A 1153433-nucleotide genomic window follows, 5' to 3' on the forward strand; every position below is an offset into this window, starting at 1 on the left:
AAATATTTTTAATTAATACTTAATTGGTAATTAATTAATATTAATTAGTTAATTAATTAATATAATTTTGTACATATTTTTAATTAATAATTAATTGGTAATTAATTAATATTAATTAGTTAATTACAATAATTAGAGTAATTTTTTTTATATATATAATTTTTTGTTATTGTTAATTAATTAATTGGGACACAATAATATTAATTAGTAAATTAAATTATTTACAGCTAATGTGCTAATATATTTACTTTATTGTTATTGTTAATTAATAATTAATTGATAATTAAATAATATTAATTATGTAATTAAATTATTTAGAGTTAATGTGCTAATATATTTAATGTGTTGTTATTGTTAATTAATAATTAATTGTAATTAAATAATATTAATTATGTAATTACATTATTTAGAGTTAATGTGCTAATATATATATTTTTTTGTTATTGTTAAATAATAATTAATTGGTAATTAATAATTATTAAGTGAATAAATATGATTTATTTCTGTGTAGTGGGTTGTGTGTTTATAGGGGGATAGGGTGTGATATAATTAAATGTAATTAATTAAAGAGATTGTAATTTTCTTTGGTATTTATTGTTAATTAGTAATTAATATGTGTTATTTAGTTCATTTATAATTACATCAATTACATCAATTTAGTAATATTAATTGTTATTAATTGATTAATTGAAATTTATATTAATTGTCTTTTTTATATGTGTAGTGTGTTGTGTGTTAAAGTGGGAGTAGTGTGGGAATTAATTTTTACCCCCATGCTATCCAACGCTTTCCCTACTGTTGCACCCTCTGGAGTGTGAATAGTAATTTTTACCCCTACGCTATCCACCGGGGAAACAACCTTTACAACGCAACTTTTACAACGCACTGCCATTACAACGAAATTTTTACTACGCAAAAACCATTACAACGCATGTGTTTACAACGCATGTTTTTACTACGCAGGTACCTTTACAACGCATACCATTACAACGTAAGTATAGGTAAGTATATAATATTATTTTAAATTTTATATGTTTTAGTTTTTTTAAGGGGTATTTTTAGGGTTCAGGGTCAGTTTTCAGTTTTTGGGTAAAAGGGTATTTTTAGTGTTCAGGGTCAGTTTTCAGTTTTTGGGTAAAGGGGTATTTTTAGGGTTCAGGGTCAGTTTTCAGTTTTTGGGTAAAGGAGTATTTTTAGGGTTCAGGGTCAGTTTTCAGTTCTTGGGTAAAGGGGTATTTTTTGGGTTCAGGGTCAGTTTTCAGTTTTTGGGTAAAGGGGTATTTTTAGGGTTCAGGGTCAGTTTTCAGGTTTTGGGTAAAGGGGTATTTTTTGGGTCAGGGTCAGTTTTCAGTTTTTGGGTAAAGGGGTATTTTTAGGGTTCAGGGTCAGTTTTCACTTTTTGGGTAAAGGGGTATTTTTAGAGTTCAGGGTCAGTTTTCAGTTTTTGGGTAAAGGGGTATTTTTTAGGTCAGGGTCAGTTTTCAGTTTTTGGGTAAAGGGGTATTTTTAGGGTTCAGGGTCAGTTTTCAGTTTTTGGGTAAAGGGGTATCCTTAGTCGCTACCAGGCTGGATTTAGGAAGGGAGTATCAACGGTGGACCAGGTCTTCAGACTGAACATTATTTACTGGAGGACAGTGGTTTACGATGGTGGCACCTTATACACAATATTTGTGGATTTAAGAGCCGCCTTTGATCTGGTGCCCAGAGGCAAACTCTGGAGTGTCCTGTCCGAGATGGGCGTACCTGCAGACATTTTAATAATCTTACAGAGGTTGCACCATAACAACTATGCCCGGGTCCGATGTGGAATGTCGGGGGAGCTGACGGACAGATTCCCCGTTGACAGGGGGGTTAGGCAGGGCTGTGTGCTTGCACCGACCCTGTTCTGCCTCTTTGTCAACGGGGTAATCGCCCACTTGAACGGCATTGAACACACTGACGCTCCTAAATTGAACGGCAACAGGGTGCCTGCAATCATGTTTGCAGATGACACCCTGCTGCTGTCCAAAACCCCGATGGGGATCCAGCGGATCCTTGATTCTTTTGTGGCTTTTTGTATGGATAGGGGCCTAGAAATTAATGTTGGAAAAACAAAATTCATGGTCCTGAATCCAAGTAAGAAATTGCGCCCGAATCCACTTCTGGGAGAGGCACGGTTGGAGAGAGTCGTGGGGGGCACACCGGACTAAGGCCAACCTTAAGCTAGTACAGACTACGGGCGGCATCGCGCGGATGCTGAAAAATTCGACTCATCGGCCCTTGGGTCCGCTCATCCAGATCTACAAGGCGCAGGCCAGGGGCGCTACAATGTACGGGGCGGAATTGTGGGGACACACACCAACCCGCAGTCTGTCGGTAACTGAGAATAATTTTATCAGACAGATAACTGCACTCCCGCCAAGCACCCCGCTCCTTCCACTAAGGTTAGATCTGGGATTGAGACCAATAGCCGATGAAATAGGACTTAGACCCATAGTCTTCTGGCGAAGGTTGTGGAGCAGTGAAGCACTCTCTGCCTACAGGGCTGAACTAAGGGAGCTGGTATCTCACCCGAAAGCGTTACGCATCCCCTGGTTAAACCATATTCAGAATCTATGTATGGCACTGGGGTTTCCTGACCTTTGGTCCGATCCTGCCGAGGCCTCACTAAATATCTCACGCAGAAATTTGGCTGACGCCTATTACGCTCATAAACTATCCTCGGTTATGGAAAATCAGCGAGAGGGATCACTGACTTCTGTGTTTATGTTGGGCAAAGATATATACAGGATGGAAAGGGTGTTGGACGCTATGTCCCCCGTGCTGGCTAGGAAGCTGTTTCTGCAATGGAGATACGGCATCCTGCCCCTGCGGGCCTTTACCAGCTCTTGGACAAACCCGCCCTCTTCCAAGCAGTGTCCAACATGCTCTTATGCTGAGGAAAGTGATCTGCATGTAGCTCTGTTTTGCCCCACGTACTCGAAAGCAAGGAAATACTGGCTTCTCCCACTTATTAGAAATCTTGGTGGTAGAGAGTATTTCCCAATGTATAGAATTTTAAAAACTGATCTTTCGAGTCCAACTGTGTTTGCACTGGCTAAATTTCTCACCAATGTCTGGCATATTCGTGCTAGTTTGCTGAAGTCACGGTCCTTGAGTTAGCTCCAAGTCTTTTTAAATTTAACCCTGATAGTTTTAACTGACATATATGAACGGTTTTACAATGTATAATTATGTATTATTGTTATTGATGATGTTTTATGGTGTATATGTTTTATGCTGTTGTATATCTTTGATGGCCGTATGGCCGAAATAAAGATTAAGAAAGAAAGTAAAGGGGTATTTTTAGGGTTCAGGGTCAGTTTTCAGTTTTTGGGTAAAGGGGTATTTTTAGGGTTCAGGGTCAGTTTTCAGTTTTTGGGTAAAGGGGTATTTTTAGGGTTCAGGGTCAGTTTTCAGTTTTTGGGTAAAGGGGTATTTTTAGGGTTCAGGGTCAGTTTTTAGTTCTTGGGTAAAGGGGTATTTTTTGGGTTCAGGGTCAGTTTTCAGTTTTTGGGTAAAGGGGTATTTTTAGGGTTCAGGGTCAGTTTTGGGTTTTTGGGTAAAGGGGTATTTTTAGGGTTCAGGGTCAGTTTTGGGTTTTTGGGTAAAAGGGTATTTTTTAGGGTTCAGGGTCAGTTTTGGGTTTTTGGGTAAAGGGGTATTTTTAGGGTTCAGGGTCAGTTTTGGGTTTTTGGGGTACAGGCGTACAGGGTAAAAATAAAATACATTTATATTTAAATTAAATCAATTAAATGAAAAAAAAATTACATTAAATTATTACGTTTTTAATTTATTTTAAATGTATATGTATTAGTTTTAAATTTTAATTATGTTTTAATGTTTTTATTTAATATTTGTAAAATTATATGTATTTTAAAATTATTTTTACATTATTATTTATACATTTAAAAAAACGATATTTTTAATTTCGATATTTTTGTACTACGATATTATTTTTTCGATATTTTTGTACTTACCTTTATGAAGATATGACTCCGATATTTTTGATTTCGATATTTTTGTGTCGATATTTTTGTATGTAGATATTCTGTCTGTCGATATTATGTCAGACATTCACAAATTCTATACCGCGCACCAGTCATAATTTTCCTGCACGAGCAAATCTTCGGGTAAGATACGCGCAGTTTAAAAAATATAACTGTGTCCCTTTTTTTTTTTTTTAAATAAACGAGCAAATCCACATACAGTAATAAATAATCTACCTCCTACTGGCCTATTCTAACCTTTTCAACTACTTTCCCCATAGCATAAAACGCTACCTTTCTCAACAATCATAAAAAAAAATGCTATTAAACATGTTACAAGCATACATATTTCACACACCCATATATTGAGTTATCTCTGTCAAACCTCATAAAAGCAATCAATTCAACAATCAATTATCATTTATACATTAAACATATCTAATAAATTTCATATTCTTATCTGCCCAGAAGCAGCACACAAAATAGGGGGAAAAAGAGGCTGGTGTATTTTATGGGACTGAACATTCTATTCGTTATTGAGATGTTATTTTTGGTTCTATTAGCTTTAAAATGGTTGCTGCTCAGAAGAGAGACAAATAAAAGTTATTATGCATAACGCTAAACTCCTGTCTTGATTTAAAATTCACCTACTATCAATTCTGACTCACTAGAAAAGTGGGCTGATGTATCAAGGGTTTTTACCCATTCTCTGTGGGTAAATGTGATAGTACATATTGGGAAAGAATCTTATGAAACCTTCTTTTTTCCTATCAGTGAAAGACTCAAACATAGTCAAAAAATCAAATATGATTTTGATATTTCCTGATTCTCTACAGTTTACACAATAAATAAACAACACCTAAAACATGCTTCTAACCCCTGTAGCTTTAGACCAAAGTCCACGAAACTGAAAAAAGGAAGAAGAAACAATATTTTAGTGACATCCCTAAACAACAAAACTCAATTGGAATAGTTATCCCAGTCTTTCTGCTACATTATATAACAAAGTTACATTGTATTGGTCCCTTCAGCAAGAAATAAAAAAGACTCTTTCACTCTCCTTTTTCTTTCTTTGAATGGCATTTAGTTTGTGTAGGTTTTTTTCAGTGTTTATATGTTTACACTGGTGAGGGCTATTTCCCTTCCAGTGGGGTTTTATCAGTTATTATAGGTTTAAACCTATAACTAGACAGCCTAAATATAATTCTACTTATTAACCCTGAACAAAATGTTTCTTGTCATCAAGCAATACACATGTAAATTCCTGCCATCAAACAAAATTATCATCCAAGTATGCAGAACTCCTCACATCCTTACTAGACTTCCTCGTAGGACTGAGTTTTGTGTCAGTCACCCTGTCACCACCTTTCTTGCCAGTTTCATCACACTTACATTTTTTATGCTTCCCACTCTGAGAGTAACTCTCAGCACACTCCACGTTTTTCACTTTAGAAACCACAACTCCATTAAGATTCAACTTTCTGTGATTCAAAATCGATGCTAGTGTTTATAATGATACACTAACACATAAGTATGAAATTGCATCACTGCCATCAAATTTGCTCGTCAAGAACGCTCTATCATCTCGCTTCAGAAAATATGTGGTCAGGCAGGCTCTGTGACCTAGGCCTGAGATGAGTGATTGACAGGTCACAGGTGAGGTGGCACATAGCTGGCAGACAAACGGGCAACTTGGGTCATTCTCCCAGGCAAGCACAGGGACACCACAATGGTCCAAGGAGATTGGCTCCAATAAAGCACACATGGCCAGAGAGTTTGCGCATTCCCAAAACACCATAAAGTCAGATACCATATGAAGTTAGGAACACACAGCCAATCAGCACATAGCACACACAGTACAAGCTGTGGTCATGGGCCCCTCATGCCGGACACCTGGACACATTACCCTCTGGCGCCCATTGTGTGAACGCATGGTTGAGGCCCACCTACATTTGTTATCAGGGGTCTTATTTATGACTCCACAGCAAGTCCTGCCTTCTTTTACCAAAAAGGAAACAACTGAAGTACTTTATGATACCCAAAGAAATGTATTAAACCCTGTTCAGATTGATTGTACTTTGAGACAGTCCTCCGACCCACTTCTGTAAGTGTGCTCCCAGTCGAAGTATTTATTTCAACCAACTTTTTGCCAAATGCCTCTCGTCTTTTGTTTTTTCAAGGTAAATTCATATTTGAGCAACAGCATTGGTTAACACTTTTATAACCTTCATAGGCTCTGACAACTTCCTATCAACATCCCTCCACCCGGCCTCTTTATCATGACTCAATCACCAAGAGCATCTGCTGTCTGATTGACTGAGTGCCTCTTATCAAAACAAGTTTTACTGTCTCTTATCTTCTTATCCTCTTTCACCTTCCACCCTTCAGACACAGAACTCTTCCTCCCATGACTTTCAAACTTGTCTACCCAAGACGGTTCTAACACAGTATCAGGGTGACGCACACTAAATAAAACAGACGGTCAAACATCTGTGGTAGTGTGAGAAGTGAATCGGTATATTCCAACCCTCTTGGATACTTCATCTTTCCAGTTCCGTTGATTGTTCTTTGCCAAAGAGATGGCTTCTTTTAACACTCGATTAAACATCTCTACCAACCCACTGGACTCAGGATCATAGAGGGAATATTTGTGTCTGATTCCACAACCTTGAAGAAAACTCTCCCTCTCTTTTGACACCAACTGCACCCTATTGTCTGTCAGCAACGTTTCAAAAGACCCTCTCTCACTATAAGGTGCTTAAGAAATTTAATGACATTTCTAGTTTTAATGCCACAAGAAAAACATACCTCTCGCCTTCTGGAAAATAATTTAATTATAACCATGACATAACACGCATGATCTTCCCCATGAATGGGCACTAATATAGCCAGGGCAATATCTTTCCACTGACCCCCAGTGCAATTCCTGATCACCATGGGTTGTACCCTGGGCTTCATAGACTTCTCGCTCATAGCACACTGCATGCATTCTCTCACTAAACGTTCAACTTGAAGATTCATTCCAGGCCACCAGTATGATGAGGGCAACCTTGCCTTAATCTTGGAGATACCTAAATGACAATGATATGCCTGATTCAACAATTCTTCTCTTAACTTGACTGGAGGAACTAATCTGGTTGCCCTACACAACAGACCATTGTTAGAGGTCAATTGGTCCTTCAGCACCAGTGTGCTTTATAATCCATCCAATCTCACCGCCTCATGCTATTTTTCTTTTGAAATTATCTCATACTCGACCTCACAGACAAATTCAGCTGGATCACCAGTACCTGATACATTTTCATGGTCAATGGTTACTTCAGGTACTAACCTGGAAAAAGTATCCGCCATCACATTTTCTGCCCCAGGTATACATCAAAGTTGTACTCTTGCAAACTCACCACATAGTTTATAGAGTCAATTCCTTTTGATTTGAAGACTTCACATAAGGGCTTATGATCAGTTCTTACAACAAATGCACTAACCCACAACATTTTTTTAATTGCCCAAAGCACCCCGAGAGGTTTTCCCTCTATTACAGAGCATCTAGTCTCTGCTCCATTCAGGATTCTTGAATTAAACATGATGCTGTTCTATGCTCCAAACCCACCATGTTCCAAAACTGCCCGAATAATGCACTTGGTAGATAAGTCCTATTCCTTCAAAAGCGCATTGCTGACTGATTCGGAGGAAACCCCACCTTATCTTTAGAAAAAGGGGCATACCGGTTCCAAACAGTCCATAAAGAAAAATTAATTATCGATGTCAATGTAAAGCAACACCTCCTCGTCTCAATGGGTTTCCCTGGAACCAGTCAACTATGCACTGAAGGAGTAGGATTTACCAACTAAGGGGCCCATTATGATGTCGGGCGGATTGCCCCCGCTAGGCTGGAGGTAGCCACCGCCAGCCTAGCGGGGGCAATCCACCCGACACCCGCATATGTTTCCCCCCCCCGCCATATTAATATGGCGGGGGGGACCTTGGCGGACGGGAAGATCGTCCGCCGCTTTTCCGCCCCGGTTGCCTTGCGGCCGGGGCGGAAAAGGAATAATATGGTGGCGGTGTCTATCAGACACCGCCAGCCATATTATGATGGGCAATTGTGGATGCCTTTCCGTGGTGGCAGGCATGCGGAGAATCCCTGCAGGGGCCCGTTGCGGGCCCCCAGGGACTCTGGTGGGATGGGGGTGCAAATGCGGGGTACCTTTGGTACCCACCAGCAGTTCCATGCACAGCATGGCAGGCAGCGCGCGGTGCATGGAAGTGCACAGCATGCTTTCCTGCCATTGTGGCGGGCGGTGCTAAGTGCACCGCCCGCCACAATGGTAGTGCGGGATGCGCCCACCACTGTGGCGGGCGCATCCTAATGCTGCCGACGGGACCCCCCCTATGGCGGGTGGTCCCTACTACCGCAAGGATGGCAGGCGGGCAAAGTCCGCCCGCCATCCTAATGAGGCCCTTAGTGAATGTACCCAATTCCCAGGTGGCTCCTTGTCACCTTTTATAACGTAACCCCTTCTGGGCTGCATACTTTTCCTTGAGCATTCATTGCCAAAGTTGATGCAGGCCCATAGCCAGGTGCCTCCATCACCCTACTACTCTAGTACTGATGAAAACCGCATTTGAGGTATACAGTGGCTCGTGCCATTGTGTCGGGTCGAGATGTCAATTGCGCTTTAACCATGCCTAAACAAAGGTTTTAGAATCCACATTTGGACAATTGCTATTTAAGAGCTGTGCCCACGATAGGATGGAGCCAATGTCATATATCTAGATGTTTGACAGGCATAGGTGACTAAATAATCTGACAAAAAACACGAAATTTACAAAGGGGTCCCAGGGGAAAAAAGTTTAAAGACCAACAGGCACCCTATCCCCTAATCTGACTAATGAAACAACACACAGGGGGTACTAGTGGTCTGAGGGGGTTATAAGAAAGAGTAGTGTGCGTGTGCACGGACTCCTAGGTGAAGAAAACCCATCAGCCCACCCATTGGCGGAGCTTCATCATTTGGGATTTTATGTAAAGACTGGTATCCACCAGGTGCCTTGCTTCCAAAGATTGCAAGGAATTTACTGGTCGCGGATTACCAGTGAAGAGCAGCCAAAGAATGGTGGTAGAGGCCTGTGGGGAAGAAGAAAAGAGGTGTTGCAGTGTACAGAAAAAAGAAGTGTGTGGTGATAATGTGATAGTTAAGATTGACTATCAAGGTGCCAAATAAGAAACTTTATTAGAAGGGCCACCAAAATGTCAAGATTAAAAGCAGAATGTGGACAGCATTATAAACAAATATTACTGTCTGATGGTCAGTATATTGACCAATACACTGACCATCAGCCAGTAATATTTGTTTATAATGCTCAATATAATGGTCAATATACTGACCATCAGACAGTAATATTTGTTTATAATGCTGTCCACATTCTGCTTTTAATCTTGACATTTTGGTGGCCCTTCTAATAAAGTTTCTTATTTGGCACCTTGATAGTCAATCTTAACTATCACATTATCACCACACACTTCTTTTTTCTGTACACTGCAACACCTATTTTCTTCTTCCCCACAGGCCTCTACCACCATTCTTTGGCTGCTCTTCACTGGTAATCCGCGACCAGTAAATTCCTTGCAATCTTTGGAAGCAAGGCACCTGGTGGATATCAGACTTTACATAAAATCCCAAATGATGAAGCTCCGCCAATGGGTGGGCTGATGGGTTTTCTTCACCTAGGAGTCCGTACACACGCACACTACTCTTTCTTATAACCCCCTCAGACCACTAGTACCCCCTGTGTGTTGTTTCATTCGACTAAATAATCTGACCAGAATAATTCCTTTCTATCCTCCTTATCCACTCACGAGCACCTTCTTTGAGCATTTTTTCCGCATCTTTGAATTTGAAGGTAGCTGGTACACTTTATTGCTACTTTTAAGTATTTATGCAAGATATTCATGAATTACTATTTTCATCACCAATTTCAACTGAGATTTAAAGAAAATGTTAAAGTGATTGTATGTTGTTGTGTCTCGTTATTTACTTTTGAAGCATTTCTTGCAATTAAGCAATGCTCCCCTCATCTGTGCTCATTTATGTTTCTCATACACTGTGTAAAAAAGTGATTGAATCAGCATGTGTTGTGGTTGTGTTTGCCTTCCCGATTGAACCACTGCTTTTCTACAACGAGACTATACCAAAAGGTAGCCTGGCATACCTAAACTTCCCAAAAGTCGCTGTAAATGCAGTGAGATCCTTAGAAGATTTGTCTAATTGTATCTGATGATAGGCCAGGGTCAGGTCTATGGTGCTAAAAACCTGTGCTCCTCCTATCATCAACAACAACTCAGAAATATTGGGGAGGGGATATTCGTCAACTAGCACACATTTGTTTAACTGCTTAAGATCTACGCCTAGCCTTAGACACCCACTAGGTTTCCTGGCTATGACTACTAATTCCAGTCATGAAGTCTCTTCCATCTCTTCATTTATCCATTGAGCTTTTAGTTTCTCTAACTCGGTATGCATCTCTTCTCCTATGGTATTCAGAACATCACAAACTTTACTGCAGCTAGGCAGTGACCCAGGAATCAGTCAAATTCTGTGGCAATAACCCTTCATACAGCCTAACCCTTCTCAGAATACCTGAGGAAATTCTTTCTCCAAAACACTCTGAAAACTTATGCCAGTGAGCTTCTGATCAAAAACCTCATTCACAACACGATTCTTCTTAAGGGTAATAGGAGGAATGGTATTGGGATCCAGCATCACACCCAACTCATTTTGATGTATCCAACTTATTATGCTATCTCCTTTCTTTGAGACATACATTTTGCCCGACGTATAGTGGGGTTGATACTCAAATAACCCTACAAAGTATCCATGTAATTCAATAGGGTCCCTCCCATAAGCACAAGGTCAAACAAAGCTCTCTCTTGTTCTATTTCCTTCAACCTCAATATAGTCCAAAGAAACATTATCAATTTTGCCTCCAACCTGCAAAACTATCTGTCCACATTCAAAGTCAGAATTTTCTCTGTCATTCCTGTCACTCGCATCCACTTAATTTACCTTCTACTTAAATCTTTTCATCTTACAGACTGAAGCAAAATGCCCCTTTTTCTTGTAATATAGAAAGACTGCCTTGAGAGCAGGACATGCCTTGTCATTTGCAAAATGACCTGCTCTATCACACCTGAAGCATCTTTGCTACAAATTAGACTGTTTATTTGTTCCTCAAGTATGGGGAAAGGATGTGGTCCGTCGGCTGTATTGCCGACTTTGGTGCTGGAAGCCAGGGTTCGAGCCTTGGGGTCGCATCCACATTCTGTGATTCTGGACAAATCACGTAATATCCCTGTGCCTGAATGTGTAAAGTAACTGGAGCTCACGTAAACCGCTACAAAACCTTCGGGTCGAGTATGCGCAATATAAATCTGCATTAAAAAAATTAAATAAATGTTACCAAAGGATGCTAAGCGCCTGCGTTCAGTTACGTAATTTTCTATTGACCCCCCTCTCCAGTTGCACCCTTTTTTCAAAATAGTTGCGTTAAAGAATAGTGCTTACTTTCGCCAGGTAATTTAGGTCTATTTTAAGTATGCAAGTCTCATACTCATTAAGATCTGCAGCTGGACCTGGATCTGGGTCACCAGTCATTGACCTTGCCTTAGGCGCTAACAGGGATACGCAGAAGATCAATATCATCATCGCTTAGCTTAAGATAGGAATGGCTACGTATTAGAAGCAAGTTAGGGTTAGCCAATTGACATCTTGTACCTATCAATGTATTGGACTTTCTGCGTATTGTGTGCATAGTATAAATAATATTTAATTTTAATGTTTGATTATTTTATGTAATAAAATACGCAGGGGTTTACGACCCCTAATCCAAACAGTGATGGTGTTTGAATTTTGTGATTGTTTCCCTTGGGGGGAAGGAGGGTGGCGAGCCCCATGGGAGCCGGGAGGGTCCACACCCCAAGGGTTTTGTTTAATCAGAGGAGGGGGATTTCGGCAGCACCAGACCATAGTGCAGTTCTCCTCTCTGTGCTCAGGGAAGTGCCACAAACCCTAGCATAATGTTCACAAACATTTTTCCACTTAACCCATTTGATGGGTGGATTTCCAGGACTTGACAAGAAAAATGAAGATGCAGTGATGTTCTACATAATAGCTGAAGAACTAATCAAACAGAGAAATATTCTCTTAAATGCCAAAATAACAGTACAATAAACAGTTTTTAGAACAGTTATTATGTAGCAAGTAGGCCTGCAAACTGCTCAACTCTTGTATCCAGAAGATGTTATGTTATATTACATAAAATGTGTGCATATCTTAGAAGCTTTGTAGGTCTGAAACATGCTTTGTAGGTCTGTAATGCGCAAATTGTGAGCGTGTCCCAATAATAGAAACAGCTTGTCAGAAGGTGGGCCTGTCACCGGGAAAACGGGCAAATAGAAAATGTTACCTGCAGCTCCCTTGGAACCACGTGTGTTTCACTGATGGGTATTCGCTGGTGAGTCATGCCTGTTGCTGAGAGTTCAGCAAAACAGGCAAATTAATGAAGGCATGCCTGTCACCAGGGAAATCCCATTAAATTCCGGTCCTCTGTCAATAACCCAAGCACTAACGACAGTCGCTGCATCACAACTTTATTTGAGCTACCTCAGAGCGCCTGTATCTTAGGCTGTGCGTACTCCTTTAAAAAGCAGCAACATTCCAATGTAAGCAGCATGCGCTCCTCTGTCCAATAGCATCATCACAGAGCATGGAGGGCGTCACTATTCACCTCCTGACAACATTTTAAGAGGAGAGTCTCAACTTGTTACCTGGTAACACGTCACGTGGTCAGAAAAGTTACGCATACAGGAGTTCACCACAGGACGGCATGCATGCTCCAAACAACTCTAGTCTCGTGGCCTACTGAAGTGCCTTCACGACGCGTGCAGATTCTTGTGCGGCTAACAGTTTCATGTGCTACAGTTAAACTGTCAGCCAAGATCTCACAGCAAAACAAGTAAGCACAATGGGAGTACACGTTCACTTACATAAATGTCACTAGTGGAAGAGGTGTGGCGCAGCGGCCAGGGCGACGCTGGACGCTGGAGATCACGGTTCAATCCCCGGCTCCGGTGGCAGGAGTCTACCTAGCACCATGTTACTCTGGGCAATAGCTCGCTTAATCTTCCCGACTGACCCCAGCGCCTTGACACCTTCGGGTAATTGTTTGCGCTTTACAAATACTGGACATTTACATTTAGTCCGGAGACAAGGTGCCAGCAATCTGAAAATTTGTTGATGTTCAGATGTCCCCTCCTTATCTTCTCTTCCCTTAAACCCATCGCCAGTGTTAAAGTGGATACTCTGTCACATAATCAATGCAGTAGGACCCGAAGTGAGACGCAGTTGGTATATTAGGATATGCAGTAGAGGATGTTGTAGTTCTATCTAGGACCCTAAATTCGATAGCCCTGATTTATGCCCTTATGTGGTTATAATGAATAATATCCTTATAAAGGCATAAGAATCATATCCATATTTAGTCATAGCCCATGCGGTCCAAATTAAGCAAGGCTACTTTCCCAGGCTCCTAGCAAGTACAACGAGTTCTGTAAACAAACCAAACCTCCAGCAACCTGGGAATTCCCCATTGCTTTTGTTTTGATTTCGTCCTAGAACTCCTGTGAGCACTCTAAGAATGGCCAGTTCTTAGTGACATCTTCATTGACGTCTTATGTCCAACCTTACGTCAAAACCCGGCACCTTTCAGGTATAAATATACCAACGTTGCCTTAAGCAAACACACGGTGGTGGTTTTGGAGCAGAGCGGCTATCTACTTGCCGGAGAGCCCAGCTGATGCGAGAGCCCACGGACGCCGCCCCTCCTCTTTGACGCACTGAGAGAGACGCTGTCTTTTCTCCTGCCGAGAAATTCAGCTCCGGTGTTTCCAGATACCCTCGCGGGTTACTGGGATATCGAGTCCTGAGAGAGAGATACCAGACCTCCTTCTTTCTAATACCCAGGTACGGAGCTGACTAAACCCTTTAAGAGAATTCTTGATTCAGATTCCTTGGCAAAACCAACTTAACTTAAACTGCTACTTACTTACTCCTTCCCACGTATTAGGCTTAGGTCAGGTACACCGGGGTAGGCGTATTTAGAAGCACCAGTTAAGTACGTTAGTCAATGTATATTTGTATGTATATATTTTATCTATTTTAAAGTATCTTATGGCTAAGAAACCATATCAATGCTTTTACAGTATTATTTCATAATACTCTTTTTACTGTACGCACTTTACTTTACTCTAAGTATTGCAATTGTGGCAATTCATTTCTCTTGTATGAGAAAGAAGACTGCTCAATAAATAACACCTTTTTATTGAAAACGCCCATCTCTCTTTTCTCTGCACTCTGGTGAAACTAAGTATGCACACTTGACTGAGTGAAATAGCTGTCTATTGTTTTCACACGACTCTGGAGATACACTCTTATTCTGAGGGAGCAAAGTTGTCATGTTTTATGGTTGTCAGAAGCTAATCCCTTCTTGTCTATCCAGGGAGGCTAAACTCCTCCTCGTTTATTCGAGAAAGTTTCTAGTGACCTCTGAGCTAGCTGGCAAACCTTAAGTCTAATATAGTCAGTAGAGACCTAGTCGACCTCAGTCCTACGTCTACACTGCTGAATATATTATTCCAATGCGCAGAGCCTATTGGGAATATAGGAACTACACTACAAGGAGAGCCATCTAAGCCATCTTGGTAAGTCCGGCCTCTGGTTCATCTGTTCAAATACCAACATACTTCTGGAACCAACCACATGAAGATTCCATTGAATAACATGTTCATATTCCATATGAGCTAATATCTAACACTAGTTACCACAAATTAATGGACAGCATTGCCCTGCAAAACTCACTCTGGAGACCAGCAACCAGGGGGATGTGGAAGTCACTCGACATGTATCTAAACTCCTACGAACCCCTGTGAGGCCACTCTGACTCCCTCGCCCCTCTCCCCCATAGTAGGGTGTTGGCTTTGACACAGGGCTACAAACACAAACTAGGCTCACCGCTAAGACTTTCTTGTATCCTCTCTCCACCCTTTCTTTCCTATTCTCTCTCTTTCTATCATCCTTTGCCTAATTTCCCATCAAGTCAATGTGGAGGAGAATAGCCAAACATGTATACCAAAGTACCTGTAACTACTGTAACACAAGCCATATTTGGATAGAACCTAGTTACAGAAATGCTAATGTACTGGTTTATAAAAAAATAAAAACATTCTTTGAAATAAAAAAGAAAAGATTTCAATTCTGAAATTGGGAGACTGTGAATAAAAAATTACTAAGGCCTGTTGAAGAGGTAGTGGTCTTCAGAGTGTCTCAATCACTCTACTTAGGTTCACTCTTCTTCTTTCTCATCCATCTACAGATCTTAAAAGTCATCTCTTTCCTCTTCAGCACCCTCTTTCCACTCCCTCCTGAATGCATATCTCCTCATCTCCTTTACCTCACTACTTCTCAAACCAACAACACATCCACTCACTTGTAAGCACTGCATTTATTTTTCTTTACTTTCACCCTGTCAGTATTTAACCCGTTCGGCGCTTGCGTCGGCCAATGGCCGACGCAAGCACTACCTCCCTGGTGCTGCGCACATCTGTTGGCCGTCGCAGCCCCGCCCACTGTTTAACACGTCATGCAGTTTGGCAAGTCACCTTGCTTCGCTTCGTGAGAGGGAAAGGGCAGAAATGTGCTGTATGTAACAAATTATAGTGCATTCCTGTCTTTTCTCAGCGCTGGCACACAACGTGCTGCCTAGCACCAACGCAGGCCCCATTGCACAAGAGTGCAAGGGGGCCTGCGTTGTAAGCAAGATTGTTTTTGTGCAGGAAGGGACACCTGCTTAACTGCTAGCACATGCATGCCCGCAATCCCATTGGTTCCTAGCCACAATTCTGAATCAATTACTTCTTGATGGTGCACCTTTTTGACCATCTGGCAGAGACTTTAAGAAACTTGCACTGTTTTCAGCCTCTACTCCCGAGCACTCAATCATAGCCCATTATAACCCCCCCAGAGGTGACTCAATTCAAATTATGCAATATCCAAAGGTAATGTACACACCCTGACATTTGACCTGTGTCTTTGAACGCACAGCAAATGTGACATGATAAAAACTAGAATTAAAGGCATCTTTACTACTCATTCATCTTTGGAATTCCAACACGGTTATTTTGGGGATGCTGCAAGCACCGGCGCACCCCTATTTCCAGTGCCTATGCGTGTAGTATTCTTGAATTCAAGACGTAAGCCAGGGGTACTACAAACAAGCAACTCAATTGCAATTCACTATAGTTACAGCCACATCCTCTCTAGGTATAGTAATAGTAAGTAAACTGAAATCCACTCCAGCCAAGGCCTGGAGTAAGTCACACACAGTACATGGCCACTCACAGGCAGTACAATGGAATTGCATACAAATCAGTGGATAATGTAGCTTCACACAGCACAGCATATTATGTCTTAATGTGCAGTGAAATGACACAGCATAGACTAACACACAATGAAGTAGAGTGCAGGCGCTTGCAATGCAGAGGCATACCTCCATATCAAATGGTAAACATATTCCATCTAATGCTGGCTGCTTGGTTCTGGAACTATCTCCATGGGTTTGTGAAAGACTCAAACAACTCCTTGACTTTTAGCAAAAACCCAAGGTTTGAGCCTGCTGAGCCATCCTGCTGGGCAATGATGGTGGAGATTACATGGTTAGTCATTACCACCATGATCGCCTGGCAGCAGGGCTTTAACTGGGCCAAGTCCTCTACAAAGCAGACGGGTCCCTAACGAGCTCTCCATTTTTTGCCCTCACCCTTAGAGTGAAAGAAACTCTGCAGCAGTACTACTGCTCAAAGCCTTTGATTTAACTTCAAAGAGACTTGTTATAGTTATTTCACAGTCTCACAATTTCAGAATTGAAGCATCTTCAATATTATACAAAACCAAGTCATTGTTGTTACTTATTTATCTTAGACGACTAATAACTATTGACAAAGGTGTAATGTCAGTTGTCGTATTGTATCTGGATGCAATAACAGAAAGAGGCAAAAAATACCAGTCGGGTAGCACACTATGCTAGGGATAGACCTCACCTGTCTAAGGCACGCCCTTAATTACAGAGGCCACGGCCCCTAGAGATACCCCCCTAAGTTTTTCATCCTACTTAAAGCTCTGCCTGGCTGCATGGCTCAGCGAGCTGGGCGATTACCACTGAAACATGCAGCAATCTACCGGTCACCAGTCTGAAAACCGGTAGGGCAGATTTATCATTACATCCTTCCAAGTTTTGTAAATTAAGGGCCATTATGCTAGGCCACATTAAAACTTACGTTTTACAGTGCTTAGAACCGGCATGAGTGTATGAAGCACTGTATAAAACAACCTAATAATTGTTATTATCATCATAAAAATACAGCGCCCTTACTGCGACTGTAGGAAACAAAAATCCCAGGAGTTAGTTACAGGTGAGGGACCGTCATGAGACCGGTGTGCTATGAATGAAACAGACATTGCTACCTCTCAACATACAGCCATTCCTTCCAATGAAAACCAGCCAGACAAATTTACTTGCGTTCGAGAAATGTCAGCATTCTCTGGCCGTATTTATTATACATCATAAACACGACGTTAAACAGAAATTCAACAGTTGTCTTGGTATTGCATAACATTTCGATATACATATACAGCAAAAGGGAATACAATATTCTCACACTCCATTATGAGTCATGCTTGACCATCTCACGGCTCCTTGGGGCATCGTCTACAAGGCACACTTCCACCCAGCCAAGGTGAGAGAGTCAGTGTCAACTCCACATCTGACCTCTAAAACAACCACCCATGCCAGAGCAACCCAATGAAGGGACACCCCCTGCACCCAAACGGGGGGATGAGGCTGGGCAACCGGCCATACCTTGGTCCCATGGTGCAGCCATCATCCCCCCCCACTCCCAAGGGGTGTATCACGAGGTACCCTCCAGGGCCAGGGACAATTGCTGTAGCAGATGCCTCCCGCTCTTCAACAAGGACCGTGTCACCCCTGCCTCGGGTAATTCAAAATCAGCCATATCTTGAATCTGCCTGCGCTCAGATTTGTGATGCCCCATGTTGACAACCCGTTTTGTGGTCAAACATGACTCCTTAACCGCCACAGGAGTAGTTAGTTTCCCGACCAACTATGACTCTCCCATTAGGCCACAGCACCCAAACTGGTCCATACCGGCCCGCACCTGTCTTCGGAGCCTGCAGGGGGGTGGATGTGGTCCCTCGTCCAATGTACCAATGTGGAAGAGAGTTGTGAGAGCAGAAATCTCTACTATTAGGGTGATCAAATTTTGAGAATAAAAAACTGGGAGAGGCAAGACATAAAAGTAGGACTAGCACCCTTCAACACTGCTTCTATATCTGGCTTGTCCCCCCCCCCATAAATGTTTAAACCACACGCACGCGTGTGGTACATTCACATAACATTAGCTATGAAAGACTTCTAGCCAGGGCTTTAAGTGGGATGAAAAAACGGGGAGGTCTCTCAACGTGGCGTGGCCAATGTAATTAAGAACGAGGTTTAAAAACACGTAAGCTAAAAATTTGTGCTTGGCATAGTGTGCCACCCAACTTATATTTTGCTGTTTCTGTCATTGCATCCAGTTATATGATACAATAAGTAACATCATACTTGTCAAGACTATTGGCTTTGTCAATGGTTGTTAGTTGCATAAGATAAATAAGCAGCAACTATGGCTTGTATATATAATTGAAAAAGCTTCCACTAAAGCCCTGGTGACACCACGACAACGTTGCTGCTCATGAGTTTCAAAAAGAGAAGGGAAATTGAGAAACAAAATGACTCTCTTTAAAGGATTTCCCTCCCCTACAACGCTTACCTGGTATGTCATCAAGCCGTAACTTCTCCAGTAGTAAGAAGTGAGCAGTGTGAGCAGGCGCACTTCGATGTGTATGCCGTCACTGCAGCCCAGAAAAAAAAACACGGACTGCCTGTGCCAGGGCACAAAACAGAGCCCGATGGAGACCCGTTTCGAGCCCTCCTTCTAAAAACTGCCGGTGCTCAGCACCGGTGAGACCCGGCCCACTTAAAGCCAAGCTTCTAGCCTCTACCCTGACCACCCCTACCCTCCTCTCCTCTCTGTCTCTCGTCTGCTGCAGCATGAATGCAGCCGAGGTCAACCTGCTGCTGCCTGAAACAAATACATTATTTAACGAAAGCATACCTTTTAATTCTCCTTTACAGGCGGACTATATCTTGGTCCCAAAAACCGGGACATGTTATCCAAATATATTAATTATAGCGTCGGGACACCGGGACAGTCCGGGGAAATCCGGTATGTCTCATCACTCTATCTACTGGTGTTAAACGCGGTTGCTGGGATGTAGTATCTCTGTGTGAAACTAGTTAGGCCAAAGGGCACTGGACAGCGACGCAACAAGCTGGAGAGTCGCTTGTCGCCCGTGGGAAGCCCTAGAACACCCTTGTGGCTCTGAAGAGGTTATTGCCCCCATGATTGTCCAACCAGCTGGTGCTAATTGCAGGTAATCCCTCCTCGCGCAGCATTCCTGTGGCAGCTCCAGGCTCCCAGGCTGTCAGCCTATGACGACGCGCGCTCACTTCCATCACCTTCCCGGCCCCTCCCACCCCAATGTCGTCATTGCTCGCACTCACTCTCTCAAGAAAGACCGCTTACATGTACATCTAAAGGCTGAAGTGCACATGGTGAAACTAGAAAACCTGGGATCAATCCATCGTTCCCACTTGACCAAATTGTGTGATCCCAGCCAAATGTTTTATTCCACTTTGCTTCCCTTTTCTTCATTATCACACATAAGAGGATCCAGAAATACAAGACTAGAAGATGCGCACTGTACAAAATATTCTCCTGTGTTTTATGTAATAAACTATAATGCTGTCATGTATAATAACGACCCAGCCACTCAGAGGGTGCACACAACAACTGACTTGCCACTTAGTTCACTATTTGCATTGTTGCCAGGGTGGGGAAAATAATGAATGTTTCTAGATTCATGTTTGCAAACAATCACTTAAAAAATATTTCTCAATGCACTGATATAATCTGACACGAAAGTAAAAAGCTTCTGCATGTTAATCAAATACAATTTTTGGATTTTGAAGAGATTTGATCATTTTACACATTTGTTGCAAGATGGTTTTAAAAAAATTAAAGTGTTCCTTACGTTGGCTAGCTCCTCCGTTCAGTGTCCTGACCTAGGCACTTTGATTCCTACCTCGTACTTTATTTCTTCTACCCCCGTCCCCTGACTCCTGGCCCTATGCCTGAACTCCCTCCCAAGGACCAGGGCCTAACTGTGAATGACATTCTGGTTTTTCTTCTTACTGTTGTCTCCAGTACACACAGCTGTTGCACATGCGCAGAGGGGGCTTCTAAGTCTCCCCTCTGTTGGATATCGCCACAGTAGGCAGTCCTAGTTCGGCTTGTCAAAGACCCCTGAGGCCCCCTCTGTTTGCTTTTCTTTTCAGTCTCACCTTCTCCTACTCTCTTCAGGCTGAATAGCCACTTTCCCAGTGGTCACTTCACATGCCTGATGGCTTGCAAGCTAGTATCCACTTGGTGACTTTGGCGTTACCACTCATGCTGATGGCTTACTCGCTAACGCCAACGTCTCCAACGATAGAAAGCGGTAACGTCTAGATTGCTGCATCATTCACCCATCCTCCTGCTCCTAAAGCAGTAGGCGTAACTGTTAGCACAAGCATGCCCGTCATTGGTTCCTAGCCACAATTGTGAATCAGTTACTTCTTGATGGCGCGCCTGCCTATTGGTTCATACCAGGCTCACCCTCATCGCCACACTCTTCATGCCCCCCCTCTCTCTTATCACAATCACACCATACAACAAGCCACAACTCTAGTTTAGGGGTTGGGTCGACCAGCCCACATATATAAGGCTATCTTGATGCTATAGCTCAGACTATATCTTCACATTTGACACACTTGAACTATAAAAGCTATGGTGTGAGGTGCTCCTAGCCCCATGTGATGGTGATGGTGATGTGCTCTGCAGGACGCATTTGCACTTTTTATGTACTCTGACTGCAAAACATGTTTATGTTCTCTATGCATATCTCATTTGTCAACAAACTTGCTCAGAGCTCTGACATACAGAGGGGTTTGGGCGTGGTATATGAAATAAATACATCCCAGGTCTCTAATTTCTCAATCTAAGAATGGGCTTCTAAGTGCTTCCGTCCTAAGTGTTAGCTGGAAACAGAAGGCTGGCCATGGGTACCTGACATAACAAAGGACTTTTGGTAACAATGTGATATCCCTTTAAAAACACAAAGAGAGAGAGAGTTTTTTTTTACTTCAGTGGTTTGCATTGTTTGCCAAATAGAAAACGTACCAATGATATATCCTTTGTTGACTCCCTCGGCAATGCCAGTAATAGAATCTGGATTCTTTCACAACCCTTAGACACCGCACACACCCTGCAGGGAAGCTCTACATTTCACCCTGGGCTCTAAGCTGCTCTGCACATGCTATGACAAACGAGGACAACTGAAATACAGAACCAACAGAGGCATGTTTTTACAACCAACCCCAATTCCGACTTCAAAGAAGGGTCATGGAAACACCCACTGAATGTTTTCTTTACGACAAACCCCCAGGGTGCAGGTGCAATGTAATGGGGGAATCATGGCATATGTGGCAATGGCATGACCAGAGAGAAAATTGCGTTCCTTGAATGTCAAACCTAAAGAGTGACTTAAAGGAACATGAACCTTAGATTCTTTCATACAAAAATGTCTGTTGTAGGAATGTGTTATAGAAAAATGGATAGAGGCATTGCGTAACACTGCCAACACTTCCTCATAGCAAAGTAAATGGGAAAGTATGTGATTAGGCGTGGCATTACCAGCCAGCACTTGTTACCTACCGGTTATGCATTTTTCATATTACCTGTCTAGTTTTAATCCATTAACCCGAACAGATTTTTTACTCAAGCAGGAAGCTGTTCACTGAGGTCATCAATCAGTGCCGGCACTATCTGATTGTCTGTAGTCTGTACCGAAAAGAACAGAAATACAGGTGTATTTATGTTAGCAAGAAGGTGTGACCTTAGAGAAGGCACTTTTGCTGTTTTAAAAAGCGCATTTGTCTGCAGAAGTAAAGGGTTTATAGATGCTCTTTGCATTGCTCAGCTAATAATGGAAAGCTGATTGCTGATGCAATCTTCAGGTTGTGGGCTCCTTTCATGGGTAGTAGGCTCCCCATAAAAGTAACAAGCATTAGAAATGCAATAGGTCTCGCAGCATTAGAGTTAGTGCTTTTAGAATTGTTAATGGGTTTAGCGTGAGGGTGAGTGAGGGTGAGGGTGAGTGAGTGTGAGTGTGGGTGAGTGGGGGTGAGTGTGAGTGGGGGTGAGTGTGGGTGAGTGTGGGTGAGGGTGAGGGATTGAGGGTGAGGGGTTGAGGGTGAGTGAGGGTGAGGGGTTGAGGGTGAGTGAGGGTGAGGGGTTGAGGGTGAATGAGGGTGAGGGAGGGTGAGGGGTTGAGGGGTTGAGGGTGAGTGGGGGTGAGTGAGGGTGAGGGGTTGAAGGTGAGTGAGGGTGAAGGTGAGTGAGGGTGAGTGTGGGTGAGTGTGGGTGAGTGTGGGTGAGTGTGGGTGAGTGTGGGTGAGGGATTGAGGGTGAGGGGTTGAGGGTGAGGGGTTGAGGGTGGGTGAGGGGTTGAGGGTGAGTGAGGGTGAGGGTGAGTGAGGGTGAGGGGTTGAGGGTGAGGGGTTGAGGGTGAGTGGGGGTGAGTGAGGGTGAGGGGTTGAGGGTGAGTGAGGGTGAGGGGTTGAGGGTGAGTGAGGGTGAAGGTGAGTGTGGGTGAGTGTGGGTGAGTGTGGGTGAGTGTGGGTGAGTGTGGGTGAGGGATTGAGGGTGAGGGGTTGAGGGTGAGGGGTTGAGGGTGGGTGAGGGGTTGAGGGTGAGTGAGGGTGAGGGTGAGTGAGGGTGAGGGGTTGAGGGTGAGGGGTTGAGGGTGAGTGGGGGTGAGTGAGGGTGAGGGGTTGAGGGTGAGTGAGGGTGAGGGGTTGAGGGTGAGTGAGGATGAGGGGTTGAGGGTGGGTGAGGGTGAGTGTGAGTGAGGGTGAGTGAGGGTGAGTGAAGGTGAGTGAAGGTGGGTGAGGGTGAGGGGTTGAGGGTCTTGAATATTAATATAGATATACCTGTTTGTGTGTATATTTTGCACTACTGCTGTACTTGAAATCAATCGTTTTATGTATTGATCAATTGACAAATGTATTACAAAATCTGCAGAATGTAAGGGGTTGAGGCAACACACTGGGTTATAAGGGGTGACTATTATTTACACTTCGCTGTGTTGAAAGTATATAAATAAGATACTAGGACAAACATTTTATTTTTATGTGTTTATATTTGGTATAATTCAGATTTTTTAAATTCATTCTGGGTAAACTCGAGGCATATTCGAGTATTTGCGTGTTATAAACTTGGATATATTACTTTACTTAGAGCACTGCCATGATGAGTGAGTTTAGAGGTATTCGCGGCGCTAGTCCTTTTTTAGTTTCCGCTCTAAAGTTGGGATTGTGTGCCCCGGTTTAAGTCTAGTTGGTCCGCCCTCTATTTCTAAGCCCTGATATGGCGCGAGAGACAAACGCCTAAACGCAAACTTTTACTCTGGATTGTTGACGGGAGGGAATCCTCTTACCGTGTGATCCTTCCCCGTTGGATTTAATCTTCTACCCAGCAGTGACTTGAGTTGCGCTGACTGTGTAGAGCCCATTGAAAAAATGTGATCGACTCGGGACGCTTTAAATCAGACGGTCCCATTATTCGGTAAGGATTGGTAATATACGAATGACACGCTGTGTGTTATTCTTACGGGTTAATTTAGCTTTGATAGACGTGTAAGTTCCTTGTTTGGTTTAATGAGTATACTTCAATTATTCTTTACAGAAGATCGAGGAGGCGGAGAGTTGAGGCAGGCAGGCAGGCATGGGAGGAGAGGAGGAGGGGGGAGGAGAGTAGGGGAGGCACGGCCTAGCGGCCGTGCAATCAAGTAGTGAGGGGGCGGAGTTGTGGGAAGGCTGAGAGAGAGAGTAGGCGGCTGGGGGCATGTGCACGCGCATTTAAGCTCAATGCGCATGCGCATTGAGCTTAAATTTATCGTGCACTGCAAGGAATCGCCACGATTCCTTGCAGTGTGGATAAAGAGTAGATGAGCCCCTATAGTCTCGCTTGCTCGATGCGCATGCGCATCGACAGGCGAGACCTAAAAATGATTACGTAAGCTACTAATACGCGAGGTTTTCCTTATTAAAAGCACTGTCATGCTTCAAACCTAATTAGTTGTTTCAAAGAAACTTAGATTGAGGGAAACATTTGTATGACCCAGTTGTATGAAATTCATAGAAATTATTTAATTACAATGAAAATAATTTTTGTGTATGACAAAGTTCCCATGAAATATGAGAGTTTGTGCAAGAATAATACTCAAACATGTAATACATGCTAATAGTAGCCAATACGTTAAGCTTAAACACCTCTCCAAATTGGAATCTAGCCCCTTCGGAGTTCCTCACAGCTTTCCACTCGTTCATGCTCTCTTCAATTCTCATTCCAGACCGAATTTACAGATCAGGACAGTAATCACTACTCTGACACAGACAGCTCTGAAATGTTTGGAAGGAACTCTAACCACTAATACTATCACTAATTACCCTGCTCAAATCAATGTGAAACCAGCATGGTCTACAATTATTAAAACTAAATAATTTTAAACAGGAGGTAATGGCTGTCAGATTTAAAGGCCCCCCCACATAGTGCAATCCTTACATCCTGCAACTAATATACGTTACCAACGTTCGCTGACTCCCGCGAGAAGAAACGTAGACTGAGCTCATATGAAAATTTCATCCCAGAGAAGCATATTTGCAATCTAGTGAAGATAATAAATTTAATTTAAGTCAACAAAAAGTTCTCTCCTGCACCTTAGACCCAAAGAAATTAGTGCGGTAAATATCATAAAGTGTATACTTGTTTCTTGTTATTTTTTTAACCGTCAACACTGATTCCTCCAAAAACCATACTCCACCTCTAGAGAGCTAAACGTTGCTTCAGATTAGACTGATATGTAAACAATCTTGGGATCCCCAGTTGTCTGCATTGGTTCCCTGGCAAGGGAATGGATCAATGTCACAGATGACTGCTGCCATGAGACTAGAGTCCTCCCTTTGCCCAATGGGACAGGATCACGTCTTACGGCCCATCAAAGACTCTACGTTCCACGTGACAATCACCCTACATGCCTGTCTCTTTTCCACTCCTGTGCCCGCATTGTAGGGAAATGTATTTGAGTGTGTTTACAGTGTATGAATTCCATTGGGATGGTTCATAAATACCTACAAAAGTAAAACTTTCTAGAGGTTCACTAACATACCAGTAGCCACACCCTTCTCCTCTCAGTGGGAACACATGGTGCCGCCCTCCAAACACAGTACTGAAGAAATGCGCCATAGGGGTGGGCTTTCCAGTTGATTAAATTCCACCTTAAGGCATCGGTGCAGATGCAGATTGTGTGAATGAGGAATTCAGAACGTGTACTCACTGATTACATTTACTTTTAGATCTGCACCCACAATCTAACTACAAGCAACACAATACAGAGGAGATGTGACAAAGTATGTACAGAAACAACCCATTAATCACTACAGAAGGCATTTTTTGGATGTTTCTGTCTTAACTCAAGTAAAGTTCGAGCCTAACATTGCTTCCTATTTGCTTTTTATCACATCAAAGGCCATCCTAGGATTAGCACATCATCATGCGATAAACAAAGTCATTAAGAAATGTGTGTATATGATTTACACATGTTAATTTGTAGGCGCGTGACCTTAACCAACAATACTGCAACCACCGTATCACATTGATACCTATAATACCACACCAATACCTTCAATACCACACCACCACATGACTAATACTACAAACACCAATAGGCCCATTAATGCTACTATCACCACCCCAATTCCACCTCTACCACCAATACCGCCAACAATACAAGTACCATCACCAATGACAACCAACCCCTATTACCACACACTACCATTACCAGCAAAATCAATACCACCAACATTATCACCACAATATCAAACTACCAATATTGTAACTACCATTAAAATCACCAATATCACACCACCAGTTCTACCACCAAAATCCCCAGCACTACCACCACCTCCAGTACCATATACCACTAGTACCACCACCAATGCCACCTAAACCAATACTAATACCACCAATTTCACTACCACCAGTACCCTCAACAATGACAGTATCAATACAATCATGACAAATAGCACCACCAATACTTGTTTTTGTATTTCACTTTTCTATATTAGGATTTTAACTAATAAACTGCAATTAACAAAAGGATCTCTCTGACAAAAGCAGTAACCCACTAAACTAGCAACATTATATGCACTTCTGCGATCTGCATGGTACAGTTCTTTGCAGCAGGCATATTAACCCACTGCACTCCTTTAGGATGAGTCAAAACTGCCACTAGACAAAACTATCTCTCACCAGCAGGTCCATTAATCACCAGAGTTATCTTGTCATTTTTATTGCTCCCATAAATTTGCTGGAGGCAAGGAATGCTGCAACAGGTGCTTTAAACTCCATAATATATTTGAAACATGCATTTGCAATGAAATGGGTCTCCCATTTATGAGACTTTGAGCTATTGGCAATGTAAATGTCAATAGCTTAAATTCTCGCAAATGCAAGACCTATTGAATTGCAAATATTGTTGGTTTCCAAGCGCCCCATGCCACGCTTTTACTTAATAGAGGACACGCCCATTTCTTTAGACGATCCGTGTCTAAAGAAAGGGGCGGGCCTCTATTAAGTGCAAGCGCGGCATGGGGCGCTTGGAAACAACCCCCAAAAAATATTTGTAAAGCAATAGGTTTCACATTTGCAAGAGTTTAAGCTATAGTCATTTACAATGCCAATAGCTCAAACTCTCCTAAATGTGAGACTTCTGGCATTGCAAAGAAGTGACCGCCATTGTCCCGGCTGCTTGGAAAGTGAAAACGCGCATGGTGCGCTGAATGTAATGAAAGCACGTCGTGCTAGAAGGAAAACAAAACTCACTAAAGAAAATAGTGCTTACAGACTAAATAACAGACGGTGTAACAACAGGAGTAAAAGGGCCAAGCCAAATTTTGCCCCAGCTTACCCGGTTCAGACGAGTAGGCTCTGTCCAGGGGACGCTGTAAGCACCACTCGGAACTGTCGCTCATTTCCGCCGCCATCTTGGGAGGGAATCGGAGCGGGCAGCGGGCTAGCTCTGCTCTTTTGCGCCTTATTTCTGCCCATTTTCCCTTTCTCTCCCTCTGCTCCTTCACTCGTTTTCACTCGTTTTTTTACCCTTTCTATCTTTCACCTGCTCTTTTGTGCCTTATTTGTGCCCGTTTTCCCTTTCTCTCCCTCTGCTCCTTCACTCGTTTTCACTCGTTTTTTTACCCTTTCTATCTTTCACCTTTCTGCTCTTTTCTGCATCTCTGCTCTTTTGTGCCTTATTTCTGCTTATTTTCCCTCTTTTCTTTATCCCTTCTTTCCTCCCTTTACCTTTCCCCGCCGCTGCTGCCCCCGCGGCCCCTCCCCCCCAGCACGACCGGCCCAATCCAGCTCCCCTCCCCGCTCCCGCCTCCCAGCTGTCCAGTCCTCCCCGACCCCTACTTAATGGCGGCCACTGCGGGGACAGGCGAGCAAGACCACTGACTCATTGTCAGTGAAATTGCTCTCCCACCCTCGCAGCTCCACCATTAAGTGAGGTGCCCCTGCCCCTGCACTCTTGAGTGTTGGTGATCGAGGCCCTCCTCCAACCGCAGGTTTCCCTGCGCCTCATCCCTGGTGGTCCAGTGGACCTCTGTCTCCTTTCTTTCTTTCTGCTCCTTCACTCGTTTTTCTCCCCTTTCTATCTTTCACCTTTCTGCACCTCTGCTCTTTTGCGCCTTATTTCTGCCCATTTTCCCTTTCTCTCCCTCTGCTCCTTCACTCGTTTTCACTCGTTTTTTTACCCTTTCTATCTTTCACCTTTCTGCACCTCTGCTCTTTTGTGCCTTATTTCTGCCCGTTTTCCCTTTCTCTCCCTCTGCTCCTTCACTCGTTTTCACTCGTTTTTTTACCCTTTCTATCTTTCACCTTTCTGCTCTTTTCTGCATCTCTGCTCTTTTGTGCCTTATTTCTGCTTATTTTCCCTCTTTTCTTTATCCCTTCTTTCCTCCCTTTACCTTTCCCCGCCGCTGCTGCCCCCGCGGCCCCTCCCCCCAGCACGACCGGCCCAATCCAGCTCCCCTCCCCGCTCCCGCCTCCCAGCTGTCCAGCCCTCCCCGACCCCTACTTAATGGCAGCCACTGCGGGGACAGGCGAGCAAGACCACTGACTCATTGTCAGTGAAATTGCTCTCCCACCCTCGCAGCTCCACCATTAAGTGAGGTGCCCCTGCCCCTGCACTCTTGAGTGTTGGTGATCGAGGCCCTCCTCCACCCGCAGGTTTCCCTGCGCCTCATCCCTGGTGGTCCAGTGGACCTCTGTCTCCTTTCTTTCTTTCTGCTCCTTCACTCGTTTTTCTCCCCTTTCTATCTTTCACCTTTCTGCACCTCTGCTCTTTTGCGCCTTATTTCTGCCCATTTTCCCTTTCTCTCCCTCTGCTCCTTCACTCGTTTTCACTCGTTTTTTTACCCTTTCTATCTTTCACCTTTCTGCACCTCTGCTCTTTTGTGCCTTATTTCTGCCTGTTTTCCCTTTCTCTCCCTCTGCTCCTTCACTCGATTTCACTAGTTTTTTTACCCTTTCTATCTTTCACCTTTCTGCTCTTTTCTGCATCTCTGCTCTTTTGTGCCTTATTTCTGCTTATTTTCCCTCTTTTCTTTATCCCTTCTTTCCTCCCTTTACCTTTCCCCGCCGCTGCTGCCCCCGCGGCCCCTCCCCCCCAGCACGACCGGCCCAATCCAGCTCCCCTCCCCGCTCCCGCCTCCCAGCTGTCCAGCCCTCCCCGGACCCTACTTAATGGCGGCCACTGCGCGGCCGCGCAGTGGCTGCGGGCGCGCCGCTGGTGCACCGAAGGCGCGTCAAAGGCAAGCACGTCTGCGCCCGTCTGCGACCCGTCCGCGACCAGCACCAGGAACCCTGGACCTGCGTCCCGCCAACGCTACGACCCAGCAGCACTCGACGCACTCAACCCAGGCTGCAACAACAACTGCAAGCTAGCATCACCAGCCGACACCCATGGACCCTTCAGCTGTCACCGCTGCCGGCACACCTGCAGCACCGCCAAGAACACAGATCCAGCACAACCCGCCCACAAGAACACAACCGAACCGAAGACCCTGCAATGCATCCTCCTCAACGTCAGATCCCTCCACAAACACGCCACAGAAATCTGGGACCTCCTCGACAGCACAACCCCAGACGTAGCATTCTTCACCGAAACCTGGACCAACACCACCTCGGGACCGGACATCGCCATCGCCATGCCCCAAGGATACAAGATCTCCAGGAAGGACCGCCCCATCCACCCAGGAGGAGGAATCGCCATCGTCCACAAATCCAGCCTCCGCCTGAGCACACTCCCGGACGAGTCCACAGAACTGATGGAACACCTTCACTTCAAGATACTGGCCAGCCCCACCGCCGCCCTCCGAGGAACCCTCATCTACCGACCCCCTGGACCCCGCGGACCCTTCGCCAACTCCATCACGGACATTATCTCCCCGCAGGCCATCGCATCCACCAACTACACCCTGCTGGGAGACCTCAACTTCCACCTCGACAATCAACTGGACCCCAACACCACATCCCTCCTGGACAACCTCCACACCATTGGACTCCGCCAGATCGTGACCGAGCCCACGCACTCAGCAGGACACACCCTCGACCCCCTCTTCACTACAGGAAACTCCATCACCTTCAGCCACACCACCGAACTCCCATGGACCGACCATCGTTGCGTCCACTTCACCTTCAGAACACCCACCATCCACAGACACCAGCACCTGCTTCCACAAAGAAACTGGACCAAAATCACCGATGACCAGCTCACCTCCTCACTCAACAACTCCACCCCAACCATCGCGGAAAACGACGACCCCAACACCGCAGCCCGAACCCTGCATAGATGGATCTCGGACAGCACCAACACCATAGCCCCCCTCAAGAAAAACAACAATACCCGTGCCAAGAAAGCCAGATGGTTTACCACCAAACTTCGAGAGTCCAGGCGCACATGCCGCCGCCTCGAAAAGGCCTGGAGAAACACCAAATCCACAGAAGCCCACAACAACTTCAGAGCCGCCACCAACGCCCACCATCAACTCATCAGAGAAACGAGGAAAAAAGCGATTGAAGACAGAATCTCCACCCACGCACACAACAGCAAGGAACTCTTCAGCATCATCAAGGAGTTCGCCCAACCCACCAGCGAGTCTACCGACATCCCTCCCTCACAAGACCTGTGCGACAAACTCAGCATCTTTTTCCACCACAAAATCAAGAGCATCTACGACAACTTCGACGAAGACAACCAACACACTGAACCCTCACCAACCACCCTCGACACCCGGAAACCAGCGATTGATGACTGGACAGCCCTCACCACCGAAGACACACTGAAGACAATGAAGTCAATCCACTCAGGGGCCCCCATGGACCCCTGCCCCCACCACATCTTCAACAGAGCCGCCAACACCATCGCACCCATGCTCCGCCAAACCATCAACCGCTCCCTGGCGACCGCCTCGTTCCCCGACGACTGGAAACACGCCGAGGTCAACCCCCTCCTAAAGAAACCCTCAGCGGACCCCACCGACCTCAAAAACTACAGACCCATCTCCCTGCTCCCGTTCCCAGCGAAAGTCATAGAGAAAGCCATCAACAGCCAACTCGCCACATTCATTGAAGAACACAACATCCTCGACTCCTCCCAATCCGGCTTCAGAAAAAACCACAGTACGGAAACCGCCCTCCTCGCCGCAACAGACGACATTCGCACCTTACTGGACAAAGGAGAAACAGTAGCCCTCATCCTCCTCGACCTATCAGCGGCGTTCGACACAGTCTCCCACCGCACCCTAATACGCAGACTCTATGATGCAGGAATCCAGGACAAGGCCCTCGACTGGATCTGCTCCTTCCTCTCCGGCAGGACGCAGCGGGTCAGACTCCCCCCTTTCCTCTCGGACCCCACACCTATCACCTGCGGAGTCCCCCAGGGCTCCTCCCTCAGCCCGACGCTCTTCAACGTCTACATGGCTCCACTTGCCCCCATCGTCAGAACCTACGGACTCAACATCGTGTCATATGCAGACGACACCCAGCTCATCCTCTCCCTATCCAACGAGCCCAACACCGCCAGACACAACTTTCGAGAAGGCATGGAAGCCGTCGCCAAATGGATGAAAAACAGCTGCCTACAACTAAACACCAACAAAACAGAAGTACTCATCATGGGCCCAAACCCCGATGCCTGGAGCGACACCTGGTGGCCCACCGCCCTCGGAAGCCCGCCAACCCCCACAGACCACGCACGCAACCTGGGAATCATCCTGGACTCCGAGCTCAAAATGGACCGCCAGATCAACTCTGTCTCATCTTCCTGCTTCCACACCCTCCGCCTCCTTCGTAAGACCTTCAAATGGATCCCCCTCAAACACCGAAAGACAGTCACTCACGCCCTGGTCACCAGCAGACTCGACTACGGCAACGCACTCTACGCCGGAATAAACAAAAACCTCATCCGCAAGCTACAGAACATCCAGAACGCCGCCGCAAGACTGGTCCTCAACCTGCCAAAACACTGCCACATCTCCCAGCACCTGCGCACACTCCACTGGCTCCCCGTCGAGGCGAGAATCACCTTTAAGATGCTCACCCACGCACACAAGGCCCTCCACGGCACCGGACCAGCATACCTGAACAGCCGACTCAAATTCCACGCACCCCAAAGGACTCTACGATCAGCCCAGCTTTCCTACGCCGTGGTCCCCCGCACCAGAAAGACCAGATCGGGAGGCCACTCCTTCTCCTTCCTCGCGGCCAAAGCATGGAACGCCCTTCCGCTCCACCTCAGACAGACAACATCGCTCCCCATCTTCGCAAGAAACCTCAAAACCTGGCTCTTCGACAGACCCCCTCCTTGATGGAATGGAACCTCCCCCCCCCCCCCCCCACCCCTAGCGCCTTGAGACCCTTACGGGTGAGTAGTCGCGCTTTAACAAACTCCTGATTGATTGATGGTTGTTGTGGCACTGCAGACATAAAAGATGCCCTGCGCTAGCACCTAATTCCCTAGCTGTCATCCAGAAGAAGCAACTCCTGAGGCGGAAAGCCGGGAGCTTTTAAGTTTGTTTTTAGCACTGTTTAGTCACCTATTGATTTCTCCTTTGTACCTGATTGAATTTCAAGCTGAAAACGCGCTTGCATAGGATCGAATTTTTAAACTAAACTTGCCAAGTTTAACTAAACCAGATAGCACTGTTTTTGCCCCAGCTTGCCCGGTTCAGACGAGTAGGCTCTGTCCAGGGGACGCTGTAAGCACCACCGGGAACTGCCGCCCATTTCCGCCGCCATCTTGAGAGGGAATCGGAGCGGGCAGCGGGCTACTTGTTGTGGCACTGCAGACATAAAAGACGCCCAGCGCTAGCACCTAATTCCCTAGCTGTCATCCAGAAGAAGCAACTCCTGAGGCGGAAAGCCGGGAGCTTTTAAGTTTGTTTTTAGCACTGTTTAGTGACCTATTGATTTCTCCTTTGTACCTGATTGAATTTCAAGCTGAAAACGCGCTTGCACAGGATCGAATTTTTAAACTAAACTTGCCAAGTTTAACTAAACCAGATAGCACTGTTTTTTCCCCAGATTACCCGGTTCAGACGAGTAGGATCTGTCCAGGGGACGCTGTAAGCACCACCGGGAACTGCCGCCCATTTCCGCCGGCATCTTGGGAAGGAATCGGAGCGGGCAGCGGGCTAGTTGTTGTGGCACTGCAGACATAAAATGGACACCTCAGAGCATGCGCGCAGCGGGCGCGCCGGCGGCGTGCCAAAGGCGCGCCAAAGGCAAGCCCGTCTGCGCCCGTCCGCGACTCGCACAGGCCCAGGGCCAGGACCCCTTCTAAAAATCTAGCGAAGTTACCATCTACTCTACTTCTGCCAAAACAGCTAAAAAAGATAGGGACTTATATTTATGATGCGAAGTCTCTAAAAGCCATCCGAAAACCTATTATGTCCACTTGTGCCAAAGCCCATAACATCTTAGATCCTTTTCTCTGTAATTCCTGCGGTTTCTCTTTAAATTCAAAGGAAACGGAGAATACATTATATAGGAATAAAGGCAGTAAACCCACAACATATAAAATGATAAGTATAAACTGCCGCTCACTCCCCAAACATAAAACCAATATGTTTGACCTCCTTTTTAACGATCAACCGGATGCAGTCTTCCTTACAGAAACCTGGCTCCAAGAAAGCTCGGGACCTGATATAGCAGCAGCCCTACCCTCTGATTATGCCATAGTAAGAGTTGATAGAACCAAAAAGATAGGGGGGGGGATTGCGATAATTTTTTAAAAGATCTATAATTGCACCCTTGATCAATTTCCTATTACATCATGTGAAGCGGCCCTTTTCAAACTCACCCTCTCTTCCAATTTTACTTTCTCTGGGGTACTCATGTACAGACCCCCAGATCAGAGGGTAAATTGGATTCCGGTACTAACGGAGGAAATCTCTTTCCAGATAACAAATAAAGCCACATTTTCTGTTTTAGGAGATCTAAATCTCCACTTGATGCCACCTGCAAAAATAGCATCAGACTTATTTCGGATATGGCCTCCCAAAATCTTAAGCTGGTTAATGCAGGGCCAACTCATAGAGCTGGTCATTTCTTAGATCCCATCTTTACAAATCTAGATACAATTACCTGCTCACTAGCCCTACCAACAATCTGGTCCGATCACCACCAGATAAATTTCTCCCTGACGTCACCTTACAACAGAAACACACTAAACATAATAAATAGCACGGAGAATCTACATAGAAACTGGAAGAGTACACATACATCTGACACAATATGTCAATACTCACCTACTATTTCACCAGTCACAGTCTGGTTTCAGGGCAGGTTTCTCAACAGAAACCACACTCTAAGGTGTGACAGAGACAATCCGCCAGAAATTAGATCAAGAGGAAACAGTAGCGCTCATCCTTTTGGATCTGAGCGCTGCTTTTGATACTATCTCACATAAAGTGCTCTTAAACACACTGAGCAACATAGGAATTGGCGGAGATGCTCTCGAGTGGATTCAGGACTTTCTTTCCAATAGAACATTCCAAGTTTTCTCCCAAAACGCCTGCTCTGAAACACACTCATTTAGCCATGGCGTACCGCAGGGATCCATCTTGAGTCCGCTTCTCTTCAACCTTTATGTAAAGCCTTTGGCGGAGGTGGCTGAGGAGTCGGGACTCACAATCTATTCCTATGCAGATGATTCTCAAGTTATTTTCTCACTTGCGACTCAAAATGCAAATGACATCTCGATGCTTAAAATAGGACTAAATAACATCGCAACTTGGATGAAGACAAATTTCCTAAAACTCAACGGAGAAAAAACAGAGGTAGTAATTTTAGGGAAACAGAAGCACCTATGGAGCCGACAACACTGGCCAGAAAAAATGTGCAATCTCCCGATCCCAGTATCACAAGTACGTAATCTTGGTATACTCCTTGATGATACTTTGAGCATGCATGCACAATCAGTTAAAGTTGCAGCCACCTGCTTTTCCATCATTCGGTGGCTGAGAAAAATCTGCTGGATGCTCCCAGAGTCAACTAAAAAAACGGTAGTCAATGCCTTGATCACGTCCTGTTTAGACTACGGTAATGTTCTTTATCTAGGATCAAATAAAACTATCCTCCACCGTTTAGAGATGGCCCAAAATGTGGCAGTTAGATTATTATGCAAAGTACCAAAAAGGGAATCAGTTTCTGCATTCCGACGCAAGCTACATTGGCTAAATGTAGAAAACCGAGTGAAATTTAAAGCACTCATCTATATGTACAAAATTAAAGCCAACACAGCCCCTAAGTACCTCTGCGCACTGGCAAAAACATATATCCCGTCCAGGAACCTCAGATCGGCCACTCGGGCCGTTTTATGATCCCTAAATTCAAGCGCGCACGCATTGGAGGCAAATCCTTTGCCTACCTGGGCCCGTTTCATTGGAATTCTCTCCCCATTGCACTGAGAAACGAGCCAAACTACTCCAGTTTTCGCAAGTTGCTAAAAACCTTTTTGTTTGATATATAAGATACTTTATCCATACAGAAGCGGCTGAGATGCGCCGGGAAACCCTCTTTGGGTAGCCGTTGCGCACTACAAGTACAAAAAATAAAATAATAAAATAATAAATAAAATCCTCATGGGAGGTTACAAATGAAGACAGTACTAAGGAGGGACTAACAAGCCGATTTCTGAATCAGAAGCCAGCATTTACAAGGACAAATACACAAGCCAATGAAAAATATGGGCGCAGAGCGCGCAGAGCTTCAAGTGCATATCCTAATACAGTATGCCTCGCAGAGCAGCGCATGAGCTGCCCAGGCTAGACCTAAAAAACAGCAACACCGCCCCCCCCCCCACCCCCCACCCCCCCTGAAATCAGCGCCCCTTGCGGTGGCACTGGTTGCACCGCCCTAGAGCCGGCCCAGATTCTATCCCGGGTACAAACCTGCTATTAGATACAGCTGTTTGGTGAGAAAAGTGTTATGGCCAAGGAAAAATGTGATATGTTCTACAGACAATGACAGATTGCATGACCAACCACACACATGCCAATTACCACACTTTCAGGGGAAAAACGTGAAACCAAACATTTTCTGAATCCCTCTTCTAGACATGGAGGTTCTCGATTCCATCGAGTTTGCAGAGCTGTGCTCTATACATCTTTAATTCATCCACTCATTCGTGCATTAACTAAATAAATCCCGAGGACACACACGTGGACCAATAGATTCCGTGCCTGGGGTAACCACGGGTGGAGAACCCTGGACTAGCCACCAGAGCAGGAGCATTGCGGCGAGTCTTTCCTTTTCATAAAAATAAAAAAAACTCTCAGTAGTGGCAGAGACGCTTCAACACCGGTTTAAATGCCCGGATGATGGATTACTTGACACGGATTACAAATAGAGAGAAGTCTGTGGCGGTCACGGCCTGCAGACACTGACGACGCTCTTAAATAGGCAGGTCACTGTGATACAGCCAGTTCCGAGGAATGGAAACCATTTGCATGTCTAATTTGCCAGCATGTTTACCGCTTTACCTGAGGGCTCTTATTAAACAAGGCTTTCGCTGCGCTGCACAAAATGATACCCTGTGCTGTGTGTTCCTTCAGACAGCTTAAACCAGCAAAAGCGCTGGTTATGCAAAGCCATTCATTTCACGGAAGGCTCCCACCAGCGTTCAAAGGGACCCTCAGAGCCCCGTTTGCAGATATTTACGTCTTTCTTTCCTTTTTAACCCCCAGCTTGTTTAGATTTTCTAGCCAGGGGGATTCTTCTAAGAAATACCACCAAATAGCAGTGGAACATGTTTTCATCTGAATGCGGATTTTTGTAAGCCTGGTGGAGTAATTATAAGGATAAAGACGAAAAGCGCCTCATTTTCGACTGTCTGGCTTGTTTACTGGAATTCTCCAAATGATAACATTAGCAGCAACTTGTGTCTAACAAAGTCAGCAGCTCCCCCTCCTAAATCCTGGGTGCTCCCTTGTCGACCCCCACAAATACAAAAGTACAATTGCATAAACAAGCATTGGAAGAACAAATAGGTCGGCCCTTAGCAAGCCTGCAATTTATATTTCTTCTTTGAAAACACTTGCGATAGCACTTAAAATTGTAAATAGCATTAAAAAGTAGAAACATTGAAATATCTAAAGGTGGCATTCATAGGCTTGCAAAAAAATAAATACAAAATGACCCATTGGAATGATAAATTAAAAAAGCGAATTGAAAGCAGAGATTGGCTCACCAGCCCTAAGACTGAAGTGGACCACTTTCTAGGTGGATATGCACATGTGCAAAATCAAAATGCAATCACTTACAGTGAAGAGAGCCTATGGTTGAAGTAGGATGACGTATTAAAAATATAATTTTGTACCCACTGAACAAGCTATTTGCATACCTAAGTATACCTGGGTGCACAAAAGTCTCCGTTCGTGGGGCTCCTGTTCTTGTGACTGGTAATTAATAATCCATGGCACTTTTTAATGGAGGGCAAAGGTACAGGATCTCTAATGTGGACTCTACCATTCCCATCAGCATACCGGCCATGAGCATACTGATGGTACCTTCCACTTCGTCCCTCAACGAAAGTAGGATAAATGCTATTGGCTGAAATTACTTAGAGCAATGAGGTAAAAGAATGGATTGTCTGTACCATAAAATACAGACCCTTCGCGGGGCACAGTTAATCATCAGCCCAGACCCATGGGCATCTGTTTTCTTGCCTCTTTGTGTTATGATTGCACCCAGTTATCAGCAGAGATTTGTAAGGGGGTGCCTTTGGCCTCCAGTTAATGTGTAATTGCATAGCCACATATGATGTCTGTGTAATGTCATATTATATGTGTTCGGTTGCGTCAAGCACACCTTTCTGAAGTGCATACCCTACACTTAAGACTTCCATTTAACCAGATGCAAGCAAGCAAAGAATACCTTAGCAAAAACAAAGGACAACAAAAAGAGTTGAAATAAGGTTCAGAAATTCAACTTTCTAAAACCAGTAAGATCAGAGCTGTCCGGAGTTCTAGTGGTAAAGAGTTCCAAACACTTAGAATGTGACAAGAGGAAACAATTATTTGTGCTCGCTTTAAATAAAACAGATGCTGCTGGGTCCAATTTATGGTGTTTGATGGTAAGTATAACCTAACTGTAGCTGATGTGTGCTGTAAAATTAGTAGATCTTACTCCAAGCATACCCGTCATTTTCTGGGCTTGTGGGGTAGACCTATAAGCACGCAACAGGAAGAATCCCAAAAGAGGACTTTACTACAGATAGATGCGTGCATTTGATGGTGATAACTCAATGTTCAACCATGAAATGGTGCCAATGGAGGATAAATTGGACCTCACCCGCCGGTATACAGTTTTGCATATAGAAAAACTATGGGCAGGAAGCTTGTGTCCTCCCATTGGCCACAAAACCATGTCTGTGTACACGAAGACCCGGTGGTGGAGGGCAGGAGTGACACATACACTTCCTCTTTTATTTATTTTCTAAACATTCATTCGATGGTCCGCATTCCTGCCAGGTCGCAGAACAATGTCAAAAGTACAAATGCAAACATAATATAACAGTTCCTGGGTAACATAAGGCACCAAGGTTACAGTGATCAAATCAGCACTACAAGGAGGCTACAGTGTGGCTGCTACTGGGAGACATGGTCTTAACATATTAACATACATTATTGGGGGTAGGGAAAGCGCCGGATACCTAAAGGTAGTTTAAAAACAAGACCAACTTTGAAGCTGGCACTAAAGTCACCCAAGCTTACAAGGAGTCCTTGTATTGATAATTGGACACGTTCTTTATATTTACTTATTTTAGCAGTTTCATCCAGCGCAAACATTGCCTATGGGTGTATTGTGTTTTAAAATAGGAACAATGCAAAAATCAAGGTAGGGCAGAATATAAATATAAATAAGCATAACATGGTGACACTGCAAAGGTAACTGATCCAATACACTTGGGTGAGTCAAAGCCTAGACAAGAAAGAAATCCGTAAAGTACTCACTGAAGAAGGAGGGATTGGGCACAACTGAGTCGTGTATCAATAGGTTTTATGGACAATCGGTACAAGATGGTAAAAGAGGGAAGTTGAGTAAACAGAGGGTCACAGTGTACTTGAGAGTAGGGGAGTAAAGAAAAAGAGGGTCCAGGAAGTGGAAGGGAGGGGCATGGGATTATGAGTTAATGATCCAGGCATCAAGACACACGGCACAAGACCTTGCAAATTGAGCACCATCTTACAGGTGTCTTATCAACAGAACAGATTTCAGTTATTTTTAAAACTCAGCCACAAAATAGGAGGTGGAGCTGGATGAAAGGAGTCCCAGAGTTACCAGAGAAATATTGAGACATCATTTGCTCTTTCTTGAAGGAGAAGGCCACCAGAAAGTTGCAACTTTTCAGCCAAAAAGAGGGCAGTGTCTGTAGGCAAAGCTTTGTGGGTAATACAGGCTGCCTTGAGCTTTGTGGGTAATACAGGCTGCCTTGACCTGAGCTCCAGCTATATTAGAAAGCCAGTGGCATGTTATATAGTGATTTATTTTTGCATTCATATACGAATCAGCTCTTAGAGGGGTGAGATGAATTCTAGGCAGTCCTGTGAGGAGTAAGTTACAACGGATGAGAATGGAAGAGCGCGTACTATAAGACAGAGCACCATTAGGACACAGGCCCCCGAGATCCCGGCCACGCCCTCGTGGCTCCTGGCTGAGGGATTGGTGAGAAGTACTTCTGGGGTGACACTGACGTCCCTTCCTGCCAGGGTGGGTAACGGGGGAGGGGGGAAGAGGACAGGGGGCCTATTTAGGGCACATTGCCCTGGCCCTCGTCCTTGTCGTCTCTTCTTTACAGCACCAGCCCCGTGTGCTGTGGACTCTGTGAATCACCCAAAAACCCACCCATCGCTAGAGATAGAGCTTGGGAAGGTGTTGGAAGTTGAAGGATGAGTGGCGGTAATGAGGCCACATAAATTGCCTTACATTGTTAAGGGGAGTCCTCCTGCGTACTCCCAAGGCCAGCACTGAGTGTGGAGGTACCGTAAGCTCACCCCAGAGAGAATGGAGACACCGGTTGGGGGCAAGGGAGCCAGTTTACAATCTAGGGCATGGGCAGACTGGTGGTGGAGGGGTGGCGGACAAGGACCAGATGGCAGGGGCTCACCTCTCAAGGGCGCAGGTGGGTTGCACCTTGCGTGGTTTCAGTTGGGGGCGGAGCCAGAAGGCCCCTTAGTGCTGGAGCGATAGAGAATTTTCTTTGTGAAGTTATGATCAACATGAATGAAAATATCGGTCAGTGATCAAAGTTGATAAAATCTATGTTGTATGAAATTTGAATCTTATTGAAGATATATTTATATGTGATGGTTTATAATAAACATGGCCTCTTTTACCCACAGCTCTGGTCGTCCTGTCTTGATTTGTGGTTTCTGATTGGGGTGGGACCGGGAACAACCTGGGGGGTCCGGGTCCTATAGAGAGAATGACGGATTGACTTTGGCACTTTACATCCTTCTCAGCTCCACACTGACTGATGCCCCAAGTTAGTGTGAGCGCTAATCATTTATAAGCTGGTCCTATGTGCACAACCTTAATCATCAAGTGAGGCTGCAACCACAGAGGTGGGGGGGTAGTGGAGTCCAACATACGACGGACAGGAGTAAGGTAAGTAATTAAATAAATAAAACAATTTGCCTTGCGCACGCTGCATCACCGAGTTTGCGATGAAGCCGGAGCAAGGTACATTGTTTTATTTATTTAACGACTTACCTTACTCCTGTCCATCGTATGTCGGGCTACATTACCCCACCCCCTCTCCCCTCCTCCAACTCACAGCACTCCCTCGGCGAGCCACTACTGGTCTTGGCAATACAGTGCTTGGTATTCCATTGCATTGTTTTATTCTATACGTCTGGTGCTTTGAGTCTAGGATCATTTCCTGGGCACATGATCTAGAAGTGATGCAAAGGATTAGGCTTTAAAAGTACTCAGTGCAGGCCTCTTCTTTGCTTACGCCCTCGTCAATTGTTCTTTTTACCCCTCCTGCTTCTCTTCCATATGTAGAGTAGATATGTTTTTATCTGATGTAATTGTTAAGGTGATTTTTTCAATTCCATTGCATTGTTGTTATGGAGCTGTTGGTGTTGTTGTTTAACTGAGTCATCAGAAGTGAAATCAGGGATGTGCAAAAAATGATATATACATTTTCCCTGAGGTTGCGATTACCTCATGGTCTGCAGGGACAGTGGAGCCAGAGAGTGGATCTGGGAAAGAGCAACATTTTCTGTTTATCCAGGGCAGTGTCCTGCAATGGCTGTGGAGTTTGTTCAGCCCTCATACAAGTGTTTTTTGTGTACCCAGTATGTATATTTCTTAGGTTTGACTTTAGTTTACCTAAACCATACAAACAATTAAATACAGACTTAAAATTCCACAACGAATATACTAAAAGGCATGAAATGCTAATTCATTTCAAGAAAACCCTTTCAGTATATACAAATATCATAAAATGCCAATTCAATATGGTTAGAACTGTCAACCTCAGGGTGGTCTTTCCCCAGACTTTTCCTCTCTTACCGCCTGTTTGGCTAATTCTCTTTTTGTTAGCCTCATGACTCTGAGGACTTTACCACTGCTAACCAGTGCTTAAGTGCATATACTTCTTTCATGAGCATGTTTATTATTTGTGTATACCTTACACCTGATTGGTATATTTAATGTACTTGTAAGTCCCTTGTAAAGTGGTACCCCCATGTACACAGAGCTTGTAAGTTAAATGCTAGTAGTAGGCTGCAGTGCTGATTGTGCACCCACAGAAGCAGCCTGTCAAACCTGTCTCAGGCCTGCTACTGCAGTGCCTGTGTGTGCTGTTTACTGCCACTTTGAAGTAAAAGGTAGGACATGTACTTTTATACTTCACATGTCCTGGTAGTGATTAACACCCTATTTAGTTTTTCACTACTGTGAGGCCTACTCCTCTCATAGGTTAGCATTGGGAATTCCCTTATACCTTATTAAGAGGCAATTCCTGAGCAGAGAGGAGTGGCTTTGTCATGTTTCATATGTTTTGAATGGTACTGATAAATCTTACTTACTGTTATGGTTGGATTTACCTTTACTATTTTAGAAATGCTACTTTTAAAAAGTGGACATTTCCCTGCACTTGCTGCTCTGTGTGCCTGACAGCCTGTCACCAATACACGTCTGGGTTGGGCTGGGTGACAGCTACATTTGTGCATTCCCTCTAGACAACCACAAATCAGGACACTCAACTGCATATGCCTGGCAGACAGGACTGGGTTGAAAGGGATCCTTGTGCACTTCAGACCAAGTCCAAGACCTTGGTCCCTGGACATCACTCTCCCCGGCAGCTCCGTGGTGCTCAGCTTCGTCTTAAAGCCAGCCAGCACCTCCACGCAGGGTTCGAGGCCGCCCTCGATCCTGTTCTGGTAGTAGTGTTTTCTGCCGTTTTTCCCGCGTTTCTGCCCTGATTTTCTCTTTTTGCTTTGCCCACTGTGCATTCTTGTATACTGTATTTTTAACAGCTCTTGCCCCATTTCTGCTCCACTGTACCACAGCCTGTTTTTCCCGTCGTTGCCCCGACAATTACCCTCCCCTTCCGCCCCTCTCCCGCCTCCCAGCTGCTCCTTCCTCCCCCCTCCCCTACATATGCAGATAGCTGTGCGGTCGCGCCGCTGGCGTGCCGAAGGTGTGCCTAAGGCAAGCCCGTCTGCGCCCATCCACGCCTGGACCGCGCCCAGCGTCAGACCCCCAGACCCCCGCGAGCTTCACAGTTCCTGACACCACTACGACGCTAACACTCTCCAGGCACTCAACGACGGCTGAAACCCCACCTGCTTCCAGGCCTCCCCAAAGAGCACCCATGGACCCTTCATCTGCCGTTGTTGCAGCTTCTCCAGCCAGCACACACTGCCCATCCCAACACTGCAGGCCAGAACCATCCCCGCTGCATACTGCTCAACATCCGCTCAGTCCACAAGTACGCCGTCAAACTCTGGGACCTGCTCAACACATCCTCCATGGAAATTCACCTTCCTGACAGACCTGGATGAACGACTCCCCGGCACCCGACATCGCCGTAGCCATCCTGGACGGCTACAAGATCACCCGCAGAGACCGCACCAATGGAGTAGAAGGTGGAATCGCCATCATCCACAAGTCCACCCTCAAGGTCCCGACCAACTCCGACGACACCCTCAGCACTGGCGAACACCTGCACTTCCAGATCCACACTGATCCCAACACCACCTGATCTACAGACCCCCCGGGTCCCGGCCTCAGTTCAGAGACTCCATCGTCGACTTCACCAGCATGCATGCCCTCGCCTCCACGGACTACATCCTCCTCAGAGACCTGAACTTCCACCACGATAACAACGACATCAACTTCACTACTCTGATCGACAACCTCGGACTCAGACAGCTCATCACAACGCCCACCCACTCTGCCGGTCACATGCTCGACCCAATCTTCTCCTGAAGCTCCCACGTCTCCTTCAGCCACACCACTGAACTCCACTGAACCGACCCTCGCTGCATCCACTTCACCTTCTGGAAACCCACCATGCACCAACGCGCCCAACAGATCCCCCAACGCAGCTGGGGCAAAATCACCGAAGACCAGCAAAAACTGCCTTCGCCCGAAGGCCACCCGCCGACCTCACCGACCTCGACACCGCCACCCATTCCGATCAAGAAATCCTCCAACAGACGCTCCAACAAGAATGCCAGCTTGTTCTCCACGGGCCTCCAGACAAACCTGCCGAAAACTAGAAAAGAAATGGCACCGCGAACTGACACCAGAGAACTAAGCAGCTCACAAGAACGCCATGCGCCAACACCACCACCTCATCAGATCCGCCAAAAGGACCTCCTTCAAGGACCGCCTTGACTACAACGCACACAACAGCAAAGAGCTCTTCAACATCGTGAAGGAACTCCCGAACTCCAGCTCCAACACCGACATCCCACCATCGCAAAACCTGTGCAACTCCCTGGCCACCTTCTTCCATCGCAAGATGGCAGACATCCACGACAGCTTCGACAACCAGACCACCACGACAGCCAACGAAACCTCAGACCTCATGTCCACCACCCACATCGACCCCCTGCTCACCTGGACCAACATCAACGATGACAACACCATCAAAATCATGAACACCATCCACTCCGGCTCCCCGTCAGACCCATGCCCACACCACATCCTCAACAAAGTCAGAGGCACCATCGCACCCCATCTCCGCAAGGCCATCAACATCTCCTTCGAGACCGCAACCTTTCCAGAGAGCTGGAAGCACGCCGAGATCAACGCCTTTCTCAAGAAACCCAAGGCAGATCCGGGGGACCTCAAGAACTTCCGGCATATCTCCCTGCACCCGTTCCCGGCGAAGGTCATCGAGAAAACCGTCAACAAACAGCTGACCCGCTACCTCGAGGAGAACAACATCCTGGACCCGTCCCAGTCCATGTTCTGCAGCAACCACAGCACCGAAACTGCCCTCATCGCCGCCACCAATGACATCGTGGCCCTGCTAGACAACAGGAAAACCGCGGCCCTCATCCTCCTGGACCTATCAGCCGCCTTCGACACGGTCTGCCACCGCACCCTAAGCACACGCCTCCACAACGCAGGGATCAGAGACAAGGCTCTGGAATGGACCACCTCCTTCCTCTCCGGCAGAACCCAGAGCATCCGCCTCCCCCCGTTCCGTTCCGAAGCCTCCGAGATCATCTGCGGCGTACCCAAAGGATCATCCCTCAGCCTGACATTGTTAAACATCTACATGGCCCGCTCACCCACGTAGCCAGACTGCACGACCTCAACATCATCTCCTACGCCGACGACACACAGCTGATCCTCTCCCTCACCAAGGACCCCCTCACCACCAAAACCAACATCCACAATGGAATGAAAGCCGTCGCCGAATGAATGACGAACAGCCGCCTGAAGCATAACTCGGACAAGACGGAGAGCCTCCTCCTCGGCTCCACCCCCTCAGCTTGGGAAGAATCCTGGTGGCCGACCACCCTGGGAGCAGCAATGACACCCACTGACCACGCACGCAACCTAGGGTTCATACCCGACTCAACGCACTCCATGACCAAACAAGTCAACATCTTCTCATCCTCTTGCTTCAACACCCTCTGCATGCTCAGCAAGATCTACAAGTAGATCCCCACTGACACAAGAAGAACGGTCACCCAGGCCCTCGTCAGCAGCAGGCTGGACTACGCAAACGCCCTCTACGCAGGAGCCCCGGCCAAACTACTGAAACGACTGCAACGCATACAGAATGCCTCTGACCGCATGATCCTCAACATCCCTCGACACAGCCACATCACACCCCACCTGAGAGACCTGCACTGGCTGCCCGTCACCAAGAGGATCACCTTCAAGCTCCTCACCCACGCACACAAAGCACTCCACAACACAGGACCAGCATACCTCAACAGACGGTTCACCTTCTACACCCCGAACCGCCAGCTCCGCTCCGCCGACCGGGCCCTCACTACCGTCCCCCGCATCCGAAGAGCGACCTCCGGCGGCAGATCGTTTTCCTACCTCGCAGCTAAGACCTGGAACACCCTCCCCATCCTCCGACAGCAGACCAAATACCTACTAACCTTCAGGAGACTACTCAAGACCTGGCTAATCGAGCAGTAGCAGCACCCACCCTAGCGCCTCGAGACCCTCACGGGTGAGTAGTGCACTCTACAAATTTCCTGATTGATTGATTGACTTCAGAGAACTCCTTAGAAATCACCCCCTACATCAAAGGCAGTTTTCAGTAGAAGTACTGGGGCTCTAGCTCCACTAAATCAGACACTTTAGGACCTCTAACCACACATTGTTGGTTTTACATCTGCATATTGCTAGATGGACTGGTGTGCTGACAGGAGGAATTGCCACTTTGCTAACTGCTCTGCCGTGTTGACCTGCTGCTTGTTGAGCTGCAGAAGCAACTGCCACTTTGCTAACTGCCTTGCTGTGCTAGCCTGCTGGCCCTTACCTCTGTCTGCATTTGTGACTAACTGTGTTCTCCAAGAGCTTGCTGGCTTTGCCACCTGTTCCAAGTATCAGGGCCATCAAAGACTTCACCTGCTAGCCCCTGCTGTGGGACATCGCAATCTGTCAATCGAGCAGTGCTCTCTTGACAACAACCCGATAGAACGCTTTGTGTTTCCCCACTCGAGGTCTACATCCAGCAAGTGCTGCATTCGGCCACCGATCATAAAGAGATCGAGCGCTTCGTGTTTTTCCCTTTCCTTTTAGAAAACCTACTCCTGCCATGTGAGGTCCTGCTTGCATCGGGAACTCCGAACCAGTTCTACAGACTGTGCCTGCCTAAGCGCTCCGCTCCGACAACAGATACCGCAGCACTCTAAGTGGATGCTCCAGCGCACCTCACATACCATGTTGCCCTGACAACTTCAGAACGCACATGCTTCCTGGTCCGAGTATGCCTGGGTATGTCGTGTCCTGCCTCCAGCCATGAAGGGAGCCACAGCGTGACTCGCATGCCCACTTTTCTTGACGACAAAGATACTGTGGTCCCCCGAGACCTGTGAGGTCTTTCCAGCGGGTGTACCCAACATCACGGGTGGCTGAGGGTGAATTATCCTCAATCCTGTCTCGAGAGACCATGTAAAGGCTTTCTCTATGAGAACTGACAAGGAGTATGACACCGGTATATTTTGAATGCATATATCTTGAAAAGTATTGCTCGCATTTAGAAAGTTTTGCTCTTGTTTTCTTGACAATACAAAGAACTATTTTCACAAACCTGTGTGGAGTCTTTTTATGGAGTATTCATTGTGTTAGTGTGTGTGTGTGTGTTTTGCACTAATACTTTACACATTGCCTCTGTTGATAAGCCTGCCAAGCTACCAAAGAGTGAGCACAGGTTATCTTCGTTGTGTATCTAGCTTACCCTGACTAGAGTGGTGGGTTCTGCCTGGCTTGGTTGTACACCTTAGCCAACCAGAAAGCCTATTTCAAACAAATATGTGCTAAAAATCAGAACACCAACCTACCTATTACAAGGTGCCTGTGTAGATGCTTTCAATTGCCTTCAGTGTTCACTAAAACACGAGTACATTTAGTGCATTGTAAATGATTAAAATACGCATGCTATAATTTTCTTTTTGTATATTATTATGAATATTAAGATCGACCATGTTTAATGATATAATACATATGAGGTCATGTTGTTACTAACCTCACAGATTGCTTGTTTTTAGGTCTCGGCCTAGCGTTACACTGCGCAGCAGTGTTCGCACAGCCGAGATTTAATGTTACAGTATTGGGGGCTTAAACCCGCCCCTCTTCTCCATTGGCTGGCCTCGTAAATGCTGGCCAGCCATTAGAGGAGAAGGGCGTCATTCCGTTTAAGCCTCGTCTTTTTGGGATTCGGGGTGTGTTTTTTTACTTTCTTTCTCTCCTCTTCCCATTGGCTGGAATTTTACCTTCCAGCCAATGGGAAGAGGAGAGAAAGAAAAACACGCCCCCGAATCCCAAAATGAGGCTCCGTTTCTCCGAGGCATTTTTGCCTCGCCTCGGAGAAACATGGTGGTGTCCTGGGGCCCCCAGCTGGTCTCCGCTGTGGTTTTTTTTGAGTCACCGGGGCGTGATTGCTATCCCTCCTCCGTGGTGTCTCTCTACCTCCCTTTTCGCACTGTTGCACCTGGTGCTGGCCCCGAATTCACTCCCACTGCAAAAAATCCAGGCGCGGCCTAGCGTCTAGGAAAGAAACCCAGAAGGCGTGGGCGCACACAGCAACATCCAAGCAGGCGCGCGCCCCTCGCTCCGCGTGCAGTAACGTGGCGGAAGAGCCTGGCTTCACGCACAGAAAGAACATGGAGGGGGCGGAGCTCGTAGTTGTGTCGTTCCTGCTCGGACTCTTGGTGCTAGGGGCGCTGCTGGCGTTGGTGACCGCTGGCGGGAGAAAGACGCGGGGAGCTGAGGAGGTGACCGGCGCGGGCGGCACAGAGAGTAAGCATCATTCCTAGGGCAAAGGGGAAGCAGGCGACAGCGGCGCGCTGCACTTTGCGTGCAAATCTATGGTACTAGCCAAGCAACACTCTACATATTGTTAGCTGATGTCAAATTAACTGTGGAGCGAGACCACAGTGCCACCAGGCACGTGTCGACGGTACCGCAGGGATTTCCAAAGTCTGCAACATGTGCTATTGAAAATGGATTTTGAACGTTGTTCTTTTCCATCAGCACGCAGATCAAAGGGCATTGTAGGCTTACACTGAGTACCTTAAGGGATACTTGGTTAACCATAGCCTTTATATATGGCTAGCTGGCGCTGCCCGTTACAAAGCGGAAGTAATGTAAAACATTTAGTTTGCCTGGCACGCGCAACCTCAAGTGCATACAATGGACATTGCCTATATAGCCTGACACTATGTGTGTGAGGGAGTGGGGGTGTTATTAACTTCATAGGTCACCTGTGTATTATATTCTGCGTGTCCCGATATTACGCGAGTTACATATTTTTCTTCTTGAAAAGTATATTTAATGTGACACGAGGAAGGGCTTCAGAAGCTTGTAAACAGCACCCTCTTAATAAATAGTTCTTGGTTACCTTATTAAAATAAATCAAAAACTGCAGTTAATACACAGTAGAGTATTTGCCATTGTGGAGCAAGAGTAGTGCCATTTATTTTGAGTCCTAGCCTTCATGTCTTTGTCACTCTGTGCCTCTGTTCCCTGCTTCAATTCACTCCCCTCCGTAGACACACCTATGCCCGTTTTCTGTGCCTCTGTTCCCTCCTGCTTGTGATCCGGTTTTTCTGTGCCTCTGTTCCCTGCTTCAATTCACTCCCCTCCGTAGACGCACCTATGCCCGTTTTCTGTGCCTCTGTTCCATCCTGCTTGGGATCCGTTTTTTCTGTGCCTCTGTTCCCTACTGCTTGTGATCCGTTTTTTCTGTGCCTTTGTTCCCTCCTGCTTGTGATACGGTTTTTCTTTGCCTCTGTTCCCTGCTTTAATTCACTCCCCTCCGTAGACGCACCTATGCCCGTTTTCTGTGCCTCTGATCCCTCCTGCTTGTGATCTGGTTTTTCTGTGCCTCTGTTCCCTGCTTCAATTCACTCCCCTCCATAGGCGCACCAATGGGATCCGGTTTTTCTGTGCCTCTGTTCCCTCCTGCTTGTGATCTGGTTTTTCCGTGCCTCTGTTACCAGCTCTGTTACCTGCTTCAATTCACTTCTCTCCGTAGACGCACCTATGCCCGTTTTCTGTGCCTCTGTTCCCTCCTGCTTGTGATCCAGTTTTTCTGTGCCTCTGTTCCCTCCTGCTTGTGATCTGGTTTTTCTGTGCCTCTGTTCCCTCCTGCTTGTGATCTGGTTTTTCTGTGCCTCTGTTCCCTAGCACCTATGCCTGTTTTCTGTGGCTCTGTTCCCTCCTGCTTGTGATCCAGTTTTTCTGTGCCTCTGTTCCCTCCTGCTTGTGATCTGGCTTTTCTGTGCCTCTGTTCCCTCCTGCTTGTGATCCGGTTTTTCTGTGCCTCTGTTCCCTGCTTCAATTTACTCCCCTCCGTAGACGCACCTATGCCCGTTTTCTGTGCCTCTGTTCCATCCTGTTTGGGATCCGGTTTTTCTGTGCCTCTGTTCCCTCCTGCTTGTGATCCGGTTTTTCTGTGCCTCTGTTCCCTCCTGCTTGTGATCCGTTTTTTCTGTGCCTCTGTTCCCTCCTGCTTGTGATCCAGTTTTTCTGTGCCTCTGTTCCCTCCTGCTTGTGATCCGGTTTTTCTGTGGCTCTGTTCCCTCCTGCTTGTGATCCAGTTTTTCTGTGCCTCTGTTCCCTCCTGCTTGTGATCTGGCTTTTCTGTGCCTCTGTTCCCTCCTGCTTGTGATCCGGTTTTTCTGTGCCTCTGTTCCCTGCTTCAATTCACTCCCCTCCATAGGCGCACCAATGGGATCCGGTTTTTCTGTGCCTCTGTTCCCTCCTGCTTGTGATCTGGTTTTTCCGTGCCTCTGTTACCAGCTCTGTTACCTGCTTCAATTCACTTCTCTCCGTAGACGCACCTATGCCCGTTTTCTGTGCCTCTGTTCCCTCCTGCTTGTGATCCAGTTTTTCTGTGCCTCTGTTCCCTCCTGCTTGTGATCTGGTTTTTCTGTGCCTCTGTTCCCTCCTGCTTGTGATCTGGTTTTTCTGTGCCTCTGTTCCCTAGCACCTATGCCTGTTTTCTGTGGCTCTGTTCCCTCCTGCTTGTGATCCAGTTTTTCTGTGCCTCTGTTCCCTCCTGCTTGTGATCTGGCTTTTCTGTGCCTCTGTTCCCTCCTGCTTGTGATCCGGTTTTTCTGTGCCTCTGTTACTTGCTTCAATTCACTCCCCTCCGTAGACACACCTATGCCCGTTTTCTGTGCCTCTGTTCCCTCCTGCTTGTGATCTGGTTTTTCTGTGCCTCTGTTCCCTCCTGCTTGTGATCTGGTTTTTCTGTGCGTCTGTTCCCTCGCACCTATGCCCGTTTTCTGTGCCTCTGTTCCCTCCTGCTTGTGATCTGGTTTTTCTGTGCCTCTGTTCCCTCCTGCTTGTGATCTGGTTTTTCTGTGCCTCTGTTCCCTCCTGCTTGTGATCTGGTTTTTCTGTGCCTCTGTTCCCTTGCACCTATGCCCGTTTTCTGTGCCTCTGTTCCCTCCTGCTTGTGATCTGGTTTTTCTGTGCCTCTGTTCCCTCCTGCTTGTGATCTGGTTTTTCTGTGCCTCTGTTCCCTCCTGCTTGTGATCCGGTTTTTCTGTGCCTCTGTTCCCTGCTTCAATTCACTCCCCTCCGTAGACGCCCCTATGCCCGTTTTCTGTGCCTCTGTTCCATCCTGCTTGGGATCCAGTTTTTCTGTGCCTCTGTTCCCTCCTGCTTGTGATCCGGTTTTTCTGTGCCTCTGTTCCCTCCTGCTTGTGATCCGGTTTTTCTGTGCCTCTGTTCCCTGCTTCAATTCACTCCCCTCCGTAGACGCACCTATGCCAGTTTTCTGTGCCTCTGTTCCCTCCTGCTTGTGATTTCGTGCCTCTGTTCCCTCCTGCTTGTGTGTGTGTGGCTCTGTGTGTGTGTGTGTGGCTGTCTGTGTGTGTGTGTGTGTGTGTGTGGCTGTCTGTATGTGTGTGTGTGTGGCTCTGTCTGTGTGGCTCTGTCTGTCTGTGTGTGTGGCTCTGTGTGTCTGTGTGGCTCTGTGTGTCTGTGTGGCTCTGTCTGTGTGTGGCTCTGTGTGTGTCTGTGTTTGTGAGGCTCTGTGTGTGTCTGTGTGTGTGGCTCTGTCTGTGTGTGTGTGTAGCTCTGTCTGTGTGTGTGGCTCTTTGTGTGTGTAAATGCAATAGGTCCGGCATTTGCGAGTGATTAAGCTATTGGCATTGTAAATGACAATGCCATTTATTTATGTTTTAAAAACCAAAACATAAATAAAAATAATGTCATGAGCAATGCCAATAGCTCTAACTTTAACAATGCCGAGACCATTGCATTGTAAATGCTTGTTTCAGCGTGTGGGGGGTGAACACTAATCAGTGTATTCCCTGTAATTAATATTCTGACAGTACATTTACAGTATAATTTGAACTGCTTACAATTACAATTATTCTGGTGGGTCAGCAAGGTAGCAGGTTAAAACTGCTTTTGAGGAAAACTTATCAAGAATAAACTTCAGCCCACAAAGGAAAGTTATAAGAACATAGGTGGGCAATGCTCTATTGAAAAGGTTGAAAGTTGGTTTAAATAGCATTTTTTTTAAAGTATCTCTAATGAAACGGCATATGAAACCCCAGTCAGGTGCTTGTTGACTATTGCTTTTAATCTGCTAACCAAGAGGTCTGAGCTAAACTCTAACAATTTGTCCCCATCCAATTTCTAGACCTAAAACAAAATCTTAGGTATGCCTGTAAATTAATAATCAGAACTTATTGGTCTTCCGTCAGTATCAAGGAGGACATACGTGTGGAATACCTGGCACTTGGTGAGCTAAAAGGGGTTTTGTTGAAAACCCATACAGCGGTAAGAATGCATAGTGAGATATGGGTTTTGAAGGTTCCATAGAGGGAGAAAGTTAAAAAGCCCTTGGCCCTCCTCTCAGCTACCACAACGCATGCACACATAACCTCAATGACTCCTAGGCCCTGTGATATAAAATAAGTTGCGCACCTTCAGATATTTGGCCCGAGTTTTGTACCCAGGGCTACCTCGACATCAGTTTGAAGAAACGCAGTATGGTGTGTGCTCTGAGAATGGCCAATACAATGCCTACTCAAACCTGCTGTTAAATTGTTAAACATTATTAGTGTTTTGCTCATCTCCACACATATGGGTTTGGATTCAAGAAGAGTTAGTTAAATTCCATTCTTGGCAGCAGGCAGGCACACTAAATGGCAGAGGCTCGCCCACTTGGGGGAGCCGTACATATGGTGGGGGGAGCCAAGACCCAAACCGGGGAAGTGGCGTGGGTCGCCGCAACCTCTGGGCTAGGTCGGGCGGGATTGGTTGATTATGGTGCAGCACTCGGAAGCACTAGAGTGTTTCTGGGGTTGTTCCAGTGACATGGTCGGCAAGTCAGATTGTTATGTTGTATTTATGTAGGTTGGCGGATGAGGTCATGATTGGCGGACAGTTCGGGTCCATGTAAGGCATACTTGTAGACCAAAAGAACAGCAAAACATTGGCACTTGTGCAGTGGCCACAAGCTAGCACAGGCCCTTGGGGAGAGGAGAATGGGTTTAAGGGGAGCCTGAGTTAGGTATCCTAGCATGCAGATGGGCTCCCTGCACAGGCACTCCTTGTATTAGGGGGCGGGATCCTCACAAAAGGAGAGACTAAGCCCATGACCATATTGGATTGGGCAGGGGGTTTTAAGCGGAAGGAGCCTGGAACCAGCCATGATCTCACTTGGGAAATAGGTTTTTGTGACGGATGCAGAGGACCAATCTTAGTTATGGTTAGGCAACCCCCATGTATTAGTGATTCTGTTAAGGCTAGGACTTAACTGTGTTAGCAAAATGTAAAGTAATTGGTGCATTACTGTGCATAAAAATGACAAAATATTTGTTCCTGTTTATATGTATTAATAAATACGGCTGGGGGTCTCGCGACCCCTAACCCAAAGAATTTGCCGTTGTGTTCATGGTCAATACCCTGGGTATGGAGGCGGTGGTGCTGTTGGAGGGGGTTCCACGAGGGACATCGACTACTCCTTGACCATATGCCCATGAGCACACTTCCATACCCTATTCTCCCGAAAGAACATGCATTGGGCATGCTTCAAATAATCGCCTTGAAGCATTTCCTTATGCAGGCCTTGCTATCTTCTTTGAAAGTCATAGTCTTTAGGGTGCAGAAGGTTAAGTGAAAGAGGCACAATGTTCAGAGAGAGGTAGTGTTAGCTTCTTCCACTGCGGAGAAGCACATTAGCGACATTTGTATAAGGCACTAGCCTGGTACTGCCGTTAGCCAACCAGATGATCTTTCCACACGTTTCCTGGATTCCATTGCCGACTGGAGTCTGAGGCAGATGCTCAGGTATCTTGGTCTGCTCAGCTGGGCAAAACATAACATTCTTGACAGCCGTAGGGTGGTGGCGATTTCAGTGAACTGTGGTGGTTGATTTTAGTGTTGGAGTAGTGTGGTCGGAGGGCTTTACTGGTTGCTTAAGCATATGATATCTTAGCTTGGCAGCAGGTGCAGATGTTTGAAAATGAAACTGGACGTTGCTGGCTCTGTGGCCTTCTTAAACTAGATTTTAACCCAAAAATAATTCTGGCTCAAACCGATCAAAAGTTACTAAAAATGCAGTGACACGTGTCACACTGGGAGGCCCTTTGCATCGGTTGACTGGTCACATTTCTATTTCTTATTCCAATCAATATTCAGCTAGCACTAATGAGGGGAAACCTATGCCCCAACAGTGTTACCAACTGTAAAAATGACAAAATAATGAAGCATTACAATCACAAAAGTGCTGCATTATGCCGCATAATTCAGCCAACCCTGCCACATAATTTGGTCCTCCCTGCCACATAATTCCAGTGGCCCTGTTTTTATTATATAAAGCTGCGGTGTTGCAGACACAACTCGTATACCAGCTAAGACGAACTGCTTTGTGCTCAACATATAAACACATCTGCCATTTGCTGGTTCGTCGCTTTTCTTGCTATTTACGACAGGCCACCATGCTCCCCTGCCACTCACAGGCCCTCGTGAAGCTTGTTTCTCCTTTTGTAGCAGTGCTCCTCTCAGATCCGCACTGAAGTGCCAACAACAACGGTAAATCAGTTTGACAACACTTTAATCCAAAGCGCCTCTCCTGCTCGTTTTGTTTTCAGAAAGCCTTGCCCTGCGGGAACAGGTTCTAATTTTATCCAACTCTGAAGGAAGAAAGGCTGAGTCAGAATTTGCCAGGTCTGAAACCTGTCACGGGCAGATCTTCGGTTTGTGCAGCTGCCACAATGGATCCTCCGACCAGCTGAATCATGTCAGCGTCCTTCCGGGGATGCCTTCTCGCCCCCTTTTAGGAGCGGGCCTCAACGCCTTTTATGTCACACTCAAATGTAGTTAAAAGGAGCTGAGCGCCAAATGGTTAAGAGCTTCGGTGAGAAGCAAGTCATCCCTGACGTAGCACTTAACGTCAACGATTAACCAATGGTTATCCAGAATCGAGCAACACGTCACTCGCTCCCACACTCATCCAGACATCAGTTGCTAAACAGGACCATAAGCATCCACATTTTTGCCAACAGCAGTGTGGCTCACCATGAAATCAAATTCTTGGTGGACATTCAAGTCGACAAGTGAAAAATGGCCTATTACTGGCCCTAAAATGCAGGGAGTTACCTTAAGTTATCCATATTTGTATCCTAAGACATCCCAAAAGTTATCCACATTTGTACAGCACTAACTACCGCCGTTATGGCATTAAAGGGCTACTGCTAATTACCTCCAACATATTTTGCTTATCTTATCATTTTCAAAAGAACTTTTTTCCAGAGCATGATTTTTTGGGGAGTAATTTATAAAACGTATTGTATCTTTTGCATGGTGAACGGCTCTTTTTTTAATCAATGTATAGCACACAAATGCAGTTTAAAACTAGTTTTGTTTTCAAGTGTTAATTAGTAGACAGTCACTTCAGTATACATTTTGATTTATTACAACTTATTTAAGACTTTTTTTTAGCTTATGCACTGAAAAAGTCATAGTTTGTGTCTTTCAGTTCGTAAAATAGTTACACAGGGCAAAGTTGTGATGTGTCTGGTTATGGAACATTTCCTGTTTATGGCCCTTCTCTAGGCATCTGAGGGGTGCTCCTTGAGCATTCAGGAAGTCTAAACAACTTGCGCTTTGCGCCTCTGTAGCCCACAGAGGACTCAGTTCAAAAAGCAGGACTCAGAAAGCTAGACCCTCCCCCCCTCCCCCAACTCCCTTAACTTCACCAGTTGGAGCGCAATTGTGGGGATTTGAAACCAATCCCATAAGTATTCTTGGAAATATGCCACAGTAGAGTAGACCTCTCGTGTAAAACATGAAATGCTTTGATTACTTTCTGGTAATCCCATTACACCCATTCTATTTCTTCACACCAGTCCTTACATCATGAGGTGTGTCCACACCCAGGAGGCAGGCACCACACTATCTAAAAACCAAAGTAAACTCATCCCCTGCTGGGTGTGCCTATAAAGAATCGCCTCTCCTCAGAAACCTCCGGTGTCACTACCCTAGTTCCCGAGCTGACTATGAAGCCATATTCGAACAAGCATTTACAATGCAATGGTTTTGCCTTTGTTAAAGTTAGAGCTATTGGCATTGCTCTTGACATTATTTTTATTTAGGTTTTTTTTAACAAATAAATGGCATTGTCATTTACAATAGCAGGGCAGGGCACAGGGAAGGGGGGGCGAGGAGAGACGAAGGAGAGCTGCGGGCTCAGGGAAGGGGGGGCGAGGAGAGACGAAGGAGAGCTGCGGGCTCAGGGAAGGGGGGGCGAGGAGAGATGAAGGAGAGCTGCGGGCTCAGGGAAGGGGGGCGAGGAGAGACGAAGGAGAGCTGCGGGCTCTTGTTGTAATGCTTGCATGGATGAGTTGGTGGATGCATGGATGAGTGCATGCATGGATGGGTGTATGGATAGATGCATGGATGGGTGGATGGATAGATGCATATATACAGCCAATCCCTCAATTTATGCAATCCACCAACCCATCCAACCAACAACCCATCCATGCATCCACCCATACATCCATGCATCCACCCATACATCCATGCATCATGCAGCCATCCACCCACTGCGTCCCACTCCGACCCCTCTAAATATAACTAATTTTTTCTGTATATAGAGATGACTGTATTCACTAGTATATGCAGTAGACCTTTCTACTCTAACATTCCTATGTGACTCTTGCAGTACATCTATTCATATCCCTTCAATATGTATATTGAAATATAACGAGAATCAACAGTCTCTTCTTTGTGTGACTACATCTAGTACATTTCAATTGTTTTCCTGTTTGTATCTTTTACTTAACGCATGTAAATCAAAGTCCTTAGGTTTGGCAACTGGTTCTTATGTAAAGCGCTCTGACACCTTCGGGTAAAGTTCGCGCTACATAAAATCACATTAAATAAAACTTTACCCCACAAATCCAACCATCCATTTGTGCCTAGGCTTACATTTTACTGCCTCGAAGCACACAGAGAAGGGACAGTTTACTAAGTCGAGGCTTTGTAGGGTGCATGGCAGGGGACAGTTTTAGGCGCCACGGGAGGGTAGGGAGCAGAGTCAGAGTACTTCACGGAGGTAGGGGGCAGTTTTTTATGGTTCAGGGCAGGGGGCTGCGGTACTTTTTGGAGCATGGCCTTATTTTAAAGGGCTCAGTTCAGGTGGAGGAACGGCACAAAACATCAGGCAGACAGAGGGCAGAAGGACACAAAAACGAGGGGAAACAATTATAACTGAGGGCAGATTGGCACAAAAAAACAGGCAGACAGAGGGAAGAAGGACACAAAAACGAGGGGGGGGTGATTCTAACGGAGGGCAGAACGGCACAAATCACGAGGCAGACAGAGGGAAGAAGGACACAAAAACGAGGGGGGGATGATTGTAACAGAGGGCAGAACGCCACAAAACACCAGGCAGACAGAGGGAAGAAGGACACAAAAACGAGGGGGGGGATGATTCTAACGGAGGGCAGAACGGCACAAATCAAGAGGCAGACAGAGGGCAGAAGGACACAGAAACGAGGGGGGGATGATTCTAAGGGTGGGCAGAACGGCACTAGGCAGACAGAGGGCAGAAGGACACAAAAACGAGGGGGGGGATGATTGTAACGGAGGGCAGATTGGCAGAAAACACGAGGCAGGCAGAGGGCAGAAGGACACAAAAACGAGGGGGGGGGGGTGATTGTAACGGAGGGAAACACTGCTAAATATCTACAGAGCAGATGTTCAAATCAGATGACCTGCTTATAGGATCTTGACAGACTCAAAAACAATGTGTACGTTTTCAGCTGACAGGAACATGTCTGCTGCTGCCGCAATAGCTCACCAGGTTGCTTGCTAACCAGAAGATCAAAAACAAGCATTGAAAATGCAATAGGTCTCGCAATAGAAGAGTTTGACATTTTTCGTTTTGCAAATGGATGAGTGACACCTATAGCATTTGGAATGCAACATGTTTTGTATTTACGTGACTTATATGGCAGCTCTGGTCGTTATGCTACATCTCTAGATAGTTTTATCTTTCGCAAATGTGACACCTATTGTAACACAATATGTGTTGTGAGGGTGAGTGGGGGGTGAGGGGTTGAGGGTGAGTGAGGGTGAGGGTGAGTGAGGGTGAGGGTGAGTGAGGGTGAGTGAGGGTGAGGGTGAGTGAGGGTGAGGGTGAGTGAGGGTGAGTGAGGGTGAGGGTGAGTGAGGGTGAGGGGTTGAGGGTGAGGTGTTGAGGGTGAGGTGTTGAGGGTGAGGTGTTGAGGGTGAGGTGTTGAGGGTGAGGTGTTGAGGGTGAGGTGTTGAGGGTGAGGTGTTGAGGGTGAGGTGTTGAGGGTGAGGTGTTGAGGGTGAGTGAGGGTGAGGTGTTGAGGGTGAGTGAGGGTGAGGGGTTGAGGGTGAGTGAGGGTGAGGGGTTGAGGGTGAGTGAGGGTGAGTGAGGGTGAGGGGTTGAGGGTGAGTGAGGGTGAGGGTGAGTGAGTGTGAGGGGTTGAGGGTGAGTGAGGGTGAGGGTGAGTGAGGGTGAGGGGTTGAGGGTGAGTGAGGGTGAGGGTGAGGGTGAGGCTGAGGGGTTGAGGGTGAGTGAGGGTGAGTGAGGGTGAGTGAGAGTGAGGGTGAGTGAGGGGTTGAGGGTGAAGGGTTGAGGGGTGGGTGAGGGTGAGGGGTTGAGGGTGAGTGAGGGTGAGTGAGAGTGAGGGTGAGTGAGGGGTTGAGGGTGAAGGGTTGAGGGTGGGTGAGGGTGAGGGGTTGAGGGTGAGTGAGGGTGAGGGGTTGAGGGTGAGTGAGGGTGAGGGGTTGAGGGTGAGTGTGGGTGAGTGAGGGTGAGGTGTTGAGGGTGAGTGAGGGTGAGGGGTTGAGGGTGAGTGAGGGTGAGTGAGTGTGAGGGGTTGAGGGTGAGTGAGGGTGGGTGAGGGTGAGTGAGGGTGAGGGTGAGTGAGGGTGAGGGTGAGGGTGAGTGAGGGTGAGGGGTTGAGGGTGAGTGAGGGTGAGGTGAGGCTGAGGGGTTGAGGGTGAGTGAGAGTGAGGGTGAGTGAGGGGTTGAGGGTGAGTGAGGGGTTGAGGGTGAAGGGTTGAGGGTGGGTGAGGGGTTGAGGGTGAGTGAGGGTGAGGGTGAGTGTGGGTGAGTGAGGGTGAGGGTGAGTGAGGGTGAGGGTGAGTGAGGGTGAGGGTGAGTGAGGGTGAGGGTGAGTGAGGGTGAGTGAGGGTGAGGGTGAGTGAGGGTGAGTGAGGGTGGAGGGGTGAGGGTGAGTGAGGGTGAGGGGTTGAGGGTGAGGTGAGGGTGAGGGTGAGTGAGGGTGAGTGAGGGTGAGGGGTTGAGGGTGAGTGAGGGTGAGGGGTTGAGGGTGAGTGAGGGTGGGTGAGGGGTTGAGGGTGAGTGAGGGTGAGGGGTTGAGGGTGAGTGAGGGTGAGGGGTTGAGGGTGAGTGAGGGTGAGGCGTTGAGGGTGATTGAGGGTGAGGGTGAGTGTGGGTGAGTGAGGGTGAGGGTGAGTGAGGGTGAGTGAGGGTGAGTGAGGGTGAGGGTGAGTGAGGGTGAGTGAGGGTGAGTGAGGGTGAGTGAGGGTGAGTGAGGGTGAGTGAGGGTGAGTGAGGGTGAGTGAGGGTGAGTGAGGGTGAGTGAGGGTGAGTGAGGGTGAGTGAGGGTGGAGTGAGGGTGAGGGGTTGAGGGTGAGGGGTTGAGGGTGAGGGGTTGAGGGTGAGGGGTTGAGGGTGAGTGAGGGTGAGTGAGTGTGAGGGGTTGAGGGTGAGTGAGGGTGAGTGAGGGTGAGGGGTTGAGGGTGAGTGAGGGTGAGGCTGAGGGGGTGAGGGTGAGGCTGAGGGGTTGAGGGTGAGTGAGGGTGAGTGTGAGTGAGGGTGAGTGAGAGTGAGGGTGAGTGAGGGTGAGGGTGAAGGGTTGAGGGTGGGTGAGGGTGAGGGGTTGAGGGTGGGTGAGGGGTTGAGGGGTTGAGGGTGAGTGAGGGTGAGGCGTTGAGGGTGAGTGTGGGTGAGGGTGAGTGAGGGTGAGGGTGAGTGAGGGTGAGTGAGGGTGAGTGAGGGTGAGGGTGAGTGAGGGTGAGTGAGGGTGAGTGAGGGTGAGTGAGGGTGAGGGTGAGTGAGGGTGAGTGAGGGTGAGTGAGGGTGAGGGGTTGAGGGTGGGTGAGGGTGAGGGGTTGAGGGTGGGTGAGGGTGAGGGTGAGGGGTTGAGGGTGAGTGAGGGTGAGGGTGAGGCTGAGGGGTTGAGGGTGAGTGAGGGTGAGTGAGAGTGAGGGTGAGTGAGGGGTTGAGGGTGAAGGGTTGAGGGTGGGTGAGGGTGAGGGGTTGAGGGTGAGTGAGGGTGAGGGGTTGAGGGGTTGAGGGTGAGTGAGGGTGAGGCGTTGAGGGTGAGTGAGGGTGAGGGTGGGTGAGTGAGGGTGAGGGTGAGTGAGGGTGAGTGAGGGTGAGTGAGGGTGAGTGAGGGTGAGTGAGGGTGAGTGAGGGTGAGTGAGTGAGGGTGAGTGAGGGTGAGTGAGGGTGAGTGAGGGTGAGTGAGGGTGAGTGAGAGTGAGGGTGAGTGAGAGTGAGGGTGAGTGAGGGTGAGTGAGGGGTTGAGGGTGAAGGGTTGAGGGTGGGTGAGGGTGAGGGGTTGAGGGTGAGTGAGGGTGAGGGGTTGTGGGGTTGAGGGTGAGTGAGGGTGAGGCGTTGAGGGTGAGTGAGGGTGAGGGTGAGTGTGGGTGAGGGTGGGTGAGTGAGGGTGAGTGAGGGTGAGTGAGGGTGAGTGAGGGTGAGGGGTTGAGGGTGAGTGAGGGTGAGTGAGGGTGAGTGAGGGTGAGGGGTTGAGGGTGAGTGAGGGTGAGGGGTTGAGGGTGAGTGAGGGTGAGGGTGAGGGGTTGAGGGTGAGTGAGGGTGAGGCTGAGGGGTTGAGGGTGAGTGAGGGTGAGTGAGGGTGAGGGTGAGTGAGGGGTTGAGGGTGAAGGGTTGAGGGTGGGTGAGGGTGAGGGGTTGAGGGTGAGTGAGGGTGAGGGGTTGAGGGTGAGTGAGGGTGAGGGGTTGAGGGTGAGTGTGGGTGAGGGTGAGTGAGGGTGAGGTGTTGAGGGTGAGTGAGGGTGAGGGGTTGAGGGTGAGTGAGGGTGAGTGAGTGTGAGGGGTTGAGGGTGAGTGAGGGTGAGGGTGAGTGAGGGTGAGGGGTTGAGGGTGAGTGAGGGTGAGGGTGAGGGTTAGGCTGAGGGGTTGAGGGTGAGTGAGGGTGAGTGAGAGTGAGGGTGAGTGAGGGGTTGAGGGTGAAGGGTTGAGGGTGGGTGAGGGTGAGGGGTTGAGGGTGAGTGAGGGTGAGGGGTTGAGGGGTTGAGGGTGAGTGAGGGTGAGGCGTTAAGGGTGAGTGAGGGTGAGGGTGAGTGTGGGTGAGGGTGAGTGAGGGTGAGTGAGGGTGAGTGAGGGTGAGGGTGAGTGAGGGTGAGTGAGGGTGAGGGAGGGTGAGTGAGGGTGAGTGAGGGTGAGGGGTGAGGGTGAGTGAGGGTGAGTGAGGGTGAGGGGTTGAGGGTGAGTGAGGGTGAGGGGTTGAGGGTGAGTGAGGGTGAGTGAGTGTGAGGGGTTGAGGGTGAGTGAGGGTGAGGGTGAGTGAGGGTGAGGGGTTGAGGGTTGAGGGTGAGTGAGGGTGAGGCTGAGGGGTGGGTGAGGGTGAGGTGAGGGTTGAGGGTGAAGGGTTGAGGGTGGGTGAGGGTTGAGGGGGTGAGGGTGAGGGGTTGAGGGTGAGGGTGAGGGTGAGGGTGAGGGGTTGGTGAGGGTGAGGCTGAGGGGTTGAGGGTGAGTGAGGGTGAGTGAGAGTGAGGGTGAGTGAGGGGTTGAGGGTGAAGGGTTGAGGGGTGGGTGAGGGTGAGGGGTTGAGGGTGAGTGAGGGTGAGGGGTTGAGGGGTGAGGTGAGTGAGGGTGAGGCGTTGAGGGTGAGTGAGGGTGAGGGTGAGTGTGGGTGAGGGTGAGTGTGGGTGAGGGTGAGTGTGGGTGAGGTGAGTGAGGGTGAGGGTGAGTGAGGGTGAGTGAGGGTGAGTGAGGGTGAGTGAGGGTGAGTGAGGGTGAGTGAGGGTGAGGGGTTGAGGGTGAGTGAGGGTGAGTGAGGGTGAGTGAGGGTGAGTGAGGGTGAGTGAGGGTGAGTGAGGGTGAGTGAGGGTGAGTGAGAGTGAGGGTGAGTGAGGGTGAGTGAGGGGTTGAGGGTGAAGGGTTGAGGGTGGGTGAGGGTGAGGGGTTGAGGGTGAGTGAGGGTGAGGGTTGTGGGGTTGAGGGTGAGTGAGGGTGAGGCGTTGAGGGTGAGTGAGGGTGAGGGTGAGTGTGGGGAGGGTGGGTGAGGGTGAGTGAGGGTGAGTGAGGGTGAGTGAGGGTGAGGGGTTGAGGGTGAGTGAGGGTGAGTGAGGGTGAGGGGTTGAGGGTGAGTGAGGGTGAGGGGTTGAGGGTGAGTGAGGGTGAGGGGTTGAGGGTGAGTGAGGGTGAGGCTGAGGGGTTGAGGGTGAGTGAGGGTGAGTGAGAGTGAGGGTGAGTGAGGGGTTGAGGGTGAAGAGTTGGAGGTGGGTGAGGGTGAGGGGTTGAGGGTGAGTGAGGGTGAGGGGTTGAGGGTGAGTGAGGGTGAGGGGTTGAGGGTGAGTGTGGGTGAGGGTGAGTGAGGGTGAGGTGTTGAGGGTGAGTGAGGGTGAGGGGTTGAGGGTGAGTGAGGGTGAGTGAGTGTGAGGGGTTGAGGGTGAGTGAGGGTGAGGGTGAGTGAGGGTGAGGGTGAGGGGTTGAGGGTGAGTGAGGGTGAGGGTGAGGGGTTGAGGGTGAGTGAGGGAGAGGGTGAGGGTTAGGCTGAGGGTGAGTGAGGGTGAGTGAGAGTGAGGGTGAGTGAGGGGTTGAGGGTGAAGGGTTGGAGGGTGGGTGGGGTGAGGGGTTGAGGGTGAGTGAGGGTGAGGGTTGAGGGTTGAGGGTGAGTGAGGGTGAGGCGATAAGGGTGAGGGTGAGTGTGGGTGAGGGTGAGTGAGGGTGAGGGTGAGTGAGGGTGAGGGTGAGTGAGGGTGAGGGTGAGTGAGGGTGAGGGTGAGGGGTTGAGGGTGAGTGAGGGTGAGGGTGAGGGGTTGAGGGTGAGTGAGGGTGAGGGTGAGGTTAGGCTGAGGGGTTGAGGGTGAGTGAGGGTGAGTGAGAGTGAGGGTGAGTGAGGGGTGAGGGTGAAGGGTTGAGGGTGGGTGAGGGTGAGGGGTTGAGGGTGAGTGAGGGTGAGGGGTTGAGGGGTTGAGGGTGAGTGAGGGTGAGGCGTTAAGGGTGAGGGTGAGTGTGGGTGAGGGTGAGTGAGGGTGAGGGTGAGTGAGGGTGAGTGGAGGGTGAGGGTGAGTGAGGGTGAGTGAGGGTGAGTGAGGGTGAGTGAGGGTGAGGGGTTGAGGGTGAGTGAGGGTGAGTGAGTGAGTGTGAGGGGTTGAGGGTGAGTGAGGGTGAGGGTGAGGTGAGGGTGATGGGTTGAGGGTGAGTGAGGGTGAGGGTGAGGCTGAGGGGTTGAGGGTGAGTGAGGGTGAGTGAGGGTGAGTGAGGGGTTGAGGGTGAAGGGTTGAGGGTGGGTGAGGGTGAGGGGTTGAGGGTGAGTGAGGGTGAGGGGTTGAGGGTGAGTGAGGGTGAGGTGTTGAGGGGTGAGTGAGGAGTGAGTGTGGGTGAGGGTGGGTGAGGGTGAGTGAGGGTGAGTGAGGGTGAGGGGTTGAGGGTGAGTGAGGGTGAGTGAGGGTGAGTGAGGGTGAGGGGTTGAGGGTGAGGGTGAGGGGTTGAGGGTGAGTGAGGGTGAGGGTGGGTGGGGGTGGGTGAGGGTGGGTGGGTGAGGGTGGGTGAGGGGTAGAGGGTGAGTGAGGGTGAGGGTGAGGGGTTGAGGGTGAGTGAGGGTGGGTGGGGGTGAGTGAGGGCGGGTGAGGGTGAGGGGTTGAGGGTGAGTGAGGGTGAGGGTGGGTGAGGGTGAGTGAGGGGTTGAGGGTGAGGGGTTGAGGGTGAGTGAGGGTGAGGTGTTGAGGGTGAGTGAGGGTGACAGCGTTTCTTTTCAAAGGCAACCGAAGTGCAAACACAAGTGGATCCCTGCCCCTCACACGATGGTTTTTAGGGTACAAATGTACAACGGCCGCCTGTGGGTCCTCGCCGGGCTTCCGAGAGGCAGGAAATACCGTTTGCATTCTTAAATTGCGAAGTTGTAGTGGGGGAGGGGGGGCGGTAAGAAAAAGGCGACCTCGAACTCCAGGTCCCAACAATCCAACACACACTCTCCGTTTAATGCAATATAATGGTGCCGAGAGACCTGGAAGGCGCGGGCCCTGCTGGCAGAGGTTGCACTGCGGCTGCGCAGCTTCAACACCTCCAAAGCACCGAAAATGACTGCTTCAATTCTACTGTGATGACTTACATGTGGTTTGGTGGCGCAGAGATTAAGCTGTAATTGATTTAAAAGCCGTACTGATTAACGAAAAGAAAGTGATTTTTTTAGGGGCAGAAGATAGTCATGGAAAACTGACATTAGGAGAGACTGTGGTTAGGGGTGTGTTATGGTAAGTGGGGAACACCGTAAACAGTTTCAGAATCCCACCCACTGTATTCAGAGAGAACCACGGGGCCGGGAGGGGTGGGGGAGTCGAGCTTACTATCACACACCCGGAGCATGCACAGAGCAAGAAGTGGGCAGGCGTCCCATTAGCTGACCTCCGTGTGACCTTCACCACATGCTGTCTATTACTACAAACGTAAGGGAGGGAGGGGGTGCCCTGTCATACAGACTGAAGACAAGCCAGTTTGCCTTAATCATATAGGCCTTTAAACACAACACTGCAGGCCCCCCAAAGGAAAAAGACTGAAAAGCTGGTAATGCAAAAAAAAAAAAAAACAAGACGGAGGGCATTGCTGTGGGGAGGGGGTGGAGGAGAAATGCACACGGCGGGCAGGGGAGGGGGCGGAGCGGGGAGAGCGGCATGTGGGTGTGAAGAAGCCGGGGCCTTTGAAGTGAAGCTAAGCTTCACTTCAAAAGGTGTCGGAGGAATGCGGCTGAGGGAACAGACGGCGATTGCGGCTGAGGGAACTGATGTGCACGCGCTTTTAAGCTCAATGCACATGCGCATTGAGCTTAAAAGTCACGGGCACTGCAAGGAATCGCCACGATTCCTTGCTTGTTAGTTAAAGAGTGGTTAAGCCGCAATAGTCTCGCAAGCTCGATGCGCATGCGCATCGACAGGCGAGACCTAATCATCGATTTCATGGTGATGCCTGCTTGGGATACGAGGCTATTTTAAAATGCCCATTATTTACAAAATGACCAAAAAGAGGATCATTATATTCAAGAAGGCTTTTGTTATATTTTAAGGTGTTTAACTGATTTGCTACAATACTATATCTTATTTTAGGCAGGAGACCGGGAAATAATTTTTCCAGGTGCATACCAACATTTTTGCCGCATTCTACATCTGCAGTCCCAGAATGCTCTAGCAAAATAATCCTCATCATAGCAACGGGAGGGGGGTTTTGAAGAAGGGCGGGGGAATTAAACCGTTCCTTGAGCAAAACTGCATCCATTTTGGGCTAAAACAATGGTGTCCACAATACTGAGCTAGAATTGGAAAATCGTGCTTCTAAAATGTAGAGTGATGAATTAGTTGTTTAAAAAGGACCTGCAAGAAGAGTAAATCAAGCCAGCTGACAGGTTTGAACCCTCAGGCTCATGCGTATCCCCATGAGAACCCGAGACCAAGTGAAAAAAATGCATTAGCCACGCGCTTAAATGCAATACATGCACGGTGCACATTGTGTGAAACTCTAGGACCGAGACCAAGTGAAAAAAATGCATTAGCCACGCGCTTAAATGCAATACATGCACGGTGCACATTTTGTGAAACTCTAGGACAATGGGCCCGGACAAAGCATTCACACCAGCTAATCTCCCTGATCCTGTTGTTCAGGTCTTAACAGGTACTTGTAGGTCTTAAAAAAGGCAAGGTTTCGTTCCATTGTGCAGTTCTCTGGTCTTGGTGCGCTTCGCAGCGCTCTCGTACGTCCCGTACGGCTTCAACGGAGGTGCCCTACTAAAGCTCACGCTTCTCGCGTGAGCCGGCGTACGACGCGAACACTGTGGAAGGCAGGTGTGCGGCGTACCAGCAACCGTATCAGAAGCGCACTGCTCTCAGCGCGTGGTTGCAGCGTATGCCTCTTACTGGCGGGTAAGGTGCGCACAGTCTCGCTGGCCAGAGCAAAGGGGGCGAGGCGTACCTGGTGACGCGTCCGGCTGGCTTTAGATGCAGGAGGGGTGTGGCTGTGTCCCAGGCGCTCGGATGCAGAATACGAAGCACCCAGTTCTCCTCATCCCAACGTACAGTTCTTAGTGCACTCGCTTCAGCTTCTTACCAATAAGGACTACGATGCGCACAGTGTCCAACACACTAGGAGTCGTACTAGCCTCAGGGACACAGCAAAACGTTGCGCACCCGTTCAAAGCGCGGCCCGAGCAGGAAGGCGGGTGCCTTCAATGCCGGACCAGATTCGGGGGCGTTCCCGGCTTTTGGCTGACGTAGCGTGACGTAGCCAAAGCCAAAAATTCTCGGGAACGCCCCCGAATCTGGTCCGGCATTGACGGACAGGCCCGTCTTCCAATGGCTAGCCTCCATTTATGGAGCTAGCCATTGGAAGACGGGGGCCGTTCCTGTCTCCCCTACTATACTCATTAGGTTTTCGCCTGCACGAAAAAGCTGCGCAGAGCGCAGCTTTCGCCAGGCAAAACCTAACAAGCATTTACAATGCAATGGTTTTGCCTTTGTTAAAGTTAGAGCTATTGGCATTGCTCGACATTATTTTTATTTGGTTTTTTTCTAACATAAATAAATGGCATTGTCATTTACAATGCCACTAGCTTTATCTCTCGCAAATGACACACACAAACACACACAGAGCCCCCCCACACACACCCACACAGAGCCCCCCACACACACAGCCACACAGAGCCCCCCACACACACAGCCACACAAAGCCCCCCACACACACAGCCACACAAAGCTCCCCACACACACAGCCACACAGAGCCCTCCACACACCCACACAGAGCCTTCCACACACACCCACACAGCACAAGCAGGCAACAGGGGCACACGGAGGCACAAGCAGGCAACAGGGGCACACGGAGGCACAAGCAGGCAACAGGGGCACGAAAACGGAGGCACAAGCAGGCAACAGGGGCAAACGGAGGCACAAGCAGGCAACAGGGGCACACGGAGGCACAAGCAGGCAACAGGGGCACACGGAGGTACAAGCAGGCAACAGGGGCACACAGAGGTACAAGCAGGCAACAGGGGCACCCGGAGGCACAAGCAGGCAACAGGGGCACCCGGAGGCACAAGCAGGCAACAGGGGCACACGGAGGCACAAGCAGGCAACAGGGGCACTCGGAGGCACAAGCAGGCAACAGGGGCACGAAAACTGAGGCACAAGCAGGCAACAGGGGCACACGGAGGCACAAGCAGGCAACAGGGGCACACGGAGGCACAAGCAGGCAACATGGGCACACGGACGCACAAGCAGGCAACAGGGGCACACGGAGGCACAAGCAGGCAACAGGGGCACGAAAACTGAGGCACAAGCAGGCAACAGGGGCACGAAAACTGAGGCACAAGCAGGCAACAGGGGCACGAAAACTGAGGCACAAGCAGGCGACAGGGGCACGAAAACTGAGGCACAAGCAGGCAACAGGGGCACACGGAGGCACAAGCAGGCAACAGGGGCACACGGAGGCACAAGCAGGCAACAGGGTCAGGAAAACAAGCACAAGCAGGCAAAAGGGTCACAAGCAGGAATTGTAATTTAGACGGGGCTGAAGTGGAGAACGGTCAGTAGGGAAGTAGTGCGGCTGGTGCAGTGGTACCAGGCCGAAAGGTGAGAGGGGCTGTCTGCACCCCAGTTTGGACAGTTTCCACTACCTAACAGGGATTGGTGGGAGGGGGGCGTACTTCTTGCTTGCTTTAGGGCTGTTACTTCGGGGACGCAGTGCACGCTCTTGCCTGCTGCCACCGGGACACGACAACAGGCAGGGAAAGGACAGGCTGGGAGAGGGCAGGGAGGGGACAGGCTGGGAGATGGCAGGCTGGGAGAGGGCAGGGAGGGGACAGGCTGGGAGAGGGCAGGTTGGGAGAGGGCAGGCTGGAAGTGGACAAGCTGGGAGAGGACAGGCTGGGGAAGGTCATGGAGGGGACAGGCTGGGAGAGGGCAGGCTGGAAGTGGACAGGCTGGGAAAGGGCAGGGAGGGGACAGGCTGGGAGAGGGCAGGCTGGGAGTGGGCAGGCCGGGAGTGGGCAGGCCGGGAGTGGGCAGGCCGGGAGTGGGCAGGCCGGGAGAGGGCAGGCCGGGAGTGGGCAGGCCGGGAGTGGGCAGGCCGGGAGTGGGCAGGCCGGGAGTGGGCAGGCTGCGAGAGGACAGGCTGCGAGAGGACAGGCTGCGAGAGGACAGGCTGCGAGAGGGCAGGCTGGGAGTGGGCAGGCTGGGAGTGGGCAGGCTGGGAGTGGGCAGGCTGCAAGAGGGCAGGCTGGGAGTGGGCAGGCTGGGAGTGGGCAGGCTGGGAGTGGGCAGGCTGGGAGTGGGCAGGCTGGGAGTGGGCAGGCTGCGAGAGGACAGGCTGCGAGAGGACAGGCTGCGAGAGGACAGGCTGCGAGAGGACAGGCTGCGAGAGGACAGGCTGCGAGAGGGCAGGCTGGGAGAGGGCAGGCTGGGAGAGGGCAGGCTGGGAGAGGGCAGGCTGGGTGACGACAGGCTGGGAGAGGACAGGCTGGGAAGCAGAGAGGGTCTTACCTGAGAAGTCTGCCAGTGCGGAGCTCTCCGGGGCGCAGAGCAGCAGCAGGGCCCAGCAGAGCAGGGCGGGGGGCGGCAGGGGCCTGCAGAGGTGTCTCCTGGGGCAGCCGCCCAGGTCCACCATGGTGCGGCTCCGAGCCCCAAGCAGAGCAGCAGCAGGGCCCAGCAGAGCAGGGCGGGGGGCGGCAGGGGCTCGCAGAGGTGTCTCCTGGGGCAGCCACCCAGGTCCACCATGGTGCGGCTCCGAGCCCCAAGCCTCTGGTGGTGGTGCTGCTGCGCTCGGTAGCCCATTTAACTTACCGGGCACTCTGGCGGGGGCTCCTTGCGATGGCGGCAATCTCTTGGGCACTTCTCCGGTCTCCCTCTTCGGCATGGGAGACCGGCAACGTCCTCCACTTCTCCCGGGGCTCCCTCCAGGCCACTGGAGCCCCGCGTGGGCCGCCATACTTCTTCTCCTGGGCCGCCGTCCTGGCGGGGGCTCCTTGCGACGGCGGCAATCTCTTGGGCACTTCTCCGGTCTCCCTCTTCAGCATGGGAGACCGGCAACGTCCTCCGCTTCTCCCGGGGCTCCCTCCAGGCCACGGGAGCCCCGCGTGGGCCGCCATACTTCTTCTCCTGGGCAGCCGTCTTCCTTCTTCCCCCGGGCTGCGGGGGGGCGGGCACTTCCGGCCGCGCTAGGATTGGCCGGCCGGCTAGCCACTTCCGGGTCACCGCGGGCAGCGCGGCGGCCCGCCTCAGCTACTGCAGGCGGGGAGTGAATTCACCGAGGGGTGGGCTCCCTCGAGGTGAAAGAAACAATAGCGGCAAGGTCCCTGGGCGCCTGCCAGGGGACAATTAAATAACAAATAAGCGAGGTGGGCACTCGCTAGGGCAGAAAAGCGCTATGAAGCGCTCGCGGGAGAAATATAAGCGCGTCCAGCGCTATGCAGGCACAAATAAAGCGCAATGGGGTTCGGGGTCGTTCCCGAGAATTGGCTTTCGGCTGCCGTAGCGTGACGTAGCCAAAAGCCAAAAATTCTCGGGAACGCCCCCGAATCTGGTCCGGCATTGACGGACAGGCCCGTCTTCCAATGGCTAGCCTCCATTTATGGAGCTAGCCAATGAAAGACGGGGGCCGTTCCTGTCTCCCCTACTATACTCATTAGGTTTTCGACCTGCGCGAAAAAGCTGTGCAGAGCGCAGCTTTCGCCAGGCAAAACCTAAAAACTGGGGGCAAGCCAGCAACCCAGGGACTTGGGAAGTATAATGATAAAGGAAAACAATGTTTCCTGAAGGACTGGAATGTGGAAGTAAGCATCCTGCAAGTCCAGCACTCCCATCCAGTCTTGTGGATCGAGAGCAGACAAGACCTGAGTCAAAGTGAGCATCTTGAACTTCTCTTTGAGGAGGAAGCGATTGACGTTCTGGAGATCTAAGATAGGACACAGGCCTTTGTCCTTCTTTGGCACCAGAAAGTAGTGAGAATAGCAACCACGACCTACTTCTGGAGTCGGATCGCGCTCAATGATCCCCTTGGCCAAGAGGGCCACAACTTCCTGCTGAAGAAGCACCAAGTGATCCCCCAACATGCGGTGGTATTGAGGTGGCATGGTTGAAGGTGTAGTCTTGAAGGGGAGGGAGTAGACCCTTCAGACTATTTCTAAGACCCACCTGTCCGATGTGATGGTATGCCAGTGGGGGAGGTGATGGCGAAGCTTGCCGCCCACTGGCGTTAGATAGGCCTGAAAGCTTGGACTAGGAAGGCTTGGAGGCAGTGGTGGCCAGGGTGGAGGTGGACTGACCTGCCCGCTGTCCCTTGGTCCGCCACAGTGGAACCCGCGTCCGCGGCGGGATGGTTGCTGCGCAGGCTTGTGGCTCTGTTGCGAACAATGCAGGCGCCCCTTCCGGTGCCACGAAAGCAGCGAATAGCAGCAGGAATAGGAGGGCGGACTGCGGAGAGTCCCAAGGACTTGGCCGTAGCCTGTGAGTCCTTAAACCGCTCCAACGCGTTGTCTGCTTTGTCGCTGACGAGGCGACGGCCATCAAAGGGCATTTCCATAAGTGTGTTTTGGACATCCCCCGAGAATCCAGTTGTCCTCAACCAGGCTTGGCGTTGAACAGCCACCGTCGTTGCAATTGATCTGCCCAGTGAATCAGCGGTGTCTAGGTCACAATGAATCATGAAATTAGATTGGATTAGATTAGATGCGTCTCTCCCCTCTGCAACAGCCTGGGAGAGAGCTGTCCGGGCCTCCTCCAGACACTGAGGATTCCCTTTTTTGATCTATATCACTCATAAGTGGGAGTATATATATTTGTGAGAAAGGTTTTTTTGCCTTTCTTAGGGTACGCTGTTCTTTGTATATTGTATATGTTGTATATAAATGTTGTATATATGTATAATTTGTTATGTGTTTTCCCTTAGATTCATTTTTTGTGCCACTTTTTCTTGTGATACGCTTGTATGTCCATATCAAATTTTGTATAATTATATGTGTTTACATTAAGTTGTAAAGAACAAGATAATTTAATTTTTCTTGGTTCCAAATATTAAATGTGAAATGTATCCCTTTATACCGTTTTTTCTACTTTCCTCATCTTTTTGATGACCCCTGCTCCGGTATGGGAGGGTGATGTGGGCAGAACCCCTTTAATATTTTCCAGTCCTCCAGACACTGAGGCAGCACTTGTGCCACCGTATCCTACAAAGAGTGGGAATAACGGCCCAAGAGGCATGCAGTGTTCACGGACCTATCCGGTGGTGCGGAAAGGAAGGCAGTCGGGGGAACAGAGGCTTGGACAACCAAGCTCTCAGGGGTAGGGAGTTGGGAGAGGAAAATGGGGTCACCCGGAGCCGGGCGATGGTGTCGGGCCACGTTCCTCTCCACAGGAGCTCCTGTGGTGGGCCTGGACCAAGTGCACAAAAGAACACCAGAAAGTGCTTAGTTGAAGGGAAGCAGCGGCTCCGCAGAAGTAGCTACTGGCTGAAGCACTTACGTCAGGAGGTTAGTTGTGACGGCCACAGTAGGGAGCACAAGGTGTAGGACCCCGACCGCCCTACGCAACAACACGACATAACTAGAGCCCACCTCCGTAGCTACAGTAGGAGACAACATGCCAAGGTCTGGGGAGGTATCCAGACCGTTGACGTCCCCCAACTCCTCTGCCCAGTCCTGGTCTGACTCGCAAGCAGCTGCAAGAGGGTCCTCAGACCCCTCCCAGTCCTCCCCTTCCTCCTCAGGCTGGTGTACAGGCCGAAAATAGGGAGTAGGGACATGGGGATAGAAATCCCAGAGCGGCGTAGAAAATGGCATAGAGAGACGCTGGGCCAATGCCGCGTCCACTTCGGGGCAGAAACCGGGTCGACGTCATCCCGAGGAGGGGCGACGTCGGAAGTGGTGCAAGCGGGGTCGACGTGGGAGTAGGTGTTATAAGGGCAACCGGCGTCGATCGGGATCCAGGCCAGGACTTAGAGGTAAGCTCCTGAGGCGGAAAGCCGGGAGCGAGGCAGTTTCTTTTAAAGTTACTTACACAGATTACTTGTGCTTTTAAAAACTTTGTTGTGTCACGAATGTATTGTATTTTTAGATAACAGACTGCTTGTTGATCTAAAATCTTTCGTATACTCCCCCTCGCGTCCTCCCGCCACGAGCGGAGGCCACGCCCCTTTTAGGCCACGCCCCCAGCCTCTATTGAATATAGCTGACGCTGTGAGGACACTTAGCAAAACTTAGAGGTTAGAGGTAAGCTCCTGAGGCGGAAAGCCGGGAGCGAGGCAGTTTCTTTTAAAGTTACTTACACAGATTACTTGTGCTTTTAAAAACTTTGTTGTGTCACAAATTTATTGTATTTTTAGATAACAGACTGCTTGTTGATCTAAAATCTTTCGTATACTCCCCCTCCCGCCACGAGCGGAGGCCACGCCCCTTTTAGGCCACGCCCCCGCAATCCTCTTCCCGGAGCAACAAATTATGTGCATTTACCGATCGCGCAGCGGGCGCGTCGGTTGCGCGCCGAAGGCGCGCCTAAGGCAAACCCGTCTGCGCCCGTCCGCGGCCGGGCGCGGTCCAGGGCCATAACCCCTGCTCTTTTACCTACTGACTTGATAATCTATAATAGACAGGCCCTATGGGACCTATGCCCGCCAATAAATGAGTGTTGCAGGCATAAAATGGAGGTTTTATCCTCTACCAAATGCCGACATTGCCCATTCAAAACCTGTAAACAGATAGGCAACAAAGAACGGACAAGGAGCCTCAGAGGAGGCCTGTTAAATTTTCAATCCCTCCCGAGACACGCCTTGCAAATTTGGGACATGCTCCTAGAAGAGGGCCTCGATATACTCTTTCTGACTGAGACATGGCTGGGGGTAGATTCCGACCCCGAGATTATCGAATCCCTTCCACCCGACTATAGCATAACCAGGGTGGATCGACCGTCAGGTCGTGGAGGTGGGATTGCAGTTATTAGTAAGGCCCCCCTGGTATGCTCCCTCGAACCTCGTGGAATAGAGAACTGCGAAGCCGGCAAATTCGCACTGAAACTTGGCCCTCAGGACCACATCTCGGGTGTCCTCCTTTACAGACCTCCTGGGACCCTGGGAAAGTTTAGGCCGAGTTTGCAAGAACACCTTGCTCACCTAGCGCTTAGACATAGGAAGGTCCTCCTTCTGGGTGATCTAAATATTCATTTTGATGATAGCCAACTAAAAGAAGCCACCGAGATGAGGCAGGAATTACAAAACACTAATTTGGTACTAATAAATCAAACACCCACACACACTCATGGCCATTTATTGGACCCGGTATCCTAACCCACTTCCTTGGACAGATCATTTTCTAGTCCCATTGGAAATTTGCACTCTAAGTAAGCCGGCCCCCCAGTTGAGTGGCAATAATGGCTACCCTTACCGCAAATGGAAAAAAAATTCTCAACCCATCTTTAACGAGATGCTAAGCCTAGGTGGGATGCCGGGAGGCACAGATAGTGAAAGTGCTAATCAAAACCTTGAAACCCGGATCCTTGATGCCTTGAACAAGGTAGCCCCTCTATCCACGGCCAAACAAGGGAACAGAGCTAGAAAATCGGCCCCATGGTATAATATAGAATTGCAGTCGATCAGATCAGAATGTAAAAAGCTAGAAAGACTGTGGCGCAAAAATCAGAAAGAATGCACTAAACTCCTATACAGAACAGCCCAGAGAAGATATCATAAGCAGGTCAGAGCTGCAAAAGCCACCTTTTATGGAAACAGAATTAGTGAGGCGGACTGCTCATCTAGAGAGCTCTTCAAAATCTACAAAGAAATCTCAGTCGTTTCCCTCTCCAATGTTCCGGAAACTGATTCCGTCATGGAATGTAATAAGGTGGCAGAATATTTTGCCAATAAGGTTAAAAAAATATACAGCTCTTTCTCCAGATGTCCTGCGGATGGAGAAACCTTCATAGAATTGAAGGAAGTGGAGCTGCTGAATTCAAAGCCGAGGTTAGAGCACTTCACCGTACCACCCAGCAAAGAACTTGAAACCATCTGTACCAGCATAAAATCGGGCTCACCTCGAGATCCAGCTCCTCCGAGGGACCTGGGTGCTAGCATAGTGGCGTTGGAACCTTACATCCGCCATGTCCTTGTAACATCTTTTGACTCCCAGACCCTTCCGACAAACTGGAAGAAGGCAATTGTGTTACCTATTAGAAAAAAACCTAACGTAAGCTATGATGTCCTGGAGAACTTACGACCTCTCTCTGCTACCTTATACTGCGAAAATTGCAGAGAAAATTGCTAATTTACAACTGAAGGAATTTACAGAGAAGAACAATCTCCTACACCCCTCCCAATCGGGGTTCCGAAGAGGCTTCTCAACTGAGACTGCCTTATTACGAGCCACCGAAACTCTACGGCAAGGAGCTGACGCAGGCCTAACCATGGCATTGGTCATGCTAGACCTTAGTGCAGCGTTCGACACTGTAGCACATATCACCTTGCTACAGTGTCTGAACAAAGGAGGTGTGACAGACAGCACTCGGTTGGCTTAAGTCGTTTCTGACGGGCAGAAGCTTTCAGGTTCAACGGGGCTTGTTTCAGTCTGAGGAGGTGGTATTGGAACAGGGGGTGCCACAGGGCTCTGCTTTAAGTCCTACCCTTTTTAACCTATATATGGCCCCCCTGGCTGAGTTAGTTCAATCGTTCGGCGTAGAGATTGTCTCCTACGCCGACGATACACAGCTCTTACTTACCCTCACCCAAACTCCGGCTGCAGGAGCCAATAACTTCCGAGCCTGTATGCAAGCATTGGCCACCTGGATGGATAATCACTGCCTAAAATTGAATGGCTCTAAGACAGAAGTCCTGGTGGTTGGTGGCGATCAACGGTTCTGGACATGTGACTGGTGGTCAAGCTGTTTAGGCGCTATGCCCACACCATGTCCTGAAGCTAAGAACCTAGGGATATGGATGGATCCCACACTCTCTTATGAGGCACATATCAATCGTTTAGTAGGCAAGTGCTTTGGAGTCCTAAGGACTCTTAATAAGACCCTGGACCTCCTCCCTCTGGAGGCTCGGCGCACTATGACCCAGGCACTGATTACCTCACGCCTCGACTATGGGAATGTCCTCTTCCTGGGAGCTTCGAGTAAAAGCATAGGACGACTCCAGATACTACAAAATGCAGCAGCCCGCCTAGTGCTTAGACTCCCAAGAAGAGCCAACTCTAGAACCGCCCTGGAGGCCCTCCACTGGCTTCCAGTGGAAAAAAGAATAATGTATAAAGCCCTTCTAATATGTCATCGGATCCTTTGGCATAAAGCTCCCGGTTATCTGACAGATCTAGTTACTTGGTATCAACCACGCAGATCGCTTAGATCAGGCGGCATGGGCACGCTTGTGACCCACCGCTATAGGAGAGAAAAAATGGGAGGTCGGTCCTTTAGAGTGGCGGTTGCCATAGGATGGAACAAACTTCCCATCAGTCTCCGCCTGGAGCCTTCGGAAATTATTTTCCGACGCCAACTTAAAACTCATCTGTTCTCTTCATAGTTTCACTTTAATGTTCTCTGCCTCGTACTGTCCTCTCCCCTGGCGAGCTCCTTTCCTCTATCTTTTAGCGCGGGGACACGCAGTGATGGCGTATCATGCGCTCTATAAATGTCTATAAAAAAAAAAAAGGATCCAGGGGGGTCCGGCGGCGCCGGGGCCGGAACGAATGGCGGTGAAAGGAAAGGACCCCCACTCGGGACCACGGGGCCCGAAGGCGCACCGGCAGTACCCGATGGCCCAAAGAGGCGAGCCATAGCCGACAGGAATTCCTGTTTCTGGGCCGGAGTCGCCGACGAACCCGGAAAAGGTGGGTAGGCCAGCGGCGACTGCATAGGTTCAGCCGGAGCCGTGGGGGAGGCACCACCCGCACCCTCCGCCGCGTCGCGCAACTGGCGGGGGGAAGTTGGGGAACGATGTTGTTTCTTCAACTTCTTGTGCTTCGCCTTACCTGACCCTGACTGCGAAGACTTTGATCCCGAAGACCCATGGTGATGACTCCGCGCACGGTCCCTCGACCTCCCACGGGACCTGGACCTCGAACGGCGCTGAGCTGACTGCCGGGTTTCCAGCAACTTTCGGGACCGCTCCCACAAAGTTTTCGGCCCCATGGCCCGGCAGCAAGGGCACGACTTGGGGTCGTGGTCGCGCCCCAGGCAGAAAAGACACACTCGGTGTGGGTCCGTCACCAACATCAAACGGTGACAGTTCTCGCAGGACTTAAAACCGGGCATCCTAACTGCACCTTAGGAGTCAAAGACTCGATGAAAAATTGGAGACAAAAAGCGTCGAAAAGTCAATCAAAAATTGACTAGGGGTTCCTGCTCTTCCCAGATCTGCGCTTGCTGGTGCGGCATCTAAGTAGCGCCTGTGACGTCATCTCGGCGACCACGACGCCAACGACGGACGCGGAGCCACACAACGCCACCTACCGACGGGCAGGGGTACTGCCGATGAAAACTTTCCGGATCCAGTCCGGCGCCTGGGGGTAATTCTAATGGAAGGAATCTATCACTATGTGTTTCTTTCAGATTTACGTATACACAGTACACCATTATAGTTTTGACCATACCTACATCATGTTGAAATGTGCATTTGAACAGGTAACTTTTTTTGTATCTACACACTGAAAAAAAAATTCGAAGCTGAGGAACCCCTCCTCCTGTTCGAATATGTCTGTGTTCTTTTTCATTCCATGGAAAGGCACCTAGTATTTCCATTAACAATTCGTTTAGTATGTTCTTCTAGGGCAGAAGACTACCAGCAAAATGCTTATGAACACCCACAAACAGATGGGGCTTTAGGAATCACTTGACCTAAGCAGAGCAGTGACCCTCTGTCCCCATAACTCGAAGTTTACACTGGTTAGAAAACCTGCCCTTCTCCTGGATTTCCCACTGTTGTAACTGCAATATACTATTGTGACTCAAGGCTAAAATCTCAAAACAGCACCATCACCAGCAGAGCCCCAGCCTAACTCATACTTTTATAACACGTCATGATTCATTCAGACATGCTTTGTGCACTGCCTTTATGTTTTGGACTTAATTGTCAATTAAGGGACAGCTTCTGCAGTTTATACAATAATTCTTAGAATAAAGACTCCAAATGCCAGCGTCAATGCATGATGGTTCATCATTTTATTGGTTTTGAGATAGTAGAAATCAAGAAGAATTATTTTCCTGTTGGGGTGTGACCACCGGACAGGCTTTTCTGCATTTGCATTATGACTTAGGGTCCTGTCTAGTTATACGTGAAACCCCCACAGCTGCACAGCCTTACTTACTAGTAGATGATTAGACTTATCATGCATGCGAAGTCAGCATACATGTTTTACTCCTGACACAAGGATGCTTAGCTTTCCACAGATTTTCCCACAAATAGAGACCTCTCTGGACTTCATGGAAAAATCCATAGTGTATGGGACCCTAAAAAAGCTTTGCAAGCTGCATATTTACACAGCACGCGGTCTGATAAAAGGCACAAGATCTCTGCCTTCCCCTGGAGGCACGGGGCTGTGATCAACAGAATGCCTCTGTGTGTGGGGGAGGAGCCCTGTCTCCCGGGGGCACTCTGTTCAAGAGGGCAAGCTATCGAGGAGTGTCATCAGGCTTCTCCAACGAGTAGCTCGTAAGCTACTGGTAGCTCTCCAGCTACCTTGAAATGACTCTCCTGTATCCATTCAAGCCTACTAAATTAGATGCTTTTTCTTGATTGAATTAATCTAAGTATACCAAAATTGATGTGTGTATTCAAGATAATAATGTGTATTTTTAGAACTGATAAACTAATGTTTGATTTCCAAAACATATTTAAAGCTGATATTTGAATGATGCATCATGTGGCGTTAGAGAGGTTCATTTATTTATTTATGCAAATATTACCATGGTGGGAGTGACATTTATGCTATGGATGTTATGTAATAACCCATGTGAGGGCATTCTAAATTGACAGAGCCTTTTAATGCATTGCTGTTGGTAATTCTGCCTGAAGCACTGAGCTGATCACTGCAGGGAATTGTACATGGGGTGGCCACTAATGTAATCTAGCCTGATGTGGCCATTATTACAACACTAATGATATGAGTTGCTCGGGATCCTCTTTAATGATCGTAAGTAGCTCTTATAACAGAAAGGTTGGAGACCCCTTCCCGACCCATCTTACCCACCCATTCTTTCGGCCTCATTCACTGCATCATATGTAAATTTAGAGTTCATATCATTTTTGCAAACACAGAACAGCAATTAGGGCTCTTTGTTTTCCAGCTTTGTGTGCAGCCTCGTGCATTTAATTGCAAATTATGAGTCAGGGGTTGATCATGAGTTGCATTGCTGTACTGTCAAGGTGGTAAATCCAAGCACGAAAATAATGGTACTGTATGGTAACATCCCGCCAGTACCAATGCAATTTAGAGTTAAACCCTACAGAAGTGGAATCAATTTGTGGTACTGGATTTAAAGACCATAAACTCACACTGAATTTGGTTTAAATAATTTAACACATGGTTTGGTGGTAAAGGTATGCTGGGTGGGGTGAGTGGGAAGTGGTGAGTAGGGGAGGGAAGCAGAGGGTAAGGTCTGACAGGTGGGGCATTGTCAATCAATCAATCAAACAGGATTTATAAAGCACAGCTGATCACCGGCGAGGATATCCAAGTGCTGATGGATCTCAAATGGCTCAGGTGGAATCAGTTGAATAACAGGTCTTGAGCTCCCTTCTGAATTCCTGATGGAGGTTGTTTGAGGTAGGAGAAGGAGCATCCTCCACTGCTGCTTCGGTCACTGTTGCTTCAGAGGATGCGGGTGGGGGTGTGAGCGAGGAAGAGAGAGGGGGACTGCAGGAGTCTGGAGGGTTGGTGGAAGCTCGGGTGGTGTATGGTGTATGCTGGTCCTTGGTTGTGCAGGGCTTTGTAGGTGTGGGTTTTAATCTTGAATTCACATCTCTTGTAGATGGAGAGCCAGTGAAGTTTCTTCTGATGAGGGGTGATGTGGGTCCATCTGGGGAAGTCGGGGATGAGTCTGGCCGCTGAGTACTGAATAGTCTGCAATCTCACCAGGAAGTGTGCGGCAATTCGTGCATAGAGTGGTTTGGCGTAGTCCAAACGGCTGGTGAGGAGGGCTTGCAGGACGGTGCATCTGGGAGAGATTGGGAGCCATTTGAAGTTCTCACGGAGCATGCGCAGAGTGAGGATGCACGTGGAAGAGACTGTCTTGATCTGGCTCTTCATGGTAGGTTTGCTGCCAGGATGATGTTGAAGTTCCGGATGGGGTCCATTAGGGGTGGAGGGGGTGTGGGTACGGGGGGACAGGAGTTGTTCTGCAGGTAGGTGTTGTTCAAAAAGAGCTTGAGGCAGTTTTGCATCGAGTCGGCGACGCTGGTCATGCCCAGGTGGAATTTAGCCCTCGTGGTGGATGGGTCTTTGGATAAAGAGAGGATGAGCTGGGTGTCGTCTGCTTAGGAGATATTGTTCAGTCCCTGGTTTCTGATGATGTTGGCCAGGGGGGCCATGTAGGTTCGAACAGAGTAATGCTGAGGGATGAATCTTAAGGAACGCTGAAGATGATGTTCTTTGGCTCCAAGGTGAATGGAGGAGGGCAGATTCTCTGCGTGCTTCTGGTGAGGAGGGATGCAATCCATTTGAGGGAGTCCGCTTGTATTCTCATCTGAAGCAGCCTCTTCATCAGTGTGTGGTGGAACATAGTATCGAAGGCAGCTGAAAGGTCGAAAAGGATCAGGACAGCTTCTTCTCCCCAGTCTAGGAGGGTTCGGATGTCATAAGTAACGTCAATCAGGGCGGTTTGGGTACTGTGGTTCATACACAATCCAGATTGGGATGCATACAGAAGATCGTTGTTCTCAAGGTATTCTGTGAGTTGATGGTTAGTGGCCTTTGAGTACTTTGACAGGAAATCGAAGCAGTAAGATGTGCCTGTAGTTCTTTGGCTCGTTAAGGTCGGCGGACTGTTTCATGAGGAGGGGTTTGACTTCAGGATGTTTCCATTCGCCTGGGAAGGTAGCTGAGGTGATAGATGTGTTGAAGATGAGATGACTGAGCTTGTTGCTGATTTTCCTCTTGCCGAGGCTGAAAATGTGGCGGGGACAGGAGTCCATGGGTGTTCCGAGTGGACAGAGTGCATGATGTCAGTGGTGCTCTGCACGGTGAGCTGGTACCAAGCTGGGATCCAGTGGTCGGATATTGTGACTGTGGGAGCGAGGAGGCTGAGGATGTCATCGTCGGCAGGTTGGGGTTCAAAGTTTTTGTAGATGGTATAGATCTTGTCCTGGAAGAAGCCCGCCAGAGTGGCGCAGAGGTCTTGGGTCGGGTGATGATGTTTTCAGTCGCTATGGGGTTGGAGAACTCCTTGAGGATGCAGAAGAGTTCTTTGCTGTGGTTGCAGCTGTCTTTGATGCAGTCAGCTAGGGCGTTTCTTCTCGTCGCTTTCAGGAGTAGATAGTACTGGTCGAGCAATGTTTTGAAGGGGGTCCGGCCATTAGGCTCCTTGCTGGTGCGCCATTTCCTTTTTAAGATGCTTGCAGTTGTTTTTCGTGGTTCTCAGTTCTGGGGTGTACCAACTGGTATGTTTGGGAGATCTTTTGAGTTTGATGAGGGCAACTCTGTCGGCGCAGATCCATATGATGGAGATTTTGGCAGCCTGCTATAGGTTGGCAGTGGTTTTGGGGTGGAAGGTATTGAGGGCATCGGTCCATTGGCTTTCGGATACTTTGCTCCAGCTGTGGTGTGAGGTGCTGGGTGCTATGTGGGTGGCTCTGGGGCTTGCGGTGAAGGTGAAGTGGATGATTGAGTAGTCCATCCAGGTGAGCTCGGTGACATGGATGTAATGGACTCTGTTGCTGGCTGTGAAGATAGGGTCCAGCGTGTGCCCTGCAATGTGTGCGGGGTCAGTGACTAGCTGGATGAGGCCGATGTTGTTCATGCTTTCGAGATGATTGGCTGTCTCGGCGTCGTTGATGTGAAAGTTAAGTCTCCGAAGAAGATTTAGTGTTCGGTGTCGATGGCTTGAGGAGCGATGAATTCGGGGGTGGTGTCGCAGAAGCCAGGGCGTGGTCCTGGAGATCTGTAGGTGAGGGTGCCTCTGATGGTGGTTTTGCAGTCTATTCTGAGTTGGGAGTTGAGGTACTCCATGATAGGGCTGGTATTGTCCGTGGCGGTGGGGCAGTAGATGGATTATTTGTCGATGATGGCGATCCCACCTTCGTGTTTGTTGATGCGGTCCTGGTGTGCTATCTTGTGGCATGGAAATGTCAGGTATGAGGCAGGTGATGGTGTTCCAGATCTCGGTAGCATGTTTTCAGAGAGTTTTGGCGTTGAGCAGGAGGCAGTGGAGTTGTCTAAGCGTAGTTGTGGATATCATGGTAGCAGCGGTTGCATGTGTGGGTACTCTGGTGTTGCAGGAGAGGAGGTAGTGGCAGCATGCAAAAGGTCCCACTGTTGAGAGGTGAGAGGTGCAGCAGCATTTTGTGGGCTCTGGAGTCTGAGGCAATGAACTTGGCGTCGTTGTAGCTGCGGGTGACGAGCGATCAGCACCGTGCCCGCTTCATGCCGCTACACTGCGGCCTCCATTAAGTATTAAGTATATCCTGGGAGGGGCCCTGGGGGGGCAGAAACGGTGGAATAGCGAGTGGCACAGAGAGCCGGCTTGCAGAGGAGAGTAAGCACAAAAGGCACAGAACAGCACAAAAAGACAAAATACCTGGCACAATATCAATTTAACAGTGAGAAAAGTATCAGCACAAGTGACAAACTACAAGGCACAGGATTATTAATCAAGCACAGATCACCGAATGTTGGGGGGGAGAAAGCACAAAAGGCACAGAACCAGATGCAAGGTGACAGAATAACAGGCACAAAACAGGCGCATGTAACAATAATAAAGGGCAGAGGCAAAACGACTGACTCAGAGTAATGAGCAGCGAGGGGAGCTGGCACAGGGACCTGTATGCTCCTTCCTGCAAGAAACAAAATGGAAAAGGAGACTTGGTTGCAGCTGGAGCCAAACCCTCATGTGATTTTTCTAAGTGGAATTACTGACCACTAAAATTAGGTCTGTTTTACCAACATAAAGGAAACCTGGGTGCAGGAACATTGGCTCACCAGGAATTAGTGAAGTGAATTCCACTTGATAATTCTGCTCTGCCAAACTCATAATCATGGCCGTACTGTATGCAATGTAGACAGTGCCATTTCAGGAAAAAATAATGCATGCACCATGTCTGTATCTGCACAGCACTCAGAAGGGGGTCTTGATGCGGCCCCAAGTTAAAACAACATTTTTGAACTCTGTTTTCCACCTAGTGCCTATAATTAAGGGAGTCATGAATGTACAATGTTAACACAATGGTTTATATTACAGAGAATCAGTTCTGCGCTACAAAGTGACATTCTTAAAAAAAAAAAAAACAAAAAAAAAAAAAAACGTTTCTTCAACTGTCTTATAAAGGGGAATGTCAGCCTGGCACAAAGTTCACAAAGTAAACAATTTGAAAACAAAATCACTTACACCAGGGAACAATTAAAAAAACTCATGCCCTATCTTTGTTTCTTTTACTTTGCAAAAGTTATATTCAACAACTGCCTGAAATTGTGCATCTTATCTTGACACCAGAGATAGCATCTCACACTTGCTCTGGTATCTGCCACTCTGCGGAATAGACGGAAGCAGAAAAAAATGGCACCAAATTTCATTCAAGTTAAATCTTTCAAAGATGTTTGGCTGGTTACATTGCACTTCAAGTCAGTGCCCTGTCCATACAGCTAATTGTCTCTGTATAACTGCAGCTATACTGCTTCCTTCCCCTAACACATGATTACCATCTTAGCTCATTCACAACTACACTATTTTCAGTCCCCTTAAGAATTGGGTGGAAGGCGGAGTTTGTTACAATCAAGGATGCAGTCTTCTAGGTTACACAAGAATTAGGTTTAGATTAGGTTATAGGTAAATCATTTAAAGCCCCACCAAGAGCAGCAACCTGCTGCTCGGCCCTTCTCAATCAAACTGCCCACTCATCCAATCACAAACACTCCCAACATTCCAACCATCCAATGACCTCACTCACTGGCTCAGCAGCAGGGACTTGGAACGCTGGGGAGGATGCACTGAGTTTATGCCCGAATAATGAGACATCGTTTTGGGTTAACTACAGCACTTGTGGATTTCCCCTGTATAGTATGCACAAGAGAAATAAATATATGAAGGCAATAGCTGGAAAGATTCTAAGATTTGAACATCGTAAAGGAAGGAAGTGAGCACTATTATTACCACATTTTGAGGTGCAGAACTCAGACTGATGCTATAATAAAGAACTCAGTAAAATCTGCTCTCTCCAGTATTGGTCATTCTGAGGGCAGTACTACCCAGAGCTTTCAGTGGGGTGCAAAGAGAGGGTGGGCGAGGGGCATGATCTATATTGGGTGAGTGATATGTAATTCAGGGCGTAGCTTAAACATGTAGACTAAATGTATGTGATTCCCATAGTCCGCCACCCAGCCAGTATTTTGCTTACTCTCTGAGCTTTTGTTATTGTATATAGAATACAACTGACATAAAACTAAAACTAGTCATGACGTTTGGCTTTATCAGTGGTTCTTCGTTCTTTAAAATAAGAGTAGCAACAATAATTTTGTTCATAATTAAAATTTAAAAAAATTCAATTCTGAAATTGTGAGACTGTGAATTAAACACTATTGAGGCCGGTGGAAGGGGTCTTCTGAGTGTCTCAAACACTCCCATTATGTTCAACTCTATGTTGGACATGTACTGCCCTCTTGTCTACACATCTCATCTATTTGCATATCTTAAACCTCATCGCTTTCCTTTTCAGCACCCTCTTCAATCCACCTTGAATGCACTTCCTCGCATCTCCTTCACCCCACTACCCCCAAACACCCACACTCGTATGTAAGCACTGCATTTCTTTTATTTTTGCCTTGTCAATACTTGGACAGTAGTGTGCATCGTTCACATACATTTGCACAGTATCTCAACTGTAATGCGCGACCACTTCTCTGTGCGCTCTGCAGAAAGGCCAAGAATTGGATGATTATATATCCTGAACACCTTTTTGACCCACTGATAGGCACTGTCAGAACTCATACTGTCTTCAGCCTCAACTCTCAAGCGTGGCCCACTATAAGCCCCCGGAAGTGACTCCAGGGCCGGACTGGCCATAGCGGGCACCCGGCAATCCCCGGTGGGCCGCATGGGTGGGGGCCGCTTTTGGGCCCCTGGGGGCCGTTTTTGTTACCGGGCAGCTTTTTGCAGCTTAACTGCAAAATCAGCCCTGTACCAAAATCGGCTGAAAACCGGCACCTGCAAAGAGCTCGGCGGCACCTCCAACCACCCCGAGAGGGGAGGGGGGGCGGCCGAGCACTTTGCCAGGGCCGGTTGTTGTTCCCAGTCCGGCCCTGGGTGACTCGGTTGTCTCCAGGCAACTGGATGCTTCCACCTCTGGAATCTAGATTGTGGGTTCCTGGAAGATTAAGCAAGCAGTTGTTGAGGAGCAACGACATGCCAGGGGTCATGCATGGAGCTAAATAAACCTCTTAATTTATACAAGCGGTGTCCTGTCATCTCAAAAATATACTACACGTAAAAACAAAATACAGAAACACAACATCTTGGAAATAGCCAACACTCATAGGTAATGCAAGATTCAGTAAAACATATGAAATGCAAACAGGAACTAAACAGCTGACATGGATTACCCTAATGTTTTTTGCATTCATTCTTCAGAAATCGATCAGTGTTTTTGCCAGAAACATTGAGGATTTGAATATAGCGCTTGACAGGGACCCGTTTCAATGTTCATATTTATTTACCACTGGGGCTGAGATCCAGAGGGACCCACTTCACTTAAAAGTACTGATACTACTGCAACAAGGTGCTCTGGGTCTGAAAATCAAGGCCTGAATCTACTGCTGGAACACGTGGCACACTTAAGCCTTGCTGTTGCTGCAAGCAATGGCCACAAATGTGCATAACCTCTGTATGCAGTACTTTAAATGGGAATACCGAAGTGATGGTACTCTCTATTCTTAGTTCCTATTTGCTACTGAGAAGCGCCAGTACACTCCTATTAAACGTATTGCAGCAGAGCTGAAAAGCGCCAGTACTCTCCCTAGCATATTCAAAAAGTGCAGGTACTCGGTACCGGACAGCAGTGGGCGCCAGGACAGCTGTTGAACCTCTCTGACTTGCAGCTTGTAAGGCCCACTGTCACATTTTAATTTCTTCAAGCCACTTTGCTATTTGCAGGCCCCCTCTCGTCACACTTCAACTTCCTTCCACTACTATTTCTGGTTTCCTGAGGAAAGATAAACCGGTGTCGGGGCCCTTGATGTTTCTCAGCGTGTGTGTGTTGAATACGTATATGGGATTGTGGGTTAAGCTGCAATTCTAAGAATTTCGCTGCTCACATATGTTTAAAATATACATCACAGGGAAGTAACACATCTTGCTCTCACATTGCTAAAACCGTGTGCTGGGCTGACGTTTAAAGGCATCTATAATTTAAAGCAATTATTTAAAATATATGTATGTAGTCCTTGGATGTATTACATTGTTGGATATTTGCCATTGACCGCCTCCAGGTTCTGCATGGTACTTATGAACTCTTTGTGCTTCTTTCTGTTTTCTGCCTCACTTATCTAGGACTTCAACTACAACGTTTATCAGCACAAAAACAGGATGCACTGAATAGAACACAAAGAAATGACAATTTATCAGACGTTTGTTTAATTCACATATTTTTCTTTATTTATACTTTCCTGAGGGCGGTTATTGCCCAACTGGTCCTTCATTTCATTGACATCAACATATTTTATGGTTTACCATTTAATGAGAGCTTGTGATTTCAAAGAAGTGGTGGTGGTAGTCTTATATGCGTTACTCAAGATATCACATATGACCTTTGACGGTACAGTCATTAAACGCTGTAAGTCGAGTATTAAAGGCAAGGTTCAGGGTGGACAGTAACAGGACATCTGCCAAAAAAAACAGGACCTCTGCAAATAATGGTGATGGACGAGCCTCCCAATCTTAGGAGTTGGAGCCTCCATGATAAACCACCATGTAAACCTTAACTATCTTTCATAAAACAGCACAACATTTAGGAACACTTGAAATTTACCCCCACTTTGAGAGTACATTTTGCGTATTGTGGGTACATTTTGAGGATCACACTATCGGGAAGGCTTGGTGAAATTGCTTTGATTGACATTTTTCCCTAGGCTGGTACCTGCTAGGCTGTTGAAACCTGCCTCAGTGGATGTCACTCTGCACATCATTCGTAGACATTTTTAAATGCAGCTCACCGTCTTCTCTTAGTTGGTTTCTCCAGGACATCAGTGGATGGACGGCCCACCAAACAAATGTATGTGTACTGGAGTTTTCGATGGTCAGACATTTCTTGCTCTTTTTCTAATAGACTGTTACTAGTTTTCACATAGGACAGAACTACAAAGGAACCACATGAGCTATCCTTAGAGCAGAACAGCTATCCTTACACAAACTGTAGAAGTAGATCTACCTCATTTAAGACTCAAGCATCGGCAACATCACCGACTGACAGCCAGCAAACAAAGGAAAAGTAGATTCCCCGACAATGAAAAGAGGTGTCAGTTGCTAGTAAGCACCATGCACTGAGCTCAGTCTCATATGATAGCCCCCAAGAAAACATTTTGTCAGAAGGTCAGGAGGAGGTGGTTAAGGAGCTTTTAGATTCAGGCACTTCAGGGAAATATACTGATAATAAATTAGGGCATTTATTGCAAATCCTTGTAATTAAGAAAATGATTCCCGAGGAGGTCAAGGCAATGAATGGCTCTGTTCTGTCCTCCGGTCTAGTATGGTTTCATACACACAAGATTTCTTTTGAAGTCTGTTTTAGAAACACTCATGACAAAATTGCTTTGCTGTGAACGATGCTCTTCATTTCAAAATAGTCTTGGGGATGCCTTGAATGACGTTATATAACCCTTGTAAAGATTGAGCTGCAAACAAATGACAATTTCTATTATGGACAGGTTAGTTGCTTGGCTAAATGTTAATCTGGAGAGTGAGTAATCCTTCTAAAGTGCTTGTAGAAAATGATACATCACCAGGTATTGGCTGTGCTCTTTCCCTGTCTTCTTGTAATGAAGAATTTAGTTATCTATTCAATAAGAAAAAAGCTAATTTGTTACCCCCACATTTATGTGAGCACTCCAAGTTTGATTCAGAACCATACAGTTAGGGACACTTATATAGTACACCTGAAAGCAAAGACAGATTAACGACGATGACCAACCGTCATTAAGGTGTAGGCAGATTCTAATATTCTTCTTTAGGGGGGGGGGGGGGGGGCTACTGGTGGTGCCGTCGGTCGAGAGTTGGGGACAGGGGGAGATGACTGGGGGCTTTCTCTGGGAAATGCTGGGAACTATGGGTGGGTGACAGGTAGGGCTTTAGCAGAGAATCCAATGAATGGGAGCCTGCCATGGCTTCGGACGCAGGTCAATTCACTCTGCAGTCCCAGGGAGTACAAAAGTGAGGTCCTTAAGTAAAAGGTTACATGATTGTTTAAGTTCCTCTTCCTCTATCCCCCCTCAAATGGCAGCAGTCTCTGCAGAGCTAACCCTATGCTTTATACAGTAGTTTGCTCTGATCTCTCATACAAAGCCTTGCAAGCACAATATGTTGGACACGACTGTGCATGATGAAATAATGATACTTTGCTACTTGAGCATGTGCATATTGATGGATATGGAATTGAGAAAACCTTATAAAGAGATATTTTTAAAAATGATCTCTAATTTAATTATTTGCTTGTGTGGATTGGACTCCATTGATGCGCCCTCAATGAGCCAGCTCTTCTCCTCCTCTCAGCCTCAACTTAACCTAGGTTGGTTGCACTGTCTAGGAACAATGAGGGGCAGTATAAATCTCAGGGGTGTAGCTGGGGAGGTGGGGTCCACCCCAGGCGGCCCTATTTTGGTGGCGCTGTGGCGACCCTGGTGGCACATGGCGGGCACGTTTATGATTTAATTGGGGACATTGATACCTCCCCACACATGCGGCTGTGCTGAGGTCGGAGCACTGTCTGCACACGAGAAGTGCAGTTAGGTTAGTGAAAGCGCAGCCACCGGCTGCAGTGCACGCACGCACCGCGTAGCAAGTGGTGGTGGTGCGTTGCGCAGCGTACCGCCTATGTGGTTCCCAGGGCCGTCAATCTTGTAGCACGGGAAAGCGCTACGAATGACGGCCCTGGGCATCGTTTTTATCCAGTCCCTGCGTAGTGGTGCTGAAATGCAGCAGTGACGCGCGCCACCACCACGCGCACTTTTACCACGTGGAGTCTCGGCAGGGGACTGCTGGGCAATTTGAACCCTCAAGACTTCTTATTCTTTACTCTCTCCCAGCTAATTCCCCCTCACTCTGTTCACCCCCTCATCTGTATTGGTTCTCTTGGATCTTGTATGATGTCTTGGCAAAAATGGTGAGTGCATCCCTTCCTTTTGTATAAGTGACAGAATGTTTTTTTAACCATTGTAACTACAAGTTGTGAGGCATGACTTTGACTATTGAAATGCCTAGGTCTTTGCTCGTTAGGACCTCAGAGCTCTCTGTGCATCAGAAACGTGCAAGGAATGTTCAGCTAGAGTTGGCTCAGTGGTGGGGAAACAGAGAAAATAAGCTGGAAATGGGAGACCAGTGTATAACAAATGTAAACTTGCAATATATTGGATGATGAACTTGTCTAGTAGTCCCCGATTTCAGTCGTGGGCTTTATTAAATGAATTCACTGCATTTGTTTTCACCACTTTTGATTTAAAGATGTTCCTTGTAATCTTTACGTTTTGTGTGTAAAATACATGTTGTAATGTTACTCCTCCACCTGAAAGCCTAGGACTTAGTGTCTTCAGAATTGCTTGACTTGTTATGTACATTTATTTCTCTTTGGTCAATAGATCGGGTGACATCCTTTCTTTAGTCTTTCCTCCATGAGGGTGTTTTTAGTAAGAGCATTCTGCAGTAGTCATGCGGTTTGTCTGGTGTAGACTCCTAATGTTATGTTATGTTATGTTAATAACTTTTATTGGGCGCACAGCTGCCCCAGCGAAGGGGCGTCCTGGCGCCTGATCAAGTACCACAACACAACAAATCGATGCTGAAAAGAAAGAGAATCAGTCAGCGGAGGCAAACAGGTGGGTTTTTATAGCGCGTCTAAAGAGAGTCAGGCTATTTAGGGCACGAATATGGACAGGGAGGGAGTTCCATAGTCCAGCTGCCAGAACACAAAAGGAGCGACCTCCCATCCTGCTCAGTCTGAACCTAGGTTTAATTGCCAGAAAAAGAGATTCCGACCTGAGAGACCGCGTGGGGACATAGAAAGAGACAAGGCCCACAAGGGCAGGAGGCGAATAGAGTTTCAGGATCTTAAATGTCAGACAGAGAGCCTTAAATTTGATTCTCTGGCTGACTGGTAGCCCGTGAAGGGATGTCAGGACTGCAGAGACAGAACAACGTTTCGGGAGGCCAACAATGGCCCGCGCAGCAGCATTTTGCACCCTCTGTAGCCTAGTAGCCTCAGCCTGATTTACTCCAAGCAGCAGAGCACTCCCGTAGTCCAGCCGAGAGAGGATGGAGGCCTGGACCACCAGTTGCCGAGTAGGAGGGTCGAAGAATTTGAGGACTGGTCGCAGTCCTCGCAGAATACCATAACAGGTGGCTGCGATCTTCTTTGTATGGCTGGTAAAAGAAAGGTTAGGATCCAGCCAGACCCCCAAGTTCTTAACTTCGGCCGCTGGGACGGGGGACACCCCCAGCTCTGGAGGCCACCACTGATCTCCCCAAAGTTCCGCGTGCTTCCCTAGGATCAGGACCTCGGTTTTCTTGGCATTTAGCTGTAGGCAATTACTACGCATCCAGTTTGCCACAGCTATTAGTCCTGCACGGAATCTGGGCGACGGAAAATGACGCAGCAAATTGGTGTCTTCATTTTGCCTCGACCCAAAACCCCTACAGTTGAGAACTACTGGGTGCAGGAAAATTTGCTGCCATGATTCTTGCCATTTTGTTCTCGCTTCTGCCCCACTGTGAAGCATCAGCCTCTGTTACTAGGAAGTACACCAAGTCTGGAAGAGGTCTTTAAACGCACTTGAGTTGCTGGTGTTATTTTATCTGTCTTCGCTCTCTTCCTGATGTACATCCTAGTCTGTGCCTGCAATGCCTTTTATCTTTTGTTGTTTGTTGTAGTTTTATATACCGCAAACTATCCGTATCAGAGCACTTTACATGAGCACGAGTTGCCTTACAGACTGATTTATCTTAACATTTACTGGAAACATGGGTATTTTTGCATTTTACTTGTTACCAAACTGGGATCATAGCAATTATTATGATGGCTGGCGTTTTGCCTATGGTACTTTAGAATACTGGAGAAGTGGAGTTGAACCGGAAGTGAACAGATTCATCAACAGTGAAGCGACTTTAGTTCTTTAAATAATATAGAGCAAGAGTGAGAAACTGCGTTTGGCATTTGAGACGTGAAATAAGTGAATAGCTGGGATCTACACCCAAGGAGGTATATGTTTAAGGTGTAATAACATCTATTCAGACCAAAACATTGCCACCGTATATAGGACTCTGGTCATATTTTTGGTTAAATATGCTAGGGGTTGCGAACAAGTCAAACTTGATATCTCTGTACTTCTATATTAATATTGCAAAAAGAACAACTGATGGACAGAATACAGGACAATGTCATACATGCACCCCAGTACAGAGATCTGGGCCTAAATCCTTCGTTTTTCTGCTCCCTATGCCATTCCAGTTTGAGCTCAGCCATATGCAAATCAGTCTTTATTTGCATATGACCAAGTCTAAACTGGGGTGGCATGGTGAGCAAAAGAATGATGGATTTAACCCAGATCCATGGACTGGGGGTGAATGTTTTGATTTGTTCTGCATTCCGTCGATCAATTGTATGTCTTTGTACTGCCGGTGTATTCAACTGTGTAGCTTTGGCCCTTGTCATGTATGTGCATGTAACTTGCATGATCGAGGTAACTATTAGCGGTTATACCACGTGTCTCTTGGACCTCTTAACTGCTTGCCGTTCTTTTTACCCAGCACCCCCTCCACCTGCCATGGGCGGCAATCTGAGGGATAGCCCCGGGATCCAGAAGCTCAAGCTACGCCACTGATAAATCTTGGCGTGAACAACCTTGGTGTTTTAAAGCTCCATGTAATCGCATAAATGATGAGCCGCCGTACAAGTGGTCCCTCACTGCCGGCCCGTGCGATCCATTGACGCCGGTCCTTCAAACCAGACAGCTGGTCAACTGTGGCCGAGGGACTAACGAATCCAAAAACGACCCACACAAGCGCTACTCATCAAACCTTGATCAGGAAGGAACGTACAGTCCTCCAGTGACCGTTTGTATCATTACAATACCACAGGGACCACCTTGGCCCGCATGAAGATACACGGATATGTGACCAAGCCACATTTTCGATACCCAGGCTCCCCTTCCGTCCCGAAGAAGACCCGCAGGCCGAGGTCTTCAATCACCCTTGCGCCCCGATAGGGTCGAAACGTCAACGCCCATTTTTATTCTGCGCCTGGACCACCCCCGATAGACAGTATTCTCCCAAGCAATGAATTTATTTCTACTGTAGATCAATGATGTTGAATTGATATTACAAAAGCTCGGTGGCCAGGTGCCTCATGACTGGGAGTGTATGACCAGTTTTTACAAAAATCATTGTAAATATTTCTCCTTATGTCACCTGTTTGATGCTTTTCACATCACCTCTTCTTATCACTTAAGCACCCTTTTTGCACATTCCTGGACACACTATGCTCATTTTGTACCGATAATTGAAAATATTTAAAAAGTCATGAACAACAAATTATTGATGCCATAGGAGGGAGTGATTCAATAAACTCCATCTTTGCAAAATTCTCCTTTGTCAGTTGTTGCATATTTCTACAATAAAGTACCATGAGTCTTACTATATGAACTGACTGTTTAGCGGTTTAAAAAAATGTAAATATTGATTGTAAGTGTGAATTCGTTTTATATATGATCATTAGTCTTGGACCATTGTTTTTGATACCATACAAGCGGCTAGCTCTGTTCATTCCAGGGGCTACCATTTTAATAGCATATTTGTTGGTTGAAAGACAAGGACTTCCCAACAGTATAATAACAAAATACCAGTACTACAACTTGTAGAGTGGAATTATACGCTTTCCATGTTCATGCTGTATGTTTTGAGCAGCAAGAGTTAACAAATATCACGACCTTTGTTATCTTGGGTGATAAAATCTGAACAATTTTCATGGCCCAATAGTCAATGCAGGAAAGGCGCATTAGAGCCCCATCTTGTAGATGAGCAGGACTGTGTCATCAGTATAGTAAAAAACGGAGATGCAATCCTGGCATATTTAAGGCAAGAATAAATAGATTGTTTTGAAATGTTATGCAAATTAGATATATAGATGTAAACTAAAACAGGTGCGAGAAGAAATTTCAGTTTGACCCTGGAAGGACATGCATGTTTTCCGTGAAGATGTCAGTTCTGTCTGCATGTCCATGTCCGCTTAGATGTGTTCAAAAGCTGTATCAACCATAGTCGTTCTGTAGTGAAAACCAGTTTGTCCAACTTTGTTCTAGTGACTTCGTCATAGGGAGATTCCGGGTCGATCACAGCACAATATCAACTACGGCTGTTTTTGGGAAGAAATATTTTTGCGATACATTGGAGTTCCAGTATATTATGTGAGGATGATATCTCTTCCAAAACCAATGAGGGTGCTGGGTCCATGTCTCGGCATGTAGCAAGAATAGTTTAGTTTATTTGTTTGTTTGTTTGTTTGTTTTCTTCTTCTCATCTCCACACCTTTACCAAAGTCACTGTTTATTTAAGATACAAATAGAAGGAAGTATCCATTAGGTGTGCCCCACGAGAAAGGGACTCCATGAAGACACAAAGACATGGCAAATGTGCCTCAAGAATCAAACAGACATTCGTAGTTGGTTAAAGTATTGAGGCAGAACCATTTGCCTCATTGTGTGACATGCACCTCATGCGGGGCTGCACCATCATAGTCCTCAGCTGCTCCTCCATGACGTTCATTATTGTCCGCATCCATGTTCTGGTAGTCAGTTTCCAAGGGTGATGAAGCTGCAAGAGATGAAACAAAAGATGTGACAAAGAAGCATGAGCACATCCAGTCACCATCCGACAAGCTTTTTCACAAGGACAGGAAAACTCTTTGCAAACATCTACTCTCTGTCCTAAAAATTTTACACATTCTCCTCAATACTGAAAAATTGGTTATTCAACACAGCCTCTGGCTCTCCCTCTACCACTCTACTGTTAAGTTTACTCTGTCAGTGCCATGGCTTTTGAACTCAGATAATGTTTATATGAAGGGCCTGATTTAGAGCTGGCTCGAAATGTAAAATTCTCATTTGTGTGGGAAGTGGTGAACCCTTCTTTGGAAGATTCTCCACTGCTGGAAGATCTACTGGTGGAACTGCCTGATGCTGGAGATAATTCCATAAGAGGATTGTCGATTGGCCGACAATCCTCCCACAAAGAATTTACCCCTTCTTTCAAAAATTGGAGGCTCTCTCGTTCCTACCCAGCCAGTTCTAAGTTGGACACCAGGTTTGGAATTAAGATATCAATTGAATATAATAATTTTAGAAACAGGCACAAAACCCGACAATTCATAAATGCTTGAGGAAGGAGAACAAGAAAGGGAATGTTCCCTTTTAGGAGTTCAGACTAAAATCCCAGTCATGATGGAAGAGGATGTCTTACAAGTTGTTGCTACTACTAATCAATTGTACAGTGAGGGCAGGATTTAAACATACAAACTATCTACTGATAGACCCTTTTCCTGGAGTCCCTGTGAAGTCAGAGATTGACGGGCTTCAACAGTGATAATTAGATGTGTTTACCACTGGCATCTTGGGATCTTCTACACTAAAAAGAACAACGGTCTTGGAGCATGCAAGAAAGAAAATGGAATATGCAGGCTACCACGATGAAATAGACCCTGGCCATCCTTGCACAATGCAAGTCACCTTTTTAAGGCACTTAAACACAGACTTCACACTCAACGACAGGCATACACAGATTTGAACATAAGCCCTACATACACGCCCATAAAGGTAAAGGTGCCCACGTCAGGGAGACTTAGTGGACGTTTCTGCCGGTTAGGCCATTAGTCAACTCCCTCAGAAGGATTCAGGAAAAATGGCCCATGCCCACATTCTAATTATGGTGCCACCAACATCAGTCTCTTTTAGCCTGGGTAGAGAGGGCAAAATACACTCTCTTAAAGAGGAGTGTACTCTGAAGCTTCCTTGACCTTAAATCCTAACTCTTGGATCTCAGTCTAGTAAACAGGAGCACCATCAGTGGGCTCACATGATTGTTGAGCTTACTGCAGAGAAAAACAGGATCAACAGAAACAAGAAAAGTGAGGAGGTATTGTCTTTATTATTTGGGGACAGACATATTGGCTTTCTTGATGCTTGCTGGAGTGTTTTGTCAAAAGCTTTTGAAGATGGCCGTAAATGCGTGTCTATGCATAGGCAGCCATTTTCGAATGCACAAGTGGCCGTTTTCTATTACTTCCTGGTAAAGTGTAACAAAAAATACTCCCAAGAATGCGACGTTGCTTCATTGATCATGTACATACATGCACAGGCAGCCACTTTTCAATGAGGTATTCACAGTTTGGCAAAAACCATTCGAAGATGGCCACTGAGCACGAGGACAAGTGTATGCACACACTAGCAGCCAATCAATCATAAGCAAGCGGCTGATGTAGAGCCCATTCTATCGATTGCAAACTAGACAAAGGGTCTTTAGCAAGTGAGCGATATGCTGTTTGTGGGCAAGACTTAAAAAGGACAAGGGTAAAGGAGTATAGCTCGTATGATCCGTACATAAGACTGTCCATCCCAAAAACCATGAAGCCAATGATAAGTGTGTTGGGATTGTTTTACGTTAGAAACACCTTAAAATCAACACCAAACAGTGCGTTTAATACAAGAGTATTCAGTAGATCTGTGTTATATTAGTAACACACAGTAAGCAGAACCTGTGTAGTCTGAGCAGCAGAATAAAGATCTAGTGCTAGTGCTCCTAAGTTAGGTAACAAACAACTACTTGATGTGAATTGGCTTGATTTTAGCAATGTTGGCGTTTCCCTCTGGAAGCAGGGGCATGCCCGACTGGAGAAGGTACTACAGGTTCCACCCACATAAAATATTAGGCTTGATCCTCCAAAAGGAGTCATGCAGTTGAGGTAAAGGCTCTACGAAGTCCACAAAGAGCAGTAGAGCAGTGACCCAAAGGAATGTACTTGTTATAACCAGCCATCTTAAGCGATCACTAGATTCCGTTCAGCAGTGGCAGGGGACTAACCCACAGGCATGGACCCACATGAATGCTCGGATTACAGGAAGCCATGGTAGATGCTCTGTAGAGGCCATTCAAGAATGGCAGTGGGACAACTCACTGGAGTGCACACGCTACAGACAGCCATGGTCTTGAGGTCATGGAAACGCGTGCAAGCCACTGCTAAATGAAAACCTGCAGAATCTGCAAAGGAAAGAGTAACTAATGTGGAAAATAACACATGTAGGAGGTTTAGGCAAATATCATCACATACAGACCAACGACATTTAACCGTGCAAGTGAGATTTGAGTATTTGGTCACTAGGGGAAAATGTCCTACATGATTAAAACAGAAGTGACAGATGAGTGACCCTCAGACATAGACTGGACACAGATCGACAGGCTAAAATCGTATACGGAGTGTAAAAGGAGCAATTAAAAGCAACGCACTGGCTTTAACTAGCCACAGAATAAGCTCCGTAGAGTCCACAAAGGAACAACCGAGGAGTAATCCACAAACATCAACTGGATACAGCTCCTTTGCATGTATTCATTGTGAAATATGTGTATTACATGAACTTGTTTTAACATTCAAAGCTTAGTCTTATAAGGAAGTTTACTTTAATGAAGACTGGATGGAGACCTTGCCACTGCTATGTGCCACTCTGCTGTGCAAGCCATGTGTCTGCCACTGCTGCCCCTCTCATGAATGAGCCTCTCAGAGGAGCAAATCTCTGGTGCGCCTCTGCTGCTCCCTTCTTCAGTCTAGAGCAGGGCTGCCATATTTCAAACAGAGCCTCCCTGCCCACATCTGTCCACCACCATCAGTGTATCAATCCTTCTAAGTGACAAAGGCTTTTTCCTAACCTGTTCTAGCACTAACCTTAAGGACAGTGTCTGCTCCGGCCAAACAAAATACATTGGTGGGCCGTACGTTGGACAAGCTCGCTCCATAGAGTCGATATAGTTATAATAGGTCACTTAACATGCAGGTCATTACCCTGCATCCATTACAACACGCCCTACTGGACGCAGCGTCGCCTGTGCTAGGTTGATGTTGGTATTCCTTCAACCGTGCTGAGATTTCCAATCAACTGTGCAGTGGGTCAGTTGGATTATTTCCAAATGTTCATGTATAAAGCTAGGTTAGGTGTCAGCATTTTGATCAAGATCATTTACTAAATGCTGCTGTCCTGAAGAGACCTGTGGGTTGGTGGTTTTAAGGGTCGAAATGTCATCATCAGCATCGGGTTTCCTTATGGATATCGGCTTTTACATGGATTTAACAGGCCTCAACTGTCGACACGTAAGTGAGAGTGGTAGCTACCACGCATCTAATGGATACAGACAGACACAAAATTTGCTCAATGGAGTCAGCAAGCGACCTGGTAGCAGCAACTTCGCATGCCCTCCCAGGGGAGTTTGCATCAGGACACCGCTATAGAAAGGTTTGTGCAAGAATCACTTGAGCCAACCTCTTGGGCAGTCTTTCCTCATTGTGTACTGTCACTAAGCGCAACGTTGCTATTCTTATTGGGTAAAATCATGTATTCCTATGCAGGGCCAGCTTTAGGGCGTTGTGACCTGTGCAGCCTCACAGCGGGCGCTGTGTTTAGTAATAACTTACAATTTAAAAGCACCTGCTGCAGAGTTCCTTGTGTGCCCAGCTTTCAGGGAGCAATGAAAATGTCAAGATAACTCTTGTGATTGATGTTCCGGCTAGAGAGAGAGATCAGAGTTTTGTCTAGTGGCTTGATATGATTGAGGGTTGATATGCCTGCTGCAAAGAACAGATCTGTGTATTGTATGTGGATAGCTGAGTGGATTAGTAAAGCCAGCTTTAACCAGTGCATTAAAACAAATGTAATATATGTGACAAAGGGTCTATGGAGAGATGGGGGGCACTTTTGCCAGGTAGTAGTGAGGGATTCGGAGAAGCAGGTCATGGAGGGTGCCGAAAAAGATTATCGCACCAGGCGCCACCAGTGCTAAAGCCGGCCCTGATCCTACGCACTGCGATGCCCATTAAGAAAGGAATTTCATCAGCCATGTATGTGTCAAGCACTTTCTAGAAAGTAAATGCAAGGAGGGCCGGCTTTAGGGCAGGGCGACTAGTGCGGCCGCACTGGGCGCTGACCTGTGGACGGGCACTGTGACTTCAGGGGGCGCTGTGTTTAGCAATATCTTATGATAGGAGAGATATGGGGCACTTTTGCAGGTGGTAGTGAGAGAATCCAAGGAAGCGTTCATGGGACGTGGGGGTGCCAAAAGTGATTGTCAAACTGGGCGCCACCAACGCTAAAGTCGTCCCTGGGGGAACCCATAGGTCTGTGAGGCACTGGAGGGGGTCAGGAGGCTCGCGCTTGCACAGTTTCCACTCGCATCATAGATCAGTTTCCCATGGGGCGAGTACAACAGGACAGCGCTTGAAGGTGCAAGAAAGATGTATGCAGTCTGCAAGAAATGTGCCCATCTATTAATTTGGCATTTGAAAAGCCCAGCCTGTACGCTCTGGGTGGCCTCACAGCGGTTTGCAGGAAAGGGTAAGGTGGTGATCTGGCGGGCTGTTAAAAATGTCTTGAGTAGTTGCCATTTCTTCCAGGGTTCTGGCCTTGTTGTTGGGGGCTCTACTGCTGCAGGCAATCGTCTTTTCACAGGTGCAAGTATGGGTCGCAATACCCTCGGATATCTTAAGAGTTTAGAGGAAGATATCCTCATCACGGAGAAATACGAGCTTGAAATAAAAAGGGTTTGAGTGACATGACACAGGTGGGGTTTATGAAAGGTAGTGGCGGGCTCTCTGCAGAGACGTTGGGAACAACAGGGCGATTCTAATGGAATAAGTGCTAAACTGCAACTATAGTAGCTGAAAGAAAACCTAACTGCCATGCCTGGTGCTGGCACCAAAAGGAGACTTTTGAAGCGCATTTATCAATTTGGAACTGGCTTGGTGACTCAGTAAAGGGTGCTCATAGAAGTGAACCATGCCCTATTGGATATGTTCTGGAACGGGAAACATCATTTACAACGAAGTCTTTTCCACGCATGACGTTATCAACGATCCACTTACCCCGCAAACGTCTCTTCAACGCGGGTGCCTTCCACGACCGTCTTTACCACGCAAGTGGTATTCCTTTTGGTCGTCCTGCTTGTAAGTTCTGCGTGGCCTTGGGGGGTTGGGGGGGTCACCCCCCATAAAAAAATAAAAAATAAAACGAGCAGGCTACATACAATAAAAAAACGCACTACAGTGTCATTTAAAAGTAAAAGAAAAGAGCCGCACCAAAGACGTGGCGTGTACGTCATAATTGTAGTCCTTTTTTAGTTTTGGTAGACGTGTTTTGACGCATATTTCCATGGTGGATGCAAGTAAGAGCTGCTGAACGTAACGTTTTTTAAATGCGATGTTAGAACTTGCGTTCTAAAAAGCTGCGTGGTAAAGCCACTTGCGAAGTAAAATTCGCGTGGTAATGCCATGCGGAGTATTTGTATTCGTGGTAAAGTCATATATTCTTCTGGAACTGACCTCTAACGCGGAAGAACTATTTCCCGGAAGTGATACCTTTGACATTGAAGTAGTTCAGTAAAGTTTTAATGCATGGATGGGCATAGGAATGCAAGCACTGATTATTTAACAAATAGGATATGTCACTTTATTTTTAATGTTTCCTAAATCTATGGCCTTGATATTGTCGGACAATTATTGGTGTGTGGCTTCTTTGAAGCAGGAGTTTTATCAAGTCTCAAGGCTACATGTTTATGCCTCAAACTTACTGGCTTATAGTACCCATGTGAAAAAAATACACAGACACAGCATCTAGAATCCTCATATGTATTGGCCTCTAGCTGGCTTCACTACTTTCCAGGAGTGGGTATATATTTGCCTAAAGTACCTCTTTGGCACAGTAACTTTGCTCAAACAGCTAGCCACTGGATTTGCGTGTTTGTATTCCTCAAGGGACAATCCTGCCATCGTCTTGGTCCCTTCTGTGGACGGAAAACCAGAGACGCTAGCATACAGGAGAATGTACCTACCTTAACCATCAGACACAAAGAATGCATCACACAGCTGGGTGAAATACAGCAAGTACTGTGCATTGTGGCAGAATGGGTAGTTATAGGTAGGAGGGCGGCACAGCAAAACTCTGGGCCAGATTCACCATATGTTTCCTGTGAGAGAGTGCCACTTCCTCTTGACTTATTCCTGGATGTACAGATGCAAGTAAACTACTTATGAAAGAAAGATATGTGGCTTTGGTCCACTGAGGCCTGTGCACAATCTTTACTCAACTATATGGCTATTGCTTATATCACAGGTAAAGGTCCGTAAATAAAGTTTGTCGGAATCCTCCAAATGCCATTCACTAGTTCCTTTCATCTTTGTGGTGTAACTGAAAATTACCCCTGAAACTCTACTTCCTCCCCCGCCAGCACTTTCATTAAGAGCACATTGTTCAATTCTTGCCCACACCAATTGGCATAACAGATGCATTAGCATTCACAGGGAATACCAATGCATTGCTTCATCTTCTCTTCTCACATCATGCTGCCAAATTATGAAGAGAATGGCACCTCCACCCTGGCACAGTCTGCCCATTTCCAGAGAGGGTCCTCATAGGCAGAGACAGCATTAAAATCTTAAAACTAAATAATGTAGACAATAATAATTTTTTTTAACAAAAATATATCAACATTTCTATTTTATAAAAAGGGATGTGTGTCTAAGAGGGTCGATGTTTTTATTATGCAAGAACATTGGTTTCAAAACTCATACTTCTCAGGACTCAATGTTATTCAACAGGCTACATAATTCTTGCGAAATACATGATTTCATACAATGGGAAGTTTAGTCTCAGTCTGATTTCCTTCCCAAGCTAATTAATTTCGAAGCGTGAGTGCATTTAGAAGCGTGCAGCCCAAAACTACTCTAAACAACTTCGCCATTGCCCTTCATTAGGTATCAGCCACAGACAGTGTTAGCTGAATGTAGGCAGAGCTTTTGTTGCCTATAGTGTGCTTTGGGGCAGCCCTTTCCTCATTATTGGATGGCTTTGTTGCCAATCTCAGTTATGTGCACCTGTTTGGAGGGCTTTCCTCACCAATCTTGTGTTTATCCCACTCAGCAGCATTTCGGCCCCTTAGGGTTCTGATTGGATGAGTTGTATCCTTCCAGTGCTTACTTGAGGGGACTCTTTTTTGTTTTACTTTCAGCACTCCATCAGAATGCACGTTTCTTTGCTCTCTCCTCAGTTCTGTCCTCTCAGTTTCTCTCTCAAGTGTGCTCTTCATTCCCGCCTTCCCCACTTGACAAGACCGAGGCCAATTAACTTTGACTAATGCTTGTTTAATTAGCACCCTCTTCACATGCTGCTTTCAGTGGACTGTTCCTTATTGGCAAAACACATTTTTATTCATACCTGTACCAAAATACACATCCAATATAAAAAAAAAAACATAACAGGAAACTTGTAGTTGGTCCTAGATTGGCCTTTCGTGGTTCAGGTGACAATTATAAATCCCTCAATGGCAATATAGCACTATTCTACAAATGTACACACTTTGTTTTTATTTATCGATTTATTTATGCTATGTTCTTACTTAAAAACACAGTTTCACACATTTCTTACAACTGGGCAAACGCCAACTTCCACGGTATTAACACAATACAGCCTAACAGATTTAAGAAAACACTGCTTAGTGGCTCAAATTACATTGAAGAATTACTTTATAGAAGAAAACAATCAGGGCCATATTCCCAAGGCCTCGTTCATATGATTATACCTCACTGCAAAAATGGAACCCAATTTAACCCATTATATACTGTTTATCCTAATACTTTAATTTAGACTGACAATAACAGGCCATAAACCATACATGCATCTTAATATTTATTACCATCGTTGAGGGATGAGCAGGCATAAATAACTACTCGAGGCTTCATCTCTCGTGAATCAAGCCCCTTTCACACATTGATAATTAACATATTACACACCTCCACGTATATACTGCATATAAATATGTACCCCCCTCCAACATAACACACATACATCAATCCTATGATAACTTACAGACATGGTAAGTTTCACTCTCGGGCTTTGGGTGACATTTAGGCCGCAAATCCCACCAATAATTCCACTTGACCAGGAGAATCCGTCCCTCCTCAGGGATACTGGTACCTCCAATATCAGTAATTCCATGTGGGATGAGGTGTGGACTTAGCAGCGCCATATTGGAAGATTTGTTTGCTTCACCTGAGAGCAGATAATGGCATGGAATTCACAAGGTAGAATCACCATATCTGAGCTTCCCTGTTGTTCTCCTCATGCTACTCCACAGTGGGACATGCATGCTCCACGTGTGACCAAGAGGGTGATTGCTGCCTACCACATGTTTGTAAGACAGATAAGAGATAGACTTCTAATGAGTAGTACTATGGGTAAACAACACAATTGTCTGTCTGGCAAATGTGTAGGGGCAACCACCATCAAATGAACCAGGTACGATAGACATCGATATCTGGAGACCGTGTAAAAGGGACACCACCTCAGAGTACTGCTAGGCTCTTGGGATTACTGTCCCTGACAAAGCATGTAAGACCCTCACTTTTACGTTGTGATACCACGGGGTTATGGTATGTAGTAGTGATCGCTCTAGATGTGAAATGTGGGCATTGAATGTGGGTGTCCAGCCTGATTAGATATATGAATTGAGAATGCACATTTTATGTGGAGATATGAATTGAGAATGTGCATATTGTGTGGAAGTTCGCACAGACCTCTAGATAGGTCACTCCACACTACCCACAGACCCCTCATCACCACATCCAAAACTGCCTTCTACTAGTTTTTCATCAACAGAAGTAAAACACTCGTCTAAGCTGTCAAGCACTGCATAAATCATCTCCCTAAACCTCCAATGCCATAATCTGTCGACAAATGTTAAACCATCAAACGCATCTTTAACAAAAAGATGACATTAGATCCCATCATAGAACAGGCATCCACTTTATTGCTGACCACCCACCACTACACCCACAAGTGGATAGTTTCAGCCCCCTCTGGCTTGTCAGACTCAAGCTTCACTATATGAACCCCAAGCTGACACTGAAAAAGAACTTGGATACAGCCTCAACAAGGATCTCACATTATGTTTTGTTAAGTTATGTGTATCTGTTAGGCGCACAACTTACCCGGAGGGTGTCCCGACGCTTAAGCAGGAGTTGTATGAGCTTAGAAAGGGTTGAGGCTAGGTGAACGGACGGGTCTTCAGTTTCATGCAAAATTCAAGAACTAAAGAGGATGTTCTGATGTGCGGGGGGCAGGTCTTTCCAGGCTTTAGGAGCGAGGTAGGAAAGGCAGGACCACCGGTTCTGGTTCTGCATTTGCATGGGGTATGTGGAGGTGTCTGGTAGGTTTATGGTAGTTTATGATGCTGTAGAGGAACATGGGGCCAATGTTGTGTAAGGCTTTGTGTGAGGAATTTGAAGAGTGTTCATTTGTGCATTGGGAGATAGTGGAGCTTTTTGAGATGTGTGGTGATGTGAGGGTGGGTTGAAAGGTTGAGGGTGAACATGGTGGCAGAGTTTTGCATGGTCTAGAAAGTCTTCTGGTCAGTTGAGGGTTAATTCCTGTATAGAGTGTGCTGCCATGTTCCAGTTTGCTGGTAATCAGGCCTTGGGTGACGGTTCTGTGAGTGATGGGTGGGAGCCATTTCAAGACCTTCTTGAGTATCCCGAGTGTGTGGAGGCAGGAGACACAGACTGCATTCACTTGGCTAGTTATGCTGAAGATTGCTGCTTCCGACTTTTCAGTGTTGAGTTTCAGGCAGCCAGTGTTCATCCATCTGACGACTTCGTCATGCAGGTGGGGTAATTAGTTCCGGTGATTGGCATCTTGTCAGAGAGGGAGAGTCTGAGTTCGGTGTCGTAAGCATAGGATATGATATGAATTCCATTGGCGTAGATGATGCCGGCGAGTGGAGTTATTAATGGAACACCTCACTAGATCTCCTCCTGATCAATTTATATATTTTTCTCCCAGAAGACGAGTCTATAACAACTGTTCAAGCCCTGGCCCGTTCTCACTTGATTAGTGGCAACACTCTGCTCCACAGTCTCCCAGACTCATCTTTGACATCACCACAAGCAGGGGCGGATTGGCAAGGCGGGCATTCGGGCATGGGCCGAAGGGCCGGTGCCTCAGTGGGCCGTTTTTTCCTCCCCTGTCCCAGTCCACAGAGAGTGGACTAGGAAAGGGGAGAAAAAAAAAACGGCCCACAGAGGGCACGGAGACAGACAGAGAAAATGAAAGCAGCCTCGCTGTGCGGCAGCGATTGTCAGCTGTGGCCTCTCCTTCACCCCTGCCCTGCCAAGCAATCAAGCTGAGGCTGGGCTGGGGAGGGGTGATTGTTTGCAAGAATCGGCCTCCCTGGGGGCCAGGTGTTTCTCAGGCCTTTGAGCCATTTTCACCTCTGCCCCCCCTGGGGCCCATGCAGCCCAGAAACGGTGTTAGTCTTAACACCTCGCCCACAGCCCTTCACATTCAGGGCATAGTGGGCGAGGAAGAATGGGTCTTGCTGTGGGGGCCAGGTGATGTTTGGAATTTTTTTATTTTATTTATGCGATTTTATATAGCGCGGACTTTACCCGAAGGTGTCAGAGCGCTTCACACTAGGAACAGCAATAATACATGAGTAGAAAAATTACAAGTGGACAAATTACAAAAGCAAACGTTAAGTTACATGAATCAAAAGTGACAATAGTGAGCAACCAAAATACATGAGGTAGCAATCGGTACATTACAGGAGGAAAAAGTGATATGTGTGCAGGTTACAAAAGCGTACAAAGTACAAGTAAAGGTATAATACTGCAATAAATGGCAGACACTCCAGCACAAGAACAAACATTACGTAGGCAATGGTGGCACTTGTGCAAGTATCTAAAGCAAACAAAAGTGAGAGGTAGCATACAGTGTGATACCAGAGAAAAGTGACGTGTGCAAGTTACAAAAGGGTACCATACACAGGTACAAAGGTAATACTACAGTAAATGGTAAACACTCAAACTGCCAGAACACACTGGGAAGGCACTTCCCATGCACCAGCTTCACCTCAGCCTCCCCCCTGGCTACCTGGCTACCTTGGATGACCCAGAAAGCTGTGTTTTGTGCTCCCCTGCCAGGACATTTTCCCGAGGCCTGGAGGGCTGATTAATTTACTAATTGCAGGGGCCTTACCTCTGTTGATGTGCTCCTGAGCTGAAGGTCTGGGGAGGGCTAAGTAGGTTAGTAATAGCAGGGGCTTTGCTGCTTTTCAGGTGCTCCTGTGCTGGAGGGCTGGAATAATTTTGGGACAGAAAGGGGCCTTGCTATTTTTTTTAGTTGCTCAGCATGTAGGCCATTGTCACCTTGGCCCTGTGTCCTGTGCAATAACAGTATCCTCCCACTTTCATTCCTTGTCTGTGCATATGGTGTTTCATGAAAGGGCACGCCCCTTGAATGTGGGCCACGCCCCTTAAATATGGGCCACGCCTCTTGAATGTGGGCCACTTTTTTCGTCAGTGCCCGGGCCGAATTGTAATCCCAATCCGACCCTGACCACAAGGCATCCTAAGAGCTTGAGCACTTGTCATCAAAGGCACACTAACCACATCATCCACATGCTGAAAGAATTTCAATTGCGTCCCCTCCAAAAAGGAATTCTCTTCCAGACTAGCTCCATCATCTACAAAGTTATCAGAAATAATATACCAACATACCTGGCCAAGAAACAAACCACTCGAGACAGACAGTACGAGAAGCCACAACATTGCCATGCTGATAAAAAGATGCAAGAAGGAAAGGATCTTAAGGAAGGTCTTCACTATCTTCGCACCCTGGATTGGAACAATATCACCCCTGACATCTTAACTGCTATATTCCTTTTGTAATGTATAAAGAAACTATAGAGACTTGGTTTTCAAGAAGCATCACTGCCACTGTGTACCGTTCACCTGCCACTCGCAGGAGATCGGACGCAGTGTGGAGCATCAAGCACAGAGTCAAGAGGCATGGACTAGGAGCGAGCCGTGCAGCCGGGACAAGGAGGTGCTCCAGCTCTCTGAAGGATCTTTTGGAAGTTCAAAAAGTTGGGAACCTGCAGCCCCAGGCAATCTCACTTGAACCCAAAAGGAGCTGGGAGGAACCAGTGTCGCAACACAGGAGGCCTTGCAGTAGTAAGGCCGCATGGCAGAGGCCTAGCTGACTTGTAGAGCCTGGCCCTGCCAAGCCAATGGAAGAAGTCCGGGTGCACGTCCCGTGTCCTGCGCGGTGATCTCGCCTCCTTCTCCTGACACAGCTGTGGGTGCAGCTCTATACTGTGCTCGAGCCACTTAAAAGTTCGCTGGTGACACCCTCCTCCCATTGTGTAGGCAATGTGAGTTGAAGGGGTGTTCTTGCAGTGGGAGGGGGCGACAGGGGTGGGCATTACACCGGTGTGGGAGGGGGTCAGGGGCTCGGACTTGTCATGGCTGGTTGCTGGTGGCCTGGGTGCAGCTAGTGGGCAGGGATTCAGCCTTTATGAGGGTGTGATTTCGGTCACATAGTCATCCAGAGGCGACGAAGGGAGCGCATAGGAACCTAGGAGAGCTGGCCACTATGGAGCCTTGGGATTCATAAGCCGGGTAAGTGTCTGGAACACCTTTAGAGGGAACCACTATACCAGCCAATTTGGGGTTTATGGTGGAACATGCCTTCCCAATATCAGGCTTCCTCTATCGGTTAGGTGTTTTGGTTTCCAGGTTTTCCGACTTGAGGAACAGTAGGCTCTTGATTTCCCTGAGTGGCTCACGTCCACGGCTCCATGTCGACTACTATCGGCAGCCCATACATCGGGAAAGGAGGACGGCCAAAAAAACTGAGGTCAGGTCGTACATTAGCCACCAGACAGTGTACCAAGCCAATCTGTGGAGGAATAGAGCTCTCAATCTAGCCATAATTAATAGGGGTGGCACAATACCTGCTTTCTTTCAGAAACTACCTGATGAAAACCCCTCCATTATAAATGCTGCACAGTCAATACCTCTGGAGAAGGAAAAGGAAGAGGTCAGCCCCCAATCCACAGGTGGTAGTGCAGCTGGCTGCTCCCATTTCACCACGCTTTTAATTACTAGCGCCACCTATGGTCAGGTCAGTTTGTCGTTCCCTATGTGAGCGGCCTCCTTTAAGCTTAGTGTCAGGGGGCGTGGATATTGAAGTTTCACCTGTCCTCTAGGCATCTTGCCCTCATTCAGTTTGAATTATCCTCTCCCTGAGATCTCACTATTTAAACTGGTGTCGCCGACCTTAGATGGGAGGGGGGAAGCACCGCCTGAAACGTCAAAGCAGCAGAAACAATTTATGGCCCTGTTCTTGAGTACACCCAGCCTTATAACATCGGATCAAGCTAATCTTTCTGCTTCACCCAATTTATTGCTGAATCCTCTAGTGAATACCTCAGCAGATTATGTATGGTTCTCCACATCCCTGCAGAGTATCGAATGTATTTTGCCATCCATTCTGTCCTTACTGGGAAAGAACAATGACAGTTCGGATCACATATTAGATATTTTATCAGTGATATAGAAGAAGTTACCTGTAAATTTAAACAGGGAAGAGCATAAGCCCAATGCAAAGAGAGCTTCGTAACTTGTACAGCGGACATGAGTACCCTGGTGGGGATCCTAGGATCTTTCTGTACAGACGGGAAACAATATGTGATCAATTTCTTGTCCTAAGTCATATTGAAGCCGTCTTCATGGAGGAAGAGCCACCAGCCAAAGAAGGTACAAATAACAGACTAGTTGGTTGCCCAGGCCTTAGGGGAACCAAGTGAAATCTTACTGATCTTTACCTGAGTCACCAGGATAAAGCCGAAGTCACCACAAGAGCTATGTCCTCAGCCAGGAAGGGGAATAATACACAATAGACAAATAAACACCAAACACAGGGCAAAAAGGAATGTGAGAAGAATAACCAAGAGAAAAGCAAGAAAGATTTAATTTTAAGAGGCCCCAAAACATCTGAGAAATCTATGGTGCTGCATGCTAATTCTACGAAACCAGCTTCTGTTTCTCTGGGTCTGGCACCTCTTGATATAGCTGCAATTTCATTCGAGCCCATAGGGTTGGACACAAGGGTGGTTTTCAGACCCAACCAGGTTGATCATGTTGATTCCTTGGCCACTCAGGAAGAGGGGGTTCCCCTTGTGAGAGCCGGAGTGGGGAAAGTTAGATTGGAGGATGTCACTTGGTGGGGGCTAAAACCCACCTCTAGTCCCCACGATGTCGCCGTTTGTGTTCTCCAATTTGTGGATAGTTTTGCAGACCCAGAGGGAGAAGGGATACTTCACAGATCCTGTATTTTATCTCGTCTTCACTGGCTTGCAAACATTTCCTCTAATGATATCTTTCTGATCGTCCAGCCTCTACCCAGTAACTCATCTGCTACATGGCCAAATGTATGGGTTCACTTTTACTTCAGGGTGGTGGCTGATGAAGTTCTGAAATCATTGGACAAGCATAGGCAGTCAGACTTCGAAGTTTATGCTATATATATTCGGCAGTAGGCTTTCCCATTATCTCAGCCAAGGGCTATTAGGAGTCATGGGGAGAGGTCAGGGTCTTGTCCCCCTTTTCTCAGTCAAGGTCCCCCACCTCCGGCCGATGGAGTTGGGAGTAGGCTGGGGAAAGATCATTGTAATGAAGACAGATAAAGGCAGGCAAATCTTTACTAACGGGCTGGAGACGACTCCAGATAAGTGTGGATCTGCATGGATAATGAAGACAATTAATTCAAAGAGGGAGTTCTCAATCCCCCTTTTTTTATAGATCCTGGTGCCACTGGTGTCAATTTCCTGTCCTGGAATATAGCTGGGCTGAAAAAGAACATGGAGTCGCTCCTGTGGGTCATTGAGGACAACAAAGTAGTGATTGCCGCCATTCAGGAAACCTGGGAAACAGAGGAATGGGTGTTGCCTATCTTATGTGTAGTCTAAAAGCAGCTACGGGGCAATTTGGGCAACCCACGGGGGTTCCATCCTTCTTGGTATCTGTTGAACATGATGTTGTAGCGTCTGTCCTTCCTAAAGATTCTACACATTTTCTAGTATTAGCTGTACCCGGGCTTCCCTCTGCCATGGCATGTAGGGGAGATCAAGTGGGATGCCATGATTTAGTTCTTATTAATACATACTTTTCTGCTAAACTTGGCAAAATATTCTATTCAAGGAATTGGCACTCCTGTTGAATCAGACTCAATTGTTATGTGCCTATTCTCTTGATGGGTGACCTAAATATAAAAATTCCTTCTATGCAGCCAAGGGATGCTATCCAAAGGGACAAAGAAATCACATTGAATATTTCCGGCCATGTCTTGGGGAGTCGGAGAGGTACTGTCTGCATCTCGAGATACTTCTTAATAGTCTTAACATGACTATAATAAATGGTAGATGCCCAGGAGATTAGTCGGCTCAATCACTTTAAATTGGGAGGGTACCGTCTCTGATCGATTATGCAATTATATCTTCAGTGCATTATGGAATGGAGAAGGATATTTTTGTAGGTGATCTTGGTGGTCGCGACCACAAGCCTCTTATTTTTTTTTCCTAGCCAGGGTGGCTAAGCCAAGAGATATGTGGTCCAACAGACTGTCCCTGTAGTGTAAAAATGAGCTTAGAATTGTGTGGTCTGCCAAATTAAAATTCCATATCATGCAAGGCATGATGGGGTTGCTAAGTGCACAAATCTACTCACCCTCACACCACACAGTTAAGTCTTTTAAAAAATGTATTTGTTCTATAAGGGATATGGCAGCCATAGGGCTGGAAAGGAGGAGGATTAGAAAGGAGTTCAGAAAAGTCACAGGCTAAAGAAGCGCTTAATAAAAATATAAGGGAGGCGTTCAGAATAGGTGGGGAACATAGGGAGAGTCTGAAAACACAACATAGGAAAGTCTTTAGGAAAGAATTGCGGCAAATCAGGTGGAAGGGAGAAGAGAGCCTATGGACAAAGCAATCTTTTCCCTGTGCACTGGTAACCAAAAGGGCTTTTGGCACATTTCTAACAGAATACTACACATTACAGCAGTTCCAATCCCTGAAGAAACTTGGGTTATTTACATTGTGGACCTGTATAAACTCAAAGTTGATGCTGCAGGTGTCTCAAGTATGTCACAGGCGAGTTTGCATGTCAAGGCTTGAAAAGCTCAAGGGTGCAAGGCCCAGATGGCATGTCTTTCAACATTATTAAACGTATTCCCCGCCTCTGGGCACAGACCGTAGCACCGCTACCTAGAGGAATAATTTGAGGGGGAGGAGGGGGAATTAGAGGGGGCAAAACTTGCCAGAAACCTGTAAAGGGAGCATTAGGATTTCTTTATTTAAAAAGTGTGATAGCTAAACTGTATGTCGTATCTGTCGTTTCGATACAGGTAGTGTCATATTTTTCATCTATTGTTTATCTAATATAGGCCGGATTATTTGGGCAAATCCATGAGATTGAATTGACTTTTTCAATACGGTCGCCATTATATTTAACTTCAGGAGTATAAATAGGGGGATTTTCGCTTAGATCGTGTGGGTCCTCATTTTAATAATCCAATTTGATTTTTCTTTTAGATACATTATCTGGTTAACAGCCAAACATATCGGAATGTAGGTATTTGAACTGCATCATGGTCTATGATTAATTGTAGTCATAAATTAGGCCAGTTTCTAAAATTAGAGTGCCATCAATAAGATATATATATATGCAAATATAGACATCTGAGCGGTGGCCCTAACTTTTATGTTAACTTCAGCGACTATACAAAACGTAACCCATTCGCCTACTTTATTTGCTAACAGAAAAATAAAAAGGACGACCTACAGCGAGTTGGACGCCTGTAATACAAATCCCTGGGTCTGAGGTGTTATGACAAAATATACACTCTCTAATGGAGGCTTACTGTTTAAAGTATATATTAAAACATTACTTAGAACCATGAACTGGCATAATATAATAAACATTAATATAGGTCATGCCTTCCTATCTCAACAGTTTATCTACGTTCTTGGTCAGGTGCAGTGAAAGCTCTACAGCTTGCAGCAGCTACAGATAATATTTGATTATCCTTTTCAGAGGGATAAGGTTAAGTTTTAGAAACCCTCTCACAAATTTATATATTTTAAGGTGGATCACTGAGTTAAATTGTGCGACTAAAATCACAACCTATGTGGAGGTTACTTGCTTTCTTTTCTCCCCCTTTTATTTCACCTATTGGGATATTCTATTCTTTATCCATTTTCCGATCTGCTTAACTGTGTCATCCTTAAATTAATTGTCACACTGATTCAATCTACTGCCTTAAAATTCTAATTAAATGCAAACAATTAGTATTGGACACGCTTCTGGTGGCATAGAATGTATTATTGAGTGAGAACCACATATCTTATATATATATTTCTTTCACAGAAATCGGCTCTGATCCATTGTGGCCCCTTTTCCTGACAAAGGCACTGCCTTGTGCCGAAACGCGTGTAGAATACAACAGTCTGTTATTATCGTGCCACATTGTTTCTCCATGGTTATGAAAATCTGGCACTAATTGTAATCACTGTCTCTGTGAACTATATTATACAAAATCTGTGATTTTTATTGGGTGGTGTTTATATATTGTGTGAATGAAGATATGAATGAATTAGTATAAATGGGGTGTTTTAGAATGAAATGGTTTTTCTGTATCTAATTAAATATCAATACATTTTTTTAACGTCATATAGACAAACATATATTGTTGGTTCTCCTTTGGTTTTACACATATTTTGTTTAGTTTACTGTTGAAATTATGTAACGTTGATATTGTTGCCTTAGGTCCTTACACTTGAAACGTGGGTTATTTACATTATGGACCTGTATCAACTCAAAGTTGATGCTGCAGGTGTCTCAAATATGTCACAGGCGAATTTGCATGTCAAGGAGGAGGAAGGCAGCATCCTGCTCCCCTTAGTTAGTAGTATTGAAGCAGTGATTAAAGGCTTGAAAAGCTCAAGGGTGCAAGGCCCAGATTGCATGTCTTTCAACATTATTAAACGTATCCCCCATGTCTGGGCACAGACCCTAGCACCACTACCTAGAGAAATATTTGAGGGGAGGGGAGGGCGCATGTAAAACTTGCCAGAAACCTGGAAGGGGAGCATTAGGGGTCCTTTATTTAAAAAGTGTGATAGGGCATTGCCATTCAATTACCGTGAGATTACCATTTTGGACATTCTGAGTAAAATCTATGTGAGGCATTTGTTGGGTCTATTAGAAGACTGGGTGAGTGCTGCTGGAATTCTACTTCTGACCCAAACAGACTTTCGGAAAGGGTCTTTAACTATGGATGGCTGAGTGATATTAAAACTGTTGGTGGAGGATTATGCCCTCAAACAGAACCAACCCTTTTGGCACCGTAAATAGATATCTTTTATGGAGAAAGAGGGCCAGATGGAACTGCCCAATGGGGCTTTTGAAGCGGATAGCCCAATTCCATGAGGGCTCATGGACCAGAGTGGAACTTGGGGGTGATGGGCCTTGTCCAAAAAGGTCAGCACCCCAAATAGTTCAGACAAGAGTTTATTTTGGCTGTGCTCTTGTTTTCAATTTACATAGCGGATGCCCTGATAGGCCTAAGTCAGGACCTTTCCTCCTAAGATGGGGACGGAATCTATGTCCACATTGTTCTATGCGGATGACACAGTGTTATTAGATCTTATGCCGGTTGTGCCGCAGCAGAAACTTTAAGCTTTCTCACATTATTGCAATGGAAATGATCTAAAGATAAATACGGTCAAAACTAAGTTCAAGGTTTTTTCAAAAGGTATGGGGCGACCCCTGAGTTTTAGGTGGTGGCTCAATGGTGCTGAAGTGGAGGCGGTTAAACAAAAATCATTTTTATTAATTTTCCAAGCCATATTTCAATAAAGTCATACTAGATTTTTCTCAATGCACATTAAGGATACATCCAAAGATACCGGAGTGACCCGTCCAGGTAAGAACGGTGGGTGGGGTGGGAGAGGGACTCGATAGACGATGAGGGAAAATCAAATAAAAAATTAAGTTTCGCACGTTGTCCTCTGTCGAGTCCCACCCACCCAGCTCCACCACTCTTACGTGCAACTCCTGCAAACATAGACATGAATGCAGGCTTCTAAGTCGGATGGAATTTAAGCTGGGATTTTCAGTTGGTGGAGGCTTTCTTAACGCACAACGGAGTGAATGATATGGGCTACTCTTGAGCATTTAGTAGTATTAACCCACAATTAAATGGTATATCGTGCCATACATTCTACATCAGTTCTTAAAAGTATGAAAAAGTATTACACCTGAATTAGTAGAATTGACACACAACCGAATGCTATGTCGTTCTATTTATTCTCAATTAGTTTTCGAAGGCGTAGCTAGTTATAACACATTGGTTACTAGTTTTAACACAGACCTAACGTTGTGTTATGCCATATATTCTCTATTAGTTCTCAAAGGCGTGATTAGCTACAGTGCATGAAGTAGTAGTATGGAAAGACAATCATTTCTCTCTCAGATTATCGGTTCTACTGTTTACTCCAAGATCTGAAGTATTTGCCTTGTTAAGTGTTGATAAAAACCAGATATGAAATACATGCTAACCAAGCTGAAAGGGTTACACAACTGTTTCTGGTTAGCAGGGTATGCATGCCAGTGATGTATGTTACACTGATGAGTGAATGATATGTGCTACTCTTATGCAGAACAGGATGTTCTATTGCGAACACGACTATGAAGATCAGTAAGTCTCGATAGATAAGGGTGGACTAGTGGGCTCAGGTGCCTTACCGTCACAAAACTGAGAGGATCATACCATAACTGCCCTACACATCTCTCGCTACTTTACATTTTCAGTCTCAATATTAATTCCCTACCTTCCTGATCTGTCCTTCTCCTATTCCTCCTTTACACTCTCCCTACCTGTTCTCGCAGACACAATTTATGTATTAGACATCTGAACACACCTACCACCAGCAGCACTCATTTGGTCAACCACAAGGCTGGCCTGCAGGTGAGTCGAAGAGGCTGAGAGAGAGCCATAGGACTTCACCACCAGCCCTCTTCCTATTTCACCTCAGCCCGGGTGTCGAAGCAAAGGGCGGACAGGAGAAGGATGTCTTTCCTGTTTGGGCCTGTTAAGCCCTAGGCCCCGAAATGTTGCCTGTTTCTGTAACTATATAAATTAAGCAGGAGACATCTACAACTAACATTTACACAGTCTCTTAAAAACACTCACCTAAGACTCCCTGCAAATAAGGTCACTCAACCAATGCTCACTCAACAACCGCTATCCCTCTCTACGGACCACTTCTACATACCCTTCTACACCTACATCCACACAAGGGTCTTCCTCGCTTCTACACCTATCCCCACTAAGCCACTAACCCAACACTATTTATATCCAGATGCCCCTCAATCTCATACACCCTCTCCCTTCGCTACACGTTGCCAACCCCACATATTGTTGGTGCATTAGTCTGAACCCTAGTACACATATTAGACTTAAGTTTCTGTTTTGTTGTAGCAATATGAACGCTATAGACATTTCTTTCTCTTTCTAAGACTGGAATATGGTCTTTCCGAGTGTATACAAATTGTTTCTTTGAAAGAAACAATTTGTATACACTAGGAAAGACCATATTCCAGTCTTTCTTTGCTATGAAGGGCTCCACCATCCCATCATGGGCCTGCCTCTCGGTAGACTAAAAACTGCTAAATAACTTTAAAATATCCCTTTCATAACAGTACCCGTTTATTTAGGGAGATGTGTATTTGGGAGAATGCCACCATAGCTTAAAAGGAATGGAGCCCTCAGTTCGAAAAGACACTTACGGGATTTGGAGGAATCTGCAAAAGGTTTGATGCATTTTATTTTCAAGAAATTGTGGGTACAGGGATTAGAGGTTTGTAGGATGAGTGTATCTGGCTTCATTTCGCCCACTCAGTCTTCAAATTTGGGCATGTCTCGAGGACCACTAGTAACTTTCTTCACGTTTTATTTTTTTAACAACAAACCCAGAAGAGTGTCTGAGAAAGAGTGCAAAACCAGAAGATATGTTTTATCAGTTGTGGGAGAAAGAGATGTTTGTGTCCCTTAAGGACTTACTGTCTCTAGTGCTCTCCGTGCGAATAAATCTTTAGGATTGCTGTTTTGATTGCATCCTCTGTTGCAAGAGCTAAATAGGTGCGACTAATTATGATCATGAATTTACAAGTTGGCAAAGTTATCACCAAACCTGCCTGGGCAAACACTGCTGGAAACCGGTTTGGTTGTTCTGTGAAAAGAAAGAACAATATTTTTCTTGACTCTACCAGCTGAGATGAATTGAATGTGCACAGAACGAGGTATAGAAAGGCCAGAAAAATGTTGTTGCTGCTGGTGTGAGATTAAAGACAAAATATGTAAAGTCATTTACAGGGCATGACCTTACCCCATTTCCTTGGCCCTGCTCCATGTGTTGACATTACGAGCACCCAGTGGTTGCATGATACTATATCGAGGTAGGTAATAATACCCAGTGCTTAATTTGAGGTGGTGGTTTCCAATGCTCAGCACCAGCACTTAATCACCAACACCAGCGTTTTTCATGAGCACGAGTTAAGGACAAATTAATTTATGAGGCGACTAAGTAATTTGCCCAGAATCACAGGGTGTTGAACTGATGCAGAGACTTAAACCTGGTTTCTCAGCTCCGAAGCCAGATGCTGTGGCCATTACGCTACATTCTCTTCCCACTTCGGGGTTAGTAGTTGGTTCTATTTTAGGCAGCGCTAACAGGCGAATTGGGCTGGTGTAAGCGGTCTCCCGACGAGAGCCCCAGCACTTATTTTCTTTACAAATTAAGTACTGGTAATACTGACTTGCTCAAATGTAACATCCACTATACCCCTACATATACTTTGCCATGGAAAGTATGCACTTACTATTTGTAATTTCACATCAACTTACTCAGACATATCATTGAATGTATGACATTCGTCAATGTTTGGAACACAATATTTGTGTCATGCATACAACGCAACACATGCAATATAGTGTGGGTATACCCACGGAGTGATCACGGTGAGGAAATCTTACTATGTGATGCTTGGAAGATAACTCTGTGCAAGTTTCCCTCATGCTTCTGCACTACAGGCTCCCCTCCTGCAGAGTTTCTTGCCCATTGGCTCATTGCTTCCACACTCCAAGTCCTTTAGTTCCACAAGGGAAGTGACAATTATTGCCTTCGATTTACCAACAAATTCATGGCGCTATTGTGTGCCTAAATTTACTTTGGCCACATATAGAAATGTGTGTGCCAGGTTAAAATCCCTTTGCTGATTTTCAGAATGAAGACTGGGAGAATTTTTGCAGGTAAAGAAATTCTTCCAGTTTGGTGACATGCCTGCAATGGCAACTTGAGGATTATGGGTGGGTTTGTAGGTGCCCACATTAATACCTATGAGTTTCTGGATAGGCGCATACAACTTGAAGGACAAGGCTCACCCTTGAATGATGCTGTCAAGGGCAGGAAAAGTGTATCTCCAGAATTGGCATTGGTTGGTAACACACCTGCGTTTAAGGGACAGGTACGGGGATTATTTTCTAAGTAATGAAACAATTGCAAGGAAATAAATGCACGTATTCTGTCTAATTGATTACTTCCTGAAACATACAATTCTCAGTTTATTCTCATTGCATTTCTGTGTATGTCTGGAATTATTTTAAAATTTCAAAAAGTCAGGAAATCCTTTCAAAATTAGGAATATTTTTCCAGGAGTAAAGCGATTGTTTTCTTCAGCAATTCTTCCTTCCCTTGTTTTCTTGTTATTTCGACCACATTCATGATGATTTCTTTGAGCCATCATCATCAGCATCCCCGACATCAGGGTCACCAATATGATTAACTGCACCTTTCAAGTAAATACAGTTTTTTTTCTGGTTGCGACAATAGGTTTTATTGGTACCAAAGTCAATATCTGGCACTACACAGCATATAAATAAGTTAGCACAGGGAATCACATATCAGTTTACTTCTCTTCTTCAAATCTAGAAAAGGCAATCTTATCACATACATTCTGAACTTGTGTAACCTTGGACCTCAACACTACCAACACACCTGCACTCTTTTCTGACTCGCCTCTGCCCTGCTTGGTATGCTGCATGGTGTCAGAATTGATGCAGGTCTGAAGCCTATTACTCATGCCTTGAAGGCATCTACTAGCATGAGAGTAAATAAATAGGTTAATCTGATGCAGTGATATGAAGAAAGGGAATTCAATCCTCGAAAGGTTTGCACTTTCAGTGACATGTCCACTGATCTACCAAAATTGGAGAAATTTCTTAAATACGATCTAAGCCACACATTTAGCCATCAGCTGGTTAGCCAAAACAATAACCTCAGTCTTGCCATGGTGTAATTTCAGCCGCATATGCTCATTCATGATTCACTTTATGTGCTACAAAAACCCAATTCATATAAAACTATACAATGTAAAAGAAGTATATCTGATTTTATTAGAAAACTACCTTGTGAACTACCAATTCGGAGAACCAATTTCACCGTAACTACCTAATCAAAACTTTCGAAATAAATGGCCTTTACCATTTGGTGGAGACCAACTATAGAATTATTTGTATGATGTTTTTTTTCTGAAAGGTATCCTTAGATACCCTTTTACATTCACCCCCTACCTTTCCACATTTTGTCACTATGTACCGTTTCATTTAATTTTTAATGGTATTGTGGAGGTTCACATCAAACCTCCTTTCGAGCTTATTGCTGTGCATTGCCCTCCCTGAACCTTCTCTCACCCTCTTCTTTCTTCCCTTTACTCATTTTAAAAATAAGCCCCCCCCAAAAAAAAACTGGGCCCATGCTCCTCCTTTTTAAAATAATTTACATGGCGGCCACTTTGCATACACTAATTTCTCTCTTAAACCCTTTCCTACCATGCCTCCATCTACATTGTTGCCTTCACTCTTTTGTTTTTTGCTTTAATATTACAACTAGGCCCCTAGCAGGGATTCATCAGGACATCCACAGTGTTTTATCTGTTGGAAATACGTTTTTAATCGTTTGGGTTCTTAGAAATCGTTTTTCATTATTTTCTTTTCTATGTTTTTACATGTTACGGACTGTGTTTCATCAGCATAATGGTGTAAACCGCACTCCAAGTCAATAGGTGAGATCACCCATATGCCCTATTTATATCCTGAGCAGCAGTGCTGTCAGCTTGCAGTCCTGAAGGTCCCAATGGAGACGCGATCCAGTGGAATCCAGAAGAAACCCCATGGCCACCACCTCAGGTGGTCTTCAGCTTTTAAGAGCAGAACCTCGTCTCCAACAATATTCCATCAGAACCGCATTTACAACTGGACTGCCTTAGGTTTAATGATGGTATTATTCTAGGGCACAGGAAGGACCCCTTATATTAAGTTATTCGGGCCTCAATTTAGTGCTTCATGCATACATTTCACTACTTTTGTGCTCCCAAGTAGTCACTATTACAGACATCAAAATAAAAATTCAAAGACGATTATGCATCACTGCCACCACAAACATGTGCAGAGGACCTTTGCAGTTACAGTGCATTACTACCATTATTATCTTAGTCATCAAAAGGACCTCATGAAATTAGCTGTCTGTACATCAGTACAGAACCACACAATGTTAAAAAAACTTTTACAATGAGGTTTGACTGTTTTACTACCATGGCTGGCGCTTCCATTGGGTAAGGTAACGAAGCCCCCTTAAAACATAGTAGTTGTGAAAAATTACTTCAGAAGAATATCTGGGGAGCGCAGAAGCAGAGAAACCGTTATTTTACCTGGAGTTTTGAAAATCCGTGCACCATTATAAGACTGCTACTCCTTACCATGGCTAAGAATGCATGCTCTTGATTCGTGAGTTGGGTTATTGATCATGGGCTTGGTTACTGCGTAAATAAACATGGGCACAGAATGGTTTCACAATATTAGGCTATTATGAAGCACATAATGTTGCATTTTTGCTTAAAATCTGGGAAGATATCCATTAAAAGGACTAAGAGAAGCTTGCAATGGATTCTTATTTCATGCATTTTCTCTTGCTGGTAAATGTAAATGTAAATGTACATGTATTTAGTGATTAGACCGTGCAGACGTGGCCACAGCAGGATCACACACTTCATTTAACCGCATGCGCGCTAGCGGGTTTTCCCGCTGCGCGCTGCGATTTTGAAAATCGCGCGTTACGTGACAAAGTCAGCTTGTCATGCGCGTAGCGCAGGTAAGACCCATGACGAGCTGGCTTTGTCATGCGCGTCGAAGGGGTTAAAATTGGAATATACACAACCTGTGTGCATGGTTACCGCACTCAAGAGAATTTTATCTAGCTCGTGAGAAACAGCTAAAAAAATGACTCAATACATTTTGGGAAGAGTAACGGAAGGGTTCAGTTACAGGTTAGCCGGAGTGTAGGGTTCATCAGGGCAATGGAGAGGTTACTCAATCGGTAACTCTCTCATGTTCAATACGGGTTTCCTCAAAAGCCTGAAGAATTGAAATATATAGATTCAGACTGCCCCAGATGGGTTGGAGGAACTGTAGCCGATTACAACTCTATTCTAATGTAATCATATAGGCCCATGTTATACATTAAAGTAAACTCTGCCCAGATAGCAGGGTCCATTTATTGCATTTATTTTGTGTACAAGGCTTTCTTAAGCGCCAAGCAGGCCTATAGGATTCAACCCGCTGCTTAACAAGAGATTTACAATACATATACAATACGCACATGTCCATATAGCAATGTAAGGCAAATAAAATACCGTTTTGAAAACCTTTCAAAAGTTAATTAGGTACTGCTCACTACAGCAGGCAACCAACCAGTGCCAAACTTCAGGGGCCAAACCAGTGAACGACAGTTCTGAATTTGATCTTAATGCTAATGTAGAAAAGGGGTGTAACGCTGCTTTACGTGAAATATTTAAACCACATAGGGTAAAACATGGGCCGGATGAGGAGGTACTGTCGAATTTACATAGCGGAGGCCCAGTGGAGCACCGCCATGTCCACGCCGCTGTGCACGCTCCGCGCCCTGGATTATCCCCTTTACACACAGGCTCCAGCACCTCAGCACTTTCCATTCATCCCTAATCCACTTGCAGATATTTCTACGTGCAGGACGGGACAACTGGAGCATGAGGAGGACAGCTGACCTCTGGAGGCCTAGGGCTTAGCCAGGGGGCTCACAGGCACCAGGAAGCTGCAATGCAAGAGGGAACAAAGCACCATGTGCCCTGTGTTGAAAGGAAACGATTACAGAGAAGGAAAGCACTTCTTGGCCAGAACTAACAGCATGTTTTTCTTCGAGCAGAAACAGACACAAAGAAAAACTACGCACCCCGCCTTCTTCCTGAGGGGCAAGGTGCAGCGTGCTAGAAAGCATCAGCTAGAACAGTGCTGACTACAGGGCCATTAATTCCATTCCATTACTGACTTGCACAAACATTCCAGCTGACTGGGAAGTTAAAATAAGAACACAGAAATACAAGTGTAGGCAGATTCTCGCCCTACTTCACCTTTACAATAGGTTTGCATTTTAGAAGTGTTTTATCAATAGGCAAGCAGTGCCTTTCTCCTCCCTATTTCCAGTTCTTCCTTCTGTATTTAAATGTTCGTTATTGTTCGGAGGCACATCACATTAGTATATGCCATTATTCAATGTTAGCACGGCCTTCTTCAGGGCAAAATAAATAAACCCCAAAACAACTGGGGCGCCGTCACAAAAGAAAGTGTGTACCAGTGTCAATAATATAGTATTATGTCTACAATTAGGCTAGACTCCTTTGAGGAAAAGAATAGGATCAAGGACAGGGCGAAGACAGAGTTTGTATTCAGCCAGGGCCGGAGCGGAAACTATATTGAGTCCAGGGAATTTTTTTTTAAATCAGCCCAGCACTGCAGAACTGTGAGATTAGAATGGCGCAATGGAGATCATGGTAGCCTGTCCCCTAGTCTCCAGCCCCTCTGTCAACTGACCCAAGTAGGGGCATCCATAGGAGGCTAAACTGAGCAATAATCTGATTCTACCTTCAATTTATATCCATTATTTTGCATACTGGGTTGCTCTTGATGTGAATCCGTGTTGTGACCGCTAACTGCTATAGTATTTGCCAAGGGTGGGTAAGAGCGGACACCAATGAAAGGCCTATGCTAAAACAGGGCAAACAGTTACCTCGTGGCGTACAGACCTACAAGGTGGCAGCCCCAACAACAGTTTTCATGAAGATGTGCACCTTACTAAAGTACTACCCTTTAAACCCTCACCCACTCGAGCATACCAGCCAACAAGAATAAACTTTATTTAAAACATCAATACCATCCTTCAGAGTTATCAGGATCTTGACCACAGCAACTGGACAGTTTTTTAACCCACACACCATTCACCTTCACTGCACACTCACGGCACAATACCTACTCCACTGTAATCAGGTGTTGAAGCACACCCAAGGTACACTCGGTGCTGTGGTTGGGACCCGATGATGAGGCATGCCACCAACCAGGTTGGTGGGTGAGGGCTTTATAAAAGACAACTGTTTGGTCATCTGCAAACATACACAAGGAGCTTCTACCCTGTAGCTAGTTCGCATTGATTCTAACATATTACAAGGGGAAGTGAACTAGCACTAGCTTTTCCTCTCTCTCCCGCTTGATATTCATCATAACTGAAAAATTAATTCACATGGTCACTGGAATTTTTTTACTCGGCTGCCACAGTGTTTTCCGCATAGTTATTGATTTGGTGCATTTGCCACATAATCCATTATCTACCACATAATCTGCTGATTTGAACATAAATTTTTTTTGTTTCTAGCTCAAACCGATCAAACGTTATGAAAAAGGTATCAACACGTTCCTGTGCAGTGGAAAGCTGTTCACAAAGGTTGACTAGTCTTCTTTCAATTGCTTATTGCCATATTTGATTGTCAAACTGGTCACTAATAAGGTAAACGCTTCGTCCAGGGAGTGCTAGCATTTAAAAAAAGACAAAATAATGAAGTAATACAAGCAAACCAATGTGCTGCATTACGTTGCATAATTAGCTTTTTGTTGCCGAATAATGTTGTCAAACCCGTTGCATAATTAGCTCTCCCTGTGCTGCATAATTTCCGTGGCCCTAATAATAAATAATGCACGAACCATACAAGAGTATAAAGAACAGCAAAACTTACAGGAAGGAAACGCCGTATTGTCTGTCTAACAAGTTTATAGACAACAGTGGTAAAAGGCAAAATAGATCCCCTTATCATTAGCTTCAGTGTACACTATTAAAATAGTGAATATGAACAATAGTTACTTACCTGTAATCTGTGGTTCTCCAGTATTGGTGTCTTTCATAGATTCACATGCCTGAATCATTCCCCGTCGTCGGAGTAGGAGTCCCGCGGTATATAAAAAAGCAGTAATATGCCATTTGTACATAGCAAATAACAGTTATAATAAACCAGGAAGTAAAGTAGCCTCAGCTACCAATGAAAAACTTCCACATTAGTGACCATCCAAGTCATTATGTTAGACCAAACTGCAGCCAATCAGGCCACAGCTCCCACCAAGGTATTCTCCCCAGAGACCCAGGCTGTCAGATTTTTGTAGCACTGGAGTGTACCAGAGTATATATACATATATCTTAACAGTCTGGGTGAGACTCTGAGGGGAGGTGGGTGGGTGCATGTGAATCTATGAAAGACACCAATACTGGAGAACCACAGATTACAGGTAAGTAACTATTGTTCTTCTCCAGTATTAGGGGTGTCTTTCATAGATTCACATGCCTGAATCCGAGTAGTTAGCAGTAATACAATATGTCGCTCTTAGACGCCAAAAGAACAGTTTTCATGCATGAAAAGAAAGCAATGCAACAACATATGAAAGCGTCAAAAGAGCAAAAGGAGGTGGGAGAGATCACCAGAGGCTCACCTTATTGAAAAAGATTACGCAGGACTGCTCTCCCCACCGAGGCATCGGTATCGCTTGAAGAATCCAGACAGTAGTGCCTCGTGATTGTGTGTCTGCTGGACCATGTTGCGGCTCTGCAAATGTGCAGGAGAGGCACACCAGCAAACAAAGCAGTTGAAGAGGAGACTGCTCTCGTAGAATGCGCTCTAGGTAAGGTCTGTAAGGGTTTACCTGCTTGTTGATGGCAGAGCCCTATCGTGGATGAGACCCACCTGGCGATAGTCTGTTTTGTCACAGCACAGCCTTGTCTTGGTCTGCCATGCGCTACAAATAGCTGATCCGTCTTTCTGATGGCAGCTGTTCTTGAAAGATAAAATTTAAGGCATCTCTTAATGTCTAATGTGTGTAAAGTCCGCTCAGCTGGTGACTGCGGATTGGGAAAAAATGTCTTAAGTATCACTGGCTCATTTAGATGAAAATCCGATGGTACCTTGGGCATGTACTTCGGGTTGGTGCGTAGTATCACAGAGTCATGTGTGAATTGCAAGAATGGTGGCTTAGAGGTGAACGCTTGCATGTCACTCACCCGTCTGGCTGATGTTAATGCCAGCAGTAATGCAACCTTCCAAGTGATGAACTTGAGATCGACCTTATGGATAGGCTCAAAGGGATGGCGCATAAGCTGAGCCAGTACTATATTCAAATGCCATGATGGAGGTGGTCGACGTATTGGTGGAAACATACGAAATAAACCTTTAAAGAATTGTTGGATTATTCTTGAGGAGTATAGAGAATTCTTACCATCCTGACGGTATCGTGATATGGCCGCTAAAAACACTTTAAGTGTTGAGTGCGCCAAACCTGATTTAGCCAACTGCAAAAAGAAAGGTAAGATCTTTTCCGGTTCCGCATTCATGGGATGTAAATTCATAGTTTGGCACCAAACACAAAAACGCTTCCACTTGAGTTTGTAAGTTTTGTTTGTTGAAGGCGCTCTAGCATTGGCCAGGACTTCTTGACAGTCTTGTGGAATGTTCAAGTGTGCAAATTCATGGTGTTGAGGAGCCAAGCCGATAATTTCAGAGAATGAGGGTCCGGATGATACACCCTGCCTTCTTGAATTGTCAGAAGATTTGGAATTTGAGGCAGTTGGACTGGCTCGCGCTCTGACAGAAGGAGAAGCTGTGTGAACCAATACTGTCGTGGCCACCGTGGAGCAATCAGAATTATTCGACACGGTTGTCTCCTCATTTTCTTGATGACTTTGGGAATTAACGGAATTGGCGGGAAGGCGTAGGCAAATATCCGTTCCCAATTCATTGACAGAGCATCCCCGCAAGATTCTCTGTGGGGAATCCAGCTCGCAAAGTGAGTACATTTCTTGTTCTGATAGGTTGCAAAAAGATCCAGTTCGGGGAAACCCCATCTCTGGAAGATCCGATCCAGCGCTGGCTGATGCAGTTCCCATTCGTGAGTGCTGTTCTTGGATCTGCTCAGTGAATCTGCCAGCACATTGGCTACTCCTGGAACATGCACCGCTGACAAGTTGATGTCGTGATCCAGAGCCCAATTCCAGATCTCTTGAGCCTGTTGAGACAATCGGGCAGATCTTGTGCCCCCCTGCTTGTTCAGGTAATGCATGCTCGTTGTGTTGTCTGTTCGAATTAACACTGCCGAGCCTTCTAGAACTGCCTGAAAGGATTTTAAGGCGAGGAAAATGGCCCTTAATTCCAACAGATTGATGTGCCATTTCTTTTGTTGAGTGTCCCATTTGCCACTGATCGTCATCCCTTGAAGGTGAGCGCCCCAACCTTCTAGCGGGGCATCCGTGGTCACTATGAATCTGGGGACTTCTGCGAGGAAAGCACAGCCCACTTGCAGGTGGTGTGTCTGACTCCACCATAGGATTGTATTCTTCATTCGAGGTGTTAAGGTGATGATATCCTCGAAGGAACCCGATATCTGCACCCATTGGTGACTGAGTTCCTCCTGTAAGGGTCTCATCCTCAGACGACAGTTTGGAGTGAGAGGGATGCATGATGAGATCATCCCTAGGAAAGATTTGAATCTCCGAACAGAAACGCACTCTTTTCTGAGGAGTGTGGTTGCCATTGTTCGGATCTTCTCCTGTCTTTCGTTTGACATGAAGACCTGAGCGAGCTTGGAATCCAGCGTTGCTCCTAGGAAAGACTTCCTTTGTGATGGTATCAGATCCGATTTCTCGAAGTTCACTGAAAACCCCAGGCTTTGAAACAGGCAAAGGCATTTCTGGACATGTTCGTTTGCTGTGTCGTAGGAATTGGCCTTGATAAGGCAATCGTCCAGATAAGGGTATATCTGAATACCCTGCAATCGTAAGTGGGCCGCTACAGGTGCTAACATTTTTGTGAATACCCTCGGGGCTGAACGTAGTCCAAAGGGAAGCACCTTGAATTGGAAATCCCTGCCAGTCACTCTGAACCTTAGGAACTTCCTGTGTCTGGGGAAAATAGGTACGTGGAAGTAGGCATCCTGAAGGCCGAGTGTTGCCAAGTGGTCCCCTTCTGCCAAAAACTGGAGGATCTCTTGGAGAGTTAACATTCTGAACGTTAATTTTTTGATGTATTTGTTGAGGGCACGCAAATCGAGGATTGGGCGCCATTCCCCTGATTTTTTGCGTATCAAGAAAAAACGAGAGTAAAAGCCTGTTCCTCTCTGGTGATGAGGTACTCTCTCGATTGCCCCCTTTCGAATCATTGTATTGATTTGGATGAATAGCTCCTTGAGATGTGCTGGGGGCGGCCCCTTTGGTGGTGAATTTGGAGGGGTTTTTACAAATTCTAATATGTGGCCCTTGGACACCACATCCAGCACCCATTTGTCTGTAGTAATCTTTGACCATTTTGAGCAATGTAGGGATATTCTTCCTCCAATTCGTTTTTGGCTGGGACACTTTGGCGGCAGGAAGTGATTCTCACTTCTTGTTGGTGTTGTCTCTCCCCCGATATGTGGCTTTTCCTCGGGGCTGTGAATAAGTATTTCTTCTTTGGCCATAAGGTTGTTTTTTATATGGCTGGTACCTCTGGGTGTTTTGGGTGTTTGTATAGGAGCGTTGTTGGTAATATCCTCCTCCATTTGAGAAGCTTCCTCTTCCTCTCGCGCCACGAAAGGAAGATTTGCGATACTGCAGAGTACCCAAAGATCGTGCAGTTTCAGTATCCTTTTTTATGGCCTGCAAAGCCTCATCCACATGCGAGCCGAATAGGTACTCGCCATCATAAGCCATGTTTAACACCTTGGCCTGTACCTCCTGCCTAAAGGATGTAGATTTCAACCATCCCTCTCGCCGAAGGACTGCGGCTCCTGCCAACTGTCTGAATCCTGTAGCTGCTACATCCACTGCAGCATCAATGATCTCTGACGATGCACACTCCCCTTCTTGCAGAATTTTAATAGCCGCAGACCGGTCCGGTTCAGGCAGTTTCTTAATGTAAGGCGATATGTCAGACCACATTTGCCTATCATACCTGCAAAGAATTGCCATAGAATTAGCAACCCTCACTGTGGTCGCTGCAATCGTTGATACCTTTTTTCCAATGGTATCGAGTCGTCTCCCGTCTCTGTCCGTTGGAGTGGAGATTTGAGATGACGGGTTCTTTGCTCTTTTTTGAGCTGCCTGCGCAATGACTGACTCCGTCTTGGCCTGGCCAATCAGGCAAGCAGGTGAAGAAGCTGGTGCTCTGTATTTTTTATCCACCCGAGGTAAAACTGCAGGTAAAGAATTTGGTGTGGCCATGATCTTTTTACCTTCTTTCCAAATAAAGTCTATAATCGGAATAGACCAACTTTGCCTCCGAGACAAATTCTTAAAGTCGTACAGGAAACATTCGTCCTGTTTAGTCTCCATGGTAATGAGGAATCTCTTGGTGGCACTGTCCTTAATCCTATGGAAATTCGCAATATCCACCGGTGGCGATTCAGACTTTGGCTGTTCATCTGGAGAAGGTGAGTCCGCCTGATAATCTTCATACTCCGACGAATCTGATTCATATAATTCACCTTCTTCCTGAGCCTCCTCCTCAGTAATTTCATCCTCCGTTTGGTTATAGGGCACCGATATGCGAGGGTTATGCCCCGTTTCTTCAGGTATAGTAGGCATGGAATCTGGGGCCACTCTGGGCTGTGGGGACGAGATATGTGAGTCGCCAGACTCCGAGGGCGGAAAACGGCGATAGTAATCGTCCAACATGGACATTAAATTTCTGAAAAGCTCCATAGGCATTTGTGTCCCTGGTGGTGGTGCAGTATCCAACCTGGGCGAATGTGTCACTTGTTCCTCTTCTTCCTGATCCTTTACCAGTATAAGTAATTCAGAAGGACTTTTGGCTGCTGGCAATAAATCATCACCAGAGTCCTCTACCTCAGAGTCCAAGAGCCTGTCTGGCATTGTTAGTGGCGACATACATGCAGACTGGGATGGGCGCTTCTGTAGTAGTGCCGCAGTGGTGGCTGGAGATGGCAGCGATATAACGTTACTTTTTGCTGACCAGACTTGGATATCTGTGCAAGATGACAGCTTTGGGGTTATTGGATGCTCTTGAGCCACTGGGATGTCTTGTGGCGTAGATTTTGTTGTGAGCAATGCAGTCGCCGTCGTTGAACACCAAGTTGGGAAGGGATGTAGCAGTCTAGTGTTTCGCGGGTCTCGGCTGAGACTCGGAAACACCTTCACACATTGTATCATCTTCTGGCCAGGCGTGGCCAGAAGACTATAAATAAATGAACCGAGGTCGCTTGTGGCTTCCGGTTCGACACAGTGACCAAGGTGTGTGTGTGTCCATCATTGAGTATAAGGTTGGTCTTACCAGGTGGCCCCCAGTGTATATTCCTGCTCCCCTACAAAGTGCAGCACAGACACATTTTACCAGATCTGCACAAACAAAATACTGCACCGAAAGAGCACATCGTCGATAATAGCAGTAAAGCAAGCATGTAATAAACCGACAAAGGATTCTCCTACCTACCATGACATCACAGCATTACCAAAACTCCATGACATTAGTCATACAATAATTACGAAAACATAAAAGCCATTTGCACACTAATTACAAAGCACACACACACACATCCCAAATCTAATTCGACACGTGCTAACATGGGTGAAAAAAACATCAACGTTTCAGTCAGGATTCAAAACATTATCACACACCATTTAAATAAGAAACACCCAACAACTCTGACACTCATATGAAATGGCCAGATATACTGATTGTGGGAAGGATGGGCGGGAAAAGAAGTGAGAGGGCTGAATATGTTTGTTGATCTTGGCATGGCTTTATTGGGTACAGGTAGCGATTGTTAACGAGAACAGAGGTCTTCTTCCGTGTGTGTTTAATTCTTCCCTTCCTCTAGGTCGTCGTCTTTTTCGTTCAGGATGGTGTTACCCCAGAGGCTCGGGAAAAGAAGAAAGTGGTGGTAGGTATGAGTGTTTGTTAGGGTTATTCTTAGGAACAAATCCTTCTCTGCACCCCAATGTGATTGAGAAGCCTCGGCTTAATGCGGGTGACTCAGGGGTAAGATATCCTAACAGGTCTGTCTTTGTGGATCTGGTACCTTTGCTTTTGATTCTCCAAACATAAGAAGAAGTGCGAGAAAAAGGGAAAAAATAGGATTCAAAACTACACACAAAAAGATTCTGGTAAATATTACTCTCTCTGGGCTTAAACCAAACAGAATTAGTTCGATTATAATAACCAAGCTTTTATTCCAGGCTTAATAAGGACGTAACTCACACTGGTGATCTTATGCACTGTCCGACTGGTTTACATTCACCAGTCAGGACTAGTTTTAACTACCCCTGGCCCCCCCACCCCAGGTTTGATATGCCGAGGAGTTATCAGGAAAATAATATAGCACCCAGAAACGTGAAGTAAACCTCTTCGGTATGACTGCAGAGTTCTTTATACGTTCCTCTTTTGCCCATACCATTTAACAAGACCCGCATACAACCCAACCCTCCCTTTACATTGCTTCCCCGTTTTGAGCACGTACCACGAATGCTGCAACTCTCCTGAGTTGCAGTGGAGTGTAAGCGCCCCCAGTGGGCGTCCACCACTTCTCGCTCCAGTCCTCCGGGGCCTCGTCTTCGTTCTCCACGCCTCTCTGGCAGGCTTCTTCAGTCTGCTCCTCTTCGGCGTCCAACCTCGGTTCTCCCGACTCATCACTCTTGGCGCCTTCTAGGATTCCTGACTCTGCCTTCAGGGACTGTTGCATTTGATAAAATTGTTCCACCCAGTGGAAATGCTTTTTGAATGGTCTCACTACTGAGTTTGATTGCTTTGTTCCCCGTGATAGCAGCTACTTAACTCAGTTATACAATATGGATGTTAAAGGATATACAAGTAGCTGCTATGTTTGTGATTAAAGACTGGTGACATAATATTTGTATAATTTGTTGTTTTGTATCACTTGTTCATGTATTATTTTTTTTACATCACACTACTTAACCACAAAGTTTGTATGTTTTTGTTTGTTCTGGGGCATAAACAAGTGTAATTTGTTCTAGACTGAAACGTATCTAACTTCCCTGACCCATGATTCAAATGTGGAGTAAAATACATAGAAATGAGCAGCAAATAAATGCCTCAAGCCAATATCAATTGAATTGTTGGTTCATAGTCTGTTAAATTAATGTAGCAGCATTTGAAAGGTGACGGCTAGGACACTTCTTGCTCTTAGCTTTCATGGAAGCAGCATCGTGATTGGTCTGAGCTGGCTTGTTTAACGCTCGCTCAGGTCCTAGGAGCCTGTGCCTCTACCCCACCTGGCTGTACAACACAGCTTGGGTGGAAATAGATCAAAGTGCGCATGGCCGTTTGGACTGCCTTAGACAGCCAGCCACACCGTCATGCGCATTACAGTGTCCACTACTCCTCTCCCTGCTCTAATCCTGGCCCTGCCCACACTTGGCTGCCTTCAGCAGAAAGAAAAATTAAATGATAATTTTTTTTATTATCATTCTATTTTTCCTGTTTCAATCAGCTGCCTGGCACTCAGCTTCAAGGTGGGGCATGGGGGCGACACTCCTCTGCCATAGTGGAGTAGTAAATTCCAGGGTGGATAGTAATCTAGTGTATTTTCCAAGGCCTTCCTCACCCCAGGTATTTAGCAGAATCATTTTATCTGAGATCTCGGACATGGGGCCAGCTTCCTCCCGAAGGCCCCTGCGGACTCCCTCATAGAAGCCCTCCAGCTTTGGGCAAACCCAGAGTGTGTGTAGGAATCCCCTCTGCATGCCACAGCCCCTAGCGCACTCAACCATACTCGTCCTACCCATCCTGTGTAGTAGTTGTGTGTAGTAGGCTCTGAGCCATATCGGTCGTTGAATCAGTCTGAATTGAGCACTAACCACCATTTCCCTAGCTGAGGGGAGTGCCTCTTTCAATGTCTCCTCATCTATCTCACCAATTTCTGCTTCCCAGGTTTCCTTAAGCCTCAGTAAGGGGCCAGGTGCAATATGCAGTTGTTTACTGTTGGTTAGGGAGACCGCCTTAGAAAGGAGTAGTTCATTCGGGAATCAATCCTCCAAGGGGGTTCATTCTTCAAGCGGCTGCCCTTTCGTCACATATGTCTGCAATGCGTCTCAGCCAGTGGCATCTAAAGACTTCACCAGGGCTCTCTCATATTCTGCCTGCAACACCTCCCAGGTGATCAGGTCCTCCCCTCTCCATACGTCCCAAGTGACGAAGTGCCAGACCGTAAATCCTCTGTGGGAACCAATGCCAGTCACTATGTCACTGTCACATAGAGGGTCATCTAGATGAAGTGGCCCTGCCATCCCAGGAATCCAGTAGCGCCCCATCACGACAAGGCCATTACCCTTGCAAGAGGTGGGGGAGACACGTATGCCCGCTTGGAGTAGAGAGCCCTTGGATAACCCCTATGGCAAAGGGCCCAACGGTCTGCCCTGATCAACCCATATCAGTTGTGATGCCCAGTAATACTCCAATCCGACACTCCCAGATATTTTTCAAGACCTGAGGCAAAGTTTTTGCATTTCATACTAATTATTCAGAAATATTTGATGCCCATCAACGCCAAACTCGGTCTGTCATTCGACACCTCACTTCGTAGAAAACATTTTCAGGTACCTCAAGATTCCCAGCAATGCTCGAGGTTTCCACTTATGATGTATGTGTACATTTATATGTAGGCGTTGTGCAGAAATAAATTCCTGTCAGCAAGTCCGGTAAATCTGCTGTTTGATGTGTATGAGCGTGGGCACTTAGTGTTGCTAATGTGTTGCAATATAAATAAATAATAACAATCATAATTGCTCTTGCGCAACCCACCAAACTTAAAGGAGTTATACAACTCTCCAGTTGTAAACAGAGAGAATGCTGAACTGAAGGGTGAGCAGTGCGGAGACGGCAGTTAGCTGCTTGCCAGGCTCTGCAGGTGGAGGATTTTCAGGTCTGGCGTGCAGTTGCATCTCATTGGCCTGTAGGAGGGTCTGTCACTTTAAAGGAAAGACTCTTAAAGGGACCGTACCTCCTAACTACAGAGCAGAATGATGATAACTAATGACAAATGGTCAAGTGGGGTGGGTCCTGACAGTGTGCAGCCCTGGAAGTAATAAAACAATAAAAAAGATACTGGATCAGGAGTCCTTCATTCTTCCCTAACTTCTACAAGTATCAAGTGATGCACAGGAATTTAGTGGCTTGTGCAAAATCACTTTTGTAAAAGGAGGCTGGGTCCCAGCATAATACTTTAATGAATTTCACAGGACAGACGAAATTAGACCACTGGGTAACAAACATGTACTTTCTGGTACACAACACCTTCAAGAGACACAGACTAAAACTACCCCTCCAAGCAATTGCACCAGCTCTTCCAATTTGCTTCCATACCTAACTTCTTGACAGTGCTTCTGTACTTTTTAGACAGGTACACGTTTTATAAGCGTGCATATATACATATGTACAATGAGGTCAAAACCTGAATAAAGTTGGAAGATTTTACTAAGGTCCATGTGGAATCACGACTCATACTATTAATTGCCTCCTTTTACCAGGGAAACAATCATGTGTAATGATAATAGCTTGTATTTTATATAGCTCTTGATAGTGCAATTTGTCAGACCTAAGCACTATAAGTAACAAGTGGCGTTATTACTCAGTTTATTGACCATGGGAAAATGTAAAGGTGGGCCAGGGTTGCATGGCTGAATCCTGTGGAAAGTAAATTAAACTTTGGCAACCGTGCCCCTTTAAATCCTGACACTCCTTAATCTTCGAAAGTATTTGGAAAATAAACCACGCCATTTATAAAGACTGAAAACATTTCTGAGTTTTGAGATACATTAAGTCAGATATTTGTTCTTCTTTTCATTCAGTATTTTAAAAGTCTTTTGTGCTTTTTTTTTTTTTTTTTAAACCAATATCTTACAGACAAACTTTGGGAAAGCCAAAATCTTCACATTCATATAATAAAGATGAGCTGATTGTATTTTCCAACGCTTGTTTTCTTTCGGTTTCCACTCTCCCTGGGAGAAATACAATAAAAATATGATATAAGGGGTCACAATAGAGTTATCCTGGTGGCCCCCTGCCCTGGGCACCACCCCCAAGCCAACGGACCACGCACGAAACCTGGGCTTCATCCTGGACTCCTCCCTCATGATGACCAGACAAGTCAACGCCGTGTCGTCATCGTGCTTCAACACCCTGCGCATGCTCTGTAAGATCTTCCGATGGATCCCCACCGAAACCAGGAAGACAGTCACCCAGGCACTCGTCACCAGCCGACTGGACTACGGGAACACCCTCTACGCGGGAACCACTGTCAAACTACAGAAAAGACTCCAGTGCATACAGAACGCCTCCGCACGACTCATTCTGGACATCCCTCGCCACAGCCACAACTCGACCCACCTAAGAGACCTGCACTGGCTCCCCGTCAACAAGAGGATCACGTTCAGACTCCTCACCCAAGCACACAAAGCTATCCACGACATGGGCCAGAAATACCTCAACAGCCGCCTCACTTTCTACAAACCCACCCGCCAGCTACGATCGGCCAGCCTCGCCCTCGCCACCGTACCACGCATCCGCAGAGCCACCGCGGGAGGAAGATCCTTCTCCTACCTGGCGGCCAAGACATGGAACTCCCTCCCCATCCACCTACGGCTGACCCAGGACCACCTCTCCTTCAGGAAACAACTCAAGACCTGGCTTTTCGAGCAGTAACGGACCCCCCAGCGCCTTGAGACCCACTGGGCGAGTAGCGCGCTACACAAAATGTTGATTGATTGATCCTGACCCCATGGGACTGAGATCGGTGTGTATAGGATCCCTCATGAGGAAGAAACTGGAAAATCCGGTTTTTTTTTTGCACAAATGAGTCTCCGCAGATCCACAGCGCCAAACAGCACGGCCCGTGTGAATCTGTGATGGATCTGTGGATTCAGAAGCCAATTAAAAAAAAGACACCCAATCACACACACACTTACACTCCCACTCAGAGACCCAAAGAACCACTCACACACCCACTACTCACAGACCCACACAGGCACTCACACACATCTGTACAGCTACACACCCACTCACAGACCCACAAAACCACTCAGAGACCCACAGAGCTATTCACATACACTCATACAGCCGCTCACACACCTATACAGCCACTCACACAGCCACTCAGACCCAGAAAACCACTCACACACCCACTTATACTCATACAGCCGCTTACACCCCTCACTCAGAGACCCAGAGAACCACTATCACAGCCACTCAGAGGCACTCGTACACACCCATACAGCCACTTACACTGCCACTCACAGACCCACACAGACAGTCACATACGCACTGACACACCCACCACACTCACACCCAGGTTACAGGAATGTTCTAGTTAGGAAATAGCATTTAAAAAATGTAGGAATTCACTGAAAAAACAAATGTTACAGGGATTATATAGTTAGGATATAGAATTAAAAAGACCGTAGAAATTCACAAAAAAAACAAAGGATACAGGGACATTCTAGTTAGATTCAGGCTTTACACACAAGAAAATATAGAAAGTCAGCAGTTATAATTATCTCCAGTAACTACAACTCACGCTCTCGCCATGTACTGCTAATTACCCCACATATTACATCACTCAGGACATCTTCTATGACATCATCGATAATATCACTGCAACATTTGCAGTGATAATATTGATGAGAAAGCTCTGCATGATGGGATGCGAGTTAAAGCTACCTTGGGGCATGAGATGTAGTTACTTCAGATAATTAGAACTGATGAATTTCTATGGATTAGAGGTGGGTAAGGATGATTCACTGATAGAATATCGATGACAAAAACATCGGTTTAAAATATCAGAAAAAATATATAGAATACAAAAATATTGACTCCCATGCCCTACACAGGTAAGTACAAAAATATTTAATCAAAAATACAGATTTAAAAAACAGATGTAAAAAATAGATTTAAATATATATTTTAAATAATATACATTAAATATTAATATTAATTGTAACAAAATTAATTACATTGAATATACATTTTTTGGAAATATTACAAATAAACTTAATTTAAAAAAATAAGCACACAAATAATTTATATCTATATATTTACTTTAAAGGAATTACTAAACTATTATCTTTAATTTATTTTAAAAGTTCAAAATTATATAAAAATAAAAAGTATATAATTTAAAATATAAAAAAGAAAACTGTCTAGAATAAATTAAAACATTAAACTATGAAAAAATATTTAAACTTAAATTGCCCAAAACAATCAGTGCAACAGCAGGAAAAGTGTTGGATAGCAAAATAATTACATTTACTCCAATGAGTACAACAGTAGGGAAAGTGTTCGATAGCGGAAGGGTAAAAATTACTATTCCCACTCCAAACAGTGCAACAGTAGGGAAAGTGTTGGATAGCGGAGGGGTAAATATTACTATTCCCACTTCAGTGAGAGCAACCGTAGGAAAAGTGTTGGATAGCGGAGGGGAAAAAATTACTATTCCCACTCCAGTGAGTGCAACAGTAGGGAAAGTGTTGGATAGCAAGATAATTAAATTTACTATTCCAACTCCAGTGAGTGCAACAGTAGGGCAGGTACTGGATAGCTGAGGGGTAAAAATTACTATTCCCACTCCAGAGAGTGCAACAGTAGGGAAAGTGTTGGATAACAGAGAGGTAAACATTACTATTCCAACTCCAGTGAGTTGGAACAGAAGGGAAAGTGCAGGAAGCGGAGAGATAAAAATTACTTTTCCAACTACGATGAGTGCAACAGTAGTGAAAGTGCTGGATAGCGCAGGGGTAAAAATTACTAGTCCAACTCCAGTGAGTGCAACAGTAGGAAAAGTGCTGGATAACGGAGAAAAAAATACTATTCACACCCAAAAAAGAAAACAAAAAAGAATAAACAATATTTAAAATATAAAAATACATAATATTAAACATATAAAAAGTACACGTATTTTATTATTAATTACATATAACAAAAACCTTCAAATATTATATAAAATATAATAATAAATACATTTACAATAAAATTCTTTCAAACTAGAAAATATTTACAAACAAAAAGATTAAAACAAATGTATTTATTTTATTTTCTACACCAAACTAATTACAAAACACTTCAACATGTTTAAATGTATTTACATAATTAACAATTATTATTCAATTAAAAATATTAATAACTAAATAATAATCATTAACACTAGCACACGTAGACACTATAATATCCACAACACACACCTACATTAAACTATAAAATAATAAAACAATTAAAACTTATTTCAAAATGAAAAACTATTACTATTAACTAATAATTAAATAATGTAAATGTATTTAATTCCCACCCTTTACCCCTTTAAAAGTGAAAACACACACAAAAATAAATTACCCGAAATAAATATCAAATAATTAACATGAATTAACTATATATTAAACACAAATTACTTCCCACCTTTTGACGTCTATAAACACAACACACACCTAAAAGTAATTACACAATTACCATAACTAATTACCAAATAATGAATTAAAATTAACATCCAATTATTAATTACACAATTACAAATAAATTACTTCCCACCCTTCACACCTATAAAAACCACAACACACCTAAAATTAATTACACAATTACCAAAATTAATTACAAATTAATTAATTAGATTTAATTAAACAATTACTATTTCTTAAATTAAAAATACATTACTTCCCACCCGTTACACCTATAAACACCAGAACACACACCTAAAATAAATTACACAATTACCACAATTGATTACAAAATTAATTCAATTGCATTAACCAAATATTTCAGAATTTAAATATAAATTACTTCCCATCCTTTACACCTATAAACACTACAACACACACCTAAAATTAATTACAAAATTAATAACCAATTAATTTATTAAAATTAACGAATTAATTCATAAATGAAAAATAAATTACTACCCGCCCTTTACACCTATAAACACCATAACACACCTAAAATGAATTACACAATTACCATAATTAATTACCAGTTAATTTGTTAAAATTAATTAACAACCAATTAATAAAAAAATACTTTACACATTCAACACTATAACATCTAAATTAAACAAAGTAATAAATACAAATTAATCAATACATTAATAAAATTAAATTACTTCCCACCCTATTCCCCAATAAACCCACAACTCGCTACAGAGCGAAAAACGCAAAATTCAAATTGAGAGAAATTAATAAATTTCATATACTTATATTACTTTCCACCCTATTAAACCCACAGCCCGCTACGGAACTAAAAGCGCAAAATTCCAATCATTTTTTTATAACTACCAAAAATGTAACACATATTAAAAATACAAACAATTCTTATGCAAAAAAAAATACATTGCATACATATAAATTATATACTAAAATAGATGGGGTGGGTATGGAAATTGGGTGGTATAATGTGTTTAGGGGTGGATATGAGAATTGGGTGGTAAGAGTAATTTGTTTTAGGATTAAAGGGTGGGTAAGGGCATAGGGTGATATGGTTACAAAAAAGTAGGGTTTGGGGGATTTTCCCCTCAAAAATAAAATATGTAATATGTTTAGAAATACATATATATCGGATTTCACAAGTGGGACCTAATAGGTATCTCTGTAGTAAAAGATCTGGTTAAAAGGGGAGGATGTACTTTCATTTGAGGAACTCCAGAAACAATACCAACTAGCTCCAGGAGAAACGTAAAGATATCTGCAAATTCGCCATGCCCTTAAGGCGGCCTTCCCGTCCCTTACGGGCATACTGGAATCTTCCCCGCTCCAAGACAGGTTGCTGGACGGGCCGTTGAACTCAAAAGCCATTTCTCTCACATATAGGGAAATATGCAATAATCTGCCAGATGCTTTCCCAAAGCTTAGAGAGAGTTGGCAGGATGATTTAGGAATGCTTAGCGATGAGTGGCAGGAGGCTCTGCTGTCCCCTCGGGAGGCTGCCATCACGCAAAAATTTAGATTGATCCAACTTCGGATACTGCACCGCTCCTATATGACGAGCCAGATTGTGGTGAAAATGGGTTCCAGATCGGATGATCTTTGTCGGAGGAGATGTGGCCAACAGGCTACCTTTTATCACACTCTGTGGAGCTGCCCGGGTTTACGTGTCCTGTGGGAGGGGGCTTCGGAACACATGCATAGGGCCTTACATAAAGAAATTGTCCTGACACCACGACTGGGTTTGTTGAATACATGGGAGGCAACTGACTTGACGGAGGTGGAACAACAGTTTACAACGCTCTGCTGTACGCTGGTTAAACGGGAAATAGCGAAGGGATGGGGTGGAGCAAATATACCAAGTGCTCATATGTGGGCGAAGGGGCTGGACAGATGCATGCTGGCAGAAACTGAGGTCTACGTAGCAAGGGGGTGCCCCAAGAAATGGGACCGGAAATGGTCAAACTGGAATAAATATTGGGGAGATATTGTGGTGTCCCCGACGGTGGAATTAGAAATGCGCAGAAATACAGAAAGTGTTGAAACTATGTAATATATGAATGCTATGTGATACTGTCCAGAGCTGAACTATGTATATGCTGTAAAGTGTTGGCCTCTTCTGCACTTGATTTGATGTTCCTAATAAACAGATTTAAACAAAAAAAGAAATACAAATATATATAGATATACATACAAATATATATTTATATATATATTTGTGTATATATATGTATATATTAATATATAGTCACTGAAAAAAACAGATTAAAGTAACGTAATAGGTGGGATAAAAGATCTGTTTAAAAAACACAACTTAGAAATTCACTGAAAAAAACAACGTTGCCACAAGGCCTGACCTGGTTCTAGGCCCAGCGGCCAACCCCCCACATGCAGCCAACCCCACGCTGCAGCCTTTGGCTATGCGTGGTTGGCCACAAGGCCTGGTCAGCAGTTGCACTTAGAACATTCCACCAAACAAGGACAGAATATTCTGACACAAATGTTATCGTGGGGAGCCCCAGTGCATAAGACTCCCATGCAGCAAATGTCCTTCGGTGCCTGGTGACAGTTTGTAACGGACTCACGTTTACAGCGAGCTGGCAAACTGACACCTAGCAAGATGCCACTGTTTAAGCATTCACCAACAAACACCCAGTAATAGAGGAAAAGACAAGGCAACCTCCCAGGCGACTGTATGTAAATGATTGTCCCTAGTGCTTGAAGTGGAAAAATAGAAGTACAGGTACCCTGTACCAGAGTAACTGCTTGTTTCTGAGAAGTGCCTGTACTCTCCAATTAAATGTATTACGTCTCTCTAAAGTGCAGGTATTCTCCGTCTTAAGATAAAAAAGTACTGGTACTCGGTACCGGCCCAATTAAAGCATTGATTGTCCCTTAGAACAGGGCCAAGCGATTCAAGCCTAGCATGGTAGCCTAGCTGTATAGGAATGGACGAGACACAAAGCTCGAGCCAGATGCCTGGCTGTGGCTCAGCTCGAGGTCATCTTGGACCCTCAAGCTCAAATCGAGCCGAGCTTTCAGGTTGTCGGCCACCCACGCTCTAATATCAAGGCCAAGAATGAAAGAAAGTTAGTACTCTTTGATATAAAGTGGCTGAAATCAGTAGTCCAAGTGGATGGGATCGGAGGGGCACAGAGTGCCCACACTTTTTTAATTTAAGTAAAACAGTTCCCCTTACTATCTGTGAAAAGATAACGGCCATGGGGTGATTAATTCCGAGATACCGAAGGCGGGCAGACAGCTAACCAAGCATTCTTGGCAGGGTGCCCGCTGCCTAAAAGAAATGTAAATGTGCACAACTGGTTAATCTGCAAATGTAAAGGGAGCTCGGAAGACAGTATTGGCTTTAATAAATGGAACCACTTGACACTTCCTCATGACACAGATTTTTTTTTATATAGGAAAGGAGTTACCAACTGAGCTGTGAAGTATGTGCTTTTTGAAGGAGCCCCGCCCCTGCACTTACTTGACCCGCCCCATGGTGCAGAGCATCAGTTACCGTACTTTTTTTTAATGCACTTCGACGGCTGGCTGAAATACACAATGTGAAACTAGAACTAGATCGGTTCCGGCTTGTGTGTGTGATCTTAGGCGACTTTTTATCACTTACGAGAGCGCCTTCACATATGTGAGTTTAGTAGGTTCCTTGTGGAAAAACCTTTCTGTTTCAATTAATAGACTATAATAACGCTTCTTCTATAAAGAAACATTTCATTTCAGTAATTGCGTTGTATCTAAAGAAAGGGCGGGCATGAATGTTTCTGAGTTCACCTTTTGAAATGTATCCATGCCTCTAAATGCAGTCACAATCTGATGTACTAAGGTGAAATGGTTCTGCATGGAAGTCTTTTTTTTGAGTTTTGAAGAGACAGCCTTTATCGTAGTTTTAAATTATAATTGTTGCACTATACATATACATGGCCAATTTTAGGTGCTCGGCTTATGCACAGGCTCTCAGAGCCAAGCCCGACCCTTGTCTCGGCTCTCGCTGTTAATTTCTTGGCTTGCCCAACTCCAGTACCCATGATGCCGAGGGCAAGAAGACAGTCAAAGGCCTAGCTGGGCATAATAAGCAGTGAAAACCCATTAACATTTGAACTGCTGGTCTGCAAATCACTACTCAAATGAGTAACACCAATCGAGGCTATGTGGAAGAAAGTCCAATCTAATGATCTTGCATAAGACTAAAATGCAAAACGAGAACATTTAATATAAATATATATATATTTTATTATTTAAAGAAAATGCAGACAAGCGACGCCTCTTGTTAAACTAAGAAGACACAAATAGATTCGTCGAATGCATTACCTCAGCTCTTGAGCCTTGGTACAAATGGACAGTTAAAAATCTCCTATTCAATTTCCTTGGCTGCTTGAAATCCTCCGGCTTGAAAATGACCATAGGCTTTGTCTGGAGTTGCTGAAAGATCCGAGTTGTACCTTCACACCTTTCAAACCGAAAACACAATGTCCTTTTTTTAATGAAAAAAAGCAAATTGCTGTTTGTCCTCCACTGCGGGCACTTGACACATCTGGACTCTGTCACATAAAGCAGCGCAGATGATTCCACTAGCCTCTACCCAAGCCGAGATGAAAACTTGTAAAACTGCCACTGCCATCTGTATGAATTTACAAGACTAAGATCAATCCTCTCAGAAGGGACATGTAGGAAAACAATCAGCAGCCATCTTTAACAAATGTGCTTGCGCAGCCATGCTGGTGACAGCGCCTTTACTCTCCTAGAATAAAAACTCACTCTAAATGGCTCAGAAACCAAGTGCATTTTGGGAACATTCAAATGGGCTGTGCCTGCACCATGATCAAGGTAAGTAGCTCTAAAGACACTACAGGCCAAGGGTATCCAGGTGATGGTCGCCCCCACCACAAGCACAGGATGACCATAAGGGCCTGATTTGAACTGATTAACAACCACCAACCAACATTCAGTAAATAATTTACTACTTGACATATAGGCAAGACAAGAGGAGAGTGGGGAAAAGTAGTCCCGCACTTGTAACCTTTAGGGTCTGCTAAGGAAAAACATTTCTCATATCCCTTATGTATTTCGGGATGGGACCTTGTGAACAACGTTGGAGCAGACTGGGGCATTTAAATGTAACCCAGTCTTCCTACAGGAGCCAGCCTACTTCAGTCCTGGCCACTGAACATAGCCCTGGCTCTTGACACATTTTCATCCAACTTCCCACTGTAATCCAGCATTTTAGGTTTCAGATGTGTTTCTTGAAGTGTACTGTTACATCCCACAAAAATAAAATTAGCATAATCCAGCCTTGAGGAGACCAGTCCACCCACCACTACTAGTGTGCGTGATGTTGGGAGGATGAGGAGAATAATCTTCCTGAATGACGACACACAAGAAAAAATGCTGCACATTCCATGTTATTTATCATTTTATGTAATCATCACGTAAGACCCCAAGAGTTTGCCCTTTATCAAAGATGCAGTTGTCCTAGGACAGGAGGCATATTTAGACATGAGAATCAGAGAGGAAAATAAGGGGCCCGTTACGATGGCGGACGGACCGTATCTGGAAACGGGACCGCCCGTCATTGTCGCGGCAGTCCCGCAAATGGCATTAGGATGCCCCCGCCAGACTGGCGGGCACATCCTACATTTTAAACATTGCGGTGGGCAGTGCTGCAAGCAGCACCCGCCGTAATGTGTAAAATGCATGCTGTGCATTTGAATGCACAACATGACAGGCACCGCGCGGTGCCTGCCACCTTGTGCATGCAAATGCCAACGGCACCCCCCACAAACGCCTTGGGGGCCCGCAATGGACCCCCAAAGACAAAACCGCATGCCTTTCCATGGCAGAGTCTCCGCCCTGGAAAGGCATTTCACCGCCATGATGATAATATGGAGGCACCACCACCATATTCCTGGCCTTTTCCGCTCGGTAGGCAATCGGACGGATTGCCTACCAGCGGTCCCCCCCCCGCCATTGTAATGTGGCAGGGGGAAAAGGTATGCGGGCGGTAGATTTGGGTGGGCGGATTGCCACCGCCATACGGGTGGTGGCGATCCACCCGCTATCATAATGACCCCCTAAGTATGGGTCTGGGCTTAGCAAGATTGCTATCTGACACCTCAAGTTTCTAAAAGTAAGCAGAAGCCCACAAAGTATGGAAGGTTGTGTTGCCTCATCTATAAGCTTGGTGGTCAATTGGTGAAGCCATGTCTGAAGCACACTGGCCATAAAGTCGTATAAATCTGGTAGGAGTTGATTCAAATCTCTTTTCTAACAGCTATCCTACAAATACTGTTAAGCACATCGGCTTGGGCGTGTGTATATTTTTAAAATTCATTTGTTTATTTATTTCTACAATTAGAATAACATTCCAAACAACAACCCCGCAACAATGCATTGCATCATATTTAGTGTTATCATACAGACAAAGGCCCGATCCGTTACTGCATACATAAAAAACATTGGATATTTCAGCATGATCACACATAGAGTTCATATATAACTTTAAGCGACATTAGCCTAACATCTGAGTACCCCTATTCATGTAGCTCGCCTACACCCATTGGTAATGGGATTATATGCACTGGTGATGTAGGCTTCCATCCGCCCCTCCAATTCTGGCTATATGTAATGTGTTTGTGCTTGATATTGTCCCCTGTTTCGTATAGGCCCCTCCAGCCTGGCGAGCAGGCTATGGCATGTCATGTGTTAGTAGGTGAGAGCGCAGCGAGTGCCATAAGTCCCTGGGTCTGCTAGTTGGCGGGATCATGAGCAATATCTAATTGCTCATTACAATATGATAAGCCGCGAGCCAGGTACAGGCGACCCGTCTCTTAGCTAGAAGCAGCGCAAGGGATGTAAACCTATGCACCTCGCATGGTATGGTTATTGTGCATCCCATTAGGGCCAGCAGAGGGGATAGCACCACTGATAGGCCAATCAGGAGAAGAGTTGGAATATCCTGGACCAATAGCTAGCTATGTGTAGGCACAGCCATGCCATGTGTTTAAAGCCCACATCGGGTGCACAGAAGCATGTACATCTAGATTTCTCTCTAAACTTCCAACCACAGAGTACAAAAGGGGTGCGGTATATGCGGAGCGAGAACTTACAATGTATAAGGCGAAGACGGACATTTGGAGTAAGGGCTCAAATCTGAGTACAACAACAGGTCCATTCCTTGGCTGTCACCACCTCTCCTGCATCCACCTCCCGAGTCTATCTGGCAATTGGTGTTATTATCGGGACCTCTGACTGCATCTCGGTCTATAGCCTGAAGACCAGTTGTTTGCCAGAGTGTGCTGTGAGGAGGGTTGGCAATGTTCTACGCATAAGCGGTTCCTGCGTTGGGTGCTTACTTTTGAGGCACATAATGCAACTACTGTCTCGAGATAGCAGATGAGGACTACACACTATCTGTAAAACTTGAGATAGGCATTAGCGGAGAACTTAAACTTCAGTGCTATGGTAACTCATCACTACACATCCTCTTGTAGGCCCCAGGATACTTGGGAGGCGCATACCCAGGAAAATATATCGTCCAACACAACACAAGGATCATTAAGGTAGGACAGTGCGAGGAGTAATGCAGAGGGCCAGCCTACAGGACTGGGCAAGAACACCCGAAATGGGTTTTGTTACAGTGGCACATGTGGGCATATAGTTCTTGGAAGCAGCCACAGCCCGTGCAGGTAAGAGCGGTGAGGCCGGGTGGGGGCAATTTGACAGACGCCAACGAGGGAAAATGTAATATTTATTTAATTTTCCCTGGTGGTCGTCTGTCGAATCCCCCAACCCAGTCCCATCGCCCCACGCTCTTACCTGCACAGGCCGCGGCTGCTTGGGAGAAAGAGAATTAACTCTCATTACTGACCACACCTGAGAAAAGTAACAGAGTAACTAATGGGACACTCACTTCCCTCTTGCTAGAAGACCTCCTGTGAATGCCCTACATACCGTGTTAGACTGAACTGTTCAATTAAGACTATTACAATCACATACACATGTATATTCGCACATGTCAAAGCTAACAATGTTATTTCCTAAAGTAAAGCAAAAGTAGTATCGAAGAATTGAATGAGAAAAGTGACATAAGTGCACCAAATGCACGAAAATTCGGTTGTGAAAGCAAAAGGCCGGTATGTTAAATAATCATCTAACGTCACAGGTTCTAGCATCAGTGATTTCAGAAACCAGCTATACAGCACACTCATCTATTAGAAACTATTTTCATATTAATTCTAGGTGGTTTTAGTTGTGTACAATATTCTTCACAAATTTTATTTAGAGGAGATGTACATCTTATATGTATAATAAATGTATTCTTAAATGCTATAAAGAACCGTTTATCTGCAATTCACCACTAGATATTGCTGCCTCTACACAAAGATGACCCCTGGGCCACTTTGGTTTTGTTGAAGCAGTGCTCAGCTACAAATTCACCCAAAGGACCGACTCATCCTAGTTTGTGTCATTAATTGCTCCTGGCTCATATTACCACAGTAAAAACTAGAAAGTCTTGGTAACCAATTTAAATTCAATGAACTCCTGTTCTACTTGTTCCTTAGTTGGCAGGAATTTACTCTGTCTACATACTTTGCAGCTCTTTCTTTGCTTTTTAGAGAGTGCAAACCTGGCACATAACGACTGATCACTGTGCGATTAGAGTGGGAGGCATGGCAGCAGGGGAGAACCGGGAGGGGGGATGAGGTAGCAGGCAGCATGAGGCGGGGTTGGCAGGTTCCACAAATTCTTTTAGTGATTCAGCAACACCACTCCCAGATAGATCCATGAAATCACCAAACTTTCAGTGAATCTGTTACCTGGAGACTTTCAGAGAAGGAAAGCTTCAGCTCCCAATCTGGACTCACTTATCTGCGGAATCTCATTGGGTCCTTAACTTTATTATTATCTTGGAAGGATTCATTGTCTCTATCAGATCTTCTCTCTATGCTGTCTTCACTCATAAATGTCCTTGCATCTCTCACTTTCAGGTGCAGACACTGAATGATGTAAATTGCCCTCACTCAGATTGCATCTGGACAATTTGAACCAGATGCACTACCCTATTTCTCATCCTGTGCCTCTATCAATATATTTAATCTAAATATACTTACTTCCTTTATGTATCTATATACTTTCAATGTACTTATGGATCTATATATTGATCACTTTCTTCTAATTTAGCATTTCCAATGCACTAGCCTATTTCTCGGCCTATACTGTGCTCAATATATCTTCTAGCCCAACCTTCTGACTCATCTCAAACTTCTTTCTACTACTCCTTCCAATGCACTACCCTATCTCTCATCCTAATCATCTATCAATATATCCTCTACATCCACTCTCTCATTTATCCCAAACCCCATACCACTACTATGATCGCCAAAATAACCCTTTCTAGACTCTCTTCTGCTCTACCCCTCCTTGCATCATCTGACACCTCTTTTTACTACACCGATCCCCTAAAACAAACCTTTCTAAACTCTCCCCTCTGACTCCACCCCTCCAAAACTCCTGTTTACTCATCCAAGAGCCTCCTCCTACTGCTAAGACCTAAAAAAAATTTCTTTCATTCTTTTATCCCTCCACTATCCTTTTCAATCACAATTAACAGACTAACATGTTCACTTCTCAAATTCCATTTTCAACTATACCAATATACTGCCCAAATAACTGAATAACATATCTACTACTCAAATTACTTCATATTTATACTATACTAATTTTCAACACTAGTACTTTATGGGTTCCGGAGTGGTGTGCTACTTGCCAGAAGAGGGCTTCAACACCCATCAGTGGTAACAAGTGCAATATGAATGCTAATCTTTCTTCCCCTTTTATCCCTCCACTATCCTTCTCACTCCAAGTAACAGACTAATATCCACCACCGAAATGAGCTCATATCAATTCACCACTAAATCCTTTATAGGCTTCCTGAATAGCGCGCGTCAACAAGCGATAAATAAATACAAACATTTTTCCTCCTCTATCCTTCTGCTATCATTCCATATCCAAATAACGGACTAACCTATCCACCACTTAAAATGTACTTGCATGTTTCACTATACTAACTCAACACTAATCCTCTATGGGTCCCGGAATAGCGTGCTACCCGCTGAAAAAGCGGTTCGACACCTCGTCAGGGGTAGTAACGCTATATAAATACAATTACAATACAATACAATATTCTGCACCCAAATATTCCCTTGGTTATCTGTCCAAACCTGAAGCTCCACTGTAACGCCCTTCCTAGTGACACCATCTTCGTGCATTGCATCCCGGGGTTTCTCCAGCCAAAATTCATGATTTTACTCTTGCTTGCATTAAATGCATGATCACATCTCAGACCTAGGTGTGGGTTTTCACAAATCAGCTATCATATTTTCCGCTCCCTCTGGAATATCAGTTTTGTTCCAAATGTTGTTGCACCCCCAAAAAAGGAATGCCTTCTCAAACAACAACGCTGAAACAAAGGTGTGTGTTGGTCTGAGCACACATGCTTGCAGTGGCGGCTTCACCGCTAAGGCGAAGAAGCAACGCCCAACTGCTTTTAAGCAGTGTAACAAAGGAAAAAACAAAGATAATAACTGAATGTTATTATTATTTTATTTGCACTTGTGGCTGGGGCGGGCAGGGCTGTTCCGATGAAAGAGCAGGGCAGAGGAGTAGCGGTTTGCCCACTACTAAGTGCACATGACTGTTTGACCAGCCCTCTTGGCCCAGCCAAACAGTCATGCGCACTTTTTCCTGTTCTCCACACAAGCTGCATTGCAGACTGCGTGGAGAACACGTCCATGCTCCCTGTTTCTGGCTAAACGTCGAACCACGACGCTCAGACCAATCACAACGCAGCGTTGTGATTGGTCAGGGGAGCCTGGGTGTTTCCTGGTTTCCGAGTCCTGACGGAGGAGAGACGCGGCAGTGATAAGGTAAGACTTTTTTTGATCCGCCTCACCACCCCCGATCCATGCCGGCCGCCACTGCATGCTTGTCTGCGTGTGTGTATGTTGCGTTTGTGTGTGACGGTGAGTGTGCCATATGATATTCAGGCTGTGTATGGTGTATCAGTGCACCAGGTTGCTAATACATGTGATATGATACATTCCGAGTAGGGACTGTCAAATTCCACCCGGAAACACTTCATAGAATGTCGTGAGGCACACAGTGACAGTTCAGATTACAATCCTCGAGTCATTTGCCATAGGGAAGGTGGCTGATATAGGTTTGATGTGGTGTGTAATTCAGGGCAGTAACTATTAGTTTAGCCCATCCTACTCCTGTAGTACTACCTTTAAAACAATTTGCCACATTTAATGGAGGAACACTGATGTTGAACTAAGGCCACAGTAACACTTACCTTCGTTTGTACTAATTACTTCGTGCATCTAGTAATGTATGAAGACTTTCATCTTGCTTCCTGAGAAGCACCACTGAATGTCTATTATTTGTACTGAATGTCTATCATTTGTAAAACTCATTTTAATATTTCCTTCTTAAGAATTCGAAAATAAAAGACCAATCTGATGATATACATTTTATATACAGATGTTGTCTTTTTATTTCCATCTTGCTCTGCACTAGAAATTCTGCCAGGACGAATAATAATAAACATAATTATAATAATAAAAATACTAATACATTTAAAATATTTCAAGTAGGCACATTCATGGAAAATAATTTATATTTGTTTTCTATCAAAAAACTGACCCTGGAACTTTTTAAAATTACGTATCACTTTTGAACTACTCACGTTCTGGCGGACTCACTAATCCAGGGATAAAGAACATTAACTTACGTAACCTCGTATGTAATGTTGCCATTTTTATCAAAAGCATTGCTCTGCACCTGGTGTAAGAGTTGTGAAATTGACACTGCACTTAAAACAGTCTGTGAGGGAACTGTAACAAGGACAATGGTGGGGTTATACTAAAATGCACACCCAACAATGGGCTGATTTTCAGTGTTATGGCAGACCTTTTATCAAGTATTATAATTGTGCGTACAGATATAAGTTGGAAAATGTTAATCTGATTGGTCTCTTACATGATCTCTACAACAAGTACAACAACAATTGTGTTCCAAGTACAATTTCATGGGGTGTCTGGATATGGGAATGGACTCTACATGAAACCACGCTGGAGTGCACTATTTGGCTCTCTTAGAAAACGTTTGGGCGAAACTGTAAGCCATGTATGGAGTGCACCTATTGTGTAGCGTAATTTGGTGAGATGTAACATGTTGTGGCATGGACTCTTTGACTTGCTTATTTCAGTGTGTACTGTACTTTTAAAACTTGATATACACCATTATCAATAAGAACGGCAATGAATTGTATGGAGAATATGTTGGTACTGCAGCTGATTCACTGTTTCGACTACTTAATTGGTTGTGGGAAGAATATGTGATTGATTCATATTTTGTTTTACTGATTTTTTATTTAATGCTAAAATATTTTAATGTTTAGATGGTTTTTGACAATCATGATTAAACAACAAAAAAAAATCAATACATTCCCTTAAAGATTAGATAAATCTCTTGCTATATGGCGCACACATACCTCAGGTGGCAGGGCCATGGTTTCCCATTTCACGGATGAGTACTGTCACTCCATATGTTTCCAGTGTTCAATGTTTATCCTGACCTACAATAAAGGTGAATGGCACAAAATGCGTCAATGACTTTCATAGATTTCTTTGAGCAATTATTGTGGCATTTAACTGAAAAATGATGTTACAACAATTATATATATATATTCACTGAAAGAAACAAAGGTTAAAGTAAAGTTATGGTTAGGTGTGATAAAAGTATGTTTTTGTTTAAAAAGAAAAACCTTAGAAATTAAATGAAAAAAACGAGGGCTGAAGTAACATTATAGCTAGGTGGATGTCAATGAAAACACTAACGTTTTAAACAAAAAATAAACACAGAAACTCATCAATTATAGTTAGCAGAAGTAACTATAACTTGTGCCCCCACCATGCAACGCTTATGACCCAATACATTACATCACTCATGGCATGTTCTATGACATCATTTATGACATCACTGATGACATCTCAAATGACATCATTGATATCATCACCCATGGCAGTTTTATTTTTAAGTTTACACAGTCGAAATGACTACCATATTACTTTTGTACCTAATTTTGTACAGCTTATGTCCATCTAATGGGTGTAAGTGTTTACAAAAAGCATGTGCTCCTAATGCGTCTTAGGTGTGTACAGCTGCGGTCCGTGCAGGTAACAGCGGTGGGGCCGTGTTGGGGGGTGGGGTGGAGGGGGGGGATTTCAAAGGACGATGCAGAGAGAAAATTAATTCTATATTTAATATGCCCTCTGCGTCATCCTTGGAAATCGACCCCCCCCCCCACACACACACCCAGCCACACCGCTGTTAGCTGCACAGACCGCGGCTGGGTGTGTAGAGGTATTGAACACATTTGAAACCTATGTACTGGAGACTAACTCTGTGTGCAGTTAACAGTTGATGAGTTGTGTTCAGCATATTCAACACAAGTTTTTTAGCTCTGCAGACAAAGTTTCCAACAGGACAAAGAATGTACGTAAAACATTAAGTATTGTAAGCAGCCTTGAGTTATTAAACAGATTTGTCCCAGTATAACAATTTCTACATCACATAGAAGACTGTGTGCAGCAGGTACTAACCTATGTACATGTGCTTGTTTTGCTTCAGAAGACGGGTTATCTGTAAAGATTTTGCCAAGGTATAAAGGCTGCAGGTAGTATGATTTTTAGCACGTTCAGACCTTGGTTATTTTAAGTGAATAATCACTCTTTGGACAGGTTTTACATAGAGTGCATACTGTTCTTAGTGGATACTTTTTCATACTCTTGGGTGTATTTTGTAGAAAGCTGCCTCTGTATATACTATACCAAAATGAGGTATAGTGTGCACAGAGTCCAGTGGATCCCCAGAGGCTTTACAATGGCTCAAGTAGATAACACTAATGCTCTCATTTATGGTAGAGTGGGCGTGCAGTTCGGCTTATCAGAGGGCAGTGCTAAGCATTTGTTGTACACACAGCGGCAATAAACGAAACACACACACTCAATGACTAAATCCGAGACCAATGGTTTGTAAAAATAATAGTTTTAGTATATTTATTTTTATAGTACTAAAGATATTTTGTTGCATGTCAATACGTTTTTCAGTATCAATGCTTTTCAATGTAAAAAGTGGATACCTAGTGCATTTTTCAACAATACCATATTAACCTATGGGAGGAAACACAATCAGCAATATGCAGGTAAGTAAACAAATTACGATATTGACTTTCTGGACACACAGGAGCGACCGCTGCAGAGTGCCAACAGCATCGGGTGCCCAATGCAAACCAATGGGGAATCTCAAAGTCCGAAAAAGGTAGCAGGCTCAGGCCAGGAGGCCAATCAAAAGAAACCTACAGTGGAACAGGTAAGCTAGGATATGCTGGAGCATTGGTACACCATCAGTTGATCTCCCCAAGTCCCAGGGGCTTTGGGTGCAGGGGTGTCCCTTGGCGTCTGAAAACAGTTTACCGGTGCAGGCTGCGGTTCATTGTGCAGAGGCTGCAGGTGTCAACGTGGAGTCTGGCAGTGGTCAGCCCACAGTAGACTCTTGCTCTGAATCACTAGGGAACTTTTGCTGGACCGGTGGACCACTTCGACTTGCCCCATTAGTATCTGGCGCTGAGGTGGTCAGTTTCATGGTTCCGCAGGCAGAGATTTGGTCTTTGAAAGTGGTTTTTCTTTTGTACAGATCCGTTGTCAATGTGAGATGAGGAGACTTTATGGAAGGTAGGCAGTACTCCTGGGGTTTTGGAGTTCGCTGGTCTGTGGGACCAGTCATGGAAGTATGCAAAGTTCGAAGTTCTCAGACAAGCTGGCAGGGCTGGGATCAAAGCAATACAAAAGGGGATGATGGACGGAGCGTTTGAGCAAATCAAACACTCACCCCCAGTCAACTGATCTGGGTTTAATCCATCACCATTCTTTAGCCCACTCAGCCACCCCATTTCAGACATGGCTATATGCAAATCAGTCTGACCCTGTGCCTCATGGGAACATTCCAGCCCGAACTGCCAAGCCATGTCTTCCATGGACCGGAAACAAGCATCCTGGGACCGGTTTCGGATTCATAATCCTCATCAGCCAGGCTATCTTGAATCCAGTGGCCAAGTGAGCAAGGGACTCACGTCTGAGCATACCCTGCCACACTTAGGGTGAACAAAGCGATACAAAAGGGGATGATGGACGGAGCGTTTGAGCAAATCAAACACTTGTTAAAATCTGGATTGTGGCGTAAACATTATCGGCGCCATCTTGTCCTTTTTCAGATCCATACGTGCGCGTAAGCAGCAACCATTTTGATTGCCATGGCCTCTCTGCCCACTCCCGATAGCCAGCGTCTCTCTCTCTCCCTCACTCCCCAGCCTCGCAAGCATCCCCGACAGCCCCCGGTCTCTCCTGCTTGGGTCATAAACGCACCTCCAGCGCGACCCCGTCTCCGAGCCACATCCCGTGCTGAACCCCCCTCACTCTTTCATCTCATTCATAGAACAGGCCCTTTTGATAACCTCTTCCTCCCTGCCCGATTGTCCGGCCTGACCCCAGGCCATCAACTAGCGCAACAGATGCAGTTTATTGCCCCCTACAGTAGGACCTCGCCCCACATCAAAGGAGCGGGAATTAATCAATGCCTTCACACCCCTAGATCCGACAGATCGCCCACATTCCTGTTCCCAGCGGAATGTCCAGCTGCGCGATAGCCATCATGCTGAGATTTGGGTGGGGACCTCTACTGTAGATATGTGTGAGAACGGGCCTGAACCAGGGATTCCAAAGATGCCTTTTTTAACTTCAAAGCAATACCACGGATGTCATAAATGTTATAAAGCCATAAACCTGTGTATAAGAGGCCATGCCTCAGAGATGCGGTTAGAGCACCTCGAGAAGATACCCTGTTGTCTGATTTGACGTGTTCTGCTCCGTCGGAATAAAACTTCTGTTTCCTGCCTTCCAGTCTCCAGCGCCTGCCTCTTTATTTGGTAACCGTGAGTTGGGTGAGAGGCGGCTAACGCCGGGCAAACCTTGAAAAGGGGTAATCGATCTGATCTGCCTGACCCTTTTTCCTCAATTGGCGTCCCAAACGTGGGGCCCATCAGCGACACGTGGATCCAGTGGGAGAGGTCCTGACGACGGAGTGAACGACTGCAACGATCGGGAAGTGCACCTGCCCGATAGACCCTCGTCTGGCAGCCGATCATCCGAACTTCACTAGTTCCGAGCAGACCTCTCTCGAGTGATCAACGGTCCTGACTGGGAACCATCAGGAGTGCCACGACAGAAGATAGAGGACGATCGGGCGCTGGAATCGGAAGACAGGAAACTGTCCATGCGGTCCGGGTAAGGTCGTGTAACACGACAAACTGTGAAATATTTGATTGATTGATTGGAAAATACTAGTATTACTCTCCGAATTGTTGGTTCTCTTGGAGATTCTCTGTCTGCAAACGGAGAGGAATAGAAAGTATTCTCTCTTCCTTTGCAGGTAGTGAAGGGTAGGTAACGCAGGCTTTTGCCCCCGTTGTAATCCGTCGTGCCTATCTTTCTCCCCCACTGATTGATTGTTTGCCCGAACATTGTTTGTTCGAGGATTGTTTTCTCGAGAATTCTCTGTCTACAAACGGGGAAGGATAAAAGTATTCTGTCCTCCTTTGCAGATAGTGAAGAATAGGTAACGCAGGCCTTTGCCCCCGTTGTAACCCGTCGTGCCTATTTCTTTCTCACCACTGATTGTTTGATTGAACGGACATTAATTGTTCGATATCGGCTCTTTGGAGGTATTCTCTGCTAACAAATAACGTGGAATAGAGATATTCCGGCTAGTCTTTGTAAGCAGTGAAAGGATAGGTAGTGCAGACTTTTGTCCCCATTGTAACCCGTCATGCCTATCTTCTCCCCATTGTCCAGTAGTTGGTTCAGCCCGGACCGCTTATTAAAGGTGGATCATCCGGCTCCTCTGGAGGGCACCGCTAATAAGGATATGTTTTTAAAGTATGGACTAGTCGCCGTAGCTTATAGTAAGTTATGGCATAAATATACTAAAAAGGATCAGGAAAGTCAGTGGCCACTGATAGGATCCTTCGATGACGCAAAAATAAGCGTGCTGGAAACAGCCCTTTGTAACAATAAAACAACGCCCACTATGCTTGATAGTTTCGGCATGTGGCGCAAGGAGACGGAACAACGAAAGAAAAGAAACGAAGTCAGACTAGAAAAAGAATTGCGAAAGGCAGCTCATTTAGCCGCGAGCAAGTTGAAAGAAGAGATAAAGGAAAGAGAGGGAGCTAGACTGAAGCAAGAAACCGAGACATCGAGCCAATGTCCCGTTAGAACACCCTCTACGCTTTACCCTGAGCTACCTTCGAAGCAGCGAACAAACGATGATCTACTGCTAGGTCCCCCGATCATCTACATGCCCCCTCCATACGCCCCTTCCCAACCTCTAGTGCAACGCACGCAACCCCCTAGCACAGATGAGAGCAGTGCCAGAGCCTCGGTCCTCACGGCCTCCGCGCCGGCCGAGCCCCTTGTACTCAGCGCAAGCAGCAACATTAGATGAGCCCGAAACTAAGAAGAAAGACTCTGCTAGGCTCCATCGATTGAGTAAGGATGAGCGAGCAGGGATTGATAAGATCGCAAAGACGCTAGTAGAACGGAAAGAAAACGAAGATTACGTGACAGATATATGCAATACATATGCTGATAACCACAAACGACACTTTGTTGCACGTTTCTGTTACCACACCCTATACGCCTATGAAGACCGGTATCGTAACAAAGGTCCTGAAAGCCTAACGACCCTGTATAGAAAAGTCGACATTGGAGAGCAGGGCGAGGGTGAGGTGACGGACCTCTTCTCGCGCACGCTTGAAGTCTTCCGCCACCTCACTGAACAGAGATTAGAGGCCGACACCACGACCCCTGTAGCGACTGAACCTCAACCCGAGATAACTGACGCCATGATGCCAATAAGAGAAGCGGCACCTTATTGGGTCCCCTCACGAGGACAGGGAACACACGATGATATTAACCACCAAGATGCGAAAGGGAGGGTAGTGTACAACTGGGTCTACCAACCCTGGGATCGGCAAGACATCCTGACTTTCCGAAAGTCCTTGCCCGATCTATGAAAGAACCCCACTGCCTTCTACACAGAATTAGGTACCGCCTTGGATTCGACGATTATGACCCTAGCGGACATCGACTTGTTTTTCGGGCTATGTCTGCCAGCTGATGTGTGGAAGCAAATCCGGAAAGTCGACCACCTTGAGCTGTTCGGACTTACCTGGTCACAACTCGATGGCATAGACAAACAGCGAGAGCCCGGACAGAAACCCTTGAAATCGATTCTAGACCTGCCAGACAAAATAGTACTAAAACTGAAAACCATAGTACCAGAAAAGAAGGTGGACTGGTCGGTAGTAACGGCCTGCTGCCAGAAACCACAGGAAGACGCCTCAGAATATTTCTCCCGGTTCGAAACGGTGTTCTCCGATTACAGTGGCCAGGACATGACCTCTGCGACCGGACATCACTTGTTCTTCCAGAACTTTGTAAAAGGCCTGACACCAGAAGTCTCGCAAAAACTGCAGACTAGTGAAAGTAGTTGGGCTGCCTCCAAACCCGCGGCTATCCTTCAGATGGCTCAATACTACGAACGGCAAAAGAACGAGAACGATAGGGCGACTGAGAAAAAGAAAAAGGACTTGAAAGAACGAGTGATGATTGCTCAATTGCAAGGAGTGACGACAGGAAGAGAACAGTATAGAGGAAACTACCAGTCGAATGCTCATAGAAATCCACCCCCTAGAGGCCGCACACCCGCACCCGGCGCTCCACGAACAGACCTCGATGAGAACCAGTGTGCGTTTTGCAAAGGATATGGGCATTGGAAGTCCCAGTGCCCGTTCCTGCTAGAAATGTACAAAAATAGGGACGCAAAAGACGTAGCGGGTGGGCCGAAAAATAGAGGACAGGGACGAGGGCACACAAACGACGCCAGAAATGACAGATCAGGCAGACCGAACACTTTTGACCACCCCCGACAGAACCAATGCCAGCAGGCTGACTGTGACGATGCCCGCGACTTTGCATAGGACTGCCTAGGACAAGGGAGGGATCCAGTCGAGCTCTATGTTGACCAGCAAGGTCCTTATGTCACCGCTAAGGTCCTAGGTACGAAGTCTCCATTTCTGGTAGACACTGGCGCGACACGTAGTGCGTTATCTAAACGACTGATTCCAAGGGCACCCTTGTCTGGCTCACGCATAACATCAATAGGCTTTGATGGAACGCCCTCCACTAACCCCTTATCCGCACCGGTTTCCTTCGACTTGGACAGTAACCCCACTGACACGACGTTTCTGCTTTCCTCCAACACCCCCGATGCCATTATGGGACTTGACTTACTGAAGCATTTCCGAGCTACTATCAGGTGTTCACAGGACGGAGTTCGAGTCATTCTGTACGATAACCCGACTTTGCTCAGACCTCATCCCGCACGACACATGTTCTCCATCTCTGACGCTGACGCATCCTTACTTGACTCTCTACCTCTGTATCTGTGGGCAAAAACTGACGCTGACGTAGGACGAATGATGATCGACCCCGTGCACATAACTGTTCGCCAAGATTCGATACTCCCAAAACTCCCACAGTATCGGATATCGCCCGAAGGTGAGAAGGCATTGGTAATGATAATCCAGTCCCTGGTAGAGGCAGGAGTGGTAGAGGAAGTAGTCAGCAATATTTGCAACAGCCCTATCCTACCCATTGTGAAGAAGCAGGGCGAGGGAGATGAGAAAGCGTACCGCTTCATCATCGACCTTCGAGAGGTCAACAAGGTAGTTGTACCTCAGTACCCCGTAGTCTCAGATATCGCCACCATTCTGACCCTGATTCCTTCCACAGCCACCACCTTCACTGTAATAGACCTCAAGAACGCTTTCTTCTCCATCCCCATCCACCCAGACAGCCGCTACCTTTTCGGCTTCACGTTAAAATCCCGCTCATATAGATTTTGTAGAGCTCCCCAAGGTTACTCAGAAAGTCCCAGCATCTATAGCCAGGCCCTCAAGAGACAGCTGGACGCCGTTCAGCTACCGGAGGGAGTGGTGTTGATACAGTACGTCGATGACATCCTTTTGGCGGCCGACACCACTCCACTTGCAGTCACAGCCACCATCCAACTCTTGCACTTCCTTGCGGAAAATGGCCACAAGGTCTCCAAGAAGAAGTTGCAATTCTGCCAACCCCAGGTCACCTACCTAGGCCACCTCTTGTCCAAAGACGGGAGAAAGCTTACACCCGATCGAATTCAGGCCATTCTAGAAACCCCTGTCCCAAAGACCCAGAAACAAGTCCGCTCCCTGGTAGGCCTCACCTCCTTCTGCTGGCAGTGGTTGCCAAATTTCAGCCTCATTGTAAAGCCACTACTTTCCCTACTAGCCAAAGATGTCCCCTTCCCACTCCCTTGGACCCCCGAATGCCAATCTTCCTTCAAAGAACTTCGAGACGCACTTTGTTCTGCACCAGTCCTAGGAACCCCCGATTACACCAAGCCCTTCCCTCTCTACACTCACGAAAGGGAGGGATGCGCTTTGTCTGTCCTGACTCAAACTATTGGCCCCAAGCGACGACCGTGTTTCTATTTCTCTGCCACCCTTGACCCCGTAGCGAGAGCCTTGCCTGCCTGCCTTCGAGCCGTAGCTGCCGCTGCTGTCTCTATCCGACAAAGTGAGGGGATCGTACTATCGAATTCCCTCACGGTATTAGTGCCCCATGCTGTTGACACCCTCCTGAACCAGACTAAGACGCAACACCTGACTAGCGCCCGACTGACTGGATACGAGCTGACTCTGCTTGCACCCCACATCACTCTGAAAAGATGCACCACACTGAACCCAGCCACCTTGTTGCCTCTGCCCGAAAACGACCCAAATGTCCCCCCTATACATGACTGTGTGACCCTCACAGACGAACAGACTAGGAGTAGAGTTGACCTCCGAGACACCGCCTTCACAGACCCTGACGGAGAGCTATGGGTAGACGGCTCTTGCATCAAACTCCCCGACTGCACCACCTCAGCTGCCTATGCAGTAACGACAGCCCGAACAGTAATTGAGACAGCCCGCATCACACAACGATCCGCACAGGCGGCAGAACTGATTGCCCTCACACGAGCATGTATTATAGCGACAGGGACCACGGCAAACATTTACATGGACAGCCAGTACGCCTTCGGAGTGGTTCACCATTTTGGACTCTTGTGGAGAGAAAGGGGATTCCTGACGTCCCACGGCACGCCCATCCTCCACGGAGATCTAGTCTCCGCCCTGATTGAAGCAGTTCTCCTCCCCAAACGATTGGCCATAATCAAATGCCATTTCAGCACAAAAATAAAATATAGACAGAGTCAATCTATATTTTTAGAAAGGCATGTCCAGCCGGACAGTGGTCTTTCAGAGATTTTACTCAGAATTCATGTATTCAAATCACATAGAAATACCTTCCAACAATCAACCAGTGTGGCCCACAAGCCTGTGTCCAGTACTAACAGAGCAGGTACAAAGGGTTGATATAGACAGCAAAGAAGGGCTTTGTAAGGCGAAAACAAGTTACTCTATCAACAATACAATTGTACAGAGTATTACAACCGTGCACTTGACATCCAATAGTAATCACAATTCGGTTTCAGTGCATTTAAAGTCGACGGCGTTTCGGACCCCTAGTAAATCTCAGGGTCCATCATCAGGACAGATACAATGAAAAGCCTTAAAGTAATTAAGCCTCTAAATGCCCCAATCGGGTGGCGGGAGCCGCGGAATTAAGTGGAGTCCGTCGGCCAGGAAGTGAAACTCTCGACCGACTAACCCGGTATCCTGGCAGCCGACGGACTCCACTTAATTCCGCGGCTCCCGCCACCCGATTTCTCAATGTTGGGGACCAATGTTGTTTGATAAAAAATATGCTCCCCGAGGTCCCTGCTGACTAATTTTGGGGTCCCTTGTTGTTGTTGAAATAATCAAATGCCAGGCACATAGGAAGGTGACAGACTTAGTCGGACAGGGAAACGCACTGGCCGACATCACTGCCCGAACCACAGCTGAGAATAGGACGACGACACGCATGTATGTGACCAGGTCACAAGCAGAAAAATGGACTGACGCTAGGGAAACGATTAAGGACATCCAGATGGCCAGCTCACCACAAGAATTGACTGAATGGGCACGGGTGGGATTGAAAGACGAAGGTTGCTGGCGGACAAAAGACACAAACAAATGGTTGCTGCCTGACTCATATCTGATCCCCATACTGACTATGGCTCACTCCCCTGCGCACATAGGATCTGCCCCCATGATCGAACTCATCTCCAAGGTCTGGCACAACGACAAAATCCCCGACTCAGCCAGACGCCTGGTCCAGCAATGCCTTATCTGCCTGCAGCACAACCCTGGGAAAGGAACTGTGGTACCCCGGGGAGGGTTTGGGGTCCCCGACCATCCCTTTGAGGTCCTCCAGATGGACTACATCCAACTAGAAAGATGCCAAAGCCTGAAGTATGTATTAGTCATTGTGTGTGCCTTCAGCAAATGGGTAGAAGCCTATCCAACCCGTGATAACACTGCCATGACCACTGCCAAGGTACTACTGAAAGAGTTTTTCCCTCGCTACGGTCTTTGTCGAATTCTATGGAGCGACAACGGCCCCCACTTCATAGCTGAAGTTATCCAACTAATCTTGAAAGGGTTGGGTGTAAAACAGAGGTTTCATGCAGTTTTTCACCCCCAATCTGCTGGCTTAGTTGAGCGACACAACGCCACACTGAAACTAAAACTGTCGAAGATAGTGGCCACCACAGGACTTAAATGGCCAGATGCCCTCCCACTGGCATTGCTATCGATGCGCTCCACTCCCACTAAGCACCATTTGACCCCCTACGAGGTTGTATTTGGGCGACCGATGAACCTCTGGACTGCCCCTAAACCGACCTCCATTCACGACGTCCCGGATGTCCTACTGTCTGATTACTTGTGCAAATTGACTAAAACGATGTCTGTCATTCATCAGCAGGTGCAGCAGGCCATCCCCGATGCTTCCAGGGGTCGGGTCACGATATCCAACCGGGGGATTATGTGCTGATCCGAAATTTCCAACGGGCAAAGAGTCTGGAACCCCGGTGGACGGGCCCCTGGCAAGTACTGATCACCACCCGGACGGCTCTTCGAGTGGAGGGGAAACGACACTGGCTGCACGCACACCACTGTAAGAAGGTCTCCTCGACCCTGGCCACGACAGAAAACGTCAGCACCCAAGAAGAGCTCCTGAACAAAGACCGGCCATCACTGAACTGTTATCCTGATACCGAGGCACTCGAACTTGCAAAATTCTCTGATCCCACTGTGCCATCCAGGGAAGGGTATTTCCTGCGTCGAAAGGAGGGAGCTTCGGCTAAGTAGACCACAGACTAAGTTGAATCTCTGAACGGTAGCCTAAACACAACCAAGGGTTACCCGGAGAGAAGCTAAACGAAGTCTGCGGTTCTGCCCACTACCGAGCACCTCGAAGATGATGGAAGCGCCAGATAAGAAGATGATGGAAGCGCCAGATAAGAAAATGATGGGAGCAACCGGAAATACCCACTATAGGAACCCAAAGACTGACAGTATGCACAAATCAAAGACAATTGCCCTTTTCATTGTCCTCCTCTTTTGCCTCCTCCTCATGACTTCCTTCTGGATCGTGGAAGAGAGCGCACCCGCTCATCAGATATTGCTGACCACTGCACAGCCAACCACTATGAAAGAGCATCACCTGATCTCCCTTTCGCCTCAGCTCCGAGAAAGGCGTAAGGAGTTCTGGAACAATTCCTTCGTGCAACTGTTGCACCAACACAACCTTGCCGCCAACGCCACAAACTGCTGGATCTGCGGGTTGCTCCCGCATGCCACCGGACACTCAATCCCTTTCATCCCTTCCCCTTTCTCAGTTCATGGCTCCTGCCTTGCCTGGTTGATCCTCTTGCAAGAGAGCTACAAGGACAACGCCACTTCTGGTCAAACAGTGTCACACTTCTACCATGGGTTCTGGCTGAACAAAACCGGGAGGACATCTGCTCCCTTTTGTCCTTTGACCTCTGGTTCCTCCTTCCATATGGACATCCCTGCCAAGGAACGAGTTGAAATGCAGGTGTTCCATAATCCAGCCAGACCCACCTTCTCCTACCTACGGAAACGAACTGCTGCCACTCTGACTGTGGCTCTGTCTATTATCAATGTCACGGGCCTCGTGTGCCTCGAAGGCCTGGGAACACAGCTGGTGGGTCGCAGTTCCTGCCACATCTCCAGAACATTGGACTCAATTGATCCCCCCTCCTTTGTTGCTTCTCCGAATATGTACTTTGTTTGTGGCACCAAAGCTTACACTTGGCTTCCAAAAAGTTGGGGGGGTATTTGCTACATCGCCTTCGTTCTCCCTCCACCGGCAGAAGCGCGCTAGAGACATTGAACAAGCCGACTCCACCGGAGCACCGTTCCTGGATGCAGTAAAGGGACTTGTTCCTCTGCGGGGCCCAATGGCAAACAGCCGCGCCATCCGACACCTGACCCAGGCAGTAGAAACGACCCTGAACATCACGGCTGGCATCCTCACTAACAATACGGCCGAGCTTCAGGCAGTCCGCTTGGTGGCTCTTCAGAACCGCCTTGTTCTAGATGTTGTTCTAGCTGACCGTGGAGGAGCATGCCGCATCATCGGATCCAGCTGTTGCACCTACGTGCCAGATAACTCGCCCTCAGTCTACAAAGCAATCGAGCACCTCCACAGAATTTCCTCAGAGGTTCACCAGGAGCAAGAAGGATGGTCGCTTGGGAGCTGGTTTTGGGGTACTTTGAAGGACTGGGGATGGAGGTTGTTTACATTTATATTGATACCGGTCGTGGTACTGTGTGGGTGTTGCCTAGGCATTCAATGCTTGCCACCTTTGTGTTCACTCATTGCTAGCTGCATGTGTCCTAAGACTCAGAATTTCGAAGCTGAACGTATGAAAGCTTTGTATGATATCGAAATACGTAATATAATGGGGATAGACATAAATTGACAAGCTGGCTAGATATGTTGAAAAGGGAGGACTGTTAAAATCTGGATTGTGGCGTAAACATTATCGGCGCCATCTTGTCCTTTTTCAGATCCATACGTGCGCGTAAGCAGCAACCATTTTGATTGCCATGGCCTCTCTGCCCACTCCCGATAGCCAGCGTCTCTCTCTCTCCCTCACTCCCCAGCCTCGCAAGCATCCCCGACAGCCCCCGGTCTCTCCTGCTTGGGTCATAAACGCACCTCCAGCGTGACCCTGTCTCCAAGCCACATCCCGTGCTGAACCCCCCTCACTCTTTCATCTCATTCATAGAACAGGCCCTTTTGATAACCTCTTCCTCCCTGCCCGATTGTCCGGCCTGACCCCAGGCCATCAACTAGCGCAACAGATGCAGTTTATTGCCCCCTACAGTAGGACCTCGCCCCACATCAAAGGAGCGGGAATTAATCAATGCCTTCACACCCCTAGATCCGACCGATCGCCCACATTTCTGTTCCCAGCGGAATGTCCAGCTGCGCGATAGCCATCATGCTGAGATTTGGGTGGGGACCTCTACTGTAGATATGTGTGAGAACGGGCCTGAACCGGGGATTCCAAAGATGCCTTTTTTAACTTCAAAGCAATACCACGGATGTCATAAATGTAATAAAGCCATAAACCTGTGTATAAGAGGCCAGGCCTCAGAGATGCAGTTAGAGCACCTCGAGAAGATACCCTGTTGTCTGATTTGACGTGTTCTGCTCCGTCGGAATAAAACTTCTGTTTCCTGCCTTCCAGTCTCCAGCGCCTGCCTCTTTATTTGGTAACCGTGAGTTGGGTGAGAGGCGGCTAACGCTGGGAAAACCTTGAAAAGGGGTAGTCGATCTGATCTGCCTGACCCTTTTTCCTCACACTCACCCCCAGTCAACTGATCTGGGTTTAATCCATCACCGAAACCGGTCCCAGGATGCTTGTTTCCGGTCCATGGAAGACATGGCTTGGCAGTTCGGGCTGGACTGTTCCCATGAGGCACAGGGTCAGACTGATTTGCATATAGCCATGTCTGAAATGGGGTGGCTGAGTGGGCTAAAGAATGCTGATGGATTAAACCCAGATCAGTTGACTGGGGGTGAGTGTTTGATTTGCTCAAACGCTCCGTCCATCATCCCCTTTTGTATCGCTTTGTTCGCCCTAAGTGTGGCAGGGTATGCTCAGACGTGAGTCCCTTGCTCACTTGGCCACTGGATTCAAGATAGCCTGGCTGATGAGGATTATGAATCCGAAACCGGTCCCAGGATGCTTGTTTCCGGTCCATGGAAGACATAGCTTGGCGGTTCGGGCTGGACTGTTCCCATGAGGCACAGGGTCAGACTGATTTGCATATAGCCATGTCTGAAATGGGGTGGCTGAGTGGGCTAAAGAATGCTGATGGATTAAACCCAGATCAGTTGACTGGGGGTGAGTGTTTGATTTGCTCAAACGCTCCGTCCATCATCCCCTTTTGTAGGGCTGGGATCAAGTCAGTGGCTGGAGCTTCTTGTCATGCAGGGTTCGGTTCTTCTTTGTCCTCTTCTTCATTGATTGGCGGTAATCTGAGGAGTAAGGCTCAGGAGTGCCCCTAAATTCTAACTTTAGTAGCATTACAGGGGACAGAAGGTAGTAGCCAATGGGTAACTACACCCTTTGTATGTCCACACCCTCTGGGGAGAGGGCATATCCGTAACCCTATTGGCTAGAGTCCTCTAAAGCAATATTGAGTATTCTGAAAGGAGGGGTCAGTTAGGGGTGACCTTGGCTGAGAGGGGACACACCTCCCTTGCTTACTAATTTTACTGCCAAATTTGCTGCCAAAAATGGGGCTTGGTCATGGGGACGGGCATCTCTACTAGCCCTAGTCAGCATAACAAATGACGGGAAGCCTTTGAGGCTAACCAGCTTTCTATGCTGTTCCTGCATGGGGGAAGGTGTGAAGCACTGCCACCCAGAGCTGGCTTTTTTTCTGACTCACAAGAGCAAAAGGCTCCCACCTCAGGGAGTCAGAAACATGTCTAGAGTTAGCAGGCTGGTGGGGACCAGTCAGGCACAGACTAGCAAACTGGTAGGAATTCAGGGAGTACCTCTGAGGTGCCCTCTGGATGCATTTCTTAATAAATCCAATACTGACATCAGTGTGGTTTTATTAAGCTGATATGTACGGTACCAAACATCTTGGAATTCAGTAAAGCCATCAAGGAGCTGTGGAACTCGTAGAGACAGGCTCCCAGCACATGTACACGGTATGGCTTCACTGGGCACTTATAAAGTCTAAGAATGGATTTAGACACTTTAGGGGCTTATCTGAACATGCAGTTATGCCCTCACATGAGGTACAGTGCACCCTGCCGTAGCGCTGTACAGCCTGCTGTAGGGGTGACTCGCCTATGAGTCTTGCAATGCTGGTAGGCATGACACACAGGGATGTGTACCACGTAGACTCTTCACTTTTATCTGCACCAAAACACGCAGACTGCTGTGGCAGCATGCCTGTATTTGATGAAGGGTCTCTTTGGGTGGCATAATACATGCTGCAGCCCTTAGAGATCTTCTATGGTTGCAAGGCCCTTAGTACCACTGGTACCTTTTACAAGGTACGTATACGTGAGCCAGAGGTGTGCCAATTGTGGAAACAAAATTATGCAAAAATGCCACCATACTTTTGAACTCTTACTGATAAGCAACACATAAATCTTAGTTAGACATGTGCGGTATATTTATTTACCTCTTTTTTAAATGTTTTTGGAAGACAATCTTTAGTCATATGTCAGAGTAAAAAACACAACATATATAATATATATACACGACGATTCGACAATTAAACAAAAGAAAAAATCACTAGTACATAAACAGTGCAAATTACTATATGCAATCACTATACACAACAACACATATAATTCTGTTACCACTCGTTCAAAAAGGCAAGTGACAATCCATTGCCTAAATAGCCATAAATGAATAGAATTAAATGGAACAATAGTGGAAAAACACAGTTAGAAGGAGATATGGCCGCAACCTTCGCTCGTCAGTCTGTCTAGTGTCTCTAGTAGCAGTTCTGTCCCCGCTCGTGGTCCTAATCTCGCGCTCTGACTCCGGGCGCCTGTTTGGCAGCAACCTCCGCTCGTCAGTCCTCCCGTAACTGTGGAGCTCCACAGGCGCCCGGAGTCAGAGCGCGAGATTAGGACCACGAGCGGGGACAGAACTGCTACTAGAGACACTAGACAGACTGACGAGCGAAGGTTGCGGCCAAAGAGGCACCTGGAATCAGAGCGCGTGATTAAGACCACGAGCGAGGGGGGCAGAATTACTTTCGGAGTCACCACACAGACTTAAGTGCGTTGAACGCACGGTGACAGACATCTCCAGCGAGGCGGAGATTGAAACCGTCCCCGAAGCAAGCGGGGTGCGCCTTAAGGTCTAAACAACCCCGCACCATAGGGAGACGTCCGGGTCCGGACCCCTAAACGATATTGAAGATTGCAGCGCGCAAAACTAAACCCCAGAGATAGGAACATCCAAACTGGCTACAGTGAAGATAGAAGTGACAAGGCCCTGATGAGAACCCATAACAGCTGTATGGAGTTCGAAACGCGTCGGCAGAGAAGGAGTCTAAAAATCCTTTACTAATAATTAGTGAATCCCAGAAATAATAAGGCTTGATATCTCCTTCTAACTGTGTTTTTCCACTATTGTTCCATTTAATTCTATTCATTTATGGCTATTTAGGCAATGGATTGTCACTTGCCTTTTTGAACGAGTGGTAACAGAATTATATGTGTTGTTGTGTATAGTGATTGCATATAGTAATTTGCACTGTTTATGTACTAGTGATTTTTTCTTTTGTTTAATTGTCGAATCGTCGTGTATATATATTATATATGTTGTGTTTTTTACTCTGACATATGACTAAAGATTGTCTTCCAAAAACATTTAAAAAAGAGGTAAATAAATATACCGCACATGTCTAACTAAGATTTATGTGTTGCTTATCAGTAAGAGTTCAAAAGTAAGGTGGGGTGGCATTTTTGCATAATATAGAATATATGGTCCAGCCAGCCCCACAGTTTTATGGGCCTAACTCCTTTACATTCAAAAATTGTGGAAACAAAGGCACAGTTTTGAGAAAGAACATAAGCACTGGGAACCTGGTTAGCAGGAACCCAGTACACACTCAAAAATGCATGTAAAAAAGGGTACTTTCCTACATATTTCTCATGAGAGTTCCACTGTCTGCAAACAATGTGGTACAGAGTAAAATCTTTCGATAGAGTAAACCGTGTTAACAGTACCCACTTTTCTACTCATATCCACTTCATTTCTCAATGTAGTCCAAAGAGCACTTGATGGCAGTGGTATACTACAGTCAGCACATCTATGGTAGTTTGGCCCCAAAGTTAAAGAAATAGGATGGATATGCTCCAGTGTGCTATATGTCAAACACTGAGCCAGCAAAAGTGTTATTATATATAAAGGATACCCTTATACAAACACAATATACAAATTTGGTTGACAGAGCACAACCCTATAAAGTCAGAGTTATTAACTCTAGTGAGTTAAAGAAAAATATAAACAATATTGAAGCAGAACAAGTTGTGTACAAAAACAGCTCACTGAAAAGTTTGTTCGTGCAGGGTACTGATTAAGGAGCGTTTCTGTGCATCAGACGGGTTTGCCTGACTCTGGAACCGTTTTGGAAATTCTGCAGTATCAAGTGTGGTTTCCGTCTTTAACAATAATGGAATAGTATATTGATGCTGGCTGACCTATACACATTTAGAAACTATTTTTTACGATGGTGCATTACTGAGAACTACATAACTCCGAGCCAGATTTACGAAATGTTCCTCGCGTGGGGTCCTTGTTATACCTAATTTTTAGCTTTCTGAATGTCACATCAGGACAGGTTCTTTTTGCGTCGGATGTGATAAACTTTACTTGTATTGGACCTTGGGACTCTTTACCATATTTAGTTCCTGGGCCTTTTTCGCAATCTATGTTTTTGATCACGAACACCCGCTACAGACTAAGTCGTCAAAAGACGAAACACGTGTCGGCTGTCTTTGTTCTTGTTCTCCGTGTCAACATTGAAGAACATAAGAAAATAAAAGAATCACTGTTTTTGTACACAACTTGTTCTGCTTCAATATTGTTTATATTTCTTCACGTGCGCCGCAATGGGTTGGCTGCAGGGCCTGGTGTCCCCAAAGAGGTTTACACACTACCACAGTACCATGGGGTGAAACCTGAGCAGTGGCTCATGCGGGAATACCTACTTCACTGGGTCTTCCAGAGAACCATAATACCAGCTGCACAATTTTTTTCAATCTGGGGCCCACCCATCCATCAAAAACACACGAGGGTCCCTGAAATTAGATACTAGGGGGAGGAGGCAGGGAAAAAGACTGTAATCACAAACAAGGAAAACCCCCCCTAAGCCTAAATCTATATTGGAGGCACAAGCTCTAATCCATATAAAATGTCATAGTCCCACACAGAGAGTATTTATTTGAAAAACATCTATTTATTATTATTTTTTAAAGTTTTTCATTTATAAATTCAACAATCATAAAGACATAAATGTATCTACAAAATCTATTTACATATCAAAATATATGCGGCACATACCCTCTCATACCTTCAGAGCAACCACCAATCACACCCATCCAAACCATCGTCAGTCATACAAATCCACAATATATACAGACAATTTATAAAACAAATATATATACACCATTGAATACAAATAACACAAATAGAACAGAAACAAAACAAAACAAAGGCACCGACGCGCGTTTCGGAACAGGACCGATATTCACCAATCCTTCGTCAGGGCGCAAACAGTTACAAACAGTCTCTTCTGTAACTAATCAGAACATAATAATCAATACAATGAATGTAGAAGGCCAGATTCAGGGCTGCCGCTTCACATCATAGTATTCAGTCTGTAGACAGTATCCCTATCAACAGACAAGGCAGAGCGTGGATGAAAAGCTCAGGGGCAGGGTGTTACCACTAGGACTGGAAGAGACTTGAAGTAAAGATAAAAATGAAATTGGACGAGGCGTAGGTCAAGGATAGAGATATCGCCTTACAGTAGTTCGTGTCCACATATAAGCTCTTCCAAGCAATCACAGATAGAAATACCTCCCTGTCGTGCGGGGTACGAACCCCGAGCGGGCTCCTTGGCACCAATGCACGCGTTTTTTAATGTAAAGGTAGGGATTTGAAAGCGTAGAAATATTCAAAACTGGGCGGCTGAAATTAACGCGTCCCTCGTACGTCGAGTCGTCAGCATCCAACAGAAGGGCCAGATCATGCCATCAGATCAGGGTGTCCCTACCCTGTCACCTTATATGCTATTTTTATAACTTTTTCAAGACACAGTGACCGAATCCCAAGTCCTGTAATGGTGGCTGAAACATTTTCTTCTCATTTGAAGCCATCAAATCAGTCCAATTGGTAATGCTGGAGAAAAAGCTTCTTTGGCCATTCAGAAGCAGATCTGGACAAACTTTTAGACCAGTGTAATACATGCTACACAAAATTCCCGAAATTCTGACATTATGCCACTTCACATAATGATGTGCAATTGGCTCTAAAAATGTACAGCAAAGCGTTCTATTCACGGTGAAGTCACACCGAAAACAGATTGCCACTTGCCATACACATTGTTGTTATTAACAATATCACTTCAGATGTCATCACCAATGTTATCAATGATATCATAGAAAATGCCAAGAATGTTATAAGTGAGGTCATAAGCAGAGCATGGCAAGTGTGCATGTTATAGCTACTTGACTTAACTATAACTGTCAAATTTCAGCAACAAAAATTCCAGTGATTTCAAAAATAAATTCCCTAATGTAAAGTAAGATATTATTTATTTATTTATTTATGATATTTATAGAGCGCATACAATGGCCCAAGGGCGTCTCGGCGCTAAGTGTCTGAGTGTTTACCCTGGAAAATGAATGATTTATTGACTAAAGAGCCAGGTCTTAAGTTGTTTCCGAAAGGACCATAGAGATGAACTGGCTTTAATCGTTGGTGGCAGAGTGTTCCATAACTTAGGGGCTGAAACCAGGAATCTTCTATCGCCCCATGAGACCGTTTTTGTCCGGGGTATAACAAGATCTCCTGAACAAGATGACCGTAATGTTCTGAGCGGGCGATAAGGGGTCAGATTACGGACAAGATGTGCTGGTCCTTGGTTGTGCAACGCCTTATACACAATACACAGGGTCTTGAACTTTATCCTGTTTCTGATGGATAACCAATGCAGCTCTTTGATGGTCTTAGAGGCAGAGTGATGTTTAGGGATATTTCCCAAAAGCCTCGCTGCAGAGTTTTGTATGGATTGTAATTTATTCAAGACTCCTTCCTGTGCACTGAGAAACAGAGCGTTGCAGTAGTCCAGGGTGGACAGCACAAGAGATGTGACAAGAGTTTTTCCGGCTTTATCAGGGAGAAAAGGGATGATTTTTTTAATTAGCTTCAGCTTATAAAAAGCTGAGGAGGTAATCTGGTTGGCATGTGGATGGAACGTGAGTCGGTCATCAAAGATGACTCCCAGATTCCTTACTTTGCTAACAGGCTCAGGGGGGGGGCCTAAAGAGGAAGGCCACCAATTAGATGACCACTCTGGTGTTAACTGTCCAAAGATAACTACCTCTGTTTTTTCTGAGTTTAACTTTAAACAATTGGAGGCCATCCAATTTCCTATTGCCGTCATACCAGCCCTAAGGTCACCTGCCACTTTATGGCCATTGTTCTTAATGGCTAGAACCAGCTGGGTATCGTCAGCATAGGACGTGAGGCTCATCCCATAAGCCCGAATGACATTGGCTAAGCCCGACACATAGATGTTAAAAAGTGTCGGGCTTAGGGATGAGCCTTGGGGTACTCCACATGGTAGTGACATAGTGGACGATTGAAATGGTCCCGTTGTGACCACCTGAGTTCTGTCAGCTAGAAAGGAGGCCAGAAGTTTACTTGCCATCCCTTGTACACCCAGGCCCTCGACACGGTCAATCAGGGTGGTATGATCGACCGTGTCGAAGGCTGCTGACAGATCAAGTAATATCAGAACCGCTGTACCCCCAGTGTCACGGATGAGTCTGATGTCATCAGCTGCTTTAATTAGAGCTGTCTCAGTCCCATGACATTGGCGGAACCCAAACTGAGTTTCGTCAAGTAGCTGGTGTTGTTCTAGAAACGCAGATAGTTGTTTATTCATAGCTTTTTCAGCTATTTTGGCCAGGACCGGTAGGTTGGCTATAGGTCGGTAGCTTTTGGGTTCAGCCTTGTCCAGGTATGATTTCTTTAGCAGAGGTTTTATGATGGTTCTTTTTAGACTTTTAGGGTAGATACCTGTTTTAAACATGGCGTTGCATATAGAGGTTATGGCCGGAGTGATTTCCTCTAAGACTGGCATTAGAACTTTAACAGGACAGGGATCAAGTACTGAACCTGATCTGATTGTAATAATTATGTCCCTTGCCTGAACTTCTGAAATTTCAACGAATTGAGTAAGCATAGGACCAGCCTGTGTTTTAAGAGTGCTTTCAGAAGAGTTTTTGGTTTTGGTGGCAAATGCAACATATATGTCATTAACTTTACTAAAGAAAAACTTGGCCAATGTGTCACAAAGGAGTTGCAATGGAGGTGGAGTCAAGTTAGGAGATTGACCGGCTAGTTGTTTTGCAGTCTCATACAGGATTTTGTGTGAGTTTTTTGCGGTTTCAATTTTATGACTGAAAAAAGATTTCTTGGCTTCGTCAATCATTTGTTTGTATTTGGCCACCGTTATCTTATATTTGATTTTGGCATCTTCGGCATAATCTTTCCGCCAAAGCCTTTCATTTTGTCTACATCTTTGTTTCTGCTGTCTTAAGGCAGCTGAGTACCAGGGAGCTGAGGGAGTGGATCTGTTCCGGGATATTTGCTTAGTGGGAACCAGCGAGGATGCAGCTGTATCAACCCACTCATAAAATTGAGAGGTAGCTGTATTTGGGTCCTGTGACAGGGAAGGCATGGAGGCTACCAAAGAGGTTTTAAAATTATGGCTATCTATATCATTCCATGCCTTAAAAGTTTGATCAGTATTGATGAGTTTCACGGGGACAGCTGATTGATACGGGTTGAGTGATGCCATGATGACATAATGGTCTGACCAAGTGACCGGAAAGATTTGGGTTATAGAGAGGTCATTGGAATTGGAAAAAATGCCATCCAAAGTATGGCCCCTTTCATGCGTAGGAGATTTGACCATAAGGGATAGACCAAACATAGTCATATCCCCAAGGAACATGGCAGTATCCTTATCATCTAGGTTTTCAAAATGAAAATTAAAATCTCCAAGGACAGTAAAGGAGCTGTCAAGACACAGCTATAACGTCATATTAACCTTTGTTGTTTTCAATGAATTTCTGGATTTTTATACAGAGATTAAATTATATATATATATAAAATAAGGTGAAAATGTCAGTTAAAATATATCATTTTAAATTAACAAACCCACAGAAATGTACTGGTTAAAGTTATCTCAAGTAACAATTTGAGCCCTGAAGTAACTATAACCCACACCCCTGCTAAGCACAGTTTTGTTCTAAATAGTAATAGTTCAGACGTCGTTAGGGATGTTATCAATGCAGGCGCTGAATATTTCATGAGTGATGTAAAATGTGGTAGAAGCAGTGCATGGCCAGGGCGCGAGTTATAGTTGCTCTAGAGCACACAATAGTTACTAGAAATAATTATAACTTGTTGAATTTCAGTTGTTTTATTAATTTAAAACCGTGTTTCTCCTGACATTTTCACCTAACTATATAATGTCCCTTTAACCTCTGTTTTTTTTCAGTGAATTTCTAAGGTTTTTCTATAACATCACTAACTTTAATTTTTTGAGCGAAAAAAATAATAATATATATATATATATATATATATATAAAATAAATAATAAAAATATATCTACACTAATATATATATATATATATATATTCTGCCACATCATGTTCAATTTTACTCAAATCCATAAAGACTCGTCGTTCTTCACACTAAAAAGAGATATGTTTTTCAAAAAGTGTTTGATTTGCTACACAGGTGAGAAAGTTGATAAGTTGGGAAGTTATAGATTCCAACATCAAAGCAGAACGGATTTTATGCCCATAGTTGTATTTCTTGTTTAAGGTTCATCTGATCCTAGTACAAAGGGAGGTCTGGAAACCCGAATCACGAAATGATGGCGTAAAGTGGAATTAAAAGGAGGTAAGATTACTCAGAAAAGGTCCAATAAAAGACATGTATGACGATGCTCCATTTAACATGGACGTTTTTAGGGGGTTTCTTTTTGTCCCAAAAATCTGGGGCTTTCAAAGACTGTAATCCAACCTGGCAAATCGTTTGATCCGAGTGGGCATAATGGGCTGTTAAATGTTTATGCTGTTTCAGTTGAGTTGATTTGTTCTTGTAGCTGATGATGGTGGATGTGCTGCAGTACGTATTGAAAGGACAGGTTTACAAAACACACAACCATGAATCATATCCCTCTCTTTTCTCTCCTTCAACCCTCTCCCCAGGCCGGATTCTCTAAAGGCCAGGGACAGGAGAAAAATCAAGAGCAGGTTAGCCTACGTATTGCAGATTTATTTCTTTAAGAACATGTCAACATTCCAAGTTAATTTGTTTCTTTTGTGGAATATATAAAGATTTCCAGGATTCTTGTGAATCTCCAACAGTCACAGATTATCTTGTATATGGAACTGATCACAGCTGTACTTTAAAGAAGTGAAAAGGGATGCAAACCGGCATTTGAACTGAGCCTATTTTTTGCAGGGGCGAAAATACCCCCCTTCCAGGAAAATATCAAGCCCTTCACCCCCTCATTCCCAACCCTAGTACTCATTACTTTGACTCTTGAGAGAAAGAAATACAACTGTGAATGCGTTTGTGGTGAGAAACTACCTCTAGAAAGTTGGTGGACACAAACAAACTGGCACATTTAGTATTCAACAATTTTTTTAGGTGGATCTACCCTGGAACATCAAAAACCTGTGCTTCAGAACAGAAATCCGGCCATCCGGGCGGTTCCTGTGTGAGCAAATTACATTTGCAAAAGCGCAATCCCACAATCTACGGGTCATCAGAAACCGGATTTTGCCCTTGCAATGGCCACTATTTTCACATCTACTCTTTTCTTAAGTGCACAAACACCTTTGAGAATAGAGCCAGATGTGACTACTGCTACACATGCACAAGAAAAGAGGATGGCAAACTGTGTTCATTAAGCATAAATACAGTACAAATTGGAGTATAAAGGGATGCTTGAAATACTACTTCCTCTCCTACCATCAATCTCAATATGCCTCCTAGCGAACATTAGTTGGGCGTCAAAAACAGCTGAGTTAGTAAAAGATCATTTAGCAACTAACTGCTATCAAACAATGTCATAGACGACACTCTACCTCTGAGGCTACCCATCGAAACTACCGATGGGATTCTTTAGAAAATTGGAAACGGGTCACCACCATCTAACCCAGATATCCACCTGCCAAAATGAACCCAGCACTCTCAACCTCTCAACAATATGCTCCGAGGCTGCAGCCAATTGCATATGGTGGGTTACAAAGCCTGGTTACTGAGAAATAAGTATTCATCCACTTCAACATTTCTACACATACAAAATGAAAGGACCTGATTGGAAAAAAAAATTATGAATCGAAATTAATACTTCAGGAAACCATACAAAATATGACAGGCAGGCTTCCGCGAGTCCTGCAGGAGTTTGCACTCTGACTGGCTGACTGAAACAAGAAGAGAAAGGTTTTGGTCACCATTTCAGGATCCTCAGTCCTGAAAATGTTTTTTTTAAAACGGTATAAGGGGGCAGGGTAGGGGTCCAACCCTCGGTCCGAATGTATTTTTTGGTCTCGACCTACAGCATTGCTTTAGCAATGCTTGTTTGTGTCGAGATTTTAGTGAGACTTTCAAAAGTCTACCCAAACTGCTGCGGATTGGGTACAGTTCATGTGAGCCAGGCGTGTGCACAGAACACCACAAGCCTCGGCCTCAGACTTTAAAGGGATCCGCTCCCCCCCCCCATCAGACTGTCAAGGAATGCCCCTGCCACAGCAATGCCGAGAGCTTCATCACACTCTTCTAACGAGTCTTCCTTCTCCCGCATGTGACCCTACTTGCACCCTCTCGGATCCATCTTCATTCTTTTCTGCTTTTCCCTGTTTCCGCCACACACTCCACTCCTTTGTATGTCCTTTTTGGCCTCTTTCCTACTTAACTTTTCATCCTTTCGCCTTTAATCCCATTTCCACCTTCTCACAACCCCTGTGAGCACTGTTATCTTAACATTTGTGTTTCTCTCTGTCTTATAATGTCTGCACTGCCACCATTTACTTCGGACCCTCACACACCCTCAGACCTCCTCACTCTCACTCACCCTCTCACCCTCACACACCCTCACAACCTCACCCACACACTCTCAACCTCACTCACCCTCACTCACACCCCCTCACCCTCACACCCCCTCACATCCCTTCACCCTGACATCCCTTCACCCTCACCCCCTCCCTCACACACCCGCACTCATCCTCACCCTCACACCACCTCACCCTCACACACCACCACCCTCCCTCACACTCTCACCCTTACACTCACCCTCACCCTCACCCCCCCTCACACCCCCCTCACCCTCACCCCCTCACCCTCACACACCCTCACCCCCTCTCACCCTCACTCCCCCTCACACCCCCACCCTCACACACCCACCCTCAAACCCCCTCACCCTCACACCCCCTCTCACCCTCACACACACACACCCTCACACCCCCACACACCCCTCACCCCCCCTCTCACCCTCACACCCCCTCTCACCCTCACACCCCCTCTCACCCTCACACCCCCTCTCACCCTCACACCCCCTCTCACCCTCACACCCCCTCTCACCCTCACACCCCCTCTCACCCTCACACTCACCCTCTCACACCCTCACCCTCTCACCCCTCACACACCCCCTCTCACCCTCACACCCCCTCTCACCTCACACCCCCTCACACTCACACACCCTCTCACCCTCACCTTACACCCCTTCACACCCTCACACACCCCCTCACCCACCCCCTCACACACCCTCTCACCCTCACACATCCTCACCCTCCCTCACCCTCACACCCCGTCACCCTCACACCCCGTCACCCTCACACCCCGTCACCCTCACCCTCACCCTCACCCTCACAGCCCCACACCCTCACACACACCCTCACATACACCCTCTCACCCTCACACCCTCTCACCCTCACACCCCGTCACCCCCACCCTCACACCCCCTCACACACCCCCTCATCCCCCATACCCTCACACACCCTCACCCTCACACCCCCTCACCCCCTCACCCTCTCACACACATACCCTGACCCTCACACACCCTCACTCCCCCTCACCCCCTCACCACCCTACCACCCTTTCACCTTTTCACCCCCTCACCCTTACCAGCATAGCATAACAAAACATGGAATAGCACAACATAACATTATAAAACACAACAAAACATAGCATAGCAAAACATAGCATAATAAAACACAACAAAACATAGCATATCATAGCATAACATAGCATAACAAAGCATAACATAGCAAAGCATAGCATAACAAAGCATAGCATAGCAAAACATAGCATAGCTTAACAAAACATAGCATAACAAAACACAGCATAGCATAGCTTAACAAATCAAAACATAGGATAGCATAACAAAACAAAATATAGGATAGCAAAATAAAACATAGCATAGCATACAGCATCACTCAGGGGCACTACAACATCACTATGCGCTACCACAGCATCACTGAACGCCACAACATCACTCGTTCGCCATCACAACATCACTCAGCGCCACCACAGCATCAATCTGTGCAACCATTCAACAACAACTGGTTCAAATATGTTCTCTCAATGTTTCAAGCTTTATTACAAATGTAACAAAAAGATGTTAATATTTCACTTCTGTTCTTGGATTTTCGTCACAATAAAATACACTGAACATTATCTTCACAAAAGTTATTTACAAAGGTTTAAGCTATTGCCATTATAAATTACAATAACTTATTTAAGTACTAATTATTTAAACAAATTAAAAGCCATTGTTCTTTGTAATATCAATACATGTAAGTCATGTAAATACAACACATATTGCATTACAAATGCTATAGGTGTCACATTTGCGAAAGTTATAACTATTGGCATTGTAAATGACAAAGCGAATAATTTTGCTATTTTCAAAAACAAAACATAAATACAAATTTTGTCATTTACAATACCAATAGCTCAAACGTTCCTAATGCGAGACCTATTGCATTGCAAATGGTTGTTTTTTTGGTGTTGCTGCACGCCAGCAGGACTCTTGCATAAGTTAGCAGAACTCCCTTTCTCTTGCGTGATCAGATTACCATTTAAAACAAAACAAAAGGAGTGAGTGTGAGTGTCTGTGATAGGTTGGCTGGGTATCAGCTGCCAACACCACGCCACACATGTACTTCGGGGTAGGGGGTTAGGCAGCCAGCGGGTTGCATAGTTACATAAGGTAATATAGTATTACTTTAAGTTAAAATTACCCTAGAATTTCACTAAATAAACAAAGTTTAAACTGATGCTAGTTAGGTATGGTAATATCTTACCTTGCATAAAAAAACTCAGACATTCACTGATACAACCAAAGGTTAAAGTGATGTTATAGTTAGGTAAAAATATCAGTTTAAACATCACATTTAAAAAAAAAATTCTAAACAATTCAAATTCACCAGTTATGACTAGAAGTAACTATAACTCACACCCTCGACATGCACTGCTTAAGACTTCACATATTACATCACTCATGACATGTTCTATGACATCATTGATAACATCACCGATGACTTCTGAAATTACATAATTGATGACAACACTGTGCATGGCAGGGGTGCGAGTTTTAGGTACTTGAAATAACTCAAGCTAGTGAATTTCAGACTTTGTTTTAGTTTAAAAATGTTACGTTTAAACTGACATTTTCACCTATGAAATCACTTTACCCTTTGCTTTTTCAGTGATTTTTTTAAATACAAAGTAATATATTATTACGAAACCTAACTATAAGGTCACTTTAAATGTAGTTTTTTTTCACTTATAGCTAGCATTGATTGATAAATCTAAAACAATAAAATAAACGTGGATTAAATGTAGGATGCCCATTTTTGTGCAGATCCATCCAGGGGATTAAATGTAAAAGGAAGGGACAAATAAAATAGCCTTTTCAATTTTACCTCCCATGGGATACTGCACACAGACACAACAAAAACCGAAGAATGGAATTACACCAATCTTGACATGAAAGCAGAACTTCACTATGAGGAACCCTTTTGCTTCTTTGAGTGTAAATCCATTCAGTAGCTTCCAACATATTTCGTTTTTTTTAGTGTTGTTTTGAATTATTGTCTCTCTTTTGAAGAGGCTTTAAAGGTGCCTTTTTTTTTTGCTGGGACGTGGTGCTGAGAGTTCTGAAAACTGGTGTGTGCAAAGCAAAAGTCAGCAAAGAGGCATGTGATCTTAAAGCAAGTTCTTCCAATTTAATCTCGGACATCCTTTCATACTGTGTAATGCGTTAATTGAAAATAATGATCTGCTTCTGTCTTGCGTGCCCTTTTTTGGATGCCTGAATGCCTTGGGACATACGTAGACACACATAGTAAGTCAAACTAGTATTGCACAGGATCAGGTAAGTGATCAATCCTCATGTACTGTAGACATTCCAAGAACTGGCAAATGTTTGTAGACTGCAATACCCTTTTTTTGTAAAGCCACGCCCAAAATGGCCGTCAAACCATGTGACTAAGGGAAATCGCCCAAGATCCGAGAGATTCCCGTAATCACTAACCCAGCCTCAGCCTCCTCCAGACCTTCTAAGTGGTTGGGAGAGAAGTCACAGTTATGGGTGTAAGCCTAGATCAGGGGTCTCCAAAGTAGGGACCTGGAGCGCCGTATCCATGCGAGATTTTTAAGATAAATATATTTATCTAAATGGGGATATGCTAAAAATCTGGCATGGATTCGGCCCTCCAGGACTGACTTTGGAGAACCCTGGCCTATATTCCTCTCTCTGTGTTTTAGTTAGTCTTTTCCGTTGTTCTTACACTTCCTTGTTTCTCGCTGCCTTTAGCTACATTGCAGGCAAGGGCGTTCCCTGGGAAACACTTCCCATCCTGCTACTGAGAAATGATAATTAGTTTGAACTTGTTGCCAGTGCTTATGTTACAGTATTCATTATAAATCAGGTCTGTGGGTGTAGCTATTGTAGTTGTTTTAGGAGTCTCTCTCTGTTTTGCCTTTGCATTCCATTGCTGTTCAGCTCTAGTTCCGTGGTATCTTATAACAGAAGGTGTATTTGTAAAAAACACAAATTCACTTGTAGGGGCAATGACGTTTAATAACAGATTTGTATGCCTACTCAACTGAATGGTGTTCACTTAATTGAACTTGCTAGCATCTGAACATGTGTGGCCATGGGGTCAAATTGAGATTTCTACAGTGGACTCCACTGAGCCACCAGACCCAGTAGCAGTATAGGTCCATCTTCAACTATGGGCACATTGTTGGCTATTATTCATGTTGTACTGTACTTTTACATACTGGCCACGAGTGCTATATGGACACTCATGTTCATAGAATTGTGTTTGCCGACCACTGCAAGACATCTTGGATGAATGCAGAATTTAATTTTATTTATTTATTGTTCAGTTAATTAAAACCATAACAATATTACAAATACTATTTAAAAAAGAGCATATTGCGCAAAAGTTACATTTTTCTAAAACATCTTAAAATTGATGTAATTATAAAAATATACTTCTTGTTTTCTACAAACATATTAAACCGTTCTAAATTAAGGCCTGACTGATGTACAGCCGAACCCAATTAGAGAATTTATTAAGTAAAAAAAACCTGAATACTAGTGATTGACGCAACATATGCGACTAGACAACTGAGCCACAAACGCTAGGTTCAGTAAAATATTCCACGACTTAAAAGAAGTGTGGTTTAAATGACAATTTCATTCCTCGGTCTGAATAAACTGCCTAGATAAAGTCTGCCTGCATTGCCCCAGATGCCTGTCACACTCTAGTAAAGACCCCAGTCAATGACAAAAAACACACTCTATACCTGCGTCCAATAATAATACTTTGACTGACAAAAGTCAAAAAGTAGCCATACATATCATATAGTTGGCTTACAAAAAGAATATATTCTAAAATTAATATCATGTGAATAGCCTTTAAAGAAGTAAGACTGTTAAGATGCCACACCACCTCCTCCCTCTTGGTGACAAGCCAAACAATTAAAAGGGTATTCAGAGCCAGAGCTGAGCCAAGTCCTCAAAATATTTGGCATGTAAATAATGCAACAAATATTATGTAAAGGTATAAAGCCACAGAGGAGTTCCATGACCATAGAGAGGAATGAGGCCGAAGGCACAGTTATATTATAAGATTATGGAACTCTGAGGTAACTTGCAATTTCTTTATCATGTACAGCAGGGGGTACTTAGTCCTTATAATGCATACAATCCTTATAATACCATCACTTTTTCCACAAATCACTGAAATCCTTTGTGTGCAGCTCTTTCATTTTTCATTTGAAAAAGAGTCCTTGTTTGCAAACACGAAGAATAAAAAAACGAATTTCTAGTGCAAAATTAAACACACCAAAAACAAGCATTTACAATGCAACGGTCTCGCCTTTGCAAAAGTTAGAGCTATTGGCATTGTAAATGTCAAAATTTGTATTTGTGTGTTGGTTTTGAAAACAGATAAATAAATTGCATTGTCTTTACAATGCCAATAGCTTAATCTCTTGCAAATGCGAGACCTATTGCATTTGCACCCACACACACACACACACACAGAGAGCCACACACACACACAGAGCCACACACACACAGAGAGAACCACACACACACACAGCCACACAAGCACACACACACACACAGAGCCACACACACAGAGCCACACACAGAGCCACACACACACACACAGAGCCACACACACAGAGCCACACACACACAGAGCCACACACACACACAGAGCCACACACACACACAGAGCCACACACACACACACACACAGAGCCACACACACACACAGAGAGCCACACACACACAGAGAGCCACACACACACAGAGAGCCACACACACACACACACAGAGCCACACACAGAGCCACACACACAGAGCCACACACACAGACGGAGTAGTCAATACCTTTTCACAGATACATACTGTGGTACTGTAAACCGGGAGCAAAAGGGTTTATGCTTCAGGGAAATGGAGGTCTAATTGTCCAGTGAACAAAAAACATCAGAAGGTGCTGTCCTTGACCCCAAACAGTACATCGTAGATACCAGATGGTAAGAATTCCATACCTCTAACATCCATGTTCACCTTGACCACAGGTGTCCAGCATTATTCCAATCTATGCCATATTTTCAGGATAAGCGCAATGAAAATGAACTCTATTATAATTAAATGTTGATAAATTCATCCTAAGGATATCCTGAAATTCTTGCACGAACAGTACACTTTTACGCCTACTTTAGACATTCCTTGCTCAGGCTATGCCCATGGGACGTAATGTGGCTTTCCTCCTCTGAACTTGAACCCTTTCTACCTCAACATATTACAACTCTGCACCATAGGGGGGGTTATGTGCAGAGGGCCACTCCCCTTCACTTATAACAAATTCCCCTTCTGAACCTCACCTTTCCTCTGTCTATAACTTGTTCTCTCATTATGAATGTCTCTTCAGTTCCACCCAGAAAGCAGAACGAACAGGGACCTTATATAGTTAAGCCTAGGATGCCCATCAGACATTCAGACATCTACAGTGGAGTCATAGCTGCTTGACAATTAATGTATAGTTTTGCTCAGTGTGAACCTGAACAATCGGGATAGTAGAGCTTTTTGTTAGGCATTTAATGCATATACAAATAGAGAGATCGATAATAGAGTTCATAACAGAATAGTGTATAATTCATATAAACATCAAAGCTTTACAATAGCCAAAGAACATGCCTGGAGCAAGATTTCGTGAGGAGAGGTATAATAGGGGCCAAATGGTAAGTCAACTTTCACATGCACAATGTCATATTAGAATGGAATATCAAAGGCTTTTCAGCATTCACTGATTGGTTGAACACACATTCTGTGACAAAGCAAATCATTGCACATACATACAGACACCTCTACAGTTATAATTGCAAAAAAAACAATTGATGGACAGAATGCTGAACACGGTCAAACATTCAACCAGAGATCTGGGTCTATATCCGTCGTTTATTTGCTCCTCATGCCATTAATGTTTAAACCTAGCCATATGCAAATCAGTCTTGACCCCGCTCCCCGTGGGAATAGTCCATTCAAAATTGTCATCACTCAGCATTCTACGAGCATAACACAGGTTAACAGCATCCTACAGCAATACCCAGGAAGACCATTAGATACACAGACTTCAATAGTCAGTCCCAGGCAACTCTACAGACAATCATTGGTTCTATAGTGAAACCCAAGCTGCCCATCAGACAGTGTCCTCTGTAACATCAAAACCAGGCTGTGAGACAGTCAGCACTCTCCAGCAAAGCACTCTCCGTGTATTAAACAGCACAATGTTTTATCCACAGCGAAGCACCGCAGCACAGGCATCTACAGCAAAACAAAGGCTGCCTTCGCAACGTTCAGGCGTTACACAAGCAACTTCAACTAAGCAAGGCTGTCGGTCACAGGCTCAGTGCTCCACACAGTAAACAGAGGCTCGAGCATGTTTATAAAAACACAGACTGGTTATCGCTCTTCCACCTACAACGCAGGACTGGCGGGCACTGAGCTAGACTACAATAAACTGTGCACTGCAAAGGATGAAAGGAGAGATACATTGTACATTCACGAAAAGAGACAACGTGTGATGTTAAGTGTAGCACTGGAGATGCTGGTGTTAGCAGCAGGCTTGGTGCAGAGAGGCCTGCTTCCACCCGGCTCACTGGTTTTGACAGCAGAGGGAGGCACCGGCTCTTCCGGGTACAGGAGCCGGGCCTCACAGCCGGGGGCAGAGACAGGGCTGGGCCTGGATGGGCACGACTGGTCTTGTTTTTAGGAGTGCCCGCAGTGCAGGGGGCAGCCTCGGGGGTTGGGCGAAAGTGACAGCCTATAAAGGCCCTGCGGAACACCCGGCCCTTGCCAGCACTGGGCGGCGCTGCGCTCTCACCAGGGAGGAGTGGGGTTGCTGTTGCTGTGTGTCTCTGCTTCCTTGGCGGTGTCTGGGCTACCGATGTTGTCGCCCCATGTGTCCCTGCCGCTCCGCAACTGTGCTATCAGGTCTACCCTCAGATTCCTGTCTCGGTTCCTCCGCGTCCTCTCTCCTTTCCAAGATGGCGGTGCTTCCCCCTGCACAGAGTTTCCTGTCACGCTCCCTGTGGCCGCGCACTGGCTGTCGGGGGCTGGCGCGCGCATGCACGGCACTCCTTGACAGGGTAGTGGTTGGCTGCAAGCCGTCGCTGGCCCTGTGGTTCAGTAGCTCCCGGCGTCCCCAGACGTCTCGAGACGCGCCGACCGTTTAGTGATCACGCGCCTGTTTCTCCGCCCTTTGGTATCACGCAAGGAGGGCTAAACAGGAAAGAGTGATTGAAACCGGGACGTTGGGTGTTTTAATAGCCTTGCACACCTTAAAGGCTGTCACAACAAGCGCTCACGATGTCTGTAAGCCCCGTCCTTTTCAGACTGGGGGGGGGGGGCGTGTTTTTCTTTCTCTCCTCTTCTCCATTGGCTGGAATGTAAACAACGGGCGTGTTTTTGACTGTTGTTGTTTACATTCCAGCCAATGGAAAAGAGGATAGAAAGAAACTAAAAAACACGCCCGAATCCGAAAAGGACGGGGCTTAGATCGTGAGAATGTCGTCACTGAGACCTCTTCTCCAAAGGCTGGCCACCGTTTAGGAGGCCAGCCAATGGAGAAGAGGGGCGGGGCTTAACCTCGCTACTCAGAGACATTAAATCTCGCCAGCGAGACTGCGCACGTGCACAGCCTACGCTAGCCGATACCTAACAAGGAAACAGTTGAATACAATCATTGTTTTTAAAACAAGGGTAGGAACTTGGAATGTGTAAAAATGTGCAGAAAGATTCCAACTCTTCTATAATACCCTATGGAATGCAAAAAAATAAACATGCTGCCATAAATATCTCCTTTCTTCTTGTCAATACGCAGCTAGAAAAATAGAGTAAAGAAAACAACATTCCCTTTTTTGATCTTTAAACTGCTGCTTTAATTATGCTGGTTGACCTGACCTGCCTTTCCTTTTCCCCTCAGTGCTTGCTCTGGTAGCAGACATTGTGACCTCAGAGCGTAACTGTAATAAGTCATTACAGTTGAGTTCTGATGTCATTTCTTTAAAATCAGCGAGTGGGTGTGTCACAAGTCACCTATTATAAAGAAATTAACAATGAGGTTTTTATACAGGGTTTGCAGAATCTCATATATTATAATCAACTGAATTAAACACAATTAGTTGTTATCCAGCGCACAAATCCTAAATTGACGTTTTATATTAGCGATGGCGAAAAAAAGGAAAAATAAAATATTTGTCAAGGGTCACACAATTTGGCTTCTTTCAATGGGCTCACCCTCAACACCCGCGCGATCTCACCCTCTTTGAGTCTCAAAAAGTGGAGAAAAATCAACAGATAACATTTAGTAGGTGTGTGCCTTCACTGAGTAGAGAAGGGGCCTGTCTACAGCACACATATATCACCCTCCAAAAGTTGCATGCTGGTGTGACTTTATAAAAAACACGAAAGGGCATGCGCATGAAGCCTTTCTCGTAGCAATGCTGGCTGTTGCACAACTAGCGCCAAGTCTCTTATGTAACTTTGCATGAGGGGAGTTACGCAAGAGTGACAGCCCTTTGCTATACACAGCCAGTGGCCTATAAACACCAGCCTGCCACAGAGCAGTGTAAACAGTGTTGTATAACTGCATCGCCTATGATGGCCGTGCGCCTTCATGTAACCGAGCTGCTCCCTTTCCTAGGAGTCATTTTTGGCAAGTGAACCTTTGCCTTCCGGTCACGGACCGACGCCAGCAGCCAAAGAGTTAAATTATAAAAAAAAAAAAAAAAAAAAAAAAAAAAAAAAAAAGGAGCGCTGTAAAATCGATCGCCAGAGCCAAAATGAGAGGGGTTTAAATGATGCAGCAGCTTCGTGGCGGGAAAAGCACTAGAAAGCTGGCACGGGCTCGGGTGACGGCATTTTTACTGTAAGTGTTTAGTAACCGGAGACGCGGCGCAGCCCTGCAGCCCCGCCGGGAGCCTGACACAGAATGTGCAACCCTACAAAACCCTTCATGCCGAGGGGACAGCTCATCGCGCATTCCTGCAATCTCACCCCAAGCCCGGCGCCCGATCGGCTCAGTCACGCGTTCCGCCGCCAGGACACCTCGGGCCACTTACAGCCCTAATTTGTAAAGAAATAATTGAGAGCCCTCCAGGGCTGGGCGTCTGCTGGATGCCCCGGGACACCTGCCAGCCTCCCCGGGCGGATGGAGAGATAAAAGGTGCGGGGACTGACGGACATAATGGGTGAATCACCGAGCACAGGTCACGGTGATAAAGTATCCGGAAGCAAAACACGGCATGGTCTCTGTCACTGTGCCAAAGTATGAAATCACTGCTACGGCTGAGGCATGACGCAGCAGCATTACTTGTTTACTGGTCACTGCTTTTCTTGGCAGCCATACGTCATTTTTATAGTTCCAATCACAGCATTCAGAGGTTTCTGGTGTTAACTTCGCCGGGAAGAAAAATATTACAACTGAGAAACAGTAATGGCAAACGGAAACAGATGAGAAGCGGAGGGGCGAGGGGAGCAAGAAAGAAAAAGTCGAAAGGAAAGGATGAGGGACAGAATGGGACAGTAACGAGAATGAAAGTGAAGTGAAAGCACGAAAGAAACCGGAAAGCAAAGGGAGGGAATAAAAATATAGAGATAAATAAGAGGTGGGAACAAGGATGGGTGTACGAATGGAAGACAGAGATGAAGGCAGAGAGGGCTAGATTGGGAGGAAAGAAGGACAACATGAAAGACCCAATGTAGCAGAAAGAACAGGCTAGAGAGAGGAGCGAGTGAGGGGAGCAAATAAAATAAGAAAAGATGAAAAGGAAGGGAGGATAAAATAGAAGAAAATGAAATAAAGTGAAGCATTTGGAGAAGAAAGGGAGAGTGAAAAGGGAAAGAGGAAACCAAGAGAGGGGGAGTAGAGGAAGGAAAGAAAGAATAGAGTATGGAAACAGAATCTAGGAATGAAAGGCTAAACGAAGGGGTGGTAATCAGTGAGGACGGACGGAAAGGGAGAGGGATTGAGGGAAGGACAAATGGCAGGGAGAAACAAAGGAAGGTAGGCAAAAAGGAAGATTATGGCAGGAGGAAATGAAAACCGAAGGTAGGGCGAAAGCTGAACAATGAATGCAATTAAAAATACAGGGAAGAAAAATGATGGAAGGAAAGATATTGAAAGAAAAGTAAAGACAAAACTAGAGCTGGGGAGAAGAAAGACATTAGAGAGGAGTAACAGACAAGAAAAATGATAGAAAAGAAAAAGAATCAAAGCAAGGAGAGGACGTTGCAAATGAAAAGTCATGGAAGAAAGGATATGGATAAAATCAATAGAGAAAGCAAGAAGCAAGCAGAAAGATAGGAATGTTACTCAGACTGAATAAAATGACTACAGGAATATATGGGGGGTTCAGATTCAATAGGAGCCCCCAGTAATGTTCTGGTCTGCCAATCCTAGGCACTCTTTTATGCTGTAACAATGTTGTTATTTAGAATTTAGCTTGTAAATTATTTGGCCTCTTCATGATCCTGCAATTCTGACTGCACGCATGGTGGGTTTTCATGAAGGCAAAAACCTGGACTATTCCCTGACGTGATTAATAGCAGGTGACATGGTTGGATGGAGAGGGTGGACCCTACTGCAATGCTCCACTGGAGAGGTTGGAACTTAATTGACCCAACTCCGGTCAGAAGTCTGTGGGGTGGGGCGGTGATATTCCTAGATATCTGTAGCAGTGACTGATTGAGTTCCTTCCCAATGGTTGTCGGAATAGTCACTGAGGGGTGTGTAGGTTATTCCATTACTTTTTGAATGGAGCTTCATTTCTCAGCTAGGGTTGGATTAGTGGACTCAGGACGAGCTGGTATTTCCAGGAGAGATGGGCTGAGCTGTCCACTTCTAGTCAAACGCCGATTGGCTTTAATCTATAATTCTTTAATGATTTATTTGAAACGTGGCTTGCTGGCATTCTGAAGATGGCTCTCCCTTCCTATACCACAGTTTCCAGTTTTCCAGACCCGGTGTTTACCAGTGTTCCCAGACTCCAGAGTCTTGCTTGCTCGGATCCTAGGCACTTGGAATCAGTGAGATCCAGCATCCTAATCTAGCTCCATTGCTAATGGAGAATCATTTGTTAAGCACTAAAAACCAAGTAGTATCAAAGGGCTACGCAGCTTCGGCAATAGAGTGACACCTTTGGAAACAAGCGAGTTTTTAACCACCGATGGCTTTTCAATTTCTTAAACTGGGTATGTGTTGCAACTCGGTCACTTGCGTGGGCACTGGATTGTCCCAGAAACTCTAAAATATTGTCTATACTCTGATCCGGTCTAGGATTATCCAGCTACTGGCTACGAGCAATATCCTCCTGCATCCACATGGCAATTGCAGTCACCTGCTCAAAGCATTTTCCGACTGAATTCTAGTGGGGTATGAAATGCACTCATCTTAAAATTGAATATTCCGGGTATGGATAGAATGTGGGTCAAAGCGAGCAATACAATAGCAGATCAATAGTAAGCCAGCTTACAAAGTTATGTTTACTTTTGAAGTGAAAACAGGGCATTGGCAAGTTGCTGGTAATCAGCATGCAAGGTCGAATTCACTCCAAAACCTCGTTCTTGTTATAAAGTAACCGCACTTATATGTAGCTATGTTCCTGCTGAATGTAGACAAGATTTGTTGTAGGTGCAGTAAAAAAAAGGTCTGCCAGAACAAAATATGATGTCGGGTGGAATGAAGAGCAAAGGACACCAAGCAGGGATGACATACAAGGGGTGAACATGGAGAGTGCAGTAGGAAGAGGATGCATAAAAAAGGAAAGGCGGCAGCTGTGAGTAGTAAGGAAGAGAAAGGGAAGACGCCTACAGGGAAATTTGTGGCTTAATGGTGTGCAGTGATGTGTTTTAGTGGTGGTATCTTGATGCAATGGTGTGATAAGATGTGGGGTTTTGTGTAGATGTGTGCAGTTGCATGAAGTAAGGCAGCAGTTTCTCAGTGTGGGCCCAAAAGGGGTAGTGGGTGGTGCACAGCAGTTTGGTGTCAACTAGGGAGGAGGTGGCAGAGATGTGGCATATGTCAGGAGATGTGTTGTGGTGGTATTTTACTACAGTGATTTTGTCAGATGGATGTGGGTTATATTACATGTGTCAGGAGAGTGTAGACTGTGATGTTGTGCTAAGGAGCAGTAGTATGTTTGCTACGGTGATTAATGCTGTGCTTAAATGTCTTGAGTAGCATTCACCTGGATATGTGGGTACAACATTCTTGCAAGGCTAGAATAAAATGTATATCTGGAGTATATGCATTGTATAGACACTATGGGGGTTAGGTAGCTAGGAAGTGAATACAATCAGATGTACTGGAGTCAGAATTAGGCATCTGGGATGTTGATTTCATTCAATATAAATATATTCCACTGCCTTTCCTTTGATTATCTGCCTGTGTCCACAAAACCCAACTTGTACAGAGGAACCAGAACCTTGCATGACACTGTGGGGTGTACAGAATGTCAGTGTCGGTTTCTCCAACATAATTTGGCACTTGCATCCTGCAGCACATGGCTGTTTCGGGCGGAACATGTTTGCTGCGACCACCAAGGTGCCTTGCACCAATAAGTTAGGGTAGTTTCAAACATTCTTAAGGTTCTAGTGCTTATCTTAAAAAGAGCTTTCATCCTTTCTCAGACAGAGAAGGCACAAAGAGAATTGTGCTGCAGACCCGCGCTCAGTCATAGCATTAGATACAGCCACGCCTTGTTGAGTGTTGAGACTGTGGTCGAGTATTTGGGAGCTCATCAACTCAAATGTGTGATGTGGAAGATCATGAAGATCAGGGTGGGTGTGTTGACCCTTTCAAGACTGCATTACTCGATGAGGGCCACTGAAGTGAAGAGCACATTTTTGGGTTTCGCCTGCCGAAGGCTGCGCTCTGCGCAGCTTTTCGGCGCAGGCGAAATCCATTGATTACAATAAGGACTTCAGGAACGTCCCCCGGCTCCCATTGGCTAGCTCCATAAATGGAGGCTAGCCATTGGGTGCCGGATCTGTCCGTCAAGGCCGGACCAGATTCGGGGGCATTCCCGCGATTTTTTCACTCTCCACCCACTTCGGATCGTCATCGCGGCGGTGGGTGTGTTTTTTTTTTTTTTTTTTAGTCGGCCTGTTTTCGTCTTTTTACAAGTGTTTGTTGTTGGAGTTGGCTGCAAGATTCGAGTTCCCACAAGGCAATCAGGTAAGGAGCATTTTGTTTATAAATGTGTTTCCACTTTGTTTGTTTTTATCCCGTTCCTGCCCCCCCCCCCGTCTCTCTTGGTGTCTCCTCCAAATCTTGCACTCACTCCCTTACTCAGAGTAAGCCACACGCTTAACCACTCACTAATTCTCACAATGACTCACATATTTGCTTGCTGAATCCGCCCCCTCCTTAAGTCGGCGCCGGCTTTGATGTGAGCACTGGAGGGCCGTGTGGGCCTGCCGCAGGAGGAGACTTGAGCTGAGAGCTGGGCAGAGCCGGAGCCTCCAGAGAGCTCCAGCAGCGGAAGCAGCAGCAAGCACTGAACGGAGCTCTCTCACTCACAGGACAGCACGGGCACCCCGCACCCCCTCTCAAGAGCAGGCACCGCGCGCCGGGGGAGACATTGAACATCAGCTGCTGTGCTGCGAGGTGGAAACCCCATGCTGAAGGCGGAGGAGAACTGCCCGCCGTCCGCTTCCTACTTTAAGTGCGTGCAGCGTGAAGTGCAACCCTACATGCGGAAGATCGTGGCCACCTGGATGCTGGAGGTTTGTGGAGCAAGGAGTGCACGTGCCACATGACTGCCACCCAGGTCGAATCACCCCTGCCCCCACAACCCAGCAGAGTAACATTATAAACACACACTTACGCTAGGGGCGCACCGAACGTGCATACATGTGGGGCAACCCCTATCCGCCGCTCTGTAGAGCCTGGTCCCCTTTATGAAGAGTGCCGGTCAAACCTGCTTTGGAAGCCGGGACTACACCCAGTGCCCCGCAGTCTCACCCCCCAGTAACCGGGTCTGGAAATACTATGAATGTAGTTTTTAATGTAATACCATGTACACGTATGCAGCGCTCCCGCCCGCCGTCCGCTTCCTACTTTAAGTGCGTGCAGCGTGAAGTGCAACCCTACATGCGGAAGATCGTGGCCACCTGGATGCTGGAGGTTTGTGGAGCAAGGAGTGCACGTGCCACATGACTGCCACCCAGGTCGAATCACCCCTGCCCCCCACAACCCAGCAGAGTAACATTATAAACACAACTTATGTTAGGGGCGCACCGAACTTGCATACATGTGGGGCAACCCCTATCCGCCGCTCTGTAGAGCCTGGCCCCCTTTATGAAGAGTGCCGGTCAAACCTGCTTTGGAAGCCGGGACTACACCCAGTGCCCCGCAGTCTCACCCCCCAGTAACCGGGTCTGGAAATACTATGAATGTAGTTTTTAATGTAATACCATGTACACGTATGCAGCGCTCCCCGTGCCAGTATTACACGCCATCTTTGATGACTTCTTGTTTCCAAGCAAAAGTTTGCTCCCAATTCTGTAAAAGTGGATAAATGTGGTTTTTTTTGGGGGGGGTTGCATTGGGGTGTGAGGGTCCTCCCTATGTGGCCCTAGGTTAGAACAACCTGTGCCCCACTTCAAGGGGACTTTCCCTTGTTGAAGGCTGTGTTCTCAGTCCTTACAAGCAGAACATGCTTGTTTGGACTAAACTTGCAAGGTCGCAAGTCCAAAGAAGTTCCAAATGAGGAGCTCTTTTGAGGATCCGAATCTTGTACCCGGCTCAGTTTGAGCTCCACACTCAGGGGTACATTTTGATGGGTCGGATGTGACTATTTCTGACTTCTAAATATTTTTTATTAATTTTTGAAACTTCGGCGAGCTCCTTCCTTGCAAATGTCGCATGCTTTCGGCAGGGACCTGGGGGGCACCCAAGGGCCTTTCAGATCGGGGGGACCCCTTGCTCTGACCCCTTCTTAAACAGCACAGCTCGGTAGAGCATCGCCAGTAGTACATTTTCATGTGATTTTGGGGTTCTGACATATTTTCTTTACATTTTTAAATATTTTTTGAAAAGATGACGTTGGAAAATGTGACTTGAGTAGAGCAGGATTAGACGCCACCTTTGTATAGAGTGCAGCGCACACTGCACCCAAACTGCATTGGAAGAAATAACCTTTAATAGTAGGGAGTGCATAGGGAGTGGAGAGTGCATGGGGAGTAGGGAGTGCATAGGGAGTGGAGAGTGCATAGGGAGTGGAGAGTGCATGGGGAGTGGAGAGTGCATGGGGAGTGGAGAGTGCATGGGGAGTGGAGAGTGCATGGGGAGTGGAGAGTGCATGGGGAGTGGAGTGTGCATGGGGAGTGGAGTGTGCATGGGGAGTGGAGTGTGCATGGGGAGTGGAGAGTGCATGGGGAGTGGAGAGTGCATGGGGAGTGGAGAGTGCATGGGGAGTGGAGAGTGGAGAGTGCATGGGGAGTGGAGAGTGGAGAGTGCATGGGGAGTGGAGAGTGCATGGGGAGTGGAGAGTGCATGTGGAGTGGAGAGTGCATGGGGAGTGGAGAGTGCATGGGGAGTGGAGCGTGGAGAGTGCATGGGGAGTGGAGCGTGGAGAGTGCATGGGGAGTGGAGAGTGCATGGGGAGTGGAGAGTGCATGGGGAGTGGAGCGTGGAGAGTGCATGGGGAGTGGAGGGTGCATGGGGAGTGGAGAGTGCATGGGGAGTGGAGAGTGCATGGGGAGTGGAGAGTGCATGGGGAGTGGAGAGTGCATGGGGAGTGGGGAGTGGAGAGTGCATGGGGAGTGGAGAGTGCATGGGGAGTGGAGAGTGGAGAGTGCATGGGGAGTGGAGAGTGCATGGGGAGTGCAGAGTGGAGAGTGCATGGGGAGTGGAGAGTGGAGAGTGCATGGGGAGTGGAGAGTGGAGAGTGCATGGGGAGTGGAGAGTGCATGGGGAGTGGAGAGTGCATGGGGAGTGGAGAGTGCATGGGGGGTGGAGAGTGCATGGGGAGTGGAGAGTGCATGGGGAGTGGAGAGTGCATGGGGAGTGGAGAGTGCATGGGGAGTGGAGAGTGCATGGGGAGTGGAGAGTGCATAGGGAGTGCATAGGGAATGCAGAGTGCAGAGTGAGTAGGGAGTGCTAGAGAGTGCAGAGTGAGTAGGGAGTGCTAGAGAGTGCAGAGTGAGTAGGGAATGCTAGGGAGTGCTAGGGAGTGCTAGAGAGTGCAGATTGAGTAGGGAGTGCTAGGGAGCGCTAGAGAGTGCAGAGTGAGTAGGGAGTGCTAGGGAGTGCAGAGTGAGTAGGGAGTGCTAGAGAGTGCAGAGTGACAGCAGAGATTAAGCTAATGGCAATGTAAATGACAATGCCATGTATTTATCTGTTTTCAAAACCAACACATAAATAAAAATTTTGTCATTTACAATGCCAATAACTCTAACTTTTCCAAAGGCGAAACCATTGCATTGTAAATGCTTGTTCTAGGATCCGTCCGTAAAGATCTCTCCAAGAATGAGTATGAGGGCTTTGGCACATAGCACGTGTCGTCTTAAAGTTTTACATGTCCAATGGTGTCAAAGGCAGATACAGCAGAATATCAGGATCACCTACAACTCGGTTGGGGAGCCCATAGACCAGATATATAACCCAGTGCAGCTCCAATCCCATAAAGATACATCTAGTACTGGAGTCTCAGCAGACTGATTCAACACCTTTCTGACCCCTGTCTACCAGGAAACTGGATTTTATGTGCAAAGACGGAACAGACTGTTGGAATACTCGGTTAGGAGGGGATAAATCAGGGTTTATGTACTGCACCTTAATATGACATTTTGATAGATATGGACACAGGCAAGCGTTGATGAACTTCATTACTGCATTGATTCTGTAGAAACCAGAGGCAGCACTGAGCTCTTTCAGGGAAACAAACCTCAGGTGAGAAATTCTCTAGAGCATATTTTATGTTTCACTCAATTTTGTAAAAAAAATGCAACAGCAAATTCCATGTCCTGCTTTACAGATTCGAGGTGGTGGAATTTTACTCACGTAAATTGCTTTTATAAAACAGAAAATCTTCCAGTAGATTGGAATTTTCAGATTCCGAAATCGAGGGGCGGGAGTATAGATATTCCAGGGAGACGAGAGGATAAATGTGCAAAATGCAGAGAACCCCACATAATCATAGGTTTGTTATTATGTTATTATTTGCAGGTAGTTTTCTAACCCTGTAAACACACACAAATCTAAAAAAAAAAAAAACTGAACAGGCTCTTCCTCTGGAGCTGCGTAACATTCAGGACACCATGCTATTTAAGAAACAGTTGAAGACCTTCCTTTTTAACCAACTCATCTAATTTCGCTGCTCTGCTGTTATGGTTCACCAACCGCGCCGGGACACTCTTGAGTATCTGTGCGCGATATAAATGTTTAATAACATAACAACATAAATAGGAAAGGGAGGAAAAATAAACGAAATGGCCCCATGCTGCAGGGGAGCGGTAACGAAAGAGGGTACTCTACAGGGTAAATTACTGCATGCATAAACCCTAGACTTTCAGGGTGCATAGACCCTGGTTTCATGTGCACAGTACTCTGTCTGTCTCTGGTTTATCAAAGGAAAAATAGCAATACATCATAATGTGCTACGGCAGCACAAGGCAACCTGCTTATGTAATTTAAATAGGTATAAATGAAGATGGTTATGATGAAGTAAATTGGTATCATAGAAACTGGACCAGAGTGCTCATTGGGTATAATAGGAACTGGTCCCGGGGAGCCAGATGTTCTCAAAAGCCACTCATTTAGATGTGGTAACTGTGTGTAATGCAAAACGGCCCAAATGCGCTGCGGAAACTGCCAATTATAGACTGCAGTGGAAATATGTGCTTGTGGGCATACTAGAACTTAGTTAGATGCATAACTGCGAATAATATCGACTGCCCCTGATGTGGTAACTGGGTATTACTGCACGCGACTGCTATGTGCTGAGTAACATACACATAGGCCTTGATCAACCAACTGCTGTATTTTGTAGGCATAAAGGAAATTGGTTCTGATCTGCTTACTGTATATACTGCAAACTGGTCTTTACAGATTACATGAGCATGATGGGCCTCTCAAGGTCAATGGGCGAGATGTGCTGGCCTGCATATTAGGTATAATGGAAACTGACTGTGATATGCAAAGTAGGTATAGTGACAGCCGACTAAAAATATTAAAAAAGGGTCATGGTGGGATAACTCTTCATTGTGGTGCTTTTCAGAGCACAATGGGAATTTAATATGATGTGTTTGTTACCTGGGCATTGTGGAAATTACCTATCTTGGGCAAAGTGGACATAGTTGAAACTGGCCTTTATATAAAAATTGAGCTTAACGTAAATTGGCAGTGATGTGCTATGTAGCCAAAATGGAATCCAACCTAGACCCATAGCACACCTGTCTTGCATACCTACAGTAAATCCTAGAGGCTATATGAAAACCTTTGAAACAATGTGCCTAGCTAGCTGAGCAATTCAAGAAACAGGACCACTCTTTCTGTAACACAGACTCCACATATGTATTCAAACAAGACCTCTGCACTCAAGGGTTGCCCAATTATTCCGCATAAGTGCCTTAAAAAAGATATGCACTAGTGGACACTTGTGTGTCTAGTTAAACAAAGTTTGTAACTTAATGTCTGCTCAAAGAAGACGACTTGACTATCACCCCACATTACAGAAAGCATTAAAACCATGGCGCCTCCCAGTGGCCTATGTAATCCTTAGTACCCCCTCCATCCTGCAAGGGATGGTGAGGGGGGCCCCTTTCAGTACCCAAATCCTCGAGCTGACAAGCTGAGGGGTCCCTCCTTTATGTGTAGAAGACTTGGGACACTCCTTTATGTGTAGAAGACTGGGTGCCCCCACACCGCAGAGTCTGAAGGGGTGCCCGCTATGCCCCTAGCGAGTCCCTTAATTACGAATACATCTGGTAAGTAGGTATGCATGGCTGCGTGTATTCTCACACTTTGCAACACTACATGCTTTACGCTATTATTCATGCTTCTCTAGGTTTGGACCATGTTTAGAAACTAGGAGTGTCCCACTGCTCTCAGAGCAGAAGAAAAAGGAAAAATAAAATGATAACATCATCATTTTATTTTTTGTTGCTGCGGGGCTAGGTTAGGGTTGGGCTGATGGCACAGGAAGGAGGAGTGGTTCCTGCACTGCATGAATATTTAGCCGGCCATCTTGGGCCGGCCAAAAAGTCATGCGCACTTTGCATGTTCTCCACCGGGCTGTAATACCAGCTTGGGTGGATTACATGTACAGGCTCCCGGTCTCCGCCTGACCGCCGAACCACAGCGCTCAGACCCATCACAAAACTGCATTGCAGTGGTGTGATTGCCTTAAGGGAGCCTGCGTGATGTTTGCTTCTTCCGAACTCCGAGTCAGGAAGAGGAGCGGAGAGACAACAAAGAGAGATGGCAGAGGAGGTAAGTGTTTTAAAAAAAATACTTTTCAATCCCTGGCCCGCTACCCCCTTTCCCTACCAGTCGCCACTGTTGGGAACCTCTTTTAGATGGAGCTTAAGCAATAAGTTCCATATAAGACATCCAACCATGCGCTCCGAAAGGTGTCAAGGAACCAATTGAAATCTGAGTGTTTTGCTGCCTTGTAAGTGGTCTGAAGTGCTATACAAATATTAGAGTACATTATAATAATATGCAACCAAAGCTAAATGCAAGAGAAAGGATGGCTCCATGACTAGGGATCTCCACTTATCAAAAATCCCACCAACCTGGAAGCTTCTTCTCAGCACAGACATGAACACTTTGGAATTTACTCCGCTAACGAACAACCATCCAGAATTCAGGGATGGGAAATAAAGACTTTGCTGTTGTCTGATACAGGACAGAACTGAAATTCAGGCCACACTAGAAGTGCATCAGGGATTCGGCAATGGTGAGGAAAGTGCTTCAGAAATGCAACAACACAATACAAACGCAAAAATACAATATTGGTCAATGGCCATAATGTACAACAACCTCTACTTGGTCATAATGAAAACTAGATACAATGGGCGTGCTGGATATAATGACATGGCATGATCTGCTACATAGGCCTACTGAATATTGGCAATGATTTGCTAACTGAGCATGATGATCACTTATCATGATGTACTTAATAATAGTAAAGTAAAAGTAAAGTCCACATTTGTAAAGCGCACAATCACCCGTAAGGGTCTCTAGGCGCTGGGGGGCCGTCGGGAAGATTAAGCGAGCTATTGCCCAGAGTCACATGGTGCTGGGCTGACCTGCCGCCGTAGCCGGGGATCGAACCGTGGTCCCCAGATTCCAGCGTCAGTCGCCCTGGCCGCGGCGCCACACCTCTTCCACATGACACGCTAACAGTATTACGGAAAGTGGCAGCAATGTGTTTACTGGGCACAGAGGAACCTGGGCGTGGTGTATTAACTAAACCTCATAAAAACGGCTATTATATGTTACAGGAGCATAGTGGAAAGTGACAGTGATTTACTCTCTAGGCGAAATTCAACACACCATGGTGTGCTAGCTAGGAATATTGACGTCTGTTTATTTGTACTAAACGAGCAGAATGGAAACTGGCCATAATGTGTTGACAAACATTTAACCAAATGTAAAACAGGTTGTGTAAATACATAAATAGATAAGTATTACCAATGTGGTATTGCAGTACAAAGGTACCGTGCATATACACTGAATACAAAAAAAAAGTTGGAATTAAATGTTTTCTAAGAAAAGTACATGAAAAACAAGAACCCACAAAATGTATTAATGTTTTATGGTTTTGTGTGTTATAGTGACACAGTCACTTTAAAATGTAATGGTTAGTTAGACGTTGCTTTTTAAGTACACATCATTCCAGTATTTCTTTCCTCAAACACACATTGAATCTCCAAGCCACTGCCTACATTCAAACTACTCTGGATACACACCAACAGTTTACCCTCTCACATCATTTGCAATCTGCTTTACTTCATGTGCACCTCTACACTGATCCCACGGCTCTCTTCCTAGCCTCCATCATTCCCTTCACAATCGCTCCATCTGCCCATCACAATCCTGCCATCAAAGTTGCTCACTACCTACCACATCTCCAAAAGGATGTGTTCCCTTGAACATTTTCCATCCTCATTCATTTCACTCTTCAGTGTATATCACCTCCTCACTCTGATTAGTAAGAAGTTGGATGCAGCATTCTGCACACAGCACAATGCATTTTTGTATACCTCTGCAAATTCTCCCCATCAGCCCAATAACACACAGTTGTCATCACACAACCTCTGCCATCCATTAGTTTAGAATTCGAAGACAAAACTGCCCTCGACCATGAGTCTAAATTCCTCATCACATAATACAACTAAATCTCCTCCATTCACACTGTTCTTGATCTCTCAGACTCATTCACCACAGTTAACCACAAAATATTATTGAATACGCTGTCTCACCTTGGCTGCAATGGCACCTTCTAACTCTTATGAGTAAATGGTCACGGTAATCTTAATCCATATTGCTAATACTTCCACATTTCAAATGTATGGATGTTTGGCAAATGTGCTGCTACTATTGGCATGTCTTCTTTGTGTGGCGCGTAAGTTATTTACCTATTACTCCTTGCATTATACTTGTGACAGTCCCACGTCCAAAGCATCTCTTACATGACTGCGTTTAAAGCGCAGAAAGTGTTAACAAAAGGCAAAGCGTAACGTTGCAAGTGATCAATTACCTTGGAAAGCGTATAAAACGCTATGTCCCATGTGGCTATCCCCAGTATGCTTCATCAACTCAGAAGGAGTATAAAACAATATGTACCACATGGCTACCCACCAGTGTGCTTCATCACCTCGGAAGGGGTATGAAACACCATGTGTCATGTGGCTATCCACCAGTGTGCTTCATCAATGCGGAAGGGGTATGAAACGATATGTACCATGTGGCTATCCACCAGTGTGCTGCATCACCTCGGAAGGGTATGAAACACCATGTGTCATGTGGCTATCCACCAGTGTGCTTCATCAACGCGGAAGGGGTATGAAACGATATGTACCATGTGGCTATCCACCAGTGTGCTGCATCACCTCGGAAGGAGTATGAAACGATACGTACCATGTGACTATCCACCAGTGTGCTTCATCACCTCGGAAGGGGTATGAAACGATATGTACCATGTGGCTATCCACCAGTGTGCTGCATCACCTCGGAAGGAGTATGAAACGATACGTACCATGTGACTATCCACCAGTGTGCTTCATCACCTCGGAAGGGGTGTGAAACAATATGTACCACGTAAATGTAAATGTAAATGTATTGCGACTTATATAGCGCACGTATCACCCGAAGGCATCAAGGCGCTTGCTTAGGGAACCCGTCCTGGTATTCCCCTGTGAGATACCCCGGCAGGGTATCCACAAGGTGAAAGCCAGGCATCCCGCCACGAGGGGCCGTAGTGGAGATTAAGCAAGCTATTGCCCAGAGTCGCAGAGTGTGACCCCGTGAGTCGAGTAGGCACCGGAGCGAGAATTGTCGAGTCCGTGGAATTTTTGAGCCCGAGACCCGCCGAGGCGGGGAATCGAACCCTGGTCCACGGCCGATCTCAGCTTCTGGGTCTGCCGCCTCTAACCACTGAGCCACGCTTCTCCACTCGTGGCTATCCACCAGTGTGCTTCATCACCTCGGAAGGGGTATGAAATGATATGTACCACGTGGCTATCCACCAGTGTGCTTCATCACCTCGGAAGGGGTATGAAACGATACGTATCATGTGGCTATCCACCAGTGTGCTTCATCACCTCGGAAGGGGTGTGAAACTATATGTACCACGTGGCTATCCACCAGTGTGCTTCATCACCTCGGAAGGAGTATGAAACGATATGTACCACGTGGCTATCCACCAGTGTGCTGCATCACGTCGGAAGGAGTATGAAATGATATGTACCACATGGTTATCCACCAGTGTGCTTCATCACCTCGGAAGGGGTATAAAACACTATGTACCATGTGACTATACACCAGTGTGCTTCATCACCTTGGAAGGAGTATGAAACGATATGTACCACATGGCTATCCACCAGTGTGCTGCATCACCTCGGAAGGAGTATAAAACACTATGTACCATGTGACTATACACGAGTGTGCTTCATCACCTCGGAAGGGGTATGAAACACTATGTAAATGCAACTACAAATACAGTGCCAATCAATTAATGCACATCAATGATAGCATTTAATTCCATTCCACACGTTTACTTTTTCTATTTTAACCAGTAATGAGTTTTCCAACAGGGTTGCCTCAGCAAACGTTTGCATGCTATCCTGGATACTTCATTATATTCGTTCTATTTTGCATTTAAAGTGTGCGTTTTCACCGATATAGATTAGCAATAATTACCAGGAGAACTCCAGTCGTCCTCTTCTGAAGATCATATACATCAGCAGTGAAGTCACACAAGAGATCAGGCACGTTCTGCTTAAAGTGCTTCAGACCAGCAGGTTTTTATCTTCCTTGCCTAGCTTCCTACCCGGTTAGATCCCTAAATTAAATATGACCCAAGGGAATGTCCCCTCTTTCAGCATATCTAAGCTGTGCGAGTGCCGTCTGCTAGGCACATGCAGGAGAGCAAGAAGGAATTCTAGAAAGCAGACGCATTGCCCCAGACAGCTCTTAAAGTCAGGGCTTTCTTTCCCCTGACTCCTGGCCAGCCATCCTAATGAGTTTTACAGTATGACCTTTGCAGCAAAATACTCACCGCGCCAGCGATGCTTCCTTTTCTCTACACACTGTACGGATTAAAAGGATAACCCCTGCCATCAGATAGAAAAGAAATATTGCCCTCCTATTTAAGGGTCCTTTAGGAATTTTGCTTTAAGTAGCAGAGGAGCAGGAAACTAATGGACTGGTCTGCTTTCCATTTACCAGGGAAGAATTGGTTTACAGCAGGAGCGAGGCAAAATGCACATTGTTTTTTCAAAGTCGTTTCCAGGGATGCCCAAACAAAGCAAGGCTCTTCGTATAGTTGGCTTTTCTCTGAATTTGAGTGCAGTATCGAGGAGAAATGGCACTCAAGGGTAATCTGTGAGAAATACAGACATCAACAGCACCTGCAGCTTTCCTGCTGGACCGTACCCTTTAGCAATGTTGCCCTTCAAACCTGAATGGTCAGGAAGAGAAAACTTTGCATCAAGCAGGCATTGTGAGGGCAGCGTAATGTATTAGCGGGACAAGGTGGCTTATAACATGGGAGAATAAATATTCAGCTACAACAATCAAGGCAATCTTTTAGATGATACTTTTTTAGACATACGTATACACAGTATTTTCATAATGATACCGTTTACTACCATCAGATTCTCCATTCTGAAATATTTTGACTTATATATATATTTCGCTGTAGTGTAAACCTTTCAACATTGAAAACATCTGAAGCACTACCAATCACCTATTATACAAGTGAGATTTGGGATAATATTACTGTCAATACCAACAATTTATAAAGAAGCACATAAAAAAAGATTTGGCCTGAGTCACTTCTGTCAAGAGCAACAGGTGGTTTTCCTTTAAAAAACATAAAAAGCAACATTTTACCAGCCAATCACTCCACCTTTGAGTCCCAAAGTTGAACTGAAGTGGGCGGGAGTGAGAGTTTCCTGGACGAAGGAATACTTTGTGACTTGCTCGGTTTCATTGATCTGTGTTCCAATGACTGGTTAATTATTCAAAGTCATTGGCCAAAATAGAAGAAACTAGTACCTGTTTCAATGTTGTGCTACGTAGTGGCCTTCATCAGGAAAACCACTGACCATTTGCTGAATGTTGTACAATAATTACTATTCAGATTGGATTAGCTTGCCACTATTGCTTTGCGTAATCTAGTGAGAATATTTGATTGAAATAGTTCGAGTCTTATTCTCCATCACAGCTCTGGGTACTTTGTCCCGCCTGGATATAAATTATTGGCAGTACTTCCACGAACTGGAACATTTACTTTTTAGAAATGTTTTGCGAGTTCCATAGGCGACCAGGTGCTTCTTTTATCTGTGAATAGGATAAAAGCACCAGTAGCAGTATTGGATTCCAAGCTACATGGTTCTCCTCTGCTCGACTAGTTCTTCAATATATTTACATACCAGTGGCATGCAAATCCTGGGGCCTGTGCTCAACCCCAATTTTTGAACGGGGCCTCTTAACTTGTTCTCCAAAAAATTCACATCTCCCTTACATCTAAAAGCAAGGACTCTGGACACCATTAATGCCTGAAAATTCAGATTACCACTATTGTTTTATAGGATTTCATCTTAGCTATAGAAGATTTGCTTTTCAAATCGGCAAAGCGTGTGTGTGGGGGGGGAGGGGATCAATGGTTACCCCACTTTTGGAGCCACAGCTATTACATTAAAAGCTAAATATATAGTGCTGGCTTGTCTACATGTAGGTGCCTTTTCTAAATTTACTTTGGCTCCATATTAACAGTTGCTTTGGGTTTTCAATAGTGAGCTACAGAAATGTAGCAATATAATAATAATAATAATTATAATAATAATACTAAAAATAGGTCATATGGTGGCCAAAAGCCTCACTGATAAGCACTGCCGTTCCCCCTAGGTTGGAAGAATGGCTACGAGGCATGGACTGCTGTTCACTGGCCGCGGAATCAAAATCCAAAGCACGAGAATGTCTGGGAAAATACAAGATAATATGGGGCAAATGACTGGAAACATTTAGGAATTCGCTATCAACTATTATGTGACTGCTGATGGTCGAGTTATGAACTAAATGGACAAGTCATTTACATCCTATTTTTGTTGTACTGCTGTATTTTTCTGTTTAGATGCAATGTTTTTATTATAATTGCTGACAGACACTGCCTGTTCTTTTTAAATAATAAAATGAAGTTTAAGGGCCTAATTTAAATCTTGGAGAAGGGGATTACACTGCCAAAACGTGACGGAGATCGCGTCCACCGTATTGTGATCTGATTATATCCTATGGTGATCGTAATACGGTGCATGGGATATCCGTCAGTCACGTTTGTGATGTAGTATTCCATCTGCCGAGATCTAAATAAGGGCCAAAACAATAATGTAATGATAACAATGATAGTAACAATAACAAAATATAATAATGATAATAATAACAATATTAATAACAATATTAATTGTTATTATTCAAATTTGGTATTTGGATGGTACTTTTATGAAATTGATTTCTTGGAACATTTGTAATTAATTGGTACTCATTTTATTGACATCGGAAGGATGAATGGCTGAGTAGACACTGCCGGAATTTTAACCAGACACCTGTAGTGATGTATCTCAACAGCGATCAATCACATCAGGTATAAACAGAAAAAAGTAAATGGTTAATCCTGGTTAAATGCATTAGGATTATTAATCACAATATGTGATCATTATCCACTCTGATCTAAATGTTGCAATTCATGGCCAGACTTTAGGTACGTATCTGCCCAATCAAAAATGTTCATAGATGCCCTAGGCAAGGTTTTCATCTCAAATCATCGTCATCCATGCAATAATCAGAAACGATATCTGATTAACACAGCGCTATATGCTTATATTGATATTCGCCTCAAACCAGCACCTCCATGCAAGAAATAATGAGAAAGAAAACAGACTAACAGACCACGGAATGCTACTAATGATATGTACATTAAGAATGGAATCAATGCCGTAGGTTTTACATAAAACAGAATGCGTGGATGGTACATACGCTCTCAAGAACTGCAGACCTTTCCCTTCAACTAACATGCAGAAACAGCTGTAGAAGTAATAAAGGAGGCAATTTAGGGAAGCTCTTTTTTTTCCAAACAATGAGGTGGAGAAGCAGAAGAATGAAGCCTTACATTTCAGCCAAAGGAACTGAGGACACACTAAATGCAGCATTCAATTATCTCCAGAGAGGATCTCTTGTCTGAAAACAAAAAATCCTCCTAGACAGGAGACACAAATTAAGGGCATCCTGCGCTGTTTTTGCATTCACAGATTGACCATAACTGAATGTGTCTCTATAACAAAAGTCAGGAGTCACTGCATTGCAGTAGTTGTGTAAGTGCAGTGCTCTAGGTAGGCCAGGACCTGCCAAGGCTGACAGTGACAAAGAAAAAAGACATTGAAACATGACCATCGGTCAATCTTTAATTTTGTCCATTACTGGCTACAGAAACAAAACTGTGCCTGCTTACCTGCCTAATACGTTGATCTCTCATTGCAATTTCACTTGAAATTTCCTTTGTGATGGGGGGGCGCAGCGACAGTATGATGGCCCTTATTTGGACTTTTGGCTTTTCCATTCTACTGGAGCATATGTATTGCTAGGAATGTTGTTGTCTGCCCACCACAATCAATTACCCACCTTGGGGATCTAATCAAGTTTTTAGAGGACTTTGACCCTCACTACGAGGGGACACAAACATTGGGAGGCTTTTCCTCATCCTTTGAGTTGCCAGGGTTACAGTAGCTGCAAAGTTGGGAAAATGCAGCCCTTTATTATTTGAACCTTGAGAGTCCACTAAGAAATGAGAAACTGGAGAGAGAATCTGTAATTCCAGGTTTGTTCCCTTGTGATTCCTCTTTTTTTTTTTGAGCTTTCAGAGAAAGATTTCAGCAGCCGAAATCTTGCTGTTAAAGTGGTAACTGCTCTTACTGGCCTCCTCTGAATTCCCAATGAGGGCCTCAGCTCCTTCAGTGCACCTGTTTCTAAGTGCTCCCAATGTTTTCAGGAATGGGCGTAGAGACAGAAATAGATTGTCAGCCCTTTCTCTCTGGCTCCTGCGAGTCTATCCATACTGGATACAGCTGTTTAACACTAATATCCCAGTGCCTAAAATACCATGTAATAAGCAAGTTATACTTTAGAGTCTCAAGGGTGACAATAGCCAGCAGTCAGCACGCCCTTATATTTATTATGCTTAACCCCTTTTGGAGCCCACTCGTCTTTTCCATCCCACTTGAGTAATTGTTCAGACTATTCCATCAGCTCATGCTTGGCATTGGAGAAATCCAACCTAGTATAAATGATGGCATTGAACTTCTTTTGCAATTTTTTGTTTTTATTTGGAGTCTAAATCATAAGAGTGGGCACATAAAGTTTTCATCTGGCGAAGCTGCATACCAACACTTTATTAAGGGGGTGGCTATAGAAAACGCAAACTATTTAATTCTCCTATTCAACCATATCAGCTCCCCCACACACACAAAAACCTACCTTATTTTCTTCCCAATATTTAATATGAAGGGCCACATTCCCAGGCTGAGGTATGGAGAGAGAGACATGAAGCCCCAAGAATATACTTAATTTAAGAAAAATAAGCATGAAAACCACTTGACACATTTTCTGCAATATGGTCTACTGTTTATACGTAGGTTTCGATCATGCTTTCCCACTCAAGCTTAACCAGCGGGCGACGATGTACAGCGATCTGATACCCTGCCGAGTCATGTTCACGCTTTATAAAACTTTTCAAATTAATGAGTAATACTTCTTTTCCAGACGAACGTCGCATCGAGAGATCTAAACTCTGAATGTGTCTTCATTGTTTATGAAATAAACATGTCCACCGTTGGCCCAGTGCAGGTGCCTGGGCCCCTATCTCAAATTGAGTCTTTTCACACTGGCTGCATGTCTCCCTCGCCATACCTTGAGTAGCTTTCCTTATATTACTTAACAAAACAAAACACAACGCTTGTGTCACATGCAACAAAAATGGTTAGCAAAAAATGTCTCTCCCGAAACTTCCCAAAGCCCACCTTTTCTCGAATTGTGTTATGGGTGCATATGAGGAAGGGAGATAATAAAACAATTAGATATTTGCATCAGATCAGCTCATTAACTGTAATGAGCTGGATTTTGAACAGACTACTCTACTGCATATGGTAAGTTATGAAGTGGTGTGAACGTGAAGTTAAAGTGCTAGATGGGCCCCTTGTGGTTGATGCTGAAGTGTCTCTTGGTGAAAAGGAAAGTATTTAGAAATACCCAAGTGCAGTCTATCCCTTTGCTTGTGTCACACAAGCAGGGAAGGAGACAGTGGCAGCCGCAGCTTTCTAAATAAGGATTCAATGGTTAGTGCATAATACGAATTCTGGCTTTAGTTTTGTATGAAATAAGTGCTCAGTTGCTGGATGGTCCGGAGTATTGAGACCGCACTTAGACATATAGAGAAGATTAAGAAAGAAACTGCCGACCTACAAAATAAGTTTCTTGAAGATCAAACTGTTACTAATCCCAAGGAGGTGTTAAAGAACCTAAAGGTCACCATATCACAATTTCAAAAGACTAATATCTTGAGGGAAACTGATAAAACGACAAAATGATATCAGGTAATACAATAAGGAGCATACTTTCCTTACTTGAGAAAGGACTTTTACCAGCGAAGCCCTACGAATACGGGAGGGTTCCAAAAAAGAATAATTACTTTCTTATACTTCATCTGACTCCGATAGTGATAACATTACTCAAGGGGTGACCAATATGGGCTTTTGATTGGGGGCCATCAACCTCCAGTCAGTCTTTTTTACCACGAGGCCAGACGTCCCAAGGGGACGTGCGAGGAATTCCAGAATATATGGTTCAGAAACCAATACACACCAAGTTTTCGTCAGCCCAGAAACCAATATTAACAGTGGTAGATACTTAGAATACCAATCAAAATTTGAAAGTTGTTCCTATTTTCAATTTGTCATCACAGGAGTTAAGCTCTATGGAATTGGAAGTATTAAGTGAAGGCCTGTCATTCATACCTATTAGTAGGTATGATCCACTTTTGACACCAATTGAGATCTTTAAAAAAAATTATAACTTCGAGATTTAAATATTTCCTCTGTTACACCTGAAATTTGTATTTGCAATGCAACAGGTTTGCACTGTCCGTCCACTTTCTTCCCACCTACTAATGTCATGCCCAGAGAGACTAACATTTAAAAATGTGGTCTTGACAGAAGAGTTGTTACTCAAGTAGCGAAAGTATGTGAAATACAATTTTTCTAAATCACAAAAAAAGCCCAGACCACATTATTGTAGGAATATTGTAATAAAAACTGTGGATAAGGGTGGAGGCATAATAGTGCAGGACAAATTAGATTATGACAATTAGGTGTTGAGGCAGTTACAGAATCCTTTGCACTACAAACAAACTTCCAATAGATCCAACCCCTACCATTAAAAAAACATTTAGACATTAATTTTGACAGGTTTGAGTGGTATGTGGCTTAGTAAAAAAGAATTTGACTACCTGACTGAAGAAGATTACAACATACCAGAGTGTACACGCTACCAAAAATTAACAAAGATGATAAAAGATCGCCTGGGAGACTGATTGTTTGCAGGAAGCTAATCGATCCTGCAACCATCAGCTGAATATGTGGATTTCTTTATAAAACCTTATATGCCTTTGACAAGGTCTTACACCAGAGAGAGCCTCTCAGTAATTACACAGATGTAAGGTGTACTGTTTGATGCAGATTGTGATATTCTTGTTACAATGGGCATTGAGAGTCTCTACACAAACATCCCACAATCTGAAGCATTAGAAGTTATGAAAACGATTCTTGACTCCAGACCCTGGCCTCACAATGGCAGTTTCATTAAAGATTGTACCAAGATAACTTTGGAAAGGAACTGCTTTATCTTTGATGGGGATTTCTCTGCAAAGGAGTTGCGATGGGGACAATTTTTGCCCCAGATATAGCTAATCTGTATGTTGGTGCATTTGAAGACAAAATCATCTATAACAGTACTTTAATTTTCTTGATCTGAAAATCGCCAATGACAATGGTTTCCTAGACATAGATCTTCATACAAAACCTACTGCAAGAAATACTTTGCTCAAATACAAGAGCCATCATCCCAGAAATCTGCGGGACAGTCTTCCGCTTGGGCAGTTTTTAGGAACTACACCAAAAAGGAGGATTGCTTTGCAGAGGTAAAAGTCTTGATTCCAAGTTATTTATCTGTTATTTCAGCCCCAGTAATAGCATATGGCATTTATATATGTTTGCACGGCTTGCTGCACTCGGACTGTACTCTTTCTGAGATCTTTTGTCATGGGATGAGTAAGGGGGTTGTGGTTGGATAATCTAGCTATCTGTTCATATCTTTAGACATTATAAGATGTCACCCGTAGTTTTAGTAGGTCCCATGATGCATGCAGGGAATGTCCTATGCCTTCCTAAAAACGTGTTTGAGCATCTCTTGGAGTAGGTGCACCGATTTTGAAGCATTCATAGTGGTTTTGTTATTTTTTTTTAGTAATTTTAACAGATCTGTATACTTGAGTTACTGCAGATATTATCCATTACAAGATGGCCCCAGGAGTTCGTAGTGGATCACGTGATCCTTGTGGGGTGGGTCTCCTGCAGTACTCAACGCGCTTTTCAGTGTCCTCTGGAGCAGCTAAGGCGAAAGGGAGTTGGCCAACGCGGTAAAATATTTGTGGAGAAGTAAGTGCTAGGACGACGGTAGAGGGAGGGGTGGAAGAACATGCCTTATGGTACAAAATATTTAGATTAAGAGGCTGTGCTTTGCAGATTAATTTAACTGATTTAAATCATTATCTTGGCTAAGATATCGGTCCTTTGTTGTACATGTGTATGGATGTAAGTGGGTATATCTACGCTGTTACTAATACTTTTCTTTTACTCTGTAGTGATTGAGCACTATGTGCATAACTTTCCAAAGGCAGACTGACAAGGTAATGGGTTTCCTGTTTCTTGCATTTGTGGCCACTGGAGGAGTTAGAGATAAAATGAGGTATCTCTCGGTTTTGACATGTTTATGTTTGTAACGTAACCGTGGAAGAGTTACCCTATTATTCATTGTGCAACACTTCAGGTACTCTTTGGGTGTCGTTTTAGCATGCTGATTGGTCTGCCACTCAATGTGGTGTTACACTGTGGGTAAGTGGTACACACAATGTTCTTTGGCATGTTGCCATATAAATTCATTAGTGTTTTGTTTTGTTAGTACATTAAGGTTATGTTGTAAATTGGGCATTTACAACACTGGGTCCTGATGATGGTCTTGCGTACTGTGTGGCCATAAGAGACTGAAACGTCGACAGTTCCTCCTCTTTAACTTAAATTTGGATACCATACTGCTCATAAGTCCATATCATTGTTGGAACCAAGAAAATACTATATGGGACTAAGGATTCGTAAACCTATATGATTAAGAGCATTTCACGCTTCCCAGTGATCACTGGACAGGATTTATTCAATTATTGTTGATGTAATCATGTGGGTGGCGTCGGTGTTGCTATGTTGATTTTTTCTGTGTTTTTCTTGCTTTTTGAATATGATGCATTTCATTCTGAATATCTTAAATACAAAAAGAAACTTGTGAAAACAGTATGCCTTTAGCTTAGTGCTTGATTTTCATAGTTGGTTCTTGTGACCATCAAACTGAGTAATAGAGTATAAATAATCCCTCCAGGAACATATTTTCTTTGTACGTCAATACGAATACAGAGAATGGTCAGTGCACATGTTTAGAACTGTTCTGAAGTATAAGCTTGTGGCTGATTATCCCAAGCACATCTTACATCCACCCCTTATTAGCACTACTCACATCCGAGCAACACAACACTTACCCTTGCCCTCGTCTTACGGAATTAATTCAATTTACCAGACACCAGCTCCTCTGAGAGAACAGGAGTTTTAAATTCCATATTCTTCTCTTTATCTCCTATTCCTGTCACTTATTTCAAAGCTACAATATAAAAAGCATCATATTGTTCTTCTTTTGTCAAAAACGGTTAAATATTTCTCGAATAGGATTTGATTCCTTATTATTAATCAGTCCTTACAAAACCTGATCTCCGTCACTGGTCTCCAGACCTTCAGGTGACTTACCTTGCTCTTAGTAGAAGTGCACAGTGTGCAGGACCTGGGAAGACAATTTCAGTTTTTGCCTTTACAGATGGACCAAAACTTGCAGGACCTGGAAGGACGAGGTTTCATTATGGGACCTGCCCAGGTAAAGCATTGGGAGTCTCCTCTAAATTTTGAGACGATTACCTTATGTAGGTAGACTCGTTAGTGGCTCATGAATGCCGACAGTGCATGGTGCTGCAATGACGTTTGGAAAGGTGCAAGCAATTTCTGCCGGTGCGTGTGATGTCTGGATGCAAGGAAACAGTGCAAGCACTGCAGGAGCGCTTGGCACTCATGACACTAGGTTCCTGCATCAGCTCAGATATGAACATGCAATTTACATTTACACACAGAAGTTGCAGTAAGCAATTTTCAGACTATGGTAAGGAAAATATGGATTTAGATTGGGACATAGTGGCTCATTGGGCTATCCTGCAACATACGCTTAAAACCTATCTACAAGAAGAACCTGAGATCAGATGCGACTTTTGAAAACATCAGTCCAACGTACAGAATCACTAGCAATAGCTTGCCAATACTCGAAAAGAAGAAAATCAATCTACACTAGTAGGAGTGGAGAAGTGTGGCTCAATGGTTAGAGCAGGCAGACCTTGATGCAGAGCTCTGGCCAGGAACCAGGGTTCGATTCCCTCCTCGGCGGGTCTCGGGCTCATTAATTCCCCTGACCGGATATTCTCGCCTCAGTGCCTGTTCTGATCATGGGTCCCACGCTGCAACTCTGGGCAATAGCTTGCTTAGTCTCCACAACGCGAGGGATGCCTGGTCTGCACCATGGGGGTGCCCAGGAGTGGGCACTTCACAGGGAAAGCCAGGAAGGGTTCCCTTGCGGTATTCGTACAAGCGCCGGGAAACCCACTGCGGGTAGCTGTGCGTTATACAAGTACAAAAACATTTACATTTACATTTAGGTTAGCCTATATCTAGGTTACAGAGGTTAATTTGAGTCTGTAGTCCCGGTGTTCAACGCTCATTTTTGAGGACTGGTACATGGTTTTCATCTTTACACTTTGACCCAGACCAATCGAGAAAGGAAGAAAATAGAGAAAGAAGGAGGTAGACAATGTTAAGAAAACACTGAAAAATGGAAAAATAAAGGATGAAAAATAACCTGCAAGAGTGAGGTAAAGGCAGGGAAGAAAGGACTCTGCCGAATGCCAAGGCTTGACCTCACCACATGTTTCATAAAGTGTATGTGGCAGGTAAGAGCTGTTTTGGGCAACTAAGCTGAAATATACTTAATTACAACTCGATCTAGGATGAAATTATTTGCAACAGGTGTGGTGTGATACTGGACTTGTTAGGTCAGTAGTCAAAAATGTAATAATGAAGCACACCTTTCATTTCTTCTTCCAGGCCTATTTCCCCTTGTATGTAGTTCTCTTATGCAGAATGTCACCTTGATCTCTTTCTGAACTCCAGTTCCTTCATCCCAAGTGTTGGTGGTTGCGCCACTGTGGTTCTAAATTCTATCAATTCTCCATTAGATCCACATATGAGAAGAGCACATAGTAAAGACCTTTGTTTCCTCCAACAATTTGAAAAATACTCAAAAGAAACTGAATAGATTGCAAAGATGAGAGGAGTTGTAAAGTAAAACATATTTTCTTCAGAGCAACACAACCCACCCAGAAACAGCAGGAGAACCAACTGCATGGCTACATGTTACATCAAGCTCGACTAACTTTCTAGAACCGCCCATCCTAAAAGACCACTCCAATCATCACAAGTCCCAGAAAAACCCAAGTGAACATATATTCACATACGTACAATTCTCATATCTGACAATAAAACCTTGACACTGATGTAGCATTGGTGCAGGGCTTACTTCCCTTAGTTGGTAGTCAAAGTGGAAAGAAATCAAAGAGGCCAATGCTTTTGAGAACCCCTAAATGTCACTGCTATTAAAAAAAAATATGTTCATTCTTGAATACCATAACCTTACTATGAAAACAGTGGCGGCATTTTGTAATGCTGCCCTGCCTTGAAGTTAAAGTGCTTTGGGGACCTGGAGCCCCATGCCCTCTCTCTGAGGGTGGGGGTGGGTGGCCAGTTTGTTCTGGATCTTAAACTCAGAAGGGCCATTAGACGTAGAAACATGCTCCTTTCTGGCATTTGATAATGCTATGGCTAGGTATCCCAAAAGCTGGAAGTGGTCCAGACCTCTAAAGACCTCAGGTCTGCTTTGGTGAAGGAAAGCATATCTTGATGCTAGTGGGGACGTGGCCAAGATGGTGCAGAGTCTGGGCGTGCTGTGCTAAAGCTCTGACGAGGCCTACCAGGCCCCATTAACTTATCTTGAGCTCGGAGGAGCATAAGTCTACCCGCCGGGGGCACAACACATAGAGACGACAGTGGAGGAGGCAAAAGACTGCAAGATTGCCAACTTCTGATCCACAGTGGAATCAACAAGTGCAAGACTGCTGCAGCAGAGGAGGAGACCGGGCGGTGCTGGGTGAGAGTAGAGTCCATGGCAGCTCCAGGGCCCTTTGAGTGGAGGCTGCTCCCGCTGAACCACAGGGTTGAGCCACCTGGGCCTCTCACTGTCCCCAAGACATACAAGTGGCCGCGAAGAGAACGTGTGTGCCTGAGACAGGGTGCAGCTGCTGGGGTGCTGTGCAGTGGCTCACCAAGCGGGTCTAGCTCGACGGTGGAGTCCGGCAGGGGCGATTACCGAATTTAAGTCTCTGGCTCCTTGGGGCCTGGATAGGACTGCTCTTCTCCATGCCTGTTGCCGTCCGCATTAGGTGGAGCAATGGATGAGTGAGGTCTCTGTGAGGTATTTAATAGGGAGAGTGTTGTGTCATACGCCAGGTAGAAGGCGCTGGCCCCAACAAGTTCTAAAGGAGGGGATATGGGGGGGGGGGGGGGGTCACCGGGTGGAGCAGGGTGCCCTGGGGTCTTGCACATCTTCACTTCTTCACATCCTGTGCCAAGGTTGAACCTTTTGGTTGTTGGAGCTGGTAGAGATGAGTGGTGGACCACACCACCCCCCGGATTTACTGTGGTTACAATGGGCAAAAATAGACTGATTAAGCCTCACACTGCCCCCTGCCTGTGGCCGAAAGGCTGTTGGCTCCATTGGCCACGTGTAGGCCAATTTAGTCTTGCATACCTCCAAATGTGACGCTATCCTGCATGCCATTCAGGATGCCAAGGCGAGTATCTTTAAATTGGGAGGTGTCCCGGGGGGCCAGCGTGACAGAGGGCACTGTTGTAATAATAACGGGATCTGCATATGCTGGCAGGATTGTACCGGGCACAAGTGGTACGGGTTTTCTTTACTGTTCTTATTGGCAATGTGGAAGCCTGTGTTTTGTTCAGAAGGCGCAAGGTATTGAAGGAAATGCATAATTGAATAACCCACCACTCCATGGGGATACAACACATACCATTCTGTATGAGGGGCAAAGAGTTTGCGGTATTTATTACCCTACTGTCAGTAAATTACAACGCAATCGCATTGAACGACTGCATGGATTGCATTTCTGTACAGTTAATATAAAAGTCAATAAAGAACAATATGAAAAACAAAAAGTATATCTTGATGCTAATAGGAATTAAAAAGGGTTGCCCACAGGCGGACTCACTGTGCCAGCGCAGGGACAAAGTAACTGAATCTCTCCATAGCTAGAGCTGGGTACAACAGAGGAAGCTCTAAAAACAGACACCATTCACGGACATCTGCATTTAAAGTTTACCCAATGATTCCAAGTCCCAGGGACACCTTGAATGCAGTCTTGGGCTTTCATTTAACACCTAACTACACCCTGGGACTTGTAATCTTGGGTTGGCTGAATTGCACCAGTTGGAGCACTGCACTTGAAAGCAAGGAAAACAAAGAAATGCAAACCTATCTCGACGGGGCCCTTTCTGTTTCCTACTGTGCATTTTGGAGGGATTACAGTTATGAAACTTATTAACATAAAAGACTCCATAGCCACATGGCCGAAGATTCACGTTTTCCATTGAAAACAATACGCGTCGTTCAACAAAAAAACAACTCCAAGGGTACCAGGTCCATTTTAGGGAAATAAGAAAAGGGAAGTTTGAGGGCAAAATAGAACACTTCCCAGATAGTTTTCCAAAGGAAATGAGTAACGACTTGTTATTAAGTGATAAATCACAAGGCTCAGGAAGTCAATTTTTGAGCATTGTCTGGAGTCTATTTTTACCCGGCAAACGCTGGTGTGGCTGGCACCAGCTCTCCACGGTGACTCCAAGCACTGACAGGCTAATTATACCAGCCCTACCACGTATGACTTATTACACTGTCACTCCGATCACATTCCCCCGTTCAGCTCCCTGCAATGTGCCCTGCAAAGCGAGAAAGCCTGTGTGATGCTCCCCTTGCGGCCTTGAAACGGGTCCAACTAAACAACAACCAAGCACAGCGATGCAACAAAGGCATCGACCCACTGCTCTTCTGACCTACCAACCGCATGCCACCCTTCTGATCAGTCTGAAGAACAGAAAATGACAGGGTTCAGAAGGGGTGAATAGTTTGTGTGTGGAATTAATGGGTGCCAAGAGAGGCAGGGCACGGTGTGAGCTCGCAAGAAGGGAAAGAAAGGATAATAAGTGAGAACGATAAAAAAGGAATCTAGGGTGAAATGTCAATAAAAGAAGTTAAGCAAAGTATGATGCCAGGAAAAAGGACATAGATAACAGAGCAGACAAAATAGGAAGGGAGAGAGGCAGAAGCCGGGAAAAAGGAGAAGAGAGAAATAAAGGAACGTTTGCAGTGCAAAAGACAAAACAAAAAAGGAAAGTAACAGAAGTAGGAAGGGTAGAAAAAGGAAGGAAGGGTAGAAAAAGGAAGGAAGGAGGTAAAAGCATAAGGGAAAAAGTGAACAGGGTGGAAGGAAAGAATGAAGGAACAAATAAATAAACTGAACAAAGAAGGAACCGAGCAAGTAAGGAAGCAAGCAATAAAAGAAACAAGCATTGGCATAGCCAATAGGTCTCGCAGTTGTTAGAGTTTGAGCCATTGGCATTGTAAATGGCACTGCCTTTTATTTGTGTTGGTTTTTAAAACGTAAATAAAAGGCATTGTCAATTACAATACCAATAGGTTTAACTCTCGCAAATGCAAGACCTATTGCATTAGTAAGTTGTTGGATGCAAAGTTACCAGACAGAAACCGCCACAACATTTCCAACAAATAATGCACTGCTAACCATGCCTCAGAAACAATCCTGCAAACCTACATTCAGAACATGCGCCGTTGTATGCATAATAACGTAAGAAGGAAAAGTGGCCGGTGGATATTGGGAGTGCATTCTCTGCTTTGGGGGTAGTTGGGTTTGGCGTCTGCATGCGGTCAGGTCGGGGTGTGCTCATGCTCGAGGGATGCCTTCCAGTGGTGCGCATTGAAATGCAGTGCGTGCATCTGCCATCGACCGGGTGGCCCTGGGAATGAAGTCATCGCTGAGTGCAATGGGTGCACGCCCCGGGATTATTAATGGCCTCCACTCACACTGCAGGCAGGCGAGCTGGGTGCATCCGTGCAGTCCGTGCATGCCACCGAGTGGGGAGAAACATGCAGGCTCCCAACAAAGAACACTTGGGACACAGGGGTGCCACCCTAGCCCCCCCAGCACTGATAGGGGAAACATACCATGTTGTAAACATGAGGAGAGGAGAAAAGAAATGCGACACGGCGGGCAGGGGAGGGGGCTGGAGGGGGAGGTGTGCTGGGAGAGAGAGTGGGGAGGGGGCGGGTACAGGGGGCGGAGCAGGGAGAGCGGCAAAGAGGAGAAAAGAAATGCGACACGGCGGGCAGGGGAGGGGGCTTGAGGGGGGGGTGTGCTGGGAGAGAGAGTGGGGAGGGGGCAGCAAGCTGAGATGCGGAAAGACGTGAAAAAAAAAACAAGAGAAAAGCAAACTTGATTTGAGGCACTTCATCGGCAATTACTGTTCAAAACAAATTGCGACGAGAGGAAGGCAAACACTGAAGTCGTGCAAATGTTTAAAATAAACAAGACGGAGGTAAGGAAGAGAAGGGGAGGGGGGAGGAGAAATGCGACACGACGGGCAGAGGAGGGGGCCGAGTTAGAGAGGCCTGAGGCAGAGCGCACCATATGGAGAGGGAGGGGGGTGGCAGTGGGATGGTGATTGATGGGTGGGGCAGTGCTGGGGAAGCCTTTGATGTGGCCTGGCGGCCGTGGAGAAAGTGCCCTGAAGAAATGCGACACGGCAGACAGGGGAGGGGGCGGAGGGGGGTGTGGGAGGAGTGCGGCTGAGGGAAAAGACATCCAGGCGGCTGGGGGCATGTGCACGCGCTTTTAAGCTCAATGCACATGCGCATTGAGCTTAAAAGTCACGGGCACTGCAAGGAATCGCCACGATTCCTTGCTTCTTAGTTAAAGCTTGTTTAAGCCGCAATAGGCTCGCAAGCTCGATGCGCATGCGCATCGACAGGCGAGACCTAAAAAGGAAAGACTAGAGAGAGGAACTAGGAAGGAAAGAAGCTAAGTAGAAAGTGAGAAAGCAAGGAAGGTAAATAATAAGGCTATAACACAGGAAGTAAAGAAGGAGAATGGAGGGAAGAAAGAGAAAGGATGAAAAGTAAAAATAGAAAGGAAGGAATCGATGAGAAAGGAAGAAACAGGAAGGAATGAAGGAAAGAAGTGAAGAGAGATCAGATTAGTAAAGAAAGGAAACATGAAAAATATAAAAAAATATGAAACTAACCTGGTTTGAAACAAAAGACATCAGAAAAGGAGATGAGAGAAGTTCAGAAACCGTAACTGACAGAAGCATACATGAAACAAGCATTTGCAACGCCTCGTCTATGCTTTGCCAATGTCTTTTAGCCATGTTGTATAGCAGCTTGGCTGCTGTGCATCATGACTAAATGTTAGAAAATAAGTGCTGGACACATCATAACGCTGTTTGGTTCCTTAGAAAGGGTGATGGGTGCAAAACAGACTTCAAGAGAGAAGATGGGATGGAAAGGGAACATGGACAACAGGATAATGAGTAGCGGCTTAGGATAAAAGTGATTTGATGCATTCAGCACTGGCCATTTCAGAATACTTTTTTATTATGGGAGGTGGGAATCAACACAGCAATTATAGCGGGTGGTAGACAGAGGCGCAACTAGAGCCAAATTTCGGGGGGGAAGGGGGGGCTAAAAAAAAAATTTCGGGGGGGGGGGCTGAACCTTTAATCAGTAGGCAGAGTGGAGCTACAGGGCCTCCAACAAGGGGTGAAACAACAGCAAGGCCTAATTAACATTCAAATGGTCTTTTAAAGACCTGTGAAACGTTCAGGTGCGGCTGTGTCTGTGCCCGGGATCTGTCTCATCCCGGGCTGCTACACACGACGGGGGGGGGTGGAGGGGGGCGGGGGGTAAGCCCGGTGAGTTCAATGGGTGTTGCGCGCCTGGTGGTAGACAACAGGAGAGTGGAGTGTGGGAGAGAATAAGCAACACAGGCAACAGGAGGGTGGCGGTTGGGACCCAAGAAGCTACCTGGACAATGGAAATGTGCGGGGTGGGAGTGAAGAAGCAACACGGATAACAGGGGTGGGTGGGAGAGAAGAAGCAGCAGGGCAGTAAAAGGAAAACAAAAGTACGTCAATCACAGAGTCAACAGCAAAATGGCCCTAAACAAGATGAAGCAACCAGCACTTGGTCAATGCACCACACAAGAATAGAAAGTGAAGCCAGCACGCGCTGACCAACTGCGATGGAGCAAATAGGAGTTACAATGAAGTAAAAAATAAATAAAATGGTAAGCTGTTGGCGTGTTCCCAGCCTCTTGTAAAAAACAATATCTCTCACAAGCAGGAGTGCATGTGCTGTCAGAGCGGAGCCCTAAGAAAAGAAGTCTGAGAGTAGTGGACTAGAGGCACCAAACAGCAGGACACAGAATAAAAACTAGGATGTAAAGTCCACGCCTCACTGTGCTGAATGACTGCAAATGTTTTCCCCCAATTTAATTATTAATTTAATCGATTGTTGAAATCGCTAAGAGATGACTGACTGCTCCTCGATCATGCTGTGGTACTGGGGGTTAGGATACAGAGGACAGTTGCTGAACACTGTGAACATTGACCATGCCCCCCGTATGTGGTAATAAGGTGTTCTGTTACAAGATGCCTAGGAGCAAGGTGATCGTGTAAACTCTTTTTTTTGCATCCACCTACAGGTACACAGCCAGTCTCCTCAGCCAATATCCAATTGACTCAGTGGCTGCCTAGGACACCCACAAGGTTCTGTATGATGCCCTTAAGGCTCTATGCATTAAATCAGCATTAAAGGCCAAGTTACAACATATCTTCCCCTCTCCTCACAAACAACAACTAAATTAACAAAGCTGAAAAGGAAAAAATATGGTTAAGCGGGAGAATGGAACAATACTACTTACATCACTAAGGTAAAGGTGGGGATGGAAACATGGTTAGAAAAACAAAGGTAAAGGAACCTGGAAAGGTATTACACAGTGACATGTTAACTCAAATCACCGGGATACTCCCAAGGTTGTACATACACCTAGAATAATACAAATTAAAAAATGAGCATGGATGATGAGAGCAAGTGACCCTCTAGGTAGAAGTGTACCCTAGAAGATAATCCTTGAGATACGCTAGTGGCTTCCTGAGTCTAGGGACATAACAAGTAACTCGAACCACCAGCATCATCGCCCGGAAAAAGTCCGGTCAACTCATCCATTGGTGCACTACTTCTCCTCATATTGGTCATGTCAGGGTTGCGATTACATTTAGATGATCTGGACATTCTCCACACCTATCCTTACTCCACTCAGCACCCCAGCATTCCTCTTGATATCAATTATTTGCTTTGGACCAAGAGACTTAGTTTTCCCCTTCTGGCCCACACAGAGGTCTTAACATAAACCATCTCCCCAATATTTCATGTGTTCAGGCTCACCCCCATGATTCACATCGAACCGCCTCTTGTATTTCTCCTGATATTCTTTGATCTTGTGTGAGGATGAAGACCCTTTGTTCCTGTTATTACTTAACCACGTCAGGTTGAATTTAGATCCAGCAACTCTTCCTTCAAACCTCTCAAAAGGCAAAACCCCAGTGACACTATTAGGAGTGTTGCGATGGGTCCAGAATTTCTCTTGCAAAAGTCCATTTAGTGGCTTTTTGCTTTCCACTGCCACCTGCACACATGCCTAACTAAGCAATTCATACTTTAAAATAGGCCATTGGACTGTGGCGCATGCAGAGTAGTGCGAAGATGCATAATAGACAGATCCTCTAGAAACACTTCATCTCCTGTGAAGTACATTGTAACCCATTGTCTGTCACAATGGTTTTGGGAATGCCCTTACACGCAAAAACTTCTCTCAGAAATTCCAAAACACTCTTCGTTACAATGGAATTGACACAACATGCCAAGACTCACTTGGAGGTGTAATCTACCAACACCAGTACACATCTATCACCAGGAGATAGTACTTCAAAAGGACCTACAATGTCTAGGGCTAGTTTGAACCAAGGTTCATCTGGAATCTCCACAGGAGACAAAGGAGCCATCCTGACAGACCTAGATTTGTCATTGCTGGCACACAGTATGCCATCCCTGACCACTATTGCTACTTGTTTTTCTACTCCTGGCCACTCTCTCACTATGGCTGTGGTTAAATTACAGCCCTGATGACACTCATGGGCTAAGTTAATGTTTTTCCTCCGCAAATCTATTGGAGGAACCAAACTCTCACCCCTGTACAGTTCTTTAGTAGCTATGCTGAGCTCTTCACAAACATTTCAGAAACCTTTCACACTCTCAGGTACCTTGCTAATGATGGCCACCCTCGCACCACCAATTTCAATACCTGCCTATGTCTTTCATCTTTGGAGACTCCAGCCTCACATTCCGGCTTCTTGAGAGCCGGTTCTTTAACCCATGATATGGGCTCCTCAGCCTCCGAAACCTTTGCTATGTCTAAAGGCATTCTAGACAAAATCTGCCAATACGTTTCTTCTTTCCGGTAAGTACTCTACTTTGAAATTGTAGTCCCAAAGTCCCTCAACCCACATTTTTATCCTAGGGGTAGTGTTTTTTGCATGCCTGCAAGCAAACATCTGAACCAGAGGCCTGAGGTCCGTTTTCACTGTGAATGGTAAACCTCACAAAAAAAAAACTGAAGTGATAGATGGCCCACTTGCAAGCTAATGCCTCACACTATCAGAGAATAATGTTCCTCAGCCCCTTTGAGTGAGCGTAAGGCAAAGGCTATGACTTTCTTTGCCATCAACCACTTGAGAAAGTACTGCGCCCAACCCCTTCATACTGGCGTCAGGATTGTCCTTTTCGTAACATCAAACTGCCCTAAGGTTGGCATGCAAGCTATTTCACCTTTCACCTTGATAACCACCTCTACACCGTCCGATGATCCTTAAAATTCCACACCCTTCCTGCAAATTATCATACCACATTCAACAAAGAGATAAAGAATGACCTGTCAAATTTGCAGCGTGACAGTACTCTGTTGCAATATGTCGATGACATATGGATCTGTAGTCCCACATAGCAACAGATGTAGAAGAGACACTATGGCCCGTATTACACATGGCTGCGCCGGCGCTAGTTGTAGCAGTGCGTCAGAGTGCGCTTGTTTGCATTATGGAGGATCGTTTTGTAATGCGCCGTGATGCTGGCGCAAACTTTGCGCTCTGTGTTTATGTGCGTGTGCGACTGTGCGCATATTGTATTTTCTCCGGTGCAAATAAATTTTTGGCTGCACCATTCAAATACGTGTGGGAGCAGAAACGGTTTCATATTATAGCTAGTTTTTGCTCCAATGTGAACACGGGCAGTGTGTCACATTGCTTGCGTATGTGGTGCATATTTTGCTTAACATGTGCTCTTGTTTTTTTTTAACGAGTACTTCAGTAAATGGTCTCAAAGCAGAAACAGAAAGATAAAAGCTGTAACTAGAGATACAGGGACAGTGCAGACAGAGTTGAATGGACAGTGTGAGATGGGACATAGAACGTGTGGATATGGGCGCTTTAGAAATGTATCGAATATATCTTTGTAAGTACCCAACTGTGTGTTTTTTTAATTGTACCGGTCTTCTGTTTTTTACTGTCCCTCTATGATATGGCTCGGTTTTTTATTAATTCATTATTGTTTAGGACTAATTACACCTGCATCATTTAGTTGGATTTAGATTCCTTACAGGTGGTGTTTGTGCACTTTAAATAGACACATGGTTCCTTGTACTTACGTTAGGATGCTGCTTTATGCGTTAATTTGCTTTTTTGCTACAGTTTTACTGATTGTGCTTGTTATTCTGTGTCTGTCACCGTGCCTGTCTTTTCTTCAATTCTGTCAAAAATGTGCAATTGTCAAAAGAACAGGCCACTGAAGTCATCTGCGGCGTCCCGCAAGGATCTTCACTCAGCCCCACCCTCTTCAACATCTACATGAAACCTCTCGCAGCCATCGCACGCCAGCACAACCTCAACATCATCTCTTACGCCGACGATACCCAGCTGATCCTCTCCCTCACCAGAGACCCCGACACCGCCAGAACCTGCCTACACGAAGGGATGAAAGACGTCGCCGAGTGGATGAAGGACAGCCGCCTGAAACTGAACTCGGACAAGACGGAAGTCCTCATCCTGGGATCTTCGCCCTCCGCCTGGGACGACTCCTGGTGGCCCCCAGCCCTGGGCACCGCACCCAAGCCAACCGACCACGCACGCAACCTGGGCTTCATCCTGGACCCCTCCCTCTCGATGACCAGACAAGTCAACGCCGTCTCCTCATTGTGCTTCAACACCCTGCGTATGCTTCGCAAGATCTTCCGCTGGATCCCGACCGAGACCAGGAAGACTGTCACCCAGGCACTCGTCACCAGCCGACTGGACTACGGAAACGCCCTCTACGCCGGAACCACAGCCAAGCTACAGAAAAGACTCCAGCGCATCCAGAACGCCTCCGCCCGACTCATCCTGGATGTCCCCCGACGCAGCCACATCTCCAGCCACCTGAGGAACCTGCACTGGCTCCCCGTCGACAAGAGGATCACGTTCCGGCTCCTCACCCACGCACACAAGTCTCTCCACGACATGGGCCCCAAGTAGCTCAACGACCGCCTGACCTTCTACACGCCCACCCGCCAGCTACGGTCCACCAGCCTCGCCCTCGCAGCCGTACCACGCATCCGAAGAGCCACCGCCGGAGGAAGATCCTTCTCTTACCTGGCTGCCAAGACTTGGAACTCCCTCCCCATCCACCTTCGGCTGACCCAGGACCATCTCGCCTTCAGGAAACAACTCAAGACCTGGCTGTTCGAGCAGTAGCATACTCCTCCCCCCAAGCGCCTTGAGACCCTCCCGGGTGAGTAGTGCGCTATACAAATGGCATGATTGATTGATTGATTGATGCATTAGTCCACTAAGCCACCAAACCCGGGAAGTAATTAGCTGTAAAAGATACGGTTTTCCCAACAAACAACAGACAGTGCATAGCATCTGTGCAGCACAACACTACTTGGACTGGGTGCACCAGGCACATACCAGTAGAGTGTGCCCTTTAACGGCACTGTTCCAGCACAGGTGCACAGTCACACGGAGCAGCGGGCCACGGTAGATATGACTATATAGGTGTATTGCTCTGATCTGTACCACAGTGCAGCTTTAACTGGGTGCACAGCGTGCCCACACGGGACAGTGTCCCCCGGCATAATAAACGCGGTGCTGTGCCTCTTCTCAGGTCAGTACATTAATGAAAGACAAACCAGCTGATTGTAGTAGACTATATGCCTTTCACAATGCAGGTGACTACTAGAACTAATATAAATATGGCCTTCATGTACTGTTTTAGCATTCTAAACTGATAGTCCGCAATGCAGAAAAGCAGACACACTATTGTATAAAAAGGTATAATTATATTTTCATAGCGCATAGCACATATAACAGTTAAAGCACCAACAAAGCAATTGTTTGCCAGGCACGCACCCCATCTGAGCACACAAAAATGCAATCCACACACACTCGCATCAACAAAGTAAATTTTACAAATTAAGAAATACATTGCATGCTCAGCAGTTTTAAAAAAGCAATTAAAATGACCATGTAATTTATAAAGCAGGCTAACTATCTCCAAAAGGAAATATCAAAGACTGCTTCATTTATCATGCAACCACTTACATTTTTTTTTTAAATGATCGCCGGCAAAGCACACTAAGTTCCAAAACAAAGGCGGTGCACTAACTCTGTGTCTGGGTTTTGCACGGGAGCAACATAATACAGCGCAAAAACATACATTCAAAGGGGTGTAGCGCCGATGACACAGCGCACATTTGAAAGTGCCGGGCAAAACACATTCCATAACACGCCCCTATATCTCGACTAACCACTCTTGCCCAGAGAGGATACAAAGTAGAGGGAAACAAGCATTGGCATTGCCAATAGGTCTCGCTTGTGGGACCTTATAAGTATTTAGTTTTGCAGCACAATATGATGAGTGGCGTTGCGTGGGTGAGTGGCGGTGCGTGGGTGAGTGGCGTTGCGTGGGTGAGTGGCGGTGCGTGGGTGAGTGGCGGTGAGTGGCGGTGCGTGGGTGAGTGGCGGTGCGTGGCGGTGCGTGGGTGAGTGGCGGTGCGTGGGTGAGTGGCGGTGCGTGGGTGAGTGGCGGTGCGTGGGTGAGTGGCGTTGCGTGGGTGAGTGGCGTTGCGTGGGTGAGTGGCGTTGCGTGGGTGAGTGGCGTTGCGTGGGTGAGTGGCGTTGCGTGGGTGAGTGGCGTTGCGTGGGTGAGTGGCGTTGCGTGTGTGAGTGGCGTTGCGTGTGTGAGTGGCGTTGCGTGTGTGAGTGGCGTTGCGTGTGTGAGTGGCGTTGCGTGTGTGAGTGGCGTTGCGTGTGTGAGTGGCGTTGCGTGTGTGAGTGGCGTTGCGTGTGTGAGTGGCGTTGCGTGTGTGAGTGGCGTTGCGTGTGTGAGTGGCGTTGCGTGTGTGAGTGGCGTTGCGTCGATGAGTGGGGTTGCGTCGATGAGTGGGGTTGCGTGGATGAGTTGCGTTGCGTGGATGAGTGGCGTTGCTGTGTGTGAATTGCTGGTTGGGGGAGTGGGGGGGGTGGGCGGGGGAGCAGCAGGCAGATGCGAGTGGAGCGCGCGCTGGAGAGGGAGGGGGTGGGAGGACTAGGCAGCGGGAGAGAGGGAGAAAGGAGCGCGAGGGAGGCGTTTTTAGATACATGAAGCCAAAATTACAAGTGAGCATGTTACAAAAGCAAACGTTACGTTACATGAGACAATAGTGACAGTTGTGCAAGTATCAAGAGCAACAAAATACAAGAGGTAGCAAACGATATGCAATAGCATATCTGAGGGAACACGGCCTGGGGGAAGCTGGCTGGGGAGGGGGAGGAGAAATGAAAGGAAGGCTGTGTTTGCGGGGAGAGAGAGGGGAGGTGCTGGTGTGGGAGGAGTGCTGCTACGGCAAGGCTGTGTTTGCGGGGAGAGAGAGGGGAGGTGCTGGTGTGGGAGGGGGGAGTTGCTGGTGTGGGAGGTGTGCTGCTAGGGGAGGAGAAGCCCTGGCCGTGAATGCTCGTGCATGTTCACGTGAACTGCAAGAAAACGCCGGGCTGAAACCCCTTAGTTTGAAGAGGATTTTGCCGACATGAATTCGATCCTATCCATTCCTGCGGAATGGGACAGGCTCGACCTAAAAATTCAGTACTGCCAGGAACAAGTCCAATACTTAGGACAATTGTTGTCAGCGTCTGGTTGACATCTAACATCTGAAAAGGGCAGCCTCCATCCGCCAAATGACAGAATGCATAGGTTTCTGGGTCTCTGTAATTATGTGAGACAAGGGTTTTTTTGACTGTAGCACGTTAATAGCACCCTTTTTAGCTGCTAGCAAACAGGCAAGAGATATAGAGGACAGGATAACATGGACACCAGAGATGAAGGAGAGTTTTCAGAAGCTGAAAATTGAAATAACAAATGCTCTAGTCTTGGGAACTCCTAATTTAATTACACCAAGTAGTTTTACTTATTCTGCCTTTGCAATGGTCAGGTGATGACAGCTGTCCTCACACATAAGTATCCTCTCGGGCACAAACCCATTGCATACTTCAGTGGGCTCCTGGATTCAGTTATGAAAGGACACTATCCCTGTAAGCAAGCCCTGGCCACTGCAGCCTTTGCAGTGCAGAAGAACACCCACATAGTTATGGGGGTGCCTTTTACGCTCTACACATTACATACAATATTTGCCATTACTCAGAAGGCGAAGACCACCCTGACCACCCATCGTTGAAAGTTGTGAAGCATCAAAAGGAGGCAATCTATCGACAGGACATATTGTTTGGGGTCAAGGGCAACAAGTTTTAATATGCATTTTGTCCTTTGGACAAGTAGGCCCAACCCCCCTGCAGCACAAACCCTTTGGCTGCCAGTTTACAGTAACACATTGTGGATTAGGGAAGGGCATTCTCTACAATTAAGGTAAAGTGTGTGTTATATGTAATATATGTGTTAATGCTGTTCAAACTTGTATATATGGTTCATCAACACAAAGCCTTTATTATTAGGGTGAGCACTAAAAGTAAATGTTTCAAGCTCAGCCTGCACTACTGACAGTGGTTCCAGTATAAAAGTGTACACACATTTTCAATTTTTAGTAATATGAGGCTCTGTATAATGCACCCAGAACGCTCTCTGATTATATGCAAATATTTGCAGAAGCTTGAAAGCAAGAGTGATGATTCTTTGCTTTAAAAAAAAAAAAAGGTTCACAAAAAAATGCATGTAAGAAATGAAAACATTTAGCTAAACTACTGTAAAATTTTAGGTACCGTATCTTTGCAGCATCGTTTAGTAACATGTTGATGTATGTTAGTATTTCCCAAAAATATTCAGAATGGAATACCAGTGTAACCAGTTTAAATACGAATATGGAAAACAAAAATAAACAAGCATTGGCAAAGCTAGTGGATCTGAAATTGGTGGTCAGCCTTTTGGTTTTGTCAAGGCGTGACTTGTTTAGGCATGGTTTTGTAAAACCGTAATTGTGTGGGAGCTGCTGGGTCCTCACCATTCTAACAAGCATTGGCAAAAGCAAAACATTGCCACAGCGGTTCTGGGCACTGAACAAAACTACATTGTGTGCCAATATGCTCCTTCTAAAAGAGCAAAATACTGTCACTTACAGGGACACCAGCTAATCAACAGACGGAGAGAGACAGAATAAAAAACAAAACAAAAAGGTCATGGTTAGCGCCAGGCCTAATTAGAGACCCAATTAAAGAAAGTCTCAAAAGTGCATCCGTGGTATATATCCTTGCATTAAGTACATATGTACAGTTTCCATCAATTCACAAGAATTTTCAGAAGTAGGCCAAGAAATAGTACTCCCAGAAAATATTTGTGATCTGCATTTTAGCATTTCAGTTAGGACACCAACAAAAGTAGTAGAATCCCAAGGTAACTTGTGCCGCACAGTGCCAAGTATAGACCGAGATCTAAATGAAGTAGTTGAAATATCAACGAGAGGGGGGAATGTTGTAGGAACTATAAAAGATGAACATGCAGCAGAAAATATAAAACACAAGAATATAGCTCAACAACCAGCCCAAGAGGAAACCACACCGCTGTTAGTGGTTAAAAAGCAGTTTAGACCCAAATCCTGAACTGACACATGGCAGATAAATATCTCCTGGTATCAAACTTCAGGGGTGTGGAATTTAATAAAATATCTACTTGTCCACTGGGCAGATTGCTTCATAAATCTACTTGTCCTGTAACAAAATCCACTTGTCCTTTGGTGCCATGTAGTGCGGGAACATACCATAGTAGTGTTTGAATACTTGCAATCCCCTTATGCCACGTTTCCGCAGATCTACATACTGGTGGTGAAGTTAGTGGTAAGCAACAGTTCCAGGGTTAGAATGCCCTTTTGAGTCTTTGCAAACCTACTAATTTGCATGTTTTAAGGGTTTTCAACAACTCTTCTCTAATCTTTTCCCATACTGAGAAATGTTGGAAATTTACTCCCAACAATGGCAGACATAAGCCTTCTTCCAGAGTTGGGAAAAAAGTGGTTGGAGGGAAAGTGAACCTGCAAACACTCAGATTTTTTCATGAGCAAATCTACACATGCACATTTGCTCATGCTAAAATGCAGTTCACATATATTTTCTAAGAGTACTATTTCTTGTCCTTTCTCCTGTAAATTCTTGGAAATTCATGAAAGCCGTATAGCTGCACTTAATGCAAGGTCATATTCCATTTTTGAACGTTTTGAGACTTTCTTTAAAAATTGGGCCCCTCATTTGCCCTAGCATGGACCATGACCTTTTACATTTATTAGAATTATGTCTCACTCGCTCTCTCTCTCTCTGTATCGGCTAGCTTCACTGTGAGTGACAGCATTCTTCTCTTTCACAAGGAGCATATTGACACACAAAGTAGTTTTGTTCAGTGCCAGTAACTACTGTGACAGTGTGTGCTTTTTGAGACCCACAATTTTCTTTTTGCTTTTGCCAATGTTTGTTATAATGGTGAGGGCCCGGCAGCTCCCACACCAATAAGGTTTTACAAAAACCATGCCAAAACAATTCACACATTGACAAAACTAAAAAGCTGACCACCAATTTCAGACCTACTGGCTTTGCCAATGCTTGTTTATGTTTGCGTCCCATAATCTTATTGAAACTGGTTACACTGATTTTCCATTATGAATATTTTTGGGAAATACTAGCATGCATCAACACATGTTACTTAATGATGCTGCAAAGAAATGGTACCTGAAACTTTACAGTAGTTAAGCGAAATTTATTTTTTTCTGCCTTCATTTTTTTATGAATGATTTATTTTGAAAGGCAAAGAATCATCAATCTTGCTTTCAAGCGTCTGCATATATTTGCATCAAATCAGAGTGCATTCTGGGAGCATTATACATAGGCTCATATTGCTAAACTTTGAAAATGTGAATACACATTTTTATACTGGAGCCACTGTCAGTGGTGCAGTTAGAGCTTACAACATTTACTTAGAGCGCTCACCCTAATAATAAAGGCTTTCAATTAATGAACCTTAAATACAAGTTTGAACAGCATTAACATATGGACAAACATATTACCTTAACTGCAAACAGTGCCCTTCCCTGAGACATAATGTGGTACTGCAAACTGGCACCCAAAGGGTTTGTGCTGCAGGGGGTTGGGCCTACTTGTCCCAAGGACAAAAAACACTTCAAAACCTGTTGCACTTGACCACAAACAATATGTCCTGGGTTTCGGGCTATAGAAATTCCACATCCCTGTATCATTAAGAATGCAGTCAATTTTGGAAATTGCTCCAGCAAATAAGAAACCAAATCAACACGACTTGAAAAGCAAGCTTACCTCAAAAGGTTACGAGAAAAGTTTGAAAACAGGGATACATTTATCGCATGTACAGTTCTTTAGACAGCCACAGTATGGGAGCTGAAGATTATTGTGTTTCTGCTGTCGAGCTCGCTGCCAGACCAAGGAAACCGTGGACATTTTATAAGTGGACTGCTCCAGAATAGCTGCAACAAGTGAATGGGGCTGGTGAAGTGGAATGCCTCAGAGTCTTGCAATGTGGTCTATACTGAAAGAGGTTTACGGATGGGCTAGAGAATACATATACAGTTTTGGGGACTATTGCCATGTTGGTTGGCTCATTAATATGCGTAAACACACAGAAAACACATGGGTATTCCTTACTACACAACATCACAAATCAATGGAGCGTGATGAGGGAGACTTAAGCTCGATACAAATGCCTTCTAGAGTCACCAAGAGCTTGTAGAGTGCATTGGTATGTCTATTTTGCCCTTTGTGGCACTCCTTCACACCTCCAGGGACCCCAACTCTACTACACTGCATGACAGGACAACCTCACCGCTGTGGTCATCATGCAGGAAATGAAAACACTTCTCGCACTGGATCAAAAGAAAGAAAACACTTCCAACCATACACCCTACATGGTGTAGTGTGCTACCCATGTAGGCAAGTACATCAGTGCTTCACATATAGGTAGTAAGCACTATATAAATGTTGCAATATAATGCAATACAGTGATGCCAGACACAACTCCTAACAAAGCAAGAAGAGCCTGCATGTCAGTAGACCTGGCAGCATGTCAACAGAACACTGGTTAGTCTGAACCAGAGATACTGGGCAATATGGTTGTGGCCAGCTATGACCAGCTGTTACACTTTATGGGGGCAGCATCTGTACAAGTTCTCGCCAGACTTACTGAAAGCCCAACAAGAACACAATCAATGCTGCACCAAGTGACAATGGGGTATGTAGGAAAAGATGGATTAACATAAAGGCGATTGTGACAGGGCTTTGTTGCAAGATCTATCTTGGACCCTCTGTCCACAGATGGATGACCTGCTCCTGTACCATCACTCCTCCCTTGGGAGGAGATGGTCCCGACCGTGCTGTACTTTACCTCTGTAGTCAACATAAAGGGTATTGAAAATTGAGTAGAAAACCCTGGGGACCATGGAAAGCATGTTATCCAATCACAGCTTCACAAATGTGTATCTTTATAGAAACCAACATTGGAATATACAATGCTCATAACGGACATTTCTGAACCGCAGATCTTTACAGACAGCACACCTGGAGAGGAGTGAGATGAACACCACCATGACACTTTCTTAAATAAGGGACTTCTAACTGCAGTCACTGCGCATGCTCATCAACCATCACAAGGGAAATCACAATCACATCTAGCAGGCCATAGTTAGACATATAGCTGCCACCAGTTCACAGAAAATCATCTGGTTGCCATCTACCACAAAGTCATAGGGTTAGAATATAGCTAGCCAGCAGCTGTCATCTAAGCAGGTAGCCAGAGGACACACTTAGGGTGTTTTGTTCTTCGGTTGTGTCAGCGCAAGAAAGGAACTCAGTGGTTCCCAAACTTTTCACTCCTGAGGACCCCCATTGAGTCACTATTGGAAGCCTCGGACCCCCCCCCCCCCCCAAGTAATTTGTATGATTTAAATGTCAAACATTAAAACTGTAATTCGAAAAAAATAGGCACACTCGTGTGCACATCAAACAAAAACTAGACTTGAATTACTAAAGATTTTAGTATTTTTAAATATTTTCAAAAATCGAAAAATCTTAATGAGAAAGTTGGTGCTGCATCTTGCGACTAACTTTTCATTGTTTGGTTGTATTTCACTGCCGGGGGCTTCTCTGCCTGCCAAAGATGGACTGGAAACCTAAAGCTGCCCTGGAAAATGTTGTCAAAAAAGTCCTTATACAGTGCCCACCAAGTGCAGCAAGTGAGCCTGACCACTACAAAGGTTGCTTTGGGGGACTCTCCCCCAAGAAAACTGGAGGGAAATGGTGCATCTTACAAGACATTTGACATTATATATTACATTGTATTAGCTTTTAACGCATAGTTAATAACAACTTTACTATGCACCAGGATACAACAATCTTTTGTCAATCTTCAATGATTGACAATTGTCAATAATTCCCTCACTATTACCCTCCAACAGTGAATCTCATCTCTCCATAGCACCACTGTCACATGTATTTAATTTATTTCATAGCACCTCTCATACCACTGTAGAGTGTCAAACCACCTTACATCACACACATACAGGGACAATGAATCATACGTGTGTACATCAGTGAATGAAAAATGTTACATAAGGCAAAGGGGACCACAAGGTGTAGGATACACAGGTCATCCATACTGGTAGGCATTTTAAGAGGGCTTGGTCTGGAGAAGCACAAACTCGGGATTCAGAACAAAACACAGGGATGTTGGCATCCGATGGCAACACAATACAATGATCCAGCATATGCCATTTGGAGAATATACAAGTGTCAAAGCACCATTAGACCCATGCGAGGCATTATTTCTGAATATTTTAATACAGTCAAACAGAGAGATCCTCAATATTCTATGGCAATGCATATTATTGCATGTCACACACAGGATTCACATCGGAATTTTCAGTTTCATTATTTGGAAACAGTTCCATCAGATTCCAGAGGAGGGAATCGTAAACCTAAATTGAGACAAAAAGAAGCGCTCTGGAGCATGAAAGTAAATGCAGTTAAAAAAAAAGTTTAGACAGTGAAATGTATTATTTCTTAGGGGACCAATAGAACGCACTGTAAGAGACAAACTGTGCTTTGGCACACCACAACTGGGGATTCTTTGTTTAACCCTACATTTACGCATGAGAATTTTTCTGGACCCTAATGTGTTTTATCATTACATTTTTATTCGTTGTTTGTTGTTAGGTTACTACCTGATGAGCTTACGCTTTCTGGTATACCAGCAGACCAAACTAAGAAGGCTACATTTTTGAAAGTATAGTTTTGTAATATGCGGAGTTCTTTTTCATATTAATGGCCAGAAAACTGGTTGATATTGGATGGCCACGTTACCATCTCTTTTGATATTTGCACACATTATCTGACTGAATTCAGTCTGTAATAGACCATTGGTAGGAATTTTCTTTAATGTGGATTCCCATGTTAAATGGTGGTCGCTATAGAAATATACATTTAAAAAGAAGCACATTATATTATATCTTGCGGACCTCAAAATGGCAACCACAAGATATCTCTTGCACAGTGAACACAGTTGAGTCCTCTTTCTATGGTTACATATTTAGGTCGCTCTAAGACGCCAATGCCACTGAAAAACATGCGAGGGGTTTGGCGACAGACCACTCTCCCGCTCGGTAAGCTTCTTTGTTAACCATTTCAATCATTCTGAGTCTCAAGTTTAGAGTCTTGTATTTACTCAGGCCAAGTGAATACTTCCCCGCTCAGTTATATTTGATAATTTCGCAGGATATGGAGCAACTTCACTTATTGAATTTTACTACATATTATGGTTAATATGCATAACGCACATTGACATTTCATTAGGGTTAGTTATTACTTCTCCATTTGGTATGACCCATCGCATTCTTGATTCCCTTATATTACGCGTGACTAATTTGCATTATGGCTATTGCCTATTTATTTGGGTTGAATGTATACCTTCTTTGGACCGAGTACATATTTTCCTTTTGGTCCGACTCAATATAATCCTGACAATTTTAGATTATGGGTGTATGCCTAGGAATTTAATATATTACTATTTAGTTTGAGGCTCTGAAATGTTTGATTACTTTCATCTTCAGGCACATCATACTAGCACATATTAACATGCGTATTGGTTACTCTAATTGTTAAGGTGAGCCTAGAGAATTGAACTTGTCATTAACATGCTTTTTAGGGGCCACTGATTGTGAACACTTGCAGGACTACTTGTTTCTTTTTCGCTTTAACCACTGTGCAGTCAGTCCACATCTTTTCTGATAATACTAGGTGAGAATAGTTAGACATCATTCTCAATATTATTTTGCAGCGCATTAGGAACTTGACCTTACTTACATTCGATTATATCAACCTAAGTGGTTAAACTCGCGGGCAGGTGAGTTACTTCTTAGTTGTTTTTAACACTTCCCACCACACATTTTTCTTTGTTTTGGCTACTTTCCTGCTTTGTGGCTGTCAACAGCTCTGGTGTGTCACAATAGGGAATATATCTTATGTTGTAATACTCATGTGATTGGAGTCTACAATTTACAATGTTTGCTATTATAACTATGCTCCCTTATAGCATGGAGTTATCACTGATTTTTAACTGGTGAGCAGTACTTTCAGTTCCTCTCTTAGTATGGTCATTCTCTTTGACTCTTAGGTATTGGTTGCTGGTAAATGGTGATGGTTATTTTATAATACCTAATTACTGATTGTTTTCTAATGTCCTTATATTTGTCACTATTTCTAAACTTGAGGAAGTTAGTTGGACAATAATTATCCAGCCACAAAACACTTGTTGGCTAGCTTACGGAAACATTTTGCATCAAGGATGTGACGCTCATGTTTTGGTAATAACTTGTATACAAGACTTATACGAAGAAGGGACCTGTTTTTGTGGTGAAGTGCTTGGGGACTAACTTCCTTTAATATAGACATTGTTTCTCTTGAAGAAAACTTTGGTGGCTTATTTTCGCTCTGGGACAACAGATTCTTGTTCTCAACAGTAAAATCTAATGTACTGTGTAGTTCAATGTTACTAATTGAACTTGTTTGTGTGCACTTCTACCCAACACCATTTTCTTTTAGTTACAAAGGTACAAAGTATTTGGCAAGTGTTTTTTTTTTTATAAATCTTTTTATTATTATAAACACAAGAGGAAAAATATACATATCGGGTGTCATTAAACGAAATACCGCACAGCTGTGGACGGGCAAATGAAGTGACGAAATAATGTACAGTCATAAGCAGCAGAAAAATCTAATGCAGCGTGAACAGAAGCAAAACAATTGGATAGCAATGACCGCAGGCAACCATCAAAGCACCCGCCCACCAGGAGTACAGGACGTACAGGAGCAAACATGTGACACCCGGATACGTTAGGCAAGAATCAGGAGAATACGCCACAGCTCTTGTTAAGAAAGGAAGGGGGAAATAGAATGGTCATAGAAAATAACAAAGGAAAAAAAAAAACACAACCCCCCACCCCTGCAGCTGGCTACGACCTAACCCCATTAGCAGCGTGCCTGTCGCCCCCTAAGCTACACCCCAAGGAAGGGAAAAAGTTGGAGGAGGAGAATATAACAAATCAATACGAGCTCCCGGACTTCCATCCCCCCGCCAAGAGCAGACACCCCGTACCGTAATGTTAAGCAAGTTATAGCAAAGCAAGAAACATTTCGTAGGGGAGTCGCAAGCAGAAAAAGGACCATCCCGCCCGATCCCCGGCACCACAGAGGCAGCAAATCCCGTCCCAAACACATCAGACACATACATATCAAACACTCAGAACCACGTCTGGCCCTCGCTCCCACAGATATAACCCAGCAAACACAAAAGAAACATTGCATCAAAGTCTTGTCCAGTTCAGCCCAAACCCTCACGTTCCACCACGAAGACCCCGTCCAGTACAAAGGAGTTGTTGCGATTTTCACACGGGTTCTATCCATCCGAACCGCCAGCATCACAATAATAACCGAAAACAGTGAGGGTGTCAAAGTCAATTCGAAAGAAGGGGAAACAGGATAGACGCACACAGAGTCAAAAAAGTCAAAGCAGGTCCGCCGCCCACCATCGACAAACCTGCAAATCGGTTTTGAGCACTCACGAAAAAAGACAAAGGGTTAATCCTATAGACGCCGGAGAAGACACAATGGCTAACAATCCATGACATGATCTCAACCCTGTCCCGTTCGATCCAAAACGTCAGCAGAGATCAACGGGCCAGCCGCCGTGGTAGTCGACGTGGGCAACAAGGGCAACCAGGACAAATCGGTGGGCTGTCTCCCCAAGCCAACCGTAAGCAACAGCAGTTCACAACATCCAACGGAGATTGTTCGACAAGATGTCCAAAGCACCTGCACAAAGTTCAAAAATAATAAGTCTGACATCGGCCACTGTGAACCCTGGGGGACCCCCAAGAGACCTTCTTCAGATCGCCAAGCCCTGCTTACACAATTACTGTGCTCATGATGAACAAGACCGCGGGAAGATGTAGGGGGGAACATGTCCAGTTGCGTCTGAACCACGGCGTCAACAAGCCCACAGGGCATTACTGGCTGGGGCTCTTCCCCCTCGTCGGCCCCGGCGGGAACAGCTCTTGTCGGGTGGAGCACAATGAATCCTGTATCCAGAGCAGTGTTCAGCTTTGCGAACTGCTCATCCAGAGAGACTCGGACATCAGCTAGGGCCGCCATGATGTCTTGCATCGTAACCGCCATCTTGGGGATGGGGGGGTCGTCGGGTGTTCCAAGCATTAATTCCCAGCCTGCAGGTAAATACCTCCGGAGACCAATGGACCACACAAAAGACAGGGCAAGTCACACATCGGAGGAATGCCGCTCTCCACACTGCCAAGTCAATTCTGCCCGTGTAATAAACACACAGCTCAGCGTCGGATCCCACCACTTAGCGCCAGCAATGGGGGCACCTCAGTATCACAGAAACAGTCTCATCTCCGGCAGGATCTGCGGTCGTGCGCCTGTGGGAGCAGCGATCGTCCTTGCCCCGAGCGGCGCCAGTCGAGAATTCGGGAGCGGCCCGTGAAAACCGGGCCGAATCCTAAACAGCGTCGGGGTCGTCACAGTATGCGCTTCGCAGACATAGAATGTATCCAACAGGCCAGCGCTCCGGGGGGTGTTACATCGCCACGTTGCCGGTCAATTAAGGTGTCCGCGGCAACAACCTGACCGATGGCCACTACGCACCCGGAGACCGACTCCGCCCCTGTATATATGGCCGCTGTTGTTGCCTCTTCGCCCGGCCATGCTCTGCAACCTACGTCCCGGCTCAAGAGACTTTAGGGCCGCCAACTACCGCTGCGGATTTCTCCGATTTCGGGGCCGGCAGGGAGCCGGGGATCGCGCCATCAATTTCAGCGCTCCTTCCCCAATACAGAATATAGCGCGATAACAGGATGATATGCAGGATAGCTGTGCGGGGCTCGGAGGGTCACGGAGCCGGGAGCCTACGCGTCTGTCCTGGTCGCCATCTTGGCTCCTCCCTCTTGGCAAGTGTTTTGATGTTGGTCACCCCCTTTAACAAACCCTGGGGGTAGAGGATCTGCACTGTAATTGTTAGGGTCTCTTTGGAGACCCTGACAGACGTAGCTGTTGGCCTGAATCTTGTAACTGAAAAATGTACTTCATTAAAAAATATATATATATATACGTATATATAGACACAGCATACAGCATGGGGCAACAGGCAAGTCCTCTTCAGCCATTGGCTCGATTTCCCTGTGAATTATAGCATTTGTCACAATGAGTGTGCCAGGGCTGGGGGCCATTTCTTTAATTTTCCCTTTTCTCCTTTTATTGATTCCCTTTCTTAATTTTTTCTCTTCTTGTTATTTACATTTTTTTTTACATTCTGCACGTCCTACGACGATGTAAACAGGTCATGTACTTGATGCTCATTTCATTTGCAATGCACCACATCCCACCCAGCCACCACCATGAAATGGTATTGTGTACAGTGTATCATTGGTTTACCATTCAAGGTAACCAACGTGTTGATACTAAATGTGGTGATCATGCTAGAACTTTAAAACAACAATACACTATGTACAGTGCACTGCAAAACAGTTACCCACTACTATGTTTAATTTTTATCTGATCTATGTTTAGCCACCAGCAAGTTTAATTATTTTCTACTTTTATTATTTTGTCTTCTATATATGTTGTTGAGTTGAGCTGTGTATTCATTGTGGTTGTGTAAGTGGATGATGCAAGAATGAGTCAGTGGGTGCATGCATGAGTGCAAGGATGAGTGACAAAGTGAATGTGTGATAATTTATTGAGTGCTTGTACCCATCTAAGACTGAAGAAGCACCTTCATTTATAAGCCAGACCTACTGGCATTGCCAATGCTTGAACCTACTGCCATTGCCAAGTGAAACTTCATGCCGCGCCGTTATTGTCTGCTGGCATTCATGTGCCAGAATCAGGTGTATTTCCTGCAGCGACAAACAGTGAGCAACTGTGGCATCTATAGGTTACTCTATGCCCATGGCGGTTTAGTAATATGTACAGTGTTTAGAATGAAGTATCGCCCAATTCAGGTATCAAGCAGGAAGCCATTAGACGAAAGTGGTACAAAGCTTGTGTGCTAACTTCAGTGTTAATGAGGTTGAATAGGGCATGCATAAGCTCCACTTGTGGTGCATCAATTTTTTACATAGAAAAAGAGTGCTCGTGTTTAACACAGACTTTAATTTGCATGTATTTGTGTTATTTCGGCTCTCTATATTTTGACAATAGCATTATCACATAACTGTTTATTTGTAGTGCCTTACAAATTGGTGCTAATATGGTTAGTAAATGTTGTGTGCATTACCCTGGCACAAAAAAAGAAGGGCTTTGATATAAATTAATAGTGTATTTGTAGTATTTTTAACATGTATTCATGTCCTTCACCCTTTCACGTCTGGCAGTAGCCCAGACCTTCTAATTTACTAAATTATATAGAATATACTTATATGGGCTTTCAGTCGGCGCTCTTAATTTGGCGTTTCATTCACATTTTTCGTTTGCCCACGTCAGCACACATCATTGGGCAATGGGTCAGCCCATCTCAGACATTGTTGGCTTCATTGTGAGTGACACCATTCTGCTCTTACACAAAAAGAGCCTCCGCACACAAAGTAATTCCCTTCAGTACCAGCGACTACTATTGCAAAGTGTGCTTTGTGTGGTCAAAATAATATTTTAGTCAATTTTTTTTTAATTGACGATTTACAAAAACTGTGACAAAAGAAGCACTGGCAAGGCCAAAAGGGTGGCATTCCATGCCATTGCCAATGCCAAAGCCAATCAACCCATCTAAATGATCTGCTTGGTCTTTACAAATGTTACCAGTTAGTATTGAGTAATGTAATGTAATGTAATGTAATGTAATGGTGTCTTGTAAAGCGCATGAATCACCCCACATGGGGTATCTCCGCGCTGTAGACCGCTGGGGAACTAGACCCGGCTTTCCCTGTGAGATGGTCCCTACTGAGTATCTCCAAGGTGAAACCAGGCATCCCGGCGTATGTGGGGGGCCGTTGTGGAGATGAGGCAAGCTAATGCCCAGAGTTGTCGAGTGTGATCCCTGGTTAGAGTAGGCACCGAGGCGAGAATTATCGAGTCCGCTGACCCTAGTCCACGACCCTGCCTCGTCGGAAATTGAACCCTGGTCCCGGGCCGTCCTCTGCTTCCGGGTCTGCCGCCTCTAACCAGTGAGCCACACCATTCCACTCGATGCCACTCGATGTTTGCCTGCAGTCAAAGGCTTTGAATGCGCATGGTTTCTGTGGAGATCGCTCACATTTTCCCCTTAACTTTCGCACGCACTGTACACATATATGTTCTATTTTCATCTGTCTGTCTTTACTTTACCTAAATAGCTGAATTTGAAAGTAGTGATGGATATTTAGGGTCACACTAAAGCTGCCCCTCGTGCAAAGGTGTGTTCACTCAACTCAGAGATCTGTTGAAACTAGACAGCCAAGCCCCTTATGCCCTGAGTGTAGAAGCATATGGAACCACGTAGTGCTGCGGTTGAATGCTTATCACGAATCTACAAAGCAGAAATTGATTAATTTCTAAAGGATTCAAAATCATAGAATTATTTCTTCTCAACGTTTCAAAACTAGGGATGGTATTCAGTCATTTCAGACTAATTTGAAGAAACTACCAGTAAAGAATCTACTGCAGCTGAGTCGTGATGATGCTGCAGTCAGTGTTTTTCACCAGGAATGGTATGCACAAGTTACTGCACATGCACACAGTGGCGGCAGGCACGGATCAGGGGTGGAGGGGAGGAGGGTGTGAAGAAAAAAAAGAAAATACACTTACCTCTTCATGGTCGGGTCTCTCCTCCGTCGCCTCTCCGTGTCTCTTCCTAACGAGTTCGAGAACGGAAGCGGGAAGCACACAAGCTCCTCTAAGCCAATCACTACGCTGCTTCACCATGACAGCAGTGTCGCGATTGGTATGAGCGCCATGGTTCAGCGCTCAGACAGGGAGCCTATGCATGTTGTTCTCCACCCAGACTGTGCATTACAGCCAGGTGGACAACATGCTAAGTGCGCATTACTGTTTAGCCAGCCCAAGACGGCCGGCCAAACCGTCATGCGCACTTAGAGAGTGCCCATCACTCCTCCCCCTGCTCTGTGAGCAGCCCAGCCCAGTCCTGCCCTGCAAAACTCTAAGCAGGAAAATATAAAATGATAATAACATTGTGTTATTATCATTTTATTTTTCCTTTTTGACACTGCTGAAAAGCAGAGGGGCAACTCGCCGCAGCCTAGCGGAGGAGCCACCGCTGCATGCACATCTAGTGGCACAGGAAAATTTGCAGACTTCAACAAAGACAATTGAAACTCAATTAATACTTGATGCTCTTCTTGATTATTTTCCATGATGTTTTTAAACAAACACTGGCAACACCACACTACCATCAGCACCACTGAAGGGTAAGCGGTGAACGGGCTGTGTACTTGCGCTATTAATACACTCATTAAATATTGACTCTGCACCACGCTCCATTCACTTTATTTAGAGCCGCCCTTGGTAGCATGTGCCTTGTATCAGGTAAATGACACCTAAAGATTCCAGGCGACTGTGTGGTTTACACTCACTCTGTACTCTTCTCGGTGTTGCCACATGAGGATTTTTCTAAGAAAATTGCTCACTTTTTAACTGCTAATAGGTTGGGGGGCAAGAAAATGAAAACATTAGTGGGGCCTATTCCAGTGCTTAATTTGAGTTGGTGGTTGCAGGGGGAACCCACTGGGGCTCATTTATGGGGACCTGCACTTATTTTTTAGTATCACACTTTGATTCAAAGCAAGAGAGACAAAATCACAAAAGGGGGAAGAAGGAGGAAGAGAAAGACAGAAAAAACTGGGAAAAGGGAGTAAACCAAGATGGGGTAAAGAGGTAGGGAGTGTTCGTCAGGGGGTGAAAGAGGGATTAGATGGAATGAAGACTACGCAGCCTTGGTATTCAGCACTTCTGACATTTGATAGCAAGACCACAAGCTCTCGAGTAAAGCTTTGGGGCCTGGCACATTTTCTTTTACAAACTGAGCTCTGCCTTTCACACAGGCTTTTGGGAGTATGTAAAGTACTGTATTTATTTATTTATTTTATAGAGCGCAAACTTGACCCGTTAGGGTATCAGAGCGCCTTACACTGTATACAGTGGTGAACAAAACAAAAGTTTAAAGTGCAGAAATATACATAATCAGCAGAAAGGATGGAGAGGGGACGGGGTGCTGTATTGTACTGTAATGTAATTGCATTATATAGTGCTTACTTCACCTGACGAGGCGTCAAAGCGCTTTTTTGGCAAGTAGCACGCTACTCTGGACCCATAAAGGATTAGTGGTGAATTAGTATAGTGAAAATAGGATAGAAAATTGAGCTGTGGATATGTTAGTCAGTTATTTGGATTGAGAAGGATGGTGGAGGGATAGAAGATGGAAAAAGGTTTGCATTTATATAGCGCTTGCTATCCTTGATGGGGTGTTGAAGGTCATTTTCAGCAGGTAGCACGCTACTCCGAACCCATAAAGGACCAGTGGTGAATTAGTATAGTGAAAATAGGATAGAAAATTGAGTGGTGGATATGTTACTCAGCTATTAACAGCACTCCTCTAGTACTACTTTGTGTACACTTAAATGATGGTGTGAACTGATCCTAAAACATCAAAAACAGGGATAAAACACGAATACTAACAGAGAATGTTCATATACAGTTACTACAAACAGAAAGACTGTGCCCCCTTTTCACTTTTATCAATAGGGAGTTGACCATTTCAATGCCGATTCACAAAGGCCTTTAAGATACGTAAAAGAGTACTTCTGTTCGCATACTCGTATCAGCCTAATCATTTTAAAAGGAGACACAAGGGAATTCATTGATTTCTTACCCCAAAGTGACACTGTTTGGGCGCTCCTAAAAGTGTACCTTGGCAGCAATGCAGTGACAGCACCACCACACCACACCACAGTGCAACAGTAAACACACACAAATCGTAAAATGTGATTTATTTTGGCTCCTTCGCCTGCCAAATCTCAAACAGTGGGAGAAAAATATTTATACAGCCATCACTGCTTGTTTAATGTTCAGCTTCTACTCTCACTGTCCCCAGAAACGATGAACTGACAGTCAAACACTAAAGAAACTTGAGAATGAAGCATCAAACGTGCCGGCAGATGCCAGCACTCTTGTTGACGATTCTTCCTTTCATTTTTTTTCTTTTACCCATATAATGTCTAATTCGTCCGGTTCTTGGGATAATAGCTTTCTATGTTTAGTCTTCCACCACTAGGCTGGCGCATGATAAAAAGGGAAGACGTTCCGGCTTACGAGAAGGCAGCTCTGGCCTTGCTGTCTGGTTTGCGGTTGGTTGGCAATCATCTGTACTTTAACCGCTCAAGTGACCGTCGGGATGAGCCATGTGCACTGTGGGAGCAGTGGTATATTTGTTCAAAGTTCAACGGCGGCTTATATTGTCGCCACAAGCAGTGCCCAGGGCACGCGCCACACCACGCACTCCCTCCCCATACCTGCGACACTGACAGATGTTTGAGCATCAACAATCCGGGCCTTGTAATGTTAGTACTGCCCTGGGTATTCCACAGCCTACACCACACTTCAAAATTTGAAAGACCTGGGACACTGATTGCAGTTCTGGCTGTCCTGTGTCTCTGTCACAGAGCTTCAAACTGCGAGCTCTTACAAATGCTTTAAGAAAGAAATCTGCATATTATAACATGGTAACTGATCTGAGACAGAAGAGAAGATTCCCCGTTGTAATTTTGCAGGTTGAGAAAAAAATATTTTGTGCTAATTCATCAAATGATTTTGCACATGCATATAAAATGCCTCGAGTATGCACAAACTGCCTTGTGCGCATCCTCATCTGTCTCAGAGCGTGTGGTGTGACAGCGGTGCAGCAGGCCCAAGTTATTCACAGAGGGCTATTGTGAGATCTGCAAACGAGGCACCCCCTTTGGAGAGACCCCTAAGTTTTTTCAACCCACTTAAAGCCCTGGAAACAACACAATGTCACAGTCGCCTCACACCCTGGCGCTGTGCATCATGCATGGCTAATGACTTCCAAGTTTTCAGATTGCCTGTGGGCAGGGGCATAGTGAACCATCGCTCGCTGCACCCCTTGCTTTAGGAACAACAGAGGGGTGGAGTTCCTGATGGGCCTATTCTGTCTGCAACTCTGCAGACAAAGGCTCAGCTCAAAAGTAATGTAACAAGCATTAGAAATGCAATATGTTTCGGATTTATTTGAGTTAGAGGAAATGGCATTGTAAATGGCAATGTATTTTCGCCATGTGTTATGGAGTGTATGTACGTAGTGTGTAATGGAATTATGTGGTTTGGATTGGAATTGTAGCAATGGTAGCATGCTGAGCTTTAGATGATTATGTTTAAAAGTAAAGTTTGCAATACTGCTATTGGTACAATAGTTAATTGTGGATTCGTTAACAATTGATGTGTGTAGTGATGGCTGTTGGTGTGCACTGACGGGTGGTGGTGTGTGCCTGGTGAAAGCATGCACTGACGGCTGGTGGTGTGTGTGTGCGCCTGGTGAAAGCGTGCAGTGACGGCTGGTGGTGTGTGTGAGCTTGGTGAAAATTTGGAGGGTGGACAGTATTATACCTCTACTTGTACTTTGCTCGCTGTTGTAACCTGCATACATGTCACTTTTTCCTCCTGTATTGCACAGTTTGCTACCTCTTGTATTTTTGTTTGCTCACATTTGTCACTTTTGCGCCTTGTAACTTAACGTTTGTGGTTGTACTTTGTTCACTTGTAATTTTCTCCCCATGTATCATTACTGTTCCTATTGTTGGAGTTGGAAGGTGTAGTTGGAGGGTGGACTTGGAGGGTGGAGTTTGAGTTTGAGGGTAGCCTTTGAGTTTGAGGGTAGGCTTTGAGTTTGAGGGTAGGCTTTGAGTTTGAGGGTAAAGTTGGAGTTTGAGGGTAGAGTTGGAGTTTGAGGGTAGAGTTGGAGTTTGAGGGTAGAGTTGGAGTTTGAGGGTAGAGTTGGAGTTTGAGGGTAGATTTGGAGGGTAGACTGAGTTTGAGGGTAGACTTTGCGTTTGAGGGTAGACTTTGCGTTTGAGGGTAGACTTTGCGTTTGAGGGTAGACTTTGCGTTTGAGGGTAGACTTTGCGTTTGAGGGTAGACGTTGAGTTTGAGGGTAGACGTTGAGTTTGAGGGTAGAGTTTGAGCTTGAGGGTAGAGTTTGAGCTTGAGGGTAGAGTTTGAGCTTGAGGGTAGAGTTTGAGCTTGAGGGTAGAGTTTGAGCTTGAGGGTAGAGTTTGAGCTTGAGGGTAGAGTTGGAGTTTGAGGGTAGAGTTGGAGTTTGAGGGTAGAGTTGGAGTTTGAGGGTAGAGTTGGAGTTTGAGGGTAGAGTTGGAGTTTGAGGGTAGAGTTGGAGAGTTTGAGGGTAGAGTTGGAGTTTGAGGGTAGAGTTTGAGGGTAGAGTTTGAGTATGCGGAATTTCGACTTGAAAGCTGTGCCGTGCGCCATGCTTTCAAGTCGAAATTCCGAATACGATTCAACTTCAGCTGGAAAGCAAGCGCCGGCTCCAAGTGTCGATAAATCCGATCTTCGGCAAACTGCAAAAATTCCAAATATGTATTTAGCTCACTGGCCCCAACTACACAAATATGGCATTTAAGAGCTAAATTAAGAATTACAGACAAACCTCGTCTCGCGCACTAAAGGTGAAAAATGTCGGGAATTCTCTCTGTAACATAAGAAACAAGCAGCACTGAAAAACGCCGGCGAGTGGTGCACGCGCGCCACTGCCACCATATGTCTTCAATTATCTCCGCAGTGACGGGCGAGATAATTGAAGATATAATGCCTTCTGGTGCGCGTTGTTAAATATTAGATTACGATGTGAACATTACCGGCGCCATCTTGTCCCACTTAGGCCTTTGTGAGCACATAAGCGACAGCCATTTTAGACACTGTGGCCAGTTCGTAACATTGCCGATCGCCTGCACGTCTCCCCGACCCCGCAATCATCCCCCACGCGCTGGCAGCCCCCAAGGGCACATGCTAGAGTCATAAAGCATCCTCAGCGCGACCTTGCCCCGGAGCCACTTCCCGTACCGTACCCACATACCCTTTCATCCCTTGCGCACGAACAGGCCCTTCGAAAATCTCCTCCCCTGCACCTGGCTGCTCGATCCGATCCCAGGCCATGACCAACCCCTGCGGATACAGTTTATTGCCCCATACAGTAGGATTCCGCCTCTCATCAAAGGAGCCGGAATTAATCAATGCCACAACCCCGCGAGATCCGACCGATAGTGCGTATTTCAGCTCCTGCAAGAATGCCCAGCTGCGCGATAGCAATCACCTACTGAGATCGGGGGTGGGGGTACAGTACTGTCGATATGTGTGGGAAGGGGCATGAAGCGGGGATTCAAAAGATGGTTTACAATGCATCAAAGTAATGCCAGGGATGTGTTACACTGCAATAAAATGTTACAAATATGTATAAAAGGCCAGGCCACAGAGATGCAGTTAGAGCACCTCGAAACGACACCCTGCTTGTCTGACCTGACATGCTTTCCTTCAAAGAATAAATCCGTTTCCTGCTTTTCAATTCCCAGCGCCCGCCTCTTTATTTGATAACTACGATTGAACTACAGGCGACTAACGCCAAGCAGTGCTTGAGGATATCTGGGGAAAATCTGCTTCGTTCATCAGCGTAACAGACACCAATAGGCCATAGGCGGAGCTACTCAACCGCCTATGGACTATTACATGTTCTGTTTCTAAAGCACACGTACACGAAGCACAATAGCAATGCACCTAGCAAAAAAAAGCACGAAAAAGCACGAGCAGCGTGGAATTCGTGGGTACGTTTTCGGAAGCCCTGAGAAAAGGACTATGGGCCACGCCCACTGCTGACGCAGTGGGACGCTAGGCCCGAGACCTAAAAAGGTGGGTAAGTGAAGGGATGGGTGGTTGGCTGGAGTAGAGAAAGGGTGAATGGATTAGAGAAAGGGGGAATGGATGAATGAAAGGGTGAATGGATGGATAATGAGAGGATGGCTAGATGGATGAGTGCATGGAAGGGGGGATGAGTGATAGGGTCAATGGATGGATTCATAAGTGGATGAGTAGATGGATGGGTGGGTGAATGAAAGGATGGATGGCTAAGTGTAAGGGGGATGGAGAGAAAAATGGAGGATGGATGGTTGAAAGGGTAAATGGCTGGATGGATGGGTTTGTGATTATAAAAGAAATTAAATACACAAGAGAGAGGGGTCTATGTGAAGATGAGGGGCACCATTGGAGTGTGGTAGCAAGGCCGGACCAGGCATCAGGTGTTTCCCTTGCAGGTTGCAAAGGTGAAGGGGCAGGCTGTTTTGTTACTGGGGGCTGGAACTACAAAGTTCCTTGTATATCCAGCAGTTTTCAGGCAATAATAAAAGCAGCCTCACTTATATTCAGGTGTGGTTCACCTGTGTCTTTTGACCAAAGTACCTGCTGGAGCGACATGGGAGTTGGGGAGTTTTTAATCATCTAAGGTAGCACATAGGGTTAATATGCCTGCTACAAGGAATGTGTACCATGCATATCAAGAATAGTAATTTCTGTGCAGCTCTCAGTGGGTTACTACTTTTGTCACTGAGATGCTTTGTTACTGTGCAGTTCATAAGTTACATATATAATCTAGCACAGTGAGCTATGAAATGCCATCAAAGAGCTGTCTCCAAGCTGCATGGTACAGGTTACAAAGTTATGCTTTCTTCCCAGTCTTTCATTATCCTGATGTTTCTAAAAAAGTTTTGTTAGGGTAATAATAAATTCTTATCACTAAAGTTATCCCTAACCACGGTGTTATGTTCTGAATCCTAGGTTTAAGCTTCTTCAGACCAAGCACTGTAAAAAATGGATACCAGGAAAGGTGAGATGTACATCCTACACCTTGTAGTTCCCTTTGCCTTATGTAGCATGTTCTATACACTGATTTATACACGTAGGATTCATTGTCTCTGTATGGCTGTGTGATGTAAAGTGCTCCTGCACCCTACATTGGTATGAGAGACGCTATAAAACAAATGAAATACATGTGAGAGAGGGTCTTTTGAGAGATGAGAGGCGCTGTTGGTGATAATGAGGGAATCATTGAAGAATCCCCATCAAAGATCGTCATATCCTGGTACACACTAACGTCAATATTTACTATGCTTTAGAAGCTAATACAATTGATATATAATGACAAATGTGTTGTAGAATGCACCATGTTTACCCAAATTTTCATGGGGGGCGCGCAAACAAAGGCTGTACGCTGTCAGTTTTTTTGTAACAAATACACAACGTTTTTTAAATACCTGTAAATGAACTGTGTAAAGCTTTTACAACATATCTACAGTTATGAAACCACTAAAGGACCACTTGTTTGTTATTGAGAAGTGGGCTGGAAACTGAATTCTAATAGGATCAAAGCAATCAAGACACTACTTGATGTCCAAACTATACATATTTGCTGAAACCACATTTCCACTCATTAGTATTTGTGTGCTATATAGTTTTATCAGTAAAACTGCATGTTGGCATTTTGCTTCTATTTAGAAAATGTTCTGTACGTAAAATACACTGCCTCCTCCTGCCCTACAATAATGTCTCAACAACATATACATTTTCTAGTCTCTAGGACACTTCTGTGTTTCAATGAGAATCTGCAGTCCACAGCTCACAGAAATGACACAGCCCAATCAGTATACTATTTCCAATATACAGATAAAATAAGGAGGGCTGATGTATGGCTAGCCAGGGAATGATATAGTAATCATTTCCTATCTAACCGCTCTGACCCACAATAATACCATAACAATCAGCTGTCTGCAGCCAATTATACCTCATTCAGGGTGGTTAATAACTCCCTTTTCCATCTTAATGCTCTTACCCTCATACAAGAACTCTCCGCTATGGGTCTTATCCATCACTCAGTACTATACCAGCCCCTATACCAGTTATCACCAGCTGAACAGACATGGAATGCTTGAACAAATCTGACACATAAAGCTGGTCACTCTGAGGACTGCACTCTAGTCCAGCACTGCAGGTCCTAATTAGCTGCATCCTATGAGTGCCGCTTTACATCTCACAAGGTCTATCCGAGCAGATCTTCCTGACCCTTTCTCTCACCTAACATGCCTGCTCAAGAGTCCCGACCATGAACTGTAAACAAAATATCCGACTGGACAACCCAGTGCAGTAACCATTTAAATAGATTAAATATGAAATACCATAAAAAGACCAGCACAGTTGCTCAAAGCTGTGCGCATACTGAAAAAACATGAAGTGCATGATTGTCTCAATCTAATATATACTTAATTTGACTTTACTTAAGTGGTTGTTGTGGTGTTGCGCTCTAGATGTTGCACGTCACGCCGTGACGTGATGTGCGGGCGGCCATATTGCGGCTGCGCGCGTAGCAGAGATTAGAGGCGCGAAAGCCGGCACTGACGGCAGATCGGCTCGGCGCTCTTTAGGGTAATTAAAGTTAATAAATAGAGTTACAACCTGAACGACTTGTGGGGTCTTCATTGGGGTAATCGCGACGTTACAATGGCGACGAGGACGGGACCCTGGACCCCGGAATGCTGAATAAAAAACAATAGGAAAAATACACAGAAGGAGACACCATCCATACCGACGAACTGTAAGTCCAGAGCAGGACAGCAGCGCCAAGCAGCCAAGGGAAACACACAGTCGATGAGAGGCAAGCAAGCTACCACACGAGGCAGCATACCCTAAGAGCGCGGCAGAGCCCAACCCCACCCCGGTGGGAAAGACATTCATGCTGGGGGTAGAGTGAAAAGAACCAGGTGGAACCAGGCGTAAGCGCACCAAAGTGCACGGTGAACCAGCATACATAGAGGAAACCGCGCTGGCTACCTTAAGAAAGGAGGAGGGGGCTGACACAAAGTCCCCAGTTACAAGCGGGAAAACAGGAGCAGTACACCAGGCAGTCCCAGAAGTCAAGTGAGTGCACCAACCACGGGCAAAAGCGAAAAGATGAGCGTACAAGCGGGATACGCAACGGCGCCAGTGCAATTCCTGCCCAAACCAGGAGAACCACTCATGAAGTGGGAAGATTGGAGGGAGTACATCGACAACTTCATAGAAGTCTTAGAAGATGAAAACGAGGAAAAGTTCAACCCCAAGAGAAAAAAGCGCATCCTACTACTGGACTCAGGATTTACAAAAGCCTGGTGCCCAAACAAAGAGGAGGCGCAGACGATGATGTGTATGCCCATGCCATTGATGACCTGAACGAACACTACAGGCCGGCAGTGTGCGTTTCAGTAGACAGGTTCAATTTCCAGCAAAGGAAACAACGCCCGGGCGAGACAGTAGAGGAATACGTGGCGGCCTTGAAGAAACTGGCGGCCATGTGCAAATATGACACATGGGAAGACGAGTTCATCAAAGACCAGGTGGTGATGCACACCACGAGCACGGCAGTACAGGACAAGCTGCGGGCCAGCGGGGAAACCACGCTGAAGGAGGTGATGGTAATAGTCAAAAGAGCAGAGTTGGCACGCAGTTGCGCGGAAGTGACGAAGAAGGAGACGGCGCCCAGTATGATGGTGAATAAAGTCAACGAGGAGGAAACCCGCAGAGACTACAGGTACAAGGGGTCGTCATCGAAGGGACCCGGCAAATGGCAAGGCAACCCGGGCCCACCAGTAAAGCTGATGGGGAGCAACAAGAAATCGTGCTACAGATGTGGGAGCTGGTCCCACGAGGCGCACGACAGGAAGTGCCCAGCGTTCCGCGCCAAATGTACGTTCTGTGGCATTATGGGCCACTATGAGAAGGTATGCCGGAGGAAATTCTCCAAAAGTATGGTGAAATACATCGGCCAAGATCGTGAGGAGCAAGAGGAAGGCACAGAGGAAGACGTCGTCACTGTACTTTGCATATACGACCAAGTGCTGAGTGTGGATGGCAGAAGAATGACAAAGCCGGTACTGGAAATGACGATAGGGGGAGTGCCGATAAGCGTGGTGGCAGACACAGGCTCGCCTTACACCATCGTCCAGAGAGCGGTATGGAATGAAATCTTTGTGCCTCATTTGGGCCCAGAACTGGAGAAGCTGGATATCCGACCAGTCACATACAACGGGGACCGCATACCATGGCAGGATTCAGACCCTTACAGTTTGAGTTCAGAGGCCGTTCTGCTTCCTGCAAGCTTTACATATCGGAGAGAGGGCCCTCAGTGTTAGGATGGCTGGACCAAGGCGATCTGGGCATTAAGCTGGATCCAGGGGGCAAAGAACAGATACTACTCACCGAACTTGAAGTATGGCCAGATCTGGACAAGTGGAAGAAAGAATTTCCCAAAGTATTTGGAGGCACGGTAGGAAGGATGGAGAAATTCTCACAAACGATAATCCTAAAGGATGAAGCCGTACCAGTCGCCCACAAGGTCAGAAATGTGCCCCTGGCAGTGAGAGATGCAGTACAGGAAGAGCTGCAGGACTTAGAAAAAAAGGGGATCATCGAACCAATCACGTGCGCGGAGTGGCTCGTGCCACTGGTGGTAGTCATGAAACCCAGCGGGAAGGTCAGGCTGTGCGTCGACCTGCGAGAATTAAATAAGAACATTGTGGTGGAGAAGTTCCCCTTGCCCAGAATTGAAGAAATGCTGGCCAAGACCAGAGGAATCAAGTGGTACTCCACCATAGACTTGACCTCAGCGTACCATCAAATTGCCTTACACCCAGAGAGCCGGAAATTAACATCGTTCATCACCCCATTCGGGTGCTACCAGTTCCGCCGCATGCCGTTCGGACTGGCCTCGGCGGCTGCGGTGTTCCAGAAGCTGATGCACCAACTGTTTAAAGACATGGATGGAATCCAGTATTTTCAGGATGATATCCTGGTAATTGGGCGAGACAAACTAGACCACGACGTGAAACTCGGCAAGGTACTGAAGATCCTGGATGGCAAGGGCCTCATGGCAGAATGGACCAAGTGCCGGATAGGCATGGAGTCGGTGACCTACCTAGGGCACGAAATCGGGGTGCGAGGAGTTACCCCTAAAGCAGAGAATGTAAAGGCAATCTGTGAAGCGCCACCGCCCACCAACAAAGAGGAAGTCAGGTCATTTTTAGGCATGGCGGAATACTACAGTAAGTTTGTGCAGCACTTCGCCACCAAGACACATCACATGAGGCAGCTGACGAGAGAAAGTACTGAGTTCCGCTGGATGGAGGAGGCACAAGGTGAATTTGAAGTCGTCAAAAGGGAGGTGGTAGGAGCAGTACCACTCCAGGGATATGACCCCCAGGGAAAGACAGTGCTCACCACCGATGCCAGCGACAAGGGGCTGGGAGCTGTATTGATGCAAGACCGAGGACAAGGAAGGATGGAGACGCTCAGCTTTGCATCCCGCACACTGAGCGACACGGAAAAGAAATACAGCGTCATAGAAAAAGAGATGCTGGCAGTCGTGTGGGCAATGACTAGGTTCAGGCAATTTCTGTGGGGCACACGGTTCCAATTGAAAACAGATCACAAGCCCTTACTCAAAGTACTAACATCCAGAGGACATGCCAGTGCCACGCCCAGGATCTCGAAGATGACCCTGAAACTACTAGAATTCAGATACGATGCAGAATACATTCCAGGCAGCAGGAACAGAGTGGCAGACTACTTAAGCAGGGCGGCGGCTATGGAACAGAGCGAGGAAGACCAAGCAGGAACGGAAGAATTGGTGGCACTCACGGAGGACCAAGAAAGAGTAATCGGAAATCAGGAGTGGAAAGAAGCGTATGAGGATGACCAGACCATAAAGGAAGTGAAATTGTACATCACAAAGGGCTGGCCGGACAAAAGACAGACCCGTGAGGACCTAAAACCCTACTACGAGATCAGAGAAGAGTTGTCAATGGATGACCAAGGGGTGTTCGTGTACAGAGGAGAGCAAGTCATCCCCCCGGCAAACATCATCCCTAAGTTACTGAGCATGCTCCACGAAGGTCACTTGGGGATAGGAAAGATGAAGTTGAGGACCAAGCAGAACTACTGGTGGCCAGGGATGGATGTACGAGCCGAGAGACATGTCAGGGACTGCGTACAGTGCCAAGGAGCAGATAAGACACTCAAACTCTTACGCCCTGCACTAGGAAAATTTGACCCGCCGCAGAATCCGTGGGAAGAGTTGTCGGTGGATATCCTGGGCCCGATTCTGGACGACCAAGGAGTTCAAAAATATGTGTGCGTACTCATTGATAGATATTCGAAATGGCCTGAGGTGAAAGTGGATGAGACGATGGATACAGAGACAATCATAAAGTTCCTGTCAGACACCTTTGTGAGAGAGGCCATCCCTAAGTCCATCCTGAGCGATAATGGCCCCCAATTCAGGTCAGACAAATGGAGCAACTTCATGCAGAGGAATGGTATCCTAGCCAAACACACGGCTATTTACCATCCGGCCGGAAATGGACTGGTGGAGCGATTTAACAGAGTAGTGATGGGGTCGGTGCAAGCAGCCATCACCAGCAACAAAGACTGGGAAAAGGAGATATGCCACATGGTGTGGGCGTACAGAATCACCCCCACAGGGACAGGATATAGCCCCTTCCAAATTCTGAGGGGTCGGGAACCATTCACTCGGGACAACCGTGTATGCAAGGAGAAAACCATAACGAGCAAGTGGTCCCCAGCAGTGGTGCAAGCCAATTTGGAAAAGGCACAGGCGATCTACTCGAGACACTACAACAACCGCAGAAATGTGAAGGAGAAAGAACTGGAAAGAGGCGAGTGGGTGCGAGTAAAGCTGGCCACGCTACAAAGAAAGGGGGACAGCAAATATAGTAAGCCCATGCAGGTCAAGGAGGTGTACAGCAGAGCGGCCCTGTTAAGCGATGGTAACGTGTGGTCCCAGGATCGCATGGCAAGATGCAACAGAGTGCTAAGATGGAGCCAAGGTGGGGCAGATCTAGAAGACATAGAGGAGAGAAATGTAGAGCCGGAGCAAACGGAGGTAGATTTGGATGAGAGCAGAGGAGAATCGCGTGAAGGGAGAGCTGACGACGGCAGCCAGGGAGCTGCGAGGGAAGGAGACATGAGGACGCGAGATGAGAGCGTGCTGCGCTCAGAAGTGGAGAGGAGGACGTAGAGACTCAGGAAAGGGAGACTCCGTCCACCCCGGTGAGGCTGACCCGGAGGGGAAGAGCCGTGGTGATACAGGCCAGGTATCGAGACTTTGACATGAACAGCGGACTGTAAGTTAACAAACTCATTGTTGGAAAAAGGGGAGATATGTGGTGTTGCGCTCTAGATGTTGCACGTCACGCCGTGACGTGCGGGCGGCCATATAGCGGCTGCGCGCGCAGCAGAGATTAGAGGCGCGAAAGCCGGCACTGACGGCAGATCGGCTCGGCGCTCTTTAGGGTAATTAAAGTTAATAAATAGATTTACAACCTGAACGACTTGTGGAGTCTTCATTGGGGTAATCGCGACGTTTCAGTTGTCTATTTACTTACTTATATACTATTGCGCGACCTAAGCTGATGTGTCTGTAAAACTTACATTTTGACCTCAAGTTTTGTCCTGAATTTTGACCTCCTGTCCTGAATTTTTCTCCTGAATTTTGACCCTTTGTCTTGAATTTTTACACTCACCGTCCTGGATTGCACCCATGCTTGTTTGTCACCCTAACTGTGCGTAAGAGGTGCATTTAATTTCTCTTGGTTATTAAGAAGAAAATACCAATCTTAGAACTCTAGTGCATCTTCCACGTCTCTTTTCTATATTGGTAAATGAAGTCAATTAAGTGAATCTGTGCCCACGTCCCAACGATATCATTAACAACCATACTTCCAAGTCTGTCGCAGGTCCCGGTTTTTACTTTTCAAAATCTGGTCACCGTGCATTCTAAACGGTGGGTCTTCAATTCTAACGTTTCCTATTTGATTTTAAATAAATAAAAGATGTAATAAGTTTGTATATTGTGCGCTTACAGGTGTCAGTTTAACAAAATTGCTATATTTCCAAGTACCCCCAAAGTAGCTCTCCTTGGTCACAACACCAAGAGGACCCAGTTGGACGGCGTGGTTACGTCATCACGTGGCCTGCGAGAATTGAAAGCTGTTCACAGACTCTGCTGTTAGGCATTCCGAGGATAATCATTCTCCATCAACACTGGCGTGATGTGGATTAGTCCCAGCAATTTAGGAGGGGAAATGCCCTCTGATCCTGTGACAAACAATTTTCAGTCTTCCGCTTGCGGATCCCGGCCGTCATCGCCGGTGCTGCGGAGTCCTCTCGTGACGGTCTGCGCGAGGCCTTCCCTCACACGGCGCGGAGCACGTATCGAGTGACGCACAGCCATCTAAAAGCTTTTAAACAAGCCTATCGCATTTTTAGAGAGAAAAAAACGATTGAAGTGAAACAACATGTGGAAATTGTTCTTTGTTTTTGGCAAAAATGACTAGAAATGCTACAACTGCCTGACATTTAGTTTGAATGCTCCTTGGGGGTCTTACTCTGTGCTGAGGAGGAACATAATCTGGAAATGGGCGATAATACAATGAGTCTTTACAGAGTTATTTTAGGTATGAAAGGCAGTCGACTTGTACTTGCCTCTTAGTAAAAAAAAAAAAAAACTATGGTACCTCCTCCAACAAAGGATAAATAGTTGTGGGGTGAATTTACCTCAAGCTTTTTACAATGCCCAGTGCAAGCACGTGCCCTAGTCATGCTGCTCCAAATATTATGTGAGATGTATTTATTTGTCTCCATCCAATTCTTGTAGGGATGCGCCGTTATATTTTACTGTAGTCACTTTGAAAACATGTCCGCAATCAGTATTTGGAAATGTTCATCTTAGTGTTTCATATGAGGTAGTAGTGACTTCATTAATCCCCTCATTAAAAAAAACAGGTAATCTACATTCTTGCCTGGTAAAAGCAGGCAGAATGTACCATGGGAAAAGTCCTTGGAATGAGGAAAAACATGGAAATCGGAGCACAACCACCGATTTCTGTAGTAAATGTCCATTCCACTCACACCACTACAGGAACTTTACCCTGGTTAAATTCTGATTCTCAGGTTTACCCCTATTTAGGCAAGGATAAGAATAAGAGCATTCTTCCAGTTAACTCAGCTAAAGCCCATAACAGTGTTCATTCCCTCTATGGATCTGCACCTAGAGACAGGAACTTTGTTAAATTCCTGGCTTGACTATGCAAACTCCATGCCTGCACGCCTAATTCAGTTTATCCTTAGTATAGCGTTAGATTCTACCGCAACGGGCTCTCTGGCCATTAAAGGCCCGCCCCAGCGTTAAACAAGGGCCTTTAACAAGGTGAGCAGTCTTTTAATGGCTGGTAGACCACACTATGGTGTGCTCTAAGGCTATTAGAACATGCAGCCCCTAGAGGACAGAATGTTCTAATTTGTAAAACGAAGGCCTCATGGAGCCCGTGGCTCCGGGTGGCCTTTTGTTCACAGCAACAGCTGTGAACAAACATTCAAATGTTGGGGCTCCGGGCTTCCACCAGACATCAGAAGCCCGGAGCACTCCATTGTTTTCAATGAAGCTCCCAAAATTCCATTGTTCTAATTTGCTTTTGTCAATTCAGACTGTGTCACTCGTCTAATGTATGACCTAAGATAATGGAATCTTGTGTCAGCAGCAAGAATGTCATTGCAATGGTAGCTGGTGTTACTTATTGTAAATACTAGTTAAAAAGTGCTGGGATTCCATCACAATTCTCATAACAAATTACCTTTGAATCTGCTCATAAGACTGCTTGATATCTTCTGTTGAGGATTCTCCTCGACGGGCAATTTTCTACCATTCCAGAGGGTGAAATACTAAGCACCATCCACAGAGGGGACCTTGAATCTCTTCTAACTTTTGGGGTCCCATCTCTATAAGTCTCTTTCGAAGGGTCTGAATGGCAAACCTTATCATTGTCAATCCAGAGAATGCCTTAAACACTTCCTTTAGGCTAAATTATTCTACATGTCTGGTTCGTAAGCAGTGATCAGTAATAGGGCATGATTAAAGTTCACAGTAACAAAGACAAACTAAAGTTCAGCAAAAGAAAAATAAGTTCTGGTTTAGTGGAAAAGGAACTGTTAAAATGCAGGTAAAAAGGAAAATGTTTAGCCCCAAGAGAAGAGAATCATTTTGGTCAGGAGCAGAAAATGTGAAAAATGTGTTTCAGTTCAGGGGAAGATGAGGTCATAGATATTGGAGAAGAAGAGTGAAGACTCAAGAAGAAATCTCATAAGGAAAAGACAAGTTAAGGCGCATGAGAATGGGAAAGAGTCTGGGCTAAAGACGCCCCCAGGGGTGACAATGCCACACTCTACAAATGCGGATTGACTGATGTGGATAACCAGCAATGGTTAAGCACTAGATTCAGAGGAAGAGCGAGGAATGAAGAGGAGGAAGAGTTAAAGTTGAAGATGAGAAGAGGAAAACTTACAGCTTCAGAAAAGAGGACTAGCACAGTCTCCGTAGATGTGAGAATCAATAACTAAGACTGAATTTGATGACAAGATTGAAAGTGACAAGTCTAAGGAGACGAGTATGACTGACTGTGGCACAGTAAATGAAGGAGAGTTAAGGGTCAAACGAGGAGTAAGGTGTCGGAACTCACATGAGATGGATGATTTCATGCTAAGAACAAGAGAGAGGTGTGACTCATGAGCGGAGAAAGCACTATGACTCCAAAGATGACTTTCAAAAATGAAAATGTGATTTTCTCTTTTGGCATCGACATAAAACCATAAAAGCCATTCATTTATTCACATTTTGTTTTTTTCCTAATCTTGACCAAAATATTGAGAAACTCTCTCAGTTGCAGCTGTTTCTAATTAGAGTGTCCACACAGTGGTGTAGCTTACGCAGGCACCAATCACCTGCGAGAAATTACTCACATCCTTGCGTTGTGTCATCTAGGGAGCACGAAACTTCAATGACAATGTGGTGTCTAACAGTCTTGAAACTCAAGACCACAAGCTCTCAGTCTCCACTGCATCAGTAATGAGACTACAGACAACAGACGAGCTGTAAGACTGAGAAGCACTTGCAGGCACCAGCCTGTGCTATTTTTCTTGCCACACACAGTCTGTTCCAGGACTCAGAAAGCCACTGCTTTAGGAGACTGAAAGCAGCAGCACTTACATTCGTCAATCAATATGTAAAAAAAAAGCGAGTGCACTTTGATACACTAGATTAAAGGGAACGCTAAAGTGTGTAGGAGGATGGAAATAATGACAATAGCTTTCATCAGCAAACCCCAAATTGCCTACTGCACACACACACACTACACAGCCTATCATCTCCTGCGCTGCAAGCAAAGCCACTTATTACAAAGATGCCTTTACCGTAATCTGACTTTCGTAGAAACGAGAGAGGCCAGCCTTGCTTTCTCTGCTCTCCAGGGAGAGATCAGCTGTCGGAAACACATGCCTTGCTATACAGAAAAACAAAATTGAGCACAATGACCATCTGCTGTAGAGCGCTGAGTAATAGGATATATAGAGAATTCCGCCCCAGCCCACCAAACGCACGGCTGCTTTTCAACTTGGCCACTGTCTGGAGCAGTGTCCTGCCAAAGACAGCCAAGAGCGTAGGCGCGGGCGCACTAGGGCGATGGCCAATACCCCAACTGCGCGCGTCCAAACCACAGCGCCGTCAATGCAGCTACATCAGCCTGGTTACCGCTCGGGGCCACTGCCCTGTAAGAAGCCGCTTGCGGAAAACAGTGGGTTTCATTGAATCAAAAGGTGCAACTCACTGTTAGTTATCCTGTCTCGGAGGATATTTATCTATCTATGAAAACGGAGAGCAGATGAGGACAGAGGGTTCCTTCCCCCTACTTTGCCTGTTTCCATATCTTCTCTTAGAAATCACCCAGACCTTTTCAAGGGTGCAGCTACACGAGCTGTTGATCCTCCATACAAGCTGTGTAGTAGCCACCTCTCTAACATGCTATTACCAAGGTTTGCACAACAAAATTAGAACTAAAAAAAAGCAGAGGAACACAACAACAGTGGAAGCAAAATGTTTAGAAAAGGAGACTATAAGAAGTAATATATTAAAAAAAAGTTGATAAAAGGAAAATAAATGCATGACTTGGGTGAAGTCTGAGGTTAGGATTAGGTAATGTTTAAGGATTAGCATTAGATTAGGGTATAAAATGAAGGATGGTACAATGCATGGGTTAGAGTTAAGTTTAGGAACCAGTAATGGTTAGGTATGGGGTAAAGAAATGGGTGTAAGTTAGTTACCTTTAGGACCATGTTTACAGTGAAGGTTGGTGTGGACTAATGGCGGCGATAGAACTGGTCTTATGGTTGGGTAAGGGATGGGATGTAGGTTAGGTTTAGATGTTGGGTTAGAGCAATGGAATGTGTTAGAGATGGAGTAAAAAGAAGGTGCTTAAGACCGGTAGCAAAGTAAAGGGTTATGGGGGCTGGAGGGTAGTTTTGTCCCTTAAATGGTACAGACAAAATGGTGTTGAGTAAAAAAGGCTGAAGGGTTACGGTTAGGGATTAAGAGGAAGACAGGGTTAAGTGACGGGCTGATGAATATCTATGCAAAACTGAGCAACGTAGTGGTAAAAATGTAACTTTTTAACCACTACTTTTCAAACGCATCTTTTTGTATTCTTATATACTGTTAACATACAATCATTGCTTTCCAGCCTCGGCAACCTGTACTAGTCCTTGCAGCCTTTGATACTGCTGTTAATACCGCCACTCTGATTGGAAGGCAGATTCAAACATACGTGTCTAGGCTTAATTCAGATTGTAAAATATGTACTTGTTATTATTCTTGATGAACCCTTGTTCTAAACCACTCTTATGCAAGCATAAAAAAAGCCAAAAGTTCTTGCCTTTATGACCTATTGGCTTTGCCAATTCTTTATGCCAATGCTGTGTATCACTGGAAAAAAGCAAAATGCAGGCCATTGAATAAGACGAAAGCAAATACGAGTGACAATAAAGCCAGCCAATGGTAAGCAATGGGTGGGCTCTAAGCCCTCTGTGTGCATTTGGTATGGTCCACAAGAGGCTTTTGCCTACAGGCAGGTAAATGCTGTCTTTAAGCGAGCTCTAAAAAGACAATAGTAGCCTTTTAACGTTGATTTTCCTACAAGAGGCATTTGATTGTAATTGTTTTATTTGTATTGGCATAGGATTTACCCTTGCTAGTTCTTCTTTTATGTATATTGACTGGAAAACTGGTTTTTGAAGTCATTCATTTGTAGTTTTTCATAGAATTAATAAGCGGTCATCAGTCAAGAGAGGTGCTATCTGAGGAAAATTGTTCCACCCTGAAATATGTTAAGTTGTTATTGTATGCCTTTGACAGATCATATCTGAAATAGAGTCATTCTGCTAAATAGACTTACAGTAAATAAAAGCCACAATCTCCTTTTTAGGTCTCGCCTGTCAATGCGCATGCGCATTGAGCAGAGCGAGACTATGGGGGCTTAAACAAAGCTTACCTACACTGGCGATTCACTGGCGATTTCATGAAGTGCATGTGCACTTTTAACTCAATGCGCAAGCGCAATTAGTTAAAATGCGCGTGCACAGCATCAAATCGTCAGCTTAGTGCCGCCAGCAGCTCTTCCCGCTCCGCCCCCATCTGCATCAAAGGCTTGGCGCTGTGCCTCAGCCCAGCCATTCTCCTCCCCTAATTACCCCCTGCGGCATCAAAGGCTTTTTCACGGCCGGCCATGTCTCCTTTTCTTTTTTTTTTTTCATTAATTGAATGTCTTCCAGCAAGCTCTCCTCATCCGTAGCTTTAGGTGTGATGACAGCATTTCCTTATAAGATTACTGCTCTCTTGGGAATATATGAGGGCAGGAAGCCTTCTGAATTCGGCTGATCATTATCAGAGAGTGTTTTGGTGAAAATACGGGACTTTTCTTATGCGTGCTGCTACAAAAAGAGCTCAGCTCTCCTTAGCTACGGGAAAGCTGTTTGGCTTACTTCTGGTCGCTCAGCCAGCAATTGTGCCATGTGGTGTGTTTTTAGCTTTACTAGCTCATTGGTGTGTACTGGCTTACCACTTTGCTGGAATAAAGTACCGGCCATAACGCTGAATACGACTTTCTTTTAATTAGTTCACCAGTTTGCTGCCAAGTGAATTTGAGAGTAATAGTGGCAATCATGTTTGAAACTGCATAACGTGAGCGGAATAAGCTTGCAAGCCGCTATCACCCCACATCCACCACCACATCCACCACCACCTCCACATCCACCACCACCGCATCCACCACCACATCCACCCTCACCCTCACTCACCCTCAACCCCTCACCCTCACTCTCACTCACTCTCACTCACCCTCACTCACCCTCACTCACCCTCACTCACCCTCACTCACCCTCACTCACCCTCATTCACCCTCACTCACCCTCACCCTCGCTCACCCTCACTCACCCTCACTCACCCTCACTCACCCTCATTCACCCTCACTCACCCTCACTCACCCTCACTCACCCTCACTCACCCTCACTCACCCTCACTCACCCTCACTCACCCTCACTCACCCTCAACCCCTCACCCTCAACCCCTCACCCTCACCCTCACCCTCAACCCCTCACCCTCACCCCCAACCCCTCACCCTCACTCACCCTCAACCCCTCACTCACCCTCAACCCCTCACCCTCACCCTCACTCACCCTCAACCCCTCACCCTCACTCACCCTCAACCCCTCACCCTCACTCACCCTCAACCCCTCACCCTCACTCACCCTCACTCACCCTCACTCACCCTCAACCCCTCACCCTCACTCACCCTCAACCCCTCACTCACCCACCCTCACCCTCACCCACCCTCACCCTCAACCCCTCACTCACCCTCAACCCCTCACTCACCCTCACCCTCAACACCTCACTCACCCTCACTCTCACTCACCCTCACTCACCCTCAACCCCTCACTCACCCTCAACCCCTCACTCACCCTCACTCACCCTCAACCCCTCACCCTCACTCACCCTCAACCCCTCACCCTCACTCACCCTCAACCCCACTCACCCTCAACCCCTCACCCTCAACCCCTCACCCTCACCCTCACTCACCCTCAACCCCTCACCCTCAACCCCTCACCCTCAACCCCTCACCCTCACCCCCTCACCCTCAACCCCTCACCCTCACCCCCTCACCCTCAACCCTCACCCTCACCCCCTCACCCTCACCCTCAACCCCTCACTCACCCTCACCCTCAACCCCTCACTCACCCTCACCCTCAACCCCTCACTCACCCTCACCCTCAACCCCTCACTCACCCTCACCCTCACTCACCCTCACTCACCCTCACTCACCCTCACTCACCCTCAACCCCTCACCCTCACTCACCCTCAACCCTTCACCCTCAACCCCTCACTCACCCTCTCTCACTCACCCTCACTCACCCTCAACCCCTCACCCTCACCCTCAACCCCTCACCCTCACCCTCACTCACCCTCACCCCCTCACCCACCCTCACCCTCACCCTCACTCAACCCCTCACTCACCCTCAACCCCTCACCCTCACTCACCCTCAACCCCTCACCCTCACTCACCCTCAACCCCTCACCCTCAACCCCTCACTCACCCTCACAACACATATTGTGTTACAATAGGTGTCACATTTGCGAAAGATAAAACTATTGGCATTGTAAATAACAAAGCTATTAATTTCGCTATTTTCAAAACAAGCACATAAATAAAAAATGTGTCCTTTACAATACCAATAGCTCAAACTTTCCTAATGCGAGACCTATTGCATTGCTGTGCTTCTCTCCCCTGCTGCACTCTCCTGCTCTCTAGAGATGTGGCCTAACGACCAGAGCTGCCATCTAAGTCACGTAAATACAAAACATGTTGCATTCCAAATGCTATAGGTGTCACATTCGCGAAAGTTATAACTATTGGCATTGTAAATGACAAAGCCATCAATTTAGCAATTTTAAAAACCAACAAATAAATAAAATATGTCATTTACAAGACCAATAACTCCAACTTTTCTAATGCGAGACCTATTGCATTTGCAATGCTTGTTTCTCTTCCAAATGTCCCTCTCCTTCCTTTCCATCCTCTGCATGCCTTCTTTCTCTGAGCACAACCTACTATGGCACACGCATGCTTGCCTTATGCTCTATTATTGTATTTCTGTAAATTGCCCACTACTCATTTACTATATCACAACCTCTCCTCTTAGTCATGCCTATTCTAACACCTAATCTCCTCCAACTCCTCTATCAATCCCACCAACCACGTGCAGTCCACCTTAAAGAAACTAGAATGACTGCATCGAATGGTTTACTTGAGTGCACAAGACTAATACCAAAAACACTGCACCTGGGGTTCAAGGGCAGAGTGCTGCCCGAAAGCATTCCAATGCATTGTCAATTACAATTACAAGTCCACTTAAAAAACTGATTACAAACGGATTTCCTTTTTAGGTGAGCATAGTTGGCCTGGCTTTTTCACATCATCAGACCTTCATAAAAACTTTTCCCGCTCGTTTGAAAACATGCCTAACATAGCTTTATATTTTGCTCAAACATTGACAGTGTCATATCAAATAGATTTGCACCTGCTAATGCACCCAGGAGCACTTCAGATTTTCCAGTAAGAGACAAACCATGAAATAGGTTCCCCAGTTCACTCTTCCACTGGAGTAAACCAGAACTGTACCTTGCGGACTTCAGTCATCCAGAGTAATGGCAAGCACTTTTTCCCAGGGTTCCCCTTGCAGTCCTGAATGAATACCAGAAGGTGTGAGTATTAACCCTTTCTTTACACAGTCAACTCATACATTAGGACAGCAAGAGACTGACAGTTTTTGCAAACAGAGATTTACACAAAGTGGCTAGAAAATCTAGCAATTATTTAAAGTGACTACGTTGTACCTATACACTTATCTTTTTTGTATCCGGAGTCTGTTCGTTCAGATTCTCTGCTCCAGAGCTCTAAAGATGGAAAGGGTAATAATTCAAAGGAAATCGAGTAGGCAGAATTGGTACATCTGCTGGTGTTATCGTTGTATAAGAAGTAGAATACGTCTCGACCAGCTAACAAGAAGGCCTTAAAATTACTGAATGCTTCTAAAGCCGCCTCTGTCATTCGCTCCTGTGATCCAACTAAATTGGTGAAAAGGTAAAGAAGCACATCCAGTTTACTAAATACAAGAGGTCTCAGATACAAAATATATAGAGAAATATCAAGCCTAACTGATAAGAGTACTGTAGCTTCTATTTTTTAAGGACGAAGGGCCCCACTCACAGTGGCGGATCCTTCGCTAAGGCAGAGGAGCGTAGCCCCACTGCAATTTAAGCAGTGCAAAAAAAAAAAAAATTATGACAGGACATTATCATTTTATTTTTCTATGCCGTACTCGAGCCAGGTGGGGGCGGGGCTGAGCTCCGTGACGCCAAGCAGAGTGAGGAGTGGCTTGCAATCCTTTATGTGCACATGACATTTTGGCCGGCCACCGCCAGGTGCACTGGCATGTTCTCCATTGGGCTGTGTTGCACAGCCTCTTGGAGAACATACCCAGCCTCCCCAGGCACTACCTGAGCATCCAAACAAAACGCTCAGACCAATCAGGACGCTGCTTCTGCAGTGTTGTGATTGGCTGGAAGAGACCGGAAGCCTGAGTGCTTCCAGGTGCTGTAGCAAACTTGAAGAAGACAGAGGAGAGGTGGCGAAGGAAAAGGCAGGTTTATTTTTTTTAATCCATTTCCACCCCCTGCCCGCCACACCAACCCTGTTCCGAGGCAGCCGCCATGCCCACTCACCCAACAATGGCATGCTTCTTTTTAGGTCCATTCCTCTACTTGGTAGCGGAATTCTACCAATGTGGGCTGCAACTCTCGGAAGGCTGAGAGGAACTCTTGAGGTGTAGCCTTTTCGCCGCTGTGTGGCGGAATTAGACGCGTGCGCACTTTGGATGGCCTCCGGCCGTCCGACGCACACGAGCACCGTGACGTCGGACGGCCGGGGGCCATACGACGCATCGAAGAGGGTAAACGATGTTACACAGTAGCTAAGGGACATGAGATCCCTGGTGTGAGCTTTATTTGATGCTGAGAGGAAAGTAAGACTAAAACTACCTACTGATGGACTATCAGCTTTAGTTGTTTCTCCAGTGTGTAGGATTTTTTTTAAAAGGCAAGACAATCATTATACCTTTCCTAAAATGCCCAATTTTTCCTCCATAGTAACCATTCTTACCCTGCCACTGTAGTATCCTGATGACAGGTCATTGCAGACCCCTCCCAGAGGGCTGTCCCTTACACCTCCAGTGAGGTGAACATGCCAATAATAAAGGAGCTGTGTGCATGTGCCCTCATTCCAGTTAAGGACCTGCAGTCTACCTCTGTATCCTGTACACCGGATGCGGGCCTAGGACCCACTACATTGCACTAGTGACAAGGCTAAACGGACCCTGTATGCAGCTCACACCCCCAAACCCAAGCATGAGGGCACTCTTCGACTGCAAAAGTACTAGTCCATCTCCCCTGAGGCTTCATTGTATATGCCCCCATCCTCATGACCAGGCCTTCAGGCTCCAATGCCGAGGCCTCTTTGTAGTAATTGAGGAAGTCACATTAGTGCCCCGTTGCCCCAAGAGAAAGAATACGCCCAGCTGGGCCCTGGAAAATAGAGCTCAACCAGGTCTGACTTGAGAAATGCAGCACTGTGGTCTCTGAACTTCTGTATGTGAAATGGGAAGGGCACCCTGCTCCCAAAGCCCGGCCCCTCAAAAGAGACATGCAGTAAGACTTCATACACCGGGCCTCAAGCAGCAACCTAAAGTAATCCCAGCTGCTCGGACCCACAGCCATCAGGGGAATAATGAGCCGATGAGGTTGGCTTGAGTGGGGATACTGCACCTAAGGCACCTACTTTAGACATATGCATCATCTCACTTACATCTGCACCATCATCACTGGTGCAGTAAAGGGAGCTACATGCCACTCACACTGCAGGCAACATTCGAAACACAGGCCCACTGCACAGGTGAAGCCATGGAGAGACTACCCGGCTCTCAACCCAACAAAAACCAGTCCTGCAGTACCCAAATTACTCCGTGCATCCTCCACAGAAGTTGGCTTCTCCACATGTTGCATACACAGATATTCCCTGCACTCATCCTATCATAGCCCCGCATCAACCTAAACATAGTGCTTGCTTAATTGCAAAAAAGCATTAAGAGCAGGCAAACTGCACAGGAGGCCACTGGCTTGCTGATGCCTTCCCCATCATCCTTACTGCCCAGAGGAGTCGGCAGAATTTCTGCTGCATTGCTCCCCAGCGCCCTAAGCTTGACAACTGACAGAAAAAGTGATGTACAGGAACTCAGGTCTCAAACCTGCACTGGAACAGTAATACAGAACAGAGAACCCGCAATGCTGCTCTGCACTAGACTCGTCTAATTGTAAAGGACACTCATTGGCATCACCCTGCAAATCCTGACATCTGCTGTTTTTTTAGGTCTCGGTTAGACAGCACAAGCACTGTCTCAAAGAGACGTGTTGTGTTCAATCTGTGGGCTCCAGCCCACCCATAGGCTTCCCATTTACTCACTCCATCGTCGCACTCAAATCCTTTGTCCCCGTTTGTCCATGGCATAAATGCATCATGCCTCTTCCTATGTTTGGCCCTCGCCCAGATCATGGAACAAGTACTTGTGTCCATCCCCAGCTTCTGTTTTGGTAGCTACTTTTTTCTTTGTCTCGGAGCACTCCATACAAGTGCTTGTGTTTTCACTCGCTCCTTCCTCCGTCTCCTGTTTTTAATGCAGTTTTATATAGCACGAACACCACACAAAGGTAGTATTGGAGCGCTTTACATAAGCACTTGTTCCTTTACACAAGGAAACATTCAAGCACCTTTCCCAGTCTGTGCGGACATTTACAGTTGTCATATCAGAGCAGGCAGACATATTTATAAAGCAAAGATACAGCTCACTAGACTGATTTAAACATGCTTTTTGTGGACGAAGGAATACATCGACCCTACCCTGGTTTACTGATCAAGGTTTTTTTTTTTTTTAATGGAGCTTTATATAGAGCAATCACCACCTGAAGGTGTTATTGAAGCCCTTTACATGAGCACCAGTTACTTTACACAAGGACACATTAATTTTTGTAGGCACAGGGAGATGAAGTGATTTCCCCAAGATCACAGACTTTTGAGCCAACACAGAGACTAGAACCCGGTTTCCCAGCTCCATAGTCGGCAGCTGTGGCTGTAACGCTGCATTCTTTCCTCCTGTTGCCTAGAAGTGCCCTGAACCTCCAACAGCACCTGCAATACACATCTGTGAAGCACCTTACCAAGACTGTATGAACACATATGGTTGTCATATCAGAGCAGGCAAACAAATTTATAAAGTGATCATACTCAATTCACTGACTTGCACATGCTCTTTGTGGCCAAAGAGATACATAGAACCAATCCTGGTTTACTGATCACATTTCTTTTTTTTTTTTAATGCGGTTTTATATTCTTTTTGTGGCCAAAGGGATACATAGAACCCACCCTGGTTTATTGATCAAGCTTTTTTGTTTAAATGAAGTTTTATATAGCGCGAACATCACCTAAAGGCATTATTGGAGCGCTTTACATGAGCACCAGTTACTTTACACAAGGACAAATTCATTTTTTTAGGCACAGGGAGATTAAGGGATTTGCCCAGGATCACAGGCTGTTGAGCTGACGCAAGAACTGAAACCTGGTTTCCCAGCTCGATAGTCAGCAGCTCAGCTGTAACGCCACATCCTCTCCTACTGTTACTTAGAAGTAGCCTGAACCTCCGTCAGCATGTGCCATTAATGGCTAAAAGACATTAGCATTAACAAAGACAATAGGTCTTGTATCGCTTTGCCAATGCTTGTTTTCTCTTCAGCCTCAGCACATAAGGATATTGTGCCAAAAGGAGCTGTCTATGCATGCCTTATGCAAGCTCTGCACCACCTGCTGCTTCTCAGCATTGCCGAATGCAAGGAGGCACATCAGACCTGAGGCTTCTCACATCCCTACCAAGACAGCAATGAAGGGGAACCCGTGCACTTCACATACTATATAGTCTCATCTAGCGTGAAGGTCTAGAAGATAGCGCTGCCCAGCCAACTGAGCTGCTGGTAATGATAAGCTCCAGGTATACTTACGGGAGGGTGAAACACCGAAGACTGAGATCCTATGCCCCATCTTTGCTTCATCCCCTGGAAGACACGGAGCTCTGCAGCCTAGCCGTAGAGGACCATGCCAATGTCTCTAAGCCTTAAAGAGAAAGCTGCCATGATAGAAAAGTGCCCAAAACATGTTTTTCCAGCCACAGACTATTCCAGCTTCATGCAGACCCCACACTGAGACACACCTCAGATATTCAGCAGCTCGGGCATTCGCCCCATTTGAACAATGATGACTTCTGGTCCCACCATTGCCTGAAGCCCCAACAACGAGAGAATGTTGCCTAACAGGGAGAGAATTGGGGAGAGAATGTGGCCTAACGGCTAGGGCGGTTGACCTCTGAGCTGGGGAACCGGGCTCGAGTCTCGGCAGGGATGCTCAACTTTCTGTGATTCTGGGCAAATCACTTAATCTCCCCGTGCCTAGCAATAAATGAATGGGTCTGTATGTACCGTAACTGGTGCTCATGTAAAGCGCTCTGATACCTCCTGGTCTAGTGCACGCTATATAAAACTCCACACAAAAAAAATATATACATATTGCGTATTGCGACAGGAGCTGGGGAGAGGAATCCCCTATCCTGCTTGGCTTTGCACCTGCCATAAAGTGTACAACAACCGTTTCATAAGCGCCCCAGCATCTACGCCAGTTAAGCTGCAACAGCACATACCACCCACAGGGAGGATGTTGCAGGTAAAATAGATCCACAGTGGCCATCACTCCAATACACCAGAAACCTAGCGCGGGAAAAATCGGCTCATGCCAAAATGTACCAGAGGAAGAAAATTAGCACGTATCATTGCATCACAGCTTGCCCAGTGCTGGCACACCACACCTGCTTCTCACTACAGCCCCAACTTGTCAACCGCACCAGAACACAACTCTGCTGCTGCTGCACACCATTCAAAGAAAGCTCACTGAAGAGGGAGAACAGATGCCATGATTCCACATCAGACTGTTTATGTCACGCAAGAAAGGGAAGAGGATTGACGTCTGCTCTCAGGGAGCTCCATCCATGGCTGCAGACACATTTATCCACCCAAAGCCCCATTGGCCTAGTCCAGGAGAAGGCGCACACCCAGGCACCAAGAAGAAAGGAGAGCAGGGGGCAACCCACAAGTTCACATCAGTGAACCTGAAGAACGCTCCGACGGGAAAAAAGAGAAAAATCTTGTTGCAGCCCCTATCAGGCTTGATCATGCATAAATATCCCCACCGTAATTCACGCATATCACTGACTATGAGTGCATCTATCAACCTAAGAGAGGCAGACTACCAACGTAGTCCCCCAACTGGAAAAACCATCCTGCCACTTCCACTACAAGTGCATCACTGCTTACAACCTGTTTGGAGTAAGAACATCAGTATCACACCAAAAGTCAAGAAGTACCCATGAAACTCCAAAGCAACCTCTATCAGTGACAATGTGCTCACCCCATCAGCATCCATGTCTAGACTATGAGCCAACTGCCCCTTCCACAAGAGACTAAGCAGTGGTTCATCTGCAGTCTTGCTGTGGCCCACAAGTGGTGCACAGGCAACCCTGATGCAGACCACAATCAGTCCAATTGGTGACGGGCCCAATGATCTTGCAGGCAAGAGAAGGACTCTGAAATGCTCTCCTGATGGATATTAAGGTCGGAAGTGGCCTCGAGGCAGACTTCAGAAGCTCACTGACAAGCTTCCAAGGTCGTTCAAAGGCTGTCTTGGGAGAGTAAAATGACACAACAGAGATCAAGCATCACAACTATGAACAAAGAATGGCAGCAAAGCACAACTTACTTCACCACCCTTTATAGTCACCACTAAGTTACAAACTTTAATACTGCCCCCTTCAAATGACCCGCTGCTGAGCGGTCATAAATCAACTACAAACATAACAGAAAAATGAGAGGCAATATGATCACAGATGAAAGAGTCAGAATTCCCATAATTTCAATCCACAGTTCAAGTCTGAACCGGAAATTCTTTTATTCTAAATTTGTCTATATTGTGTAGCCACAGCCAACGCGTTTTGCCCTACAACCAGGGCTTCTTCAGGGCACTAGCAGGAAGTATCAGAAAGCCGATCACGAAAAATATCTGTCACAGTTCAGTTCTTCTTAGTATTTTCAAAAGTCCTTACGGTAACGTATGGAGACGTAGGAGTAACAGGAAGATCAGTACGATTTGCTGACGACCTACGAAGACACTTGAAAAGAAACTCTTGAACCATGGCTGCTCCGTGTTTATTGAACGTCTAACGAAATTGTATATAACCAAGATATTACCGCATTTGCCTTTTTACAGTGTTTGAAGAACTTTCGATAATACTAAGAACTGAAGAACTGTGACAGATATTTTTCGTGAAGAATTAGGAATACAAGAATTTCCGGTTCAGAGTTGGAACTGTTGATTGAAATTATTGGAATTCAGACTCTTTCATCTGTGATCATATTGCCTCCAATTTTTCTGTTATTAAGCATCACAACCAATGTAACTACAGCAGAGCTCCCCCTCCTTGTATGAATTTTGGACACGGACTACAAACTGCCTCGAACATTTACAAGCCAGACCGACTGTGCCCTCTGGAAATGATTGTGCCATGTATCGCGTCAAAAAATTCTTGACTTCTCTGCATCAGTATTCATGCTCTGACTCACGTCAGATTAAATTATGACCTTGAGTGGTGATGTTCTGTTGTAGCCGACATCATTCATCCATTTGTTTATCTCTTTCCTGCTGACTGATTTGAGACCATTAGGCTCAAAGTGGTGTTTGTTTCATTGTTTTCTTCCACTGTTGGACTCTGCAACTTTTCTTTTGTTTCTTTGGGAGGATGCCTTTTAACCCCTTGTATGCGTCGGACGGCCCCTGGCACATGTGGAATTTTCCCGCACCGCGGGGAAATTCCAGCCACGGTCAAAGGATTTAAGAAGACATCACAGCAGTCCCCTGCCAAAAGGCTGTCTGTCACACCTCCCTACACCCATCACTTCACAAACAGCACCAGTCAGGTGCTTTTGCTAATAAAAATGAGCTGGGTGCATCTGCCCTTGTTCCTGTTCCTGACCAGCACTCTGCCTCCATATCGTTCTTTACTCTCACGCTGAAGTCAGACGACAACTTTACAGCCATCACTTTGCTATTTGATCCTGGATATCAATTACGGACAGAATAATGACTAGCTCCTAGGTACCCACACCAGTGCCCTTCTTGCCGCTGGTCTCAGGGAGAATTAAGGCTGTGGCCGGAAAAGGAAGTAAACATTGCTCTAAGAGTTGCATTTAAACTCTGTAGTTCCAACAGCTTACTCTTCCCATGGGCATGCCCTGTGATGTGAAAGTTAACTGATGGATGCATGATGTCACTTCCTCTATCACAGGCATTGAATTGACTTCCAAGCACTGGCTCTGTTTGGATGGGCTAACACTGGAAATAACCTCAGGTGAACTGAGCCGGGGGAAGGGGGGTCGTGCTGAGCGAGACTGTGTGAAGGTCAAGAGATTCACCGAAGGAGACTGGGCGGAAAACCATAGATTCCTGACTCACATCCTGTTTGAAAAGCTGAAAGTATTAAATGAACGGTGAAGGTGCAAAGAGTCGCCCTGCTGAGGCGTATTGCCTTACAGTTCAAGAAAAAGTAGCTTACTCTTTCCACAGTCCTATTGCAGGCAGCAGTGCAAGCTAATCTCTTCACATCGGAGGTGGTAGGGGAGAAACACAAAATGGAAAATTTACACTGGGAATCCCAGTTTCCCAAAGCGATCATCTGAAGTTAAGTCTTTGTGGAAAATAGGAGCCAGATGTACATACTTACAAAGCATTCGATAAAAGTCACAATTTGCGCTCCGACCTTTACTGAATGCATTGGTATTTTCCGAAATGACATATGCACTAACAGGTCGGTTCATAAAATACCAAATCATAGAAGGTCGCATTTCGACCTACCTCAGTAATATTAATGACATAGGTTGCAAATTGAGGCCCATTGCAATCACAGGGATGGTGGTCTGCTGGGGTCAGCACACCACCATTCAGGATTGCGTTTAAAAGAAACAATCGTTGTTTTAAATGTAGCTCGTTTTCGTTAAATGAAAGCATGTCTTTAAAAAATAAAATACTGAAAAGTTTCACAAACTTTTTTTAACGAGTAAGCAGTGGTCCCATAGACTACTGCCTACTTCTAAAAAACATTTTTTTCTATATCCACACTCTTCGCGTTTGCAAATCAGTTACCCTCTCCTTTGAGGTGTCAGCAATCTATACTACTATTATAAAGCAAGAACTTTTGAGGCGGGTAAACTCGGGAACCACAGCGCCAATCCTCACACCCGATACATCATTGTAATCGTCAGGGTGTGCAGATGGACATAGGCTATATAAACTATAAAAATATGCGTTATTTAAAAAATGTACCTTAAAAAACAAGTAGTCCCTTTGAAGTATCGCCGGCCGCGACCTGCGTGCTGACGTCAGGAGCGCGGGGAGGAGCGGTGTCCAGGAGCGGCGGACATGGCGCGGGGGAGGAGCGGTGACGAGCGGCAGACAGGCGGTGAGGACCGGCGGGAGGAGCGGTGACGAGCGGCGAGGAACGGTGAACTGAGGAGCGCAGGGGAGGAGCGGCGGCTCAGGTAAGGCTCCGGGGGACCCACGGACAATGTCGGGGCAGGCGGGGGTCGGGGCACGCGGGGGTCGGGGCAGGCGGGGGACGGGGCGGGTTGGGGCCCGGGCTGCTGGACAATGTCGGGGCGGGCGGGGTCCCGGGCTGCTGGACAAAGTCGGGGCGGGCGGGGGTCAGGGAAGCCTGATTGCTCCCGGACAAGGTCGGGACGGGCTGCTAGTATATTCATATTTTGCAACCAGATTTTGGTTGCAAAACATTAAAACATACCATGAGGAATTGGTGCTTAGAAGGCACTTCCTACACATGCCTCTTCCAAATACCAGATTCTTATGGTTTACTAAAACCCTTTAACAATTCAGAAAAGCTTTAATGAGTTTAGTACATTTGAAAAAAGGTTTCAGCATTTCCAAACCCTTTGATTTACCTAATCAAAGAATTTTGGAACGTTGAAACACTCGGTACATCCCGCCCTTGTTGCTTTCAAATTCTGGAGGAGGGAAAGCCTAAAGCGGTGGCTACATTCCTCAAACTTGACTAACATCACTCCTCCAGCGCCACAGCAGCAACAGATTCCAGAGAGCTGAGGCACCGACAAAACCTAGATACCAACTCCACGATATGAACAGCAACAAGCTGACCAACATGGAACTTCCCTAGTTAGTCACCAGGCACTGTGGAGGGCGCCAATTTCTGTCAAAGCACGACAAGGAAGCCGATGTTAAATCTACTCAGCATGTTTACACACGTATTTGCATTTCCGAAGGAAAAAAATACGAACAGAAAAGAAAGTGGTCGGTTTGTCTTCGACTTCATTATTTTCACCCACTGCAGAATTAGGACCGGATGTGGCGCACGTAAATTCTGCTGTGATGGGGAACCCACGCAGTTGGTGCCAGCCCCACCCAGCGCTTTCTACCACACGCAGGCACCTGCCATTTGCCCCCCAGAGACACCAGGTGTGGTCTGTGTGCTTAATCAGGGTGTACTCCTTTCAGTGGTTTGGGAGACCTGCTATCGTATTGACACTGCCACTGCGAGAGCCAGGGTGTTTGCTGATTCACTGCGCTTGCAAACAATTACATCCGGTTTGACCAGCATGCACCACCACATGGAAATTAATAAATCACCACGTTTTACAAACGGAATCGCCCAAAGCGCTAAAAACAGATGCTAGCATGAAACCTCCATGATCTCATATTCTTGCAGTGGAGGAGAAAGAGGCTACACAGACCCTGCAGAGCTTGAGCCAATGACTTCAGCTTACAAGGTGGACTCTGCTGCAAAATCATTAATATATAGAGGTGGCCAACTAGACTGTCTTCTGCTTCTTCTTCTTATTATCAGTTCAAGATTTCATTTTCCATTCTAGCGTTGCACATAAAGGCTTCTGGAAGCAACATACCCTACTCCACTCCATACACACACTACAAATGACCGCTTGCCTACCCCTGCGTGAAAGATGTGTTTAAGACCTTGGGTTCCATTTTTATACATCCATAATACATCATATCACTCACGACCTTTGTACTTGGTTACGCATATTGTCTTAGAATAAGCAACTTCTAGGCAAAGGGACATTTAATAGTGACGGGTATTGGCAACAGGAAAGATTGAACAGTTGGGTGTGGGTGCATGTGTATGGAACGGCGTTTGGTAGTTTAGTTGGAGGCCAAGTGCAGCCCCAAAAAGGGGGAGTGAGTCACTATTGTAATGCAGCATGACATTCATCGCTGGTGCAGTGAGGGGGGTAGGGGGTGGGGGGGGAGGGGGGAGATCATCGAAATTCCTGCCCTTTAAGGCAATGGGGCTTCACCGGGCTTCCAGTTGAACCATGTCTATTCTCGTGGGTTGTTCTTGGTCGCTCAGAGAAGTGAGGTATGTTAACAACTGTTCCTAAGATATCTGCAGGGTAGGATATATGAGGTGTGAGATCCCAGTATAGCTCCAGTTGTTAGTGGCAGTATGCAACCTCTTTCAACCAGTCCCTGAACTGCAGGGTCGAGAGTTCTTCTTTAATGTATAGCTACCCTATGCTTGGCGAGAAGGAGCAGCATTGCCGTGAGCAAGCAAGAGTTGATGGGTGCATCATGAACCCAGCCCAGCAGCGCAAGCATTGGCGTCCTAGGGACCTGGAGGGCCGTGATATTGTGGAGTCTATCAAATATGTCAATCCTATAGGCGGCAATTTGTGAGCATTCCCAGGCAAGGTGAAGAAACCCCACCTCTAAGATCCATTCTGTGTAATATCACAGGAGTGCAGCACAGTCTATGTAGGAATTTGATGTGAATTTGTTGCAATTTTTAACCGGGCGATAGGGTCGCCGTCTGGGAGGAACAATATTTCCACTGTTTCTCTGTAAGGTGAGGGGTATGCGCTCTCTCTGCCACTCCAGCTGAGCCAGTCGGGTGCACACCGGGGCTTCTGCCAGCATGGTAGCATAGCGATTGGGATAGCAGCTTCAATGCAGGATATAGAGTGGTGGCCTGCGGAAAGGAGGCATGCAGCTTGCAGCAAGTGGCTCTAAGTGTACAGTATAGGAACAAGAGGAGAAGTGTACTGTGGGGGTGGGGCGTTCAGTGAGTGCCTGCAGTGGGATGAAGCGGCTGTCTGGATACAAGTCTCCAAATGGCGTTTTAGTTCAAGACATGCTCCATGGTCTATCATAAGTTCTAACGCCAGATTTTATAAAGTAGGGATCCCAGCCGCGTACAGACCGGGGAGCCCCCACACGTCTCTGTAAGCGTCCCAGACCCACCTAGTACACCAGTGGTATTAATAGCGCAGGTAGGGCGTTGGGCGGGTAGAATATTAAAAGGTTGAGTGGGCATGGGTCAATGTTATCTGTTTCAATAGCGACATGTAGTTGGAATGGTGAAGGGGGGTGTCAATAGTCTGCAAATTGTGCCTGGACGCAATAATGGTATAATTCCAGGTCAGGAGCGCAGAGCCCTCCCTGGTCGTAGGGGAGCATGAGCACATCACAGAAGAGCTGGGATTTCTAGCCGCCCAGACTAGGCTAATGAGAATGGATGAGAGAGTGGATGAAGTGTCTGGTAAGGGGGAACAGCAAATTTACTAACAGGTAATGGAATTTGGTTAGGACAATCATTTTCGTGAGGGCGATCCGCCCTGCCATGGAGGGTGGCAATTTAGTCCAAGCAGGTATTCTGACCTTGAGTCACTGGAGCATCCTGCAATAGTTTTTTTTCTTTTTATGGAGGATGTCGTCCAGACCTCTCCCAATATATATAATATATACACCAAGGTACTTAACCGTGTCCCACAGATAACTACCTTATCTTCAGAAGACTACTCAAGAGTTGGCTCTTCCCCACATAACCACCATACTCAAACATAAATATACAGCATTTCCCTCTGTATATAAGGATTTATTTGGACTATAGATGTGTACATACAGAAGTGTATTTCTTTGTATAAACCTGAATAATTATGTTTATAAATATATGGATTTTGGAATATATAAATAATCTTTAGTTCTGCTCAACCAATGTTGCGGCTGCCATTACAGGACTCAGTTCCAGAGTCCAGAAATATTTTTGAAGCAAGCCATAATAATAAGGCCAGTGGGCATAGTGTGACCCTCCGAGCTATGTGTTTGGGGGGAGGGCGGTGGAAGCTACCATTCCTTAAGTTGCATGAAAAAAAATTGTTTGGGGTGATGGAACCGCGGTACTCAGTGCGGCACCCTCTATCGTACCACAGTACCAGTACAGCAGTACCAAAAAACTATTTTAAAAAAATTACAATGGCCTGGCCATACAGTAGATCCGGCAACTATGCAGACTGTGCGATGTGGGGGGTAGGCTGCCTACAGTGGGTTGGCCACATGGCCAATCGCTGCACACTGCTGAAGGTTGTGCACAGTGAGGTGTCATGAGCCCACAAGGGTTGGGAGGGAGGATGTAGGGCCAAACCACCTCTGCACACTGCTAAAGGCCAAGCGCAGCAGGAGGTAGGATGGACAAGGGGGTGTTGCCGCAGGGCATGCAGTCAACCTTCTCTGCATATGGCCAATGGCGTTGCGCAGCGGGGTGTTGGCCGCCCGTGGTGGGTTTGGGCACATTTGCCAACCACACACTCTGCACTGCCAACACGAAGATGCGTATGACTTAAGGAGGTGTGCATCAGAGGAGGTGGGCACCTGCTGCAGGGTTATGCACAGTTCCTGCCCAATGGCCAGGTTCTATGGCCAAAGTCCGTGCTCAAATGGGGTTAAGCGGCCGTGGAGTGGTGGGCTGAAGGCTATATGCAGTGGAACGGTTCGGAGCCCACAGAAGACCGGGGGGTATTTGAGCATCTGGGGAGGGTTGTGCTCCCATCAGTTGGTATTGGATGCAGGGCCTGGCACAAGAGACCTCAGTTGGCCACCTATGGTGGTTGGGCGCAAGGGCTGGCCAGAGGCTTGGGAGACCACAGTGGGATTGGAAGCGATGTGCAGCAGAAGCACTGAGCGCAGGTTGCCTGAAGGGGTTGAGCGAATGCTTAATTTTAATTTGATAAAAATTCTCAGGAAAAAAAATCCAAGTTTAAAGTGGCATTATAGTTGTGTGTTGAAATGACAGACGAGCTAATGCTTAAAAACCAAACACCCACAAAAAATTCCCAGTTATAGTTTAGTGAACTAACTTCAATTTGCGCCTTTGACATGCACTGCTTATGACTTCACATATTACATCACTCATGACATGTTAAATGACATAACTGATGACATCATAAATAACATAACTGATGACATCATAGTCATATACAGCATTCAGTTACTGTGCGTATGAAACCAGCGCTAGCACAGTGTCCTAGAAAATATTCACGGAGAGCGGGCTGAAGCAAGGATGCGTGCTGGCACCCATACTTTTCAATCTATACACGGCGGATTTGGGGGATGCCCTAAAAGGAACTTGCCTAGTAGCACCAAAACTGGGAAACATGAGGCTGTCGGTGCTCCAATACGCCGACGACACAGCCATAATGGACCACACGAAGGGGGGCCTACAAAGAGCCCTAACTGCACTAAATCGCTTCAACATCATCAAAAACCTGACAGTAAACCAAGGAAAGACCAAGGTCGTCATTTTCGGGTCTTACCACCAGAAAACGAAAGCACAATGGAAAATGGGCAACTTGCAAATCAAGAAGGCAGAGTCATATAATTATCTGGGGGTGTGGCTGACGGAACGGGCTATGGCAAACACCCATTTGAAACACCAGCGCATCAAGGCCAACAAGGTCATACATTTACTCAAGCAACTAAGCCTCCACCTGATTAGTCTGACCGCCGGTCTAATACTGAAAGTTTTAGAAGCAAAAACTTTTACCAGCAATCAGCTATGGCCACCTGGCCTTCCTCTGATCACAGCACGCCTCCCTAAACTTGGCACAGTCCAAAGAATACAAAATAGTGCTTCAAATTCGAAGGACAGCAAGGAAAGCAAGGCTAAGGCTGGAACTTGGTGTAGCTAGGCCGGATTTGATGTGCTAGGGGGAATTTATAAGACAGTTGAGGTGTACTCGATTGTGTACCGACACCTTCTTGCACTCTCAACACCCTCGCCCCCCCCCCCCCCCCCCCCAAGGATAGTGCCTCACAGGACAACGGACCAGAGGTCAAGGGAAATGAGCTACAGCTTTATAATGCTACCCATCTTCACAGAACATCGTGGGATTCCTGATTTCAACTCTATAGTTACAATTCCTTGGGGAAGGTTGATCAAGGCGAAACAGGGGAGGGGCGGCAAATCCCCTCATCAAAAACTTTTACATTTTACTCACAAACTGAAGTTTTATCATTGTTTTGGTAGTAATATGTGGATTGCTTTTACTGTAATGATTTTAGTTAATTGTACAGTTAATAATAAAATACACTGAAAATACTGTATGTATGCATGTGTATGCATAAAATGGCAATTGTGAAAGCCCTGAAGGCAAGTGCGGTTGTGCATGTTGAAAGTTATAGTGTGCGCTGTTTACAAACCAGTGATGTATGGGGTACAAGTAGTACTCCATGCTACATAAGGTAAAGGCTGAGCGCACCGGATATGGGTTGCAGAGGCTTTTTTCTAAAGTAGTTTGTGCTTAAAGCCAAAGTCTGTTGCAAAATAGTCTGTGCAAAAAGCCAAACCTTCTGTTGACAATCGACTATCCACCAGGGGGTGTCTGAGCATGAGCCCATGTTAAATAGTTGCAGTACATTGCTACAGAGAACGTCTGTGTAGCGAGTAGGTCAATATGGTGTAAATGTTTATTTCTAGTTCTTTACTGAAGATTTTGGGGCACTAAAGATTGTTAAAAAACGTAGAATGTAGGGTTAAGCCAGTTAGAATTGGTTTAGCTCACAATGGGTTTGCAAACATGGCAGTAAGGATGTGCTCATCTCTAAAAAGTGTGCAGTCTATTTTAGCAATCTACAGAGGATTATCCATAGGGCCCGACAGAAGGTGTCTTATCACTATGAAAGGCATACCTGTCCATCTCCTAACTTAAAATTGAGGATCTTGTGAAGTCAATAAGAAAGTGATCATGTTAAGATGACTAGAGTATGAACTCTTTTTTGGAGGGTGTTTAATGTTTAAAAAGGGGTTGTTCCCAATACAGTCTATGGATCGATGTTGTTAGGTGGATGAATAAAAAGCGGGTTCATCCACCAAATGGGGGTGATTTGACAAATTTGCCATGCCTCTATTATGAGGTCAAACGCTATGTGCATTATCATTTGTTTAGTGATACAACATTGGCCACAGGTGTAGTGTGTTGTCCATAAACCCTAAACAGACATCACAGGATACTGCAATTTAAAAGAAATAGTGATATCAGCACTTTTGTAAAAATCCCGCAATTTTTACAAAAGTGCCCACAAAATTTGTATTAAAAAGATAACATGGGAATAACCCTCTCTTTATTGGCTTTGCGCAACAGCTGAGCCAGTATAAGAGGTGTGAGCAACAGGCTACCAGATAGCAGAGGTTTTAAGTTCCTTGGTTGCCCTTTCTTTGAAATGCTCAATAGCACCCTCCTGTGCAACTAGTCTGCAACCTGCCTCACATGTTTCAGAGTGCCCCTTGCAGAATCTGAATGCCTTTAAAAGGCACTCCTGTCCCTCAGCCTCCACTGTACTCCTCTCCTGTTAAGAACTAACCTCCCCATGTCTACTCTTTTTTTAGGTCTCGCCTGGCGCTAGCAGCGCGCATGCGCTGCTCTCGCCATGTAAGTGCCTTTTGTAATCAATACGATTTCAGAAGTGTACTTGGAGCCCGCCCCTTTTTTCCTTTGGCTTGCGTAATCGTTTATGTTAAACAATGGCGCGTGATTGGACAGCGGGCTTTTGGGTTACCTCCTTGTCCACTTTTCGAACGGCCCATCTGGACAGGCTGACACCATCTTTGTTTCACCCGCTCCTCCTTCCCCATCCCAAAGCAAAGTTCCCAGGAGTCACAGGGCTGTCCTTACTCAAGCACCACAGTCAAGATGTCATCAGGGTAGTACGTTCAGCGCTCGGTATCACACGTGACCTTCAGTGTAGAAAAGCGGGTGATAACTTAGGGGTCAGGCCAAGGTACTGGTGAGTGATGTTTTTGTATTTGCGTGTGTTATTGTTTAACAATGTTTCTTTATGTCTTCAGAGCATTTTAACGGGTAAGCCGCAACTTAATTTGTCAATGCCTTTCCCACCTCCCCCCTCATTTCCAGTTTTTTTTTATTGCCACCAACAACTCCTTATTTGTAAACAGACACAACCAATGTACTGTTTAGTCACTCTCAGCACCTTCATGTTTTTCAGGAGCTCACGCAGTCCGCAGTACTCAGCCTTGTTTCTCAGCAATGTTATTAACTGGTCAGACCCTTAGTCACAGCATGTTACAGACCAGAGTCTAGTGCCTGTTAGTTTCTCTCACAGTATCTGCAACCCAGCCATGCCTCGCTCTCCAGCCACCTTTTCCCCTCAGCACCTCTTTTTCTCTTCCCGTCCGTTTAACCCACCCTGTTCACACTCCTCTGTTCACCACTTGATTTTCTTACAATCCCTTTACGCATAACTCTGTTCTCCTACCTCTTTCTCTCAACTCCCCTCTATTTTTAGGTCTCGCCTGACCCAGCGCATGCGCTGCTCTGGCGAGACTTTTAGTAAGGGCTTAAAAAATTGCTACCATGGCTGGCCTACAGCTTGCGTGCATGTACGCGGGCACACGCTTACGAGCATAGGTGCCATATGGCTTTCCTCGTCATGCTCATTAAGCGCATCGCTCGCCGCGCTTGGTTGTGATCACTTTCGGTGTGCCTTTTATGGACTCAGGCATGTTCATGTAGCTTTTTTCTTCCCAACATACTCACAATTTAAAGTGTGTAAACCCTTCTCATGGATCAGACTGGTCGATAATCAAACAGAGATAAAATTGTACGGGTCCCGTCTAGGGTCACACGACCTTTAAGTGCGGACGGTTCAAGTCGATAACATCTTCCGTCAATATTTAAACTGAGGACGCCTGGTGTTCGTGGCTTTACCAAAACAGGACACAGTAAAATTACACCCTGCTGACGATAACGACATGCATTCTTTTGACGACAGCCTGATGCATGGCCCGGGGGAAAATACATTTTGTTGACAGAGGAAAGCAGCAGTTCTGTCCCGTGCTATTTCAGGGTAATTGCCGCATTACGTCATTCTTGCCCATGAATCCGGGGTCACGTAAAAGCCTGACCCACTAAACGCACGTTCGTTCGTGCTATGCCTTTCAAAGTCACTGCAAGAAATACCCATCATATTTTTAAATCACGCATATACAACAAAGCTACAGTCACTTTACATTGACCTACTTTAGTGCAAACAGACTGTATGAATACACGAGCTACTAGATAGTGTGTATTATTTTTGGTGCTGATTAGGAATACATTTATTTAAGCATTTTATTTGTATTTGAATAGTAGTTTTTTCATAACAAAATTCTAAACCTGCTTAATACGATTAATGTAATTTGTTACAAACACAGGCAAACGTTTCGCTCTACTGTTTAGCTTCGCATCTCCTTTTCATCAGCTCAGGTTGTTAGCTAAAGTCTTTGAGGGAATTCGAGTTTTTTAACCTACCATCTTCTGATAGGCACATATTAAACTATTTGCACCAGGTCTCACGTCTGCGGCTGATTCACCTAAAATACATCATGCGTGGCATATGCCAGGGGCGTAACAAGCCACAGAGGTCGAACAACAGGAGTACTCTTATTTACTTGAACTTTCCTATGTGCTGTTTTATTTACTTGAACATTCCTTTGTGATTCGACCCCAAAGCTGCCAGCTCCCTACTTTTAAAGGTGCTAAGAGGGCGCAGTATTTTCTATTTGAACTAATTGTATCCCTGTTTTTATAGATGGGTTGGAGCTAATTCACAAAGGTGTGCAAGAGCACATAAAAGAGTACCACAGGAGTACACCAAAATGCCTTTGTGAATAGGCCACACAAAGTTTAGATGAACTGATTCTTGGTAGTTGGAACAGAGCCAGATTCAGAGATCGGTTTAAAAAGCATAAATAAGTGATTTTACTGCTGTCTCAGCCGAGCACTAAATGAATAAACAAGATATTGCAGAATCAAAAAGAGAGGCAGTTGAAGCGCTGAACTGGTAAGTAGACGAGAGAGGTTTTTTGTCCTCCTTTATTGATGCTATACCTGAATATTTTCAAGAAAAATATTCCAAAACCCAATGTGATAAGCAAGACCTGTGGAAGTACACTTGTATGGTAGTAGTATTTAAAAGGACTTCCGACCCTTGAGGAGGCGCTGATGCAGGCGCGTAGCACCCTAGGGCGTGTGATGCCTAGAATACAAGAGACTTATTCTTGCATCTGGTATTCGTTTGCCCTGCTGTCTATTATGCAGCTGTCATGCAGTTTGTGAGTAGTTTATCATGCTATCCATTATATGAAGTTTGTCTCAGACCATCATGCAATCCTGGCATACCACATGTCAAGCAATATAATATGAGATGGTTATTCAGTAGTTATGCAGGCTGTCATGCAGGTGAGCATGCACTCATGTAGTGTTCATGTAAATGTGCATATGCATATATTGAGTGAATGTACATAAATCACTGTTAAACCGAGAACATGGGCATTTTGGGCAAGCAGCCATTTAATTGCACCTGTGAGGTAAAATGAGTGTAAATGGACCTCCTAAAAGTGCCATCAGAACAAGCATTGGCATAGCCAATAGGTCTGGCCTTTGGGACCTTATAAGTGTTTAGTTACCCAGCACAATATCCTTGGTGCAACAACATCACCTGTTGCATGGCTTAACACTTATAAGGTCCCAAATGCGAGACCTATTAGCTATGCCAATGCTTGTTATTCTTTCTCTCTCTCCCTTTTCACTCCCCCCCTGTAACCACCCTTCAATCTCGTCGTCTTTTTGGACCTTCCTCCTCCTCTTTCTATACCAATCTACCTTTCCTTCTCCATACTAGCTCCTTTTCCCCCACTCTTTTCTTTGGTCGAGGTGCCAGGGCATTTGGGTCATGCTTGGTAATGTTGGTTTATTAGGTCTGTTTTTACTGCGCAGGTCACACTAAATCAACGATTCTCAATACAAAGGGACTTTGGCTCTGCACATATGTTGGTGGACAGAAGCACATGTTTGTAATCGGCACAAGTTGTGTGCTTCCACACAAAAAGTGCTTACCATCCAAGAGCTGGAATTATCGGTAATCAAGTTCTCAGAGCTCTTTATCAAGTCTAGCTGTTGTCTAACAACATTGCTTCACTTTTAACCCTAAAAAAATCTTACTGCCCCTTAATGTTACCCTTCTCTAATCCTTCAATCCCCTTAATGCGACCCTTCCCTAAACTCTAAAAACCCATTACTACCACTTAATGCTACACATCAATACATCCTAAAAAAAACCTTATTGCCCCTTGCAACTACCCTTCACTGAATCCTGCAACCCATTTGATGATTCCTTTCCTAGACCATAGGAACCCCTTAGTATCGCTTAATGCTACCATTCCCTGAAAACCCTTATTACCCTTTAACAATGCCCTTCTCTTAACCATAAAAGCCTCTTCCTGCACCTAATGCTACTCTTCCCTACATCCTAAAAATCCTTTCTGCCCCTTAACGCTACTGATCCATGATTCCAAGAACCCCTACCATTCTTAGTGCTTGTCTAAACCTTAAAAACCCCATACTATCCCTTAGCGCTATCCTTCCCTCAACCACAAAACATAGTACCCTGTAACAGTAACCATCCCTACACTATAAACATCCTTACTACCCCTTAATGCTAACCATCCCTAAATCCCTTCCATGACTCCAAAAACCTCCTTCCTACCACTTAAGGCTGCCCATCCCTAAATCCTAACAATTGTTAACTCCCATTAATGCTACCTTCCTCGAACCCTAGATAATCCTTACTATCCCATCACGCTACACTTTGCTGAACCTTAGAAACGACTTGCTTTTCCATCCGTAAAGCCCTGGGGACACCGCCACCACAAAAACACTGGGACAACCTCTACAAACTCCCCCGGCGATTGGATCCGTTCACCATGCAACAAAAGTAAAATGAGCATTAAAAATGAAATAGGTCTCGCCTTTCATTAAGTTAAACCATTTGCTTTGCTATACAATACCATTAGCAAAGCAAATGGCTTTAACTTAATCAAAGGCGAGACCAATTGCATTTTCAATGCTTGTTTTATTTTGCATTTTATATATGCCCCCAACCTTAGCTGCCACCCAGCCCCTGCTGTCCTGCACTCTGCAAGGAACTCATTTTTTCTGATGCCAGAAAGAGCAGATTTCATATTGTAATCTGCTCTGTTTGGCATCGGACGTCCTCCAATTGAGCTGCTGGAGACTCTACAAGGTTACACTTGTGACATACAAGGACAGAACACAGTATTTTTGTGGCATGCACATTTGTTTCCTCCTGCAAAAATAACGCACATTTTGAGGGTTGTGGACCACAAATTGTGCTTTTTTTGGCCATGGAATTTGCCACCCAAAGTTGCAAAATCCTGTGGGGAGGGTGGTGTCTAAAAGATGCTGTCACAGTGGCTGGATTATATTACCAATGATGTCATTTGAAATGTCATCAGCGATACCATCAATGAGGTCAGTTACCTTGTCATAAGTAATGTAATATGTGAAGTCACAAGCAGTGAATGGTGAATGCACGTTTATAGTAAGGTAAGTAAACTTTAACTAGTAAATTTCAGGGTTTTTAAGTGTTAGTTCTTACCTCATTTCAACACTTAACTATAATGTCACCTTAATCTTTTTTTGGTAATGAATACACATACATACACGCACACACATATACATATAAGTAGCAGTCAGTAGAACTGGAGCTTTACTCTGTTGCCGATTCTGTAAAACTGTGTTTTGAAGTGAACTATATTCATACAGAGTCTAACAAATAATAATAGAAAGAGGCAGGTGATGGCTGTTTTATTTTAAATTACCCCAGTGTGCGGCTCGCAGACGTATCTGAGCAACATTTTATCGACCCGTCATAGGTTCATTTTAACCAGGTTTCATCTTAATTTAGTCTATTTGATGGTGGTTTACTCATTAAGAGGCCAATGGAATAGAGAAAGGAGGGTATGTCCTTGTGATGTACCGTCTATCCAATGCACAATGCACTTTTGTTTTCGGTTGTACTTTTTACAGCCCCATTAGAGCAAAGTTTATAAGACAACATGTTTTAAACTTTAGGTAGTGTAGGCAGACCTTGCTATTTCTTCAATTTGGTCCCAATCAGTTACCAGCGCTATCAATTGTAAATGTTGTCTCTGCTACTGTGGTAGTGACAAAAACTTCTAGGCAATATCAATAAAGCAAATATACACAGTATCTATAACATTAACCCGTTAACTGCGGCGGTAATTCCGCCGCGGTGCGGGCGTTTCCTTGCACGGGCGGGGCTGCGTCGGCCGTTGGACGTGCGCAGCACTACGAAGGTAGTGCTCGCGACGGTCAACGGCCGACGGGAGCCCGCAACGGGTAAAGAAAACCAAGGAAGACAGAAAAAATATATTCAAAGTTGTTACCATTTTAATTATTTCTTCTCATATTATCTAAACAAATGATATTCATAAAAAAATGAAACAATATGTAACATCACAATTCATCAATATGTATAAATAAATGGTTAAAAAGTGACAATATCTTTATTAACTCGACGCGCGTTTCAGCGTACACAACGTCTTCTTCAGGAAAGCCACACAATTATCTAAAAATAAAAAAAGAGAACATACTCAGATTTCACAAATGGTTAACCATATCTTGACATGTTTTCTCATGGTTTTCTTATGATCTAAAGAGAATTTTTAAGACCAATACCTGGTTATCAACCAGTCTCTTTAAATCATAAGATTATGGACACTCACAGTTATATCTATGTTAGGGATATTTTTAACTCTTTTCAATCAATTTACTTTCAAAAATAGTTGTTTCTTATTCTTTTTTGTAGACATCCGACCTTTTCGTGATATCGTTGATTTTAAAATTAATAAGACATCGCTGCACATTCGGTGCACCGCATTTTTATAAGGTAATTCCTTTTCGTCATCGTGATTTATCCGTTTTCAATGAACATGTATAATACCACTGAATCAACATCTATTGGGATAGATTAATGTTAGATCCTTTGATTTTTATAACCAGTCTCAGTTTATCGGTCCGCTACTATCAGTCCAAATTTTGGAGCATGATGATTGCTCACACTGTTACCGAACAGTCTCTTTATGATTTTATTGAATTATTAACATTGACTTATTGGTTTCAATTGCATAATTCACGAGTCAAAATCTCGATAAATTTCTTTTTTTAAATGGAACTATACAGATAGCTTATACAAACAGCAGCTACCGTGTACATTAATGATGATTAGACCCCATTATATACGTCCATAATAATGGTGATACATACATTTTTTTCAGCCATTTATTAGAATCAAGAACATCCACCAACTATGGAGTTGCAGGTTTTAATCACTAGGAACTAATCACATTGAAACAGGATCTGTGAGTGATTGGCTACTTCTTCTCTATCTTATTGTTTCTTGACTATATAATGTTACAGGCCTTTACATCTAATAGGCCTCTTTCATTAAGGTTCATTTTTGAGCACTCAGATATAGCACCATAGATAAGTATAAAATTTTAATTTGTGATACATAGGAAGACCGTCAGATTATGTACATAGATTATTGCTACTGATACACATTGTGTTTTTTAAGATATATGTAAAAAGAGATACAAATTGTTTAAATAGATGTTTTTCTTGAGAAAACATGTCAAGATACGGTTACCCATTTGTGAAATCTGAGTATGTTCTCTTTTTTCTTTTTAGATAATAGTGTGGCTTTCCTGAAGAAGGCGTTGTATACGCCGAAACGCGCGTAGAGTTAATAAAAATATTGCCACTTTTTAACCCTTTATTTATACATATTGATTAAATGTGATGTGTTACATATTGTATTTCATTTTTTAAATGTTTTGTATAAATATAATTTGTTTAGATAATGAGAAGAAATAATTAAAATGGTAACAACTTTGAATATATTTTTTCTGTCTTCCTTGGTTTTCTTAATGTTATAGATACTGTGTATATTTGCTTTATTGACATTGCCTAGGAGTTTTTGTCACTACCATTTAAGTCCCTGTCCTAGGAATGAACTATCCATTGTTCAGGGGGTCCCTGTTTTTTCTCATTTGTCTCTGCTACTGTGAACATTAGGAAGCAACTGCCGGATTTGTATGCTATGACTACATCTAGCTGATGGTGCCTAGCATGTTGTTATCAATATGTTATTCTACACTCGAGTGCTATGTATTAGCTGTGGATGTCTCTGTACTATTTTTAATTTATTTGTATGCTTTTTCATGGTCCGTTGATCTGCCCATGATTTAGCTATATGTGAGGGATAGTGCTGGATCTTTATTACCACCAACATGTGGCCCATTAGATACGGTTATTTGTTTTACGTTAAGATAGTGTGTGCCTCTTTTTTCATACTTCTGTGTTTAGCTATTGGGTGTGGGTACCGAGACTTGTGATTTTGTTTTTAATTTTAATGTGAATATATTAACTGTGCAGTTTTAACTGTGCACTCTTTTTAAAATATATTGTTAATATATTAACTATGCTGTTTTACTTGTGTACATTTATGGTTTTATTTGTTGAATCCGAATAAAGAAAGAACTGATTGATAAGTGGAAATAGTTGCAGTCTGGAATAGGTAGCAGGGCTATAGGGGGAGGTACATCCTGACTATACTAAACTCTCTATTTTGGCCTTGTCTTCCATTACCATGTAGTTGAGGTGCTTCAGGTGGAACTGTAGCCTAAAGAACTAGGTAGCCAATGCTTACCTCTTGCTATTATTCTATGTTTTATTTTTGTGATAAACTTTCAATAAACCTTTCTGAGGCGAGTCATTTTTCCACTCCACCTTGAAATGTTTCAAGAAGTCAAACCTGTCAAAGGAAGTTGTCAAAGATTAACATGATTGGAATGGATCAAAATATTCCTTTTTAGGTCTCGCGGCGTAACAGCGCGTAAGCGCTGTCTCGCCAGAGATCTTTTGTCACTGGGTCTGCTTCCCAGGAGACAGTACCTGGCCGCGCACATCTCGCAAAAGGCGATCGGCGCAGGCCACGCGCGCGGGAACGCGCTCGCCGTGGCTGTCTCCTGGGAAGCGCAAACATACACAGGCACACCTCCCCTGCACGCATGCGCACAAACAAACACACACGAGCGCACCTACACACACATACAGAGATCCCCCCCCCCCCCCCCGCCGCCGCCGCACACACAAGCCCACCCCACCTCCCCCCTCCAACTAAGCCCCACTTACCGGCTTTGTTGACTTCTGCAGACTCCGCGGGGCTCTCCCTCGGGCATGGGAGCCCCGCGTCACCAGCACTGCTTCTCTGGCCATCCGTGGGCGCGTGCGCGGGCTTACCGAAGGCGGAAGTCCCACCCCACGTAAGGTTTCGTACAGCTCTTGGCAGGAAACTCGATGATTGGCGGAGTTTCGTGCAGGTGGAGAGAGGAAGCACTGTGGACTGGAGCTCAGCCGAGGTTTTTAGTGCTTATAATATATGATATTAATATTCCAGGTGTATTAGTGAAATACCAATTATAAAGATTTAAATGGAAATTAGTGGGAGCGAGATGGCCGCGCCTGCCGTTTCTAATGCCCTCCTCGGAGGGCAGCTTGTCAGGGCGGATTAGGACGCGGGGCTGCAGCCGGCCCGCTCTGGCGGTTACGAGGGGCGTGCAGTGTGCATGAGCTAGAAAGGGGAATGCGGTGTGTGTGCAGGGACCCCCCCCCCATAGTTCTCTCAGCTGCTGGTCACATCTCCAGTCATCCCCCCACCTTTTTACGCCGGCTCTTTGCTTGCTGATTTTTTGGAGAGTACTGGTTTAAGATGCAAGACCACAAGTTGCAGAATGCAAACATCTTTTGAATATGAAGCCGGGACTTTTTGAAAATGCCCTTTGGCGGTAAGGTCATGTTCCGAGGCGAGTGAGGGTGAGGCGAGTGAGGGAGAGTGTGAGTGTAAGGGTTGAGCATGCCAGGGCTGTGCACCCCAAGGGATAACTCTTCAGATTGTCTGTCTCAGCCTATGAGAGATGAGTGACCTTTGAGATCGCACAAACATTTAAAGTTCTGTATCTTGAGGGATAGCTGTGCTGCATCAACCCCCACCCTGTAGGTTTGCGAACCAGAAGCGCTGCAGTACTTACTCTCTGCCGTTCCGTGGTTCTTGCCCTGAACCGAAAGTTGTTTCTTTCTTATCTTTTAGCAGCAGTTTAAAACATTGTTTGCATCCAGGATTATGGAGTGCTTTCCGCTCACCCCTGTGGTGCGTCAGAGGGCCAGTGATGAAGGAATCACAGTGGAGAGCTCCCCAGCCATTCCCCGCATGCCACACACCACGCGTGCCTGTGCCCTGCTCACCTTTGGCTGTATTTTTGGAGCGGTGCCACAGGCTATCGTCCTGGTGCCCCTTTACTGTCCCACCACTGACTTCTGCAGCAGCCTCCAGCGTCAACTTATCACTACCAACAAACGATTACACCCAGGGTCTGGGACCCTGGAGCAAATTGAGTCAAGCACTCAAAAGAATAGGGGGGAGGAATTCATTTGAAAAGACTACAAGAAGTATACAACTTTAAAGACGGATTAAAATTGAATATAAAGCATTTTAGGGTTAAAATGTGCACTTCTGTTACATCATGAAACCTGACTAAGGATGGCAAGTCGAAAGCCATTAAATGCATAGTTTGTAATAATTAAGTTGAGGCCCAGTCCACAAGTTAATTAACAGAAGGGTGGTCCCAAATATTGAAGATCGGGGTGTTGAAATGTGTACCACAGCAATTTAGAGCCAGACTGGATCATTCATAAGATTAATTGTTATCACGGAGGCCTGGGATGCTTATTACAGTCATCAGAAATGTCAAACATCTGGACGTCAGTTGCATGGATTCTCCTTTAGGCCGGCCTTCAGTGCCTCCTTACAGGGACTGGGACTAGGACGTAGTCATCGGGCATGGTTTGCTCATAAGAGTTTATCCGGCTCTGAAAGCCTCCTAGGCTGCAGTCACCAGACAAGGCCAGTGTTGCTGAATGGCCAGTACAGCCGTGCCATGAAGAATAGCAGCTTAGCTGATCCTGTCCAGTGGGTTCATTATTAAATGAATGCCGATAATACACAGATCTTCGATTTGGATGGGGTAATGATGCTGGAGTCAGCAACCTGGATTTTTAGCAAGTTGTATATGGTTTTGCTCTTGAGCGTATATCCCAGCATTCAGAGTTCTTTAACTGAAATACTAGGCCAGGCTGGGTGAATTTACTCCAGCATGGGACCAGAAAGTAGTCATGTGATGAGTGAACCACACGGTGTCTCATCAGAACTAAAGAGTTGGGTTTACTCCAGGACCCACGTGCACTGCGGTGCAGGTGGCAGAGCGGACGCTCCCCGTGGATTTAGGTAAGACAGCGTCTACTGGCAGGTGAGAAAACTGAAATAGATACCACTATTTTCAGTGGCCACAGATGAGCAGAATCAAACGCAATGCATTGTGGTTTATGTACAGAATAAATCATGAAGTGCACTTGCTCGAGTTGGAGAGCAGAAGTGACCAGAATTATACAGATGAGACTTTTATTTTAATAAAATGGAAAATAGAAAAAAATGCAAGAGCCTTGCCTAGCCAACCTGCCTTCAAGAGCAGATTGGGCCCCGCCTCATTCAAGGTGGACTTTCCCCCCTTGCCCAGCCTTATTGGTACCACCTAGAAAACCATGGACGGAAGCTCGGAAGCATAGGCCTCTCTAAAACCTAACGTGATTGGCCTTTGGTACGGATGTGAACTGAAACCATACTCTACAATACCCGGCCCTCAATTATACCTCGCTCGTTATACTCAGTCAAAGGGGCTTTTAGCCAACCCTCTTCATCCATTGGTCGGCTGTCATTCACATTTTTCCTTTTCCCAATACAGCAAAAAAATGGGGCAATGTGTCAGCCTACTTCATCCTTTGGGCTACCTTCACTGTGAGTGACAACATTGTGCTCTTTTACAAGAGGCACACCCGTACACAGTAAGTGATGGACTAGTATGGCTGGGTGTAGTTACAATACAGAGTTTGCAAAAAAATTCATGCAACACATTGTCATATACAATGCCAATAACTCAAACTTTAATGCTGCGAGACCTATTGCATTGCAAATGCTTGTTGTATTGGTGTCTATAGTGAGGGGCAGAGGTATGCCATCAGTGGGTAAACAGTGAGTTGTCTCTGTGAATAGTGTTTTTGTGTGAATCAATCAGGAAGTTGGTGTTCATAATTCATTTCACAGTACTCTCTAGAGTTTCCTGCTTTAGGTTGAAAAAACACGGAGAGAATGTTTCCGACCTCGACTCTGGCTCTTGGGTGATGGTATAACACCATGGCCATCTTGATGAAATGGTCCTCTAATTCGAATGTTTTGAGCACATTGAGTAGATAAAGCCATGCAACATTTTCAAATATTTTTTTAGCTTTGTATGCGATCACCATCACCAGGGATGCCTTACGTCTAGCTATTTCAATAAGGTGACAGAGTAGCCTTACATTATCACTTGCCAATCCACCTTTCAGAAAGCCTGTCTGATACGGACCTATTAGGTAAAGTTAGACTTGTTCTAATCTCTTGGCTGAGACTTTTGTCTAGGGCTTACAGTCAAGATTGATCAATGGTATTGGTCTGTAATTTTTGGCTAGGTTTAAGAATTATTATCTCCTCAGCTGTTGTTCATGTGATTTCTCCAGAGGTTTCAGATTGTCCGAAAAGATCCTTTAAAAGGCCCTTCAGGCCCCCCCAAAATGGCTTATGAAATAGTGCACTCGGGCCTGCGGATTTGCCTACTTTAAACTCCTTGATAATTAAATGCACCTCATCCAGGGTAATTTCTTTATTTAAAAGCTGTGTTTGCTCACTGAGTTGAGGTTGTTTAGATAAGTGTGTCACTCTTTGGAATCGTATAAAGATTCTAGAAATTTTGATTGTTAGGACCCGATTCCTCTTTTGTATTTTAAATACCGCACTAGCTTTTTACCCCCTTTAATACCTTAACAAAGTTTGATACACGTTTAGTTTGTTACCCACTGTCCGGCTCTTTTACTAATAATTTTATTGTATTCATATTTTTTTATTATTCAGTAGATCTAAGACATCTTTACCTTTTTCTATCTATATTTCAAATCAGGTTTCTTAATGTCCTGCTCTAATAGTTATGTTTATTTGCTTCTTTAATTATTTGAGCTTGCACCTGTGGCCTCAAAGGCATCCCATTGGAACTGCATTAAAATATTCTTTGGTATTTTCAAAATAATAATTTTTGATCTCTGCTTCGATCAATGTCGGATCTTGTAGAATTTCAGGATTTAAATGCCAAGTTTTATCTTTTTTTTGTGGGTGATTTCCAATCGAACAACGAGGTAATAGCTTAATGATCAGAAATGGCCCCATAGTCACTGTAAGGTTAAAGCCAGCCCACCCCAAAATAAGATAATAGCGTCTTTTAGGGTTTTATTCAGTAGGTCATTAAGTACGTTCCAAAACTTTTTATCACTGATATTGGGAGCAAGATGTTAAGTGTGTAGAATGCCTGTCCAGCTTTAGCCAGTTAATTGAAAATCCAGCTCCTTTCTTTATCTTTGTGAATCTTTAGAATTGAAATGTTTTACTAGGAACGTACCTCCACCCCCAAACCCTCTCCCACCCCCCCCCCCATGACCATCGAAGATATTTATCTGTATTTTATTTTCTTATAAAAAACTCAATATCCGCTCTCATTTTAAATAGGGAATCAACAATTGTTTTCCTTTTTACAGGACGGTTATTTCCATTGACTTGTAGAAATATTATCCTTAAGCAATCACTTTTGTTGCGAGCCATAGAGGTATGGAACAAAGAGTAGTAGATTAGGTAAAGTATGAAAAAGCAAGACCCCTATGCGGTGAGTAAGAACCCGCGAGGTGTGCACGTCGATGGTTAGCACTACAAAGGGCCAGTGCCATGACCAAGGGAAACAACACACTTTGCAAGGGATCGTTTGCCAGTTAGTAGCAAATAAAGACAGCAAAAAAGAGATACAGTAAAAGACAAAATTAAACACAGGGTTCCTCCAAACTCATCTATAGCTCCCTTCACCCATTCCCCATCCACCTCAACAACTCTGAAATGGAAAACGTATGGAGGAAACAGGAAGAGAACCACAAAACAGACAACTTCCTTAAACACCCATCTTTTATGTCCCCATCATGATTTTTCCAGGTTAGTTGGTCAAAGCGGATAAAACTTGGGGGAAATCAGTAATTACTGGTGTATTGGATGTAGTATTTGCAATTCCTTGAGTGAGTCCTCATTTTCTGAGAGTACTCTTAGTGAAGACTTCCTAATCTCTACTAATTCGACCGCCACTGAAATTACCAGGTCCCCAGCATCATTCATTACAGAAAGAGAATACTGTGCCAAGATCAGGGGCACTAGTATTGAGGCCCTTGTTAATATGTGTCTTCAGTATACTGACCCTGCACAAGTACCTCAAAACAAAATGCTCATATGCAATGACAAGCAACTGGAATGCTAATGACCCCCTCATTCAAATGCTACAGTAGAGAACCTCTACTGAACACGTCCATCTCTACGAAGAACTGGTGGTCAAGCACTACAATCATTTCATAAGAAAAGTGGTTCAGTGACCAAATGAATGTGCTCAGGGCACACCTCTGGTCATTACGCCATCTCATCTGTTTCAGTCAAGACACAGAGTCTGCGCGCCTCATACCCTTCCGTGGGTTCAAGCCGGTCTAAGTATCACACAACACAAATGTCATCTAAACCTTCATGAGTCTTCCCTCAATCAGTCGGCTATGGTGCCTAGGCCTCCCTGCCATGCTCTATTCCTCACCAAGTCAGACGACCAGGACATTGCGGTCTGGTTTTCCATATTTTGCAATTTAAAAAAAAATGTGCATATGAAAGCAATTTTTTAAGTATTTTTATAACACGCACAAAATATGCTGGCGCCTTGAGCAGCTTTGCAGGTCAATTGACCTTTTTCAGGGTCATGGCCACTTAGCTGGTTACAATGACTGCTCTACAAAGTCCAGTTGTGGATATTCTGTTTGAAGTTCATAGTCTGAGCAGGCACAGGCTGGGCGTAGACAAAGTGGAGAGATCTGATGGCATGGCTTTGGTAATACCATCGCATCCCATATCGGTACCCTTGCTCATACCATTCGCTCCCCCCTCCCACCAGAAATTATATTTCCCCTTCATGCTTGGCAAGGTGCTGCCTTGCTCTCCAGCTAGGATGGCGATACAGAAATACCAGTGTAAACATATAGACAGGAGCACGCCTGGGTCCCATTTTATATGTGAAATAAACCCATACACAATCAAAACAGAAGGCGAGTCTGCTACAGTGTAATCATGAGCATTTACCAAAGAAAATGTTAACTCAGTGGACATCTGTTGCAAACGCTGTAAAATGCACATTTCTTTCATGCAGACATCCGATGACAAAGCTGACTGGGCCATTTTTTTTGTTCTCAGTTTATCAATGCTGCTTTGCTGAGCACTTCCTGCAGAGTGGCCCTACTTTCAAGCCAAATCATAGAGTTGGTAGAAGGAGGAAGAAGAAATGAGCATCCTCGCCGGTTTTACAAGACTGTATCAGGTGCACTAAAAGAGCTCGAGCAGCACGCGATCAGACGACACTTCAAGGTCACCGCAGATATGAATCAATGCGCGGCACCTGATTCATCTCCAACCAATGGGATGCTTCATCAAAGCCTTTCAAAGTCCCTGCTGCAGGACCTGACATGCAATGCCTTACAGCACGCGGTTCGCTGGGATCACTTTCCAAAAGAAAACATTACTGCAGGACATGCTAGGGATAATGCATCGAAATCCCATTAATTAGCCATGTTTTGACACAGCGCTAAACATGATATGGCCATCTGACTCTCACGCCTATAAATCTACCCAAAAGCTAAAAAAAAAAGTGACCTCCACTTTTTAGGTCTCGCCTGTCGATGCGCATGCGCATCGAGCAAGGCGAGAGTATTGCGAGTTATCCACTCTTTATCTGCACTGCAAGGAATCGTGGCGATTCCTTGCAGTGCCCGTGACTTTTAAGGTCAATGCGCATGCGCATTAAGCTTATGCGCATGCGCATTGACCTTAAAAGTCACGGGCGCGTGCATGTCCGTCTTCCCGCCGTCTCGCATTTCCCCTGTCGCACTTCTCCTCCCCCCTCCCCTCTCTTCCCTCCAGCTTGTTTTTTGTTTATTTGACCCGCTCCGCCCCCTCCCCTTCCCGCCGTGTCGCATTTCTCCTCCCCCCTCCCCTCTCTTCCCTCCGGCTTTTTTTTTGTTTATTTTACCCGCCGTGTCGCCGTGTCTCCGATCCTTTCGCTCTCCTCCCCCCTCCCCTCTCTTCCCTCCGGCTTCTTTTTTGTTTATTTTTTCTCCTTAAAACGGGCACCAGGAATAATTTAATTAATCTGTCATATGGATGGGTTTGATTTTTGTTACAGAAGCAGGGGTTTGCCAAAAATTAGCCAGTTATTTACTTTCACCTAGCATCATAAAATTCACGCGTTTTTCAAACAGTCAACGTTTTCCTCCCACACTTACCTGTATGGTGGAATATTTTCTCGCAGCTGGCTGTGTTTTGTCATCTTTTTTTTTTTTTCAATTAAACCGTATACACGTCATGCTTCCTATATTTTTTTTTTGCCACTTTGAAAATGAGGTCATTCCGATGCGCTTGAGCGACATGAGTGACAAATTAGTGTACTCGCGCACAAAAAAACGCATGTTTGCGACACCCCAAAAAAATCTCCTGCAACATTTTTAAAATGCAGGAAAGTGTTTTTGCGTTGAGAAAAATAGCTTGGGCAATATTAATAGTTTCGGTAAAGTACACGTTTTCCGGCGAACGCTTAAACGCACAGAACTTTTTATCTTTTTACCTATTTAAGACTTTTTGCCAAAACGCCACAAGCTTCCCAAAATAACGCACCCCTAGCCCGTGGCATTAGTCGAGGCGGAGAGTGAAATAGCAACTTGTGTTTTGGAAGAGGTGTAAACTGGCTTGTTTACAGTGTGCTGTGTATGTAACATGTTTGGACAACGCACTGTAGAAAACAACAATTGGCAATCCAAATTCTATATCACAATACATGTTACATATATCCAGACATAACGGCCAATCTACACAGGTCTTTAAATAGCCAAATCACAGACCACCAGACTTGCATCAGCGCTAACAAAGCACGTTGGTCTATAGAGGCCAGGACCTTTCATTCAAACAGAAATGCAGCTGCAACACTTGAAATATGCGAAATGACTCACGAGTCCCTTCAAAATACGGGTTTCATCATCATAAGTAGAACCCCTCGAATCACTACTCGGATTTACCATGGGCAGAGCCACTAGGATTATGCGGCAATGCAGGACTGAATCCAGCAGCGTGGTTATATACCTAATGTGCAAGAAGGTAAAATGTTGTGACATTTTGCAGCACATTCTCTGGCAGTATTATTTTGATCTAAGTTAGAACATGTTTTCTTTTTTTAGTTACCAATAATATGTTACGTTATGTGGCAAGTGTGGTCAATCCAAACCTACCATCTCACACGGTGCCCCAGTGTGTCACATGATTTCTGCTCCCTTCGCACAGTCACTGGGTGAGAAACAGAGAATATTCAGTTGCAGAGAAAACCCTCACTCACCCTCACCCACCCTCACCCTCACCCACCCTCACCCTCACTCACTCTCACTCACCCTCACCCACCCTCACTCACCCTCACTCACCCTCACTCACTCTCACTCACCCTCACCCTCACTCACCCTCACCCACCCTCACCCACCCTCACCCACCCTCACCCTCACCCACCCTCACCCTCACCCACCCTCACCCACCCTCACCCACCCTCACCCACCCTCACCCTCACCCACCCTCACCCTCACTCACTCTCACCCTCACCCTCACTCACCCTCACTCACCCTCACTCACACTCACCCTCACTCACCCTCACTCACCCTCACTCACCCTCACTCACCCTCACTCACCCTCACCCTCACTCACCCTCACTCACCCTCACTCACCCTCACTCTCACTCACCCTCACTCACCCTCACTCTCACTCACCCTCACCCTCACTCACCCTCACTCTCACTCACCCTCACTCTCACTCACCCTCACTCACTCACCCACCCTCACTCACCCTCACCCTCACTCACCTTCAACCCCTCACCCTCACCCACCCTCACCCACCCTCACCCACCCTCACCCTCCCTCACTCACTCACCCTCACCCACCCTCCCTCACTCACCCTCACCCTCCCTCACCCTCCCTCACCCTCCCTCACTCACCCTCACTCACCCTCACTCACCCTCACTCACCCTCACCCTCACTCACCCTCACCCACCCTCACCCTCACTCACCCTCACTCTCACTCACCCTCACTCACCCTCACCCTCACCCACCCTCACCCTCACTCACCCTCACTCTCACTCACTCTCACTCACTCTCACTCTCACTCACCCTCACTCTCACTCACCCTCACTCTCTCTCACTCTCACTCACCCTCACTCTCACTCACCCTCACTCACTCACCCACCCTCACTCACCCTCACTCTCACTCACCCTCACTCTCACTCACCCTCACTCTCACTCACTCTCACTCACCCTCACTCACCCTCACTCACCCTCACTCACCCTCACTCACCCTCACTCACCCTCACCCACCCTCACCCACCCTCACCCACCCTCACCCTCACTCACCCTCACTCTCACTCACCCACCCTCACCCACCCTCACCCTCACCCACCCTCACCCACCCTCACCCTCACCCACCCTCACTCTCACTCACCCTCACTCTCACTCACCCTCACTCACTCACCCACCCTCACTCACCTTCACCCTCACTCACCCTCAACCTCAACCCCTCACCCTCCCTCACCCTCCCTCACCCTCACCCACCCTCACCCTCCCTCACCCTCACTCACTCTCACTCACCCTCACTCACCCTCACCCTCCCTCACTCACCCTCACTCACCCTCACTCACCCTCACCCTCCCTCACTCACCCTCACTCTCACTCACTCTCACTCACCCTCACTCTCACTCACCCTCACTCTCACTCACCCTCACTCACCCTCACTCTCACTCACTCTCACCCTCACTCTCACTCACCCTCACCCTCACTCACCCTCACTCACCCTCACTCACCCTCAACGCCTCACCCTCACCCGCACTCACCCTCATTCTCACTCACCTTCACTCACCCTTAATACCTCACCAACACTCACCCTCAATGCCTCGCCCTCCCTCACCCTCAGCCTCACTCACTCTTACTCACCCTCACCCACCATCACGCTCATCCTCACTCACCCTCACTTACCCTCACTAACCCTCAGTCACACTCAGTCACCCTCAGTCACCCTCAGTCACCCTCACTCAACCCCTCACCCTCACTCACACTCACTCAACCTCTCACTCAACACCTCACTCTCACTCACCCTCAACACCTCACTCACCCTCAATTTCACTCACCCTCAATTTCACTCACCCTCAATTTCACTCACCCTCACTCATCCTCAACACTTCCCCCACCCTCACTAGCCCTCAACACCTCACACACACACCCTCAACACTTCTCCTTCAACTCCTCACTCACCCTCACTCTCACTCAACACTTCAACACCTCAGCCTCAGCCTCACCCTCAACACCTCACTCACCCACAACACCTCATTCTCACTCACCCACACTCACCCTCATCCTCACTCACCCTCACTCACCCTCACCCTCACTCACCCTCACTCACCCTCACTCACCCTCACACAGTGCAATAGTTCTCAGACCATTTCAGTTAGAGCTTTTAGAAATGTTTATGGCTTTTTTTATTTGTAATACTTTCGCATTGGCTACAGGAAACAAAAATGCTAAACATTTACAAAAAAACCCATAAACAATTCTAAAAGCACTAACTCTAATGGTGCGAGACCTATTGCATTTCCAATGCTTGTTTAGTCAACTCTTCTCTTTGTGCCTTCTGTCCTAGGGTGACCAGGCGTCCCCGTTTTGCCAGGACGGTCCCCGTTTTTAACCAGCTGTCCCGGCAAATTTCAAGAAATGTAGCTCATGTCCCGGTTTTTAAAGAGGGTCGACTGAAAACGGTGGGAGGTGTTTTTTATGTTTTACAAAGCAGGGAAAGTTAGCAGTTTGTTCAAGAAAACCATTTAATTAACAGGCAAGCTACTGGGTTTAAAAATGACATTTTATGTATGTTCTTATTGCCTGTTCTATAATTTTCTGCTGAGGAGCGCTCTTATCGCTTGAAGTAAAATTGTAGTCCTTCTATTTTGGTGAAATGTCCCGGTTTTTTACTTTAAAATTCTGGTCACCCTATTCTATCCTAGGCGGCACAACTGCACGTTCAATAGCTATATAATCAACAATGTATTACCCAAACTTCCGTATTTACCTCTCTTTAATTCAAACATAATAGGAAGAAGTAACATTACAATTGAACAAAGAAACCGCACCCATTCAATATGACTGGTTATGTTTGCATGGGGGCCTAGGCCCCAGCTCCCACTTACGTGAACTGGTGCTCCGACCAGTCTGGGGCCAATATGGACCCAGCCTCGCTGCCTCAAGGCCTTTTCTCGTTCTTGCGCTCCTCCTTCTCTCTCGCTCTCTGCTCTTTCCTCTCGCCCTTCACTCCTGTGCCCATCTCTTTGTCCTTTTCACTCTCTCTCTCTTTTGCCTTTGTCCTTGTGCCCGTTGTCCATGATCTCTTTGTGCCTCTCTGTGCCCGTTTTCCACTCTCCACTCTCTCTTTGAGCCTTTTTTGCCCTTTTCCCACTTTCCACACTCTCCCATTGTGCATCTTTGCCTGGTTTCCTTGTGTCTGCTTTTACTTTGCGCCCATTTCTCCTCTGGTTCCTTCCGCGCTTTTCTGCCTTCCCCTTCTGCCCTTTCCTGCCTCCACTGCTCCTCATCTGTATTTCCCTCTTGTGCCTTCCAGCCTCTTGTGCCCCACCTTTCCTAGCCCCGCCCTCCGTTGCCCCACATTTACGCCCCCTCATGGACCTACTTAATAGTGGTTGCAGCGCAACTGCGCAGAGGTCACGCCACTGGCGTAAGTCCATCTGCGCCTGTCTGTGCCTAGACTATGCCCAGCGCCATTGACCCTGGTCTGACCAAACACCACAGCTGCACTCAACACAGGACACCCCTACAACAGCTGCTTCCACACCTCACCTTGTTCCACAGTAGGACCTTTCACATGCACTCACTGACATTTCACCAACACGCACAACCCATGTACCACACAATTAGCTCCGTCTGGCATGAATGCTCCTCAACACCAGATCTCACATCAAACACACCGCAGAGATCTGGGACACCATCAATAAGCGCATCCTCTTCCTGACAGAGAACTGGCTAAACCCCACATTGGCACCCACTATCGCCACAGCCATTCTACTCCAGGCCAGACCGAACAAGCCAGAGGAAAAAGTCATTGTCATCCACAAGGACCATCACCTGCACCACCTCCACCGACGAGAACACAACCTTCAAGGAACATATGCACTTCTGACTACAGACCAGTAACCACACCACCATTAAAGGCACAGTGGCTCACCGACCTCCCGGACCACCCGCCACCTTCAGCAATCTCCTCACAGACTTCTTCATCCCGTTGCAGTTAGCGTGAACAACTTTATCTTAATTGGCAACCACAACTTCCATCTCTGTGGCAGAAAAGATCTCAACTCCACTCAAGATCCTGGGACTCACCCAGATCATCCAAAGCACTAAGCACAATGCAGAACACACCACCAACCCCATCTTCAGAGCCAGCAACAAGGCCAAGTTCAGCCACCTCACTCCGCTCACTTGGACAAACCACTCCATAATCCACGTCTTCATTGATGCACTCCAACTCCCCACAGCCAAGACTACCAACAACTTCAGACATAGCTGGAACAAGATAACGTACACAGACTGGACCAACATACTCAATAACCACCAGCCACACCTCATCAGCGACCTGCTTGCCAAAATCAAAGCCTTCAACACCTAGATCACTACCAGCGCATACGCCATTGACCCCAATAGGAAAATAAGGCACTCAAGAACCAACACATAAGTCAGCTGGTATACCAAAAACCTTAGAAACTACATAACCCACTGTAAACAGCTGGAGAGAAAATGAAGAACCAGCTGGGACACCACCACAAGAAACACAAGTCCATGCTCAGGAAATCGCACATCCTACTCAAAGAAGGCAAGAAAAACAGCCCTAGCTCTCAGACTGGAAAACAGCTCCAACAACTACAAAGAGCTCTTCAACATACTTCAAAGAATTCTTCTACCCCCAGCCGCCACCAACTCCATCACTCGTCGCGACAACCTCTTAGATTAGTTTCACATCAAAATCCTCAAGCTCTACAGCAACTTCGACCCCCAAAGCAAAACACAAGAACCAATCAAACAGCTGCCCTTCACCACCAAATCGGACCACCAGGTCCCAAACTGGAAAACCCTCACCCCAGAAGACACTGTAGAAATTATGAGAACAATCCACTCCGAAGCCCCCACTGTCCCTTCCGCTACAATATCTACTACCTAGAGGAACAATGATCAGCTCCCACCTCACCACCATCAACACCTCCATCCAAATTGGAACCTTCCCAGAAACTGGAAACACGCAGAAATCATAACTCACCAGAAAATACCCATAGCAGACCCAAAAGAATTCAGCAGCAACAAACCACTCTCCAGCAGTTGTACGATGGAACAACTCGGGAAAATAGGTTGCAAGCCTTAACCATGCATTTTTTACAGCGCATTTGTTTTTTACAACATGTATGTTTTTACAACAGATGCCATTACCACACATTGTTTATTTATTTAAGAACAATGTATTTGTGGGGGGAAACCCCCACGCCCCCAACTTACCTTAAATGTGTGGTATAGGCATCAGTTGTAAGAACATGCATGTTGTAAAAACATGCATGTTGTAAAAACATGCATGCTTAAAAATGATTGGTAGAGTCACAACGTGGTAAAAACCTTGTTGTAAAGGCCGTTTCCCATCTCCAGCCAGCTTGAACACCTACCTACTAGACATCTTGCAGCCTGGATTCCGCAGCAACCAACGCACGGAAACCACTTGCATCGCAGCAACAGACGACATCCGGACCATCATGGACAAAGGAGAAACCGCAGCATTCCCACTACTCCACCTCTCCGCAGCTTTCGACACCATCTCCCACAGCACACTCATCACAAGACTCCACAACTATGGAATACATAGACCCACCCTGAGATGGCTGGCCTTTTTTCTCTATGGCAGGATCCAGCGTGTTAGGCTGATGCTCTACACTTCTGAACCCAAGAACCTCATCTGCACATTTCCACAAGGATCATAGCTGACACTTACCCTCTTCATCGTCTACATGGCGCCACTCGCCCACATCATAAGATACCACAGAATCAACATTGTCTCCTAACGCAGATAAAACCCAGCTAATCCTCTCCCTCACAGACAACAAACACACCATCAGGACCAACTTCACAATCTGCCTGTCAAATATAGCAAACTGGATGAAACAGAACTGTCTAAAACTAAACACTGGTAAAACAGAAGTCCTGATCTTTGGGAACAAGAGCTCTTCATGGGACTCCTCCTGGTGGCCAAGAGACCTGGGACCCACCCCCACCCTCAATGGCCACGCCAAAAACCTTGGCATCACCTTGGATGACAGACTCAAAATCGCCAAGCAAGTTAACGCCGTCAACTCCTCCTGCTTCTTCATTCTACGTATACTCCGCAAAATAGTCCAATGGCTCCCCACTGATACAAGATGCAGTCACTCCAGCCCTCATCACCTGCAGACTAGACTACGGCAATGCACTCCATGACAGCATAACAAATCAACTCATATAAAGACTCCAGACCAGCCATAACGTCACCGCCAGACTCATCCTCAACACCCCCCCACCAGCAAAAGCATCACGCCCCACCACAGAGAGCTACACTGGCTACCACTTCAGAAGCAATGCCAATTTAAACTGCTCACCCATGCATACAAAGCCCTCCATAACATCAGACCTGTCTAACTGAACCACTGCCTCAACTTCCACCAACCTTTAGCTATCCTCCACCTCTCGCAAATACACCACATCCACAGGAGCAAGTCAGGAGCACACTCCTTTCCGACTTCGCTGACAAATCCTGAGGTAATCTTCCATACCACATCAGGACCTCCCTATCCCTACTCAAGTTCAGCAAGATACGAAGACCTGGCTAATAAACTAGGAGCTCGATCGGCCATCTACCCCAGAGCCTGTATACCCCTTTGGTGATAAGCTTGCTATACCAATCCTCATAACTTAACGTAGCATGTTCACATATGGTCGAGTGCTGGGGAAAGGTAGCAGAGGCAAGCATCCAGAGAGGTATATAGGAGCACAGTTAAGAGACAATGTTTCATAGTTGGAAATGTTGAATTCTAAAATTGATGTGAAAGACTGCAAGTGCCAGAATGCCTAAGGGTTTCAATGTTTTTTATGAAAACTAAAGGGTGCAGCTGTCTCAAGTAAAGAGGTCATTGCTTGGCTTAGGTACCATCACAATTGTCTCACACAAAAAATATGGTAGTACTTCAAAGATTTCTGCCTCAGTCAAGAAGAGTATTAGCCTGCTAGCCCATATGCTTCTATACTTAAAGTAACTGGGTGATTTACCAATGAAAAGCCCCTTAATCACCACAATGAGATCCACAGAGTGCCAGGTCATCTCTCTGGGCCGGCCCCTGACATTAAAGGTCTCCATCGAGGGTGATTCAAGATAGGCTTAAAAAGTCCTCAGATAATCAAAGAATTCTTTGTTGTCCTCTCCTGTGTATTATTTTACCTTCACTATCCCTGATGAATGTCATATGGTTAGGGGATATTCCCTCTACAGTAACCTAGCCGGTAGCTTCCCCACCGGAATCTGGGGATCACGGTTCGATCCCTGGCACCGGTGGCAGGTTAGCCCAGCACCATGTGACTCTGGGCAAATGCTTGCTTTATCTTCCTGACGGCCCAAGCGCCTAGAGACCCTTACGGGTGATTGTGCGCTTTACAAATGTGGATAATTATTATTATATATTTGTACTTCTCTAAGTAGATGCCGTTTCTATCATTTTGTTATGTAAATTCAAAAGAATGTCCATTGTGGTTCTCAATGTTTGTTGCATCTCAATCAAACATTCAAGTGAGGAAATGTGTAGGGATGTTTCAGAAGGGTTCTCCATAGCAATGTTGTTTCTAATTGCAGTATGTTCCTTTCATATTATTTAATGTCCCTCTTTAGGTAATTTTTAGGACGACCCTAAGCAGCGTACATGCACTGTCTCCGAGACATGCTGTATTCACAATCTGGGCTTTAATTGCGCCCCTCCCTGCTTTGTTAAGGAGAATTTCACTCTCAAAAGCTTTCTTCCATGTGGTTTCTTTGCATTTTATGTCCCACCTCCTCTTGTCTTACTCCTGCCCTCGCGTATTGGCCTATTATGGTATCCTTTAGTTTTACTGTATTTTCCTTTCAATTTGCACAATCTTTTTAACATTACAGAGTGCCTGTGTTTTTGGAAGTTTTTTTTAGAATTAGCGACATCATTAGGAATGATTTTCATCTTTAGATGCTGTTTACGTTTAATCTTCTGAAAACGAACCCATTTATTAATGGATTTCCCAGCAGCAGTATGTACATAACCTTTCATGCTGCTTTAATACACATTTCCAATGAATGGAATCTAGATTCTGTTCACATGCAATCGCTTAGACTCTAGTCTTCGGTAAAAATCACACTTGTTTCTCAATTTTTTTGTGTTCATATAATCGCCAAAAATGATTTCCATCTAGAAATGCCTTTCACGTTGTATCTATTGTCTGTAAACGAACCTATTTAGTAATGGCGCCCACAGCAATGACATGCACATAATCTTTCACGCTGATTTAAAACATTTGCAACGTCACTAACTCAAACAATAAAATGCGAGACCTGTTGCATTTCTAATGCTTGTTCATTGTTCCTGTTGCCCTGCTAGACCGGAGTCCCTGAGGACCACCTCCAAGTTGTCCCATTCAACACCTCTGGAAGGGTTTGCTCGAAGCAGCGTCTGGAGTAATTTCCAAGTTGGTACCTACACTCGGGCCCAGTTTTTGTTGTATTCGATCAGTAGGGAAGGATAAGTGGGCTGAAAGCTTTTCACCCTGATATTGAGAATCAGTTATATTCTGAACGTTAGTATTCATGTAATTCCAGACTTTATTTATCCCTGCACCCAAATCCGATCAACTCATTGGGGCTTAAATTGTCAGTTTTCATATTTGTACTTCATACTGCATCAGTTTTAATCTGCTGCATAATTATTGCTTTATTACGGTTTTAATTGAAATTAAACAATTTAACTTGAGGTGCCCGATTGGCAGTATATTTGGCCAATATGTGTGTAATGGTAGAAGGTGAGGGCAGCCTGGTCCCTTTTGGACCAAACCCTCAAAGTATACCACCAGGGAATGTTTCTGTAGCAGCCTCCCAAAGAACTGAGCAGCTTTGTCAGGGGTCTTCTTTTTTCCTATGGAAATATGCCAAGAAGACCTCTTGTTCCAGCTTCAGGATGAATGAGGGATTTGGTGATCCCTAGTGCCGCCTATACCAGGTGTCTCCACACCTTTCTGTAACAGCCACTTACAATCGCAGAAAAGCATCCAGATCTACTATTACTTGTGTTGCAATTGTGTTGCAATAGTGACCACTTCAGACAAGATTAAAGTAGTGGCTATCAAATGCACGATTTACAGCAATTTGAAATGCCTCTGCATGAATAATACTAGACAGCCACAATGCCCGGCACCAAGGTAATAATATTAATACTCTCTCCATAGCTGCATGATTTATCGGTCAAACAAACGCTTTTAATATATTTTAGAAATCCATTTTTCCTCAAAACATAAGTTCATTAGTTTTGACTTGAAATACATATTCATCTCAAACACCTGCTTCAGAATTTTGGTACACATATATTATTTCAACCAAGCAAAAGCTCCTAATGTAGTAGGCTGGGCTACACACAGGAGAGCTACTTGCAAGTAGCTAGAGAGCTCCCAGTAGCTAGCCTATACATACTTAGCACAAATTCAGCTTATGGTCTGGATACACCACTGATGCACTGAGCTCTTATGTTGATAACGCTTTAGCAGTATCAAAGGTGCATCATTCCCTCTGTGATTTCAAAACCACATACGACAATCATGCAAAGGGTCACTAGACGTCAGCTCCAACTTCAAGCAGTGCTCACAGATCACTTAGCTGTGGTTTACACCTGCTGCAGCAGTGGTAGAGCAGCATCAATGAAGGGACACAAACACATTGTATTCTATTGGTAGTTACATAGTGCACATCTAGAGGGCTGATTGAGAAGATCTTGCATTGCAGATTACTAACACTACTATAATGGAATCAATCTTCGGAATTTCAAAAGAGTATCATATAGAGTACACATTTCTTGATTAGTGCAATGAAATTCACCAAACCTAAAGTTTTGGGATTTGTTTTCAGTTCTTTCTGTGCAAATGGTATTGCCCATTTACTCGCTGACATTATTAAGACCCTGATGGACTACGTGAGCATCAGACTGGGAAAAGTAACCTTAAACGCAATTTGAGCTGTGACATATGTTGCAAAAGATACTTGTTATTTGAACCCTTACGACAGAAACTTTGCAGTGGTGCAAAAATGACTGGGCAAATACATTTGCATTATTTTTGCAGCTTGTGTAATCTGAAAGGAGGGGACTACATTTTAGTAAACTCCATATTTTTGTACCTGGGCAAAAATTAAGGAAATTAGTGACATCATATTTACCAATTTTTTTCCCTAATGGAAATGGTTGATAGGTATCAGATTTTAACTAAGAAATCCTACATTTTGCACTATGTTTGCTACTGATGTCATGTATAGAAATATGTAGGACTGATTTTGTTTCAAACAAGATCCCTTTTTTCACTCTCAGAAACCAGAGAAACAGTGTTTTCTCCACTTAACAGTATACAAATAAAACAAAAAAGCATGAAAGCATCGTGTCCCGTGGTTGCCTTAACGCAAATACCATTTGCTAAAATCCCTTTTGCCCGAGCAGCAAAAACAGTGTCAATGGGCTTGCCCAGTTTCACTTATCGGAAATCCCTCAAAGTTCCCCTTGATGAATAACTTAACAACTATAAGCTATTAGTCCAAGTGTTAAAGAAGTTTTTTCCATTGTTGAGGGAAGAGACCCTACTAAAGGATAATAGCGAGTGGGCCTCTTTAAGTGCCAGGAATAAGATATTCATTTTGAGGAGTCTAATTTATTTGTCCTGAAGAAGGCGATATATACCCTTTTAGATCACCGAAACTCGTCCACGGAACATGAAAACACGACTCACAGTGCATGGACAATTACAATAGGTCACTGACATATTCATTCGCACCCATTGACACTTAAAGTGGGAGTGTATTTTCTTACATGAAACTAACTGAAGCGTCTTATAAGTTCTACCCCTTTGTATTGTTTTTATATCGTCTTTTATGCTGTCTTTATCATTTTGATACATTGATCGTGCTATGTAACAAGATTTTCAATCTATGATTTTCAATTATTATATCATTAAAACCCTACGTGTTTTTTTAATTACCATGGTATCGAATCAGTTTGGGTGATGTGATGTTGTGTAAGTGCATATAGTTAAGTTATTCATCAAAGGGAACCTTTTGTGCTTTGAGTTTTCAGAACACTGTCCCCTTGGTCTGAGGGGTATCTCTCAAATGTTGACACAACAGTTTTATTTATGCCAGAATAAAATGTAGGTTATGCAGGCCCTGGCTTGTAATTAGATAGTTAGCAAGCTGTCAGTCAAAGTGCTCCTTGCAGATACAGTCTAAGACGTTCATATTACCTGCCTGAAATGTATCATTTGGGAGCTTATTCGGTGTATGGGTAGAAATCTCAGGATTAGCATTCATCCTTTCATGTATTGTCATGCATGATGACATCAATAAAACACTGGGGGGGAAATGAGGCACAATTTCTCCCTGTTTAGCCCCTTACAGTGAAAGTGATTTTGTGCTCGCAATGAAAAGTGTTAGACCCTATGTTTTTGCGTACACATTAAAACAAATGTAAATACCAAACATATTAACCTTTAACGCATTTTAGAATATTTTGCAGGCCTAAGGAGAGAGGGGATGCGTCTGTATGGCCTACTTCTGATTAAGACACTGTCAGTCACTTTCTATCAGTGTCGGACAGGGACAGAAAATAGGCTCGGGCATCAAAATAAGTCGCCCCCATTCACGAATCGTCTATCTAAAACAGAGGCAGTTTTCAACGTTCACAGGCTTGCTGCACAGGTGGTTTGCATGGTATGGGAGACTGCATAAATGTGTGCTGCTACAGGTATGTTGTGTCAACTTAGGAGAAATTAAACACTTAATAAATAAATAAAACAGCCCACCAGACAATGAAACAAGCCCACAAACAGGCAAAAAACAAGCCCATACACTAACCTGTCCTATCAGCCCTCATGGCACTGCCTAATAGGCCAGCCCGACCCTGTATCCTACATATCATCAATGTAGTGAGTGAAAAAAGCAACCATACAAATTAACCTATACACACCTGTTATCACACCAACCATCATACCACACTGCCCTTTCTTAACGCTAGTAGTTGTCACCAAGAAAATGCCATAGGCGGTTGTAATCCTCTCAAGAAATGTTTGTTCTGGCAAACTATAGGCCGAAATACAGAATGCCATCCATTGCAAATGTTATAAGGGATTCCCAGATGGGCTTCAGACTCCACAAACTACAAAAAATCTACCTTAGAGTACAACAGCACAGAACTGCTCACTGCCGAAGGCCTGGGCCAGGAGCGCCCTTCTATGCAGCCTTTGATTGATCAGACTACACCATTCTCACTGGACTAACCACCTCACGTGTAACCGTGGCAGCAGCATCAACGTGGTTCAGCTCCATCATCTGCAATGAAATCATGCCCAGAAGGAAGAAAAGTGTCCCTTCAACATAACAACTAGTGTGCCGTGCATGCTCCAAAGCGCTTCCCTCTCACTTGTTCTCTGAACTGCCAACAACGTACCCCTGCGACCACCCACAACAGCCACTGCATCAGCAACAAAACATTCACCCAAGATACCCAGATCCACATCAAAATACCTTACACTTTAGGAATCTGCTTCAATGCCAGTGATTGCCTCTCCGTTGTGCTGCTACGACTCATCTCGCATACCTCGCTGCATGAACAATGGAAAGCTGAGATCTAAGTTCGCTAGACCGTACTCTGCTCTATTTGTCCACCAATATGGTGCCACCCACACCAAACACAGGCATGTCAGGAGTTTACTCATCCTGCAAGTAAACAATATGGCAAAGATTGTGGTACCCTACCTTCTCAGGATCTGTGGCATTCCGTCCGCGTCTGCTAACTCCTCGCAGACTTCCCTCCACCTCTTGAGAAAGGGCTTTTGCAACAATTACTACAGAACTACATAATAAGCTTTAAGAGAACAAAAAGCTTTCATACTTGGTTTATTCTTGACTTCAGAATAACTGACCATATTTCACCAGAATGGATGTTCTCACACTCAATGACGATTAAACAGAGGGTTGGGTTTAAAATCCTATGCTGGTCTTGCGCCTTGGTACACCAGAATACCGGTCTGTTTCCCCCTTTTTACACCTGTACTCTGCTCAATGGTAGAAGGCGCAGAGTGACTCCGTAGTGACGTCATCCTCCGGATGTGACATCAAAGGAGTCCATTGAAGCCCTACCCCGATGCACTGACGCCAATTTCTTCTTTTCTGCGCTTTCAACGTGGATCTGGTAGCGGTTCCTCAGGCCATTTTTTGGCCTACTTCGACGTTTTCGTCGCCGAAACAGTGTCCCTTCTATCTCTATGTCTTCAGGTTTCAAGCCTTGTGGGTCCTGTGGATGGAAAATGTCAACCACCGACCCTCGTTCTATTTCTATGTGGTGCCTGGGGAAGCACCAGGACTTCGAGGAGTGTGACTCCTTTTGTAAACTTCGACCCGAAGGCGATGCGGGAATGTCATATGAAAACTCCTAGTGGCGCGGCTGTTGCAAGCTTCCAAGACTTCCCGTCCACCCCGTTCTCCTTCTCACTCCACGGTCCATTCACGGATCAGTTCCAGGAGCCATTCCAGTGGACGTCACTCTCCAGCAACGTCCCGAGGTAAGTCTAGTCCTATTTGTAAACTAATGCATAGTATTTAGTAGTGTGTGCATAATTATTTTTCCTTTTTATAAGAAAAAGCACACACTAGACAATGGTTTATTGAATGCTGCTGTTATGTCCCAGTGAGCTAGGGGCACTAGCCCACATTTCCTCCCCTGGGTAGGCCATCGACTGCTCTGCTTCGCTACTGAGACAGACAATGGGGTATTTGGTTCCCAGTAAAGAGAAAGTTGAACTACTTGTGAAGGACTCTCATCCTTCATAACTATTATCCAATTTTTTATAGTGTGCAAAAAAGGCAACAGGGTTTCTTGGTTAATACACCCAGGATCTGGAAAAACATCAGGACTGCCTAAACATCAGGACTGCCTCAACATCAGGACCGCCTCAATATCAGGACTGCCTCAAAAACTCCAATTTACTAAAGAGGCGAATGTGTACCCCTTTAATGAACACTCCAGCACAATGCATTAACTGTACACCTCTGAACTCCGAACCCAGCTACCTCTGCAATCATATGTTGACTGTATCTATGCCTTTGACCCTGTACTGAACGCGAATGTCTTTTGGCTAGGTCTTCACTATACAAATAGTGCATACATACATACAAACAAACCTCATTATGAGGATGATTAGAAGTCTTGGGTATGCAATGGGGGAGTCGCGTGCAGTTTCTGGAATTCCTAATCTGTTTAATGTATGGCTGTCGGAGTTGTTAGGCCTCCTCAGGTCACATATTCCACCTTCTTTTACCAGGCGGGATATGTGACCAGAAATTCAAGTGGTATTAGAGAGTGCATTATTACTGGGTGCAGAATCACATCCAGTAATACAAGATGGGATTCTTCACCAAGTAAATGTGTTCCTGCACAAAGCAGTATTTTGACATGATAAAAACCACTCTGCACAACTCATATTGAGGCCCTCCTATCACTTGCCCAAAAAAAAAAAAAATTCAAAATTCAATGCGAGTGGAGGACACATCTAAAGAACATTTGCATTAATTATACTCATATTTATCCAATCTTCATTATGCATTGCTCAAACAAGTCCCACACTAGCAACAAATGGCATGCACATTTAAACTGTTAAACAAAACCATATTTTAACTTAAAAGGTGGGTTTGTAAACAAATCTTTGGTTTAAAACCAAGTATGACCTCAATGAAAGACATACTAAACCTGTATATAGCTACAGCCTTAAAGCATATGTCCCAGATGGGTGAAAACCAATGGCATTTCATAGATCAGTCAAACCCTGAGAATAGACAGAGGTAAAAGGTGTGTCCTTGCCTGCTCTCGCTGCGTCTGGTAGCTCTCACTGCAAACCCAGAGGGAAGCCATTTCGTAAAATCAGAAACCCATTTCATTAGGAAATCTTTTATCCGTGTCTAAGCAGAGGACAATACCAAAACTTCAGCAAAACTTGCTTTTTCAAGTTTGCCTGTGCTGGGCACTCGTGGATTATCTGCCCTTTTAGATGTTGTCTGAGTCATCGCGGCTTGCAATGTGCCAACGCGGGTTTTCACTTTCAGGCAATCGTGTGTAGTCCTGCGTTGGTGCAAGGCCTTTGCATTGTACTATAATCCCTAGATCAATGATGGGCTTGCAAGCTGCTTCTGAACACAGCAACAGAAACAACAGTGTGCCTCCCTATCATTCATGAAAGAGTACTATGCAGCTCCGCCCTGCCTGCGCTCAATGAAAGTAGCCTCCTGACCTGTGGTTGCTAAATTCTGTATATAAACAAGTGTCTGTGGCCAACGAAACCAACTGGACTCGGAGACACTGGTTGCCCAGAGCTAAGAGCCGACACACTAAATATGGAAGTACTGAAAATGGGAAACGTTTAATATGGCATTTCATAACTGAGGTGCTACAGAAATAGGGCAGAGTCAAGGTGGGGGGATGAAAAGGACTGAAGGCAATCATTGTCAACCTTTACGGTATTTTAGTTGAACCCTGGCCACAAAAAACTAGCAACAAGGAAAAATGTGATGATGAAGCGGTTTTGATTGACTTACTTTGTCATTTAGCGACTGCATTTTAAGATAGCTGAGGGGGTTATGAAGTGCTTAGAGTGCGGTGAAAAAAGGCGGGAGATCTCCAAATGAGATAGGGCCTATGAGGAGCATCTCAGAATCATTTATAATAAATGTGACCTCAGAAACTAAGGACATGTCCTTATACATGTGGCCCAGGTTCATATTGGCCTTCTCCTCCTCTTTCTACTGGCCATGCCCCCTGGTCCTTCTCCTCCTCCTGCTCCTCCTCCACCTGTTCATCATGATCCTTCAGGCTCTCCTCATCTAGGTCTTTCTTATCCTCCTGCCCTGCCCTCCTCTTCCGCCTTTTTTTCACCTTCCTCTTAGTGCCCCTCGTGCTTCAGCTTCTCTTCTGTGGTCTGGTCACATGATGGTCCTCTTTGCCTTGATCCTCTGGGTCATCCTCATAGTCCTGCACTATACCCTCCCTGTGTTCCTGTTCCTTAAGATCCCAATGCCGGTCCTACATGTGCTCTTCCTTTGGTCCTCGTCTTTCATATTCTGGTACTAGACCTCGCCCTCTTCCTGTCCCTCCTAGTCCTCATCTTCCTGATCTGGCTCTGGGTCATACTCCTTTTGGTCATCCTCCTCCTCCTGGTTCGGAATTGGTGTTTTTTGTCCTGACCTACCATTAGTTCCTGCTACTGATCTGCCAGAACCTTGTTCTCTTGGTCTTCGTAGTCCTAATCGTATCAGCAGCAGCAGCCTGCACGAGTATACCTGGTGGTCGTGGGAGGGGGGGGGGGCTTAGTCGACAGAATAGGTATAGTTAAATAAATAATACCTATTCCGTCGTCTGTCGGCTTCCACCTGCCGCACCCCTGCTCCGCGGCGCTAACCTGAGCTGGCTGCCGCTGCCTCTCAGGCTTCTTGGTCCTTCTGGTATTGGCCCTCCAGGACCTGTTCTTGAACATATGTGTTTGTGCTCTTGCTACTTGTTTCCATAGACCTGTTCCCAGGGTCCTGGTCATCTTTGTCCTGGTCTTGCGGATTCTCTTGAACCTTTTCTTCCAGGTCCTTCAGATCTATGTCCTCTTAGTTGAGGTCGTCATGGTCTAATTCTCTGTTACCCTGGACAGGTACCTAGCCCTCCTATGCCTGGCCTTGTTCCTGCTCCTCTCTGTTCTCATCTTCCTGATGCTGGACCTTCTGGTGCTTGTCCACATAGTCTTGGTCTCACTCAACGGTCCACCAGGCTTCGGCCAACCTAATCTTCCTTGTCCTATTTCTTTTGATCTTCCTGATTTTGATAATCCAGGTCCAACTTGCCCTGGTCCTCTTGACCACGATCCTCCTGGTCCTCCTAGACCTGACCCTCTAGGTCCTGAGCTTCTGGTCTTGCTCACCTTTCTGGCTATGGTCCTCCTCCAGATCCTGGTCCCGTTGTTGGTCCAAACTCCAAACTAGCCCAGCTCGCTGTAGCCCTAGTCCTCTTGGCCCTCTTCTCCCGATTTCCCTGGTCCTTCAGGCCCTGATCATCCTAACGCCCTGGACATTTCGAATGATGTACAGAAAAAGATAGTCAATTAGAATCTGTCAGTAAGTACCATGACCTGCCCCCTGAAACCAGTGAGGTTACAGCACCTACAGCAGAGACCCATGCGTATCCAGCAAGGTTCATTGTAAAATAGTGTATGCTCACTTGGATGGTTAATGGATTTTCTACAGATGTATGAGCGTCATCTCTAGCCACAGGCATGAATTAAGGAGGGGAATGAGACCGCTTCAGATCATAGGGTGTAAAGTGTAGACCATAAATTTGGTTTTTGTGTGATAAAAGAGTGAGGACTTAGCTTTTTGCACAGATCCTTCTGTTAACTGGAGGTTCCAATGTACAAACATGGTGAAATATTTGAATGAATTGTGCAGTTTTAAACAGCCCCATGCAATCTGTAAGGTATAAGTTTGATACCTTGCAGTTTTTAAATCAATCTTTCCTTATTCAAAGGTGGACAAATGGGTTCTGATGGTAGTTTTAAATAATATTAGGTGACAGAAATTCAGTTAGTGCCACAGTTTAATACAGCGTGCTAAACTTGGACACACAGACCAATATACCTAACATAGTCACTAAGCAAGTATCAACCTCAAGACATACTGAGCTTAACAAAATCTAAAAAGAAGCCTTTCAGATCTCACTTTACCACTAGGCAACCTGTGAAGTGCTACCCAGGTGTTTACCAGTTTCCCATGTGGAGCAGGTGTTAAGCTCCAGTTGAAAGCCTTCGGTGGTAGAATCACTGTTATGTTGCCCTGTTCATTTGTTGACAGATATAAAACTCAGGCTATAAATATTAAAACTAATGAGTCTCTAATTCTGATTAACCTAAGAAATCTACTGGTGCATGCTGGACCTATCTAACCAGAACTAGATGGTGGACAGAATGCACTCAACATGCCACTAATCATTTTTAGCCATCTCTCTCCTCTCCGAGAAAAAAGTGGTAAGTCCCTTCAGACTCCTTTGTTCAAGATCATAACCCTGCTAATGTTTACCCTCCATCAGTGTTCTTCTAGGTCATTTCTGTATAAGGATACCCAACATGTATGGGGTTTCTATAGGTTCAGGGTGCCCACAGGCAATAAACTCGGTGGGAAATTTCAAAAGCAACTGAAAGTGAAACAACAGTTTAGGGAACCTGACTCTGCCCGCAAGTATCATCCCTAGGCTGTAGGCAAGGCATATACTGTCCACATCTACTTTCCTAAGGTTTGTATTGCTATATATATATATATATATATACATCCATTTCCAAAATATGACAGTTCCCTCTTGACTCCCATGTACAGGAATATATGCCTTGGACCAAATTTCTGATTCTCTGATTTTCTTGAGCTTCGGGGTACCAGCCATGTATGGGTATTCAATAGGTTTGAGCTGCCTAGAGGTGATAAGCTGGATGCAATGTATTTGGGAAAACTAGAAAGATATTGAAACAGCAACTCCAGTTTAGGGTATCTGTGTATCGGTTTCAGATATCACCCTTGGCTGTATGAAAAGACTGCATAACTAAATATTTTCACCATCTACAGACCTCGCTCACCCTAAGTGGCTAGTGGAGAGGTTGCACTGAACATAATATTTGTCAATGTTCTTCCCTTTTCTTCCAAAACATGGTAATTTGCCCCAATCTCCATTGCGTAGAAAAATATCCCTCCCAAGGCTTTACACTCAAACGTAGTTAATCTGGTTAACCCGAGTGTGGATGTACCAGCTATGTATAGGTGAAGGTCAGGGTTTCCACAGGCAATACACAGGGTGCGGTGTATTTGGGAAATATGGAAATAAAATAAAAGTGAAATGCCAGTGTAGGGTCCCTGTTATGTACTTGCAGGTATCGCATCTGAACAGCATGGAAATATACTACAACCACGTATTTTTAACATCCTCCCAACCCAAGGTGTCTATCGCTGGCATCCGTTCTACCTCGCCATAATTGGCTGGCTGGAACTACATCTCGAATGTTAACTATTGTCCATTTCCCACTATTTTTCGCACAATCTAGTAATTTTCTCCAGTCTTCCCCAAGCAGGACGATATCTTTGCCAAGGATTGACACAAGCATATGTTCCCCCTGGCTTCCAGAGTGAGAGGCATGCCTGGATTTTTATCGGGTTTAAGCAGGGATCCATAGAATGGACTCCAGGTAATGTTTTGATAGTGGAGCTTTTATAGAAGAGGATTGAGGTATTTGGGCCGGGGCTCAGACCGCGCAGTTGGTGAAACCTGCCAATCTCAGACAATTCTGAAAACAAAGGACCTGGGGGAATCTAGAGTGATGTGGCTTGTATGTTTCCCCCAGCAAGGAGATTACCCTATATATTTTGCAAATATCAATGTATGTGTAACACAATTTACTACCTCTTTTTTCCATGACAGAAAACTCCAAAACTTCGAGCAAATGGTAATAATCAATCAATCAAAGCATTTGTATAGCGCGCTACTCACCCGTAGGGTCTCAAGGCGCTGGGGGAAGGGGGTCCAATACCGCTCGAACTGACAGGTCTGGAGTTGCTTCCTGAAGGAGAGGTGGTCTTGGGTCAGGCGGAGGTGGATGGGGAGGGAGTTCCACGTCTTGGCAGCCAGGTAGGAGAAGGATCTTCCTCCCGTTGTGACTCTACGGATGCGGGGGACGGCGGCGAGGGCGTGGCTGGTCGATCGTAGCTGGCGGGTGGGAGTGTAGAAGGTCAGGCAGTCGTTGAGGTATCTTGGGACTTGGTTGTGGAGAGCTTTGAGTGCGTGGGTGAGGAGTCGGAACGTGATTCTCTTGCTGACGGGGAGCCAGTGCAGGTTTCTCTGGTGTTCGGAGATGTGGCTGTGTCGGGGGATGTCCAGGATGAGGCGTGCCGAGGCGTTCTGGATGCGTTGGAGTCTCTTCTGAAGTTTGGCTGTGGTACCGGCATAGAGGGAGTTTCCGTAGTCCAGACGGCTGGTGACGAGGGCCTGGGTGACCGTCTTCCTGGTTTCGGTGGGGATCCACCGGAAGATCTTACGTAGCATGCGGAGGATGTTGAAACATGATGAGGAGACGGCGTTGACTTGTCTGGTCATGGAGAGGGAGGAGTCCAGGATGAAGCCCAGGTTGCGTGCGTGGTCTGTCGGTTTGGGTGCGCTGCCCAGGGCAGGGGGCCACCAGGAGTCGTCCCAGGCGGAGGGCGAAGATCCCAGGATGAGGACTTCCGTCTTATCTGAGTTCAGTTTCAGGCGGCTGTTCATCATCCACTCGGCTACGTCTTTCATCCCTTCGTGTAGGTTGGTCCTGGCGGTGGCGGGGTAGTTGGTGAGGGAGAGGATCAGCTGGGTGTAGTCGGCGTAGGAGATGATGTTGAGGTTGTGTTGGCGTGCGATGGTCGCAAGGGGGCTCATGTAGATGTTGAACAGCGTGGGGCTGAGTGATGATCCCTGGGGTACGCCGCAGATGACTTCGGTGGCCTCGGATCTGAACGGGGGGAGGCCGACTCTCTGGGTTCTTCCGGCGAGGAAGGAGATGATCCACTCCAGTGCCTTCTCTTGGATCCCGATATTGCTGAGGCGATGTACTAGGGTGCGGTGGCAGACTGTGTCGAACGCCGCGGAGAGGTCCAGGAGTATGAGGGCCGCTGTTTCTCCGTTGTCCAGCAGGGCTCTGATGTCGTCGGTGGCTGCGATGAGGGCGGTCTCGGTGCTGTGGTTGGCCCGGAAGCCAGACTGAGTGGTCGAGGGATCCATTCGTCTTGAGGAAGGCGGCGAGCTGTCTGTTGACGGTCTTCTCAATGACTTTGGCAGGAAAAGGAAGGAGCGAGATGGGTCGGTAGTTTTTTAGTTCGTTGGGGTCCGCTGAAGGTTTCTTCAGTAGGGCGCTGAGTTCGGCGTGCTTCCAGCTCTCTGGGAAGGTGGCGGTGTCGAAGGAGGTGTTGATGATGTCCCGTAGGTGTGGTGCGATGACTGAGTCGGCCTTGTTGAATACGTGGTGAGGGCAGGGGTCGGTTGGAGATCCGGAGTGGATGGAGTTCATCGTGCGGATGGCGTCTTCGGTGTTGACCGGGGACCAGGCGCGGATGGTGGTGGTGGGGGGCGTTGGTGTGGTCGTAGGGTGCGTCGGCTGTGTGCTGAAACTGTTGTGTATGTCAGCGATCTTGTTGTGGAAGAACAAGGCGAGCGAGTTGCAGAGTTCTTGCGATGGGGTGATGTTGTGGTCTCCGGGGCTAGGGTTCGAGAGCTCTTTGACGATGGTGAAGAGTTCCTTGCTGTTGTGGGCGTTGTTGTCAAGGCGTTCCTTGAATGCGGTTTTCTTGGTGGTGTGGATCAGCTGGTGGTGTTTTCGCGTGGCGAGCTTGAGGGTGGTCATGTTGTCTGTATTTGGGTCTCTGCGCCAGGCTTTCTCGAAGGCTCGGCAGTTCTTCTTGGAGCTCTTGAGTTCGTCTGTAAACCATGATGCTTTTTTGGTTCCGGGTCTGGCGGGGGGGGTCTTCAGTGGGGCGAGGTCGTCCGCACTGTTGCTGATCCACTTCGTGAGGTTGTTGGCGGCTTGGTTGGGGTTCGTTGAGCTGGCGGGAGGGTTCTGGCTCAGGGATGTGGCGAGCTGGTCGGCTGTGATCTTGTTCCAACATCTGCGGGGGACCTGTTGTGGGCGGTGGTGGATCGTGGTCCTTCTGAAGCTGAAGTGGACGCAGCTGTGCTCCGTCCAGTGGAGTCCGGTAGCGTGGCTGAAGGAGATGTCCTTGCTGGAGGAGAAGATGGGGTCGAGCGTGTGGCCGGCGTAGTGGGTGGGGGTGGTCACCAGTTGCTTGAGTCCGAGGTTGGCGAGGTTGTCCAGCAGGGTGGTGGTGTTGTGGTCGTTGTTGTTCTCCAGGTGGAAGTTGAGGTCCCCGAGGAGGATGTAGTCCGGGGAGGGCGTGCGGGCTGATGAAATCGGTGATGTCTTCGCTGAATTGTGCGCGTGGTCCTGGGGGTCTGTAGATGAGGGTGCCTCTGAGGGTGGTCTTGGGGTCGGTGTGTATCTGGAAGTGCAGATGTTCGGCGGCTGTAAGGGTGTCGTCGGAGCTGGTAGTGATGCGGATGGTGTTCTTGTGAATGATGGTGATGCCTCCTCCTGTCTGGTTGACGCGGTCCCTCCGTGTGATCTTGTATCCGTCCGGGATGGCGGGCGCTGAGGAGGCGTTCATCCAGGTTTCAGTGAGGAAGGCGACGTCTGGTGATGTGGTGTCTAGGAGGTTCCAGAGTTCCACGGCGTGTCTGTGGACGGAGCGGGTGTTGAGCAGGATGCACTTCAGGTGGTTGCTGCTGGTGCTCGGGTTGGCGGATGCGGTGCAGGTCCGGAAGCAGGAGAACTTGCAGGATTGGCAGGTGAAGGGTCCGTGGGTGCGTCCTGGGGTGGCTCGGTGGCAGCCGGGGGTCCGGCCGGTGTTGAGTGCGTTGAGGGTGGCTGCGTCGTAGGTCCGGCGGGTGGGGTGGCCTGGCAACGTCGGGGGCCAGGAGTCCTGGCGCTGGGCGCGGGCCAGGCGCCTTCGGCGCACAATCGGCACGCCCTCTGCGCTCCCGCGCGGCGACCTCCATAAATGGCGAAGTGGGAGTGAGGAGCAGCTGGGATGCGGGAGCGGGGTGGCCAATGGGCGGGTTACATGGAAAAAAGGGGGCGGGCCGCAGGGGAGCAGCGGCGGGGACGGGGAGAAAGCGGCGAAGGACACTGGGGCGGCGAAAATACAGGGCACAGTGGCACAACAAAATACAGTATCAGGGGCACAGAGGGGCACAACAATATGCAATAACAGGGGCACAGGCACAGAAGAATACAAAATCGGGGCACAAACCGGCAGAGGGCAGGCAGATCGGCAATGCAGGCACACAGCTGTGCGAGGCAGCAGCGGGGGGGTTAAGGGTCCCGGCAGTTACGGAGGGAGCTGCGCGGTGCGTGGAGCGACCGGCCCTGCATAATCCCGCCGAACAACGTTCTCACATTTATCCTGATAAAAATGCTATCTCAGATGGGCTTATTTCATGAAGAGTTAACAAACCAACTCCTTACCTGAGAAAAGACATGAACTGAACAATTACTTCACAGTCACACAGATTTGGCCTGTTCCTATTCATTAGATATAGACCCACCTCACATGAGGAACTGGTTTTAGAAGAAGACGTGTGGGAGCACAGGGTGGTGAGACTAATGTTCATGACAAATTCCAGCACTTTCTGTTCAGAACAGACATGTTTGTCCCTTTCCAGAAGGGAGACGGATGCAGTTTGGATTTAAATCTAAAAGGTGTCTTGCCACAAACCTCGGAGTGATTTTCACCAGCTAACAGCATCTTGAAACGTTATCTCTACTGCAGTGTCAGCTTTAAAAGATCTGCAAAATCCACCCACTTCCCCATCAAGCACTGCCAAATCATTTGTGAGGGACAAGCTACATAGAGTATGAAAACAGCGTCTTGGTTGGCCTTTCTCAAACCTACTTTACCCCTCAAAGGTACCCAAATCATATTCAGTCTACATGGCACAATGACATTTCTCAATATTTCTTCAAGGGTGGAAGGAGTAATCAAATACCAAGCTTTATATACCAACTTATTCTGGCATGCAACGCAGCCCAAGTTATATCCCTCCCCCCACCTTTCAGATGTTCAAATGGCACCCCCCAGCCAGGACACTGAGTTCTCCATCCATGCCTCTTACCAACCCCATCCGGGCCACATTCCGTTTTCTAACCTTCTAATTACTGGACACTCTATACTCCAATTCCCTTACCCTCTAACAGTATGCCTTTATCTCAGTTTTTAGGATTCAAACCCTTTCTCAACATCCATTTACTACTGCACAACAACCCTAATAAGAGACGACCCCTCCTCTTCCCTCCTATACCATCAGTCCTCTGAACTTTAATGATGTAAAGAACAAACCCAAACCCAGTCCAATGTAGCAATGTACCATGTTCAAGAGTGCCATTCTCCATGCAATGTACATAGTACTTCCATGTTAGTACTACTATTCCCTCTTAAATCAATTCAACCAAATCTGTTTAGTTGTACTGTACCATATGAAATATTATGCAACAAATTTCTTGTAGCACTATTTGTGCTTCCACAAATAAAATATATTCAGTAGCTGTATCCTTGCAGTGACATGTCTTGAAATATATTTAGTACCCCTCTCACTGCATAAAAATACCAGCTGCACCTAAGCCTATAGTCAAATGAGCAGGTTGCATTACCTTGATTCATTTTAGGAGCTCTGCAGTTTGGGCAAAACGAATAGGACAATGTACAGTTTTAGATTATGGTGATTTACAGTACAATAGTGGTAAAACTTCTTAGTTGATGTATTGTCTAATGTTATACTTTATATGGAGGACTTGTTTACGGTAGAGCAAAAGTGTTTGCCTCATCTGGAAGTCAGTAACTTCCTTTCTGCAATAGTAATCAATGTTTGCAAGTCCACTGAGGTGATGTTTACCTCATCCGGGACTCGCACAGCTTGACTGATTCTCAGGCGGATGATGTCCTGCCATCAGGCGCAACACAACCTGTGGCCAGGAAAAGCATCAGAGGAAAGGTGGGTATGTATGAGAAGACATGTATTAGACCGTGCCCTTTTCCCCATGGCGGCATGTTTAGCTGATGCACCCAAGGCACACTAAAAGTAAGCACATCTGCACCTGCCCTGGGCATCCAGACTCACAACGCCTGAATCAGCTGACATATACCTCGGTCAATCTCCATGCCCTCAATAATAAAGTTAATAGCAGGTAATGAGCACAGTCCCCTATCTTTATATTCTCTCAAGGGCATTTTCTTTCTCTACATCCTGCAGCTTTTCAATGCCATTGGCTCCACTCTCCATTATATCTAAGTCTTAATGTTTAACATTCTTTGCTTCCGACATACAGCTTTCAAACCCGGAATGCAAAAATTCTAACCTCCCAGTGGCCGACCGACTTTTCATAAATGTAAACTTTCTCCCTAGACACAGATTAGATCTTTTAGACTTTATTGCTTCCCTCCAACGCAATGCTCGTTCATCTGGGAAATTTGGCTTCGAAATATTTCAGCCCATGATATTGCGGCATCTACGCCGTCTGGGTATTCCATGCTCCATTTTCAACCCAGAGAAACAATGAAGCAGCCTTGTAATCATCTATCTTTTCATCTATTCCAGTATCTTCAAGAATTCACCAGCTTATCCACTTGGGGAACTTATGCTACTTACTCTGAACTCCTTTTCAGGCTTCCTACTTTACCGCCCCCAGGAACTAGAATACATTTCAGTGCACTACTGATCGATTTTTGGTCCCTTTGATTTAAACATTTGTCAACTTCTTCATTCTAGATATTTCAAATTATCAATTGGACAACCCAGCTAGCTCGATTGCTAGAGTTCACATGGAGTCTTTAATCATATTAGGACTAGGCCAGATTGCCTCTGCCTCCACTCAACAGGCAAGCCATCGGCCAGACACATTTTTCCCCCACTTCAAAGCCGTTAAAAAGTTTCATCCCATTCCATTTATTTGAGCTGATTACTACTCTGTGTCTTTTCTTTTTCTGTACTGGAGCAATCAGAATAATTCAGACCTTATCACTAAGACTTTCACAGTCAGAAATGAGTCCAAAGTCACTTGCTCTAATTTCACCAGAGCAGTTCTGGCTGCTCCTACTGTAGCTCCCCCGGATATTTCCTCTTCTATGGAACACTTTAACACTCTAGACACGCAGCCGTGGCCCGTGCAGGTAAGAGCGGTGGGGTTTTCGACAGACAAGGGAAAATTATTTATTTATTTAATTTTCCCTTGTGATCATCTGTGGAATCTCCTGCAACCCGGACACACCGCTCTTACCTGCACTGCCGCGGCCATAGACACGGTGGAGCCACCTAAAGTGTTTCTCTCCCACCGTAAAATCCCTGCATCCCCTGGGTATACTGATGAACTACTGGACGGTAAAAGTCAATATAAAGCACTAGAACATTTATGGCACTTGTCCTAGGATACAGCAAGAAAAATAAACTATAGAGCTTCCATAAAAAAACGTACCAATGGCTTATTCATGCGGACTGTAGAATACTGGTACTTACTCTGGCAGCATCCCAGTCCATTATGATTTTGCACACCATGCCTCCTCAGTTTGGTCCCAGCCATGTGCAAATTAATCTTTACCTTGCTCCAAGGGGAACAGTCCAGCTGAGCTGCCAGGCCAGGTCCTCCCTGAGCCGGTACACAAGCAACCCACGACCGGTCTCAACATAGTTAGGGCTCATCAGCTGGGTATAACTTGGTTCTAGTGACATGGTGTGCACGGGACCCACATCTGGGTATACTTGGCCCACTCTGAGCAAATACAATGTGGATATCATCCATCTCATAGCAGTGAAACAGCTTTGCTATCAGTTATTGTTAACCTGCATTCTGCAGTAGCCACTTGGAAGAAGGCAAACTGCCTCAACTAAATAGCGAGAAAATAGAGGAATCATCTTTGGTAACATATCACTCTTATAGTCACCCTTATGGTGGCTTAGGGAACTCTGCCCTACAGCTGCACCTATCTAATCAGCCAAAAGCCTTAACTTTTTAACCGACTGAAACTTACAGGTCAAGCTAGTGGCTGCCATCTTGTTTCTCACTCTGGGGGATCTTAATGTAAACGAATCCATGAATCAGGCAGAAAGACGGCCCATCAAGCCTCACTCACCTCTAGGCATCATTACTGCAATTCTTTATATTTTGGGGTTTTGGATTGGTGGTGCAAAATGTGGAAACCCGGCTGATACTTAGTATTCCACCTACCTCTCTGTTTCTTCATAGCTTCAAGAACTTACTGGATTCCTATCAAGAAGAATTCAGCATTTAACTCTCTTTGTCTGATCTACTAATCCTTAAAACAAGTCAGATTCCATCTATCTCGGGCATAGGTTTCGACTCTGTTGCCGTACTCTCCCTCTGAGCTCCTCCTTCACGAACAAGGTATGCGTTCTGCGTATTTAACCAGGCCGGCTGGCTGGGCAATCTTTTTTATTCTTAGCAGCAAAGCACTGGAAGTCCCCCCTTGTTTCCGTGTGAACCATCTTGTGTTGCACACTGTTAAGCAAGAAGCTCGGTAATAGGGTCTTCCAACAGCTTAGGTTCATTCATCTGTAATTGCTATTTGTATAGGACCAGGGCCCCCTTTGTGGTATTTGTTGTCCTTTATAATTTATAACTTAACACATGGTTGTGTTATTTATATAGAGCAACCCCCAGCTGAAAGGCAGCGGAGAGCTGAACAGGAACAAAGGCAGAGATGCAATCAGATAGTGAATCTAGTAGGGATGTGCCTTCAGTTATGTCCTAAATGGGAGCAGCAGTGGGGGGTTCTGATGCATTCGTCTACATCGCACATAGATGGAGATGGCCTGTTGCCTAGTTTTTTTTCTGACTTGCACTTCTTCGCCTTTACTCTGACATAGTCCTGGCTTCGGCGTATGACAGGAGATACTGAAGATGCAGAGATTGTGAGCCACAGACAGGTGGTGGCACCATTCATGATGGCCTTAGACGTGTTGCAGGTCAGCAAGGGGAACCAGCAGAGAGCCATGGGGGTGGGAATTCTTTCGTCATATTTCATCAAGCCCTTGGTGGCCTGCAAAGCTTTGCCAGCGGACATATGATTTTGAATGTCCGAACAGCAGTGCTGATGTCGCTTTCTGGGGAAACTATTTCCACCTTTTTAGAAAGGTGTGCCAGCAAGCAGCCTTGTCTTGGTTTTCTTGAGGGTGAGGGCTGTGAATCCGTGTAGGTTCATGAGCGTGGAACGGTGCATGGAATGGGAGGCTGGGGCCTTTGACACTGACGGCAGACAAGGGTCGACAACCCTCGCGCAGCCCAGCGTGTGTATAATCCACAGAGGCCAGCGCGAGGCGCACATTAGCGGCGCGCGGCGCTTCAAGGCACCTGGACGCATCTGGTCATCATCCCACTGCGGCCCGCCGGCCCTCGGGCGCGAGGCACCGGAGTCACAGGCGGGAGCCCACGTGGGAGCGCGCGCCCAGCTGCGGGGCAGTCCCCGGTAAGGGGAGAAGGGCCGCGTTTCATCCCGCAGACAAAAGCAGCGGCTGCCCACGGCAAGCGATCGTCTTGATCCGCACAGGTCTCAGCCCGCCGGGTTACAGTTCCATGGACGGCTTTTCTGTGTCACAAAGGTAACCGGAGCCGCCGACACCTGCCCACGGCTGGGGCCTGACGGTAAACGCTTCCCTCCCACCAGCAACCAGCCTTTCCCTCTTGCTCCACTGTCCCCGCCCTCTTAGTCACACTTTCACCTGATGTACACATGCACACAACTCCATGTACCAGCTTCAGAAAAACTGGACTTGTGTTTACCGTTAACCATTTATCGCCCAATATATAACAGAAATTCAAGGAGGCTCGGAGACCACGCAATTCCATTCTGCAGTGTAAATGGGAAGGGTAATGAGCATCTGGAAGGCCCTTGAACAGCAGCAGTCAGTAGGTGCACACATTCTTCTAGTTGCAGCTGGCCTACCAACACATACACACAGAGTTACTACACAAGTACCGTCTCTTATTTTCAGCTTTCGGGATGGTTTTGTGTGTGTGTTCACATTAAGCCTGGGCGGAGTTCTGCGTAATGACCAAAAAACTCTGGTGCGATACGAGGAGTCCCGCTAGCAGTGGAGTGTGTTAGGTTGCTCCATTGCACTGATTTTTAGTACCGGGTGTTTGTCCCACGTTGGAAAATCAGCGTGAAAGGCAAATGGGCGCTGCTTTTTTCCACCACTCAAGTATATTTTCTACTCGAGCGGCAGCTTCCTCAACGCGAATGGATGGTTTCTCAATTTGAGCGGTTGCCACCATCCACGTTGAGAAATCTCACTGGGAGATGGGCTAGCATTGGATTTTCCTCGCTTGCCAAATTAACGTTGGCGAATGAGTAAATAACTCCTGCTCTGCGTACGGAACCCCACGTGCTCTGCGGAGTGCGGAAAACTCCGCAAACTCCACGAACAGAGCAGAGTTCACCGTCAAGGCCAAGTTCACTTTAGCTCAGTGATTGAAGTGAGTGAGATCTATTGGGAATGACATTCCCAGTATTTTTCTTTTACATTTTAGAACAATAGTTCCCTTTCTTTTTGATCGGTTAGTGCTACCTCTGGCTGAAAGCGACAGGAAGGTCTTCTGTGCTGTTAACCTGAGGGAGGGGAACAGAGATAAGGAAGAAATAAGACTTCTCCTCAGGGTGCTTTCTACCCAGCACTTCATTGGAACCAGTGGATGCAGGTGGGGTACATTGGCACTTATTTTTCCAGCCTTTGACCCAGAGAGAGAGAAAGACCCAAAAGAGGGAAAAGAGGAGTAAGAGGAAGATGGAAAACAGTGACAAAGAAAGATAGCAAGCATTAAAAAGAACCTGAAAGAGTGGGATAATGGGGCAGTGTGGATGAAAGAGGCAGGAGGTGAAATTATGACTATTCTGTCTTGATATTGAGCAACCCTGACGTTCGAGAGCGCAGGCCGCAGGCTTCGGAACAAAACTTTGGGTACCAGCACTTATACTTTCAGAACTTAAGCAATGCTTCTACCTGAAAGAAAGGTAAATGTGTGCAATTGGTTAGTTACCAAATCTAAAGGCTGCCTGTAGGTACACTGTTACCGCTAGCCGGCGAAACTAATACGTTTCTTAACCTGGCCGCCCCTCCCAAATCCCGTGCTGCCCTATGACTCTCCAATTGGAGTCTTTTGTCCTGACTAACCACTTTTGGGTTATTCTTTAATCTTTTTCGCCTAGCACCACTAATTTTGCTGCAAAGGCACAGGGAATTGCAGGCACGGCAGGGTGTTAGTGTACCCTGACCACCCATTTCCCTGATTTTGGTCCTGAAGAAAAACCGGTAATTCCAATTACGGTTTGAAACATGTAGACCCATCACACATTTATCCAGATACTTTTGGTCATAATCACACCATTAACAGTATCGACACTTATATTTTAATATTGTCCAGTAGCTTTAAGAATAAAAAATTTTTCCACATAAGTCATACCAGGACAATTTTTAACTCACCCACTACTTTTTCTTTTTCACATTCATCACTCACATACCAGCTCCACTGTAGTTCAGGTGTCGAAGCACACCTTGATGGCACTCGGCCATCAGGGTGGCCCCGATGATGAAGCATGTCACCGACCAGGTCGGTGAGTGAGGGGTTCCTAAAAAAAAGAAGGACTTTCTTCTCCCTGATAACTAATCATCCCATAGAAAATCGCTCTTTGAGCATTTTTTCTGATGATACTCCTTATTATTTTTTTGTTAATTGAGATGCCTGTGAGCCACTACAGCCTTTAATTGCAAGTCACTTGAGGCTCCTGATGGCAAAGATATATTCTTTTTGATAGGTAATGTGAGGGCGTTACCACCTCAGTTCTGGAGTGTGCCGTCCTATTAAAACTTATGTATGTATGTATTTGGCATTTCTATATCACAAAGCTAGCCAAGAGGCAGCGGAGCACTGTACAGGGTCAAACAAAAGCAAACTGTCAATGAGGGAGAGAGCTGGATTCTCTGAGTCGAATCGCACTGTTGCTGTATTGTGATTTAGTGTTCTTTAAAGAACTGAGTCTTCAACTCTTCCTAAATTGAAGCAGCATTGAGGAATTATTTTCCGGTATGGGGATGTTCCTCCAGATTTTGGGTGCTTAGATGATTATGCCCTGCTGTATTATTATTTCTTTTTTTACATTTTTTAGCGTGCAGTCTTATGGTGTCCTGGCTGTGCCGAGAACTGCCAGAAATGGTAAACTCCTTTGGAAAATATGTGGGATGCTGGATGTGATGGCTTTGTACATGGTGCAGCTGTTTTTGAATATGGTGCTGACTGGCAAAGGGGAGCCAATGGAGTTACACCGGGATGGGGATCTTGTGATCCTATTTCTTCAGGCCTTGGATGAGAAGTGCTGCAGTGTGTAGGATGCTCTTAAGGGGTGTCAGTATGGAGTCTGGGAGGCCATGGAGTAGGGAGTTACCTTCATCCAGATGTCGGAGGAAGGCGTCTTGACCAGAAGTAGCCACTTTTTGAAGGCAGTTTAGCCTTCTTTAAGAGAGCGAGCTGGCAAGAGGCAGAAACTTACAACAGTATGCACTAGGTACAGTATGATTGGGTATTACTAAAAATAGATTTTTTTAAAAACTTGTTTAATCTTAGACACTAACTCTCGTTGCACGTTTTGTGACAGCCTGTCTCATATTGTGTGTAATAACATTTTATAATAATGATTTCCATATTCACAGTGTTTTAAACCGCAGGCTGCGACTTCCTAATACTATGCATACAGAAGTCAATACTGCCCACTGTGCCAAGCAGGATTCCGTTCTTTGTCTGGTTACACAGACATCTGTACTGATCACATTAACAAACTGAGCTTTTATAAGTGGATTTCCTAATGAGTACTGTAACGTGCATTTACTTTTCATTTAAGGTGTTCATTTGTATATGTATTTACCTGAAGGCGAAAGACCAACAAAATAGTTGCCGAATATTGTGTTCTCTGTTGATAAATCTCTGGCTCACTCCCACACTCACTATTAGTGCCCTATTGCACTGAGGATCTTAGCTCTCATTTCATTATGAACTTCAACCATTGCTGTAGGTTGATTGTGCTTGGTGTAAAGCTTTAGACTGTCACAGATTTGTTAGCCAGGGCGCTCATTCTTTCCAAATATCAGCCATAACTTCGTTCCTTGTAGGATTCTCATTTCAACATCTATGCACATCCAAAAGACGGATGGATAAAGACTGAGTTAATGTGAATGCTTTCAAATCTGTATCCGACATATGTTATGTTAGTGTTTGAGGCCGGCAGCGGATGCCGTGTTGGCTGCGCACCAGGCAAGCCACGTGTTTAGCAGCTCGGGAGGAAGCAGAGATATCTTTTCCAGGAAGGAAGGCGGATGTAAGGACTGGTGAGGTTATTGATTCCTGTTTGCCTGGAGTAGTGCTCTGATCTGATTGGCTGACCACACGTGCGTAAGACATTCCGTTAATTCGGATTCAAAGCTAGTGCTGTTCTTTGGGGAGAGTGAAGTGGCTGTCACCACTGCTGCCAGTGGGGCAGCCCCAGGGGGATTCTGTCCTGCTACTGGGATACCCATCATGGGTGACACAGACTTGAAATCAATGACATGAAGGGGGGGGGGGGGGGGGAGCATAACCCTGTTGGGCCTGGGCTACACACCTGACAGAAAGGTCGGACTTTCTTTGGGACCCAAAGTTGGAGAGTCCTGTATGTTGGCATTTTTCTGAGACTCTATTATGGGTCCCATTTTCACCAGGTGAGAAGAGGCAGAAGGTTGAGAGAAGCTCTAAGAGCTGCAGTTCCTTGACATGCAGTAAGGGGGCGACCTGCTGCTAGTCGCCAAATCACAAGGCTCCTGGAGAAGCAGAAATCTCTCACAGATTTTGGCCTCAGCCATTGCTTTTTCCAACTTGAGATTATTAGCACCAGCCCGACAGTCTAGTTGGCCTGAGAGGGATATAAGGGGACATTATTTCAACACTAGCTCACATGACACCCTGTCAAGAGCGCAGCATTGTATGCCGCTAAGCTGTGGGGCCATTGTGACTGCTCGCTTTTTGGAGAGGCTGAAAAGGACTTAATAGGGCTGCCGCCTGTCTGGGGAACTCCACTCCTGCCACTCAGACTGGACCACGCCCATATACCAATCTTGCAAGAGGTGGGATTATTACCCTTATTGCACTGGATTTGGGTATGGTCAAAAGAGGCCTTAAAGCCGTACAGAGATGCCCTATGCGAGGTAATTACCTTACAAGACTAGCATAAAATCCCTTGGCTGGTGCATGTCAAAGAAACCCTTAACAGCCTGCGGTTGGGTAGCCTATGGAGTGTCCCCGCAGACATTAACATCAATGCTAAAGGTGTTGCAAGCCGGCATTATGGGCACATTTTATTACATTTGGGGATTCTTCAGACTCCACAGGTAGCAGGACTAAAGCCTTTCTAACACACAAAAATATATTTGAACTTGAGCACGTCCTAGATTACATTGATCCGCCCGGCACGTTCCCTTTCTCTGCCGTTTTGTTATGGTACCCTCCTACTGGTACCTACACCTCACAATGGGCTTCGTCGACTGACGAGTCAATTCTTTGCCTGGCCTGTTGTTCTATTGACGAGTCGACGGAACACTTCTTATTTTTTTTATACGGCATATTCAGAGTGTGGCTTAGGTGGATTGCCCCAATGAGTCAGGTCTAACTCATGATATTAATTCTCTATGGATATGTAAAGGTGACACGGGTGGTTGTGCCTCTGCAGCGGCTAATTAATCAAGTCTGCATGGTCGAAGCGCCAGAAGATTTTAGATTCGATCCCAGTGTTTGTAACGGGAAAGGTAGCTTTTTAATTTGCTTCATTTGTAAGCTCGAAATTCGAGTTTCTATCAGCTAATATTTTATTTTTCATTGTTTTTAACTTGATAATGTATGCAGATGATTGTAAACTTTTGTACTTTCGCGATAAACGTTTGAATTCGAGCTGACAAGCTTGAATTAATACCCAATGCCTTTTTTTGCCAACATACCTTCAAGTACAAAATTGAATGTTAAAATCTACCCTATGTTTTGATCAAAGATCAGACAGACCACTTAAGATCTTGGATCTAAAATAAATCATTGCGCCTAGATGCATTTGAAAACCAAAGGCAAAACAGAATAACCCTTCAAACCATGCATCACATTACATCATTAGAGATCCAGGCAGGATCCAAAAAGCAGAAAGCAAAAAATACTAACAAATCACCTTCAGAGACAACTTTACTTACTCTGCAGCCTAATTAATATGAACCATTTGATCAGTAAAGGTTACCAACATGACATTACTAAACAAAAGCTGCAGATAATTTTATTTTTCCTAAAGCCATGAATTACAACATCATTTTATTTACAGATGAGGTTGCCTACTCTGAATGGTACCCGAATCATGCAAGCGCCAGAATTTTACTTAAACCGAAGGCACTTTAATGAAAGCATCAGGACTACGTTTCATTTGTAACTGACAATAATAAAACTGTGAAAGGTGGGCAGGCTTTAAATGGTTGATTCAAATTAAACTGTATTAAATAACTGGGCAGAAATAGACATTTTATCCATACGCTTGACTGGTTTAACCGGTCACATGGTTAACAATGATTTCCTGGATTTCTTAAAGAGGGCGATTTAATCTGGCTTAGGGGAATATGGTCAAGAAAGCGCTTTAATAAAGGCAGGTATGACATAAAAAAAAAATCCAGCTTCTCTTTTGAATTTTATATAAAAACGGAAATGTTTCACATTGAGAAGCTGCTACATTAAGTCTAACAGACACTGTGAAACATAAAGAAAGTTATGGTGGGTAATAATATTTTGCCATCCCATGCAAGAAAACGTTATTTGAGATTTGTTTGAAAAGTTTGTAGTTTTTGTATAGTTTTTTTCCTTTATTTATGAGGTAAATTTAATTGATAGTGTGCTGAAGAACATTCCTTATCAAACTCCTTACTTGATTATAAGAGAAGTACTTGTGGTTTGGAATTAAGGAAATGGATCTAGAGACACTATTAAAGAGTGCTGAATGGTTGCATGTTGCCTGGTAATCCAGGTGAAATAATACATATAGTTCCTAATTCTTGAACAATCAATTTTACATGGAAAACTACGATTTATAGAGATATCTACAACACTAAAAATTGTGATTCATTCTCCTGCATCACCCTGGAACATGGCTACAACTCCAAAGATAGATGATTAGCAAGAACCATACGTGGATTGAAGTATTTAAGACACTACTGGTTACTAACAAATAATATCAGTTCATCGGGCCAGATACCTCTACTATTGCTCTAAGCTTAAAGAGGTGTAACAGGCACTTTAAAACACTTTATGGGCTTGTATAATAAAATTATCCTCTCCATTGAAATCTTATTTAGAGTTGTCATTACGGGATCTAGAAGCCGAGCATTGGAATAGAGCCCTCCTAAGAAAGCTAACAAGTAAACTACTGAATAAACAGGCAAAGCTGCCATCTGGAATGCTAGACAGAAAATAGTCTGAGCACTATGTCCGACGCCCGGTGGAGCTGCTCTATTCAGCTATTGAGGAGATCGGCCTTGGTTCACCCCCTTGACTGTCACCTACCCAGCCGGACTTTGGGCACAGTTTCCTCCCCTGTCTTCGCCTAGTCCCCCCCTCATCGTTTTCTGTTACTCTGCTTTTTCCTTGTCTCCTATCTTTCTATCTATCTGACCGATGGAGCTACCGTGAGAGCTATAGGGATGATTGGCTGTGGATTCCCTCCTCGGCCGTCACCTACCTAGTCGGTCATTGGGCAGACCTTCCCTTCATCTCTCATACCTCCACCCCCTCTTCCTCTCCCTTCTCCTCTCCCCCTTTCCGCTCTATTTTGTCTCTCCCTCTCGCTCTTTGAAGTGTCGTATATATTTAAAGTAACATGTAATTGTTATCATTGTTGTAACATTGTTGATACTTATATAAAGCGCTCTGATACCTACGGGTCTAGCCAGCGCTATATAAAACTCTTTAAATAAACAAATAAAATAAATCAGCCTCAATCAAAATTGCACTTCACAACTCTAACACTGTATCATATTTGAACCAACCATGGTCACTCAAGTTAAAAATGCAGGTGATGCCCTAAAGATTTTGCTTGATACCACTAAAGGCTCATTGGTACGGCAGACTAAAGAGCGGCCCGGATCGGCTCTGTTGGTTATGTAGGGGTGCACCTGAATCATTAACTCATATTGTATGCATCTGTCCTAATCTTCTGGAGCTACGCAAATTTTGGTTGAAGCCGATATTTCGCTTGCTAAACATTCGTACATGTGCCAACAGTAGAAACTTGTCTGACGGGTGACTCACACCAGCTCACAGCACAATCGTTCAGGTTCATCAAGCAGGCAATCAAAGTACTGAATGGCCAAGCCCTCCATTGAGCAGCTCAGTGAAGTGAGGGGCTTAGCTGGAGAACTGTGCTGTGCATGGTGCTGCGAGAAGTTAGTTTAAGCTGCATTACCCAGAAAAAGGACTTTAATGTGTTGCTTTCATGCCACATTGCCCTTGTGATTTACAATATGGCATGGCTGTTATGGCTTTTGATGCAGGTACCTAAAGATCCGATTTGTTAATCCCAGTAGAATAGCCCAGTCATGAGTGGAGTTTAAGATTTAGAATAATGCTGATCATGACTGGTGCATGGCTCTTTTGATTGGAGATTGTTTACCTCTTTTTTAATACAATTTAATGGCTGCTTTATGTTCTGTGCTAATTCGTTATGACATTAATGGTATTGAAAATGTGTCACACGGGTGCCATATATTAGCTGGTAATATTGTGGCCAGCTAGGTTTATGATGCGGCCAAGACTCCTGACCAACTATGCAGTCTTAAGGGATGGTTTTTATCAGAGGCCTTTAAAGAGATTGTGTTTTGATGAGCAAATGATATGTACAACGGCCCAAAGGCTTTATGGTTGGGGCCACACGCAAGAAGGGTGGATTGGGCCAGCCCGCCATATAGTTTCTTGCACTGCTGGCAAAGTGGCAATACTGAAACCTTTTAGGACCAAATGTTTGACATATTTGAGTAAAGGTCGTGGACTAGAGGGGCCACCAGTACGGAGATCAATTACACAGCGATGGGTGTTGATTTTAAAATATTGTTTTTAAATCTCTGCAATGATTTAGTAAACAGTAACGATTTTAAGTAATCATACAAAATTCCATCATATTCAAAATGAGCCAGAAAACTGAACTGAATATGTTGGTTGAGACAGGAACTTCAGCGACCTATAAACCTAGGGATTGGGTCAAACCTTCATTAATTCACTAATTAACTACATTAAGGAGGTTTCTGTATAGATCTAGCAACAAAAGGACACCAAGGCTATAAATCTTTAATTTGCTATAGTGTCACTGTCTTCAAATGTAATTTTCTCCACTTAGACTAAGTTGGGGGTGCACAGCTCACAAAGTCCAGGAAACCAAAGTTATATGCAAACAGTCACTTCTTTATTGAAAAATAGTTTGGAATTAAAGACCATTCAGATCAAGATAACAGCCAACGCGTGTCGCTCCCACATTGGGAGCTTCCTCAGGGCAGAATAAATAACAGAAGGTGTAGTCTCAATTCTTTTCAAGTTCAGAGAACGTATGTGTCACGTATGTCGTGCACGGGTGCTGGTAACGGAGTTCAATTGGAATCCCTGGAGATCATGATCCTGGGCAACCGCATGTATTACATAGCGTCACTCGTCATCCAAGGCCTTATATTCAGTCGAGTCATGGCTTGTCGTACACATGCAGACACGGGTACGACAAGCCACGACTCGGAGATGATATTGATAACTTGTTATAAAGCTTGTTGTGGGGAAATTTTAACCTTATTGCAATTGGCTGGTAAGGGGTGGGAATGTCCATACCGGTTCTACTTGGCCGACAAATTATGGGAATTTCCGTCAGTTTCCTAATTGGTTGGAAAGGAATAGGAATTTCGTTATGAATCCTGATTAGCTGGCAAGGGTTGGGAATTGCTTGTGTGCCCAGACCAGACCAGCTGATGATAGTTGGAAATTCCACTGTGTCCTAGCTAATGGGCAAGATATTTCCTCTGGATCACAACTCAGCACAACCCCATTCAGTGTCTTGGTTATTTAGCACGGCATTGTAGTTTAGTTTTCTTTTGTGTCTGGATTGGCCCTTGTGGCAAGGGTAAGGTTAAGTAATCTTTCTGTGACGATTCTGCTTCCGAATTCAGTGTAATGCAGGGCAGCAAAACTGCTTTGACATTTATTACTGTAGCTCCCTACATAGAAAGGTGTACCATTATTTTGCTGAAATACTATGCCTTTTTTCACCATTCAACCAGGCTTTCAATTTTCTAGCTGAAGAGGTAATATTTGACATACACACCAGACTCAATCTTGAAGGAAAACACAAATTGTTTTTGATCTCATGAAAGAGTTTCAGGCTACCTTTTTTACAGGAACAAAATCCACTTTTCCAGCTCTCCTACTTATGACTACATTGTTGTATTTGGATCCACTTACAATTATGGAACAGGTTTTCATTCAATTTGCAGGTTAAACCTTACAATGAATGTCTTGGTTGCTCTTTCATCAAAGTCTTGGCACCAGAGCCAAAACACACCACTTGCTTCGCCAGCCGGCAGGGTTCTAAACAGCTATTTGTTGTGCGGCAGGTTTGATCCCTTGATTAATAGGCGAGGTTTCAATGCATTGCCGCTATTGCGAACACATCTGTGCTCCACAACAATCTGAAGTTGGGCGTATCCCATCTCTCCGTCAGACTTGACTCTAACTGCTTGCGATGTTCAATGCCGCCCCTTACCACCTAACTGTCTGTCCTCTTCTCCTCCCTTAAACATAACAACTGATGCACCACACCTACACTTTGCTCAATCATGAGCATGAAGTTTGCAACTAACATTAATAGTCAGCAATTCTTTGATAATCACTTGTAACCATGCTGTCTGCTGTGGCCAGGAGGCAACATGTCTGTGCCCTATAAAGCTCAAGAAATAAGAATGCCTGACCTGTAGCAGCTCAGGGTCACACGTACATACAGGATCCATATGTGCATGGGCAGTCCTGGGGTGACAGGACAGCACTAAGTCCAGGCAGGGTCTGGGGAGCACCGCAGTGCTAGGAGGGGGCACAGCACAGCTTCCATGACTGCCTCCTACTGGGCTTTGGCTGACCCAGTAGGAAGTGCTACCATTCCACATGCACACGTCACACTGCACAGCAGTGTCCATAGTTCCGGTCTTTTTTCCTTCAGAATAATTCGACATTAAAAAGGATTAGGGAACAGATGAGCACTTTTTCCCTCTTACTCACGCATATAAAAACCAGGATGTGAAACCTTAGCTTCCCTTAATGCAGAAAGGGAATGCCTGTGGTGGGAGCACGTTTCAACTTTTACCCTACCGTCTTCAAAGGGGGTGATAGTCCGTGCAGTCGAGAATTACTAGCCAGGGGAACGCGAGGCACGAGACGAAGCTGCTCGTTTGTTAGAAATACTAAGAGACGAAAAGGCGGGAATCTGGGTGCGCAGCACGCGCCGCCCCACGTGCTCCACAGCGACGCGGACTTCTTCCAAGAGAGGCCAAGAACGGGGGCGGGCTCGCTCTGCCGGTAAAATGTTAGCATAAGGACATGAGTCACGCCGGCTCCGTGGGAAAGTAACATTCTCTACCTGCTGACAGCCTTACATAAGGCAGGCAAACAATGACACCGTGTTTTATTTGGACAGGTTGTCCGTTTTCTGAGTCAGTCTCCTGGTACGCTGTCTTTGCTTCCAAAAAGAAAGAAATATGTGTGTATTCATGACTAAACGTGTCTATTTCCAGTAGAACCGCTGTATGGGTAAGGCAACCCATGTTGATGGACGTCAGTGCAATGTTGGGTGCATGAGGTGTTCAACTCCCAGGGATCTTCGCCTGTTGTTTACAATCACAATCAGTAGTGCATCTGGGGAGGGGCGGCGTGAAGTGCAGGGAGGTTTGTGAAACTAAAGACTGCAAGTAGCAGCAGCAGGGCCAATGCAAGAAAACTAAAACTAGTGTGTAAATAAATGACTGCAAGTACCAGAATACACCGGGGTCTCTCCCGGCCCAACGCCTGAAGACCAACACGGATATGTAGCAAACTACAGGTAGAAGCTCACACTTGCTCACTGGAACCAACAAAATACTACCAAAATGGATATGTGACAGACTGCAAGTAGCAGCACACACTAGGGTTTTATGGGACCAATACAAGAATATTAAAACTGATCTGACTGCAAGCACCGGAATTCACTGGGGTGTCACCGGGACCGGCGTTTGAATAAAATACTACTAAAATGGATATGACTCTCTCAGGTGTTGTAGACTAATTAGTTTCATGGAAGTGCACCAGGGCTACAACACCCAGGACTACAACTCCCAAGACTGAATGCGGAATGATGTGGTCATTATTAACAGATCAAATATACCATAGGATGCAGATCAAAGACTCGCACTGTGCAGTCTCCTCCTCATAGCCGGCTGTTGATATAGGCCTCAAATTCACAATATAGAGGCCGTCCACATGTACCACTAGGGTCATATTTGCTACAGTCTAAAAAACAGCAACTATTTAGAATGCTAAAACTCTGTCCTATGGTTTCAAACCAGTGAATAAGGCACAGAGGGGTAGGTTGTAGAGAAAAGTTTCTATAATCAGGTGGGGTGGGTTAGGCTGGGCATGCTACACACCCAGACCATCCCCCTGAAACTCACCAGGTGTTGCCGCTGATAATTTCTGGGTGTTGACTCCGATGACTGGTTCCAAGGGAGTGAAGGTTTCTCAAGCTGGACAGACAGAGGAGCATGAAAGAGTGCGCCAAGTGAGAATACACAGAACGAAGCATAAATTACATATATCTGAAGCGAAGGTAGAATAAAAAGTGAAACTGAAATTGAAAATACATTTACATAATGCTTACTACCCCAGATGAGGCGCTGAAGCACTTTCTGGCGAGTAGCAAGCTAACCCAAAAGTCCAAAGTTAGTGGTCAGTCCGCTGAATATTAGATTAGTCTTGCACACCGAAGGAAAATATTCTATGCATATACCCCAGTTTTTTTGTGGCACGTTAATGACTTGGATGTGATTAGTAGATGGGACTATGTGAGAAGCAAACGGTTTCAGCAATTAATAGATATTGTTAGGTTGCAGGGATATGGTTTAAAATAAAGAGAGATTAAGACAGGCATGCGATTTTGAATAGTCTATAAACAGAAAAGGCATGCAGAAGGTAGAAGGAATGTAGAGGTGAATTCAAAACACGCATTGGCAAAGCCAATAAGTCTCAGCAATGGGAGAGCTATTGACGTTGTTAATGAAAATAAAATTTAAAAAAAGAAAAGAAAATGTCTTTTAGCCATGTTGAACCCCTACTGAAAGCAGTCAACCAGCTGCTTTAATCCAAACGATTGCTCGCTAAAACAGAGAAGCAAGCATTGTAAATAATGTCTGAAATCCAACGCCACACTTTCAGTGAAAAAGAAAGCAAAATCCAGCCCACACACTAACAAACGAAGCACAAAACAGGGCTATAATAAACATGAGCTTTTAGTCTTACTTCTATTTCTGTGAGCAGCTGTCGTTTTTGGTTTTGAAGATCTTTTTATCCTTAGCCTTAATAAAATATATTGGATCATTCACATTTCTGGTTTTCCTCGAACTATACATAAGGGGAGAGGGTGGCAAGATCTGCCAACTTTGGAACTAGGGAACCAGGTTCCAGTCTCGGGTCACTAGCCTGTGGTTCCAGGCAAATCACTTAATCTCCCTGCGCCCATTACCAACATGTTGAACACGAGCGAGAATGAGGGCAGGGGGGTGATCTAGGGGGTGAAGGGGAGATAAAGAAGAAACAGACAGGTGCAGGTGGGTGAGACCGAAAAGAAGCAATAGGGATGAGGCGGGTAGGAGGGGAAAAGAACATAGCTGCCAAGGTTTTAGGTTGCTATGTGGGACATTTTCATAATTTCAGTGCAATTATGAGTGACAATAAATGACAATGAGTGACACTTTCTTGCAAGCAAAATCAAGCAATGAAGGCAAGGGAAACATATACATATCAGAAAATACAACCACGCGCTCCTCTAACAGTAAATTAAATGAGTGACACAACTTTGCAGACAGACTAGTAACTGCTGAGTATGGTGTGCCCTTGATCTCTGCCTGACTCCGAGCACTGCAGGCATCAGGTCTCTGCCCCATGTGCAAAAGGACTCGCACTGCCCTGCAGTTATTGCGCTGCCTTATGGCGGCAGGCCTTCCTGTCTGTGTATTATAGACTGCTGGTTCGATCTGTGTGTGGCTGTGGACACCACATGGTCTGCAGCTGTGTGATGCTGTTTGCGTGCAGGAGGTTTGCGTCTGTGTGCATGGTGTTGCTGGGTGCAATGTTGTGTGCGTGCAGGAGGCTTGCATCTGTGTGCACAGTGTAGCTGTGCACGATGCTGTATGCATGCAGGAGCCTTGCGTCTGTGAGCCTGGTGCAGCTGGGTCCAGCAGGCCTTCTTCGATAGCATGAGCTCAGGCCAGATCTCTCAGTCTCTGCCTACATGCGGCTGGATATCTGTGTGTAGCAAGCTGCGGTCTGCATACAGTGCACCCAAGCCTTAAACTCTGTGTGCAGCACGCCTCAGATTTGGCATCAAACTCCATTGCTCAAACTGTGCATGCACAAGACCCCTGTCTGGCTGTTAGCACCAGATTTAGGCTTTCACTGCTTAGCAGGCCTCATGGTGTTTAAGTTTAGAATTCTGAGGTTGTCTCCAAATTACACGTTTATTTATCTTTGCCGCTTTATGTAGCGTGCACGGTCACAAGACCCTTTAGGTATCAGAGTTCCTTATAAAACCCTAGACACACACTTGAAACTAAAATGCAGTTGTACTTCCATACAAGCAACGCCGGCAGCCTCAGTACTTTTCAAAGTGCGCGAAGAGCACCTCCCTCGTTGCTAATAAATACTTGCAATTCCGCCCTGCTATTCAGTATTTCCTGAAATATCTGTGAATACTAACGGAACGCATTTTGTTCCAACTTAATTCAGGAAAGCACGCCTCTTAAGATCATATATTCAGCAGTGAGGGGAACAAACCTGAGACCTGCAGTGGACACTCTACTGTGACAAGAACTAATGTCAGTGGTGGCTGGCAGCCAGGCAGGCTGCCTGGCCAAAGTACTTACTTGTCTTATTCTGTAGTCTCACAGACCTCTGACACTCTGTCTCTGAGCGCGAGTTCGGTCCCGGCGCAGGAGGCGTGGCAGTTCCTCGTCGGATTCCTTCCGGCATATTCAATAGATGTAGAGCGGTTAATTGGTGTAAACACGATTACTAGGAAGTAATTTGCCCATTTCCTTACACCCTTACACCTTCCTCGCCACAAACCTTACTTCATCCTCAATAGACAAAGCAGCAAGACTCCCAGCAAAGTGGGGAATAACGCTAAGTAATCAAGCCATTTAGCCTCACGGTCCAAACATGAGGTTGAAACAGAGCTAGGGAAGGCGCCTGTTGCTCTAGGTTGTCCAAAAGACGCCTGTTGCTCTAGGTTGTCCAAAAGACCTTTCCCTCCTAATCCAGCGATGCTTTCACAGATTGAGAACAACAACTCCGGACGATTCAGGAAGATTCCGGAAGGACGTGTCTCGGCCTCTGAAGGTTCCAAAACGCAGTTGCCTAAGACACTCGAAGAGACCCCGATGTGTTTGCTCTGTATCGTGTATTTGTAAGGCCACTGGGACACCTCTGCAGACTGCAGGACGCAGACAGGTATTTCGATGATGTGGTTATCATCCGGGTGTTTGCCTTGGATCCTGACAGCCCCTGCAAAACAGCTGATTGTATCCCCTCACGCGACCATTGTGTTTGGGGGTGGGCTGGGGCACCAGGTCGCCGCGGGCGCACAGCACAGTGCAGCTCCCCGCCACAGCGCTCGAGGCCTCTCTCATGCGTGCTCGTCATGATGCTGAGAGTGTCAGTTGGGCAGTGATTCTGTGAGGGAGAGCCCAGGCTGGCAGGGCTAAAATGCAACATTGTAGCTCTCAGCCTGCAGACAAGTTCATTAACTATTTACTGGGCCTGCCGGGGAGCAGCAGAGCCGGCACACAAAGGAGTCACAGGCGCCAGCGCGCACGCAAGCAGCCTGGCATAGCCAGTTTCTGCGAGAGAACAGAGTGTTGAGCCACTGCATTAAAATGCGTGACGTTACGTTGCATTTCAGTGCGGTGATGCGGAACACCACACTGAAATGCGTTAGAGTTACGCCTGATGTGTGACACTTGGCATGCCTGAAAGAAGCAAAATGAATGGGGTGAGTGAGAGTGAATACAGATGCATTCGCACGGAGTGCCTAAACACAATTAAAAAAGTTTCTGGTTTTCATCGAACTACATGTAATAAATAAGGGGTGAGGGTGTGGCCAGAGCGGACGACTTTGGAACTGGGAAACCAGGTTCCAGTCTCGACATCGGCTCAATATCCTGTGACTCTGGACAAATATCTTAATCTCCCTCCATTAATAATTTGTTTTAAAGCTGAACACATGCCGATGATGATGATGATTACGTATTTATATAGCGCATGGCTACCCGAAGGCATCCCAGCGCTTAAAACCACGTTCATTCTCAGAGTCTAGATAAACAGGAGAGTTTTCAGCATCTTTCGGAATCCAAGATGGTTTTCTTCCATTCTGATGTAATCTTGAAGGTTATTCCACAATTTTGTGGCCTCTAGAGAGAAGCGTCGGCCACCCATGCGCACTCTCCTTGTTTTGGGGACTGCTAAAAGGTTCTTGTTATTAGATCTTAACTCCCGACCAGTATGATATGGGCAGAACATTGATTGGATCAGTACAGATCCTGATTCGTTGACTGCCTTATGGGCCGTGGTCAGAGCTTTAAACTCGATTCTCTGTTGCACTGGAAGCCAGTGCAGCTGACGTAGTGCAGGTTTGGCAGAGGTTCTCCATGGGACATTCAGCAACATACGTGCTGCACAGTTCTGCACAGTCTGCAGAATCTTAATTGTACCTTGAGGAGAGCCTAAATATAGTGCATTGGAATAGTCTAGGCGTGACAATATCAGCGCCTGTACTAAAATCCTTCTGGCTTCGAAGGGGAAGAGCCTGATGATTTTCCTGAGTAGCCTGATAAGGGCATAACATGTGGCTGCTACCTTCCGAGCCTGCACTGCGAAATTAAGAGCTGGGTCCATCCACACCCCAAGACTCTTAATTTGGGTTTTAGGCTTAGGCGGATGGCCGAGAATATCCGGCCACCAATCCTCCACCGTGGTGGGTGGCTTATGTCACAGCATCATCACCTCTGTTTTTGCTCCATTAAGTTTTAAAAAAGATTCGTCCATCTATTCACATACTTTTTTAAGACATGTGGAAAGATTTTCAAAAGGGGCATCCTGGGTAGTTAAGGAGATAATAAGCTGTGTGTCATCAGCGTACGTTACCAGTTGTACTCCCCAGGGAAGGATGGGGTGGGTGGGAGGGGTAAAGAAGCGACGGGGACGGGGTGGGTGGGAGGGGTAAAGAAGCGACGGGGACGGGGTGGGTGGGAGGGGTAAAGAAGCGACGGGGACGGGGTGGGTGGGAAGGGTAAAGAAGCAACGGGGAGGGTGGGAGGGGTAAAGAAGCAACGGGGAGGGTGGGAGGGGTAAAGAAGCGACAGGGACGGGGTGGGAGGGAGGGGTAAAGAAGCGACAGGGACGGGGTGGGAGGGAGGGGTAAAGAAGCGACAGGGACGGGGTGGGAGGGAGGGGTAAAGAAGCGACAGGGACGGGGTGGGAGGGAGGGGTAAAGAAGCGACAGGGACGGGGTGGGAGGGAGGGGTAAAGAAGCGACAGGGACGGGGTGGGAGGGAGGGGTAAAGAAGCGACAGGGACGGGGTGGGAGGGAGGGGTAAAGAAGCGACAGGGACGGGGTGGGAGGGAGGGGTAAAGAAGCGACAGGGACGGGGTGGGTGGGAGGGGTAAAGAAGCGACAGGGACGGGGTGGGTGGGAGGGGTAAAGAAGCGACAGGGACGGGGTGGGTGGGAGGGGTAAAGAAGCGACAGGGACGGGGTGGGTGGGAGGGGTAAAGAAGCAACAGGGACGGGGTGGGTGGGAGGGGTAAAGAAGCAACAGGGACGGGGTGGGTGGGCGTTGTAAAGAAGCAACAGGGACGGGGTGGGTGGGCGTTGTAAAGAAGCAACAGGGACGGGGTGGGTGGGCGTTGTAAAGAAGCAACAGGGACGGGGTGGGAGGGGTAAAGAAGCAACAGGGACGGGGTGGGAGGGGTAAAGAAGCAACAGGGACGGGGTGGGAGGGAGGGGTAAAGAAGCAACAGGGACGGGGTGGGAGGGAGGGGTAAAGAAGCAACAGGGACGGGGTGGGAGGGAGGGGTAAAGAAGCAACAGGGACGGGGTGGGAGGGAGGGGTAAAGAAGCAACAGGGACGGGGTGGGAGGGAGGGGTAAAGAAGCAACAGGGACGGGGTGGGAGGGAGGGGTAAAGAAGCAACAGGGACGGGGTGGGAGGGAGGGGTAAAGAAGCAACAGGGACGGGGTGGGAGGGAGGGGTAAAGAAGCAACAGGGACGGGGTGGGTGGGAGGGGTAAAGAAGCAACAGGGACGGGGTGGGTGGGAGGGGTAAAGAAGCAACAGGGACGGGGTGGGTGGGAGGGGTAAAGAAGCAACAGGGACGGGGTGGGTGGGAGGGGTAAAGAAGCAACAGGGACGGGGTGGGTGGGAGGGGTAAAGAAGCAACAGGGACGGGGTGGGTGGGAGGGGTAAAGAAGCAACAGGGACGGGGTGGGTGGGAGGGGTAAAGAAGCAACAGGGACGGGGTGGGTGGGAGGGGTAAAGGGGTGGGTGGGAGGGGTAAAGAAGCAACAGGGACGGGGTGGGTGGGAGGGGTAAAGAAGCAACAGGGACGGGGTGGGTGGGAGGGGAAAAGAAGCAAGAGGGAGGGGGTGGGTGGGAGGGGAAAAGAAGCAAGAGGGAGGGGGTGGGTGGGAGGGGAAAAGAAGCAAGAGGGAGGGGGTGGGTGGGAGGGGAAAAGAGCAAGAGGGAGGGGGTGGGTGGGAGGGGAAAAGAGCAAGAGGGAGGGGGTGGGTGGGAGGGGAAAAGAGCAAGAGGGAGGGGGTGGGTGGGAGGGGAAAAGAGCAAGAGAGAGGGGGTGGGTGGGAGGGGAAAAGAAGCAACAGGGAGGGGGTGGGTGGGAGGGGAAAAGAAGCAACAGGGAGGGGGTGGGTGGGAGGGGAAAAGAAGCAACAGGGAGGGGGTGGGTGGGAGGGGAAAAGAGCAACAGGGAGGGGGTGGGTGGGAGGGGAAAAGAGCAACAGGGAGGGGGTGGGTGGGAGGGGAAAAGAGCAACAGGGAGGGGGTGGGTGGGAGGGGAAAAGAGCAACAGGGAGGGGGTGGGTGGGAGGGGAAAAGAGCAACAGGGAGGGGGTGGGTGGGGAAAAGAGCAACAGGGAGGGGGTGGGTGGGTGGGGAAAAGAAGCAACAGGGAGGGGGTGGGTGGGTGGGGAAAAGAAGCAACAGGGAGGGGGTGGGTGGGTGGGGAAAAGAAGCAACAGGGAGGGGGTGGGTGGGAGGGGAAAAGAAGCAACAGGGAGGGGGTGGGTGGGAGGGGAAAAGAAGCAACAGGGAGGGGGTGGGTGGGAGGGGAAAAGAAGCAACAGGGAGGGGGTGGGTGGGAGGGGAAAAGAAGCAACAGGGAGGGGGTGGGTGGGAGGGGAAAAGAAGCAACAGGGAGGGGGTGGGTGGGAGGGGAAAAGAAGCAACAGGGAGGGGGTGGGTGGGAGGGGAAAAGAAGCAAGAGGGAGGGGGTGGGTGGGAGGGGAAAAGAAGCAAGAGGGAGGGGGAGGGAGGGGGTGGGTGGGAGGGGAAAAGAAGCAAGAGGGAGGGGGTGGGTGGGAGGGGAAAAGAAGCAAGAGGGAGGGGGTGGGTGGGAGGGGAAAAGAAGCAAGAGGGAGGGGGTGGGTGGGAGGGGAAAAGAAGCAAGAGGGAGGGGGTGGGTGGGAGGGGAAAAGAAGCAAGAGGGAGGGGTGGGTGGGAGGGGAAAAGAAGCAAGAGGGAGGGGTGGGTGGGAGGGGAAAAGAAGCAAGAGGGAGGGGGTGGGTGGGAGGGGAAAAGAAGCAAGAGGGAGGGGGTGGGTGGGAGGGGAAAAGAAGCAAGAGGGAGGGGAAAAGAAGCAAGAGGGAGGGGAAAAGAAGCAAGAGGGAGGGGAAAAGAAGCAACAGGGACGGGGAAAAGAAGCAACAGGGACGGGGAAAAGAAGCAACAGGGGAGGGGAAAAGAAGCAACAGGGACGGGGTGGGTGGGAGGGGAAAAGAAGCAACAGGGACGGGGTGGGTGGGAGGGGAAAAGAAGCAACAGGGACGGGGTGGGTGGGAGGGGAAAAGAAGCAACAGGGACGGGGTGGGTGGGAGGGGAAAAGAAGCAACAGGGACGGGGTGGGTGGGAGGGGAAAAGAAGCAACAGGGACGGGGTGGGTGGGAGGGGAAAAGAAGCAACAGGGACGGGGTGGGTGGGAGGGGAAAAGAAGCAACAGGGACGGGGTGGGTGGGAGGGGAAAAGAAGCAACAGGGACGGGGTGGGTGGGAGGGGAAAAGAAGCAACAGGGACGGGGTGGGTGGGAGGGGAAAAAAAGCAACAGGGACGGGGTGGGTGGGAGGGGAAAAAAAGCAACAGGGACGGGGTGGGTGGGAGGGGAAAAAAAGCAACAGGGACGGGGTGGGTGGGAGGGGAAAAAAAGCAACAGGGACGGGGTGGGTGGGAGGGGAAAAAAAGCAACAGGGACGGGGTGGGTGGGAGGGGAAAAGAAGCAACAGGGACGGGAAAAAAAGCAACAGGGACGGGGTGGGTGGGAGGGGAAAAGAAGCAACAGGGACGGGGTGGGTGGGAGGGGAAAAGAAGCAACAGGGACGGGGTGGGTGGGAGGGGAAAAGAAGCAACAGGGACGGGGTGGGTGGGAGGGGAAAAGAAGCGACGGGGTGGGTGGGAGGGGAAAAGAAGCAACAGGGACGGGGTGGGTGGGAGGGGAAAAGAAGCAACAGGGACGGGGTGGGTGGGAGGGGAAAAGAAGCAACAGGGACGGGGTGGGTGGGAGGGGAAAAGAAGCAACAGGGACGGGGTGGGTGGGTGGGAGGGGAAAAGAAGCAACAGGGACGGGGTGGGTGGGTGGGAGGGGAAAAGAAGCAACAGGGACGGGGTGGGTGGGAGGGGAAAAGAAGCAACAGGGACGGGGTGGGTGGGAGGGGAAAAGAAGCAACAGGGACGGGGTGGGTGGGAGGGGAAAAGAAGCAACAGGGACGGGGTGGGAGGGAAAAGAAGCGATGGGGTGGGTGGGAGGGAAAAGAAGCAAAACAAATGTGGGGTGGGTGGGAGGAGAAAGGAGTGAGTGAAAATGCAAGCACTCGCATGGAGCGCTTAAACACAATTTAAAAAGTATCTCCAAAACAGGAACAGTGTTTGGACACAATTACTTGGTTCATTCTCCGGTGGAAGGAAAAACACAAGAAGAGGCATGACGCATGCATGCCATGGCAAAAAGAAATTTAGGATAAGAGAGCGACGTTGAAACATACAAATGGTAAGCCTAGGGGCAGGCTTTAGCCCGCTAACTCTAAACCATGTCTTGAAGAGCCAGCGCATGCGCTGTCTAGCCAAGCCCTAAAAAAGAAGGCCCCACTGGTTGATAAAATATAAAATAAAGATGCCGTGCTAGACCTGGTGCAAACACGTCAACAAAGCACCATGTTCTATAACCGCCTCCTTTTGGGATTATCTGCCTCTATCAGGTGCTTCCATGATCAATGGGCCTTCAGAAGGGCAGTGAAAACCTGTCTATTTTCTGACTATTAGCTCTCCCTTGCCGGTCATGCCTTTTCCGATTCATTCTAGCGCTGAGACGCCCCATTGCTGGGGTAGCCATGCACTCTACAAATATTTTAACATAACATACCTGTAACAGTCCTAGAAAGCAGGTCAAGGGGGTTCTCCTCCACAAAAGACTGGTTTTATCCCTCACCCTCTTCCCACTAAATTCCACTAGGCACAAATTTGAGATGAACTTTAGAAACCTGTGCTTTGCGGAGGCAGCTACCAGTTTTTTTTCTATGTTAAAAAAAAGTCTCCTGTTTTGCGTGGTATAGGGATTACATTGTGAACTACTGAAAGAAAGCGGAATGTGGGTTCCAAATCTGGCTCCACTGAAAGACCGTGGAACGTGGTTTACAATTCAGGCTCCACCGAGCGTCAACACATTGTGTGCTTTTCGACGAAATGATACTGGCTCTGTGTGTTGAAGCACCCTGAAATGCTTTGTTCGGAAGTCCTTATAAACTAACTAAATACTGTCATTAAACACTGTGTAAAAGCTTCACATTTCACTATGCTTGGATGGAGTCCGAGGTAAACTGCTGGTCTTGTTACGCACAATGAATCTTACAGACACAATGTGCCACCGAACCTGGAACAGTGAGGCAGTCGGCTGATGGCCCGTTGACTTGGGCTACCTACACACCTACTCGTCTGGTACGACTTCAGCTTAATTTTGGGGAAGGTCATCGTGTGTACACATTGTCAGTTGAACATTTAGGACAAGAGGAGGCTCGAGTCCTGGCTACCACCCCGACGCACTGTGATCTTGGGAAAATATCACTTTATCTATGGGTGATCAGTTCCCTTATCTGCCAGAGCTGGATACTATTAAACACAAGCTTAATTTTAGTTATTACATTCAATAAAAATAGCGTGAAAAATATAAATAATTATTTTATCACATTCCATAAGCCTTGCATTAATGGGAGTTATTAAACGGACAGGTATAGGGCGCATATGTTGACGGTGATGGGAGGTAAAGAAGACACAGACGGGGCAGTGGGGTGAGACAGAAAAGAAGTAACAGAGATGGAGGGGCGGCGAGGAGGGGAAAAGAAGCAACTTAAATGTGGGGCAGGCGGGAGGGGAAAGGAGTGAGTAAAAACACAACCACTTGTATGGAGTGCCTAATCACAATTAAAAAGTAGCTCCAAAAACAGGAGCAGTGAATGGACACAAATACTTGGTCCATGCTCTAGGGGAGGGCCAAACACAAGAAGAGGCAAGACACATGCATGCCATGACAAACAGGAACGAAGGATATGAGAGCGAAGTTGAAGCGAACAAATGGTAAGCCTATGGGGCAGCTGCAGCCCACTAACTGTGGGGCTGCAGCTCAAGAGACAGCAAATGCTCTGTCTAGCCGAGACCTAATAAATAAAGGAGGGAAAATAATGAAAGTTTAAGTCAAGGTTCTTTTTTCATGCAGGGTTTTAGTAATATAGCAGGTGGAGATTTGGTTCGATAGCATACACTCTGCTGTGTAAACTTGTAGGAAGAAATAGCTTTAAATTCTGCTCTAAATGAGTGTGGCTTTTGCCAATGTTTCTAGAGACACTTTAACATTCGAAGAGGTGACAGATACTTGCCTCACCGCGAAAAGTAACCCCAGTGCTTCTGGAGAGCCCTTTACAAGCAACCGTCCAGCAGTTCAACATTTAATCACATCCCAACACCCATAATAACCATTTGACAACATTGTTGAGAAAGTTAGGGTGTAAATTATTTGAGTCATGTAACATCTAGCTCTTGTGCACATTGCCCCATTGTATGCAATGCAAGCAATACTTTCAGAACCAGAAATTACCTCCTATGTGTACCAACTAGAGCAGACCATCCACTACTATAAAGTATTGTTACAGTTTATGCAAATCATTTTACACCATACATAAAATACACATATAAAGATATGTTATGTAAACACCTACCAACTTTATATATTACACAGCAGTTTATAAACATGTTGCGGTGGTCATCAGAAGTAAATTCAGTACATAATTTATCTGACTCATCCATTACCTGGTACAAAGGTGCTGTCCCCTGCACTTGAAGAGCACCAGACCCCAGAGAACAGACACCACGATATGCAGAATGAATGGGTCTGACGTCAGAGTAGCTCTCCAGTATCCACCTTGCATCATAGTGAATAATGATATCTGATGGAGACTTTTAGTCGTAGATTACTTACCTTCGAATTACCCCATTATCCCCAGGTGTCAGACTAGAACCAGACATTTCTCCTGAGCAGTACCCTGTGTGCACCGGTAGGTGGTATCCACGGCACCGGACGTGATGTGCGCGGTGCCACTCCAGCGCAGCAAAAGTCTTGATCCCGGTCAAGAGGAAGGTCCGAGGATCAGTCGCGAAGCCACTCCAAGTGCTCTTTGCCGCAGTCACCTGCGGGGACGGGCCGCTCAAATAGGAGGTGAATGGCCTCATGAAATTCACAGTTGGGCAGGGGTTGCCTCTTGCACCAGTCGGGCCCCTGGAATCCATTGACGGATCCCTAGCTGCGCTTGTCAAGCCACTTCAACCTTCCCCGGCACCGGCTTTATTACGGACATCCCTGGCAGTGCAATCCCCATATTCATCCCAGACTTTGAGACAGAGTCGGCTGTATCAAATAAGCATTTTGCGATTACCAAATAGTGATTTTAACTGCACCGGTATTTGGTAATCACAAAACGGCTATGCATGTAGGGAATCACCAAAGGTTTTGCAATAAACTAATATTACCTAATAGCGATTCGGTAAATAGCGAATCGCTATTAGGTAGTATTACTCTTTCCAACCCAGCTGTCAAGACAGCTGGGTTGAGAGCAAGTGCAGGCATCCAGTGCCTTAGGGGGCGCAGAGAGAGGCTGCTCCCGCCAACCTTGGCACTGCTCACATACTGGTTAACAGCACATGAGTAGGCCGGGATTGGTCGAGGCAGTTTGCTGCGGCCTGCACTGCAGTCCCAGCAGACGAAGTCGGAGGGAGGAGGATGTCGTCAGGATCCGGTAAGTGCTTTTCTTTTTCTTTTGTTTATCTGCCCCACCACCCTCAGTAGATGCCAGTCGCCACTGATCTGAAAGAAACGTTGCTACGCTGTACCTTTGAACATGCCACATAAAAGTGACCATCCTGACCATCCTTCACTCGAAAAGTGTCTTACAAGAAAAGAAAGCCTACCTTCGAAGATTAATTAGATGAACAGTAGTGAATCAGCAGGTATGGTGCAAGAAGAACTCCATGAGCCACACTGCATCAATACAGGAGGACGTATGCACACATTCCAAAGCCTTTGCAAACCATTAAAACAGTATAATGTTTCCTTCATAAATCAGTGCTACAATTTAGGATTACAATTAGATCCAATCAATGAAGTATGTTGATGGAAATGTAGAGGCGTTGAAAAATTCGTATTCCACTCAAGCCATACATATCAGTGAGCAAACAGCAATACTATTAAAATGAGAACAACAACAAGAGGGTCAGAATGTTCACTGCAGGCGCCTAAGGTGAGATCCAGGTGAGGCACTCCTCCTCTCACCTCCCTCCATGCTGCCAATGACGAGCACAAGCCTAGGCAGTGGGATCATTCATCCAGGGGCATCCAAAGCAGAGGACTTGGTTCCAACACAACAGAGAAGAATATCCAACCTGAACCAATAAGGGAGCAGCATTCATTGGCCCCGAAATTATGGAAGCAGAGCTACGACAGGGCCACTGAAGAAAAAACATCACTGCATGACATCAAGGATGGTCAGTGATTCTTTTCTCCGTCATAAAAATGTGACACATTACAGAGGGACAAAACCACAGTTCTAAACACTTGTGCATTTAACAACAAGCATTTGCAATGCAATAGGTCTCACATTTGCATGAATGTAAGCTATTAGCATTGTAAATGACATTGCCTTTTATTTATCTGTTTTATTAATTAACACATCAATAAAAACATTGTCATTTACAACTCTTGTAAATGCGACACCTATTTCATTTCAAAGAAGCAAATGCCATTGTCCTGGGCTGCTTGGAAAGTGAAAGCATGCAGGCCGCGCTGAATGCTGCAGGAAAGCATGTCATACCTGCAGTAGAATAAACTCATTAAAGAAAATAGTGCTTACTGAATAAATAAGACATACTGTGTGACAACAGAAGTAAAAGGGCCAGTCCTCATGGGAGGTTGGAAATGAAGACATGGCGGTACTAAGAAGAGACTAATAAGCCTATTAACGAATCAGAAGCCACCATTTATAAAGGACAATGACAAAAGCCAATGAAAAATAAGGCCTGAGAGTGGAAGGAGCTTCAAGTGCATACTCTAATACAGCATGCATCGCAGTGCAGCGCATGTGCAGCCCGAGGCTAGACTAAGATAACAAAGCCAGTTGTTTCCAGGAAAAACACGTGCCCTGCCCTCGTCCCTTGTAGAGGTCTGCTAATATTTTAGTCAGAAATCCAGACCACAGGTAGTGATAGGCATTTTTAGAGACTTTTCACAATAGCAGTAACCTTAAAGTACCAAAAAAACGAAAGTGAAGAAAAGTTTCCACATTTTCACCTCTGAAGTAATAGACGAGATGGTAGTGAGTATGTTTGCGTCCTTTCTTAACTGGTTCGTGGAGAACAAATTTGCACAAACTTTCTGACACGTTCTTGAGAGCTGCTAAATCTCGTAGACTATTCTCCTGGTCTCCACCGTCTTGGACTGACTGCTATCTTTGATGCTCCCTACTCTCAACACTTATTGTAAACTCAACAGTGCATTGGCCTGCAGACAGATAGCTATTTACAAAACCGCCATAAAAACGGCCTGGTTGGGTTTAGAGTCACTGCTGACAACTTCTGTCATTTAGAGGTCACCATTTCGAATCAAGTAAAGAATCAAGTAAAGACAAACTCATTATTCACTCTTCTGAGGTTGGTAAAATGTGTAAATGTATTTTGGGTTATAGTCACATTTGATATTTACAGTGCTTAGCAATGGTTGCAGTGCCCATGTGAAATGATACAAATACCAAGTTATTGCTATTAAAATACAAAATACACAATTAGTACAGTCAACAGAAGGATACATTTATCAATTGTAAAGTAATGCAGGAGCCATACCTGGGAACAGGAACATCCCGACAAATTATTTCCATTTGCAGAAATTAAACGATAATCCAAATGGCATGGAGCGATGCTAGAAATAATTCCACCAAGAAGGAGCATGGTAAGAAGTGATCCTCAGAGCACGAAGTGACAAATGCCCTTCATTGCATTTGAAAGACACAGATACGTCATTGCAAGCCATGTCCAAGTTCCAAAGGCAAAATCCTCACAGTAGGCAAAAGTATTCGAAAATCCAGACATAATGGTGAATCCCACAGATCTCCATATAGCCTTTCATCCATACAGGCTTTCCACAGGTCCAACCCATAACCTATGAAAAAGAAAGATGGTGGTCAAGGGCGCTTGAAAAGAAAACACAACAGTGCATTCTGCTACATAATTGTACCAAGACAACAATAAGAGAAACCTGCCTGTTTCTTGGCTTTATTGAACATGGTCTTGGATTAGAACAAAGGAGCCGAACTCCAATCCGTGAGCACTAAAACGATCCAAGAACTTCATATCAACATGAGATAAATTTACGTGCAATGACCTCAGTGGGGATCATTTACATTGCATTTATCCTGAAAATCGATCACGGCTTCGGTCCACAAGTACCAATGCTGAACAACCTCCCACTAATATATTCTAGATGATTAAGTGTACACATACATTATTGTATCTTTAAACTGCACCTGTCATGTTAACCAGTCAACCTGAATTTAAGTTTCTCCTCATCTCAGAGTTTGTTTTCCAGGTAGCTGTATAGATTTCATATACTGAATGCATCAAACTAATAGCTGGTTTATGGGCACAATCTGTCCTTGACCCAGCTACCGCTCTTATCACTCTCGGACTTTAAGCCTGACTATGGTTAGGTTTGCACGAATACAATATACATACATACACTCATACACATTTGTCTATGTACAGTTTTATTGATGAGAAAGAGCGCATTGGCACCATTACATCTTAAGAACTGCAGTAGCAGTGCTAGGACTCTAGAATATGACGGTTTGCTAAGTAATGTGTAACTCACTTGAGTAACAAAGGAGCAATCTGAAAAGTGGCAAAAGCTCTCTTTTGGTTTGCATTAATAATGGCTACTTATACTGGTCAATGCAGAGATAAAAATGGGCACAAAGAGTGCCCCTTCTCCTTGCTGCACCAATTTTTAGTTCAGTGATAATTGCGCTTTTTGCTGAGTTGCAGTTGGTGGTTGCATCCGCTCTAAACCTCTGCTAACACCAGGTGTAAAACGTAGACATGTCAATAACACGCACAAAAAGCGATCCACTGCAATTTGTGCATAGCATACCATCTATTTTATGCCACAAAACACTCTCCGACCAGATGGTACATATGTAATATTCGCCTAGGAGGGTTTTCACCTGACCTTACTAACGTGCTCAACCATTCAATGTTGGTCCCCTCTCAGTCTTAAACAAGTGTGGATTTATGTTGGGATACCAAATAATCATCTTTTGAGACCAGCTGGTATTTAGAAGGGTGTCCAATCAGATACACCCAACATCATTTATGGGTATCAATCAAGACTATGGTTAATCTACAACCAATATAGTGTAGTAGTATTATTGTGGCATGCACACGAAACCTTGGGTCAATGATAAGACAGCCTTTGGCTAACCACAGATCTAGCTTCTAGTGCAGTGGTTACCAAACTTTTGCAGACCCACGACCACTTTTAAGAATGGCAGACTTTAGCAACCCACCTAGCTTTAACACGTTAAAGCTAGGTGGGGCCGCGACGGCCAACGGTCGTTCATAGCACCAGGTAGGTAGTGCTCCCGTCGGCAGCACGGAACGGGTTAATAGGCATGAAGACAGGTGACAGGTGATATTTGAATGTACCTAAAGCATTATGCAGTAGCGCATTGTCATATAGAGACAGCACATTTTCAATTGAAATGGCCTCTAACTTTGCACAGACATAGTTTTATTGATTAAATTATACAACACTCAAATGATAATTACAATTTAAAGGTATCTTTTATTCACTTTCTCAACCCATCAAAATTCTGCCCGCGACCCATTTTGGTAAACACGGTCTAGTGCATCACCCTGTCTCCAGGCACCATCTTTCCACAAACAGCGCTCTACAGCCTCTGACTGAAATGTCCTTCTCATCTTGAAGTTTAAAGCACACTATGGGGCAACCCTAGTGTTTACACTTACTGGTAAGAGCCAAATCGAAAAGATATAATAAAACTTCAGCTGGAAGAGATGCGCAGTCCAAGACCGGATTCTTCTGAAGTATTGGTGAGGCAGAGCCAGACAGAGACGTTTTAAGGCATGGGCAAAGTGGGCTCTGGCCCAGGGCCCCAACCTTTCAGGGGCCCCCTGATAGAGCCAGCTCTGTTCTGCAGAGAGTCCCACCCTGAAGACGTTGACCTAATTCTTGAACAGATTGTTTTAATTAATGTTTTCCTTTCATTTAAGTTTTTTTTAAAACTGTTTTTATTAGGTTTTTTCTTCATAATAAACACATACCAGGCACACATTGGTTCATTAAGCTGCAATACGCAACGATAACTGACAAAAAAAAGGAAGGACATTTCTGATATTCACGTCATTTACATCTTTCTGTGTCCAATGAATCCTTTAAAGTTTCACAGCAAATTATACCACTTATATGACATCTTTTATATCTTGCCTGGCGTCAGGCACATTCTCTTAGGTATATGTCTGTGGTGTCAGTGATGATAATCCTAATACGTCTTACGCTGTGCAACTGCACTGTTCCTGCGTTTGTCACGATGTGCTCCGTAACTGTGGAGGAGGGGTGTTAACAAAACTGTGGCAAAATAATACTTAACGGGTTAGGGATCTCAACTGTGAGGCTGGCGCTTAGGTACCCTGGGAGAACCTATCTTGGCGTTAATGTCTGTCATTTGTGCTCTGGCGCTGGCTGCTAGCTTAGCATAGGGCATGTTCATGGTTGCACTTTTTTGGTGGGTTTGAATTCTTTACCGCACTCCTTTCCGCTTCTCCTCCCTGCGTGCTCTCCTCTATGGTATGCGCTCTTGAGGTGTATCATCTTCAGGAGTCTGAGAGGGCCTGCCATTCCCTTGTGTGTGGGTCAGTGCGGTTAGGATTACATCCGAACTTGCAGGGAGGGGGATCTTGCGGATCCCAAGCATGTCATCGCATCTGAGTGCAGTGCTTTCTGCTTTGGCCCAGTTTAGCATGGAGCGTCTCCACATTATTATGAGCGGTGGGTCAGGGTCCTTCCATCTTTTTGTGATTAGCCTTTTTGCTACTGCCAACTCCAGGTCTAAAAATCTAGACATGGTTTTATTGTTGCGGCTTCTATGATATAAATGCAGAAGATATACATGCCATTCACACAAGAGTGTGCAACCTGTGCAGTGCGCCAGCGCGTCTGCTACTACGGAACAATATTCTGTTAATTTGGGTAACTCCCATAGCATATGTAGCAAGTTTGCATCTAAATGCATACATCTGGAGCATTTGGTGTCTTGGTGTCTAAAGTATTGATTGATCTTTGCTGGCATGAGGTACGCTCTATGAGTGATATAGAATTGTATTTGTCGCAGGCGCGCATTCCTTGGAACCTGAGTTTAGCTCGCCAATACCGAGGCCCATTCTGTGTCTGTGAGCTCCCGTCCTATGTCTGCCTCCCAGTGCTGGCAGAGGGCCGATAGGCTTGCTGCTGTGTGATGCCTGAGGGATGCTGCAAACCATTTGACAAGGTGCCCACCTTAACCCCGTGCACACGCCTAATCCCTGCTGACGAGCGGTAATAACCGCGAAACACATGTCCAGGGATGGCAAGCACACCAGTGAACACCCTCAAGACTCGGGTAGAAGCGCACCCGCTGATACCTACTACATCGACCATCATGCTCCGGGGTCACACGCTGATGGGACGAGCAGTGTGCGACCTCATTTGGAAATACTATTTATTCAGGCTCCCTTGAGCTGGTGGAGGTGACGACCTCGAGATTCCGCACCTGCGCGCCATAAGAGGTATCTGGACCTATGAATATTTTCGGCAGCCCACGCAGCAACCCCGTGCACACGCCTAATCCCTGCTGATGAGCGGTAATAAGCGCGAAACACGTGTCCAGGGATGGCAAGCACACCAGTGAACACCCTCAAGACTCAAGACTCGGGTAGAAGCGCACCCGCTGATACCTACTACATCGACCATCATGCTCCGGGGTCACACGCTGATGGGACGAGCAGTGTGCGACCTCATTTGGAAATACTATTTATTCAGGCTCCCTTGAGCCGGTGGAGGTGACGACCTCGAGATTCCGCACCTGCGCGCCATAAGAAGTATCTGGACCTATGAATATTTTCGGCAGCCCATGCAGCAACCCCGTGCACACGCCTAATCCCTGCTGACGAGCGGTAATAACCGCGAAACACGTGTCCAGGGATGGCAAGCACACCAGTGAACACCCTCAAGACTCGGGTAGAAGCGCACCCGCTGATACCTACTACATCGACCATCATGCTCCGGGGTCACACGCTGATGGGACGAGCAGTGTGCGACCTCATTTGGAAATACTATTTATTCAGGCTCCCTTGAGCCGGTGGAGGTGACGACCTCGAGATTCCGCACCTGCGCGCCATAAGAGGTATCTGGACCTATGAATATTTTCGGCAGCCCACGCAGCAACCCCGTACACACGCCTAGTCCCTGCTGACGAGCGGTAATAACCACGAAACACGTGTCCAGGGATGGCAAGCACACCAGTGAACACCCTCAAGACTCGAGACTCCGGTAGAAGCGCACGCGCTGATACCTACTACATCGACCATCATGCTCCGGGGTCACACGCTGATGGGACGAGCAGTGTGCGACCTCATTTGGAAACACCTTAACCCATAATGTATAGGTATTGTATGGTGAGGTGTGTCTCTGGTTCGGTAGTCAAGTCTCCCCATTTAGCTGTTATCGACGCTAGTGGGGAGTGATGCAGTAGAAATTGGCTGGGATGTAATTTGTCTTCCTCCATTAGCTTTGTATATGGGACTAGTGTGCCCTCTCGATATAGATCCACCATGTCCAGAATACCGGCAGTGTGCCAGCTTCTGAGTTCGGCTGCTGTGGTTACTGTGTGACCTCTGGGTGTTCCCTCCAGAGGTAGGGCCGGAGCGTATGGTGTGGTTTTGCAGGTGGTATACCGTGCTCTACGGAAGCTCTTGTAGGCCACATTCAGCAGTAGTGAGTCCGGCAGCTTGGCTTTTGAGCATGGGTGGAATATTACTGCTAGCTCCGCGATCTGTAGGGAGATTTGTGTGGTTGCTGTGTCTCCACTATGGCGGATATCAAACCATCTGGTAACCCATTGTATTTGGGCTGCTAAGTTGTACTGTTCCAAGTGTAGAACTGCCAGGCCACCCTTGTCCACCGGTAAGTGGAGTCTGCTGATTGCCACCCTGTGTCTAGATTTTTCCCTTATGAAATATTTTACTAATCTTTCGAGGGGCCAGAAGAAGGACAAAGGGATGTAGTGTGGGAGAGTTGTGAAAAAATACAAAAACCTGGGCAGTATTACCATCTTTACTATCGCCACATTCCCTGTCACTGATATTTGGAGCATGTCCCAAAACGCCATCTGGGAGCGGACTGCGGTTAGTGCTCTGCCCAGGTTGCCATCTTTTGGGCTTCTGTATATGTGAATGCCCAGGTAGCGGAATGTGTATGAGCACCAACGGACACTTGTTCCGTCGAGCGCATACTCTGGGTCACCGCATTGTTCGCTGAAGGGATATAGGAAAGATTTAGTGACGTTTACTCGTAGTCCTGATATAAAAACAAAGTATTCTAAAATGGTTGCTAATCTCTGTGGGATGCAGTGGATGTCTCTTATGTAAAGCTTCAGGCAATGGTGGGACCAGAAGTCATCATTGTTCAAATGGGGCGAATGCCCGAGCTGCTGAATATCTGAGGTGTGTCTCAGTGTGGGGTCTGCATGAAGCTGGAATAGTCTGTGGCTGGAAAAACATGTTTTGGGCACTTTTCTATCATGGCAGCTTTCTCTTTAAGGCTTAGAGACATTGGCATGGTCCTCTACGGCTAGGCTGCAGAGCTCCGTGTCTTCCAGGGGATGAAGCAAAGATGGGGCATAGGATCTCAGTCTTCGGTGTTTCACCCTCCCGTAAGTATACCTGGAGCTTATCATTACCAGCAGCTCAGTTGGCTGGGCAGCGCTATCTTCTAGACCTTCACGCTAGATGAGACTATATAGTATGTGAAGTGCACGGGTTCCCCTTCATTGCTGTCTTGGTAGGGATGTGAGAAGCCTCAGGTCTGATGTGCCTCCTTGCATTCGGCAATGCTGAGAAGCAGCAGGTGGTGCAGAGCTTGCATAAGGCATGCATAGACAGCTCCTTTTGGCACAATATCCTTATGTGCTGAGGCTGAAGAGAAAACAAGCATTGGCAAAGCGATACAAGACCTATTGTCTTTGTTAATGCTAATGTCTTTTAGCCATTAATGGCACATGCTGACGGAGGTTCAGGCTACTTCTAAGTAACAGTAGGAGAGGATGTGGCGTTACAGCTGAGCTGCTGACTATCGAGCTGGGAAACCAGGTTTCAGTTCTTGCGTCAGCTCAACAGCCTGTGATCCTGGGCAAATCCCTTAATCTCCCTGTGCCTAAAAAAATGAATTTGTCCTTGTGTAAAGTAACTGGTGCTCATGTAAAGCGCTCCAATAATGCCTTTAGGTGATGTTCGCGCTATATAAAACTTCATTTAAACAAAAAAGCTTGATCAATAAACCAGGGTGGGTTCTATGTATCCCTTTGGCCACAAAAAGAATATAAAACCGCATTAAAAAAAAAAAGAAATGTGATCAGTAAACCAGGATTGGTTCTATGTATCTCTTTGGCCACAAAGAGCATGTGCAAGTCAGTGAATTGAGTATGATCACTTTATAAATTTGTTTGCCTGCTCTGATATGACAACCATATGTGTTCATACAGTCTTGGTAAGGTGCTTCACAGATGTGTATTGCAGGTGCTGTTGGAGGTTCAGGGCACTTCTAGGCAACAGGAGGAAAGAATGCAGCGTTACAGCCACAGCTGCCGACTATGGAGCTGGGAAACCGGGTTCTAGTCTCTGTGTTGGCTCAAAAGTCTGTGATCTTGGGGAAATCACTTCATCTCCCTGTGCCTACAAAAATTAATGTGTCCTTGTGTAAAGTAACTGGTGCTCATGTAAAGGGCTTCAATAACACCTTCAGGTGGTGATTGCTCTATATAAAGCTCCATTAAAAAAAAAAAAAAAAACCTTGATCAGTAAACCAGGGTAGGGTCGATGTATTCCTTCGTCCACAAAAAGCATGTTTAAATCAGTCTAGTGAGCTGTATCTTTGCTTTATAAATATGTCTGCCTGCTCTGATATGACAACTGTAAATGTCCGCACAGACTGGGAAAGGTGCTTGAATGTTTCCTTGTGTAAAGGAACAAGTGCTTATGTAAAGCGCTCCAATACTACCTTTGTGTGGTGTTCGTGCTATATAAAACTGCATTAAAAACAGGAGACGGAGGAAGGAGCGAGTGAAAACACAAGCACTTGTATGGAGTGCTCCGAGACAAAGAAAAAAGTAGCTACCAAAACAGAAGCTGGGGATGGACACAAGTACTTGTTCCATGATCTGGGCGAGGGCCAAACATAGGAAGAGGCATGATGCATTTATGCCATGGACAAACGGGGACAAAGGATTTGAGTGCGACGATGGAGTGAGTAAATGGGAAGCCTATGGGTGGGCTGGAGCCCACAGATTGAACACAACACGTCTCTTTGAGACAGTGCTTGTGCTGTCTAACCGAGACCTAAAAAAACAGCAGATGTCAGGATTTGCAGGGTGATGCCAATGAGTGTCCTTTACAATTAGACGAGTCTAGTGCAGAGCAGCATTGCGGGTTCTCTGTTCTGTATTACTGTTCCAGTGCAGGTTTGAGACCTGAGTTCCTGTACATCACTTTTTCTGTCAGTTGTCAAGCTTAGGGCGCTGGGGAGCAATGCAGCAGAAATTCTGCCGACTCCTCTGGGCAGTAAGGATGATGGGGAAGGCATCAGCAAGCCAGTGGCCTCCTGTGCAGTTTGCCTGCTCTTAATGCTTTTTTGCAATTAAGCAAGCACTATGTTTAGGTTGATGCGGGGCTATGATAGGATGAGTGCAGGGAATATCTGTGTATGCAACATGTGGAGAAGCCAACTTCTGTGGAGGATGCACGGAGTAATTTGGGTACTGCAGGACTGGTTTTTGTTGGGTTGAGAGCCGGGTAGTCTCTCCATGGCTTCACCTGTGCAGTGGGCCTGTGTTTCGAATGTTGCCTGCAGTGTGAGTGGCATGTAGCTCCCTTTACTGCACCAGTGATGATGGTGCAGATGTAAGTGAGATGATGCATATGTCTAAAGTAGGTGCCTTAGGTGCAGTATCCCCACTCAAGCCAACCTCATCGGCTCATTATTCCCCTGATGGCTGTGGGTCCGAGCAGCTGGGATTACTTTAGGTTGCTGCTTGAGGCCCGGTGTATGAAGTCTTACTGCATGTCTCTTTTGAGGGGCCGGGCTTTGGGAGCAGGGTGCCCTTCCCATTTCACATACAGAAGTTCAGAGACCACAGTGCTGCATTTCTCAAGTCAGACCTGGTTGAGCTCTATTTTCCAGGGCCCAGCTGGGCGTATTCTTTCTCTTGGGGCAACGGGGCACTAATGTGACTTCCTCAATTACTACAAAGAGGCCTCGGCATTGGAGCCTGAAGGCCTGGTCATGAGGATGGGGGCATATACAATGAAGCCTCAGGGGAGATGGACTAGTACTTTTGCAGTCGAAGAGTGCCCTCATGCTTGGGTTTGGGGGTGTGAGCTGCATACAGGGTCCGTTTAGCCTTGTCACTAGTGCAATGTAGTGGGTCCTAGGCCCGCATCCGGTGTACAGGATACAGAGGTAGACTGCAGGTCCTTAACTGGAATGAGGGCACATGCACACAGCTCCTTTATTATTGGCATGTTCACCTCACTGGAGGTGTAAGGGACAGCCCTCTGGGAGGGGTCTGCAATGACCTGTCATCAGGATACTACAGTGGCAGGGTAAGAATGGTTACTATGGAGGAAAAATTGGGCATTTTAGGAAAGGTATAATGATTGTCTTGCCTTTTAAAAAAAATCCTACACACTGGAGAAACAACTAAAGCTGATAGTCCATCAGTAGGTAGTTTTAGTCTTACTTTCCTCTCAGCATCAAATAAAGCTCACACCAGGGATCTCATGTCCCTTAGCTACTGTGTAACATCGTTTACCCTCTTCGATGCGTCGTATGGCCCCCGGCCGTCCGACGTCACGGTGCTCGTGTGCGTCGGACGGCCGGAGGCCATCCAAAGTGCGCACGCGTCTAATTCCGCCACACAGCGGCGAAAAGGCTACACCTCAAGAGTTCCTCTCAGCCTTCCGAGAGTTGCAGCCCACATTGGTAGAATTCCGCTACCAAGTAGAGGAATGGACCTAAAAAGAAGCATGCCATTGTTGGGTGAGTGGGCATGGCGGCTGCCTCGGAACAGGGTTGGTGTGGCGGGCAGGGGGTGGAAATGGATTAAAAAAAATAAACCTGCCTTTTCCTTCGCCACCTCTCCTCTGTCTTCTTCAAGTTTGCTACAGCACCTGGAAGCACTCAGGCTTCCGGTCTCTTCCAGCCAATCACAACACTGCAGAAGCAGCGTCCTGATTGGTCTGAGCGTTTTGTTTGGATGCTCAGGTAGTGCCTGGGGAGGCTGGGTATGTTCTCCAAGAGGCTGTGCAACACAGCCCAATGGAGAACATGCCAGTGCACCTGGCGGTGGCCGGCCAAAATGTCATGTGCACATAAAGGATTGCAAGCCACTCCTCACTCTGCTTGGCGTCACGGAGCTCAGCCCCGCCCCCACCTGGCTCGAGTACGGCATAGAAAAATAAAATGATAATGTCCTGTCATAATTTTTTTTTTTTTTTGCACTGCTTAAATTGCAGTGGGGCTACGCTCCTCTGCCTTAGCGAAGGATCCGCCACTGTGAGTGGGGCCCTTCGTCCTTAAAAAATAGAAGCTACAGTACTCTTATCAGTTAGGCTTGATATTTCTCTATATATTTTGTATCTGAGACCTCTTGTATTTAGTAAACTGGATGTGCTTCTTTACCTTTTCACCAATTTAGTTGGATCACAGGAGCGAATGACAGAGGCGGCTTTAGAAGCATTCAGTAATTTTAAGGCCTTCTTGTTAGCTGGTCGAGACGTATTCTACTTCTTATACAACGATAACACCAGCAGATGTACCAATTCTGCCTACTCGATTTCCTTTGAATTATTACCCTCAGAGACGTTTTAAGGCATGGGCAAAGTGGGCTCTGGCCCAGGGCCCCAACCTTTCAGGGGCCCCCTGATAGAGCCAGCTCTGTTCTGCAGAGAGTCCCACCCTGAAGACGTTGACCTAATTCTTGAACAGATTGTTTTAAGTAATGTTTTCCTTTCATTTAAGTTTTTTTTTAAACTGTTTTTATTAGGTTTTTTCTTCATAATAAACACATACCAGGCACACATTGGTTCATTAAGCTGCAATACGCAACGATAACTGACAAAAAAAAAGGAAGGACATTTCTGATATTCACGTCATTTACATCTTTCTGTGTCCAATGAATCCTTTAAAGTTTCACAGCAAATTATACCACTTATATGACATCTTTTATATCTTGCCTGGCGTCAGGCACATTCTCTTAGGTATATGTCTGTGGTGTCAGTGATGATAATCCTAATACGTCTTACGCTGTGCAACTGCACTGTTCCTGCGTTTGTCACGATGTGCTCCGTAACTGTGGAGGAGGGGTGTTAACAAAACTGTGGCAAAATAATACTTAACGGGTTAGGGATCTCAACTGTGAGGCTGGCGCTTAGGTACCCTGGGAGAACCTATCTTGGCGTTAATGTCTGTCATTTGTGCTCTGGCGCTGGCTGCTAGCTTAGCATAGGGCATGTTCATGGTTGCACTTTTTTGGTGGGTTTGAATTCTTTACCGCACTCCTTTCCGCTTCTCCTCCCTGCGTGCTCTCCTCTATGGTATGCGCTCTTGAGGTGTATCATCTTCAGGAGTCTGAGAGGGCCTGCCATTCCATTGTGTGTGGGTCAGTGCGGTTAGGATTACATCCGAACTTGCAGGGAGGGGGATCTTGCGGATCCCAAGCATGTCATCGCATCTGAGTGCAGTGCTTTCTGCTTTGGCCCAGTTTAGCATGGAGCGTCTCCACATTATTATGAGCGGTGGGTCAGGGTCCTTCCATCTTTTTGTGATTAGCCTTTTTGCTACTGCCAACTCCAGGTCTAAAAATCTAGACATGGTTTTATTGTTGCGGCTTCTATGATATAAATGCAGAAGATATACATGCCATTCACACAAGAGTGTGCAACCTGTGCAGTGCGCCAGCGCGTCTGCTACTACGGAACAATATTCTGTTAATTTGGGTAACTCCCATAGCATATGTAGCAAGTTTGCATCTAAATGCATACATCTGGAGCATTTGGTGTCTTGGTGTCTAAAGTATTGATTGATCTTTGCTGGCATGAGGTACGCTCTATGAGTGATATAGAATTGTATTTGTCGCAGGCGCGCATTCCTTGGAACCTGAGTTTAGCTCGCCAATATCGAGGCCCATTCTGTGTCTGTGAGCTCCCGTCCTATGTCTGCCTCCCAGTGCTGGCAGAGGGCCGATAGGCTTGCTGCTGTGTGATGCCTGAGGGATGCTGCAAACCATTTGACAAGGTGCCCACCTTAACCCCGTGCACACGCCTAATCCCTGCTGACGAGCGGTAATAACCGCGAAACACATGTCCAGGGATGGCAAGCACACCAGTGAACACCCTCAAGACTCAAGACTCGGGTAGAAGCGCACCCGCTGATACCTACTACATCGACCATCATGCTCCGGGGTCACACGCTGATGGGACGAGCAGTGTGCGACCTCATTTGGAAATACTATTTATTCAGGCTCCCTTGAGCTGGTGGAGGTGACGACCTCGAGATTCCGCACCTGCGCGCCATAAGCGGTATCTGGACCTATGAATATTTTCGGCAGCCCACGCAGCAACCCCGTGCACACGCCTAATCCCTGCTGATGAGCGGTAATAAGCGCGAAACACGTGTCCAGGGATGGCAAGCACACCAGTGAACACCCTCAAGACTCAAGACTCGGGTAGAAGCGCACCCGCTGATACCTACTACATCGACCATCATGCTCCGGGGTCACACGCTGATGGGACGAGCAGTGTGCGACCTCATTTGGAAATACTATTTATTCAGGCTCCCTTGAGCCGGTGGAGGTGACGACCTCGAGATTCCGCACCTGCGCGCCATAAGAAGTATCTGGACCTATGAATATTTTCGGCAGCCCATGCAGCAACCCCGTGCACACGCCTAATCCCTGCTGACGAGCGGTAATAACCGCGAAACACGTGTCCAGGGATGGCAAGCACACCAGTGAACACCCTCAAGACTCGGGTAGAAGCGCACCCGCTGATACCTACTACATCGACCATCATGCTCCGGGGTCACACGCTGATGGGACGAGCAGTGTGCGACCTCATTTGGAAATACTATTTATTCAGGCTCCCTTGAGCCGGTGGAGGTGACGACCTCGAGATTCCGCACCTGCGCGCCATAAGAGGTATCTGGACCTATGAATATTTTCGGCAGCCCACGCAGCAACCCCGTACACACGCCTAGTCCCTGCTGACAAGCGGTAATAACCGCGAAACACGTGTCCAGGGATGGCAAGCACACCAGTGAACACCCTCAAGACTCGGGTAGAAGCGCACCCGCTGATACCTACTACATCGACCATCATGCTCCGGGGTCACACGCTGATGGGACGAGCAGTGTGCGACCTCATTTGGAAATACTATTTATTCAGGCTCCCTTGAGCCGGTGGAGGTGACGACCTCGAGATTCCGCACCTGCGCGCCATAAGAGGTATCTGGACCTATGAATATTTTCGGCAGCCCACGCAGCAACCCCGTACACACGCCTAGTCCCTGCTGACGAGCGGTAATAACCACGAAACACGTGTCCAGGGATGGCAAGCACACCAGTGAACACCCTCAAGACTCGAGACTCGGGTAGAAGCGCACGCGCTGATACCTACTACATCGACCATCATGCTCCGGGGTCACACGCTGATGGGACGAGCAGTGTGCGACCTCATTTGGAAACACCTTAACCCATAATGTATAGGTATTGTATGGTGAGGTGTGTCTCTGGTTCGGTAGTCAAGTCTCCCCATTTAGCTGTTATCGACGCTAGTGGGGAGTGATGCAGTAGAAATTGGCTGGGATGTAATTTGTCTTCCTCCATTAGCTTTGTATATGGGACTAGTGTGCCCTCTCGATATAGATCCACCATGTCCAGAATACCGGCAGTGTGCCAGCTTCTGAGTTCGGCTGCTGTGGTTACTGTGTGACCTCTGGGTGTTCCCTCCAGAGGTAGGGCCGGAGCGTATGGTGTGGTTTTGCAGGTGGTATACCGTGCTCTACGGAAGCTCTTGTAGGCCACATTCAGCAGTAGTGAGTCCGGCAGCTTGGCTTTTGAGCATGGGTGGAATATTACTGCTAGCTCCGCGATCTGTAGGGAGATTTGTGTGGTTGCTGTGTCTCCACTATGGCGGATATCAAACCATCTGGTAACCCATTGTATTTGGGCTGCTAAGTTGTACTGTTCCAAGTGTAGAACTGCCAGGCCACCCTTGTCCACCGGTAAGTGGAGTCTGCTGATTGCCACCCTGTGTCTAGATTTTTCCCTTATGAAATATTTTACTAATCTTTCGAGGGGCCAGAAGAAGGACAAAGGGATGTAGTGTGGGAGAGTTGTGAAAAAATACAAAAACCTGGGCAGTATTACCATCTTTACTATCGCCACATTCCCTGTCACTGATATTTGGAGCATGTCCCAAAACGCCATCTGGGAGCGGACTGCGGTTAGTGCTCTGCCCAGGTTGCCATCTTTTGGGCTTCTGTATATGTGAATGCCCAGGTAGCGGAATGTGTATGAGCACCAACGGACACTTGTTCCGTCGAGCGCATACTCTGGGTCACCGCATTGTTCGCTGAAGGGATATAGGAAAGATTTAGTGACGTTTACTCGTAGTCCTGATATAAAAACAAAGTTTTCTAAAATGGTTGCTAATCTCTGTGGGATGCAGTGGATGTCTCTTATGTAAAGCAGAAGATTGTCCACGTACAAAGATATTGTGTGTGTGCTGTCTCCTAGTGCAATGCCGTCTGGTATCTCCGTGCATATTGCTTCAGCTTGTGGCTCAATTGCCAGTGCGAAGAGCAATGGAGACAGAGGGCAGCCCTGCCTAATCCCTCTGTGCACTTCCATGATGCCGGATATGTAGGGGTCTGTTTTAACCCTCGCTGTACGGGCACTATACAGTAGCTTCACCATATTGAAAAAAGACTCCCTTAGATGATATTTGTCTAGTGCGGCAAATAGGAATCCCCACTCCAGGACGTCGAATGCCGTCTCCAGGTCTAATATGAGGTAGCCTGCTCTCGGCCATTGGGTTTGCGAATACGTGGCAATCTTAAAGAAGCACCGAAGGTATAAGGAGGTGCTTCTCGACGGTACAATCCCATTTTGGTCACGGTGACCCAGGGAGGGGAACACCTGGGCCAGTCTATCTGCCAAAAGCTTTTCTAGTACTTTGAATCTACGTTAAGTAGGGCGAGCAGCCTTTCCTTTCATTTACTTTTAATGTGGGTGATGTGTGAGTCTATTACAGACATTTTGCAGAGAAATTATGTGTATTAAGTTTCATGCAGCGTTGATATAAAAGTGTCTTTTAGATCAAAACAGGACCTCATTATGAGAAATGGGAGACTGTCACAGTGATTATTTCCAGTAATATTAGTGAGCTGCTGCTGTATTACAATATTGAAAAAACACATCACTATCACTAAATGTTAATTAGGTGTAACATATTTAGAATTTGGACGGGTGTGCCCGTGCACTTTCAGTGACTTGGCCAAAGAGGGCATGAAAGAGCTGAAATTGGATAATGAATTCAAAATTGTCCCAAACAGGGGCCCCCAAAACACGTTTGGCCCAGGGCCCCCAAAATCCTTAAGATGTCCCTGGAGCCAGAGAGAACCAGCACCAGGAGTGAGTTGCAACTGCGAGGAAGCAAGAAACATCCGAGTGCATCTCTGTGTGTCCATGGTAACGCCACAGGATGCTGCCTTTCACCATCTATTTCACACACACACACACACTCTGACACAGGAGCTCCACTGCCTTGCCTGGCTGCACTATCCCGAAAACTTAACATGATAAAACATAAAAAAACATAAATGCAGAGCAAATACACCTGTACACGAACCTGTGGGACAAGAGCCGAGCATCTGCTTACAGAGTTCCTGAGATCGCCTTCTGTGTGGTCTATAGTACATGTAATATTATCATACCGGGCACTTTGATACTTTAGTCATTAGAGCTCAAATTGAACGACAGACTAGAAAGAGAAACAAACACAGTAGTTTCATAGCTCCTATGTGGGAAACACGTCCACACTAGGGGAGTGGATGTGGCCAGGGCTTGTCGTGGGGCCCAGCAGACACCTTTAGATGAGGACGAGGACCCTAGATGGTAAGGTGGGAAGAGAGCAGCAGCCATTGAGAGCTATACTATAGTTTTTTTTACTGAGGCTGGTATACTTTTCAAAAGAATAAGATGTGCCTTAAAATAGTGAAAACCAGATATGGACATAGACACAATGCACACTTTATATTCGTAAGTAGCATCTATTATTTGCAACACTTCCAAACTGCAGAGGCACAGTATAAAGCTGTATACAGAAAATAGGTCACTATCATCCCAAAAGAGAAAGGCAGATCGCAGGTGGATGCCGCAGACCAATACGTACATGAGCTTCAAGCGTACAGTGACCGATTCACTGAAGAAGGTCTTTATAGGTGAGTAGTTATCTTGGAGAGGTTGCTCGAGTGAGGACGAAAGATAAGCCAGTCTTCTTAGTGAAGAGTGGGTCTGTCAAAGTTTACCTCGCACACTAGGTTGAAACCTGTCTGCTCAAAGACCAACTCCCTGGAGATTTTCCATCCTAAGGATGTACTCTAAAATTCTAAACTAGATATTCACCGAACCTACACTGTGCGAACTCAGGATGTATTTCTTAAGGAGGCTACAAATCTGAAGATTGCCTTGCAGACCACTGGGGGGGAGTGGGGGATTGGTTTCATTTATTTATTTTATTTTATTATTCCTGAAGTCCTCGGATATCAGGATGGCCTCAGGGCACCAAGACACAACAAACAAACAAAAAGCCTGACAAGCAGCAATGGGGATTAGCATAAGAGAAAAGTCTTTAAGGCGCTTCTAAAAGCTAGGCAGTTCTCAAGTTTCCTCAACTCAAGTGGTAGTTTATTCCAGAGCCCTCAGGCCATGTATCTGAAGGGCTGCCAACCAGCACGTTCCCTCTTCTTGAACTAAAGACATTTATTTAGAAGTTTCATATGGATATATCTTTTTTTCTATGTTTATTTTGAGTACATTATTCAGGATTCACAGCCTTTAAATAGAATCTCGATGCCTCACTTAATATTTATATGAATAATTAGAGGAAAGTCCCTCAGGGGAACCTGTTAGCAAAGGTGAACTCCCTGCATCTGTTATGTCATCTAGTTATCTATTTATGAGTTTGTTTGGCGAGTTAACTCTTCAAAGCATCAAACATCTACTACAACACCTTTTCTGGTGTCCATTTTGTCTCCTTGCTTTGCAGACAGAGCTTAACGTGAAGTCGTTTAACACATACATATGAAATAAAGTTCTCAGTGGCTCATTCACCCATTCCTGGCACAGTCCCTTGTTTCGCGCTGAAGCACAAAGGACTGCCCAACCAGGGCATGGCTTCACTCGCTACAGCGCTTGGTTAAGTGCATCCCTGAGGGTGTAGTGGGGCCTGGAATCTGCTGCTGACCATGAGCAGTTGACAGCACCTCCATAGAAGGTGGTGGCATGTATGGCATGGCACTAGGAGTGGCTCATGCAGCAAAGAGGAAGTGTTATCAATACGTCACAGAATTACCACTGCACCAATCTGCCACCCTGGGAATGCACAAATGTGAAAAAAGGAGCAAAACTAGATACAAGGCAAATAAGGCAATGAGAAGAACACCTAACTGCAGGACACAAGTAACCACACACGGTCTACAATGGAAGCAGTGCAGCAGTGGGTCTGCAATTGTGAGGCACAAAAAGTGGACCTCCAGATGTGAGGGGGTGGCACCCACAGGTCGGATAATTAAGGACTTAATACACGATTGATGAAAGTTATAGAGATACTCAAGCCTTGCCTTCAACTCTTAGAATATGCATATGAAATGTATAGTATTAACATACTTGAACAAAAACCTTAACCTTTTATTTATGGTACTTTTCCTCAGATGGTAAATATTATATATGAAGTTTTCCCTTCCTTTATTTATTTATTTATGCATTTATATATAGCGCGGACTTTACCCGAAGCACCCGGTGCATACGGGAGATATTCATGCAATCTCCCTCCTAGCTAGATCATGTAGCGGTTTGTCTAGCAGAGGTGGGAATGAACTGCAAACGTTTAGTAATGTGCATAAAGTTACAACTCTGTTGCTGCTCCGCTTATTTGCATATTCCGCTATTATGACAAGCCCCTAGGAACCAGCATTATACGTCACACCATGGAAAAATCAGCATACTTGGCTGTACATGTGCACTCTTATGTAATATCTCTGCAGGTTGTGAGCAGCGTCTGATTGGTAACGCGGGCACTCGGGCAATACCAGAGGGGCCAGTATTCGAATTCCAGCTGTGGGCTACTTTTTTGAGCAGCCTGGGGGAACGATTTGGACGGTTTCTGCGTTGTTCCGTTGCCGCCAGCGGCCCAGTGGGGCACTGAGTGACCTTTCTGGAGGCAGATGGGCGTCCATTACCTCCCTTTTATAAATGGCAGAGGGGTCACTCCCTTTCTCTCGCTGGGCCGGCCCATTAATCTATGCACATTTAGCGGGGGAAGGGTTTCACCAGTGTTAACTAATCCGTGCATTTTATTTACCCCCCCCCTAGTGTAATGTAGCTGCTTTGGCCAATAATGAAGCCACACACCGTTGGGAGGTTCGAGGGTATTTTATTATTAGTAAATCTCTAGGAGAGCGCCGAGCCGATTGCTTCTCGCTCGGCGTTCGCGCTCGCAATACGCACATGCGCACTGTCCGCCAAGGTAGCGGCCGCCGCGTTGCGTCACCACGCAACGCGGGTAAACTAGACCGCGAACACTGCATATCTCCCCCTTTTATACAGACAAATTAACTTACAAAACGTACAGTCCTTCACCCATCTCAAAGTCTTGGAATCGGAATGGTCTCACCACCGCTCTCCCTCTGCGGGTGTACCTCACCGGGGCGGCAGGGGTATCTTTCTCCCGAGTCTCTTCGCTGCCTTCCCCACTGTTGGGCTCGGGTGGGCTCCCCCAAGATCTTCTCACACACCCCTCTTCATCCGCCCCCGGGGTGGTTTTGTTGTTCTGTCCCTCACTCACTTCTCCATCTTCCAGATCCGCTCCCCAATTAGAAGGTTCAGTTCCATTGTTGAGCTCTGTCTCTGCTCCGACTCGTCGTGACTCCACCGTAGTACCTTGTTGCACCTTGCCATGCGGTCTTGGGACCATACATTTCCATCACTCAGCAAGGCCGCTCGATCATACACCTCCTTGACCTGGAGTGGTTTACTGTACTTGCTGTCCCCCTTCCTTTGCATCACCGCCAACTTGACTCTCACCCATTCTCCTACTTCCAGGCCTGTCTCTTTCACATTTCTTTGTGAGTTGTAGTACTTGGTATATACAGCTTGTCCTCTTTCTAAGTTAGTTTGTACCACTGCTGGGGACCATTTACTAGTTATTGTTTTCTCCTTCCACATTCTGTTGTCTCTCGTGAAGGGATCTCGGCCTCTCAAAATTTGGAAAGGGCTGTACCCTGTGCCAGTGGGAGTGATTCTGTACGCCCATATCATTTGTCCTATCTCCTTCTCCCAGTCCTTGCCACACATTATCGCTGCCTGCACTGATCCCATCACCACCCGGTTAAAACGTTCCACTAGCCCGTTGCCCGCTGGGTGGTAAATAGAGGTGTGCTTAGAGTGGATGCCATTCCTCTCCATGAATTGGGTCCATTTCTCTGAGGTGAACTGAGGGCCGTTATCACTCAATATGGACTGAGGGATACCTTCTCTCACGAATGTGTCATCTAGGAACCTTAGGATTGTTTCGGTGTCCATTGTCTCATCCACCTTCACTTCAGGCCACTTGGAGTATCTGTCTATGAGGACACACGCGTACTTCGGCGTCCCTTGTCCATCCAAGATCGGGCCCAAAATGTCAATGGACAATTCTTCCCACGGATTTCTCGGGGTGTCAAATTTACCTAGCGCCGGCCTTAAAGGCTTGAGAGTTTTGTCCGCTCCTTGGCACTGGGTACATTCTCTGATGTATCGTTCTGCTTGCATGTCCATGCCTGGCCACCAGTATGCCTGTTTTGTCCTTAGTTTTGTTTTGCCTATCCCTAGGTGTCCTTCGTGGAGTATCGCCAACAGCCTGGGAATTATTCCAGATGGAGGGATGATCTTGTCCCCCCTGAATACGAACACTCCCTTGTCATCTACTGAGAGCTCCTCCCTGACTTCATAGTATTTCCGCAAGTCCTCATTGAGGTGCCTCTTCTCAGGCCAGCCCTTCACGATACACTCCTTTACCTTCTGTATGGCCTGGTCCTCCTCATAGGCTGTTTCCCATTCTTGACGGCTAATAACTCTTTCCTGGTCATCCATTAGGGCTACCATTTCTTCTCCTCCTTCTCTGTCTTCCTCTTCTGGTTCCATGGCTGCTGCCCTACTCAAGTAGTCCGCCACTTTGTTGCGACTGCCCGGAATGTACTCTACATCATATCTAAATTCCAGTAGTTTCAAGGTCATTTTTGATATTTTGGGCGTGGCACTGGCATGCCCGCTGGAGGTGAGCACCTTTACCAACGGTTTGTGATCCGTCTTTAGCTGAAATCGTGTTCCCCACAGGAATTGTCGGAATCTTGTCATCGCCCACACCACCGCCAGCATCTCCTTTTCTATGACACTGAACTTCCTTTCAGTGCTGCTCAATGTGCGGGACGCAAAGCTCAATGTCTCTACCACTCCTTGACCTCTGTCTTGCATCAAGACGGCACCTAGGCCCTTGTCGCTAGCATCTGTTGTGAGCACCGTTCTGCCTTGGGGATCATAGCCTTGCAGGGGTACTGCACCCACGATATCCATCTTAACACTTTCAAATTCCCTCTGCGCTTCTGCTGTCCAGCTGAACGTTGCTTTTTCCCTCGTTAGTTGTCTCATGTGGTGGGTTTTCGTTGCAAAATGTTGAACAAATTTACTATAGTACTCTGCCATGCCCAGGAAGGACCTAACCTCTTCCTTGCTGGTGGGAAGTGGTGCATCACAGAACGCTTTCACATTTTCAGCCTTAGGGGTGATCCCTTTCACTCCGATCTCATGCCCTAAGTATGTTACAGACTCCATTCCCAGTCGACATTTGTCCCACTCTGCGGTCAGGCCTTTTGTCTCCAGTACTTCCAAGACCTTATTGAGTTTAGCATTGTGGTCTATCCTGTCTCGCCCCATTATCAGGATGTCGTCCTGAAAATACGGGATGCCGTCCATGTTCTTGAATAACTGGTGCATTAATTTTTGAAACACCGCCGCTGCTGACGCCAGCCCAAATGGCATACGGCAGAATGAAGGACGTCAACTTCCTGCTCTCCGGGTGTAGGGCTATTTGGTGGTATGCCGATGTTAAATCAATGGTGGAGTACCACTTTATTCCTCTTCTCTTGGCTAGCATTTCTTCAATTCTTGGTAAGGGAAACTTGTCCACTACAATGTTTTTGTTCAGTTCCCGCAGGTCCACACATAGCCTGACCTTTCCGCTGGGTTTCATCACCACTACCAGTGGTGCCAGCCACTCGGCACACGTGATTGGTTCTATTATGCCCTTTTCTTTCAGCTCTTGTAGTTCCACCTGCACCGCCTCTCTTACCGCCAGGGGTACATTCCTCACTTTATGGGACACTGGCTGTGCTCCTGCCTTGAGTACGATCTTGTGCGTAAACTTTTCCAGCTTACTCACTTTGCCTCCGAACACCTTCGGGTATTCTTTCTTCCTTCTGTCCATGTCGGGCCACCCATCCGGTTCGGTGAGAAGGATTTGAACTTTTCCTCCCGGGTCCAGTTTTATTCCCAGGTCGCCCTGGTCCAACCACCCCAACACCGATGGCCCTTTTTCTGAGACATACAGTTTGCAGATGGCACTTCGTCCTCTGAATTCGAACTTTAACGGCCTGAACCCCACCATGGGTATGCGGTCTCCGTTATACGTGACGGGCCTTATGTCCAGGTTCTTCAGCTCTGGGCCTACGTGAGTCATGAATGTCTCGTTCCACACCGCCCTCTGGACTATTGTGTATGGCGAGCCCGTATCTGCTACAATGTTTATCGGCACCCCACCCAATTGTCATGACCAGTACTGGTTTACTCGATCTATTGGTGTCCACACATAGTATTTGGTCGTAGATGCAAAGTACTGTGTCTTCCTCCTCGTGGCTGTTGTCCTCTGGGTCTTCCTGTCCTTGGTCCACATAACGTACCACACTCCTGGCTGATTTCTTGCGGCATACTTTCTCGTAATGTCCCACAACCCCGCAGAACATACATTTGGCGCGAAACGCCGGGCTCTTCCTGTCGTGGGCCTCATGCGTTGTACTTCCGCAGCGATAGCAGATCTTCTTACCGCCTCCCGTCTGTCGGCCCGGCGGGCCTGGATTGCCTTGCCACCTTTGTGGTCCTTTCTGCGGGGTACTTTTGTATTTGTTGTCCCTCCGGGGGTCGTCCTCTTCTATCCTGTTCACCATGGGTCTGGCCACTGTCTCTTTCTTCGCCGCCTCCGCACATCGTCGTGCCAGCTCAGCTTTCTTCACTGTAGCCATGACCTCTTTCAGCGTGGCGTCTCCACTTGACCATAGTTTCTCTTGTACAGCCTTGCTTGTGGTGTGCATCTCAATTTGATCCTTGATAAACTCGTCTTGGAATGCGTCATATTTGCACGTGGACGCTAGTTTCCTTAGCGCCGCCACATACTTTTCAACCGACTCCCCCACTTCTTGCTTCCTTTGTTGAAAGTTATATCGATCAATCGAGACACATACAGCTGGTCGGTAGTGTTCATTCAACTCCTCGATCGCGTGGGCATATACATCGTCGTCGGTGGTTGCTCTTTGCTTAGGAACTAGGTTTTTGAATACTCTGAGCCCCTCCGGGCCCAAGTTGTGGAGCAGTATTCTTCTCTTCCTCTTACTTGTAAATCTTTCCTCATTTTCATCTTCTAATACCTCTATAAAGTTGTCTATGTAATCTCTCCAGTCTTCCCATCTCATCAGGGGTTCTCCTGGCTTGGGCAGGAACGGGACGGGCGCCGTCGCTGAGGATGCTTGTGCGCACATGGTTTTCGCGCTTGATTGTTGGCGGGGTTCCACTTGACCTTTTGGGGCTCCCTGGCGCTCAGTCTTCCTCCTGCTCTTTGTGGCGAAGCTGGGGGCTCTTTGTTTCTACCCCGTCGCTTTTCCCTGAGGTCGCCAGTGCTCTTTCTCCTGGACTGTGTGGTGATAGTGGGGGCTGTAAGGTTCTTCGCCCCTCTGTGTGCACTCCCTAGTCCTTTCAATGCACTGGCTGGTCCCCGATGGATGTGCTGGGGGCTCTGCCGCGCTCTCCGAGGTCTGTTACTACTCACTTCCACTGTGGTTGTCAGGCTACCCTCTGTGGTTGTGATTGCTCCAGTTGGGTTCACTGCTCATTGGTTTCCTTTGTTTTCGGTTTGTTTTTCCCATGTGTTTTCTGGGATCCCGACCTCCGTCGCCATTGTAATGTAGCTGCTTTGGCCAATAATGAAGCCACACACCGTTGGGAGGTTCGAGGGTATTTTATTATTAGTAAATCTCTAAGAGAGCGCCGAGCCGATTGCTTCTCGCTCGCCGTTCGCGCTCGCAATGCGCGCATGCGCACTGTCCGCCAAGGTAGCGGCCGCCGCGTTGCGTCACCACGCAACGCGGGTAAACTAGACCGCGAACACTACACCTAGCCCCCTTTTTATAAAATTTCGCAGTGTTTTGCGGAAAATATGCAAATGTGGGCTACTTTTTTTTTAGCGTGCCCTGGCGGATTTATAATCCCAATCCAACCCTGGTTGTGGGTGCGAGTGTAAGTTGATACAACACTGCTGGGAATCGCCAGCCCGCCCCCTCGCCCCCCTACTCTTACATGCGGCCTCTGTGCAGACGCAGTGACCCCGCCATGGGTGGCACAACGTATATCTACGTCTATCTGGGGCGCCACTGATGGAGGGGCCCGCCACGCCCTGGACATGGCAAGGAGCCCACCACCCGGAGGGGGCCACTTGGAGCGGGGCTAATGATAAGTCTCTGGCACAGGCAAGGAAATATCGGACGTAATAGCAACAAAATACAAGTGACACCTAAAAAAAATTTGAAGATCCAGGGATCAGAGGGCCTAACAAGATATAAGATGCTATTGTGCATCCAGGTTGATGGCAGCTAGCAGAGATACTGCAGTAACCAAATGCCCCCTACGATGATGCAAAGTCGTACAGAGGTGGACATGTGTACGATAGCCAAAAAAATGGTATACGAGGGGAGAGGATGGCGCAGAACAGAAAGTACTACTATTGCTAAAATGCCAGGCATATAAACAAAATAAGGCATAGTTGCCTAACAGAAACCATTTTTATAAACCATACCTTGCTTGTGAAGTATAAGTTGTTTTAAAGCATGAAAGTAATTCAACAGAAGTTTTAAAAAATCAGATCACGGATCTTGTGTGCAGAGACTTAACATTTAGCTTCGCACATCAGATGGGTTACTACCATTATACTGAGCTTAAAATACTGGTCTACAAAAGGTTCGCAGCCAGTATATCAACTACAAGAATACTGTGAAGATCAGTATGTACAAGTACAGATTTGCTATACTTAACTCCACATAGATATATTTCTCTCTCTCTCGCTCTCTCTCTCTCCCTCTAAATTATCATGCTCTACGAATGTCGCAGGCAGAATACAGACTACAAAGATATTGTGAACGTCAGTATATATGGGTAAATGTACATGTACTATACTTAACTCCTCATATATGTACTGTGACAATATATTCAAAGTACATAAATGCAGAGATAAGGATACTAAATCTATACTAATATATACGCTTACCTCACCCTCATCTTGTAGAAATCAATATTTTTACTATGATATTTTTACTGCGCAATATTTAGTGCTCATTATTCTGACACAAAAGTATATCAGATCACAAACACACACACACACGTCCCACACGAGTAAGTTTTATGAAAAACTGGCCATTTTGTCTGCCCTACTACACTCTCACACTCTCCCCGTCCAACATCTTTTTATCCTTCGTCCTCACTCTAGCAACTTCTCACTAAGATTAATACTCTCCTAAAAAGACCTTCAATGATCTCGAAAAAACCAACAGCAAGAAACATTTTACAAATCCACTGCTTGGTGATAGTATTGCACGCACACAGGCATGCGCATAACTGGACTGGCCTTTGGGCCACTGGGGAAAACCCTGGTAGGCTTCAGGACAAGGGTCTGCTTGCAGGGCTAGTTTTGATAGCAGCACTTAGTTTTCCTTCAAGTACCTATGTGGTGAGGTGTGGTGCAGCGGCCAGGGCAGCTGACATCGGAGCACAGGGTTCACGGTTCGATCCTCGGCTCCGGCGGCAGCTCAGCTCAGCACCATGTGACTCTGGGAAAACCATCGTGCAAGGCACAACAACATATTTAAGAGACACAAAAAGCCTACTAACACTCCTGGAAAACATCAAAATGGAACAAGACCATATCCTGGTGAGCTTTGACATAGAAAGTCTTTACACCAATATACCACAAGATGCTACCTTCGACGTATTGAGGAAAACACTGGACAATTCCGTGTGGGATTATAAGACCCCAAAAGAATTCATCATACAATGTGCAACCCTCGCCCTCAAAAGAATTTTTTTTGAATACGAGGGCTCCCTGTACCTCCAAGTAGGGGGCACATCCATGGGCAGTGTTTTTGCCCCAAGCGTAGCGGGGCTCTATGTATATGACTTTGAACAACGATTCATCTTGGCCGCTAACAATCCTTATGGTAACCACATCAAGTTTTGGCGACAATACATTGACGACGTCTTTACCATCTGGCAAGGGCCACAAGAAACATTGATGTCATTAATAACCTGGCTTAACAACTGTGACCCAAATCTACGGTTTACACACTGCATAGACAGGAACAAAATGGTCTTTCTTGACATTGAAATCGAGAGAGACAATGACAGTCTAATAACTAAGACACACTTCAAGCCAACAGCCAAAAACAATCTGCTGAGGTTTGACAGCTTCCATCCCCGCCCCCTTAGGGAAAACCTACCCTATGGTCAGTACCTCCGACTAAGAAGAAACTAGCCAATCGAGGATATCCCGAAAAAATCACCAAGAGATGCCAAAAGCGAGCCAGAAACCAACCTCGACAAGCTCTCCTTGAAGACACACCTAAAAACAAGGAGGTCGTCCCACTCACATGCGTCACGACATATAATGCAGTGTCTAACCAGGTGAGCAAAAGCATCAAAAAACACTGGTTCATACTTCACACGGGCAACTACAAATGGGACAAACCACTTTTTTCTTACAAGAAAGCACGCAGCCTAAAAGACACTTTGGTCAACACCAGACCAAAAACAACGACAACAATAGCCAACCCGACCATCACAACAATATGGGGACTACCACCAGTCACGGGACATTCCAGATGTGGGGACTGCAGTGTCTGCCACCTCACCGACAATACCAAGACCCTGAATTTAGAAGAAGGGAAAGTCTGGCAACAGAGGTCGCACACCAACTGTAACAGTACCTATGTTATATACTTGATCAAATGTAGCTGTGGCAAACCCTACATAGGAATGACCACACGAAAAGTGAAACAACGGATATCGGAACACCGGAGTACAATTAGGTGCAAAAAAACAATACAAGACTCACAGACCACTTCCTCACAGTGCATCACACTCCTAATGACATGAGGTGGACTGTGATCGAGCAAATTCAACCAGGTCCTAATGCACAGGCACGCCTCTTTGAAAAGGAACAGCGGTGGATTTATAGACTTTCCACCCAGAAGATCGGTCTTAATGACAATATTCCATGGGCCTCAGTACTCAAATAACACCACTATCCTTGATTAATAGGCACTACCTATAACCCTGGTACCCTTCCATGGGCTCTCCATCTGGATAGTTTCGTTCCCATAGTCATGAAAACATCCTGTGGGTGCCTTCTACATACTGTCATCCTCCCTTTAGACACGTAACCCCCTGGGGGTGCCTACATATTGACACCACCCCAACTGACAATGTCCCACGCCATGATGCCACATCAGATCAATCATCCTAAATATGAGAGGTGTTAATATGCCCCATAGCATACTCGCCTGCATAACTAAGGCACAATCACCATTCCATCAATGACTGCCACTATGCTCCTTCAGGTACACTATTCTACTGAATAACGCGAGTGTGTGTATATTTTATCTTTACATTTTGCAAATGTACTTTTTGTTAAGCAAGCCATAGCGCATTTCCTTAAAAATAATTTTTTAGCGATGTAATGCCTATACGTCAGCACGCTATATGACGTTTCTGGTCCCGCCCCCTTCTCGACGCGGCCACGCCCACCCCGGAAGCGGCCGACGTCTCAATACCGAGACCGCTCTGCACGGCAAACACTAGCCGAGCAGAGGTCGATAGCAGTAGGTTTCAATCGGTTCCCTTCACCCAGCAACTGTAAGTAAACCGTATCTTTCTCTAGAGAACCCAACACATTGTCGGAAATCACGGCGCAGTTCACTTCCGTGAACCGGGCGTACCTGGGCGCTGCTCGTTTTTTACCATCTACAATTCCGCCATTACAGAATATGTTGCCCTTACGTGAAAGAGCCTACGCCCTGCCCGTTGAAGCACCCTAGAGTCCAGAATTAAGTAAGCCTTCGCCCACGCCATACAGCTTATATGTACTCTTAAATGTTACATGTGTGTGTGTCTTGTACGTTATTTCACGTTCATTTACGCAATACATAAATGATGTGCACCCACTGTAGCACCTAGTCTATATTCACTGTGCAATGACTGAAAGTACGACGGGATATTCGCCGCACTGTCGTGAATATCTATGATAGCACCAGACGAAAATGCATGCAAGGAATGCACGCACCTATTGACAAAGGTGCCATGAATTATGAGTGCTATAATGATATTGCATGCTACAACGCACGCACTTATTGATTAGTATATATGCCCAGTAATACCCCACATGGACACCCCATCATCACGAGATCGAATCAGCAGGAGGGTTTTAAACAAACCTATTGGCATGATATTTCACATCATAGAGACACTTCACGACGTTACAGGAGAGTAAGCATGATGGAAACTGAATTTTGTTTACCTTCTTCTTTCCACAGGTCTCTTCTTTTTTCACTTTTTTACGTGCTCATTTATTTGATTGAGCCTATATACCACTGGTCATTTACCAGCAGGTACACAGGGGATCAGGACAGGGTGCGCCTTTTAGGGCGCCCACACCTTCCGTCCTCCTGTTTTTGGTCCTGAGGAATACTGGGCAACCGCCCATCTGGTAGAAACATGTTGACCAATCCACACAAACACATATAGAGATCTTCTGGTCGTAACTCTCCTACCAGGATCTCGCCAAGTAATTTTTTAATATTGTTCAGTTGCTCCATAATAAAAATCATATTTTTGAGTTAAACCAGGACAATTTTTAACATATTTTTTTGCACCTACAGTCACAACCCGCTCCACTGTATTACAGGTGTTGAAGCACATCCTGGTGGCGCTAGGTCACCAGGGTGGACCCCGATGATGAAGCATGTCACCACTAGGTTGGTGAGTGAGGGGTTTTAAACAAAAGGATGAATGTTCTCCTTCTTGCCAAAAAACTCACCCTCCAGAGAAGTCTGTTCTATATCTTCGTTGGGGATAATCCTCTTTTTGTTTTCATATACTCTGGGCAATAGCTCACTTAATTTCCACGACGGCCCCCAGCGCCTTGAGACCCGTAAGGGTGAGTAGTTCGCGCTTTACAAATACGGATTTACATTTTACAAAATACGGATTTACATAAGTTGTGGCAGGGAAATCTCGCTCAAGCCTACTGCCCCAACGGATGTAACTGGCAGTTATTTTGCCAATGTCCTGGAATCATTTGGCAGCATCGGTAAACAACATTTTTGAAAGGACAGTGTCTCAAAAGTCCCTGCACAAGGTCTTGCTAAGCTCACTCACTACAATATAGGGCTGGTATTAAACTCATTTTCATAGTTAGCTAATTCACTCCTGGTCAACAAGCAATTCCTAATCAATCTCGCAGAGCTCTCTATCCAACTGTACTTTCCATTTTGAATACAGTGCTAAGTCTGGAGCAGAATTTACCAAAGTATGTTCCTCCAACATCCTATGGTGGCAATTTGGACAGTATGTTATCCTCGGAATTCACCACTTCGATGATCCTTTGCAACACATCTCCCAGTCGGGTCCCTTGCTCTTCCTCGGGTTGTATTTTATTTGCACAGACCCACCACTCCTTTTTGCATGCCTCCTGCACTCATCTTCTCCTTGCATCACTTCTTAATTTCTGTTCTCATTTAATCACTAAGCGCCTCCAATGATGCGCACTAGTCAACACTTCCACTCCCTGAGTAACCTCTTCAATGCCCTCCTTATCCGACTTCTGACTGAATATTCAGACGTTGTGTTAAAACGTAGAATGTTGTAGTATTTTGTTTAGAAATGTATTGTGCTGACTGAATGCAAAGCACTTAATACATTATAATGATGGTAACACCTGAAAAAGATTGAGGCGCATCCTATCACTGGTTTTACTGAATTGTATCATCGTTACAAATTACTGCCATGCTATTGGGTTGAGAAGGCGCATACCCACCTCATTTAAATGGATTCCAATGCAGTGCTGTGCCATCCAGGACCATGTTGCAGAGACTACATAACCGCTATTAGATAAGATAGTTCTTATTAGGGTCCAAATATCGAACCGGACTGAGTAGCTGAAAATGTTACCTTATCCTCGCAGCAGCCACGTGACTGACCCTCACAGTATAATGACCCTGTTACAGCTATCGATGGGCAATGTGCCAAGAGCAAACCTAAAGTTAATTCCAGAGATAGATAATCCCAGGCCTAGAGGAAAAGGTAGGATCCTCCCTGGATTTTTTTTTAAGGGGAGAGACTGATTTGTTCCTCATGAATTCTCAAATGAAGATTGGTCCAATGCCTAGTGGGCAGATTTCTTACCATATCTAGGTTAGCGGGGTTGGAGATTAGGAAGTGTATTGAGCTGAAAGAAGAGCTTCCTAGTTAGTCCAGATTTAGTCATTAAGGAAGTGATATGGCATCTTTCCTTTTTCTTGCATACGCAACTATAGTGGATCTTTAGAAGACAGCAAAGTTTGATGTGAACATCTGCTCGATATAGAGGGGACGGGGGGGTAGATACAGCCAGGTAATCTTGTTTTTTCCATCACAGTTGAATGTAATAGATTTTTAGAAAGAAGCGACGTGAGGGTTGTTCAAAAAGTTCCTCATGCAGGGAAAAGGACATACTCAGATAAACTTAATTTTACTTCCAGAGTGAGAGACATACCTAATGTTTAATCCCTGGCTTTTAAACTTTGTTGAATAATGGACTTAATTTGACTGGTTTAGGTCTTGGGGTACTGCCAACTTCAAATCTGATTTAATAAAGTGAATCAAAAGAAATCTCCCGACTGACCTTTCCTATGTGTGACCGTCCAGGCATACTATGTGTATGTTTATACCATATACCAGTGAACAAATAACTACTCCCCTCCCTGTCACTCTCCTTCGCTTTATTCAGTGGCCTTATCCATCCTTCCGTTCAGCAGTTTATGGAAGTTATGTCCAGCTGTTACCCTGAATTCCCAAAATCCCCATTCACTATCATGGTTACAGTTCTACTAAATCTTCTCAGCCAGTTTCCGGCTCTGCAGTTCTGCAAGAGCAGCAATTACAGAAGTTTAAATAAGGATCAGGTAAGGTCTTTAATGTGTGTACAATGACACTGTTTGTTTTGGGCTTTAAAGCAAAGGAACATTTTGTATGTTAATGCCTGGCGGCTGACAACTCAAACATCCTATGCATTGGTCTCTTGGGTACCATATGTACTCACCGTGTCCATCATCAAGACTTACTACAGCATTTGTTTGAATGAATTTGTTGAGTTTCCGGATTGTTTTGGGCATTAACAGAAATCCCTAGATGGCCGGAGGCTTCTGAAGAGCCTGGATGTACCATATTTTGGCACACTTGCTGAGATCCACAAACATTACCATGGCTGCCAAGTGGCCCCATGCCATGTGTGACACCATCCTCAAGCCCAGGTCTTTCAGCTAGCAAAAGCATTTAGCAAGCAAGGACTTGTAGCTTCTCGTTTCCCACTGAATGCATGGGCCTGCCAGCCCCAGCATGAGAACTGCTGCTGGGCGAAAACTCAATGACTGAATGATTGTTTCACACATGACATGGGACTTCTTGGCAGCTAAGCACTAGGGGAATGATGCAATATTTGCACACTTCTTGTGATATGGTGACATGTTAGTAATGAGACAGACATGTCCGAAGGTAAGGATGCATTTTCTTTGCAATGGCAAACGTATGCTGTTTGATGAAAAACTGCATTTTGCAGACAGGTTGTCACCCTCCATCGCTTGCTATCATGTGGGTCCTGAACGCAGAATCATTCGTCAGTCCAGACTGGGCAGATCCATGTGAACCAGGTCAAAGCAGCCTTAGTCAGCCGCTAGGATACTTCAACAGGATATTTTCCCTAGCAGCACTGTGCTTATTTTTCAACATATTGATGGATATTTTACCTGTTGTGTATTTCATATGCATGTGTGTACATATAAACATATATTATGTATATGCATACACACACCTCACCGGTATTGCTTTTATAACTCTTGTTATTGTTTTTAATGTAAGAACACAACATAACGTTGTTCACTGTGGGGCACTCGGACACAGCTGGAACTCCTACGCATATGGGATATGAAAAAAAATGCAAACACCCAAAACTAGTGCATGGTTTGACAACCCTTACCTTAGCTAAACTGTTGACCCAGTCTCTGAATTTTAATAACAGATCAAACTAGAAATTAAAGAGAGAAAAGGGAGATAAGAAACCTTTTTCCCCAGGCAGGAAAAACGTATTTTCAATTTGTCAGAAAGGATGCACAGGTTTTGGGAGAGAATGCCACTTGCATCAATGTAACTATAAACTCTGACGTCACACTGTTACTCGGATGTCAGGCGCTTTGTAGGACCAAAGGCAAATTTAGGCAAAGGTTGGATCAGTGGTTTACCAGAGATGCTCTGTGCCCCAAGCAAGAACAATGGACCCCAATCATCTGGTTTGGTAGTAAAACACCCATAAAAGGGAAGCAATCTGCGCCTCAAACTCTTTGACCCCAGTGCCACTGCACCTGCTGCACTACAGATACCTAGGACCCGCGTTTGGATATAAAAGGGACCTTTCCAGTTACAGCACCAACTTTACAAAAGAGTGGTACGTTAGTTTACTTGAGACTAAGACACTCAGGAGAGGTCCGTACGGTGCTAAAGATGCGTCTGAACTCGATCTTGTTTGAAATGAAACCTAGTTAACAGTAGGTAATAAAAAAATATCACACGTGGTGATATAGAAAGGTGTTACATAAAAGGGTGTGAGCAGAGGCGAAGCAAAGAGCATATTTGTTGAACTTGTTAGAACATCACACTTTAGGGGGGACAATGATTTTTAACATGCTTTGAAGTGTTAAGAGATGACAATCTCTGTGGAGATGGCTTAAAGTCTACATTTCTCCATGCAATTGTTCTCAGTACTATGAGAAATGAGTTCAGTGTTGCTGGGAACCAAACAAACAGAATATGGGAAAGAAAGAGGCCGCAAACTTGGCGTACGCAGTTATTGGGCGTGTACACCATCTACTCAGGAGGCCCTTTAGAGAAACAAAGTCTTCCCTTGGGAGTTATTCTTTGATTAACTTCTGGTAGCTTGGCCACACATTAAGCCTGGTCTTCAGATGTGTATCTGTCAGGGTGTGGTGTAACATCTCTTCGCATTCGATTAAAGAAACATAGAACGCTAAAGTTCTAAGCGTGGACTAATCGAGAAAACAAGCATTATCTAAATACTATGAAATACAAGAAAACGAAATAAGATCTACTCAGAGGGTTTACTGATTCTGTATGAAATTACATATAATACTAATTAATTAAATAGGAAATGGTAAACAACCTGAAAACATACCAGTCTCCCTTCTGCGACCTTCGGCTCACTTTTGGCTAGCCGGTCTTGGCCACATCGCAACTAAAGCTGGGGGGATTACAGTCAAGCAGTGCACCTTTGGACTTAAAGTGTTTTGGGTTGAAAAAATCAACCCAGTGGAGCAAAGCTGAAGCCTGAATCCGTCTACGCTTCCAATTGTTTTGATAAGCAGATTAGGACATTTAGAAAAGTAGAGTAATTTGAAGGTAATATGTTCCAGGAGACATGATCTTTTCCAAAGGCTGATGCGGAGTGCAAGGTCATTGGAAGCTGTTTGGAACTCTTTAATGGGGTCGGAGCGCTACAACTGGCATCTGCTCAGAGGCAGTGCTTCAGACCTATATCTTAACAGGGATGTAAGCCCAAGGCCTAGTTTTTCTGGCACTTCTAGTGAAAACCTTTTTGGAGATGGATTTCCTCAAAGTGGAACAAGGCACTAAAGAATCTGGTAAATCATATCTTTCCAGATGATGCCAAACGGTCACCAGCGTCCACCAATGGATCGTCAGCAAAAGTTAAACCTGTTCCACCAGTGGTAAAATTAGGATCCAGAAGAAATGCAGGGGTGTAGCACTGTTACTTACAATCTTTTACTAGATTTTAGAGCTTTCTATATAAACAAGTGTACTTAAGCACAGTTTTAGGTCCCTAAAGGCAGCACCACTAGTTACAAACATCTGGGCACTATGTTGGAAGCCTCTCCAAAATGACAAGCCTAGCCACAGCAACTTTAGGACTATGCGGTCTGTGCTTTGCCTCCTTGGATTACCACGACTCACATGTTCACTAACATTGTGTGCAATCAGTTCTTGGTGACAACTCTCTCAATGTCTCTAATTTCAAGTAAGTCAGTCTTTCAGCACTTACTACCTTCTGTAGAGTCACCAACTGTTCAAGTGTTGCCTGAGCCCGGTGTCCAGTCAGACTCTCCTCCTCCTCCACGAGCAGTCCCTGTCCTCCATGCACTGCTCACTCTTCTCCCGGTGTTGCATCTCCCTTTTCAGTTCCATGGGAGTGAGACTGTTTGCAGGGGGTGACATGGCTGAATTTAGAAAGGCCTGGGAGTCTGGAGGCTTGTGACATTACCAAGTTTCTTTGAAGCCTCCTTCTACTCATACACATTGTCGAGGTCCTTCTCATGACCATGAAGCATGAGAGGCCCCTGGGTCTATTATGCTTCATGGTCTTGGTGGAGCCATTCTGTTTTTGCGAGCTGAAGATGAGGAGTCCTACTTTCCTCTCCAGACCACCTAGGAGGCCATATTTTTCATGAGGCACACTGAATGAAGATGTGGTTTTCTCCTTAATTAGAAATCCTGAACCATCTTTCCATGGTTGCAGGACCTTCTCAATGCAGGCACGTGTGCACTATGTCACCTTCCACAGTAGCAAGAATCCAAAACCCATGAATCATACGAGACTCAGCCTTTAGCTAACGCCAGAGTATTTAGCTAGTGAATAGCATCCTAATGTAACTAAACAACGAACAGAGTTTTGTGGAGCTGGTCCCTTTGATTTAGGTCAAAAGAGAAAGTCCTGGCGGGGCTGGGGTAAGAGCCAGGGCATGACACCTTGCACGAGAAGTCTGAAACAGGGCGCACATGGACATACTAAGCTACATGCTACACTGTGGAACGGGGGTGGAGGGTAAGCCAGGGGATTCTGGGCTGAGAAGGGCGGGGCGCAGTTGTGGGGTAACATCAGAGTTCTGTTGTATGTTGGAGAGAGGAGTTGGCCTAACGGCTAGGGCGGTCAACTTCGAATCTGGGGAACTGGGTTCGAGTCACGGCATTGACGCTGAACATCCTGTGATTCTGGGCAAATCACTTAATCTCCCTGTGCCTAACAAAAATGAATGTGTCCTCATGTAATGCAACTGGTGCAATGTAAAGTGCTCCGATACCCGATTCGGGTCAACTTGTATAAAGAAATAAATAATAAATATGTTTTGTTTTAATCAGAAGTGTATTTTAAACGTGCCTCATACTCTTCAAAATACTTTGGAAATGTAAATTACCATTTGTTTCAAATGGTTGTTAGCTAGACTTTTGCACACATATTTAGTATTTAATGTTTGAGTACCACATTATAAAGCATAGCACAAAGCAACATAAGAATGTGGACATTACAGGTGACATGGTGTGGCATAATTCAGAACGGTATGGAGGCCCACATCCAATCATGTTAAACTAGTCCATAGGAATACTGCAACCCATGGGTTTTCAGTTCATGGCTCACGTGCATGGGTCTGAACGGGGGCGTATAGTTCTCGCCATGGAAAAGGAGGAGTAGAAATCCAGGCTCCGTGAAGCTGATGTTGAGACAATATTCAAGCATGTACCTGGAGGCTGCCTTACCGCTGCATTTGATGGAGCCGTCTGTTCATATCTGTCAGCACCTCCTGTCATAGGGGTCGATTCACAAAGAACCTGGCACAAGTCATAAATCTTAACGTTGTAGGTTTCCTCTGCTGATTACATGTCTGATGTTTAGGGGATTCACAAAAATGCGCAGCAGTACTCATGCGAATCTACCTAATCACACGTTCCCTGTTGCTCTACGCGTATTTCTGCCGATTACTCAGAAAGCGCCAGAGTAACTATCGTGTCAAGCAAATTCACACAAGGAACTTTATTTCACTTTATTCTTCATCTGGAAAATGTTTAAGTAGAGAAATTCCTTTCTCCACCCACAGAAAATAGGTCAGTGTTGAGGTAACTTTTCCAACCCATTAACTCCATCCTTTATTATATGTAAGTTTACGAGTGCAGAGGAGTGGAAAAACCATTGGGAGGGGTTGTAAATGCTCATAAAATTAGGACTTTATTTGTGTGCACCATTACTCTATGATCACCCACTGCTTCTCCCATGGAAGCATCCAAGGTTCCACCCCAACCCTACAGCTGTGCCAGACGTATGATTTTTTACCCAGTTGCTATGTGGAATTTGTGAACTGAACGCATAAGTAAGAATTTGGGTGTCAAAATTCAGCTTTCCCCCATCTGTGCTTGGATGTACAAACATATTTTGAACGAGGTCCCAGACTTTTCACATTCCAGTGATCCAGTGATTCACGATCCAGTGATTCATAATCCAGTGAAGCAGAGGGATCTCTCCATGGATTTCTAGCGGCTCCAGCTGCAGGAATCTGTACTTAAGCTGCAGGTCATAGTTTGGGCTCACACTTCTGGGCATGTTCTAGGAGAGTTGGCTCACAAGAACACCTGCTGCTTGCAGGGCCAGGCACAGCTCAGCGCAGCTGACCCTCTTTTGCGAGTCATGTGTTTGTGCACTGATTCACTGCTACGTCCCTGGATGACATCACCAGACATTGCACAGTCCCAGTTGCGGCTAGCATTGATGGGGAGTGGTGGGGCAGCCAAATGAGAGGTGGGTAAAAATAAAAATAAATCACTTACCTTATCGCGAAGTATGTCGCCCTATTCCTGCTGCTGAAATCCGATGCATGCCCTAGCCAACTGCCTTAACCAATCCTGGCGCTGCTCTCACCAGCATGAGAGCGGCGCCAGGATTGGAAAGAGCAGCCTCTCTCGCAGTTCCTGAGGACACTGGAACCATGCACTTGCTCTAACCAAGCTGTCTTAAGACATCTGGGTTAGAGCTTTCAAAGTGTGCATGTCTGGCTGGCCATCGCAAAACGGCCGCCAAAGGAACATGCGCACTTTGGAAAGCTCCCAGGCAGTCCACCCTCCTCTCTACTGCCGTCACTATGCTAGACCCGCACCGTCCTGACCCTCGGTTCGAGATGGGGGATGAAGAATAAAATGGTAATAAATTAACTTTATTACCATTTTATTTTTTATCTCTGGGGCTTCTGGGTGTTATGTAGTCAGCAGTCTAGTAGTTGGGTGGGTGGAGCTAGCTGGGGAAGAGGAGGAGTATAGACAGGATAAGAGTTAGTTAGAGTAGGGACAGGGACCGACCAAGAGGTAGACAATAAAGCTCTACATTAAAAGTATATATCGTGTCTGTCGTTATTGCGTTGAGGACACGACACTGGGGGCAATTTAGGAGAGGGGAGGGACACTCCTCCACACTCTTGGAGGAGCCACCCCCAACCGTTTTTAGGTTGTTTCCGTTGTACACTCTGGAGCTTAGCAGCCAACAATGATGGGGGTGAGGGAAGAACAGATTTTGATATAAACTTCCTTCCACTTGCAGTCACGCTTCCTTGATTAAAGCTTACCCGGTGTTCACCTACTGCTGGGTGACACATGCCAGGAAGAATGTTGGCATAGAGAGCTGGCACATGGTGGTGGGGCGGGCTGTACGTGACGGGAGCTGCAGGCCTCTGTCTCCACTTGAAGAGGTAGAGCACAGGAAGAGCCAGTGAAAGCTTCTCCAACCTGCCCCGCCCTTGGGTCTCACCCGTGCTTGGAAGGCTCCTGTCAGTGAATCAGTGGCATGAAGATGGGTCATGGAGTTCGGCACTCAATGCACCAATTCATACATACCCTGTAGATCAGAGGATTGAATCCTCAGACTCACACAGTTGAGATCCTACAAATAGGAAAACATGAGGCAGCAAAAATACCTCATAGGCTGGGGGACGAGGGAGAGGAACCCACTGTTGGGCTGTCCACTCGAGTTAGAAGTAAAGAAGCAGAGTACGGTGAATCTAGCCCAAGGTTTCATACTGTCGTGCAGGATGTGGTTGTGAGTGGCAGACCATCACTGTACTTAGGTTAAATCAAATGACTGTGGTTTTACGGACATCTTTCTCACAAAGCTTGGGTAGGCAACAACGAGGAGATGCGTGAACTTTCATGAACTGTATGCTATCTGGAGACCCTGCAGAAGTATGGTACCTTGCACATGCTCAATATCCTGTACTCTTCATGCCACTGGAGTCAAGCTACCCAGGCTGATGAGGGGTGAAACCCTGAAATAGGTCTCAGGATGCTTGTTTAAGGTTCAAGGAGGACCTGGCCTGGCAGTTCGGGCTGAACTGTTCCGAGGGGGGCAGGGTCAAGACTGATTTGCATATGGCTGGGTCTGAACTGGAATGGCATGGGGAGTAAAAAAAACAATGGCTTTAGGCCCAGATCGCTGTACTGGGGTGAATGTTTGACATTGTTCAACATTCTGTACATTAATTGTTCTTTTTGCAATATCTTTCAAAGGCTGATTCTCCTTCCTGAAGGGGAAAGCTTCCATCCCACATTAACCATCTACCACCTATTTGACTTCTCACAAATCCTGCAGCCATGCATGGAATGACTGCAAAACTGTTCTTATTACCAACAAAACAAAAACAAACATAAAAAATAGATTAAATTAAGTCATACAGCACAGATGAGTATGGAATCATATCATATTGCCATATTCACATTTGCCTAGCGCATGCAAAGTAACCACAAAGCAACCATCTGACAAAATCACTTCAATAAGGCCTACAAGTGTAACTGTGCAAAATGGATCAAATGTAAAATACAGTGGACAACTGCAATGAAATCACTTGCCGTGGCATCGTGCTCAGGAATAGAAGGGGAAGACTGCAAGCACTGTATAACAAGCATTTATAATGCAATAGGTCTCACATTACTGATAGTTTAAGGTATTGACATTGCAGATAATAATGCAACGCCAATAGCTCATATTTTCAGCAATGCGAGACCTAGTGCATTGTAAATGCTTGCGTAGTGAGCCAGGAACCAGCACTATGTCTCAGTGCAGTATGGCAAGCCGCTCCTAGAGGTCCCTAGTGAGCAAGGCACCAGCATTGTATGTCTCAGTGCAGTACTGCAAGCTGGACACGTCTCAGTGCAGTACTGCAAGCGGCTCCTAGAGGTCCCTAGTGAGCATGGCACCAGCACTGCATGTCTTGGTGCAGTACCGCAAACTACTCCTAGAGGTTCCTAGTGAGCAAAGTACTTGCACTGCATGTCCAGGTGCAATACCGCAAGCTGCTCCTAGAGGGCCTTAGTGAGCAAGGCACCAGCACTGCATGCCTAGGTGCAGTACCGCAAGCTGCTCCAGGTCCCTAGTGAGCAAGCCAGCAGCACTGCGGACCTCTTTTGGCCACATATGGTACTGCACCCCGCAGAAAATAAGGTAAATCTACCCTACCCATAATGCATTGCATGCAAGACAGTACTACAAGTACATTCAAATAGCTATGTCCCTATATACAATTAGTAGCTTTAAAATGTGACAAAAAATAATTATTACATTAATTTTGGATTAGGTTGTACTCTGCGTGGAGCTGATGAAGGGAAATTTATAGACGGTCTCATATAAATGTGAGATGTTCTAGGGAGCGAAGTAACCACTGCCGGCCTAGCTTAGGACCAAGTGTGTGTCTTGCCTGAAGCCTTCCAAGAAAATAGTCCCTTGAGCCTTTAATTAAAACCTAGGGAGTAACACCACATGTAACAGGGGGGTCCTCATGGGAGGTTACAAGAAATGACAAGGCGGTACTAAGGAGGGACTACTAAGCCTATTGACCAATGAAAAGCCACCATTTACAAAGGACAGGGACAGGAGCCAATTAAAAAGATGGGCGGAGCTTTATGCCCATAGCTTGAATACAGCAGGTCTCAAAGAGACAGCGCAATCGCTGCCTAGGCGAGACCTAAAGACACAGGGCCGCTCACAGCAGTGTCATGGCCCACCTGCCTTCTGGGACACTCAATCTATGCGTGGAGGCTGCCAGAGGCGTTCCCAATGACCACGGTACGACACCATGAGAGTATGAGCCAAAGCAGGCGACGACCACCATGTTGAAATCTCAAACTCTCTGAATGAGGTGTGTAGACACACAAAGTGACCTGCAGTACCCAGTTACATACACTGCTCTCAACAAGAGTGTGTTTTCACCACTGTGTGGGTTTTTCATTTTGAATTGGAAGTATTTGTAATTTCATTCCATGCTAAGATGTGTGGGAGCATTATTACTTCACTTAACGCTTCTGCCTTTCGTTTTTCACGTCATAGAATAGAACAGAAAGACAAGTAGCCAATCAAGGTGCAAGGATTGCAGAGAGGCTCTTTGGAGTGAGGAGTTTGTCATTTTTTTTAAGTCACTGTCTATTTTAGGATTATTTCTGAGTCCCCATACGTGGATCTACTATTTGAATACACCTACAATCCACCCACATTTTTAACATTTATTATAATTGTTGGGGGACAGCATGGGCACAAATACAGCAGCCAGCTATAGATATCTGTAAATAAAACTAGCAAACAAAAGCCTGAGATTTACTGATAGTTTACCAGTTAGCTCCTGGCGGATAGATTCAGAAGCAAGAACTGGGTGATGGAGGCATAACCATACAGTGTGTGTGGTTTTAAAAATAAAACTATCCTGGACTGAAAGCCAGTATAGGGAGCACCAGGAGCCGATTACACATGGTCTTTGAACCCTCAAATGACTGTCCAAGAGCTCTTTAGGAAGTCCAGAAATTGCTATCTCTGTTCTAACCAAGCGTTACTAAAGTCAAAGCCACACACGCTGGCAACTTCAGGAGAATGAGAGAAGTGGAGTTTGGAGCAGACTGTCTCTGTGAAAGGAGTTCCCAATTACTAACTGCATCTCCGGCCTACAAGACCATCAGCGCCAAAACTGAACCCTACATGCTTCAACTCTATGCAGGGTACACTGTTAGCCCAGAGGTGTTGGGTCTTGTCAGACTATAAGGAAGACCTTCCCGTACTCGTTTCTACTCCTCCAATCGAGCAACAACATTGGACAGGGCTCTGTTGCTTGTGGTTGGGGTCTCGCTACGCAAGTCCACACACATATTCACTTTATTCACCACCTGTGTCCCCCATCAGGCGGGCAACTAGAGCCAAATTTCGGGGGGCTGAAAAATATTTGGGGGGCTAATTCCTCCAACCATAGACAGAGTGGCTGTAAGATGGGGTGAACACACAACAAGAGCCTCATTTACAAGTAAATGGTCTTTTAAAGACCTGTTAAGTACTCGGGTGCGACTGCAATTAGATGCTCGCCAACCCGCGAAGCTGTCTCTGCCCGGGCTGACACACACGACGGGGGGGCTGAAGCCCCGTGAGCCCAATGGGTGTTGCGCGCCTGTGTCCCATGGTCGCTAACATCTTGCTGTGACAATACCTTTGTTGTATAATGGATATTCCACATCATCAGGGTAGAGATGCGCTTTACCTGAAATAACTGAAGCACCTAGAAGACTTGCTGACTCCTGAGAAGCACCATGTATAGGCGACAGCTCATCGCAAAGCATCCCTTAAGAATACACAACCTCTACGGCATGGTAGGTTTGTACCCAGTGTTTCCATTAGAAGAAAGGCAGTCTGCAGAGTTGTGATCAGGCGCTAATAACCCCTTAACCGCGGGGTAATTCCCCCACGGAGCCGGGGGGGGCGCGCGCTACGCCGCTCCCGAGGAGCCCAGCTCGTCATGAGGCACAGTGCAGCTGTGCTCATGACGAGATGGGCTCGTCATGACTCCACCCACTCCCGTAGAACGACCGCACAGGCGTGGAATTGGCCGTGCGGGGGAGTGGGGCGGCCTTTTTGACGAGCCCAGCTCGTCATGAGCACAGCTCCACTGTGCCTCATGACAAGCTGGGCTCGTCATCAGCAAGCAAGGGGTTAAACAAAAGCTGGACATGTATGTACAACAAGGTAGAGGAGTACACACACTAAAGCAAAATAAGAAGAGTAAACAGAGGCAAGTGTATACATTAAATTGCCCATTACGTAAACCCTGCCAGTATTAGTCGTTGTGATTATGTATACAATGGTGCTGATGCCAGCACTTTAGTGCCTTTTATGTGCTCTGCCACTGGGCGATACGGCGGGTTATTTGTTTGTAACGTGGTTTGTGGCACACCATTTCGTTTTTCTTTTGTGCATTTGTGAACTCTCAGAAACAACTATGCAACGCTTGGTGATTTTCTCTGCGTTTTGGTCCTTTTTAATGCTGCAGACCTACAACTGATGTGTGAATGAAAAATGACAACCACTCTGGTAAGTTGGCTACGCAGGGAATCCCTGGTATCTGTGAAACAGCTCTATCATACGGCACCCTGTGCGACAGCCCCACAGCAGTCTCCCCTCTGATGCCTGCTGTCCCCACCTCGAGGCAGGAGTCGCAGCCCTGCATTCATGAGACACTGTTTCAACTATAAGTCTTGCCTAGGCAGCGTTTGCGTTGTTTCTTCGAGACATATTGTTCTCAGCACTTTCGGTTGGTTAGTTGGCCTGCCTTTCTAAATTCTTTTACTCTGGTTGGTCAATACTGTCTATTTGTCCCGCCTTTGTGTGCTTGGTTCCCTCCCAGCGGACATCGACTGTTTTTTTTTGGGATTGGTCATCTCTGGGCATTTGTTACCTCCTCGTGTGGTAGCGCTCTAGTGTTCCTAGAGCGGAACAGGAAGTGGGACACAGGAAGCGGAAGGCGGCCATTGTGTTCCTTGGCGCCGACCGCACAACAAGCTAGCCCCGGCGCTCCTGGAAATAAATTACTTTGCGCAACATAACGGTGTCCGCGCATTATTACAATGGCGACGAGTCGGGATAAGTAAACACCCGAACGCTCACGCGACCCCAGCGGATTGCACGCATATCGCGTGAGACGGTAAACGACCACGGAGCGCGGCAGAGGAGCCGGCAAGGCGGGAAGAAGCGAGAAAAGAGCACCAGAGCGCGCACAAGCCAGAAAAGGGCCCTACACAGACACCAGAGCCCAGGAAAAGCCATTGCATGGAGAAATAACTACAGAAGGGGATAGATTGCATAGAAAGACTGCAGAAGACACCCACGTGGACATAACAAGCACCCACAGGGATACAACAAGGTACCTAACCCTGTAACATCACCATAGGCCCTAGCTAGTGCCCTAGCAAAGGAAAAGAGAGGAGCACACTGGCGGAGTCTGCAGGCCCATCGAATACAAAGACAGGAGGCAGCTCACAAGCAGCATCTCTCACCACAGGAGGTGGACTGGAAGAGGACAGCGAGGGAGAGCACAGAGAGGACGAGGGAGGAGAGCAAGGCGCCCCAGGGAGTCCATCCAGGCAAACAGTCACCGTACCTAAAGCCAAGAGGAACGTCCCAGCCATGGCGAGCCAGAGCACATCCCTCACACAACTAGTTCCATTCCTCACGAAAAGCGGAGAGCCGGAAAGAAAATGGGAAGACTGGAAGAGGTACTTCCTTAACTATCTGGAGGCGCTAGAAGAGGAAGGCGATACACCCTTCACGAGTAAAAGAAAAAAGAAGATTCTGCTCCATAACTTAGGTCCAGAAGGGCTCAGGATCTATGACACCATTGTGAAAGGAGAAAGAGCCGCAGCGGATACGGAGGTGTTTAATCATGCCATCGAAGACTTAGACGCACATTACAGGCCTGTGGTGTGTGTCGCCATTGACAGATTCAACTTCTTCCAGAGGAAGCAGAAGAGCGGAGAGTCTGTGGACGAATACGTCGTAGCACTGAGGAAGTTGGCTGTCACGTGCAAATTTGGGGGACTGCATGATGAATTCATCAGGGACCAAATTATTATGCATACCTCTAGTGCCCACATACAGGAGAAATTGTGGGTGAATGGCGACGCTCCACTCAAGGAAATCTGGGCGATGGTCAAGAAAGCAGAGCTATCGAGAAGGTGCGCTCAAGCAGCGAAGAGAGACGCCCAGGAGTCGCAAGCGGTGTGTAGAGTAATGGCGCCAAACAGAAACGACCGTTGGAAGCAAAATGAGACGCGGAAGACCCAGGGAGGAAATAGAGCTGATCTCTCCACCAAATCACAGGCGGACAGCAAGTCACACAAAACAGGAAAAAACCAGTGTTACAGGTGTGGGAGCAATAACCACCTGGGAAACGACAAGGCGTGCCCTGCCTTCAAGGCCAGGTGTTCCTACTGCAACATCTTTGGACACTACGAGAAGGTGTGTCGCAGGAAACCGAAGAATGCTGTGGTGCGTTTGGTAGACCAAGACCAGCGAGACGATTCCAGCGATCAGGACGACAAAGGGGAAGAGGAGGAATTCCTGTACATTGATGTCCAGATTCTGGAGATGGATGGTTCCAACTCAGACAGGCCCCGACTCGACATGCACATAGGGGGCATACCCTTGGAGATGATCGCGGACAGTGGAGCGCCTATCTCGATCGTCCAGAGGCAGGTATGGGAAGACAACTTTGCGTCAAGGATCAAAGAAACACTCCTACCCATGGATGTGAGACCGGTAACGTACACTGGACAAAAGATCCCCATGCTAGGCTACTGCCCGCTCTTGTTTGAATTTAGAGGCCGTCACGCGCAGTGCAAGCTGTACGTTGCAGAGAGAGGCCCGTCCGTGCTAAGTTGGAAGGACCAAGGAGCCTTGGGGATTCAGCTCAACCCGGGAGGCATAGAGAAAATCCTACTCATGGATATGGAAGTCAGGGAAGACGTGCAGCTGTGGCGGAAGACATATCCAAAAGTATTCAACGGGCAGATTGGCGAGCTGGGCAAGTACACACACCTCATCAAACTGAAAGAAGGGGCAGTACCAGTGGTCCACAAAGTGAGGAACATTCCGTTCCGCAGCAGGGAGGCAGTACAAACAGAACTAGAAAGGTTGGAAAAGGAAGGAGTCATCAGGGCGATAGAGAGTGCGGAGTGGCTGTCTCCCCTGGTCGTAGCCCAAAAGCCCAACGGCAAGGTACGTCTCTGCGTGGACTTAAGAGAGTTAAACAAAAACATTGTCATAGACAAATTTCCCTTGCCACGCATCAGTGAAATGCTGGCGAAAACGAAGGACGTCACATGGTTCTCCACGGTGGACCTCTCGTCGGCCTACCATCAGGTCAAGCTTCATCCGTCGTGCACCCACCTCACGTCGTTCATCACACCATTCGGGTGCTACGAGTTCGTGAGGATGCCTTTCGGCCTAGCTTCTGCCGCTGCCGTGTTCCAGAAAATCATGCACAAACTCCTAAAAGACATGAAGGACGTCCTCTTCTTCCAGGATGACATTCTGGTAATGGGGAAGTCGAGGCAAGATCACAATGTGAAACTTCACAAAGTACTACAGAAGCTGCAAGACAGCGGATTGACTGCCGAATGGACCAAATGCAATTTGGGAGTCCAGTCGGTCACATACCTCGGCCATGAGGTGAGTGGACAAGGAATAACTCCGAAGAAAACAAACATGAGAGCCATCATGGAGGCGCCCACCCCGGAAAAGAAGGAAGATGTTCGGTCATTCCTAGGAATGGCCGAGTATTACAGCAAATTCATTCCTCATTTCGCTACAAAGACACACCACATACGACAACTGCTCAAGGAAAAGAACAGGTTTCAGTGGGGAAAAGAAGAGCAAACAGAGTTCGACGCACTCAAGCAAGAAATGGGAACAGCCATTCCTCTCAAAGGATTTGACCCCAAGGCTGAGTCTATTCTCACCACAGACGCCAGTGATCGTGGCCTAGGAGCAGTACTGATGCAGAGAGAGGAGTCAGGAGAGATGTCGACTGTCAGCTTCGCCTCGCGCTCGTTATCACCCAATGAGGAGAAGTTCAGTGTGGTGGAGAAAGAAATGCTGGCGGTGGTCTGGGCGGTGGAGAAGTTTAGGCAATACTTGTGGGGTGCCAAGTTCCTCGTGAAAACCGATCACAAGCCCTTAGTTCGCGTACTGACATCAAGTGGACATGACCATGCTACACCCAGGATAGCCAAGATGACCCTACGGCTATTGGACTTTGTCTATGAGGTCGAGCACATTCCAGGGCCACAAAACAAAGTAGCCGACTTCCTAAGTAGGGCAGCTGCCATGGAAGAGGCAAGGAACGAGGAAAGGCAAGAGTGGGATGGATACGTGGTAGCCACCATCCAGGACACTGAGGAGGTGATAAGCGCCCAGGACTGGGAAGAGGCCTACAGGGAAGACACAGACCTAGAGGCCGTAAAAGGATATGTAGTTCACGGCTGGCCAGAGAAAAGACACTTAAAGGAGGAACTGAAGAGATACTGGGAAGTCCGAGAGGAACTGTCCTTGGCGGAAAACCCAACGTTCTTACTCCGAGGGGACAAGGTGGTACCGCCCAGGAACATTTTGGAACGGTTGATGTCCTTACTGCATGAAGGGCACCAGGGAATCACGAAAACGAAAGCTTTGGCCAGACAAGCATACTGGTGGCCCGCCATCGACGCGCAGGTAGAAAGACATGTGCGCTCTTGCGAGTCTTGTGCGAGGTCGGACAAGGCTCAAAGCATGCTGAGACCACCGCTGGGAAGATTTCCGATTCCAGATGGCCCGTGGGAGATGTTGTCAGTGGACATAATGGGACCAGTCCTGAACAAGGAGGGCACTCAGAAGTACGTGGTGGTTGCCATTGATAGGTATTCCAAGTGGCCCGAGCTACAGGTCTTGGAGAGAGTGGACACTGAGGCAGTGATAAAGTTTTTGCGTACCACATTTGTCAGCGAAGGTATCCCGAGGGTCATCACCTGCGACAATGGACCTCAGTTCACTTCAGAAAAGTGGACTGCCTTCACCAACAGAAACGGAATCGAAGTGAAGCACACCCCGATTTACCACCCGGCGGGAAATGGCCAAGTGGAACGCTTTAATCGGGTGATAATGGGCACCATACAAGCTGCCATTGAGGATGGTATGGATTGGGAAAAGGAGCTTGAGAAGATGATTTGGGCATACCGAATCACACCGGGTAGCACAGGCTACAGCCCCTTCAAGATCTTAAGAGGCAGAGAGGCCTTCACCAAAGACAATGCAGCATGGAGAAAGTTGATCATCCAGAGTAAGTGGTCACCGGCGGTGGTCAGGAAAAATTTAGAGAGAGCCCAGGAAGTCTACACGGCTCATTACAACAGAAGACGGAACACGCTGAGTACAGAACTGGACAAAGGCGATTGGGTGAGGGTGAAGCTAGCTGTCATGAAGAAGAAAGGAGAGAGTAAATTCTCGCCACCCCTCAAAGTGGTGGAACCCTATGCTAGATCAGCCCTCCTGAGCGATGGTAAGATTTGGTCCATGGACAGAATGGCAAAATGCAGCAAGATACTGAAGTGGGAAGATGAGGCGGACGAAGGACCAGAGAATGTCTTAGAGGAAGGAGAAAGTGAAGGAGGAGAAAGGCAAGGAGAGAATGTGAACGGAACAGAAGGACAAACAGCAGGTGAAGAAAGAGTAAGGAGAGAGACAACGGAAGGAGGAAGCAGAGGAGAAGAAGGGAGTGACAAGAAGGCAAAGGATGGGGAAGCAGAAGGTACGAGAGAGAGAATGGTACACGAGACTACGGGAAGAGAGAGAAAAAGTGAGAGAGTGGAAACTCGAGCAGGACGGAGAATTAAGGTACCTGAGAGATTCAAGGACTATGAGATGGACTGGAAGTAAGACTTTTGTAAATATTGTTATTGTGCGTAAAGGGGGGAGATATGTGGTAGCGCTCTAGTGTTCCTAGAGCGGAACAGGAAGTGGGACACAGGAAGCGGAAGGCGGCCATTGTGTTCCTTGGCGCCGACCGCACAACAAGCTAGCCCCGGCGCTCCTGGAAATAAATTACTTTGCGCAACATAACGGTGTCCGCGCATTATTACACCTCGTTCGCACCGTTCTCTCCCTCCCTCTTTTGTTTTTGATCCTGCAACATGCCTGCAGCTCTCACACGCAACCCGCCTGCCAGCAGCTAAGAGTGTCGTGCAGGAACACACGGCGGGGTGCTGTGCATTGAAAGACCAAATCATGTTGCTTTTTTTTTATTATCTTTTTTATTAACATGGGGCCCGCTTCACTGGCCGCCATGCGTTTAACTTTAATGTGCATGGGCGCCGTGCCTTATGTTTCAGCACTCGCCCGCTTTCATTTTTTACAAAATGGGTGCTGCGCTTTATATTTCAGCACAGTACTCGATTTTGTGCTGACAAAGCCAATAGCTGTAGGTCTTGCAAATGCAAGACATATTGCATTGCAAATGCTTGTTTTACAAGGCTGCTACCATCATCCTCTGGTCCTTGATTGTATCTGAGGATGGTGAGAAAGAGGAGGAAGGGAGCAGCCTCCTCAAGTTCCTCTGGGACTTTTGCCTTCCTCCGCTGCATGTTTCCCTGGTGCCAATGTGGGTATTGCTGTACCTAGGTGAGCGACACCCAACAGCCGGCTGCCGTGTCGCTCACATTTTCGCTTCCGCACTGATCACAAGTTTGGGGCAGAGATTCCGAGAGGGCAGAATTACCCTTACTGGCCAGTACCTCTCTAGGACACTCCGCCAATTCCTTTGGAATGGGGAATATGTGTGCAGACATGGAAGTACTGTGTGACATTACCTATTACGAGGGGTTTCATGCTCACACTTGACACCTGCTCTGTACAGGTGGTAAATGTGTGAAGCAGCCTCAGTGTGGGGCAGGGGAGAGGAGGGCAAGATTGGCTCTGGTGGGCGGAGGGGTGGATTGAATACCAGAGGAAAAAGTTGCTGGAACGGGGGACAAGGAAAGCCTCGTGCAGTTTTATCAACCGGAACTATAAGTTGATATTAGGTCTGGTATTCAGGTGCAGGAAGATCGGGCCAGTAGTGATCAGAGGGAGTGGCTTCCCATATGGGAATGCTGCTCAGCCTTATTCGTATTCAGGGCCTTAGAGTCAAAATGATGCTTGCTTATTTATGGTTGAGTCCTGTTGGCTTTATCGTTGTCCTTGACCGTGAAATACTGCATTCGGTCTGTAAACTTTCAAAGTTTTTTTTCATATAGGAGATAGTCTTTAAAGCTTTTTTCATAGATTTCGTTAGAGTATGGCCAGAGGCGTCAACTGTTTAGCCCTGTTCATTCCCCGCTCTGGTGCCTGAATCCTAAATATCCCTATCAGGGTAGGGTGACCAACCGTCCGTAAATTTCACGGACAGTCCGTAATTTCGGCCGTCTGTCCGTTGTCCGTGAAGGATTCTTTAACGGACGCCATTTGTCCATAATTTTAACCGGGGCCCAGCTTCCACCCACCTCCCTCTTTGACTCCGAGGCTGTTCCAAAGCTCAGACACCCCGCAGCATGGGAGGCACAGCGGGATGGCAACCCTCACACCTTCAGCCCGTGATGAGCTGTTAAGAGGTGCTTGACGGTGACTGAGAGGGAGGCTGCAGCTTCAGTAGCAGGGGGCATCTATTCAGATGCAAACAGCACTGAATGCGTCATGTCTCTGCAATTTAGAGGGGCCTCATACATTCCATTTCTACCCAGGGCCCCAAACATCCTAGAACCGGCCCTGATTACACCGACCTCGGTTCTTCAAACATGCAGTTTATAATGTAATAAAATTAAGAAATGGCACAATCGCACCCACACTTATTAACAAAGTATGGAGGACAATCAGTTAAACCAGTTCTCTTAGAGTATCTCCTATAAGTACTGTACATCACAGTGGAGGAGGGCATTTTGGACAGAGAGCCTGTCTTCTTGTTGTCCTGTGCAGGAGGGGGTAAGGAGCCCAAGATGATACTAGAATACTGCATGCCCACCCCTGTGCCCACCCTGGTGGATCCTGTTCCCCCCTCCTGTGATGGCTCCTGTCCCCCCCGCCTGTGATGGCTCCTGTCCCACCGCCTGTGATGGCTCCTGTCCCCCCGCCTGTGATGGCTCCTGTGCCTCCCCCCCGTGATGGCTTCTGTCCCCCCCCCCCCCCCCCGCTTGTGGTGGATCCTGTCTCTGCCCTGGGTGGCTTCTGTCCCAGTCCTGGAACGGCTCCTGCAGCAAGGGTGAAGTTCCTGATGGGCCTCTTCTCAAAAGGGCTCAGCTCAAATTAATATGGAAAGGTGGGCGAGTAAGTAAGTGAAGAGATGGGTGGATGGATGGATGAATTAGTGAAAGGGTGAATGGATGAATGAAAGATTGAATAAATGGATAATGAGAGAGGATGGATGTATTGATGAGTGAGGGGAAGAAGGGATGAGAGAAAATGTAAATAGCTGGATGTTTTGGTGGAAGGGTAGCTGGATGAGGGAAAGGATGGATGGATGATGAGGGGAAGGATGGATGGATGATGAGGGGAAGGATGGATGGATGGATGATGGGTGGGTGGATGGATGGATGAGTGGAAGGATGGATGGATGATGGATGGATGGTTGGAGGGGAAGGAAAGATGGATTGATGAGGGGAAGGATGGATTGATGAGGGGAAGGATGGATTGATGAGGGGAAGGATGGATGGATGAGGGGAAGGATGGATGGATGAGGGGAAGGATGGATGGATGAGGGGATGGATGGGCGAGGGGAAGGATGGATGGATTGATGAGGGGAAGGATGGATGAGGGGAAGGATGGATGAGGGGAAGGATGGATGAGGGGATGGATGGGTGAGGGGAAGGATGGATGGATGAGTGGAAGGAAGGATGGATGGATGAGGGGAAGGATGGATGGATGATGAGGGGGTGGGTGAAAGGATGGATGAGTGGAAGGATGGATGGATGAGGGGATGGATGGATGGATGGAGGGGAAGGAAAGATGGATTGATGAGGGGAAGGATGGATTGATGAGGGGAAGGATGGACGAGGGGGAGGATGGATGGATGAGGGGATGGATGGCCGAGGGGAAGGATGGATGGATTGATGAGGGGAAGGATGGATGAGGGGAAGGATGGATGGGTGAAGGGAAGGATGGATGGGTGAAGGGAAGGATGGATGGATGAGTGGAAGGATGGATGGATGAGGGAAAGGATGGATGGATGGATGATGAGGGGGTGGGTGAAAGGATGGATGTACATTTACATTTACATGAGTGATAGGGTCAATGGATGGATTCATGAGTGGATCAGTAGATGGATGGATGGGTGGGTGAATGGATGGAAGGAAGGATGGCTAAGTGAAAGGGTCGATGGAGAGAGAAAGGGAGGATGGATGGATGATTAAAAGAGTGGATGGGTGGAAGGATTAGTAAGTGAAAGGATGGCTGGATTAGTGAAAGGTTAAATGGCTGGATGGATGACTGAATGGATGGATGGATGGATGCAGAGTGGATGGATAAGTGTACAGATGGATAGGGTGAAAGGGCGGATGGATGGATAATGGATGGATGAGTGAAAGGATGGATGAAGGGATGGATGAAGGGATGGATGAAGGGATGGATGAGTGAAATGATAGATGGAAGGATTACATGATGGATAGGTTTGCAAATAGTTGAATGTTTGGAAATGGCTGGACTTAATCATATAGTATTGTGTGACCTCCGACGTGTCTGTAAAACTTACCTACTGTCCTGAAGTTTTGTCCTGAATTTTGACCTCCTGTCCTGAATTTGTGTCCTGAATTTTGACCCTTTGTCCTGAATTTTTACACTCACGGTCCTGAATTTGCACCAATGCCAGTTGGTCACCCTATATCAGGGGCGGAAATTACTCAAAATAAGGAGCACTAATTTGATTCACTGATGTGCGTGCAGAGTTCCAAAGGCAAAGTTCACGTTTTACACTATTCAATGACACAGACTTGCTAAATGTGTATTATATTGGATAGTAGGGGGTTTTCTGATGTAACAGCAGTTGTGAAAATGAGAGTACCTACAAGCAGGGCAAGATGCTCAAAAACTCTCTGAAGCATGAAAGGGTGGGCGAGTGGGAGGCATGAATAGGTTGGTCCTGAGGATGCTCCCAAGAGTGATGGAAAGAAGGGTTGAAGTAGACCTCGGAAGTTGATGTCAGCTGTGACCTTCGACCTCCGCGGTCTATAAATCTGATGCAGGACAATGCTGATGTTCCTCTGAATATATTTAACACACTTTTGTAGTCAACGGTTTATCTTCGAGTTATCTGACCAAAATCGTCTTTGCGGTGTGGACGTCTAGTTTGCAGCTGTTCTGTGATTGTTTTGTTATTCTCTCCCTTTAGGGCCACTGTTGATTTGCACATTTCCATATTGCAGTCCATAGAAGTAACAGCCCTCCTGCTTTTTGTACAATAATGTATTCATAGCAAGGCAAATTTGCTTCTCCTCAGTAGCAGATATTATTTTCGTTACTTCTAAACCAAATACATCTTTCATCACCATGCTGGGATGCTCTGCGCTTAAACAGAAATGGGGGCTGCTTCACATCCTGGGGAGCAATGCACATTGTCTCTACAGAAATGTTAAGGGTCGTTGAAATTTCTAAGTATATCCTGATAATGTATATGCGGGCGGGGTTAGTCTGGTTATAGAACGTTGCATACCCTTGACAAGACCACAGCTTCAGGAAGGAGGAGGAGTGCTGGCACTGCTTCAAGTGCGCATGACAGTTTGGCCAGCTGTCTAAGGTCGACCAAAACATCATGCGCACTTGAATCTCTCCACCTGAGCTGTGCTGTACTGTACAGCCGGATGGAGAGCAAGCACAGGGTCGCAGTCCCTTAGAGATTGCCTAACTAGGGCGCTCACTCTAATCACGGTAGTGCTCTTATGCTGGATAATAACAGCATGAGACCAATGTCTGGATTGGCGTAAGGAAGCATGTGGCATGCTGTGAGTTGAGGAGCAGAGGCCAGAAGAGCACCGACGCTGCGATGGCAGGTAAGCATTTTTTAAATTATTTTCTCCGTGCTGCCCCATGCGCTGCCGCACCACTTTAATGCCCCAGCAGCCGCCACGGTGGACAACACACTGCTCTGTGGGAATGTCACGGAATGAAGTGTGTCTCTGTCGTGTGGCCAGTATGCGTAGTGTTTCTTGTCATTTGCACTCCTCTCACGGTTTGTGGCTGCACTTATGGGTGAATTTGAATCAAAAAGACGCAAGGTATTTAGCATGAAATGCTAAATTGATATAAAGTGTGAGTGCCATGTGGCCTACGCTGGAAGTGTTCTGGTGTCATGTATGGTTACCAAAGACAGCTCAGAACATTTTGTAGCAAGAATGTAGCATGGGAACGGAAAAAAAGTGGGAGAATGCACGCAGTTGCACCAGCAGAGCTCCACAATATTTAAAGTCTATCGTCTGTATCATACAGATTAAAGCTTAGTGAATAAGGGGCATAGGCAGGTGCCCAGTGGCACTTCCACGGCAGGTGCCTAGGTGAAAAGAATGATCTACCTCAAGAAACCTCTCTAGAAATTCTGTACCCCCCCTGTGCAGGTCCCGAAGGGTCCCAAAGAGAAATGGAAAGGTTGCCTCTCCCACGTATTATTGTGGCATGCTTCATCATTGGCAACCTATCCACACCCGAGTAGGTAAATATTTTTGGGGCTGACTCAACTGATGTGGGAGTTTGCAATAAATTGCTCCTGAACTAAAGCAGAGATCTAAATGGAAACTAAAAATATCTCGGGGTATACTCTTGGAATATCCTTTATTAAGTGGGTACGCTGGATATGATTAAAAGTTTCATCTTCGTGGATATTTTGATGAGCTTCATCTGTCTGCTAATTCCTGCTGACATGTCACCTATACCCTCATGATGGCAGAAAGGGTAACCAGGGCAGGCTCTAGCGCTAGTTTTGCCTAGTTCAACATTGTTTGTTGGTGCCCCCCCAACCATGGAGAAGGCGGTGACCACTGCTACAACGGATTCCCTCACCACCACCTTTTACCAGTGCCCTTCAAGTCTCCATAACCACTCTCTCTCAGATGCATTTATTAAGTTATATAGCACCACTCATACCAATTTAGGTTTCAGAGCACTTTGCATCAAACACACATTACACAGAGACAATTAATCATACATGTGAAAATCATTGTATAGGAAATGTTACATAAGCCAGAGGACTACATTGTGTAGGAGTAACATTTTGTCCATACTGGTAGGTAGTATAGTTTAAGAGTGCTTGGTCTGGAGAAGCACAAACTCAGAATTGAAAACAGAACACCATAGTTGGGGGTTCTCTTAAATAATAAGAATCTATTTCTACCCAAATGGCCCCTTTTTGCAACATTAATCTTTGTTCTCATCTATACTTAGCAGTGCGCATGCAGTTCTTTTATGACAGTTAATAATTCACTGGTCTATATTAGGATTTTAACTTATTAACTGCAAGTAACAAAAGGATGTCTCTTGTAAAAAGGTCAGTGAGTTACTGTTTTTCTATCATAGGCACTTTGTGGTCTGCATGGTACACATTCTTTGCACAAGGCTTATTAATCCCCTGCGCATTATTATGATCAGTCAAAACCTCCACTAGACAAAACTCCTATTTCTCTCCAGAAAGAACATTTATCCCCAGATTTATCTTGACATTTTAATTGTTGCCTGGAAATTGTTGGAGGCCAGGAACGCTGTAGCAAGTGCTTGAAAAACCAAAACAAACTCGCAAACACCAAGACCCCTGAAGTCAGCACCCGTGTCGGTGGCACCAGTTGCACCACCCTAGAGCTGGCCCTGGGGCCAACTATAGGTAATGCAGCAGCACCTACCTCTTATAGAATGTGTGACTACAGTAAAGGTGGCCCGTTCTTGACCAGTTGTCTAACAAACTACCCTAAGCAAGGTATTGAAAGAAAAATCATATAGAGAGGCAGCTTGAGAGCCTTTGGCCTCTTCAGTGTGCATAGACCGAATGTTGCACAAAGGCAGAGAATAAGAAAACTGATGAAGACGTTTGACCTGTATGGGCTTTAATAGTGGTCGAATCGTGTTGGCAGGAATTAGTGGACAGATTAACTACTGAAGCTCATCAACATATCCACGAACAGAAAACTTGTAATCATATCCAAAGTATACACTTGCAGGATATTCCTCTGCACGGGGGCCTCATCATTTTGAGGTACATTGCTCTTCTGCACGCCTGGGTAGAGGCACAGGCTGGATCTTGAAGATGGATGCCAAGAAGAGTGGTATTCGTGTGAATACAGAGAACGTAGCCTACCGTAACTCTGTCACACTCTGTGGTCATTGTCTCGCAAAGACCGTCTTACCTTCAGGGCCACTGGAACTGTGCGGCTGTGTAGGTTTTTGCATAATTAAAGATTTGCCGTATCTGTTCCATAATCCATCAACTGCTGCATAATCTGCAGATTTTAACCCCAAAAATTGTTTCTAGCTCAAAAGGGTCAAAAGTTACTAAAAACACAGCGACACGTGTTGCCGCGCAGTAGAAGGCCTTTTAGAAAGGTTGACTGGTCACCTTTCTGTAACTTATTGCTATATTTGTGTGTCAAACTGGTGCTAATGAGGTGCACTTAATGCCTAGACAGTGTTAAAAAAAAATCGTACAAAATAATGAAACAATACTGTCAATAAATTGTCCAGCATTACGTCGCATAATTTGCCTTTTCGTTCCGCATAATGCACCCTACCGCATAATTTGGCTCTCCCCTGCCACATAGTTCCAGTGGCCCTGCTTACCTTTTGAACGCGCACACCTGGCACAGAATGAAGCGGCCCAAGACAAGGCTCGGGGTGTTTAAAAGCGCTGCCTTGGGGAATGGCAGGCTTCAGGCGCTAGTAGAGCTTGCCAACCTGCTGACACATCCAGGCCGGATGCACGAACAGAGAGAGACAGTTCAGAGGGAGTGCGCACCAAATTTGCCTATCAACAACCTCCCACCTACCCCCGAAGATGTTATCTTTTCATAGCGCGTGTGTGATATATGTTTGCGGAAATAAAATGTCAAAAGAAATGTATCTAATTATGATTTGCTATGCAAAGCAGGTGACTGTAAACTACACTGACACGAAACGACAGAACTTGTTTCCTGCTGCTCGTGTTTCAGCTTGTGTGCGTGTTTTTTTAGCCGATAAAATAGCTGAGAGTGCGGAGCTTCGGCTTCAGAGATGTGGGGGATCACAACGTCACAGGTTCTGATCTTGCCAGGGCACATTCGGGATCTCATCCTTCCGGTGATCGCTTAGCCAATTGCTCTGCAGTATAAGCACTGGGGGCCCGACTCCCATATCGTTTCTGTTAATAGATCAGCCGTATTCTCCACTTACTCCTAGATTTCGAGGTGTAAGTCATATAAACGGAGCAAGGAGTAGAGAATCGATATTGAATGTGTAACTGGTGTGCTTGCCAATTGAAAAATCTCACATGAACGTTTTATTGGAAATTAAACATATATCTTTTGTAATTGTTTAAAGTTCCTCTTGATGACCGAAGCCAGAGGCCACGATTGCTCGGCCCATCTGGGATGAACATCAACAAGTGAATGAAATTAGCCCTTTAACATTGTTGAGACAAAGGCATGCAGGACAATTTCAAGAAATCTCTGTGAACGAAGGAGCATCTTTTCTACATATGATACAATATGTAGACGTACGAAGTGAGCATGAAAAGCAAAGGGCCTAGAACCCAAGGTGCTTGAAATAAGAAGTGCGACAAGGGGGTCCTAACTACAGGGAAGCCTAAACACCGCATCCCCTTGCTGGCTAGCTCACATCTACCCTTGTAAGGTTCTCCTCTCAACGTGGTCACGCCTCTAGAGGAGTGGGACCCCATGATGTGCCTTGGAGGCAACAAAGTCACAGCTGGCCTGGATGGCACACTCCGGTTGGTTCCTACCAAATTTAGACTCCACATTAAGGACTAACATAGACCACTACATCGCGTGAGAGAAAAGCATCACCAGAAAAGAACTGGGATTGGAGGTAGGCCCGATTGAATTCCATACCCAGTCACCTACCTGCGCCGTCCCACCGCATTAAGAAGGTGGTTGGTTGGTGTACTCAGGTAAGAAGCAGGCCTAAAAATTGTTAAACTACGCTCATGTAAAAAACACTCCTAAAACAAAGTGTTAAGGACACGTGAGAAATAAAAACATCACATGAAACAGCACAGGATTATGTGAAGCACCATCAACACCAGGGCCATTCCACAATCCCGAACGCCATTGGACCACACTCAGGTGCAACCACCTGCATCCGTGAGGGTCGTCACTGCACCTTTGTCCTCATTATGGGCACCGCTCCCAAATACCAAGCTTCCCAAGGGCCTGTGAGGAGGTGGGTAGGAGCAGTAGGCCTGTGCCCACCCTCGATGATCTGTGTGCCCCAGCCCCCAAGCTGGTGTGTACATCCTCTGGTTGACTCAGGACTGCTGGACCTTACCCCTTAGTGTTGTCCTGGGGAATCTGCTTTGGAGGACCCCCCCTGCTAACTAGGGGTGCCTTTAGGATTTTAGATCCCCAAGCCTAAATATAGGGTCGGTGGGAAAAAAAACTGCTGTAGGGCAGCACGCCGTTGCCGCGATGGGGAAGTCCAAACGAGGCTGAGGTCAAGGGGCAGGCAATCTTTATATCCCCATGGCTACGGCTGTGGGCAGAAGTGACGCAACACGCACACAATTGTTGCACTTCCTGTCGCCCACATCCCGCGAGGTGAGGCGACAAGAAACCGCCCTTGGCTGGCACATCGCAGGATTGAGGAAGGTCCCGAGCCACAGATGAGCCAGGTCCTAAGCACCGCGCCCCCTCACCCCCAAGGGTACTCTATCCATATGCAAGAATGGTCACCGGCAAAGGAAGTTAGAATGACAACAGGATGCACAGACCAGACCCCAAGACTGAAGGGGGTCTGTAATGCTTGGGAGAAATGGCTGGAAAAGAGGATTACGACACTATTTTGGACGTATACTCCTACGACACTGGGAATGCAGATGTGAACACCTAAGCCCACATACTGTAGTGTTTATGTATCTCCACTCCCCATGAGTAGCGGTACACAGGTTCGGACTCCACTATGTAATGTCATGTTTGGCTTAATGATCTGGTGTATAATGAAATCTTTAATAAAAAAAAAATTCTTAAAAAAGAAGGCACGTAGAAGGTGGCTGAAACTCTCCTCGTCAAGCTTACAACCCATTAGCGGACTCTTTTCTCATCAGTAACAGGCTTAGGGGTGACTAGGATGAGGTGGGCTGCCTGCTTTGTACATTCCTGCACCCCACAGGCATCTGCTTTCCTGCCCTCAACAACTTGAAAGTGGATTTCTCAGTAGCTCTGCAATCTTGTGCTACATGTCCAAATCAATTTTCATGTCTCAGTCTTCCAATCAGACCCCCAACATAAAGCAAACTGCACCCCTCAACACTCAGTTCATACTACTGCAGACAAACATATGTGTGCTATCACCAAAATCTCTTTCATGGCCGTGCTACCAACCGCACCCAGTTCTGATTTCCCAACTTCAATAAATATCCTTCACAAATGCACAACTTCCTAGAACCTCCAGCACCAATGTCACTCCATGCACATACGGATTGTCAAATTTGCCTCCACACTTGTACCCAAAGAAAGGCTACCCTTAACTCCCCTCTTCATAGCTCTCATCCCCAAATGTTGACTATGTGCTAAGTTAAGCATTGCCTCTCCTAACCCTTTCCAAACAGCTAATGCAGCCAATTCTCACATGGCCTGTTAATCCTGATAACGCCAATGCTAGTACCGCTTCAACAGATGCACTCTTACCCAGCCACCCAGGATTGATATTCTCCTCCACACCTCTTGCCAGCCAAAACCAGCACCCACCTTCATTTGTGCCCTCCACACCAGTCTGGAACACTTGTAACATGCCACCACGAATCCTGATCACTCTGGGTCACCACACCGGATGACCCAAGAGACACGACAATCCTCACACCCAGCAGATACTTCAAGACAGTTCATCCCTGCAAAGTAATCCTTAACATGACTCTACCAAGCACTTTAATGACAAACAAGACTACTAAAGGCTTGTGATCTGTGCCCACACAAACTTCTGGAAATACTAAACACAGCCCAGTCCAGACGCAGCATGGGAATTATGGCAGTACAGGTCTTATTGAATAGGGATTGTGCTATTAAAATACATCATGTGCACACTTAATCCGCTGTTTGTGTTAATATGAAGGGAGCATTCTCCAACGCTAGGGACACAACTTCCTCTTGTGAATTTGTGTCCAGATAACAAGCTCAAATGTGCTTTGCTCTTACATAAGGCCTGAGTGCTATGTTGCACAGTTACAAAATACGTGTTTGTTCCTTTACGTCTTTGATGAGACGCCTATCAGAGTTTCAATTCATCGCCTTGCAGCAGAAATACTGAAGAAAGATTAGTTTGTGGGGCAAAAGAGGATCTTCCAGAAAATCTTAATTTTTTTTTTCCAGTATGAAAAGTTGGTATATTTTTGTTATACTTGCACAGTTAACATAACAGGGTGACAGTAGAAGGCTTCCGTACAAAGAAAGAAGTATTCTAATCAAAAAGTCTTGTTTGTGAAACAAAGGCCAGTAATTAATGTTGGCACTACATGTATACGTTTGTGCTAGTATTTGCATCTTTACACAGCGGCATGTTATTAGAATCGCCCTGCGCACCACTCCAGCTCAAACCCGGATTACTACCAATATATATTTTTTTAGTAAGGTGCAGACTATGTTCTCTGACGGGGGTGTTTGAGTTCTCTTGATGTATGCCCTGTTATCCCATGTTTACATCTCTGGATGATGAGGGGCCATGGAAGGGCCCTCAGGTGGCATCCATGCCTGCCTCTCCCGCCAGCTCGGCGGAAGCCTCTGATCGGTGTGAATGTCACAGCTGCCGGCTTGTCCCACCGCCAAACCTTGTCACCTGGCGAAGGGAGCGGCCTGCGACCATCCGGCGCGAGCCGCCCTGCTGCGAACAATGCGCGCGGCCAAGCCAGCTATTTATACACGTCCTTGAAGCCAGCTCCCTGCTCCGGCAGAACCTCGGCCTCGCAGTACATCTGTTCGCCTCTTTAGAAATAATAAGCTCCGAGGGGGACATGATGGAAATAATGCCCCTTCCTTGCATAACGCTCCACCTGAACACGAGGCTGACACTGGCGCGCGCTACCTGCGATGAATCATTCGTTACCGGGCCGCCATTCGGGAGGTACCACGGACCCCGCTTCTGGGGGTACAATTACGACACGTGCCCCGTGGTATTATCTGGACTATTTTGGGATTCTCAAAATTTCCACGGCTGTACCTGGAAGAGAAATTAGCCGTTGTTTTTTTTTTTTTGCAGTGCTGAGTTGTATAAATATTAACAATGCAGAATGTATACCAGGTGTGCACTTCCACATGAGAAGGGCAACACAAATTTGCATTATTAACTTTTTTGGGTTTCTACATGGGAAGAACATTTCTGCTCATGGAGAACACGTTCTCCCACACCCTGATTAAATGTGGGCGTGCTCTTTTCAAACTCACAACCTGGAAGCACAGTAATTGTCCCTTGCAGCCTAGAGGTAGAGTGCTGTCAGAACAGGCCCAGATACCTGGGAAATTAAACTCTAAGGACTGTTCCTAGGCACCCCAAAAAGGCAAATTCATTTGAATGAGAGGCAACATATATAAAACAGAACAAGGTGTTAGTCTACAATGACACAACACAATCAAATGTCTTGTTTTTCAGTCTTTTATTTTCAGTTGTGCAATATGTGCAGATGAAGCAAACAGCCAACGCGTTTCACCCAGACATGGGCTTCTTCAGGGATGAAATTGTATACAACATTGAACAAACGTTATTATATTGACACTACACTACATGTAAAAAAAGTCACACAATACAAATTACAATTAAGGCCCATTTAAATAGTCAATCCGAAAAACCACAGAACCAATAAAGAGAGAGAAGCAAAAAAGGAATTCAAGAGTAGGAGATGTGAAAAAGTTTAAGAATAAAAATTCATTATCATTTTGAACAGAAATATCTTACAGAAGTAACATAAACAAAGGTCCGCAAGGGAAGAATTGATGAAAGGAAACGTGTGTCATGACCAGAGTTTAAGAGTGTAAGGAGAAAAAAAAAAGGAAATTGCGATCCTATCAAGAAAGATCAGTGAATTAGCCACAAGAAAGATTACTACACCACGCCCTGTGTTCTGTCAAAGGTTAAAATGAGAATATGTAAACTCATGGCTTACCAAGAGAAATATATTTATAGTAAAAGGATAATCCATCAAATTATGACGAAAAAGGCAACATAACCAATTTATTTTCTAAAGATAAAGAGAAAAGGAGTAGGCAAATATCAGTATAGAAGCTCTCAAGCTGGATACACAGTTCTTGTGAATATAACTATCAGAATTACCTGAATAGAGAGAAGCTGTACTCTCGAGTAAGAGAGGGGGATTATCCTTTGAACCCTGATTCTCCTGCCTCCCCTACCCCTCGCAAAAACAGAATTGTAGGTGTGCAACCATTAGTTCTCTAGGTTCTAACCACTCTGCCCAACCCTGGGCTCTGCAGGTGAATGTATGGTTGAGGAAGCAGAAGGGTCGTATCCCTGTGGCGCTCTAAGCCAGAGTTCTGGGGGCCACACTGGAGCGGGGAAGATAGTGACAGAGTCCGAGCCTACAGAGGACCAGGGCATGAGTCTCGGGTAGATGTGGGTGGACAGCGTCCACCCACTTTTTTGGCAAGCAGGACGCTGTCCCCCCTGCCAAGAAGTTGGGCCCCACTGAAAAATATGCTGAATTCGTCCTGGTGTAATTTCTAAACACCGGGACACTTTCAGCAGCGTCTGCACATTGTTATCTGCTTTCGATCCACAACAATGTTCAGGGAAGGGATGGGCCTCTCCTATTTCTGACTCCTGCTGGGCCCATAACAAAGGCCAAATCTGACAGGTCATCAAGCCTCCTTTTGTTCCAGTCTCTTGGCTGGGAGCAGTCAGGAGCCTCACACCTGATGCAAATGCAGCAGAGGGGAAACAAAGGCTCACACCTTGTTAGCACTTCATGCATACTTTAAAGAGGCAGAGTTTCACTTTGTTCAGTCCCTGTTTACAAGATATGCATGTGCTGTTAGAATGTCAGATGTCTTGGTCTTACACAGTATTTTCACACAAAATAAATTGCATTTATATAGTCCTTACTACCCCTGAGGTGGCGTTGTAATAATTTAAATATCACAATTTTTTCTTTTAAAGCACTATGGCTAGAAGAAGCTTTACACTGACAAAAGGCAACATTGTTTTATGTGTAGTGTACAAAAGTTTGAATCTACTGCCTAAATCAGGAGGGTTTGCAAGTATATTCGAAATGTGTTCAAATTTACTCATGATACACCTGCTAAACATATATGTAAGGGCTTAAGATCTCATGTCACTTCTTGGGATGCCACTTCCTGTGAGGTCACGCGCTTATGTGCCGCGATGTCACGCCCTGTGGTGTCGCTTGCATACAGATTAACTAGGATAGTCCCCCATTTCTCTTTTTAGGACTTGTGCCCTGCAGTGGACCCTCAAGCACTGGAGACGTGGGGCACTGATATTCACACTGCACCCAAAACACAAGGTCCACTTGTTTGATGAAAGATTCAAGGCCCCAGGACCTGGCCACACCAGTGGGTTAAACCACACGAGTAGTCTGCAGCGTCAAGAGGCCATAGAAATACCGATTTCTAATGTATTATTTTTCACAACTTGGTTGTTCTGCAGACAAAGAGAGGGAGCTCTGAGGAATTCAATTTTACAAAAGTACGCCTTCATCTGTGAAAGAATACATTCATACATTGTTTCTTGTAAAATTATTTAATTTTTTTTTCATTTCTCCAAGGAAAATTACAAACCATGGCAACATTTCGAATTACTGCCTTATAATGAAAAAACTAAGCTTAAAATAATCGGTGTGGGTAACCTTTCTAAAAAGAAAGTTACTGAGATTTGAATGTGCACAGGGTGTAATTTAAATAAAGGTTCAGCATATGAGGCGGAAAGCCCCAAGGGCTCAGGGCGTGAATGTTAGTGCTGATGATAGTATGCCATTTAAAGTTAGAAGCCAGAGGGTTGCCGGCCCCAGAGCCAGGAAACAGCAGCTTTGCAGGCTGAGTTCTTGGCACTCACTGCTTCATCTGTCATCAAACGTCAATTAAAGGTGCGACAGGTCTGTCTCTTGGGGTGGCTCCCCATGGTTCCCTCTTCTCTTCAGCATTTACATGGTAGAAAATAAAACCAAAAACAAGCCCCTTCTAAGAGGACCTTGATAACTGTGCATCACAAGCCTGCTGGGACTACCCCTCAACCCTCCCCAAAAAACAGTATAGACGACTACTGGTTTCAGCTTGCATTCTGCAGATACTTAAATCTAAATACCCACATAAGACCCTCGAGCCTCCACAGTTATGGTCATCGAATGCAAAGAAGAGCCAGCACGCCCAAAAATTACAGCCCATCCACACCACCATTACTAGGAAATAAAAATAGTCACAAGCTGACGTGGCTTGTCCTGTAGTCTAATGTAATATTAATTCTTTAACAGTGCAGCATTAACACAGGTGTATTTCAGTAATACCACATCACCCTAAATAGCAACAAATAGATTGGTAAATGGCAAGTAAAATACTTGCAGCCCACTTGACATTGCCTTTGCCCCTATCTGAACAACACTAAATGAATGCCAATGTCAATATTCAACCTGTAACACGTTATCATAATGTAACCACAAAAGGCTTCCTTTTCTGATGATTCCTTTTTCTAATATCCTACGTATCTGACAGAAATTCTGGGCATGAGCTTCCATGCAATGTATATCAGACTAAAACTACTATGCAACAATTAGAATCGGCAGTATAGTGTGTGCGTAGTCAGCGGGAGGCAGATATGAATATTGGAAGAACAATTCCAATGGCCAATGGCTAACAATCTTAAAACTTTTGATTCTGAAGCATGGGGCTTTGTGCCTGGGAGGGTCCTCCATCTTAAGGAGGTACTAACTGAACAGAACTTTCAATGTGCTGATGTAGTTCTCTGGCTTAAAGGATTCATAATTTCAGTAAACTTATATCAGTGTGAAATGGTGAACACCTGGCCAGTTGACATATACATTTGTAAGTCGGTGGATGCGACTGATCGAAAAATGTGAGATGGAGATTGTAAAGTGTAGGATTTGCTCTAGAAAAGTGGTTCTTAACCTGTGGGCCAGGGACCCCTGAGTGCCCGTGAAGCCAACTCAGGTGGCTAGCGACTGCTAAGAAAAGTAAATAACATTAACAGATTATAAAAGTGTATATAAATAAATGTACAATTGAATATTTTTAAATGTTCTCTAAATTTGAAGGAATTTAAGGCTAAATATTGTTATTATCTTCAGATTGATTCGCGGGAGCAATACAAGTGCATCAAATAGAATATGGTATGGAGGAGTACGAGGAGCCTCAACTGAATTTAAAAAAAGCTCCAACCTTCCTATTAAAATAAAAAAATTTTTTAGATTTGTTTGTGAATTAAATAAAATATTTAATCATTTCTGTATTTGTATGGTGAATAATTGTTTCTGTATTTTTTGTGGTTCAAATCAACGAAAATGCTTAGGTCGGGGTTCCTGGCTTCCAGCAATTGCTCGGTGAGGGTCCCTGAGTTCCAATGATGATTAAGTGGGGGTTCACAAAAGTCAAAAGGTTAAGAACCACTGGTGCAGAATTTGCGTGGTAGAAAAAGAGGGATACTTAATAGCAAACAATGGAAGTTTAGCAATGACTAGTATGTTGATCATTGGTTCAGCTGGGTGCGGTGGAGAGGTGGATGGCTTCGGACTGCTGAATAGGTTGATAAATGCTGCTGTGCTGGTTATGGTGAAGAATGTATCTCGCTGTCAAAGAGGGCTGCTAGGTAGTAGGACAAATTGGAATATATCACTATCTTTGGGGCTTGGGAGGACTAGGCAAAAAACAAAACATTTTTGGGAGCCGTGGATAAAGGGATGCTTTAGATGGTAGCCTTTATTGCGCATCTTTGTTTTTTTTGTAGGGGGTTTCACACACAGTGGCACAGAGTAATCGGGCACTACACGGCAGAGAGGTTGTCCATGATGTAAAACATGAATTGAGTTGTTGTACAGGGAAGAGAATTGGATACATGGGTTTCATCAACAAAGAGAAGAGGATAATGGCTGAATATAGATATTGTAGTGTAGTTCCTATTATCCCAATAGGCTCTGCGCATTGGAATAATATCTTCAATAGTATAGACCTAGGGCAGAGGTTAACTAGGTCTTCTACCGACGATATTAGACTTAAAGGTTTGTGTTTGCCAGCTAGCTCAGAGTTCACTAGAAACTTTCTCGAATAGACAAGGAGGATTTTAACCTCCCTGGATAGACAAGAAGGGATTTAGTTTCTGACAACCATAGAACATGACAACTTTGCTCTCCCCTAATCAAGAGTGTATCTCTAGAGTCGTGTGAAAACAATAGACAACTTATTTTACTCAGTCAGTACGTGCATTCTTAGTTTCACCAGTTTGAGATGGGCGTGGTTCAATAAAAGATGTTATTTATTGATCAGTCTCTTTTCTCATACAAGAGAAATGAATCGCTATTGCAATACTTGTAGTTAAGTAAAGTGCATACAGTAGAGACAGAATTATAAAATAATACTGTAAAAGCATTGATATGGTTTCTGAGCCATATGATACTTTAAAATGGATAAAATAGATACATACATATATACATTTGACTAATCGTACTCAACTGGTGCTTCTAACCACGCCTACCCCAATGTACCTGACCTAAGCCTAATACGTGGGCGGGAGTAGATAAGTAGCAGTTTAAGTTAAGTTTGTTTTGCCAAGGGACTGATTCGAGAATTCTCTGCAAGGGGTTATTCAGTTCTGTACCTGAGATCTAGAATGATGGAGGGCTGGTATCTCTTATCCCAGGTCTTGATATTCCAGCTGCCTGCGAGGGCTGCATGGAAGCGCCGGAGCTGGATTTCTCGGCAGGAGAAAGACAGCGTCTCGTCTCAGCGCGTCAGGAAGGCGGGGCAGCGTCTGTGGGCTTCACTCTCTGCTGGGCTCCTCCGCACGTCTCGCTGCTCCGATCTCGTCACCACCGCATGTGTTTGCTTAAGGCAATGTCGGTAATATTTATACCTGAAAGGTGCCGAGATTGACGTAAGGATGGACATATATACGTCAATAAGGATGTCATATGAACGGGCTCGTTCGCACATTCTTTTGCTGAAGTTCTCGGTGAAATCAAAACAATGGTTATGGGAATTTCCCAGGTCGCTGTAGGTTTGATTTGTTTTGAGAACTCCGTATGCCTTATCAGGGGCTGGAGGAATATCGCTTGTCTAATTAGATGGCATGCGTTATGACCTAATCAGATAACGCGCTTCTGTGCCGTGGTGTGGCTTAATCAGATAACGGTTCTTGCACCGTTGGATGGCTGCTAGTTAATTATTAACCAAACCAGGGTCAGGAATAGGGGAATCGATACAGTACCTATAGGAATACATCACACCCACTCCACGTAGACTATGTCCATATTTACAAATCTAGGCATAGTGAAACCAGTAGCGTTTGTGTATACCGTACCACCCCAAAATACAATCATATGTACTATCACGTGTACTATATGCACAAGCAGTCTAATAATGCTAAACATATAATGCATATTTTTAAATTCAGCATGAATAAATGCGAAAACCACACATGAAATGGCTCTTAATACAGAAAAAAGAATGCGAGACCATTTCATCACAATCATAAAATTATGTATAATAGTGCTAGAGGATAGCGAATGTCTCGTGACTACCTAAAATAGAAATTTAGTTCTCTAAGAATAATGTCTACTTTAAGCAGAAGATAAGTGTCCCAAAAATCGTAAATATTTTGGAATTGGGGAAAAAGTTCTTGCAGTCTGAAAAAAATGATGAGAAAATTTTTCATATCGCTTTTCTTTAAAAAGTTGAAGGCCAAATTCAGGATGTGAGGAACTCCGAGTGCTAGTTTGCTCAAAGTTATTCCTGCTGCTCTGGTGAAAACATCATATCATTTAGACTGTTGAAAAAACTGTCAACAGCTTCTTGCGTAAGTTCCACTAATTCGGAAAAAGTTGTTACCATGCATTCATGAGCCTGAGCATGATTGCCTCCATTGATGTTTCGATCAGCATAGCTGACTGAAGGTCGTACCTGATTGATGCTGCTTTCATCTTGTACTTCACTACCCCTCAATCGTAGTGGTGAAGACTCCACGAATGCCGTCATCAGGATTGGTAGCCGCTGGGGACAGCACAATGCATGAGCCGTTACCGGACCCAACAAGGTATCTGCGTCCATTGGCACATCCGATTGTAGTGCCAGACAGGTGTCCAACACGCATTCTTCGCCGCATAGCAAGCACCTTAATACAGGCATAACACAACTTTGCCACATTGGTCTAAATGAAAGAAACCAGTCTCTAAGCCGGGATAGTCCAAGGATTTTAGTTACCCGGTCCCGGTAGCCAATGGCTAGGATCATTTCTTCCCTTGTCGCAGGTGTTTTGTCTGTGACATGGTTTGCCATAGCGAAATAACAGGATCAAAAATAGAATACCCGCTACTAGTCCTAAAAGGAGAGGAAGTCCGCCAAAAATGGAATGGACAAAGTCTGGAAAAATACCCAGGATGGCTTTGAATGGAGTTAAAGCACCCGAAAACACTGCTTTAAATATACTGGAGATACCAGTGGTATCAGAAATATTAAAGATTTCGTTCAATATTTCTGCGAAATGTATGGGGGAATTAGTTGATAATAATGAATGAATCTCTTCTGTTGTCCTTGCAACTTGGAGATCATACGTTTCTTTTGATGACGTGAGCCTTGTCGGCGTCTGTAGGAGCACAGTCTTCATTCTGCTTAAAGTATCTATTCGAATAGAAGCAATTTTCAAATCGGGCCATAACCTTGCCTCCCTGTCTGGAGAATCGCTGGGGAACAATACATGTTCACAGCACATGACCTTCCTAGTCACAGTTATGAGATAAGGTTTTCCGGGCAGCAAACTACAACATCTGCGATCTACTATTAGAATGTAACTCCCGTTCGAGAGTCTCCTAAAGAATGGTTCTATTCGTGTTGCAGGTGTGCCTAGCTGGTAACATGAAAGGTTATTTGAAGTCCCTTCACAGGCTCCGTGCAAACTAATACCCTGACACAGAAGTGTACCACTTAGTGATCTTGCACAATTATCGCCACTGAGAAACACTTTCTGGCCTTTATTACTTACACATTCGTGTGTATAGGGCAAGTTCCATATTGACTTAATGTATCCTTTACCCAACCTTTCATACTGGCCTGCCTGTATATATTTTTGGCAGAATTGAAACTGGAAAGTAGTTATCGGAATATTTATTATCCCATGTATTATCCATTCAATGACAGGTCGTTCTGACATTGTCAATGGTAATCTCTCAAGTTTTTCAATGCTCAGAATTGTATAGTCCGCACCCTTCTGTGCCAAACTGATTTGTTTATGAGTGAGGTTAAAGATATTAAATAATGACGTTGTGTTGATTAAACGCCAGGGCACATAGCCAGAACGCAGATTTTGTAACGTCCAGCCAAGCTGTACAATAGAACGCAATTGGGACTGACCGTGTTGTAACATCAGTAAGTCTTGCGATATTATATCGATTGCTGAAGACACAATGCTGTCCAGAGAATATATTCTGGAGGACAGAGTCATTAACCCATTGTCCACCACAGAAAGTGATTTTTCCAAATTAATACGGTCAATTTCCCGTATTTTTTCTGCTGTCTCAATTTGAGTTACTTTCCAAACTTCGTTATAAGCTGCATATATAGAGGCCGCTATGAAACGTTTTTGACGCTGTTTGCGTGGTCCCAATATGAAATCACGCAAGTCAGCACCTTCTGTAAGTAAAGTTAGGTGTTGCTTAATTTCAGCCAGTGTGGACGTTTGTAGCCATTGAAGGCAGAGCTTGCCCACGCTGTAGGTGGTTACTATCCCTGGATGTTGTCTTTGGGAATATCTAGGGTCTGGCCTAGTCAATGTGAACCCCTGTATTTTGTTCAGGAATCTGTCTTGACAGTTATTTGTATCTGTGGGCCAGATCAACCATTTTTTCCATTCAGGATCTGTTCTGTTTTGGTTTAAAATATGGTTTACGTCTATCTCAACATCTTTAGAGCTATTACTGTTCACTGTTGGCTTTGGAATAGATGGTTTGTTCAAATCTTTGATTTTGGCTAAGCCAAGACAGGTAGTTTGTTGAATAGTGTCGTTCAAAAATATAATTTGTTCTGGGATCATGCAGGCTCTAAACAATGATTCTATACCTTGTACTTGCCAATCTCTTGTACCCCAAACAGTTTTTGCTTCAATATTATTGTTCCAGAAATCAAACCCAAATGTATTCATTTGTTCAAAGAATGAATCGGAATATATCAATTTTGTGTTTGTAAGCATGGTCTTCATACCTGTCTTATTTGACAATTTGAAATAAAATGTTTCTGCATTACTTATGTTAAACCCTGAAAAGTATGAATATTTATCATAAAATGTTTTCGAGCTATCTTTTGGAGGAGTAGCACAATGTTCCCATTGGTTATAATTCAAAACATTTCTAGGTTGTGCAGATTTATGTAGATAATGGTTACCATAGTGGTTATAGCAGAACATCTGATCATAATTAGACGAACCCTGCAAATAATCATGTTCTGTAAATTTAGCAGACATCACAAGATCAGACATCATATCATTAATACTTTCAAAGTCCCAATCATCAGCAAAGGAGCTCGGTTTTACAAAGTCACTCAATGAGATCTTGAATTGGTGTGGATACTTCAGGATTTCAACCGGACCATAGATTTCATAATCAGTTTTGTCCCATGCTACACCGCCTGGTATAGGATTGGCTGTGAAGTTCACTGAAGAAAGTTCTCTTTTCTCGATGTGTAAAGATGTGTGTGGTTTAAGGACCAAGTTGATTTTCTGGCTTGCTGTGTCCATTTTAGCATATTTTCCTTCAATGAAACGTCCCAAGCATAGTACTAAGATGAGCCAAAGAATGAGGATAAATGCACCGAAGGCCACCCAAAATTCAATCCATGGAGAAATCAGATAGGTTTCTTTAAGCTGTTGAAAAAGTTCCTTAGCTTTGTCTTTAAAAGTTTTTGCTGATGGCTGTTTCTTTGCTTCACTCAGGTCTTCAGATGAATCATCGTAGTTGATGAAGTAGCCGGATGCTGTTCTGTCAATTGTTCCAATTGCTTTTGGATTTTGCTTTGTTTCATTAGCAAAGTCTGCAGTTACATCATCATAGGTGGTTGTTTCTTGATGAAAAGTTTTAATTTGGGTTTTAAGAGGTTCAAGTTCCATTGCTTTGTTGCATAGTCCTTGTTGATTCACTGTAGATTTTCCAAATGTGATCAGTCTTCTAGTTTGAGCCTCTGTATTCGTAGCAAACATTGGTGTTCTGCTACTTCTTGGGAGTCCACTTGGCCTACTGTTTGTTATCGGCCACATGATTGTGGTTTAACCAGGTCGATGGATACAACTCGGTTCTCCTTTTTACCAGCAAGGGGCGGTAGTACTACTGATCTTGTCCCGTTGATAGACAAGACAGGAACTGCTTTTCTGTAAGAAGGCCCAAATTCCTTCTTTACCGCGATCTTTTCTCTGACTAGATCCCCGACTTTTGGAATCCAGACAGGCCTTGCTGGGACAGGTGGTTTCTCTTCAGTGGTTGTTGGCTGTTTCAGCTTTATGTTGCTCAGGTCTTTTTCTTGTTTCATTTAAGTCCTGTAAAATAGCCAAACGATCTTTGCTATCAAAGCTTTTGTCTTTAACCACTGAAGTCTGACTATCAAGATCTTGGATCATCATTCTAGTCCCGAACAATAGTTCGTACGGACTGAACCCTTTCAGAGAATTCCTTGGCAGGTTATTTAGACTACGTTGGACACTTATTAAATGTTTGACCCACCCAGCTCCCGAACCTAATACCTCTTCCGTTATAGATTGCTTTATGTCTTGGTTTTTTCTTTACACCATCCCGTATCCCTCAGGAAGGAAGTGAGAAGAGTCTCGCTATGCTATGCTCATTTGGCCATGCTTCCCCATAAGCTCGAGGGCTAAAAGAAATACATTAGTCAAAACGTAGCATGCTCCTAGCGTATATGCCATTATAGACTTGCAAATCCTTTTATAACAGTCCAGACGTCAGCCGAGCGCTGGGGTCTACATTATAAGTGAAAATTAGTCTTTTTATGTTAATATAGCGCTTTTTTCATGATGGGTGCTTTCTTATTGTTGTTGTTTATCTGGAGTGAAATGCCATGGCAATAGTCCTCCCCGCTCGCCACTGCGATCTCTATTGCAGTCTGGGCAGTTTTTTACAAAAATGTGATGATGCAGGCTCATGCCTGGCCACCAGTACACGGATTGTAATTCTTCCAGAGAATCTTTTTGCTTAAGGTGTCTGAGACCCTCACCCATATGTGCGTCTGCTATTAACAAGCCTCTCCTGTCCGTGTTTGGAATTACTCTATCCCCCACTCCAGGGATTCGAGCAAAAGGGACTGAGTTTGCATCGATTATGTATGTATAATTGAGTGGATAATTGATCGGTAACGCTGAGCAGTCGCCTTTTGATGACGTTTTCACCGCCAGCACAGTTTCACCGTCAATGTGTTTTACTGTACGCTTTTTTGTAGCTACGGAAGCCGGTTTAGTTGCTCCTGCTGTGGCTGTCTCAGCCAATGAATTCCCTGCAACGTGAACGCCATCACGCTGATGACTCAGTGAATGTATCACGTGAGTTTTTGGTAGTTCTTTCTTAAAAAGAACTAATTGTTCCCAAAGTGCTTTCTGCTTTATTGTGGCACCTGTGTCCTCTTTGTAACCGTTTTGAATCCATTTCTTCAAATCGTTATTGTATGTTTTGACGCAGTAATACGAATCGCACACAATAAGTGTCGGGAATTCGCGATCGGCATTATCTAGCGCCATTTTTAATGAAATTATTTCCGTTTGTTGTTCTGAATTATTTTCCACTGAGTGTGTTTTTGTAAGTAGAGGTCTTAATTTACCTCCGCGCCACACTTCTTTTACAATTTCGCATGTGGCGTTGTAAGCCAGCTCTCCCCAAACTGAGGGTTGAGCATACCCGTCTGTATATATTACACAGGCGTACTGTCGTAAAGGCAGAATGTCGATTGGCAGAGGGTATTCTCTTTCATATTCTAGATATTTTAATTCTTTCATTTCTGGGTCAAAATAGTATTTTACTTTGTCTGTAGCAACAGAATTTACCCATTGTATCCATTCTGGATTTAGTGCAGTTGTCGGTAAATTACATGGTGTTGTTAATGCCTCAAAAGCTGATTCTGCTGTTCTGACTGTAACCTGTCTACCGCCTGCTTGGTATTTTGCTTCTACTACAGCTGTTTGAACCGCATGAACAATATTTTCTTTAATGCTGAACCTTTTTTCAGCTTCTGTGTACAAATGTGATTTGTATGCTATTGGTACCTTCTCTCCCTCATTAGAGGTCAGGTATGTGAATCCGCATCTTCCTGGGATGACTCGAATCACAAGGTTGCGTGTGTTGTCACGTGTTTGTAGTTTTGTTTTAACTAACATATCTGTTTGTAACAATCTCAAAATTTCTGTGTGTTTTTGAGTCCAATTGATTCTTTTAAAATCTGGTTTTATTAGATCATAGAGAGGTTTAATTCTCTCTGCATAATTTATAATGTAAGTTCTTCCGAAGTTTAGGAAGCCTAGAATTGATTGTAAGTTTTTCAGTGTTCTAGGTGCTTGGATTACAGCACATTTCTCTAGGAAATTGTCAGCCAGGCTTTTGCCTTCACTTGATAGTTCATATCCTAAAAACAGGACTGTTAGATGGGCAATCCTTGACTTTTTAAAGTTGAATTTGTAACCCTCTGCTGCGAACCCAAGTATTATGGTGTTCACTCTCTTCAAGTGAGTATCCAAGTCATCATCTGTTAGATAGATGTCGTCGACATAAGATAATGCCTCGTCATCATATGTTTGTAGTAATTCTGTTACTCTCGCTGAGAATAATCCTGGGCTGTTCTTGAACCCCTGGGGCAAACAGAAATTCTTTTGCGTGCCATTTATTGAGAACGCCGTCAAATATCTGCTCTCTGGTGCTATATTTTGACAAAAGAATCCATTAGAAATATCTAATGTGGTTTTGTATTTTTTGCGCACTATGTTATTCATTAGTGCAGCACTATGCGAGTTTTGTACTGCAAATGTTTTGCAACATGAGTTAAGGTGTCTGTAGTCCAAAACAAGACGATATGAATTGTCTGGCTTGGAGACAGGAAACAACGGATTATTCATTTGTGAGGTGCAAGTTTCAATCACCCCCTGGTATTCAAGTTGATCTAGGATCTCTTTTACCTGTTTTTTAGCTTCTTGCTTAATCGGGTACTGCCTCTGTGCAGTAGGTTGTGATTTTAACTGGATTTTGTGAGGAGGAGAATCCTCATCCCATCCCACATGATTTTTATATAAGGCAGGGGCTTGAGCTACTGCCCACTTTCTTGCAAGTGTATATTTTTTATTAATTGGAATATGGTTTGAGAAGGCAGGCATAATTATTTCTTCGCCATGTGGGCACTCCCTGACAAACTCTGGAGGCCAGTCTTGTTCAGCTAGAAGGATGTCATAGCCCTTGGACAGATTATCCCAAAATAGTCCCCTTATTTTTCTAGTCTTATCCCCTTCTATACGCAATGTTATTTCATATATTTTATGAGGTTTGCTAACTCTGGTATCTGCAGTTTCCACCTGAATGTATTCATTCGTGTCCACTGTCTCCAGATGATTCATAAGGACTTTGCGAGCTATGCTCACTTCTGCTGCGCTGTCTAGCATTGTCTGAGCCCATTCTCCGTTTTCAGCTGTGTCCTCAGTATTCTCGGCATTGTTGATTACTTTAATACTGGCTACCTTCTTTTTTGGAAATTGTAATTTTTTATTCAGATGAGCAGGTTCTCTGTCTTTGGACTTGACGTGCTCTTCCCTTTGTTCTGATCGTCCTCTTCTTTCTGATTTCTGCGAGGAAGTCTGAAAAGATTGAGAGGGACGTGTATCAATATCTTGATATCTATCAGGTTTCTTTATATTATCCCTATTTCTAAGGTTGTATTTTTTCACAGAGGGCTCCCTTTGGGGAGACTTGCGTCCTTGGTCGGGAGATCTTTCTCTCCGCCGAGGAGACCTTCCTCTGGACTGGAATCTTTTTTCTTTAGGATTGGATTGTTTATTTCCATCCCAGCTCTTTTTTTGAGTGTTTAAATTATTTTTTATAAATACCTTTTCAGGACTTTCAACTAGTTGGGGTTTCACTGGTATTCCACCCAAACTATCTCTTCCTAGTTCTTCATAGGATTTTTCTATGATTCTGGCAATTTCAGATGGTTGGTCTGCTATATTTGTCTCTTTTAACCTCTGGCGAATCGCCACATTTGCTGCTTCTCCCTTTATGTTGGCTAATAATATTGCAGAGACCTGCTTGAAGTCTTTCAGTAATTTCATACCGAGAGTTAAAGCGGGTTCTGGACCGTATTCATCTTGAATCTGTTTTAGCACATCTGGTATTACTGACATGGATGGTACACCATGTGTTTTTGTGTAAATGGAAGCAAAGACTGTTCCCCAAGTGTCACAGTCCTCCACATGTGGTGCGATTCCCATTGGAAGACAGATAGTCAGAATCCTATGTTTCTCAACAGGGGTGGTATCTGGAAACACCGCCTCTATTTGAGTGATTTTTTGTGCTAGCCAGAAAGGAATTTGTTCCCGTTTTGCGGGTACCTTACCTAGACAGGACTGTATGTTCTGTGGTGTAATTTTATTTGTGTTCCCCTGATGACTGGTCAACTGTGGAATTTTAATTGCTGGTTGGATAGTTGAAGTCCGCATTACATATTGGACTAATTGTCTATGTATTTTTATTACTTGTTTTAGCTGTGCTAAAAGTTCTGGTGCAGGCATTTCTTCAATGTCTGGATGTGGTGTGTATCCGGCTAGGACCGGCCACGTTGCTCCTGGTCTACCTAGTGGACCGAGCCTGGTGATGTGATTATTATGTTTTAGGGCGCCATTAAACAAGAGCAGGTGCTCTTGGAATTTGAGTGGTATTTCCACTTCCTCGAAAGGAGTGTACTCACTAGGAGGTTCCTCTATTTTGTAATAGTGGAAGTCCTTTGTTACAGCGTTTGCTGCTGGAAAGTTTATCCATGAATAGAATACCTCTGTTTGCCGATATTCGTGTGCCTCAATTACGAATATGACTGTGCCACCTCTAGGTGTCAGTCCATTTTTTATAAGCTTTAGGGTTATAGATTTCCTTATGTTGACCGGGATGAGTATTGCATCTGGGTCATTTTGCTGCAGAGTATTATCTGCTTCTAGGAGTTCAGCTGCTAGTCCAACTGTCTCCCTTTCTTCTTCACTTTCTGTCATTTTACTGACAGGAAGGTTATTCTGTTTGTTTGCAGATCAGGTTTCTATGGAAACAAAGATTAGATGCACAATATTTTGGAACAGTGTATCCTTCAACGTTGAGTAAACCATGAACCATACATAGGAGTCTCCTCCTGCGAGGTTTGGCGGATATGACCTTTCACCCACTCCAGACGTCTTTGGAGTATTATGGGAAAAAAGGGGTTCTGTGTGAAAAAGCACGACTGAGTTACTCTAATGTCTTGCGTTAGTTTTATCGCCTATCCAAACGGTTGGGTGCCATGTAGTGTAGTTCCTATTATCCCAATAGGCTCTGCGCATTGGAATAATATCTTCAATAGTATAGACCTAGGGCAGAGGTTAACTAGGTCTTCTACCGACGATATTAGACTTAAAGGTTTGTGTTTGCCAGCTAGCTCAGAGTTCACTAGAAACTTTCTCGAATAGACAAGGAGGATTTTAACCTCCCTGGATAGACAAGAAGGGATTTAGTTTCTGACAACCATAGAACATGACAACTTTGCTCTCCCCTAATCAAGAGTGTATCTCTAGAGTCGTGTGAAAACAATAGACAACTTATTTTACTCAGTCAGTACGTGCATTCTTAGTTTCACCAGTTTGTAGAGAAATAAGAGATGGGTGTGGTTCAATAAAAGATGTTATTTATTGATCAGTCTCTTTTCTCATACAAGAGAAATGAATCGCTATTATTGCAATACTTGTAGTTTAGTAAAGTGCATACAGTAGAGACAGAATTATAAAATAATACTGTAAAAGCATTGATATGGTTTCTGAGCCATATGATACTTTAAAATGGATAAAATAGATACATACATATATACATTTGACTAATCGTACTCAACTGGTGCTTCTAACCACGCCTACCCCAATGTACCTGACCTAAGCCTAATACGTGGGCGGGAGTAGATAAGTTGCAGTTTAAGTTAAGTTTGTTTTGCCAAGGGACTGATTCGAGAATTCTCTGCAAGGGGTTATTCAGTTCTGTACCCGAGATCTAGAATGATGGAGGGCTGGTATCTCTTATCCCAGGTCTTGATATTCCAGCTGCCTGCGAGGGTTGCATGGAAGCGCCGGAGCTGGATTTCTCGGCAGGAGAAAGACAGCGTCTCGTTCTCAGCGCGTCAGGAAGGCGGGGCAGCGTCTGTGGGCTTCGCTCTCTGCTGGGCTCCTCAGCACGTCTCGCTGCTCCGATCTCGTCACCACCGCATGTGTTTGCTTAAGGCAATGTCGGTAATATTTATACCTGAAAGGTGCCGAGATTGACGTAAGGATGGACATATATACGTCAATAAGGATGTCATATGAACGGGCTCGTTCGCACATTCTTTTGCTGAAGTTCTCGGTGAAATCAAAACAATGGTTATGGGAATTTCCCAGGTCGCTGTAGGTTTGATTTGTTTTGAGAACTCCGTATGCCTTATCAGGGGCTGGAGGAATATCGCTTGTCTAATTAGATGGCATGCGTTATGATCTAATCAGATAACGCGCTTCTGTGCCGTGGTGTGGCTTAATCAGGTAACGGTTCTTGCACCGTTGGATGGCTGCTAGTTAATTATTAACCAAACCAGGGTCAGGAATAGGGGAATCGATACAGTACCTATAGGAATACATCACAATATCATGTTTGATAAAATGTTTCAAGGAAGTTGGGTGTACATGCAGAAGAGAATCTATAGTCATGTTTACCAAGACAGGTTGCAACCACCTCCCTCACACATCGCAGTTGCAGTCACATACCTCGGCCTGGTCGCTTAATGTTAGATTCCCTAACCTCAGGCTTCCTCGTCCTACTGTGTAATGCAAAGATATGAATACATGGGTGCTGAACTGCACACTGTTTCCGGCAGAGGTTCAATAATGATACCAACCTGTAAATACCACAATCTGAGCAAGCTCCTTGTTCTGTTCCCTGTACCCTTTCTGTACTTGTGCTATGAGATGACAATAGACACCCAAAGGGAGGTCAGTGGTGGCGAAGTTATTAGAGTAATACTTTGAAGTGCTTCCAAAAAACTATTTGGTTGCATCCCCCTGGGCAGGGGAATGCAGCCAAATAGTTTTTTGGAAGCACTCCGGGTAGCCATGCGCTATATAACTCCAAATCCAGTGTCATACTAAAGGACGGAAAAGGCCACCCCTGGAGCACTCTAAAATGAAACCAAAAAGCATCCTAAAATTGAGCTAAAAAGCTTAAAAAATTCACAAACAAGAACGAATAAAAAGAGTTGTGCGCAAGCTACTTAACAGTCAAGTGAAGTTATTAGAGTACCATAATAGGCAGAGAAATATTAAGAGTAACACGTAAAATGTGGAGCCCACATAATGTGGACAGGAAATGACATGGAGTCTGATGTAAAATGCAGGAATATTTATCAATCCATTAATTCAGGGTCATGAAAAAAGTCCACCCATTTCCCTATAGTCATAGAAGTTAAAGCCACGTTCACAAAGTAGTGAATATTGGCAACTGGGAGCTCCACTCAGTTGTTTGTAGTTCAACGGGGAATCCTTCCAATAGCAATTTCCCATTAATTGTAGTATGTAGTTGAATGATGGCAGAAGTGGGTATCCACTATCTCCCAGGTGCCATTAGTCACCATTCAATGAAGCGTGATTTAAATTATGTGACAGGTGTGCTTTTTTTCGTCATCCTAAAGTAAATCGATTGATTTATATTTCTGTTTGTAAATACATTACATTATACAAGTGATTAATACTGCTGTTTAAAATATATAAGATATATTTTGCATAACTAACTCGGAGTACGCCTCATTACATCACATTTACGTGCATGTGGAGGTTTTCAGTACCTACCTTTTTCATTGTCTTAAGTGATTGGGTTTCTTGGATACCAACCACCTCAAGTAAATTTAAAATTGTGTTCAAGTTACTCCTTCGGGAGCCCCATTTATGTTGTGTCTCTGGTATTTACCCAGTCTCCTGAGGGATCACTGGGCTGCCTTATAATTTTCATGATGTAAAAGGCAGCTCAGAGACCAAAGAGGACACATTTAGAGAGGAAAGAACTTTGTGATGAGCAATGAGGATGAGGTTAATCAACTCGTTCCTTGTCTTTGAGTGCCGCCCACGTGCAGTTACAACGGATAGTAGCCTTTGACCAGGACGTTCTTTGAAAAATTAATATAAGGATATTGACAATCTGGACATTAGTTTAAGTTGCACATAAATGCATTATTAATTCGCAATAGTGGCCTCAGTCTTGTAACATTGTATTAGTAATCAATCAATCAATCAGAGATTTGTAGAGTGCACTACTCACCCATAAGGGTCTCAAGGCCATTGGGTGAGTGGTACTCATTATAATAACCGTGAAACAGCGGAAGGTGAGTCAGTCTGAAGCCTATGACTGCAGGTTTGACTATAAACCCCTTCAGCAGGTGCATTAACCTGCTGACCTATCATACAAGTTACCAAGCTCAAATAGCTCAACGTTAATATTAGAGAACAGCAAAGGGAGACTTGAAAGATGCTACCAGAACTTGGTGAGCAGACCGCTTAAATACAACCTGTTAAATGACAAACACGCACAATTAAGAAATAAATGCACCCAACGTTCGCACAGCCAGATTTTACAAATGTTGTGTAAATGACAGACAATTTAACAAGACTGCGTGTCCCGAAAGTGGTTCATAAAATGCATTTTTCTGACAGCCTTTTTTGGGATGAAAAGACTGAAAATTAGCTTCCTTCCTACAAGCTGTATTCATTTTAGGCAGAACTTTACCAAGCCATAATTGCGACAAAACATACATGTCAGTTCTCTTTTCATGAGCATAATGCTGCAAGACCAGCTCTGCCCCTTTTACATAAAATTGTAGTCACATTTCGAGTTTCTTTGAAGGACCTTTTACCCGGCTTTTGTACAATGAATCCACAATAATTATTTTGACTGGCAGGGGGTTTGAAAAATCAGAAGATGTCCTGGAATTATGTTAGCAGCAAGGAGGTCCCTTAGGCATGGAGTGACAGAACAGCAGTATGAAACAATGTCCCAAACTCTTTTCCAGGAGCCGACTGAGTGCAGCATAATGAGGCATTTGCTTTAATGCGTTTTCTTTCCAGTATTTGACAGCAGAATATTCAAAGATCTGACTGAATTATTATTTAAGAACACTTGGAAACATATTAATGGAAAAATTTTCTTAAATATTGTTTTGAGACAGCTACAATTCGGCGTTTATGCTTTTTGTATGAAAACGATAAGAGCTAATATTTACAGGCCTCACCGACTTGGAGAAGAATAAATGTGATTACCTTATGGTGTTAAGTATTAGGTTGCTTGTAAATGCAGATAGCAGGCGTGTGGTTTATGCATGTTCACGGCAGAGATATGCGGCCACTTAGTAGAAAAGAGGGTCCCTTTAAGAATTTGCACTGATAATTGACAATTGCTTTCATCATTAGGCCTCCGCTTTGACGAGCTATTTACCTCATTAGGGTTTTTACAACTTTATTTAGATTGCTGTATTTTTAACATCTGTACATTTTCAAGTAATTATTTAAGCCTTATTTCTAAGAATATTGTAGTGAAACTAAAAGCGCACAGTAGTTAAATCTGTTTAAATTACAATAAAGTCTTTGTTTATTTTATTTTTGCTATTTGAAACTTTGTGCTGAAGATCATACAGCTTATTTGGTTAATGTGTTATATTATGCAGTAAGTAATTCTTTATTGTTTAGTTAATTAAAACCATTACAATATAAAAATACCACAGTATTTAATAACAGGATATTGACACTACTGTATAAAAGATAAAGTCTATAATGTGTTATATTATGCAAATTTGGACCTAAATAAAATTCTAGACTGAGGGAAAAAAAGGCTATTTAGCTTCAACATGAACAGGAGTAGAAAATCACCCCCGCAAAAAACGCTCTAATGAGCCCCACACTGCAGGAGGCCAGGGCTAGACTGGGGCCAGTCAGGTGAGGAGAGCTGGGTCAGTGCGGCCCACCCAGCTATGAAGGCAGCCCCCAAGCCTGAAGTCACCCAGAACATGCAAGAGTGCCCGAATGGGCTTTCCAGCTTTGGCCATCAAAGTGCTGAGCTGTATATGTTGCTCTCTACTATTTGAATGTTACTGCAGGTAATGTAGATGCATTCCCAATGGTTTCCAAAAGGTCACAATGCCACCCACCTCCCAGATGGGTATTTCAGCAGGTTCAACATCATTTCTTACAGCAGGTTCAACATCATTTCTTACAGTAGTTCAATCACCACAGTAACAATACAACAACAGCATCTCCACGCTAGCAGGACAGACTGGGAGGAAAGCGTAGTAACCTTCATACACAACGCGTCTCAGAAATCCACCCAATGGTGTGTGTAGCATATTCGCTAGTAGTCCACTGCAGATGTGTTAAACATAAATGAGGAGACTGATGTAGGAAAAAATATTTGCAGGTCTACACTAGCCTTGGCATTAACACCTACACAGCATTGTTACGCGCTGATGCCCATGTGATAGTATCCGCCTGACCTTCTACACGCCCACCCGCCAGCTACGATCGACCAGCCTCGCCCTCGCAACCGTACCACGCATCCGAAGAGCCACCGCCGGAGACAGATCCTTCTCCTACCTGGCGGCCAAGACATGGAACTCCCTCCCCATCCACCTCCGGCTGACCCAGGACCACCTCGCCTTCAGGAGACAGCTCAAGACCTGGCTGTTCGAGCAGTAGCGAACCCCCTTCCCCCAAGCGCCTTGAGACCCTTCCGGGTGAGTAGCGCGCTATACAAATGCCGTGATTGACTTGATTGATTGATTCATATTTCAGAAACATTATAGTGCTTGATTTTGTACTACTACAATGAGGATGGATTCTTTCCTGAGAAAGTTCTTTTTCCTGCTCATTTTTACGCAAGGTATATTGAAACAAACAATTTGGTAACAGTTTACTACAAGGAATCATATCCATAATCAACATGAAATTGCCTGGACTTCCTAAACACTGCAGTCCTCGTCGCCACGACTTTCAACGTCAAGTAATGCTTAGCTGAGATTGTGTAAATCTCCTCATGACCCACGTATGACGGGGTAACTCGCTCACTTCAACCCCTACTAAGAGATGTCTGATATCTGGGAAAGATGACGGGTACTGCTGCACTGTACAAACGTTTGCACCTCACTGACCCTCCTTGCACTTGTAATCTCTAAAGAGAAAATGTGATTAGAATGAACAACTTTAAGGTACCTTGCTCAACAGGCTGAAAGGTGATTTAAACACTACTACTGGTGCTACAACTAACAGTAATGATCAAAATAACAACGATAATAACCTGTTATTTGTATAACGTGTAACAAAAACAACAAACCTTAACCCGTTCCATGCTCCCGTCGGCCAACCTCGAGGGTGCTGCCGCCGGCCAACGGCCGACAGAGCCCTGCCCAATTTGTAGAACGCCCGCACCGCGGCGGAAAAAAAGCCGATGTTAAGGCGTTAAAGGTCAGAGGTGGAAAGGAATATTTAAAAGTACACAACATTTGTTTTTAACAACAACAACAAGAGAGAAGATTGCTCTCCAAATATTTTATATGTGCACAAAAGATACACGTATGTATTGCACGTGCTGTACTGAAGAGCAGATTTTGGCCTTGTATTCATTACAGCACATGCATTATACGTGCACATTTACAGGTGAAAAACCAACTTTGACCAGTAGATGTATACTGTGCACATAGATGGAGCCAGAGAGCTCGCTTGGCAGCAGACCAAATACATCTTCAACTCACAGACATACATTTCTGCGGCCAAGATAATGCCAACTATGCAGTGCGTTCAGAGCTGAAACCCAAAAATTATTTTTCCTGGGAGCACGACTGGTAGGTCTGGTTGGTGCTCATGCAAGGCGGAGCATGAGTGGAGAAGAATACGCTCTTGCTGCCTTGGAGTGGCTTCCTCGCGTTTAGGCCCGCATCACGTCAAAGACTACCATAACATGCTCTCCCTGCTTCCTCCCAGGGTTTGCCAGGTGCCTAGTGACCACTGCAATGGGCTCTGGAACCTTTAGAAGTGGTTCTCTTTTAAAGAGCCAGCAAAGTTCTGGAGCATGAGAACCTATTTGGTATCGGGTCCATTATTCATCTCACAGTACCACTCAACAGGAAGGCGCTCTTACACATGAAGAGATATGGCATGTGTAATAATGTGGAATATACACAGTATTGTGTCCAATAGGTTATATTTATTCAGCCCCAACCAACAGTCAGCTCACAACTGACAATCCTGGAATGACCAGTTATGGGAACCTTGGTGTCATGTGGTTCCAAGCACTAGGTTCCAACATGGAACCAGAATACAGAGGAAGACAGGTCATCACACTTCTCCCTCTTAAACATTAAACAGGTTTACATGCCCAGCAATGAAGTAGACAACAAAAAGATAAGAAAAACAAAGCAGAAACTACCTAGACATAATCACGTAAGTGAACAGGAGGCTTGCATACTCTCACACTCTTGCGAGAATGATTAGAACGCAGATCAGGAACAGCAACAATATCACATTTCCCTTTTCCCCCAAAATGAGAAACACGACTATTGTTCCAGATACGACCATCCTCCGTCTTTACAGCATTTTTGAAAATTTTTACAATGGTTCTAGGAACAGAAAACTTCGACTAATTTTGACAGCCCACAGGAGCCCTGATCTTAACAACCTCCCCCACCACGAATTTGGAATCCTTTGCAGAATTTCTCCTATCCACATATATTTTCCTTTTCCTCTGTAGTTCCAATTCCCTTTCTCTCCATGCACCCACCTCATTATTTTTTACACCCTTGTCTGCAGCCATCCAGGCAGGACATAAACAAGTGTTAGGTGCCCTACCCTTGAAAAGTTCAAACTGAGTTTTTCCTGTAGTTGAGTGAGGAGAGAATCGATATGCTGAAATTCTATTCTGTAACTCCTTTCTCCAGTCCAAATTGTTGACCCTAGCCAACTGAATGCTTTCCTTCAAAGTTTTGTTGAGTCTCTCCAAAGCACCATTTGCCTCAGGATGATACAAAGAAATCTTCTTGTGAATAATGCCGCACTTACTGAGATACTCCTCAACTTTCCCTGAACAAAATTGTGGCCCATTGTCAGAAAGTATGGAGTTCGGAAAACTCTCACGTTTAAATACAGACTCCAAAAAGGAAATAACAGATTCACTTGTAATCTCCCTTACCAAACTAACCTCAACCCATCTAGAATACAAATCCAATAAAACCAACATAAAAGGAGTTTGATGCTCACCATGTAAAGGCCCCACAATATCAATTGCGATTTCATCCCAGGGGGACCTAGGCAACTTCCTGCAAACCATTGGAGAAGACCTAGTCCTCAAAACTTTATCACTCGCCTGACAAGAAGAGCAATCTCTAACAGTGCGTTCCACCAACAAATCGATACCAGGCCACCAGAAATCCATTCGTATGCGTTCTTTCGTCTTTGAAATACCCAAGTGTCCCTCACGAGACATGTCCACCAGCACACTTCTGAGATTAACTGGAGGGACTAACCTAGTACCTCTCATGAGTAAACCATCTACCACTGCCAACTCATCAGCAATCAAAGACCAAGGTTTCTTTAAAGAACGAGACCTACCACCTTCCAACAATTTAATGACTTCCTTCAAATCCTCATCCTTACTCAGCTCATCTCTCCAAGCATCTTCCTTCACCGCCCCCAAGGTAACATCACACACCTTTAATTCACTCTCAAAATCGTCTGTTAAAGCTTCCTCAACATTGTCTACAACATCCACCAGCCTAGACAGGCAATCTGCTGAGACATTAGTTTTTCCTGGGATATACTCGAACCTGAACACAAACTCCTGCAAAGAAATTACCCATCTCCTTATTCTTGCCGAGATGGAGTCTAACCCCTTTTTTTCAAACACTTCCTTTAGTGGTTTGTGATCAGACCTGACGGTAAAAGAGGAACCCCAAACAAACTTCCTGAATTTATTCACAGCCCAATATATACCTAGCGCCTCTTTCTCTATGACAGAGTAATTCAACTCTGCTCCCTTCAAACATCTCGAAGCACAAGCTATCAAGACCTCCTTGTCTTTCCTCACCTGTAACAACAAAGCACCCAGACCCTTACTGCTAGCATCTGTTACAATAAACGTCGGATCCCCTGGAACAAACGCCTGTAAATTTGGTGCATTCCTCAGATCCATCTTCACCTGATCAAACTCTCTGCTGCACTCCTCAGTCCAATTAAACACAACATTTTTACACATGATTTTCCTCAGATTGACAGTCTTATCTGCGAAGTTTCTGACAAACTTATTGTAAAATTCTGCCATGCCCAAAAATGATGAAACCTCTTCTTTTGAACATGGTTCCTTCAATTTTTCAATAGTTTCCACAAGATCCTTCTTTGGAGATATGCCCTTCCTTGAAATGTGGTGGCCCAAATAATCTAGCTCATTGACACCAAACTTGCACTTGCTCTGACGCAGAGTTAAACCAACTTCCAACATTTTCTTCAACACCAGGCAAACTCTCTCATCATGTTCCTGTTCATTCTTACCAGAAATGAGAACATCATCCTGATAACATCTTACCCCCGGTATTCCTTTGAACAGGTCTTCCATAATTCTCTGGAATACCGAGGCAGCTGAAACCAGCCCAAAAGGCATTCTTAAGAACTTGAATGCACCCATAGGTGTAATGAAACTAGTAAGCTCTTGACACTCCTTTTTTAACGGAACTTGGTGATAGGCCGAAGCCATATCTAAGGTGGTGAAATAGCATGCACCATCTAATGTAGAAACCAACTCCTCTATGTTTGGCAAAGGGTACTTGTCAACTATCACCTCTTTATTTAAAGCACGAAGGTCAACACACAGCCGAATCTCATTATTAGGCTTTCTCGCGACCACAATTGGTGCGAGCCACTCAGTAGCTTCTACTGGTTGTATAACCCCAGTTGCCAACAACTTATCAATTTCTTTACCCACGGCATCCTTTACACAAATTGGAATGCGTCTTACTTTAGCAGCCACAGGCACCGCACCCAACTTCAGTTTGATGTTGTGATTGTACCCCTTTATACATCCCAGTTTTTCACTGAATAACTCTTTGAAGTTCTTTATGAACTTGTTCCCCACATTGTCTACAGCCTGTACTTGAATAACAGGATGAGCATTTGGATTGAGGCTTACACCCAACCTTGCCTGATGAGACAAACTCAACAAGTTGTCCCCCCTGTTTACCACATAAACTTTTGCTTCTGTGTACCTCCCCTTATATTCAATGCAGTCAAAAAAGTAACCCATTATTTTTATGGGATGTTCTTGATAACCTGTTGGTCTTATATCTGGTTTACACAAAGACTTTTCCTTTCCAAACACATTTTCAAACACCTCGTTTGAAATAAAAGTAACATGTGAGCATGAATCAAATTTCATCAACACACTTGCTTTCCCAATCAACACATAATCAGAAGGATGTTCAACGACATCATCATTAATCTGAAAGCTAACCAATTTAGTCTCAGTCTTCGTATCTCTCCCAACTCTTGTTCTGCAATTCCTACCAATGTGTCCCTTTCTACCACACACATTGCAATTGAATTTAAGAGCAGGACACTCTCTCGCATTAGCCATATGTCCATATCTCCCACATCTATAACAAGTTCCTTGAAAAGGAGTTGTGAACTTCCTACTTGTCTGTATTTTAGAAGCACCACCATCAACCTCCCCTTTCAACTTTTCCTCCACACACACTTCTTTTTTTTTCTTCTCATCCTCTCTCTTCACAGCCTGACACACCACTTCCTGCGTTGAAGAACTACTTGACTTTTCCTCCTTTTTTTCCTTGCTTAGTTCTCCAACGCATTTTAACATGTGCTCAACCCTTTTTGCAATACCTACCACCTCTTCCAATGCAGGTTCATCCTTTAGCCACAACTCTTCCCTTATCTTATCACTCACACATCTCAAAACAAACTGATCTCTAATTCGTTCTTCCACCAAACCCCCAAACTTGCAACTTGAAGCTAACTTTCTTAGTGCAGTAATGTACTCCTCAACACTCTCTTCCTTACCCTGCTCCCGTAACCCGAAATAGTACCTTTCCATGATTGTACTCACTTTAGGAAGATAATGTAAATCCAACTGCCTAGCACACACCTCATACTCATTCAATCCTCTTTGTTCTGCTTGAGGAATGACTGGAAGAGTCTCCAAAATCTCCTGGCCTTCTCCGCCCAAACAATGCATCAATAAAGCATGCTTCCTTTCACCACTCAAATTTGCACCACACACCCTTGCGTAATTTTCAAATATTTTTTTTCCATTTTTTCCACCTAATGAGTGGTTCTCCTGGTTCCATCAGAAAGAAGGGGGTGCAGTTACATTCTGCATTTTACTGCCCAAGCTCCACTCAACACTCTTACTCTTATTCCACTTTTTAACCACAAACAACAATGATCCCCCACCCTTCCCTCAAAGGTGTGCCTATCACCGTCGACAGGCTTCAAGTTCCACAATGTAGAACTTAAAAAAATGAGTCTGGTTTTCCTTTTCGGCAGTTCTCAGTACTACTCCAAGTTCGAGTCACTTACTCCATCCACCTTGCTCTCACAACTTTTCTCTTCTTCCAGTTTTCATTCGCTTTCCTTGCAACAGGTCCTTCTGTCCTCCTTCACCATTGAGGATGATACCCTTTTAATGTCTCACTCCAAACTGTTGTTTCACCGGATGCAATCCTCTTGAAATATCAGAAAAACGAAAAAGAAAACGATAAAAAAAATCCAAGATGGCCGCCACTAATCCATCACAAACAAACAGTCTTGTTTCCAAAGTGAATTGGGCTTTCTTTTCCTCTTTTTCCCAAACCAAGTCAAAATGGCCGCCACAACATTAAATGTTTCTTTCTTTGGCTATTCGAGCTTGTTTTTTTTTATTCTTGAAACTTGCCCATTCCAAGATGTCCGCCAACTTTTCTTCAAACCAATAGACTTTTTTCTAAGGGAAATCACCCTCGAAAACTGGTGTCAGTTACAAACTTCGTTTTTTTCTCAATTTCTTCCAAAAATCATTGTAAAAGTCTACCTTTGCCGATTTTCGTCGCGTTTTCGACGTTCTCCACCTCCTTCACTGCGTTTTCTTCGCTGGGTGACAGCTGTACCATGGAGATGTTGATCAATCTTCCTTCATCGACATACCAGTCACGTGAGGTTTTCTCTTAGTATTTAGCTAATCTCCGGTTGTTGAGGCTGTCCTGCACGAGTAGATCCCATCCACAAGCGTCGCCAGTGTAATAATGTGGAATATACACAGTATTGTGTCCAATAGGTTATATTTATTCAGCCCCAACCAACAGTCAGCTCACAACTGACAATCCTGGAATGACCAGTTATGGGAACCTTGGTGTCATGTGGTTCCAAGCACTAGGTTCCAACATGGAACCAGAATACAAAGGAAGACAGGTCATCACAGCATGCATATGTATGAGAAACAGACACTCAGAGTACTTCTTAATATGTGCATGTACTGCAACTCTGTTCTGTAGTAACACCTACAATAGCAGGCCTGCTGCATGTCTCCATTCGCATGTCAAGTCCAACTGATGCTTGCGCCTGTCCGCAGCAGCTCACACGTGCCCACAGCTTCTGATCCCCGCACACTCTATAAGTGACATCGGCACTGCCCCATGAACTGCAGAAGCCGATCAATTATCCTGGACTAGAAACCTATTCTGTCTCAGGGTCCATCACATAACAATGACAGCTCAGGGCAATAGAAGCTGAGAAGAGGACTGCAGCACAGCAGCCTGCTAGTGCTTCAGAACATGGAAACATTGATATAGGAAGGCCAGACTGGGCGTGGTAAAAAATATTTGCTCACTACGGGCATCACATCACCACATACAACAGTCCTACTTGCAATAGAAATAAAAAAGCACAAAGAAAAATAATGGACCATCTACAAAAAGAGAAGGAAGTAAACAAGAGTATGCAGTTCCATTACTTGGCACTACATCGCCAGGTAGTGTTCCAGACACCACTCACATACTTCTCCAAAATTATCCAGACAGAATGAGAGGCCAAAAAGTAGACACTTTCCCTAAAACGGCTATTCTATAGGGAGATATTCATTGTGCTTTCAATAAGCACAATGAATGGGTACCTAAAACTCCCTCTAGAAAAAAAAGGGTTGAGGTTATTATTATTTTGATTACTATATGTGGTGTGATAATGTGCTCAGCTCAAATTAAGTGTATTACTGCTGAGGGATTTAAGCTAGCCACTGAGGGACAGATGGTGTAGTTATTTAATCCTGCTACTAATCCAATCAAGCTCAGTGTATCATTCAGCTACCTTCAAGGATCGCGCATTATGCGATACTGCACATTTACAATGTAGTAATGGGCCTACGACCAATTTCCTATGTGTATCTTTCCAGAAAACTAGCATAAAAAGCGGTAATAACCCTCAAGCAGATCACAATGATTTATTTTCATGGTATACCGATTAGGAGTTTTGATTTTCTTATTCGTTATGTATGTTATTTGGTAAAAACAATTTGCCATATAGTATGATTCCATGTGCGGTAAACATAGACCCCGAGATGTAGTATGGGCATGGAGCCTGTGAGCATTCAATCTAGGGTTGGCAGCTCCCCAGACGTGCTTTTTAACGTCTGTGTTGCTTTGCTTCAACATCAGTTTTGGAACCAATCAATAAAGGGAGTATGCCAAACATGTATCTATAATGGAGATGGCGACCATTGGGAAACATCATTGCACATTTTGGCAATGAGAAGGACTAATTTGCATTCCACCATATTATACAGCGATTTATTACCGCATACTCAAAGGTGTGTGAGATCCAAAAGGAAGTATGTCATACTGTATCTTTGAAGGTTATCTTTGGTCGTGGTATGTGACACTGGAAAGGTCTTACATTTTCCCCACTTAATCCTATATCCAGAAACGAGTGGAAATAATTAGAATAGAGATACAAATGCAATACAGAGGAGTCTGGTTTAGTAAGTGTAAAATAATGACTTGATCTGGCTAAAAAAGATAATGATTCCCATTTTAATTCATGATTTGCGTATAGCATCCAACAGTGTTTCTAGTACAAGCAAGCGGCATCCTTGTCCTGTCCCTCTTCTTATCGTTAAAGGTTGTAATATCAACCCACCATGGTTGATGTGGGCAGCAGAGGCGTTATATAGCCAGCAGACCTCATTGATAAAATTCTCTCATATGTCAGCCCTCTCAAGTGTTTGAAAAACTTGTCACCATTCCACTTGATCGAACATTTCCTCATCGTCTAATGAAAAGATCAGTACCCCTCTCTCTCTTTGAGAGTTCCTGCTCTACCACAGGAGAGCCTTTGTGATTCCTTGATGTGAGTCCCAGTAAACAATCCACCTGGGATGGATCGACAGGTATTGGGCTCACCGTACGTACTTGACTTGCTAATATTCTAACTAGTATTTTGTCATTGATGTTTATCAATTTGGCTGCCAGGCTCATCATGGGTTCTAAAAGAAACAAAAACATTTCCCCTGACCTTAGAGCTCTCAACTGGCTCCCATTTGAAGCAAGAATTCAACTAAAAATCGCTTGCATGACTCGCAAAGCCCTTCACCACAAGACCCTGAGATATCTGGCCCAGAAATGGGTGCTCTCCTGTGTTGATAGATCCTCCAGGAGTTCGAGCACTCTTCTTATGAAACCACAATCATTTTCCAAAAAGAAAACCTACAATCGAGCCTTCTCTGGAATTGCCCCAAGGATCTGGAATGCACTGCCCCCAGAAACCAGACTGAATCCCTCTACTGTCTCCTTCAAGAAAGAAGTAAAGTCTCTACTCATTAGTAAACTTACATGAAGAAAGAATTGACCCGCATAATGGATGTTGGCCAGCACTATTTTTGATGTTTTAGTATTTATGTCTTTATGCATACACTTCTGTAACTATCTATATAAGGAGACAATAATAGAATACATCATACTTTGCAATATGTCTCCCCCTGTAAAGTGCTCTGATACCCGCAACGGTCATGTTTGCACAATATAAAATATTCAAAATAAAAATATGTAAATACAATTAATCAATGAGATTAGTCTTTAATTATCACAAATGAATGAAGTGACGTTTGCCTTCTTTAAGAAGAAGTGAGATAACGCTTTATTGGAGATTGGTTCCACGCATTCGGTTTCCTCTGACTCTTTAACAGCTGCAGGTAGCATGTGTGCAATGAGTTGTTTGTGAACCTAATAAAATGTTCCCAAGTAGTCCAGGGATTTACAGATGGGCAATTCAGAGATAGCTTTCTTTATCTCTTCTATCAAAACCTTCCTTTTTAGGAGTGTCCTGAGGTCCTGATTTAAAGTGGGCAAATGCAAATACATTCCTATATGTCCAAACCTGTAGCTTAAGAATCAAAGTATGTAGCTCCTCACAGAAAATAGCAAATGTTTCAGCAATGTCAATGGCGTGAGTAATGAGTTCAGCAGAAGAGTCCCAAAAAGTGTTTTTGAAAGTTGTGCTTACCCATAACACATCTGGGTGGACAGCTATCTGCCTGGTTTCGCCCTCCTTTCATAGTGTTTGGGTCTTTACTTTACAAATCCCTAGTCTGCTGTTGATGTGAAGGATTGAGAGAGGATTTCTCCAACTTCAATTAACATTGTACTGTAGGATGTTCTCTGTAAAGATCAGTCAGATCCCTAATTGAATTTTCCAGCAGATCCTGTTCTGCCTTAGATTTCTGTCTGGCAATGGTGGAGTCCTGCATTAGGCGTTACCTTACCAGCTACCCACAGGAGGTGTGTAGAGCAGACAATCTTAATTTCCGATCAGATCGACCAAGGAAGAGAAGTTCACGGTTAACATTTGGGACTCAGTACTACTTAGTCTGCGTTTGCCAAAAGGCATGTGGTGAGAGGTAAGTCTGAGTCCTAGGCCTAGGTAGACCAAGAGTGATCTTGCAATCTGCCTGCCAGAATATCACAATCAATTGCACTAGGTTCTAAGGGGCTGTGTAAAAAATATAGTCAATCCGTGAAGAATTCTTCTCAGTTGAATGGAGCAGTCGCCACGGGCCGGGACATCCTTCAGGAGGGTTCCATCATCATGTATCAGAGGTGTCAATTATATCTAAAATAGTATATGGAGGTAGCTTTCTGTGTCCACCCATGACAACCCGTGTCTTACCAAATTCAGTGCACAACCTGGACAGGTGTGAGAAGTGAGACTGTTTGTTATCATTAGGTGCATGACGCCACCAGAAATTAATATCCGTGCAGATTCTTCAAATTCTCCAAGATAAATCCACTGTTATGGTCACTCAATGTTATAAGAAGTTCACAGGCTAGAGTTTTCTGGAGTAGTACAGCCACTTCACATTCTCGTAGTATCCATGGGAAAATGACTAAACATCCTGCATATCTGATATTTGAATACTAAAAACCACCAAATCCACCAACTTTCTACACTCTTCAGCCATAGTAATTGAGAATTGGTTCCTTTTAATATAGTGGGACATACTGTTGACATTAAGTATATATTCAGAGGTCTTATACCGTTAACATTCAGTGTAACAATGTTATACGGGCTTAGTAAGCATGCAGGAGATACCAGTTTGAAAGGGAGTTGGAGGGCAAACAAAATTAAACAAAAATAGAGAGCCTTGTGTATGCTCTGGGCTCAAGCTCCTTTTGCCAAACATGTACTGAAGTAGTGAAGTATGCAACTAATATACTAAATTATCTATTTTATATCTCTTCTATAAATGCGAAAAATCCCCACGAGCGGTAACTCTGGAATATGTAGCAGTAGACGACCTCAGGGAAGCAATGTATGTGTGTGGTCTGAGCCCCTAATACTATCAACTGTTGGCTAAATTCTGTCTACTCCAGGCAGCATCCACCAGGTGCCAACTGGAGTATAAAGTAAAGATATGCACTATTAAGCTGATCGAAACCTCAAGTAAGATAAATCCACAAATCAAAATAAAGAAGTAAAATAATGACCTCTGCGTTGTCTCACTGAGTCCTGGCCTCTGTGATTTTATATTGTGAGAAAAGTCACCCACACGCAATATACATGTATTGTTGCCTACACAGTGACAACGTGAGGCAAGTCATGCTCCTGCAAAAAGCAGGCAAGTAGGACCAGGAAAAAGCTCATGCTCACGAAGAAGAACCATTCTTCTTTTTCTCAGCGTGGAGTTTGGTTCTAGCATGCTGATGAGAAAAGAAGCTGGTGTTAATGGTGCATGGTTGATTAAACTGGCCTATCTTATGTGTTCGTATTCTGTATTCTCTTTGAAATTCAACTATTTCTTTGAATTCTGTACTCATAAAATGTGGCATAAAGTCAGTTAAGAATCCCAGTATGTCCTCCTCTGATTTTTGGGTTTCCCCATAAAAACGAATATTGTACCCTCGTAATCACTCTGAGATGTCTAACCTTGAATAGGAGGCTCCATATTTCTTGCCCTCAGTCAGGACTATTTTGCACTGCATCAACCAGTCTCTCTCCTAAATCTAGACTTACAGGAAGGAGCACTATCTGAATATATTTTCCTCTCGTTTAGTCTGATTAATGACACCCACCTAGTCCTGCCAGCACCTATATACCGAATTTATTGCTATCCCATATTGATTTTCGTTCTCTCTTCTTCCCCGAAGGAGATCACTCATGATTTTCGCGTGCACCGAATGAGTATTTTAACAAGATTCGGATTGATTAATTCACTTCACCCACCGCACAAGGAGGACTAGGTGCCCTTTCACTTCACTTTATGCTGATGGTCACTTTGGAACACAGGACCCCAACCTTGACTACCTTATACTACTTTTTTGTCTTTTCTTTCCTTACACCCTTGAGAAAGTCGTGGGCATATCAGGCTGAGGGCAAAACACGTATTGGCTGTTCTCAAATGCTATACTATACATCAAATGGCACATCCTCGTTTCATTTAAACAAGGAATTATTCACTTTTAAATAAAGAAGTGCATGTTAAACAACCAATGGATGCCACCTTGATTTATTCTGAAAGGGAAGACACTCCTATTCTGCCTTCAAATATCTGAATATATAGACTTCCAACATTCTGCAGTCTAGCTTATTGTATTGTATTACGTTTCTTCATGATTGCACCAAGTATAACCTCAGGCATGGTTTGTTTTTATTGTGGGGTCTGTATCTTGTAACTCATCAATGCTTATGAAAAAGCAGTTGTTGCACAGTGTGCATCGTAGATATGGGGCTCGGATAGTGAGATCAAGGCCGTCTGTGTGGTCTGCTCCCAGTTAGAGTGCAGATATGGGCATATCCTCTGTGTCAAAAAACGTAAAACTCTGGCACCTGCCTTCTGGGCCGGGATTGCCAAAGCAGCCTCAGAAGTGCAAAATGAAGAAATGAATCCCAGTTAATACGACACAATAGTATTCAGAATAAGTGCTCTGTCTGTGTGTGAAAGCACCCGTGTAAAGGACTTAGGGTGTAACTTCTGTGAGAAGTGTGGAGCTCCCACTCATTTTAGCAACCCCATTGATGCAGGCAGTCTTTCGTGGCAGTATAAATGGAAGTAATCGTAGTCACTGCCTAGGTTGCGAGGAACAGATCAATATATTTTGCCCAAGGAGCCCGGTCTTTCCCAGTTACTGACAGAAGGCAGTAGAAGACTAAAAGACAATGCCAGCTCATAGCACAGGTCAGTCTCAATATCCAGAAAGTAAATGTGTCGTCTTCATGCATTGCTTACAACATGCGGTCTAACAAGAGGAGACCCCTATCAACTCAGTCCTACATCCCGGTGGCGTTCTAGGGTGCATGCTGAGATGGCGTGTTCTCCCTTGGGGCCCATCGGGAGACGGGGAGGGGAAGAACCGACCGGACACAGGTATATAGTGTGTTAAAGGCCGCTTTTATTGGAAACAGGTGCATCCTGAACATACCCCAAACCTTGGCCTTTGCCGCACAAAACTAGGCCTAACTAAATAAACACATATCTGCCAATCCCCCCACCCCCACCCCTAAACATTTCCCCAAACAACCTCATAAACCTCTTTATTATGTACACAAACGCCTGGCTCAATGTTTTATAACCTCTGCCCTATGTACACTCCCTCCCTTCTAACCAGTAAAGTTCCTTCCTCCTATCCTATCCCCCCATTATAACTAGAGAAAGCGCCAACCTCGAGAACACAACCCCAGCACCTGCTCCTAGCGACACACTCTTTACCCTACCACAGAACACACCTGTAACCAACAAAAACCCCTTGCTATCCCCCCCTTAATCCTATCCCTTCACAACAGGGAGGGTGGGTGGGACAAATAACTCCTAACCTAGCCCGGCTGCTGTGTCACTGTCCCAACTACTGGTGACAAGTGACCTAAAATGGCCGCTTATGTATCCCCCTAGCCCAAAAGGAGCCCAAAAGACTGCCACCCAGCCCAACCAGCCCAAAACATACCTTCCTGTGTCCTGCCTTCCTGTACCCCTCCCCTTCCTCCCGGAGCCCCAAATTCCCCGGGGGGGCGAGCCTCCCTCCGGTCGGCCACCCCCCGCAAAGCCCCATTGGGGCCCATCGGGAGACGGGGAGGGGAAGAACCGACCGGACACAGGTATATAGTGTGTTAAAGGCCGCTTTTATTGGAAACAGGTGCATCCTGAACATACCCCAAACCTTGGCCTTTGCCGCACAAAACTAGGCCTAACTAAATAAACACATATCTGCCAATCCCCCCACCCCCACCCCTAAACATTTCCCCAAACAACCTCATAAACCTCTTTATTATGTACACAAACGCCTGGCTCAATGTTTTATAACCTCTGCCCTATGTACACTCCCTCCCTTCTAACCAGTAAAGTTCCTTCCTCCTATCCTATCCCCCCATTATAACTAGAGAAAGCGCCACTCGAAAGCCTTTTTTACTTTCGACCCCCCCCCTAGGACCTCTGCACCTTCGGATACCGTCTGACCCCTATCGCCCTGTCTACCGCCTCCTTCAACTGTACTACATAAAGTTCCATCCCGTACCTGGACAAATGTACCCCATCCTCTAAGAAAAAATATATGGCCCCATACTTTAACTCCGGGTGTTCCATTCTTCCCAATCCCTCCTTCTCGCAAAAGGTCCTCATCTCTCTGTTAATCTTCCTCCTAGTTCTATCAATCGCCCCAGGTCTCACAGCCCCCCTCCAGCATCTCCTCGGAATGAACTCTGACCAAATAATGTGACACCCTGCCCACTGTCTCTTGATCTCCAACAGATCCCTCCGCATCTGCTTCACCAAAGCCAAACCCTTACATTGCACCAGGTCGTTCTCACCCAGATGTACCACTAAAACATCCGGGCACACCCCACTCCGAACAATGTTATTTAACACCGGCACCAACTCGTGCCAACGCATACCCCCTTTTCCTCTCCAATGGCACCTAAACAACTGTTCGTCTAGTTCCAGGTTCAAATTCTTGCATTTCTCCCATTCGGCCTTTTCCGCTCTTTTAACAAAAGAATGTCCCACCACATAAATGGACACTGCCGCCACCGTAGGCCCCGCCACTGCACCTGAATAGAGACACATGTAAGTACCAAGTCCGCACCCCTTCTCATTCCACCGCCACCCCTCGCAACCGGACGTACGTCTTAAAACAATCCGACTTCCAGCGCCCCAACCGCTTAATGTCCTCCTTCCCCCAACCCCGGCGCGCCGCCTCCGTCGCCGCCCCGATACGGAAGGAATGTGTCCCGAAGTCTTTTGGTTCCTCACCCATGGACCGCAGGGCGTGCCGCAGGACGCATAACAACTGCGCGGCCGTCACACGCCCCGCCTCACCCCTGTCAAAAACCTCCGTACCCGCCTCAGTTCCCCCGGCCGCTAACCGCCTTCCCCACGCCACTGGACACACCGCCTCCTTGTCTCCTGGCCCCAGTACCACCCACGTGCCCCTCTCCCTTTGATCGGTTTTGGAACGTCGCAGCCGCACGGCAACCTCCCTGCCCCTGAACTCCACGTCCCCCCACCTGACGCCCGCCTGCCCCTTCAAACCCACCAGCTCTGATACCCTAAAGGCCCCGAAGTACAACCACGACATCAATGTGGAAAACCGCACCGCCTCTTCCTGATCTCTACATACCACCGGCATTCGATTCAACAAGCCCTCCAGCATCGCCTCCGTAATAGGCCGTCTCTGCCGCACCCGGGCCCCTTTCTCTCTCTCCCAACCTTCCAAAAGACGCCCTCCCAATTCCCCCGCCGAGGGAGCATAGCCCCACCAAAGTTTACCCATAAACGCCACTCCCGCCAGTTTGCCCGCAATAGTCACTCTCGCCAAACCTCTGTCCATCAATCCCAACATGAATTGCACCACCTGTTCCTCCCGACGCCACTTGTCCCGCTGCCTTACCGCTCCAAAACGCAGAAACTCCAACCAGGCCTGTTCATAACTCTTCCACGTAGACACCGCCACAGACGACCTCACCAATCGAACGACCCGCGCTCTCCCACTAACCACATCTCCTCCGGCACCTTCGTCTTGACCGCCTCCGCCTCCGTGGCTAGCCCATGGAATCTCCGCCACTGTTGACGAGACAAAGCATCAGCAATGTCATTGTCCACTCCTGGCACATGTTGTGCCCGAAACAAGATATTGTTCTCCAGGCACCTCAACACAAACACGCGCATCAACTTCAGCACCTGAGGTTCTCTCGCAGACTGCCGGTTCACTACCTGCACCACCGACATATTGTCCACCTTGAACAACACGCGCCTATGCGCCAACTCGCGCGCCCACACAGTCACAGCCACCACCAGCGGGAACAACTCCAAAAAAGCAATGCTTCTCCCCCCCGCTTGCCATCGCTCCGGCCACTGTTCCGCGCACCACCGACCCGCCCAGTAGAGTCCAAAACCGCCGACTCCCGCCGCGTCCGACGACATTGTCACGTCCCACTCCCACTCCTCCGGCGGCGCCATGGGAACACCGTTGAACCTCTCCAAGAAAGCCAACCACATGCACAGATCCTCTCGCGCGCCCGCCGGCAACCGTACGTGGTGATGAGGCATCGACAGCCCAGACAACGCCAATCCCAACCGTCGACAAAACGTCCGCCCCGCCCGCACCACTCGGCACGCGAAATTCAGGTGCCCCAGCAAAACCTGTACCTCTCGCACCAACACCTTCCTTTTTGCCAACATGTCCCTCACCAGAACTACCATTGCCGACCTCTTGTCCTCCGGCAGGCGTGCTTCCATGGCCGCTGAATCGAGCTCTATCCCGAGGAACGACAGCACCGTGCTGGGCCCTTGAGTCTTCTCTGGCGCCAAAGGCACCCCTAAGTACTTCATTAAGTCCATAAAACTACACAGCCGCTGCTGGCAGTCCGTTGAACCAGGGGTACCCACCAGGAAGAAATCGTCCAGGTAATGCGTAATCGCCTCAGAGCCTGTGCGCCAGGAAAAAGCCCACTGCAAGAAGGAACTGAATCGCTCGAACAAGGCACATGACACAGAGCACCCCATCGGAAGCGCTCTATCCACGAAAATCAACCCGTCCAGCTGTATTCCCAGCAACTGATGGTCCTCCGGGTGGACCGGCAGCAACCTGAACGCCGATTTCACATCGCATTTTGCCATGAGCGCCCCTCGCCCCGCCGTCGTCACCAGTTTTCGCGCAACGTCCACAGATGAGTATGACACCGACGCCAAGTCTGCCGATATGAAATCGTTCACCGAGGCGCCCTCCGGCCACGAGAGATGTTGAATCAAGCGGAATTGACCCTGCTCCTTCTTCGGGACCACACCAATGGGCGAAATGATCAGATCATCCAAAGGTGCCACCACAAAAGGTCCCGCCATCCTCCCCTCTCTCACCTCTTTAAAAAGCTTCTCCCGGACGATGCCCTTGTGCGCGTTCACAGACTTCAGGTTCTCCGCCCAACGAGCAATCCGCGGACCCTCGTACCCCAACCGGAAACCCTCCCTGAAACCTCGACGCAGCACCGACGCATCATCCGCCCGCGGATACACCTCCAAGAGTGGTTCCAACCGATCCAGCCTAACCGGAGTACGAGCCTTTTCCCAAGGTACTCGCCCCCCCTCTACCCCCCCCTCTCCCCCTGCCGGGTCCGGGAGCCGGGGATTGACCCTGTGAGGGGCCTCCCCAAAGCCCCCAGCAGCGCGATTCGGGATGTCTTTTTCCACACGAGGAGCACTCGTGCCTAAACTTGCACGTCTGCCGGAGGCAGGAACCCCTGTTAAAGTCCCAACAGGGCCCCCCGCTCTGGAAGCTCCCGGCTCCCCCCGGCCCCACCCCCCCACGGGTGGGGCGAGCCGAAAAGGGCGTGGAAGTCAGTGGCAAACCACTGGCCGTGTAAATTGTGCGGCCAAATTTCGCCCCACTCATTGTCTGCTGGTAAAGGTCCGCATCCAACTCCCCCCACTTCGCCTCCGGGTCCGACGCCATACGCGCCCGAAACTCTTCATCGTAATGCGACCACGCATTGCCACCGTAAGTCACCTGCGCCCTCCGTACCACGTCCATGTACTTGAAAAGCGCCACCGCCCGGTCAGGATACTTCTCGCAATAAACGCTCGCATAGATTAAGAATGCCGCTGACCAGTTCTCAATAGTGACCGGCACCCTCGGCCGCCGTGCCAATTCCTGTTCCTCCTCCTTCGACCCTTCTTTTGCCATCAACTCCCTGTGTAGTAACCTAAATATCTCAACATACTCCCCCTTCCAAATCTTTTCCCTGGTCGCCAAAGACAAATGCGCCCCCAACGGCTTCGCCACACCCATGTACGGCAATTTCTTCACCAGAACGTCGCAGCTCTCTTTCCCCCCCGACACTCGACGCAGCCGCTCCCCCTGACCCCCCGGCCGTCCCCGCGATCCCCGCCGCCGCGCCCGCAACCGGGCCCTCGCCGCTCCCCGTCGCTCCACCACTCGCTGCCACTAACGCACCGGAGGACTCGCCCGACCCCGCCGAGCCGCAACTCGCTTCAGTACACACGCCGGCATCCATCACATACCTACCCTTCACCAGTCTCACCGTATCCCCACCCTCCGCATCCGTCCCCACTGACACGTGGTGACCTCCAACACCACTACCCCCCGCCTTGCCTCCTTGAGGCGTGCCCAAGCCACTCCCCGACCCCGTACTGGTCTTACCTGGCGTCAAGGCTGGCGTCCTCACCGGATCCCGCCGCCTAACCAGATCCACAGGGGGGGCCGTCACTCGCGGCATCACTTGCCGGGGGCATTCCTGCAAAACACTGGCAACAACATTACAAACCTCCCCGTCCTCCCGCAACTCCCCGTCTTCCTCCGACTCCAACTCCGCACTCACTGCTTCCGCCACAATCCTACCAGGAGACACCCTACTCAACCCTGCTCTGGCCCTACACTCCGTCATCAAGGCCCCCAGATCTACACTCACTCTCCGTCTACCCTCATGTTGGTAAGCAGAAGAAACCGTTGCCTCGTTGCTCCATCCCCGTCCCCCGGCGGCCGGATCGACCCATCGGGAGGGGGGCGCTGGAGATCTGCTTTCCGTCCATCTTCGCTCCGACCACCCCAGGTCCCTCGTTGGAGCGCGACCGCCCGTACTAGGCAGAGCCGGCCCATCCACTCGGCGGGGTGGAGCCGCATGCTGCTCACCCGAGCCCCTCCCCCACTGCTCCTGCCAAGAGAAAAACGGGGAAGTCCAGCAAGCCGGGGCATAACCATCACCACTACCTTCCCATCCGCCTCTCCCCCCTGTCGCAGAATGTCCGCCCCTCCACGCCGGGCGACCCCCCCACCCACTCTCCCCCCACCCCCAGCTTCCCCCCCCGCCCGGGCCGCCCCACTGTCCTCCCCCCACATCCCCCCACCCACCCCACCCACGCAAATCCCCCCTGCTGCTCCCTCCCGCACCCTCAAAACTATACGCACCCCCGCTACGTCCCCCAAAAAACCTCTCCCCACCCCCTTCCTCCCCCACCCCCCGGCGCATCCCCCAACCCCCCACCTGCACCCTCCTACCCCCTTGCGCACCCCCTCCCCCCAGCACCCCCCGACCCCCACCCAGGGATACCAATCCACCACCTATCGGGTTGTCCTGCTCCTCCTCATCGCCCACCACCTCCTGTCCACTCTCACCCCCCACTCCTTCCTCCTCCTCCTCCTCCTCCGTCTCCTCGATGAGCAGCGGTGAAACCCCCCCAACTCCCTCCCAAACACCAAGCCCCGCCTCCCCTGTACCCCCCTGCCCCCCCTCCAACGGCCCTTCGCCCCTTTCCCCCTCCAAACCCCCCCCGTCTTCTACCACCAGCATCCCCAGGCCCCCGGCCCCTCCCCCCTCGCGTCCCTCGCCCACCCCCTCCCTCGCGTCATTGACAGGCCCTACACCCCCGACTACCTCCGCTCCCGCTCCTTCAGGGCCCTCCCCCCCCGCCCCCCCGTCATGTCCGCCCTCCCCCAACCCTACCGCGTCTCCCACAAAGACCAGCGGTGCCTTCCTGCACGGACCGCGCTTCTTCCCCGGAGCCTTCAGGCGCTTCGGCGCCCCAGCCGCCATGAGTCCGCCACCTCGCGCCGCCCTCTTCGTGGCTCCCGCCCCCTCCCCCTTCCGCACACGTGACCGCGGTGGGTCACAGGCCGCCACAGCTGCCGCGGCGCCATCCGCAGCGCGCCGCGGTGGCCTTACCCGTACTCCGGTGCGCAACAGATCGGTCCTCCCGGCCTCTCCCAGCAAGCGAAGAGCCTCCCGCATTCGGATCTGTCAGATCGTCCGCCGCCATTTCGCCTGCTCTCCGCGTCCGCCTGCGTCCACCGCGTCACCGACCTCCGCACCAATCAACCAGCGACCAAGTAAGTCAAATACGCTCTCTCTCACGCTACAATCTAAACGTATGCCAAACTAACCGTACCCACCACACAAAACACTATCACCCACAAATAACTCCTAACCTAGCCCGGCTGCTGTGTCACTGTCCCAACTACTGGTGACAAGTGACCTAAAATGGCCGCTTATGTATCCCCCTAGCCCAAAAGGAGCCCAAAAGACTGCCACCCAGCCCAACCAGCCCAAAACATACCTTCCTGTGTCCTGCCTTCCTGTACCCCTCCCCTTCCTCCCGGAGCCCCAAATTCCCCGGGGGGGCGAGCCTCCCTCCGGTCGGCCACCCCCCGCAAAGCCCCATTCTATTGCAGAGATTCTGGCTCAACACTGGAGAATCCCTAAAAAGGAAGCAACATCAGCGTCACACTGCAATTCCAAATATACTATCTTGGTTCCTTGCTCCCATGTGTATAGGCAGGCGCGGTGCGTCCATTGGGGCGTAGGGGCGAAGCCCCACTAAGCCCCATGGACCCACCACGTCGTCACTAGAAGCCAAACACAATTATTAAAAAAAAATTGCGCTATCTGCCGGCCGGGAAACCGGGAGACACCCGACCTTCCCGGAGCCCGGAGTGCGCAAGGGGGGGGGGGGTGGGTAGGATCGGGCTGCTGCAGCTGCGCAAGTGTATTTTTGGGCACAAACATGCCCGCGCTTGCGCAGATCGTTTTCTTGTGAATTCCCCCTTAGAGAGAGGACCAGGGGGCGGGCCGCAGCCCCCGGGGTTACACAGGGCGACGAGTCATGGTGCCCCCCCAGCCAATCCTGGCGCAGGATTGGCTGGTCACTACATAGCCCGGTTACATAACCCCTGACGGATAGCACGGCCGACTTTGGTGCTGGGAAACCAGGTTCGAGCCTCTTATCGAACCATATAAATGTATACATGACTTACTTTGGTGTTAAAAAAATAGATATTTTAAAAAACAAATAAAAATGATGTTCCCACTAAGGTGTGAAATTGGTGTCGAATAAATACATGTTTTTAAAAACAATTAATATTAATCATGTATCATTGGTGCTGGAGTACAAGGTTCGAGACTGGTATTAAACACTGACAAGCTGTGTGCAAGTTATATGGTCATAAAAATACATGAATGATGGATGCAGGATGGGTGGATGCATGAATGGATGCAGGATGAATGATGGGTGGATGATTGGATGGGTGGATGCATGAATGAATGATGGATGCAGGATGGGTGGATGGGTAGATGAATGATTGATGGATTTCCTGCATGCAGGGTGGATGGATGGGTGCATGAATGAATGATGGATGCAGGATGGGTGGATGAATGGATGGGTGGATGAATGGATGGGTGGATGAATGGATGGGTGGATGGGTGGATGAATGAATTATGGATGCAGGATGGGTGGATGAATGAATGATGGATGCAGGATGGATGCAGGGTGGATGGATGGGTGCATGAATGAATGATGGATGCAGGATGGATGGGTGGATGCAGGAATGGATGATGGATGGGTGGATGGATGGGTGGGTGGATGGATGCATGAATGAATGATGGATGGATGCTGGATGGGTGGATGAATGAATGATGGATGCAGGATGGATGGTTAGATGGATGGATGGGTGCATGAATGAATGATGGATGCAGGATGGGTGGATGAATGAATGATGGATGGATGCAGGATGGATGCAGGGTGGATGGGTGCATGAATGAATGATGGATGCAGGATGGATGGGTGGATGCAGGAATGGATGATGGATGGGTGGGTGGGTGGATGGATGCATGAATGAATGATGGATGGATGCTGGATGGATGGATGGGTGGATGAATGATGGATGCAGGATGGATGGTTAGATGGATGGATGGGTGGGTGCATGAATGATGGATGCAGGATGGGTGGATGGATGGGTGGACACATGAATGGATGCAGGATGGATGGGTGGATGGATGGGTGGATGGATGGGTGGATGGGTGGATGGATGGGTGGATGGATGAATGATGGATGGATGGGTGGGTGGATGGATGGATGGGTGAATGCATGAATGAATGATGGATGCTGGATGGATGGGTGGATGCATGAATTAATGATAGATGCAGGATGGATGCAGAATTGGTGGATGGATGGGTGGGTGGGTGGATGGATGGGTGGATGCATGAATGATGTATGGATGGATGCAAGGTGGTTCGGGCTCGCTCGCTGCAATATGCAAATTAGTTTACGCCCCCACCACTTTCAAATGTCACCAGCCGCCCCTGTGTATAGGTAAGAGTTAAAATGCTGGTCTAGGCCTATCTCTTTCCTCTGCATCTCCCGTCAGCAAGCTTGTTTCCTGGACTCCCAAGCTGGACACAGTCCGTTCTTGTCTTCAGTGCCCCATCCCTCAGCAGCTGTCCAGGCCTCCGATTTGGCTGGCTAGATTTGTAATGGTTCTGGTGTGCATATATGGTGTTAAAACAATGACCAGTGAGTATGCAGAATTATTTTTCTTCTCTGGAGTTCAGCAGCCGAGCTTTGATGACACATTGCTTAAGGTGCCAGATCCTGTGAGAGAACGTACCCTTTAGAGCACCTTCAGAGTTTCCGTCTCCTTCGTGGGCAGTTACAGCCTCATCTGACCTTATTTTGTATTGTATTGCATGGTGCTACAAGAATTGCTTCAGAGTGCCTTAGGAGAATCCACGTAGACCGCCACTATTGAGCCTCGTGTTGATGAAGCAATCTAGGAGATCAGCAGTAACCATCTCACGAGGGTATCCAGCAAGAGAAAGAGAGACTTGTTTCGCCAACGCAGGACTGATGTAGAAGTGCAAGCATCATCTTGGTTCTTCTGAACATAAAATGGAGGGATGAGGAGATTCGACTTCCATTCTACCTACACCTTGGATCCCTGACTTGTATTGTGCTTAAATCAACAACGTTTGGACATCTCCAAACTATAGGTACATTCCATAAATTCAAATGGGCGAGAAAAGTTATGAAAAGAGAATGGAAATTTACAACTTTGAAATCTTAAATCTACTTCCTTAATCAACTTTGTGATACATAAACTGTGGTATGTTAGTAGAGTGCTTCACCACATTCCCGGTTAGGCGCTTGCCAAATGTTTTTTCTTACCATAATATCTCCTCTCCACGTTTTTAAACAGGAGGATATAAGGCCTAGTCTCTGGCGTCTTACTTGGTGACGTACCCTATCAATCTTTTGCGCTTCAGTTGCCTTATATCCCAGACTAGGCCGCTCTATTGTATATTTCTCTTTTTTTCCGATTTTACATTAACAACCTGTAGCTCTACCTTCCTAAACCGCCTTCTTCCTCTTGAGTGAGACATTTAGATTTTACCAAATTGAAATTCTTCACCATGGACATAGTTATTTATGTTTTCCTTGATTAATTATTAACCTAGTCTGAAATATATTTTAAATCAAATACAGAACAAAAAAAGTAAGGTGCGAACAAATGAACAAACACTTCCTTATTTAGCAGTCAAGTAAGACTTTACATTAAAAAAGTGAAGGTGTGACCTTGGAAAACATGTACCGTAAAATCATTAATAGAAACCGGACAGTAAAGTTTTCACGTTCTAGGAACTGGATGTTGTATTTACATTTCCTCCTGCAATTAAGGTGCCTAATCTCCAATTTAATCTAAGCTCGTTAGATCAAATGTGAGACACGCAATAATTTGTCGGTTTGGAGTCAATTATAGGGACGTGACAAAATCAGAAAAAAAGGTTCACGATCACCTGCTGAAAGGAGACAAGTCCTAAAAAAGAAGGTGGGGGATTAACCAAGTTGGGCAGTATGCAAGTGACATCATGGAGCATGACATCACAACATATGACGTCATGGCGTGTGACATTGCAGGTGGTATTACAGGAAGTGACATCACAAGAAGTAACATCAGATATTAACACCTCAAATATGTTTAGCTGATTTATCATGAATACATCTAAGTACATTACTAGATTATGAGATTTGAGATAACTTCTTGGTTGACGTTGTCCCAAAAAGGTGCAACCCAAAGCAAAATACATTTTCTTAAACTCTGCCACAAAGATATTGGCAACAATGAGAAACATGGCATTAGATCTGCTCTGCTTAATTGGTTACAAAGTCAATACCTAAAAATATCATATGGGGTTAAGGTACCTGCAGCAGAGATCTTAGCGTGCCCAGTAAATCTCATGGAATAATAATAATGCTAAAATAACTCTGGAGGTTAACGAATTTGCTGGAGAGACCTGTGTTTTGTCTAGTTCCAGATTTGAATCAAAGTAGTATAAAAGGTTAGTGTGTCTTCTGCAAAGCACATCATGTAACATGCAGATGACATTATTTTATGCAGATAGGTCAGTGAGTTACTGCTTTTAACACAGAGATCCTTTTGTTACTTGCAGTTCATAAATAGTAATCCTTCTGAATAGTACAGTGAGCTATGAAGGACATGCAATTCCTACACCTTGTAACCCTCGCTGTCTTATGTAACACATCCTGTATATTGATTTACACATTAACATGATTTACTGTCAATGTACAATGTGTACTCTTTGAAACCCTTAATTGGGATGAGTAGAGCTATACAATAAATAAAGGTATTTAAATTGTTATTTGTGTAGATACTGGGACAGACAAAGACATCCAAGATTCTTACAGTGCATACATATCTTTCATATACATGCACTGAACTAAGTCAAAAGCATGCCTCTCTAAGTACTTCTGAAGTAATAAGTTATATGCCTTTGTTTCCCCGGTTACATTTGCATCCAAGTGTAAGGCTCCAGACAGGATCATACTGGAACAAAAGGAGGCCGAATGACCCCTTAACTACTGCCTTCATCTTTGGCACAGCTGAAGGTGAAAATAAATTAAAAAGCCCACTCCCTGCCTCTACTTTGCTGCTGGGAATGGAAAGCGCTGGCGCTGCTGAACATGTCCTGTGTCTGAAAATTACACTGGGACAAGTTCAGCATATTTCAATGGGGCCCACCTTCTTTGCAGGGTGGACAGCGTTTTCCCTGTGAAAAAAGTGGGTGAACGCCATCTATCCATGTGTATTCTGACTTGTTCCCTGCCTGTTGACTATCAGAACAATGGGGGCCAATCAGAAAGAGAGGACCATGGGAGGGTGGGGCTCTGGACAGCTGTCCGCGGCTCGCTGTTGACCGAGTATGCTGTTTGATTACAAGGATACCTGGCCAGAAAGAAAAGTGTGCATAATATTTACATCAAGTGAGTGGGTGTGCAAAAACACACCTCTAATCTGCTTATATGAAAAGCTATGCAGACATGCAGTACTAAAAGGCACACAGACAGTTTTTTTCTGTCATGAAGAGGTAAGCATGTCCACAATGCCACTGTCCACAACTGATGATAATAAAAAACATTATTTTCACAGCATCACTAGTCCCCAAGCCCTGGCGTGTCGGGTCTTCCTCAACTGGAATGCTGTTTTTCTTTTAACAGACACATAAAACTGTTGGGGCGCAGCTGTCAACTACCACATGTTATGAGGATGATTTTCAGTCAGTGTCGTTTTTAGGGCTCGCCTGCTGATGCGCTTCAGCGCATAGCTGGCGAAGCTCTATAGGGGCTTATCCAGTGTTTATCCACTGGCGATTCCACTGGCGATTCCTTCAAGTGCATGTGCTTTTTAGGTCATTGCGCTTGCGCAAGCCCTAAAAAGCGCGTGCACAATGCCACCAGCCGCCTGCCTGCCTGCCTCGCATTACCACATCAAAGGCAGCCCTCCGAGCGCATTTCTCACCCCCTAATTATTCACGGCCGGCCGGCAGGCACATCAAAGGCTGCTGCTGCCGTGACTCGCATTTCTCCTCCCTCCTCCCCTATCACTGCCCAGGCCGGCCGTACTTTCTCTTTACAAGGGCGCCCATTCCTGAATCACTTGAAATCTCTCCACATTATTTGCATTTTGTTAATTAAAAAAATTAACTTCAACACAGCGTTGCACATTTTTCTCGACTTCGGAAGGATGAGTCCCAATCTCATTTGTACAAAGTGTTGTAATGGGATTATTGGAGAGTTAGAGAAACGTGCTCACAAGTTACATTTTTATGCAAATCATCTGAGTAAATAAACAATAGCATGGTGCCGTTTGCGTCCTTGACTTGATCTGGTTTTTATTTTTATTTTGCTATTATTCTCACAAAGGCTAAGAAGGTCTGCCTACTTTAGTATTAAGTGCTATACGTCGCATAAGCAACAGCTAACCATTCACTCACCCACGCAACGCCACTCACCCACGCAACGCCACTCACCCACGCAACGCCACTCACCCACGCAACGCCACTCACCCACGCAACACCACTCACACACGCAACGCCACTCACACACGCAACGCCACTCACACACGCAACGCCACTCACACACGCAACGCCAATCACACACGCAACGCCACACACACACGCAACGCCACACACACACGCAACGCCACACACACATGCAACGCCACACACACATGCAACGCCACTCACACATGCAACGCCACTCACACATGCAACGCCACTCACACACGCAACGCCACTCAACCACGCAACGCCACTCACACACGCAACGCCACTCAACCACGCAACGCCACTCAGCCACGCAACGCCACTCAGCCACGCAACGCCACTCAGCCACGCAACGCCACTCACACACGCAACGCCACTCACACACGCAACGCCACTCACACACGCAACGCCACTCACACACGCAACGCCACTCACACACGCAACGCCACACACACACGCAACGCCACACACACACGCAACGCCACACACACATGCAACGCCACTCACACATGCAACGCCACTCACACATGCAACGCCACTCACACATGCAACGCCACTCACACATGCAACGCCACTCACACATGCAACGCCACTCAACCACGCAACGCCACTCACCCACGCAACGCCACTCACCCACGCAACGCCACTCACCCACGCAACGCCACTCACCCACGCAACGCCACACACACACGCAACGCCACACACACACGCAACGCCACACACACACGCAACGCCACACACACACGCAACGCCACTCACACACGCAACGCCACTCACACACGCAACGCCACTCACACACGCAACGCCACTCACACACGCAACGCCACTCACACACGCAACGCCACTCACACGCGCAACGCCACTCACCCACGCAACGCCACTCACCCACGCAACGCCACTCACCCACGCAACGCCACTCACCCACGCAACGCCACTCACACACGCAACGCCACACACACACGCAACGCCACACACACACGCAACGCCACACACACACGCAACGCCACACACACACGCAACGCCACACACACACGCAACGCCACACACACGCAACGCCACACACACACGCAACGCCACTCACCCACGCAACGCCACTCACCCACGCAACGCCACTCACCCACGCAACGCCACTCAGCCACGCAACGCCACTCAGCCACGCAACGCCACTCAGCCACGCAACGCCACTCAGCCACGCAACGCCGCTCAGCCACGCAACGCCGCTCAGCCACGCAACGCCGCTCACCCACGCAACGCCGCTCACCCACGCAACGCCGCTCACCCACGCAACGCCACTCACCCACGCAACGCCACTCACCCACGCAACGCCACTCATCCACGCAACGCCACTCATCTATATGCAAAACGAAAAATGTCAAACTCTTCTATTGCGAGACCTATTGCATTTTCAATGCTTGTTTGGTTAGCACCTAAACTCACTCTTCTGGGATTGTGGGAGCTTGGGAAGGCAGGGCCAGCTTTAGCACTGGTGGCACCCAGTGCGTCCAGGTTTGTTGGCACCCCCAATGACAACCTCAGCCACGGATTCCTTAAATACCACCCTTTTACAGTGCCCCTCAAGTCTCCATAACTACTCTCTCTCAGATGCATTTAATTAGTTTCATAGTGCCACTCATACCAGTGTAGGGTGTCAGAGCACTTCACATCACATAAACTACACAGAGACAATCGATCATAGGTGTGTAAATCAGTGTATAGGAAATGTTACGTAAGACAGAGGACTACACGGTGTGGTTTCCACGTGTCATCCATACTGGTAGACAGTATAGTTTAAGAGTGCTTGGTCTGGAGAAGCACAAACTCAGAATTGTAAATGTAAGACGATAGTTGGGTGTTCTCTTTAATAACCAGAATTAATTTATATCCAAATGGACCCCTTTTCCAACATTGGGATACTGAAAGACTGGGCAAACAATCCTAACGCTCTAATGTATACATTGTAGTTAGCATACAGCTCCTTGAGGACGGTTAATAGCTCACTGTTCTAGGTTAGGATTTTAACTTCTAAACTGCTTGTAACAAAAAAATAAAATCAGACAAAAGCAGAAACCCACTGACCTATTTACATTATGTACACTTTGTGATCTGCATAGGAAATGTTCTGTGCAGAAGGCATATTAGCCCACTGCGCGATCTTAGGACGAGTCAAAATTTCCACTAGACAAACCTCCAATCTCTCTAGGAAGAACATAAAGCCCAGGAGTATTCTTGACATTTTTATTGTTGCCTGAAAATTGCTGGAGGCCACGAATGGGGCAGTAGGTTCTTTTTAAACCATAACATACTTGCAAACACAACACCCCCACTCGAAGTCAGCGGCCGGTGCGCTCACACCAGTAGCACTGCCCTAGAGCCGGCCCTGTGAGAAGGTGACCATTGCCTCGGTGTACTACATGCTCGAGTATGTCCAAGGATTTGAGGCTCTTAAGCACCTTGTACATATGCGCCTGAGGATTCAGAATTCACCTGCAAAATTGCTTCTGCATCTTCAACTGTGGGGCTACACCCCTACATCGACTCCCATTCAGCATACTGGTCTCTTTAAAACAGATTTTCATCACATGCAGTGGGGTATACATGCCATTGGCTTCCAACTTTTGTTTGAAAAACTGATTCGGATGAAATAGACCCAGGAACATAACTCGAAAGTTAAAATACAGGATACCTCATGTCAACTCTTTTGACCCTGTTGCGCTGGATCTTCGTACTCAATGCATAACATCATACGCCTTATGCTGCTCTACCCACCCAGGCCTGAGGGTGCTTGATATATTGGGAGACAAAGAACCAAACCCTGGGACCATACTATCAAGAGTGCTCCGAGGCACAATGGGCATGCGCACCTGCTTTTTGCACCCACAGAGTGCTCTGGTAATATAGAAGGGGATTCAGACGCTTGTGCGATCTCTTCTGTTGTATAAATACGGCTGCTGATACATGTGTGCTAGCGAGATCCCAAGGAGCCCGTCCCCAATTTGTATGAAGAATTGGCCCATGCAAACGAGTAAACACCAGCGCCCTACCAGGGCCGGCCTTAGGCATGTGCAAGCTGTGCACCTGCACAGGGCCACCAAACCCCAGGGGTCACCACGCCAATATATATCCTTAATATAATAATCCTCTGAGGATGGATATATATTTGCGTGGTGGCCCCTGGCAGGGATTTGGCGGCCTCGGCTCTGTACCACTTCCAAACACCCCCCCCCCCCTTCTTTACTGGCCTCCGTGACTGTGTTCCTCCGGGGGGGGGGGGGGGGGGGGGGGGCTACCTACGCTCCCTGCCCAGGGCCGCCATGAGCCTAGAGCCGCCCCTGGCCCTACTACACATGTGGGGGCGGAGGCAAAAGAGCTAGAGGGCACTCTACACTAAAGGGGCACACATCCAGTGCACCTCCTAAGAAACCCCATGCATCTCGATACAGGTAGGTGTACTCACTCACTGCACCCGCCTGCAGGGTGATCTCGGCTCTTCATTAAAATGCATGTGCCTTTGCCACCTGACCTATGAAAAGTGGGCAGGCGGTTTAAAACATTCTGCCTGTCTTTTATTAAGGCAGTGCCCCAGGGCAGGTGCACGTGTGCAGCCATGCTGAGGGCAGCGCTTTCACTGTGACAAGGACCACTCACTAGTCCTGTGCCCAGAGGACCGAGATGCTCCGTGACGCGAACTAGGGCAGCACGCCCTATATGTGAAAAAAAAAAGAAAAGAAATCAAGGAGACCATCTCCAGACAGACTTATTACGGGGTTGGGGAGAAGAAGAGGACAGTATAGCAAACAGGGCTGAAGATTCCACTCCAACCCAACTGTCCCGAAAACAGTGTAAAGCAGAATCAGTGTAAGAGCCAAACAGATGGCGACCATCGAAAGGCAGATCCACCAAGGTGGATTGAACAGCTTCTGAAGAAATGGAGGTGCACAGACAGGTACACCAGCGAAGTGCCACTGACAGAGCCATGGCACGCCCAACAGAATCCGTTAGCTTCCTGGATAACTGGGTAAGGGCTTCCCGGGCCTTCTCTGGGAGCGAGGGGAGAAGGCATGAGACCGAATCCCAAAACACGTGAGCAAAACTACCCAGAACACAAGCGGTATTAAGTGAGCGTAAAACGGAACTGGTGGCAGAAATCGTATCTCAACCACAAGTATCGGGAATCCTCGACTCCCTGTGTAGAGGGATGTCCGGAAGGGCGCTCATGTCAGTGAAGGGTGTGCGGAGTAGGCTGCAGGAGGAGGCAGACTGGGTTTCATGGGGCAAGGCGATGCCTATGAGCTATAGAATGGTAACTGGGGCCACTGAAAAGGCTGAGCCTAGGAGCCCAGCAAAACACCAACTAGGGCCTGACTGAAGGGGAGCACAGGCTCAGCCCCCATCTGGCATTGAAGAAGTACCTCAATAAAGGGACCAGTGGCCAGCTCCACAGAAGGGATCTGCAGTTCCAGAACCACAGCAACACTTCTTAGAAGCTCAGCCAAAGCAGAGCTAGTCTCAGTAGCTAGAGTAGGAACAGAAAACAAGATCGAGGCGAGGGGAAGACTCAAGGCCACAAGTCTCACCAAGTTCAGACAACCAATGAAACTCCAGACAAAGTATTGTATCGTATTGTACACTTATATAGCGTAGACTGTCGCCCTACGGGTATCCTGGCGCTTAAAAAACCTAGTCAGATGGAGCCAGTAGAAACAGGCCTGATTATGGGGGGAGTCGCTCATGTCATCATAGACTCCACCAAAACACCAGTCTCCCAAAGTAAAAACAGCTGGGGGCTCCTCCGAAGAAGGGATCCTGGGGTCCAGCTCCAGGCATCGCCCTGCATCAATGTGGTGACACCTAAACATCGGAGAGGAGAGATACAGTAGCGGCAATTGGCGACGTCGACTTCAGAGCCAAAGGGCTGTGCACCAGAGCGGAGACAGATCCGACAACGTATCCAGAGGGCCTGACTGATGCTGGGAGAGACCACATTGATGTGAAGTCAGTCAAGGCTCCTCTGGCTTCCTTGGGGCAGAGACTTGCATCAGATATAGGCAGAGAACCACAAATAGCATGAAGGGAGAGATAATATTCCCTCAATTGATCCAGAGTTGCCCTGGTGAATACCGGAAGGCATGGGGTAGACTCTCGCTCACGGCTCCTCAACCAGAGGACGTGGTGAGGCATCAGAGACGTATGCAGGAAAGGCGTGACTTTGACCGCTTATGGTGTGACTTCAAGGATAAAGGATGCTGGCGGGAAGTATTCCTATAGCAGAGCCTCAAGTGGTCCTCGGAACAAGAAGAAGATCGCGACCGAAGTGGCTGGGACCACCGCGCGAGTCATGGAGCACTCCTGCAGCACCGACGGCTGAAGCTGAAGACAGGAGCCACACTCTTCAGGAGTCATGGTGAAAACCATGACACCACATAAAATACTACGAGGGTCTGGGGCTGACATCTGTCATCCTCTGGACCCTGAGGACACCAGAAAAAAAGCACACTGTCGTCAACAAGATGTTGAGAGAGGACAAAAAATGGCCAGAGGAACCGCTCTCCGGATCCCCACAGAAGCGCGGACAGGAAGAAACTGATGTCAGCATGCCAGGAGAGGGCTTACATAGACTGTTGATGTTACATCTGGTGGACGATGTTACAGAGTTGCTCAATGCCCTCCACCGATGCACAGAGGTACTGCTGTAGAAAAGTTTACGAATCCATTCTGGCGTCTGGGGGCAATTCAAAAGTGGGGAATCTGTAGTTAGACGGTTCTATCAGATAAATGTATATCCATAAAACCCTGGACGCTAAAAATTCTTAAAACAAATAAAACCCTTGAAACAAAACTTGAACAGTAAAAAAAACCTCTTGATATCCTCTTTGCCGATTGCTCTAGAACCTTAGATACCGGGAAGCCTAGAAACCATTTACCACATCCTGAACCCTAAAAACACTTCATTTCATACCTATAACCTATATTTCTTTAACAGTCCTGAACACATTGTGTCAGATTAACTCCAATGCTAGGAAAAATCATCACGATTACTGGTGGCTTGTGCAACACTCACAGCAGCGACATCACCAGACTTGACACCAAGAAACGCAGGAAGGAATAGACTAGATGGCGAGCCGTCTCCAGCTTTGCAGCCATAATCTGCAATTCCATCCAGATGTAGACAGCCCTCCTACACAAATAGGAGGAATGGAAGTCTCATCTCTACAAACAATTAGAAGGAAAAACGGGCCTATAAAATTACAGAACGAGACACCCGTCCTCCGGAAAGAAAGTTATACTGACTTCTCCTTAATTAACTTCTTGTTTTATCATTAGGTGTATGCAATACAAAAACACGCATAAACATAATTATATTTGTCGACTTTCAATAGTGGTATAAATGCGTCAAATAGAATATATCCAAGAGGAAGTAGCAGTGGGATAACAGCAGATTGTGACTTTTCTTTTTAATAAAGGGAAATCTTGTAGCAAATGAGAGCCAATGTGATTTGTGGTTTCCAGTATCAAAAGTTGGTTCCAGGCAGAAACTGCGTAAGTACAGTATTACAGCTTCCGCGTAGAAACTAGTTACCACCTTAATGGAGTAGGCAACGGGCAAAACATTGAGGCTTCCCGTTGTGACCAAACCTTTAAAATATTCTGTTCTGCCACATCAGAACTGCAGGTAAGCCCTATCCGCTGAAGCTCAGTGCTACGCAACATCTTTTTGCAACATCGGTGCATTTGCCAACTGGCTTAGCTAAGCCCCATCTATCTACTCTTCCACAGGGGCGAAAATGGGCAATTTATTTTGCGCCATCCTATCTCTTGAACAAACAACCCATCACTACCTGCCTCAGAATAGGTCACCGCCCTGGTGCACCCATCGGGTACTTCGGACTCCATCACAACTGAAGGAAAATGTAAACCAGATCCAAGAAGTGGAAAATGGAAGACACTGCAGTGCACAGGACGAGTTGCAATGTTAGAACTCCCCACATCTGGCAGCGTCGGGCTCATCCTTGACCCTGGGCTGCATCTCCTTGTAAAGTCATTAAACTAAAGGCGCCGTCCGTTTAAACACAGACTGCAGTCACCTGGGCTGCTGGCTCGGAGCCCAGACCATCACGTAACCCCGGCTTCTGTGAATAAGCAGAACTAGGATATAATTCACTTTGTAGGCAGAAGAAAAAGTTAATAAAAACCAAGGGTGAGATAACAGCTAAGAACCAAGCAACAACACACCAGCATCTCAAGCAGACTCAATCTTTCGGCAGATAAATACACACGATCAGCAATCAACGCCGAAGGCCTCACTGTGTACTCTTGCAGTTACAGCAGCCAAAATCTCTGGGTGAAACAGACGGGTGTTTCTGGAGGCCCTGCCCTTTTCAATGAGGCCACTAGTTAACTGCCCCAAAGGGAACTCTGATGCTCTTGTAATAAGGCCCTTAAGTACACGTTTACTAATTTGATTTTGCAGAAGGTTTTCACGCATATATTTTACTAACACTAAAGGCAAGTTCGATGTGAGCTCAGCTGCCTGCCGCTCTCCTATCTAAAATCACCAAACCATTAAATAAAATCATTAAAAGAGTGTTATCACTTGTATTTCATGACTTTACATTAATGCTGCTGGATGTGCGAATGTATGTTTTTCTATAGATGAAGCAGGAAGAAAAGTGGGGAGATGGGACATCTCCAGCCCTACAATACTTTTTCCACAACAGGATGATGCCCGGGCCTCTTCTGTCACCCATTACAATAAAACAACGTTTTCGTTTTAGGAATTTATTTTCAGTCAGATACACAGTAGAACATGCAACCTACAACCTGCTCAGTCCAGTCATCTGCCTGCATTTAGCTGCAACAGGCTGGCAATGGGGCTTTTCTTCCTGCTGTGTGGTGAAAAACTCGGGGGAGCGAAAAATTCAGTTCCCTCTATTACTTTCTGGTTTTTATGATCGTTTTAGGCATTCTTCCAGACTAACATTGCTGCTATTGCAGGTGTGCAGTGTATATGCCTCCATACTAAGCTCTTTTTCAAGATGGCCACCATGTTTGTCTCAGTTATTGTTGAAATCAAACTCCAGTAACCAGTAGTGTACATTGTGAAAGAAAAGTTTTACTAGATCTTAGTTACAAGTAAGTAAGGTAGCTTAGACCAACCAGGAGAAGCATCCTTGCTGCTCAGCCCATTTCTTCAACTGACACTCAGTCAAACCCAACCCAAAGTCAAGATGTTAAACTACATAATGGCTGCAGAGTCTGATCATGTTTGGTATCAAACAAGTTGGAATTATGCAACAGCATTGATTCCAGTGTTAGTTGCATGATACCATGTACAACATCCTGAAGGTATCCTCTGCATTGTGGGTCTTTATCTCGTGTGCTATTGAGACTCCCTGTGCATGATGCAGGGTGTCCTCTAGGGGGCTCCCTCGATTCCTGCTGGCTCTCCTACATGCTGAGGGCCGGATCCGACTTTCCCATGCTGGGTTTGTACCACAGACATTGCTGGTCTGTGACACAGCATCTTCTCCTGCGAACTATTGTTTGTGTTTGCCAAGGCTTGTTGGTGGTCAGCCTGTGCCCTTCCTACACTCGTCGACCGGTGTGGGACAGCTTGTAGAAGGCTCCTCTGCACCTGCATGGTTGCCTAGTCTCCACAACCGTTGCTTTAACCTCACCGTGCTACAGCGAGATCCTCCAACAAGGGCTCGTATTGTGCCCCGTGCCTCCTGCCCACATCCAGGTGGTTTGGATTCTGTCCCCTCTGCTTTCAGATTCTTCTCGCCTGGATTCCATGTACTGGTTCCATCAGCCAGGTCCATGAGACTATGTAGCTGAGGATTTTCCATGACCTCTACTGGCATCTATGGACGGTTCTGACACTATTTCATCCCTATGGAACTGGGCTCCCCGCTGTAGGTATCCGAATTCCTGGGGTATCCACAGGTGGGGTGGCTGCTGTCCAACCTTCCTTGATCCAAGTGGTTCCTTTGGGGTCCTTTGGGAAAGGTCCTAGAACTGTAAAAATCTAACTGCAACTTATCCTGAGTGATGGTGAACAGTTGTAACCACTCTGCATTCGGGTGCCTTGAGGTCCCTGGCTACTCACAATGGGTGGTTCCGTGCTTCCCCTGGAGTCCTCCATCCTTGGGTATTAGTCCTGTTTTGGTACTTACCTCACATTTCACTATTTTGGTCAGTTGGGCCCTAGTGTTTTCTTATGCTACTTACCTATTTCTGAAGCATTTCTTGTGTAGTTGATATCTCTGGACAGGAGATATACCAAGCTAGTGTCTAGTGTGCATTAATAAATACAAAGTATTTATGAACTCACCTGATGTGGTCCTTTCTTGTGTGAAAAGCTAAGCGACTGATTATAGTGGTAATTGCACCTGCTTTACACCCTCCTACATACGCCTTAGCTGCTCTCCACAGCTACCCCTTGAGAGCTCTGGTTTTCTGGGACCTCAACACTATCACTAAGGGTTGCCTGTACTCAGTGCCTCACCATAGGTGGACCCTATATACTGAGCCAGCCTCCTAAACAGCTATCATCTGAGGCAAAGTTACAACAGCAAAAATCTAGCTCATTAAGAACTAGGATTTAGTTGAGAGGAAAGGGGAAAAGCCCATGCATCAGTCTAAGAAAAGGGCCATCTCCCAATGCTTTAAACCAGTCCTGCATTTATGTCACCCATTACCTGTTGAATGAACGATGGAGGTGTGAATGTGCATGAATCCTCCCGTCCAAGAAATCTAAGCAGAGCCCTGAATACTGCAGCTTAATGCACATTGCTTATGGCACTCTGGTTTGTTTTTGGTTGGAAGGAGATTGATGCGGAAAAAGGAAAGTTAATATTGGAAAGATCCAATGAGATCCTGTTGGTTTAATCCTAAAGTGACATGGGTATAATGGAATCTGTCACCACATTCACAACCACTGTCAAAAGTACAGTGACAATCGTTTACGGCTTGATTACAAGTTTGGCGGTGTGGGAGAGGACTGCCACGCCACCGTCCCTCTCTCACACCGCCAAACCCGACCGTCGCCAGACTGCCAGATTACTAGTAATTTAATTGTATGGCAGTCCCGCGGTGTGGTAGTCCTGCGGCGGTGAAGTTTAAAGGCTCATAGTGAGCCTTATAACTGCACCACCGCAGGACTGCCAATGGATGTTCCTGCACTGCATGAACTGATCAGTCTATGCCGTGCAGGAACAGGGTTGCACGACATGTGCCCCCTGCATGCACTTCCATGTACACGTGCAAGGGGGGCCTTGAAGGGCCTCCTTTGTTTCCCCACTGCCAGCCTTTTCTTGGAGGGCTCGCATCTGTGAAAAGGCTGGCGGTGGGGAAACTTGATATGTATGGCAATGCCCCAGCATATTGCATATTGCTTCCACAGACCGGCCCGCCACCGCCAGGGATCTGGTGGTTCCAAAGCGCATCGACCGCTGTACTCGTAATACAGCAGTCGGACCGCTGGTGCCGGGGTCCCCGCCCGCCATGCACCTCCACCACGTGTATGGCGGTCCGATGGACCATCAAACTTGTAATCAGGCCCTCAGTGGTCTACAATACATGGGATCAAACAATCCTCTTATAAATACCGGTCTCTAATTTCCGTATTACAGACGATATGTGATGCAACTAAGTCGTCTGTCATAAAGAAATGATTGAGCTGCTCGACCTAAATAATTTACAACAGTTGCGTTGTGACATCACTATGCCTGCTTCCAGAGTCAGCAGCAAAGGGGAAGGGGGGGACACCAAGCAGCATAACAAAACAAAATGTGGCTTTTCTTCTTCTGCTCTATTTTTCTGGATAAAAAGTGATACGCATTCAGGAGAGGTTAAGGCAATGTTTATTTTTTGCAAGCTTTAGGTAATTATAAAAAAATAGAATTTCTCTCGCTGAATGCTTTTATGCATTCAGAGCTACAGCAAGGTTTTAAAAATCTCTTTTGCAACAAATATCTAACTGCTCTTTTGGGGCGCTTCATCTTGCACCAGAGATTCTACTTTTATTCTTCATGTTTGAAAACATACTATCTCTTTCAAATGAAAGAGTAACACGCACCAAGGATGGCCTGACCTTGTATTATAAGGAATAAAATACTCATAGATTATAAGGATATTGCAAGTCAACTTGGACTTCCATGACCTTATAAAGGAACTTGGCCTTTGGCCTCTTTCCTTTATTTGGTCATGGAACTCCTCTGTGACTTGCAATATCCTTATAACATCTGGGAAGGGGTGCTTTATTCCCCATATCACAGACTTTTGAAACAACTCAATGTAGCGATCTACATTAACACTTTCACATCCCTATGGCCTTTTATGTAAACCTAGATAAGGTGGGCTTAATTTATCCAAGTGCATAGATACACAGCCCGAAAACAGGGAGAGATCAACTTTCCTGATGAGGTGCCCAAGTTTCTATAACCAAATGTAAAGAAATACTGGCTACAAAGTAAAGTATGCACAGACTCTGGCTGTGAAGGTGTGAATGTGTGTAAATCCCTATACTTGTATGAGTATACCAAACCAAAACAATTTCTATCCAGTAAGAGTGTTTTAAGCTCCATCATTTTAATGCACATCAGATGGGCAGATTCACAGACACGGTAATAAGTTCCGGCATGCGTAGTCTATGTAATTTAAAACTGATTATAAGAGCTTTACCACCTCGGTAAACAAATGAAGCTGTTTTGAGTTTCGCATGTTTTTCTTTTCCTGCTTTTGCATGGTCTACTCACTGGGCAGTTTACCAAAATACCATTTAAAGAAATGTAACATTTGACATTACATTTTGTATTCATCCTGGAAAAATGGGTGCTGTTAATGTAGTTTCACACTCCTTCTGCACCACTGACGAAAAGCCTTGTTAGGTGTAAATTGGGTGTGACGGAACTGTGGGAAAATCATACCAATATATTTATGCAATACTTTGTGAGTGTTCACCTCATTTGCTACACATTGCTGAATTGCTCTGTCGTTTTCCTGAGAACAACCACTTCTACACATCCAATGGGATCCTACCAGTACGCAATGTGTGCACATGTAAACAACATCCTCCCATGCGTAACTTAGGCATTCACAAATGATGAATATTCCAGGCGTTAGTCACAATAACACCTAGAAAACGTTTTATGAAATGGCCCAATGTGAGGTTTAAGATCGAAAGACAGCTTATGGTTGTTGACTAATCACCTTTGCAAATGTTCTAAATGTTCCTTATCAAGGATTCACCAGTGGAAGACTGAGATGACCCTTTAACTCTGCTCTTTGACAGGGCCCTGATAGAGGAAGCTCCATTAAGCATGTGATGTAGATTCACAAACATTTTAGCAAAAGTCAGTAATTTGCCTAGTCTAAGTTTACACTTATGCTTTGTAAAGGCTTCCCTCTTTTTAGGGGATTCATGAAAATCCAGGTGCTATGAAAGAAATGTAAATAAATCCTAAAGTTCAGAGCATAACCCCTCATCTCTAAAATTGTCAGTAGGGTAGGGAATCCACAACAGAAAGTATAGTGGATTTGTGCATTTGCACTTAAAACATTTTTTTCTTCACCAGAAAAATATTTGACCCGGTAGTAAAATACATTTCCCTGAACACCATTAATCCTCTGGGTATCCTTCTCTTTTCCACCCTGGAAACATATTTGCCCTAATATTTTTGGAGTAGATTACAGTGTTTTCACCCGGAGTATGACCAAATAAAATGTGAGGTAAATCCCAGAGTTAAAACGTTGCAGGTGTTCCATGCACTTTGCACGGTCAACCACTGTGACACTCTCCTTTTCCCACCACCAAGCCTAAACGTCCACTGTACTTTGAATTATCACAGGCACGAAGGTCCCTCCGTTGGCATAAACTGCCACACCCCTGACATTTCAGGATGTAACTTGTTTGTTTCCCACTTTCCCTGTTTCGGGAAACAGGTATCATTTCTATTTAGTATTGATGGAACAGACCTAATTATATATGTCCTTAGGTTGGCTCTATTGCTATAAAGACTGGGGCATTTACATTACAGATTTATGCAAACTTATGTATAGTGTTTGTTCTTTCTAACATCTACAACATAAAGTGTTAATTTTAAAGTTTTTTTTGTTTTGCACTATTACCAATTCCCTTTTGGTACGTGCTGTTTTTACTCCTTCTGCAAAGTGCTCTGTGATCCTTCAAGTGTGGTCTGTGCTACAGAAAAATGCTGATAAACAGACATAAGTTGGCAGGGTATGCTCAGACTGTTGACTGGGTGTGAGTGTTTGATTTGTTCAGATGCTCCGTCCATCACCACCCTCTTTTGTACCGATTTGTTCGCCATAAGTTGGCATGGTATGTTCAGACGTGAGTCCCTTGCTCACTTTGCCACTGGATTCAAGCAAGCCTGGCTGAAGACGGCTGAAATGCCAGAAACCGGTTCTGGGAAGCTTGTTTCCGGTCCAGGGAAGGCATGGCTTGGCAGTTCGGGCTGGACTGTTCCCATGAGGCACAGGGTCAGACTGATTTGCAAATGGATATGTTTGAAATGGGGTGGCAGAGTGGGCTAAAGTATGGTGATGGATTAAACCTAGATCTGTTGGCTGGGTGTGAGTGTTTGATTGGTTCAGATGCTCCGTCCATCACCACCCCCTTTTGTACCGCTTTGTTCGCCATAAGTTGGCAGGGTATGCTCAGACGTGAGTCCCTTGCTCACTTTGCCACTGGATTCAAGCAAGCCTGGCTGAAGACGGCTGAAATGCCAGAAACCAGTCCTAGGAAGCTTGTTTCCGGTCCAGGGAAGGCATGGCTTGGCAGTTCGGGCTGGACTGTTCCCATAAAGCACAGGGTCAGACTGATTTGCATATGGCCATGTCTGAACTGGGGTGGCAGAGTGGGCTAAAGAACGGTGATGGATTAAACCCAGATCTGTTGACTGGGTGTGAGTGTTTGATTGGTTCAGATGCTCCGTCCATCACCACCCCCTTTTGTACCGATAAACAGACATTGGCAAATAAAAAGCTTTGCTTATAGTTTTTAGTGATGCTAAAAAGAATAAAAGAAAAGCCTGTAACGTGACCGCCAGAGTCATTTTGTAGGCACGTGCACCTTTTTTATTTACTAATCGGATCCAAGTTGGATTATTAACTAAAAAGAAGAAAAAAAAAACAACAAATGTGGCCTGTTTTTTAAGGCAGGTGGGAGGAAGCAAAAAGAGGGTGCAGGTGGGGCATGTAGAAAATAGGCCTTGGTGGAGTTCGCAGAAATCTGCAACGCGACACAAAAACTCCACCACACTACGCGGAGTTCTGCGAGTGACGGAGTACGTTACACCGTGCCGTTCACGCTGATTTTTAGCGTCAGGTGTTTGTCCAGCGTAATATAAGCATGTACTTCACCACGCACAGCGGCTCGAGTTGAAGTTCTACCTGAGCGGCAGCTTGCTCAACGCGAACGGAAGGTTTCTCAGCATGAGCCGTAGCGATCATCTGCAACCGTCCGCGTTGAGAAAGCTCACTGGGAGGTGGTCAAGCGTTGGATTTTCCTCGCTCACACTCACCAGCTTAACGTTTAACTCTGCTATCGGAGCGTAGTTCACCGCCCAGACCTAGCAGAAAAGCAAATTGGCCAGAAAAGGAGCAACCTGGAGCTGGGGGGTAGGGGGGAGCACACGGCCAAGAAAACAATGCAGGTGGGCGAAATATATGACAGCAAGGTCATCATGGAGGAAAGCAAGAGAAAGCAACACAGAACGTGGAGGGAGTAAGAGAAGCACACCAGGGAGAGAGTTTGAAAACAGAGACTCTCATCAAGTGCTTAAGACAAAAGACAGTAGTTTACTGAAGTCAGCAGTGGAAGGACACAAATAAATTGGAATGGTCCATGGAAGGGACAAACACCAGATGAATAAGGTACGCAATTGAATAAGAAGCAGGCAAATGAATGAAAGTAAAGTCAACCAATGGCAAGCAATGTGCGGGTACACAAACTCCTCTTTGGTCTTGGTAAGCCCACAATATCTCCTTCACAGGGCTCGCACTAATAAAAAATGCTCCAAGATCACAAGTCTATCAACCAAGGACAAGATATTTATGCCTAGAGAGGGGCCTTTTCAGAATTAGGTAAGTAGAACATGTTTTGTATATGGCCCTTCTAAACCATTAATTAAAGCATTTTGTAATAATAAGTCAACTTGTTTTCAAAGGACGCCATGTAAAGAATTAAAGAGCAGCTAAACAAATAAACAAGCAACATGGTAACTGGACAAGACAGCTCAGCGAGATAAGCGTAACAAGCAGTCACTACTGATAAATCTAATGTTATCTGCAGGTCACAAATTCAATACCAGCAGGGTGGATTTAGCCTTTTTTTCTAAAGTCGATAACCTGAGCATCCCTAATTTGAGTATTACTACCCGTACTTATACAAAGCCCTTGGAACTGTGCTGTGGTCAATTGAAATTCAGAAAACACGCTATTGTACATCGAAAACGGTAACAATAATCAAATGTGCATCCGTGAGAAGGGAGCAACAATGGAAACCATCAGAAGGAATACAATGTTATGGCAGCTACAGTGCCAGTTGCATAGGCCAACCCTTTTTTTAAGAATAGAAAGATGATAGCACTTAGGAGTTCCTTACATAATTTTAAGCACAGTAATACAGGCAACACTCTGATTAAGAGATTAAAGAAATGCTGTAAAAGAGGCGTCAGGGTGCAGTTTAGCAAATGTTCAGACTGTTAACGTTCAATAGTGATCTGTAACCTTGGACTGAGTAAAGTAAAACCCAAACATAAAAAATAGTAATGCAGTTAGCAACTAGTGACATATCGTGCTGGAGAAATAATCACACAACTTGTACTACTTGGCAAGATGGCCGCCATCTTGCATGATTCTAATGATCTGACAGTTGAAAGTCGTGTCTGTCACCACGAAGGAAGGGAGAGTGATGGGAAAACGCAGACATAAAAGCGGAAGGAGGGGCAGAGCGATCAGCTGGAACCACTGGAATGCTGATCCTCGTCAGAGTGCACGCCATGCACTCATCCTCACTGGCGAGCTCAGCTGCTACTGTAGAATGTGCCGCTCCAACAGCTTCCGCCCCCCACCTCCACCCCCTGCCCGGGGGAGGGAGAGAACTTCAAAAAGAATTTAACTGTGAGATTTGAAGGTATTTCCCCGACGGGCAGGAAATAAGGAATGCGCAGTCACATTTTCTACCTAACCATCTGTGTTGGCTTTTTACATTACCCTCGTGGCAGCAACTTCATGTATCAAAATGATGCGTCATACTCCCGAGCTGTCGCTCACTAAAATCTGAGGTTATGACACAAGAGCTCAGGCACTCCCAATGACTCAGTATGAAAAGACTCTTCTTGCAAAGAGGCATTAGTGGGCCCATCCACATCGTTTTGGAGTGGTTACTAAATAATCAAAGCCTGCTGTGTAAAAAACTGCTGCCCCAGAGTAGTTTGTTGCAGCCACTCTGAACCATGGGAAAGATTTATGAAGCATTTTAAGGCTGCAAACAGCCGAATTGGACCATTTGTGACTGAAAAAATACTTTTAGTATGTACAAGTATGGGTTTGCGAATCGGCATCTGGAAGGTTTGTGCCGAGGGTGGCCCTTCCAAATACCCAATCGCAGGGGTATGCATCAATGCTTTGCAACTGAAATGTGGTGACAACGCATTAATATTTTACAGGCACCTCAAAGGGGTTGATCATCTGTTCGCAAATGGGATGAGTCCCCAATAGACCTATTCCCCTTTATGAATGTTGAAAACATTTTTTCACGAGTAGGAGGGCCACTGCCTACTTTTAAAGAAATGAAAGTTTCCCATTTTCCCTTATTTAAAAGCAATCACAGACTTGGTGGTCTGCTGACCCCAGCAGGCCACCATCCCTCATCCCTGTGATGGCTGTCGTTCCTAATACATTTCCACCTATCTTATTACTATTCACGAGGAAGGCCAATTTGCAAACCACTAGGAATCGCTGATTAAAAAATAAAAGTTTCATACATTAGGAATAGCGATAATCAAACAGTGCTTCTTAAAAAATGGCTATTTGGAAATCGCTATTCTTAAGGTTCGTACATCTGGCCCTGTATCACAACTGTCGCATAGCAAGGGTTAATTTGGCCCTAATGCAAGCACGGAATGTTTACACTGTTTGTAAAATAAACGTAGATATCATTCGGATAGCCTCATCACCTCTGGACTCAGTGGCTCCGCACTTGCTGTACAAATGATAGCTACAATTCTGCCCTGTGACATGCCCAATATGATTACTGACCTTTTATAAGCACGTCTTTAGCTTCAGCTACATTTAGTTACAGGTTGTTTGCGCCTGGTGTCAATCACTGGTTATTAACATAAAATAAATCAACGCCCACTAGGACTTTAGAAGAGGAATTTGAGAGCGCCAAGAGAGCAAATGTATGGTCCCACTGCAGAGGCCCTGCCGATGGACGTCAATTGGGGGGGGGGGCGCAACTGCAACCCCCAAGCTCTGTTTATCATGACGTGGATTTAGATGTTTCAGGATAAAAGATAAATCTAAAAAATAATGATGGCATCTTAGCCTTCCAGGCTTAAAATAATTGAGGTAGCACTGTGACTGCACAGAGGTGTGTACTAGATGCAGCATGCACATGTGATGTGGCACAGTATTTACGCATTGGCGTGCACGATTAGCAGCATGCACATGTGCATAAATGGGGGTGACCAGGTGGGGACACATCATCCTCAATCACATCATCAATCCTTCCACAAAAAGAGAACTGGATGCAGAGCCTTCTCTGGTATCGCACCGAAGATCTGGAACAACCTTCCCCCAGACTTACGCAGAATCCCTTCCTTTACCACCTTCAAAAAGGAAATGAAAATGTTTCTCATGAACAAATTGTCATCCTAAACCTATAACTCCTAGAAGCCTACCTGCCTTTGCTTGTATTCAAACAGCAATGTCTACCTCACCTATATTGTATTATATGCGATCCCCGATTGTTTGTATAACTTTTGGTAATTATGTCCTGTAAAGCCCCCTGACAGCCCCATAGACTCTGTCTGCACTCTGTCTCTGCTTTTAATCAAACAGCAATGTCTACCTCACTTGTATTGTAATATATGCGATTCACGACTGTACGTATAACTTGTGATAATCAGGTACTGTAAAGCGCTCTGATACCCCCGTGGGTCATGTCCGCGCTATATAAAACTTTATAAAAAAATAAATAAATTCGGTCGCTGGAGCAGTTTCAGTCCAGTGTCCAGTCACTACATCGAGATCCCCCTGGGCAGTCTGGGCCAGCAGTGCAAGTGCCATTAGCAGTAGGGCACCAAGCATGGAGGAGACCTGGTGCGCGTCACGGCCTGGCTCCTCAGCGTCTCTTCACCCAGCCCTACATCAGCATCGCACTTATAATACGCACACAGGTAGGCACTGGTACTAGGACAGTGGTTAGGCAGTGGTTGCTCAATTCTTTGATTGCTCTTACGTAAAACGTCAGACGAAGTGTGCCTCCTGTATTTTAACGCGAGTAACTTGTTTTTGTTATGAAGGGTACCATTGTCAATCATTTTATTTTGCTGACCACTGGGTGTGTATGGTTTGGTGTAATCAATGCATGATAGAATGCATAGTTGCCAGGTTTTCATGGAATGTATGTTGTAGTTCTATTCTTTTAATTTGCTTGTGATTGACATTTCATTATATAAAACTGGAGAAAAAAAAAAGATATCCTGCCTTACATTGTAACACCATCAAACCACTCTTTGTAGTGAGTAGTGCTCCTATACTAGCCAGCTATGGGTATGATACAGAAACACTAGATAACAAAGACATGAAGAACAAATACCGCGGTGTAGATTATTGTTTTCGGTTGGGCGTTACCTTCTCTCCTTAGTCAGTCTAGGCCACAAATGCACTTCTTCACCTGCAGGTTTATTACTGCACATCATGAGGACACAACTTTGATAGTATTACACTTTTCATTTACAGATCATTGTTTTCAGATGTGATTGTTCAATTAGATTCATTTAAGTACATCAGGACTACAAATCCCAGTATGCACCTCTGTGTATGTAATATGTATAAATGGGAGACTGCCTCAAACAAGTCCGTGACAGTTTAAGATATTGAGATCAACAGCCAGAATGACCAAGCTGTGGGATTGTGGAGATGAAATGCACAGTATTAGAATGCCCTCTGTGCCAAAAAGATCAGTGTCACAAGGGTCCAAAAGTCACATGATGACACTTCCTATGTTGTCACTAGGTCAAGGGTGTTTATGATGTCACTTCCGCTACCCCTGGCATTTTGGTAAATCGACGGCCATGGCCCTGCCACCCCTTTACCTCTCTTCCGTCACGTTGCCTCAAAGGGGGTGGATCCTGCCCCCCTCTGAAACTCATTGCCACATCACGACATAAGGTTTAGTGCAGCAAAGTCACTCGAGTGCTGCCTGGAGACCTTTTCTGCACTACAGGGCACGAGTCGGGGGTACACGTGGGTACATGGCGTCCACCCACTATTTTCACAGGGTTGACGCCAAGAAGTTGGGCCCCACAGAAATATGTTGAACTTGTCCCAAGACACCAGGACATGTTCAGCAGTGCCTGTACGTTGTCTGCTTTGCATTCCCAGCGGGAACGTGCAGCAAGGGGCCTTTCCTTTCCACCTCCATGTAGGCCAAAGATAAAGACAGAGGTTAAGTAGCCATCAGGCCTCCTTTTGATCAAGTATCGGATTGGAGGTGGCCTGGAACCTCACACTTGAATGTAAATGCAAGGGAGAAGAAACAAAAGCACAGTGCTTGTTATGTCGTCACAGGTAGTTAAGAGATGCATTCTTTTTACTTTGTTCAGTCCCTGTATATAAGTACATACACTGTAAGAATGTCAGATGGGTCAGTCTGTCCCAGTATTTACACAAACAACAATTTAAATAGCAGTATTGAATTTCTTTTATATAGCGCCACTGATCGCGATGTTTTGTGTTAGAGCACTTTACATAACATACACATTAACCATTCAAAATAAATCATGTAAGTGTGCAAATCAATGTTCAAGATTTGTTACATGAGACAGTCAGGGTTACAAGGTATAGGAGGCAAATACCCTTCATAGCTCACTGTGGTGTACTAGAAGGAATACAATTTATTAACTTCAAGTAAAAAAAAAAAAAAGGATCTCTGTGCTCAAAAGCTGCAATCCACTTACCTAGCTACATGAAATAAAAATCTGTGAGCTGCATGTTACCCGATGTGCTGTGTAGGAAACAACTTAAAAAAAATAAACATTTTATTGCTTAGAGCGAATAAGGGAACCCAATGAGTGACTAAGGACCGTGGGTGTCAATTATATCTTATAACAATGGTACTTAGAGAGAAAAATGCATAACATGGAATAAAATATAGACCACAATGGGCACTATATAACAGTGTCCAGCCGGACACAGAATTTAATCACTTTACATTTATAAGCAAAAGCAACAATAGAACAGGACGCAGTCCTGCATCCAATACAAAAACCAAGGACAGGTACAAACAAACTTACAGGATTTCAGGCAAGAAGCAATGGAAGCTTTGATATGAATAGGGTTTAAAGCAAGCTATCCATATTAGTAACCACACTGATTTTACACAATGTCATGCCGTGCAAGCGGCCCGGTATCGATTAAGCAGGCGGTGATACTCCAGTCAGAGGTTCCTAACGCGGGATGGCGCGAAACGCCTCCGACATTGGTAATTTTACCTGCCGCGAGCAATCTATTGGCCACATCTATATCAGGCATTGTTCCCTTCAACGGCAGCAATTAGACGTTGCCGGGTCATATCCAGTCTCGGCCTTCCGCCGAGTTAAGTCTGTTTCCTCCTTGCAGACACCTGTGTCCCGTTTTCCTTTTAACCTGATTGGAATACGCGAGTCTCGTACCACCGCAAGGCAGGGTCTTTACACTCAGGCAATTAACCTAATCGTCCTGGTGAAGATCCCACTATCATTTTGCAAGGGATCGAAATGTCGTCGCCCTAGTTATTAGTTCCACTCTTGACCATTGTGTAATATCAGTGTGGTACTAATATGGATAGCTTCCGTTGCTTCTTGCCTGAAATCCTGTATGTTTGTACCTGTCCTTGGTTTTTGTATTGGATGCAGGACTGGGTCCCATTTTATTGTTGCTTTTGCTTATAAATGTAAATTTATCTAAATGATTAAATTCTGTGTCCGGCTAGACACTGTGTAATATAGTGCTCATTGTGGTCTATATTTTATTCCATGTTATGCATTTTTCTCTCTAAGGACCATTGTTACAAGATATAAGATAACCGTCATGATGTCACATGCATACTGCCTAACTCGGTCAGTCCCCCCACTTCTTTTTATAGGGCTTTCGCCCTGCTGCACTGTCTGAGAACGCAATATACAGTTTATTCTCGATGTGAGAGTATGAGAGACTGACCCTCATCACGACCCCTCCCACGGGTGACCAAACCACGCTTTTGTGATATTTATATCAGAACAGGGCGGGTAAGGCCGGAGCTGTACTGTCAGCACACCATCTCATTTGTATGCTTTCACATTTCTCTTCCCCCTGGAGCCGGACTGCCAGAATCACACGCTATTTTAAGAACTCTCTCTCTTAAAAACATCGAAGCAGAAGATTATACGATTCTACCGGGGCTGCCTACAAACTTTCCACTGGCTTCAGCTTAGCAAACCACTGCTGCGAAATAATGCACCGGCATGTAAAGCCTTCAGCACGGCTATCAACATCAGTCAATCTACCAGAGGCTCCCTCATGGGAAAACACCTCTACTTCTTTATTAGGATCAAAAAAACACTTAGCCGCCACTCCAGCTTACACTGTGTTGATGTATTTAACATAGAAAGATGAAAGCCTGCGCCGACCATGTGTGGCTTTAAAGCTTCAAATCTCACAGGCGCACCTGTGATTGACTGATGGCAGAGGTTGTCTAAAGAGAGCTGTCTGATTGGAGACTGGGCCAAAACTGACTGAAGGGAGCAGTGTGATTGGAGAGTTGACAAAGACTGACTGAATGGAGCAGTGCGATTGGCGAGTGGGCAAATATTGACTTAACCACTTGGATGCTAAGCATCTTCTGGCACTTCAATGTAATTTCCATTGAAATCAATGGGCACTCCATGACGAGTTACCCTTGTCATTAGCATCCAAAGGAGCACTGTGATTGGAGAGTGGCACAGGCGGACTTAAGAGAGCCTCATGATTGGGGACTCAATGCTCCAACACAATAACATGACCAGTGATGCAAAAAAGGCTCCATGTTACCAGAATGGATCTTTGCAGTCATTTTCTTACATACCCTGGGCATGAACAACCCTAAACATGCCCACCTTTCTATTTACATTATTGAAAATAAGTTGAGTAGGAAGTAATACAATAGTTAAATAAATGAATGCATATATGTAGAGTATGGCGCATCAGGCAACGGAACCTTAAAATAGACTCAATAAGTAAAGGGAATAATTGACTTTAACAAGAGGTCTGTGGTTGGAAGGAGTTGTACTTGGTGTTTGGACTCAGTGGGGTCCAATCCAACATATGAAATCAGAAGTGTGAATTACACAGGACCTTATCCCTAAAGACATTTACAGGTGCATGTCTAACATAACTGTGCAAATGCTTAGATTTAGTTGTGCAAGGAATTCAAGCTCTTTTGGAACCCCTGACCCTCATACTCAAAACAAGCCGGAATAAATTACCACCTATATGCGGATGACACCAAACTGTACTACAAAATTAAATCACACACCGATATTCTCCACCTCAACTCTGCCCTAATAAAGATTCAAGCTTGGTTCTACTTCAATCATCTTAAACTCAACCCCAGCAAGACTGAAATCATCCTCTTCACTCCTAAAAACAATCTTCTCCCCATTCAGTCTTGGATCTCTGACCTTAATGCCCTCAATTGCTCTCTTTCCGTAGCTGAATCAGTTAAATCTCTTGGCATCACCATCAACAGAGAGCTAACGCTCAATTCTCATATAAAAAACTCGGTAAAGGGAGCACTTCTCACACTCCGGCATATTAAAAAAATTTAACCGTTTATCTCCGCTGAAGATTTCAAATTGATTGTCCAATCTTTAGTCCTCTCGAAAATGGACTACGGAAATGCTTTGATGGCCGGAACTCCCAAAATTCACCTTACCCCCCCTCAAATCCGTCCTCAACTAAGCAGCTAGGTTCACAACGGACTGCAAACGCTTCAATCACATCACCGTCCCTCAAGGCCCTTAAATGCCTCCCTATTGAAGGACGATCCTCCTATAAAATAGCCTACATTACACATAAAGCTCTGTACCAAAAAAAACCCATCTTACCTCTCAAATAAACTCAAGAAAGCGGGTTGCGCCCGCCAGCTGAGAAGCATCAACTCTCTTCTCCTCATCCACCCGCTTTTAAAAAAACAAACCTCAAAATCCTGCTCCTTCTCTGGAAAGGCCCCCAGCATGTGGAATGCACTGCCTAACAATCTACAAGAAAACCCCTCCTATCTAAATTAAAAAAAAGACCTTAAAACACACCTGCTCAACAAATACTGGGGCTCTTAAGCCCCTGTGTACTACACCCTCCCTCTCCCCAATTTTTCTCTCCCCCATTTACTACATCCCCCTCCTTCCTCTCACTTTCTACCTCCTACCTTAAACCACTCCCCAAACCATATATGCCAGGCACAATACATTTATGAGAAAATCCCTCCAAACTCAACCTCTCTCCACACTTCCCAACTCCCCCCCTAATAACACTTTACCCTTATCTTTGCAACTCAATTCAACTCTCATCTCACCTTATTCATGAACCGTACCTGCCAGCCTGAGTCTGTTAAACTAACCTAGTTGAATGCTTACAGTATAATATTATGTTACGACATACTCTTAATGTTATATCTTCCTGATGATCATCCCTTAACAGATCTCTCCAATAACTTTTATGTTCATTATGTTATCTCTGTGTACTTATGTTGATTGCTTTTTGGATACACTTGTCCTGTTATTCTCGTGACTATCATCCCTACAATGTAAAGCACTCTGATACCCTTGGGTAAAGCCAGCGCTATATAAAACTTCAATAAATAAATAAATAAAAATATTTACAAAAAGAAATCATGCATGGCTTTTCCTCACATGAGTTTCACGAGTAAATACCACACAAAGATGGAGGAATGATCATTCTAAAGTTGTGTTTCCGGGTACGTTTCTCTAACATTGGTGTGGGTATACAAGAAGGGGCTTTTCAAAGCGAAAACAAATTTCTTGTGGAGAAAAAATGTGCCACAGCAGAATAGTGATGGAATTTCACCATGAGTAAATGATCAAAATGCACAATTTTAAGGCAAAATTTTCTATGCACAAGTAAAGAGATGACCATAGAAATGTTTTCTTCATTATGAGTGGAGGCCTGTAACTGGTCGCTCATAGATGGTGATGATTCTCGGGCCTCTGACGGAGACATGGAGCCAGATAGACCCTGGCACCCCCAATCGGGAAACTGCCACTACAACGCGGCAGTTTCCACGCATAACCATAACCACGCATGCATTAAAACGCATGCGTGGTTACCACAAACAACCGTTACCACGCATAACTTTAATACAAGATACGTAGTAAAGGCAAGTGTGATAAAGGTAAAAGAAAAAAAAAGGGGGGGTTTGGGGGGTCACTCCCCCCCCCCCATAAAAAAGCATGGGTTTAAAAAAAAAAGGGGGCTTGGGTGTCCCCCCCCCCCCAAAAAAAACCAAACAAAAAAAACACACCTATTTCCGTCATTTTCAGTTAAAGAAGAAAAAAGACGTGGAGGAAATCAGCGTCGTTAGAGGAAATGGAAAGACACTTCCGCTTCCTCTTAATGACGTAAAACGCAAATTGGAAGTGCTTGGAGTGGAGAGGTAGGGGGGGAATGAGGGGGTGGTGTCGCGCAGGGGTAAATTTTAATGGTACATTTTTAGAGTTAAGTTGTAGGGATCGGAGATATCCTTTAACATGAAAATGCCATTAACATGCCTAGTTTAACAACAAACATCGTTGTAAAAGTATGCGTGTTAAAGGAATTTTCATGGTAAAGGATATGAGTGGTGATGGCATTCGCGTTGTAACGCATGTGTGGTAAAGATATGCGTTGCAACGGAATGAGTTGTAACGTCATACAACCCCCAAAGTCCTCACTGGGTCCCTGCGAACAAAGTAGCCAGGGATGTGGCAGAGAGACTGCAGCCGTCTGCAACCGCCTCATGGCGGAATTGCCCCCACCCATCCTTGGCAGATAAAGGGGCCCTTACGCTGAAGAGAGATCGGAGCATGGTGACCTTCCTCACCTAGTATATCTGTGACCCTAAAAAGGACATCGATTGGTCCTGGCGTTCTTGTCAGGACAAACTTTTAGACGTGTTGGGCCCCTTGACAAAAATATTAGACATGGAAGAGGATGCCAAGGCCTCTCGCTCTCTCATATGCCCAAAGGTCCTGTCAGAATGGGAGCAGAGAGCAATAATTTTCCTTGGCAATGCCAACCACACCCTATCCACGGAATGCAGAACAGAATTGACCTCAAACTATGCGATCTAGCCACCTCTGAAACCGATTGCTTGCCACAAAGAGGCTTATTTGGGGAGCCTTTAGCAAGGAGATCAGCAAATGTGTTACCACATTGAACTCGTTGAACAAAGTGCAGTCATCAATTAAAAAGATTCCCGCCCCCAGGTTTTCACCAAGCCCAGCGGTGGAAGGGGACGCTCAGCCGGCTGTGGGTAACAGCAGGCCTCCTTCCGGGGTACAGCCTCTAGTCGAGGACATTAGTAGAACCAGTTCAGGGGGATTCTAGCAGACATCGAGGCTCCATAGGATGACCTAGAGGTGGACACCAGCAGGGCACCTCTCACAGTGAGTGTAATCCCATTTTCTCACATACAGTTGGGAGGCAGGTTGGGATACTTTGCACACAACTGGAAATCCCCTACATCCGATGCTTGTGTCTTACAGACCATTCAAGGGTTCCAGATACAATGTTTCGGCTCCCCTTCCAATCCAGGGCTCCTCAACTGCTTCACTTTTCCATTTAGGAATCCTCCTTGGTTGAGGTAGAGGTGCAAGACCTCTTGTCCAAAGGGGCCATTATCCAGACAAACCCACAACTCAGCAATCTGCTTGTGGTGGAAAAACACGATGGTGGGAAGCACCCGGTTATCAACCACAAACAATTCAACAAGTGGCTAGTTTATCGCCACTTCAAAATGGAGAGTATTTATGTCCTCTGAGACCTTTTTCTGCCTGATTGGTTGGCACGTCTAGATCTAAAAGACACACACCTTATGGTCCCGATATTTCCACATCACTGACGCTTCCTTCAATTTCAATGGCTCCATGCAACTTACCAGTTCACAACACTCCCTTTCTGCCTATCCTCGGCCCTGTGGCGTTTCACTAAGATGCTTCGACCGGTGACGAAATACGATGTAACCCAAAAAGAGCCACGGGTCCGGAATCAAAGGGAGGTTGCATAACTGTCTGAGGGTACTCTGCCACGAAAGGTGAGGGGTTTCCCTTTTCAGGACATTACCCCTCACACACCAGAGGTGTCATGCTTCATCATAGGGGTGCCTCCTCACGTGAAAGACCTAGTGTTCACGTGGGCTACAACCCCCTCTCTACGAGGGAGATCAGGGATGTTTTTATTGAGTCAGGGCGGGTGTACTAAAACCCTATGTGAGACTGGTGTGTGTGTAAGAGTGCAGTGCTGCGATGTGAATAGTTAAAACTGGCTACGGGGTTAGCTATGCTGTGACTTTATTCAGCTACCCGGTGTCAGGATTAACAAGCATTTACAATGCAATTGTCTCGGCATTATTAAAGGTAGAGCTGTTGGCATTGCTCATGACATTTTTTTTCATTTTTTTTTTAAAAACATAAATAAATGGTATTGTCATTTACAATGGCAATAGGTGAGCATTAGTAAGAAGACATTTTTATAACAAGCAGCCAAGTTTGGTAATAAAAGCCTTAGGTATAAAATGAAGGAGAGCGAGCCTTCACAGAAGGCATGAGTATAGAGTTTGAGAAAGGAGTAGGACTGGACTCGATGGATGGTGTGACTAGTTTTTTTTTTACATCTGGCTTGATGGCACAGCTGTATCCAAGCTTTGTCATCAGCCGAAACAGAGCTTAAAGAAGCAATAGTGTGAGGGGCTTTTGTGCCCCCCTAATGCCAATTATCTTCAATACACATTTTGATTGGGCAAAAGCTGTGTGCTTCCACTAATTTTGTATATATCTGTAATTTCATTACTGTACACCAATGGTTGTTTTGTTGGCGAACTGTTTGGTCGGCCCACGAGGGCCGTCCAAACAGTTCATGCGCACATTATGAGTGCAGACCACTCCTTCCCTGCTCTGGCCAACCCCATCCCCTGCCCCACACTGCGCACAGGACACGGACTGCATGCAATAGGAACAAGCCTTTCGATGCCACCCTGAATGGCTGCAGGGGTCTGGGGCTGCCTCCTTACACAGGCCCTGCTCCCGTGTTCGGGATCTGGGAGGGCCTTGAAGAAGCGTGGGTGGCCCTTAAAGATGAACGGGCTGCCTAGCGTCTCCCAGGTGTCTAAGAGCTAGCCCTGGGAATGCGGGCAGTCATGGGGGGAAGAGGGGTCGAACTCTCCACTGCCCGGGTTGTGCCTACTTTGTTTGCTCTGTATTTCTAAGGGTTGTATCTAAGCACCGTCTCTTCTGCTTTCTCCGCATCACTCTACTCTCTCTCCACCTCCCCATCACTCTCTCCACCTCACCACCTCTCTGCCCACCTCACCCACCTCTCATTACCGTTCCACCCTGTTGTCCTGCCCACCTCGCCCTCTACTCCTTCCTGCCTCATGCGCTTCTCTCCCCACCTCTCCCTGCCTTACCCTCCGCTCGCTCTCTGTCACTGACTCCTCGCTCTCTCTGCCTCAATCTGGTATTTCTCTCCCTTTGCCCTCCTCTCGATCTCTGCCTCACCTTCTTTATTTCTGCCTCACTATCTCCCTTCAATCTACCACACTTTCTTCCCTCCCCCTAACACTTCATTCTCTCTGCTTCACCTACCTTCTCTTTCCGTCGTCCCCTCTTCTCTCCATCGCCCCCTCTCCGCCTCCACCTCTTCTCCACCTCATCCTCTCATCTCCACCTCATCCTCTCTTCTCCATCTCACCACTGACTCTCTCCTCCTCCAACCAGTGCTTGAAATGGGAAAAAAGAAGTTCAGGCACCCTGTACCAGAGCGCCTGCGTAGTTCTGAGAGGGGTGGGTACTCTCCAAATAAAAAGTATTACGTCTCTCTTGAGAAGTGCAGGCACTCTCTCTCTCAAAATAGAAAAGTACCGGTACTCCGTACCTGGCAGTACCGGCCCATTTAAAGCACTGCCTCCACCTCAGCGTTGACTCTCTGTTCCTCCCTCCTTCGGTCAGCCTCACTTCCTGCTGCATTTAGGGTAACGAATCCGTGTATGTAAATGAAGCTTAACCCGCTAGAAAAGTTACATTTTGCTGTCATCTTGTGTACTTGTGAGTCCTGGGGTTGAATAATTCAAGACCAACTTAGCTCTTCAGCTTTATGAGGTCGATGAGTACCATTGCATTGGTTAGTACTGCCATCTGCCATTGAGAGCGCTTGAAAAGAGCGGCAGTGAATTAAAAACTCGATATAAAGACAGGTTGTTGATGTTCTGCAGGAATTCTTTCTATTGAACGTGAAACTGACCTTCCCAATATCAATAACACCCAATGAAACATATCCAAATCGATGTACAACACCCTTTTGCCCCTCCCCCCACTTTACTGATGCGATCCCACTGTGGCGTCGTACTTCATTAAATAAGTCTTGGAAATCAAACAAACAAAGAGGAGCCCCTCTTTTCACTTTCAAAGAAGCTGCTGGAATGCAGCTGGCCTGTGTGACTCGCTGGGACACAAACCAACAGCGCCTAGAAGCAGGAGCAACTCACAAGCTGGCCTGTGTAGCGCTAGGATACACCAGCAGCACTGCTATCTGTAGTGCCCAGAGGTAAGGGCAGCTCACACCGTGGCCTGAGTGGCGCTTTGAGACCCCATCACCGGCCCTGCTGTCGGTAGTGCCCAGACGCATGGACAGCTCACACGGTGGCCGTTGTGGCGCTAGGCCCCACCACCACTATCAGTCCTGCTGTCGGTAGTGCCCAGAAGCACGGACTGATCACACTGTGGCCAGTGTAGGGCTAGGACACGCCCCCACCAGCACTGCTGTTAGTGCCCAGAAGCAAGGACAGCTCACAAGGTGGCCTGTTTGGCATTAGACCGCACCGCCACCAGCCCTGCTGGTGGTAGTGCTCAGAAGCACGGACAGCTGGTGCGGCGCTAGGGGACACCACCAGCAGCACTACTGTCTGTCTGTGGCTCTTGAAAGCGCACGGAGGAGCGGGGGCCTGCCGTGGACAGCCTGACAGCGCCTTGAAATAGAGGGCTGAATCCAACCTTCAGTCCATCATGACCTGTTGCTTGCTCCAAACGTCACCATATGAAATGAAGGCTAAGCTGAGTGTAGCTTCTCATAGCGCTACGAAGTAACCAAAAGATGACACAGAAGGATCACAAAACTCCTCAATAATTCACAACAGCTGACAGGGCACCAGCGCAGCCCACGCAGACTTATGGCAGACTTTAATAACCCACAGACGCCAAAATATAATCACAGTCCACGTCAATGAAGAACAGCATGGCGTCGCAACTCACTGCAGAGAGCAGCATTCTGTCTCATCGAACGAACGAAGAGCAGCAAAAGCGAGGCTGGGCCCCGGAACATGTGTCGTACTGTTGTACCGGCGGTGCCAGGGGCCACAGAGCCACACGAAAAGCTAGCCCTTCTGCTCAATGCGCACAGTACCCGGCATCCACTTCAGGCGTCTCTAATGAACTGTCGGGGGGAGAGGGGGCACCTTCCTTCGTTGGCCCCTCTGCTTTAGCTTAGCTGCCGAGAGGCGCAGACCCTGGGACCCCTCTGTAAACACTTACCAGCGAGGCTGTTCCGGGCAATAATGGCGGCCGCAAGCATCCGAAATTTTCGGATTCGGGGGCGTGTTTTTTGCGCTCTGAGTGACAGATGACGTCACAGGGCGAAAGAACGCCAAAAACACGCCCCCGAATCCGAAAGACACGGGACTGGTTTGGAGTGACTCCCTTCTCCTCCAATGGCTGGCCTCCGTTTAGGAAGCCAGCCAATGGAGGAGAGGTGGAGGAGAGAGGCGGGTTCAAGCACCCATCTCAAAAACATTAAATCTCTTCCTGGAAGCTGGCAAGCCAGCCTTCCGGTCCGAGACCTAAAAACAATTAATATCTGGTAACACAGGTGCCGACATTAGAGGCAGATGTGTCAATTACTAGACCAACATGTTTCGGCCAGGAGGACCTATAGTAGTGTCACAGCCTTCTTCAGGGTCAGTGGCTCAGCTGCTGCAATAAATATGTGCAAATAAACATGAAAAACACGTGCAGATGACAAATAATGTGATACTGAACCAGTAGTTTAACTGTCAGTATATCTGCGTACAACCACTGTTGGTTTGTGAAGTTCACTACGTCTGTGTGGCGAAATACCTCAGGACAAGAGGAATTTGTACCTGGACGATATCCTGTTGGGTGACCCAGAACCAGACGACCCTGCATATCCACCTTCAGTGGACAGTCACTCTTGCACTCCCTGGGCTTTCTCATCAACGAGAAAAAGTTGGTCTCATCTCCGACATAAACCACTGTGTCCGTGGGCTTTGTAGGGTATTACATTCAAGCCACCCTGATTCTCCCCTCCAGGAAAGGGGCCGAAATCAGTCACAAATTAATACGCACCCTAGCAAGAAGAGTCACATCCCTTTGGTAGACTGCGAGGGTGGTCAGGCTTCCCTCCTCGTCAATCCAAGCCATATTTCCAGGCCCCTTACAATATGGGGCTCTACAGCAGCTCAAGATTTTACACCTAAGTCCATTCCCCTGTCAGATGACGCAAAGGCAGAGAGGCAATGGTGATTAGCCCACATGGAGGCGTGGAACGGGCGCACCATCTTTTGGGTCCAGGGGTGGGGAATTCCTATCTCCCGACGCCCGAGACATCTAGATTTCTTAGGAGGGCAAGAGGTTTTAATTTGCATTTTGTCCAAAGGGCAAGTAGACAGTTTAATGGTGCTGGGGCCTGCACTTTAATTTCCCCAGAGCAGAACAATAACAGAGATGTATTAGAGCTCAAAGTTGCAGCCAGCTCCATAAGCTTGTGTGGCCCCCAGACCCGCCCCTGTTCCTTTTATATTCTTTGAGCATGAGACAAACATCGTGCTTCTGCAGCTCCAGAACACTCACAGCACTGGCATGTGACTGCCTTATCTGCCTCTTGGCCCCTTGCTCTGACTTGAACTCTATGACCTCTGCGTTTTAATCTCTGCTCCACTCTTGGGCCTCATACGGCCCCAAGAGCAGTGCTTTCCCTTCTCATGCACCTCGTGCACCCCCTTCTTTGCACTTTGCCTTTCCTGAATACTTTATGTTTCACCCAGTGCCTAAAACTGCTAACACCGCCCTCTCTGACAGCCCGGACCTGCTCCCTTTGGCCTCTCGTTTTCTTAGTCATTCAGGGCTTACATTAAAGCTCATAAGTTTCTCCATGAGGCTTTCATGCAGGCCTAAGGCCACCCCCATTTCTGTCCTTGCACTAGGCCTCTCATCTCACTTTGTGCATACACCAGGGGAATTTTGAACACACTGCCATAGCAACTACAGCAGCTGTGGAGTTCTTGATGGGCCTCTTCAGTCTGCAGGTCTGCACACAAAGGCCAATAATGGATTTGAAAGGGGTGGGTGGATGAGTGATAGGGTGGATGAATAGATGCATTGATGAATGAGTAAAAGGGTGGATGGATAGATGCATGGAAGAATAAGTGAGAGGGTGGATGTATAGATGCATGGATGAATAAGTGAAAGAGTGGATGATAGATGAATACATTAATGAGTGAAAGTGTGGATGGATAGATGCATGTATGAATGAGTGAAAGGTTGGATGGATAGGTGTATGGATGAATGGGTGGTGGATAGATGCATGAATGAATGAGTGAAATGATGGATGTAAGGAAGGATGCGTGAAAGAATGGATGGGCAAGGGTGAAAGGATGGATGGCTGAGTGGATGGATGGGGTGAAAGTGGATGGATGGATGAGTGAAAGGATGGATGGCTGAATGAAAGGGGGATTAATGGGTGAGAGTAGATGAATGAATGGATGGATGGGTGGGTGGATGAATCGGTGGGAGGGTAGGTGGATAGCTGGGTGGAAGGGTGGATGGATGGGTGAATAGTTGAGTGTAAAGGTGGCTGGAGGGATTAGTGAAAGGGTGGATGGAGGGATTAGTGAAAGGGTGGATGGATATATGAGCGAAATGGAAGATGGATGGGGTAAAAGGGTGGATGGATGAGCTAAAGCATAAATGGAGGAAGTGAAAGGGTGGAAGGATATACGAGTGAAAAGGAGGATGTATGTATGAGAAAAAGGATGGATGGAGGGATGAGTGAAAGGGTGGATGAATATGAGCGAAAAGGAGGATGTGTGGGGTGAAAGGATGGATGGATGAGCAAAAGGATGGATGAGTGAAAGGAAGGCTGGATGGATGAGTTTGATAGATAGGTTTGGAGATGGAAGGATAGGTATGAACAGGGGCTTCGTGAACACCCCACTTTAGCAGCTACTGTAGAGGTGGCGCTCTTGATGGGCCTCTTCTGTCTGCAGCTCGACAGACAAAGGCTCATAATTAATGTGAAAGGGTGGGTGTGAGTGAAAGGATGGATGAATGTGTGGGTGAAAGGATGAGTGAGTGTAAGTGTTGCTGGCTAAATGCATGGATGAATGAGTGACAGGGATGGTTGAGTGACGGGGATAGTGGATGGACAAAGGATGTTATAATGAAGGAAAAGGTGAATGGATGGATGGGTTACAGGGTGTATGGATACAGGATGTATGGATTAGGGAGCGAAAGGATGGATGAGTGTAAAGGATAAATGGATGAGTGGATGGATGGGTAGGTTTGGATATTGATGAGCGGATGGACTGACAAATCAACAGATGGACGAACATATTGGTGAAAGGCTAATGGATGAAAGAATGAATGGATGACCATGTAAAGATGAAATGCTAGATATCAGTGGGTGAAAGGATGAATGGATGGATGCTTAGATGGAAGAGACAGAGCAATTCTGGAGAGGACTCCAGTGACTTTTTTCGCTTGCTTGGTGGCATAAGAGCTTTGGATCAAAGTGGGGGGTATTTCAATTTTCTGGTTACTCACTTGGCCTGCACTATGCTCCTTTCTGCTCCGGCAGGGACGAAACGCGTCGGCTGTCCTATTCTCACTGTATTGAAAAATAAATCGTCTAAACAAAACGGACTTTCTGGACATTCATATTTGTAAAATTCTCATTGATAAACCTGTTCATTCTATGGTGCACCTGTGCTTTCAATTAACTCATGTTGTAGTTCTTTCTGAACTGACATTGTGTTGGCGGGTGTTGTATCGGTGTGCACATGATCCCCACCCAAGGGTTGAGATAAGGGGAATTTTTCTATATAAGTGGCGAAAAAATATTTTGTATCAGGTGCATTTGTGTCAAGGTTCCGCCAGCCATCGTGCTATAGTATGCTCCTTTCTCTACCTGGGGATGATCAGGTAGGTGTGGTGCTGTTCGCCAGCACGTTCTTACTAGACAGCCAGTATTTGGTCTCATAAAGGCCTCGTTGCCATAGAAATTCCTGATACTGAACAAAACTACTTTGTAAAAGAGCAGAATGTTGTCACACACAATGACGCCAGCCTATAGATAGGATGAGAAAGCATTTAAATAAAAACAAAAAGTCTTGGTTAACTCAGATTGAATTAGGGGCTCAAATGTTAAAGAAAGTCACAAAAGTGCACCCAGGATATATGTCCTTATATTAATGCAGATTTACGTTTTTCATGAATTCACATGAATTTCCTTAAGTAGGCCAGGAAACCGTAATTCTAGAAAATATTTGTGAATTGCATTTTAGCATGAGCAGAGATGAATGTGCCCCAGTGGAAATCTGAGTGTTTACAAGTTCACTTTTGCTCGAACCACATTTTTCCCAGCCCTGGAAGAAACTTTACTTCTGCCGTTGTCAGGGGTAGTAAATTTACAACCTTTCTCAGTATGGGAAAAGATTAGAGAAAAGCTAGTGAAAACTCCCAAAAGTCAAATCCTTTTATAGTATTAGCCTGACATTAACCAGCGAGGCTACTATCAGAGCTCTTCTATATTGAGATGGCTGCCATTATTTTACGGCGCACTATGTGGCACCAAAGGGACAAGTGGATTTTGTTACAGGACAAGTAGATTTATGAAGCTACTTGTCCCTTGGACAAGTACATATTTCATTAAATTCCACACCCCTGTGGGTCCCAAACAGACTTGGTTATCAAATCCGATGCCAGTGAAGTGGACTGGAGGGCACAATGTGGAGGATTCTCCACAGGAGGAAAATGGGGAGAACAAGAGAGATCCATACACATCAACTGTTTGGAGCTGATGGCCAGCTCATTCGCAGTCAAATATTGGACAAGGGAAGGAAAACAACGCAATGTTGTCTCCAAGATGGACAATTTGGCAGCAGTCAGGTACATCAACCATCTTGGGGGGATACGCTCCAAACTTCTTTCAGATCCGGCCAGAAGCTTCTGGGAGTACTGCCTGGAGAACCAGATATCAGTCACAGTGAACCATCATCCTGTCTCAGACAATCAGGCTGCAGACTGGCAGTCCCACTACCTGAGGGACGTCAGACTAAATAAACTGGATCCGTCCATGTGAGGGTGTTGAATTCCCAATGGAGCCCCTGGTGAGTGGACCTCTTTGCATCCAGGTCAGACCATCAGGTGATCAAATACTTGGAGGCTAACCCCTCAGCTCAGGCGACAGATGAATTCAAGCAATGTTGGGAGATGGAAAGGGGTTATGCATTTCCCCCCCTGCTCGATGATAATGAGGCTATCCGCCCAAAACCGGCAACAGCAGGCGGATGTGGTAGTGATCACCCTTCTGTGGAGGTCCCAAGTGTGGTTTCTGGTTCTGATGGAACGTTCTTGGGATTCTCTAATCCACCTATGCCTGTCCCCAGCTCTCCTCCGGGATCCTTCCAGGAATCCCCATCACCTAGCTCTGGAGGGTTTGCGGCGGCTCATGGTGTAGAGCATGGGTACTCTCAAACTTTCTGTCGGGGGCCAAATTTACACTGTGGTTTGTGTCCGAGGGCCGCACCAGTGGGGGCGGGGTCAGTGGGGGAGGGGCGGGGCTAGAGCAACAACAAAAAAACGGACCATGAGGTTGATCACTGGTCCCTGCAGCGGACACCTTCATCCACTGAGCCACCAGACCCAGCATACACACATCTCTCTCTCTCGCTCTCTTTCTCTCTGTCTCCCTCCCTCCCCCTCCGTCTCTCACTCTCCCTTACTCTGTCCCCCTCCCTCTGTCTCCCTTTCCCTCTCACTCCCTCAATCTGTCTCCCTTCCCTCTCTCACTCCCTCACTCTGTCACTCCCTTTCCCTCCCTTCCTTTCTCTCCCTCCCTTTTCCCTCTCTCACTCCCTCACTCTGTCTCCCTTTCCCTCTCACTCCCTCACTCTGTCTCCCTTTCCCTCCCTCACTCTGTCACTCCCTTTCTCTCCCTCCCTTTCCCTCCATCCCTTACCCTCCCTCCCTTTCCCTGCATCCATTTCACTCTCTCACTCCCTCACTCTGTCTCCCTTCCCCTCCCTCGCTCTGTCTCCCTTTCCCTCCCTCGCTCTGTCTCCCTTTTCCTCCCTTACTCCCTTTCCCTCCCTCGCTATGTCTCCTTTTCCCTTCCTCACTCCCTCACTCTGTCTCCCTTTCCCTCCCTCGCTCTGTCTCCCTTTCCCTCACTCCCTCACTCTGTCACTTCCTTCCCCTCCCCCACTCTGTCTCCCTTTCCCTCCCTCACTCTGTCTCCCTTTCCCTCCCTCACTCTGTCTCCCTTTCCCTCCCTCCCTCTGTCTCCCTTTCCCTCTCACTCCCTCAATCTGTCTCCCTTCCCTCTCTCACTCCCTCCCTCACTCTGTCACTCCCTTTCCCTCCCTTCCTTTCTCTCCCTCCCTTTCCCTCTCACTCCCTCACTCTGTCTCTCTTTCCCTACCTCACTCCCTTTCTCTCCCTCCCTTTCCCTCCATCCCTTACCCTCCCTCCCTTTCCCTGCATCCATTTCACTCTCTCACTCCCTCACTCCCTTTACCTCCCTCACTCGGTCTCCCTTTCCCTCCCTCTCTCCATCTCCCTTTCCCTCCCTCACTACCTCACCCTGTCTCCCTTTCCCTCCCTCACTCTGTCTCCCTTTCCCTCCCTCGCTATGTCTCCCTTTCCCTCCCTCGCTATGTCTCCCTTTCCCTCTCTCGCTATGTCTCCTTTTCCCTCCCTCACTCCCTCACTCTGTCTCCCTTTCCCTCCCTCGCTCTGTCTCCCTTTCCCTCCCTTACTCCCTCACTCTGTCACTTCCTTCCCCTCCCTCACTCTGTCTCCCTTTCCCTCCCTCTGTCTCCCTTTCCCTCCCTCACTGTCTCCCTTTCCCTCCCTCACTCTGTCTCCCTTTCCCTCCCTCGCTATGTCTCCCTTTCCCTCCCTCGCTCTGTCTCCCTTACCCTCCCTTACTCAGTCACCCCCTTTCCCTCCCTCACTCCCTCACTCTGTCCCCCTTCCCCTCCCTCACCCGGTCTCCCTTTCCCTCCCTCACTCCCTCACTGTCACTCACTTTCCCTCCCTCCCCCTCCCTTTGCCTTCCTCCCTCCCTTTCCCTCCTACCCTTTCCCTCTCTCTCCTTCACCCGATCTCCCTTTCCCTCCCTCACTCCCTCACTGTCACTCCCTCACTCCCTCTGTCTCCCTTTCCCTCCCTTTCCCTTCCACCCAGGGCACAAGTCCTAAAAAAAAGAAGTGGGGGGACGCTGACGTCACAACAGGAAGTGATGTCACAAAAGGTGGCTTGCACCATCAGATTCATTGCCTCCTCTCGCTTACCCCTTAGATGCGATTGCATCAGAGAAGCCAGCGCGTGAGCAGCGTTCTGAATGAGGTCCAATCTCACCCCAGAGAGGCCAAATAGTGAATGTGCTGCTCTATTGCTCCAGTTATCGAGCTCCCGGTAAAATAGGTGGGGGGACGCCGTCCACCCGCGTGGTACCTCGACTTGAGCCCTGCTTCCACCCTCCCTTTCCCTCCTTCCCTCTCTTACTCCCTCACCCGTTCTCCCTTTCCCTTCCTCACTTAGTCTCCTTTTCTTTTCCTCTCCCTCCCTCTCCCTCTGTCATCTCACCCTGCCTCTGTGTCAGCCCGGGCTGAGACAGCTTCGGAGCACACACACATAGCCGCACATTAACAGGTCTTTAAAAGACCATTAGCATGTTAATGAGGCTGTGTTGTTCACCTCTTAGCGCCCCTGCAGCTCCACTCCAACTATGGCAGGAATCCCCCGGCCGGCCCCCACAGAGCAGCAGAGTCTCGGAGTCACGCTGCTGTCACTTAGTTTACAGACACTCTTTAAAAAACAAATTAAAACACTGGTATGATGTGTGCAAGGTCCGCGGGCCGCCAGGGAACGCTTGCCGGGCCGCCACTGGCCCGCGGGCCGTACTATGAGTACCCCTGGTGTAGAGGATTACCAGGGACAATGGGATTCCAGGGACTTTTGCTCCAAGCTGCAGACCTTCTCTTCAAGGCATAGGCAGGTAATACATTTAAAAGAAATTGATCAGCTTGGTCCCGATGGATGGGTTTGTGTCGTCAACGACACCTGGATCCCGTGGGGACCACCATTGTCCATGTCCTGAACTTCCTAGCCTCCTTAGTTTCGGATGGCATGGCTTATAGAACCATCAATACCTTTTGGTCAGCGATATCTGTGGGGCATACCCCAATGGATGGAAATCCTGTGGGTAGGCGAACACCCACTGACCCGGAAACTCCTGAGAGGAGTTCAGCTGTCCATTCCTCCAGAACAACAATACTCGGACCTTTGGGACATGAATGTTCTTCTTAATCTTCTTCTCTCTTGGCTAGGTAATAAATACCTTTCTTGGAAACAGCTGTCAGCTAAGATGGCATCTCTCCTATGCCTGATCTCATCACGGGATGAGTGTTTACTCCAGAGGGCATTACCTTTCATATTTCAAGGAGAACAAAAAACAATTTCAAGGCGATCTTTTACCCGGCCTTTCCAGATTCTCCAAGGCTATGTGTAGTGAGATGCTTTAAGTTTTATTAGTCCATGACAGAGGAGCTCCATTACCCCGGGGAACAACAACTTTTTATTGCCCTTACAAAGCTACACAAGGTAGATTCCTCCCCTACCATCGCCAGATGGGGTAGGTGGCCATGCAGAAAGCAGGCATCAACACACAGGCATCTAGGGCCCATTACGCCAGAGGGGCTTTGGCCTCTAAAGCCTTTCCTAGGAAGCTCTTGTGTAGGATATCATGAATGCAGTGAATTGGTCATAGACTCTGTTTGCAAGAGGTTTTACTCTTAGCTTTATTTATTTTATTTATTTATTTATTTTCGAGATTTTTTATTGCGCAAACAAATACCCGAAGGTGTCTCGGCGCATGTGGCGGATAGAAAGACCGAGCAGCAGGCTTACTGGTTGAACAACCTTGTCTTTAAGAGCCTCCGAAAGCTCATCAAATTGGGGGCAGCTTTTATGGTGAGTGGCAGAAGGTTCAAAGTTTGGGAGTGGCAACCAAGAAGCGCCTGTCTCCCCAAGTTGCCGTTCTCGTGCGAGGTACCGGAAGCAGGCAGGTGTTGGCGGATCTCAGCTGTCTCTTGGGGCTATACAACTGGAACGCTTCAATCAGAAACTTTGGACCGACGCCGTGCACTGCCTTGTAGGCGATGCAGAGGGCCTTAAATTTAGTACGGCCCTCTACTCTTAGCCAATGCAGATGACGAATGGCTGAAGTGGTTGGGTGGCGGCGGGGGATGTCAAAAAGAATTCTTGCAGCCGCATTCTGTATGGACTGCAACTTAGATAGAACGAGTTTCTGAGTATTAAGGAAGAGGGCATTCCCGTAGTCGATTTTGGAAAACACTAGGGTGGAGACCAGGGTCTTCCCAGCTGAGGTGGGGAGGTAAGGCAGTATTTTCCTAATTTTCTTTAGAATAAATAACGCAGATGACACAACCTTGTTGACATGAAGGTTAAATGACAGCTTGCTGTCAAAGATAACTCCCAGGTTTCTAGCCTTTTCAACTGGGACAGGTGGAGAGCCCAGCTGGTTAGGCCACCAAGTGGAAGACCAGTCCGGGGAGAGTTTACCAAAGGTCATGACCTCGGTTTTGTCTGAGTTAAGCCTCAGACAATTGGAGGACATCCAGGTACTGACAGAAAGCATGGCCCTTTGAAAATTAGCTGCCACCGCTGGGCCGTCCTTGTGGATCGCCAGAACCAGTTGGGTGTCATCTGCATAAGATGTAAGTCGCAACCCATGGGCCTTTATTACCCTCGCTAAGTCTGCTACATAGATATTAAATAGCGTTGGACTTAGCGAGGAACCCTGTGGAACTCCACAGGGGAGTGCAGAGACAGGAGAATAGAAGTTACCCAACTTCACTGTTTGGGTACGGTTGGCCAGAAAAGATGAAATAAGATCTCTAGCCGTACCGTTTATCCCCAGGGCTGTGACACGGTCGACCAGAATAGCATGGTCAACCGTGTCAGCTGCTTCATAAACTGGCATCCTTAGTGGTGGAAATGTTTGGAACTATCATAATCTGTGCATCCGGTCCTGGCATAGAATACAAAATTTCTTAGCATTCATAGGAAAAAGTTTCAATTCTATTAAGGACACAGAGGTGTGGATTATCTGTCACCGCAACCCACCAAGGATCATTAATAGACTAAGACCCTGTGTGAGATGATGGGTCGTAAGGAATGCAAGTATTCTCTTTACAGTCACATTTCATTTTGTAAATGGCAATACAGTTAGTCTCTTTTGCTAAATCGTACTTGTGATTCATAATGATTAGTTTCTGCGGTTATGTATGATTGATGGAGCATTCAGAATGCATTCTTAACACTGTCGCCTTTTTCAGGAAATGATTTGGGTGAACAGAATTAATGGTTACTTCTGGCTCAGAAGAAAGAGGAGGAGGTGATATGGACATGGGAAGATAATGGGGTCAGGAGAACCCTGGTTGGTTGGAATTCGATTAACCCCAAGCGTTCATCGGATTTGTAGTTTTTATTACTGTTTTACATGGCTGCTGTTAATAAAGCGAAGAAAAGAGAAGCATAATTAGAACATTGGAATGTGGAGCACTCCATTGAAGACAATGGAGTGCTCCGTGCTTCTACGGGCCAGTAAAGGCTCGCAAAGCAACATTCCAATGATTTTACAAAGGCCTCTCGGAGCCCCAGGGGATTTAAACCCCCTCTAGTGGCAGAATCTTCTAATAGCCTTATAGCGTTTTGCAGTTGGGCTATATCGGCTATTAACGTCCTGCTCCTTTGTTAAAGGCCCGAGCGCTGGAGCGGGCCTTTAATAGCCGGTATAGCCCGCTACGGCAAGCTATAAGGCTATATTCTTGCCTCTGTGTCCTTAATAGAATTGAAACTTTCCGTTACTAAAACTAGGAAATGTTATATTCATACTGATGCAAAAAATGCAAAGGCAAAGAATGATAATTTTAAAGGAGCCGTGGCCATAAGTGACTGTGGAAGTGAGACTTTAATCAGATTCAGAATTTTCACTGACAAGTTGTTAAAGTGCCCAAGCAAGTTTCAGTGCTCCACACTCCCTACATACTACCATTGGGTGCAATTCGTAGAAAAAAATATATAAACCCGAGTAGAAATAAGTTCATTCTGATCATAGATTCACATCTTGTAATTCAAAAAACATTTATTTTTTAAGGCATATGCCCTGGAGCTCTCATAGATCTCCTAGAGATAACATGTGGTAATCCTGAGCCTAGGAAAATTCCTCCAGATCCCGGAAAATTATTTTCTTTAGGAGGAATGCTTGGTTAAGTGAAAGCGCTATGTATTGGCCTTTTTTTATTTTTTATTTTTTTAGGCAGGGTAAATAATGTTTGGGGTGGAGAAACATTTTCTGCTAAACTCCCTAAATTCCCCATATATTTGGTTAGCATGGTCATCAACCTTCCTCTTTCCATTCCATTACCATTTAAACAGAACATATGTCTATCTGGTACTTGGAAGGAGTTGGAGACCAGGCCAATTACCTGCAAGCACACATGCGTCAGCCTCGGGGTTCTAAAAATGCAAGAACGATTTAATCGCACAGGTGGTCTTTTTATCTACATCGTACCTGTACCACCATTTGTCAACTGTGGGGCATGAGTTAACTTTGAAGTGCTTTGCTATGCACGGTTTGGCTACAATGAATGCCTGGTAATTATATCCATTACCAGCATTCTTTCATTTTGCTTTCGTGTATAGACCCAGGCAAAAGGCCTCTGGCCAGCGCAGGACTATCTCTGTCCAGAAGATTCTCCATTCTCTTAGTTACACCCCTCCAAAACACCTATCAACTGTGGAAAGCCAGACTATGTGATGGAAAGTCGCACTATAGGGGCATTTAACATCCTACTTGCCCAACACCACATGTTATCTTTTGGGAGACATGTAGGTCACTAAGTTTTTAAGGTGCATGTTTGAGCCTCATCTTTTTGTGGACATCTGTGTTCTAGGGCCCTCTTCCAATCCCTCCTATTAAAGTGTCTACCTAGGTTGACTTCCCAGTTAGATTTAACTCGTGACAGGTCAGGTTTAGACATTTCCAGCAGAGATCAATAAAACCAGGTTGCCGCTACTACCTGTTGTTGTAAAATCTTATGAGTACCTGGCTCACAGGTACCGATTGGTTTTCCACCCATGTTTGAAATTTTGGGTTATGGATCCATGTGTAAGAAATTGAGGGAATGGGAGGACAACATTATCGGTCAGTCTAGCTAGATGGCAATATTGAAGTTAAAACACAATAATTGTGGTACCCAGTGATTCTTTCACATCGTTTGGTTTTAACTACAAAGTTTTTACACAGTTCTCCTTGTCACCATATTGTTTCTTTGTGTAATGTAAATACAATGTTTGAAGGATGTTCTATTTAATAGCACTCAATTTACCAACCTTGGAAGGATGTAAGGCTCAGCTGGCCAAACTGAAATTTTTACTCGTGAACTCCATGGCACAGCAGATGACTGGTAGCAAGTATTTAACTCAATGAGCCACCTTGTGAAGTGGTCTGAAAATATAATCAGTGCGAAAGTATAAAGTGAGAAAGGAAAATCGGTATGAAACAAAAGCAAGCAATAAGAACAAGCAATGGCACAGCTAAAAGATCGGAGTTTATTGTGCTAATGCATGCAGCTAGCATATTAGAGCAAGAAATATAAACAGAGCTAGCTGCAACTGGCATAGAGAACTGCAGTTGCAAAGAAGTCACTGATGCAGAGCAATGGAACCACTTGAGAGGAGATGGAAAGATACACTCAAACAGCCAATAGCATTCGGTGTGAGATGAATACTCCAAAGAGATGAGTCAAGACGTGATTGGCAACATCACATGCCAATGGCCGAAAGAGGCAGGGAGAAGAAAGTCTGTGGTTGAAACTGGTTGACCTGAATAGGCCTCTCTATGTGTATATTTAGCAATAGTTCTGTTTGGTAGCTACAATGTAAAACAAAACAGCCCTAAAAAAGGAGGCAAAAAGAGGACAGAATAGGAAAAACTATTTAACTGATGAATGGCATGGGAAAGAGTGGGTTAAGGATGCAAGAAATATTGAGAACCACCGCCACATTAGAAGTGAATTGAGAAAGCTTTTAACAGGGAGGAAACCAGCAATCGAGATGGGGAAAAAAGAAGAGGGGTTGAAAGGAAAGAGGAGGGTCATTAAGGAAGAGGGAAAAGGGCTAGCTAGGATTACCACTTGATTATTTGTGACAAAATATTCGAATCAATTGCGGATCTGAACCAAATTATTTTGTTCATCAATGCAAATCAGTATTCCAGAACCACTTACATTCCCCCCAATTGAAATTCTAAAGAAATATCTTGAACTCAAAACACAACTAATCAAACAAATTTGTGAGAACCTAGTGGCTGCTATCAGACAGTGGGAAGTAAAAAAAGTACTCAAGTGCTGGGAGTCAGAATGGCATAAATGGCATTGAGCGAGCAAGAATAATGTACCTCAAGTTCACTGAATTGCAGCCTGGTAAATATGAAACGTATCCTTCTCTTCTTGTTACGGCAAGCAATTGCAATGTTACCTAGAAATGGACTTGCTCTATTTTCCCTGAGTAAAAAAGAAAAAGGATTGGTGTGGAAGCGAAAAGGATAGCATTACTGAAAACTGTTATTTTAATAACATCCAGGGTAGGCACATGTTGGGGTAGCTGGGACCCAGATTCTTACACTCTATTTCAGTGGTCCTGCACAGTACTAGACCCCAATGAGGAAGCCGTCTCCAATGACTGAATGACCGTAAGACATAACACAATTTCCCCTGTGCCTCAATAACAGGGACTAGCCTGGCCAGGCCAGTAGTGGCGGCTAGGGAGCACCACGATTTAGTATCAGAAATACTGCATCACAAAGTTTTATCCCATAAAATGCAGGTTACCGAGTTGAATGTAGGTCGTCATATTCATATATGCTGAACGAGACAAACTCCCAGAGGTATACACGGGAAGATTCCAACTAGCCTTAAAATCACTGTTCAAGTTGCAGATTTTCCACTCCTGGCCCTTGCAATAGCCCCAAAGCATCAAAAAAGGGTTTGAGAGAGCTCAACCGTGCAATATCATTGGAGAAATGGACATGGTGCATACATGTTGCTACTCTAGCCATTTTGTGGCACTCAAGTACAAAAGGTGACCTAGGCTTTCCCTCTCTTTTGCTGCAGGAGGTAGCCGGGCTGCTGGTCGGGCACAAGCGAAGTACTGTAGGAGACAGCTTTTATAGTTATCGCTTAGCGATATGTTCTATCTCAAGGCAAATACTTTTGTGGTACTTTTTGTAGTATGAAAGGATAATTTTCTGTTATACCGCTGGCAACCTTAATTGAAAAGTTAACGGTCCACATTATATTGCTACCTCATCTGCCCCACATTACTAGAAGGCCGATAACTATCAGATGCTTTAAAATGCACGAAAGTATACTGTAAATGCCGACTTGTTTACTGGCATCGCTGTATCAGTTCAACAATATTGTACTTTTTTGGTAGGCCTGGCAATAGCCAAGATCTTTTCATATTACTTACTCGGAGGGACCTTCCACCAACATTCTTCAGCCTTTGGTGTGCTGTTGTGTCATTCACATTTTAATTCCACCCCCCTGCAGCATTGAGCATGGGGCAATGGGCCAGCCCAATTTAGCCACTGGCTAACTTTACTGTGAATGATGGCATTCTGCTCTTCAACAATGACCATTTACGTAGAAAAAGTAGCAGCCTTTCGTGCGAGGGACTATCGGCCCAATGTGTGTACTTTTCGATAAAAGAAAACATGGACAAGACAGTTGGAAGAATCCAAAATAGTCTTTGTGAAAATCTTTTACAAATTCGATTACAAAACAACAACAAAAACGAGAAAACCTAAAGGTTTGTAGCCGACACTAGACCTTTTGGGCTTGTCAATGCTTGTTTGTACTTTAGGATTGTGAGGCCTCTCTAAAGTGCTGAGGCACAATATCGCACAAAAATGCATGTCGAAAGAATTCCTAGTTGGCAACATGTTTCTGAATCAGAGTGCACTGGGCCATGCAGGATGCAAGCGCTATTGCTTCAAGGCCTCGCTCACAAGTGATGACTCACGAGGAATAGTCAGATATCTAAAGTGTGTCCAACAATTCATTCACGTGGCCACTGCAGAGTCATTAAAATAACAAATTTTCCCCCCAAAATATAAGTACGTTTAACAGTAGCAGAGCCCGGCCGGCGTGTGCGCCTGAAGCAGTTAACTACAAACTCGAATGACCTCTGGGATTCGCAGACTGGGGCAGAGTTTGTTTCTGGCTGCCAAGTATTCCGAGCAGACCCGCCAAAATGTGTTTTTTTTCGGCCGAGCTGGAACAAACACAAACCGAGATGGGGAAATGTCGGCCCTGGTACCCGGCTTTCCTGGAATAGAACAGGCCCTGACGCTGGTGCTCAGCCCGGCAGGCTCTGCAGCTCACGCTGTCACAGTGAGAGAAACCAGGAAGGGTTGGAGCTGCTAAAAAACAACCCACGGCGCGGGCAACCGGCTACCTTTCAAGTGCCTCAGCAGGGACCGCGTCTTATTAGGCCAGACCCTCGGCCGCGCACGTGCTGTTTACATCTGTATTTGTTTGGTTTCCTGAAGAATGCAATGGAAAAGAAGCCTCGACAGCAAAGCCAGCAACAGAGATGATGAAACCAGCTCAAATGTGCAAAACACAGCTCTTGCATTATTAGCTCGGAGCCCACGGTGCTCCAAGCGGAGACCTAGAAACACACAATGTGGGACGTCTTGCCGTAGCTGTCAAAGTTTCGGCACTTTCAGAATTTCAGTGTAATTATGAATGAAGTTCAATGGCTATGAGTTACATTTTCTCGCTAGAAAAAACAAGCATTGAAGATAAGGCAAACATATACATACCAGTAAGTACACCCATTTGAGAACAAGAAGATCTTAAAACTGCTGCAAAGTGTTATGATTCGCAATGCACCCCAAAATAGGCCTGGGTAGTCGCTAACCTTTCACCTACATTTACCCTGCCATTGAACTACAAAACAATTGATACAGGGTAAATGTAGGTGAAAGGTTAGGCTACTACCCAGGCCTATATTGGGGTACATTGCAAATTATAACACTTTGCAGCAGTTTTAAGATCTTCCTGGGTTTCTTGTTCTTGGTGCTGACCTTTTACCTATTTAGGTGCTGCATAAATGTCCTGTGGTTTTTTCCAAAAACTAGCCTCATTTATTATGCATGAGGATTCTCAGAAGCACAGCAGGCTTACCATCCTCTGCATCTTCTGCATAATAACCATGTATAAGGGTCATCCCTATCGTCCTCCTCAAACAATATGACACAGCAAGGTAGAACGCCTGAGGGTACCCTTTCGTTATAAAAACACCATATCTTTGCTGGGGTAGGCCGAGGAGAACGATTCCCATGCTGACACGAGAAAACTGAGGTTCCTGCACACAGACACTCCAGCATGCAGTGGGCTGACATCCCTTGCGGGGCGTCCATCTTGAGACCAAGACAGGGTCCTTTGTTCTCTCACATAAGGTAAGGGTTGGCTTTATCTTAGGGGGATTCTTGGAGATACACCTACATACATGCTAGGTACATCTAATTAGGGTTAGCATCATAGGAGTACGGATTATTACTGTCATGTATCTATATATCTGCATATATTCATTGCTCTAGCACTATGTTAGAATTCTACCACTTATTTACTGTTTCTGCTTATAACTATATATAACTGTTTCTGTCTTATGGGTGTTGCAGCACACGTATTTTACACTAGAATGACGCTGGTTCAATAAATGCTTATTGAAAACATCCCCATCGTTTATTCTGTATATCTCCCTGAGACAAAGTGAGCACAAGTGCTGAGCGAAAAGTACTGTATTGTTTCCACGATCCCCGAGTGGTCAGGGTTGTCATGTTCGTTAGTTGCCAGAAACTATTCTCGCCTTGGTAAGAGGGGTTCATAGTGGTACTGTGAGCTAGCTGGTATACAGGCAAACATATCCGGTGGGTGTGTCTGGAATCAGTTTGGGCACCGATCCCACAGTTTATGTTGTATAAACGCGCAGATCCTTATAGGAGCTATACGCCAAAAGCACCTGAGCGTACTGCAGACAGCAGCGCAGAGCACTCAGCTGTACTAACTCTACTTAAGCGGCTGAACTCAACTTCGTGCAGACTGAAGGCAGAGTGATTGCTGCAATGTATGCTCTCAGCCATAGATGCCACGTTTCCTACTGACTCATGAGACTTTTGAATGTTTTCAGGGTCCTCATGAATGACGTAAAGATTACCACGTCCCACTGAATGAGACTTCATTTCAAGGTGTGCGGGTCAGTGTGAATAGAACTGAGAATTAACTGGGAGGTCACTGGCTGCAATCCACAGGTACCTCCAGTGGCACTGAACAGAAAGATGGGCAATCAGCAGAAACATTTTGTCGACCAGTCTACTCATCACTAAGCCATGGAAGCAAAACAAAACTCCTAGTGTTGGCCACTAGAGGTAAGTGGCTTATGTTAAAGCCATCTTGCTTCTTCCGGGAGTCAACCATGTGGGTGGCTACCACTGGCAGGTGCATTTGGCTGTGTTTAAAATTCAAGACCAAACAAGGCTGCAAGCAAACTGGCTATAGACCAGCACACAGATAATACGGCATGACTGCAATCAAACCAGAACGGTGTTCACAGAGGCCGAGGGAAATCAAAAGGATGCTTCCTCAGAATGTCTTTTTAAAATTCCATTATTTTTCCCTTTCTCAGGTGGAAATCAGGATATTCCCTCTATGTATGGGGTAGCGAGTAAAGGAAAAAGATGCCCTGTGGATGAACAAGATGTTCTCTTTATACCCATAAGAGGTTTCGCCTTTTCACTGCGGATGTTGTGAAGGAGTAAGCTGCAGTTGCATGAGGTCTGTGAAAGAAGGCTGATGACCTGCACTGATTGATGGTCAGAGGAGATACAGCTTCATATTTCATCCTGGTTCTTTTTCTTTCTTTCAACACATTCGACCACTAGCTACACATGCTTAAAACCTATACGGTAGCATGATCGTTCTCAGGAACAGATGGCCTTTTTCCAGGACCTATGCAAACCATCGTTCTGACACCGCGGAGTGTCTATTCCTCAAAAGTCACCAAGGGTCTATAGCATCACCCAAATAGTACAGCACTGGCAAACGGCTGGCAGGAAACCTGTTGCACACGGTCTCCACCCGTTGATACACTAAAGAGACACTACTATTTCATCCATCTTGGATAGCAAACAAGTCTGGCTTTGCCTTGCAGAAAAGGAGCATTAAATACAATTAAAAAAGTAACATAACTCTTTCTTTGTTAAATGCTGTATCTAAAGGGAGCCTCATCCAGAGGTACATAATTCCACGATTGTGAACCCACATATAACATAAAACCTGTTGATGTTAGAAAGGCAAAATACACATGCTTCCAACTGGACAGTATGGGGTTTAATACGGTCACGAGTACAAGACATGCACCCTCCTCCATAGTTTATTCCCTGGGTGTAATCCTGCCTGACCAGCCTTCAACATTAACTAGCATGCAGCGATACGAGACACAACCAGTTTACAATTCTATTGAAAAATGCAAGTAAAGATGTCAAACATGTCAAAAGTTGCACGTTTTCTGTGAAAAGTCACCATAATTCATATCCAGGTCACAGACAGCCCATTCAAATAGAAAGAAATGCTAATTTAATTATGTGTAAATTTGCACCAGCATGTGTCTGACCTGGGCAAATCTGTCCTATTAGAAAGAAAAACTGCACCAAAGAGGCCTGTGTTTTGATCGGCATCAGATCGATTTCAGCCATGCAGAATGATGCTCTGATGGGGCTCTATATCAATAGGCTCTCTTAGTAGTGATTTTATATTGTTCTGACAACGGTATTTAGTACATATATGTGAATTTATTATGGCATACCCAATGGTTGACTTGTGGGGAGGCTTATGAGTAACACAGTAGGTCTGAGTTAGTTATAGTGACAAGCCTATGTTAAAGGTTATAGTCCTGACTGTTTAGAATGAAAAGTTACGATAAAGGCAGAACGCCGGACCTGCTGATTTTTAAAAGCATATGACTAAGTCAATAGGCATTTAGGAACAGATTGTTATTAATCTGTAATAAAGCCCACTGATAGGTATTGTGTTGAATGGAATCTCACAGATGACCATAGTAGGCAAGGGCTTTGGTGCTGGATACCCCCGCTGACAAACCGTGGGCATGGAAGTGGTGCCAGGTCAGAATCCTTGTTAGGCCCTCCTAGTAGATCTAGTATTTTGCTCTACCCACTGTCATTTTGTATACTTTGTCATTTTATCATTGTATGGCTGATGGCTGCCTTGTGGGTAAGCTTAAGCTCAGCACAGGAGGCCTCAGTTGGGTATGGTGACTAGCCAATGATAACAGCTAGAGGCTTGATGGGTTCACTAGCAAAAAAGACATCTGATGTCATTTGTCTGCTTGGATTATGGGAGGTTATGATAAACGCAGTATTACTGATATACTGACTATGACAAGCATATGTGCAAGAAAGTCAATAGGCATTTAAGGATGGATTAGTGTTAAGGCTCCCTGTTTTCCGTTTTTACAGATAAATACAGACAGAAAACAATGTGTTTTCTGTCTGCATTTACTTTTAAAAGTGGATAAATACAGAAAATTATGCTGCTTTTAAGTGACTCTCCGTGCTGTCATTCATGAATTATAGCCCAACACCTGCGCAGATGCACAGCATGGGAAATTAAAATACGGGATGAAATTTCTTTAAATAACTGCATGTGTCAATATACATTTATGGTATAATGCTAGTATTTACCAGTGGATGTATAGTTATGTAATATTTGGCAGCTTAAATAGCTAAAACACACGAGATTTCAAAGTATGAGTGTACGTCTATCAGTTGAATAAATATGGAAATGTACAGTTTTACAACTTCATTTATATGCAATCCACAAAATAAATATGGATAAATACTAATAAATTGGCAAAAAAGAAATATGGATAAATACATACGGAAATGTTAAATAAATACTTTAAAACCGGGAGCCCTAATTATTATTTCCCTGTAAAAAAAACTATAGATAGGTGTTTTGTTACGAGAAATGTCACAGATAACCTTTGTAGGACGCTGTTTGATGCTGGTTAACAGCTTTGACAAACCCAAAGGGAAAAGATTAGCCCTGTAATAATTCTTGCTAGAATCTCTTCTTAGCTGTCTGCAAGGCTCCGGTAATTACAATAAATCATTAAAAATTGCATACATCTGTGCATATGAATATACCTAAACACATAGAAGGCGTTTAGGTCAGCTCTGTTTTGCCATTGGTCTTTCTGAGTGTCATTTACACTCTGCTTCATACTTTAGCAGTGTACTGCATGGCGTAATGACTCAGTCCACATCAGTCATTGGTCATTGGTATGATAGCATTTTCTGCCCACATGTGTACATCCACCTTATGCGCTTCAATGTCTGGGCTGCTTGGCCAGTCCTTTAGTTTTCAATTTTCTCCTTTTATAGTTCCCCTTTTATTTTGTTGCTTCTCCCCTATTTATTTTAATCTTTCTTAAGTGGATACTATGGCTCTCCGAGTCGAGCAAACGGGTCGCTTGCGTGTTGCTCAGTTTATCCATATAGTCAGTTCCAATAACCCAAGAGAGCATTAGGCAATGCTGTTTATAGTGTATCTTTTGATAACCAAAAGAAGACGGCCAGGAGCATTTGCTGTCTGACGTGTGTGATGTACTGGCACCTCAAAGGTTTGTTAATAAAACCCTCACACACCAACCTGGTTGGTGTCATGCTTCATCATCGGGTCCCAGCCAGGTAGCCGAATGCTACCTGGCTGTGCTGCAACACCTGATTACAGTGGAGCGGGTATTTGAGGTAATGTGATGTGTGATTATGTGAGTGAGATTACTATTAAAAATACCTCCAGAATACTTCCTTGGTACTTTATTCTTGGAGCACTGGGGTATGATTAAAAAATCTTCAGAGAGTGGATAATAATAATCCACATTTGTAATAATAATAATAATAATAATAATAATAATCCACATTTGTAAAGCGCACAATCACCCGTAAGGGTCTCTAGGCGCTGGGGGCCGTCGGGAAGATTAAGCAAGCTATTGCCCAGAGTCACATGGTGCTGGGCTTACCTGCCGCCGGAGCCGGGGATCGAACCCTGATCTCCAGATTCCAGCGTCAGTCGCCCTGGCCGCGGCGCCACACCTCTCCCAGGTACTATGTATAGCTGTATATATTATCAGATGGTCGACATGTTTCAGCCCGGAAGAAAAAATAGAACACAAACTGAAAACGATCATATCCCGTGGGATTCTCTGAACCAAAGATAACACTAATGCTGTACCAACCCTACATCCTTTAAAGTTAAATTACCAAAAAACTACATGTGTAAACAATTGGCTCTTACATCTTACATGCATTTCCCGGTATTCCATATACCACACTTGATGTCCGGTTTCTCTCTTAGAGGAATGTCAGATTTTTTATAGGTTTTAATTGTAATTCCTGACCATACTGAGCGTAACTACCAGTAATGGCCAGCAGCGTTCTCAATTAGACCTGGGGATTTTTAGCACAGTTTAAGTATAAGGGTAGCAGTCAAATCTCGTATTAACCAAGCCCACCCTTACGCGATGTCTGACAATACGGAAGTGTTAGATACACCAGGGGTATTTCACAAAACTCAAGGTTAGCAGGTTAGCGGTCTACAACCAATCCCGCGTCACACGCCTTGACGTGATGATGGACTAGCAACCCGGTAGTGTCTCTGATCTCCCGTATCTGCTTTAAAACAGCCCCGTAGGCGCCCAGCGAGCGCCAGCCTTTGCCCCGGGGAGTCCGCACTAGGTGATTCGGCGAGATCCTTTGCAACACAAGTAAGATCGCTCGGGAGTGCGGCGGTCCTTTACCGCTGCACTCTCCATACAGCAAATGCGTAAAACTACTGATCATTGCTTTCTTAAGAATGTTGTCAATAATTTCCTAACTTTTCCTCGTTTTATGGTCCCCCCCCCTTGTTTCTGTACAGATTGTGATTTAACAGAGACCACTTATCTTTGCCCATACCCCCGGGACAAGATTAGATCTCATAATCCTGGACAAATGTAAATATCAGGATTTACCCAAGTGTTGACGTGCATGCCGTAACTGGAACACATAGCATCAACACATACTACTGTAACAAAGGGCAGGGGCCGGGAGGAAAAGATACAGAGTGGTGGCATAGTGACCCGTCTTCACCACCCTCTCTACCCCCTTTCCAGCATGACTGGAAAGCTGGCGATTACGAGCCGTGGAACATAGGAGAAGATGACAGCTCCTTTAACAGGAAGACAACAGAGGACGTGACTCCGCCCCCTGATGGCGACGCGGGATTCCTACAGGGTAAAAGTCCGGAAGAAGACGTGCTGGCGTGCGACGTCACTACTGGAGGAGCAAGCGGAGGGGAGCCGATCGGAGAAGGATCCGGGGAGCCAGAGGTCGGGACGACTACGCCAGGAGGCCACCGATACCGCGTTTCACCGTGCCACACTCCCGAGGGAGGAGTGTGGCTTCAGCAGGTACGGCAGCGTTTGGCGGGCTGGGTCGGAAAACGGGGAGCTAAGTAGAAGCTTTGGTTAAGGCTCCACCGGATTGAGGGTGTTCCTGACCTTCCCGCGTAGTTGCCATTTCTCTAGTGTGCATTTCCCACCTCACGGATGTCTCACCTTTATGCACCATTGCCTTGTCTTTCGTTGTGAATAGCAGTATAGTAGAGCACTGGTGATCCTTGCACTCCCCGGTTCCCCTGTGGGTTTCATCAGGTAGAAAATAAATCCTGACAATATATTAGTTTTCTTTCTTTCACGGCGGAGTTTGTCATGGCCCTAGAGAGAAGCCGAAGATAGAGCCCGGGGCCACCAACTGAAGAATATACTAAACAACGGTTAAACACCCCTCTACGCCATCACGGAACCCAGGGACTTTCAGAAGGACAGACTGACTACCCGCCATAAAAAGTCATTTACAAAAATAAAACCCTACCTACCAATAACTGGTCTTAGGTCTCTCTTTGATCCCACGCCACAACTACCTTACATAAATGTGGTACTAGATATATTTAACCGCATGGCACATATTTACAACAATTATAGCATAGACGTACTCAGTCTTATGCACTAATCATGAAAACAATGTAATGGACACAATCACAAATGTATGTATCTTTTGGTTTGTTTTTGTGCACGGTATGTCACAGCGTGATAAACACCATAGTCTGACAACTTGGCAAGTACTTAGCACCTGGTTATTATCACCAGTACTGCCGATATCCACGTTATGAATGTGAAACACTGGATATCACAAATGCATTACGGGTGATAAAGAATAGTGCTCCCTCAAAGGCATCCTTCTAACAAAAACGACTGCTTTTTTGTGAATTTCCTTTGCCCGTATTCTACATTTTGAGGAGGACGATAAAACGGTCAGTCCTCTATGCATGCAAAACACTCCTTAGCGCAAGTGTTAAATATACTATTCACGTGGTAAAGTTTTTGCCACCCACTATTTCTCACTTATACTCACTGTTTTGGAGAGGTCCTGAAGAAAGCCTACCCTATTTTTTCCTCCGGGCTGAAACATGTCGACCATCTGATAATATATACAGCTACACATAGTACCTGGAATATATTATCCACTATCTGAAGATTTTTTAATCATACCCCAGTGCTGCAAGAATAAAGTACCAAGGAAATATTATGGAGGTATTTTTAATAGTAATCTCACTCACATAATCACACATCACATTACCTCAAATACCCGCTCCACTGTAATCAGGTGTTGCAGCACAGCCAGGTAGAATTCGGCTACCTGGCTGGGACCCGATGATGAAGCATGACACCAACCAGGTTGGTGTGTGAGGGTTTTATTAACAAACCGTTGAGGTGCCAGTACATCACACACGTCAGACAGCAAATGCTCCTGGCCGTCTTCTTTTGGTTATCAATATATAGTTAGGGACTTGGACGGCCGTCTCATAGTCCTAACTCTCTACCTTTGGTTTTGAACATAGTGTGTCTTTGTCAGGCCCACTGGAATTATGCTGCAGCGGAGGGCCAAATTATTCGACAGGGTTGAATAAATTATGCAGCAAGAAAGTGCAAATTATGTGGCTTAATGTGGCAGATTTTGTGACACTATTCATTTTTTTTGTACACTTGATAAGACTGTCCTGGCATTGGTTGCACCTCATTAGCACCTCATTAGTACCAGTTTAATACCCACATACAGCAATAAGCAACATATATGGCCAGTCAAGCTTTCAAAGGGCCTTCCATTATGCAGCAACACGTGTTGCTTAGTTTTTGCTGACCTTTGAACAGTTTGAGTCAGAATTTTGTCTTTTCTTAAAATCTGTACATTATGCTATGCAGCAGTTGATGAAATATGTGGCAAATGGAGCAAATCTATTATTATGAAAAACTTGCAGCAGCCGGACAATTGCATAATCCCAGTGACCCTGATCATGGTTTAACCTTTTCAAGATGGGCAACAAAGTTTGTTACAGATATGGCAGCCATGCTGGAACTTTACAAGGATAGACTATTTATAATACCTCTGCAACAGGGACACCCATTGTTAGGCATTTTTTGACAGCAGCAACTTTTTTTCTACTTGTATTCTTTTAATTTATGTTGTATGTGTTGTTGAGTTTGTGTGCATTTTATTGTGGGTGTGTCAGAGTTTGAATACCTGTGGATGGATGAATGGATACAGGAGTGCAAGATGAGTGACAGAGTGCATGTATGACACTGGGTGCCTATACTATCAATTAAATAAATAAAAAACTTCATTCATTAGCCTGATGTATTGGCATTGCCAATGCTTGGTTTCACACATGCTGTGGTTTCTAAACGTACCCTGGAACGAACCGAGAAATTATGCAAAATATAGCAACATTTTGTGGGGTTTTTGACAAAATGGAAAAAAGGTGATGTGCAAGGGTGTGTGTGTGTTTCTGTCAAAAATGGCATTAATAAAAGGTTTTCCTTGCTAACACATGCGGGGTTTCCCAGGGGTCATCAACCCGCCCACTTGTGTTCAACATCTATGACCTCCCTCTTGCAGAACTCATTAGCTCATTCGGCTTTGAAATTAGGTCCTACGCAAACGTCACCAAAACTGTTTTCTCACTTACATCAGCAGACAGGGAGGCCGCGGAGAAATTCTGTGATTGTATGTGAGCTGTAGGTAACTGGATGTCGAAATATTGCCTCAAACTGAACGCCTCCAAAACGGAGGTGATTGTGTTCGGTGCCCAGCCATCGTTTTGGACGCCCGATTGGTTGCCTGTCGAGCTTGCCCCCTCACCCTGTTAGGTGCATTAGGAACTCGGGAAATGTATTGAATAATAAACTGTACTACACTGATCAAGTAAATGCTGTTACCACAGCTGCTTTTTTAAATTAGAAAATTATTTTTAAAAAGTCTGCACTTCTTACCTGTTCAACTACAAAAAACAGTGGTCACCTCCTTAATCATCCCGAAATTTGACTACTGTAAAGGGTTTTATCTTAACACCCCCAGTCAGGTTATAAATAAATTGCAAACTTTACAGAACGCGGCAGAGCGACTCCTATGTAAAATACCTAAATGCCAATCAGTGTCCCACGTTTTTGCCAAGCTTCATTGGCTCCCTTTGAAACTGAGGATTAACATTCGAAGCATTGTCCACTGTATACAAGGCCCTGCATGGAACGGGTCCTGAATTTTTGAAAAAATCTTTTACCTGGTACTCACCTTCTCAATCCCTTAGAGCTGGATCAGCAAAACTTGTTTTAGTCCCTAGGTTCAAATTTGCCAACTGGGGTGGCAGAGGATTTGTGGCAGGACCCGCAAAGGCTTGGAATAATCCCCTTTGGCACATTAAAACCGAACCGAGACTCTTGGCCTTCAGGAAGGCCTTCAAAACTTGGATTTTTGTCTCCTTTTGAATTTTTGATCCACTTACTTTCCGCACTCAGCTAGTGCCAAGACGCCCTCTAGGGCACATGAGGGCTTTATAAAAACAGTTTACCATAACAAGATCATCCTCCTTTCAGGAACAGGTAGAATGGTAAAATTTATTTATTTTATTTTATTTATTTTAACGACTTGTAGAGCGCCTGGTGACCCGAAGGCATCCCCGCGCTGTAATGATTTTGATATCCAGATGAGATGGAGGAGAAAAAAGAAGAAAAGGGGGGGACGTTATTTCGGAAATAGAAGGGTTTTCAATTTATTTCTAAAAATAAGATAGCTGGGTTCCAGTCTGAGGGTACGGGGGAGTGAGTTCCATCCGGAGGAAGCTTTCACAGAGAAGCGTCGGCCTCCAGTGCGTGTCTTTTTAAATTTGGGGATGTTGGCTAGATGTTCATTCTCGGACCGCAGGGATCTGGGAGCTATATAGGGAGTTACCAGGTCGCTGAGAATCGGAGGGCCAGCTCCATTAATCAGTTTGTAAGCCGTGCACATGGCTTTGAATTCCACCCTTTGACGCACCGGGAGCCAGTGCAGGGCTTTGATGGCAGGTTTAGCTGACACTCTGGAGGGAAGGTTCAAGAGTAGTCGTGCTGCAGCGTTCTGTGTTCGTTGTATTTTAGCCAAGGTGGCCTCAGGGGCACCCAGGTAAACCATGTTACTGTAGTCCAGCCGTGACAGTATTAGCCCTTGGACTAGGAGTTTTCTGGAGGTGGGCGGGAGTAGGGGAAGAATCTTGCGGGTGGTGCGCATAAGCCCAAAACAGGTTCCTGCAGTTTTGGCCGCTTGTGTTTTCATTGATAGCTCGGGTTCTAGCCAGACTCCTAGGGTCTTAATTTCTTTTTTCGGGGTGGCAATTTCCCCGAACACGTCTGGCCAGGCTGATGGAGGGATGGTCACCCATTGCTTTCCCATGAGCATCACTTCGGTCTTCGACCCGTTTAAGAAATGCGTTACTTACCTGTAACAGCAGTTATCCAGTATTGGTGTCTTTCATAGATTCACATGCCTGAATCATTCCCCGTCGTCGAGACGGGAGCCTCCGGTAAATAAAAAAGTAATGTCCTATAGACATACATAGAGAAAATAGGCCCAAGGGTCTCCCCTTAGTGGCCTTTCCTTGTCCTTATGTAAAAAGGACCAAACTCTTACAGTCAGCCAATCAGCTCCGACCTCCCTCTAGGACCTCCCTGAGAGGAGCCCCAGTCCCTCAGATTTTCGTACGCACCCAACTAGGTTGGCGTAATATTGTTAGAGAGGGATGTGAGACCTTCCAGGGGAGGCGGGAGGGTTGCATGTGAATCTATGAAAGACACCAATACTGGATAACTGCTGTTACAGGTAAGTAACGCATTTCTTATCCAGTATTTGGGTGTCTTTCATAGATTCACATGCCTGAATCAGAATAGCTAGCAATCAGATATGCACCTGCGTGATGGAAATGCTCTGTAGTCACAGTAGACAATGCATGTGTCGTCATACAACATGTGGACAGCATAACAGTAACATCACAATAGCAAGGAACGTGCATACCTGGATGGCGGGTTGTAGGAAGGCTCACATCACTGAAAGAGATGGCGAAGCACTGCCTGGCCCACTGCCGCATCCTTCTGAAGTTCGATATCCAGGCAGTAATGTCTGGAGAAAGTGTGCGGTGACTTCCAAGTCGCCGCTCTGCAAATGTCCAAGATTGGTACCCCAGCGAACAGTGCTGCGGACGTGGACATCGCCCTGGTGGAGTGAGCAGTAACATGCTCAGTTAAAGGCCGTCCGGCCTTGTCGTGGCAGAATGCAATCGCTGAGGAGATCCACCTGGAGATGCTTTGCTTCGTGAGAGGCAGGCCCACTCTTGGTCTGCTGTATGCCACAAACAGCTGTGAAGATTTCCTGAGAGCCTTAGTTTTGTCCAGGTAGAATTTTAGGCACCTCTGAAGGTCCAGAGAATGCAGCGCTCTTTCCGCTGTTGTGGACGGATTTGCAAAGAAGGACCTGAGGACAATTGGCTCGTTGAGATGAAAGTCCGAAGGGACTTTAGGTATGAATTTAGGGTTTGGTCTCAGTACTACCCTGTCTTGTCTGAATTACATATATGGTTCCTGAATGGACAAAGCTTGCAGCTCGCTAACTCTCCTGGCTGATGTTAGAGCGAGCAAGAGTGCTGTTTTCCAGGAGATGTGTTTGATGGATGCTCGATGGATGGGTTCAAACGGACTTTTCATGAGTTGGTTGAGCACCAGATTCAGTTGCCACGTTGGAGGGACTTTCCGAGGCCTCGGAAAGGATCTGTAGAGCCCCTTCAGGAATTGTTTGACAAGTCTACTGGACCACAGAGAAGGTCCTGTGAAAGTCCTGGTGAATCTGTAGATAGCTGCTAGGTGAACCTTTATGGATGCATGTGCCAGGCCTGACTGTGCTAAATGCAGCAGGTATGGCAGTATTTGTTCAGGGGTGACTGAGAGTGGTCGTAGACCCCGATCCACACACCACATGCAGAAGCGTTTCCACTTGAGAGTGTAGGTTTTGTTTGTACTATCCGCTCTCGCTTTCGACAGGATATCCCTGCAGTCCTGCGGGATATTTAGGCCACTGAACTCCCTGTGCTCAGGAGCCAGGCCGACAACTTGAGCGATTGGAGGTTCGGGTGTTGCACCTGTCCGTTGGACATTGTTAAGAGGTTCGGGTGTTGCCTCAGACGGATCGGTGACCTGATGGAAAGTCGAAGTAGATCCGAGAACCAGTGTTGTCTCGGCCAGAACGGGGCAATCAGGATTAGGGTACATGGCTCCGCCTTCATCTTCCTGAGGAGCCTCGGGATCATTGGAAACGGAGGAAAGGCGTACGCAAATGCGCTGGACCATCCGATGGAGAATGCATTTCCCAGAGACCCTTGTTGGGGATGCCAGCTTGCGTAGTGTGGGCATTTGGTGTTTTCTTTGGTGGCAAACAGGTCGATGTTTGGGACTCCCCATTGAGAGAAGACGTGTTCCAGGGCGTTGTCGCTCAGCTCCCACTCGTGGGAGAGGGATCGTTGCCTGCTCAGGGCATCCGCGATAGTATTGTCTTTTCCGGGGACATAGTCCGCCTTGAGTGGGATCCCGTGTAACACTAGCCAGTTCCAGATTTTCTGCGATTCTCGTGATAGAGAGAGCGAACGCGTTCCCCCCTGTTTGTTGAGGTAGTGCATCGTCGTGGTGTTGTCTGTTTTGACGAGCACTGGGGAGTTCTGGATGCGTGGCAGGAATGCCTGTAGAGCAAGATATACCGCCCTCAGCTCCAAGAGGTTTATATGGAGCAGTTTTTCCTGAGAGTCCCACTTGCCGCTGATTCGAAGATCTTGTAGAACAGCGCCCCATCCTTCCAAGGAGGCGTCCGTGGTGATCACCAGAGGCGTCGCCGGAAGGAGAAACGGTAATCCTATATTCAGATTTTTTCGATTCCTCCACCAAGCTAGGCTTCTGGACATTTTTGGTGTGATTTGCACAATGTCCTCGAAAGAGCCAGTGCTTTGGGTCCATTGGGCCGCGAGAGCTTCCTGCAATGGGCGCATCCTGAGTCTGCAGTGAGGGATGAGGAGTATGCACGAAGACATCATTCCCATGAGGGATGTGTAAGTGCGCACTTTGACGTGTGTTTTTGTCGCCACAGCCCTGGCCAGAGACATTATCTTGTCCGCCCTCTCCTTCGAGGGAAAGGCCTTCACGCAGTCCGTGTCCAGGATAGCCCCTAGGAAGGTGATCCTTGTTGTAGGGGTGATGCAGGATTTTTTGAGATTGATGGTTAATCCTAGCCTCTAAAAAAGATTTGTGCAGGCGCAGGAGGATGCTGCCGCGCCCTCGGCTGAGGGTGCTTTCACCAGCCAGTCGTCTAGGTAAGGGAAGACTTGGTGACCCAACTGACGCAGAAAAGCCGCCACCGGTGCTAGGCACTTCGTGAAAATCCGCGGCGCGGACTTGAGGCCGAATGGTAGGACTCTGAACTGATAATGTCGGCCCGCCACCTCGAACCGCAGGAACTTTCTGTGACGCTTGAGGATGGGGATGTGGTAGTAGGCATCCTGGAGATCTAAGGATGTCATGAAATCCCTTTGTTCGAGAGTGCCCAGGATTTCTTGAATCGTCACCATCCTGAACGATTGGCTCCGTAGGAAGGCATTGAGTGCCCGAAGGTCTAGAATGGGCCTCCACTTGTTCTCTTTCTGTCTCACAAGAAAGAAGTGGGAATAAAACCCCTTTCCCTTCTGGGATGCTGGAACTCGTTCGATTGCTCTTTTTTGTAGCATTATAGCGAGTTCTAGGGTAAGTAGCCGTAGATGTTTGTGCGTCCGTCTTGTGGGAGGCGTGTTGGGAGGGAGGGATGTGAACTCGAGAGAGTGTCCGAATCTTATAATTTGGAGGACCCATCGGTCCGTGGTGATGTGTTGCCAATTGTTGAGGAAATGGGTCAGTTTTCCTCCAATTTGAAAGGATGTAGAGGGTGGTGGGACTGGCTGGAGTAATCGGTCACTGGCGTCCGCCGGCGCCCCTTTTGGAATTCCTGCCCCTGAAGGTAGATCGTCCGTATGAAGATTGACGGGCTTGTTGTTGTTTGTGCTGGTATTGATTTTTGTTGGTAGAGGAATACGAGGACCGGTTCTGGTAGGAACCGCGATAAGAGGACTGACCTCTTGATCTGTGTCCTCGAAAGGACTGGTTCCGTGACTGTAACGTGCCTAGTGCCCTTGCAGTGTTGGTGTCCTTCTTGATAGTTTGCAGTGCCTCGTCGATCTTGTCCCCAAAGAGATGCTGGCCGTCGAAGGGCATGTCCAGCACCTTTAATTGTACCTCCTGGCGGAACGACGTCGCCTTCAGCCATCCTTGACGGCGTAGCACCGCGGCTCCGGCTAGCTGACGGAAGCCCGTCATGGCTGCATCTATAGCGCAGTCAATTATTTCCGCCGCTGAAGATTGACCTTCCGACAGGAGAGCCTTGACCTCCCCCCTTACGGCATCAGGCAGTTCCTTCAGGTATGGGGCTATGTCCTCCCAGAGTTGGCGATTGTAGCGCCCCAACAAGGCAATGGAGTTGGCCACCTTGACGGTCATGGCCGACGTGGACGTGAATCTCTTTCCTATCGTGTCCAGCTTCCTGCCTTCCTTGTCCGGAGGAGCGGACAGTGGGGAGGAAGGGTTGCGGGAGTGTTTCTGGGCCGCCTGCGTGACCACCGAGTCAGGTTTGGGGTGCCCGTTGAGGCAAGCCGCCGCTGCAAGTGGGGCTTTATATTTCTTGTCCAGGCGCGGAACAACCGCAGGTACAGAAGCGGGTGTCAGCATTAATTTCTTGCCCTGTTCCCACAAGAACTCTATGATTGGAATAGATTTGGTTGCCTTTTGTGTCTGCTCTTTGAAGTCGTGCAGGAAGCAGTCAGTTTCCGTTGATTCCACTACCATATGGAATCTCTTCGCTGCCCGTTCCACAAGTTTGTGGAAGCCTGCTATGTCCACAGGCGGCGAATCCGCATGTCGCGGTTCAGGTGAAGCCGGGGATGACGCTACATACTCGTTATCTCCATCCTGGTCCGAGTGGTCCGAGTGGACTTCCTGGACCTCTCCTTCCTCCAATTCTTCCTCCTCCTCGTCGTCGTCCGAGGAGTCCATCACCTGAGGCTGGGTCTGGTCACGGTGGGTTTGAGGGAGAGTTTGAGATCGTTTTGGGGCAGGCGCTGGTGTATGGTCCACCGGTGTCTGATGACCACTGTCCGCATCCGGGAATCTTTGTTTGTAGTCCTGTACAAGGAACCGCAGGTCATTGACCAGAGTCGCCGGTAGGCAGATCATGGGGGTGACATCCGTGCGGACACTAGTGTGGATGGAGTGTTCCTGATAAGTTTGCTCCTCCTGCTCCTCATCAGTGCTTTGGCACTTGACGTTAAGGTCCGAGATAGAGGTAGCTTGACCCATGCGGTCATCCTCTTCGGATTCTTCACTTTGGAAGATGTCGTGAGGTGGTTGCATCTCCACTTTGCTTGGAGACGTGGTTTCCGGGGTAATTTGCGTTTTGCTAGACTTGCTAGACGCAGCATTTGTTCCTGTCGACGTCGAGGGCGTCGTCGACGGCGGCAGCATGAGGGTCGGCATCTCCACCAGTTTGGTTTTTTCCATGGTTCCGATGCCATCTCCGACGACGAGTCTTCCGTCGTCGTCGGCGACGGTACCTTCGTCGACGGTGCCTTCGTCGACGGTGCCTTCGTCGACGGTTCCTTCGTCGACGGTGCCTTCGTCGACGGTTTTTCCTTCGTCGACGGTTTTTCCTTCGTCGACGGTGTCGTCGTTGACTGTGTGGACGACTGTACCTTGGTCGTCGACGACTTTGATGACGATGTTGTCGTCGTCGGTACCTTCGTCGACGGCGAGCCCGCCGTCGACGGTGTCTTCGTCGTCGTCGACGTCTTCGATGACGCCTGTGAGTTCTTCGATGACGGTGGGCTCGTTAATGACGATGCAGTCGTCGATGGTGTGGTTCTCGTCGTCGACAGGGTCTTCGTCGTCGACGACGATTGCAGTAATATAATAGAGGAAACAGGTCTACCTGATGATGTCGAGGAAGTAGTCGTCGTCGTGAACGCTGAAGGCGATGACGCTGATGTCGTCGACACAGTGGTTGTGACAGAGGTTGTCCTGTGGGTCTGTCTGGTAGACGATGGAGCAGGCCTTTTGAAGGTTTGATCAGCCTGAACAGACACTAAAGATGACGTAGATCTTGCCTCTGAAGACTTTTTTGCCTTCTTAGGAGGAGTGTCTGAGGGGCCCGGGGAAGTTACCCTAGGCCTCTTTTGAGAGACTTCTGAGCTTTTGGAAACACTGCCCTCAGAAGATTCTAGATTGTCTCTGTCCTTCAGCCTGTCCAGCCAGATGAGAAGGCGACCTTCTCTGTCTCTCACAGTCTTTTTAGGGAAAGACCTACAAATCCTGCACTTGTCCGAGACATGATCCGGGTAAAGGCAGTACAAGCATAGCTCATGCTTATCATCCACGTGGATCCTCTTCTTCCCACAGGAAGAGCAGGCCCTGAACAGGGCTTTCTTCTGTGACTCAGACATGGAAGAAGTTTGTGGAAAGAAACCACTTACTGCAAACCAGTGTAGTGAAGAATCCTTGAAGGGTTGAGAGTGAAGAATCACTTTTGAAGAAAGTTAGATGGTTATAAAGGAATCTTGAGCAGAGCTCAAGCTGGAGACTCCCTAGCACAACGTGCGGTAGAAAATCTGAGGGACTGGGGCTCCTCCCAGGGAGGTCCTAGAGGGAGGTCGGAGCTGATTGGCTGACTGTAAGAGTTTGGTCCTTTTTACATAAGGACAAGGAAAGGCCACTAAGGGGAGACCCTTGGGCCTATTTTCTCTATGTATGTCTATAGGACATTACTTTTTTATTTACCGGAGGCTCCCGTCTCGACGACGGGGAATGATTCAGGCATGTGAATCTATGAAAGACACCCAAATACTGGATAATTTGAGTGAAGATTCACACATCCAGCCATAGATTTTCGTAAGGCAATTTGCCAAATTGTCTGGGTGGTCGTCTAGTTGGGATAGGGAGACGACCAGCTGTGTGTCATCCGCGTAACTCACAATTTTGATGCCGAAGGGTGTCACCACGTCTTCAAGGGGGGCCATATAAGCATTAAAAAGCGTAGGGCTTAGAGATGATCCCTGGGGGACCCCGTTCGTGAGGGGGGAGGGTGGACGAGTGGTGATTGCTGTCCCATACCTGGAACGTGCGCCCGGCAAGGAAGGACTCTATCCATCTGAGCGCCATCCCGGTGAGCCCTGCTGCCGCCAGCCGTTGGAGGAGGACACGATGGTTGACTGTGTCGAAGGCTACACTAAGATCCAGGAGGATCACTGCCACTGACCCTCCTGAATCCAAAATGCGCCTTGCCTCCTCGATAACGGTCAGAAGGGCGGTATCAGTGCCATGACCCGGGCGAAACCCAGTTTGGGATTGCCGTAAGATGTTATTTGCCTCGAGAAACTGAGACAATTGTCCGTTGACCAATTTCTCGGCTACCTTGCTGATGCCAGGGAGGAGTGAGATTGGCCGGTAGTTTGCCATGTCTGCTGGGTCTAGCTGGGGTTTTTTAAGGAGTGCTTTCACGACTGCGCTTATTTATATTCATTAACATTGAATTTTATTGACTTGGAGGGCACAACACCCACTGGAGGGAATGATTGATACTCTGACACACTACAAAGACCAGCATGCAGCAGCATTGTACTCACCTCGAAAGCCCACCGGAGGGAAGTTATTTAAATTCTTCAGAAGTGAAAGTTGTGTCAGCAGCGCTGTGTACCTTTAAGAACAACCTTTGAGTAAGGGGGAAGTGGCCAGAAACGCGTAAGGTGATCAAAATTATCAGAATGCGAATGCCGGTTTTTAAAGAAAGGCTGTGGAAGAGTAGTCTGTTTTGCCGAGTGCATCCTCGAACTCAGGGCAATTAGGATAGATTGATTAGATAGATTGGATAGATAGATTGGATAGATAGATTGGATAGATAGATTGGATAGATAGATTGGATAGATAGATATGAAATGCGTCTGTAACTGGAAGACTCACAAGCATGATATTCAAGTTTTTAAAACTAGTTCGATGGTTAAATTCTATATGGACTAGGTTATATTAGCAGCGAGAATTACATATCTAAGGAATGTTGGGTTGTTTACATGGTGGGTGGAGGTAGCAGTTATGCTCATGATGAGATGCACCTATGATTATGTCTGCTGGCCTCTGGAGGAGAGAGGGGCCTCCGATTTATTAGGCAACTAATATAACTGGTATAATATAGGACAATACAATAGGAAATAATACTGCTTGCTTGTAAAAACACCAGCTGGATCACCAGCAATGAATTTGCCAATACAGGAAATTTAGCTTCTTCAAAAGTTATTTACCACTGGAAAAATTCACATTTAAGATAACTATTAAAAACGTCAAAACCAAAAATAATACTTCATAAGAAGCCTAGGTATGGCAACTGCATATCTAACAATGGCAATGGCAGATTGATGCAGCTTTCCAGGCGTACTTCGGGGAATGTTTGTTGTAATGAAGTTAACAGTCTAGTAGTTGGGGGGGCGGAGCTAGGTGGGCTGAGGGGAAGAGGAGGGGTCAGGACAGGATGAGGGTCAGTTAGAGTAGGGACAGGGAAGATATTGGAAGTATGGAATAAAGCTCCAGTCACACAACTAGAAGTGTCCGTGTTTACTTGTAGCAAGATGCTACAACTGGCGACGAGGATGGGATCGGCATGACTGCAACCCACAGACCCTCATGAGAGTGCCCTGTCCCCTGCAGCGTCGAGAAAAGGAGCCCGCTGCCGTGTGGTGCTGCTGCCTGAAGAAAGAGGTCAGCAGCAGGCGACCCTGCCCCTCCAGTGACCGTGGGGAGCCCAGAGGGAGCCACTGTGACGAGCGCTGAAACGCTCGAAGGGAGAAGCTGTTCGCGCCGAAAGTGCGAGTCCCGCCGGATGCGTGCAACTTGGCATCCTTGAAGAACAGGAGTCGGGAGCCCACTCCGACCCGACCTAGCCCCCAGAGCGAGACAAAGGTATCTCGGCGTGGAGGACGCTGTCCCCGAGAGACCGCCAGCAAGCACCGCCGACCGCGCTGGAGCTGGAGCCCGGGTGCCGTCGGTGGTCGGAAAACCTCACGCCCGATGCGTGAGCTTCGGCACGCTATCGGCGCAGAAGAGCGGGAACTTGGAAAGTAAGGTGGGAGCCCACCCCAACCTCACCTGGTGGTAGCAGAGGCTGAAAAAGAGTGAATCCTGATGTGTGCTGCCCCTGAAGTCGACCGCCGGTGAGTCTTGAATGAACTGGAGGTGAATGAACCAAGAGAGAAAGCCTCGTGTGTGCCTGCAGTGACGGCGGCCATCTTGAAGTCAGGCGCTTTTCAGGACAGAACCCTTGGTTGTTGTAGAGCGGCCATCTTGAAGTCAGGCACCCAGCAACAGAAACAAGCACTGACTGAGGCAAATAAACAAGCATTGGCGAATAGAAAGAAACAAGCACTGTCAAAAGCAAGTAAACAAGCATTGGCGGGTAGAAACAAACAAGCATTGGCGAGAAAAAACAAACAAGCATTGATAAGAGCAAATAAACAAGCATTGGCGAATAGAAAGAAACAAGCATTGACAAGAGCAGATAAACAAGCATTGGTGAGAATAAATAGAGAGACAGCGACACAATGGTGACCCCCAATAACTCACCACCGCGAGCTGAAGTCAAGGGAGGAACACACCTACGAGCGCCAGAACCCCTGACCGTGACCACAGGAGGGAGCATGGGCCCCAAGTGGCAAGAATGGCTTGAAGACTTCGAGGATTACATCGAGGGGTCCAAAGTAACGGCAGACATGGAAAAGCTAATTGCCCTCCGCAACTTAGCAGGTCGGGAAGTAAGCAAAATAATTAAGGATATTCCACCTGCAGATGCCGGGACTTATGATAAAGTACGTGAGGCGTTAAATAAGAAGTTTCTTCATAAAAGAAACGTGGACTATGAACGCCACGCGTTCCATCAGGCACGTCAGGGAAAAGAGGAGGCGATGAGTGCATTCATCACCCGACTACGACGGCTGTCGAGACACTGTGAGTTCGAGACCTTCTCGGCTGACGCCGCCATCAAGTCACAAATCATAACCGGCTGCCACTCAGAAACACTCAGAAGGCGGTTGCTAAGAAAACCCCATAAGTTAGAAGAGATTGAAGAGATGACTCGCCTGTATGACCAAGCGGAAGAACACGCCGCCACCATTGAAACGGGACACAGTGTGAGTCATGAGCAAGCACACCGCGTTCAAGAGCAGCGCAGTAGCGGACGAAAATATTCACGAGAGAAGCAATGGAGACCGAGACAATCATCGCACCAGCGACGCCCAGAATATAGAAGAAAAGAACCAGCTCGAAGAGACCGGAAACCAGAAAGGACCAGACGATGTTACCGATGCGGATATGTTTATCCTCATGTAGACTCCTGTCCAGCTATGGGCCAACGCTGCAGGAAATGTGGGCGGTAGAATCACTTCGAAGCAATGTGCGGAGACTATCACAAAGTGAAACATCAAGACCGTCTCGCTCTGATACCAGGAAGCATCACATACGAGTTGTTCAAGAAGAGCCCATGCGGTCCCCAAACTCATCGCATTCCAGCCGAGAATCACGCAGGTCGCGTTGGGAACGCAGATCCCCGTCGCGTGACTCGAGATCATCGTCGTCCAGGGACTCTGCCTACACCGTAGAATATGTAAACATGATTGCGGATCCTGATCAACTCAAAAGGTACCCACGCTTAGACATTAATGTGGGAAACAATGTCACTAAATTCGTAATGGACAGAGGGGTTTCGCTGAACTACATCCCAGTCACAGAACACGAGAAAATGATCCCGAAGCCCCCATTGACTTTTGCACCAGTCCGTGTTTTCACGTGGATGTCCAAAAAACCACTCCAGTGTCTGGGCAAATTCCACACGACACTCACTTATGACAACGTCACCATACCTGCGGTCATACACGTCATCAAGGGGCCGGAAGCTGACTGCCTACTCAGCCTCCCCACCGCAGAACGTCTTCGTCTGGTGAATGTTTTATTCAAAGTCTCTGACAACCAAGACTGTGTCAGCAAATTTCCCAAGCTGTTTCAAGGCCTAGGCAAGCTAAAAGGGCGTCAAATCCATCTGCACATTGACGAACAAGTCAGACCCGTTGGGCAGCACCCACGACGGGTTCCATTCCATCTAAGTGCCGTCGAGGACGAGCTTCAGGAGCTCCTAGCAGCAGACATCATAGAGCGCACAGATGGCCCGACCCCGTGGGTGTCACCGGTGGTCATTGTACCTAAGAAAGGGACTCCCAACAAGGTGAGACTGTGCGTTGACATGCGCCTACCCAACACTGAGATTGAAAGGGAGCGGCACCCTGGTCCGCACCTGAGTGACATGATCGCTGCACTAAATGGTGCCAAAGTATTTTCAAAACTGGACTTAAACAAGGGCTATCACCAGCTGGAATTGGACACCAAATCCCGCTACATCACCACGTTTGCAACGAACCTAGGTCTTTTCAGGTACAAACGGTTGAGCTTTGGTGTCTCATTCGCTGCTGAAATCTTCCAGGAAGCGATTCGGCAGATAATCCAGCACATCCACAACACTCTGAACTATAGCGACGACATCTTAGTCTATGGGTCGGATGTTCGTGAACACGACATTGCTCTTGATCCCGTCTGTCACGCACTGTTGGACGCCAACCTGATATTGAACAAGGAAAAATGTGAGTTTCATCAGGCCACCCTGAAATTCTTGGGCCACATTTTCTCTGATGAGGGTATGAAGCCGGATCCGGACAAGATCGCAACTCTGAACAATACCAAGAGTCCACAAGATGTCAACGACTTGAGATCCTTCTTGGGAATGGCCAGCTACTGTGCTCGCTACATTCGTGACTATGCGACCGTCAGCCACCCTCTTCGGATCCTCACCAAACTCGGCCAGCCGTTCGACTGGACCCCTCAGTGCAAACGAGCATTCAAAGACATCAAGCGCGCCGTAGAATCGGCCGACAGCCTCTCGTACTTCAACCCTCACAGGAAAACCGAGATCACAGTGGACGCCAGCCCCGTTGGTTTGGGGGCCATCTTGGCTCAATACGATAATGACTCTGACCAGAGACGGATTGTTGCTTATGCCAGTCGCAGCCTGTCCGATCCTGAGAAGAAGTACTCTCAACCTGAAAAGGAAAGTCTCGCTGTGGTCTGGGCGTGTGAACACTTTCACGTCTTTGTATATGGCAAGCACTTTACCTTGATCACAGATCATCAGGCGCTGGTCACCATCTACGGCAACCCAAGATCCAAAATGCCCCCGAGGATTGAGAGGTGGGGTCTCAGGCTCCAAGAGTACACTTTCACCATAGTTCACAAACCGGGGAAGGCGGAGAACCCGGCCGACTACATGTCCCGACACCCTCAACCGTCGTCTGGATCCAAACCATCGATTGCTGAGGAATATATCCATTTCGTGGCTGACCAGGCGTTACCACCTGCCATTCCCATGAACGACATCAGGGAGGTCACTGCACAAGACACTGGTCTGCAAATGGTACGCCGCCGGATTCAATCCAATCGGTGGAGGCACAACCCCCAAGAAGAAGACACCGACCCCACAGTCCGGAAAGAGATACAGGCGTTTCGGCATGTATGTGACAAACTGTCAGTCACTGATGATGGAGTCATCCTGAGAGGCCAACGGCTCGTGATCCCTAGCCAACTCCGGCAGGGAGTTGTCAACCTAGCCCATGAAGGCCTCAGAGGAGTAGTATCCACAAAACGAGCCTTACAGGAACGCGTTTGGTTTCCTTTTCTTGACCAGATGGTAGAGTCGACTCTAAAGGATTGTCATCTCTGCCAATTGACTAACAAGAGCAATCCACCGGCACCACTACAGATGACCAACCTGCCCAGCGGAGTGTGGCAAGAAATCGCCATGGACTTCTACGGACCGCTGCAGTCCGCAAAATATGTAGTTGCCATAATCGACGAATATTCTAGATTTCCCACTGCGCACAGTGTCGTCTACAAGTGCTTCTTGCACTCTCAAGGTACTTGATGAAGTATTTGCAACATGGGGTGTCCCCAAAGTGGTTAAGACAGTCAATGGTCCCCCATTCAATGGGCACGAATTCAGTGCTTTTGCGAAGCACATGGACTTCAAGCACAGGAAGGTCACCCCGCTCTGGCCACAAGCGAATGGCACAGTCGAAAGGTTTATGGCGACAATCAAAAAGACATTTCAGCATGCCACAGCTGAGAAGAAGGAGTTGCAGGTTGCCTTGAACGAGGTCCTCAGAGCGTACAGGACGACCCCACACTCTACCACAGGACAATGCCCTGCAACCCTCATGCTAGGGCGACCAATGAGAAATCGTATCCCAACATGGGAAGGAGCCTTGCAAGCTGTGTCGCCGAGTCACGGCCACCATGAAATGGCCGCAACTGACAAACACAATAAGGACAGAATGAAGTCATATGCCGATGCCAAAAGGAGGGCGAGGTCTCCATCCGTACATGAAGGTGACTATGTCCTCGTCAAACAGGAACAGCAGAAAAAGACTGATTGTCGATTTCGTGATGAGCCACTACTGGTCACCCAACAAAAGGGCACCATGCTGACTGCCGAATCTGACCGACGTCGAATCACCAGGCATGTCTCTCATTTCAAGAGGTGTCCTCGAGACACGGATGAGCCACTGGTGAGCCCCATTGGTCCACCTGCACCTGAGGAACATGATTCTTGCAATACAGATAGCCGAGACCATCAGACTGGACTTTCGCCGACAGTGTCCACAGCAGCCATGTCTCTGCGACCACGTCGTGATGTCCAGCCACCAAAGAGACTCATTGAAGAGATGGACTGAAACCATGTTCGTTTGTTTATTAAGAAAAGGGGAGATGTAATGAAGTTAACAGTCTAGTAGTTGGGGGGGCAGAGCTAGGTGGGCTGAGGGGAAGAGGCGGGGTCAGGACAGGATGAGGGTCAGTTAGAGTAGGGACAGGGAAGATATTGGAAGTATGGAATAAAGCTCCAGTCACACAACTAGAAGTGTCCGTGTTTACTTGTAGCAAGATGCTACATTTGTGAATCCCAAAACGTCTGCCCCGCATGTGAACATTACTCTATTGGTTCAGATTTTATATTTTTATGTGAATCGGGTCCACTGTGCTTTTAACAGGAAGTGGGAAAGTATCATTATATACAGAGCTTTTTGCACCATGCCGCTCAAGTTCGCACCCACATTATCCCTTGCATAAAATGTCAAGTACCGCTGTGCCGGCCCGCTGGGATGTAGGCACCCGGCTGTGTCAAATTTAACAATGTCAATAAAGATCTGTTTGAAAATTTAAAAAAAAAATGGCTGCCAGCTAATCTGGAGGCCTTAATTTACAAACAGAAACTATATGGCACAGAGGGGAAAGGGTGGAATGGAACACTATGCTAAAGTCACTAATGTGAGAATAAGCCTTCTATAAAATCGAATTGTTAGACACACAGGACCTGATTTGCACAGGTTATGCTAACCTAAAAGTAACTTAGGTGCACATTAAAAAAAAGTGATTTGTAATATGAAATTTCACATCACCCAGTCAGAGAATCAGGATTAGCGGATTACAAGTACAATTACACAATTGTAGAAAAAAAATCGACATGGCATATTGCCCAACATCGTAAATTTAGTGACACAGGAGGGAAAATAAGCGTTTTGGCTCTACAGAATGCAGTGGGCACCCGTATGTTTTCTTAAGTGCACTTTTAACTAAAAGGAATTCCTTGTGCAGAAATATTACTGATGATCGTGGAATAAGGAGAAAGTCTGATGGGAAAATGTCCAGTTTTTCAGTCAGTTCATAAAAGCCAGACGAATGGAAATAAGACACAACTCAGAAGGAGAGGAACACTACAATACTTGGTAACAACAAATGAAAAAGGGTGTCCTGCTATGCAAAGCCTCTTGCTCTTATTGAGAACAAGCAGCCTGGACGTTGCGGGGGCAGAAGTTGCGTGTTTGGCAGCAAGGAACAAACGTTTCCCCATATGAACTCGGAAGCAAAATTGTGTGGCCGTGTGGCAAATGCACAGACTTTTGAAAAACATGCTTAGCCACTGTCAACCAAAGTAACTGAGATGGGAAGTGACCGAGGCATGACTTGGGAGCACAGCCGGCCTTCACTAAGAAAGCGCCCTGGGCTAGCCACATGTGTTGCCCTTACTCCTCTTTTTCCCTCTACTCTTCTATTATAATAAGGAGTTACCTGGGAGGGAGCAATGCCATTTATGCAGAGCATGGAGATAAAGAACAGGCAGTGGCGGCCTGGAACAAAAATACATTATTGAAATAAGTTTTGTAGGTAATGTCGCTGTGCCCTCTGAATTAGGCGCCCTGGGCCTTTGCCCCCTCACCCATGCCTAAAGCCGGCCCTGCATACGAGGCTCAAATGAAGACTCGCCGACATATTTTGGATGCTATGAAGTCTTTTCAGTTGGTATGAGAGAGCCCAAGCAGAGTTCAATCCAGGTAGGAACCAATAAGTGCACATGGATGATGACTAAAAAACACGGCTGCTGTCCTGGAGCAAACCAGGATTTCTCTTGAAGCCTCAAGAAGCGAGATGCCTACTTCATATGCAGGGGTAACCTCTGGAAGTATACTCATGACTTTTTAAGCACAGTTTTGTGACTCAGGCCCTCTGCGAACCTATGATGTAACGAAATGAAAAGGGAACGAAAGTACATGTATGGAACACGCAACTTGGTGAAGGAAAGACAGAGGGCATCTGCAAAGTTTTTTTTTTTTTATTGTGACTGAATGGTTATTAAAGTCTTACAATTAACATGCACCACAATTATAATTATAAAAAAAGTTTCCTAATAAAAGAGTAACAGAGACCAGCTTTTACCACAAAAAAAAATGAAAAAACTGTGCAATCTATAAAATAACACTGATAGGGCTTTCCCAAAAATGTATAAAAAAAGAGTAGCATTGACAATAGGAAGGCATTCAGGGTTTTGCGGGCCTATGGCGGATTTACAAGACATGCAAAGGAAGTATTTTTCTTTTAAAAATAATGTGTACCAGGGAAAAAACAATGTTATCAAAACAAATTGAAACGTCATGTAATACCGAAAAAACAGGAATGAGAAAACTGAACACTGCAAAATGGAAAGATTTGCGAGCAGGCACAGAGCTGGAGCTGGAAATGTTTCGTGCTTGGCTTCGTGGTGCATCATCGTAATGTTCCGCTGGTCAGGGGCCGGGACTCACTCGGCTCCTGACCCAGAAGCCAGGTCGACCCCAGTGGGGGCGACTGGCAGCGAAGGCAGCTGGGTCCCCGGCTGGCGCGTGACAGGCACGGATTGTTCTGCTACGAGTTAGGGCTGATTTATAAGACGCAAACAATTGAAAAACTGCCTCTGCTGCGTTGACAGCATACCATAAAGATGAAACCTAGCTTTAGGGCATACTGCATCAGATCTCAATTTGTCATGCTGCTGAACAAGCGCAGTTTGTTCGAAGGAGAGAAAGTGAAATGCATTTAGAACAGTCCAAACAGGTCTTTCCACCTCCTGGTGAGTAAACGTTGATAGAAGTCTTTTGCGACATTACACAACCCAAGGTGAAAATACGACAGACTTGGCTCTCTATGGCAGATAAACCGTCTCTGCCAAAGCCGGTAGGCAAGGCCAACAGCATAAGGTCTTCAGGCTTTTGCTTAGACTGAAGATAGTGTGCATATAAAAGGCACTCAACTCAATGGGCCATTATGTACTAACTAGTGCTGCCCTAACCACCTTGTGGACACAGCTAGTCTGGCCATTCATAACAATATGTCTGAGCCTAACCAGTTCTGTGCACTTTAATATTTGACTGTTTATATAAATCTCATAATTTAAATATGAATACATGGTGATGTAGACTCTTGAAGTTGTATGCATTTGGTTATATTGATTTTTTTAAATTTCGAAAAAAGCTTGAAATAGTGAAGCACAACTAGAAGCTTTGGGTAAGCAAAAAGTATGGCATCTGCAACAGGGCTTGATCAATGGGTAAGTTTAGTACAACAACGTCGAAGCTCAGCAGCCCTACACCAGCATCGCCCACAAGCTGCTTCCAAAAGAGTACCTGGGGCTACCCGTCACTTCCCCACAGGCCCAAGAACTCGGAGTAAGAATCATGTAAGCCTCTTTAGACTCTTGACTGAACCGCACACGGGGCACCATGGAGCGCTGCCATCCATTTTTCTTCCACTCCGCAGGATAACCAGTTTGGTTCCTTCTGAAGCATGTCTTTTTAAAGAGTTTGGTTCACGCCTTTGCTCTTGCAAAAGAAAAACCTGTGGTTATTAATCTTCTCACAAGCATTCCTACCGCACCAAAAGGGTAAAAAAGCTAACAATTGTGCAAGCTTCAAAATGTTATTTTCTCCTGTTCTGAAATGTGCGATTTGTTGATTGTCTATGCAGGTCTGAGGAGCAATAGAGCCTCAGAGACTGAGGGAGTGTTCAATCTGGATGATACAATGCGGGCTTAACTGCAGTTAGGCAGGAATTGGCCTAGGATGCTGCGGAATCCATTGTTAGTAAAGTGGACCAATGTGCAGAGTCGTTATTGGATAGTGTTTAACAGGGGTTTGGAGCGGCTGTGGAGTTCACGTCTGATGGCTGGGTACGACAGTACTGGACCTTGTGGACACCATAAGGTCTTGTTTTGTCTGAATGAGAAATGTGATGTAGACATATTGGTTACAGAAATAATCTATGGCACTGATTGCATAAAAGCACTGACGAGTAATAAAGTTGCTGCTGTTCACATAATAGCCGCTGTATATGGTCTCCTCTATAGACTGGAGCCTACTTAAGTATAGAGCATCATAGAGAAGCCTGCTATGCATGTAGATTGTCAGATGTGTGATATAGTAGGGTTACCAGAATGATCCAGAAGCGGAGGAACAAATTATGTGGTAGGGTTCGCTAAATTAGGCGGTAAGGAAAGGCACGGTATACAACACAATGCAGTACAATCGGAGGCAGCATTATTTCACTATTTTGTAGTTTAACAGACAGTAATTCTGTCTCAGTCAAAGTTTCACCTTAGTGTACCAGTTTAACACCATAAAACAGCATTCAGAAACGGGATGGTAACCAGACGACCTTTGCAAAGAGTCTGCCACTGAGCATGACCACAGGTGGCACTTTCTCAAGTAACATTTGGTCTGTTTGAGTTGGAAGCTAGTTTTTGTTTAGTCCGCTAATAATGCAGGAGATGAGAATATGTAGCAAGTGAACTAAATCGATAATTATGCTTTTATTCATTTCAGATTGGCTTGGATGGTATTTTGCCAATCCAAAGCTGGAATACTGCACTTGGAGTGGTAAAAGGCTTTTGTCATTTTTCTGCTCAGCACGAATGGCACTGTTAAAATTGGCAAAAGACTTTGTTACTTTTTAGCTCGGCATGGATGGCACTTTGCTAATCCTATGCTTGAAAACTCTTCAACAAAATAGACATTTTTATTCGAGCAGATTCAGAGTGTCTGAGGTGTTGTAGGGTGCTCCATATAAAAGAGCTGCTCTCCACCTAATCGTCGGAACTACCCAGAGTTCCCGGCTTCCTTTTTTGTGCATACATACATATACATATATATAATGCATACATATATATAATGCACACATATATATAATACACATATATATGTATATATTTAAACACTTTGTAACATATAATGGTAAAATGGTGCTGTAGACATCTTTAAAAATCTTCTAATTTGATGTTTTTGTTGCCTGCTTCATAACAGATTGTATGATTAACAACAGTATCAACAAACCTACTACAGAAAAAATTGTATTCATTCTAAGATTGCCTTACCAATCGTCTCACTTATAATCCGGCTGTGTACTATTATCATCTTTTTCAATTAAAATCTTTAAATCATCATTTGAGTGTTGCTCAGTTGAACTAGGTACTTTTTCGTCTTCTAACTGCTTATCAGCCTATATATAGTGTATAAGTATATTAGATCTCTTCAATGCAGATACACATATACAAACTTCAGAATCTAGAAATAAAGTAACGGACCATGCACTGCTCTATTAAATATATTATTGCCAAAATAGCAAAAACATCCTCACAGATTTCTTTAGAAACATTATCACCATTAAAGATAACAAGCACATTTATGTTTTTGGGGAAATGTAATATATAGATGCAAAGCGGTAAACAGTAATTGAAGACACAAAGTTCTCACCTCCTATGGATTTGCCACCATTTGGTAACATTCATAGCCAGATAAACTACAGTCTAGATAATAGACCGTGCTGTGCTCATTATCAAATGCTAAATATTAGCCTATAGTTGTGAAATATGGCCATTTGTTGAAAAAGAACTGATTCTGCATGCAAAGCCCGGGCAAGCACCATAATATTATTCGCATTTCCATGACAGTGAAGAGGAGGCAGGCACGGATGTGAACTTCACAAGCACTGCAGGAAAAGAACAGAACAAGCACATCTTGGACATTCATGTGTTCGTTCATATGAACTGGAGTCTGCTGCTGGTACTGAGACAAGGTGCAGTCAGGGCTACTATAGGAGAATATATAGCAGGATATCAATTAATCCGAGAGGGCGGCTCTATAAGAGGCGGTGCAGGTAATATTGCGCTCAGACTAACAAGAAAGCCAAAGAGGTACACGGATGGAAGATGGAGATAGTACATGCAGCTGAAAACAGGAACACCCACAGCACTGGTGTGATACACAGGATAAGGCCCTTCTTGGCTTCGGCATGACCTTCAAGCACTGTTCCCCTTGAGCATGGCACATATGGCATGACTGCACTGCAGGGGATTTGCTCTCGTTTTGTATGTCACCAGCATCAATCTAATTTGCAATGAACCAGTGTCTTTATGGCAGACTTAAGGATCTGCTTGATATCGTGTAGGTAGGGAGTATGCTTATGGTCTTGGTTTGTCTTGTACCGAATGCGTGGCGTCAGACGTATATGCAAATAGTGCTCTCCTTCTACAGCAGAGGCTGGCATAATCAGGTGAAAGGAATCATTTTTCTCTTTTTGTTCCCTTAATTTCCTCACTAGAGAATACCTTTCTTATTTTGCTTTCTATCAAAATGACAATCACCACCCAGTTGAAATGCTTAGCAATTGTTTTTTACTGATCCTCTAACTAGCCAACAGTTTTCCTGTATCTTTACATAGCCGACCATAAATCATGTTTGTATTCCACCTAGTCAGAAGACTTAAAAACAAGTGTCTCTGGTTAACTGCAGTTTGGTCTCCATGTTCCTGTCCATTTTGAGAAGAAAAACATTTTTTTGTTGAAAAAATGTTATTGAAAATGTCAGTTACATCAACAGTTAAGTAGTACAGCAAAGAAATTTCGGTGGCATGAATCGAGAACAATCTTGAGTTATTCAAGCGTGGCACAGTATAGCGTACTATAGTATGAACTTCATCTGCCCCTCCATCCCCCTCGCAGATATTGCCCCGATAATGGTTCCACTTTCCCCACACCCTCATCCATTTTTTGGGGCAGCCTCTGTGTATGTAAACAGATTTCTCTGTCACCATTGCGTGGTCCATGTCTCGGCACCATTGCTGGTGCGTCGGGGAGAGTTCTGACCCCCAGCACTGTGCTATGTTGCATTTGGCTAAGGTCGTCCCCAGTGTCACCCAGTCCTGGTCAGTGTGATTTAAATCCGTGGGCTCCCATATGTTAAGTAAGCAGCATTGCAGAGCCAATGGAAGTGCTACTTTAGTAACTTGGGACATTGTGTGTAGGACCGCAGTCCAATAAGGGGTGATCCGCGGGCAGTCCCAGAGTGTGTGCCAGAAAGTGCCTTCGGCACCACAGTGTCGGAGGCAGTATGGATTGTCCGCATTAACTATCTTGTATAGGAGGGTTCTCGTGTAATAAATATGGTGCAGGATTTTCAATTGAAGCAACCTAAGGGTGGATGGCATTGCCACTTCCCACGGGTACATCAGGGCTGTTTGCCAGTCGTCCTCATCTAGGTCTCCCACCTCTGCCTCTCATTTCCTTTTCAGAGCTACTGTGGGACCTTGTTGATTGTTAATTATTTTCCGATAAGTTAGGGAGATGGCTTTTATTTGGAGGTGATCCGTGAGTAATCTGTCCTCTAATGGGGAGGATTAGTGTAACTGTGTGGTCGTAGGGATCGCTGCTAGTAAAGCATGTCTGATCTGGGCGTATCTATAAGTTTTGGTGTGAGCTAACTTGTACTTGTCTTGGAGTTGAGTAAAGGGTACAACTCCACCTTTCTTCCACAGGTCCCACCAGTCTGGATATCCCTATTAAGTCCCATTGTCGGAATCCCTTAGTGTTCCGTAGCCTCCCAAGTTTCCGGGTTTCCCACAGTGGCGTCGCCTGTGTAAAAGTCCCCTCCCATCCCATTGCCCTTTGTGTCTCATACCAGATTTGTAGTGTATGGGCAGTGGGGCCCGTGTAGTGCGATTTCTTAGCGCTGTTGTATAATGCTCCCATTATCCTTTCAGTGTCAAGGAGGTGGCGGTCCATGCGGAATGCAGGGTCATCTTGCGGTACATGAAGCCATTGGTTTATAACAGTCAGTTGTGATGCCCAGTAATATGTCTGTATGTGTGGGAGGGTGATCCCTCCATTATACCACCCCTTAACCTTTTTTTTCATGGCGATACGAGCTGTACCGCCATCCCAAAGGAGTTTGGTCACTTCTGCATTTATCAATACAAAAAAGGAAGGGGGGATACGAAAGGGGGTATTCTGTAGGACATATACAAATCTGGGCAGTGCCATCATTTTGAAGAGGGCTGCTCTGCCTAGTATGGTGAGTGGTAAGGAACGCCAGAGTTTCACATCTTGGCATCTCGGCGGAAGCGGGCCAGGGGTTTCATGAGATTTTCTTCTGTGAAGTGCTCAGCTTGGGGGCGAGGTACATGAAACACCGTTCCGCAATCTGAATTTCACAGTTTCGCTGTAGTTTTTTTGGGGGGGGGGGGATGAAAGATATACAGCAATGATTTCGACCAGTTAATTGTGTAGCCAGATGCTCTGCAATAGGCCGCACAAATATCCAGGAGGCAATTTAGCGACCGGGCTGGAGTCGTCATTTATAATAAGATATCGTCCGCATACAGTGATATGCGGTCCTCCCATCTCATTGTCCATTTAAGCCCCTTGATGACTAGGTCTTGACAAGAAAAACATATTTAAACTCATTAAACTATCATACTCTAACTAGATTACATGTCTAAGTGAACCAGGTGCACTTTTCGACAAGTTTGAAAACATAACTCACTTTTCTCTGCACTGTACCATTAAGGCTATTGCAGTATGTTTGTCACAAGCAGGAAAGCACTTCAGGCATTGTGGTGGGGATCCACATGGGGAGAGAAAAATGATGAATTTAGGTCCCATTATGAAGGAGGACATAGCTTAAAGGTTCACCAAATAGAAAAGGGATCTTTAGATTAGCCTCTCACATGATCCTAAAGTGGATTTACATTGTGACAAGCCTAAAGAGACACCCAAAGACCTTGTGCTCATGAATGCCCAATGGTAGAACACTATTGGTTTTGGGAAAGGTATCATAAGGCACAGTTGTTTTCCAGCATCATAGGCACTATCAAAAATATTTTTGGCAAGCTAACAATGATGTCTTGCATTCAATGTAAATCTCTCAATAACACTGTGGATGTTGATGTGAAATCGAATAATGTGTCATGTATGATACACAGATAGTAACCAGTGTTGTGGGTGTTTTGCTACCAGTAGAGGAACCACGCCAATAAGAGTCTAAAAGTTTTGAAGAAAGTCTCACTTGACTATCCTAGTCAATGGAGAAGTCTCTTCACATTCAGATGATGAAGAGTATCCCTCGCATAACCTGAATGAGGTCTTTAAAAAATATCACTTTAGGGGGGAGGAGCCAAGATGGCAATCGGAACAGTCGCATGAACGCTTCGCTCTGAGGTCCCTTCCTGCCCGCACGCCTATCCTGTTGATAATCCTGAGCGAGGCTTTATGATTTATGTTGTTAGAGAAAAGCGCTCACTTACCATCTATTTTTGGGGCTCCACCGTGCAGTAGATCCGAAGAACTGCCCTCGTCTGCTTGCGGGCCTTCTTGGCGCTGACGCCGGGGCCTCGAGTGCAGAGGTCGCCCGGCAGTGTTCGTAGTGTTGGCGGCCCTGGTTTGGATGAGAAGCCGGTCAGTGGGAGCCACGAGCCGGGAGAGTTGGTGCTGACCCACTCCCAATAGTGGGTTGCCCCGTATGCCCGAGCTGTTGACGAGCCGGAGAGAAGCCGTGTCGCCTGGTTCCCCTTGGGTGTGACGCCCGCCCATGTTAATAGTCCCGTCCGGGAACCGGCGGTTGGCTCCCGGAGAGCTGCGGGGAGCGCACCCGGCCTTTCGGTGACTCTCCTTTCCGCACCAGGCATCGACCGTCGACGATCAGCCGTGAGACCTGTTGCCTCTGGTGGTCGGACTGGACTCGGAGGTGGAGGGGAAGTGGCGGAGAACGAAGTGGCTAAGATGGCGGATGGCCCCTTGGAGTGCACCCCTCCCGGAGACGGAGACACCGCTGCATTTGAGACCCCCGGACTTCGGCTACATGGGGAGACGCTTACGCGTAGTCACGTGCTGGTTGCACTGGTTACCCTGCGGATTGCTCTGCTCCGGAAATCCCGGGACTTGGAGGTACGGATCGCTGCCATTGCTGATCCGCCATTTTGTGGCGTAGTGGCTTTCCCCCGAGTTGGTGCCGCTGAATCTCCTTCGGTCGCTGTGCCGGGGTCCCCGGATGAGTCTACAATTTTGAAGGTGCGAATGGATCTGGCTCCTGTGCTGCGGTGTTTCCCGCATCCTGTGCTTTCCTTTCCGTGCTTGGCAGACCTGTTTTTGGACTTGGTCTCGTTGGTGGTCGGAGTATTGTTGCATTCTGGCCGCCGCCATGTATCGTTGGTTGTTTCTTGGTGGCTGGGACGATGTTGTGCGAAGGCGCTGCCTGCTCCGCCTGGAAGGATTGGACTTTTTGTATCGACCTGTCTCCTGACTGCAAGGCTGTTTAGCAGTTCTACTATTCACAGAAGTGGCCAGGGGTGACCTCGCTTGGGTCTTGGAGGGACTTCTTGCTGGTTAATGGTGATTCAAGGACACGTCTTGTAGGGCTGTTATTGATTGCGTTTTGTGCGTTCGCTGATCTCTGTACTTTCTATGGCCTCTGTCTCTACGATTTTAGTTGCGGGGGTGGGGGGGACCGGGTACCTAAATCGCCGGCTCCTCTCCTCCTTTTTCTTTATAGTCTTCTTCTTTCTCTCTTTATTTCCTTTCTTTAGGGTGACTCTGGGGCGACAGGCACGCTGTTAGTGGGGTAGGCCATAGCCATTACGGTGATGTAGGGTGGCGGGTGTTGGAGGGGTTTTGTTATTTTAGTTTGTTTTGTTCTATGGTCCTTTTCTCTCTTTCTTCCCAAGGGGGTTGGCTATATCTTCTTCTTCCATCCTTTTCCTGTTAGGCATCTGCACTTGTCTCTTCTTTCTGTCTTGTACGGGTGGGTTTTCTACACGAAATTTTGCTAAATTGCTTGCCATTGTTTGACCTTTACTCCTGGCCTGCCTTCGGCGGGCGTAGGGTGTTTTCGGCCTTATTGCTTATCATCGATTTCTGATTGCATGGAGGGGTACACCCCTCCCGTCTCTTTTTGTCTATTGTGTAGTGTGATGCCTCTGTTGATATAGCCGCTGCCTCCTTCTCAATATTATAAAAATGAAACCTCTTCTATTCTTGTGCTACGCTGTGCTACGACCACGTATTACGATTATAACGTGCTTCCTCCTTTTATCGTACACATTTACAATGCCCTGTCTTTATCTCCTGATTTTGCGGCCGGCCCCTGTGGTTGTAGGCCTGCGCCTGTATTGCTCTGTTTGCCTTAATAAAGGTTTAAAAAAAAAGAAATATCACTTTAAATATTAGCTCTTGATTTTGACACCACCAGAGCAGCTTACTGTAGGTGGGCTTGTTGCTCATGGAAACTTGTGAGTGCTGAAGCACCCAAATCAGAAAGTATTAACTGAAAAAAGAAGACACAAAACCATGTTATGTACATGGTCATGGCGACATTGGGGTAATATAAGAGGAAAATGTGAAAAGTCACCGTTTATGATGCAAGAGAAAAACGAATATTAGTTTTGCCATTATACCTACCTCCTTCCTATAGACTTAATGTGCAAGTCCAATGAACTTGCAAATGACGTCATGTCCCCTCTTCTGAGAAGGAAAGGGATGTCCAAGAGAGCAAGTGATGATTTCCTCCATGTATGTCTGATAAATGAGACTGATAGAATAAATAAATATTCCATTCATAAAGAAAATGTGAACATCTATTGACAACTGAATAGTGAGGATCGAATATGCATTTTAACTGCAACAGCCATATTTATTGTGAAAGTCATCAAAGCTTTATTATGAAAGAACAGAAAAGCCATCATTTGATAATGATGAACGCCAGCTGCAAACTACAAGGATAAACTTCAGAATCCCAGCTAGATTAGCAGTATACAGTAAAATAATACTAAAACAACAGTTACACAAAGACTGTAAAAATAAAGTTTAAACGCTAATTCAGAAATACTTTTTCCATTGAACACAAGTTGCCTGGAAATGTAAAAAGGTTTCTAAATAGAACTCTAATTGTTAAAATATTATCCAGGTTTTTCACGAAGATAAAGAGTATTTCGTTGGAATTATATCCCACAGCTCATTAAACATGGGCTTGTAATGTGTTGCACGTCCCTTAACCTCACATCTTCAAGAAGCTTTGTATCCACATTCATTATTGGACCCATCCTACAGTTCCATGGCCTAAAATAACAAAAATACCCTTCCTACCACTCTAAATTTCCTAAGATCAAGATCACAAGTTGTTCCTATTGGTGATTCAGTGCTCCATTGCCAATCTGTATCAATGCACACATACATGCGTGCGGGTGTTAAGAATATGGGCTAGAGTCAGTTTTAACTTTTCTGTAGTAAAGAAATTATTAAGACACAAAAATCTGCTATTAGAGATACTTTCTGTTTTTCCCATAAGGACATTCTGAAAACAGAAACAAATATCTGACAACTGGGTGGAGCATGCTGAGAGTCAGAATTTGTGACACCTCCTGGCAGATCTCATGGGAGATACTCTGAAACTTTTGCATATCATGGGGCACACAAAACAATGGTGAGGTGTGGTGATCATCTGAACACCCCCACTTGAAGAGATATGTCGAACATCTTGTCAGACGTGAAGACTGGCCCTCTTGTTAAGGGTGACATGCCCTCTCGCTCTCCTGAGCAAGACATATTCCTATTACTTTGGCAGATACAGATGAAGAAAACTTGATTTTCAATGATATTTAGTCTGAACATTTCCTAACTGCTATGGTTAGAACACACAAGTGCCTAGAAAGTGTGTGTTTTTTAAAGTATATCCCAGCCACTCGCTGGATTAAGTTATATTGCATCCTGAAACGCCACATTGAGTTTTAATAAAGCGCCACATACCGAAAATTAAATCAAAAGCATTGCCCAAAGAGATAAAGTCAATTCTAGCTTTCTTGGATATGAGCATCTAGTAGAATTCTTTGTCGACACTCCGGGACCCAAAGCCAATATAGTAAGGGACGAGGCCAGTGGTTTGAAAATGATGTCGCAGGATACAACGTTGACTGGAACAGAAAAATCAAGCTAAAAAGCGAAAGAAAGAAGTCTTCCTCTCAGTGCAAAAGTCTTGTGGTGCAACATTAGCAGTCTATAGCACACAGTGCTCCGTGATCACACCAAAATGTCTGTATGATTCCGCATTCACCACACAATGTCACTAGGGACAAAAACGCTCCTCAGATATAGGCCTCTGAGCACTGGAAGGCACGTCTGTCTCTGCAACATTCAATATGGCACTCACATTGCACCTCTCATTTCTCAGTTTAAATCTTATGTTTCCACTTTATGGGTCAACATAAGATGGCCCCTCAGTCGCCCTATACTCAACAACATGCAACTGATCCTCTAGATCATGGGTACTCACAAACATTTTCCTAAGGGCCAAAAAGTTTGGTCCGTGGTGTCGCTGAGGGCCACACTGATGCCAGCAGTGTGGCCATTGGGCGGGTTGGGGTGGTAAGGTTGGTGTAGGGGAACTGAAGCATGTACATCTAACGGCTGGATAACGCAACGTAAAAACATCACCCTGGGATCAATCCCAGTTTCCCCAGTTGACCAAATTGTGTGATCTTAGGTAATTGTTTTATTCCACTTTTCCTTCATTATCAGATATAAGAGGACCTCAAAATACATTACTTCAGGATGGTGCTGTACAAAACCCTCTTGTGTTGGATTTAATAACCTGCAATGTTATTTATGTATAATAGCAACCCAGAGTGTGCACATAACACCCGACGTGCCTCTTGGTCTTAGTTTACTATTGGTATTGTTGGGGGGGAGGGGGGGGATGGACGTTTCTAAATTCATGCTTGAAAGCTTTCACTTCAAAAAAATAATTCTCAAATCACTGATATAAGCTGACAAAGTGAAACGACTCTGCAGGTTAATGAAATAAACTTTTGGAATTTTGGAAAGACATTATCATATTTGTACTCGTTTCCTGTAAGAAATCTTTAAAAAATGAAGGTATTCCTAAAGGTAGGTGGTGCAGGATGCCCTAGTTTCCTCCTTTAACTTCAATTAAGCCTTAAATAAATGCTTACCCGTTTTTGTGTTGTTTTAAGACAGTCAAGTAAAAAGCAGCTCAGTGCTCCTGTTGAGCTGGGGCCGCAAGGGGTCCCCAGGCCGTACTTTGAGTATTACTGCTCTAGATGAAGGGGGAAGAAAAACTACTCACCAAAAGACAAAATATAATCCATAATCAATTACTAACTTTTCCAAAACATGCAGCCTGAGCTCCTAACATGAAACAAAACCCACCTATAACCAAATAGCTATGTTCCAACTGCTCCCAACTCACTTCCAGGCACCGCCTCTTCGACTCCTCACTCTAATTTTTCATGCAAATAAACAATGACTCGAGGACACACAGAACTCTGCTCCTGCACAGTTGTCTTCTTCACCTCTAAACCTATTCTCGCGATCCAGGACGCACCCAAATCCCAAGGAGTCAGGAAACGGCTAGGAATGTTCCAGCTCTTCCCCCACATTTCCACAACCGCTATTCACCTCAGTCTTCATTTCTACTTCATAACAACTGTACAACTCTGCGTGTTCTTCTAATTGTCAGGATCTTGGAGTTTACCTTACATTAAAACGAATGCTACTTCAGGTAGCAATGCCAGCTCATATTACAAAGTGCTCTCCCTGGCTCCTGTCCTGATATTAAACATTCATGGAAATCATTCGTCCCTCATTTCCCAGAAGCATTTAACTAGGCTTGCTGCAGCCAATGAAGCTGAACTCATATTTTACTTCCACCTGAGGGTAATAGTTTTGTATATAATAGAGCTTTATATACTTTTTACTCTCAGGCATTTCCTGCTCAGCTGTCGATGGGCCAAATCAAATTACAGAATCCTTGAATGATGGCCCAGGACATTGTCCTCAAAGACAGCAAATGTGGATCCTGAAAACATAGAAGACTTTTGGACTAATGCTGGTATTTCCCGTGTGGAGAACAACAAAGTGTGGCTTGTCCATCCAACTGAAGGTGCAATTTTGAAGGGGTCTAACAGTCCGCACGCTGCAGCAGATGCATGGCGACAGTCACCATAGATTTTATGGGGTGGGTTGGATCTGCTTTCTCTTGGCTTGATGCGGTTAGATTTCTTAGCTCTGAATGTTATGTTATGTTAAAATCACTTTTACCGCGCACGGTCACCAAATGGTTTCATGGCGCTCATAGACCACAACTGGGGGGGGGGGGGGGGGGGGGGGGGGGGGAGGGAGCAGACAGCATGATTACTCAAAAGCTAATTTAAAAAGATGAGTTTTGAGTAGTTTACAGAAACAGAGATAATTGGGGCAGAGTCGAAGTGAGATAGGAAAGGAGTTCCACAGTGCGGGGGCAAGAACCGAAAAGCACGAGCCACCATGCTTTTTACGTTTATACCTGGGGATAATTAGGAGATTGTGGGCAGTAGACCGGAGGTTTCTTAAGGGAATGTGACGTTTGAGGCTGGAGGAAGTGAAAGCCGGGGCGGAAGCAAGAAGAGCCTTGAAGAAAGTACAGCCCAACTTAAAAATACAACGGGAGGCCACTGGTAGCCAGTGCAATTTCCTCAACAGGGGCGAGACATGTTGATGTTTGGGCTGTTGAAAGACCTGTCTCGCCGCCTGATTTTGAACGAGCTGAAGCCGATGGAGATGGTAAGCAGGAATCCCAACATAGAGAGAGTTAGCATAGTCAATGCGGGAGGTGACAAGAGCCATGATGACCAGTATGAGAGCCTCAGTCGTGAGGAATCTGCGGATTTTGGAAATCCTGCGTAGATGGAAGAAGCAGGAAGATGTAACTGCATTGATTTGAGGTCTCATAGATAAGTCACTAGATATAATTACACCAAGGCTCTTCACCGAATTGACAGGGCAAGGCGGCGTGCCAAGAGCGGAGGGCCAAAAACTGGGGCTCCAGGGGTTAGCTGGCCCTCCTGTTAGTACTAACTCTGTCTTGTTGGGATTAAGCTTCAGCTGGCTAAAATGCATCCACTCAGAGATGGTAAGCATGGTGGATTGGATATTAGCACAGGAGGAGGGAGACGAGTCAACAGGAAAAATCTGCATAGTGACAGGGGTGTGACGGAGAGAAACTATAAGGGGTTGCATGTAAAGATTAAATAAAAGAGGTGAAAGAGCAGAACCCTGAGGAACACCACAGTAAAGTGCAGAATAAGGGGCTGAGAAGGTGAACAGGTGAACTGATTGAGAGCGTTGGTGCAGAAAAGATCTGATCCAAGTAAGAGCCATGCCCTGGATGCCCACGGAATGTGTGGGAGAGTAGGGTCTGCTTACTATGGTTACCCCCATTTTTGCTGTGCTTCACTGGTTTTCCGACTGTGGCCCTGCTAATCAAGCCCACAGCCTAGCTGTTCTCTCTCTAAATTGATACCATGTACATTAGGTACATACCAGATTGGTTACTGAGGCACCCTTGCGAGCCCCTGTATATAGTACCTTAGTTACCCAGGGCATAGGGACCCCAGAGGCCTACCAGGGGCTGCAGCATGTATTGTGCCAACCCTGGTTAGCCTTCCAAACTGACACCACAGGTCTGTACTTACAGCCTGGGTAAGGTGGTGTAAGCACCCCTTACTTAGATCTAGTATACATTTATCTACCTTATATATAGACACATAGTAACCCATAAGTCACTGTTATGGCAGGCCTTGACAATCCTGGAGGCAGAGTGCTTAGTTTTGTGTGAGAGGGTGCCCTAGCATGAGCTGAGCCCCTTTGCAGCTTTCAGAACCATCTCCTAATAGCTGCTCTATGATATAGCCATACCATATACTCTTAAGTGCATTATAATCCTCGCGGTTAATGCTAACTTTGGTTTGGCTTTATCAAAACTTGTCGTGTAAGGCGTCAAACACTTTGGAATACTCCCCCCCCCCCCCACCAGTTCTGGCGTTGGCAGATAGCATTTCACCCTTCTAGAGCGAGAAGACATGTAGCTACTGGTAAACCCGGTTAAAGTTAAACAGAGCCCGAGCATCACAAAAAGGATGCTGCTGCCACAGACACAAGTCTGCCCTCCTGCTGCTGGACGAAACTCCGGCAGGGGAGGTCTGGACAGTAGGTTTCCTGTCCAGGGAGGTGCTGGCGCCTCCCCAGACAGGCTTTAGTGTACTGGGGCAGGGTGGGTTGCATTCAGTGAATGATTTTCAGACACTGCCTGGGGCACACAAGGTGCTCCATGCATTTCGAAAGTTCAAACCGGTTACTGGGGCACTCAGCCCCAGCTCTGGCGCAAAACTGGACAAAGGGGAAGGGGTGTAACTACCCCCTCCCCAGGTCCACCCATAGGAGGGACCAGAGAGTTAGTCCAACCCCTAAACTTACTATAAGTATAGAACCCCAGTCCCTAGGACTTTAGATTACCCTGGACGGAACTCTGTAACATATATCTGGGACCTTCGACATTCCATTTCAACTGGAAGACGGAAGAAATCCCCTTGTGGTCAAGGAGTGACCACCCTGTTCAAACTGGCACCAAATGCATCTTTGCCGGTCTGCATTTTTGAGGCTCCCGCCGATCCCGAAGAATCTGCGACACAGGACATGGACTTCCAGACATCTGACGCTGACCTGCACTCTCAGCCAAGCTGAGATCGGTAGCGGACACGAGAGACATGGGACCAGAACTCCTGGACATCCTGCATCTTTGCAACTGCACCTACTTCCCACACACCAAAAGACACCTATGCACCCGGCTTCCCTGGGTGAGGTAACACGAGTACTCCGGTGCTCCCGTGGGTCTTGACTCTCGAAGTGTCCAAGTCTAACAGGGTTGCATCGTAGTTCACCTAGAAGTGCCCCTAATCTTTAAAATTGTAACTTGTTCGTGCTCCATAGAAAGTCAATGGTGATCCGTGGCTGTGTTTAGACACTGCACGCGTCCCCCGTGGGCCTCCTGCATCCTAACCTTGGGTGGTTATAGGTAGCCCCAGCAGTTCTACAGGCACTAAGGCCTGCTTTCTAACTCTCACGTGGTTCTTATACCACTATTTTAGTATATGGTTTGTGAGGCCCCTAGGGCATATAATACACTGTGCAACTTATCGTATGCTAATGAAGTTCCTTGTATTGTACTTTTACCTCTGACCTCAAAGAGTCCAGAGGTGTTGTGTTTAGAATAAATACATATATATTTGATATATACCTTGTGTGGTGTGCTTTCATTTGATCATTCAAGAGATTAGAATTGGTAAAACAACTAGCTTAACTCGCCTCTAAGTCTTAACCTGAAGGCTGCTCTCCACAGCTACCACTAGGATAGCTTTCTATAAGGTTGACTTTACAACTTACCATCAATAAGGGTCGTTTGGACTGGTGCAAGGTGCCCACTAGAATAGTGGACATCATATACCAGGCCAACTTCTCACAGAATGGACAGCGATTTTGGTGTAGAATTAATGTGTACAAATTTTAGTGAAAAGACTATGCCACTAATTATATTCCAGTATGAGAATGAAGAATCTTACTAGTTTAATAGTAGTACACAATACTTTCTACATTAGAATAATCCAGATTTGCAGTTTAAACCAGAAAGCACAGATCAACTAAATGAGACGGAAATTATTTGCATATTATTTGAATTATTTTGGATGTAATTTACTTTGACATTGTAGACAGACTTTATACACATTGCAAGTCTTACAATAAAAATAAAAACAAAAGTGGAAATGTATAGAGCGTGTGTACATATAATATATGTGCATTTACATAAATAATACACATACCGTAACAATGATAATTACTACACTTAAACACCACCTTTTACCATTTGTTTGGTGTAAAGTTCCTGATAGCTCCTGTTTTTTTATTACCCATCATAATAATGATAGGTCATATTTTATCGCCAGTCATGCACCTTTGTTCGCCACAAGATGGACGAAAGATTGAAAGACTAAAGAGGGATTCACATTTAGGACCATCAGATTACATTGTGTCCACTGAGCTACCTAACTGGTGATGATAGACTGCAATTACAATATATGGTAGTTTTGTTCTGGCAAAATGGTCTTATATAAACATGCAAGATGACACTACTTGCTTCGTAGATGGTTAATCTGATCCACGCCTTCTATGTTTATAATTACGAGGTTTTTCGTATGTATACAGGAGCTCCCCTTCAACTGCAGGCCGAAAAGAATAGAACAAATAATTCAAACTATATCTCCTGCCACTATATCTCCTGCCACAGATTTATCAGTAGCCCCTTGAATATACTCAGTAGAGTTCTTACCCAACACATTCTCTCAAAGTGCAACACTAAAGGTACCATGTGGTAATATATATTTTTTTAAAGTATGTGAACCACTTCACAGCTTTTAAGTTTAGACAAGGTATTAGAACCAATAAACCCTTATTTGAAAAAGTTAATAAGGAGCAGGGCAAGTATAAATTACCTTTACACAATTAAGATGTTTACGCCATCCTGATGAAAGAAAAGTAACCAAACCCTTCTCACAAGCCTTAACTACTGTTTTAATGCTTCAGCTTATGAGTCAACATGATGCACAAGCGATGCCAAGTTGCAACCACCCAACAGGACCCAACACGCCTATTGTGCATCCCTCCCACACAGGTTATGAACGGAGTGTGAGCTTTGTTCCCAACATAAGATGCACCACAGCACGGTTAAAATGTTTATAGGTGACTTTGTTGAAGAAATTTTCAAAACAGTTTTGTGAAATAAAATGTCTGTTTGTTGACATAAATATACTAACTGTGCCACAGGATTACATCACAAACAGATCACTATTGCACAACTCAGCAACATGCCTGAGGGATGACCAAAATCGATGCAAGCAAAAACCACAAAACCTCAAACCGCATGGACCTGCAAAGGGCTGCAGATTCTCAGTAAATTAAAGTCAACAGTTAATTACACCCCTAAGGTAGGCCATATTTGGCCCCATGGGCAGGGTGCAGTGTATTAAAAGGTGGGGCAGGTACTGCTGTGTTTTACATGTCACAGTAGTGAAATACTGCTAATTTCGTTTTTCCCTATAGCAAGACCCATCTCTCCTATAGGTTAGCATTGGAGTTGCCTTGTAACACTTTACAAGTGTATCTGCCAATTGTGAGCTGGCTGAAAATTGGAGTTTGGTGTCTCTGGACTCACAATTGGAAAACACATCTTTGCTAAAGTGGCTTTTAAAATTGTAGGTCTGAAAATGCAATTTTTAGAAAGATGGCATTTTCTTACTTTAACCAGTCTGTGCCTGTCTCTGAATACATGTCTGGGTCATAATGATAGTAGGGCTGTTTGTGCATTCAATCTAGACAGACACACAAAGGGAGCCGAGGGGAGACCTGCATATCTTGATGGCCCATCACCAGGCTGATGGGCCTTCCTCAGCTAGAGTGGTGGGAGGAGTGGACACTGACACCTGAATAGGGCTGTGCCTGTCCTCACACAAAGCCTTCTCCACCCCACTCCTTTAGTGTATCTTGTGCCAGGAAATGAAAAGGCAGGGGCTTGTGCCCTAAAAAGACCTTTCTTTGTAGTTTGCCCTTTTTCAAAGTCTGAAATGGGTACAAGTACTGGATCTGTGACACCATATACTCAGATCACTTCTGGATTGAGGAAATTTTTCCAGGAAGAAGAGCTGGACTGCTGTCAGGAGAGACTGCCACTTTACAGTGCTGGCCTGCTGCTTCTGTCCTGGGAGTGAAAGGACTGACTTTGCTATCTACATCCTGCTTCCAAGGTTCTACAAGGGCTTGAGTTTAGCTTACCTCCTGTTAAGAAGTCTCAGGGCCCTCAAATAGTTCACCTACCAGCTCCTGGGCTTTCTTGCTGAGAGTCCTGTCTTGCAAGTGGTGCCAAATCCAGTTCCTGGGCACTTGGAAGGGAGTTCTGGTGCAACAACAAGAAAAATCCACGCATCAATTCCCATCTTCAGCCTGAACCGGAGCATTGCGGCAGAACTCGGCGCATTGACGATGCCTACACCAGAGCGTGGTCCTCGCTCAATGCAACGATTGTAGCTTAAAACACAGGCCCCAGCTTTCCGTCACACCGTGTCAGAAGAACCGCCGCTGTGTGAGTTCCGAGCATCGCATCACCAAAATCCGTGACGCACAGTTCTGACTCCGACGCAGTTCCTGCTTCATCCCTGTGGAATTGATGGAACAGGAATTTACTTTAGACGCATCGTCCCAAGGCCTCAATTTCTTCATCAACACTGCAACACAGTAAGGAACTGAGGCTGCGTGTCTACATCAGTAAAGAACCAAAGCATCACCTCCCCTGCCCAGCAGTAAGGAACAGACAGTACCTCCTCTGTAGCAGTATGAAACCGATGCATCACCTGCTTTTTCGGTGCCTCACCTCCCCTGCGCCTCACATCATCTCTGAGTTTTGACGCATCTAAGGTATTTTGTCCTGATCAAGCACATCCATTCATTTTTAAAAACTACAACTTTATATAATCTTTGAAAATTCATATCTTGACTTGTGTATATTGGAATGTTATCATTTTGGTCTTGTTTTATTCAGATAAATGTTGGCTATTATTCTATGCTGGGGTGGAGTCCTGTTGTAGTGTTTTCACTGTGTTACTGTGCATGTGGATGTATGTGCAAATACTTTTCAAATTGTCTCTTGGATAAGCATGACTGCTCTGTGCCAAGCTACCAAAGGGGGTGAGCAGGAGTTGTATGAGGTGTGTAACTCACTTACCCTAACTAGAGTGAGGGTCCCCACTTGGATAGGGTACAAACCACTGCCAACTAGAGACCCTATTTCTAACATACATCCAAAGAGGTAGGCAAAAAAATTGGATTGCTTCCCCCAGACCAATAGGGTAATCAAAACGTTGAATTTGGCAGCTATTGAAAAGGTGTTTTCCCATCACACAAGTCTCTTTTTGATGAATCTAGAAGAGTTTCTTGGCACTATATAAATAAATATATATAATATACACACATATATATATATATATATATACACACACATATATATATATATATATATATATATATATATATATTACCTACTGGCGGTCGCCAGTAGGTATATATAGTTAGGATTTTTTCTCCATGGGTTTTTTGAAAATTCTATGTCTAATAACTTTGGCGTTTGTGGACGGAATTGGCTGAAATTTTCAGGAAAATGGCACATTGTTTCTGAGCAGCCCCTGAAAATTTTGGGGGGGTTCGTCAAGGGGGGGCCGAGAAAAAAGGGGGGTCCTAAAACGCGTTTTTCCCATGTTAATTTCCATAGGGCGGTTGGCCTCACTTTTAGCCCGAACGGCTGAATGGATTTGCACGAAACTTGGCAAAATTGTAGGGACTGGTAGCCCGATGTGCCTTTTGTAGGTCTCAATATATGTGCTGCAGTGGATTTTGAGAAATTAACGTTTAAAAAAAGATATATATCTGTAACAGCGGACTGGGCAGCGGCCCAGGACGCGGACTTTTCGCGCAACGGAGCTTTGTGAAGCGAAGCTGATTGGTTCTCCGGCGTCTGTCAACATTCCAAACAGTCCGTAGCGGCCGCCATCTTGTCTCTCGGTAGGATCGAGAGACAAGAGGAGGTCAAAACAAAGGGGGAAATAACTATAAGGGGGCATAGTAGATCCTCGCTGACCCCCTAGGTTTGATGTGGAGGTTTTAAAAGGGCCCCGCGGGGCAAAAAAAAATAATAATAATCGAACGGCTGAATGGATTTGCACGAAACTTGGCAAAATATTAGGGACTGGTAGCCCGATGTGCCTTTGCTAGGTCTCAATATATGTGCTCCAGTGGATTTTGAGAAATTAACGTTCAAAAAAAGATATATATCTGTAACAGTGCTCCGCTTCGCGTAACGGAGGTTTGCGAAGCTGATTGGTCATTCTGTCACTGGGCTATAGTTGGGCTACATCTGGCTGATATTTGGGCTACATTTGTTTTTTTGTGTGTCTGGCGGCCATCTTTGGGCTACATTGGGCTACATTGGGCTTCATTGGGCTACATTCGGCTAATTAGCAAATAGCTCATCGCAAACTAGGAATGGTAAAGAATCGCTATTTATTCCTTAAAGTTCGCTATTTAGGAAATGCAAAAAACTTTGATGATACATATGGCGGTTCATCTCTAACAAGATAAGAAGCATAGGGATACATTTATGATGACTGGCGCATCACCAGGGATGTGTTAGTCATTCTGTGCCGCTGTTCCGTCACCTATGGTGTGCTGCATTTACAATGCGGCGCATCATGGGGCAAAAACAGCACAGATGCGCGATGTATCTGTGCCGTAAAGGTGGCGCATTGCTGGAGTTGTATCGCAAGTGTGATGAAGCTCCAGCAAGGGTCGGGGGTGCCCCTGTCGCAGGGTTTCTGTTCTCACACAGAACTGTGGGCAGAGGATTGGAACCTCGGCGAATGCATTGCTGGAGTTGTATCGCAAGTGTGATGAAGCTCCAGCAAGGGTCGGGGGTGCCCCTGTCGCAGGGTTTCTGTTCTCACACAGAACTGTGGACAGAGGATTGGAACCTCGGCGAATTAGGGTGTCCCAAAACTCACGTTAGTAATCAAAAACTCCTTAGCAAGCTAGGTACAGTGTCACATTGGATATAACAAACTCTCAATGTTTAGACAATCCAGAATATGAACTTATAGTACCTCAGGATACGTGGAACTCATGAACAGTCGGTCGTTATATATTTCTTAGAAACCAGAACATGGAGTGAAGAAGAACAGATGTGTATTTGAAATGTTTATTTACTAATGCCGTCTTCTCAGGCGTAGTACCTTAGATAATAAAAGTACACATATTATCAGTAGCAAAATTACCAGCATAGTTACTAGTACATAAAAAGTGAATGGTGATAGTATGTTAACATGCTGTAAATGAATAAGAGTTAGCAACACTTATAAGCAGCCGCGGGCCGTGGAGGGAGTTACGGTGAGGCAGGGAGGCGGGGAGGGGGAGAAGCAGGGTGGAGAATACAAGTACACATATTATCAGTAGCAAAATTACCAGCATAGTTACTAGTACATAAAAAGCGAATGGTGACAGTATGTTAACATGCTGTAAATGAATAAGAGTTAGCAACACTTATAAGCAGCCGCGGGCCGTGGAGGGAGTTACGGTGGGGCAGGGAGGCGGGGAGGGGGAGGGGCAAGGTAGAGAGGGCTCCACCCTGCTTCTCCCCCTCCCCGCCTCCCTGCCCCATCGTAACTCCCTCCACGGCCCGCGGCTGCTTATATCTCACCCTCCCTAATACACATATTATATTATTTGCTAAGAAGGTCTCTTTGTGTTGGTTTAGGGCGTGCCCATACTTTAGTGTCTTAGATTTGAAGGAATCACATCAGCATACACCAGCTCTCTCTTCATGTGAACCGCATCAACTGTTGTGTATGTGTGTTCGGCAAAGCAATATAAAACCCGCCTCATGCCCAGAATTGGCAGAAGTTGCACTTATGTTATGAGTATGAAGTCATGGAGATCAGACCTCATAACAATTCTGTATCGTGTTGTTCTTGAAACTTTAGCACTCGCTGTACAGATATAGTTTAACAAGTAAAGCAGATAGTAGACCAATAACATATTATTCTCATGTAAACCACGATGAACTACTAGGTGGAAAGCTAAAGCAACAACTAAGTGTCTTGTGCAGAAGTTGCAAAAAAGGAAAAATGGCGTTTAAACCGGTAATGAGCCCATGCTAACTTAACACGGTGTAAAGATATCCAGGACCTAGATGACACCTCCCCATGATCCGGAAACGAACTGAATAAGATAATAGAAGTGCCATCTCATGAGAGCAGATTGCAAGTTTATATGTGGACGGTCCGCAAGGTAAAGCATTAAAAACTAGGAAAATTTAATGCTAAAGAAAAATAAAACAGCCAAGTACTTTATCGAGTCTTAAGCCAATAGGCAAGGTAAATAATAAAAACTTGACAAATAAGTCAATGAATTGTCAATGAAATGCTAGTACTCAGCATATCAAACATGAAAAAGGTCTATGACATAACTGTGTATGCAAAATAAGCTGCAACAGCCTCCAATAGGAAGTCACCGTCTTCATCCGAAAACAGTTCAGCCATCCAATTTAAAAGCGGAAAAGAACATACGTGCTCTCCCAGCACCGGATCCTCTATCACCATCAGAGGACAGCTCGGTGGGTTTTCAAGAAAGCTCTGTTCCAAGAAAGACTGTGCTGCCGCCAGTAAATTCCAGGGACCAAGTAGTCCATGCATCAATGCCACAGCCATAATCCTTTCGCCAGGACAAACCAACTCGTGAGTAATGATAGGAGTCATCAGCTGATTAAAGTCGACGTCAGGAGAAACCGGTCCGCAGAGACACAAATCAATGGCCCAATCGAAATCACAGGTCAGGCAGTGAAATACAGGCTGGACACAGGTGAAGTAGGAGAATCGAAAAGATAATCCATATGCCGTGCTTAATATCGCCAACGGCATTGTGCCATAATATTCTAGCATGCGATTGCGGAACAGTGTCAGCAGCTGCAGGGTGTGAGGTTGCATAGGAGGGACATCCATATTTAAAAATGTAAAAAAGCACAAGAGCGTCCGCTGGTAATGCAAGTAAAAATGCCAATCCACGAACCAGAGTGGAGAAAATGGAATGAAAGGAAGCAGGGATGACTCCAAAGATTTTCTCAAATGAAGTCACGAGACCACTGGTAACAACTTTAAAAAAGTGCGCCAGGGACTTTGTGGAGGATGCGTTAAAGATAGTCGGAAACATGTTGCTGAAATTGAAAGGCAAATCTTAATTGAAAAGGGTGTGCACCTCTGTACGGGTGTTCGCTATGTGAAGTACGAAAGTTTCACGGGCCGAACTCAAGGCCACCTCTCTCTGAGACAAAAGAGCTCTTATTCTTGCCATGCCGTTGAAACGTGTCCCAAGGTTGGTATTTGTGGCCAGATTGAAAACTCCCTATGTTCATGTGTGGGAGGAAATAGAACATTTCTGCAGCAAATAACCCGTTCACTTACTGTTACGATAAAAGGAATACTTTTAATTAACTCAGAACAATCTTCATTATTGAGCATCACATAAATACCATTTTCCAACAACTTGACGTGGGGATCATAGCAGGAACTGGCGTGCCTTGCAACACGCAAGCCATATTTGGTCGGTGTTTGTTGCATGAACCGTGTAACTGTATGTGCCTACACATTAGTGAATGATCTGGCGTCTCAGTGCATTCCTCTCCATTCAGATAAACTTCTTGATCATCTTTGAAACATCTGTATGTGTATGGAAGCGACCAGACCTCATGAAGAAAAGCACTACCTAAAGGTTCATAACGACCTATTGGTATATATTTCATACAATTTGAAAACTTATATAAAGCAAAAGGCAGCGTTATTAAACCGTGGATAAGGCATGTTGCCAAAAAACCCGCAATCCTCTGCTAATGATGTCACTGAGCATGTCATGAATGATGTAATATGTGACATCATCAGCAGTGGATTACGGGTAATAGTATCTCTAGTTTACTCCCCTATAGCTGTCTTTCTTTTAACATAAGTGTCTGTTTCCTTCCCTTATACTTACTGTTTTTGGTTCGCTTCCGGTTCGCGTACCGGCGAGCGAACTGGGAAGCGAACTAAGAGAAATAGAGGTTGGCACAGTTCCAAATATTGTACCAATTTTTTAATAACGGGGAGGTAGTTCTGAAAAGAACTTTTTTTTTTTTTTTCTGAACATTTTTTTACTGTTTTTGAATTTTTCGGAACAGTTTTATATTTTTTGGGTTTTTCTTGGAGGGGGCAATGAAAACGATTCATTGTAAAGGGCTCAACAGGAGCAACAAAACAAAAAAAAAGAAGTATTTATTATTTTGGGCGTTTCGGACAAACATGAGCATGATTGTCAATAGCTCTGTTGATCAGAGTGATGCTTTTTTCTCCGTAGGAAATGAATCCATCGCAAAATACGCAGATGTGTTTTACATCACCAAATCTCATTTGTATATTTGGCACCATCTCCCTGCCCTCTGGTCCCGTTACTTCCGGTACAACAGATCTTCTGGCCATAATAGGGAGATTATCTAGGTCGTTCCGAAACTGTGCAGCACTGTAGTTGTTAGGATGCCACCTAGTCATATGGCGATGCATTGTGTAGTTTCCGAAACTGTATTTCTTGTCGGTCCCTCTGGACAGTCTATCTTGACATATAAGGCAAGTTACGTATCTTGCATTTACTTTTTTCTGACCTTTGGGAATTTTAAAAAATTGCCAAATGAAGTTTTCTTTCCGGTGAGACGTCCTGGGCTGCTCAGGCAAAAACTGCCTCTCTTCGTGCTCGTCCTCCTGTTCCTCTTCTTCTTCTTCTTGTTGAATTATAACTTGAGCAGGTGGTCCACTCTTCCTTGGATGTGGTGGAGGTGGTGGGGAAGCACCAGCTGAAGCTACTAAAGAAGCCATTGCTCAGTGATCACAAAGGGTCTTTCTCTCACAATGATGAAAGTCAGAGTGAGGAAAGAAGGAGGGATTTTCATCATTTGGGAAAAACAAGAGTTCTCAACCAATCAAAAGTGTTCATTTTAGATTATATGACCTAGTCTTACATCATTAGGAAACCAAAAGTGAAATGAACCAATGAAAAGTGTTATTACCAAGTCACATGACTTGCTGTGTTTACGTTAAGCGCTTTGCAGGGCCTCCCGGTTTGCTTCCAGAAACCTGCGCTTTGCGACTCGCTTCGCGTACCAGTTCGCTAACGTAGTACGTCATATGACGTATCACGCGACAACGTGAAACGTCATGCGGACGGGAGGCGTCACGATGTTGTTTTGTAACGCGGCACTTGCGGTAAAGAAACGTTTACCGGCTCGCGGTCTATTTCGCGGCATCAAGGTCAGCTAACGGGAAGCTTCCCGATTTGCGAAGCGGGAACGAAGAAAAAAAAATATTTAAAAAAAAAATTCTTCATAAACATAAAATATATTTTTGGATTTAAAGAAGAATACATTTTACAGCTACAGATATTAGCTGTTAAAAAACCAATGAAATTCACAGAAAAAACCATAGGTTATGGACCATATATAGTTAGGAATTAGCATTTACAAAACCTTGAAAATTCACTGAAAAAACCATAGGTTATAGACCATATATAGTTAGGAATTAGCATTTACAAAACCTTGAAAATTCACTGAAAAAACCATAGGTTATAGACCATATATAGTTAGGAATTAGCATTTAAAAAACCTTATTTTACTCACACAAAACCATTGAAATTCCATATATAGTTAGTTGCACTAACTATATATCGCGCACCCGCAATCCACTGCTGATCATGTCACATATTACATCATTCATGACATGGTCAGTGACATCACTGATGACATCACTGATGACATCTCAAATGACATCACTGATGACATCACTGATGACGTCATCCAGTGACTGTATAATTCTGTAAAGTTAAAATATGTCTTACATATTGAAGAATGAATGGATGTATAAGTGTCTTGATGAAGGATTTAGTAGGGGCATGGCTGACTGTATGAGTGACTGATTAAATGTGTCTCACTGAGTGCATGGGTTAGTGACTAAACTGTCTTAATTTGTGCATCATTATGTCTGTTGTTCTGTAAACTGCTGCATGTGTTGATCATTAGCTATATGATTAACTGTATGGGTTATTGATTGGTTGCCCAAGCATTTGTATGGGAGACTGAGTGTGTGTGTGGGTGGCTGGGAGGTGTATGACTCTCTGCATAGATGTGTGAGCAGTTGATTGACTGGATGTATGGGTTCAAAAGTGCATGTGGAAACAGCTGTATGGGCGGTTGACTGTGTGCATGAGTGTATTGGTGAGTGAATGGATATCTCAGTGCTACATGTCAAAGTAAGTACATATGTAAAACACAGTACATGTGAGAGTTACCATATATAAATAACTGTGCATAAGAGCCAGTGAATGTGTGAGTGGCTGTATGGATCATTGTGAACTTGTATCCAGGATTGTATAAGTGAGTAAATATGTTTTAGTATATGTTTGAATAAGTAAGGTGTGTATAACTGTATAGTTGAGGAAATGGAGGTGTGATTGATTCTTTGCATGACTGACTAAGTGTCTGAGTAACTCCATGGATGAGTGACAGTCTATGAGTGTCTGTTTACACCGAGTGTATCTAAGGTTATATTAGAGTCTGAAGAGGTTTATCGTATTATCACATGAATGATGTCATCAGTGATGTGATCAGTAATGTCAAATGAGATGTCATCAGTGATGTCATCAGTGATGTCACTGACCATGTCATGAATGATGTAATATGTGACATGATCAGCAGTGGATTGCGGGTGCGCGATATATAGTTAGTGCAACTAACTATATATGGAATTTCAATGGTTTTGTGTGAGTAAAATAAGGTTTTTTAAATGCTAATTCCTAACTATATATGGTCTATAACCTATGGTTTTTTCAGTGAATATATATATATATATATATATATATATATATATATATATATATATATATATATATATATATATATATACACACACACACACACACACGTACATATTCCGACAAGGGAAGGAACAGATTACTCAAACCATAAAGGAAACGAAATCTGGGGCACCTTCTGACCCTTGCCCCCGAAAACATTTCATATTTTTCCAGAGATTCTTAGCGAACAACTAAATGAGCTGTTCTCTGGGACTATACTCCAAGGAAAGTTCCTTGAGGCATGGAAGATAGCCTCTGTGCTACCCTGGCTAAAAAAACCTCATCTAGACCCAGACGACCCCAAAAACTATCGGCCAATCTCCAGAATTCCTTTTTGTTCAAAGGTTCTGGAGAAACTGCTTAACACTCAGCTCACTGCTTTTATCTCCTCTAATAATCTGCTTGACCACTCAATACGGGTTTAGAGAGGGCCACGGAACAGAAACCGCTTTAATTACTGCGAGAGAGGAGCTCTGAAAGTCACTAGGCGAAGGCGGGAAGGCTGCCTTGATATTGTTAGATCTGTCGGTGGCCTTCGACAACGTCAATCATAAAATCTTAAATTGCCAGACTGTCCGACCTGGGCGTACAAGAATCTGCCACGACTCTATTAACATCATATCTCACGGAGAGATCCTTTCGAGTTGAATTAGGCGAATCCAGCTCGCAAACTTTCAATCTGCAATGCGGAGTATCACAGAGTTCGTCTTTGAGCCCTACGCTGTTTAATGTCTACGTGGCCCCTCTGGAAGCCTTGATTAGACAGTTTGGGTTCTCTGTAATATCTTATGCAGATGACACGCAAGTGGTCATATCAATAACCAACAATGAGGAGGAGATTGCTGATCAATTTAACACTGCATGTTCCATGTTAATTCCTGGATGCAATCTAATTGTCTTAAACTTAACGGCAACAAGAACGAAGCACTACTGTTGGGAGCCAATCCTCCGGTCTGGTCTTTGAAATGGTGGCCTCCATAGCTGGGTGAGTGCCCAAAACCTGTCTCAAAAGCAAAAAATCTAGGGATTACCTTTGATTGTAGGTTGACCTTTGATAGCCAAATCAACTGTCTTACCGCCAGTTTCTGGGCCATCCTTAAAATGATTGGAAAGATTTGTTTCTTCGTCCCCCCTGAGGCTCTAAAAACATTGGTGACTGCCCTTGCTATCTCTAGGTTAGATTATGGTAATGCCCTCTACGTGGGGATCCAAATTCAATACTTGAAAAAGCTCCAACGTCTGCAGAACACAGCAGCAAGATTGATTTTTGATATTCCCAAACATGAATCAGTCTCCCAGCAACTAGGAGCATTGCACTGGCTACCGGTTAGGAAAAGAATAATCTTTAAGTCATTGTGCATCATGTTCAAAGCGCTCCAAGGAAAGGGCCCTTCTTACCGGGCGTCACGCATAAAATACTATGTGGCGTCCAGTCCAGGAACCTTAGATCTGCAAAACAAAAACGGTTGCATGTCCCTAGGTTCAAGCAGGCATGATGGGGAGGAAGGAGCTTCTTGCTGAGATTTGCTAAATCGTGGAATCTTCTTCCTCTAACAAATATATATATATATAGGATATATGGTAGGAATACAAATGAGTGCTGACGCTGCACGCTGGTAATGGACTTTGTGCCTCTGAAGAAATGCTTTGATAGCATGAAACGCGTCAGGCCGCTATGAACTATGGCGTTTGTTCACCCGCTCTGCTGCAGCTTCTTGAATAAAACAGAATTGAACCTACCTGCTGATGTGGCTCTCCTAAATGGGAAACTCTGTGTGTTTGAAATTTAAAACGGCCGGTCCCGGTCGTGGGAGAAGCCCTGCCATACAGTCTGTGGTAAGTGCTGCAGTCACCCGACTGACGGCACATTTGGCAGCGAGGTTGTTGTCTTGAAGTAGTATGGTGCAACACAGCGTGCTATGAACTCTCTCCAGACCCACTGTGGATTTAATTTTTGTCTCAATTGTTACAGCATGCCAGCAACTCACTGGAGCAATACCAACAGCACTACAAGGACCATCGGGCTCAGCGAGGGCCGACGCCCACTGGGGCAGGTGGTAGGAATACAAATGAGTGCTGACGCTGCACGCTGGTAATGGACTTTGTGCCTCTGAAGAAATGCTTTGATAGCATGAAACGCGTCAGGCCGCTATGAACTATGGCGTTTGTTCACCCGCTCTGCTGCAGCTTCTTGAATAAAACAGAATTGAACCTACCTGCTGATGTGGCTCTCCTAAATGGGAAACTCTGTGTGTTTGATATATATATATATATATATATATTAAGCTCACTATCCGTCAACTTCCCTTCACTCGCGGCCGGGTGCTATCGCAGCGGGTGACGGAACCCGCAGGTCACGCTGAGACCGAAGCTCCTTCCACAAAAACGTACATAGCACTCACGGGGGACAGGTCCAATAGATTTATTGGGCAAACACTCTCACAGACGCGTTTCGGCAATCGCCTTTTTCAATTAGAGGCCGGCGCCACCATCAGGCAGTGTTTAAATACATCCAATCAACAAAATAAAGAAAGGACTTCATGTGCTAAACAAACCACCATTACTAAGTGGTGTGGGTTCAGTATATATATATATATATATATATATATATATATATATATATATATATATATACACACATACATACATATATATACACATTCACACAAACACACACATATGTGTATGTGTGTTATCTTCAGAACAGAATAAAAATGATGTTATTGGATATTGATCTTTCATACAAAATAATTATAAAGTGAAGTGGTTAATGAGGATGTTTAGTTGAGAAATACGCTGAAACTTTTATTCCTTCCTATTAGTTCCTTTCCAATTGAACAGCCTCAGTGAAATGCCTATAAACATTGTAAACAAACAAAAGGGGAAGCCCAGTCTTTAGGATTGGTTCAGCTGCAGTGATATTTAGAAGAAAAACTATAGCCAGATACGTTGAGAAGGGCAATAAACCAGGGAGTGGATTTAGAATCAAATTGGCTAGTGGAGCTCTTCTGGATCTGAGGCCTTAACACAGGGTTTTCTCAATTTCTCAAGCCTTACTGGGCTAAATAAAACAAGCATTTACAATGCAATGGTTTTGCCTTTGTTAAAGTTAGAGCTATTGGCATTGCTCTTCACATTATTATTATTTTTTTTTTAACATAAATAAATGGCATTGTCATTTACAATAGCAGGGCAAGGCCCAGGGGAGGGGGGGCGAGGAGAGACGAAGGAGAGCTGCGGGCTCAGGGAAGGGGGGGGCGAGGAGAGACGAAGGAGAGCTGCGGGCTCAGGGAAGGGGGGGCGAGGAGAGACGAAGGAGAGCTGCGGGCTCAGGGAAGGGGGGGGCGAGGAGAGACGAAGGAGAGCTGCGGGCTCAGGGAAGGGGGGGCGAGGAGAGACGAAGGAGAGCTGCGGGCTCAGGGAAGGGGGGGCGAGGAGAGACGAAGGAGAGCTGCGGGCTCAGGGAAGGGGGGGCGAGGAGAGACGAAGGAGAGCTGCGGGCTCTTGTTGTAATGCTTGCATGGATGAGTTGGTGGATGCATGGATGGGTGCATGCATGGATGGGTGTATGGATGGGTGTATGGATAGATGCATGGATGGGTGGATGGATAGATGCATATATACAGCCAATCCCTCAACAATTTATGCAATCCACCAACCCATCCAACCAACAACCCATCCATGCATCCACCCATGCATCATGCATACATCCATCCATCCATCATGCATCCATCTACCCACTGCGTCCCACTCCGACCCCTCTAAATATAACTCATTTTTTCTGTATATAGAGATGACTGTATTCACTAGTATGTGCAGTAGACCTTTCTACTCTAACATTCCTATGTGACTCTTGCAGTACATCTATTCATATCCCTTCCATATGTATATAGAAATATAACGAGAAACAACAGTCTCTTCTTTGTGTGACTACATCTAGTACATTTCAATTGTTTTCCTGTTTGTATCTTTTACTTAACGCATGTAAATCAAAGTCCTTAGGTTTGGCAACTGGTTCTTATGTAAAGCGCTCTGACACCTCTGGGTAAAGTTCGCGCTACATAAAATCACATTAAATAAAACTTTACCCCACAAATCCAACCATCCATTTGTGCCTAGGCTTACATTTTACGGCCTCGAAGCACACAGAGAAGGGACAGTTTACTAAGTCGAGGCTTTGTAGGGTGCATGGCAGGGGACAGTTTTAGGCACCAAGGGAGGGTAGGGAGCAGAGTCAGAGTACTTCACGGTGCTAGGGGGCACTTTTTTATGGTTCAGGGCAGGGGGGCTACGGTACTTTTTGGAGCATGGCCTTATTTTAAAGTGCTCAGTTCAGGTGGAGGAACGGCACAAAACACCAGGCAGACAGAGGGCAGAAGGACACAAAAAATAGGGGAAACAATTATAACTGAGGGCAGATTGGCACAAAAAACCAGGCAGACAGAGAAGAAGGACACAAAAACGAGGGGGGGGGATTCTAACGGAGGGCAGAACGGCACAAATCCCGAGGCAGACAGAGGGCAGAAGGACACAAAAACGAGGGGGGGATGATTCTAACAGAGGGCAGAACGGCACAAAACACCAGGCAGACAGACGGAAGGAGGACACAAAAACGAGGGGGGGGATGATTCTAACGGAGGGCAGAATGGCACAAAACACCAGGCAGACAGAGGGAAGGAGGACACAAAAACGAGGGGGGGGTGATTCTAACGGAGGGCAGAACTGCACAAATCACGAGGCAGACAGAGGGCAGAAGGACACAAAAACGAGGGGGGGTGATTCTAAGAGTGGGCAGAACGGCACAAAACACTAGGCAGACAGGGCAGAAGGACACAAAAACGAGGGGGGATGATTCTAACGGAGGGCAGAACGGCACAAATCACGAGGCGGGCAGAAGGACACAACAAGAGGAAGGGCTAGAGAAAAGGGGGGGGAAAGACAAGAAAGCACGCAAATCAAACCTAGAGTGCTGGGTAAGAATAGGAAGATTGGCTAAGAAACCATTCGAGTCAAACAGAAAAAAAACCAACTATTTTACGCGTTAGTACTATTGGTCAGAAAGATGAGCTGCTTGGGAGAATCACATTCCTGGACTGGAATTACTCTGAATGCAACAATAGAGGTGTCAACGTGTAACACGGTGCACGCTTAGTAACAGCTGGCATGCTAACACATGGATAGCCTCGGACTTCAGTGAATAGGGGACTTGTGGAAAACATGCGCATCTTACTGCACAAGCTAGGGCCGACGGGAAATTATTTACACCGGAGTAAGACTTACTCCCTGCAACAGATAGCTTACCACACACCTTTCTCGTACAATTCACCTTTCCAATGAAAGACAGGTTCGTCGTCAAATTGTTTGTCCCTTATGTGGTGGTTAGAATGCAGTGCATGTTTACAGGCCTTTCTGAATCACTGACGATCCCTTAACACTAGATTGCATGGTCACTGTCAGGGCCCACTGCCCAAACCTGCAACTGCAGTACTCTCGATCGATGTCCGCATTTGACATGCTAGAAGTAAAATAATCCATTTGCCCCTCACAAGCGTAACAAATATGAAATCAGGTGACCTGCATTTAACTGCCAAAATGTAAACAAGCCTAAGATGTGCTTGCAGCTTTCCAATATAGAAACCAAATGATACTTTATTCGCAAAAAATATATATATATATATATATATATATATATATATATATATATATATATATATATATACACACTACAATTGGACTCCTTGGGTTCACTCACATGCAAACCTCAAGTGACTCCAACTACTAAATCTACATTCACACCAAAAAAAAAAATACTTGACACAAAACCGACCAATAGGCATACCAAAACCATGCTCAAAACAGGCCAGAAAGTTAGTCTCGTTTTGGCAACCAGGAATAATGAATTTACAATAAACATGGCCATTGAAAATGTATTCTTAAACGTCGAAAAGTCTATCCTTCACACAATACCACCTGTGAAGGTAAACATTAGTATACTACCCACACGAATGCATGACTTTCTGGCTGACGTTTAAAAGTGCATTGTAGCATAGAAAATACTGTAAATAACCAACTGTGTGTGTTGGAAATTCCAACTGACATCTACACCCAAATTCTACAAATGTAGCCCGGCATTTATCAATACCAAACAAATTGTACTTAAAGAGAACGGAAATTACCATGTGAAGCAACACTGAGGTGGCGTGAGCATAACTATAACCTGCAATTATGGTTCCAATGAATCTTAAGCATCCAACATGAAGATGAATTGCGGACAATCCAACTCATCCAAGATTTGACAGATTAGTTTACTGAAGACACTTTTACATACAGTTTAACCAAACTAAAGAAAACTGATCTGAGGTACCCAAATGTTTGGAGGCGTATTCAGATCGCAGAACCTGTATGCTAACATTTTCCTCTTAATTTCTCTGATAGCTGACAGACCGTTAAGACACCAGGTTGGCGCTGTAAAACATGAGCAGCTTCACCAAAATGATGCAATACAAGGGGTGCGGAGACTCCACATGCAGTAGTTGGAACAGTGTGGCTCGAGGGATGCATCTACCAAGCAGTTTGAAAGCATGCATCAGGAATCTCTGCAAGGAACAGCATTTCTGACAAGCGAAAATGGCAAGACACGCCAAAGCAAGCAATACGCGTCATAGTGCACACAAAAATGTCCAAGTACATTAGCCTGAGGAATCCATGTATGAATTCTGATCAGCTAAGTCAGCCAAGCTGATTTTCATCTTTAGCTATGCTTTAAAGGGTTTGAGTCATGCTGCAATGTAGTACCTTTTTATTTCTGAAGCCATATTGCAGTTTATTAGGTTAACTATATTTTAATTTGTCCCTATGAATAGTGCTGTTATTACTATTACAAATTACATTTGGCAACACGTAAAATCGTTACCTACTGCACGGGCTGTTTAGATTTAAAGTCAGACTCACCATGGTCAGTAAAGGTTCCATCAATAGAGGGGTTGGGTTGGGGTGGGGGCGGGGACTTTTGTGTAACCCTCACTGCAATGTGAGCTCCAAGCTGCGATCCCGACCCCAGGTTACTGGTATCTCATACCTGACCAAGGCGGCCTCCCTATCCCGCGAGCGGGCCTATCTATATAGGGGCCGTGAAGGCACATGGTGGATACCCACAGGCTTGTTTGGGCGGTTCGGGCACTGCACGCTGCCAAAACATCCTTACAACGAAAGTAAAGGAAGTGTCCATGTATGTGTGGCAGGGTGATCATTTCCTGCAGCAGACCGCTGCCACTCCAGTTAGCTGCTCTACAGCATGCTTTGCCTCAAATATGGCCACGCCCCTTTCCCGGGTATGGCAGTTCTATCTTAATAAATTACGTTTAGGATAACATGGATAGGATAATGTGTTGAGAGTAACAGGTAGGGGCGAGACTGCAGGCGGACAGGATGCTTCAGCATGATAGTAAGGACAATCATTAAACAGTTTCCTAAGATGATTATTTACTAACACAACATGTTGAATTAGACACTTTCGTTAAAATTCATGAATTAACACTGCCCGTAGTATTTAAGTAAATAATTGTATTTATAGCCATAATAATCTAATGAATGCTCGGAATTTGGTTAACACTTGTACAATATGCAAGCCTACTTAGTCGTTCCTTGCACATGCTCCCCAACTGTACCCAAACAAACAAATCAGACACTTTCCCCACTGCTCCCCAACTGTCTCAACCCAAAGGCAGAACTGAAAGCGCTGTAACCGTCAGTGTTTCTTTCCTCCTGGTCAGAACTACAACTATAATCATATCAGCTTGCTTTGTAAGTAACGAAGCAAACTTGTCAAGCTCTATGAGAAAGGTCGATATGAAAAGGAAATAGCTCTTTGATGCACATTCAGCTTGTTGAATTAAAACCCAAGATGCTATTAAAAACAAGAAGGCAAGAAACGAAAAAAAAAAAAAAGGAGCACTCACCTGGACATCTTCCTGCTCTCCACTCCTCCTCCCGATGACGCGGCGGAGGCTCGGCCGGCTGGGCCAATCCCAGCGCGGCCCTGGCTGGAGACGGACGGCTGCTTCCTTCGGCTGGGGAACTCGGCTTCGGGGGCCGCGGCGGGGAAACAAAGGGACAATGCCGGGTGGGCACCGGCTTTAGAGGTCAGCAAAAGCGCTCCACGCGCTCTAAGTGAGGCTCCTTCTCACGGCCCGAGCAGGAAGGCGGGTGCCGGCAATGCCGGACCAGATTCGGGGGCGTTCCCGAGAATTGGCTTTCGGCTGACGTAGCGTGACGTAGCCAAAAGCCAAAAATTCTCAGGAACGCCCCCGAATCTGGTCCGGCATTGACGGACAGGCCCGTCTTCCAATGGCTAGCCTCCATTTATGGAGCTAGCCAATGAAAGACGGGGGCCGTTCCTGTCTCCCGTACTATTCTCATTAGGTTTTCGCCTGCGCGAAAAAGCTGCGCAGAGCGCAGCTTTCGCCAGGCAAAACCTAAAAAGTATATCATAATGTGAAAGAGGTGGTGTGGATGGTTGAAGCACGAAATTCTGCCAGAGACAATAAAGTTTTCAGCTCATCTGGCCAAGGCGTGGTTGTTCCACAGCTCATGGGGCAGTGGAGTCCACGTCTAGCCCCAGGCTTGGAAATGGATTAAACATGTGGATTTGCAGGCTGGAGATCACAGAAATGTTCCTGATCAGATACTACTAAGAAAGATGTAAGGGCTATAAACCACAGACAGGCAGGGTTCTGAAAATGGGCTGCAACTCATGCATCGAGTCCTCTGCTGTCTCAGGATGGGGGGGGGGGGGGGGATATTACAGCTAGGATCATTTAGACTGAAGGCAGGCAGTAGAAGATATCCAAACAAACCCTGAGAAAGAGGGCCATAATTGAATTGTAGCAACAGTTCAGATGAGAACACTTGATAACCCTATGGGGAGAGAACAGCAGTGGATCTGGAAACAATGGAGCTAGGAAATATTAGAAGTAAACCAAAGATAAAAGGAAATTATATATGAAAGACCAGCAGACAGGGGTTGAAGTCTGCGGGATCTATGGAGCACTAAGAGCCCACACTTTTTTAATTTAACAAAAACAGTTCCCCTACAGTTTGTAAAAGACAACCATAGCGTAAGTCCATTCTGACAGCTGAAATATCTTAGCTGAACGAGAAAGGAAGGAATCTTTTGTGTCGTGATGGTACAGGAGGGACAGGCCGCTGAAAAAGAAACAAGCATTCTTGCTAGGGCGCCTGCTGCCTGAATGAAATGTAAATGGGATCAGGAAATGTAACGACTACTCGGTAGCTGTGTTGGCTTTAATTGGCGGAGTCACTTGATCCTTCCTTTTTTGAGAGGTACTGTAAGGGTGTTACCTGGCTGAACTGTGTAGTACATGCTTTTTTAATGAACACTTATTCAAAAGATTTGCACTAGGTATTGTCTGATTGTGTATTGCTAAATTATATATTTAACACTTTTCTTTATCTTAAACCTAGATCTTTTTGCACATTTTGTGGCAGCCTATCTTGTACTGTAAACATTGTGCATTTCCTACGGAATAATGTAACTTTTTTCATTTAAGGTCATTTATTTGATATAGTTACCTGAAGGTGAAAACCCAACAAAGTAGTTACAGAATATTTTGCACCCACATTCACTGACCCCGCCTCCATGTGCACTTTAGATCACTGTTCCCATCCTTTTTTTTTTTTTTTTTTTAAAACACACTTCAACCACTGGCAGGAAATTAAATGTATATATACTACTACCGTAAAATATGGCACTTATATGGCAAAAGCTTTGATAATTGACTGAAATCAGTATTGCCACCTGTGCAGTAATGCTTATTCATGGAAAATAACATGATTTTGGTATTCTGCAAAGGTGCATTCTCTAATGTTTTATTCAAGAGGAAGGCCTAGTATGCGCATGTGTGGCTGCAATAAAACCCTTTATATTGAGATATGTTGATAGGGGCCACAAGAGCAATCACCCCTTCACATAGAGTAACCAAATTTGGGCCTCCTGCTGGAGTGAATATTAGGATATATGGCTTGCATGCAGATCCACCACAAAGGCGTGCTGATCTCAATTTAAGAGGACAACCTAGATATGCGCGCATGATTGTGAAGATATCCTACTACTATCTGCTCCTCACAGGAAATTTACATATAATAATCATAGCTATGCGATCAGTCTATATTCTATACTCCTATATGTCACTTGTCCATATCTTGGAAAAAAAACATTCGAAGGGTTAGGGTAAACATGTAAAAATCTCATTTATTTAGCTATTTTTTATTTCTTCCATTGGGATATAATCTTCCATGTGAATACCTCCCTACATTGACTTCCCCTTAAATAATTTTCTGTACCACCTATGCTTGGGTTATCCATGCACGCGTTTAGATGTGTATGCATGTGTGGGAAATGTTGCAGAACACCCATAAAAGATACCTTCGGGAATGAGCATCACATTTCCCATTGAAACATGTATTTCCCTGCAGTAAGGTGCAGTGCTGGCCTCCCTGAAGTGTCATATCAGCTGCCCGCAGAGTTCACTTTTTTTTGTTCAGGACTGATGTGTGAAGAAGGATGCACATTTTCGCCTGTAACGAGAGCAACAGATAGCTTTTTTATGCTAATTATGAAGGCAATTTCGACCAGAAATACCGAGCACGGGATAGAATATTAGGTTGGTTGTATTGTAGTAACATATATGTAGCTATTTTCAGAGCTAACACCACTGGTCACTATGAACGCCCTAACGTGCTAAGTCTGGCCTGTAGAGAGCTTGGACTTTGCTCCCAGCCTCGTGTAATAAATATGAAGACAAGTAAAAAAGGACATAAGGTCAGCTTTTTTTCTTCCATTGGGCTGTCATTCACATTTTGTTTTCAAACACCAACGCATCTAACAGGAGGCAGTGGTTGTTCTCGCTTCAGACAGTGGCTCTTTTGCACTGTGAGTGATAGAAATCTGTCTGATCATTTTCATGTATGCCAAGTCTGCTTCAGTGCCAGGACTGGTGGACCACTACGTTATTTAACCTTTCCACTGCATACTGCATTTTTATATTTCATTTAATCATCATTGTGTGTTTAAACCATGTCTTCAAATTACAGTAAATCAAAGTCAATAGTGCCTTATCTTTGCACCAATAAGAATAATTTTCTTGTTAGGTACATTATAACTAAAAACTGTTTTGCTATTGCCACACCATTTTTTTTGCCAAAGGTTGTTGTTTTATTTCTACCACACTTGTACCATTTCTGAGTGCTATACATAACAGATATTTTTAACAATCCATTTAATGGTACTTTATTTACTGAGGTCGGCTAGTCTTTCTTGACGAGTATCGAGCCTGCGACCCTCAGATCGCTGTAGATGGCAGCGGCAGGCATTAATCCACTTACCTGTTTTACCAGCCTAGCCATAATCTGCAATGGTGGTCACAGGTGAAGGACTGCATATATGTCCTCAAGACTTTGCCTGGTTCATTCACATAGGTAAAGGTTCACTTGGCCTTTACTATTATATTTGTGACTAAAAAGAAGCATGAATGAAGTGTGGGCAAGCTGATATATGCATGCCTTTGGTCGGCTGACAAGAAACTTTCAGAAGGGCACGTACCATCTTCTCCAGCACAACTTTAATGCAGTGGCGGCTCTTCCTTCTCCTGCGGCGGCTTGCGTGAGGGGCGGGGCTGAAGCGCAGGGGAGGAGTGGTACAACCCTCCTAAGTGCGCAACGGCTAGTCGTCCTTCTCGGGCCTCACAAACCAGTCATGCAAACTTTCCCCCTTCTCCATGCAGGCGGACTTACAGCCTGCATGGAGAACATGCCCACCCATCCAGCCCCTGGCTGAGTGCCGTGTCACGGCGCTCAGACCAATCACACCGCTGCATTGCAGCGCTGTGATTGGCAGCGGGAAGCGTGGGAGCCCTGGTGCTTCCTGTTTCCTGTTTCTTACAAGAAGCCAGGAAGAGGACGCAGGAGAGGTGGCGGAGGCCAACTAGTAGGGATGTAAGTGTTTTTTAAAAATTTGTTATTGTGATCCCCCCCTCAATCAATCAATCAGGGGAATTGTAAGCGCGCTGCTCACTCGTGGGGGTCTCAAGGCCCTCCCACTCCACTGCTGCTTCCAGGCATCAGCCGCAACTGCTTTCCTTTTTTTTCCAACCAGATTTTATTGGCATTTAAAAACAAATACAGTGCACACACTCAATGTTCAGCAATCGTACAGCAGCCGCAACTACTTTAATGTCTGTTAGGCTGACGATCAGTCAGGATAGGGCTGCCCATAACTCAGGGGAGACTGGTCAGAGCCAAATAGCGAAATACACGCAGTAGCAAAGTCAATATCTCTGGTGTTGGCTGTCAGCCTTTTGGCTTTGTCCATATTTGTTTTCTCATGACTGTTGTAAAACATTTTAGTTGGGACAGCTGCCAGGCCACCATCAATATAAACAAACATTGGCAAAGTCAATAGGTCTCGCTTATACAAAAACTATTGGCTTTGGCGATGTGTTTTAGCCAAGGTGGCGGCTGTTCAGCATGACTAAACGTTAGTAGGCTGGAGTGGGGTGGGGTAGATTGGAATGAGTGGAGTGGGGTACACTGGCGTAGATTGGACTTTGAGCAAAGTGGAACAGAACGGAGTATGGTGGATTTGGGTATATTGGAGCAGGGTAGATCGGGGTAAAATGGGGTAGAGTGGAGCGGGATATATATTGGGGCAGCTTGGAGTGGGGTGGGGTAGATTAGGGAAGGGAGTGGAGTAGCGTAGACTGGAGAAGGGCAGACTGGAAAAGGGCAGACTGGAATGGTCTGGGGTAGATTGGGGAGTGGGGTAAATTGGGGTGGAGTAGTGCAGATCGGAGTGGAATCAACTGGAGTAGATTGGAGTGGGGGAGGTGAGGTAGAATTAATTGAGGTCGAATGGGGTGCAGTGGAGCAGATTGGAGGGGAGAGGGGCAGATTGGAGTTGGGTAGATTATAGTAGGGTAGATAGTAGTGTAGTGGAATGGAGTAGATGTGGGTGAAGTGGGGTAGAGTTAAGTGGGATAGATTGAGGAAATTATGATAGGGTAGACTTGAGTGAAGTGGGGTAGATTGGAGTGGGAAGATTGGTGTGAGATAGATGGGAGTGAGGTAGATTGGAATGGAGTTGGGTAGATTGGAATGGAGTTGGGTGGATTGGAGTGGAATTGGATAGAGTGCTGTAGGGCAAATTGGGATGGGTGGGATAGATAATAGTAAGGTAGATAAAGGTAGATTGTGTTAGAGTGGGGTGGGATATGGTGGGGTACAGTGCTGTGGGGCAGATTGAGGAATAGTGTAGTGGGATGGATTGGAGAGGAGTGGAGTGAGGTAAATTAGGTGGATTATAGTAGGGTAGAATGGAATAAAGTAGGTGGTATATTGGGGTAGGTTGGGTGGAGCGGAGTGAAGTAGATTGGGGAGTGGGATAGATTGTAGAAGTCTGAAGTAGATGGATGGGGCATATTGGAGTGGTTGGAGTGAGGCAGATTCAGTAGAGTGGGGTAGTTTGGAGTGGAGTGTAGGTTGGAGTGAAGTAGACTAGAGCGGATAGACAGAAATAGTGAAGATTGCATTGGGTAGACTGTGGGGAAGTAGATTGGAGAGGAGTGGGCTAGGCGGGAGTGGAGTGTGCTAAATAGTAGAGGAGAAGATGGAGTGAAGTGGGATAGATTTGGGTGGAGTGGGGTAGAGTGAAGTGGGGTAGATTGGAGTCGAGTGGGATATATTGAAGTTAGATAGATGGGAGTCGGGTACACTGGAATGGAGTGGGGTAGAGTGGAGTTGGATACAGTGATGTAGGGTAGATTGGGATGGGATGGGTGGGGTAGATTGGAGTGGGGTAGAGTGTGGTAGGGTAAATTGGAGTGGGATGGAGTGGGGTGAATTGGAGAGAAGTAAGTTAGATTGGGTTAGATTTGGGTGGCATGTGGTAGACTGGAGTGGGGTAGACTGGGGAAGAGTTTAGTGGGATAGATTTGGTGGATTGGAGTGGGTAGATTGGAGTGGGGTACATTTGGGTAGGTTGGAGTGGGGCAGAGTGGTGTGTGGTAGATTGGGGAGGAGAAGGGTGGGGTAGATTTAAGTGCAGTGGTATAGATTAGAGGGAGTAGCTTGTGCGGATTACAGTGGAGTAGATTGGAGTGGGGTCTATTGGAGTGGGGTAGAATGGGGCGAGGTGGAGTGGAGTAGATTGGAGTGGAGTGGAGTAGATTGGAGTGGGGTGGAGGGGTAGAATTTGAATGGAGTGTTGTAGATTGCAGTGGAGTAGATTGGAATGAAGATGAGTGGGGTACATTAAAGTGGTGGAGTGGGGTAGATTGGAATGAAGTGGAGTTGGGTAGATACAGGTCAATTGGAGTGTGATAGACTGGAGTGGTGTAGGTTGGAGTGGAGTGGGGTAAATTGAAATGGAATGGGGTAAATTGGACTCGGTAGACTGCAGTTGAGTGGAGTAGGATAGAGTGGAGTCGGGTAGATTGGAGTGGAGGGGGTTGGATTGGGGTGTACATTGGAGTGGGATAGATTGGAGGGGGATGGGTAGACTGGGGTAGTGTGGATCAGGGTGAGGTCGATTATAGGGGTGTGCGGGAGACTAGAGTGGAGTGGGGTAGATTAGATCGTAGTGGAGTGGGGTAGATTGGGTAAGAGTAGGGTAGACTGAAATGGGGTAGCTTGGAGTGGGATGGGTAAATTCGGTTGGGGTAGATGGAAGTGGAGTGGGGTAGATTGGATGGAGTGACCGAGATTGGAGAGGAGTAGATTGGGCTAAATTGTAACAAAGTGGGGTGGGATAGATTGGGGTACACTGAAGTGAAGTGGAATAGACTGTGGTGGGGTAGAGTGGAGTGGGGTAAGTAGTGTGGGGGGGAGTGTTGTGTCGTGGAGTATATTGGAGTATCATGGAGTCGAGTGGCGTGGCGTAGTGTGTCAGAGTGGAGGGGGGTAGAGTCGAGTGGAGTGTCGTAGAATGGAGTGGCATGGCACAGAGTGTAGTGGCATAGTGAGGAATATGTAATAATCAAAGAAGACTAGCTTAAAATGACCATTAATTAAAGGACTCTTGCTTATTATGTAACGGGCACCATGTACGTGTGATCATGAAGCCCTCACCCACCAACCTAGTTGGTGGCATGCTTCATCATCGGGCCCACCCAGTGACACCTAGTATGTCCCGGGTGTGCTACGACGCCTGATTACAGCGGAGCTGGTATGTTACTGAGCATGCAGTGTGGGGTGTTTGGTGAAGTGTTGGTTAAAAAGGCTTGGCGAGGGTCCCAGTACCCGAGGGTAAATTAGACTTTAATGACGGGCCGCCGTCAGCGGTTAAAATTAAGGCTACAAGACGTTATAGGGTGGCGAGTTACTACCACCTACTTCCTTCAGTTGGTCGACATGTTTCAGCCAGTGCCTTAAATTATTCTGGCTTTCCTCAGGACCTTAAAAATAAGTGTGGTGGTGAATTAAATAAAATAAAGTGGGGGGTGTAATGCAGACTATGTGTTTCACTCCCTAAGGTGTTTATCTATGTGTGGAAGGGACATTCCCTTCTCATGCATACACTTTGGTTTAGCAGCTGGTGCTTCCTGGAGAGAAGCGGTAAGGGGATGACCAGCCTTTCTAGTCAGAGCCTGCCTGGTACCTGTTGCTCTGCCGTTGTTCTCCGGTCCGGAGACCCAGTCATTAAAGTCTTATTTACCCTCGGGTACTGGGACCCTCGCCAAGCCATTTTAACCGACACTTCCCCCAACACCCCACACTGCATTCTCAGTAGCATACCAGCTCCGCTGTAATCAGGCGTCGTAGCACACCCGGGACATACTAGGTGTCTAGGTTGGTGGGTGAGGGCTTCATGATCACACCTACAAGGTGCCCGTTACATAATAAGCAAGAGTCCTTTAATTAATGGTCATTTTAAGCTAGTCTTCTTTGATTATTACATATAACCCCGGGGACACGACTAGCTACCTAGTCCTCTCTCTCCCTCTTGATAAGCGCATAGTGAGGAATATACCTGGTGTGGCCGTGCACTGCCATTACAGACAACACATTTTACAATTTAATTGATCATTACGTTTGCACCGAAACATGGTTTTACTGCACACAAACGATAAAGTGTGCAAATGTCATCCTCATTGTGTTGATGTGTTTTGATCCTATTCAAATGTGTTTCCACAACACTTCAGAATTAGAAAACAAATGTGCCTCATTTGTACCAATTCTGATATATTCTGAAACATCAGCACAAATTTGTGTTTGTTGTGTGCTAGAAAAAATAAACATTCTAACCCCTACCTTCTTAAATGGATACTCAGTAGGACTGTCACGTAACTTCTATCACTTTGAAGTCAGAGATAGAAAAGTAAACAACAAATTCCCTTGGAAGAGAGAGCTTGACATTTGACCTATGTCTTTGAATGCACAGCAAATGTGACAGGATAAGAACAAGATTTAAAGGACTGTTTACAAAAAGTTAGTTTGTGATAGAATACAGAAAACAATGTTTGGACAATGGGAGGATCGAACACAACCTAAGGCAAATAAAGCCAGCAAATAGAAACGCAGGAAAAGTTACACACTACAAAACCAATGGTAAGCAAGAAGCGGAATACATCCATAGGTCAGCTTTCTGAATGCCCCCAAGATGTCTTTAGCAAACCAGACAACTGTGCTGTCTGGTAGGCTTTGACATAAAAAGGGCTCATCGCCAAGCAACTTTTGGGTCTCAAAAAGAACACACTGTCACAGCATCCCTACCACTGAAGGATACTGTTTTTCTTCTGGATGTGCTTCTTGTGAAAAAGTAGAATGCCATCACCAACACTGAACTTAGCCAATGGCTAAAGTGGGCTGATCCATTGCCTTATGCTGTATGGTGTAATGGGCAAGAGAAAAATAAGAAAAACATAACGTTGAAAATGTGACTGACATAACAGATAAATGGAGGAAGAGGTCCTGTTGAAAACTACTATAAGTATAACTATATTTTTAGTAAAAATAAAAAAAGATACTGATGTTTTAGTTAGATCAAGAGGCAATGAAGCCCCACAATGATTTCTCAAGACTTTTGTCAATTACATGGCAGATCCACAGGACAAACAGTCCCTGGATAATACAAACAATATTGGCATACAGGCAAGGAAGATCTTCTTCGGATTAGCATTGTGGTGCAGCACGGCCCTTCACTTTTGATAATACTGCTCCTAGAGCTGGGGCCTCGAACAGGTTGAACGCAAGCTACCAGTAGCTCTCAGGCTGCTTCGAGTAGCTCACACATGAAAATTGTCAGCTGTTTTGACAGTATCCAGCTACCCACATGGTAAGGCAGCCCTTTAAACTCAGTGCAATGCTTTCCATTGCGGCCTAGAAATCAGAAAATGCACCAACATGCAGTCCAATCTCTTCTCTAAAAACTATTTTTGTTTCTTTTCTTTCACTTTCTTTCTTTCCCTACTTGTTTCCTTTTTTCACTATTTCATTATTGCTTTTTTCTGTTTTCGAACGTTTCCTGTTTTCTCAGTGTTTTCTTTTTTTCTGCTTCACTTTGCTCTTTTCTCCTATTTCTTTTTCTCACCAGTTTATCTCCTTCGTTCTTTCTTCTTTCATTCTCAATTTCTTTCTCCAGATTCTATTGTCGTCTTTCTTTCTTTATTCTTTCTTTCATTCTTTTCCAATTTCTTCTGGTCTTCCTTTCACTCTTCTTTCCTTTTATCCTCTCACTTCACTTCTCTCCCTTCTTTCTTAGTAATCTTTTGCTTTCCCTCTTTCATTCCCTTCTTCTTTCTCTCCATACCCTCCTTTCATGTATTAATCTTTCCTTTATATTTTTCTTTCCTGGTATTGGCTTATTTATTTCCTATCTTCATCTTTCTTTCCTTTGACTATTTCTTTCTTCCTTTTTCTTCCTCTTTCCTTCTCGACTTATACTATATTTGCTCTCCTTTTTTCTTTACTGTCCTCATTTTTGTTTCAGACTTGCTCTTTACTTGTTCTCATCTCTTTCTACCCCTTTATCTACTTCCATTTCTGTTTCTTTGTTTGCTCTATTTTTTCTTTTTTCCTCTTCCATTTTTTTCTTTTCTTCTTTTCTCTCTCTGTTAAAGAGTGCTTGGCTTCCCAAAGCAATCTCTACATCAGAGGTCTTCAAACTTTTGTAGGTTGAGCCCCCCCAGCTCAATTTGTTTAGCTGTTGGGCCCCCCCCCCCAAAACCTGACAGGAATTTCTGGAATCTGGTACACTACATAATTGACCGTCACGGCCATATCCTGGGCCATATCCAGCATATAATGTTCAACATAATAAGAGTGTTTAGTTAAGTGCAGGTTTGTGAGTGGGTGTGCTGAAATGACAGATTATTACATAGCTCAAACCACCATTTTCCTAGATAAAATGTGCGCAAATTGTTTTTACTGGGATGGTTTGTTTTACACATGACATTGATTGATAACACCACCAACATAAATGTGACGGGTGTGCCTGTTTTTTGCCACAGACAGTCAATCTGTGGATGTATTTTTGCTACTGCCATCCTCAGGTTGTGCTCCACATCCAGTGGCAGATTTACAAGGAAAGCCCTTTGGCTGCGTCACGCTGCAGCACTTCCGAAGCACAGGGATGTGACATATTTACAAGAATATGACACCTCTGTGCTTCCCCCTGTGCTGGCGCACAAACTGCAGCCATGCGCTGGCGTAGGCATCCTTGCACCATAGTGCAAGGATGCCTGTGCCGTGGGAAGTTTGTTTTTGTGCAGGAAGAGGCACCTTCCTGCACATAAACAATCACTATAGGCATTTCCCTCTTTCAATGCATGCTGTAGAATGCAGCACGCATTGAAAGATGATAAAACGAGGAAAAATGAAAACATTTCTCCTCGTTGCGCCTCGCTGAGCCACCTCTATGGTGGCGTAGCATTCAGACGCATTTCCAGATTTACGATTCCTCGTAAATCTGGAGATGTGTCTTGTTCTATGGGTGTTGCGTGGGAACACCCACAGCAATACCCATGGAACAACCCTTCAACACAAAGTGCTGTGTGTGAAGGGGCCGTATTTACAAGGAGAGGAAAAGTCACGCAAGGTGGCTTTTCCTGTCCTTGTAAATATGGAGGAGCCCCCTGCGCCACCAGAACGTCACGAAAAGTAACGCATTGGTGGCGCAGGGTGCTTGTAAATCTGCCTCCTAGTCTTTAATACCACAAGTCCTGAGAACCCAATCTCGCATAAATAGGATGAGCTGAAAGGCAAGGCTGAGGTACAGGGTGAACAGTGCAAGTGCATTGAGTGCAGAGTGATCACTGAGTGCAGGGTAAGTGGGTGAATGGTGTGAATGCATGGGGATCAGTGTGAGTGCAGGGTGAGCGTGAAAGTGAAAGTGAAGGGCAAGAATGAGAAGCGAGTTGTCTGAATGCAAGGTCAATGATATTGAGGGCAGCGTAGGGTTTCAAATGTGTTAAACCTAATATAGAGGTAACTAGGGATCAGGGTGGAGGAAATAAATAATGTGGTGATCCTGCAACAAACTCCCAGTCTTGTGATTAGGGTTGTCAGCTCATTATTTTGATGTCCCCGGTGGTACAAAAATAAGCAATCACCTAAAGCTGTTTTGTTAGTACTTGTCCATGCCTACTTTGAACAACAAATATAAGTTGAAATAACTTTTACTTGTGTTCTAGGGCTGACAGAATAATCTATGGCTGATAATAAAACGGAACATGCTTCTTTATTTATAGAAAAGCAATTTGCAGTCTGTTTAAAAGAACACATGGCTTGCTGGCTGGCATTTTGCGCGCCTGCCTGCGTAATTTTTTTCTCCCACCTACTCAGTGTTTAGTCAAAAACTTAAGTAATAAGAGATTTTAGCTTGCTTACTGCAGTGGCAACACAGCAAAGCCGCAAAATATCACTTGTGAGTGGTCCGCATACAATTTTTTTACAGTGTTTTTTGTAGTTTAGCAACTATATAAAAACATTACAAATATACCACAGTGCTTGCCTGACATTCCAAGTGCATTCTGTATGAGCTTTATCAATACTTTTTGTACAGTGATAAAACTATGCACCATTTTAATTAACTACTCTCGATTTCTAGTGTTACATTTTTAACCAGCTTTAAAAGTGTAGACTCCTGTTTCACTCCTTTCTTAAAACTCTAAGATTTTCCTTCATTGTTTGCATCTGCTACTGTTATTTTAAAACAATTCATACAGGGAATGCCATTATAAATTAATAACAATCTTTTCGTTGTTTCATTCAATGCATACATGTCATCATTAAACAGAAGATTTAACACTTACAACAGAAGCAGTAACCTGAATTGTTTACCTGCAAACAATAAATGAAAATTTGTCTCCTTTCTGGGAAGCGCTTACCCTTCCCAGGAGGGGGTTAATTCATAGAGCTGAAATGCTTCAGCTGGAGTAAGAAGCAGGATGTCTCCTCTACTATAATATCGAATGGGAAGGCGGGCCTGTCTGTTACCTTCGGATTTAGCAGAGGAGACTTCCTGCCTCCTCACTGCAGCTGAAACTGAATGAATTAACCCCCTCTTGGGACGGCAAACATAATGAAAGCATGGGCACTTCGTGCCCCGTCGATTTCCCCATCCCTCCTCCCTTGACTTGCGACAGGCAACAAAGGTAAAATTAAAGTGGAGTGCGCGCCCCCACCAGGGGGGCGCGCCCCACAGTTTGAAGAACTCTGCTCTACATGGATTTATGTGTGTGTCATTGTTGTCTTACAGCTGTGCGGTGGTCACTGCAGAAACATATTTTCTTGTAGATACCTGTGAAGTCTGCATGGGCCTCGCAATATGTATTATTGGTAATGTTCCTTTATGCCCTAACTCTCATAATGTGAGAAGTGTCATCCAATCTGTTGCATGGCAATGAGAACACGTCTAAAGTAGTCTCTCTCCTCTCAGTGTGATTCATAAACAACTGACAAAACCAGTCTCCACAAGTTGACATTGTTTTAGAGCGAATGGCGTATTATTGCTATATGTTCGCTGGACTGGGATACAATAGAGGCAGTGTTTAAGTTACTTGGACTTTATCTACCTTAGCGAACACCCTCATATTAGGCGGTGGCTCGGGATGGTTTTCATAGACCAGAAGTAGTTTCCACTACACAAAAGGTGTCATACATAGAGTTTAGGACAAATTAACCATTTATTTCCCTTATAAACACTAAAGAGAAACAGAACGACAATTAACAACAATGCATCTTGGATTATTCATTGGATTACTTTCCCCAAGAATAAGTGACCAAATAAGAAGTACATCAGACCTGAAAATTAAAGCAATCATCTACAGTAAGTCCTTTGGGCAATAAAGAACTCACTGTTAATTTTCAACAAAGTCAGTAAACAAAAACAAGCGATAGGTGAAAGTGCTACCAGGTTCAACAAAGGCACAAGGAGGGTCTGATCCTAGTATTAGGAATTACATGTGGAGATTAGAGAACCGCTCGATATACTATAAAGAAGACACCTGTAATGAGTTTCTAGTCAAGGCAAGACATGAGTATGAGAAAGAAAAAGCTGAATGAGTTATAGCTAATCCTGAAGCTAATCAGAACTGTATTTAGACTGGCAAGGGCCACAGTCCTATTCGCCGTTCATCGATACATTTATGAGCCACAGGTTGAGACGTACAAGCCAAGGTGTAACTCTTTCAATCGATGAGCTCTTATGGACTAAGCCACATGTCCGAGCAAACAGTCCTACTGGGAAATATGGATGTAAGAACATAATTTTATTCTATGGACACTATACAGTGCAAGCATAGCTCCAAGAAGCAGCAGAATGTTACCTGGTGTATTATTTATCCATTAGATTACACCTTCCAGTTTCATAGAAGGAAATATTAAAAGTAATTAAAACACACATTTTATTTTATTTATTTTTATGTAACAGCAAACATAATATACTGTGGCCATGTCAAAACAGTCTTTAATTTAATCTAAGTTAGACAAAAAGGGGTATTCAAGGCTGCAGTCTCGTAGGGTGTGCAATTTTTATGTTCTTGAGATGCACACTCAATGAATGAGAGCTTGTGCTCCAGAGTTTTGGATCTTGCACCCTGTAATGGACAATAAATGAGGGTAGTCCATTCTTTGTAATTTCAATGATTTATTTATTCCAGTAGTATTCAGGACGAGAGCCCCGCCAGGAGCAGTCTGTGCTCTGCTCAGCCCATTCAGCAACTGATCCAATCATTCCAACATTCTAACATTCAACATTCTACACATCACACATCCTGGCTGAGCAGCATACTACACATCCCAAGGGACAGCCACTATGCCTGATATGCTTGAAATTTGATTGAGGATCATGAAGATCGGATAGACTGCAGCTGGGGGGCACTGGTGGCATGTTTCTGCAAGAAGCTTGAGATTCTGCACCAGAAAGTCCCACTAGGCCCATATTCATTCTAAAATCATACGCACAACTATGACAGCCAAACTATGCATCAACACACTGACACACAGGGTAAGTGGGTAATGAAATGAGTGACTATACCACACCACATGGATTTGGATCATAGAGTTTATTTGTACCTTGTAATAGTCTAGTCCCATCATGTCGGAGTGACGTGCATCACTTGCAACACCATCATGTTGGTAATTTTGCAGTGTAACAATATGTGCTTTACACTGTGTGCCTCAACTGTGTGAATACTAATGTTTTTAAGAATGCTCCAACGATTCTGGCCCTGCCTTTTCAGATGACTCATGTTTATCCTCTCATGTATGCAAGTATGCATGAGCTTGCGCATGTACTTGTTTATTAAAAACACGACTACTGAATGATGAGAGGATTCCTGATATACTGTTCTGGGACAGTTTGGTATTGATGAAGGCCACCTGTCCCACATGAGCAACAAACCATAGGTATTAACATGTGACCATCATTAAAACTGTTTTGTATGATTTCGCCCTAAACAATTCTACTCTATTTATTCCTACAAAAACAGGAACTCCCATATCACTGGTTCAGTTGACCCAGATGTACCATCAATCTGGGAGAGGGAGGGCCAATGATGAAGCATTCCAAGAGACACTCATAGGTCGTCCTGGCAGGATCACAGAATCAGAGTGTTGTCTTCACCACACTTGAATACCAGTTGCCTTGGTTTTTTTGGAATCGCATTATAACAACAGAGATATGGTAAAGCTCTCCTACAAACAATTATTCATAGATCTTTTTGGTTGAGATCTAGTCTGTTGAGTACCTTTCTAGACTGACCAAAGTAAGGGTAAACTTCTCCCAGTGGCCATGGTGTCATACAATAGCATGTGTGCATGATGTCAAGTGTCTCATCACAATGGTCTTAAATAGGAGGAAAACCACACTAAAGCGAAACAAAACTCCTTGGTAATCTTATGAATCTTGACTGAAGACCAGGATTATCAATGAAGAGAACAGTTTTAAGAACAGAAAGGAGAGAAAGAGTCAGGCCAAATTCCAGACGTATAGTCTAATAGAACGTTTAATCTATAAAGACAAAAATAGGGGGCAAAATTGAAGCAAGGGGACAAAGGAAACGGTGAGAAATAAGGAAATGAAGCTCATTGCATCTTTCACTTAGAATTCCCTCCTTATATTTGGTTTTAAAAAAACTGACATCACAGAGGAATTATCTTTTTTCATCTTGGGTTGGGATCCTAAGATGAAATCCTATGGACAGACCACCATCTTGGAAAGAACCCGTTATATGGCTTGACCATACCCTCATTCTGTAAATCATGGTGCTGTAACAGCAAAATAAAGACAACCCCCAAGTTGCTTTACCCAGGGCTGTATCTGTATTCCGTGATCCTGCTGCCATCATTCTCACCCTGCACTCCAGGCAGCTCACAGAACATCCCTCTGAGCTGCCCTTTGGTTGGAAACACTCATGTGGTCCTAGCAACACAGGCATTCAGCAAGGTGACCAATGGCACCAAGAAAACCAACTTTGTCTTCTATTCCAAACGCCCAGCAAAATGGAAAAAACATCTTCCTTCTCCACCTGCAAGTCACTAAAGTAATCAAAATACCCTATGGAACAAAACTGGCAACGTCCCCCTCCCCTTGCTTTAGAAGGGAAATCGATATATCCATTTTCATGATAGGGAACATACTCATGCAAGCTACTGATTCTCCACACCATTTTAGATCGACACTTCCTTTAATTTTTCACCTCATTCACACAACAGGGCCATCTGCCCTAAACGCCTTTCTCCCCCTTACCACGGACCATCAACCCAGAACCGCCCGCCTTCTTCTCCCCAAGGATTCATTATCCGACTCTGGGACACGCCATGACACTACCAGCAACCTTGCCGCCCCAACAACACACGCCGCTGACAAATGCCCACTAGAATGACTTCACCTGTTCCCATGCTAACCAGTAGACACAGAGTAACAAATCGCAACAATGCTCAACCCAAGCTAGTGACTTGAGACCCAACCTCCCAAACTTAGACCCTCATTCACTGAACTTTAGCAGATGCACCCCTCCCTACTAATGCAAACCCTACTCCGCTCTCACTGACTATCTTCAATTCTAGTCCCAACGAACAAATCACACCCATAGCGTAGCGATCTCGGTTCCCTCATACTCTGGACTTGCCATGTATCAGCCCACTCCCAATGCATCCAACTCTGACAACCACTAACACTACTAGCAAACTTGCTGCTCCCACCAACACACACCGCCAACAAATGCCCATTAGAAAAACTTCACCTGCTCCCACCCTAACCTGCAAAAACATGGTAACAAATCCCGATGATGCTCACCCCAAGCCTAGTGACGTGAGCCCCAAACTAAGACCATCATCTACTGAACTCTCAGCAGATGCATCCTTCCCTACTAATGCAGACCCTACTCCGCTCTCACTGACTATCTTCAATTCTAGTCCCAACGACACAAATCACACCCATAGCGTAGCGATCTCGGTTCCCTCATACTCTGGACTTGCCATGTATCAGCCCACTCCCAATGCATCCAACTCTGACAACCACTAACCCTACTAGCAAACTTGCTGCTCCCACCAACACACACCGCCAACAAATGCCCATTAGAAAAACGTCACCTGCTCCCACCCTAACCTGCAAAAACATGGTAACAAATCCCGATGATGCTCACCCCAAGCCTAGTGACGTGAGCCCCAAACTAAGACCATCATCTACTGAACTCTCAGCAGATGCATCCCTCCCTACTAATGCAGACCCTACTCAGTTCACACAGTCTACAATCCTAGTCCCAACTACACAGATCACCCCCATAGCGTTGTGATCTCTGTTCCCCAATACTCCGTGTATCCTCCTACTCTCAATGCGGGAAGCATTAATAACACACTCACACAGATCCTGAACCGAATGGGGCTAAAACTCGATTCTCTTGCACACGACATAGCGCATCTTGAGGGGGGCTTGGCTACAGGCCGATGGAGACATTCGCATGAGCTTGGAGCTACGCGCCGACCCCATCATTATCCTGACACTGAGTGCAGTTGCACCGGATCGGAGGACTCGAGGTGCCAGATACTGGGTCTGGGACCCACACGGCCCTGTCCTGGGTGCTTTTGGGAGCCTGGGGCAGAGCCTGCTGAGTGAAGTGGAGGAGCCGTCTCGGGCTCCCCTAGATGGTGCTGATAGCGGGCACAAAGCGATCATAAAGATGGCTGTGTAGTGATGCTGCCGCTTTGCCACCAGTGAGGGGCCCTCCGAGGATAATAGGAGCCTGTTGGAGGAGATGAGAGGGCAGCCGGTGTACCGGAGGAAGTGGAGACGGCTGCGCTGCATCCCCTGTAGGGGACCACGACAGACGCTGCGGTGGCCTGCGCGGTTGCTGTGTGGCTGACAACCCGGAGTGTTCCGAGTGATGGGCGGCACTCGCCTGGGGTGCAGGGTACTTGCCTGGTACCCAGTTTACTGTCCCCCTAATGTGGAAGTTGGCCAACTATCGCAGTTCGGACCGGAGGGGGCGGAGCCCGCTACCATTATCGGAACTGCTGCAGGGATGAATATTGGGCCCCCCAAGCTAGGGGGTCATTACTGGCGAGCCGGCATGCCATGTCTGGGCCTCGAAGAGTGCGTCCTTAGGAGCTGAGGTCATCTGAGAGTGCCATTGGACATCCTCCCGATTCACGGCGTTGAGAGGGAGCCCAGGAGCCCAGGAGCCCGAGAAGCCAGACCCATACACACGCAAAATGGCAGCGGCCGAGAGCACTCCACAGTGAGCCTGGCGCGTTAAGTCAGGGCACGGCCCTGTTGATAGGGCACCCCCCCCTCTGGTGAGGCTGAATACAGAGTGGGGGTAGCGGCACACTGGGCACTACAGGCTCAGCTAGCTTCTGGGAGTGCCTGGCCGGGAGAGAGCTTGAAGCGGATACTGAGGGGGTGGGGGGGGAGGGGGGAGGAGTACTGAGGCGCGAGTGGGACCGCTGGCGGAGACGCAGGTAGAGCTGGCAGGTGCCTCTGCCGTCAGGGGCTCTGCATAGCAGACTTTGTGGCGATCCTGACCACAGCCTCGGCTACAAGGTGCCAGTGCTTGGAGTGAAGCGCTGCCTGAGAGAGGTGAATTGCTGAGACCATCGGGCTGTGCTCATTCCTCCATACGGTCAGTGGGATGTGAGCGCTGCCACAAACTTGGAGTGAGAGTAGGGACGGCGGAGAGTGGGAGATGGAGAGGAGGGCGGTTTGGCCACCAGTGTTGGTTTGGTCGGTGGCGACCTGAGCGGATCGGAGGTAACCTTTGCTGCCTGGGACCTGCGGTGGGCTTAGGCTGGAGTGCGTGCTGAAGACCTGGCTATCGATATGTGGGCCCTAGGGGCTGGAGAACACCGAGTCGGCGAGGAACACTGACCTACTCCCCTGGGGTCACCTATGGTGCTGGGCACCTGTTGCAAACGTTCAGTGGAGCCTGACGGACAGGGCACTCGGAGGGTCGGGTGGGCAGTGCAGACTGGACAGTGCTGGCTCCGTGGGCAGGCGGAGAGGTACCTGCGGAGGCTCTCAGCTCAGGCTGGCTATGGGAAGGACCCCCCCGCCCCCTGCAGGGGCGTTAGCTATTCATCCAGGCAGCAGAGTGGACAGCTGTGGGCAGGGATGCCCTCTGGCAAGAAGGGGAGGGCATGTCTGGCGATCCGATGGAGGTATAGGCAAGCGATCACCCTCCCCACGATGAACACCAATAGCGGGCTGTAACTACTGCAGACGAGGTGGGGAAAACACTGAGGGATAGTATCGCGGCTGAGGACCTGGTGAACTGGGATCCATGGGGAAGCCACGGGGCAAGCAAGGAGGGGCTCACCTGGAGCCGGAGGAAGAGTTGCCGGAACAACAGAAGCAGGAGGCGGCGGAACCGCGTTCGGAGGGGCTGATGCAGCAACAGGTTGATCAGATACTTAAGGCCATCACGGACACCAGGGATGCGCTGCAGCAGGACATTGAACAGGTATCACTGGGGTTGGGGCACCTCTTGGCGGACCATTCTAAACTGGTCGACGGGGGTGAAGCAGACCGAGTCAACACTGGAGATCCTAGAACCCACCCAGAAAGCGTTGAAAACACAGATGGGGGACGCCAATCGTAGATTGCAGATCCTGGAGCGAAGGGCTGAGAATGCAGAAGGGCACAATCGAAGGAATAACATACGCGTGGTGGGTCTTCCAGAAGGTGTGGAAGGGAGTAATCTGGTGGGCTACTTGGAAAATTGGCTGTGGTCTGAGGTTGCTCCCGAGGGCCTGACCCCCTTTTACACATTGGAAAGAGCACACAGGGTGCCGGCCTGACCGTTGGCGCCTGTGGTGGCACGCCTGCTTCACTATAACTTGCTCCTCCTGAACAAGGCTAGCACAGCAGGCCGTACAAGGTGGACGATATTAATGTGACACTGTTTCCAGACTACACTTTTGATGTGCAACGCAATCGGGCCTCGTTCCTGGCGGTTAAGAAGGCGCTCCGAGATGAAGGCATCCAATACTCGTTGATGTTTCCAGCACACTTGAGGGTCGCAATGGATGGTAAAACGTTATTTCACAATGATCCCAAAGAGGAGTGGAGTTGGCTGGAATCCTACAGAGCGGGATTGGGCGAAGCAGGAAGCGGCCAGCGGCAGCAGACAGAAGCGCCGCGCCCCGCCGCACCATTCGACATTGCCCCGGAGTGCAGCAATCCACAACGACACAGACGGAGATGGAGAGGTCAGCAGCGCTACAAGAAGCGACGGAGATATCCCAAGTAAGAGAAGCGGGGGTCGACTGTGGCGACAGAATCGGAGAAAGGGTCAGCCGGAACGGATTCTGATGGGACCGATAAGGGCAGTGTTCCCTTAACGCATATCACACCAGAGAGCACTGATGAGATTGTCGATGCCTGAATTTGTGAGACCAGGCCCCAGGAACTGTGTAGGGGGTTGAGGGGTGTGGACTCATGGGTTCCTTGGGGGGCAGCTGGGATAGGACGTGCCTGCGGTGGTCGGGCGGAGAAGTATGAGAAGTGAGCAGCTCCCTTTCTCTGGGGCTGTACATTAGGTGTTGAGGCTTCATTGATAATGGGGTACGGCGTCAGGATCCAATGGGGTTGTGGACTTGACCTTTCTGGCTTTAGGGCACCCCCCTTATTTTCGTTCCCTGAGTGGGTCCCTGGTAGATACCAGAGGAACTGTTGGTTTGTTAGTTTGGATGGGTACTAGTTTTTTAGAGCCTGTTCTGGGGTGGGGTTGTTGGGGTATGTAGAACCCCTGGTGTCCCACTGGACAGAGTGCAGTTATGGATGAGGATTGGGTGTTACAATGGGGACATCACCCGAGTTAAAGTGTATTACAAGGAATGTGTGGGGGATACATTGTATTGTATTGTAAGGGGAGCTTGTAAAGCGCACTGACACCGTGGGTTTCCATACGATGCTAAGACCCTTTAAGGTCCATGCTTACTTGGTGCGTAGGGGAGTGCAGATTGCTTTCCTGCAAGAAACCCATGTGACCGAGCTGAGGGTTTGGGCAGCTTTTTTATACAACATTTTCTGCTTTTGCCAGGGGTACATGGATATGGGTCAGGGCTGAGGTTCCCCTCCAACCGACACTGCAGTTAGTGGATCCAGAGGGGATATTTGTTGCTGTAATGGGGCGCTTAGACGGAAGAGATGTGACGTTATGCAGTGTGTATGCCCTTAAAGTAGAATAGGCAGCCTTTTTTGCCTGGCTGTCAAGGAGGTTGGCGCCCTACCCGACAGGGCCGGTGATACTGGGTGGTGACTTCAATTCTATCACACACATTACTATGAACAGGTCTCATCCTCCGTTGCCTGAGACACCTATACACAGGCTCTTTAAACTCAGGCAGGAATGGCAGGATAAATGGGGGCTTATAGAAACATGGCGAGTTCAGCATTTGGGAGAGCGAGACTATTCTTACTTTTCTGCACTGCATGACGTACATGTACGTTTGGATGCCATATTATGCACCCCGGACATCCATGCGACAGTGCGCCATAGTGAATATTTAGCAAGGACGATATCAGATCATAACCCATTGTTGCTGGCGATACCCTGGGCTCATGAGAGGCCAATAATTCCTGCCTGGTGCTTACGTCCAGAGGCCTTGGAGGACCCAGTCGTCTGCGCGGAGGTACAGACAGGCATAGAGCACTATTTCCTTGAGAATGAGGGTACAGCGTCGAACTTGGCATTGGAGTGGGATGCGTTTTAAATGGTAGTGCGGGGCTTATGCTTAACTAAAGTGGTAGCGGTGCGGAAGACTACTGTTAGACATAGAAAAAGAGGAGCAACAGTTGCGGCAGGCGGAGAGAGTCCACCATGATAATCCGGGGGTGAGGGATGAGGTCTTGGCTGCGAGGGAGGGAGTGGCGATGCAGGTAGAGAGGTTGCGCTGCTTCAACCACTAAGCATACTTGGTGCAAGCGCATGCAGAGCGGGATAGGGCGAGCATGCTGCTGGCTTGGTTGGCCAACCCGGCCCCCAGGGGCACACCCATAATGGCCTTGGCTTCTTCCACGGGAACACCGGTCTGCAATCAGCAAGGGATCAATGGGCTGTTTTTGGAATACTATGCAGAGCTGTATATAAGTAAGCTTCAGGCTACGGGCGACGCACAGGAGGACGTCTTGGCTGCCGCGGCTCGGGGAGGAACAAGCAGATGCATTGGGGCGGAAGCTTACATTGGGAGAAATGCGAAGCGCGATTGAACATATGGCGTGCAAGAAAATGCCCGGCACGGATGGGTTGCCAGTAGAGTTTTATTCGACTTTAGTCCATATATTGGCCCCTAAACTGCTAACGGTTTTCCAAGAGGCCCTGTGCTTGGGACAGTTGCCTACCTCAACACGAGAGGCTATCATTATCCCTCTGCTGAAACCAGAAAAGGACCCTCTGCAAAGATCTGCTTATCGTCCGTTGTCCATATTAACCACGGACTATAAAATAGTTAGTAGGATCCTTGCGACGCGACTCCTCCCACATATGGGACAGTTGGTCCATAGTGATCAGGTGGGATTTATCCCGAAACGCACCACGGCAACGAATGTGAGAGAGGCCTCATCCACATTTTGGGGGAAGATCATAGCACGGTGCCCATGGCAGAAATCCTTTCAGAAGACATTGAAAAGGCGTTCGATAGTCTAGAATGGCCATACCTTTACCGGGTCCTGAGCGCGCTTGGTCTTAGGGAATCCTTTGTGGGATGGACAAAGATTCTTTATTGAGCAGCGACGGCCCGAGTGCGGACGGAAGCGACGATCTCCCCCTCTTGTTTGGTAGGGCGGGGAACGCAACAGGGGTGTCCACTCTCTCCGTTATTGTTTACCTTGGCCATTGAACCCTTGGCCACTCATGCCAGATTAGGGAAGCATTATACCGGGCTAGATATCCGCGGGGATATGCAATACATCGCCTTATATGCCGATGACATATTCATTTTCCTGGCGAATACTGAAGTGGCCTTGGAGGGGGCAAAGCGGTACACCACATCTTTTGCAGGGTTTCTGGGCTAGGAGTGAATTGGTTGAAGACTTGCCTGTTTCCGGTGATATCGTTTGGGGCAGGTCCTTCCCAGGTTGTGAGGATTCGCTGGGAGCCCAGATGTCTGCCTGATCTTGGCACTAACATTTATCATAATCCTGAGGATTTGGTGGTGGGTAATGTGGGTAGGGCCATACGAGACCTTAGGAGCAGCTTTACCTTTTGGAGTACTTTGCAGCTGTCGGTGGCAGGTAGGGTGGCGCGCCTGAAGATGGTAGCGCACCCCGACTACTGTATTAATTTAGGACACTGCAGGTCTGGGTGCCTGCATCTATTTTCAAACAGCTCTGTTCCATGGCTGGGGGAATTATATTGGGGACTGGCAGACGGAGTGTTGTGCTGACGACAATGATGCGTCCGAGAGCCGATGAGGGTATGGCGTTGCCGGATTCGGAGTTATACTATTTAGCAGCCCAGTTACAGTGGCTCACTCAGGTGGTAGCTCGGGAGTTCTGGGGCCCTGAGGGAAGGCAGGTTCCGTGCCATGTGCTGTGCTCCAGCAGCAGCTGCGTCTTGAACACCTCACTAGTGACGAGTGGACGCTGAGATCGTGTTGGAATCGGAGTCAGCGTGGAGCTGCATTCGCCCGTCCTTATGCCCCAGAATTCCCGGTGGGTATGTATACTGCCCTGCCACATGGCGGAGACTGGACAGCACTGGCTGCATGGGAGGCGCTAGGAGTACAGGTACTGGGGGGATCTGTATGAAGACGGTACACTGCTGCCATTTCAGGCCTTACAGGATAAATACGACCTCCCTAGGGAAGATTATTTGCTGCACTCTGCCCTAGTCTCGGCAATCCAACGTTATTGGAAGGAGGGGCTGTCGGAACCGCAGACATCAATGGCATGCCAATACGTGGTGATGGCTGCGGGAACCTTCAAGGTCATTACGTGTCTTTATGGGCGTATGCTGACAGAGGGACTAGAACCATTGCGGGCACTGCAGGGGAAATGGGAGGTGGATCTGGGTAAAGGGATCCTTGAGAAGACATGGGCCCAATTGGTTAGGAGAGCTTGGAAGAGCACTAGGAACGCCAGATTACAGTTAGTTAATTTTTTCATTCTGCACACGGCATATTTAACCCCTGCCAAGATCAATCAATATTTCAAAATGGATGCCGCCCAGTGCCCATGTTGCAACCTGGAAGGGGCAAACTTTCAGCATATGTTGTGGGGGTGTCCGCAACTGGGAACATATTGGGAAGAGGTGGTAGATGTGCTCTGTGGTATCACAGACCGCAACATGCAACCTGACCAGGGCACTTCTTTATTACATTGTTTCCCGCACACCTCTAAAACGAAAGTGACAAGCAAGTTTATTGACTTAAGCTTGTTATGGCTAAGAGGGAGATTACTGCACACTGGAAATCAGCGCGAGGGCACAATGTTGGGAGGTGGAGGGTGGAGTTCCTCAAGTGGGCGCGGAGTGAAAGTACACTCCGACTTCAACAGGCCATGTGGACTGCTAACGAAAAAGCGATGGAGGCAGCGAGGCCGTGGGAAGTGATGGTATTTGCATTACAGGTGCCGGAGGGGGAAATCGGAGGTCAGCTCGGTCTTGGAAAACCTGATGGGCTCGCCATGTGTCACGGGAGTAGCATAGTAATACTGACGTACCCTGTGGTTCAATGGTCAGCCTATAATAATAGTATGTTAGCCTGTACTGTATTGTTATTACCGAAATCCCTGTAACGGAGGGATTAGATGTTCTTACACTTCTGAGATGTACGTAGTTTGGGCACACCAGTAGTATAGGAGGGGTGGGGAGGGAGTAGGGCAAGGGTGAGATTTAGTTTTTTCTATTATATTATCCAATTGCTGTATTGGTATTGTTCTTGATTGTTAGTGGGAACAGGTCTTATAGCCGAGTGGAGAAACAATACTTTGCTGGGGCTGAGATACATATAAGTTCATTGTAGATATCATTGCAGTCTTGAGCTATCTTGGTGCTGATACTGGGACAATATGACAAGTGTGTTGGCAGTGTCATATATAGAGTAATTGTAATGATTTGTTATTTGCCTGATGTTAATCGAACACTAATTAAAAAAATATATTAAAAAAGTTTTTAAATGACATAGCGCATCTTAGACAGGATCTCTCAAGTCAAGCTATCCCGCTTTCACACTCCAGAAAGCTGTAAATGACCTCCACACACAGGTTCTGCTACGGCCTTACCACGCATTTTCTGGCCCACAGACTCTGTCCTACAGACCCCACCGTGCTCACTGCCCCTTATCAGCACTAGAAGCGGATGCTTTCCGTGAATCTTACCTCACTAAGAACCAGACAATGGTACCAAATACCCCCTCCACAATCCCAGTAATAGTGGGCACAAATACAAACCCTATAATTATCGCCCAGACCTCCTGCTCAATACGCCACCATTCATACAGTACAATCAACTAAGGATAATCCCTGCCTTCTATCTTGCATGCTCAACTGTCGATCTGCAGCGCAACACAATACAAATATCGCGGAAACTATACTCCGTGATGAAATTGACATCGCTTTCCTCACAGAACCCTGGCTCAATGACCACTCTGCCCCCATACTTGACCTGCTTACACCACCTGGATACACCATCATTAGACATGATAGACCCGAAAGAACAGGTGAAGGACTATCCATTATTCACAAAGTAGGAATTAATCTTTCCATTTTAAGTAACGCAGAATACTTGACTTTTGAATACCTCGGTGTTGAACTTAGAGGCCAAGGCTCCCCTCCTATTAAACTTCACACCATCTACAACCCATCTGGTGATCGCACCCTCTACGTAGAAGCATTATTTGACCTACTAACCTGTTTCTATTTAACTGGCATGAAGGACGTGTTCTTTGGCGATTTCAACATTCACTGGAACAACTCAGAGGACACCAGTGTGGCTCCTCACGAACGTTCTTGAAATAAAACGACCTTAAACAACTCTGCAATGAACAAACACACAAAGCTCTACTCTAGATGAGATTATCACAATAAATGAACTGGTCTCTCTCAGTTCCATCTCACCCACTGACTGGAAAGGCCACCATTTCATACTGTTCAGTATCGATACCACATTCAGACCCCACACAGACATAACAAATAAACCTAAGCAGTTCAACAGAAACCTCAAACAAATCCCAATTATGGAACCGGAATCCAGGATTCACAAACAATTACAGTGTCACCCTCTCACTCATACCATTAAAGGTCTCACTGCCCACAACAGCACAGCGATGTCTGAAGTTCTCCACTAAGTGGCACCGCTTAACACCTTGGCTGCTAAGGCAATTCCCGCTGGGTGCTGAAATTTCCAAGATCCCATTCTACATGACGAGTTGACCTGGTCATGAGCACAGCTCCAGTGTGCCTCATGACGAGTTCACCTTGTCATTAGCATGGAAAAGGTTAAATTAACACAACTGAGATCAATCCAATCAACATCTTGGTTTAACTCTGATCTTAACAACGAAAGATGACAACTCAGACAAGCAGAAAGGACATGGAGACTAGACCCCGTGACAATCCACCTGGCACAACTTAGAACTGCAGGTTGTCACATAGGAAACACATGTTTGGAGAAAAAGCCTCTTTCTTTCACAACCAACTTGAATCCAACCGCGCAAAGAATAAACCCAGGGAGCTCTTTAACACTGTTAAACTACAAACCATGTCTTCATCCCCACAAGAAATGATCGCCACTAGTGAACGCTGTGAAGAAATTGCTAGCATCTTCACTGTCAAAGTCACGAAAAATTGAGTAATCGTTCTTTCAAGTCACAAATCTACCTTTCCTCCTAACCGTCCTCACTGACTCGCCCCCTCCAAGGTAGTTCCACCACTAGAACTTATCAATGACCAAATGGCCCCCAAAGGAACTAACGGCAACCATACTGAAACCCAATTGAAAAACAATGCCAATTGGCCGGACTTCAAACCCATGACAGAAATCGAAGTATTCAATATAATTGTGAAATTAAAGCCCAGTTCACACACTAAGGATCCCCTCCCATCGACAAAAGTACTAAATATCAACCACATCATTGCCCCGTTTTGGGCAAAAATCATTAATACATCTCTTGCCTCATGATGTGTAGCAGATTCCCTCCAACTAGGACACATCGCGTACAGCAATGGGGTGGGACTACGGGAATCAAATGTCCTAGGTGTGGGGAGATAGCGGTTGACAGTATTCATTTGTTCACCTCCTGCCCTAGCCTAATTCCATTGTTAATTAAAGTGGAACGACGGCTGGAGCAAGTGTTTGGTTATAGGATACAATTATCCTCTCAAGCTGTTATACTGGGGGTAGCGGATTTAAGTATGACGCTAACTGAGCGGAAGTTATTTTACATAGCAATGGCCACATTTAGGTTATGTTTAGCAACAATATGGTTAGATCCTCCCCCCCCCCCGACAGAATATGAAAGGTTTAATAAATTGCTAAATGTTGGGAAATGGGAGCTGTTAGTTTTCAAGAGGAGAGGCCCAAGAGCCCGAAGAGAGGGAGAATTAGTGTGGGAGCCGGTAATTAATTGGATGGATAATGTAAACCAGTCTGGATGAAATGTGTATATTGTATATAATGTAACATAATGGGATTCACTGGTCTTATTTAATGGTCCTAGCCTTCTTATCCTTTCTCTATTTTTTTTTCAATCTCTCCTCCTGTAGCGATCCCCGGGGGGGGGGGGGGGTTAGGGGGGAGGGTCTGGGGTATAAAACAAAAATTGAGAGTAATGACACAGAGGAACTGTATTGTAATACTGGTTGTTTTGCTTTTTGTTTGGATGTTGACTCTGATGTCATATTACTCTCTAATAAAAATAAAAAGAAGCAGTCTGATCCACTGGCTCAAAGGACATAAGAAAAAGAATCAAGCAAGCACCTAACACCTTGATGGTTGCTGATGCACGACATCATCTTTAAGGCAGATTACATCAACTACAAAACACTAACAACCTACACATCGACCATTAACCTCATTTGGATCTTGTAATTTCATTTTTAAAGCACAATTGTTTCTTCTCAAATTAGTGCATAATTATTTAGGACTTTGTAGCATAACTGTTTCTAGCAACTTGATGTACACTGTTTTTTTTTACTAATTCTGCATAGCATTCATGTTGTTCTAAACTCAAAGATATGTAAAGCGCTCTGATACCCTCCTTAGGGTCATGTTCGCGCTATATAAAACACCCAAAAAAATATATACACCACAAAAGAAATCTATCTGGCCAAAAACTCAGCAACTCAGAAGATCATTGCAACAAAAGGAGCCATGATATCATCAGACTCGAAATTAAGAAAGACCTGCCAAGCTTTTGAAATCCATCCCACAAGGGCCTGAAACAGAAATGGCACCCTCTTGCATATGAGGAAAACTAAACCAGTCTTACATCAGCTAAATATTCACATCTTCAAGAAGCACCTCATCAGTTACCGATGAGAAAGGTCTCAGCACCTCCCAGTTATCTGTTCTTTTAACATCTTTATTTGTAATTATGTAGTCTAAAAGGACGGCCATACAGTACATTAATAATCCAACTAACACAAGCACTCAGGCAAGGCAACAGTCTGCCACAACATTACATGACAATATGCACAGTTTAAGCCTTGGATACAGACAACCCTCTCAGCTCTTCTCAACCATAGCCGCAACTACACCGCTGAAGCTCACAGATTGATTCACATTTTTCATATCTTATAGTGCACCATCCTCCTCTCGTTTGTCCGTGATTAAGTCATTTATCATCTGACACAGGGTTGTCCACTATTTGGTTAAACATACCTACCCTCTCCCTTAAATCCTCTCCCACCCTTTCATCCATCCTAACCCCTTTTAATCGCAACTCTTCTGCCAATGTCCATTCCAACATATCTTTGGTCCATTTCAAGATATTGGGTACTCTGTTTGATAACCAGTGTATTGCTATACTGCATTTTTCAAGGAGTAGGCTAAATTGTGCAGAATTTGGCTGCATTCTCCCCTCTCTGGGTTTGGGCACTATTCCCAATATACAGTGACATACTGATCTTTGGAGACTAACAGAGTCGCCCATTTAAGTCATATCACCACCTACTTCCAATGCCCCATCAGTGTTCTGCATGTCCAGGTCATATGTGGCCTCTTGCTCAATACAATGTGGACAAGCCTATTAGGGTATATTCTATGTAGTCTAGTAGATGCCATGTATGCACCGTGAAGGAAGTTAAAATGTGCCAGTTTAAATCTGGCATTACTAGTCTTTCTTGTACCTGAGCACAAGCTTTCACCCATTCTACACCCGTTAAGGGGGTATGCAGGTCTCGGTCCCATGCGCGTCATGCCTTAAACACCACTGGTCGTCTGTGGATCTACAGTGCTTTATAAATGCAGGACACAAGACCCCTGCCCTCCAAGATCAATTCCAACGTCAGTGAGGTCTGTGGTGTATCCCGAAACGCAGTCGAAATCTGTCTAGTTGTGCATGCCAACTAAGCAATTTGCAGAAATTGTCCTGTAGTGACCGCAAATCTTTCTCTAACTTCCTGAAAAGTCAAGGACTTCTTTCCTGGGTAGAGATCACCCATAGTTAAGCAGCCTTCCTCCCTACAGGCCTCTAACATTACCTCCCGTATTTGGTGGAATGGTTGTTGCTATCCAATTGGCAGGGACGTACTGTAGGGTGGGCACCTCAACGCTTGCCTAACTGCCTGCTTCCATGTTGCCACCACATGTGTAACCACTCCTGGGGTATCTTCTGACTGTTTGTACCCTGCATCAAGCAGATGGGCAGTGTGCCCTCCTCTTCGGCAACCCTATAACAATCGGAGTTCCCAATTTGATGCATCATCAGACCATTTAGCTGCATGCTGCAGCTGTGAAGCAATGTAGTAAACATCCAAGCCTGGCAGACTCATCCCACCATGCCCTCTATCCATTTGCAGAACTCCCAGCCTGGCCCTACTTCTTTTTAACCTGCCCACACCAATAAAAGTGGAAGGTTATACAATTCTCAAAGGTTGCTCTTGGCACCGCATATATAGCATTTTTTTAGTGCGTAAAGGCATCGGGCAGTAACCCAATCTTTGCAAGCGCCACTTATCAATGGTGGGAGAAAGTTCCAGAAGACTATTGAGGCCCCAATTCCCTGCAAAGGCCTCCCAAAATTAAGCTGATAGTGCAAAGCGGACGTTTCGTCCACCCAGACTCCCGAATATCAGAACGCTCTCTGTCCCCACAGTATCTGATCTGCTGATAGATCAGTATAGGAGTCTCCCATCAAGATCGCACAAGCTTGTAGCACTATCTTCTGCTTATTTACCAGAAGGTGTCAAATCAACAACAAGCATTGAAAATGCAATAGGTCTCGCAATAGAAGAGTTTGACATTTTTCGTTTTGCAAATGGATGAGTGACACCTATAGCATTTGGAATGCAACATGTTTTGTATTTACGTGACTTATATGGCAGCTCTGGTCGTTATGCTACATCTCTAGATAGTTTTATCTTTCGCAAATGTGACACCTATTGTAACACAATATGTGTTGTGAGGGTGAGTGAGGGTGAGGGGGTGAGGTGTTGAGGGTGAGTGAGGGTGAGGTGTTGAGGGCGAGTGAGGGTGAGGGGTTGAGGGTGAGTGAGGGTGAGGTGTTGAGGGTGAGGGTGAGGCTGAGGGGTTGAGGGTGAGTGAGGGGTTGAGGGTGAAGGGTTGAGGGTGGGTGAGGGTGAGGGGTTGAGGGTGAGTGAGGGTGAGGGGTTGAGGGTGAGTGAGGGTGAGGGGTTGAGGGTGAGTGTGGGTGAGGGTGAGTGAGGGTGAGGTGTTGAGGGTGAGTGAGGGTGAGGGGTTGAGGGTGAGTGAGGGTGAGGGTGAGTGAGGGTGAGGGGTTGAGGGTGAGGGTGAGTGAGGGTGAGGGTGAGTGAGAGTGAGGGTGAGTGAGGGTGAGTGAGGGTGAGTGAGGGTGAGTGAGGGTGAGTGAGGGTGAGTGAGGGTGAGTGAGGGTGAGTGAGGGTGAGTGAGGGTGAGTGAGGGTGAGTGAGGGTGAGTGAGGGTGAGTGAGGGTGAGTGAGGGTGAGTGAGGGTGAGTGAGGGTGAGTGAGGGTGAGGGTGAGGGGTTGAGGGTGAGTGAGGGTGAGGGTGAGTGAGGGGTTGAGGGTGAGGGTGAGGGTGAGGCTGAGGGGTTGAGGGGTTGAGGGTGGGTGAGTGAGAGTGAGGGTGAGTGAGGGGTTGAGGGTGAAGGGTTGAGGGTGAAGGGATGAGGGTGGGTGAGGGGTTGAGGGTGAGTGAGGGTGAGGGGTTGAGGGTGAGTGAGGGTGAGTGAGGGTGAGGGTGAGTGAGGGTGAGTGAGGGTGTGTGAGGGTGAGTGAGGGTAAGGCGTTGAGGGTGAGTGAGGGTGAGTGAGGGTGAGGGTGAGTGAGGGTGAGTGAGGGTGAGTGAGGGTGAGTGAGGGTGAGTGAGGGTGAGTGAGGGTGAGTGAGGGTGAGTGAGGGTGAGTGAGGGTGAGTGAGGGTGAGGGGTTGAGGGTGAGTGAGGGTGAGGGGTTGAGGGTGAGTGAGGGTGAGGGTGAGGGTGAGGGGTTGAGGGTGAGTGAAGGTGAGGGTGGGTGGGGGTGGGTGAGGGTGGGTGAGGGGTTGAGGGTGAGTGAGGGTGAGGGTGAGGGGTTGAGGGTGAGTGAGGGTGAGGGTGGGTGGGGGTGGGTGAGGGTGGGTGAGGGTGAGGGCTTGAGGGTGAGTGAGGGTGAGGGTGGGTGAGGGTGGGTGAGGGTGAGGGGTTGAGGGTGAGGGTGAGTGAGGGTGAGGTGTTGAGGGTGAGTGAGGGTGACAGCGTTTCTTTTCAAAGGCAACCGAAGTGCAAACACAAGTGGATCCCTGCCCCTCACACGATGGTTTTTAGGGTACAAATGTACAACGGCCGCCTGTGGGACCTCGCCGGGCTTCCGAGAGGCAGGAAATACCGTTCATATGGAAATACCGGAAAGGAAATACCGTTCAAATGTTCATAATGTTGAAGAAGTCAGCTAGGGATCCGCTTAGTCATTGTGTGACCCCTGTGAAATAAGTCCCTCTTGTCTTTACAATGCTGAATTGCAGTAGTTTAAGCAAAAAATACTTTGGGGAAGTTGTTAATGTCTTTATGTATTTGAAAAGCTAATTTGTCTATTTGTCTTTTCTCAATTTACAAAAAATGTTCAAGGCATTTTTGCATTTGATAGTAATTTTTATTGGACTTTGAAATGTTTGATTGTCACTCAGTGTTGTACAACAAACCCAAGGAAATACGATTTTAAAGAATGAGATGAAGAATGTTGGTGGTATTTAGTGCATGTATATCTTCTATATTAAATGTTTTAATAATTTGGAATAAGTGAATATTTTGTGTATGCAAGGTGTGTTGGCTTTCAATAGAAGCAAATCACGCGTTGTAGAGCATCCGGTTTACATTTAAAAATGCATGATTCTAGACGCATACAAAGATCTTGCAGCGTTGAGATGTGAAGCACCCTTCTAAATTATATTTTGGCTCATCGTAGTTACAAAAGAGTTTCACAAAAATGCATTCACAGTAGGCATTTGGGTCCCTGGTTTACACTGAGGTGCATTGTTATAGAGCAGTAGGTGCAAACGTAAAGCATGATATCATTTAAGAGTTTGCTAAATAAAAAATGCAAGAAGGCAACAAGCAGAGTTTATTATATAATGAATCTGGAGTTTTGTATTAAAAGGTACATTTATATGTAAAAATATGGATTCCAATTCTCCTTATAAATAAATGAAGTGCTCTGCAATTGGAGCCTACGGCTGTATGTAGGCGTAAGGATGCTGCAGTTGAAAGGGGCACGGGGGAGGTGTTTCCCGCTACAAAATATGTAATCGCCTCTGCGTGCTAGGCTCCGATGTATCCAGCTGTGCAGAAAAAGTAGCAACCATGAGACGTTCTCGGGCACTCGGCTCGTTCTTTTTCATTGCAACTGGATTTTACGTATTTCAGCAAACCCCTCGCAGAAGGAAATTCGGAATTTGCATACTCAAAATGGCGCGCGCACCCTGGAGCATCATAACAAGTGGAACTGGTGTGATGTAATTCAAGTAAAGAACTAAATATGTGCTAAAATACAGGGACTTGTCTAGAAGAAGACGAGAGAGCTTGTTCTCGGAAACCGCATGACAGACATGGAAGAAAACTCGTACCGACAAACTCGCTGATAGGCTATGAGGAGCTCGCGCATAAAACAGAGCCCAACGATGATGGGTGTTTTTTTACCACTAGCTGAACGAGGCTCCAGGGTTTATTACTGAGCTTTTCAGAAGAATAAAATGCTGACTCGACCCTGCCAGGATTTAAATTTGTGTGACACGAAAAGATTGTGCACAGACCTCAGAAGCCAGCTCTCAGTCGACGGTGCTATCGCACCACATTCTGCTTTAATAAACGTCTCGCATTTGAAAATGCCTGCATAAAAATAGGCTGTGGACCGAGCATCATAGATTACCAACTCTCTATGTGCCAGTGATTCACCTTATTTGAATTATGTTCCTCACATTATTAAATGTGTTTAAATCATAGAATGGTAATGGTAATGCAAAAAAAAAAAAAAACAAGACGGAGGGCATTGCTGTGGGGAGGGGGTGGAGGAGAAATGCACACGGCGGGCAGGGGAGGGGGCGGAGCGGGGAGAGCGGCATGTGGGTGTGAAGAAGCCGGGGCCTTTGAAGTGAAGCTAAGCTTCACTTCAAAAGGTGTCGGAGGAATGCGGCTGAGGGAACAGACGGCGATTGCGGCTGAGGGAACTGATGTGCACGCGCTTTTAAGCTCAATGCACATGCGCATTGAGCTTAAAAGTCACGGGCACTGCAAGGAATCGCCACGATTCCTTGCTTGTTAGTTAAAGGTTGTTTAAGCCGCAATAGGCTCGCAAGCTCGATGCGCATGCGCATCGACAGGCGAGACCTAAAAATGAACCCAATAAGTGGACAGGGACAAACTCCCCAGGATGAGTCAGATAAACTAGGATGTTGCCTGCATACATTGATACTATGTGCTGAGTATTCCCTACCTCATACACAAAGGCTGCATCCTAAGGCACAGTCTTATGGCCAGAGGCTCTACTGCCAAGGCAAAGAGCAGCACAGATAGGGGGCAGACCTGCCTTGTACTTCTTTCTACAATCCATTTGCACGAGAGTTTGCCGCCCCTTTTTGCCAAAATCTCAAACTTGAATTCCCAATCGAAGGAGTCAAAGTTCTTTTTAGGTCTCGCGCAGCGAAGACCTTATGTCGCCCGTTTTCGGGAATGTGGACAGGAGAGGGTGCACGAGCGCAGAGCTGCTCAGTTTTGACCTCGTGAGCGCGCACGGCGCCGTGCCCCTCTCCTGCCTCATTCCCTTGCGCAAACACTCACTCACGCATGCGCACATACACACACTGCATACACACACACACGCGCACACACGCACTTACACTTACACAGACACGCAGGCACCCAGACAGGCAACCCCCTCCTCCTCCCCCACAGTCACACACGCATACACACAGACTCCAAGACACACGCACGCTCACACACATACACAGCCCGCCGCCACGCGCGCGCCCACACATGCCCCCCCCCGCCCTCGCAGGCCAGCCACAAAGCGAAGCCCCACTCACCGGCAGCAGGACTCTTCCTCCATTCTTCGGCACCGGGGCGCAGGGTAGGCTCCTGCCTGCTCCGGTGCTGCAACCAATCGCGGCTCTTCCGTGGGAGGCGGGGTAGGCTCCCGCCCTCCTACTGACTGTTTCCGGTTGTCGCGCCGGCCTGCCTGACTTCCTGGTCGCAGGCCGGCAGAGTGACGGCGGTGATTTGCGGTATTTATTTATTTAGTTATTTATGCATTTTTATATAGCGCGGACTTTACCCGAAGGCGGTATTTTTTTTTCTGGCACTGATAGCTATGAGGACAAAGCTGCTTCATGGTCGGTAAATCTGATAAAAGTTTACACAGTCTCCCTTAGCCACGTCTAGTGCTCCATCCATGTGGGAAATGGATGTGGAGTCGATGCGGAGTTGCATGCAGAATGTATGTTGGGCCTGTATGTGTGAGCTTGTTGAGATTTGTCTGCAGTTATGCGGATTTCCTACAGAATGGCCTCCCTTCTGCACCCATTTACTAGTTTCCAAAGTGGGGACAGAGAGAAAACCAACTCTTATTGCTGCCCTGACAACACTAATCACTGGGTGCCCCATAAGGTGACACTGATGTAAAAATGCTAAAAACGAGTGAAACAGGCAAAGTGCTGTTGTCAAGTAAATGTAAATTGTAAATTGATACGTTAACTGGTGCTCATGCTGTTCTAGGCATTGTCAAGCTTCGTCTTAGCACTGGTGCACTAGCCGGCGCCCGCGGCCTGTTCCAGCTGGGCAGATCGGTATTCCTTCCTTTGGCATTCCCCCACCCGCCTGTCACCTCCTCCTTCGCACCTCTTTGTGAACTCTTCTCGGCTTTGAGATTACCGAGGAAGTGACGCGGGAGCGAGCCTCCTTGCAGAAGCTGCAGAACTGGGGACAGGAAGGTGCCTGAATTTATTCTCGCTGGGGGCTGCTGCTTTCCGACTGTACGTACACACCTGCCCTGTTGCAGCACAGGAAAAGTACAGCAGTTCAGTATCCACACACTTCACAGGAGGTGACATGGCAGTGCGAGGGGCAATGGGAGGGAGACTCTTTGTAACGGGTGGCTGCTGTCAAGAGTGCGAGTAACAGGTGCCTGTAGAGAAAGTGTGCAACTGGTGCTCTGAGAGGCGCAACAGAGGGACATGAATGAAAACGGCTGCTACCTGTTGGCCCCCAAGTCGTGTGAGGGATACCTAGGTCCAGTCATGAGTTCTTACCCAAGAGTACTTTGCATTCTGGGATTCATACTATCCGCCTTAACGTTGCTGACATTAGTTTACAAATGAGAGTATGTTAAGTGCTTTTATAAAACCCAGGACAGACTGATGGTGCCCAATGCTGGCAGGGGACTTTTTGGCTGCTATGAATACGCATGCTGTTTTTCATATCTGCTTGCTGACAGTCTTGTAGTATTTAATATAATATAAGCGTGCACATGCTCTGCTTTCTAGAAAGTCAAGCATTTGCAATGCCATAGGTCTCGCATTTGTGAGACTCATCTATTAGCATTGTAATGACAATGCCTTTTATTCATGTTTTATAAACCAAAACATAGATAAAAGGCATTGTCATTTACAATGCCAATAGCTCAAACTCACATCAATGCGAGACCTATTGCATTGCAAATGCTTGTTAATATTGAGTGCATAAGGGCACCCTCTGAAGGAGAGTTCTCCAAGCATGACATGGCGCGGGCACCCAAGGTTCATCAATGTATTGTAGCTTGGATAAATTCACTTTGGTCCTCGTGCACTAGGATCCCCACTTTGGGCAGAGCACTTTTGTATCAACATTTAACATGGACAGGAGCCTATACGAGACTACCCCTTGTTAGGTTTAGGCACCATGACTATTATGGTTTTTCCCATGGCATCAGGTAGGATCACTTCCCAGTAGGCCTCAAGATAGACCTCTATGAGTTTATCCGCTATCAGCTCAGCCTAAGTCTAACTGGTGCTATCTGTACAGTGAAATCCAATGTCTTTGCTTTTTTGGAATCTTGTGAACCACTTTGCTTATAGGAAATAGCTTAAGATATGGTGGTGGTTCTGCACAAGAAGATGGTTTCTGGCGCTGGTTGAAGTGTTTTGCAGCCAAGAGCGAATTGTGTATTCGTGCTACAAATTAAATAAATGACATAAAACATAACATGCATGTTTATAGAGGAAATGCTCACTCCCATGGTGGTCTCTTGGCACAATTGACCGATAACAGATGTTTATAGTTACCCGGTTAATTTGTACTCAATTTATCAACCAAAGAAAGAAGAAAGGCTGAGCAGACCTGCAAGGATGTGCACCTGTTACCATGGGTTCAAACACAGATCCCTAGAGTGAATGTCTTGGTACCGTGAGCAGCTAGACCTAGCTTGATTCGCTGAGCCACAGTCCTCGCTGAATAACATTTTAATAAGACATTGCAGCTATATTGGCTCCTAAAAAGCAGTATCTAGTGTTTGTAGTCAAAGGTGTACATGTATATGCAATTATTCCAAATGGAAATCAGTTTGAATTTGTGGCTAGCTTAAATATCCAGCACGGCTACAGCCATCGTTGGACAGCAACAATCAACATTCAGGATCGACATTCTCAACATACTTTGCACCATGTCCTCATTTAGAATTTGGAAAGAACAAAATATTCTCCAATTTCTTGCACAAACTTTAACATCCAGTAGATTCTAACAGCTGAACTTCCTCCACAATAATATCCCTATGATGGAGGAAATTTTTCCAGTAGATTCCACTCCCTGTTTAGTTTCCTTCAGAAATTGGAGGATTTTCGTTTCCCCGCCAAAGTCTAAATGCGGCCGTTAGGCATTAAACGGAAGGCGTCTGTGAAACAAGCATAGAATCTAATCTTAGTGTTATATACGAACATTCTAATAAAATTGACAGCATATTAATTAACAAAACATCATGAGGTATGAAAATGATTACCTTTCACAAGGTAAGGTTATCGACCTGGACAGAAATGAAAGCCCATATCAACGCAGCCACAAGCAGTGCTCTCTTCCAGCTCAGTCTCCTCAAGAAGGTGAAACCATTTATTCCTCTACTGTTATGCCACATCGGAGGAGGCCGAGGCCTGTGGGGCTGGTTATCTCCTGCTCGTACCTGCGTGAGTCTGGGTTGTTCGACCGGCGGCCCTCTGGGTCTGTGTGAGTAGCTTGCTTCGGCATGCCCTGTTGCAGACTCGAGAAGGAGCCACTTTGCAGTTTCTAAACTACACAACAATTGAATGGAAGACTTACCTGGAATCCTCATGGCGCTTCTACATGTTCCCTTCCCCCTCTGCCTCATCTTACAAGAAGCAAAGGTGGAGCTTGCCTTTTCTACTGACAACTTCAAGATAGCAGAGTGGAGATCCTTTCCAATCCAGCTTTCTCAATTTGAGATGATGGTCGGGAAGGATTTTAGAATAGCTTCCTCTCTGATGGGTATATAAGGCTGAAACCAACATTTGATCAGTGCGTCGCAAATGCTTCCAAAGTTCATCATATTCCTAACTCTTCAAATTATCTGTCTCTCTTCCTCCTGCCTTCCGATCAGTGTCCTGCTCTCCTTATAGCCTTACATCTTTAATGGTCTCCTTACCATCTACTCTCGGAAGGTTTTTAGTCTTTGTGATTTGTTTCAATTCCATTGGGGTTCATTCTAAGGGACATCTTGTTATTCAAGCCCTGGACGGTACTGTGGCTACTGAAAGGGGTTGAGCTTATCTTTGTCAGTCCCGTTGTAAAAGAAAGGATGTCACTGGTGCAACGTCCAGCCCTTGACATCTACCAGATTCCAAGAACGTAGTGCAAGCCTTGGACTACCCAGACTAGACTGCGGCATTACTACCTTTATTGGTACATCACAATCTCCTGGCTCTGCTCAGAGTACCCTACAACGAAGCAGCAAGACAGGCAACTGGTATGAGATACTTCATTCACATTACTCTATCTATCTTGTATCTCTCCAGTGGCTTCCCATAAAAGCATGCTAACGCTAGCCTGTCGGATACACAAATCTGTACATTTAGGTAAACCTAAATAACTAGCACACAGATTCACCATTTTGGGGGAACCCGCTTCCTACCTGCAACTGGAAAGTTCAAAATTCATGAAAAACAGCCCCCAGAATCAGGAACTTCCTTCCACCTGAAATTTGCCTTATCCTTCGTTTGCCAGTTTCAAGAAACAGGGCAAAATTATTTTGGTGAACAGCTTCTTCCCACCATAAATCTCCCTAGCCTCGGACACAATCGCATTAGGCCGGTCCCTGGGCAAGGAAAACTGATGGAAATTCTTCCCATGTCACCTCCCTGCCTTAAGAGACCATCACAGTAGTCGGGTCACTGAGAGCCCCAGGAAACAGTGGGAGACTACAGAAAGACTATTGCAGGACAGAATATTCCACATATGTGCTAGTCATCAAATGGAAGATTTTTGGCGCTCAGGGCATCTCCACTGCCATACTGATTTTTGCAGCAAACTTACATCCCAATCACTGCCACACTGTCGTAATTTGAGTACTGCCAACCCTATCATGGTAGTTCTGTACTTAGCCAACTTGTACAGTGTCCTGACACATTCGGTTTACGTTTGCGCTGTAGAAAACTCTTTAAACTCTATAAACACGGCGGAAAAATATATCTGGACTAAATCGAGGGTTGCCGAGCAACTGGAAAGGAGGCGACAGGATCATGAGGTGTTGTGTGCAGAATGTGTAGCGCACGGTTGGATGTTATGTTATGTTAATTAATTTATAGAGCGCGTCTGTTACCCGAGGGTGTCCTGCCGCTATCTGCTATCCTGGGGAGAGAAAAATGAGTAGCACGGTCAGGAGATGGTTCTAGAGCAGCCAGGTTTTAAGCATTTTTCTGAATGAAAGCAAATCTGTGCAACTCCTCAAATAAAAGGGGAGCTGGTTCCACAGTTTTGCTGCGCCCACCACAAAGCTTTTACCGCCACAGCGAGCTTTTTTCACTGGTGGTACTCTCACTAATTTTTGAGCTGATGAGCGCAAAGGTCTAGTTGGTAAATACCATTGAAGTTGGTCCTGTAAGGTAGCGTGGTCCCTCGTTCTGAAGTGACTTAAAGACAAGGCACATGGATTTGAAGTGTACTCGTTGTCTCACAGGCAACCAGTGAAGTTTGCGGATTTCACTAGAGATATGCCAGACATAATGTTCCTGCCCACGTGTTAAATCCAGAACACTCAGAACTGGTGATTTAAACACTTAACTTATAAGTCCTTTTTAACATTGGCACAGGCACATATGCTTCCTGGATCTACCTACCCTAGCATATAAGACAAGTCACGAAATGCCTCATTAAAATACATTTGAGCATAAAGAGAAATAAACTACAAAGAAGAAACGCTTTTCTATCACTATGTTACAGTTAGCCTTTATTTTATCTGCATTGGTGCTGGGACAGGTCTTGTGCAACATGCACATTTCAATCTGCACGGCTGATATCGCCGGGAGGTTATTGTGTCTTTTCAAATAAGAATCTACAATTTATTTTATTTCCTTGCGAGTTACCCAACGCTTGCAAACCTTAATTGAATATGCTTCTAATTCTTTTGGAGCATGTGCAAGTGTTGTAAGAAATACAACGTTTCATTATTCTTTATCCACTTGCATTGTGTTCATTGTTAAATGTATAAAGGCAACATTTTTACCAAATGCACAATTCTCTGATTGTATGTTGATTTGCTGATGGCTGCTTTCAAGTCTTCAGCTTACAAAAGGGCAGTTAGACGCGTTATATGAAACCTGAAAAATATATATCCAAGTGTCTTTGGTCAGCAGATAAAAAGTTTCTATTTAAGGAATACAAAGTCCAAATAGAATTAAAAAAAGATACTCTGGGGCTTAATGGATGTTTTTAGTTACGTTTACAAAACGATTTTAAAATGGCAAACCAGTTAATGCTCTTAATTTGAATGAAGTAAAAAATAGTGTAGAACTGTACTGTCATTTTAATCAGGATCACAAGCTGTTTCTTTGAGAAAGGATGATTTTAACTTAACAATCAGTTTCAGATGATGTGCCCCAATCAAAATACAAGAGTACTGGTGGATTTATTCAACCGCTCCCTCAGTAGTATAGATGCCTATTTTTGCATAGAAACATTGTATTGCAAGTATAAAGTACATGCACAAGATGATGAAACATCAAGTCACACAGGGTGAAAAATATAAAAAAACAAAAAGATAGTATGAAGCATGAGCTCCTCATAAAATAAACAGTGGTTTTGGCTATATACAGACAAGTGTGAAATCGAAATAAGAAAATATTGAACGCTATATACAGAATTTACTGAGAGGAATGCTAAAATGTACAATGTTTAGGTGGTATGACGGGAGCATATATACTGAATTCCCAAGGAGGTAGTAATTTTCATCTTGTGGAAGTGTAAGGGGGAGAAAATAAAGAAAATAGGCTGTGGTAAAAAGGAGGAGATGTATATTAAATCAAATATTACGCAGTGCTACAACTGGTAAAGGTACATCAAATTGGAATGTGTTATTACTCTGTGGCCGTAAAGCTTGGCAGCCATTTTGGACTGTATAAAAACATCTCATGAGAAACATACATCTCAAAAACTGCCCTTTCACCGGCGTGTGCAGCTTTCTGGCCAATAAGAAATAATTAAGTTTGAGACATTATAAGAGCTGCATGCTCCTCCATTAGTCCCACTGTTAAGTAAATACTTATTTATAAAACCTGAACATGCTTTTTTGGCTGCTCATGCAGTGCTCGGCCTATAAATACAACGCAGCCAAACCACTGGCCAAGAGCCAACGCTCATGTTGAACGTGGCAGCAACATGGTTCCTGTGCTCGCAAACTCAAAAATACCTACAGAGTCTAACACAAACATGTCATTTCCCTGTCATACTGCGAGGCATTGCACCGCGTGAAAAGAGAAGCAAAACTGTTTCCAAACCAACATGGCTACATGTGATATTAAAGTAAGAATTGAATGTCCTTTCTGTAATGGCCTTCAGTGTCCACTAATGAAACACAAAAATATGAGCAAATATAGATTAGTCAATAAATGCATGTGGCTGGCCATTGAGCAAAGATTGGAGAATCCGTGCCATAAAGCAAATCATGGATCCCAAAGGTCTTCTAATGAAGAGAAGGACAGTCCCAGCCAGCTCACACTTCCCAATGAGTATTTAGGTAAAAATAAACTACTTGGAGGCAAGCAATGATTACTCTTACAGGTACCTATCGCAACAGATTCTCTGTAATTGTGAACCACAACAAGAAAAGACAATAAGTCTATTTCAATAGCTCTACAGCAAAGAGGACACATGTATTCGTTTTTTCGAAGATTTATGCAGCCAATGACTTAATACAATTGGATTGATTTGAGAATAGACTGGATGGAAGAGGTAGTGTTCCATCCCTCCCTCCCCTAAATAAAAGGTCTGTTCCAATTCACTAATAAAGTTCTCTCTCTCAGTTGCAAGAAATCAGATAAAATGGCCGAAAAACACACAAAATGGTCTGTGGCAACTACAGTATCATCGAGTTGCACATCTATTCTCTTTGCGACTTATTGATAACACGCACCACCAATATTATATCAGCCACATGTCAGTAAGTAAGGTATTTTCATTAAATATTGTACATACAGGTCTCATACCAATCTGTTGCTTCTGGGTAAGATTATAGAATTGGACAAAGAAAAGCATTCACAACACACACACTACCTCGAAAAAGGCCAGTTTTCAAAAATGAGATATGCTTATGTGCGAGACAATATAAAAGTCATGGGTTCCTCTTTTACTCCCACTTTAATATCTTTTTTTCCCTATATATATTGAACACTTTATTTTGGTTGTGCGCACAGCTTTGGGGCCTACAATTACGATGCAGCCACTCCTACATTGAACACAGCCTTTGAGCACACAAACATATAAATTGTGCAAAAAATAAATAATTTCACTGTTGGCCTTTTCAGATAGTGTATGACTGACTATGTTTGCAGTGTCTAATTAACGCATTTATCAATTAACCCAACTTATAATATTGGTATATAATTCACTCCCACCGAGGTAATTAAATAAAATGTAAAAAGGACACACACCATGTATTGTGGAACCGTACCGATGCAAATATAAGGGGATTGACATTAGAAGGAAGCAGCAATGATGTACTCAAAATGGCTGTAATATTGTAGAGAGTGAGGGTGATGGGGGTGGGGAAGGGGGTTAATGCCTGCGTTTTCGACTATCTGAACCAGCCAAGATAAAAGTCACCCTCAGGTGCACAGGTCAACATTCGAGCACCTCGAGGATACGGTCACACCAGCAGTGATTCCTGCATCTGAAACATTACTGTCACAGCTATGGCAGAGTGGATCCAGCCCGCAGGGAAGATGGCAAGCAGGATACATTTGTTTCCTATAAAATCGAATAAAGACCCCCAGTTTCAAGTCAAATTAAGATTCCGACTGCCTGTAAATATACAAAATAAACCTGACTCGGATACCCCAGGCGCTCTTTGAAAGCTCGAAATGCAAGATTTGACGGGCAGCAGCCCAGACTCCGAGCTCGTCCTCACTTACCGAAGTTGCAGCCCTCCCGAGCTCTTTGGGGAGTCCCAGAATCCATCCCCGGAGGGGGGAGACGGTCCGGTTTGTGAAAAGAGACCCTCCGCCGCTCTGCACCGAGCTGCTCTGCCAGGCTCCATGTGCTCGGAGCACGCGCTCGCCTCGGCGGAGAGCTCCGAGCCCAGGGCTGTGACATCACTGCAGGCACACGCGCGCACACACACACACACGCGCTCACTCTAGCACACACCCCCTCGCAGGCTGCAGCAGTGTGGCTCGCGCTCAGAGGCAGACAGCTACGTCGGCTGGGGGCTCGCCCTTGCAGGGCTGCCTCTTCGGTGCAGGGATGAGGACGGAAGCATCTAATGCTCGGCGCTTCTGGCAACTCTGAAAAGGACGGCTTTGCCAACTTATCTCCAGCTTCTTCGGCCTCAGCGCATCAGCTGGGCTCAGCCCTTTGGCACACGCGGTCCTGCAAGACCCTGTCACATGACATGAACCAGGCAGGCTTCAAGTAAACAGGGCTTCCCAAAGAGGGCTGAGACACGCTTTCTAAAGGTTCCCGATGACTGACAATCAGTCTTAATAAAGATATGGTTTGTAAACCTGTCAACACACTCTCCTGAAAAGCAACATAGTTCCAAAGACTGAAAAACATCACCTTATTTGAAAACCAGCATCACCTTCCTAAAATCGTTTATCCATTCACTTTAATGGGATCACACTTTTAAATGTCAGAACTCACCGTCATTCACGAGGCAACAGGTTGACAGCTAGATTTAGGTCTAAAAGTGCGCCAACAGTTCTCCACGTTATTGCACTGTTTGGTTGTCGTCTTCCTCCATCTTAATTGTTAGTAGAGTTTTTAAACTAAATCACACTAGGTGCTCTATTGGGTGTTTTGGGGCAAAATCTCCAATTTCTGGAGAAGACGCTAAATCTGGTGGAGAATACTCTAGCTGAATTTCCTCAAATCTAATACTGCCACAGTAGAGCAAATTCCTCCTGTGGATAGTCCATTGAATTAAGAGTTTCTTCCAGAAATTATAGGTCATTCCCATTCAACTTTAGTTCAGGACAAATAATCTAGAGAGGGAGCGACAGGTCTGTGATTGCTGAACATCTTTGAGAGATATCTGTACTTGTCTTACAATGTCATGTTTCAGGTGAAGTTACTGTCAGAATATGACATTTAAACCTTTTGCTTCCTATAAGAGACATAACCAGTGCTTTAAATGGGCCGATACTGCCCGGTACGGAGTACCAGCACTTTTTTATTTTGAGACAAAGAGTACTGGCACTTCCCAAGAGAAATGCAATACTTTTAATTGGAGAGTACCAGCACTTCTCAGAAACAAGCAGGTACTCTGGCACAGACTACCTGCACTTCTATTTTTCTATTTTAAGCACTGGACATAACAGTGGCAGAGTCCCCATCGAAAATGTGCTTAAAGCATTTTTAAATGCAATGATAGAGTTGTCAGTCAAGCAACTGCCAAGACATGGGTAAGAACAAATCAGCCCTGTCTTTCTGAGGTCAGTACAAAGCACGAGCACTATTAAGCCTCAGGGGCATGCACTACACTTTGTATCACCTATGGTTAAAGAGGCTCACTAAGCCGTCCCTTCTAAGGACCCCAAACACCGGCTGCAGGCCGGAACCCCAACAACTTAAAAACTGATGACCCCTCTCAGTGGCAGTCTACCTAAAGACACTGAATGGTAGGATGCAAACCTTGTTTTACTCCTTTTGTAGACAAGTCTCCTATTAAACTGCTGCTCAATGGCAATGATTTAGAGTGCTGACTTGAACCGTGCTCTGTCCTGGTAGCACTTACGAAAAATAAGCCAAACTGGAACTTAGGAGGGAGCTTGAAATGCACAGTCTCGCTGCCGGTCATGGCGCGGAATACCAGAGATCGTAGTCATACATGGATAACAGGGTGAGTGGGTTGCACATTTTTTTGGGTTCGGAAGAGGGAGGCACATAAATAGTTTTAGCATGAGTTGAAATCAGGGTGATATGTTTTGGTATCAGAGAGCACTTAACATTGGAGTGTGGTAATGGGAAAATCAGAGAAATGGGTTTTGTTTTTAGAAAACAGAGAACACATTGTATCACGGGGTAGAAAAAGGAGGTTGAGTTATGCATCAATGCTTTTATTTTTAATTTTAAATGTTTATTTTTATGTGCATATTCAGGATTATTCTTGTCAACTCATGAGCTTTATTGATTTACTTATGTTTTAGACCCCTGACGAAGGGCTCAGTAGCCCGAAATGCATTGGGTAGATACCCACACGGTTTCCAAGGATATATATTGGACTCTGACATGCTACAGTTAAAGGCCTGGATTGGCATTTCTGTAGAAACACAAGTAAGGAATGAAACTATTGTTGTATAAACATCGAATAACTTCTGGTACAGATATGGTTTACTATGGATTAAATGGGTTAAAATTCGGTTTCTGTTTGCAGAATTTTTGAAATTTTGCAATTGAATGTTTGCAGAGTTCTAGCGGCTTGATACTGGGTGGTGACCACCTTCCAGGTTGACGTTGTCTGCCTAAAGTGCCATCATTATAACAGAGGACTTGTAGGGGTGGAACGCTCTTGGTACTCACGCAATATGTGGCAAAAATGTTAAGGTCTCAAACTTATTTTGCATGGGGACCTATGCATTTGCATTATGTCTCTGTAGAGCTGGACAGGAATGCTACAGATCCTATGAAAAAAGTATGAAGGAACAATAGAAAAAAACGAATTTAAGTTCAAATAATGCTTGAAAATGAGCAAAATGCTAATTTGTTTTAAAAAGGACATTTGTTTGAATTATTTAGTTAACATTTTTCTCATTTCTTCTATCACTTTACTCATCTTTACTGTTAATCCCAACAGAAATGCTAAAACCAACCCTTGATCTCATCTTAATCCTTACAGTAGGGCTAACTCCATTAACCCTACCTCTAAAAATTACTCAGACTAACCTTACTTAAAACTTTAAATCATAGCACTACTTTTCACCCTAAGCCTAACTTTCACCTTAAACGTAACCAGAACTCTATCTCTACCCTTAACTGACACTGTAACATTAACCTTTTCACTTATGCTTATTTTTGACTTACCGCTAAATGTAACTATCAAGCTAACTCTAACCCCTTTCCGCTCACCTTTCACCCTAAGCCTAACTTTCACCTTAAACGTAACCAGAACTCTATCTCTACACTTAACTGATACTATAACACTAACCTTTTCACTTATGCTTATTTTTTATTTACCATAAAATTTAATTATCAAGCTAATTCTACCCCCTACCTACTCACCTTTGATTTGCACTTATCATCCTTCTGATGGTAGTTTTCCTATGAACTACTTCCAGCTTTTGGGTTTTTGGTTAGAATTGCAGACAACATCAATCGAATGACTCACATTAATGACCGACTACCAATAACACACTATATTTCAGTACTTAGAATAATTCAGCTTGTGGTGTGCGCTACATGAATAACCAATATTGATATTATTCTGCCTCTGCCTAGAATCTGGTGTGTATAGATTTTCATGGCTAAGTGTTTTTCTAATTTAACTGACAGTGTAGGACCAAATTGAGCAACAAGGTTGACTAAATTATGCATTAAGAAAAATAAAATTATTTATGTTTCATAATGCAGCACTTTCTAAAGAGGAATTATCTGACTACCATTTTAACACATTTTAATACTGTCTGGATAAAGATTCGCGCAATTGGAGCCAGTTTTTTTAACCACACCAACCAGCTACTAAAAAAGTCAGCAGTCAACTTTTTTAAAGGGGTTGTGACTCCATGGCACTGTATGTGGCACTTTTTTGTAACGTTTGCTTCATTTGAACTGGAACCAAATGTGTTTTGTTCACATTTCTAATTGATTAGAGAAAAGAAAGAATGCACAGCTAGTGCTAAATCCATGAAAATAATATATGAAATGCTATCCCATTTCAAAAAACGTGATTATTAAGAAGACTTATAAATGCAAAAAGGAAGGCTCTTTTAAAGAACACGTCAGATTTATTTAAATCTAACACTGAAAAAGCAAGTATACTCAGTCTCAGTAGACTAAAATCATTGAAACACTAACACATTATTCACAAAAAAGTAATTTGTTATACGATGTTATTAGAAAGCAGGGGCAGCTTCTATTAGCTGGGTACACGCTAAGAGAAGTGACAATTTAAAAAGATGTGGAGAAATACCTATTAGCAGCCCATTTTAAGGAATGACACAATTCAGATTATATCTTATTGAAGTTGGTATTTATTAACAGAAGTGATATCAAGAGGTGGGATTAGAGAATTAAAATTAAGACACATGGAATCACATCTCATAGCTTCTTTGGCACCTTGAAACTGTATGGTTTTAATTCTGATGAAGGCCTACTTTAATTTACATAGATATTTTTACTGCTCAGGGCAATTTATTTATGCAATCATGTTATTAAGGCCATTGCTCTCATATACTGTATCAAGATTACATCAATACATTTTCCCATATTTGGATTCCTGAGTTTAATAATGCTACTTATAACATTTGATTATAGTTTTAATCTGTTGTGATAACTACTACTATGGATTGATTTGCATTGGGATATCATGGAGTAATATCAAAGATGGTAAATTGTATTATATGAGGACTGATGTAATTGAATGACTATGTGTAACCTTTATTACTTTTAGAATCATTATAGATTATTTTTGTGTTTAGTATGTAATTTTTGTATGATGATTTTTGTACCATGTACAAAGAATAACAGAAAAGCTATTTGTAGCCAATGTTCCCTCTAATTCTTTTCCTCTGTGTGCGGCAGTTTAGGGTCTCTGTGCGCTGCAGCCATGGCTATGTGCGCCAGGAACCAGACCGCGCGTGTCTGCAGCGCCAAATATCCCTCCAAACTTTTGTTTAAGAAACTGAAAAGACGGTGCATTTCCACACACACAGCGCCACGTTAAGGGTCTTCAGGCAGATTTGCAATTTGGATACACAGAAGCTTATGTTTGTTTAAATCTGCTGAGTAAAGGTAACCATGGTTATGGAATGAGGCTATGTCATCTAGAAGTGCGTTTATACTTTCGTTTTCTTTCGAGGCAGCTATCATTTTGTCTGGCTGTTGCGCCGCTGCTTTTATACGTCGGTGTGGTTACGTCCTTCTGGGTCCCTTGATTTCTGGCCGTACACCGGCGCTAAAATGTTGCTCATGCACATTCGGCATTGCTGCGGTTTCTCTCCTCTGTCGCTTCCTTTGAAACAACAGCTGTCGCCGCAGCAGGGATGAGAAATCCCTGCCTGTGGTTGGCTAGGGCGGGGGCGGCCGCATGAAGTGAAGGCCTTTGTTTGCTTGCTGTTCCTGGGGCTGCTTTCTGCTTTTAGTGGCCTGCTGGCCAAGAGAGAGGAGTTACAGTGTCACGGGTCCGCGTACAGGGATCTGGTGTTGGCGGATATCTATGGCCTGCCAGCTGCTGTGAGGCATACTGTGGGCGGGGTGGCACCATGTCACCAGAGCTCTGCTGCTACCGACAGCGGCGCAGTTCCTCTTCGTCCCACCTTCACCCTTGGTTCTCTTTTTGGTACTTATCATTCCCTAATCTGCCTGCCTCCGCCCTGGCTTCTGTCTCATTGTCACCTGTCCCACAATTCTCTCTGCTGCCCAACCTCATCTGGCATGCTAATAATAAAAAGAGGAACAATAATGTGTTTTTGTATAGCGCTTCATATACCACGCCTCGTTTAAAATGGACTGGAAATAGCAAGTGATATTATGCAATCAAATAAACTCCAAATGCACGTGGATGTGGGCAGTGAGCGTTTAATTAACTTCCGGGGTGATGCATGGCTACATTGTTCCAGGCCCTCCGTGCTCCATCATCACAGCTATTCCAAGATATCCGCATACTCTTTCTTTCACATAAAGAAAACTCTGTCATTCTAAAAGTATTACTTCTTGTACGTGTGCAAATTCTGAATATTAACACACATATAGTATATACAGTATTGATATCAGAGAGACCTCCCCCCCCCCACCCCCGGGACCAAATTCTGAAATATTTTCAGCCCCACAGGAGTATAGGGGCCGCATCGACTCCCGCAAGACTCCAGCAGGATGGGAAAAACATTATAAAACAAGAATTTGCATAGCATTAGGTCACGCATTTACGACGAGTTTGAGCTACTGGTATTGTAAATGAAAATGCCTTTTATGTATGTGTTGACTTTTAAAAAATAAATAAAAGGCATTGTCATTTTACAATGCTCATAGCTGAAACTCTCAGAAATACGAGACCTATTGCATTGTAAATGCTTTATTAATCTGCTTGACCCACACAAAATACAACAGGGCATCTCCTTACTATTCAAAGGTTCCAGAGCATAATTTTTTTAATACCTAGTAAATCCATTTTATTTTTTCTACCCCTATTTTGATGGCTAGTGCCATGACCCTTTGTATGGCCCCCCTGGACAAATAAAGTCCTCCTGTCATTGACTCGTGCATCCTGTATGATGGGATCTAGTAAACATGTCATGTATTTTTCGAATGGTAATGTTCATTTGACTACTGTCTCCTTGTAATACAGAGATGCTGGTCTCACTGGCATCTACTGATGGGTTGACCTTAGGAGGAGGACCATTAGCGAGGCTTCCCTTGGCCCTGTTTAGGCTCCTACGGAACTGAGGTTGGCCGTGGCTGGAAATCACGTAGGAGGATAATCTGTGTGCTCGTGCAGTGTGGTTAAAAAAGCACATAGGTGAACTGATGTCATTTTGTGTGCGTGCTTCTTTCTGGGTGGGTGCAACTACCTCCACGAGCTTAGAAGCACATTCCTACCACCCTTACTTGAGGGCAAATAAATAGCTGGTCACAGAAACCTGCTCCAATCCTCTTTCCTGCTGGTGAGGCCATCGTAGCCACCCTGTCTCCCTGCCACTGTAGGTCCTGGGGCGTGCCGTGATGGGTGCAGGGGAGGTCTTTTCAAAGGCATTTTTCAAGCTATGTGAGCAGCTGATGGGATCGCAAAAATAACTTCGAAGGGTGGCAGGGTGTGAAGCATGCCAGAGTTGTCAATCTTTCCCCTTCTTTGTATGGCTGATAATAGTGCTGTAGATGCCACAGCTTCTGTGAGGTTGGGTGAGGGATTAAATTATAACCCCTTGTTTGCGCCTGGGGGGAGGACTTCACTGCACCCTAGGACAGGACAGACGTGCCAGCAGGGTCCCCTCCTCACTGAGGTCAAAATGTATTGTTGTCCTATATTCTGAAGATGACCACAATCTGTTCCTGGAGTTCTCTTAATTTAGTTAAACCAATCTTGTCTTGAACAAAAAAATATGTGTCGTAAATGTTTAAGCCCTCTATGCATCATAGGGCTTGCAGGGAAGAATGCCTTCTCCAGGTAATTGTTTGTGTGGTAATTTAGTCTGGCTGGAGGCTGCAGCCCAGCCGGAGGCCCCGAGTGCAGGGTCGCCGAGTTACTTGTCCTCTTATGGGTTAGTTGGATTTCCTCAAACCAAAATGTGGTGGAAGATGCACACGGGCTGCAATTAACAAGAACACTTACTCAATGGCCCACAATCAGCCCCGCAGCTGTGCACAATTAAGAGAAGAAAAGCACAGTGTCAAACACAGAGTGTGCTAAAGCACACGTCATGTTTGAAACTCTGTTTTTCTTTTCTTAACAGTGCACACCTGCGGGGCTGATTGTGGGCCTTTGAGTTAGTATTCATACTAATTGCAGCGCACACGGGCGGCAATTAATATGAATACTAACTTAATGGCTCACAATCAGTCCGGCAGCAGTGCACTGTAAGGAAAGGAATGCAGAAAGTGCAAGGGCCATTTTCACGTGAACGCACGCCCTACCAAAACCCACTTATCTGCCGCTCCATCATGTTCTTCTTGTCTCTAGGCTCCAGCAAACAGAAAATGACTGGTTTTCGCGCCACTCGCATTTTAAAAGCGGCGGCACGAATGGTCTCAGGATGTGCGCGTTAAATAATGAGCACTGCACGCTTGGGGTGCCTTCAATGCGCGCGCGCCCGGGCGCGCAGGTTATTGGGAACAGTGTTTGTAGCTATTGTATGGCATTACCATACCTACACGAGAAGATGTATTCTACGAATGAACTTTGAATGTTATCACAATTTACATGTACCTGATATGAACCCATGTAAGCTACACAATAATTGACTTGGTTTCTCACCTATCATTGCAAAATCATACTGGAATTGCACCAATATTGTAACTGTTGGTAGCTGTGATTACTTTTGCCATTGATAACTAAGCACTGTGAGTTGTAGCTTTTGTCCCTACAAAGCCCATTCATTTGAGAGAAACCTTGGTATGTTGGTTGCTGCCATCACTCACTTTCTTCACCTAGCACATTTCTAAACATTTATACAGAACGTTTACTCTAGTATTATGGTGCTGTTATTCCAAGGAAGATATGAGACAGTGCGTTTGTTGGCACTACCTGTGTGGCTGAAATTTGGGCCCTCTGTGGTCTCCGGTGTTGGTGATATTTTGGTAGTCATCATCCAAATAATTTGTTTTAATTTGATTTCTGCCCCTCAATTCAAATTGATCCTGGGCATGTTATGGTTGGCCCTGTATAATCCTCCTAATGATTGGGTAGCTAGGACTTTGGAATTGAATTCTGATTATTGTAGCAACCATTGTTCTGATAATGAATAATAGTCCTATAGTTGCCCTTTCAAGTAACTAGTAGACGTTGTGAAATCTGACATAATTAGCTGTGTAACCTCTTTACCGAGTTGTTATAAAAGATTTAATGATGTGCTTAATAAACAAGCAAGCAAGTAGATTACCTCCACATAGTGATTATGATTGCAAGGCAGAGTTAGAACCTGAAGCACCAATACCCTTGCTGTCGAGTGTATGTACTTACAAAGGATGAGACAGAACATCTTAGGTTTCTTCCACTCTAATTTTTGTAACCACGAAAGGGAGTGGAATTGAGATCATTTATTGATTACAGAGCACTCAGAGTTACTATAAATAATAGATATCCATTACCTTTGATATCTGTTCTGTTAGATCAGATCAAACATTGAAAATGTTTTACAGATCTGGACCTCAGAGGAGCCTATCATTTGCTCAGAGGTCGAGAGGGCACTGAGTGAAAGACCACATTCCGCGCTAAATTTGTTTATTTGAGAACCAGGTCTTGCCCTTCGGATTCTGATACCCCAGCTACCTTTCAATATTGATGAGGTTGTAAGGGGGGTCTTGAAAATGTTCTGTGTTGTGCTCCTAGATAATATTTTGATTAACTCTGATTCCTTGGAAACACGTACAACATGTTAAGGTAGTTCTGGTGAGGTTAAGAGGATATTACCGCTGTGTGCAAACCACCATTGTACCTGTCAGATCCAGATTTCTGAGTAAGCCTTGTCTACAAGAAGCGATATGGTGAAAGATGGTTTCCTGCTGAAACCTATATTTCGAAAAAACAAACCAGCAGTGGCGGCTGTTAAGTTAAGGAGGCATGGGACGGAGAGGACACACATGCACACTCACAGCCATGTATTCACATGTGCGCACACACAAACACATTCATTCACAACACTCATTACCAAACATTCATACATACATGCACACACGTACCAAACATTAATAAAAAAAAACACACACACTTACCTGCAGCTCTGCCTTGGAGGTCCCAGGGGCCTTGGGGACTGCTGCCTTCCCTCACTGGCGGACCAATGAGGGAAGGTAGCAACCCCAAAGTCATCATAGAGTGGGATGGGGTCATTGAGACTGCTGACCCCACCCCACTCTGTGATGAAGGTCACTTGACATGAGACCATGGGCGCTTCAGAGTTTAAAACTGAAGCGCCCAGGTGAGAGGCAATCCGTGGTGCTACCCCTCCTCACTGAGGGGAGGGCCTCAGGTACCGTTGTTGAGCTGAGGTGTTCACGCCCACAGGAGCTTCGACTTCCTCTGCCCAGCAAAGTTCAGCTCAGGCAGCCAGTAGCCTGTACATTTAACACATGTCTGGCTTCTAGCTGCCGGACCTGGAAATTAACAGTGTCTGTCAGGCTGATTTTTGTTCAGCCTGACAGACACTGTTCATGAGGGGCAAAGGGTGGGGGCATGTGGCCCCTCAGCCCCAATAGACCGGCCGCATTTACAAGCCAGGCAAGTAGACCTAATTCTCCAACATCCATTTCTACAGGAAGTGACATCACACTTTGCCTGCTCTTTTCTTCAATCAACTCAGGGCATCCACCCGCATGGATTCCCCCCAGCAAAAGCTAGATAGAGAAAGAATGTCACCTGTTTGACCTTTTACACAGAACTGGGGTAACATGTTTGGGCCATTTAATGCCAGAAATGGCAGGCAATAAGAACTTCTTCTCCCTTGCAACCATAACAAGCACCAACAAAGTCCAATTTTATCATGTATATAAGAAATTGGATTAATATTTGGGATGGGTGACTACCCGTCTCGAGGAACAATCATAACCATTATCAGGGTGAACACGCAAAGTCACTGAATTAACCCATATTTACAACAAGGGGTGGTGATGGACAGAGTCTCTGAATTAAGCAGAATACTCTCACCCAGTCAAGAGATCAGGGCTAGATCCAACACCGTTTTTTAGCTCATTGCACCATCCCAGTTTCAGAACCTGGCTGTATGCAAATTAGTCTGTCCCTGGCCCAGTGCATCATGGGAACAGGGCAGACCAGACTACAAAAGCCAATTCTTACACTGGGAAGGAAACAAGCTTCCGGGGACCGGTTTCTGGCATTTCAGCCGTCTTCGGCCCGGCTTGCTTGAATCCTGATGGTGCAATGAGCAAGGGACTCATGTCTGAGTATACCCTTCCACGCTTAGGGTGGACAAAATTATTTACAACAAGGGGTGGTGATGGACAGAGTCTCTGAATTAAGCAGAGTACTCTCACCCAGTCAAGAGATCAGGGCTAGATCCAACACCGTTTTTTAGCTCATTGCACCATCCCAGTTTCAGAACCTGGCTGTATGCAAATTAGTCTGTCCCTGGCCCAGTGCATCATGGGAACAGGGCAGACCAGACTACAAAAGCCAATTCTTACACTGAATTAACCCAAGCACAATCCCCCGGTAGCTATGGCACAGAGAAGGCATGCTTATTAACTTACGGCAACGTGTAAAGTATTTATGCAGTGCCAAAACTGTAATTAGTCAAAATGTAAAACAATAAAAGTCCCAAACCAAATGAAATAAATAAGTGTAATGTAATAAATAAAATGGCACCAAAATCCCAAAAAGCAATAGGGGTACAAGAGATATGATTTAAAAAAATTTTACGTAGAAATACCACCAAAAAACTCAAAACACCAATGACAATCAATGGTTGCAGTAGTCGAGGACCTAGGCACAATTTGAGTCTGACCACAATGGAGCAGGGGTCGGAATCACCAACCAGATTCATCCAGGTCACAGATTTTACTTTCTGACTTAGTCCTTTAAGTTAAAATCCACCACAGGAGTAAACCCCCTAGGAGGCACTAAGAGACTCACAGGGTGCCAGGCAGGTTCCAGTCTAGGTCCAGTTGCAACTGGTTAGCTAAGTACTTCCAGGAAACAGCCATTTGTAGCTTGTTGTATACCTGTAGCTTGAACAGTTGAGTCTTATGACCCTTGGACACAAACCTGAATCGATTTGAACACAAACTTCCAGTCAGTGCCAAATCACTCAGATTCAGCTTGCGTACCAACATCAGCCTCAAGGAACTCATCACCAAGAAAACAAAGAACGCCTGATACATGCTTTGTCTACTAAAGAAAGTGAACCATTTCTTCCAGAATGGAATTCACCAGATCGCTAGGAGAAGCACAACAGAAAAGGCACAGGGAGCTACACACATGGAGGAGATGAGGGACAGGGCAATAGAAACAACAGTCATGCAGGACAGGCATTACCCAGTCATTACTAAATCTATGCTGCCCCGGGCACTATAGGGCCAGTAGAGATCAGAGGCATGTCCATGAAGGAATAGGAAGAACCCTATAAAGATTGTTTGAGCTGAGAGTACGTGCTTGGGAACAGCAGTTGTTATGATTCTCTCACTTTCGTATCCGTACACACCTGGTCTCTTTCCTACACGTTTACTGTTTTTCACTCTTGGAACTCTCCTGTTACCTTGTCCTTATTGTCTATGCTCCTGTGTTTCATCCAGTGTTACCACCAGTACGTCTTGTACCTTATCTTCGCTCCTGTGGGCTGTTTTGGAAATTAAGCATAGCTCAGCCAGTCTGGTCCTCCTGTGGAGTCAGTCCATTATTGGTTTCTTGGCAAGTTTCCTGGTATACCTTTGGGCTAGTGACAGTGAGACTCCTTAGGCCACAGAGTTAGTCTTTGTGTCTTGTATCTGTATTGTTACATGATTTCCCTTTATAGCAGATGACACACTTACCGTCTTTAACTCTGTGTTTTAACAGATAATTGGGTTCCATATGTAAGTCACAGTGCAGGCAGCCCTAAGAGTCTATTCCAAGTCTTTGTCCATCCAACCTGCTGGCGAGAGCGTTTTATCTCTCTCTCTCATCCCCACCTCCTTTTCCCTTGGCTTTAGGTTCCCTTAATTATCCTGGAATCTCTATAGAAGAAGCAGATTAACCTAAAAAGAGAACATAGGGGATCGGCCCCGCTATCCACTGTACGAGTCTTTAAGGGTTGAAACACAACTTCAGAAGTGCCATTCAAGCGCTCGTACTCTTGCACCTGTATGGTGGCAATGTCCTGCTCTATCGCCCTCCAGAAGTCAGAATGGCATGCTATGTGCAGCTGCATGCCTGACCAAGGGCCTGTAGAAATATGACCACATCAGCCTCACTCTAATGGAACTCCACTGGCTCCACTTGACGGCTTGTACCATCTTCAAAACCAGCTGCATCTTTTATAAAGTCATCATGACTGGCACCCCTGCTCATCCACCTGACAAGCTCATCAGTTCTGGTGGCTATTGGCACAACCGCAGCCAGAATACTGGTTATGTCAGACTGGTTACTAAACTCACTCTCAAGGAACCCTTAACCCCTTCCATGCTGATGACGGCCCCCGTCCGTCATGCATCACGGTGGGCGTGTGCTGATGACGGCTGGGGGCCGTCATGATCCCGCCCACTCTTTAAAACAGCCGCACAGCGCGAAAATTCATAGCACATGCAAGGGGTTAAATTGAAGCAAAGATGGTCTGGCACTAGATTTCTCTACTAAAGAAAGTGAAACTATTCTTTCCAGAAAGTGACTTCAGAACTGTCATTCAAGCCTTTGTACCCTTGCATGTGGTTAGTGACAATCCCCTGTTCCATAGCCTCTGGACTGCAGATGGCCCTTCCCTTAATGGCAGCCTACATGCAACAGTTTGCCTCACTAAGAGCCTGAAGAAATATGATGACTTCACTCCCACCTTGATGGAAATCCACTGGTTCCACTTGCCAGCCTGCACCATCTTCAAACCGGCTGCATCTTCAACAAGCCAGGACAGCCTCATACTGAAGAGAAAAAAGTAGAAAAAAGAAAAACCAAGGCATCAGCCTTTCTCCTTCTTTGCACTAGGGATCTGGAACAAACTCCTGTATCCATCAGGATTGCTAATACCCTGCTCCAGTTTAGGAAAGATCTGAGATATGCCACTTTGGAAGTACACTACTACACGACAGATGCAGGAACTGTCTGCACTTATAAATCAGCCATCCCTCTGTCCACATGTGGACTATATCCTGACCTTTGACTTTGTACAGTGCTTTGCTGCCTTTCGCCTCGGTTTGCACTATGCAAAAACCATATACATACAAACATACGCCCTAGAAGTTTTATTAAGTCCTTTTAGTTCACCTCTGCATCTGTTGACCTAGTCCGCATCTGACTGATCATCGAACAATAAATGGTTCCTTTTTGTTTCCTTTCCTCATTTGTACTACTGTAAATATGAATAGTGCCACAGACATGATCTACATTTCTTTCTGCTCTTCAAGGCGATAGTGCACCATCTTTTTATATAACCCTTAGCTTGAGTTCTTTTGATGCTTCCCTCTTAGGGGTGCATACTATGGACGAGCCTTTTTACTTTTTACTTTGTACTCATATTAATTACATCCAGTCTGACCCTATGTGTGGGCTTTGTCTTAGAGTGTAAGGATGTTAATACTGGTAATTGCAAAGTTACCGTTGGGCTCTTAGCGAAATCATATATTTGCACACTGTTAAAGGATCCCCAGTCATCAACTATGTTTCAATGATTTTTGCATTTCCAGCCCATCCTTTTTAGGTTGAGGCCTATAACAGCGCAGCTGTCTGGTTGTGAAAAGACTTCTTGTGGGCATTCTGAAAGCTCCCCTCGGAATGCATCTTGCTCATTGATTACCATTGGCTTTGCGGTGTGTAACTTGCATTTTCTGGCTTTCTATGTGCTGGCTATGTTTTAAACTGTCCAGCATGACCCTCTACTCCACTCTACATCTCTCCTCTCTACTCTACTCTACAGCACTTCACTCTACAACTCTACTCCACTCTACGTCGCTCCATGACACTCTGCTCTCTACGACACTCCACAATGTTTTATTCCACTCTAAACCTCTCCACACTGCTCCCCTCCACTTCACATCCCTCTACTCTAGTCTGTGACACTCTATTCCCCGCTACTCCAATATTCGCCACTCCACTCAATGCCACTCTCCTCTACACCACTAACTTTTAGCCATGCTAAACAGCAGCCACACTGGAGTACAACATGGTTTAAAACACATTGTCAAAGTCAAAAGCTCTGCATAGGCAAGACCTATTGGCTTTACCAATGTTTGTTGTGATATTATTGCTATGAATGGCCACCACTTCTGGATGTGCTACGTTGAGCAGCACAAATATTGTTATTGGTGTTGAAACTGAAAGCCTCAAAAACTCTACTCTGTCAGCTTCCTTTTAGTCACTTTGATCCTCAAAGATTATTAATCAGTTTGCTGAATGCTTCCCAAAGATGCAATTTGATCATACCACCACCAAACACGTGGACATGATTCAATCAAATAATTCTCTAATAGAATTGATAGCATGTGTAAAGTTTGTGTTATAGTCCCAGAGAAGAATAGTGCCATGCTCAGTGTAAGATCACCTGGAGCCACTCTGATCTCTAGAAAAACATAGTAACTCGGCCATCAGTACTTATTATCTAAATCTGCATCTACAACGCTTATCAATATCATTCTGAATACTTTGCCTGCAAGCCAGATTTCACCTTGTTCTGCCTCTCTATGTTATGTAACTTTTGCTGGTCACACCCCCCTAATTGTTGATAAACTTTTCCAAGATATTTGAATCACCACAGCCTTCTAGGTGGTGCCACTAAGTCATTAAAGTTTGATGGCCTCTGATGAATGAAGTAAGGATGAAGGAAGTAAGGCAGTTACTAGGTTGCCTTTAATAAAGCGGCTGTAGGGCTAGGAGGTTTTCTTTATAATGGTTAGGTCGCCAATGCGAGGTGTGCAGGGATGTATGGAAGGTGCACACAATAGGGCACTGTCTAACTAGCAGGCATTAATTGGGTTTTGGCAGGGAATGGATAACAAGCACTACATAAAAACACGAGTTATGCAATTTGGATAAAAGCACTATGCAAGTTTGCATACGACTACGAATACCTGCTGCTTCAGAATAAATAAACGCAAACCTGTGGATAAGATCAGTGGTAACCCCCCCACCTTAGTCCACTTCCTTAAATATTAAACATCTCTTGTAGAGCGACTTCCTCAAACAACAGCTGCAGTGCACAATACTGTGTGTTCCATAATCATCTGACGGTCGTGTAAAAATGTTTATTTATTCTCAAACAAATGTGTTTTGCTAAGTTCCCCCGGAAGGAGTTAATCGGATGGCCTGCTGGCCAACAAGTTGTTTAAAAGTGTATCCGCCTCGGACTTTGACTTGTTACACATGGTTTGGTGATTTCTAAAGGACGCTTCTGTCGGCACAAAACTTGCAAGGACACGAGTGGCGTTACTGGACTTTGAAACAAAGAACTTTAAACCATAAAGAGCTGGAGTTCAGTCAACGAAAGTAGGAAACAGCACCTCCCGTAAAGCCACTGTTGAATCTACAATGAAATGCTACACATTTCGGATGAATATAGGACGGTTGTAATAGTTGCTTCGGTTTCTGGGCACAGAAACGAAGAAATAAATCACATGAACCTGTAGTAAACAGTCCTGCATGGTGCGCGTCCACCACATGCTACCGTGAAACAAGCTGACATGTTACATATGCCCCACCTTCGACTATGAAACTGGCACAATCGCCCAGATCGTGCTATCTACACTGTCAAATCTGCTTATTTGGCACGCACTGTAATAAATGAGCAATGAGAGGCAACCACACTGAATTGTGTAAGGGTCACTGCGATTGGACAGACCACTGCAAGGGCACCCAACAGTGGTATGAAGACGCACACACACTGGGAGGCGGAATAAAGTGGCATTGTGCCACAAACACACTAATACTGGGTAAGGGGACAAATGGATTGTGGAACAGAAAGACCAATTTCGTGCTTCCACTGCTAACTCTCAAACAAACTTTGAAAATAAACTTTTCTTTTAACCCTTTCGATGCTGATGACGGAACCGCTCCGTCATCAGCTGCGGTGGCGCTGTGCTGATGACGGAGCAGTTCCGTCATGGCCCGGCCGCCGCGCCTGCGCTGGGCGTTCTATTGAGCGGGCGGGGCCATGACGGAACCGCTCCGTCATGAGCACAGCCCAACCGCGGCTGATGACGGAGCGGTTCCGTCACCAGCATGCGGCCGCCCCGCCCCCTTAGCGCTGCGGCGGAATAGCCGCCGCAGCGATGTGGTTACATGTAGCTCAGTTTCCTATTAGGTAAAAGAACTGTATTTTTTAAAAAAAGTTTTCTTTATTTAAATGCTATTGCAGACATGGTGGTCCTCCATCCCTGTGATAGCATCCAATCCATCAGAGAACAGGAGTGAAGGACCCGCCGATTCTGCTGTGAATGTTGTGTCCCAACAGATCAGCATACTAAATCCTCCCAATACAATCTATGGCGATCAATTGAGCTTGGTGCTCCTGTACCTTCTGCAGGATGTTTGACAGAAGAGAAGTCCACGGTGGTGCGTAAAGAAGGCCCTGTGACTTGTTGAATCTGAAAGCAGCCCCCATAAATCTATTTGGAGGAAAGTGTTTTGCACAAAACTGAGGAGACTTCCTGTTCTGGGCTGTGGCGAAGAGATCCACATGTGGGCATCTCAATCTGGAGAAGATCATGTCCATCATCTTTGGATGGAGCTCTCATTTGTGGTCCTGCAGGGAGAGGTGACTCAGCACAACCTACCTCACATAGAGAAAGCCCTGTAGGGGGACTGTCAATGGGACTTTGCTCTCTACACAGGAATGAGGCCTTGCAACACAGTAACCTACACAGTCCTGCCTGTTGACATAGTGGACAGTAGTTGTGTTTTTCAAAAGGATAGGAATGATGCTCTCTGAAATGGAATGAAGGATGGCCTTCAGGACAAGGTGGGCTGGCTGCAGCTTCTGCACGTTTCTATGAAGCAGCTTTGACACAGATAAAAGATCTCACCAAAGTCATGTGGCACACATCAGTGTCTCAACCCAATGAGGAGGCATCTGTAGCTTTGGTAGCCTGCGACTGTGGGGGGCGGAATTCTTGGCCCACCATGATGCTGGAGAGGAATATCAATCAATGCAGAGCTACCACAGATTGGAAAATCTGTACCCGAGCTGAAGGTTTCTCCAATGCTGGAGCCACTGCTACCCCAAGCACCATTGAAGGTCCCTCATATGCCAGCTGTCAGGCACCCCATACACGATGCTGGCAGTCATTAGGCCTAACAGGCATAGGGTTCGTGCTAATGGGATTGGAACTAGATCTATAATCATCTGAATCATATCCTGAATATATGCAATACTCTGCAGAGGAGGAAAATCCTTCATTCATGTTGTGTCTAGCACTGCACCAACAAAGCTTAAGCTCTGCGCACGAACGATATGTGACTTCTGGGAGTTGATGGTAAATCCCAAATGGTGCCAGAGAGTCACAGTGTACTGAAGATATTCTGACACCAATACATGAGACCCCGCCTTCACCAGCTGGTCATCCACGTAAAAAAATACACGGATCCTGACTTCCTGACTGCATTCAATACATCCCTTTTTTAAAATACTTTAGTGTGTCACTCTAAGTGGAACAGGTATGCCCAGACATGGGTCTCGTGTACACTGTGTCCCTGGAACCAAGTTGTACTAAGGCGAAACTGGTCCTTGTGTTCCGTTTCTGGGACAATATGGCTTGGTAGCTCGGGCTGGACTGTTCAGATTGCAGCAGGGTAAAGATTGATTTGCATATAACTGGGTCCAAAATCAGATGACATGGTGTGCAAAATAACGATAGATTGGGATGCAGCCAGAGTAATTACCAGTGGCCGTGATTCATTCAAGCACTTTATCCATCACTTTTTGGTATACTTTAGTGCGAGGAGGGAGGATCAGCATGAGGCATCAGGCATCCTGGACAGTCTTGAAAGCCAACCAACCTCCCGTCTCCCCCCCCCCCTCCTATTGAGTGCCAACAGAACATGATCAAGGACAGAATTTTGAACCTGTCCTTCTGAATGAAGAGGTTTAAGGAATAGTAGATCCAGGACATGTCTGAGCCCGCATCCATTTTTGAGAACATGAAATAAAGGGAATACAATCCTACACACCCTCTCCTCCAAAGCACCACTTCTCTGGTCAAAGTCTATGGCATCATCTGTTCAGCAGTTCAAGAATATTCACCTTACAAACCGAGGTGCATGGATGAGAACACTTCCTGGCAGAAAGAGCGCAGTCTGCTGGGGAGGTCAGGAAAGGCGAAGAGTATCCCTGTAGGACAAGCTGGAACACCCAGAAATCAGTTGTTATCATCAACCAACTTATGTTAAAGTAAGAAAGACCCTACTCCAACAAAGTAGGTAGTGAAGGGGGAAGGAGACAGAAAAGTTCGGAGGCAGCAGATCCAAAGGAAGGCAGTGACACTGGAGCTGTTGATAATGTAGGCATGCCTTGAGTCCGTGCCTTCCCAAAAAGGCACTGAGGGGTCTGGTGATGAGAGGGTCCCATGGAGAAGACATAGACATGACAGTACTGCTGGTGTAACTGTGTCACGGGGAGACTAGGCCAACTGATCATACCATGCTGTGGCTTGTTTTTAAAGCCTCTGGGGAAAATTCACGCTTGTCCCCGAAGAGAAGCCCACCATCAAAGGTTATGTCCATTGGTGCTGCCTGGATATTTCCTGAAAAGCTGTTTAGTGCATCCATGTGTGATGCTGCATAGTGGCCACTATGGCCATGGATAGAGCAACTGTGTCAGCAGAACCCAGGCCACACTTCATAATCTGCCTGCAGGTGTCCAAATCCTGCAACTAGATCCGAGAACAGCTTCTTGATGTGTCCAATTAACAAAAGGGATGGGCCTATCGGCAAAAAGGGTACATGGCATTAGCATGTCAAGTTTGGCTCCCTGTAGCAAAAAACATCCTGCCCACAGAGCCATGGCTTCTAGACTCATAGACTGGAGGAGCTGTAGGGAAAATATTTAGATTTTATTTGGAAGATGAAGCTAACATCACCAGACTCTGGTAAGGGGTATAAGGACAGAAATTGTGGACAGGAAGGGACCAGGCAAATTGTCAGTGGACTGATGGGTCCAAAAAGTGTTTCTTACAGAGAGCCATAACTGGCTCCAAAAGGGCTTCATTATATGGAACAAGGGTTCAGAAACTGAAGATGTTGCAGGATTTAAGTCAGGATTTTGGATTTTGCTGCTTTACGTATCCCAAAAGTTAAACAGCAGACTTCTTCTGAAGAAGGCTGAGATGCATAAGTGATGACTCTTTCCAAGGACACCTTTATTTCGTTAGTCTAAGTATAGGCCAGCATCTGTACATCTGATTTTTCAGGAGGGAGGAGGCTTTTAGCTTCCCAGTCATCTTCATTCATATCATATGCCATTGCCCCTACAGCGCAGGAAATCGATTCTGAAAAGTTCCTCCATCCGATCAAATCTCAGAGGAAGGATGTCTGACAAAGAAAAGAGAATGCTAAAACACTTTCCTTATCACCTGCATAATGCTAACTTTTTAGGTTGCAGGAGTGCCGAAATCGGTCTTGAGGCAACGCCAGTCTTGCCATCATAGGTGACGTCAAAGTTACGAGGGCTTGTACCAGGGTAAGCAGAGGCTTCCATGGATGTGTCACTAAGGTTGGAGCCTGTGCGGAACGGGTTGGAGTTGGGTGTGGAGCTGCTCCTCTTGCGAAGTGGATCAGAAGGTAACAGAGCGATCCTAAATAGGTCCAAGGTGGCCAGCTAAAAGGTCTGGAGACAGGTCATCCAAATGAGTTGGAAACTCTGCCTTTATAATTTTTATGATTGAACTTGGCTTCGACAACGAGCAACAGAGGTGACTCAGAACAGTCTTGGGAGCAGAATCGTTTTCTTGAGGAAGAGGACGTCCTCTCCCTATGAAGTTTTATATGTTTCTTGTGCAAAGACACCTTGAGGTTCCTTACTTGAAGAAGGGGCGAGGGACCACGCTGAAGTGTCCCCTGTGGCCTCAGATAAAACAAGATGCATGCAGGGTGCATTAAAGAGCAACAGTCGCAGGAGTTCATGATCAGACTTAAGACACCATATGCAGATTTTTGTGCTCATCTGACAAAAATACCCTTTACAGCATCCCCAAAAGGATTTTAATCCCAAAACCCTACTGGAAGACATGTTCGATTTGCTGGTACGTTTTGTTGGTGAAACGCTGAAAAAACTCCAGATCCGCATTGATGAAGCACAGAAAAACAGGAAGTGACGCCAATGTGCCTGCCGGTACCATACATACAATGCAGTCATAGCTTGTGCGGGTGTGGCAATGGTTGAAGCCACGTGGCACTACCTAGCGGTGCTGGAGAGCTATTGCTGAAAGGAAAAGTCTTCCAGATCCAGTGTGGCAACTGGAGGATATTCATACATAAGGTGAGGAATCGGCTAGAACAATTTCAACCAAAATTGAAATTTTCTGGAATTGAGCATCACTGGACGCAACAGAGAGAGGATGAAGGCATCCGGTGGTATTTTTGAATAAGGTCCTAATAGGGAGCTTGATGATAATACAATTTTTCACAATTTTTGTTTCTTGGTGGGAAGATGAGAGGTAGATCATCTATATGCAGGTGATAACATTTCACTCATCATAATTCAGTGTGGCGCCAGTTCTTCGTAAAAGTTTTATTTTTATACATTTTTGCACATTATCAGAAGTAAAACTGTAGTTATTATTATCAAAAAGATAATCCTGCACTGGGGCCAGGCCGACAGGCAATGAACACTGCCAGAACACAGAATTTGAAACAAAGCTAATCCTCTTTGAAATTAAACATATACAGTCAAATTTGAGACTAACTGAGGAAGAATGTGTCAATCATGGCATATAAACTTGGCATTAACTATGTGCTTTCTACCTTCTCATCATCCATCTTACCTATGATGCCAAGTCTACTCTAACGTACTTGCAGCCCAAAAGGAGCGGGCATTCCCTTGTCATGTACACCCAGATCAAGCTGACTTTTTATTCAACCATTGGTGATACCATCTGAAAAGTAATAAATAGCACAGAGCTCAATGACAAGCAGATACTCTCTACTCTATTCTGGCCTTTGAGGCTGAGCAGGTATTACATTATGTTGATTGGTGCTTTATTTGAACAATGCTGCAAAAGTATCTTATTTGCCATCTGCAGAGCTCCATCTACATTCTACACAATATATTCACCACTATTGGAACTCTAATAGACCAACAAGAAACACCTAAGCAGAAGGACATGTAAGAGAATCCTAACCTTTCCATTGATATTCAACCCAAAGCTGGAATCTCTGGCATAGACAATTAGCAAAAACTTCTGGGTGGAGACACAAGCAAAATGGAAGATTTTGACGTATATTACTGGCCTAACAAGAAAGACTATAACCCGTCTACACATTATTGCAGAAGAACTTAGGCAACATTTTAAGGGGAAATGAACTGGGGAAATTGTACACAATGGAAATAACTGATATGCCACAGAGTTAAACGCAGGTTTGATTTGGCACGAAAAAGACAGTCCATTACCTGGGGCAGAGTGGGCTACAGGAGGAATCAACACAAGCAGATCATGAACCACTCTCACCATACCATCCCTTTGACATGCTCCTCAAAGACGTTTTGTTGAGGTAAACTAGAGCGATCCTGAATTAATATGATAAATGTGACTGTTCACAATCCCATCAGACATCATCAAGCAAACACTGACTGAATACAACACACAGTGACAGAGAATAACAAATGGAGTGATTTATAAATGTTCACTGCAAAAGACTGGCTATGTCACATTTGTACAAAAACACAATACAGACTAAGCGGCCAATGGCCATACAAGCATCAAGTAACATACAAGAACAAATAACACTACTTTTAAACACCCTGCATGACCCAGCATGTCAGACGAGCAGAAGGCCCTCCCAGCATAATCATGCCTTAGTACGTACCACCATCCAACCAAATGCATGGATTTCTATCCCTACTTATCTAACCTTTAGACCTCCTGATTTCCTCATGAACCAAATGGCATGACTAGACTACAACCAGCATGAAAACTGGGCATCCAGTTGCATGACAATATATGGTATGAAGCACAAATACAAACAAAAATACATAGCAGCCTAACACCCCTTGTATGGGAGCTAATCGGTAAAAATGTGTGACAGGACGACAGACCAACACAATGGATGAAACTACATCCAAACTATAACCTAAAGCATAACAAAACCACTAACATTGGGCTCCCATACGTAGTGTTCTACCTGTCCAAACCTCGTCTCATACCATACTATACCATACCATAGCATACAATACCATACCATATAACGTGGCTGCCTAAGAAACATATAACCATAAGGTCGTCTGTGGTGTATGTTAAAATAGCAGGTTTACACAGGGGGTTAAAGCATTTGCTACACCAAATACTTGTGTTAGATGTAGGCCACATTCAGATCAGGGTTTCTTTCGTTCCATAGTTTTACATCCTCAGAATGCATGCTATCTCAAAAAGCCTCTGATACTCTTTGGGGGATTTAATGCAAAATATGGCCTGGGATTAAGCTACCTAGGATTAACCAAACAACAGACCTTGGTCTGTATTATAAGAAGGCCGTTCTCTGTCTCTTTGCTTCATTTATGCTTTTCCCAGCAAGCCTGACTGGCTTAAAGAAACCTGTGGCCTTTCTGAGGATGTTACAGCTATAGCTTGCAAATACCAATGGTCCCAGAAAGTCAAACCTTAGCACATGTCTGTACCAAGCTTAAGTATACTTTTCTGGGTATTCTGGAAAGGTCAGGCCTCTTGTAAAATGCAAGACTTAACATAACAATCTTGTTGCACCTTCACTGAAATTCCCTGAAATATAAACCATATATGTAAATATATATGAATTGATGCGATATAAAATTATTATAAAGTAAATGGTATGTTCCACATTTGCAATCAATAATAAATGCAGTAAGCACTTGTTCATAAATGAAACTGTGCACATAAATACATGAATGAATATGAAATGTAAGGGGGATACACAAGCAGAACAACACAATAAATATGTCACCTTCTCCCGCAATATTCCTAAAACTGCAGGGACAATTGACAATGGCTTTAAAATTTTGCTTGTTAGCTCTACTCTATTTCTTTCGAATATCAATCTCTTTACATTACCTTCTCTCTTCTGCATGCTCCGCTCTCTCATAGTATAGCATACTCTAATCTGTATGTCCACCTGCCTCAATCTCTATTGCTGTATTTCTGAACATTTCCCACACCTCATTTTAAAGGTCACAATCTGCACTTCTTTGGAACCACATCCCTACATTGCCTCAGACCAAAGGGAGTAAGGAAGTGAGTTCCACAGGTTTGGCGCCAGGTAGGAAAAGGCCCCGCCTCCTAATCCGAACAGTCTAATAAACAAGCATCTGTGGATCATAACGCAGGACTCGAAACATTTCGCCTGATTTTTGTTTTCAATGTTACAGGACTTTGGTTATATAAAGCTCTGTGTGCAATACGCAAAGCCTTAAATTTTAATCTTTTCTGTACTGGGAACCAGTGTTGTGCTGTGCAAGATTTTTTAATAGAGCCACTTTGATGTAGGCTCTGTAGAGTTCTAAAGGCTAGTTTCTGAATAAGTTGATGGTGTGCTAAACACTTTAAGGGAAGATGCACATTTATAGTGTTATAATATTTGAGGTGCAATGGCACAGTTGCTTGAATCACTGTATGGCACACATCCATGGGTAACAAACGTAACACTTTGAGACGCAAACGTAAATAGTACAAACAGAAAGACGAAACTGCAGTAATCTGTTTTTTAACCCATCCCATGCTCATGACGAGCTCAGCTCGTCATGAGCCACGGTGTCCGTGTGCTCATGACGAGCTGAGCTCCTCATAACGGTCAGAACGCTCGCACGCGGGGCTAATTCTCCGGCTGTGCTGAACGTTCTGAAGAAACGGGTGTGGCCGTGAAGAGCTCAGCTAGTCTCGTCATGAGCACACGGCCACCGTGGCTCTTGACGAGTTGAGCTCGTCATGAGCACCGGGGCGCTGTGCGCGCCCACCCCCCAGCACAGCGGGTGAATTAACCCCGCAGGCAAGGGGTTAAAAGAAAGATCAGTGCCCCATACACTCCAAGATCTTTAGTAAACCTTGAAGGTGTAGAAGCAGGTAACTAACTCCGAAGGCCACAAGTGAGGGGCATTTGTAATTGAGAAAGGACAAAAGACTGATTTCTCTCCATTCAGCTTTAGGGGATGTCAGCACATCCACTGAGTTACTGTGGCCTAACATGCATGTAGGTTAGATGCCATGGCTAACACATTCCCAACCAAGGTGGTAATTTGGGTGTCATCAGCTTATCACATTAAAGAAAATCACGAAAGCTTGTCTGAGTTTAGCCAAGAGCAGAGGTGCAACTAGAGCTACATTTCCGGGGTGGAGGTGGGGGTTTATTACTAAAAGGTTGGGGTGGTGGGGGGGTAATTCTTCCAACGATAGTCAGAGTGGAGATGCAGGGGCTCTAAGAAGGGGGGGGAAAACAACAAAGCCTCGTTAGCAAGTAAATGGTCTTTTAAAGACATGTGAAGTACTCGGGTGCGGCTGTCTCAGGGTGAAGCCCTTTCAGCCCAATGGGTGTTGTGCGCCTGGCCAAGAGTTATATATATAGATGTTGAAAAGGGCTGGTCTCAGTGCTGATCCCTGTGGAACCCTACAGGAAAGCAATCTGATGTGAGAGCAGAAAGGGAGGATGGTCACATTTGGGCTCCATCACTTAAAACGAAGTCCACCATGCAGGTGCTTTCCTTGAATGCCTGCTAAGCGAAAACGCAACAAAGCATGGCAGGTGACAGTTTCAAATGCTGTACTTAAGTCAAGTAGAATTAAGTAGACTAATTCCAATAATCAACAATAACCAATAACCACTGGATAAACCACTTACCTTAGGTTCGAGGGTGACGTGCAACTTGCTATAAGCACTTCAAAGCACTGTAAGGTGTAGTAAGCACAAAGGAAATGCCATTACAATACAATACTCCACTCCACTCTTTTGCACCACCACTGAAATTTTACGGCACCACAATTAAAACATACGTTCCTTGCATCCCCGCACCACTCACCCCCTTCAAACTTATTCCAGTCTTCTACAATCCAGATTTCAGATCAGAATTTAACAAAATAGCGTTGGACCGAAGGTAGGCCTGACTTTCCTGGAACCACTATACAAAGATGGATCTCCTCTAAATTCACTTGAATGAAAATAGGCATGTTTCCTGCAGAAGTATAGGGATTCTGCTTCCCACAAATAAGGAACTGGGCACCAGGCTCAAATATTCGGGAGGAAGATCCAACATTTGATTATCACTAAGATACATTTCATATTAGGTCCAAAAAGAAATATACAGACTCAGCTCCGCAACAAGCAAGTTCGTCACTCATTATTGTCTAGGTGCTAACATGATGCTTATTCACAAATGTAAGGCACAAGAAACACACTTTAAAGACCTCTGGTGGACACAAATGTGGCAATACTGGTCATGGAAAGATCAGAGAAATGAACAAGATGGAGACAAACCCACATCTACCTCCCTTTCATAGAGCATGTCACATCCCAAAAAACAACCAAACTTTCTTTTGATGGACCATACCTCAACCTACACTGGGGTGTCCACAGAATAAACCACTGACATGGATCACGGATGACATATTCAAAACATTTTGTGAATTAATAAAATGTTGCATGTTATGACAAACATCAAAGCTGTGAAACTGATGTAAACATATTTACTGTATATGATGTTCTTCAGCAAATAAAATATTTATGTACATTATTTACATAAAAAGGTGCGTGATCCAAAAATATACCACGTTTTTAGGTTCTATATGTATTATTTTTCAGAAGAGTATCTTCTGCTGGGTAGAATTGGTAGCAGAATTACACACCAAAGAGATAACACTGGCAAATCTTAGCTCCTCGCCAGGCCGGTTTTCGCCCAGGTCACTCCACCGAATCAGTCGTGCTCTCAGTACTCGACAATCTTAGAGAGGGATTAGACACGAACATTCCCCAGGCCTTGGTGCTACTCGATCTCTCCGCCGCCTTTGACACGGTGGACCATTCCATCTTACTTTCCCGTGTCGGGCGGCAGGGATCGGTGGCACGGCCCTGGTCTGGCTGTCCTCCTTCCTAAATGGCCGCACCCAAGCGGTCCGTCTGGGAGATTTCTCGGCTGAACCCCGGAAGCTGTTATGCGGGGTTCCTCAAGGTTCCTCCCTCTCTCCCCTATTATTTAATTTGTACATAGCCCCCCTCATCTTTGCACTTCAGCAAATGGAGGTATCCGTATATAATTATGCGGATGACCTCCAGCTCATCTTTTCTCTCTCCCACTCCCCTGACTCTAAATCTAATTTTCAATCCACCATGCTCTTCATCCGAGACTGGATGAATCACAACCACCTGAAATTAAACCCAGATAAAACCGAGTTGGTCTTGACAGGTGGTTGCTCCTGTCCCTGGTCCCCCATCTTTTGGCCCCTTTCTCTTGGGCCCCCTCCCTCTCCTTCCCCCTCTGTTAAAACCCTTGGCATTAAACTCAATGACCAACTCACTTTACATTCCCAGGTGAGCTCGGTGGTTTTCATCCTCTTTTTTGTCCCTCCGCACTATCCGCAGGGTCTCCCGGTTTTTCTCCTTCACGGCCCTAAAGCTTCTCACACTGGCTATGGTCATCTCTCGATTGGACGACGCCAATGTCCTCTACTACGGTATGCCCGCCTACAACGTACGTCGGTTGCAGCTGGTTCAGAACCAGGCTGCTCGCTTGGTTTACAATCTCTCCAGATCTCATCATGTCACTCCCCTCTTGAAATCCCTACACTGGCTCCCCATTCAGGAACGCTCTCAATTTAAGGTAGGCTGCCTTGTCTTTCAGGCCCAGTTAGGCTCAGCTCCTGCGTTTGTCTCCTCAGAGATCAAACTTTACGCCCCTACCAGGGAACTCCGCTCCTCTTCCCTACACCTGCTGACCATTCCCCGATTCCGCCGAAAAAAATGGGGGGGCTCCAAATTTTCCACTCTTGCCCCCACTTTCTGGAACTCCCTCCCAGTCCACCTGAGATGTACTACCCAATACTCACTTTTCAGAAAGGCTTTAAAAAACTTTTTATTCGCCAAAGCCTTCCCCCAATAAATTATCATTAGTCCCCCTTCCGTTTTTCTTGTCTCTGAGGACTTGACTTACCATAGCGCCATGGAACCGTTCCGGTGAACGCGCGCTTTATAAATAATTTAAAACTCAAACTCAAACTCAAATCTCAGGATATCCATGATGGAGGCTTTGGATGGGAAAATGGCAGGGCTTTTCCCTGTTGATGCACATTCTGGCTAGAAGCTGAATTGCTCAAACTCTTCTAGCATCAGAGAAATGGACTCTTGGGGGTGTTTTGCATAGATGAACATGTTGTATGTAAACACAGGGAATGCAGATGTGTGTTGCATCCCAGAGGAATAGCACAATGATGGAAGGCATGTCTCATGATACATGTGAATGGCTCTGTAATAAGAGTCAAATAATACAGAGAATGGTAGGAACCTCTGCATGTATTGCACCTTCCAGCTATTCACCAATAGCCTTCAAAAACATATACTAGCTGTAGACTTTTTTCAGGGTCACATCAAGCAAGCGTTCAACCCCAAAAGTTGTCCACTGCACAAGGTGTCAAACACCATTTCGGCTTCCAATGAGATTACCACTTAATTACGGTCAAACTCCCAAACTTTGCTCGCGATATGAAATACTCTCAGCATTATAGAAAATTTCATTCCAACTCTAAATATAGTTTGCGCCTCAGGTATAAACAAGGAGTCGGACATGGATCTTGTTAAGAATCTTCACTACTAGGTCCATCATTTTGACGGGACAAAAGGAGTCCCATTTATGCGGGTCCTGTGACTCACCATGCCTCCAATCAATCTGAGCCAGCCCATAGCATCTAGACTCTCATGTGCTTTCACCCACGTATATAATGTTAAAGGAACAGAAGGCAAAGGCAGCATTGTGTTGAACCTGCCAGAGCCTGGGAAGGACCAAAAGTTAGAGCCACTACTTCCTATACTAATGCTCATATTTAAGCTACCGAATGTGTTCGTCAACACAATACCAAATCTCATACCCACATGCAAACATCACATCTACACATAAAATTCCCGGACCTCCATCTCCAGCAACTCACACAAATCTCACTCACCTCCTCCCACAGCATTCACACTTACGATACTTTGAAAGTAAGGTTCATAAATGGATATTCTGCAATACCTTACACTGCAGGCATTTCAGGTGCCCTTACCGCACACCAGTCAGATGCAATCTTTCATTAGATGAAAAAGGTTCAGAGCCAATCACGAGGTCCTTCTCCTCAGAGTCTACCAAATATAACACTCGGATCATATACAGGCACACGGCCAAAGTAGACTCGCATGACATTCACTTTACATCTTAGTCAAGAAAGCTAAATGAAAATTCCATCCTCAACTCCATGGAACGCTTCACATGCCACTTTTCCCAATCACCCTCCAAGACAGCTGCATTGTACCTTAGCTACACCCTCACAAAAACATTTAAAAAACTGTGGATTAAGACAGCAAAGCCCTCACAACGACTGCATCCATCTAGTATTAAAAAACACAAACCACATCCAATGTCATCTTCCTATTGCCCTCTGGCGGATATTGTGGAAGCTTTCGGCCTTGCTTTGTTTTTGTACACTGACGACACTCAGATTGTCTTCTCTCTATCTACAACAAAGGACAATAGTTTATAAAATCTTAGACCATGCCTTGTCACAGCGGCTCAATGGATGGGAAATAACTGCCTCAAACTAAATGGTAGTAAAGCTGAAATTCTGGCTGTGGGAAACCAGTTGCATCTTTGGGGCCTGTGATGGAGGCCGGAAGAGCTGGGGCCACTTCCTATCCTGAAACAAGCTGTCAAGCAGGCAAAGATGTCCATATCCATCTCTTTACATTACCTTCTCTCTTTTGCATGCTCCTCTCTCTCATAGTATAGCATACTCTAATCTGTATGTCCACCTGCCTCAATCTCTATTGCTGTATTTCTGAACATTTCCCACACCTCATTTTAAAGGTCACAATCTGCCCTTCTTTGGAACCACATCCCTACATTGCCTCAGATCGAAGGGAGTAAGGAAGTGAGTTCCAAAGGTTTGGCGCCAGGTAGGAAAAGCCCCCGCCTCCTAATCCGAACAGTCTAATAAACAAGCATCTGTGGATCATAACGCAGGACTCGAAACATTTCCCCTGATTTTTGCTTTCAATGTCACAGCACTTTGGTTATATAAAGCTCTGTGTACAATACGCAAAGCCTTAAATTGTAATTTTTTCTGTACTGGGAACTAGTGTTGTGCTGTGGAAGATTTTGTAATGGAGCCACTTTGATGTAGGCTCTGTAGAGTTCTAAAGGCTAGTTTCTGAATAAGTTGATGGTGTGCTAAAGACTTTAAGGGAAGATGCACATTTACAGTGTTATAATATTTGAGGCGCAATGGCACAGTTGCTTGAATCACTGTATGGCACACATCCATGGGTAACAAACGTAACACTTTGAGACGCAAACGTAAATAGTACAAACAGAAAGACGAAACTGCAGTTATCTGTTTTTTAAAAGAAAGATCAGTGCCCCATACACTCCAAGATCTTTAGTAAACCTTGGAGGTCCACTGAGTTACTGTGGCCTAACATGCATGTAGGTTAGATGCCATGGCTAACACATTCCCCACTAATGTGGTAATTTGGGTGTCATCAGCTTATCACATTAAAGAAAATCATGAGGGGGGGCTGAAGCCCTTTCAGCCCAATGGTTGATGTGCTGACATCCCCTAAAGCTAAATGGAGAGAAATCAGTCTTTAGGCTCTGTAGAGTTCTAAAGGCTAGTTTCTGAATAAGTTGATGGTGTGATTTTAGACTGATTTGAGTTGTTGATGTTAGTTAAGTTGATGGTGTGCTAAAGACTTTAAGGGAAGATTCATTTACATAAAATAAAAATCTGTCCTCTGCATATTACATAATGTACTTTGCAGAAGACATATTAACCCAACATGTTACTTTGATTCAAAGCTGGGACTAGACAAAATACAGATCTCTCCCACAAATATAGTAACTTCTAGAGGTTTTTTCACCACTATTATTATTATTGCCTGAGATTTAGTTGGCACACAAAGATCTCTGCAGTAGGTGTTTTAACCCCATGAGATATTTTAAAATGCAGACTTTGCAACCAATTAAGCAGAACAAATGTACTGCCATCTTTCACCTTGTAGCCAATTTCTTTGTGGCAGAGTTTTAAAACATTTATAAGTTGAGGCCCAGATCTTGCGTCTGAGTTGCATCACATTTTTGGCACAAACCCAATGCAAAATCTCAGTTGTTAAATATTGTAATGTTCTCAAATGTACTCATGATATACCGGCTAAACATATTTGTGAGGTAAAATTTTATGTCAGCTTTGTGAGGTCATGGGTTGTGATGCCACTTCCTGTGATGCCACATGCAATGTCATGAGCCGTGATGTCACGCTGTGATCATAGGAGCCAAGATGTCACTTGCATGGTGTCTCACTTTGTTAGTCCTGCCACTTCTGTTTTTTAGGACTTGTGCTCGGATTACAATCAATCCAATGTGCTCTATGGCCCTTGCAACTAAAGCCAAGAACATCAAAATAACTCAAGAATTCACCAACCTAAAACAAATAATGCACAAAAGAATGAAGCTTGGTACAAAATCCAACTCCAAAAAGGTCTTGTAAGAATACAAAATGTAAATACATCATACCAAAACCCCCTAGCCACAGCTAACGCAACCTACATCACTTGTACCATCTCTGAAGACTCAAATAGAAGCAAAGCCCTCCTCAAGTCTATCAAGCATTCCATAAATCTAAACTTAGATGTTCAAATCTCCCAATGTGAACAAAGAAATGCAAGCTTACGAACCAGCTCACTGAAAAAACTGGTCAAATAAGAGACAAAAACCGAAAACTCAAACTGATTCCTCCGTACAAGATATCTGAATCGATCAGCATCAACTCATTCGCACTAACCGGAGTTACTGTTATGCAGAGCTCCACCAGGTTCCATTACCATCCTCAAGATCTTCACAATACGTAAACTCATTCTCAAAGTACACCTAGCCAATTGCGGCATAAAATTTCATGAGAAGGCAAGCTCATGTTCAACGGCAGAAAAAAAGCACAAATCTACAATGGTCTATAGCACATAACCCAGCACATCTTGTGGTGCAGAGGTGTCTCATGCCTCACAATTCTAAAGACAGCCCCTCAACAATCGTACTGGCAGGGCTAGCAGGAGTTTACTGGTCCCTTTGGAATACTGAGGGATGGAGTGTACTGAGAGGTTCCCCCTGGGTGTAGAGAAGGCTCCCTACTGAGAACCCTGTATCTCTGCACCGCCAACGCTACGACCCAGCGGCACTCCACACTCTCAACCCAGGCCGTAACAACAACTGCAAGCTAGCATCACCTTCAGCTGTCACCGCTGCTGGCACACCTGCAGCACTGCCAAGACCACTGACCCAGCGCAATCCGCCCGCAAGAACACAACCGAACCTAAGACCCTGCAATGCATCCTCCTCAACGTTCGATCCCTCCACAAACACGCCACCGAAATGTGGGACCTCCTCGACAGCACTACCCCTGACGTAGCATTCTTTACCGAAACCTGGACAAACACCACCTCAGGACCGGACATCGCCATCGCCATTCCCCAAGGATACAAGATCTCCAGGCAGGACCGCCCCACCTGACCTGGAGGAGGAATCGCCATAGTCCACAAATCACCCTCCGCCTGAGCACACTCCCCGACGAGCCCACAAACCTGATGGAACACCTTCACTTCAAGATACTGGCCAGCCCTACCTCCACCCTCCGTGGAACCCTCATCTACCGACCCCCTGGACCCCGCGGACTTTTCGCCAACTCCGTCACGGACATCATCCCCCCGCATGCCATCCCGTCCACCAACTACACCCTACTGACCCTACTGGGAGACCTCTACTTCCATCTCGACAACCAACTGGACGCCAGCACCACATCCCACCTGGATAACCTCCACAACATTGGACTCGGCCAGATCGTGACCGAACCCACGCACTCAGCAGGACACACCCTCAACCCCCTCTTCACAACAGGAAACTCCATCACCTTCAGCCACACCACCGAACTCCCATGGACTGACCATTGATGCTTCCACTTTACCTTCAGAACACCCACCATCCACAGACACCAGCACCTGCTCCCACGAAGAAACTGGACCAGAATCACCGACGACCAGCTAACCTCATCACTCAGCAACTCCACCCCAACCATCGCGGAAAACGATGACGCCCACATCGCAGCCCGAACCCTGCACAGATGGATCTCCGACAGCGCCAACACCATAGCCCCCTTCAAGAAAAACAACAACCCCCATGCCAAGAAAGCTAGATGGTTTACCACGAACTTCGATAGTCCAGACACACTTGCCGCCACCTCGAAAAGGCCCCGAGGAACACCGAATCCACAGAAGCCCACAACAACTTCAGAGCCGCCTCCAACACCCAGCACGAACTCATCAGAAAAATGAGGAAAAAAGCGATTGAATACAGAATCTCCACTCATGCACACAACAGCAAAGAACTCTTCAACATCATCAAGGAGTTCACCCAACCCACCAGCGAGTCCACCGACATCCCTCCCTCACAAGACCTCTGCAACAAACTCAGCACCTTTTTCCACCACAAAATCAAGAGCATCTACGACAACTTCGACGAAGACAACCAACACACTGAACTCTCACCAACCACCCCGACACCCTGCAGCCAGCAATCGACAACTGGACAGCCCTCACCACTGAAGACGATGAAGTCAATCCACTCCGGGGCCCCCACAGACCCCTGCCCCCACCACATTTTCAATAGAGCCGCCAACACCATCGCACCCATGCTCTGCCACACCATCAACCGCTCCCTGGCAACCGCCTCGTTCCCTGATGCCTGGAAAAAGGCTTAGATCAACCCCTCCTGAAGAAACCCTCGGCGGACCCCACCAACCTCAAAAACTACAGACCATCTCCTTGCTCCCGTTCCCAGCGAAAGTCATTGAGAAAGCCATCAACAGCCAACTCGCCACATTCATCGAAGAGCACAACAACCTCGACTCCTCCCAATCCGGCTTCAGAAAAAACCACAGTACAGAAACCGCCCTCCTTGTCGCAACAAACGACATCCGTACCTTACTGGACAAAGGAGAAACAGCAGCCTCATCCTCCTCGACCTCCCAGCGGCGTTCGACACAGTCTCTCACTGCACCCTAATATGCAGACTCCACGACGCAGGGATCCAAGACAAGGCCCTCGACTGGATCCGCTCCTTCCTCTCCGGCAGAACGCAGCGGGTCAGACTCCCCCTTTCCTCTCAGACCCTACACCTGCCACCTGCAGAGACCCCAGGGGTCCTCCCTCAGCCCTACGCTCTTCAACGTCTACATGGCTCCGCTCGCCCCCCTTGTAAGAACCGACAGACTCAACATTGTGTCATTCGCAGATGACATCCAACTCATCCTCTCCCTATTCAACAAACCCAACACCGCCAGACAAAACTTTTGAGAAGGCATGGAAGCCGTCGCCAAATGGATGAAAAACAGCTGCCTACAACTAAACACAAACAAAACGGAAGTACTCATCATTTGGCCCAAGCCCAGACGCCTGGAACAACACCACCCCCACGGACCACGCACGCAACCTGGGAATTATCCTGGACTCAGAGCTCAAAATGGACTGCCAGATCAACTCCGGCTTGTCCTCCACACCCTCAGCCTCCTACGTAAAACCTTCAAATGGATCCCCCTCGAACACAGAAAGACCATCACTCACGCCCTGGTCACCAGCAGGCTTTACTACAGCAATGCACTCTATGTTGGAATAAACAAAAACCTCACTCGCAAGCTACAGAACATCCAAAACACCACCACAAGGCTGGTCCTCAAACTGCCAAGCCACTGCCACATCTCCCAGCACCTGTGCACACCCCATCGAAGCTAGAGTCACCTTCAAGATGCTAACCCACGCTCACTAGGCCCTCCACGACACCGGACCAGCATACCTGAACAGCCGACTCAAATTCCACGCACCCCAAAGGACCCTACAATCAGCCCAGCTCTCCTACGCCGTGGTCCCCCGCACCAGAAAGACCAAATCGGGAGGCCGCTCCTTCTCCTTCTGCGCGGCCAGTGACTGGAACGACCTTCCGCGCCACCTCAGACAGATGACATCGCTCCCCATCTTCGCAAGAAACCTCAGAACCTGGCTCTTCGACAGACCCCCTTCTTGATGGACTGGAACCTGCGAACCCCCCCACACACCCAGCGCCTCGAGACTCTTACGGGTGAGTAGTCAAGCTTAACAAACACCTGATTTGATTTGATTTCATTTGACTTTCAGAGGCAGGCAGATTGAACAGAGCTCTCAATGAAGGAGGCCACATCTGCATTGAATGACATCACTAAAGCTACCTGCATCACAGCAAAACATGGTTTATGTGCTGACAGTGATGGGTAACGATCATACCAGACCAGCCCTGTCATAGGTGCCCCCAACCAGACAAAACAATCTCCAGCTTTTTATTTTCAATTTATTTAACACATGGCATTTCTGGTGTTTTTGTTCCTGATGAGGGAATAAGTATTCCAAGCTACTCCCTCAGAAAACCCCATATGGAGGGTCAATGAAATCATATTGGGCAGGTGGAACAGGGAGCATGAAGATTGCAAGAAGGGTTCTGAGAATGTTTCTTATAGGTGCAAATTTTCAGGTGACTGCATGAGAAGGAGATGCTGATCTGATTGATGCATCAGCAAGCTGTGCAAATGCAAACACAGGCACAGAACTCTGGCAACGAGCCTCTCTCCCGGCGTGACCTGTGCAATACAGTGCGATAACAAAGGTTTTAACAGAGCTCTCAAATTGTAGGCTATTCTGACGTGCTATATGCAAAGCAATCCCACAACTAAGGCATTTAATGAGCTCCCAAAATGCACTTGCATAATGATTTGTATAATTCACTCTTATACAAGAACTGAAACAACTTCTTATTGATACTGACGTATAAAATGCCCTGAACTTCAGATATTTAAAAACCTCAAACTATTTCACATATGGTACACAATATCAGTTCTTTATTGAGACATCTGCCGGGCTGTCATAAAGCAGTTCTGTCCTGGTTAGCAGCATAGGTAGAAATTCACTGCTCCTTTATACTTTAAGGGTGCCTTCCCAGATCACTGACATAATATCGGTGTATATAATTATTGAAACACAAAAATATCAGAAAAATAATATTGTTAACAAAAATATTGCCGTTTTATAATTAACTAATAAAACCACAAATATAGAGTACACAAATGTCATTGTTAAAAATATCGATTTATTTTAGTGCCTGCAGGTGGAGAGGGCAGTTTATCATATTCACGCAATATCAAGTACAATAATACACCAAAATAATTTCATTATCATTAATAAATATCATTAATAAATATAAAAACACTTTTATACATTAAACAATTATGTAAAACAAACATTTACAGCATATACACATGGCTGAATGACAAATTATATAACATCGTCAAAATGATTATAATTCACCCCAATAAAATATATAATTAAACTGATAACAATATAACCCCAAAAAATATTTACATTAACTACAAGCATTTATAAAACAATCTAATTTTCTAAAATATACATATATAGTTAGGTCATCATTTCACTCGTACAAAACCGGAGACATTCAGCAGTTATAGTTAGCTGAGCTAACTTTAACACATACCCCCGCAATGCACTGCTTATGACCTCATATATTACATTACTCATGACATGGTCAGTGACATCACTGATGACATCACAAATGACATCGCTGATGACATCAGCCGAAGGCTGTGAGTGTTTCTAAAAAGTTTCTGAGTGTTAAATAAATAAATATATATATATATATATATATATATATATATACACCAAAGTGTATTAATGAATCAGTGGGTGTATGAGTGCCTGTATGGATGATTTAGTGGGTGCGTGCGAGACTGACCATCTTAGCGTATTAGTGAGTGATTATAAGTGTCTCAGTGAATGTTGGGTGAGTGACTAATTTGTGTGAATGTCTGGATCAGTCTGTCAGTTGGTTTGTAAGTAGCTTCTTGGGTTGGTGAGTAAGTGCATGAGTGGCTGTATGGGTTATTGATTGGTTGTCTTGAGTACCTGTATGGGTGTATGAGTGCCTCTGTGGGTGGGTGAGAGTGTGTGTGTGTGTCAGACCTCCAGATCCCCTAATAAGAACTGTTTGTGCTTTACTGGTCAGGAAATGCTGCAAGAAGAGACGAGATCAGGGTAAAGGCTTCATTGGGAGAACACGGTGGCACACAAAGAACTTAAAGATGGCCAATGACCCTCCCACCCATAGTGTAGTCTAGTGTTTTTCTCCACGAATAGTTTGGAATCTTGGTGATGTGCGTGCTTCCTAATGATTGCGCACTTCACTGAAGTATTCCCAGAGTTCGTACCTTTTCTGAAGTTGCTCGCGTCTATTTGTATATCCCTTAGTTATCGGCTGTTAGCTGCTCTTGATTTCCAGTTCGTTCTGTTTTCCGTCGGGAGTAGGACATCCCTTAGTGTCCGGTGTCAGATCTGCGCACGTCGTTTTCTGAAGAGCGAAGTCTTCGTGGGCGTCGCTTTGAAGAACCGGGGTTTAACCCAGCGGCGTCAGGGACACGCCTAAGATCTTCAAGTTCACCTGTCTTGGTATTCAAAGACACGGAATACTTCTGGATGGCATCAGCGACCAAGTTTATTAGCTGCAGCTAGTAACAGTAATCCTAGAAATTCATCACGGTGTAAATTCTCAGGAGACTGCTCATTTTACTAAGGCGAGACGTCTCCTTTTATACCCGATATTCACATTATAAATGTACACCCACTGCACAAAATTCTAGCCAATAAGATACATTTTCAAACAAAGTATCACATAGCAAAAATTCAATTTACAGTTTCCCAACCCAAAAGTTAATTATTTAGGCAGGTCCCAAATTCAATCTCCACAAGCCGGACAAACATATAATTGAAAGCATAACCCATGTAATGAAGAAACATAAAAAAAGAAACAGTAACAGACACTGAACAAGATAAGCATGTGCAAGGAAACTAAGAAGTTAACAATGTCCTGAACATTGATTGGCAATCTCAGAAAAAAGATTGATCAGGGAAATTGGCTTTGCGAGGTCAGTTTCAGGTGAAGAGGTCAGTTTCTTACAGTTCATTTCAGAGTCAAAGAGAAACCTAGTTAATGTATACATGAACTAAGAAGGCCAGGCCACTTCATTCGCCGGGTTACCTTTACAGGCCTACATGAAGGCAACACAAAATGGTGGCGCAGAACAAAATGGAGTCAGACTCGAGAATTACAGAACCTCAGCCCCTCCTTTTGCATTACGTAGGCAATAACCTAAGACTCATGTTAATCTGAATCTAGGTCTATATTAATATTCATTAGGTCATCAAAGTGTTGCTGTAGCATCATTTTATTATTCTCTACTTCTCTCGGGACAGATCTCCGAACACACATAGTAGCACAAAGACTACAAATGGCGGGACCACACTGGATGCAAAGACAACAAGAGAAAAGGATGACTAAAACCATACCAAGGAATGTCAGAATCTTCCATCCCCACTTAGACAGCAGTCCCCAAAACCATCCCGTCAATGACCAGTCTCCTTCGTCTACATGGATAGACTCAGAGATCTTATGCAACCTAGAGATGGCTTGGTATACTGTAGGGGCATTATCTGGTATGTAAACACAGCAACTGGATCCAATCAATTTACATACTCCTCCTCGATCTGCAAGTATGATGTCTAATACCATACGATTCTGCAAAGTCATAAGGCGGTCCGCTTGAAGCTCAGCTGTAACATTACTAAGAGCACCTGCTGTCTCATTAATAGTAGCTTCAACAACGCAGACAAGCTGTCGAATATGCCTACTATTGATCATAGGACCCCAAAAGGGCAGGAAGCCCTTGAAGAAATCTCCTACTTCATGTGCTGCAGTATCTTCCTGATTGAAGACACCTCTACCATATCTCGTTCTATGATAGTCTGAAGCAGTAGTGTATGTAGGGGGAATTAAAAACACCACATAACATGTTCCTGAAAAATCAGGTGGCAACCATGTGTAGGCTCTGTCATGACAAACAAAATATGTGCCTTTAGCTGGCACAAACGGTGGAGAAGTCCGGGATGAATAGACATAGGTTTGAGCACACACACTCTTACCTAGCTGAGCTTTCGGATTCCGACCAGTACCTTGCAAACAAAAATGGCCTCGGTGGGGTACAATCCAAATAGGGGGAGACCTTTTTCGTCTCTCCTTCTCTGTCAAGCTGGTACTATATCCAGTCACGTTCCAACCAACATAAGCCTGCACCTCATCCATAGGGATAGTATTATATGCATCAATATCTCGGATCATAGCTACTATTCCCCTTATTAAGGCATTATTGCTGGAGTTAACTTTAAGGGAACGTAAGGGACGTACCTCATTTGCATAAATAAACATGGTCTGTAAAGCCCACACAGCCCCATTAAAAGAAAAAGGCAAAACCAAATATGGCATACCTTTATCTGTCGTATGAGGCATAAGACCACAAACCCAACAATTAGTGGTATTTACTACTAAGTGATGCTGATGCAACAACTGTACGAACGATTTGTTGACAAATTCTGTTCTCCTTGTTTGCTCATGTTCAGGCAACGTATAAAACTGATGCAAAGAAACAGTAGTGAAAGAAAGCATAGGTTGGGAGGTGGGTGCAGAGGTCTGTTGTGTAACATAGACAATCCAACCCACACAAGCTAATGTGATACTTAAAAACATCAAAGAGCACAATATTATAAAACATTTGCTACATATCAATGTACAAAATCTTGTCTTAAGATCTATTCTCTTAACATCTTTTTCAGTTACAACAGACTCCATCCTCTAACGTGCTGCTCGCGGCAATTTTCCTTCTTCACTCAAGTGTGCGTCCAGGCGTCCTAGACGTCCCTAGAACCGCAGACCTTTCGTCAATACGCGGGCCACCCCTGAAGTCTTCTACCGCGACCCTGCAGCTGAACCCGGATGGTGGCTCAAAAAAGAAAAAGAAAAATAGTCTCTTGTCTGAAAGAGTGTAATTCACCGAAAAATTTAAATTTTATTTGTCCTTTTTAGACCTTAAGTTGTATCGTTCTTTACCAGACACAGTTTGATCCTGAAAGAGTGTCTCTGGATGCGTAGTATAAAGTCTCAAACACGACAGCACAGCTTCTTGCAAGACTTCATTATCCGCACGTTCTGACTGAGTCCATTCCAGATGTGCATCGCTAAAAGGTATAAATCTTGGAACCCTTTCACTCTCGGAATCGGCAACGCCTTCCTGGACCCACTTATTGTACGGTAAGGGCAAAGGTATCTTCTTGCAATGGGTACCATGTATCCAGTTTTTCTTGCTGAACACCTTAATAGCAGTCCGAGTTGATAACAGGACTTGGTATGGACCGGTCCATCTTGGTTCCAAGTTCTTTGACCTCTGAAAATTCCTGGTTAGAATCCAGTCGCCCGGTTGAATTGTGTGGCCTGCATCTACAGAAACTGAAGGCAAAGTGTCATGGACCTGTTGGTGAAGAACACGCAATTTAGCAGTCAAATCATGTAAGTAGTCAACCAACATAGGGTACTCGATATCACTGTACTTCTTAGGCCTCGGCACACCCCAGACATTCGCCGGGCGTCCAAAAACAATCTCGTATGGGCTAAGTCCCACGCGAGAATGTACTGTCGTTCTGGTGGACAAAAGTGTCAATGGTAAGGCATCGGGCCATGTAAGACCAGAGCTCGCTTGCACCTTGGCCAACTTCAGCTTCAGAGTGCCATTATAGTACTCGACCAAGCCTGCTGACTGGGGGTGATTTGCAGCGTGTAATTTCTGTTTAATACCCAGACCCGCACGTACTTTCTTCATAATCTGACCCACAAATTCACTTCCATTATCACTCCATACCATCCTCGGCAAGCCATATCTGGGAAAAAATTATTTGAGCAAAACCTTGGCTGTAGACAAGGCAGTATTATCCTTTAGGGGGTAGGCCTCTATCCATCTGGAAAAGGCACAAACAACCACAAGGACATACTTCAAGTTATTGCATCTTTCCATATGAATGTAGTCTATCTGCAGCACCTCGAACGGATACGTTGGAGGAGCAAAATGACCCACTGGAGTTGGGGTTCCCTTTCTAGGATTATGCATCAAGCAAATCATGCAGTGTTTAACCAAATTCTCAGCACACTTAGGAATTCCACCATTCTGCCATACCGGAGCCAACAACTTACATATCCCTTTTGAACTAATGTGAGCCAACCCATGAGCCATAGTAACCACCGGGAGCACATATGCATCTGGCGACAACCATCGCCGGTGCTCTGACAACTCAACCCAATAGCCTGTTGAATCCAACATTCCCGTACTCTCTCTCCACATACTCAATTCTTTCTCAGTAGCTTCCGCTTGAATCATCTTCACACTTTCTGTTGTATCTTCACACATTCCTCCTTCCACAACCCATCTGGCAGGACCTGCAACATACATCCGATTCGTCAGATCTTTCACTGTTTCTCTCGCTACTTCATCTGCAAACGCATTCCCTCGACCCACATCATCCGTAACCTTCTTATCCGCACTACACTTTACTATCGCAATTTGGGTCGGCAAAGTAAGTGATTCAAGAAGTTCACTCACTAATTGTCCATGCTCAATTTTCGAACCATGGGAAGTAAAAAATCCTCTCTCTTTCCACAAATGACCAAAGCTGTGAGCCACACCAAATGCATATTGGCTATCAGTAAAAACATTCACTCTCTTTCCTTTTGACAACACACACACTCTAGTCAATGCTATCAACTCCACTGCCTGTGCTGAATTCTGTGCAATACGTGCTGTTTCAACAATCGTATACAAAGTTGTGACAGCATATGCTGCAGTCGTCTCTCCATTCGGTAGCTTAAAGCATGAACCATCTACCCATAGGGTACCATCAGGATTCGAAAGAGGAGTATCTTTCAGATGAACTCTACCCTTCGTTTCCTCCTCTGTCCGGAGAAAACAGTCATGCTGTTCCTGAGCATCTGTCTCTTCAAAAATTGGCAACAATGTAGCTGGATTCAATGTGTTGCACCGCTTGATGTGCACATGACTAGCCAAAAGCTTCAACTCATAACCTGACAAACGTGCACTGGTAAGATGTCGAGTCTTTGTTCTGTTCAATAGGGTATCCACTGCATGTGGAACCATCACAATCAATGTATTATCCAATACCAAACCAGCAGACTGTCGAATAGAAACAGCCGCTGCCGCTGTAGCTCTTAGACAACCAGGCAATGCCCTAGCTACCGGATCTAAAGTGGCTGAAAAATACGCACATGGGCGCTGCTTGTCTCCAAATTGTTGCGTCAACACTGACAACGCACAACCTTCTCTCTCGTGTACATAAAGTGTAAAAGGTTTACTATAGTCGGGGGTACCCAACACCGGAGCAGAACACAATGCATCACGCAATTCAGAAAAACTCTTCTGACATACTTCAGACCAAGGAAGAGGGTGTGGTGTGTCCTTAAGAGTAAGTGCCAACAAAGGTTTCGCTAACAAAGAAAAATTCGGAATCCACTGTCTACAATACGAGGTGATACCTAAGAAGGCACGCACCTCTCTCTGTGTGCATGGCACAGTCATTTGGGCAATCGCTTGAATACGCTCTGGGGTCAATCGTCTTCCCTCCTTCGACAAGAGATTACCTAAGTAGGTCACTTCTTGTCGGCAAAACTGCAACTTCGAAGGTGACACTTTATGATGAAGGTCAGAGAGGTGTCGCAACAAAGAAAGAGTAACCTCTTTACAAATCTCTTCATCATCAGCAGCAACCAACAGATCATCAACATACTGGATAAGAGTAGCACCAGAAGGCAATGCAAAAGTATCAAGCTGGGTTTTCAAAGCCTGACTATAAATGGAGGGGGAGCGCGTTTAAACCGGAAACTGCGACCTCCTAAAGAGAAGCCAAAAATATCCCTACTTTCCTCAGCAATCGGAATACTGAAGAAAGCGTTCTTCAGATCAATAACAGAAAACCAAGCAGCTGAGGCAGGAATCATAGTCAATAAAGCAGTAATGTCTGGGACAACAGGAGACTGTGGCACAACAATCTTATTGACCTCTTGAAGGTCAATCACAAACCGATACACAGGTGGCTGAGAAGAGTCAGTACGCGTAAGGACAGGCAGAACAGGACTATTACACACATTGCCTCTCGTTTCTTCAACCACACCTTTCTCAACCAAATCATAGATAATCGCTAAAAGAGCTCTTTCGCCATCACTGGAAATTTTGTACTGAGGAATGCGAGGTAATTTAGCATTCGACTTAAGGGTAACAACGTAAGGTGGAATCTGCAAGAGACCAACATCATTTGGACCTGTAGCCCAAATTGTATCAAGGAGAGAACGCAGTTCCAGTGGAAGGTGATCCTTAGACAGATACATCGGGGAAATCACTTTCTTACCCACTGTAAGATGTACTCCCAAAGGAGAACAATGTAATGTCGCATGCAATCTTTTCAATAAGTCCAAACCCAACAAATTCTCGCCACAGCCAGTCGTTAGAATAAGGGGAGCCTCCAACTCACAAGGACCAATAGAAATGGGCAAAGGACAAGAAACCAGGTTACGAACTGGGGCGCCAGAAAATCCTACCGAAACATTAGTCAAGCCAGACAAGGGTGCGCCAGGGAGTTTAGAGTGCATGATAGAACTCTTTGCTGCCAAAAAAAAGGTTCTGCCACACCTGATGTAATCACTTCAACATAAGGTCCACTCTGGTCTACTGGAACTGACACTACTCCCTCCCTTTGTCCATGGCTGTCCTAACTATCATTAAAACCAGCACTCTCACGTCCAACATAATATTCATCAGTATAGTACTGAGCGGACTGAACAGTCGGAACATTCTGTTGGTCAAAATAATTTATAGAATTCTGAGGGGAAAAGGAACGTTCATTCTGGGGTAACGTACCACGTCCCCTACCCCTAGGTACTTGTTGGTAACCACCACGACCTCTCAGACCAGACATACCATTCGCACGCTGTAGCAAGATCGGGCAACTATTCTTGAAGTGACCTTCCTCTTCACAATAAGCACACTGATTAGGGCCTAGCGGGAGTCGCGAAGCAAAAGACTCAGGCTTCTGCAACAGTTTCTGAAACTGTGGGGGTTGCTGAAACAGACGCTGATTAGGGCGAGGCGGATAAGCCTGCTGCAGAAGAACTTTCGTTTTTAATTCTCTAGTCTTCTTCTCTACTTAATCCGTCTCATCTTTATCTCTATTCTCATAGTATTGTGCAGTAGCCAATATCTGGGCTGAAGAAGAAACAGCCCCTGAACTCTCAGAGTACTTTAACTTATTAGAAAGTTCAGGAAGTAAATTAAAAACAAACTTATCTACAAACAACCTCTGACCACCTTCTGTACTCATGTCCTGACCACTATGATCAATGAATGTTTCCTCAAACCTAGTGAAGAAATCAGACACACTCTCATCTTTCTTTTGTTTGCATGCTGCTAACTTGTCCCAATTTACCCGCAAAGGAGGCTTCATAGTTTTCATTAAATTAATAATCCTACCAGGTAGTTCTGCAACTAAGGGTTCAGGTTTGGCACCTCCTACCTGCCGGCCATCTGCAGCAGTAATATTAACCCATGTATCTCCTAACTCTGGCACGTGATCCTCATGACGGATCTTCGCCCACAAGTGTTGAGTAACTACATTACCCATCAACATATCTATGTCAGCTAAATTCATAACACATGCATCAACTGTCTGAGACAACTCCTTGTTATAACCAGCAGGATTTTTACGGGGGTCAGGCAAGGTCTGCTTAAGAGCCAGGACCTCAGCTCTCTTCCAAGGGACATGCACCCACACTCGCTGAAAATGAGCTGGTGCAGCCGCAATACCATGAGCGGCATCAGCCAAAACTTCTTCTCTCCATACAAGGGGAACCTCTCTCATAGGATACTGCTTCACTTTTCTCATAACAGAAGGGTCAGGTTCGAACAATGACTGAGGTGGAAGTCTAGACCTAAAAGTGAGTAGTGTCTCTACCGCTTCCTCAACATCGGAACCCACTATCGTTCCTTTAGCAAATTCAGACTGAACATTAATCAATTCCAATGGAATTGAACCCAACTCATTATCTTCCCATTCCTGACGAAGGAAGGTACACATGACATCAAAAACATACCTTTGTTTTGGTGCCTCCCACTGTAGGAAGATATCCATAACCACTTGTGGACCGTACTTGGAGGCATTCTAAACCCATCTCCGAGCAAGGAGATCTAACACTGCCCGCTCTTCGGGACCAGGAAGCTGACTACGTCTCTGCTTACGTTCAGAAACAGGGGTCATATTTAGTGACCCAAAGAGAGGAGACAAAAGACTAGTGACAGTCTCAGTCATTCGTTGCCGAGCAGAAGGAGAAGAAGTGGACATGAGGACAGGAGACACAGTGTTTTGAGGCAAGAGAGACGTAGGGACAGAAATAAGAGAAGTCGAAGATAAAGGAGTGTAAGGCAAAGGAGTTTGAGGCAAGGCTGGTGACAAAGCTGGCGGCCCTGGAGGGGGCTGCGCCGCGGAAGGAAGAACCACCTGTGAAGCAACAGGTGGCGGAACAACAACAGGTGGTTGAACGACAACAAGGGGTGCAACAACTGGAGGTAACGGAGGTGCAGTAGCACCCTGCACATAAGGGGGTGGTAATCTCAGTAAATGTGACATCAAAGGATCCTTTTCAGGGTCTTCTGTCACATTTCAAAGGGGAGGTGGCAAAGCCGGGTAACATTTGTCAATGGCCATGCAATGTTGTCTATTTGACACTTCAATCGCACGATCTTCTTCATCTTCCTTAAACTGCCTAGCAGCTTGCATTACCGACATATTCCTTTCCTTCCTATCTCTCTTAGCTTGCTTAATTTCTCGCTGTTTGGCTTCCTTACGCCAAAGGCGGAAAGAGTCAAACATCGCCGGCCGGGCTTTCTTCTTAAATAGCGCAACTTCTAGGTTATCTAAAACATCTGATTCAAAACTACCATGTTGGGGCCATCGTAAAACAACATCTTTCCTTGTATAACGGACCCATACTTCATTATAGGTAATGGGACCCACACCATGCTTTGAATAGAGCTCATAGGTTGGAGTTCCAACCGGAGGTGTCGGACACGAGTCCTCCAATCGGGAATCCTTATTACAACTACAACAAAACCATTTCCAAATTTTGCCAAAACCAGGCATCTTTAGCTCGCTAGTCTTGCTTCAAACTTCAAGGGGTTATCAAAAATGATACACTCGTAAATATACGAACCCCTCGGCTTCGACTATTGCAATGGCCGAATCAAAACCAAGAAACAAAACAAAGTTGTGGGAGCGACCCACTTATACTTAACCAAAATGTCTGTCACGCCACCAGAAGACCGTCTAACGTCTCGTCTTACAAATCATCACAAGAGGGTCCAAGACAGGGCGACAGTCAGGGCAGCAGTCCTTCGCAGCCGTCGGAAAGGGGAAGCCTCGCAGAAAAAACCTTCGGTCCACGTCGACATGCAGGGGTCATTGAAGTGGCGGCCGTCCTCCAGAATTTCCTCACGAGGCTCCTCACTTCGGGCTTGAACCAGTACCGCTGAAGTCGCCTCACGTTGGGCGCCAGTTGAAGAACCGGGTTTTAACCCAGCGGCGTCAGGGACACGCCTAAGATCTTCGAGTTCACCTGTCTTGGTATTCAAAGACACGGAATACTTCTGGATGGCGTCAGAGACCAAGTTTATTAGCTGCAGCTAGTAACAGTAATCCTAGAAATACATCACGGTGTAAATTCTCAGGAGACTGGTCATTTTACTAAGGCGAGACATCTCCTTTTATACCCAATATTCACATTATAAATGTACACCCACTGCACAAACTTCTAGCCAATAAGATACATTTTCAAACAGAGTATCACATAGCACAAATTCAATTTACAGTTTTCCAACCCAAAAGTTAATTTTTTAGGCATGTCCCAAATTCAATCTCCACAAGCCGGACAAACCTATAATTAAAAGCATAACCCATGTAATGAAGAAACATAAAAAAGAAACAGTAACAGATACTGAACAAGATAAGCATGTGCAAGGAAACTAAAAAGTTAACGATGTCCTGAACATTGATTGGCAATCTCAGAAAAAAGATTGATCAGGGAAATTGGCTTTGCGAGGTCAGTTTCAGGTGAAGAGGTCAGTTTCTTACAGTTCATTTCAGAGTCAAAGAGAAACCTAGTTAATGTATGCATGAACTAAGAAGGCCAGGCCACTTCGTTCGCCAGGTTACCTTTACAGGCCTACGTGAAGGCAACACAAAATGGTGGCACAGAACAAAATGGAGTCAGACTCGAGAATTACAGAACCTCAGAATTACACTCCTCTCAACCTTCTCAGAGTCTTCAGAAAATTCATTTACATGAAGAGAAGAGTCTCCAGTAGCGTTGCAGTTGTTTTACTGTGAGGAAGAAGATTATCAGCTAAGTAAGTACATTTTAAGTTATGGTGGCACAAAATAATTTGAAGTAAATACATATAATAGGGCCCTACTTACAGCAGGCAACTTTTGTGAATGTCTTTAGCGGCCCAGCCTGAGTCGCAAGGACGGCCCCGCTGCACGCTGTGCAGTCCGGCCGCAGCGCCACCTGACGCTGTGGTATTGGAGACGGATATGCCGCTGGGAGTATCTGAGAAGCAAGCTCTCTATTTGCGCTGTCAAAACGCAACCCACTGGGGATTTTAATCAACACAAGAAAGCAATTTCACAAGCACCTCACGGAAGGGAAGACTGAATGCACTACATGTTCCATCAGGCCAAGCGGTGGCCACGCCCATTGGGGCGGGAAAAAACCTTGTTAGTGAGTGCATTTAAAAATGGCTGTGACTCTGCTGGTTCATAATGCCCGTATCTCCTGAAGAAGTGAAGCCACACGAAACGCGTCGAGAATGGACATTGATCTGGGCGTAGCGACGCTGCTGTACAGAACTTGCATTACCCTCAGCAATAAAAGGCGAATTCAAAACTATCTGTCGTGGGCCCTACTTACAGCAGGCAACTTTTGTGAATGTCTTTAGCGGCCCAGCCTGAGTCGCAAGGACGGCCCCGCTGCACGCTGTGCAGTCCGGCCGCAGCGCCACCTGACGCTGTGGTATTGGAGACGGATATGCCGCTGGGAGTATCTGAGAAGCAAGCTCTCTATTTGCGCTGTCAAAACGCAACCCACTGGGGATTTTAATCAACACAAGAAAGCAATTTCACAAGCACCTCACGGAAGGGAAGACTGAATGCACTACATGTTCCATCAGGCCAAGCGGTGGCCACGCCCATTGGGGCGGGAAAAAACCTTGTTAGTGAGTGCATTTAAAAATGGCTGTGACTCTGCTGGTTCATAATGCCCGTATCTCCTGAAGAAGTGAAGCCACACGAAACGCGTCGAGAATGGACATTGATCTGGGCGTAGCGACGCTGCTGTACAGAACTTGCATTACCCTCAGCAATAAAAGGCGAATTCAAAACTATCTGTCGTGGGCCCTACTTACAGCAGGCAACTTTTGTGAATGTCTTTAGCGGCCCAGCCTGAGTCGCAAGGACGGCCCCGCTGCACGCTGTGCAGTCCGGCCGCAGCGCCACCTGACGCTGTGGTATTGGAGACGGATATGCCGCTGGGAGTATCTGAGAAGCAAGCTCTCTATTTGCGCTGTCAAAACGCAACCCACTGGGGATTTTAATCAACACAAGAAAGCAATTTCACAAGCACCTCACGGAAGGGAAGACTGAATGCACTACATGTTCCATCAGGCCAAGCGGTGGCCACGCCCATTGGGGCGGGAAAAAACCTTGTTAGTGAGTGCATTTAAAAATGGCTGTGACTCTGCTGGTTCATAATGCCCGTATCTCCTGAAGAAGTGAAGCCACACGAAACGCGTCGAGAATGGACATTGATCTGGGCGTAGCGACGCTGCTGTACAGAACTTGCATTACCCTCAGCAATAAAAGGCGAATTCAAAACTATCTGTCGTGGGCCCTACTTACAGCAGGCAACTTTTGTGAATGTCTTTAGCGGCCCAGCCTGAGTCGCAAGGACGGCCCCGCTGCACGCTGTGCAGTCCGGCCGCAGCGCCACCTGACGCTGTGGTATTGGAGACGGATATGCCGCTGGGAGTATCTGAGAAGCAAGCTCTCTATTTGCGCTGTCAAAACGCAACCCACTGGGGATTTTAATCAACACAAGAAAGCAATTTCACAAGCACCTCACGGAAGGGAAGACTGAATGCACTACATGTTCCATCAGGCCAAGCGGTGGCCACGCCCATTGGGGCGGGAAAAAACCTTGTTAGTGAGTGCATTTAAAAATGGCTGTGACTCTGCTGGTTCATAATGCCCGTATCTCCTGAAGAAGTGAAGCCACACGAAACGCGTCGAGAATGGACATTGATCTGGGCGTAGCGACGCTGCTGTACAGAACTTGCATTACCCTCAGCAATAAAAGGCGAATTCAAAACTATCTGTCGTGGGCCCTACTTACAGCAGGCAACTTTTGTGAATGTCTTTAGCGGCCCAGCCTGAGTCGCAAGGACGGCCCCGCTGCACGCTGTGCAGTCCGGCCGCAGCGCCACCTGACGCTGTGGTATTGGAGACGGATATGCCGCTGGGAGTATCTGAGAAGCAAGCTCTCTATTTGCGCTGTCAAAACGCAACCCACTGGGGATTTTAATCAACACAAGAAAGCAATTTCACAAGCACCTCACGGAAGGGAAGACTGAATGCACTACATGTTCCATCAGGCCAAGCGGTGGCCACGCCCATTGGGGCGGGAAAAAACCTTGTTAGTGAGTGCATTTAAAAATGGCTGTGACTCTGCTGGTTCATAATGCCCGTATCTCCTGAAGAAGTGAAGCCACACGAAACGCGTCGAGAATGGACATTGATCTGGGCGTAGCGACGCTGCTGTACAGAACTTGCATTACCCTCAGCAATAAAAGGCGAATTCAAAACTATCTGTCGTGGGCCCTACTTACAGCAGGCAACTTTTGTGAATGTCTTTAGCGGCCCAGCCTGAGTCGCAAGGACGGCCCCGCTGCACGCTGTGCAGTCCGGCCGCAGCGCCACCTGACGCTGTGGTATTGGAGACGGATATGCCGCTGGGAGTATCTGAGAAGCAAGCTCTCTATTTGCGCTGTCAAAACGCAACCCACTGGGGATTTTAATCAACACAAGAAAGCAATTTCATAAGCACCTCACGGAAGGGAAGACTGAATGCACTACATGTTCCATCAGGCCAAGCGGTGGCCACGCCCATTGGGGCGGGAAAAAACCTTGTTAGTGAGTGCATTTAAAAATGGCTGTGACTCTGCTGGTTCATAATGCCCGTATCTCCTGAAGAAGTGAAGCCACACGAAACGCGTCGAGAATGGACATTGATCTGGGCGTAGCGACGCTGCTGTACAGAACTTGCATTACCCTCAGCAATAAAAGGCGAATTCAAAACTATCTGTCGTGGGCCCTACTTACAGCAGGCAACTTTTGTGAATATATATATATATATATATATATATATATATATATATATATATATATATATATATATATATATATATATATATATATATATATCCCAATGTAAGTTTTTGGCATACTTCGAGCCTCTTTCAAACGGCAGGCAGCACGGCCGGGGAACCACCCCCAAACATACCAACGTAATCCAGATATTCAAGAAATTAAGCTCACTGGTGCCGTGGCCTCGGTGCAATTAGACGTTTTTTTATTAACAGCAAACGGGTGCCTCGAGGCCACGGCACCAGTGAGTATATATATATATATATATATATATATATATATATAAATATGAAATCTTACCTTATATTGCGAAGAATATAGCAATACCTGCAAGAAAAGAAAAAAGAAAGATGAGTTTGACTTTTGAAACTTTTACACAGATTCTATCACGAAGATAATAAACAAAATAATTATTACAGTGATAGAAGGAAGCTCAGCAGTCAGAAGGTGTGGGTGGGTTGAATACTAGCAGGATATAGTCATTATAGTTAGGATTAGAGATTGATCAGATCTATAATAATTGTGGTATGTTAAGCTACAGCTTAACTCCGTCTGAGTGCTACACAGAATAAGAAGGAAAAAGACTATACAACTGTAGAAAGAATTGAATAATATATAAGAAGAGAAGCTCAGTTTTTCAGGATGCTGGGTAAGTTGTAAGCATATAAGGAAATAGATACTAAGAAAGAACAGGGTAGAATAGGGGTTTCAGTAATTGTTGATGTTCTGTTTCCTCAGGTCTCCTCAGTCCCAAAAAAATCCAGAACGACCAATACTGAAGTTTGGAAATCAGAAGTTCAGAAACAGCCTCCTCTGTTGTTTATTATTATATCCACTCCCCCTTTTCCCTTGGGGGTCTTTTGGAGACAAGGTTAATTATCGGTCTCTGGGGCATCCCTGAGTGGGAGTTGGGAATAAGCAACTTCTGTTCCTGTGCAAGTTCACTGTAAAAATCCTCTGCACCTTGACAGAGTGAAGCGCCCACGTGTTTCCTTGCACCCGAACAGAATGGCCAAAGGAATTAACTTACAAACCCTGGGAACGGTCCTAGAAGCAATTCAAAAAGAGCTAGTTGTCGTTAGAGAAGAAAATCAGAGCCTAAGACAGGAGATGATAAGTTCAAGAAAGGAAACAGCAGATTTAGTTTAAAAAATGGGACAACAAATTAGTTCAGCAAGGGAAACCTTAGGCTCTTCCACAAGTTCAAATAAATTTACTACACAGGTGGTACACTCATTGCCCCCAGTTATTCCGTTAGCCCCTCCAGAACGATTTAAAGGCACAGGTTTTCCTCACCCAATGTTCATTACATTTCATGTGCTATCCTTCAATTTTCCCTGACGCGCAATCAAGAGTAGCCTGTATCTTATCATATCTAAGTGGTGATGCAACGGCGTGCTCCATGCCCTTGATTTCCCGCGATGACTCAATATTGCAAAACTATGAAGAATTTAAACAAGAATTTCTTCGAATATTCCATAGACGAAGAAACTCTCAAGCTGTCGATAATTAATTGCTTGAACTACGACAAGGGAACAGAGATCTCGTAGCATACTTGGCTCAATTCAACAAACTAGTGGTGGAGACAAACTATCCGGAGAGTAAAAGAGCAGTGGTCATTTATTGAGGGTTAAAGGACGAACTGAAGGATGTCCTAGCTCAGATCCCAAATCGTCCCGTGGAAATCTCAGCGCTCGTGTATCTGGTTTAAGAGATCGATTTTCGTCAAGGCGAAAGAAAAGGAGGAACGGAGGAGAGACTTCAAGCCGATTTGTCCCAAGATTTGATAGAGTCAGATCCGAAACCAGCAAAACCGAAGAAGGACAATTAAGCATGCAAATATAAACTATAAGTGGTCCTTAAACTAAAGAAGAAAAAGATAAAAGAAGAGTTGGCAATTCGTGCTTGTACTGTGGGTCGAGTGGTCACTTCATGAGAGGTTGTCCGAAGAAACCAAAAACCTCACTAAGGCCGAAGGAAAACTTGCAGCACCACCTGTAGGAGGAGTTGGACTGGTGGATGCTAATCAGGAATCAACTCCTAACGAACATCGAGTGGCGAACACCTTGCAGTCGTCTTCACCGCACTTGATATTGTCCATGATTATAAACTTTCGGCAAGTAACACTGACTGAACTTTCCGTAATGGTAGACTCGGGAGCCACCAGACATTTCAGCGACCTAAAATTATGCAGCCAAGGTGGGTTTGAGAGCCATACCGAAATCCAAAGGCGAGCTAGTGGGGGCGGTTGATGGGACAAACCTCTCGTCGTGCCCATTGTGAGTCAAACGGAACAAGTGCAGATGATCTCGATGGAAAGACACAGAGAAGTAATTCAATTTAACTTAATCGACGCGCCCCATTTTCAGCTTATATTGGGGTTGCCATGGCTCACTGAGCATAACACAACCATCAACTGGAGTGCCAGTACCGTCATGATGGGTTCTGATTACTGCAAAGGAAATTGCTTTGGAGGAGGGGAAAGGACCTGTGGAAGTAATCCTGCACATTCATTGTTTGCGACTAGAGTTTTGGTGTGCATAATACCAGGATTTTGAAGAGTCTTCAACGTAAATGAAGCTGAACAATTGCCACCCCATCGTGTTTAAAATGCAAGATAGAGTTGGAGTCGGGTTCTAATATGCCTTGTAGACGGATTTATGCCTTGACGGAAAAAGAACATCAACACCAAAGGAATACTTAGACAAATACCTGGCAAACGGTTTTATCCGACCTTCCCAATCCCCAATGTCTTCACCTCTGTTTTTTGTGCCAAAGAAGGAGAGGGATTTGAGGACTTGCATTGGTTATCGTGCAATCAACAAAATCACCAAGAAAAACAGATACCCTCTTCCTCTCATTTCCGTCTTGTTGGATCACGTCAAATGAGCGCAAACCTATACGGAATTAGATTTGAGAGGGGCCTACCATCTAATCAGAATGAAGGAAGGCGATGAGTGGAAGACGGCATTCAGAACTAGAATCGGGCTATTTGAATACCAGGTGATGCCATACGATCTATGTAAAGCGCCAGCTGCTTTCCAGCATTTTATTAACCACGTTCTCAGTGTATTCATCAACCAATGTGCTATTGTATACATTGATGATATCCTGATTTATCCAGCCAACAAGAATAAACACCAAGAACAGGTACGAAGGGTATTGCAGAAACTTGGAGATAACAAATTATTTGTGAAATTAGAGAAATGCGCCTTTAATGTTTCTCAAGTGGAGTTTTTGGGCCTTATCCTTTCACCAACTGGAATAAACATGGATGATCGAAAGATAAGAGCAGTAATTGACAACTAGTGTGAAAGAGGGTCAAAGCTTTATAGGTTTTGTGAACTTCTATAGAAGGCTCATCACTGAATTTTCACGAAAGATACCTCCTTTTACACGATTGCTGGGGAAAGGAATTTGTTTTGAGTGGTCAGGAGAAGCAGAAGAAGCCTTTAAATCTTTAAAAGATCATTTCACTTCAGCTGCAATCCTTTTACATGCAGATTCCTTGGAACCATTTTATGTTGAAACGGATGCCTCAGACCAAGCCATAGGGGGTTGCTATCCCAAAGACACAAGGAAACGGGTCAGCTCCATCCTGTCGCCTACAGATCACGAAAACTAACATCAGCAGACGTAAATTATACTATAACAGAGAAGGAGTTATTAGCCATCAAGGATGTCTTTAAGGAATGGCGACACTACCTCATGGGAGCCAGGCACAAGGTAACCGTTTTCACCGATCACCGAAATCTAAAATTCCTAACATCGTCCAGGACCATAACTCTACGGTAACTCAGATGGTCACTATACTTTGCTGATTATGATTTCGTAATTACCAGCTGACCAGAAGCTCAAAATGGAAAGGTGGATGCCTTGTCCAGATTGGATACTGAAAATCCAAAGTGTCAGATGGAAATCCAACGGTAATACCTGAATCAAGAATAATTTGTGCAACCACACCCATTGATTTGAAGGAACAAGTTACTCAAGCCTTAAGTCCAGAAGCAATGCAAGAATGGGCCAAACAAAAGGCCGGAAGAGAAATTCAACATCAACTGCCTTTCCACAAAGGGGCCTTGTACCTACCAACAAAGGAATTACGTGATCCAGCAATGTATGAATGTCATGATAATCCTCAAGCAGGACACAAAGGAGAATCGAAGACTGAAAATCTGGTGAAGAGGAATGGTTGGTGGCCACAAAAGAATAAAGATATTGAAAAATTTGTCAAAACTTGTGAAATTTGCACTCAGGGAAAATATGAATGGCAGGCCCCTTTTCGTGGCACACAATCATCCTGGATTTAATAGTTGACTTGCCTTCTAGCCAGGGTTTCAACACAATCTTGGTAGTTGTAGATGCATTTACGAAAATGGCACAGTGTTTGGCACTAAAAGGGTTCCCACTGCTAAACAACTAGCCATACATTTCAGTACACAGATAGTGAGAATTCATAGAATTCCAAAAATCATAATTTCAGACCGAGGTTCACAGTTCTTGTCCCATTTATGGAAAACCTTTGTAGAGGGTTTGGGAATTGAAGCCAGATATTCCACCAGTTACCACCCAGAGACAGATGGACAGACTGAGAGGGTAGATCAGGAATTAGAACAGTATTTAAAGTTGTTCCTTCTAAAACAAGATGGGGATTGGCCTGAATATTTGTGGGCAGCAGAGTTTGCACATAATAACGCCAAAAACGGAAAACAAAAGCAGACATTCAATGGCCACCAACACATCTAAAAAACTAATTCTAACCCTCACCGTAGATAACTCACTATATAAATACCTCTATAAAAACATTTATCAAAATCTCATTATCTCTATAACGATGCGTATTAATGATTCACAGATTTTTTATATTTACACCAATATTCGCAATGACCTTGAAAGTCACGATTGTCCCCGCGGTGGTACATGGGGGGCCGCGATAGTTGTCGTGGCATTGTCGTGAATATTGCGCAAGATTTAAAAAAATCAATTTTGAACACGTAACTTGTGTCAATAACACCACCCACTTCTCAAATATGGGGTCAGAGTACCTCTACTCTGACCCCTTAAGTTAGCTTTTTCAGAAATTTTCAGCCCCGGAAACAGTTCCCGATAGATAAAACGGTGACCGCAGCTCTCTGTTCAGGTTGCGTCCAGCCAATCAGAGCATTCCCGTTGGCGTGTGCATTCGCAAAAATCGCGAAACCACAGCAAAATATCCGCGGCCAGAGATATCACTATAATTTTAAACTTACATTTCTCAACAACTACTGAATGGATTTACACCAAAAAAGAAAAAAGGAACTTCCATGAACCGACATCTATCTCCCTTCCAAATTTGTTGTAAGTCCGTTCAGCGGTTCGGGCTGTAGGCATGGCTAAAGGTTCCTATGGGAATTAACGTTACAAACGCCCAAAATATTTGGTCCCCACTGCACGGATCATCCCCAAACTTTCCATAAAAATAGAACCCACCTTGACACTTTTTAGGGAAAATTTCTTGAAGATTGTTCAAAGTATGCCAAAGTTATAGCCAAGTCAAAAATCCTTTTCCTATGGAAACTAGGTCCTAACTATAACTCCCTACTGGTGACGATTTTTAAATTAAAGAGTATATATGCCCATATTTACAAGATATTACTTGCATACATCACCAGGGCGTAGTCTCATTTCCTGTCCCTAAGAGGTCAAATACATGTACAACACAGGTGTGTTTTTGTGTTTTGTTTTTTGATTATTCTACATGTATGATATTTACCAATGTTTGGATTATGAGGTGGTAATTGAGACCTTGATGATGCATCTTGTCCTTGGTTTAAAAATCATTACAAGCCATTCTTTTTTGGTTTTACTAATTACACTATGATATGGCAAGATTACATGTAGCATACTTTTTGCTACTATGCCTGCGCTTGTTAGACATCATTTGCACATACTACCGGGGTGAATAATACATCATGCCCTTAAGTGGACATATGTCTTCAACAATTGTTACGTTATGCCTTGTTTATGACACTCACTAACATTGCGCAACCAAGAGATGAGTAGACAATACTGACTTGCTAAACAGACCATATAGGTATGCGGTGAATCGCTCAATCAGGGATACATCACCAAAATCACTATAAAGATATTCAGGATATGAAGTAGTAATACATCTAATTTCTTCATGTGATTTCCTGCTTATGGTGTTTAAGCATAACAGTTTTGTCACCATGTAGCCTTAGAGACCCTTTGCCCAACGTCATCGCTCCGCTTCTGCAGAAGCGTGTACACTTCAAGGTCCGTCGACAGCTGTAGATCTTTTGATCTCTGTAGCGTTATTGATCCTGTGCAGAGGCGTGGCAGGTCAACGCTGTGATAAAGGCAGTTAAATTGTCAGAGTTCGGACGCAGCATTTTTCTTCCCTAGGCGCAAACAAATGGCCATGGAAAAACCGGTCCTGAGGTGTGTGGTTCTTGCGTTTGTATTGCTTTTTCAATATTAGCATTTTTTTGACTATGCTGAACTTCTCTGGGCACTAGTGGGAGTTGAAATACGCCGCCTTTGATTTTGCTCCTTACGGCTGCTCCCTATGTGGGGACTGTTATTTCCCTATTAATGTTTGGACTGGGACATCCATCATTTGCTCCAGGAGGCCAATTTGATATATTAATAGTCTCTTACGCTGACTGATTTGCCAGCTATTAATGTTGTTGATATTTTGTTAAGAACTTAGGTTTGGGAGTAATTGACTCACACACCTTGATTTTTTCATGTGTAGAGACAAGCGAGCTCTGTTGTCATCAATAGTTTATCTCTACGATGTTCATGCTAAATTACCTCATACTACTGGCTAACAACCTCCCCCTTCCCTTTTGATTTCATGACAAGACCGGAGGCTACCATTATGCAATAAGCTTTTATTGCTGCCCCAACATGCAGCCTTTAAAGAGTATGAGTACATTATAAAACAATAGATTGTTCACGAAGTACTATAATTGTCCACTGCACAAAGCCATCTGCCTCTTTTATTACCTGCTCCTCAACATGATAAGTATATATTTTTCTGTTAACCCTTTATATGAAAATGATATGCTTGATTATTGACTACCAATGTTTACAGAAACAATGTTAATTCTATGACTTGTTATTATTAAGCTTTGCATCCATATGTCCATCCAATTTATGGCTGGACCAGGTATGTAAGAACTAATCACTCACCCTTTATTAAACAATATCAAAACGCTCTATTTAATTCTACGATAGTCAAAAAAGCTTTTCTAAACGTACTATTCTAATGAGCAAAGTCAACACGATCGGGTGCCGTGCCCGCTCGCCGTAATGAATTAATACACAGTTTTACACAGGAATTTCAGCCTCCCGCAATGATTTTGGGAAGTAAGAATACATGTGCTACCCTCTTAGAGGGAAACCAATTAATACATTATAAATAAACATTTTTTTTTAAAAAGTGGGATATCCAAGCTGAAAATCGCTGTTTCTAGGCTTCAGTCAAGTTGCATGGTAACGGCTGTCAGGGACGCGTAGCCGCATTGACGGCATTGCGTCCTTTCAATATGTTGCCCTTGAGGAATCAGCGACATTCTTCCTTTTCCTCAAACGTCTACACATGCATAACCAAGGAGACGCCACATGCTCGAGGGCACATGGGAAAATAGAAGCATCGGCAGCAGACCGAAGCGTGTCCAATGAAACGGTACCACCTAGTGCCAATTCAACATTTTAAAATAATTTGTGAGCCCTTCAACTAATAAAGGGCATTGAAAATTGTTTAAAACAATGTCAAGATAAGACACTTGACATTTTGGGCCCAGTCACACGCATTCTAGTTATGGCTGAGGATGTCCCAGCTAAGAATGCTCCCGTAAACAATGACCTTCTCAGAGGGTGGGCACATGCATGTTGGGAAACGCTAACCTAATTATGGAAAGAAGGAAAGCGATAGCAATGGGAATGAACCCTAAGCTAGCAGACCTTTCCCTCCAAGGAGGACATGGGTAATACTATAGGCCTACTTTTTGGAGAACATTTAGTAAAATCCTTATGGAAATATGTTTCCATTTTTACAGACTTCAGCAAGGCTCAAACAAACATGCGAAGAGTTTTTGACTCATGGGCTGTTTTTGGCTGGGTTGACAGGAGGGGACTGGCTGTTAGCCGCGCAACCTTTAGGTCCCATTTTTTACCCACAATAGTCAAGAGGATTGGGGAACTACGGTAGAGGTTACCATCAAAGCCCACATTTCTACACTCAAAGAAGAAGAATGTCAAGGAATCGTGGAGGAAGATCTAGGACCTAAAACCCAGGTTACCAAGGTGAGCATAACTCCTTCTTCCCTCCTAAAGGTGGGAGGAAGCTTAAGATTCTTCACACACAATTGGGAAACAATAACACAAGTCACTTGGGTGTTAGAAACTCTTGGGGGGTTCAAAATAGAATTTTGGGAATACCCAACCCAAAGAATAAGACCCAGAGAACTGGTATTAGCTGCAGAAAAAAGCTCACTCATAGACACAGAGGTATCCCTAATGCTACACAAAGTAGCATTGGTTCAGGTCCCAGATCAGTATCTGAGGGAAGGCTTTGTGAGCACAGTTTTTCTGGTGAAAAAAAGGATTAGGGCTGGCGTCCAGTTACAAATTTAAAGGAACTAAACAAATACCTAATTTACAGACATTTCAAGCTGGGGGGTATTCATCTCCTGAGAGACATCCTCCCAGCCAGGGATTAGCTGGTAAAATTAGATCTCAAAGATTCTTACTTCATAATACCCATGGACGGAGACAGTCAGAAGTACCTTTGTTTCTCTTGGAAGGGTGCACTTATCAATTCCTCTGCCTTCCTTTAAGACTGTCCTCGGCCCCATGGTGTTTCAACAAAGTACTATGTCCCGTAGTAAGCTACCTCAGACAGAGGGGAGTTCAACTAATAATTTACTTAGGCAATATTCTCATTATGTCTCAGGACAAAACAGAACTGTTAAACACAACTCTCTTGGGCAATAGATCTCCTGGAGAATCTTGGGTCTCTTAACATCTTTTATTCAGGCGATTTATCTATGTCCTCTGCACCACAGGGGCTTAAAAAGATTGAAAGCATTGGGCTTGAGGAAAGGGTACGGAGATTCACTCCCCCTTCCTCAAGATACTCGAGAAGATTTGGAATTGTGGTTAAAGAATCTCAAAACATGGAATAGCAAAGCCACATTTGGGAATATTCCAGACTTCGTCCTAGAATCAGATGCAAGCAATCAAAGCTGGGGGGCCCAACTCAGGAAATTAAAAACTAGTAAAACAATCCCTACACATAAACAGTTTAGAAATGTTAGCTTCCCTGTCTGTCTTGATGAGTTTTAGGGAGTCGTTAAAAAAATTCAAACATACTGATTCGAGCAGACAACTTCGCAGCAGTATCATACATAAACCGAATGGGGTGTGTGAGATCAAAACCCTTGGCAGAACTAGCAAAAAGAATCTGCTACTTTTGTTGGGAACACAAAATTATGTTAAGAGCAAAGTACATTCCAGTGCTTCAGAATGGTGAGAACGGACTAGAATTCCAGATTTCTATGGGATTCCAGCGATTGAAGACTACATCAAAATATTTTTGCTGTCATCCAGGACCTACGGGGACCAATTCAGGTATACCAATTTGGAATCAGAATAACCCTTCAAGTACCATTATACTTCAGTTAGAAGCCAGATCCCAAAGATGCAGCTGTGGACGTCTTCCTTCAAAACTGGAGCAAGATCAGGGGCTATGCATTTCCCCCGTTTCCATGATTCAATGAGTGCTGTGGAAAGTAAGTATTGTGGTCTCTACGTCGTGTGACTGATGTGTTGTGTTTTCTTCTGTTAGTTTTTTTGCGGGTGGGATTTGCGGGCGGCATTTGTGGGCAGGATCTCGGGGCGAGTTCATGAGGGCGGGATTTGGTTCACGGAGCGGGATGGCGGGATTTCCTCCTTCCGTGTGCTGCGATTTGTCCTCTTTAGTGCAGCCGCGGGTGGCGTTATGGGAGGTATTTAAGGGCCGTCTGCCCTTCCTTCATTGCTTGGGTTCTCTTCCGGTTTTCGGCCCCGGAAGCACTTTGGCTTTGGCGTCCTAGCGTCCTGTTGCTTTGTTTTTCTGCATGACCTGCTGAGCTTCTGACCGTCTGGATTCTGCTGTCTTTACCTTGAGGCAGTGTACTTCCTGGTAGGATTCTGTCAGTTTCCGGCTGGAGCAGACCCACATTGTTTTTAATCCTGCAGTGCGTGCTACTTTTCCAGGGACATCAGAGGATAAGCAGTGGATGTATTGTGGATTCCAGGAGTTAGTTGCTCCATTCAAGATTGTGTTTTTTCTCGTCTTCAGTGCACTGGGAACTCTTTGTTGAATGGACATTACCAGGAAACCTACAGCAGGATAAACCCTACGCTGTTTATTTCTTTTTTTGTGGAAATAATCTGGATTACTCAGTAAGCTGCTGGAAGGCACGACATGTTTTCTGGGTATGTTTAAAGGATTGGGAGGGGGTCTCTCTTGTTTTATCTGTACCTATAGTGTTACTTCCTGTGGGTCTATCCTGTGCTTATTGTCTTTTGTTGTCTTTTCTGTTTTGCTGCAGCATGTTCCTGTTATGGAGTGATGGTATGTCTGCATCCCAGAGAGTGGCCGTATGAATGTCCGTAAACCTTTCCTTCTTTTACCTCTTCCGGTTTTCCCCCTGTTGCATTGCCCGCTCGTGTGATCTTGGCTGTTTTCACCACACGAGGGGCCAAGGCATTGGGAAAGGGGTGGATCGGGCTATCTTCGCTCCTGTAGTACCTGTGCTTCAGGTGAGTGGGGCTGGAACAGTAAGAACAGAATGCTGCAGCATTATCCTAGTGACTCCTTCTGGAGCTCTTAAGTCTGGTTCCCGAGCGTGATGGAGCCTGCAGTAGACATTCTTCAGGGTTCAGAAGGAGAGGAACACCCTTTAGTACTAGAACGGAGGATGAACTTTCTTGTTTGCAGGATTTCAGGAGATGAAACAGATATTTAGACCTTTCAGGAAAAGTTAAGAGTTTACTGGCTAAGTCATGGGCACCAGGGACAAGGAAAAGATACAGGGGTGTTTGGAAAAAATGGTGTAGTTGGTGCATGGAAAGGAATTAGGATCCTGTGGAAGTCCCTATACAGCAAGGAGCCAATTATTTAGTGAACCTTTTTCGTTCGGGCCTGTCCTATAGAACAATATATTGATATAGAGCCACTGTTTCTTCTGGTCATGCTTTGACTAATAATCTGACGATTGATAGTAATCCCTTAATTAAACGAGTGATTAAAGATGTGAGACTGAAACGACCCTTAAAGCGCATTAATATTTACTGTGGAAAGTAAATTTGATTTTTAAGTGATTCAATTCATGGCCAAGTAATACATACCTATCCCTTAAACAGATTTCCATGAAATTAGCAACCTTATTATGTTTAATTTCCTTTAGGAGAGTCTTTGACATTAAAGTATTAGAGTTATCTAACAGAGTATATTAATCAGATGGCGTACACTTTGACATTTGGAAAAGGACAAAAACTATGTCGGATTCAGTTTTCTATCCCTTCTTTCATGATTGTGAGAAGTTATGTGTGGTAAGATGCATGAGGGACTGTGAGAACAAAGTAGCAGAATACAGAGTGCATGGTATAAATCAACTCGTCTTATCTTATGAAAAACCTTACAGACCTGTTTCCACAGCCACATTAGCGAGATGGGTACGCATTATGAGTGAAGCTGGTATAGGTCTTTCAAGATTTGGGGTCCATTCTTCAAGTGGGGCCCTGACTAGTAAGTCTTTTGGGCAGTTGGCTCTCCACCTGAAATTCTAAAAAACGCTGACTGGTCTAATGCAAACACCTTTGCCATGTTTTATTTGAGACCAATGGAGCACATTAGTAACCTAGCACTTGAGGGCTTTAAACGTACATAATGGTAGCCTCCAGTCTCGTAATGAAATGACAACTCTCCAACTTACATGCAGAGAGAATCACTAAAGACAATGGAGGCTAACATTAGCCCACCCTCCTCACCATTGAGGAGAAGGAAATGCAAAAAGGAGGGGTAAGCATGGTTAATGCGTATACTTCAACCCTACGTTTGAGTGTTTTAAAGAATATGTATTGATTTAGACAATCAACTATTACATTTCTTAAACAAAGCCTGAAATACGTTTACTGTGAGGTTTGTTTCTTTTCTCATTATTTTAGAAAATATTGCATAGAGTGCAACAGAAAATACCAACGTGGTTCGTTTCTTGCTTCATCACTGCAAAGAAGAAGATGGCTTCGTGCAGTGGACATTTATAGTCCTTTGTGTACATTCTATTGTTTTATGGTGTAATAATATTCTTTAAAGGGCTGCATGTTGGAGCAGCAATAAAAGCTCCGTTGTCTTTAAAGGAATCCAGATTCTCTCAGCATGTAAACTGGAGAATCGTCATTCGCCCTCCTGATTATTCCATCTAGTTTCACAACTTTCGTTTAGAAGGTTGCTAACAATATCCCTTCTTTGCCTGACCAATTCTGAGTATACTATATATAAATATGACGTTGCATTAATTCAAATTAGACCTGGTATGGTACTCCAACAATTTTTTATCACTTTACATGTTTTTAATTTTTGTGAGTCAACTGTTTGCACTTTGTTTTACACGCAGGCTGAATCTACAACGGATTGCTTACTTGATCCTTCACTTATAGGACATTAGATGCACCCTGGAGTTTTCGCCGAGGTTGAGGTGATATTGGTTACCTGACATTGTGGGTAAGCAATAAACACATACATTCTCTATTTGATTAGCTTAATGATATTTTGGATAAATAATTTGATATCATTGATTGCCTGTCCATTACATCTATTGGACAAAATAGTTCCCTTGACATTTTTTTTAATTTTTTCTGATTACTTGAGTGCAGTAATGACTTAATTTATTTATGTCTTTTTGACAGCTTATCTCTTTACAGGTATACATCAGTACCAGTGGAGACTTATAACACATGTGTCTAGAGCAGAGGTCTTCAAACATTTTTGCTCTGAGCGCCCACTAAGCACAATGTTTTGAGGTTGGGCCCCCCAAAAACTTTACGGCAAGGATTGGAAGAGCAGGACGGACATGGCTGCGTGCAGAAGGCGTGGCTTATGAGATGATTTCAGGAGTACTTTTTCTATAGTTCATAAACCACACTAAATCTGAGACGTATAAAACAGAAAATGCATCAAACAAAAACATGTATTGTCCCAAAAACTGCGATCCAGATTTGGGTTTGTTTGTGAGCCCCTCACACCCTTAGACCCTGACCCCAATGCAACTACACCTACTCTAGTAATGATAACTGCAGTCCTGAGTAGCAGGCTATCTCCTCTGCATCTTTCACCTCGTCCCCATCATGCCTGACCATCACTCCAATCTGGAAACAGGCTCTCTGTCCCGTTCGAAAAAAAGAGCTCCCATGTTGTATCCCTTTCTTCTGCAAGGGTGCCCTTGGGCATAATAGAAAGGAAAATAACCTCCCATGCCCCTTTTTTAAAGGTAGACAGTCATAACAGTGAAGAAGTAGGCCCCTCAAACCCCTGGGCCCCAGCCTTGTTGCATCTGCCTCATTAATGATAACCAATAGTGGCCACTTACACACCTGGCAGCAGTCCCTGCTGCACTGATGAACGGCCCTTTAAAAATAAGCATTTGCAATGCAATAGGTCTCGCATTAGGAAAGTGTGAGCTATTGGTATTGTAAATGACACATTTTTTTAATGTGTTGGCTTTGAAAATATATAAATTAATAGCATTGTTATTCACCAAGCCAATTGCTTACACTTTCCTAATGCGAGTCCTATTGGCTATGGCAATGCTTGTTGGTAGCAAGCAAGGACAGTGCTGTTGTGTTGCTGAGTGATGATGTGGTTGGGCTGAGTGATGTGGTGGTGTCCCAGAGTGATGTGGTGGTGTACCCGAGTGATGTGGTGGTGTCCCCGAGAGATGTGGTGGTGTCCCCGAGTGATGTGGTGGTGTTCCCGAGTAATGTGGGGGGGTTCCTGAGTGATGTGGTGGTGTCCCCGAGTGATGTGGTGGTGTTCCCGAGTGATGTGGTGGTGTTTCTGAGTGATGTGGTGGTGTTCCTGAGTGATGTGGTGGTGTCCCCGAGCGATGTGGTGGTGTCCCCGAGCGATGTGGTGGTGTCCCTGAGTGATGTGGTGGTGTCCCTGAGTGATGTGGTGGTGCCCCTGAGTGATGTGGTGGGGTCCCCGAGTGATGTGGTGGTGTTCCCGAGTAATGTGGGGGGGTTCCTGAGTGATGTGATGGTGTCCCCGAGTGATGTGGTGGTGTTCCCGAGTGATGTGGTGGTGTTTCTGAGTGATGTGGTGGTGTTCCTGAGTGATGTGGTGGTGTCCCCGAGCGATGTGGTGGTGTCCCTGAGTGATGTGGTGGTGTCCCTGAGTGATGTGGTGGTGCCCCTGAGTGATGTGGTGGGGTCCCTGAGTGATGTGGTGGGGTCCCTGAGTGATGTGGTGGGGTCCCTGAGTGATGTGGTGGGGTCCCTGAGTGATGTGGTGGTGTCCCTGAGTGATGTGTTGGTGTTCCTGAGTGATGTGGTGGTGTCCCTGAGTGGTGTGGTGGTGTCCCTGAGTGATGTGGTGGTGTCCCCGAGTGATGTGGTGGTGTTCCTGAGTGATGTGGTGGTGTTCCTGAGTGATGTGGTGTTGTCCCCGAGCGATGTGGTGGTGTCCCTGAGTGATGTGGTGGTGTTCCTGAGTGATGTGGTGGTGCCCCTGAGTGGTGCCCCTGAGTGATGTGGTGGGGTCCCTGAGTGGTGTGGTGGTGTCCCCGAGTGATGTGGTGGTGTCCCCGAGTGATGTGGTGGTGTCCCCGAGTGATGTGGTGGTGTCCCCGAATGATGTGGTGGTGTCCCCGAGTGATGTGGTGGTGTCCCCGAGTGATGTGGTGTTGCCCCTGAGTGGTGCCCCTGAGTGATGTGGTGGTGCCCCTGAGCAGATACGTTTTTGCTTTCTGTAAAGAACTATTGCTGTGCAAACAGTAAACATGCTGCCGACATTATTTACTTATGACTGTTAGCTGTAGGGAAACAGATCAAAGGAGTTTAAAAAGGTATCAATTTCTTTGTTCAAATAGTGTTAATTCTGTTGCCTAACCTTTTATACAGTTTACTGGCTCTGGCACCACGGATTGTGTCCTTGCACTTGATTAAATAGCCCAAAAAGGGCTTAGCATTCTTGGGCTAAAAGGCCTAGTAGCAAACAGGCTAAATGTCGGACATCATTCTAATTTGACAGCCATGGAGTAAGCAGGTATGACAATGACGTGTGAAAGGAAAGCACAGGACTGAAAATTAAAAAAGATTGGTGAGATAAGGTAAGAAGTGCTCCTGTATATAAACGATCAACGCGTCACCTGTATTTTAAAAAGGTGGCTTCTACTTCCATGCAGATCAATTGCATCAGCTGTTTAGTAATACTAGGGCATGTGATAGTGCCAGCCTGTCTTTTTCGCACAACCTTTTTTTATGAAATTTATTTTCCTTGTGCCACTGCCATGTGGTAATGAAAAGTATGCGGTAATCAGGTTCCAAGTTTTATTCAATACAGCCCACGGGGAGTACGCTTCAGTTAGGCTAATGAGGAATAAAGGCAGTTACTGTCACGCGCTGGCAGGAGCGCGTGACAAGAATTGAAGTTGATTACAACATGCGACATCGTAAAATACCTAATAACCAGGACTTGTTACCCTACTGATGCTCGACTTGCAAAAACTTGAAAAAGCTGTAATAATACTACATGTTGGATCTCTGTCACCCTAACCCCGATACCCTTCAGGTCTCACCAATGGGCACGAAGGGATTCTGCTGAACTTTCCTCATACATTTTCCACAGAAGGTCTCCGCCTCCGGGTGCTCAAGGCGCAGGAAGCCCGGGATATCAGGGGGCGATCCCGAGTCAGACATGATTAAAATTGGAGATAGTTCCGTCTTTCTTCAGTGTCCATCAGGGGTCACCTACAGAATAGCTTCTTCTGACGTCACGATGAACAAGTTTTCATAGACAAAGAAGACAGACACTGGGTGTCTTGGTGGGAAGCTCGTTTGGAACGGTGAAATCTTCACTGATATATATCACAGATTAAAATCATCTTGCTATATATTTTCAAATAGTAGCATTTAAAAATCGAATATTTTAAAGCACCATGTTACTTTCAGGTTTAAAAGATATATAAGCGACCAATCCAAGATGGCTGCCCCAGTTACAATCCATGAGGGTAATCACATGAGTCATCGCTACAGCGTTCTGTTCAAGAAATACATTACCTAGTATTCCTTGCACGGGCACAAGTTGGGGTCAGAGGGTAACTTGTTTTACGTACGCACCGTCCTCAGCTGAAGCGTGCGTACTCGAGATGTCGTCCCTCGTGTCTGTTGCGGCTGTAGTTAGGAGTGAGCGGCTTATATAGATTTCTGTTTACGTCCCCACACTCAGCATGCCGAAAGCTAAGGGAAACGAGACTGACCCGCTAGCTGCAGGGTGAGTGGGGAGTGGCGGGGGGGTCGTGTGCGCGCGTGTGTCTGTCTGTGCATGTGTCTGTGTGTGTGCGCGTGCGTCTGTGTGTGCGTGTGTCTGTCTGTGTGTATGTGTGCGCACGTGTGTCTGTGTATGTGTGTGCGCGCACGTGTGTGTATGTGTTTTCCGCTTCCTGGCACTGTGGGACAGGAGATGTGCACGGCATGTGGGTGAACGTGCGCGCTCACATGGGAGAATCCCCTGCGCGTGCCCATCCCCTGTCTCACATTCCCATGAAGTGGACAACAAAAGATGCTTCGCTGGACGCAGCTGCGCTGCTACACCAGCTCGACCTAAAAAAGGAAAAGGCCCCTTATATTGTCCCCTTCTTTGGGGTATCACTCTGAAGAAGCTGTCTCTGGCCATTTGTAAGTATAAACATTAGTCCCCATACAGTGGTCATCTGGGCCATCTATTTGACAACATCCATGAATCTCACTCCTTTCCTCTTTCTCCTAGACCATTACTCTGAGTCCCCAGGGGTCGAGAGGATTAGGGCTCTGCATGTGAATGCAACCCAACTGGCCTTCTACCTGCCTCCCCATGGACTTGGCTATCACAATAAAAACTGTCCCTGAACAGTTAATGCTGACTTTGAGATGCCTCTGCTGAAAGTGAAGGGTGTGGTGGTAGTGCAGAAAGTTCGAGAAGAAACCAGCCTTCTTACCAGCCTTAACTGATTGAGTCAACTAAAGCCAGGTTCACCAGAATTATGAATTTCTGCAACAGGAGCGTTTTCCACATAATTATGAGTTTACTGCACTTGCTACATAATCCATCATCTGCTGCAAAATCTGCAGAATTTAGCCCAAAAAATTGATTCCAGCTCAAAAGGAACAAAAGTTACTTAAAACATGACACAGTGTTTAGGAGGCCTATTACAAAGATTGACTGGTAATCTTGTAGCTGCTTATTGCTGAATTTGGGTGTTAAACTGGTACTAATGAGGTGAAATATTGCTCTTAACAGCATAACCATGAGTTAAAATGTCAAAATAATGAAGTAATGCTAACCACAAAATGTGCTGCATTGTGCTGCATAATGTATCTTTTCTTGCTGCATAATTTATTTAACCATGCCACATAATGTAGTCCTCTCCTGCTGAATAATTCCAGTACCTCTGCTTAAAACTTCATGGTGGCAAATATTTATTCTGTTTGAGATGTAATGTTGGGGTGTTATCATCTGAGTTGTGGAATAAAAGAGACACATACAAATGTCTGCATTAGATATAGTAGCAGCACCCTAGCTTAGACTATGTGAAATACTATTTTAAAATACTGACTTACATATTTACAGTGCTTTCTGCCACAGACTGTGACCTCATAGCACTATAAACAGGGCCACTGGAATTATGTGGCAGAAGAAGGCCAAATTATGCAGCAGGGTTAACAACATTTTGCAGCAAGCAAAGGTGAATTATGCTAAATAATACTGACATTTTGTGATAGCATTACTGCATTATTTTGCCGTTTTTAGGTCTCACCTGGCGTTAGCAGCGCGCATGTGCTGCTCTTGCCATGAGAGGGCTTCTTGGAATCAATACGGTTCCAGAAGTCGTGTTTCCGCTCCGCCTCCAATTTTCATTGGCGTGCGTCGTTTCTCATCATTAACAGTGCTGAAAATACTTCATTCATTGCACAGGAGGGTTTTTAGTCCCTCCTGGTTGCCACCCTGTCCTCTTTAAGTCACGCCAACTGGGATTGGATCTTTCACTCACGGCGTGAGACGGTGGGCTTTATAATGACTGGCCGCACTTTGTTATTTTACTATTACGTGCATTGGCACAGTTGCGTGGCGTGGCGTTATCTGTTTGTGTTGGCACATTTTCGCAGCGACCACTTCAGGGATATCGCGCTCTGTTTGTGTTTTGTTTTTTTACTTTGGAACTGAGCGTGGCGCCGCTTCAAGGACACCGCACTCAGTGTTAATTTAAAAAATATATAAAGAAACCGAGCTTGGTGTCCGTGAAGCGGCACCGCGCTCAGGTTTTAAACTTGACAATTTATTCTCCATTCACAAAGAAATGGCATTATACGTAGGGGCTGCTTTCTTCCCTCAGCCTTCGCCAGGCTCTAAAAATAGCGAGCAGAACGCGGGGCTGACTCACACAGGGCAATTCTATCTCCACTGATTGGGTGGCAGAGTTCCTTGTACGCTTACTGTAAATAGAATTATTTGTGAATGAGAGCAGGAACGCCAACAGCGTTGGTAACCTAGTAACTGTGGCCCAGTTGGCTGCCTTATGGATCGCAGGCTGTCCCGGCAGAGCAGCTGTCCTCGCACCGCTTTTCGCCATGCTACAGCATGTCCTCTGTGTAAATGCTCAATACTAAACCGAGCCGCCTAAGCCATGACCATCGCCTCCTGTTAGTTAGGGCGTCTCCATTTTGTTTTCTAAAGTCACTTTTTTGCTGCTATAAAAACAACCACATATCTGCCTTCCATCAAGCGTACCTCTGTGGGGAATTCCATATTGTCACAAGCAAAGGAAGAAATCTGGCACAGTAGGAGGAAAATAAACTTGACATATTTGCAATCAGTTGTTACAGTTAGACCATTGCATTGTAGGCTCGCTGGCATCCCCACAAGGCACAGAGGCACAGTTGGTGGATGCCTTAACAACAAAAAAAGGCATTGGCATAGCCAATAGGTCTCGCCTTTGGGACCTGCTGCATAACTAAATACTTATACGGTCCTAAAGGCGAGACCTATTGGCTATGCCAATGCTTGGTTACACTTGTTAACACTGTCCTGGCATATTTCCCTTCAAAAGTACCAGTTTAATTCCCACACATAGCAATAATTAACTTAAATTACTGTGAATACACAAAACAGAGATTTTTTTAGCAAAATATTTGACCCTGCCAGCACACTCAGTGACCTCTGACCCCAAGGCACTCCGATCACAGTTTTGACTTCAAGGGCACTGAGTAAATGAAGACAGTTTGGAAATGCAGCTTCCAGGCCATCTCAATTTACATGTGTTTGCTGAGGCATTTGCTCCCCCCTGGGAGCCTATCTACGCCCCCCACGGGGGCGCGCCCCACAGTTTGAAGACCTCTGGTCTAGAGATTAACAGCACTAACGTGCACCAACTTTGGTGAAACATTTCAGCAAAATTTCAAGTAAGCATCTAAATTGAACTGCATTTACCAGGATGCTAAGGGGTGAACTGTGCTGGGAGGTGAATAAGTGTGCTCCCATCCCCCTTCTGTTTAAAAAGGTTCCCTTGAGCCACTGAGCTGATGAGCTCTTGGAGATGCACCTGTACGCCAGGGAGAGGTACAGAGACCTGAGAGGATGGTAGGAGCCTTCTCAGCAGCCCCAGATGAATTTCATTTATATCTCTACTGATGAAGGATAATATCCAGAAACACATGTGTCAAGAGATTAACAGCACTAACCTGCACCAACTTTGGTGAAACACTTCAGCAAAATTTCAAGTAAGCATTTAAACTGAACTGCATTTACCAGTATCCTAAGGGGTGAACTGTGTTGGGTTGTGTAGCAGGTTGCTCTCATCCCTCTTAGGTTTTAGTAAGTTATCTGCTGTGGAAAATATTAGGATTTATCATTGTTTAAGTTGTCATATTAAAAGAACTGGTTCCTCATTATGTTTTATTTTAAATGTTCAGGTATTTCATTATCTTGGTATCTCCTAGGGTGCTAAGGGGTGAACTGTGCTGGGAGGTGAAGCAGTGTGCTCCCATCCCTCTTCAACTTACTAAAGACTAGCCACTGTCAAACCTAGATGATGGATGGGACCTTCAAAGTGTGTTCCAACTGCTCATGCAGATATAGACCAAACATGGTGAATATTAAGCACATTTATCTCTTTGATATATACCATACTGCCAAATAAACAAAGTAGCACTTACTACGAACTCTTGAACCACATTAAACCAAATAAATATTACCCGAAACTAAAAAAGAATCTTAGATTTTGAACAAGCCATGATTCAAACCACTTTAAAGGTTTACCCCCACATTCAAGGATATTACTACCATTTTAATCAAGGCATATAGAGACACCTCCAACAATCTGCACCAAGCGTAGAATATGCTACAAGCAGTCAATTTGCCTTTAAAATAAAAAAATAAAAAATTGACACCACTAGCCTATTTCCCGGCCACAGAGGCAGCTAACCACTACAATCTACTAATAGAAAACAATTTCTACCAACAAACTAAGCCCCCTAATGGATTATTTAAAAAGCCCTTGAGTTGGCTGACTCCATCACTCTGGAAACAGCCGCCAACCCAAATTGCAAATACCATTATGGAATGCCTGTGACAGTACCTTGGCACAGAAAGCAAAAACAAACAACAGAGTGTAAGGATGGCACAATGCCTTCAAATCCACACTAGGCAGAACCCAACATACACTCTATAAATGTATAGAAGCATTACAAAATGAGCAAAGCTGCCAACACTATGAATGGAGCAATCTGTAACCCAAATTGCACCTAAACTTAGCAAACAAACCAAATGAATTTACAATTTAAAATGAAACTCCTCATAAACAACAAAGGAGTAAAATACTTAAAAAGAATAGCCAAAAGCATATTATAAAATAAAAAGTAACAGACAAAAGTCTCAAAAAGACGATAACAAAATCTTAACGAACATGACAAACCATTTTTGATATACATGATAAACATAATATTTTATTACATAAGTTAAATAACACTCCAATCTGAAATAAGACTGATTTTACATGAGAATCTAAACCTCACCAACCAAAAAGCTAAAAGAACAAACTAAATTCATCACATACAACACATAAACTGCACATTTTCAAATACCAATTATATACTAATTACACAAACAATAAAATATAACATTTCCCACCCAAAATAAATAAAATAAATATGACTTGCAATTCTGTAGCTGCAGATCCTGCTAAGTCTCCACACAGTCAAGAATAATAAACTCCCCATAATGGGAAAAATACAATACAAAAAGCCCCCAAAATTGCAAAAATAAAACAAATTCAATAAAAATGCATCTCCAAAGTATCTAGGAACCAAAACAAAAAGAGAAGTGTTTAAAAAAAGAAATGCTCCTGGAAACCGAAAAAAAGGAAATCAAAGTTACAGACATTGGTTTATTTTAAATACACACTCCCTGCATCTGTAAAAGCAAAACTAGAGGTCGCTCCTTCTGCTACATCGCACCCAAGACATGGAACGACCTCCCTCAATACACCAGAGCCTCCTCCTCACTTCTTGAGTTCCACAAGAAGCTGATGACCTGGCTCTTCATATAAGCAACTTGGGACCACATATTTACACATCTTGCCCAAGCATATGGATACCCTCTTGGGCAATTAGTGCGCTATACACACCATAGCATAACATAACATGTAATTTCTGCCTCAACTCCAGGGTGGTTACACTTAGCAACACGTTTTACATTCCATACTCTTCCATCTTGGGTCACAAACACTTATGGGATTAACTCTCACTACCTATAGTGACGTACAAAGTGTTAATCAATCTTAGCAGTAAAATCAGACTTATTTCCTTGATCCTAGCTACATACCTTGAAATCAAGTAACTGCACATTCCTCTGTCAAATCTATTCTTTTTTCTCTGTTTCTCGTCAATCCTTTGCCGAACAACTTCCATGTGAGTTATGCCCTTTTTCCTGACACATTTTCAAAGCTTCCATGAACACAAAACTGAAGCAAGGTCATGTCCGGTTTTTTTTTTGGGTTGAATTTTTTAATTAGGGTTTTCTGCATACCCAGGATAGGTCGCAATACAATCAACATAGATGCAATCATTACATGACAATACAGATGTGGTAAGAAGACGGCAGGTTGGCTTATGCTCCCAGAATGTGTCCATCATGAATGAAGTTCCTGAGTTCGTCAGTGGGCTATCGTAAAGCAGGATGCCATGTCTCAGTGCACCTAATCCTGTGGTCGGTATGATCACGGGGTTGTGAGGGGCTGTTTCCCACCAACAGTGCTCCACCCTATGCAGTTTATGGCAACAGTGATGTGTACGTATAACTTGTCGGACTCGAACTTGCTGACTGAAACTGAACTGGGATCCACGGGAGGGGGGGGCGTCCCCCGCGGGGTGTAGGGGAAAGGAGGGCAGCAGGAGGGAGGGACAGCGCGAGCGCGGGGGCGTAACGCCGTAGGGCGGCGCCCCAGTGGGCATTGCCTGGTGAGAACTGGTAGTGCGCGTCATAGGGGAGGGTTAGCACGTTAACGGGGGGGGAAGAAGCCGCAGCCGCGGGTATGGGTCACCGCCTCTGGGTGGGTCGTCGCGATGCGTCCGCTACCCTACGGGGGCACTATGTGTGTGATATTGGTTGCGTTCGTGGGTTGGGGTCTCGAGGGGTGTCGTTAGGCTGGGCCTGTGTTGGTTCCGGGGTGTCGTGGACTGTCGTTTCGTGTTTAAACTGTATCAGTAGTTGTGCCCATTCCATAGAGATAGGGTGTTTGCGTGTCCCTTTTACCTCTTCATCCCTCAGAATCTGCTCCTACGCCGCACCCCATTTGTTTACGGCTCCCACCCAGGCCGTCTCCGGCGGCCCTGTCGGGGCCCTCCAGTTCATGGCTATATTCCGTTTGGCCAGGAGAATGGCCAAAGATGCGAATCGCCATTGCAGCTTCTCGGATTTCTTCCTTTTAGAGATACCCAGGGCGCAGGCCTCCCAGGTGGCGATATGTTGTAGGTGTACTAGCGCGTGTAGCGTTTGGTATACCTTGTTCCAGTATGCTTGCAGGGACGGGCAGTCCCAAAACATATGGTGAAAGGTAGCATTCTGCGCCTGACAACGGGGGCTACGCAATTCCGTGTCGGGGTAGTATTTATGCAGCTTGTCGGGCGTCAGGTAGACTCGGTGTAGAATGTTGAATTTAATATTTTTAAAGCGGGCGTTCCGGGAGACTTTTTTGGGGTATTCAAGCGCCTGTGTCCACTCTGTGTCGTGAAGAACACGTCCTATGTCGTCCTCCCAGGACTGTTGCAGCTTATCTAGAGGAGTTTCTGTGAGTTCCCGAATGGCCTTATAGTGCCACGTCACCAGATGTCTGCCTGGGCCCATGCGCAGGATTGTGTGTAGCACAGGGTGTGTTGGGGGTTCTCCCGCTCGCGAGTCCCAGTACGCCCGGCTGCTGTCTAACAATTGTCTGTGCGTGAGGATTTGCCCGGGAGGGAGGTCGTGCCATTCGATCAGTTGCTCGAATGTCTTCAGTTGTCCTTCCAGGAATAGGGTTTCCATTTCTGATACCCCACTATCTGTCCACGTCCGCAGATCCCTGTCGGTGTAGTAGCCCTCGTTCCGGGGGAAGCCCACTAGGGGGAGCAGCAGGGAGTATAGCGGACGTTCTTTGGATAGTCTATGAACGCGCATCATGCACTTACCAGCCACGGCGACGTGCACCGGGTGCGTGCGGTCCGGCTTGGAGCCTGGCATCAGGAGCTGTCTGAGGAGGGGGAGTGGCAGCTCCCTGTTGTCAGTGACAGTCTCTCCCATCTGCCTCTCCGCCATCCAATAGGACAACCACTGGAGTTGCGCAGCTAAGAAGTATGTTTCGAAGGATGGAGCTCCCAGGCCATCGCCTGTAGTGGGGAGCTGCAGAGTGCATAGGGCTACCCTATGGCGCCCGTTCCCCCAGATCAATGTTGTGAGGAGCGTGTCCAGTTCTCGGAAGAAGGAGCGGGGCAGGATCACAGGGAGGTTGGAGAAATGGTATAGCAGTCTGGGTACCATTATCATTTTGGCTATGGCTATTTTCCCTATTGGTGCCAGGGGGAGAGTCTTCCAGAAGCCGACTGCGGACCGCAGACCCGCTAGTGCGCCACGGTGCAAGGTCATGTCCGTTAAGGAACCTAAATGGTCTCACTCCAGTGTGCTGTGCGACATGATACGATAACTCCACATTTTTTTCTGAACATAATCTCCCCAATCACTGCTATATTAATTTATAGCATCCCAGATGTACCGCTTGAGACCTCTGTTAAACCTTTTGATCTGACTGTTGCACTGGAGATCATGTGGCACCGTTGAAATATGCTCCACACTACTATTTATAAGAAAGTCTTTCATCTCACATGAAAGAAGTTGGACACCGTTATCTGTCAGTAAGTAACTAGGAAAACCTTCCTTAAAATACAGTTTTTCTTAAAGAAAGATCAGTACTTCTAAAATTATCCAGATAACGAACTTGATTTCTGGCCTCTTAGAGTAATAGTCTACAAGTACTAATGCAAATCTGGAGGTAGCTGGGAGTAGATCAAAAGGACCAGAGATGTAAAATCCAAAATACTCCTGAACATTCTCCATGGAACAAGACACAAGCGTGCAGTCAAGGTTTTAAGCATATGCTCACAGCTATTACAATTGGTACTTTCCCTTATAATCTTGCAATCACCCTGTCTAGTATTAGCCTCCAGGAATGCTCACTTAACAATCTTTTCATAGATGACATCCCAGAACACCCTTGGTGAGCCATCTCCAGAATGGTAGCTTTCAGTGCTTCAATAAGATGTCACCGTCTAGTTATAACTCATCATAAACATTCAAAAACAGCAAAGCTTCTGGCACAATGCTGTCTTTCTGTGGCCAAACTTCATTCACCCACTTATGCTCCTTCAAGTATAGCAAATCAGAGCTCACACACTCATTCCTCTCCACTTCTGTCGAACTTGTGATTGAAGGCAACAACCTGTCAATGACACAACATCATAACACTTATATTGTTCACAGTCTCCTCGATGGGTAATCTAGAAAAACAATATGCGTTGACATTGTCTTTCCCTGGCATATACTCAACATCAAAATTGCATTTTTGCAATGTGGATACCAACCAAGTGATTCAAGCAGTGACACTTCAATCTCCAGGTGAGAAAATGTCTCACAACACAACAGAGAACTGCAGATGTAATTGTGAAAGTGCTCTAGCGCCCATTCGCAAGTAAGCAATTCTTTATCTATCACTGAGTATTTTCCTTCTGAAACATCCAAGGTTTGAGACATAAAGGCAATGGCCCACTCCTCACGGCGGTGTTTCTGTGTCAAAGCTGTCCTAATACGATACGAGCTTGCATCAGTAGTTAATAGGCATGTTCTCCCCATACAAAAAGGGTTGAGAAGGTCATTCACAATATGCACAATATCTGGTATGATAATATCAAACGTCTTCTGCAACTTCGGATACAAACTTACTGGGACTATTCACACAGTCCTGCAAAGGAAAGCAACTTCTCTTTAGTGTCCGGTGCAACAGCTTTTACAATGACATTAATTTAGGAAGATTTTGGAATTACACCATTACCGGAAAAGGTGTGACCAAGACTTTCAACTTGATCCCCAAACAACTGACACTTTCTTTCTTTTATTGTCAGTCCTTTATCCTGGCATCCAAGACACACTTCCATAATGTACCTCTTTAGATTTGGAAAATCCTAATATAGCATCTTGAAAACTTTTCAAAACACTTTCACCTCCCTTGAAAATGTGATATTTTGATTGCTTACAGACTGATGACCTGATGCTAGCCCCATCGGGGTTAAGAATGCAGTATAGCTTTTAGGCTCACTTAACCTGGTGATAGGCATATCATACATTTAGAGAAGAAAACACCTTAGTTCCTTCCAACATACACACTCATTTGTTGATATTTGACAGAGGATGAGAGTCTCTCAGAATATATTCATATTCAAACCAAGCAAGTCAACACACAATCTTAATGAGCTATCCCCTTTACGTGCCAAAACGATAGTGGATGTCCACTATGACAAATCAACTTCCTCGATGACACCTTTCTTTATAATTTGATCCAAGAACACTTTCAAATCATCTCAAACTTAGGAGAACCCTTCAGACGTTTTGCTTACTTACTGTAGGCAAAAATCCTTTTAGTAAACATACATGTTCAGAATAAAACCTTAGGAAAGAGTTTGTTCAATTCTAACCTCACTTGCCTGTTCTTTCCTCTTTGTGTCTCATTTTATACCCAATTTCCATATGTTGTTCCAAACAAATATACTCACTTTTTATGCACAACATATACTTTATTTTAAACAGCATTCCTACCATTGAAAAACTAACTGGGGCGGATTCTAGAATGTCTATTTGTCTATTTTCACACCATCAAATATTTCAGCAATAGCATCAGGTGGATCCAAATCATCCACTTTAACCTGAGCACAAAATTCAGTTTCAAACAGGAGAACCCGAGTCTGCCATAAGCATCAATTCTTTACTCAAACTTTTAATGACACACTTTGGAGGACCTTGAGGCTCAGCCACACCTTCACTTATGATAGAGCTAACAACCTACCTTAAAGCCAGAATGATGCCCTGTTGTTAATCTTACTCAGCTTGCCTTTTCATATACTTCTTATTATCTTGACGCATTCTGACAAAATGACCTGGTTTACCACAGTTCATGCAATCTTTACAACTAGCAGGGCAAAATTCGGAAGATGCAACATGTGTATTATTACCACACTTAATTCGATCCACTGCATTAGAGACTACTGAGCATGTAATTTTACATCTGTTATTGTTAACTATTTTCATTCAAAGTTCGAACTGTTCAAATGCTTTGACTGTGGCAATGGAATCATTTAAATTAGGATTACATAAAACCCATAGTTTCTCCTGTATTTTCTTATTCTTCTCATTGACAATATTTAGATCATAGATCATCTCGCCGAAGTTGCATGACATGGACAAAACTAGAAGAGCCATTACAAATACATCAAAGCATTCAGCTGATATTTGCTATAATATTTTCATCTATCAAAAGCAATGCTTCAGCAGTGCTCACTTGAGGCAAAGATATATAGACCGCTTGTCCTTCTGACCCTAAACAATAGAGAAACTATTTTTGTGTCTTTACACTGACCTGTTATCCGCAGCAATAGGTTTAATGTAAATAAGTAATTCCTCTTTCCATCTAGGGAGGATCTCCTTAGCTTGAAAGGAATTTAGAGGGCGGGTGAAATTGCACAACTTAAAATTCTAAACTAAGATATAAGTGCATAAATATTAATGCAATTGTTTAGCAAATTGTTTAGAAAGTCTAAGAATCTTCACGTTTCCACACACATTCAAAACAGTATATATTAAATACACATGGGAAAAGATGCATGATATAAATAAATAAAATGCTAGTTTTCTAAGCACATAACGTTGACACTTGGGAGAAGAGGAGTGTCATGCTGTTAATTTAATGTTGTAATAGATGATATATACACATGGATGAAATGTAATTACAAATATATGTTTTATTGTTTCTTGTAGTGACCCCTGACGAAGGGCTCCAGAGCCCCGAAATGCATTAGGTTTTTAATAAACACTGCTACTGGATTAACATATGCGTCAGTACGTGTTTTTGAATCGAGGTCCGGATGGGCACAGCAATAACATGAGAAACTTTTGTAAAATGGCATCATTTTGAGCGTGTGGAAACAAGTGAACTTAAAATGAAAAGATTGAGAAAGTGGTAGTTTAAATATCGAGAAATATGTACAATATGAGGATTGAAACAAGAAGAGCAAGAAGCTCTCATAAAAGCAGTGCCTTTGGTACGGGGCGAAGAAAGTCGCCCTGGTAAAATAGATTCTATTGCAAGTGTCACCTGGGCAAGGCACTACACCAAGGAGCACGCGATATCAAGAAACTGGATTAATTTGTCCTGAACATTATATCTAATGGAGTGCATTCCCTACTTTCACAAAGTACTTAGCTTACACAAAACCATGTTGCCATCACTGACAGAGAAGTTCTGCTTACAGCAGAGTGACAGTGTTTCAGAAAAAGAAGCTTTGCCTTGCAAAAGTTTGCCAACAATGAAAAGAGGGCAACGAGGTGCATCAATGAAAATGATAGTTGCAGCAGAACAGGTTCGGCACCGCAGAACCTAACAGACGGGTTGACACCTTAGCCAGGCAACAGTAAGAGCCAGTCTGACTGTAGTCACCAAATTTTGTAAGAAAACTCTGCACAAGAGCTAAGTTGACTGGTTGATTTACTGGCACTATGCTCACCCAGTCTAACTTCAGAATTCACATTGTTCAGGTCGCTTAGGTACATATAAGCAAGGAGTGCATGAGCTGGATCTTCACACTTAGTGTTCCACGTGACAAACAAGCAAGATATAATTCATCGCTATAATGTTTCTGTTGGCACAGCCAACAGGTGTTCAGCCGTTGAAAATATGGTGGTTCACCTGACTCAGTTTGACAGGAAGGGTACTCGACCATGTTTGTCAGACCATACACCCTTAGTCTCTCCTCATTGACCAGAATTAAATGGGTCAAGCAGGCCAATCCTAAGAGTTAGGCAATGTAGGACATGCACAATGTGAAAAAACGCGGGTTGTATTTTTACCAATGATTCCCATGAGCCTGTTCATGCACTCCATGTCTGACTTGCATGCCAATCAGCCATGATCTTAAGTGCTTGAAGTTTCTGGAAATAAGGGTGACACCAGAAAGGATGATCGGAGTGTCGTCATATCCCACCCTCATCCTCAAAAAGCATGCCATGTATATACACATTAAAAGAGAGGATACAAGCGCTCATCACAAGGTAATTAAAGGCCGTCAGTGGTGGTCCCCCCACCCTCAAGCCCATTGGTCCGACCACCACATTAGGATGCAGGCAGTTGGAACTCAGGTGTGGGGGGAGAAACAGCGGCCGACATGATCAAGGATCTTGACAGGGCGGCGGTCGGACTCCTATTCCCTAGAAAGAGGGCGGTGCCTGCTCAGGCAACGCCGTAGGGATTAGGATGTCCCTGTCCGCCTGCGCTTTCATGGTGGTTAACCTGCCATTGAAAAGGCTGTTGGCAAGTGATTTTTGGGGGCCATAGAAAGGCCCCCTTCCCCTCTGCTATGGGGCCTGAGCGGCACGTATGGTGTCCCCTAAACATCCCTGCATCACGGGGCCGATTACGATCTCGTAAGGAAAGGCTCCAAACGGGATCCGGATTCAGAGTCTATGTTTCCGACCGAATCCTACATCTTTCCGGACGACCGAGTACGATGCGAGGAAGCCGTCCGGACTGACCGAATCGGTTCCGAAAGTGATATAGGCAGTCCGTCTCGTACTGAGCCGATTCGTGCAGCGCAATGGGGACGGTTTCTGAACGAATGAGTATGATGACCGATTTTGACAGCCGTACCAACTCGAGTTTGACGAGACAAAACGGCTGTGGGAATCGGACTTTGGGGGGCTGTAGCAGGTCCCCTTTCACCCGCACAGTATGGCGGGCCCCATGGGGTGCCTGCCACAGGGTGCACACTTTTCCCACCCACCCCTTTTTGAAATGGGAGCCTGTGTTCACGTTGGGCACACAGGCTCCCACTAAATTCAATGGGAGTCCGACCGAACCGAGTCCGTAAACATACGGCCCCATCGTAATCGGTCGTTAGGACTCCCAGAGTGCGATTCATACGGTAAGCTTTCTGGAACCCACTCGTCCGTAAGGCTTTCCTTGCGAGATCGTAATCGGCCCCTACATTGAGCACACAACGCCTACCTTACAACTACATCAGCTTTTTTTTGGACTGAATTCAAATTAATTGAATTCATTTATTTGCTGTAGTTAATAATGCCACTCTTAGCCCTCAACCATAATTACTCAATTATTCAAACAGAAGAAAGAAAATAACATTAAATACGCTTTACTCTTAGACATAATGAGTTTACTCCAAATCAAAACCCATGCCTCTTAATGTTAAATAGATTAATATCCATTACCTGACACTAATAGCAAGCCTATCTCTTTCTTTACATCAAATGTAATATATTTAGTAATTCCATCTCAATTCCTAGCCCTTCTTTATTAAAAGTTAATTATATTTTTTAAATAATTAACTATTCTCATAAATCACTCAAATTAAACAAAATTGCATTGAATTCAGTATCCCTTACCTTAGTGTGTAATTATTTTACACTTATTTAGATTAAACTCATTACTCTTCATTCATTTTATCTAAAATAAGCAAATAAAATAATTATACATTACCAAGTCTAATTTAATTTTTATTTGATTAACGTTTTTCGAAATTACCGTTAATCTAACTCTAAGGCCAGCCTTAACCCTATCTCTATAGTCATTTATAGTAGATTTAATTCAAATAAATAATTACCACTATCTCTTATTTTGAATTATATTATTTAAATTACATTAAATAGTTAATCATAACTAAGGCTCCCAGTTTTCAGTTTTTACTGATTTGTATAGAGAAATACAGACAGAAAACCATATATGTTTCTGTCTATATACGTTTTTTTAATATGGATTAAAAGAGAAAATGAGTTTTCTTTGAGATTATACTCCCTACTGCCAAACATGAGTGCTAGATCAATTGCTGTGCAGATTGACAAGTAGAGAAATTTAAAAGAAATAGAATTCCTAATGAAGTATAAATAACTGCAGCAATATATCTGCTTAAGTTGTTCTACAATGGAAATGTTTTCAAATGAATGTATTGTACTGTAAATGGCTAAAATCCATGGGACTTTCAAATATGAGTAAACATTTTAGTTAAATAAATGTGGAAAGATACCGATTGCAGCTTTGATTTTTACTTCAAGCACAAAATAAATATGGATTAATACAGATAAAATGAGTAAAAAATAAATATGGATAAATAGACGGAAATGTCAAAAAATAAATACTGGAAATCTGGGAGCCCTAATCATAACCCTGAAATTTGAGTATTTTTGTTGTTGTAATTATTAGCTCTAACACTCAATTTATTAGTTAGTAACACTGATGCAACCCTAATGCCAAACACAATTCTAAGCCTTAATTCGTTCATATTTAATTAGTTCATATACTAATAAATATTTTTAAATAACTAAAACTCTTGATTAACCTAATGTATATTATTCAATGTTTTTTTAAATACACAACCTTTACTTTAACACTCAGGTGAAATTATTCTTTGAAAAAAATGACCATTACTCTTCATTAATTAAATATGATTACATTATTTTACATATACATGGAAAATAAATTAAAACTCTGTAGAATTGTTATATATATGTTGGCCCGAATGCACATTAATTAGGACACAGTTTCTTGAGTTGAAAATACTGAAATGACTTGGTCCTCCTGTTTGGTTCATTACGTAATGCCCATTTCGTTTTGGGCAAATAATATTAAATGTGCATAACTTGCCTTGGTGATGTGAAGTCTGCTGATATTTAATGATATTTTGAGAAATGCGGGGTTTCATGTGCTCCCCTAAGAGGCCCTCCTTAAAACCGGGCTTAAAACTCACTTTAAAACAATACTCTTTTAAACTGAGAAATCTATATTCTATTTTCCCCAAATTCCATATGTTTTCACATGTGCACTTAAGGAGCCTGTTTGAAGATTCATTCATTGTATTCAAAGATTAAAATATGATAGCAAAAAACGGATTTCGAATCTTCTATGTAAAGTGTGATATAACTATAGTCAGGGAGGCTGGCATAATTAGGCAACGAAAAATCAAATGACATAGGGTTAAGTGTACTGTACGGCAAAGAAAGGTCAAAGTATGCAGAAATTAAATGCAAATGACGTGACATTATGTGATTAAAGGCAATTTATGTGGCACATTTATCTACTATTTTGACATCTTAACAGAGATTGGACAAAAGAGTTCAAAATGTTATTCGAGTTGTCTAGGTTTCTTAAGAGAAATATATATATATATATATATATATATACATACACATACACTTACACATATATATACATATTCACTGGAAAAAATAAAGGTTATAGAGAAGCTATTGTTAGGGAATAAATAATTTTTTTTTAACTTAGATATTCAATGAAAATTCAAAGGTTACAAGGACGTTATAGTTAGGCTCAGATTTTACTCATACAAAACCAGTGAATTCAGCAGTTACAGTTACTGGAGCTAACTATATAACTTATGCCCCACCGATGTACTGCTTATGACCTCGCATATTATATCACTCATGATATGGTCAGTGACATCACTGATGACATCTTAAATGACATAACTTTTTTTTACCCCACCGCCTTTTCTCGGACCCCGCTTGACGCATCACCCCGAAAATTTCCACTCACAATGACACTTTTTGGGAAAATTTCGTGAAGATTCGCCAAACGACGCCAAAGATATAGGCAAGTTAAAAAACACTTTTTCTATTGAAACATGGTCCTCACTAATTATATATATATATATATAGCATAACATTTCTTAGGAGAAGAAATCAGAGGTCAGAGGGGGTGACAGGGTTCACATCATGCTTTATTCACTCGATCCCAACGGCAGCGAATGCATTTCGGCCATGACAGCCTTCCTCAGCGCTTATGCCCTCGAACGAGTCCTGCACCAATGAACTCCGCCTGTTTAAAATACTGGCTCACAACGTAGGCTCCTCCTCTTAATGCACTAGGCACACCTGTGGAAGTTTGTGGTGTGTTGAAGAACTCCAACTCCCAGACTGCACTGTAGCGGCAAGACTTGGTAGGTAACATAGGGGGTGAGTGAAGACAATAGGTCTGTGTTAGCCTCCAGGTGGGTGGTGTAGGGAACCTCTGGATCACGCAAAGTCCACAGCCGCTGCCCTGAGTCCCCTCACGTCACAGCTGCCAGATTGCACAGTTCCGCGATTGAGCAGGGGCTGCCAAATGGAGACAATATGCCCTATCGAGATGAAATATCTCAGTCCGCCCATGCCGGTTTGTGGATTCTGGCGATCTCCGGATTAATCGATACCTTAACCTCCAAGAGCTGCATATATATATATATATTTGCTTCTTCTGGAGCTTACGGACCCATGGGAAGTGGCGCACATGCCGGCAGAGCATCCCGACTGTTAACACCTCCACAAAGTTCAATAGGCGCGCTCTCAGGATACAGCAAAATCCACACCAAGTTGTTGCAGGAAACTGTTTATTCACACAACTCATTTTGGATGCCCAGCAACCTTGGTTACATGCTAGACCATTAGGGTGTCTTTTAACAATGCATGGTAACCATAGACAAGGGGAATCCACAAGGATCAAAGGTGTCAGCCAAACTGGAATGGTGCAGAAACCTAGTCAAAAGTAGGTATTAAGGCATAAGCAGGTGCATTCACAAGCCTAGCAGAAAACATGAAAATGGAAATCCATTAGCAATGACCACATATGAATATGGGACGAAGTAACACCAAAATGGTCACACTCCGAGATGTGAGGAAATGCGGAAAGGGGCAGTGATGACATGGTGGCAGAACTTGGACGCGATTACAGTGTTACACAGGCGGGCCATAAGTGTAAAGGCATAGTGCCTGTACAGTACTGTGTAACTAAATAGTAACCCCATATAGTTGGACAGTCCGGGCCACAACAAAATACTGCCTGGGTAGAAGGGAGTGCCAGAGCTTGGGCACGATTACAGCGTTACACAGGCGGGCCATAAGCGTAAAGGTACAGTGCCTGTACAGTACTGTGTTACTAAATAGTAACCCCATATAGTTGTACAGTCCGGGCCACAACAAAATACTGCCTGGGTAGAAGGGAGTGCTTGGTGGAGCGGCATGGCTAGTACTTGGCAAGTGCCCTGGCATAATCTGACTCGGGTAAAGGCATGGTGCCCAACGAGTGATGTGATGATGGGTCCCTTCCTTTTTCAGGAGGAAAGGAAGGGACCCATCATCACATCACTCATGAGCACAGATTCCCTACCCTTTTCTTCAGTCACTCCTGGGATGTCGTCACAGATAAGACAAACCATGTATGATTTGATTATCATTTCATTTGAAGGCACCATACCATTACCAGAGCCATTAAACAGGATCCAGTAATAGGACATCAGGCTACCAGAAACCCACAGATAACATAGAGAAAATCAAATTCAAGAAGGGATTATTTAGTGACAAGTGATAGCTTGGGAGAAAAACAAGAACATACTTTGCTTCAACAAAAAGAAGGGTTTAGGAAATGTTTGAAGTGCAAGGCTTGTAAGCATGGGCAGAACATTACAGCTTTGAAAACGGTTTTTAATAAAACTGAGAAGGTAAAAAGGTTTTTAACATGCAAATCAAGTTATGTTGTGTATATTTTGAGATGTCCATATAATAAGGTATATGTTGGGAGTACCACTCAATTCAAAAAGGGTGTACCCTCAAAGGAGCCAACACGCAATGAAGGTAGTACTTCAGCGCTTTATTGCAGAGAGCAGCAACTATGACAACAGATCTCTTCCCAGCAGTTCATTAAGCCGACGCGTTTCGTGCACACCTTGCACTTCTTCATGGGCTCGTAGGAAAAACATTTGCATCACCATCCAGCACTTAAATATCCTTATGACCCGCCCCAGTGGGCGTAGCAGTCCCACTGCTTTCTGGTCAATGTAGTGCTGGCAATATTACTTCAGTGAGTGGTGCCTGCGTTGTTTACGTGATTCCAAATAAAATCCCAAGTGGGTAGTGAAAAGTCTATAACATCAAAGTTGCTCCGTAGAACTCTCGCAGCGCCCCTCATGCCCTTTAACCTGCTCAACTCCACACTCGGCGTCCGCAGTTCATTAAGCCGGTGCGTTTCGTGCACACCTTGCACTTCTTCATGGGCTCGTAGGAAAAACATTCGCATCAACATCCAGCGCTTAAATATCCTTATGACCCGCCCCAGTGCCTACATTGACCAGAACAAAACCAAAGGTGGTGATGGACGGAGCGTTGACAATACAAGTCTTTAAGCATAGGACTAGTACAGTGCTGTCCTTGCCGAGCTGTAAAATGACAAAAGCCATTTATCACTCCAGGCACAGTATTACATCTTTGAATTGGTAAAATACCAAATCAAGCCAACCTGAAATGAGTCAAATCAACCCTTGACACAGTGTTTCGCTCTAATTAGAGCTCTTCAGAGAGGTATAGCTTTGTCCAGACACAAGGGGTCACCCAGTATAAGTCAAAACAAAACCCTTGCAGGCATAGAGTGACGCACAAATTATCCAAAAAAGAAGGAGTGAACTCTGGGTAGTTCTCAAGTTTAGGTGGAAAGCAGCTCCTGTGAGCACTCTCAACACCAGCGACAGTCTAGATCTGCTCACCTCAAATGTCTGTTTTTCTATCAAAGTTTTTAAGCATAGGATTAGCACAGTGCTATCCACACCGAGATAGAAAAGGACAAAGTATTTTGCCATTTATACAGCAAAGTCTTTAAGCAGAAGCAGGCACCACTTCTACAAGGATATTAGAGGGCCCGGCCGAGCTTTTGGATTGCATGCTCTGGGCGGGACAAACTGAACTCCATGATTGTTTTGTATTACACAATGAATCACGGAGGAAAACAACCAATGGAGGTGACTACTGAGACCAGGATGCATTGTGGTAATCACATGGTTCATTAGAACGTTATTTAGTTGAACTCACCAGTGGGACTCTCAGTGGTCGTGATATTACTATGCCCGTGATCAAGACGTAATGTTGAAACGCGTTGGGCGGCAACTGTGATTCTATGCTGTAAATCGAATAAAAGGAGATTTTTTCAGTTGTGGGTGTGCCACTTATTCGCTCCTCGGGGCTTCGTAGGGAGCACTTGCTAAACACTTTATATATTTATATATATATATATATATATATATATATATATATATATATATATATAGATAGATAGATAGATAGATAGATAGATAGATAGATAGATAGATAGATATAATATGCCTAGGTTACTTTGGAAATAACATGATATTGACTACGAAAATCACAGTATACATGTTATTCATAAACCATTAACAAATTTGCTTGCATATGGAATGCTATTTTTATCACATACCCTTCTAGTTCCCCTAGTAAAACACGTTGTGTAGAACATATTGCTTTCTTGTAACAAAAGATGTACTTCTTTGAATCCAAGTCATATTTTTAAGAACTGCCTTCAATTATGGGTTTAACTGAGGCCTCAGGAAGTACCTCTTCCCATTAGAAACAGCCCTGTAAAAGATTATTGTAGAGTTTATATTTATTGAGCATTTGTCTCAATAAAGGCAATTTTGGATTTAAGACATCAAACTTAAAAAAGAGGTGCAATACCTGGAATTCTTCTAAACTCTGATTGCTTACTTGAAATGGTTGTCACTTTAACAACAATAGGGCTTATTTTGATGTCGCAGAAATGGGACCAAGCAACCTCTGGTCGGCAGACCTGACCGCCTAATCACGACGCGACCGCACATGGTGCGTTCGCATACTCCTATTCCTCTATGGGAGCTCGTGTTATGGCCGTTAACTGCCAGTAACACAAGCTCTCATAGAAGAAAGGGAGTCTGTGTTCATCCCTGAACCCAGTGACAGGCACCTCAAGATGCCTGCCACAAGGTCCAGGGATCAACAAGGGGTACCTATGGCACCCACTCGGCCCACAACAGGAGGCTGAAAACCAAAGGTGCCCTGCCAAGGGGCCCCCAAACACTCTTTCCGACAGGGTTTCCATGTCAGAAATGCCGACAGGGGAAAACGAGCATCGTAATCCAGAAGTGGGAAATGTCTTCCATTTGATTATGGGCTGGGCTCCAACTTGTAGACGGGTTCCTGGAGCCCATCGGCGTTTCAATTCCAACCGGCTGTAACATAATCAGGTCGGAATAGAAGCCGACGTTGAGTGTCGGAATTCTCTGACCTGTGGTCAGAGGCTTTTCGACATTCATCATAATCGAACCCATTGTCTGTGATGTACACTTGAATTTGTATAAAGAGCAAAAAACATTTTCTCAATTAAGGAATCAATATTTTCAACCACTCTGAATCACATTTAAGTGAGTAAAGTGTTTGATACCAATAGCAGGTTGTGCATTCTGTGGCAAATATATAGTTAGGAGGATAGTAAGTGATAGGGCTACAGAATAGAGGAACTGACAACAATGGCACAATTGCACCACTTAACAATTTTTGTATATATGGTATATTGTATATATATATATATATATATATTAGAAGTCCAAGAAGGGCGGCACAACCGGATACTTTTTTAAAGGTTTATTTATTACACCAACACTCCACCAATGGTGGAGTGTTGGTGTAATAAATAAACCTTTAAAAAAGTATCCGGTTGTGCCGCCCTTCTTGGACTTCTAATTAAAATTGGGGCTTTGATCCAGCCCTTGGGTCGAGCACACACTGTCGAGCGCGCTCATGCTTGGAAGGATCGTTCTTTGTCTCAAATATATATATATATATTACCTACTGGCGGTCGCCAGTAGGTATATATAGTTAGGATTTTTTCTCTATGGGATTTTTGAAAATTCTATGTCTAATAACTTTGGCGTTTGTGGACGGAATTGGCTGAAATTTTCAGGAAAATGGCACATTTTGTTTCTGAGCAGCCCTTGAAAATTTGGGGGGGGTTCGTCAAGGGGGGGCCGAGAAAAAAGGGGGGTCCCAAAACGTGTTTTTAACATTGAGTTTTCCATAGGGCGGTTGGCCTCACTTTTAGCCCGAACGGCTGAATGGATTTGGACGAAACTTGGCAAAATTGTAGGGACTGGTAGCCCGATGTGCCTTTTGTAGGTCTCAATATATGTGCTACAGTGGATTTTGAGAAATTAACGTTTAAAAAAAGATATATATCTGTAAGCGCGCTCTGGGCAGCGCTCCAGGACGCGTACTTTTCGCGCAACGGAGCTTTGTGAAGCGAAGCTGATTGGTTCTCCGGCGTCTGTCAACATTCCAAACAGTCCGTAGCGGCCGCCATCTTGTCTCTCGGTAGGATCGAGAGACAAGAGGAGGCGAAAGCGAAGGGGCAAATGACCATAAGGGGGAATAGTAGATCCTCGCTGACCCCCTAGGTTTGATGTGGAGGTTTTAAAAAGGCCCCGCGGGGCAAAAAAAAATAATAATAATAATAATCGAACGGCTGAATGGATTTGCACGAAACTTGGTAAAATATTAGGGACTGGTAGCCCGATGTGCCTTTGCTATGTCTCAATATATGTGCTCCAGTGGATTTTGAGAAATGAACGTTCAAAAAAAGATATATATCTGTAACAGCGCTCCGCTTCGCGTAACGGAGGTTTGCGAAGCTGATTGGTCATTCTGTCACTGGGCTATAGTTGGGCTACATCTGGCTGATATTTGGGCTACATTTGTTTTTTTTCGTCTCTGGCGGCCATCTTTGGGCTACATTGGGCTACATTGGGCTTCATTGGGCTACATTGGGCTACATTTGGGCTCCAACATATATATAGGCCAATGTAGCCCAATATATATTTTTCAAAGTTAATTTTCGTAAAAACCACTGGAGCATATATCTTGAGACATAGCAAAGGCACATCGGGCTACCAGTCCCTACAATTTTGCCAAGTTTCGTGGAAATCCATTCAGCCGTTCGAGCTAAAAGTGAGTCCAACCGCCCTATGGAAATGAAGGAAATGAATGGGTAATTTGTAATTAGCAAATAGCTCATCGCAAACTAGGAATGGTAAAGAATCGCTATTTATTCCTTAAAGTTCGCTATTTAGGAAATGCAAAAAACTTTGATGATACATATGGCGGTTCATCTCGAACAAGATAAGAAGCATAGGGATAGATTTATGATGACTGGCGCATCACCAGGGATGTGTTAGTCATTCTGTGCCGCTGTTCCGTCACCTATGGTGTGCTGCATTTACAATGCGGCGCATCATGGGGCAAAAACAGCACAGATGCGTGATGTATCTGTGCCGTAAAGGTGGCGCATTGCTGGAGTTGTATCGCAAGTGTGATGAAGCTCCAGCAAGGGTCGGGGGTGCCCCTGTCGCAGGGTTTCTGTTCTCACACAGAACTGTGGACAGAGGATTGGAACCTCGGCGAATTAGGGTGTCCCAAAACTCACCTTAGTAATCAAAAACCCCTTAGCAAGCTAGGTACAGTGTCACATTGGATATAACAAACTCTCAATGTTTAGACAATCCAGAATATGAACTTATAGTACCTCAGGATACGTGGAACTCATGAACAGTCGGTCGTTATATATTTCTTAGAAACCAGAACATGGAGTTAAGAAGAACACATGTGTATTTGAAATGTTTATTTACTAATGCCGTCTTCTCAGGCGTAGTATCTTAGATAATACAAGTACACATATTATCAGTGGCAAAATTACCAGCATAGTTACTAGTACATAAAAAGCGAATGGTGATAGTATGTTAACATGCTGTAAATGAATAAGAGTTAGCAACACTTATAAGCAGCCGCGGGCCGTGGAGGGAGTTACGGTGGGGCAGGGAGGCGGGAGGGGGAGGGGCAGGGTGGAGAGGGCTCCACCCTGCTTCTCCCCCTCCCCGCCTCCCTGCCTCACCGTAACTCCCTCCACGGCCCGCGGCTGCTTATATCTCACCCTCCCTAATACACATATTATATTATTTGCTAAGAAGGTCTCTTTGTGTTGGTTTAGGGCGTGCCCATACTTTAGTGTCTTAGATTTGAAGGAATCACATCAGCATACACCAGCTCTCTCTTCATGTGAACCGCATCAAGTGTTGTGTATGTGTGTTCGGCAAAGCAATATAAAACCCGCCTCATGCCCAGAATTGGCAGAAGTTGCACTTATGTTATGAGTATGAAGTCGTGGAGATCAGACCTCATAACAATTCTGTATCGTGTTGTTCTTGAAACTTTAGCACTCGCTGTACAGATATAGTTTAACAAGCAAAGCAGATAGTAGAGCAATAACATATTATTCTCATGTAAACCACGATGAACTACTAGGTTGAAAGCTAAAGCAACAACTAAGTGTCGTGTGCAGAAGTTGCAAAAAAGGAAAAATGGCGTTTAAACCGGTAATGAGCCCATGCTAATTTAACACGGTGTAAAGATATCCAGGACCTAGATGACACCTCCCCATGATCCGGAAACGAACTGAATAAGATAATAGAAGTGCCATCTCATGAGAGCAGATTGCAAGTTTATATGTGGACGGTCCGCAAGGTAAAACATTAAAAACTAGGAAAATTTAATGCTAAAGAAAAATAAAACAGCCAAGTACTTTATCGAGTCTTAAGCCAATAGGCAAGGTAAATAATAAAAACTTGACAAATAAGTCAATGAATTGTCAATGAAATGCTAGTACTCAGCATATCAAACATGAAAAAGGTCTATGACATAACTGTGTATGCAAAATAAGCTGCAACAGCCTCCAATAGGAAGTCACCGTCTTCATCCGAAAAGAGTTCAGCCATCCAATTTAAAAGCGGAAAAGAACATACGTGCTCTCCCAGCACCGGATCCTCTATCACCATCAGAGGACAGCTCGGTGGGTTTTCAAGAAAGCTCTGTTCCAAGAAAGACTGTGTTGCCGCCAGTAAATTCCAGGGACCAATTAGTCCATGCATCAATGCCACAGCCATAATCCTTTCGCCAGGACAAACCAACTCGTGAGTAATGATAGGAGTCATCAGCTGATTAAAGTCGACGTCAGGAGAAACCGGTCCGCAGAGACACAAATCAATGGCCCAATCGAAATCACAGGTCAGGCAGTGAAATACAGGCTGGACACAGGTGAAGTAGGAGAATCGAAAAGATAATCCATATGCCGTGCTTAATATCGCCAACGGCATTGTGCCATAATATTCTAGCATGCGATTGCGGAACAGTGTCAGCAGCTGCAGGTCGGGAGGTTGCATAGGAGGGACATCCATATTTAAAAATGTAAAAAAGCACAAGAGCGTCCGCTGGTAATGCAAGTAAAAATGGCAATTCTCGAAGCAGAGTGGAAAAAATAGAATGAAAGAAAGCAGGGATGACTCCAAAGATTTTCTCAAATGAAGTCACGAGACCACTGGTAACAACTTTAAAAAAGTGCGCCAGGGCCTTTGTGGAGGATGCGTTAAAGATAGTCCGAAACATCTTGCTGAAATGGAAAGGCAAATCTGAATTGAAAAGGGTCTGCACCTCTGTACGGGTGTTCGCTATGTGAAGCACGAAAGTTTCACGGGCCGAACTCAAGGCCACCTCTCTCTGAGACAAAAGAGCTCTTATTCTTGCCATGCCGTTGAAATCTGCTCCCAAGGTTGGTATTTGTGGCGAGATTGAAAACTCCCTATGTTCATGTGTGGGAGGAAATAGAACATTTCTGCAGCAAATAACCCGTTCACTTACTGTTACGATAAAAGGAATACTTTTAATTAACCCAGAACAATCTTCATTATTGAGCATCAAATAACTACCATTTTCCAACAACTTGAACGTGGGGATGATAGCAGGAACTGGCGTGCCTTGCAACACGCAAGCCATATTTGGTCGGTGTTTGTTGCATGAACCGTGTAACTGTATGTGCCTACACATTAGTGAATGATCTGGCGTCTCAGTGCATTCCTCTCCATTCAGATAAACTTCTTGATCATCTTTGAAACATCTGTATGTGTATGGAAGCGACCAGACCTCATGAAGAAAAGCACTACCTAAAGGTTCATAACGACCTATTGGTATATATTTCATACAATTTGAAAACTTATATAAAGCAAAAGGCAGCGTTATTAAACCGTGGATAAGGCACGTTGCCAAAAAACCCGCAATCCTCTGCTGATGATGTCACTGAGCATGTCATGAATGATGTAATATGTGACATCGTCAGCAGTGGATTACGGGTAATAGTATCTCTAGTTTACTCCCCTATAGCTGTCTTTCTTTTAACATAAGTGTCTGTTTCCTTCCCTTATACTTACTGTTTTTGGTTCGCTTCCGGTTCGCGTACCGGCGAGCGAACTGGGAAGCGAACTAAGAGAAATAGAGGTTGGCACAGTTCCAAATATTGTACCAATTTTTTAATAACGGGGAGGTAGTTCTGAAAAGAACTTTTTTTTATTGTTTTTGTTGTTTTATATTTTTTTTATTATATTTCGGAACATTTTTTTACTTTTTTTGAATTTTTCTGAACAGTTTTATATTTTTTGGGGTTTTTCTTGGAGGGGGCAATGAAAACGATTCATTGTAAAGGGCTCAACAGGAGCAACAAAACAAAAAAAAAGTATTTATTATTTTGGGCGTTTCGTACAAACTTGCATATGATAGTCAATAGCTCTGTTGATCAGAGTGATGCTTCTTTCTCCGTAGCAAATGAATCCATCGCAAAATACGCAGATGTGTTTTACTTCACCAAATCTCATTTGTATATTTGGCACCATCTCCCTGCCCTCTGGTCCCGTTACTTCCGGTACAACAGATCTTCTGGCCATAATAGGGAGATTATCTAGGTCGTTCTGAAACTGTGCAGCACTGTAGTTGTTAGGATGCCACCTAGTCATATGGCGATGCATTGTGTAGTTTCCGAAACTGTATTTTTTCTCGGTTCCTCTGGACAGTCTATCTTGACATATAAGGCAAGTTACGTATCTTGCATTTACTTTTTTCTGACCTTTGGGAATTTAAAAAAATTGCCAAATGAAGTTTTCTTTCCGGTGAGACGTCCTGGGCTCCTCAGGCAAAAACTGCCTCTCTTCGTGCTCGTCGTCCTGTTCCTCTTCTTCCTCTTCTTGCTGAAGTATAACTTGAGCAGGTGGTCCACTCTTCCTTGGAGGTGGTGGAGGTGGTGGGGAAGCACCAGCTGAAGCTACTAAAGAAGCCATTGCTCAGTGATCACAAAGGGTCTTTCTCTCACAATGATGAAAGTCAGAGTGAGGAAAGAAGGAGGGATTTTCATCATTTGGGAAAAACAAGAGTTCTCAACCAATGAAAAGTGTTCATTTTAGATTATATGACCTAGTCTTACATCATTAGGAAACCAAAAGTGAAATGAACCAATGAAAAGTGTTATTACCAAGTCACATGACCTGCTGTGTTTACGTTAAGCGCTTTGCAGGGCCTCCCGGTTTGCTTCTAGAAACCTGCGCTTTGCGACTCGCTTCGCGTACCAGTTCGCTAACGTAGCACGTCATATGACGTATCACGCGACAACGTGAAACGTCATGCGGACGGGAGACGTCACGATGTTGTTTTCTAACGCGGCAGTTGCGGTAAAGAAACGTTTACCGGCTCGCGGTCTATTTCGCGGCATCAAGGTCAGCTAACGGGAAGCTTCCCGATTCGCGAAGCGGGAACGAAGAAAAAAAAATATTTTAAAAAAAAATTATTCATAAACATATAAAATATATTTTTGGATTTAAAGAAGAATACATTTTACAGCTATAGATATTAGCTTTTAAAAAACCAATGAAATTCACTGAAAAAACCATAGGTTATAGACCATATATAGTTAGGAATTTGCATTTACAAAACCTTGAAAATTCACTGAAAAAACCATAGGTTAGAGACCATATATAGTTAGCTGGACATTTTATTGACATAAAACCAATGAAATTCCATATATAGTTAGTTGCACTAACTATATATCGCGCACCCGCAATCCACTGCTGATGATGTCACATATTACATCATTCATGACATGGTCAGTGACATCACTGATGACATCACTGATGACATCTCAAATGACATCACTGATGACATCACTGATGACATCTCAAATGACATCACTGATAACATCATGACACACCAATACCAGTTACTACATACGCACTCACTGATTCCTACGTCTACACACACATTCACTCATTCACCCATACAATCACTCATACATACAGTCACTCATTATTACAACACTATCATATGCACTCATACACCTATGCAGACACTCACACACTGCCACTCATCCATGGAGTTACTCACACACCTAGTCAGTCCTGTAAAGAATCAATCACACTTCCATTTCCTCATCTATACAGTTAAACACAGAACACCATACTTCAGTGACATCACTGATGACATCACTGATGACACCTCAAATGACATCACTGATGACATCTCAAATGACATCACTGATGACATCATGACACACCAATACCAGTTACTACATACGCACTCACTGATTCCTACGTCTACACACACATTCACTCATTCACCCATACAATCACTCATACATACAGTCACTCATTATTACAACACTATCATATGCACTCATACACCTAGTCAGTCCTGTGAAGAATCAATCACACTTCGATTTCCTCATCTATACAGTTAAACACAGAACACCATACTTTTTCACACATATACTAACACATACTTACTCTCTTATACAATCACTGATACAAGTACACATTGATATGCACAGAGTCACACACCTCCCAGCCAGCCACACACACACTCAGTCTTCCATACATCCACTCATTCTTCAATATGTAAAACATATTTAAACTTTAGAAAAACACACAGACACTAGATGATGTCATTTGAGATGTTATCAGTGATGTCATCAGTGATGTCATTTGAGATGTCATCAGTGATGTCATCAGTGATGTCACTGACCATGTCATGAATGATGTAATATGTGACATCATCAGCAGTGGATTGCGGGTGCGCGATATATAGTTAGTGCAACTGTAAAATATTTTCTTTATTACGTGACGTATCACGTTGCCATGTGAGACGCCTCATGACGCGTCGCATAACCGTGACGTATCGGCTCTGCAGCGCAAACAATACCCATAACGTAAGCGTGCCGGAGCACGCTTACAGATATATATATTTTTTTTAACCTTAATTAGACAAAATCCACACGTGCACATATCTTGAGGCCTTGCAAAGGCACATCAAACAAACAGTCCCTACAATTTTGCCAAGTTTGCTGGAAATCTATTCCCTTAATTTTTTTTTTACTGTTTCTCTTGGTTTTCCCCTTGTTACGCTTACCGGGACGCTACCCGGTACGCGAACCGGACGCTCCAAAAACACAAGATGGCGGACTCCCGTTACGCTGCCGGTTAGCTGCCCGGTTCGCGTACCGGGAAGCGCCTCTACCGCGAAAAATCGCGGGGGACTTTAATATCCCCCTCATCAATCCTAGGGGGTCAGGAGGGGTTTACCTTGCCCCCTTTCCTTCATTTCCCCCTTCTTTTTTCACCACATCTTGTCTCTCGAACCTACCGAGAGACAAGATGGCGGCCGCTCCGGACTGTTTACAATGTTGACAGCTACGCTGCCGGTTAGCTGCCCGGTTAGCTGCCCGGTGAGCTGCCCGGTTCGCGTACCGGGACGCGCCTCTATGGCGTAAAATCGCGGGGCACTTTAATATCCCCCTCATCAATCCTAGGGGGTCAGGAGTGGTCTACCTTGCCCCCTTTCCTTCATTTCCCCCTTTGTTTTTCACCACATCTTATCTCTCGATCTTACCGAGAGACAAGATGGCGGCCGCTCCGGACTGTTTAGAATGTTGACAGACACCGGAGAGCCAATCAGCTTCGCTTCGCAAAGTTCCGTTACGCGTCAGGTACGTGAACCGGGGCGCTAACCGGAGCGCTGTCACAGATATATATATTTTTTTAAACGTTAATTTCTCAAAATCCACTGGAGCACATATATTGAGACACAGCAAAGGCACGTCGGGCAAACCATATCTACAATTTTGCCAAGTTTCATGTAAATCTATTCAGCCGTTCGAGCTAAAAGTGAGTCCAACCGCCCTATGGAAAAATGAATGGGAAAAACGCGTTTTGGGACCCCCCTTTTATCTCGGCCCCCCCTTGACGAAACCCCCCCCCCAGGGGCTGCTCAGAAACATAATGTGCCATTTTCCTGAAAATTTCAGCCAATTCCGTCCACAAACGCCAAAGTTATTAGACATAGAATTTTCAAAAATCCCATAGAGAAAAAATCCTAACTATATATACCCACTGGCTATCGCCAGTAGGTAATATACATATATAAACATATATAATCTGCATATCTATATAAATATAAATGCATGCATACATATACATATATGCATACATATGCATGTTATTTACATGAAAGTTTTAAAAACACTAATAAAAGCAAAGCTAAAAAGCCACCTCATTACAAACAGAATGGCTTTAACTTAAACGAGGGCGAGATCTATTGCATTTTCAATGCTTGTTTACTTTGGTTCTATCAAGAAGGCATTCAGATGTGTCACACATTTGCCATAAATTCTGAATGTTAGCACTCTAGTTGCTCATTAGATCACTGTAGTAAAGCTAGTGCTCACCAGGGAAGTCTGCTGCTAATCATGGTTTGCAGCCATTTTCCCACATTTTTTATCCCGCAGACTTTCAGTCCGCATACCATTATCCCGCAAGGTCATTGACCTCGCATACCATTATCCCGCATTTTTTCAAAACGCATGTGCATTTATCGCGCGTTAATTTTTTCGTGGGTTAGTGATTGTGTAGTGTAGTGTAGTGTTGTGTAGTGTAGTGTTGTGTTAGTGTAGTGTAGAGTTGTGGTGTTTGCGTAGTGTAGGGTCATGCTGGGGGTAGTGTTTTAGGGTTTAGGGTAGTGTTGTAGTGTTTGCGTAGTGTAGGGTCATGCTGGGGGTAGTGTTTTAGGGTTTAGGGTAGTGTTGTAGTGTTTGCGTAGTGTAGGGTCATGCTGGGGTGTAGTGTTTTAGGGTTTTGGGTAGTGTTGTAGTGTTTGCGTAGTGTAGGGTCATGCTGGGGGTAGTGTTTTAGGGTTTAGGGTAGTGTTGTAGTGTTTGCGTAGTGTAGGGTCATGCTGGGGTGTAGTGTTTTAGGGTTTTGGGTAGTGTTGTAGTGTTTGCGTAGTGTAGGGTCATGCTGGGGGTAGTGTTTTAGGGTTTAGGGTAGTGTTGTAGTGTTTGCGTAGTGTAGGGTCATGCTGGGGGTAGTGTTTTAGGGTTTAGGGTAGTGTTGTAGTGTTTGCGTAGTGTAGGGTCATGCTGGGGTGTAGTGTTTTAGGGTTTTGGGTAGTGTTGTAGTGTTTGCGTAGTGTAGGGTCATGCTGGGGGTAGTGTTTTAGGGTTTAGGGTAGTGTTGTAGTGTTTGCGTAGTGTAGGGTCATGCTGGGGTGTAGTGTTTTAGGGTTTTGGGTAGTGTTGTAGTGTTTGCGTAGTGTAGGGTCATGCTGGGGGTAGTGTTTTAGGGTTTAGGGTAGTGTTGTAGTGTTTGCGTAGTGTAGGGTCATGCTGGGGGTAGTGTTTTAGGGTTTAGGGTTGTGTTGTAGTGTTTGCGTAGTGTAGGGTCATGCTGGGGGTAGTGTTTTAGGGTTTAGGGTTGTGTTGTAGTGTTTGTGTAGTGTAGGGTCATGCTGGGGGTAGTGTTTTAGGGTTTAGGGTAGTGTTGTAGTGTTTGCGTAGTGTAGGGTCATGCTGGGGTGTAGTGTTTTAGGGTTTTGGGTAGTGTTGTAGTGTTTGCGTAGTGTAGGGTCATGCTGGGGGTAGTGTTTTAGGGTTTAGGGTAGTGTTGTAGTGTTTGTGTAGTGTAGGGTCATGCTGGGGGTAGTGTTTTAGGGTTTAGGGTAGTGTTGTACTGTTTGTGTAGTGTAGGGTCATGCTGGGGGTAGTGTTTTAGGGTTTAGGGTAGTTTAGTTGTTTAGTGTATGCTAAAGGCATATTCGTTCTAAAAGTTTTCGTTATTTTAATTTGCGGCCTAATAGTACATGCGTGATTTTTTTTGCGGACTGATGGTATGCGGGATTTCGTCATATATTCGCTAATCATACTTTCTATGGCAAAATGAACCCCCTCATTTTGTTCCTTTTTAAATTAAATGTTTTAAGAGTTACCACTTTATTCCAATCAAGATGGCTTCAGGTGTGCCATACCTTTGTAATAAGTAGGACTGTTAGCACTCTAGTTGTTCTTTAGAACACTCTGGGACATTCTGTCATTGGGCTATAGTTGGGCTACATCTGGCTGATATTGGGCTACATTTGGGTTTTTTTGTCTCTGGTGGCCATCTTTGGGCTACATTGGGCTACATTGGGCTACATTTGGGCTCCAACATATATATAGCCCAATGTAGCCCAATATATATTTTTCAAAGTAAATTTTCGTAAAAACCACTGGAGCCTATATCTTGAGACATAGCAAAGGCACATCGGGCTACCAGTCCCTACAATTTTGCCAAGTTTGGTGTAAATCCATTCAGCCGTTCAGGCTAAAAGTGAGGCCAACCGCCCTATGGAAAATTGCATGGGAAAAACACGTTTTGGGACCCCCCTTTTTTCTCGGCCCCCCCTTGACGAAACCCCCCCAAATTTTCAGGGGCTGCTCAGAAACAAAATGTTCCATTTTCCTGAACATTTCAGCCAATTCTGTCCTCAAACGCCAAAGTTATTCGACATAGAATTTTCAAAAATCCCATAGGAAAAAAATCCTAACTATATATACCTACTGGCTATCGCCAGTAGGTAATATATATATATATATATACACACACACACACACACACACACACACACAAAGGTTGTGACATTATAGTTAGGTATTCAAATAAAATATAAACTAATATATAAAACCAAAATGCCATTAAAATTCACTAGTTATAATTTACTGAGCTAACTGTAATTTCTGCCCCGGCCATGCACTCACTTTCACCTCGCATATTACATGACACAAGGCATGCTACATGACATGCTACATGACATAACTGATGACATCTCAAATCATACTGATTACGTCACTGATGCTATTACTGATAACACCATAGTCATATACACCACAGAGTTACTGTGCGAATATGTGTGGGTGCATAGTACAGAAATAGCGCGGGTCCTGGAGGCAAATCTGTTGATGCAAAGTGAACGCTATATGGTGCACAGTTTCCAAATCACTAAAGTTTAGTGTGAAAGTATTACTCCATGTTAAACAAAGTAAAGGCTGAGTGCACCTGACGAGAGTTGCACAGGTATGGTGCAAAGGAGGTTGTAGCTTAAAGTTAAAGCCTGTTCCAAAAAAGTGAGAGAAAAGACAAAGCCTCTGTTGACAATAGATTATCCACCAGTGGATATCTGGGCACATGACTATTTTAAATATGTGTAGTACAGTGGAACAAATAGTGTAATAGTGAAGAAGTTTATGAGGTGTGAACATTTGTTTTCAGAACTTTGCTAAAGAGCTTGTGGCATTGCAGATTGTTGAATAATGTAGAATGCAGCAATGTCTACTTAGATGTGGCTTACGTCACACAGGCGTTGTTAGCATGGCACAAAGGTTGTATGTCACTGTGCTACTCCGAAATATGTGTAGGGCATTTTAGCAAACTGACTGCTTGTCCTGGCTAACCTGAGAGTGCAGAAAGGATTTGCAGAGCCAAGGACAACAGTAACAAATGCCCTCATTCACTGTGGTTGAGGCTCCAGTAGCAATGTTTGACTGGTGCCCCTAATAAAGGGGAACAACATAGCATATTAAAGGTAAAAGGTACGCTAATATTAAAAAAGAGAGGTTAATATTTTCAGCTTGTACAATTGTATGGCCTGGATAAATTATGCTGCATATGACGACTTCTTCTTTTTGCTGTGCACTAGATGTAAACACCTTTACTTTGCACAGCATACTGATAGTGAGATTCAAGTATTCTTTCTATTTCTTTCCAAACCCTGAGAAACCTCAAGACACAAGAGTCATTTTTTTTTTTGGGACCCCCGACCTGACAGTAGTGGCAAGGACGTAAGATCAAGTGCAGGTGAGCTAACGCCATAAGGTGGTGGCTCTCTCTAGTGAACATAACCACTGGCTTAACTAACCCACGCCTCCATTCTCAGTACCCACAAGTCTAGGTAGGCATAGAGTAAGCAGGCATCATCATCATCCCTTCAAGGAATCGCTCCCAACGCAGGGCGGGAGTGTTGCACCCATACGTGCCCGAAATTCCGTTGGGAATGCTGACGGCGTTACCACACGGTGGAGACTGGTCGCAATTGCAGATTTGGGAAGAGGCAGGTCTCCAAATGCTGGGGGACCTATACGAGGACGGGGCTATGCTACCCTACCAGACACTCCAGGAGAGGTATGACTTACCAAGAGGGGGTTTCTTGCTGCACGCAGCACTGACAAAAGTGATACAGGCGCACTGGCGGGAAGGACTGATGGAGCCTAAGACGTCGATGGCCTGCCAATATACCATGATGGCGGCAGGGACGTTCAAGGCGGTCACATGTCTGTACTCCAGAATGCTCAATGAAGGGTTGGCACCCCTGGAAACACTAAAAGGAAAGTGGGAGATAGATCTAGAGAAACCCATCCCTGATGCGGCCTGGGCGCAAATAGTGAGAAGGGCTTGGAAGAGCACGAGGAATGCAAGGTTTCAGCTGATACACTTCTATATACTCCACAGTGCGTACTTGACGCCGGGAAGAATAGAGAAATATTTTCAAGTAGCAGAGGCGGCTTGCCCCAGGTGCACGAGAGTTGGGGTAGAATTAGAACACATGATATGGTCCTGTCCAGCGATGGGACTTTACTGGGAGGAGGTGGGAAACACCCTAATTGCGATAACAGAGAGACAACTAACATTTGATATGGCCACTAGCATACTGCACTGGTTCCCCCACACATCCAAGAGTAAGATCACAAGTACGTTTGTGGACATGGGGCTTATGCTAGCGAAGCGGGAAATCACGAAGCACTGGAAGGCAACAGTAGGGCCCAGCTACACACAGTGGAAGGGCGAGTTCCTAAAGTGGGCCACTAGCGAGAGCGCGCTACGATATCAGCTGGCATGTAGGCGAAACAATGATAAAGAGCTAGAGGCAGCGACAGTGTGGGAGATCCTAGTGCAGACATTACGAGAGAATGAACCACGAGATGACTGAACGGAGTGGGTAGCTGAATGAGGATAGCCCCGAACCATGACAGGCACATCACACGATTTACTATATGACAACTCCTGAGCACACATGATCAGGGGAATAGAACATGTTGAGCGCGTCGGTGATGGGGGGGGTTAGGGAGGACAGAGGGAGGGTACAGTTCAGCTAGGGTTACATTTTAAAGGACGTTGTTTAACTTGGTAAACTGATGGTATAGAGCTGTTAAAATTAACATACCATGTAATGGACGGTGAATGGGGGGTTTCCGATCGGCCCTAAGAGGCTGACGTGGCAATTGTTGTGTAAATGTTAAGATGTTTTTTTTTTCCTTTTTTGTACAAAACACCAATAAACTACGTCTTTAAAAAAAATCATCATCCCTTGAAGCCCTGCCTCCAAAGTCAACACTTTGATGGCAAGCGTCCCTTAAGCCTGCTAGGGTGTGCAGTCGCACAGCAACCAGTTGGCTCATGAAGCCACTGGGAATCAAGCTAGTTGACTGGAATGCAAGGCCCTTTTGTGTGCCCTGGCCTTGTGTGGGCACACCTAGCGACTAGATAGTGCCTAGATCTCCAATTATGTGCCCTTCCTAACACCCACTAGCAGTACATGTTATTATTGTGAACAGGGCCCAGGATATCAAGGTTCCAAAAGTTAGCCCAGGTCACCATGAGCTTTCCGGCATTGAAATTATAGAACAAACACTGATTTTCAAAGAGACACCATTTAATTTGTGTAAGCTGCCAAACATGGTTTGCTGGGTGACCTGACGTCTGATAGGCCAACAGAGACAAAATTGTTCTTATTTGACATGTAGATCTCAAAGGTGGATCCCGAAAGTGGAGTTCAAGTGACCATGACTAGTAAAAGCAGAGATATGTGGACTTGTATTGTTTTATTTAGAATTTGATTTGGCTTGATTCTGTGTTTTTGGACTTTGCCTTGTTTCACAAAAAGACCTCATAAGGATTTAAAAGTTTAGCAACAGGTTAATGGTAGGTTCTCCATCTGCAACCTTTAACACTTATGTGTTTTCTTCAAGGTAGCCATAGGCTCTTAACAAATTACTTCTAAACTCTGGACAGCTGAACGCAATATGATACCATCAGCCCAGAGTTTCCTTTGAGCAGTTCCTTGACCTGTCCGAAGTGCTTCAAAAAGAACTTTAAACCCACATAAAAGTTCTTGAGTCATACCTTTACAACACTGAAAGCTCACAACATTACATTGTTGCTATTTGTTCTAATTATTACAGTTTAACAAGTTTAAAAAAAAAGAAAATTCTTGTTTTTCCTCCCTCAACCCATACCAAAACTAATACGTTTCATCTCATAGCAAGGCATATCAATAGTGTCACAGTTCCTCTAATACATTAATCTATAAATTCATTACAGAACTATACAACATTACTTTATTACCAACACCCCGGCTCCAAAGAGCACCTCAAAATGAATTTTCCAGGGTAAATTCAATATAATCTAGTGTATTTCAAAGCTATACAGGTCGACTCTAAAAAGACAGAATTCATACAAAGCAAGAAAAAAAATCACACAAGACAACGTTATTATAATGCATAGCCATCCAAATCTTTTTACAAGTTATAAACGTTAAATATTCAACCAGTTAGTTTTAGGAGACCATATCCTCTCCCTCCAACGTCGTTTTTCATAGTCCTTGAGCTTATATAAACGTAGCTCCATATTATATAAACCCAAGAACCACCTAGTCCTCCACATTTCAAAGGTTGGGGTATCTGGTTTCAACAATTCTGAGGCAATATCGTGCTACTGCAGTGGCAATAAAAATGTACCGAGATTCCTTGTTTAACCCTGTGCTGTCTTGTGCTTTGACTGCTAATTCCAATAATATCATCACGGGTGTAAGAGTAACCTGTTCTTTTATCATTTGGCACAATATTACTCCTATCAGTCCCACACCATCTACATTTGCCATCGGAGCCTCCATTCCATTTATAAATTCTAGCCGGGGTGCAGTATAAACTCATAACTGTCTTGAAGACCTGTCTTCAAATGAGCAGTTAACACCTATCCTGCTAGTTTAAGTGGCTCTGTAAAGAGAATCCCGTTTACCCAATTTGCTCACCCATTTAACCCCTTGGCCGCGGCGCAAATTCTGCCGCGGCGATGGGGGGTGAGCGCGGCGCCGCAATGCGTGTGTCGGAGTCACGCCGGCATGACTCACAGGCGAACTGTGCTCATGACAGCGTTGCTCCGTCACGACCCCGCCAACTCACTAATTCGCCCGCACAGGCGGGGAATCAGTGCCGCGCGGACAGAGCGGCCGCAGCATGACGGAACCGCGCTGTCATGAGCACATGCCGCCCGTGGCTCATGAGGGCGTGGTTGCATCAGGAGTAGGGAAGGGGTTAAGATTCTGTGCTTCCAAATCCAACCGCCGGTCCGTGCAGGTAACATCGGTGGGGCCGGGTGGGGGCGGATTCGAGGGACGATGCCGAGGGAAAATTATATAAATAATTATTTTTCCCTCTGCATCGTGCCTCGAAATCCTCTCCCCCCCCCCCCACCCGGCCTCGTCGCCCCACAGCTGTTACCTGTACGGACCGCTGCAAATCATCACTTTGGATATCCGGCAGCAAATCGTATATCTAACCTATTCTATGTTTACGGGGGGGATGCCTCTATTACGGGTATCTTCAACCTACTTTTTTTATATCTTTATCCCTTCTAATAAACAAATCTCGGATCTGTAAAAAAAAAAAAAGTAAAGTCTTGCTTATGTATAACATAAGATTCCTGTATTTCAGTTAAAGAACTAATTTGGGATCAGTACAAAAATCTCCAATTCTAGCAATACCTTTTTGCCTCCATCTTTCCACTGCGATACATTGAAAAATAAAAGGCAGCAGTGATAAGGTTGAAGTAGAAGTGTAAATATTCATCTTTACAGTTTAGCAATTTTACGTTTTTTAAATTGTATTATGTCTTTACAAAGTAATAACCTCAGCTGGACATTCTATCTTTATTGTTTTTGTAAGGATTATATATAGTCTTAATCTTGACATAAACTAAGCCTTAACTGTTCTCCCAAGCTAATCTGGAGAGTCAAGGAGGCTGCGGATTGTGGTTTTTCCACCATCGGCCAGGAATCCTGAGAAGGAAAGAACATATGCAACCTCACTCTTAATGCTGCTAAATGGTCCCCAATACTCTGGAATCTTTAAAGAGGTAGAGAGAGAGAGGAACTAAGGGAGAGACAGGCAAGGAAGGGAGAGACTTGGAAAAATATAGACTCAAAATACACAGCAAGAGAGGGAAAAAGACAGACAGAGAGGAGTGAATCAGAGAGATTGATGGGAATTTAAAGAACAGGAGAGGAGGTGAATGAGACAAAAAAAGAGACAAACGTTGATAGAGGGAAAGAGAGAGAAAGATAAACAAGCCCTGGCAAAGCTAATCGACTTTGCGGTGACAGCATGAAGTGGCTGATGCAATCAGTGCCAAACCAGCTATGTTAAAAGCATCGGAAATATTTGTACACTTTTGAGATACCACTGTGTTGCATGATGCAAAGTGGGTTGCATCATCAGGTCGTGGTAACGCACAAGACAAAGCAATGCGGCGGCCAACTTAGAGCTATAGAAAACAAAGCGTTTGTTGTTTCCTATATTTTTTAACATGTCCAGTTGCTGCTACTGGCTTTGCTAATGTTTGCAAAATGTAAAAGTCTCTGGCATTAAGAAAGCTAATAGCAGCTTTGGCTATCGGGGGGCACAGGATAGTACATCCAGGGCATCATCAAGGCTGCCATCCACTGCCTGGCATACTGCTGACAAGAATCGGCAGGAAGAGTGATTGTGTGAATTGAGGGGAGCCTTCTCAATAGCATGACAACCACTCCTAAACAGTGGTAAACAAATAATGAACGAAAACAAGTAGTTCCATTATGTCAGTGGTGGAAGGATACTCTTATGTCAATCAAAAGCAAGGGTAAACAAGCTGTGCAGCAGGAGAGGGAAAAAAACAGAGTAAGGAAGAAAGGCACTGATAACTATCAGGGAGCTGAGATAGTCAAGAAATATATCAAATGATGAGCAATTGCTTACTCTTTCTAATACTGTGTGCAATACTGTCTGCAACAAACAGATGGAGATGTCTGTATCAAGACTACACAAATAGAGGGGAGAAATCATATAGAGGAGGGGAGAGAAAGAGAGTCCTAGAAGCTATTTGATTTAGTGTTGTAAAGTTGCACATTTTTTGCACTTCATAGTAAAGCTATTATTGCTTTGATTATTGGCAATCATAAGCGTGATTTTCAGAAAGAGCTGAATTCAGAAAGAATGTAGAATATATGTATATATACATATATATATATATACTTATATATATATATATATATATATATATATATATATATATATATATTCCTCTCAATTGTCCCCGTCACAGAGGGAACACTTTTGTTGGTGCCCGCGTCCAAGACCGGGAGCGTGTCTTGTATTAATTTCGAAGCAAACAGATCACGCGGCACACTTCTTGGCAAGTTCACGATTTATTTCACAGGTCTCTTAGCAAAACTCCTACGCGTTTCGAACAAACCTTCTTGATCACGGCAGTGTTCTACAATTAGTCCCTTCTCCATTTCCACATTTTATACTCTCACTCATTTACTTTCAATGGTGATGCATTATGGGCATTGTAGTTTTATGTGAAGTGTTTCAACATTTTTGCTTTATGTTTGTCATTTTGAGTTGGACAATAATGTGGGGATATTTCTAAAAACAGATATCCTGATGATATGTTGTTATCCTATAGTAGGATATTTGTTACATATCCGGAAATTTATCGATTGCGCATATAATAACGCGCTACGATTTTGTGGGTGTCTGATTATTAGATACTTGCATTACTAGGGCTGAGTGCCCTTTGCCCCACATTAGGTCCTGGTATTTTACACTATCACAAGCCCTCCTTCTTATTGTTAAAGTACGTTTACCTACACCAGTGATTCATACTGTGATAAAAACATACCAACCAAAATTTCATTTTAAACATTTTTCAGTTACTTTACAAATGGACATGCATCTCTTCATCCGTATTTAACCCTTGTGGTTGTTTTGTTTTGAATTGTATTATCAGTTTTGACTCTAGTCTTCTTAACTTTAGAAGTCTATCTCCCCCACGTTCTTGTTTGGGGATTGTTGCTAGTCCCAGATATTTTATATCCTGCCATGTTTTTCCTTCATGTTGTTTGATGTGTTTTGCCATGGCGTACGTACTGTCATTGTTTTGTATTGCCCGGATGTGCTCCAGTATCCTTTTCTTTAAAGGGCATTTTGTACTGCCTATATATTCTTTACCGCAATGACATCTTAGCATATAGACCACAAAGGATGTTTCACATGTTATTTTTGTTTTTATGATGAAGTCCTTCCCTGTGGGAGTTTTCAGGGTAGTTGTGTTTTGTCCTATTTTACAAGCTTTGCAGGTCATACACTTTGTAAAGCCTTTACTTCTCTTTTGAAGCCAGTCTGCTGTTTTGTTCAATGAGAAGTGACTTCGCACTAAATGGTCCGAGAGGTTTGGCGCTCTCCGATATGAGATTAGAGGACCGGTTCCAATGTCTTTGCCTATATCCGGATCTTTCATGAGAATATGCCAATACTTCGAAAGAATTTTCTGAATTTTGTAGCTCTCCTTGCTGTAGGTTGCAATCATCCGTGGTCGTTCTTCTTTTTCCTCATCTTTCTGTTTTTCATTTAATGTTTCCAACCTTGTTTTTTGTCTGGCTTTTTCTTCCCCTTCTGCTATATCAGTATACTTATAGCCTCTTTCCTGGAATCGTTTTCTGGTACCTTCTTACCTGTTGGTAACCATAGATGTGGTGTCACTTTACACCTCTATAAGCCATGACATCGGAATAAGAGCTATAGAATTCTTTCTGAAACAGAGACCAATCACAGAACGTGAACATTCCAAAATGCTAATTGACATGATCAGGATGTGTTTATACAACAATGTATTTTTGTTTAACCAAAAAATGTATCAACAGAAGTGTGGAACAGCAATGGGAGTTTCCTTCTCTCCAAGCTATGCGAATCTCATGATGGGGTGGTGGGAGAGGAGCATAGCTTGGAGAGAGGAAAACGATCCACATATGGCAAAAGTGGCGCTATGGGTGCGCTTTATTGATTACTTGTTTTTATTATGGAAAGGGACGGCATCAGAATTTGAAACTTTTTCAACATCTTGAATGATAATAATGTAGGATTGAAATTTACATATAACATCAATCCAAAGGAAATTGAATTTCTGGATATAAAAGTGTTCATCAAAAATGGCAAGATAGAAACAACCACCCATAGAAAGAAAACAGCAACAAATAGCATCCTCCACGGCCTAAGCTTTCATCCCCAAAAACTGGTCAAAAGCATACCATATGGAGAATTTCTTCGTATGAAAAGGAATTGCTCAACAACAGAGGAGATGGAGAAAAACTTCAAAGACACCAGAAAACGATTCCAGGAGAGAGGCTATAAGTATACTGATATAGCAGAAGGGGAAGAAAAAGCCAGACAAAAAACAAGGTTGGAAACATTAAATGAAAAACAGAAAGATGAGGAAAAAGAAGAACGACCACGGATGATTGCAACCTACAGCAAGGAGAGCTACAAAATTCAGAAAATTCTTTCGAAGTATTGGCATATTCTCATGAAAGATCCGGATATAGGCAAAGACATTGGAACCGGTCCTCTAATCTCATATCGGAGAGCGCCAAACCTCTCGGACCATTTAGTGCGAAGTCACTTCTCATTGAACAAAACAGCAGACTGGCTTCAAAAGAGAAGCAAAGGCTTTACAAAGTGTATGACCTGCAAAGCTTGTAAAATAGGACAAAACACAACTACCCTGAAAACTCCCACAGGGAAGGACTTCATCATAAAAACAAAAATAACATGTGCAACATCCTTTGTGGGCGGTAAAGAATATATAGGCAGTACAAAATGCCCTTTAAAGAAAAGGATACTGGAGCACATCCGGGCAATACAAAACAATGACAGTACGTACGCCATGGCAAAACACATCAAACAACATGAAGGAAAAACATGGCAGGATATAAAATATCTGGGACTAGCAACAATCCCCAAACAAGAACGTGGGGGAGATAGACTTCTAAAGTTAAGAAGACTAGAGTCAAAACTGATAATACAATTCAAAGCAAAACAACCACAAGGGTTAAATACGGATGAAGAGATGCATGTCCATTTGTAAAGTAACTGAAAAATGTTTAAAATGAAATTTTGGTTGGTATGTTTTGATCACAGTATGAATCACTGGTGTAGGTAAACGTACTTTAACAATAAGAAGGAGGGCTTGTGATAGTGTAAAATACCAGGACCTAATGTGGGGCAAAGGGCACTCAGCCCTAGTAATGCAAGTATCTAATAATCAGACACCCCCAAAATCGTAGCGCGTTATTATATGCGCAATCGATAAATTTCCGGACATGTAACAAATATCCTACTATAGGATAACAACATATCATCAGGATATCTGTTTTTAGAAATATCCCCACATTATTGTCCAACTCAAAATGACAAACATAAAGCAAAAATGTTGAAACACTTCACATAAAACTACAATGCCCATAATGCATCACCATTGAAAGTAAATGAGTGAGAGTATAAAATGTGGAAATGGAGAAGGGACTAATTGTAGAACACTGCCGTGATCAAGAACGTTTGTTCGAAACGCGTAGGAGTTTTGCTAAGAGACCTGTGAAATAAATCGGGAACTTGCCAAGAAGTGTGCCGCGTGATCTGTTTGCTTCGAAAATATATATATATATATATATATATATATATATATATATATATATATATATATATATATATATATATATATATATATATATATATATGTTTGCTCCAAGTCCCGCTAAAAGATCCCGGGCACTCGCGGGCGGGTGCGGCTTGCGGTAGAGGGTTCCCGCAGTAACACCACGCTCGGCTCCAAAAACAGTTTTCTTTTCAAAGAACCGCACTCGTAAACCCAAGTTCGTGCTCACACCATCGTTACTTTATTTATCAGAGACAACATTACGCGTTTCAGCCTCAAGCCTTCGTCAGTGTTGATAGCACTGCGCATGCTAGCCAGAGTTTTCATACATTCACTCGTTGTACTAAACATTAATGATGGACTAGTAATAGCAACAACATTGCAGCCAGCTTACGCGCCATCTTTGAACGTATCTATATACAATTCGAAACACATAATGCAAATGCATAATTGTATGTGATAGAGCGTTTCGCCTGCATGCAAGTTCGCTGGAAAATAATCATACTCTTGCCGTGTATCGGGTTTCTCCCCTCGTGTCTCGAGGGGAGATACTGGGAGCGCGAAGCCTCGCACCTCCATTCCTCATTCCCATCAGTCCATACAGCCATGGATTGGCTTATAAAGTTAGGGTAGTGAACATAGTGGTCAGTGTCCAGTGTTACCTAGATGTCCTATACAATCAGCCACACTAAACTGTTTAGTTAAAGTTGCCAAAATCAAGAAAAGCAAAGTCAAACACAATTTACAAGTTTTACAAATTTTACAAAGATTCTCAAGCTTCCAAATCCCAATCCAAATTCTTTGGTCGATTCACTATTACAGACCTTTCAAATCAAGGTTTTAATCAATCAGATTTACCACTCCAATACTCTCACTTTATAACTTTTCACATCTTGTCGGGACTAACTTCTTTTTGCCGGATCCATCTATCTTCTACATTTATCTGCTCAAATGGACAGCAAGCTCTTCTCCGCTATTCAGCCCCATTGGTACCTTTGTCATAAGATCTATAATGTACCTTGATTCTAGGGGTCTTAGCTTTTTTAGCCTATCTCCTCCTCTTGCATTATCTGGCACATAGTCTAACCCAAAGTACTGTAATTTATTTCTATCTCGTTTGTGTACTTGGTCAAAGTGTCTTGCGACCGGGTATGTGGGGTCTGCCTTATCGATTGCCATGAGGTGTTCCAGGACTCTAATTTTTAACTGATGTATTGTGCTCCCTATGTATCTAAGGCCGCACGGACAGACGAGGCAGTACACAGCGTAGGTGGTGCAGCATGTCAAGAATTTGTTAATCACCTTAGAGATATTGGCTCCTGGTATCCAGTAAGAGCGAACCCTCTTACTTCCTGAGCAGGCTTTGCATTTGCCGCAGGGGTAAAAAAAAACCATATCAGCAATTTTGCCTTTTTTAGGGATCACTTTCTCAAGATGACTCCTAACCAGTGAGTCTTTCAGCGATCTTGCTTTCCGAAATGTCACTAGTGGTCTCGACGGAATATCTTCCTTTAGTACTGGGTCAGTTCTTAAGATGTGCCAGTTTTTTTGGAGTATTCTTTTTAGATTATAAGATTTGGTGGTGTATTGCGTGATCATCCGAAATTTCCCTTCTCGGGACGATTGGATGTTAGAGGGTTTTTGTTTCAGTAACTGTAGTCTTGGGACTTTTCTCACCTTCGCTAGGGTTTGCGATAACAGATCTGAATCATAACCTCTTTGACAGAATCTTTCTATACATCCTTGGGCTGCCAGTTCAAAATCTTCCTCCCTGCTGCTATTTCTTTTTAGTCTGAGGAGTTCCCCATATGGGATACTTTGTATTAGTCTGACTGGATGGTTACTGTCAGCTCTCAGGATGGAATTCCCCGCTGTGGGTTTACGGTATAGTGAGGTGTGTAGCCTGCCTTGCTCCACAAACACCCTCAGGTCCAGATAGTCCGCTGCCACCGGACTAACTGTCCCCGAGAAGTGCAGGTTGCAGTTGTTGTTGTTCAGGACCTCGATAAACAGATGTGCCGTCTCCATCGCCCCTTGCCACACGATGAAGAGGTCATCTATGTATCGGTACCACCTCACCACCTTGCCTGATTCCTGTCCCCCCATCTGGAGCGCCATGGGCACCCACTCCTCCCACCAGCCCACGAACAAGTTCGCATAGCTGGGGGCAAAGCAGGTGCCCATCGCGGTCCCAGATGTCTGTGCATAGAGTTGTCCGTCAAACAAGAAGATATTGCTTGTTAAACAAAATTCGATGAATTCCAGCAACATACAGTTGTGTAAGGCAAATCTAGCAGGCCTTTTGTTTAGAAAATGTTCGATTGCTGTTATTCACAGTTCATGTTTGATATTGGTATATTAACTACTTATATCCAAAACCATTAGTACATACGTGGGGTCCCAAACAATATCTTCAATTTTTCCCAAAAAGTCCTTGGTGTCTCTTACATAAGATTTGAGTTGAGTGACCAAAGGAAATAAGAAACTGTCTATGAATTTTGACATACATTCAGTTAATCCGTTGATTGAAGAGACAATAGGTCTCCCTGGTGGCTCAGTGGCGCATTTATGAAGCTTAGGTAAATGGTAAAAAGTGGGGATGGTAGGGTTATTACTACGTAAGAATACATTTTCTTCACTTCCCAACATTGCTTTTTTATACCATTTGTTTACTAAATCATCATAACGACGGATGCTTTCTTTGTATGCCTTTTCATCAGTCTTTTCGTAATATTGGGTGTCTGAGAGTTGTCTTAGAGCTTCTTTGCGGTAGTAGTCCCTGGTCAGTAGCACCACGTTCCCGCCCTTATCTGAGGGTTTAATTATGATGTTCTCATCTTTCTGTAGATTTTGTAATGCAGTTCTTTCCTCTATTGTGATGTTGTCTTTTCTTTTATTACTTCTTTGTTTGCCTCTCAGAGCCACTAGATCTTTTAAGACTGTTTACAGAAAATGTGTCTATGGCATCCCACGGCATTACAGGACAAAAGGTTGAAGCGGGCTTAAATCCACTTTCTTCCCTGTCCTGCTCGATTTCATTGATTCTGGCTCTTTCCACCATCGTATTTCCTTGTGTGCCTTGTGTGCCTTGTGTGTCTTGTTCTAGCCTAAGATTTTCCAGGTTTTCCACAGCTCTCAGATCCTCACTAGATAGAATGTCAGTAGCAGTCATTCTCTTATTGATTATTTTTGTCCCTTTGGTCACTGCTTTCAGTTTATGATATTTATGTAATTTAAGTTTTCTCACAAAACTGTATAAATCGATTCTTGTTTGTGTGTATTCCGTTTCGTAATTAGGGCAAAAACTTAGTCCCAGACTTAACAGATCTCCTTCTTCTTTTGTTAATACCTTTCAGTAAAGTTGACAACAGTCAAATCATCTCTCGTTCTTCTAGATATCATTTGTTGCTCTTCTTTTTGTTTCTCCATGATTGAGTTCTTCCTCTTCCTCCCTCCGCCTGCCCTCCGGGTTCTCCTGGTTGGTTTTCGGGTGGTTTGTTCTTTCCACCTCGTAGCCAGGCTTGGCGGATTACACTGAATTCGTCGTGAAAAGGGGGAGGGGGATTAGTTTGTCCTCCTTGTTGTTTCCCGGTTATATTTCTCCTTCGTGGGTCTTCCACGGCCTCGCTGTCGGTAACTTCAGATTCTGACATGACTTCTGGTGACTCTAAGCCCAAAGCTCTTCTGCGGTGCACCTCTTTTCTGGGGGCGTCGTATTTTTTGGCAAAAGTTAAGACTCTTCCACGCAAGTAATCGTTCTCATCTCTTGTGTATTTGTCTTGTTTGCGTGTTTTTTTTTTTCTTCGTATTTCGTTAGTCTTATTTTCATTTGGTCTTTTAGTACTGTTAATTTACTTGCCTCTTCCTCTTTTGCCAATTCTTCTTCTATTACTTTTATCTCCGCCAATGCCTTTTCACGATCGCTCCATGCGTATCGGACCAGAATCTGTAGTGTGCCTTCGCAATACTGGGCGGTGTGTTCTGCCCAATCAGTTAAAAGCTGAGGGTCCGGGTTCTCATAGGAGGGGATGGTATATACCCTTAGTCCTCTGGGTATTCTTTTGTCATCAATATAACTCTGGAGGCTAGTTGCCTCCCACCATTTGCGTACTTCACGCTCGTAGAGTCTCTCAAGTTTCACGAGTAGTTGATTAAATTTGGTTGATTGCGGCAATGGCTGTGCACTGGCACCTACCCCTGCCGTTTCCTGCTTCTTGAACATTCCCTTAGCTGCATCTCTGTGTGCTCTCTCACAATACATATCCTATCATGGATTGTCTAATTGCCGCTCTGATGGATGTGTGTGAACACTTGGGTTTACTGTCGCCCTGCTGCTTGCACGCCGCTACTCATTTGCATCTGAGTTCGCGCTCTTACCCTGGGATTTTGTGATTCTCGATGTCAGTCTTGGTATCAATCCCCGACGTTCTTGATTTCTCCGTGAGTCCGTCGTCCCCAGGTATTCCAGTCGTTTACTAGCACGTCGCGGGTTGTAGCGGTGCCCGTTTGTCAATGTTTGCTCCAAGTCCCGCTAAAAGATCCCGGGCACTCGCGGGCGGGTGCGGCTTGCGGTAGAGGGTTCCCGCTGTAACACCACGCTCGGCTCCAGAAACAGTTTTCTTTTCAAAGAACCGCACTCGTAAACCCAAGTTCGTGCTCACACCATCGTTCCTTTATTTTTCAGAGACAATAAAGTAACGATGGTGTGAGCACGAACTTGGGTTTACGAGTGCGGTTCTTTGAAAAGAAAACTGTTTTTGGAGCCGAGCCTGATATATATATATATATATATATATATTGTTTATTAGTCAATTAAAACCATAAACAGCATAACACACAGTACCAAACAATGAGAAGAAAGCATAAAAAGACATCATAGATCTACTTCACCAGAAAGCCTCATATTTATGGGCCTTTATATTTTCCTTCAGCCCTCTTTGTCTATTAAAATAAAAGGTGCCCAAGACAGGAAATAAAGTCTTGAAATGACTTGATCAAGCCACCTCAGATTTGTGGTACTGTCAATTAACATTCTCCTAAAAACACCACTAAAGGAGTTAAAAATGTATATGTGCAAATTCAAGCAGTGATAGGAGGTGCTATGCTAAGTGGACAGTGGTTTTCAATCAAATATAATACCCAAGTACAAGGCTGTGGTTTAAAAAAGCCAATGTGCAAGACAGAAGTACGAAATTAAATGAAATGTTCGCCCTAACAAGACAAGGTAGGAAAGAGCCACTAAAGGGGACCCTAGCAGCGACAAATTAGAAGCCCTGTCATTTCTCATTCACATAAAAACACTGCTATGGTTGTTAAAGTGCTTGTGTGCAAATTCAGACAGCAGAAATGGGTACTATGCTGAGTGGACAATGATGTTCAGTCAAGTATGGTACCTATATACAAGACTATGCTTTGATACTGAGCCAATATACAAGACAAAAGGTTCAATGTTGAGTGAGTTAATACCTCAACATGACGGGATAGGAACTAAAGAGAACCATAGCAGCCCTACCTTGCAGTTTAACAGCTCATGCACCCTTGCCTAACAAATATCGGAATTAACAAGGCCTAGAAACAAGTGCCAGGACCCTCTTACCCCGAGTTCACTCATTGCCCTATATTAATCAATTACAAGATTTTTAAAAATAGCCAGAAACTGCACTAGTTTAATGTTCGACTTTGTATTAATTGGGTCCATTGACTCCACAAGTGCAGTCCTGTAGGATCTGATTCCCCGGTCAAGAAATTCACACCTTAATAAACTTCTGCGTTGGTCATGCATCAACATTGAGCAGATGCATATAATATGGGGCACAGTCTCTATTCCCTGATGGCTTAGAAGGACTTCGGAAGGACAGCCCCTACTCCATTTTGGGATAAGGTCTAGCATGGGAATCTCTCCAAATCAAAAGGCCAAAAATGACTGTTTGACCTTATGATTGTAGGATGCTACCAGCAGGAGCGATTCTCTTTGAGATGAATACAATTCAGAAAGAATTGAATTTGGCAGCATGTTCATGGATTTTCATCTGCGATTCTAATACTTCTTGCATTCTTCCCAGGAGAATATTGTGCCTTCTGCTAATTAGTTAGTCCTCGAAGTAACAGTTTATGTCACATGTTCATGTTCCAGGTGACTTGTGTGGGTAATGAAGTATGTAAAAACCTGCCTGCATTAATTAGAAATTAACATTATATGCTCAAAACAGATTTTGAGCAAATGCTCCGGTCCATTGAGTTTACAATTGTCACTTGTTATTTTGCTTTGCTGCTCACTATTTTTGCAATAAACACATTAGACTTTTGATCTCCTTACTGCTGGGTTATATTTTACAGAGGGAAAGTTAGCCCCATGCCACTTGGCCAAAGTAAAATACAATGGAAGTAAAGACTGTCTATTTTAAGATAAAATAGCCACACTTTTTTTCATGCTATAAACTTCTGCTTTATCATTTTGATAGTGGAGCATACAATCGTGTGTGTACAACTTTTAAGTTCATCGCATACTTTAAAATTGCATACTTTTCCCTAGTTTTCCCTTCCTGGTGTGATAATGTGTTTCTTGTGTTGCTGTGGCTTAAGTGATTACTCTGTAAGCAAGGAACTAGAGTTCCGACCCAAGCTCACCTTCTTCCTCAGTGACTATATTGTGTGATCCTGAGCATATAGTTTTACATCATCTACCCCAATTCTCTTATCTGACTGATACAAGTGGTGCACAGAGGCACACACAGGGATATCCTATCCAGCAAAATTGACTGGGTGAGAATCAGATTTCCTAACAATCCATGTGCTGTATGCACATAAAAAAAGATGGCGCAAAGAACAGTGGGTAGGGGATTCATGGGTGGGACGTTGGTAGAAGCTTGAGAGATGTTACGGTGTGCTTATTTGAAGAAGAGCAATAGTCTGAAAAGTAAGGGAAAACATTCTTGTTATCATTAATGACAGAAATGTCCAACAGCACTAGCCAATGCCACTAGTGAACAGCAATCACACAACTTAAGGGCCTGACTGGAGGGCAAATGTCCATACATTGGGTACAGAGTTATAAGTAACATTATTGTCCGGTTCTAAAGACAGCAGTGTCAATATAAAAGGAATGCGGCTGTTGTTTAAACCCTTCTACGCCAGTGGCCTGACTCTCAACACAAGCCAGTTGTGTATTGGAACAGTTGAGGTTAAGGACGAGTCTTGCAGCTGCGTTTTTGATAGTCTACAGTCTCTCGTGAATTGCTTGGGCATTTTTGTGTAAAGGGAGTTCCCATAGCCCAGTCTGCTTGTGATAAAGGCTTGGCTGACAGTCGTTCTGGTGTTTACTGGTAGATGCTTGTAGGTGTTTCTCAGCATCCTTAAAGTGTGGAAGCAGGACGCGGTGACTCCTTTGACCTGGGAGGACATGTCCAGTTTGGTGTCAATGATGATGCAGAGGTTTTTAGGGTGAGGCTACCGTCGCACTGCGTAAGCAGTGGGCGGAGCCGAAATATTATGTGTGTAGTATGGGGGCTTGAACACGCCCCTCTTCTCCATTGGCTGGCCTCGTAAATGCTGGCCAGCCATTGGAGGAGAGGAGCGTCACTCAGTTCAGGCCCCGCCTAGACGCGATTCAGGAGCGTTTTTCTCTCTTTTTTTAAGCCCTGCCCCTTTTCTAGTGGTGGGCGTTACACTCTCCCTCTCGCCGAGGTCCCAGTCTGACCTAAACCTTGGGGGGAGGGGGCTGGTGTCACCGCTGTCTGCACTGTGTTGTTTCTGTAGCCAGCGCAGGTCGCCCTGTGTTTTCTCTCCGCTGCCAGCGGCGCAGAGGGGGCATTGGGACCAGACGGTGTGCGCGGGGGCTCCGCAGAGCTCGCTTTCCATGCCGTCTGGGTTTCCTAACATTGTCTGCTGCGAGTTGTTTTTCTTAAACACAAATATTGTCGGAGCAGGCTGCACTGGCGCCGGTCGTGATTTTAGCATACGGCGTGAAGCGTGCGTGAGGACTGCGGGCTTCTAAGCAGAGGGTTTGTGCGTGCTCCTCAGAGTTGACCAGCTCGAAGATAGTGTTAGTTGTAGGAATAGCTGTTTGAAGTCCCAACGCTGTCTTTGAAGCCCGTGTCATGACTCACGCAGACCATCTCTGGCACGCCGTGGCTTTGATCTGGTAGTAGTATTCTGAGAAGCAAGCAGGTGATTGCAGGTGGTCTGTCTCACATACATAAAGACATGTTAATTGCGAACTAAAAAGACACTTGAAACCGACCCAAAGGGCCCATCAGACCCGGCAGTCTGTGCAGATGTAGAGCCGGACTTTACAGAAGCTGGGTGGACGGACGATGCAAACCTATGGGCTGTGCCCAGTGTTCCTAAAGTCTCGTCGCCACTGCATTGCCAACTTTGGTCCTATCGCGCTAAGAGGCGCTTCCTATGTCAGGAGGTTGTGGTTGGTGGAATCACCAAGCACCGAAGGGGGCTTCTAGGCAGGAGGCATCTTTTTGAGCCTATGGTTGTATGTGGCGTGCTGCAGAGATGTGCTGGATCCCTGGAGGGAGGGAGAGGAGGGGGAGGGTTGGTCTCTGCCTCAGAGAGGCATTACTGGGCACTTTTTTTGCAGTTTATATAGCGCTAACTCGACTCACACGTATCGGAGCGCTTTACATGACCACCAGTTGCATTACAGAGGGGTACATTCATTTTTTAGGCACTGGGAGATTAAGTGATTCACAAGATGCTTCAGCCTCCCTCTAGACTCGAACCTAGTTCCCCAGCTCCAAAGTCGGCCACTGTAGCCGATAAACCACGTCCTCACCCAGCTGGAGCAGTGAAATTAATATAATTCCTTACTAGGAGCGCTGTTAGTGATGAAGCAGGTTTCTGTAGCTCTAGCTGTCCCACTGCCACACCATGTTCCTTGGGCGTTAAATGGCAGTTGTTGAAGTACTGCGATTTAAAAGCATATGTCAGCGCTCCAGAAAACATCCGAACCAGTACTCTGGAGAGTTGCTAAAGGCAGCCAGCGTGGGGACTTACTTGTGCAGCCATTAAGTACCTCATTTTTGCTACCGACAACATGGCTGCATCATCAGAACGCAAGTGCAGAAATGTTCTGGTCAGAACACGGATGTGAAAAGATCAAACTCTTTATTCCAAGAACCTTGTTTTACGAGCAATCATTTTGAAGAACACGGTGGGACTTTAAAACATGTTCCTACATACAGATTTTTCTGCAACTAGACCAGGGGCTCCAACCGTTTCTGTAGTAAAAGCTATTTATGTTCAAAGAAAATTATCCCGAGCTACTGTAATGTCAGAGTCCATCCAAGACCGTGGCAGTGATCCCATCAGTGATTAGGCAGGGTTGTCAGCAGTAAAGTAAAAGAACACCAACACTTTGGAATGCATCTACATAGGTAATACATAACAGCTGTAGCTGCAATTCCCCGGCACCAATGTAATACGAGTAGTAAATGTCCAACTCAAATAATAGCTTTACATTTATTTTGAAAATGGGACCATTTTTCTCGTGAACATCAGCTTATAAGTTCTCACAATACACACATTTTCGTCTCAAATAAATGCTTTTTAATTTTGACATACAAATAATAATATAAGCAAGCACAGGCTTTCGTGTTAGTAGCATGAGATGCACACTTACGAGCTACTCACATGTAGCTGGAGAGCTACTGGTAGCTCACGAGCTGCTGGTAGGAGACCCTTGAACTAGACCATTGCGAATAGAATACAAAAATATTAATGTAATGAATAATCAAACTTTAAAAAAATGAAAGCAACCAAAAATCGCTGAAATGTATTGCGTTTCAATCTGAGCATATGGCCAGCAACATACATGTATGAAAAAAATCAGCTAAAGAAAGAGGATCACAAAAACTCTGTTGGCTGGGGTCCCCAACTCTTTTGGGGTCGAGTGTGAGGTATGTAGAGGCTTATGTTGTACCCACCAGCTGTGTCCGAGCCTTGCAAGTTCTGTAAGTGGAATTGTGAGGACTGAGATAGCCCTTCTGAACCAGGGAGCCCTCCTTAGAATACGTGTGCTGCTGTGATACCACTTGACAGGGCGGGGTCATCAAATACTACTGTATTCCTGTATATACGTTGTCGTATGTTCCTGGGACCCTTACTCACAGATTTATGGACTCAGGTACTGGTAGGCTGCACCTCTATTGTAGCTCACTCTGCACCAACATGGGCCCAAAGGAGTGTAAAGCAGGCTTGTAGATTTCCCACAGATTCTTATTCTGTCATATCTGCTCTAGCATTGCAGGTCACTTCTAGTTCCTCATTCCGCATCCCTCACTCCTAGTTCCTCATTCTGCATCCCTCACTCCTAGTTCCTCATTCCGCATCCCTCACTCCTAGTTCCTCATGCCGCATCCCTCCCTCCTAGTTCCTCATGCCGCATCCCTCACTCCTAGTTCCTCATTCCGCATCCCTTACTCTTAGTTCCTCATTCCACATCCCTCACTCCTAGGTCCTCATTCCGCATCCCTCACTCCTAGGTCCTCCTTCTGCATCCCTCACTCCTAGGTCCTCATTCCGCATCCCTCACTCCTAGTTCCTCATTCCGCATCCCTCACTCCTAGGTCCTCATTCCGCATTCCTCACTCCTAGTTCCTCATGCCGCATCCCTCACTCCTAGTTCCTCATTCCGCATCCCTCACTCCTAGTTCCTCATTCCGCAGCCCTCACTCCAAGTTCCACATTCCGCATCCCTCACTCCTAGTTCCTCATGCCGCATCCCTCATTCCTTGGTCCTCATTCCGCATCCCTCATTCCTTGGTCTTCATTCCACATCCCTCACTCCTAGTTCCTCATTCTACATCCCTCACTTCTGGTTCTTCATTCCACTTCCCTCATTCTTTGGTCCTCATTCCGCATTCCTCACTCCTAGTTCCTCATTCCGCATCCCTCACTCCTTGGTCTTCATTCCACATCGCTCACTCCTAGTTCCTCATTCCGCATCCCTCACTTCTGATTCTTCATTCCACTTCCCTCATTCTTTGGTCCTCATTCCGCATCCCTCACTCTTAGTTCCTCATCCCTCACTCCTAGGTCCTCATTCCGCATTCCTCACTCCTAGTTCCTCATGCCGCATCCCTCACTCCTAGTTCCTCATTCCGCATCCCTCACTCCTAGTTCCTCATTCCGCAGCCCTCACTCCAAGTTCCACATTCCGCATCCCTCACTCCTAGTTCCTCATGCCGCATCCCTCATTCCTTGGTCCTCATTCCGCATCCCTCATTCCTTGGTCTTCATTCCACATCCCTCACTCCTAGTTCCTCATTCTACATCCCTCACTTCTGGTTCTTCATTCCACTTCCCTCATTCTTTGGTCCTCATTCCGCATTCCTCACTCCTAGTTCCTCATTCCGCATCCCTCACTCCTTGGTCTTCATTCCACATCGCTCACTCCTAGTTCCTCATTCCGCATCCCTCACTTCTGATTCTTCATTCCACTTCCCTCATTCTTTGGTCCTCATTCCGCATCCCTCACTCTTAGTTCCTCATCCCTCACTCCTAGTTCCTCATTCCCAATCCCTCACTCCTAGTTCCTCATTCCGCATCCCTCACTCCTAGGTCCTCATTCCGCATCCCTCACTCCTAGTTCCTCATTCCGCATCCCTCACTCCTAGTTCCTCATTCCGCATCCCTCACTCCTAGTTCCTCATTCCGCATCCCTCACTCCTAGTTCCTCATTCCGCATCCCTCACTCCTAGTTCCTCATGCCGCATCCCTCATTCCTTGGTCCTCATTCCGCATCCCTTACTCCTAGTTCCTCATTCCGCATCCCTCACTCCTAGTTCCTCATTCCGCATCCCTCATTCCTTGGTCTTCATTCCGCATCCCTCACTCCTAGTTTCTTTTGCTTCCATCCTCCTTGGGGTGAGACTGCCTGTTTTTTTTTAGGTCAATTTGCCCTGTAGGTGGGGCAGGGGGTTGCAAACTCACAAAGCACCTGGGAATAAGTTTCTGTATCTGGGGGGAGCTGCCCTTGTTATTTCTTGCCTCTGTTCCCTGCTGCTGTTCGGTTTTTTTCTTGCCTCTATGTGTGTGGCTCTGTGTGTGTGTGACTCTGTGTGAGGGTGGCTCTGTCTGTGTGAGGGTGGCTCTGTGTGTGTGAGGGTGGCTCTGTGTGTGTGTGTGGGTGGCTCTGTGTGTGTGTGTGTGGGTGGCTCTATGTGAATGACTGTGGGTGGCTCTGTATGTGTGTGTGGGTGGCTTTGTGTGTGGCTCTGTGTGTGGGTGCAAATGCAATCGGTCTTGCATTTGCGAGAGATTAAGCTATTGTCATTGTAGATGACAATGCCATTTATTTATATGTTTTAAAAACAAAAACATAAATAAAAAATGTCATGAGCAATGCCAATAGCTCTAACTTTAACAATGCCGAGTCCATTGCATTGTAAATGCTTGTTTTGTGTGTGGGCTGGGGCTGTGTTTGAGATCTATTGGCGACCAGGTGGAGTCCCACAGTGAGGTATCTTTTCTGAAGATCACAACTTTGGTTTTAGCGGTGGTCAGCTTAAGACCATTGGAATTCATCCAGGTAGTTACTTCGGTCATGCAGGTGGTGAAGTTGTTCCTTGTGCTGGGTAATTTGTCTCCTAGAGACAGTATCAATGGTATCAATGGCGTGTCATTGGCGTGTAAGAGGATGCTGATATATGCACAGATGATGTCGGCCAGTGGGGTCATGTAGATGTTGAACAGAGTGGGGCTGAGAAAGGATCCTTGAGGTAAACTGATGATGAGTTCCTGTGCTTCTGAAGAGTATGGCCCCACAATGACAGTTTAGCCTTTTCCAGTAAGGAATGTACATATACATTGGAGGGTTGGTCATTGGATATCAGTCTTGTGTAGTCATCTGATCAAGATGGGGGTGGGAGACTGTGTCAAAGGCCAATGAGAAGTCCAGTAAGATGAGGGCACCGTTTCACATCTGTCTAGGATCATCCGGATGTTGTCTACTGCTGTGATGAGGGCTGGCGCTGTGCTGCGGCTGGGTCTAAATCTCGATTGTATGTTGTAGATGAGTTGGTGGCTGGTGAGGTGGTCAGTGAGGGGGTTGTTAATAGCTTTTTTTATCACCATAGCTGAGTATAATAGTAGGGAAATTGGTCGCTATTTTGCCAGCTTGGCTGGGGGTCTGCTGAGGGTTTCTTCGGTGAAATGTTGACCGCTACATGCTTCCAGGCTTCCAGGAATGTAGCTGTGTCGATGGAGTTGTTGAGGATGAAGGTGAGGGCTTTGTTGATGGAGGTGAGTCCTTTCTTGAAGATGTGGTAGGGACAAGGGTCTGACATGAACCTGGAGTCGATGGTGTTCATGATTGTGGAAGTTTTGTCTGTGGTGATGGTGTTCCATGCAGTTAGGGTGTGTTCTTCATCTATGGACAGAAGGCTGTCTACAAGGTTGCTGAGGTCAGTTTGAGGATCGAAGCTGTCATACATGACTGTGATTTTGCTGCTGACAAAGCCTGAGAGGTTATCGCACAGTTCTTGAGATAGAGTGATTGCGGACATTAGCTGCTGGTGTGGTAATGCCCTTACTAATCAAGATTTTGTTGCTGCTGTTGCAGCTGGCATCGATGCTGCTTTGATGTGGTCTGCTAGCTAGTTTTTTCCCCAGATTTATTGGTGGTATCACCCCTGAGCAGATTTGAAGATTTAAAGTAGCGACCCCTGACCCTGTTCTCAGGCAGGTCGCTCCCCCACACCGCACAGCACCACCTGTGTGCCCGTGTCCCTGTACTCGCTGCCACCGCTGCAAGTTCGAGGCCCCTCTGCCTCGACTGTGTTCTCAATGCTTTTGTTGTGTACCGTCTTTTTTGTTCTGTTAATTTACTGTGGTACTGTTTTGCCCTCTGTGCCCCTTTTTAGGTCTCGCCTACGCAGCGCGCATGCGCTGCATAGGAAAGAGACCTTTAGTAATGGGCACAGCTTTCCCGTCAAAAATGTGCACCCGTTGCATTGCTTCCAATGGCAACGCGTGCACGTATGGCGATTCACTTGCTTGAACGAGCGGATGGCGCCATATGTTATCAATTATCGCGGCGCCAGCCGCTCGGTCGCGCAAGTGAATCGCGCAGCCCCCCTCCTGTCTCCCCTCCCCCTGCTGCTGCGCATGCTTGCGGTACAAAAGGGGGTGGTGATGGACGGAGCATCCGAATCAATCAAACACTCACACCCAGTCAAAAGATCTGGGTTTACTTTAATGTCCCAGACCCTATGGCTTTAAGAAGGTCAGCTCGATTACAGCTTCCCCTTCCTAGCATCGCCTCAAAGAAATGCTGGCATGGGGAGAAAGGAATACTATACTGCTTGCTATCTCCAGCTGTAGGTGATGGAAGTCTCAAATGCTGAGGCTTGGAATGCACCAGGGGTTCCAAAGCATGCAAGGTGTCGAGAAGAGCTCAAACTCGTGACACGGATTGTCGTTTCCAGTTAAATGTATTTGCAACACATCAAAGTACAAAATACACAGTGATAACGAGCACTGCTATTGAAAGAGATCTTTATTCATTAAGGTATTGGTGACGCGCACAGTCACGTGACTCAGAATACGCGGCGAAGCAATGAAAACCCTGCCTCTTAGTATAACAACATTATTGGAATTTCGAAACAAAGTCCTTCAAACAAGAATTTATGTGTTTGCACACTGCATTCCCTGCAGATTACTGAAAAATGCAACTCGCTTCTCCAGGGAGGCACATCTGGAATATCTCAGCCAACCATTTAGCCCACGCATAGAGGCGCTTACAAAAATGCTTTCTTTATATATCCACCATGTTTTACCTTCTTAAAGGTTCATGCTTTTAGAGACATCTGTTACTATTAGGACTCACAGTGGCCAAGCGAGACATTGCGAGGGCGTGGAAGGACCCGCGGACCCCGTCACGTGTAGCATGGAAAAGGGGCCTCGATTTTTGCATGGGAATGGAGAGGCCCATAATCCTTGCCCGAGGTTGCCCCAGTAAACATTACAAGATCTGGAAGAGATGGGCCGACTACAGGGGCATATGGCTAGAGCCCCCGCCAGACCCAGAACCGGAACTAGAGGTGTGAATGAGCTCTGCCACAAGATGTGTGTGCGCGACTGGTCGGACTTGTCAGAAACCGTGTAAGGGGGGAAGGATCCGGGCGGGAGGGAGTTGGGGATAGTTGGGGAGGGAGGGCAGGGGAGGGAAGGGTGGTGGGTTAGTTATTTGCAATGATCTCATCGTACTGCAGATAAAAGCTGTGATGGATTGCATTATTCTCCATGTGTACTTATGTCTGGCAGATATCTCTGGGTTACAGAGATCTGCGATTTTCTATATGATCTATCAATAAAATATGTTTTCAACAAAAAAAGTCCATGCTTTTTCTAAAATATTGGTTTAAAGATTTTTGGAAGAACTGTGACTCATGTGTCACAGAGGTCTGCTAATTGGACACTTTTACCATGGAAAGCTTCGACACTCAAAGTCACGGAATGCACAAGCAAGCCCTGCACCGCTGCGCTGTGTGTAAAGTTTCCAGTTGATACTCTATTCGCACAGCTGTTATCACCAAAAAAAAACTCAGGCACAGAAAAGGCACCATGGGAGCCTGTGCAGCATCGCTTGGTCACTGAATTGTTCCAGAGATAGCCCGGAGTGTACTTCACTTCTACTAGAGTGGCAGACGGAAATATGTCCAGCCACGCTTTGTCACCGAGTTGTTCCTGAGATAGCCTAGAGAATACAACCGCGATACAAATGTGTTATAAAGACAATGCGTACGTCATTGATGTTTTGAACACCAGAAAATAACAAAATAACTCTTTCAAAAGCAAGTGCCGGGAATGTTAAGTCAGCCCAGCAAGCCTATACACTAGTGCTAGAAACCCAGAAAGAATACATCAGACGCAAAGTCTGGGAGAATCTCAAAGCTGCCGGACTGCACTTTGTGGGAGATTGCAAACATGCCCTTCTTCTCAAACTATGAGATGCAGAAGTTTCTGTCACATATCAGTCCAGATAGGTGGCAAGAGCACTTTAGAAAGGTCTTTGACCCCTGTAATCGATTGTAGGTGGGTGGTGAGGGAGGAGTTTGCCCGGGATATTAGAGCTGCTCTTTCTCTGTCTTACTCTATTAACACAGATGAGGTTTTTCAAGCTATTAATAAAATTGCTGCTGCTAAGGCCTTGGGACTGGATGGTGTCTCTCTTGATATTTTTTAATCTAAAATTGGGCTATGAGGCCTATAGTGACTAACATACATCGAACTATCATTACAGGGCCATTACTGAATTCTTGTAAAGATCCATCATTGTTCCACTCTTCAAAAAGGGAGCTAAACAACAAATCTCCAGTTGGTGTCCCATTTCTTTCCTCGATTCCATGTAAAAACAAGCATTGGCATAGCCAATAGGTCAAGCCTTTGGGACCTTATAAGTGTTTAGTTATCCAGCACCATATCCTTGGTGCAACAACATCAAGTGTTGCATGGCTAAACACTTATAAGGTCCCAAAGACGAGACCTATTGGCTATGCCAATGCTTGTTCTGCCTTGCCTTTGTGCCCCTTGCATCTCGTGCCCTTGCCTTCTGTGCCCCTGCTCTTCGCCCGTTTTTCCCGCCGCTGCGTCCCCGCGCCCCTGCTCACCCATTTGTCCCGCTCCCGCCCTGCTCACCCATTTGTCCCGCTCCCGCCTCCCAGCTGCTCCTCACTCACAACTCCCCTTATTATCGCGGCCACTGCGCGGTGAGGAGAGAGACCCTTGACCCTGTTCTCAGGCAGGTCGCTCCCCCACGCCCCCACGCCGCACAGCACCACCTGTGTGCCAGTGTCCCTGTACTCGCTGCCACTGCCGCTGCCATAAGTTCTAGGCCCCTCTGCCTCGAATGTGTTCTCATTGCTTTTGTTGTGTACCGTCTTTTTTGTTCTGTTAATTTACTGTGGTACTGTTTTGCCCTCTGTGCCCCATTTCTGCCTTGCCTTTGTGCCCTTTGCATCTTGTGCCCTTGCCTTCTGTGCCCCTGCTCTTCGTCCATTTTTCCCGCCTCTGCATCCCCGTCCCCGCCCCCTGCTCACCCATTCGTTCCCCTCCTGCCTACCAGCTGCTCCTCCCTCCCAACTCCCCTTATTATGGCGGCCGCTGCGCGGTGAGGAGAGTGACCCGTGCCCCTGTTCCCGAGCAGGTTGCTCACCCACGCCGCACAGCACCACCTGTGTGCCCGTGTCCTTTTACTCGCTGCCACCCTCGCTGCCGTAAGTTCGAGGCCCCTCTACCTCGACTGTGTTCTCGCTGCTTTTGTTGTGTACCGTCTTTTTTGTTCTGTTAATTTACTGTGGTACTGTTTTGCCCTCTGTGCCCCTTTTTCTGCCTTGCCTTTGTGCCCCTTACATCTCGTGCCCTTGTCTTCTGTGCCCCTGCTTTTCGCCCATTTTTCCCGTCGATGCGTCCCCTGCGGCACTGACCCCCTGCTCGTCCATTCGTTCCACTCCCACCTCTCAGCTGATCCTTCCTCCCAACTCCCTTTATTATGGCGACCACGCCGCTAGCGTGCCAAAGGCAAGCCTGTCTGCGCCCGTCCGTGCCCAGCACCAGACTCCCTGGCCCCCGCGAACACCACGACACCACTACGAAGCCAGCACCCTCCACGCACTCAATGCTGGATGATCACACACCTGCTTCCGGTCTACCCCGAAGCAGACACATGGACCCGTTTCCTGCCGGAACTGCAGCTACACCAGCCTCCAAACCGCCACCATGGCCACCGGGGTAGGACGCAACAGCCTCCGATGCCTTCTACTCAACACCCGATCCGCCCGCAAACATGCCATCGAACTCTGGGGCCTACTCGACTCCACCTCCCCAGACGTCCCCTTCCTGACGGAGACCTGAATGAATCCCTCCTCACCACCCGACATCGCCATAGCCATCCCCGACGGCTACAAGATCACCCGATGGGACCGCACCAACGGAACAGGAGGAGGAATTGCCATTGTCCACAGAAACACCCTCAGAATCTGGACCAGCACAGACGACACACTTATCACCGCCGCACACAAGCACTTCCAGACCCACACCGACCCTAACACCACCCTCAGAGGAACCCTCATCTACAGACCACCCAGCCCCCAGCCGCAGTTCAGCGACTCCATCGCCGACGTCGTCAGCACGCACGCCCTTGCATCCATGGACTACATCCTCCTCGGAGACCTGAACTTTCACCACGAGAACACCAACAACAGAAACTCCACCACCCTGCTCGACAACCTCGGACTCAAACAGCTTGTCACGACTCCCACCCACTCCGCGGACACACAGTTGACCGAATCTTCTCCGCCAGCAACCACGTCACCTTCAGCCACACCACCAAACTCCACTGGACCGACCTCCGCTGCGTCCACTTCACCTTCGAGAAGCCAACCGCACACCACCGCACACAACGGGCCCCCCACCGCAGCTGGGGCAAAGTCACCGAAGACCAGCTAGTGACCACCCTCGCCCAAAACCCACCAACTGACACTACCGACACCAACTCTGCTGCCCTCAACCTCAGGCTATGGATCAACGACTGCGCCCCGATCAAGAAACCCTCGAACAGACACACCGACATAAAAGCAATCTGGTTCACCATAGACCACCAGGCATCCAAGCAGACCTGCTTTTGGCTCGAGAAGAAGTGGCACCATGAACAGACACTGACAGCAACAGAGCCTACAAGAGCGCCATCCGCAGACACCGCCAACGCATCCGAACCGCTAAAAGGTCCTCCTTCAAAGAGAGCATTGACAACAACACACACAACAGCAACGAGCTCTTCAACATCGTGGAGGAACTCTCCAGCTCCAACTCCAACAACATCCTCCCATCGCAAGACCTCTGTGACTCCCTAGCCACCTTCTTCCACCGCAAGATCGCAGACATCCATGACAGCTTCACCAACCAGCCCCCCCCGACAGACCGAGATACCTCAGACACAACGCCCCCCAGCCACAACGACCCCCTGCTTTCCTGGACCCACGTCAACGACGAAGACACCATCAAAATCATGAACCCCATCCACTTCGGTTCACCATCCCACCCCTGCCCGCACCACATCTTGAACAAAGCAAGCTCCACCATCATACCCCATATCCGCAAGATCATCAACAGCTCCTTCGATACTGCCACCTTCCCAGAGAGCTGGAAGCACACCGAGATCAACGCCCTACTCAAGAAACCCAAGGCAGGCCCCAAGGACATCAAGGACTTCCTGCCCATCTCACTCCTCCCGTTACCGGCGAAAGTCATCGAGAAGATTGTCAACAGGCAACTGACCTCCTTCCCAATCTGGATTCCGCAGCAACCACTGCACTGAAACAGCCCTCATCGCCGCCATCACCGACGACATCAGGGCCATGATGGCCAACGGAGAAACAGTGGCCCTCATCCTCCTGGACCTCTCGGCCGCCTTCAACACTGCCTGCCACCACACCCTCCGCACACGCCTCCACAACGCAGAGATCCTCGACAAGGCACTGGACTGGACCACCTCCTTCCTCACCGGCAGATCCCAGAGTGTCCGCCTCCCCCATTCTGCTCTAAAGACACCAAGATGATCTGCGGCGTACCCCAAGGATCGTCCCTCAGCCCGACACTCTTCAACATCTACATGGCACAGGTCGCCAACATCGCCCGATCGAACGACCTCAATATCGTCTCATACGCCAATGACACCCAGCTGATCCTCTCCCTCACGAAGGCCCCCACCAGGCCAAATCAAACCTCCATGAAGGAATGAAGGCCATCGCCTAATGGATGAAGAACAGCCGCCTGAAACTGAACTCAGAAAAGACGGAGGTCCTCATCATCAGATCCACCCCCTCCGCCTGGGATAACTCATGGTGGCCGACCGCACTGGGATCTGCACAGACGCCCACTAACCACGCATGCAACCTGGGAGTCATCCTGGACTCTACATTGTCAATGACCCAGCAAGTGAACGCCGTCTCCTCCTCCTGCTTCAACATGCTCCGCAAGATCTACAGATGGATCTCCACCGGTACCAGAAGGACAGTCACCCAGGCCCTCGTCAGCAGCAGACTGATTTACGGAAACGCTCTCTACGCAGGAACCCCAGCCAAACTCCAGATACGACTACAACGCATACAGAATGCCTCCGCACGCCTCATCCTCTACATTCCCAGCCACATTACAGCTCACCTGAAAGACCTGCACTGGCTCCCCATCAACAAGAGGATCACCTTCAAGCTCCTCACCCACGCTCACAAAGCTCTCCACAACAGCGGACCAGCGGACCTCAACGAACGACTCACCTTCTCCAACCCGAACGACCAGCTTTGCTCCGCTGACCTCGCCATCGCCACCATCCCCACCATCCCCCGCATCCGTCGAACGACCGCAGGTGGCAGATCGTTCTCCCATCTCGCCGCAAAAACCTGGAACACCCTCCCCATCCGCCTACGACAGACCCAGGACCTGCTAGCCTTCGGGAGACTCCTCAAGACCTGGCTGTTCGAGCAGTAGCAGCACCCGCCCCCCACCAGCGCATTGAGACCCTCACGGGTAAGTAGTGCACTCTACAAATGTACTGATTGATTGATTGAAGGCGTTGCTGCCTGTCTCTTCCTGGCTCATTCTCCACCTCCGTTCCAGTTATTTGCAGTCTGCTTGGTCATTTTGAGTTCTTCTGTATACCAGCTGGCCGGAGTTTATGTTCTTACTGTTAGGGTTTGCTTGCAATGGGCAGGATGTCCATGCAGGTGGTGATCCACTCACTGAAGTGCTTTATGTTATTCGGTTGGTCGTGATCAGTCCAGGTGATGGGTGTAGGCTTGTTGATCATAATGTTGTTGAGTGAGATGAAAAAGAAGTCCAGAATGGGACTGGTGGTGTGGGTGGGGTCAGATGTGTGTTGGGTGAGTCTGAGGTTTCCAAGGCTTTTTAGAAGCTGGAGTCAGTGAGGTCATCTAGGTGAAAGCTGTGGTCTCTTAGGAGGATGTAGACGCTGGAGTTGAGGACTACTGGTGTGACAAACTTTGTGATGTTGTTGGTGAAAATGGTGCGGGTCCTGGGAGTCTGCAGACCAGGGTGAAGTTGGTTGTGATTTGTAGCTTGAACGTGAGGTGCTCCATGTAGTTCATTGTGGCTTCTGCGAGTTGAGATGGTATCCTTGAAGATGATGGCACTTCCTTCCTGGTCCTGTGTTAGCGGTCTTGTCTGATGATCATATATCTGGCGGGATGGCTGTGGTGAAGTCCAGTGCAGAAGTTGGTGTCAGCCATATCTCTGTGAGGAAAAGAAGGTCTGAGTGGAGCTTTCCAGCAGGTCCCAAACCTCCAGAGCGTGTTTGTTGAGTGAGCGGGTGTTGAGGAGCATGCATGAGAGTGAAAAGTAGGATGTGAGTGTGGGTTGGTTTGAGTCTGGTTGAGTGGGTGGTGTGTTGGGCGCTGTTGGGCGCTGTTGGTGTAGGCATGGTCGGTGCTGGAGTACTGAGCCTGGGTGTGGGGGTGCAGGTGAAGTGACAGGAGGTTCAGGTGAACCTCATGTTGAATGCTGTAGCGCAGCAGCAGGGCTGAAAACAAGCTGGGATTGAGGCTGGGAAAGTGCATCAAGGGCAGTGTTGGGTGAGGGAAGACCAGGGTTCTTGGCACGGGGCACAGTCCAGGCACATATGGGCTTGCCTTTGGCACGCCAGCAGTGCATCTGCTCTACGTCCACCATCAGGAAGGTCCTGGGAGGGGAGGGGATCACAAGGCGCTGAGGGGTGCAGCTGGGAGTGGTGCACGAAATAGTGGGGGAAAGGGCAAGCGAAGAACCGAAAAGGGTGGGAAAGTGGACAGAGGCAGGAGACAGCAGGCACAAAGAGCAAAACAGTGGCGGAGATTGGGGCACAAACAAGAGAAAAACAGAGAACAGTGATAAAACAAGGGAACCAACCAGAGAAAAGGTGAAATAGTGGTAAAACAAGGGCACAAGCGAGTGAAAAAGCAATGAAAGACAAGATCACAAAATGAGAGAAAAGCAGTGGTGAAACAGGGCACAAAAGAGCAGCAGTGGCAAAAGGCAGGGCACAGAAGAGAAAACTGTGGCAAGAGAGAGAGAGTAAACAAGAGTGAGGTGGGAGCTTCAAGGCACTGGAGCCGTTTTCGAAAGAAACATACTTGCCTGCAGTAGCAGCTGGTGTGCAGGCGGAATGGTGGGGTGGTGTGGGGAATGACGATGAAGAAAACACAAAAACAGGGAAAAATAAGTTACCACTTACCTGCCACTCTTCTGCTCCAAGTTCCCGCTGTAGGACAGGCATCCAGACTCCCCTGTGGCCAATTCTGACGATGCTCTCATGCTTGAAAGCAATGTTAGGATGGGCCTGAGTGTCCTGAATTTTCACTCATAGAGAGACTATGATTGCTGTCTTCAACCCAGCAACGCATCTCGCTTTGGAGACAGCTCAGGACGCATGTCGGTTTGGCCATCCTGAGATGGCTGTCCAAACCGACATGCGCAATGTTAGCAGTGCACATCACCCCCGCTTGTGACTGCCCTGCGATGGCCCTGCCCACAAGACTTGGCCCGGCCCTTATAACTTGAAAAATAAAATTATAATAAACCTGTTTTATTATCGTTTTATTTTTCACGTTTTGAGGCTGGCAGGGTGGGCGATGCTCCTCTGCATAGTGGAGGGGCCGCCACTGCTTACCTACGGCCCGGGGCCACAGTTTAGTTCTGGGGCAGCAGCTAGCTTTGTACACCTGCTTAATAATGGGTAATGGCACTGAGACCTCAGGTGTACGCTGTAGAGAAGACAAGAGAAATAGAGTGTTACCACACTTCTGTTGTCTGATGGCTCCTTGTCAGCATGACACTTTTCCAAATCAGTGACTTTCTTTTACAAATTGTGTTGATCAGGTACTTAGTTCAATTGGCTCACTTGAACCAAGCCACATCTACCAAAATGCAATAATTTGTCCAATTATAGCCAGGGACCAGTTACGTAATTGGAGGAATCCAAGACTTTAGGAGGGCCGGGTCTCACAGGTGCCGAGCACTGGCAGTTTTTTTAAAGTGGGCCTCGAAGCGGGTCTCCAGCAGGCTCTGTTTTGTGCCCTGGCACTTTTTCACGGACTGCAGTGACAGTCATTTTCTCTCTGGATTTCCCTTCTCATTGTGAAACTCAGGAGCAGCAACATTGTGGTGGGGTCACCTGGGCATTAACTCCTTGGACGCAGGTTTATTTCCCGCGCTGTGCGAGAGAAATAACCTGCCGGCGGGATTCGGACGGCTCTTGGCCGTCGTGCGCACACGCCCACTGTCACGCATGACGGCCGGGAGCCGTCATGAGCATACAAGGGGTTAGGTGGAAGCTTTTTCAATATTATATACAAGCCATAGTTGCTGCTTATTTATCTTATGCAACTAACAACCACTGACAAAGCCTATAGTCCTGACTTGTTGTAGGTATGATGTTACTTGTATCATACATCTGGGTGCAAGGATAGAAACAGCAAAATACTAGTCAGGTGGCACACTATGCTAACCACAGATTTTAGCTTACATGTTTTTAAGCCACGCCGTTAATTACATTGGCCACGCTCCTTTGAGAGACACCCCCCGCAGTTTTTTTATCCCACTTAAAGCGCTGGGGGGATCTCCAACAAAGACATTCAGACCAGTCTCATCTTTGAATCAAGGCACTGATACGTAGGGGGCATAGATGACTTTATACCATCTGTATACAACTTTTCCAGTTCTTAGTCAAATCAAGTCAAAATACACTTTATTTGATTTAAAAGTGTTAAATCATAAAAGCACAATGCATTAAAAAACAAGAATACAGCAATTCATATAGCTAAGTTTAGCAATATATATTAAAAATGACATCAATTAAAATTTAAAGAAAAAGAACTGTAAGCTAATTTGTGTGCCCAGCCATATCATACATGAAATCCATAAACAGTTAAGAAAAAGAGGGGCCTTGCATAGTTTTCCTATGTCTAACTCCCCCTTTCAGATATTTAGCTATGTGATCAGTAAAAATTTCAACATCTAAAAATTGTAGCTTGATGAAAGCAGGTCGGCATTGTCTCAGGCCTTGCACTTTTAGAAAAGGCAGAATCCATTTTTTCCTGATTAAGATGTAGAACTTACAAAAAAAGATAATATGAATTGTAGACTGTGCAGATATATTGTCGCAAGAGCATGGTTATAGAGAGCATGATTAATCATTTATCTGACGGAATGTGACCATAATATGGAAATTGCCTAAACATAGGCGTGTCAATAGCAGCCTATCATAGTTTACTGAGGTAAATACTAGATAAGGTAGTATGCATGGTTGGGTCAAAAGCAATTAATTTGCTCTGACAGGTGTTTTCATAATGTTGGAGGACAATCTGATCGTCTGCAGGTGGTAGATGCATAATAATTTTAGTTCCTTCCTTGTGACAAGACAAGAGTCAGACTGTTGAGATTAACAAAATACTCAGGACAACCTTAGTCATTCATAACATTTTTGACATGTGCGAGCCAGGGAATACAATGTACTTGTTGCAAGTTCAAACAGTTGTTTATCACGTCCTGATTGAGACCAGTTGTAACACCAGTCCAAACCTTATGCCAAAAAAGGATCGGCTAGATTTTGATTAGGTTGGACAGGTATGACAGTCCCAATTCGGCGTGACAAATATTGATGGCTGTACAGTTCAGAACAGCTAAGAGATATTTTAAAAACTTGTTCTCAACTTGCTGTGGGGACTCTAAATTTGCATGACCCCAAATGCCAGCTCCATGCAAAGCAATTGAGGTACATTTGGCTTTGTAAATTGTCAGCAAATCATTGATAGGACGCTTTCCTAACTTCCTGGCGAAGTTTATCAAGGCTACAATGGCTTTGGCAAATAGCAATTTTCTAGTATTAATGGCGTTGACCCGTGATCCCCTTCTTTCGGAAACGATTCCAAGATATGAGAAGTAGTTAACAAATTCAAGTTTTTTATTGTTTATGAAGATGTCACAGCACTTAGCATTAGGCTTGCTACATTTCATAGTAAATGTTTTAGTGATATTTACGTTACGGTCTAAGCTTGACATATAAGATGCAAAGCTCAACACAATTTTCTGCAGGACGATCGGTGTGCGGGCTAACAGAACTGCATTATCAGCGTATAACAATGCTCCAATTGGCAGTTTGCCGATACTGGGTAGATCCTGACATTCCCTCGATAAGGTAGCGCCCAAACTATTAATATAGAGGGTAAAAAGGAGGGGGCTAGCATGCACTCCTGCCTTACCCCCTTCCTGACAGCAAAGTTGTAACTAAGTTCACCTGTTCTCCCGTAGCTGACCCTTGCCCGACCATCTAGAAAATACTTTAATTCATAAGTGGTGTTTCTACCCCCACGGCTTCTAGTCACCCCACAACTACTGGTGATTAACACAATCGAAGGCTAAGCTCAGATCAATGAAACGCAGATAAAGGCTCACCCTTTTAGCCTGTGTGTATTTTCCCAGTAAAAGACTTAGCTTTAAGCTCTGTTCCACCGTACCTCAACCATGACGGAATCCATACTGTAACTCAGATTACACCTGTGTCCTCTGCCCACAACTGCAGTCTATTTAAAATGACGCGCCTGGGCACTTTCACTCAGGAGCAGCAACATTGTGGTGGTGTCACCAGTGCATTAAGTGGAAGCTTTTTCAATATTATATACAAGCCAAAGTTGCTGCTTATTTATCTTATGCAACTAACAACCACTGACAAAGACAATACTCCTGACTTGTTGTAGGTATGATGTTACTTGTTGTGTCATATATCTGGATGCAATGACAGAAACAGCTAAGATTTTTAGCTTACATGTTTTAAGCCACGCCCTTAATTACTTTGGCCACGCCCCTTCGAGACCCCCCCTCCACCCCCTTAGTTTTTTCAACCCACTTAAAGCCCTGGTGGAATCTCCAACATTGACTTTTAGACCTCTCATCTTTGAATCAAGGCACTGATATATAGGGGGCATAGATGACTTCATGCCATCAGTACACAACTTTTCCAGTTCTCACTCATATCAGTGCAGTCTGAATGTTTTAGCCTCAGTTCGTTTTAATTGAGCCGATTAGACCAAAACACCCAACAACGACAAGTAAAAACAAAATCCACGAATTGAAAAACGGTATCCCCGTACCATGTTGATGTACTCACTATGCACCCTCTCCTGTCATAGTGAAAAAGGCCTTTGGTCAACAAAGGACAAATCTGCCCAGGCCGTTTCAGAATAAACCCAGGGCAGTTATAGTCTAATTTAGTGAACGTCAGGCTAGAATGGCTTCGCATGTACTTATGAGCAAGACTGTTAGTTGCTTAGAGGTTGCGTTTACCTGAAACTCTGCTTGCTGACCCCTCCCCTTCTTAGAACAGTTCTAACAGGCATTCGAAGCACACACACAAAAACCTGAAAACACCTGCAAGGGCATGACAAATGTACTGCTATGTTAGCAGTCTTTCTTTTGTTTCCATTGCTGGGCATGGAAATAAACAAAGGACGACTAATGCACGGGTACTTTCCTTATTCGATTCAAGTCCTTTTTCGGTTGCCATGATCACATTTGAGGAGTTAAAACATCAAACTTCATTAAGCTGCGCACAGGGGAAGATCGAGCGGTATTGGCGATGCAGATGCTCCAAACTTCACAAATTGACGGTAAGGGGCTGGCGAATGCCTGGGTCTTATGAGTTACTTGAACGGCCCCCTCCAAGAAAATTATCCGGAAAAGTGATAATTAAATTAGAAACTCGCCCAAAAGATCAAGGCCACGTGAGAGAGGTTGGTAAGCGAGGTCACAGGTACTTAGACTGTGATATTTTCCTGAAGCGTTTTGTCCAGTTCTGTAAGCTGTCTGGAGTGCCGACGTCAGCTCTGGGTGCCTTATGTAGGGTATTGGGTTCATTTCTTTGGCGACTCCTGTTACTTCTGGAAACCGCAATGGCACTGTGTAGTGAAGGAAATAAATCAAGTACAACGTAGGTTCTTGTAGAATAGGTATTTATTTAAGGTAGTACAAGGTGGTAGTAGATAGTAATAAGATATTAAGAAGGTATAAAAACCCCACCAGGACCTTTCACCTCAGCCCCAAGCTCTCAATTCAAAGAGCTAGGAACCCAACATTCTAATGTGTCATCAAGAATATTACATTCCACATGGTGACATCAGAGGATGAGCAAAACAGGATGAGTAGCAATCACTACACATTGCCTGATTGAGTACTGGAATAAATAGGTTCTGGGTCCTGCACACAGTGATGTATTCAGATATATAATCAATCTTGTATATGACAGGGTATACTGGTTTGCTTGGTGTGCAGTGAGGTATCGTCCTCTGAACCAACTACGTGAAATTCGATTAGACAGTTGCGTCCACGATTGCACGAGACACCTTTTGGCGCTTTATAAGGAGCAACGGGCATCCTATATGCCCTAGTTGCATTGGGGATTACTCGCACCTTATTCCGTGATGCTTCTTCAATGGCGCTACAACATGAATGACGTTAATTCACGAAATTATCAAATTAATTATGATAATCCAAATAAAAGAATTTATCAAAATATTTTGGATCTCAATTGAAGTTTATTTCTAAATTGGATACAGGCAGGTATTTTCCCAGTGGAGAAACGCAACTGTCTCATTGAGTACTGGGATTGCCATAAAGTATAATCTTCGTCCCCATACCATATATTTGTAGTTTTATGTCCGTTCTGAGGAACACACACTTGGACTACTATATCCAGTTTAAAAAGCCACAGATGAAATATTGTTCAATCCCTGAAGACATATCCAGATTGTTTCAGATCGAGCAAGCCAGTCTGAATTAGCTCTACATCCGAGGCGAATGGTCACACACGCAAGGCATATCTGCATTATCGTGTCCCAGATATGATTTTCTTTTAAATGTTTGTGCCCAGGGTGGTGCACATCTCCAAGAGTATTGTAGCAAGCAATAAGAGCAGCGTTTAAATAACCCAACACAATAGAGCAGCACCAATGGTACAAGTAGTTTCATTGTATAATGGAAGACCAGAGCGTGCTATACTGTAACAGCAAGCAACCGTATATTGAGAGCAATCAGACACGTCACTAGCAGTGGAGTAGTGTAGCTCACTGGTATGGAGTAGTGTAGCTCACTGGTTAGAGGCAGCAGACCCGAGAGCAGAAGTTGGCCTGGGACCAGGGTTCAATTCCCGACGCGGCAGGGTCGTGGACCTGGGTCAGCGGACTCGATAATTCTCGCTTCGGTGCTTACTCTAATCAGGGGTTCCACTCGGCAACTCTGGGCATTAGCTTGCCTAATCTCCACAACGGCCCCATCAATTCCGGGGATGCCTGGCTCCACCTTGGGGACTCCCAGCAGGGACCATCCCACAGGGAAAGCCAGGACGGGTTCCCCAGAGTTATACAGCACCAAGAGACCTATGGACGGGTAGCAGTGCGCTTTCCAAGCTCAAATACATTTACATTTAGCAAGCTAGGTGTTATGTTCAACGACAGTAACCAAGACATGGGGTTTACGAGGACTTTCTTTAGGTCTGCTACTAACCAAGACCTTTTGATTTTAGCTTATATAATGCTTATAGGCACTTTCCGTGACCTCCTTTTCATCCATCAGCCTGTTCAGTCATTCAGTGTCTTCCTTTCACAACAATATAGGTGGTCAACTCACTTCAGCCATTGGCTAACTACGCTGCGAGTGACTGCATTCTTCCCTTTCACTAGAAGCACAGCCACAGACAAAGTAGCTGTAATCAGTGCCAGGAACTACTATGGCAATGTGTGCTTTGAGCCCCCAAAAATATTTTTGCCTTATTTTTTTATATATTAGTGAGGCCTAGACATTTCCAGAACAACGTTCTATTAATAAAGAAAAACCATGACAAAACAAGCACTGGCAATGTCAAGAGGCTGACTACCAGTGTCAGACACATTGCCTTTGCCAATGTGTTTTTTTTTCTACTAGGGCCCACGTCCCATGCACTTTTTCTCCTAGAGCATAACCATTAACATTCTTATGGGTCAATAATTTTGTTTCACCGGGAACATAATTAACACACAGCCCGATTTTCTGTTTCAAGGAAATATTCTAAATGTGAATTGGCATTTAAGACCAATGCTTTTCAACCCTTTTGCAAATAGGTCTAAGGTACAGCATTTGATCAGGTTTTCCTAGAACAGTTCTTGAGCGGAGAACCCACACAAACCCATCTTTCTTTCAAAGGCCACTTTTGGCTTCCAGTGCTGACATGCTAGCTGGTGGAGTTTAAAATTGAAGGTCACACTGATAAGCAGAAACTAGTATTATGGAAACTAGAGCTCTAAGCCTGAAAACTACCAGTTCCGTCTGAGCCCCTTGCTGTTGGCAATATTGTACATTATCCTTTGAGATTCAGATACTGGCCTGCATTTTTGACAATTTGCTCCAATTGTCAACAAAAATATGCTCTTTCACGGCTACCATGTTGTCCAACTGAAACATTTTTATTAAACTGTCTTCACTGGTGCCTGGAGGCTGATGGTCTCCCTTCAAAGGATATTAACTAAACGTTTACGAGTAGCTAACGTGACATGAAGCAACCACTCATCCCAGTCTCCCTATCGGCCTATTTGCAGCTAGTGGATGGGCAAGGAGCGTGACAGCAATGTATTGGTCTAGAGTATCATGTGCTACTGCCGTCTGCTGCCAATTGGTGTCCATGGCTGACACTGAGGGGAAAAACTTTTTCCGCTGTCGGGCCATCCTTATGACTTCATCTAGTGTTCACTGTGTCAGAGTGTACCTGTGCAGAGAAGGATGCCAGATCTGCCTCGGGTTTATTTGTGAAAGGGGCATAAGACCTTATAACAGTTCACTTTCCTAATGGATGCTTTATGGCTCTTGTACATCTCACCATATGTATTAGTTAACCCTTACTTCTTTCAGTTCCGGAGCATTCGATGTGTTGGTGACTCTGGAACAAGACATTCTGATGCAGCTCTTGCCCACTGCTCGTGTAGCGTGTACCACAACTATACCCAAGCCCTGACGGTCCGTGTATCTTGAACAGATGGGGTCTTACCTGTTCAGGTACCTTCAAAACTTAGTTTACTGTAGATTTTGCAAACATGTGTTTAATAAAGTTGACAGTTTACCAACTAGTTGATGATTGGCACTCGCGATGGCACAATGACACTGCTTGTATCCAGAACCCCCAGCATTGCAGCTGTAATATCTCTATGCATCGCAGGTATCTAGATGACTAGTTATTGGGCTTTGCAAAAATAGTAACACCCCTGGTAGTCTATGCAGCTTCAAAAATCAGTGCACAGTCTATCATCACCCAGGTAGACTATGATGGAGTGGTAGGTGCAATGAAAACCTGTTTAACGGGTGTGTCCAGTCTTATGTAGGTGACCATGGGTCCTCCTACCACCCGGATATGCTCCATTAATTCAACCCATCCGGTCCCTAGCAAAAGCTATTCTTATTTCTACTGCCACCAGCTGAACAGGGCTTCAGTGCCGGTTCAATATATACACTCTCGCTAAGGAAGGTACACAAAAAAAATAGAGTCCTACAAACGTGTTGGTCATACCTTCCTTCTAATACCTCACATGGCACCCCAGGCAGCTTGTGTGCACATCACAATTTACAAGTCAATCGAGTACAACTATGTTGTAAGCTTTCGTAATGGTGTTAAAGTCTGGCATGAACTAAAAAGTTTACAACACAGTTACATGCATTATATAAAATAGTTTACTATTTGGGTGTCTCCATGGTGTTTTTTCAGCAGCGTTCACAATTTTATTAAGAAAAGTTTAGAATTCAGGACAGCCATTGTTCGAATGAACAGGCCAGGCCCAACTTACTTTGGTCAACACTGTGTGATAGTACCAAACGGTCACTTTGACAGCAGGAGACAGATAACGCACTGTTAGTGGAATCCATACTATTCTCACAGCTTAATTAAAAAGAAGGCTTCCCACAGGAGAACCAGAGAAGAATGCTACACAACAACGAAAGTAGAATGTGGTCAAAGATTTATTCAGCAGCAACTCAGTTGTTTAACGTGATAGTAAGATCTAAAATACAAAACATAATCAAATAGAACTTTGATAAAAGAAATGTATGTAGAAATAACCACCAAAGTCAATACAGTTGGTACCGGAACTACAAACCTGAACTGAAAAAAACATTGCCTTAAATTTTGCCGCAACTGTTTAGGTGAATATTAATACATATTTTACTATAAAGATTTGTTAAAGATATTATAGATAGGTCAGCAATAGTTTGTATACATATTTTCATAGCCATTCACACCCTGGGCATTTGCTAATTATGAAAAATAAAGGTCTTAAATACAAATATCTGTAAAACAAAGAAGTAGAAAATGTCATCCCAAGCAAAGGTATCCCAGTCACGGGCTCATGCCCGTAGTTCAGTTATGAGGCAGTTTTGAGGTCTAGGCAGAATCAGTTATGATCCAGCCAAGGTTGTGTAGTTGAACAGTCTGCTGGAAGTCATGCAGTTCACCAAGTATATTGTACACTGAATAGTCCAATGCTGCCAGCATGTCATGATACACGACAAGCTGGCTCCGCCATAGCGAGTCCCATCCAAGACACACCTGCAACGATACGCCACAGACAAGCCCCATAGAGACTACTTAGTCCAAGGTCCTCAAAGGGCCTCTACACACAAGAGTTCCTCAGCTGTTCAAGCTTCTGTTTCAGCTGTTCGCCTTTCCTCCTCAACTGTTCTTTCTCTGCAATCAGTCTTTGTTCATCTGCCTGAATAGTCAGTGTGTACTCTGTGGCCTTTTTCAAGATCACCACTTTTGGCGCCTTTTCATTGTCCGCCACCTCTGGTATCTGGTCGCGCAGTGCGAAGAAGCTCATCTTGAGCTCGTTCCGCCTCTGGCGCTCCAGAACATTGTGAGTCCTCCTCTTGTCGTTCTCTTCAGAGTCTGATGTCCTAGGACTTGTGCACTTCCGGTTGTTGGTGATGGGCTTGAGCACTCTGCTGCTGTGGTCAGTCTTTACCCTCTTGGCAGAGGGGTAGTCTGTTTTAGAGGAAGCTGTCCGCGTCAAGGGGGGCGCAGCGTAATCGTGTTGGTGAATTGGGCCATGGGGCGCCGCGTAGTTGTGCTGCTGGATCGAGACATGGCACCGCTTGAGAACGAGAGTGCTTTGCTGGGAACGAGATTCAGGCTTCCTGCTTGTAGGTTGCCTTTTTTCAATAGTGACAACATCAATCTCTTCCTCGTCCTCTTCATCATCTTCGTCGTCGTCATCCTGTTCTTCTTCTGTGAAGAGACAAAGAAAGCAACGTTAATGTGGGACAGCAAATTACCAGGCAAAGCTCAAGAACCCCACAATAGCAGTACATATTTCCATTTCAATCAGAGGCATGCTTGAAGCTCTCATGAGGTCTTAAAAAGTGGAGGCTATTCGGTCAGGCGACTGAACCCGTACCACAAGGGTAAGGTCATGCTTCTGTGCAACTGAAGGAGAGGGCGACCATCCCTGCAATAAAGTAGAAGAAAAGGCCATGGCGAATCCTAAATCTGCACAAGCCGCCCATAAAACTGCCTATTGTGCTCCAGAAACCAGCCCAGTGTCTGGGCACATTCCACAATGGCCAGTAAGCCTGGTGACGGTGCCACGATCAAGTTCACAGCAGATTTTGACAAAACAATGCCTCGAGAACGTATAACTCTTGGTGAAAGGAACCGAAGGGTCTGAACTTTCCCAGGACATGAAGTGATGCTTTCGCCCTTTCCACAACCTGGTCAGTGGTACAGCTTTCGCCTATGCAGCTCTCCTCCTAGGGCTGCCAGGGAAAGAAAGGGTTTCCTTGCACCACTAACTACCACCCTAGGTTAGAAAGCGCTCGCAAGGGCAAGTGCAGCCATCCCCACTCACAAAGTTATGGCCAAACCGGAGATGGTTGTGTGGTATCTGGCCTGAGTATGCATAGCCAACCAGGCACTGGTTAGTCTTTTGAAAAGCAGTATTTACCACCCAGCAGTACCAAAGATCCATCTGCAATGGGGAAGGCACCACCCTTTTTTCTGCTAGGAGGCCCAGAAGACTAGACTACATGGCCACTGTATGTTACAGAATACAAATCCCATCATCATACATTTCTTCTTTTCCTAACCACTCTTAAGTCAGTGTCATGTTACTGTTGCTTGTAACAATTCATTCAGAAAAGGGCTAGGGAAAATTACTTTTAAAGTTTCATAAAACATTTAAGTGGGTTATACAGTGAATTTCTTGTACTAGATGCGACAATTTCACTAAAAGTTCACTAGCGAAATAAAAACTAAGCAGCTATACCTACTAGGGCGAGTCTTTAGCTGCAGAAGTGGTCAAAAATCAGTACGGTCGAGAAACGTAACGCCTGGTCATTTACATTTTTATAAAATCAAACACCTGTCAGGGTAAATGCACATCAGTGGTGAAGGAGAGTGGGATGTGAATGTTGCAGAGTCGCCATATATGGACGAGTGGTTAGCTGTGCCCTTTGGAAGGAAAGGATTGGTGAAGGAAGGAATAGATTCAAATGGAAGGAAGAGCTTTCCGAGGACTGAGTCCAAAAATAGGTTGGACAACTGGGAGGTGCCCTGCGAGGATCATGTTTGGAGCATGGGCAGAGGAGGGTGGCATGGCACTGCCTAGGTCAGCAGTGGCAGGTGCTGTGCCAAATTTAAGAAACCAAGAGTGCAGAGTTGAAAAATCCGGGGCGGGGAAAGGTGGATATGCTAGTATGGATTGGTGAGTAGTTAAGTCCCCCAGAGAAACTTGGTAGCATGTCTCTATTAGGTGGTGTGTGTAGATGAGTAGAGTGTATTGAGGGCACGCTGAAGAACAGTTTTTTTTTTTTTTACTTTTGCAGTCTGAGCTCACCTGAGTCGCTGCTGCTGGTGGCCGGAGGGGTGTCCATGCAGCTGGGCAGCTCCACGCTCGGGCTGGGCGGGCTGGCCTTCGGCAGACTCTCGGTCAGCGGGTACGGGAAGACCACCGAGGGGTCGATGCAGGCGGGTCCCAGGTCGGGCAGGTAGGGCATGGTGGCGGGCGGCGGGCCCACGGCGCCCTGCTCCTTGCGGGCCGCCTGGTAGTTGGCCAGCTTCTCGGACACCGCCTTCTCCAGCTTGGCGCTGGCGGAGAAGCTGCTCCACATGCAGTCCTTGAGGACGATGGACTTGAAGGCCTCGTCGTCCAGCTCGCAGATGAAGCTCTGGCTGATCATGTCGCTGTCCAGGAACTCGGTGACCATCTCCAGCTGGTCGGCCGTGGACGGGTAGAGGCCGCCGCCGAGGCTGGAGCGGCGGCTGGGCGAGAGCGGCGGGGTGGGCAGCAGCTCGAACTTCTTCCAGATGTCCTCGGAGGGCGCGGGGGGCTGCAGCTGGCCCTGCGGGAGGGCGCCGTACAGCTGCACGTCGTCGTCGTCCTCGTAGATGAAGTAGGGCTGGATCGAGTCGTACTCGCAGTCGTAGCCGCGGCTCGGGACACTGGCGTTAGATGGCATGGCGCCTAGAGGAGAGAGGACACTAGGGTTAGACCGACGGGCTCACCAGGAATGCAGTGCGCAGCGCAAGACCCACAACAGCCCACACTCATCCCTGCCTGCCCTCTCTGTGCAAAGACTCTCCTGAGGCAGCGCGCAGTGTGCACCTGGACCCGCGCCACCAAGGTGACTGGGCCGCTTGTGTTTATTCACCCACGCATGCTGGGACTCGCAGAATGGAAGAGCCTGGAACTACACATCCCAGGGTGTGTGCTGCCGCCAGGTCTCACTCATGACATGCTGGACCCTTGAGGCAGCCTGTTTTGGGGGCGAGAGAAACATCTACACGTGTTTTAAAGAAAGCCAACAGGTGCACAAAGGAGCAAAGAGGCAATGGTAGGGTTGCGAGAATAACTAGTTGGGTGAACCTGAAATGTAACACTCGGCAAGACAACTACCCCGTCATACAACTCACTAATCTCTTACATGTATACCCCCGTCCCTCACATGCACGGCCAGTCTTCGAGGACCGACTGCAACATTTCTAGGGCCATTAAATAATAAAGCCTTGGGCTCCGGCTCCTTGGGCTCCCTGCCAACCAATGTTCACATTAACAATATAACAGCAAAATACACTTCCAATTCGGGCAATAGCAATTAACAGATGTGAGCGTGGGACCTTACTGTACACACATGATGCTCCAAATTTGCAAAATACAGGCGCACACAATCGCAAATGCATGTTTTAAAGAAGTTTTAAGGGACTGTGCCAGTAGTAAGCGCTTAGGTCTATGAAGCAGGCAAGCAGCTAACCATAAAGAGCCATTCACTGCCTCCCTGGCAGCACAAAGCAAGCAGACAGTCGGCGACGAGAGGGTTAGGACACGCCCGATCTTACATACAAGGAGGGAGGAGGAAGTGAGAGTTGCCGGTGCATTTATGTGACAGGCACTTAAGTGCAGAGCAATGCGGCTCTGCTCCGGGGCTTTAATAAAGAAGGGCGGGCAGGACAGTGACAGCTGCAGAGGAATCCAGGGAGGGGGTGGGAGTGGGGGTCTGAGCAAGAAACCATTGGCGGACGCTGCACGCCGGCACCACAGACCTGCAACCATGCACTCAAGCCTCGCTAACAAGTACCTGGCCTCCCGTTGCAGTTCACCCCACTGCAAATCGACCCAGCCGCAAATACCTCAGCACCACACCTAGCTACCAACAGTTGAGTACTCCTCTCTAACGCTGCACCACACCTCAGCTCTTCACTGCAGTGCCACACCACTGCCCAGCCCCAGCATGCATTCACCACTGATCAATCCACGCCCCCCACGTGACCCTGAAGAACAGCTGCAGAATGTGAGGAGAGGGTGGTGTGGCGACCACCACCAGCCGCCATCGGCAAACCCTGCAGCTGCCCCGTGTGTCACAGGAGCGGAGAGGTGGTACCTGCGCACTACTGACACCGGACCCATGCAAAGGCACCCCCACGGAACCCTGGTGCACAGGTGTGCGTCCTGAAGAGCAGTGCACACACGAGCTCTCTGCAACAACTGGGCGCATATTGTAATACGACGCACAAACCTAGAATATGTGATCCTGGACAGACAACTACATTAACCAGCTAGTTTAATTACTTCCGTCCTACCACAACTATAACAATCGAGAAGCGGGTTAAACGCAGCAACGACATCCGTGCGGTTTACTCCAAAGAAGGGTTAGTTTGCAATAATGTACTAGTACTACACGTCACTGAGGACACTGGGCTCGGGATAGCCTAGGACGCCAACGTGGGCACAAGCACCGCAATACGAGGAACCACCACGAGCCCTCCCCACCCATGGAGCCAGCAGGTCGCCCACTATGGTCTCTCCAGCCCCACCAGTGCTCATCCTCCCAGCCCCCCTGCACGTGCATGCACGGTACCGAGCCCGCCTCAGGAAAGAAGTCGGGAGCCACCCTGTGCTTCCAAGAAAGCTGCAGCGTCTGACAGCAGCAGGCGGGAGGGGCGGGGTGGGGAGCGGCGCCCGCACCATACAACGCCGGGCTCATTACACAACCCTGACTGCACTCCGGGCTGCGTTCAGCCGGCTGCAAGTTTAACAGCAAGTAGAGGGAACTCGACTGGGCTGGCTCAGCCAGACCCACAGAAACAGCGACGGGTGGTATCATCTGCCCACCTCGCCAGGGCACACTGTGAGACAGTACAAGGTGACACAGGAGACACTGTCTGCCCACCTCGGCGAGAGATCATGTGCACCGATCGAAGGCGGCACGGGTACCTCTCCGCGATATAATAAAGTGCACAATACAAGGTGCCAAGCGGTGAGTGACATCACCTACGACTTTAGGGCTCGCACCAGTTCAAGGCAGGAGGCGGGTAAAAGCACTCAAAGTGCCCAAACCATGGTCTGCCATATCTTCCAACACACGTACAGTGGCACTGCCCACTACTCCCTGGAGAGGCAGCGCCAGACAGAGCAGAGTGGCACACTTGCCGGTCACGTCTCCAAGGATACAAAAATGAAAACAGAAAAGGACAGTGTAGTGTGGCACTGCGTGCCATGTCTCAAAAGCAGAACAAAGCCGGGTGGTCTAGTCTAGAAGATGCCCAGAGACGCAGCGAGTGGCAGAGCCGGCTGGCACACAAATCTCCAGACAGACTCAAGTCCTACAGTCAGTTTGACACCTCATGTAAAGCAGGCAGAGGGCGGGCGGGCGCTGTGTGCAAACGCCGGCTGAAGACAGCTCGTACCGGCTCAATCCCTGTGCGTCAGCGGCAGTGGGAGGCACAGGCTCCCCGGCTGGATGCAGAATCCTTCCCAGGAAAGCACGGGAGGCACAAATCCACAGATCCCAGGGGTGGGCGAGGGTCTCCGGGGCAGTGGGTCCACGGGGAGGGTCGGCAGCACCGAGCAGAGCTCCTCCGCGGGCAGCAGACACTCCGTCTGCAGGGGGCTGGTGGCGCTCCCCTTTATAGCCTCAGCCCGGAGATCCTCCTACATTTTCCCGCCAAAGCTTGCGGGTCGGGCCAGGCGAGCGGGGCGGAGCCGGGAGCGCCGGGCCGCCCACTAGCGGAAGAGGGGGGCGGGGCTCGCCACACAGGCAGGCCCCCGGCCGGGCCCGCGCAGGGTGTCCTTGCAGGCAGTAGTAAATCTTTAACCCATTCACGACTCGGCAGCGCGGCGGAAGTAAACATAGTAAAACACTAGAGAGCGGAGCCGGCTCTCAGTGCACCATCACCGCGGCAGGGGCAGGTTTACACCCGGCTCGGCAGGACGGGCGGGCGAGCGGCGGAACCTGGCGCAGCACAGGGGCCAGGATTGCCCCCACCCCTCACACAACCAGGGTCGCACTCGTACCCCCATGAGACCATGACGCATCCTCTAAGTTCTCTTTTCCGCAGCAGAACTCGGTCTCTTTCTCCCCTCAGGAGAGTCGCACTCTGGCACCCACCGGAGCGGGCACACAACCCGCCGTGTACACACCACCTTGAGCTGAGCAGGTGGCACCCCGAGACTTTCAGCTGACGCTCCATGTAAACAAAACAGAGCAAAGGGGGAGGGGTTGTCACACACCGGAGATGTCAATACCAAGAGGCTGTGGTAGTATATCAAGGCTGAGCCTGATGGTACTCTCAGGGAAAGCAGCGACCTCACGAGTAACCACCCCAGGAGGCAGCACGAGCAAGAACCCTACCACGCCAGAAGTAGTGAACATACTCAGAGCAAAGCATGCTGCCTGCCAAACCTATCTCAGAAGGAACCGATCAGTCTAGTACGCTTCCCAGAGAGGCAGCAACCACGCCACTCCTAACAGGAGGACAACCAAAACAGGCAGTCTTCCGAATCTATTCTGGAGAAAATAAAACTGACATTGACGCCCATACTCATAACTAACCGACCACTGAGTAAATACTAGTCTAATACACATGCTCCATGCAAAGAAGCATTCTAGCAAAGCTAGCCTGTGAGAAGGCAAGTAATGTAGCAAAGTTGCTCCTTGGGACAGCAATAACTCCAACATACATAATTCATGGGAAATCAAAACCTGGCAACCCCACCTTTAGGGTGAAAAGGGTGGCTCTGCAACCTAACCGCTGGAGTGGCTCTGCAACCTACCCCTCTAGAAGCCAAACAGTCAAGTAATCCCTGGGGAAAGAAAACAGTCCACTAAACCAATCCATAGAGAAAGAAGACAGTCCAGCAAATCCATCCCCAGATAATTAAAACAGTCCAATAATTCTGTGCCCGTGGAAATAAGACAGGTCTACTCTATGACAAAGCAAGCAGACAAAACCATCGATCCATGGGTGAACCAAGAGAGTAGTGAAAGCAATAGTGTAATGACCTACTACACACAAGAGAAAGTGAGCACTGGTGCCTGCCAAAAGTAAGCGAAGGTTGATTACCTCTCTCTGGAGAGAAAGAAAGCAAGCGTCCGTCCACCAAATCCCTTGTGTTTGAAGTAAAGCAGCGTAACCCACCCGTGGTAAGTAAGTGGACCATAGGAACAAGCCTGTCCTCGTAGGAATTAAGTTGAATACAGTAGCCCTATGCGACCACACTAAAAATAAGTTATGTTAAAAAAGAGACTTGCGCAGTGCTTTATTGCCAAGTCCTTTTGGCGCTATCGAGTTCATGCACCTTAATGCTCAGGTCTCGAATGTTAGATGGAATCTGTGTGGCACAAAAATAAAATGATCTGTCTGCACTTCAACGGTCGAAGAGCCCTAAAAGGACTTGCTGAGAAGCCAGCGTCTCACCTGAAAACTCTGCTCGGATGCTGGACTATGGAAGAACCTGTCTGAGCGAGATTTACTGCTGGAGAGAGAGAAAGCATGCCGTGTACGCGACACACCCCTGCACCGGATTCCTAAATGTAAAGTCGGTGAAGAGGAAAGTAGCTGAGCTCGCTGCCCGGAGCCTCAGCGGGCGAGTGCAGCATGTGCATGAACAGAGAGGTGCACCAGCGAGAGCGGGTGATCTGCTTCAAATCATGCCTGCAGCAGGTACTAGCGCACACAGGCAAACTGCATAGGCAGCGTGCACAGGAATGCGGGCTCATTACAGGCAGCGTGCACTGGTGATCGCAGGCTCACCACAGGCAGTACCGGAGAAAGCGAGAGTTGCACAACCCGCACAGGTGAAAACGGGCTCACCGCCAGCACCGCGCACAGGTGAAAGCGGGCTCACTGCCAGCACTGCACACAGGTGAAAGTGTGATCATTACAGCCAGCTTGCACTCGTGAATGCGGTTTAACTGCAAGCAGCGTGCACAGGTGAATGGACTCAGTGGTGACAAAGACTCACTACATGCAGGCTGTGTACCTGTGAAAGCGAGAGTTGCAAACCCGCATAGGTGAAAGTATGCTCACTGCCAGCACAGATGAACGCGGGATCACTACAGCTTGTACTGCTGAATGCGGGTTAACTGCAAGCAGCGTGCACAGGTGAATGAGGACTCGGTGGTGACAGAGGACTCACTACATACAGGCAGTGTGTACCAGTGAAAGCGAGAGCTGCAAACCCGCACAGGTGAAAGCGGGCTCAATACAGGCAGTGGGTACTGGTGAACGCGGGCTCACTACAGGCAGTGTGTACCGGTGAACGCGGGCTCACTACAGGCAGTGTGTACCGGTGAACGCGGGCTCACTACAGGCAGTGTGTACCGGTGAACGCGGGCTCACTACAGGCAGTGTGTACCGGTGGAAGCGTGCTGACTCCAGGCACCGCGCGCAGGTGACAGCGGCGCGAGCTGGGAAGCGCTCAGCTGGGTGCGCTGATTCATGCCTTCCGGTGGCCGCGCGCTCCGCAGCATTCCTGCTGCCGGGGGTGGGCGCGGCCCTGCCGGGGAGGGTTTACCTCACCGAGAGGACCTCGGCACTAGGACTGCGAGCTCGCCGCCCTGCTCGGGCTCGGTCTAACTTTACTGCCCAGTGCTACATTCAAAGACAAGTGCCGCACGGATCCTTGCCCCCCACTTCCACGCCCACCCTTCAGAGAGACACATTATTTGAGGCCATTTGTGGAGAGCATGTGCTAATCACTTTACACACGCCCCCGCCCACAAGGACTGGGAGGAAGGGGGCGGTGAGGTGGGAATTGTCCTCTTGCCAGGATTTACCTTAAAACGAGAGGTCCGCTCTCAGTCACACCCGCAATGGGTTGATTTTACCTAGACTAGGCATATGCTTTAACTCCCCCATTTAATTTCATGTGATATTGGGCACAGCACTCCATACCAGAACCTTGAGAAAAGGTGAATGTAAAAAAGTGTCTCCCTTGGTAGACTGAATAATGTCCTTCGGACCTCTCGGTGAACAATCAAGGGTTATGTGGTGCCTCGTTAAATCCAAGTGCCCCTCGTTAGAGCCTTTTAATGTATTCAAGTATGCATTCACCATCAACATTTGAAACACCGTCCTCTTTCCTGAACTTGGGGGAGGGGCAGGGGGATATCTCCTTCAAAAAGAGCAGACACAGCACCTCGAAACATTAAAGTGCCCAACTACATTTCATTGCACAGCACCAATTCTAAGAGCCACTGCACTCGTAGGTTGCACCACCTGTTTAATTTGTGGCCAACGTGTACCCTTGTCCCCTACAGAAAATCACTTCTATTGACACCACTGTTTTTCTATCCAATAATGTACTGCAGCTGCCTCAAGCCCATGCTTGCCTAACGGTGGAAGAGAAGTACTTCCTAGAATGCAAGTTAAACTGCTTAAAAACGCACCTTAGCAGCTAACCTGGAGCCCAAAAAATAAAACAAGAAGCAAGGGCATTTTTATAAAAGTGGAGAATTGCCCATCTCTTAAACAACCTAAAATGAAATGAAAATTACTAGTTTCGCAGTGTGTCCCCACAAATATCCCACCTGGTCAGAAAATGCACATCAAATCGAAGGTCACATTGGACCTGCCTAGTCTCATTGAGTTAGCTAGGCACAGTTACAAGCTACTTTTGTAAGTGGGATAGTAACTTTTTGAAAAAACACACCCACGACGCACAAGAAAACTATTTAAATACACAAAAAATAAAGCTGAAACATGTACGTTAGTAAATAACTGAAAATGATGCGCCCAGTTCGGCTTCAAACACATCCTATTAGAGCAGTTTAACAACAAAAAACTCCGCAGCGGGCATAAATGACAAACTATGTAAAAGTCGCAGTGCAGAATTAGAGAGCGAAAGTTGGGCGTGGTGCATCGACCTTTGATGGAATCGCAGCTCAGGGAGGTTGGCTGCGAAGCGACGCTCAGCACTACCTCCACCACGCTCCCGGAACCGGCAGCGCGGGTTTTCTTTTTTCTGTGCCTCCTTACGCTTTCCCGGGCTTCGGTTCCCACGCCTTGCAGCTCCGGGCTGCCCCGCCCCGGACACGCCTGCCAGTTTTCGCGCGCTCTGCGAGCGGCCCTTTGCTTTCCGCGGAGCTCCTACGCCCTCTACTGGCCGCCACGGGAACCGCGCGCCAGTTCTTCCAACTAAGAAAGGGAGACGGTTAGACCACCCTCTTGCAGGCCGAGCAACCTATTCGTCGCCTTTTGCTGTGTTCTTCAGCTTGCCAATGAGGGTGCTACAATAAGCGAGGCATTTGCGCAATAGGAAAGAGCGTCTTTCCGGTGAGTGTGATTTTCACATAATTATCGCTTTTCCACCTTTTGCGAAATGCAGTTTTTCCGAACTATCCACCCCATCCCTGCACGTCTAAGGAAAAAGTCAAGTTGGACCGCTATTTCGAAGTGAGGGGCGGTATTAAAATTTGGAGTTTGAATTAATATGCACATTGCACACATTGGCAAAACTCATATTTGTCAGGTGTCCGGTCTCAGCCAGGAATAGGAAGAGAATTAGCCAGGATTTTGGCATAATCACGTATCACGAATGACGCGGTTTACAGGTTTGGTCTGTATATTAAAAGCACATAAATACACTTTTGTATTAGACCTAAAGTCACTTTATCCTAGAGGCCGGATTTTCAATATGTACTATGGTGTAGTCATGGTGACATGCCAAGATTGCACTTCCCATCATTATTTTAGTACTACAAAAGGGCGAAATGAAAATCATGTACCTTTTTGGACTCGGCTGCGTCCAGTTCTTTGTGCTCCTTTTGGAATGTTCATGCCTCAGTGTTCCAGAAGCGTCAGTTAAAAGACCTCAATGATGAGGAAGGGGTGTTCTTTTACATAGGGGAACGAACAGCAGGTCGCATTTGAACTCATTAAGAAAGAGATCTGTGGAGCTGGTGTTTTGTCTTCATTTAACACTAAACTCACTACTTACCTCACTGTTGACGCAAGTGCCTGCGGGTTGGGGGCTGTCCTGTCTCAAACCTTCAAGGGGCGGGAGAGAACAGTTGCATTTGCTTCACGGACCTTGACAGAGAGTGAATGCAACTATTCGGTCATAGAGCGTGAAGCGCTCGCTGCAGCTTGGGCAGTGGAACACTTCAGAAGCTTCTTGTGGGGTATTGAATTTTGCATCTGCACTGACCACAAGCCTTTGGTCAAGTACTGAGCCCTGGGGGTGCTGGAAAGGGATCGGCAAGATTAGCAATGCTAGCATCCCGATTGCAGGGATACAGCTATAGAGTGACACACATACCCGGAAGGCGCAATGCATAAGCAGACTGCCTGTCAAGATTGTCCCTTTGCAAAACTAATAGTGAGAGTGAAAAAAAGATTGGGAGCTAGATGGGGCAGTAGCATCCTTATGTGATGTGGCATGTTGCGTTGGTGGAGCAGTGACTGCCGAGGAATGGAACTCAGGAATGGAGCAAGACCTGTTCTCGAGGAGGTTGAGCGCATGTTGGTCCTGGGGTCAAGAAGAGAAAGCGCGGTTGGGCCCAGTGTGAGACCTTTTGTCAAAATTCTTGATGAAGTCAGTATGGTCACTCCCCTGCCGCACGGTCCCCGTGTGCCAGGTCCTCCCGCTGCCTGCTGCCTGCCTGCCAGGTCCTCCCGCTGCCTGCCTCTAGCCCCTGCCTCGCACGCTCCCGCGTGCCAGGTCCCCCTGCTGCCGGCTGATTGACCCCCGACCCGCCATCCCACGGGCCCCGGAGGCCAGGCCACCCTGCTGCCGGTCTATCCCCTGCCCCTGCCTCCTGCCCGCCGCCTGCTAGGGTCAGCCCTCAGGCCTCGCCGCTCCGCCGCTTTTTCCCGCCTCTTTTTCCCCGCCTCTTTTTCCCCGCCACCCCTCCTCCTCTTCTCGCCGCTCTAATCTCTCCATCCCCGCCGCTGCCCCCCTGTGGCACGCCCCCCTCCTTTGCCCGACCCTCATTCGCCTCCCCGCTCCCGCCTCCCAGCTGCCCCTCCCTCGCTCCACCTCCCCACTACGCCATTTATGGCGGAGTCCACGCGTACGCGCAGCGTGCACGCGCAGCGGGCGCGCCGATTGTGCGCCGAAGGCGCGCCAAAGGTAAGCCCGTCCGCGCCTGGACCGCGCCCTGGGCCAGGACCCCTGGCCCCCACCGACGGAAGCCGACCCAACGGACCTACGACGCCACCGAACTCAACGCACTCAACACCGGCCGAACCCCGGGCTGCTACTGAGCCACACCGAAACGCACCCACGGACCCTTCAGCTGCCACTCCTGCAAGTTCACCTGCAACCGGACCCACGCCACACCAGCACCCACCAAGCCGAGCTCCAGCTGCACCCACCTGAAGGGACTGCATCAACCAGACAGGAGGAGGCATCGCCATCATCCACAGGAACACCATCCGCATCACGACCAACACCGACGACGCCCTCGCACCCGCAGAACACCTGCACTTCCAGATCCACGTCAATCCCCAAGACCACCCTCAGAGGCACCCTCATCCACAGACCCCCGGGACCACGCACACAATTCAGCGAAGACATCGCCGACTTCATCAACCCGCACGCCCTCCCATCCGCTGACTACATCCTCCTCGGGGACCTTAACTTCCACCTGGAGAACAACAACGACGGCAACACCACCACCCTGCTGGACAACCTCGCCAACCTCGGACTCAAGCAACTGGTGACCTCCCCCACCCACTACGCCGGACACACACTCGACCCGGTCTTCTCCTCCAGCAAGGACATCGCCTTCAGCCATGCCACGGGACTCCACTGGACGGACCACAGCTGCGTCCACTTCAGCTTCAGAAGGACCACGCTCCACCATCACCAGCAACAGGTCCCCCGCAGAAGCTGGAACAAGATCATTGCAGACCAGCTCGCTACCTCCCTGAGCAAGAACCCTCCCACCAGCACAACGAACCCCAGCCAAGCGGCCACCAACCTCACGAAATGGATCAGCAACTGCGCAGACGAACTCGCCCCTCTGAAGACCCCGCCGAGCAGACCCGCCAGCAAGAAAGCCCCATGGTTCAATGACGAACTCAAGAGCTCCAAGAAGAACTGTAGAACCCGTGAGAAAGCCTGGCGCAGAGACCCAACACCGGACAACATGACTGCCCTCAAGCTCACCACCCGAAAACACCACCGACTGATCCACGCCACCAAGAAAACCGCATTCAAGGAACGACTGGACAACAACGCACACAACAGCAAGGAACTCTTCAACATCGTGAAAGAGCTCTCCAACCCCAACGCCGGAAACAATGACATCACCCCTTCGCAAGACCTCTGCAACTCCCTCGCCTCCTACTTCCACAACAAGATCGCGGACATACACAACAGCTTCAGCACTCAACCGACGCACGCCACGACCGAACCACCGCCCCCCACCACCACCCTCCGCGCCTGGACCCCGATCAGCACCGAAGACACCATCCGCACGATGAACTCCATCCACTCAGGATCTCCGACCAACCCCTGCCCTCACCACGTCTTCAACAAAGCCGACGCAGTCATCGCACCCCACCTGCGGGACATCATCAACACCTCCCTCGAAACCGCCACTTTCCCGGAGAGCTGGAAGCACGCCGAACTCAGCGCTCTACTCAAGAAACCATCAGCCGACCCCACCGACCTCAAGAACTACCGCCCCATCTCGCTGCTCCCGTTTCCGGCAAAAGTCATCGAGAAGACCGTCAACAAGCAACTGGCCGCCTTCCTCGAGACGAACGGCTCCCTCGACCTCTCGCAGTCGGGCTTGCGAGCCAACCACAGCACCGAGACCGCCCTGATCGCAGCTACCGATGACATCCGAGCCATGCTCGACAACGGAGAAACAGCGGCCCTCATCCTCCTGGACCTCTCCGCGGCCTTCGAGACAGTCTGCCACCGCACCCTAGTGCAGCGCCTCAGCAACGTCGGAATCCAGGAGAAGGCACTGGAGTGGATCATCTCCTTCCTCGCCGGAAGGACACAGAGAGTCCGCCTCCCCCCGTTCAGATCGGAGGCCACGGAAGTCATCTGCGGCGTCCCTCAAGGCTCCTCGCTCAGCCCTACACTCTTCAACGTCTACATGAGCCCCCTCGCAGCCATCGCACGCCAGCACAACCTCAATATCATCTCCTACGCCGACGACACCTAGCTGATCCTCTCCCTCACCAACGACCCCGCCACCGCCAGAGCCAACCTGCATGAAGGGATGACAAAAGTAGCCAAATGGATGTCGAACAGCCGCCTGAAACTGAACTCGGACAAGACGGAAGTCCTCATCCTGGGATCATCACCCTCCGCCTGGGACGACTCCTGGTGGCCCCCCGTCCTGGGCAGCGCACCCAAACCCACAGACCACGCACGCAACCTGGGCTTCATCCTGGACTCCTCCATCTCCATGACCAGACAAGTCAACGCCGTCTCCTCGTCGTGTTTCAACATCCTACGCATGCTACGCAAGATCTTCTGATGGATCCCCACCGAGACCAGGAAGACGGTCACCCAGGCCCTCGTCACCAGCCGTCTGGACTACGGCAACGCCCTCTACGCCGGAACCACCGCCAAACTCCAGAAGAGACTCCAGCGGATCCAGAACACCTCAGCGCGACTCATCCTGGACATCCCCCGCCGCAGCCACATCTCCGGACACCTGAGAGACCTACACTGGCTGCCTGTCAACAAGAGAATCACCTTCCGGCTCCTCACCCACGCACACACAGCCCTACACAACCAAGGCCCAGGATACCTCAACAGCCGCCTCAACTTCTACGCTCCCAAACGCCAGCTTCGATCGACCAGCCACGCCCTCGCCGCCGTTCCCCGCATCCGAAGAGCCACCACAGGAGGAAGGTCCTTCTCCTACCTGGCCGCCAAGACCTGGAACTCTCTTCCGACCCACCTCCGCCTGACCCTGGACCACCTCGCCTTCAGGAAGCAGCTCAAGACCTGGCTGTTCAAGCAATAGCGGACCCCCTCCCCCCAGCGCCTTGAGACCCTCCGGGTGAGTAGTGCGCTATATAAATGCTCTGATTGATTGATTGATTGATTGATTATGAGTGAGTCCAAGGTGCTTATGGGGGGTGATAAATGTATCCCTCCCTGTGCCATCAGGAGGAAAATCATAGCGTTGGGCCATGAAGGTCATCTCGGCCAAACTTTAACCAAGAAGCGGATCAGAGAAAACTTCTGGTGGCCCGGTATGGATGAAGAGATCAATGAGTGGGTTGTTAAATGCAAGGTGAGTGTGCAGAGCGAAAAAAGGCTTAAGACTGGTCCCAAGGCAAATGTTGGCCATATTGAAGTTCCAGGTTCTGCTTGGGATACTGTTTGTCTGGACTTCATTGGTCCCATGCACGGTGTAGAGGAGGACTTGAAAAATGCCTTGGTTAGGGTGGATGTGCACTCAAGATGGCTCATAGTGCAGGTCATGTCTGTGATTACAACCAAAAGCACAATAGAGAAACTTATGACAATCTTTCAGGAGGAAGGACTTCCTCGTGTCCTTGTCACGGATAATGGGACTCAACTTGATTCTAAGGAAATGAGAAATTTTCTAGACAAGTGCGGTATCACACACCACCGCACTAGTCTGTACAACCCACAGGCTAATGGTATGGTTGAGAGGGCCAATCGCCTGGTCAAAGGTACCATTTCCATAAGGATGTGTGTGGTTTGGTGAACGAAAAGGTGTGGGCGCACAGGACAACAGTGCACAGCGTAATGGGGTCTCTCCTTTTGAGAAAATGAGGGGGCGGAAACCAGGAACCAAGCTCGTACCTGCTTGGCTCATGTCACCCAATTTACCTGTGGAGCGAGAAAAAGACCTCAATGATCACACTTCGGGTATCTGTGAGGGTGACCTGGTTAAAATCAGACATGGCAGGACCTTACGTGGCCTGTCAAAATTTTGGGGGCCATTCAAGGTAAAGAAGTTTTTCAGAACTATGTTGTAGTCGAAAATGGAAACAAATGGAACAAGCGTAAGGTCGCTTTGTACCGCAAAGGAGGGGAGACAACTCTTAAAGCAGATGGGACTACAATGAATAAATCTGACACACATTCTAATGAGTTTTGGCTTTTGAGTGATGTGGGTGGTGACACTAATGGAAGGAGCGAAGGGAGTAACGTTGTTCGGGGGCCCATCTCAGGTACAGCGCCCTACGCTATGCAAGGGACCTCTGCACCATCCACAGCACCATCATTTAGGGGGGAGTCCTCTCGCCCATGCCGTGAGCGCAGACCTCCTAGCTATTTGACTGACTATGTATTTATCTGATTACCTTGTTTCTCTCCCTCCTCTGTTTTTATTTTTCCCCTTGTTCTGTTCTTTCTTTACCTTCTAGGGTGAAGGGAGGGGGGTGTGTAGTGATGTGACATGTACCTTTTTGGACTCGGCTGTGTCCAGTCCTTTGTGCTCCTTTTGGAATGTTCATTCCTCAGTGTTCCAGAAGCGTCAGTTGGTGTCTGGCTGGCGTTACTGCTTAACGCTCGCTTGTTGCTCTGTGGAAACAGTTTACCTTTGGAATAAACTCTTGGTTTTGTTCACCACGAGTGTCTGGTGTCATTACTACATGTCACTGTCTTTGGTCTGTCTTAATGTCTTGTAAAAGTCATCTTTATCAACCATAAATCATTACATAAAAAATGCAGTACATGCGTTGTTTATCAGTATTTCTGGAGCATTTAGGATACAGTGCTGCAGTGATTTTAGTAAACATGCATAACCATTAAAGATGTCCTGATTATTTACTAGTAATATTCATTACTTCTAGTAGTCCTCGTTACTAAATTTAATGATGAGTACTGAAGATCACCGGAAAGTAATCAGGGCTTTAGCTCCATGTCCTCTGAGTCGTTACTTTAGAGCAATAAAAAAGCCAAATATTCAACCTTGATTAAGATTTGTTATGAAAGAAAACATAATTAATCATGAACGGACATAGTTCAGAACACCCATAAAGTTCTTTCTATCCTTTGTGAAATGTTGCAATCTGTAATACAAAAGCATTGGAAGAGGCCCAAGTAGGATCACTGCAAATCTCATCCAAGGGAAAGCCTCTCACATCAGTCCATGAAACCGCCAGACCCCTAGTAGATCTTGCGACAAAGGATGCAAAACTATTCTGGGCACTTGTTAACTCTGGTGCGAGAGAGGGAGGCGAGACTTTTTTTTACCAAATATTGCTCCTGCAGTGTGGGAGGTGCATTTTGCTGCACTCTACATTAGTCCTGTGACTGACATCCCTGAACACTTAGATAGGACCGGGATATTGGAGCCAGATGGCCCCTTTTTGACCTCCCCAGTCTTAGGCCTCCCACACGAGTGTCGACTGCGGGGGGCCTCGGGCTTGGGACACCAGACAGACCAGTGGGATATCGGGGCGAGGGTGGCCTCTGGAAGTGTTGAGTATCTCACTCAAGGAGGTAGAACTTGCGATTACCAGGCAACTCCCTAACAAAGCACCAGGCCTTGACAGGATACCAGGTGATCTTTTTCGCTCTCAGCCAAAAATTTGAGCACCGTACCTGGCCGTATTGTTTAATGCGGTCCTCTTGGGAGCCAAGTTACCGGATAGCTGGGCGGGGGCTGAGATCGTCCCTATTTTTATGAAGGGCTGCCCTCTAGTCCCCTCAAACTATAGGCCGATTAGCCTTATGGATACTACTCAGAACTAATGGGCCGGATCCTCCTGGATAGAATACTAGGATGGGCGGAGGAGCATAAAGTAATGACTACCCTCCAGGCCGGCTTTAGATCCGGGATCTCGACCCTGGACCAACTTTTTAGGCTGCAGGTCCTTTTTTGGAAGACAGTAATTGTTGAGGGTGGCAGCCTCTACCTTGTCTTCGTAGACCTGCGGGCCGCTTTCAACCTTGTGCCCAGGGAGAGTTTATGGAGGGTTTTGAAAGAACTAGACCTTCCGCCCTATCTGTTAGATGTCCTGAAGCGTTTTCATGCAGGGAACTATGCCCAGGTCAGGTGCGGGAAGAACGGGGAATTATCAGCTCGCTTCCCAGTAACTAGAGGCGTACGCCAGGGCTGTGCCTTGGCACCCACACTTTTTAGCCTCTATATAAATGGCTTGGTGGGGGAACTAGACAATGTCAGGGATAGTGATGCCCCAAGGCTGGCGTCAGGTTGGGTGCCTGCTCTGATGTTCGCAGACGACACCTTGCTGTTGTCTCGAACATCAACAGGCATCCAGCGGGTCCTGGATGGTTTCGTATTATTCTGCGCTTCGCGGGGACTCGAGATTAATCTAGAGAAGACGAAATTTATGATCTTCGGTCCCCCAAAACGCACACGCCCTAGCCCTGTACTAAATGGCACCCCGCTTGAAAGGGTGAGAACCTTTGTATATCTGGGTGTCACCCTGACTGAAGATTTCTGCTGGGGCCCACAGGTAGCCAAGTCCGCCCTGAGGCTTTCGCAGATTGTAGGGGGTATTCGCAAGTTCCAGAGTACAACCCATTTCAAGCCAGTCTCTCCAGCGCTTGAAATCTACGGTGCTCAAGCCAGACCAGCTGTAATGTATGGCGCAGAGCTCTGGGGTCATACGCGTATATCAAGCCTCTTGAGGGTTGAGCAGGCCTTTATGGGGAACTTGATTGGCCTCCCCCAGAGCACTCCGCTCATACCATTGAGACTAGACCTTGGTCTAGAGCCCATTTCAGAACTGGTAGCGGCTCGACCTCTCCTGTATTGGAGAAGGCTCTGGACAGTACCAGAGCTTGATGATTATAGAGCTGAGTTCTCCGCAGTTTGGGGGCGGCTGAAGAGCAAAAATATATTTTGGTTATTCCATATTAAAGCTGTTGCATACCAAATAGGTTTGCCCCAATTATGGGAGACCCCAGAGGAGAGTTGCCCAGCGGTGCGGAGAACTGAGCTGCTGGCCTCCCTGAGACAGTATAATCTAGGTTTGCTGTATTGTTCGTCAACTATGGGCAGGTTGTCTACAGAATTTCTGCAGGTTAAACTTGTGCCCAGGAGGGAGGAGTTCATGGATTTAATACAGCCTCCCACTGCAAGAAAACTATATACACAATTAAGACACGGCTGTTTGCCGATTGGGGCATTGACTTACAAATGGGCGGGACGAGAAGAGGGAATCTGCCCAGGTTGCAACAACAGTAAAGAATATATGGTCCATGTCCTGTTCTTCTGCCCTGCCTATAGTGCAATACGGAGATCTTGGCTGGCACCGCTGTGTAGAAATTTGGGCTTAAAAAATTGTGCTCAGGCTTGTAGAATTTTAAGATTTGATACTTCACCCCCTATTGTGTTCTTGGTCTCCCGCTTTTTATATTGTATGTGGCGTAGAAGGTCTACTCTGATCAATTGTGTTAAAATGTGATTAATTGAACTGACTGTCATCCTTCTTTTGATAACTTACTGTTTAATAATTTTTTAACCAAGGTTTTTAACTATTTAAGTATTCTATGTATTTTACCTTGTATGTACATATTTTATTTGTGCTTTTATGGCCTTTGGCCGAAATAAAGTTATCAAATTGACAAATTCCTTCTGGGAGAATAACTTCCAATAAGAAATAAGCTAAGGCAACTGTGGATCTAGTCCACTAACTATTGGCCATAATAGATATTTTCATTCCCTGACCGATTGCGGCAAAGTATGCCGAACAGTGGTGCATGGAATGCTTCAATTAATCTCAGCTCGGGGCACCTCCCAATCCATTGTTAGTTTGCACACCATGTCACCTCAGTTTGGATTCAGATATATTCAAGTCAGTCTTGATCCTCCTCCAATAGGAGCAGCTCAGCCCGACCTGCCAAGTCAGGTCCTCCCTGAACTGTAACACAAGCAACCCAGGACCAGCTTGCCCTTGTTCTGGGCTCATCAGCTGGGTACAGCTTGGTTCCAGCGACACAGTGAGCACAGGACACACGTCTGGGCATTTCCGCTCCTCTTAGGATGACATAATAAGTATACAAAACAATGATGGATTGGATGCTAGAATTAATCTCAGCCACTGCTAATCACTCTTGCCACATCCCAATCCATTGTTATTTTGCGCACCATGCCACCCCAGTTTGGATCCATCTACATGCAAATCATTCTTGACCCTGCTCCAAATGGAACAGTCCAGTCCGAACTGCCGAGCCTGGTCCTCCCTGAACTGGAACACAAGCAAACCAGGGCCGGTTTCGCCCTCGCTATGGGCTCATCACCTGGGTACAACTTGGTTCCAGTGACTTAGTGTGGCCCACTTATGGCAACGCAATAAGTATACAAAGCATTGATGATGGAACGCTTGAATTAATCTCAGTCATTTGTAATCTCTCAGGACCACATCTCAATTCATCACTATTTTGCATACCATGCCACATCAGTTTGGATCCAGCTGTATGCAAATTAGTCTTTGACCTGCATAAAGATAACAAACTAATGATCCAGCACACTTTTTTCAAGATAGATTATAAATGCTCACTTCACATGCAACAAACAAAGGAAAAACGGTAGCAAAACCTAAAGAGTCCTCCATTAGTCAAAGCTACTTTAGGAACACAAGCAAGATTAGGTCTCAGAATTATACCGTCACCTTGAATAGGCGAGATAGAGCTGAACTCAACAGAGCACTCAGTTCAGATGTCACAATAATTGCACTACGTACACCACCTTCAGAGTCAAAAACATAAGGTCAGCAGAGGTAAGCAGTTCAAAAGGATGACCACGGAGGGCATTCAGCACCTAAGGAATATACAGTCTAGGCAATGAAAGTCTTATTTCAGGTCGAGAAAGAGGTGGAACACGAGGCAACTAGGAAATGTTCAAGTCACGGATCCTCTGCACATGCCCTCCACCAGTCACCCTTGGCAATTTGTCTTTGGGACTCCTCAAAAGCATCCACTACTATCAAAACATACTCCTCATAATCACTCTTGCACACATCATCGGAAGTCATTGGCAGCCTTTACAGCAAGGAATGTACTGATTGTCAAAATTAGACTCCTGCATCTTTGACATTAATCTGACTAAACTCGACAAGGAATTAGAAAGTCCAGATCCATTCTGCATGCAAATCAATGGTCTGTGTTCTGCACATACTTAACATTTCGAACCTCAAAAATGTAGTTTTACATTTTCAACTGCTTATGAACAAGTAATAATGTTAATGGTGCAATATCAACGACATGTTGATGATATGGAGGGTTCCGGAGGACATGATCAAATACTTTACTAATTGGCTCAACCAAAGATGTCTGGATATCCAGTTCTTCATAACTACGCACAAATAGGAGATTAACTTCCTGGATATAACATTCAGACCTGTGACAAATCAAGTCTACACCACCATGCACACAAAGCAAATAGATAGGAATACATTTTTACACTATTCAAGTTTCCACCAAAGGAACTTAAGAGACAGTCTTCCATACAGAGAGTTCCTAAGGATAAGAACAAATTGCTCCATGAGAGAGGATTACTTTGCAAATGAGGGTGATCTAGTTAACAAACAACAACAGAGGAATTACCCCAATAAATTACTCAAGCGAGCAATGAAACGAGCATGGTATATCCCACGGGAGACCTTAATGGAACCAAGGAACTGACCCAATAAAGATCTGATGGTATGTGTAGCCACCTTCTTCGGAGTAACAGATGCGTTCAAGGATTCCATCCTCAAGAACTGGAGAGTTGTCATTGGTCTCGACTAGTTCTAAAAGGTACCAATGTTTGCTCTTAAAAGAAATAGGAATCTTCGAGACAGCCTTGCTTCAGCAAATACCACGAAAAGAACTGTGACTCCATTGTTGAGCACTATGCTCAACCTATCACCTGTAAAAGGACACCACAAATGTGGTAATTGCACCTCTTGAGACAGAAGGTGAAGAATTCACATACTGAGAAATTAAAATCAAACACCTGGAGTTCACTAACTGTAATACGAAAAACATTGTGTATTGTGTCACCTGCCCCTGTGACTTAGCCTCGATTGTAAAGACCACACAAGAGATACACCAAAAAATTGTTCAACATAAATCATAGACTCGGTGCAAGGTGCAGAATGCACCTATAGCCAACACTGCACTGAATTCAACCACTCAGCAACAGATTTAAAATAGACAATTCTTGGACCGATCAAAGCTCAGAATCCTGAAACCAATGCTGCTCAGACTTGAAGCAAAAATGATTCTCCACCTACGTACGACCATACAAAGGCTCAATAAACTGTCAGAAATAGGGAATTTTTTCACACTGTAAGAACAGAATTGGAAGTCCAGGATCCCATTTCCACTGGGATAGCCTCCCATGTAATGATATAAGCCACCATCATACAGAGAGTCTAGATATATGTAAATAGATGTTTTATGAAGCAGTAATAATAATAATAGAGTGTAGAGGCGATCAAGCCCATAGCAAAGGGTCTGTATCCTCACACAGGTGGGAATGAGCAGAATCATGTAAACCCACTAGGTGTATCCTCACAAGGTGTGCATGGGATTAATCCTGAAAACCTACGAGGTGGTCTGTGTGACAAATTGGTGCAAAAATAGCGTGCAGGAACCTGGGAAGGACAACTCTATCATTCTTTATAACACTATAAGGTACCACCATCAAGGTGCATACAAATGGACCTTTTCAGTGGCTAAACTTGTCAGGATTTATTGTAATTGAATTTATATAGCGCACACTACCCCAGGCGAGCTGTCGAAGTGCCTTTTGGTGAGTTGCACGCTATTCCGGAACCCAAAAAGGATTAGTGGTGGATTACTATAATGAAATTGTAGTTAATTTGAGCGGTGGACATGAGTCTGTTGGTCGGATTGAAAAGGATAATGGGGGCAGAGGAGGGAAGAGTATAGAACGCGTTTATTGGGAGATCATAGTAGTAAGATGATGAGGTTTGGGATAAGTATAAGGAGAGGTGTAAGAGGGAAGAATCTCGAGCAATGGATTAGGGAGATTATAGTAGTAAAATGAGTTTGAGATGAGTCAAAGGAGGGATAGGTGAGGGAAGGATTAGAAGTGTTGTTTGGGAGATCATAGTATGAAAATGTGTTTTGGGGTGATCCGAGGAGGGAAGAGTCTAGAAAGGATTATTTTGTAAATCATAGTAGTTGAATGAGGTTTGGAATGAGTCAGAGAGTGGAGGTAGAGGATATATTGAGAGAGGTATAAGGTGAAACACAGGGTAGTGTATTTTTTTGTACATTAGTAAAGTATAAATATATAGATACATAAGTACACATTATACATATTTATATACCAACAAATACACATATCTAAATACATACAAATAAGGAAATTAAATGTTTATATACACAGGGATATGCTGTCCATTTGTGTTTGAGTATGGTGGTTATGTAGGATAGAGTCAACTCTTGAGTAGTCTACTGAAGATAAGTGGATATTATATTTGGGAGTAATGAATTCCGCACTTTAGCTACTTGAACAGAGAAAGATGTGCCACCTATGTTTTTTTTTGTATTGTGGGATTTTGAGGCCAGGGATCAATTTGGAGTGGGTGTTCCTTTGTGAATGTGGATCTTCTGGCAACTGGTAACCAATGTAGGGCCCTCAAGGCAGGGGAAATGTGGGTTTGTGGTTTTACATGTAGGAGTAGTCTGGCAGCAGAGTTCTGAATCCGTTATAGTCTCTTCATAGTTGATAAAGATGATCTGTGGTAGAGGCCGTTGGCGTAATCAAGTTTAGACAGTACAAGAGAGATAGTGGCTTGCACCTTGTGTGGAAATCCCAGGTGGAGGAAGATGCATTGCAGTTTTCATAAAGTTGGATCCTGCTAATTTCTCCACTTGGGCATTCCTTGCTAACTTGGGGTCTGTGGTATTTCCAAGGTTTCTTACTTCCTTAGATATTTTAGGAGGTGGTCCCAGATTGTCAGGCCAGGCACAAAGTGGGTAATAATTTTCCAATCGCCACATGTGAGTATTTCCGTTTTAGAAGCATTCAATTTGAGTTGGCTCCATATCATCCACTGATCAACGGCTCTGAGGCAGCTGAAGATTTGTGAGTTTCCAATGTCTTTAGGACTTTCCAGTTTACGGAGTATTTGTGTGTATTCTGCATAGTTATAGCATGTGAGGTGAAATGCATTGATGATTGCCGGTAATGACTTCATGTAGATGTTGAAAAGCATGGGTGAGAGGATAGACCCTTAAGGGACCCATGCTGTTGTGAATTACAGTTTGGATGAGAAAGGTGGAGAATGGGTGACATTCTTTCTGTTTTGATGGTGGGATGTGATCCAGTCGAGGGTAGTCCCCTCTGTGTATTAGAATGTCATGATCAGTTGTGTTAAAGGCAGCTGGGAGGTCCAAGAGAAGTAGTGCAGCAACCCTGTTGCGGTCTACTGTGTTTTAAGGTCATCCCAGATGGCAATGAGGGCAGAGTCTGTGCCTCTTGCATGACGGAATACTGTTTGGAATTTGCAAAGACTGGAGTTATCTTCAATGAACTGTGATATCTGGGAGAATGCTGCTCTTTCTATCAGTTTGCCCAGGAAAGGTCCATTTGTAATTGGTCTGGGGTTGTCAGGTCAAGCGGGTCCAGGTTAGTTTTCTTTAATGGGCATATGTATGCCTTTATAGGTCTTCTTGAAAGATTCTTGTAGTTGAGGAATTGTTGATGATTGTTATTATTGGTGTGACCGCAGTGGTAAGTAGAAGAATGTTCTTGAATATTTGTGGCGATTCGCAATTAAGGAATATCTTCCCATTCATTCCTATGGGCCTAGAGGCCCATGGGAATGAATGGGAATGCATTCGCAATTTGCAAGTACCCAATAGGTACTCTCAAATTGCGAATGCAATGTCAAGGGTGCCAAAAGGACACCCTGTTGCACCCCATAGAAATGCATGTGTGCACATGTAGCACACATGCATGCCCTGTGGGCATGTATGTGCACCACATGGCACTTTGAAAAATGCAAAAACTGTGCATTTTTCAAGGAAATCACAAATTACCACCAACTTAAAGTTGGTGGTAATTTGGGATTTCTTAAGGCAAAATCACACAACTTGGGTGCTTCCAGAATTGCATTTAAGGAATCACAATTTGCGATTCCTTAAATGCATTAGCAAAATAGGGAATCACACATTTTGCGATTCCCGATTCTGCGAAAGCCTTTTGGGATGATACATCCCAAAAGGCTTTTTCCTATTCGCAAACGGGCAGATTCTGAGAATCGGCCTGTTTGCGCACAGGAAAAAGGCTTCATACATTTGACCCTAAGACCACTAAGGGCATTGTTACTTTAGGACCTGAAGTCTGAGGGTCACAAGATGTCGCCAGTTGATTGAAATATTAACCATCTGTGGGGATTGTTGGACAATACTTCACAAACACTTTAAACATACGAATTTATATGTTGGACACTGTATGTAAATAACAAGTCACTATGTTTCACTATGTAATAATGTTGAATTGAATGTACGTCCTGTAATTTTTTTAATGTGATGCTTATGTAAAGTTGTCATCATTGTGCATTTTTTGTTTAACTCACACTACTCAATGAATATGTGGGGAGTTCTGAAGTAAAGATAACCAGCAAAGAGACACAAACCTTTACCGTTGCAGAGTCATTTTTATATTTGCATTTTTGGGCTATATACATGCCTTTTCTCAAATATGTAAGGTGATGAATTATTGACTCTAACTAAAGATTAATTATAAAGGTGAGCAGGCCAAAGTGTATGAAATAACAAGAAGCCGACATTGGCTAAAGAGACGCAGATTAATAATGTGGCATCAGACAAGAAAAAGAAAGATTAATTTATGGTGTAGTGGATATACGCATTTTTAATACTGAACAAGCAAGAGCATCACGTTTGATTGTGCCCAATGGAATTCTGCATTCTTGAGTCGTCTATATGAGAACAGTACAATGTTTCTTACCATTAACAAACTGACTCAAACAGCACCTACATCAACAGACCTGGTATCAGCGGGCACAGAGCATGTAACACCTGATTCAAAGAGCTGTAATGATGGGCCATTCAAAATGAATTGTCTCACATTGTTAAAAAATCTGTTAACCTCTTCAGCCCAAACAAATGTTGCTGTCTTCTAAAGAATTGCTGTCATGGTTTGCACAATTGTCTCATACCCCGGGACAAATCTAGTGTAATATTTCACTCAGCCCCAGAAAGGAGTAGAAGGAATCTTGTCCACTGGTTGAGCAGCATGGTAAGTAGCTGGCAGACGATCACACTTTGCCTTAATACCACCCGGAGTATAGTATGTCCTAAATAGTCCACACTATTGTTGAGAAATTTGAATTTATTATTACTGACCATCCTTCCTCTTTCTTCTACAAACAGATAGTGGGTGAGGGGCCAGCCGACTTTAAGATGGCAGCACTCTGTGTGAGCTCTGGACCGGCCCCAGCTTTTCTGCCTCTGCACCCAACACTGAGTACTTGGTTCACCTATAAACAGTGCTGACTACGGGGTCGTTAATGAGCGTCGACTGATCGGTTGCAAATTTACAGACACTCCCCACTTGCTAGCTGTCCTAAATCTGTAGTTTTGGTATAGGACAGATCGTTCAGTGCGGGTGGTGGTTGCCCAAGACTGTTGCTTCTGAAAATGTGGGTGTGAGCACGATCAGGAGCACTGGGTAAACTGTGTTAAGGAGTGTGTAGTTGGGAGTGTGGTTCTGAAAATCTGGACCCTGTTGTTATCCCGATATCGAGGTCCAATACCCGTGTCACAAAATATCAACGTACCATGACGAATTTGGTATCGACGAACCGATAATGATTAGGACATCATTCCTATGCATTTACATCATGATCGAGACATGCTAACACCCCCGAATCGTAGTTTCCGTCCCGATCCCTTAGACTCCATTTTGTGAACGACATCCATCTTGTGTCTTGCCCTCATGATAAGTCAATTAAAGGTTGAGCTTGATCTAAAAGGACACGTCCACCTTCCCTGACTTCCCCCTGACCTGTCCCAACTGACTCCATTGCCTTTAGCCAAACCTGTTTGGGCAGCCCCTCGCCCAGTGGCCAAGTACGATAGCATCAATACATAACATTCCTCAAACCATTCACTACATACAGACCAAGCTTTCTACAAACATGCACCTGTCCATACTCCTTGTTTATGGCCAGTTTTATGACTGGGTGGTACCTTCCTTTATTGATGTTTCATCGATATCTGATGGGAGTTCCGGGCCTGGCTAGATAATCTATCACGAATTGGACATCTAAAATACGGGCTTGCCTACATGACTTCGCTCTTTCGTATTATTGTAGAAATATGTGTATAGCCATATCATAAACTCAAGAATTCTTGCTTGCAGCTATTATTTTTGTATATAAGGAGAAGGCTGGTTCTGTAAAAACGAACAGTCTCCTGAGAACACATGACCCGTGTTTGTCGTGCTTCTAGGACACGTGTTACTTGGTAGCTATCAATAAAACTTGATCTCTGACTGCGACTAGAAGACTCCGTGTTTCTGTGGTCCGAAACAAGGGGAACTCAGAGGTCTTTGGGTGTTATTCCCTGGCACCACCGGGTTCCTAAAAACCCGGCACCTCAGTTGGCGCCCAACTCGGGGCGGTATCAAGCGGCCTCGGTCCAAGCCAGATGTTCGTGAGGAGCTTCGTGTGAAAATTCCGGAGGACGGCCAGCCACTTCAGCGACCCCTGTATGTCGACGTGGTTCCGAAGGTCTTTGCTGCGAGGTTCCCCGCGTCCCGACGGCTACGAAGGACTGCTGCCCTGACTATCGCCTTGTTTTGGACCCAGTGATCCTTGGTAGAGCGAAACGATAGACGAGTCTTCTAGCGACGTCACAGATCTTCAAATACTTCAGTTAAGTATAAGTGGAGCGTCTCCCAGTCCTTAGTTTGTCCTTAGTTTTTGGTATCCTTGAGATACGACTTGATTTGGTACTTGCAAGCCCCAAAGCCGAAGGACTCGTGTTTTCACGAGAAATATCGTAATAGATAATCTTTTGAAGTTTGAAGCTAGACTAGTGAGCGAAGATGCCTGGTTTTAGCAGACTTGGAAACTTGTTTTGTCTTGGTTATAGTAAGGACTCCCGATTAGAGGATTCCTGTCCGGTTCCTCCGATTGGAACTCCAACGTATGAGCTCTATGTAAAGCACGGCGTAGGTCCTATCGCATATAATGAAGTGTGGATAAAATACACCCGTAAGGATGGTGTTTTAAAATGGCCCCAATATGGTAGTTTCGACTCAGAAATTTTAGATAATCTAGAGGTCAAATTGTTCAAGAAGAAAGCCCGGCCGGCGATGTTTGACTCTTTCCGCTTATGGCGTAAAGAGGCCAAACAAAAGGAAATTAAATTAGAAAAGAAAAATAAGAGAGAAAGAGGTATTTCAGTAATGCAAGCCGCGATAAAATTTAAAGACAATGAAGAAGAACAAATAAGTGAGCAGTTGCACAGGCAACGTAAAATGGCAATAGATAAATGCTATCCTGTTTTACAACCTCCTCTGCAAGAAACAATAAAAGAGCGTGAAAAAGATCCATTAATGGCACATCTGCTAAGTTAGCCACCGCCCTATGCACAAAATGCCACAGCACCTCCGCAACCTTTAGTTGCACCTCTGGTAGCTGTTATGCCGGCTCCTTTACAGCACTCACCAGCTGCTCTTCAACTGGCTTCTATTTCTCTGGTGCAGCCTCCTCAAGGCTCACCGATTACATCTATTTCTCCTACCGTTCCTCCTACAACTTCGCCTAGCACACCTTCTATTTCTTCTGATACTCGCTCTACGAATGCTTCTGTTCCTACTTTGCGTGACTCTGTTCTGCCACCAGTTATTCCTCCGCTTTCACCTTTCGTCTGGCATAAAATGGCCAGCATTGCTACTAACATTCCTTCACCGCTTTTTCGGTCGCCTAAAACGACCCCTAATACGGGACCAAGACAATTACGAAGCCAAATGCCTGATTATCAAGAGAGGGAATCACTGAATAAGTTAGCACGGAATTGGGCTATGGATACAGCGAGATATGATGTAGAGTCTGTCGTGAACGTCTTCCGTCAATGGGATGAACCAACGCAAAGATATGTTTTTGAACAGATGTGTGTTTTTCTGTGTGAAGATTTGGAAGATAATGGTCAAGAGAGCAACGCTCGAGAGTTGTGCAATGTACGATTTAAATTTGGGGAAGGCATGATCATAGGTCCCGATGTCGAAAAAGCAGTTGGGATATTATTATCATATCGAAGTACGGGTGGTAATTCTGGGTCATCATCTGAATGTGGTACGTCTAGTAGGAAGAGAGCGAGACAGTACCCCATGAGAGAGGTTCCTCCGGTTTGGAGGGAAGGTGATGCGAATGCAGTACCGCCAATTCTGCCCCATTTCCAGCGTGTATGGGTACATGTCCCCTGGAAAAGATCGGAAGTGTTGGCACTCAAGCAGTCACTACCTGACCCTCGTAAAAACCCGACTGGGTATTATAAGGAGTTATCGCAAACTGCAAGCTCATGTATAATGAATTTAGCGGATGTAGACATGTTGTTTGGGAACGTTGTTCCACATCCTTTATGGAGCAAAATCCGTCATACGGATCACGATCAGGAACTAGGTGACTCGTGGGCGAACATTGCGACTACAGATGCTAGACAAGTCGGTGGTTTTAAACCTGAGCCGTTAATAGCTGAACTTCCCGGTAGGATTATAGCAATAATGCCTGAAGTGCGCGTAAACTGGGACAAGCTATCCGCATGTAAGCAAAAGAAAGATGAGAATGTGTCTGACTTCTTCACGAGATTTGAGGAAACTTTCACCGATCATAGTGGTCAAGATATGGCTACCGAGGGTGGCCAAAGATTGTTTGTAGACAAGTTCGTACATAATTTCCTTCCTGAACTATGTAACAAACTGAAAGATTTGGAGAGTGCTTGGGCTGTCTCTACGTCGGCGCAGATTTTAGCTACAGCCCAGTACTATGAAAATAGGCGTAAAGACGAGCTAGATAAAGCAGATAAGAAGACGAAAGATTTGAAAACTAAAGTTCTTCTCCAGCAAGCTTATCCGCCTCGCACGGCTAGTCAGCCCAATTATCAACAACAACAGCAGTATTCGAGAAACGCGCAAAGAAACGAGTTTTCCCATCAACGTCCTACGTATGGCCCGAATCAATGTGCGTATTGCAAGGAAGAGGGTCATTTTAAAGGTAATTGTCCGGCCCTTGCGCGACGTTTAAACGGTTCTCCAGGTGTAAGGGGAAGAGGTGTTCAGCATGCCCCTAGAGGTAGGGGCCGTGGAAATCTCACTCAGAATACGACTTCTTTTCCGCCTCAGAATTCGATGAACAGCTTTGACCAACAGAATAATGCGTCGTCCAGGTCAGCTCAGTACTATGCTGACGACTATTACACCGAACACGAAAATGAGGGTAATGATTGCTAGGACAGCCATGGACAAAGAGAGGGAGTTGTTTCAGTTCCAGTAGATCAGAATGGACCTTATGTCGAGGTGATTACCTCAGGAGTGTCAGAGCCATTTCTGCTGGATCCTGGTGCTACAAAAAGTTCTATTATGCACTCGAAACTTCCTGGCGCACCTTTGTCTGGCGAAATGAATGTCTCAGTAGGTTTCTCTGGCGCCCCTGTTAGAAACCCGATCTCTAGTCCTATATCCCTTTCTGTTGGCCCATGCGAATTAGAAGCACCCCTCATTTTGACGACAGGTTGCGGTGAAAACTTGTTAGGTTTGGATTTACTAAAAAGGTTGTATGCAACTTTGTACTGTTCCCCCTTGGGAGTACAACTCACTTTAGGCAAGAAGGTCGTTTCTCAAATGTATTTGTCAAAGGAAAATACTCCAACTGAATTGTTATCACTTCCTGATATACTTTGGGCTAATGGTTCTAATGATGTAGGTCGGTTGGAGATAGCACCGTATGTCATAACTTTGAAAGCCAACGTTAGGTTGCCACGTATTCCCCAATATAAGATATCTGGTGAATGTGAAAGAGCGTTATTGACGATTGTTTATGACCTGATTGATAAAGACGTCATCGAACAAACAACAGGAAATGTTTGTAACAGTCCAGTTTTGACCGTCTTAAAACGTACTGATCCTTCACAACCGCCTGTATACAGGTTCGTGATCGACCTCAGAGAAGTGAATAAGGTAGTTATCCCACAGTTTCCAGTTGTCCCCGACATTACTGCTTTATTGACAATGGTTCCAGCTTCAGCAAATTGGTTCTCGGTGATCGACTTGAAGAACGCTTTCTTCAGCATCCCGATTGCCGAGGAGAGTAGAGATCTTTTCGGTTTCAATTTAGGAGGACGAAGCTTCCGTTTCAAGTGCGCTCCTCAAGGCTACTGCGAAAGCCCATCGATATTCAGTCAGGCCCTGAAAACACAACTAGACACCATTGTTCTACCAGATGGGTCAACTCTGATTCAGTATGTCGACGATCTGCTGATCGCTGCAGACACTGAAGAGATTTGCAAGAAAGCTACGTTATCATTATTGCATCACTTATGTGACATGAAGCACAAAGTCTCTCTCTCCAAACTACAATTTTGCCGACAAGAAGTAACCTACCTAGGTCACATCTTGTCGAAGGAGGGAAAGAGACTGACACCAGAAAGAATACAGGCAATTGCAGAACTGAGTGCCCCAAAGACACAGAGAGAGGTTCGAGCCTTCTTGGGCATTACATCGTACTGTAGACAATGGATACCGAATTTCTCACTACTAGCTAAACCCTTGCTGGCGCTACTCTGTAAAGACACGCCCAATCCTATGCCCTGGTCTGAAGATTGTCAGACGAGTTTCCACGAGTTGCGTGATGCATTGTGTTCGGCTCCTGTGTTGGGAAACCCCAACTACAGTAAGCCTTTTACATTATACGTCCATGAGAAGGAAGGTTGTGCATTATCAGTCTTAACACAACACTTTGGGGACAAACAGCGCCCATGCGCGTATTTTTCGGCAACTCTAGACCCTGTGGCTAAAGCCCTACCAAGTTGTCTGAGGGCTACCGCAGCAGCAGCTGTCTGCATTCGACAGTCTGCTGGATTAGTCATGAATAATACTCTGATCGTTATGGTTCCACATGCAGTAGACATTTTGCTAAACAGGACAAAGACACAACATCTTACTAGCGCTCGACTATCGAGTTACGAACTTACACTGTTAGCAAGTCACATCCACATAAAGAGGTGTGATACACTCAACCCCGCCACGCTATTACCCATTCCGACAGAAACAGACAAGATTGATAACCATGACTGCTGCTTTAGGACAGAAGAAGAGACAAAATGGGAGAGTAGACTTACAGGACACTCCCCTTCTTGAATGCAACGATACTTTATGGGTTGATGGTTCATGTTTCAAGCTGCCGAATGGTGATACGACTGCCGCATATGCCGTAACGACATTACACACCATTATCGAGACCGCACGTATTTCCCACCATTCTGCACAAGCGGCAGAACTTATTGCACTTACCAGAGCATGTGTGTTAGCAAAAGGAAAGCGAGTGAATGTCTACACTGACAGCCAGTACGCCTTTGGTGTGGCTCACAGTTTTGGGAGATTGTGGCGAGAACGTGGTTTCCTTACATCACATGGTGCAAAGATACAACATGGTCAGCTAGTTAATGAACTCCTTGAGTCACTGACCTTGCCCCTACAGGTTGCCGTTATGAAATGCAGTGCACACAAAAAGATTCAGGACGATGTTGGCCGCGGGAATGCATTTGCAGACGAGGTTGCGAAAGAGACTGCAAGGAACACAATGAGTCGGATGTATGTTGCGGGTCCCGCTAGATGGATTGCTGATGTGGGAATGTGTGAAGACACCATTGAAAGCGTGAAATCCATACAAGCCGAGGCAACTGAGAAAGAGTTGAATGAGTGGAGGGAAAGTAAGGGTAGACTAGATGCGAATGGTTGTTGGGTCGAATTGTCGGAACACCAGCGATGGCTATTACCTAATGCATACGTACTTGCAGTAGTAACGATGGCTCACGGCATTGCGCACATCAGTTCGAAAGGAATATGTAAACTATTGGCCCCAGTATGGCAGAATAGCAATATCCCAAAATATGCAGAGAATGTGGTCAGAAACTGTATGATATGTCTAAAACCCAATCCCGGTAGGGGAACTCCAACTCCAGCTGGTCATTTTGCGCCTCCAACGTATCCGTTCGAGGTTTTGCAGCTCGATTTCATCCACATGGAGAGGTGCAACAATCTAAAGTATGTGCTCGTTGTTGTTTGCGCCTTTTCCAGGTGGGTGGAAGCGTACCCCCTTAAGGACAATACCGCCTTGACAACTGCCAAAGCCCTTGTCAAAGAGTTCTTCCCTAGATTTGGTATGTCTAGAATTGTCTGGAGTGATAATGGAAGTGAATTCGTAGGACGCGTGATGAAGAGAGTGTGTGAGTGTCTAGGCATACACCAGAAGTTCCACGCTGCAAATCACCCCCAATCAGCTGGATTAGTAGAGTGCTACAATGGCACGTTGAAACTCAAGCTAGCCAAGATCCAAGCCAGTACAGGTCTTAAATGGCCTGACGCCTTGCCCCTAGCACTCTTGTCAACGAGAATGACTGTCCATTCCAGATTAGGACTTAGCCCTCACGAGATAGTGTTTGGCCGCCCAGCCAACGTCTGGGGCGTGCCAAGACCAAAGAAACTCAGCGAAATAGAACACCCCGTACTGCTTGACTATTTGTGCGAATTGACAGCTAAATTGCGTGTTTTACACCAACAGGTTCACTGTTCCTCTCCGCCAGCCTCTGACGATCCAGGTCATACCATCAAACCCGGCACGTGGGTCCTGGTGCGGAACTTCCAGCGCACAAACAACGGACAGCCGAGGTGGACCGGACCATACCTGGTACTTCTTTCCACGAGGTCCGCTGTTCGGGTGGAAGGCAAAAAGAACTGGGTGCACGGGACCCATTGTAAACGGGTCCCTCTGCCCCTTCCATACGACCGGTGGGTCAATAAAGGACTTGCCGACTCTGAAACAGAATCCATACCTCGTTTCATCCCTTTCAGCGATGCACGTTTAAAAGAGACTGGCGCCGAAAAGGAGAGTGATCGTATTTTGCAAGGACTTGTGCCACCGTCTATGCAGTTGGACACTACCGAACCTGAGACATTGTTTGAAAACACTTCCGTACCTGGGAAACGACGGTACAACTTGAGATCTAACCCCAGAGACTAATAAAAGAGCAAACTAATGTGATTTCTTTTCCCCTAAGAACTATTTTTTGATTTTTCAGCTCTCTCGTCCCAGGGAACTTGCTCATTTTTGATTTTCGAACCGCCATCCGGTTCTGCTGCTAGGGTCGCGGTTGAAGTCTGGGGAGTGCAACTGGGGACGTTTAGGTCAACGGTTCTGATTGGTCCAAGGGAGTTACCCCGGACTGAACAGAGCGCACTCCCTGGGAGAACCAACCTACCACCGCGGGCAGCAAGTAGAGGATGGAGTTTCCAAGGGTAGAGAGACCTGCCAGATTCACGAACTTTGAAAGACAATTGTGTACAATACTGTCCAGAAGAAGATTGTTAATAATATGTGTTTTAATGCTGTGTAGCATAGTAATGTTCTTGACTGGTTATGCTCTATTCGTATTTCAAGTTTCCTTATTCCAAAATGACACCCGGCCAACGCCTCCTCCCACTCTCTCTCCACACTCCTTTCACCATCTACCTGAACACGAGTCTGCCAGAAGACTCGAATTTGTAAATAACTCATTTATTCAACTCCTACACCAACACCAGTCCATAATGAACACATCAAACTGTTGGATATGCGGACTCATGCCGCACACGACCGATAAGGGTATCCCATTCTTCATCCTGCCATTCAGTTATTATGGTTCTCTGTGGGCTTTCCAGACCATGTTCCTGTTCGCCCTAGAACCATACCCAACCGGTTCCATTGAAAGCGATTCTAACAACAAGGCACTAGTGGCAGGGATAAGAAACCTGAGTAGAGAGTTCGACACATATCTAACGATCCCCAAAGATGAACTCACTCCATACACTCGTTGGAACGTAACTAAATATGGGGTTTACCTGAGTAAGAGCCAGACAGCGAAGAAATCCCGCCCAGTTTGGATAGTACCCCACCGAGGTCACTTATGTTTACAAGGTATTGGTAGGGATCCCAAAGCACAATTAGGAAAGAGCATATGCACGGAAACATATGTGTTCGCTTCTCGAACTTCCCCATTACTCTTAGCAGCCAAAGGCACGTATTTCGTCTGCCACGACCAAGCATATACATGGTTGCCCCCTGACTTCTCAGGCACGTGTTTCATCTCATTTCTGCTGCCTCCCACCTACACGGCCCGAGCAGATTACCATCGGACAAGGACAGCTAGAGGTGTCGTGAGTAACGACGACACCGCGGGTCAGGAATTCGCTGACTTCGCAAAGGGTTTTCTGCCATTTTGGGGGCCTATGGTGAACAGCAGGAATATTCGCCAGCTATCAAGGATAGTCGAATCCGCCATGATCACAACGGCCGGAGCACTTGGCAATTTGACGACCGAGCTTCAGTCGGATCGACTTATGACCCTTCAGAACCGAGTTGCCCTAGATATCATACTCGCCGATCGTGGTGGTATGTGTAGAGTGATCCAATCTAGTTGTTGCATTTTCATCCCTGATAACGCACCGACAGTGTACCAAGCCATCTCTAAACTACACGAAATATCTGGTTCCCTTCACGTGGAAAAAGGAGATTGGTCCTTGCTAGGGTGGTTCTGGGGACTGATCACTGCCTGGGGATGGAAAACACTGATCTTCATTGGGATGATCTTAGCACTTCTGTTTATGTTCTGCCTGTGTGTACAGTGCGCTCCTGCACTCTGTGGCCTCTGTGCTACTTCATGTGTACGGAAGCCTGTGTCAAGGGACGAACTGAGCAACAGAATGATGTTACAGCAGCATCTCCACGAATTCCTTCATACAGATTTGGACTCAGATTAACATGAATTATTGCCTTACATAAGGGCAAAAGGAGGGTCTGTGGTTCTGAAAATCTGGACCCTGTTGTTATCCCGATATCGAGGTCCAATACCCGTGTCACAAAATATCAACGTACCATGACGAATTTGGTATCGACGAACCGATAATGATTAGGACATCATTCCTATGCATTTACATCATGATCGAGACATGCTAACACCCCCGAATCGTAGTTTCCGTCCCGATCCCTTAGACTCCATTTTGTGAACGACATCCATCTTGTGTCTTGCCCTCATGATAAGTCAATTAAAGGTCGAGCTTGATCTAAAAGGACACGTCCACCTTCCCTGACTTCCCCCTGACCTGTCCCAACTGACTCCATTGCCTTTAGCCAAACCTGTTTGGGCAGCCCCTCGCCCAGTGGCCAAGTACGATAGCATCAATACATAACATTCCTCAAACCATTCACTACATACAGACCATGCTTTCTACAAACATGCACCTGTCCATACTCCTTGTTTATGGCCAGTTTTATGACTGGGTGGTACCTTCCTTTATTGATGTTTCATCGATATCTGATGGGAGTTCCGGGCCTGGCTAGGTAATCTATCACGAATTGGACATCTAAAATACGGGCTTGCCTACATGACTTCGCTCTTTCGTATTCTTGTAGAAATATGTGTATAGCCATATCATAAACTCAAGAATTCTTGCTTGCAGCTATTATTTTTGTATATAAGGAGAAGGCTGGTTCTGTAAAAACGAACAGTCTCCTGAGAACACATGACCCGTGTTTGTCGTGCTTCTAGGACACGTGTTACTTGGTAGCTATCAATAAAACTTGATCTCTGACTACGACTAGAAGACTCCGTGTTTCTGTGGTCCGAAACAAGGGGAACTCAGAGGTCTTCGGGTGTTATTCCCTGGCACCACCGGGTTCCTAAAAACCCGACACCTCAGGAGGAATAGATCAGAGTCACGTCGGCTTAACTGGAACCCAGGCTGCCTGATGGTACCAGTGCCAGTAGCTAAGGGGAGAGAGTTAGTTGTAGAAACACTGTTTGACCCCAAGGCCAGTGGGACTATTCTTGTATACCATCGCCACTCTGGCCCCGTGATAATATCTGTGATGGGGAGCTTGCCAGACATGGCTCCAGTGTATAGGATAAACTGATTGTCGACCCCATTCTGAGTGCTGTATTGAGTAATGTTGAATGACTGCCTGGACACTGCAGCTTCTGGAAACTGACTGTTGACGCCCAGTGGCGATTAACAAAGAGGAACATGAGACTTTTTCAATTAGAGAAGAATAGCAGCCAAATGTGGGGATAGATACTCTACTCTAGATCAATGAATGGAAGTAAAGCTGTCCCCCAGAGTGAGGGCCCTTTTGCAGCCGAGCAAAGAGCTGAAAGCCGATCTGGGCAGGAGAGAACGGGCAGCACTGAGAGACTTAGAACTGCAGTAATGAAGATAATGAGTAAAATACAGGAATCAAAAACTGTTAAGAACGTGGTAACAAATGTGATATTGAAAAGAGAGGATGGAAAGGAACTTCTAGACGACATGATGAGGAACAGTAACCTCAGAGTGCTGGCTTTATCAGCCAGTGTGACCTTGAAGAGTACCTACTGGAAGTGTTTGTGGAACTCTTCGTCTTGAAGAATGGGCCTGGCCAGAAAGTGTACAGCATGTGTGAAGGCTCCCCTTTAATGCAAAGGTAAAAGTGCCCATGCCGGTGATAGGTCTAGTGGGATCAACACAGTGGAGGGACAGGATCCTGCTTGCACTCATCCAGTGCTCGCTGGAAGAAGAACATTTATGATTTTTCCGTGGTTTGAAAAAGCCGTTGTGCAGATCAAACAGGAGTTACATTAAGAGCTTGTCAAGTGTCTGTGAGGTTTCCAGTGATGTAGAACGTGGAGGCAAGACATTCCAGTTTGTGCAGATGCACTCAGCGAGGGCTTTTCCACAGATCTTACAGAATGGCCCGGGTTGACGCACATTGAGGGGGTTCTTCATGTGGGACCGTGTTGGGGCCGCTCCGTAATGTGGACCTAGGGAATGTTTCCCTGGGGACGGAGACAGATAGTCGACTCTGATTCCACCTTAGTATATTTTCGATTATGTCTCTCCTTATCACCCTGTAGGTAAGTTTGTAGGCGTCTGAGAAAACATTGAATTTGATGTTTGAGAAATGTTTATCTTGAACAAATAGCAGAAACGCCTTTTCCTCTTTGAAACAGTATTGTTCTCCTTAAGAGTTCCAATTTGATTGATTGTATTTTCTTTTCTATGGCTGTGTCATATCTCTGCTAATAAATACATGTGGAGAAAAAACACAGATAACACACCACGACTTTTTGTTGAGCTCAGATCGTTACTGAGCAAAAATAAGCATATCATACTGGAAGGCCTGAATATATTTTACCCTGTCAAAGAGTGCATCCATCATCTTTTTGTAAGTATTTGTATGTGCCAAATGGTGTAACAAAATTAGTGAGGTCTTGTGAGGCTGTGACCGCCCTGAGACCCTCGAAGGAGGTCGCTCCCCTCACAGCTCCTCAGCCTTAACCTGGTATCGTAGCGCTGCTCGCGCTGTTTCTGCTGAACTCGTTTTGGATTAAGCTGCTCTGCCATCACTTAATTGAAAGACTGCGCATTGTTTGCTGATTGATTGGACATTGCTGCCTCTGCCTTAGATTTCATTGCCACGCTGCGCCGCTAGACTGCTCATTAATTATTTAATAATTTGACATTGCTGCCTGTGCCTGCTTGCAGAATCGCGCCTGATTGTGCCGATCTCACTGGTGTTGTTGTGACCTCCATTACCTGTACCTGTACCCCAAGCTCGTCCCGGCCGCCTTTTGGCTTGCAGCCATTTTGTGTTGTTGTTGTGACCCCCAGCCCGGCTCTCCGCCCCGCTCCCCGCCTCCCAGCTGATCCTCCCTCGCCCCTCCTCCTCCCACTATCCACATATGACTGATGCATTCACGCGCAGCGTTCACTCGCAGCGTTCGCGCCCTATGCGTGCCAAAGGTAAGCCCGTCTACGCCCGTCTACGCCCGTCCGCGCCTGGACCGCGCCCAGAACCAGACCCCTTGGCCCCCGCTTTTCCCAATCCGCCCGCATTACTTATGACGCCGCAACCCTCTCCGCCCTTAACCCTGGCCGACTCCTAAACTGCTATCAAGCCGCCCCTGGACACATCCATGGCCCCTTCACCTGCCTCTCCTGCAAATTCGACTGCATCAGGACCCACACCAAATCCACAAACTCCAAACAGAAATCCAATACTAACCACCTAAAGTGCATCCTGATCAACACCCGCTCAGTCCACAGACACTCCATCGAACTGTGGAACCTACTCGACACTACATCGCCAGACGTCGCCTTCCTCACAGAAACATGGATGAACGCCTCATCAGAGCCCGATATCGCCATAGCCATCCCAGAAACCTACAAGATCATCCGAAAGGATCATACCAACCAAACAGGAGGAGGCATCGCCATCGTCCATAAGAACACCATCCGCATCACGACCAGTTCCGACGACTACCTCGCTTCCGCCGAACACCTTCACTTCCAGATTCACACCGACCACAATTCCACACTCAGAGGCACACTCATCTACAGACCCCCTGGCCCCCGCACGCAATTCAGCGAAGACATCACTGACTTCATCAGCCCACATGCCCTCTCCTCCGAAAACGACATTCTTCTGGGAGACCTCAACTTCCACCTGGAAAAGAAAAACGACAACAACACCACCACCCTTCTGGATAACATGACCAATCTAGGACTCACACAACTGGTAGACACCCTCACCCACTCTGCCGGACATACGCTTGACCCTATCTTCACCTCCAGCAAGCACATCTCCTTCGATCACACCACAGCTCTCCATTGGACGGACCACAGCTGCGTTCACTTCAATTACAAAAAGCCCACGACACACAACCCCCCCAACCCATCCCCCGAAGAAATTGGAACAAAATCACCACCGACCAGCTCTTCGCATCGCTTCACCAAAATCCCCCTGCCAATTCATCGGACCCTAACCAAGCAGCCACCAACTTCACACAGTGGATCACCCACAGCGCTGACGAACTAGCACCCCTCAAAAACCATCTAATCAAACAAGGCAGCAAAAAGCCCCCTGGTTCAACGATGACCTTAAAAAATCCAAGAAGTTCTGCCGTTCCCTCGAGAAAACCTGGAGAAAAAAACCCAACCAATGACAACCTAACCACCCTCAAGAACGCCACCCGCAAACACCATCAACTGATCCGATCCACCAAGAAATCTGCTTTCCAGGATCGAATTGACAACAATGCCCAAAACAGCAAGGAGCTATTCAACATTGTCAAAGAATTCACCAACCCCACAGCCGGCACAAACGATATTTCTCCCTCCCAAGACCTCTGCGACTCTCTATCCTCATTCTTCCACAATAAAATCGCCGATATACATAACAGCTTCAACAACCAGTCCGACGACATGCCCACCTCGTCCATTTCCGAACCAACACCGCCCTCTAACACCCTCTACGCCTGGAACACAATCACCACCGAAGATACCATCCGCCTGATGAATTCCATCCACTCAGGATCGCCTACCGACCCATGCCCCCACCACATTTTCAACAAAGCAGACTCCATCATCGCACCCCATCTCCGCAACGTCATCAACAGTTCTTTCAACTCCGCTACCTTCCCGGAAAGCTGGAAACATGCCGAACTCAGCGCCCTCTTGAAGAAACCCACAGCAGACCCCACTGAACTTAAGAACTACCGTCCCATCTCGCTCCTCCCATTCCCTGCCAAAGTCATTGAGAAAGCCGTCAATAAACAGCTCGCCACCTTCCTCGAATCCAACAAATCCCTCGACCCTTCACAATCCGGCTTCCGAGCCAAACACAGCACCGAAACCGCCCTCATCGCAGCAACAGACGACATCCGAACACTACTGGACAACGGAGAAACAGTTGCCCTCATCTTACTTGACCTCTCCGCAGCCTTCGACACAGTCTGTCATAACACCCTAATACAACGCCTCAGCAACATCGGAATACAAGGAATTGCTTTGAACTGGATCATCTCATTCCTCGCCGGAAGAACCCAGAGAGTTCGCCTTCCTCCCTTCAAATCAGAAGCCAAAGAAGTCTTCTGTGGCGTACCACAAGGATCATCACTCAGTCCAACCCTCTTCAACATCTACATGAGTCCCCTCGCAGCCATCGCGCGCCAACACAACCTCAACATCATCTCCTACGCAAACGACACCCAGCTGATCCTCTCCCTCACCAAAGACCCGAACACAGCCAAAACCAACCTCCACGACGGAATGAAAGATGTAGCCGAGTGGATGAAGAACAGCCGTTTAAAACCGAACTCGGACAAAACGGAAGTCCTCATCTTAGGGTCATCCCCCTCGGCCTGGGATGACTCCTGGTGGCCACCAGCCTTGGGAACAGCCCCCATTCCAACGGATCACGCACGTAACCTGGGCTTCATCCTGGACTCCTCCCTCTCGATGACCAGACAAGCCAATGCCGTCACATCATCCTGCTTCAACATCCTACGCATGCTCAAAAAAATCTTCCGCTGGATCCCCACTGAAACAAGAAAGACGGTCACTCACGCACTGGTCACCAGCCGACTGGATTACGGAAACACCCTCTATGCCGGAACCACAGCCAAACTACAGAAAAAACTCCAACGCATCCAAAACGCATCAGCAAGACTCGTATTGGACATCCCTCGGCAAGCTCACATTTCCGGCCACCTGAAAGACCTCCACTGGCTCCCCGTCAACAAGAGAATAACGTTCCGTCTCCTCACCCACGCACACAAAGCCCTCTACAACCTAGGACCCGAATGCCTCAACACAAGACTGTCCTTCTACACCCCCACCCGCCAACTTCGTTCATCCAACCAAGCCCTCGCCGTCATTCCTCGCATCCACAGATCCACCATGGGGGGAAGATCCTTCTCCTACCTAGCGGCCAAGACCTGGAATTCTCTCCCCACCCACCTCCGCCTAACTCAGAACCACCTCTCCTTCAGAAAGCAACTAAAAACTTGGATATTCGATAAGTAATTACTCCCGCCTCCTCAAGCGCCTTGGACCCTCTGGGTGAGTAGTGCGCTATATACATTTTTGAACTTGAACTGTGATTCTACATTCGGAGTTGCCCACTGATATGTTGAGTGTGGTCAATGATATAATCATATTCGGTTCTTCCCACATCTCCTGCATTTTGGGCAGTGGTGGCAATCCACTATGATGCTGGTATTTCTGGCATATAGCACACAGTCATATATCGTCCGTTTTTAAATGTGCAATAGCAATTATGGAAACCCATTCTGATGAGTCAGTGGGTGTAATAATGTCATACCTGCATAATTTGTTTAGCAAACATTTTAACTCATCCCGTCCACTTAAAAGCAGAGGACACATCGTATGGGTAACAGGAATTGGGTAATCCTTAAGCCTAATATGATATCTTTTAACCTCACTTTATTGCCCAAAACCTCTAGGAATTCTTTTAAAATAGCTTCTACTTTAACACCAGTGATGAGCACATCAGAAACACGCATATTGCCTAAAACCCCAGGGTGATCTGACCCAGGACACCATGTTATATCAAGCCAAGCCTGGTCCTGCCACCCCATAATGTCCCTTACTCAGATGGCAACATAACATTTAATGTTAATCAACCTGCTGTCAAATGGAAAGGCAATCAAACTACCCCATTATAACAACGTTGAACTCCTCGAAAGCTTTGGGGTTAATATCAGAAGGTGTTAATAATACATACCTTTCAGTTCTCAAAAAATGTTTGGTCAGAAAACATTGTTATGGGCTATCCAGAGTCAGCGAAAAACTTAACAGTAACTATACCAATGTTTACTTTACAAACGGGTTCCTTTATTATGCATTTTGGAATTGATCTGTTTTTTACATCACAATTGGCATCTGTTTTTCAACATTATTTTACAAACTAAAACTCTCAATGTCCACATAACTGACTTTAAGGGCCAGATGTAGGTAGCCAAATACCGGTCGGTAACGGCCGAATTCGGCCGTTACCGACCGGTATTTGGCTTTTGACATGTAGGGGGAAGGAAACAGGCCAATTCGGTAATTTTACCGAATCGGTAAATATACCGGTCGGTAAATTTACCGACCGGTATTTTTACAGAATCGGTAAAATTGAGATGTAGGTGGGACTCTTCTGAGTCCCACAAGCCCTACAAATTCGGTATTTTACCATCAAATTCAATTTGATGGTAAAATACCGATTCAGGTGTGCATGCACATGTGTGCATGCACACCTGTGCCATATGACAGGCAGACCTGCCCTTAGGGCAAGTATGCCTGCCACATGGCCCCCGAACCTTTTTTGGGGGTGCTAGAGGGTGTCAAAGTGACACCCCCTGCACCCTTGTCAAAATCGGTATTTACCGATTCGGTAAATACCGACCGGTAATGCCCATTCATTCCTATGGGCTTCAAAGCCCATAGGAATGAATGGGCATTACCGGTCGGTATTTACCGAATCGGTAAATACCGATTTTTACCGATTCGGTAAAAGGAACATCTGGATGTTCCTACATCTCCCCCCTTCTTATTTACCGATTCTTATTTACCGAATCGGTAAAATTCGGTAAATAAGAATCGGTACATTTTCCCTACCTACATCTGGCCCTAAATGTGTTCCTTGGACTCCTTACACAGCTTGGAAATTTCTAAACTTTTTGCAGTAATTTTAATGCTTGTCTTGAGCTAGACTGCATCTTATACCTCTATCAATAACACGAAATTGAATTGTTCTTTTTTGTTGTGTTGTGTGAGATTCGGTCATGTTGATTCACCACACGCATATCAGCCTCAAAAGGACATTTAGTAACAACAGAAACACTTCTATTGTCTTCCACAGTCAATGCTTTTGATGAAAGCATAGCACGCTATGACCTCTTCCACTATGGGATATCAATACTTCAACTCTTTGACTTGTATCTTCTTTGAAAAACAATTGAAAACAAATTAGTCTTGAATGTAATATCAAGCTATTTTCAGATTCACATGTGGCAGCTAAGATGTATAAGGTGGCTATATACTTTCCCATCTCATGAGAACCTTTTTTGCACTTTCAGAAATTGGGTCTTTCCAAAATTCTGTGTCACATACAGTGGCGGCTAGTGACATTTGAAAGTGGTGAGGTGTAAAATGTGTGGTGGAGCGCACCGTGGCGAGCGAGTGAATTGTATTGTTTTCTAATTATGCTGAACTGATGCACTGTGTCTTATTATAGGTGTTTTTTTATAAATTGTGTTTTAATAATGAATGTATGACGTTACAATTTACAACTTTCTGCTTTTATAGAGAAACACCATTTACTTGACGAATCCCAGTTTGGTTTCCGCCGATTCCATGGGACGGAGACGGCTTTGATTAAAGCAGCGGATGATATCAGATCCATCCGTGATGCTGGGGGCACAGCAGTATTAATACTGCTTGATCTATCGGCGGATTTCGACACTGTCGATCATGCTACTCTGATCGACCGTGTCGAAAACATGGGTGTTCAACAAACTGCCAAGAAACTCTTGGCCTCATTTCTGGCTGACAGTACTCAGGTGGTCACTCTAGGACCTTTTCATTCCTCCACTCTGTCGCTGCCATGTGGGGTACCTCAAGGCTCATCCCTAAGTCCGACACTTTTTAATATCTACGTGTCGGACCTAGCTAACGTCATTCGAGCTTACGGGATGAGCCTTACCTCATATGCAGACGATACTCAGCTGGTCCTCGCCATCAAAAATGATGGCCATAAAATAGCAGAGGTTTTTAAATCGGGCATGTTGGCAATTGGGGATTGGATGGCCTCCAATTGCCTTAAACTAAATTCCGACAAGACGGAAGTAGTCATCTTCGGACACCTCACCCCTGAATGGTCATCCTGCTGGTGGCCCGTGTCCTTAGGTCCTCCCCCTAAGCCAGTCACTAAGGTGAGGAACCTGGGCGTCATCTTCGATGACCGCCTTAACTTCTTCCCACATGCCAATCAAATCACTTCCTCTGCCTTTTACAAACTGAAACTTATCAAAAAAATTCTCCCTTTCCTCCCTGACACAGCTGGCAAAACATTGGTGACCTCCCTGGTACTATCCACTCTGGATTATTGCAACGCCTTGATCATAAATGCACAGGGAAGAGTTATAAACAAACTTCAGACTATTCAAAACTCAGCTGCTAGGCTTCGGGGCAAGATCCCCAAATATCTATCTGCCTCAGAAACCATTAGAGATCTACACTGGTTACCCATCAGAAACAGGATAAAGTTTAAAACCCTGTGTATTGTGTACAAAGCGTTGCACAACTTGGGACCAGTCTTTCTCACTCAAAATCTGATTCCTTACTGTCCCCACAGAACACTACGCTCTTCCACCTCAAAAGACCTCACGATTCCCCGTACCAAATCGGTCACCTGGGGCGACAGAAGATTCTTGGTGTCAGCTCCTAAATTATGGAACACACTGCCACTTTCGATAAAAACAAGCCCCTCTCTCTGGTCTTTTTGCAAACAACTCAAGACCTGGCTTTTTAATCATTAACCTCAGTTTCTCCCTCTCTGGTTAAATACTGCAGATATCTTAGCGCCGAGACGCCCATGGGCCTTTGTTCGCGCTTTAGAAATGTTATTAATAAATAAAATAAATAAATAAATACAACGCATACTTTTACCACGCATACCTTTACAACGCGGTTTTTACCACGCATACCTTTACAACGCATAGCGCTTAGAGGTGCTGGATAGTGGTAAGTATAATTTTCTATTCCAACTCCAGTCCCCGTGGACACTAGGGAAGGTGTTGGATAGAAAATGAAACTTATTCCCTATCCTAGAGCGCCCCCCAGCGCAATGTGTTGTAATGGTTTGCGTTGCAATGCCAGCGTTGTAATGGTATTGCGTGGTAAAAAATGCGTGGTAAAGGTTGTATACCTTTAATAATATTCAAATGTACTAAAGAAATAAATTAACCTGTTTGCACTGTATATTATAGTAGTATCATTGTTTGAGTGTTTCAGGGACTTTGATTGAGATCTTCTTTAAGTTTATCTATGTGTTTTATATAAATGGAGAATTCCACTATTGATAGGGTGTTTTTGTTGATTGTGTGAATCAAGGGACAATTTGTTTTTTGTCTGTGGGTGAACCGCCATAGACTTTAATGGCATGGTCCTGATGCAAGGCATACAGGCTGCTGAGGATGCTGTGCTGGTTGACGGAGGTCTTCCTGGGGCTGCTCTAGGTTGGGTGACTTTGGCCACAGGGGCCGATGTCTCTTGAAGTCCTCTTTCTCTCAGCAAAAATCCAGTTGCCCCATGACTATTTGTCTGTGGTCCCAGCAAAACCAGAGGTTCCCTTTGGGGAAGGGTAGTGTCCATCTTCGGCGACTGAACTACACTCCGATGACTCTTGCTGTCCAGCTGACTCTGGTGCAAAATTTGAGTATCGGAACTCCGTCGTGCGAACTGAGTGGGTGGGCTTCTTCGGCTTTTGTGGCTGTGGTGTTGTAACAGGAAGTTAGCCAGCTAACTCTTGGATTTCACCTCTTATCTCTGTGGCTCGGCAGTAACTTTTCCACAAGCCAGGCACCCCAGGCACAGCTCTCTCTTTGCTAGTCCAAGGATGAGCAGGTGCAGTCCAGCGGCTGGTGCAGCCTCTCTTGCCAGTCCAGAGAATAGCAGGGCAATCCTTCTTTGGCACTCTCCTGCCCAGATGGGATCTGAGGTTTGGTTGCGAGGGGTGCCATATTTATGCCCAGAAAGTGCCCTCAGGGGAGGTAGCGATTACTAGCTAATGGTCTACTAGGACCCTGCACGCCTAAAGATGACGTCCTGCGTTGTGTAGGATCTAGCTATCTCAGAGTGCACTATTCTTCCTACTCCCAAGATGGCAGGTGTGTGGAGCTTGGTAGTTTGCTTTAGAGGTGTGGCTACCTTAGAGCTGCACGCCCACCCAAAAAATGGTTTGGCAACTGGCCGCCTCTCTTTGTCCCAAACGCCAACCCATCCACTTCAACAAAAAGAGCAGTCTCTCTCATGTGTATTCCCTATGTGCCCTTCATCCCTTTCCAAGCTTGCCTTTTGGGCTCACTCCCTGTGTGGCTTCCTGCAAGGTAGAGATGACACCTCTTCCAATGGCAAACCTCTATCGTTTTTGCTCCTGGGAGTCGTTCACACTCACTTCCAGGAGGGCAGAAGGCCATCCTGTGGCCAACATCTGTGAGTGGCCTCAACAAGATTTGGGCAACAGAGTGGCAGCTTTCTAAATGTTTCATTTCTTAAAAGGTTACATTAAATTCGACTTGGGCATCAAGTTGGATTTAATACAAGGATCATTTCGATACCTTGAAGTATAAACTTTATTAGTCCCATTCAGAAGCTCAATTGTCAGCATGTAACCCTATACTCGCCAATAGGGCTTCTAATGTTTCTGCAGTAAAAATCAGTGATTTGAGGTTTTTACTTTTAGGACATATACAAATACATGTCATACTCTTTAATATTTTGCACACTTCTTTAAGACACAATAGGCCTGATGTAGAGGTGACTCATATTTATTAAACAGGGAGGTTTGGGTTTTGCCAACTGTTAGGTACAAGGCACTCACCAAAAGTGTAAAATTCGAAACAAGTCAAAATTGTTAAGCGTAGATGAGGCGATCCACAGACGCCCTGAGAAGACACTCTTAAGGATTTCAAAGCTGTCCGTGGCGTTGACTCCATGACCATAAAGCAAGTTGCCAGTTTCACAGTACTCCTTGCCAGCAAAGCAACCCATTGCTAACATGTAGAAAGTCAGGAACACGAGACAAACAGGAAAGGTCCAAGTCTAGTTCAATAGTAATGGTGTCAATTCGATAGTAGCAGTGTCAGATCCACCTCCACACCAGGAATAGAACCAACTGACCGAAAACGGCCAGTGTATCACAGAGCAGTGGTCATCCGCGCTCCCGTTACAGGTAAACATTCTAACAAGATAATTCTAACCATCATTAAGCAGCCTAACCCCTGATAAATGCAGGCTGCAATAATTTACACAAACTACAAGAACGAAAGTAAGATACCATGTAGGCAATGCAGGTCTTATTACAGTATGAAAGAAAAAACTCTTCAGCAAATGAGCTGTTAAAGTGAAACAAGGATCACAGTAGATTATAATTGACTTTGAAATTATTTTTGCAAAATCTATCGGTCTCGGGTCCCTAGGTGCTAGATCAAAGTGAAGGAATAACTGGTTTGCTATGGGAACAGCCATATTTTGAGAGCCCTCCTAAATAATAAATAATTGGTTGTGGTTTTTATGTTTTTTAGGAAGCTGACTGCAGGTACAGGGGGCCTGAACAGAAAAAACCCTGCCCCTAGCTGGTTCCTTCGAAAGCATGGAGTGAACAAGAAGACTGAAGATGTAGAACAGAGATGCCCAGATATGCATATCTAATGATTCTTTTCAAAACCATTGCTGGGACCAACCCATATAGGGAACAATAGATAATACATAGCGTCTTAAAAATCACCCGGTTACGTACAGATGACCAGTGTAATTAATCTGAGATTGATTTGGCTTGGCTTTGGTGTGGAGCGCCCACCACTAACTATCCTTGTTGCCTGCATTGCTTGAAGTTTGGCAAGGAAAAAATTCTTCAAGCTGCGGTATAGGCTATTGTGGTGATCCAACCAAGCTCCATGCAGGAAATCCACTGTTTCTGAGTCGCCTCGTTTTTTTTAGAGAAGTTAGCGCAAGATGGACTTGAGGTCCTGCAGGGTCTCTGAGTCTAGTCACGGTGGTTGCAGCGACAGTTATGTGCATGGGGAAGGTAAAATAGTCCACAACCCCAAAGACCTGGTGCCTAGTTATGTGAAGGAGACGACATAGATAATATTTGCAGCATATGAGGTGGTCCTATGTCTGCAGAGAGTACTGTAGGATTCTGGGGGGCCAGTCTGTAGAAACACATGACCATTTCAGGGAGGGATACCTGTAGACCCTTTAAGTAGCTGACCATATAAAGTATGCCCCCATGAAGGAAGCCCTTATCACTATGTTCTGTCTGATTGCTGAGAAGTATTGCGTAAGGGTCAGGAATATCCAGAAGCAGTCACACCAGTCATGGGTGGATTTTGTGGATTTTTGCAGTAAGGCAATAAATGGTTTGGTGAAAGGCAGCAAAGTAAATGATTATGATGGGCTGTACAATTTGGTTTGAAGGAGCACAAATTAAAGTAATTTATTTACATAGTGGCACCAGCACCTGATAGACACCAAGCTCACTGAGCATAGTAGGAGAGGTTTTGATGGGCGTGAGCCCAGGGTGCCCTGGAGTTATGAATGTCTCCATTCAGGGTATTAGAAGGGGTGCTCTGTATGTCCCAGGAAGCCTCTCCCAAGTGGGACATCCAAAGAGGTGGCCAGTGCATCCCAGGGGTGGATGGGGCGATTATTCTCAGGAGGAGACAGTAGAGCATGCCTTAGTGTTACAAATGGGGTTATCTAGTTGGCATAAGTAGGTACCTTTGTCCAAATAGGGACCCTTGCTTCTAGTCAGGGTAAGGGGGATTACACACTTTAGATAACCCCTGCTCACCCCTTGGGTAGCTTGGCACGAGCAGACAGACTTATCCCAAAGGCAATGTGTAAAGTATTTACACATTGTAATACAGTGATAACACCACAAATGGCCACCACACTAGTTTAGAAGCATAAAGTATCTTTATCTAAACTCAACAAGACCAAAAAAATGAAAATCCAACATACAGGTGGCAAAATATGGCTTTAGAACAGTTATTGCACAAATAAGGCTTGTAGAAAATAAATAGCTCCACCTGGGGCTATTACGATATTGTGATAGCAATAAATCCATGACCCGTGATGAGTCCGGCATTGGGCACGGAGTCACACGGACCCTGAAACAAATAGTATCTTGGAAATGAAGTCTATGATGATGCACAACGTCGTGGAGGGGAGGCTTCGGTGTCGAGGTCGAGGCCGGCTACATGGCTGCAACGGGGTAGGCGAGGCGTTGTTTCCTTAAGGAGGTGACATGTCTAGTCCAGGACAGGGAAAGACGGTTGCGTCGGCGGTGAGGCGTCAGTTCCGGAGACAATGCAAAGTCGGCGAGTTCCTGGAGATATCCTCGGCAGTTATCGGCGCCGCGATAATAGGATGCAGGCTCTGGCGATGACGAAGTAGGCACGAGTGCTGGCGTCATGCACAGCCGATAACGGTGGGCGTCGGAGCTGTCGTGCAGGCCGGGAGGTGCATCATTCACTTCACGAGCGGTGCCCCGGGCCTCAGTGCATGTCATGGCGTTACAGCAGCGTTGCTGACTGCACCGAAAACAGTTTTTCTTGCTTCCTTTAGGTTTCTTACCGCTTCCAAGAGCAGGAACAACCTCAAGAGGCCTAACACTGGAATGGGCACCTCCTGGGAGGTCAGAACTGTCAGCAAGAGGGTTCAGGGGTGCTTGGGTGAAGTCTTTGTGTCCCTGAGACTTCAGAACAGGAGGTCAGCACACTTCAGGCCCTTGGAGACCTTCTTGAAGCAGGTTCAAAGCAAAGCTCCAGTCTTTGTCCTTTTCCTTGGCAGAGACTGCAACAGCAGGCCAACCCCACTCAGCACACAGCAAAAGGGCAGTTCGACTCCTCACAGCTCTTCTCCTTGGCAATGATTCCTCTTGTGTCCAAGAGTAATCTAAAGTTCTGGGGTTTTAGGTCTAGTACCTATACCCCAAAATGTCTTTGTTCTTTTTGTGCAAGGGTCTCTGAGCCTAGTCCAAACCAGTTCTGTCCTCACTGGTGCGGTATGTGCACAGGGTGTGCAAGGGAGACATGCCCTATTCAGGTGCAAGGAAATCTCCTCCCACTACTCTGAATACAGTCAAACCCCATTCAACTCAGCTCTGAGTCATCCAGGAAGGGCCAGGCATACCTCAAACCCCCCACCCAGTGCATTCACTGTCTACAGTGAATGCACAGTCCCAGCCCCTGTCACTCAAAAACAGTCAATACACAAACCGGCAGAGGCACAAAGAATGGTTAAACAAGAAAATGCCTACTTTCTAAAAGCAAGAAGAACAATTGATGGACAGAATGCTGAATAATGTCATACATTCACCCCAGTACAGCGATTTGGGCCTACATCCATCGTTTTTTTAGCTCCCCATGCCATTCTAGTTCAGACTCAGCCATATGCAAATCAGTCTTGACCCTGTTCCCCATGGGGACAGTCCAGTCCGAACTGCCCAGCCAGGTCCTTCCTGGATTTGAAACAAGCATCCTAGGACTGGTTTCAGTAGTTTAGGCTGGACTGTTCCATAAGGCACAGGGTCAAGACTGATTTGCATATGGCTGGGTCTAAACCGGGTGGCATGGTGAGCAAAAGAATGATTAATTTAGCCCAGATCTATTGTCTGGGTGTGAATGTTTGATTTGCTCTGGATTCCGTCCATCATCTGTGTGTCTTTTGCTTTCTCGCCCTAAGTGCGCTGGGTATGCCTAGACATGGGTCCCGGGCTCACTGTGTCACTTGATTCAAGCTAGCCTGGCTGATGAGGGGTGATGCCCCGAAACCGGTCCCACAATGCGTGTTTCTGGTCCAGAAAAGACCTGGTTAGGCAGGTCGGGCTCTAATGTTCGCATGAGGCACAGGGTCAAGACTGATTTGCATATGGCTGGGTCTAAACTGGGATGGCATGGTGAGCAAAAGAAAAACGGATTTAACCTAGATCTACTGACTGGGGTTGAATGTTTGATTTGTTTTTCATTCTGTCCATCATCTGTGTGTCTTTTGCTTTCTCGCCCTAAGTGCGCCGGGTATGCCCAGGCGTGGGTCCCGGGCGCACTGTGTCACTGGATTCATGCAAGCCTGGCTGATGAGGGGTGATGCCCCGAAACAAGTCCCAGGATGCTTGTTTCCGGTCCAGGGATGACCTGGCTAGGCAGTTTGAGATCGACTATTCCTATGAGGCACAGGGTCTAAACTGATTTGCATATGGCTGGGTCTAAACTGGGGTGGCTTGGTGAGCAAAAGAACAATGGATTTAACCCAGATCTATTGACTGGGGGTGAATGTTTGATTTGCTCTGCTTTCCGTCCATCATCTGTGTGTCTTTTACTTTCTAAAAGTGGCATTTTCAAACGCGCAATTTAAAAACCATCTTTACTAAAAGTTTAGAGATCCTAAACTTTATTTAGCTTTTTCGTCCCAAAGGGAAGTTATACTTGTAAGACGATACAAAGTATTTCCCACTCTATCCTATGGGACCGAGAGCCTTTCAATAGTGAAAACAAAATTGGCAGTATTTCACTATCAAGACATGTCACCCACATCAGTACATGTCCTACTTTTCACATACTCTGCACCCTGCCCAGAGGAGTAGCTTGGGCCAACCATAGCGGTGCCTTACATTTTAGAAAAGAGAAGGTTAGGATCTGGCAAGTGGGTGCACTTTCCAGGTTAACATGGCCGTTAATAAACTGCACACAGACACTGCAGTGGCAGGTCGAGATACCTTTTCAGGGCTAGTCATTTGGGTGGCACAATCAGTGCTGCAGGCCCACAAGTAGCATTTGATATACAGGCCCTGCCCACTTAGTCCACTTTACTAGGAGCTTATCAGTAAATCAAATTGCCCATCATGGAAACACCAATCTATAAACACAATTTACCCAGAGATCATAATCACTTTAGCACCGATCAGCAGTGGTAAAGTGCCCAGAGTGCTATAGTCAACAAAAAGAAGTCAGGAAAAAATAGGAGGAAGAAGCAAAAAATTTGAGAATAACCCTACAAAAAGGGCCAAGTCCAACACTCAGTGTCCTTTATTGGGAAGTGGGCTTAGAAGGCAAGCTGGTGATGGGCGAGGCAGGGCTCATTGAGTCTTGTTTCTTGGTGTTGCTGTGCAGTGCCAGCTTTGAGGTTTTCACCTAGACTCTTTACCTTAATATCCCTTGTCCTCATCCCAGTCATTGCTTTTGAGGAAAATCCTACTTCCTCAAATGAAGATAACTTCACAATTGTCCAGTTGAGAAAAAATGATTTATTCCAGGTAGAAATAAGAAACCCACTGTTTTTGTCCACTTCCATCAGGCCATAATTGGGTTGGGGGTTAAAAGTGTTAGCATATTTTGATATGGAGGATAAGGCAAAAATAGTGAGGGAAGTGTTGAAGGCACTTTTGTGATGCAGGGCAGGAAGACCTTATTCAGCCTGGTGTGCTGTCAAAGGCTTGGGTGGGTCTTGTAAGGTCAAAAAGGTCGGCGGCAACTGTTGTTGCTTCTGCGGTGCTTTCCTGTTTGTGGCGAAACCCAAAATAAAAGCACAGGTCGAGGCAAATTTTCCTGTTAAAAATACAAGAATAAGCGTGGCAGACCAGTTCTGCCAAGCGGACTTACTGAAGAGCATAATGAGTCGGCCATGCAAAGGGTGAAAGGCAGGGGCGTAACACAGGCCCCCCAGCCCCCGCGTTGCGGGGGGGCCACGCGCTCCAGGGGGCCCCGGGCCGGCCCACTCATTTGACTTACGCATGCATGATTTTAATGGTGCGCTATGCGCACGGCACGCCGCACGCCCGGTGTACCATCGTTTTGCAGCTTAGCTAAGCACTGATCCTCCACCTAATAAATAGTTGCACGGGTCCCGGCCGGGGCCCCTGAGGCTCGTCTTCAGAAATGGTGCGGGGGCCCCGAGGCTCTTATAAATGGTGTGCGGGCCCCGGCCGGGGCCCCTGAGGCACTCTTTCTATTAAATGGCACCAGGACAGGGTGGGTTGTTTACTTGCAGGAGTTGCCCCGCGTATGTGCATTGTACAGGGTGGGGGGCGGGGGGAATGCCCTGATCACATTTGTCAGGACATGCGCATTGAGCGCACACGTAATTAGAAATGCGCGGGCGCTGGCGCCTAACTCTTGAGTTGCAGGACAGGCCCAGGTCAGGTGAGTGAGTCTGCATCCCATCCGACGGTCCGAGTGAGCCTAGTAGGCAGGAGAAGTGGGGGGGGGCGAGGACCGTCGGAGTCTGGGTGGCGGTGGCGGGTTAGTATTGGTAATTTGGACTGTCTGGTATCAGGGAGGGAGGGCATCATGGTGGGGCCCGACGTGCTTGGAATGCACTGGTACCTTAGAAAGATGAGCTCTCATCTTGCTCATTGCGTCTGATAATGTTCCACTCATTACCGGCCCCGGCAGAACAGCGGTTTATAGATAGCGCCCCCTCTCTGCCCCGCGCTAGTAAGTCCTTCTGCTCCAACACTGAAAATATTAGAGCGGAAATCGTCTCCCCTCGCTCTTAAATAAAGGCAATGTGGTTAGCGCGGGAGAATACTGATAATAGCCCGAGAGCGGCTAAAATCTATCTTTACCACACCAGTGATAAATGGAGCCGCGCTCGGGGCAGAACTGTACTGAGGAAGCCCCCTCCACCTCCCTCCCTGCTCCAGAACAGCTCCTAACAGACCCCGAGAGCAGGTGATGACGCAGCAAAAGTGGAAATGTAGAGAGAGGGGACGGGAGGGAGCGAGAACGGGAGAGTGGAGAGAGAGAGAGTGGAGAGAGAGAGTGGAGAGAGACAGTGGAGGGAGACAGTAGAGACAGAGGAGAGAGAGAGAGTGGAGAGAGAGTAGAGAGAGTGGAGAGAGAGTGAGACTGGAGAGAAAAAGGGTGGAGAGAGAGTGGTGAGGGTGGAGAGGGTGGAGAGAGAGAGTGGAGAGGGTGGAGAGAGAGAGAGAGAAGAGAGTGAAGAGAGTGGAGAGAGAAGAGAGTGGAGAGAGAGACAGTGGAGGGAGAGAGAGTAGAGAGAGAGTGGAGAGAGAATGGAGAGAGAGAGAGAGAGAGAGTGGAGAGAGAGAGAGAGAGAGTGGAGGGAGAGAGTGGAGAGGGAGAGAGTGACAAGAGAGAGAGAGTGGAGAGGGGGAGAGGAGAGAGAGAAGAGAGTGAAGAGTGGAGAGAGTGGAGAGAAGAGAGAGTGGAGAGAGAGACAGTGGAGGGAGAGAGACAGTGGAGGGAGAGAGAGAGAGGAGAGAGAGAAGAGAGAGTGGAGAGAGAGAGAGAGTGGAGAGAGAGAGTATAGAGAGAGAGTAGAGAGAAGAGAGAGAGTGAGGAGAGAGCAGAGAGAGAGTGCAGAGAGTAAGACAGTGGAGAGAGAGAGAGTGGAGGGAGACAGTGGAGGGAGAGAGTGGAGAGATAGAAGAGAGAAAGTGGAGAGAGAGTAGCGAGAGTGGAGAGAGAGTGAGGCAGTAGAGAGAGTGGAGAGAGAGAGAGTGGAGAGAGAGCGAGTGCAGAAAGGGTGGAGAGAGTGGAGAGAGACAGTGGAGAGAGGAGAGAGAGGGTGTAGAGAGAGAGTAGAGAGAGAGTGGAGGGATATAGTGAAGGGAGAGTGGAGAGAGAGTAGAGAGAGAAAGTGGAGAGAGACAGTGGAGAGACAGGTGAGAGAGACAGTGGAGACAGAGTGGACAGAGTTGAGAGAGAGTGGAGAGTAGAGACTGACTGACTGACTCAGAGACTGAATACTGACTGACCGAGAGACTGACTGGCTGAGAAACTGAGAGAGAGAGAGACTGGCTGACTGAGAGAGTGACTGGCTGACTGACAGAGAGAGAGAGACTGATTGAGAGTGAGACTGACTGACAGAGAGAGAGACTGACTGACTGAGGTAGAGAGATAGTGACTGACAGAGAGAGACAGAGAGAGAGAGGCAGAGACTGACTGATTGAGAGAGATAGACTGATTGACTGAGAGAGACTGACTGAGAGAGACTGACTGAGAGAGAGACTGACTGCGAGATAGACTGATTGACTGAGAGAGAGGGACTGATTGATTGAGAGACAGAGACTGATTGACTGAGAGAGAGACTGACAGAGAGAGAGACTGGCTGACAGAGAGAGAGAGAGACTGGCTGACTGAGAGAGAGAGACTGACTGACAGAGAGAGAGAGAGAGAGAGAGAGAGACTGTGATGGAATTGGGGTCAAAGTGTGTATGAAGCTATGCAATGCCTCTTAAGATTGCTATTGTCTACTAATAAAAATGTATTATCAAAATGTGCTCTTTGTAGTTACATCTGCTTTTGAAATACTGCATCGTCGCATTGTCTAATGTTTTAAAACGGAAATGAGAAGGAGCAGTGGATGCACTTTTGTCAAAACTGAACGATGAGTGGGCCCGATGTATATCATGACAGGAGTCTGCATCAGGAAACCCACCTAAAATTGGGCAAACTTCCCCGGCCTACTGATGGCAGGGACCCTGTAATGAATGGACCACCACCTATGATAGCCTGCTGGCAGACTAAGCCCAACATCCCTGCAGTATGGCGAGTCGCAGGCCTGAGAGCTCTAGAATGGCACGGAGACTGGGGGGGCCCCCTCCATGTAGTTTGCAGGGGGGCCCCCTCAAGTTTCGTTACGCCACTAGTGAAAGGCGGGGTGCACTTGCGCGGCCAGCATGGCCCCCGGTCATCCAGCGTCATGCGGAGACATGAAAAAAGCCAGCCTCCAGCACATGGTGCAGTGCTGTCAAAGACACTGCAGGGGGCAGCAGCATGCTCGAGTGACAGGCAACGCGAGCACTCGCAGGAGGAGGATTAGTGAGAGTGTAGGACTCCTACAGCCGGGGGAACATTAGTAGAAATGGGGCAAAGGACGCAAATTACTGCAGAGGTTGGAAATGTAGCATATGAGCAATTTAAAGATGTCATCACGGCCGGGAGAGACAGTAAAATTGCAGCAGAACTGTGAGAAGTAGGTGTAGCGGCTATGATACATAAGGCAAGGGAGGCAGGCTCACAGGAAAATAGGCTTTTAGAGCACCAGGTCATAGTTTTAAGGGAGAAGAAATATGTTCATGGTGTTACAGACACAGCAAAGAAATGACGATGAGTGTGGTTGGAGAATAAAGAAGATTATGGCTACACGGATTATGGTATAGGTAAATCAGGGCCCAGGACCACAGATCCCACAGGTTGGGGCGACTTACAGGGCAACGTTGGCAGAACGCCACAGAGAAAAGGCAGCTGTGGTAAAGGTGAGCTGGCCAGGTTACAGACCACCTGGGCTACTGGCCAGAAGTTAGGGAGATTCCAGGCAACCGTCCCAGCAATGTGAGATGAGGCAACAGCTTGCAAAGATGCTGGTTTGCATGCAATTGACTGGCAGTATTTTGATGGGGCAGTGGGGGACGGTGAGAGGCCAGGTGTGAGTGGTTATGAAGGAGAGATGGAGTGTGAACTGGATTACGATGAAGAAGAAGAGTTGGAAGAAGGGTAAATACCTTGTTGGAAAGAGAAAAAAGGGGCTACTGCAAGAGAAAAAGGGGTGGGGGACATTTCTCAGCCCAGTTGTCTTACAGGAAAAATTAGGGACTGCAACAAATGCAAAGTGGGAACGGTTGTGAAAAACAGTCACAGAGAAACGAGAGCGCAGGAGGTGGGCCCAAGAAGAAGGCAGGTTAAGACCAGTTGAGGAACAGTGGTGAAGTAGTTGGGATTTGGTTAAAGACCGGGTCAAGGTTAAAGCATCTGTAGATGTGGGTGCGGGAACTTCAACTGTGGATAAAGGGGTTGGTACTGATGGCAGTGAAATAATGGCGAGTGATGGAGGGGGCATATTTCATAGGAACAAGTAACAGACAGAGGTGAACAAAAGAAAAGGTAAAGCAAATGATGAATAAGGTGAAGTTACACAAGAAAAGGAAAAAAGTGCAGGGGAAAATGAAAAGAAAAACAAGAGGGAAAGTCTTAAGAGATTACCTTTTTTTGTTTGTTTTATATAACACAAACTCAACCCAAAGGTATTGGAGCCCTTTATATGCGCACCAGTTGCGGTACAGACAGACATACTCATTTTGTGAGGCACTGGGAGAATCCCAGGATGTTGAACGTAAATGCCGAGACTCAAATCTAGTTCCCCAGCTTCAAGGTTGGCCGCTCTAGCCGTTAGTCCACACCCTTACATGGGAGTTCCCATGCCGCTGGGGGCTCATTTATTGAATGCAACAAAGGATACGATTTGGAAAGGTGAGTTTGTGGATGTTTATAACTTACTGTACAGGTAATTGCACTCAAAAGAAGGTTCAGGGGAAGAGCCATGGGAACTTGCTAGGAGACCAAGGGCTCCAACCACAATTGACACATGGACGTCAGCATTTTTTATCTATGCAAATGTCTATGGTGAACACTTTCCAGAAAGATCAGTGTCTTTTTTTAAGTACATGGCCACTATTTGGAAAGCCCGTATAGAATATTTTTTTTGCATGGCTACATTTTGATGAGGAGTTCAGGGCAAGAATAGTTTTAAAGCTGTACAAACCGGGGCAAGAGATTAATAATGAATTATGGGTACAGTGGATGTATCCCCAAAGGCCATGCATACCACCTGTGGTTTGGCAGTCCCAAAGCTGCCTTTTCAGGGGTGGTCCACTCGGGGTTGGGAGTGGGAGACATAGCTTGGACAGAGTCGGGGTACAAACCTGTGGGCTTGTTGGAGTTTGAATAGAGGATTTTGTCCCAGGAACCCCTGTAAGTACAAGAACTAATGTGCAAAATGTGGAGGGCGACATGCTGTGCTGCCATGTTTTGGGGAGTAATCCACATTCAGTCAGAGCGGTCAGGGCAGAAGAAGGAGAGCTTGCATGCCTAGCAACAAGGGCTTTCACTTCAATTAAGTTGGAGGTTTTGGAGGAATGATTGACATATTATCCCATTAGAGAAGGAGCATTGACATTATAATAGGGGTACCAAGGTTTAGAAGGTTTGCGAATAATCTATAATCGGCACAAGAACATGCATCATTGGTTCAAGAAAAGTTAGAGAAGGAGGTCAAGGAGGGAAGGCTGGCAGGTCCTTTTGGTTAATGGCCATTGCCAGACTTGATAGTGAGTCCTATGTGGGTAGTTCCAAAGAAACAAGAAGGCGAATTTAGATTGATTCAACCATGGCACCATGGCCAGAGAGGTCTTCTGTGAATGATTTGATTGCGAGAGAAGACTTTGCTGTACAGTTTGCTTCCTTGGATGTTGTAATAGCCTTGATAAGGAATGTAGGCTATGGAGCTGAGTTAGCAAAATGCAACATTAAGTCAGCTATTAGACTTATGCCAGTTTACCCCAGTGATTTTTCTCTATTGGGCATTCAATTTCAGGACAATTTGTATGTTGACAAAGTTCTTCCCATGGCTTGTGCCATATCTTGCCGCCTCTTTTAAACCTTTTGTTGTTTTTTGCAATGGTGCTTTAATTGCAGAACAAGGCATGAGCTACTCACCCCTTACTTAGATGATTTTCTGTTAATTGGGTTGGGTGGCAGTTTACAATGTGGGACTGTGCTGCAATCTTTCCAGAGGATGGCTGAAGAATTGGGTGTGCCATTAGCACCAGAGAAAACAGAAGGCTCTAGTACTTCTTTGGTGTTTTTGGGCATTGACATTTTTTTTTTGTTAAGAGAGTTTTATATAGCGTAAACGTGACCCGAATTGGGTATCAGAGCGCTTTACATAGCACCAGTTGCATTACATGAGGACACATTAATTTTTGTTAGGCACGGGGATAGTAAGTGATTTGCCCAGAATCATAGGATGTTCAGCGTCATTGCCGAGACTTGAACCCAGTCCCCAGATTCGAAGTCTATCAGCCTAGCCGTTAGGCCAACTGGAGGCAAGATTACCAATACAGAAAGTGCAAGAAATTGTGAGTTTATTGGAACATGAAGTATCTGCCAACTAAATCCAGCTGAGACAATTGCAGCAGTTGTTAGGACATCTTAACTTTGCATGCAGAGTAGTGCGAGCCGGTAGAGCCTTTAGTGGTAGGATTGGATTTACAATGGCAGGAGTGCAATTACCGCATCACAGGGTTAGGATTGCTGCTGAATTGAGAGCGGATAACTAATTCTTCCCATTAACTGTGGCCATTGCAGTCTGGGGCAGTGAGTTGGAAAACAAGAGTGACTTTTCATTTAGATAATAAAACAGTTGTAGATTTGGTAAATTATCAAAAAGCAAAAGGGAAGCATTTACTGAAGTTACTTCAGAGATTTATGTTAGTCTGTCTGATGCAAAACAAGAGCCCGCCATGTGCCAGGTGCAATCAATAACATTGCAGACGCGTTGTCTTGTTCGCAATGGCAGAGATTACCTGGTTTGACTCCCATTGCGGCCTCGCAGAAGACACAGGTACGGCAAAAGGTTTGGGATTTAGCAAGCTGAGGATCATGGATGTTAGACGGGGACCTGGAGGGTCGGCCGAGCGCAAGGGGAGAGGCCTCCGGTGAGGGCCGTCTCCAGCGATCGTACAGACAAGTAACTTCCCCCCCCCCCCACAGATGGACACCACACGAAGATCAGATTAACAACTTTTATAGGCAGTTCTTGAAGTAAGGTAGTACGATACAATGAGATCAGGACACGATGATCCTCTCACTTCAAGTCTCTTTTAGGGAAAGGGGGTAGCGGGACAGTCTTGGTGCCTGCAGGTACTGAGGTGAAACGGCGGTAGCTCACAATCCTCGAGCTCGGTGTTCGGACGGGTCAGACCGCGGCAGCGCCAGCAGGTCCCGAAGAGGTCGTAGGTGGCAACGGGCCGCGGCAGCGCCAGCAGGTCCCACGAGGATGAAGGTTACAACGGGCCGCGGCAGCGCCAGCAGGTCCCACGAGGATGAAGGTTACAACGGGCCGCGGCAGCGCCAGCAGGTCCCACGAGGATGAAGGTTACAACGGGCCGCGGCAGCGCCAGCAGGTCCCCCGAGGATGAAGGTTGCAACGGGCCACGGCAGCGCCAGCAGGTCCCACGAGGATGAAGGTTGCAGAAGGCCGCGGCAGTGCCAGCAGGCAGGACAATAGTTCACAAGGCAGGGCTGCGGCAGCGCCAGCAGTCCGTCAAGGATGAGTTCATCGCGGTGTCTCTCGACTCCAGGATACAACTGCCTTCCTGTTCTGGGGCTGCCTCAGTTATAGGTCTGGCGCTCTTTGATGTCCGGACCCTCGCTCTTGGAGGTCGGGAGGTCCGGGATGAGGGAGTCCAGACACCCAGCAGGGGGGTGGAGCCAGCGCCCGGGGAGGCTGGGGGTGATCGGCACCTGGCGGGAGAGAGCCATCGACACTTCTTACTCCCATTGACCAGCCAAGTGGTCCGTTCACCTCCTGGGTGGATGGTGGTGCCGGGATGTCGGGGCCTGGCCAGGCCCGGGGTTGGGGTCGAGCTGAGGCCACGCGGCCTCGTGGCGCAGGGTCCAAGATGGCGGCTGGCCCGGGCAAGGGTGCTGACGGTGGCCCAGGCCAGGGACACAGGGATTCCCGGGAGCAGACGTCCCATGGGGGCCGGGTTGCGGGTTGATCTGCGGGTAGCACCCGGAGGGCCGGTTCCAGGGCCCTGTCATGCGGGGAGGGAGCGAGCCCTTCATGGGGCCTGTCCAACATGCGTCCCCCCCAGCTGAAGGCGGGGAGAGTCACCCATCCTCTTGGGGACTTTCCTCGTCGAGGCGGAAAAAGCGGGACAGGCCATCCGCGTTGGCGTGGTCTTGGCCAGGGCGATGCTCCACAGTGAAGTCCATCCCCTGCAGGGAGATGGACCATCGCAATAGTTTGGGGTTCTCCCCCCGCATTTGCATTAGCCATTGCAGGGGCCGATGATCTCTTTGTACCCGGAAGTGGGTTCCGAAGAGGTAAGGCCGGAGCTTCTTGAGGGCCCACACTACGGCGAAGGCCTCCCGCTCAACAGTGCTCCAGCGCTGCTCTCGGGGCAGTAGGCGTCTGCTGATGAAGGCCACTGGTTGGTCGACTCCCTCGGGGTTCAGTTGGGAGAGGATGGCCCCAATACCATGGTCGGAGGCATCGGTCTGAACGATGAACTCGCGGCTGTAGTCGGGGGCCTGGAGCACAGGAGCGGTGCACATGGCGGCCTTCAGCTTCTCGAAGGCCGCTTGACAGTCGGGAGTCCAGTTGACTCTTTTTGGGTGGTTCTTAGACGTGAGTTCCGTGAGGGGCCCCACAATGATGCCATAGTCCTTCACGAACCGCCGGTAGTATCCGGTGAGCCCCAGAAAGGCTCGGACCTCGGTTTGTGTTTCGGGGGGTTGCCAGGACTGAATGGCAGCTACCTTGAGTTGAAGGGGGGCCACCAGACCGCTCCCCACTTGGTGTCCGAGGTAGGTCACGGACCCTTGGCCGATTTGGCACTTGCTGGCCTTTATTGTGAGGCCGGCCTGTTGGAGGGCCTGCAAGACCTCTCGGAGGTGGAGGAGGTGGTCTGTCCAGTGGCGGCTGTATACCGCGATGTCGTCCAGGTAGGCGGTGCTGAATTCTTCGAGGCCCGCCAATACCTGGTTCACCAGTCTTTGAAAAGTGGCTGGAGCGTTTTTCATGCCGAATGGCATCACTCTAAAATGGTAGTGCCCATCCGGGGTGGAGAAAGCGGAACGTTCTTGGGCCCTGGGGGTGAGGCCGATCTGCCAGTAGCCCGCTGTCAGGTCGAAGATGCTTAGGTAGCGGGCTGCCCCCATGCGGTCGACTAGTTCATCTGCTCGGGGGATAGGGTGAGCGTCGGTTCGGGTGACCGCGTTCAGACCCCGATAGTCGATGCAGAATCGGAGCTCAGGGGTGGTGCCCGGGGCCGCGGCCTTGGGGACCAGCACGACCGGGCTGGCCCAGGGACTGTCCGAAGGTTCGATGACTCCGAGGGCGAGCATCTTGGAGACTTCTTCTTGGATGCAGGTACGTACCCGATCCGGTACTCGGTACGCCCGGTGTCGGATAGGAGGACTGTCCCCAGTGTCCACGTCGTGCAGGCACCAGGAGGTGACTCCGGGTGTGAGAGAAAACAGGTCTGCGAACGGCAGTAGGAGGGCCCGACAATCTTGACGCTGCTCCGGGGTCAGGGCCTCGGAGAGTCGGACCCCGTCCACCGAACCATCTCTTTCACGGGTCCTCAGTAGGTCAGGGAGGGGCTCGGAGTCTCCTTCTGCGCCACTGTCGGTAGCCATCAGCAGGCTGAGCTCTGAGCGCGCGAAGTGTGGTTTGAGTCTGTTGGCGTGGAGAACCCGGAGGGGGTTCCGGGGGGATTCCAGGTCGATGAGATAGGTGACGGGGCTCTTGCGCTCGATCACCTTGAAGGGCCCCGTCCATTTGTCCTGCAAGGCACACGGTTTGGTGGGGGACATCACCCATACCTGCTGACCCGGTTCAAACTCGATGGAGGAGGCATGTTGATCGTACCACTTCTTCATGTCCTCTTGACTGGCCTCAAGATTGGCTATGGCGATCTCCCTGAATCGCCGGGTCTGATTGCGGAGGGTCAGGAGGTACTTGTAGACGTCTGAGGGGGTTTTTAGGGGGGCCATTTCCCATTCTTCCTTCACTAGGCTGAGAGGCCCGCGAACGGGGTGTCCGTACAGGAGTTCGAAGGGGCTGAAGCCGAGGGACTTCTGGGGGACTTCTCGGTAGGCGAATAGGAGGCACGGTAGTAGCACGTCCCACTGGCGGCGTAGGGGTTCTTCTAGCCCCATGATCATCCCCTTGAGGGTGCGGTTGAACCGCTCAACTAGTCCGTTTCCCTGGGGGTGATAGGGGGTTGTGAATCGGTAAGTGACCCCGCACTGCTGCCAGAGGGATTTCATATACTTTGAAATGAAGTTCGTACCCCTGTCACTGACGACTTCCCGGGGGAAGCCCACTCGAGAAAAGATCCCCATTAAGGCTCGACCCACTACTGGGGCTGTTACAGTGCGAAGGGGGACCGCCTCAGGATAGCGGGTGGCGTGGTCCACCAGGACCAGGATGAAGCAATGCCCTTGTGCTGTTCGGGGGTCCAGGGGCCCCACAATGTCTATTCCCACCCTTTCGAACAGGGTGGTCACCACGGGGAATGGTTGTAGGGGTGCCTTGAGTTTGCGGCCGCTCTTCCCGCTGGCCTGGCAGGTCGGGCAGGACCGGCAGTGGTTGGAGACGTCATTTCTCATTTTGGGCCAGAAAAAGTGAGTTACCAGGCGGTGATAGGTTTTGTCTTGCCCCAGGTGCCCAGCCAGGGGGACATCATGGGCCAAGTTCAACAGGAAGTCTCTGAAGTGGAGGGGCACCACCAGTACTCGACCGGCCCCCAGCTCTGCGATTCTTTGCTCGCTGTACAAGAGATCATTGTCCCAATAAACCCAGTGGGCCCCGGTGGTGTCTCCTTGGCCCTGGGCGAGCGCTTGCTGTCGCAGTCCCTCGAGGGAGGGACAGGTCTTTTGCTCCTGCCGGAATTGTTCTTGGGTGGGCCCCCCTTCTTGACGCCACTGAGCCAGGTCGGGAAGTTCGGGGGGCTGTGCGGACCCCTCGGGGGTTGGTTCCGGGTGGTCGGTATGAATGCAGTCTTCTTCTGGAGCGATCGGGGGAGGAGGTGCTGGCCACTCGGGTTCTTCCGGTCTAGGGATGGTGCGGGTGGCCATGGACCGGGTGGTCACGCACGCCCAGTCTGGGAGACCCAACATCCCCAGATGCTCTCTTCTTTCAACAGCTGCCCACGGGGAGCTCTCGAGATCGTTCCCCAGGAGGCAGTCCACGGGGGCATCGTCGCGGACAGTTACTTTTAGCATGCCGGACACTCCTCCCCATTCGAAGGGGACCCAGGCCATCCGACACAAGCTCTCCGAATTGTCTGCCGATCGGACGGGGCAAAGAACGTTTGGCAGGATTTGTTCTGGGGTCACCAGGTGACAACGGACGGCCGTCACACTGGCCCCGGTGTCACGCAGGGCTTCGGCCTCGCGCCCATTTATGCTCACCCATTGGCTGTACTTTCGAGTGTTGGCTGGCAGGGGAGTCCGCGGGACCATGTCTCTTCCCCCTAGGCAGGCCAGGGTCATGGCGGCCGGTTCCCACTCTACTTTCTCCGACTCGTATGCTTCAGGGTCTTCGGAGACTTGTTCTTCTCCTAGGGCGGCGGCCGCCACCTGGCGGGCCCGGGAGTCTGGTTCTTCGGGCAGGTCGGGTCACTGGCATAGTGGCCGATTCGCTGGCATCGGTGACACGTAACGTTGGCTCGGAACCCCGGGCGCACCGGGGGGTTTCCCCGGCCGGCTTGGGGCGGGGTGGTGTTAGCGGGAGTGGCCGGGACCGCGTCTCTGCCCCGGCCCTGTCCTCCTCCTCCTCCTCGGGGACGATGATGACCTTGGTTGGTTCTGTTCTGCTCATTCGGCCCACTCCGGGCCACTCGGGTGCTCTCCCACCGGTCCGCCTCGGTGGCGAGCTGCCGGGGTTCAGTCAATTTACTGTTGAGGAGGTGCTGCCTGAGCTCGACGAAACAGTTGTTGGAGAGGTGCTCCCACACAATGAGATTAAAGAGTTGTTCGTAGGTGGTTACGTTGTTACCCTTGATCCACCCCTCGAAGGCTCGGCTGAAATAGTTTACGTATTCCAACCAAAGTTGTACCTGGGATCCGGGTGCAGTTGCGGAACCTCTGGCGGTACATTTCGGGCGTAAGCCCATATCGACTGAGGAGGGCGGCCTTCATGTGGTCATAGGACGTCATTTGATGGTCCGGAAGCTGCAGCAGGGCATCACGGCCCTCATTGACGAATCTTCCCCATAGCCCGGCTCCCCAGTCACTTCGAGCGATCCGGTGGGCCGTCATGGCGATCTCGTAGGCCTTGAACCACTGCTGTAAGTCGTCGTTCCGGTGGTATTCTCGGACCACATCCTTGGGGATGTGGACCTTCTGTTCGGTAGTACCCGGGGAGCGCGGTGGCTCGGGCACCCCTAGGTTTTTGTTCAGTTTGCGTATTTCTATCTCTGCTAGTTTGCACTTGTGTTCGTAAGCCAGTCTTTTTTCTTCGAGATCCCTCTGTCTCTGTTTTTCCTCTCGCTCTTCTCTGAGCCGTAAGTGTTCTAAGTTTATTTTTTGTTCCGCCAGCTTCAATTCTCCGTCTAATTTGAGCCGTGCCAAGTCTAACTCGTGTAGTCTATTTTTTTCCCGCTCCTGGATCTCTTCTCGGGAGGGACCTGTTCTCCGTTCTTCCGTCAGGGTGGTGTTGACTTCCGGGGCTTCGAGGTCCCGGGGGGTGGCGGTATTCGTCTCTGTCCAGGCCTCTAGGGCGTTTTTGAAGTCTTCTTTTGTGCTTAGCCCAGTGGTAGCAATGCCTAAGTCCATGCAAAATTGTTTTAGCTCTCGGTGGCTGTATTCTTCCAGTTTTTCCATCTGGAACTTTTCTGCAGATCCGCTCTCTTTGGTCGTCATTGTGGTTTAGTCGTAGGGTGAGTTACTATCTGTACGGTACGCGTTGGTTCGGATCGCGCCGCTGGCCACCAATGTTAGACGGGGACCTGGAGGGTCGGCCGAGCACAAGGGGAGAGGCCTCCGGTGAGGGCCGTCTCCAGCGATCGTACAGACAAGTAACTTCCCCCCCCCACAGATGGACACCACACGAAGATCAGATTAACACCTTTTATAGGCAGTTCTTGAAGTAAGGTAGTACGATACAATGAGATCAGGACACGATGATCCTCTCACTTCTAGTCTCTTTTAGGGAAAGGGGGTAGCGGGACAGTCTTGGTGCCTGCAGGTACTGAGGTGAAACGGCGGTAGCTCACAATCCTCGAGCTCGGTGTTCGGACGGGTCAGACCGCGGCAGCGCCAGCAGGTCCCGAAGAGGTCGTAGGTGGCAACGGGCCGCGGCAGCGCCAGCAGGTCCCACGAGGATGAAGGTTACAACGGGCCGCGGCAGCGCCAGCAGGTCCCACGAGGATGAAGGTTACAACGGGCCGCGGCAGCGCCAGCAGGTCCCACGAGGATGAAGGTTACAACGGGCCGCGGCAGCGCCAGCAGGTCCCCCGAGGATGAAGGTTGCAACGGGCCGCGGCAGCGCCAGCAGGTCCCACGAGGATGAAGGTTGCAGAAGGCCGCGGCAGCGCCAGCAGGCAGGACAATAGTTCACAAGGCAGGGCTGCGGCAGCGCCAGCAGTCCGTCAAGGATGAGTTCGTCGCGGTGTCTCTCGACTCCAGGATACAACTGCCTTCCTGTTCTGGGGCTGCCTCAGTTATAGGTCTGGCGCTCTTTGATGTCCGGACCCTCGCTCTTGGAGGTCGGGAGGTCCGGGATGAGGGAGTCCAGACACCCAGCAGGGGGGTGGAGCCAGCGCCCGGGGAGGCTGGGGGTGATCGGCACCTGGCGGGAGAGAGCCATCGACACTTCTTACTCCCATTGACCTGCCAAGTGGTCCGTTCACCTCCTGGGTGGATGGTGGTGCCGGGATGTCGGGGCCTGGCCAGGCCCGGGGTTGGGGTCGAGCTGAGGCCACGCGGCCTCGTGGCGCAGGGTCCAAGATGGCGGCTGGCCCGTGCAAGGGTGCTGACGGTGGCCCAGGCCAGGGACACAGGGATTCCCGGGAGCAGACGTCCCATGGGGGACGGGTTGCGGGTTGATCTGCGGGTAGCACCCGGAGGGCCGGTTCCAGGGCCCTGTCATGCGGGGAGGGAGCGAGCCCTTCATGGGGCCTGTCCAACAATGGACTTAATGGAAAATTCCCTTGCAGTCAGCTCAAGAATTGCCTACAGGGGAGATTGGTCTGAATTTCTAAGAGGTGGTGCAATTTGCAGGAATAATGACACACCAGGTCTTATATATAGACGTGAAGATGTGGTGAAGTTCATTATAAGGAATATAGATAAGAAGGTGTCAGCGACTACTATTTCAGGTAAACTAGCAGGTATTCATTTTTCTGGCAAGTTCTGTTGGGGCTATGAGCCCTCTGCAGGTGCGATGGGTAGTTGGATATTAGCTGCCTGGGCAAAAAAAAAATGAAGACATTGATATTGTTAGTTAAAGGTTTGGGTACATGTTATTCTGAGTTCCAGACAAATTTATTTAGAGTGTGTATGTCTTAGTTGTTTTTTGGAGCCTTCAGGATTTCTGAACTTTTGGGATAAAATGAAGAAGGAGGTTTAAGAGTTCAACCCACAACATGTTATGGTCAGTCAGTGAGGATTTTTTTAACACATTCAAAAACAGAGCAAGTTGGGAAATTGACTATTATTCTTTTCTACAGGGTATGGGGTTAGTATGTCTGGTGCAAGCTTGGCAGGATTTTCATTTAGTAGGTAGGCACAATAAACTTTTGTTTTCAGGCACTTAGACAAAACAAGGGTAACAGCACTGCAAGTTTTGGCTGTTATGAAAAAAGACTGCTGAATTTGGGGGATGATCCGCTCCAATTTGGGACCCATTCTTTCAGGATTGGAGCAGCATCAGAAGCCGATAGGCTTGGTTTCTCATTGCAAGAGATTAGGAAACTGGGCAGGTGGTCATCGGACTGTTGTTCAAGATACATTATAAAGCAGGATACACTTTTTTCATTACAGGTTGTGTTGTGAGACCAGTGGTGGTGGCTTTATCCATTTGGATAGTCAGGCACTCCTTCATTAAGTTGGCTGTGAAGCATGCAGAGAAGAGACCTTGGTTTTCATTTTGATGATAAACATTTTGATTGGTGGAGTTAGGGGGCTATGAAATGGGGTCAGATGCTACCTAGTTTATCAAATTTGGTCTCAGTTCAACACTTTCCGGATGTTCTGCTGATTTATTTGGGAGAAAAAGTTTTAGCGCAGCAATCTGGTTTGGGCTTAGTGAAGGAGAGGAAAAAGGATCTCGATTTGATAAAAAGGTATTGGGCAGGCGCTTGGTTCATGTGAACTTCTTTTATTCGTAGGAGAGTCTGGTACGGAGTGGTTGAATATTTAGCAATAGAAAAGGTAAGAATGAAAGTGAACAAAGAAATGCAACGATTTTGTCAAGCTAGGGGACTGGGTTGCATTCACCACACAGATATCAAGAAAGAGGATTTTGAATTCTTTAGGCAGGATGGGGTGCATCTCCCCTTTAAGGGGAATGAGCTTTATTTGCTAGAGGTGAATCATACTTTAGCTACAATGCTAGCAAAATCAGGGTGGTGTTAAGGGTGTTATGGCGACAGCCAAGTTATATGTAAAAGTTTCATTAGAATTTTTTGCGGCTGGTATGGCGACAGACTTGTTCATTAGTGCAGCCTGTACCTACAAATCAGAGAGAGAATAAAGATGCGGGCAACAGAAAAATGTTGTGTCAGGGTTTTTTCCTGGTAGCAAAAAGGGAGGCTCTGAAGACAGGCCAGAAGGGTTGGCATGGCAGAGGAAATACAGGGGAGCCATTGTTGGGTTGAGTGTGAAGGACAGCGAATGGGAAGAAAGGGGATGGCAAGAAATGAATGTTTGGATGATGGTTGAATGACTGTTTATTGTTGGGGGCGAGGTTTAAGGGTTGGGGCTTAGGAAACTTTATAGTTTTAGTGAGGCTTTTGAGTAATGTTTGTAAATATATTTTACATAGATACTTACCTGTCCTAATAAATTGGCCTTTTGCTGGTTATTTTGCGCTATCCTGCCCAATCAGGGTCTGCTACGCATGCCCAAGCTTTCTTGTCCAGGAATTGGTGGTAAGGCGATCCTATATTTCTAAATCCTTGCTCAAGTAAATTGCGCATAAAAGTGTTTGTTTTAGGCAAAAGCTAATATTAACACTGACACTTGTTCTTTGTTGCCGATCTGAATTCTTTGCACAGATATGGGGAAGCATGGCAGGAAGTGCATCAAACTCCCCTCTTCCTCTTGTCATTCCAGATTCCATTCTCCTTCAAGAACACAGGGTAATACAACTTTTAGAAAGACAGATGATGAAAGATTAAGGCACTCAATTTTGGAGACCATTGCTGCCGTGATCAAAGGGGCTCTCTCCAAGTGGGTTCTTGTAGTAAATACTTTCTTGAAGAGAAAGTTAGCTATGAATGGTCATGTTCTGAAGATTTAAACGTGGAAGAACTCCCAGATGAACAGAGGGGCAAATATATTGGTAGAAATGTGCTTCCTAGAATGTTGCCACATTTTCAAGAACATATGAGACTCCCTGCAACAGAAGAGCTGGGCACTTCATCAGAGACTTTATGAAGACTGCTTCAGTTTTCCCCACAAGTGGGGTTACTAATACAGCTTCATGTGGTAGAGAAGACCCTTTTAATAAGATGCAGATCAAATCAATTTACCCCGTTTCATGGAACATTTTGTCCTTTGATTTACTTGGATACAAAGCTGCCAGACTCTATTTCCATTGATAATTTGGATTTTAGCCTAGTGGGCAGGACATCCATGTGTTAAGGATCATTCAGACAAGAAAAAGTGGGCTTGTCCTTAGAGAAAGTATATTCCGGCTTTCATTTAGCTTTAAGAGTGGGGATTTCTGAAGCCTCCACATCGATACCCTAATATCTGACTTTAATAAATTATTCAAAGCAGAGGAGGAGGGTATGGCATGTTTAACCTTGCTGTAAGGTATGGAGAGAGTCTCCCCTCTCATGTAGATAAGGCTATCCTGAAGCACTCTACTCTAAAATCGTATTCTTGCCAATGAGGTGTGAAAGAGGCATTCCAAAAATGGTGTCAAGTTGGTCTGTCTTTCCTTTACACTGTGCATTTCCCGCAGTTCCTCAACTTCTGTGAGATCGTTTTGACGTGAATGTTTCCACTTCTGCAGTAAGAGCTCAATTGGCTGCATAAACGACTTTTTGTAAGCCCTGGGGCAAATATGACTTTTTGGGATCTTTGGACCAGCTTAGAGGACGAGGAGGCTTTGACATCTCATATGTTAAAGAATTGATTATATCTTGTCCTTCAGTCAGTCCTTCTGTACCTACCTGGGTCTACCCTTAGTTTTATGGCTTTACAGGTTAACCCCTTGAATCTTTGAAATCTGTAGACATTAGGTTTCCCACCATGAAAGTAGCTTTCTTGGTGGTAATTACTTCATCTTGCAGGATTGGGGAACTAGGAGTCTTGTTATCTTGTCCTCTCTTTTTGACAGTTTTTGATGGTCCACCATAATATGTCTTTTTACCGAAAATAGCATCATTATTATATCATACTCATTATGTGGTATTAACATTTCTCGTTCTGTCTCCCTTCTCGGGGGAATAACTGTTTCACATCTTGGGTGTTAGGAGGGCACATTTGGCTTACAAGGACAGATCTTAACACTTTTGTCAGACTTAACATTCGTTCGTTACTATTGAGGCAGTAGGTCGAGGTAAGAAAGTCCGTTAGTGGTAATGCCAGTAATGGCTGACTGTGATTGTTGCTCCTGATTACTCCACACAGTGATTTACTTGTACATAGCAGTGAATTTCCACAATTGCATCCTCTTAAAGATGATCGCTGGAACAGGTGGGACTAGAGAGCTATCAAATGTACTCCATCCCTCCAACGTGCTCCCTACTACCATGATAGAGAAATGGAGATCATGGGTGATGTTCATGTTGTTTCTTGGAAGGGTTATGCTTAAAACATTCACTTGCAGAGGTTTTGTTAAGGGGTTATTTGAAGAGTCTTGTGAAGAGGTGGTGCAGCAGCTCAATGACTTGGTGGAAGATGTGCCTTGGCTCTACACTAAAGTGTTCTGTATCAGGAAAAGGGGATGGTTAGCTGTGGGTTTGCAGTCTGCCATGAGGGTGAGCAAGAAGGCAGACCAGACTGGATTTTGATTGGTAAATCTCTTGAAAAAAAGACCACACAGTCTACATATGCATTCCTACATGTACATTTCAGAAGGGGAGATGTCCACATACCCTCCTTTAAGAGACCCACTTGACTAAGACAGAAGATGTCAAATTTCAGAATTGATAGAGGGGAAACACATTTACAAGTCATACTCTACATATGCCAGCGGTGCTTTTAAATAGATTTGAGTTCTGTATGTCTAGTAAGCGAATGGGTTAAGAACGAGGGACAGAGTGTCCTGATTGAAGGGTGGCTGGATGGGCACCCCTTAGTTATATTCCGTGTATATGCTGCTAGTGTATCCCAAGTTGAATTAAGTATTTATCCTTGTGTTTAACTCATTTTGTTTGTCCTGTGGTGAGGGATTTTAAATGTATATCTGATATAGCTGTAGATGGATAATTTCCACCACTGCCCAGCGTACCTGCTGGTGAAGTGGTAGCGAAATGTTGCTGATGGATGAATAGAAACTCTTAGATACCTGGAGTCGCTCATAACCATTAAATATGGATTATTCATTCAACTCATTGGTTAATTGCCTACACTCAATATATTTCACTGTATGGCAGAACTGAATGGTCTACTATCAGACATATAATATTTAAGTAAAACATCTTCAAATCATAGTCCTTTGATATTGCCAGTGATTTGAGTAAAACCCTCGAGGTGTTTTTGTCATGAGACCTAGAACCTTCATTGCTGCGGCTGGGGCCTTCAGAGGCATGACGGAATTCATGATCAATTATTTCTGAGACTGCACTGGAACGGTGAGTGATGCACAGGTAGAATTGGAAGCCTTTAAAGTATTTATAAAATGCTTCTACATCAAGAGCTCCTGTGGACTTAAATTGGCAATGCTTTGAGAAATAATGTTATCGAGGATGAGATGAGAAACTTAAAGAAACAAATGGTGGCTGATTCTACCTTTGAACCTACTTTGCTGTAGGGTTACTGCTAAATTCTACTCCATTGGACAACCTACGCCGCTTTGATTACAGTGAGGTTATTACCAGTTATCATAATGAGAGATGTAAAGCTGACTATTTACTGGTGTTGTTGGCTCGTATGGAAACACAGGCAGAGATAAAGACATCTTTATCAGTTATTATTCTCTGTCATTCCAGTGCACATCTTCAGCATCTTGTAGAGAATACAACAGGGTACATGAGCAAAACAGGTTTGAGCATTGTCGCATGTTCACAAATAGAATTACTTGATAGTTTCTTACGCGAAACCAAAACTGCCATCTAAGAGCTTGCGAATTATAAGACCCAGGGTTTTGAAAACTTCCATCTGAATTCTTCAACAACTTCTGGGAGGTTTTAGCCCCCTCACAACCTCCTGTCTACGTGATGAATACCAGAATGCTAGACGGAAGGACACCCACAACACACTTCCCCAGTTGAGCCAACTTCATATACCCGACTCTCAATGCTGAACCTTGACTACAAAATAGTAAGTAAAGACCTAGGTAGTAGGTTAGTGTAGGTTTTACCTAGTCTACTGTACTCGGGTAGATTGTTTTTTTCACTAGTTTGAATGCATCTCCTTAACTTACTAGATACAAATGTATAGTGCAAACCACTGACAGCAGTAATATCTTTTGCTATGGAAAAGGATTTCGACACTGTGGAGTTGAATTATCTGTTTATTAGACTCCAAAATAATGAAACTGGAGGCAAGATTGTTGCATGGATGAAACTCTTGTTCACCATTCACATTGCACAAGTTTGTACTGGGCAAATCGTTTCTGAGGCTTGACCTGTAGAGAGGGAAGCCCTTGAAAGATGCCTACCTAACCATTGCTATTCGTATTGCCAGTGGAGTCCCATGCATGCTATATGTGGAAAGAAGGGCAATGCCATGGTATTGATCTTCTGTATTTATTTTCCAAAATCACAAATGCTATTACAATGACACTATTTAAAGAACTAAACTCAGTGTTTGGTACCTTTGCTCTTGGGGAGAGGGAGATGCTAACTTTCATCTTCAATGATAGAGGCTAGGCTAAGGGCACCTAACTATGAAATGCATTACAGAAGCCTAATTTAGACCCTGAGATTCTGGGTAACTACCGTCCCATGTCCCTTCTCCCTGCGATAAGCAAAAGTTTAGAAAAATTTGTCAACGTGATCCTATTGAACTTTCTAGAAACTCATAATTTACTTCACTCCACCCAAAAAGGATTAGGACCGCAACTAGGGGGCCTATTAGGTTGGCGGACGGAGCTGCATCCGTCCGCCACCCCAGAGGTGGAGGGACCGTCCGCAAGGGCAGCGGCGGTCCCTCCGTGCGAATTAGGATGTGACCGCCACCCTGGGGGTGCACCCCCAACACCCTGGGGGCTCGCAACTCGCCCCCAAACACCAAAGACCACATGCTTTTCCACGGCGGAAAAGCCGCCGCGGAAAAGCATGTTTTCTGCCCCATCCTAATATGGCTGGCGGTGTCTGATAGACACCGCCACCATATTAGATCTTTTCCGCCACGGTCGGAAGGCGACCGCGGCGGAAAAGCGGCAGACGGTCTTCCCGTCCGCCGATGACCCCCCAGCCATCCTAATCTGGCGGGGGGTCTTTGTAGGCACCGCAGCGGTGAATCCGCATCCTCCGGGCCGGCGGTGGCTTTCGCCGGCCCGGAGGATGCGGATTCACCGCAATCCTAATCGGCCCCATGGTACGGAAACTGCTCTTCTCACTGTGGTCGACGTGTTTAGGAAAATCCTCTACAAGGAGGAACTGTTGCCATTATTCTTCTCGATTTGATTTCCGCATTCGATACGGTAAAGTACAACATCCTTATCAACAGACTTAGAAATATCGGAGTCTCAGGAGTCGTTATCACCTGGTTACAGTCCTTAGAAGGCAGAACTTTCCAGGTTATTAAAGGAGTTAACATGTCCAAGACCCTGTTGTTTAGCTGTGGAGTGCCACAAGGCTCGTCTTTGAGCACTACATTATTTTAAGTATACATGAGACCTCTCGCAGAGATTGTTCTACCATGCGGGATTAACATTGTCACATAAGCCGACGATACTCAACTGGTTCTCTCTTTGAATCATTCTCAGAATTTCCCATCCTGCCTTGAACTCTGTTTAGAGAAAGTGGCAAAATGAAAGGAACACTTCTGTCTTAAGCTCAATGGAGACAGGACGGAGCTGATAATCCTGATAATACCTTCATCTTAGAACATGGATTGGTGTGGCCTAACTGCCTTGGCACTGCCCCTGTCCTTAAGCCAAGGATCAAAAGCTTAGGTATGTGACTGGATAAGTCCTTTAAATTCGACCATCAAGCAGTGAAGCTGGCAGTGACTTGCCATGGCCTGCTTAGAATGCTTCGTAAAGTCCTACCTCTGCTTCCCATCACGGCAAGGAGACTTATGGTCCAGGATTTGATTCTCTCCAGCCTGGACTATGGAAACTTCTTTAATTTAGGGGTCCCAAAGTCGACCACAAGGAAACTTCAAGTGATACAGAACTGTGCAGCTCGGATGCTGGTTAACTTCCCCAAAACTCAGTCTGACAAGCCAGCACTGAATACCTTACACTGGCTACCTATCACTGAGAGAATACAGTTTAAATCCCTGTGCATAGCTCACGGGACACTTTGGGGGAATGTCCCCCCAACCAATCATTCTCTCATCTCCTTCTATCGTTCAGGTAAAAGCTTGTGATCGGCCAACCTACTCTTAGCCTCAGTTCCCAGAATAAAAAAAGGAAAGATGTGGAGGCCGCTCCTTTTCATACAATGCCACTTTTCATCTTTGCTAGTGACCCAACTTCTTCCCTTTCGGAAGCTCCTTAAAACCTGGCTGTTCCAAAATGCTTTATATAATACATTCCGAACAGTTTGTTGTAGAATAATGTTTAACTTTTTAAAAACAGAACAAGACAGTGTTTGTTTTAGTTTTTTATTTTCTTTCATAATAATGATATGTTAATAATATATTTAATAAATACATCTACATTTTGTATATATATATTGTAAAACTTTTATATAATATTATCATTTTTGAAGTTTTTGTTTGCAAAGCAATAGTACTTTTTTCTAATGTTACCTGTATTTTATAAATATTTCAATTGTAATAAGTTTATATCTTGTTTTTCCATTTGCTGTAATATAAATGTTCCAATTTTTCAATTTACTTCATTAGTCTTCAGCGGTGGTTCTCCTGGATAGTGGTTCCTGGTTATAGTTCTACCATTGAGGTTACAATATCTTTCCCTAATTTCTAAGCCATTCTAGTGGGGTGGGCGATTGTTGGGACTGTTATTTTGTGTATGTTGGTATAGTTTTATGGTTTTATTTAGTGAGGATTGGGATATAGAATCAGTTACATGCATGCGGCAGGCCTAAATGTATTAAGTCAGATATCTATGCTTAGCTTTATCCATAGTTTGTATTTTACAACTATATAACAGATATTTAGGGTTCAATTACGAGTCTGGTAGTCTGTGGACTACCAGACTCATGGGGGCACGGTGGCAGCGGTCTCCTGATGGCCCTATTACGATTATGGCGGTCGGACTGTGCCCCGCCACAGCCGCCAGGCAACAGTCATTACCTGGCGGTGTTGGGGCAGTCAGGGGGCATCAATATGCTTGGTGGGACTGCCGCTGTCCCTTCAAGCACAGTTTCTGGCGGTTCTTCCTCCATATAAACCGTGGCAGAGAGGAAACAAAGGAGTGCCTCTGCGACGTGTGGTGCATGCAGGGGGGCACAGCATGTGCCCCCCTGTGTACATGCACCCCAGTTCCTGCATGACATGGACTCTTGAATCCATGCTGTGCAGGAACTGTTTTTTGAGTTCCCATTTAGGTGCCCATTTTTAGAGGCACCGCAATGGGAACGCCAATAAAAAGCCCGCCTGACAGGAGGAAACTCCTAATCTGGTGGGCAGCCCAACGACTGCTTTGGCTGTGCAGTGGCGGGGCGAACCCGGCGCTGCGCCTCCACAGTCCAATCAGGCCCTTCATTTTTTTGTGAGTTTTGTATGTTTTCTGAGAAGGTGATTATGCTCTCTTTTTTTATAGGTTTTTTACATTTATGGACAAATGTTTTTTGATTGCTGATAGCTTTTTTTTCAACAAAAGGAAAAGAAGATGCGTTTTTCTAACTGTTTAAATATATTTCCCTTGATTTTTGAAGGGTTCCCCAAGCATTTATTTACATTTTTAAATATTTTCGTATTTTTCAGGGTGGCGATAAAGATGATACTGTTTTTTTTAATGGATTCAATTTTTGAAATATTTTAGCATTTTTGGGGGGAGGCTTTTATTTTTTAGTTTGGGGAGTTGTGCTTTTGATTGTGAATATTCCATTTTGGTCAAGGACTTATACTATTAAATTACTGTTTAATGTTTGTGGAAATGTTGGGTGTTTTTTTCTCCAAATATATATGTAATATGTGTATTAATAACTATAAAGTGCAGTTTGTTCAGTTACAGTTACAATTTTATATTTTGTATAATTGAATAATGTTTAATTTTGTCAATGAATGCTTCTTTAGTGTTTAAAGATTATTTTCATGTTATTTTTTAATTGTTACATTATTCTTTTTTTGTGTTGTAATTTTGTTATTGAAACAGATTTTTACAGCTGTTGCACAGTGTGGTACATTGGCAGAGAGGCACCAAACAACACAATGTAATGCACATTTTAATTTGTGTTACTTTTTGAAATTATTACTGTATTTTATTTGTATATAATAACAATAAAAATAACAATAATATGAATAATAATAGCACAATTATTCTTCTTTTTAACATTTTTGGATATTGATATTATGTTTTGGGGTTAATTTTTATTAGTGTATTGGTTTACATGGTGTCATTTTTAATTGTAGTGTGCATGCTATATATTTAAGCTAGTGCAATCCTTGATTGTTAGGAAAAAAGTATACTTTGCTGGAAATCATTTTGTGCATCTGTCTTGGTTGCTTTGATATTTTGGGCTTTAGTTGAGAGAGGGATTGTGTTATTCGGAGCTCTTGGTAGCTTCCTTCTTTTTTTTGTATCGCTTCTTATTTTGCTTTTTGTGAAACAGTATTTAAAACTTGGGTTGGCACCTTTGAGGTGAATGGTGCAGATGTTCAACCCAAGTGTTTCGAAGTATTGTAGTAGCTTTTGTTCATTTATTTGTTATCTAGGTGCCTTTAATGAATTCTTAGTGTAAATTCCCTTCAGTAGTTGGCACTATGCCAAAGTACTAATTTTGTGTATTTCGTGTTCTGTTTATTAGTATTTTAAGGTTTCCTAATGCAGGTAATTATCATGTTACTTTTGGCTAATTTGAGCAGTATGGTTCCAGCCTCCAGCTTGCCGCACCACAAAGACCAGCGCCAGGAGCCGCTCAGGCCACCTGAAAGCGCCAGTGCCTAACTGAAACCCCTTCCAGCCTCCTACTTGCCGCACCGCAAACACCAGCTGCAGGAGCCACTCACGCCACCTGAAAGCGCCCGGTGGCGCTATAAAATCCAGCGCGGGAAGTGCGCTGGCGTGCACGGGCCAAGGGCGGGCCCGTCAATGCCTGTCGTACCCCGAAGGAGGCTGGGCGGGCCCCCCCCCTCTAACAAGGGAGGCATGGGATTCTTTGGATATAACTGTTCTCAGGTACTGAGTTGGACTTACGTCCTTTTATTTTACTTCCATCAATCGTGTTGGTGGCACTGTTTTCCTTTGATTAAAAATGAGTAAACACAAAGGAGTGGTGAAAACCCTGGATGCTTTCATCGTCAGGGCTAAATCCGTGCTCAGCCACGAGATCAAATTGACTGAGAGGCACTCTCCTTAGGGCCCTTTACCTTGCAGAGGCGTTCTTCCTTGGGATCCACCATTCTGGGTGCTGCCCCCCTATCTATTTGTTCCCCACTATACTTCCAGCACCCGACTTGGATGCATCCCCTGTGGTCACCGAAGTTGGCCCAAGTGCTGTTACAAGCACACGGACCATTAAGCCCCATAATGAGGTTAAGTCTAAAGAACCACCCGTGAAGCGAAGGAAGGGAACGGCTCCCCAAAAATCCAAACTACAGAAACAGAGTCGGCACTCTAATCTTGATGCGACACAAACTTGCACCATCAGCACTCAGACTGACGCTGTTTCTTTTACGCCCATATGAAGTACTCAATGAACTTATAGATGAATTAAAAAATTACGGGACAGGCCCTCTAGAACCCTCAATTCCTCTCACTGATAGCTTCAGTTATAAGGTGGCTCACGAAGATCTGCGTTTTAGCTTAGATGCAATTCATAAAACAATTGCTGAGTCCATAGAGATACTAACGACCAAGGTTGTAACAATTGAGTCTGTTAAAGGTAGCCTTGGTGTTTGTTCTATTGCCCCTCTTAGTAAACCCCAAACCCCGCAACAGACACAGAAAACGTAGATGCCCCCACTCAGGCGGATTACACCCAAATTACATAGAACGCACCTGTAGATATAAATAAGAGTGCTATAAGCAACAGATCTGTTTTCACAGGGCTTAGAGGAAATCACTTGTCCCTTTCGCCACGTACTACACACACGGTTATGGAGGATGTGACACTCAATCTACCACCAGAGGCTACCCCATATACATTAATACTGTTGAATGTTCCGCATCCTTCCCACCAGGCTAACGAAACATGGGCGGCATAAATAAATAAATCTCTTAGCTGGATTGGTTCTAAAACCGACTTAACTGAAACATTCTTCCATGAGTTCAAAATGGTAAGAAGAGTGGGCTGGGTTGGGAAAAGGGAAAAATTGCACCCCGGTGAATACATAGTCCTCCGCCGAGACAAGAATGGATTTGTGGCTGTCACTCAAGAAAGCCTCAGCACTAAAAGACACCAAAATATTCTGGTAGGCTGTAAATGCACTGTTCTTGGCCCCTCAAAATACTACCAGCATTGAAATCACAATCGTGGAGGACCAATGGGTAACCCACTTTTCCAGGTTATATTGTGACAATGCTCATCTACTGCAGTGTGAGGAGCCAAACACCAGACCCACAAGCTATCTCCCAATTGAAATCGATTTTAATGTGGAAGAGGTGATCTCTGCAATAAATGAGTGTGTCGGGGGTAAAACCCATGGACCCGAAAGTGTCCCGGTGGACTTATATAAATCCAGTCCTCAATTTTGGGGCCCAATAATTACTATGGTCTTAAAAGCCTGTTGCACACAGGGTTTTACCCCAACCTGGACAGAGTCCACACTTGTCCCTATCTTTAAAAAAGGCAACCGTAATGACCCGGCCTGCTACAGACCCATTTCACTCTTGGATTCCATTGTTAAAGTGGCCGGGCGTGTTGTCTTGAACAGACTACAGACATGGGCGGAGGACAGGGGTATTCTCTCATAGATACAGTATGGTTTACGCCAGGGGCTTGGCACCATAGAGCAGGGCCTAAATTTAAGCCTCCAATGGGGTAAATATACAAAGTCTAAACAGGGTAATCTTTTTCTGCCTTGATGCCCAGGCAAGCGTGCGCTTTGGATTAGTAGGTGAACGCAGTCACAATTTCCCTGTCAGGAAGGGGGTAAGGCAGGGGTGCGTCCTGGTCCCCCTCCTCTTCACCTTATACATTAATAGCCTGGGTGCCGCACTGTTGAGGGAAGGTCAGGATGTAGCCAGCATTAGCAGGCGGCAGATTGGAGGCCTGCTCTATGCCGACGATGCCGTCCGGTCTCGAACCCCAATAGGTTTATTGAAAACTGTCTCGCATTTGTGTCTTTTATGTCTAGGCTCGACCTCAAGGTAAACATCCCCAAACCTTTGTTATGAAATGCAGCAAACCATAAGTCCAGTGGCGGGATATTTTCATAGATGATAGAAAACTCGAATTTGTTAAAATTCTTTTCCTACCTGGGTATCGTGTTTTAAAAGCCGGGCTCATAGATCTGGCTCCTTTATTGGCAAAGAGGCAAATAGCCATGCGGAAGTCTTCTACTAGCCCCCAGCTTTCCTGTCTGGGGGGCTTAATTAATTAAATAGACTAGGGTAGAAAATCGATGTATTATAGTACAATGTAAAATAAATGGTGGTATAATGCCACTACATCCTGAGCCACTACAGTATTGGAGTTTGCTAGTGACTATGGCAACAGCCCCCCTCTTCCGAACCCTGCTATATTGTTAATACTTCATTTGAAAATAACTTGAAACTTAAATTGGGAATTGCTTGCCTTTTTGTGGGTACATATGTACAATAAACATCCAAAACATAAAAACAGAGAACTTGGTCTTGCTCTGTGTATAAATTATAGAGGTAGGAAGTGCACACAATATTACACCACCATTCACCATCCAGGAGAAAAGACACATCTGGAATAACAACCTGTGTATAATGTTTATTAGTGTGCTTGTGAGTGATGCTAGTGTGATGGTCATTTGGTGTAATTGTGCATTTAAAAATGGCGTTATGTCACTTAGTAAATACTACAAAGAACACCACAGTATTGTGTGCCTTTTGAAAAATGAAAAATCACTTTGTGTCCAGCTGCACACTGCACTCACGTATGCCGTATGGAACTTTTTGTAAATGTTCCTAGCAGAAAGGAAACCTATTAAAACGTCAGGGGCTAAAAGGCAAACACGTTCATCCTATGGTGGTCGCTTTGAGGGCTATAAACTGGAATTCCAACCTAAATTGCCTGACGCCAGTCGAGCCTCCTCGCTTCAGCAGTACAAAGACGAGACAAAAAGAAAGCAAGAGCGAAATGACCTCTAAATAAAAGATGAGGTAATTTCAAAAGGACATTGGAGGTTAGTGTATCTTCTAGCTTTTTGCACTCTTTTTAAATACAAGCCCTCGGAGGCTTACAGCAATTACCAGCATGGGGTTTTGACAACCCTTTGTCTTCTTTGGCACACTTCTCATAAAACTACACAGTTAAGTAGTAAATTGATATTTCAGCCCGAAAGACAACATAAAAAACCTGACACTGATTTATTTATAATTTTTTACTAGGATGCAGTCCCACTCGTTAGACCCACATGCGATTGAGCACAACCTGTAACCAGTAAAAATTGCAATTGCACAATTATTAGGCCAGATAATCAAAAGGTCAGAAAGAAAACGTCATATCAAGCAAACCGGGCATATGCTATCAATTGGTGTTTTTCCCCAATGCATATGGTAGCCTCTGTGCTGAACGATGAAAAAATGAATGCCCCACTGCACCTACCAAGAAAAATAAAACTTGCATTAAGCTACACTACAATATAACATGAAACAATCGCGGTGATTTCATCCTCCAATCTGAAAAAAGCAAACTCACCTACCAAAAAAGGCATCTACAAAGTGATTCACAACGGAAAAGGTGAGAACAAACATTTGTGCGAGGAAAAAAGTTTATTATAAGCAGACCTCTCACAAAATGCACTATATGATATGAATGAACATTGCAGTCAATGAAATACACAAATCAGGGTAGAATTACACGCTTGAGTGCATTCAATATTTGCATTATTACGCGACAGCAGGGCCGGTCCTAGGACTAGTGGGGCCCTGGGCGAAAGGGAAGACGTGAAGCCCCTCTGATTTGAATGTGACATCACAAGAAGTGACATCATAGAAAACCAACATCACAGGACTATTGAACATCTTTCTCATTGCTGAAGAGACCTAGGGGCATATGTACAACAGAAATGAGAAGTGTGGCGTTAACCTCATGACTGCTGGAGCGATTCCACTGCAGTGCTGGGCCGTAATAAAAATGGGTGTGGTCTGAGAGGTATATGCCATGACGAGCTGAGCTTGTCATGAGCACCGAAGGGGTTAAGCAAACATTGCTAACGCCACGCTTCTCCATTCTGAAAATGCAGGGATGCACCATATTTACAAGAATACCATGCAACCCTGCGCAGGTGCTAAATTAGGCTGCCTAGCGCCAACGCAGGCACCCTTGGACCATAGTGCAAGGATGCCTATGTTGAGGGGAATCTTGAAATTCCGTTTTGTAAATTCTGTATGTGCTGCTTAATGCAACACACATTAAAGTTGCAAAACAGTATTTTTTTAATATGATTCTGTATGTGCAAGAAGATCCCTTTTCAATCATAGGCCAGTTGCTGTATCCACGTGTGCTGCACAACGCAGCACACACGGAAACCGCAAAATCGAGGAAAAGTAAAGCATTTCTCCCCATTTTGCCCTGTTTAGACCAGGTTTTCCCTGGTCTTAATTTTGGCAATTGTAAACGAAAGTTATATAACTGGAGACTTTTTACTGTTTATGTAGTTTAAGCTTGTTTGTATAGAGAAAGAAGATTTTCCTAACTATAACTAAGCTTTAACCTTTGTTTATTTAATTTTGATGATGCATCCCAAATGCAAAAATACCGGTTGCAGTATTTTCGTTGATGCATGTGGCCCTCTGTCTCCAGGCATCAGCATGTCTGGTAACATTCAAAGGTGTTCTTAGCGAGGTATGAACTTTTGGTGTACTTTATCTAGAGTGAGACAAGTGGTCAATTAAGGTGTCATTAATAAGCCTTCACCCAGAATTGTGTTCTGTTATCAAGTTCCACGGTTTTGAAAGCGAATCTGTGTGCCCAGCATGATGGTGTAACTATTAATTACCTTAATTTTTTAATCCATTATTTTGATCTTTAATGCAACCAGCCATATTACAGATGTGATCCAGAAATGTGTCCTTGAGGGATACGGGTTCCAGAATAACTACCTGCTCCCATCCACCCCCCATAGCTGATGCCACTATGGCTCTCAATATGTTCATTCTTTTCTGCTGGAGACAGCTTTCTTTTTCAATGTGAATTATTAGGATTATATGAACCCTGCCTCTTCAAGTTATTAATACACTAGTTAACTTTAAAACAGTGCATTCTGATGTTACGTAACTGATCTACAGAAAAACAGCATATACATTTCGATGGTAGGATTAATTCAAGCCCTTCTCGAGTCACAGATCATAAGGATGGAGATTTTTCCCTACCAAACACCAACTAAAGAATCACTGAAGCAATGCTGCATAAAACTGAGAATGTGGTTGACAGACAAGGCCTTTCATTGACTGGTCATTAACAGACATTAGCCTGTCAAGGGTACTGTGGCCACACTCAATAGAGGCCCTTACAGCTACTGCTCCTCTGCACCCAACGTGGATCTAACTACTATAAAGAACAAAGGTGAAACCTGAGAGGCAATATTGAAATGAAAATGTCCTCTTTTAGAATGGGCCTGGTCTGCCTTCCACAATGCTTTCTCCACCCTCTCAGGAAGCTGGGCCAGACACCCTCTGCCTGAGAAGGCAAAGGAATTTGGGGTATAAATATTGGGGCCCAGACCCAAGAGCTTTAGAACTTTTTGGGAACCAAGAAGACTGCCAAGAAGAAGAGCTGGAGAAGCTGTGAGGAGAGACTACCACTTTGGCGTGTGCTTTGCTGTGTAGGCCTGCAGTGGCTGCTGCTTTCTTGGGCAGTGAAAGGATTGGACTGAACTTTCTGCAACTTCCTTTTTATGAGTTTCTCCAAGGGCTTGAGGTAGAGCTTGCCCTCTGTTCAAGAAGTCTGAGGAACAGCAAAGACTTCAAGTTCTTCTGCCATCAGCACTGGGGTCTGTGTGTTTTGTGCTCCAACAGAAGAAAAAGTAACACAATGCCGTCTACGGTGCCACTGCCAACTCTGTGTCCTGAAGGCACCTCAGAGGGCACCACGGCATGCTGCACCGCAACTCTGTTCTCACGGATGATGCCACCCGACGATGCCACCGAACCGCTGCTTGCACCGCCACCTATGGGCACCGCACTTCGCACTGCCTCGCTTCTTTACTCCACCTTGGTATTCCCGATGACGCTACTCCATGCCAACATTGACGCCGCTGCTTGCACCGTGGTTCGAGGGCACCGCTCGTAAGTTACATGATGCACTGTCCTCATCCCGCACTGCAGCATTGGCCCACTTATGCTGGCGCCATTGACTCCAAATCGTCAGCCGACGACAGTGCTTCAGCAATGACGATGCCACTTCTTGCACCGTGACCTGCCAGCACTGCGACGAGCATCGCACCACTTTGCACTGCAGCACTGCTGCTGGATGACCGCCACCGAGCCGCTGCCTGCACCGCAGCACCCGATGGCTGCCGACGCTGGCGCTCCCAACTTCAACCGCGAGCAGTTCGATCTGCAACACGTGTTACTTCAAGGGCCCGGCGACTCCTGCCCTGACCTCCAGAACCAACGCCTGCAGACTCTGGCCCTTTGGGGCTCATCGAGAGGTCCCCGATGCCCTACATTTCTAAAGATACTGTTTTGCGTGTCTTCCCGACACTAGCTGGCCCGTGACGCCGCGGTCAGCCAGAACTGTTTGGATTTGTTGTTCAAGACGCCGTGATAGCCACAGACTGCGCTATCGACTTCAAGGAACTGTATTTCAAGTCAATATTTGATTATTGAAGATTTCTCAGAACTGTATGGAGGATTTTTATCATTTTGGTCTTATTTTAGATATATAAAAATATTGGATATTTTTCTAAACTCTTGTGGTGTCCTTTTGTAGTGTCTTCACTGTATTACTGTTGGTTATGTGCAAATGCTTTACACACTGCCTCTAAGATAAGCCTGACTGCACGTACCAAGGTGGTGAGCTGGGGTTGTTTTAGGAGTGTAACTCCCTTATCCTGATTAGAGGGAAGGACAAAGGTACCTACCTCTGCCAACTAGAGACCTCATTTCTAACAAAGACTCATCTGATTCCTCAACCAACCTTGCCGCAACCACATCAACTTACACCTCAGGAAACTTCACTTCCTCCTCATATATAAACTTGCCTAGTTCAAACTCCCTACAAGTACACATACAACGCACTTCACAGCACTGTGCCTGCCTACTTCAACAGCCGCATACACTTCCACTCCCCTCCCAGGCACATCCGCTTAGTTGAACTCTCACTAGCACTTGCACATCGCATTCCCAAAACAAAATCCGGAGGCCGTGCCTTCTCATACATCTCCCTCAAAGCATGGAATGACCTCCCACATCACATCAGATCTTCCTCAACGCTTCTCACATTTCATAATAAGCCGAAAACCTGGCTCTTCGAATAATCCCACCATGGGGACAGCTGCCTATCGACCTGCAAAGCACCTGGATATCCTCACGGGTGGTTAGCACTCTTTACAAATCTATGTCAAATAACATAACTACAGAGATGAGTCATACAAATATTAAGGGGTCAAATCCCTGCTAATTAAAGTTGGTCTATTTTGTTATAGTGTTTTAGTTCAATATATAGCTTCAATTATCTGCTCTCCGTAAATGATTTGGCTTCATTTGTATTTGCTCAAACTGTTGCTGGATTGAGCATCCACCACGAGGAGTGCGTAAAAAGGTCTGTTGGAGTGTGCTGGTTATGAAGAAGTCAATTGAAGTTCCACTTGCACAACCATTGAAAGGTTTAATAATTGTGTTTGAAGTTGTAGCGTGCTCCAGAGTGTGTATTCCGTCATACACTTAAAGTAACATAGGAAGCTGCGTACCCCTGAACCTGGGGTGACGTCCTCTGGTCACTGCCTTAATCCCGGTGAGTAGGGTTAATATTTTTCTTATCAATTCAGTTCCTTTGTATTTTTTTAATTTTTAGTTCATTCAGCAACACTTTTGATATCTTCAGTATGCTTTTTTATTTCAGTATTCCATCTTTTTTAATCATTTCCCATATTGCTCATTATTCCAATGCATTTCGGCTTATCCATGAAGCCTTCATCAGGGAATAGATCTAAAACAATATGCGGCCGTTTATACACGAGGTAATTAAAACAATAAGTAAAGCTGATAAATCTGTTCCAAGTGCTCCATGCACTAATCTCAACGTGGTATACTACTGTGGTCGTGACGCTGCTGTATATCTAGTCGTGGCTCTATGTGCATTTACGGTTAGTCGAAAGTCGTGACATTTTCGAGGCAACCAAAACTAAAACGTGCTATCTTGCTAGTTAAACGTAATTAGTGGTGTTGTGTTCGCCCGTACAGTAACAAAAAAAGAAATGATTAACACATGCATATTATCAGATATCATCCCGTTAAAAGTGATTGTGAAGTGAGAAGAAATTCACGGACAAACGATCGTAAAATTCAGTTTGTGCCAAACTGTTGAAACACACTTTCAAAAAGATGTATCGACTACTTAAATCGCGGGTCCTCTCAGACGCGTGAGTGTGTCTACTCGGTCCTCGCTTGTATACAAGCGGACCGGACGTATATCTTAAAACCGGAAATGGTGTTAGCGGTTAGAGGGCCATAAAAATTGAGGATGGACTGTCAACTAGATGCCATCTTAAAGGTACATTTTCGCCATGAAGTAGTCGATACATCCCGTAGGATCCCGTAGGATGTCATGCTTCATCATTGGGCTTTGCTTCTCGTCGGGCCGGCGCTGCAATGCCCGACGGGCTCAACGTAAACGAGGCTCTTTAGCGGAGATCTTTTTTGAAGAAGCCATAGGGTGCTTGCAGGTGTGGGGGCAGAAGTGTAGTGCACGGGTAGTGGATTAAAATAAGTCTGGAGCAATCCTATTAAAAAAAGGTTTAATGATTAAGGTAGTTACAGCTTAATTAAAAGTGTGTGGATGCCCTATGTGGAAATAATGTTCCTATAGGGCTACCAAGAGATATGTCACACATCCCATATTATTCTGAATAATATCATGTTGGTATAGTCACCCACCCACAGGTGCAAAAGATATGATGTACTATACAGTACCAAAAATTAAGTGGTGCATCTTCAAATATGATATCCTTATAGCCACATATATAGAGAAATCTCAGTTCATAAAATCACTTGACTTTTATAAGTATGTGGTCTCAATTTAGTCGTGAAAAATAGGTGATCAAGATTTGCTTGTTTCACGGAAAGAAACATGCTGTACATGATACAAGGTGTCACACCTCAAAATACATGCTCATCCATCTATGTCAGGCAAAATAACCAGACCCCTAGTGATTTGCATGCCAAATGAATATAAGAAATTAACCTTGGGAAATCTCAAACGTAATCTCAGTTTCCTTTAATTTAGTTACTAAATGAATATGTCCCTGGTATAGGGAAGGATACCGACTTGTCGTGTACAGAAATAAACCTATCATAAATACAACCACTGTCCACAAAACCATCACATTTATATTGAATCTCTACAGACTCCTTAATACATAACCCGGGGTGCAGCAATAGTGCATAATTATTCCAAAGTCATGAAATGACCCAAACCTCAGGTGTCAATATTTGTAAGAGTCGGTAATTTAAGTTGATAGGTAAACATCCAAAATGTACAGCACGTATTATTCGATAGATTCATCTATTTTTCATGTGTAAATTGAGACCACTTGTTTATAAATGTGAATTGAGTTTATGAACTGAGATTTCACTATATATGTTGGTATAAGGCTATCATATTTCATTATGCACCACTTACGTTTTGGTACTATACGGTACATCATGTGTTTGTTGCACCTGTTGGTGGGTGACAGTACCAACATTATATTATTTAGAATAATATCTGATGTGTGACATTTCTATTTGTAGCCCTGATAAAGTCGGAGGCTAATGTGTCACTACAACGAAACACATGTTGGCTGTTAAGAAAACGTGTCTTCTGTGATTGAATTGATGCAATGAAGTATAGACTCAAGGAAGTACCTGTGAGATCCAATAAAGAAAACGGAAAACGACACAACTTTAAAGTTGGACACTTTTATTTTATGTTATTTTGAGTGCTCAGGACAATCTTGTATACTGTATTTCGTTGTGCTTGATATTGTTTAGTAATCATTAATATTATATAGTGGCTGGCAAGCGTATTATTATTCGATGTATATATTATCCTTAAATGAAGAAATATATGCTGAACTTACTGTGGCGACCTAACAAGTAAGATGGAACTCTTGCACCACCCCACATATCCAGAGTGTACTGTCTTGGCTTTATCTCAGTGTTATTGACCTGCTTGAATGTATACATTTCTTGTCGGTCTCTAAGCCTCAGCAATGCATATGCACCAATTTATAATCATGCAAGATGGGTGGCTTGCTCCAAATTGGGAAGTATGTGGTACACGTGCTTGATTTCACAGTCCAGGAGATCCACAGCGTAGCAGTCCATTGACCCCAGGCCATGAAGGTGACCTTGAGGGCAGCCTTGGGGTTGAGGCAGCAGGAAGCATGGGTAGGCTTCTGGTCTCACATCTCTCTCTGCAAGAGTGCCCCAACAAGACCCAGAATGCCCTGTGCTGTGGCTGAAAAACCAGGGTGTCTTGGCAAAGACTAGAGGACACCTCGGTGCCACGACTCGTTTGTTAACCGCATTCATATAAAAAGAGACACTTGGCAGTGTAACATATCCCGTGGCAATATCCCGTGCCTAAGGAAGAACCCCGAAGTTTAAATAGAGGCGACCATACTTGCAGGCTGATCCCACCATTTTGGTTTGGTGTTATGGGGAAAGTAATTCTCAGTCTGGTATCTGGTGACATATAGAATATCCATGCCGTAATCACGTGCGCTGAGTGCATTACATTAAGAAGCAAATAAATAAAACACAGTATTTTAGCTTTATTTTAATATTCATAGTCACATTAAACGAATCTTAGGAGTAATCACAGCGAAAAGCCTTTACCAAGTGCATCTAGGCCGCTGCATACACCAAACACACAGTCCGGGGACGGCCAAGGACCAGTCGTCATATACTGTGCACTTTCCACTGAGACGAGCAGCCAGTGTTAAGGTTTTTTTTATAGGAAAGCCTGTTAAAAGGGGTTTAAAGACACTTGCACCCTTCACATCGCTTCTCTCCACAGCCCTCTTTTCATTGCATTACAATGGGCATGTAACAGACAGCTGTAGAAATGTTTCTTTAAGTAGGAACAGATGGCGGACTGGCACATTACACACATGTCTGCTCGTCCGTCAAGAGCTGCCTGTGGGCCTGTCACACTGGGGAGAAGTGGCAGCAGGTGTGAGTGCTCCGTCAGTTCGGTTTCCCTCGCACACGGCTCTGACTCGGTGTGACTCCCATGTGTTATTCTGTCTCAGGGACAGGCTGAGAGGCCGGCTCTTGTACTTAGGCTGCACAAAGTACAGTCCTCCAGGAGACGGGCTCGTGGCATTTCGGGTGGCCAGCTGGAATGGGCGCAAATTCAGGATGGTGAGTGTAAAAATTCAGGGCAAGGGGTCAATATTCAGGACAAAAATTCAGGACAGAAAGTCAAAATTCAGGACAAAAAATCGGGGCAACGGGTATGCTTTGCAGACATATCAGTGGATGTCTTGCAATAGTATATAAATAAATAGGCAAGGAACATAAGTACAAGACACTTCTCCTGCCCTATCACTTCTCCTGCCCTGTCGCCACTCTTTCCCTGTCATTTCCCCTGCTCTGTCACTGCTCCTACCCGTTCACTGCTCCTGCCCCGTCACTGTTCCAGCCCGTTCACTGCTCCTGCCCGTTCACTGCGCATGCCCTTTACTGCGTCTGCCCGTAATCTGCTCCTGCCCGTTCACTGCTCTTACCCGTTCACCACTCCTGCTAATGCCTAATCACTGCTGCTGCCCCGTCACTTCTCCTGCCTCGTCACTTCTCCTGCCCCATCGCTTCTCTTGCCTGTTCACTGCTCCTGCCCTTTCACTGCTCCTGCCCTTTCACTGCTCCTGCTCATGCTTGGTCACCGCTCCTGCCTCGTCACTTCCCCTGCCCCCTCACTTCTCCTGCCCCCTCACTTCTCCTGCGCCGTCACTTCTCCTGCCCCGTTACTTCTCCTGCCCCATCACTTCTGCTCTATTACTTCTCCTTCCCCGTTTACTGCTCCTGTCTGTTCACTGCTCGTGTCCATTCACCGGTCACCGCTCCTGCCCAGTCACCGCTCCTACCCGGTCACACCTCCTGCTCATGCCTAATTACTGCTTCTGCCCCGTCACCTCTCCTGCCCCATCACCTCTCCTGCCCCATCACCTCTCCTGCCCCATCACCACTCCAACCCGTCAATTCTCCTGCCCTGTCACCTCTCCTTCCCTGTCCCTTCTCCTGTCCAGTCACTTCTCCTGTCCGTCACTTCTCGTGCCACGTCACTTCTACCCCGTTCATTGCTCCTGTCTGTTCACTGCTCCTGCCCGGTTACCGCTCCTGCTCATGCCTAATCACTGCTCCTGCTCCATCACTTCTCCTGCTCTGTCACCTCTCCTGCCCTGTCACCTTTCCTGCCCCGTCATCTCTCCTGCCCGTCACGTGACTTGCCCATCATGTCACCTACCCGTCACGTCACCTGTCCGGTCACTTGTCCTGCCCGATCACTTCTCCTACCCTGTCACTTCTCCTGCCCCATCACCTCTCCATCCACGTTGCCTTTCCTGCCCCGTCACTTCTCCTACCCCGTCACTGCTCCTGCCCCGTCACTGCTCCTGACCTGTTCACTGCTCCTGCCCTGTTCACTGCTCCTGCCCCGTACCCCGCTCCTGCCCCGTACCCCGCTCCTGTCCTTTCACCGCTCCCGCCTGGTTACTGCTCCTACTCATGTCTAATCACCACTCCTGCCCCGTCACTTTTCCTGCTTTATCACTTCTCCTGCCCCAGCACCTCTCCTGCCCCATCACTTCTCCTGCCCCGTCACTTCTGTCCATCACTTCTCCTGACCCGTCACTTCTCCTGCCCATCACCTCTCCTGCTCGGTCACCACTCCTGCCCGTCACTTCTCCTGCCCGTCACTTCTCCTGCCCGTCACTTCTCCTGCCCATCACTTCTCCTGCACGGTCACCACTCCTACCCGGTCACCACTCCTGCCCAGTCACCACTCCGCCCCGTCTCCTCTCCTTTCCTCTTGACTCTCCTGCCCCCTTACTTTTCCTGCCCCATCACCGCTCCTGCCCGTTCACTGCTCCTGTCTGGTCAGCACTCCTGCTCATGCCCGATCACCGCTCCTGTCCCATCACTTCTCCTGCCCCGTTCACTGCTCCTATCCATTCACTGCTCCTGCCTGGTTACCGTATGTCGTCTCTCCTGTCCGGTCACTGCTCCTGACCCATCACCTCTCCTGCCCTATCACTTCTCCTGCCCTGTCACTTCTCCTGCCACGTCACTTCTCTTGTCCATTACTTCTTCTGCCTGGTCACCTCTCCTGCCCCATCATAATCATTCGAAAGGGGATAATCAGCCTCAATCGGAATGACAGTCTGTGTGCTGCAGCCTCTTGAGTTCAACAGAGAAGTGCGAGCTGGCCCCTGAGAACTTTTAATATCTTGGGGCTTCTGCGGGGAACGCTGCAATTAATGTCCAAAATTATGGACAAAAGGCGTCCGTAAAAGGAATGATTACGGACAACGGACATCACACCAAAATGAGGGATGGTCCGTGAAATTAACGGACGTTTGGTCACCCTAGTGGCATCATAACCTGCTGGTCCGCGGGGCGCACGACCTGGGGAAACAGGCTATTTAACATGTTTGGTCCTACGAGCAAAGTCTGAGACCGTAGTGACAAAGGTGGACATTGCCCAACAGTTGTCCCTGAGAGTAGTAAAACAAACGCGAGGCAGCCCAAAAACACTGAAGGACCGCAAAGTGCACGGAGAGAGTCATCCAGGCAAAGATGGTACAATTTCACCTCACAAACACTGCCGCCAATATATATTACTTAACGCAGTAACCACACACCTCGGTTTATGGATGGGCATCGACGCACACATATGGCCACTTCCACCGTGAAACAAAATGCAACACATATGAAACTGCAAAACCAAGCCTTTTATGTGCACATAACAATATGAACAAAGTGCCAACCATATGCAGTGTTCTTAATGGTGTTACAACAGACATGACAAAGTGTTAACTACAGAAAAAAAATAACCTTCGTTTTTTTGCTCACTCACTCCTGCTAAAACATAGACACAGACACAGACATACACATGCACGCCATACACGCACGCAAGCACCTGCACAGTCACATACACATGCACGCAAATACAAGAAAACATACGCCAACTGCAAGCTACAACCCACACATGAGACTGTGCTGAAAGACATTAAACTATGCGCAAAGCATAAGTCGTGCATTGTGCTACTTAAAAAAAATTGTTGTAGGACACTGGTTAAAAAACGTTCCCCTTGCCAATGCGGGACAACACTCTCTTGGCACACAGCTGATAATCGACAAGGATTACACCTCTGCAACATACCTGTCAACTCACACTGCGCCACCATGCGACACACGATATCGGCTCCCATCACACGGTCTCCCGGTCAGGAGCCGATATCACACAGTGGCAGGTTATACAAGCTGTGGAGTGGGTTTGGGTGCACGGTGGGGTACAAAAGTACCTGCTAGGTACTTCTCGGCACAAAGCACCACCCACTGCAAGGCCCGCCCCTCCTCACACAGCGAGATTGTTCCTCAAGTTGGCAGGTAGGCTGCAAGGACTGGTGAAATACTATAGGACACTTCTTTAATGAGCTTCTTGCACAGAAGACACTTGAGGACCCAGATGTCATAGTCTTAAATCCAGTAACAGCAGTCTTGGGGATCAAAGGAGGGTTAAAAGTAAGTTTAAGATACTAAAGAATTGACGTAGGCAGGGAAGTATTGTTTCCACTAGGCCAGACAATTGCCTCTGAAGGATATTATGACTTTAGTAATCTTAAGTCAAAGGTGGTCTGGTGTCTGGTTCACACGTGGACTCGGCAGACTTAAAACAACGCTTAACATCTTTCTATTAGCTAATTCTGTCTGGATAATAGTCTTGATGGCTCTACTAAAGGTTTTAGAACTTTATTGATAAATAGTACGAGCACCCCAGGCATTTTGCCTTTGTGCTACATTTTTAAGGAGACACAGATCATCACTGTATAACAAGAGGTGCTACCCTTTCCAGTATCTTTATGATACAATTATTAAATTCAGATGCACTTTGTTCCTTTCGGGTGGAACAATAACTATCATTGGAAATGCTAGCCCAAACACAAGTAGTCTTAGGAACTTGCAGTGGCTCACTTGGCCACTGTCTGTCCCAGGAGATTACAAGGAAGCAGGTAGCACTATTCTTTCCTCGAGCCTAATCTAATCAAAAGAGGACATTATTTTCTCCAGGGTTGGGTTGCCAAGTTTAATGGGTGATTGCTGACAACAGTAATTTAAGTCCTGTAGCCCTAGAGTAGAACAATGTAAGAAAAAAAAGAAAGCCCAGACTTGGCAGACTGTCAGCCCATGAGTTCAGGTCACCTAACAGAGAAATGTAGGGCTTGAAGAACTAATGGAGACATAAATTTGGCACACACACCGGCAAACTCTGTCGGAAGTTTAAGAGGCGATACGTAAGCAGCAGGTTTCTGAGTGAGTGTGTGTGATTTATAGGTCTTTACATGTAATACTGACATGGAAGACAGTAGGAGGCTGCCCAAGATGCAGCCACCGCAGAAAACAGAACGGATTCTCCCTTGCACCTGGAAATATCACCAGTCACATGAAAAACACTTCCTCAACGTATGTAGGCCATACCTCTAGCAATGAATGCAGAGTGCTCCAGAAAGTCTTGTGAACCAACATTTGCCACGGATTTTATGCCCAAGTGCAACGTAGTTGAGGTGGCACATCTGAATATCGACAAATGCGCGTCCATCAGCCTTTTATCTAAGATAAGGCGGAAGGAGCGAGGCATGAATACCTGACTCGAAGAACTTGGTGTGGTTTTGTAGCAGCTTACATTGTATTCTGATGACAGGATAAAACATGATAAACCAGCACATGTCAGCAGCATGATGGAGATATGTAAGAGTTCAGAGAACAGCCTTTAGCAGTCTTTGACATTTGTGGCACATAGTGGAGGGGACAGTAGATATTTGTATTCTACTGCTGGGTCCATAAAAGTGGTATTTTCATGTACTCTGTATCATTATATTTTCACTGCCTGTGTTATCACTTTGCTGTGTCCCAATGACCAGTATTCTGCCCAAACAAAGTAGTAAATGCATGATGTACAATTGAAGCAATATATATTTGTCCAAGAGTCTGAGTCATTCGTTTCATCACCTCCCAGATAAACTTGTGAACCAAAGGGAATCACAAGCAAAAAAATGCAACACCCTTACTCAGAGGTTCAAACTTTTGTAGGTTGAGCCCCCCAGCTGAATTTTCCAAGATAAAATGTGCTCCGGATCAGTCGAAGAGCCAGTTCTTGAGGTCCTTCCTGAACACGCGCAGGGTCTGGGAGCATCTATTGTTCACGGGGAGCTCGTTCCAGCTGTTGTCTGCATTGTAGGAGAAGGCTGTCCCACTAGCTCTGTTTCTGCGGATGCGAGGTATCTCTGCCAGGGCGAGGTTGGCAGAGCGGAGGCTTGGGTACTTGGAAGGAAACTCTCTTGTTGAGGTATTTTGGTCAGATATTGATTGAATGGAACGGTCTGTTTTGGCGCCCCTTCCCCCCATTTTCTCCTCCTCAATGAATTTCCTCACTACCACTCACCAACAATACACCTCATCGCTCTAGAGCACCTTTCTGGCAAACGTTTTATTTTTTATAGCACTGCTCACTGCTTACTCACACTCAGTTCTTTGATCTGCATGGTACTCCTTCTTTGTAGCAGGCACATTAAACCTCTGTGCTGTGTGGGTGGCAGGAGTGCCCCTGTGAGTGCAGAGTGAGCCATGCAACAGTGTGAGAGTAGGGTAAGAGGAGTGACTGCAGAGTGATTGAGGTGACCATATGAATTTGGGTGCAGATGTAAGTGCAGACTGGGACGAATGAATGTATGGTTAGTGATGGTCTTATTTGAGTGAGATTGCAGATTGAACAGTAAGGGGGACAGGTGAGTGAAGTGTCACATGAGTGCAGGGCGAGTAGTGTGCTTGTGTGACTGCAGGGTGAGGTGCATTGTGAGTGCAAAGTGATCACTGTGAGTACAGGGTAAGTGGGTGAATGGTGTGAGTGCATCGGGATCAGTGTGAGGACATTGTGATCGCTGTGAGTGCAGAGTGACCGTGAAAGTGAAGGGCGAGAATGAGGAACGAGTTGTCTGAATGCAAGGTGCATTCCCAGACACTTGAAGTAACTCAGCAGGTTATTGACGGCAGCGTAGGGTTTCAGATATGTTAAACGACTGCTATTATGGCATTAACCAGGGATCATGGTGGAGGAAATAAATGTGCTGATCTTACAACAAACTTCCAGTTTTATGATTAGGGTTGCCAGCTCATTATTTTGATGTCCCAGGCAGTACAAAAATAAAAAAATAAACAGTCACCTAAAGCTGTATTGTCAGCACTTGTGTGTGCATACCTTGAACAGCAAATATAAATAGAAGCACTTTTAATTGTGTTCTAGGGCTGCCTGAATGATCCATGACTGATAATAAAATGGAACAAAGACAGAAAAGGCACATAACAAAGTATACATACTTCTTTATAAGCATATTTAGGTCAAGACAATCAATTTGCAGGCTGTTTAAACAACACATGGTTGGCTTGGCATTTTTCTTTTGGCAACTTGAAGCCCTGTGAGCGTTGTGCGCCTGCCTATATACATTTAAAAGAAACTTTGTCTCCCAGGACGGGGTAAAACTTGTAGAATTGAAATGCTTCAGCTGCAGTGGGAGGCAGGATGTCTCCTCTGCTAAACTGAAAGCAAGGGACAGACAGTCATTTCAGCTGCAGTTGGAGGCAAGGACTCTCCTCTGCTATGAAATCGAGGAACAGGACTGTCTGTTTCCTTGCTTTCGTTTTTAGCAGGAGAGTCCCTGCCTCCCACTGCAGCTGAAGCTTTTCAGCTCTAAGAATTAACCCCCTCCTGGAACAGTTAACTCAGCTCTTGACATGACCAAAGTACAGGCACATCGTGCCTTATCTATTCTCCCCCTCCAACCCTCTGTTACCGGAGCTTTAAAACAAAAAAATTCCCATTTGAAATGGGTGAAGACTTGCGATGCGGGACAGTAAAAGACCAACAAAGGGAAGGTCTTAGTGTGGAGTGCGCGTCCCCCCTGAGATGGTGTTGCGCCCCACTGGGGGTGCACCCCACAGATTGAAGAACCCTGCCCTAACCACTGCAGTGCTAGTGAAAATAAAGGTAAACATTTACTATGACTACATGACCCGAAAATCAGCTATGCACAGTGCCACACTGGATCAATCCATTAGTTGTGCAATGACAACTCTGCCAACCCTGCATTACTACACTAAGAATGGGTCTACCATCAGGAGTGTAGGTATTTATTTTCATGCATTTACATTACTTTTGGATATGGAAGAAACACGCATTACGTTTTCACACTACATTTAACAGAATATATAAGCCATTAGTAGCGTCTACAGGCAGCATTTTCATTTCAGAGAATAACTCCTATGCTGCCTTCTTTGGCCTTGGAGTCAACAATGCTCTTTCTTTGTAGTTAGTGCAGCATTCCCCCTGCCTTACCTGACCCTTCTTTAGACTTCATCTACAGTGTGTTTTCCTATTGTTGTACTCAAGCTATTATGAATGGTTGGTGTACACGGGAGTATTCATTGCAGACTTGTGATTGATACTTATTGTGGAATTGTTTATCAATTTGATCCCAATAAATTTTGTAGGGAGGTGATGGTTACTGGGCGTGTTCTTCTCAAAGCTTCTGGTGAGATTTGCTGCACGTGCTAAAGACATGACCAGTGAATTTGGCTTGAATTCTCCATCCCAGAATTACTGAAACTGGCAGTAACTCAAGGTGTGGGGGAAATTTGGGAGGTTGTGAAATAGACCTGGAAGGTCCTCTAAGAAATGAGGAATTACTGGGAATCGATAACTTTTAGCAATTTGTTACTTTAGCCTAAGCAAGGAGGCTACTGCTGCTTTTAGAAGCCAGAATCCCCAGGTGAATGTAAATAGACCTGTGGTGTTGCCTGCGGATCTCATAATCCGATGAGATCAGTAACCGCACGTACCAGCCCCATTCTTAACGAGGGCCACAGTGCTATGTGAGCCTCCTGGAAGGAGTGGCTGTGGTTGTCACTGTTGCTGATACTGCAGCGTCTGAGCTTCCACTGAGCATTGATTTTATCCTAGCTGTTAATCCATACGCCTTTTAGCTTCTTCAAAACCTTCTTCAGACTCATCTCAAATTGGAGCAGCTTTGATGAATGAATCGTCATAACATGCTACAATAATGAATTAGGCAACAATAGCATATAGAATTAGCTGATTTTAAAATACTTTTCAGAGAATCTAAGTTAGTTTCCTTTTGCTTCTAGTACTTTAGAACGCGTATGCCCTTCTATCAGTGGATTCTCCTGAATGTCCTCTCCTTATTAGAAATTAACGTAGGTTGACCTTTGGCTTATTGTGGAAGCCCCTACTCCATCTCTTCCATAGAGAGGACTGCTTGTATTTATTAAAATGTTTATTGTATTTACAAAAAATACAAATTGTTAATGATACAAGTAGAACCATACACAACAATTAAAATCTGTCACACTTTCACATTGTCTAGAATACCTTTCATATATAAAGTCAATTTAGTCCTTTCTTTGTACCATTCTAGATTAACTAATTAGTAGACTCTACCCTTCAGTAATACCATTCTTAACTTTTGAGATAGTTTGTTATCATTACGAACCAACACTGAAATAGAATATGATAGACTCTTTAAAAAGTTCCACAAAACAACTTTTCCAACACGATATCCTTAAAAATATCTAAGCGTGGTAATTATCATAACTTAAACAGAATTAATATTCGTTTATTAGGGCTCGGACTCCTCCCCAGTGAAACTGGGAGGAGTTTCGAGAACTAATGTTAAAGGAGAAAAAAAAGAAGTATCTCCTAGGGCCTTGGTGAGAGGATTTCCACACATTCCTTAGCGTTTTCTGTCATCTGGTCAGTGATTCGTCTTCCTTGTGTTTTCGTTTTAATAGGCTTGAAGTGATAGGGTAAATGTAGTTTTGTTCCGCCATTTTGGGCATATTTCGTTCGTGCTCGCGCAAAGAAGTACATAAATTATAATTAGGAGCTGTCAGGGTGGCCCGTTAGTGAATCCAGATGGCCGGGCGCGTTCACAATTCTGCAGCGCTCAGCGCGCAGCTTCCTTGTTTTTTTTTGGGAGCGGGCTTTTTTTTGCTTTCAGTGCAGCACCAGCACATGGATCTGTCATGCGGTTTCTTAGCTCACGCTGCTGTCGGTCCCCAGGATGCCGTATGGGGAGGATTGCCCACCCTACCGCTGCCTCGCTCTCTGTGTCTCTCCGGCCCCGTTCCCGCCCCCCTACCGCTGCCTCGGCTCCCGTTCCCGCCCCCCTACCGCTGCCTCGGCTCCCGTTCCCGCCCCCCTACCGCGTCAGAGTAGAACGTATCCTCTATGCTGAGGAAGAGAGAGACGTCATGCTGAGGCACGCAGAAGTGTGACAACGGGGGCTGTAGGGGGTTAGACTAAAAGAGAATATTAAATTGGCCCTTTGCTACATGCAAGGGCAAACAAAGTAAATCCGCGCGGGAAGAAGAAATATAAAGGTAGTAGTAAGTAAGTGATGTAGAAAACCAGGAAAAGCAATTAAAACCCCAGGCAGGCGCTGCACCTTCGAGAGCCCGCTCGCGAAGGCCCCGTTCTCCTCCCCGTTTGCCCCGGGGGGGGGGGGGGGTACTTGCGCTTCCTGTTTCTAGTTTAACGTTCAGCAAGTGAGCAGTACAGATTACTTGCTATAAATAAAAGACGCTTTTCCGGGAGAAAAGCAGGCGGCGCTCGGGGCTTCGGGGCATGCAGCACTCACGCATGTTTTAGCGCAAACCTCCGTGCAAGTGGGTCAGTTTCAAAGAGTCAGTGCACTCTGATTCCAACGCAGGCATACGTCACAAGATCATACATTTATATACTCGCTATACAGTGCCAACGTGCAAATTGACACCTTATGTCACCAACCTGACCACTCATCATTTTAAAGTACTCTGGCCCGAATAACCGGCATGGGCGTTTACAACACCAGATTAGTAAAAGCAGAGGGATTATTTGCGCAGGATCACATGTTTGTGTGGGGTGCAGCGGAAAAAGGGGATTCTAGTATTATCACGGAATTAGCCTATGATGTGCATTTGTAAAGCCCCAATCCTTGTGGCATCTTGACTCTAAATTACAGGTGTTTAAAGTGACCCAGCTCAACGGTACTCCTTTTAGCAACAGTGGAAAGGCTGAGCGGACCCCGGAATTTGAACCCGTGTCAAACACAGGTTTCTGGGGAAGATGCTTTAATTCAGTGAGCAGGCGGAGCCCGCTTGGAGTGAGAGCACCCGAGCCACATCAGTACTATGGGTACAGAGTCGCCTTAAAACACGCGAGCTTTTCATCCGTGTGTTTTCCCTGCAGCGAGTATAAATCCATTCTATCCCAGACCCCGTGACTTTCGCTGGGTGGTCACTACCGGAGTCCAGTCTGAGCACGGGGAAACCAAGTCAAGCCAAGCCTGGTAAATAACGCCCTGACCTGTATACCCGAATCCCGGCTAAGTAACGCCCCTGTCTCTATGCGTGTGATCCTGGGCAAACCCGTTGAGTCGTTGTGTGCCTCATGGGTTCCTCAAGCTTTAAACGTAAGGAGCCCTTGGAAATGAACCGAGTGCCCAACATTCGGCGCTATACAGACCAGAATGATAATGCGGAGCTCTCCGTGTAGTCTGAAGGCATCCATTTCGTGATCTGACTCGACTTGAACGGAAGTTGCCCAGCGTTATAAATAAAAAATAGAGGCGGGGGTGGGGGGAGGACTCCGGGAATCCCACACTGGCTGTCTTTACTGGGCTAGGGGGGGCTCCCTTAATGGCTGCCTGCAGTGCAGCATACATACTAGAGTCAATGAAACATAACCTAGGATCTGCATTGAAAACTATCCGTCAACTAATTACAATTCTAATTTGCGCGCCTCTCGCATCGCCCTCTCTTACTGTGCTAGGCGCTATGCCCCGAGATACGATGAAAGCACCCTCAACATGACATCCAAAACAGTGCCCACTAAAGCTGGAACCAAATATAATACTTTGCCAACCGGGCATTCCTGCCCAGTGTAGGTGCTGCACGTGAGAAAAATGCGATTCAGCAATCAGCACCTCATAACGGGCTACGAGGGACTAGATAAATACAAAACTACTATACAGTGCGTCCAGTGCAGTACCGCGGTCAAAGAGCACCGAACGGAGTGTTGTTGCAGTTTATTTATAGCGCAGATCTGACACGAACCCTGTCATTGGAGCGCTTTACATGAGCACCGGTTTACATTACACACGGACATGTTCAGGTTTTTTCTAGGCACGTCGAGATTAAGTGATTTGTCCAGAATCGGGGATGTTAAACTGATGCCGCGACTAGAACCCAGTTCACCAGTTCCAAAATCGGCCATTATATTACGCACATCCTCCCCCAAACCCACTGTTTGTCCTGCTCAGGAGAGCACATGCCTCTCTATATTAGCCCCCATGAACTTGTACTCAGCACTTAGTTGTGGCGTGCAGTCTCGCAGCGTTTGTGAAAAGATGGAGCTGAGAACACGGACATTGAGTCATTTGCCCAGGATCACACGTTTTTACCAAGTGTAGAAAGTCAGGATTAGAACTCTGGCTCAATGTCTGCCTGTAATATTAAGGAGCCGTTCTGAGGGCATACAAGGTCGTGTTCATCGTCTCATTTGAATTAGACAATCACAGTTAATATGCGGAGATTAATCATATTAACGATTTAAACATTCGGAGCTTAAGGGATTCGCCACAAATAAATCGCGTCGTTTAAGCCCAAGTGCGGAGCTGAGATTGGAGCAGACCTGAAGCGGGCAGCTTTCGCTCTTAGACTTAGAGTCTTCCTTCAGCTCTTGCTATTTGATTCTCCCCTCTCCACCTTTCTCTTGCTTCCTTTCTCGACCACTCTCCAATCTCTCTCCCTCTTTTTTCCTCGCCCTCTTTTTCTCCCTGTCTATTACCCCTTTTCTCCCCCTTTATTCTATTATTACTCCCATATTCTTCTATCCCTTTTACTCAAATCCTCTCCTTTCATCTCTCCCATTCCCCCTCTGCTTGCCTTCTCAGTGGCCCTATTTTAACTCGTTCTCCTCAGTCCCCTCTTTTTTCTGTTGCTCTCTCCATTTGTTCTCACTCCACAGTTTTCCATTTTCATCTCCCGCTTCATGCACCATGTTTTACTCTGTTGGTCCTCCTTTCTCTTCCTCTCCCACTTTTCCTCCCTTTCTCCAGTCCCTGTTCTAGCCCATGTTTAATCTGGCTCTCCCTTTCTGTTTGTCCCATTCTCGCTCTCATTTTGTAATGTTCCTCTCTTTATTTCGCCTAGTTGCTCTCTCACCTTTACAGTGACTCTCCCTTTCACTAACTTCTTATCTGTTACACCATTTACCACAATTCTCCCATCTCTTTTTATTCTTTACATGATATCTCTAATTGTAGTCTGGCTTTCCTTTCTGCTGCTTCCCCCTTCCTTTTTTCTAGTTTACTTCCTCTGTTTAAGTGTACCTAATATCTACCTTTACCTTCCTCTTTCCTCCTTTATGCCGGTTCCCCCTAATTTTGAAAAGTCATCTTTCATCACCCTGTTTCACCTTCGTTCTCTTCACCTCTCTCTTTCTCCTATTTCTTAAAGTCTTTTGTCTCTTTCCAAATCCCCCTCTCTTCCTCCTGGCCCTGTTCTCCCTTTGTTTCGTTCTTTCCTGTCTCACCCTGAGCAATGGACTTCCATTTCACAGACTCCCCCCCCCCCACCTCTATTTACTCTTTATCCCGTCCTTCTCTCTTTTTAGGTTTTGCCTAGCAAATGCATGCGTACGAAGTACGCATGCGCTAGGAAAAATCTTATGATCTGTGTGTGGAGTCGGGTAACAGCCCCCTCCTCCCATTGGCTAGCTCCATAAATGGAGGCTAACCATTGGGAGTTGGCTCTGTCCGTCAATCCCGGACCAGATTCGGGGGCGTTCCCGAGATTTTTTGGCTTTTGGCTACGTCAGCCGAAAGCCGGTTCTCGGGAACGCCCCCGAATCTGGTCCGGCATTGAAGGCACCCGGAAGAAGTCCAGGTGAGTGCTTGCTTTTTTTTTTTGCTTTTTACCGCTGCCTCGGCTCCCGTTCCCGCCCCCCTACCGCTGCCTCGCTCTGTGTCTCCCCGGCCCCGTTCCCGCCCCCCTACCGCTGCCTCGGCTCCCGTTCCCGCCCCCCTACCGCTGCCTCGCTCTCTGTGTCTCCCCGGCCCCGTTCCCGCCACCCTACCGCTGCCTCGGCGCCCGTTCCCGCCCGCCTACCGCGAGAGGCTCGATATTTTAGTGGCAATCAGGGAGGCTGGCATCCAACTGATGGACCTCAAGAGATTGGCAGGACAGAATTCCCACTAAAGGTACTGAAGCAATCAGAGGGACTTCCGGCTAAGAAGACTCACGCAAAGGGGCAGGCTTCCAGGTTACGGGCAGAAAGGCCTGCACCTCATGAGGTGCTGGAAGGGGTGCATTACAGATGGACAACCGAAGGGCTGCAGGGTGAGGTGTAAGGGCAGGTGAACTAGATGCTGGGTAAGGCATTGCAGAATGGGGTGCACAGAAGAGGAGGTAAGGGGATTGTAATGGTGTACAGTGCATTCCGAATGACCGGTTGATGTGGTTGACACAGGCTGGTCATTTAATGGAGAGTTGAGAGATACAGAATGGCCGGTTAGTGGTGTGCTGTGGATGCAGTGTGGCTATTTAATGAGGAGTGGCAATCCAGAATGGCTGAGTAATGGGATTCCAAAAGACAAGGATAACCTACTCCTAGAATACCCATCAGCCCCTTTGTAACTGTCTGATGCGTGTGTATACAGGAGCAAACACATACTTTTAAAGCGCCTTACGAGATTGGTGTGCTTATATTTTACCGAAAATTGACATTACTGAATATTTATAATTATAATTTCACACCAGAGCCGGAGCGTCTCGTCTGAACCCAAAAACATGGCTTTTAATACAGCACCGTATGGAGGTCGGGAGTGTAACATTATAAAAAAATAGGTAAATTATAAAATAATCGATATAAGCCGAGGGTTGGACCACAACACGATGCCTTTGTTTACTAGAGACCAGAAAACATGGCTCCACATAGCGCCTTATGGAGGTTGGTGCATTTATTTGACTGAATATTGAAATTCTAATTTCATAAACTGCGACGTGCGCACTTATTGGGATGTGTTTGTTTAAATATAACCAGTATTTTCTAAACTCATCTATACGTTGTTGACTTTAGTAACAAAGAAGATTCAGAGTGCAGATTCAGACTGCAGAGGCAGATTCAGACTGCAGAGGCAGATTCAGAGTGCAGATTCAGAGTGCAGATTCAGAGTGCAGAGTGCAGATTCAGAGTGCAGATTGTGTGGGTGACTCTGTGTGTGTGGGTGGCTTTGCGTGTGTGGCTCTGTGTGGGTGTAAAATGCAATAGGTCATGCATTTGCGAGCGATTAAGCTATTGGCATTGTAAATTGAATTGAATTGAATTGAAAATTCCATTTATATAGCGCATAACCACCCGAATGACAAGGCCATTTATTTAACGATTACGCTATTGGCAATGTAAATGACAATGCCATTTATTTATGATTTTTTTAAAAAAACACCCCAAAAAAAATGTCATGAGCAATGCCAATAGCTCTACCTTTAATATTGCCGAGACCATTGCATTGTAAATGCTTGTCATTAATAGTCGTGGTACCTTACAAGTAATCCTCATTTAGACCATGGTCATAGCAGCATATGAAAGGTTGTAAAGAAAGCTCCCGGTTGTAGGGTACTTTTTTGACATTTCTCTCTGTACTTATCCTTGGTTATTTATTCTGTGTTTAGTTAAAAAATGAATTTGCAGTGGGGATGTGTCCACTTTTATTTAACTGATAAATGTACCCTCATGTTTGAGTACCCAATGGGTTTTAGTGATTTGAAGTACAATACAGTAATCTGAACCTTTGCATTGTAAACCAGCTTAAACAGCTGTACGTCTGCAGTAATGTAAGCTTCAGTAGGACGTATATACATCCTTATATCCCCTACCAGTCAATCTGCACAGTTATTGGCCTAGCACTCATGATTGGCAATAGAGACAATCATCCAAAAGAAAACCTATTTACAGTATTTTTCCATTTTAATTGAAATACAAACCGGAGAAATGTCTTTTTTGGTCTTTAATTATCTGTAAAAATCAGTAAATACTGAAAACTAGGAGTCTTATTTATGAACGTATATAAAGTTTATAAGATGACAAGGACCTCAGGTATGTCTCTCTCAAAACTTCAGGGTATCATTATCTGCTTTACTCATATTTTAAAGCTCAATTTGCTAAACATTTCACTATCTTTTTTCAGACATATTTTCTTCAGTATTTATAAATGGTTGTTCTTTAAGGTGCAGCTGTGACTCTCTCGTATAAGAATGTTACATCAGCATTCTGTAATGGCCATCCTATAGAGTGCCATTGTCTGGCCCTCGTGCAACGGTGGAGCTGCAGCTGTCCTATAGATAGTACTGTTTTGTGATAGTACTGCACGCTTTCCAGTATTCTCTGGACTTCTAGCTGCTCTGTGAGCTCTATTCTGAAGTGTGTCTTCTGGTGTTTGCTATCATTATCTTTGATTGTTTTCTTTGATTTAGATTTAGATTTTGTTCATTGACCTCACTTGTGGACTTTGGCAAAATAGGGTCATGCTGGGTAAAATTCAAAGATCAGGAGTGTGACTGTGAACTATGCCATTTGGATGCTCCTTATTTTCCCGTGTGGAATAGAGGTTTGTTCAGGTGGTGATGGTTTCAGTATGGATGCTCTCTATATTGAGTATGCTTACTTGGCTGGAGTGTAGGTCTGGAAATGCTATCAGCAAAGGCAATTGATGTAAGTCAGGAAACAATTTAAGTCCCTTAAGTTAAACCCATAGGGCCTGATTCACAAAGGGCCTCCGCACTTGTGGTGGAGGCCCTGCACTCGTGGGAAGTCTCGCACTCGGGATGGATTCTCCACAATAAGAATTCTCATTAAGGAGATTCCGCCACAAGTGTGGAGATTTCCCGCTTTTGTTGGGGAGTCTCCACACTTTTCCACAATGAGGATTCTCATCACGGAGATGTCGCCCCTAATGCAGAGGCTCTCCCACGACTCCGCACTTGGGGCAGAATCTCCGCAGTGAGAATTCTCATTGCGGAGAATCCACCTGAGTGCAGAGATCTCCCACGACTGCAGGGCCTCCGGTATGAGTGCGGAGCGCCTTGGCGGGGCAGGCCCTGAGTAACCATAAATTTGCCTTTTACAACCTGGCCACATGTTGGTTAGACAAATTCAGATACATTCATTTAAGTGCTTTCAGCAGCTTGCGTTTCACACGCTCAGGTCAAATCCAAGGTAAAAAGACACAGACTAATCAAATAAAAATACAGAAAAACGGCTTAAAAGAAGGTAAAAATAAAAACTGACAGTGGTAGCCTGCAGTCAAACGTTACATTGTCTCGCTTGCTCATCGAATGGGACAGCAACTAAGCTGTTCCATTCAGCTGATTTGTAGCTAAAGTACAATGTGAGTTAATGAACACAGCTGGTGAGAGCACAAACAACATGCCTATTAGATTTCTCTTCTGGAGCTAGTAATTCTTCCCTATTCTATGACTGCTGCTTGGCCAGCAATGGGTTCTGCCCGTCTTGACCAGAGCTTTTCCAAGTATCTTAGCATTTTGCTTATGGCATCAAAATGGTCACCAAGAAGTTAAAGCAGGACCTCCCTTTCTACTTTAAGGACCTTCTTGGCAATAATCTGTGCTACAATATTTTCTCCTGTTACTAAATAAAGCAGTCAGCTCAAAAGTAAACGTCACAGGTCTTTTTTCTGGCCACATCCTCAAGTTTCAGATCCAGCCAGGGTTCTCTTCTTGAGCTAAGATACAAATGAGAGGTGCACATTTTTATGGTCTAGCTTGACAGCACAGCTGTCACCAGACAATGTTGTGAGAATCACAAGAGAGGGGCTTTGATTTCACCCACATATTGGGAACCAGGAGTAAGTTTTGATTGGGCAGACATTGTGAGCTTGCACAAAAAATACTTGCCCTCCACGCAGCTGTGATGCTTTTCTTTATTTATCCAGCTGTCTGAGCTTGAACTTTCAGGGGCACATGCATGCCATTGTAATGCTGTTAAAGTGTCTTAGATAACTAGATAATTTATGGTGTTTTTCTCTGGCAGCAGCACAGATGGGAGGAGGGCAGTCATTAACCAACATAAATATTTAGGTCGGCCTTGACAGTGCAACGCTCACGTAACCTTTTAACCTCCCCCAACCTACACCTACAGTACTTTGCTTCCACACAAATACACATCCATTCCTGTGCCCTTTACTTGTAATGCTTCATGTTACCATACAATGTTGGGGAGAGGATATAGCCTTACGGCTAGAGCGGTCAACCTCGAACCTGTGGAAGCGTGCTCGAGTCTCTGCATCGACCCTCAAAATCTTGTGATTCTGGGCAAATCACTTAATTTCTCCGTGCCTAACAAAAATGAATGTGCCCATCTGTAACAAAACTGGTGTTCATGTAAAGCCCTCTGATACCTGATATCTTTGGATCTAGTTTGCGCTATATAAAACTATTTAAAAAAATCCTTTGAAGCCAGATCTATTGGCATTACCAGTGTTTGTTACTAGTGCAGACAATCTCCTCTCACAATGGTTTAGTAGTCTCATGAACTTAGACTGGGGAAACTGCAAGCACCATACAAGCACTAAAGATCGCATCTGCGGTATCTTTCCAGGGACTGCTATCAAATCTCCTGGCATCTGGCGCAAATCTTTTCTTGACCGCAGCATTCATATTTCCTAAAAGTAATGGGTTTAAATGTATCCCCATGACACCAATCTCCAGACCTAGGTGAATGGCTTCCGCATTCTAGGAAAACACCTGCGTGCAGGCTTGTATATCCATCCTATGAACACCTTGGTGTGAAAAAAAGCAACAGTTATGTGCAGAGTATTCTTGTTGTAATTTTGCACCTTTTAATTGTCCAATTCTCACTTAGGAGCGACCTATCATTAACATAGTGTCCACTCCAGTATTATGCGTACAATAACTGACTATGTGGTACATCTTTGTCTCGTGTGGCTTTTCAATGACAGGCATGCCATGTTACCGTTCTTAAGGTTATTATTTTAGGCTTATATATTTCTTTCCAACACTCATTGTCATTTTATGAAGCTAGTTGTCACTATGAGCACCAGAGAACTTTGCACCTGAGAATGAAGGCTACAGGAGCTCACTCTGGACATTCGATGTGAGGCCGCTCTTACACATCCAGTGTCCATAGATACAATATTGCTCTAGGAGGTCTGAAATCTCTGCTTCGGTTCTGATAACTTGGTTAGAAACCAGGAGCGCCTCTTGTGATTCACCACCGCCTTCCTTTTAATCACCACCTTCTACTAATCTCCATTTGCTATCTATCCTCCTCTGCCTCGCACTGTCTCCTGTACACAGCACCTCTATTGGTGTTTTTTAATCCTATTTGTTATGCCACCCATATTTTCTTTTCCTATGTGGATGCCGTAGTTCACACATTGATTAGGCAACAAACAATACTGAGGTATTGCTATTTAAAATCTTGTTATGTCCACAGGTCGGTATGTGTTTCCCTTGCCAGATGTGCTGGCATTATGGACCTTTCGGTGTGCAGATAATATGGGTTGTTTGCATGAGACCTCTGGTTCTGACCTAACGTGCTGTAAGCCTGTGTGATTGATTTTTAACTTGTTTTACTTGCTAAAGTCCTCATTATCCACTCTTCTGACTCTAGTTTGGTGGTCTGTGAGTTGGACTTAGAATGATGGTCTTTGACATCACATCATAGTTACTTTCCTTTCTCTTCCAAGCCTGCGCGTCACAGTATTTCTCTGATAGATGTTGTACCTGATGTTGGGTATTGCAGCTGGGCTCTATTATTTCATTCACTCCCATGAAACTGTCTTTCCATCTAGCAATAAATTCCTTTGTAGCCACAGCTGAACCTAGTGGCATGATTAAGAAGAAGCAGACTAACTGGGTTACTAACACACAGACGGTTCATTCACAGTTGATGCTTCAGGTTGCGCTGATGTTGCTTCTTGATAACAACTCTTGGTACCACATACATTTAAGAACTCACTGGTGGCAGTGCTCTTTCAGTCTACAAAACAAGGGTTATTACCTGCAGAAATAGTGTTTTTTAGAGCGTACCCTAGGTTTGTTAAAGACATCTTGGGAATATTCAGAAAATTGACCTAGGAATGCACTACGCCTGTTGCTTACCATTAGTTTTGTGGTTTGTAGTTCACATTTTCTAGTTTTCTATTTGCTGGCTTTATTTGCTGTAGGCTTTCCAGCTCACGTTTGTCCCTCCCATTGCCCAAACTTTGTCCACTTGTTTCTTCCACGAACTCGCTCTCTGTAAACGGACCTTGTTCTTATCTTGTCACATTTGCTGTGTATGCAAAGACAGAAGTCAAATGTCAGGCTGAGTCTTCCAGGGAGCTAGGTGTTTATTTTTCTTTCTCTGACTTCAAATTGAGAGGATTTATATGACAATCATGCTGGCTGCTTGGGTCTGCTTCTGGAAGGCTGTATGATGTTATTTTTTTTTCGAGCACACAACAAAAAATGTACATGTCTGTGAATCAACTGTGCTGATGATCAAATCAATACGTTGGGTGTTGACATTTCTAGACATCATTGTTTGTGCACTCAATTTTATCAGTAAAACTATATGTGAGTGCAAATGTAATGGTAATTTCATTTGAAGATGTGGTCTCTGTAATGGTAGTATGCTACCATACCATGCATACTTTACGTTTCTGCACTCACTCCACTCTACCCTGCACCACTCCACACTATGGTACTCCACTCTGCACTGCGCCACTACATTCTTCTCATCACCACTCCACTATACGCCTATCTACTCTACACTACTCTACTGTACTCTAGGCCAGTGCACTCTACCCACCACTACTCTACACCACTGCACTCTACCCCACATTCACCATGCCACTCTATGGCACCCTACTCTGCGAAACTGCACTCTAAGCCACTGTACTCTACGCCAATGCACTCTACTCTGCACCACCCCACCGTATGCAAGTGCACTTTATGCCAATCCCCCCTAAGTCACTATAATCTACTCTGCACCACTGCACTCTACTCTGAAACAATCTATTCTATGCCACTGCACTCAGTGCCACTCTACTCTGCACCACTCTACGTCACTGCAATCTATGCCAAAGCACTCTAACCACTTTACTCAAAACCAATGCCATGGACACCAATCTACTTTGCACCACTACACTCTAAGCCCGAGGACGAGTCTTGCAGCGGCGTTCTGGATGGTTTGGACTCTGTGGAGTAGAGTTCTGTTGATACCAGCATATAGGGCATTGCCGTAGTCTAGTCTACTGGTTATGAGTGTGCGGGTGATGGTATTTATGCAATCGGGGGGGGTATTCTTTTTGAAGGTCTTGCGCAGGATGGGCAGGCAGTTGAAGCTGGTGGGGGCGACGGCATTGACCTGGCGGTTCATGGAGAGGGAGGAGTTGAGGATGATGCCAAGGTTTTGTGCGTGGTCTGTAGGAGTGGATGGATTTTCGAGGGCGAGGGGCCACCAGGTGTCGTCCAGGTGGAGGTGTGGGGTCCGAGGATAAGGACCTCAGTCTTCGCTGAGTTGAGCTTCAAGCAGCTTTTCTTCATCCAGGCTGCCACAGTCTTCATTCCTTCCTGGAAGCAGAGTCTGGTGTCTCTGGGATTCTTCACGAGTGAGAGGATGAGCTGGGTGTCATCGGCGTAGGATACAATGCTGAGTCCCTGCTGTTTGACGATGGCGGCGAGGGGGGCCATGTAGATGTTGAAAAGCGAGAGGCTGAGCGATGATCCATGAGGTACACCGCTGTTGATGCCGGTGGGTTCGGAGAGGAAGGAAGGGAGTCTGATCCTCTGGGTTCTGCCTGAGAGAAAGGACTGGATCTAGCCGAGGGAGGCTCCTTGTATCCCTGCGTCGTGAAGTCTGGCTCCGAGGGTGTGATGAGAGACGGTGTCGAAGGCTGCGGAGAGGTCTAGAAGGATGAGGGCCGCGGTGTTTCCCTGGTCGAGTACCATGCAGATGTCGTCCGTGGCGGCAACAAGCGCGGTCTCGGTGCTGTGGTTGCTGCGGAATCCAGACTGTGAGGCATCTAGGATGGAGTTCTCTTCGATGAAGGTGGTCAGGTGGGCGTTCACGAGTCTCTTAGTGACTTTGGCCGCGAAGGGGAGGAGAGTAATGGGCCGGGAATTTTTCAGGTTGGTAGGGTCGACCGTGGGCTTCTTGAGGAGGGGTTTAACCTCCGCCCACTTACAGTCGTCTGGGAAGATGCCGGATTTGAAGGAATGCACTCTGCGCCACTCTACTCTGTGCCACTCACAACTCTGCGCAACTCTTCTCTATGCCTCAGCACTCTACTCTGCTCCAATGCATTCATCGCCTCTTTGATCTACTATACACCATTGCTCTCTGACACTGCACTCTGCACCTCTCTACTCTGCACCACTCTGCCCTATGCCAGTGCACTCTACCCCACTCTACTATGCACCACTGCACTTGTCACCAACACAGCACTTTACACCACTCCAGTCTAGGCCACGCCACTCTGCGTCACTCTACTCTGCAACACTACTCTCTCCACCACTCTACTCTGCATTGCTGCACTCTGCGCCAATCCACTCTAATCTATGCTGCAGTACTGCTTTCTACGAAATGTAGTACTGTAGAACTCTAATACCACTGCACTCTACGCAATTTCACTCTACTCTGAAACAATCTAATCTATGTCACTGTTCTACACCACTGTATTCCACTCTACGCCACTCCACTCTATCCCACTCCACATTACTTAACTCTATTCTACACTGCTGCACTCTATGCCACTGCATTCAACACCAATACACCCTACACCACTTTACTTAAAACCAATACAACCTACACCACTGCACCTACACCAAGTACTTTGCACCACTGCACTTTACACCACTAAACTCTACAACATTCTACTCTATGCCACTGCACTTTATGTCACTCAATCTACTCTGCACTACTGTATGTCACTGTCACCACTATAAGACCCTGCACCACTCTATGACTCTGCACCACTCTATGACCGTGCACAACTCTTCAACCATGCACTACTCTATGACCATGCACCACTCTACATCTTTGCACCACTCTATGACTCTACACCACTCTAAGGCCCTGCACCACCCTATGACCCTGCACCTTACGACCCTGCACCACTTAACCCAATGGCACTTTTTGCCACTGCTCTCCATGCATTCTACTCTGCACCTTTCAACTCTACGATGTGCTACTCCATTCTACCCTGCTCCACGCCACTCCGCCCTGCACTACTCCACTCTACCCAGCACCACTCCACTCTGTGCCACTTCACGCTATCCCTCTTTGCTCTATGCCACTCTACTCTACCCTACACGACTCTACTCTATGCCACTCTACTCCACTCTTTGCCACTTCATGTCATTGCACTCTACGATACTCTACTTCACTGCACTCAACACCAAAGTACTCTACACCACGTCACTCAAAACGAATGCACTCTATGCTACTGCACTTTATTACAATATACTCTGCACCACTGTATTTTACGCCACTTCACACTAAACCACTGTAATCCACTCTACGACACTCCATTCTATGAAGCTCTACTCCATTAAACTATACGTCACTGCTCTCTGCACCACTCTACGCTGCACCACTCTATTACCATGCACCACATATGACCATGCACAAATCTATGACCATGCACCACTCTATGACCATGAACCACTCTATGACCATGCACCACTCTATGACCATGAACCACTCTATGACCATGCACCACTCTATGACCATGAACCACTCTATGACCATGAACCACTCTATGACTCTGCACCACTCTGTGACACTGTACCACCCCACGCCTCTGCACCCTACGACCTTGCACCATTCAACTCTATGCCACTCTACTGTACTCCACACGACTCTACTATACACGTCTCCACTCTACTCAGCACTACTGCACTCTACCCTGCACCACTCCACCCTACGTTGCTCTATTCCACTCTACTCTGCACCACTCCGCTCTTTGCCACTTCACTTTATCCCACTTCACTCTACGCCACTCTTCCACTCTATGCCACTCCACTCCAGTCACTCCACTCCATGCCACTCTACTCCACTCTGTACCACTCCATGCCATTGCTCTCTACCCGACTCTGCACCGTCCAACTCTCTGCCACTGCACTCTACACTACTCTATGCCACTGCACTCTACACCAATGCACTCTACATCACTTCACTAAAAACCATTGCACTCTACGTTAATCTACTGTACTTTACACCACTTCACAATAGGCCACTCTACTCCACTCTACGCCACTTCATTCTATGATGCTCTACTCTATTAAACTCTGATCCACTGACACTCTACTGGAATCTGCCACTCCACTCCACAGCACTCCACTTCACTTTATGCCATTCTACGACAATACTCCACTCTCAACGCTGTTGCAACTCCCTCTATGCTACTTTACTCCACTATATTCTACAACACACTACTTAAGTCTGTGCTACTCCACTCTGACAATGTACTCATCTACTCTACAACTCTCTACTCTACGCAACACTCTCTACGCCACTCCACTCTACCTTACACCACTCTATGCCACTCCACTCTACGATAATCTGCTTAACTCTGACACTGTACTCCACTCTGTGCTGCTCAACACTATGCCCTTCCACTCTGACACTCTACTCCCTCCATTACACTCTTCGCTACTGTACTTTTCGCCACTCCACTTTGCACCACTCCATTCAATGCCACTCTAGTCAATGCCACTTCACTCTGCAACACTGCACTCTATGACAATGCACTCTACGCCACTTCTCTATACCACTCCACTCTACCCTGCACCACTCCACTCTACCCTACACCACTCCACTCTCCCCTGCACAAGTTTACTCTAACCACTTCACTCTATTCTGAAACAATCTGTTCTGCGCCACTGCACTCAATGTGACGCCACTGTACTCTAGGGGAGAGGTGTGGCACCGCGGTCAGAATGACTGACTCCGGAATCTGGGGATCACGGTTCGATCCCCGGGGCCGGCGACAGATTAGCCCTGCACCATGTGACTCTGGGCAATAGCTTGCTTAATCTTCCCGACGGCCCCCAGCGCCTAGAGACCCTAACGAGTGATGGTTCGCACTTTACAAATGTGGATTATTATATTATTATTATTACACCACTCTACTCTATGCCACTGTGCTGTACGCTGCACCACCACTGTGCCCTGAAAAAATCTGCTCAATGCCACCACACTCTATGCAACTGCACCCTGCGCCACTCTACTCCACTCTATGCCGTTGCAATGTACACACCATAACACTGTACGCTAATCCATGACACTTGACACTCTCCTCCACTCCACGCCACTCAACTCTACTGTACACCTCTCCATGCCACTCCATAACACTCCACCCTACTCCACTTTGTGCCACTCTCCTTTACCCCACTAACTTTTTGTCATGATGAACAGAGCCTACTCCGGTGTACACCACTGCTACAACATATTGGCAAAGTCAATATCTCTTCCATTGGTGAAACCTACTGGCTTTGCCAATGCTTGGTATTTTTGATGTCAGTGTAATTTTACCAAGTAGAAATCTAAAAGTTCTCTTGCTTGCAGTGTGGAGGTCATCAGCGAACTGAGCGGGAATGAGGCGCCTCTTTCACTCTCAGTTTTGAATGTGTCGGATGCCGGGTATGATTGATTTATGATTGATCGGAAATGTAAAGATAGTGTATCATAAACTGTAGACAAGAACAATGGCACCCCAGAGCTGAATTCAGCATCTGTAATCAGCTGGAGTGAATGGGCGGGGAGGATGAAAGAGCGATTGCTGTAGAACAGGTTGCGAAACGTCGAATGTCAGTTGCAAGAATGAACTTTGAAACCTATTTAATATTATCTAAAAAAAACTTGCATCTGCTTCATGTTTACATCATTGTTACTCATATTGATTACTCAACTTATAAGAATTCAAATTGCACAGCACGAGTCAGACAATAAATTGAACTCATTTGTGAAAGCACAGCAAGCTGGCTTCAATCACAACTGTTTTAAAAGCGTTGGATTATCAGTGTGGCAACAAGTTACTGCCACTTTATAATAATCACAAGCACTGGCAAAGCCAATAGGCCTGACCTTGGTACGCTATTAATATGGTTAACTTAAAAGCAAATTTGCAAGCATACGCTACTAAAATAACAGGCATTGGCATAGTCAATAGGTCTCGCTTTTGAGACCTTATAAGTATTTAGTTATGCAGCACAATAGCCTTGGTGCAATAACATCAACTGTTGCATGGCTAAAAACTTATAAGGTCCCAAAAGAGAGACCTATTGGCTATGGCAATGCTTGTTTTTAGAAGCCTGCCATGCAGTTTTAAATGTAGGCTGGTAAGAAAGGTGCCAACCCGAGGGGCAAGATCTGGAGAGAAATAAGATAGGAAGAGAGGCGAGTAGTAATGAGATAGCACAAATAGAAAAGTGAAGCACAGAATGACAGGTCAGGTAAACAAAGTAGTGATGCAGAGAGGCAGGTAGAACCGTTGGTATGAAAAGTAGAAAGATATGAGAAGTAGAGAGAAAAGAGGTGCACATGAGGTAGAGAGATTAGGCTAATACAGAGGAAGGGTGAGGGAGAAGTAGAGAATGGTGAAATAGGGAGAGAGAGACAGAGGTAAGACAGATGTATTAAACGAGCAAGGCATTGGAAGCAGAGAGTGAATGGAAACAGTGAAGGAGATAGAAAGAGAGATGAAAGCAAAGGAAGTGATAGATGGAGTGGAATAGGTAGAGAGAGCATTGTGGAGAAAAATAAATAAAAAATGGGAAAGGTGAGGGAAAGAGGACATTAATAAAAAGAGAGACATAGAAGGCCAATAGGTGAGGTAAATTGAAAGGCTAGTGTATGAGAAATGGGGAAGAGAGAGATGAGGCAGTGAGTTGTGAGGCAGAGAGAAATGAAAGAGAGAATGGTGAGGTAGTTAGAGGCACGCAAGAGGTAGAGAAAGGTAAGGTATAAAAATGATACAAAGGGTAAGATAAAGAGGGATGCAATTAAGAGGGAGGTGAAGTAAATGGAAGAGAAATGAAGGGGGATGAGATGCAAACAGAGCAGCAAGATGCATAAAGAAGAGAAAGTAGATAGAGAGAGAGGGAGAGGGGTACTTGAGCGAGCGACAACCCCCCCCCCCATCTGAAGAAGGTGAAGATAAGAGTGATGCACCCCTTGGTCCACTCTAAATATCATTATTAAGAGATATCCTACTATTGAACCCAGTGCATATGTTAAAACACGTACAAAGATATTAAGCAAGCCATCATAAATTATTCCCTAAAATACTAAGCCTTTTTTAATAGAAACGCGTCAAAAGCGCATCGCCATAGAAAAAACCTGCAAAGTGTAGCACGTAGTAGTAGATAGTAGTTGAAATCAGAGGAATACGATGTGTCCATACTTTTTTTAGTCTCGCGCTGAAAGTGTAAAAAAGCTTTAGGCCGGTAACTGACGAGGAGGGATGGGGTAGTAGAAGGGAGGGGTTTACCGTGCACCACATCCCACGTGTCCAGCGCTTGTGGCAGCCATGTTCATGAATTGGCTTGCAATCCACTCCAAGATGACCAGGGTGAGTTGGCTCGAATGTTTCTGTACAACTGTATTACATAATGTGCATGCATGGATGGCCATCTTTGAATATTTGTGTTTGCATATTTTGGAGGGGCGCACAGCAGCTTGCACTGCTGTGCAACGCATCTAAAAAAACATTAACAAAGCTGATCTGGCATAGGCGAAACTGATTATCTTTGCTGATGCTTGTTAAGGGGAGATGTTACCAGCTACCATGTTACCAGTTATTTTCTCTAACAACCTAATGCATTTTGGGGTTTGTAGTACTGGTTAATTTCAACTGAACCAATTAAAACTAGTAGTGGCCCAGGACTTGAATTGGGCATCCTTGGTGACATTAACCATTTGGTAACCTTTTTTTCAGAGTAAGCGCTTTTGAACAGGCTGGTTTATTGTGCATAGGGAAGCTGGGGTGAAGCTACAAATAGTGCAGCAGTTTCAGTGGCACCAGGACCCAGTGGCCCACTGACCCATAGCTATTCTTTAGCTAAACTATAGTTTTATCCCTTCTCCCCCTGTACCCGGGACCATAGCACTTTTGATACGCCACTGTAGTGCAGAGAAAGTGTATGTTGGCGTATATAATGTTATAGCTAGGAGACCGTCGTGTTTGAGCGGAATGTGTGATTTTTCTCCGGTTGTTTTTTCAGCGGGTTGCTGATTGTGCAAGGAGCCAGCTCGTTTTAAAGGTGCGTGAGGGAGATTGGGAAGGGTGCGCCTGTCCGCAGAGGGTGCGGTTCAGACCTGTGACTGCAGGGGCAGTGGTGCATCAGTGATGAGGGTCGTATGGGGATCTCAATTGTCGTGGGAATCCGGCAGTTATTCTAGAAAAGAGGGCGAAGCATGGTGCGGAGAGGGCGTGACCTTTGACAAGATGGATGGGATGAGTGATGTCTGACTCTGAAGCTCGGGTAAATGGCGAATCAATGTAGCTGAAAGTAGCCACAGACGGGGAGGGGCTGTCGGGATTTGAAAAGGTGAGAGATTGTCCGAATTTAAGAATGAAAGTGGAAACTCAGACTTTCGAACAAACTTAATAAACCCTTGTTTCGCGATGTCAGCCCTTCTGTTTCTTAGTTGGGGTTGATGGCGCAAAGAGATCACATTCTGGGCGCGTCTGCATGTATCGTTCTGCAAAATTCCAAATGGAACAGAGGCTTTTAAAAGAGACCCAGAGAGACTGTGTGGTGGGGTGGGGGATAGGGTGGCGGCGAGCGAGGCTGTGGAGATGGTGACAAAGACTGGGGCGGTGGTGAGAGATATTTTGGTGGCATTAAGAGGGGCTGTGGGGTAACGCAAACGTTGGTAATGAGACTTCGATTTCTCATAATGTTAGCTGGCCGTGTGCTGCTTGTGGCCCCCCTTACAGTTTTGCCCCTTCCTCAGCCGGCCCCACACCCACTCTGCAGGGGTCTGGTTTAACCTTCTAGGATGAGGCTATGTTGTGGGTGTCTGGAGCGTGATGAGAGGCTGTGGAAATAGGGGGGGAGGGGCTTTTGATGGGGACGGTGATATACCCGGTTGATAATTTGAGACTTTTGTTAAATCAGGCATAAGTATGGCACCTCAGATGGCGCTGGCACGTGCCGTGGGTGGAGGTGCACGTTGAGGTGCGAGGAGGTTTGACGATTTGAGGGGGGGTAAGAGAGACTGTGGCGCTGTTAAGATGGCTGTGGTGTTCTTGGGTAGATTGGGAGCAGTGGCATGGGAGGTTGGGGGGGGTGAGGGAAGAACTTGACCTTCGGTGGTGGGGAGATGCTGGGTGTAGGGGATGACGAGAGCGGGAATAGTGTAAAGTGGGAGCAGTCGTTTTGGGGCAGAGGTTGGGGAAGTGGTGGGGGCATGCGGGAGAGGATGTGCGAGGAGAGCGAAAGGGGGGTTGGTAGGAATGGTAGGGGAAGAGGTCAGGTGTTGCATTGGTGAGAGGTAATGGGTGCCTTGTCGAGAGCGCCTAGAAGCAGTGGTGAGTTGAGGTGGTGGAAGAAGAGCATAGCAAAAGCTATGAAGGACAAAAAAGTGAAAGTTGAAAAACAAAAGCCGGGAGTTGTGTGCGCGTGTGCGCTAAAAGAAAAAAAAGGATGCGAGTTGTGTGCGCGTGCGGGACAGGAAAAGTGAAAGCAGGCTGCCGAGTGATGTGCGATGTGCACACACAATGACAAGAGAGGAAAGCCAGATGGCGCCTCTGCTCGTCATTGTGCGTGTAACCGCACTCTCTATGCCACTCGGTCGGACTTTTGAAAGCCCACTCACTAAATGTCTCGCCAGAGCAGCTCATGAACTGGCTCAGGTGAGACCTAAAAATAATGAAAAGAAAACATGGGATTGGTAGTTGTAGAGAAGGGCTTTCTCAAAAGGTTGCTGTCTGTCCCCATCAGCACACTAGCTCCTTTGTTTGTCACTTGGAGCAGGGGTTGTGCCCAAATTAAAGATATTTTAAAAATGTGACCGCTGCTATTGTGGCTTTGAATCTGGACAAGGGAGCAGACAGTTTTTAATAGGGCTAGAGTTACTGAATATTTGCAATTGGATCATTATCTAGATTTCCTTTGTTAAAGTACATCTACCAGACCTCCCAGACTTTGGAGCTTGACGAATTTTTTAGAACTCCGGGTAGCCTCAAAGCTAAGTTTTGCCGCCACACTTAAGACTAAGGGGCATATTTTCAAGAAATTAGCGTAGCGTGCATCGCCACAAGGCTTCTTGCTGCGCTGCCCTACGCCAATTCGTAAGGTCTGGAATGCACCTTACTTACAAGATACAGTGCATTCCTGTCCTGACAGCCGGCGCCGGCTCACATTTTGCAGCCGTGCGCCAACGCAGACACCGTTGCATTCCAGGGCCAGCTTTAGGGCAGTGTGACTGGTGCGGCCGCACTGGACGCTGCCCTGTGGAGGGGGCGATGACTCAGGGCGAGGTGGTGTGTTTAGCAATAACTAATGATTGGAGAGATAAGGGGCACTTTTGCCTGGCGGTAGTGAGAGAATTTGAGGAGGAGGTCATGGGGGTGAGGCCGCCAAAAATGATTGTCGCTTTGGGCGCCACCAGCACTAAAACCTGCCCTGCGTTGCACCATGGTGCAAAGGTGTCTGCATTGTTGGCAGAATTGTTTTTGTGCAAGAAGGGGCACCTTCCTGCATAAAAACATTCCTAAGAGGCATTTTCATCTTTCAATGTGTGCTGCATTCTGCTGCACACATAGAAAGAGGAAAAAACAAGGAGAAGTGAAAACATTTCTCCTCGTTATGCCTGCTCTGGAGAGGCTTAAGATTTTGAGGCATACCCAGATTTATGCCATATTGTAAATCCAGGAATGTGTCAAATCCCATGGGCGTTGCGTGGGAACACCCACCGCAAAGCCCAAGGAACGCCTCTATGGCTCAGAGTAAGTAAAGGCTGCGACTTGCGCTGCTTGCCTCACTGCAAATCTACGAAGCCATGCAAAGCCACGCAGGGTGGCTTTGCATGACCTCGTAGATATGGGTCTGCACTCTGCGCCTCTGGAGTGTCACAAAAGTGACGCTCCGGAGGCACAATTATGCTGCATGGGGCTTGTTAATATGCCCCAAAAGTTTTTGCTTATTATCAGAACCAAAGACTGTAGAGGGAGGCTATTAAGCAAAGCTTTCAAGCATATGCAAAGATTCCGGCGAACCCTGGCCTAGCTTAAAACCTAATGTGGGTGGGAAATCTGCGTCTTAGGTTTTTGTTGGTAGGGTTCACTTTCTTGATTGAGCCTTCTCTGCTCAGGGCTCCTATTTCAAGAATCTCCCCACCCCTCCCTGTGACAGTTGTTCGGTGCAGAGCTCTTTGCATTTTTTTTATAGAGGTAATGTCTCTCCTTGGCTTTTTTTAAAACAAGCCAATATTTGGTATTCTAGGGCCGCTTTTACTTACTGCAGACTCTGCGGATTTCTCATCTTGCCGCAGTTTATATTCAAAGGGCCATTAGACAGAGGACTGTTATTGCTGTGTAATAAATATAGCCTTCTTCACAATTTTTTTATTGATATCTGGTGAGGGTGTGATATTTATGCAATTTTAGGATGTGATGCAATGTTTTAATCTGTTTTGCTTTTATGTTTTTTGATTGTTAATTTTAGGATCGTGATTGTGATTGAATAAAGATTGATTGATTGAAAAGAAATGTCTCTTAAACACAGCAGTCATTTATTTGCAATAAAAATGTAAACTTAAAAAAATAAATTAACCATTTCATATAATGTTAAGGAGAGTATATATTAAATACCTCACACAGGCAGGTTCTTAGGTGGGAGGTGACATAAAGGAATGGACATTACAAGACCTTGAGGAGCAGTTGCCAGTGAACTCACTAATTCCCACTCAGTTGCAGCAGTATGGACTGTGTGTGAGCTGAACTCCAATAATCACCTGATCCCCAATCTTTCAAACCCCCTTCATTTTTATCTAATCAGTTCACCTCCAGAATCTCCAGTTGATCTAGTGGCTAGAGACTGCACCCCTTATCTGAACAATAAGCAATTTTGTAGAATAAAACCGAATAAATATGTAAGCATTAGTAACTAAGTTCTAGATAAAAAAGAAGGCAAAAATTGATTTATTACCGAATTATTGATAAATGGGGTACAGAGAAAATCCATGAATCGACATGAAATCAGTCATAAAACGTAGCCCTAATTAGACAAGGCTAGGCAAAAACCCACGAGTCAAACTCAGAGTACTGACAGCGTCCCCATAAAAAATCTAAGACAAATGGAAAGAGTCCCGGGAGGAAAATGGAAAGTCACCCCAGCAGCAGCGGATGTAACACCAACCCTTAAAAACAACAGCAATAACTACCGCTTGATTCCAAAACCCAAGGGTTTTTATACACAATTCACACAAGCTATTAATAGATTCTGCAAAATCAGCCTGATATGATCATGGTTAAGTTGCATTAGCAAATCAGAAGGAGCAACAACATTTTTTAAATCTTTAGTACTAAGCCATTTCTTAAGGTAAGAGAAATCTTCCACCTACTCCTCAGCAACTGCACTCCAGAGATTTACAACACAAAATGAAACATTTCTTAATCCCTTTGCTGCTAGGCCTTTCCCCCAGCCCTGTGCTAAGCCTTTTTTTGGCTTTTTGTTGTAGTAGGCGCATAGGCCCTGTAACGTTTTGTCCACATAAGGTATCCAGGCCAAATTTGCGTCCTTTTCTTCCAACATCTTGTGGATTCTAAAGGTAACCAGGATTTGTAGATTCCACTGGAGGGAAATGAGAAATCGGCCAAAATTCAGCGAATTTCTTTTCCCCCCAGAAAAATGGGGGAAAATTGCGGCAGAAGAAAGTGCCTGTTTTTTCCCTTGCAAAAGGTATCAACAAAGGGTTTGTAGTGCTAAAATCACCATCTTCTCAGCTCTCAGGAACAGGCAGACTTTTGTCAGCTGACCAACATTTTCTACACAGTTCTGGCATTTTACTGGGACATAGCCTATTTGTCCTATTTTTTGTGCTTTTAACCTTCTTCCTATTAGTGGTAGAAATGAGTGTGAAAGCAATAATGGATCCTGAAAAACAATACATTTCTGAACAGTAGACACAATTATTAATTCGGCAAGGGGTCATTTGTGTAGATCCTGCCATGTTTATTTATAGAAACTAACAGTTTAAATAAAGAAATGTTGAAATTTAGTTGAAAAATACAGCCATTTGTGCCAACATTTTCATCTGTAAAGTTTTCTAAGTATGACAGATTTTTTTAAAGCAATATATCCTTGCATCCGCTGGATGTTTCTGATTGCAAGGATAAATAGGACTTGTAGATTCACGAAGAAACCGGGGAACCCAAAGCCAATAACTGAGCTGCACCTTACTATAGTTTTTAATTGCGTACTGGGTATATAGCAGTTCATTTGGTAAAATATAAAGATTGAAAAATAGGTACCAAGGAAATCTATATATTTCCGAAGTGGGAGCAAAATATTGAGTTTAGAAGCAGCTGGTATTTGCACATCTCCAAAATTGTGAGCACCCATTTAGGCATGTGAATTAGCAGACATTTTTCAAAATGACTTCTTTTTCTACACATTGTCTTACATTTGGAAGGCAGAAATGCTGAGAATGTTAATTGGCAATAACACTTGTTATACTATTCTGTGTTCCCCTAAGTCTCCCGATAAAAACTGTACCTTGCTTGTGTGGGTAGGCCTAGTGCCTGCGACAGGAAATGGCCCAAAACGCAATGTGGACACATCACATTTTTCCAGTGAAAACTGAACCTTTTTTTGCAATGTGCCTAGCTGTCGATTTTGGACCCTAGCTCGGCCGGCACCTTGGGAAACCTAGCAAACCTATACATTTTTAAAAACTAGACACCCAGGGGAATCCAGGATGGTTGTGACTTGTGTGGCTTTCACTAGGTTCTGCTACCCATAATCCCTTGCAAACCTCAAACTTTGCAAAAAAACACATTTTCCTCACATTTCTGTGATGGAAAGTTCTGGAATCTGTGGGGAGCCACAAACTTCCACACACCTAGCATTCCCCCAAGTCTCCGAATAAAAATGGTACCCCACTTGTGTGGGTAGGCCTAGTACCAGCAACAGGAAATGGCCCAAAGCGCAATGTGGACCGATCACACTTTTCCAGTGAAAATTGACCCTTTTTTTACAATGTGCCTAGCTGTGGATTTTGGACCATAGCTCTGCCGGTACCTAAGGAAACCTAGCAAACCTATGCATTTTTTAAATTAGACATCCAGGGGTATCCAGGATGGGTGACTTGTGTGGCTTTCATCAGGTTATGTTACCCAGAATCCCTTGCACAGCTCATACTTTGTAAAAAAAAACACATTTTGCTCACATTTCTGTGATGGAAAGATCTGGAATATACTTGAAGCTACAAACTTCCAAGCTCCCATCAATCCCCCAAGTCTCTCAATAAAAATTATACCTTTCTTGTGTGTTGTTAGGCCTAGTGCCCGTGACAGGAAACAGCTCAAAACTCAACGTAGACACATCACATTTTTCCACAGAAAAGTGACCTTTTTAAAAAAAATGTGACTAGCTGTGGATTTGGGAACCTAGCTCAGCCGGCACCTAGGGAAACCTAGCAAACCTGTACATTTTTTTAACCTAGATACCCAGGGGAATCTAGGATGGGGTGACTTATCTGCCTTTCACCGGGTTCTGTTACCAAGAATCCCTTGCAAACCTCAAATTTTGTTTATAAAAAATACATTTCCTCACATTTCTGTGACGGAAATCTCTGGAATCTGCAGGGAGTCACAAACTTTCACCCACCCAATATCCTCCTAAGTCTCACGATAAAAACTTGTGTGGATGATCCTAGTGCCCACAACAGGAAACATCCTAAAACGTACAATGGAGACTTCAAAATGATCTATTACAAAAGACCTTGTTTTGCAAGGGAGCCACCTGAGGTTTGCAGGGGATTCTGAGTAGGAAAACGCTGGGGAATCCATGCAAGCCACACCTCCCTGGACTACCCCTAGTATCTATTTTTCAGAAATGTGTGGGTTTTGTAAGTTTCCCTAGATGGCCGCCAAGCCCTGGACCAAAAACGCAGGTGCCCCCGATCTAATACAAAATGACCTGGTTTTGCAAGGGGGTACCTATCTGAAAACTTGGCAGCTATGTAAAAGGGAAACCTCTATTATTATAAGACACAAAGGTTAACAAATATACTACACAACTATGCTAATGAGCACGAGGAGGAAATTGCATTGGATACCTGTCCAGTGTTATTAATAACCACATTAATATCATGAACTAGAACACATATGTCAAAGAGGCCCCAAAATTAGAGGAAGGGACAGCCATGTTTAGCGTGGAGAAACCCAGGAGTTTGTATGATGCGCAAGGCATGAAAGGTGAATAACAGTACTCTGTGTGCTGCGTAATATTATTCCACAATGACAGATGGCGGCATATTTGAGCGTGGATAGCCATAGGGCAGTGTATAATCTACAAGCCATTACTTTCACATAGTTTTGACTACAGCTTGGAAGTCTTCAGCGCTCATGCTGACACCGTACTTATGCTGTACCTCTCCGGCTTTCCTTCATCAGGAACTTCTAAAGGCTTCCATTGGTCTGACGAGCCATCGACTCCTGCTTCTGAAGTAGAAGCCAAGGTAAAATATCTGCAGCGAAGTGACCATGACAGGTGTAGGGTCCAATTAAGCCAAATGGCAGCCCCGGCACACGCTGTTCGTGTAGCTCCTGCAGTCCAGACTCCCAGCTCCCGGGCTGCGGGTTTTCTAAAAGTCTGCATAGATGAGTTTTCAGGACTTTTCTTCAGAGAGACAAAGAGCGATTCCACATTGCTCGACCGCTGGGGACCCGACCACTACAAGGACAGGCAACTTGAAGCAAAAGAAATGATGCACGGTAAACCGCTCTGACACCTTTGGTAAACGTTTGCTCTATATAAAATTGCATTAAATAAATAAACTCCTGGGAACTGTGGGGTGGAGGTGTCAGCGCTGGTCCCTGTAAAGCACAGGTGTCAGTGCATGTCCCTGCAACGCACACAAGGGGCTAGTAACTCTGGTTTTGTAGAAAATATTCTCCCAACTGTTTTAGTGGCTTTCTGTCCCCTAATTTGGTATACATGCAGTCATATTTGTACACAGCTGCAATACCCTATATTGTCACAACATAAAGAATCACCAGATGCATCCTGACTCAAGATTCAGTGGCTTGCTAGTTTGAGTTTATGGCTGTTTTCAAGACTTTTTCAATGTATGAATGAATGCACTTTATGAATCCGGAAAACATCAGGGTTCCCTGTCACCCTCTGGCAGAGAAGCAAGAACAGAACAACAGTCCCCTGCACACGCGAACACAGTGTGACAAAAGCTTGAATCTTTGCTGGAACATGCACTTCAGTTTATTCACAACAGCCTTAGCCAACACGTGTTTCGCTTACAGTTGTGCGCAGCGACTTCTTCAGGGATAAGAAATAAACAATAGTACAGAATTGGGAATGAAAGGTATGCAACAATAGCATCCAAAGTCAGTTTCCCATTGTGACAAACTAACTTTGAAGGAGCGGCTCATGTTGCCTACTTGAGCCTGTGGAAACCCATGCTGTCTTAAATGTGTCACCTCGGTTGTTTGGTGACAAACTAGCGTATTTTAAGAAACATTATAATAACACTCTTAGATAAAATAAACTGGTCTGGAGTTAAGGCATGCTTGTTCCTTGGGAGTCCAGTTGTGACATATAAACCTAAACAGTCAACAGTGACTTTGCTAAAGTGAATTTAAAATAACGACACCCCCTTAATGTGGCCTGGTACCCGAAGGTATGTAATAAAAAACAAAATACCTATACTGAATGCGTAAAGGTCCTAGGGGAAACCAGATGGGTAAAAAAGAAAGAAAAATAATGCTAAGTATACAAGCCCTGTAAGAGCAAGTTTATTGTGCTAAGGTGACCAAATCTGACCGGAAGCCAACCTTAAATCCGGTTGTATTTCCGTCCCGAATGGGAATCAATAGGGTCCAATGATAGACACACAGTTAAGACTGCACATATCTTATGTCCAGAAATATTCCCTCCTATTTACAGTATATATATATCCTGGATGTGTTTCCCAATGAGGAGTCCCTGAGGATGGGTAAATAAAGGAAAACGGTCTAATTACATATAAGAATACACCCAAGGGGCATATTCTATATACTTTAAGAATATGGTAAAGTGGTCCCACATACCTTAAACGAGGATTTGGTAGTAGCGCAAGTTTATTCAGGCATAAATAAATAAAATCTGTGGTGCATTGCATCCACTCGATGCAGGTTGTATTAAAGAAAATAACCAACAGCTATATCCTTGCCGATCTTAATACAAGACCTTTGCCTAATAAAAAGGATCAAAGGAAAGTGTGTCAGAACAAGCAAGTATTTTATTTATTTTATTTGAATAGTTCTATATAGCGCTGGCTAGACCCGGAGGTATCAGAGCGCTTTACATAAGGTTCCACAGAAATAATACAATTCCTTCAGTTACACTAGTTACTAGAAAAACATTTCAAGAGTGTAGAAGACGAAATAAATGGAGTTTAGAAGGGTAAGGGGGTGGGGTAAAGGGGTAGGAGTTAGATAGAAAGGAGAAACGAAGGAGGGTCTGCCCACAGTCTGGCTGGGTAGGTGACGACCGAGGGGTAAGTCCACAGTCCATCTCCTCTTTAGCTATCAGGTAGCTCCACCGGGCATCAGCCAAACAGCTAGGTCTCAACGGGAAAACAATTAAAGAGCAAAAGCAGCGGTGGGGAAGAAACAAGACAAATGTCAGAAGTCCGTCTGAGTAGGTGACGGCGATGGCAGTGTGCTGGAGCTAATCTCCCCTATAGCTGTCGGTGCAGCTCCCCCGGGAATGGGCCATGTATGCGTTTCTGGTTCCACCAGAATAGAGAGAGGAGCAGGAGGTGATCCAAAGTCAAGACTTGAGAGGGATAGGGGGTAGGGAGGAGGGGTAGGAGGGAAGTACGGTCCTGGTGTTACTGGGGAGAGCCTTCCTCAACGTTCTCCAACTGGCCACTGGGACAAAGATGATGAGAGGAGAGGTGAGGAAGGGACAGACTCTAGGTTCAGAACTCCTCGTGGTCATAAGTCTCCCCTGTCGGCCATTGCGGTGAGTATTTAAAAGATGCCTCCAAATGCAGATGCTTGTATCTTAATTGACACTATACCACTAATCGCTGAACAGAGCTCCTTCTGGCGTATACACTGGAGACCTAATGGCCCACAGGAGAACACATGTTTATATAGACCTGGGAGCGGAAACAGTTGTAGGACTGTACCCGCTCCAAAGATGTTGGCCATCTTGAAATGGTAAATTCAGTACTGCGCTTAACAATAGAGGTTAAGAGTGGGCAATTCATCATCCCCCAGGTGTGTTGATGTAGAGCTCAAGGGTTGTGGGGTATTGATCATCATTAGGCATACTAGTAAAACAAATACTATCGGCCATCTTGGAGTGTCTAATCTCCGCATCCGACTTAATAACAGAGATAGTGATGGACAAATAACGGCCTGAGAAGGACTAAAGAACATATCAAATGAAAGCGGTTGTAGCTGTGTGCATCCAATAAGGATCTGAAAATATAATTTTGATTATCGCTGTGTGCATACAGAAAAAAGGTTTGTAGAAGGAAAACAATGCTGATGTCTCAATGTAATAGTGTGTCCACTGCAAGTTTAGGAATATAAAGGAGAAAAATGTAATAAACGGTACGTGGGTGAGCCCCCAAGGGTAGCAAATCCAGCTGGATATACGTTACTTGAAACAATAAGTTTTTAAATATTTGAATCCAAGAAAAACCAGCATTTACAATGCAACGGTCTCGCCTTTAGAGTTAGAGCTATTGGCATTGTAAATGACAACATTTTTATTTATGTGTTGGTTTTGAAAACAGATAAATAAATGGCATTGTCATTTACAATGCCAATAGCTTAATCTCTCACAAATGCGAGACCTATTGCGTTAGCACCCACACAAACACACAGAGAGCCACACACACACACACACAAAGCCACACACACAGGCACAGAGCCATACACACACAGAGCCACACACACACAGAGACACACACACAGAGACACACACACACAGTGCCACACATACACACACAGAGCCACACACACAAAGCCACACAGACAGAGCCACACACACACACAGAGCCACACACAACACAAGAACAGAACCGGCCCCACAGGACTGTGGAGCACTCCAGGAACTGCCCAACAACGGTGGAGCGGCCCGCTGCCAGACGGGGCCGCTCTGACTCTTCCTCCCCAACACGGGCTATGTTGAGCCCCACTCACCGGCTCTCCTCAGGCTGCTCCTCCGGTGGGGGTTCAATCCCTGTCTGGGCTCTTGGGCGGCTGCACGCGAGGCTGACATGCGGCAGGATGTAGGCACCGACAATGTGCCTCGTGCCCCCTCTGCGTTACCTCTCCACTGGCTGCTGCACTTGCGGGGCTCTTTCTACTCATGGGAGTCCCGCCTCGCCAAGGCCCCGTTTCACCCTGTCCATCTCAGGACCGGGACTTAGTGTGGAGCCAGCGAGGCTCCCAGCTGCCGTCACCTGCACTTCCGGACGGATTTCAGGCCCCGCCCACATCACGGGCAGGAGGTGTGGCGGTGAGTCTCGAAGTAAACGAGGGGTAAGCTCCCTCTAATTCAAAATATAAAGCGGGGTGGGCAACCGTAATTAAAATAACAAAAAATAGGTGGCCATAATGCGGGGTGGGCACCCGCTAGGAATGAAAAATATAAATAAATATATAAATGCGGGCAAAGTCATGGGGTGGGCACCCGCGCAATAAAAAACAATTAAACAGAGCGGTTTTTCAGCATTTTCAGTACATAAAACAGAGAGGCATTGTCAACACAAAGTTTGTGTCCTCGAGAGGCAGCAAGCCCCGTCCTTTTCAGACTGGGGGGCGTGTTTTTGACTGTTGTTTGTAAAGAATGTAAGAAAGAAAGTAAAAAAAACGCCCCCCAGTCTGAAAAAGACAGGGCTTAGATGAAAAGAAGAACATCACTAGGACCTCTTCTCCAATGTCTGGCCACAGTTTAGGAGGCCAGCCAATGGAGAAGAGGGGCGGGGCTTAACCTCGCTAGTGATGTTCTCCTCTATCTCATTGAATCTCGCCAGCGAGACCGCGCATGTGCGCAGCCTACGCTAGCCGAGACCTAAAAAGGGGATCTCTAGTAGTAGACTTCTAAGGCAACATTTAAGGAGAGTCAAGGGAAGGGTATTCCCAAGTTCAGTGTGTGCTGCAACCGTCTACGTAGAACGGTACAGAGTAATAGTTATCATAAATCTAAATAACACATATTGTATGCCCACAGGATCTACATACACAATCCTCTGGCTCACCTTAAGATAGTTAAACATACACAGTGAGTACATCAGTGCCAGAGTAAGCATGTTCCAGAGTGAAGAAGAGAGGTTGTGACAGTAGAATCCTAAATCCGAGGGGATAGGAGAAGCAAGAATAGTGTGCCTAACCCCAATTCAGACCCCTGGATACGGAATCATATCACCTGTTATGCATGTTGCGGCAGAGGTAGTAGAGATGTCCTTGTATCCTATCTTTTATTGCTTTAACCATGGAAACCTGAAAAAGTTCTGTTGATTAATAATAATTTTGCCTTGCTTGCTTGCACAATGTACGAATATAAGTTAACTTTCTTAATGCTGTTGGGAGCCACAAATTTCCTACCACCCATCGTTCCCACACATCTCTCAATGAAAAAAGTTACCCCACTTTTGTGGGTAGGCCTAGCACCAGCGATGGGAAAAAACCCAATGCAACACGGACACATCACATTTTTTCACTAAAAAACAACCCTATTCCTGCAGTTTGGGTAGCTGTGGATTTTGGACCATTGCTCAGTTGGAACCCTGGTAAACCTAAAAATTTGGACATTTCTGCAAACTAGGGTTTAAGATGGGTGTGACTTAAGCGGCTTTAATAAGGTTTGGTTTTTACCAGAAGCACTTGCAAACTTCAAACTTTATTTAAAAACACACATTTTCCTCACATTTCTATGAGTGAACGTCCTGCAGTCAGTTTGGATCCACAAAGTTCCTACAACACAGCGTTCCCACACGTCTCTCAATAAAAATAGTATTCTAGTTGTGTGGGTAGGCCTAGCCTCTGCAACACAAAATGCCTCAAACCTAAGTGTGGAGTTATCGGAATTAGGGGTAGCTATGGTAATTAGGTCTGAACCTGGCAGCCACGAGGGAGCACTACCAAACACAGACATTTCTGAAACGTAGACACCTGGGGGTGTCAGAATGGTGTGCCTCGCATGGATCTCACAAGGTTTTTTACCCAAATCAGTGCTTAATTTGTAAAAAAAGTAAGTGCCAGGGCTATCGTCAGGAGGCCACTGCAGCTTGCACCACACATTGCCCCTCCCATGCTGCCAATGATAGTAACAACACAACTACTAACCATCACACTCCTGTGACAATTTGGACTATTTCCGGCCCTCAAAGTTATAAGAATGCATATTGAATTAATAATTTATCGTTGCTTTAGTCATCTCGAAATTAGCGAGACATCGCCACTTTGTGGCAGACTGTCACAAGTGCAACGGTGTTGACAGTTAAGTGCCGGTGTCGAGCACGGGAAAACACTGGCTCATATTAAGCACTTCCCACAATGCCCTACAAACTTTAAACTTTGCCTAAAACCACTAATGTTCCTTCCATTTGTGTGACGTAAACTTCCGGAAGCCCAAGGGCAACCACTGAAAGCTGACACAATCCTTTCATATGTTTTTCATATGTTAGAGCTGCTGTTTAATGGGCTTTCTGCCCCAGTGGGGTCATATTGGGGTCATTCACTCCATCTACCCCCCCCGAGGGGGGGAAATGTCTTATACTGATGGGAGGTAGGAGAAGCACAGGCCATTGTCCAATGGGCCATTCTCCCTACTGAGAATCTTTGGTGTCTTGGGGGAACGACAGCTGATCACATCCTGTTATGATCACCTGGCACTCTTTAGAAAAGGGAGGTGTCATTGGAAAACTGAGTTTCTCAGCTTTCCAGTGAGATCTCCAATTTAGCATATGTCCATAGAAGTGTGGAGAACGAGGTTGTTTTCAGCCCCCTCTGTGCTCCCACACAAACCAGGAGGCCGTTTCCTTGATGCCAGCCAGCCAATAAAATAATAACATGACTGACACGACCATGTCATTGGTAGGAAAGTCACACCTCCCTGGACTGGAGCGGGCGGGTCTTCTGCTCCGACCCAGGGGAGTATGCCAAGAGGAGGAGCTCTGGACACAACAGCCGCTGCTTCGGTGACCAGTTGGGATCATTATAGACGTGAAGGTCACGTCCACAGCACCCGAGCCTTTAAGGAAGTTGTTTTTTCTCTAATATTGCATATATTGTTCGCAGGTCTCCCTCTTGTTTTGGCTCCTTTTGCCCTTATCCTTTTCTTATCTCCCTTAACCATTTTAGATCTGGCACTAGACAGCTTTAACTGTTTGCCTGAGCTTACGTCAATACAGCAACAAAAATAAACATCAAATACAGAGAGGAACCTGTGTTAGCCTCTTTCAGGCATTTTTGCTTTAGGTCAGCCCACTCTAGTTGATGCGTGTGTGAAACCTAGGTTATATTTTGGTGCTGCCCAGGGAATTTTGTGAATGTCTGCATTTACCATTCACATTTCACATTGGTGATTGTCACATAAAGTAATCTATTTGAGGCATTGACTCGAAGAAGAATCTAATTAGCCAGTGTTCCTGTCTTCTGTCTCCCAGCTCCCGAGTTAGAGCTGCTCAGTGTGCTGTCAGACCTGCTTGCTGCTGTGCCTGTCAGCATCACTGAAACTGTATGGTTGCAGGAGCAGTGTTCTTGAATATTGGATGGGGTACACATGCACTGCGTTATTATGTTGTTTGCAGGCTGGCAAGCGGCTCTCCTGCTGCTGCCGCTATGCGCTAGTGTACAGCAAAGATGAAGAAAGGGATGTTGGCAACCTTCTGACATGTTGATACCTAGTCATTCTTCAAAGTAGAGCTGTGTTGAGTTGCTTGACAGGCATTTCTCAGCATTGAATATTTTGCTACTGGGGGTGGGCTGCAGAACTGGGCTACTGTATAGACCTAGGCCTGCGGTTTACATTGACATGGATGAATGAATGAATGCATGGCACACTTCATACTTCTCCACTCATCTGCCTTTGATGGGTGACACACAGGTCTTACTTTCTCATTCACCCACCTTGTTGTTAAATGCAACAGGCTCCAGACAGCAGTGTCAGAAAACTATTTGTTTCTTCTATAGCACTTCAGGCACTTTAAATAATAGATGTAATTATTATTTCCCATGTTAGTGTATTCAATTTACTGACTTTCCTGTGTGAGCTTTGTCAGGATTAACATTTGTTACCGGCCAATCGCCACTTTCCTCAATGCCGGAAGTTCAATTTAGAAAGTTATCCCTCTAGCATACCTATTCGAGGACCACATTTTTAGATCTAGGAAAAGAGTAGCATGCAGAATAATCACTTTTTTATCCAATGGGGTTTAAAGATTCAGATTAAAATATATATCTGATGTGTAGAATAATGCCATCGTTTGTTTTTTAAAAAGGGAGGGGGTGTGGCCAAACCGGGCATAGAGTAGAAGACAGACGCCTTCCCCTCCACTTCACTCTGACCTCACAGATCTCTGAAGCACCCCAATCGAAACTCCGCGATCTTCGGGGGTGTCCTTGCATCTCAAGAGACGCTCTGAAACAAAGTGATTATTACGTTTCAACCCAGGGAGAGGGGTTTCCAGTGAATGCCTATGAGGCTGCGTTGGCTGCTGAAAAGTGTGGCTCCCATCTTGTGACCTCTGCTCGGCTGGACTGACTTGTCCTGCTGCAATCCTACATGCTTAGGGGACAAAGAGTGACTGCTGTCAGGGGGGCGACATTGGGCAGCGCTTGATCACACTATTCACCGACGACACCCTGGGAGGTGAGGGTGAATGTTAGACCTGTCAGCCTTAGGGTGGTCATCCCCCAATCTTTTTGCCTTCACCCCTCCTATTTTTGCAGATCTCCTTTTTGTTGGACTTAGAGCTCTCTGCACCTTACCACTGCTAACTAGTGGTAAAGTGTGTGTGCTCTCTTCCATAAATATGGATGAATTGGCGTATACATTATTAGCACATTTAATTTAATTCTAAGTCCCTAGTCATGTGGTACTACATGTACCCAGAGCCTGTACATTAAATGCGATGGGTGGGCCCGCAGCACTGATTATGCCTCTTAAGTAGACATTAAACATGTCTCAGGCCAGCCACTCAGCCTATTTGTGCAGCTTAAAACTGCAGTTTGGACCTGGCAAAATAAACCTTTTGCAAGGACCAAAACGTCCCTTTTATTACAAATAGGTCACTCCTAGGGTAGACCCTTAAAAGGCCAGAGGGCAGGTGCATTGTATTTAAAAATGTGTACATGTACTTTTAACTATTACATGTCCTGGTAGTGAAAACCCCGTAAAATCGCTTTTCACTACTGCAAGTCCCACCTCTCCTATAGGATAAAAGTTGGATTTTAACCCACAATTCTGAAAATGCCACTTTTAGAAAGAACATTTTCCTGTCCTAATCATTTGGTGCCTGCAGCCTGTTCCTGGGTCACATGACTAGTTGTAGCTGGCAGTTGGACCTTATATGTTGCTCCCAGACAGTGAGACAAAAGGGAAGATAGATGTTGGCAGTATGGGCCGCTCTGACTTAACAAGGGGGCGGAGCTGTCACCTACCACACTTGTACATTACAAAGGTCCTGCTTGAACACACTCTCAAAAACTTTGTCGCTTGACTGTTGCATCGCCAGACAAGCTGAGCCAGCTCAGGGACGAAGGGGATGCCTGACACCTCAGTGGGGTGGAAACCTCCAGAAAATTCTCCTATTTCAAAGTGGGAACCAGGTATAAATAATGGACCCTCAGACCCAGCTGTGAGCCAATCCTCTCCAAGTAGTGCCACCCCAGTCCTGGACCCTTGGAAGTGGACCTGAAGGTGCTCTGCTAGCCGACCTGTGGTCCCAGCGAACCGATGCAGTGTGACGCATTGTATTGCATCCCAAAACTCTGCATTGGAGCTGCAGTGCCATGCATAACCCCACCGAAGTCTGTATCAGAACTGCTGTATGATGCACCCCTGATGCAGGACTTCTCTTCGCGACCCGTAGCGGCCTCGGAACCACCACTGTTCAACGCATCCTCGATGCTGGTCTTGGCATCACAAGCCCCTCATTGAAAGCATCCTTGGCGAGGACGCAGGACTCTGCATCGCACGCCCTGCAACTTCATTGGAACCAGCCGGTTTGTGGCGCATTTTCGACGCACGACCATGCATCACAAGCCCTTTATTGATGGCATCCTCAATGATGACGTAGGATCTGGCATTGCAGCCTTGGAGCTTTCCGGAACCAACGCTGCACCACTTATCTCCACATCAGAACCTCACATCGCTTTGGCTGCACAAGACATTCTCAACACAGGCTATCACAACACTTCGCAACCAGGATTTAAGATCCTCTTGTTCAGCGGGCCTAACTTGGTCCCTGTAGCCAACGTGTGCTCCATTGAGACCGGCCTAGACTTGTGACTTTGACCCGGTCTGGTATGACCAGATAAGCACAGTTTGCACTCTGTGCTTTTTGTCACTATTTTCACTTAAATCTTTGAAATTACATATCTCTGGTTCTACAGATGGGTTATTGTCATTTTGGTCTCAAATTGACGTGGGACTTTTCCTGTGCGTGTGTCTCTTTATTACTGCGTGAATTGCTGCATAAATACTCTACACATTGCCTCTAAGTTAAGCCTGACTCCTCTGTGCCAAGCTGCCAGAGGGTTAAGCACAGGTTAATTTGGGGTTGCTTGTGACTTCACCCTGAAGAGGATTGTGGTAGCTGCTTGAGTTGTGTATCCCCCACTCAAGCCAGTAACCCAATTTCTTTGAATGAAGGTTCTAATTATCTCGTTGACCTCCCCAGCATATGTGTGCTTCAATGAAATAGCCATAAGCCTGGTCCCACCGAAAGAGAACATTTCCCACTGAACCTGTCCTCTATGCTTGCAGGCCCCAAAAACTGTCCGGGCCTAGCGTACTACGGCCCCTGCAGTGCACATACCAGGCATATTGCTATGCCATTGAGACTGCTGCCAGGGCTGACCCCGGACTGAGGAGGAGGTGAGTCGTGGAGCAGAAAGTGCCCTGCTCCCCATCACTAAGCTCAATTAAATTAGGCTCCCCACTCAAGTGGACTGAGCCCTTTTGGTTTCCATTTGCCCCCTCATAGGCCTTCGTAGACCCCTATTACCTGCCCTGAGGCATTGAACCTGGCCCAAGCCGGTCACTTCTCCAGAATGTTTACTTTGGCTCACTGCTGGCTTGCAAGTGTCTCAAGTAACAGTTCACTTCTGCACCCCCTCTCCCCACTTAGTAGAGCTAGGTATGCCTCTGTGGCCAAGTGTCAGTTTCCCATAACTGGTCTATCCCATAAATGGTGTATGGCCCATTCAGCTTCCTTTCAACGTGCCTAAAGCCGTGAAGCTCCCATTCGAGCCCCCTGTACCCCCACGTATGCATATACTCTTCAGATTGGGAGAGCTCAGGTGGTACCTAACTATCTAAGGGAGGAGTAGTCTACCCCATTTGAGACCAATCCACGCAGCTTGTTGAGGCTAAGATTTTGTCACCCACCCTACCACACAGTGCCTGCCTAATTCTACTCTCTTCAGCAGGCACCCTCAACTCCAGCTACTTGTCCATACTCAGCATGGGTAGGGGCAAACTACACATGGATGGTTCAGTGGCAGATATGTGGGAACATTGTGCACCAGGGGCAGGTACTAAAAAATGATAAGCCTTGTGAAGCACAGATGAGCCTACATCAACCTCTATCGCAAAATAATATATGACAGTTTTCTCATCATAATATGCTCTGAAATTGGCTCCATCAAAACCAAATTCAAAACTTGCCTGCATGAAATCTGTAAATATCGCACCAAGCAAGGCAATAGTTCCGAAAAGCTGTTGACGCTTTGTTGCAGAATCCGAATTCTTGAAAAGCAACCAATTGATCTACTAGACAAGAATTAGTTTGCCTCCAACATAGTTAATGAGACGCTTCGAAAAGAAGAAGAGGCATTTTGCAACATGCTATCCTGCTCCTTCCTCTTGTTATGCCCTGCTGTTGCCCTTGTTTGGATGTCAAAGAAAAAATTGGATTCCATTGTTGACAATAGCCAATCATTCCCAGAAACATACAGACTTCCTTTTGGGTACTTGGCGGACTCATATTCAGGATCACAGTGATCCTATCTTTAGACACTTTTCTTGCTCCTTTCTCAATATGGTGTCCAAGGTACAGAACAGTCCTTTGGCAGAATTGCAATTTGGATGGTGGCTCCATATGTCCATAGAAAGCCAAATGATTCAGTAAATCAATGTTTTCGCATGTACAAGCCTTCTGTGTACTTGATGCTACCAGTAGGTCATCAGTGTACTGGACAAGGCCAAAGTGATTTGGATTCTCCAGCGAATCCAGATTTTTCTCTAAAATCTGATTGAATACGGAGGGGCTTTCCGTATACCCTTGTGGAACATGGCACCATGCCAAAACACGACTGGCAAACCAGAAAACAAACAAATGTTAGCTGTCCTCATGCAAAGTAATGGAAAGGAAGGCTTCACACAAATCAATAACGGAAAACCATTCAGTTTCACATCGACTTTGGAATAAAATCAATGCTGGATTTGGCACCACAGGACAAGATGGGACAACAAATTGATTATTTTTTCTTAAATCCTGAACAATACGGTATTTACTACTGGGCTTCTGCAAACCCATGACAGAAGAGTTACATGGACTCCCCATAATTTCTTTCAGGATTCCTTGTTCAATCATTGAATCAATTAAAGGAGTGATGCCTGCAATGTTTTCTGGACTCAAATTGTTTTGGAGGATTCGTGGAAATTCCGCATTGGGCTTCACAGTCATTCTTATTGGAGCCACACCTTTAATCAGACCACTGTCTTTTCCTGTAAAATCCCAGACTTCTGGAAATACAGTGTCTCTAACTTCTAAAGGCAGGTCATCCCTTGTTAACAAGGGAAACAATTCTGCACTTTCTGTTTTCTGTTTAGCCAATTTAAAGACAACATCCTCATCATTTGTATGGAACTCAATTTCTTTCGGAGTGCAATAGATTGAGCAATGTACTGTTCACAACAGGTCTCATCCTAATAAATGTACTGGGCTTGAATCGCACATGACGAATTTGTAAGATCCTCAAAAAAAAAAAATTTTTCACAGGTACAGGATCTGTAACTGGGTTTGACATCAATCAGTTTGCGACTCCTACAAATTAGATTCTTTCTCCGAGAGATTGGGATAGGAGTACCATTCACCTTGCCATCCACATAGAGACCACTCTGGGCTACCTCTAAGGATGCGCCAAGATTGCATTCTCCCTCCCCGTCAGGCACCGTCGTTGTGACAGGTCCGAGTCTGTGTCATATAACTGGATCTAAGAGTATTGCTGGAATACATTCTGATTTGCATTTGATCCTGCATTGGTGTAAAATCCTTTATTTGAATTGTATTTCTGAACCTGACCATTAATTTGAGGCATCATAGCTTGGGGTAAACTTCGATTTAGAGTTCCTTGTCTGTGAACCTGTTGAGCCTGTATCTTGCCATCTCCCCGTGTTTGTGCATTACCAACATTCTGAATCTGTTCCCATTTCCTTGATTATTTACACTAAATCGACATTCGCACTTCCAATGCCCCAACTTGCCGCAACCATGACACGAATTTGTCCTTTTCAGCATATCAGCTGAAACACCTTGACCTCTACCTTGAGGATGCACACCCTACTGTTGTCCTCCGCTCACCCCTTTCATCTGAAGGGGTTGCTGATAACCTCCCTGCACAATGAACATGGGATCAGCACCTTTTCCACCATGGCCTTTATGTACCGCTTTTATCTACGCAGTCATCAAGGTTTCTTTAAGCTTCTTGTGTTTTGAGTCAATTTCGTCCCCACAATATTTCCCATAGCAAAGTATCTCATCTATAGGTTTGCTTTGCCAACAAAAAAAATACTGCTGAATCATACTGCTAATCTCAGGTCTCAATCCATACACCAACAGACCCATACACCAACAGAACAGGAAAATGTCCCACACTGTTTTCAGACACATTCTCCATCCCACTATACTGCTTGAATGGCTGCAAAAGCCTTTCATAATAACAATGAATGGCCTCTTTCAGCTCCTGGGTTGTTCTGCCAATCTTTACCTAATCAATCCCCTTAGGGTAAATCTTTCTTTTTAAATAGGTCATGGCTTGGTTAAATTTCTTCTTCACCTCTGGAAATGATGCATCTGTACGAGCATTCCTTGCTGGTTCTTTTCTGGCCAATCAACTGCAATTTTACATTCTGCCCACAAATCACTCGGAACCACAATGTCATATTTTGGATGTCCTTGTCACTAAAGTCTATTCTATAGGAGTTTTGCAATATTTATGATCGTTGTGCATCCACTCCATATTTTTGTGCCAATTCTGATAACTTTTCATGGGTGTTTCGAGCACGTCTAGTAATATCTTTACAGATGAACAGCAATTCATCATCTTGGTATGCGACTATCCTAGCAGGGCTTATGCTTCCTATAATCAATCAAAAATATGGAGTTACATTAGCATTTTCAGGTACATAAAAAGTTTGGGTCTGTCCTGCCCTTCCACTGGAAGAGGTCAATCGAGTGGAATGTAAACTCGAACCTGTGCTGACTCCCCAAGGAACTTCAGCTGGTGTTGGAATTAAAGGCATCTCAGAAGGCTGTCTCGATCTCACATCTGCAGAAGCAAAGATAAACCATTTATTCCAGTAGGGACAGCCAATGTATGTACACCTCCCCACCCCCATTCCCAGATTGATACAATGGAACAACTGGACCTATAGTCACTGAAAGAAGGAAGGCACCTGGGGCATTTAAACCAGTCTGATTGTTCAGATAAGGTGTCTCTGCGTTACCACCCACTGGTGTAAAAGGAGTGTGTGGAACTGGATGTAGTGGCACACCATTTGCATCTGGAACTATCCTCGAATAGGAGTTTGTTCTTCATTATAAGGTGGTGGATGATTCAGTAACAGTTCATTCAGAAATTCATCGTCAATTTCATGCTCACTATCTCCAGCCGAATCCAGCGTTTTTGTCTCCTCAAGATGATTTTTCGTTCCTCCATCTTCCTTCTCTGCCACACAGAGTATCACAGGATAAATTCTAGTTCCCTTGGCTGTATCTGTTCTCCAAGCCCTCTTTTGAGCATCCCATCTAGCCTTGACATATCTGTTCAACAAATTATTCCCTGACATTTCTGTTTGTTCTTTTGATGAGCTATATGCTCCCGTTCACTAACACTTCAAACTGCCTGGGGCTAGGAAACAGTTTAATCTTGTATAATTGTCTCTTCAAATTTTCAGGAATTCGGACATTAAATGATACATATTGTGGAAAAGCTAATGGCCCATCATTTTCAGTATGCTTCATCCAATTTTCAAGCCATGTACACGTGTGATATCCTCTCTGTTTGGTCATATATAATGCTGGTGTACCCTCAGGTGGTATGGGTACCCGTAGGTACCCATACCACAGAGTAGGTATATGTGTCTCCCCCTGCATCAAACTTTTCAAATTTCTTAAAATGTTAGTTTTTCCCTAGATTTAAAATTGTCCTTCCCTTTGGTCAAATTTCCTGACTCTTCCTTGTTTATTTCCTTTACGACCAATACCAGGCGGCCCTCAGTGACATAGTTGCCATATCAAAGCACAGTGTTACACCAATAGACCAATTCCAGAGTGGCACACTATGCCTTCAATCTCACTCCTTGCAGTGGCTACCCCTCATTTACAGTTCTTTGGCACATTCTCTCTAAGCTAGAATTCAAACAATTGAAGCTTATTTGAACACCTCTGTCTGCTCCACTAAAGGAAAAATAGAACCTTTCTCACAAGAAGTCTAACTAACTACAATGATTCAATCTAATTACCCGTACACTTCAAGTGAAACCTTAGGCAGCGCAATCTACCTCAGGCAGATGCAATATGTTCCCCGTGCCCTGAAAACATATGTAACAACCATAACCCACATTCACACAAAGATGTTTCCGTCTCTTAATGGTACTGCCAACAACGTCTCATGAACAGCACATTCGAAACACAGCAGACAACTTAGTCAGCATATGCCACACTGAGACCACCCATAGGTGTATTTCCCGGGATCTTAGGTCACGACTGACCCGATAAAACTTCAACTCTTCTGCATAAAATGCATCACTCAAACACGAACTCTAACCACTCGCATAACCACATAAAGCCGATTCACAATAGCGCAATCTAAGCTTTAAGCATTTACAATGCACAACCTTATTGATCCTCACATCAATGCTTTAAACCATCTTCGTTGCACTCCTCCATCGCTAGTGGCACTTGGTCTACTTCAACCGAAGTGAGCTTTGAACTTGGGCTTGGGTAATCTTTGAACAGGGAGATTTGATAGGGATCTCAATAGTGATCCCCTACATCCTAACTTCTATGGACGAATAAACCACCCGACACGCTACCAGATAATACTGCTGTAGCAACACGTGCCCATTTTACTCTTGATATTTCCTGGTACTACTCCTCAAAGACATTCACTTAATCATCGTGAGGGGTCGGATATATGGGATCCAATCCAGTTATCCAATGAGGACCAGGAATTTGGTAACTAACCTACAAACCTGTGATTAGATTCATGTATATACTTCTCAAGACTATTCTATACAAATACAAGATTATTACCATAAGACCAAATTTCCTGAAGAAATTCAGTCCGGCTAGGATCATACAAACCAATAATTCAGTTAGAGCTACACAAAATAGTAACATCAGGATCTGTTAAACAGAAACCTTTATATTAGAATTCCCAACCCTCGTTAATACTATATTGGTATGCTCAATCAATTATTGGAGACAGGTCACAGAGAGGCAGAAACAGGATTTTCAGGATGGTTAGAACTTTATCAGTAGTTTAAGAAAAGTAAATAGGTCTATATCAGGCATTTGAATTTAGTAATACAGAATAATCAAATGAATCTCTTTTAGGCCATCAATTACCAAAGTCCAAAAGAGTTCCGGGAGGGAAATGGACGTATTAGCTCAAGAGTTTTCTCCCATGTGGGTGAAGAGTCCGGGAGTATCGCTCACAGTGTATGCGTGAGACCAAGGAAAGCCAGTAGAGTCCGCAAAAATCGAATGATGTCTCTCAGTCCGCAAGGAAGCAATCCTCAGTGGAAAGGTGGCAAAGGGTCAAAAAGAATGACCCTCCTTATCGTCAATCCAACATCTTATATAATTTCCCACGTTCTGGAGGGACAGCTCCTGGGTCACCTCATCTGGTCAGACCACTCAGTCCATTGGTCAGTTCGTATAGGGTGATTGTCATGCATCATAAAGAAGACACATTTTAAGGGGAAAAGGTGGAGATCATTGCGTGAGCTATCGTACCATTTATAAAAATAGGAGTGTGAACAATCATCTTTTAGCAACGGCACATGAGAGAGTTGAAAAGGACAGTTCTCACAGAAAACAGAATCAAGCAAGAAAAAGAAAATGCAGGACTAAATTGAATTTTAGTTCATGAAATATACAATATAAATTAATGGAAATACATATTTGATTCTAAAGTTTCTAAACCATTATATTCTTTCTTCAATTTATGTTACTGGTAAAGCCTTTTAATTTCATTGCAATTAGCTCATATAATTACGGCACATTACTACATTTCAAAAGAACCAATGTATAAAATTATTTCTAAATGTGAAGTAACTTAATTATTTCTATTCATTTTCATTAGTATCCGTTTGAAGATCATTCTATGAACATTTATGTGAAATTGAATTAGTATTAATGTGCAGCACCATTTCTTTTTCTCAGTTGGTGCACACTTTACATGAAAAAAGAGTGTTAGAACCAAACTCTTCAATAAATGTTCATAAGGTTCTCTAATTAGCATTTAGTTCAGTTAATTCTTTACATACATAATTATTAAAAGAGAATCGATTAAAGGAACTTCTATAAAACATCACTTTCACATTTCTATTCCATGTTAAACTAATTCCCCATTACCATTTAGTATAACATGAACCTATGTTATTCTAACAATCATTTTCTCTAATCTATACTCTTCTGCTTGCTTTTGCGATGCAGAAATGACATTTCTTTAGACCTATTTCTCATGAATCTTCAACATATAATGTACACACGTTTTGCAGGTTTGTCTTTTTTCTCTTAAAGGTGTCAAGATCCTGTTTGTCAATGGCCAAGTAGGGATTCAGCCGTTTATCTGCTTCGTCAAATGCGAGGTCCTGTGTCAGGCTATGCTGCTCTGTGTTGGATCTGGTGACGCTATTGGGCTGGAACTGCGAGGTGCTACGATAGAAGGTCCAGCATGGGGTTGAGTTGTGCTGTGTCAGATCCGGTGAAATCGGTGGTCAGGAGCCGCAAGCTTCTGCGATGTGAGGTCCTCCATCGAGCTACGCCAGTTCCGGTGAAGCTGCTGATCAGGAGCTACGAGGTGCTGCAATAAATCTTCCAAAGCTCTAGGACTGTTATGATGAGTGGTTCTGAGGGTCCTATTTTATACCTGATGCCATCCTTTGTGTGAGGGCAATTCTCCCTGACGTACCCTCACAACTTGGTTCTGGTCAGTACTTCCCCTTCCCCTAGTACAGTCTTCAAACTGTCTAGGGTGACCAAAAGGAGGGCAGGCCTGGGTCAGGTAACGTTTGGTGTGCTGTGGGCAAGGTCCTTTGAAATAAAATCAGGGCAAGGTACAGTTTCTCACCAACCATTCTGTCAGGAATACCCTCTCCCAGTCATACCCAGGCCCCATTGTTCACTGTCTAGGCCCAATAAACATCCTTAATAGGGAACCACATCCAGGCCCAAGCACCTGGAAACTTCTAGAAAGGCCCCAGAAACTTTGAGCAGGAAAATGCCAACTTTCTAAAAGTTTACAAAAAATGAGGAGTTAGGTCCCGGGACACAGGGTCAGCTGGACCATAGAATAATTTATGAAAAGAGAAATGCCGGCCCTGCGGTTTTTGATGGCTATTTTATTTTAAGCAACAAACCAAATCTTTGTTATGATTTGTATGGTCGAATTTATTTAAACCATTTACTTTTTATATAAATCTCATTAATTTAAAGCATTGGTTGCATGAGAAAAACACTACGTGCATACAATTTGTACAAAAAACATTAAGCTCAAAAACATTTGACAAAGAATATTTGACAAAAAAACATGTGACAAAGTGACATCCAATCATTTAGTGTACATAAATATACGAATACGGTAATACGAGAAGCATCAGTCGTTATGTGGTATTTAGCAAAAACTTAATTAAAAGAATGAAGCTATTTGCAGTTAGGAAAAGGAAACAAAATGAATTGTAACAAATACAAATTTTTCAATTGTCTGATAAATAAGCTTAAATCCTTTCTGCTATTGCCAGTTCCTTTCTGCTATTGCCGACGCGTTTCGAACTTGCTCTGGCATTTGGCAAGTTCTCATCAGGGCTTTCTCGTTTTAGTCTTCTGAAAATTATGTACAAAGAAAATGAGTAAGTTAACGTATTCCTCATTTTCATCCCCTATGTGCATTGCCCTCTACCATAACTTTATCGAAAATGTGTACCTTTATTTTCAAGTTGGCAGCGGGTTTTCAGTTTTCAAGAGATCTTGTACAGTCAATGTTGATTCTTTTCTAAAAAATTACAACAATCCCAATTACAATATTGTGATGGTCAGGATAGCCTGCGCCTAGGAGGCCAAAGGACAATCTTAGAAATTACCTTAGAGTCAATAGTCTGCACTTCTGTTTAGTGTGTATTCAAATCAGCCGTGCATGGGACAAAAATCAGCTCCCAACCGCCAGCCGGCGGTGGACACGTCTTGTTGCACCTACAAGAAGGGTTTGGGGTGACTCGACTATTCAAATGAGTTCACAAAAAGCGGTTAGAACGGGTAGCAAAACCAAGTGCCTACCTTATTGTTGGCGCTTGTGTTGTTTCAGCGCAACTCCCCTGTTTTTCTAACTTCTAGCCGGTTTCAGTTCGATTTTCGTATTCTGTAGTGACAAACACGGTCAGTGTGAGCCCGCTGCTATGTCATGCGAGGTATCACTAAGCATTCCCTATCTTGGTGCTTACCTAAGTGTTGTGGATCTTGAAGATTAACACGCTCCCAAGTGCACTCCAATCCAATTCGAGGAGTCACTCGGCTGACTAGGTCGCCATCTTAAAAAGAGGACATGTAATCGTCAATGCGTGTCACATGACTGCCCGGGCTTTGTGGGAGTTGTAGTCCCACTTTGCATTCTGATGTTTTCCAAGTGAATGCCTGCTTCGAAGATTACACGTGAGCACTGTATATTATATCAAACGGTTTACAGTCGCGAAATTTCAGACATCGAGTTTAGTCCAGTTTGTAAACTATTGAAGCGCAGTATTAGATACGCTTCTTTCCTCAATAAGACATCGTCCACATCTTTGATACATTGGGCTTGAGTCACTGTGTACAGGACCGTCCACGTGAAGTCTGTTTCAGTGTGTCCACTGTCAACAAAATGTTGTACCATTGGGGCGGTTAACACTTTTGTTTTTATTCGTGACCTGTGCTGTGTTATGCGGGTGTTGACCTGCTGGTTGGTCTTTCCTATATATAATTTACCGCATCCGCAGACAATTGCATACACGACATTCCGTGTTTTGCAGTTTGAAAACCCTTGGTTCTTCCACCTGACATTTTTGTGTGTGAATTCACTCCCCTCGATTGTTGTGTCGCAAGAGACACAGTTGCCACATCTGTGGTGTCCCTCAATCGGCTTGAATCCCCACATTGACAATAAGTCATGTTTAGGTTTTTCAATGGTGACATCCGCACGCACCAATTGCTGTCCAATGCTGCGTTTTTTTTTAAAAGCAAAGATCGGTCTGGGAAAGGGGCATTCTAGGCCCTCCAGCAGATGCCAATTTTTAAGTATGGTCTGTCTGATTTTATGGGTGTGTGGACCAAATGTTGTTACACAAACCAATTTTTCCATTTCAGGTTTCACTTTACTTTGTAGCAGACATTCCCTCGGGGTATAACGTGCTCTTTTGAAGGCATGTTTCAGCAGCTTCCTAGGGTAGCCTCTGCTTTTCATTTCTTCACAAAATCTTCCTCCGTGTAAGTCATAGTCTATTACCTCAGAGCAGTTCCTCCTGATACGAAGTAGCTGCCCGTAGGGTAAATTTGTTTTTAGATTGCGTGGATGCGCACTCCTATGATGGAGAATAGTGTTTTTGTCCGTCTTTTTTCTAAAAAGAGATGACTTTAAGAGACCGTCAATGCAGCTAACTTCCACATCTAGGAATGTCATTTTCGTATTGCTCTGTTCCATAGAGAATTTAATATCACCATGTTTGTTGTTTAACCATTGATGAAATTCCATCAATTCGGTGTGGCTCCCCTGCCACAGGAGCCACACGTCATCAATGTATCTTAGCCATTGTTTTATACATTTCTTGTAGGGGTTGTTATTTGCCACAAATTTCTCTTCATACTGTGCCATAAAAAGTATGGCCATCTCCGGCGCATAGGGACATCCCATGGCTGTCCCCTTGATTTGAAAAAAGAACTCGCCATTAAAGCAGAAGTAGTTCTTTTTCAGGGTTAGTTCAGCCAACTGCAGAATAAATCTAGTGGGCACTCGATGAGGCCGGTCTCTTGTGTCAAGGTACATCTCCATCACCTCCAACGCCTCCCCTTGCGGGATTTGCGTATAGAGGGACGTGACGTCCATAGTGACCATTATTTCTTCAAGTGGATTGAATTCTAGGCCCTCTATTTTATTCAGGAAATCGGTCGTATCTTTCAGGTATGATGTCACATTACAGATAAAGGGCTTTAGGAAAAAATCCACATATTTGGACAGTGGCTCTAAACAAGAGTCACATCCCGAGACGATAGGACGTCCGGGAGGGTCATTCAGATTTTTGTGGATCTTGGGCAGGAAGTACAGCATTGGGGTACGTGGGAATTTCTTTACCAAAAATTCACCTTCCTTTCTGCCCACAAACCCTTCTTCAACACCACTTGCAATCAATTGCGTTATTGTCCCTAGTATGTCTTTAGTTGGATCTGCATTGACTTTTCTGTACCATATCTGGTTATTAACCTGTGATTCACCTTCCAAAAGGTATTTATCCCTTGGCCACAACACAGTGGCCCCGCCTTTATCTGCAGCTTTCACTACAATAGATGAATCATCTCTAAGATTTTGTAATGCTTGGCGTTGGCCTCTACTAATATTCGGTTTAACAAACATTTTGTTCTTTTCAAGTTTATTAATAGAGGACAAGACCACTTGTTCAAATGCCAAAATCTGTTTGGGGATATTATAGCTGGGAATAAAGGTGGATTTATTCCGCAATCCTGTTGTCTCAATCTCTAGAGGAGGCGGCTGGTTAGCGAAAAAGGCTTTTAATCGCACCTTACGACAGAAGGCAATAGCTTCCATCTTGGTTTTTGTGAAGTCAGGTTGGTGATTAGGGACAAACTTTAAACCCAAATTAAGGACAGACTCTTCGTCTCTAGTCAAGATTTTATTTGACAAGTTGACAATAGAGGAAGACATCTCTATGTTTTGTAGACGTTCCTCCGGGTACGCATTTCCCATGGTATTTTGTTTCGTGGTTTTCCTTGTTGGCCCTTCTCTAAAAAAGAGACCTGTTTTTTGTTAGTATTCCCTCTTGCCTCAGTGCCCGAAGAATCAGATGAAGACGATGTCTCAGAAAGAGTTTTTAATCGATTGCGGGACCGTCCTTGATAGTTATACAGTGCTCTGCGTGAATCGGCCTGCGAATAAAAATCCTCCTTAAGAAAAGGGTAGGCTTTCTCTAATGTAAATGACTTAGAGTCTTTCTCGTATTGAGCGGTCTTGTTGTTGATTGTGTTATCTCTAAATGTAAGAATTTCTTTTTCAATTTTTTCCAAGAGTGCCTTGGCGTCAGGCACCAACTGGCTGTCCTGAATGCTTTTAGTTAGTTCTTCAATCTCTTCCAGTTCTTTTTTACAGAGACGTTGTGCCGTCTCAATTGTGTGGACCATAAGGTCCCTGCTGCACTTGGTATTTATACAGCTAAAACCCTTTTTGTAATCCGCATCCTCTGTAAAAACCTGACTTCACAAAAACCAAGATGGAATCTATTGCCTTCTGTCGTAAGGTGCGATTAAAAGCCTTTTTCGCTAACCAGCCGCCTCCTCTAGAGATTGAGACAACAGGATTGCGGAATAAATCCACCTTTATTCCCAGCTATAATATCCCCAAACAGATTTTGGCATTTGAACAAGTGGTCTTGTCCTCTATTAATAAACTTGAAAAGAACAAAATGTTTGTTAAACCGAATATTAGTAGAGGCCAACGCCAAGCATTACAAAATCTTAGAGATGATTCATCTATTGTAGTGAAAGCTGCAGATAAAGGCGGGGCCACTGTGTTGTGGCCAAGGGATAAATACCTTTTGGAAGGTGAATCACAGGTTAATAACCAGATATGGTACAGAAAAGTCAATGCAGATCCAACTAAAGACATACTAGGGACAATAACGCAATTGATTGCAAGTGGTGTTGAAGAAGGGTTTGTGGGCAGAAAGGAAGGTGAATTTTTGGTAAAGAAATTCCCACGTACCCCAATGCTGTACTTCCTGCCCAAGATCCACAAAAATCTGAATGACCCTCCCGGACGTCCTATCGTCTCGGGATGTGACTCTTGTTTAGAGCCACTGTCCAAATATGTGGATTTTTTCCTAAAGCCCTTTATCTGTAATGTGACATCATACCTGAAAGATACGACCGATTTCCTGAATAAAATAGAGGGCCTAGAATTCAATCCACTTGAAGAAATAATGGTCACTATGGACGTCACGTCCCTCTATACGCAAATCCCGCAAGGGGAGGCGTTGGAGGTGATGGAGATGTACCTTGACACAAGAGACCGGCCTCATCGAGTGCCCACTAGATTTATTCTGCAGTTGGCTGAACTAACCCTGAAAAAGAACTACTTCTGCTTTAATGGCGAGTTCTTTTTTCAAATCAAGGGGACAGCCATGGGATGTCCCTATGCGCCGGAGATGGCCATACTTTTTATGGCACAGTATGAAGAGAAATTTGTGGCAAATAACAACCCCTACAAGAAATGTATAAAACAATGGCTAAGATACATTGATGACGTGTGGCTCCTGTGGCAGGGGAGCCACACCGAATTGATGGAATTTCATCAATGGTTAAACAACAAACATGGTGATATTAAATTCTCTATGGAACAGAGCAATACGAAAATGACATTCCTAGATGTGGAAGTTAGCTGCATTGACGGTCTCTTAAAGTCATCTCTTTTTAGAAAAAAGACGGACAAAAACACTATTCTCCATCATAGGAGTGCGCATCCACGCAATCTAAAAACAAATTTACCCTACGGGCAGCTACTTCGTATCAGGAGGAACTGCTCTGAGGTAATAGACTATGACTTACACGGAGGAAGATTTTGTGAAGAAATGAAAAGCAGAGGCTACCCTAGGAAGCTGCTGAAACATGCCTTCAAAAGAGCACGTTATACCCCGAGGGAATGTCTGCTACAAAGTAAAGTGAAACCTGAAATGGAAAAATTGGTTTGTGTAACAACATTTGGTCCACACACCCATAAAATCAGACAGACCATACTTAAAAATTGGCATCTGCTGGAGGGCCTAGAATGCCCCTTTCCCAGACCGATCTTTGCTTTTAAAAAAAACCGCAGCCTTGGACAGCAATTGGTGCGTGCGGATGTCACCATTGAAAAACCTAAACATGACTTATTGTCAATGTGGGGATTCAAGCTGATTGAGGGACACCACAGATGTGGCAACTGTGTCTCTTGCGACACAACAATCGAAGGGAGTGAATTCACACACAAAAATGTCAGGTGGAAGAACCAAGGGTTTTCAAACTGCAAAACACGGAATGTCGTGTATGCAATTGTCTGCGGATGCGGTAAATTATATATAGGAAAGACCAACCAGCAGGTCAACACCCGCATAACACAGCACAGGTCACGAATAAAAACAAAAGTGTTAACCGCCCCAATGGTACAACATTTTGTTGACAGTGGACACACTGAAACAGACTTCACGTGGACGGTCCTGTACACAGTGACTCAAGCCCAATGTATCAAAGATGTGGACGATGTCTTATTGAGGAAAGAAGCGTATCTAATACTGCGCTTCAATAGTTTACAAACTGGACTAAACTCGATGTCTGAAATTTCGCGACTGTAAACCGTTTGATATAATATACAGTGCTCACGTGTAATCTTCGAAGCAGGCATTCACTTGGAAAACATCAGAATGCAAAGTGGGACTACAACTCCCACAAAGCCCGGGCAGTCATGTGACACGCATTGACGATTACATGTCCTCTTTTTAAGATGGCGACCTAGTCAGCCGAGTGACTCCTCGAATTGGATTGGAGTGCACTTGGGAGCGTGTTAATCTTCAAGATCCACAACACTTAGGTAAGCACCAAGATAGGGAATGCTTAGTGATACCTCGCATGACATAGCAGCGGGCTCACACTGACCGTGCTTGTCACTACAGAATACGAAAATCGAACTGAAACCGGCTAGAAGTTAGAAAAACAGGGGAGTTGCACTGAAACAACACAAGCGCCAACAATAAGGTAGGTACTTGGTTTTGCTACCCGTTCTAACCGCTTTTTGTGAACTCATTTGAATAGTCGAGTCACCCCAAACCCTTCTTGTAGGTGCAACAAGACGTGTCCACCGCCGGCTGGCGGTTGGGAGCTGATTTTTGTCCCATGCACGGCTGATTTGAATACACACTAAACAGAAGTGCAGACTATTGACTCTAAGGTAATTTCTAAGATTGTCCTTTGGCCTCCTAGGCGCAGGCTATCCTGACCATCACAATATTGTAATTGGGATTGTTGTAATTTTTTAGAAAAGAATCAACATTGACTGTACAAGATCTCTTGAAAACTGAAAACCCGCTGCCAACTTGAAAATAAAGGTACACATTTTCGATAAAGTTATGGTAGAGGGCAATGCACATAGGGGATGAAAATGAGGAATACGTTAACTTACTCATTTTCTTTGTACATAATTTTCAGAAGACTAAAACGAGAAAGCCCTGATGAGAACTTGCCAAATGCCAGAGCAAGTTCGAAACGCGTCGGCAATAGCAGAAAGGAACTGGCAATAGCAGAAAAGATTTAAGCTTATTTATCAGACAATTGAAAAATTTGTATTTGTTACAATTCATTTTGTTTCCTTTTCCTAACTGCAAATAGCTTCATTCTTTTAATTAAGTTTTTGCTAAATACCACATAACGACTGATGCTTCTCGTATTACCGTATTCGTATATTTATGTACACTAAATGATTGGATGTCACTTTGTCACATGTTTTTTTGTCAAATATTCTTTGTCAAATGTTTTTGAGCTTAATGTTTTTTGTACAAATTGTATGCACGTAGTCTTTTTCTCATGCAACCAATGCTTTAAATTAATGAGATTTATATAAAAAGTAAATGGTTTAAATAAATTCGACCATACAAATCATAACAAAGATTTGGTTTGTTGCTTAAAATAAAATAGCCATCAAAAACCGCAGGGCCGGCATTTCTCTTTTCATAAACTTTCTAAAAGTGGCATTTTTTAAAATTATAGTCTAAAACCCCATTTTACCATTAAAGAGGTTTTTGAATCTTAATTTATTTGAGTGTAAACATAATTCCTCTATCTGCTCCCAATCTGAAGCTAGCATTTACTAATTGAAATTATGTAACCCAGTGTTATGCTGTAGGAAAAATTGTCCTTACAACAGTGAAAAATGACTTAAGGAGTTATTCACTATCAGGATGTGTAAAACTTAAACACACATGTCCTACTTTTTTAAATACCATGCACCCATTGCTATGAGCCTTTAGGGCCTACATTAGAGATGACATAAGTATTAAAACGGAAGGGTTATGCCTGGCAAAAGATTTATTTTGTCTGGTCAAAATGGCAGTTTAAACTGCACTACATGTTGCAGTGGCAGGACTGAGACTTGTTTTAAAAGGCTACTTTAGTGAGTAGCACAATGAGTGCTGCTACCCAAAAGTAGCATTTAATTTACAGGCACTGGGTACATGTAGTAGCATTTACACTGGGCTTATGGTTTAGGAAATCATAAAAACCTCGATCACCCGGAGGTATCATGTTGCTAATACTCAAGGAAAGATGGACATGTACCCAGAGAGCTATGCATCATAGCCAATAGCCTTCCTGAATAGCCATGTTTTTAATGAGCACCTAAAAATACATACCCAAAGATGACAATGAATGAATGTGCAGAGGAAGAGAGATCCATACTCCAGGAGCCAGGACCGAAAAACTGCATCCACTCATCCTGGCTTTACAAAACCGAGTAACAACCAACAAGAAGGCCTTGGAGAAAAGTGAAGTTCTCTTAGGGATGTATCTGTTAAAGCATTTAGCAAGAAAATCCAGTGCTAAGCCATTAATAGACTTGAATACTAGGCAGAACTATTGAAACTGGATGCATTGGCGTATGTGTGTCCTTAAGGGAGCCCTAAACATCAGCCTTGTCGCCGCAGTCTGCAGTAGCTGAAAACGCCTCTAGTCATCTTCTGGCAGCCCAAATTAAATGCTGTTGACATAGTCTATTAGTCCCCCATAACTGGCATCATAATTGTTTTCATGGCATCAGCAGAAAGATATAGATTGAGTTTCTTCAGCGTGTGAAGCATAAAGACTGCGTTAGAGACCACGCTGTTAATCTGTGGGTTCAGCGACAGATGTTGGTCCACAAATATGCCCAGATATATAATTAAATTAAATGTACTGATCAGGTGTAGACCAACTTTACCATGTTTAAGGGAGAGATCACAAGCAGTTTCCCACTGGTTAGCAGGAAAAATTATGGCAGAGTCCGCAAAGCCAACAAAATCGAGTTCAGCAGGCAATCGTTCCTGAGAAAGATTTTGCCTTTTCAGAACAAGCCTTATGGGATTTTTGAGGCGCAGCCATTTTCCTGCACAAATCTGTTACATTTCCATACTTAATGCCTCCAGTTGGATCACCTTCAACTGTAGTTACGAGAACCTTTACATGATTCTCCAGTAGCTATCGTTTACTTTGTATCCTTTACTCTCCTTTGTGTGTGTTCCTTCCTGGCGTCAGAAGTTGTATTACTTACCCCATTTCTCTTGATAATGGCATTTCTTTCAGCCTAATCTGCAGTGTTGCTTGCAAGGTCCAGTGACTGCTATTCCACACCGCACACGATGTAGACGTTATTCCTGAGAAAAGTTTGGTCCTTGCTGGCAGGCGATGTCAAGGTTCTGTATTTGCAACCTTTGTCATCCATCGACTGTGTTCTTTACTGTCGTTCCCCCATTCTCAACTTCTGATCTTAGAAAAGGGTAGGTTCACAGTATAGTACCTGCACAGCCCGTGTGAGTCACCATCTGTCAAGCCACTTGTTTTCATACTTGTGTCTTCACTGTATCACTGTCCTTTACATCCACCTTTACGTGCTGGGTTCCTTTTTGCACAACTCTGTTAATTTCCATGGCAGTTTCAAATGGTCAGTCACCTATCAACATTGTCCATCCATCTTTATCTTCTTTTCAACTGTTCCAACTATTTCTTTTATATGTCAGAATGTAGTCGAATAGTAGGGTTTCACATGTGTCCTCCAGTTTCATGGGTATGGGTTTCTCTAATAAAGGCTTTGGGAAATTCAAAAAGGAGCAGCAATAAACGTTTGACACCCAATATTTAGTGCTGTAGCACCACTTCTGAACGGTGCCGCAGTGATCAGTGTGTAAGGTTTCAGAGTAGCTCTACATTTTAGATATTGTGATGCACTGATTCTTAACACTGCATACCATCTCTTTCCTGCAAACTTTTCATGTCTTGCTGGTCTTTCAGTAGTGAGGAAGTGGATGTCCATTTTGTATTCCTAAGCCTGGTTGCTGATCAGGCAGATGAATGAATATATGAAGTTGCATTGCTAGCTGCTCTCTTATTTTGAGTAGTTCCGTCCTTAAAAATGTCTGCCAGATTTTGACAGACAGCCATGCCAATGTATGCACCACTAGAATGACTCAGATGATTGTGGCCACCTCCCCCACAAAGCACACCCATTCTTAGAAAAGGGTTGAAGCACAAATGTCCAGATCCTTGGACCAGTGTCATCTCTCCATCACTAATCATTGGCTTTCTAATCACTGTTAACTACCAAACAATAAAGGTGGGCGAGCCAACAAATTAACAGGGGAGCCGAGCCAAGGGTCTGGCTTGGATCTTGAAGCCTTTGCATGAGCCGAACCCTGACAATATTTCCTATGTAAATCATACTACAAACATCACGCAAAAAGTACTAAAGTCTTTTCAAAATTCAAAAAAGTGTATTTCTTTTACACGAGGAAGCTTGGGCATTAATAGGGCACATTATTGCACTGCACTGAGAAGTACTAATTAAAAGTGCAATTTATCCAGGTTTTCTCGTTTTACTTGTCACAAATCAGCCAGTATATGGACATGTATTTGTCTTCCCTTATGTTAATGCTTTGGTTTTACCTAAGTTTCTGCAGTTTTGGAAATGTAGTGCAAACTCAACCCGAAGTTAATGGAGCGCTCTACATGGGCAGCATTGCATTACACAAGGTCACATGCATTGTTTATAGGCATAGAGAGATTATTTGATTTGGCCAGAATCACAAGATGTTGATCCTATGCCAAGACTCTAACCTGGTTCCCCAGTTTGCAGCTTTGGCCATAACGGCACATCCTGGGTAGGGGATGGAATGCAGGCAGAAGCCACATGAAAGCTTGGATCTTATGGGCTTGAGGTTCAAACAGGACGTCAAGCTGAACTAGAGCCAGGCTTCAGGCTTGAGCCTGATTCGAGCTTTCAGTGGCTGGTCCACCTCTACCACACATAATGTGATACGTGTCCACTCTCTGTGGTGGGCCTTCTGACCTCCGTAAGGCCATGAGGGTTATCTTGGTCTCCGCTTGCCTATAGAGTATGGCAGAAAACATGCAAAGCTACTGGAGTTTTTTCTATGTAATGTGGTACAATTCTCAAGTCTACAAGATTCCTTGGTTGATCTGGGTTAGTTAGAACTTAAAGCGATCAGCAGACTGCAGCTGATGCAAACCACACCAGAGCCATGTTTACCACATATCTGTGGGGCTAATTACCAGATCATATAAAGAGCTTGATTGAAGCCAGCTGCCAAGCAGGGGACTAGTCCGATTAGCAATGATTTCCTTAAGCACTGGAAAGGCGATCACACAGTAAAATTTGAAAATAGCTTTTAACGTTGATTTGACCCACTGTAAATTCACATGTATGGTTGTCTTTTCAAGCTTAAAATTACGCAATGCAACATTTTTAAACAAAGGGCGTTCAAGCTTAGTTGGTACATTCAAAAAGGGACCTTTTTTTATTATTAAACAATTGTTCTGAGTTTACAATAATAATGCTCTGATAAGAGTTAGATTTAGTATGTGGTTGCAGCGGTTTACAGTTTTTAACTCTAAAGCAGCTTTCAGGGATAATCAACCTATTTAATACCTGTAGACAGCTTTAGTTGGTCTTTCCTATAGGAGGTGCTTTGTAACATATTGAGCTGGTGCTAATAGGGCATCCAGGAGTCTTGTCCAGCTACTCTGTCCTCTGCTCTTGGCTCACGGTACAAGGGGACCATGCAAGCGGGCAGGTTTTAAAAAAATATATACTTTTATTGAGTACTGCAGATAATATACAGGTGTACACAGTCGATAGTAAGCATTTGGTTACTGCAATCTGCGATTCGTCCAAGTAATCCCCCACAGCAGCCTTAAACAGCGCCCAATCCAGAGAAATTGGCCTTTTCCGCGGTCCCCTGTACTCCTCATGCTGTAAAGCCTCCTTCTCGGCAACCGCCCACCTGACCACCTTTTCACGCTAAGCGCCTGCACGGGGTGCTGAAGTAGACTTCCAGCGCTGCATGATCATACGCTTAGCTAGCATCAAAGCCAAACCTGCAAATCGGCGTAGCAATTTCGCCTTTCTAGGGAGGGGGAAAAGTCCCAGGAGACAGGCCTCAACTGTGTCCCATGGTGTGTGCTCTGCCAACACCCCAGACCCTGGACAACCTCTGACCAAAACCCCCGCAGCACCGGACAATACCATATCATATGAAGAAAATCAACTTCAGGCGCCCTGCACTGTGGACATCCCGAGGACACAGTAGGAAATATCTTTTGTATTGTTGCCAGGGCAAGGTATGCTTTATGCAATATGAATAATTGAATCGTTTTTAGACGACAATTACGAGAGACTCGCCGGGGGTGCTCTAACATTTGAGCCCATTCCCTGTCTACAAGTTCCCGCCCCAATATCAAGTCCCACTGATGCCTAAGATGCAATAATGGAATATATGAATGTTCCCACAAGCCTCGATAGAGCCAGCACACCAAGTGTCGGCCGTGCCCCATAATGTATAGCGATTTCAGCAATTGAAAAGTTTGCGGTTCTCTCTGATCTATTCACCAAGTCAGAGTGAAGTGCACAATTGCAGCATGAGTGAGAAACAAGGTTTCAGGCACCGAATAAGTACGTGCAAACTTGTCATGGGGCATCAAGTGGTGCTCTAAGAAGAGACCTCTGACTGTCCCCACCCCCTCTCACGTCCACCCCTGAATTCAATTCATCAAGATTATTCCATGCCTAGTAGGCAGTCCACAGAACGGGATGTTCGGGGCATACGTAAATGGCAATTTTGCCTGTCGTTTAGCCTGTTTCCAATAATGTAATACAACTTGCAGCAAATAAGGAGGATCACGCAATTTTTGTGCACCCGGGCATAACTGTGATTGAAGGGTTCCACGTTTCAAAAAGTCCAGGAAGTACCCAATTTGAAATAAATTCTTACCCCCTAACCAATATGCCATCCATTGTAATTGTCCCACCACACAATATGTTTTAAAATCAGGCACCCCATGCCCCCCCTCAGCACTAGGGAGTTGCAACTTAGTCCGCGCCAATCTACGTCTGCCCAACCCCCATATCAAGGATAATAACAGTGTGTCAGGTGTTTTAAAAATCCTGGCCGGGAGGACAACCGGTAAGTTCACAAAATTATAAAGAAGGTGGGGCAACATACCCATTTTCGACACCGCCAAGCGGCTCGCCATCGTCAATGGCAATGTATTCCAAAAGGCGATCTGGGAGCGCAGCAAATTAATGGTGCGCACCACATTATCATCTATGGTATCGGCGTTGGATCTATAGACATTAATTCCCAAATATTTAAAGGTGACAGGTTCCACTCTAAATTGCATCTCACCGAATGGCAAAAAGGGAGAAGAATAAGTATTATAGAAGGAGAAGGTGACTGATTTAGAGGCATTAAGACACAGGCCAGAAATTTCTCCAAAACTAGAAAAGGCAGCAGATATTGTGTGTTTATTGACATCTAAATCTCGGAAATACAACAGCATATCATCTGCGTACAGTGATACAGATTGTATCACCCCACGCAAGGGGATGCCATAAGGGACCATGACCGGACGCAGATATTGCGCAAGAAGTTCGAGGGCTAACACAAAGAGCATGTGGGATAAGGGGCAACCCTGGCACGTACCCCAGGAGTTTGTATAAGAGGGGGAGATGGTCATACCCATCTTAGCACTCGCTGTAGGGCTAGTACACAACAATTTAACCCATGTACAATATGACTGGGGTAAGCCGAATTTAGACAATACTGCCAGCATAAGTGGAGAAGTGTGGCTCAATGGTTAGAGCGGCAGACCCTGATGCAGGGGTCTGGCCCGGGACCAGGGTTCAATTCCCACCTCGGCGGGTCTTGGGCTCAATTTCCTCGGACCTGATAATTCTCGCCTCGGTACCTGATAATTCTCGCCCCGGTGCCTATTCTAATCATGGGTCCCACTCTGCAGCTCTGGGCAACAGCTTGCTTAATCTCCACAACGGCCCCAACAGCGCTGGGAAGCCTGGCTTCACCTTGGGGATGCCCAGGAGTGGACATTTCACAGGGAAAAAGCCAGGAAGGGTTCCACAGTGGTATGCGTTACAGAGTACATTACATTAGATTACATTACATATACGGCCAGCTTAGGGTATCAAAGGCTTGACGCACGTCTAAAGCAAGCAACCGGCAAGAGGTGAAGTTTCTGACGCTGCGTGCATTGGGGCATGGAGCCGGCGGATATTCAGAGAGGTGCTGCGTTGGGGTATATATCCACATTGATCCGTATGGATCAATCGAGGAAGCAGTGGAAGGAGCCGTGATGCCAAAACCTTACTGAGTATCTTGTATTCTGTGTTAAGAATAGAAAGCGGTCTATAAGAGAGGAGGTCAGTTGGTTCCTTGTCAGGTTTTAATAAGGACGTGACTATCGCCTCCCTAGCCGTGGGGGGCAGGACACCATCTTCCATGGAGTAAGTGTAAAGTTGCAACAACCTAGGGATCAGCATATCAGCAAAAGTTGAATAAAGCTCCACAGGGAGGACGTCGGAGCCCGGTGTTTTGTTACGGGCCAATGCCTTTATCGCCACCCAAATCTCTGCAATTGTAATCGGAGCTGCCAATTCCTTAGCGATTGAATCAGAAACTGTGGGAAGTTGGATCCTGGTCAAGAAGGAGAGTGTGGGAGCCGAGACATCCAAGCTTGGGTCGGTATATAAACGAGCATAATATTCCTGAAATGCAGCATTGATCTCACTCTGAGAGGTAACTAATGTGGTATGGAGTTTATTCACAGTGAAAATGGGAGTAGGACTCACCGTAGGTTGGATCAGTCTCGCCAATAGTGTACCTGCCCTATCCGCCTCGGAGTGTGCGCAGCGTATAGGCATTAAAATCTATCACACGTAAGCGTTCCAGCAATTCAGCATACTTAATTCTAACGGACTGAAGTGGTTCTACGCTGTCAGCACTCCTCTGAGCCGCTACTTCTAGAGCCTGCAAGTCCCCCTCTAGGTCTGTTATGGCCCTGATCATTTTCCTACGCGATCCCGCCAAAGATCTGGATGAGGCAGTACCCTCATTCTCCACAAAATATGTATCAATATCTGTAGACAATGCAGCCCGATATACCCGATCTTCCAACTGTATAGGTTGCATTCTCCACATTGAAATAGGAGCAGGGGAATGGCCCCAAGTCAGCAATAACTCTATGGGATTATGGTCAGATATAGTCTTGCCCAGGTACTCACAGTGTTTAATAGAAGAGGATAAATCCGGGGAGCAAAGAAAATAATCCAAACGTGTGTGTAGCTTGTGGGGGTAAGAGTAAAAGGAATATTCCCTCATGTTCACATGCAAAGCCCTCCACACGTCCAAAAAATCCCAGCCTTGTGCCCAACGTGTTAAGGCCTGCACCCTCGCCGTAGTGTTAAATAAAAGGGGATGGGAATGATCCAGACAGACGTCAAACACCGCATTCAAGTCTCCACCCAAGAGCCATGGGAAATGGGACCAGCCAGCAAGTGCTCGGGAGACCCGTGTTAAAAATGCCTCTTGATCTGTATTCGGAGCATATAGGGACCCCAGCGCTACTTGTCTACCATCTAACATTCCCAGTAGGAGAATAACCGGCCCTGGTCGTCAATTTTGCTCTCACTAAGGCAAAAGGGGATTTCCGCACAAATCCAGATGGCAGCCCCCTTAGAAAATGTCGAATGTGCAGTTGCATAAAATTGACCCCGCCATCTCCTGTGTATTTTCATAGTTTCGGAGAGAACCAGATGTGTCTCTTGAAAGCATATTATGTGTGCTTTACAACAATGTAATTGCGCAGCTATTCTGTGCTGTTTAGCAATAGACCCCCATACCTCGAACGTTCCATGAGACAAAAGCATAAGAATTAACAGCAGGCATCACCAAAAATAATAGAAAATCCCCCCGGATCAACAGCCACACAATAGCAGCAAACAACACATGAAAGTGCCCACAACACAGGCCGGGCCAGGGGACTTACTAAACCGTCCCCACCCGTCGTATAGACGGACAAGTTTCATGACATACTACCATTCGGTTAAATGAGCATATATAAAACAACAGTACTTTGAACATGACAGAGAGTCAACAAAAGGCTGAGCATGCCTTATGATGGCACATGTCATAGAACTAAGAACCAGCTGAGACTAGAGGATCATTGCTAAGTTGTGTGGTCACAGAAGGAAACAGTGCAACGCTGCCATCGGAATTATTGTCTGTATTCAATTCTTCAGACGGACTGGAACTGATAGGTGGGCGAGTGTTGCGGAAGGTCGAGGCAGTATGTAGTGCCCTTGGCCTGCCCTCGGTCACTTGTTGACGAATCAGGGGACTGGAGGCTGAACTTTGAGTAAGAAGCCCTCTCTTACGCCTCCGAGGGGGACGTTGTGTCTTTGGCAGTGAGGAGTCCATACGTCTCATAGGTTGGACATCGGGAAACGTCTTGTCCTGCCAGCCCCACGCACTGTCAGGAGTATCAAAAAACAGGGAGCGTTGATTATAGAGAATTTTCAGTTTTGCTGGAAACAATAAGGCAAATGACAGGCCGGCTGCTGAGCTCGTGCCTTCACTTCCATAAAGGAAAATCTGCCGCGCTGTACCGCCAGGGTGTAATCTGGAAATATGGAAATCTTCGCGTTGTCAATCTGCAGTGGACCATTGTCCCTCGCCGCCTGCAGTAGGTGATCTCGGTCCCTGAAATTCAAAATCCTGGCCAAGATGGGACGTGGGTTAGCACCTGGAATTGGACGTGTAGGGGCACGATGTGCCCGTTTGACTGTGAAATGTGTAGACAATCCGATTGGGCCATGCTAGACTTTAACCAGTTTGCGATGTATTCTGTGGGCGTGGATCCCGCCGTTCCCTCTGGCAGACCTACTATTCGGAGATTATTCCGGCGAGCCCGGCCTTCCGCGTCATCAGCCCGGGCCTAGAGGGAGTCGATCTGTTGGCGCATATGGGTTAGTTGCTCTTCATGGGCTTGTACTTGAGGTACCATACTGTCCACCTTCTGCTCAGCTGTCTTAACCTTCTCAACAAGCTTCTTATGATCATCTTTCAATAAGTTCAGATCCACTGAGATCATGCCCAGTTGCGCTTCCAGCACAGAACGAGAATCACAGATCTCCCACAAGATCATGTTCAGTTTGTCCTCCGAAGTGTTGGTACCTACATGTCCTTCCGTTTGATGAGAAAGTGCAGAGGAATGGCCCGAAGGCGGAGAGAAAGAACCCGCTCTCACCGACCTTGTAGATGCCCTAGGCTTTCCCTTGCCCATGGCCGGCGGCACGGTGGAACAATGCATCGAACACTTGGTAACAGCAATTAGATATCAGAGACTCTGCCGCATCCACAGTCAGCGGGGCAGCCGGAGAGAAGCCACGCCAGATATAATGTACTCACCACTAACCGGCAGTACAAGTCAGCGGCATGGATGCCACACAACCAATCACAATAAGGCAGCCGATATCCAGTGCAGTAGTGGGTTCCTCCACGCACTGGAAAGGGATCGTAGTAAAGGGCTTTAAGAGAGCATCATGCGGCTCCCGGGGTGCACAGCCCAAGTAGTCCAAGCGTTATTAACAAGGGGTAACCCAATAGGAATCAGAAGGACCTGGGTATCAATGTGTTATAGAAAAAGTGGTCCTAGACATTAATTCAACTTACGCACTAGTCAACAAAAATCAAATAATCACTTCACTGTAGAGGGGGCGTGGTTTCGGCGCCGACCGGGATGGCTGCGTGAGCGAGTTGCTCCGCGCCGAGTCCCGTCTTTCCTCCTGTAAAACATCGCCCCGTATCGCCTGGCGGCTGAAATCGTGGTCCGGAGGGGTCGCTGACCTAGTGGGGAGCATCAGACCCCAGTCGAGACCCTGGGCGACGCGTGCGGAAGGACCTGGCGACCTGCTCGGCCGGGCAGGAAAACAAAGGCAAGATGGCGGCACCGACAGAGTGAGAGCTCCGGGGACTGAGCGGTGAGGGGTGCCGGCCCTGCTGAAGGCACCCGGAGGGCCCTCGCGCGGCGGTGAGCCGAGGAGTGGACCGTGGGAGCGGGTCCTGAGCAGCGGAGGAGGTCGGCGGGGGAGTACTGGTGAGAGCGGCGCTCCTCCCCCACCTGATCCCTCGGACGGCGGGAGAGCGGGGCCTGGGCTCGCGCTGCGCCGGTGGAGGCGCTGCTGGAGTGTGGGGCCGCCCAGCCACTGAGTGTATCGCAGCAGGGGCCGATAGGCAACGGAGGAGTGCAGCGAGTTGGCGAGGCACTGGGGGGGCGGCCGCCCACGGCGCTTGAGCACACCGAAAAACGGGCGGACAGAGCGGCGGCCGACGGATCGGTCCCTGGAGGTGGGCCCACCCGGTGGACGGCAGGGGTGCGCCGCGCTGGCAACACGGTGCTTGAACCCCAACGTGCGCTGCGATCCACGAGGACCAGTGTTGCTGGGGGCAGCGGGCTCAGTTTGCCCGGGGACACGGACTCATAACTGACCGCCTTTTCGGAAGGGCTTGCTCCCCCTGGACCTGGTAAACTTTGCAGGCGCACTGAGAGTGACAGTGGGGCAGCACGGAGTGCACTTCTGGGCTGGAGGCTGACGGCTGAACGTGGAGGGAGGACGGCTGGCACCGCATGTTCCCGCTTGACCTGGGGATTGGAGAGCCGCGCTCTTTGGGATCTTCCGTTGGGTGATTCCGGGTGGGCCTGGCCGTCGTCAGAGGGGGCTGCTCGAGTGGCTGGTTTCCCACGATCAAGATGGCCGTGCAGGGAACTGGCGACACCGCGCCGCCTGAGCGGGGGGACAGGAAGCCAGAGGACACGGATGGCGGTTTCCCAACGGGGCCCTCACCACAAGAACAGAGATTGAACCTCCGCCTTGATGCAATCTTGGCCGCGATCACTGCTACAAAGGACGAGCTGCACCAGGACATTGCGCAGGTGACGACTGGGCTTGGCCTGCTGAGAGCAGACCACGCCAAGCTCTCTGACAGAGTGAAATCCAACGAACAACTGCTCCAGGAGCTGAAACCGGCGGTGGTCACTGCGGAACATAAACTTGACGACGTTATTCACCGACTGGCGATACTGGAGCGGCGGGCAGAGGACGCGGAGGGCCGCAACCGGCGGAACAACGTGCGGGTGGTGGGGCTTCCGGAGAAGATCGAGAAGGGTGACGCGGTGGCCTACATGGAGGACTGGTTCCGGACAGTGGTGGCGCCGGAGGGCCTGTCCCCCTTCTTCTCTCTGGAAAGAGCACACAGGGTGCCCGCCAGGCCGCCCCTGGAGGGCCGACCGCCCCGACCGATGGTGGTCAAACTGCTGCACTATAAGGATCGGGATCTGTTGATCCAAAGGGCGAGATCCCAAGGGCCCTTCCAGGTGGATAACAGCAAGGTGACAATTTTTCCGGACTACACGCAGGAGGTGCAGCGGAGTAGAGCTTCTTTTCTGTCGGTGAAGAAAGAGCTGAGGGAGGAAGGGATCCAATACTCCTTGCTTTTTCCGGCCAAGCTGCGGGTCATCGTTGATGACAGGACTCACTTCTTCCAAACGCCCGATGAAGCTTGGTCCTGGCTGGAACTGTACCGTGCGGGGACGGATCGTGCACACAGGCCCACCAGGGACCGGCAACAACCGGTCAAGATCAGGAAATCACAGCGCATCCGCTCCCGGAATAGGCGCCAACGGGCCGAACGGGAGGCACAAATGCTGGCCGACAGACAGAGTGCATTGGAGGCCACGGCGAGCATCACAGGATCGCAGCGAGAGGACGCTTCCAGAGGCTCGGCTTCGGACGAGGAAGGGGAGAAGACGGGTGATGATGACTCGGAGGTGGGAGGAGTGCAGGGGCCAGAGGTCACCCCACAGACATCAGATGGTATATTTAATGGATGAGGCCAGTGGCAACTGAACATTTTGGGAGGCCTGGAGGTGCGGACACTACTAACTTCTATTGGACTGCCAGGTATGGGGCTGCATTAGCAGTGTGGGGCTACGGGCGCGGGGTGGTAGCTCTGTCGTCCTGGTTTGGGGCTCCATAGCCCTCTTCAGACCCTTAAGGTCTTCTGTGGTGACGACCACAGGTTAGCGTGATGTGTTGGGTGTTTAAGGTTTGGAACGGGGCTGAAGCTGGGTTATTAGGCCCTATCCTGGGGAGGGGGTTGGTGGGAGTTCAGGGGGATGTTTTGAAGGGGCTACACAATTGCTGCAATGCGGGTCACATTTATTGGCGTGCGCCACTGTTGGGATTGATGCTTTATGGGGACGTTACCTAACCTGAAATGTGTCACATGGAATGTCCGAGGTATTCGAACTATGGTGAAGCGCCACAAGGTACATGCCTACTTAGTGAGGCGGGGCGTTCAGATAGCGATGCTTCAGGAAACTCACCTGACGCAGCAGGAGTGCGGGGCATTGCAGAAGAGGTGGCGAGGTCAGGTGTTTGGTACGACATACTCGGCATTCGCCAGGGGGGTGTTGATATGGATTAGGGCGGGCACGACATTCCAAGTCACGAGTCAGAGAATCGATCCGGAGGGTCGATATGTGGTAGTGGAGGGACGGCTCTATGGTAGGGAGGTGGTGCTGTGTAACATCTATGCCCCCAACGCTGATCAAGCACATTTCTTCGAGGGTTTATCGCGCTCACTGGCGTATTATTTGGCAGGCCCTGTATTGCTGGCGGGGGATTTTAACTCCATTACTAATGTGCTGTTAGACAGATCGCACCCGCCCCTAGTGGACTCCCCGGTGCGCCGACTTGCGTCCCATAGGCGGGATTGGCAGGAAAAGTGGGGCCTGGTGGATGTGTGGAGGGCGCAACACCCCGAAACTAGAGATTACTCCTACTTCTCCGCGTTGCACGATCTGCATGTTAGACTGGATTCAGTGCTGTGCAGCGCCTCGCTGGCGAATGTGGTGACTCACTCTGAGTATTTGTCCAGGACCATCTCGGACCATAATCCCCTGTTGCTCTCTATGCAGTGGCAGCTGGCGAGATCGGCGGTCCCAACGTGGCGACTTCGTCCGGAGACGCTGGAAGATCCGGTGTTCTGTGACGCGGTCCGCCAGGGCATAGACGGCTATTTTACGGATAATGCTGGGTCGACGGCGTCTAGAGCGATTGAATGGGATGCAATGAAAGTGGTGGTGAGAGGGGTGTGTATGGGGCGGTTTCTGACCGTGAGAGGAACAGTGCTGAACGACCTTGCGAAGGCGGAGGAAGTGCTGAGAGGGGTGGAACAACAGAGACCCGAGAGGCCGGAGTTGCAGGAACGATTGTTGCAAGCTAAGGAGGGAGTGGCGACTGAGACGGAAAGATTGAGGTGTTTTGATTATAAATTGTATGCTGTCAGAGTGCATGAGGAGCGGGATAAAGTGGGTACGCTCCTTGCAAAGCTGGCTGATCCGAACCCTAGAGGGTGCCCGATCATGAGTGTGCGACAGGAGGACGGGGAAGTGGTCTACTCGCAGTCAGCGGTCCTGGGGCGCTTTCAGTCCTATTATACGGGACTGTATGCCAGCCACCTCGAAGCAGCTGCTACGGAGATAGATGATTACTTGGATCAGATCCCTTTACCGTTACTAGATGAGGAGGACGCCCGGGACCTGGGAGGCCCCATTACCCTAGCAGAAATTAGAGGGGCAATTAGTCATATGGCACGGAATAAGACTCCAGGGGTAGATGGACTACCGATAGAGTTCTACGCTAAATTTATGGAAGAGTTAGCACCCAGGCTGCAGATTGTGTACGCGGAAGCGAGCCGAGTGGGGCGGTTGCCTGACTCTATGCGGGAGGCGCTGGTAGTGCCGCTGCTGAAGCCAGGCAGGGATGTGTTGGATGTCTCTTCTTACCGTCCATTGTCTATGCTAACTGTAGACTACAAGATCTTGAGTCGTATCCTAGCTACCAGGCTCCTACCGCTGATGACCTCCTTGGTGCATAGGGATCAAGCGGGATTCATCCCCTCTAGGAGCACATCGATGAATATCCGTCGGTTGATCGGGGTCATTGATGATGCTGCTACGGCGGAACAGGGCCCGGTAGTGTTGACGGTTGATATCGAAAAGGCGTTTGACAGTTTAGAGTGGGATTATCTGGATGGCGTGCTGCTGAAGTTTGGAGTTGGGGAAGGGTTCCGGGGTTGGACGAGAGTGCTTTATTCCTCGGCTGCGGCGCGGGTGCGGCTGGGGACCATGGTCTCTCCGGCTTATCCGGTTTGTAGGGGCACGAGGCAGGGCTGTTCACTGTCCCCTCTGCTCTTTGCCTTAGCAATGGAGCCGCTAGCGGCGCAGGCAAGGTCGGGCATTGACTACGACGGGATTGCACAGGGACCTGAACCGCACTATATATCGCTATATGCCGACGACCTGTTATTGTACCTGGCGGATTCTGGGAGGGCATTGGAAGGCGCGGTGGACATGTTGGGCAGGTTCGGTAGGCTATCGGGCCTCAGGGTGAACTGGTCTAAGACATGTGTGTTTCCGTTGCGGAAGACCACGCTCTGCCCACAACTCACAAGACCGGTAGTATGGGAACCCTCTTGTTTTGTTTACCTAGGAGTGCGCATCTACCACGATTCAGCGGACCTCCTTGAGGGGAATGTGGGGCGCTGCATCCGAGCACTGAGGGGCAGTATGGACTTCTGGGCCTCCCTCCCACTGTCCGTGCTGGGTCGAGTAGCACTGTTGAAAATGGTGGCGCTCCCGCGGCTACTTTATTACTTTAGAACGTTGCCGGTATGGATCCCGCAGGGAATCTTTAGGGAGCTGAGGACATTGGTGACTGGCTTTCTCTGGGGCCAGGGTCGCCGAAGGGTGGCTTTGACCACCTTGACAAGACCCAAGTGTGAGGGGGGGATGGCAGTCCCCGACTTTGAATTATATTATCTGGCGGCGCAGCTCCAGGTCCTGACACAGAACGTGGCCAGAGAATTTAGGGGGCCTGATAACGCCCGAGGGGTCGGTGTTCGGAGACATGTCCTGTCATCTATCGTGATGCAACAGAGACTGGCGGGAAAGGATCTCACGATGGAGGAAAGGACACTGAGATTGTGTTGGAATAGGAACCTGAAGAGGGCTGGGAAGCGCCGGCCGTATGCGCCGGAGATTCCGCTGGGAATGCTGACCGCCTTGCCGCACGGGGGGGATTGGTCCCCATTATTAACGTGGGAAGAACTGGGCTTGCAGATGGTGGGAGACCTCTATGTGGACGGGACGCTGGCCCCATACCAGACTTTACAGGAACAATTCGGCCTGCCGGGCGGCACCTTCCTGTTGCATGCAGCGGTCGTAACGGCGATGCAGCGGCATTGGGGGGGTGGACTGGTGGAACCGGAGGTGACGATGGTGTGCCAATATGTGGTGATGGCCGCGGGCACCGTCAAGGCGGTGACGTGCCTCCACAACAGAATGTTACATGAAGGACTGGTGCCTTTGGTTGAGTTGAAATCGCGATGGGAGGCCAGTGTAGGCAAACAAATCCCGGACACCGTGTGGGGTCAGGTGTTACACAGGACCTGGAAAGGGACGAGGAATGCAAGGTTTCAGCAGGTGCATTTTTTCGTTCTCCATCGGGCGTATCTGACCCCGGAGAGATTACGTCGACACTTCCAGGTGCTTGATGCCATGTGCCCGAGATGTCTGGAGCCTGAGGTAGATCTAGACCACATGCTGTGGGGGTGCCCGAAGTTAGGGGGCTACTGGCCGGAGGTGGGAGAACTCCTGAACGCTGTCACGGATAGGGAGGTAGACTTTGACATGGCTGCATGTCTGCTTCTTTGGTTTCCGCACACTAAGAAGACCAAGGTGACGAGCAAATTCATTGGGATGGGATTAATACTGGCACAGCGCGAAATCACTTGGCATTGGAAATCTAAAGAGGGGCCGTCTGTGCGGAGATGGAGGAATGAATTGTTGAAGTGGTCGGGCTGTGAGAGTGTGCTTAGGATGCGTCAAGCGGCCAGAACTGGCAACGAGAAAAGTTTGGAACTGGCGCGGTCCTGGGAGCTGGTAGTGCAGGCGTTAAGGGACTACATAACTGAAGGAGAGGAGCTCGATCTGGTATAGGAGGGGACTCCATGGGGACTACTTGTTTGCCTGAATCTCCTGGTAGGTGTCCATCCTTAGAGCAGGTAGGGAATATTGGAACCCGCATTAGCAGCAGTTGGTGGGGGGGGGGTTTATGGGAAGGAATCGACGGAGGGGGTGGTTGCCGCCATGCGGCAGCCTCCCGGAACCGGGTGGCCCTGGGAGGTTGTCATAGCGATTGGTGAGAAGTGACAGGGGAGTGGCCTGGGGCTACATGGAGAGGGATGGGTTGGTTGTTATGGGGTAAAAGCAGATATGATGTGTTATGACTGACCTATGGCCCGAACAGGGCAGGCACTGAGGTACCTACAGCGCACTGGTCAATTGAAGCGCCGCCCAGCCTCCGGGATGTGGGCTAATCGGCTGTGTATTGGTTTGCTGTCATACTGCATGTGGGGGGCCGTCAGTGTATAGGTTGGCCTATTGAACAGGTTTATTTCTGTTTCTGCAATAAAAATATATTTAAAAAAAAAAATCACTTCACTGTAGATTACCATTTGATTGAATCATTTAGGTATGTAACAAAGAACAATCTTACGCCCGAGATAGTTTGTTGAAGCAGGAAAAACACACTTGAAACAAAAGAAATTTATCCAAATGATGGGGAATTCTCTTATTTACTATACATTTTACAAAAAACACATCAAATTTTACAATATAAAAAAGCACAATTATTTACAAAAAAGGGTTCATTTTGTCACAATTGAACGTGCACAGAAGAGAGTGAAAGTACGTGCTCGTGTGTGAGAAAGCGACCAAAGAGGTCAGTGAGGAGATAGAATTACAATATCTTCTGGAGCCTGTACCTATATTGCTCTCCCCCCCAAAAAAAACCTCCCACCCGTCTTTGACGCATTGATCTAAGTTTGGAGGATATTAATGATTTATCATTAGCAAGAAAGAATGACATTTTTTTGCAAAAATAATAGTAAGGGCAGGCTCATGTCCACCACTTTAAGGACTCCTATCTTAAACGTGGTTTAAAGAACGCTATTGTATTTCTATCTCCTCACTGACCTCCTTGGTCGCTTTCTCACACACAAACACGTACTTTCACTCTCTTCTGTGCACGTTCAATTGTGACAAAATGAACCCTTTTTTGTAAATAATTGTGCTTTTTTATATTGTAAAATTTGATGTGTTTTTTGTAAAATGTATAGTAAATAAGAGAATTCCCCATCATTTGGATAAATTTCTTTTGTTTCAAGTGTGTTTTTCCTGCTTCAACAAACTATCTCGGGCGTAAGATTGTTTTTTGTTACATACCTAAATTATTCAATCAAATGGTAATCTACAGTGAAGTGATTATTTGATTTTTGTTGACTAGTGCGTAAGTTGAATTAATGTCTAGGACCACTTTTTCTATAACAAGTAGTCCAAGCAGTCCACAGAGCAGCCCGGTGCTCCTCCAGCCACTTCACTAAGGTGGGCCACCAAATGTAGCAGAGTACTCGCCTCGGTTGGTCGCCAATCCCAGCACAGCGCGGGTCATCACGGGTCCAATCAGGAATCCGCCACTGACACGTGGCGCGAAAGGGCCCCCTCTAGCAAGAATAGGCCACCCCACCTCAGCTATCATTTTGGGAGGCAGTAGGGACACAACAACCAGACCCTGTATCCCGGGCCCAGCCAGTCCATCAAATAGCCCGGAGATCCCAAGGTGTCGCCAGGTGCAGAGGGCGACGCACGTAGTCCCCGTGCCCAATAGTAGCGCTCACCTCAATATTGCAGGGGAGTCAGGGAGCACCGGTCCAGCTCCCCCAGCCGTCCCTCAGTCTTGTGGGGCAATGCGGGCACAGCAGGGGACCCGCCACCAATGCGTGGCGTGAAGCGGTCCTGTATCTGACAGGGGCCTCCCCCGGGGGTCCCCGCTACGGCGGGCAGCACTGCACCAGCAGACCGGTGCGTCGCACTCTCACCCCGGCGGCAGCAACAATCCGAAGCACACCAGCAAGCCCGGGCAGGGCACAGGCAAAAGCAATCAGCAGCAGAGAGGGTGCGGTGGCCCCAGGGCCGGGAACCAAAGTTACTTCCGGGGCCAGGAGCAGGCGCTCACAGCCCAGCCAGTCCTCAGGGCAGTCCACTGCTCAAATCTCCCAGGAGGCCGCAGGAAAGGCCGAGAAGCGCCGCCATCCGTAAGTTCACTCCGCAGGGGTCACAGGCTTCCGCTGAGCACCGTCGAGGCAGCCCGCCAGGAAAGACAGATCAACAGCGCTGGAAACACCGTCTGACAAGGTAGGGAATGACGGATAATGAAACGGATTCAAAGCCCAGGCCCGTAGCTCGACGCTTAAGCGACCACCATCTTGGGCTGCAGACCAAGCCCCCTGCCAGCGGCCAAGATACACCTGGATAAACAATGTGAAATGCCCTGGCATTGCCTTTGGCCCACCAACAGGAATTATTTCAGGGCCTGGGTCCTATGAGTCCATACAAACTGGTACCTGTGAAACAATATGGTCGAATGTGGGTGTAAATAACTGGTGGGTGCAATCCGAAGATATCCAAATTGGCAAAAAAATAGGAAGTCAGATGGCAAATATACTTAGTCGTCTGTCATCCCACCTCTTCCCCCTTCCAAGGGAGCTCCAACTATAATATCGTCCTCTTGAACCCAGGTAAATGGGTGGAGTGTGTGTGTGGCATTGCTTTTCCCACTGATAACTTCCATATTGTTCATTTTAAATGGCTAAAGAATTAAAATGCTGGTGGTCCATATAAGGTTCCAGGTTGTCCTTGTACTCACTAAAACAAAGTACTATCATGAAGAAAAATAGTAAGAAGAGGACTCGTGTTCTTTACACTTGAAGCTCTTTGGCCAATGCTATAATTTACAGAATGTCACCAGATGGAGAAATGTATGTTTTAGTTTGTACTGCAACAGATAATCATGGCTCCCAACAGTTGATTTTTTTTTAAGAACTTCTCCTCTTTTTCTAGCAACGTTTGTAGGGTATTGATTGCATTTTAAGTGACGCCATTGATTGCATTGATTTTTACGGTACCGATGGGGGCAGCAAAACAATTCACATAAACGAGAATATGAAGGAGCAATAAAGCAATGTGATAGCTACCATAAAGGATAAACGAGAGACAAGCCACAAAGTTCGATCTTAAACATCAAAGGGAAGCACCTGAGATTACTATCAGAAACAGTGAAGGTTTTGAAGATTTCTTACTTCAATATATACCGTTTTATTGTACAATATTTGTCTTTAGCAGCCCTCCACTTTCTCATATTGGCACAGAGTAAAGATTTTATTAAGCATTACCATATACATGGAGTGAGAAATCTACCTGGTAGTCTGAGCGGGGAGAATGACCAAATGTACTCGTATAATTTGGCTAAATTTCCTCAACATCCTTGTCAGGTTTATTTCAAAGAGGCAAAGCAAAGAACTTGTTATAATACCCTTGTCTCATGCTTGGATAACTAAATTCAGGCCCAAGATTTACTGTAAGGGGTGCTGAAAAGAATCCATGCAATTTAGTTAAAAGACTAAGGGCCATATGTATCAACATACCCTATTGCGATTTCTAAATAGCGATTTTTAAGGAATCGCTATTTAGAAATCGCAAAATGGTATGTATGAAGAAATTCGCAATTTTTTAGCAATTCCTTACAATTCCTTAATTGCGATTAGCAAATTGCTAATCGCAATTAAGGAATAATTTCCCATTCATTTCTATGGGCCAGGAGGAATGGATGTGAAATTATCTCCAATTTGCGATTCGCAATTTGCTAATCGCAAATTGAGGATATTTTCAAGGGTGCAGGGGTGTCACAAGAACACCCTGCTGCACCCTTGAAAATGACATGTGTGGGCATATGGCGCACATACATGCCCTAAGGTCATGTATGAGCGTCATATGGCACCTTTGGATTTTAAAAAAAATCCTTTTTTAAAAGAATACGCAACTTACCACCAACTAGAAGTTGGTGGTAATTTCGGAATCCTTATGGGCATTTTTGAATTAATTTTTCTTTGATACATTGCATTTAAGGAATCGCAAAGTTTGCGATTCCTTAAGTGCAATCGCAAAATAAGGAATGGCAAATTTTGCGATTCCTTACTTTGCAGCCAAAATGTTTCATACATACCATTTAGCAAACTAGCATTCGCTTTGCGAATGCGAATTTGCTTGATACATATGGCCCTTTGGGAGGGATTAATAAGCTTATTGCCTACAGTAAACATATGTTAGCTAACTACCATGAAAATGTTAAGAACATGAATACAAAAATGCTTTAATGATGGAGTTAGCCTTTAGTAGTGAGTTCTATTGAAGTCAAAGTTATAGTATAAGGAATTGTGGCGAAATCTACACAACTTCCAAGTGTCACTTTGGATGTTTTTGTCTCGCAGTGACTGGGGTTAAAGATAAATTTGGTATTGGGTAGCCCAGTACACTTCCTAACATCATTCACAAACATTCTCAAGAGTGCCAGCTGGAACTCTGTCTAGGTCGTAGGTTTTCATTTGTGCTCTCCAGTCGGTAGTTTTGCGAATCGCAAGCAGGTAAGGCCATGTGCAGCAGAGGAGTTTGGGGGGATTGCACGTGCAACCTGGTCCTGTATTCAACCCGACACTATACATGGCAGATGGCCTGTAGCGGCTATTAAAGACTCTCTCCCTTATTATAAGGCTCACGTTTGGCCTGGGGCAATTACTTTGGCGAGAGCATTTATTGGTTTGTATTGTCTGCTACGGTAGGCTAATAAGGTAGTTAAGGATATTCTGTCATCATAGAGCAGGGTGGTCTTACACCTTTGTAGTCCGCTGCAGCAGGCTACTGTAGTCATTAGAGTCCCAGGGGCAGATTTACAAGCCCTTTGCGACACTTTTACGCCACCGTTGCGTCATTTTTGTGACGCAGCGGCGGCGTAAACAATGCGCCACGTTGCGACTGATTTACAACGTGACGCATCTAGGCAGATGCGCCACGTTGTAAAGCCCTGCGCCACATGAAACCTGCGTCAGGTTTCATGTGGGCGATCTGTCGCAAGGTGGGCGTTCCCTCGCAGGAAAGCCCCGTAAAACTGACGCAGTGAAATCTACAAGATTTCACTGAGTCAGTTTTACGACGCTGCAGCGTCACATCCTTAAGCCTGCTTGAAGCAGGCGTAAGGAATGACGCACCACGTTGAGTATGGGTGGCCCCTGTGCATTGCAGGAGTTGCGTCGCCCTTGCGACGCGACTCCAGCAATGCGCCGCCCATACGCCACAAGATGCGTCACGCATCTTCCCTTCCTTGTACCATGGTGCGCTGCATTGTAAATGCGACGCATCTGTGGTGGCGCAAGGAGGGGATTGCGTGACGCATCTGTTCTGGCGCATCCCTGCTGATTTGCAGAGATGAGCCAGAACATGTAAATATGCCCCCCAGTCTCTTGTTATAGGTGTTCGCCTTTAGCTTGGACCTATAGAATGGCCCTTCAGTGGTCACTTTAGTCTGCAATGATGGTCTATAGGGCTATATCAACATCAATATAGACAAGCATGACAAACAACATACATTATTTTTCTATCTTTTAACCATGATAGGAGGTGCTCAGAAAAAACGTTTTTTAACTTCTTCTTTTTACTTTCTGCACTTTTTTGGGGGGATATAGCTAAAACATGAAAAAGGGGCATCAAAACCTTCATCTAACAAAGTAAAAAAACTTTCTTTTGCACGCCTGCTTGTTTGCGGTAAAGAGCTGGTGCCTGGCGAGGGTACTGTGCTACCCTGCGAAAAATATTTGTCTGCTATCCTTACAGAAGAGCTGCAACCCAGGTCCTTCCCCCAAACCCTCTGCGGGTGCCCAACCACCACCTGGGCACAGCCTTTAGTGCTCTCATGAGGGTGAAGCTTGAGCAGTGACTCCTGTGGGCTCTCAGCAGTACCTCCTAGGACGGCCAACTAGGTTATGTGGGAGAGCCGCAAGTGCCTGGGGGACAGGGTGTCCCAACATTGCCCCTCATAACTTTTCTTTAAAAATATTTCAGCACATGGGGTCCAAGTCACTGAGTCCTGCAATGGCGACTCAACATTTTCTTCTGAGTTGCGGCCAGCCAATGAGAACACACAGCCCTGTGTCAGCAAAATGGCCGAAGGGTGAAAAAACTTCCTCTGCCAATTGGAAGGCCTTATTTTTGGAGTTTTTGGTATGGCATGATTCCCACAGGACCAAAAGTCTCGAAATTCCTAACATTTAACCCCTCCATGCCCACCCAGAGCATATCTTTAAATGCCAATTTCTCAAAAACAATTACACGGATTCACTAACAGCATGCATCCTGTGTCAAGTTCTATGCTAATGTCAAATCTAGTTCAGTTTCATGCAGCTATGTGTTTCGTTTCTGTATTATAGAGCAATGTTTACTATGCTTTGGACCCGGGTTTTTCTTGGTCCCGCTTGACAGGTCAGTGAGAAACTTTCATGAAGGAGCTGAGGTGGATGAACTTGCTTTTTTTTAAAAAAAAGATTCATGCAGATTCGTGAAAGTGCGCCAGAGTTATTAGCGAAATAAAAAACACTCTGACCAAACTTTAATCACACAGTGGCAACAAAAAGCAAAACGTCATTGGATTTGTGAGCCTGATTTCTGTCTTGCGAATCCCCAACACCTTAAATTGCTGCCATGGATTTTCGAGTCAGAAAGCTGACTTTGAATGCCGAGGAAAGCTTCAGGGTGTACAGCTCGCATCAGATTTGCAAATTCTGTTTAGGACTCACAAATCTGAAAAAAATAAAAACGAAAAAATAAGGCCTTGCCAAAGGCAAAGCTCCATGGGTCAACTCTGGTGTGTTGACCCCAGGCCAGGCCCTACTCCCTACCGCCCTGCCCACAGCCAAGTTTGTGTGCCGTGGGGCTCAGAATCCCACAGTGGGTTCAGGAAGGCTGTGTGCAGTGGCGGTTGTGCGCCAGCGATGGATGTATCAAAGTCCTGGCCACAGATGAGGATTACCACCCAACCCCTGCTGTGAAGGGCCTTTGTTAATTAAGTATATCATAAAGAACCAATAAAATTCACTGAAAAAACTACAGTTAAAAACTGAGCTATAGTTCTCACTTAAGCTCACAACACCACTGAAATTCTCAAGTTATAGTTATCTTTGAACACACCACATGCCATAATTCATGGCACCAGCCATGTTCCTAGCACAAATTTACCAATTCCGCAAAAGCAGTAATCAGCAGAACAACATGGCGTGTTACGGTGTGTCTTGTGTGCATTATCCTCTAAAGGAGGTTGAGAACGCAGAGTTGGTTGGTTGAGCGAACACCTAAGACCGACTCAGGTTGGTAGAGGCCAAATGATGGTTTGTGAGGCAGGCTAAAGTAATGTGGGAACCAGATAAGTGCAATGACAGCTAGCTGACAATCTCTGATGGCAAGCTAAGGGACCTCTTAGCAGCCGTCATAAAGCTCCTTTAGCCGGCCTTTACCTCCTGCAGTTTTCTCCTGCCCCACACTTGCCAATCTGCTGTCCTTGATACACCTGCTCTGATTGTGGGTGAGCTTCCATTGCTGCTGCCTGTGCTTGCTCCTTTTTTTGTGCCTGTGGGACGTTTTCACTGCTGTGACCTCTGCTGTACCTTCCTTATATTTTCAGGACAGCTTACTCCTCAGTTGTTCTGCTTTACCTATTCTTCAAATGCTAGGGAAGCTTGTGTGACTCCTGGATGTGCAGAGCTCGTTAAGTATGTGTGAGGGAAGCTTGCACTGCTGCTGTTCTGTATACACTTTTGGGTTCATATTACATTTAATGCTTACAGCGTGGGGGTAACAGGCTTTATCAATACATGTCCTCTTTGTTTTAGGTTCTTTTGAGTGTAGCCCCTGACAAACATCCCTTAATTTCTAACACACTAGGCCTGCTTCACTCAACATTCACCGTTGAACATTTTAGCAGGTAATGTCTCTTGCCTGCCATTACCCTCACTGCTGAATCCAAATGTTGCCATAAGGCCCTTTCCTTGTATTGCCTGCAATTGTCTTTATACTCTCATATTCATCCTCCCACCCTCCCTCCCCCATAAGACATAACTTTCACTTTTTTGTTTCATTGTGCTATTGCATGGGTACTCACAAACTTTCTCTTGGGGGCCAAATTTACAGTGTGGTTTGTGGCCGAGGGCCGCACCGGTGGGGGCGGGGTCGGGGTCAGAGGGGGAGGGGGCGGGGCTAAAGCAAAAAAAAGTGTGACCATGAGGTTGAGCACAGGTCCCTGCAGCAGACACCTTCGTCCACTGAGCCACCAGAACCAGCATACATGCATCTCTTTCTCTCTCTCCCCCTCCGTCTGTCTCCCTCCGTCTGTCTCCCTCCATCTGTCTCCCTCCGTCTGTCTCCCCCCTCTGTTCCCCCCCCTCTGTTTCCCCCCTCTGTTTCCCCCCTCTGTCTCTCTCCCTCTGTCACTCTCCCTCTGTCACTCTCCCTCTGTCACTCTCCCTATGTCTCTCTCCCTCTGTTTCTCTCCCTCTGTTTCTCTCCCTCTGTTTCTCTCCCTCTGTTTCTCTCCCTCTGTCTCCCTCCCTCCTCTGTTGCCCTCTTCCCTCTGTCATCCTCTTCCCTCTGTCCCTCCCTCCTCTGTCCCTCTGTCGCCCTCCTCCCTCTGTCGCCCTCCTCCCTCTGTCGCCCTCCTCGCTCTGTCGCCCTCCTCCCTCTGTTTGCCTCTCTCTGTCCCTCCCTCCTCTTTCGCCCTCCTCCCTCTGTCGCCCTCCTCCCTCGGTCTGCCTCTCTGTCTCCGTCCCCCTCTGTCTCCGTCCCCCTCTGTCTCCGTCCCCCTCTGTCTCCGTCCCCCTCTGTCTCCGTCCCCCTCTGTCTCCGTCCCCCTCTGTCTCCGTCCCCCTCTGTCTCTGTCCCCCTCTGTCTCTGTCCCCCTCTGCCTCTGTCCCCCTCTGCCTCTGTCCCCCTCTGTTTCCGTCCCCCTCTTTCTCCCTCTCTCTCCCTCTGTCTCCCTCTGTCTCCCTCTGTCTCCTTCTCTCTCCCTCTCCCTCCCTCTGTCTCTCTTCCTCCCTCTGTCTCTCTCCCTCTGTCTCCCTCTCTCTGTCTCTCCCTCTCTCTGTCTCTCCCTCTGTCTCCCTCTGTCTCTCTCCCTCCCTCTGTCTCTCTCCCTGTCTCCCACCCTCTCTGCCTCCCTCGCTGTCTCTCTCTGTCTCCCTTCCTCTCCCTCTGTCACCCTTCCTGTCACCCCCATCCCTTTCCCTCCCTCTGTCTCTCTCCCTCCCTCTCTCTCCCTCCCTCTGTCTCTCTCCCTCCCTCTGTCTCTCCCTCCCTCTGTTTGTCCTCCTCCCTCTGTCTCTCTCCCTGTCCCTCCCTCCGTCTCCCTCTCTCTGTGTCTCTCTCTGTCTCCCTTCCTCTCCCTCCCTGTCTCCCTCCCTCCCTCTGTCACCCTCCCTCCTTCTGTCACCCTCCCTCTATCACCCTCCCTCCCTCTCCCTCTATCGCCCTCTCCTTCCCTCACCCTCCATGGCTGCCAAGGTTTCAGATTCATATGTGTGACATTTTCATAGTTTCAGTGTAATTATGAGTGACATTTCCACAAATATGAGTGACACTTCCTCGCAAACATAATCAAGCACTGAAGACGAGGGAAACGTATAAATATCAGACATTACACCCATTTGAACGAGAGAAACTGCAAGAAGGTCTTAAAAGTACTGCATAGCACCAAAAATGTAAGAGCACCGTGGGACAAAACTGTAATAAACAGGATGTGAGAGGCCATACTTCCTGCAATTGAGCCTTATGTTCCATTATGCTCTGCCCACTCCACTCCAGGGTATGCCATATCTGAATGCATGTGGGATTTTTCTGTATTATAAATACACAGGAACAAGTGTTTTTTTTTAAAGAAGACTCAAGCTTGGAGTTAATGTAAACTATCCCTGCTGCATGGATAATGACGAATGCAGCGCAGGAGTGTAATCCTCTGAAGCTAGGAGAAAGGATTCCTCGACTGTCACCACTGCGTGGGAATGATTTGTTCTATGCGCCTGGCACCATGACCTCGTCACCCTGTAATATCTGCCAAGCCAAGCAGGCCGAGATTCCAGTACAAAGACAGTGGTGCGTGTAATATGGCGCTACAAGTGTGCAGATAGCAAGTTGGCACGTTGACTGAAAGGGGGGACACCCGATATCGTTTGAGTTGCTGGTGAATAGATGCGTGTGACAACCAAATCGAATCTTAAGTATTCCCCCTTCTGCAATCCGTGTTTTTTTCCCTATACCCCAACGTGCTAATTAAGCTGAGTCCTGCAAAGGAGGGTTCGAGTTGGAGGAACATTATGCCATTGCAGGGGAGGCAATGTGAAGAACCCAAGAAGGAAGCAAGAGATCTGTGAAGGTGTACCTCTGTCACCCCGCCCTGTGTGTGTGCCAGCCCGGGCTAAGTCAGCTTCCTCAGCGCACACACACAGCCGCGCCCCAGTACTTCACAGGTCTTTAAAAAGACCATTTACATGTTAAGGAGGCTTTGTTGTACTTAACTTCGCCTCTTAGCACCCCTGCAGCTCCCCTCTGACAATCACTAAAATCACCCTCTCCGGCCCCCACAGAGCAGAGTCCCTGGAGTCCGCGCTGCTGCGGCGGTATTTGCGAACACAATTTAATTATTTTTCTTTAAACATGGGTGTCTACAGGGTCCGCGGGCCGCCCAGGAAGGCTTGCCGGGCCGCTGGAGGCCCGCGGGCCGTACTATGAGTACCCCTGTGCTATTGACATTGCTTTCAAACTGCAAAGGGATCTGCAAGCTCATGCCAATGGCCTTTCTTGTTACATTTGAAACACATTTGCGGCAAACCAGAACACTCAATGTGATCTCCTCCCACATCCAAGACCACCCCTTCACAGCCTACTCCTCTGTTTTTCTTTTCATTGTCTCTGGCGGGCTTGTGTTCCCCCATTGCCCTGTGTTTAGTGCTGTCCCTCCTTTGGTTAAGTGGTGACATTAAAAGGATATGTGGTATTCGGCCATTCTGTGTCTAGGCTATTAGCTTAGTTCATTGTAAGTTTGTAGTTATATTTGTTGTCATTATTAGGAAGGAGTGTATGTTGGGTGTTTTGTCTCATATGGTTCCATTGATAACTACCTCATGTCTGTTGTGCAGCGCTTTCCTTTTGCCTTTTCCTGTTGTGATTTATATTGCTTCTACCTAGAGGTGTGGAGGATTCTTACCTACTACAGTTGTTGTTTGTCATGGGGAGTCAGTAGTCCTGTCAACATCTGCTCTTGAATAAAACTTGTTCCTACCTCATAATATATGTACTTTTAATTTATACTGCTCACAAGTATTGTGTAGAGTTGGCACTTCTGCATGTCAACATTAGAATGTTAGTTATGTTGCTAGTATGGAATATTAGCTTTTGATTATAGGAGTTGGTTTGTGAGCTGTGAAGCTGTGCTGGTGGTATCTACCTTTACTCTCCAATAAAGCAATGTATCTTTCATCAAATTGACTGGAAATTGGATCTTTTCACATATGTCGGAGGATTAAATATCAAACATGGAGCAGTATCATCGCCAGAGGGCAAATCCGCTCTGGAAAAAACATAAATTAAGACAGGAAAACAAAATGTTCATGGGAGTCACTGTATTCTAACTTTGAGAGAAAATTTACGCCTACACCCACTTCTTATTATTTTCCTAGACTGAAGAAGAATCCCCCTGACAGCAGGAAGCCCATAAGTAACCTCACCCTACGCACATTCCTGAACTCCTACTCCAGTCCCTACTTCTCCAGCTCTTCTCCAAGCCTCAACACGCCTTGCAGCAAACAACACCTCTCAGGGTCTGCAGACTCCATATTGCGGTACTGTGTGGTCTCCACTCTATCTCCATCCTGAAAACATTTCCATTAGTACCATGCTCTCGCCTCAGTTAAGGAGCTCTCAGTGATGACTTCCTGAGGTAAATCCGGACGCCATCTTTGATGTCTGTCTGCCAAGGGTTGTAGAGCAGTGCTTGTGTATATTTTGGGTAACAGGGTTGTGTATAACAGGAGCTCCTCCTCCTTCTTTGTAGTAATCTAGTACTCACCAGCCTCCTAGCTTCCCTACAACCATATTGTACCCTCGACCACAGCCTGTAATAAAACGGCTTTCTCTGCAGTTGCTAAGTTTAGATGCCTTCATTGGTCCGTTTTGAGTCAAAAACACATATCTCGACTAGCCGAAAGACATTCTAGGTATTGAAATAAATCATATCATCTCTGGCGCTTCACAGCAGCATTCCTGCCCCCCTTGGAAGATTAAAATACAAGAATTCCAAAGTTCAGATTTGCCTTAGCGAGGAAGACGAGGTCCCACCCTCTGCATAGATGGTGCTATCGATGGTGTAAATATGAAACTCGGGGTCTCAGCCCCCGGCACCTGTAGTGCAGAACAAGCGGCAGAGCTTGAAATGATTGCTCCCAGCTACGTACCAGGCCTTCATGCTGGGTTTTTGAACAGATACATTTCTTAGAACCCCATTCCGCACTACCTCGCACAGGCAGATTCAGACCTGCCTGGCAGTCCGAGCGTGCATAAAACACGATCGAAATGTAAGTATTGTTTGCATGTGAAATATGCCCTGACTCCAGCCGCTAGGAAAAGATAATCAGTAGGTTTCCCCCCTGGCTCACGGCTTGGCCATTATTCCATCATTTACTGTCTCACATCCTTTGACCTTTACCGACTGTACGTTTTAAGTAAGGCATGAATGTTAATTCTGCTTTGGGTGTTTTTTTACTGCGCCGCATTAGCATACAAATAGGCCATCAATAACCAATTACAATCTTCATCTTGGAAAGGCTGGAATTACAGTGCTCGTTAAGAGTGCAGGCCGAACCCTTGTAAAACAGATTAAACCCTATCACGCCTGAACAAGATGTCACCTCACAGGCAAGTGCGGTGTGTTACACGTGGTGGTCCCAGGGTGTTTTTTCTGCCAAGGCCAATAATGTCTGGCCTGTTGATTTTAATAAATCTAACTGAATCACTCGGATTACTTTGGATTTCCTACATAGGCTAATTAATCACTTCTGGCAGAATCATAGGCAACCTGGTAACCCAATGTAGCTATCAACGTTAATGAATCAAATTATTTTATAGAACACAAATATGTTGCCTGCCTGTCGCTTGAATTTTGTAAACACAATATGGCCATTGAATTCAAGTACTGTGGTCAGTGAGAGGCGCACAGGTATAAGTGGAGAGAGGCTTTTGGATAAAGTATTTGGGGATTGGTAGGGTGGCGGGTAAGGCGCCCGGTCTGATGAGATCTTTTCTACTAAGAGCCAAGTTTCATGTACACGTCCTGTGCAGGCGCCTCAGACACTGAGGACAATTCTGCTTAATACTGTCAAGCTCCAACCCACAATTGGATAACATATCTCATTGTTCTTGCTTCTTATAGTCTTTCTTCCTTGTTTTGGGCAGATACACAGTTCTTCTTGGTTATGTCCACTGTGTGGTCCAGGTGAGGAGTTAAGTCCTGTGAGAGAGAAGGTCGGATTCCTGGTCTCCTATTGGTCTCCGCCCAACTCACTAAAAACCTTCCTCTCGTTCTACACTTCCATTTTAAAGAGCGCTTCTCCTAGGTTATCAAAACTCCCTGTCTGACATTCAAAAAGTACTTTCCTGTGTGAGAGGAAGATGAGTTTCACCACAGACTCTAGGCATCCTATTGTTTCCCACTAGCCGTGTCTCATTTCTGCCTTTTATAGTGGATGGTGCCTGGTACTGTAATTTGGAGGGTGCATGCTGGTAGTCCATTGCTTTATGTAGGTAGTACTGCCTCAATCCCCCTAAGTGGAGACTCCGTGTGCCCCCAATGTATCAAAGTCCTGGCCACAGATGAGGATTACCACCCAACCCCTGCTGTGAAGGGCCTTTGTTAATTAAGTATATCATAAAGAACCAATAAAATTCACTGAAAAAACGACAGTTAAAAACTGAGCTATAGTTATGCTGTGTCCATCACCAGGAGCTCTGGCTGGTAAAGGGTGTCCTGATATCCAGGTTAGAAGGTGGGCTGCAGGACTTGGTGATGTGTTACCTGGTTTGCTCCCTCCCTATCTGCTACCCGCTGTTGCCCCAATGGGTGAGCCGACCAACACCATGGCGCTCCTTCAAAACTCAGAAGATCCCCAGATGTGTGTGGCTTCAACTGCAGCATGTTTTCAAGCCTTTCATTTCCTTGTCGAGGATTCCAGCCCGCAAACAAACGACAAGGCTGGAGTGCAGAGCTGAAGGCGGCAATGGAATCCCGCAAGGGAGCCTTAGATTCCTGCTCCATGACAATGACCCTGTGGAGTTTAGACATCTTTCAAGTGAAGGTATATGAAGTGGTCCAGCTTTACCTGGGTTATAATAAGAAAAAATATGTGCCTATCTGGCAGCAAGCGTTTTAAAAAGCAGAAATCCATCATCCCTGAACGCTAGGGTTGCCTCCTTGGTAGGTAGGTGTGCTGTAAACTCAGAGAGAGATATCTTAGTCCAAGTACAATTTATCTACATGAACAGTATTGCCAGGCAAATTCATCACGGTAGGTTTTCTGCTCATATCTGTATTCCAAATTCATCATTCACGCCCCACAGACACATGAATCATGCAGTTGAATATTTATTATATATGATGAATTATCCTCCTGGTGCAAGGGCTTTGTCATTTTAAGAATCAAAACAGTGGCAGGCTTGTCGACCTGCTCTTAGTGTTAAATGGATAACATTCAAGTTTGAAGTTCAGAGCAATATTGTATATCATTAATGGATTATAGGATGAAGCCAAGAATATATATCAGCCTGAGGCGCCACGGTAGCTTCTCTGCTGTCACAGAGAGGGTGAGGCACTTCTTTGAAAAAGGTGTAGAATTATACCCGTTCACGCGAGCCCACGTTTGCGTAAATATTCACTCATTTCAAATGTACCAAGCGTACATTTTTAAATATATGTGTACCACATGACTACATTTGTACTGAATATTTTCTTGTTGTTTCTCCACAGGGAAAATAATCTTCCTCATCAAAAAACCCTCACACTTCACTCTCACCAATTTTGGAAGTGCTCTTTCCTATTTCACACCAGTAGTGGCCAGCATGGATCGGGATTGGCAGGGTGAGGGGGAAGGGGTTAAGAGAGAGGGCAGGGGGGGTAAGGCGATATTTAAAATAAAGAAAAAAGACTACCTTACTGCCACGTCTCTCCATCGTCTCTCCTCGCAAATGAAACAGGGAGCAGGCAGTCAGGCTCGCCTGACTAATCACAATGCTGCAAAGCAACGCTGTGATTGGTCGGAGCGCCGTGGTTCAGGGGAGCGCCAGGGCCTGGGTAATAACATTACGTTATTATCATTTTATTTTTTCCTTTCTTTTACTGCTTCAAGGCAGTGGGTCAACACTCCTCCACCTTAGGGGAGGATCCGCCATTGTTTACCACCTGAACATGGATTTATCCTATCCTTGTAAGAGTGGGTTTTAGGGCTGGATACCGCCTGCAAACACACTGTGAATAACCACCAACTTGCGAGTTTGTGGGTGTTCACCTCCTTTTGCAAAAGTCCCTGTCCTGGAACGTAGTCAACCCGACTCTGTGAGGAGATTTACTCACACTAAATGACAACAAACTTGTGCAATTTTACTTATGATGAGTTCCACTTGCAAATACACCTGTTGTGAGGCATTAACGTCAGTTTGGATTGATAAATATTGCTATTGGCACTCCTAAGTGTCACTTATTCACACGAGCAGCGTTGTGAGTCGAGCCCTGCTGGTGGGCTGACACTGTCCATTGTGGTCTTCATGAGTCCAAAAGCCTAGGGTCAGGGGTGAGGGAATGGAAAGAAAGCCAGTGCCAGGCGAAGCAAACATACACAACTCTAAAGAAGCTGAACGGCTCCAACCTCCTGCAATTCAGAAATCTCCTCAAAGACCTCTACATCCCCGCACAACATGCCTTTCATATCAACAATTTTGAATTGCATCCTAGAGATTATGCCACTGTTCAGTGCTAGGTTCTCACTACACAAATATCCCTCCACACATACATATTTTTGCGACTAATGCATTGCGCCATTTTTTCTTTGATTAATCTATTTTTCTAGCAGCTTCCCCACCCTCTCCTCCCCCCACAATATCTTTATTCCTTTCCGACATATCTTAGTACCCATGGCAGCTCAGGTCGCCTCTGGCAACCAACTCCACAGCCCCATGCCAGCTTACACATCTTCTTGTTCCTGGTGTCTATGTGTAGATCTTTGTGGCGCCCAAAGCATTGTCATATCTGCCCCTCTGCCACCCACTCTTCCCTCTCCCCTTTCCTGTTTCTTCCTAAACCCCCTGCCAGTCTTTACTTGTTTCTTCTCTCCCTTTTCACCGGTACAGTGCCCAGTTTGTTTTCCTCACATTTTGTCTGGCACTGCAAAATTCTCTTGGCAAGATAGAGAACGCTATTATTTAAGGTTTACATTTGGCCACAGCATAGTGTCCTACAACCTAAAACATGTTGGACATGTTTGTTCAGTACAAGAGCCCTTGTTTATGATTATGAACAAAAACCCCTGATGCTTGTCACCAGTACATGCCAGTGGGTCACCCCTCTAGCACAACAACACCAAAGATACTCGCTACCGCCAAGGGTGGACTGTTTTTTTTGTTTATTTCCCTCCAGGCGATACCTCAGACAATGCCACCCTTTTTTGCTGTTTTTTCAAAAACATTGAAAAAAGTTGAATATATGCAGAATGCTCTGCGTGACAAGTTTTCCTCATTCTTCACAAAGAGGAATGTGTAATACTTGCCCAGTTTAGCACTGCTCCGAGGGAGATCTGTAATTACCTTAATTACAGTAAGGTACATTAAGTTAATTTCTCTGCTTGGCCCTCGACAGTGCTTGTTCCCCACCAGAGGAACCTGTGTGTGGTACCTGCCAGCTAGAGTGACAGGAGGACCCTGTGGGCAGGTGCTGCACACAGGCTTCCCTACTGGGGAAGTTGGTTTAAAAAGAAGTGTCAGGGGCCCAGGTAATACAATTATTACCTTATTGCAATTGCCTTTAAGGTAATTCATTTGCCCGACCCCTGACAGAACTCCTGAAAGCAAATGTGTTGGACTTTGGCCCTAGGTTCTCTTCACCCACAGAGGAACTCTAATTATCTTCCGCAGGGTAGAAAAAGTGTGCATATGTTGCCTGTGTGGAATTCGCACAGTGCATCCAGTGCAAGCCATGGGGGTGCTCTTGCGTTACATGGAATACCCTCTACAGGACTTCGACTATGACCTTATGTGACAAGTGAGTACTCATGAGCCCATATAGTCTTCCTCAGGCTATCTTTAACCAAGGGCATGCCTGTCTATCACTCCACTGCCTTTCACGAGGAGTCACCGAAGAGCACCTATTGTGGCGGTGTCTCTGCTGCACCCTTGTCACCACTGACCAGACTCTTGATCGTCTCCTACAATCGGCGTCATATAGTCCATACCTGCGGGTTGCTATCCTCTTCTTCTGAGGAACTATATTGACCAACACTACACTTGTCTGTATCTAGTGCACGATGTGGGCTGCTTGAAATCATCCTCAACATTTGCCTGTGACCTCTCCTACATGTCCATGTCCTCACCCCTAATGGATTGAATAGACCATCCTCCATGGCAGCTTGTTCTCAATCCATACTGTGAATACAGCTCCACTCTCCTCCATGGGTGATCCATTGAGACCTATGTAGTCAGGCAGAATCAAGAAAAATGTGAGAGGCATGTGCAATATCTCTCACAGCTCTTCCTCCCACTACATTCCTCAGCATAGTGATCTAACGTAAGATAAGACCACCACTCTGGCCACTCGCACACTACACAGAAGGCTTCCTATTAATGTGAACGTGCTTGCAATCAACCGCTCCTCCACGTTGTAGCACGCTACCCAACCGCGAATTCACTTTGCCACCAAATTCAAAATACACTACAAGGTAACACATATCAGCAGTTTTACTTTTCTCACAAACTAAGGCATTCAATAAACTATTTTGGAAATTGGCATTTATATGAAGTAACTTTTCGTTCTGGTGTGAAGTTTTACGTTGCCTTCTGAGGCTTATCCTTGTTTGAGTTGGTAACTCCGCTAAAGCTATTCGCTGATCTTAGAACTTCTAATGCGGTGAATTGAAAGCAAGGACAACAAAACATGACATCTGTCGAAGGTTTTTTATTTGTTCCACACTCAGGGTTTTTAGGAGAGTACATTACAAGGTCACCTGGTCGGAGGGATATCAGTTTTGCCCAAACAAATTATATACAAGATGAGTTTTGTTTTCTTTATGCATAGGATTAAAAAATGGAAACAAACTTCTCCTACATCTGTACCCATACCTACCTGTTTACTTAGGTCTTTACTATAGTTTATAATATAGCATGCTCAAGACTCTGACCACAGGGACTGTGCGCAGTATAACATGCTATTGTAGTACATACGCATAAAATGTGGAAATAGGGCAGTTTCTATTTTAAGTGACATTGACAGTGTGTCAGTCCAGTCAAGAGAAAGTAGTCTTTGTTAAGAGAAGGTCTATCAGAAAGTGCAGGTTGAGGTTCCTCTTTAAAGTAGAGATTGAGGAAGCATGTCTGAAGAGCATGCCACATCTTGGTGCGTTTCCAAAGAAGGATTGTTTGAGAGGTGAGACCTTTCTTGTTTGAGGAGCACGGCTTCTGAGGATTCTGTTTTTCCGGAAATCTGAGGTTCTTGAGATAGATATTCTGGCTTCTTCAGGTGTGTCAAGTTGCAGGTGATGCTTGCGGTTTTGTACTCAGAGCAACATCCAAGGGGAAGTCAATCAGTAGATGTAAGGACAGGTATGATTGTCTCAGATGAGAGGCTGAAATCCTTTCCAAAGTGTGCTGATTACTAAGAAACTAATCCAAGCGGGCAGTGGTAGCCAAAGTCGAGGCACCGAGTTCTTGGCACAAAATATGGGATTGTGCAAATTTGACTCAGCTGAAGAAGCTACACCAAACATGGGGTAGAGGATTAGCGTACATTTATTAGAATAGAAAGGCTAATGATGACAATAATCACCTACAATAACAAATATCAAATAGCAGCAGGAATGAAAGGACATCTGTAACAATTAAGCTGTCCATCTAGCACTTCCCTTTGCAGTTTGCATTGTGTGGTGCGCAGGGACCACACAATGGTCAGTCGTAGTCTGGACGCCAAAGTACAACAGAGAACGGCAGCTCTGTGTAACAAAGAATCTTTGTCTATGCCTACATTGAGTCTCCACTAAGTGCATTTTGTGCAGTCTTATATGTGTAGAAATCTGGCAATTGTCCCTTGAGAGCCTGCTACCTCGAGAATCCTCAAGCCCCTCTGTACTTTCACATGCATCATATGTTTGGGCAAGTGTGACAGCCCTGAAGAGTCAGGAAACTACTGGTTTCCATGACGAAACACGTGTCGGCTGGCTGACCTGTGCAAACTGTATTAAAGAACGAAAGACATCAACCAAGAATTCTGTTCTGTTTTGCTCGACACTTTTTATGATATGTTGTTATACTTTAATGTGTGCACAGGATTTGAGTAAAATGAATATGTTGTAGGAGGTGTACTACACAAATTCAGGGGTTATAAGGTTTCCCCTTCCCATTTAGCACCATACCTTACGCTTCAATCACAGACACCAACGTTAACGAGCAGAGCGCCAATCTTCCAAGAATACTAAAACCTTGTTTCCTATAGCAACAACCCTTGCGCAATGCATTTCACTGATTATGAAAGGATGGAGGGCTGTTTAGAGGCCCATCTCTAGCCAAAGTAGCGTGAGCGGTGCCCGGATATGCATCTGTGTGCTTGTGATCTATGTAGGCTTAACCTTTTTTGTATGTTGGAGTATTTGTTAAGAAAATCTCTTTGTATGCGGACGACCTAATTTTTTTTCTTCAAATCTCTTTATTGGCTTTTTGGATTTTATACATAATTCCATGCATCACAACAGTTTCAGTGCATTAAATTACATGACTGCTCCTGTTACAACCTCAAAGAATACACCCTCTTCTTGGTGCTGTTGCAGTTGACATTTAGCATACAACATCTCTATCTGTAATCACATGTGAACTTTGGCGGATTAAACAACATTATGGGGGGGGGAAGGGAGGAGTGGGTGTATGCGGACGACCTAAGTGTCTATACAGCAGTCCCTGTTACCACAATCCCAAGAGTAGAACGATTAGCAGAAGAATATGGGGCCTATTCAGGATACCTAGTAAATAAGGAAAAAAATGGGATTATGTGTTGGAATATTCCAGATTGGGGGCGGGGAGTGCCCAGAGAGAGATTAGGCATTTGGGAATAAGTATTGTTAACACATTGCAGGATATACCACAACATAATCTATAAAGTGTTGTTAAGGATATTGAGAAAGCATTAACCAGGTGGAAGAATCTCCCACTGACGCTATATGGAAAGGTTGATCTTATAAAAATGGTGTTATTCCGTAGCTTTCGTTTCTTTTTAATTGTATACCCCTTATCTTCCCTAGAGGCCTGATAGATAAAATACAGGGCAAATTGGGCAGTTTTGTTTGGGAAGATAGGGGAGCACGTATGTCCTGGAAGAAACTGCGGCGCAAATTGGCAGATGGAGGGTTAGCATTACCAGCCCTAAGGTTATATTGCATGGCTTTCCAGTTTAAGAACTGTAGAGTGCTATTATGTACACCAGGGCACAGGGTGTGGGGTGTCTTGCTAGATGAGATGGTTAAATGGTGGGACGCAAAAGGGGTTTTGTTTAAATTCGGGGCAAAGAAATTTTAAACAAAAAGTAACATTGAAGACGCTAAAGGCAGCACTAATCCTATGGGTCAGATTTAGGAACACACTAGGAATTGAATACTATTCAGTGGGGGCGCCAATAAGGGATTCGCCAGGCACGCTGGAATGTTTGCAAGACCAATTAAATATTCCACTTAGGAGGGCTGGAACAGAACTTTGGGGGATATTATGATGATGAAAGAGGTGGTGCCATGGGAAATATTGTGGGCAAAGACAGGGGGATCCCTCTCAAGGTTTAAGTATCTCCAGCTGATGTCCTGCGGGAGGCAAATAGGAACGAGGACGAAGGATTTTGGGAGTTTGAAAAAAAAATACAGAATTAAACTCCTATGAAGAAGGAAGTAAGCGACTGGTTTCAAACGGTGTTTTTTGAGGAGAAAATAATCAAAGCACCCTATGAGATCTGGGATGGAGGGATGCAGATGTAGGACCCACGGAAGCTGTGGCAACTCTCCTTTAAGTTGCTTTATAAAGTAGTTAAACCATTGAACTAAAAAAGGAATAATTTTTTTACGGTCAACAGACTTTATTGGACACCATATAAATTAGCAAAGTTTGTTACAGCTGTTCCCCCATGATGTCATAAATGTAGTGCGCTGAGTGCAGATGACAGACATATGTGTTTTGAATGCCCTCTGTTAGAGGACTAGTGGTCCACAGTGGGAAAGGCTATAAATGAAATCCTTTGTGCCAACATTAAAATAAGCTTACCATTAATAATGTTGGGAGTAGAAGATAAGCCGAGTTCGCCCCTTCCTAGTGATAAGCAGGCCATGCTATTTTATCTGGTTCTCCTTGCTAGGTGAGAAAAAATGGATAGAAGTTGCCCCTCCCCTCGGGATAGACTGGTTCCAGGCGGCAAAAAGCACTTGTAAAAATGATATTGGTTTAGGGTTTAATACACATTATAAGATCTGGGCGGCTTTTCAGAATTGGAACGGCATAATAAGAATCTAAAAATTTAACTCTATCAGTCCTATGATTACACCTGTGTGGAACATGCAACCAGGGTACTGGATGGGCTTGTCCGCAGGACTATTGGGATATCGCAAAAGCCGGTGAAGTACAGAATGGCTGGCAGGATGCAATTTGCATATAATGGTGGTATGAGGATAAACAATAAAAAAGAAGGCTTAACCTAGAGTGGACATGTGAATACTATGTGTAGGAAACGTTTTTTTCTGCGTGGTCACCCCAGTTTTTTTAACCTTTTTCTTGGACTCTATTTTGCTGGGTTTAGAAATGTGTGCACTGTTACCGCCTAAACTGAAGTGAAGTGCCTGTGATCCCCCTTCAAACATGGTGAAATTGACTTACCCTTAATCGACTTGCTTAAAATGACATGTAAGTTCCTAGTTTATGGTATAGAAAATGTACCCAGGGTGTGCAAGTTACTTGCCGTATGTAGACTACAGCACCTATTGTGATATCAACAGAGTAGGCATCGAAACCGGGTCTATGCCTCCCATGTGTAACATGATAGCAGAATCTTGTACACTGCTGCATAGACCTGTCAAAATCACCCTTTTGACGGGTAGGAAAACCTGGGTTTAAATATCAAATGTATCACCCCTAAGCACACATTGTTGTCCACAAGATAGGGTGCATAATATTTAAGAGTGGAACATGTGTGACATTCAAAATGGCGTGTTCCCAATGAATAGACCCAACAGCAGTGTGCTGATCTAAACCTTAATCTATAGCTTTTGACCAGTACCAGCTACAGATTCCTTTCAAAGATGTATTGCATACTAAAATATCAATTCTAATACAGTTATTAAATATATATTAGAAATGTAACTTTTATAAAGTTACCTTTATCCTACCGAAAGCTGCTGAAGGCTAATTTCCACTATTTCTCCTGTTACAGCCCGCCTGTACTTGGCCTAAATTAGATGTCAATGCGGTTTGAAAAGTGCTAAAGGAGCAGGGACAATGGCCTGGGAATGGGGTGTGTTTTTCTTCCTCTGGTAGGAAGACCAGTTGGGGTGGGCTCAGGAACTCAATTAACTTCAAACGGGCCGGACCTGTACAAGTAAATGTTAGGTGACACCTGGGAAGTTCAGGGCCTCAGGGGAGGGAGCCCAAAAAACCTCTCAACAATGTGCCCTAAACTACTAACAGCAGCTAATTCAGCCATTTTGCAAATTGCTCAGGGCGTTAAGCACTGTAAATTGCCTTTGTTGCAATTATGAGGGGATTGTCAATTTCAATCTGGTAACACTGGATTTTACTAGGACTTTTAGTATCTATCCATGCATTCTCACCCAAAACAGGCAGATAAGTAGGCCACCTGCAAACCTCATCTCTATGTCTGTACTTTACAAACCCACACTCACTCTAGAATAGATGCAGACACAATTCTAAGCATTCTAATTGCTTCAACTGCCGTAACATTCCATAGAGGGTGCCAATATGAATTACCTTTCTCAAAATAGGCAATTTTCAATGAATCATGCTTGAAATGTTTGAAGTCTACTGTAACGCTGTCAGCATTTGAATGAGTGATTTACATTTCAATCAGTTTTCTAGAGCAAACATATTAACCCCTTGCATCAGCTTGGTTGTGTTAGAGCTGGTGCATGGTGATTCTAACATATCACTTTCCATACATTTGTGTCTTACCTTGTCATAGTTATCAAACCTCCCCATATATATTCTAATAGGTGATTGCTTAAGGAATCCTTGATGATGTGTTGCAGATATTACTTAGCACTGTATGTGGAGAGTTCCAGTCTTTTGGTGCTAAAAGTTGCTTTGATTGCCGAAAGTCCACCGAGGAAGTTGTAAGATTTGATTTAACCACTGTGTATTGTTGGTCTTCATGGGCCGAATATACAGGCTAACAACTGGCTATGTAAATGATTCTCATTTAGTTGTAAGCCCTTCAAATACCATGGATTCAACCTCCATGGACCAAGATTGGACCCCACTGTAAATACACTTTATGAATAAAAAGTTGCTATTTAGGGCTCACAGGTGATGTTTTAAGAAAGGTTTAAAAGTTTCATTCTCCTTTTTGGAGACCCATTTCCAGTGTTTATCACACAAATCTCCCACATTTCTGGCATTGTGCAGAAAAGACACATTTCCTTGAAACTGTGCCAGATGAAGGGTAGTGTCCTGGAAAAGTTACTTACGATCAAGATCTGGGTTTTGCCCCAGTGCTATGCAAGCAATTTTCCTATTCCATTGATTGGTGTTTTCAAGCCGTTCACTTATGTTTGTCTTTATAACTAATCTGCCTGTCGGGTGGTTCTGGGTGTCATCCTCACACATAAGAAAGTGAAGGTGGTGTAGCTCAGTGACAGCGGCTTGGGTGAATGTACACATTGAACAATATAGGCAACTGTAATTATTCTGTTAGATTTGCACCAGAAGGACCGTCGTTGGTTGATTTTGCTGAGACATTCTTAGCTTGAATCGATTGGGCTATAAGAAAGGATTCTATCCAGTAAATTGTAGGAAACCACACTCAATTTACATTTGAAGTAGAATATGGAAAATCTGGGGAACCATCAGTCAACAGACGCCATGTTGATCAATGAGGGTTGCTGATTGATGTTCTAAGTCTTTAGAAATGTTTTTTAACATTGACTCTTAGCCTTGTGATGACGTAATGAACCTCTACATTTAAGCCACCACACAGGTTTCCATTGGCAGGTTATAGAGTTTTAATTTGTAAATAGTTCCTCAACTTTGGTCAGCTTCATTGGATTGACACCTGAGAAAGTGGTTTGAAATATGGCTGAAGATATTTGGGGTAAAGAAATAGTTCAGGATGCAGTTACTGTTTTCATAGTACCTTTCACCTAATTATGTGAAGAAGTCCATGAAATCCTTGAAGTGGTAATCTGATTATTGTGGTGTGTTCTTAAGGGCCTATCTAGATTCTCAGATGATCTTGGGGAGCTTATCCGTCGAGTTTCCTGTCCCGACATTCTGTCCGTGAAATGGGCAAGTTTAGCATGCGTTACTGAACCAAGATGTCTTTTCAGTTGGATTTTGCAATGGGTTATCTTTCTACACTTTCATTGTAATCAGAACAAATCTGTTTCAGATTGTGTCCTGCACACTACAATAACTAATTTAGCACCATTTTGTTCATTACTCCATTGCAGACGCGGACGCTGCAGGTAAGAATAGTGGGGCCGGGTATGGGGGGATTTTGAAAGACGACCACAAGGGATAATTAAATAAATAAATAATTTTCCCTCTTGTTCGTCTCCCGAAATCCCCCCTCCCCCGCCCTCCATTGGGCACCACCCCTCTTACCTGCAGCAGCCGCGACTGCTCCATTGGCTACTGATTTCTGATTAAAACGGAAATCTGTGTAAAATAAATTTAAGGTAGTCTTACATTTGCTGAACAGTGTTGTTTTTCAATTATACTTGATAGTTTAATAGTGTCTAACTGCTAATTATACACTTTGTAAAGTTCCTGCTTAGAATTTCAGTTCTTAATGAAAACACCAGAAATTATTAAAGATTTTACAAAAAGCTACACTTGCTCATAAAAAGTTGGTTAGGATCTATTAAGTTTTGCATATTATGCTAAAAATAAACCACAGCAGTTGTAGGTTTTTGCCTTTTATTATGAACAAATTGGAGGATGTAGAACAAATTTGTTAATTTTGAAATGTTGGAAGAGGTGAAAAGTCATAATACCACATGTATTTTACCTAACACAACCTTCTAATCTTCAAAACAGGAACTACAAGGCCCTCTTTGGATTTCTTCAGCCAAACAATTTAAATCTGTGGATTTCCTTTGGAATTGATCCTCTCGCCATTCATTTTCTACATGAGATTTAGAAAGCAACAAAATATTACAATTAGTATATTTGATCTCAAATTTCTTTTGTAGTGAACAGTAGTAACATCTGTCTACCTTTACGGTGTGCACCCTGAATAATGACACTAAGAATATAGATGAACACAATATTGAGGGTACAAAATAGAATATAAATTATCAACAGAGAAGTAAGTGTAGATTTTCTATTCTTAACTCCCCATACATGTACCTTGAATATATATTAGAGATATAGGAATAGTAATCTATACTTTCCTAAATGCACTTACCTTTCAATATCGTGTCCTTTGATATTCAGTCTTCAATATGCTTCTAGCACGGTTTTCTGGGGGTCGATATTCAGTAATACGTTCTACTATTATGTGGTGTATCCAGGAACAGTTATCCTTCCGGTGATGCCTTTCTGGTTAGATGATCCAAATTTAGCAAAACTCAAAGCTCAGTTGATTTATTGCTACATTATGAAATCCTCCCTGGACTTTCGGAGTAAAGATCACCCCCAATGACTTTCACAAAGGTCTAAAACCTAAGAAAAATCAGAAGGGAAATGGGAGCACACTGCTTCACCTCCCAGGATAGTTCACCCCTTAGCATTATGGTAAATGAAGTTCATTTTAAATGCTTACTTGTATTTTTGCTGAAGTGTTTCACCAAAGTTGGTGCAGGTTAGTGCTGTGAATCTCTAGACACATGTGTTTCTGAATATTATCCTTCATCAGTAGAGATAAAAAACAAAATTCATCAGGGGTTACCGAGCAGGCTGCCACAGTCCTTTCAGTTCTCAGTACCACTCTCTGGCTCACAGGTGCATCTCCAAAAGCCCGTCAGCTCAGTGGCTCAAGGGAGCTTTTTCAAACAGAAGGGGGATGGGAGCACACTGCTTCACCTCCCAGCACAGTTCACCCCTTGGCATTATGGTAAATGAAGTTCATTTTAAATGCTTACTTGTATTTTGCTGAAGTGTTTCACCAAAGTTGGTGCAGGTTAGTGCTGTGAATCTCTAGACACGTGTTTCTGGATATTATCCCACATCAGTAGAGATAAAAAACAAAATTAATCTGGGGTTGCTGAGGGGGCTGCCACAGTCCTTTCAGGTCTCAGTACCTCGCTCTGGCGCACAGGGTCATATCCAGAAACATGAGTCTATACATTGACAGCACTAACCTGCACCAACATTGGTGAAACACTTCAGCAAAAACTCAAGTAAGCATTTAAAATGAACTTCCTTTACCATATTGCTAAGGGGTGAACTGTGCTGGGAGGTGAAGCAGTGTGCTCTCATCCCCCTTCTCTTTTATAAAAATCAACTTGGTCTGTAAAATCACCATCTAGAAACTCACTTCTGTGAGAAGAACTTTCTCTTTGATAAACTTTCTGAGGAAGTGTCTGTAAGCGTGACCTGCTCACTTTCCCAATTAACTATTTCAAGGTTCTGTGCCTTTATCTCACAAACAACAGGAAACCATCTATAGGTATTTAAAGGTTTTGTGGTGCCAATGCTCTGCCTTCTTTCATCCCCACAATTCTAAAACCTGTACTGAACACTTTCTATCAAAAAAACAATGTTGTTTGAAGCTTAGTTCTAACTTTTCAAAAGAATAGCCAAAACCAAAGTTTTAATTAGATATTACCACACAGGATAAACTTTGGCCTTTAAAGAGGTTGCATCATGGAACTCAATGCTTCTGTCTGACGCAGCCACTTCCTCTATTATGCCTTCAACTCTCTTCATCGTCCATCTTCATCGCTCTAGTCACACTACGTCAAAGTTCTTCAGTTTTATTTAAATATATTCCTTTAAGCCCTCTTTGACACTTCAGGAAGGAACTCAAACCTTCCCTTCTTATCAACTTTCTCAACTTCTTCTCAGTAACTCTTCTTCAGGCTAAATTGAACAACTTCTCATTCAGTGTCGCCTCTTCCTGGTGCCTCCTAACTTCCCCTTTGGAGACAAATGAATTAAAATGCTAATATCTAGACAAAGAATGGAAACATTATTATACTCTGATAGTAGCCAGTTCCCTGTAATGCATCCTTTGTGTTTTCTGTAAAGTTTCCCACTGCTCTGCAAGACTAGATACGCCCTAAATACCCCAATAAAATTAATAAATAACTTTGTGGTTACTAGTGAACTCCCCATTTCCGCTTTGCATACCTGCTAACTGAATGTGGCAAGCTTGAACCTGTGCATGTGGATTTATATAGCTCAAAACCTAGCTACAAATGGAGTATGCAAATGCAAGTATGAAATAACTCTCCAGAGATCTTGATTTTGCCTTGCTGCTAATATTTCATATCCCAATGGAGATCTTGATTGTGCTTTGCTGCGAGTGTTACATAGGCCAGCAGAGTGCTTGAGTTTGATTTGCTTTGTGTATTACATAGACCTGCAGAGTGCTTGCGTTTGATTTGCTGTGAGTATTACATAGACCAGCAGAGTGCTTGAGTCTGATTTGCTATGAGTATTACGTAGACCAGCAGAGTGCTTGGGTTTCATTTGCTGTATTACATAGACAAGCAGAGTGCTTGTGTTTGATTTGCTGTGAGTATTACATAGGCCAACAGAGAGTTTGAGTTTGCTTTGCTGTATTACATAGACCTGCGCAGTGCTTGAGTTTGATTTGCTATGAGTATTACATAGACCAGCAGAGTGCTTGAGTCTGATTTGCCATGAATATTACATTGACCAGCAGAGTGCTTGAGTTTGATTTGCTTTGGGTATTATATAGATCATCAGAGTGCCTGAGTTTGCTTTGCTGTGAGTATTACATAGACCAGCAGAGTGCTTGCGTTCGATTTGCTGTGAGTATTAAATAGGCCAGCAGAGTGCTTGAGTTTGATTTGCTGTGAGTATTACATAGACCATCAGAGTGCTTGAGTTTGATTTGCTTTATTACATAGGCCAGCAGAGTGCTTAAGTTTGATTTGCTGTAAGTATTACATAGACGAGCAGAGTGCTTGAGTTTGATTTGCAGTGAGTATTACATAGACCAGCAGAGTGCTTGAGTTTGATTTGCAGTGAGTATTACATAGACCAGCAGAGTGCTTGAGTTTGATTTGCAGTGAGTATTACATAGACGAGCAGAGTGCTTGAGCTTGATTTGCTGTGACTATTACATAGACCAGCAGAGTGCTTGAGTTTCATTTGCTGTGAGTATTCCATAGACCAGCAGAGTGCCTGAGTTTGCTTTGCTGTGAGTATTACATAGGCCAGCAGCCTATGTTTGCTTGAGTTTGCTTTTCTGTGAGTATTACGTAGACCTGCATAGTGCTTGAGTTTGATTTCCTGTATTACATAGACCAGCAGAGTGCTTGAGTTTGATTTGCTGTGAGTATTACATAGGCCAGCAGAGTGCTTAAGTTTGATTTGCTGTGAGTATTACATAGACCAGCAGAGTGCTTGAGTTTGATTTGCTGTGAGTGTTACATAGACTAGCAGAGTGCTTGAGTTTGCTTTGCTGTGTGCATTACATAGGCCAGCAGAGTGCTTGAGTTTGATTTTCTGTGAATGTTACATAGACCAGCAGAGTGCTTGAGTTTGATTTGCTGTATTACATAGACCAGCAGAGTGCTTGAGTTTGATTTGCTGTGAGTATTTAAAAAAAAAAAAAAAATTTGTCCTCATTAGCCATTAAATCCATCCAATTGCGCTCCTGTCTGGACAGACTCGAGGAGAGACCCCCTTATTACAACAGGAAGCCCAATAATAAGCTCCAAGTGCTCAAAGAGTCGGTCCCAGCGTCGCCAGCAGAGCTTGGACGAGCATTCTCCCTTCAGACCAGTTTGGCCGGTTGTCCAATATCTGTTTCGGTGGCACCCTTTGGACAGAGAGATCTTAGACCTAATCATCGGACCCGGGAAAAAAAAAAGAAAAAAAAAGAAAAACACCCCGGGTTAACTAACTGTCCCTTCTCCAATTGATCAAAAGGTCCCAAAATCTCAGAGATCGAGGGCTACATGTTCTTGATAGATCCTGCTTTGAAGTTGCATATAATGAGGACAGCCATTCTGCATGTGTTGGAGAGTTTATGTTGACCCAGTTCTTGCAGATTTCTCTTCTTGCCAGTAGAATGGCATAAAACAGAAATTCTCTCTCTAGTCCCTTAATATTTTCATTTATTCCAAAAATAATTAAAAGCCACGAACACGGGATAGATAAACCAAGAATGGATTCGAGTGTTGTTCTCACTTCGTTCCAAAAAGTAGCAATGTTCGGGCACTCACAAAACATGTGGAGATCTGAGGCAGCTGGGAGAGAGCATTTGCAACAACACTTCCCGGGTTGAAATTTCGACAGGCGTTTAGGAGAGTAATACGCTCTGTGAAGTGTGTAAAGATGGTTGCGCCTCAACCATGCTGGCTTAATAATTTTATAGAGGAGGGTGAAAGATTCCTCCCATATGTGGTTCTCCCTCCACACCCCAGAGTTTTTCCGGGAGGTTGGAGTCTCTCTCTCCATCCTCTATGATATGCCAATAGAAAAGTGCTACTTCCTTTCTCCCGGGAAGTCTTCCGACTAGGATATTTTCTAACACACTCTCTTCTCCCATCATTGCTTTCTTCTTAGTTTGAATCCGGAGCCAGCTACTTAATTGCAGGTATACTAGCCAAGAGGAAGGTGATGTTACCTTGGAGTTGAAAATATCCCAGTTTATGATTGATCTTTCCACCAGAAGGTCGCCCCACTGTGTAATACCTGCGTCTAGCAAGACTCTTTTAACTGTGTTTGTGTCTTGTGGTGTTAATCCCGGTAAGTCCCAGATCGGGGCATGTGTAGATAAGTAACCTATACCGGTTTTAAACTTTATTTGGGACCATTCATTTAAGATACTCAATAATGACTTTAATCTAACTTTTTTAAAGAACTTTTGGTGACCAAACTTGAAGAGAAATCCATTCACTGAAAGGCCCGAACCCATTAGCATTGCCTTATACATATGCCCATTTGCATTGTCCCAGGGGGTCTTAAGTAACATCCGGGAATGGGTCAGATGAAATGCCCAAGCGTAATATTCCAAATCTGGCAGTGCAAGCCCCCCTTTTTCTCTTCTCCTTCTCAATTTTTTCCAGGCTAATCTACTGGATTTATACCCCCAAATAAATGAGTTAATATTTTGCTGACATTTTGCAAGCTTTTTGGTATCGAAAACTAACGGGATGGAGTTAAAAATAAAAGTAAATTTCGGGAGGATACTCATTTTTATCAAACTGGTTCTTCCGTAGATGGTGAGCGGGAGAAAGGACCAAGCTTTCATCAAAATTTGAGATTCTCGGGAGATACGGGCTAAGTTATTTTGAGCCAGATTTTCTAAATCTTTAGTAATAATAATTCCCAGGTACCTCAATGAATTTTTTACCGGGAGCTGAAGATTATGCATGTTCCACACCATGATTTCGGTTTTTCCTGCGTTAATTTCATATCCCGTAAATTTTCCAAAATCCTCCGCTTTCTTTATAATAATTGGGAATGCCAACACAGGATCCGTTGTGTATATAATTATATCATCGGCATAGAGACCAATCTTCTTTTCCCAGCCCGAAAAATTAAAGTGTGGAATATTAGTATCTTCCCTTATAGATTCTGCGAACGGTTCTACATATAAATTAAAGAGAAGGGGGGATAAGGGACAACCCTGTCTTGTTACTCGGCTAATTTTAAAGGGAGATGTTCTCGTACCATTTATTAATATGGATGCTCTAGCGTTGTTATATAGTAAGCCGATGGCTCGACAAAATTTGGGGCCCAGCTGGTATTTTTCCATTATTAAATTTAAATATTCCCAGTTTACCCTGTCAAACGCTTTTGTTGCGTCAAGGGTCATGATGGCCAGGGGTAATCCAAAGGTTGAAGCAATATCCGCAGCTCCCTCCAAATCATAGGTTAGGTCAGCCAGTTGCCGATCTCTAATAAACCCCTTTTGGTCAGGTTGAATAATCGACCCAATCTCACTTCCCAATCTCGCAGCCAAAATTGAAGTAAAGATTTTGTAATCATTGTTGAGAAGCGAGATTGGGCGATATGACCCACAATCAGCTGGGCCCTTGCCTGTTTTTATTATTAAGGCTATATTGGCTTCGCCCCAAGAGCTTGGTGGTGTCTCCCCTCTAATCATTATATTATTAAAAAGATTTGTAAGGAATGGGGTAAAAATAGAATTGAGTACCCTATATAATTCTCCGGGGAGACCATCTGGTCCCGCGGCTTTGCCCTGTGCTAATTGTTTAATAGTGTTGGAAACTTCCAACTCAGTTATAGCTTTATCTATATTTTCAGGTTGGTGACTTTCCAGCTCTGGGAGAGTTATATTATTCAGCCATTCATTCCTTTAGTTTAGATTTACATTGAGTTCCTCGATGTAGATATTCTGGAAGAACTCATTAAAGGCTTCCCCGATAGCTGTATCTGCTGTCCTAATATTGGCTTCCCCAATTACCCTTATTTCCTTTATAAAGTTTCTGGATTGATCAGCTTTAATTTTCCAAGCCAGCAGTTTGCCAGCAGATTCGCCATATTCGAAATGGGTAAGTTTGCTTGCCTGCCATCTTTTGCTTATCCTGTCCTGTAATAGTGTGTCTAGCTTGGCCTTTAATTCTTTTTTCTCCTCTTGGTTGTCAGAGGGGAGCTGGTCGAGCGATTCTAGCTGGGTCAATTCCAACTCTATCTGTCGAATTTCCTCTTCATATTTCTTTCTCCTGAATGAGGCCCTACCTGTAATACATCCCCTAATGAAGGCCTTCCAAGCCTCCCATACAATAACTAGAGAGGCAGAGCCTAAATTTTGTTCTAAAAAGGAGACAGTTTCCTGCATCAGATAGTCTTTCTCTTCATCCTCCAATAGAATTGTTCGGTCAAAAGACCAGGATGAGTGAGTAGGTTTCTGCTCCAGTTTTATCGAGAAAAAAATCGCGGAGTGGTCTGACAGGTGTAGAGGCAGATAAGTTATGGATTTAACCTGATCCTTAATTGAAAAACTAAATAGAGCATAATCTATGCGAGATTTATGACCATATTTATAATTGTGGTATGAGACTCCCATGGCGTTCCCAGCTCTTTGTCTCCATAGGTCAATTAAGCCGAGATTCGACATACTTCTGAGCAGTGTATCCCTCATATTGCTATGTACTATGGCCCTGGAAGTAGCAGATTTGTCTAGTTTTGGATCTAAGACAAGGTTAAAGTCTCCGACCCATATAATAGGATCAGAGCAAGAGATCAGCTGATTTTGTATAATGTTTAAGTAAAAAGGGTCGTCCTGGTTAGGTCCATAATAACTAATGATGGTGACAGCCTTTGAATTTAATTGAGCATTAACTAACAGCCATCTACTCCTGGCGTCAGTTTTCCAACTCATTATCTGGGCTTTTGCTGATTTTTTAAAAATAATAGCATTGCCACGAATACTAGCATTATGATCCGTAGTTATAAATTTATCGACCCATTTATGTTTTTTGAGTATGTCCGTGATCTCCTGTCTATTCAGATGTGTTTCCTGGATCGCAATGATCTGCGCGGGTGAGTCTCGTAGGTATTGTAGGATTCTATTTCTTCTAGCCCTAACGCGCAGACCATTTACGTTCCAGGATAAAGATTTAATGTCTGACATTGGCTTTAAAGCTCTTTAACGCTGTTTCTGATCCCTCAACTCTGTAAAAATTTTTTAAAGGCGACTTGTCCTTCGCTGTGTTTTTTTCTGTTTTAGCTAAGTGGTCACTTGGAGATACAATTGGATCCATATTATTCGTTATTATGAAACTCGGTTTATGGGGACTTTTATGTTTTGCCTTTCCCTCTCCCTCCCTCCCTCTCCTAGAAACCCCCCCCCCCACTTTACTCTGGCATGATGAATTGCCAGCTTGTCGTCCCTGACATGCTCCCGTTCCATGCCCTAGTGTCTGTGTTATCAATCATTTTGCCGGTCGCTATACTAGAAATATAATCAGTAGTGATCCATAGAGAGAAAGTTATAGGTCCCTTATCTAATATGTTTTCTATAAAATATTATTTCCGTGAATACTACTCTTATATCTAAAGATGAGTTTGGGGAGTAGTGAGGGGATAAGGAATATAGGTTTCCTTATTTATAATGTATCACCTAATAGTGTTTTATTTACAAAATTATGTGTCCTTACCCAAACGTAATAATGGTGTGTTTTTTTTTTTTTTCCCTTTCCTTTCCTTTCCCTTTCCCTTCCTCCCTCCTTTTTTTTTTTTTTTTACCTTTGTACTCTTTATGTGATTTTTATTTATTTATTTATTTAAAAAAAAAAAAAATTCCCTACCTATTTTCTTCCTTTCCTCCTTCTCTTTGCTTCCCTTTTTTTCCTTTGTTTAATTCCCACATCACCCCCTTTATTTATTTTTTATTTTTTTATTTATTTATTTATTTATTTATTTAATTTATCTAGTTTTTCCTTTTAACTCATTTACAGATAGTAAAGAGAGTAACAGAAATGTCATCCGCTACCCGTAGGATTTGCATGTACATTAATGGTGGCGAGTAACTCGTCGGCTTCCAAGGGGGACTTAACATTGTACATTTTATTGTTGTACATTATCCTTAGAAAGGCAGGAAATCTCAACTGTACAGTGGCTCCCAGGCTCATGAACTTCTCCATTCTTTGACCTAACTCCCACTGCCTGTCCAATGTTGTTCTAGAGAGGTCGGATCTCACTTCAAAAGAAAATTCAGAGGCTTTCAATGTCTTGGCTTTCAGGGCTGCAGTCAAGATCTTCTCTTTCAGAGAGTATGTTAAGAAGTTCACCAGGATCTTCCTTGGTTTATCCCTGCCCTGTTTGAGACGGAACGGATCCCGATGTATCCTCTGGATATCTGCTTCTATCTCAGCCACAGTTTCATCCAGGTTTAGAGAATCTTTTAATAAGGTTACAACGAATTTTTTTTAAATCACCTCCTTCTTTTCCCTCCGGTATTTTTAAAAGTCTCAAGTTATTCCTTCTAGAAAAGTTTTCAAGAGACTCAACCCTCTCTTTAACTGAATCGCCTTCTCGTCGTAGTGTCTGAATCCTCGCCTCAGCAGACTCCAATTTGGCCTTAAGCTCTTCAACACAATCTTCTAGTCCTCCAGTTCTTAGTAAGAGACCATCTACCTTGGATTCTAAATTTTCGCACATTGTGCGGATCTCTGATTGAGTGTGTCTGGACTCCTCAAAACACCTCTTTGACTCCTCAAACCCGCTTCTAATCTCTTCCCTCATGCTGAGAAGTATGGTTTGAATAGTGTCATCGCTGCCATTGTCTTTACGACCTCCAATGTCTTGATCTAGGTCGCTCTTATTTGTAAATCCCATGGACAGGGCTTGCTGGTCTTGTGGAGTGGTCCCATTAGCGGTTCGCTCAGCTAGGTCCTCCATCCCTATACAAGTAAGTCTCTTGCCCCTACTATTGCCCCTGCTATTGCTGCCGCCCTTTCTTCCAGATTACCAAAAGTACCGGGGGCAGATAAAGAAGATGTAGAAATGGTTAGAGCATCTATATCTTCTAGTGATTTGGGTGCAGTTTGAATGCAAAGAGATTTTTGGGGTTCCTGGTTTAAGTTTAATACCTGGGGGAGGACCTTAAAGTAAGATTTCAACGAGGGTGTAACTCGGGAGGTTGAACTAGCTTTTGTTTTAGTGCCCCCCTTACTCGCGCTGGCCTTATGGGGTAGGTCCTTCGGAGCGGTGTACCGTAGCTGTCGTTCCTTACCCCTTTTTGAGACCCTTAAGACTGGAGATTGTAGTGTTTCAGCTCCTGCCTCCTGCTCGAATTCCAGCTCGGATTCTATGAAAGACTGCTCTCCTGAACTTCTTTCTGCCGCTTGTTTTTGACCTGTGTCGTTGGGACCCGTTGGAGGGGCAACTTCTTTGTCCTTATTCCTGCCCTTTCCCTTTCCCTTGGCCTTCCGCTTCCCCAGGGTTCTAGCAGTAGTTAGATATGCAATCTCACTCGATGTCTGAGAAGGGGTTTGTAGCTGTGCGTTAAATCTAAAGACTCTGGGTACAGGGTCTAATTTTTGTGAAGAGTGACGGTCTAGTATATCTGTAAGGTCCCGGTTTTCAACAGTCTGCACCTCCCCTCCAGAAGGGCTCAATATCCTCCCTCTCCACTGGCCCCCCTTACCACGCCAAGTAGTTGTTGCCACTCTTCTTGTAGGGGTGCCGAATACCGTGGCTTTTCTACTTCTTCGGAGCTCCACAGCTGCGTCCCCCCAGCGGTAAGGTACAGGGAGAAAGATCTGTCCCCTACACATTTGTAACGCTATCCACCTTTATTTTTAAACAGCACTGTTACCGCTGAGGCTATTCTTTATGTTAACAATTTTTCCAGTCTTTTCCAAACTTTTATCCTGAGAGGATTGGGGTCAGTGTGACACTCCCCCCTGGGTGTATTGTGATCTAAGTCATAAATGTCATAAATGTCTTAACTATGTCTATATAAGACCTAGTTGGACCAGAGCCCGGGCCCGAGTCTGTTCCAGTCTGATCGCCTCAGTTGCCTCAGTTGCTCAAGACACCCCACTGAGTGAGTCTAATGCTGAAATGCCGCTTTTTTTTTTTTTTTTTGCTATGCTTTTATTATTGTTTTGCTGCTGAAGAATATCGGCGGTAATTAGCCTGTTTTCATGTTCTACCAGAGTTTAGGGAGCTTTTGGGGGTTTCAAAGGCTCTGTTTCGAAAAAATATTCTTCTGAACGACACAAGTACTGTAGCACACAGCCTCCCCTGGTTCGCTCACATCGCTCTCCTCCCCGCTCGTCTAGAGGCAAAACCTGAAACCACACGGCTTACTCGTTACTCGTTTGCTTGCCGTCTCACCTGAGATCTATTCAAACGGCACAGCCGGACTCCGCCATACCTCTGAGCTCAAGGAGAGCCTCTCTGAGCGGCACAGCTCTACAACACACCGCGGGGTAGCTCCGCCCGCTCTCCTACTCGCGATCTCCTTCACTCACGCACTCCTCGCCTCCCTCCGAGTCCTGCACCTGGGCGCCTGGGCAGATCGGCGCATACACCTCCTCCGCCTCTGGTAACCTCTTCTCCACTCTTCTTTCCTCTCTTCTTTCCTCGCTGTCTCTGGGCCACCGCTTCAGCGCCGTCACTCACACGGGGTTAGGGTAGCGAGCCAGCTATCTGTGGGGCATGCCGCGGGAGCTTCGTCAAGACGAGCGCACCGCCCTAAGTAGCGGCCGCCATGTCTTCTCCAAGATAGAACTTTGCTGTGAGTATTACATAGACCTGCACAGTAGTTGAGTTTGATTTGCTGTATTACATAGACCAGCAGAGTGCTTGAGTTTGCTTTTCTGTGAGTATTACGTAGACCTGCACAGTGCTTGAGTTTGATTTGCTGTATTACATAGACCAGCAGAGTGCTTGCGTTCGATTTGCTGTGAGTAGTAAATAGGCCAGCAGAGTGCTTGAGTTTGATTTGCTGTGAGTATTACATAGACCAGCAGAGTGCTTAAGTTTGATTTGCTTTATTACATAGGCCAGCAGAGTGCTTGAGTTTGATTTGCTTTGGGTATTACATAGACCATCAGAGTGCTTGGGTTTGATTTGCTGTGAGTATTGCATAGACCATCAGAGAGTTTGAGTTTGCTCTGCTGTGAGTATTGTATAGACCAGCAGAGTGCTTGAGTTTGATTTGCTGTGACTATTACATAGACCAGCAGAGTGCTTGAGTTTGCTTTGCTGTGAGTATTACATAGGCCAGCAGAGTGCTTGAGTTTGATTTGCTGTGAGTATTCCATAGACCAGCAGAGTGCCTGAGTTTGCTTTGCTGTGAGTATTACATAGACCAGCAGAGTGCTTGTGTTCGATTTGCTGTGAGTATTAAATAGGCCAGCAGAGTGCTTGAGTTTGATTTGCTGTGAGTATTACATAGACCATCAGAGTGCTTGAGTTTGATTTGCTGTGAGTATTACATAGACCATCAGAGTGCTTGAGTTTGATTTGCTTTATTACATAGGCCAGCAGAGTGCTTGAGTTTGATTTGCTGTAAGTATTACATAGACCAGCAGAGTGCTTGAGTTTGATTTGCAGTGAGTATTACATAGACCAGCAGAGTGCTTGAGTTTGATTTGCTGTGGGTATTACATAGACCAGCAGAGTGCTTGAGCTTGATTTGCTGTGACTATTACATAGACCAGCAGAGTGCTTGAGTTTGATTTGCTGTGAGTATTCCATAGACCAGCAGAGTGCCTGAGTTTGCTTTGCTGTGAGTATTACATAGGCCAGCAGAGTGCTTGAGTTTGCTTTTCTGTGAGTATTACGTAGACCTGCACAGTGCTTGAGTTTGATTTGCTGTATTACATAGACCAGCAGAGTGCTTGAGTTTGATTTGCTGTGAGTATTACATAGGCCAGCAGAGTGCTTGAGTTTGATTTGCTGTGAGTATTACATAGACCAGAAGAGTGCTTGAGTTTGATTTGCTGTGACTATTACATAGACCAGCAGAGTGCTTGAGTTTGATTTGCTGTGAGTGTTACATAGACTAGCAGAGTGCTTGAGTTTGCTTTGCTGTATTACATAGACCAGCAGAGTGCTTGAGTTTGATTTGCTGTGAGTATTACATAGACCTGCACAGTAGTTGAGTTTGATTTGCTGTATTACATAGACCAGCAGAGTGCTTGAGTTTGCTTTGGTGTGAGTATTACATAGTCCTGCACAGTGCTTGAGTTTGATTTGCTGTATTACATAGAGCCGCATAGTGCTTGCGTTTGATTTGCTGTAATACATAGAGCAGCAGATGGCTTGAGTTTGATTTGCTGTGAGTATTACGTAGGCCAGCAGAGTGCTTGAGTTTGCTTTGCTGTGAGTATTACATAGACCTGCACAGTGCTTGAGTTTGATTTGCTGTATTACATAGACCAGCAGAGAGTTTGAGTTTGCTGTGCTGTGAGTATTATATAGACCAGCAGAGTGCTTGAGTTTGATTTGCTGTGATTATTATATAGACCAGCAGAGTGCTTGAGTTTGATTTGCTGTATTACATAGATCAGCACAGTGCTTGAGTTTGATTTGCTGTGAGTATTACATAGACCAACAAAGTGCTTGAGTTTGCTTTGCCGTTTTACATAGACCAGCAGACTGCTTGAGTTTGATTTGCTGTATTACATAGACCAGCAGAGTGCTCTGGTTTGATTTGCTGTATTACATAGACCAGCAGAGTGCTTGAGGTTACTTTGCTGTGAGTATTACATAGGCCAGCAGAGTGCTTGAGTTTGCTTTGCTGTGAGTATTACTTGGACCAGCAGAGTGCTTGAGTTTGATTTGCTGTATTACATAGACCAGCAGAGTGCTTGAGTTTGATTTGCTGTGAGTATTACATAGACCTGCAGAGTGCTTGAGTTTGATTTGCTGTATTACATAGACCAGCAGAGTGCTTGAGTTTGCTTTGCTGTGACTATTACATAGACCTGCACAGTGCTTGAGTTTGATTTGCTGTATTACATAGACTAGCAGAGTGCTTGAGTTTGATTTGCTGTATTACATAGACCAGCAAAGTGCTTGAGTTTGCTTTGCTGTGAGTATTACATAGACCTGCATAGTGCCTGAGTTTGATTTGTTGTGAGTATTACATAGACTAGCAGAGTGCTTGAGTTTGATTTGCTGTATTACATTGACCAGCAGAGTGCTTGAGTTTGCTTTGCTGTGAGTATTACATAGACTAGCAGAGTGCTTGAGTTTGATTTGCTGTATTACATTGACCAGCAGAGTGCTTGAGTTTGATGTGCTGTGATTATTACATAGACCTGCACAGTGCTTGAGTTTGATTTGCTGTATTACATTGACCAGCAGAGTGCTTGAGTTTGATGTGCTGTGAGTATTACATAGACTAGCAGAGTGCTTGAGTTTGATTTGCTGTGAGTATTACATAGACCAGCAGAGTGCTTTAGTGTGATTTGCTGTGAGTATTACATAGACCAGCAGAGTGCTTGAGTTTGATTTGATGTGAGTATTACATAGGCCAGCAGAGTGCTTGAGTTTGATTTGCTGTGAGTATTACATAGACCAACAGAGTGCTTGAGTTTGATTTGCTGTGGGTATTACATAGACCAGCAGAGTGCTTGAGCTTGATTTGCTGTGACTATTACATAGACCAGCAGAGTGCTTGAGTTTGATTTGCTGTGAGTATTCCATAGACCAGCAGAGTGCCTGAGTTTGCTTTGCTGTGAGTATTACATAGGCCAGCAGAGTGCTTGAGTTTGCTTTTCTGTGAGTATTACATAGGCCAGCAGAGTGCTTGAGTTTGATTTGCTGTGAGTATTACATAGGCCAGCAGATGCTTGAATTTGATTTGCTGTGAGTATTACATAGACCAGCAGAGTGCTTGAGTTTGATTTGCTGTGACTATTACAAAGACCAGCAGAGTGCTTGAGTTTGATTTGCTGTGAGTGTTACATAGACTAGCAGAGTGCTTGAGTTTGATTTGCTGTGAGCATTACATAGACCAGCAGAGTGCTTGAGTTTGATTTGCTGTATTACATAGACCAGCTGAGTGCTTGAGTTTGCTTTGCTGTGAGTATTATATAGACCTGCAGGGGGCGTGGCTGGCCAGCTGCGATGGCGGCTGTGGTTCAATAGAGCTCCAGACCCTCCCGAGGGGGAATGCTCTTTACACGCTCGTTGGGCGGCGATAGTTGACTGGGGGCCGCTACTCCGTTCAGCCGATGACCTGGGCTGCGGAGCGGTGCCTCGACTGACCCTGAGGGACGCTTCGGATGGGCGGTGAGTCCCCCGGGGCCTCTCTGCCCTTCTGCACAGCCACAAACCGGGAGCTCCCGTGGTGCGGAGTACGGCGACTGGTGCGAGTATTCAGACCCTGTTTGCTGGTCGAGAGAGGAGGGGGCTGCCCTGTTTCATTACTGATGGTGGAGGCGCCCCTCCTTCCCTCACTAGGATACATATCCTCAATCTGAGAGCCCGCCTGCTGGTGTTACGCGGCTCGGGGTAGTGGCGGTCAGCCAGAGAGAGGCATGCGACCGCCGTCGAGGCGCTGTGAGCGCTACGAGCTGCTGCGACGGAGTGGTCGGCCTGCCTGATCGTCTCCGACGCTCGCTGGCCCTACGGGAAGGCGCGACTGTCGGAGGGTGGCGGCTCAGATTCTGATGTCAGGAGCCGGTGCCTGACGGTGCGGTGCGCTTTGGGGAACGGTAGTTTGGCTGCCTCGAGCCACGGGCCCCCGCCCGACCTGATTTGTCCCCCGGAGACCCCAGTACAGCCGGCCTTGTGCTCTTGCCACACCCCGCGAGCCCCCGCAGAGCAGTCATATAGTACGTTGCAGTCTGGTGGGGAGTCACTGCGGGGGGCCCACCAGGCCTTAAGAATCCGGAAAGTGCTGGGCCCAGTGAGGAGCGACAGGAGAGAGACCCACCCTGAGGGAGGAAAGAGGTGACAACCTGTGACCGCGCTTGAGGCCCTGCGCTTGCCGCCCTACCTGTTGCCGGGTCGGACTATGTATTCCCGGGGGTACACTACTGTTCCCTACAAACGCTCGTGACGGGGCAGGTATTTATCTGAAGGCGAACTGTGAGGACGGCCTGGTGCGCAGTCTGATCATAGAGTTGGATAATGGGCAAGAACCGAGCGAAGCCTGTGGATGGACGCCCTGGGCCAGGCCCCTCTCCCACCATACCGGGCCGAGATGACCAGCCCCCCTCGCCAGGGACGACCCAGACTGGTCATGCAGAGGGAGCGCCAGATAAACTGGACCTCATCCTGCAGGAGATTCGCGACTCGATGGTGGCGAAGGAGCAGCAGTTGGTCATGCTTACCTCGGGACTTACTCTGCTGACGGCGGACCACGTCAAACTGGCAGACACGGTAAAGGAACATGGCCATTTTCTTGCGGAAGTCGTCCCCAAGGTAAAGGAACATTCTTCCTCTATGCAGCAACTCCAACAGCAATTAACTACACTCATGGATCGGGTGGAGGACGCAGAAGGCAGAAACAGACGCAATAACGTCCGGTGTAGTGGGCTGCCAGAACACTGCGAGGGGGACAGAGCGGCTGACTTTATGGAAACATGGTTCAGGGAGAATGTAGCACCGGAGGGACTATCCCCATACTTCTGCGTGGAGCGGGCACATAGGGTACCGACTGGACAGCCCAGGCCGGGGGCGCCACCACGCCATCTGATCATGAAAGTCCTCAACTATAGGGACCGGAATATACTATTACAGAAGGCTAGAAAGAAGTCGCTCATCCAATTCGAAAATCACTGCATATCTTTGTATCCAGACTATACTATAATGGTGCAGAGACAGATATCCTACTACCAGGCGGTAAAGAAGAAACTACAGGCTGCACAACTCAAATACGCACTTCTGTACCCTGCCCGGCTGAAGGTAATGCTTGATGAAAAGACTCACTTCTTTGAAAGCCCAGCGGACGTCGAGGAATGGATGGAGGTGATGTGTATCGGCTCCAGCCAGGTGAGCCATCCGGAGGTCCCTTCACAGGATTCGGACGCGCTACCACGGCGGTCCTCCTGAGGGGTTAAGAACACTAATCGCAGCCAAAGAGATGCAGGGCCCTCACAGCAACAGCAACAACAGGACCAGGAGGGGGCGCTTGCGATGGTCAGATCCTTCCGTGACGACTCGAACAAACTTGCTACAGACTCGGAGGACAGTACTATACATTCGGACACCGACCACAGTGTGATCCTCATCCCCACTATTACACCGCGAGCGGCCGATGACTTGATTGATTGCTGAATACGATGGCTGGATTGAGAACACTTGGGACTGCTGCTACCGCTCCTGCTTCTGAAGGGAGCGCCATCCCGGCACTAATGGACTGATGTATCCTTTCATTGGCATAGCATACCTTGGGTCCTGAACTACTCTGAAGTATAAATGATGTTATTTGAGGCGTTTGTTGTCTGTTATATGATCATACCTACCATGCTATCCGTTACATAAGATGTGTGCTACGTATTGGGGGTTCTGCAGAGTTTACTGTTGCAATTGATTATGCTGGTGTCATCGCCCCAAAACACCCCGATGTATACTTTCCCCCCCGGGAGACAGGGTACCGTAGATCCGTTGAGTCACGGACCATTCTGGAATATGCTCGATCGTAATTGGGCCCAGCGCAGTTTAAGCGCTGCGCCGAGTTTCGTTGAGATGGTTTGGGGAAGGGGACTCCTGGCCGGTCCTGTCTTGTGGGCTCCATGTATAGATAGGATTCGCTCCTACACAGGGACATGGCAGGGACCGTAAACACAATGGGATCATACAATTTACTTACCTGGAATGTGCGGGGATTAGGGGCAATCCAGAAGAGACATCGCATACACGCCTTTCGCCTCCAATGCAAAACACATATGGCATTCCTGCAGGAATCCCACTTGACAGATTCAGAAACACAAAAGATGCGGAAAAAATGGAGGGGTCATATTTATTCTACTAACTACTCTTCTTTCGCCAGGAGGGCAACTATTTGGGTGCGTCATGGGGTCCACTTTGTCGAAGTTGAGCGCCGGTTAGATCAACAGGGACGATATATATATATTGGTGAAGGGCACTCTCGACAGCTCCCTGGTGGTTCTTGGGTGCTTTTACGCCCCTAATTTCGACCAAGGCCAATTCCTGAACAAGCTGAGCGGGGCATTAGCAGATTGGGACGGGATCCTCTGGGTGCTTGGAGGGGATTGGAATGCGGTGTTAGACACCGGATTGGACAGATCACACCCCCCCTACAGGGTGCCACTGCGGGCAAGATAGCGGACCAGCTCTCTACATAGGCAAGTGGGTGGACACTCTCTGATGCTTGGCGCCGCCTCTATCCAGCACATAGGGAATACTCGTTTTACTCCCCGGTACACAGTCTTCATACTAGAATCGATAGGTTCCTCTGCTCAAGCTCTATCATTGCGAAGGTTCACAGCTCTACCTACCTTGCCAAGATCTTTTCCGACCATTGCCCCTTAGAGCTTACACTCCACTGGGGTATGGTACCCACCCCGGTACCCACCTGGAAGTTACACCCACACCTGCTGGAGGATGCCCCTTTTCGCTTAACTCTCTCCAACGCCCCTAACTAATTATCTGGCCAAAAACTGGAACACAGCCTCCTCTCATTTGATAGAATGGGATGCTCTGAAAGTGGTGATGAGGGGAGCGACAATTGGACAGTTAGTGGGTGCCAAGCAGGAGACGCACCAACGACTACACGACATCGAAAACAGATTACACACACTGGAGAGGGAGGCAGTTTCAGACCCTGTAAAACAAGGAATACTGAGGTCCACCCACATAGACCACGCGGAGATATTAGAGACGTTTCGTACAATAGATTATAGGGCGTTCCTGCAGCGTAAACACACGGAGGCGGAGAGAACTGGCACGTTACTAGCTCGGATAGTCAGAGACCGACCTGACCCACCCGTCGTGTCCAGCATACGTACCCTGGCGGGACACGTTGGTCATACACAAGCTGAAATAAATGCTGCCTTTCACGACCATTTGGAGGTGCTTTATGCTCCCCCTGTTCCAGTAGAGGGCTCACAGATTACCGAGTTCCTTCAGGACCTTCCTTTCCTGGCGTTACCAGAGGAGGTGCGGAAAGAGATTGACGGCCGCATAACTCAACAGGAGATCCATGCAGCAATTAAAGGCCTGAACCTCAATAAGACGCCCGGTATGGACGGGCTCCCTGTTGAGGCCGCCTACCGGACTCTACCACGCAGGCGCTGGTCACGTCTATACCCAAACCTGGACAGGACGCTTTAGAGATGTCCAATTACAGGCCCCTCTCTATGTTAGCCACCGATTATAAGATCCTGAGTAAGGCCCTTGCTAACCGCATACAGCCGCACCTTACCGCGCTTATTCACAGCGACCAATGTGGCTTCCTTCCAAATCGTAGCACCTCCCTGAATACTAGGCGGTTGCACTCAGTAATGACGGCCACCCCGAACGCTTACAGTCATGCGGGATGCGTTGCCTTAGACCTTAAGCAGGCCTTCCATATCCTGGGACTTTATGTTCGCGATGCTGAAATGATTCGGGTTTCCGGACACGTACCTTAAATGGGTCCGTCTACTGTACACGTCCCCTACGGCCAGGGTCCGTACTGGCTGCTACATCTCTGATCAGTACAACATTTACAGAGGCATGAGACAAGGGTTCCCTCTGTCTCCTCTGCTGTTTGTTCTAGCACTGGAGCCCTTAGCTCTGGCCCTTCGGAGATCGGCGGGCCAGTTGAGCATTTGCATCGGTGGGGTACACCATCTCATATCCGTCTACGCCGATGATATACTCCTATATCTGCGAGATCTAACAGCTGATAATGCCCCTCTCCCGGGTATATTTGCTGTTTTTGAATGCCTGTCGGGACTGGCCATAAACCCAGAGAAATCTACTGGTTACATCTTCCGGGAAACGCCACACATACCCCACTTACAATCCGGCACCTATACCCTGCCAGTAGCTTCTACAACCTTTAAGTACCTTGGTATATATGTGTACAGGGCACAAGAGGATCAAATTGAGGGCAATATTATGCGGGCCATAACGGGGCTCCGTGCAAGTGTGGAGTTCTGGTCCTCCTTAACCATGTCAGTAATGGGATGGATCGCTATCTCCAAAATGGTGATGTTGCCTCGCCTATTGTATTACTTTTTAAATCTGCCGTGATCCTCCCACAATTCATTTTTAACACACTTAATACCATATTGACTACTCTCATTTGGGGATGGGCCGGAGGCGGATATGTCTCCGGAAGCCACAGCTGGAGACCCAGAGCGGCGGCCTGGGAGTTCCTGACTTCCGGGGGTATTATTATGCTAGTCAGCTTCAGTGGTTATCCTACTGGACTGCCCGACAACATTTTAATGAGAATAGATTCACGCCCGGCGAAGTCTGGATCACGGGGGACCCCACACTCTACTATTGCCAAAGGCTAGGATCCCCACTGATTGCCCTCCCCTGTTGCGGACTGCTTTACTCTGCTGGAGGAAAGCCCTCTCACACACATCTGTGACGATCCCATATGCTGCAAATGTCCCTCTGCTCGGCATCCCCACACCACAGGGGTGACTCACACAGACCAGGACACAGGCCTGGACATACAACGGTATTGAAGAGATAGGAGCCTTCATTGGGAATGGCACTGTGCTGGATCATGACTCTTTCATGCAGGCTACCGGGGCGCCGCCACGCCTGTACCTCTTAAACGCTACCTTGGCACATTATATCAGAACCATGTGGGCTCCACAGAGGATTGAACCTCCACAACATACCTTGGTACATCTTTAATATTACATGGGACCAGGTGGGCATTTGGTACACTGGCTCTACACTGGGATACGGGCACATGCAGCAATTACACTCACCTCCCTTAGAGCACACTGGGCGGAGGACTCAGGGATGGAGATTACAGACCAAGCATGGAAACGCATGCTAGAACACCTCAAAAAAGTGTCACGTAACGCGAGGCTCAAATTCATACAGGCAATGACTCTCCATAGATCGTACCTTACACCACATAAGATACACCGCATGTTTCCAGACGCCCCCATTGCTGCCCCCGTTGTCGGGGAGACGAAGCGGACTTTATTCACATGCTATGGTCCTGCCCTCGCCTACGAGATTACTTGGGGGGAGTGCGCCACGCCTTGGCCACGATAACACAACTGCCGTTCCCGGACGAGGCTCTGACCTGCCTTGTGGGCCTCCGTAGATGCTCGAAGGTCCAGAAGGTGAGGCTGAAGTTTCTTGACCTAGCGTTCATTTTGGCGATCAGGGCACTCACTATGAGGTGGAAGTCGCCTCGGTGCCCTGCGGTGGCTGTTTGTCAGTCAGACATGCTCCAATGGGGAGGGCAGAGGGCGCAGCTCTTCGCAGGGAGGAAGAGGGCTGAGAAAACAACCCATTTCCTTAGAATGGGAGGCTATGATACTCGAGTTGGAGGCACTAGACTTATTTCCCCCTCCTGCTACAACGTCTCAGTAATTAGGGGGTTCCGGCTACTATCTGTACCCCTGCCCTGCTAACCAAAGGTATTGCACCACTGCCTTGTCCATTGTATCCTCTAGGAGGGTGTTTTGAATGCTCAGTCCCTGTAATCACTGTGGTAGCTGGAGTAGGACTGACCAGAAGTGGGTTAGGGTGGGATTAGAGGAGGGGGGTAAGGAGTGTGTATGAGTTTAATTAGTTGAACGTAATTCTGCACAACTTTATGAGACCGCTGACTATACATCATGTCTACTGCCCGTTTAATTATATGTTCAGTTCGAAAATGACCACTGTGACACATATCATTTAAAATGCTGTAAAACAACTGAATAAGTATATTTGTGATGGGACTGTTACCGTGGGACAGGGGTTAAAAATCCCAAAACGACTGTATCTAGCAGATCTTTGTTTAAGTTGTACCTGATAATGCGGTCACCAATAAAGTGTGTTAAAAAAAAACATAGACCTGCACAGTGCTTGAGTTTGATTTGCTGTATTACATAGACCAGCAGAGTGCTTGAGTTTGATTTGCGTGATTGCATAGACCAGCAGAGTGCTTGGGTTTGATCTGCTGTATTACATAGACCAGCAGAGTGCTTGAGTTTGCTTTGCTGTGAGTATTACATAGACCTGCACAGTGCTTGTGTTTGATTTACTGTATTACATAGACCTGCACAGTGCTGGAGTTTGATTTGCTGTATTACATAGACCGGCATGGCTTGGCATTTCGGGCTGGACTGTTCCCATGAGGCACAGGGTCAGACTGATTTGCATATAGCCACGTCTGAACTGGGGTGGCAGAGTGAGCTAAAGAACGGTGATGGATTAAACCCAGATCTTTTGACTGGGTGTGAGTGTTTGATTGGTTCAGATGCTCCGTCCATTACCACCTCCTTTTGTACCGTATTACATAGACCAGCAGAGTGCTTGAGTTTGCTTTGCTGTGAGGATTACATAGACCTGCACAGTGCTTGAGTTTGATTTGCTGTATTACAATGACCAGCAGAGTGATTGAGTTTGCTTTGCTGTGAGTATTACATAGACATTCACAGTGCTTGAGTTTGGTTTGCTGTATTACATAGACCAGCAGAGTGCTTGAGTTTGATTTGCTGTATTACATAGACCAGCAGAGTGCTTGAGTTTGATTTGCTGTGAGTATAACATAGACCTGCACAGTGCTTGAGTTTGATTTGCTGTAATACATAGACCTGCACAGTGCTTGAGTTTGATTTGCTGTATTACATAGACCAGCAGAGTGCTCTGGTTTGATTTGCTGTATTACACAGACTAGCAGAGTGCTTGTGTCTGATTTGCTGGGAGTATTACAAAGACCAGCAGAGTGCTTGAATTTGATTTGCTGTGAGTATTACATAGACCAGCAGAGTGCTTGAGTTTGATTTGCTGTGAGTATTACAAAGACCAGCACAGTGCTTGAGTTTCATTTGCTGTGAGTATTACAAAGACCAGCAGAGTGCTTGCGTTTGATTTGCTGTGAGTATTACATTGACCAGCAGAGTGCTTGAGTTTGATTTGCTGTGAGTATTACATAGACCAGCAGAGTGCTTGAGTTTGATTTGCTGTGAGTATTATATAGACCAGCAGTGTGATTGAGTTTGATTTGCTGTATTACATTGACCAGCAGAGTGCTTGAGTTTGATTTGCTGTGAGTATTACATAGACCAGCAGAGTGCTTGAGTTTGATTTGCTGTGAGTATTACAAAGACCAGCAGAGCGCTTGAGTTTCATTTGCTGTGAGTATTACAAAGACCAGCAGAGTGCTTGCGTTTGATTTGTTGTGAGTATTACATTGACCAGCAGAGTGCTTGAGTTTGATTTGCTGTGAGTATTACATAGACCAGCAGAGTGCTTGCGTTTGATTTGCTGTGAGTATTGTATAGACCAGCAGAGTGCTTTTGTTTGCTTTGCTGTGAGTATTGTATAGACCAGCAGAGTGCTTGAGTTTGATTTGCTATGAGTATTGTATTGTATAGACCAGCAGAGTGCTTGAGTTTGCTTTGCTGTGAGTATTGTATAGACAAGCAGAGTGCTTATATTTGATGTGCTGTGAGTATTGTATAGACCAGCAGAGTGCTTGAATTTGATTTGCTGTGAGTATTGCATAGATCAGCAGAGTGCTTGAGTTTGATTTGCTGTGAGTATTGTATAGACCAGCAGAGTGCTTTTGTTTGCTTTGCTGTGAGTATTGTATAGACCAGCAGAGTGCTTATATTTGACGTGCTGTGAGTATTGTATAGACCAGCAGAGTGCTTGAATTTGATTTGCTGTGAGTATTGTATAGACCAGCAGAGTGCTTGAGTTTGCTCTGCTGAGAGTATTACATAGAACAGCAGAGTGCTTGAAATTGATATGCTGTGAGTATTGTATAGACCAGCAGAGTGCTTGAATTTGATTTGCTGTGAGTATTGTATAGATCAGCAGAGTGCTTGAGTTTGATTTGCTGTGAGTATTGTATAGACCAGCAGAGTGCTTTTGTTTGCTTTGCTGTGAGTATTGTATAGACCAGCAGAGTGCTTATATTTGATGTGCTGTGAGTATTGTATAGACCAGCAGAGTGCTTGAATTTGATTTGCTGTGAGTATTGTATAGACCAGCAGAGTGCTTGAGTTTGCTCTGCTGAGAGTATTACATAGAACAGCAGAGTGCTTGAATTTGATATGCTGTGAGTATTGTATAGACCAGCAGAGTGCTTGAATTTGATTTGCCGTGAGTATTGTATAGACCAGCAGAGTGCTTGAGTTTGCTCTGCTGTGAGTATTATATAGACCACCAGAGTGCTTGAATTTGATTTGCTGTGAGTATTGTATAGACCAGCAAAGTGCTTGAGTTTGCTCTGCTGTGAGTATTATATAGACCACCAGAGTGCTTGAATTTGATTTGCTGTGAGTATTGTATGGACCAGAAGAGTGCTTGGATTTGATTTGCTGTGAGTATTGTATAGACTAGCAGAGTGGTTGAGTTTGCTTTGCTGTGAGTATTGTATAGACCAGATGAGTGCTTGAGTTTGAGTTGCTGTGAGTATTACATAGACTAGCAAAGTGCTTGAGTTTGCTTTACTGTGAGTATTGTATAGACCAGCAGAGTGCTTGAGTTTGCTTTGCTGTGAGTACTGTATGGACCAGCAGAGTGCTTGAATTTGATTTGCTGTGAGTATTGTATAGACCAGCAGAGTGATCGAGTTTGCTTTGCTGTGAGTATTGTATAGACCAGCAGAGTGCTTGAATTTGATTTGCTGTGAGTATTACATAGACCAGCAGAGTGCTTGAGTTTGATTTGCTGTGAGTATTGCATAGACCAGCAGAGTGCTTGACTTTGATTTGCTGTGAGTATTGTATAGACCAGCAGAGTGCTTGAGTTTGATTTGCTGTGAGTATTGTATGGACCAGCAGAGTGCTTGGGTTTGATTTGCTGTGAGTATTGTATAGACCAGCAGAGTGCTTGAGTTTGCTTTGCTGTGAGTATTACATTGACCACCAGAGTGCTTGAGTTTGCTTTGCTGTGAGTATTGTATAGACCAGCAGAGTGCTTGAGTTTGCTTTGCTGTGAGTATTACATAGACCACCAGAGTGCTTGAGTTTGCTTTGCTGTGAGTATTGTATAGACCACCAGAGTGATTGAGTTTGCTTTGCTGTGAGTATTGTATAGACCAGCAGAGTGCTTGAGATTGATTTGCTGTGAGTATTGTATGGACCAGCAGAGTGCTTGGGTTTGATTTGCTGTGAGTATTGTATAGACCAGCAGAGTGCTTGAGTTTGCTTTGCTGTGAGTATTACATAGACCACCAGAGTGCTTGAGTTTGCTTTGCTGTGAGTATTGTATAGATCACCAGAGTGATTGAGTTTGCTTTGCTGTGAGTATTGTATAGACCAGCAGAGTGCTTGAGTTTGATTTGCTGTGAGTATTGTATGGACCAGCAGAGTGCTTGGGTTTGATTTGCTGTGAGTATTGTATAGACCAGCAGAGTGCTTGAGTTTGCTTTGCTGTGAGTATTACATAGACCACCAGAGTGCTTGAGTTTGCTTTGCTGTGAGTATTGTATATATCCAGAACAACAAGGGGTTCCTGTGGCATATTACTTCGTAAATATTCAATAATTGGGGACTTAATACCAATCTAAGTATTGGAAAAAGAATGGCAATTGCATGAGAGAGACACAATCAGCACAGTTTCAAAACATTTTATATATATATTTCAGATGACAAAAAGTAGTTGAAATAGTTTAGACTACAGCATATCATACAGTATGTACAGTGCAATGTGTCCCAAGTGATTAGTGAAGTAACCAAAAATCGACACGTGTACAGTGAGGTGAACTATACAGGTTACAGTGGTAGCTATTTACAAAACAGGAGACATGACTCAAAGACAATTCTTGAAACCAATCGTGGAACAGCTGCTATACAATCATAGGAACTGTGTGAGTCTTATTCGCCTCCAAGTACGTCGACGGCGTTTCGACCCTTAGAATGAGGGTCTCATCAGGACTGGGAGTGAGGGACGTCTATAAAACATAATGTATGAAGTGGGTTTGTGAATATATATAGTATAGTAACCATGAATATATATTAAATATTCTTGGTGGAGTGGAGAAAATTACCTTATAGTGGGCTAGTCATAACCCATGCGTGTAGAAGCAAAATAAATTTACTTACAGTGAACCCAGCCGGGCACTGTCGAGAGGCAGACAAAGAAAAAGCAAGGAATTAGCCATAATTAAAGGAACTACACGATTTATCAGGTACAGGACTGAGACAACAACTTACCACTGTCAAAGACACCCTGGTAGTTGTCAGTCTGTAATGGGCAGTGTCGTCGCCGCGCGAAATGACCAGAGGTTCTCTGTGGTGTAAAGAACGGCAACTCAATATCTTGTAAACTCATGGTAACATAAAGATTACATTACCCTGGTTCCATGTGAGTAGGGTCTCCCTTGTTCTTTTTTTCGCATTTTTGAGCGGTGGCTGCACCGCAAGGGATTTATCCAAATTGTTGGATTTCGTTCCCCTCCCTATAAAAATTTATAGGGCATTTCCTTAATATTGGACATAGGGATGGCAGAGAGAGAGGCACCATTATACACAGAAGATTACATTGCTAAATTAACGAGTGGTCCTTCGTTATTTTCTAATTTACCTGTAAATACAAGTAGCCCCAGACAAGTACTGATTGAAAAATTAGAAAAGGCAAAGAAGAAACACGCACGTACAGAACTACATGGCCGGATGCTCTCAGATTACTTACGCGCAGGCATTATACCCCAAGGCCTACAGATAAGAAACGTACCGGGTATCTTCAGAGAAGATCCTAAATTTAAAGGGAACTTCTGTGGAATCTCTGTTACTTGCTCACGCCATTGGATGGTCCTCGGTGTAGAGACCTCCATAGAACACTCCAAGGCTGAGCTGATAGAGATAGAAGCATTAGAGAAAGAACTTCTAGGAGGGGACGGAGTAACGGAAGCTAAGATACTGCTTGACAAATTGAATAAAACAATAGATGAGTTCAACACTTTCGAACTTAAAAAGAAAGCAGATAAGGTCACAAAGGATATAAAAAATTATAATAAAGAAAGAGCTTTCCCCTATCTAAGGGAAGATTATTTCTCCACCTTTTCAAACCAAAATAGACAAAATACCTGGGGTCGTTTTAGGAGGAACCAACCAGTTACATTCTCCGAATCATCGGGTGGGTCAAGTGACTCAGACGGCCAACCAGGCCCTAGCAATTCCAATCACCAGGGCCAACCTTTTTTAGACAAAGGGGGCAAAGCCAAGAAAAGAGTATTGCACCAATACTCAGGGGAACGGCAAACGAGGAACAAATACTACCAATGGGGGCCCCAACCCTATTAGACCCTGTAGACAACATGGCAACAATACCTATTTTTAATTTGTCTAGCCATGTGCTATCGTCATCTGAAATCTCCTTATTAAGTAGGGGTTTATCCTTTGTGATCACTGAAAGACCAAATTATTTCAATTTGAAATCTGAGCTTTTCCAGTTCTTTAGAAAGATCCGCCTAAAATTCTTCTTTAGAGATCGAGAATTTAACACACTAGAATCAACAACAGGGTTAAAACCACCATCTACTTTTTACCCCACAAATAGCATGATGCCACCAGAAGTACTCACGTTCGAAAAAATGATCTTAGAGGAGTTTGAAAACTTGAAAAAGGCCCATCAATTTATACCATACAACATAACACTTCTAGAAAGACAGGCCCTCAATAGTTTGAAAAGAGACACTTCGATAATACTTAAACCTGCGGACAAAGGTGGTGGGATTGTAATCCAAAATAGGACAGATTATGATACTGAGATTACAAAACAGATTTCCGAAGAGAAACACTACAAAAAATTGAATCACAATCCTCTGTCTGAGATCAAAGAAAAAATCATGTCAATTACAAAAGAAGGTTTAGATGAAGGTTTCATCACAAAAAAGGAATTTGACTTTTTGAATTCATCCAACCCCAGGACGCCTGTCCTGTACACTCTCCCAAAGGTCCACAAAAGTGTTACACACCCTCCCGGTAGACCTATTCTATCCGGATGCGGCTCGATTTTAGAACCGATTGGAAAATATATCGATTTTTTCATCAGAGATTTTGTTCCATTACAACAGAGCTATGTGCGTGACACTATGCACATGATCAATTTGGTTGAAAAAATACCGTACAACAAAGACACTGACTGGCTTGCCACCCTCGATATATCGTCCTTATATACGAACATCCCTCAAAAAGACAGTATTAGCTGCATAAAAGAACTTCTTGACACAAGACCCAGACCGTTTAATGTGCCCACTTCATTTATAATCTCTCTGTTAGAAATAGCACTTCAGAGAAATTATTTTGTCTCCAATGGACATTTTTACGAACAATGCTGTGGTACCAGTATGGGCGCAATTTTTGCCCCGAATCTGGCTAACATTTATATGAACCATGTTGAAGGAATGTTTGTCTTAAATGTTCAAAATCCACACTATACCAGCATTAACTGCTGGTATAGGTATAAAGACGATATTTTTCTAACTTGGAGAGGGAGTGTAGAGAATTTTACCAAATTCATTTCATATCTAAACACTGCACAAACTCATTTGACTTTCACTTCTACGATACATAAAGAGACAATCCCGTTCTTAGATTTAAATATCTTGAATGAAGATAATAAATTGATCACATCCCTCCATAGAAAACCTACGGAGAAAAACACCTTGTTATCTTACAAAAGTCAACATCCGCGAGCACTGAGGGACGGCCTACCATTCGGGCAGTTCTTGAGAATCCGCCGGAACTGTGCCCGAAGAGAGGACTATATGAAGGAAGCGGAAGTTTTGAAAAATAAACTAATACTAAGAGGATATCCCAATAGATTGGTGCGAAGATCACTCAAGCGTGCCTGGTACTGCCCACGAGAAGAATTGTTGATCACCAGACCAAAAAAAGAGATGAACAAAATTGTATGTGTCACAACTTTCGGCGTCAACACCAACAAAATTCGCAAAACTATTACAAAAAATTGGAATATAATACAAAGTGTTGACTCCGAAATGGAAGTACCTTTATTTGCATACAAAAGGGCAAAAAATCTTAAGGATCATTTAGTGAGGTCATCCTCCGAAAAACCGTCTCAAAAGATTAGTACCCTTGAAACATCTTGGAACCTTCCTCCAGTCCTTGGTCACTACCCGTGTGGTAGCTGTGTTATCTGCCCATTAACTTGTAAAACCACCAATTTTAAACATGGTAATTGTGATCACAAACTTGATTTCTTTTCGAATTGCAACACACGAAATGTCGTGTATTGCATATGGTGCCCATGCGGCCTACCTTATATTGGGCAAACTCAACAACTGATTAAAGCCAGAATAGGGCAACATCGTAGCCGTATAAGAAAATCTGTTCTAACAGCTCCCCTTGTTGCACATTTCCAAGAATTCAAACACTCTGCTGATGAAATACGATGGCAAGTAGTAGATATTGTGACATTACATGAGAGAGGGGGTGATATTGTTCAGATTCTACAACGTCGTGAATGCCATTGGATAGATAAAATCAATTCAATCAATGAGGGATTGAACTCTGCTGATGAGTGGAGGGGTTTTGTCTCTACATTGACCTAAATCATAATTGCCAATAATATCTACTCTGTTAGTCAGAATTGCAATGTCAGGTATTGTGGACTATGGTGTAAATATCGTGCATAGAGTGTTAACGGATATGATGTTTACGAATGATACCAGAACTATATCCTGGCCCTATGAATATAATTTGTCTAGATGAGTATGGTCTAAGGAGTAGGGAACTGTATGTCACCTATTTGAGATAAAATGGACAAATATTGCACAAATTTGCGACATTGCGTACAGGATGATTGTTTGTGCGTTGTTTAAACTGTCGAAATGAATTTGGAGATCATTATGCATGCCTCGATTAATAGTTGTGCTTGGTTAAATAGAAAAAACGTTTTTGAAAAAAACTTTTTATTGTAAATATGGCAAGTTATCACATTTATGCCTCTAGCTGCTTATGCTTGTTTATTTTACTCTTCTACTATTCCTCTCCTCGTAATGCCCTTGTGCAAACCATACACAATTATCTCCGTCCCGTAATTGTAAACATTGCACTAGAGTCCGTTTTCAGTATCAATTGAGTGCGCAATGCCGTCTGTGTTAAAACGCGGTGACGTCACCCGCCACTCACCACACATTTTCCGGAAGGTAGCGATCGAGCTAGTGGACAACGCGCCCAGGTATGCTTATGCTTTTAAAGTTAGGAGCACTTAGCGCCCGTAATCTTTATGTTACCATGAGTTTACAAGATATTGAGTTGCCGTTCTTTACACCACAGAGAACCTCTGGTCATTTCGCGCGGCGACGGCACTGCCCGTTACAGACTGACAACTACCAGGGTGTCTTTGACAGTGGTAAGTTGTTGTCTCAGTCCTGTACCTGATAAATCGTGTAGTTCCTTTAATTATGGCTAATTCCTTGCTTTTTCTTTGTCTGCCTCTCGACAGTGCCCGGCTGGGTTCACTGTAAGTAAATTTATTTTGCTTCTACACGCATGGGTTATGACTAGCCCACTATAAGGTAATTTTCTCCACTCCACCAAGAATATTTAATATATATTCATGGTTACTATACTATATATATTCACAAACCCACTTCATACATTATGTTTTATAGACGTCCCTCACTCCCAGTCCTGATGAGACCCTCATTCTAAGGGTCGAAACGCCGTCGACGTACTTGGAGGCGAATAAGACTCACACAGTTCCTATGATTGTATAGCAGCTGTTCCACGATTGGTTTCAAGAATTGTCTTTGAGTCATGTCTCCTGTTTTGTAAATAGCTACCACTGTAACCTGTATAGTTCACCTCACTGTACACGTGTCGATTTTTGGTTACTTCACTAATCACTTGGGACACATTGCACTGTACATACTGTATGATATGCTGTAGTCTAAACTATTTCAACTACTTTTTGTCATCTGAAATATATATATAAAATGTTTTGAAACTGTGCTGATTGTGTCTCTCTCATGCAATTGCCATTCTTTTTCCAATACTTAGATTGGTATTAAGTCCCCAATTATTGAATATTTACGAAGTAATATGCCACAGGAACCCCTTGTTGTTCTGGATATACACATTACCCTGGTTCCATGTGAGTAGGGTCTCCCTTGTTCTTTTTTTCGCGTGAGTATTGTATAGACCAGCAGAGTGCTTGAGTTTGCTCTGCTGTGAGTATTATATAGACCACCAGAGTGCTTGAGTTTGCTTTGCTGTGAGTATTGTATAGACCAGCAGAGTGCTTGAGTTTGCTTTGCTGTGAGTATTGTATAGACCAGCAGAGTGCTTGAGTTTGCTCTGCTGTGAGTATTATATAGACCACCAGAGTGGTTGAGTTTGCTTTGCCATGAGTATTGTATAGACCACCAGAGTGCTTGAGTTTGCTTTGCTGTGAGTATTGTATAGACCAGCAGAGGGCTTGAGTTTGCTCTGCTGTGAGTATTATATAGACCACCAGAGTGCTTGAGTTTGCTTTGCTGTGAGTATTGTATAGACCAGCAGAGTGCTTGAGTTTGCTTTGCTGTGAGTATTGTATAGACCAGCAGAGTGCTTGAGTTTGCTCTGCTGTGAGTATTACATAGACCACCAGAGTGCTTGAGTTTGCTTTGCTGTGAGTATTGTATAGACTACCAGAGTGCTTGAGTTTGCTTTGCTGTGAGTATTGTATAGACCAGCAGAGTGCTTGAGTTTGCTCTGCTGTGAGTATTATATAGACCACCAGAGTGCTTGAGTTTGCTTTGCTGTGAGTATTGTATAGACCACCAGAGTGCTTGAGTTTGCTTTGCTGTGAGTATTGTATAGACCAGCAGAGTGCTTGAGTTTGCTCTGCTGTGAGTATTACATAGACCACCAGAGGGCTTGAGTTTGCTTTGCTGTGAGTATTGTATAGACCACCAGAGTGCTTGAGTTTGCTTTGCTGTGAGTATTGTATAGACCAGCAGAGTGCTTGAGTTTGCTCTGCTGTGAGTATTATATAGACCACCAGAGTGCTTGAGTTTGCTTTGCTGTGAGTATTGTATAGACTACCAGAGTGCTTGAGTTTGCTTTGCTGTGAGTATTGTATAGACCACCAGAGTGCTTGAGTTTGCTCTGCTGTGAGTATTACATAGACCACCAGAGTGCTTGAGTTTGCTTTGCTGTGAGTATTGTATAGACCACCAGAGTGCTTGAGTTTGCTTTGTTGTGAGTATTGTATAGACCAGCAGAGTGCTTGAGTTTGCTCTGCTGTGAGTATTATATAGACCAGCAGAGTGCTTGAGTTTGCTCTGCTGTGAGTATTACATAGACCACCAGAGTGCTTGAGTTTGCTTTGCTGTGAGTATTGTATAGACCACCAGAGTGCTTGAGTTTGCTTTGCTGTGAGTATTGTATAGACCAGCAGAGTGCTTGAGTTTGCTCTGCTGTGAGTATTATATAGACCACCAGAGTGCTTGAGTTTGCTTTGCTGTGAGTATTGTATAGACCACCAGAGTGCTTGAGTTTGCTTTGCTGTGAGTATTGTATAGACCACCAGAGTGCTTGAGTTTGCTTTGCTGTGAGTATTGTATAGACCAGCAGAGTGCTTGAGTTTGCTCTGCTGTGAGTATTATATAGACCACCAGAGTGCTTGAGTTTGCTTTGCTGTGAGTATTACATAGACCACCAGAGTGCTTGAGTTTGCTTTGCTGTGAGTATTGCATAGACCACCAGAGTGCTTGAGTTTGCTTTGCTGTGAGTATTGTATAGACCAGCAGAGTGCTTGAGTTTGCTCTGCTGTGAGTATTATATAGACCACCAGAGTGCTTGAGTTTGCTTTGCTGTGAGTATTGTATAGACCAGCAGAGTGCTTGAGTTTGATTTGCTGTGAGTATTGTATGGACCAGCAGAGTGCTTGGGTTTGATTTGCTGTGAGTATTGTATAGACCAGCAGAGTGCTTGAGTTTGCTTTGCTGTGAGTATTGCATAGACCACCAGAGTGCTTGAGTTTGCTTTGCTGTGAGTATTGTATAGACCAGCAGAGTGCTTGAGTTTGCTCTGCTGTGAGTATTATATAGACCACCAGAGTGCTTGAGTTTGCTTTGCTGTGAGTATTGTATAGACCAGCAGAGTGCTTGAGTTTGCTTTGCTGTGAGTATTGTATAGACCAGCAGAGTGCTTGAGTTTGCTCTGCTGTGAGTATTATATAGACCACCAGAGTGCTTGAGTTTGCTTTGCTGTGAATATTGTATAGACCACCAGAGTGCTTGAGTTTGCTTTGCTGTGAGTATTGTATAGACCAGCAGAGTGCTTGAGTTTGCTCTGCTGTGAGTATTATATAGACCACCAGAGTGCTTGAGTTTGCTTTGCTGTGAGTATTGTATAGACCAGCAGAGTGCTTGAGTTTGCTTTGCTGTGAGTATTGTATAGACCAGCAGAGTGCTTGAGTTTGCTCTGCTGTGAGTATTACATAGACCACCAGAGTGCTTGAGTTTGCTTTGCTGTGAGTATTGTATAGACCACCAGAGTGCTTGAGTTTGCTTTGCTACGAGTATTGTATAGACCAGCAGAGTGCTTGAGTTTGCTCTGCTGTGAGTATTATATAGACCACCAGAGTGCTTGAGTTTGCTTTGCTGTGAGTATTGTATAGACCACCAGAGTGCTTGAGTTTGCTTTGCTGTGAGTATTGTATAGACCAGCAGAGTGCTTGAGTTTGCTCTGCTGTGAGTATTACATAGACCACCAGAGTGCTTGAGTTTGCTTTACTGTGAGTATTGTATAGACCACCAGAGTGCTTGAGTTTGCTTTGCTGTGAGTATTGTATAGACCAGCAGAGTGCTTGAGTTTGCTCTGCTGTGAGTATTGTATAGACCACCAGAGTGCTTGAGTTTGCTTTGCTGTGAGTATTGTATAGACCACCAGAGTGCTTGAGTTTGCTTTGCTGTGAGTATTGTATAGACCAGCAGAGTGCTTGAGTTTGCTCTGCTGTGAGTATTACATAGACCACCAGAGTGCTTGAGTTTGCTTTGCTGTGAGTATTGTATAGACCACCAGAGTGCTTGAGTTTGCTTTGCTGTGAGTATTGTATAGACCAGCAGAGTGCTTGAGTTTGCTCTGCTGTGAGTATTATATAGACCACCAGAGTGCTTGAGTTTGCTTTGCTGTGAGTATTGTATAGACCACCAGAGTGCTTGAGTTTGCTTTGCTGTGGGTATTGTATAGACCAGCAGAGTGCTTGAGTTTGCTCTGCTGTGAGTATTATATAGACCACCAGAGTGCTTGAGTTTGCTTTGCTGTGAGTATTGTATAGACCACCAGAGTGCTTGAGTTTGCTTTGCTGTGAGTATTGTATAGACCAGCAGAGTGCTTGAGTTTGCTCTGCTGTGAGTATTACATAGACCACCAGCGTGCTTGAGTTTGCTTTGCTGTGAGTATTGTATAGACCACCAGAGTGCTTGAGTTTGCTTTGCTGTGAGTATTGTATAGACCAGCAGAGTGCTTGAGTTTGCTCTGCTGTGAGTATTATATAGACCACCAGAGTGCTTGAGTTTGCTTTGCTGTGAGTATTGTATAGACCACCAGAGTGCTTGAGTTTGCTTTGCTGTGAGTATTGTATAGACCACCAGAGTGCTTGAGTTTGCTTTGCTGTGAGTATTGTATAGACCAGCAGAGTGCTTGAGTTTGCTCTGCTGTGAGTATTACATAGACCAGCAGAGTGCTTGAGTTTGCTTTGCTGTGAGTGTTACATAGACCACCAGAGTGCTTGAGTTTGCTTTGCTGTGAGTATTGTATAGACCACCAGAGTGCTTGAGTTTGCTTTGCTGTGAGTATTGTATAGACCAGCAGAGTGCTTGAGTTTGCTCTGCTGTGAGTATTATATAGACCACCAGAGTGCTTGAGTTTGCTTTGCTGTGAGTATTGTATAGACCACCAGAGTGCTTGAGTTTGCTTTGCTGTGAGTATTGTATAGACCACCAGAGTGCTTGAGTTTGCTTTGCTGTGAGTATTGTATAGACCAGCAGAGTGCTTGAGTTTGCTCTGCTGTGAGTATTACATAGACCAGCAGAGTGCTTGAGTTTGCTTTGCTGTGAGTATTACATAGACCACCAGAGTGCTTGAGTTTGCTTTGCTGTGAGTATTGTATAGACCACCAGAGTGCTTGAGTTTGCTTTGCTGTGAGTATTGTATAGACCACCAGAGTGCTTGAGTTTGCTTTGCTGTGAGTATTGTATAGACCAGCAGAGTGCTTGAGTTTGCTCTGCTGTGAGTATTACATAGACCAGCAGAGTGCTTGAGTTTGCTTTGCTGTGAGTATTACATAGACCACCAGAGTGCTTGAGTTTGCTTTGCTGTGAGTATTGTATAGACCAGCAGAGTGCTTGAGTTTGCTCTGCTGTGAGTATTATATAGACCACCAGAGTGTTTGAGTTTGCTTTGCTGTGAGTATTGTATAGACCAGCAGAGTGTTTGAGTTTGCTCTGCTGTGAGTATTACATAGACCAGCAGAGTGCTTGAGTTTGCTTTGCTGTGAGTATTGTATAGACCAGCAGAGTGCTTGAGTTTGCTCTGCTGTGAGTATTATATAGACCACCAGAGTGCTTGAGTTTGCTTTGCTGTGAGTATTGTATAGACCACCAGAGTGCTTGAGTTTGCTTTGCTGTGAGTATTGTATAGACCAGCAGAGTGCTTGAGTTTGCTCTGCTGTGAGTATTACATAGACCACCAGAGTGCTTGAGTTTGCTCTGCTGTGAGTATTATATAGACCACCAGAGTGCTTGCGTTTGCTTTGCTGTGAGTATTGTATAGACCACCAGAGTGCTTGAGTTTGCTTTGCTGTGAGTATTGTATAGACCACCAGAGTGCTTGAGTTTGCTTTGCTGTGAGTATTGTATAGACCAGCAGAGTGCTCGAGTTTGCTCTGCTGTGAGTATTACATAGACCACCAGAGTGCTTGAGTTTGCTTTACTGTGAGTATTGTATAGACCACCAGAGTGCTTGAGTTTGCTTTGCTGTGAGTATTGTATAGACCAGCAGAGTGCTTGAGTTTGCTCTGCTGTGAGTATTGTATAGACCACCAGAGTGCTTGAGTTTGCTTTGCTGTGAGTATTGTATAGACCACCAGAGTGCTTGAGTTTGCTTTGCTGTGAGTATTGTATAGACCACCAGAGTGCTTGAGTTTGCTTTGCTGTGAGTATTGTATAGACCAGCAGAGTGCTTGAGTTTGCTCTGCTGTGAGTATTACATAGACCACCAGAGTGCTTGAGTTTGCTTTGCTGTGAGTATTGTATAGACCACCAGAGTGCTTGACTTTGCTTTGCTGTGAGTATTGTATAGACCAGCAGAGTGCTTGAGTTTGCTCTGCTGTGAGTATTATATAGACCACCAGAGTGCTTGAGTTTGCTTTGCTGTGAGTATTGTATAGACCACCAGAGTGCTTGAGTTTGCTTTGCTGTGAGTATTGTATAGACCAGCAGAGTGCTTGAGTTTGCTCTGCTGTGAGTATTATATAGACCACCAGAGTGCTTGAGTTTGCTTTGCTGTGAGTATTGTATAGACCACTAGAGTGCTTGAGTTTGCTTTGCTGTGAGTATTGTATAGACCAGCAGAGTGCTTGAGTTTGCTCTGCTGTGAGTATTACATAGACCACCAGCGTGCTTGAGTTTGCTTTGCTGTGAGTATTGTATAGACCACCAGAGTGCTTGAGTTTGCTTTGCTGTGAGTATTGTATAGACCAGCAGAGTGCTTGAGTTTGCTCTGCTGTGAGTATTATATAGACCACCAGAGTGCTTGAGTTTGCTTTGCTGTGAGTATTGTATAGACCACCAGAGTGCTTGAGTTTGCTTTGCTGTGAGTATTGTATAGACCACCAGAGTGCTTGAGTTTGCTTTGCTGTGAGTATTGTATAGACCAGCAGAGTGCTTGAGTTTGCTCTGCTGTGAGTATTACATAGACCAGCAGAGTGCTTGAGTTTGCTTTGCTGTGAGTGTTACATAGACCACCAGAGTGCTTGAGTTTGCTTTGCTGTGAGTATTGTATAGACCACCAGAGTGCTTGAGTTTGCTTTGCTGTGAGTATTGTATAGACCAGCAGAGTGCTTGAGTTTGCTCTGCTGTGAGTATTATATAGACCACCAGAGTGCTTGAGTTTGCTTTGCTGTGAGTATTGTATAGACCACCAGAGTGCTTGAGTTTGCTTTGCTGTGAGTATTGTATAGACCACCAGAGTGCTTGAGTTTGCTTTGCTGTGAGTATTGTATAGACCAGCAGAGTGCTTGAGTTTGCTCTGCTGTGAGTATTACATAGACCAGCAGAGTGCTTGAGTTTGCTTTGCTGTGAGTATTACATAGACCACCAGAGTGCTTGAGTTTGCTTTGCTGTGAGTATTGTATAGACCACCAGAGTGCTTGAGTTTGCTTTGCTGTGAGTATTGTATAGACCAGCAGAGTGCTTGAGTTTGCTCTGCTGTGAGTATTATATAGACCACCAGAGTGCTTGAGTTTGCTTTGCTGTGAGTATTGTATAGACCACCAGAGTGCTTGAGTTTGCTTTGCTGTGAGTATTGTATAGACCACCAGAGTGCTTGAGTTTGCTCTGCTGTGAGTATTACATAGACCACCAGAGTGCTTGAGTTTGCTTTGCTGTGAGTATTGTATAGACCACCAGAGTGCTTGAGTTTGCTTTGTTGTGAGTATTGTATAGACCAGCAGAGTGCTTGAGTTTGCTCTGCTGTGAGTATTATATAGACCAGCAGAGTGCTTGAGTTTGCTCTGCTGTGAGTATTACATAGACCACCAGAGTGCTTGAGTTTGCTTTGCTGTGAGTATTGTATAGACCACCAGAGTGCTTGAGTTTGCTTTGCTGTGAGTATTGTATAGACCAGCAGAGTGCTTGAGTTTGCTCTGCTGTGAGTATTATATAGACCACCAGAGTGCTTGAGTTTGCTTTGCTGTGAGTATTGTATAGACCACCAGAGTGCTTGAGTTTGCTTTGCTGTGATTATTGTATAGACCACCAGAGTGCTTGAGTTTGCTTTGCTGTGAGTATTGTATAGACCAGCAGAGTGCTTGAGTTTGCTCTGCTGTGAGTATTATATAGACCACCAGAGTGCTTGAGTTTGCTTTGCTGTGAGTATTACATAGACCACCAGAGTGCTTGAGTTTGCTTTGCTGTGAGTATTGTATAGACCACCAGAGTGCTTGAGTTTGCTTTGCTGTGAGTATTGTATAGACCAGCAGAGTGCTTGAGTTTGCTCTGCTGTGAGTATTATATAGACCACCAGAGTGCTTGAGTTTGCTTTGCTGTGAGTATTGTATAGACCAGCAGAGTGCTTGAGTTTGATTTGCTGTGAGTATTGTATGGACCAGCAGAGTGCTTGGGTTTGATTTGCTGTGAGTATTGTATAGACCAGCAGAGTGCTTGAGTTTGCTTTGCTGTGAGTATTGCATAGACCACCAGAGTGCTTGAGTTTGCTTTGCTGTGAGTATTGTATAGACCAGCAGAGTGCTTGAGTTTGCTCTGCTGTGAGTATTATATAGACCACCAGAGTGCTTGAGTTTGCTTTGCTGTGAGTATTGTATAGACCAGCAGAGTGCTTGAGTTTGCTTTGCTGTGAGTATTGTATAGACCAGCAGAGTGCTTGAGTTTGCTCTGCTGTGATTATTATATAGACCACCAGAGTGCTTGAGTTTGCTTTGCTGTGAATATTGTATAGACCACCAGAGTGCTTGAGTTTGCTTTGCTGTGAGTATTGTATAGACCAGCAGAGTGCTTGAGTTTGCTCTGCTGTGAGTATTATATAGACCACCAGAGTGCTTGAGTTTGCTTTGCTGTGAGTATTGTATAGACCAGCAGAGTGCTTGAGTTTGCTTTGCTGTGAGTATTGTATAGACCAGCAGAGTGCTTGAGTTTGCTCTGCTGTGAGTATTACATAGACCACCAGAGTGCTTGAGTTTGCTTTGCTGTGAGTATTGTATAGACCACCAGAGTGCTTGAGTTTGCTTTGCTACGATTATTGTATAGACCAGCAGAGTGCTTGAGTTTGCTCTGCTGTGAGTATTATATAGACCACCAGAGTGCTTGAGTTTGCTTTGCTGTGAGTATTGTATAGACCACCAGAGTGCTTGAGTTTGCTTTGCTGTGAGTATTGTATAGACCAGCAGAGTGCTTGAGTTTGCTCTGCTGTGAGTATTACATAGACCACCAGAGTGCTTGAGTTTGCTTTACTGTGAGTATTGTATAGACCACCAGAGTGCTTGAGTTTGCTTTGCTGTGAGTATTGTATAGACCAGCAGAGTGCTTGAGTTTGCTCTGCTGTGAGTATTGTATAGACCACCAGAGTGCTTGAGTTTGCTTTGCTGTGAGTATTGTATAGACCACCAGAGTGCTTGAGTTTGCTTTGCTGTGAGTATTGTATAGACCACCAGAGTGCTTGAGTTTGCTTTGCTGTGAGTATTGTATAGACCAGCAGAGTGCTTGAGTTTGCTCTGCTGTGAGTATTACATAGACCACCAGAGTGCTTGAGTTTGCTTTGCTGTGAGTATTGTATAGACCACCAGAGTGCTTGAGTTTGCTTTGCTGTGAGTATTGTATAGACCAGCAGAGTGCTTGAGTTTGCTCTGCTGTGAGTATTATATAGACCACCAGAGTGCTTGAGTTTGCTTTGCTGTGAGTATTGTATAGACCACCAGAGTGCTTGAGTTTGCTTTGCTGTGAGTATTGTATAGACCACCAGAGTGCTTGAGTTTGCTTTGCTGTGAGTATTGTATAGACCAGCAGAGTGCTTGAGTTTGCTCTGCTGTGAGTATTACATAGACCAGCAGAGTGCTTGAGTTTGCTTTGCTGTGAGTATTGTATAGACCAGCAGAGTGCTTGAGTTTGCTCTGCTGTGAGTATTATATAGACCACCAGAGTGCTTGAGTTTGCTTTGCTGTGAGTATTGTATAGACCACCAGAGTGCTTGAGTTTGCTTTGCTGTGAGTATTGTATAGACCACCAGAGTGCTTGAGTTTGCTCTGCTGTGAGTATTACATAGACCACCAGAGTGCTTGAGTTTGCTCTGCTGTGAGTATTATATAGACCACCAGAGTGCTTGAGTTTGCTTTGCTGTGAGTATTGTATAGACCACCAGAGTGCTTGAGTTTGCTTTGCTGTGAGTATTGTATAGACCACCAGAGTGCTTGAGTTTGCTTTGCTGTGAGTATTGTATAGACCAGCAGAGTGCTTGAGTTTGCTCTGCTGTGAGTATTACATAGACCACCAGAGTGCTTGAGTTTGCTTTACTGTGAGTATTGTATAGACCACCAGAGTGCTTGAGTTTGCTTTGCTGTGAGTATTGTATAGACCAGCAGAGTGCTTGAGTTTGCTCTGCTGTGAGTATTGTATAGACCACCAGAGTGCTTGAGTTTGCTTTGCTGTGAGTATTGTATAGACCACCAGAGTGCTTGAGTTTGCTTTGCTGTGAGTATTGTATAGACCACCAGAGTGCTTGAGTTTGCTTTGCTGTGAGTATTGTATAGACCAGCAGAGTGCTTGAGTTTGCTCTGCTGTGAGTATTACATAGACCACCAGAGTGCTTGAGTTTGCTTTGCTGTGAGTATTGTATAGACCACCAGAGTGCTTGAGTTTGCTTTGCTGTGAGTATTGTATAGACCAGCAGAGTGCTTGAGTTTGCTCTGCTGTGAGTATTATATAGACCACCAGAGTGCTTGAGTTTGCTTTGCTGTGAGTATTGTATAGACCACCAGAGTGCTTGAGTTTGCTTTGCTGTGAGTATTGTATAGACCAGCAGAGTGCTTGAGTTTGCTCTGCTGTGAGTATTATATAGACCACCAGAGTGCTTGAGTTTGCTTTGCTGTGAGTATTGTATAGACCACCAGAGTGCTTGAGTTTGCTTTGCTGTGAGTATTGTATAGACCAGCAGAGTGCTTGAGTTTGCTCTGCTGTGAGTATTACATAGACCACCAGCGTGCTTGAGTTTGCTTTGCTGTGAGTATTGTATAGACCACCAGAGTGCTTGAGTTTGCTTTGCTGTGAGTATTGTATAGACCAGCAGAGTGCTTGAGTTTGCTCTGCTGTGAGTATTATATAGACCACCAGAGTGCTTGAGTTTGCTTTGCTGTGAGTATTGTATAGACCACCAGAGTGCTTGAGTTTGCTTTGCTGTGAGTATTGTATAGACCACCAGAGTGCTTGAGTTTGCTTTGCTGTGAGTATTGTATAGACCAGCAGAGTGCTTGAGTTTGCTCTGCTGTGAGTATTACATAGACAAGCAGAGTGCTTGAGTTTGCTTTGCTGTGAGTGTTACATAGACCACCAGAGTGCTTGAGTTTGCTTTGCTGTGAGTATTGTATAGACCACCAGAGTGCTTGAGTTTGCTTTGCTGTGAGTATTGTATAGACCAGCAGAGTGCTTGAGTTTGCTCTGCTGTGAGTATTATATAGACCACCAGAGTGCTTGAGTTTGCTTTGCTGTGAGTATTGTATAGACCACCAGAGTGCTTGAGTTTGCTTTGCTGTGAGTATTGTATAGACCACCAGAGTGCTTGAGTTTGCTTTGCTGTGAGTATTGTATAGACCAGCAGAGTGCTTGAGTTTGCTCTGCTGTGAGTATTACATAGACCAGCAGAGTGCTTGAGTTTGCTTTGCTGTGAGTATTACATAGACCACCAGAGTGCTTGAGTTTGCTTTGCTGTGAGTATTGTATAGACCACCAGAGTGCTTGAGTTTGCTTTGCTGTGAGTATTGTATAGACCACCAGAGTGCTTGAGTTTGCTTTGCTGTGAGTATTGTATAGACCAGCAGAGTGCTTGAGTTTGCTCTGCTGTGAGTATTACATAGACCAGCAGAGTGCTTGAGTTTGCTTTGCTGTGAGTATTACATAGACCACCAGAGTGCTTGAGTTTGCTTTGCTGTGAGTATTGTATAGACCAGCAGAGTGCTTGAGTTTGCTCTGCTGTGAGTAATATATAGACCACCAGAGTGTTTGAGTTTGCTTTGCTGTGAGTATTGTATAGACCAGCAGAGTGCTTGAGTTTGCTCTGCTGTGAGTATTACATAGACCAGCAGAGTGCTTGAGTTTGCTTTGCTGTGAGTATTGTATAGACCAGCAGAGTGCTTGAGTTTGCTCTGCTGTGAGTATTATATAGACCACCAGAGTGTTTGAGTTTGCTTTGCTGTGAGTATTGTATAGACCACCAGAGTGCTTGAGTTTGCTTTGCTGTGAGTATTGTATAGACCAGCAGAGTGCTTGAGTTTGCTCTGCTGTGAGTATTATATAGACCACCAGAGTGCTTGAGTTTGCTTTGCTGTGAGTATTGTATAGACCACCAGAGTGCTTGAGTTTGCTTTGCTGTGAGTATTGTATAGACCAGCAGAGTGCTTGAGTTTGCTCTGCTGTGAGTATTATATAGACCACCAGAGTGCTTGAGTTTGCTTTGCTGTGAGTATTGTATAGACCAGCAGAGTGCTTGAGTTTGCTTTGCTGTGAGTATTGTATAGACCAGCAGAGTGCTTGAGTTTGCTCTGCTGTGAGTATTACATAGACCACCAGAGTGCTTGAGTTTGCTTTGCTGTGAGTATTGTATAGACCACCAGAGTGCTTGAGTTTGCTTTGCTACGAGTATTGTATAGACCAGCAGAGTGCTTGAGTTTGCTCTGCTGTGAGTATTATATAGACCACCAGAGTGCTTGAGTTTGCTTTGCTGTGAGTATTGTATAGACCACCAGAGTGCTTGAGTTTGCTTTGCTGTGAGTATTGTATAGACCAGCAGAGTGCTTGAGTTTGCTCTGCTGTGAGTATTACATAGACCACCAGAGTGCTTGAGTTTGCTTTACTGTGAGTATTGTATAGACCACCAGAGTGCTTGAGTTTGCTTTGCTGTGAGTATTGTATAGACCAGCAGAGTGCTTGAGTTTGCTCTGCTGTGAGTATTGTATAGACCACCAGAGTGCTTGAGTTTGCTTTGCTGTGAGTATTGTATAGACCACCAGAGTGCTTGAGTTTGCTTTGCTGTGAGTATTGTATAGACCACCAGAGTGCTTGAGTTTGCTTTGCTGTGAGTATTGTATAGACCAGCAGAGTGCTTGAGTTTGCTCTGCTGTGAGTATTACATAGACCACCAGAGTGCTTGAGTTTGCTTTGCTGTGAGTATTGTATAGACCACCAGAGTGCTTGAGTTTGCTTTGCTGTGAGTATTGTATAGACCAGCAGAGTGCTTGAGTTTGCTCTGCTGTGAGTATTATATAGACCACCAGAGTGCTTGAGTTTGCTTTGCTGTGAGTATTGTATAGACCACCAGAGTGCTTGAGTTTGCTTTGCTGTGAGTATTGTATAGACCAGCAGAGTGCTTGAGTTTGCTCTGCTGTGAGTATTATATAGACCACCAGAGTGCTTGAGTTTGCTTTGCTGTGAGTATTGTATAGACCACCAGAGTGCTTGAGTTTGCTTTGCTGTGAGTATTGTATAGACCAGCAGAGTGCTTGAGTTTGCTCTGCTGTGAGTATTACATAGACCACCAGCGTGCTTGAGTTTGCTTTGCTGTGAGTATTGTATAGACCACCAGAGTGCTTGAGTTTGCTTTGCTGTGAGTATTGTATAGACCAGCAGAGTGCTTGAGTTTGCTCTGCTGTGAGTATTATATAGACCACCAGAGTGCTTGAGTTTGCTTTGCTGTGAGTATTGTATAGACCACCAGAGTGCTTGAGTTTGCTTTGCTGTGAGTATTGTATAGACCACCAGAGTGCTTGAGTTTGCTTTGCTGTGAGTATTGTATAGACCAGCAGAGTGCTTGAGTTTGCTCTGCTGTGAGTATTACATAGACCAGCAGAGTGCTTGAGTTTGCTTTGCTGTGAGTGTTACATAGACCACCAGAGTGCTTGAGTTTGCTTTGCTGTGAGTATTGTATAGACCACCAGAGTGCTTGAGTTTGCTTTGCTGTGAGTATTGTATAGACCAGCAGAGTGCTTGAGTTTGCTCTGCTGTGAGTATTATATAGACCACCAGAGTGCTTGAGTTTGCTTTGCTGTGAGTATTGTATAGACCACCAGAGTGCTTGAGTTTGCTTTGCTGTGAGTATTGTATAGACCACTAGAGTGCTTGAGTTTGCTTTGCTGTGAGTATTGTATAGATCAGCAGAGTGCTTGAGTTTGCTCTGCTGTGAGTATTACATAGACCAGCAGAGTGCTTGAGTTTGCTTTGCTGTGAGTATTACATAGACCACCAGAGTGCTTGAGTTTGCTTTGCTGTGAGTATTGTATAGACCACCAGAGTGCTTGAGTTTGCTTTGCTGTGAGTATTGTATAGACCACCAGAGTGCTTGAGTTTGCTTTGCTGTGAGTATTGTATAGACCAGCAGAGTGCTTGAGTTTGCTCTGCTGTGAGTATTACATAGACCAGCAGAGTGCTTGAGTTTGCTTTGATGTGAGTATTACATAGACCACCAGAGTGCTTGAGTTTGCTTTGCTGTGAGTATTGTATAGACCAGCAGAGTGCTTGAGTTTGCTCTGCTGTGAGTATTATATAGACCACCAGAGTGCTTGAGTTTGCTTTGCTGTGAGTATTGTACAGCCCAAAGCAGATCTGACGTTTGCTCTCTATGTAAGGTGGAATGCTACAGTTTACATTGTACGGTTGTAGGGAATGTGTTCGGCTTTGGAAGTTTTGAAGCTTGGTAGAGGGATCTAGAAGAGTTCTTTGAGTCCGGGTGTAATTTCGTCAAGCTTCCTGAGACCCTCCATTATCCATATAGCGGAGTGAAAATGTAAGATATGAAAGCTTTAAAAGTCTGGCGCGCTAGTTAGCACACCAGAGCACATCCTAAACCCCATCTGAGCTAGAAAATGAGTGACACATATGTTTAATTCACTCACCAACCCATTCTTAATAATTGTATGAAGTTACTTTGTGTGATCTTCTTTCATAAACAAATGCGAGTCAACCACAATGTATCAAATGTTATTGTTTATTAGGAAATATTCAAAGAAAGATGATGTAATGCACAGATTCGGTTTAAGTTACATTTTCACCTTATGTTTGCTGACAAACCTATGCCAGGAGTGATTTTGTGGAAAACAATACATATTTTATTAATCCAAACCATCCCTCTTGACATAAAGGGGAAGGAACCGGCTACTGTACATGCGGTCGAGCTCACGGCTCCTTGAAGGAAAATTGCTGAATGTATTTTACACGCAGGGAACTCTGTGCAGTTCACCGTTCATGGTTAAAAGACCTGTGGGGTTGGTATCTGCGTTCAGAAGGCTGGTGGGTTACTGACATTTTGCATTGCTTGAATCTCTCTCTTCCCTTCCTCAATCCCAAGCCTTTAATCAACACCTAACTTACCTATAAGCGCATTATTTGCGCTTAGTGGAAAAGAAAGTAGTTTGTTGAGTAAATTCAGATCGCTGACACGCCCAGGGAGTGGGAGTACAATCAGGAACGTGTCCGGGGCGCAGGGCTTTGTTTTATCTTGCAGCACAGTAGAGATTTACACAAGCCTTTTTTTTGTAAATTCAAGCTTCCGATTTATGACCAGGCATGCCGGAGTAACAGAGAACCCGAAGATTGCCACCATAGATTGTAGCTGTTGACATTCCTGCATGCAGGGCATGATGAAGCGGTGCTTTGTTTTAACAATCATTAGAATAGCGACTTAATAATGCCTTTCAAAGCAGCGTAAGATGGCCGCCGCAGCCCGCTCAATGTCATTCATTCATCATGATCGCACAAGCTGGAGGTTCACAAATGGGTGAGGAATGAGTCAGCATAAACAACACCCTTGATGGTTGATCGCTGAATTCTGTGTTTAATTTGTAAAATAAGAAGTGGCAGGGCCCTGACCAGGGGTCCCTTGCAGCTTGCACCACTCATCGCCACTGCCAAGCTAAAGAAATGGCTGGGGCAGTAGCTATTATTTTTTTTTGTCTATTGTATTAATAAACAACTGTTGTTCTGCTCATCTCTAAATTAGATGAGCAGCACCACCAGGTGCTGAGCACCAGAAACCACCAGCTCAAATTAAGCTCTGTTTTGGTCTTTGAGAGCACAAGACATTTTAATAAGCTGTGATACTCCAGAGGGAGACATGACGCAGCACCCAGCTCAGCGTGTTCCAAGCACCATTGAACTGAGGCTAGTTGTTTGTCAACCAAGCCCCAATGTCATAGAAGAATATGCTGGAGGATGTGGACTCCCAGCTGCCAATAATAACAAGCATTGGCATAGCCAATAGGTCTCGTCTTTGGGGAACCTATAAGTGTTTAGTCAGAGATATTGACTTTACCTATGTCTTTATGCTGTGCAGTACAGAATCAGACCCAGATCAGTTGACTGGGGGGTGAGTGTTTGATTTTCTCAAATGCTCCGTCCATCATCCCCTTCGGTATCGCTTTGTTCGCCCTAAGTTGGCAGGGTATGCCCAGACGTGGGTCCCTTGCTCACTTTGCCACTGGATACAAGATAGCCTGGCTGATGAGGGTTATGAACCCGAAACCAGTCCCAGGATGCTTGTTTCCGGTCCAGGGAAGACATGGCTTGGCAGTTTGGTCTGGACTGTTCCCATGAGGCACAGGGTCAGACTGATTTTCATATGGCCATGTCTGAACTGGGGTGGTGGAGTGAGCTAAAGAATGATGATGGATTAAAACCAGATCAGTTACCTGGGGGTGAGTGTTTGATTTGCTCAAACGCTCCGTCCATCATCCCCTTTGGTATCGCTTTGTTCGCCCTAAGTTGGCAGGGTATGCCCTGACGTGGGTCCCTTGCTCACTTTGCCACTGGATTCAAGATAGCCTGGCTGATGAGGGTTATGAACCCGAAACCAGTCCCAGGATGCTTGTTTCCGGTCCAGGGAAGACATGGCTTGGCAGTTTGGTCTGGACTGTTCCCATGAGGCACAGGGTCAGACTGATTTGCACATGGCCATGTCTTAGCTGGGGTTGTGGAGTGAGCTAAAGAATGATGCTGGATTAAACGCAGATCAGTTGACTGGGGGTGAGTGTTTTATTTGCTCAAACGCTCCGTCCATCATCCCCTTTGGTATTGCTTTGTACAGAAGTCTGCAGCATGCTGAAAAGTTATAATAAAGAAGTGTCAGAAGCATTTTTTTTACCTTAGATATGACCAAAAAAATGAACGACCATACTAAAAAAGTATGAAAAATAATGTCTTGAGTTTTTTTTGTCCTTTTAATGCTGGCAACTTTTATCTGCCTGTCCCACTGGTTGCTTGTTGTATTTGTTTTTGTTATGGGGTGGGGACATAAATAACAGGAGGGTGAAGGTCAGCCAGTCAGTCAGTTAGTGAGAGTGAGTGAAAGAGTCAGTCAGTGAGACAGAGTCAGACAGTGAGAGAGTGAAAGGGTCAGTCAGTCAGTGAGAGTGAGAGAGTCAGTCAGTCAGTGAGAGAGTGAGAGTCAGTCAGTCAGTGACAGTGAGAGAGTCAGTCAGTGAGAGTCAGTCAGTGAGAGTCAATCAGTCAGTGAGAGTGAAAGTCAGTCAGTCAGTGAGAGTGGGAGAGTCAGTCAGTCAGTGAAAGTGAGAGAGAGAGAGTCAGTCAGTGAAAGTGAGAGAGTTAGTGAGAGTGAGAGTCAGTCAGTGAGAGTGAATGAGAGTGAGAGAGTGGGTCAGTTAGTCAGTGAATGAAAGAGAGTGAGTCAGTGAGATAGTCAGTCAGTGAGAGTGACTCAGTCTTTAGCGAGAGTCAGTCTTTTAGCGAGAGTCAGTCAGTGAGAGAGAGTCAGTCAGTGAGAGAGAGTCAGTCAGTGAGAGAGCGTTAGTCAGTGAGAGAGAGTCTGTGGGAGAGAGTCAGTCAGTGAGAGAGAGTCAATCAGTGAGAGAGAGTCAATCAGTCAGTGAGAGTGAGTCAGTCAGTCAGTGAGAGAGAGTGGGAGAGTCAGTGAGGGAGTCTGTCAGTGAGAGTTTGTCAGTGAGAGTGAGTGAGTCAGTCAGTCATTGAGAGTAAGACAGTCAGGCAGCGAGAGAGTCAGTCAGTGAGAGAGAGTGAGTCTGTCAGTGAGTCTGTCAGTGAGAGTGAGTCAGTAAGAGTGAGTCTGTCAGTGAGAGTCAGTCTGTCAGTGAGAGTGAGAGAGTGAGTCTGTCAGTGAGAGCAAGAGTGTGAGTCTGTCAGTGAGAGCGAGAGAGTGAGTCTGTCAGTCAGTGAGAGTGAGTCTGTCATTCAGGGAGTGTGAGTCAGTCAGTGAGAGTCAGTCAGTCAGTGAGAGAGAGTGAGCCAGTCAGTCAGTGAACGTGAGTCTGTCATTCAGCCCGTGAGAGAGAGTTGCAGAGTCTGTCAGTGAGAGAGAGTCTGTCAGTCAGTGAGAGTGAGTAAGTCAGTCAGTGGGAGTGAGTGAGTCAGTCAGTGGGGCTCTCTTCACTTGCCTTTGGTTTGCTCACCGGCCATACCTGATTCGCCCTAGCCTTCCCAGGCCACACCAGCTGCCTGTTCTGCGAGTCCTCCAGCCGCTGCTTTTTCCATACTAGCGGCCGCCGAGTGGAGGACTCGCTATCCCTGCATCCCTTGCGGCAGCGGCGCACCCTCACGCCATCAGCAGAGCGCCCGGAGGCGCATTAAAGAACTTGGAGCCCCCGCGTCGTGGGAGAGCGCGGGAGCGCGCGGGAGCGCCCGGGGCGAAGCCCGGGCAAAGGGCGGGCCCTCAGAGGCCTGAGGAGACTGGGCTGGGCCAGAGACCCTGGTTGTTAATATATCTGAGGACTACGAAACTGTAAGCAATCCTCCTTCCCTTAACGTATATCCATCTCCTGGAGTCCCTGATACTGTTTAAAAGTATATTTGTTACCTCTGAACTGTGGGTCCGTTTGAGGACCCTTTAGTCTGTAACCAACTATTTGTATATATTTGGAATAGATTACTGTGACTGAGTATAGCTACATGCTCTAAAATTAAGCCCCCTTGTAGTATAGCTTACAGTATAGCTCTCTTATACTTTGCAAACCCCGATATCCGCAGCTTATAAATATGACACGTGAAACTAGAAGTAAGGCTGCGGCGGGAGGGCAAAGTTGACGGGAACACTAGACGACTTTATAGAACGCACAAATACATTGATAGATCAAGGAATTGTGCTTATGGAGAGAAGGGTATCACAAGACCTGGCGTTTGCTAAGAGGTCGTCCATGGGCCACATTGCCGCAGCATGAAGCCCTGAAAATACTTTAAATAAATCCACTTCCATCCAGACACATGTGGAGGTTCATAATATTGCCTGTACTCAGCCTGCTCTTCAAGATTCGACCTCTCATGATTCTCAGGCTCTGGCACCCTCAGGGAATATTATGACCACAGTACTATTAGATACCCAGGATGAGAGTAGTAATAGTCAAATGAGAGGGAAAAGGGAGGGGGCAATTCCAAAAAATAAGCGCACATACAAGAATAATCGCACAGCCGAGAAGGCAAAAGCAGCAAATGTAGATGGGATTAGTGAGGACAGTAGTAAAGAGACAGCGATGGGAATTACTGGGGATGAGTCAGGGAAAGAAGAGGCTGGGTCTAAATTCATGGCCATGACCATTTTTGAGGATTCTACCCTAGACGATACATTACCTGATATTTTTTCTAATAGTACCACACCTAATAGAACAGGTATAACAGCAGAAAGGGAAGATCCTTTAATATGTACCCTGACGACATTAATCAAATCCTTACTTACTCCCCTTGAAGAGAGGCTCCACGGGATAGAAATCCAACTTCATGAATTGCAGAGGGATATAAAAGCACAGCATACTGGCCAGGCAAAAAGAGTAACACCTGCAACTTTACCGGCCAATAAATCCCAAACATCTAAAAAAAAGTGCAGAGGGAGGGAAAAAAACAGCACCTAAAACCCCCTTACTAAAACCCACTTTTTCTGAAGCAAGTAAAGTTTGTGCAAAATCTACTCCGGCAATCGAAGCAACCCAAATAAACCGGTTGGTCCTAATGTACCCGCTCATAATCCCGACAAAGCTCAACAAGACAGGACCGAAAAACATAGAAGCATCAACTTACTACCAGAAGCATGCCCCTACGTGGTGGTCCTGACTGGGGTTTCAGAATTGGCCACTCAAATCACGGAACCCTTTTGGGCACTTAGAAATAAGGTGTCTCATTGGTTAAATTCCAACCACCCTTTGCCACCAGCAATAACAAGTAACATCTTAATGGTTTGGAGGGTTCCCTGGGTGAGGTACAATAGAAAATGATCTCATGGGAATAGTGTGGTTGTAACCTTTGAAGACCCTCGAACAGTGGATCATATCTGTTTGGAGGAATCGAGAAATTATGGATCAGCAATTGTGGCCAGACCCCTGTCCTACTTCTACATCCCAGTAGAGCAAACAGACAATAGATGGAGCTGGACTAGGGATTCAAACTATCCCAGGGGAGGGAGGGGGCATGAAATGTATAGGGATTCCAACCAAAATAGTTGGGGAGGGGGTGGAGAAGATGGATGGACCTTAATACAACGAAGGGCCGGGAGAACCCTTCATACTGGGCGTCAGCACAGTGTAGAATGGATGGGTCCACAGTTCGCTCCACCCTTTATCCCTTGCTACAATCGGTTTAGTGATTCGGAGGCTGTCGACTGACGCCCAGAGTGTGAAGTGGCCCTCCAATGCATTCCTTCCTTATCTACTCCCCCAAACCCATCTGAGAACAGTTCACGACAGGAAATGCCAGACATGATTGCAAGAAGCTCAAATAATAAGTGGCCCCCTCATGGCAATGAAATCATACATTTGACAAAACCCTTGGTGAGGGAGACTAATATATGCAAAAAGGGAGTAGGTCTTAAGAGTCAGGGAAATCAGTTCCCTGTGCCTACAAAAACCCATGGTAAAAGTAACTTAGAAGAAAATGGGAAGGAAATGGGACATGCCGTCACGGATTTGACAGCAGTGACTGAGAATAAAGAAACCTGCAGCCTGATGTTTTGGAACGTGGCAGGCCTAAGACAGAAAATTACCAATCCCTCTTGGGAAACTGTTATAGATAGTCATGACGTCTTGGCCCTACAAGAAACTTGGACCGTCGATCCTATACATTTAAACGGCTATAAAACTTATTGTACGCCGGCAGTGGGGGGAGCATACGGGAGACCTAAGGGTGGTTTAATTACGTACCTCTCAAATCGTTTGACATATGAGTGGGTACGATTCTACTCTAAATGTAGTTTTTATCACAAAATGGTGATAGACACTAGGAGGGCAGCTAGTGTCATTATCATAAATTTTTATAATAATATCCCAAGTAGCGCGATCCAGGATATATTGAAAATGTTAAGTAACGATTTACATTGTGAAATAGATAGTAAGGAGAAGGAAGTAATGATTTTGTGGGGGGGTGATTTTAATTCTCCACTTTGTAAAAAGGGCAAAAAAGGCATTTGTGGTTTAATTTGTGGTTGGCCTAATGGCTAAGGCGCTCGACCTCGGACCTGGGGATCTGGGTTCGAGTCTCGGTAACGACGCCAAAAACCCCCTGTGATTCTGGGCAAATCACTTAATCTCCCCGTGCCTAAAATGAAAGTGTGTCCTCATGTAACGTAACTGGTGCTATGTAAAGCGCTCTGATAACTGATTCGGTTTGGTTCTAGTTCGCGCTATATAAAACTCTGCAAAAAAAAAAAATGTTAGAGCAGGACATTAATCTCACACATTTTGATCATACTCTAATCGGGGATCTGTTAAATGAGATATTATTTAATTATGATTTGGGATATGCAAATGAAGTGGCCCATCGACCAACACCATTTGCCCCGACCTTTATTGGTAGGGGAGCATTGACCACTATTGATTTTAGTATCTGTTCAAATAGTTATGGTCATAGAATAAGTGGATATAAGATTTTGGATTCACCAATGAGTGATCATCTCCCACAAAATTTGTGGTATGGCAAAAAGATCTGCCACCTACCAAGGCAGCCCAGGACGTGATGCTGGGGAGGCAAAATGGGTACACACTCAAGTGGAGTAAGGTGGTCACAAAGAAATTTTTAGCCAAGTTGGTGAATACCTGCACAGATAGTTTTAGAGTTTGCCTGGATGAAGATTCCAAGAGTGAATACATAATAGAACATTTTTATATTATAGCCTCTACTATTAAAGAGAGTCTAAGGGTGGAGTCAAGGAATGGGCCCAAGAATAACAGAAGATGGTTCGATAAGGTATGTACCAAGGCCCTCACTGAGCTTAAACACGCGATTCATCGGCTGCCCCAGGACCCCTCTTTAATAAGAGACTTAAGAAAATGTTATAACCTGGCATTGACCAACAGAAAAAATGCCATAAAGAGAATGGCTTGGGAAGAACTATGCGCAGCCTCACAATCTAAAGACACATCTGCTTTTTGGAGGGCGGTAAATGCCCCCTTCCTTTATGATAATACTAAAGCTCGCATGGAAATTGCGATTAATGAAGATGACTGGGTTGCACATTTTTCCACTCTCTACATGTCTCTAGAGGAAACTCCCGAAATAGGACCCAACACAATGTACGAGAAAGGGGATGATGCACAAAATTTGGTGGTAAATCTCACCGAAGTTTTAAGGAGTATGAAAGCCACAAAGGGTAGAAAGGCGGTAGGTCCAGATGGGATCCCAGCAGATCTGTATAAAGCGAACAGTGACATCTGGGGTCCCATTCTGGTACAGCTTTTCAACGCAGCCTTAGTTAGGGGTTTGAGTCCGTCATGGTATACATCGATTATTGTTCCTATCTACAAGAAGGGAGATAGGCAAATCTGTGCATGTTATAGGCCAATATCCCTACTCGACTCATCTATAAAGATCCTTGGCAGAGTTATTTTAGCAAAACTACAAAACTGGGCAGAAGACAATGGGGTAATAAGTGACCTACAATTCGGATTCCAAAAGGGCATAGGAACCATTGAGCAGGGCTTAAATTTATTCATTGTTCAGCAGAAATACATAACGATAAAAAGGGAGCGTTTATATTTCACGTTTGTCGATCTCACATCCGCTTTTGATTGTGTATCTCACAATAAACTATGGGAACTGCTGCTAAGGCTGGGTGTGGAAGAACCGATTATTCGTTTTCTGAGGGAATTGTATTCAGGGGCCACTGCTGCTGTTCGCTACGAAAAAGGGGGGGAATGTAGTAGATCATTTGGAATAGGGCGTGGCGTACGCCAGGGGTGCGGCTTGGCACCTTTTTTATTCCTGATCTATATAAACGGCCTGGAGGCTCGTCTCCTTCAAGAGTGCAGGGATATGCCCATGGTTGGATAAAAGATCTATCCCTGCACTCTTATATGCAGACAATGCTGTTTTAATGGCTCGTACCCCCATGGCCCTGCAAAACCTGTTAACTTCCTTCAATAACTTTATGCTCAGCTTGGATCTAAATATCAACGGCAGCAAAACTTTCTCCATGAATTGTGGACCACGAACAAAGAAGCAAATGAAAACGATGTTTATAAATAACGCTCCCTTAGAAAATACGTCCACATTTCCTTATTTAGGCATCCTGCTTCACGAGACTGGTTCCTGGGCAAGTGCGGTAAAAGCAAGAACTCTTTTGTTCTCGAAGACAATAATGGCCTTAAAGAGTTTCATAAAAAAATTGGGAAAGAAACCAATAAGGGAGATTTTAACTATTTATAACGCAACATGTCTATCGGTGTCTCTGTATGGATCTGGACTGTGGGGGTATGCCAACATAAAATCAATTCAACTAGTTGAAAACAAGTTTATGCGGCATATTCTGTCCATACCCGAAAGTATTGCAACCCTTATTTGCCACGTGGAGCTGTGGCAGCCGTATATCTCAGATATAATTAGAACACAGCCCATCCTTCTGTGCCATAGGGTATGGACTGTAAACGAGTGTGTTGTAAATCGTGCCATACTCAGGATGTGTTAAAACTTGAACATGTAAGTGATTTTAAGTGGTTAAATTATGTCAAAACTTTTCTGACAGAAATTGACTGTTTACAATATTATGAGGACCCACCTACAATGGTACACATATCGAGAAAACTACTGAAAAAACTGTGTATGGAACATCTGAGGGGAAAAAGACTGTCAGAGGAATTAAAGAAAAAGACGGTCTGCTCACATCAGTTGATTTTAACCGGAGATAAACTACAGCCATACTTAAGCCTCCCTATGTCTAATCATGATAGATTTCTTTTAACACGTTTTAGACTTAATATTGTTTTTAGGTTATTGACTTTCCCAGGAATGAACTCTTGGTCAAATGAACTGTGTATGTGCCCATGTGATGAATTGTCTCTGCAATCGGATACTCATGTTTTATTTTTTTGTAAATTTTACACTTTGCCTCGTAGAAAATGTATTGTCCCTGCACTTAAAGAAATGAATTTAAATAGATGTCGCCCAGCGTTTCTTGAATTACAAAGAATGGACACTGTTTTTATTGTTGCATCATTATCAGAATTTTTTAAACATGTTTTTAAACTGCGAAAATCGATATGTATGGATGAATTTTAATTGTTTTTTAGGGAAAAATTGTGTCTCCTCCTCCTTAGATAAAAACTGCTTTAATATTCACTGTAAATGAAATCTTAACTTGTTGCTTTTATGGTTAATGTCTTTTTAACCGAATAAAGTACTTTTTGACTTTGACTTTGAGTCTGTTAGTCAGTGAGAGTGAGTGAGACTGACATTCAGTGAGAGTGAGTCTGTCAGTCAGTGAGAGTGAGTGAGTCACTCAGTGAGAGTGAGTCAGTCAGTGATAGTGAGTCGTTCAGTCGGCCAGCGAGAGAGAGTGGGAGAGTCTGTAAGGGACAGTCTGTCAGTGAGAGTGCGTCCGTCAGTCAGTGAGAGTGAGTGAGTCTGTCAGTGAGAGAGTCTATCAGTGAGAGATTGGGAGTGAGTCTGTCAGTGTGAGTGAGTCTGTCAGTGAGAGTGAGAGAGTGAGCCTGTCAGTGAGAGTGAGAGAGTGAGCCTGTCAGTGAGAGTGAGAGAGTGAGTCTGCCAGTCAGTGAGCGCGAGTCTGTTAGTCAGTGAGAGTGAGTCTGTCAGTCGCTGGGAGTGAGTGAGACTGACATTCAGTGAGAGTGAGTCTGTCAGTCAGTGAGAGTGAGTGAGTCAGTCAGTCAGTGAGAGTGAGTCTGTCAGTCAGCCAGTGAGAGAGAGTGGGAGAGTCTGTAAGGGACAGTCTGTCAGTGAGAGTGAGTCTGTCAGTCAGTGAGAGTGAGCGAGTCTGTCAGTGAGAGAGTCAGTCAGTGAGAGAGAGTGGGAGAGTCAGTGAGAGAGGCTGTCAGTGAGAGTTTTTCAGTGAGAGTCAGTCAGTCATTGAGAGTAAGTCAGTCAGGCAGTGAGAGAGTCAGTCAGTGAGAGAGAGTGAGTCTGTCAGTGAGAGTCAGTCTGTCAGTGAGAGTGAGAGAGTGAGTCTGTCAGTGAGAGCGGGAGAGTGAGTCTGTCAGTCAGTGAGAGTGAGTCTGTCATTCAGTGAGAGTGAGTCAGTCAGTGAGAAAGATTCAGTCAGTCAGTGAGAGAGAGTGAGCCAGTCAGTCAGTGAAAGTGAGTCTGTCAGTCAGCCAGTGAGAGAGAGTTGGAGAGTCTGTCAGTGAGAGTGAGTCTGTCAGTCAGTGAGAGTGAGTAAGTCAGTCAGTGAGAGAGTGAGTCAGTGAGAGAGAGTGGGAGAGTGAGTCAGTGAGAGTAAGTCAGTCAGTCTGTCAGTGAGAGTGAGTCAGTCAGTCAGTTAGAGAGAGTGGGAGAGTCTGTCAGTGAGAGAGTGGGAGAGTCTGTCAGTGAGTGAGTCTGCCAGTGAAAGTCTGTCAGTGAGAGTCTGTCAGTGAGAGTATGTCGGTGGGAGTCTGTCAATGAGAGTGAGTCTGTCAATGAGAGTGAGTCAGTCAGTGAGAGCGAGAGTGGGAGAGTCTGTCAGTGAGAAAGTGAGAGAGTCTGTCAGTGAAAGCCTGACAGAAAGAGTCTGTCAGTGAGAGTGAGAGAGTGAGTCTGTAAGTCAGTGAGAGTGAGTCTGGCAGTCAGTGAGAGTGAGTTTGTCAGTCATTGAGAGTGAGTGAGACTGACATTCAGTGAGAGTGCGTCTGTCCGTCAGTGAGTGTGAGTGAGTGAGTCAGTCAGTGAGAGTGAGTCACTCAGTGAGAGTGAGTCTATCAGTCAGCCATTGAGAGAGAGAGGGAGAGTCTGTCAGGGACAGTCTGTTAGTGAGAGAGTTTGTCAGTGAAAGTCTGTCAGTGAGAGTGAGTCTGTCAGTGAGAGTGAGAGAGTGAGTCTGTCAGTCAGTGAGAGTGAGTCTGTTAGTCAGTGAGAGTGAGTCTGTCAGTCAGCGGGAGTGAGTGAGACTGACATTCAGTGAGAGTGAGTCTGTCAGTCAGTGAGAGTGAGTGAGTGAGTCAGTCAGTGAGAGTGAGTCTGTCAGTCAGCCAGTGAGAGAGAGTGGGAGAGTCTGTAAGGGACAGTCTGTCAGTGAGAGTGAGTCTGTCAGTCAGTGAGAGTGAGCGAGTCTGTCAGTGAGAGAGTCAGTCAGTGAGAGAGAGTGGGAGAGTCAGTGAGAGAGGCTGTCAGTGAGAGTTTTTCAGTGAGAGTGAGTCAGTCAGTCAGTCATTCAGAGTAAGTCAGTCAGGCAGTGAGAGAATCAGTCAGTGAGAGAGAGTGAGTCTGTCAGTGAGAGTCAGTCTGTCAGTGAGAGTGAGAGAGTGAGTCTGTCAGTGAGAGCGGGAGAGTGAGTCTGTCAGTCAGTGAGAGTGAGTCTGTCATTCAGTGAGAGTGAGTCAGTCAGTGAGAAAGATTCAGTCAGTCAGTGAGAGAGAGTGAGCCAGTCAGTCAGTGAAAGTGAGTCTGTCAGTCAGCCAGTGAGAGAGAGTTGGAGAGTCTGTCAGTGAGAGTGAGTCTGTCAGTCAGTGAGAGTGAGTAAGTCAGTCAGTGAGAGAGTGAGTCAGTGAGAGAGAGTGGGAGAGTGAGTCAGTGAGAGTAAGTCAGTCAGTCTGTCAGTGAGAGTGAGTCAGTCAGTCAGTTAGAGAGAGTGGGAGAGCCTGTCAGTGAGAGAGTGGGAGAGTCTGTCAGTGAGTGAGTTTGCCAGTGAAAGTCTGTCAGTGAGAGTCTGTCAGTGAGAGTATGTCGGTGGGAGTCTGTCAATGAGAGTGAGTCTGTCAATGAGAGTGAGTCAGTCAGTGAGAGCGAGAGTGGGAGAGTCTGTCAGTGAGAAAGTGAGAGAGTCTGTCAGTGAAAGCCTGACAGAAAGAGTCTGTCAGTGAGAGTGAGAGAGTGAGTCTGTAAGTCAGTGAGAGTGAGTCTGGCAGTCAGTGAGAGTGAGTTTGTCAGTCATTGAGAGTGAGTGAGACTGACATTCAGTGAGAGTGCGTCTGTCCGTCAGTGAGTGTGAGTGAGTGAGTCAGTCAGTGAGAGTGAGTCACTCAGTGAGAGTGAGTCTGTCAGTCAGCCATTGAGAGAGAGAGGGAGAGTCTGTCAGGGACAGTCTGTTAGTGAGAGAGTTTGTCAGTGAAAGTCTGTCAGTGAGAGTGAGTCTGTCAGTGAGAGTGAGAGAGTGAGTCTGTCAGTCAGTGAGAGTGAGTCTGTTAGTCAGTGAGAGTGAGTCTGTCAGTCAGCGGGAGTGAGTGAGACTGACATTCAGTGAGAGTGAGTCTGTCAGTCAGTGAGAGTGAGTGAGTCAGTCAGTCAGTGAGAGTGAGTCTGTCAGTCAGCCAGTGAGAGAGAGTGGGAGAGTCTGTAAGGGACAGTCTGTCAGTGAGAGTGAGTCTGTCAGTCAGTGAGAGTGAGCGAGTCTGTCAGTGAGAGAGTCAGTCAGTGAGAGAGAGTGGGAGAGTCAGTGAGAGAGGCTGTCAGTGAGAGTTTTTCAGTGAGAGTGAGTCAGTCAGTCAGTCATTGAGAGTAAGTCAGTCAGGCAGTGAGAGAGTCAGTCAGTGAGAGAGAGTGAGTCTGTCAGTGAGAGTCAGTCTGTCAGTGAGAGTGAGAGAGTGAGTCTGTCAGTGAGAGCGGGAGAGTGAGTCTGTCAGTCAGTGAGAGTGAGTCTGTCATTCAGTGAGAGTGAGTCAGTCAGTGAGAAAGATTCAGTCAGTCAGTGAGAGAGAGTGAGCCAGTCAGTCAGTGAAAGTGAATCTGTCAGTCAGCCAGTGAGAGAGAGTTGGAGAGTCTGTCAGTGAGAGTGAGTCTGTCAGTCAGTGAGAGTGAGTAAGTCAGTCAGTGAGAGAGTGAGTCAGTGAGAGAGAGTGGGAGAGTGAGTCAGTGTGAGTAAGTCAGTCAGTCTGTCAGTGAGAGTGAGTCAGTCAGTCAGTTAGAGAGAGTGGGAGAGTCTGTCAGTGAGAGAGTGGGAGAGTCTGTCAGTGAGTGAGTCTGCCAGTGAAAGTCTGTCAGTGAGAGTCTGTCAGTGAGAGTATGTCGGTGGGAGTCTGTCAATGAGAGTGAGTCTGTCAATGAGAGTGAGTCAGTCAGTGAGAGCGAGAGTGGGAGAGTCTGTCAGTGAGAAAGTGAGAGAGTCTGTCAGTGAAAGCCTGACAGAAAGAGTCTGTCAGTGAGAGTGAGAGAGTGAGTCTGTAAGTCAGTGAGAGTGAGTCTGGCAGTCAGTGAGAGTGAGTTTGTCAGTCATTGAGAGTGAGTGAGACTGACATTCAGTGAGAGTGCGTCTGTCCGTCAGTGAGTGTGAGTGAGTGAGTCAGTCAGTGAGAGTGAGTCACTCAGTGAGAGTGAGTCTGTCAGTCAGCCATTGAGAGAGAGAGGGAGAGTCTGTCAGGGACAGTCTGTTAGTGAGGGAGTTTGTCAGTGAAAGTCTGTCAGTGAGAGTGAGTCTGTCAGTGAGAGATTGAGAGTGAGTCTGTCAGTGAGAGTGAGAGATTGAGCCTGTCAGTGAAAGTGAGAGAGTGAGTCTGTCAGTCAGTGAGAGTGAGTCTGTTAGTCAGTGAGAGTGAGTCTGTCAGTCAGCGGGAGTGAGTGAGACTGACATTCAGTGAGAGTGAGTCTGTCGTCAGTGAGAGTGAGTGAGTCACTCAGTGAGAGTGAGTCAGTCAGTGATAGTGAGTCTGTCAGTCAGCCAGTGAGAGAGAGTGGGAGAGTCTGTAAGGGACAGTCTGTCAGTGAGAGTGAGTCTGTCAGTCAGTGAGAGTGAGTCTGTCCGTGAGAGAGTCTGTCAGTGAGAGAGTGAGAGTGAGTCTGTCAGTGAGAGAGTGAGAGTGAGTCTGTCAGTGTGAGTGAGTCTATCTGTGAGAGTTAGAGAGTGAGCCTGTCAGTGAAAGTGAGAGAGTGAGTCTGTCAGTCAGTGAGCGTGAGTCTGTTAGTCAGTGAGAGTGAGTCTGTCATTCAGTGGGAGTGAGTGAGACTGACATTCAGTGAGAGTGAGTCTGTCAGTCAGTGAGAGTGAGTGAGTCAGGCAGTGAGAGTGAGTCAGTCAGTCAGTGAGAGTGAGTCTGTCAGTCAGCCATTGAGAGAGAGAGGGAGAGTCTGTCAGGGACAGTCTGTTAGTGAGAGTCTGTCAGTGAGAGAGTTTGTCAGCGAAAGTCTGTCAGTGAGAGTGTCAGTGAGAGTGAGTCTGTCAGTGAGAGTCTGTCAGTGAGAGAGTCTGTCAGTAAGAGATTGAGAGTGAGTCTGTCAGTGAGAGTGAGTGAGAAATTGAGCCTGTCAGTGAGAGTGAGAGAGTGAGTCTGTCAGTTAGGGAGAGTGAGTCTGTTAGTCAGTCTGTCAGTCAGTGAGAGTGAGTGAGTCACTTAGTGATAGTGAGTCTGTCAGTCGGCCAGTGAGAGAGAGTGGCAGAGTCTGTAAGGGACAGTCTGTCAGTGAGAGTGAGTCTGTCAGTCAGTGAGAGTGAGTGAGTCTGTCCGTGAGAGAGTCTGTCAGTGAGAGAGTGAGTCTGTCAGTGAAAGTCTGTCAGTGAGAGAGTCTGTCAGTGAGAGATTGGGAGTGAGTTTGTCAGTGTGAGTGAGTCTATCAGTGAGAGTGAGAGAGTGAGCCTATCAGTGAGAGTGAGAGAGTGAGCCTGTCAGTGAGAGAGTGAGCCTGTCAGTGAGAGTGAGAGAGTGAGTCTGTTAGTCAGTGAGAGTGAGTCTGTCAGTCAGTGGGAGTGAGTGAGACTGGCATTCAGTGAGAGTGAGTCTGTCAGTCAGTGAGAGTGAGTGAGTCAGGCAGTGAGAGTGAGTCAGTCAGTCAGTGAGAGTGAGTCTGTCAGTCAGCCAGTGAGAGAGAGTGGGAGAGTCTGTAAGGGACAGTCTGTCAGTGAGTCCGTCAGTCAGTGAGAGCGAGTGAGTCTGTCAGTGAGAGAGTCTGTCTGTGAGAGTGAGAGAGTGAGTTTGTCAGTCAGTGAGAGTGAGTCTGTAAGTTAGGGTAAGTGAGTGAGTCAGGTAGTGAGAGTTAGTCTGTCAATCAGTGAGAGAGAGTGGAAGAGTCTGTCAGTGAGAGCCTGTCAGTCAGTGAGAGTGAGTCTGTCAGTCAGTGAGAGTGAGTCTGTCAGTCAGTCAGAGTGAGTAAGTGAGAATGAGTCAGTCAATCAGTGAGAGGGAGTAAGGCAGTCAGTGAGACTGAGTGAGACAGTCAGTCAGTGAGAGAGAGTGAGTCAGTCAGTGAGAGAGTGGGAGAGTCTGTCAGTGAGGTTCTGTCAGTGAGAGAGAGTCTGCCAGTCTGGGAGAGAGAGTCTGTCAGTCAATGAGAGAGAGTTGGAGAGTCTGTCAGTGCGAGTGAGTCTGTCAGTCAATGAGAGAGAGTGGGAGAGTCTGTCAGTGAGAGTGAGTGAGTGAGTCAGTTCGAGTGAGTGAGTCAGTGAGTCAGTAAGAGTGAGTCAGTGAGAGTGAGTCAGTCAGTCAGTCAGTGAGAGTGAGTGAGTCAGTCAGTCAGTGAGTGAGAGTGAGTCAGTGAGAGCCAGTCAGTGAGTGAGAGGGAGAGTCAGTGAGTGAGTGAGAGAGAGTGGGCGAGTCTGTCAGTGAGAGTCTGTCATTAAGAGTGAGTCAGTCAGTCAGTGGGAGAGAGTGGGCCAGTCAGTCAGTGAGAGAGAGTGGGAGAGCCAGTGAGAGTCTGTCATTAAGAGTGAGTCAGTCAGTCAGTGGGAGAGAGTGGGCCAGTCAGTCAGTGAGAGAGAGTGGGAGAGCCAGTGAGAGTCTGTCAGTGAGAGTGAGTCAGTCGGTGAGAGCGAGTCAGTCATTGAGTGAGAGTGAGTATATCAGTCAGTGAGAGTGAGTCTGTGAGAGTCAGTCAGTCAGCCAGTGAGAGAGATTCTGTCAGTCAGTGAGAGAGTCTGTCAGTCAGTCAGAGTGAGTCAGTCAGTCAGTCAGTGAGAGAGAGTGGGAGAGTCTATCAGTGAGAGTCTGTTAGTCAGTGAGGGTCTGTCAGTGAGAGTGAGTCGGTCAGTGAGAGTCTGTCAGTGATAGTGAGTCAGTCAGTCAGTGAGAGAATGGGAGAGTCAGGCAGTGAGAGAGTTTGTCAGTGAGTTTGTCAGTGAGAGTGAGAGTGAGTGAGTCAGTCAGTGAGAGTGAGTGAGGGAAGAGGTGTGGCGCCGCGGCCAGGGCGACTGACGCTGGATCTGGGGACCACGGTTCGATCCCCGGCTCCGGCGGCAGGTTAGCCCAGCACCATGTGACTCTGGGCAATAGCTCGCTTAATCTTCCCGACGGCCCCCCAGCGCCTAGAGACCCTTACGGGTGATTGTGCGCTTTACAAATGTGGACTTTTTTTTTTTTTAGTGAGTCAGTCAGTGAGAGAGTCAGTAAGAGTGAGAGAGTGTCAGTGAGCGTCTGTCAGTGAGAGTGAGTCTGTGAGAGTGAGTGACCCAGTCAGTATGTGCGACTGAGTCAGTCAGTCAGTCAGAGAGTGAGAGTGAGTGGGATAGTCAGTCCGTGAGTGAGTGTGAGTAGGAGAGTCAGTGAGTGAGAGAGTGGGAAAGTCAGTCAGTGAGTGAGAGTGGGATGGTCTGTCAGTGAGAGTGAGTGAGTCAGTCAGTCAGTGAGAGAGAGTGGGAGAGTCAGTCAGTGACAGAGGGGGAGAGTCAGTGGGAGTCTGGCATGAGAGTTAGTCAGTGTGAGTCAGTCAGTCAGTCAGTGAGAGTGAGTGAGTCAGTCAGTGAGAGAGAGTGGGAGAGTCTGTCAGTGAGAGTCTATCAGTGAGTCAGTCAGTGAGAGTGGGAGAGCCAGTTAGTGGGAGAGTCAGTCAGTGAGAGTCTGTCAGTGAGCGTGAGTCAGTGAGAGTCTGTCAGTGAGCGTGAGTGAGTCAGTCTGTCAGTGAGTGTCTGTCAGTGAGTCTGTTAGTGAGAGAGAGTGAGTGAGAGAGAGTGGGAGAGTCAGTCAGTGAGAGAGTGAGTGAGAGAATCTATCAGTGAGAGTGAGAGAGTCAGTGTGAGTGAGTCAGTGAGTCAGTGAGAGAGCCAGTGTGAGTGAGAAAGTCAGTGTGAGTGAGAGGGTCAGCGTCAGTGAGAGTGTGAGAGAGTGAGAGTTTCAGTGAGAGAGTGAGAGCCTGTGAGAGTGTCAGCGAGAGTGTGATAGTCAGTGAGAGTTAGTCAGCCATTAATGCAAGGCATTTGCAGTTAGGGTGAGTACTCTAAAGCTCAACTTTCATTGTGACAATGGTTTGAATATAAAATCTGTACATGTTTGCAGAGTTTAACGATTTGTGGCTATTCCTAATGCTCGGAGGATACTACATTATTATGTGCAAATAAATACATGCAGAAACAATTATAGTGAAGACTTGAATCTGCATGTTCTGAAAACCTGTAATTTCCCATCTTTCAAAAGAGCACAAGCAGCAGCTGTTTTAAAGTACTCCTGCTTGTGCTGGCATGTGTTTGCTGGCCCGGGAGTGGTGCGTGCGTGGGCGCGCAGTCTGTTCTTTGTCGAAGCGCATCCTCGTGCTTGTGGCGCGCTCCTGCTCACTCCCGCAAGATGGATGCCGCCACAAGCACGAGTATGTGCTTCAAAAAAGAGTAGAAAGACGGCTAACGGTCTCCTATGCAGCGCATGCGTGCTGCGTAGGCGAGACCTAAAAATGCTTAAACTGCAGGCACTAGCTGGTGATGAGTAACTACCTTTTTGTGAGCACTTTCACCTGGATGTGAAGACCCCAACATTGTGTTTCAAATCTCCTTCCTACCCTGTTTCTATTTGTGCCAATTGACAGTCACTGCAAAAGCCACACATCTGGCCACTGGTCCAGCTATCTTTTATTGACAGCAGCCATCAGGGAAAGATCACCTCCGTAGAGGGAGGGAGCAGTATGGATAGTGTTAAAGTCATTGGTTTTGTCTTTGATCAAAACCTTCTTTTAAATTATCATATTCCAAACTAGCTAAATACGCTTCCCACCAACTGTACCACACTAACTTCAGAACTGTGGTACCGGCACTTTTTCTCAAACACCCTGATTTAGGAAATGCGGTTGTTGCAGGACTAGCCAAAGCTCCTATACTACTAATATACATACAGTACACTATACAGGTAAAGGTTCTCCTCTACTTTGCCACAGGACTACTTACAGGAGTCAACCCATCTGATCACATCATACAACCAAAGACAGCTTCACTGGCTTCCTCTTGGAGACAGGATTGAATTCAAGAGTGCAGGACTGACTCATAAGGCAGCTGACAATGGCATTGTGTCTTACCTGAAAAACAAACTCCAACTCTTAGGTGGACAACGGCGTACCAGAAGCAGAAACCAACTGCTTCTGGAAATCCCTAAAGCCAGCAAAGCCTACACTTCAAAGCAAGTTCGTTCTTACAGAGCTACAAAACTGTGTAAGGCCATCCCTGACCACACTAGACTAACCCCTGAACTCCTTTCATCCTGAAAAGACTTGGAAAGCATGTGTCAATCATCTCCACCATGTTCACTACTGTTCATTTGTTGTAATGGATTGTGGTCTCTTTGCTATCTTTGGGTATCTGTAAAGCACTCTGCTGCCATTGTGGCTAGGCCTGTGCAAAACAGATATTTCTAATAATTAAAATAATTAAATGTGTTTGAGGTTTCTAAATGTTTCCATTTCTGTCTCAGAATCACCATGGGGAGAGACCTTTAAAGTCAGGGGTTTGAAAGGAATGAAAGAGTGGTCTGCCAATCCAATATGAGAGCATTTATATCAAATAAGGCCCAGATTAGAACCCTTAATGTGACTAGGAAAGGTGCAATGTTGTAGTAAATTGTCACCTGATAGGAAGGATTGGAAGAGAGATTTGCGGGTGTCTTTGTCATTTTCCCACTGGATGCTGAAATCTTCCTGGAAAATATGATCACAAAATGTGAGATGATCAGTGCTCTAATCAAGAAAACTACCACTACACTGTTGGGTGGGAGGTGTACGCTGTTCAGCCTCTTAGGTTAAGGTTTGTTGTTAGTAATATTCATAGCCAAGAGCTGGAATGAGGAGTTTAAGTTCATCGGTTTGCATATAGGGGATTCCTTCAAGATAAAGGTCATACTCCACCAGTTGTTTCTCTTCTATTAAAGTGGAGAATGTTGTATTCTAGTGGTAAGGTAGTAGTACAGAGGATGCGGATCAAAGTCTTGGATGAGGGCAGACGTGGAAGGTACATTAAAGACTGCAGGCCTACAGTTTAGAAGAGCAACTTTGAAGTGGAGTGTAGGAGAGGCATCATTGAATTGAAAGGGAATCATTTGTGATTGCTTGTGAAGACTGATCTGTGATTGTGTTTCAGATATCTAGTTCCAGAGATTGTGGTAAAAGGAAGTTTTGGAGCTATGTGATCACAGAGTTTTTCAATGTTTGGGTTGTGTTAGAGGTAATGGCCATGAAGCAATGAATGCTTCCAAGCGTTGTGCTTCGTGTGCGTGTTCGGCTATACAGGAATAGGAGTGTCCAGTGAGATGTAAACGGGGGAGGATAGCAGTCTCAGGGAAGAAAATTGAGCTTCAGTTTAATATCAAGTGGTTACTTTTGGGGAGTAAATAATATACTTGTGCTTTGGTCAGGAGGAAGTGGCTGTGATGACATATGAGACAGGTAATCACACGTCTCATTTAATCATGCCTATTGGTGTTTGGTTTTTCAGTGGAAACTCAGTTTGCATGCGGTGTCTTTGGTGTAAGTAGACTGAATTGGGAGATTGGGTTGGTTTAATTTACAAATTTATATAGCACTCAAATGCCCTGAGGCATCTTGGCGCTGCTGCTTTCACATAGATGAGAAAGGTAAATATAAAACTAGAGAAGCTGTTCTAATGGCTAAAGAGCCAAGTCTTCAAAAATTTTTGGAAAGACAGAAGGTATGGGCAAATTGTTAAATTTGTGGGGAGAGAGTACCATAGTTTTGCGGTCCTCAAAATGAGTCACCTACGTCCCGATGATGCTCGTTTAACCTTTAGCAGTACTAAGTGCTAAGTTTCCTCTGTGGAATATACCAAACAAATCTCTAATGAAGGTATTGTTGACCTATGACGTGCAGCTCGTTGAAGGCTATACAATGAGCCTTGAACTCAATCCTTTTTGCTTCTGGAAGCCAATGTAGTTTAATCAGGGCCTTCGAAATTGACTGATACTTGGGTATTCCTGAGAGAAGTATTGATGAGGCATTCTGTAACATCTGGAGTTTAAGGAGGGATCTTTTCCAGATGGCCATAAATCGGGCGTTCCCATAATGCAATTTAGCTAAGCCTGGGGCGGTAACCATCAGTTTTTAAAGGTCTGAAGGAATGAAGGGACAGATCTTTCTAATTATTCTTAAGGTAAAGAATACTGATGAGGCTAAACCATTAACCTGATCTTCGAAATTAGGTGTATCATCAAAGAGAAACCCCAGGTTCTTCACTTTCCACACTGGTGAGGGAGGTACCCCCATATCGTGAGGCCATACACTTGGTGACCAATAAGAGTTGTCTTTGCCAAGAAGGACCTCTGTCTTCCCAGAATTGAGCTTTAAACAATTTGACCTCATTCAATGATCTACCTGAGTCATACAAGAGCTGAAAGTTTGAGCAGTGCTCTCAGGATTACTTGAAATAGATACCACTATTTGGGTATCATTGGCATAGGAAACCACAGAGAATCCAAATGATTTAATAAGTCTTGCTAGTGGGGTGACAAAGATTAAAAAAAATAGGGCTCAGTGAAGAACCCTGAGGTACCCCACAAGGCAAAGGAAACTGATCAGAAATGATATTGCCCATAGCAACCTGGTTAATTTTGAAGGTTATTGTAGATGTAATAGGTTTAAGTGCAGGGCCACTTATTCCTAACTCTGCGAGACAGTGAGTCAAGATATTATGGTTGACTGTGTCGAAAGCCACTGAGAGATCTAATAATATCAGTTCGGCTCGACCTCCTCCATCTACAATGAATATCTGTTCCTCTGATGCGGCTATCAATGCTGTCTCTGTACTATGGACCTGTCTAAATCCATATTTGGTGGAACACAGGAGACTGTTATTATCAATAAATTACACAAGCTCTATATTCAGGGCCTTCTCAAATAATTTGGCTGGGACGGGTAGTCTGGAAATGGGCCCGTAACTGTTAGGCTCTTGAGGATCCTGATTGGGTTTTTTTCAACAGAGGTAGAATGGAAGCTTTCTTCCACTGGGAAGAGAAATATCCAGAGTCGATGATTTCATTAACATTCATGGTCAGTTGAATGTGTAAGATCTCTGGGACAAGATGTGCAATTTTTGGGGGACATGGATCGAATGGTGAACCAGATTTAGTGGATCTAATTATATTGGTTGACAGATAGGGGCTTTATACGGGACAGTTGCAGCTACTGGCAGGTCGGCGTGTTCGTTCTTTGACAGTTCTTTGGTCTTTGTTAGTGTACAGTAGCTTTGTTCCAGGTTATGTCCCTGAGAACTTTGATATGTGCAGAAATCATACCCTCTAGTTTCATTCTCCGAGGAGTGTTTAGGTAGTAATGAGAAGACAGGGGGAGTCGAGTTGGTTGAGCTAATAATTACATAGTCAGTAGAGATGGTAGGAATGCTATCAGAGTTTACATCCGTTGCCATGGTAAAAGCTCTTAGGGCATTCAGAGTATCAAACAATGTGATGAAGATGTGATGATTTATATCAGAGGATTAGAGTCTTTTTTTTAATAGGAAGTTGTGTAGCTCACTTTTCTGGTTATTGCAACCTCAGATGCATTGTTTCTCATAAGTAATATTTGTGTTCTTAAAGAAAGAGAAAAAAGCCTAGTGTATTCGTACAGTAGGGTATGCCATTAATAAAAAAAAAAAAGAAGGCCCTTTTCAGTGAAGCCCAGACTGAAACTGTGGTATTTGTCTCTGATTCATTTTTCCGGCTTGGCTGTCATGGATTGATGTTTGTAATATTTGAGAGTAAATTTGGATGGGCCAGGGGGGGAGGGGAGGACAGGATCTCTGAGGTGGTCCTATATGAATGCTGGAGTCTGCTCCAATGTGAAGTTCTTATTGTTATAGGTGCGGTAGCCATACTTGGAACACATGAAAAACTCGTAGGCTATCAACTTTGAGAAGCAGATACTGTATGGGACAGTGTGGTAGCTATTTTCTGGTTAGAATTAAATTTGCCTATTAACATGACCCTTTTCCCATTGAAACAATAATGCAGTAATATGCATGATTAACATATATTACTGGCATAGGTCAAACTAGGCATCAATTAGGCCTCAACTCCATTTTGTTTTTTGGAGTAGCCATAATATTCATTAGGTGTTTATAGTTCTCATTAACCATGTAGACAGCAAAATGTGCAATCTTGCTTGGTGATGACATGTTGTTCTTAAAGAACTCTGGGAGAAGCATTAAGTCCCTTTTCAAGGCTTTTCCTGCTTGCTCCCTTTAGGCTAGTCATTCATGAGACTTTTCATTGTTTATTTAACTAAATTTGTTCTGACACCCCTGATGATATTTAGTCAGAGGGGCGCATGTTATTATTTATTTAGTGGGACAATGCTAGGAACTTGGCAATATATGACACTTAATAAGGCTGTTTTGTGATTTGACAATGCACTGATATATTTGCTCACCCCATGGTGACTGTGTCATTCCATTGCTTCCCATTATGACATTAATTATACAAATCAATTTTAAATGCTAATAGCATTCATGGAAATTTACATCTAAACCTTATAACCTATCTGTTGAAATTACCTATATTGTTGCCTTCTGTATTGTACTTTAATATTTTAATAAACCTTCTTGGGTTTCTACTTTCTGATCTCGAACCCTTTTTGAGTCAATCATTATTTAATGACTATTATTTGAGATGCTGGTTGAATCTTATCTTAGGGACACATTTACTCGTCTATTCTTGAGGATAACACCGTTCCCAACGTGCATTGCCTCTATGACTATCATGTGTGGATTATCTGAGAGATAGCATCAACTAGAGCTGCAAAGCACAGTCATAGAGTATCACTCAGTACAAAGTAAAATGTGGAAGTAAGATTTCACATTAGGTGTAAAATATATTCTTTGTTAAGAATGTTCTTTTGGTTGACACCACGTTAAGGTGCAAAATATCACACTGATATAATATCAGTGAACAATGTTGAGAAGCAGAAATCAGATTTACTTACAAAATCACATTTAGGTGAGTGGGCACAACATCCTTTTTAGGTATAAAATCACGATTAGGTGCAAAATCAGCCTTGTTGCAACATCATCACCCATGAGGAAATACATTTAGGAGTAAATCACAGCATAAGGAAAAACAGATGTAAGTGCGAAATGTATTACAGCAAATCCACCCTTGGTGCATCATCAACAGGAGTGTATCAACACTTGTAGAACAAAAAATCACATTGACGTTCAAAACACATTAACGAAAAACACCCTGTTTAGATGCAACATCATCCTTAGTGCAACATCAGAAGGACTCTAGAAACACTTTTATTTTCAAAAACATATGTAGGTTTGTACGCACATCTAGGTGAAAAACTAGTTTTGGTGCAAAGTTTGCAGGAGTATGTTATCAAATTTAGGAGGAAAATTACTCAGTATAGCCAGAAAATATGGCAGCAAGATGTCACGTTTGGTTAAAAGGTGTGCATAAGTCTAACACCACATTTTGTTCACATCAACATTGGAATGAGTGGAAAATATTCAGGATCACAAATCACATTTAGATTAAAAATAATGTTAACGTACACAATCATGATAAGATGCAAACTCACTCTTAGTGTAACATAAGTAGGGGTGCAGAAGCACTTTTAGGAGCATAAATGACATTGAAGAGTAACACACATTTGGCTGCAGGGTCATACTTTAGAGCAAAATCACTGTTGGTGCAATGCAGAGTTCAGAAACACGTTTAAGAACACAACTATGCCTCAAATGAAGGGCTTGGATTCTTTGTGGAAGCTCTCTTTAGGCAGGCATACTGAAATATCTAACAGCACATAGCAAACAGTGAGGCTGGAATACTTTTCTGGTGTGATCCAAAATGTGAATGACTATTTCTTCAGGCAAGAATATTTGGTATCGACTTGTTTCTACTTCTTTAGAAATTATTTAATGCTATTAATTGGAAGAATGGCATTTACACCTTTGAAGAATAGGATCGTGCTATAGGCTCTAATGCATATTAATTTTTTCTTTTTACAAATGAGGAGTGAAATATGATACTGAAAATAAACAGTATAAAAAGTATCACCAACATAGAAACCAGGGTGTGAAGTTAAACAACTGCGACTAAATGTGTGACTTGTTCTGCTAGTCCCCTTCTCTGAGCCTCCTTCTGACAGACCCAGTGGTTGGGTTGATATTTATCCGTCTTGATCAGAACTGGACAGGCCTTTAGTTCCACCAGGCATTTCCCCAGTGGGCTGGAGCTCTTGGAGCCCGGTTTTGAAAGCCCGGGTCCGCACCCGGTGCCTCTGTCACTTTTCCCGGCTCTCCGAGGTTTGATAGAAATAGGGGGAGGGAGGGAGAAGAAAGAAAGAAAGCAATCAGAGAGGGAAAAGAGAGAAAGCAGAGAAGGAGAGAGTGGATGGAGGGATGGAAAGAGAGCGTTTGCTGGAGTACAGGAAGGGAGCAGGGCTGGTTTCAGCATTTTTGCCAGGCCTGCTGGTGGTTTCTGAATATGTCTTACTCAATTGGGTCAGAATTTATCAGGTCCGATAAATAACTCGGAATTCCAAATTACAGGATTGTCTCAAATAATGGTGGGGAATAATATGTAAAAATAGTTGCTTATCTCATTAATATCTTATTTTTTCTCCTGATAATTTTCAGCAGGTTTTCTCTGACAAAATGTATTTGGGGTAAATTGTGGGAGTGTATTCAAATGCAAATAAACTAGATTTGTTGCACATATCCAACACAGAAGTATTGCTAGCTCAAATTAATGTGTTTTCTGGGCCCCCAGTTGCATGTTCTTCAGTTGGATCGTGTGTTTATGGATCAGCATGGATCTACTAAAACAACTGCCACAAAACTGATCAACCTTCCCCATCCCTGGTGTTCGGAGCCCTTTTGAAGTGACCAGGCTTATTGCCCTCTTTGCAGTGTGCAATAGTGGGCCCAAACCCCTCAGCAGTGTGGCCGACAGTGAGTATATCATTTGATTTACCAGCCTCTCTAGTGTATACATTGAAGGGACCAGAGCCCTGACCAGGGTGCATATCCTACAGTTTAATGCTCTCATTACACTGCATACATTACAGGAGCTGGTGCACCAGTGCTAGAGCTGTGATTAGGGTTGCTTACATTCAGCAATGAGTGACGGACCTCTAAGGGCACCTTTAGTTACTACCGAACACCTCCCATTCCCGGACCCTGTGAAGTACACAACGTGGAGGGATCTGGCCTGGATGGGCACACAGATCAGAGTAACATACCTTATGATGAGTGCCCTAGTGGGTGTACCAAGTTCAAGGATGGTCATACTGTACCTCACCAGTATGGTCACCACAGCAGCTGATGACACATTTTTTATGCACGTCTACTTTACATGTTGTGTGCCACCTAGCCTCTAGTTTGTACAGCATTGCCTTGGGGTGCACATCAGTCTCCACATGATAGGGCCTGATGTCTATACACCACTTGTAGCCTAGTGCTCTTAAGGGTCTCCAAATCGCAGTGTCCGCGGCACAAACCCTTCTGCACATCTTTGGAACTGATGCTCTCACCAGTGAACACATCACATGACCTGGTGCCCTCATTACAGTGACATATGGCATGACTTAGCACCCTTATGAAAGAAAGATAATCAATTGAACTGACAGCCGCCCCCTCACCAGGAACTCTTGATATTCTGCATATTAAAGAGCCTTGTGCCCATGCTAGTGTGCAGATCCCAGGCCAGGTGCCCTCACAAGAGTTCACAGTCTTAAGGACTACTGGCCTCACCAGCTCACGCAACGTGTTATTTACTCCCCTTCTTCCATTTCTTAACACTGTAAATTACAGGAATTAATTACTATTAGCCAGTTTGATGGCACTCAATGATGGATGGTGGAGTGGCCATCTGCGGAATCAATCTGGTGACCTGCACATCACTGCAGATGTCTACAATGAGCAATTAACTCACTTGCACCTATATACAAATCCTATCTATGCACATCAGAGGGTCTGGCCTCTCAGCAGTAGGCACATTATACGGCCAGGTCAAAAGGGATATTTTTAATTGATGAGAAACCCTTGTACTATTCTGAATTTGAATTCGCCCTTATAGAAGGGTTGGCATGGCACATGGTCCCAATGTTTTATGACTTTTGACAAAAACATAGACTCATGTGGCTCAAGACACCTCTTTTGACAGGCACATAATTTGTCTCATGTTAAAGTGATTAGATCATCCCAGCCCAGTGTTTTTCTCTGGATGCCAAAGTTTCCATTATGTCCTCATAATTGTGGAAATGTGGGGACTTTCGCCCTTTCAATGAAGTATGAAGCATGAACTTCCCTGAATGTATCAGAGGTCAGAGCAGTTTATTTTGCCCATATAAGCAGCTGAATGGTCCTCAGAACCTTGATGCTTTATTAGACAGTGGATTTTTCCCTAACTGTTGGCTGAGTGGCAAATAGGGAATGGCTGTGTCTGGGTCGCATCATCTCCTTTCATCACTACTGGAAAAGAAGAAGCATGCCACCACCTTCCCGCGTACCCGCCCAATTTGGAGCACTTATTTGTTTTTATCCTACATCATCTTTGTGCTTTGTGACGGTGGTACAATTTAAAAACATTTTCAAAGATGAGAAATCGCTGACCTTGTATCTTCGCCCACGTCCTCCTCCCTCGGGTGTCTTCTCTCCTCACTGATGCTCCCGATGCAGGAAACTGCACTACCCAATCCTGGCGCTGCTTTCACAGCAAGAAAGCAGCACCAGGATTGGATAGAGCGGCCTCTTCCAGCGCTCCTAAGAGCACTAGAGACCTGCACTTTCTCTAACGTAGCTGTATAGGACAGCTAAGTTAGAGAAATTTTAAATGTGCATGCTGGCGGGTCCAAAACGGCCGGCCAAAGAGACATACGCATTTTAAAGCACACAGCTCCCTGCTACTGCCACTCAGCGAGCCCCACCCATTCCTGACACTTAGTTCAGGATGAGTTGCTGCAAAATTAAACGGTAGTAAATGAACTTCGAAATTTAAAGATTGAAGCAAGAGACACATGTTTAAAGAAACGTATAACAGGTGTCCCAAAAAGGTTCTTATGTTCTCCATGTGTAATTTTAGCATACTGGGTAACCTTTTTTCTGACTAGAAATCCATTTTACATTAAGAAGTGAAACATTTTTTTTGTTCATTGTTCGTCCTGAAGAAGATGACAAATGAATCATTTATTTCACCTAAACACCGCATCGACATTTAGAAAAACGTTTAAGATATTCTGAAAATCTTTTAAAATATTGTTATTATTTGTATTCTTGTGATAAATTTAGATTTGTTTTCAACATAAATTTGGAAATTTGATATCAATTGTTATGATCCATTCAATATTGACAAGATGAAAATGCACATGTGATAATCCACCTATACACATGATTCCAATCTGTCTATGCATTGTATTGTAATAAATTCAAGTCAATATATTTTAATTACAAGAAGGTATTTTTTACATTATTATTAGTTAATAAAAATATTTGTTTATATACCTAATTTTCCTGTTATAAGCATTTTTTATCATTATAATACATAGGTGTATGATTATGTTCATCCGTTTCCCAAACAAATAAGGATTGGTTATTAATTGTTTTGATTCTTTTGCCCATTTTAGTAAAACACATATACGATACATATATAACTAGGAGGAAAAGAGAATTCGTTTTGTTAGATTTTATATTACCCTGTCCCTGTTTCCTAAATAAGGGTGACTCTCTTCTGTTTTTGAGTGAACTTTTCAGTGCCCTTCATTCCCTAAGTAATCGAGGTGCTGGAGAAGATGGAGTACATCAAAAACGGACAGCGGTCAGTACCCACAATAAGAAACCTTTATGTTAGCCTCCATGAAACTGAGACAATTTGTGAAGTCTGATTTTTACTGTAATGGTACCATTTACGTTACCCTGTTGTTTTTAGCACTTATTTCCATTCCATTAAATTACACAACCTTTCAGAGGTGTGTCACAAATGTTTCAAGTGTTCACTAAGTGCTGTTCCTCTTTATCTCAGTGCCCCATGCCCTGCGCCTCAAAAGAAACATTCACCTTAATAACCCATTTCTACAGCTCGCTACACGCCAACATACAAGGCTTCAGAAACGGAGGCAGCTTAGAAAATCAATAGGCACACACAAGGCACCCTCCTACGTCCATGCAAATTCTTTGCAAAACCAGCTCATTTTTTAGACAGCACAAAGTACCTGAAATCCAGCCATTCATCCCTAAACTCATTGGTTGAACTGTTTAGATTTGGCTCTACCTTAATTTTCATCCACTTTGCCCCTGCCATGAACCACAAAACAACAAAAATCTTTTCACTGAATCACTTTGCAAAAGGCAAGTCACATTATTTCAGATGAAGAGTGTCTCTGAGAAATGCTAGAATTTACCAATTTATGTGCTAATCCCTCGTCATACAGGTGCATTGGAAGTCGATTTTATTGTGGGATTCAGGGAGGGTGCCCTTAGCACAAGAACAAGGGAGTGATGGTAGGTGAGGCGGCTGGAAATACTTTGACTTCTGGTGCTGCACAGGCCACTAGCAAATGCATGATTTTCTGTATGTGTGGTGCATTTGTGTTTGTAATTGTAATTGTATTTATATAGCGCTTACTATCCCTGATGCAGCGTTGAATCAATTTTTGGGCAAGTAGCACGCTACTCCTGAATTAAAAAAGGATAGTGGTGGATTAGTATAGGGAAATCTGAATTAATCCGAGCGGTGGGCATGTGAGTCTGTTAGTTGGATTGAAAAGGAGAATTGAGGGATAGAAGAGGGAAGAGTCTCGAAAGTGTTTATTGGGAGATCATAGAATTAGGAGGAGGTTTCAGATGAGTAAAGGAGAGATGGAGGAGGGAAGAGTCTCTAGAAATGGATGTCACACAGGTGAAATTCAGCATGCTAGACGAGATTCCAAATATTCCAGTGGAATGCTACAGGTTTTCTTTCACTAAGAAAGAAAGATGAGGCGCTAAATTGGGCTGCTGGACAGCATGTGCATCAGATGCAAAGATTAATGGCAAGAGAATGTATGCCAGCTCAGGCTGTATACCTGCATGAACTTGAAGCAGCAGTCCTGGGGTTTCAGTGGCATTCAGCATAGTTCTGTGAAGTCGGGTGTTGATATTGGGGTGCTTCTGCATGGAGGGTGGCTTCCACAGGGGCCAAGGTGGGCTTTTTCTAGTGCTCAATTCTGAGAAGACCAGGGCTTGACTGGTAGCTATAAAGTCCTACTGTATGTTGTTCCTGACACCATGGGCTCCTGCTGGCTTTAGTGGGATATTCTCATTATATGGTAACTTTCCATTCATATAGAATCCAAGGTCTTGGCGTGGGTTGAGAGCTGTGGTGTGGATCTTCCCAGGTTCAGATCTTTGATTTATTACTGGATGTGAGAGTGGTCAGTTTTGTTTCAGTTGAATACACTTTCAGCCTTGTTTCTTGGACTTCAGGTAGATACTGGTCACTAACCGATTACTTGTATAAGTAAAGTTGGGTGTTATGCATAAGGAGTCCAGGTCAGAGAAGATTCCTAATGGTTCCACTCTGATGATGCATTTCTCAGTGGACTGTATTCTACTGGAATATCAAGTTTAAAATATTGTGCGGCAAAAAACCTGTAGTCAGAATTTAGGCCGAAGTTATCGGGAGGTTAATTATCTATATATAGGGGAATATAGATTTACTTTACATAGGTCCATATATATGTACCATGACAATATATATTTTTGTATAGAGCTCATATTCTGGCTTTGCTGTTTTTGATATTCGGTAGCATGATATTTCTGTGCTGTGTTCAGTGCTTAATTTGAGCGGGTGATTTCAGGTGCTCAGCGCCGGCACTTAATTATCCGCGTCACTGAATTATGAGCACCATTTAAGGACACATTTATTTAAGATTCGAACCTGGTTCCCCAGCTCCGAAGTGTGCAGCTCTGGCCTTTACTCCACATCCTCTCCCCATTTTCATGGTCAGTAGTTGGTTCTTTTTGAGCCGGCTTTAACAGGAGAAATGGGTTGGTGCAAGCTGTCTCCCGACGAGAACACCAACGCATATGTTCTTTCAAATTAACCACACACAGACTGTACTGTCCTGGCAAGCAGAATGGAATGGATGTGGGTCTATTTCCAACATAAAGTGAAGGCTTCCTAAACCTAAATGCATTTCATTAAATCAGCTGCTGACAGTGGCGGAGACGATTTGCGTGTATATATTTTCAAATGGCTTGAAATACACTTAATGCTCAAGGTAGTGTAATGTTTGTAATTAGGTTATGGTGTGCAATAAGTTGTTCCATATGTTGAAGCTGCAGGCCATGTTACATTAGAGGTTTTTATAGGTGACATCACACTGAATATGCTTAGATTTTAACGCCAGAGTGCCTTAGCTCATCGTTAGTCTTGTAATCTGCCTTTTCTCCTCTATTCCAATTAAATGTTACAGAAGCATTCATTTTGAATCAAGATATTTCAGGGTTATCTCTAGGAATGCTCACGTTTATTGGAGACCAGTAACAAAGTACGATTTCATATTCACTAGTCACTTATAGTGCACGGGTGTGCAATGCACAGCCACATTTTCCACCGGATAATTCTGCACAAATGAAATAGCATAATCTGTAAGAAACCCTTCTGTAATCTCCTGTACCCCTGGATATAGTGCATGCTGTGGCTCATTTTTTGGACTTTAGTTGAGGGATACTGCGCGTGTGTTTTTGCCCAATCCCAAATAACAATAATAGTTCTGCACGTCAAAATAAGGTTACTTAAGTACTATTAAGTAATATGAATAGACGCCGTTACCACACCATATAACATTATTTGGAAAATGGCTCCGGCCAGTGCTTTTCGAAGATGGGTTCTAGAGGCTTTGGACCCTGGATCTGGTAGGAGCCTGAATAATATGTTGCAAATTTCAACAGTAATGAACATTCTTGTCAGGTAAACTGGCAGTCCAGCTGCAAAATACAACATTGCACATTCATGTTGTTATTGTGGGAATCAAGAATTTTCTGGTCCCTTGCTAGTGGGGAGTCAGGATACCACCTTTCATTTCTTAAATGCTCCATTGCATTTTATTCATCTCAGAAGGTAAGTCCCATCACATCCTTTGACTTTAAAGTAGACCTTTAGCGGTAATGAAGAACCAGGAAGACAGCAGTCCTCACTCTGCCTTCTTCACTTACAAACCCCAAAGTAAACAGAGTGCTAGGGGTTGCTTTTGTCACATGTAGATAGAATGTTTTATCCTTTTGGAGAGGGATGAGGCTGAGTGGGATATGGCTGGTCCACTCCCATAAGGCCACAGAAGAGAGCCAAAAACAAAGGGAATGCAACTAAGAGTTCCCTGTAACCTACAATGCAAAGTTCCAGGCATCCCAACACGAATGGGTAACTGGCTCTCTAAATCACTGTTACCCATCATGCACCACGTGCATGGAAAACAGGTTCTAATGAGAGGGTAGTCTTGAAAGACTTTGGCACAATACCCCTGTGGCACAGTGTTCTTGAAATCATTATGGCAGATATTGTAGGTCTGCCAGAATGACAGACTGACCCTGCTACTGCCTGAATGACCCTGCTACTGTCACATCTTCCCTGATAGGTGCTCCTCAATGATCTTGGTTGTTGCTCCCCTGCAGAGGTCTTGCTTCATTTGCAGATGAAGGTACGTGACAAGTGCTCCTCCTTTGAAGAGCAATGTATTCCAGATAGTGTCGTACCCCAGTGGACGGTTAGTGGCAGCAAATCATAGCTTTGAGTTGCAGAACCTTTTTCTGCACTCTCGCTGAGGAGGCTGTTTGCCGGCCCTACTGGTGATCCTGCAGTCTGCCGTGATTTGGGACCACTCACTCCGGGTGGAAAATACACGTGATTAGCTTTTTGAGCGTGAGGCAATGGGGCACAACTGCTAATCACTCCTTGATTCAAGATTACAGATTGCCCACATCTGCAAGTGCTACTGCCAAAGCATTATCCATATTTCTGACCCATAATTTTACGGATCTTAGGGCCAAGGTCTACAAGGTTTGGCTTTCCCACCCACAGATGCCTGGACTGAGTTCAATGCGCTAGCGCTTGAGCAAGTTATTCCAGGTTATTGTCGCCCCACTAAGCATACCTGTTTTGTCTGTGCTGTCTGAGTCACTGTAGGAAACTGGGTTGTTGGTTGAGGGGGGTGTGAACCCTTCTCAAGCAACAACCACCATCCCTGTCAGAGTGAACCATAAAAGTCACTGAATCAGCCTGTGCTTAACACTCTGGCAGCTTGGAACAAAAGCAGTCAGGCTTAACTTGGAGGCAAAGTGCAAAGTATTTATGCAGCACTTAAATAGTAATAAAGTGTAAACACAAGAAAAAAATCCTACGCCAACTTAGAAAAATAGAATACAATCTAATAAATGAAATGAGACAAAAAATACAATAATTCAACCAGTAGAAAAGGAGATATGCAATTTCAAAGCTTTAGGTAAGATTGGCGCCTAAAACACAAACTGCCACCTCTGGTTATCTGGTCACGCTAGACCAGGGGAAACTCACAAGTTCAGGCAGACCGCAATGGAGCACGGGGCTGATACTGGAGTCAGGTTAGTCTCTCGGAAAGGCTACTTTCTCAAAGTTTGGCGCAGAGTCCAGTTTGCTGTGGAGGAAGCCGTGAGGAGCACGGGATGGTAGTTGCTGTAGCATGAAGATCCTGTTGGGCGTCAAAGTGGGTAGTTTCTGGAGCTAGTGGTGGCACTCACCACAGGCTGTTGATGATGTAGCTCGAAGTGTAAGAGCTCATGGTCGCCGCCGGTGGTTGCTGTAGCGCTAAGAGTTGGGTCCTCCAGAGCTTTGCATTGGTGGTCATCGTGGTCAGCAAGACCGCTGCGCAAACAAATGTAAATGTAAATGTAGGTGTACTTATATAGCGCAAACCTGTCACCCAAAGGGCATCCTGGCGCTTGCTTAGGGAACCCGTCCTGGTATTCCCCTGTGAGAAACCCCGGCAGGGTGTCCACAAGGTGAAAGCCAGGCATCCCGCCGCGAGGGGCCGTAGTGGAGATTAAGCAAGCTATTGCCCAGAGTTGCAGAGTGTGACCCTGTGATTCGAGTAGGCACCGGAGCGAGAATTGTCGAGTCCGTGGAATTTTTGAGCCCGAGACCCGCAGAGGCGGGGAATCGAACCCTGGTCCACGGTCGATCTCAGCTTCCGGGTCTGCCGCCTCTAACCACTGAGCCACGCTTCTCCAAACTGGATTGTTCACTGTTGCAAAGAGCCCGAAACTCCAGGATTTATCATTTTCTTCACAGGAGGAACTCAGCTGATGCCCGCCAGGGGCTCAGGAAAGTCCTATTGCAGGTCCAAGCAGGTCCAGTGAAGCAGTTCAGATGAGAGGTTGTAGGGAGGCCTCTGGAGCTTGTCGTGTCCCTGTCGCTCAGAACAGGAGGTCAGCCAGCTAACCCTTGGGCTCACTCTGCCTGGTGTGAAGATGGCAGGTCCAATCGTCCTTCTCAGAGAGCAGGGCTGGCCCGTTCTTCTTCTGTATTGTCCACAGGTTTAGGAGTGTACTGAAGAGTTGACAAGCGCATGCAAGCACTCTACTAATCTATTCAAAAGGTTTTTTTCAGTAATCTTATCCTGTTGCTTACTAAGTGAGAGTAGGCCACACAGAATGTTAATAAAACAGCACACATATATGTTGGTAGCAGTGGGCATAACATGAACAGTTCAAACGTAATTAGAATGTTCCTAGCAGCCTAACACCATAAACTACTTCTGTGTGCTATACTATGAGAGCATGGAGTAGCTACATTGCCAGTAAAGAATCTCGGTGCTCAGTGCACTGCATACTTATTCACAGCAGAGCAGCAGTGATTATAAAACTACAGTCGGAAGAAAAAATACACATCAACTGTGCTCAGCTCCCCTCCGCTTTGTATCAGCTCTCAGCATAAGAATGGATGCTGCGGCAATCTAGCAGGACCTCTCCGCATAACCTAGTGCAAAGGCCTCTCTCCTTCAGGGTTTAATTCATGGGGATTATATAGGGTTGACCACTGACTTTTACCCTACATCAGAGGACTTTCCATTAATCCAAGACATAACTGGTATGAGCCAGTATGATGAACACACGTCAACTTGAACTACAGGTTTATTTTACACATAATAGTAGATTATTTTACTCATCTACTGTCAGACCTTGAAACTTAGATATCATGTTGCTTGTAGCAGACTTGTGCCACCTTATGTGTTAACAAAGTCATTGTTTGGATGAATTGACACTTTCATGATTTTTGCAAAAGATAATGATGTGCTGAACGTGGACCAAAGGCTAACTAAGTATGCTCAAAATGGGGTCCTGATTTCGGAGTTTACGACAGTAACTTACCAAGAACTTAGGGCTACCAGCATAGCCAACAAGGCAATGTTTTCCACCTCTAAATTTGCCAGTAGATATCAGGGTGTACTGCATATATGTCATTGTAGAAATTGGGTTGCATTTTACTCTACTATTATATCACCATGCAGTCAAAGTCCTATCCTTTTATAAATAAATAATACTGACTGATATTTTAACTTGTTGCAATTTAGGGCCCGATTAGGATCGCGGACGGACCCCTGAGGAGGAGGGAACGTCCGCAGGGGCTGCGGCGTTCCCTCCAAGCAGATTAGGATGTGACCGCCAGGGTGGCGGTCACATCCTCTATCTTTAACATTGCGGCGGGTGCAGCTTCAAGCTGCACCCGCCGCAAGGTTAAAATTGCATGCATCGCATTTGCATGCACAAAGCGGCAGTGCCTGCTGCTTTGTGCACGCAAATGCAGGGGGGTACCATAGGTACCCCCCTTGTGCACCCCCCACACCCCCTTCTCCCAGGGGGCCCGCAACAGGCCCCCGAAGTGAAAGTCCGTATGCTTTCCCACGGCGGAAAAGCTGCAGCGGAAAAGCATGTCTTTCCCACCATCCTAATATGGCTGGCGGTGTCTGATAGACACAGCCATCATATCAGAGCTTTTCCGCCGCGGTTGTAATGCGACCGCGGCGGAAAAGCGGCAGACGAAATTCCAGACCCACCAGCCATCCTAATATGGCGGTGGGTCTTTGGAGGCTCCGCAGCGGTTTTTCCGCATCCTCCGAGTCGGCGGTGGCTTCCGCCGGCCCGGAGGATGCGGAAAAACCGCAATCATAATCGGCCCCTCAGTTTGTGTTAACTATATCCTGCCTCAATTCAAGTCAAAAAGGATTTTATTGAAGTTTACTAAAAACATTCTTATTTTGCAATCCAACATTACTCTCTAAGTGTAAGCCATGACAACTCAACCTTGCTATCAACTGAGAGTAAAAGTCTAAAAATAAGGTTTGTGTCATCATATCTTCTCTCTTACCTTTTCTTTCTATGCCTACTACCTGATAAGGTAAACACTTCTGGATTTGTTTATTGGAATACTGATTAAATTAACTGGAAAGTTCTAAGAGTCAAGCATGTCTTACCTTGATACAGTAGCGGCTGCTACCAGTGAGGCGGGGTAGGGGCGTAGCACAGGCCCCGTACACCCTTGTGGTGCAGGGGTCCCACCAGCTGAAGGGGGGCCCCTCAGCACAGTACTCAGGTCTGAGCGCTCCGGATAAAATCCGGAGTGGGGGCCCCTCTGTGTACATTGCAGGGGGGCCCTATGCAGGATGCAGCAGGAAGCACTCGGCTCCCAGCTTCCCAATAGCTAATCACAATGATGCAATGCAGCATTGTGATTTGTCTGAGAGCCGTGGATCGGCGCTCTGCCAGGGAATGGGGGCCTGGGCATGTTCTCTACGCAGGCTGCAATGGAGCCTACATGGAGAAGATGCAAAGTGCGCATAAATGTCATGTGCACTTAGAAGTGGGCAAATCACTCCTCCCCACCTCCTCTGTTGTCAGAGCAGCCCCATCCCAAACAAAAAGCTGCAGCAGAAGGAAACATAAAATGATAATGAGAACTCATGTTATTATCATTTTAAGTTTCCTTTACTTCACTGCTGCGAAGTAGTGGGGCAACGCTCACCCGCCTTAGCAGAGGAGCCGCCACTGCCTTGATAGCAGATAGGTTGCTTAAGTAAGTTCCCAGATTTTCGTAACATCAGTTTGAGTTTGCTTATTTACAACTGTGGTCAACAACCCATCCTGACTGATTTCTGGATTGTATTAATAATAGTTTTGGAGTACGTCTTTGGGTTGGCAAATGAAAGTTTTAAAGAAGCTAGTGTTAAAAGACATCACTATAGATGCAGAAAATGAAAAGGAATCACCGGTCTGAGCTCATTATTTTGTAGGATATCAGAAGAAACTAAAAAAAGAGAACGTTTTTCAGGAGGTACCTCACAGCTATGTTGGTGGTCGTGCGAAAGGGTCAGGCAGAGAGTTTCGGTTAGGCTGTGTGGACTCATTCCTAAGTAGATGTAAGTGTGTCCCACATTACCCGACATTGCAAGGCCAGGCAGCACGCCGCTGCTACACAGCGTGGACATTTCAAGAATTTGAGGGCATGTGCTAACGCGCTGATGGATAAATGCTGTGTGTTTGTGTGGTGCGTCTTGATCCCCATGAGTTACCGTACAGGAGCGTCCGCAGCCCTGAGCAGTTTAATGCAGATTAATTAAAAAATCTTCTGTGTTTGCCGGCAAGTGACAAATACTTTATGCTCTTGAATATGCGTTGTTTGGGAGTGGCGCCATGCTCATCACAAGTTGCTATGTGAGCGTATGTGACCCTGGGGAGTTTATCGACTGCAAATTCAAAGGCTTGCTGTGTCTACTTGTAATTAAAGAGACACATACTGTACTGTAAATTGAGCTTTGTGCAGAATAACTAATGGTGACGGGCACACCCTAGAGTTATTTGGATGGATTGTATCTTCTCAACTGTGGAACAACGACAGACACGCCATTTCTGTGCTTGTTCACTTCCTGGATAAAGAATATTTAAACATTAAGTTTGAGCAGTCACCCTGAGGAAAGTCAGTGATATGCCCATCAATTTTTGTGCTTATCTTTTTCATGGTATCTCAGTCTTTGTAAGACACATTGCAGTCAACTTCTAACTTTAATGTGAAATCTTAACGAACTTTTGTGGAAAATGGTGTTTTTGCCATATGTAAAAGTTTGTCGAGTAAATTTAGATGCGGAAAGAAAATTTACTCTTTTGCAACACAATTTGGGAGCAGAAGGACAAGAGATATTGGATAATTTACTTCCTTGAGTCAAGAAGATGCAAGAGATTTAAGTTAGTTTGAGGTTTGTGTGAATAAACTTGACAAACATTTTTTGTCACATGTAAGCACTATTCTTGAGCTTTGGGCATTGTAATAGGTGTGGAGTTTCTGACACATGGATAGTTGCAAAATGTGTCCTGTAGTGAAAGCAATTTGCAACATATGTGGTAGAATGGGTCACTTTATGAAGTGCTGCAAAACTGAAGGCCACTGGAGTCAAGCTATCCAGGCTGGTGAGGGCTGAAAGCCGAAACCGGTCCTAGGATGCTTGTTTGCAGTCCGGGGAGGACCTAGACTGGCAATTCGGGCTGGACTGTTCCCATTGGGCAAAGGGTCAAGACTGATTTGCATATGGCTAGGTCCAAACTGGAATGGCATGGTGAGTCCCTTGCTCACTTTGCCACTGGATTCAAGCAAGCTGGGCTGAAGACGGCTGAAATGCCATAAACCGGTCCTCGGAAGCTTGTTTCCGGTCCAGGGAAGGCATGGCTTGGCAGTTCGGGCTGGACTGTTCCCATGAGGCACAGGGTCAGACTGATTTGCATATGGCTATGTCTGAACTGGGGTGGCAGAGTGGGCTAAAGAACGGTGATGGATTAAACCCAGATCTGTTGACTGGGTGGGAGTGTTTGATTGGTTCAGATGCTCCGTCCATCACCACCCCCTTTTGTACCACTTTGTTCGCCATAAGTTGGCAGGGTATGCTCAGACGTGAGTCCCTTGCTCACTTTGCCACTGGATTCAAGCAAGCCGGGCTGAAGATGGCTGAAATGCCAGAAACCGGTCCTCGGAAGCTTGTTTCCGGTCCAGGGAAGGCATGGCTTGGCAGTTCGGGCTGGACTGTTCCCATGAGGCACAGGGTCAGACTGATTTGCATATGGCTATGTCTGAACTGGGGTGGCAGAGTGGGCTAAAGAACGGTGATGGATTAAACCCAGATTTGTTGACTGGGTGTGAGTGTTTGATTGGTTCAGATGCTGCGTCCATCACCACCCCCTTTTGTACCACTTTGTTCGTCATAAGTTGGCAGGGTATGCTCAGACGTGAGTCCCTTGCTCACTTTGCCACTGGATTCAAGCAAGCCGGGCTGAAGACGGCTGAAATGCCAGAAACCGGTCCTCGGAAGCTTGTTTCCGGTCCAGGACAGGCATGGTTTGGCAGTTCGGGCTGGACTGTTCCCATGAGGCACTGGGTCAGACAGATTTGCATATGACTATGTCTGAACTGGGGTGGCAGAGTGGGCTAAAGAACGGTGATGGATTAAACCCAGGTCTGTCCATCACCACCCCCTTTTGTACCACTCTGGGGTGAATTTATGACATTGTTCTGCATTCTGTCCATCAATTGTTCTTTTTACATTTGTCACCCCGAGTGGGACGGGTATGCTCAGACGTGAGTCCCGTGCTCTCCATGCCACTGGAGTCAAGCTATCCTCATGTTTTCTGCCCTTGTCTCCTCGCGGTGCTGAATCTGCTCATGATTCAGCACCGGGAGGAGACAAGGACAGAAAACCTTTGCACACAAGGTGCTATTCGACGGCTCCACAACAACCTTAGAAAAGTTACCAAATCCTGCAACGAGATGTCCGCTAGAGTGGCTGAGGCTGAGGGGAGAATTTCAGCGATTGAAGATACTGTGAAAAATCAACAAACACAAATTTCATCACTGGTAGGGCTGAGAGATGAAATACATTGGAAACTGGTGGATTTGAAAAACAGGTCACGTCGGAATAACCTTCGAATCCTGGGTATTCCTGAGGGAAGCGAAGGCGGGAATATAATACAATTTGTAATCGATCTCTTTTTGGAAGCCTTTCCAGAGCTCGTGCAATGGAAATGGGATATGGAAATCCAACGTGCACACCGATTCCCGTTTCAAAAAAACACCAGACAGGTTAATAATTCAAAACCTAGGGCAATTTTGATTTGTTTAAATAATTTTTTGGCAAGAGAGGCCAGATCGGAAAAGAAGGGGGAGAGGCGTGGAATTCTTCGTCCGACCTGACTACTGTCATGCTACAGTGGAGCAACGCTGGCAGTTTCGCCAGTTAATTCCTGCCTTCCAGGCTAAAGGCGCCCAGGCTTTTCTTTTGAACCCTTCTAAACTCAAAATAATTTTCAAAGAGAAATCGTACTTTCTAACCTCGGAAGGTGCAGCTAAAGAACTTTTGGCCTCATTGTGAATGCAAACACAAATGTAAATGCTCTAAAAAGAATATAGGCACCATTTTTTCTTTTTTTCTCGCTTTCTTCTTTTTTCATCTGCGCTGTATGCGGGTTATAAAAAAGGGCTGTTAAGGGCTAATAAGATCTGATAAGATTGTTGAAATGTATCACTTTTTTTTTCTCCTCCTCATCATGATCATACAGACTTATTGACATTTGGGCATTTAATCAGCTAATTAATTACTTACTGACTAAAATAAGTATTTATTTCTGATTTTACTTTAAAAGTGGAGTTATAATGTGTGAAATGTGTGAATAGCTAGAGATTTATTAAGGAAGGAGGAGGTAGTGAGACACCAGATGCTTCTCACATCAACCATACTAGGGACTACAAGTCCTTATGCCCGAGATGGGTTGGGGTCAAGGGGAAGGGGTAGGGAGGGAGGGGGGTTCACTCTGGTGGGTTGGGGGTGCAAGCAAAATCAGAAAAAAATTGAGATATCATTCAACTGGTGCTCTATCAAAGTTTTTTATCCTGGTGATTAAAAGGGATGATAACAGAAATTTGAGTTTGTATGTGTACAACAAAGGTGTTAAATATCATGGATTTATGACGACGGACAATAGGGACAATTGGGGAGATTATATAATTAGTGATGATGGGTAAACTTCGAGTTTGTTCTTGGAACGTATGTGGTATAAACAACGGAAAAAAAGGGGGATCTGTAATCAGACTATGCAGAGCATGAAAATAGATATATCGTGTCTTCAAGAAACACATATTAGGTGGAACTATAGAAATATGTTTAAAGATTTGGGTTTACAATTATTAGCTTGTACCAGACAAGGCACCACTACAAAGGGTGTGGCAATTCTCACGAGGCAAGGACGGGGGCGCCTAAAACGTACTAAGGTTGATCAATATGGAAGATGGGTAATAATCGAGCTTGAGATAGATGCTAAACTATGGATAATCTGTTCTATCTATGCCCCTAACTCAGATGACCCTGAGATCATAAATTATTTAAGTCTAGAATTAGCGGACTGGCCGCCTTCGGTTATTCTGTGTGGAGATTTGAATATGCATCTAGAAGGGGGGATAGATATATCAACTGATGCCCCTTATCCAGGTTTAAAAAAGAAGACATATAATGCAATTAAAGGCTTAATAACAGAATATGGCTTAAGAGTCATGGGGTATGTAAAAAATCCTCCCTCACCTGGGTTTACTTTTTTCTCCAATCCCCATCAGAAATTTGTTCGTCTAGACTATTTTTTCGTGAATTCTGGATTAATAAATAATATTGTATTCGAAATCTTTCCCCAAATAATTTCTGACCACAATCCAATAGTAATAGAAGTTGCGATAGAAATCGGCTCTGCCCTAATATTAAGATCATGGTCATTTGATCGGAAATTACTAGCTGATCCACTGTATATAGAAACAATGAGGAAATGGATTAAAGACTTTTTTCTCTTTAATAGAAGTAGCACATCTACTCAAATTGTGTGGGATGCCTTTAAAGCTGGGGTTCGGGGCGAAACACTTTCACATTCAATCAAGAAACAAAAAAATATTAAAGAGAAAATAGAACAAAATTATAACCTAGTACGAGAGTGGGAGGAAAAACTTGCTAAAGCTATCTTTAAACATCAAGACACTGAACTAATTAAGATTACATTGGATATACACAAGGCTAGGGTTTATGAAACATTCGCAGCTAAACTAGCGGAACAACTTGCGACATTTAGATCTCAGATCTACGAAATGAGAGAAAATTCTGGAAGGATATTAGCAAAAAGAACTAGAGAGAAAGAAACCCTAAATTCTATTAATGCAATACAAGACGAGGCAGGTCAGGTTCATAATCACCCAGATCAAATTCTCGAGGTATTTCGGCAATTTTATTCCAAGCTGTATAAAAACAATAATGTGCCTTATTCCTCGGTTATGTTGTTAAACTTTGTTGGGGGAAACAATATTACAAAATTGAATGATTTACAATCTGACTTCTTTGAAGCTGACATCACATGGGAGGAAATTGATACAGCTCTGCTCTCGCTGGCTACGGGGAAAGCTATGAGTCCTGATGGCATCCCTCTCGAATTCTTTACGATGTTTAGAAATCTCATGAAGGAAGACTTATTGATAACATTCCAGGAAGCCCAGAGAGGGTCTCCTCCAGCTTCGTGGAGTCAATCCATATTGATGGCATTTCTCAAAAAAGACATGCCTCCCCTTAATCCTGTGTCTTTTAGACCGATATCCTTGATAAATGCGGATAGCAAGGTTTTCTCAAAAATACTTGCCACGCGGATGTCAACAGTGATATCCTCCATTGTTTCACGATGGCAACACGGGTTCATCCCTAACAGAGACACGGCGGATCATGTCCGAAGAGTAATTGCTATGATGCATTGGGCACAGGCTACTAATACGCCTATCGAAATCACCCTGTTGGATGCCGAGAAGGCATTCGACAGGGTGGCATGGCCTTATCTTTGGGATGTTTTGATGATGATATCTGTCACCAACATCATGTGTTAAAATCAGGTCCTGTAAATCTAGTCCATTTTCCATCTTTCAAGGTACCCGACAAGGGTGCCCGTCATCTCCACTTTTATTCTCTATATATATTGATATTTATCTTAATCAACTAAATCTAGAGGAGGAAATAAATCCGGTGGAGGTTGCAGGGACCCCTTATCGAGCGTTGGCATACGCTGACGACGTGGTGGTGACCACCACAGATATTGTAAAGGCAATCCCGAAGATCGAAGAGATAGCGGAGGTGTTTGGTGCCTTTTCGGGCTATAAATTAAACTCTTCAAAAACTCAAATTTTATTTATTGGTCAGATACCACCTACAAACCTTAACATAGTATCCACCGCAACATATTTAGGAATTAAGATTACAACCCCGATCTCTGATATTCCCAAACCTATTTTTCTACCCATCCTTAAGAAGGCAAATACCACTTTGGAATGCATTAACCACTTGCATCTGTCCTTACATGGCAGAAATAATGTATTAAAAATGTTAATAGTTCCGCGATTTCTCTACCTTTTTCGAACCATTCCTCTTGACTTTCCAATTGAATTTTTTTAGACAACTTGATAGAATGGCCGGAAGATTTTTATGGGGATACAAACGCCACCGCAGAGCTTTTAAAAAGATGACTCTCCCAAAGGATAGAGGAGGATGGAGTACACCGCATTTCTTATTCTACTACCTAGCTTCAATACTGCAGTTCATTAATCCCTTAATTATTGATACCAAAGCCCCTATTCATGAAGCACATTTCCCCTCCATTTGTGAATTTTCTTTAGGGGTAGAAGCTCGTGGCTGCTTTCTAAAAAATATAGAACCAAGCTATTTCAAGAAAATTAAATTCAAGATTGTAACAGCAGCTTACCGAGCATGGAAGACTATCAAACGACATTTAGGGATTTCCAAAATTTTGAGATATACCCCCTTGTCGTCTAAGCAGATATTGCCTGTTATTTTTAGAGATCATATTATGTTAAAATGGAGCAAAAAAGGAATCAATGTATCAGTGATTTATGGCATAATGATGAAATGTTCCCTTTTCAGAATTTACAGGCAAAGTTTAATATCTCAACTTTGGATTATTTTAAATATTTTCAATTACATAGTTATTTTAACAAGTTATCATCCGAGCAACGTTTAGGACTCCAGAAAATATCTTTGATAGAATCTTAATACATTAAAAGAAAGATAGGCGTCTTTTACAATTTACTAATTTCATCCTATTCAGATGACCTATCAGTAGTACAAGATTGATGGGCAATGAAGCTCGGGGTGACAAATGTGCTGATAGAAGACTCTATTCGGATGGCGAATTCCATTTTACTAACGGGTAGATCCCGTACTCAGCACTATATGGTTCTTTATGATCTATATCATACCCCCGAAAAAATCTCTAAATGGGGAACGTTCTCAGGTACATCCTGTAAGAGATGCTCGCTAGAAGCAGCGGATGCAATTCACATGTTTATTTTATGCCCACAGCTTTCATTAATACTTACTGAGATACAGACTTTCCTGTCCTTAATGCTGGGCTGTAATGTCATACTGACAGCAGAGCTGGTCTTGATAGGTATATCTTCTGATAACATGGCTGAAGACAAGAAAAAGCTGATATTTATCTGTATGTCCGTTTACCGGGCCTGTATTACTCAGGAATGGATAAGCCCAGATCCGCCGCAATTTCATATCTGGAGGGCCCGGCTCTTAGCGAAGTATAATTTAGAACATGCAATTTATGCTGTAAAAGATTAGTGGGGGAGAAAATATGGGCTCCTGTTCATCAATGGATACAGGCAGAATTGGGGAGCTAGAAGAAGTTTTTTTTTATTTAATCCCATGTTAACTAAAAAGATTATCTGGTGACTACCTGTTGAACTGTAAAGTAATTCTTTTTTCTTTTTCTTTTTTTTCTTCTCTTTCTATTTTTTCTTACTCTGTTCCTTTTTAGTATGCCTATGTATTCCTTTTTGTTTTTATCAAGAATGTAATATGTATCTGATTTGCTTGCAATTAAAAATAAAACTTATAAAAAAAAAAAAGGGAAAAAAAAGGAGTCAAGCTATCCTGGCTGATGAGGGCTGAAAGCTCGAAACCGGTCCGAGGATGCTTGTTTCCAGTCCAAGGAGGACCTGGCCTGGCAGTTCGGGCTGGACTGTTTCTATTGGGCGCAGGGTCAAAACTGATTTGCATACGGCTGGGTCCAAACTGGAATGGCATGGTGAGCAAAAAAACGATGGATTTAGGCCCAGATCTCTGTACTGGTATGAATGTATGACATTGTTCTGCATTCTGTCCATCAATTGTTCTTTTTGCATTTGTCAACCCGAGTGGGACGGGTATGCTCAGACGTGAGTCCTGTGCTCTCCATGCCACTGGAGTCAAGCTATCCTGGCTGATGGGGGCTGAAAGCCCGAAACCGGTCCTAGGATGCTTCTTTCTAGTCCAGGGAGAATCTGGCCTGGCAGTTCGGGCTGAACTGTTCCCATTGGGCACAGGGTCAAGACTGATTTGCATATGGTTGGTTGCCAACTGGAATGGCATGGTTAGCAAAAAAACGATGGATTTAGGCCCAGATCTCTGTACTGGGGTGAATGTATGACATTGTTCTGCATTCTGTCCATCAATTGCACTTTTTGCATTTTCCACCCCGAGTGGGACTGGTATGCTCAGACGTGAGTTCCATGCTCTCCATGCCGCTGGAGTAGAGCTATCCTGGCTGATGAGGGCTGAAAGCCCGAAACCGGTCCTAGGATGCTTGTTTCCAGTCCAGGGAGGACCTGGCCTGCGAGTTCGGGCTGGACTGTTCCCATAGGGAACAGGGTCAAGACTGATTTGCATATGGCTGGGTCCAAACTGGAATGGCATGGTGAGCAAAAAAACGATGGATTTAGGCCCAGATCTCTGTACTGGGTGAATGTATGACATTGTTCTGCATTCTGTCCATCAATTGTTCTTGTTGCATTTGTCACCCCGAGTGGGACGGGTATGCTCAGATGTGAGTCCTGTGCTCTCCATGCCACTGGAGTCAAGCTATCCTGGCTGATGCATATAGCCAGTGTCTAACCCAGGGTGGTGTGGAGTGCAAAAAAAACGATGGATTTAGGCCCAGATCCTTGTACTGGGGTGAATGTATGACATTGTTCTACATTCTGTCCATCAACTGTGTTTTTTGCAATTTTCACCCCGAGTGGGCTGGGTATGCTCAGACGTGAGTCCATGGCTCTCCACACCACTGGAGTCAAGCTATCCAGGCTGATGAAGGCTGATAGCCAGAAACCGGTCCTTGGATGCTTGATTCCGGTCTGGGAAAGACATGGCTTGGTAGTTCGGACTGGACTGTTCCCATGAGGCACAGGGTCAGAGCTGATTTGCATATAGCCAGTGTCTAACCCAGGGTGATGTGGAGTGCAAAAAAACGATGGATTTAGGCCCAGATCCTTGTACTGGGGTGAATGTATGACATTGTTCTACATTCTGTCCATCAACTGTGTTTTTTGCAATTTTCACCCCGAGTGGGCTGGGTATGCTCAGACGTGAGTCCCAGGCTCTCCACACCACTGGAGTCAAGCTATCCAGGCTGATGAAGGCTGATAGCCAGAAACCGGTTCTTGGATGCTTGATTCCGGTCTGGGAAAGACATGGCTTGGTAGTTCGGACTGGACTGTTCCCATGAGGCACAGGGTCAGAGCTGATTTGCATATAGCCAGTGTCTAACCCAGGGTGGTGTGGAGTGCAAAAGAACGATGGATTTAGGCCCAGATCCTTGTACTGGGGTGAATGTATGACATTGTTCTACATTCTGTCCATCAACTGTGCTTTTTGCAATTTTCACCCCGAGTGGGCTGGGTATGCTCAGACGTGAGTCCCAGGCTCTCCACACCACTGGAGTCAAGCTATCCAGGCTGATGAAGGCTGATAGCCATAAACCGGTCCTTGGATGCTTGATTCCGGTCTGGGAAAGACATGGCTTGGTAGTTCGGACTGGACTGTTCCCATGAGGCACAGGGTCAGAGCTGATTTGCATATAGCCAGTGTCTAACCCAGGGTGGTGTGGAGTGCAAAAAAACGATGGATTTAGGCCCAGCTCCTTGTACTGGGGTGAATGTATGACATTGTTCTACATTCTGTCCATCAACTGTGTTTTTTGCAATTTTCACCCCGAGTGGGCTGGGTATGCTCAGACGTGAGTCCCAGGCTCTCCACACCACTGGAGTCAAGCTATCCAGGCTGATGAAGGCTGATAGCCAGAAACCGGTCCTTGGATGCTTGATTCCGGTCTGGGAAAGACATGGCTTGGTAGTTCGGACTGGACTGTTCCCATGAGGCACAGGGTCAGAGCTGATTTGCATGTAGCTAGTGTCCAACCCAGGGTGGTGTGGAGTGCAAAAAAACGATGGATTTAGGCCCAGATCCTTGTACTGGGGTGAATGTATGACATTGTTCTACATTCTGTCCATCAACTGTGTTTTTTGCAATTTTCACCCCGAGTGGGCTGGGTATGCTCAGACGTGAGTCCCAGACTCTCCACACCACTGGAGTCAAGCTATCCAGGCTGATGAAGGCTGATAGCCAGAAACCGGTCCTTGGATGCTTGATTCCGGTCTGGGAAAGACATGGCTTGGTAGTTCGGACTGGACTGTTCCCATGAGGCACAGGGTCAGAGCTGATTTGCATATAGCCAGTGTCTAACCCAGGGTGGTGTGGAGTGCAAAAAAACGATACATTTAGGCCCAGATCCTTGTACTGGGGTGAATATATGACATTGTTCTACATTCTGTCCATCAACTGTGTTTTTTGCAATTTTCACCCTGAGTGGGCTGGGTATGCTCAGACGTTGAGTCCCAGGCTCTCCACACCACTGGAGTCAAGCTATCCAGGCTGATGAAGGCTGATAGCCAGAAACCGGTCCTTGGATGCTTGATTCCGGTCTGGGAAAGACATGGCTTGGTAGTTCGGACTGGACTGTTCCCATGAGGCACAGGGTCAGAGCTGATTTGCATATAGCCAGTGTCTAACCCAGGGTGGTGTGGAGAGCAAAAAAACGATGGATTTAGGCCCAGATCCTTGTTCTGGGGTGAATGTATGACATTGTTCTACATTCTGTCCATCAACTGTGTTTTTTGCAATTTTCACCCCGAGTGGGCTGGGTATGCTCAGACGTGAGTTACAGGCTCTCCACACCACTGGAGTCAAGCTATCCCGGCTGATGAAGGCTGATAGCCAGAAACCGGTCCTTGGATGCTTGATTCCGGTCTGGGAAAGACATGGCTTGGTAGTTCGGACTGGACTGTTCCCATGAGGCACAGGGTCAGAGCTGATTTGCATATAGCCAGTGTCTAACCCAGGGTGGTGTGGAGTGCAAAAAAACGATGGATTTAGGCCCAGATCCTTGTACTGGGTTGAATGTATGACATTGTTCTACATTCTGTCCATCAACTGTGTTTTTTGCGACCTTTTGAGAAGAAGCACAGATTGCTTAATATGGATATCAAACAGGATTATTACAGTACAGCTAATCACCTGTGAGGGCATCCAGGTGCCGCAACCCTGAGCGAGAGGGGGGGGGTCAGTTGACCAGCTGGGTCATGAATCCTTTCCTGAATTCCAGCAGCGAGAATGAGGTTTGGAGAATGAGGGGGAGATCGATCCACGACTTGGCAGCATGGTAGGAGAAGGAGCACCCTCCACTGTTGCTTCAGCAAATGCGGGGTGTGTGACTGAGGGAGAGGGAGGTGGGCTGCAGATGTCTGGTGGGTTGCAGGTGGCTGGTGGGTTGGTTCAGGTTGTGGTTTATGTATACTGGTCCTTGGTTGTGTAGGGCTTTGTAGGTGTGGATCAGCATCTTGAGTTGACATCTCTTCTTAATGGTGTGTATCACTTACAACGCAACTTTTACGTCGTAATGCTGTTACAACGCAGCTATTACAACGCAGGATCCATTACAACGCATGGCATTACAACGCATGGCATTACATCGCAGATACTATTACAACGCATACCATTACATCGTAAGTATTGGTAAGTATATAATTTATTTTAATTTTATTTAATATTATATAAATGATTTAATTAATATTAATTATAAATAAAAATAAATAAAAATATTTATTTATGTTTTTAAATATTATAAATTAATATTTATTATTTTAAGTATTATAAATTAATATTTATTATTTTAAGTAATTTTTTAAATAAATATGAGTATAGGAGTATATGTATAGGTGTTTGGGGGTACAGGGTGTTTTTAGGTTTCAAGGTAGGGTTTGGGTTTTGGGGTACAGGGGTGTTTTTAGGTTTCAGGGCAGGGTTTGGGTTTTGGGGTACAGGGGTGTTTTTAGGTTTCAGGGTAGGGTTTGGGTTTTGGGATACAGGGGTGTTTTTAGGTTTCAGGGCAGGGTTTGGGTTTTGGGGTACAGGGGTGTTTTTAGGTTTCAGGGCAGGGTTTGTGTTTTGGGGTACAGGGGTGTTTTTAGGTTTCAGGGCAGGGTTTGGGTTTTGGGGTACAGGGGTGTTTTTAGGTTTCAGGGTAGGGTTTGGGTTTTGGGGTACAGGGGTGTTTTTAGGTTTCAGGGTAGGGTTTGGGTTTTGGGGTACAGGGGTGTTTTTAGGTTTCAGGGCAGGGTTTGGGTTTTGGGGTACAGGGGTGTTTTTAGGTTTCAGGGCAGGGTTTGGGTTTTGGGGTACAGGGGTGTTTTTAGGTTTCAGGGTAGGGTTTGGGTTTTGGGGTACACGGGTGTTTTTAGGTTTCAGGGCAGGGTTTGGGTTTTGGGGTACAGGGGTGTTTTTAGGTTTCAGGGCAGGGTTTGGGTTTTGGGGTACAGGGGTGTTTTTAGGTTTTAGGACAAGGTTTGGGTTTTGGGGTACAGGGGTGTTTTTAGGTTTTAGGGCAGGGTTTGGCTTTAGGGATAATTAAATTATATTTACCATTTTTAAATTAAATGAAATATATTTAATAAATTAAATTAATTATTTTACATTAATTACATTTTTTAATTAAATTAAATTAATTACAATTTTTATTATATTTACATTTATTAAATAGATATTATTTTATTAAATTAAATTAATGACAATTTTTAAATGTCTTTTAATTAAATTATTTAAAAAAATTTAATTACAATAAACTAAATAACATTTTTTTAAAAAAGTCAACTTACCTATATTTACGATGTAATGCCATGCGTTGTAATAGCACCTGCGATGTAATGCCATGCATTGTAATGACATCCGTTGTAATGGATCCCGCGTTGTAAAATCTGCGTTGTAACGGAACGCGTTGTAAAATAACGCGTTGTAACATCATAGATCCCTTCTTAATGGGCAACCAATGGAGTTTCCCGAGAAGGGGCATGTGGTCCATCCGAGGAGGTCGAGGATGAGCCTGGCCGCTGAATTATGTATGGTCTACAATCTTTCCATGAGGTGTGTGGTGATTCCTATGTAGACTGCATTGCTGTAGTCCAGCCAGCTGGTGATTAGCGCTTGAGTGATGGTTCATTTTGTTTTGACAGGGAGCCATTTGAAGATCTTATGGAGCATGTGAAGGGTGAGCAAGCAGGCGAAGGAGACTGCGTTGATCCGGTTTTTCATGGTGAGCTTGTTGTCCAGGCTGATGCCAAAGTTGCAGGCATGGTCTGTGTGATGGAGTCTCTTGATGAGGATGTGTTGGTATATGGTGTTGAATGCAGCTGAGAGGTCGAGGAGGATCAGGAGGGTTCTGATGTCATCGGTGGCAGTGATCAGGGCGCTGTCTGTTCTGTGGTTGGTACAGAATCCGGATTGGGAAGTGTCCTGAAGACTGTTGTTCTCCAGGTGTTTCATGAGTTGGCAGTTGATAGTACATTAGTAGGACAGGGGAGCAGAGAGATGGGATGGTAATTCTTGAGATCGCTAGGGTCGGCGATGGTTTCTTGCGAAGGGGGAATACTTCTGCTTGTTTCCATTCTTCGGGGAAAGTAGGTGTGGTGATGGATGCGTTGAAGATGGCGATGAGCTTGCTGCTGTTTATCTTGCTCCCGAAGTTGAAAATGTGATGGGGATAAGGGTCCATAGGTGCTCCAGAGTGGATGGAGATCATGACTCAATTGAGTAGTGAAATGGTCCCAGGTGATGAGCAGGTGATCTGGGTTTGCATTGTGGGAGCAAGGAGGTTGAGGGTGTTGGTTGCGGTGGGTTGGGGTATAAAGTTTTGTAGATGGTGGAGATCTCGTTGTGGAAGAAGTTCACCAGGGTGTTGCAGAGTTCCTAGGAGGGAGTGATGATGTATTCGGTGGCTGAGGCTTTGGAGAACTCTCTGATGATGTTGAAGAGTTCTTGCTGTGGTTGGAGCTGGCTTTGATGTGGTTTATCGAGGGCACTCCTTTTTGTCTTTTTCAGGAGTTAGTGGTATTGGCTGAGGAATGTCTTGAAAGTAGCTTGGTCTGTTTGCTCCTTGCTGATACACCATCTCCTTTGAAGATGCTTGCAGTTGCATTTTGTGGTTCTCAGTTCTGCAGTTTACCAGTAGGCTTGTTTGGATGGTTTGTTGAGTTTAGTGGATTTGATGGGGGTGACTCCGTTGGCGCAGTCGGTGATCCAGGTGGAGAGGTTCTTGAGTGTTTGTCCTAGATTGGTTGAGGTTTGAGGGTGGGAGGTGTTGAGGGTGTCGGCCTACTGGCTTTCAGATACTTTGTTCCAGCTGTGGTGATGGGTGCTGGGTGGATTGGTGGCAGACCCGGGGGATCTTGTGATGGTGAAGTGGACAATGGCATGGTCTGTCCTGGTGAGCTCGGTGACATGGTTGTACTTGACTTTGTCGCTGGTGGTGAAGATGGAGTCAAGTGTGTGCCCTGCGATGTGTGTGGGGGTGGTTACTAGCTGGGTGAGACCGACGTCCTTCATGAATTGGAGGAGGTTTGCGGTGTTGGTTTTGTTAAGGTTGTTAAGGTGAAAGTTGAGGTCTCTGAGGAAGGTGTAGTGTTTGGAGTCACTAGTGAGCTGGGTGATGAATTTGAGGATGGCGTTACAGAAGCTGGGTCTCGGTCCTGGAGGTCTGTAGGCGAGGGTGCCTCTGATGGTGGTTTTGCTGTTGTTTTGGGGTTGGAAGTTGAGGAGTTCCTTGATCAGGGTGGCGTCGTGCACGGAGGTGTTGCAGAGGGTGGTTTCTTTGTGGATGATGGCAATTTCAAATCTGAAAAACACACTTCCTGTAACAAGGACCACACCCGAAGTCCAAACACCTTGCCTAGGAAGTGCTAATTAGGGCCTGCCAGACAAGGATAGAGCGAGAGAGTCAAGGCTTAGTAGACTGCTCTAACTGCTGAAAACTGTGAACCATTGGAAAACAACACCCCTGCTTCAAACTACATGGCAAGCCAGGAAGGAGATAAGGAGATAGGGGGCAAGAAGAGGGAATATACATTTAGTGGGAAGAAGATAGAAATCATCATGGAAGAAGGCTGCCTCCACCACGACTAGTTGTTTGGAAGGGCTTCCATGACACTCCCTGAGGCCCAAAAAATGAAAATCCGGTCTGACATGCGGGCAAAAATAAATGCTGCGTGGCATCACACAGCTCTCTGTGGAGGAAATACACAAGAGGGGGTATGACCTCCAAACGAGGACCAAGGAGAAGATTGCCAAACACAGGGGGTGAACCCTCCACAGTACCCCCAACCACAGCTATAGAGACGATGGTGGAAAGCACCATTGAGAGCGAGGTAGTGCCTCACAGACACACACTGCACATGCGTGATTTGGGCGATATTGAAGTCATCCACCTCACATGTGCAGCGTGTGTTTGTACACAGCGGTGCTGCACTGCTACCAGACATTATAAGTGCCACAGCCTCAGACCAGTCTTTCAATCAACCCCCCGTCCTTCCTCTGAGACGGGTGGTGCTCCGCCCCATATGCCCTCATGCAGGAACCGTGCCTGGGTAGTTGCTGGATTCAGACACTAGACACCTCAACTCCTGCACCCAACCCAAGTAAGTGCCTAATGTAAATTGTACTGTTAATGCAAATGGCCCATGCACTGAGACATGTTAAGTAACACTGCAGTCATTCCAATACATGGGACATGTAGTGCAAGACACACAGTGATGGTAATCAAAGTGTATTGCAACTAAAACACTAAGTTATGAGTAGTTGGCGCACAAACAGATAAAACAGAAGTTAAATGGAATTTGTTCTGCAACACAGGTGTTTTGGGGCAGCTCACAGAAGGGGCAGACTTCGAGGAGGTGAGGCCCCTCACATGGATTAGGATGAAGACACCAATCCATCACAATCGGGACCCTCAACATTACATGCCATCCCTGTCTTGCCACCCAACCTGCATCACCAGAGGAGGATGAGGGACAACCACAAACAACTCAGACCATGACTCCCCTAGTGAGACCTTGCTTTTGCATGTATTGGAACATGGCCAACAGCAACGCAGGGTACAACCTGTGTCGCAAACACTTCCATCAACGACAGGCATCAGAAGATACTCAGGTGTGTGGAGGGCTGGAACCATGTTGGAAGTCCATGGTGAGAATTCAGCGCATGCAACATAAACAGATGCAGTTAATGAACAGGAAGTTGTAGAGCATGTATGACTGTATGGCGGTGGGTTTTGCAAATATTGCCAGACAAATGGCAGAAAACCAAATCCATTTGGACCACAGAATAGACAGCATGACAGCTGCCCTCGAGGAGCTGTGTCACCAGCTCTCCAACACTTACTCTAATCAGACATGTTGTGATAGGCACATTGCAGCCAGGATGGACACTCTGATATGGTCAATTGGGCGACTAGCACATGCCACGGTACCCTGTGAAGGAGGAAAGTCAGTGTACAGGTGGGCCACTTCAGTGGCGAAGTGACAAGGGGTCTGCAGGAGATAACATCTGCTGTTGAGGCAATGCAGGCCGACCATATTGCAGGGGTCATGGGGAGAGAAGCGGCTGATAGCGAGGAGTTAGCTAGCATCAGCAGTGGAAGATGCCAGGTCTCTGAGATGCAGCAGTAGCCGAGCATTGGCTGTCACACGACAAGGAGGTACCCCATCTGCTCATAGGGGCAAGAAACATTGAGCCGTCCATGCATTTTCGTTTGAAATACCTGTGTTCACTCATATTTGGTGAATTAACCAGCAGAGTTGTATTAACTTTGGATTCTGTACCTAATTGATACTTGCATTCAAATTCACTGCATTCCAACCTTCTGTTTATTCTGCTGTGTCTCAACATGTAAGAGTCATTGGTGCTTCCTGGATATTGCGACACTATATCAGTTATGATACTGTAGGCATTGCATTCCACGTGAATTTTGAGGGAATGTGTACTTTTCCTGTTTCTGAGAATGTTTCGAGATGGGGGTGGGGGCGTATGGGGACATGCCCCATCTATAAACTCAATGACATGGAGAGAATTCGCAATCACGGAAAACTCTTATTTGGCACTCTGCATTTCCTGGGCGTTCATGGGTTGGTATATGGGTTGGTGAATTTATGTCTGCATGCTGTCTAGTAATGCATGGAAGAACCATGAAAGCGCACTTTGTGACACCCCTCATGCTACTGCAATGACACCCTGATAAGTGCCAGAGGCTACTAGGTGAAATGAGCACAGCACCTGTACATGCATTAATGAGAATAATCTCTAATATGACAGTGCTGCCTAGCCTGTATTTCTACTACAGTTCTTCCTCGGTTTGCTGAAAGAGGGTCAGTCTGACTCTAAATATCCACTATTGTTTCTGCCTCCTCCACTGTTGTGAAGCCAGTATTCAAATCCCCCATGCAATGACAGCCGCGTCCCGTGGAGGGAGTTACGGTGGGGCAGGAAGGCGGGGCGGGGGAGGGGCAGGGTGGGGGTGCTAAAAACCAGAATATGGATAATTGGAGGTAAGTAAACAATTTAAGTAATAAAACGAATTTCGTAGCGCGCACTGCATCGTTTGCGAAGCAGGGCGCGCTACGAAATTCGTTTTATTTATTACATTGTTTACTTACCTCTAATTATCCATATTCCGATTTTTAGCACCCCCCACCCTGCACCTCCCCCGCCCCGCCTTCCTGCCACACCGTAACTCCCTCCACGGGCCGTGGCTGTGCAATGAAGAAACGAGTAGCCATTGTGGTACTCCCTGATGCATTCTGGGCCAGTTTATGTACCTTTTACCCATTTACCACATGTTTTCAATTTGTGCTAAGTTACATATGCAAAAGCTCAATTTTGCGACTGTTTGCTATTGGTGAATGCGATGAACACATCGTTTGTAAGTTGCAAGTGGGGATTTCTTATTTGCGATTCGGTTTTTGCTTTTGTGAATTTGACGGACTCACAAAATAGTTGCAACACTATTTGGGATTTGGTAATGGTTTTTGTACTTCATGGACAGACATTTTTGCGGTTGCATATTTTTCATGCATGTGGCCCTAAGTTACAGAGGGGCATATTACCAACAAGTAGCGATATTTATCGCTAAATAGGCTTAGCGACGATTGTTTTAACGCTGCCTATCGCTGGATATGTTAGCGGAGAAAACATGCTATTAGCAACGTTTATCTCCATTGTGCTAAAATATCCAGCGATAGCGGCGAAATGCGTGAATATCGCTGAGAATACAGCGATATTCACGCATTAGCGACGAAATGCTCTTAGCCATGTTATCCACCTCCCATTGGATAACATGGCTAAGAACTGGTCTGAGGGGCGTTGGTTTTTGGCGATAGCGGGAATATTTCCATCGCTACGCCTGCTTTGCTAATAGGCGATAGCGACGTTAGCGACTGCTTTCAGTTGCTAACTGGTTGGGTACGCCCACTTTGCATGTCGCTGACATGCAAAGCGGGCCCCAAACCGCTCGCTATTGCCTAAAAGCTGTCGCTAACATCAGTTGGCGACTGCTTGCTAATAGAGCGATAGAATTATCGCCGCTTAGCGGCAGAAAACGGCGGCTAAACCGGCGATAATTGCATATCGCCACCCTTGGTAATATGCCCCAGAATTTGTTCAGATTCTACAAGTGGGAGATTTACATTTGAATATTTAGAGGAAGGAGACCACATAGCAGGTTAGCACCTAGTTTGATGACATATAATAAGGGGTGGGTTGGTGGACTTGTCTATGAAGGTGAGTGGAAGAAGAAAGAGGACTTGTGATGCGAGATAAGAAAACAATATTATGATATAAAGCATGGTGTAAGGTGAAGTTTAACAATTTGATACGTGTTAAGGCACCATTCGATGTGTTGCATGGTCTAAGTTGTCCCGAGTTACCAAAGTTATCTAGTTGTTCAATAATGCTGTCAAAACCAATGATGGTAGGATATGAAATTTGAGAAAGGCGTGTGTATGTAGCAGTGGGAGCGTCCTTTTTTGGGAAACACAGACTGGAGTGGGTAAAAACTTTGACTCTGTAGGTGGGACAACTTCAACATTGTACATGGATCAAGTGACATTGTGCAATTCTACAATGTCACTTAAACACTTGATAATGTAAAGCTGCCAGAAACAATCTCCATCTAACTGCCAAAGAGCAGTAAAAGGAAATAGTCGGTATTAAATGTTTAAATGAAAAATTAACACACACGCTTACTTTGAACCAGCTTTGTCTTCGAAGAGAAAGGAACTATTTAGGCATATGTGAATGATGTGCACTGGCTTTGTGTAATGAGTCTAATTGAAGATATCCAATGGGTAAAGTGGACTGACCCCCTCTGCCCCATGCACTGTGGTGTGATGGTCAGGAGCAAAATGTTAATGACAGTTTAACCGACCAATAGATGAAGCCTGCTGATCAACATCCCCTCTCTGTGTGAAAATTGTGAATGAGTTTGTTGGAAAAACAATACTCTGACGAGACAGCCAAAGGCCAGAGCTAAAAACCCAATGTGTGAAGAATATATACATGTGTTTAAGTTTCAGGAAGCACTGATATAAGAGCAAAATGTCTTTAAGGTTATATACTGAATTAATTACTTTACAATCTCTCTAAGTTTGATGTCACATTTATTAGTTCCATATATACCTTTCTGAAGAAAGCGATCATTTTCTTGTCATTTGCAAATGTGTTCCTCTCCCTATATGTTCTCAAGCTTCCAGTTCTGTTCTTTGTGTTATTTTTTGTTGTGTGGCATCTTGCCTTCTTTCTTATCTTTTCTTTCTATGCCTCCTTCCAGATGAGGTAAACACTTGTAGAATTGTTTACTATACGACTGATTGAATTACCTTAAATGTTCAGAGAGTCAGTTGTTTCTTACCTTGATGGTGGATGGACCACATTTTAAAGCACTCATCTTTTCCTAACATCAGTGTGAGCCTGCTTAGTGACATGATCCTTGGCATTTCAGTGACCCTCTCCCAGCCCCTGGTCTAGCTGGTCCAGAAATAAACAACAACACTTGTTATAGGTCATTAACTCTGATTCCTCAGTTCATGAAGAACTTGCCTGACAAGGAATTAAGGTAATGATGGCCTAAGACTACAGAGCTAAACAAGCATTAGCAAAACCAATCTCTCCGTCCATTGCAGAGGAGTGGAATGGTTATGTTTATTTAATACATATGCCGCAAAAATGAATACATAAAATATGTTGCCACCTAAACATGACCACCATGTACTAAAAATTAGATTTAAAAAGTATTCAGGGATGTGTTTGTTTTACTAGTAATTGTTTTTATAGCAAGTCTTCCAGCTGCTCCAGGTATGTTTTTTGTATTAATGTTTATGCCGGAGGCAAGCATGGATCACAACTTAACCAATCACTTATATCTCAGGCAGCTACAATGTTACGATGTCACATAAATACTTGATAACTGAACAATTGATTACTTCAAAAAGTAGACAGAAATACATCTCCATCTAACTGTCAAAGAGCAGGCAAAATAAGAAGTTGGTATTAGATGGTAAAACAATATTCCCAGCATGTGAGAAGCACTGGAATTGGCATCTGGTGGCCTGGACAGTGTGCATCAGTGGAGGGTCAGAAGAGGAGGAAGAACGTACGCAGCATCAGGTAAGTCACAATTTATTTTTTAATATAGATTTTTGTAATGTGTTTATGCCCCTCCCCCCTCCCTTGCCGCCCTGCCCGTCGCATCAGGAGCAGCCGCTACAGGGTGATTTCTGCTGTCTAGTGCACGTGCCATTATGTCGGGACACTATCTTCTAGTGCACATGCCATCATGTCGGGATACTACCCTTTAATGCACATTCCGTTATGTCGGGATTCTATGCTCTAGTGCACATGCCATTATGTCGGGATACTGTCTTCTAGAGCACATGCTATTATGTCGGGATACTGTCTTCTAGAGCACATGCTATTATGTCGGGATACGGTCTTCTAGAGCACATGCTATTATGTCGGGATACTGTCTTCTAGTGCACATGCCATTATGTCGGGATACTGTCCTCTAGTGCGCATGCCGTTATGTCGGGATACTGTACTCTAGTGCGCATGCCGTTATGTCGGAATACTGTCCTCTAGTGCGCATGTCTTTATGTCTGGATACTAGCCAACCATTACTTTTCTTGATTCATATGGAACACAGCTGTAGATAAATCCGGACCACACTTAACTCTGTTTCTCTAAAGCAGCTCTGTCACTTTACACGTCTCTCAACCATACCTGTAGTCCACCTGTGTTCTGAATGAATGTCTAATTTGGTCACATTTGGTGTAGACACTTTTAAACTATTTCGTATTTGCTGTGCTTTACAGAGGAAGCCAAGTTAGAAAGGGCTCTTTAGAGTGCTTTAAAAAAGTGTAGAAATGTTTAATATTTACCGAAATGGAGATGGGAAATCACATAATTTAATTAGGCTATGGGAAATTGAAGTACCTTTGGTCAAAACAATTGCAAAACTTACCTGCAAAATATGATTTATGAATTCTTTATTGGTAGTGTACTGTAGCTGTACCCTATTATTCTTTTTATATTTAAAGCCTCCTCTGTCCATATGGATATGCCCAGGCGATGCAAATAACTAAAAAAAATTAAAAAAATAGTGAAAATGCCCAGTGATTGTGGGCCCGGGGGTGAATGATCTTCAGAAGTGGCGTGACACTGCTGTATTTCCTCTACAGACAAGCCCTAGGAGCATTCTCCTGTGCTGGCTGGCACCTCCGCAGAGGCCTCACCCCTTGTGGGAATGCTGATTGCCCATGCACGTTGGGAAGGAGGGAGCAGATTCCAGGAACAGGTTAGAGATTTTCTAGTGAAATGAAACCTTATGTACAAGAACTCTTTATCTTAACTGTACTCGAGCACCTGTCGGTTGCACCGCACAAGATAGGCCCCTAACATGCTCATTCTGAGCAGTATCAGCGCTGGGATGAAGGCTGCCATTGTTGCCATAATCACGCGATGGCAGCAGTAAAACTTTCTCCGATAGCGGCCGGCGGAGGAGTTCAAACAAAGTGAAACCAATAAGGACGAGAAGGCGGCTGATAGTCACCTTGGTTCCACCCCCAGTGCGCTGGCAGCCTTTGCGCGGATTTATTAACCCGCAGAGGGGAAACAGAGCTAATCTTGCTTCCGCCTGGGTGTGACAACTTGCGTCTTTCTGAGTGCAGGCTGGGAGAAGAAGGAAAGCCACTCAGCTCTCAAGGGCGATCCGGATATAGTCATTCCTTGGAACTCCTTACATATATTGTGTGCGCAGGATGTGTGTTCCACCTGCAGAATTGTGCAAAGTCCCTGATTCTGCATGCCATCAAATTTAAATTCTTAGGGTGCTTCTTTGATTATCCCTACTGCAAAAGTTGTTTCTTGCACAACCATTTAGTGAGAAAAATATCTCGCTGTTGAAATTTTGCTTCAAAATGTTTGTCAATTGACTGAAACATTTATTGCGCATAATAGTATTTGCAGACCTTTTCATCTTCTTGCTAGTGCAACACCCGAGTATACATATTTTTAATTTCGCAATTTATTTCACAGAGTATGCCGCACCAAAGCCCTCGATCATGGCCAAAGGTGAAGACTCTGACAGACCATAGTGGAAATGAAAACTTGCCCATTGCCAGCATCCATGTTAGAATTGGTATTCAGTGCTCATGGTTGTGTCATACCTTAAGAAATGTGCCACGAGCTGCAAAATACCATTTTGTCTGCTAGTGCGTGCCCTATATGCAGGACCAATGGAATTATGCGACAGTGGAGGGCCAAATTATGCCGCAGTCATTAAGTAAATTATGCTGCAAGAAAAGGCAAATTATTTTGTCAATTTTAAACTTGTTAACACTGTCTGGGCATTAGTTGCCTCTCTATAGTACAAGTCTAAAACCCAAACATAAGCAATAAGGAAAAGAAAGGGAACCATTCCACCTTTGCAAAGGGCCTTTCACTAAACGGAAACACGTGTTGCTACGTTTCGTCTAACTTTTGAACCGTGTCCGTTTGCGCTAGAAATAAAAAAACATTTGTTGCTAAAATCTGCAGATTATGCAGCAGGTGAGGGATTATGTAGTAAATGCAGTAAATCTATAATGATGTGAAAATCGCCCTGGCTGCACAATCGCATAATTTCATTGGCCTTGGCCTGCCTATATGCTTAAAAAGGCATTTTCTGTAGGTCTTTGTAGTAATTTGTCACTACCATTATGTGGTGACATAAGCAAGCAAAGACTTCGATCTCTACTCAAAAGTTGTGAAAAAGTTGAAGTTCACAGGCAAGTAAAAGGTGCATTAATCTGATGGCAGTGAAAAAGAATTAGTATTAAGCTTCTGCTGTAGAAAACCTTTGAGATTCCCTAGTATCTGTGGGCCGATGTTAAGGAACAAGTGCTAGAAATACTGCATGCTTTAAGGGGCAAGTACAGCCTGAGAGTAAATGGTGCCTGTACCCAAATGGGGGCACCCTACCTGGCAGTAAATCCTATTTCATCGGTTTAATGCTAGGGATACAATTATTGATGGTGGCTAGCTGGCACAATGGATTAGTGAATCCAGTGCATAGATCTGTTCACAACCTGAATATCACAGGTTTGAATCAAGACTGGTCCACTCACCCTTTTGTTGATAAAGAGCACTGTTGAATTGAATTAGTTACTAATATAAAGCACATTATTCCAGTACATGCACGAGGCACTGGAGCTGACTTCACTTTATCAATGCAAAATGGTGTGTTATACCATGCTGGACTGCCACTGGCTGTTACTGCCTGACAATAAATGTTCCTGGCGGTAATGCCAGGTAATGCCTGGGATTGCCAGGTTTACCCTAAGTGTACCCTCAGAACTGAGACATTTATAGAGCAATCGAGAGTACTGCTTCCAATTCCCCTGGCAATTCCCCATTTTCCCAAACTTTTCATCCATATATGTCCAGTGGTTTCCGAAGCCAAAGTGCCCAGGTGAGGCACACCAGATCTACAAAGTTATTGAAGAGCTGTCGTTCTGATGGGGCCTGTCACTCCATTTAGTGGTCCCATAGCAATGACCACAGAACTCGTAATGAGGTCCTATGTGTCTGAACTAGCTGGTACCGATCAGTTGGCTTAACTGCTGCTCTTTTTGTATGAACGAGGGAGCGAGGAAACATCCCATGTCAAGGTTGGATACTATGTTCATCAACCACAATCACTCATGTTAAAGGAACATATTTCACATATTTGCAAATTGAAACAAATGGTGCAGAGCAATTGTGGACTCTGTGTCCGCAACAGTTGTATGTCATAATATTGATCCCTTAAATATTCCTCTAGAGATATAGCGTTATTATAATATTGACTAGGGAAATATCATCAAAGTAAGCGTAGACTTGCTATTATTAACTCCACCATGTTGAGGCACCATTGAACCATTCAGCTCTGACCTCAACATGGGAGTTTGTGCTGCATTATCATTTTTCCCTTCAGATAAAGGCTGCAGTCTACTAATAGCACCCCACAGTGGAGGGTGCAGAAAGGAAAGCCTGAATTTCATAAATAGCAAACAGTTGATGCTTTTTAAAAAGTGCTCTGATATTGTATAGATTGAGTAATTTAGAGTGTCACGACTGTCAATTCTAAAACGCAATTTTTGTTTGTGTGATGCTACACATCGCCATCTCAAGGTTGTAAAGCAATGCTTTGGCCAACCATATCCAGAGACTTTGAGCAGTTGTAGCAAGTTCATTTATGCGTCAACCCTAGTCATCATCAATTTAAAGCACTGTGTGCAGAAAAGAACGTTTTCTATCAAACTATGCCACCATTTCTTAATAGCAGCCACAATGTACGGGGACCTTACTTGTGGCAGAGATCCTCATAATATTCTTTGTTTTACATGATCTGCAATTCCCATAAGTACCGCGACTTTAGGAATTGACTCATAATAGCACTATTTATTCAATACCACAATTTCCGTGCATCCTAGCAACAGAAGGTAAATCAATGGTAGAAGAGTTTTGTAAAGGTGATACATGGCTGTCTCAAGGGGCTGGCAGGGGTAGAGGAGGCACTTTTGTCCAAGCACATCTACCAGTAGATTGCACCAGATGCTAAAGGTGCTATCATTTCTTCTTACCCAGGAAAGTTTTCTTAGCAGGGGCCGCTCCTCCACGTGGGCGTCGGAGCGTCGCCTCACAGCTCTCTCGCAGTGTGAGAAGCAGAAACTTAAAATGGTATAAATACCATTTTACGTTTTTGCTTCTCGCACTGCGAGAATTAAGAAGAAGGGTATGCCTGGTTGGGGCGGGTGGGTGGTCAGGGAGGAGTGGCTAGGCCAATGTTATGGGCGCTGACTGTTTAGTCAGCCCCAGGGCCGACCAAACCAGTCATGAGCACTCTCCCGTTTTCTCCATGTAGCCTGCATGCAGCCTGCATGGAGAAAACAGCCTCCCCATAGACGCCAGTACGGACGGTGTCCTAGCCAATCACAACGCTGCCATTGCAGCGTTGTGAGTGGCTTAGGGGAGGTACGGACGGCGTCCTAGCCAATCACAACGCTGCCATTGCAGCGTTGTGAGTGGCTGAGGGGAGGAGAGGGAGGCTGCCTGCTTCTGCTTCCTGTAAGCAGAGAGAGAGAGCAGGAGACGCGAAGCGGGAGTCTGGGACCGGAGGCGATGGTAAGTAAAACATTTTTTTTTGTAATTTAAATTACTCCCCTCACCACATGACACCCTCCCTGCAAGACCCCCACACCCCACCCGCGAGTCACACCAGTTGCAACTGTTTCTAAGTAATAAGAAGTAAGTCCACAGAGGGGATTCACATTAAATTCAAAGTCCAGGCCCCACAAAATCCTGTGACAGACCTGGGGCAATAAAATGCCACATAAAAAGACAATCTTTTTTAGAAAAAGGGGCTGCCCCAAAAACCACCTGGAACTAAGGACAAATAATCACAAAATGAACAAAAGGTACCTTGAGGCACGCCTAATTAAAACATGGCAGTAAATATATATATATATAACAGAGGTTCCTTGCTTGTTTCCCTGAACTCTGCCTTTTGCTGCAGGAGCAGCTTATTTGCCTACCTGCCACTCTCCAGGACTTAACCATCGGCGTGAGGAGCAGCGCGGGAGCGAGGCCGCAGAGGAGGTGAGAGGTGCGGCCCCGGGACTGCGAGGACCAGCAAGTAACACCAACAGCTGGTCCTCTTCCCGAGGGAGCCGCGCCCCCTCCCAGTGCCACGCCCCCAGCCAGCGTCAATAACCTCTCGCGGCCCCCGCTTCGCGGGTGCCGCTCGTAACAGAGGTTCCTTGCTTGTTTCCCTGAACTCTGCCTTTTGCTGCAGGAGCAGCTTATTTGCCTACCTGCCACTCTCCAGGACTTAACCATCGGCGTGAGGAGCAGTGCGGGAGCGAGGCCGCAGAGGAGGTGAGAGGTGCGGCCCCGGGACTGCGAGGACCAGCAAGCAACACCAACAGCTGGTCCTCTTCCCGAGGGAGCCGCGCCCCCTCCCAGTGCCACGCCCCCAGCCAGCGTCAATAACCTCTCGCGGCCCCCGCTTAGTGGGTGCCGCTCGTAACAGAGGTTCCTTGCTTGTTTCCCTGAACTCTGCCTTTTGCTGCAGGAGCAGCTTATTTGCCTACCTGCCACTCTCCAGGACTTAACCATCGGCGTGAGGAGCAGCGCGGGAGCGAGGCCGCAGAGGAGGTGAGAGGTGCGGCCCCGGGACTGCGAGGACCAGCAAGCAACACCAACAGCTGGTCCTCTTCCCGAGGGAGCCGCGCCCCCTCCCAGTGCCACGCCTCCCTTTGATCTCTCCGCTATATAAGAAAGACCACCTCACGCAACGCGGGACGCGCGCGGGTCGCAGCCCGGGCCAAGCCCGGGCCAAGGGCGGGCCCGTTGTTGCCCGTTAGTGCCCGGGAGGGACCGGACCGGGCCACTCTTTTTTCCATCACTGAAATTCCACCAAGCTGATCATAACCATGCCGCCGAAAACCAGGAGTACGACGAAGACTAAATCGAAACACGCTCAGGAGGTAGCAAAAATAACCGGGCCCATTGATCTCTTCATCTCACGGACTCATGAGGTAATTAACCAGAGTATTTCCCTTATCGAAAAGAGAGTATCATTAGACCTCTTGAACGCAAATGCGAAACGATCTTCCCAGGCAATATAGCGAATGCCACCTCGCCCATTCATCTTAACTCCCAAAACTGTTCCCTTCCCACGACCTTGTCCGTTCCCGATATTAACACAGTGCCATCTACAGTAGATCTTTCTGTAACACAGTCTGAGTCTGACCTTTCACTAACCTCAGACAATCTAGAGGAAACCCCCGATCTGGAGGCCTGCCAAACCCAGGAGAAAGTCCTGACTAATTCAAATCTGCACCTTCAAGGCGAATGGGAAGGAGCCATCTCAGAACAAGGTACTACAAAAACCATTGACAATGCAGCAGCTATAGTTTCCTGCTCAGCCCATGGTATAACTCTTCCAAATTCCACAACGCAACAAAACGCACTACTCCCTCTTATAGCTAATCCTCCCCACTTCACAATCCCTAGTGAGGCTACCGACAATCTTTGCAGAACATGCAAAGTCACCTCACAAGTGTTGACCACAACAAAAGATCTCCTATTCCAGTATTTGAAACCCATTCAACTTAGCATTAGAAACATAGAAGCCCAGTTGACCATACTTTCCGCAGCAATCCTTGACACCAATACGCGCATAGAAATAAAGGGCCAGCGCAACCCGACGCAGCCTTCTAAAACTCATTTTCAAATACAACAACTCAAAGCATCAAAACGACCAAACACGAATACCTTACCCCCAAACCAAAAACAAAATACCATGAACCAAAACTCGCAAAATACAACGCCCCGACCACAGCGGAGCAAAACAACTGTCTTACCGAATCAACAAACACCTAACACAGGCCCAGCCACCCTAGACACCCCAGGACCCGTGATAAATAATCCCAGTAAAGCTCAGCCCACAAGAAAATCAGTGCCTCCTCCACCTTCACTCAAATCAACGGTCCACCAGCCTTCACCTAAGAACAACGCTAGAAAAACACCAGTAGCCAGACGTCCAGCCCACTTGCCCCCGGAAGCCACTCCCTATACAATAGTACTCACCGGCGTACCAGAGTTAACCGAAGATACCCCTGAAACTGCATGGTCCCTCAAAAACAAAGTCATGCAATGGCTAAGTATTAACAGGCCTTTAGAACCCCATCTTTCAGGAGGGATCTCCACAGTCCGCAGGGTAGCTTGGGTAGGCAAAACCACAAAAACGTCCCGTGGAGACTGCATTATAGTAACTTGCAGAGACCCCTCCACAGTGGATTATATTTGTGCCTGGCCCTCGCTGGAAAAAAAAGGGGGAATCGATGCTCGGCATCTTTCTTTCTTTTACCCTCCAGCGAGACAACATCGTTATACCCCTCCCTGGAACTGGCATCAGATCCCCAAAGAACCATGGAATCAAGAACCGTGGAATCAGACAGAGTACACACACGATCATGGTGGTAGAAACGCCCCGAGAGAACGGCCAAGACAATACTGGCAAGATAGGCCCTTTCAAATTTATGAAGGCTGGCAGGGCTTTCCTACGCAAAACCGTTTCGACTGTTTAGAGATGGTCGATTGACCACCCAGGGCAGAACCTAGGAACATAAACACCATCACCACATTACAACTAAATAACCCTACCCAGCAGCCAGTACCCCAGGAGTCCATCCCTCACAACCAAAAAAACCTATTTCATGAATCGACAACTGTTTCCGCCAACACTCCTAACAATCCTACTCACACAACTCCTTTAGCTGCAGACGGATTCACTCACAGCTCGTACCATCAGCAAACTGTAGCCCCTTCTAAAGCTCTTGATAATTCCCTACAGGTTCAATTACCTCAAATGACAGAAATCCAAACCGCGAACATCCAGCTAACATCCCCCCAGGTCTCTGCAGACACCACAAACCTGTGTTTCTCTATCGCGTACTGGAATGTTGCAGGCCTGTCATCAAAAATAACAACGGGGCTATGGCTCGACACAGCCAGGCAACACCAGATATTGTGCCTACAAGAAACCTGGTGCACAATCCCACTACACCTTGTGGGATATAAAACTTTCTACACCACCGCACTACAGGGAAACATGGGCAGACCCAAGGGGGGGCTCACGACTTACGTCGCCAACACCCTTCCCCTCAGAGTGGAATTACTAAAGGACTCACCAACATTCCAAATCATGCAAATCAAGCACCTAACAGCATTTAAAGATAACAAATGCATACTTATAAACTATTACAACAACTCTGGCACTTTAGACTGTTGGTCAAACCTTGAAGAGATAGTTACTTTTCTAACCTCACTTCGAAACGACAACAATATATCCACAAGTCACATCATCTGGGGTGGCGACTTCAACTTCCCTCTATGCCCAAATCACAAGAATGGAAACTGTGGCCTCCAAAACGAACTTGGGAACCCTGCTCCTCACTTCGCCCACTCGACATGTGGAAATAAACTTAATGAAATTCTATTTTCGCTAGATCTGGACTATGTGAATGAATTGGTTGATCCGCAGAAGGATTTCCTACCCACCTTCCACGGGCGAGGCTACTCCACAATTATAGATTATATAATAGCCTCGAACTCACTCAAAGGGCAATTAACGAACCACGAAATTGGGTCAAACCCAATAAGTGACCACTACCCGCTCAGTCTGAAAATTAACATCAAACGAGCAAGAGCTCAACACGTAAAGTTAAGCTCCCTTAACCAACAAGCAGTGTCCTTGAATAAACTGAACGGGTACACAATCAAATGGGCAAAAATAGATCCGGAAGAGGTGACACAGCGGATCCTCGATAAAACAGAACAGTGGTTTTCCAAATGTATGTCTCCGGAGGCATCACCGCAAATAATTGTCAATTGCTTCCAAAGCATCCAGGAAACAATAAGGGATGAGCTATTTGTCATCGTCAAAAACAAGACAAAGCCCTCCGCCACGAGATGGTTTGAACCTGCATGCCGGAAGGCACTTACATCACTCAAGGAAGCCCTGCGTAAATCCATGAGAGACCCCCAGGAAATCTCCTACTTGAGAAAAATGTATAACTCTGCAAGGCAAGATCGCAAAAAACAAATAAAACAAGATCTTTGGCTGCGTTTACACGATAGTGCCCGAAGGAAAGACAGTACCGCATTCTGGCAAATTATAAGATCTCCTTTCTTGGCCAATAGCACAGACATTGAACATCTTGATGTGGCAATAACCGAGGAAGATTGGGTTTCCCATTTTGCAAAAATCTTTGAAACACCTTTAGATTCCGTAGTAAACAACCGAATACATAAGATCCAACCAAAGAAAAGCAACATCTACCCGATTAAGATACATTTTTCTCTCAACGAAATTATAAAAGCAATCAGGGCTTCAAAAACCGGTAAAGCCCCTGGCCCTGATGGGGTTCCAATGGACTTGTTCCTCTACGACGTAGACTTCTGGTCGCAGATAATCACTCGGGTAATGTCAGCAGTAGCCTCGACCGGCCTTTTCCACTCATGGTCAACTTCAATTTTACTACCCATTTTTAAAAAAGGTGACCGCAACGATCCCGCCTGTTATAGACCGATCTCCCTTTTGGACTCCATGGGCAAGATTGCAGGTCGAGTACTCCTGGACCGACTACAATCTTGGGCCCGGGAGAATAACATCATAACCGACCTGCAATATGGTTTCCAGAAGGGGCTCGGGACAGTGGAACAGGCCCTCAATCTTGTTCTTCTGGCCGGTAAATACGTCCACGCCAAAGGAGGCAACATCTTCCTCGTCTACGTCGACTTAAGTGCGGCATTTGACTGCGTCCAGCATGCGAAGCTTTGGCAAATACTCACTGACCTTGGTGTGGATCCCCCGATACTAACTTTTTTACGAGAACTCTACACAAATGCTGTAGGCCGAGTACGATTTGGTACCAGCGGCGAACTGTCTCGACCATTCCAAATAACGAAGGGTGTGAGGCAGGGATGCGTACTGGCTCCTTTCCTGTTCAACCTGTATACTAACGGGCTTGAACAGGCCATGCTGGAAGGGAGCCAGGACCTCCCTCACATAAACCATCGCCCGATACCCACCCTTCTGTATGCTGATGATTCAGTTATTATAGCAAGGACTTTAAACCAACTCCAACTACAAATCAACAAATACGCAGCATTCATGAACTCTCTTGGTCTCAAAATCAACATCAAGAAAACCTTCACAATGCATATTGGTCCCAGGATTAAAAAACCCAAACCAATAATGGTCGATAATAATAAACTGGAAAAAACCCCGGTCTACCCTTACTTGGGTATCCTAGTGGATGACGCTATGAATTGGCGAAAGGCAATTGAGGCCAGGAATCTCCATTTCCGTCGTGCAACCTCAGCACTAACCTCCTTTTTCGAGGAAACTGGGTAAACCAGCTCCACCCGAACTCTTGGCTATATACTATGCAAAATGCCACAGTGTGGCCACTTATGGAGCTGGAATTTGGGGCCATGGACGCATCGACCAATTACAGGTCACTGAAAACGCCTTTATAAAGTACATCTTAGCCCTCCCCCAAAGTTCCCCGATATTAGCCTCACATCAAGAACTCGGCATGGAATACATACTTGACACCATTCGATGCCAGCCCATTCTACTGTGGCATCGAATATGGTGTAAACCCGAATGCCATCTGACTCGCTCCCTCATTACTGACTGTTTAGCCCTGAGAAACTGGCGAAAAATCCCGTGGCTAACTTACATATGTAACTTTTTTAAAGACCTAGATCGTGAGTCCTACTTTGATGAACCGCCCTCAGTGGAAGACATTTCTAGGAAACAGTTAAAACTACTGTGTATGGCCCATTTGAGGGATCTTCGGAACCAGGCAGAGATCATCAAACCACAAAATGAAAAAATTTGTGCTCAACAGTCTGGAAAATGCCTACAGCCCTACCTGACGTACTTCTTATCTAATCACGAAAAGTTTTTACTTACAAGACTACGCTTTAACATTTTCTTCCGTCTGGTTTCATTTCCGGATATGCACGACTGGTCGCGTAACCTGATGAACTGTCCCTGCGACGGAATCTCCCCACAATCCACGATCCACGTTGTCCTTTTTTGTAAATATTATAAACTACCAAGGAAAACGTGGATTATTCCCATTCTCCGAACCAGTGGACTTAGACAATCCTATCCAGCATTTCACTATTTGCAATCCCTAAAATCGCTACATGAAGCCAAACATATAGTGACTTTCCTTAAAGCGGTCTTAACAATACGTCGTAATGTCTCTAGCTAAACCGGAACTGTCTAGTACTTGTAAAATCACTTCTCTATTTTTTTTTTTTTGAAAATGTCTTTTTTTTATTGCGATTTAACCTTTTTTCCTACTTATGTGCTTAAAACTTTTAAACATGTACTTTTTATGATTATTCATATCAATAATCGAATAAAAGTTGATGAAATGAAAAAAAATATATATTATTAACCAATTCACAAATGATGTCTGTGAGAAATTGGGTTGCTGGCCGACTGGGGTGTAAACCCTGGTCAAGCAATGGTCACAATCACTTGCTTGTAGAACCACAAACAGTCACTAAGTTAACCTGTGCTTAACCTTGGGTTGCTTAGAGCAAAAAGCAGCAAATTAAAGGCAATGTGTAAAGTATTTATTGTGCACACAAACAGTAATAAGGTGAAATCACAACAGATGAAGCACCCCACACCAATAGAAAAATTTTCTGAGATGGTAAAGTTTAGCAGGGCAGGACCGCGGGAAGTGTCCGAGGAGGGAGTGTCCTCATCGGTAAGCTTTGGGTCGAATGCTTAGAGGAGATTTCTTTGTTCGGAAGTAGTCTCCTTTTTTGAAGTTGAAAAGCTCCAGTAGGAGGAGGCAGAGGGATGTAGCCGATGGCAGTTCCACAGGCTCAGATACCCCCTCAGCGAAGGACCGATGAGTAGAATTTGCTACTTAGGAGAAGAAGGCAGTGGTAGAAGCCGCAAAGTCAATCCAACCGGTGATGCACCTTGGGAAAATAGGCGAGCAGGTTGGTCTCGGTCTCCTCCTGGTTATCAGAGCAGTTTTTGGCCAACAATTTTCTTAGTCCTCGGTTTGGGGTTTTGGCCATCTGGGCACCTTTAGCACCACAGCTAAGGGTCTAGGGCTGGTGGGATACCACTTGGATGTTCAGGACTCACTAAGCTTGTGTCCAGGTGCAGTTCAAGATAGTGGGAGCCTTTTGTGTCCCTGTGGCCCTGAACAGGAAGCCAGCAAACTAGGCTTTGGAGTCACTCTGTTAGTACTCGGTTCAGGTGAAGATACAGGGCTCAACAGCAGGGCTGGACTCTGAGGAATCAAGGCAGGCTCCAGTCAGCAAAGCAGTTATTCCAGCTACAGCAAAGTAGTCTTGCAGAATGCACAGCAGGTCACAGCAGCAGGCAGTCCCTTGAGAGTCCTTCCACAGGTCAAAGAGTGAACTGAAGAGTGGGTCCGAAGGTCCTATTTTTATATCCTGATACCCTTCCTCTGGAAGGTGGGAGAAGCTTCTTGAAAGGTTCTTTGAAGTGCATGGAATTTCCCGACTCCCCTGCCCTGCCTTCAAGCTGGCTGCAGAGACACTGTAGCGGTGATGCTGTGTGAAGGCAGAGCTCATCCTATTTAGTTGCAAGGTGGGCTGTGCTCAGCTCACCCCTCCATCCTGCAAGCAGATGGCCCATTCCGGCACACCTGATCTCTCTATTGTGTGACTGTCTGGATGGAATTCTCAGTCATGTGACCCAAGCCAGGCTGCAGGCACAAAACGACATAGGGCAGGAAAATGCCTACTTTCTAAAAGTGGAATTTTCAAGATTGTAATTAAAAATCCAACTTTACCATTAAAGATTAATTTCCTTACAATGTTATAGATGCCAAACATGAACTGGATACTTGGCCCCAATCAAAAGTTAGCACTTATGAAATGTAACCCAACCCAATGTAAAACTTAAATGTACATGTCCAACATTTTAATTACAATGCACCCCTCCTACTGGGCTACCTAGGGTCTACATTAAGGGTGACGTGTGTAATAAAAAGGTAAGTTAAGCCTTCGCAAGGGGAGTATTTTGCCAAGTCGAACTAGCAGATTAAAACTGCATTCAATCTGCAACGGCAGCCCTAGGCATGTTTTAAGGTGCTATGTATGTGAGTGGCACAATATGTGCTGCAGACTGTGAGAAATTAGTTGTTGGTTGACTGGAATGTGAGCCTTGGGCAAGCAGCAACCACAGTCCTTGTCCATGTGAGGCACAAGCCAACCCTAAACGAACCTGTGCTCCACCCTCTGGTAGCTTGGCAGAGAGACGTCAGGCTTGACCTAAAGGCAGTATAAAGTATTTGTGCAACACTTCAAACAATAATTGAGTGAAAACTTCACAGAAACAGGCTCCCACACTAAATTAGAAAAATAGACATTTATTTAATAAATAAAACAAGCCCAAAACAACACAATTTTAATCAGTAGAACTGGAGATATGCAATATTAAAAGTTTTAGTGAAAATAGTGTCAAAAAGCAAAAAGTGCCAACTGTGGATATCTGGTAGCCCCAGACTGGGACAGAGGCACATGTTCAGGCCGACCGTGATGGAGCGTGGGCCGGCCAGTTAGGCTTTCTGAACAAAGTACATCAAATCTTCGTTTGCTCAGTGGTGCGAGAATCGGTCATGAGATTGCCTCGCACAGCTGAATTGATGCATCAGTTCCGAGATGCAGTGAGGCTGGAAGGCGAGGGCCTGCGTTGTCACTGAGGATCCAGTTGATTAGGGCTTGTGATTCAAAGTCTGAAACAAGTATGTGGAAAGCAGTCGGGGCGATGTGTCGGCTCCAAATAGCTGCGAGGCTGCGATGCTGAGTTCTTCGTTGAGGCTGCCGTTGAAGAGGTGTGCGCACAGAGGATGCATTATGCACTGGCGATCCTGATGGACTGAGGCGGTGATGCAGGTCTTTGCAACAGGTCCAATCCACACAGCAGAGGAGATGCATTGGTTTTGTCAGGTTTGCTCCACCCAGCAGAGGAGATGCATTGGGTTCACTGGATCCACAGAGGCTGGCAGAGCATCCTTAGCCCACTTCCAAGGGCTCAGTGCTAGGGTGGCACCACTTGGCCTTGGTGGTGCCCAAGGTCCAGAATTTATACCCGTTGTACCTTTGAAATGGAGAGAAGCTTCTAGACACAGGCATTTGAAGTGCACATGTGCTCTGCCCACCTGGACCTGGCTCCAGACTAACTACAGGGATTATGAAGCCCTTTTTGGAGACAGGACACAGCCTGTTCACGTGTAAATGGTGTTGTGCCCAGCTCCTCTAACTTATCCTGTCACCACTGTCCCATTTCGTCATGCCTAAGTTCCCCATTGTGTACAACCTGTCATGTGGCCAAGAGACAGGCTCTAGGCACCAAGTGGTTATGGGAAGAATATGTCACCTTTCTAAAAGTCGCATTTTCCAAATTGTTATTTAAAAACCAAGTTCACCTTATGTTAGGATTTTAAATTTCAATTCAAGAGACACCAAACATTAAATGACTACCGGGTACCATTTGGAAATTACACATTTAAAATGTAATAAGATAATTCCAATGTTATCCTATGGAAGAGTTAAGCAAATGTAATACTTTTTCACCACCAGAAAATGTAAACCTTGAGGGAAGAAGAATGTTGGGGGGGCCACCATAGACTAGGGGAGAAGGTGTTCGCTTTCCCTAGTAGCGTGATTTCTGTTTTTACTGAGATACATTTTAAGTAGTTGGTTTTTATCCAATGAAAAACTGCTATGAGACATTGACTGGACTGAGTACATGTCCAACTTTTCGGACTCGTGTCAGTTCTATTTTGTGACATAGTACACAGCATCACTTTTGTTGATACATCCATAACTGGCCGCTATGGGTTGCACTCATAATTAATAGCATAAACAAGGGAGTTAGAAGATGGAGAAAGTAACAGAAAATATCCAAAATAGTACAACCATAAAAAAGAAGCATCAGTGCCTCAACTTTCTTTTGGTGTTTGTCTATATCCTTGCACTCTGATATTCTCTGATAGTCTATGTTTTGCTGTCTAATTTCTACTTCCCCATGATATCACTGTGGGATGTATTAGGGCAATGGCAAATACATTTGCTTAAGGACCTATTATATGGAATGTCAAGGCAATCATCATTTCATTTCTTCCATGAGTCTTTTGAGCAGGGCATTCCAGTTCATTGCTGTCCTTGCTGCCCCCTTTGCTTGCTAATCTTCGTGATAATCTCAGGGATTGCTTCTGTCCAGCATTTTGTTGCTGACTCCCACCCTGATATGTTATGTTATGTTATAGGGTATTTGTAAAGGGCAACTTTCACTCCGAGGAGCATCATGGCGCAGAGCGGCTCCATGGCAAACGGGGTGGCTGAGACTGGGAAGTGGTTTAGATAAGTGATCTGCAATACTCTCGCTCCTATCAAGAAACCCTCAAACAGACGCACCAACAGAAGGGCCATCTGGTTCACCACTGACGTCCAGACATCCAAGCAAACCTGCCGAAGACTCAAGAAGAAATGGCGCCTCAAGCAAACACCAGACAACCACGCAGCCCTCAAGACCACCAGCCGCAGGCACCACCAACTCATTCAAACCGCCAAAAGGGCCTCCTTCAAGGAACGCATCGATAACAACGTTCACAACAACAAAGAGCTCTTCAACATTGTGAAGGAACTCGCCAACTCCAACGACATCCTGCCGTCACAAGACCTCTGGGACTCTCTAGCCACCTTCTTACACCGCAAAATCATAGACATTCACGACAGCTTCAACACACCGACCCTCCTGACAGCTGCAGACACCGCAGACCCACCGCCCCCCCAGTCACACCAACCTCCTGACCTCCTGGAACCACGTCAATGACGAAGACACCCTCAAAACCATGAACACCATCCACTCCGGCTCTCCCTCAAAGCCCTGCCCTCACCACATCTTCAACAAAGTGAGCTCCATCATCGCCCCCCACCTCCGAAAGATCCTCAACAGCTCATTCGATACCACCACCTTCCTGGAAAGCTGGAAACACGCAGAGATCAAAGCCCTACTAAAGAAACCCAAGGCAGACCCTAAGGACCTCAAGAACTTCCGGCCCATTGGCCTGCTCCCGTACCAGTTGAAAGTCATTGAGAAGATCGTTAACAAACAACTGACTCGATTCCTCGAAGATAACAACACCTTGGACTCATTCCAGTCCGGTTTCTGCAGCAACCACAGCACCGACACCGCCCTCATCGCCGCCATCAGGACCCTGCTGGACAACGGCGAAACCGCGGCCCTCATCCTCCTAGACCTCTCGGCCACCTTCGACACCGTCTGCCATCACAGCCTATGCACACGCCTCCACAACGCAAGGATCCGCGACAAAGCCCTGGACTGGATCACCTCCTTCATCACCGACAGAACCCAGAGAGTCCGCCTCCCTCCATTGCGATCCGAAGCCACTAAGATCACCTGCGGCGTACCTCAGGGATCAACCCTCAGCCCGACCCTCTTCAACGTCTACATGACACCACTCGCCAACATCGTTCGATCACACGACCTCAACATAGTCTCATATGCCGATGACACCCAGCTGATCCTCTCCCTCACCCCACCGCCGCTAAAACCAACTTCCATGAAGGAATGGCGGCGGCCGCCGAATTTATGAAGAACAGTCGCCTGAAACTGAACTCGGACAAGACGGAGGTCCTCACCTTTGGCTTCAGCCCTTCCGCCTGGGACAACTCCTGGTAGCCAGCCTCGCCGGGAGCTGCACCAACACCCACTGACCACGCACGCAACCTGGGGTTCATCTTGGACTCATCACTATCTGTGACCCAGCAAGTCAACGCCGTCTCCTCCTCCTGCTTCAACGCCCTCTGCATGCTACATAAGATCTTCAGATGGATCCCCACCAGAACCAGGACGGTCACCCAGGCCCTCGTCACCAGCAGGCTGGACTACGGCAACGCCCTGTATGCGGGAACCACGGCCAGACTTCAGAAGAGACTTGAACGCATACTGAATGCCTTTGCATGCTTCATCCTCGACCTCACCCGCCACAGCCACATCACTGCCCACCTGAGGGACCTGCACTGGCTCCCCATCAATAAGAGGATTACCTTCAAGCTCTTTACCCACGCTCACAAAGCACCCCACGTCGCCGGACTAGCATACCTCAACAAACGACTCACCTTCTACACTCCCAATCACCAGCTCCGCTCCGCGGACCACGCCCTCGCCACCATTCCACAAATCCACAGAACGCCCACCGGTGGCAGATCCTTCTCGCACCTCACTGCCAAGACATGAAACATCCTCCCCATCCACCTGCGACAGACCCAGGACCTGCGACCTTCAGGAGTCTTCTCAAGACCTGGTTGTTCGAACAGTAGCAGTCCTCCCCCCCAAACCCCTCAGCGCCTTGAGACCCTCATGGGTGAGTAGTGCTCTTTACAAATATCTGTTTGATTGATAGAGCATCAGGGCTGTAAAAATCCAACTTTTCAGAGGTTTCCTAAAAAAGGTTTCTGATTGGATGAAATGTAGGTGATTGGGGAGTTGGTTCCAGGCCTTGGTCCCAAGCACTGCAATTGATTTCCCCCCTTTTGAAACACATCTGAAAGAAGGGGGTTTTAATAAATGTGCATTGGACGATCTGAGAGTACAGGGTGGCACATAACGTGCAAACCTGGGCCGAAGGTAGTGGGGGCCTGAGGAATGAAAGATTCTAAAGGTAATTATCAAGATCTTAAACAGGATTCTTTTGTGAATGGGTAGCCTATGCAGTGCTTCCAGTGCAGCAGATGCTGATGAGCTCCTAGGCCATTTAAGTAGTAGTCGGGCTGCCGCAATGTTGTACCATCTGTAATGTATGTAGGACCAACTTATTTTCTCCTGCATAGAGGCTGTTACAATGGTCCAATCTAGATGTGATTAGGGCCACTGTGACTGCCTGTCTCGCCATGGAGGGGAGAAGGTAGAAGAACTTTTTGAGTGACTTTATCAGATGGAAGGAAGTCCCAGCCACTGCTAGGGATTTCTGGTGGAAGGACAGGGCTGAGTCAAATTACCAGAATTAGCTGTGTATCGTCCGCTTCTGAGATAGTCTCAATGTTAAATGATGATATCAGACTAATAAGGGGAGCCATGTATGCATTGAAGATGACTGGACTGAGAATGGACCCTTATGAAACCCTGGAAAGCAGTGTTTTTTTCTGCTGACTGGTATTGTCCAAGAGTAATGAATTGTCTTTGGTTTTGTAGAAATTATTTTAGCCAGGGCGAAATGAGAGATACCATATGATGTGAGACTGTCCAAGAGAATGACATGTGAGACCGTGTCGAAAGCCACTGATAGGTCTAATAAGACCAACACTGCATTCCTTCCCTGGTCTAAAGCGGCTTTGAGGGATTCAGCGGTGAACAGGAGGGCCGATATAGCAGAGGGTGGGAGCTGGAGGGGGTTAGTTACACTATTTGACAATGCTGTTGTCTCCTGTCTAGCAGCAAAGAAAGATCGATAAACTTACATTTGGGTTTTTGCTGTTTTGGGGAAGGCATTAGTGAATTACTTTTGGTCAACTTTACCCCTTCTTACCTGTTGTGGTGGTTAGTGTGTTTATGATTTTTTTCCAAATGGTCTCTGAGTGCCATGAAATCCAACACATTGTAAAAGAAACAAGCTTCTTCCATCCTGCATTGAGGGCAAGTGCCTGGCTGGTCCGTGTACAGCTTTTGCAGTCATATTGGGATCAAGTAAGTTGAATTGTATGTATTTTAAAGCATGCATTACTAGATACTTTAGCTGTAAATTCCATAGGTTTGACCCACTCTGCATTAGAGAGAGGTGTCTGCATTTCTCCCACCATGCTCAGTCTTAGGTCTTCCCACAGCTTGGATACATTCCCACTGATTGTTTTGTAGTGTTGTGTGATCACCCTACTTACACAACTGATTGTCAATGTAGATTGTAGTGTAACGTCTGTTGTTGGTTCCTCTTCTGCATGTCCCCAAATTGTATAAATTTTGTTTACCAGCCAGTTGTGGTTTAGGAAACACCCTACTGGTAAATCGTGGGCCAGTCGAAAGTCCTCAAACATCAAAAGTGCATTTGCTTCTTACAGTTGGCTGCAGCAACCCAGCCTGTTACAAAGAGTATCTACAGCAATCATAGCGAAACTATGCCTGACCACAATGATTGTTTATTTGTATTAGCCCACCCAAAACCCTGTCTTTTTTAGATCTCTGTCCCAGAATTTCTTCTGTACTGTAACAAATTAGTTAAGCTGGGTTTTGTTGCAAGGCAAATCTTCCCATATTGCAATTGTAATGGATATTGGTACCAGATGCTTTGCTTTGGGTAATGGAATCCTGCCAGTTACTTCAGTGGCTTAGTTGTACTGCAAGGTAGTAATTTCTAAATTAGGTCCTTATACAATCAGGAAATAACTCTTGAGGTGCTGTATGGCACAGGCAGTTTGCTTCTTCAGCAGCAGTCTACAGCGATAGCCGGAAGGTCCAGTGATGGCCAGCTTCTTGTCTTTCTCTAGAGGCCACATGACCAGAGCTAAAGCCTTTCTTGTCACATGATCTGTTGAAGCCTGGTGTAGGCCGGTTCTCTGACCACTTCTGTGCTGAAGAGGAATGGGGACCCAAACTCAAACCTGATTTGCATTGTGGATGGTCTTCACAGCTGATGGTTGTAAGAGATTGGTATATTGACTAGGATGAACTAATAACCACAACCTTTGTCAGGGTGAACCTTTAAAGTCACTAAATTAATATGAGCTCACCCCTTGACAGATATGGCACAGAGCAGATAGCATTAACTTCGAGACAATGTGTTAAGAATGTATGCAGTGCTAAAATAGTGATAGAGTTGGAATGTACATTAATAAAATCCCAAAATGAATTAGAAAAATAGAGTAAAATGTAATAAACAAATTTACACCAAAATGACAAACTCCCACCAAGGGGAACCAGAGATATGAATCATTAAAGTTTTAAGTAGAAATAGTGCCACGAAGCACAAAGTGCCAATGGTAGTCAGTGGTCATGGTAGAAAAGGACATAGGCACAACTGGATGCTGAATGCTATGGACTGTGTGTCAGATATACTAACCAGATTCTTCCTGGTCAAAGATTTTATTTTCTGACTTTAGTCTTTTAAGGCCCAATTTACCACAGGATTACCCATCTAAAGCCTCCCAGGACCTCGGCGGAGGCACTTAGAAATTCACAGGGTGGCAGGCAGAGGCCAACAGGAGGGTCCAGTCCCGGTCCAATTGTCACTGCTCAGCTGGGAACTTGCAGGAAAAGGCCTGTTGTAGCTTGGTGTGTCCTGTAGTATTAACAGGAGACTAGCTGTATGACTCTTGGAGTCCATTTCCTTGTCCTGGTTACAAGAGTGGGGGCAGGTGTTATCTTATAGGTTCTTCACTAGTATTAGACTGCAAGTACAGTTCTCTTCTAATCTGCCTCAGGTCCGCGAGGGTTCTGAGAGGAATGCCTAGAGATGCCACATTTATGTCTGCCATGAGTTGGATGGTAGCAATGGGACCGCCCTAACCATGGGGTGAAATTTACTAGGGCTAACCCTAACCTGGTAGAGCGTTTTCAAGCTGTCCAAGGTCTTTGGCCACATTAAACTTGGGCTCTGAGGGTGCCGTTATACTCGGGGAGTGTACTATAGTAATTCTAGTGTCCAAAATTTAGTTTATGGCAGCCCCTGTATCCACAACAATCTCAGAGACAGAAGTCTGATATAACAAAGCTGAGTTGTCTGCAACCAGACATGGCGTACACACAAACTGTTTTGGTATCCTGTCTTCACCCCCTGAAATGCATCCCAAATGTTATATGTAAACCAAGCAGACCTGTCAAACAGGCAGTGACACTATAATGTAAAAAAGAGGCTGACTGTGATTAGGGTCTGACTGACTGAAGGGGAACAAAGGAGAGGCCCTGCTCAAGTGTCAGCTAAGATTTGCAAGTGCGCCCCAAAATTCATATGAAAACTCCTGAGGAAGGAGGACGTCCCGCTGCATATGGAAGGTAAGTCTATTTACTTTCTGTTTTTTTTTTGTGCCCCCTCCCGCTCACCACCCTCGGTACATGCCAGCCGCCACTGGCTGCGGACATCTTGTATTTTTACCTATGGAATAGTTGAGGCATTGGACTAGCCATTAGCTAACTGTACTCTAATTTGAATAAAAAATCATGTAGAGTTTGTACCATAAATTTAAGGTGTAAAGTCCCTGGTGCAGTGTCCACGTGACAATCTCCTACTCATTTTAACATTTTGGCAGACCTGGCAGCAGAGCCAGAAACACAATAGTCAATTATTGCCCTGTGTTTTTGATCGTTTTTGTCAGCAAAAAATATACTCGGAGACTTTTCAAGATAATAGATGTGCAAAAGTCACCAAGAATGTAGATGAATTTCCGCTGTCTTCAAAGAATTGCAGCAGAGGAATAGGTAAACATACTGCCATAAATGTCACTTTATCCCATGACCGACTAGTTTCGGGGCATAATAGTTCTGTTGTAAAACCTAAAATCTAGTATTCTTGTGTATGTTTAATAAAAAGTAGTTGACCTGCCTTTCATACAGTCTGTTAACCCCTACATTAAATATTGTGATGCCACAGCTCAACTATAACATTTGAGGGCTTGTTACCTTTACATCAGAGTTTTTACATCATGGGACAGTATATTGCAGGTAAGTACTTCTCAGTTAAGCACTTCGAGGTCTTCAGTTCCTTTAAAATGTGGTGCTTTAGCTCACAACTCAGGAAGATTTTGGTTTGAAGTGTCTTAACCTTAATTATATAAGTATATATGTCTATGTACACACACACGCACACACATAAACATATGTATATTTATATATTCACTGAAAAAAGCAAACATTAAAGTGACATTATAGTTAGGTGAAAGTCTCAGTGGCAACGTTACATAAACTCAAAAGAACACTGAAATGTTTACCACAGTTATAGTTATTGCTAGTAACTATAACTCGTGCCCTAAAGTTACTATAACTTCTGTCCCCACCATGGTCTTGCGACTAGCCTCGCGGACAGCTAATCCCCTGCTGTACACTTGCGCAGGGCCTGTGGTCAGCCCCACCACCCAGTGCAGCCAACTTTCCTGTAGCCAGTCCCCGCAGCCAGCCCCCACGAGCAGCCAACCCTGCACCACGCACGGCCTCCTGCAACACCAAAATGTAGGAAGTGGGCCTATTTGCTTTATAAAGCGGTGATCATATAAATATATATAAAGCAGGTCTATCATCTTTCTCCAAAAATCACCAATATTTTTAATCAAATGTGTACTTTAATAATTCACACAATACAATTTTAATTAATAATTCTTATCACAAAAATATTTAATAAATAAAAAACATGTAATCCTTGTCTGCGGCCCGCCTCCCTGAGGCTTATAGGCCCCGGGCACCCCATCCCCCAGTGCCAATGGTGGGTGCCCCACTGCACACACAAAATATAACGTTGAGGGCTATGCCGGCAGCCCCAACGCCCAAGCCTGCTGCCCAGCCAGTACTATACCAGGTGCTGGCAGAAACCCACACTTTGTCTTTGCTCACACCTAGTGCGAGCTGCTGATTTCAACAGCTCCCACCGGGCGGGAGCAAAGTGGATTTCCCTTCCCTATAGAGTACTGGAACAGTATGCCCACACTCTTCCAGGCAGGGACCATAGTGTCCTGAGGGGATGGACTCCCCGGGACACTGTAGATTATCGTGCCCAGGGGATGGGGTCCCGGGAGCATATATAGGCATGGGGAAGGGGCGTGGCCCCCTTTGCTACTTTTAGTACTTTGACCCTTGGGGTTGGGGCCCCTGGGGCCCAAATGAGGCTGAGGGTGAAGGGGTCACGCACCCCCACCCTTCTTTAATAACATTGGCCTCCGGGGATGGGATCCCCAGGGCCCAATGGTGGCACAGAGATGGGGCCGCATGCCCCCCAGTTTATTTTTAAATGAGCCCCAGGGGGTGGGATCCCTGGGTCAAGGACTAGCTGGGGAAGTGGGGCCCAACTCATGCCCTTGTTCCCAAAAATTTAAATGAGAAGAACCCGAGATCCTGGCCCACCCTGGTGTCTATTTTCATAATAATTAAAACGCTGATGGGCGTTTCTTGCTTTAAAAATAGCCGCAATCCTCCGGATTAAAAAAAAAATATATTTATATTTTGGCCATAGCCTGCCCTTGTATATAAAGCACCACAAGTTGTACAGAGCACATTATATATTACTGTATGTCAAGTGAACTAATATACACAGCCCATCCTGCATACATTAATCAGTTTTGGAAGCTGGAGTTACAATAGTATGTAGAGTGATGGGGTGCATGGAGAAAATAGGATCCGTGCCCAGGTCGACATAAAACTCCTCATTCCATAGAGGAGTAGTCAATGTATACATCATAAATAGAAGAAAAAGAAGAAAGAACTAAACAGTAACTGTTAAAACCTCTGGCTGGAGCTGCTATGAGCATCTAATCAAAGCAGCGGCCTTTTGAGTGGTAGGAGCAGCCGCGGGCCGTGGAGGGAGTTACGGTGGGGCAGGGAGGTGGGGAGGGGGAGGGGCAGGGTGGAGAGGGCTAAAAAACGGCACCTGGATAATTACAGGTAAGTAAACAATGTGATTAATAAAACGAATTTCGTAGCACGCACTGCATCGCATTTTGCGATGCAGTGCGCGCTACGAAATTCGTTTTATTATTTAAATTGTTTACTTACCTGTAATTATCCAGGTGCCAGTTTTTAGCCCTCTCCACCCTGCCCCTCCCCCTCCCCACCTCCCTGCCCCACCGTAACTCCCTCCACGGCCCGCGGCTGGGTAGGAGCACACTGCCAACATGGAAATATGGGCCAGCAGCCATGTTGGGGTGGAGAGAAAAAAGCAGGAAGGAGCGGGATGGGTGTGAATAGCCTCGCCGTAATACATCCCTTTAAACACGGGGTACCCAGCGATATTTAATAAACGCATAACATTTTTCTTCATGTTGCAGGCAGCCAATTCAGAGCCAGTGGCGTAACACAGGCCCCCACGGCCCCCTCAGCACAGTACTAGGCCTGAGAGCTCCAGATTTAATCCGGAGTCGGGCCCCCTTTGTCCCTTGCACACCCCTCAACTTTCGTTACGCTACTTTTCAGAGCTCTCACTCAGCCGCGGGCCGTGGAGGGAGTTACGGTGGGGCAGGGAGGTGGGGAGGGGGAGGGGCAGGGTGGAGAGGGCTAAAAAACGGCACCTGGATAATTACAGGTAAGTAAACAATGTGATTAATAAAACGAATTTCGTAGCACGCACTGCATCGCATTTTGCGATGCAGTGCGCGCTACGAAATTCGTTTTATTATTTAAATTGTTTACTTACCTGTAATTATCCAGGTGCCAGTTTTTAGCCCTCTCCACCCTGCCCCTCCCCCTCCCCGCCTCCCTGCCCCACCGTAACTCCCTCCACGGCCCGCGGCTGCTCTCACTACTGCAGGAGCGTGTCTCTTATGTCTCCCATGGGAGGGATTTGGCCCAAGGGAAAAACAGCCCAATGGGCCAATCAGAATGCTCTTCTTCATAACTGGGTTCGATGGACTCTCCCAAGAGTCCCTCAAACCCAACCGTCCAGATATACAAATGCAAATATTTTTTAAGACTTAATATCTCAGGTCTACTGAATGGATTTGCACACTTTCTGTACCAAGATCTAGCTTTCTGCCAAATCTGGTGTAATATTGTTCAGCAGTTTTTGTGCTAGTGTAAAGCAATTAATGTTCAATTTAAATTAAATGTAAGTATTTTTTTATAAATTATAATTATTTTCATAAATTTAAATTGTCAGAAATGAAGAATTGAAGTAGTTAATAAATGATAAGTAAATAGTTAAAAACGCATATATAGGTGTGCTGAATTGCATTTTTAAAAGTTTTTAAAGAGGTAGTTTAAGGTTTTCTACGGTTTAGAGATGTGTAGTGTGTAGGGTAGTAAGAACTGTTTAGGCCGCAGCAATGGTTAGTATATTGGGGAAGAAAGGGATTTTAGGGTTCAGAAATGGGTAGAGTTAAAGCGTAGAAAGAATTTTTTGAGGGTTCAGAGATGAGTGGTGTATGAGATCAGTAAGGGAGTTTTAGGGTCGGGTAGGTTGTGTTGGGGATTGTAAGGGGCATTTAGGATTGAGGAGTTTGTGTTTAAAGGTAATAAGTAGATTTTAGGTCTCATGAATCAGTGGTGTTATGGAGCTGTAGGAACTATTTAGGGCTCAGGGATGAGAAGCACACAGGGGCAGATAAATTAAGACTTTATTCTCACAACATGGGCATAAATATTGTTGTTGCTCGTTATTCACCATTTACTGCATAATATGGGCGTTATAACAGAGAACACTCACTGAAAAAGTAGTTTGCGTCTAAGAATATTTTGTGGCGTTTTTTGAGCTCGAGTTTAGCTGCCCCCCTGCAGTTTTCTTATCTGAAGTTCTATTTACATTTTTGAACAAACTTATGTTATCCAACAGTATATGTACAGCATGCACCTGTATTGGTGCGATTGGTGTGGCACATTGCTCTGCTGCCTTGCCAGGATCTGAAGAGATGAGTGGGTGGTGGTTAATCATTACCTCACCCTTATTACCAATAAACCATTACCACAGTTGTTCTCTAATAATGTCTTTCTCCCTTGAGTCTTTATTTTAAGCACCCTGAAACCGCCTCTCATGCCACCGACCACATGCCTGTGTAGATGAGCTTTAGTCCATTTGCCACCAGTGGCGGCTGGTAGGGAACGGTGTCAGGGGAAGCGGGAGAGGTGGGTAGCACAAAATAATATAGAAAAAAAATAAAGAAAACGTGCTTGCTGGTCGCATCACCAGCCACTGCCTCTCCGCCGCCTCTCCTCTTCGAAGGAAGCACATGGGCGCCCAGGCTCCCTAAGCAAATGACAGCGCTCAATGCAGTGTTGTGAGTGGTTCCCCTAAGTTCGCCTCAGCTAATCACAACGCTGCATTGCAGCATTGTAATTGGTCTGAGCGCTATGGCTCGGCCCTCAGACGGGGAGAGGGAGCCTGAGCATGTTCTCCACCAGGCTGTGTTCGGCAGCCTGGTGGGGAACATGCAAAGTGCGCATGAATGTTTGGCCGGCCCAAGACGGCCGGTCAACCATTCACGTGCTCACCACTCCTCCCCTGGCCCCTGCTCTGCCCAGCCCCACCCCTTCCCGCACCTAGGAGCGATTTGTTATTATCATTTTATTTTTCCTCTGCACTGCTCTTAAAGCAGGGGGTGATGCTCCTCTGCCTCAGTGGAGGAGCCGCTCCTGTTTTCCGCCTGCCTCAGATGTTTTCTTATTAATTTATTTGCCATTATGGGTTTATTGGTTATTGAGTAGTGACATTTCCACAATGTGACCCCATGTGAAGAGTTGGGTGTGGTGCATGAAGATGTGCTCTGATTGTGTCACAGTGGCTGCACGTGCTGGTGTGGCAACAGCAAGGGTGGCAGGTAAGGAGTTGCAATATCTCTGGAAGTAGAAGTTAAGAAGCTGTCCTTGCCAGCACGGCTAATTTAGCCTTTCTGCCTTAGCACAGGCATCCAGCTTTAAGGTACCAACCTTCAGAAGCATCTGCTGCTCACATCCCTTCAGCACAGACCCTTCATTAGAAAAGCACGGCCTGCTCGTCTCTGGAGCTGTGCTGCAAGGTCAACAATCACAGGCAGGGATTTCTTTCCTTCCTCCTTTGGTGCAGTCGACTGCATCTTTTGTTTCAGCTGACTGGGAAACTGGCATGCCAAAAATAATACCAGCCTTGATTTATACAAGAACTGCCACATGCCACATCCCGCTCTGCAGCTGGATGCGACCTAATGTGAATAAATTATCACATGCATCTTGCTGTGTTCAGCTGAGAGCTCCTGACGTAATCTATTAACCACTGAGGCTGTCTAACAAGCCATTTATAGATTAAATCTGCACCTTCCAAATCTTCACTGCTTAATTTGTAAATAAATAGGTGTCAATGCCCTCATCCGGTGGCCACTGCAGCTTGCACCACCACTGCCCCTTCTAGTGCTGCCGATGAGAGTAGCAACACAACTACTAATCATCGCACACCTACAAGTGTGACATATTACGCTTTTCCAGGCCTCCAAAGGTATAAGAACGGCTTGGGTGGCAGGTATTAGTCATGTTAAAGTATACTGAATTAATAAACAACTGTTGTGGTGCAGATCTCTAAATTAGACAAAAGGCGCTACCATGCGGCATACTGTCATAAGTGCCAGTGATGTCAATTAAGTGCCGTGCTGAGCATCGGAAACCACCGGCTCAAATTAAGCACAACAAATCTTAAATTATATAAACCCACGCTCTACTAGCCATGGACAATGAATGGAGTAGCCTTCTGTTTGTCTTCGTGGAAACCTTTCGGGCCTTGTTAGAAGTATGTGTGGCTCTACATAAACACAAAGGCTACAAAACAGTGCAATAGAATTAAGTGAGTATAAATGCTGCCACCTCCCAGACCTTGTGCTTCCCTGCAGTGGACATTAACCGTATATGTGTGGACAGTAACCGTATATGTGTGGACATTAACCGTCTATGTACTTGTGTTAATACAAACTCCCGTGTTTATTGCTATTCCAGTGCATTGTGTATCCTTGAAGATTTTGACTATATAAAATGTAGCATGATCGTTTTTCATCATCATGTTTGATTTACCGTTTCCTTTCTGGTTTTGTTTAGGAAAGGACAGCAAATAATCTGCCGGTGAAAGCATTTTTCTTATCATACCATTAGACTGTGGCGATAGATTAGTCCTATATTTAAGGAAGCATGGTGTGAAACCTGGCAGTTGGGACCTGAATGCCTTTGTTGTGGACTGTGGTACAAAAGGAGGTGGTGATGTACGGAGCATCTGAACCAATCAAACACTCACACCCAGTCAACAGATCTGGGTTTAATCCATCACCGTTCTTTAGCCTACTCTGCCACCCCAGTTCAGACACAGCCATATGCAAATAGGTCTGACCCTGTGCCTCATGGGAACAGTCCAGCTCGAACTGCCAAGCCATGCCTTCCCTGGACCGGAAACAAGCTTCCAAGGAACGGTTTCTGGCATTTCAACCGTCTTCAGCCCAGCTTGCTTGAATCCAGTGGCAAAGTGAGCAAGGGACTCACGTCTGAGCAAACCCTGCCAACTTATGGCGAACAAAGTGGTACAAAAGGGGGTGGTGATGGACGGAGCATCTGAACCAATCAAACACTCACACCCAGTCAACAGATCTGGGTTTAATCCATCACCGTTCTTTAGCCCACTCTGCCACCCCAGTTCAGACATGGCCATATGCAAATCAGTCTGACCCTGTGCCTCATGGGAACAGTCCAGCCCGAACTGTCAAGCCATGCCTTCCCTGGACCGGAAACAGTAGAGATTAGGCAAAATTATTTGGGGTTGCTGAGCAGGCTGCCGTATTCTTGGAACGCAGTATCTCTCCAGGCGCGCAGGTGCCTCTCCACGAGCTCGTCAGCTCAAAGCGGCTCGAGGGAGCCTGGTGTGGGAGCACACTGCTTCACCTCCCAGCAGAGTCGCCCCTGGGCATCATGGTAGATGCAGTTCAGATAGGCAAGCGCCTGGAGAGATACTGCGTTCCAAGAATATGGCAGCCTGCTCAGCAACCCAAAATAATTTTGCCTAATCTCTGCTGATGACGGACAATAATCCAGAAACACATGTCCAGAGATGGCCAGCACTAATCTGCACCCACCTGGTGAAAACTCAAGACTTTCCAAGTGTACTCGCTTGTCGATCTGAACTGCATCTACCATGATGCCCAGGGGCGACTCTGCTGGGAGGTGAAGCAGTGTGCTCCCACACCAGTTTCTTACTTAAAGGCTCCCTCGAGCCGCTTTGAGCTGACGAGCTCGTGGAGAGGCACCTGCGCGCCTGGAGAGATACTGCGTTCCAAGAATATGGCAGCCTGCTCAGCAACCCCAAATCATTTTGCCTAATCTCTGCTGATGACGGATAATAATCCAGAAACACGTGTCCAGAGATGGCCAGCACTAATCTGCACCCACTTGGTGAAACACTCAAGACTTTCCAAGTGTACTCGCTTGTCGATCAGAACTGCATCTACCATGATGCCCAGGGGCGACTCTGCTGGGAGGTGAAGCAGTGTGCTCCCACACCAGTTTCTTACTTAAAGGCTCCCTCGAGCTGATTTGAGCAGACGAGCTTGTGGAGAGGCACCTGCGCGCCTGGAGAGATACTGCGTTCCAAGAATATGGCAGCCTGCTCAGCAACCCCAAATAATTTTGCCTAATCTCTGCTGATGACGTATAATAATCCAGAAACACGTTTCCAGAGATGGCCAGCACTAATCTGCACCCACCTGGTGAAACACTCAAGACTTTCCAAGTGTACTCGCTTGTCGATCTGAACTGCATCTACCATGATGACCAGGGGCGACTCTGCTGGGAGGTGAAGTAGTGTGCTCCCACACCAGTTTCTTACTTAGAGGCTCCCTCGAACCGCTTTGAGCTGACGAGCTCGTGGAGAGGCACCTGCGCGCCTGGAGAGATACTGCGTTCCAAGAATATGGCAGCCTGCTCAGCAACCCCAAAATATTTTGCCTAATCTCTGCTGATGACGTATAATAATCCAGAAACACGTGTCCAGAGATGGCCAGCACTAATCTGCACCCACCTGGTGAAACACTCAAGACTTTCCAAGTGTACTCGCTTGTCGATCTGAACTGCATCTACCATGATGCCCAGGGGCGGCTCTGCTGGGAGGTGAAGCTGTGTGCTCCCACACCAGTTTCTTACTTAAAGGCTCCCTCAAGCCGCTTTGAGTTAACGAGCTCGTGGAGAGGCACCTGCGTGCCTGGAGAGATACTGCGTTCCAAGAATATGGCAGCCTGCTCAGCAACCCCAAATAATTTTGCCTAATCTCTGCTGATGACGGATAATCATCCAGAAACACGTGTCCAGAGATGGCCAGCACTAATCTGCACCCACCTGGTGAAACACTCAAGACTTTCCAAATGTACTCGCTTGTCGATCTGAACTGCATCTACCATGATGCCCAGGGGCGACTCTGCTGGGAGGTGAAGCAGTGTGCTCCCACACCAGTTTCTTACTTAAAGGCTCCCTCGAGCCGCTTTGAGCTGACGAGCTCGTGGAGAGGCACCTGCGCGCCTGGAGAGATACTGCGTTCCAAGAATATGGCAGCCTGCTCAGCAACCCCAAATAATTTTGCCTAATCTCTGCTGATGACGGATAATAATCCAGAAACACGTGTCCAGAGATGGCCAGCACTAATCTGCACCCACCTGGTGAAATGCTCAAGACTTTCCAAGTGTACTCGCTTGTCGATCTGAACTGCATCTACCATGATGCCCATGCGCGTCTCTGCTGGGAGGTGCAGCAGTGTGCTCCCACACCAGTTTCTTACTTAAAGGCTCCCTCGAGCCACTTTGAGCTGACGAGCTCGTGGAGAGGCACCTGCGCGCCTGGAGAGATACTGCGTTCCAAGAATATGGCAGCCTGCTCAGCAACCCCAAATAATTTTGCCTAATCTCTGCTGATGACGGATAATAATCCAGAAACACGTGTCCAGAGATGGCCAGCACTAATGTGCACCCACCTGGTGAAACACTCAAGACTTTCCAAGTGTACTCGCTTGTCGATCTGAACTGCATCTACCATGATGCCCAGGGGCGACTCTGCTGGGAGGTGAAGCAATGTGCTCCCATGCCAGTTTCTTACTTAAAGGCTCCCTCGAGCCGCTTTGAGCTGACGAGTTCGTGGAGAGGCACCTGCGCACCTGGAGAGATACTGCGTTCCAAGAATATGGCAGCTTGCTCAGCAACCCCAAATAATTTTGCCTAGTCTCTGCTGATGACGGATAATAATCCAGAAACACGTGTCCAGAGAAAAGGTACATCCCTCCTGAGGCACAGCCGGGAGATAGATCGCTGATAACTTGTTTTTGACATTTGTGTAATTAACTTGCTTTTTAAAACTTGCCTCGCTCTCTGGGCATTCTCAACTTAAAGCGGCACTCTAATTAGCTTCCCGCGTAGCGGATTTATCGCTACCGCGGCTTACCAACTTGCTTGCTGACGACACTGACGAGGAACCCAAGGCCACGTCCACTACGGTCGGCCACGCCCCCCACCTACGCCTCACTCCTCCCATAAAACATGTGCAAATACCAGACGCGCAGCGGACGAGCGCTGCGGGCGAGCCGTTAGCACGCCAAAATCGCGCCTAAGGCAAGCCCGTCTGCGCCCGTCCACGCCGGACCCGCGCCCAGTGCCAGAAACTCTGCCCATTTTCCTGACCTACAATATTCCAAATTCGACCTATGTAGGTTGGACCAACGCCGTTGTGACCATCCGACCACAGCTGATTTCTGCAACACCGACATTATCCCGAAGTGTCCCTCCTGTGGCTTTCTTCCACCAATCATCCCAGTGCCTATTACACCCAACCCTCCGGATAACTGTCTCAACACAAGTCACATAGAAATAGATCCCTCAAATGCATTCTACTTAATGTAAGGTCTATGCCTAAACACAAACACGAGATTGAAGCTTTACTTATCGATCACAGCGTTGATCTCATGTTTCTCACAGAAACCTGGGCATCTCAGGCCTCTGGTCCTGACTGGAACACCGCCATGCCCGTGGGCTACTCTGTTGAATGCATGAATCGAACAGGATCTGTAGGTGGAGGATTTGCGTTAATCTATAGGTCACACCTCAAAATAATTGCTTGCCCTCAACCAGACTTGAAGGCTGAAGCCATGACCTTTAAAATCAAAGAAAATAATCATTTGATTTTTGAGGGACTGTTAGTGTATCGTCCCCCTGGCCCCAGAGATCCCTTCACCAAAGCTCTACACACATTTCTAGAAACCACGTTTGATACAATCACCTATACTATCCTAGGTGATTTTAACTATCACCTAGAGCTAAATAACGACCCTGACACAGCTACTCTTCTTGACAATCTTCTCAGCTTCGATATGAAGCAATTGATTGACAAACCCACCCATTCAGCAGGGCATACCCTTGATGGAATTTTTTCTAACAGCTACTCCATTAAAATCGTATCTATCACTCCCATACCTTGGACGGATCATAATGCCATCTTTTTTAACTTACAAATAAAAAATCCTTTAACTCAACGTCGAAGTTACCAACCTCCTGAAAAATGCCGTCCCTGGAAAAAACTTGATTCCAACCTACTTGCTGAGACACTGGATAGAAATCCCCCTGTCTTCGAAGGTGACAACAGCGATGTTTGGGCTTCCAGCTTCACTAAATGGATCACCGAGGCAGCTAATCAGCTGGCCCCAATCGAATTAAAGAAACCCACAAAACGGCTTGTTAGCGCTCAATGGTATACGGCTGAGGTAAAAACAGCAAAGACTAAGTGCAGGCGCGCAGAGCGGTCCTGGCGCACTGACTATAGCCATGAGAAAAAACTGGAATACCTTAAAACTCTACAGGAGTATAAAACCACTATAGTTCAAGCTAAATCTGCTTACTTCACAGAGAAAATTCAAAACTCGGCAAATTCCTCTAGAGAACTTTTTAAAACTGTGACCCACTTAACAAAAACTCCTCGAGACACAGTATTCAGTCCTGATCAGTGTTTTGTTGATGGTATGGCCACCTTCTTCCAAAAGAAAGTGCAAACAGTATATGATGACCTTAGGACCATGGTATCCGTCATACCCTCTAATCAAGCTGGATCCACCGACATAACCCCCCCCCTTTTTCTAGTTACTCTGCACTTGAAAAACAGCAAGTCCCTGACTTCATAATCCAGATGAAATCTGGCTCTCCATTGGACCCATGTCCCCCCTACGTGCTACATCAAATCTCTGAGACCATCGCAAATACCTTGACTCCTTTGCTCAATAAAATCATCTCTCAAGGAGAGTTTCCAAAAAATTGGAAAATGGCCTGTATCAGACCTATTCTCAAAAAAGAATCCCTTGACCCCTCTGAGCCCAAACACTATCGTCCCATCTCCTGTCTGCCCTTACCCGCAAAAATCCTAGAAAAAGCTATGAACCATGAAATAATGCAACACGCTGAGGAACAGAAGCTACTCGATCCTTCACAACATGGCTTTAGAACCCTTCACTCCACGGAATCAGCCCTTCTCATGGCTACTGAAAAAATTCGCAAAACTATGGACGAAGGTGGTCGGTCGGCCCTGATATTATTAGACCTCACAGCGGCCTTCGACACCGTAAATCACTCCGTCCTATTAAAAAGACTTACGTCCCTAGGCATCACCGGCCCTGCCCTGGCCCTCATCACCTCCTTCCTGACTTCCCGCACTAACCAACTGATCTGGAACGGACTAAAATCCGCTGAATTCTCTCTTCCGGGTGGAGTCCCACAAGGTTCGGCATTGTCACCAACACTATTCAACCTGTACGTCACCCCCCTAGCTGCCCTGATCAGATCCCACGGCTTCCAACTGGTGTCTTACGCCGACGACACACAAATCATTGTGTCTATCTCACAATCCATTGATGCTACGGCGGAACGTTTCAGGAAATGCCTTACTCAGGTTAAAAACTGGATGAGCAATAACTTTTTAAGATTGAACACAGATAAAACTGAAGTCATCGAGTTCGGTCATAAACCCTCCACCTGGAACTATTTATGGTGGCCCCCTGAAGCAGGAGCTTGCCCTCTCCCTGTAGACAAAGTCAAAAACCTTGGCTTTTTACTAGATAAAGAACTCTCTTGCAAAGCCCAGGTGAATCAGGTGACTTCCACCTGCTTCCACAGCATCAAACTGCTCAGGAAAGTCCTACCCTACATCTCGGACACACTAAGAAAAACGGTGATGGGAGCCCTTGTAATGTCCCGGATAGACTACTGTAACTCCCTCTATCTGGGAGTAGGAGAAAAACAGTTGTCAAAACTTCAGGCAATCCAAAATGCGGCGGCCAGAGCATTACTGAACCTTCCCAGACGCCACCCCACGTCCAAAGCTATTCGGGAGCTGCATTGGCTCCCGGTTAGATGTCGCATTCAATTTAAAGCCCTCTGCCTGGTTCACAGATCTCTGCACGGCAGAGGACCTGACGACTTCAACAACCTACTCCTCCGTTATGTACCTTCGCGTACATTGAGGTCAGCCACCCTTGACCTAGTCTGCCAACCCAGAATAAACAGAGCCCGATGGGGGGGAAAGTCCTTTTCCTACCAGGCGGCCAAAATCTGGAACTCGTTACCCCCAGCACTGCGCGCCCAAAAATCTAAAACTAACTTCAGGAAAGATCCAAAGACCTGGCTTTTCACCTAAACCAAGCTGCCCCTCTGCCCTCCCCCTCTCTCTGTATCTTTAGCGCCAAGACGCGGCGGCATTCGTGCGCTCTACAAATGTTTCAGTCAGTCAGTCAGTCAGTCAGAGATGGCCAGCACTAATCTGCACCCACCTGGTGAAACACTCAAGACTTTCCAAGTGTACTCGCTTGTCGATCTGAACTGCATCTACCATGATGCCCAGGGGTGACTCTGCTGGCAGGTGAAGCAGTGTGCTCCCACACCAGTTTCTTACTTAAAGGCTCCCTCGAGCCGCTTTGAGCTGACGAGCTCGTGGAGAGGCACCTGCGCGCCTGGAGAGATACTGCGTTCCAAGAATATGGCAGCCTGCTCAGCAACCCCAAATAATTTTGCCTAATCTCTGCTGATGACGGATAATAATCCAGAAACACGTGTCCAGAGATGGCCAGCACTAATCTGCACCCACCTGGTGAAACACTCAAGACTTTCCAAATGTACTCGCTTTTCGATCTGAACTGCATCTACCATGATGCCCAGGGGCGACTCTGCTGGGAGGTGAAGCAGTGTGCTCCCACACCAGTTTCTTACTTTTTTTTTTTTTTTTTTTAAGACCTTTATTTGCATCATTAGGATAAACATATGCAGGCCTACAACCAATCCGGCCGGCCACAAGTCAAAGACGATCAAAAATCAAAATAAGCGACACAAGACTAGTTGGCAGGCAAGCAAACATAATTAAACATTGCTAGAAATGGGATAGGCGGCAATAACGGCCCAATATCAGGATCAATGAGGTCTATTTTATGATAAGGGGACAAGGCTCATGACTGACTCACAAATACGGGATAACCCAGAAACAGGAATACACCCATGCTGAAACAAGAAGAGGGGGGGGGTTTGGGGGGGGGAGGAGGATGTAAGGGCACGAGTCGATCGCAGCACAAAATAAACGTAAAGCACAGTGGAGCATACAAGTGCTACCAAAATCTTATGTCCCCCACCCAATAACACGCTAACAGAGGCAAGGGGAACGGATAAACTGTACGAACCGAACCCACTTCTAACAATACGAGCCTGGGGAAAAAGGGGGAGGGGAGGGGGAGAAAAAGGGGGGGGGAAAGGGGGATAGAGAAAGGAAAGGGGGAAAAATAGGGGGGGAAACAGAGGGAAGGAAACCAAAAGGGGGGGGGACAGAAAGGGGAGGAAAAGAAGGAGAAAGAACAAAATAAAGAAATATAAAAGGAGAAACACAATCGTGCAAGATGGGCGCCACCCCGGGCCAGGCAACCCGCGGCTAATAGCACAGAAGAAAGTGGAGAGCTGGCAAATAGAAGGGTATGGCAGTCGCTACGAAGCATCGAAACCGATAAAAGTGGCATAGCAACAGACCCCAACCCGCTCATGCCTGAGAAGCGAGGACAGAAGCGGCACCGCTAAAAAGGGATAGAAAAGGGCCATAGAACCAAAAGAAAACATCTGAAAGACCCCTCCCACCCATCCCACCCCGCACCCCTGCAGAAGGCTACGGCCTACCCTCCAAACAGCGTGCCTGTCGCCCTAATCCGAAACCCGAAATATAGGGAAAAAAGAAAGTAGAGAAAGAAGACAAAAAGAGAAGGAGAGGAAATACAAAACAAAAATAAATGTGAGGGAGGAGCCAAAGGATATGAGCAAACACATTCGGCCGTGACCCTCCCCCGACCAACGAATGAATAAGCATCGAGTCAATACTACATCTTCACATACAGCAAAAATCACAGGGAGGGAAGGAGGAAGAGAGTGTAACGATTCACTGTGTCAGGGAGTTCATACCTCAGTGCAACGGGCAGATAAACCAGCAAACTATCATGTCGTACAACTCACCCCCAACCCTTCCGAACCACGAAACCAACCCAGTAAAGGAGAATGTGGGGCGGACCACCCAGCACAAAATAATCATAATGTTGTCCAGAGTCACGGCAGTGAAATAAATCAGGGAGAGCCTTCGTACGGAGGGAACACAAAAAGTCAATAAAGCAAGTCAATTGTAGTAGCAACGACAGGGCTAGCAAAGGCAAGCCGGAGTCCAGATGCGTAATTCGACAATACAAAGGTACACCTCCAGGACAAAAGTTCGAATCCAACGAAGCGGGATCAAACAGCGGCCCACCACAAGTCCCAGGCACCCGGGAAGGAGCAAATCTCCGCGGCGTGTGGAAGTCCTCAAAATCCAGGCGGTGAGGAGGCGGAGGGTCAAAAGTCACCGGTCCAGCAATCGGCCGAAGAATAACAACAGCAACTCCTGGCGCAGCTGAAGGGGGCGAAGCAATGGCGGCATCAGGACGATAGGGGTGCATGGAAGAGCGGCGGCCCAAAATGGCGGCGAGCCGCATGGGGTCGGCAGAGGCACCGGGGGCCAAGACAGCGTACAAAGACATCAAGGCGTCCAAAACATCTCCGGGCGTGGGCGCTCGAGCACACACCCAGGCCGCCGCATAATCCGTCCGGTAAGGAGCGCCGATGCAGAGCGGAGCATCCCCCGCGTTGTCGGTAGCCATCTTGTGAGTTTCGCCGCCCCACACTCCACCGTGGGCCCCCAAACAGTTCCCAAATGGAGGACTTTACAGACCTCCGGAGGCTCCCAACAACGGCCCCACCGGCACAGGACGGGCGAGCGCCCGATGGGGGGGGGGGGTCCCCTCCGAATAGTGGCAGGCCCCACAGGCGAGAGCCAGGCACGGGGTTCAGGGCCGCCGGACAGAACAAAGGAGAAGGGACCCCTTCACACGGTCAGCCCCCAACACATCTCGTCCCCCTCCAGCCGCACGGCCCAGTCGTCAGGGCCGGTTCAGGATCTCCGGGGCACACGCGTAATGGTTCCCACCAGTGGCTCACTTTCGCGGCCGGGGCCGGCAATCTCTTCTCCGCCGGTCGGGTCCCGCAGGCGAGGTCCCGGTCTCGGGTGCCCGGAGGCCTCAATTTCACCGAGGGCACAGCTGCGGACCCACAGCACACAGGAACCTCCGGACCAGACGGTGAGTAAGAGTGGATCTTTAAATTTCGAATTCTGTATGGAAGTATCGCAGCAGTGCAGGATATATTGCAGGATAGTCGAGGTTAGCCGGAGGGCCGACGGAGCCGAGCTAAAAGGCGGCCATTCCGTCCTCGAGCTAGGCTCCTCCCCACCAGTTTCTTACTTAAAGGCTCCCTCGAGCCGCTTTGAGCTGTTGAGCTCGTGGAGAGGCACCTGCGCGCCTGGAGAGATACTGCGTTCCAATAATATGGCAGCCTGCTCAGCAACCCCAAATAATTTTGCCTAATCTCTGCTGGTGACGGATAATAATCCAGAAACACGTGTCCAGAGATGGCCAGCACTAATCTGCACCCACCTGGTGAAATGCTCAAGACTTTCCAAGTGTACTCGCTTGTCGATCTGAACTGCATCTACCATGATGCCCAGGGGCGACTCTGCTGGGAGGTGAAGCAGTGTGCTCCCACACCAGTTTCTTACTTAAAGGCTCCCTCGAGCCACTTTGAGCTGACGAGCTTGTGGAGAGGCACCTGCGCGCCTGGAGAGATACTGCGTTCCAAGAATATGGCAGCCTGCTCAGCAACCCCAAATAATTTTGCCTAATCTCTGCTGATGACGGATAATAATCCAGAAACACATGTCCAGAGATGGCCAGCACTAATGTGCACCCACCTGGTGAAACACTCAAGACTTTCCAAGTGTACTCGCTTGTCGATCTGAACTGCATCTACCATGATGCCCAGGGGCGACTCTGCTGGAGGTGAAGCAATGTGCTCCCACGCCAGTTTCTTACTTAAAGGGTCCCTCGAGCCGCTTTGAGCTGACGAGCTCGTGGAGAGGCACCTGCGCGCCTGGAGAGATACTGCGTTCCAAGAATATGGCAGCCTGCACAGCAACCCCAAATATTTTTGCCTAATCTCTGCTGATGATGGATAATAATCCAGAAACACGTGTCCAGAGATGGCCAGCACTAATCTGCACCCACCTGGTGAAACACTCAAGACTTTCCAAGTGTACTCGCTTGTCGATCTGAACTGCATCTACCATGATGCCCAGGGGCGACTCTGCTGGGAGGTGAAGCAGTGTGCTCCCACACCAGTTTCTTACTTAAAGGCTCCCTCGAGCCGCTTTGAGCTGACGAGGTCGTGGAGAGGCACCTGCGCACCATGAGAGATACTGCGTTCCAAGAATATGGTAGCCTGCTCAGCAACCCCAAATAATTTTGCCTAATCTCTGCTGATGACGGATAATAATCCAGAAACACGTGTCCAGAGATGGCCAGCACTAATCTGCACCCACCTGGTGAAACACTCAAGACTATCCAAATGTACTCACTTGTCGATCTGAACTGCATCTACCATGATGCCCAGGGGCGACTCTGCTGGGAGGTGAAGCAGTGTGCTCCCACACCAGTTTCTTCCTTTAAGGCCCCCTCGAGCCGCTTTGAGCTGACGAGCTTGTGGAGAGGCACCTGCGCGCCTGGAGAGATACTGCGTTCCAAGAATATGGCAGCCTGCTCAGCAACCCCAAATAATTTTGCCTAATCTCTGCTGATGACGGATAATAATCCAGAAACACGTGTCCAGAGATGGCCAGCACTAATCTGCACCCACCTGGTGAAATGCTCAAGACTTTCCAAGTGTACTCGCTTGTCGATCTGAACTGCATCTACCATGATGCCCAGGGGCAACTCTGCTGGGAGGTGAAGCAGTGTGCTCCCACACCAGTTTCTTGCATATTATCAAGGGCCTTAATTCATGTGTTAGCGACCTTTTCTGGTTGCTAACGCATGAATTAATTATCACCCTATTATCAATGCGTCGCTAACTCCGGTTAGCGACAAATTTCATGCGTTATTCATCGCCCCCACGCTGTGTGCGATGAATAACGCTAATGAGATGCAGGGTGGGCGTACCCACGTCCAACCACATGTAAAATGTGGTTGGAGGTGGGATTGCCTTATTCACAAGGCAGGCCTTGGGAGAAGGAGACCTGCGATAAACACGTCTATCGCAGGTCTCCTAACGCCTGCTTTTAGTACGTGTTAGGCATTGCTAACATGAGGGGGTGGATCATAAAGCTGAATCCACCCCCCCATATTATCAAGGCACACATTAGAGCGTGAAAACAGCGCTTATTTTCAGTCGTTAATGCGACCTATCGATAATTTCACATTGCCTGTTGGCTTTAGCGTTGAGAGGAATAGAGACCTTCTTTCCTCAGAGCACAGAACTTGCATCTTCATTGCTCATATAACAATTTTAACTAGTCTACCAACCGATTCAAATCAACAATTAGGGTTACAGTCTCATGAACACTAGTATGTGGATAACCATGGATGTTGACTCCAGTACGTTCCACACCAAGGCTTCATGGTATTGCCAAAGTTCTTTTTTAAATACACTCGGGCAGATTTACAAGCCCCTTGCGCCCCTTTTACGCCGCCGTTGCGTCACTTGTGTGATGCAGCGGCGGCGCAAAAGATGCGCCATGGTGCGGGGTACTTACAACGTAACGCATCTGGGAAATGCATCACGTTGTAAAGCCCTGCGCCAGAAGGAGGCGTTCCTGCGCAGGGGGGGGGGGTGTTCCGGCGCAGGAACGCCTCCTAAAAGTGGCTGAGTGAAATCTACAAGATTTCACTCAGTCACTTTGGGGCCCATGCTGCGTCAAAACCCTGCGCCTGCTTGAAACAGGCGTAAGGATTGACGCAGCATTAAGAAGATAGGGCCCCCCAGAGCCCTGCTGGAGCTGCATCGCGCTTGCGATGCAACTCGAGCAATGCGCCACCTTTACGGCACAGATGCGTCACGCATCTGTGCCGTTTTTGCCCATTGGTGCGCCGTATTGTAAATGCGGCGCATCAATGGTGGCGGAGGCATGGCGCACAGTAAGTGGCGCATCCCTGCTGATATGCAGGGATGCGTCACTTATTGTAAATCTGCCCCCAAGTGATTGAAATCTGGTGCAGTGTCAACCAGCAATAGCTATCAGTTTTAAACTGGTGTGGTGATACAGCCCCTCTATTTTCCCATTCAGAAGCGAGTTGAATTCAAACCCCTCACCCTCACTTTTAAGGCACTACATAACACTGGTCCAGCATATCGCCACAATCGCATCTGCTTTCACAAACCTTCCATACACCTCCATTCATCCAGACTCCTACTTGTCCAAATTCCACTTGTACAGGAAACCGAGCCCTTCTCCTACATCGCTCTTAAAGCACAGTACCACCTGCCACTACACAGATGAGCCTCCTTCTCACTTCTTGGATTTCACAAGAAGCTGAAGACCCGGCTTTTCGAGTCCTCCACTAGATCCTAGGTGTGACTAGACTCACACCTGCTCAGTGTCAGGATACCCTCCCAGGTAGTAATGCGTGCTACACATCTGCATAACATAACATTCGCTCCAGGGTATGGACGAAGCACCCATGTCACCTCAAATATGTGGATTCCATCTGGTTTAATAAAAATGGTGGCGGACAGAATTGTTTTATAGCGATTGTGTCTAGTGATCAATCTTGCGTATATCCCTTAGTTACTATATTGGATCTAAGAGATGAATAAATATAAATTAGGAGAGTCCTTTAGATTCACGCAAACTCTCCGTAACCCTTTTCTAGAAGTTTGCAGGTAACTGTATTCTTTTTCAAACAGGTAAAACAAAAGTCTCAATTAGGGAACTTGTGGCTCCATTGGGGGAAATCTCTATTTTGCGGTGACTTGTGTATTTCAAATTTTGTCAGGCATGCTTTGCCCCATCACCTTGCTTGTCAGGGATGCTTCCAGCTGAAATCAAATTCTGGAAGGAGGATTTCTCGTCAGTAAACGAAGACTCTGATTTCTTTTTACCCTTAATTTTCCCGAGCCAAAGGTGGCTCAAGATGTCGGCCAGCACGATTCTGCCATCCAGCTCGAGCCTTCATTCACCAGCTGCTTATCACCCTCTTCATACTGATACCACTTTAATGGTCTCCATGCACCCACACCTGTCCTCAGAAACAGACAGGAATGATCCGACCATTGGGAGCACCCTTGCCCTGTCATTGCCAGCCTCCCTTTAACCACTGCCTCTGCAGTACCTATGGATGGAATCATCACATCAGCCCTAGCACACACACCCTCCCCACGTTAATGTTAGACAGGGGCAGACAAGGAGCCGGAGCTGTTGTTAGCCCGAGCTGTCACTTTGGTACTCCTGGTCTCTGAGGTCATGATTGGAAAGCAGGACAGAAGGATAGGATAGGATAGTATTTATAGAGCATGTTATTTTTCTGTAGTTTTCATTCCTTGTCCTCACTCCACCCAGCAGCAGCATTGGTTGTTGAGGGACTACGGGTGATAACAATGGGTCAATGCTGTGATGTCATCGGGGGTAAGGGTCAAATGGCACAAGATGCCGCTGCGTTACCCTTGGTAGTATGTAAATCAATGTCAATGCCTTTCCTTTTCACCATTCCCCTCTCATCTTAGAGGCCCACCCTCCAAAAACATGAAATGTTCTGTAAGAAAGCAAAAGACACACAATTGATGGACGGGGATGCAGGACAAATCAAAACATTCACCCCCAGACAAGAGATCTGTGTTAAATCCATAATTCTTTTGCTCACCATGCCACCCCAGTTTAGACCTGGCCATATGCAAATCAGTCAGAAAGACATAGTCAATCTCCTCATTGTAATTCACAAATTAAAATGAATTGGCAGCAGAACGCCTAGGAAAATAACCTGCATGTGAGGTTTAAAAACGGTGTTCCAGTGTGAATTGGTGAATTAAAGACATTTATTGAGAACAATCCATGCCTGAAAGGCAATTTATGGGAAGTTCCAGTGTTTTTGAAGACATTTTGCAGGTACAGTTACAAATTGTGATGCTGACAACAACCTTTAAACTACCTACAATCACAGAAAATAATACTTGAGGACCATAATGAGGCAGGCACATTTGAGCCTGATAACATATTCTTCACATTCAAAAGACTGCAACGAAGGGCGATTTGAGGAATGTTAGCCCCTCAGTTTAGCATCAGTCTACTAGCCCTTCTGATCCATGTAGCGATTAACAATTAATTTTATGTACCTGGATAAATTAACTGAACTTGTGTCTCAGCCACCGAATGATGAGATGGAAAGGTGTGAACAGCACTCTAGAGTTGTAATAATAGTAATGATGAAATATTATTGCTAATAATAATAATAACTGAAGTATATAGCCGTTTTAAGTTCTTTTACATTAAGGTCTGTACCTGGAACATTTTTTTCAATTCATGTTATCTGATCGAAACTTGTTTTATAGACCGCTGAAGGATAAAAGACAGATGACTTTGTTCGAATTCAAAACTCAGACCTTAAGATTACACAAAGGTCTCTGAAGTGAGTGCTCACCTCGCTGAGCTACATTCCCAGTTTGCCTTCATGCCTTCTATGTGGCACTCCTATGGACCGCTAACCGTATTCTACATTATGATGAGACATGGATGATTAAGAGGTAAAGCACCCGGGTAAGTAAATGTATTAGAAACATTAATAACAACAATTTCACTTACAACATTAAAATTAACATTCGCTCTACAAAAAAGCTGCAAAGTAATCATACTACAAGCCATGCATTATTTCTACGTTCCATTCATCATATTTTTTGCAGCACAACTCGACACATGTATGATTTTTATTTCTGCAAACATTGACAGCATCTTTCCGAGAGTTGATTCCATTAGGAAGAAAATGCTGAGGCAGTAACATGTTTCTTTCCCTCATTAAATCACTGCAGCAGCATAGAACATGTTGCAGTGTCTCAGCCTTGTTTGAAACAACCTGCTACATCTCAATTCCTAGATGGAAACAAGCAAGAAGCGCACGAGGATAATTATCTGCCTGGTAAAAAGATTCATTGACTCAGAAAGATAATATTGCTTTGTCAGTGAATTATATGAATCTCTGGTGAAAATCAAGAGAGTTCAGAGCTCCTGCAGTGACTAATAACTGAGCATTAACTACCAGGGAAGTTGGAGCAATTATCCACGTTTATGGCCCTGAACCTGCAAGTCACCAATCACGACATGCGACAATGCATCCATGAATACATCTGACCCAGGTTCTTCCTATCCAAGTTGTTCCAGAGAATTGATTTCAGACAACCCTGCTTTTAGTGTTTTATTTGATAGCAACATTTCAAGAAAACAGCCTTACCGGCTAAATCATGTGCTATACCAATAGGAGCATACCTCAAGTGCACATCTTCCATTTAACACGAGGGAGTCAGCTTACTCTGTCCACTGCCATCAAGATCTCAGTTTTGCTCCTCTTGGTCACCAGCTTGTTGACTCCATCACACACACCCAGTTCCTTCAGCAGTCAGTGGGAAGGATCTGATTCATTACAAGCCTCTGCCCAGATCTGCACTATAGAGTCTGAGTAGAAGAGGTGCTAACACACACCCCTCCTTCTGACCTCTATCAGTTTATGTGCTCTCACACTCTAAGGTATCATCTACAATCTTGACTCGGATTCAAATTCTTGTGAGGCTTCTACTGTGATTCACAATTCAAGTCCTGAGAAACACTGTCAACTTGTGCAGCCTTTTTTTACAATTTTATATTTTATTACCTGAATCAGCTGTGCAATAAACCAAAATATCTTGACTTACAATATACCAACTTTTTTCCACTTTTATGTATTTATATGGGTCTGTGCATCAGTCATTTTCCCTCTTCCTTTAGGTTTGCGTTCCAAACTAACAGTATGACCATCCCGCCCCAATAATCTGTGAATGTAAATTCCATGACTGACTTTGTGCTACATTTCTCAAACAGCTTCTGATCCCCTATAATTGTCAGAGTTTCTGACATTTTTGCCTCCCGTGCACATTTTCTTATTTGTCTTCAGACTGAATTTCCAGTAAATTGTTCGCTCAACCTCACAGTTCTTCATAGGGGAATTTACGGGATGGGGTTACATAGGCATACAAGTGAAGCGGCAGGAATGCTCAGAGGTGTCTTGGCGCTTTGTTTTTCGCGGGATGGAAAGGTGGACCAATCTGATAGAGCGTGCCAAGTACAGGAATAAACCAGGAGGTCAGGAAGGTGCACAGCGAAGTGGGTAGTGAATCTTGCTTGCCACCACCTTAATCTGCTAGCAAGACAATAATGGCGTGAACCTTACTTAAATTATATAAATAGGCGTGTCGGGGGTTTGTGTGTGTGCTACGTATAGGTTCATTAGAAGAGGTAAATATGTTTGGTCTCCAGAGATCTTGATGTCGTTGCTTACTTGCCTCACATGTGTGGGGAGGTTGTCCCTGTAGGTAGTTAGCCACTTGGTGTCATGCCATACGCTGCCATTCTGTCTTTATTCATTAGTGAAGTTGTGGGCATTCAGACCTTATATGAGTCAAGGGAACTGCTGGAAGGGCGATCAACTGTTAACTACCCAGTGATTAAGGGTAATTTATTAAGTAATTAAATCCAGATTACCTTGCTGGGAACAGTTGGTCAGAGAAAATAAATGACAAACAAAAAAATCCACCCCATATTCCAGTGAATAATGACAGGCATTTGATCAGCATATTGTGGCCTATGGTATCAAACACTTATTGTAGGTCTGACAGGATGAGTGTCCAAGCTTGTCATTGGTTCCTAATTGAAAACAATTCCCCTCTTATTTTTAGTAGCATTGTTTCTGACATACCGCTGAAGTCACTCAAGTGAGGTTGCTTGTAGATACACAGAGAGGTGAGTGCATACCATGGGTCAAAAAGCTTTTTCAATGGAGGGTAGATGGATATTTGGCGGTTGATCTTTCTGAAACAGGAGGGGAGTGGTTACCACTTGTTTGTGGTTGCTGGGAATGTTACCCATGGGTAAGGGTGCATTCACGAGATTAGTGTTAAGAGGTGCCTGTGCAGCCAGGCCGAGAATGAATACCTCCCCACTTGAGAGTCAAATGATTTTGAACTATGCTACTAGCTTCTCAGTATTTACCTCTAGTGTCATGAGAAATTTGCAGTGATTCGTCAAAGGCTGCCTGTATCTTTAGAGACCAAATTAAGGCAGATATGCAGTGTTTGCCAAAATAGTGTTATTGCTAATGAAGGAACTCATTGAATACACATTTGTCCTTGCTTTTGCTGTGTTTAGTCTGGTTGAGTTTTAAAGTAGTCATTTTATCAAGATCAAGTACTGATGATACTCTTAGTTCCAAGTAGGTAGGGATTTTGGTTGTGGGGGCCAGTGAGGTTTAGCTGCCTTTAGAGCTTGTAGAAAATAATCTTGATGCACGTTTCTGCTTTAAGGCAGGGCCAGAAATGGAGTTGATGGTCTTTAATATAGATCCCCAGTGTTCTACAGAAAAGGATGTCAAGATTGTTGCTTACAGATGGGTTTGTCTGCTCCACCGATTTCTTTTGGTTTCAATGAAGATTCCTTGGGCAAACATGATAGTTGAGTGATACACTAGGCAATAATGGTAGTCCAAGATGGCTAGAATGTGTTAGGAAAGGTTTTAACTATTAGGCCTTGATTATAAGTTGCTTGTATTCCGACCCATGCATAAACCCCTGTTTACGCATGGTTCGATATTACATGTTTGCAGGTATGTAACACACCCAATAATTATCAGATGTGTTAAATAACTCAAGCTTTGTTAAATCACAGCAAGTCAAGCTTACATAAATTCAACAGGGGGAAACCATATGCTATTTACTGTACCATGTAGATTTTGGTACGTTAACCACTAATATCTACATGTTACCCCTCAATAACTCATAATAGGTTTTATTTATTACACCTGATAAATAACGTACCCCGTGGTATCGTTATTTATGAGGGGCAATATATGATGCCTAAACTCGTATTCAGACCTTAATGTTTATGCCACAAAATGCACTGATTATTCCTGGTAGAAGTTAAGCTTTTCACTAACTGTGGTGCTTTGGTAACCCTGGCAAAAATGATACCACCAAGCTTTCTTGTTCAGCTCTGCTGCAATCTGTCAAGATCCATTTTGTCAAGGTTTTCTTGTACACCAATAATTTTAGCAGCATGCAAGCATTTTAGAACCTGGGCTGTACCATGAAGGCTCGCATTTGCAGACCTGCCAACTTCTAAAAGATTTCACCGTGTGCAAAGAGGAGGCGGGAGTAAGTGCCAAGCACAACCTAAGGCAGCACCCTAATCCCCCCCGAAAAAACAGAAGCAAAAGTTTCAAAGCATGCCATCGATGTCCTGGGGGCATCTTACACCCCCTAATGGATATCTTCCTTTCAGGGCCTTCAAGCACGAGCTGTGAAGGGGTTTCTAGCTCATCCTTTATGTCACCATGTGTTATTCAAATCAAATCAAATTAAATGGGATTTGTAAAGCGCTGCTTATCACCCATGAGGGTATCCAGGCACTGAGGGGAGGGGGAAGGGGAGAGTTACAGCTGCTGAGATGGATTAGTTGAAAGCCAGGCCTTTAGGTATTTTCTGAACTCCTTCATGTTGGGGCTATGTGTAGATGTAGGGGGGGAAATTCTAGCTTTTGGCTCCCAGATGTGAAAAGGTGTGGCCACAGCTCCTGTTCCTGTGAATGCAGGGTGTGTGTGCCAAGAAGAGGGATGAGGAGCCATTAATATGGGTAGGTTGGTGGAAGTTCACCCTGTGGTTGAGATATGTTGGTCCCTTGTTGTGTAGGGCTTGTAGGTGTGGATGAGAAGTTTGAACTGGCATTGTTTGCTTATTGGGAGTCAGTGCAGAGATTTGAGGTGGGAGGTGATGCGAGTCAATCTCAGAAGGTCAAGTATAAGCCTGGCTGCTGCATTCTGGATTGTCTGAAGTCTTTTGAGTAGTTGTGAGGTGGTTCCCACGTAGAGGGAGTTGCCGTAGTCCAGGTGGCTGGTGATGACGGCCTGGGTGATGTTGCGTCTGGTGCTGATGGGGAGCCAGTTGAAGATTTTCTTGAGCATGCGCACTGCTTCCTCATCGAGAGCTTGATGTCCAGAATGATTCTGTGGTTTCTTGCTTGTTCTGTGGTTGTGGGTGTGGAGCTGAGCTCCTTAGGCCACCAGGAGTCATCCTACAGGGAGTTGATGCTCCCAAAGAGAACTATTTTTGTTTTATCTGTGTTGAGTTTTAGGCATCTGTTTTGCATCCACCTTGCAACGCTGGTCATGCATCTGTAGGGGTTAGACTCTGTGGTAGTCGGGTCTGATGAGAGTGAGAGGATGAGCTGAGTATTATCCGCTTAGGAGATTATGTTCATGCCATAGAATATGACCAGGGTGGCCAAAAGGACCATGAAGGTGTTGAATAGGGTTGGGCTTCGGGAGGATCCTTGTGGAATGCCGCATATAATGTTTTTGGCACTCAAGGTGAAGGGGTGGAGGCGGACACTTTGGGTTTGTCCGGAGAATCAGGGTGGCAGTTTCTCCCATCTAGGAGAGTTCTGTTGTCATCTGTGGGCATAATCAGGGCCGTTTCAGTGATGTGATTTGCACGGAATCCAGATTGTGAGGGGTCCAGTAGGTTATTGTTATCCAGGTAGGCGGTAAGTTGGAGATGTAGTGTTTTCTCAAGTACTTTGGTTGGAAATGGCAGTAGGGAGATGGGGCAGTAGTTATTGAGGTGTTTGGGTTCACTGGTGTTTTTTTGAGGAATAGTTTGATTACAATGTATTTCCTTTCTTACAGGAAAGAGGCTGAGGGGAAGGATGTGTTGATGACAGTGGTGAGTTCCTTGCTGATGGTGTTTTTCCCCCAGATTGAACAATTGGTGGGGGCAGGGATCATTTGGAGATCCTGAGTGGATGGAGCCCATGATGGTGGTGGTTTTGTTTTCTGAGAGAGGTTACCATGTGTTTAGTGAAATTTTGTGGGAGTCGGTGGTGTTGAGGTTACAGGGGCTTGCGGGTCAAGGTTTCCATAGATGGTGGTGATTTTGCTGTAGAAGAAATTGGTGTGAGAATTGCAGAGCTCCTGAGAGGAGGTGATGGTGTTCTCAGTGGCTGTGGAGTTGAAAAATTCCTTGATGATGCAGCATAATTCCTTGCTGTGGTTGGAGCTGGGGTCCAGGCGGAAGGCCAGGGTGTTTTTCCTGGCTGTTTTGAGTTGCTGGTTGTACTCGTTGAGGGCTAGTTTGAAGTTTGACCTGTCATTGTTTGTTTTGCTGGTTTGCCACACCCTTTCAAGATGCTTGCAGGTGCGCTTGTAGGATTTGAGCTCTGGGGTGAACCAGCTGGGATGTTTGTAGGACCTGATGTTTTTGGTAGGTTTGAGGGGTGCGACTATGTTGGCGCAATTGTTGATCCAAAAGTTCCCGACTGCCCCCTTGAGGTTGGAGGTGGCCTCAAGAGGTGAGGTGCTGAAGGAGCTGGTCCAGATGTCTTCAGTTACTTTGCTCCAGCTCCTGTAGGGGGATTTGCCTGGTGGAGGTGGTTGTGATGTGGAATTGGACAATGGGGTGGTCGGACCAGGTGATTTCAGTGGAGGGGCTGTACCTGATTCTGAGCCAAATGGCTTGTTGACTTGCATATTGTTGCTTGAGACTCAGGGATATCAGACTCTCTACCACTGCTCCTGTGCCCGGCTCACTGGCAGTAGCCTAGATACTTGCAAAGCAGATTTGGATGCATCTCCTGTCTGTGTGTAGCATAACCAGTGCATCAAGCTGGTTGCAGGAGTATAATCGGCATATCGCCTCAGAACCAGCGCTTTGCTCCCAGAGATTGACGCATCGGGCAGCGCATTGATGCTGCTTCAACTTGGTGAGATCGATGCATCCCCTCGACTGCTTGGCAGAATCCTGCATATCACTCAATGCCTCTCAACTACGGCACCCATCTTCGGTACTGATTGCCTTCACTGTGTGGAGAAGATCGATTCATCCTGCGCCTGCCAGACTCAACATCGATGCATCTCATTGTTTGCGGCCAGGAAAGGTTCTTTGTTCACCGGGGCCAGCGTGATTCCTGTAGCCGGCTGCCACTCCACTGCGTTCGGCCTGAACTTTGACTCTGCCCCAGTCCAGGACAGCCTCAAGAAACCTTTTTAACGCTACTTCTAAGCGCTTTACTGCATTTATTTCTTTAAAATTCTATATCTCAACTTCAATACTTTGGATTTTCTTTTATTGTTTTGTGTATAATATAATATTTTATTTTTATAAACCTGTGTGGAGTCTCTTTGTGTTGTATTCATTGTGTTACCTTGTGTGTGTGTTGAATAAATACTTTACACATTGCCTCTTAAGGTAAGCCTGACTGCTCTGTACCAAGCTGCCAAAGGGTGACACAGGTTATCTTTTAGTGTGGACTTAACTTACCCTGACTGGATGGTCGTTCCTGCCTGGCCTGGGTCCATACCTTAGCCAACCAGGAATCCCATTTCTAACAACATTTGATTGATTTGAGTGCCGGCCACTGGCTTCTGAGCAAAACTTTGTGCCCTGCCCTTATTCTTTTAAAAATTAAACCCTGCATACATTTTACAGACAATTTATTCGAGTTACTGCATGTGTCTCTGACAGCACAGCTTGGAACCAGATTGGAAATTGCGAGTTAAATGTATGCACTCCAGAAAGTGCAATCACATAAACAAAGGTACATATCTGTACTGTGCACAAGTGCTGATATTCATGATAAGCTCCCTGGTGCCTCACCATTCTTGGTTAAACTGCCTTTCTTTGTGGGTGCTGAAACAGTTATGTGTGAATGTTTGGTTAGAGCTAATGCCTTCCCGGTCCCTGGTAGACCTGATATTGTTTGGAGAATCCTTTGAGTAGACCAAGGAACGTTCGCATATTTGAATCTCGCAAAGATGATAATACTCACATCACATTGTTAATATACACCAATGAGGTTATCTTGAATGTGGCAGGGCCTCATTCTGCACTCTCAGAGATGCTTCATGAAATTGTATAATCCTCTTATTAGTCGATTGCATGGTTCTGAGGTTTACATTGAGTTCCATTATGGTCAATGTCGGAATGGTGGTTATTTCTCTTTTGGCCTAGGTGTCTTTCAAGCAGGAGTAATTTAACAGGTTTGAACCTATCTCTGCTAGAAGTGAGTTCAGATTCTGGGGGCATTTCCCGGAATGATCGTGCGTATCTCCATTCTTTCTTGAATCAGTGTGGCTTCAGTAGTAGTGTGCTTCTGAGTGTGCAATTTCTACCTGATCTTGTCAGTTTTCTCACTGAGTAATTCGTTGTCCCCTGATGTAGAGTATTGTTAGTAATACTGGCAGTTTTAAAAATGCTTCTGGCTTCGATTGGTAGCTATTTATGCCTGGAAAGGGTTCATGTAATGTGGGTGGATTGTTGTTCACCTGATATGAGTCTTGCTGCTTAATTAAGGGTGGCTCTCATGGGGCCTAGGTGGGTTTTGGGAGTGCCTGTGAGAGTTGCATTTCCATATTCCAGTCTGGATGTCACTTGGGTTTGGGCAGTAGCGGCTCCTGGAGGGAGTGCTGCCGGACGGTGACGCAGGGCCGGGGAGTGGCAGGGTGGGGGTAGTAAAATCCCGAATACGGCCAAACAGAGTTAAGTAAACAAACAAATAAATAAAATTAATTTCATTGCGCACGCTGCATCTCCAAATGCGATGCAGAGCACTCTGCATCTCCAAATGCGATGCAGCGCGCTCTGCATCTCCAAATGCGTTGCAGCGCGTGCAACGAAATTCGTGAATTTTGTGATCAGCTTTTGGAATTCAACTATACATTTGCCCAGATTTTTTATTCGGATTAGGTCATCGATCGAGTTTCTCAAGTACCAAAATCTGGAACCAGGGAGTCCTAGTGGATGCGTATTGTCTCTTCTACTTTGGCTGAACAATGCCAACAAAAAGAGTTTGTACTATCTCTTAGCCTTCTGTGGAATTCTGCCATTGTGCTCTAGTCTCAGTTGATAAGTCTTACCATATCCAGTGGGCAACCAAAGAACATGAGAGGCCAACTTTCAATTCAGAAATTAACAGGGCACATGCACTGTGGCACCGCCTCTGACACCCACTTAACCATCACAGTGTGGATTACACTTCCCCTGCCTACTGTCTGAAGCCTTGTACAACCAGGCAGCTTCAGCCTCATAGCTATAGTGCTTTATCAACTGGTCAGGCACAGGAGGTTTGCTTACCAAACAAGGGTCTCCTTCGACTTGCAGTGAAACAAATATTTGGATGTGGGTTTCTCTAGAAACAGTGAGGCGAAGGGAAGCCATTGTATACAAACAAAAAAATTTGAGTGCTCCTTTTTCCTCACATTTTGCATTGTACTGCAGAGAACCTTATAGGCAGTATTTTGAATCCACATACTTTTCTGGAATACTTCTGGAATAATTATATTAATTTAGCAGATAATTTTGCTTGATTGAAGCACATCCGGTTTACTAAAGAATGTTTTTTTATTTAGTGACAGGCAGGTTAATGGGATGAATCAAATTCTTTGCAGGTCCGCTTTATTGCAAATATTAAAAACAGTGTCATATTTTAGCTTTGAACAGATATCTATATGCCAAGTTTTGTCCATTCATGTAATACAAGAGACAGTAGGATGTAACCCCTGTCAGACTGTGTAACTGTAGCTGAAATCGCAGCTTCCCTATTAGGCTAATTTAAATTATCCTCTCCTTACCAGCAAAATATGAAAAGAACTGAGTGTTAAATCGACCCAGACTTACCCCTATGCAGAATGTAATGTAGTGAATGGTTGCTCCACATATAATGGCATTATTTAGCATGTATAAAGCATGCAATAAAAATGTAATTGCTTCTTTGCTAAAGATTGGCCAAATCATCTAGGCATTCTTTGTGCAAACTGGTAAATTTACGTGTAAAAATGGCCAATTTTAATAAATGTCACCTAGGGCCAAAATACAGATGTCAAACGATAATGGACTGTTTGACATAAGCACACAGGTAGTAGTGTTCCCTTACAGGGAAATGTCTGCACATTCAATAAACACAATATAGTCTGTCACTAATTTTGTGTGAAAAATCAAAATATTTTGCTATATTATTGCAAACGGGTGCTAGGTCAGCTCAAACCAATGTGCAACCACTTACACACAAAAACTGAGGCTCTTGCAGCACACCATTAAATCAACTATTCATCCATAAACAGTAATGGTCAGATTTATAAGATCCTTGGGTATATATCCCTATGCTAAGAGCGGAAAAGACACAACAATATTGATCAGAAACAGAGATCCAGAAAGGTAATTATTCAAGCTGTTTAGCAGTCTTTATTCATGTTGTAACAAAATGTAAAATTCCCAGCACACGATTAGCCGACACGTGTTTCATCTTTGATTAGACTTTTTCAAGGCATAAAAGTAAGAATCAACAAACTAGAATCGAGAATGGGTCGTGTCTGTTCTTGCGTTGTACTATGTATACAAGAACCCAAGCCTGGATATTGTATAAACAGCTCAGCTCAAAGTGTCCTAAAGATCACGAGCAAGAGCCGGACATCCAGCACTATATCAGGAAAATCCAATATGTTTCAGAGCTGTCTTGAAATGCTACCACAATTGTTATGGCTTATAGGATCCTGATTCGATATGGTGCCTGCGGGTTTATTTTTTTCATTTCTGGTGCAATCTGGTATTGCAGAACAAGTTGCAGATGCTTTGTGAAGTCCCCTAGGTAATGCAGATCGTACCACCACACAATGTGTGCTTGCATGATCGCAAGGATGGGGTCCCACTTTTGTACTGAGCATGGACCCAAGCAACTGAGGGCATGTCTTTGAGCACATGCTGCTACAGATGCGGGTGCAGGGTCGAAAAACTGTTTGCGACTGACTACTTGCCAAAAAAGAGGGGGTGCACAGTCAGTGCATCCGCCACAGACAACCTGCAGAAAGGTGCAGTCACACGCTGCACCCTCCTCCTGGGAGCACAGGAGCCCCCTCCTCAAAATGATTACATCTAACATGGGCATCATGATTACATCTGCCTGGGTGAGCTCCCCAGCCCCAAGCAGGAGATCAAGAGCTTGGGAGTATGGCTGGAGCAAGATCTCTCTTTTAAGATCCAGGCTAAGAAAACGGCGGTGATCTGTTTTGTGCTTCTGCGTTCAGCCCGCAAAGTCCTGCCCCTCCTCTCCTTGCCATCGAGGAGGTTACTCATCCAGGGGCTAATTATTTCTAGGCTCGATTACTGTAATGCCATATTCCTTGGCGCCCCCGAAGCCACGTTCAGCAAGCTGCAGCAGGTGCAAAATGCTGCGGCTAGGATGCTGACTAACGCGCCAAGGAGGCAATCAGCTAAGCCCGGCTTGAAAACATTGCATTGGCTCCCGGTGCGAGAGAGGGTTAAGTTTAAAGCTCTCTGTACTGCCCATAAGATCCTTCAGGGGAAAGGACCCCCCGCCCTAAGGAAGTTAGTGGTGCCCTATAAAGCGAACAGAGCTCTTCGCTCTGATCAGGAATTTTTGCTTCAAGTCCCCAGAGTGTATAAGGCCCGTACTGGGGGTAGAAGATTCTCGGTGCATACAGCTACCCTCTGGAATGCGCTCCCATTGAAAATGCGTCTTGAGACATCTACTCTTCGTTTTCGGAAGCTTCTGAAAACACTGCTTTTCTCGTCTTAGATGCTAGAGCTGGCTTTGCAGCGGGTCGGCGGATACCTTGACAAGCGCTGGGATGCCCAAGGGTAACCACGCGCTATATAAGATTCATAATAAATAATAAATAAATATGGGCAGCCCTATTCCCCAGAACCGGGGGCCAATAAACAATTTAGCAGCAACTCGTTTAAGGAAAATATATGCAACCACCATACAGTGACTGAAAAACATGAATTTGTGTTATTCAGTACAACATTGAAAAAAACTGAAAACAGAAATTATAGATATGTGAAAATACTGACGTACACACAATAAGTTCTTCTAAAAGGTCTATTTATACTTGAGAATATCTTTTGTAAAAAATAAATAATACCAAATCGAATACCGAATTACAATTGGTGCTCACAAGGTTACACATAACAAACATATTATAATACAAATCACAGTATAAACAGAAAACAAGCACAATGGCAGAGGAAAATAATACAAATGTTTGTCCAATATGTAACAGGATCAATAACGCAACATAGGCTTCCTCTTAGTTTGCCAAAAGAGAACGTCAATGGTGTTTCGACCTTATCAAGCTGTTAGGTCATCATCAGGACAAGGAATAGTATTTGGGAGCAACCTGTAAATTTATAATAACATGAGAAATTGTTGGGGTACCAATACAAATATTTACAGGCAAGAGGCCCAACCCAGGGTCAGACCAATTATGGTAATGCCTAAAAACAATTCAGAGAAATGCAACATGCAGAATGAATGAGTTATGCAATAGTAAAGAAGACCGCTACCAACTGAACCAAATCATTTGACAAAAAAAGTATTGGACAGTCAAAATGAGGCTGGACTGCTTTTAATGGAAAAAAAGGAACCACAGTTTCAAAGCACTTATATGCTTTCTCCAGCACAGTCGTTAAATGTTGGAGGTTGCACCTGTGCCAGAGCAACACATTTTCTTCTGTAATGGGGTGTGCTGTCCTGGTTTGCGTCTGGTGCACCCAAGTTAGGGTGCACCATTGCAGACAACTGAACATTGCACCCCATATGTAATTCAGCACCAATTAGTTGAAATCAAGATGTCTGTGTCCAGTCAGCCACTTGTACAGCCAGTTTGCACATAGTCTGTACAGTCTAGGTTGGGCTTGGTAGCTGGTCACTGCAAGGCTAAGTAAATTAGCAAGATTCAATTGTAAAGAGACTGGATCAGCGCAATTAGTATTTGAATAACTAACCACTCCGCCTTGGCACATCTGACCTGCTTGTGTACAGGATGAATCTTTTAATAACATTCCTGCTGCAAATCCTTAACATCATTTTAACGAAACTCAGAATGCATGAAGACAATGCAGCCCTTCTGTAAAGAGACAGTGGTAATTATTTTGTGCGCTCTGCTAATCACGGTGAGATGATTGCTTTAGAAACTATGGAAGCATCAGATTTGTCCTTGGAAAGAAATTGCCCTGATTATCATTGATAATCATCATATTTCAGCCCCACTGGTGCTGAGGTAAGTCGTGGATTCAAAGCAAAAGTGTCCCTACACTGACCAGTGCTTGCTATTGGGTTTCTTAGGTACAGGTTTCCACTAAAATCTATCGCCCTTTCTGCCGTTGTCTTTATACTGAAATTGGCTTTCTCCTTTGACTTCTGTAACTAATTGAAAAGGATTTCTATCTGCTAATTTATTCCATTCACACAACATAGTATATACGCGGTAACCTAATTACTCCCTCATTAGCTCACAAATGAGTAGAAATATTGAGCTGTATGACTTGCTAAACTCACTCATGGCACTCAGGCACTGGCACTCATCCACTTGTTCATTCACTCACTCCATCATATACTTGCACTAAGTTGAACTCACCAATGAGAACCACTGAGAGTTAATTAAATAAAGGACATGCAGAGGAGAGTGCCTTTCCACCTATCCTGCGCAGTATCATGAAGCCTGTAACCAAGGAGCTGCTGCTCTGAAACACGCAAGGAAAGGAAATGCATCGCCATTTTTTAAACTTCTATTTATGAGGACTGTTTAGTTAGTGTTGTTTCTTCTCCCTTTCACACGTTCCACTCCACAGTGTGCTTCTGTTGCCAGATAGGAGTGCAGTTGTTTTTTTTGTGTTTTATTGTTTTCTTTCCTCTGGATGCCCGCGATACCCTGAACTGTATACATGCATGGGGTGTTTGGGGTGTAACACCCTCCCTAAAAAATGTATTGTCTGATAAATAGTTGGGTACCGGTGCTTTCCGCCGGGTATATGCTACAGCCAATACAAAAGGGAGAAAAGCAAGAGGCAAGCAAAGGAACCAAATAAAAGCCAGAAAAGCAAGGGAGCTGGATGTAATCCCCTTTTAAGATTTATATTAAAAACAACAGATTTCACAAGTGCAGTCAAAACCCAATAAACATTCAATTTATACACCACTGCTGTCTGTGTAAACTGCTAACCAGCACTCGGGACACTACTGGTAGGACATAGAGAGTGGCAGTGTTGAGCACAGCTAAACCACTGTCCGTTATATCACTGACCTCGGAGTTCAGCCGCGATCTCCTTCAACCCTTATAGGCACCTAGCCACGGCTCACCTGATGCCCATTTGCTTTGCCTTGCATGTGTGAGGGAAGCCTTGTCTGCACCAGTATGTGTTATCTGCATGTTACTGAAGTTATGATAACATAACGAGTGTTTGTAAAGCGCGTGTTCACCCGTAGGCATCTTGGCACTGAATAACAGATGTTAATTGTTACCCAACTCATTGGTACTCATTTTGTTGATCTCAGATGGATGAAAGGATGAGTGGATCCGCCAGGATTTGAACCTGTGACTATGAGGTTGAACACAGGCTTCTGCAATGAGCGCATTAGTCCACTGAACCCCCAGACCTGGGAAGTTTTCACTATAAAAAAGATAAAACAGTTGTCAATGTTTCTCTTTCTTAGCTGTTGAATGGACTCAGGGCATCATGTGGCATGGGCACAGCTCACAAAGGTCGAAGACCGCAGTGTGATCTGTTACCATTTTGCTATAAAGAGAGTTCTGTTTACATTTTGTGTTACAACTTTACTACAAAGCCTGTGCAAAGATCGCCTGCCTTATAAAAGCTGCAATCACCCTAACAGCCATGACACCCTGCAGGTGAGCTGGAAAGCTTATCAAACTAGAGCAATGCTGCTTCCTGTAATGCCGTCACAGAACAAAGAAAGCTTCTATCTCAATTGCCTCTATTCTTGTGAAATGAGCAGTATCTCTTTTGGAGCGGTTTGTGTAATCCTTCTGCAAACTGCAGCCCGAGATATGAAAAGTCCTGAAGGGAGTGATTAACTGTTGCCTTGCTGTCAGCACAAGATGGCAGGGAGCCCTGCATCAGCATCAGTGTGTATTCCAGGGAACTGAGGAAATACACTGAACTATAGCATTGTCCTTGATGTCTACCCACCCTGGTGCCCTCCAAGAATGGGCTCAATTCACACAGTTAAGATCAACTTACACATGCTACGAGCTTGATTTACAAGTGCGAAGTATTATCACTTTAAAATGCCAGTAAATTTGTTTAACCTCTGTTGTTCATGATGTCATATTATATGAACAAATTTCTATTCATGTCTGGAGGATACCTGTGAGAACTTGAAGCCTAAAAAATATATTCTTATGAATTTATTGTTGTACAAAAGGTTTAAGTTCGACCTTGCTTTTTTTGCCCTTCCCTCTTTATTCAATCAATCAATCAATCAATCGGGATTTGTAGATCATGGCTAATCACCCATGAGTTTATCCAGGCGTTAGGATCCGGCTGCAATTAGCCGAAGAGCCAGGTCTTTGGTCACTTTCCGAATTCCATGAGAAGGTGCTGTTCGGAGGTTGAGTGGAAGGTTGTTCCAGGACTTGGCAGGGAAAAGGGAACAGGAACATCCTCCACAGTAGCATCGGTGGGGAGTGTGGGTGAGGGAGGTGGAGTGCAAATGTCTTGCAGGTTGGTGGAAGTTCAGGTTGTGGTTGATGTATTCTGATCCTCGGCCTTTGGAGGGCTTGCTAGGAGTCTCAGCATCTGGAACTGGCATCTTTTCTGGACTGAAAGCCGGTGGTGGTTCCTGAGGTGGGGGTAATGTGGGTCAATTTGAGGAGGGAAAGGGAGTCTGGTAGCTGTGCTCTGTATCGTCCCGAATCTCTTCAGGAATTGGGTGGTGATGCCCATGTAGAACGGGTTGCTGTAGTCAAGTTGGCTGGTGACTAGGGCTTGGGTGACAATTTTCCTGGTGTCGGCGGGGAGCCATCTGATGATAATCTGCTGCTAGAGGTCAATCATTGTCTCTCATGAGAAGGACTATTAAGAATTAGCTAGGGATATGTATTTAGTCTCTAGAGCAGGGGTTGGTTAACAAACTTCCTTAATCAAAACAGGGAGATAGGAAAATAAGGGGGCCAGTCGGCTCCCAGAACACTTACTGAAGTAATCAAAGGAGAGTGGACCACATTGAAAACTATGCCAGAGTCTCACAGTTGTTGTCCCGGAAACCCTTGAAGCCTACTTGCCTCCAATGGTATATATCATCTCCACGAGGGCGATTTGTGTGAGTGGCATCATCATCGGGTTCCGCACCTGGGTACCAGCTTCCTCACGTGAGTGATGCTTCCAAATGGTAGGAGAGTATCTGGTAAGTAATACCTGTGGGATCAGTGCAATTAATAGAATTATCTCCTATCCCTAAATTAGAGTTCATTATCAAAACCAGGGAATAGGGGTAAGTATAAAAAGAGTGTGTGGTGCTGTGGGACGAATTACTTATCCTTGGCATCAAGCAGGATGGTCAACATGTTTCATCCGGAAAAATGTCTCAAAGGGTCTATAGCCTTCATCAGGACTGTAAATGTACAGATCCCTATTCTTCTTGGTGTTATAGTAAGTTCATCCACTTACTTTTTTTCGTTCTTATCAGATTGTTGCTGCAGGTGTAATAACTTGCAGCTTCGAAAAAGAAACGAGAAAGGAAAAAAAGAGAAAAAACATCCATAGGTTTCTGCTAATGCTTTTACATTTCCTTTGTTCCCCAAAGAGGGACTTTTTTGCATGCATATATAATAAAATAGCTCCCCCCGTTTATTAAAAACACTTCACACTCGAGTCTTGCAAGGACCATGGAACAATTAGTTTCACAGTCAGTTGACTGCACTAAATTGTATTATATTAAGAACAAAAAAGAGATGCATGCCACTCACCCACATGAGTTCTACGTAGTGCAGCGCACAGTACTCAGCACTACTATGGAGATATATGCATACAAAAAAAGTCACTCATCGGGGAACGAAGGAAATGTACAAGCATGAGTAGAAATCTGTAGATGTTACACATCAGTTTTTCCTTTCTTGTTTATTTTTCAAAGTTACAGATTAATATACCTGCAGCAACGAATAATTAATGAATGAAGGAACGTAAGTCAATGAACTTATTATAACACGAAGATGAATAGGGATCTGTACAATTAGGTCCTAACGAAGGCCATTGACCCCCAGAGGCATTTTTCCAGACGAAACATGTTGACCATCCTGCTTGATGCCAAGGATAAGTAATTCGTCCCACGGCACCACATACTGTTTTTAACCTTACGCTTATTCCCTGGTTTTTATAATAAACTCTGATTTAAGCATAGGAGGTAATTTTATTAATTGCACGAATCCCGCAGTATCACTTACCAGATACTCTCCTTCCAGTTGGAAGCATCACTCACTTGGGAAAGCGAGTACCCAGGTGCGGAACCCGATGATGATGCCACTCACAAAAATCGCCCTAGTGGAGATGATATATACCATTTGAGGCAAGTAGGGTTTGAGGTTTTCCGGGACAACAACCTTGAGCCTCTGGCATTGTATTTGATGTAGTTCACTCTCCTTTGATTGCTTGAGTTGTTTGACAAACCACATCTAAAAATGTTTACCCTGAGGAAGCACAAAGTACACCTTTGAACAGTTACTTTTCAACCAAAGTTATTTTACCAGTGAAATTGATTTTTAAAGCTTAATGGAAAATACCTTGCAACAACATCCCTAGTATTTTCCCATGCATATATAGGAAGGGGGTAATTTATTACTAAATATACCTGTTGATGGAAAGTCCTTTTCAACTACATAGTGAAAACCACTTATTTTTAGGTAACTAGAAATATTAAGCCTTCAAACATGTGTGCTACAAGTGCTCTTTAGGGGTGATTTATCTAACATATAAAAGTAGATTTTCCTGTTACAGCAGTTATTTAAACTGCATTCCAGCCACAGCACAATGGTGCTTTGTTGAATTATACATGTGTGTCACGTATGTGTATGGTGTAAATACACTTTGAGGCCCACATGTGACAATTACCTTTCATGCCACTAGTCCATTTGCTGCACCATCTAACACAGCCTTACTGGAAAGGTAAATGAGCCAACTAGGTGAAATCAATGTACAGCACATGTTTTGGGGGAAGCACACACAGGGCCTGATTCCGATGTGGTTTGGAAATCATTCTGACAGAATAGGTTTGGGAATGATTTCTGACCGCCTTGGATAGGGAGAGTCCGACCGACCGATTACGATGCATCCGGATGCTTCCAGATATGATTCGGTCAGACTCGCATTGACTTCAATGAGAGCCTATGTTCCGACTAAATGCATAGGCTCCCATTGAAGAAAGGGGTGGCTAGGAAAAATCGAGCACCCTATGGCGGGCAACCCTGGTGCCTACCACACTGTGCATAGCTGGTAAGGGGGGACCCATGGGTAGCCTCATGGGCCCGATTGGGAAGGCCCCCAAAGTCTGATTCAGACTGCAGATTCAAGTTAGATGGCACGATTCGGAAAAGCTGTCCGAATCCAGCATCGTAATCGGTAGTTCGGAACTGCGGCCCGTAGAGACGTACAAGTCTGCTCCGTAATGCTTGGTCATTCTGAATGCAGTCGGGTTCAGATTGGGATATTCCTAATGCCTAAGTCGCATTGTAATAGGTCAGTCTGAAACCTTTCCGAAGCAGTCGGAAAGACACGGTCTCGATCCGATTCGGACAGAGCAATTGCCGTTAGGTGGCCTTGCAAACCGCATCCGAATCAGCCTTGCAGTGTCCATCTCTTTAGCAGTGGTGTAGCACACAGACAACTAAAGCCAGAAAAACCATGCAGCTAGACAGGACAAAAGGATGGGTAAGGGACACACGACAGCAATTATATCATTTCTTTCAGCTGAGATGTTCATCATCAGTCGACGAGATGTACAGAAAAATAGAGGTGTGAGCACTTACAAAAGCATCTAAAAATGGGTGCCCCAAAAAGTAAAGCAAATCTTTGCTTTTGTATCATCCAATTTCATGTACTTTTGTTAGGGCTCAGCCTCCAGTGCTACTGGGCTGCTCACAGACAACAAAATAGTGTCTCATACATTCCAATGGAGGTGGAAGGAAATACCTAAAGAGCCACAATGGTGACATAAATATATTCCTATAGGCTGTTTCAAGAAGTCAGTGGCTCAATGAGAAGTCAATGGCTGAACCCAAAGCCCTTACCCTAAGTATGAGATACAATTCGTTTACCGCGAAGGCCACTATTGCCACACACATTAAACCTAAAAAGGGAATACACTTCCAGATTTTTATGATTCACGTAGAATGAAATAATGATGATGTCAGATTTGGGTAACTGTGCTTTACAATTAAGATATTTGTAGTGAAATGCTCTTAAATTTTAGTAAACATATTGCTATGAATGATCATATTAGCAAGAAAATATTCAAACACGTGAACATAAAATCACGGTTGGATAAAAGAGTTTGTGGGTGGTGTATAAAAAACAGCAATTGCCAGACGAAAAAACTGAGTACATCCCATTCATCACTCAGAAACTGTAGTGATATCGGTATGCTGTTATGTGGAGAGAATATGAAAGGAGAATAGTGTTGTTTCAATTTGACACTCAAGGCTAATCTGATTCACCAAACAGAAATAAAAGTTGCAGGAATTTGCTAAATAAAATATGGGGAGACTGAACGGAAAACAGACTATTGACCTCACAGCCTCAGCCAAGTAGGAGCGGACTGAGAAAAAGAGATGACATAAGTAGAGCTAAGCACAGTCTCGTTGGAGGATGCACACATCTAAGAAACCACTGATGATACCTACCAGCTGGTCATTTTAAGATATTCTGGTGACGACTCAGAAAGAAACACGTGATCCATTGGATCTGATGTGCACTGATCAATATGAGGAAGATAACTGACAATTTGTTTCTGAGGGAAACCTGTATCCCTCCCTCTTTCCAACCATCATGTCGCTGTCCAACTTGCTTCTACCCCGTCTGTCCTGTGACTCCTTGTGGTCTTGCAGATGATCCCCAAACTATTCTTCTGATTCTGGACACATGCGAACTCCTCTGCTCTGTTTGCCCCAACACTCGGTTCCCTTAGTCCCACTTCTGTTTCTTTGTTGGAGATAGGATGGGGGTCATTAGCATCTCTCATCCTGTAATGGTGTATATATGTTCACCATCACTAAATGGGTCAGTACTCTGCTGGTCCTTTTCTATGTCGAGTACCAGGAATGGTAAGGGGACCTGTTGGGTTCTGCGCTTCATATTTTAATTATGAGCGATTAATATCTTCTTGATTATTTACGTTTTTCTAAGATAATTTTAGCAATTAACATTTCCTTATTTATGATAGATTTGTCTATTCTTTTATTTCGGAAAATAATCCCAGGTATGCACCTTTGCTTTACAGGGGTTAAAAATGGTAATCGGATTCCTACACCGGACAGATTTACGTACGAGTTACTTCTGAATTCCGGAGTTTTTGTACATATAGTTCATCTTTTTCTCAGTGCTTCATTTGTGCCAGTTGTTGCTGGTGGGGTCCACTGGCACTGATTTTTGGTGGGCAGCACTGATTTTTCTGCATCAGACTTTTACCCAGCAGAAGAGAGAGAAAAACACAAAAGGGGGAAAGAAGGTGGAAGAGAAATACAGAAAAACTGTAGCAAATGAAGAAAGCAGGGATGAAAAAAGAACCTTCAAGAGTGAAATAAAATGGCAGGGTGTGTCTGGTGGTAGATTAAAGAGGCATGAGGACTCAAGACTACGCAGCCTTGGTATCCATGACATTCTGTAGCACTGGTCGCAGCTTCTGAGCATAACCTTGGGCTCTGGCACTTGTTCTTTTAAAAATTAAGCACTGTTTATGGTTATTTGTACAGGCTCTCCTCACTGTGAACATTCCACATGCTTACCTTTTGGGACATTCTTAAATGTTGAATTTCCTTTTACTTCTTGGCAGGGGTAACATGTTAACATGGAAGGGCTCTCCTTTCAATGTCAGGCTAGGAAAATCGGATGATTTTCAAGCTCGTTCCACACATTGTACAGCACTTGTAACTGGGTCATTTAGGTGCATGTTTAGAAGGTCATAGACATGTGTGAAACATACTGAACACGTTTGGGAATACTGTCAAAGTCATGATTGTATACACCTTATTCACCTTGTAATTTCCTTTTCTCGATCACTCCTCTTGGACGCCTACTGCTGCTCCTATAGTAGTGACAAATGCTCAAAAGTCTTTGTATATTGTGTAGCCTTCAGACAAGTAGATAACCCACCTGGATGAAAAATCTAGATGTTCTTAGCTTTGGTAACCTGTTAAAGGTCCTCCGCACTCACATATTTCTTAGTTCAATGTAATTAAATTGAGGGACGTGTGGTATTATAATTTCAGAGGAACTATGCTAATATTGGGGAAACAACCTTTACAACGCAACTTTTACAACGCACTACCATTACAACAAAACTTTTACAACGCAACATCCATTACATCGCATGCTATTACAACGCAACTATTACAACGCATGACACTTCAACGCATACCACTACAACGCATACCATTACAACACATAGTACCCTTACACTATCCAACACTTACCCTACTGTTGCACCCCCTGGAGTTAGAATAGTAATTTTTACCCCTACACTATCCAACACTTACCCTACTGTTGCACTCACTGGAGTAGGAATAGTAATTTTACCCCTACACTATCCAATACTTACCATACATGCTATGTAATGTTATGCGTTGTAATGGTATGCGTTGTAAAGGTAGTTTTAAAAAATTCGTTGTAATGGCATGCGTTGTAATGGATGTTGCGTTGTAAAAAATTCGTTGCAAAGGTATGCGTTGTAAAAGTATGCGTTGTAATGTCATACATCCCTAATATTGTGTCCTAGACTGACATTGTCAGGTGTCACCTATGCATACCTAGCACAGTATAGATGTTTGACCACCTGGGCAGGTAGGTGTGAAGACTGCAATAGAAAACTCTCAATGACAGTTGTAAAAAGTCTCCAGAGAGGCAAAATCGTCCATCATTTCTTTTTCCTCCAAGCCCTTGTTGATAGGAGGAACATCACTGGGCAGTGCCTCTTGAATGCAGTTGTAGGAAATTATTTCTTATTAAAGTGGCATGGAGAACCGTAGCCTCTGGGCCACATATAGCCAATGTAATCTCTATACTTTAGCCTTAAACTGACTTTTTAAAAAGACTGATCCTCAAAGAAGAAATACTAATTTTTCTGATTATTAAGTATACCCGAGAGAACCCTTCCATTACTAAAAAATAAATATAAAATTCAGCTTGCTCATAATTAAATTCCTATAGAAATAATAGACTGCGATACATTAGAATTTTCCAGATAATAGGCAAAGAACATCTAAAATTAGGCGTATCTATAAAGATTTTTGTTGAGACTCTTTCTAACCTCAGAGTCAGATTAAAGGATATAAACCAAGACATTTTATTTTCATTATAATTTGGTTTTTATTGCAAATGGATTCTACCCATTTAATCCAAAAGGATTTTTTGCTTTTTGATGACCCGGTTTTTGACCTTCATTGTGGGTGAGTCTCACTATGCGAGTCTCACTCACGGTAATTACATGGTAACTGGGTTGCACATGTTGACTGTCAATGTCCACCTTTTAATATAAGGGCACTGCAACCCAGCTATGGTAAGGGGCACTGGGCTGGTTACATGTGAAAATCTGTGCGGACACATGGGCTCCCGAGTGCTGGCTGGACATATGAGACTACTGTCATGCTCAGCCCGGTAATTGCACACAGGCAACATGGCAAAGAAGGGACACTACTAGGATTGATGCTGACTTGGGGTAGGCCCTCTAATATTAGTGACCATTGATAGAAATGTCAGCAAGGTTTACTGGATTATCTGTAAAGTCACTGTGTTATACACATAGGTGAAGTCTGCCTTAGAGTGCAGTTTTGCTCCACGTAGGGGTGCACAGACCAGCGAGGTGTCAAACTGAGGTGCAACATGCACACTGAGTTTGAATATGCAGGTCCCAATAACATCCATATGCATATTATGGGGCATCCAGAATTGTCATATTTCTCTGACAGCTCAGAATCAGATTCCAGGCCTTTTGTCCCACTGCTGGGCCAGATTAATTGCTTTGCTCTCCAGTCGGGAACTAAACCCTCCCCACATAAAAAGGAGCAATTATTAGTGAGTGAAAAATCTGCATCTGGTAATTAGCTGTCACACTGCTGCTTGGTTGTTACATTCAGGCCCACGGCACAAAGGAGGAAACCCAAACATTTGGAGGGAACACAAGAGTGGCTCTCCTTTGAAGTTTTGGTGTGAACGTATCTGGTATTAGAACATTGGAATGTTGGGAGCTCCATTAAAAACAATGGAGGGCTCTGGGCTTATAATGGCTGGTATAAACCTGGATCTCCAACATTCCAATGCTTCTTTGTTCACAGCTCTGGCTGTGAACAAAGGCTTCAGGGAACCTGAGGGGATTCCAATTCCCTCACGCTCCCAAAAGGCTTTGTTTTTTTTGTTAGAACATTCTGTATTCTAGTGACAGAATGTTCTAATAGCCTTATAGCCCTTCGTAGATGGGCTATACCGCTATTAAAGTCCCTCTCCCTTGTTAAAGGCCCTCGCCTTCGGCTCGGGGCCTTTAACGCTGGAGAGGGCCTTTAATAGCCGGTATAGCCCTCTACGGCGGGCTATAAGGCTATAGTGATGTCAGCTCGGGGTGGAACTGAGACTTTCATAGAAGTTATGAAAAGTTGTCGGCGCCATATTGGATTGTCTCAGAATGCTGTGCAGGTGGATTGGAAGAGGGGTGGAGGTATGATGTGGCAACCTAAGATTAGCCTGGGGGCCTGGCATCTAGAACTTTCCACTCACACTTTAAAACCTCTGCACAAGGAATCAGTGAGCAAGACCCTGGAGCTGAAGGCGGCAACAGCAACTTAATAGACAACTGGAAGAGAATCCACTTGATCCCTGCTAATGGCTCTGCCTGCTGCTGACACCCAGGACTCGATGGGCCTCTCCAGGGCCAGTGATGCTTTTCCCCCTTACACCTCCTGAGGACCAATTGGCTGAAGACTTGAACTCCACCATCCTCTAGATGCCCTGCAAGACGGTGAAGAAGCTATGGTGTCTGTGGAGGGCAGAAAAGAGGAGGAGGCTAGAGGCGGGAGCCAATAAAACAAGCTCCCTGCAAAGTGTGCCCTTTGGAAGTCTGCTGTAGATGTTCCTGGTGGCTAGGGCTTGCCTCCAGGAATAAAATTATGCCAATTTACTGAAAAGTGGCCCAGCGGGACTCGTGACCCCAAGAGAAAAGAATGGTGAAAATGGCTGCATAGCTCTGCACTACATTATCTTCAAATACCCCAGGTGTGGGCCAGTGCCTGGGAGCTGACAAAAGCAACTATTTTCACAGAGGTGCATGGGGCCTCCTCTCAAGCTCACCTTCATCCCTGAATCCGCCATCCCCCATAGGTCCAATGCGAGTAATAGAGTCCCGGAGGATCCCAACCCCCGAAGTCCTCATGGCCGAAAGGAAGAGGCAAGCACTTTATGAAAGAGGCCCGAGACGCCACCCCGAACCCTGATGCCTGGGAGGAATCTGGGTGCCCTGGGTCTGCTGGTTGCAGCATTCCTCCCTCCCACTCAGACCATGGGCAGGAGGAGGGAGAGAGAATGCTGGATCCCGCATTGGCACAGCACAGTGTCAGCTGTGCAGAAAGCAAGCAGGGCAGCAAAAGAGTGGGTTCCCCGCACTTCCCCAATGTGACAGGTAGCTGTGGGTGCCGTTGGTATTAAAAAAAATAAAAAGTATAAAAAGACATTCGGTGCAAGGCCGCTCTCATAACAGAGCGGAATGTCACTCATTTCACATGCACGCTCCTGGAGAAGAAGGCCCTGTAATGCCCTGCGAAGGCTGTATGTTTGGGTTTCTTTGCTTCTTTGTGGTGCCCCAAGGATGGGCAGGATCACCACCAACGTATATGGCAGGTGTTGTGGGGGGCTGCAGGGAATGCAGCAAGCCCTCAAAGAAAGTAAGAGTTTTTAAAGGATGCATGATTTTGGTGGACTTTTTCAACAGTTTAAATGCACTGTAGAGCTGATGCTTTTCCTCTACAGCTCAGGAGCGCAGGGGCCTCCTAGTTGGTCATGTGACTGCATTTATTGTGGCCTGAGTGTGTAAAAGGACACAGACACATCATATTGATTTTCAGTGCTTTATTTAAAGACTAGTGCTGACACAGATTTTTGGTAAACATTGCAACGCTTTTATCAAAAACGATTGTGTTTAAACATGGGTATTGATTCCAGTGATATGGTAGCAATTTCTTAACATGTGATTTTTGTTCCTATTGTGTGGTGCCCACTTGACAAAGCCCATAGTATTACCTTATATTCTGATGTGGGGATCTCTTGACAAACAATCACAAAAAAGTATCCCCACTGGCCAACTAGTGGTCAGTGGTGTAAGTTTGCCAACTCTACACGAGAAGCAATGAAAAAGGAAGAAGGGGGGAAAAAAAGGAATGGCCTCTCTAGTGAAAGGTTGTCCTAACTCAACCATGAATGTGGGGGAGAAACACTTTTTGTTTAATTACCCTCACACACCCTAGTGGTGTAATGCTTCATCATTGGGTCACCCCGACTCCTAAAAGTCGGGGTGGGCTCAACCACAGTGTTGGGAGCTCTTTCGATAAATGAAGACCAGGAGGGTTAAAGTGTCAGGTCTGTCGTGGTTGCTCCTCAGGATTGGATCGATGCTATAAGGGGGCCCACCTCTAGATCATCCCAAGTCTAACAATACAATGTTACAGACTGTTAAGGAGATCAAGCGGGGGAAAAATATAGGTCCGGAGGGGAACAGCTGGGCAACTGGAACCACGACCTGTAATTACAGAAGCAAGGGATGAGTGCACCTATGACTCTACACTAGAAAACAGTCTAATCAATATACCACATGCTATCTCACCTGCTTCCTACAGGTCTGGATAACCAAAGGAACAATCTAAAGGGCGGCTTCTAAATCCCCTGGTTCTGCTGCTAGAAGATATAATAAAGAGACCATTAGAAAACCCCCCTTGTTCCCTCCCTTCCTTTGAACTGGACCTTACAGCTATTGGAACTGAACGGACACCTACCCAGGCGTAAGATGAAGATAGCCCAACTCTGCCCAAAACAAAAGGAAAAAACAAGGATTCTCCTTGATTGTAGATCTCAACTAAATGTTCCTCCTCCGAGGAAATGTAAGCAACGAACGTTTCTGGGGATTGTAGAGATAGTGTCAACCCCAAGCAATGGCATACATTCCCTGAATAAGTTTTGGATCAAATGAGTAACAGGTAGTAAATCATAAGCCCAGCAAAAGCGAAATAAACAAAGCGTCTTTACAGATCCCGCTCTGTAAGCGCTACAAAGTCAGTTTTGTACCATGAATGGGTTCTGCGGCACCTAAGCCCAGGTGTCCTGCACAAACCGGAGCAAGACGCTCCCAGAAGATAATAGTTTATCTGATACACGAACACCAGGTTCCAAGAAGGTGAATCACACTCTTAAAACACCACACTCCACAAAGGAAAACCTGAGGCTTGGCAAGCAGGTCACGATGTGGGCGTTTCCTAAGCCCCACCAGGTAATTCCAGAAAACGGGTGCCAGGAATCCGGAGAACCGAGCAGATGCAGGCGCTTCCTAAGCCCCACCAGATAAATCCAAGACTCTAGCGCTAAACAACAGCGCTCGTAATGGGCGCTTCCTAAGCCCCACCTCGGTAGCTTTGATCCAAGCCAAACGGACCCACGCTACCGCCACCGATCTACAAAGTACCTCCAGCCAGAAAACAGGTCACACGCTAAGACTCGCTCTCAGCAAACAGGAATAATCGGCAGCGCGTCCACCGTCAGACGCCATGTTTATCCCATAGTCGCGCAGCGTCATAGCAGCGCGCCTGGCAAAGGATCATGGGATTTGTAGTTTCCTATCCCGTTCATAGCAAAGAGCAGGCAGTGTTTACCAGCGGTCGGGGGAATCGTGACAGTACACCCCCTCTCACAACATTCACTGACTGCCACCAGGCTTACCAGGATGAGAAGCATGGAACCTCCGCAACAGTCTAGGAGCATGAATCGCACCAACAGGTTCCCAAGAGTCCTCTTCCGGACCATATCCTTTCCAGGATACCAAGTACTGGAGCCTCCCTCTCACCCTACGAGCGTCCAGAATGCGCCGCACCTCGTATTCACAGTCTTGCTCAATCCGTACAGGAGCAGGGGCCTTAGCACCAGGACCCCGAGCTGGCTTGAGCAGTGAAACATGGAACACAGGGTGTATCCGAAAATGAGAGGGGAGACTCAATTTCACCGCCACAGGGTTGACATGGCGCATCACCTGGTAAGGACCGATGAACCGAGGGTTGAAAACACTGTACCGTTTAAAACGGATGTTCCGAGTGGACAACCACACCCAATCCCCTTTCCTGTACTCAGAACAGTGCCTACGATGTTTATCAGCTTGTTTTTTGTACCTTTGTTTTGCCCTTTCAAGGTTCCTTCTAGCCTGCAACACTGTCTTTCGCAACTGCATTAAGCTGGACCGTAACTGTGGAATTGGAGCGTCAGTGACCGGCACGCTCAAGGGGGCGAATCTGGGGTGAAACCCATAAGTACAAAAAAACGGGGTATACAAAGTAGAGGAATGAACTGCATCATTATACGCCACCGCAGCAGACCACAACCAATCCACCCATGCCTCCGTAGTGGTATCCACAAAACACCTCAGGTATTGCTTGAGGGTCTGGTTTAACCTCTCGGTCTGCCCATCCGTCTGCGGATGAAAGCTGGTGGACAAAGAAGAGGCAATACCCAATCGGTCACACCAGACCCTCCAAAAGTTTGCGGTGAATTGGGCCCCTCTATCGGAAACGACAACTTTGGGCAAACCATGCAACCGAACGACATGGATGAGCAGTAAATGGGCTAACTGACTAGCTGTGGGAACCCCTTTACAGGCAATGAAGTGGCCCATCTTGGTCAAGAAGTCCACGACTACCACTATCGCAGTCATCCCTTGATCTTTAGGGAGTCCCACCACGAAATCAACTGAAAAACTCTCCCAAGGACTCACAGGCGTGGGCATCGTTTGTAACAGCCCTTGTGCTGGTCGATGATCGCTTTTAGCCTGCGAACATACTTCACATTGTTGAACCCAAGCAAACACATCCTGCCTGATGGAGGGCCACCAATAGTTGCGCAACATCTTCTCCAAAGTTTTCTTTCCTCCAGTGTGTCCTGCACATGGTAGATTATGACACCACTTAAATACTTGTTGTCTCAATGCAAGTGTGGGGAGAAGCAACTGAGACCCCTTTCTCGGCAACCCTTGACGGATTCTCCATTCAGGGTGTAAACGGATCCAGGTTTTCCACGCAAAGGTCTGAATACCTCTTTTGACCTTGAGGAGAAAGCTTTCCGCGTGGATCACCCCTACCACCTGTCGGGGTTCGATGATGCTGGTTTCGGGGAACTCTATCATGGCTGGGTGGCTTTCTGGACGGGAGAGCGCATCAGCTTTACGGTTGTCACATCCCGGACGGAAAGTAACCACGAACCGAAATTCAGAAAAGAAGAGCATCCATCTCAACTGTCTGGGGGTGAGATGGCGTGCGGCACGCAGAAACTGCAAATTGCGGTGGTCAGTATAAACAGTGATTTGGTGCGATGCGCCCATCAGCCAATGCCTCCACTCAGTGAAGGCGTCTTTAATTGCTAGTAATTCCTTCTCCGCAATAGTGTAGTTGCGTTCTGCAGGATTTAACTTGCGAGACATGTAGGCGATGGGATGTAGATGACCGGTGTCCTCACTCCTTTGGGAAAGAACTGCTCCCACCGCAAGTTCTGACGCATCAGCTTCTACCACGAAGGGGAGGCTTGGGTTAGCATGGACCAATATTGGGGCCGACGTGAATGCGGTTTTCAACCGATCAAATGCAGTTTGTTCTTCGACTCCCCATACAAAAGGGGTGTTCTTCCGGGTTAACCTTGTGAGAGGAGTTACCAAATCAGAAAAGTGTGAGATGAACCTCCGATAGAAGTTAGCGAAACCAAGGAGTTTCTGGATATCCTTAACCGTGTTGGGTTGTGGCCACTCCACTATGGCCCGTACCTTCCTCTCAGCCATTATTTGCCCTGATGGAGAGAGCATGACTCCCAGGAATTCCACCGTATTAACATGGAACTCACATTTCGTTAGTTTGCAGTACAGTTGATTTTTCCGTAAGGCTTCAAGCACTTGACTCACATGTCTTTCGTGTTCTAGGTCATCATCCGAATATATTAAAATGTCATCAATGTAGACTACTACGAATATATCTAAGTAGTCTCGCAATACCTCATTGAGGAAAAACTGGAAGGAGGCAGGGGCGTTGCATAGCCCAAAGGGCATCACCAAGTACTCAAAGAGCCCATATCTTGTTTTAAACGCTGTTTTCCATTCGTCGCCAGATCGGATGCGTACTAAATGGTAGGCTCCCCTCAGGTCCAATTTCGTGTAGATTTTAGCCGATCTCACTTGCTCCAGTAACACGGGTATCAACGGGAGTGGGTATTGGTTCTTGATTGTTATGGCATTTAACGCCCTGTAGTCAATACAGCAGCGTAATTCCCCATTAGCCTTTGGGATGAAGAAAAGCGGGGAAGCTGCTGGAGATCTTGATGGTCTGATGAATCCCAAAGCAAGTAGATTATCCAAATATTCCCGAAGATGTTTTGTTTCTGGTTGTGACAACGCATAGATTCTGCCACACGGAACCACTGACCCTGGTGTTAAATCAATGCGGCAGTCGTATTCTCTATGCGGGGGTAGGACTTCCGCTTTTGCCTGGCTGAACACCTCCTCAAACTCCTGGTAGCATCGAGGAAGCTCCACCTCTTTTTCGGCGGCTGTAGAGACTGTGTGTGTCATCGCTAGTACCCTGGAGGGCCTGGGATTTACCTTGATGCAGTGGTCTTGGCAATACGAGGAGGTGAAATCCAAAGTCTGTTCTGTCCATGATATAGTGGGTTCATGTTTCTTCAGCCAAGGGAGTCCTAGTATTATTCCATAGGTAGGGGCCTGGATGAGGTTAAAGGAAAGTAACTCCATGTGATAACCCCCATACCACATCTCGTACTCCGGGGTGTGTTGAGTGATAGGACCGGATTCCAGCACATGACCGTCCACTGCAAACACGTCTTCGAAGATGGTTTTATCCAATGGAGCTACACCCAACTTCCGGGCTTTTGTCAAATCCATAAAGCAACCTGTTGCTCCGGAGTCTACCATGGCACGAACTTGCTTAAGGTTTTGATCGATCCATATTTCGATGTCCACAAAGAACAGCTGGTTTCCCCCTCGGTCCTCTTCTGTTATTGAAGGGATGAAATGTGCACTTGAGCCCTTCCCTTCCTTTGGACTCAAGCTTCGGAGTTTTCCGACCCCTTGTCGACTGTGGATACTGCTCCTTGTCCTGTGCGATAGCGTCCTCCTTTCGGTTTCACAGGACATTCTCGTAGGAAATGGCCTTTTTTTCCGCAGTACAGACATAGTCCAAACTTACGGCGATGTTCTCTTTCACTTGTTGTGAGGGAAGCTCTCACCACTCCAATGTCCATGGGTTCTGATTTTCCTTCGGCTTTATCCCCACTAGTCGTTTTCTCCCCACACACGAGAGGTCTGTCTTTTCTTCCTGTCTCCCCTTTTCGCTCTCTCAACCTGTGATCCAAGCGTAAGGCCAAATTAATGAAGGCCGCACATGTGGTAGGCTGGGGTTCAACTTGTGCTATGACGTCTTTTAGATTGTCTGTGAGCCCTTGGTAGAACAGTACCATCTGTTTGGCTTCAGGCCAATCAGTTTCAGCGATTAATCTCCTGAATTGATTCAGATAGGTCACTAAATCGGAATTGCCTTGCTTAAGAACAAGCAGCTCCTTATCAGCGGAGAAGGTTTCAGCTCTCCTATCAAACGTTGCTTCGAATTCAGCACGAAACAAGTCCCAATCATACAGGAGCCCATCATTATTCCTGACAATAGGGACCGCCCACTGCGCTGCTTCTCCCCCTAAATAGGAAATGAGAAAGGAAACCTTTGATTGATTGGTAAGGAAACATTTGGGCTTACAGGTGAAATGCATCATCACCTGTGTCATGAACACCTGCACCTTTTTTCTATCTCCCATAAACCGTTCCGGAGGTGCCAAGGGAACAGGGGATGGCATTTCTACCACCACTGAGGCAGCCTGAGGGGCAGGGTTCCCTGCATCAAACGGGTTCCGCTGCATAGCATCCATCCGTGCTTGCAACGCTGCCGTTTCCTGGCGGGAGGCTGCTAATTCCGCCTGAACTAAGCCCAATGCGGTCATCACCTCATCTAACGTAGCCATCCCTTATATCAACCCAACCGGGAGGAGCAAATATTCTTGGGCCGATTATTCTGTCAGGTCTGTCGTGGTTGCTCCTCAGGATTGGATCGATGCTATAAGGGGGCCCACCTCTAGATCATCCCAAGTCTAACAATACAATGTTACAGACTGTTAAGGAGATCAAGCGGGGGAAAAATATAGGTCCGGAGGGGAACAGCTGGGCAACTGGAACCACGACCTGTAATTACAGAAGCAAGGGATGAGTGCACCTATGACTCTACACTAGAAAACAGTCTAATCAATATACCACATGCTATCTCACCTGCTTCCTACAGGTCTGGATAACCAAAGGAACAATCTAAAGGGCGGCTTCTAAATCCCCTGGTTCTGCTGCTAGAAGATATAATAAAGAGACCATTAGAAAACCCCCCTTGTTCCCTCCCTTCCTTTGAACTGGACCTTACAGCTATTGGAACTGAACGGACACCTACCCAGGCGTAAGATGAAGATAGCCCAACTCTGCCCAAAACAAAAGGAAAAAACAAGGATTCTCCTTGATTGTAGATCTCAACTAAATGTTCCTCCTCCGAGGAAATGTAAGCAACGAACGTTTCTGGGGATTGTAGAGATAGTGTCAACCCCAAGCAATGGCATACATTCCCTGAATAAGTTTTGGATCAAATGAGTAACAGGTAGTAAATCATAAGCCCAGCAAAAGCGAAATAAACAAAGCGTCTTTACAGATCCCGCTCTGTAAGCGCTACAAAGTCAGTTTTGTACCATGAATGGGTTCTGCGGCACCTAAGCCCAGGTGTCCTGCACAAACCGGAGCAAGACGCTCCCAGAAGATAATAGTTTATCTGATACACGAACACCAGGTTCCAAGAAGGTGAATCACACTCTTAAAACACCACACTCCACAAAGGAAAACCTGAGGCTTGGCAAGCAGGTCACGATGTGGGCGTTTCCTAAGCCCCACCAGGTAATTCCAGAAAACGGGTGCCAGGAATCCGGAGAACCGAGCAGATGCAGGCGCTTCCTAAGCCCCACCAGATAAATCCAAGACTCTAGCGCTAAACAACAGCGCTCGTAATGGGCGCTTCCTAAGCCCCACCTCGGTAGCTTTGATCCAAGCCAAACGGACCCACGCTACCGCCACCGATCTACAAAGTACCTCCAGCCAGAAAACAGGTCACACGCTAAGACTCGCTCTCAGCAAACAGGAATAATCGGCAGCGCGTCCACCGTCAGACGCCATGTTTATCCCATAGTCGCGCAGCGTCATAGCAGCGCGCCTGGCAAAGGATCATGGGATTTGTAGTTTCCTATCCCGTTCATAGCAAAGAGCAGGCAGTGTTTACCAGCGGTCGGGGGAATCGTGACATAAAGATTAAAAAACCTCAGGCAGACCCCTGGTTTCCCTTTGTTCTTGGGTCTGTCTGGGTTACTAAAAAATATAAAAAAACAGGTCCGTAGGAGTGTTATGGTCCTAGGACCCTGGTGCCGACATGTTTCAGTCCTGGCAGACCATCGATGCCTGCAGAAAAGACTCCTAGACAGGGAACAACGCTGGGTGTACCATTTGAAAACCCATGAGGGTGGCCTAAATGACTGTATCCCATGGAGTCAGCTTAAGAAGTAAGCAGTATTAGCCCCTATTCTACAGCTACCAACACTGTGGGTGAGCCCACCCCGACTTTTAGGAGTCGGGGTGACCTGATGATGAAGCATGAGACCACTAGGGTGTGTGAGGGTACTTAAACAAAAAGTGTTTCTCCCCACATTCATGGTTGAGTTAGGTACAACCTTTCACTAGAGAGGCCCCCCTACCTCACCCCCCCCTTCTTCCTTTTTCATTGCTTCTCGTGTAGAGTTAGCAAACTTACACCACTGACCACTAGTAGGACACTTGGGGTACTTTTTGTGATTGTTATACTACCCAGGGAGGAAGTACTCTGATTGAGAAACCTCTCAAACCCCTGAGGTACGGGGATACTCCCCAATACCTTAGTGTGTAGATAGAACTCTTGACAAAGCCAAAAGGCCTGTTTTATTTGAAATGATACCCTCCTATCTTGTGATCTTCCACTTGGTATAGGTTGGGGAAACTGTGATCTTGGGGGTCATGGGCCACTAGGCGTCAAACATGATTTCAGACTGTCAACAAAGGTATTTCCATCTTCCTGATGTATATATTTGTAAAGTAACACATAGTGTTTGGTAGTGAGTGTAACACATGTGCTTTTCCTTTTTCGCTGACTAGGTAATCATTTATTATGTGTTGTTATTGTGTGCCAATGGATAGATATTGCTAGCCCACAACACCTCCCCTGAGTAGGTCTTGGCTCCTCTGCTTCACTACCCCAAGAGGGTCAAGTGCTACAATGGGGTGCTTGGTTCCAAGTAAGGAGAAATATGATCACTACTATTCGTGTACAGCTCTAAGAAGCACAGATAATATTGCAAGCTGTAGCTGGACTCGGAGCTAGATCAAGTTGTAACTAAGCAATTTCACAAGAAGGTGAATTAACAATCTGGGAAGGATTTAAATAAATGTAACCACATACCTTAGCGCAGAAGGGACTACATTGGCTCTGCTGTGAAATAGACTTAACTTCAAGTCCTTCTGTATCAGCTGCAAGGCCATCAGGACTTGTCTTTGCGTTCTCAGGTAATTGGGCTCACTGGCACCTGTTTTGGTCTGCTTCGGATGCTCCGCAAGTTTCTGCCCATCCTTTCAGAAGATCATAGGAAGGTAACGGTACAGGCGATAATCGGTTCTAGACTAGATTACGCCAACATCTTGTACCTGGGCTTACCGGAGTATCTGCTACAACGATTACAGGTGGTTCAGAATTCGGCAGCTCGGGCCATTTTTGGTCTGTCAGGCCGGGCACGAACCTCTGGTCTCCTGCAGGCTCTGCACTGGCTCCCTATTCGGAAGCGAATAACTTTCAAGGCCCTGACCTTGGCTCATAAAGCGCTATATGGGTCAGGAGCCAAATACCTCCGGAAAAGGGTAGCCTTTTATCACCCTCCAAGATCTCTGAGGTCTGGATCTTTGTTTCTTGCGGCAGTCCCTCGGATTAAGAGGGCCCGCATAGGTGGCCGTTCTTTCAGACTGCTGGCACCCCAGCTCTGGAATTCTTTATCATTGGCGTTGCGCAGTACATCCAACTTGTTGATGTTTAGGAAGGGCCTCAAAACTTGGCTTTTTTCTATTTAGCTTCGGTTTCCTAGGCGAGTCTGTATCTTTCTGCTGTTCTCTTCTCTTTGCCCTGTTTTTTTTAACTGTGTTATGTTTTCAGTATGTAGTGGAAAGCGCCGGGACACTCTTTGAGTAGCCGTGCGCTATATAAAACAATTATAACATAACATAACATAACATCAGGAATCATACACTGACTTACTTTGCTAGGAAACTGACCACCTCTGGTGGACAACATTATACTAGGAGCAGATACATCACTTGAAGGGAAACTAAAAAGTGCTAATAGGAAAAGAAATGAAGACAGGCCTTTTCTGTTCTAGCCCCCAGGATATGGAATGGCATTTCATCTGACATTAAAATTATCCCAATATTCCTGCATTTCAGAAAGAAGCTGACGTCTCATCCCTTCAAATAATATTTTTTTATCTTTAGGGGATGTCACATGTAATCAACCTTTATTTGGGTAATTGGAAATTCTACCATTGTTCAGTGCTCCGATGATTCCCAGCCGGTTTCTTGTTATACAAATACCCTCATATCCATCCATACTGAAGCACATACATAAATACATACTTACATAATTATCATCTCTCCAACATTAATATGGCCACTGTGAACCCAGAAGAAGCAATATTTATTGGTTAGGATATGCAAGAATATCCCAATATGGGGACTCATTTACGGTATTTGCAAGTCTGACTAGCTTGGAGTTATCTTATAAGGTTCAAGCTGAAGTCAGCATAGTTTTCAGTTTAACTTGTTTAACCCCTTGAATGCTCATGACGAGCTGAGCTCGTCATGAGCCACGGCGCTCCGGTGCTCATGACGAGCTCAGCTCGCCATGAGCCGTGGAACGCTCGCATGCGGGGATAATTCCCCTGCTGTGCTGAGCATTCCACGGGAACGGGTGTGGCCGTGACGAGCTGAGCTCGTCATGAGCACAGGAGCGCCGTGCCTCATAACGAGCTCAGCTCATCATGAGCATGTGAGCGCTGTGCGCGCCCCCTCCCCCCCAGCACAGCGGCGGAATATCCCCCGCAGCGAAGGGGTTAAGTAGCAAGGATGACTGAATTGATCAAAGAAGCCATGGTGACTTTGCTCAGGGATAAAGAGGTATTTTATGAATGTGTGGGAAGATCATACATGATTAGGGTTAATTTCCAAGGTAATGTGGCTTACCACTGCTACGTAAACACCCTTCATCAAGATAGCAAAACTTAGTAGTTTATAGGTCCTACACTATTGTTTTACAAAGCAGATTAAGGAGATTATGACTCAATGTAGTTTTTTTAAAGAACGACTGGTGGATGAGACCCCTGAGGGTTTGATACAAATAAAGATAGCTAGAAGGCAGAGACGATTTAAGACATGGGCAAAGTGGACTCTGGCGCAGGGCTTCAGCCTTTCAGCCCTTCCCTAATAGAGTCAGCTCTGTTCTGCAGTCTTGCCCTGATGACCTTCAATAATTCTTAAACTGATTTTATTGATTACTGTTTTCCTGTCATTTATTTTTAATGTGGGTGGTGCATGTGCTGTATTAAACTGACCTGCTATTAAAGACATTTTGCAGACAAATGCCGTTTCATGCAACATTACTTTTAGATCAAAACAGGACCTCACATATGAGAAATGGGAGGGTGTCACAGAGATTATTTGCATTAATATTAGTGAGCTGCTGCTGTGTTGCAATATTGAAAACACATGTCACCATCCATGAATATTAGATGTAAACACATTTAGAATGTGGACAAGTGTTCCTGTGCACTGTCAGTGACCTGTTCAAATAGAGCATGAAACTGTTGAAACTAAATCATATGTTCAAAGCTGTTCCTAACAGGGGCCCCCTAAATCTTTAAGATGTCCCTGCTAGAAGGATCAACATAATGAACAAATTAATTCTTCCGATTTAAGACACAGGTGAGGTCAGTCACTTTCCTAAAAAGGCTTAGGGGCAGATTTACAATAACTGGTGCATCCCTGCATATCAGCAGGGATGCGCCAGTTATTGTGCGCCGCTGCTCCGCCACCCATGATGCGCCGCATTTACAATGCGGCGCATCATGGGGCAAAAACCGGCGCATTGCTGGAGTTGCGACGCAAGCGCGACGCAGCTCCAGCAATGATCAGGGGGCCCCTATGTGCACAATGCTGCGTCAATCCTTACGCCTGCTTCAAGCAGGCGCAGGGTTTTGACGCAGCATGGGCCCAAAAATGACTCCTAATTGTAAGACTTTCGGTATTCACAGAAGGCATTTAGGAGTCCTAAAGTTAGGACCCCTAACTTTACTACTACTAAACGGAGAAAAATCCACATTTTAAGACTTTCGGTATTCACAGAAGGCATTTAGGAGTCCTAAAGTTAGGAGTCCTAACTTTACTACTACTAAACTGAGAAAAATCCTAATTTTAAGACTTTCGGTATTCACAGAAGGCATTTAGGAATCCTAATGGTAGTAAGTTTAAGATTTTGTCTTAAATTAGTTCTGTGAATCGGGCCCTTTAATTGTACTCTGGGTATATCTTCACTGCTAAGTCTTCGACCACAGTACTAAAAGATAAATTATGGATAACATGGTCACAGTGGACAGTCTGTGTCTTATCATAATTCAATTTGTAACCAGAGTGTAAAAGGAATTCTGCAGAATATGAGTTAATGGTTGGTAGGTGTAAGGAAATTCCTCTTTTCGCATGATCAGACACACATTTTTGGACTGATACTGCTGGTTTTTGGACCTGAAAGTGCACTGAGGCCTGCCAACAAGACCTCAGTGCCAGTGTTCTAACGCATTACAAAAGGTATGTTGAAATGGCTACAACCAATTGACATACGCTAACTTACTTATAAGTCAAAGTCAAATAAGTTATATTCGATTTTTTTTGTTAAAATCATAACAACATACAATCATAATATATAATATAAAAAGAGATTAAAAACAAATGTACTTAAATAGCGTTACAATCATCAGGTGCAAACAGCTCAATGACTACAAATGTATCTAATCATCTCAACAGCATTGTGGACATTCACAGACTTCCTGCAATTAATCACTGCCCACAAAAAGCTTGCCATGCTGCTGCAAATAAAAAGAGTAGGTAAGGATTGCAGGAACAAATATACAGGGTGACGTACACAATTATGTTCTCTGAGCACAGGTAATATTAGGCTCTTTATCAAGACTTTGTAGAATTTAGAAAGGAGACCAATCATTTATAGTTGGGAAGCTTGCCAGGCGATGGAATATATCAAAATTAAAATGAGTTAAAACAAACCTATGTCAGGCATTGTGCACAAATCTAAGGTACTGTTTCATGTCATAAGTGACCAGCATGATTTGATTTTTAAGAACATTAGGCTTTAATAATTCTGTGTACAATCTTCAGTTCTCAAGTAGTGAGAAGCACCCCTTTTTCGGTTTTGCTTGGCAATGCGTACGAAGTACGCATGCGCTAGCAAAATCTAATGTAATTTCTCTGTGGGGTCGGGTATCCGCCCCCTCTTCGCCCCCTCCTCCCATTGGCTAGCTCCATGCCGGACCAGATTCGGGGGCGTTCCCGAGAATTTTTCCCTTTTGGCCACGTCATGCAGCGGTGGGCGGGGCTTTTTTTTGGGCTCGTCGAGGTTTGTTTAGGCCATTTTGCGGCCGACCGCCGGCCGAGGAAGTCCAGGTGAGTCTTCCCTTTCCTGTCCCCCCTCCCGCTGTTGGTTCGTTTCCCGACCCCCCCCCCCTCTCCCGCTGTCGGTTCTATTGCCCGGTTTGTCGTCGTCTTGCTTCCCTTTGCCTGGTTCTCGGTGGCCGGCTCCCGCCGTCTTTCTCCCTCTCTTCCTATAAGTGCTTCTTGGGCCCCAGCCCGCCTCAAGCCGCTATGTGCACTGCTACATGCCCTGCATGTTGTCTGCTCGGCGCCCGTGCCATCTCTGCCACTGTGCCCTGGTGCACGGACTCCCACACGGGAATTACCTGCGGCCCTGATACCCAGTGTGCCCGGCTCCCTCCCCGTGCAATGCACTGTGCCTGCTCTGTGTGCTGCCGTGCGTCCTCAGTGCCCCAAACCGCCTGTGCCTCCGATGCCCTCTCTGCGCCCTGAGGCTGCAGGCACGACTGGCCGGGGTTCTAAGTGGCACAGACAAAGGGTGCCTTTTCACTACGAATTGCAGGTGAATGGTGGTTTATTGTGGGGGGGGGGTCACCGTCTCATGCAGATGTCTGCTCAACACTTCTTACACAGATGTAGGGGGTGGTGAGCTCCGCGCTATACAAGCGCTTGAAGCGGGCGTGCGTGTGTTGCACGAGTGTGCAGGCACCGGAGTCAGTGAACTGCTTGCAGCTGCACCAGTGTCGATGCAGAATGTGGTCCTTTAGGCGCTGGGAGCCCTCCACCTGTACCTCTTCAAATTACGTACCTGTTTGCAAGAGAGATGTGCTTTACACGACGCGCTTATCTTCCACTTTACTCCCTACCCATAGGGGGGGGTTTATGTGACTTGTGTTTTGTACCAGCTATCCACGCATACGCTGACAGACATCTTGGGCAGGTTATTGCTATAGCGTCTGAGCGTCCACTGCCACTTCAAGGCGCTTAAATCCGTGTCTAGTCGCTCAGTGGTCTAATGCGTCCACAGCAGGGGCCTGTGTTCCCGTGGTCACAGGTTCAAATCCCGGCGGGTCCACTCAGCCTTTCATGTATCTGAGGTCGATAAAATGAGTACCATTGAGTTGGGTAACAAAACGCATCTGTTATTCAGCGCCAAGAGACGTATGGGTGAACGTGCTCAAATTCACGTTACCTTATGTTATGTTAAATGGCAGACGCCTTGTGAAAGAGGTGATTGCAGGCGCGTGCCCCCAGGTGTGTGTTTACCGACCAGAACGCCTGGTTCCTTTGCCTGGTTCTCGGTGGCCGGCTCCCGCCGCCTTTCTGGAGGAGGCGCAGTGCAGAGGACATTTTTATTTCAGAGAGTGTAGCTATCTCCCCCATCGGAGAGAACCACATATAATAAAACATCAACTTCCACCTGCGTTTCCTTCCCCGCTCCTACGACCTCCTGGTCGCCAATCGCGATATATGGCTTCGAACGAAAGGCGCTAGATTACGAGCCTCTTCCTACTTTGCGGTAGAAAATTAACAAGCAAAATTCGGAAAGGCGGCTCAACAGAAATAAATATTTGTGGTTCCGCAGCTCAGCGGGTGAATGCGGCTGTAAACAAATCCGTGTCTGATGTGAAGGGCACGAGGACAGAATGCAAGGAGGGCGGCTCCGCGTTTCACCGTTCTGTGGTTGATGAAAGGAGCGCCATGGGGGTCGGTGCTGTGTAAAATGAAGCGCCTGTTATTCGGAGCCGGTGTCTTGCACCAAGGGGGCCGAACCCTGGGTGTCTCTCTGGCTGGAAACAAGGGCAGATTCTGAGCCTGCCCGAGGTACTGTCCCATCCTCGGCGTCATTTGCACTGACATATATCCCTGTTGGCATTTTATTATCAGAGTACGGACTCACACACACCCTTTTATTTTTATGTCGAACCATTTTGCAGGTCAACATCTTCATATTATGAAGCCAGCATCCGGGGGTAGACGTCTACTACTTATATAACACGCCATTATTACATATATATCCGTTCAGTACATAAAGAAAGGAGCCCGACTCCAAAGCGGCCGCCCGGGATCACACTTGCTGGCGCGGAGGAGCCGTGACTCGATGTCTGTCCGCCGCCTTTGCTGACACCAGACACCAGCTCCATCAATCGTTGACACCAGACACCAGCTCCATCAATCGTCTACTGGCGACTTCCGCCCAAAATAGACAGACATGTTCAATGCCCCAGCGATGGAACCCTCCCCCCTCCCAGCGGGGGCTCATTAATATGGAAAACATCATGCACCAGAGACAAGCACGAGGCGATGATGATAAAATCAGGAGCAATGGCCGGACGGATGCAAACATCACGAGGCAAGTGATGAAATGCGGAGGCGCGCGCCTGAGCGGGGGCAGATTGCGCCCCCACCCCTTCCTGCGCGTGGCAGCCTTGGCACACTGTTTGGGTACCCTGGGATGCAGGTCGCAAGCGCTTCAAACAACAAAGCGCATTTTTTGGAGACGCTGCAGCTATTTAGTTCCACGCACCCGCCTACAGTAAAGCACTACGTGATGTAAGTTTGATGTGAGGGTGGCGTATGAGGCGGAGCGGCCAATACACTGCAGAGGACAAGAAAAGAGCATTTATGACCATTTCCCTGTTCAAGGAGAACATCTGGCTGCAAAGGTAACGAACAGCTGTGCAGCCTCGTGCAAAACCCCGCACCCCCACCCCAGCCTGTCTCACTGTATCTCACGGGGAGCAGGGTGTGGGGCCGTCTTTCCTTCCAGTTCTCGATTCTTGTCTTTTTCCATCCACCCTTCCATTTTTCTTTCTCTCCGGTTTCTTTCAGTCCTCTTCCACCCGTGCATCCTTCTTTCCTTCTATTATTCTGTGCCTGTCTTCTCCCCTCCTTCCTTCCATCCATAACTAACCCATCCTTCCTTTTCCTCCATCCGCCCGTCTCTCCTCCCTTCTTTCCTTCCCTCCATCATCTGACCTGCTCCCCTTCCTTCTCCATATCCGTCCTTCTCACAGGCATCCATCACTTCTCTACCCAGCCATCCCTAGCTCCATCCACCCACCCCTCTCTGCGCCTATCCCTGCGTCCACCCTTCTCTCACCCACCCCTTCAATTTAAACTCTTTCCATTCAGACCCTGTCCGTCGATCCATCCTTCTCTCCAACGACCTACCCCTCTACCTCTTATCTTCCTCTCCATCCCTGCTTCACTCCATCCACCTACCTCTTATCCTCCTCTCCATCTATGCTTCCCATCATCCACCTACCTCTCTACCTCTTAGCCTCCTCTCCATCCATGCTTCCCCCATCCACCTACCCCTATCTCATCCTCTCCATCCATGCTTCCCTCCGTCCATCTACCCCTCTGCCTCTCATCCTCCTCTCTGACCATGCGTCCCACCATCCACCTACCTCTCTCTCTTATCCTCCTCCCCATCCATGCTTCCCTCCATCCACCTACCCCTATCTCTTTCCTCCTCTCCATCCATGCTTCCCTCCGTCCACCTACCCCTACCTCTCTTTCTCCTCTCCGTCCATGCTTCCCTCCATCCACCTACCCCTCTACCTCTTATCCTCCTCTCCGTCCATGCTTCCCTCCATCCACTTACCCCCTACTTTTCATCCTCCTCTCCGTCCATGCTTCCCTCCATCCACTTACCCCCTACTTTTCATCACCCTCTCCTTCCATGCTTCCCTCCATCCACCTACCCCTATCTCATCCTCGACATCCATGCTTCCCTCCGTCCATCTACCCCTCTGCCTCTCATCCTCCTCTCCGACCATGCTTCCCACCATCCACCTACCTCTCTCTCTTATCCTCCTCCTCATCCATGCTTCCCTCCATCCACCTACACCTATCTCTTTCCTCCTCTCCATCCATGCTTCCCTCCGTCCACCTACCCCACCTCTCTTTCTCCTCTCCGTCCATGCTTCCCTCCATCCACCTACCCCTCTACCTCTTATCCTCCTCTCCGTCCATGCTTTCCTCCATCCACCTACCCCTCTACCTCTTATCCTCCTCTGCGTTCATGCTTTTCTCCATCCACCTAACCCTATCTCTTTCCTCCTCTCCATCCATGCTTCCCTCCATCCATGCTTCCCTCCGTCCATCTACCCCTCTGCCTCTCATCCTCCTCTCCGACCATGCTTCCAACCATCCACCTACCTCTCTCTCTTATCCTCCTCCTCATCCATGCTTCCCTCCATCCACCTACACCTATCTCTTTCCTCCTCTCCATCCATGCTTCCCTCCGTCCACCTACCCCTACCTTTCTTACTCCTCTCCGTCCATGCTTCCCTCCATCCACCTACCCCTCTACCTCTTATCCTCCTCTCCGTCCATGCTTTCCTCCATCCACCTACCCCTCTACCTCTTATCCTCCTCTCCGTTCATGCTTTTCTCCATCCACCTAACCCCTACCTCTCATCCTATTCTCCGTCCATGCTTCCTTCCATCCACTTACCCCCTACTTCTCACCCCCCTCTCCTTCCATGCTTCCCTCCATCCACCTACCCCCTACCTCTCCGTCCTCGCTTCCCTCCATCCACCTACCTCTCTACCTCTTATCATCCTCTCCGTCCATGCTTCCCTCCACCACCTACCCACCTACCCTCATTCAATCAATCAATCATGCTTTTGTGTAGCTCGGCTACTCACCCGTGAGGGTTTCAAGGCGCTGACCCATCTACCTCTTATCCTTCTCTCCATCCACCCACACATCTATCGCGCATCCTTCTCTCATCCATCCCTTCAGTCTGTCCTCTTTCCATTCATCCGTCTATCGACCCCCTTTATCTCCATCCACATGTGTATCTGTCACAACCTTAATGCTCACCTTCCACCCCCTCCCCCCCTCTCCCCTGTGCTCTCTTGTAGCTCTTCCCATAGCCCCATCATGCAGTTCTCTTCCACAGACCTGCCTCTCCGACTGAAGTCAAAGGAGCTGTAAGGTGTTTGTGTGTGTTTGCTCTCTGTGGGTGTTTGTGTGTGTCATTTGCGAGAGATAAAGCTAGTGGCATTGCAAATGACTGCCATTTATTTATGTTAAAAAAAAACATAAATAAAAATAATGTCGAGCAATGCCAATAGCTCAAACTTTAACAAAGGCAAAACCATTGCATTGTAAATGCTTGTTTAATTCTTTTCTGCCAGTGAGCTACTGTAATCCAGAGCGGTCAAAATATTTAGAATGACCCCGGTCTTGACAAAAAAGTTTAATATATTTAAATCAGGGAATTCTGACAACAAAGAGGGATTTAAAACAGTCTCTAATGACCTCACAGCTAATCCTGGTATGCTCAGATGGCCTAATCTTATGCCAGAGTAGAATAAGCTGAATTCTGGCTATGTCTGTTATCGCAGACTGTTGGTTTGTATTGACAAACAAATGAGGAGCATCTCTTGGATACAGAGCGGACGTTCCGAAGAAAAGCATTTTCCACCATTTGTAGAGTATGACAGACTCCTACCCTGTATAAAGCTGTAGAAAAACACTTGTCTTTATAAATGGGTAATGTCTCTTTATGGGGCTCACAAAGTTAGTCAATGCTGTGGTGGTTTTCATGAAATGGAGTTTCCTGGTGTAAGTGGCATGTTTGCATGAACCATCCAAATAGGAAAAGGAAGAGGTCAAATTAATCTTTGTGCCTCCATTATATCAGGGCATTTTAAAGACCTCCTCCCACATTTCATTATAAAAGTTTTACTTACATTAACTAAAAGGCCTAATTCCTGCAAATAATTGATGACGTTAGTAAATAAACATTGCAGACCCAGGGGAGTACGGGCCATGAGCATGGCAACATCTACATAGAGAAGGGCTGGGATTGGGCAGTGATCAATTTGGTGGAGATCACTACAAGTTTCTGCTAACAGATTTTCCAGACTATTGATATACAATATGAACAGAAAGGGTGAGGGAATTCATACCTGTCTGGCTGCCCTCTCTATGCTGATTGAATAAGTGCATTCTCCCTTAATACCATAACCGTACCCAGGCCCCACATCCCAAATACAATTCCCTGAGGAACTATATTATAGGTGTGTCAACTCTGAGGCTGTCATGATGGTCCACAACTTATCATACAGGACACAGTCGAATGCACTGGATAAGTCTACAAAAGCTAAAAAGATATGTCACTGCTTCATCAAAGTGTGCTTCCCAATTATAGGGTTAAGATTTAGAGCCTAATTTAGATCTTGGCAGGACTCCCGTTGTCCCTCCGCGGAGGAGTTTACAAGTACTCAGTGAAATTGACTGAATCCCACCTGCCGTATTTAGATGTGTGCTGGCTGAATCGCTATCCATGCAGACAAGGTATTCCGTCTCATAAACAGTTCACAACTGTCGACGTGACAAACTTCTCTGCTGGCCAACATTACTCCATCGCAGTCAGAGAGGAGGAATTGCACCAAGCCTATTTAGATTTAACAGTTGTGCTGGCGGTGTTCTAGTGGCGGATTGCCGACGGAGTGATTCCTTCACGGGTGTAATGGGGCGGAAGGGGCAGGAGTAACTGAGTCAGAGGCTTTAATCAAAGCTTTGAGAGATGGGTTTATTTTTATATAAGCTTTCCTTCTCCAGCTTGTAAGTCTCTCTCTGGCAAAAACGGCAGGGTCCGTCTTGATGTTCTTCCGGGAATCGAGATTGGGATGCCATGGATGAAAGGTGGGATCCTCCGTCAAGATCGGAAACCCAAAAGAAAGAATAAACAGAGGCGTTAGGGGGGCGTCCGGGTTTTAGGAACGCAAGGGGCCAGGAGTGAGGGAAACCAAGTGAACGAGTGCTACACAAGTAAGTTTGCTGTGCTCAAGTGCTCGTGAGGAGGAAAGGGTTTCAGGAGACTGTACACAAATTTTACAGCTATATATAGGCGGGCGTCTACACGTCAGGCTGGTTACGTCGTCCCACCCAATCCGCTACCTTGCCCCGTACCTGTTCAAGCCACGCTCCTCCCGTGGGAGCGTGGCAGGACGGCTCGTGAAGACGTTGGCCTCCTGGCTTGTCGGGAACGACTCTGGTGTCCTGAGCTTGGCCCGTCTCATCTTCTTCCTCCTAGATCTTCGGTTTCTCTCTCTTTCTCCGCTCACAGTCGCCTTCTTCTTCCTCTGGGGAAACGCCTCCGTCCTCTTCCTGGTTCCTCCCTCTTTTGACGAGCCTGGCGCGATGACGTCCAACAGGGGAGGAGTCTCTTCTGGTTGGATCCCCAATTAAAGGAGCCTTGACCTTTTTCCTCTGCGTAGCTCCATAGGGGCTCTTTATCATGTTGCCATTCCTCGTTGAAATATGGATTGTCATGCTGTTTAGAGGGGACAGAAGCAGGTGAGAGGGGGACACCTGACCACCAATCGCGTACATGGTCCTGTCCAGGGCACAAGTCCAAAAAAAGAAGTGGGGGGATGCTGACATCACGAAAGGTGGCATGCACTATCAGACTTATTGCCTCCCGTCGCTCACCCCCTTAAATGCGATTGCATCAGAGAAGCCAGCATGAGCAGCGTTCTGAATGAGCTCCTATCTCTCCCCAGAGAGGCCAAAGAGTGAATGTGTGGCCCCATTTGCTCCAGTTATCGAGCTCCCGGTAAAATAAGTAGGGGGACGCCGTCCATCCGTGTGGTACCCCGACTCGAGCCCTGGTCCTGTCCCTTGAAGGGACGTCCCGCCCTGCCACAACGGGATACATTCAACATTGGACCATTCCTGTGGCTTTTGGATACATGCTAACATCACACACCTGACGTATTTTTTATAATTGTGTTCACCTGCATACCACACTATAAGACACACTCCATTTCAGACCACAATCTTTTGCCATTCCACTGCACCACAACATTTTCAAGCAGAACTTATGCTATTTAAGTCAGGTTTCTTTTTTTGTTTGCTCGGTTTACTGTCCCTAATTTCTTCTCTGGTCTAATTTTCTTGTGGGGCATAACATTCATTTAAATTTTGTTTTTTGATAATGACAGAGAGGAAAAATCCCCTTTTTACAAAGGGAGAATTGTCAGCATGGTGGATGAAATTATTAGATTAGATTCACAATTGTTTCGAGCCCAAGTACAAAATACAGCCATATCTTCGAAAAGTCAAATATGGGCCAGAATAGTTAACAGAGTGACTGCTGTAGCAAACCTGCATCACCTGGAGGCTGGGTTAACCACCACCCATCCCCCTTACAACTTTTACCGTAGGAGGAGAAGGTCTTGCAGATCCTACATCCTGAAATCTTGACATGAATCCCTGGTGAAGTGGAGACTGGTAAGTTACACGTTTTAATGTGTCACTAAATCTAACTCTTGTTTTTGATTTTCAGTTAGCTATTGTGTCTTGCACCTTTTGGGAACATATAAACATATATATTCATTAATTCTTTGGTTGTCTTGTTTGTTTGTTTGAATGTATTTTGTTGTATATCAGATTACAGGTTTCAATCTCCATAACATTTCACATGATGGAATGTTGCCTGTAAGTGTTTTCATATCAAATGACATATTGCGTATATGTTTTTTATATTGTATTGTAAATGTCTGTTCTTTTAAACAGTATAATTTCACTACGAATGTTTACCTTATAAATGTACAACTGTTATTAATGTTTAATTGAAATGACTAAATGACTAAAACTACCATGATGCCTTGTATTTTGTTTTGTTAAAATAATAATCGTATCTTGCTCATTCTCTTTCCTATCACATTTTCACATATGTCAAAGTGTTATGTATGGATTAATCTTTATATCATGCTATGTTTTGATGAAAACCCTTTTAAGGTATTTAATGCTGATTATAAGTGGTTATTTTTGTGAAAATGTACTCTGCAATGTTCATATGATGACCAATTCTATATATCCTTCAAAATTGTGGAAACATCAGAATATTAGCTGCTAGGCCTTGGAACGGTTTAACTCACATTTCACCTCTCTTTGTGTTATATGAAATATTTGGTATATTTTATGTATACTTTCTAGTCATCTTATTGCATCTTTTCACCTGCTTTTTAAAAAAAAGTTTTGTATGGCATTTAAACTGTTTGTATAAACTATATAATACCACTGCGTCATATTTTTGCTTCAAAATAATTAGCTGTATAATCCAGATTTTTCTACCACTCATGATACCTCTAATCCAGACCAGGATTCAGTGAGCACCCCACTCTTGCAAACCTGGTTGATGAGGAGCAGTTAGGTCCATCTAGAATGTCTGGGCAGACAGCTACAGTGAGTCTCACTCTGCCCACACTCACAACTCCAACCCCAGCTGTTACCACACCTCAGCCTATGGATGCCTCCATTCCTATGTCCAAAGCAACATCACACCAATCTTGAGCCCCCCAGTCCTGCCTACACCGCCACCATCACCTCCACTTCAGCCAGGAGCCAGTCGAATAGGGCACACTGGGTCATGGGCACAGTGGGGGTGGGGTAGGGGTCATGGGAGGGACTCTGAGGGCCAGTAAAGTGAGGCTACTTGGTTCACGATCACCTAGGCTGCCATTGACCAAGACTTGGGATCCCTCCATTAGAACCAAGACATGATAGACCAGGTCTTGACAGAGCTCCCAGGGGTGAAGCAGTTGCAAAGGGAGCACACTTTATAGATGGAGAATCTGAACTCCAATTTCGACTCACTGACTGGGAAGCAGCATGCGATTTGTCTTTTTGATTTCATCTTGTGTTTTTTGTTGGTTTTTGTTGAAGAAATCAAAAGTGACAAAGTCAAAGATTGTTGTTGTATTTTATTTCTCAATTGGTTAATTTTTTTATTTCATGTTTTTTAAAATGTAAACATGAAAATGATTGCTTAGTCCTAAATCATTTTTATGTAGGAAATGTGTCCCACATTTTTTAGAAATGAGGAAAAATTACAAAAACACAAATCAATAACTAGTAGTTTATCAAATTGGAAGAAATACATTTTTGTCTTTTTATTCTAAACCATTACAATCCATGCATCACCTAAATACTTTGTGCTTTTTTATCATTTACAGTTCCAGACCTTGCCAACATGGAAGAACGGAATATAATTGAATACATCAGATTAAATAGGCTAACTAATATTGATTTATATCACTAGCTTGAGCCAGATCTCCTAACCCACAATAGGAATCCCACATCAATAACACCAATAGTCAAAATCATGGCAGTACTCCATTTATTGACCACAGGATCATTCCAATACAGGGTATCTGGTGCAATGTGGCAAATAATTTAAGTGCTGTGCTACAAGACGTTCTTTCTACAATGAAAACCCACATAAACAGCCTCAGATGCTTAGCACAAACTGAGGATTTGGCAAATGTGAAGAGAGATTAGTATACTTTGTGTTAGAGCAATTTCAGCAGCACATATTGGCTTGGTGCCAACATTCCACAGAAAACAAGTCTAACGCAATCTTAAAAACTTCAATTCAATCACTGTGCAAGTTGTCTTTGTACAAGATATGCACTCCCAAAGTCTGTGTGTGTCTTTCCCAGGATCAACCCATGTTCCCTTTGTACTTCGCAACAGCAGCATATAACTGCAAATGTCACAACTTTGAAATGTCCAAATTAAGATAGCACGGTGAAGGTACCTAAAACACATTAAAAACAAAAGAAATGAGTTGATTATTTTTCAAATGTTTCACATAACAACTGAATAATTTTCAGGACACATTTTCTATGAAAAATCAAAGATTAACAATGTAAAAGAACAGAGTACACATAGTATCTAAACTTTGATCAGCAAACATCTTTGACCTGTATTTTCCTTAACTTACCTCTTCTAAAACATTTCTAGCAAAGACGGTGATCCTCATTAGATTAAAAGTTGGTATAACATTTAAAGTAATAAACTGTAAATATATACTCACACTCATGTGAAGAAGTTGTCAATAACATCTTGATGCAGTGGCTCTTCATGGTCTCAATACTCTACAGTGTACGGAATGTTCCGTTGCAGGGCTATTTTGTGTACCATGCAGCAGCCCTTGGTGACTTGGCATACCTTATCGAGTGAGTAGAGGAGGGCTCCACCAGTCTTATCCAGACATTGAAATCTGGCCTTTAGGAGCCCAAAAACCTGATCCACTGGCCTCCGTGTTCTTCCATGGGCCTCATCGAAGCAGACTTCCCCTGGCATTGTCTGATTTCTCAGTGCTGCCAACAACCATGGTCAGTTAAGATGCTGAATTTCCTATAAGAAAAAAAACATTTAGCCCAAAAAATGTAACAATATTTTAGATAATTCAACTTGAAGTTAACCAAACAATATTTTTACAGATTGTACTTACCATTCATTTATAACTTTATTTGATTTCATTATAAAATCATAAATGTACACATTCATTAAAAATATAAGTCATAAATCACTAATCACTTGAAAATGTATACACTTTGTCTCAGTACTAACAAGGGTACGGGGAACTTTCTTTGTAGCATAAACAGCGGCCCAGAGAAAGGAGGCCATAACGCAGCAGATCTTCATGGTTGGCAATGATTGCAAATAAAAATAAGCAGGGCGACATTGTCTAAAATTAAACAGTCTTCAGAGTGGTAAAATATAGCGCTTTCTCAAAAGAAAATATAATGTGCAAAAGAAAACTACACGCATAAGGGCAAATTTACAAGCCCCGTACGCCAGATTTACGCCGCCGTTGTGTTACTTATCTGACGCAGCAGCGGTGCAAAGCCAGCGCCATGCTCTGGGCTATTTACAACGTGACGCATCTAGAGAGATGTGTCACGTTGTAAAGCCCTGCGCCGCATGTGGCCGTTCCTGCACAGGGCAGGGGGGCGTTCCGGCGCAGGAACGCCTCCGAAAAGTGGCTGAGTGAAATCTACAAGATTTCACTTAGTCACTTTTCCGGCCATGCTGCGTCAAAGCCCTGCGCCTGCTTGAAGCAGGCGTAAGGATTGACGCAGCATGTTAGGACAGGGGCAACCCGAGCCTTGCTGGAGCTGCATTGCGCTTGCAACGCAATTCCAGCAATGCGCCACCTTTCCGCGGGGGGGATGCGACACGCATATGCCCATCCGTGCACCACGAAGCGCCGCATTGTAAATGCAAAAAACACAGTTGATGGACAGAATGTAGAACAATGTCATACATTCACCCCAGTACAAGGATCTGGGCCTAAATCCATCGTTTTTTTGCACTGCACACCACCCTGGGTTAGACACTGGCTATATGCAAATCAGCTCTGACCCTGTGCCTCATGGGAACAGTCCAGTCCGAACTACCAAGCCATGTCTTTCCCAGACCGGAATCAAGCATCCAAGGACCGGTTTCTGGCTATCAGCCTTCATCAGCCTGGATAGCTTGACTCCAGTGGTGTGGAGAGCCTGGGACTCACGTCTGAGCATACCCAGCACACTCGGGGTGAAAATTGCAAAAAACACAGTTGATGGACAGAATGTAGAACAATGTCATACATTCACCCCAGTACAAGGATCTGGGCCTAAATCCATCGTTTTTTTGCACTCCACACCACCCTGGGTTAGACACTGGCTATATGCAAATCAGCTCTGACCCTGTGCCTCATGGGAACAGTCCAGTCCGAACTACCAAGCCATGTCTTTCCCAGACCGGAATCAAGCATCCAAGGACCGGTTTCTGGCTATCAGCCTTCATCAGCCTGGATAGCTTGACTCCAGTGGTGTGGAGAGCCTGGGACTCACGTCTGAGCATACCCAGCACACTCGGGGTGAAAATTGCAAAAAACACAGTTGATGGACAGAATGTAGAACAATGTCATACATTCACCCCAGTACAAGGATCTGGGCCTAAACTGTGTTTTTTGCATTGTAAATGCGGCGCATCAGTGGTGGCGCACAGGTGGGCAGATGTATCGCAACTCTTCAGGCGCATCCCTGCTGATAAGCAGAGATGCGCCAGAAGTAGTAAATCTGCCCCATAGTATTCTGTTCCATGCAGTGATCACAAGAACAATTAGTTAGGTTAGTAGACCAGTCGTTCATTGTGGAAAAACTAACCAGACCATGAAAAATGTCTAAACTTAAACGGGTGAAAACAACCCTTTGCCCGGGGTTTAATACAACTTTAAGCTAGGGTTGCATATCAAACATGGTTAAAATCTATTGATTTTTAAAAAAAACTTGGCTTTGGAATTTCAATGCTCAATCTAAGATTCTCTAAGTGCATCATGCCTTCATTTTTCAGAACTTTTCTACTGAGTCCTAATGTTTACGACTTCTCAGGGTGCCCTAAATCACAAAAGAAACACTGAATATATGTCAACCATTGCATGCGTGTATATAATCTGGACTTGAGCCAGTCCCTGATGACAGCATGATTTAAGCCTGTATGTTCTGGTCTAGACTTTATGCCAGAGTAAGATTGGCTGCAACATTGTTAAGTCTGTGAGAAACGGAGCCTCCAGCTCAGTATGGCATACATATACTGAAGCACCTTTAGGGGTCGCAAGAAGATGCCTTAAAACCTAGGGCTAGATGTAGGTAATTCATATTTACCGACTCTTAAGTACAGTGCAAGCCAAGATCTTGCATGTAGTCAACGAAATGTGTGCTCAAATCCTTCAGGAAACTAATAATCAGTGTCTCCACCCACAAATCTCTCATTATTGACCATAGTTTGGCATGTATAAAGCTGAAGACAGATTGACAAAGGCTAAATAGATGTTTCCCACCTTGATATTAACATACTTTCCAATTAAAATACTCAAATTAAGACCCTGCTCTACTGTCCCAATCCTAGGGGCTGATTACGATGGAGGATTTTCCGCATCCTCCGGGCCGGCGGAAGCCACCGCCGGCCCGGAGGATGCGGAAAATCCTCTGCGGACCCACCAAAGACCCACCGCCACATTAGGATGGCTGGTGGGTCCTGGTTTCAGTCTGCCGCTTTTCCGCCACGGTTGGCTTACAACCGCGGCGGAAAAGGCCTAATATGGTGGTGGTGTCTCTCAGACACCGCCAGACATATTAGGATGACTGAGAAAACATGCTTTTCCGCGGCGGGTTCTCCGCCGAGGAAAAGCATGCGGATCTTCACCTCGGGGGCCCGTAGCGGGCCCCCTGGGTGAAGGGGGGTGGGGGGTGCACATGGGGGGTACCTATGGTACCCCCCTGCATTTGTATGCAGAAATCGGCAGGCACCACGCGGTGCCTGCCGCTTTCTGCATACAAATGCAATGTATGCTTTTGTAACATTGCGGCGGGTGCAGCTTGAAGCCGCACCCGCCGCAATGTTACAAATAGAGGATGTGACCGCCAGGGTGGCAGTCACATCCTAATTGGACAGGAGGGAACTCCGCATGCCCATGCGGAGGTTCCCTCCTCCTCGGTGATCGCGGACGGACTCAAGTCCGTCCGCGATCATAATGGGCCAGTAAGTGCGGAAACCATATTGCAGATCTGACAAAATATTGTGTGTTTCCGCCCAATATTGTAACCTGTTCAGAATAATTTCACCTGCTATCTTCACTAGGAAATCAAGCAGGGAGATCAGTCTATAACAGGCAAGGTTTTGTTGATCTCCCTTTTTGTAAATCTGGACCATAGTTGATTCTGCCCACATTGTTAGAAAAAAAACAGTTTTACAGCATGTCCTCAGTACTAAAGCCAGGAAGGGCCCCCATAAAGCAATACTGGCCTTATACAAATCCACGGAGATTGCGTCTAGGCTTGGAGCTTTTCTACCTCTACTTACATTTATTTCATTATTAACTTCCTCCAAGCTGAAAGGAATAATAGCGGAGGTTTGAATGGAATCTTCATTTTGATTATGACTATATCTCCGCTCTGGTGCTAATATAGCCGTAAGAAGATAACAGAAGCTAGCAAAGTGCTTTTTCCAGTCTTCCTCCAGACTTGCCATCTCAATCCTAAGGCCCTCATCTGGTCTCAATGCTGAGGAATTAATTACCCGCCAAAGGCATTAATACGCGATAAGGCATTATTATCATTATTAATACTCGCCTCGTACAAAGCTTCCCAGGCTGTCTCCCTTACCTCTATTTTCCTTTACCTCACTGCACGTTTATAGTCGGTTCTACATATCTGAAACTTAGATTTACACCTGGGAATTTTGGGTAGTGCCTAATGTAACTGTTTAAGGGACATGTTACATGATATGTCAAACCATCCTATCCCCTCTTGTTGTGCTTTTTCTCCAGCAAAAAAAGGCTCTCTTTTATTCCCTGAGTAATCGACAAGATAACCTTAATAATAGCATTAGGTGCAGTTGATTCATCTAAACAAGCCTTAAAGCCTTCCCTTTCACTATTTATTAATCATTTCAGGAACCCCTCTGGGAGAATCTGTGACAAGCGCAGAGAGTATCCAATAAGACATTCTAATTCTATCTCTTCAGACTGTGTAATAATTTTACTACGCCACTTATTAAGCAATAAGTCAGGAGAGAGTTGCATACTCAGGGGAAAGTGGTCACTTAATGCAATTTGATGAATATGAAAATTGTATGGATGGGCAGCACTCCTATTTGATAGTAAAACATACTTGATGATACCATGGGCATTTCCCCCATTAAATGTGCTCTTAAATAACTTATAAGGAAAAGAGATCTCATTTGCAAAAGCCAATTAATTCATTGATCTTGTCCCCATATAAATTATGATTAAAATTAAGTTGGTCAAGATCTTTTAAGTTTATCAATCCACATAGTATTTCCGACTGCACATTACATAAACGTATGTTAAAATCCCCCCATAGAATTATTGTGCACTTGCCGGTCCCTAAATCAATATGCTCCAAATCATCATTCAGTTTCCGCAAGGAGTCTGTTATTTCTCACTTGGTGGAATTTTTGTAAAAATGTATTATTACTAGCCGAACAGAGCCCGTCGAGTCACATGCAATTATTTGATAATAAGAATTAAATGTCATCATTGCTATACTGGCAAATTGTGAACTGTTAGAAACATACGTACTTAGCCCACCCTTTGATCTACCATAACTTGTAGGAGTAGCTGGAACGTACTATGTTCTATACCCATTAATATGAGTGGGTTCCGTAAACCAAGTCTCTCGCAAGCAAATGAAATGGAAGCCATCTACAAACTTTAGCCAATCTGTTTTATGTTTTTTGGTCCGCAGACCTGCCACGTTCCAAAACATAAATCTGATGTATTCAAGAAGGATTTCAGATAGATTATGTTGCTAGAAATGTTGCTAGTAACTGTTTGAGGGGTTGTTTCAGATGACAATATGGTTAATCTCACTCGATAGTTGGGTGGTTTTCCCTTCATCGGGAGAATCTATGGCGGGAGCAGTCATTAGATCTCCCTTAATGTCTGCACAATACTCCCCATTGAGTCAATGCAGCCTGTCCAAGTTTGATAGATTCTGGGAACGATCATTAATTGTTACCAGATAATTTGAATTGATCAATGTTCTCAGATTAAATACTTATTTTGGTCTAATGTCATCTGATAAGTTTATAGGCTGATAAAAATAACCCAAAGGGAAAGAGGAAATTGAGCTTGAGAAGACATTAGTAACCCTAATCCTACTCAAAACTCTCCACTAGCAGTAGAATTTTAAAAGACAGGACCATACCGTCACCAGGCAGATTTTTCCGACCCTTCCTCATCCATTTAACTCTTGTTACCATCTTTATGTCATCAAATAGATGTTCAGTTAGGCCCGATCTGGTTCTCAACCAGTTTAAGACTTATTTCTTAATTAAATTCAACTCTCCTTGCTATTTAAAGGTAAGGAAGTTACATTTTCCAGGACTATCTCATACGGGGTGGCGACCGGAATAAGATCCAAAGAATCAGTTATCTGTGACGTAGGTTCTCGCGGATCACCAGTGACTGGGGTTACTGTGACAATTCGGGAATTTCAACCTCCATCCGCTCCTTTGTTAGGTAAATCTTGGGTCATGTTCTCGCTAGTATTTTGAATACATGCTTGGACAGAAGGGTGGGGGTTGGGCCCTACAAATGTGTTATAATAAGGTGCAACCTTAGTTGGGGCCTCATTTGAAGGAGGACAAGTCGTGATAAGTGATGCATTTAATGTCCACCCACTTACAATGCTGTTCAACAGGTCCAAAGCAAAACATGGCTTGGCAGTTTGGGCTGGACTGTTCCCATGAAGCACAGGGTCAGACTGATTTGCATATGGCCATGTCTGAACTGGGGTGGTGGAGTGAGCTGGATTGCTACCCCCGATTACGTGTGCCTTGAGTTGTTGCCTCTATCATACTATACCCCAAGTATATTAAAAGATCTTTTTGGCTCCCTTCTACATGAGTTTCTTGAAGGCACACTATATCGGCTTGCAGCAATCTTAGCCCTTGAGATACTATTTGCCTCTTTTTTTTATGTCATTCACATATATTAATCGTTGCAATCCTTAACTTACTCATTTTTGAGTTTTTTTATCTTTACCGCACATAGAGAAATTATTGGTTTCATCAGTATCCACCATACCGTCCCATTGTAGCTGCCCATATCCAAAACCCACTCCGAACCACCCCTGTCTACCCTCCTACCCCACAGTGGTGCTCCCCACTCCACCCCTCATCCCCTTCACCCTTCCCCCTCCCCCTCAAATACCTAGGCAATCAGGCATAGCCTGAATGATGTGCGTCTAATAAACTGCCCCACCGTCCCCCCTGTGATATCACAAAACCATATCCTTAGCGACTTTTTATCATTATTTTCCAGTTTAGCCTCACAGGTTATTCCTGCTCATATCTTTGAGGTTTCCCCTCCTTTTTCCTTGCTTGTTATTTCATTCAGAAAACCCTGTGCTAAAATCTCAGACACAAACATACGAGAATTTCCTTCATATTTAACTTTTAGTCTGCCAGGGCTTTGTAAGAAAACCTCTGCCCCTACTTTTTGAAATGGTGTTATTAACTGTCTTAGTCTCCACCGCCGTTTGACGGTTGCATGGGCAAAGTCTGGTTTTACAAAATAAGAGACCCCATCATGCGATTTAGGAGAATTAAGTCGGGCTTGGTCATACACAAGTTGTTGCAACAGGAAATTTCCCAAAAATACCAAAAAGCCCTTGGTTGATCTTGGAGTTGTTTCTTCATCATTAAGGGTACCCTGTGGGCACGTTGAATCTTGCTATCCCAGTCCAGCTTCTCTTGTTCGGGGAAGGTGTTCTTCAGCAAATTGGCAATGTATCATCTAGGATTGCTGCCTTTCACCCCCTCCGGTACCCCTAAGAAGCACAAGTTATTTCTCCGCTGTCTATTTTCCTGCTCTTCAAGCTTAAGCATGACATCCAACAGAGCTCCCCCTTGACTGGTATTCTGCTCCTTCAGTGTCTCAATTTTCACCTTGAGAGTCTCTGTCCGTGTCTCAACCGACGTCAGTCTTTCCGCAATGCCCCTGCACTTCTAATTTATCTTCCGAATTCCAGCTTGCATTTTTTTATTTGCCACTCTAGCTCTGCACCCATCAGCCCTCATAACTTCTTGCATTTGCTGAATGGATCGGAATATCATGGCTAGCGAAGGTTCTGTCTCTACCATTTTACTTGGGCCCCCTTTTGGCCCTTCCGTCTGCTGAACAGGCCGTGTATCCGAGTAATCCCATTTCAATTTTTTGCTCACATGCCATTTCTGACTGTATTTCCTTTTCCTTCCCCCAGCGTTCTTCTTCCTTTGTGTTATTTGCAGCAGGTCTCCTGAAGAGGAGCTGTCTGACTCCAAGAACACCTCACTGCTGGATGTAACTTTCTTCCCGTAGGGATCTGACTCATCGGTTAAGGAGAAAAACGCTCCCGTATACCACCGGGCTACAGTTCCCGACTCCGCACTGGTGCACCACATTTGGGGTCCATCTCTTACCAGGCTCTCAAATGTTTTGCGATCGAATTTCCCCCTGCTTTGGGTCTGTGTTTCACTCGGTGTTGACTCTTTGACCCCCTCTGCCTCCAGCAGCTTTTGGTCCCCTGTTTCATACTTCTCCTTTTCCTCTTCCTCTAGCCTCTCTGAGCAGAGGGGAACAGTTTTTGCAGGGACCTCCCTGGATTCTTTGACCTCTAGCCCCTCACAGGACAAACTCTCCTCTGCCCCGGGTGAGGTAAGTGTTTGAAAAAGTATTTGGTTCTTACTTGTGGTGTCAGCTGCAGAAAGATTGGTGAACATAGCCGTTAGCGTGGGCTGTGCTGGGTCTTCCTCCAACTTCTTTCCCGGTTTCCCTGCTGGCTTTTTAAACCCGGGCTCTCTCCTTCCTCTGCCCATGCCAGCGCGTTGTTTGGTCCCTTGGAGCTTCCGTTAGCTCCGCTCCAGTTGAAAGTCACAGGCAGAGCTGGACCGCATCCTGTGGAGCCCGCAGCTTGGGTCTTCACCTTTTTGCCACCCCTCGCCACCATAAGCTTCCCGTGTGCCGGACAGCACCGCTTGCAGGGCTTGCCTTACATTACCCCAGGGCAGGATCACGACGCCGTGAGCCGCCAGACAATTAGCAGCAGCAATAGCAGAGCGTCCACCACCCAGCCCACCGCGTCCGTGCGCTGGTTCGGCAGAGCAATTAGCCGCTGACCGCAGCATCGATCCATTTAGGAGAGACAGTAGGATCACTACAGTTAATCACACGCCATCTTGCCTCTCCTCCTAACCTTTGTTTTTTCAGTGAAAAAATAAAATAAAATATATATATATATATGTATGTTTATGCCACGACACACAACGCTCACCACACTACTTTAACTATAAATTAGCCCTCTAACATGCACACTGTTGAGATGTCATGTGTCTTCTTCTTATAAGCGCTATCATTTACCATGCTGTAAGTAATCTAATACGGAATAAGCAGTGCACGGAGAAAGTATGAGCCATAGGTAATGTAGTGTGGTTAGCAAGCTGACAACACTGTGTACGGAGGTACTCGAGTTATAGAACATTTCGACTGGGGCAGAAATTATATCTAAGTTATAACAATAACTTAAGAATTTCTAATGTTTAAGTTGGTTTTGTACACAAAAACATGAATAAAGTTTTCTTAACTATAACTTAGTCTTAACCTTTGTTTTTTTAATTTAAAAAAGAATCTCTCTCTCTCTCTCTATATATATATATATGTATATATATATATATATATATTCACTGAAAAAACCATAGGTTATAGACCATATATAGTTAGGAATTAGCATTTAAAAAACCTTATTTTACTCACACAAAACCATTGAAATTCCATATATAGTTAGTTGCACTAACTATATATCGCGCACCCGCAATCCACTGCTGATGATGTCACATATTACATCATTCATGACATGGTCAGTGACATCACTGATGACATCACTGATGACAACATCCAGTGATTATGTGTTTCTGTAAAGTTTAAATATGTTTTACATATTGAAGAATGAGTGGATGTATAAGTGTCTGAATGAAGGTTTTAGTAGGTGCGTGATTGACTGTATGAGTGAGTGATTAAATGCATCTTACTGAATGCACGGGTTAGTGACTAAACTGTCTAAAAGTGTGCATCAGTATGTCTGTTGTTGTGCAAGCTGCTGCATGTGTTGATCAGTAGCTATATAAGTAGCTATATGGGTTATTGATTGGTTGCACAAGTATTTGTATGGGAGACTGAGTGTGTGTATGGCTGGCTGGGAGGTGTGTGACTCTGTGCAGATCAATGTGTACTTGTATCAGTGATTCTATAAGAGAGTAACTATGTGTTAGTATATGTTTCAAAAATGTAAGGTGTTCTGTGTTTAACTGTATAGATGAGAAAATGGAAGTGTGATTGATTCTTTTCAGGACTGACTAGGTGTGTGAGTAACTCCATGGATGAGTGGCAGAGTGTGAGTGTCTGTATAGGTGTATGAGTGCATATGATAGTGTTGTAAAGATGAGTGATTGTATGTATGAATGATTGTATGAGTGAATGTGTGTGTAGACATAGGAATCAGTGAGTGCGTATGTAGTAACTAGTATTGGTGTGTCAATGGTTTCAAAAATGATACTCTCTATTTAACACTGGGTGTAACGGAGGTTATATTAGAGTGTGAGGAGATGCATTGTATTATCACATGAATGATATCATCAGTGATGTGATCATTGATGTCAAGTGAGATGTCATCAGTGATGTCATTTGAGATGTCATCAGTGATGTCATCAGTGATGTCACTGACCATGTCATGAATGATGTAATATGTGACATCATCAGCAGTGGATTGCGGGTGCGCGATATATAGTTAGTGCAACTAACTATATATGGAATTTCAATGGTTTTGTGTGAGTAAAATAAGGTTTTTTAAATGCTAATTCCTAACTATATATGGTCTATAACCTATGGTTTTTTCAGTGAATTTTCAAGGTTTTGTAAATGCTAATTCCTAACTATATATGGTCTATAACCTATGGTTTTTTCAGTGAATTTCATTGGTTTTTTAACAGCTAATATCTGTAGCTGTAAAATGTATTCTTCTTTAAATCCAAAAATATATTTTATATGTTTATTAATAACTTTTTTTTTAAATATTTTTTTTTCTTCGTTCCCGCTTCGCGAATCGGGAAGCTTCCCGTTAGCTGACCTTGATGCCGCGAAATAGACCGCGAGCCGGTAAACGTTTCTTTACCGCAACTGCCGCGTTAGAAAACAACATCGTGACGCCTCCCGTCCGCATGACGTTTCGCGTTGTCGCGTGATACGTCATATGACGTGCTACGTTAGCGAACTCGTACGCTTACCGAGTCGCAAAGCACAGGTTTCTGGAAGCAAACCGGGAGGCCCTGCAAAGCGTGTAACGTAAACACAGCAGGTCATGTGACTTGGTAATAACACTTTTCATTGGTTCATTTCACTTTCGGTTTCCTAATGATGTAAGACTAGGTCATATGATCTAAAATGAACACTTTTCATTGGTTGAGAACTATTTTTTTCCCAAATGGTGAAAATCCCTCCTTCTTTCCTCACTCTGACTTTCATCATTGTGAGAGAAAGACCCTTTGTTACCAGTGAGCAATGGCTTCTTTACTAGCTTCAGCTGGTGCTTCCCCACCACCTCCACCACATCCAAGGAAGAGTGGACCACCTGCTAAAGTTATAATTCAGCAAGAAGAGGAAGAAGAGGAACAGGACGACCTAGATAATCTCCCTATTATGGCCAGAAGATCTGTTGTACCGGAAGTAACGGGACCAGAGGGCAGGGAGATGGTGCCAAATATACAAACGAGATTTCGTGAAGTAAAACAAGTCTGCGTACATTGCAGTGGATTCATTTGCTACGGAGAAAGTAGCATCACTCTGATCAACAGAGCTATTGACAATCATGCTCATGTTTGTCCGAAACTCCCCAAACAATAAATTCTTTTTTTTTGCTTTCTTGCTCCTGTTGAGCCCTTTACAATGAATCGTATTCGTTGCCCCCTCCGAAAAAAAAACAAAAAAAATATAAAACTGTTCAGAAAAATTCAAAAAAAGTAAAAAAATGTTCAGAAAAATAATAAAAAAAATATAAAACAACAAAAACAATTTAAAAAAAAGTTCTTTTCAGAACTACCTCCCCGTTATTAAAAAATTGGTACAATATTTGCAACTGTGCCAACCTCTATTTCTCTTAGTTCGCTTCCCAGTTCGCTCCCCGGTACGCGAACCGGAAGCGAACCAAAACATTTTTTTTTAAAAAAAGAACAGTAAGTATAAGGGAAGGAAACAGACAGTTATGTTAAAAGAAAGACAGCTATAGTGCTCAGTGACATCATCAGCAGAGCATTGCGGGTAACAGTATCCCTAGTTTATTCCCTATAGCTGTGTTTCTTTTAACATAACTGTCTGTTTCCTTCCCTTATACTTACTGTTCTTTTTAAAAAAAATTTTTTAGATCAGTCAGAAACAGTGAAATTAATGAAATATAAAAGACTACGTAGAATATGAGCACTGTATGCAACAACTTTGACACTTACAGAAGCCTCACCTTCTCCATGCCTCCTACACAGTTCTACATGTACATCATAAATGCAAACAGAACAGAATTAATTATACATGTTAAATGGTTTATTTTTGCTGTTCTCAGAATGTATCAAATTTCACTAAAACAGTGACTTGAAGGTATTCATCATATAACAGCGGGGGAAAAAAAACACAATCAAAATGATTGTGTTTAAAAAACCCATACAACATTACAAATCAGAATTCAGAACTCCTTAAAGTTAACTTACTTTCCATGACGGCCAAGGATGTCCTATGAACAGCTTACACTCTGTTGTGCTGTTATTACTTTCAACCCGCCACTTTCTGAAAGAAAACCTCCATCGTTTTCAAAAACATGTTACATACAATAAATGACTTCTTGCTCTCTACCACAAGATTCCACAAGGCCAAATCTTGTCAGAGCCATGTATAACTCTTGGATTTCTTGTTAGCCAATCCCGTCTTTTCGCATTTCCGCAACTTTCAGAATTAAAATGTTGAAGATCATTTACACAATCCTGGACTAGTAATATCTTCCCCTTCTTGCTCAATCATGTTCTACATTTCCTATCACACTGATACTGCTTACTATGAAGCAGACTTACACTACCTTTATGACTAGTACAATTATTTAATTCTCTACATCACTTTTAATCACAAAGCAATGTAAAACAGTAGACAGCATTGCAGACTTACATTCCCTCTACTCCATGTTTTGATTCGCTGCTTCAATTAGCTTATAAAAAGAAATAGTTTTTCTGAACTCATTCAAAGTGCACGTATTTCTCAATAACGTCCAGTGTTATGGTAAAAAGTTATGTCTCTGTACTACACTTATCTTCAAGGCCAAATAGTGTAGGAGCCATGAGAACTTCTTGAAATTCCTCAGAGCACATCCCGAGATTCTTTCCCTAAAATTTTGGTTTTAAAAACACCAGGTAAGAGTTTTTAAGGTCATATGGCAATTTTTTTTTGAAAATTAAAACAGAATCATTGCAGAATGACCAGCCATTTCTACACTTTAAATAAGCTGTATAATGTCCTGATGTTATTGAAGAACCATCATGATATATAATTGCTACAGTTACAAAAGTCCTTCCTGATATTGACAACTGTGAAGCCACAAAATTTTTAATTAAAGTTGTCAATTTTGTTCCATCAGGCCTACATCGTTGGAACATTAAAATGACATACTGGCCATATGTTCGTATAAATAATGTGGACATCATTTCAGATTTACATTGCCTACACTCCATATTGTGATCAGCTGCTTTTACTAGCTTATTAAAAGAGACTGATTTACTGTCTGGCAAAGTTAAATATATAAATCTTTCTGAGTCTACACTAGTACTACTTGATACCCTACAGTTCTCGCAGTCATGCTGCCATTGATAAGAAAGCCCAAACAGATGATCTACATCTACACCTTCAGCATACAATACATCAAGCATATACATTAAAAACTCCTGACAATCTTGCTGACTATTTTGAGAGAATTGTGTTTGGCCTGAACATCTGTCTAACAGATTTCGAATTTCAGACACACTTTCTATGTTTGTTCTATCAGTGCTACATTTCTCTAACACAGAATTTAACAAACTGCAAAATCTTTGATCAGAATTGACCACAATCTCTTCTTTTACATTTTGTAGAGAAAACAAAACATTAACCACTACATTAGCATAGCAGTTGACACCAGAACTGTTTTCAAATTGAAAACCAACAACATCTTCAACAGAATCCTTTTTGTTTCTGCTTATAATTTCAGGTTCATCGACTTTTCGTCTTTTTGCTACAACCTCCCCAGTATTGGTCACATTTCTTCGTTTCCGGCCTACCACACGTTTCTCAAACAAAGGATACTGAGGCAAATGTGGCGCATACTCTCTTCTCAACCTATTGTATTCCTTAACACAATCTAGATCCGCACAAATGTTTGTGACATCACACTCAATCAAGTACAATCCCGATAAAGTCCTAACTCGTGACAAGGCCACATATGCCATACCCTCCTTGAACACAGAACTGCCAATATTCACCAATGCACAGTCTACACTTAAACCTTGCGATTTATGGATTGTCACCGCATATGCCAAGCAAACAGGAAACTGCTTACGACGAACATATAAGTCTTTTACAAGCAAAAATCTAGCAGAACAACGAGCAATTAGCTGTACTTCCTCAATGCCATCAAATTTAATTTTTAAAAATTCAATTCCATCTCTATTTCTGTATTTCACAAAATCAACAACATTACCCATTGATCCATTTACCAGACCTCTTTCAACATGTAAATTCCTTCTTAAAATTATACGGCAGTTCAAGCACACATTCAGAGTCTTTTCAAAACCCGCAGTTTTAGATATACTCTTCTCTAATGAATCCAATTTTGTTTTCAGATTCTCAGACAAAATAATTGTTGATCCCATATGCTCTACTCTGTCAATAGCTTCCAATTTCACAATCTCTTGCTTTTCTAAATGCAACATTTTGTTGTTGAATTTGGCACATTCTGCAAGAGTTGGCATCAAACATATTCCAGATTTTTTCTCAGTAACTTTCTGAAAAATATTCTCAGGCACAACATCTTCGTCTGGATATAAATTTGTCAGTAATCGTGCATGTAAAGCTTCTTTCCCATGCTCGGTCACTTTTCCAATTCTAACATCTTGTAGAATAGTCTTGTAAACTTCATCCTTTGCCTGACGCATATTTTCATGCAGTTCAGCATAATTGAAGTTTAACCATATATTGACGTTGCCAATACTCCCTAAGCACTTCCTGGTATCTTCATGCGTGAGCATTTTGAACACAGGTTGCCCTTTCACTGGTGTCAGCTGCAGAAGATCTCCGAAAACAATGATGTGTTTGCCACCAAATAACACATCATACTCTGTTTTGAGAACTTCTTGCATTCTCAAATGCACAAAGGCAAGCATGACATTGGAAACCATGCTTACTTCGTCAATGATAAGAAGTTTCATTTTCCTCAAGACTCTTGAAACTTCAAAACAAGCATCTCCAGATAGCTTGTGATATTCTAATTTGTTGTCATGCTCCACTGGCAGCATCAGTAAACGATGTAAAGTAATCCCTTTAATGTTATGTGCTGCCAGTCCAGTTGGAGCGGTGACAACACAAGACAGCGATGACTCTGTCCTTTCCTGCAAATAACATGAAATTGCTTTAATAAGGAAACTTTTTCCAGTTCCCGCCTCTCCACTCACGTACAGTCGGACAGGCTTCAACGACGTACATGAGCACTCTTTCTTGTCATGACTTAATCCATGATCAATTTGCATGGTAAGTTCGTCATATATTTTCCTCTGCTCAACGTTGAGTTGTCTTTCCAACTCTTCTAAGTTAACCACATCCTCCTGAGCATGTGCCATGGCTCTTTCCACTTCATTCATAGCAGTGGCAGCTTCATTTTCGATAAGAGGTCCTCCTAGTGGATCCTGACTCAATGAAGCAGAACTCTGACTGTCCTGAGAACTGTCTCTGGCAATCTCAGCTGCAATCGTTGCTTCCTGCTCAATTTCCACATTCAACATTTCTACATATTTGGGAAAAGCAGGACATTCTATGGTCTCCTTGGCAGCATTGAATGAGTCTTCGTAACAAAGGAAATCTCCAAGCAGTTCCTCTTCTGCACGCCAAGGCTTAAAAAGTTGCAAAAGTGCTAAATAGAAAAACTCCTTTTTTTCAGGAGATTCGCCACTCAATTTTCGATGGTTTATCAAGTGGCATTTTCTTTGCTTGACCAGACATCCCTCACTTCCTATTACAGCATACACTCCTTTCTCAGTATCTTCTTTGATGTTCCTCTTGAATATGTAATTTTGCAGAACCTCATACAGACAAACATTCTCGAGGTGACTGCTTCGATTTGGATAATATGTATCCAACATGTTGCTCTTCAAAATGTCGGTACTGTTTGGCTCCTTTTCCGCCAAATACTCAATTTCCCGCACAGGTTTCAGAACTCGATTACGCGTTGCAGCAAGACCAACACTCGCCCAAACGATACTCCTGGACTTGGCATAGAGACTTGCTGAAGACAACCGGTCAGAACATTCGTAAGCTCCGATTTCTCGATGCGACAACATCTTCAGACTGAAACTGTACAACTTCTTGCTGAGGCTCTTTTCATGGGAAATGTCCTCCCACATATCCTTCAATTCTGTCTTCTCTTTTTTGGTGATGTAAGATGTCACATACCGAGCCACAGCCATACAGTTATCAGCCACAAACTGTATATCCATGTTAGCATTCCACATGGACAAAATCACCGGGTTGTAGTCGTTGATGTACTTAGACTCTTCGTTCCTCTTCAAATTGTATGTGTTTTTAGGTGATTTCTTCATCACATTATGTCGCAGCGAAGACATCAAACTGTTCACTCTTCCTTTAGAAATCACCGATCGTGGAAAGCCGAAACGACATTTGGTGTAGAACTTGTCTTTGTTCCGGAATTTACGACGACAGTACTTTCCACATCGATGGCTTTGGAAACGTAGAACTTTTTCTCTTAGGCTTTTTTTCTCCTTTGCATTTGGAACAGCACACGTAGAATACTGTTCTATGAAACTCATCACTGAGTCGTCTGCATCCGTTCCAAATTTAGGTGCATCCTTGATCCACAGCAACATATGTATATGAGGAGCACCTCTTGCTTGGTACTCCTTCCTCCAGAAGAAATCCAACACCTCTCCAAGAGGTGGATTCTTCTTATTCATGATGAAAGACATCATACCTTCAAATCTATGATTGAAGTACCTACATACATTGACTGGATCCAAAGAGCACAGTTCTCCGGGTGTCTTGAATTCGATGTTTTCTACATTAGCATTTGCCTCTCGTAGAAATTCAAGTAAGTCTTCCCAGCCATACTCAGCACAGCTCAAAGTGAGGAACCATGTGGGAGTTCCTAAGTTCCTCAGCATACATTTTAAATCACCATGACGACGGTACCAGTACTCATTAGTACCACGCTGACACGCCATGAGATTAATCAGGTGAGAATCCAAAATACTGTCTTGGACATTGACTTTATCCAGAAAGTCACTTGCCGAGATCTTTTGCATGTGTATACCACTTTTCAAGATGTGGTTCACTGCATATGACAGTCCAGACAGATCGCTTTCAAACAGGAGATGAAACAAATAAGGAATGCATTGTCGAAACCTAGGATCTCCTGCATACAATCGCAAAGTCCGGTATTCAGAAGCAGGAATTTGATGAGGTCGCTCATCATATCTTCCTCCCTGACCTGTTGGAAAAAGCTGTGGGAAACACCGAGCTTCCAAACTTTCCTCCCAAACACTAATGGGACTCCCTTTCGCTTGTTTCATTTGAAACAACTCAATAGCATTCCCCATGACTTCCTTGGAATGCAAAGGATGAACACTATAATGTTCATATATTTCTTCACTAGTACAGGGTTCTACTTTCTCAATTTGACCAGCACACAAATCGCTATCCTCTTCCTCACTTACTTCCTCTTCTGCAACATATACATTTTTATAGTATTTATTATATTTTTTCAAATACAATGTTGCCCTTTTGACTTTCCTAACATCTACTAAATCTTGCCATATTTTCTTATTCTTTGTCGGAACCCCATTAACTAAGATAACAAGAGGTTCCTCTTCCACTTTTTCTACTCCAATTGTGTTAATGTTTTTCTTCAAATCTAGAGGCAAATAAACAACTCTTCCCTTTAATCCTCTCTGTAAATCTGATGGAGGCAATTTCCCTGTCTTTGGCTCCATTCTTACAATAGCCTGAAAGGGATGGATACTTTGAATCAAAATAGATTCATAAGTATTTAAATCCTTCAATTCAGAAGGAATCTCAACCAATTCCAGATTATTATGAACTGCTCTAGCAGGCATCTGGTTTTGATTTAATTTGTTACAACAATAAGTACACACACGTTGATCCAATCCCAAATCAAAACAATTTTCTACCATCAAGTATGTTGTAAAATCCTTCCATTCACTATTATTTTCCCTTTCACTTTTTCCATATAAATCCACTAACTTAGTCTGATTCTTATAATAAGTGCGTCGACAATAAGCATGAGCGCAAAATCCGCTCCGATCGCGGATTTTGCGGATTTTCGGCAAATCCGCGATCCGCGAACTCTCGCGGATTTGCCGAAAATCCGCAATCCGCGATCGGAGCGGATTTTGCGGTCAAAAGTTCAAGCGCGCCTAATTAACGATGGCGCCGGCAAGCTGCCAGCGCCATCCTGCAATAGTTACTTAATTAGCTTCAACAGGAAGCTCTAACAGATAAGATACAGCAGGGGCTCGAGCGCCTGCTTTATTTTAGCAGTTGGAGCTTCCTGTTGAAGCTAATTAAGTAACTTTTGCAGGATGGCGCTGGCAGCTTGCCGGCGCCATCGTAAATTATTTCAACAGTGGTGTCTTCTTGAATAAATATGAAGGGCAGGGTTCATTCGGGCACGACGGTCCTGGCACAAAAAAATAAACCTCAACAGGAAACACTTGCAAATATCAATAAAGCATGTGCCCTAGTTGAAGCTTAAATTCAGTGACTCATTCATCAGCCCAAAAATTAATCTGCTGCTCTGATCGGTCTCTGACCTTTTATACACACAAGAGGCATGCTCGCATGGACGCCCCGTCCGTTTGGCCCCGCCCACACACTCGAGGTGTGCACCGTCTTCCCGCCATTTACCCACTATGATGGACATTTCACTCAAGGGACCCCTGCGCACTTCGGCGCGATTGCATAGTGACACACACTTGGTCGCTGGAACTAGTTGAAGCGCAAATGCAGTGACTCATTCAGCAGCCCAAAAAAAAACGTGAGCGTTGGGAGGCTGGGCATCTTTGACTTTTACGAGCGCAACCCCCGTGCTGTTCCTGTGACCAGGGGCTTCTGTCTCTTAATCTGCTGCTCTGATCGGTCTCTGACCTTTTAGACACACAAGAGGCATGTGCGCTCGCGTGGAAGCCCCGTCCGTTTGGCCCCGCCCACACGCTCGAGGAAGCCCCGCCCCCAAATCCGCAAATCCGCTGAATCCGCGGATTTTGCGGATCCACGATCCGTGAATCCGCTGAATCCGCGAATCGTGGATCCGCAAAATCCGCCCATGCTTAGTCGACAACACACACAAGTGAAATTTGGCCTCTCACTTGATTTCACCTCAAACGTCGCAATTTCCCTCTGGAAATTATCTGTACTGGAAACCTGTACACTATCTTCCACATTACTCTCTTCTTCTTGGTCAATTTCAACATTCTCCTCTTTACTTCCAAAGTAACAAAACTCAATTTCTTCACATATATTCTTCACATCTATTTCAGAACCATGCAAAAGAGCAGCGCATAATTGTTTAAGCATAATTGCTGGACTCTTAGCATAATACAACATTCTAACTAATTTCCTCACTTTATTATGATGCACTGCTAGCATCCTGAAATGATGAAAAACACTCTGGCATACTCTCCTGGAAAGACAAGCCAGTGAATGACCATGCAAACCTATCACTTCTCTCACTCTGCAAGGATCTAATTCTTGCAACAACATCATTTTCTGCTTCAAACTTTTCTTACTAAATGACCGTATAAAATCACAAAGCAAATTGATGGAATCCTGTCGTACACTGCAAATACTACTACACTTCCAGGTGTACACAGGACCCTTAGGACGTCTCCCTAAAACCTCATTACCTAACACCTCTTCTATCTCTGTTCTCACAAGTTTTTCTTTTTCAACTGGACAACCATCTTTCACTTCATAAGCTCGACCACTGGTGTCAACTGCATGCACCAAATCATTATCCTGGAAATAACTCTCCTCATTAAAAAATGCCTCAGAGCTTGAACTATGCATCCATTCTCCAGAAAAAACTTCACAAAAATTACTACGATTAACTATTCTCTTCCATCTACTATTTCTTTTGAAATCATAAATTACCTTGTTTAGCTTCCTAATTCTATTGATTGTCAAAATAAATAACTTACGTTTAATTTCAAATGCCTGATCAATAACTTTCTCAATTATTTTTTTTCTCTTATAAAAAACCACTTTCTGCTGACCTTTCTTAATATTTTTTAACAAATTCCCAATTATCCTGTTGCGGAACATTCGTTTACGAATATCCCTAAACTGTTGTTTCCTTCTACTTTCATGCATAGAGTTATCTCTTACTCTAGCAGTAACATTTCTCATTGGCCTTTCCTTACCATTTGAATTCTTTCTCCTTTTCTGGACTGAAACATTTTCTGTAGTAATATTTTTTTTACTACACATATTTCTTATGACTGTTTTTCGACTCTTACCCGGTGCTTTCTTGGTGACTTGACAAATCTTTTTGTTAGAGGACTGCTGCATTATTCCATGGTCCTGCTGTCTTTGACGTTTTGCAGCCTTTCTTACTCTTTCTTTGCTAGGCATCCTAAAATCTTGAAATAATCTGCAGTTGAATCTGTGGTAAAATATAATAAAAATGTTATTAACCACTATTACCCAACAGTAAATTAATAACAGTCATCAAAAACTTAACACACTACTTAAGTATATAATATACTGAAGCCTATCTCCAATTTTTCACTGAACAGGACTCATCTCTTCTTAACCTTGGATAAACCTCACCTACTCTGTGTCCCCTGCACATAATTAAATGTAAAGGGGCAGATTTATATTAACTAGCACATCCCCAGGGATGCACCAGTTAACGTGCACCGCTGCTCTGCCACCCACGGTGTGCCGCATTTACAATCAGATAGGACAAAGCTACATCAAAACCCTGCGCCTGCTTGAAGCAGGCATAGATCTTGACGCAGGTAGGCTGAAAGCTAAAGCAACAACTAAGTGTCGTGTGCAGAAGTTACAAAAAAGGAAAAATGGCGTTTAAACCAGTAATGAGACCATGCTAACGTAATACAGAGTAAAAATATCCAGGATCTACATCAGTTTGGGGTTCACGAACCTGGCAGGTACAAGGCACTGAGGCTTTCCACCGTGCATGTCTCATCCCAAAACATATGTTGTTTGTGAATGAAACAATTTCCCAGACCAAATGCTTTGGATTGGCTACTTCTAAAAAATTAAACACCCCTACTATCCCGGAGTTAGAGGAATATGATGGTTGGAGTAATTTTACTCGTTGTCTATTAAAGATTTACAGGCCCTACTCCGTAATTCTTCCTTTAACATTTCCAGTATAAATCCAAAAGGTTGACTGCTTTGGCAACGTGCCTTATCCACGGTTTAATAACGCTGCCTTTTGCTTTATATAAGTTTTCAAATTGTATGAAATATATACCAATAGGTCGTTATTAACCTTTAGGTAGTGGTTTTCTTCATGAAGTCTGGTCGCTTCCATACACATACAGATTTTCAAAGATGATCAAGAACTTTATCTGAATGGAGAGGAATGCACTGAGACGCCAGATCATTCACTAATGTGTAGGCACATACAGTTACACGGTTCATGCAACAAACACCGACCAAATATGGCTTGCGTGTTGCAAGGCACACCAGTTCCTGCTATCATCCCCACGTTCAAGTTCTTGGAAAATGGTAGTTATTTGATGCTCAATAATGAAGATTGTTCTGGGTTAATTAAAAGTATTCATTTTATCGTAACAGTAAATGAACGGGTTATTTCCTGCAGAAATGTTCTATTTCCTCCCACACATGAACATAGGGAGTTTTCAATCTGGCCACAAATACCAACCTTGGCAGCACATTTCAACGGCATGGCAAGAATAAGAGCTATTTTGTCTCAGAGAGAGGTGGCCTTGAGTTCGGCCCGTGAAACTTTCGTGCTTCACACAGCGAACACCCGTACAGAGGTGCAGACCCTTTTAAATACAGATTCGCCTTTCCATTTCAGCAAGATAGTTCGGACTATCTCTAACGCGTCCTCCACAAAGGGCCTGGCGCACTTTTTTAAAATTGTTACCAGTGGTCTCGTGACTTCATTT

General features: G+C 45.5%; 1 protein-coding gene and 1 long non-coding RNA gene across 8 annotated transcripts; both read right to left on the reverse strand.

The window, feature by feature from the left end:
- Positions 1-92023: 92023 nt before the first annotated feature.
- LOC144827128 (uncharacterized) lies at positions 92024-739791 on the reverse strand. 2 transcript variants are annotated; one of them, XR_013610035.1, is made up of 6 exons: positions 739685-739791; positions 654707-654733; positions 629519-629565; positions 346200-346515; positions 147840-147923; positions 92024-93076 (listed from the first exon to the last, which is right to left on the reverse strand). It is a non-coding gene; the product is annotated as an uncharacterized LOC144827128 (long non-coding RNA). The 2 variants fall into 2 exon arrangements; XR_013610036.1 differs by lacking the exons at positions 629519-629565; positions 654707-654733; positions 739685-739791 and adding an exon at positions 603921-604282.
- Positions 739792-744355: 4564 nt separating this feature from the next.
- MYC (MYC proto-oncogene, bHLH transcription factor) lies at positions 744356-755222 on the reverse strand. 6 transcript variants are annotated; one of them, XM_078686776.1, is made up of 3 exons: positions 755106-755222; positions 747244-747870; positions 744356-745637 (listed from the first exon to the last, which is right to left on the reverse strand). In XM_078686776.1, the coding sequence occupies exons 2-3, from the start codon at positions 747863-747865 to the stop codon at positions 745024-745026; spliced, it is 1236 nt and encodes a 411-aa protein (XP_078542902.1). In that variant the 5' UTR covers positions 747866-747870; positions 755106-755222; the 3' UTR covers positions 744356-745023. The 6 variants fall into 6 exon arrangements, with proteins under 6 accessions (XP_078542902.1, XP_078542901.1, XP_078542898.1 ...); XM_078686775.1 differs by having other exon boundaries at positions 755051-755193; XM_078686772.1 differs by lacking the exon at positions 755106-755222 and adding an exon at positions 753541-753722.
- Positions 755223-1153433: the final 398211 nt, after the last annotated feature.

This window comes from Lissotriton helveticus, chromosome 4_1, assembly GCF_964261635.1.
Source record: "Lissotriton helveticus chromosome 4_1, aLisHel1.1, whole genome shotgun sequence".
Lineage (NCBI taxonomy): Eukaryota > Metazoa > Chordata > Amphibia > Caudata > Salamandridae > Lissotriton > Lissotriton helveticus.

What these genes read in the sequence shown, in the direction of transcription:
- MYC (XM_078686772.1), bottom strand. Translation starts at nt 753,655, where the DNA reads ATGCTGCGGAGCGCGCGGCCACCGGAAGGCATGAATCAGCGCACCCAG. An exon ending in GAGTCAGCACGCTTCCACCG is followed by an intron (nt 747,871 to 753,540) that starts GTACACACTGCC and finishes TCTCTCCTCTAG; the next exon opens with GCGCCATGCCATCTAACGCC. An exon ending in CACCAGCAGCAGCGACTCAG is followed by an intron (nt 745,638 to 747,243) that starts GTGAGCTCAGAC and finishes GTCTCTTCACAG; the next exon opens with AAGAAGAACAGGATGACGAC.